At 37.3% G+C, this 1,153,433-nt stretch overlaps 4 protein-coding genes and 2 pseudogenes across 6 annotated transcripts; 5 read left to right on the top strand and 1 right to left on the bottom strand.

The window, feature by feature from the left end:
• Positions 1-120,950: 120,950 nt before the first annotated feature.
• LOC101105478 (late histone H2B.L4-like) lies at positions 120,951-121,532 on the top strand. The gene has a single exon (XM_004022756.5). The coding sequence runs from the start codon at positions 120,969-120,971 to the stop codon at positions 121,458-121,460; it is 492 nt and encodes a 163-aa protein (XP_004022805.3). The 5' UTR covers positions 120,951-120,968; the 3' UTR covers positions 121,461-121,532.
• A 17,750-nt stretch (positions 121,533-139,282) lies between these two features.
• Positions 139,283-140,181, top strand: LOC101113207 (hepatoma-derived growth factor-related protein 3-like; annotated as a pseudogene).
• Positions 140,182-222,045: 81,864 nt separating this feature from the next.
• Positions 222,046-1,147,547, top strand: PCDH11X (protocadherin 11 X-linked). 3 transcript variants are annotated; one of them, XM_060407578.1, is made up of 7 exons: positions 222,046-222,356; positions 288,223-288,809; positions 329,396-331,879; positions 653,706-653,786; positions 715,752-715,781; positions 877,755-877,953; positions 1,142,504-1,147,547. In XM_060407578.1, exons 2-7 carry the CDS (start codon positions 288,270-288,272, stop codon positions 1,143,178-1,143,180), a joined length of 4,011 nt encoding a protein of 1,336 aa, XP_060263561.1. In that variant the 5' UTR covers positions 222,046-222,356; positions 288,223-288,269; the 3' UTR covers positions 1,143,181-1,147,547. The 3 variants fall into 3 exon arrangements, with proteins under 3 accessions (XP_060263561.1, XP_027818868.1, XP_042098124.1); XM_027963067.2 differs by lacking the exons at positions 877,755-877,953; positions 1,142,504-1,147,547 and adding an exon at positions 719,122-719,646; XM_042242190.2 differs by lacking the exons at positions 653,706-653,786; positions 715,752-715,781; positions 877,755-877,953; positions 1,142,504-1,147,547 and adding an exon at positions 335,545-343,934.
• On the bottom strand, positions 551,470-553,987 carry LOC114111300 (UAP56-interacting factor-like; annotated as a pseudogene).
• Positions 830,288-834,930, top strand: LOC132658766 (endogenous retrovirus group K member 7 Env polyprotein-like). Its single transcript, XM_060407579.1, has 2 exons — positions 830,288-830,462; positions 830,532-834,930. Exon 2 carries the CDS (start codon positions 833,800-833,802, stop codon positions 834,814-834,816), a length of 1,017 nt encoding a protein of 338 aa, XP_060263562.1. The 5' UTR covers positions 830,288-830,462; positions 830,532-833,799; the 3' UTR covers positions 834,817-834,930.
• On the top strand, positions 1,039,204-1,042,822 carry LOC105611277 (nuclear pore complex protein Nup133-like). Its single transcript, XM_042242189.2, is given in 1 exon segment — positions 1,039,204-1,042,822. A coding segment is annotated over 1 exon segment (3,471 nt). The 5' UTR covers positions 1,039,204-1,039,274; the 3' UTR covers positions 1,042,746-1,042,822.
• Positions 1,147,548-1,153,433: the final 5,886 nt, after the last annotated feature.

The following is a 1,153,433-nucleotide window of genomic DNA, read 5'->3' as shown; positions in this document are numbered from 1 at the left end:
CAATCCTTGTCTCCAGGCTATTTATCTGTGATTCCATTTTGATTTCAAGATTTTGGATCATTTTCACTATCAATATTCAGAATTCTTTCTCAGGTAGATTCCCTATCTCTTCCTCTTTTGTTTGATTTGGTGGGCATTTCTCCTGTTCCTTTACCTGCTGGGTATTCCTCTGTCTCTTCATCTTGGTTATATTGCTGCTTTTGGGGTGGCCTTTCTATATTCTGGGAATTTGTGGCGTTCTCTTTATTATGGAGTTTCCTCACTGTGGTGGGGTTGTATCAGTGACTTGTCAAGGTTTCTTGGTTAGGGAACCTTGCATCAGAGTTCTGGTGGGTGGAGCTGGATTTCTTCTCTCTGGAGTGCAATGAAGTGTCCAGTAATGGGTTATGAGACGTCAGTGGTTTTGGAGGAACTTTGAGCTGCCTGTATATTGAAGCTCAGGGGTTTGTTCCTGTGTTGCTGGAGAATTTGTGTGTTATATCTTGCTCTCGAACTTGTTGGCCCTTGGGTGGTGCTTGGTTTCAGTGTAGGTATGGAGGCATTTGATGAGTTCCTATCGGATAATGTTCCCTGGATTCAGGAGTTCTCTGATGTTCTCAGGATTTGGAATTAAGCCTCTTGCTTCTGGTTTTCAGTTTTATTTTTACAGTAGCCTCAAGACTTCTCCATCTATGGAGCACCGATGATAAAACATCCAGGTTAAAGATGAAATCTTTCTCCACATTGAGGGACACCCAGAGAGGTTCACTGAGTTACAGTGGAGGAGGGGGCAGTTAGAGGTGACTGGAATGAGATGAGGTGGGATCAAAAGAGGAGAGAGCAAGCTAGCCAGTAATCATTTCCCTATGTGCACCCCAGTGCATTTTCCTGGCAAAACTCTATTAGTCTTTGCCCTGCTTCATTCCGCATCCCAAGGCCAAATTTGCCTGTTACTCCGGGTGTTTCCTGACTTCCTACTTTTGCATTCCAGTCCCCTATAATGAAAAGGACATCTTTTTTGGGTGTTAGTTCTAAAAGGTCTTGTAGGTCTTCATAAAACCGTTCAACTTCAGTTTCTTCAGTGTTACTGGTTAGGGCATAGACTTGGATCACTGTGATAGTGAATGGTTTGCCTTGGAGATGAACAGAGATCATTCTGTCATTTTTGAGATTGCATCCAAGTACTGCATTTCAGACTCTTGTTGACCATGATGGCTACTCCATTTCTTCTGAGGGATTCCTGCCCACAGTAGTAGATATAATGGTCATCTGAGTTAAATGCAACCATTCCAGTCCATTTTAGTTCGCTGATTCCTAGAATGTCGATGTTCACCCTTGCCATCACTTGTTTGACCACTACCAATTTGCCTTGATTCGTGGACCTGACATTCCAGGTTCCTATGCAATATTGCTCTTACAGCATTGGATCTTGCTTCTATCACCAGTCACATCCACAACTGGGTATTGTTTTTGCTTTGGCTCCATCCCTTCATTCTTTCTGGAGTTATTTCTCCACTGATCTCCAGTAGCATATTGGGCACCTACTGACCTGGGGAGTACCTCTTTCAGTATCCTACCATTTTGCCTTTTCCTACTGTTCATGGGGTTCTCAAGGCAAGAATACTGAAGTGGCTTACCATTCCCTTCTCCAGTGGACCACATTCTGTCAGACCTCTCCACCATGACCTGCCCGTCTTGGGTTGCCCCACAGGCATTGCTTGGTTTCATTGAGTTAGACAAGGCTGTGGTCCTAGTGTAATTAGATTGACTAGTTTTCTGTGAGTATGGTTTCAGTGTGCCTGCCCTCCTATGCCCTCTTGCAACACCTATCATCTTACTTGGGTTTCTCTTACCTTGGGCATGGAGTTTCTCTTCACAGCTGCTCCAGCAAAGCACAGCTGCTTCTCCTAACCTTGGATGAGGGATATCTCCTTACCGCCACTGTTCCTGACCTTCAACTTGGGATAGCTCCTCTAGGCCCTCCTGTGCCTGCACAGCCACCACTCCTCGGGTTGCTCCTCCTGGCCGCCGGCCCTGGCCTCCGGCGTGGGTGGCTCCTCCCAACTGCTGCCCCTGGCCTCGGACTCAGGGTGGCTCCTCAGGGTCACTGCCCCTGGCCTCGGGCACGAGGTGGCTTCTCCCAGCCACCCCTGACCTCGGACGCAGGGTGTCTCCTCCCAGCTGCCCCTGACCTTGGACACGGGGTGTCTCCTCCTGGCCACCACTGGCCTCGGATGCGGAGTAGCTCCTCTCGGCTGCCGCCCCTGACCTTGGACTCAGGGTAGCTCCTCTCGGCCGTTCCTGCGCCATCACAGCCTAGCACTCTAGGCCGCTGCCCCTGACCTCAGACATGGGGTAGCTCCTTTTGGCCGCACTTAGTGTGCCGGCTCACCACTGCCCCCTGTGCTTAGTGTGCCAGCTTGCCGCTGCCGCCTGCATTTAGTGTGCCGGCTCGCTGCCACTGCCTGTGCCGCCTGCACTTCACCAGATTGTCAACACTGAAATCAGATTGATTATATTCTTTGCAGCCAAAGATGGAGAAGCTGTATACAGTCAACAGAAATAAGACCAGGAGCTGACTGTGGCTCAGATCATGAACTCCTTATTACCAAATTCAGACTCAAATTGAAGAAAGTAGGGAAAACAGCTAGACCATTCAGGTATGATCTAAATCAAATCCCTTATGATTATACAGTGGAAGTAAGAAATAGATTCAAGGGCCTAGATCTGATAGATAGAGTGCCTGATGAACTATGGAATGAGGTTCATGACATTGTACAGGAGACAGGGATCAAGACCATCCCCATGGAAAAGAAATGCAAAAAAGAAAAATGGCTGTCTGGGGAGACCTTACAAATAGCTGTGAAAAGAAGAGAGGTGAAAAGCAAAGGAGAAAAGGAAAGATATAAGCATCTGAATGCAGAGTTCTGAAGAATAGCAAGAAGAGATAAGAAAGCCTTCTTCAGGGATCAATGCAAAGAAATAGAGGAAACAACAGAATGGGAAAAACTAGAGATCACTTGAAGAAAGTTAGAGATACCAAGGGAACATTTCATGCAAAGATGGGCTTGATAAAGGACAGAAATGATATGGAACTAATAGAAGCAGAAGATATTAAGAAGAGGTGGCAAGAATACATGGAAGAACAGTACAAATAAGATCTTCATGACTGAGATAATCATGATGATGTGATCACTAATCTAGAGCCAGACATCTTGGAATGTGAAGTCAAGTGAATCTTAGAAAGCACCACTATGAACAAAGCTAGTGGAGGTGACGGAATTCCAGTTGAGCTGTTTCAGATCCTGAAAGACGATGCTCTGAAAGTGCTGCACTCAATATACCAGCAAAGTTGGAAAACTCAGCAGTGGCCGCAGGACTGGAAAACGTCAGTTTTCATTCCAATCCCAAAGAAAGGCAATGCCAAAGTATGAGCAAACTACCCAACAATTGCACTCATCTCACATGCTAGTAAAGTAATATTCAAATTTCTCCAAGCCAGGCTTCAGCAATATGTGAACCGGGAACTCCCTGATGTTCAAGCTGGTTTTAGAAAAGGCAGAGGAACCAGAGATCAAATTGCCAACATCTGTTGGGTCATGGAAAAAGCAAGAGAGTTCCAGAAAAATATCTATTTCTGCTTTATTGACTATGCCAAAGCCTTTGACTGTGTGGATCACAATAAATTGTGGAAAATTCTGAAAGAGATGGGTATACCAGACCACCTAACCTGCCTCTTGAAAAATCTGTATGTAGGTCAGGAAGCAACAGTGAGAACTGGACATGGAACAACAGACTGGTTCCAAATAGGAAAAGGAGGACGTCAAGGCTGTATATTGTCACCCTGCTTATTTAACTTCTATGCAGAGTACATCATGAGAAATGCTGGACTGGAAGAAACACAAGCTGGAATCAAGGTTGCCAGGAGAAATATCAATAACCTCAGATATGCAGATGACATCACCCTTATGGCAGAAAATGAAGAGGAGCTAAAAAGCCTCTTGATGAAAGTGAAAGAGGAGAGCAAAAAAGTTGGCTTAAAGCTCAACATTCAGAAAACGAAGATCATGGCATCCAGTCCCATCACTTCATGGGAAATAGACGGGGATATAGTAGAAACAGTGTCAGACTTTTATTTTTGGGGCTCCAAAATCACTGCAGATGGTGATTGCAGCCATGAAATTAAAAGATGCTTACTCCTTGAAAGCAAAGTTACGACCAACCTAGAAAGCATATTCAAAAGCAGAGACATTACTTTGCCAACTAAGGTCCGTCTAGTCAAGGCTATGGTTTTTCCTGTGGTCATGTATGGATGTGAGAGTTGGACTGTGAAGAAGGCTGAGCGCCGAAGAATTGATGCTTTTGAACTGTGGTGTTGGAGAAGACTCTTGAGAGTCCCTTGGATGGCAAGGATATCCAACCAGTCCATTCTGAAGGAGATCAGCCCTGGAATTTCTTTGGAAGGAATGATGCTAAAGCTGAAGCTCCAGTACTTTGGCCACCTCATGCAAAGAGTTGACTCAGTGGAAAAGTCTCTGATGCTGGAAGGAATTGGGGGCAGGAAGAGAAGAGAACGACTGAGGATGAGATGGCTGGATGGCATCACAGACTTTATGGATGTGTGTCTGAGTGAACTCCGGGAGTTGGTGATGGACAGAGAGGCCTGGCGTGCTGTGATTCATGGGGTCACAAAGAGTTGGACAGGACTGAGCGACTGAACTAAGCTGAACTTTGTGTGCTCCACAGTCCAGACCACTCAGAGATGTTCATGGAGTTATACAGGGAAGAGTAGATGGAGGAAGGAGACAGTGGTGGCCAGGAGAATAAAAGAGGGAAATGAAAAGGAGAGAGACAGATCCAGTCAGTAACCAGTTCCCTAAGTGTTCTCCACCATCTGGAACACACAGAGATTCACAGAATTGGGTAGAGAAGAGAAGAGAGATGGAAGGGACAGAGGCCACCTGGTGGAGAAAAAGGAGAGTCCACAGGAGGAGAGAGTGGTCAGGCCAGTAATCTCGCTCTCAGGTAAAATTGGGTACTGAATATCGGGTTTTTAAATGTACAAATTTGACAACAAATACGAAAAGGCAAAGATTAAAAATCTAGAGTAGAGGTTGGATTTTGAAAAATACAATATTAAAGAAAAGAAGAAGAAGAAAAAAAACAAAGCCACAAGAATTATTAAAAAACCACAACAACAGCCACAAAAAAATATATATAAGGCGTTTGCTTTAAAAATAGGGTCTTTTTTTTTTTTTTGCAAAGTAATAGTAGGTTTTAAAAGTAAAAATTAAAGGAGAAATAGAGGACTTAAATTTTTAAAAAGTTAAAAAAAAGAAGTAGAAAAAGAAAAGAAGAAAAAACAATCACAGAACAACATCATCAACAACAACAAAAAAGAATGATCGTAAAAATAGTAAAGATATATTGGAACTTTCTCTGGTGTTGTGGGCAGTGTGGAGTCACTTCCAAGGTGGGTCCCTCTGTCTAGCTTCTTCTGTTTGCTGGTGTCTTCAGTGTCTGATTTCTGCCCTGTCACAAGAGGGGGGTGGTGGACACTTTTTTTTTTTTTTTAGGCTCACTTGTTCAGTCGCGCTGTGGGGAGGGAGGGATGCTGCAAACAAATAACACTGGCATGTGCTCTCAGTGTCTAAGTCCCACTGGGCCTGCCCCTGCTCACGGTGCACACTGCTCAGGCTCTATGTTGCTCCACCGGGAACCATCTGAGGCCGACCCTAGGCTGCATGCACCTCCCCGGTCTAAGCCGATCAGGTTCGGCGTTCAGGTACCCTCAGAGGTGCAGATTCGGTTGGGTCTGCGTTTTGTGCCCTTCCCAGGTCCGAGTAGCTCAGGTGTTTGGCGAGTGCCATTGCTGCGACTTATCACCTTTCCCATCCCTGCTGCTCAGTTTTCTGTGTGTACCTCTGGCGTTCCTTCTCAGGCAGATGATGACTGTCCAGAACCCCAAGAAATCTTAGTTAGCAAAGAAGCCTGCTTGCAGTTTGGTAGTTAATGTCTCTCTGGGGCTGCTATTGCCCTCTTCCAGCCCTTATCGCTCTGGCTGCCTGTCACCGGAGGGGGATGGTCTGCAGCCAGCTATTTCTGTTCTGTCCTTTGTTCTGTGTGCAGTCCTGGCGGTGTCTTATGTTCGAGCTTTTCACGTGGTAGCTATCCCACAGTCTGGTTTGCTAGCCCAAGTTAGTTTGCTCTGGTTACACTTGGGGCATTCCAGCCTGATTCTTAAATAACACTGCAGCCCGCGCCTCCCTGCCCAGCCCCCACTTGCTAGTGGCAGATGCAGGCATCTGCGCTGCTTCTGCACTGGGGGAGTTACCGTTGGGCTCCTAATCTGTTGGTTTTAATTATTTATTTATTTTTCCCTCCCTGTTATGTTGCCCTCTGTGCTTCCAAGGCTCACCACAGACTTGGCAGTGAGAGTGTTTCCTGGTGTTTGGAAACTTCTCTCTTCTTAAGACTCCCTTCCCGGGACAGGACTCCCTTCCTGGGACGGAGCTCCCTCCCTACTTCTTTTGTCTAATTTTTCATCTTTTATATTTTTTCCTACCTGTTTTGGAAGACAATGATCTGCTTTTCTGGGTGCCTGATGTCCTCTGCCAGCATTCAGAAGTAGTTTTGTGGAATTTACTCAGCATTGCAATGTTCTTTTGATGAATTTGTGAGGGAGAAAGTAGTCTCCCCGTCCTATTCATCCATCATCTTAGGACCACCTCTGGAGCACATACTTTTAAAAGGTCTGTTTCAGAATCTATTTTCAAAATATATGTTTTTTTGATTTTTTTCCCATTCCACAAATATGCAATATTTCATCTCTTATCCTCATACTAAATTTTATTCTCATTAAAGAACATTAAACCATAATAATGAATGGCTACTTTCTTTTCCTACCTTGAACTTACAGGATTTTCTGCCTTTTCCAATCTATTTAATCTGTCTAGAATGTACTTCCACCCATTCTCTGCTTGAAGAATACTACCTGTCTTTCAAGGCTGGTTCATTAAATGCCAGCTTCAGTGTGAAATGTTCCCTATGTTTTTCTACTCAGAATCTAACTTTTTTTTTAATGTTCTCACAATAGTTTGCCTATTTCTCTGCTGTACTACAAACATTAGGTTTCAAATTATAGTAATTTGAGTTTCTTTTACTAAAGTGCTAACAACTTTTCTTTATTTTTTTCAATACCCAATGGATAAAATAATGCAGTGTAATGAAGTAAGTGACTAATAAATGTTTGAAGAATGAATGCACAAACGTGATATGGATGAATGAAGGAATAAATTACATATAAACTAGTGAAAACAATAAATGACCATGTTTTTCTGTTTCAGTAATTCTTAGAATTCCCTCAATCATCAAGTTATTAGGGTTACAATCAATGAGACATTATTCTGAATTAACTAGTAATTTAAAAGCAACTTCTTAGTTTTTATATGTTAGGTACAGGTGGCTGTTTTAATTATCCTATTTCATATGATTTTATTTTGGGAAAAAAGGTAGAGTGTTGATTATTTTCAGGGTGATTTTCAAACGTAATTACTAGAAGCTTCCCTCCTGCTTAAAGACATTTTTTCCTAAAAATTTCTCAATTAATTGTTTATTCTCATGGTCTTAGTCATAAATATTAATAATGGGAAAAAAGACATTAAAATCTGTAAAGCAGGAATGAAAGGTTAAATCTTTCAGTGAATTTAGTGACTGAAAATTTCACAATTAGCTAATGACATTTTCTAATTGCTGTGTTTGCTATGTATAGTAAACCAGAAAAAAGGCCTATACATTTTTTAAAGCCTTGATACTATCTTCAGAACACTATATTATAGAATGGATTAATCTCTCTTATTTAGTCTGTTTTAACTTGGTAGTTTGAAGATTAATCAGTCAAGGAAGGTTTATTAGGTGATGTAAACAAAGTTCTACTGGGCATTAGAGTGAGACAGCCAGTTCATTTTACTTAGTTTCTGAATAATTAACAGCAAGTAATGATGTGGTCCGTCTAGCCAAGGCTATGGTTTTTCTGGTAGTCATGTATGGATGTGAGAGTTGGACTATAAAGGAAGCTGAGCACCGAAGAATTGATGCTTTTGAACTGTGGTGTTAGAGAAGACTCTTGTGAGTCCCTTGGACTGCAAGGAGATCCAACCAGTCCACCCTAAAGGAGATCAGGCTTGGGTGTTTATTGGAAGATCTGATGTTGAAGCTGAAACTCCAATACTTTGGCCACCTGATGAGAAGAGCTGACTCATTTGAAAAGACCCTGATGCTGGGAAAGATTGAGGGCAGGAGGAGAAGGGGACGACAGAGGATGAAATGGTTGGATGGCATCACCGACTCAAGGGACATGAGTTTGGGTAGGCTCCAGGAGTTGGTGATGGACAGGGAGGCCTCGTGTGCTGTGATTCATGGGGTCACAAAGAGTCAGACACGACTGAGCTACTGAACTGAACTGAATAATTTGCTAGGGATATGACTCTGGGCATCATTGAACACAAATATAGTTAACAGACAATGTGCCATATAGTTTTGCCTTCTTCTACCATAAATAATTTCCACATGATTCATCAAAAATCATAGAAGGAGTTCATATTTACTCAATGCTCAGTAAATGAGTAATAGGAAACCTTATAACTATAGCCAGCTTTCCAACAGTCATCTTCAAAAAAACAACAGAAATGTACAAGTCCATCATTTTTCATGTTTTATTAGCTCTACTATGTTCAATTGACATAACTACTTTTTAAGAAATATATTCAGTTCAGTTCAGTTCAGTTCAGTCACTCAGTCGTGTCTGACTCTTTGTGAACCCATGAATTGCAGCAGACCAGGCCTCCCTGTTGATCACCAGCTCCTGGAGTTTGCCCAAACTCATGTCCATCGAGTCAGTGATACCATCCAGCCATCTCATCCTCTGTCATCCCCTTCTCCTCCAGCCCCCAATCCCTCCCAGCATCAAGGTCTTTTCAAACGAGTCAACTCTTTGCATCAGGTAGACAATGTATTGGAGTTTCAGCTTAAACATCAGTCCCTCCAATGAACACCCAGGACTAATCTCCTTTAGGATGGACTGGTTGGCTCTCCTTGCAGTCCAAGGGACTCTCAAGAGTCTTCTCCAACACCACAGTTCAAAAGCATCAAATCTTCAGTGCTCAGCTTTCTTCAAAGTCCAACTCTCACATCCATACATGACCACTGGAAAAACCATAGCCTTGACCGGATGGACCTTTGTTGGCAAAGTAATGTCTCTGCTTTTGAATATACTATCTAGGCTGGTCATAACTTTCCTTCCAAGGAATAAGCATCTTTTAATTTCATGGCTTGCAGTCACCATCTGCAGTGATTTTGGAGCCCCAAAAAATAAAGTCTGACATGGTTTCTATTGTTTCCCCATCTATTTCCCATGAAATGATGGGACCAGATGCCATGATCTTCGTTTTCTGAATGTTGAGCTTCAAGCCAACCTTTTCACTCTCCTCTTTCACTTTCATCAAGAGGCTTTTAGTTCCTCTTCACTTTCTGCCATAAGGGTGATGTCATCTGCATATCTGAGGTTATTGATATTTCTCCTAATAAATTATCTGTAAATGGCAGTAGTTACAGTTTAATCAGGCAGGGCCCTATCATTGCTCTGCCTAATAAAGTCTTAAGTACATTTACTAATTCATTAAAATTTAAATGAAATTTCCGTTTTAATGAAAGGATGTCGAATCAGTTGGAGTAATAACAAAAACAAAGCAAAAACACCATTTGACATTCTCTATTGACTTAAAATGAAATAATAAAATGATTCACATATCAATTAAATACATTTGAAAATTATTTCAACATAATAACATCTAGATGATTTTCAAAACATACGCTACAAATCTGAAAGTAGCCCTCTTAAATGTAGAGTTTTACCTACAAAATGAAACAAACAAACAAACAAACCTTGCTCTGCTATCTAACATAAACTACCTTTAATGTTCTTAAGGAAGTTCTATGCAAAACACTGCTTTTTTAGCATAGGTCTTGTCTTTTTTTTTTTTTTTTTTTTTTTTACAGGGACTACATTAATTATCACTCCTAAAACAACTAAAAAAAATCAGAGAAAAAAAAAAAAGAAACCTGAAAAATGTCTCTCAAGACGCTGGACATCAGGAAACAAAGGACTTACTCCTTAGAGATATGAAACAAATGAATTAAGTCCAACTAATGCTGAGCAGAGTGCCTGAAGAGAGTTTCCAGGCAGACAGGGGAGTTTGCAATTTCCTCAGTTCTGTTTCATCACCATAAAAATTTGAAGCGATGGACAGACTAGTGTTACTGTCCTTGGATGGACCAGTGTTATAGCCCTGTGTAATTTCCTCAGATGGACCAGTGTTATAGCTCCATGCTACTGTTCAGTTTTATTTAGAAAGCAAAGGAAAATACATCCTTAAGGCATGAGGGTGGGCCAACCCAAAAGACTGGATGAGAAAAGAACCCCCTGGCCCAATTTTGGCTCCTCTTTTTATATGTTTTTTTCTCCTCCCCCTGAGCCTGCCCTATGTAAATTGGGCTAGCCAGGAGGGCTGTTTTTTTTTTTTTTTTTTTTTTTTTTAACCTGAGATTCTCACTCCAGTCCTCTGACCTTCCTTTGTTCCATTTTAGTAGGCTCTTCCCTTGTTTTTCTTTTAGCCACTGCCATTTTGGACTCTTTTTTCCTATTCTAACTATCTAACATTCCCCCTTAAGAGATGGAAGGCCCAATTCTTTGGGAATAGGGGCATCGAAGTCTGTCTGACTACTTCCTGCTAAACTGGGACGGCCAGGGGCATTGGACCTCCCCCTCTTGCTAGTCTCAAGCCTTAGAGGCCTTATAGAAGTGTCCATTTAAAGGTGAGTAATATTTTCTGTGGTTGGCTGTAGTTTTATATGTCCTTGTTGAACTGGTACTGCATGTTGTAACTTGTTGATCTGGGCAGAAACAAAATGGTTTAGAAAATTGATAATACATGGAGTAATCATAAGCAGCATCAATATGGTGATGACAGGGGCTAGTGGGGGCATCAGCCAACTCCAAATTTCCCATCACCAGGAGGATCCCCCAAAGAGAGATTGTAGCCACCAGGAGATCCTCTATGGTCTGAATGTTTTTCTTGAGGACTGAGATTTCCTTTAACTTAGCTGGAGGTATTTACCCAGAAACATGTCTCATTCAAAATGGCTCAAGTTCCTCCTTGTTCAGGGATCAGGAGATCTATCTCTTGTCTGTTTTGAAGTATAACCCCTGCCAAGCTGTGTTGGCTCTTTAGGGCTATCCTGAGAAAGCTTATCCCCAGAAACTTAATTTTGGCAGTGTTCATTAGAATGGCACTCATTTGTAGTTCTGAATAGGTATCTGAGATCTCCCAGGGGCTCACAGGTGTATTGAGTGTCTTCTGTTTTCTTCCATTTTTTGACTCATGAGTGGTGAATCCAAGGGTTGTGTCCTGGTACCTTGACTGCAATGGGGGTAGAAAGTATTACAGGGTAGGAACCCTTCCATGTGGGCTGGAGTTGAGCCTTTGAGGACTCATCTCTCCAGACTTTAATTAAGACTTGAGTCCCTGGAGCATATAGTGGTGACTCTTTAGAATCTTTTGGGTCCTGGTTGACACCCCACAAGCATATATCCTGTTGGAATTGCCCAATGGCCATGGTATAAGACTGGAGGTCTGAACCTCTGGATCTAGGAAGAGGTCATTGACATAAACAAAAGGTCTCCCATATAGCATCTCATAAGGACTAAGACCAAGCTGTTCCTTAGGGGCAATGCGAGTGAGGAAGAGAGCTACTGGTAAAGCCTCCTTCCATCCCAGGGAGGTCTCCTGGGTTATCTTTTTTTATTGCTGATTTTAAGAATTGGTTGGTTCTTTCTACTTTTCCTGAAGACTGAGGCCTCAAGGCACAATGGAGATAAGTAATGCCCAAAGCTTTAGAGACCCCTTGGGTGACCTTAGAAGTAAATAGTGTCCTATTGTCACTTTGTAATGACCTGGGCAGACCAAATCTCGGAATGCTTTCATGGAGCAGCTTTACCACCTCCTCAGCCTTCTTAGTCCAGGTGGGAAAGCCTTCAATCCATCCTGTGAATGTATCTATCATGACCAGTAGGTATTTATACCCTTGAGAAACTGGAATCTGGGTGAAGTCCATCTGCCAGTCCTCTCCTGGGTAGGTCCCATGTCATTGGATGGGCTGGGCCAGCTGGGGTCTTCGAGCTCCTTGGGGGTTGTTTAATTGGCAAGTGGGACAAGAGGAGACCACTTGCCTTACAGTCGTTTGGAGGACTATTCCTCTGAAGGATCTTTCTAGTAATCTTTGGAAGGCCTTTTCCCCTTTCCCCTTGCCACATGACTGGTGGCATGTAAGGAGATAACCAACTTCCATTGGAGGTTCCCAGGCAGAAAAAGGAGTCCCTCCTTGTGGAACCACCCTATATGATCTTCTTGAAAGGCCTCACTCTTAGCTTTAAGAGCCTCACTTTGAAGGAGTCTCTGGCAAATTAGCCTGTGGAATTAAGGTGGCAATCCCTATTATGTCATCGTTCTGTAATCCTGCTCTTTTAGCTGCCTGATCGGCTGCTTGGTTCCCTCCTGCCACTTCTGTGCTCCCTTTTTGGTATCCTTTACAGTGGGAGACTGAAACCTCGTTGGGCAGATGGACTGCCTCCAAGAGTCGAAGAATCTGATCACCATATTTGATTGGGGACCCTTGGGTGGTCAGGTGGCCCCTTTCTTTCCAACTAGCCACATGTGCATGTAGCACCAGAAAGGCATACTTGGAGTCAGTGTAAATGGCTACTCTTTTTCCTTTTCCCAGCTCTAAATCTCGGGTCAGGGCTATGAGCTCAGCTAATTGGGCTGAAGTACCTGGTGGCAAAGGTTTAGCCTCTATGGTCTCAAAATTGGAGACCATACTGCCTATCTGGCTTTTCTTTTTCCATCCAAGAGAAAGCTGCTTCCATCAATGTGCCAGATTTCCTCAGGATTGGTCAGAGGATCTTCCAACAATCCCTCTCTGAATTTTGTCAAGTGTTCCAAGGTTTCTAGGCAAGAGTGAAAGAGGAAAGAGCCCTCGAGGGTAGCAGGAGGGTGGTTTGGTTAAGAAACTCACAAGGGGATATAGTTAGGCTTGGATTTTCCATCAGCACTACTTGATATCTGAGGATTCTTTGATCTGACATCCATAAATGGCCTCTCTCATTTAGAAGTTTTTTCACTTGGTGGCTGGTAAATATAGTTAGTTTGCCCCCAAAAGAGAGTTTTAAAGCATCTTCTATAAGGATTTCAATAGCTGCAAGATTTCAAAGGCAAGGAGGCCAGCCTCAAGTGGTTGGGTCGTCTCTTAGATAAGTAAGCTACAGGCTGGGGCTTAGGTCCCAACCTTTGAGTTAACACTCCCAAGACTATTCCTTCTTTTTCGTGGACATAAAGTCCAATACAATATTTTAAAGTAATTAGCCTACAATTAAAATAAATAAATTTATATTAAAAAAGAATACTTAAAAAGTTGGAATGCTTTTTCTGTGTCTGGCAAACATCGAGGCAGGTGCTTGAGTTAAGGCTTTTTTTTACTGTAGCCTCTGCCTTCTTTTGAGTAGTTCCCCACATCAGTGGAATTGAATCATCTGTTCCTTCAAGCTTTCATATAAGGGCTGGGCAATTAGACTATATTTGGATGTCCAGATTCTACAATACCCAGTTAGCCCCAGGAAAGCTCGCAGTTGTTTTTAAGTCATAAGGGAGTGCAACTGAAGGATTCCTGGTACTCGACCAGAGGACAGCCTCCTGGACCCATGTATAATCTGAAATCCCAGGTAAGTGACCTTTGTCTTGACCATCTGTGCCTTAGCATGGGAGGCTTTATATCCCTTCTCTGCCAAAAACTTTAAAACCTGAATTGCATGTTCTTGGGCATTTTTCTCATCTGGAGAGCAGATTAGTAGGTCATCTATGTATTGTAATATTTTCCCAATAGGTCCCAGGTCCAGACCTAGGAGATCCCAGCTAAGAGCCTGCCCAAAGAGGTGGGGGTTATCTCTGAACCCCTGAGGTCCAAATCATCTGTTTTTTTTTTTTTTTTTTTTTTTTCCTGGAGCCTCCACTCGAAGGCACAAAGATATTGGGATTCTTTAGCCAGTGACATGCAAAGAAATGCATCTTTGAGATCCAAGATTCTAAACCACTTGGCACTGGGTGGGATTTCTCCCAAGATTACATAAGGATTGGGTATTGTGGGATGGAGGGGGACTACAGCTTCCTTTTCTCCCTTTCATGGGCCTTGGCCTCCCTCTCCTGTCCTCTGTTATAAGAGAACGGTTAATGGATGTCTGGACCATCTCATCTAAGAGGCAGCAGAGTTCTGCTGCTGTAGCTGTTGTAACTTTATCCTGGTGTCTGATGCACGTTGGGACAGGAATCTGTCCTTTAAAATCATCTGTCCCTCGTAAGAGTCTAAGTCCTGACTGGTAAACTTTTGGAGGGCTTCTCCTAGCCTTTCCAGAAAGGTGATGGGCTCCTGAGTTATTGCTGAGACCTGGGCATAGCTGATTACTTTTTGCTGGGCTGCTTACAGTCCTGCCTTCACACAGATCAGAAAATAGTCCCTTTCATAGATGTGCTCAGTGTCATTATAATTCCAGTTAGTATCTGAGGCAAGAACCACAGTTTCCCCTACTGGGTATTTATTGCTTGATATGTGAAACCCCATAGCATACCTTCAGGCTTCCTTTAGGACCCTAGCATGCTCAGGGTCAGATAAAGTTTGACTAAATATGACCATGATGTCCTTCCACGTCAAGTCAAAAGCCAAGGTAATGATAGCTTACAGTGAACGATGTCAGATTCATGATCTCCTAAGAAGAAGATTTAACTTTGGGACCAGGGACCAGCCTTGATTACTCAAGAGCTTTCGTATAGCAAAGTTTTATTAAAGTATAAAAAGGGACAGAGAAAGCTTCTGACATAGACACCAGAAGGGGGATGGAGAGTGCCCCTCTCGCTAGTGTTAGCAAGGGAGTTATATACTTTTTAAATTAATTATTACAACAAATCAAAAGTATGTCTCAAGGTTGTAAAAATTTTACCAGACCTACTCTGGCAATTTACATTTTAAGATAACAGGATTAGCCAGAAGGTTTTCAGGAAGGAGAAGCTGTCCTCAAGCAGGATACATTGTCATTATACAACCCTTAGCACAGAGTTTCTTTTTTTTAATATAAATTTATTTATTTTAATTGGAGGTTAATTACTTTACAATATTGCATTGGTTTTGCCATACATCAACATGAATCCACCACAAGTATACACGTGTTCCCCATCCTGAACCCCCCTCCCTCCTCCCTCTCCATACCATCCCTCTGGGTCATCCCAGTGCAGCAGCCCCAAGCATCCAGTATCATGCATCAAACCTGGACTGGCGATTCATTTCATATATGATATTATACATGTAAAGTCTACAAGCAATAAATGCTGGAGAGGGTGTGGAGAAAAGGGAACCCTCTTACACAGTTGTTGGGAATGCAAACTAGTATAGCCACCATGGAGAACAGTGTGGAGATTCCTTAAAACACTGGAAATATAACAGAGTTTCTTTGCCGTGTAATCATCAGTTTCCAAGTTAAAGAAAAAAACAAAAATTTCATGTGATTAAGACTAAGAAATAGAGGGAAAAAAAATGTTTGTCCTTTCCTCCTCCTTGAGAATTCCAGACCTCTATCTCCTCCTTGAGAGCCCTAGACCTCTGTCTCCTCCTTGGGGACCCCGGACTTCTTATCAACCTGCCTTGGAACTGACTCTCTCAGTAATGTGTTGGAATGTATCTATATATTTGCCTGAGTCATCTGTATAGCTTCCCAGGTCTTGTTTGATCTGTCTTAGTTCTAAGAGGAAAAAGGGCTTATGGACCCAGGTTGGTCTGAATTCTCCTCCAATTTCAACTAAGGGACATACTTGAGTTGGCTTTTGTGGAGGGGGTGCTTCTGGATATGGGGGCAAGTTTGGATATAAGGAAGGAGCACCAGGCCACTCGGGAGCCATGGGAGGTGAGCCTTCATGGGGGGATTCCTTCCCTTGGTTGCCTGTGCCTAACACTGTCTGACTAGTGGGCTCACTTTTAGGGCATACAACAATCCCATACTTAAGACAGAGTTCCTTCATATCTCTTAGTCAGAAGAAAATTTGGACATAGGGGATCTCTGTCCATTTCCCTTGCTTTTTGCAGAATAAGTCTAGTTGCAGGAGGGTATTGTAATTTAAACTCCCATCCTCAGGCCAGTGTTCCTTGCCCCGCAGTGGATACTGTGGCCACACAGTGACACAAAATAATTTTAAGCAACTTCTCCTTAGAATTAGAGGATCGAACAGCTTTCAGTTATCAAGGATGCATCTCAAGGGCGTCTGTCAGGAAGTGGATTGGTTATTTCCCATCTGAAAGACAGTGATGACAGGGAGGAAAAAAAAAAAAAACAACTAATAGGCCTCCTTCAATTTCCATGGGTGGACTTCCTTAGGGGAGAGTCTTTTTGAAGCTTATCCTATCCAATACTGTTGCAACCTGAGAGCTAGGCATCCCTGAGTCAGGGTGCAGATTCCCAGGCAAGCTGAGGCATCACAGCCTCCTGGAGATCGAATCCCCAGGCAGGTTGAAGCAGGTTGGTCTCCTGGGACCCTGGGACTGGAGTTGGGCATCCCCCAGGACTCCAGTGTGACTAGTGCTGGGTAGGATTAAGGGGTTGTAATCTTAACTCATTGCCAGTTTGTTCACCACAGATGGGAATAGATAGCATGATGTAAAGCAATCCAAGCCTGTGCCCTGAGACTGGGAACCTGGTGAGGCAGCCAAAAGCCTTATTTTCTTACTGCTCTGAGGGAATATAAGTCACTGATTTCCTCCCCTGCTGCTGCTGCTAAGTTGCTTCAGTCGTGTCCGACTCTGTGTGACCCTATGGACAGCAGCCCACCAGGCTCCTTTGCCCACGGGATTCTCTAGACAAGAGTACTGGAGTGGGTTGCCATTTCCTTCTCCAGATTTCCTTCCCTAGTCCTCCATAAGAGCAGGTTAGGGTACCTCCAATGGTAAACATTTCATTGTCATAGACCTACTTTAGGTAATAGCAGAAGTAATGGAATCAAGATTGCCAGGAGAAAAAAAAAAAAAAAAGATTGCCGGGAGAAATATCAATAACCTCAGATATGCAGATGACACCACCCAAATGGCAGAAAGTGAAGAGGAGCTAAAAAGCCTCTTGATGAAAGTGAAAGAGGAGAGTGAAAACGTTGGCTTAAAGCTCAACTTTCAGAAAACAAAGATCATGGCATCTGGTCCCATCACTTCATGGGAAATAGATGGGGAAACAGTGGAAACAGTGTCAGACTTTATTTTTTGGGGCTCCAAAATCACTGCAGATGGTGACTGCAGCCATTAAATTAAAAGACGCTTACTCCCTGGAAGAAAAGTTATGACCAACCTAGATAGCATATTCAAAAGCAGAGACATTACTTTGCCAACTAAGGTCCATCCGGTCAAGGCTATGGTTTTTCCTGTGGTCATGTATGGATGTGAGAGTTGGACTGTGAAGAAGGCTGAGCACCAAAGAACTGATGTTTTTGAACTGTGGTGTTGGAGAAGACTCTTGAGAGTCCCTTGGACTGCAAGGAGATCCAACCAGTCCATTCTGAAGGAGATCAGCCCTGGGATTTCTTTGGAAGGAATGATGCTAAAGCTGAAGCTCCAGTACTTTGGCCACCTCATGCGAAGAGTTGACTCATTGGAAAAGACTCTGATGCTGGGAGGAATTGGGGGCAGGAGGAGAAGGGGACAACCGAGGATGAGATGGCTGGATGGCATCACGGACTCGATAGACGTGAGTCTGAGTGAACTCTGGGAGTTGGTGATGGACAGGGAAGCCTGGCGTGCTGCGATTCATGGGGTCGCAGAGTCGGACACGACTGAGCGACTGAACTGAACTGAACTGAATGACAAAAGAGTGGGTTATCCGGTCCTGTTAGGAGCCTTAAGAGTATTTTAATAATAATTGAGGTGGAACAATGTTGCCTACAAGGGGGTAGGGTCCTGGTTGTAGGAGTTAGTAAGTGGCTTAAGAACAAATTTATAAGAGGCAACAGACCAGATGGTCCATAAAAGTGGAGTGGAGATTTGATCTGGGGGTATGTTTGTAACTTTAGGAGAAGGGTGGTAAGGGTTTGGGCCCAAAGAGCCTACAGGGCTAACTCCCAAAGTGGCAAACATTATCCCTGGAAGCCCAATTGCCCTTGAAAGGATACCATCAATAGATGGACTTCCAGCAGGCATTGTGTGCCTGTCACCTGCCCTAGCGGGTTCACTGAGAGATACTGTGGTTGCACATGTTGTAGGAAACATGGAAGATGCAGGCCTCAATATCTACCGAGACTGAATATTATACAGTATTTCCCTCTCAAGGGCCAGCTATTTTCTGGTTGTCCCACGAGAAGACTGTAGAGGTAACACTGTGGGCCAGGACGGGACTTAGGAAAAGAGCATGAAACAGGAGAGAAGGGGGCAGGGCGCAACTTTTGAAAGAATGATATAGCCCAAGGGCCAAACATAAACTGATTAAAATCAAATGGGTCAAAGATGACAAGTCAAATTCAACTAAACCTTGATCTTCGATCTGCAAGCTAAATGACACAGCCAGAGGTGCCAGGACAGTTCCAAGGACTATCAAAAGGAGTGGGTGGTTCCCTGATTGTTGGAATGATCCTCCCACTCATTAGCATATGAAATCATCCAGCTCATAAAAACGAACCACACCACATTCTATGGCCACTGTACTCTCCTCTGTGATAATCCACACTCTGGAGTGTGCTTCTTTCTGAATTTGAACAAATCCACTTCTTACCTATCACTGTGTCTCTAATTGAATTTTTGCAATGAGACATCAGAGCCTGAGCTTCACTAGGTCCTGAAGCCAGGCACCATGGGTTTTGGCTGAGCTTAAGTCCCAGGAGAGAGATGAAGGAATGGAGGAAAAAGCAGTTGGAAAAACGTGCTGAGGAATCCCCTTCATAACCTGCTGGAAAATTTGCTAATTACCTGACCTGTGCTCAGCTTTCATTGGCCTAATCCTTGGCATAGAGCCTTGGCACACTGAAGAGTAGCTCCTGTCAGAGTCACTCAATTGCACCCACTTCTGCTCGTCTGTTCATTGGGGGGTGGGCCGAGGAAACAAGAAACAAGAGATTACAAAGGAATTAAGATTTTGTTAGCCATATGCCCTTCCAGCAAGGACCTCCTACCTTAACTGGAGGTCTTCTGGAATCTGAGAACGAGCCCTGTGAGCTTTTCGCTCAGTTTGTTTTTGCTGTCCTGGTTTCCAGCATGCTGGGCTTCCTCTCACTTCCCCTGCGCTGGGTTTTCTGTGTTCTGCTTCCACCGCGGGAGCTTTCGGTGGATTGGGCTTCTACTGTGCTTGGTCTCCACCTCGCAGGGCTGAGCCGAGGTTGTTTCAGCCAGGTTAAATCTGAGAAATTCCATCATAGATGTTGGTGGAGTTTGCAATTTCCTCGATTCTGTCTTGTCACAACAAAAATTTGAAGTGACAGACGGACCAGTGTTACAGCTCCATGTAATTTCCTCAGACGGACCAGTGTTACAGCTGTGTGCTGCAGCTCAGTTTTATTTAGAAAGCAAAGGAAAATACATCCTCGAGGTGTGAGGGGTGCTGACCCAAAAGATGCGAGGAGAAGAGAAACCCCCCAGCCCAATTCTGGCTCCTCTTTTTATATGTTTTTCCTCCTCCCCCTGAGCCTGCCCTATATAAATTGGGCTAGCCAGGAGTGCTGTTTGTTTTACCTGAGGTTCTCACTCCAGTCCTTGGACCTTCCTTTGTTCTATTTTCATGGCTTTTCCCTTCTTAGTCTTTTATCCACCTCCATTCTGGACTCCTTTTTCCTATTCTAATTACCTAACAAGGCCATGTTACAAGGAGAAGGAACTCAGGCGAAGCCTGGTGTTCTCCCTGAGTTAAGGAAATAGAACTGAAAATTTGAAGATATCAATTATATTAGAATTTGCAGGATACAGTATCAAGAGGAGAGAGCTATTCAGAGAGCAAGCTCTTGAGATCTGTGAAGAGTTCCCCTCACATGTTCATTTAGGCATCATATTTTTTTTTCTTTCTCATTTATTTATATTATTTTTGAGTGTACACTTTTCATAGTGATTGCTTTGGATATTACAGTATAAATATATAACAACCTACTGATATCAACATTTCACTACTTTGATTAAAGTATGGAAATCTCACTTCCATTTAGGTTCCTTTATCTTCCCCATGTTTAAATATCATTGGTTTTATTTAGAAAACCTATAAGAAAAACAGTAAGTCATTTATGTATCCATATTTCCACTTTTTCCTTTGTTCTTCCTTCTTAATGTTTCAAGGTTTTTCTAAAAATATAATTTCCTTTCCTTTTGACAAACTTATTGTAGCCAGCACCCCACTCCAGTACTCTTGCCTGGAAAATCCCATGGATGGAGGAGCCTGGTGGGCTGCAGTCCATGGGGTCGCAAAGAGTCAGACACGACTGAGCGACTTCACTTTTACTTTTCACTTTCATGCATTGGAGAAGGACATGGCAACCCACTCCAGTGTTCTTGCCTGGAGAATCCCAGGGACGGGGGAGCCTGGTGGGATGCCGTCTATGGGGTTGCACAGAGTCGGACACGACTGAAGCAACTTAGCAGTAGCAGCAGCAAAGACACATTATTTTATTTTTCCTTAATCTGATAATGTGTTTGTTTCCCCTTTATTAGCAAAGTATAGTTTTACTGAATATAGGATTCAGGGTTAACAGTTCTTTTCTTTCAGTACCTCAAGGCTATTGTGACACTTTACTTCTTGCCTTGATGATTTATTGATGATAAATCCACTATCGTTAGCACTGGTATTCTATCAGTAATGTATCTTTTTTTTTTTTTCTGGCTACTGTCAAGATTATTAAATTTGTTTGTCTTTCATTTTCTTTCATTTTCAGAAGTCTAATTATTATACAGGTATGTGGATTTCTTTGAGTTTACCCTATTAGAGTTCACTTATCTTCTTGAATCTATAAGTTATTGCTTCTCAGCAAAAATGTTTCAATACAATACTTCTCTATATTTTCTTTCAGACCTTGTTTTTCCCCTCTTTTGCAGATTCCAATGATGTAAATATTGGATCTTTTGTTATTGTCCCATAGGACACTGCTGCTCTCTTCTGTTTTTTTTTTTTTTTCATTTTTTTTTCAGTCTGCTTTCTCTCTGTTATTTAGAGTAGTGAATTCTTTTAATCCATTCTCAAGTTCACTGATTCTTTCCTCTTAAAGCCCATCCAAGGGTTTTTTTTTCCTTTGTCATTATATTTTTTTATTTATTCATTTCAAGAGAATTTGTAATTGATTGTTGAAGCATTTTTATGATGACTGTTTCAAAATCATCGGATAATACAACAGTTATCAATACATGATTCATCCGAATGTTGGCATAACTTGTCTTTTCTCATTGTAATTTTCTTGGTTCTGAGTATGATCAGTTATATATTTCTTTTCTATGTTATTAGAGACACTGGCTTCTATTTAAATATTTTACTTCATCACATCTTCACTGTTTGTTAAACATACTATTATGGTCTACTTTTCTGGGCTGCACTTCTAGTGTTGGTTTAATTTTCAGAGATCTTGTGGTATTATTTTGTTTTGCTCAGTTAATCGGAGAAGGCAATGGCACCCCAGTCCAATACTCTTGCCTGGAAAATCCCATGGATGGAGGAGCCTGGAAGGCTGCAAGGGCCCCTATTGTCTATGTTAGTGATGTCTAAAAGGGCAGAAAGGTTTTCATCAGGTCAGGCCACTGGGTGTCTGTCAGTGAGAAAAGGAAATCATAGGTCTACTAGGATGAAGAAGCTTCCCTGGTAATACTATCACTGTGCAAGGTAATACTAACAGTGCCTTCCAGCTGACCTTGTCTTTGGATGGAGAAGAGAAGTCTCAGACCCACGTGAACAAAGAGATTTTCTGGGAATTATCATAACTATATCTGGGTTCTTCCTGTCCCTTGTGCTTGCCAGCTACCTTGACTCCCAGCAAATGAAGGGAGCTTTGGGCCTGTAGGATGGAAACTGGCTGGATGCTTATTTTGGCATGATCCTCTTTGCCCATGGAGGGTAGAGAAAGCTTCCTGGGCCAGGCCACTTGTTGGAGTAGGCTCTTCCTGTCTGTGCCCCAGAGTTTCCTAGTGTCTCTGAGAAAAATAAGAGAATCCCAGATACACAGGAACAGGGAGACTTTCCCAGTGGATTCATTGTTTTTGCAAGGTCTCTCTTGCCTGTACCTCTTCAGTATCTTTCAGTAGGAGAGGGGAATTCCTGGCCCTGCAAAAATGATAGCACTTCCTTTGACTGCTTAATGTTGATAGGTTTCCCAATCAATCACCCTTGCTGGTGATGACAGGTTCACCTTCTCTTGTGTTGTTTGATGTAGAAATGAGCCTATTTAAGCTGTTTTCTAGTGATAGGTCTGGGGCTGAGAAATCCTGGGTCTGTGGCACCTTCTTCTGTTGCTCAGGAGGACACAAGATTCCCTTCAGATGTGTTGCTCTTCCAGTCCTGAGGTCCCAAGTTGATACACCTTTTTCTTACTGCCTTTTCAGTTTTTTGATTGCCTTTTGTATATGTCCAAGGTTTATATGTGGACTTAGTGGAAGAGAAACAAGGGGTCTACCTGTATGATCAGGACACCCAAGATAACTGTTAGCTTCTCTCAATATCCACTGCTCAAACAGTCCTTCCAGTCCCTGTTTCACCTACATCCTACTTATGGGATGACCAATCTTTCCCATTAACTGTGGAGCCTAATCAGTAAATACCTACGTACTTGCTATTTGCCTCCCTCACCAGCTAGTGATTATTTGTCTTTAGATTAGAATGGCTCCTCATTGATAGTTTAAAAAAGGGAAGACCTCCACTCTATGATGGCACTTAGCCTGAGGGGATATGAAAGCCTTGCCCCTCTCCTGGTTTCCCTGGTAATGAAGTATCTGTCTGACATCAATTCTCCCTATAATTCATAGTCTCCTATCCACTCCCACCACCCCCGCCCCCAGCCCACCACGAATGAAGACTGCTGCCGCATCCTGCCCATGTTTGCCTTACATGGGGAGGTGTTGTTCCAGAACCCTTTTGCTTCAGAGTACATGTAAGATGTCCTAGCTATTAAAATATTGTTATCTCTATTGCTGACTCCAGGCTCTTCTTTCAGTCTTGAAGCTGGGCAAGCCTGGAGAATTCAGTCCAAAAATACTCCATCTTGTTCAGACTGGAAGTTGGTATCATATTATTTTGATTTGCATTTACTTTATTACAATTAAGATTATACACTTACTCATTCTTTTCCCCCTCATTTGTATCACTCTCTGTGAATTGTTTGCCCACTATATGTTAAGTGACATTCATGTGAGCTTGTTTGCCTATCATAGCTATTTATCACAATGTTTTGCAATTGGAAATTTTTTTTCTTTGAATTTAATACTAATGCTATTGCTGGCAGAAATCATGTCTATTTTCATTTTGAGTTTAAACCTAGATCCTACACTATTTTTTGGCTATAATATGCACTCACTACATATTTTGTCAATGAATAAATGAAAGAATGGTAATCCGTTCTTGATTTAACCACTAGAGTGCAAAAGCATTATTCAACACACTACTTTGCACATTGTAGGGTAGTAGTGAGGCAGAAATTGCTAGACAGTATAAGACTCTGAGACCTTGGTTCCTTTTTTAATTTCACTTTTTACTCCTCAAGTAAGCATCTCACTTTTTGTTCCACTTTCCAGGCATTTAGAGGAATGCCTCCCTGGTCTGGAGGGTCATAAAAAATTCAGACCCAGGACAAGGCAATCATTAACTGCTGTCCAGTTTATCAAGGCAAAACAAAACAAAACAAAACAAAACAAACAAAAAAAAAAAACAACAGTGAGACCACTAGCTCTTAAACATACATTTGGTCCCTAAATAATGGTCTGGGGTCTTGATAATGGGTTGAGGGATGGCATTGCAATATTTGGAGAAACTGAGAAACTGGGGGAGCCAGAAAAGCCATAAAAATGCCAAGCTGGACATTACAACATTCAAACTGACTGGTGAAAAATGACGTATTAAAATCATGAGCCCACAAAAAATATACAGATCAATACTACTAAAGATATGAACTGATGTAATCTTCGCCCCTTTGGGGCACTTTGCCCCCTCTCAGTGTCTATGCTGTGAGCATTGTATTTCTATCTTCTAAAATAAACTTTGTCTGTGTGAGTGTTTGAGAGTTTGCAGAATTAATTCTTTGGCTCCGTGAACAGAACTCGGTTTTAACGTGCCAGTAGGAATTATTTTACCATAAATTATGTCAACAAAATGGAAAGCAATTTCCTACCATAATTTTTTTTAAGCAAAGCTTGTATTTTGCTTCATTCTATGACCATTACAATAAAATGCATAATAAAACATTACCTTTTTATGTAAAATCCATTACGTTTAGGAGTAAGTTGAAGAGCAAAAGAATCCACTCTTCTAAAGCCTAAAGGTCTTTAGCACTAAGATTGGGTCCCAGCATAACAGCATAAGAAACTCAGCTGATGCACTGTCCTTTGAATCTGGTGGAAAATATTTCAAAAACACATATAACCATTTAAAGCTTCTGGAAATGGTCTTAAGGGCAAACAGAAAATGAAAATACATCTATTCAAGAGTGTCTAAGAAAAGTCATAGCTCAGTTGGTAAAGAATCTGCCTGTAGTGCAAGAGACCCTGGTTCAGTTCCTGGGTTGGGAAGATCCTGGGGAGAAGGAAATACCAATCCACTCCAGTATTCTTGCCTGGGAAATTCTATGGACAGAGGAGCCTGGAGGGCTACAGTCAATGGGGTCACAAGAGTCAGACTCAACTTAGTGACTAAACCACCAAGAAAAGTCGGGGGAAAGATAATAGTCTGTGATATTCGTACCACAACTGCTCCCTTTCTCCAAACTCCCAGCTAAGTGAGGCAAAGACTCCACTTCAGACTGTTGCAACCAAAAGCAAAAGGCTATCTCTCTTCCAGCTCTCAGCCCAGACTTTTCTCCCCAGAAGGAAAAGAGCATCAGCTTTTCTTATCCTGTCCCCAGCTGCTGGTTGCTGAGACCCAAGTGAGTTCAGTTAAAAGATAGAGGCTTCCTTCTGCTACTGGTGGAATGGAACCTTGCACAGGACATGCTGAAAATTCCAGAGCCCATACAGCTCTTCCCTAACTGGTGAGGCAGTAGTTTCACACAAGTAGAAGCAAACCCAGGCTTCCTTGATAGCTCAGATGGTAAAAAATCTGCTTGCAATGCAGGAAACCCGGGTTCGATTCCTGGGTAGGGAAGTTCCCCTGGAGAAGGGGATAGGCTGCCCACTCCAGTATTCTGGGGTTTCTCTGATGGCTCAGATGGTAAAGAAGTGAAGTGAAAGTTGCTCAGTCGTCCAATTTTTTGTGACCCCCTGGACTATACAGTCCATGGAATTCTCCAGGCCAGAATACTGGAGTGGGTGGCCTATCCCTTCTCCAGTGGATATTCCTGACCCAGGAATTGAACTGGAGTCTCTGGCATTGCAGGGAAATTCTTTAAAAATTAAGGTATCAGGGAAGCCCCAGTTGGTAAAGAATCCGCCTGCAATGGGGGAGGCCTGAGTTGCATCCCTGAGTCAGGAAGATCCTCTGGTGGAGGGCATGGTGACCCACCAGTATGCTTGCTTAGAGAATACCCATGGGATTACTTTGTAGTGGACTCTAAGCCTCAGAACCTTATTGTAAAGAATAGAGCAATCAGCCAGTAATTAATGCAATGTAGAGAAGAGTGAAAAAGTTGGCTTGAAGCTCAACATTCAGAAAACGAAGATCATGGCATCCAGTCCCATCACTTCATGGGAAATAGGTGGGAAACAGTGGAAACAGTGTCAGACTTTATTTTTGGGGGCTCCAAAATCACTGCAGATTGTGACTGCAAGCCATGAAATTAAAAGACGCTTACTCCTTGGAAGAAAAGTTATGATCAACCTAGATAGCATATTCAAAAGCAGAGACATTACTTTGCCGACTAAGGTCCGTTTAGTCAAGGCTATGGTTTTTCCTGTGGTCATGTATGGATGTGAGAGTTGGACTGTGAAGAAGGCTGAGCGCCGAAGAATTGATGCTTTTGAACTGTGGTGTTGGAGAAGACTCTTGAGAGTCCCTTGGACTGCAAGGAGATCCAACCAGTCCATTCTGAAGATCAGCCCTGGGTGTTCTTTGGAAGGACTGATGCTAAAGCTGAAACTCCAGTCCTTTGGCCACCTCATGCGAAGAGTTGACTCATTGGAAAAGACTCTGATGCTGGGAGGGATTGGGGGCAGGAGGAGAAGGGGACGACGGAGGATGAGATGGCTGGATGGCATCACTGACTCGATGGACGTGAGTCTGAGTGAACTCCGGGAGTTGGTGATGAACAGGGAGGCCTGGCGTGCTGCAATTCATGGGGTCACAAAGAGTCAGACACGACTGAGCAACTGAACTGAACTGAACTGAACAGCTGTGTGTGGTTATAGAATGCTTAGAAGAGAGACCTTTCAGTACCATTGCCATCAGAGCTGACTGTGGCTATGCTGTTTCTTCCTGAGAAGCAACTTCAGAGATAATACTGTGTGTATGTAGATGGCATGCAGGGGGCGAGGGAGAGATTTCACTAAAATAGTCCAAAAATAGTTCAGCTAGTCACTAAATGGCAAGCAAATGACAATAACAAACTCAAAGACAGAGAAAGATTTCAGAGTACCACTAAATAAATATGTTCACAGAACTAAAGGAAAGCATGGTTAAAGAAACAAGAGTATATGATGACAATATTGTGTCAAATAAAGAATATAAATAAAAAAGTAAAAATTACCAAGAAGAACCAAATAGCCTTTCTGGAGTAGAAAAAAATACAACAAATATTCACTTAGTGGAAAGAAAATCAACAAAGGAGAAATAGGGTCACAAAAAGAACCACGGAACACAAAGAAAACCAAAAGTAATATGGCAGATGTAAATCTAGTCTTATTAATAATATTAAATGTAAATAAACAATCCAATCAAAAAAAGATAAATTATAAGACATATAAAAATAATGAACTAAGTGTACATGAGACATACTTTATATTCAAATATACTAACAGACTGAAAGTAAAAGGATACTTTCAGATATCACAGAAATAGCAAATGCAAGAAAACTGGAATGTATGTACTATTCTATTAATAATATCACACACAAAAGCCTTTAAAACACCAGATTTCACTAGAGATACAGAGAGACATTTTATAATGATAAAAGAGTTAATATATTTGAAGATATAACAGTTATATATGCACTTGTGAAATAAAATTCATATTTTATAGCAAGAGAAAAATTTAAACATAATTTTTTTCTCTGCCTTTTGGCCTCCTCTCTTCCTCCTACTGTGCATAGTGTATCTGCATTACACATCAGCCAGACCTCCCTGATCAACAGAAATACCTGCTCAACCATAAAGAGCAACATTGTCTTAGCACCAACAGGACAACTCTTTAAAAGATAACATTCACAAAACTGTGTTAAATAGTAGTGGTGAAAGTGGGCACCCTTGTCTTGTTCCTGACTTTAGGGGTAAAGTAATTAACCTCCAATTAAAATAAATAAATTTATATTAAAAAAATAAGATAATGTTCCTACTTGATCTTGTGAGGGGTCACAGCAACACTTGATTCTGGACTGTGGAAACTGTCATTTCATGTCCAGCTCTCTGCCTTAAGAAAAACTTATGTAACTATGCCTTGACTTCTAATGGGTGGAACAGTTCTCTGAGCTTTTTGAAATGGTGCTCCCAAATTTTAATTGTTAATCTGACTCAAACAAAAATGAAGGAAAAAAAAGATAATTTAATAAGGGTTTGAAGCATCTATATCTTATTTCCAATACTAAATAAAACAACTAGACAGAAAATCATCAAGGAAACAGAGGACTTGAACAACACTATAAATCAACTAGACTTAAATCAAGAACAACAACACTATAAATCATCTAGACATCTATAGAATATTCAGCAAAAGAACAAAAATTTATTTTTATGTTTTCTTCTGAGAGCTTTGCATGTTTGCTCTTACATTTAGGGTTTGATTCATTTTGAGATTTTTTTTTAATGGTGGAAGGTGAGGATCCAACTTCATATAGCCATTATCTTGTAAAAACATTTAATGGAATATAATCTGTGATTATACTGAATCACTGTGCTGTACATCTTTTCATACTATTCTCTGGGTTCTCAAGGCAAGAATATTAAAGTGGTTTTCCTTTGCCTTCTCCAATGAGAAAACCTTCCTCAGTGATAGAATGGGAAAGACTAGAGATTTCTTCAAGAAAAGTAGAGATACCAAGGGAGCATTTCATCAAAAGATGGGCACAATGAAGGACAGAAATTTGATGGACCTAACAGAAGCAGACGATATTAAGAAGAGGTGGCAAAAATACACAGAAGAACTATACAAAAAAGATCTTCATGACTCAGATAATCATGGTGTGATCCCTCACCTGGAGCCAGACATATTGGAATGCGAAGTCAAGAGGGTTTTAGGAAGCATCACAGTAAACAAAGCTAGGGGAAGTGATGGAATTCCAGTTGAGCTATTTCAAATTCTAAAAGATGACTCTGAGAAAGTGCTGCACTCAATATGCCAGCAAATTTGGAAAACTCAGCAGTGGCCATAGGACTGGAAAAGGTCAGTTTTCATTCCAATCCCAAAGAAAGGCAAAGCTAAAGAACGTTCAGACTGCTGCACAATTGCACTCATCTCACACCCTAACAAAGTAATGCTCAAAATTCTCCAAGCCAGGCTTCAGCAGTACGTGAACTATGAACTTTCAGATGTTCAAGGTGGATTTGGAAAAGGCAGAGGAACCAGAGATCACATTGTCAACATCTGTTGGATCATCGAGAAAGCAAGAGAGTTCCAGAAAAATATCTACTTCTGCTTTCTTGGTTAGACTAAAGCCTTAGTGTGTGTGGATCACAACAAACTGTGGAACATACCTAAGGAGATGGGAATACCAGACCACCTGACCTGCCTCTTGAGAAACCTGTATGCAGGTCAGGAAGCAACATATAGAACTGGACATGCAACAACAGATAAGTTCCAGATCAGGAAAGGAGTACATCAAAGTTGTATATTGTCACCCTGCTTATTTAACTAATATGCAGAGTACATTATGAGAAATGCCAGGCTAGATGATTTACAAGCTGGACTCAAGATTGCTGGGAGAAATATCCATAACCTCAGATACACAGATGACACCACTCTTATGGCAGAAAGAGAATAAGAACTAAAGAGTTGCTTGAAAGTGAAAGAGGAGAGTGAAACATTTGGCTTAAAACTCAACATTCATAAAACTAAGATCATGGCATCCGGTCACATCACTTCATGGCAAATTGATGGGGAAACAGTAGAAACAGTGACAGATTTTATTTTGGGGGCTTCCAAAATCATTGCACATGGTGACTGCAGCCATGAAATGAAAAGACACTTACCCCTTGTAAGAAAAGCTATGGTTAACCTAGACAGCATATTAAAATCAGAGACAGTACTTTTCCAACAAATGTCCATCTAGTCAAAGCTATGGTTTTTCCAGTAGTCATGTATGGATGTGAGAGTTGGAGTATAAAGAATGCCAAATAAAATTGGCACCCAATTATTGGGTGCCAAATAATTGGTGCTTTTGAACTGTGGTGTTGAAGACTCTTGAGAGTCTTCAAAAACTGTAAAATTTGTATCAAAATAATACCTATTTTTCCTGAAAGTTGTGAGGATGGAATGAAATAATATATGCAAATGTGCCTTGACATATAATAGCCACTTATTAAATGTCAGTGGCTGCTGATAATACTGTTAGATTTAGTACTATTAATAATAAATATTATATATTAATTATATGTAATTAATACAATATCTTATATGTTGATAATAAAATAGATTTTAATAACCAGGACTTCAACTAAGAAAAGATGCTTGAATTTTTAGAACATAGATACTAGGACCAGAGCTCTTGACAACAGAGGAACCACAGAAAGACCGAGGGTATTAATAGGAAGGACCAAAACAAATCAGAATGGATGTGTACATATGTTTGGTGTGAGTTTTATACTTCTGAGGTATCTGCTTCAACTCAATCTGTTATGCTTGAGGTTATGCACATTATGCTTCTTCTTGTCCTTCTTCAGGAAATTCTTCCTTTTTAGATGATTGTGATGGAAACCAAAAGGTATGATTCATCATGTATTGATGGTCTTGTGAATTAAAGGTTTGCAGTGTTATTTGACTTGCCACACTTTACCAAGACAACTGAGTTGAAACTCCTTGAGCACACTAGCAATGTCTTCCTGGTACCTGCAAGACTTACTGTCTCATTTGATTGTGTCATTTACTCTAGAAACACCTTATCAAAAGTTATCCCTTGCCTTGCTTTCTTTTCTTGAAAGTATTCATAACTAATGTGGTGATTGTTTTTGCCCACTTTATAACAATTTATGTCCCTCTCCCTCCCCAATAGTGGATTTCACTTGTAGCTCAGCAGGTAAAGAACTCACCTGAAATGAGGAAGACCTGGGTTCAATCCCTGGGTTGTGAAGATCCCTTGGAGGAGGGAAAGGATACCCACTCCAGTATTCTAGCCTAGAAAATTCCATGGACTGTATATAGTTCATGGAGTCGCAAAGAGTTGGACACAATTGAACGACTTTCACGTATGCTTGATAGGACATTTGGGAATACTAAATGCGTTTCTTAAATTGGGGGTATAGTTGCTTTACAATGTTGTATTAGTTTCTGCTGTATATTGAAGTGAATTAGCTATATGTATACATATATCTACTCCCTCTTCCTTCCCACCTCACCCCCAGTCCAATCCATCTAGGTCACGACAGAGCACCAGCTGAGCTCCATGCAGTATACAGCAGGTTCTAATAAGCTACCTGTTACAAACATGTCAGTGCACATAGGTCAGTCCCAAGTTCCCAATTCTTCCCCCTTACCCTCGTGTTCACCTGTCCATTCCTTAAATCTATGTCTACATTTCTGCCTTGAAAATAGGTATATCTCTACCATTTTTCTAGATTCCACATACATATGTTAATATACAATAGCTAGGACTTGGAAGCAACCTCAGTGGCCATCAACAGGTTAATGGGTAAAGAAGATGTGGTACATATATACAATGAAATATTTATTACTCAGTCATTAAATGGAACAAAATTGGGTCATTTGTAGAGATGTGGATAGACCTAGGGTCCATAAAGTGAAGTAAGTCAGAGAGAGAAAAATAAATATTGTAAATGTATTTTAGTTTAGAATGCTTATTTTGTTGTGATATAAGCACATAATGAAATACATTATTTTATCTTATATTTATAATTTTTATAATCATATAAATATATTATAAAAACACTTTTTACATGAATCTTTCAATCCATCTAGTTTTATCTAACAGTAATTATTTAAGTTCTATAAAATATTATGCTTAATTTAAAAGAAAATTATTGATTTCATAATTAATTGATTTAAGAAATGGTTTAGAGATACACTTTCACAGCTTCATCTCAAATTCCCCCCATCTCAAATTCCCCCATCCACCAGTCTATATTAGAGAATATGAGGAAGCTGGTTCTTAATACTATGTTTGAATCACATTTCTTTTCAAAATTTATTTTTCAGTAATAAAGACATAAAGTTTTAAAATTAAATGTTTGCTATCTGAATGCATTTGGACGTTCTTTTATCCAGAAAAAAACTCTACTAAAGCTTATTATTTTTGGTCCTTCTATTTCATAAAGATATTTGCAAAATAACGTTTTTGAAAATGCATTTTGCCTTACACTAGCTTTCACTGAGATTCTCAGGATGGTGTCTTCAAGTAGCTTGCAGCAATCATTCCAGGCAGCAGTTTTAAAACCATGCATTAAAAAGTGTTTGTAATGTTAATTTTGCACCCTTTGGAAAAAAAAAAAAAATTCCTCCCTGTTTGTGTTGGCCATGGTTTCAGGGCACACAGACTATTATTTAAGTTCAGTAATGGAGAGAATTGACAATGGCTGACAAACATAAAGGAATATGATGCTCATGCTTCACACGACACTAATTTTCTATTATCACCAGTCAATTTTCAATGATCACTCTGTGTGATAAACTCAGTGGTGTCACCCTTCCCTCCTTTCAGTTAAATCTCATCATAGATTCAAGATAGAGGATGGCAACTGAGAGATCACATGGATGACAAACTGGATTATAATCGTCAACATTGACTTTTTAATAAAGAATTTTTAAGACCTACATTGTGTGTAAGTCCCAGTTAACTGTAAATTTCATGCATATGTCTATCTTATACACTATTGTATCTTTGGCCCCTGAAATATTTCTCAGCATATAGTAGTTTATGTACTCATCTGCTGAATGAAATAAGCCATATTAGCCAAACTTCAGGTTTTTTTGTTTTAATCCTTTGGCAAATCGAGAAAAGATAAGCAATGACTTGCTAAGATTCTTTAAGTAAATAGTTAGTAGATTTTGAAACAGTTCAATAAGAATTTCATATCCAAGGAAATATTCCAGAAAAATAAACGACCCAATCAAAAAATGGGCCAAAGAACTAAACAGACATTTCTCCAAAGAAGACATACAGATGGCTAACAAACACATGAAAAGATGCTCAACATCACTCATTATCAGAGAAATGCAAATCAAAACCACGAGGTACCATTTCACACCAGTCAGAATGGCTGTGATCCAAAAGTCTATAAGCAATAAATGCTGGAGAGGGTGTGGAGATAAGGGAACCCTCTTACACTGTTGGTGGGAATGCAAACTAGTACAGCCACTATGGAGAACAGTGTGGAGATACCTTAAAAAACTGGAAATAGAACTGCCTTATGACCCAGCAATCCCACTGCTGGGCATACACACAGAGGAAACCAGAATTGAAAGAGACACGTGTACCCCAATGTTCATCACAGCACTGTTTATAATAGCCAGGTCATGGAAGCAACCTAGATGTCCATCAGCAGATGAATGGATAAGAAAGCAGTGGTACATATACACAATGGAGTATTACTCAGCCATTAAAAAGAATTCATTTGAATCAGTTCTAATGAGATGGATGAAACTGGAGCCGATTATACAGAGTGAAGTAAGCCAGAAAGAAAAACACCAATACAGTATACTAATGCATATATATGGAATTTAGAAAGATGGCAATGATGACCCTGTATGCGAGACAGCAAAAGAGACACAGATGTATAGAACAGTCTTTTGGACTCTGTGGGAGAGGGCAAGGGTGGGATGATTTGGGAGAATGGCATTGAAACATGTATAATATCATATATGAAACAAGTCTCCAGTCCAGGTTTGATGCATGATACTGGATACTTGGTGCTGGTGCACTGAGCCGACCCAGAGGGATGGTACGGGGAGGGAGGAGGGAGCGGGGTTCAGGATGGAGAACATGTGCATACCTGCGGCAGATACATGTTGATGTATGGCAAAACCAATGCAATATTGTAAAGTAATTAACCTCCAGTTAAAATAAATAAATTAAAAAAACTGGGATATTCCAAAAAAAAAAAAAAAAACACAACACAAAACACAAAGAAATAACTAGAAAAATAGGGAAAACATGTTTAAAAATTTGCAATTATTCATCCTGGAGATTAAAAAAAAAGAAAAGTAGCATAATATTGATCATGATGACCAAATGATAAATGGTAATCAAAGGAAAAATGTAAACTGTTCTTATTTCCAATGAAGATAGAAAAAGAGTTTATGATTCCAATTATAGAGTGAAATCTAAACTGATTAGCATTCTTTCTGAGATGTATACATCTCTAGTGTTTTTGAACACAAATTGCTTTTTTCACTCACTTAAAATTTCAAGTGTGGTCCCAAGGTGGGGGGAGACGAGATGTTTTCATAAATAAAGTCATTCCTGTGTGCATGAGAATGTGTGTGTATTTGTTCTGATAAGTTAGAGATTGCAAAAAGTCTGTTGAAATAATTATATTCCATATCATATAGTCAGATCCAAAACTATATTATTTTGCAAGGGGGCTTCTCCTCTACCTTTTTTACTTTCTCACAAGAATAAGCTCCTGTGCCTGATTTAAGGAAATACATTAATAGCTTACACTTCTGAGTAACTGGATAATTTTGAGACTGTCCAGCATATACAATTGGAGAAGGTAATGGCACCCCATTCCAGTACTCTTGCCTGGCAAATCCTATGGATGGAGGAACCTTGTAGGCTTCAGTCCATGGGGTCGCTAAGAGTCAGACAAGACTGCGCAACTTCACTTTCACTTTTCATTTTCATGCATTGGAGAAGGAAATGGCAACCCACTCCAGTGTTCTTGCCTGGAGAATTGCAGGGACAGGGGAGCCTGGTGGGCTGCTGTCTCTGGGGTCGCACAGAGTCAGACACGACTGAAGTGACTTAGTAGCAGCATATACAACAGAAGTTGATTAAAGTAGTAAAAAATAGGTTCCCTGATTATACTTTAAATCTATTTAAGCCAGAGGAGTTAACTGTACTGTGAGGACTATTTTACTTAACAACTTGCTGAATTACTCGCTTAATAATTGCCTGAATAATTAATTTTATTTAAATCAATGAAATATTTTCTTTTTCTGAGCTCAGAAATATAACATTTTATGTAATGAAAGTTGTTTCACTTCATATTTTGTTGTTGCTGTACAGTCACTAAGTCACGTGTGACTCTTATGTCCATGGGATTCTCCAGGCAAGAATACTGGAGTGGGTTGACTTTTCTTTCTTCAGGACATCTTCCTGACCCAGGGATCAAACCTATATCTCCTTCATTGGCAAGTGGATTCTTTATCACTGAGCTACCAGGAAGCCTTGCTTCACTTAATAAGACAGTGTAAATAATCTTAGTAATGGTTCTAGTGGTTTACCAAACAGATTGAACAGTATGGTGAGTTACTTTAAACATGTAAATGAAGGTCTTTTGATACAAATCAAATTGCATCTCTTGTGAAGTTTTGTGTGAGAGATAGGTTACCTGAGCAGAAAAACTCTCCTGAGAAGGAAACACATACTTTCCACTGGTATTCATGTTTGTTTTAATTTATCTTCTCCTTCATGGGAATGCACAGAAAGACCAAAGACTGTACACCTATGGCTGATTCATGTTGATCTATGACAGAAATCGACATTGTCAATTTCAGAAAAATGAATTTGTTGGCTATATCATATGCATATATATTTGTGTTTACTTATTTCTTTAAGTATAGTAAAGTTAAAAAATAAAACCAAACAAAAAATGCCTTAAGAATTTCAGAAAATCAAAGCATATATCTCAGAATAAATGTCTAAATGAATTGACCACTCCTATCCCATTGACATTTTTACAATAATCAGTCAATCTGGCATTGACATACAAAAATGTTTCCAGCAAATTCTTACAACACTTTAACAATGGAAACTTTCTATAACTAACAGGGACATTTTTAGAACTAGTCAATATCTCAGCTAAAAAAACTATAGATGCTCAAGGGCTTTCTTTTATAATAAGAAAAAGTTGTATAATGTCATTAATTATATTTAATTTAACTTCACAATTATAGAACTTTTATTGATGACTTTTAAAAATGCATTTGTTAATTCATCTTTTCATCCTGAAGAGTATAGTGATAACTGTTCATAAATCTCAGCTTACAGAATTACAATTATAATCAAAGCTATAGTAAAAAGAATGTTATATGTGGTATTATAACATAACTTCCCAAGCAGTCAGGACAAGAAGATGAATTAGGAAATAGAGAAGTGAAGAAGTAGCACTTTTCAGAATAAAAGTGTAATAAAAGCTATTTGTTTGAGAATCTAATGATCTAGTGATAGGCTTAAAATTAAATATTCTGTCCTTGGGCATAGTTTTACGGACATTAACAATCTACAAATGTTCATTTACAAGTTGCCAAGTCCAACCCATTAGTAGCAATCATGATCAAAGGCCATATACTATTCCTTGAGAAAGTAGCTGATAGAACTATGTATATTCTTAGAATGTATTACATTGTTATTCACACAAGTAATTCATATCAATATGATAATTTGCCTGGAGAATTCCACATATATTATCTGCTCTTAATTTCTAAAAACTTTTAGTGGCAATAAGAAACCCTAAAATTCACAATTAGTAACAAAAAAGGAACAGAAATTCCAACTATTTCATACCTCTTTCCATTTCTATGCCTTTTAATGATATTGAAACAATGAAGTATCTTCATTTTTTAGCTCAGAATATACAAATTTAAGTAGTTCTATTGGTAGTGAAACTGGCCTCAGCACAAGTTCCTTGTGCCTAATAGAACTTTGGTCTAGCCTAAATGAAGCAAGATATTCATATGATTTCTTTTCACATAATTATTATTTGAGCCATGAGACATGTCAATTCTATGACATAATGGGTGTCACTTCAGGAAATTTGTTTGTAGGCTGAATGATTTTCATAATCTTGTTTCTTCTCCCAAGATCAACAAAATGAACACTTTTCAACTTATTTATATGCTTAGAAAAAGAAATGCCAAATCAATAAACAAATCCACCACCACATCTGAAATTCGTCTTTGTACCAATCCCAGAAAAAAAAAATGCATTTAAGTATAGAGTTTATTTCAGCATCTTTCACTCTGAAAAAATGTTATTAATCAGGAGGAAGAAATAGTGTTAGCTCTATAAAGAGAATTGTTGTGGTATATTTGCATAATCATAACAATGATAAGAAAGAAATGCTTATGATACGTATTTTTTGACAGTTTCACTGTTCAGACTTGACATTTGACATTTAAAATGCAAGTAATTGAAACTGTTATTACTCTGCCGAACAGAGCTCGTGAGCTACTGTTATGGATTTTCATAGATGTTAGAGAGATGGCATTTTCACAAACTTCAATATCAGTCTGTTTAAAATGGTAAGATGAATAAAGTACTTGCTATTCCTGATTGTAAGTGTGTTACAACCCTCTCTTAAAGTGCTTAGAATATACATATTAGTTTCCTACTTGTGCCATATATGTCTTAATCAACTGTACAAAGACCTCACTAATGTAAGTGTTTTATTTATGCTGTGATGTAACTTTACCAACAACCCACTCCAGTACTCTTGCCTGGAAAATCCCATGGACGGAGGAGCCTAGTAGGCTGCAGTCCATGGTGTCGCTAGGAGTCAGACACGACTGAGCAACTTCACTTTCACTTTTCACTTTCATGCATTGGAGAAGGAAATGGCAACCCACTCCAGTACTCTTGCCTGGAGAATCCCAGGGACAGGGGAGCCTGGTGGGCTGCCATCTCTGGAGTTGCACAGAGTCGGACACGACTGAAGTGACTTAGCAGCAGCAGCAGCAACTTTACCAAACTTCCTGTGTAATGTATAGAAAATATTTATGTATGATTAAAAAAAACATGAACTTACATGCATGAATTCAATATACATGGATATACTAAATGCATAAGCAATCTTTTATCTTTCATTTTGCTTAATCACTGTGTCAGAATGTTATAATTTCAAACTATTAAAAACATGATTTGATTATATTTTACCATGCTATTTTATTAACAGATAGCAGCATATTCTTGGGAAGGTGAATATTATGTTTTTCAAGCAGAAGCCCAAAAAATGTCAGGAGTAAACTTGGAGGACATGGCCTCAATACTACCCAAATATTTGATCTTTTGTTCAGTGACAAATATAAAATTCCTTCTTCAAAAATGATTCCTAAATATCTTGAATCAATCTCAATTTGTACTGTATTCTCAATAGTTTTTCTTCTAGACTTTACCTAGAACAACATAATGAATAAGTGTAAATGCTGTAAGAAAAAAATGGGGCATATTATTATTTAGCCAACTTTGCCATCTATTATGACCAAAGATACTTTGGACCCTCTAATTTCCTCCTTTCCCAAGTTCCCCAACAAAACTTCCAATGAAATTTAGAAGAATTTTTACTGTAATTTTCCTATTATAGTTATTGCTAAAAGTCTAACTTGCTTCCATTAATGCTAATGTTGTTTATAACTAATCAGTATAGTAAAATAACTTTACTTGGTAATGTTTGTGCCTGTTTGCATTGATTTACTATAAACTTAGTGTTTGAGATATTTTTAGGAAAAAAAAAGTTACTTTTGCAGATTATGTTGAAAACATATTCATTTTAACTACACATTTATTTATTTACTTTATTTTTTAGTGTGTCTATTTCTTTTTTAATATAAATTTATTTATTTTAATTGGAGGTTAATTACTTTACAATATTGTATTGATTTTCCCATACATCAACATGAATCTGCCATAGGTATGCACATGTTCCCCATCCTGAAACACCCTCCCTCCTCCCTCCCTGTATCATCTCTCTGGGTCGATATAAAATCAACATAAAGAAATCAACAGTCCAGGTTTGATGCATGATACACATTTATTTTTAAGGAAAATAGTTTTCACAGATATGATCATTGTTATGGCTGATTCATGTCAATGTATGGCAAAATTGTAAAGTAATTAGCCTCCAATTAAAATAAACAAATAAAAACAATATTCTATAGCTCATATTATCTGTGGCTAGTTAACTAGTGGCTATTCCATGAAAAAGAAACATCTGTCGGTTCTGTTTTTTGGAAAATAGTTTTATATGGGTAATAGAAAACATTTGGTATGGCAAAATACAAGATAGGAAAAGAACAAAGAAATAACAAAGGATAGAAAGGAGAAAGGCTGAGTAGGAAAGAAAGATAAAGAGGAGAGGAGAAATGAAAGATAAAGAAGAGAGAAAAGGAGAAAAATTAAATGTGCTGGCTTAGTTCAGTTCACTTCAGTTCAGTCGCTCAGTCATGTCTGACTCTTTGTGACCCCATGAATCGCAGCACGCCAGCCCTCCCTGTCCATCACCAACTCCCGGAGTTCACTCAAACTCACGTCCATCGAGTCAGTGATGCCATCCAGCCATCTCATCCTCTGTCGTCCCCTTCTCCTCCTGGCCCCCAATCCCTCCTAGCTCAGAGTTTTTTTCCAATGAGTCAACTCTTCTCATGAGGTGGCCAAAGTACTGGAGCTTCAGCTTTAGCATCATTCCTCCCAAAGAACACCCAGGGCTGATCTCCTTGAGAATGGACTGGTTGGATCTCCTTGCAGTCCAAGGGACTCTCAAGAGTCTTCTCCAACACCACAGTTCAAATGCATCAATTCTTGGCGCTCAGCCTTCTCCACAGTCCAACTCTCACATCCATACATGACCACAGGAAAAACCATAGCCTTGACTAGACGGACCTTAGTCAGCAAAGTAATGTCTCTGCTTTTGAATATGCTATCTAGGTTGCTCATAACTTTTCTTCCAAGGAGTAAGCGTCTTTTAATTTCATGGCTGCAGTCACCATCTGCAGTGATTTTGGAGCCCAAGAAAATAAAGTCTGACACTGTTTCCACTGTTTCCCCATCTATATACACTATTAAAACTCGCTTTTAAAATCAGATTTAAGGATGTCAATTTAAAGCAATTTAAAACATTCATAAATATTGTAATTACATATTGGCAATACATATGTGTGTGTTAGTCGCTCAGTTGTGTTCAACACTTTGCGACCCAGTGGACTGTAGCCCCTCCAGGCTCCTTTGCCCATTGGATTCACAAGGCAAGAATATTGGAATGGATTGCCATACCCTTTTCCAGAGGATCCTCCCAACCCAGAGGTTGAACTCTGGTCTCCTCCATTGCAGGCAGATTCTTTACTGTTTGAGCTACAGGGAAGTCATATACATATTATATTTAATACTATTCTCCAAACACAATCAAGATGTTACTTTCCTATTTTATAAACCATTATATGGCACAACCACACACACACACACAAATATGACTATAAAAATTTACTGCAAGCAATAAAAGCAAAAATCAACAAGTGGGAGTACATCAAAGTAAAAAAAAATTTGCAAGGGAAAAGAAATAAACAAAAAGGAGTGATGTGACGATCATAGTTGCATAAGACATTCTTCCTCGTTATCCATATTTCTAAACAATGATTTAGGCATCCATCCACAGACTAAAACACCTTTGTGGGTGTTTTGCAATCTAGCATCATAAGTCAAGGAAATCTGGAGGAGTCTCTCCCACTTGTGCATCCAGAAATAGGCAGACAGACATCACCAGAGGAGCCAGAAAACCTACTCATAACCCTCTTGATATATTCAGGGAAAAACCTGGAGAGTACTGACATGGGCACATACTTTCCTTAAGGAAGATGTCAAGATGCTTTTGAAGCAAAAATAATGAATAAATAAATGAGTTTGGGAGCAGCAGAGATCATGGTAAGAGAAATTTTCCCAGTGCCACCCCATTTCCTAAGGAAACACTGCATGTATTTGATCAATCTGGTAGCAGTGCCTTCCCTCATGGGTGAAAAGGACAGCAGTATGTGCCTGCCTGGCTATGGCAGTGTCGTGGAATATGGCTTTAGAAGACTATTTCTCTTCAGCAGTGCTCAGATTACATTGGCAGGACCTGCATGAGTTGAGGGAGGAAGGAGATTGGGAAAGCAGCAAATCAGAATTTTTTTCAAAGGGCATTAAAGGGATTATGTACAACTGGAAGTCCACCCACAAGTTTCTGAGAATATCATACCTGGGGAATTTCTCTAGCAGGTCCAGTTCAGTTGAGTTCAGTTGCTCAGTCAAGTCTGACTCTTAGTGACCCCATGGACTTGCTGTCCTTCACCAAACCTGGAGTTTGCTCAAAATCATGTCCATTGAGTCGGTGATGCCATCCAATCATCTCATCCTCTGTCATCCCCTTCTTCTTCTGCCTTCAATCTTTCCCAGCATCAGGGTCTTTTCCAATGAGTCAGATCTTCACATCAGGTGGCCAAAATATTGGAATTTCCCCCTCAGCATCAGTCCTTCCAAAGAATATTCAGGACTGATTTCCTTTAGGATTGACAGGTTAGATCTCCTTGCAGTCCAAGGGATTCTCAAGAGCCTTCTCCAACACCATACTTCGGAAACATCAATTATTCGGCACTCAGCTTTCTTTATACTCCAACTCTCACATCCATAGATGACTACTGAAAAATCATAGATTTGACTAGACAGACCTTTGTTAGCAAAGTAATGTCTCTGCTTTTTAATATGCTGTCTAAGTTGGTCATAGCTTTTCTTCCAAGGAGCAAGCATCTTTTAGTTTCATGGCTGCAGTCATCATCTGCAGTGATTTTGGATTCCCAAAAAATAAAGTCTCACTGTTTCCACTGTTTCCTTACCTATTTGCCATGAAGTGATGGGACCAGATGCCATGATCTTAGTTTTCTGAATGTTGATTGTTAAGCCAGCTTTTTCACTCTCCTCTTTCACTTTCATCAAGAGGCTCTTTAGTTCTTTGCTTTCTGCCATGAGGGTGGTGTTATCTGCATCTGAGGTTATTGATATTTCTCCAGCAATCTTGATTCCAGCTTGTGCTTCATCTAGCCCAGCGTTTCTCATGATGTACTCTGCATAGAAGTTAAATAAGCAGGATGACAATATACAGCCTTGACATACTGTTTTCCCAATTGGGAACGAGTCTTTTGCTCCATGTCCCTCCTCCTAATCTTCTTGCCAGTTCTTTGTGCGTGTTTCCAGGTGTGGTGGGGCTTCCCAGGTGGTTCGGTGGTAAAGAATCCACCTGCCAATGCAGGAGTCACAAGGGACGCATGTTTGACCTCCAAGTTGTGAAGATCTCTTGTAATAGGAAATGGCAACCCACTCTGGTATTCTTTCCTGGAAAATTCCATGGGCAGAGGAGCCTGGTGGGCTCCATTAGATCACAAACAATCAGGCACAACTGAAAACACACACACACACACACACACACACACACACACCCCGCGTGTGGTTGTGATAGAGTTCCAGTAGACAGGGGTCTTCAGAAAACAGACCAAGGTCTAGAAGGCAAAGGAAAATCCACAAACTTGAGCTATACTGCTACCTGCTGGGAAACAAAAAGAGGTTTCTGGTAGCCAGTCTGGTGAGTTGTAAGGAGAGAATGAGCTTAATAATTCTGCCACAGGAGGGAGCAAGAAGAGTGGAGCCATACAAAGAGAAAAACCCAAACTAATGCCTTTGTCTTTGGTGGCTCAAACAGTAAAGAATCTGCCTGCAATGCAGGAGGCCAAGGTTCAATCCCTCTGTCAGGAAAATTTTCTGGGGAAAGGAATGGCTACCCACTCCAGTATTTTTGCCTGGAGAATTCCATGAACAGAGGCTACAGTCCATGGGTTCATAAAGAGTCAGACACAACAGAGTGACTAACAGTCTTCACTTTTCACCTTTGAACAAAATACCTCATCTGTAGGCAAGTGGCAAAGAGTTGAGGTGTCTACTATTTCAAATGTGAAAACAACACAAAACTACAAGGAATATGAAAAATCAAGGAAACATACCATCACAAAAATGATATAATAATTTTCTAATAACTGAGCACAAAAGCACTGCATTTTGTGATCTAGCTGACAAAAAATTCAAAGTAGTTGTTTTGAAGAAACTCAACAAGCTGCAAAAAAAGTCAAAAAGAAAATTAGGATGATTTGGGAGAATGACATTCTAACATGTATACTATCAAGTGAATTGAATCGCCAGTCTATGTCTGACGCAGGATGCAGCATGCTTGGGGCTGGTGTATGGGGATGACCCAGAGAGATGTTGTGGGGAGGGAGGTGGGAGGGGGGTTCATGTTTGGGAATGCATGTAAGAATTGGGGATTTTAAAATTTAAAAAATAAAAAACTAAAATTAAAAAAAAAAAACAACAACAAAAAAAAATGAAAAAGAAAAAAAAAAGAAAATTTAACAAAATCTCAAAAAACATATGATTAAAATGAAATCTTTAGAAAGAGAAATTATGAAAATGAATCAAATAGTCGTTCTGGATTGAAATGAAAAATGGAAGAGAGTATATGAAGTAGAGGGGAGCATATGGAAGATAGAATAACGAATTAGAGGACAGGAATTTTGAAATGACATTGTTAGAGAACAAAATGAAAAGAGCAAACAGACTTGACATGATCTATGGTATTGTTTCAAATAATAAATAGTAAAATAACCTGGATTCCCAAAGTAGAATAGAGGGCACAGGGAGTAGAAAATCTAGTTAACAAAATAATAGCAAAGAACTTTCCAAATTTGAGAAAAGAACTGGGTATCCAATTTAACAAAGCTAACAGATAACCCTATTATCTCAATGCAAAAAACCTAATCCCAAACATGGAAACGAAACTGTCAAAAAATCAAGAATAAACAAAAGAGTCTAAAACAGTTGGGAAAAATTGTAGTCTACAAAGGAATTCCCATTAGGCTAACAGTGGATTTTTCAATAGAGACTTTCCAGGTGAGGAGAGAGTAGATTGACATTCAAAGTATTAAAACAAACAAACAAACAAAAATGTTAGCTAAAAATACCCTATCCAATAGAACTTATCCTTCAGATGTAAAGGAGAAATATCTTCTTAAATAAACAAAAGCTTGAAAAAATTCATCTTAAGTAGACTTGCTTTCCAGGACATGTTGAAAGAAGTTCTTCAAGCTGTTAATTAGAGACATAAATTAACTTCAAGAAGTTAATTAGCAACATAAAAATACATGCGTATATAACAAACTGGTTAAGATAAATATACACTAATACTTAGAAAAACTCTACACATGCAATAGGAAGATGTGTTAATCATTTACCGTAATACAAAGGACAGAGGAAAAGAGTATTAAAACTATTTACAGTTACTATTCTTGTTAAGTTCCTCAGTCATGTCTGACTCTTTGAGATGCCATGGACTGCAAAACGTCAGGCTTCCCTGTCCTTCCAAATCTTCTGGAGCATGCTCAAATTCATGTCAATTGAGTCAGTGATGCCATCCAATTGTCTCATCCTATGTCATCCTCTTCTCCTCCTGCCTTCTATCTATACTAGCATCAGGGTCTTTTCCAATGAGTTGGCTGTTCATATCATGTGACTGAAGTTTTGGAGCTTCAGATTTAGCGTCAGTCCTTCCAAGGGATATTCAGGATTGATTTCCTTTAGGATTGACTGGATTGATCTTATAGTCCAAGGGACTCTCAAAAGAATTCTCCAACACCACTGTTCAAAAGCATGGATTATTCTGCTCTCAGTCTTCTTTATGATCCAACTCTCATATCTTTACATGGCTACAAACCATAGTTTTGACTATATGGACCTTTGTTTGCAAAGTAATGTCTTCGCTTTTTAATACACTATCTAAGTTTGTTGTAGCTTTACTTCCAAGGAGTAAGCATCTTTTAATTTCATGGCTGCAGTCACTCTACACAGTGATTTTGGAGCCCAAGAAATCTTTCACTGTTTCCATTATTTTCCCATCTATTTGCCATCAAGTGGTGGGTCCAGAATGCGTTGATCTTAGTCCTTTGAATGTTGAGTTTTAAACCAGCCTTTTCACTCACCTCTTTCACCTCCATCATGACGCTGTTTAGTTCTCTTCACTTTCTTCCATAAGGGTGGTATTATCTGCATATCTGAAGTTGTTGGTATTTATCCTGGCAATCTTGATTACAGCTTGTAATTCATCCAGCTCAGCATTTTCTATGATGTATTCTGCATATGGGATTCCCTGGTAGCTCAGCTGGTAAAGAATCCGCCTGCAATGCAAGAGACCCTGGTTCGATTCCTGAGCTGGGAAGATCTCCTGTAGAAGGGATAGGCTACTCACTCCAGTATTCTTGGGCTTCCTTGGTGGCTCAGTTGAAAAAGAATTGACCTGCAATGCGGGAGACCTGGATTCGATCCCTGAGTTGGGAAGATCCCTGGAGGAGGGCATGGCAACCCACTCCAGTATTCTTGCCTGAAGAATCCCCAAGGACAGAAGAGCCTGGCAGGCTGCAGTCCAAGGGGTCACAAAGAGTTGGACTCGACTAAGTGACTAAACACAGGACAGCACATTCTACATGTAAGTTAAATAAACAAGGTAACAATATATAGCCTTGTCGTACTTCTTCCCCAATTTTGAACCAGTTGTTCCATGTAAGATTCTAACTGTGGCTTCTTGAATCACATACAGGATTCTCAGGAGGCAGGTAAGGAGGTCTGGTATTCCCATCTCTGAAGAATTTTCCAGGGTTTGTTGTGATCCACATAGTCAAAGGCTTTCTCATAGTCAATGAGGCAGAAATGATACATTTCTGGAATTACCTTGCTTTCTCTATGATCCAACAGATGTTGACAATTTGACCTCTGGTTAACTTTGTTCATAGTGATGATTCCTAAGGCCCATTTGACTTCATGTTCCAGGATGTATGGCTTTAGGTGAGTGATCACACCATCCTGATTATCTGGGTCATGAAGAACTTTTTTGTATAGTTCTTCTGTGTATTCTTGCCACCTCTTCCTAATATCTTTGCTTCTGTTAGGCGCATCCCATTTCTATCCTTTATTGTGCCCATCTTTGCATGACATTTTCCCTTCAGTTCAGTTCAGTCGCTCAGTCGTGTCCGACTTTTTGCAAGCCCATGAATCGCAGCACGCCAGGCCACCCTGTTCATCACCATCTCCCAGAGTTCACTCAGATTCACGTCCGAGTCCGTGATGCCATCCAGCCATCTCATCCTCTCTCGTCCCCTTCTCTGCTTGCCCCCAATCCCTCCCAGCATCAGAGTCTTTTCCAATGAGTCAACTCTGCACATTAGGTGGCCAAAGTACTGGAGCTTCAGCTTTAGCATCATTCCTTCCAAAGAAATCCCAAGGTTGATCTCCTTCAGAATGGACTGGTTGGATCTCCTGCAGTTCAAGGGACTCTCAAGAGTCTTCTCCAACACCACAGTTCAAATGCATCAATTCTTCGGTGCTCAGCCTTCTTCACAGTCCAACTCTCACATCCATACATGACCACAGGAAAAACCATAGCCTTGACTAGACGGACCTTAATCAGCAAAGTAATGTCTCTGCTTTTGAATATGCTATCTAGGTTGGTCATCACTTTTCTTCCAAGGAGTAAGTGTCTTTTAATTTCATGGCTGCAGTCACCATCTGCAGTGATTTTGGAGGCCAAAAATATAAAGTCTGATACTGTTTCCACTGTTTCCCCATCTATTTCCCGTGAAGTGATGGGACCAGATGCCATGATCTTCATTTTCTGAATGTTGAGCTTTAGGCCAACTTTTTCTCTCTCCTCTTTTACTCTCATCAAGAGGCTTTTAGCTCCTCTTCACTTTCTGCCATAAGGGTGGTGTCATCTGCATATCTGAGGTTATTGATATTTCTCCCGGCAACCTTGATTCCAGCTTGTGTTTCTTCCAGTCCAGCGTTTCTCATGATGTACTCAGAAATATAAGTTAAATAAGCAGGGTGACAATATACAGCCTTAACGTCCTCCTTTTCCTATTTGGAACCAGTCTGTTGTTCCATGTCCAGTTCTCACTGTTGCTTCCTGACCTGCATACAGATTTCTCAAGAGGCAGGTCAGGTGTACTGGTATTCCCATCTCTTTCAGAATTTTCCACAGTTTATTTTATTATTTAAAAGCAAGAGAGTTCCAGAAAAACATTCATTTCTGCTTTATTGGCTATGCTAAAGCCTTTGACTTCTTTCTCAAGATTGCTTTGGCTATTCGAGGTTTTTTGTATTTCCATACAAATCTTGAAATGATTTGTTCTAGTTCTGTGAAAAATGTGGCTGGTAGCTTGATAGGGATTGCATTGAATTTGTAAATTGCTTTGGGTAGTATACTCATTTTCACTATATTGATTCTTCCAATCCATGAACATGGTATATTTCTCCATCTATTAGTGTCCTCTTTGATTTCTTTCATCAGTGTTTTATAGTTTTCTATATATAGGTCTTTAGTTTCTTTAGGTAGATATATTCCTAAGTATTTTATTCTTTTCGTTGCAATGGTGAATGGAATTGTTTCCTTAATTTCTTTTTCTACTTTCTCATTATTCGTGTATAGGAATGCAAGGGATTTCTGTGTGTTGATTTTATATCCTGCAACTTTACTATATTCATTGATGATCTCTAGTAATTTTCTGGTGGAGTCTTTAGGGTTTTCCATGTAGAGGATCATGTCATCTGCAAACAGCGAGAGTTTTACTTCTTCTTTTCCAATTTGGATTCCTTTTATTTCTTTTTCTGCTCTGATTGCTGTGGCCAAAACTTCCAGAACTATGTTGAATAGTAGCGGTGAAAGTGGACACCCTTGTCTTGTTCCTGACTTTAGGGGAAATGCTTTCAATTTTTCACCATTGAGGATAATGTTTGCTGTGGGTTTGTCATCAACTTGCCTGACTTCAGGCTCTACTACAAAGCCACAGTCATCAAGACAGTATGGTACTGGCACAAAGACAGACATATAGATCAATGGAACAAAATAGAAAGCCCAGAGATAAATCCACACACATATGGACACCTTATCTTTGACAAAGGAGGCAAGAATATACAATGGAGTAAAGACAATCTCTTTAACAAGTGGTGCTGGGAAAACTGGTCAACCACTTGTAAAAGAATGAAACTAGATCACTTTCTAACACCGCACACAAAAATAAACTCAAAATGGATTAAAGATCTAAATGTAAGATCAGAAACTATAAAACTCCTAGAGGAGAACATAGGCAAAACACTCTCAGACATAAATCACAGCAGGATCCTCTATGATCCACCTCCCAGAATTCTGGAAATAAAAGCAAAAATAAACAAATGGGATCTAATTAAAATTAAAAGCTTCTGCACAACAAAGGAAAATATAAGCAAGGTGAAAAGACAGCCTTCTGAATGGGAGAAAATAATAGCAAATGAAGCAACTGACAAACAACTAATCTCAAAAATATACAAGCAACTTCTGCAGCTCAACTCCAGAAAAATAAACGACCCAATCAAAAAATGGGCCAAAGAACTAAATAGACATTTCTCCAAAGAAGACATACGGATGGCTAACAAACACATGAAAAGATGCTCAACATCACTCATTATTAGAGAAATGCAAATCAAAACCACAATGAGGTAACACTTCACACCAGTCAGAATGGCTGCGATCCAAAAATCCGCAAGCAATAAATGCTGGAGAGGGTGTGGAGAAAAGGGAACCCTCCTACACTGTTGGTGGGAATGCAAACTAGTACAGCCACTATGGAAAACAGTGTGGAGATTCCTTAAAAAATTGCAAATAGAACTACCTTATGACCCAGCAATCCCACTTCTGGGCATACACACCGAGGAAACCAGAATTGAAAGAGACACATGTACCCCAATGTTCATCGCAGCACTGTTTATAATAGCCAGGACATGGAAACAACCTAGATGTCCATCAGCAGATGAATGGATAAGAAAGCTGTGGTACATATACACAATGGAGTATTACTCAGCCGTTAAAAAGAATTCATTTGAATCAGTTCTGATGAGATGGATGAAACTGGAGCCGATTATACAGAGTGAAGTAAGCCAGAAAGAAAAACACCAATACAGTATACTAACACATATATATGGAATTTAGGAAGAGGGCAATGACGACCCTGTATGCAAGACAGGGAAAGAGACACAGATGTGTATAACGAACTTTTGGACTCTGAGGGAGAGGGAGAGGGTGGGATGATTTGGGAGAATGACATTCTAACACGTATACTATCATGTGAATTGAATCGCCAGTCTATGTCTGACGCAGGATGCAGCATGCTTGGGGCTGGTGCATGGGGATGACCCAGAAAGATGTTATGGGGAGGGAGGTGGGAGGGGGGTTCATGTTTGGGAATGCATGTAAGAATTAAAGATTTTAAAATTTAAAAAATAAAAAACTAAAAAAAAAAAAAAAAAAAAAAAAAAAACCAGACAGAGAGAAGCAGAAAGAGAAAGGCTCAATTACAAGGAAAGTTACTTCAGTAGCTTCTAGCTAATCAGAATTGTCTCAGTATCTTAAACAATTCTTCATTAGGCCTCAATGTTCAAGTGCTAAGAAAGTACTTTAATTCTCTGGATATACTCTTTCTTTTCCAGTGAGATACTCTAAGTATGTCTTTATCCTTTGTAATCTGATAACTTAATCACCACATATCTATGGTTCTATTAAATAAATCCAGCAAAAGCATCCAAAAAAAAAAAAAAAAAAAGCCTTTGACTGTGTGCATCACAATAAACTGTGGAAAATTCTGAAAGAGATGGGAATACAACACCACCTGACCTGCCTCTTGAGAAACCTATATGCAGGTCAGAAAGCAACAGTTAGAACTGGACATGGAACAACAGACTGGTGCCAAATAGGAAAAGGAGTACATCAAGGCTATATATTGTCACCCTGCTTATTTAACTTATATGCAGAGTACATCATGAGAAACGCTGGGCTGGAAGAAGCACAAGCTGGAATCAAGATTGCTGGGAGAAATATCAATAATCTCAGATATGCGGATGACACCACCCTTATGGCAGAAAGTGAAGAGGAATGAAAAAGCCTCTTGATGAAAGTGAAAGACAAGAGTGAAAAAGTTGCCTTAAAGCTCAACATTCAGAAAACAAAGATCATGGCATCTGGTCCCATCACTTCATGGGAAATAGATGGGGAAACAGTGGAAACAGTGTCAGACTTTATTGTTTTGGGCTCCAAACTGTAGATGGTGTTGCAGCCATGAAATTAAAAGATGCTTACTCCTTGGAAGAAAAGTTTTGACCAACCTAGATAGCATATTTAAAAGCAGGGACAGTACTTTGCCATCAAAGTCTGACTATACAAGGCTATGGTTTTTCCAGTAGTCATGTATGGATGTGAGAGTTGGACTGTGAAGAAAGCTGAGTGCCGAAGAATTGATGCATTAGAACTGTGGTGTTGGAGAAGACTCTTGAGAGTCCCTTGGACTGCAAGGAGATCCAACCAGTCCATTCCAAAAGAGATCAGTCCTGGGTATTCATTGGAAAGACTGATGCTGAAGCTGAAACTCCAGTACTTTGGCCACCTCATGTGAAGAGTTGACTCATTGGAAAAGTCTCTGATGCTGCGAGGGATTGGGGTAGGAGGAGAAGGGGACGACCGAGGATGAGATGGCTGGTTGGCATCACTGACTCAATGGACATGAGTCTGAGTGAACTCCGGGAGTTGGTGATGGACAGGAAAGCCTGGCATGCTGCGATTCATGGGGTTGGAAAGAGTCGGACACGGCTGAGTGACTGAACTGAACTGAATCAGAGATCTTCCAGCAAACAAAAGCCCAGAACCAGACAGCTTCACAGCTGAATTCTACCAGAAATTTAGAGACGAGCTTACACCTATCCTACTCAAACTGTTCCAGAAAATTGCAGAGGAAGATAAACTTCTAAACTTATTCTATGAGGCCAACATCACCCTAATACCAAAACCAGATAGAGATTGCAAACACACACACACACACACACACACACACACACACACACACACACACACACACACAAACACACTACAAGCCAATATCACTGGTGAACGTAGAAGCAAAGTTCCTTAACAAAATTCTAGCAAACGGAATCCAAGAACATATTAAAAAGATCATACATCATGACCAATTGGGCTTCATCCCAGGGATGCAAGGATTCTTCAGTGTTTGAAAATCAATCAATGTGATACACCACTTTAACAAATTGAATAATAAAAACCTACGATTATCTCAATGGATGCAGAGAAAGCTTTTGATAAAATTCCTCAATGGTGAAAAATTGAAAGCATTTCCCTTAAGGTCAGTAACAAGGCAAGGGTCCCCACTCTCACCACTACTATTCAACATAGTTTTGGAAGTTTTGGCCATAGCAATCAGAACAGAAAAAGAAATAAAAGGATTCCAAATTGGAAAAAGACATGATGCTCTACATAGAAAACCCTAAAGACTCCAGCAGAAAAAAATTAAAGTTGTAGGATATAAAATTAACACAGAGAAATCCCTTGCAGTCCTATACACTAATAATGAGAAAACAGAAACAGAAATTAAGGAAACCATTCCATTCACCATTGCAAAGAAAGAATAAAATAATTAGGAATATATTTACCTAAAGTAACAGAAGACCTATATATAGAAAAGTATAAAACACTGATGAAGGAAATCAAAGAGGACACAGATAGATGGAGAAATATACCATGTTCATGGATCAGAAAAATCAATATAATGAAAATGAATATAATCCCCAAAGCAATCTATAGATTCAGTACAATCCCTATCAAGCTACCAATGGTATTTTTCACAGAACTAGAGTAAAAAATTTCATAATTTGTATGAAAATATATAAAACCTGAAATAGCCAAAGCAAGCTTGAGAAAGAAGAATGGAACTGTAGGAATTAACCTGCCTGTCTTCAGGCTCTACTACAAAGCTACAGTCATGAAGACATTATGGTACTGGCACAAAAACAGAAACATAGATCAATGGAACAAAATATAAAGCTCAGAGATAAATCCACACACATATGGACACCTTATCTTTGACAAAGGAGGCAAGAATATGCAATGGAGAAAAGACAATCTCTTTAACAAGTGGTGCTGGGAAAACTGGTCAACCACTTGTAAAAGAATGAAACTAGAACACTTTCTAACACCATACACAAAAATAAAGTCAAAATGGATTAAAGATCTAAAAGTAAGACAAAAAACTATAAAATTCATAGGCAAAACACTCTCTGACATAAATAACAGCAGGATCCTCTATGACCCACCTCCCAGAATATTGGAAATAAAAGCAAAAATTAACAATTGGGACCTAATTAAACTTAAAAGCTTTTGCATAATGAAGGAAATTACAAGCAAGGTGAAAAGAAAGTCTTCAGAATGGGAGAAAATAATAGTAAATGAAGCAACTGACAAAGAACTAATCTCAAGCAACTCCTGCAGCTCAATTCCAAAAAAATAAATGACCCAATCAAAAGTGGGCCAAAGAACTAAACAGACATTTCTCCAAAGAAGACATACAGATGGCTAACAAACACATGAAAAGATGTTCAACATCACTCATTATTGAAAGTGAAAGTGAAGTCGTTCAGTCGTGTCTGACTCTTTGTGACCCCGTGGACTGTAGCCTACCAGGCTCCTCCGTCCATGAGATTCTCCAGGCAAGAATACTGGAGTGGGTTGCCATGGAGAAATGCAAATCAAAACCACGATGAGGTACCATTTCACGCCAATCAGAATGACTGTTATCCAAAAGTCTACAAACAATAAATGCTGGGGAGGGTGTGGAGAAAAGGGAACCCTCTTACACTGTTGGTGGGAATGCAAACTAGTAAAGCCAGTATGGAGAATAGTGTGGAGATTCCTTAAGAAACTGGAAATAGAGCTGCCATATGATCCAGCAATCCCACTCCTGGCATACATACCAAGGAAACCAAAATTGAAAGAGACACGTGTACCCCAATGTTCCTTACAACACTGTTTATAATAGCCAGGACATGGAAGCAACCTAGATGTCCATCAGCAGATGAATCAATAATACAGCTGTGGTATATATACTCAATGAAATATTACTCAGCCCTAAAAAGAATGTATTTGAATCAGTACTAAAGAGGTGGATGAAACTGGAGAGTGAAGTAAGCCAGAAAGAAAAACACCAATACAGTATATTAACACTATATATGGAATTTAGAAAGATGGTAACTATAACCCTATATGGGAGAGAACAAAAGAGACACAGATGTATAGAACAGTGTTTTGGACTCTGTGGAAGAAGGTGAGGGTGGGATGATTTGAGGGAATATCATTGAAACATACATGAAATATCATACGTGAAACAGATCACCAGTCCAGGTTCAATGCATGAGACAGGGTGCTCAGGGATGGTGCACTGGGATGACCCAGAGGGATGGGATGGAGAGGTAGGTGGGAGGGGGGCTCAGGATGAGGAACACATGTACACCCATGGCTGATTCACGTCAATGTATGGCAAAAAAAAAAAAAGTACAATATTGTACAATAATTAGCCTCCAATTAAAATAAATAAATTTTTAAAAATGGAAATTACTGAATCCTACCTCTAGAAGGGCCCAGTGATTGGCATTTGCAATCACCAAAAATGATTTTAAACAGGTGAGAAACTAGCACTGTTTAAATGGCAGTGCATTTTAGTGCACTACTTGAGTTATCATTTATTAACAAAAGAGAGTGAAACCCTATACTAAAGTAGACTGATCTTCCTTGGGCAGACAAGTCTAGTTGATCCAGAGCCTGTGGGATCCTAGTTCCCCAACCAGGAATCAAACCCATGTGCCCTGCATTGCAAAGTGGACACTTACTGGACTACCAAAGAAGTCCCCAGGTTGCCAAAGTTTAATGTACTTTGATTGACTTACCAATTACTCTTTCCAAGTTCATTTATTTTTTTCATAAGGATGTTTTTATTAACTTTACTGGCAATATTTAGATCCATTTAAGTCTATTGACATAGCTTAAATATTTCATAGCTGTGCTAATAGATTTTCAGATCTCATTACAGATTACATAAAAGTTAGGGATTAAGTGTACCCTTGGATTCATCAAATAATTAATGCAATAAATGTTTAAATCATTTTAAAATTTTGGGTGATCTCTTAAAAATATTGCTTTCCACTTAAAATACTGAGTTCTCTTCATCATCACTTACTATAGGAAGTAGCATTTCTTTGCTAAATCTGTGAACATGTAACTCAGTTATGTTTAGAAGTTCCTCTACAAGATTATTCTAAGACTTTAGACTATAGATTAAATTGCTGTTTTATAAGATTTAAAGATTCTTTTGATGGTGGGATAGGACAAACTAATCTTGGACAGATGAAAGGCAAAACATTTTGTTATTTACAGTTGCAAACTAGATAAAACTGACATACAGGGAGTTGCACCCAGGGACAGGGGACAAAGAACAGGCAGCATATGTATGGCAAGGGAGGGGAGCTAGTTTGGCTTCCTAAGTTCCCTGTGGATTGGGTAAACTGAACGATTTTTCACATTCCTTGGCTTAAAGACTATCCTTGCTGGTGTGGGAGCTTAGCAAACTGACTGAAATTTTAGGCATGACTTCAAAACTGTGTCAAAATTGCATTTTGAAATATTATACTACACTATCTGTTCCCTCCTCCCCTTAAATTTTACCTTTAGATAACTATGTGAATAATGCCCTTAGTGTTTATAGTAAGAGCCCAAAAAGAAGCTGAGATTTCCACATTGTGCATGTCTTATTTGCTGAGCATTTCCTGAAGTATTAATACATGGTTCTTCTAGTCCTATTCAGCTGGAGGGTCCCCAAATCACCCAATTCTTGCATGGAGATGGTAAGGGAATGAGTTGTTAGGTAATTATATCTCATTTGAAGCTTGACAGATGCCAAGGATTTCACAGGTGGAAAGGACAGACAGGGCATTACAAATTGAAGGAACATAACACACAGGTACAAAAGCATTATAAGGTATATTGTAAGTGAAAAATAATCTTTTGTTCAAAATGACTACAATACAAATTATTGGAGATACAGGAAGAGACCTGAATATAGATGTCTTATAGCCTACCTAAAGACAATTAGACTTGATCTCATAAGTGATAAAGACTAAATAATTTGAACTGGGGAGTGATAAGATCAGGTTTGCTTAGTAGAAAAATCATTTTGAAGACAGAATAGAAATCTAATTGCAAGAATCAGATTAAGTACAGAGACTAGATTGAGAAGTATTTTGAGACTCTAGATGAGAGATGGTTAGGGTCTAAATGAAAGTAGTGTGAATAAGGATGCAGAAGCCAGAAACAATAGGAAAGATTTTTGAAATATAGAAGATTAGGATATTGACTTCACAACATAGTGTAGGGTAACATGAAACAGAGTTATATAAGAGACTACTATGATCAAGTATATGCCAATAAAATGGAAAACTTTGAAGAAATAGGCAAATTCTTAGAAAAAAATAACCTTCCAAAACTGAACCAGGAAGAAATAGAAAATTTGAACAAACCAATCACAAGAATGGAAGTCAAAACTGTAATAAAAAATTTTCCAAAAAACAAAAGCCCAGCACCAGATGGATACACAGGTAAATTTTACTAAAAATTTATAGAAGAGTTAATACCTATCCTACTCAATATTCTTCCAGAAAATTGCAGAAGGTAAACTCCAAAACTCATTCTATGAGGCCACCATCACACTGTTACTAAAACCAGACAAAGATGCCACAAAAAAAAGAAAGAAAGAAAACTACAGCCAATATCACTGATGAACATAGATACAAGCATCCTCAACAAAATTCTATCAAGCTGAATCCAACAACATATTAAAAAGATCATACATCATGATTAAGTGGGATTTATTCCAAGGATGAAATGATTCTTCAGTATTCTCAATCAATGTGATACACCATATTAACAAATTGAAAGATAAGAACCATATGATCATCACAATAAATGCAGAGAAACCTTTTGACAAAATTTAGCACCCATTGATGATTAAAAAAAAAAAAAATCTCTCCAGAAAGTAGGCATATAAGGAACATGTCTCAACCTAATAAAAGCCATGTACAACACACCTAGAACAAACATTATCCTTCAAGGTGAAAAATTGAAAGCATTTCCTCTAAAATTAGGAGCAAGGCAAATGTGCCCACTCTCATCAATACTATTCAACATAGTTTTGGAAGTCCTAGTCCCAGCAATTAGAGAAGTAAAAGAAATAAAAAGGAATCCAGACTGGAAAAGAATTAAAACTCTCACTGTTTGCCAATGACATGATCCTCTACATAGAAAACCCTAAAGATGCCACCACAAAACTACTAGAGCTACTAGTAAAGCTGGAGGATATAAAATTAATACACAGAAATTACTTGCATTCCTATATACTAACAATGCAAAATCAGAAAGAGAAATTAAGGAAACAATCACATTCACCACTGCAACAAAAAGAATAAAATATTTAGGAATAAATTTACTTAAGCAAACTGAGGGCCTTATACTGAAAACTATAAAACACTAATGAAAGAAATCAAAGATGACAAAAAATAGATGGAGAAATATACCATGTTATTGGATTGGAGGAATCAATATAGTGAAAATGATTATATTACCCAAAGCAATCTATAGATTCAACACAATCCCTACCAAGCTATCAATGGTATTTTTCACAGAACTAGAGCAAATAATTTCACAACTTGTATGGAAACACAAAACAAAAAAGCAGAATAGCCAAACCAATCTTGAGAAAAAAGAATGGAAATGGAGGAATCAACCTTCCTGATTTCAGACTATACTACAAAGTTACAGTCATCAAGACAGTATGGTACTGGCACAAAGACAGAAATATAGATCAATGGAACAAAATAGGAAGTCCCAAGATAAATCCATGCACCAAAGGACAACTTATCTTTCACCAAAGAAGCAAAAATATGCAATGGAGAAAAGGTAGTCTCTTTAAAAAGTGGAAACAGGAAAATTGGTCAACTATGTGTAAAAGAATGAAATTAGAACACTTTCTAACACCAAACACAAAAATAAACTCAATATGGATTAAAGACCTAAATGGAGGACCAGACATTATAAAACTCTGAGAGAAAAACAGGCAGAACAATCTCTTGATGAAAGTGAAAGAGAGTGAAAAAGTTGGCTTAAATCTCAACATTCAGAAAACGAAGATCATGGCATCTGGTCTCATTACTTCATGGGAGATAGATGGGAAACAGTGGAAACAGTGACAGACTTTATTTTCTCGGGCTCCAAAATCATGGCAGATGGTGACTGCAGCCATAAATTAAAAGACGCTTACTCCTTGGAAGAAAAGTTATGACCAACCTAGATAGCACATTCAAAAGCAGAGACATTACTTTGCCAACAAAGGTCCATCTAGTCAAGGCTATGGTTTTTCCTGTGGTCATGTATGGATGCGAGAGTTGGACTGTGAAGAAAGTTGAGCACCAAAGAATTGATGCTTTTGTGCTGGGAGCCAGCACAGGAGATCCCACCCATGGCAAAGGTCATGAGGAAGAGGTCTGATGGGCAAAGGTGGGTCAGGACTCAAGAGACTCCCCGACCCCACCCATGACAAGGTCATGCGGAAGAGGCCTGATGGGCAAGGCAGATCAAGACTCAAGGGGTCCCCTAGATCTGCTCGAGCATCTACCCCCAAAACCAAAATCTGTCTGTTATACTACACTCTTCTGACATTAACAGGGGCTATCCCCAATCACCTTTCTCTGGAAAATTAACTTAGAGCTCCACTTAATAGTCTCTTGCATATAAAAGGAGTGTCTCAGCTCAAACCTCTCTGCTGTCAGTCTAGCTTGTGTAACAGGTTTATCCACACTCTTGCTACCACGCACATAATTGTTTACAACCTCTCAACCATAAACAGCACAGAGAGTTTGGAGTATTTTGAAAGTCTTAGTTAGCATAGGGTTTTTCTAAAGATAAAAATCATGTTGGTGAAGGGTTTCATTGCTGAGTTAATGATTGCTGCCAGGCCTCCATACCCTTAGGCCCCTGGGAGTATGTTAATCAATGTAATTGGAATGTAGAAAAATAAGTATAATAGTTTTGATGTTAACAATACTAGACTTTTGAGTTAATGAATTTTCTCTTTGTTATAAATCACTGTACTCCTCTTTCTTTATTATAAATCGTTGCATCCTTGCTATGTAAGAATGTAACTTTATCACTATCTTAAGACTAAGCAGATCTTAAGGGAAAACAAGTTTTCTGATTGACTAACCTTTATCAATAGAAAGAAAGATGGGGCCATAAAATGTTAATCGGTCTTCAGACCAGAAGATATTGTAAACAACGTAAGACCCTTGTAGGAACAAAGGTATGCAAAGAACACTCTGTCTTTAGATAAGGGTCAGAGCAGGTGACCCTGCATGACTCTGCTTCTTACATTTATTTCTATGTACAACTTAAAGTATAAAAGCTTCCCTGAAAAATAAAGAGATGGACCAGGACCAGTTCCACGAAAGCTTGGTTTCCCCATGTGGTCTTTTCTTTCTTACTCTCCTTTTCAGGCTAATTCCCATCTGGAGCACAGAGGTCTGCCATGTTTACTTATTCACCTGGGCTTCTAAGACCTGAACAGGAAGGCCCCCCCCCCCTCGTCTTCACTCCCTCGGGAGACTGGGAGGGCGCCTGCAGCCTACGTAAACGGTGCAAGTCTCTTGTCTCGAGACTTTATTGACTTTCTGTGTAAACCAAGGAATATAAGCCTCTTTCTCTCCTCTATTCTCTTAACTGAAAATTTTCTCCTTATCTCTCTCTAAATCTATATATCTCCCTCACCTCGCTGTCCACTCTTCAGATACCCTGGATCCAACCGGGGCGGGACCCCGGTACTTTTGAACTGTGTTGTTGGAGAAGAGTCTTGAGAGTCCCTTGGACTGCAAGGAGATCCAACCAGTCCATTCTAAAGGAGATCAGCCCTGGGTGTTCTTTGGAAGGAATGGTGTTAAAGCTGAAACTCCAGTACTTTGGCCACCTCATGCAAAGAGTTGACTCATTGAAAAAGACTCTGATGCTGAGAGGGATTGTGGGCAGGAGGAAAAGGGGATGACAGAGGATGAGATGGCTGGATGGCATAACCGACTCGATGGACATGAGTATGAGTGAACTGCAGGAGTTGGTGATGGACAGGGAGGCCCGGCATGCTGCAATTCATGGGGTCGCAAAGAGTCGGACACGACTGAGCGACTGAACTGAACTGAACAATCTCTAACATAAATTACAGCAAGGTCCTTTATGACCCACCTCCCAGAGTAATGCAAATAAAAACAAAATAAACAAATGAGATCTAATTAAACTTAGAAGCTTTTGCACAATGAAGGAAACTATAAGCATGGTGAAAATAACGCCCTCAGAATGGGAAAAAATAATAGCAAATGAAGCAACTGACAAAGAATCAGTCTTGAAAATATACAAGCAGCTCATGTAGCTCAATATCATACAAACAACCGAATCAAAAAGAGGGCAGAGAACATAAACAGACATTTCTCCAAAGAAGACATACAAAGGGATAATAAGCATATGAAAAGATGCTCAATATCACTCATTATTAGAGAAATGAAAATAAAAAACACAATGAGGTAACATCTCAAGCTGGTCAGAATGGCCATCATCAAAAAATTTACAAACAATAAATGCTGATGAGGGTGTGAAGAAAAGGGAACCCTCTTACACTCTTGGTGGGAATGAAAACCGGTACAGCCACTATGGAGAACAGTGTGGAGATTCCTTTAAAAAAACTGGGAATAGAACTGCCATATGACCCAGCAAACCCACTGCTGGGCATACACACTGAGGAAACCAGAATTGAAAGAAACACATGTACCCCAATGTTCACTGCAGCACTGTTTATAATAGCCAGGTCATGGAAGCAACCTAGATGTCCATAGGCAGATGAATGGCTAAGAAAGTTGTGGTATACATACACAGTGGAATATCTGCTCAGCTTTAAAAAGGAACGCATTTGTGTCAGTTCTAATGAAGTAGATGAACCTGGAGCCTATTATACAAAGTGAAGTAAGTCATAAAAAGAAAGACAAATACTGTATATTGACGCATATATATGGAATTTAGAAAGACAGTGCCAACAATGCTACATGCAGGGCAGCAAAGGAGACACATGTAAAGAACAGACTTTGGGACTCAGTGGAAGAAAGCAAAGGTGGGATGATTTGAGAGAATACCATTGAAACATGTCTATTACCATGTGTAAAACAGATGACCAGCGCAAGTTTGATGCAGGAAGCAGGACACCCAAAGCCAGTGCCCTGGGCCAACCCAGAGGGAATGGGTGGGGAGGGAGGTGGGAGGCGGTTTCAGGATGGGGATAAGTAAGCTGGACTTATCGTCTTGGTTAAAACAATTATCAAAAATAGAATACTGCAGAGAGAATGTGATGTCCCTCACTTATTTATATAAGATGTTACTGAGCAGTGCTGAAAGCACTTATTTAATGCAAATAATAAGAGAAATTGTTCAAGGTTTTTTAACATACAGGAATTATACCTGGAATACCTATATTTTGGTATTTGTAAATCAAGTAAGGTTCTTATACTTTGCCATATTTCAAGGAATGCTAGCTTTAAAATGACATTATTTTTTCTGTAGTGTAGTTTATAAATGGATTCCTTAATCCCAGTGATTAAGAGGAATTTTGCTCAGAATAGGTTTTACTTGACATTATTCAGTGGGCTAATAGATATGTACTTTTTGACTTCTGTTAGCATCACATCTAACTTTTTCTCCCTCTACTCTATGCTATTAATATAACATACTATGGTATTATTATTAAATTTGGGGTAAGACAAATCAGTCGTTTCAAGGGATGTCTGGATTATATTTGGGTATGTTTGGATTTCATATATTTTTGGTGATATTAAAAGAATATATGAATGTATGTGGCTACAAAAAAAAAGGAAAAATAGTATGGCTTGGACTAGACTAATCAGGTTAGTCTGCTAAATTAATTAATTGGAGTTTTATACTAAAGACAGTGGTGTGATATTCCAGGGGATGTTAATAGATGTTTTGATGAAACAAAGAGGATTCTATGGTCCAATATGCTTAGAAAATGCTAGATTAAATGCTGCAGCATTTACTGAAGGCTTGATTATGCCTACCTTGTCAATTGCCAAGGTGTTATAATATACAACTAGTGTTCTCAAGCACACCACTAGCATGCTCATTTGCACATGAGGGCAAAGATTAGCATTGTGCTCTATGTCTGGCCCATATTAAGTGCTCAATAGTATTTGCTGTATAAATGAAAAAATGACTGAATATAAGCATGATCAGTAAATATTCTATAAATATTGGTTGAATTTACTTTTGAGAAGGAAGAACAGGCTTTGGAAACTGATTAGATATAAACGGTGAGAGGGAGAGAGAAGTCAGTAACAAGAAAGAGACTAATTCCCAGAATTTGAGATGTAAGAAGAGGGTAGCCCATCTATCTATCAGTGTGTCTCACTGCATCTTGGTTTCCTGCTCCCCAAAATATCTGCTGTATGTGTTAGTCACTCAGTCGTGTCTGACTCTGTGACTCCATGAACTGTGGCCTGCCAGGCTCCTCTGTCCATGGAATTCTCCAGGCAAGAATATTGGAGTGGGTTGCCATGCCCTTCTCCAGGGGATCTTCCCAACCCAGGGATCGAACCCAGGTCTCCCACATTGCGGGCAGATTCTTTCCTGTTTGAGCTACCCAGGAAGCCCTAAAATTATCTGCCATAGCTCATGAACTTTACTTCCTCTATTCTCTCTTCAATCTTTTGTCTCCCGTATATTTTCTTCCAATTTTCCTTTTATATTTTCCCAGCCTTGGAAGAAAATTAACATGAGACTTTTCCTCTCAGTTGTTCCATAGTTGTCGGTAAGCTCTGTCACTCGTGGTTTGCTGGAGTTTCCTGATCTCTTCTGAACTACGAAACGTATTTCTGACCCAAAGTTCCTCATTGACAAAGAAAAGCTATGGAAATCCCCCAACATTCACTTTTCTAGACTGTTTTGAAATTTTGTAAGTATTTAGTTCCCTGTGTAAATCCCTATCTGCTTGAAATACCTGGAAATTTTTTTTTCCCTCACATTTTTTGGATGAAGAAACTGAGGTTCAGAGAATTTAATTAACTTGTCCAAAGTTATATAGACAGAGTAACAGCTACAATAATAATATTTTTAGTCTGAATTTTTGAAAGGCATGTACCTGAAATCCAAATAGAAAACCAATTTACCTTCCATCTTACATTCCACTGACCATTATTATAATTACTCTCGCTGCGATTCATGGGGTCACAAAGAGTCAGACACGACTGAGCGACTGAACTGAACTGAACTGAACTGAAACCTACATCTTGAACTACCTTGACCTACCATGATCTACAATGTACACATATAGCTAAATCCAACTGTTTTCCTTCTCTGTACCAAATATGTGGAGCTGAATATAAAAATAAAAATATCCAATCATGCTATTACTTTAATTAATTTATGAACACAAACATCAAGCAGCTTCTTAGTGCAGCCTGGAAATCATACTCAATTCACTTGTCAAGTAACTTGCTTACCTCTCTGAGGAAAGTGTATATCATCTTCAGTTCAGTTCAGTTCAGTCACTCAGTCATGTCCTACTCTTTGCTACACCATGAACTGCAGCACTTCAGGCCTCCATACCCATCACCAACTTCCAGAGTACACCCAAACTCATGTACATCGAGTTGGTGATGCCATTCAGCCATCTCATCCTCTGTTGTCCCATTCTCCTCCTGCCTTCAATCCCTCCCAGCATCAGAGTCTTTTCCATGAGTTAACTCTTCACATGAGGTGGCCAAAGTATTGGAGTTTCAGCTTTAGCATCAGTCCTTCCAAAGAACACCCAGGACTGATCTCCTTTAGAATGGACTGGACGGATCTCCTTGCAGTCCAAGGGACTCTCAAGAGTCTTCTCCAACACCACAGTTCTAATGCATCAATTCTTCGGCACTCAGCTTTCTTCACAGTCCAACTTTCACATCCATATATCGCCCCTGGAAAAACCATAGCCTTGACTAGTCGGACCTTTGTTGGCAAAGTAATGTCTCTGCTTTTGAATATGCTATCTAGTTTGGTCAAAACTTTCTTTCCAAGAAATAAGTGTCTTTTCATTTCATGGCTGAAATCACCATCTACAGTGATTTTGGAGCCCTAAAAAATAAAGTCTGACACAGTTTCCACTGTTTCCCCACCTATTTCCCATGAAGTGATGGCACCAGATGCCATGATCTTCGTTTTCTGAATGTTGAGCTTTAAGCCAACTTTTCCACTCTCCTCTTTCACATTCATCAAGAGGCTTTTTAATTCCTCTTCACTTTCTTCCATAAGGGTGCTGTCATCTGCATATCTGAGGTTATTGATATTTCTTCGAGCAATCTTGATTCCAGCTTGTGCTTCTTCCAACCCAGCGTTTCTCATGATGTACTCTGCATATAAGTTAACTAAGCACGGTGACAGTATACAGCCTTGACGCACTCCTTTTCCTATTTGGAACCAGTCTGTTGTTCCATCTGTTGCTTCCTGACCTGCACATATGTTTCTCAAGAGGCAGGTCAGGGGGTCTGGTAGTCCCATCTCTTTCAGAATTTTCCACAGTTTATTGTGATCCACACAGTCAAAGGCTTTGGCATAGTCAATAAAGCAGAAGTAGATGTTTTTCTGGAACTCTCTTGCTTTTTTGATGATCCAGTGGATGTTGGCAATTTGATCTCTGGTTCCTCTGCCTTTTCTAAAACCAGCTTGAACATTAGGAAGTTCACAGTTCATGTGTTGCTGAAGCCTGCCTTGGAGAATTTTGAGCATTACTTTAATAGCGTGTGAGGTGAGTGCAATTGTGCAGTAGTTTGAACATTCTTTGGCATTGCCTTTCTTTGGGATTGCAATGAAAACTGACTTTTCCAGTCCTGTGGCCACTGCTGAGTTTTCCAAATTTGCTGACATATTGAGTGCAGCACTTTCACAGCATCATGTTTCAGGATTTGAAATAGCTCAACTGGAATTCCATCACCTCCACTTGCTTTGTTCATAGTGATGCTTTCTAAGGCCCACTTGACTTCACATTCCAGGATGTCTGGCTCTAAGTGAGTGATCACACCATCATGATTATCTTGGTCATGAAACTCTTCTTTGTGCAGTTCTTCTGTGTATTCTTGCCACCTCTTCTTAATATCTTCTGCTTCTGTTAGGTCCATAGCATCTGTCCTTTGTCGAGCCCATCTTTGCATGAAATGTTCCCTTGGTACCTCTAATTTTCTTGAAGAGACCTCTAGTCTTTTCCATTCTGTTCTTTTCCTCTGTTTCTTTGCATTGATCACTGAAGAACGCTTTCTTATCTCTCCTTGCTCTTCTTTGGAACTCTGCATTCAGATGGGTGTATCTTTCCTTTTCTCCATTGCTTTTCACTTCTCTTCATTTCACAGCTATTTGTAAGGCCTCCCCAGAAAGTTATTTTGCTTTTTTGCATTTCTTTTCTATGGGGATGGTCTTGATCCCTGTCTCCTGTACAATGTCATGAACCTACATCCATGGTTCATCAGGCACTCTATCTATCAGATCTAGTCCCTTAAACCTATTTCTCACTTCCACTGTATAATCATAAGGAATTTGATTCAGGTCATACCTGAATGGTCTAGTGGTTTTCCCTACTTTCTTCAACTTAAGTCTGAATTTGGCAATAAGGAGTTCATGATCTGAGCCATAGTAAGCTCCCAGTCTTGTTTTTGCTGACTGTATAAGAGCTTCTCCATCTTTGGCTGTGAAGGATATATTCAGTCTGATTTTGGTGTTGACCATCTGGTGATGTCCATATGTAGAGTCTTCTCTTGTGTTATTGGACGAGGGTGTTTGCTATGACCAGTGTGTTCTCTTGGCAAAATTGTATTAGACTTTGCCCTGCTTCATTCTGCATTCCAAGGCCAAATTTTCCTGTTACCCCAGGTGTTTCTTGACTTCTTACTTTTGCATTCCAGTCCCCTATAAGGAAAAGAGCATCTTTTTTGGGTGTTAGTTCTAAAAGGTCTTGTAGGTCTTCATAGAACCGTTCAACTTCAGCTTCTTCAGCATTACTGGTTGGGGCATAGATTTGGATTATGGTGATATTGAATGGTTTGCCTTGGAAACGAACAGAGATCATTCTGTTGTTTGTGAGACTGCATCCAAGTACTGCATTTTGGACTCTTGTTGACCATGATGGCTACTCCATTTCTTCTGAGGGATTCCTGCCCGCAGTAGTAGATATAATGGTCATCTGAGTTAAATTCACCCATTCCAGTCCATTTTAGTTTGCTGATTCCTAGAATGTTAATGTTCACTCTTGCCATCTCTTGTTTGACCACTTCCAATTTGCCTTGATTCATGGACCTGACATTCCAGGTTCCTATGCAATATTGCTCTTTACAGCATCGGACCTTGCTTCTATCACCAGTCACATCCATAACTGGGTATTTTTTTGGTTTGGCTTCATCCCTTACTCTTCCTGGAGTTATTCCTCCACTGATCTCCAGTAGCAATATTGGGCACCTACTGACCTGGGGAGTTCCTCTTTCAATTTCCTATCATTTTGCCTTTTCATACAGTCATGGGTTTCTCAAGGCCAGAATACTGAAGTGGTTTGCCATTCCCTTCTCCAGTGGACCACATTCGGTCAGACCTCTCCGCTATGACCTGCCCATCTTGGGTGGCCCCACACGGCATGGCTTAGTTTCACTGAGTTAGAGATGGCTGTGGTCCATGTGATTAGATTGACTAGTTTTCTGTGATTATGGTTTGTGTGTCTGCCTTCTGATGCCTCTCACAACACCTACCATCTTGCTTGGGTGTTTCTTACCTGGGACATGGAGTGTCTCTTCACGGCTGCTCCAGCAAAGCACAGCCACTGCTCCTGACCTTGGTTGAGGGGTATCTCCTCACAGCTGCCACACCTGACTTTGAACGTGGAGTAGCTCCTCTCGGCCCTCCTGCACCCGCGCAGCCACCACTCTTTGCACGTGGGGTAACTCCTCCTTGCCGCTGTCCCTGACCTCTGATGAGGGGTAGCTCCTATTGACTGCCACCCCTGACCTCGGATGTTGGGTAGCTCCTCTCGGCCACGCTTCTGCCATATATCATCTTATTAATCCTCAAATACATAACACCTCTTCCCTCTTCTTATTCTTGGCTAATCTCATTGCTTATTGTTCACTACATACTACTAACTGAAGAGCTTTTCTTCATCTTCCTGTACTGTTTTGAACATTCTATCTTTCTGTAGACCCATATATTCTGCTTTTTCTCTGTCATAAATGAAGGTCTCTACTTGTTTACTGAATATTGCCTCTCTTGCCCCAAAACTTTACGTCTACAATCATCCCATTTTTTCCAGCATCAACAATCATTGCTTTTTCATCTAAATCAACAAACATAGTCCAATATTTCCTATTAAAAAAAAAAAGCTTTCTGTTGGGAAAGACAGCCATTTCATCTTGTCAGCCTTTTCATTTGCACATAAGAGCAGCCCTGGAGCTGAAACATTTCCTTACAAGACATAAAGAGTCAGTGCTGGTAGCACCTCATTGTTTGGGAATTCCTTTCACTGTTCAGGACTTGATGTATGTCTTAGTTCTGTTTAAGTACATGCATCACAGGGCACTTGGCCAACTCCACTGCTCTATCTGTTTCTAGTGAGGAAGGCAAAGGGTCTTTCTATTGTATCAAAATGTAGGGTGTGTGTAGGCACACCATTGATATTGGCTGGTGAGTGGTTCTGTTGTCTGTAAGAGGTCAATGCATTGCAAGGGGCTGGATATTGTACACTCTCTTCTCTTGTTCTAAGTAAACACTGTACCACTTGTGACTGGTGTGCATGGCACATGTTCTCAGGGACCTCACATAACCTTTTAACCTTGGCTGCACTCATGATGGGCTTTCCTGGTAGCTCAGCTGATAAAGAATCTGCCTGCAATGCAGGAGACCCCAGTTCAATTCCTGGGTCAGGGAGATCCCCTGGAAGAGGGATAGGCTATGCACTTCATTATTCATGGGCTTCCCTGGTGGCTCAGCTGGTAAAGAATCTGCCTTCAGTGAGGAAGACCTGGGTTCGATCTCTGGGTTGGGAAGATCCCCTGGAGAAAGGGATGGCTACCCACTCCAGTATGCATGGGCTTCCCTGGTGGCACTCATGTTATACTCTATCTTGTGGCACAACCTGACCACACAATGAACAATAAAATACCCTCCTATTGTTCCAGGATGCAAAGTCAAAATCTTTATTGAGAGTAATTTCTCCATAAATTAACTTCCCTATACACATGTCTCTATTTCACTGGAGAAGTTGCTGTTTCATAAAGACCTTAAAATCAGTTACTAGAGGAAATGACAAAACCAGCAAGAATGCAGTGATGTATCCAATATATTTACAAGGCTTGAACATATTCTATTCAATAGTGTAATAAATACTAAAAGCTCAAATATTGAAGGATTATTATATGTCATATACTATAACAAATATTTAACATAAAACCTTTTCATTAATCCTCATACTAATCTTATAAGTAGAGCATTGTGCATTGTGATTGATCCCATTTTATAGATGATAAAAACAAGGCACACAAATACTATACATATGTCCAAGATATCACATATATATTAAGTGGTGGAGCTGAGAATTTGAACGTAAACAATGTGATTTCAGAGTTTCTGCTCTTTAACCATTACCCTATATTGTGAAGACATAACAATTTTTTCTTACCACACTCACTGTTCTTGCTGAGTTTGGAATTCAGGCAGATGAACTGAGCCAAATATAGTTCACTTATGCTACCCAGTAAGTTCTTGATATCACAAGCTAAATTAGGAGCTTCTTCCACAATTAAGATTTAAGACAAACTTTATTAACTGACCGACTAAGATGCCAATTAAGGATCATGCAATTTAAAGCCTAGAGAATACTCAGAAGTGCTGACAGTAGATGTGACAGCAAGTAGGTATTTAAAAGCTAGTAGCATTCTCTCTTTTTTGCTCTGTGTTTGAATTAAAAATTCAGTGACACAGGTTCAAATTATAAGATTCCAAGACTTTCTCACAAAATAGTCTTCAAAGTAGTATTTAAATAATTCAGATGCAAAGATATTACACCCAAGTCTATAGATTCAAAATGGCTAATAATTTTTATCAATTCTCAGGACGACCTGTCATTACTGGGACCTCACTAAGTCTTCTATGAAACAGCTTCATATTTTCTTAAATAACTTTAGGGAAACAAACACCATCACAGATCATCAAAGAAATAATTTGAGGTAAATATTCTACCTAAAAACAAATGTAAATTACTTGGAGATTACTTGTGGTAGAGGTAGAGATTGTTGTTTTGGTAAATTAGTTATATTTTAGAATATTTGGGTATGTGGGAGCTTTAAATATCCATTTGGTATGTAAATTTTAAAATTGATTATTAAAAGAAACATTTTAATTCAGATGAATATTTATGAAGTAGCTTGTAGCTAAAAATGGCTGCCAAAGAAAGTCTGTTAGCAAAAACTAATAATTTTTTAAGTACATGAAGTTTGTTTATAAAAGCCCTCTTTGGGTGGTATGAAGCCCAAAACACATCTTTTCTTTCCTCTCTATGTAATTTGAAATATACAGAGCAGTTTTTATCACAAAGTATTTCGTTACTTCTCTGCAATCAAGTCTTACCAACAAAATGGTTTTTGTGATTGCCCTTTTATACAAAGGTTATTTTGCACTGCAGTACAAAACCTAGTTATGTATAGTACATTGCTCTCATCCTATTTGAACAATAATTTAGAGACTTCTAATGACTCAGGTGTTGTATGCAAGTGTTCCAGTATTTACTAGCAGCATTCCATAATGTCAGCATGACGCTGGCACTTCTAGTGTAATGAATAAGACTCTAGGTCTTCAATATACCTTACTTTATACAGAGTTTTCAGTAATATTTTTTGAGAGGATAAATTCTGTTTCAGCTGTTCCTTTCAAGAGATTGCATACATAATGATATCATGATTTTATGCCTAGAACTAGATTCTTCTTCATTATAATTGTCTAGATAATAGAGTATAATTACTAAATGAGTTCTGGAGAAAATTGGTGTTTTTTTTTTTTAAGAGCTAGGAGAAATGATTTCACATCTACTTATTTCTTTTATAGAGAAAAAATGGATTCATGGAAATGTGTGCATTTGCACACTGCTTTTGGTTTTATCCATAGAGAAATCTGATGTCCAATACAGGTCTTGAAATAATAATAAAAACACGTTTCAGAGGTTTTCCATGACCAAATATTCTGAAACAGAACGTAAAATTTGGTCTCTGTAAGAACATCACACAATGACGCTGGTGCACACTATTGTGCACAGTATATACAACAAAAGCATCCTTCTGAGATCCCTAGAGATATGTTGTTTTAAACTCCAATCTGTTAGAAACAGAGTAAATAATTCATGCCATATTCACACATTTTGGGATATATTAATTAAATTATATAAAACTATTTGGAAAAAAGAATACCTACAAAGAAAATTACTTTAAATTACAAAAGATATTCATATTTATAAGCTTTAAATTTTATTTTCCATTGGCATAAAAGATTATCAATCCATTGCTTCAGAAGCAGGTCTAGGCACCAAAGTTACCAGAAAATCTGACCAAAAATTATGTGAAACTTTGTATCCTTTGACCAACATCAGCGAAGTTTCAGTTATGCAAGGTGAATATGTTCTAATATAAAGCTTGGAGATTACAGGTTAAGAATGCTCTATCATATACTTGAAATTTCCTGAGAAAGTAGAGTTTAAGTCAGTTTATCCATCCCCCAAGCATATATAAACACAGAAGAAAGTTGTAAACCATGAAGGTGATGGATATATTAAATAGCTTGATCATGGTTGGTGATCATTTCATAATGTATACATACCAAAACATCGTTTCACATGTTAAATGTATACACAGTTCATGTGTCAATTAAACCTCAATAAAGCTGCTAAAAAAAATCTCACAAGAGAAAAGCAATATGTTGACTGGACCCTCTTTACTGCCTAAGAAATGAATGTGCCACAAGATAACGATACTTCTTTGGCCATTTATTACTTTTTCATTAGGGGTACATTGCACACGAACTAAGACAATCAATGTCAAAAACTGTTAGTAATATACTATTTGGTGATTCATTTTAAGGAAAAACATGAAGATAAAAAATGGTGAAATTTATTTTAGTAGATATTTTACAACACAAAATATTATGTACACAAAGTGAGTTAATATCCTAGTGCTTTGTCTGCACTGTCGGTGGGAATGTAAACTGGTTCAATCACCATGGAAAACAGTATGGGAGTTCCTTTAAAAACTAAAAACAGAGTTACCATACACCCCTGCAATACCAGTCCTGGGCATATCCAGAGACGACCAGGGCTCGAAAGGATAGATGCACCCCAATGTTCACTGCAGCACTATTTACAATAGCTAAGACATGGAAACAACTGAAGGGTCCATCAACAAATGATTAGTTTAAGAAGATACACACACACACACACAAACACACACACACACACACACACACATATAATGCAATATTACTCAGGCATGAAAAGAATAAATACTACCACTTTCAGCAACACAGAATGACCTAGAGAATATCATATTGAGTGGCATCAGACAGAGAAACACAAATATTATATAAGATCATTTAAAACTGAAATCTGAAAAAAATAATAATACAAATGAACAAATGAATCTATTTACAAAATAGAAACAGACTCAAAGACATAGAAAACAAACTTATGATTACCAAAAGGTGAAGGTGTGTATGTGGGGGAACAAATTTAGAGTTTAGTTTTAACAGATACAAACTATTATACATAAAATAGATAAGCAACAATGATTTACTATGTTAATACAAGGAACTATATTCAATATCCTATAGTAACCTATAATGGAAAATAACTTAAATATATATATATATATATATATATATAATGCAGTATATATGTGTGTGTGTGTGTGTGTGTGTGTGTGTATAACTGAATCACCTTGCTGTTACCCTGAAACTAACAGAATATTGTAAATCAGTTGATTTACACTTCAATAAAATTATTCTGGAGTTTTGTTTTATTCTTTATTTTCTTGGTTAAGAGCCTGTGCTTTTGCAAGTAAGCATTAAATATACCTTACTATTGAGAAATATACTGAATACAATTCTTGTCATTATGATTACGGCTGTTAAATTTAACTTATCTGTTAAATAAAAATTTGTTACTATATCAATAGGTAATAAAGCTTATATGGAACATGTTCAGTTTATATTCTTTTGATGTTTAATTGTATTTCTAGTTCTTCTTGATTTGAATATTATCAAACAGGGCCAGGAAGCTCTTCTCATTCTTCACCTTGGGACTGTTTGTCATCTGACTTAAATTTAACTTGTTTTTTATTTTATATTGGAATATAGTCGATTTACAATGTTGTGTTAGTTTCATGTGTACAGCAAAGTGAGTTCATTATGTACATCTATTCTTTTTCAGATTATTTTCCCATATAGATCATTACAGAGTACATGGTCCTTTGCGCTATGCAGTGGGTCCTTGTTCGTTATCTATTTTACATATAGTAGTGTGTGCATTTTTTTTTTAATTTACTGGAGCATAGTTGATTTACAATGTTGACGCCTTCCTGGCATTCTGTTTACTCTCCCAGCTGTTCTCTTCCTCCTCCTCTGACTATTCCCTCTCAGTTTCATGCATGATACAGTACGCTTTTCTGCTCTCATTTCCTCCTTCTATGAAGGCATGATGTATGTTTTCTGGGAGTTTTTTTTCTTAGCTCTCTTTTCTATAGATAACATATAAACTGGCAGTCTCTATACCAAATATGAATTACAGACTGTTTGTTAAGCATTCAAATTGAGCATGTATTCTCTAGTTTGCCACTGTGCTATAAGTGATCTATTTTGCATACTTATTTTTGCCAGTTTCAAATACTTTGTTTTCTCTTGAGTTCTAAATCTATGTTTTAAAACCTAGCATTATCCATTTCTTTATCTTTTAGCATCTAAAGCTATGCTTCTAAAGATCAGCTTAGCTCCTCCTCTCTAAAACTCTTCTTTCTAATACTTTAATTCATGCTGTGTCAATATCATCCTACTTAATATCTTCCCATTGGTTTAGGCTTGAAACTTCAGTTTTATCTTTGAATCCTTCTTTGTCACACAAAATTGTTTTTCAAGTCCTATTGCTTCAAGTTCCTTAACATATTTTTGCACTGATCCTTCCTCTTCATACCCAGAGCAAGTACCCTAGGTTAGGTTCTCACTGTCTCTCCTCTTGATCAGTGCAATAGCTTCCTTATGACCTAAACTGGGCACATAGAAAGCATCTGAAGAAATATCAAAAGTTTAACTTGGAATAAACAAAAGTAGATAGCCTTGAAAGCTGCTTTTAAATATCTGAAAAGCTGTCATGGAGAAAAGTGGTTAGAATTATCCTGTGTGGTCTTCAAGAAAGCCAGAACCCCAAGGGAAAAAAGATGTATAGTTTTGGGGCGAGTATAAAGAAGCTTTTTCTAATATTTACTTAAGGAAATAAACTCTCTTTTACTCTATGTACTTGAGCCCACAGTGGAAGATAAGAAGTCGAGAATGCTGCAGAGGGATATCATGATTTTGAAAGTCCCTTCTTGTTAGAGCCTATGATTTTAAGATCTATAAATCTGCAAGACTGCTAAGTTTATAAATCCAAATTCCTGTACAAATCTTAGAATGCTATTTCTTCATTGTTTAAATTGTCAGTGACTATGGTGGCTACGAGTTAACTTTGAATATTCAGCTGTTTCGATAACTTTTACGCATGTAAGAATTATTTTAAAATTTAAAAAATAAAAAACTAAAAAAAAAAAGAAGGAGCTGTAGTTTAAAATACAGTAAGGGTAAAATTCTGTCTTTATACCTATACTTTATTTACATTTTCCAAATGTTTTCTTTTACATGACTTCATTTGAAATATCAGAACAACCTTGAAGAGAACAAGACTGATATTATTGAACATAATTTTTAACTGATTAGAAAATTGAAATTCAGTAGCATTATTCCTTACTAAAGTGGTATGATTAGTCAGCAAGAGATATTGCTAAAATTATATTTTCTAATTTCTAATCCATTGTTCTTTCCATTCAAATATTGCTTTCCATTAGTGGGTGGTTTGGGGCATGAAAATTAAAATAAACACAATGACACAGATTGAGCTATAATAGTAGAGAAAGAACTTATAAAAATTTAGAAATGAATAATACCCGATGGAGTTTATTTGATTTACTAATGTTTAATACCACCAGACAAGGTTTCACCATAGCAAGCAAAATTGGTCATGCGAATAAGCCTCTCATTGGCAATAAGTATCTCACTTAAAGAAGAATTTCCTGAACTTATTTCTATCCTGAAAAAAATCTCTTTTTATAGGAATTTTTTCACTAAAGAAAGGCTTTTTTTTTCAAATATAGGTGTTCATTAAAGAAATTTATGCATTTTATTAATTAATGGGAAGTAGTTTTTATTTCTTGGTAAATAACTTATTTTCTCCATAAAATTCTTGTCTTAAGTGTGTTTTGAAGGGAAAAAAGGCAAACTTAGCAATATACTAAAACTATCATTATATAGCATTGGTTTCATTAAGGCAGGATTTAAAGATATGAGTTCATTATCAGAGATTTTTTTTAAAGTGATTTAAAAATAAATAGTTAACAGTGGTCATTTTAACTTTGTATTGACCTACTGATATGTATTGCTCCTTATGATTCTTACAGCTTAAAACTATAAACATAAATAGGATAGAATTCATATCCTCAGCATGTTGCACATTTCAAGACTAATTGTCTTTGCAGAACCATCTGCTACAACAATTGGACACAATAGTCCAGCAGTTGTCCAGCTGTTGCCATCATACAGTGCATTCAACAGTCCAATAAACTGACACTGAAATGGCAAGAACAAATGAAACAGTTGTAGGTGCAATCCAACAGGGAGTAGGGAAGGCACTTGTACTTGTTATTGACTCCCGAGGTATCAATAGAAAAAGTGGCCTTTAGTCTGTGTGGTAAATTAGACTATGCTGCAAGTTTATATTGGATGTTTGTTGCTTTCTTTTTAAAACTTTTTCACACTTGTATCATCATACCCAGTTGACTTTTTACACTTTCCTGTACTGGCTAACATGCCTCTATATTTCATCATAGCTGGAATTTTTATAATCTGAAGACATCTCTTTAAGATATCTAAAACAAACTCTGCCTATAAGAACTTATCCAACTAAAACTTCTTACAAAATCTTAGTAATCAACAAATATTTATTGATCATTGAGTATCATGCACAGCAAGGCACTGAGCATCACAGGTGATTTTTCATTTACTTTTTTATCTACAATTTGTTCACGTTCTTTTTTATTGGAAACCTATACAGGGCACATCAAAGGTAGGAAGCAGCATGATACTTGCCAGCAAGACCTAGGGAAACAGAAGCCATGGTCAGGGCTACCACTTCAGTCAGGCCTAACCTGAACACCATGCAGGTGTAAGCAGACAAATTTCACCACTCCATACCATGGACCTTGGCATTTCCCTGGCAGATCAGTGGACCCACAGTAATACAACTTATTGGAAGACAACAATGCACTACACCCTGTGACCATTTCATAATACACACAGAGATCAAATCATTATGTTATACACCTGAAAGTAAAACATTCTATGTCAATTATACCTCAATAATTTTTGAGTTAATAAAAAGAAAATTTAACAAAACATCAGTTGAAGGGGCTACCTGCACTGTCAAATATGGTAGCCACTAGGTATACGTGATTGTTTTGTTGTTGTTTACCAGATAAGTCACTAAGTCATGACTGACTCTTTTGAAACCCCATGAACTGTAGCCCACCAGGTTCCTCTGCCCATGGGGTTTTCCAGGCAAGAATACTAGAGTGGGTTGCCATTTCCTTTTTCAGGAGATCTTCCTGAACCAGAGATTGAAACAGCATCTCCTGCATTGGCAGGCCGATTTTTTACCACTGAGCCATCTGAGTTTAAATTATTAAAATTAATCTAAATCAAAATTTAAACTTTTGATTTTTTTAATCAAAAATTTATTCCCAACCAATTGGACTTCCCCAATAGCTCAGTTGGTAAAGAATCTGCTTGCAATGCAGGAAACCCTGGTTTGATTCCTGGGTGGGGAAGATCCACTGGAAAGGAAAGGCTACCCACTCCAGTATTCTTGGGCTTCCCTTGTGGCTCTGCTGGTAAAGAATCAGCCTGCAATGTGGGGGACCTAGGTTAGGAAGATCCCTGGAAAAGGGAAAGGCTACCCACTCCAGTATTCTGGCCTGGAAAATTTCATGGACTGTATAATCGATGGAGTCACAGAGTCGGACATGACTGAGCGACTTTCACTTTAAAATCAAAACTTTAGTTTCTCAGTCCCACCAACCATATTAAAAAATCAGCAAATCATACATAGCAATATTAAAATAATACACCACTAGAAAGAGGATTCATTCCAAATATGTAAAATTTCTTCATTATTTGAAAATCAATCACTGTAATCCACCATTTCAATAGGCTAAAAAAGATAAATCATATGATTGTATCAATTGAAGCAGACAAAGCTTTTGACAAAACTCATTCATTATAAAATTTCTCAACAAATTAGGAATGGAGGGAAAGCATTTACCAGGAAACCTACATTTAACATCATTCTAAATGGGACAAAACTTGTCTGCTTTCCCTCTAGGTTCAGAAACAAGTCAAAGATATCTGTTATCACCACTCTTATTCAACACAGCACTGGGTTTTCTAGCCAGTTCATAAAGAAGGAAAGATAAATAAAGGACATCCCAATTGGAAAGGAACAAATAATCTAATAAATCAGAGTATAAAATAATCTATTGTTTTCCACTAATTTCTTGTTGAAATGGGCTACCTTATTTGAAATACTATAAGATGCTGAGACAAGAGGAACAGACATATAAAATTTCAATTATAAAGATTTAAGCTTAGAACCTCCCATTCTTATTTTTTGTGGTAAACAGAAAAATATTGACTTTTTTTTTTTAGTTTTTTATTTTTTAAATTTTAAAATCTTTAATTCTTACATGCATTCCCAAACATGAACCCCCCTCCCACCTCCCTCCCCGTAACATCTTTCTGGGTCATCCCCATGCACCAGCAGCCCCAAGCATGCTGCATCCTGCGTCAGACATAGACTGGCGATTCAATTCACATGATAGTATACGTGTTAGAATGTCATTCTCCCAAATCATCCCACCCTCTCCCTCTCCCTCTGAGTCCAAAAGTCCGTTATACACATCTGTGTCTTTTTTCCTGTCTTGCATACAGGGTCGTCATTGCCATCTTCCTAAATTCCATATATATGTGTTAGTATACTGTATTGGTGTTTTTCTTTCTGGCTTACTTCACTCTGTATAATCGGCTCCAGTTTCATCCATCTCATCAGAACTGATTCAAATGAATTCTTTTTAATGGCTGAGTAATACTCCATTGTGTATATGTACCACAGCTTTCTTATCCATTCATCTGCTGATGGACATCTAGGTTGTTTCCATGTCCTGGCTATTATAAACAGTGCTGCGATGAACATTGGGGTACATGTGTCTCTTTCAATTCTGGTTTCCTCGGTGTGTATGCCCAGCAGTGGGATTGCTGGGTCATAAGGTAGTACTGTTTGCAATTTTTTAAGGAATCTCCACACTGTTCTCCATAGTGGCTGTACTAGTTTGCATTCCCACCAACAGTGTAGGAGGGTTCCCTTTTCTCCACACCCTCTCCAGCATTTATTGCTTGCAGATTTTTGGATCGCAGCCATTCTGACTGGTGTGAAGTGGTACCTCATTGTGGTTTTGATTTGCATTTCTCTAATAATGAGTGATGTTGAGCATCTTTTCATGTGTTTGTTAGCCATCCGTATGTAGACATTGACTTTTAATCTTTAAATGGAAAAAAGAACATAATTGATAAAATATTAAGAATGAATGTTTCTTTGACTGGGGCAGTATAAAAGATAAGAATATTTACACATGGGAATTAAAGGATATGTGACTTCTATTCTCCTTCTATAGGATGATAAGCCAATATGTAATAGGTTTAATTAGATATTTTGACGTTTGGCAAAACTGGGTATCTGTGTGTAAAAAAATGAAACAATGCTTATTTTATACACAAAAATGAAGTCAAAGTGGATCAAAACTAAAATGCAAGACTTGAAATCATAAAATTCCCAGAAGAAAGCAGAAAGGAAAACCTTCTTTATATTGGCCTTAGCAGTGATTTCTTGAATATGATGCTGAAAGTACAGGCAATGCAAGCTGACACAGGTAAGTAGGATTACATCAGACAAAAAAGTTTATGCACAGGAAAAGAAACAGTTAACAAAATGAAAGGCAATTTGTACAATGGAAGAAAATATTTGCAAACCATATTTCTGATGCAGGGTCAATATCCAAAATATATGAAACTCTTAGAACTCAATGATAAAAATCAAATAACAACATTAATAAATGGGAAAAGGGTGTGAATAGAAAATTCTCTAAAAAAAAACATTCAAATGGTCAACAGATATATAATCATCAGGGAAATGCAAATCAAAACCACAGTGAGATATCATCTCACACCTCTTATTTATATTGGCTATTATTCACAAAACAAAATATATCAGCTGTTGGAGAATGTTGAAAAAAGACAACCCTTGTACAATGTTGATGAAAATGTAAACTAGTGCAGCCACTATGGAAAGTGACATAGAAAGTCCTGAAAAGCTTGAAAATAGAACTGACATATGAACCAATAATCCCACTTCTGGGTATTTATTTAAATGAAATGCAACCAGGATCTTGAAGAGGCAACTACATTCTCATGTTCATGGCAACATTATCCACACTAGCATTATCCATACATCATCCACCATGCAACCTAAATATCCATCAATGAAATGAGTGAATATAGAAGATGATGATGATGTGTGTGTATACACACACATAAACAAGGGAATGTTCAGGCTTACAATAGAAGGGAATCCTGTCATTTGCAATAACATGGATGAACCTGGAGGATATTATCTTAGGTGAAATAAGCCAGATACAGAAAGACAAATACTACATGATATCACTTACATGAGGAATCTAAAATAGTCAGACTCATGGAAGCAGAGTGTTGCCAGGGGCGTGGGGCTAGTGGCTAAGGGGTTAGGGGTAGTGTTGCCAGGAGCTAGGGGTTACCAGGGGCTGGAGAAAAGGGAAAATGGGAAGTAGCTGTTCAATGTATATAAAGTTTCAGTCATGCAAGATGAAAAAGTTTTAAAGATATGTTGTATAACATTGTGCTTAGTTTAAAATGCAGTAATACATATGCAGGTCTTCCCTGGTGGCTCAGTGGTAAAGAACCCATCTGCTAATGCAAGAGACATGGGTTCGATCCCTGGGTTGTGAAGATTACCTGGAGAAGGAAATGGCTGCCCACTCCAGTATTCTTGCCTGGGAAATTCCATGGACAGAGGAGCCTGGCAGGCTACAGCCCATGGGGTCACAAAAGAGTTGGACATGACTTAGCAACTAAACAATAATAACAACAATGAGTATGCAGCATCAGTCTATAATATTTGTTACAGCTGTTTGTGAATCTTCAATTATCTCAAAATCAAAATCTTGTCACATTTTAGTGGGAAATAATTTGAAGGACAATTCACTGTTTTTTACATTAGACTCACCTTAGGGAAGGAGTAGGCATTTCCTTGCATCCTACTGCTTTGAGCCACAAAGAAAAATAAAATTAGGCAATTGTAAGAAGTACCTCAGAGAAGGCAATGGCACCCCACTGCAGTACCCTTGCCTGGAAAATTCCATGGACGGATAAGCCTGGTAGGCTGCAGTTCAGGCGGTCGCTGAGTCAGACACGACTGAGCGACTTCACTTTCATTTTTCACTTTCATACATTGGAGAAGGAAATGGCAACCCACTCCAGTGTTCATTTTTTTAAATTATTTTTTTATTTTTTAATATAAATTTATTTATTTTAATTGGAGGTTAATTACTTTACAATATTGTATTGGTTTTGCCATACATCAACATGTATCTACCACAGGTATACACGTGTTCTCCATCCTGAACCCCCCTCCCTCCTCCCTCCCTGTACCATCCCGCTGGGTCCTCTCAGTGCACCAGCCCCAAGCATCAAGTATCATGCATCAAACCTGGGCTGGCGATTCATTTCATATATATTATACATGTTTCAATGCCATTCTCCCAAATCATCCCACCCTCTCCCTCTCCCACAGCCATTAAAAAGAATACATTTGAATCAGTTCTAATGAGGTGGATGAAACTGGAGCCTATTATACAGAGTGATGTAAACCAGAAAGAAAAGCACCAATACAGTATAATAACGCATATACATGTAATTTTGAATGATGGTAACGATATCCTGTATGTGAGACAGCAAAAGAGACACTCCAGTGTTCTTGCCTGGAGAATCCCAAGGATGGGGAAGCCTGGTGGGCTGCCATCTATGAGGTTGCACAGAGTCGGACACGACTGAAGAGACTTAGCAGCAGCAGCAGCAGCAGCAGATACAACAGTCAGTCCAGTATCTCAGTTGTGTCCTACTCTTTGCAACCCCATGGAGACATACCAGGCTTCTCTGCCCATCACCAACCCCCTGACCTTCCTCAAACTCATGTCCATTGAGTGGTCGATGACATCCAACCATCTCATCCTCTATTGTCCCCTTCTCCTCCTGCCTTCAATCTTGCCCAGCATCAAGGTCTTTTCTAATGAGTCAGTTCTTTGCATCAGGTGGACAAAGTATTGGAGCTTCAGCATCAGTTCTTCCAATGGATATTCAGGATTGAATTCCTTTAGGATTGACTGGTTTAATCTCCTTGCTATCCAAGCAACTTTCAAGAGTCTTCTCCAACACCACATTTCAAAAGCATCAGTTCTTCAGCACTCAGCTTTTTTTTTTTTTTTTTTTTTTTTTTATGGCCCAATTCTCACATCCATACATGACTACTGGAAAAACCATAGCTTTGACTAGATGGACATTTGATGGCAAAGTAATGTCTCTGCTTTTTCATATGCTAAGTTGATCATAATTATTCTTCAAAGGAGCAAGTGTCTTTTAATTTCATGTCTACAGTCACCATCTGCAGTGATTTTGGAGTCCAAGAAAATAAAGTCTCTCACTGTTTCCATTTTTTCCCTATTTGCCATGAAGTGATGGGACCATCATGATGCCATGATGTTAGTTTTTTGAATGTTGAGTTTTCAGCCAGCTTTTTCACTCTCTTCTTTCACTTCCATCTTTAGTTTCTCTTCACTTTCTGCCATAAGGGTGGTGTCATCTGCACATCTGAGGTTATTGATATTTCTCCCAGCAATCTTGATTCCAGCTTGTGTTTCATCCAGCCTAGCATTTAGCATGATATACTCTACATATACATTAAATAAGCAGAGTGTCAATATATAGCCTTGAGATACTCCTTTCCAATTTGGAACCAGTCCATTGTTCCATGTCTGTTTCTGTTTCTACTTGACATGCACACAGATTTTTCAGGAGACAGGTAAGGTGGTCTGATAGTCCCATCTCTTTAAGAATTTTCCAAAGTTTGTTGTAATCCACACAGTCAAAGGCTTTGGCATAGTCAATGAAGCAGAAGTAGACATTTTGATGGAATTCTCTTTCTTTTTCTATGATCCAACGGATGTTGGCAATTTGATCTCTGGTTCCTCTGCCTTTAATAAATCCAGCTTAAAAATCTGAAAGTTCTTGGTTCACATACTGTTGAAGCCTAGCTTGGAGAATTTTGAGCATTACTTTACTGGCATGTGAGATTAGTGCAAATGTGTGGTAGTCTGAACATTCTTTGCCATTGCCTTTCTTTGGGATTAGAATGAAAACTGACCTTTCCAGTCCTGTGGCCACTGCTGAGTTTTCCACATTTGCTGGTATATGGAGTGCAGCACTTTCACAGCATCATCTTTTAAGATTTGAAAGAGCTCATCTGGAATTATATCACCTCCACTAGCTTTGATCATAGTGATGCTTCCTAAGGTCCACTTGACTTCAGACTCCAGGATGTCTGGCTCTAAGTGAGTGATCACATCATCGTGATTATCTGGGTCGTGAAGGTCTTTTTTGTACAGTTCTTCTGTGTATTCTTGCCACCTCTTATTAATTTTCTGCTTCTGTTAGGTCCATCCCATTTTTGTCCTTTACTGTGCCCATCTTTGCATGAAATGTTCCCTTGGTACAGCTAATTTCCTTGAAGAGATCTCTAGTCTTTCCCATTGTATTGTTTTCCTCTATTTCTTTGCACTGATCACTTAGGAAGACTCTCTTATTGCCATTCTTTGGAACTCTGCATTCAGATGGATAGTTCTTTCTATCTCCTTTGCCTTTCACTTTTCTTTACTCAGCTATTTGTAAGGCCTCCTCAGACAACCATTTTGTCTTTTTTCATTTCCTTTTCTTGGGGATGGTTTTGATCAGTGCATCCTATACAGTGTTAGGAACTTCCATCCATAGTACTTCATCCATATACAACAGTATACTAGACCAAAAAAAAAATTCTACTCATATAGCTTACATTCTAATATAGGAAATTTTACTCATAAAGATTGTAAATCATTACAGAATGACACCAAATTTATGTAGGTATTTTAGGCAGTACCAAACACCACAGTTTAAAAAAAAAATGGAGTGTGGACTTTGAAGGAAATAGAGAAAACTCTGTGAAAAAAATGAAATTTACCTGAGCCTTTAAAGGAATATTGAATCTTTTTTTCTGGGTATAGTTTTTAGTTAATGTACTGGAAATGAATTCATAAATGATTTCACTGTTCTTTCCAAGATTATTACCACACTGAGTTGTGTGGGAAAAAATGTGATATTTTGTCATTGTCATTCTGGCTGTACTGTGATCTTCTCAAAAATAAAGTTCCCCCCTAATTCATATTTGCATTCTCCCAAGCCTCTTTTTGGCACAGATTAGGCACTCAGGTATTTGTTAAATTAAATTTATTATCTTCTTCTTCACAAAAATTTTCCCAATCTAATGCTAAGACTTTATAATAGATAAAAACGGAATCATTTCTGATATTCTTTCTCCTGTGAAGAATTGTCTAACACAGAGTCCAGATCACTTATTTTCCTTATTTTGGCCAAATGTCAAATGTATAGATGGAATAGTCAAATCAGTTCATGACTCAATTTCTTGTTCAATAATCTTCACATTTCACTCTACGATACTAACCAAACACCAAGAAGATAAAAAAAGACACCCAGCACTACAGATATTCATGGAGCAAGAACAGAACTATTAACCCTAGGCACTCTTTTGAGGAAGACAGTATACTTTCACTTGAGATTTATTATTTTACTAACTGCTGCATGCCCTCTAGGCACTATTTCACAACTCTCAAATTAATCAAACTTTAACTTCCATCATCTGGGAAATTTCAGAATGTGTTCTGCAATGGTTTGGGGAGCTAAAAAGCATAGAAATTATCCTCATCACCATTACCAAAAATTTGTGGAATCAAAGCATCAAAATGCACTGCAAGAAGTTATCTAGGTCACTAGACAACTCCTTATTGGAGAAGGAAATTGAAACCCACTCCAGTGTTCCTGCCTGGAGAATCCCAGGGACAGGGAAGCCTGGTGGGCTGCCGTCTATGGGGTCACACAGAGTCAGACACGATTGAAGTGACTTAGCAGCAGCAGCAGCAGACAACTCCTTGCCTCCTAATTTTTCACCCCTTGCAGAATCAAGCAACACCTATCCATGATTTTCATAACAGATATCTAGGCGACCTAGGACAGTACAGCCAGAATAACAATGAGAAAATACCACTTTTTTTTTTTTTTCACACAACTCAGTATGGTAATAATCTTCGAAAGCACAGTGAAATCATTTATTAATTCATTTCCAGCATATTAACTAAAAACTATACCCAGAAGAAAACTATACCCCATGAGTTATACAGTCCATGAACTCGAAAATCACTAACCATTTGTAAGGAGTTACTTACTAAAGCAAAACTTGCTAAGAGGGAGAGTTATCAAAATCTACAGTCAAGATAGGTCAAAATTCCAAGCTCTCTCAGTGTGTTGCCTGCAGAATCTTCTCTGTAACATTGTAATAGAGATTGTTAATGTTGTGCTAAATAGATTATATCTCCTTCCTTGGCATCTAACTCTGAGAGTAACAAAATTTCCTCTATACACACATACATAGACTTCCACATTTTTTTTAACCACTCTACTAGGAATAAATATATATTCTCTGCTATGGTGGGAGAAAACACCTTCCATGTGAGAATCCTTTACCTGCTAATTAAGAATCAAGTCATCCCTTGAATGTTTCCACCAAGTATACAAATATGCAGCTTTATCTGACCGTCTTAGTAGATTGATAAAGCAGAATCCTCTGCTACAAAGTAACAGATTCACCTGATTTGTGCTAAAGAAGTAAGCTGAATTTCACTAGTATATGAAGAATTGGTTATACCCTACTCTGCCAGTGCCAGTGAAGTGCAGAAACAATTTGAGCAAGCCTTGATGTCTAACTGAATAAAATTTAACCTTAGCCAATTTTATTTGAGGGACTTGAGGTCTAATTATGTAGATGCTTGATCTATATGTAAAATATGAATAATAATACCTATCTACAATGGATACTGAGTGCACAGTTCATGGCACATAGGCACTGAATAAATAAATTTGCTATCCATTTTATCAAGGTGGGCAAAAAATATTATGACAAACTTTTTTGTGTGTGAAAATGCAAGTCGCTCAGTCGTGTCTGACTCTTTGCGACCCCATGAACTATACAGTTCATGGAATTCTCCAGGGCAGAATATTGATGTGGGTAACCATTCCCTGCTCCAGGAGATCTTCCGAATCCTGGAATCGAATCCAGGTCTCCTGCATTGCAGGCAGATTCTTTGCCAGCTGAGCTACCAGGGAAGCCCATTATGTGTAGTGTTTGTGTGTAATAATTTTAAAAAGTGGTTATTACTGCCTTTTCTAGCTCTTACCTGTTTCTCACTGCTCTTTAATTCTAACCCAAAGGTAACAGAATAATTTTAATTGATCATGAAAATGTTTCTATTAAAAACCCCTTGCTATTATTTGGAATAAATATATCAAAGCATACAATTTTCTGATCTAAGAACTTGAGTTATAAAATCGAGCGATTTAAATCGATACAGAAAAAATACAACTTCATAAACTGCTAAAAGTGTGGAGGAGTTGGACCTTGGCCTTAATTTTGGAAATCAAGCAATTGGAAAACTTTCAGTAGGTTTGACTTTTTATGATCAACTAGATGCTTTTAGAAGGAGAAACATATTTTTCTATTTGCTTTGTTTTATGATTCAAATACATGCTCATGAAGTAGGTGTGTTCTATATAGCAATATAGGTCACAGAGACATTGATCAGAGTGCGGGAAATAGGGAAAGATAGAGCATCTAACTGCATATTTATATACCCAAGGTAAATGAGAACTTGATTATGAGAATGTGGGGATAGTGATATCATTTTAGTCTTTACAATTCTCTTTGATTTCATATTGTATGAGTCACTGTATTTTATCTTTGACAGATAATAACCCAGTCACATCTCTTTTATCATTCTGGGAGGCCTTAGGATTTGGGATATTAAAAATAGAAAATGTACTTAAAAATAAATAAATAAAAAGCCCTGGTAAGTAGATACAAATGCTTTAATGGTTTAGCTTGTCATTTTTTTTTCTCTTTCCTGTCTGAGATACAGAGATGCAACTCTGTGCATTATCAAAAATTAAATCAAAAATTAAAACATTGGGGAGTCTGAATGTCTGCTTCCAGTGACAAAACACTTAGTCAATATCGTTTGGGTTTGCTTAGGGAGCCTATGTTTCCCTGCACTTTGTAACCATTTCTGCATTAAATTACATTTAAAATAGAAGGTGACCATAGGAAAAGGATGTTTGGTAAAGTGAGCCATGCATCTTGGAACCTCTTTCTCAAGTTCTATTTAATCTGATCATCAATAAAATATGTAAGAGCCCTTTGTATTCTATATTATCACTCACTCTCTACTTTCATCTCTACAATTAATTGACATTTTACTGTAATTTTTAAAGGAAGAACAGTTGTTATGATTGATAAAGGTAAAAAGATTTTCAGTTACATTGAAAACAACATATAAATGCAAAAGGTTTAAATGGTTCTTAAAACAAGATTTATAATTTCAATTGGGAAAGAAATAACAAAGTAACAGTGTCAAGGTGAGAACTGAATAAACAAATTTTAACCTAAAGGGTGCTTGAACAACATTAAAACATATTCAAACAAAAATTTTCAGTCTCCATCTGACTTAAGATTTTTAGGGGAGCCAACCACTAATCGCCACATAAAGAAGAAGCACTGCTGAGCATTTGAGAATGTATCGGTTCTCTCATTTATCTGTGTGTTTACAGTCAGCATCATTCCAGAATGCTTTCTTTAAAAGAGTAAGAGAAATATTGTCATGACCTTTGCATCCAATATATTAAATATATTTCTCAGAAATAGTGAAATAGTGAACATGATTTCCACTATGACTTTCACTATCTTTTATTAAAAAAAATATGTTGGGAATGCATGTAAGAATTAAAGATTTTAAAATTTAAAAAATAAAAAACTAAAATTAAAAAAAAAAACTAAAAAAAAATGTATATATATATATATATATACACACACACACACATATATGAACCACAGCTGAATTCCCATTCAGTCGCTAAAATTATTAAACTCTAAGGAGATGAAAAGGTAAAATTTTCCTTTTTTTCTCCTAAGTTCAGGAGTTCCTTCTGGATATAGCCAATGAAAAAGGAAAAGTGATGTCACAACTATTTGTCTCTATTATCAAGAAAAAAAAAGGTTTCTTCATTGTACTTCAGCTGAACAAGCTGTATTTTGGCCTTTCCCTCCCTCTCTCTACTCATATTTTCCTTCCTTCCTTCCTTCTTTTCTTCCTTCAGCACTTATTGAATATCCCCTTGATATCAAGCATTGTGACAGGAGAAGGAGGACTAAGCAATGGGGAGCAAAAACAGATACAGTGTCTTACATGCTGACCATCTTGTTAAGAGAAATGACATGAATAAGATTATCACACCAATAAATATGAAATTATAATTGTGAAAACTGATATGAAGGAGAGCAAAATAGTGCTATGGGAGCATATAGTATGAATTTAACCTAGTCAGGAAGCCCAGGGAAAGTTTCCTCGAGGAAATTTTACTCAATTTCAGAAATAAAGGAGAAGTACTAATTAAATGGGTAAGGAAGAAAAGGGACACTCAGAAGAGTGCAAACTTAGTAGAAAGAGAGAACCTGATTTAGAGGGGCCAGAATGAAGTAAGCCGCAAAGCACAATACTTCACTGTAGAGAACAGCTGGTGGAATATATAGAGAGTTAGGGGAAATGTGTTGAAGTGAAAATTGAGTCTAAAGCAGCTGTGAAACACAACACAATTACTTTAAAATCAGTTTTATTTAATCAATGTTAGTAATTATTTGTGCAAATATTTTGACATTTTCATTGTTATTGAACCACTTTTGTGATTATGCATGATTATTCAATAAATACTGTCTAGACAGTGTAAGCCATCTGTTTAATAATAAAGATTGGATAGATATTCCTAACTTATCAACTAAGTGTTTCATTTTCACACATACACATTCACATACACACACACATGCATACATATACATATGTTAATTTAGGAGATGATTAATAGGTTTATAATTATTTCCATTTCATAATTATAATTAATTACTTGCTAATGAATTGTCTAGCCAACATTCCTTGCTCTTGTGCTATTTCTATTTCAACTTTCCAGTTTAAACAATGGTAAAGAATGTTTAAGTAAACAAATACATGTATCAGTAGCTTCCCCTGGAGAAGAGATAGGTTAAGCACTCCAGTACTCTTGCCTGGAGGATCCCCATGGACAGAGGAGCCTGGTGGCTACAGTCCATGGGGCCGCACAGAGGCAGACATAACAGAGCAACTGAGCACACTGGTTTAGACTTGTCCTAATTGGCGTGAAGAATACAGTTGCTTTGGCTTTTGAATAAAATGGCAAATTGAGTCAAAAACATGATAGATCCTTGGAGTAGGAAGCATGGAAAACTCAAAACCTTAAATACAAATGTTAATTTGATTTAAATCTCACTTTCCAACTCTCCTATAGAGTGTTTGAAAGAACAGCTTCTAGAAGGCTCTGAGGACTCTGTCTTCTCTAAGGGTTGACATGAGAGAGGACTGCAGAGTGTAATAGTTTTTCTTATTGTTCTTTTCTTTGCATCCCTCTGGGCTTGAGTCGCAGCTTAAATCTTTCATGTTATTAGACAGTGACTTGAACATGAAATAATCATCTATTTAAGGGTTTACAATCATATTTAACAATGACTGAATTCAACCACAACTAACCACAAAAACATTTTATATTGCATGCATGCTTAATCGCTCAGTTGTTGTCTGACTCTTTGTAACCCCATGGACTGTAGCCCACCAGGCTCCTCTGTACATGGAATTTTCCAGGCAAGAATACTGGAGTGGGTTGTCATTTTTTTCTCCAGGGGATATTCTTGACCAAAGGATTGAAGTCACATCTCCCTCGTCTCCTGCACTGGCAGGTAGATTCTTTACCGCTTGGGAAGTCCTCTTTTTGTATATTGGGATATCTTAATGCTCAGCTTCCTTTTTAGATTTGATTTATAAATTCAGAAATTATTTGATTTATAAATATAGAAATTTCAAGCAAAAGCCCCAGTGGATGGGCATTAATTCTCATTAGAATTTGGATTTACCACATTTCCAAGGAGATATGTTGACCAAAGCAGAAACACTGTCACCTTTTAATCCCTAGTGTAATAACTAAAGGGTTTCCCTGGTGGATCAGATGGTAAAGAGTCCACATGCAATGTGGGAGACTGGAGATCCCCCTAGTTGGAAAATCCTCTGGAGAAGGGAATGACAACCCACTCCAGCATTCTTGCCTGGAGAATCCCCATGGACAAGGGAGCCTGTGGGTTACAGTCCATAGCATCTCAAAGAGTCTGACAAAACTGAGAAGCTAAGCACAGCACAGCACATAACTAAATAGCTAAACGTATCCTTTTCCCTGAAACACTATGTTCTGAATCACATCCAAAGGAAAATAAATTATAGGCTAAAACCCTCTAAAATTAGATTAAAAATATTTTTCCAGATAAATTATTAAGTTAATAGCTAGCTGGAATAGATGGCTGCCAGAGATGTAAGAAGGAGAAAAGGAAATATAACCATAGGAAGAGAATGTTTCACTAAGGTAATTTGCAAGGCCCTAATGCTTGGGTCCTAATGCTACAAAAACAACAAACCAAAATGTCCTCAGTCAAAATCTATTCCAATTCACAAAATATGTTTTAATCAAGGCATTTGACTTGAAGTTTAAATATTACTCTAAATCTTCCAGGTTTTCATAGCCACACATAGGCCATATTCTCCACTACACGAAACTGTTTTTATTTTAATATCAATCTTTTAGTTTATGGCTCCCCAGATAAGGAAAAATTCGGACTCTTGAAATGAGAGAAATAATGAGAAAATTATACTTTGGGGAATATTCTTTAAATTCAGCTGAGTATGAATTGGTGAGACTGGGTGATTAGCTCACCAGACACATTACTTTGCTAGAGTAAATACTACATAGATCATATGTCTAAAAACAATTTAGTTTTAAAATTGTTGTTATTCTTATTCTTGTAATGTAAGTTAAAAGTATTCTATTGTGCTACATTAAAAGTATAATGCATTGCCTGTTTTACTTTTTTTTGCTTAAAAGTACATCATGTACATATTTTGTTGCTATCAAATGTTTTGGTGAGCTAAGCTCCGATTCCAGAGGAGAGAGTATATGTGTAGAGCAATGCAATTATTAAATTTGGAATGATTAATTTCATTCTCTCTCTCTTTTTTCTTCAGTAGGGAGAAATTTAGGCAAGCTATTTGCTGTCTATACGTACATAGATGCTATTTTGAAGTGTTTTAAGTTATTTTGAAGTTAGGAAACTCATGCATGGCACATTCCAAAAGTTATTTAAACATGCATATGACTACGATGTGCTTTGTATTTTTGGAATTTTTAAGACTTCAAAGAAGTTGGAAATGTTGTGATGTAAACACTAAAATCGGGAAGAACTACAGAACTAAAGAGTAAATTCTCAGAGGAAGTAATACTTGTAATTATCTCTCATTGTATTGTACCAGAGTTAAAAATCTGTTTTCTAGGTTAAACCAAAAGTCCCTTGAGGATAAAAGTCATATCATATTCACTTTTGAGCCCAGAAACTCATGGTAGTAAGTTAGTTAACAGGAAAATTTAACTTCACAACTCATTCCAGTCTGGTCCTTAGGTCGACAGGAACGTTTACATAAATCCAGCCAGCCATTCTTGTTTTCTTTTTGCTTAGTCTCTTTCTATTAAAATGGGCTTCCCAGGTGGGAATCCTTTAGTCCTAAAGAATCCGCTTTCCAATGCAGGAGTCAGAGGCAGGAGAGGCCAGTTAGATCTCTGGGTCAGAGAAGATTCCCCTGGAGAAGGAAATGACAACCCAGTCCAGTATTCTTGCCTAGAAAATTGCATGGACAGAGGGGCCTGGTGGGTTACAGTCCATGGGGTCTCAAAGCGTCGAACATGACTGAGCACACACACATCTCCATTAAAACTTCCCATAAATAGAGATATAGCAAGAATTAATTATATATTTGGTTCAAATATCACTTTTTGCTAACTGAGATGCTATGAAGAAAATAATGCAAGTATTCCTTTTCACTCCTATTGAGGAGCAGTCAGGCAGAATAAGACATTTGACACAGCTGACTACTCTTTTTCTGTTGTTTTGTTTTAAACTGTCTCTTGCATTAGGCTTCCTTGATAACACATTACCATTTGGGGAATAGCTTCTCTCCTTGACTGTTTGTCATTTTCTTTTTTTTAGTGCAATCATTCTTTATAGTTTTGGCTTCAATCCTTTTATCTTCCTATACCTGAATAATTTCAATCACTATCAGTGCTTCAATTCCCATCAATATGCTAACAACTCAAAAAGTCTTAATCCTCCCTCCTCCCAGATCTTGGTTCTGAGATTAAGATGAATAAAACCAACTTAAATTGGACATTTTCACCTGGATGTCCTACATATTTCTCAAAGTTAAAATGACCAAAATTAATTATATTATCATAACATCCTTCCTTATACTTGTGTTTTCCTGTATCTCATGTCCTGACTAATGTCTTACTATGTCAAGTCATTTCTTAGGAATCGTTTCAAAAACCTGCCTCAACCTCCACATACCCAACTGATTTAACATCCTTAACATTGTTTATGTCTTCTCTTCTCCATCCTCAGCACTTTAAGTCAGGCTTTTGTATTTTTATTGTCTAGATAATTGCAACTGGTTTTTCTCAGACTCATTTTTGCATCTATCTAATGATCCTCATTTGTCCATCAAGTTAATCTATATATAATATCCATTTGATAATGTCATTTTCCAGCTTAAAATTTTTCAAAAACTCCCTTCATGATGCTTCTCCTGACCTAAACTTGGGGTAGAAATTAACTACTCCTAACTTTGGAATATCCACTGTCATTTTACTGCTAAAAATTTTTATTGTTGTTGGTATATCTCTCTCTTCCACTTGACTATAATAACTTTATGTTTAGAGAGCTTGCCTTTTTCTTTTTTCAATTTTATATCTCTCAGAAAATAGCAATTGGCAGAGTATTTACTCAATAAATGTTTGATAATATAAATGAAAGAAACGAAAAGATCATTAGATACCCAAAAGTGCATTAAAAATAATAGATTCAGGCTTAAGCACATCATTTGTTAATATCTTGAAAATCTGCTAGTATAAACAAAAAAAAAAGCTGCATGCTATTTTGATAAACAACTTAAAATGTACTATATGGTATAAAAGAGCATAAGCTACTGTACACATTGGTTGGCTTGAAGGTGAACATCAGTAATGGCTATAGCTAATATGAAAACTGGTACTTTATTAATTTCTAATAGGCAAAAGTTATTGCTGACTCCATTTTATACCTTATCCTTTGCTTCCACTTAATGACATGAGTTAAGACTTTTCAATCAGAGAATTATTTTATATGCTCTGCTTCTTCTGGATTGGAAACAGACATAAATAGAAAATTCAAACATTTCTATGAGAAAATTAATTCAGTATAAATTAATATAAAACCAACAAGTAAGCCAGTTATCTTATATTGAATAAGTCATGTTAAATTTACTATTTTTCTTTTTTATTTCCCTACCCCAAAAATTTGATGGCAAGTTATGAGGAAACTAAAGAAACATATTGTATTAATAAAACACAGGAATTAAGAAGCTGAAGACTGTTTTAGAAAATGAGATCAGAACACACAAAACTAGGTTCTCTGTACTAACTAACCTGATCAGATCTTCACAATCAAACAAACTGAGAGGATAATGCTCTTCTTCTAGGAGTAAATTCCACTTTCATTTCAATTATGACCTAAGCCAAAACATGCGTTTGGCTTAAAATGGTACTACTCTCAACAAACTCCCCTTGCTTTGAGAAAATACTTGGGAAGAAGTCTAAGAAAATAATTATTAACTATACTTACTTATTAGTTTATAATAATTAGTGGTATTCTTCGAAATCTATTTTAAATGTAAACTGTAACATGCTCTTAGATTATCCCAAATGAAATACTAAGTTGTCACTATAATTTCAAGGTGTTTTCTTTAGCTTTCTGAAGTGAACATGTGGTTAGCCAATATGCTGTCACTTACAGACTCTCATTAAACCAGGATATTTTGAAAGCCACAAGACATTATATTAATTATAATTATATGTTGTCCATCTTGAATTTTACAATTATTACAATTAGCCAATATGTTCTAGTATATTTTTAAAAGAAGTCACTTTTATTTCTGGTAATTCATATTCTATCTTGCACTGTTTCTTACTTTTAGGGGCATGGATGCATGTAATAAGAACACAGAAGTTTTGTTTTTTTTAAGCCTAGACTTTAGTGGGCACCAAATAGTGCTTAGACAGACAAGAAAGACAGGATGCAGGAAGAAAAAATTGGAGAAAGGAGGTTTGTTTATTGAGATGTCACTGGAATATTCTGATGGAAAAGTGCAGTTGGAAGTTGAATGAATTTGATTTGGAATTTTGTAGTGAGTTCAGGTAGAAACTTTGGGGTTATAGGCATAAAAGTGTAGACATGGGCATATCTGCGGTTATCCAGGAAGAAGCCAAGAATTGAAAAGTGAAGGAGGTGAGGCTGGGTCTCTGAACATCATCAGTATTTTAGGGATGTCCATGTAGAAATCCTTGAAAAGAGAGTAAGATAAAAATGCCAGAATAATAGAGAAAAACCAGTAGAAAAGTGTATCATAGAAGCAGAAGAAGGAACATCTCAAGAAAGAAATAGTGGCCAAACAGTCTCAAACATCAAAGAGATATGAAATAAGAAATGCAAAGTGACTGGTACCTTTGAAAATAGTGAACACTTTGGTAAACTAAGAAGACCTGTTTCAAAGCAATGGTAGGGTTTGGGGGGAATTCAGATGGCTGTATGTGGGGAAAATGGGCAGAAAGTAAATAGAAGCAGTAAATATACATTGCTTTTGTGATGACTATTTGCTATAATGAAACAGCTTGATAGAGTGATTTATGTTATCGACAAAGGATATAAAGAAGTTATCTGGTGGAATAAGTTCCATAGAGAAGCAAAAGGGGGAAATTAGCCATGTGGGGAAAAAAGAACCCCTCTTCCATTTGAATTATGAGTAAGGGAGAAAAGAATGCATAAATATGAAGAAACATAGGCGGCAGAAAGGAAGAATGTTGTAGGAATTTTTGTCTTGTGGCTTCAATTTCCTCACTGCAGTGAGAGGCTGTCTTCTGAAGGATATAGATGGAGTGTTAGGAAAAGGTAGAATGTTAGATTTGAGGGAAAAATATATAAGTCTGAAATAGACAATGGAGAGCAGTAGAAGGGACTCTGTATCTTTTTGGTGGCAGAATTACTGAAAAGTGTTGTGTACCAATCTAAACTTGGAGACTATAAATTCATTGTAACTTCCACATAAGTAGCTAGATGCTACTCCTTCATGATCCAAATCAAATGGTTCCACCACAATAAAAATTTATCTGACCTAAATAAGCAGAGGTTAGCAGTCCTCTTATGGTACCACAAAACCTAAAAATATATCTCTATAATTGCACTTAGACCAGTATATTATGACTATAAGTTATTTTTGTTGCATGCTGCTCCCCAACCAGATAGTCAGCTTCTTAAAAGCATATCTGTATTTTGGATGTCAGTGGGCTTCCCTGGTGGCTCAGATGGTAAAGAATCTACCTGCAATGCAGGAGACCTGGGTTCAATCCCTGGGTGGGAAGATACCCTGGAAGAGGGCATGGCAACCCACTCCAGTGTCCTTGCCTGGAGAATCCCCAAGGACAGAAGAACCTGGAGAGCTACTAGTCCAAGGGGTTGCAAAGAGTCAGACACGACTGAATGACTAAGCACAGCATACATATCAGTAAACGTTTGTTGGCCAAGTAAATGAGTAATCATTAATCTTTCTGAAGTAGTGCATATACAAATATATTTTTACAGTATAATCATTTACACTGCTTTCAAAATCCCCTCCCTGCAGTTACTCCAGCCCAGGTACTCTGATTACATATTTCGGCTCTGTCAAACTGTATCCAGTATAATCTGGAGAAGAATATGATTTTGTTAGATAGTATAGTAGATTTAGAAAGTCAGAAAAGAACTATGTATTATAAACAAGAGATTACACTACAAAGGTAATTCTCTATACAATTTTAAATTTGAAATCTTCCTTTTACATTTTGTCTTAAGGGAATTAATTTGTACATCCTACTGGTCGATCTATTAAAGTCTATGACCAAAAACAGTGAATGATTAATTTAGTGATGTCTTGTACTAGAAAGATTTTTTCAGAAAACATCCCACTATTACATGTTGTCAAGCAATCCAATGTACAAACAGACTTATTTCAGCCTCCACAATATGCAGCAAGTATGTGCAGCAATTGTGAAGCACAACACTGCAGCCCAGTTCATGTAATTTTACTTATTAACTAGAGTGTTAGCTGTCTGTTGGGAAAATAGGGCATATTTTAATGATGTGTTGCATAATAAAGTTTTATCACGAAAAACATTTTAACCTGAATTAGGTCATTTATTTCTTTTAATAGCACTTTAAATGCACTCATTCACATTGTATAGACAATAGTTACTCCTTTCTCACAATCATTTTGGAACCTTTTTTTTTTTTTTAAGCACATGTGATTGATGTAGGGTAAATAGATTTTCAAGGGTGGATTAGAAAGCTTTTTCTATAAAAATCTGGGTGATAGTAGAAGAGATTTTTTTAATATAAACTTATTTATTTTAATTGGAGGTTAATTACTTTACAATATTGTATTGGTTTTGCCATACATCAACATAAATCAGGTATGCACGTGTTCCCCATCCTGAACCCCCTTTCCTCCTCCCTCCCCGTACCATCCCTCTGGGTTGTCCCAGTGCACCAGCTCCAAGCATCCAGTATCATGCATTGAACCTGGACTGGCAATTCGTTTTTATATATGATATTATACATGTTTCAATGCCATTCTCCCAAATCATCCCACTCTCTCCCTCTCCCACAGTCCAAAAGACTGTTCTATACATCTGTGTCTCTTTTGCTGTCTCGCATACAGGGTTATCGTTACCATCTTTCTAATTAAAAAAAAAAATCACACTAACATTTCCCATGTTAGCAATGATATCTATTGTTTCATGCTAAGGGATTCTTTCACAGCCTAGTGATTAAAAAGCTACCTTTTTGTTCAAATGGGTTGTAAATTAATTATTTACTGTAGTCACCAGTACTTTTCAGCTGATGATATAATGCTAAATAAATATTTCATATAAATTTTACACTGAAAGTTATAAGAATAAAAGGCATTGATCCTGTATCAGATCTCATGGGCTTCTGTTAATTTTAAGGACATCCCCCATCTTGTCTACTTACCCCCCAATATACAGATACTTTCCCCCAATATACAGACACTTTCCTGGAAGTTCCGTTTAAAAGATGAATAATCCTCAATTTTCAAACTTATAAGAGAGCATATTCTTAGAGCTGTATTATATGCCAGGAAAGAAAGCGCTGCTATACTTTCATGTTTTGCTTCCTGTAATACTGTACCCTATCAAAGAGCATTGAAATGCTATTTATGTTCTGAGTTTCAAATATACTTTCACTTATGAGGTTATCTTTCCTTTTGAAAGCATTCCAGTTTGCTCTCCAACAGAAAATGCAAATCATCTGCTTGAAGATATGCATGAGGTTGGTTTTAGGGTAAAAAAGAAGTTTCAGTTAGAAACAAGAGAAGGAAGTGGCTTATGCAGCACTTTTTGTGAGGATATTGCATGTATTTAACTGTGAACAAGCTTCAAGGTCTAAATGCTGTATGTGTAATGACTATGATCTCAAACTTCTAGCCTCTAGAATTGTAAAAAAAAAAAAAAAATCTGTTGTTTATAAGCTACTCAGTCTGTGGAATTTTGTTTCAGCAGCCCAAGCAGACTAAGACAGAAGGGTAACATGATTTCACATGCCCCAAATGATAAAAGCAAAAGCTCACAAAACTTACAAGTTGAAGCATATTTCATTTGTTTCCCAGCCTCAGTTGTGTCTCTCTGTCTTTTCAATAAAATCGAAATCTCTTTTCACATCCCGGTTGGGATTGTCACTATTTTTTCCTCCCACTGTTTTTCTGTAATTGTATTTTCTGTTGTTGTAAACAAATTAAATACAAATGCATAATAGTACACTGTTAAAATTATGAATTTAAGTTTTATAATGATGAGCAAAAGTCTCATTTTACTATGATTCTCATTTTTGTATTGAAGAAGGAATTCATAGGGCCTGGACTCCATCTTAGGCCTGTTCATGCTGATCATGCTCAGCCACCTTTCCAATGGACTCTGAACTTTGAATTTAGTGCCTATGAAAACAACAACAGAAAGATAAGACCCCCTCCAGACCGGGGAACCTTGAAGATCATATCTAGGTTACTCATTGCCTAAGAGAAAACATACACTGATCACCACTTCCTCCAGACAGGCCATAAATTTTTCTATATCTATCGGAGTGTAACCTCAGGTTTATTGCTTATTGTCTAATTGTTTGACTGTTTGAGCACATGAGCACATAGCATGTGAATCATGGAGTTATTGGGATTGTATTTTCCTTAGTTTATGTAAGTCTCAAGGAATTTGGAGTGGTGGGTTCAGACACGTACACATGGGGTATAAAAGGTTTTCACAAATGCTGGTCAGGGTCCTTGGCTAAGAGGAGATTCTGCCTTGGGGCTGCCGGTGTAATAAACTGCACTCCACTATCTGCATTGTCCTTCTGAGTGAGTTTGATTCCCAGAACGCGTGGCTACAACAGTATGGCCACAGATTTTGATAGTATTCAGTATAGAACACTGAATAGAATGTATATAGAATACTGTATAGAATGGAATTCAATTTCCTTCAAACTTTATCAGCAGCAGTGTGGCTAAGTGATGTCATAAGGCATAAAGAACCTTATTCTTACTCCTAAAAAGGTTAAAATTTTCCCCATTTTAGAAGGTGAAGAAAAAAGAAAGATTTCTGCCAGTTCTTAGTTATTTTGAAATGTAAATGTATTCATGTAAACTCCATGATTAACACCAAATTAAGGTGAATTTTCTGGGAAGTTTACCTTTGCTGATGCCAAAAATATTTTCTTTAAGATTTAATTAATGAGATAGTACTAAAATTGGGCTGCACTATGACAGCTACTATTAAACAATTAAAAAAATAAACTTATTTTTCAGGAAACATCAGTAGAGTAAAAACAAATTCCTGAAATGAATGAAGACGTAACATGGTATTATTTTTCACTTTTGTTTTTCCTTATCAACATGCATAATATTCTCATTGTTTAGAGTTGTATAGGACTTTGGCTTTTAACCTTACTGAGAATGGGAAGACACTGAAGGATTTCAAGCACAGGAGTAATGTGTATACATATTAAGTGAACATCAGTATTGCACTGAAAAAGTTTTTAAAAAGGAAAGAAAGATCCAGGCACTACTCTACGCTTATGTGTGAGATAAATAACTAAAATATAACAGCAGATGAAAAGAAATTTCAGGAAGGCATGTTTTGACAAGAATGGGGGTTCTGATCTGAGTGGAAAGACCTAAAAGAAAGAAGAACAAGAAAGGGATCCACTTAAGGATGAAGTAAGTCATAAATACAAATATTTTAAGACATTTTCCTGAGGTGATACTTTTATTAATCTAGTCTCTGATTAAAAAAATAAAATCCAGTTTCTGATCTTACATTTAGATCTTTAATCCATTTTGAGTTTATTTTTGTGTGCGGTGTTAGAAAGTGATCTAGTTTCATTCTTTTACAAGTGGTTGACCAGTTTTCCCAGCACCACTTGTTAAAGAGATTGTCTTTACTCCATTGTATATTCTTGCCTCCTTTGTCAAAGATAAGGTGTCCATATGTGTGTGGATTTATCTCTGGGCTTTCTATTTTGTTCCATTGATCTATATGTCTGTCTTTGTGCCAGTACCATACTGTCTTGATGACTATGGCTTTGTAGTAGAGCCTGAAGTCAGGCAGGTTGATTCCTCCAGTTCCATTCTTCTTTCTCAAGATTGCTTTGGCTATTCGAGGTTTTTTGTATTTCCATACAAATCTTGAAATTATTTGTTCTAGTTCTGTGAAAAATGTGCCTGGTAGCTTGATAGGGATTGCATTGAATTTGTAAATTGCTTTGGGTAGTATACTCATTTTCACTATATTGATTCTTCCAATCCATGAACATGGTATATTTCTCCATCTATTAGTGTCCTCTTTGATTTCTTTCATCAGTGTTTTATAGTTTTCTATATATAGGTCTTTAGTTTCTTTAGGTAGATATATTCCTAAGTATTTTATTCTTTTCGTTGTAATGGTGAATGGAATTGTTTCCTTAATTTCTTTTCTACTTTCTCATTATTCGTGTATAGGAATGCAAGGGATTTCTGTGTGTTGATTTTATATCCTGCAACTTTACTATATTCATTGATTAGTTCTAGTAATTTTCTGGTGGAGTCTTTAGGGTTTTCCATGTAGAGGATCATGTCATCTGCAAACAGTGAGAGTTTTACTTCTTCTTTTCCAATTTGGATTCCTTTTATTTCTTTTTCTGCTCTGATTGCTGTGGCCAAAACTTCCAGAACTATGTTGAATAGTAGCGGTGAAAGTGGACACCCTTGTCTTGTTCCTGACTTTAGGGAAATGCTTTCAATTTTTCACCATTGAGGATAATGTTTGCTGTGGGTTTGTCATAGATAGCTTTTATTATGTTGAGATATGTTCCTTCTATTCCTGCTTTCTGGAGAGTTTTTATCATAAATGGATGTTGAATTTTGTCAAAGGCCTTCTCTGCATCTATTGAGATAATCATATGGTTTTATTTTTCAATTTGTTAATGTGGTGAATTACATTGATTGATTTGCGGATATTGAAGAATCCTTGCATCCCTGGGATAAAGCCCACTTGGTCATGGTGTATGATCTTTTAATGTGTTGTTGGATTCTGATTGCTAGAATTTTGTTGAGGATTTTTGCATCTATGTTCATCAGAGATATTGGCCTGTAGTTTTCTTTTTTGTGACATCTTTGTCAGGTTTTGGTATTAGGGTGATGGTGGCCTCATAGAATGAGTTTGGAAGTTTACCTTCCTCTGCAATTTTCTGGAAGAGTTTGAGTAGGATAGGTGTTAGCTCTTCTCGAAATTTTTGGTAGAATTCAGCTGTGAAGCCATCTGGACCTGGGCTTTTGTTTGCTGGAAGATTTCTGATTACAGTATCAATTTCCGTGCTTGTGATGGGTCTGTTAAGATTTTCGATTTCTTCCTGGTTCAGTTTTGGAAAATTGTACTTTTCTAAGAATTTGTCCATTTCTTCCACGTTGTCCATTTTATTGGCATACAACTGCTGATAGTAGTCTCTTATGATCCTTTGTATTTCTGTGTTGTCTGTTGTGATCTCTCCATTTTCATTTCTAATTTTATTGATTTGATTTTTCTCTCTTTGCTTCTTGATGAGTCTGGCTAATGGTTTGTCAATTTTATTTATCCTTTCAAAGAACCAACTTTTGGCTTTGTTGATTTTTGCTATGGTCTCTTTTGTTTCTTTTGTATTTATTTCTGCCCTAATTTTTAAGATTTCTTTCCTTCTACTAACTCTGGGGTTCTCCAACTCTTCCTTTTCTAGTTGCTTTAGTTGTAGAGTTAGGTTATTTATTTGACTTTTTCTTGTTTCTTGAGGTATGCCTGTATTGCTATGAACTTTCCTCTTAGCACTGCTTTTATAGTGTCCCACAGGTTTTGGGTTGTTGTGTTTTCATTTTCATTAGTTTCTATGCATATTTTGATTTCTTTTTGATTTCTTCTGTGATTTGTTGGTTATTCAGAAGTGTGTTGTTCAACCTCCATATGCTGGAATTTTTAATAGTTTTTCTCCTGTAATTGAGATCTAATCTTAATGCATTATGGTCAGAAAAGATGCTTGGAATGATTTCGATTTTTTTGAATTTATCAAGTTTAGATTTATGGCCCAGGATGTGATCTATCCTGGAGAAGGTTCCATGAGCACTTGAAAAAAAGGTGAAATTCGTTGTTTTGGGGTGAAATGTCCTATAGATATCAATTAGGTCTAACTGATCTAATGTATCATTTAAAGTTTGCGTTTCTTTGTTAATTTTCTGTTTAGTTGATCTGTCTAGAGGAGAACATAGGCAAAACACTCTCAGACATAAATCACAGCAGGATCCTCTATGATCCACCTCCCAGAATTCTGGAAATAAAAGCAAAAATAAACAAATGGGATCTAATTAAAATTAAAAGCTTCTGCACAACAAAGGAAAATATAAGCAAGGTGAAAAGACAGCCTTCTGAATGGGAGAAAATAATAGCAAATGAAGCAACTGACAAACAACTAATCTCAAAAATATACAAGCAACTTCTGCAGCTCAACTCCAGAAAAATAAACGACCCAATCAAAAAATGGGCCAAAGAACTAAATAGACATTTCTCCAAAGAAGACATACGGATGGCTAACAAACACATGAAAAGATGCTCAACATCACTCATTATTAGAGAAATGCAAATCAAAACCACAATGAGGTACCACTTCACACCAGTCAGAATGGCTGCGATCCAAAAATCTGCAAGCAATAAATGCTGGAGAGGGTGTGGAGAAAAGGGAACCCTCCTACACTGTTGGTGGGAATGCAAACTAGTACAGCCACTATGGAGAACAGTGTGGAGATTCCTTAAAAATTGCAAATAGAACTACCTTATGACCCAGCAATCCCACTTCTGGGCATACACACTGAGGAAACCAGAATTGAAAGAGACACATGTACCCCAATGTTCATCGCAGCACTGTTTATAATAGCCAGGACATGGAAACAACCTGGATGTCCATCAGCAGATGAATGGATAAGAAAGCTGTGGTACATATACACAATGGAGTATTACTCAGCAGTTAAAAAGAATTCATTTGAATCAGTTCTGATGAGATGGATGAAACTGGAGCCAATTATACAGAGTGAAGTAAGCCAGAAAGAAAAACACCAATACAGTATACTAACACATATATATGGAATTTAGGAAGATGGCAATGACGACCCTGTATGCAAGACAGGGAAAGAGACACAGATGTGTATAACGGACTTTTGGACTCAGAGGGAGAGGGAGAGGGTGGGATGATTTGGGAGAATGACATTCTAACATGTATACTATCATGTGAATTGAATCGCCAGTCTATGTCTGACGCAGGATGCAGCATGCTTGGGGCTGGTGCATGGGGATGACCCAGAAAGATGTTATGGGGAGGGGAGGTGGGAGGGGGGTTCATGTTTGGGAATGCATGTAAGAATTAAAGATTTTAAAATTTAAAAAATAAAATAAAAAAATAAAATAAAATCCAGTGTGCCAAAACTGATAATCTTGTACTAAAGCAGCTAACTACCACAACCCTATTCCTTTAATTTAAATTAAAAAAGGAATGTATTCTGCTAATTAAATGATGCTATAATCTTAAGTTTCAATAAACAAGCTTAGCCAATTAGTGCTGGCAGGACAGAGGTGGACAGGCAAACTGTTAAGTCAATTAAGTTACCAATTCCTATCAAGTTCCTGTTTCTATCTAGCCAGCTCATTTTCTTCAGTGACTTTGCCAACTACTTTTCCCAGGTCTCACTGTGTATGGTTGTGTGTGTGTGCTTAGTTACTCTCTTTGCAACCCCATGAACCCCACTAGGCTCCTCTATCCATGAGATTCTCTAGACAAGAATACTGGAGTGGGTTGCCATTCCTTTCTCCAGGGTATCTTCCTGACCCAGGTCTCCTGCATTACAGACAGATTCTATACAGTCTGAGCCACCAGGGAAGCCCACTCACTATCAAAACCCTTACAGTGTACTACTAAGATTCTGTTTTTTATTTTCTAAAAGACTTTTAAGATAGAGATTTTATACTACTCAGTATTGACAAAACAAACCATCTGATTTAAAAATGGGGGGAGATAGCCAAAATAGCAGACTATAAAGACCCTGAATTCCTCTGCTCATGGGCACACAAAATTTACAACCTTCGATGAAAAATAACAACCATCAATGAAAAGACTGGAACCTACCAAAGAAGATCTTCTACACCAAAAGATATAGAGAAGGAACCACAAAGAGACAGGAGCAGGCACAGATGTGATATAGTCAAGTTGCATACCCACAGGTGGGTGGTCCACAAATGAAAGAATGATTATAACTGCAGACATTTTCCCCAAGGAGTAAAGGTCTGAGCCCAACATCATGCCCCTCAGCCCAGTGGTCCTGAACCAGGCAGATGAACCCTTAAGAAGTTAGGCTTTGAAGATCGCCAGGGCTTATATTTGGGAGACTCAGAAGACTGTGGGAAATAAAGATTCTACTTTTAAAGGGAGCACACAAAAGTTCACAGGCTCTGGGATCCTGAGCAGAAGTTAATTTGAAAGGAGCCTGGATCAGACATATCTGCTGAACTTGGAGAGTTTCCCCGAGACACAGGAGACAACTGAACTTCACCTGGGATCATAGATATTGACAGCAGCCATTTTGGGGAGATTTATCTACCATGTAGATACTGGTGCTGGTGAGCACTATTTTGGAATATTTCCTCTACCTTATTAGCCCCAAAACCCAGCCCCACATCAGCACAACAACTTGTAAGCACAAGTGCCACGATACCTCAAGCCAAGAAAATAGCTGGGCTGGGACACAGCCCCAACAACCAATAGAAAGCCTGCTTTACGATCTTTCTGAGCCCACAGTTGCTCCTGGACATGGCCCTATCCATCAGAGGGCCCAGGATCAGACTCCGCATGTCAATGCACAGTCACTAGAGCCAAGAATCCCCATGTTCCTGCAACCAGAGATATGGGGTCCCAGATCTACTGGCATCAGGCAAAAACCAGTGCCTGGACAATAGTACCCTTGCAGTCTGAGGATCAACCCACTCAAACCAGAAGGTCCCTGAATCCACCCACCAGCAGACCAACACAAGCTTTGGGACAACTCAGACCCTAAAGCCAGCTGTGTCAGGAATGAACCCAAAGTACCAGTGGTCTGACAGTAACTCTGGGAATCCCTGGGCCCTGTAGCCAGACCCCAGGGCCTCAGTCTGCCTACGAAAGGGCCAGCATTAGTTCCAGGATTTGGCTTCATACACTAGGAGGTGAGCACCAGGCCCATAATCTCCTAAACATTTACAGTGCCTACCAGTGAGCCAGAACGACCTCAGTACAGAGGTAGTGACAGAATGTGGTCCACGGAGAAGGGAATGGCAAACCACTTCAGTATTCTTGCCTTGAGAACCCTGTGAACAGTATGAAAAGGCAAAAAGATAAGACACAGAAAGATGAACTCCACAGGTCGGTAGGTGCCCAATATGCTACTGGAGATCAGTGGAGAAATAACTTCAGAAAGAAGGAAAGGATGGAGCCAAAGCAAAAAAAAAAAAAAAAAAAAAAAAACCACCCAGTTGTGGATGGAACTGATGATAGAAGCAAGGTTCAATGCTGTCAAGAGCAATATTGCATAGGAATGTGGAATGTTTGGTCCATGAATCAAGGCAAATTGGAAGTGGTCAAGCAGGAAATGACAAGAATGAACATCGACATTCTAAGAATCAGCAAACTAAGATGGACTTGAATGGGTGAATTTAACTCAGATGACCATTACACATTTATATCTACTACTGTTGGCAGGAATCCCTTAGAAGAAATGTAGTAGCCATCATAGTTAACAGAATCCAAAATGCAGTACTTGGATGCAATCTTAAAAAAGAAAGAATGATTTCTGTACATTTCCAAGGCAAACCAATGAATATCACGATAATCCAAGTCTATGCCCTGACCAGTAACACTGAAGAAGCTGAAGTTGAACAGTTCTATGAAGATCTACAAGACCTTCCCAAACTAACAACCAAAAAAGATGCAATTTTCATTATAGGGGACTGGAATGCAAAAGTAGGAAGTCAAGAAACACCTGGAGTAACAGGCAAATTTGGCCTTGGAATTCAGAACGAAGCAGGGCAAAGGCTAATAGAGTTCTGCCAAGAGAAGACACTGGTAATAGCAAACACCATCTTCCAAAAGCACAAAAGTACACTCTACACATGGACATCACCAGATGGTCGACAATGAAATCAGATTGATTATATTCTTTGCAGCCAAAGATGGAAAAACTCTATACAGTCAGCAAAAACAAGACCAGGAGATGACTGTGACTCAGATCATGAACTCCTTATTGCCAAATTCAGACTGAAATTGAAGAAAGTAGGGAAAAACACTAGACCATTCAGGTATGACATAAATCAAATCCCTTATGACTATACAGTGGAAGTGAGAAATAGGTTTAAGGGAGGAGATCTGATAGACAGAGTGCCTGATGAAATATGGACTTGAGGTTCATGACGTTGTACAAGATACAGGAATCCAGACCATCCAGAAGAACATTAAATGCAAAAAAGCAAAATGGCTCTCTGAGGAAGCCTTACAAATAGCTGTGAAAAGAACAGAAGTGAAAAGCAAAGGAGAAAAGGAAAGATATACCCACTTGAATGCAGAGTTCCAAGAATAGCAAGGAGAAATAAGAAAGCCTTCCTCAGTGATCAATGCAAAGAAATAGAGGAGAACAGTAGAATGGGAAAGACTAGAGATCTCTTCAAGAAAATTAGAGATACCGAGGGAACATTTCATGCAAAGATGGGCTCAATAAAGGACAGAAATGGTATGGACCTAACAGAAGAAGAAGATATTAAGAAGAGGTGGCAAGAGTACACAGAAGAACTGTACAAAAAAGATATTCACGACCAAGATAATCACGATGGTGTGATCATTCACCTAGAGCCAGACATCCTAGAATGTGAAGTCAAGTGGGCATTAGGAAGCATCACTATGAACAAAGCTAGTGGAGGTGATGGAATTCCAGTTGAGCTATTTCAAATCCTGACAGATGATGCTATGAAAGTGCTGCATTCAATATGCCAGCAAATTTGGAAAACTCAGCAGTGACCACAGGACTGGAAAATGTCAGGTTTCATTGCAATCCCAAAGAAAGGCAATGCCAAAGAATGCTCAAACTACCACATCATTGAACTCATCTCACACGCCAGTAACATGATGCTTAAAATTCTCCAAGACAGGCCTCAGCAATATGCAAACTGTGAACTTCCAAGTGTTCAAGCTGGTATTAGAAAAGGCAGAGGAACCAGAGATCAAATTGCCAACATCTTCTGGATCATCAAAAAAGCGAGAGAGTTCCAGAAAAACATCTACTTCTGCTGTATATACTATGCCAAAGCTTTTGACTGTGTGGATCAAAATAAACTGCAGAAAATTCTGAAAGAGATGGGAATAACAGACCACCTGACCTGCCTCTTGAGAAATCTGTATTCAGGTCAGGAAGTAACAGTTAGAACTGGACGTGGAACAGACTGGTTCTAAATAGGAAAAGGAGTACGTCAAGGCTGCATATTGTCACCCTGCTTATTTAACTTCTATGCAGAGTACATGAGAAATGGTGGGCTGGAGGAAGCACAAGCTGGAATCAAGATTGCCGGGAGAAATATCAACAACCTCAGATATGCAGATGACACCACCCTTATGGCAGAAAGTGAAGAGGAACTAAAAAGCTTCTTGATGAAAATGAACAAGGAGAGTGAAAAAGTTGGCCTAAAGCTCAACATTCAGAAAAATAATCATGGCATCCAGTCCGATCACTTCATGGGAAATAGATGAGGAAACAGTGGAAACAATGGCTGACTTTATTTTTCTGGGCTCCAAAATCACTGCAGATGATGACTGTAGCCATGAAATTAAAAGATGCTTACTCCTTGGAAGGAAAGTTATGACCAACCTAGATAGCCTATTAAAAAGCAGAGACATTACGTTGCCAACAAAGGTCCATCTAGTCAAGGCTACGGTTTTTTCCAGTGGTCATGAATGGATGTGAGAGTTGGACTATAAAGAAGGCTGAGCGCAGAAGAATTGATGTTTTTGAATTGTGATGTTGGAGAAGTCCTTGATGTTCACTGGAAAGACTGGTGTTGAAGCTGAAACTCCAATACTTTGCCACCTTATTCTAGGAGCTGAATCATTGGAAAGGACCCTGATGCTTGGGAAGATTGAGGGCAGGAGGAGAAGGGGATGGCAGAGGATGAGATGGTTGGATGGCATCACCAACTCAATGTATATGGGTTTTGGTGGACTCCAGGAGTTGGTGATGGACAAGGATTCCTGGCCTGTTGCAGTTCACGGGATTGCAAAGAGTCAGACACGACTGAGCGACTGAACTGAACAGAACTGAACCCTCGTGGGTTCTGCAGCCAGATGCCTCATGATGTGACCCAACCAACCAGTAGCCTCTTAAGGCAGGACCTGACAATGAACTGGACTGAGAGCCAAACAACCCTACCAAACTACACACAGTAGTCAGTGTACCACAGCACATGGCCCACATAGCAAGTTAGGCAAAATGAGTTGACAGAGGAACATGTTCCAAACAAAGAAATAAGATAAAACCCCAGAAGAAGATAGGCGATCTACCTGAGAAGGAGTTCACAATAGTGATCATAAAGTTGATCAAAGAACTCAGGGGAATACATAGAGCAAGAAGTAAAACTATTTATTTTTAATTTATTGGAGTATAATTGATTCATAATGTTATATTACTTTCAGCTGTACAGCAAAGTGAATCAGTTTATATATATATATATATATATTTATTTATTTATTTATTTTAAATATATATTCATGCTTAAGTTTATATGTATATATATTATAAATATATATATATGCATATACAGTATTTTTTAGACTCTTTTCTCATATAGGTCATTACAGAGTATTGAGTAGAGTTCCCTATTATATACAGTAGGTCTTTATTAGTCATCTATTTTATATATAGCAATATGTATATGTCAGTCTCAATTTATCCCTCCCCCCTTTTCCCATTAGTAACCATAAGTGTGTCTTCTACAAACATGACTTTACTTCTGCTTTGTAGATATGTTCATTTGAACATTTTTTAGATTCCATATAAAAGTGATATCATATAAAATTTGTTTTTCAATTAGTATGACAACCTATAAGTCCATCCATATTGATGGAAATGGCATAATTTTGTTCCTTTTTATGCTGAGTAATGTCCCATTGCATATATGTACCACAACGTCTTTATCTATTCCTCTGTTGTTGGATATTTAGGTTTTTTCCCATGTGCTAACTATTGTAAATGTGCTGTAATGAACATTGAGGGGCAAGCATCTTTTTGAATTATGGTTTTCTCCATATATTTACCCAGGTAGAAGTTTTTAACAAAGAGTTGGAAAATATAAAGAACAACCAAAATTGAAGAATACAATAACTGAAATGAAAAATACACTAGAGGAAATCAACATTAGGCTAAATAATAAGGAGGAAAAAATCAGCAAGCTAGAAGACAGAGTAGTGAAAATCACTGAAGTTGAACAGAAAGAAAGGAAAAAGAATGAAAAGAAATAAGGACAATGTAAGAGATCTCAGAGAAAACATCAAACATGCTAACTCTCACATTATAGGGGCCCTAGAAGAAGAGGGAGAAAGGGGCAGAGAACATATGTGAAGATGTAATGTTAATGCCTGAAAATTTCCCTAACTTGGAAGTGGAAACAGATATTCAAGTCCAGGAAGCACAGAGAGTCCCAAACAGGATCAAACCAAGGATAATACACCAAAACACACTATAAGTAAAATGGCAAATATTAAATATATAAAGAGAATATTAAAAGCATCAAGGGAAATGGAACAAGTTACAAAGAAGGGAAGTCCCATAAAGCTATCAGCTAATTTTTCAGCAGAGACTCTGCAAACCAGATGAGAGTGGCATAATACAATTAAAGTGATGAAAAATAATAACTTAAAACTAATAGTAATCTACTTCTCATGGCTCTTATTCAGAATTAATGGAGAGATCAAAAGTATTATAGATAAGCAAAAGTAAAAACAGCTCAAAATCAACAAACCACCTTGACAAGAAATATGAAAGGACCTTACCTAAGCTAAAAAAAAAAAAAGGCCATAACTAGATACATAAAAATTAGGAAAGGAGAAACCTCATGCAGTAGAGGTAAAGATACAGTAAAGATAGAAAATCAAGCACACACAAAGCTGACAGAAGTTTAAAACAGAAAAGTGGAAAAAATCATCTATATCCAAAATAAGCAGTTAAGTTATTCACCAAACACTTAGATGTAAAATAGGATGCCAAAATGAGTAAATGTGAGGGGAGGAGTGTACATATGCAGTATTGTTAAAATGCACTTGAAATTAAGAGATCAGCAACTTAAAACAATCATATGTATGTATAGAGATATTACTATTAATGTATATAAACCTCATGGCAACCACAAACCAAAAACTTATAATAGATACACACAGAAAAATGAGAAGGGAATCAAACATAAGACAAAAAATAGTCATCAAATCACAAGAGACCAAAAAAAGAAAAGAGGAACCAAAAAAACTACAGAAGCAGCCTCCCCCAAATTAATAAAGTGGCAATGTAAATGTATATATCAACAATTACTCTAAATGAACTAGATGCTCCAATCAAAAGACATAAACTGGCTGATGGGATGTGAAAAACAAGGCCCATGTATATGCTGCATACAAGAGACTCAATTCAGACTGACAGATATACACAAAATATAAGTGAAGGGATGGGAAAGGGTACTTCATGAAAATAGAAATTAAAAGATAGCTGGGCTAGTAATAATTACATCTGACAAAACAGACTTTAATATAAAGACTGATATAAGAGACAAAGAAGGGTATTACATAATGATCAAAGAATCAATCCAAGGAGAAGCCATAACAATTGTAAATATATATATACACCCACCATAGAAGCACCTAAATACATAAAGACGATATTAATGGGAGGTCCTAAGTTGGCAGAGGAATAGGACAGGGAGAACACTTTCTCCCCCACAAATTCATCAAAAGATCATTTGAATGCTGAGCAACTTCCACAAAACAATTTCTGAACACTGACAGAGGATACTAGGCACCCAGAATGGCAGCCCATTCTCTTTGAAAGGAGGTAGGACTTCCCTTGGAGAAGGCAATGGCACCCCACTCCAGTACTCCTGCCTGGAAAATCCATGGACCGAGGAGCCTGGTAAGTTGCAGTCCATGGGGTCGCTAAGAGTCTGACACGACTGAGCGATTTCATTTTCACTTTTCACTTTCATGCATTGGAGAAGGAAATGGCAATCCACTCCAGTATTCCTGCCTGGAGAATCCCAGGGATGGGGGAGCCTGGTGGGCTGTCGTCTATGGGGTCATACAGAGTCGGACACAACTAAAGCGACTTAGCAGCAGGACTTCCCTGGTGGTTCAGACGGTAAAGGGTCTGCCTACAATGTGGGAGACCTGGGTTCGATACCTGGGTCGGGAAGATTCCCTGGAGAAGGAAATGGCAACCCACTCCAGTACTCTTGCCTGGAAAAACCCATGGACGGAGGAGCTTGGTGCAGGCTACTGTTCATGGGGTCGCAAAGTGTCAGGCACAACTGACCAACTTCATTTTCACTTCACTTTCAGGACAAAATATGTGCCAGCAAATATGAAAAACTCAGCCGTGGCCACAGGACTGGGAAAGGTCAGTCTTCATTCCAATCCCAAAGAATGGCAATGCCAAAGAATGCTCAAACTACTGCACAATTGCATTCATCTCACACACTAGGAAACTAATGCTCAAAATTCTCCAAGCCAGGCTTCAGCAATACATGAACCATGAATTTCCAGATGTTCAAGCTGGCTTTAGAAAAGGCAGAGGAACCAGAGATCAAATTGTCAACATCTGCTGGATCATCGAAAAAGCAAGAGAGTTCCAGAAAAACATCTACTTCTGCTTTACTGACTATGCCAAAGTCTTTGTCTGTGTGGATCACAATAAACTGTGGAAAATTCTGAAAGAGATGGGAATACCAGACCACCTGGCCTGCCTCTTGAGAAACCTATATGCAGGTCAGGAAGCAACAGTTAGAAATGGACATGGAATAACAGACTGGTTCCAAATAGGAAAAGGAGTACATCAAGGCTGTATATTGTCACCCTGCTTATTTAACTTATATGCAGAGTACATCATGAGAAATGCTGGACTGGAAACAGCACAAGCTAGAATAAAGATTGCCAGGAGAAATATCAATAACCTCAGATACGCAGATGACATCACCCTTATGGCAGAAAGTGAAGAGGAGCTAAAAAGCCTCTTGATAAGAGTAAAAGAGGAGAGTGAAAATGTTGGCTTAAAGCTCAACATTCAGAAAACGAAGATCATGGCATCCAGTCCCATCACTTCATGGGAAATAGATGGGGAAACAGTGGAAACAGTGTCAGACTTTATTTTTGGGGGCTCCAAAATCACTGCAGATGGTGACTGCAGCCATGAAATTAAAAGATGCTTACTCCTTTTAGGAAAAGTTATGACCAACCTAGATAGCATATTCAAAAGCAGAAACATTATTTTGCCAACAAAGATCCTTCTAGTCAAGGCTATGTTTTTTCCAGTAGTCATGTATGGATGTGAGAGTTGAGTGCCAAAGAATTTATGCTTTTGAAATGTGGTGTTGGGGAAGACTCTTGAGAGTCCCTTGGACTGCAAGGATATCCAACCAGTCCATTCTAAAGGAGATCAGCCTTGGGTGTTCTTTGAAAGGAAAGATGCTAAAGCTGAAACTCCAGTACTTTGGCCACCTCATGCAAAGAGTTGACTCATTGGAAAAGACTCTGATAATGGGAGTTATTGGGGGCAGGAGGAGAAGGGGATGACAGAGGGTGAGATGGCTGGATGGCATCACCGACTCAATGGACGTGAGTTTGAGTGAACTCCGGGAGTTGGTGATGGACAGGGAAGCCTGGCGTGCTGCGATTCATGGGGTCTCAAAGAGTCAGACACGACTGAGCAACTGAACTGAACTGAACTGAACTGAACTGAACTGAGGACAAAATATAAAAGACTAAAAGAGAGACAAAAGGGTTAGGGATGGAGACGCATATCAGGGAGGAAGTCGTGAAGGTGAAGAAGTTTCCAAACACCAGGAAACACTCTCACTGGTGGGTCTGTGGGGAGTTTTGGAATCTTGGAAGGCAACATAACTGGGAGGAAAACACACACACAAACACACAAACACACACATAGACACACACACAGCATATGTTCCTAACAGCAAATCCCAGTGGAGAATTATCCCAGACGCTCACGTCTGCCACCAGCGAGCAGGGGGCTGAATATGGAGGTGTGGGTTGCATGCTTCGGTAAGGACTAGGCCTGAATGCCCTGAGGACAATCTCAGAGTGTTAACGTGAGATAGCAACCCAAACTGTGGGAGAGATAGCCAGAGAGAAAAGAGAAAGAGAGAGAGAGAGGACTTTCCTGCTAAAGCTCTAACCTGAGGTATAGCCTGGCCTGCTCACAAAACAAAGGACTGAGCAAATACCAGAGGAGAGCTAGCAGGCTGTGGACCAGCCCCTCCTGCACTCTGCTGGAGGGAGAAGGGCAGGTGAGTGGCAGCCAGAGCCTGAAGGCAAGGGGCAATCTCGGCCCCAGAGATGGCATCCTCCACCAAAATGTGAGCAAGTTCCTAGTTGCTAACCAAGTTTTCTTGGGATCCTGGATAGTTGACATCTGCCAGAAGGGTCACAGCCAGAGATCAGTTCCCCAGAGGAGACACACGGTACGCCTGAGAAGGTGCTTTCACTGCGCACCCAGAAAATTTATTAGCTGGGGCCAGTGAGGTGATAAGACACACCGCCAACCTGGGACAGTGTGCTCACCAAGCACCTTGTTACCTGAGCTGCTCAGACCTGGAAAGGGCACAAAACGCAGGTCCAACCGAGTTTGTGCCTTTGTGGAGTACTGAAGAACGTGAACCTGAGCAGCATGGACCTGGGAAGTACACGAAACCCAGGGCCTGCTTTGGACAGTTCCCCTGCAGAGCAACCAGGAGCCTGAGCATCATAGACCAGGAAAGCACACACACCATGAGCAGGGGGAAAACCAGTGTGGTCCATACTGCGAACACTCCAGACACACACCAATGATATTTGTTTGCAGTGTTCCTCCCTCCGCACAGCACAAATGAACAAGTTAGCCTAAATAAGTGACCACCGTTGCCCCCTTGTGTCAGGGAAGAAATTAGACACTGAAGAGACTGAAAACAGAGGAAGCCCTCCCCACCCTTGGAAAAAAAATAAAAAGAAGAGGGAACCGCTTTAGAAGTGACAGGCAAAACAGATTAAAGCCCTATAGTTAGCATTGACTAATCATTGGAAGGGGCCTATAGATCTTGAGAAGAAGTATAAGCTGCAACAAGAAACTGTCTGACTGAACTGACCCCACACTGCCCTCAACAGCTCCAGAGAAATTCCTAGATATATTTTTACTATTATCATTTTTAAATCTTTTTTTTTGTTTGTTATTTTAAAATTCTTGATTACTCTTTACTTTTCATTTTAAAACCTACTGCTGTGGCTGTAAAGTCACTTCAGTCATGTCCGACTCTGTGGGACCACATAGACAGCAGCCAACCAGGCTCCTCCATCCCTGGGATTCTCCAGGCAAGAATATTGGAGTGGGTTGCCATTTCCTTCTCCATTATAACCTACTATAATCTTGCAAAAAAAGACCCTGTTTTTAAAGCAAGTTTCATACATATTTTTTACAATTTTGTGATTGATTTTGTTTTGCATTTTTAATATTGTATTTTTCAGAGTCTAACCTCTACCCTTGATTTTTAATCTCTCCTTTTTGGTATGTGTTATCAATTTCATACCTTTAAGAATCTAATCTTCAGTACCCATTTTTGCTTAGGGGTGTGATTACTGCCTTGATTGCTCTCTCTCCTATTAACTCTCCCTTTTCTCCCCCAAGTCACCTCTATCTCCTCTCTCCCCTTTCTCTTCTCTACTTAACTCTTTGAATCTCTCTGGGTGCTCCAGGCTATGGAGAACACTTAGGGATCTGATTACTGACTAGATTGGCCTCTCCCCTTTTGACTCCCCCTTATCCTCCTGGTCAACTCTTTCTTCCTCCTCCCTCTTATCTTCTCCATATCACTCTGTGAAACTCTCTGGGTGTCCCTCACTACGGAGAATCTTTTCACAATTAACCTAGGTATTTTATCATCAGTGCTGTATGGATGGATAAGACTTGAGGCTACTGTAAGAATAAGATCAAAAGCCAGAGACAGGAGGCTTAAATCCAAAACTTGAGAACACCAGAAAATTCCTGAATCCAGGGAACATGAATTGACAAGAGCACAACCAAAAGATTCCATACCTACACTGAAACCAAGCTCCACCCAAGAGCCAACAAGTTCTAGAGCAAAACACACATCCAGCAAAGCAGGAACACATCCCTGAGCATTAAAATCCAAGCTGCCCAAAGTCACACCAAACCCACAGACATCTTAAAATTCACTACTGGACATTTCACTGAGCTCCAGAGAGAGGAGATCCAGCTTCACCCACCAGAACACTGACACAAACATCCCTAACCAGGAAAATTTGACAAGCCAGTAGTCAAACCCCACCCATGGGAGCAACCTCCAAAATAAAGAGGAACCACAAACTTCCACCATACAGAAAGGCCACGCCAAACAGCAATCTAAACAAAATGAACAGGCAGAGAAATATTCAGCAGGTAAAGGATCACAATAAATCCCACCAAATCAAACAAAAGAGGAGGAGATAGGGAGTCTACCTGAAAAAGAATTCAGAATACTGATAGTAAAGTTGATCCAAAATCTTGAAAACAAAATGGAGTTACAGATAAATAGACTAGAGACAAGGATTGAGAAGATGGAAGAAATGTTTAACAAGGATCTAGAAGACATAAAAAAAGCATCAATCAATAATGAATAATGCAATAGCTGAGATCAAAAGCAATATGTAGGGAACCAACAGTAGAATAACTGAGGCAGAAGATAGGATAAGTGAGGTGAAAGAGAAAATGGTGGAAAGAAATGAGGCAGAGAGAAAAAAAGAAATAAAAGAAATGAGGACAACCTCAGAGGCTTCTGGGACAATGTTAAATGCCCCAACATTATAATCATAGAAGTCCTAGAAGAAGAAGACAAAAAGAAAGGCCATGAAAAAGTACTTGAGGAGATAACAGCTGAAAACTTCCCTAAAATGGGGAAAGAAATAGCCATTCAGGTCCAAGAAACCCAGACAATCACAAACAGGATAACCCCAAGGCGAAACACCCCAAGACACATATTAATTGAATTAACAAAGATCAAACACAAAAAAAACAAATATTAAAAGGAGCAAGGGAAAAGCAAAAAATAACACACAAGGGGATTCCCATAAGGATAACAGCTGATCTCTCAATAGAAATTCTTCAAGCCAGGTGGGAATGGTAGGACATACTTAAAGTGATGAAAGAGAAAAACCTACAACCCAGATTACTGTACCCAGCAAGGATCTCATTCAAATATGAAGGAGAAATCAAAAGCTTTGCAGACAAGCAAAAGCTGAGAGAATAAAGCACCACCAAACCAGCTCTTCAACAAATGCTAAAGGATTTTCTCTAGACAGGAAACAAAGAAAAGGTTTATTAACTCGAACCCAAAACAACAAAGTAAATGACAATGGGATCATACTGATAAATAATTACCCTAAATATAAATTATTAGGTATTCAGGGCTGAATGCCCCAACCAAAAGACAAAGACAGGCTGCATGGATACTTAAACAAGACCCTTATATATGTTTTCTACACGAGACCCATCTCAAAACAAGGGACACATAGAGGCTGGAAGTGAAGGGCTGGAAAAAGATATTTCACGCAAATGGAGACCAAAAGAAAGCAGGAGTAGCAATACTCATATCAGATAAAATAGACTTTGAAATAAAGGCTTTGAAAAGAGACAACAAAGGACACTACATAATGATCAAAGGATCACTCCAAGAAGAAGATATAACAATTATATATTCACCCAACATAGGAGGACTGTAATATGTAAGGCAAATGCTAAAAAGTATGAAAGGGGAAATTTACAGTCACACAATAGTAGTGGAACACTTTAATACCCCATTCACACCATGGATAGATCAACTAAACAAAATTAACAAGGAAACACAAACTTTAAATGATGCAATGGACCAGTTAGACCTAATTGATATCTATAGGACCTCTCACCCCAAAACAATGAATTTCACCTTTATCTCAAGTGCACACAGAACATCCTCCAGGATAGATCACATCCTGGGCCATATATCTAGCCTTGGTAAATTCAAAACAATTGAAATCATTCCAAGCATCTTTTCTGATCACAATGCAGTAAATTTAGATGTCAACTACAGGGAAAAAAAAAAACTATTAAAAATACAAACATATGAAGGCTAAACAATACGCTTCTGAATAACCAAGAAATCACAGAAGAAATTTAAAAAACCAATCAAAATATGCATACAAGCAAATGAAAACACAACAACCCCAAACCTATGGGATTCAGTAAAAGCAGTGCTAACAGGATGGTTCATAGCAATACAACCTTACCTCAAGAAACAAGAGATAAATCAAACAAAAACATAACTCTACACCTAAAGTACCCAGAAAAAGAAGAAATGAAGAACCCCAGGGTTAGTAGAAAGAAAGAAGTCATAAAAAATAGGGCAGAAATAAATGAAAGAGAAACAAAGGAGACCATAGAAAAAAATCAACAAAACTAAAAGCTGGTTCTTTGAGAAAATAAATAAAATAAACAAACCATTAGGCAGACTCATGAAGAAAAATAGGGAGAAGAATCAAATCAATAGAATTAGAAATGAAAATGGAGAAATCACAACAGACAAAACAGATATACAAAGGATCATAAGCGGCTACTATCTGGAACCATATGCCAATAAAATGGACCACTTGAAAGAAATGGACAAATTCTTAGGAGAGTATAACTTTCCAAAACTGAATGAGGAAGAAATAGAAAATCTTAAAGACCCATCATAAGCACGGAAATCGAAGCTGTAATCAGAAATTTTCCAACAAACAAAACCCAGGACCAAATGGCTTCACAGTGAAATCTACAAAAAAATAAGAGAACGGCTAACACCGTTCCTACTTCAACTCTTCCAGAAAATTGCAGAGGAAGGTAAACTTCCAAACTCATTCTATGAGGCCACCATCACCCTAATACCAAAACCTGACAAAGACGCCACACACACACACACACACAAAAGAAAACTACAGACCAATACCACTGATGAACACAGATGCAAAAATCCTTAACAAAATTCTAGCAAACAGAATCCAACAATGTATTAAAAAGATCATACATCATGACCAAGTGGGCTTTATCCCAGCCATGCAAGGATTCTTCAATATCCACAAATCAGTGTGATACACCATATTAACAAATTGAAAGATGAAAAACATATGATTATTTAAATAGACGCAGACAAAGCCTTTGACAAAATTCAACATCCATTTATGATAAAAACTCTCCAGAAGGCCAGCATGGAAGGAACATCAGTTCAGTTCAGTTCAGTCGCTCAGTCGTGTCCGACTCTTTGCGACCCCATGAATCGCAGCACGCCAGGCCTCCCTGTCCATCACCAACCCCTGGAGTTCACTCAGACTCACCTCCATCGAGTCACTGATGCCATCCAGCCATCTAATCCTCGGTTTTCCCCTTCTCTTCCTGCCTCCAATCCCTCCCAGCATCAGAGTCTTTTACAAAGAGTTAACTCTTCACATGAGCTGGCCAAAGAACTGGAATTTCAGCTTCAGGATCATTCCCTCCAAAGAAATCCCAGGGCTGATCTCCTTGAGAATGGACTGGTTGGATCTCCTTGTAGTCCAAGGAACTCTCAAGAGTCTTCTCCAACACCACAGTTCAAAAGCATCAATTCTTCGGTGGTCAGCTTTCTTCACAGATCAACTCTCACATCCATACATGACCACAGGAAAAACCATAGCCTTGACTAGACGGACCTTAGTTGGCAAAGTAATGTCTCTGCTTTTGAATATGCTAGCTAGGTTGGTCATAACTTTTCTTCCAAGGAGCAAGCATCTTTTAATTTCATGGCTACAGTCACCATCTGCAGTGATTTTGGAGCCCCCTAAAATAAAATCTGTCAATGTTTCCACTGTTTCCCCATCTATTTCCCATGAAGTGATGGGACCATATGCCATGATCTTAGTTTTCTGAATGTTGAGCTTTAAGCCAATCTTTTTGCTCTCCTCTTTCACTTTCATCAAGAGGCTTTTTAGCTCCTCTTCACCATCTGCCATAAGGGTGGTGTCATCTGCATATCTGAGCTTATTGATATTTCTTCCGGCAATCTTGATTCCAGCTTGTGTTTCTTCCAGTCCAACGTTTCTCATGATGTACTCTGCATATAAGTTAAATAAGCAGGGTGACACTATACAGCCTTGACGCACTCCTTTTATTATTTGGAACCAGTCTATTGTTCCATGTCTATTTCTAACTGTTGCTTCCTGACCTGCATATACGTTTCTCAAGAGGCAGGTCAGGTGGTCTGTATTCCCATCTCTTTCAGAATTTTCCACAGTTTACTGTGATCCACACAGTCAAAGACTTTGTCATAGTCAATAAAGCAGAAATAGATGTTTTTTCTGGAACTCTCTTGCTTTTTCCATGATCCAGCAGATGTTGGCAATTTGATCTCTGGTTCCTCTGCTTTTTCTAAAACCAGCTTGAATATCGGGGAGTTCACGGTTCACATATTGCTAAAGCCTGGCTTGGAGGAATTTGAGCATTACTTTACTAGCATGTGAGATGAGTGCAATTGTGTGGTAGTTTGAGCATTTTTGGCATTGCCTTTCTTTGGGATTGGAATGAAAACTGACCTTTCCCAGTCCTGTGGCCACTGCTGAGTTTTCCAAATTAGCTGGCATATTGAGTGCAGCACTTTCACAGGATCATCTTTCAGGATTTGAAATAGCTCAACTGGAATTCCATCACCTCCACTAGCTTTGTTCGTAGTGATGCTTTCTAAGGCCCACTTGACTTCATATTCCAGGATATCTGGCTCTAGATGAATGATCACACCATCATGATTATCTGGGTCATGAAGATCATTTTTGTACAGTTCTTCTGTGTATTCTTGCCACCTCTTCTTAATATCTTCTACTTCTGTTAGGTCCATACCATTTCTGTCCTTTATCAAGCCCATCTTTGCATGAAATGTTCCCTTTATCTCTGATTTTCTTGAAGAGATCTCTAATCTTTCCCATTCTGTTCTTTTCCTCTATTTCTTTGCATTGATCGCTGAAGAAGGCTTTCTTATCTCTTCTTGCTATTCTTTGGAACTCTGCATTCAGATGCTTATATCTTTCCTATCTCCTTTGTTTTTCACCTCTCTTCTTTTCACAGCTATTTGTAAGGCCTCCCCAGACAGCCATTTTGCTTTTTTGCATTTCTTTTCCATGGGGATGGTCTTGATCCCTGTCTCCTGTACAATGTCATGAACCTCATTCCATAGTTCATCGGGCACTCTCATATCTAGGCCCTTTAATCTATTTCTCACTTCCACTGTATAATCATAAGCAATTTGATTAAGTCATACCTGAATGGTCTAGTGGTTTTCCCTACTTTCTTCAATTTGAGTCTGAATTTGGCAATAAAGAGTTCATGATCTGAGCCACAGTTAGCTCCTGGTCTTGTTTTTGTTGACTGTATAGAGCTTCTCCATCTTTGACTGCAAAGAATATAATCAATCTGATTTCAGTGTTGACCATCTGTTGATGTCCATGTGTAGAGTCTTCTCTTGTGTTGTTGGAAGAGGGTGTTTGCTATGACCAGTGCATTTTCTTGACAAAACTCTATTAGTCTTTGCTCTGCTTCTTTCCACATTCTAAAGCCAAATTTGCCTTTTACTCCTATAGACAACTATAAAACACTGATGAAAGAAATCAAAGATTACACAAATTCATGTTTCAATGCCATTCTCCCAAATCATCCCTCCCTTACACTATGTCACAGAGTCCAGAAGACTGTTCTATACATCTGTGTCTCTTTTGCTGTCTCACATACAGGGTTATTGTTACCGTCTTTCTAAATCCCATGTATATGTGTTAGTATACTGTATTAGTGTTTTTCTTTCTGGTTTACTTCACTCTGTAGGATAGGCTCCAGTTTCATCCGCCTCATTAGAACTGATTCAAATGTATTGTTTTTAATGGCTGAGTGATATTTCATTGCATATATGTACCACAGCTTTTTTATCCATTCATCTGCTGATGGACATCTAGGTTGTCTCCATGTCCTGGCTATTATAAATAGTGCTGCGATGAATATTGGGGTGCAAATCCAGGTTCGATGCATGATACTGGATGCTTGGGCCTGGTGCACTGAGACGACCCAGAGGGATGATACGGGAAGGGAGGAGGGAGGGTGGTTCAGGATGGGGAACACGTGTATACCTGTGGCAGATTCATGTTGATGTATGGCAAAACCAGTACAAATTGTAAAGTAATTAACCTCCAATTAAAATAAATTTAAAAAAGATTCGACATTCAAAAAACGAAAGAAAAAAAAAAAGAAAACACAAATAGATGGAGAAATATACCATGTTCATGGATCAGAAGAATGGATATAGTGAAAATGAGTATACTATGCAAAGCAATCTATAGATTCAATGATATCCTTATCAAGCTACCAAAGGTATTTTTCAGAGAACTAAAACAAATAATTTCACAATTTGTATGGAATTACAAAAAAACTCGAATAGTGAAAGCAATCTTGAGAAAGAAGAATGGAACTGGATGAATCAACCTGCCTAAATTCAGACTATACTACAAAGCTACAGTCATCAAGACATTATGGTACTGGCACAAAGACCGAAACATAGATCAATGGAACAAAATAGAAAGCCCAGAGATAAATCCATGCACCTATGGACACCTTATCTTTGACAAAGAATGCAAGTATATACAGTGGAGAAAATACAATCTCTTTAACAAGTGGTGCTGGGAAAACTGGTCAACCACTTGCAAAAGAATGAAACTAGAACACTTTTTAACACCATACACAAAAATAAATTCAAAATGGATTAAAGATCTAAATGTAAGACCAGAAACTATAAAACTCCTAGAGGAAAACATAGGCAAAACACTCTCTGACATAAATCATTTATTGCATGTAGCTATCCAATTATCACAGCATCACTTATTGAAGAGACTGTCTTCTCTCCACTTTATATTCTTGTCTTTTTTATTATAGATTAATTGACCATAAGCACATAGGTTTATTTCTGGGCTCTCTCTTCTGTTCCATATGTCTGTTTTTGTGCCAATACTATACTGCTTGGATTAATGTAGTTTTCTGATATTGTTCGAAGTCAGGGAACCTGATTCCTCCAGTTCTGATCTTCTTCCTTAAGATGGTTTTGGCGATTCAGTGTCTTTCATCTTTCCATACAAAATTTAAAATTGTTTTAGTTCTGTAGAAAATGCCCTGGTATTTTCATAGCAATTGCACTGAGTATGTGGATTGCCTAGGATAGCACGTTTATTTTAACAATATCAATTCTTCCAATCCACAAACAAGGTAAACCTTTCCCTCTGTTTGTATCTTCACTTTCTTTGATTGGGATCTTATTTTTTCTAAGTACAGGTCTTTCACCACCTTAGGTATGTTTATTTCTAGGTGTTTTATTTCTCTCTTTTTGTATTCATTTTCTCTCACCCTGGTGGCTTTTCAGCAATAAGAGTGATCATTTTTTGAGAAATAACCACTATAAATAATTAATCAATTCCAGTATGTGTGGTATTTGGGGAACCTAAACAATGTTTTAGAAAACAATTTGTAATTTGAAAAATGTTAAATATTTTTAGTGTGTAAGTGTAAAGGATTCCTATTTCTGTTTGTGTTCTGTATTTGGAGAATGAGATTTTGTCATTCTCTTCACTGATCATCGGTTTTGATAAATTCTGGAGATAATAGCTGTTCATTTAAATCCTATTATTTTCAGGAACACTCTGCTGAGGAAGTCAGGACATTCTTCTCATGCCACTGTAGGTCAATCAGGAGAAGATTCTGTGTTGGAGTAAAATATCCACCTGAATCAGTCTGATGCCTGAAAGAACTGGAGTTATGGAGGTCTGTCATACTCTCTCAGGAAGCTCTAACTGATTATTTCATTTTTCATCTTAGGTGACTTTCACTGAGTTTGGCTGAAAGTGAAAGTGCAGTCGCTCCGTGGTGCCCGACTCTTTGTGACCCCATGGACACCAGGCTCCTCCGTCCATGGGATTTTCCAGGCAAGAATACTTGAGTGGGTTGCTATTTCCTTCTCCATGGAATCTTCCCGACCCAGGGATCGAACCGACGTCTCCCACATTGTAGACAGACACTTTACAGTCAGAGCCACCCGGGGAGTTTGGCTGACTAGGGGTTAAATGTGGGGGAGGGGCGCAGCAGGAAATGGGGGGGGGTGCGACGTCTGGTGTCACGTGACATGGGCTGCCATAGTAACAGGCCTCCCTGCCTTGCATCCAATCAGATATGGACAGTGTCTGTGACGTCAGGGAAAGCAGGGCCTATAAATTCGGCCAACGGCCTTCAACGTCCTCACTCTTCTTCCAGCTGAGCTGGGGGAGTGGTGGCGCTGCCATGTCTGAACCAACCCCTGACACCTCGGAGGAAGACGTGATCACCAAAGAAATGGGCACCTCTGAAATTGAGCCCTCTGATACGGAGATGGCGGAAGCAGGGCCCTCCAATCCAGACCCGTGTGATGCGGAACCAAAAAAGGCAAAGCGGAAGACAGCTAAGGGCCGCCGTTGCAGTTGCCATCGCCGCCGTCGCCGCTGCCATCAGGGCAACTTCTCAAGCTTTGCTACCTATTTCCCTAGGGTGCTGAAGCAAGTACATACAGGCCTGAGTCTTTCCCGTGAGTCCGTGAACGTCCTGGACTCGTTTGTGAAAGATATGTTTGAGCGGATTGCCGAAGAGGCCGGGCGCCTGGCCCACTGCAGCAGGCGCTGCACCATCATGACCGAAGACATCCAGACTGCCGTGCATCTTCTGTTGCCTGGGGAGCTCGGCAAGTACGCCGTGTCCGAGGCCAGCAAGGCGGTCACCAGATACCGCACCAGCAGATGAACTGCCCCAGGACTGTCTGACCATCGCAAACCAGACTTAAGGGGTCTCCCCTTAGGCCCTGCATTTAATCTTTAAAACATTTCTACCCCAAAGAAAACATTAAAAACCTCATTAACTGCTGCAATATGTGTTGGTTGTGTCGTTTGTTCAATGGAAAATCGTGTACTTTTTTCTTAACGTATTGAAACTCGTCACTTTCCTAAATGGTTATTTCTATTCGTGGTTTCTCGGTGACTTTAGGGATCTTTATGGTCAAAATTCTTTCTATTTTTATTCTCCCATCTATATTTAGGTATCACCCAGAGGTTTTTATATGGGGTATAGCAACCGATAAAGAACAGTGTGGTCTTCCCAGGCGGCTCAGCAGTAAAGGATCCGCCTGCAATGTAGGAGTCGCAGGAGAGGCAGGTTCCATCTCTGGGTCATAAAGATCCCCGGGTGGAGGGCATGACAGCCCTCTCCAGTGTTCTTTCCTGGAGAATCCCATGGAGAGAGGAGCCTGGTGGGCTACAGTCCATAGGGTCTGCAAAGAGTCGAGCACCACTGAAGCAAGGTAGCACGCAGGCTCACAAAGAGCAGTGTGTGTGTATGTGTGTGTGTGTGTGTGTGTGTGTGTGTGTGTGTGCATCATAAAGATCCCCGGAGGAGGGCATGGCAACCCTCTCCAGTATTCCTTCCTGGAGAATCCCATGGAGAGAGGAGCCTGGTGGGCTACAGTCCATAGGGTCTGCAAAGAGTTGAGCACAACTGAAGCAAGGTAGCACACAGGCTCACAAAGAGCTGTGTGTGTGTGTGTGTGTGTGTGTGTCCATAGGGTCTGCAAAGAGTCGAGCACCACTGAAGCAAGGTAGCACGCAGGCTCACAAAGAGCAGTGTGTGTGTGTGTGTGTGTGTGTACGCACACATGCGTGCGCGCTCAATCACTCAGTCATGTCCAACTCTTTCTGACCCCATGGACAGGAGCCCACCAGGCTCCTCTGCCCATGGGATTTTCTAGAGTGGGGTGCCATTGCCTTCTCCGAAAAAGGAAGCAATAGCTATCTATTTCAAGTAATATTTTTAATGGGCAAATCTGGTCTTGAAACTGCTCTGAATTTTCTTGAAAGAGTCCTCCCCCCAGACCTTTTTTATCCCCCAAATACTGCCTAAAAGTCAAGTGTGGCGGTGGATAAGAGAAATTACATCAAGACACAACTTCTTTAAAGTGAACCCTGGGAGTTGTGGAAACAGAAGAAATAATTTCCCTTGGCGGGCTGTATTATTATCAGCACTAGCATCCTTGGCTAATTGGAATTCCAAAGGACAAAAATAACCACTTAAATAAAACAGGATTATGAATTGGAATTGATATGAATGAGATGTTCAGTCGTTTTCATCTTGGTCATTATCTCAGGCTTGTATCTGAAGTTAGTTAGAATTCTTTCAAATGAATTTCTATACACATTATGAAGGGAGAGAATTCTAGATAGGAGTAAGGGACAAAGGAATCTTCCATCAATCTTTTTGCTTCTATTTGATCTCAAAAATTTGGGGGATGTATGGAGATACAGAGGGACAGAGAAAGGAAAAAAATTCAAAATTTCCACTAATTTGGTTGGAAAGTTTATATAGGCAATAAGAGCAAAAGTCTTACTACAACCTCTTTGCCTGTAGGCTGAAGTGAATTGCCATTGTTTGTGAAAAAGTCCTGTGAGACTCAGGTTTTATTCAACTAGCTGTCCATTTTCTGGGATCTCCAAAGGCCTGAAAGGGGACAGCACTGCCATAAATAACAAAGCAAACAAGCCCTGCCTGAACTGGCTCTATAAAGGGTTAAAAATGCTTTCCATTCTTTGCTGGTGATCACCAGTTTCTCTTTCTTGGACTGCACTGCACGTTTAGTTCAGGACTGCTGCAGGGGAACAGAAGGTCCACTAGGGAGGCCCTCAAGGAGTGAACATCAACATCTTTACCTAGTCCATTAAAAAGAGAAAGGTGTAATCATGGACAGGAGAGAAACAGATTTACTGTTTGTGGTAATGTGGTGATGATCCTCCTACTCCTAGTAAAAACAAGAGCATACAGAATATTAATAATGAACAAAAGGGCAAAAAGCTAGGGTTCCATGTGGCTAAAAGGCATCTTGTACCCCAATTATCAGTTAAACTCAGTTCCTTGTTTTGCCTCTCTGAAATATAGAATTAGGCTAATTAAAGTGCTAATAAGAATGGTCATGACTTTCAACTGAGTGGACCTCAAATTAGAAACTATATAGTTCAGAGGTATTTGTTGACAGAATGGATGGATCAAAGATTCATTAATCTGTTAGATAAACAATTTCATTATGAAAGTTAAAAACTGAGAGTCTACATGATAATCAGGAAATATAAGTTCTGTATAGAGAGGGAAAAGATTATCTGAGGCTCAGGTTTGTCACATTTGAGGATGTCATAGCAATCTGAATGCATATCTAATCTGTAATTCTATGCTGAATAGTCATCAGAGGGTGTGAGCTCTAGCCTCCACTTTTCTACTCATGAGAGATGTGAACCTACACAAGTCCTTAACCCTTATATAGAAGGAGTGAGTTGCTAAGTGTACTTTCAGATCACGTCCATCTTTAATTTTCTATGATTCTAGGACACAGATGCTAACTTCCATTGGCAGATATGTAAATGGTTATTAATCACAAACTCCTTCTACAAGACCTGTTCAGTTAAACAGTTCTAGAGTTAACATTTCCTGTAAACTTGAAATGGTTTATAATTTCAAAAGTGGGAGAGGCATAAAGTTGGTATATACTTGCTACATGCTGTTACTGTTACTGTTAAGTCACTTCAGTCATGTCTGACTCTGTGCAACCCCATAGACGTCAGCCTGCTAGGCTCTGCCATCCCTGGGATTCTCCAGGCAAGAACGCTGGAGTGGGTTGCCATTTCCTTCTCCAATGCATGAAAGTGAAAAGTGAAAGTGAACTTGCTCAGTCGTGTCCGACTCTTAGCGACCCGATGGACTGCAGCCCACCAGGCTCCTCTGTCCATGGGATTTTCCAGGCAAGAGTACTGGAGTGGGGTGTCATTGCTATATGCTACCAAGTAAAATTAAGATTTTGTAATTTAGAAATAAGTGGTAAAGAATCAGCCTGCCAATTTAGAAGATGCAAGAGATGCAGGTTTGACTGGGTTCGGAAGATCCCCTGGAGTAGGAAAATCCCATGAATAGAAGAGTTTGGTAGGCTATGGTCCATAGGGTCACAAGAGTCGGACAAAACTCAGTGAGTAAGCACAGACAACTTAAAAATAAATGAATTTTTTTCCACTCCCAGAACTATCAGCAGTCACATACTCTAGGGGATGAGGAAAAGCAAAGAATAGATATATATGGAGAAAGACTCGGAGTGAGGAGGTGGAAGAGGGCTTATTTCAGAATAAATGTTGTTTTCTATAAAATATTGCAAAGGTATTCCACAAATGCAATGATATTTAATTGTGCTTTATAAGTGAATACAGTTAGAGGGAATAAGGAAGTGGCTTGCTGATGAAGCAAATGACCATAAAGAACATGTTGGTACCATCTCTATTTTATTTATTTTTTAATTTAACTTTACAATACTGTATTGGTTTTGCCATACATCAACATGAATCCACCACGAGTGTACACGTGTTCCCAATCCTGAACCCCCCTCCCACCTCCCTCCCCATACCATCTCTCTGGGTCATCCCAGTGCACCAGTCCCAAGCATCCTGTATCCTGCATTGAACTTAGACTGGCGATTCATTTCTTATTTGATACTATACATGTTTCACTGCCATTCTCCCAAATCATCCCCCCCTCTCCCTCTCCCACAGAGTCCAAAAGACTGTTCTATACATCTGTGTCTCTTTTGCTGTCTTGCATACAGGGTTATCGTTACCATCTTTCTAAATTCCACATGTATGCGTTAGTACACTGTATTGGTGTTTTTCTTTCTGGCTTACTTCACTCTGTATAATCGGCTCCAGTTTCATCCACCTCTTTGAATCAGTTGATTCAAAGGTATTCTTTTTAATGGCTGAGTAATACTCCATTGTGTATATGTACCACAGCTTTCTTATCCATTCATCTGCTGATGGAGTCTAGGTTGTTTCCATGTCCTGGCTATTATAAACAGTGCTGCAATGAACATTGGGGTACACGTGTCTCTTTCAATTCTGGTTTCCTCGGTGTGTATGCTTTAGATACTCAATTTATGTTGGCTTTTGTTTCACACCTCCCATTTATGACTAGCTGAGACAAAAGTGACCCTGTAAATGAGATGAAATATCACAGGTGTGTGCATCCTTCTTCAGTTCACTTCAGTTCAGTCGCTCAGTCGTGTCTGACTTTTTGCAACCCCATGAATCGCAGCACGCCAGGCCTCCCTGTCCATCACCATCTCCTGGAGTTCACTCAGACTCACGTCCATCGAGTCCGTGATGCCATCCAGCCATCTCATCCTCGGTCGTCCCCTTCTCCTCTTGCCCCCAATCCCTCCCATCATCAGAGTCTTTTCCAATGAGTCAACTCTTCACATGAGGTGGCCAAAGTACTGGAGTTTCAGCTTTAGCATCATTCCTTCCAAAGAAATCCCAGGGCTGATCTCCTTCAGAATGGACTGGTTGGATCTCCTTGCAGTCCAAGGGACTCTCAAGAATCTTCTCCAACACCACAGTTCAAAAGCATCAATTCTTTGGCGCTCAGCCTTCTTCACAGTCCAACTCTCGCATCCAAACTGGTGAAGAATATCCCAGGCAGAATAAACAACATCAATAAAGACATGGAACTATTGAATTTTGTCATATATTTGAAAAGTCAAATACCAGTTTAAAAGTATGAGCTCCAATTTAAAAAGCCATAGGGCTAAGATCAGAGTCTACCACTGTCAATAAGACTTTGAAAATTAATTTAACTTGTTTGCTAAGCATTTACGTCTCTTGTCTATAAAATGAAAATCACATTAGTAGCTAGCCTTTTTTGAGTATTTGAACCCAGATAGACTGTTTCAAGGGCTTTCCAGATGGTTCTAGTTGTAAAGAATCCACTTGCTAATGCAGGAGACATAAGAGACATGGTTTCTATCCTTGGGTCAGGAAGATCCCCTGGTCATGACAATACACTCCAGTATTCTTGCTTAGAGAATCCCATGAATGGAAAAGCCTGGCAGGCTACAGTTATAGGATCACAAAGAGTCTGACAAGACTGAAGCGACTTAGCACACACACAGACTGTTTCAAAAGCCTAAGGTCTAACCTCCATACTATATGACCTCTCCCTAGGTTATAGAGTCTTAATTAAATTGCTTAATTATACCCATACCACTCTGAATATGCCCAATCTTGTGTTAAGTGTCTGATTTAATGCAATACCATGCTATGATTACTATGAGCTTCATATCATAATTTGAATATTGTCAATTACTATCATTGTTTGCTAAAAGTCAAAACTAAAGCTTCTGCTGTAACTGTTCTAAGTTTACTATTACAATAACCCATGTGATCATTTATCCTATTGTCACAACACATCTTAGCAAGGAAGTAGCAACCATCGACTACATTTCCACTTCCAGGAAGAAATACTTGAATTTCTCACATGTGCTTGTTTTCACAACTCTTGTTTATCATCTTACAGAGTCACAACAATCTCAGGGCTATAACATTCCATGGCTGTGCTGTGCTCAGTGGTGTCTGACTTTTTGCAACACTTTGAAGTGTCTTCTCTGTCCATGGGATTTTATGGGCAAGACAACTGGAATGGGCTGCCATTTCGTCCTCCAGGGGACTTCTGACCTGGAGAACAAACCTGCGTCTCTGTGTCTCCTGTGCTGCAGGAAGATTCTTTGCCTGCTGATTCATCAGAGGAGCCCAGTTAATTTCAAATCTCTGCACCAGCAGAACACTAATAGCCTTTGCTCAAACAAACCCCATTAGTGATTTTGTCAATATGCTTAGAAATAAGTATATGAACAAACAAAGCAGATGCAATATCTTGAAATAGTGAAGGTTAGCTAATCTTACAGACTGATAGAAATCCATTTTGTCAGCAGCTGCCTACAATGTAAAATATATGACTTGAAATAAAATTTTGAAAACTCTTTTATTATAAATGTATAAACAAATATTTGTTAAAGTAGGAAATATATTAATACTTTCATTCATCAGATAACAAAATATTCAACAAATATATTATTATATAATGTGACCAAAGAGAAAGGGGGGCAAAAGAAAAAATCGTAAGTCTTATAAAGACCAAAGAAATATTCATCCTTTAAGGAACTTTGTGAAAATAGTAAGGAATGCTGTCTTTTTGTTTGATTTCACCTAGAAGAACCCAGAGGTAAAGTAGAAATGACTGAAACCTTTCAAAACTCTGACCATTTTTGACCTAGTGTTTGGAACAGCTATGAAAGGAGATGATGATGGACTGAACGCAGCTGTTCGAGAAATAGAAGAGTGAAAAACAATTGTAATTATTGGAATGAACAGCTGGAAACATGGAGTTGCCACGCATGAGATAAAACTTGAAGAAGAGCAGGTTTGGGGAGGTATTTGAGTTGAAATTGATGTTAAAATAAAAAAGATTATCAAATAGTTTAAGAGAATATGTCAAAGAAACTGGTTATCACTAGGAGGCAAGAAAAGGTTCTGAGAGTCAAGAAAACCAAATTACCTCTATTTTTAATTGAGTTACAAAATTAGTTCAGTTCAGTCACTCAGTCCTGTCTGACTCTTTGCAACTGCATGGACTGCATCATGCCAGGCCTCATTGTCCATCACCAACTCCTGCAGCTTGCTCAAGCTCATGTCCACGGAATCAGTGATGCCATCCAACCAGCTCATCTTCTGTCTTCCCCTTCTCCTCCTGTCTTCAATCTTTCAAGTGTCAGAGTATTTTCCAAAAAGTCAGTTCTTTGTATCAGGTGAACCAAAGGATTGGAGCTTCAGCTTCAGCATCAGTCCTTCGAATGAATACTGATTTCTTTTAGGATTGACTGGTAGCATCTCCTTGCAATCCAAAGGACTCACAATAGTCTTCTCCAACACCACCATTCAAAAACATCAATTATTTGGCACTCAGCTTTCTTTATGGTCCGACTGTTACATGCATACATGACTACTGGAAAAAACATAGCTTTAACTAGATGAACCTTTGTTGGCAGAGTAATGTCTCTGCTTTTTAATATGCTGTCTAGATTGAACATAGCTTTTCTTCCAAGGAGCAAGTATCTTTTAATTTCATGGCTGCAGTCACCATCTGCAGTGATTTTGTAGCATCAAAAAATAAAGTCTCTCAGTGTTTCCATTGTTTCCCCATCTATTTGCCATGAAGTGATGGGACTGGATGCAATGATGTTAGTTTTTTTTAATGTTGAGTTTTAAGCCAACATTTTCATTCTCTTTCACTTTCATAAAGAGGCTCTTTAGTTCTTATTCACTTTCTGCCATAAGGGTGGTATCATCTGCATATCTGAGGTTGTTCGTATTTCTCCTGGCAATCTTTATTCCAGCTTGGGCTTCATCCAACCCAGTGTTTCTCATGATGTACTCTGTATATACATTAAATCAGAGGGTGACAATATACAGCTTTGACATACTCCTTTCCCAATTTGGAACCAGTCTGTTGTTCCATGTCCAGTTTTACCTGTTGCTTCATAACCTGCATACAGATTTCTCAGGAGGTACGTCAGATGGTCTGGTATTCCCATCTCTTTCAGAATTTCCCACAGTTTGTTGTGATTCACATAGTCAAAGGCTTTGATGCCTTCAATAAAGCAGAAGTAGATGTTTTTCTGGAACTCTTTTGCTTTTTTCATGATCCAGCGGATGTTGGCACTTTGATCTCTGGTTCGTCTGCCTTTTCTAAATCCAGCTTGAACATCTGGATGTTCATGGTTCATGTACTGTTGAAGTCTGGCTTGGAGAATTTTGATCATTACTTTGCTAGTGTGTGAGATAAGTGCAACTGTATGGTAGTTTGAGCATTCTTTTGCATTGCCTTTCTTTGAGATTGGAATGAAAACTGACATTTTCCAGTCCTGTGGTCACTGCTGAGTTTTCCAAATTTGCTGGCATATTGAGTACAGCACTTTCACAGCATCGTCTTTCAGGTTTTGAAATAGCTCAACTGGAATTCCATCACTTCCACTAGCTTTGCTCATAGTGATGCTTCCTAAGGCCCACTTCACTTTGCATTCCACAATGTCTGGCTTTAAGTGAGTGATCACATCATCATGGTTACCTGGGTCATGAAGATCTCTTTTGTGTAGTTCTTCTGTGTATTCTTGCCACCTCTTCTTAATATCTTCTGCTTCTCTTAGCTCCACCCCATTTCTGTGCTTTCTTGTGCCCATCTTTGCATGAAATGTTCCCTTGGTACCTCTAATTTTTTGGAAGAAATCTCTAGTCTTTCTCATTCTATTGTTTTCCTCTTTCTTTGCATTGATTATTGAGGGAGGTTTTCTTATCTTTCCCTGTATTCTTTGCAACTCTGCATTCAGATGGGTGTATCTTTCCTTTTTGCCTTTGACTTTAATTTTCTTCTTAGGTCAGAACAATCTTTAAAACTGAATCAAAAAATGAGACAAGTGAAAAATAATGTGACCAAGATAATAGGATTGGCGGGTTTCTGACTCGGTAGATAACTGGTCTTAAATGTATATTATTGAAGGGATCATTGACAAAATTGGAAAAAGCTTTCCAAACGTCTTCCATAAGCTTTTGTACTTGGTTTAGTCTTGTTTAATATAAATAATATCATTTATAGATGACAAATCAAAGATATATGGTAAATTTATTGATGGCAGAATAAACATTTCTTAAAATACTCAATAAAAAGTTATTCTAGCAAAATAGCAGGCTATGAAGCTCCAAGCTCTTGTTCACCCATTGATACATTAAAAAAACATTAAAAAAAAAACTTGTTAAAATAGCTCTGTAGGAACTTTGGGTAACAAAATTTATTAGCACCCAAGCAAATGCCCAATCAAGAAAAGCAACAATCAAAGCAATAAGCAAATTCATGGTCCTTCTATTTTTCTTTATTTTGTCCCTTCCCTGATGCAACCTGATGTTAGTTTGGCAAAGACTCCAACTCAGTTCTCAATTCCCTATCTTAAACTGGAAAGAGTAGATCAGACCTTATTTCCAATTATCTAGCTTGTCTGAGGGCTGCCTGAAGGACTTGTCTCTGTTTTGCTTAACTCAGGGGAAAGAAGAAACATAAACTCATATCTCAGGCTGAAAAGTAATAGAAAACAATGGGCTCTGCTCATAAAAGCAGTAGAGAAATTACTTCCCTGGTGGACCAGTGGTTAAGACTCTGCACTTCCACTGAAAAGAGCACAGCTTCCCATGGTCAGTGAACCAAGATCCCATATGCTGTGTGGAGTGTCCATTAAAAAACAACAACAACAACAACAGTAGGGAAACTGCAGACTTGCAGATGCTAAAGCCAAAAGATAATAAAACAGAACAATAGACTATCAAAGGCCTTGAGGAGAAGCTGAGGTGAACCTCTTCAGAAATTTAAGATATTTAAAAATAATCTATGTATTCAGGGGAAATGAAAAAGCTACACACAGCCTGAAGAAGAAGTATGGTCAGAAAATACTTGAATGCACTTTAATATTGGGCTAATATACCAAGGCTTGTAACCAATATCCAACTAATTGTTAAAGGACTTCCTCAGCAAATAGCCCATCTGTGAAGGCAAAGAGAAATGACTCTTTTTGAAGAGCCTGATTTTTAATCAAAACAACAAAATCGCAAGGCATAAAAAGAAACTGGAACACAATGCCCATTAGGGGGGAAAAAAAAGTAGCAGAAACAATCTCTGAAGAAACACAAGCATTAGAATTATTAAACAAAAGCTTTGAAACAACTGTTTTGAATATTCTCAGAGACCTAAAGGAAAGCATGGGAAAAGAAATAAAGAAAATCAGAAAAGCTACATATGAATAAAATAAGGTATCAACAAAAGATTGAAATTCTAAGAAGGAATCAAACAAGTTATGGAGATGAGAAATATGAAAACTCAGCTGAAAGATTCACTAGAGGGTTTCAACAAGAGACTTGAACAGACAGAGGAAATAATCAGCAAACTTGAATACAGGACATTTGAAATTTTAGTCTGAATAGAGCAAAGAAAATAAATGAAGTGAACAGAGCCCAATGGGTATATTGGGTATAATCAGGAGACAAATGTATGCTTTATGGAAAAAAAAAGAAAGTGACAGAGAGACCATCTGAAGAAATAATGGTCCAAAATCCTCCAAGTCTAAGGAAAGAATTGTTAGAAGTCACAAAGAAAATCAGAAAATAAGATAAATGAAGAAAAAAAAAAAAAACAGTCCATCAAAACTTATGAGATACAGTAAAAGCAGTGCTACAAGGGGAATTTATATTTGTTAACGCTTATATATTTTTTTTTTAAAAGGAAAATCCATCTATTAGTGTCCTCTTTGATTTCTTTCATCAGTGTTTTATAGTTTTCTATATATAGGTCTTTAGTTTCTTTAGGTAGATATATTCCTAAGTATTTTATTCTTTTCGTTGCAATGGTGAATGGAATTGTTTCCTTAATTTCTTTTTCTACTTTCTCATTATTCGTGTATAGGAATGCAAGGGATTTCTGTGTGTTGATTTTATATCCTGCAACTTTACTATATTCATTGATGAGCTCTAGTAATTTTCTGGTGGAGTCTTTAGGGTTTTCCATGTAGAGGATCATGTCATCTGCAAACAGCGAGAGTTTTACTTCTTCTTTTCCAATTTGGATTCCTTTTATTTCTTTTTCTGCTCTGATTGCTGTGGCCAAAACTTCCAGAACTATGTTGAATAGTAGCGGTGAAAGTGGACACCCTTGTCTTGTTCCTGACTTTAGGGGAAATGCTTTCAATTTTTCACCATTGAGGATAATGTTTGCTGTGGGTTTGTCATAGATAGCTTTTATTATGTTGAGGTATGTTCCTTCTATTCCTGCTTTCTGGAGAGTTTTTATCATAAATGGATGTTGAATTTTGTCAAAGGCCTTCTCTGCATCTATTGAGATAATCATATGGTTTTTATTTTTCGATTTGTTAATGTGGTGAATTACATTGATTGATTTGCGGATATTGAAGAATCCTTGCATCCCTGGGATAAAGCCCGATCCTCTATGATCCACCTCCCAGAATGCTGGAAATAAAAGCAAAAATAAACAAATGGGATCTAATTAAAATTAAAAGCTTCTGCACAACAAAGGAAAATATAAGCAAGGTGAAAAGACACCCTTCTGAATGGGAGAAAATCATAGCAAATGAAGCAACTGACAAACAACTAATCTCAAAAATATACAAGCAACTTCTGCAGCTCAACTCCAGAAAAATAAATGACCCAATCAAAAAATGGGCCAAAGAACTAAATAGACATTTCTCCAAAGAAGACATACGGATGGCTAACAAACACATGAAAAGATGCTCAACATCACTCATTATTAGAGAAATGCAAATCAAAACCACAATGAGGTACCACTTCACACCAGTCAGAATGGCTGCGATCCAAAAATCTGAAAGCAATAAATGCTGGAGAGGGTGTGGAGAAAAGGGAACCCTCCTACACTGTTGGTGGGAATGCAAACTAGTACAGCCACTATGGAGAACAGTGTGGAGATTCCTTAAAAAATTGCAAATAGAACTACCTTATGACCCAGCAATCCCACTTCTGGGCATACACACCGAGGAAACCAGAATTGAAAGAGACACATGTACCCCAATGTTCATCGCAGCACTGTTTATAATAGCCAGGACATGGAAACAACCTAGATGTCCATCAGCAGATGAATGGATAAGAAAGCTGTGGTACATATACACAATGGAGTATTACTCAGCCGTTAAAAAGAATTCATTTGAATCAGTTCTGATGAGATGGATGAAACTGGAGCCGATTATACAGAGTGAATTAAGCCAGAAAGAAAAACACCAATACAGTATACTAACACATATATATGGAATTTAGGAAGATGGCAATGACGACCCTGTATGCAAGACAGGGAAAGAGACACAGATGTGTATAACGGACTTTTGGACTCAGAGGGAGAGGGAGAGGGTGGGATGATTTGGGAGAATGACATTCTAACATGTATACTATCATGTGAATTGAATCGCCAGTCTATGTCTGACGCAGGATGCAGCATGCTTGGGGCTGGTGCATGGGGATGACCCAGAGGGATGTTGTGGGGAGGGAGGTGGGAGGGGGTTCATGTTTGGGAATGCATGTAAGAATTAAAGATTTTAAAATTTAAAAAATAAAAAACTAAAAAATAAAAAAAAAGGAAAATCATATGTCAACATCCTAAGTTTATATCTTAAAGAATAAGATTTTGTAAACAAACCAGCCAAAGCTTACATAAGAAAGGAAACAACAAACATAAAATATAAAAGAGATGACAAAACAATATAGAAAATCTATGAAACAAAAAGTTGGATTATTGAAAAGTTCAACAAAATTAGTAAATTTTTAGCTAAATTGCCTAAGAAAAAAAGAGATGATAAATTATTAAAATCAGAAGGTTGATTCACAATTTTATAGAAAGGAAAATATACTTAAAATATCACTTTGAACAATGTCCCACCAACCAATTAGATAACTTATATATGGACAAATTCTTAGAAACATACCACCTATCAAGACTGAATTGCAAAAAAAAAAAGAAAAAGAAATTTTGAATATACCTAAATTAATAAGGAGACTGACTCAGTAATTAAAAATCATGCAAAGAACAAAAGCCTTGGATCAGATTGTTTCAAAGGTAAAATATACCAAACATTTAAAGAATGAACAACAATCTTTATCGAACTCTTCCAACAAATTAAAGAAGAAAAAACACTTCCTAAGTCTTTCTACCGAAGCCAGTATTATCTTTACATGAAACCCAGATAATGACAATGTTGAAAAGCCTAAAGATTTCACACACATACATACACACACACAAGAAAAAAAAAAAACACTGTAAAAATAATAAAGAAAATTAGTAAACTGTATGATACAAAATCAAAACACAAAAAAATCAGTTGTATTCACATGGACTAATAATGAATAATCCAAAGAGGAAATTTAAAAAGCAATTCCGTTCACAATAGCATCAAAAGTTAAGATACTTAGGAATGAACTTAAACAGGAGAAAAAAGACTTGTACACTGGAAACTATAAAACATGGTTGAAAAAAATTAAAGAACACACAAATAAATGGAAAGAAATCTCATTTTTACAGATTTGAAGACAATGATAAAATGTTAATAGTACCCAAAGTGATATATAGATTCAATGCAATCTCTATTAAAATACCAATGATATTTTTTCAAATATATAAAAATCCATCCTAAAGTTTATATGGAATCTCAAAGGACCCAAAATAGTTGAAATGAGCTTGGAAAAGAATATAAAAATGAAGGTTTCACACTTCCTGATTTTGAAACTTACTACAAAACCATGGTGGAATAAGACAGATGGAATAGTATGGAAACTCAGAAATGAACCCTCACATAAATGGTCAAATGATTTTGACAAAGGGTGTTGAGGCCATGCAATGGGGAAAGAATAGTTTCTTCAACAAATGATGTTGGAATATATGATAAAATTAATATCCAGAATTTATAAAGAGCTCCTACAATTCGATGACAAAAAAAAAAAAAAAACTCCCAAAATCACCTGCTTAAAAAATAGGCAAAGGACTTGAATAGACACTTCTCCAAAGAAGATATCTAAATGGCCAATAAGCGCATAAAAGCAAGAGGCTCAACATTAATAGTCATCAGGGAAATGCAAATACAAACCACAGTGATATACCACTTCATACATATTAAAATGCTTATACAACCCCTGGTTAAAAATCAATGTGTGATTTTTCAGGCCTGACCATATTCAACTGTAAAAGCTTTACCTGACAGTGTTCCTGGGGAATGAGGGTAGGGAAGCTTTCCTCCCCACATCAGACTTAGTGTAAAATCAGTGCATCACAATCTCTGAAGAGAGTTACAGTCAAGGTCTCAGGCTCTACTAGCTAGTCCTGCCCTTCACATATTTACATTCCTAGTCTTGATGCCTTGATTCCTATGTGTCTTCACCTGAAGATTTCCTCCGAGGTCCTCTTCAAGCACCTCTGCTAAGACCTCCTTATGGAAGAAGAGGGAGGAAATTCCAAAGTCACTTTTATCTACTCTGACTCAGTACTAGTCCACTCTGAGCCCTCTTTCTGACCTACCTGCAACCCCTGAGTCCATAAAAATATTGAGGCCTTTTATTTGGAGCTCTCTCAACACTGAGAGGAGAAGGCAATGGCACCCCACTCCAGTACTCTTGCCTGGAAAATCCCATGGGCGGAGGAGCCTGTTAGGCTGCAGTCCATGGAGTTTCTAAGAGTCGGACATGACTGAGGGACTTCATTTTCAATTTTCACTTTCATGCATTGGAGAAGGAAATGGCAACCCACTCTAGTGTTCTTGCCTGGAGAATCCCAGGGACGGGGGAGCCTGGTGGGCTGCCGTCTATGGGGTTGCACAGAGTCAGACACGACTGAAGCAACGTAGCAGCAGCAACACTGAGAAGTAGCCTATATCTGCGCTGATACACCTGATCATCCACTTGTGAACTGTTCCATGGGGGAACAGAGGAAAGTGGCACTTTTCCTAGTTTTAAAGTCTTCTACTACCACAGTAAGTAATCACTTTGTTTTTCTATTCTTGGTTTGTTGTTTTAATGGGCTACTGGTTTGTTGTTTTAATGGGCTACTGTGACATGTAACAGTTCAGCCCTCTCTCTCTCTCCCTTTCTCTGTCTCCCAGCTCAGCATAGCTCCCGAGATCTATCAGAAAAAAAGAAAGGAAGGCAGGAAGATGATAAGTGTTGGCAAGGATATGGAGAAATTGGATTCCTTTTGCATTGCTGGGGGACATGTAAAACGGAACAGGTACTATGGAAAATGGTACAACAATTCTTAAAAAATACTAAACATAGAATTATATGATCCAACAATTCCATTTCTGGATATATAGGCCAAAGAAGTGAAAGAGGAATTCTCATGTTTATATAATATAGCATCATTATTCACAATAGCCAAAAGGTAGAAACAACTCTGATGTCCCTCAACAGTTGAACGGATATGCAAATATGTTGTTATATACCTACAGTGAATTATTGTTCAACTTTAAAAATTAATAGAAAATTTTGACAGGTTACAACATGAATCAATCTTGAAGACATTATACAAAGTGAAATAAACCATTAAAAAACACAAATATTGTATGATTTCTATACTATGAATTTCCCAGAGTAGTTAAATTCATATAGACAAAATGTAGAATAGTAGTAACAAGGGCGTGAGGGTGAGGGAAATAGATAATTATTATTTAATTGGCACAGAGTTAATTTCAGTTTGTGGTGAGAAAAATGTTCTGAAGATAAATAGTGGTGATGGTCGCACAATAATGTGAATATAATTAATGTCACTGAACTGTACACTTAAAAATGATTACAATGGAAAACATTATGCCACGTATATTTTACTACAATAACAAATAACATATGGCAAAAAGAATACAATACTGAGGGGTAAACTTACCCATGTAGATGAAAGAATTGTACATTGAAAACAACAAAATACTGCTGAAAGAAATGAAAGAACATATAAAGAAATGGAAAAGTATCCTGTGTTCATGTGTATTTTATCACAATTAAAAAATACTCAACATAATGAAAGACTTAATAAGATTAAACCAATCAGGATACAATAATATATGGTATGGTAAAAAGACAACACCAAAATCTTACTGGCTTAAAAACAGTAGTTTGTTTCTGCCTCATATTACATTCCCTATATGTCCACTGTTTTGCTCCACAGGTCTTCACTCAGAAACAGTCTGACCAAATCTCCACTGTCTGGAAGGTTGTCATTTACTTTAACTGACATGGAGAGTTATGAGGGAGGACAAGACAAACATTTTTAAGACTGCTGCTTGGAAATAATGCTCATCACTTCTGCTCACATTTTATTGCCTGCTCAAGGCAATTCTAATGGCCACACGTATTTTCAAAGGGGAAGGGAAGTCCAACTTTCAATTACACCTTGAAAGGGAGAATAATTAGAAATACTAGTGAGTAACTATAATGTCTTCAACAAAAATAAAATGAAATTATCCTCACATTTGCTGTAGTTGCCACATTGTTGTTGTTACTAAGCATTTCATACAAATAATCTCCCTTGAATCTAAGAATAACACATTACTTTTGCTGTACATTCAAAAACACTGCAGCTAATAAAAATTAAAATGTCTGTTCAAAATTACAATAGGAATGATAATATAAGACCTTGTAAAGAATACTGGCAGGAAGCATAGGAGAGATATTAAGAAATCAAGGGGCATGTCGAAAGTTTTCATATCATGCCACATACATAGCCATTCATTTATAACGATGGGCCATATGGTTCAAACCAAGAGAGAATAAAATGGGCTGTTCGTTCCTGGTGGGATGAGGCAGACTGATGCTAGAAGTACAGAAAATGTTCTCAAAGTGCAGTTAGGAGGCAAAGCACATACTCTCTACTAATTATACACTACCTTCCACATGCTAATTTTGAGAAAATGCCACTACTGAATGAAAATTGTACTGAAAAGGCTTCAGTTCAGTTCAGTTCAGTCCAGTCACTCAGTCGTGTCCGACTCTTGGCGACCCCATGAATCGCAGCACGCCAGGCCTCCCTGTCCATCACCAACTCCCGGAGTTCACTCAGACTCACGTCCATCGAGTCAGTAATGCCATCCAGCCATCTCATCCTGGGTCGTCCCCTTCTCCTCCTGCCCCTAATCCCTCCCAGCATCAAAGTCTTTTCCAATGAGTCAACTCTGCATGAGGTGGCCAAAGTACTGAAGTTTCAGCTTTAGCACCATTCCTTTTAAAGAAATCCCAGGGTTGATCTCCTTCAGAATGGACTAGTTGGATCTCCTTGCAGTCCAAGGGACTCTCAAGAATCTTCTCCAACACCACAGTTCAAAAGCATCAATTCTTCAGTGCTTAGCTTTCTTCACACTCCAACTCTCACATCCATACATGACTACTGGAAAGACCATAGCCTTGACTAGACAGACCTTAGTCAGCAAAGTAATGTCTCTGCTTTTGAATATGCTATCTAGGTTGATCACAACTTTTCTCCCAAGGAGTAAGCGTCTTTTAATTTCATGGCTGCAGTCACCACCTGCAGTGATTTTGGAGCCCAAAAAGATAAAGTCTGACACTGTTTCCACTGTTTCCCCATCTATTTCCCATGAAGTGATGGGACCAGATGCCATGATCTTCATGTTTTGAATGTTGAGCTTTAAGCCAACTTTTTCACTCTCCTCTTTCACTTTCATCAAGAGGCTTTTTAGTTCCTTTTCACTTTCTGCCATAAAGGTGGTGTCATCTGCATATCTGAGGTTATTGATATTTCACATGGCAATCTGAAAAGGTTTGCAGAACCAGAAATCCAGTTAAGATAAGGACAGTTAAGGCTACTACACCTCAGGACAACATCACCAAAATGTTCAAAACATCTATGAGGGAATTACTACCAGAAATTGGCATTTTTTCTGAAATGTTAAAATTTATGGGCAGGAGTGGTGAGGCCCTCGGCACGGGCGGTGATTTGCTGGGACTGCTGAGCCCCCCTACCCACCTTCTCTCCTCAGCCGCCCCCTTGACCCTTCCCCTCTGAGTGGCTGTTTGTCCACCCACCTGCTTGGTTGGTGGCCCGCTGTAGGGGCGGCCTCCTGCCATCTTCCTGGCACCCAAGAACGACCAGGAAGGGGAGCGGCAAGGATGGCAGGTCCACAGCCCTGCAAGTACAAGGCAGGCGACCCGGTCTTCACCAAGATGAAGGGCTACTCTCACTAACCCACTAAGATCGATGAACTCCCAGAGGGAGCTGTGAAGCCTCCAGCCAGTAAGTACCCTATCTTCTTTTTTGGCACCTACACCAAACACCTCTTCCCTTACAAGGAATACAAAGACAAGTTTGGAAAAATCAAACAAATGTAAAGGATTTAATGAAGGATTGTGCAAAATAGAAAATAACCCAGGAGTAAAGTTTACTGGATACCAGGCAATTCAGAAACAAAGCTCTCCAGAAGCCGAGGGAGAAGGCGGGAATACTACTGACACAAGCAGTGAGGAAGAAGGCAACAGAGTAGAGGAAGATGGAAAAGGCAAGAGAAAGAGTGAAAAAGCAGGCTCAAAGCAGAAAAAGTCATACACATCAAAGAAATCCTCTAAACAGTCCCGGAAATCTCCAGGAGACGAAGATGACAAGGACTGCAAAGAATAAGAAAATAAAAGCAGTTCTGAGGGTGGAGATGCCAGCAATGACACAAGAAACACAACTTCAGACTTGCAAAAAACCAGTGAAGGGACCTAACTACCATAAAGAATGCTGCATACTAAGAAAACCACAAGAACGTTATACGTTTGGTTGTCCAATATTCTCGGATTTGATATGAACCAACACATAGTCCTTGTTATCATTGACAGAACCCCAGTTTGTATGTACATTATTCATATTCCTCTCTGATATGTTTTGAGGAAAAAAAATTGGCCTTTTTTAAGGTTATTGACTTAATTTCATCTTATTTGGTTGCATGAAGTTGCCCTTAGCCACTAAGCATTATCAAGATTTTTGCACAAGCTCATACAATTCTAGGATCCTTTATCAAGGCAGTTATGTTCATCACTCTCCTGCCTTTTACTCCATCATCACCAAACACTCAGTTAAATATAAATTAGCATTTTTTTAAAGGACCACTCAGAAGGGTGGTCTTAAGATGGCAGAGGAATAGGACAGGGAGACCACTTTCTCCCCAACAAATTCATCAAAAGAACATTTGAACATTGAGCAAATTCTACAAAACAACTTCTAAATGCTGGCAGAGGACATCAGGCACCTAGAAAGGCAGCCCATTATATTTGAAAGGAGGTAGGAAAAAATATTAAAGATAAAAAGAGAGACAAAAGAGGTAGGGATGGATCTCTGTCCCAGAAAGGGAGTCTTAAAAAAGAGAGAAGTTTCCAAACACCAGGAAATACTCTCTCTGGTGGGTCTGTGGCCTTGGAATCTCAGAGGGCAAAATACTCGGGAGGAAAAATAAATAAATAATTAAACCCCACAGATTACATGCCTAACAGCAGCTTCCATTGGAGCAGCAGCCTAGACACTTGCATCCCCCACTAGGAAGCCTGGGCTGGACAGGGAGGCATGGGCTGCATTGTTTTGGGTAAGGACTGGGCCTGAATGCCCTGAGGGAAATCTAAGGGAACTAGCTTGAGATAGCAACCCAGACTGTGGGATAGCTATCTTGTGAAAAGCCCTAACATAAGACACCGCCAGGCCTGCTCACAGAACAAAGGACTGAGCAGAGGCAGCCGACTGTGGACCGGCCCATCCCCCACCAGAGACAGGCAGGGGAGGGAAGCCAGAGCCTGAAGGGTGCAATTGCGGCACCAGAGAGTCATTCTATACCAAACAGCAAGCAGACTTCATTGCTAACCAAGACTTCTTCAGATTCGGGATGGTCAACATCTGCCGGGAGGGTCACAGCCAGGGATCAGCTCCCCAGAAGAGGCACATGGCACACCTGAGAAGGCGCGCCCCCATTGTACACCCAGAAAACCAAGCGGCTGGGGCGGGGAAGGTGATAAGTCACGGCCTTCAACTGGGGGCGACTGTGCTTGCCAAGCACCTGATCACCTGAGCTGCTGGGACCTGGGAAGGGCACAAAACGCAGGCCCAACCAAGTCTGCACTTTTGCAGATTACCCAAGAACCTGAACCTGAGCGGCTTAGACCTGGGGAGTACATACAACCCAGGGCCAACATCAGACAGTTCCCAGCAGAGCAACCTAGAGCCTGAGCAGTATAGACTGGGAAAGCACACATGCTGTGAGCGGGGGCAAATCCAGTGTGGTTGAACCACAGTGAGCACATGCCAGTGACATTTGTTTGCAGTGTTCCTCCCTCCCGACAACACAACTGAACAAGTGAGCCTAAAAAGGTGACCATCACTGCCCCCCTTGTGTCAGGGCGGAAATTAGACACTGAAGAGACGAGCAAACATAAGAAGCTAAAATAAACAGAGGGAACCACTTTGGAGGTGACAGGTGCAATAGATTAACACCCTGTAGTTAGCACTGACTACACTGGAAGGGGCCTATAGACCTTGAGATCTACAAGCTGGACCAAGGAATTATCTGAATATGAAAGCTCCAGAGAAAGTCTTAGATATATTTTTACTATTACCATTTCTTGAAATTAAAAAATATATATTTTTAAGTCCCCTATTCCTCCTTTAATTTCCATTTTTATAAACTACGCACTAAGCGCAGGTGGCGGCAGCGGCGATCGGCGCACTAAGCTTGGCCGAGAGCTACCTCGCGTCTGAGGCCAGGGATGGCGGCTGGGAGGAGCCAAACTGCGTCCGAGGTCAGGGTCAAGGGCAGGGAGGAGCCACCCCGCATCAGAGGCCAGGGGTGGCGGCTGGGAGGAGCAACCCCATGCCCAAGGAGTGGTGGCTGTGTTGGCGCAGGAGGGTCTAGAGGAGCCATCCCATGTTGAAGATCAGGATGGGCGGTGGGAGGAAATACCCCTCATCCAAGTTAAGGAGCAGCAGCTGTGCTTTGCTGGAGCAGCCGTTAAGAGATACCCCATGCCAAGGTAAGAGAAACCCAAGTAAGATGGTAGGTGTTGCAAGAGGGCATCAGAGGGCAGACACATTGAAACCATACTCACAGAAAACTAGTCATTCTAATCACACTAGGACCACAGCCTTGTCTAACTCAATGAAACCAAACCATGCCTGCGGGGCAATCCAAGACGGGCAGGTCATGGTGGAGAGGTCTGACAGAATGTGGTCCACTGGAGAAGGGAATGGCAAACCACTTCAGTATTCTTGCCTTGAGAACCCCATGAACAGTATGAAAAGGCAAAATGGTAGGATACTGAAAGAGGTACTCCCCAGGTCAGTAGGTGCCCAATATGCTACTGGAGATCAGTGGAGAAATAACTCCAGAAAGAATGAAGGGATGCAAGGATTCTTCAATATCCGCAAATCAATCAATGTAATTCACCACATTAACAAATCGAAAAATAAAAACCATATGATTATCTCAATAGATGCAGAGAAGGCCTTTGACAAAATTCAACATCCATTTATGATAAAAACTCTCCAGAAAGCAGGAATAGAAGGAACATACCTCAACATAATAAAAGCTATCTATGACAAACCCACAGCAAACATTATCCTCAATGGTGAAAAATTGAAAGCATTTCCCCTAAAGTCAGGAACAAGACAAGGGTGTCCACTTTCACCGCTACTATTCAACATAGTTCTGGAAGTTTTGGCCACAGCAATCAGAGCAGAAAAAGAAATAAAAGGAATCCAAATTGGAAAAGAAGAAGTAAAACTCTCGCTGTTTGCAGATGACATGATCCTCTACATGGAAAACCCTAAAGACTCCACCAGAAAATTACTAGAGCTCATCAATGAATATAGTAAAGTTGCAGGATATAAAATCAACACACAGAAATCCCTTGCATTCCTATACACGAATAATGAGAAAGTAGAAAAGAAATTAAGGAAACAATTCCATTCACCATTGCAACGAAAAGAATAAAATACTTAGGAATATATCTACCTAAAGAAACTAAAGACCTATATATAGAAAACTATAAAACACTGATGAAAGAAATCAAAGAGGACACTAATAGATGGAGAAATATACCATGTTCATGGATCAGAAGAATCAATATAGTGAAAATGAGTATACTACCCAAAGCAATCTACAGATTCAATGCAATCCCTATCAAGCTACCAGCCACATTTTTCACAGAACTAGAACAAATAATTTCAAGATTTCTATGGAAATACAAAATACCTCGAATAGCCAAAGCAATCTTGAGAAAGAAGAATGGAACTGGAGGAATCAACTTGCCTGACTTCAGGCTCTACTACAAAGCCACAGTCATCAAGACAGTATGGTACTGGCACAAAGACAGACATATAGATCAATGGAACAAAATAGAAAGCCCAGAGATAAATCCACACACATATGGACACCTTATCTTTGACAAAGGAGGCAAGAATATACAATGGAGTAAAGACACTCTCTTTAACAAGTGGTGCTGGGAAACTGGTCAACCATTTGTAAAAGAATGAAACTAGATCACTTTCTAACACCGCACACAAAAATAAACTCAACATGGATTAAAGATCTAAATGTAAGACCAGAAACTATAAAACACCTAGAGGAGAACATAGGCAAAACACTCTCAGACATAAATCACAGCAGGATCCTCTATGATCCACCTCCCAGAATTCTGGAAATAAAAGCAAAAATAAACAAATGGGATCTAATTAAAATTAAAAGCTTCTGCACAACAAAGGAAAATATAAGCAAGATGAAAAGACAGCCTTCTGAATGGGAGAAAATAATAGCAAATGAAGCAACTGACAAACAACTAATCTCAAAAATATACAAGCAACTTATGCAGCTCAATTCCAGAAAAATAAATGACCCAATCAAAAAATGGGCCAAAGAACTAAATACACATTTCTCCAAAGAAGACATACAGATGGCTAACAAACACATAAAAAGATGCTAAACATCACTCATTATTAGAGAAATGCAAATCAAAACCACAATGAGGTACCACTTCACACCAGTCAGAATGGCTGCGATCCAAAAATCTGAAAGCAATAAATGCTGGAGAGGGTGTGGAGAAAAGGGAACCCTCCTACACTGTTGGTGGGAATGCAAACTAGTACAGCCACTATGGAGAACAGGGTGGAGATTCCTTAAAAAATTGCAAATAGTACTACCTTATGACCCAGCAATCCCACTGCTGGGCATACACACCGAGGAAACCAGAATTGAAAGAGACACATGTACCCCAATGTTCATCGCAGCACTGTTTATAATAGCCAGGACATGGAAACAACCTGGATGTCCATCAGCAGATGAATGGATAAGAAAGCTGTGGTACATATACACAATGGAGTATTACTCAGCCGTTAAAAAGAATTCATTTGAATCAGTTCTGATGAGATGGATGAAACTGGAGCCAATTATACAGAGTGAATTAAGCCAGAAAGAAAAACACCAATACAGTATACTAACACATATATATGGAATTTAGGAAGATGGCAATGACGACCCTGTATGCAAGACAGGGAAAGAGACACAGATGTGTATAACGGACTTTTGGACTCAGAGGGAGAGGGAGAGGGTGGGATGATTTGGGAGAATGGCATTCTAACATGTATACTATCATGTAAGAATTGAATCGCCAGTCTATGTCTGACGCAGGGTGTAGCATGCTTGGGGCTGGTGCATGGGGATGACCCAGAGAGATGTTGTGGGGAGGGAGGTGGGAGGGGGGTTCATGTTTGGGAACGCATGTAAGAATAAAGATTTTAAAATTTAAAAAATAAAAAACTAAAAAAAATAAAAAATTAAAAAAAAAAAAAAAAGAATGAAGGGATAGAGCCAAAGCAAAAACAATACCCAGTTGTGGATGTGACTGGTGATAGAAGCAAGGTCCAATGCTGTAAAGAGCAATATTGCATAGGAACCTGGAATGTCAGGTCCATGAATCAAGACAAATTGGAAGTGGTCAAACAGGAGATGGCAAGAGTGAACGTTGACATTCTAGGAATCAGCGAACTAAAATGGACTGGAATGGGTGAATTTAACTCAGATGACCATTATATCTACTACTGTGGGCAGGAATCCCTCAGAAGAAATGGAGTAGACATCATGGTCAACAAAAGAGTCCGAAATGCAGTACTTGGATGCAATCTCAAAAACGCAGAATGATCTTTCTTCATTTCCAAGGCAAACCATTCAATATCACAGTAATCCAAGTCTACGCCCCAACCAGTAATGTTGAAGAAGCTGAAGTTGAACGGTTCTATGAAGACCTATAAGACCTTTTAGAACTAACACTCCAAAAAGATGTCCTTTTCATTACAGGGGAATGGAATGCAAAAGTAGGAATTCAAGAAACACCTGGAGTAACAGGAAAATTTGGCCTTGGAATGCGTAATGAAGCAGGGCAAAGACTAATAGAATTTTGTCAAGAAAATGCACTGGTCATAGCAAACACCCTCTTCCAACAACACGAGAGAAAACTCTACACATGGACATCACCAGATGGTCAACACCGAAATCAGACTGTTTATATTCTCTGCAGCCAAAGATGGAGAAACTCTATACAGTCAACAAAAACAAGACCAGGAGCTAACTGTGGCTCAGATCATGAACTCCTTATTGCCAAATTCAGACTCAAATTGAAGAAAGTAGGGAAAACCACTAGACCATTCAGGTATGACCTTAATCAAATTGCTTATGATAGTGGAAGTGAGAAATAGATTTAAGGGCCTAGATATGAAAGAGTGCCTGATGAACTATGGAATGAGGTTTGTGACACTGTACAGGAGACAGGGATCAAGACCATCCCCATGGAAAAGAAATGCAAAAAAGCAAAATGGCTGTCTGGGTGTCTGGGGAGGCCTTACAAATAGCTGTGAAAAGAAAAGAGGCGAAAAGCAAAGGAGAAAAGGAAAGATACAGGCATCTGAATGCAGAGTTCCAAAGAATAGCAAGAAGAGATAAGAAAGCCTTCTTCAGCAATCAATGCAAAGAAATAGAGGAAAAGAACAGAATGGGGAAGACTAGAGATCTCTTCAAGAAAATCAGAGATAAAGGGAACATTTCATGCAAAGATGGGCTCGATAAAGGACAGAAATGGTATGGACCTAACAGAGGCAGAAGATATTAAGAAGAGATGGCAAGAATACACAGAAAAACTGTACAAAAAAGATCTTCATGATCCCGATAATCACGATGGTGTGATCACTCTAGAGTCAGACATCCTGGAATGTGAAGTCAAGTGGGCCTTAGAAAGCATCACTACGAACAAAGCTAGTGGAGGTGATGGAATTCCAGTTGAACTGCACTCAATATGTCAACAAATTTGGAAAATTCAGCAGTGGCCATAGTACTGTAAAGGTCAGTTTTCTTTCCAATTCCAAAGAAGGGCAAAGCCAAAGAATGTTCAAACTACCACACAATTGCACTCATTTCACATGCTAGTAAAGTAATGCTCAAAATTCTCCAAGCCAGGCTTCAGCAATACGTGAACCGTGAACTTCCTGATGTTCAAACTGGTTTTAGAAAAGGCAGAGGAACCAGAAATCAAATTGCCAACATCCTCTGGATCATGGAAAAGCAAGAGAGTTCCAGAAAAGCATCTATTTCTGCTTTATTGACTATGCCAAAGCCTTTGACTGTGTGGATCACAATAAACTGGAAAATTCTGAAAGAGATGGGAATACCAGACCACCTGACCTGCCTCTTGAGGAATCTGTATGCAGGCCAGGAAGCAACAGTTAGAACTGGACATGGAACAACTGACTTGTTTCAAATAGGGAAAGGAATATGTCAAGGCTGTATATTGTCACCCTGCTTATTTTACTTATATGCAGAGTCATCATGAGAAACGCTGGAATGGAAGAAGCAAAAGCTGGAATCAAGATTGCCGGGAGAAATGTAAATAACCTCAGATATGCAGATGACACCACCTTTATGGCAGAGAGTGAAGAGGAGCTAAAAAGCCTCTTGATGAAAGTGAAAGAGGAGAGTGAAAACGTTGGCTTAAAGTTCAACATTCAGAAAACGAAGATCATGGCATCTGGTCCCATCACTTCATGGGAAATAGATGGGGAAACAGTGGAAACAGTGTCAGACTTTACTTTTTTGGGCTCCAAAATCACTGCAGATGGTGAATGCAGCCATGAAATTAAAAGATGCTTACTCCTTGGAAGAAAAGTTATGACCAACCTAGATAGTATTCAAAAGTAGAGACATTACTTTGCCAACTAAGGTCCGTCTAGTCAAGGCTATGTTTTTTTCCAGTGGTCCTGTATGGATGTGAGAGTTGGACTGTGAAGAAGGCTGAGTGCTGAAGAATTGATGCTTTTGAACTGTGGTGTTGGAGAAGACTCTTGAGAGTCCCTTGGACTGCAAGGAGATCCAACCAGTCTGTTCAAAGGAGATCAGCCCTGGGATTTCTTTAGAAGGAAAGATGCTAAAGCTGAAACTCCAGTACTTTGGCCACCTAATGTGCAGAGTTGACTCATTGGAAAAGACTCTGATGCTGGGAGGGATTGGGGGCAGGAGAAGGGGATGACCGAGGATGAGATGGCTGGATGGCATCACTGACTCGATGGATGTGAGCCTGTGTGAACTCCGGGAGTTGGTGATGGACAGGGAGGCCTGGCGTGCTGCGATTCATGGGGTCGCAAAGAATCGGACACGACTGAGTGACTGAAGTGAACTGAACTGAACCTACTAATATCTTGCAAAAAAAAAGTAAGATCCTATTTTTAAAGCAAATTTCATATATATATATTTTCTAATTTTTTGACTTTTTTTAATGTTGTATTTTTGAGAATCTAACCTCTACTCTAGATATTTAACTTTTGCTTTTCTGTTTTTGTTATCAACTTTGTACCTTTAAGAACCCAATCTTCAGTACCCATTTTTACTTGGGAGTGAGATGACTGGCCTGATTGCTCTCTCCCACTTTTGACTATCCTTTCTCTCCACCAGGCCGCTTCTATCTCCCACCTCCCTTTTTTCTTCTCTATCCAACTCTGTATCTCTTTGTGTGTTCTGGGCTGTGGAGAATACTTAGGGAACTGATTACTGGCTGGATCTGTCTCCCTCTGTTTGATTCCCCCTTTTATTCTCCTGGCCACCTCTGTCTCCTTCCTCCCTCTTCTCTTCTCTATGTAACTCTGTGAACATCTCTGAGGGATCCAGACTGTGAGAGTATATAGGGAAGGGATTACTGGCTAGCTTGCCTTCTCCTCTTTTGATTCACCCTCTTCTCCTCCTGATCACCTCTATTTCCCTCCTCCCTTTACTCTTCTCCATGCAGCTCTGTGTACCTCTCCAGGTGTCCCTCACTGTGAAACTTCATCATTAACCTAGATGTTTTATCATCAGTGTTGTATAAATGGAGAAGTCTTGAAGCTACTGAAGAATAAGACTGAAAACCTGAGGCAGGAGTCTTAAGTCCATATCCTGAGAACACCTGAGAAATCCTGAATCCAGGGAACATTAATCAACAGGAGTTCATCAAGTGCCTCCATACCTACACTGAAACCAAGCACCACCCAAGGGCCAAAAAGTTCCAGAGCAAGACACACTATTCAAATTCTCGAGCAACATAGGAACATAGCCCTGAGCTTCAATATACAGGCTGCCCAAAGTCACACCAAACACACAGACATCTCAAAACTCATTACTGGACACTTCATTGCACCCCAGAGAGAAAAAATCCAGCTCCACCATCCAGAACACTGACACAAGCTTTCCTAATCAGGAAACCATGACAAGCCACCCATATAACCCCACCCACAGTGAGGAACTTCTACAATAAAGAGGAACCACACTGCTAGAGTACAGAAAAGCCACTCCAAACACGGTAATATTAACAAGATGAAAAGGCAGAGAAATACCCAGCAGGAAAAGGAATAGGATAAATGCCCACCAAAGCAAACAAAAGAGGAAGAGATACAGAATCTACCTGAAAAAAGAATTCCGAATATTGATAGTTAAAATGATCTAAAACCTTGAAAACAAATTGGAGTTACTGATAAGTAGCGTGGAGACAAGGATTGAAAAGATGCAAGAAAGGTTTAAAAAGGACCTATAGGAAATAAAAAAGAGTCAATATAAAATGAATAATGCAATAAATGAGATAAAAAACACTCTGGAGGGAACCAACAGTAGAATAACAGAGACAGAAGATAGGATAAGTGAGGTAGAAGATAGAATGGTAGAAACAAATGAAACAGAGAGGAAAAAAGAAATAGAAGCAATTAGGACAACCTGAGAGACCTCCAGGAAAATGTTAGTTCAGTTCAGTCGCTCAGTCGTGTCCGACTCTTTGCGACCCCATGAATCGCAGCACGCCAGGCCTCCTTGTCCATCACCAACTCCCGGAGTTCACTCAGACTCGCGTCCATTGAGTCAGTGATGCCATCCAGCCATCTCATCCTCTGTTGTTCCCTTCTTCTCCTGCCCTCAATCCCTCCCAACATCAGAGTCTTTTCCAATGAGTCAACTCTTTTTTGAGGTGGCCAAAGGACTGGAGTTTCAGCTTTAGCGTCATTCCTTCCAAGGAAATCCCAGGGCTGATCTCCTTCAGAATGGACTGGTTGGATCTCCTTGCAGTCCAAGGGACTCTCAAGAGTCTTCTCCAACACCACAGTTCAAAAGCATCAATTCTTCAGCACTCAGCCTTCTTCACAGTCCAACTCTCACATGCATACATGACCACAGGAAAAACCATTAGCCTTGACTAGGCGGACCTTAGTCAGCAAAGTAATGTCTCTACTTTTGAATATACTATCTAGGTTGGTCATAACTTTTCTTCCAAGGAGTAAGCATCTTTTAATTTCATGGCTGCAGTCACCATCTGCAGTGATCTTGGAGTCCCAAAAAATAAAGTCTGATACTCTTTCTACTGTTTCCCCATCTATTTTCCATGAAGTGATGGGACCAGATGCCATGATCTTCGTTTTCTGAATGTTGAGCTTTAAGCCAACATTTTCACTCTCCTCTTTCACTTTCATCAAGAGCCTTTTTAGCTCCTCTTCACTTTCTGCTATACAGGTGGTGTCATCTACATATCTGAGGTTTTTCTCAGATATAATATCAGAAATATCAGAAATATCTGATATTTCTCCCGGCAATCTTCATTCCAGCTTGTGTTTCTTCCAGTCCAGCGTTTCTCATGTACTCTGCATATAAGTTAAATAAGCAGGGTGACAATATACAGCCTTGACGTACTCCTTTTCCTATTTGGAACCAGTCTGTTGTTCCATGTCCAGTTCTAACTGTTGCTTCCTGAGCTGCATATAGATTTCTCAAGAGGCAGGTTAGGTGGTCTGGTATTAATACAGAAATCAATAGAATCATAAGGTTTAATAACATGTTCCAGAGGCTCTAACTTTGGTGGAATCATAAGAATTTAATTAATTTAGGATAAGAGAGGAAAAAAATAACTGAAACCTTAATTCCACAAATAAAATGATAATCATTTTTAAATCTATGTTTAGCTTAAAATCATGTAGTATATATGATAATACATGTTCAGATATTTAACTGAGTACATGTCAATTTTTTTGTTTGTTTTTGGTGATAAACATATAAATATACACTCATACACAGATATTATTACAAAAACTAGGTTCTTTCAAACACTGATTGAACCCATAATAGCACAATTTATACCAAAGAAATACAAATTGTTAAATTTATAAAACAGTAGTTAAAATGTTCAAATACACATATGTTTTAGGAGTTATAATTATTTTATCCTTTAGTCCCTGAAATAATTCAACATATAAATTCAAATCTTGGTTAATTAAGATAATGTTATATACTTGAAAGATACATTAATTGAAAAATTGGCCAGTGCTAGTTTTATTGTTCATACCTTGAGGAATGATCCAGAAAGCCAAATAGAAGGACAAAAGTAAAGCCAGACAAAGAACAATTTTACCCCTTGATCTTTCCTTATATTTGTTCAAAAAACATATAACAACATAAATAGAATGCTAGTTATAGGTAAAAATGAAGCCATCTCTTGAAAATGCCTGGGATGGCTGGGACTAGCTCCAATTTTATTCCCTTTCCTTTACACAAAATGGATATTCTGTTGACTTTTTTTTTTCTCTTTCAGTGATCAAATGGCATAGATACCATATTTCACCAGGAAATCCATGCAATTGGTAGAGAAATAAAAGATATTCTCTCACATTGGAATAAAGAACACTTACTGGAATTTAAAATAATAATAATGCTTATTGTAATTGACATTGGAATTAGGATTAATATCTACAAAACAGTTTACAATCACAAAGCACATTAATATATATTATTTTAATCAATTTCTCAGCAAAAATGTATGGGAATAAATGTTATTCCCAATTTGCAGATAAAGTTCAGAATTCCTGCCTCTTACGCTTGAACCTTTTTTTCTAACAGCAATTTGACTGATTTATGATGAATGGCCTTCCCAGGGGGCTCAGTGGGTAAAGAGTCCGCCTGAAATGCAGGAGACACAGGAGATGCGGGTTCAATTCCTGGGTCAGGAAGATTCCTTGCAGGAGGGCACAGGAACCCATTCCAGAATTCTTGCCTGGAGAATCCCATGGATAGAGGAGCCTGGCAGGCTGTAGTCCATGGGGTCGCAAAGAATACTACATGAATGAAGTGACTGAGCATGCATATGACCAGTACCAAAAGAAAACAGTTGCATTTGCAATGCAACATATTAGATATTAAAATGCATATTTCTACAGAATCTATTAAATATCCAAATGTTGTTGTTATTTTTGATAGCATCTTCCATCTAACATACTAATTGGTAATGTCTAATAGGAACTGAGTTAGTCTCTAGAGCAAGAACTATAAATATACAGCTCTTCATGTACACTATTTTCTCAAACTTTTCTTTAAAGTCAAATTATTTAAAAAATTAAAAAAAAATAAAGTCAAAGTATTTTGCAAAGAATTTTCCACAAATGCTCTAATATTTATTTTAACAATGAAATGCCTTTTATACATCTGGCATAGAAAAATATTGGATACACCTGCTTTGGAGAAATAAGAGCTCCTTTCTCCAGGATGAAGGTGGTAACTGATGAAAGGACCTTTGAGAACTCCAAAGCTTGTTCACCTCTTATTTTATGTTCCTCTCATAAAATTGTGGCAGCTTTCCTAATGCTACTATCTAGCTTAGTAGTCAAGGATTATGTTTGACAATGAATCATTTTCTAGCCCTTTTTGATATCTCTTCCTTTGCCAGGGCTACAGAATCCTGACAAAGCAAAAGTAGAATAAATCTTTCTGGGAAGGTTTCACATTGTACAGCTGCAGTATACCCGACATAGAGACATACAAGTTATAAGAATTTGCCTCAATGCAATGATTTTAAATGTACCCTAGCTTAAAGTGCTTATCATTTTCTTACCAAAAATTAGAGATGGAGTGGTGGAATATTATATTTTAAGCCTTTATATAAAATCAAAAGCAATTTCAATAGAAAATACTTCCTGTTTAATCATCTTTTAATTTTCACTACCAAAAAATCTGTCATGAGCACCTTGAACCTAGTCCCATCCTAGATGTGATGGAGTTTGCAAGAGCCTCTTGTACAGACAGTAACAACTCTCACAGAAATTCCAGTGACTGTACCAATGCATTCACATGCTTTTAATATCCAGTGACTGTACCAATGCATTCACATACTTTTAATAAGGGAAAGAGAATAAAGGTGACTGTTTTCAATAATATTTCTTACAAAGATTACAAACAAAATGATCACTAATTGTTAATCACTTTTATTCTTATTTTTTTAAGATAAAGTTATTTTTTTTCAAGTAATCAGTTAAAATTTTTGAGATCTTTGTGAAAATTACTTGAATTTAACTGTTTTTATAATATTGGCATCTGACTGGTATTATATCCTCACATTTAAATAAACCGTTTTTTAATGAAAGGCAACTTCTCTAAAAAGTGAAGTTGCGTGCATAATAATCAGACCAGAGATAAAGATGACACAAAGAATCTGCATTAATTTTAAATGATCATTTCTCACTGGAGTACTTCTCCATGTAAAAATGGGGGCAATCTCTATTGGACAGCCTAATAAAAGGTGAAAACATCAATTTATAAGCACTCTGGACTTGAGACAAAAGGGTGTTATATTACAGTGGAAGTATTAACTGCCTGACATTTTGCAACAGGTAGATCCTCGACGTATAGAGTAACATAGTAAAACAATGGAATGGGTGCCCAAAACATTTTTAAATTGTTATTAAACAAAGTCTGGACTACTCTCAGAGAAAGCACTGGCACCCCACTCCAGTACTCTTGCATGGAAAATCCCACGGATAGAGGAGCCTGGTAGGCCGTATAGTCCATGGGGTCGCTAAGAGTTGGGCACGACTGAGCGACTTCACTTTCACTTTTCACTTTAATGCATTGGAGAAGGAAATGGCAACCCACCCCAGTATTCTTGCCTAGAGAATCCCAGGGACAGAGGAGCCTAGTGGGCTGCCATCTATGGGGTCGCACAGAGTCGGACACAACGGAAGAAACTTAGCAGCAGCAGCAGGACTACTCTAGTGCTAATCAAAGTCCCCAGGGTCTCTTTGATTTATATAGTTACCTATGTGCACCTCAAACCTGAGATGGACTGGTTGCTAGAGCAAAGCCCATTTACAGCCTCATTCTGTTTATATCTACTTCGCCAGTACTGGAACAGCAATGGCTGCAAAACAAGCATTTCTGCTATAAGCAATGCGTGTACTACAAGTGAACTTCACACTCTGCGAAAGCACTCAATGAAAAGAAATGGTGCTGTGGGGAAAAATATATTTGAGCAGTCCACTCAAGCTCTATGTAAGTTGTGGAAAACAATTTTTTTAATCCTAATAATAGCAGTGATTACATAAATGTACATTACACTACTAAATGAAAAATTATACTAATAAATGTAAGATTTTTATCTTGAAAGCAAAATGTAAGGATAGCTTGATGGAAAAGTTGTGAGGGGAGTTGGAATTCTTGAAACAAGATTAAAATGCACAAAACTGTAGAAAATACATGCAATAAGCCCTTCCAAAACAAGGTATATGGCCATATTGAGCTTAGAGGTAGATGTTATCAAGAATGGACATTGTATGTAGTACAGTTTATTTTTGTAATTTGTCATGTTAGGCTGTGATAGTGTACTGTTAACCTGTTGTTAACATGATGGCACAGACCATTAACAATCTAGGAAAAATCGTGAAACAATGGAAGGAATGTCCATCCAAAAAGAGCCATAAATATGGCTATATGACATGCTTTGGCAAATAAAATATGTTGATGCTTACTTTCTACCCTGTTCCTTCCCTGTTACAGTAATTGTACTGTATATCTTGACATACGGTTGACATAAGCAACCTGGAATGCCAAGTCAATACACAAAGGACAAAATGCTTCATGGAGTTGCCTGAATCCATAAGAGAACAGGTCTGAGTAACGAATAAACTTTGTCTTTTAAGCTACTGAGATCAAGATTTGTTTGTTTGTTTTACCACAACATAACCCATCATTTCCTAATAAAGCAAGGAAGTTTCAGGGAAATTTTGAAATAGTTCCTAAAAGAGGCAGTGATTAACATTTCCAGGAAAAGCCTTTTTCCTCACAATGAAAGTGCTCCACCTTAGATTTTCCACCTGTTTGCAATTAACTGCACCTAGATATGTTGGTCAACCACAGAACTCAGGGTCCACACTAATGTAGGCTTTGTGGCATCACACAAAAAGAGACAATTTCTTCTCCTCTGGAATATTACCTCTGCTATGACTTCAAGGAAATGTCACATACACAAATATAGTAACTGTAGTGACATCCTAACTTTTGTGTCTTCCATTCTTTTCCCTTTCATAGGAGTAGCAATATTTTTCACAACTGGCTAATCTATACTTGCTCTCCAGGAGCTGGAGAGACATCTCAACTAGTCCCTATTGCTTTCATTGCTCTTCTCAAATATGGGTGAAACCCCCACATCAGTAGCTTTTTAAACTGTGCTCCACCTGAGGACCTGACTGTAATTTGTGGAGTGGCATCAGACCTCAAAATTATATGTTAATTAATAAGAGTTTCAAACTACTGATAATTTCAAAAATATTATTTACTTTGAATATTTGAGTAAATGCCTGTTATCTCTTTGCTATATAGTCACAGTTGGTAAACTAGTACAGTTTGTTTAATATTACTCAAAGGATGAAGGAACTGACAGTAATCAATGCTATGTATTCAACAAAGGAAGGAAATTGGATTAGACAAATTTAGCAACATATTACTTTGTTTTACAAAAAGACTTAATTTCCAAGTACAATAGTTAACATCTGCTATGACAACCCCCAGCAAACTCAGTATGAAAATGGTCTCCTGAAACATTTTCCTCAAAGCAAAAGATCTCTCCAACTAATTCAAAAAGTTTAATTTTTGTTCTGAATTCAGTGTAACAAAAATTTATTAAAAATTTACTGCCAATTACTATGTTAGATCTCGTGAATATAAAGTTGAATAAGACATTGTTTCTGGCTTTCAATAAATACAGTCTAATTGTCTTTTGTGACTACCTTAGAACCATTATCCTTCAGAATAATCCATCAATTTTCTATCTTACCTGAGTTTTCTCTTCTCCTCTTCTATCAATGAAAGTTTTTATATTGAAGATAAATGCTTTGTGGTCAATAGGAGTGTTGAACTGATGTACCTGAGGTTTGAAGGCACCTGCAGTTCATCCATTGAAAATTCGATGACTTGGAGCCCATTATTCCCTTCAGAAACACTCAGTGAGTGTTAAAAGGAAGAAGTACCCTGTACTTTTATATAAAATCTTTCCAAGAAAGATTAGGCTTATTATTATCCCAACTATAAAAAGAAGACAGGAAACGTGTGGTCATGGTCACAAAGGAAGCCAGTGGCAGAGATCAGGACTAATCTCCATCATTTCTGCTCCCCAATTAACTAAGATCAAAATTATGTTACTATTCTGCTGTGTGAATGCACAGTTTTAAGTATAATTTGAAACTCATAACAGCAAGAAATTGATTTCTGCTTAATGCTAACGGAAAATTTGTCCTTTTAAAACTCTTCTATTCCTATAATAAGTTTACCCTGTCAAATAGTATCTATTAAAATATTATACAAAGTTTATTAGTGATGCAAATTAATGAATTAGTGTCTAAGAATAGGGACAAATTAATAATTTACAAATATATGCATTGTAAGATAAGTAAATAACATGATGAATTGTTAACACTTTACTCTCAAAGGTGTATATTTAGAAAGAAATAAGTATTTGCATGTCAAAGTTGGTGCAGCAACATCTATTTCAGAATAATTCTCTTCTTTTTTTTTCCTGCTACCAGATGGATCATACTGTTCATGTTTGAATCTGGGACATTTTAGAAGCCTATCTCCCCTTTCCATCTGACTGAGATCTTTCCAGGAGGGAAGACAAATCTATATCAAAAATAGTAAAGATTGTTATTTTCCATCTTTCATAAAACTCTGGAGGTAGGTGAACAAAGCAGCAGTTAGGTAGGAACAAATTAGTTCAGGAGACTGAATATTTTTATTATGAATTTTTAAGTACAAAAAGGAGAGTGTACACTTCTTTTTATAATATATAGAACAGGAAAAAGGCTTTTCCTCATCTCTTGTATTTGCCCTGTGAATGCCACTAATATTTATCAATGAAATTTCTCACTATGTAAGCCTTTCCCTTCCTGAAGGAAAAAAAAAAAAAGTAAACATGTGCAGTAATGGGAAATGCAGACTGTTTTTTCTTTTTCAAAAATAAGGAGTAGGAATGAAAATACCAGGTTAAATATATGTTCTTGTTGATATTCAAGCAACTTCTAAACTTACAAGAATTTTAGAACAACTGTGTCCCTACTGACTATCAGTTGAACAAGGAAATACCCTTGTACAAAGACTCAAGAACGCAACCTTGAATCATTGCTGAGTGAAGTCCTAGTCATGTAGGTTTTGAAGGAACATCTTTTTCTAAATATAAAAAATAATGCCCACCATTTCTCAAGCGAGTGTATTATTACTGCTCAGAAGTACTTGCCTTTTCGCTGCAGGGTATTGTCCCCCCTTTAAGTTCAACACTCTAGATACTTTCCCATTACACATTAATAACTGAATTACAGGGAAAATAAAGTAATTTACTGTTACTCCTTTTCTTGAGTCTGGAAGCATGACAGTCTTGGCTAGAGGAAACACTGATCCATTGGTTCTTTTACTTCTCTGTTGTCTTAGTGAGACAGACATAGAGAGATAGAGAGACAGATGGACAGGTGGCAAGGAAGAGAGGCAGAGAGAGAGGATAAAGACAAGATCAGACGATTCAGTCACTGTCATGTCTGACTCTTTGGAACTCCATGGACTGCAGCACACCAGGCCTTCCCGTCCATCACCAACTCCCGGAGCTTACACAAACTCATGTCCATTGAGTCGGTGATGCCATCCAACCATCTCATCCTCTGTCATCTCCTTCTCCTCCCACATTCAATCTTTCCCAGCATCAGGGTATTTTCCAGTGAGTCAGTTCTTTGCATCAAGTGGCCAAAGTATTGGAGTTTCAGCTTTAGCATCAGTCCTTCCAATGAATATTCAGGACTGCTTTCCTTTAGGATGGACAGGTTGGATCTCCTTGCAGTCCAAGGGTCTCTCAAGAGTCTTCTCCATCACCACTGTTCAAAAGCATCAATTCTTGGGCGCTCGCTTTGTAGTCCAACTTTCACATCCATACATGATGATTGGAACAACCATAGCTTTGACTAGATGGACACTTGTTGGCAAAGTAATGACTCTGCTTTTCAACATGCTATCTAGGTTGGTCATAACTTTTCTTCCAAGGAGCAGGCATCTTTTGATTTCATGGCTGCAATCACCATCTGCAGTGATTTTGGAGACCAAGAAAATAAAGTCTGACACTGTTTCTAGTATTTCCCCATCTATTTCCCATGAAGTGATGGGACCAGATGCCATGATCTTAGTTTTCTGAATGTTGAGTTTTAAGTCAATGTTCTCACTCTCCTCTTTCACTTTCATCAAGAGGCTTTTTAGTTATTTGTGTTCTGCCATAAGGGTGGTGTCATTTGCATATCTGAGGTTATTGATATTTCTGCTGGCAATCCTGATTTGAACTTTTGCTTCATCCAGACCAGCATTTTTCATGATGTACTCTGCATATAAGATAAATAAGCAGGGTGACAATATACAGCCTTGACGTACTCCTCTCCCGACTTGGAACCAATCTATTGCTCCATGTCCAGTCCTAACTGTTGCTTCTTGATTTGCATGCAGATTTCTCAGGAGACAGGTCAGGTGGTCTGGTATTCCCATCTCTTCACGAATTTTCCACAGTTTGTTGTGATTCACACAGTCAAAGGCTTTGGCATTGTCAGTAAAGCAGATGTTTTTCTGGAACTCTGTTGCTTTTTTGATGATCCAAAGGATGTTGGCAATTTGATCTCTGGTTCCTCTGCCTTTTCTAACCCAGTTTGAATGTCTGGAAGTTCATGGTTCACATACTGTTGAAGCCTGGCTTGGAGAATTTTGAGCATTACTTTACTACCATGTGAGATGAGTGCAATTGTGAGGTAGTTTGAGCATTCTTTTGCATTGCTTTTCTTTGGAATTGGAATGAAAACTGACCTTTTCCAGTCCTGTGGCCACTGCTGAGTTTTCCAAATTTGCTGGCATAATGAGCACAGCACTTTCACAGCATCATCTTTCAGGATTTGAAATAGCTCACTTGGAATTTCATCACCTCCGCTAGCTTTGTTTGTAGTGATGATTCCTACAGCCCACTTCACTTTGCATTTCAGGATGTCTGGTTCTAAGTGAGTGATCACACCATCATGATTATCTGGGTCGTGAAGATCTTTTTTGTACAGTTCTTCTGTGTATTCTTGCCACCTCTTCTTAATATCTTCTGCTTCTTCTGCTGCTGTTGCTAAGTCGCTTCAGCTGTGTCCGACCCTGTGTGACCCCATAGCTGGCAGCCCACCAGGTTCCCCTGTCCCTGAGATTCTTCAGGCAAGAACACTGGAGTGGGTTGCCATTTCCTTCTCCAATGCATGAAAGTGAAAAGTGAAAGTGAAGTCACTCTCCACGACCCCATGGACTGCAGCCTTCCAGGCTCCTCCGCCCATGGGATTTTCCAGGCAAGAGTACTGGAGTGGGGTGCCATTGCCTTCTCTGCTGCTTCTGCTAGGTCCATCCCATTTCTGTCCTTTATTGAGCCCATCTTTGCATGAAATGTTCCCTTGGCATCTCTAATTTTCCTGAAGAGATCTCTAGTCTTTCCCATTCTATTGTTTTCCTCTATTTCTTTACATTGATCACTGAGGAAGACTTTCTTATCTCTCCTTGCTATTCTTTGGAACTCTGCATTCAGATGCTTTTATCTTTCCTTTTCTCCTTTGTCTTTTGTGACTTTCCTTTTCTCAGCTATTTGTAAGGCCTCCTCAGACAACCATTTTGCCTTTTCACATTTCTTTTTCTTGGGGATGGTCTTGATCACTGCCTCCTGTACAATATCTTGAAGTCCATAGTTCTTCAGGTACTCTGTCTATCAGATCTAATCCCTTGAATCTATTGTCACTTCCACAATAAGGGAAGTGATTTTCCACAATAATCATAAGGGATTTAATTTAAATTATACCTGAATGGTCTAGTGGTTTCAAAGACAAGATAATGCCTTATAAAATGTAGAATAATGAGAAAACAGCTGTCCCTGTGCGTCTGCTGTCCTATTACTATTTGGCAATATACTTCATTTTAAATCCTAATTATATGAATGAGATGTATTCAAAATTGTATGCATTTGTTGCCCAAGGACTAGAAATTTGCTCTTTAAAGTGGCAGGTAGAAGAAAACACTTTCTCAGGTGCAACACTGTACAGTCATTGGAAAGACACATTCAAATAATTATACACCCTACTGCTCCAAGTCATTATTAAAACACAATGTAAAGTAATGCGATACTAACACAATACTTCATAAATGGCAAATGGGCTCAATGAACAGCTAACCTTCCAAGTTAAAAAATATCTATAATATTATTGATATGTTCATGAGAGTTTAAATGCCACACCTGCTTTTATTCATATATAAATATATATGATTCAGAATTTCCATATACATAATATATATGTATATATAATCAGGATTTCCTATATGAATAATATGCTCTGTATAAACAAAGACGTGATAAATGTCTCATTTTTTATGAGGCATCTTTCACAAATATGGACAGAGGATCCTGGCATGCTACAGTTTATGGGGTCACAAAGAGTCACACCCAACTGAGCAACTGAACTGAACTTCACAAATTACTGAAAAAACTACAAAAGAGAGTTTGCAGCACTTGTAAAAACCTTTATGCTTGAATTTTTGGCATCCAAATATCTAATCTTCTTTTGCCTTGCAAAATATGGCTATGAACCACCATACAAAGTTTACAGCTATAGCCTTTATAATTTTACAGTTTTGGTTTCTAGTTTTTATTCTAAATCTATCAACTAAATCTTCCTTACATCTCAAAGTGTGTTCCACAAAACAGTAGCATGGGCATCACCTGGAAAGTTAACAGAAATGTCGAATTTCAGGTCCCATTCCAAATGTACATGATCATAATCTGTATTTTAACAAGGTCCCATGATGATTTATGTGCCCACAAAACTTGGAAGAGCACACTTGTTTCCCCTTTCTAAGACTCAGTTTCCTCATCTACAAAAAGATAATTCTGACATGGCTACCTCAGAGTTAATATATGGATCAAATTAGCATTTATGTGAAAATATTGTGAACTGCAAAACATTAAGATAGATTGAAACAATATGGTGGTTTATCTCCTTAGAACAGATTCAAGGGTGGAGGAATAACACAGAGGGAAAACAGACGGAATGGTGAGCAATTAAACCAATATACGCCAAAAAGCTAAGTGAGGAAGAAAAAAAGAAGAAAAACAATTATGTCAAGGAATAAAGTGTACACTAGCATGGTGTGCACCTTCTAAACAAATGGTAGCTCTTTGTTAACTAAAGTATGATGATGTTGATTATGATGAAACTGATGAGCGAGATCTAAACTTTTCCCTTTGTGTGTTGAAAAATTAACACTGGAGCTGCTTCCCTCTATCAGTCCCAAAATGCTGTAAACAGTCAAGTAAGAGGATTTAAAAAAAAAATCAAACAAAGTACTTAGTAACAGATTAAAAAGGAAATCTAGACAAAGAAATAGAAGTTAATGAAGCAACTAGTCCCAGTATGTTAATTTCCTAGGATGGTCATAACAAATTTACCACAAACTTGGTGGTTTAAAACAGCAGATACTTGGGGCTGGTGCACTGAGATGATCCAGAGGGATGGTACGGGGAGGGAGGAGGGAGGGGGGTTCAGAATAGGAACATGTATATACCTGTGGTAGATTCATGTTGATGTATGGCAAAACCAATACAATATTGTAAAGTAATTAGCCTCCAATTAAAATAAATAAATTTATATTTAAAAAAACCCCAGCAGATATGTATTTTTGCTCAGTTATGGAAGCCAGAAGTCTGACCCAAGATGTCATCAGGGTTGTAATTCCTCTGAAAGCTCTAATATATTCCTTGCCATTTTCAGCTTCTGGAAGCTCCAGGCTTTTTTTCTTATGACTGCATTACTCCTGGCTCTATCTCCATAGTCATATTGCCTCTTCCTCATCTGTCTAATGTCCCTTTGTCTCACTCTAAAAAGCACACTAGTCATTGGATTTAGGACCAACTGGAATAATCTGACAATCTCTTATCAAAATCCTTAATTTAATCGTAAACATCATTTGCCATATAAGGTAGTATTCACTCTGACCATATAAAATAATATTCACAGGTTATGGACATCGGGAAACATTTATTTTTTTGAGGCCCACCATTCAGGGCACAACATCCAGTTAGCACTTTTACATACAGCAGATTTATGTTCAATAAAATGATGAAGCATTTTTAGCCTTCGGATACGACTGAGCGACTTCACTTTGACTTTTCACTTTCATGCATTGGAGAAGGAAATGGCAACCCACTCCAGTGTTCTTGCCTGGAGAATATCCCAGGGACGGGGGAGCCTGGTGGGCTGCCGTCGATGGGGTCGCACAGAGTCGGACACGACTGAGGCGACTTAGCAGCAGCAGCAGCAGCAGCAGCAGCAAATCATTCATTGCCCTAGCTGTGCTGTGCTTTGTCATGTCCAACACTTTGCAACCCCTGGACTGTAAACCCCGAGGTTCCTCTGTTTTATGGAATTTCCCACACAAGAATATGGAAGTTGGTTGCCATTTCCTTCTCCATTATTGTCCTATAGCAAACATGGTATAAGGCATGGCGTTTAGCATGTGAACCATTGTGTTCACCATGTGCCAGACATCTTAAATTTCTATCTATCCTGACTCATTTTAACTTCATAGCAATTTTAGGAACTAAGGAATTTTAGGAAATTTAAGAACTCTAAGAACTCAGATATGCAGATGACATCACCCTTATGGCAGAAAGTGAAGAAGAAGTAAAGAGCCTCTTGATGAAAGTGAAAAAGGAGAGTGAAAAATTGGGCTTAAAGCTCAACACTCAGAAAACTAAGATCATGGCATCTGGCCCCATAACTTCATGTCATATAGATGGGGAAACAGTGGAAACAGTGGCTGACTTTATTTTTTTGGGCTCCAAAATCACTGCAGATGGTGATTGCAGCCATGAAATTAAAAGATGCTTGCTCCTTGGAAGGAAGGCTATGACCAACCTAGACAGCATATTAAAAATCAGAGACATTACTTTGCCAACAAAGGTCCATCTAGTCAAGGCTATGGTTTTTTCTAGTGGTCATGAATGGATGTGAGAGTTGGACCATAAAGAAAGCTGAGTGCCGAAGAATTGATGCTTTTGAACTGTGGTGTTGGAGAAGACTCTTGAGAATCCCTTGGACTGCAAGGAGATCCAACCAGTCCATACCAAAGGAAAGCAGTCCTGAATATTCATTGGAAGGACTGATGCTGAAGCTGAAACTCCAATACTTCGGCCACCTGATGTGAAGAACTGACTCAATGGCAAAGACCCTGATGCTGGGAAAGATTGAATGTGAGAGGAGAAGGAGATGATAGGGGATGAGATGGCTGGATGGCATCACCGACTCAGTGGACATGAATTTAAGTAAACTCCCAGAGTTGTCGATGGACAGGGAGGCCTGTCCTCCCTGCATGGCGTGCTGCATGGCGTGCTGCAGTCCATGGGGTTGCAAAGAGTCAGACACTACTGAGTGACTGAACTGAACTGAATTTTAGGAAACAGGTACCACTATTATCCCTATATATAGATGTGAAAACTGAGTCATGAAGAGGTTAAGTAACTTGTCCAAGGTCACACAGCAACTCAGTGGTGGAGGCAAGATTCAAAGGTAGACAGTCTGGTTTCAGAGCCCACATTCTTGATCAGGGACAATGTGACCCACCTCCATATAACTTAGATTTGCATCATGGGACTTATGTGCTAGTGTGCTAAGGCACTTCAGTGGTGTCTGACTGTTTGTGACCATATGCACTGTAGCCCACCAGGCTCCTCTGTCCATGGGATTCTACAGTCAAGAATACCTGAGTGGGTAGCCATTCCCTTCTCCAGGGGATCTTCCCAACCCAGGGATCGAATCCATCTCTTATATCTTCTGCATTGGCAGGTGGGTTCTTTATTACTAGTGCCACCTGGGAAGCCTATTTTCTCACAAATGCTTTGTTAAATGTATATTTCAAGGGCAAAAATTTAGAAGGTTATTTATAAAGTAACAGTAGAAAGGGTACAACATATCTCAATATTATTTAAAAATTAGAGTGTGTTTTCAACATACTGTTAAATGTACGTCAGAGAGGTGGGTTAGGCTACCTGTGGAAAAATATGATTTCTATAAAAAATGGCTAAATAATATAATCTTAGTAATATTGGTACTTGCAGAGCAATTAAGGAAGTTTTATACATTCCTTGTTTTTTTTTTTTTTTTTTTACTTGGCTGCACTGAGTCTTAGTTGTTCCATGTGGGATCTAGTGGGATCAGACCCCAGGCCCCTGCCTTGGGACCATGCAGTCTTAGCCACAGGACCACCAGAGAAGTCACACACCTTGCATATTTTAATGTGGACTTTCAGCTAACATGCGCACACAAAACTTCAATAATATGGGGAAAAAAACCCTGTCAATTGAAGAAAACTACATATCAAGAGGTTACGGAAAGGTGAATCCCCGGGTAGGGCATTTCATATTCAGACTGTCTTGGTGTAATCAAAGGCTAAAATCCCTGACCTAGGAAGGGCTATACTGTCAAAGACTTCTCATGCTTTAAAGAGATGTTATTTTTCATTGTTCTAGACAGCATTTTACTTGGGAAATTTCAAAGCATTTTTAGTAATTCTCCTAGTACACTTCCTCTTCTGCCCATTCTCAAAATTCAACTCAATGTATTTATGCTCTTTTTAACATAGACTCTTTTTAATAAGCATATATGATCAACTGTCTGCTATCTTAAAAATAAAAAACCAAAAATCTTACTTTTGGGCCCATGTTTACATCTATGTATGGTTCTTTATATCATCACCTTTCCAGAAAGACATTGTTGTTTAGCATCTGCCCTTCACCACCTACCAATCATTCCTTAACCTACTGAAATTTAGCTAATCTCTGTCACTACCACCAGCAGAACACCTACTACCATCACTGAAACCTCTTGTCAAATCTATCATTGATCTCTTTCCTGCAAAATGTGAAGAACACTTCTCAGTTCTTACTTTATTTGATGTCTCCATGGCATTCAACACCAGGAATCATTACTTCTGGAAATACCCTCTTGCCTTGCTTTCCATTTTATAAGATTTTCTCTGACTTCTCTCACACTTTGAGTTTGGCCTCCTTTTTGAGCTCCTTCTACACTGCACATCCCACTGGGTATCACTGTTTATCAGGGCTCTAATAGCCTGTAAATCTGGACTCCACAGATTTCAAAGATCTCAAGAATAATAGTCATGTGATTTGGTACAGATGTCTTACATCTTTATTTTCACTAACCTTTAAGAGTTTAAGTGAAAGTTATGTTAGTCACTTAGTTGTGTCTGACTTTTGTGACCCATGGACTGCAGTCCACCAGGCTCCTCTGTCCATGGGATTCTCCAGGCAAGAACATTGGAGGTGGTTGCCATTTCCTTCCCCCAAATGAAAGTTAGTATTACTTTAAAAAATTAGAACACTATAAATAATACCTATTACTTTGTCATTCACAAAAGTCAGATAATTTTATATCACATCACAATTGTTAAAAATATCCAAAAGTGAGGGGCAGTGCTAAGATGGCGGAGGAATAGGATGGGGAGACCACTTCCTCCACCACAAATTCATCAAAAGAACATTTAAACTCTGAGTAAATTCCACAAAACAATTTCTGAATGCCAGCAGAGGACATCAGGCACCCAGAAAAGCAGCCCATTGTCTTTGAAAGGAGGTAGCAAAAACTATAAAAGACAAAAAAAAAAAAAAAAAAAAAAAAAAGAGACAAAAGAGGTAGGGATGGAGCTCCATCCCAGGAAGGGAGTCTTAAAAAGAGAGAAGTTTCCAAACACCAGGAAACACTCTCACTGCCGAGTCTGTGGTGAGCCTTGGAACCACAGAGGGCAACATAACTGGGAGGAAAAATAAATAAATAATTAAAACCCACAGATTACGTGCCCAATGGTAACTCCCCCAGTGGAGACGCAGCACAGATGCCTGCACCTGCCACTAGCAAGCGGTGACTGGGCAGGGAGGCACAGGCTCCATTGCTTAGAGTAAGGACCAGGATTGAATGTCCTGAGGGAAATCTGAGGGAACTAACTTGGGCTAGCAAACCAGACTGTGGGATAGCTACCACACGAAAAGCCCTAACCTAAGACACCGCCAGGCCCACTCACAGAACAAAGGACTGAACAGAGCTAGCCAGCTACAGACCATCCCCCTCTGGTGACAGGCAGCCAGAGCCAGAAGGGGGCAATTGCAACACCAGAGAGACATTATCTACCAAACTGTTTCTTTGCTAAGTAAGATTTCTTGGGATTCTGGATGGTTAACATCTGCCTGAGAAGTTGTGCTGGTTGTACACCCAGAAAACCAAGCAGCAGGGATGGGGGAGGTGATAAGTCCCAGCAACTGCCCTCACCAAACACCTGGTCACCTGAGCTGCTTGGACCTGGGAAGAGCACAAAACACAGGTCCAACCAAGTCTGCGCCTCTGAGGACTTCAACTCCTCTGCGCCAGAGTACCTGAACCTGAGCAGCTTAGACCTGGGAGGTGCATGCAGCCCAGGGCCGGCCTCGGATGGTTCCTGGCAGAGCAACCTAGAGCCTGAGCTGTGTGGGCAGGGAGGGCACACACACTGTGAGTGGGGACAGGTCCAGTGTGGCTGAGACACTGCGAGCACATGCCAGTGTTATTTGTTTGCAGCATCCCTCCCTCCACACAGTGCGACTGAACAAGTGAGCCTAAAAAAGTGTCCACCACCGCCCCCTTGTGTCAGGGCAAAAATAAGACACTGAAGAACAGCAAATAGAAGAAGCTAAAACAGAGGGAACCACCTTGGAAGTGACAGATGCAATAGATTAAAACCCTGTAGTTAGTACTGACTACATAGGAAGGGGCCTTTAGATTTTGAGAAATATAAGGTGGACCAAGGAACTATCTGGAAATTAACTGACCTCACCCTGCCCACAACAACACCAGAGAAAGTCCTAGATATATTTTTTACTAATTTTACTATCATTTTTAATTTTTTTAATTTTTAACTCATTTTTACTCCTTTAATTTTCATTTTCATAACCTACTATTACTTTGCAAAAAAAGAGACCCTATTTTTTAAAGCAAACTTCACATATATAATATATATATATATATTTATAATTTGTGTGACTTTTTTTCTTTTCTTTAATATTGAATTTTTGAAAATCCAAATTCTACTGTAGATTTTTAATCTTTGCTTCTTGTTAACAATTTGTTATTAATTTTTATTATCAATTTTGTACATTTAAGAACCCAATCTTCAGCACCCATTTTTACTTGGGAGTGAGATTACTGGCTTGACTGCTCTCTCCCCCTTTGGACTCTCCTTTTTCTCCACCAGGTCACCTCCATCTCCTCCCTCCCCCTTCTCTTTTCTACCCAAATATGTGAATCTCTTTGTGTGTTCCAGACAGTGGAGAACACTTAGGGAACTGATTATCGGCTGGATCCATCTCTCTCCTTTTGATTCCCACCCCCTTTATCCTCCTGGCCATCTCTGTCTCCTTCCTCCCTCTTCTCTTCTCTGTATAACTCCATGGACATCTCTGAGCAGTCCAGACTGTGGAGCACACATAAGGAAGTGATTACTGGCTAGCTTGCTCTCTCCTCTTTTGATTCCACCTCATCTCATTCGGGTCACCTCTAACTCCCTCCTCCCTCTTCTCTTCTCCATGTAACTCTGTGAACCTCTCTGGGTGTCCCTCACTGTGGAGAAACTTTTCATCTTTAACCTAGATGTTTTATCAATGGTGCTATATAGATGGAGAAGTCTTGAGGCTACTGTAAAAATAAGACTGAAAACCAAAAGCAGGAGGCTTAAGTCCAAATTCTTAGAACACTGGAGAACTCCTGACTCCAGGGAACACTAATCGACAGGCACTCATCAAATGCCTCCATACCTACATTGAAAGCAAGCACCACTGAAGGGCCAACAAGTTCCAGAGCAAGAAAGACATACCACGCAAATTCTCCAGCAACACAGGAACACAGCCCTGAGCTTCAATATACAGGCTACCCAAAGTCACTCCAAACCAACTGACATCTCATAACTCATTACTGGACACTTCATTGCACTCCAGAGAGAAGAAATCCAGCTCCATCCACCAGAACACTGACACAAGCTTCCCTAACAAGAAACCTTGAGAAGCCACCTGTACAATCCCACCCACAGTGAGGAAACTCCATAATAAACAGAACTCCACAAACTGCCAGAATACAGAAAGGCCACCCCAAACGCAGCAATATAAACAAGATGAAGAGACAAAGGAATACCCAACAGGTAAAGGAACAGGATAAGCACCCACCAAAATAAAGAAAAGAAGAAGAGATAGGGAATCTACTGGATAAAGAATTACAAATAATGATAGTGAAAATGATCCAAAATCTTGAAATCAAAGTGGAATCACAGATAAATAGCCTGGAGACAAGAATTGAGAAGATGCAAGAAATGTTTAACAAGGATCTAAAAGAAAAAAAAAAGAATCAGTATATAATGAATAATGCAATAAATAAGATCAAAAACACTCTGGAGGGAACAAACAGTAGAATAATGCAGGCAGAAGATAGGATTAGTGAAGTAGAAGATAGAATGGTAGAAATAAATGAATCAGAGAGGAAAAAAGAAAAACGAATTAAAAGAAATGAGAACAATCTCAGAGACCACCAGGACAATGTTAAATGCCCCAACATTTGAATCATAGGAGTCCCAGAAGAAGAAGACAAGAAGAAAGACCATGAGAAAATACTTGAGGAGATAATAGTTGAAAACTTCCTTAAAATGGGGAAGGAAATAATCACCCAAGTCCAAGAAACCCAGAGAGTCTCAAAGAGGATAAACCCAAGGCAAAGCACTGCAAGACACATATTAATCAAATTAACAAATATCAAGCACAAAGAACAAATATTAAAAGCAGGAAGGGAAAAACAACAAATAACACACAAGGGGATTCCCATAAGGATAACAACTGATCTTTCAGTAGAAACTCTTCATTCCAGAAGGGAATGGCAGGACATACTTAAAGTGATGAAAGAAAATAACCTACAGACCAGATTACTGTACCCAGCAAGGATCTCATTCAAATATGAAAGAGAAGTCAAAAGCTTTACAGACAAGCAAAAGCTGACAGAATTCAGCACCACCAAACCAGCTCTCCAACAAATGCTAAAGGATCTTCTCTAGACAGGAAACACAAAAAGGTGTATAAACTCGAAACCAAAACAGTAAAGTAAATGGCAATGGGATCATACTTTTCAATAATTACCTTAAAAGTAAATGGGTTGAATGCCCCAACCAAAAGACAAAGACTGCCTGAATGAATACAAAAACAAGACCCCTATATATGTTGTCTGCAAGAAACCCACCAAAAACAGGGGACACATACAGACTGAAAGAGAAGGGCTGGAAAAAGATATTCCACGCAAATAGAGACCAAAAGAAAGCAGGAGTAGCAATACTCATATTAGATAAAGATTTTAAAACAAAGGCTGTGAAAAGAGAAAAATAAGCACACTATATAATGATCAAGGATCAATCCAAGAAGAAAATATAACAATCATAAACATAAATGCACCCAACATAGGGGCACCACAATATGTAAGACAAATGCTAACAAGTATGAAAGGGGAAATTAACAATAACACAATAATAGTGGGAGACTTTAATACCCCACTCACACCTATGGACAGATCAACTAAACAGAAAATTAACAAGGAAACACAAACTTTAAATGATACAATAGACCAGTTAGACCTAATTGATATCTATAGACATTTCACCACAAAACAATACATTTCACCTTTTTCTCAAGCACACACAGAACCTTCTTAAGGATAGATCACATCCTGGGCCATAAATCTAGCCTTGGTAAATTTTAAAAAACTGAAATCATTCCAAGCATCTTTTCTGACCACAATGCAGTAAGATTAGATCTCAATTATAGGAGAAAAACTATTAAAAATTCCAACATATGCAGGCTGAACAACACGCTGCTGAATAACCAACAAATCACAGAAGAAATCAAAAAGAAATTAAAATATGCATAGAAATGAACGAAAATGAAAACACAACCACCCCAAACCTGTGGGACACTATGAAAGCAGTGCTAAGGGGAAGGCTCATAGCAATACAGGCATACCTCAAAAAACGAGAAAAAACCAAATAAATAACCTAACTACCCACCTAAAGCAACTAGAAAAGGAATAAATGAAGAACCCCAGGGTTAGTAGAAGGGAATAAATCTTAAAAATTAGGGCAGAAATAAATGCAAAAGAAATAAAAGAGATCGTAGAAAAAATCAAGAAGACCAAAAGCTGGTTCATTGAAAAGGTAAATAAAATTGACAAACCATTAGCCAGACTCATCAAGAAACAAAGGGAGAAAAATCAAATCAATAAAATTAGAAATCAAAATGGAGAGATCACAACAGATATCACAGAAATACAAAGGATTGCAAGAGACTACTGTCAGCAATTATATGGCAATAAAATGGACAACTTGGAAGAAATGGATGAATTCTTAGAAAAGAACAACTTTCCAAAACTGAACCAGGAAGATATAGGAAATCTTAACAGACCCATCACAAGCACAGAAATTGAAATTGTAATCAGAAATCTTCCAGCAAACAAAAGCCCAGGTCCAGACGGCTTCACAGCTGAATTCTACCGAAAATTTAGAGAAGAGCTAACACCTATCCTACTCAACCTCTTCCAGAAAATTGCAGAGGAAGGTAAACTTCCAAACTCATTCTATGAGGCCACCATCATCCTAATACCAAAACCTGACAAAGATGCCACCAAAAAAGAAAACTGTAGGCCAATATCACTGATAAACATAGATGCAAAAATCCTTAACAAAATTCTAGCAATCAGAATCCAAAAACATATTAAAAAGATCAAACACCATGACCAAGTGGGCTTTATCCCAGGGATGCAAGGATTCTTCAATATCCACAAATCAATCAATGTAATACACCACATTAACAAATTGAAAAATAAAAGTCATATATTATTTCAATAGATGCAGAGAAAGCCTTTTACAAAATTCAACATCCATTTATGATAAAAAACTCTCCAGAAAGCAGGAATAAAAGGAATATACCTCAACATAATAAAAGCTATATATGACAAACCCACAGCAAACATTGTCCTCAATGGTGAAAAATTGAAAGCATTTCCCCTAAAGTCAGAAACAAGACAAGGGTACCCACTTTCACCACTACAATTTAACATAGTTTTGGAAGTTCTGGACACAGTAATCAGAGCAAAAAAAGAAATAAAAGGAATCCAAATTGGAAAAGAAGAAGTAAAACTCTCACTGTTTGCAGAAGACATGATCCTCTACATAGAAAACCCTAAAGACTCCACCAGAAAATTACTAGAGCTCATCAATTAATATAGTAAAGTTGCAGGATATAAAATCAACACACAGAAATCCCTTGTATTCCTGTACACTAACAATGAGAAAATAGAAAGAGAAACAAAGGAAACAATTCCATTCACCATTGCAACAAAAAGAATAAAATACTTAGGAATATATCTACCTAAAGAAACTAAAGATCTATATATAGAAAACTATAAAACACTGGTGAGAGAAATCAAAGAGGACACTAATAGATCGAGAAATATACCATGTTCATGGATAAGAAGAATCAATATAATGAAGATGAGTATACTACCCAAAGCAATCTATAGATTCAATGCAATCTCTATCAAGCTACCAACGGTAGTTTTCACAGAGCTAGAACAAATAATTTCACAATTTTTATGGAATCAAAAAACCTCGAATAGCCAAGGCAATCTTAAAGAAGAATGGAACTGGAGGAATCAACCTGCCTGAATTCAGGCTTTACTACAAAGCCAAACTCATCAAGACAGTATGGTACTGGCACAAAGACAGAAATATAGATCAATGAAACAAAATAGAAAGCCCAGAGATAAATCCACACACCTATGAACACCTTATCTTTGAGAAATGAGGCAAGAATATACAATGGAGAAAAGACAATCTCTTTAACCAGTGGTGCTGGGAAAACTGGTCAATCACTTCTAAAAGAATGAAACTAGATCACTTTCTAACTCCATACACAAAAATAAACTTAAAAGCGATTAAAGATCTAAATTTAAGACCAGAAACTATAAAACTCCTAGAGGAGAACCTACCCAGAACACTCTCAACATAAATCACAGCAGGATCCTCTATGACCCCCCACCAAGAATATTGGAAATAAAAGCAAAAATAAATTGGACCTAATTAATATTAAAAGCTTCTGCACAACAAAGGAAACTATAAGCAAGGTGTAAATACAGCCTTCAGAATGGGAGAAAATAATAGCAAATGAAGCAACTGACAAACAACTAATCTCAAAAATATACAAGCAACGCCTGCAGCTCAATTCCAGAAAAATAAATGACCCAGTCAAAAAATGGGCCAAAGAACTAAACAGACATTAACTCCAAAGAAGACATACAGATGGCTAACAAACCCATGAAAAGATGCTCAACGTCACTCATTATCAGAGAAATGCAAATCAAAACCACGATGAGGTACCATTTCACGCCAGTCAGAATGGCTATGATCCAAAAGTCTACAAGCAATAAATTCTGGAGAGGGTATGGAGAAAAGGGAACCTTCTTACACTGTTGGTAGGAATGCAAACTAGTACAGCCACTATGGAGAACAGTGTGGAGATTCCTTAAAAACCAGAAATAGAACTGCCTTATGACCCAGCAATCCCACTGCTGGGCATACACACCGAGGAAAACACAAGTGAAAGAGACACGTGTACCCCAGTGTTCTTGCAGCACTGTTTATAAAAGCCAGGACATGGAAGCAACCTAGATGTCCATCAACAGATGAATGGATAAGAAAGCTGTGGTACATATACACAATGGAGTATTACTCAGCCATTAAAAAGAATACATTTGAATCAGTTCCAATGAGGTGGATGAAACTGGAGCCTATTATACAGAGGGAAGTAAGCCAGAAAGAAAAACACCAATACAGTATACTAACGCATATATATGGAATTTAGAATGATGCTAATGATAACCCTGTATGTGAGACAGCAAAAGAGTCACAGATGTATAGAACAGACTTTTGGACTCTGGGAGAGGGAGAGGGTGGGATGATTTGGGAGAATGGCATTGAAACATGTATACTATCATATAAGAAATGAATCACAATAGTTCAGGTCTGATGCAGGATACAGGATTCTTGGGCTGGTGCACTGGGATGACCCAGAGGGATGGTACAGGGTGGGAGGGGGTTTCAGGATGGGGAACACGTGTACCCCCGTGTGGATTCATGTTGATGTATGGCAAAACCAATACAATATTTTAAAGTAATTAGCCTCTAATTAAAATACATTAATATAAATTACAAAAAAATATCCAAATGTATCATTTTATGTCATTACTTTGACATTAAGGTGATTATTAGGTCCAGTAGCTCTTGCACTTTGATGTGTTAATAAAAAACACATATAGTTCTTTATAATATGTCTTAAAATATTTTGATAACTTTATTTCAATACATTTTTTCTGTAACTATATTACTATATGCTAAATCATATATGCTAAATATATGCATATATATTATATACACTCACATATGCACTTCTATAGTGAGAAAACATAATGTTGAAAAGGGGTCCTTTAGGCTTCACCTGACTGCTGAAGGGGTTAATGGGACAAAAGAAGATTTAGCATATTTTGTTCTATTATAATATAAACCATTTTTCCTTGTAGGTTTACGCATTTTGTTAGGGTCATCTCATTTTTCTCCATGGTGTCACTATCTCTGCACAGATGACTCCCAAATCTCCAGCCCTAATCTCGCCTTTAAGCTCCAGACCCACATGTCCAACTGCTAACCTTACATCTCCACTTACATATTTCAAAGTAAGTCTATGCCTGAAATGATGTCCTCCATTCCCTCCAAATGTGATCCCTTTTGTGCCTTCCTTATGTCAGTGGATGGTATCACCACCTGGCTAGTTGCTCAAGCCAGTAACTTGGGAGTCACATATCTAACACTTCCTAATCCCTTCATCCAATCTATTGTCTTATTCCATTGATTCAACCTATTAAATATGTCTTAAACCTATTTCCATTCAATCTTATTTCTTCTTCCCTTATATAAGCTGTCATCATCTCTCACCTTCACTACTAGAGCTGATTCTAAGTGGTCCCCTGATCTCCAGCCTTATCCAAGTTAATTCTATTTTCCATGCTGCAGTCAACGTCAAATTTTCAAGACACAAATTTTATCATTTCATTCCTCTTCTTAAAACAGTTAACTGACTCTCCAGTCTCTCCTCTCAACATATTATCATGGCTTTTGGTTTATTGCTGTCATCTGATCCCATCCTTATCTAACTCTACAGCCTCAGTCCTCTTCAATTTCTACCTTATACTCTGTCTCAGCCATTCTGGAATTATTTCATTCTTTTCCATTTTACTGGGCTTTCTCTAAATTTCTTTTGAATTTTCTCTTTCTTCCATCCCTTTCATCTCATCCTCTTATTCATGCGTTTACTTTCAGCCAGGAAGTCTTCTTTGAGCCATTATCTCTCATTCACCATGCTTACCACTCCCATCTTTCAGTCCCCTTCCCACCATCAGTTCAGTTCAGTTCAGTTGCTCAGTTGTGTTCAACTCTTTGTGACCTCATGAATCGCAGCACGCCAGGCCTCCCTGTCCATCACGAACTCCTGGAGTTCACTCAGACTCACGTCCATCAAGTCCATGATGCCATCAAGGCATCTCATCCTCTGTCATCACTTTCTCCTCCTGCCCCCAATCCCTCCCAGCATCAGAGTCTTTTCCAATGACTCAACTCTTCACATGAGGTGGCCAAAGGACTGGAGTTTCACCTTTAGCATCATTCCTTCCAAAGAAATCCCAGGGTTGATCTCCTTCAGAATGGACTGGTTGAATCACCTTGCAGTCCAAGGGACTCTCAAGAGTCTTCTCCAACACCACAGTTCAAAAGCATCAATTCTTCGGTGCTCAGCCTTCTTCACAGTCTAACTCTCACATCCATACATGACCACAGGAAAAACCATAGCCTTGACTAGACGGACCTTATAGTCAGCAAAGTAATATCTCTGCATTTGAATATGCTATCTAGATTGGTCATAACTTTTCTTCCAAGGAGTAAGCGTCTTTTAATTTCATGGCTGCAGTCACCATCTACAGTGATTTTGGAGCCCCCCAAAATAAAGTCTGACACTGTTTCCACTGTTTCCTCATCTATTTCCCATGAAGTGATGGGACCGGATGCCATGATCTTTGTTTTCTGAGTTGAGCTTTAAGCCAACTTTTTCATTCTCCTCTTTCACATTCATCAAGAGACTTTTTAGTTCTTCTTCAGTTTCTGCCATAAGCGTGGTGTCATCTGCATATCTGAGGTTATTGATATTTCTCCCAGCAATCTTCATTCCAGCTTGTGTTTCTTCCAGTCCAGCATTTCTCGTAATGCACTCTGCATATAAGTTAAATAAGCAGGGTGACAATATACAGCCTTGACGCACTACTTTTCCTATTTGGAACCAGTCTGTTGTTCCATGTCCAGATTTAACTGCTGCTTCCTGACCTGCATACAGATTTCTCAAGAGGCAGGTCAGGTGGTCTGTATTCCCATCTCTCTCAGAATTTTCCAGTTTATTGTGATCCACACAGTCGAAGGCTTTGACATAGTCACTAAAGCAGAAATAGATGTTTTTCTGGAACTCTCTTGCTTTTTCCATGATCCAGAGGATGTTGGCAATTTGATCTCTGGTTCCTCTGCCATTTCTAAAACCAGCTTGAACATCAGGAAGTTTACGGTTCACATATTGCTGAAGTCTGGCTTGGAGAATTTTGAGCATTCCTTTACTAGCATGTGAAATGAGTGCAATTGTGTGGTAGTTTGAGCATTCTTTGGCATTGCCTTTCTTTGGGATTGGAATGAAACTGACCTTTTCCAGTCCTGTGGCCACTGCTGAGTTTCCCACCATATAGATACACAAACAGGGCAGGTCACTTTTAATGTGCTCCCTCAACACACTGCATTCCCCGCAGCATATCATTGATGACGCTGCAGAATGCTTATTTATTTGCATACTTCCCACAATAACCTGTATCCTCATAATGAGTCAAACATAGCAGAGCTGCAAATGATATTTTGGATGAATTAATACAGTATTACATAAATAATATTAAAATATTAACATAAAATGGTAATGTCTAATACTTACAAAGTGTTTTCTATGTGCCAGGTACTGTTCTAAGTGTTTTACATATATTAACTCATATCCTTACAAATAACCTATGGTATGTATTATTGATCTTCCTGTTTTATAGATCGGGGCTTCCCAAGTGGCACAGTGGTAAAGAATCTGCCTGCCGATTGAGGAGATGCAAAAGATGCCAGTTTGGTCCCTGGGTCAGGAAGATCCCCTGGAGAAGGAAATGGCAACCCACTACAGTATTCTTGGCCGGAAAATTCCATGGAGAGAGGAGCCTGGCAGGCAACAGTCCATAGGGTTGCAAAGAGCTGGCACAACTTAGGGAATGAACAACAACAAGAATTTATGACACACGATCACTGTTCTAACTCATATACATATAGAAAGTGAAAAAGTGAAAGTGAAGTTGCTCAGTGGTGTCTGACTCTTTGCGACCCCATGGACTGTTGCCTATCAGACTTCCCCATCCATGGGCTTTTCCAGGCAAGAGTACTGGAGTGGGTTGCCATTTCCTTCTCCAAGGGATCTTCCTGACCCAGGGATCTAACCCAGGTCTCCCGCATTGCAGGCAGATGCTTTTACCCTCTGAGCCACCAGGGAAGCCCATTTAAATATAGAGATCCATTTAATCTCAAAACAGTCATCCAACAGTTAAATGATATAGGCATAATTAGCACTAGTACCCCCTGCATTGCTAAAATTCTGGTGAAGGGCATGAAAGAAGATCTCTTTCCCCCAAGGAACTATTCTTTGAATAATAGAAAACAATGTTATCAATTCATATTTTGGAAGCAATTGTTTTCAAAGCACTTGAGTGAGTAAGGTGACCTCTTTTTGCTCTGGGGCCCAATAATATGTATGGCAAAACCACTACAATATTGTAAAGTAATTAGCCTCCAATTAAAATAAATTTATATTAAAATAAAATAATAGCATTAGCAATATTATTTACTAGTTTTATTTTACATTATAAATATGATGGTATATAAAACTGTGCCCAATTTAAGTCTACCACAAGATATGAGGTAACAACGTCCAAAGCAGCCTTTTAATCACCAGGATAAATGTTTCAATGTGTTTTTATATTGCAAGTACACCATGCATGATAACCCAGTATAGCTCTGTCAGATGTGATGATGAAAACTTAGCTTCATGTCAGAAAATTCTTAATTGAAGGTCAAAAGTGCTGGCTTTCATTCCTAACCTGACACTAACTAGCAACTATAACTTACCTGGACTTCAGCTTTTGCACCTGTGAAACTAGCACGGTAGACAAGGGTGCATATGAGCTCTTTATAATTCTGAACACCTGATTCTGTAAAGCTACTAACCACTCACAAAGGGGGCATACTTGCTTTATAATGACTCTCCAATCAGCTTGATAAAACTAATAAATGGTGACTCATTTTTCCCTGTTGGTTAGATATACAAGATTAAAACATGAGCATTCCTTACCCTTAATCACAGTTTAGAGTAGTAAGGTGATGCTGCTGCTGCTACTGCTAAGTCACTTCAGTCGTGTCCGTATCTGTGTGACCCCATAGATGGCAGCCCACCAGGCTTCCCTGTCCCTGGGATTCTCCAGGAAGAACACTGGAGTGAGTTGCCATTTCCTTCTCCAATGCATGAAAGTGAAAAGTGAAAGTGAAGTTGCTCAGTCATATCCGACTCTTAGCGACCCCATGGACTGCAGCCTAACAGGCTGCTCCATCTACAGGATTTTACCTGCTTCTAAATATCATAACATTAGATAGAAATTCATCATGAACTCCTTATTGCCAAATTCAGACTTAAATTGAATAAAGTAGGGGAAACCACTAGACCATTCATGTATGACCTAAATCAAATCCCTTATGATTATACAATGCAAGTGAGAAATAGACTTAAGGGACTAGATCTGATAGACAGAGTGCCTGATGAACTATGGAATGAGGTTCGTGACACTGTACAGGAGACAGGGACCAAGACCATCCCTATGGAAAAGAAGTGCAAAAAAGCAAAATGGCTGCCTGGAGAGGCCTTACAAATAGCTGTGAAAAGAAGAGAAGTGAAAAGCAAAGGAGAAAAGGAAAGATATAACCGTCTGAATGGAGAGTTCCAAAGAATAGCAACAAGAGTAAAGAAAGCCTTCTTCAGTGATCAGTGAAAAGAAATAGAGGAAAACAACAGAATGGGAAAGACTAGAGATCTCTTCAAGAAAATTAGAGATACCAAGGGAATATTTCATGCAAAGATGGGCTGGATAAAGGACAGAAATGGTATGGACTTAACAGAAGCAGAAGATATTAAGAAGAGGTGGCAAGAATACACAGAACTGTACAAAAAGATCTTCATGACCAAGATAATCACGATGGTGTGATCACTCACCTAGAGCCAGACATCCTGGAATGTGAAGTCAAGTGGGCCTTAGAAAGCATCACTACGAACAAAGCTAGTGGAGGTGACGGAATTCCAGTTGAGCTATTTCAAATCCTGAAACATGATGCTGTGAAATTGCTACACTCAATATGCCAGCTAATTTGGAAAACTCAGCAGTGGCCATAGTACTGGAAAAGGTCAGTTTTCATTCCAATCCCAAAGAAAGGCAATCCCAAAGAATGCTCAAACTACCACACAATTGCACTCATCTCACATGCTAGGAAAGTAATGCTCAAAATTCTCCAAGCCAGGCTTCAGCAATACGTGAACTGTGAACTTCCAGATGTTTTAGAAAAGGCAGAGGAAACAGAGATCAAATTGCCAACACCTGCTGGATAATGAAAAAAGCAACAGAGTTCCAGAAAAACACCTATTTCTGCTTTATTGACTACACCAAAGCCTTTGACTGTGTGGATCAAAAAAACTGTGGAAACTTCTAAAAGAGATAGGGACACCAGAACACCTGACGTGCCTCTTGAGAAACCTATATGCAGGTCAGGAAACAACAGTTAGAACTGGACATGGAACAACAGACTCGTTCCAAATAGGAAAAGGAGTACGTCAAGGCTGTATATTGTCACCCTGCTTATTTAACTTATATGCAGAGTACATCATGAGAAACACTGAGCTGGAAGAACCACAAGCTGGAATCAAGATTGCCGGGAGAAATATCAATAACTTCAGATATGCAGATGACACCACCCTTATGGCAGAAAGTGAAGAGGAACTAAAAAGCCTCTTGATGAATGTGAAAGAGGAGAGTGAAAAAGTTGGCTTTAAGCTCAACATTCAGAAAACTAAGATCATGGCATATGGTCCCATCATTTCATGGGAAATAGATGGGGAAACAGTGGAAACAGTGTCAGACTTTATTTTGGGGGGCTCCAATATCACTGCAGATGGTGATTGCAGCCATAAAACTAAAAGACACTTACTCCTTGAAAGGAAACTCATAACCAACCTAGATAGTATATTCAAAAGCAGAGACATTACTTTGCCAACAAAGGTCCATCTAGTCAAGGCTATGGTTTTTCCTGTGGTTATGTATGGATGTGAGAGTTGGACTGTGAAGGCTGAGTGCCGAAGAATTAATGCTTTTGAACTGTGGTGTTGGAGAAGACTCTTGCGAGTCCCTTGGACTGCAAGGAGATCCAACCAGTCCATTCTAAAAGAAATCAGTCCTAGGTTTTGTGTGGAAGGAATGATGCTAAAGCTGAAACTCTAGTACTTTGGCCACCTCAAAAAAGAGTTGACTCATTGGAAAAGACTCGGATGCTGTGAGGGATTGTGGGCAGGAGGAGAAAGTGAAGACAGAGGATGAGATGGCTGGATGGTATTACCAACTCGATGGACGTGAGTTTGAGTGAACCCTGGGAGATGGTGATGGACAGGGAGGCCTGGCGTGCTGCAGTTCATGGGGTCGCAAAGAGTCGGACACGACTGAGTGACTGAACTGAACTGAACTGTAATTATGTCATGCATGAGCAGGAAATTACCATATTGTTATCAGCAGATACAGTTTTCACAGAGTATTAATTATGAAGCAGTGCTAATTGAATAATGTATGGCAGTTACTAAGAGGAGACTTTCGAATGCTAATATGCTATGACTCAACTGCCAGTCAGTAATGAGGTATTACACTAAAAGCCCAGACAGAAGGAATCACTGGCACCAGTTATAGGGACACAAGAAGGCTATCTGGCACCAAAAATTGTGGTCTATATAGAGTGTGAGCTAGGACTCATAAGGCATCAGCTGCCAGAAAGAGCTATCCAAACAGTTACAAGCCACATATCTGGTAAGCCATTTTCTTAGACCTTGGATGTAGAGCTGATGAGGTCAGAATAAACCTCTCCAAGAGGTCATCCTAAAAAATTTGTTCTTTCCTTCTCTAAGCATTGTATAAATGTTAGTAAATATCATATTTCAACAAAATTACTAAACAAGACCAGCTTACCTACTTGCTGAGTGAAGACACAATAGAGAAAATTAAATAAAGGAACAAAAGTATCTGTTTTTGGAGCTTCTTACAAGGAAATATGATTTTAATGTATGTTGGTAAGCACAGAAAAGCCAGTCATGCCATAAAGTCAGGAAGCATCAAATTTACTAAGCTTTTATTTTTAGCTCTAGGAAGACCTAAGCAAATGCACTAAAATATTACCATGGAAAAATACAAAGCTAAAAAAAGATATCACAGTTACGTGTTTTATTTTTAACAAAAAAAAATTCCATTAACACTGACTTATAGTATTTCCCTGAAATATAAAACACCTCTCTCTTCTTAGCTAAAGGTCTTTTAACCAGCAAGGACATAGCTTTATAAAAATATTTCCTGATAATGCTATTAGGGAATTTACCTCCTTGCATGGGCTGAGGGCAGGAAACACAAAGAGGAGTTTTGGGTTAACAAACCTAAGCAGTTCCAAAAATACATTCTGAAAAAAATTTTAATTAATTAATATAACTTTTTACTACACTATTTTTACTTTCCATCATCTCAGTAGTCACCAAAGTCATTCACAGAAAAAATTTATCAATTTAATAAGCACTTCCAGAAAGCACTCTTCTTGATAAATGAAAATAAATTCAAATAAAAGAGAGTACAATTATAGATGTGGAAGTGTAGTCATTTTGTACTGGAAGGGGTCTTACAACCTTCCAGTCATTCCTGGAAAATTTTCAAAAGGAACAATTCTGATCCTCTGAGCAGTCTCCTCTCTAACATATTCCAGCGGTTCAGTTCGGTAAGCTGGTGCAATCAGGGAGAGCACAGATGAAAAAGTTCAACAGTAACAACAAAAAAAATCACTGGAATAAATGAGTTCCTGTCAGGTAATTCAGACTTCATAATATGAAAATGTGAGTGTGATAAAGCTGCTGATGAAACAGCCTGCAGTCATTTGGCCACAGCAGGAAGAAGGCACCGATATTTTAACATAAGCAGACAAACCATGCTTTTTACTCCAAGATTTCTACAGCCATATTTGAAAGGATGTTATCACAGTAGTTCTAAACTACTGAAGAGTAATACAATGCACACTTTTTACAATGGATAAGCCAGCTAACAGAAGCGAGATTTATTTCATGAAATCTCTTCCCTGTCAATGTATGATTTCCACAGGGAGAAAAACTGGGCAAGGAATCCCAGAAACTAGGCATGACTGACAATGCGCTCTTGGCCCTTTGGGAAAGGCCTTTAATTACTGTCCTTGCCCTTCACTCTTCTCTGCAATGCTCTCTTCCCTGTGCTATTGCCACCTTCTTTCTTTTCGCATTCTTTAATAAAGCTATGTAAAATATATAGTTTCTCTAATTCTTTACTGTCATACCTAAATATTTGTGATTGTATCTCCTTCCACATTTCTCTCTCTCTCTCACACACATACACACAGAAATTATTTGTGTGTAAATATATCTCTATGTGTGCTTTTTAGCTATATGTGATAGTTCCTACAGAGTTACAACTGTCAAAATTTTTTGAAAGAAAGCAAATGATAAATTAATAAGCAAAACTGTTCTAAAACCAAATAAAATTTAGCCTTTTGGGGGAGGTAACAGGAACAATTATGAATTATAATAATTATATATATATATTAAGATTACACCAAACAACTTTATTTTTATTTTTAATATAAATTGACTTATTTTAATTGGAGGCTAATTACTTTACAATATTGTATTGGTTTTGCCATACAGCAACATGAGTCTGCCACGGGTGTACACGTGTTCCCTGTCCTGAACCCCCTCCCTCCTCCCTCCCTGTACCATCCCTCTGGGAATGTCATATATGGAGTATACCTCTTGTGTTCCAGAACCTCGCTTCAGCGTTCAGATATGGAGAATGGAAAGAAAGATTAACCAGAAATTTCCTTTATCAACACACATGTGACACCTGGTGATACTGACAGGAGCTGTGAATACACATCTAAACAATGGCTTTGGTTTACAGTGACTATAAAGCTACAGTGAATGAGAAAGGCTTTCGTTTAGCATTGCTAGGCAATAGAGATCACAGCTATCCGTGGATTACCTGCTTCCTCACTAAACATCACAATGAATAGCAAAGCGCAGTTAGCAATGCCTGGCATCTTAAGCCAGAGAAGGCACTGGCACCCACTCCAGTGCTCTTGCCTGGAAAATCCCATGGATGGAGGAGCCTGGTGGGCTGCAGTCCATGGGGTCGCGAAGAGTCGGACACGACTGAGCGACTTCACTTTCACTTTTCACTTTAATGCATTGGAGAAGGAAATGGCAACCCACTCCAGTGTTCTTGCCTGGAGAATCCCAGGGACGGCGGAGCCTGGTGGGCTGCCGCCTATGGGGTTGGACAGAGTCGGACACGACTGAAGCAGCTTAGTAGCAGCAGCAGCATCTTAAGCAAGTTAAGGCAAAAAACCGCACGTCTTCAGTATTCTGTATACCTGTGGCGGATTCATGTTGATGTATGGCAAAACCAATACAATATTGTAAAGTAATTAACCTCCAATTAAAATAAATAAATTTATATTTTTTAAAAAGTCAAAAGGAATTTTTTTTTTCTTTAGGTGAATCAACTGAGGCGTGACAACGTCCTCCAAAATAGCAAATCAGAAGTGACAAGTAAAAGGCTTTGAGTAAAATAAACTGAGTGTACATTGAGTGTGTGCAGTTAATTTCCTGTTATCCATACCAGTGATGGAGGACAATCACATAGAGTTTCCAGTGGTGGGTACTGAAAAACCCATGAATATTTGGTTTGACATGTCTGGAGCTAGATTTGAATACGAGCATATAATTTGACAGACTTGTGAACCTACTGTGAAGAATTTGACCTACCCTCTTCTGATAATCAAGTTTGGAAAGCTACCAGCTTCCAAATTCTACTTTCATCTTGTCCAAATCATGTGGGAAATTATTATTCAGATTGATACCAAGTAGCCTTAGAAAGCCAACTCTCCAAACTTGTTCTTTTGCTAACTTTCTTAGAGCAAAAAGCTAGATGTTTTATCCAAAAAGCACTTTATTCTATGTTTTTACCTGTCTAGCTAGAGACAGAAAAAAAGTCTTTATGTCATCATAGTACTTAAACAGGAAAAGAAAGAAAAAAAATCAATAAGTTTTGAAAATGGTACTTTCTTACTCCAAACCAACTTACCCCCAAAGAAAACAAGACAAAACCATAAAGTTATTAACTCAAGACCAAGCAGAAGAACAAAAAGTTATGGCTGAAAGAGACTATAGATTTATACAATGCATACTCAAATGGATGAATATAGTGAAGACCAGTGAATTTAAGTCTTTATTAATCCAAATGTGATCTATGGATGAACAGCAGTGCATCTCTGGTAAACTGTTAGAACTGCAGAATTTCAGGCTTCACCCCAGAACCTCAGAACCAAAATCTGCATTTTTAGCAACATCTCCAACCCAAAGGATATGTGTGGACATTGCAGCTTGAGGAGTACATAACCTTTCTCCAAGATATAATCACTTACCATACACATGTTATCTAATGGAAGTGGTCTCAAACAAACATGCCAGGAAGTTACTTCGTGGTTTTTTTGTTTTTTGTTTCTTTTCTTCTTTTTCTGGAAGAAGAGTGATTCACACATACTTTTTCACAGTGAATAAACTATCTGCATAAAGCAAATTATCTCTGAACTCTGCATCACTCCTTCAGGGCCTTTATTTTCAAATTAGTGAATTACTATTTTAGTGCACACTGCCATCAGTTCAGTTCAGTTCAGTCGCTCAGTCGTGTCTGACTCTTTGCGACCCCATGAATCTCAGCACGCCAGGCCTCCCTGTCCATCACCAACTCCCAGAGTTCACTCAGACTCACGTCCATCCATTGAGTCACTGATGCCATCCAGCCATCTCATCTGTCCATCGAGTCAGTGATGCCATCCAGCCATCTCATCCTCTGTTGTCCCCTTCTCCTCCTGCCCACAATCCCTCCCAGCATCAGAGTCTTTTCCAATGAGTCAACTCTTCACATGAGGTGGCCAAAGCACTGAAGCTTCAGCTTTAGCATCATTCCTTCCAAAGAAATCCCAGGGCTGATCTCCTTCAGAATGGACTGGTTGGATCTCCTTGCAGTCCAAGGGACTCTCAAGAATCTTCTCCAACACCACAGTTCAAATGCATCAATTCTTCAGCACTCAGCTTTCTTCACAGTCCAACTCTCACATCCATACATGACTACTGCAAAAACCATAGCCTTGACTAGACGGACCTTAGCCGGCAAAGTAATGTCTCTGCTTTTCAATATGCTATCTAGGTTGGTCATAACTTTTCTTCCAAGGAGTAAGCGTCTTTTAATTTCATGGCTGCATTCACCATCTGCAGTGATTTTGCAGCCCCCCAAAATAAAGTCTGACACTGTTTCCACTGTTTCCCCGTCTATTTCCCATGAAGTGATGGGACCAGATGCCATGATCTTCATTCTCTGAATGTTGAGCTTTAAGCCAACTTTTTCACTCTCCTCCAGTGGAAATTTTTGGCAATGGAAGTATCTGGTTTATTCCATGACAACCTTTAGAAACCTTTATTCCCATCCACACTAAGAAGCCATTTTTAGTTTCCTGCTTCTTCTCTTCTTCTATTTATTTGTCAACTCTAAAACCAGGGGCAAATAAGCACTGCTGCTGCTGCTGCTAAGTCGCTTCAGTCGTGTTTGACTCTGTGCGACCCCATAGATGGCAGCCCGCCAGGCTCCCCCGTCCCTGGGATTCTCCAGGCAAGAACACTGGAGTGGGTTGCCATTTCCTTCTCCAATGCATGAAAGTGAAAAGTGAAAGGGAAGTCGCTCAGTCATGTCCGACTCTTCGCGACCCCATGGACTGCAGCCTATCAGGCTCCTCCATCCATGGGGTTTTCCAGGCAGAGTACTGGAGTGGGGTGCCATTGCCTTCTTCAGAAAATAAGCACAGTATATATTTATTCAATTACTGGAAAATAAGCAAAGAATCTATCTTTTCTAAATGCTGGTAATGTAGCTATTTTACCATAAAAGAAACTTTGTGGGTTCACAGTTTCAGTTCAGTTCAGTCACTTAGTCTTGTCCCACTCTTTGCAACACCATGAATTGCAGCACGCCAGGGCTCCCTGTCCATCACCAACTCCCACAGTTCACTCAAACTCACATCCATCAAGTCAGTGATGCCATCCAGCCATCTCATCCTCTGTCATAACCTTCTCCTCCTGCCCACAATCCCTCCCAGCATCAGAGTCTTTTCCAATGAGTCAACTCTTTACATGAGGTGGGAAAAGCATTGGAGTTTCAGCTTCAGCATTAGTCCTTCCAAAGAACACCCAGGACTGATCTCTTCTAGAATGGACCGGTTGGATCTCCTTGCAGTCCAAGGGACTCTCAAGAGTCTTCTCCAACACCGCAGTTCAAATGCATCAATTCTTCGGCACTCAGCCTTCTTCACAGTCCAACTCTCACATCCATACATGACCACTGGAAAAACCACAGCCTTGACTAGATGGACCTTTGTTGGCAATATAATGTCTCTGCTTTTGAATATGCTAATTAGGTTGTTCATAACTTTCCTTCCAAGGAGTAAGCATCTTTTAATTTCATGGCTGCAGTCACCATCTGCAGTGATTTTGGAGCCCCCCAAAAATAAAGTCTGACACTGTTTCCAGTTTGGCTTCTGTTTATTTCAGATAATAGATATGCAAGAGCTCTCAGGGATAAAAATTGCTAAGTAAAGGCAAGCATCTTTGTTGATTGCTTGAAAATATGTCGAATTTGGAACCTTAAAATGCTATACTTTTTGAACACTTTTCCCCAGTTCTGCTTTCCCTTATTTTCATGTTTCCCCTCACGGATCTCATTTTGCTACGTGAACCTGAACAAATAACTTAATATCTATGGGCCTCAGTTTCCTCACATGCAAAATAGAGTCAGACACAACTAGGCTGGGTGACTGAACAACAACAACAACTTACTAACCAATAGTTATTCAAAAACAAATGATCTACATGTTCAACATGTGTGTGTGCTTAGTCATGTCCAACTCTTCAACCCCATGGATTGTAGCCCAACAGGCTCCTCTGTCCAGGGAATTTTCCATGCAAGAATACTGGAGTGGGTTGCCATTTCCTACTCCAGAATAGGGTTATTAAGAGGCTTTAATTAATTAATGTTATTAAGAAGTTTTAATTTGTTAATACATATATAGCACTTTGGACAGTACCTGGCACATAGAAAGCATATGAATGATTTCCAAATCTATATCTCCAGCTCTTCTGGAGATTTTTCCAAGCTCCAAACTAACAGATACTTTTTTTTTTTTTTTTTACAGAACACAATCTTATAAATGCCTTGTTTTTCCTCAAAACTAATTGAATATAGATGTCAGGCTTTCCCTGAAATCCAACTCTCTATCCCGAGTTTTCCATTTCTACTAATGTCATCATCAGTAACTAGATATCTGAACTAATATTATCAGTCAACGTCTACACTTTATATCCTCCCTGATCCAAGTCCTATCAAATCTTTCAAGAGTTACCTCCTTTTAATGCCCATTGTTACTATACTAGCTCAGATTCTTTTTTTCTCATCACTGGATTACTATTCTACCATTCTAACAAGAGTTTTTTGCACCTTCTCCCACCCTACTCCTATTTCATTATACTAATCTTTATCAAACTAATCTCCTGAAGTGTAGTTTCATAAAATCTTTTTTATACTCAACATTCTTCAATAAAATCTTTGCCATTTGGTTCCAAAATCTGTCCTCTACTTTTACAACTGCAACTCCTGAGAATTTATAACTTCTATTGCCACTACTTTTGTAACTAATCAATTGTTTTACCTTGTAAACCTCATATTGGTATTTAAAATTTATGGCATATCTTAACTGTCCTGATACAATTATAAGCTTCTTGTGTACAACTGTAAAATATTACACTTTTTTCTCCAACAATAACTTGCCTTAAAAATGCACAATTAATATTAACTTATTTTCTTTTATATTATCAAGACTGAAGTTGATTCACCATCTAAATCTCAAATTAATTGGCAACTGTACCTCTATATTTGACCTTATAAAAGATAATATCTTACATATTGTGGCAAGACATAATTAATCATTGTGGTCAGTAATATTTTTGCTAATATTCAAGGGCAGATACTAGATAATTTTAAAATCCATTTGCAGTGGACTTTCTTTTATTGGTGGCCAGAAATAGCCTCATGTTCTCCACTTCAAATACTTTGATGATATAGTTAGACTTTTCTCTACAGCAGACTGAGGCCTTCCTATACTCTAGACAAATAATTCTCAACCTGGGGCAGTTTTGCCTCTCTGGGGACATTTTGCAACTTCTGGAGATATTTTTGATTGTCAGAATTCGGGGAGGGGAGTGCTACTGGTATCTAGTGGAGTAGATGTTAGGGATAATGCCAAACACCATACTCTGCCCAAGAGAGCCCCCACCATGAGGAATTATCCAGACCAAAATGTCTATAGTGTCAAGGTTAAGAAACCATTGTCTAGACACTTTGATCTTAAAAGTTAGTCTCTTCCTTACAGGTCCTTTTTCTTCCTCAGATTCAGCTATTTGCCCACTCTCTGCTGGCTTAGCCATGCCATATTTATTAAATCAATCTCATCATTAGATAGGAGGAATCCAATGTTGACTTTATGCCCTGAGAACTGAATTTTGCTTTATTCTGAAAACTGAGAATCTTCTAATATAGTTTTGATAAATGACTGTATATTTTGTCTAATGAATACTCCAGTAACTCAAGGATCAGAGCTTATGTTACTCTTGCTAGTTGTCATCGAAAGAAAAGAATCTCTCTCCCTAAGGTCCCATGGCTAGTCTCTATACTAGCTATCAAACTTCCCTTACAATTCCCTGCTCCTGTATTTTCCAGTTTTATTCTCAATTTGCTGTGGAGTTACCTGCTTATCACTGGGGTTGACATTGTCATTATACTGGGGAAAAAAAGCATTCAAAATAAAAATGCATCATAAATTCCTGTCAGCTCTACACTTGGGAATAATTCTCTAATATAAATACTGTGATAATATAGAAGGTCACAAATTCTCTTTAGCCCACATTTATAATAAATTTCATGAGAATGATTATAACATCTTTATTAACATCTCAGCTTATTTCTTAAATGATGCAAAAGAAAGTAAATGCAGCACTTGGAAATGCAGATTGGTTTACATTAAATATCTTACATTTTGTGAATCAGTATTTCAATTTAAAAAAATAATGACAAATAATAACTTTGGTACTTCAATTTGGATGTAACTTAAGATTAAATTTAGAAAGAAGAAATGGTAAGAATAAGCAAAAAATAAGGGGTAATAAACCGTCCCTTAAAATCCATTAGCAAAAAAAGCTACATAATTTTTAAGGTTTCAGAAAAATGACTATATGTAGATTTTCTTTGAATTCAAGCACATGAAAGTCACATGAAAGTCACTAGTAGCTGGAAAAGGTCAGTTTTCATTCCAATCCCAAAGAAAGGCAATGCCAAAGAATGCTCAAAGTACCACACAATTGCACTCATCTCACATGCTAGTAAAGTAATGCTCAAAATTCTCCAAGCCAGGCTTCAGCAATACATAACTGTGAACTTCCTGATGCTCAAGCTGGTTTTAGAAAAGGCAGAGGAATCAGAGATCAAATTGCCAACATCCGCTGGATCATGGAAAAAGCAAGAGAGTTCCAGAAAACATCTATTTCTGCTTTATTGACTATGTCAAAGCCTATAACTGTGTGGATCACAATAAACTGTGGAAAATTCTGAAAGAGATGGGAATATCAGACCACCTAACCTGCTTCTTGAGAAATCTGTATGCAGGCCAGGAAGCAACAGTGAGAACTGGACATGGAACAACAGACTGGTTCCAAAAAGGAAAAGGAGTACATCAAGGCTGTATATTGTCACCCTGCTTATTTAATTTCTATGCAGAGTGCATCATGAGAAACGCTGGACTGGAAGAAACACAAGCTGGAACCAAGATTGCCAGGAGAAATATCAATAACCTTAGATATGTAGACGACACCACTCTTATGGCAGAAATTGAAGAGGAACTAAAAAGCCACTTGATGAAAGTAAAAGGGGAGAGCGAAAAAGTTGGCTTAAAGTTCAACATTCAGAAAACGAAGATCATGGCATCTGGTCCCATCACTCCATGGGAAATAGATCGAGAAACAGTGGAAACAGTGTCAAACTTTATTTTTGGGGGCTCCAAAATCACTGCAGATGGTGACTGCAGCCATGAAATTAAAAGATGCTTACTCCTTGGAAGAAAAGTTATGACCAACCTAGATAGCATATTCAATAGCAGAGACATTACTTTGCCGACTAAGGTCTGTCTAGTCAAGGCTATGGTTTTTCCTGTGGTCATATATGGATGTGAGAGTTGGACTGTGAAGAAGGCTGAGCACCGAAGAATTGATGCTTTTGAACTGTGGTGTTGGAGAAGACTCTTGAGAGTCCCTTGGACTGCAAGGAGATCCAACCAGTCCATTCTGAAGGAGATCAGCCCTGGGATTTCTTTGGAAGGAATGATGCTAAAGCTGAAACTCCAGTACTTTGGCCACCTCATGCGAAGAGTTGACTCATTGGAAAAGACTCTGATGCTGGGAGGGATTGGGGGCAGGAGAAGAAAGGGATGAATGAGGATGAGATGGCTGGATGGCATCACTGACTCGATGGACGCGAGCCTGAGTGAACTCCGGGAGTTGGTGATGGACAGGGAGGCCTGCAGTGCTGCGATTCATGGGGTCGCAAAGAGTGGGACACGACTGAGAGACTGAACTGAACTGAACTGAACTGAAAGTAGCTTACTATTTTAGCTGTTATGACTGCCCCACAGTGGTATATCTAAACATTAAAGAATAAGACTTCAGAAATTTTCATTTTCTGTTCATAGAAACAAAGGAATTATTATCATTTTATTCACCATGCTACATTAAGAATCAATATTTATGGATCCATATATATGGAATTTAGGAGGATGGCAATGATGACCCTGTATGCAGGACAGGGAAAGAGACACAGATGTGTATAACGGACTTTTGGACTCAGAGGGAGAGGGAGAGGGTGGGATGATTTGGGAAAATGACATTCTAACATGTATACTATCATGTGAATTGAATCGCCAGTCTATGTCTGACGCAGGATGCAGCATGCTTGGGGCTGGTGCATGGGGATGACCCAGAGAGATGTTTTGGGGAGGGAGGTGGGAGGGGGTTCATGTTTGGGAATGCATGTAAGAATTAAAGATTTTAAAATTTAAAAAAAAAAAAGAATCAATATTTACAAGCCAAACCAAAGATAATCCATATTACATTTCTCTAGAGGGCACTTACTAAAGAGATAAATATCTTCTCCTAATGTTGCACATTTTCCAGTTCTAAACTGTAGTTTAGATGAAATGAAATGGAGACACACAGGAAGTAGGTAAATGAGACTGATTCAGAGAACAAGTCAGTCATTGAATCCCACAGATAAGAAATGATATTTAAATAGAAATTCATGAGTGGTAAAAGTTTCAGGGCAAACACTTTACATATCCAAATATGTAAATGTGTTATTTTAGACCCTGCCTGAGTCCATCCAGCTTGACTGCAATATATTATGTAACCTCACTCCTATTTTGGGATGTACTATAACTTAGATATAATCACTAGTGATCACTAGGTGACCAGACTACTACTGCTTTTGGTGTAATAACACTTTGTTTACAATAAAATTTATCTTCATCTAGTTGTAGCACATATGAAAATTTTGTTTCCATCCATTTCATTAGAGATTATAGCCTTAGGTGACAAAACTATAAATTTTTTGAAGTGCATTAAGTTATTAAAGTCTGTAGGCTACTGTTAGATCTATACTATATTCTACTCTAAAACAACAAGCAAATAAACTGTTTATAAGTGAAACATGTTTCTAGTTACAGGAGTTCATATTCAGGAGTTGATATTGTAGTGGCATTTTTTCAGGAAATTTGAAATCTCTAAATCTGACAAAATATAAATATAATAAAGAATACTAAAAAGGTAAATGAAATCTGTTTATAAGATTTCATGTAACACTACTATTTTTTTAATTTGGTTTGGTTTGATTTTTAGTTTTGCATCCAAAAATGATGCTGTTAACTAAATTTTTTTTAATTAATAGAGCTAAAATTATTAACCAATTTTATTATTACATGTTGAACTATTGTGTCATTTTGGGAAAACAGGAAAATCTTGCCTTTGAATTCAGAAAAAGAAGATAAAATACAAAGTATTCGTTATTTTATAGTTTAGCTCTGTAGAAGAGTGACAAAGTTGCATATTTTTATAATTGAAAATATTTCAAAGGTATCCTCTCAGCCACATTTCTACATATTTTCTTTATCTTTTTCTTGAAGCATCAGTATCATGAATCACAGGAGTTCTGCCCTCCTTATTTCAAAGAGATTATTTAGTTACAAGGCTTGGATTTCTAGTTTACAATTTAGATATCAAATCTTATAACCTCTGGTCACTATAGGCACACTGCACTGACCAACCAGAGCCCTAAAGAATTATCACCTCTTTCCAACAAATAGGATGCTGGTTCTAAGAAGCACTTAATGACATACACAATTAAAAGTCTTACCTAATAATTTGTTTATGGACAAATTAGCCTCATTAATGGTTTTGCCACAAAGTCGGTCTTAATGATGTCCTGTGGAAGAGATTAAAGGTGCAAAAGGAAGTGAAATTGAAAGGGAAAACAAGCATGAGAACAGACATTCTTCTACATTTGATTAAGTTTTTCAGGTCAGTAGTTGAACAAATAGTTGTCACAGTTGCCCCTGAAAGCAATGGTACTTGGAATGAGAATCAAAAAGAAAAATATGTGATAGGTTACCTATAAGACTTTCTTCTGCTTTTCTGAAGAATTTGGGCAAAAACAAAAACAAAAAACACACAACTCATTTTTTCAAATTCATTAATTTATTTTAATTGGAGGATAATTACTTTACAGCATTGCAATGTTTTTTTTTCCATGCATCAATATGAATCATTCATGGGTGCACATGTGTCCCCCCATCCTGAACATCCCTTCCACCTCCCTCCCCAACCCCATACGTCTGGACTGTCTCAGAGCACTGACTTTGAGTGCCCTGCTTCATGCATCAAATTTGCCCTGGTCATCTGTTTTACATATGGTAATATACATGTTTCAGTACTAGTCTTTCAAATCATCCCACCTTTTCCTTTCTCCCAGAGTCCAAAAGTCTGTTCTTTACATCTGTGTCTCTTTTGCTGCCTTGCATATAGGATCATCGTTACCATCTTTCTAAATTCACTGGCAACAAGACTGGAAAAGGTAAGTTTTCATTCCAATTCCAAAGAAAGGCAATGCTAAAGAATGCTCAAACTACTGCACAATTGTACTCATCTCACACGCTAGTAAAGTAATGCTCAAAATTCTCCAAGCCAGGCTTCAGCAATACGTGAACCGTGAACTCCCTCATGTTCAAGCTGGTTTTAGAAACGGCAGAGAAACCAGAGATCAAATTGCCAACATCCGCTGGATCATGGAAAAAGCAAGAGAGTTCCAGAAAAAAACATCTATTTCTGCTTTATTGACTATGCCAAAGCCTTTGACTGTGTGGATCACAATAAACTGTGGAAGATTCTGAAAGAGATGGGAATACAGACCACCTGACCTGCCTCTTGAGAAACCTATATGCAGGTCAGGATGCAACAGTTAGAACTGGACATGGAACAACAGACTGGTTCCAAATAGGAAAAGGAGTACGTCAAGACTGTATACTGTCACCCTGTTTATTTAACTTCTATGCAGAGTATATCATGAGAAACACTGGACTGGAAGAAACACAAGCTGGAATCAAGATTGCCGGGAGAAATATCAATAACCTCAGATATGCAGATGACACCACCCTTATGGCAGAAAGTGAAGAGGCGCTAAAAAGCCTCTTGATGAAAGTGAAAGAGGAGAGTGAACAAGTTGGCTTAAAGCTCAACATTCAGAAAATGAAGATCATGGCATCCGATCCCATCACTTCATGGGAAATAGATCGAGAAACAGTGGAAACAGTGTCAGACTTTATTTTTGGGGGCTCCAAAATCACTGCAGATGGTGACTGCAACCATGAAATTAAAAGACGCTTACTCCTTGGAAGAAAATTTATGACCAACCTAGATAGCATATTCAAAAGTAGAGACATTACTTTGCCGACTAAGGTCCGTCTAGTCAAGGCTATGGTTTTTCCTGTGGTCATGTATGGATGTGAGAGTTGGACTGTGAAGAGGGCTGAGCGCCGAAGAATTGATGCTTTTGAACTGTGGTGTTGGAGAATACTCTTGAGAGTCTCTTGGACTGCAAGGAGATCCAACCAGTCCATTCTGAAGGAGATCAGCCCTGGGATTTCTTTGAAAGGAATGATGCTAAAGCTGAAACTCCAGTACTTTGGCCACCTCATGCGAAGAGTTGACTCATTGGAAAAGACTCTGATACTCGGAAGGATTGGGGGCAGGAGGAGACGGGGATGACCAAGGATGAGATGGCTGGATGGCATCACAGACTCGATGGACGTGAGCCTGTGTGAACTCCAGGAGATGGTGATGGACAGGGAGGCCTGGCGTGCTGCAATTCATGGGGTTGCAAAGAGTCAGACACAACTGAGTGACTGAACTGAACTGAACTGAACTGATGCATTAATATGCTGTATTGGTATTTCTCTTTCTGACATACTTTACTCTGTATAATAGGCTCCCTTGTTTATAGTTTCCTTTCTTGTCCAGAAGCTTTTAAATTTAATTAGGTCCCATTTGTTTATATTTGTTTTTATTTCCATTACTCTGGGAGGTGGGTTTCAGAAGAGCTTGCTGTGATTTATGTCAAAGATTGTTCTGCCTCTGTTTTCCTCTAGGAGCTTTATAGTTTCTGGTCTTACATTTAGATCTTTAATCTATTTAGAGTTTATTTTTGTGTATGGTGTTAAAAAGTGTTCTAGTTTTATTCTTTGGCACCTGGTTAATCAGTTTGCCCAGCACCACTTGTTAAAACGATTGTCTTTTCTCCATTGTATATTTTTGCCTCCTTTGCCATAGATAAGGTGTCCATAGATGCGTGGATTTATCTCTGGGCTTTTTATTTTGTTCCATTGATCTATATTTCTGTCTTTGTGCCAGCACCTTACTATCTTGATCACTGTAGCTCTGTAGTAGAGAACAACACTCACTTTTATCTTGTAGTTTTATAGGTCAGAAATCTAGGCAGACTTGACTGGGTTCTCTGCTCAGGTGTCACAAGGCTGAGCCCAATGTGTTAGCAGATCTGTGCTCTTTTGGTGTAGATTTTGGGGGAGAATTTGCTTCCAAGGTCATTCAGGTGACTGGCAGAATCCAGTTCCTTAGGTAGTAGGACTGAGGTTCCTGCTCCCTTGTTGGTTGTTGCCTGGGGGCTGCTCTCAGCTTCTAATGGCTATTCACATTTCTTTCACATAATCTCCTCCATATTCAACATCAGAAAGACATGTTGAATCCCTCGTTTTCTTTGGATTTGTCACTTTCCTTTCTGTGTCCAGCAGGAGAAAACTGTTTTTAAAAGAGTTAGGGTCACCTAGATAATATCTGTATTTTACATTCTACTGACTTGGGACTTTAATTGCATCTGCTAAATCCCTTCTTGATAGAATTCAGATAAGTGTTTGATTGAAAAACCAGGGCATGAAAATCTTAACTGGAGTTCAGGAGTGGAGGGATCCTTAAAATTTGGCTGCCATAGTAGTGTTTCCTCCAAAAGAAAAGAAAAAATGTAGAATGCTTAAATCTGATTTAAGCTTTCAGTTGTGAATCTGGTGTGCTGCGAAAAACTGCAGGAACATACACAGCAGTCCTGAGCTATAGTTTCTAGGGGTCAAAGTTTACCACCCTTGCCCTATGGCGTCTTTGTTTTTTAGAACATTTCCTACACTACCCAACTATATTTATTGAAGAGATTGTATCTTCATAAACTGTCTTCTTTTCACTTTCTTCTAAACTCTTATCTTATTTATACTATACTTGAAAACTTTAGTCTATTTTGATAAAAATTTGTATGTAATTGTTGATCTGGAATACATTGCAATGCTTAATTTATTGCTACCATCAGAAGCATATTTTTCCTCAATGAACTACATCATCCAAATGGGTCTTCTTTAATAATTTCTTAATTTCAGCTAAACAAGAAGCCATAAATCCATGAGAGTAGCTTATATTTTTCCTGCTTATTTTTTACTGGCAAGAATGTAGTTGCATAATTCCAATATAGACATTGGTTAATTGAGGTGTATATAATTGCTGGTAAGGTTATTACCTGAGATACACTAAATCACACTTCTTTTTGCAAGTTTATCTGTGAAAGAAGCTCTACCATTAAGAAGACATCTGAGGTGACATAATAGAAACAAAGTGCACCCAGAAAAGTAACCATTTGAAAAAAAAATACTTTTACTATATCTAGTAGAGATTTAGAAAGAAAACAATTGTTTAAATAAGCACAGTTCTTGAGTCTGAATTGTCTAGGAACTTTACATTTCAAAAGAGTTAAACTTCTAGTGCATTGACACCTCATTTAAAAAACATGGAGAATGAATTTTTCTACTGGATAGAAAAATGGGTATTAACTTATTCACTAGTAATCTCACACAGTAATTGACAAAGAAAACTACTATTTCTATGCAAATAAAGAAGGCTGAGTGACTAAGGATTGATTCTTTCAAACTGTGGTGTTGGGGAAGATTCTTGAAGTTCCTTGGACTGCAAGGAGATCAAACCAGTCAATCCTAAAGAATCAACCCTGAATACTCACTGCAAGGACTGATGCTGAAGCTGAAACTCCAATAGTTTGGCCACTTGATGCAAAGAGCCGATTCATTGGAAAAAATCCTGATGCTGGGAAAGATTGAAAGAAGGAAGAGAAGGGGACAACAGAAGACAAGATAACTGGATGACAGCTCAATGGACAAGAGTTTGAACAAGCTCCAGGAGATAGTGAAGGATATCTGGGAAGCCTGGCGTGCTGCAGTCCATGGGGTCACAAAGAGTCAGAAACAACTGAGCGACTGAACAACAATAACCCCTCCTTGCACTTTAACATGCCTTTATTCCTTAGGGTGGGGCTTCCTGGGTGGCCCTAGCAGTAAAGAGTCTGACTCCCAGTGAAGGATATGCAAGAGATACAGATTTCATCCCTGGGTTGAGAAGATCCCCTCTAGGAGGGCATAGCAACCCACTCCAATTTTCTTGCCTGGCGAATCCCATGGACAGAGGAGTCTGGTGAGCTACAGCCCAGAGGGTCACAAATAGTCAGATACAGCTGAAGCGACTGAGCACACATGCAATCTTAAGGTCACTGCAAATCATAAAAGGGCTTATCACATCCATTTTATAGGGTTTGTAAATCTACTGCAATGAGGTCTTTTGGCTTTGTAAAACAGAAGGGATAGATAATTAAAACCAAGGTTGTTGGAACTCTGGCAAGAATGTGTATTTTCACTAGTTAGCTATACATGTATAAATTTAGGTGCAAAGCAGCTTATCTGGAAAAATAACGCTGACCTGAATTTAAGATATGTGAATTTTAATTCAAGCCCTTTTATGTAGCCTGAGTTTCAGTTTCTTCATCAATAAGATGAGAAAGTGGGCCGAGATATTTTTAAGATCTCAGTGTTCTAATTCCATTTTTTTAAATACATAGCTGTCCAGTTTTCCCAGGACCACTTATTGAAGGGACTATCTTTTGTCCATTGTATATTCTTGCCTCTTTTGTCAAAGATAAGGTGCCCATAGATGCATAGGCTTATCTCTGGGCTTTCTATCTTGTTCCATAGATCTATATTTCTGATTTTGTGCCAGTACTATACTGTCTTGATGACTGTAGCTTTGTAGTACAGTTTGAAGTCATGAAGGCTGATTCCTCCAGCTCCACTTTTCTTTCTCAAGATTGCTTTGGATATTTGGGGGTCTTCTGTGTTTCTATATGAATTGTGAATTTTTTGCTCTAGTTCTACAAAAAATGCCATTGGTAATTTGATAAGGATTGCATTGAATCTGTAGATTGCTTTGGGTAGAATAGTCATTTTTACAATACTAATTCTTCCAATCCAGGAAAATGATATATCTCTCCATCTGTTTATGTCATCTTTAATTTCTTCTACCAGTATCTTACAGTTTTCTGTATACAGTTATTTTGTCTACTTAGGTAAGTTTATTCATAGGTATTTTATTCTTCTTGTTGCAATGATAAATGGGAAATTAGAACACTTCATACACATGAATAAATTAAAAATGGATTAAAGACCTAAATGTGAGACCAGAAACTATAAAACTCTTAAGAGGAAAATATAGGCAGAACACTCTGACATAAATCATACCAAGATCTTCTATGATGTATCTCCCAGAGTGGTGAAATAAAAACAAAATAAACAAATGTGATCTAATTAAACTTAAAAGCTTTTGCATAATAAAGGAAACCATAAACAAGATGAAAAGACAACCCTCAGAACAGAAGAAAATAATTGCAAATGAAGTAGTTGAAAAAGGATTAATGTCTAAAATATATAAGCAACTCAAGCAGCTCAATATTAGAAAAACACACAACTCAGTCAAAAAATGGGCAGGAGACCTGAATAGACATTTCTCCAAAGACATACAGATAGCTAATAAACACATGAAAAGATGCTCAATATCACTTATTATTAGAGAAATGCAAATCAAAACTACAATGAAGTATTACTTCACATCAGTCAAAATGGTCATCAGCAAAAAGCAACAAACAATAAATGCTAGAGAGGATATGGAGAAAAGACAACCATCTTGGACGGTTGGTTAGAATGTAAATTGATACAGCCACTATGGAGAACGGTTGTAGATTTCCTAAAAAACCTAGGAATAAAACTACCATATGACCCAGCAATCCCACTACTGAGCATATACCCTGAAAAAAACCATAATTCTAAAAGACATATGTACCCTCAATGTTCATTGCAGCACTATTTATAATAGCCAGGGCATGGAAGAAACCCAGATGTCCATTGACAGATTAATGGATAAAGAAGTTGTGGTACATATATACAATGGAATATTACTCAGTCATTCAAAGGAATGCATTTGAGTCAGTTCTAGTGAGGTGGATGAACTTAGAGCCTGTTATACAGAGTGACGTAAGTCAAAGGAAAACCAATATCATATATTAACACATGTATATGGAATTTAGAAAAATGGTACTGATAAACCTATATGTAGGGCAGCAACAGAGACACAGACATACAGAACAGACTTGTGGACACTGTGGGAGAAGAAGAGAGAGGGACAAATGGAAAGAGTAAAACTGAAACATATATATTACCATATGTAAAATAGTAGCTAGTGGGAATTTGTTGTATGATGAGGGAGCTCAATCCGATTCTTCGTGACAACCTAGAGGGGTGGGATGGTATGGGAGGAGGGAGGAAGGTTCAAGGGGAAAGGGACATATGTATACCTATGGCTGATTCATGTTGATTTATGTCAGAAACCAACATAATATTGGAAATCAATTATCCGCCAATTGTAAACAAATAAGTAAATAACATAGACACATATACAAAAATAAAGGACCAAAAAAAAACCCTTTGTTTGCACTGAGAGTCTACAGTAACAGCATCATGAACTTCTGATAAGCATTTTGTAAGGACATATGCCACGTTTGTATAAATTGCCACTTTCTAGGCAAGCTATTATTAGAACAAACTGTGATATAGGGCAAACTTCTGTGTGTCCAAAGAACTTAGTTTTCATCCTCTCTCTACAAATAATGTGGCATAACTCTGGTGGTTTTATTTCTTTGAACCTCATTTCCTCATCTTTAAAATTGAACTAAGGCTTTCCATAACTACTTAATAGTGTTATTTTTCAAGGATCAAATCAAATACCAGATGTGAGGCTGCTTTGAAAAGTTCAAAATCATATGTAAATATAAGGAATAATAAATATATCCTGGCAAGTTACTTTGATGAACAATTTATTCTGCCACTCAGCAAACGGGTATGATCATAAATAACTTATTTAAATCCACTGGACCTCAGTTTTCTCAACTGTAAAATGAGGTTGATGGCCTAGATCAGTGATGTTTTTAAAGTTAATTTTCAGTTTTTAGCAGCAAAACTCTGGCTTCTTACAAAATATTAAGTGAAGCCACTCATACACAGCAGAAAAAAAGGTTAAGGATAATCCAGGACCTTTCCCAACAACGTTGCTGCTTCTCACTGCACCTCATTCTTTAGCTTCTAATCCATCTCCTTGAAGCCCTAGGACTCTGAGGAATAGTGTGAAAATATATGAAGCCGATCATTAGTATGCCTTCTAGTTTCAAATGTCTGTTTAAAATCATGACAATTAAAAAGACACATTAAAAAAATACCCATTCACTGTTTTGTTATATAGAATATTTTATTGTCTAAGAACAGAATAGGAAGAAAATCCAACACTGTCATAGCAACTTTTTTTCATTTGTGTTATTTGTCCTGATTTTCATACTTTAAAAGACCACAATGTCTTCCCAGTTATGAAATGAAGTTTGCTATTGTAAAATATATTTAATTTTTCTACTTTATTAGTTAGATTTTAAAACAGATAAATTTTTCATTTAAAACATCACTGAAAAACAACTTCTTGTGTTCTCATCATACAAAGTATTAGTTATTACCAGCTCCAAAAGTGATTGTGAAATTTGTATAGCAGTACCAATGGATTCTATAATAAAAGCCAAGAAAAGTCAATACTCCAAAGAGATTATTAGACCTATGAAAGACCCAGACCCCATTATACTGATACATTTCAAAACACAATATTTATTTCCTTCCAGATGACAAAAACTAAGTTTGTGACCATGGAATTATATGACTGGGATTATGGTGGTTTAGTCCCTAAGTCATGTCTGACTCTTGCGACCTCTGCTAGCCTCCTCTGTCCATGGGATTTCCCAGGCAATTATACTGGAGTGGGTTGCCATTTCCTTCTACAGAGAATCTTCTCAACCCAGGGGTCAAACCCAGGTCTCCTGCATTGCAGGCTGATTCAAAACTGACTGAGCCACCAGGGAAGTTAGATGCTCTTCTAAAAAGGATATAAAAAATAATTGGTTATGGACTTCCCTGGTGGCTCAGTGGTAAAGGATCACTGGACAATGCAGGAGACAGGGGTTGAGTCCCTGGTCCAAGATGATCCCACATGCCACAGAGCAACTAAGCCCGGGCCCTGCAACTATTGAGCCTAAGCCTGTGCTCTAGAGCTCAGGAACCGCAAGTACAGAGCCCATGTGCTGTCTGGGAGCCCTAGAGCCTGTTCTTCACAAGAGAAGCTACCACAATGAGAAGCCTGTGCACAGTAACTAGAGAGTAGTCTCCATTTGTCACAACTAGAGAAAAGCTTGCAGAGGAACAATGACCCAGCACAGCTAAACATATAATAAATAAATAAAATTTTAAAATGGTCTTAACTGTGCTAAAAATAGGCAGTGCCACTATTCCAATAAGATATGTAATTAATGGATATGCATCTCCTGTGCACAAGCACATAAACTACATTAATTCAGAATTCCACTTGAAAGAAAACTTGCATTTGTCTTAAACTTATGATAAAATTTACCGTATAAGCAACAACAATTTACAGATATGAGGGAATATTTTGTTATTCAATTAGAAACGTAATTTTAAAATTAATTGAAAGCCCATAGGTATATCTGAGTCAGGTTAATTTTAGAAGAGCATATATCTGATAGATTTAAACAGGAATACAAATAGAAATGAAGTTGATACTATAAATTCCTTCATTATTTTTCAAAAACTACTTTGGTAAACAGAATGCACCTGCAATGTCATATATCTTTTAAGTATATTATTTCTTGTGGAGCATTTAATAAAAATACTAAAAAATAAGTGTGTTACTTTCAATATATCCTATGTTGAACATTGTTTTTAATCCTAACAGAAACAAACAGTGATTTAAATATGTGGCTTTAATGTCTATTGGTTTGGCTGTCAACAGACAAAATTGATACTTGACACCATAATCTCTTAGAATGTCAATAATCTATAAAATTGGTATATGAGCAATCTGCTGAATTATATACACTGAAATACATGAGAGTTCCCCTTCATGTCTGCAAAAAAAAAAAAATCTCTTGACAAAACAAAGAGAAGTAAATTATGATAAAATAAAATGAGATTTGCTTACACTGTGACTATCATCTGAAATCATTTTTCAAATTAATTATTTTTCAATCAGTCTTCTCAGGGGTGCTCAGTTCAGTTCAGTTGCTCAGTCGTGTCTGACTCTTTGCAACCCCATGAACTGCAGCACGCCAGAGCCCTGTCCATCACCTACTTCTGGGGTCCACTCAAACCCATGTTCGTTGAGTCGGAGATGATATCAGACCATTTCATGCTCTGTCATCCCCTTCTCCCCTTGCCTTCAAACTTTCCCAGTACCAGGGTCTTACCAAATGAGTCACCTCTTCCCATCAGGTGGTCAAAGTATTGGAGTTTCAGCTTCAGCATCAGTCCTTCCAATGAATATTCAGGACTGATTTCCTTTAGGATGGACGGGTTGGATCTCCTTGAAATCCAAGGGGCTTTTTACAGTCTTCTTCAACACCACAGTTCAAAAGCATCAATTCTTCAGCATTCAGCTTTCTTTATAGTCCAAATTTCACATTCATACATGACCACTGGAAAAACAATAGTCTGGACTACACGGACCTTTGTTGACAAAGTAATGTCTCTGCTTTTCAATATGCTGTCTAGGTTGCTCATAACTTTCCTTCCAAGGAGTAAGCGTCTTTTATTTTCATGGCTGAAATCACCATCTGCACTGATTTTGGAGGCACCCAAAATAAAGTCTGACACTGTTTCCACTGTTTCCCCATCTATTTCCCATGAAGTGATGGGACCAGATGCCATGATCTTCATTTTCTGAATGTTGAGCTTTAAGCCAACTTTTTCACTCTCCTCTTTCACTTTCATCAGGAGGCTTTTTAGTTCTTCACTTTCTGCCATAAGGGTGGTGTCATCTGCATATCTGAGGTTATTGATATTTCTCCAAGCAATCTTGATTCCAGCTTGTGCTTCTTCCAGGACAGTATTTCTCATGATGTACTCTGCATATAAGTTAAATAAGCAGGGTGACAATATATAACCTTGAGGTACTCTTTTTCCTATTTGAAACCAGTCTGTTGTTCCATGTCCAGTTCTAACTGTTGCTTCCTGACCTGCATACAGATTTCTCAAGAGGCAGGTCAGGTGGTCTGGTATTCCCATCTTCTTCAGAATTTTCCACAGTTTATTGTGATCCACACAGTCAAAGCCTTTGGCATAGTCAATAAAGCAGAAATAGGTGTTTTTCTGGAACTCTCTTGCTTTTTCCATGATCCAGCGGATGTTGGCAATTTGATCTCCGTTTCCTCTGCTTTTTCTAAGATCAGCTTGAACATCTGGAAGTTCACTGTTCACTTATTGCTGAAGCCTGGCTTGGAGAATTTTGAGCATTACTTTACAATAGTGTGAAATGAGTGCAAATGTGAGGTAGTTTGAGCATTCTTTGGCACTGTCTCTCTTTGGGATTGGAATGAAAATTGACCTTTCCCAGTCCTGTGGCCACTGCTGGGTTTTCCAAATTTGCTGGCATATTGAGTGCAGCACTTTTAAAGCATCATCTTTCAGGATTTGAAATAGCTTAACTGGAATTCCATCACCTCCACTAGCTTTGTTCATAGTGATGATTCCTAAGGCCCATTTGACTTCACTTTCCAAGATGTCTGGCTCTAGATGAGTGATCACACCATCGTGATTGTCTGGGTCGTGAAGATCTTTTTTGTACAGTTCTTCTGTGTATTCTTGCCAATTCTTTTTAATATCTTCTCCTTCTGTTAGGTCCCTACCATTTCTCTCCTTTATTGAGCCCATCTTTGCATGAAATATTCCCTTGGTATCTCTAATTTTCTTGAAGAGATATCTAGTCTTTCTCCTTCTATTGTTTTCCTCTATTTCTTTTACATTGATCACTGAGAAAGCTTTCTTATCTCTCCTTGCTATTCTTTGGAACTCTGCATTCAGATGCTTATATCTTTCCTTTTCTCCTTTGCTTTTTGCTTCTCTTCTTTTCACAGCTATTTGTAAGGCCTCCTCAGACAGCCACTTTGCTTTTTTTTGCATTTTTTTCCCTTGGGGATGGTCTTGATACCTGTCTCCTGTACAGTGTCATGAACCTCCGTCCATAGTTCATCAGGGACTCTCTCTATCAGATCTAGTCCCTTAAATCTATTTCTCACTTCCACTGTATAGTCGAAGGGATTTTATTTAGGTCACACCTGAATGATCTAGTGGTTTTTCCCATTTTCTTCAATTTCAGTCTGAATTTGCCAATAAGGAGTTCATGATCTGAGCCACAGTTAGCTCTTGGTCTTGTTTTTGCTGACTGTATAAAGCTTCTCCATCTTTGGCTGCAAAGAATATAATCAATCTGATTTTAGTGTCAACCGTCTGTTGATGTCCATGTGTAGAGTCTTCTCTTGTGTTGTTGGAAGAGGGTGTTTGCTATGACCAGTGCATTTTCTTGGCAAAACTCTATTAGCCTTTGTCCTCCCTCATTCCGCATTCCAAGGCCAAATTTGCCTGTTACTTCAGGTGTTTCTTGACTTCCTACTTTTGCATTCTAGTCCCCTATAATGAAAAGGACATCTTTTGGGGGTGTTAGTTCTAGAAGGCCTGGTAGGTGCTACTTAGCAACAAAATAATACAAGACAACAACAGAGGTTTGAGGCAAGAAGTGAAAGAAAATTACCTGTAATGGATTTTATAAGGAATATTTTAATTAGGCAGAGGGCAGTTTAGCAGGAATTGCACTTTGACAATGTATGTGCTATTGCTTCTTTTGTACTCATGCATGATTTGACTCATAATGAAGACACTCTAGCTCAGATGCATATATTTTAAAGAATTGCTATTTAAATCTATTAATTTGATTTTAATCATTTAAAGTATTATATTGCATAATATTATACATTAAAATTTTATAAATTTTTGTTAAAATTTTACATTTTTATATTTAAAAACATAAAAAATATTTTATTTTTTAAAAAAGGAAGCAATTCCTAACATAATTGAGTCTGACTTCTTCCTTGTGCTATTTCTTCAATATACAAGTAGTTTTCATTTATTTATTTATATATTTTCTCAGTAAGAATATAATTAGCTTATAAGTCAACATTTCTCAAAATGAGTTTAACAGAACAATAATAAAAAGAAAAGAGAAAGACAGATTCCACAGGTGATTAATTTGAGAAAATTCTGGGCTACAAACTGTTGTACCTATTTCTTTGTTGCAGCACATCCCAGAGCTTTTAAAGCTAATAATAATTACAAATCTAAGGAGCCTACTTTAGAAGACATCATTCTAAGTAAAAGTATCATTGAATTAATTAGTTCAGTCACTCAGTCGTGTCCGACTCTTTGAGACCCCATGAACTGCAGCACGCCAGGCCTCCCTGTCCATCACCATCTCCCAGGGTTCACTCAAACTCACGTCCATCGAGTCAGTGATGCCATCCAGCCATCTCATCCTGTGTCATCCCCTTCTCCTCCTGCCCACAATCCCTCCCAGCATCAGAGTCTTTTCCAATGACTCAACTCTTCCCATGAGGTGGCCAAAGTACTGGAGTTTCAGCTTTAGCGTCATTCCTTCCAAAGAACACCCAAGGCTGATCTCCTTTAGAATGGACTGGTTGGATCTCCTTGCAATCCAAGGGACTCTCAAGAGTCTTCTCCAACACCACAGTTCAAAAGCATCAATTCTTCGGTGCTCAGCCTTATTCACAGTCCAACTCTCACATCCATACATGACTATTGCAAAAACCATAGGCTTGACTAGACGGACCTTAGTCAGCAAAGTAATGTCTCTGCTTTTCAATATGCTATCTAGTTTGGTCTTAACTTTTCTTCCAAGGAGTAAGTGTCTTTTAATTGCATGGCTGCAATCACCATCTGCAGTGATTTTGGAGCCCCCCAAAATAAAGTCTGAAACTGTTTCCACTGTTTCCCCATCTATTTCCCATGAAGTGATGGGACCAGATGCCATGATCTTCATTTTCTGAGTGTTGAGCTTTAAGCGAACTTTTCACTCTCCTCTTTCACTTACATCAAGAGGCTTTTTAGTTCTTCACTTTCTGCCATAAAGGTGGTGTCATCTGCATATCTGAGGTTATTGAGATTTCTCCCAGTGATCTTGATTCCAGCTTGTGCTTCTTCCAGTCCAGAGTTTCTCATGATGTACTCTGCACAGAAGTTAAATAAGCAGGGTGACAATATACAGCCTTGACGTACTCCTTTTCCTTTTTGAAACCAGTCTGTTGTTCCATGTCCAGTTCTAACTGTTGCTTCCTGACCTGCATACAGATTTCTCAAGAGGCAGGTCAGGTGGTCTGGTATTCTCATCTCTTTCAGAATTTTCCAGTTTATTGTGATCCACACAGTCAAAGCCTTTGGCATAGTCAATAAAGCAGAAATACGTGTTTTTCTTGGAACTCTCCTGCTTTTTTGATGATCCAGCAGATGTTGGCAATTTGATCTCTGGTTCTTCTGCCTTTTCTAGAGCCAGCTTGAACATCAAGGATTCACGGTTCATGTATTGCTGAAGCCTGGCTTGGAGAATTTTGAGCATTACTTTAATAGCATGTGAGATGAGTGCAATTGTGTGGTAGTTTGAGCATTTTTGGCATTGCCTTTCTTTGGGATTGGAATGAAAACTGACCTTTTCCAGTCCTGTGGCCACTGCTGAGTTTTCCAAATTAGCTGGCATATTGAGTGTAGCACTTTCACAGCATCATCTTTCAGGATTTGAAATAGCTCAACTGGAATGCCATCACCTCCACTAGCTTTGTTCATAGTGATGCTTTCCAAGGCCCATTTGACTTCACATTCCAGTATGTCTGGCTCCAGATGAGTGATCACACCACCGTGATTATCTGGGTCGTGAAGATCATTTTTGTACAGTTCTTCTGTGTATGCTTGCCACCTCTTCTTAATATCTTCTACTTCTGTTAGGTCCATACCATTTCTGTCCTTTATCGAGCCCATCTTTGCATGAAATGTTCCCTTGGTGTCTGTATTTTTCTTGAAGAGATCTCTAGTCTTTCCCATTGTGTTCTTTTCCTCTATTTCTTTTCACTGATCTCTGAAGAAGGCTTTCTTATCTCTTCTTGCTATTCTTTGGAACTCTGCATTCAGATGCTTATATCTTTCCTTTTCTCCTTTGTTTTTCGCCTCTCTTCTTTTCAAAGCTATATGTTACAATGTCACGAACGTCATTCCATAGTTCATCAGGCACTCTATCTATCAGATCTAGGCCCTTAAATCTATTTCTCACTTCCTCTGTATAATCATAAGGGATTTGATTTAGGTCATATCTGAATGGTCTAGTGGTTTTCCCTACTTTCTTCAATTTAAGTCTGAATTTGGCAATAAGGAGTTCATGATCTGAGCCACAGTCAGCTCTTGGTCTTGTTTTTGTTGACCGCATAGAGCTTTTCCATCTTTGACTGAAAAGAATATAATCAATCTGATTTCAGTGTTGACCATCTGGTGATGTCCATGTGTACAGTCTTCTCTTGTGTCGTTGGAAGAGGGTGTCTGAATGAATCTCTCATTTCAGTTCAGTTCAGTCACTCAGTCATGTCCGACTCTTTGCTATCCCATGAATCGCAGCACGGCAGGCCTCCCTGTCCATCACCAGCTCCCAGAGTTCACTCAGATTCACGTCCATGGAGTCAGTGATGCCATCCAGCCATCTCATCCTGTGTCATCCCCTTCTCCTCCTGCCCCCAATCCCTCCCAGCATCAAAGTCTTTCCAATGAGTCAACTCTTCGCACAAGGTGACTTAATAAGCAAACTGATGGATCAGTCCTCAGTTCTCTTGCACTTAAAATCACTGAAATGATCAATGAGCAAAAGATTCAATTGCCCAATTTAGACATGTTGATCCCACAATACTAGATTTGGTGGTACCTGACCTCCGACTCAGCACCAAATGTCTCGAATAGAAAACATATTAGATTTTATATGCTTCCAATTTTGTTTATTAACATACAAACATAATATTTAACAATGACCACCATTTCTGATCTCTATCTCTATTTTTGAGTTCCCTCTATCATCTTTCATATTTATTAGTATTTATCAACACTTGGCCAGTAGATTACTGAATGGTAACTTATGACATTCTCTGCCACTATGAACATGTACCAGGAGGAAAAAAGACAATTTTTTCTCCCTATTGTCACTGTGATTTCAGGAAGTGTTAGCACATTTTTGGCATCCTTGCTTAATAGTCTGTATCTGTTTTAACAAGCCAAGTTAAGGAAGAACCTTATTCTTTCAAACTGAGGATTTGTCATTATTTTGAGATTCATTAGTTTAATTAGTTAGAACATTGTGCTAATGAGTCCAACACCATGGATTTGAGTCACATATAGGCCAGTTAATTTTGTACAGAAAAAAATATTTTGTTTCCACCCACACTAGGCCCTTCGCCATTAACCAACCCTCTAACGAATGTCTATTTTTTTTTTTAATCTTAAAGGAAACCTGTCACTGATGCTATTCTTTATTTTAAAAAGAGCAAGCAGGATCATACACATATGTGGGAAACACACTGATCATTATTATTAATTAACAGATCTTAAGCCATTCCTCTAAACACATACTTTACTTAAAGGAACTTTCCCAAGAGGAAATACTCAAGATTTAATCATACTTTTAACAAATGCTTCCTTTTAACAAATTTCACACTGCTCTTTTTCTTATATTAGTATCAACCATTTTTTAACTGAAAAATACTATGTATAGTATTACAACAAACATAAAAACAAGACTTTCTTGCATTATTATTATCTACCAAAATCTAATTCCTCTATTTTCATATAAGAATTCATTTTAATTTAGTCTATGAATTATGATTACATTTTTCTTCTCAGAGCAGATTTTAAATAATGGCACATAATCTCAATTGGAGTGGATAAAATCATTGCACTGCTTCCAATCTCTTATCATTTAAAAATAACAAAAATGACAACTGTTCTGAAGAAAAGTTTTGAAGTTTGACTAATGCTCCTTTGTGTGGGATATAATATACTTAGCAGTTCAAAGTGGAAAAAATCTAATCCAAGAGAGAGAATTTTCATCATAAAACTCAAAAGAAAGACTGACTTGATAGTCTTCTATTTTATGTTCAATACAAAATTCCATTTAATTTGATTTCTCAGGAATTTCATATATTCTTTAAACATGACAGATGATTATCTGAGAAAAAAAAAATATCCTATGACCAAAAGTCCAAAACTTGAACAAATTTCATAATTTCTAAGAGGAGAAGTGTCCTTCCTAGTTTTCAGAGTTCCATATTGTACAGATTGCATGTTTTTTGTCCTTTAATTAAACCACTGAGATCTCCTCAATTATTTTGGAGATTTTGTTTTTATTTTCCCTTTAGTTGCTGATATGGCTAAGAATCAAATTGCAGAAGGTAAAAGAAATGATCAAAATCTTTTCAAAATAAAAAATTGAAGTCATTTTGTAGGCTTAAATCAATCCACTCAGTAAAAACACAAGCCTATACCTTAAATTCTACTTTCGAAGGCATTTTTATTTCCTCTGGGAAGAACAAAAGGGAAGTATTTTGACACTGAAAGTAGGGGATGAACCTTGGTATTCTGGAATATGGAGCTTAAACACAGGGGCTCTCTTTAACAAAAGGATATAAAGTTACCAACACAAAATTTGGTATTAACAAAATATTAATTTACAGACAAAAAAGAATCATAACAGGAATTTCTTGGCAGTCCAATGGTTAGGACCCCATGCTTTCACTGCCAAAGATGTGGGTTCAATCTCTGGTCAGGGAACTAAGATCTTGCAAGCTTCACAGTACAGCCAAATAAAAAGAAAGAATGACAACAAGTGAAAAATTTATCAAAGCTGCCATCACAAAAATTGCAATTGCATACATATATAAATAAACTGCTTGATATATTTCTACAATAGTTTTTTCCCCAACATTTTTGGCGACGTATCATTTGATTATCTCTCCCTCCTAAGACATTTGATTTTCTAATACCAGGCCTCTAAAGAGGTCCATGTGCATTGGGGGTTTTAAGCTAAAATTTCATTCGCTTCTTAATTAATCTGTCTCTGTTTACATCAATCGTTCTATCACTATGTGGCTGTTCAAATAGTCTAAACTAGTGACAACTATTTCAAAATATCTGTCTGTCTATCTATATCTATTTATCTATCTATATGTACACACACATTAATACAAAGTATTAATTTTAATTTTGTAGTATACTTGAGGGCAAATGGCTCCCCAGAGAAGATGTAAGTTATATGGTAGGAGGTGGTATTTATTTTCTGCAAATAAGCTGAGGTTACCAATCCTTTCTCCTTGCCTCCCTCAATTAACTCAGCTGTACTCAGCATTGTATTACTCAACATCCAAATCTATCAAATACACATAAGATGGAAAGACTATTTAAGGAATTAATTTACCTTAAAATGTGCCTTGAATATATATTTCTTCATTAAATATTTGTGTATGAATGAATAAATGAACTAGTAAATGACTTGATGAATAATACATCAATCCCTTCCCCCCATTTTCTTTTGCCTCAGTGACTGCTTTAGGTGTGTAATGAAGTCTAAATCTATGGGAGCATTCAACTATGTTAAGCTATCTATGTCAGGTACTCCATTAGCTGTGTTTATGTTCATCATCTCATTTATTCCTCACAACAATTCTCAAGGTAATTATATTTCTCAGTACACAGTTATTGAAATTGGATTTAGAGAGTTAAAGTAACTTATCAAATGTTCTGCAGCTAGAATCATAAATTGAATCCAAGTTTTCTAGACTCTGTTCCCATTATGCCATGCTGCAAAAAATATAGCCAACGAATTTTTAGGAGAGCAGTTTAAATTAAAATTGTGCTCTAGACAACTTCCAGACAAAAAAATGTAATATATTATGGCAAAAGTTACAATAGAACCTCTCATTATTGTACTACGATGAACAGATTTTTTCAATTTATTCTTTTTCATTTCCATATCCACAAATTGCTCCTCCTATCCCCAATTTTGAAATGGGGTCTGGTCTGCTTTGAGCAGCAGGATATCAAGGATGACATGAATGTTAATATTAATAGCATGACACAGCTATATGGAGAAAGATTAACCTTATCACCATGGGGTAGACTGGTTCGAAGAGTTCAGAGAGGTGTTTCTAAAACTAACTAGCAACACTTTTTGTACTATTTCAAAAGGGTTCCCATAGCTGAATAAACTCTTCACAAGCCCTTGCCACATATTTGCATATTAAAGACATAGAAGTCCTTCTCTAAATAAACCTGTTTCCTCTCTGGGCATGTCCCCAACTCTCCCAACTCCAGACTTGTTCCTTTGCTGTCCTTTAAAGGGCCTCAGGGGCTTCCCCGGTGGCTCAGCGGTAAAGAATCCACCTGCTAATGCGGAGATGTGAGTTCTATCCCTGGGTGGGGAAAATCCCCTGGAGAAGGAAATGGCAACCCACTGTAGTATTCTTGCCTAGGAAATCCCCTGGATATAGGAGCCTGGTGGGCTAAAGTTCAGCAGATTGCAGAAGAGTAGGACATGACTTAGCAACTAAACAACAACAACAAAGGGCCTCAGACAGCACACACACCATCACCGCCCTTTCCATGCTGATTTGTATTTCTACTGTAAACTACATTGCTGGAACTCAGGACTGGCAGCTCAAAGTAAAGAGGTTAAGAGGTTGGAGATGGGGTTTGAACATCTACCTGTATCTGTCCAGTATTTCTAACTGATAATTCCTTTTGTTTCTTTCCGGAGTCTGCCTTATGAAAAGTCACTGTGAAGAGAATGGTGACTTTAATTGTCTTTCTGTTGTCACTTCCACTTGGCCCCACACCGGTCTCCATGTGAGCATTTTGCCCTGCCAGAATACTTAAAAGATGTAAAAATTTGAAACGGAAGTTGCATAAAATAAGTTTTTAAAGTAATGATAATGAACTTGAAGGAGAAACTTTACAAAATAATTTTAAAAGGAAAAGGGACCTGTACTGCCTTGCTTCCCTCAAGGACCCTGAAGTTGCCTATTCTTCATACCCCTTCTTCTCTTCCTATTCTTCTTCCAAGAGACACACACACTTTGGAGACAAAAGACTATCTTCTAGTTGTAAAATGTCTTTTCATATTAGTCGAATAGAACTCTAAGCTAAGTAAGTTTCTTTAAGAATTTATTGGATTATAATTGATAGCTTCTTGGTAGAGCAAATCTAATGTAACAATAAAGATATTGTTTATCAGACATTTTGCCAGTTAAGACTGCAATCATGCTGTAGGTGTTCTGTAAAGCATAAGAATCAAGCACTATATCTCAGAGAAAACTTTAATTTATGTTATTTTTATTCATTGTTAACTCAAAAAGACCTTAGAAGAAGAAAAGTCTAGAATGACAGAGTTAAAAACAAAGTTAATTTAGTATAAGCTATAGTAGTATTTAATTCTTCATGAGACGTGGGTTTAGAACAATAGCTGACAAATTAGAGTTTGATACTTTCAGTATAAATATATAATTCTCGAGGTCCTTCACTACATTTGGAGATATACATTTCATTGTCTGTGTCACTAATTGATGTATGTTTCAAAGTTACCACACATCTTATCTTGTAAAATACTACTACATTTTCAGAAATCGATTCAGGCTCCCTACCCAAAGTGATCCTTGTAAAACGGGGGAAATTTTATTCATTCATAGGACAGTTAGAAACCTCTGTCATTTAACAAGTTTATGACAAAGTTACTTTTACACTTTCCAATATTTTACTTGTAATTTTTCTATGATTGTTACATCTTTATGCTTGTTTTTGGAGAATAATTTATAGTTGATGGGCGTGAAAGTGTGGGTGTTAAGTAATTCAGTTGAACTCTTCAAGAAAAATAACCATCACCATCGTTGAATATCATTACTTAATGTGATGAAGTGTGAAAAGCTTAACAAACATACCTTACCCACTTAAGCATCTTCTATAGAATAAATGGTCCAAGAATGTAAAACATAAAATGTGAGGCTAGAATCGCAAGTTATTTTGGTATTTATAGGGCATTTCTAATAAAGATGTCTTGTTGGGATCATGAGCCTTAGCCAAGCAGGTAATATTTCACTGATACTGAGACTAGGGCACCAGGGAAACAGACAGGTGGAAAGTGAACAATATGCCAATGCCTGAACTGACTATCAGAGCCGGCACTCTTGTCCTAGCAGTGGGTACTAAAGTGCCGCTCACATACCTGAAGCGGATGGCTAACTGCACAAACTAAATCACCAGTATTGGACTTGGAGCAAAATTCAGATGTGTTAGATTCACCATAAGAACACTGAACAGTGGGTCTGAAAAGACATCAAATCTGAAAACCATCTGACAAGGTGGGAATTTTTGAAGGATTTTTCGGTATGACAGGATTAGGTTCAGTCTGAAGGTGAAGCTCCTTTAGTACTTTGAGCTCCAACAACAGATGTAGGGAAAATGGAGCCTAATAATAACAATATTCACAGTGGAAGGAACCCAACAACAATATTTCATTTTAATTGCCAGTTTTATATACTCTTTTTTTTCCTTAGAAGGAGAGCCCTTCTATCTTCCAAACACTTTTCCTTCCCTATCTAGCCTGACAAAAAAGATAACCATCATTGATTCAATAGTGTGCCAGACTGAATATATGGTTAAGTTAGTCAAGAAAGAAAAATTAATTCAAAGATTCAACTCATTGCTTTTGATTGTTTTTTGTTTCCAAAAGTAAAATGATTCACCATTCTTCACCTTGTGTGGCAGGAAATCTAAAATGAATTAGTTGAGACCAGCTGTATTTTAACAACTAAGAATAATTCTTTTTTTTAAAAATTTTCTCCAAATAAATTCAGCCAAATAATTTCAGCTAAATTTCAGTAATGATGAGATAAAGCTGTTCAGTCTTAAAAGAAAACAGAGACCCTATGTTGATTATCTAAATGCAGTCTAATCACTTATGGGATTTCTAAAGCACCCCAGTCAATGAAAAATGGCTCAAAGTAGTCATCTATTAAATACTTCTTTGACTAAACCACAGCCATGGTTGGTTGTAAATTAAAAACAAAAAGAAAACTTAAAGCAGTTTTCCTACATGTTTCAATGAAATGCACAGTATATTTATTATCATACATTAGAAAATGTAACTGATTTTACAAACCATATGAAAGTTAAATCTACTTACCTCATAGTCATATCTTATAATAGAAATAAAGAGGCTTAAAAAATAAAAAAGGTTTAGTGGTATGGGATTAATTCAAGATTCTTCAAAAATGTATATTTTTATCAATCCCAATATGTTGCTTTGGAAACATTATGTGATTATTTTCATAGTGTGTGTATTTCCTAAATTTACAGCAGTCCCTGATGCCTACTTCCTGAAGATATGGCCGAATTGGAGTTTTGGCAGGGTGGAAAAAATTCAATCTCATTGTTAAAAGAAACAACAAAAAGGAATTTTGCTTTCCTCATCAACCAAAATCTCTTTGAATCTTTCACCTCACCAGGCAATATCTGGATAACACAAGCTAAAGCTTGTCCTAAGGAAATAAGAAGGATAGAAACCATTAATAGTATTCTGATCCTTCTACTGTTTGAAATACACAATACTTTTCCCTGCTCATGTGCTTACATCACAATACAGGCAAATAACACGTAGATGAAAAGCCTCATCTGGTACAGTTTGCAACTACTTAACTGTAAAAAAGAAAAAAAAATGAGAGTACAGTTAGGTGCATTATTTAGTAGGAAACTGCAACCTTGAGGACAACCCCACGTACCTGTATTCATTTAATTGCATTAATCAGTGTTCAGTGCTTCAGCAAAGTTCAGTTATACACATAAGGCTGCAATTTCCAGGCTCCAATGAAAGAAAGTCAGCCGCAGTTTTGTCCTCTGCAAGTGCGTAGTTGTTCAAGCCTAGAGAGAGAGAGAAAATATATGGCATGACTATCAAACAATTTTCTCACCCCAACTTAATTATAGATGTTGATGGAGTCTTTTCTTCATTGGAAGCCCTTTCTTGTGTATTTCTATTTCTCCTACTCCCTTCCTTGGGCTTTGGTAGTGTTTTTCCCAGAGCAGGGAACCATTTCAAATTTTCCTCTATTATTTGCCCAAGTACTATAGGAAACTTTTAATATTTTATTATTTGGGGAATGTTGTAAGGGAGTCTCAAGACTAAAACAAACAAACAAAAAAAAACTTGCAAGTCATGTCCAGGAGTGAATAGAGAAGTGTTAGTTTCTTTTCACAGGTTATGTCCTTTTCAAATTTTTATAGTCTATAGCAGTGGAGAGGGGGAAGGGTGTTGAAAGACTTTATTCATCCTTTTAAACCCTCACTAATAGCACCCTCTAGTGTCTCCAGTTGAGCTATGCACTTTTGTCATCAGCTAACAACAGACTGGTTCCAAATAGGAAAAGCAGTACGTCAAGGCTGTATATTGTCACCCTGCTTATTTAACTTATATGCAGAGTACATCATGAGAAACGCTGGGCCGGAAGAAGCACAAGCTGGAATCAAGATTGCTGGGAGGAATGTCAAGAACATCAGATATGCAGGTGACGCTACCCTTTTGGCAGAAAGTGAAGAGAAACTAAAAAGCCTCTTGATGAAAGTGAAAGTGGAGAGTGAAAAAGTTGGCTTAAAGCTCAACATTCAGAAAACTAAGGTCATGGCATCTGGTCCCATCACTTCATGGGAAATAGATGGGGAAACAGTGGAAACAGTGTCAGACTTTATTTTGGGGGGCTTCAAAATCACTGCAGATGGTGATTACAGCCATGAAATTAAAAGACGCTTACTCCTTGAAAGGAAAGTTATGAGCAACCTAGATAGCATATTCAAAAACACAGACATTACTTTGCCGACTAAGGTCCGTCTAGTCAAGGCTATGGTTTTTCCAGTAGTCATGTATGGATGTGAGAGTTGGACTGTGAAGAAAGCTGAGCGCTGAAGAATTGATGCTTTTCAACTGTGGTGTTGGAGAAGACTCTTGAGAATCCCTTGGATTGCAAGGAGATCCAATCAGTCCTTTCTAAAAGAGATCAGTCCTGGGTGTTCTTTAGAAGGAATGATGCTAAAGCTGAAACTCCAGTACTTTGGCCACCTCATATGAAGAGTTGACTCATTGGAAAAGAGTCTGATGCTGGGAGGGATTGGGGGCAGGAGGAAAAGAGGACTACAGAGGATGAGATGGCTGGATGGCATCACTGACTTGATGGACGTGAGTCTGAGTGAACTCCGGGAGTTGGTGATGGACAGGGAGGCCTGGCGTGCTGCGATTCATGGGGTGGCAAAGAGTCGGACACGACTGAGTGACGGAACTGAACTGAACTGAGGTACAGTGAACTACTATGCTTTCTCCCATTTCTGTATCTGCAGAAAAGTATTTGCCTTTCAGCCTTATTTATGTCACCTTGAAGGAGGAAACAGAGCTGGACTCCATCTTAGGCCTATTCATGCTGATCATGCTCGGCCACCTCTCCAATGGACTGTGAACTCTGTGCTTAGTGCCTATGGAAACTACAATAGTAGGATGAGACCCCCTCTGGACAGGGGAATCTTGAAGATCACATCCAGGTTACTCATCGGCTAAGAGAAAACATACTCTAATCACTCCTGCCTCCAGACAGGTCATAAATTCTTATTGATTGTTAACTGTTTGAACACATAACAGGTGAATGATGGGATTATTGTGATTGTACTTACCCTTCCTTTGTTTTATATAAGTCTCAAGGAAATTGGGGTGGTGGGTTCGGACACGTACACATGGGGTATAAAATATTTTCACAAATGCTGGTTGGGGTCCTTGGCTAAGAAGAGACTCTGCCTTAGGCCCACCAGTATAATAAATTGCACTCCACTATCTGCATTGTCCTTCTGAGTGAGTTTGTTTCCCAGAATGCGTGGCTATTAAAACCTGAATGCCCCAACACTAGAAATATCTACCAATTAAATGTAAATTGCCTCACAAATTATGGTAGTAAAAATGTTTGGAATTGAGAAGGTACCTTGAGCTGTTCAAAACACTTGCATGCACATTACTATTTTTGTATGTCACAAATATAGTAGTCCCCCCACAACCAGACATGTATGTTTGCCTTTGTTTCTAGAGATAATTAGAATGATTTCACTTGAGATAAAGAAAACCAATTAGTTTTTTAAAAATTTTTATTTATTTTTAAAAATTATTATTTTTTTACTTTACAATAGTGCATTGGTTTTGCCATACATCAACATGATTCGTAACTAAAGCCTTCTTTTTGAGCAGTCCCTAACTCACTCAGAATTACAGATTTTGTTTTGTAATTTTACTTATCTTTATTTCCTAATTTATTTCCTAATTTATTTCCTAACTCTTGCAGAGTGACAAATTTTAAACTAAAAGTCAAGCACTGTGCTAAGCATTTGAGGTACATTATTTTATTTAAATATCATTACAACAATTTGAGCTACATAAGATTATCATCCCCATTTTTAGATGAATGATAACCCTGTATGTGAGAGAACAAAAGAGACACAGATGTATAGAACAGTCTTTTGGACTCTGTGGGAGAGGGAGAGGGTGGGATGATTTGGGAGAATGGCACTGAAACTTGTATAATTTCCTATAAGAAACGAATCGCCAGTCCAGGTTCAATACAGGATACAGGATGCTTGGGGCTGGTGCACTGGGAGAACCAGAGGGATGGTACGGGGAGGAAGGTGGGAGGGGGGTTCAGGATGGGGAACACGTGTATACCCATGGCGGATTCATGTTGATGTATGGCAAAACCAATACAATATTGTAAAGTAATTAGCCTCCAATTAAAATAAATTTAAATTAAAAAAAAGAAACTAAAGCTTCTTAGGATAGCTCTCTACAACAAAAATATAATTTAAACCACATATATAATTTAAAATTTTCTAGCAGCCCATTAAAATATTGAAAATAAGCAGGTTAAATTAGTTTCATAATATTTTATTTAATCTGTTGGGGCTTCCCTGGTGGCTCAGAGGTTAAAGCATCTGCCTCCTATGTGGGAAACCCGGGTTCAATCCCTGGGTCGGGAAGATCCCCTGGAGAAGGAAATGGCAACCCACTCCAGTATTCTTGCCTGGAGAATGCCATGGACAGAGGAGCCTGGTAGGCTACAGTCCACGGGGTCACAAAGAGTTGGACACGACTGAGTGACTTCACTTTCTTTCTTATTTAATCTGTTAGTCAAAATATAACCATTTCATCATGCAATTTATGTAAAAAATATTACTTACATATTTCATATACATGTGTGTATGTACATGTGCTAACTCTTCAAAATAGGATATGTATTTTATACTTACACTGCATCTCAATTTGGGTTAGTCAAGTTTCAAATGCTCAGCAGCATATGTGGCTAGTTTCTGTCTTATACCTACAGATCTAGAGATTAATTTGCCCAAAGCTACACAACTAGAAAATGTCAGAGCCAGAATTTCAAATCTGGTTTAAAACTAAAGTTCTTTTCTAATCATTAAGCTTTACTGCCTCTTACCAATTTTAATTGCTGTTGATGGTTAACATTAACTATGAAAAATATCACAGAGAATGTAATTTATCCATTTTTACAGTTTTCTGTCCATACAAACACCTACTTTCTCAATAACAGTGATGATTTATTGATTATAGCATTCACGTGTAATATAGGTACAAGTTGTTGTGGATGACATAAAGATGAATGGAATTTGATGTAAAATAACTGGCACAGAGTTTCATCCATCTTCAAGACCTATGCATTCTCTCTCTAGACAGTGTACATGGGAAAGCAAATCACAATCAGATAGTAGACTGCTTGATAAGAGGTGTTTCAATGCAAAGGCAACAAATTGAAGAGTATGTGATTAGCTTTATCAATCTCATATCAAGGATGGTTTTTGCCAGTGAGATGAAAATGTACATGGATAAGAGTTACCAATACTCATCTCTTTGAGGCTTCTTTTTTTAGGTCTGCACAGCTGATCAACCTTCTTCAGATTACCACATTATTTCTCAGTTTTAATCAATTCTCACTGGCCTGAGAAACATCCTAACTCATTGAAGTATTTTAATTTTCTTGTATGAGCCATTCTATAATTATATGATGATTTTATAGTTTAATCTTCAGAGATTGCACATATTTCCATGTTTATGGGTAGACATTACCATAACTTCCTTTTTCTAATCTTAGTAGAACCCTGGTTAAAATTCAAAATTGGAACACTGAATAAACAAATGCAATAAATACAGCAGTTCACTCATGGCATCTCCTACAAAAAACAATTCCTAAAGTTTCCTTTTGTTAATTATAAAATTTTTGATGTAAGGCAAATTCTGAAAATGTGTAATCACACAATCTGAAGACCGTATGCTGAGGGTCAGCATAGTGAACTGGAAATGACATGGGTTTGAATTTCCCAACTCTATACTTTATAGCTCTATAACCTTGGGCATTTTACCTAGTCTCTGTGAGTCTCTGTTTCCTCATTTGTTTAAAAAAAAACAAACAGTTAATAATACCTATCTCATAGAGTGGTTTTGAGGATTCGTAGGACAATGTATAATAATTCAAATAGTGCATAAAAGGCATTCAGTCAAGGACTTCTCTCTGTGCGCAAGCAGAGTAGAGTCCTGATCAGTCCTTTTAGAGTTAGAGCACCAAGTAAAGAGCTTTTCCTGGGTGGCCTGGCTTTTGGTTATTCCATTGCTCATTGGTGCCACCATCAGACAGAAGAAGAGAAAATGGGAACATTTTCTCATTATTTTCAAATGTGGATTTCTGCCACTTTTATCATCAAAACTGAATTTCTCAGATGATTTTCTGGGTTACTTAGTTGAACTAGGTCTGGAAGTAATGTCTCTAATCTACAGAGATCATTTTCTACTGCATGAGACACTTAAGACTAAATGTTGTGCTATATATACAGAAGAATCCAGATTCATTGTAAAGCAAGCATGTAGCTAAAGTTTAGAGTTATACTCTAAATGAAAATCCAGAGTCTGCTACTCTTCAGCGCCATGATCTTGTGTAAATCACCTACCTGTGATCTTCAGTTCTAGAAACTGTAAAATGTAGATAATTAATATTAACCTCATGAGTCTGCCTTGATAACTTTAAATACTTCATAATAGTCACTGGACTGTTCTCTCCTCTTAACACATCCAGTAACTGATGTCTAATGTGGATGTTATGAATGACTATTAATGCTCTGAGAGTGCCTCCCCAGCTTGGCTTTGCCACACTTTCCGGGATCAATCACTGATTTTATCTTCATTGACTTCCTGCCATCACCTATGGCTGAGTCTCATGCAGCAGTGCAAACCCCAAGAGTCAGAGCTGTAAACTATAACCATTTGACAACTTCTGATTTCAACTCCAAGACATCTCCTAGCTCCAAGAAGAGGACAGTGCATGTGCTGGATGCCGTGACCAACGGAAGCAGAGCTACAGAGGAGCAAAATGTAACAGTGAACACTCCCTGTGTCCTCTTTCCATGCAGACTGCACTGAACTGCGTTGCTATTATTCCTTCTGGTAGTGGCTGTGAATGTTTTTAAAAGGAAAGAAAGAAAAGAAAAACAAGAATAAAAGGTGATGTGAGGATTGTCTGAACTAGGGTTTTATCCTTTTAAAATATCAGGAATTGGAAAGAAGGCAGTTATGAAATGAGGGATATACTGAGGAAATAAGTCAGAAAGATTTGCCCTTCAATAATAATAACTTTCCACGAATAAGCTATTAGATAAAATCAACTCATGATAATTGGCACAAATTTTCCCTTCTTGATGTTCTATCCCTATGCAGATGTATTCCCCCTACGATTCAGTAGACAAAAATAAAAATGAATACTGCGCTCTTGGCGCCGGAAAATATTATCTACTTTTCCTTCTTTTATTTCAGGAAAGAGAGCTTCCTCTTTCCCAAAACAAAGCAGAGCACTAGAAAGATAAGTTTTTCTATTGGTTAAGCATGGAAAATGGATGCTAAAACCTAAACCTAAAATACTACATTTTTTTCTGGGAAAAAATTTAAAGCATTCACCTGGTTCATTCTCCAGCCACTGGGTAAATTTAAGGACTTGCTCCTTGGAGTAAGAATCAGAGTAGACCAGCTGGGAAGGTTTTGATTGGTGTTGCTATTTGCTTGTAATTCCATAACAGGGACGAGGGAAGTAGTCCTGCTTCTAGATACCCACAACCCTCCCGAGTCACAAAGCAGCCAGACTGCCCCTGATCTCTCTAGTAGTCTTGGAAGACCTGGCACCGCGATGCCCGCCCGGGCGTCACCGACTAGGCAGCCGGAGCGCGCTGGCAAGCATCAGTCTTGCGGCTGGGTTCCTCCCTCTCCTGCATCCTTTCCTACACCACGGAAAAGCGCTGTCCAAGCCCGCGATGCTGCCTGGTCCCCAGCAGAGAAGCGACTGGACCCCACTAAAGCAATCCAAAGTCCATCCCTGCTTAGGCTCACTCGTCCTTGCTCTCTAGGGTAGCCAAAAGCTAGATTTTCCCCGTCACTCCTCTATCCGCCACCCCCAGACGACCCGTCTGAAGGCAATCGAGGGACTAGACCCGGTTCACAGCAGAGTGCAATATATGCAGAGACAGTCTCTCGGCTCCAACTGCAGCTTTGCCCCTACTTCCACTAGTCTGCCTTAAGTATCCTTTGTATGAGAAAATGGTGCTGCTAGATGGTCGTTCTCTAGTGGGACTGAGGGCGGTCAGCGGGATCGAGAGAAAAGCACACATAACAAGAAAAATAAAACTTCTGTAAGATACTGAGAATGAGTTCAACTTAAAGGGAAGCCAAAGAGAGCAGCGAGCGGAGGACCGAGCGGAGCGGAACGTGCCCTCGGTTTCGCTCAGCAAAGCGGGAAGCCGGAAAGCGGCGCGTTTTCTCCAGCAGCGGGTCCCGAACGCGAGGGCGCAGCCAGAAGGCTTTCCGCCGCCCGCTCGGGGCGGCGAACAGTAACTTCCTAAGCCTACCTCCATCTCGCCCCCGCCCTTCTTTCCAGGTTCCCCGTCAGCTGGGAGGGGCCTCCCCCGAAGCGGGGGGATGTGGGGTGTAAGGAGTGGGACCCGGAGGGGGGTACCCAGCAGTTGGTGCTGCGCCATCCCCTCCCAGCAGGCGGCCAGGGCACTGGTTCACTTCTCTGCCCCCGCCCGCCTTCCACTCGCTCGCCCCCCTTCCTTCCCCCTTCTCCCCCTCTATCGAGTCCCTCCCCCTCGCCATTGAAAAGGGCTGGCGCGGCCCCGGCTCCTGGCAGTCGGCGAACGGGAGGAGCCGCGAGCTTGGGCTGCACGCAGCGACCCGCGCGGCAAAGCAGAAAGCCAGCGGAAAGAGTGCATAGCGTGGCCGCGGCAGCGGCGCCACAGACAGCCCAGGCGACCCCAGGCAGCCCGGGCGGGCCAAGCAGCCTAAAAGGAAGCCTCTGAGACTCCGGCTGCTCCGCGGACTGCGAGCTGTGGCGGCAGAGCCCCGCTACAGCAATCGCAGTCTCCGTGGAGCGAGCAGGAGGGTTTTTTTGGTTTCCCTACCACCTCATTTCTTCTCTAGTGGCGTTGACAACAAGGTAAGGATCCGGTCCCGGGGCCGGAACAGAGCGTGGCGTGTGAGGGCTGAGTCCCGCACTTCGTGCGCGGAGGCTTCCAGCAGCCTGCTCCCAGGCTCTTGAATAGGCCACAGCGTGGTTTCGGAAACTCTTCCCGCGTCCTCCCTTCCCCCTTCCCCCATCTCTTCCCTGGAGATGAGAGCAAACCCGGAGGTGAGCGCAGCTAGAATCTCTTTTTGGCATAGCCGCCAGTCGGCTTGCCTTGGTTACTTTAAGAAAACACTTCTGTCAGAAAAGTGTCCGCGCGTGAATTTGCCCGACATTGGCCGAGCAAAAAGGTCTTTCGCTTTAACGGATACAGCTTCACCGAAGCTGAGACAAACTCTTAAGATCGGGGCAGGGACTGAGAAAAGATCACACTCCGGATTCTCGGGTTAGCCAGGAGGGGCGGTCTGAACCGAGCGGCAAAGCCCGGGGCCCGCTCCGGACCTCGCCCGCGGTCTGGCAGCGCTGCGCTCCCGCCTCTGGGGCTCCAGGTCCGGATCCTTGCCAGGTCGGCCCTAGTCCTTGGGGACCCGACCGTGGGCGCAGAGAGGAGGTCGCAGCGCGCCGCGGGGCGCTCAGGGTCTCCCGCGTAATTTCGCTGCCGCTCGCCTCCCCGCGCTTCCTTCCCGCCCTACTTCAGGGGCCGTGCTCAGTCAGCACCTGCTGGATATGGAGATGGTAGGTGTGGAAAATTCTGCCTAGCTTTTTTTTTTTTTTTTTAAAGGAACGTCTTACAGTCTCGTAACCGAAAGCCGGCATCATATTCTCATTTTTTTTTTTAAAAAGGCTTTTTCTAGGAGCTTAGCCAAACATAAACGGACTGCTCTTTCTCCAAAATAAATGACTTTTCAGCCCTTAGCCAAAACCCGCTTAGCTATCCCATAAATGAATGACGTTGACTAAGATAGGACCGATAAACAGTTTATGTGTCCACAAAGGAATTAATTTTTAAAGCGCGTAGCCATTAAACAGTCCCGTTTCGCGAAAATGAATGCCTCTTAAGAGAGTCATCAGGAAAGGTGACTTTTTAAAAAGGCATAGCCGCAAATGAGTCTTTTCTTCAGAGACTTAGAAGAGCGGAGCGGAGCGGCAGTCTGCCCTCGATTGGAAACACGACTTGAAAGTGCGCTCTTAGCCTCAAATTGACATCCGCCCCTTGCAAAAAATAAAGGGGGGAGGTGGCCCTTTTGAAGAGTGTATAGCGTCAGCCACTTCCTTTCCTTCCCGAAGGAAAGATTTATGGAGCTCAACTGCAAATGGCCTCTTCCGCGCTTCACTGCCCTGGCCGCCTCTGGGTTGCGGGGCGCAGGAGCGCGCGTGTGGAGCGCGTGTGCCGGCGCGCCCGAGGGCTTGCCGCGGACTCTCCCAGCGGGGTGCCTTTCCAGAAATGTTGGCTGGGGGCTGGGAATCGAAACTTGCGCCACTGCGGCACAAATGCACAAAGCGAAAGACTGGAGAGAAGAGAGGCGAGGACAAAAGAAGAAACAAAATTAAACTGGGAGAACCAAACAAAAGCGAGTCTTTGCGTGGAAACATCTTCAGGTTGGGTTGAAACCTCACATAGGAACCGTTTCTGTGCGAAGGAGAGTGTGTGGAAGAAAGTCTTTAAACGTCGGGATAGACCGTGAGGCGGACAGGAAATAATGGGAGGGGGCGATGGTGTTGGGGGAGCGGCTTTGGTGCTCTTAACATTGCAACAAGGAAACAACCTGAGGATACTGAACAGTGAGCAAAACACCGGACAAGGTGGCGTCGCTTTACACTAAAGCGACTCCCTCCCGTCCCATAAAAGGTTAAAACAGGTGTGACTTAAAAAAAAAAAAAAAAGATACTGGCGGCACCTTCTGAACTTGGTGAACTTAGAATTCCACTCTCAATCTTGTTTCAAACAATCATGGCAGGAAAGCTCAGCCTCAGAGCTGACCTTTCGCTGGGGGTGGGGGGCATTTGAAAGCAAGTCGAAGTAATCGTATTTGTACCTGTTTCCCCCTTTCTTGCCTTTGTCTGGTTCATCAGAGGAAAGCGCGGACGGCGTGCGGGCGGTTCTGACGAATGAACCCAGAGATGGACGCGCTAAGGTCTAAAGATACCTTCCGCCCTCCGCCAAATTAAGAGTTGCCGCGCTCAGCTCCCGCGGGCTGAATCCGGCCGCCGCCGCCTGCGCCGGCCCGGCGGCGAGGGAGCGCCTGCGCCAGCGAGGCCCGAGCACCTCGTGCTCCAGTCGCCCCGGCTCGGGCAGCCCCCCCTTCTGGCGGTGACGTCAGCCCCCGAGCGGCTCGGCGGGCCGCGGGGAGGCTGGGGAGCGCCCGGCCCCGCGCGCCCCGTGCGCAGCCGCCCTCGCTTCGCTCGCCTCCTGGCGGCGCTCTCGCTCTCCGCCCCTCCTTCCCGCTCCCTCGCTCCCCAGAGGCGCGCCGCGGCGCCGGGGGCAGGGGCAGGGGGTGCTGCAGCCCGGGCCAGGGCAGGTTTTGGACCCCGGAATCTGATACAGATGTAGGGTCTTTCTGCACTCCTCCCCTCCGTTTCCCTGTTCCCCACGACCCCCACCCAACGACCCCGCTCCTTTTCAGCTTGCACTTTCACTATTCACCGTGAATCCACTTATTTAGCTTCGTTCTGGAGGGCAAGTTTTAAAGATGAAATAATAACAGTTACCAGTATTAAATTTCCACTGTCATCTGTCCTCCCGGGGTGATATGAAGACTGGCATCCTTAAAATCTTGTGGCTCTTTGCCTTCAACAGAGCAAGCCCCCTAGAAGGCGAAGAGGGTCTTATTCCCAGTGAAACGGTGCGATGGGGAAGGAGGGCGATCGGAGGCGGGCTTGCACTGTGTGGAGGGTCCCCTTTCAGTGAAAGAAGGGACTGGAGATTGGAAGTTGCGGAAAGGCTCTGACGGCTGCTGCCGCAGGGGAGAGGCCACCGTCCTCTTTATTATAAGGCTGCGCAGTCACTTCCAGAGGCCGGAGCGCCAAATTGGGAACGTTCAGGAATGGGGTTTTACAAGACGGAAGCCCGCTGCGCCTTCCTTACTGAGTTTGTTCTTCTCCTTTTACGGAGCAAACCCCTGCTTCCCGGAATTGGAGGCTAATCCGTTTTCCCTGATTGCGGACAATTCTTTCTTTAGCTCTGGGAGAGGGACCGCAGCGCGCCCTTGGAGAAAGCTGTACAGGGCAAGAAGGAGGGGCGGAGACAGGGTGTGTGGAGACATCTGGGCCTCAGAACTGAGCTTCCTTTCCAAGGAAATTCCCCTCAGAGGGGATCGCAATAAAAAGCTCACCTACTGACTGCATTTTGGTTTGGAGGTAGGTAGGGGATTTTGGGGAAAAGGGAGCAGAAGCACAGAATTCTTCCGTTTTTTATGTCTAGGGTTTTATATATCAGCAAAGCAGGAAATAAGTTCCTATGCGTTTGAAATACAGGAATGGAAAGAAAACTCAGACCAAGCATAAAAGTGCATTCATTTTCTAGGGTTCAATAATTTGCTTAGGGTTGAAAGTAGCCCCCCTTAAAAAAAAATCACCTGAATGCAGTTCTGATGGATGTCCAAACAGGGCTGGGTTTTGGCGGCTGGGAGTCCTGGCAGAAGGGATTGCAGTGCACACGCTGTTTCTTCTCTTGGTATTCAGCGCTTCACGTTCTTTGCAAGATACAAATTCCTGATAGAGAGCTTCCAGACTGCTGGTGGCAGGGAGAAGTCTGGTAAGGGATTTAGAAAGCAGAAAATTCTCCTTTTCTTTGTGCAAGCAGTCCATAACAGCCTTTAGCCAGGATTTATAAGGTTCTTGGGGTAAGGGAGGGGAGGCTCCCAGACAAGGAGACTTTATAGAAGCCACTGGCTTTAAACTAAATTGACAAAATATGTATAGCTGCCGCATTTTCTTTTAGTGGGAAGGGGAATTATTCAGGGGATGAAATTTTGAAATCTAATTTTCTTCAATAATCTTGTTTCATGTATTTTAAAAGAGGTGTAATGAGTGACTTCCCTTTCACTTTTCACTTTCACGCATTGGAGAAGGAAATGGCAACCCACTCCAGTGTTCTTGCCTGGAGAATCCCAGGGACAGGGGAGCCTGGGGGGGGCTGCTGTCTCTGGGGTCGCACAGAGTCGGACACGACTGAAGTGACAGTAGCAGCAGTAATATGTTTACTTATTCACCAAAGAATCTGCAAACCTACTGTGCCTGACAATGTGGTATGCTCCAAGAATACAAATACATGCTCTTGCATGTGGAAAGGTACCTGGGGTCTCTGTGAGCCAGGAGACTGACAAATTTATAATACAATGTGATTAATGCTCTAATTGAACATAATCGAGGGAGGAATTAATTTTTGCTAAGAGGTTGAGAAAAGATTCATAAAGAAGATGTCTCTTTGGCTTTGAAAAATAGGCATTCCTAAGCAGTGATTAGTCAAAAAGTGGACTTGATAGAGCCTGATACAGACTAAGTAAGGTGGTGGTGGTGGTGGTGGGGTTGATGTCCCACTGTGGAGTTAGCAGTTGTGTGTGTATTTTGTAGGCAAAGGCCACTTTAAAGATTTTTAAAGTAGGTATATTAACAACAACAAAACAGGATGAAAAAAATGGGCAAAAGATGGCACACAATAGAAATATTTTTCTTGTTTTTCAATGTCTTTAAATGTGTATTTGAGTAAACTAAGATATTGGAATAGAGAGTGAAGGTAAATAAGTTAAGAAGATACTGTCATATCCAGGAAAGAGGACAAATTTTGAAGAGGGCCTAAACGCACGCACCACACAAGGTAAATCAGTAGAACTAAGAAATAAATGAATGCTATTTGCTGAAAGAGAATTTCTCTTTAGTCCTAATCATCTCTATAGTTTTATCTTTAGTGTCATCTCACCTTCCCCACCAAGCCTTCCAAATTTCCCATCTTCTACCATCAGAGTAAACTCCTTCAGCAACTTGCAAGCACATTTATAAAGCCCACTGCACTCCATTTTCCACACACCTCCTTGCATCATCTCTGTGTCCTGTATCATTTCTCCCACCCTTACCAGCTTCAGCTGTTTCTCTGTCAACCATTCAGTTCAATTCAGTTCAGTCGCTTAGTAGTGTCCGACTCTTTGAGACCCCATGAACCACAGTACCCCAGGCCTCCCTGTCCATCACCAACTCCCCGAGTCCACCCAAACCCATGTCCATTGTGTCGGTGATACCATCCAACCATGTCATCCTGTGTTGTCCCCTTCTCCTTCTGCCCTCCATCTTTCCCAGCATCAGGGTCTTTTCAAATGAATGAGCTCTCCGCATCTGGGAGCCAAAGTATTGGAGTTTCAGCTTCAACATCAGTCCTTCCAATGAACACCCAGGACTGATCTCCTTTAGGATGGGCTGGTTGGATCTTCTTGCAGTCTAAGGGACTCTCAAGAGTCTTCTCCAACACCACAGTTCAAAAGCATCAATTCTTCAGCGCTCAGCTTTCTTCACAGTCCAACTCTCACATCCATACGTGACTACTGGAAAAACCATAGCCTTGACTAGACAGACCTTTGTTGACAAAGTAATGTCTCTGCTTTTTAATATGCTATCTAGGTTGGTCATAACTTGTCTTCCAAGGAGTAAGCGTCTTTTAATTTCATGGCTTCAATCACCATCTACAGTGATTTTGGAGCCCAGAAAAATAAAATCAGCCACGGTTTCCACTGTTTCCCCATCTATTTCCCATGAAGTGTTGGGACTGGATGCCATGATCTTAGTTTTGTTGAATGTTGAGCTTTAGGCCAACTTTTTCACTCTCTTCCTTCACTTTAATCACTTTAGTTCTTCTTTAGTTTCTGCCATAAGGGTGGTGTCACCTGCATATCTGAGGTTATTGATATTTCTCCTGGTAATCTTGATTCTAGCTTGTGCTTCTTCCAGCCCAGTGTTTCTCATGATGTACTCTGCATAGAAGTTAAATAAGCAGGGTGACGATATACAGCCTTGACGTACTCCTTTTCCTTTTTGGAACCAGTCTGTTGTTTCATGTCCAGTTCTAACTGTTGCTTCCTGACCTGCATACAGATTTCTCAGGAGGCAGGTCAGGTGGTCTGGTATTCCCATCTCTTTCAGAATTTTCCACAGTTTATTATCACAATAAACTATCAACCATTATATATATAATGCCTGCAAATGTCTGTTTTCCTTTGGTTACAACAAGGGATTTAAACATTGTACTTTGGGGAGTAATTACAACTTTTCTGAATTTCTCATCACACACTCTGAAACTGTTTCTCTGCATCCCATTCTTTCTGGTGTGTCCTCTTCCCATGGGTCATTCTATTTATATTTTCAGTGAAAGTTTCTTTCTGTTTTATTCCTCCTCCTTTTTGCTTTGTGGAATTGTCATAGTGTCTCAGATTTAAGTATTTTGAGAGGCCATCCTCCTCAGACAGGTTTTTCTCAACAACAGGTTTGCCTCTTCAGAGGCAAAGGAACCCTTGCTTTTTAAGTGTTGGTAAAAAGATATTTTTGTGTATGAGGGAAATGGGCAATTCTCAAATTGTCCATACCTCTCCATGTACTGAGGTTGGCTCAGCATCATTGGGAATTGGGGAGTTAAGAAAAAGTATGCCATAGAAATAGATGACACATTCTTCCATCAATGGCATATGTAAATTTTACCTTTGGGAAAAATAAAATTTATAAGTACATTTAATTAGATTGACTTTATAACATTTCAAATTATATGTCATTGTCTGAACAGAGTTCTATTATTGGAAGATTTTATTGATCATTCAGTATCTAGAATGAAGATGCCTTGATATTCTAGACTGGCTTGCATTGTATATGTTAATCTAATGTTGTTTGAAAAGGTGTTATTTTTCAATAGAAGTTCATTTTGAAATATAGTCATCTTTTGTTAAGAAAAAATATCAAATGACTTGTCTGCCAAGGTCCCTCAAGATTTATGCTCTATACAACATTAATTGTAAAGCACAGATTTATCACATGAAGAAAGCTATTTTAGGGTGAAAAGTGTCTTGAGATTTGGTTATATCTGTAGAAAGACTGCATTCTCATTAGCAAACAGTGAAAACAAATTGAATAAAGAGTCTTTTTTCAATTATGGTTTTTGAATTAGAAGAGTGACTTGGCAAAAATCCTAAATGCTTCTATTATCTTTTGCAGTTTAAACACCCTCAACTGATCAAGGATTTAAGCTGTCCTTTTAATTGTCTTTAATGTGTTAAGTGTCAAATCAGTATAATAAATTTTGAAATTTAAAGTGAGGATAGCTATAGTTGTCATTTTCATCCCAGATCTGAAAGAATGTTTTTGTCCACCTAATCTGCTCATCTTGAATACATACATTTGGAAAAACTACTCCCAAATTTTCTTCCTCCAAAAAGAGGAAAGAAGAGAATAAAATCTGGGAGACGATTTTTCTCTCTTCTCTAAAAGTTACTTTATTAATCTAACCTATCTTCTAGCACGATAATAAAACTAATTTCCTGATGGATTTGAATTAAACTAGATGAAAATTCATTTCTTTTAAAATTTTCAATTGATTAGAATGCAAATGGAGATATTACTGATTTTTATAATTCATTTATTGTCATCATATGAAATGTAAACAAAACATTAAAATTTCAGGTACCTTTTCGTTTCAATTCATTCCCTTAATTTAATTTATATAGTATTTTATATAATTTTAAAAGTATATCACTTTAGTCTCATAAAAATCTTTTAAGTAGAAAAAACATGTTTGTACCTATGTTTTCAACGGGGAAACTGAAGGTCAAACGAATGAAATCCTATCTAAGGCTTTCCAGGTAGCAAGAGGGGAAGTTTAGATAGGGCTTCTGGTTTCCAAGCGAGGGCTTTTGCCAATACCCTGCCTTGCCACTCATTTATTTTGAATATATTTCCTCAAAGTTCTGAATGTTAAAATAAAAGAATGCTTCTTGGATTAAAAAATAAAAATTTCAAAGTATATTTGAATATATCTAAATAAGCCTGTCGATTAACTGTCTACTTGTGTCATATTCTCCTCCTCTTTTAAGTCTTTGTGCACTAACCCTGTAAAAACTATATAAGATGTTAAGACTATTGAAATTTAACAGTACATGTTCATATATTCTCATATACTTTCTCTATTTTATTTATAAGAATAATTCAAAATATGACCCATCAAAATGACACTGCGTAAAGTTTAAGCCTACCTAATTTTGAACTGTGGTGTTGGAGAAGACTCTTGAGAGTCCCTTGGACTGCAAGGAGATCCAACCAGTCCACTCTGAAGGAGATCAGCCCTGGGATTTCTTTGGAAGGAATGATGCTAAAGCTGAAACTCCAGTCCTTTGGCCACCTAATGTGCAGAGTTGACTCATTGGAAAAGACTCTGATTCTGGGAGGGATTGTGGGCAGGAGGAGAAGCGGACGACACAGGATGAGATGGCTGGATGGCACCACTGACTCGATGGACGTGACTCTGAGTGAACTCTGGGAGTTGGTGATGGACAGGGAGGCCTGGCGTGCTGCGATTCATGGGGTGGCAAAGAGTCGGACACGGCTGAGTGACTGAACTGAACTGAATGTGGAAAATATTTAGTCTTATTGCCTAATTCATTTTTCTTGAAACACATTTATACTTTATATGTGATTTGTTTTACAGACTGGCAGTGATTTGTATATACTGAGTCTGTTCTGATATGCCATCTTTGAAGCAAAATATCTTTAGGAATAAATTGTGTGTAGGTTTATATCATTTTAACTGAAGGACATTAAGCTCCTGATGTGCAAACCATTTTCTGTTGCCTTCAGGATTATGAACTCCTTCATCCTGCGATTTTTGGTATAGGAAATGAGAGCAAAAGTCTTATTTAAATTGTGTGAACACAATATATTTTAAGATTGATATTTTGTTGGTATCCAGAGAGTGATCTTAGGCAAATAACTTCATCTCCCTGGAATACAGTTTTCCCAAAAGTAACTTGGAGAAATTTTACATTATTTCAAGGCCCTTTCCAATGAAGGAAAAAATGTATATGCTGTTTTACAGAAAGCTCTACCATGTATTCCGTCCTTATCATGTGGCTCTACAGGTATTTCCAGTTTCAGTACCTGGATTCATTAGCCCTCAATATCTAAAAATCTATTGCTTGTTCAGCACTGCAAATTTTAAATGCAGTGGTTGGACTGGGTTAAGAAAGGGAATTCTTAAAGAAGTTTAAGGCAGTATCTTCTTTGAGAAGCTTATATTTTGATTGGGCACAGCAAGCACCACCAACAAAAATGTAACATATAGTCATATTAAATTTAACAAATACTGAGTGTCAAGTGTTACGTTACAGTATGCCAAGAATGGCCCAGGTTTCATAAACTCTGAAACTCGGAGGGGCCAGAAAGATCATTTAATCCAACTCCTTAATTTCACAGACAAGAAAACTAAGGCTCAGAAATGTAACATGAGTGTAACAGGAGCTCATATGAGGTATTAGGGGATAACATTCTTTAGTTTACTCTGCAACCTTGCCTGTTCCCTCCTTTGCTCAAATGCCATAATAGTTTTGTACCTTATCAGAAAGTTAAAAATATCCAGGATTTGTTTGTTTATTTCTTTGGCTTTATTAAGCTGGAAAATTTCCCAATCTGACTTAGACATAGAAAATGGTATATTTTCTACACTTTATTTTTGAACTTAGATTATTAAAAACACTTCTTTTGTGCATATTATGTTATAAAACATGCAAAATGTAGTCTTGACATGAAGGCAAAGTGAATAGACTAAAGTATCTATGCATTAAAGTGTATAAATATTTTAACTCTTTTAAAATTACTTGAAAAGCCCATTTACTTAAGATAGCAAGACATATACATACCCCAAAGAATGTTTTTGTTTTTATAAATGCATATTTACCGAAGGAGTTAAATGTACATTTTCCTGAATGTTTAAATATAATTTGGGAAAATTCGTAAGTGAATTTTCTGACCTTTGGTCTGTTGCGTGATCTTGCAGCTCATGTCAAGACTGCGTGTAAGGGAGTTTTGTGGAAACTTGGCCTCTGCTCACCAGTGCCAAATAGAAACAAGGAGACAGAGTTTTAAGTGAAGTACGAAAGAGTAGCTGGGGAAACAGTGGAGACAGCGTCAGACTTTACCTTTTTGGGCTCCAAAATCACTGCAGATGGTGACTGCAGCCATGAAATTAAAAGACGCTTACTCCTGGGAAGAAAAGTTATGACCAACCTAGATAGCATATTCAAAAGCAGAGACATTACTTTGCCAACAAAGGTCCGTCTAGTCAAGGCTATGGTTTTTCCTGTGGTCATGTATGGATGTGAGAGTTGGACTGTGAAGAAGGCTGAGCACCAAAGAACTGATACTTTTGAACGGTGGTGTTGGAGAAGACTCTTGAGAGTCCCTTGGACTGCAAGGAGATCCAACCAGTCCATTCTAAAGGAGATCAGCCCTGGGATTTCTTTGGAAGGAATGATGCTAAAGCTGAAGCTCCAGTACTTTGGCCACCTCATGTGAAGAGTTGACTCATTGGAAAAGACTCTGATGCTGGGAGGGACTGGGGGCAGGAGGAGAAGCGGACGACACAGGATGAGATGGCTGGATGGCATCACTGACTCGATGGATGTGACTCTGAGTGAACTCCGGGAGTTGGTGATGGACAGGGAGGCCTGGCATGCTGCGATTCATGGGGTCACAAAGAGTCGGACACGACTGAACAACTGAACTGAACTGAACAAAAGAGTAGCTTTTATTGCTTTGCCAGGCAAAGGAGGGCACAGTGGGCTAATGTCCTGAAGACCGTGTGACTCACCCTGGAGGGAGTAGGGAGGAGTTTGCCAGTGTCCAAGGAGCAGGGCATGATCAGCTAGTGGACAGTTCTTGGACTGATTGGCATTACGGTGAGGTTTCAAGCGTCATCAGCTTTCTGGTTTCAGCCAGTTTGGGGTCTATGTGCTTGTGATAGCAGTTTTCATCTGGGTGGTGGTGGTAGGGGGTCTGCTTCCTATAAAAACAACTTAGAAATGTGTGTCAAGCCTTTATCTGTATCTTTCAGGGAACTGGGAGTTTGGTGATTCTGTTATGTGGCAGAATTACAGTCTAAATTGTTATCAGTTTCTTAGCCCAACAGATATTCTTTGTTTCTATATCTTCCCATTTCACAGTTATCGACTCTTGAGACAGCATTTTACTTCAAAAGACAAGGACACAGGGGTTTGTACAAGGTTTCAGGAATATGAGTCAGGCAAAGGTCAGGCTGGAGTATGGGTCAGGCAGGAGTAAGCATGGGTCAGGCAGAATGTGCTAAACAAAGCGTACTTTTCTCCCCTGAGTAACCTTACCTTGCTTTATTTTACTTTGTGGCAGAGGGGAGGAAAGGGGGGAAAGGAAATCAAATAGAGAACACTCTCAGAGTGTTAGGTGATAGAACCTGGTTTTCAGTTTAGTGTGAAATATGCAACCTTATTGAAAATGCCTAGGCTGGCTTCTCTCTTACTCCTCATATTGTGTATTTAAAATACTTTAACTGTTATTTGATACTTGCTTGCTAGTTTTACTAGGATCAAAACTCTTCAAAAGAAATATGGGTACACGTGCATACCTGTGGCAGATTCATGTCGATGTATGGCAAAATCAATACAATATTGTAAAGTAATTAACCTCCTATTAAAATAAATAAATTTATATTAAAAAAAGAAATGTGGGAATGCATGAATTTTTTTAAAAAACAGAGACTTAAGAATGGGTAATAAACACATGCAAAAACACACAAATAGGATAAGACTTTTATAGAGAGCTTGCTTTATGGTCATCAGGCAGAATTTCCATTGTTCTTTCTGCTTACACCAGGAAAAAATCGCTCAGTTTAAGACCGACGTTATAGTCTTCAGTCAGGCTCCACATTTCTTATATCATCCCTTGTCCTGCAACTTTTCTAAGCCCATGAACTCAGTTTTAACATTCACGAGATAAAACAGCTACAATATATGCTTTCCATTTTATAAAGTTAATGAGTGCAAAGAAGGATTATTTGAGGAAAGGAGTTGGAATACATTAAATATTACATTGCTTCTAAATACCTTCAAATTGCATACAAGAGTAAACAGTTAAGGGAATATAAGGTGAAAGTCACTCAGTCGTGTCTGATTCTTTGTGACCCCATGGACTATACAGTCTATCGAATTATCCAGGCCAGAATACCAGAGTGGATAGCTGTTCCCTTCTCCAGGGGATCTTCCCAAGACAGGGATCGAACCCAGGTCTCCCACATTGAGGGCAGATTCTTTACCAGCTGAGCCACCTGGGAAGCCCATGGGAATATAAGGCCAATGCTAATATATATATATATATATATATATATATATATACACATATATATACACACATATATATATATATACACACACACACATATACATATACACACACACATATATATATATATATATATAAAACAGTGCAGCTATAATAGAAGCTAAACACTTGAGCAAGAAATAGAGCTTCTAATCAGTCACCATCACTGCTGATGATTTATTTTAAACTCTAGTTTCTAAGAAGTTAAGTTCTATTCCTGTGCTTTTTAAATTTTAATGCACATCCCTTTCATCTGGGAACCTTGTTAAAATGCACCTTCTGATTCTGTAGATTGTAGCTGGGGCCTGAGATTCTGCGTTTCTAACAAGTTCCCTAGGAATGTAGGATGCTGTCACCTCTCAATCCACAGTGAAAAAGAAGGGTTAATTTTAGTCTGGTAAACAAGCATGTACAAATTTAAGTAAGCAAAAGTTTACAGGTTTATTTAAAAGATTCTATTTAGCTATTTTGCAAAGGATGGAATATATAAAAATTAAAAATGATATATGCTTATTATACCTGGATATTAAAATTGATCTTAATCTTTGATGTAGCTAGATCAGTTGAAACTATAGTTCAGAATAAGAGTTGCTTGCTCATTATATTGTCAAATCTATTTATAAGGACTACATACATACAGTTATACTTTTCCTTTTTTTTTTTCAAAAAGAAAACCATTGACCACACAGTGTCAATAGCTTGCTAATATTATAAAAATTTTTTCAAAAAGATCCAAAAATTCTGAATTTAATATGATATAGATCATTGAAGATATTTGTTTATGACATATTTAAAATGAACATAACAGTTAATTATTCAGATATCAGAATAAAATGAGGCTTCTGAGGTAATGCTAGTGATAAAGAACCTGCATGCTAGAGAGGTGAGTTCAGTTTCTGGGTTGGGAAGATCCCCTGAAGGAGGGCATGACAACCTGCTCCAGTACTCTTGCCTGGAGAATTCCATGGACAGAGGAGCCTGGTGGGCTACAGTCTATGGGATTGTAAAGTTAGACATGACTGAAGCGACTTAGCACTTATGCTTGCATCCAGGGTACAATGATTAATTAAATTTTCATTTACCTAAGTCAAAACCATTATTTTTAGTTTCTTTTTGTGTCTGACATTTTTCAAGGTAACAACAACAACAGCAACAAAAGATACTTGGTAAAGGTTATTTTATATTTGCTATCCCCTAAAATTCTGCTCAAAGCCCATGGAGCTGCTTTCTTCATACCTAGATTTTTATCATAGATTGCAGCAGAATAGCCATTTAATCCAAGAGAACTTTTCATTCATAATCCATTTAAGAAATTTTCGTAGTTCCATTTCTTTGTGTGCGGTACATCTTGGTATGGAACCAGTGTCAAATTAAACAATGTTGAAAACAGCTATTGAGATAAATTGTGAGTGTTTAGACTGTTTTTGTTAGGCATAATTGTGGTTCTGGCAGGGTGAGGAAAACAAATGAAAAAATTGTCACTTCATGTCTTAATTGTGGCATTGGGATTCAGTAGCTACCGCCTTCCCAATGAAACTATATTAGTCTTTGCTAAGCTCTGATACTTTAATAGCAACAGCAAAGCTTTTTTGGCGCAACTTCATGATCTCAGTGAACTAAAGGGCCAACTGGACTAAAATGCTTTTTATAAGTGCTAAATGAACTTGGATGTCTGCCAAAATTGCCTTGGATTTCATTACTCTTATTTATTAATGTTAAGCACAGACTGTTTCCATGTGCCTGAGGAAGCATGTATAGCAAGCAAAATATATCTTTTTTTTTTAAAGGAAGAAACTCTGAAGTACATAAAGAGGAAAAGAAATGTGTACACCAGTGGCGGATTCATGTTGATGTGTGGCAAAACCAATGCAACACTGTAAAGTAATTACCCTCCAATTAAAACAAATAAATTTAAATTAAAAAAGAAAAAACAGGACCCCCAAAAGAGAAAAATAACAGACTTCTTCAAATTCAATTTTCAAAGGCTAGAGATGGAAACTATAGAAAGTAGTGATATTACTGTACTTGTATGAAAATATGCTGGTCAAGACTTAAGAAATTTACAGTGGCCCTAAAACTAAAAAATTATATAAAATTGACTCATGTAAAACACCAAACTACTTCAGGATCACAACAACCAGAATAAAAATATAAGATAATTTCTTGGACTAATCTGACAATTATGAGGAACGCTAAAAATATTAAACAAAATTTTGTGATTAGAGTAATCAAATCCAGCTGTATAACTTTAGACCAGTTTTCCTTTTTCCTGTTTCAGAGGGAATATGGATACATCTTAATTAAATGAGATTTTTTAAGTTAGAGGAAAATATTGTTTCACTGGACAAAATTTTAATCATAAGTCATATAATTTTAATAAAGATTTAAAATAGGTGTCAGTGAAGATTAAACACAATCAGCCAGTAGATAATGTCATATAATATACATTAAATGTTGAAGTGCTTGTAATTGCTAATAATACAGAATTGCAAAAGTTAGTAATAGCATTACTAAGGAAATGAGTTGACTATATTTCCTGGAAAAAAACTTAGAATTTCAAGTTAAGATTAGATTCCATGATAGACACTGACAACTCAAGGAAATATCATCTTTCAAATAAATGGAGGACTTTCTGATAATATAATGTTTAATATTTTCTTTGAGAAAGTTATTATATTTTCTATATTATTTATATCATACACTAATAATAGCAACTAAATCACCTAAGCACAAGCTTTTCCAGAAATTGAAACAAGTGCATTTATGGAAAAAACTAATAATTTACCAAAAAACATTTGCAAAACCAAAAGTAGATGCATCATGAGTCTTTGCAGTAAATCTAAAGAAATTGCCTGAAATGGCAACTCTTGGTAAATGTGACAGGCATTAACACCAGATTTCTAAATATGTGACTGATTAAATTATCATTTAAATTGTTTTGTGCACTTTAGGATTTTACAAATTTTATCTCATCTGAATCTCACAACAGTCCTGTGAAATAGGTACTAACCATTTTGACATATGAGGAAAGCCACTTAGACAAGATTTTTTCCCTCTTAAGTTCACATACTTATTGAATGTCAAAGACTGCACTAGATCCTTATTCTCATGATCCCTGGAAAAATATTCATTCCATCAGCCAGTGTATGTAATATAACTGAGGGTTCAAATATGATTAAGGTTATAAATCAAAGGAACAATTGTTTATTATGTTTAATCTTTTAGAAGTCTTGAATTTGTGTTAGAAAGTTGTAGTGTGCACTCATTGAATTTTATTTGGCACAATTAGCATATCACTGGTTTTAGTCATTTCAAACATATAACATAAGCATGCAATGACACAATTGTCATTGTAAGCTGGGAAATAAGAATGTGATCACATTGAACAAGAAAAGAGTACTTGGGATGGATAAATCCAATAAGGCTTTTTACAAAAAGAAATGAGGATTTGTTTCCAATTTAAAATACACAACAGCCAAGTTCCTAAGAGTTTTCTTTCTCTGTAAAGATAACACTATTTGTGAGAATAGATCTGGAGGGAGAGTATTTGGAAGGAAAAATGGAAAATCTATTACTGCAGTGGACTCTCTTAGAGATAGAATGTTATGTCATAAACTAAGGTGTATTGCTCTAAGTCCTGGCAATGCTTGCAACCTGGAACTTTGAGAGGTTTCAGGTTTCTCATTTTATTTGAATTACATTCAAGCATTTCTTTAAGATAAATTTTTGTAATAGTAGTTAATCACATGGGGTGAATAGTTTTACCCACTGGGAAATCACATTTTGTTTTCCCTTGGAAGAACTAGATTATTAGAAGGTATTACAAAAATATCTTTTGTTGTCAGAGAAGCAAACCCTGTTTAGTTTCTTTAATGAATCTCATGAGATAATTTGTAGACTTAAAAGTGTAAATGATGACACATATTCTGCCAAAGTGCTACTGGATATAAAAGACAAAACACTACCCTCATTGTAAAGTTTCCTTAAAAATACAGTTCCTCTACATAAAATTGATATTTGTTGATGAATTTCTCCTGACAAAAGACTTCACATTAACCATCTAACACTCCAAACAACCCTGTGAGTTAAGTGGCACAGACATTTTCATCATCCTTGTCTTTCTTTTTTCTTTTCAAATAAAGAATCAACATCCAGAATTAGCTAAATAGCTTGCCTATAGCCACACCAAATTAGGAGTTAACTTCAAATTCAGTGAGCTTCTTACTATGCTAAATAGATTGGGTCACTGGTTATAAGTAACTTATCCTGGAGATTATGCAATGATCAAAATTTTTTAATAAAGGAAGAAAGAGAAGGGAGATATTTCCTAGATATAGATTCTGGGTTAAGATTAACATTTCTCTGCAGACAATAATGCAAAGGTGATGAGACAGATACTCAAGCTTGAGGGAATTAATGGTATGCTGAGGGAACTCATAACCAGCAATGTTTTGATGAAAATATTCTTAACCTGTTTGCTGTTAGGAATTTCCTTCTGTTCTCATTATTAATGCCTCCAACTAGAGAAATAGGGACATTTTTGTGAAATGTAAGCTCATAGACATTATGGAATATCCTTGAATCTCTAGTTTTTTTCTTTCTTTCTTTTTTTTTTTTTTGCATAGGAAGGTCATCTTTTAGAATTTTTGGATTTTGTGCATAATCTTCACCTTTTCATAAGTAACTTAATAAAACACAGATACTGTTTAAGTGTGATGAATTGCACTTACTTAAGATTTGCTTTTTTCCAGAAGGTCCCATTTCATTTGAAGTGACTTGCAGAATGTCACAAAAGCTAGTCAGTGACAGCCTGGAATAGAATTTAGGTCTCTCTGGCAGATATGCTTTTCATTGTATCATACAATATTATATCTTTTATCATAGGAAAAGGGTTTATATTAATAATGAAAAGTTTGATGTATAATGATGAAAGGCCTAAAATGTTCCAAAGTGTTGCCACTAATTTTGGTTTTAGATTTGAATAGTGAATATTAGACAAGAGTGTATTAAATAGCAAAAATGGTGACTTTTTTTGAACAAATAAAATATGTTAATTTATTGACAAATTTTATGAAAAAATCTTATGTTTTATAAGACAATGTTACATATTTTGTATAATTTACCAACTTGAATATTAGATATATCTTCTACATGAAGTTTTTATACTGCAACTTAAGTTGACTGAAATTTTACTATAATACTCTTTTGTATCACAATATAGATCGGTCTTGAATCTAAAAATTCTTTTTGAAGAAATACTACAAAAACTGTTTTGTAGTCACCTTGACTTTAACAGCATGTCCCTGTTACCTTGGACCAAAAATATATTAAAATTTTAATGTTCCATAAACATTGTGAGTGATCCAATTTATTAAATTTATGTTTTGCTTATTTACAGGAAATTAAATATTCCACTGTTTATTTTAAAGGTGTATGCTCTCCTGCTAAGAATGTCTAACATATTAAGCTTTTAATAGATTAATGGAATAGAGTTGTAAACTTTTGCTTAGCAAACACACCTTCAAAGGTCACGATGTTTTTCAAAACATAAATTAATGACTTTTGGTTAAATGTTACGAAATAGTCTAAAAAACAAAAACCTTACTCATATTTTGCTCTAGATATACTTGTTTGAATCAAATTTTATTTTATGTAACTAAGTTTATATCTTTTTTCTTTCAAAGTTTGAAGAGTTTTCACTGGAACAAACAACAGCATTTTATTTTCCATAGTTATTGATCAAATTTTCTTAGCTCTTCATCTAGAAAAGGCTTACTTGAAAGCTGATTCTCAAAACTAAAAAGTTTACAATAACTGAAAAATCCATGGTCATTTAATAGAAAGTGATGATTACAAGTGCACATCTATTATTATATTTGTACACTTGCTAATCTCTATGTTTTTGTACTATATATATAGTTTTCACATTTGATAATGATTATTATATATGTGTATTCTATCCCGGTGGTAAATATGAAAATTGAGACTTTCCCCAAATGGCAATCCACTCCACTATTCTTGGAAAATCCCATAGACAGAAGAGCCTGGTGGGCTACAGTCTGTGGGGCCGCACAGTCAGAAATGATTGAGCAACTGAGCACAGAGTTAAACAGACAGTAAACAACTATGTCAGGAATCAACTTCAGGTGTTTTTTACTTTGCAGCCCAGACTTTTATTTATTTATTTATTTATTTGGTGATGATAACTCAGTCTTTATTATTAGCACTATTTCATGTTGGTGTCATTTTCTATTGCTGTTATATATTTTTTTATTTTTATTTTTACTTTATCAGACTTTTAACTACTATGATAAATAGAAGTACATTTTTGTCCATATTTTCTTAAACACTTTATTTTATACTGTACTAACAATGTGTTTGTTTCAGGTGTATAGCCAAGTAATTCTATCATACATGTACATATATCTATTCTTTTTCAAATTATTTTCCCATTTATGTTATTTCAGAATATTGATCAGTATTGAGTATTGTCTACATTTTTGAAATACCATTTAACTGTATTAATAATGACTGTGTACATGGATATTTTTATTTCTTTTAGACATGTTTCAAGTATCAATTTCTCACTTTATTAACTGTATTAAGGCTGTAGAATAGCATGCCTTGAGGAAATAATTAACTACATCAGTTAAACGAATTATATTTTTTTTCCTTGAAAGTGAAAGTGAAGTCGCTCAGTCATGTCCGACTCTTCGTGACCCCGTGGACTGTAGCCCACCAGGCTCCTCCATCCATGGGATTCTCCAGGCAAGAATACTGGAGTGGTTGCCATTTCCTTCCACAGGGGCTCTTCCCCACCCAGGGATCGAACCCAGATCTCCCACATTGCAGGCAGATGCTTTAACCTCTGAGCTACCAGGGAAGCCCCTTGTAGGAGAAATATTCCATCTATAAATCTCCTGTCATTAACAATTCAGTTGCAGCCTGACAAATGTGGACACACACTTTACTGATCTAATTTAAAACCAAGATTTATCCCTTGATAATTACATTTTTGTTGTAGATTATATAATCAGTTTAAGAAAATTACAATTATAGATGGCTTATGATCTTTGTCATCAAAGATTGTTGTATTTTGTTTTGTTTGTATTTGAAATTTGACAGGTTTGATCTAGAGACATGTAGTAATTTTTATTTTAAATGAATTTGTTTGAACTGTCCAAGTTAAAATAAGAGCCTTCAATTTTAGTCTCTGTTCTGAAAACTTTATACATAATGCTAGAATAAATACTAGAAGAATGAAATGTCTCAACATTAAACGACTAAATCACTAACATTCTCTTGAACCACAAAGGGAAAATTGAACTTACAATTAATCTTCATAGTATCACATTTAGTTGAATCAATCAATTATTGTAACTGATTTTTTTTCAAATTTACTGTTTTATTTTTATGTAGACATTAGACTATTGTCCAAATAACTCAGTTTGTGTTTCTACTTCAGACAAACACAGTACAGCAATTCCTTAAATTTTAATCATATCCTTAAGGCTTATCAGCCAGAATGGAAAACTGTGAGTCAAGGTTATTGAATGAAGATCAGTCAAAAGTTAAAATATCTTGTCTTAGATATTTTTAAAAATAATTACCATTATTGTCATGCAATAATGACGCAAATGCAGTGCAAATATAGAACACAGATGACCTCAGATTTCTCTACTTGATAAGTACAAACAAGAAGCTTCAGTTCAGTTCGGTCGCTCAGTCGTGTCCGACTCCTTGCAACCCCATGAACTGCAGCATGCCAGGCCTCCCTGTTCATCACCAACTCCTGGAGTTTACAGAAACTCATGTCCATTAAGGTGGTGATGCCATCTAATCATCTCATCCTCTGTCGTTCCCTTCTCCTCCTGCCCTCAAACTTTCCCAACATCAGGGTCTTTTCAAATGAGTCAGCTCTTCGTATCAGGTGGCCAAAGTATTGGAGTTTCAGCTTCACCATCAGTCCTTCCAATGAACACCCACTGATCTCCTTTAGGATGGACTGGTTGGATCTCCTTGCAGTCCAAGGGACTCTCAAGAATCTTCTGTGATGCCACAGTTCAAAAGCATCCGTTCTTCGGCACTCAGCTTTCTTTATAGTCCAACTCTCACGTCCATACATGACTACTGGAAAAACCATAACTGTGACTAGATGGACATTTGTTGGCAAAGTAGTGTTGCTGCATTTTCATATGCTATCTAGATTGGTCATAACTTTCCTTCCAAGGAGTAAGCATCTTTTAATTTCATGGCTTCAATCGCCATCTGCAGTGATTTTGGAGCCCCCCCCCCAAAAAAAAAAATAAAGTCAACCACTGTTTGCACTGTTTCCCCATCTATTTGCCATGAAGTGATGGGACCAGATGCCATGATCTTATTTTTCTGAATGTTGAGCTTTAAGCCAATTTCTTCACTCTCCTCTTTCACCTTTATCAAGAGGCTCTTTAGTTTTTCTTCACTTTCTGCCATAAGGGTTGTGTCATCTGCATATTTGAGGTTATTGATATTTCTCCTGGGAATTTTGATTCCAGCTTGTGCATCTTCCAGCCCAGCATTTCTCATGATGTCCTCTGCATATAAGTTAAATAAGCAAGGTGACAATATAGTCTTGACGTACTCCTTTTCCTATTTGGAACCAGTCTGTTGTTGCATGTCCAGTTCTAACTGTTGCTTCCTGACCTGCATACAGGTTTCTCAAGAGGCAGGTCAGGTGGTCTGGTATGCCCATCTCTTTCAGAATTTTCCACAGTTTATTGTGATCCACACAGTCAAAGCCTTTGGCATAGTCAGTAAAGCAGAAATAGATGTTTTTCTGGAACTCTCTTGCTTTTTCCACGATCCAGCAGATGTTGGCAATTTGATCTCTGGTTCCTCCACCTTTTCTAAAACCAGCTTGAACATCTGGACGTTCATGGTTCATTTATTGTTGAATCCTGGCTTGGAGAATTTTGAGCATTACTTTCCTAGCATGTGAGATGAGTGCAATTGTGCGGTAGTTTGAGCATTCTTTAGCATTGCCTTTCTTTGGGACTGGAATGAAAACTGACCTTTTCCAGTCCTGTGGCCACTGCTGAGTTTTCTAAATTTGCTGACATATTGAGTGCAGCACTTTCACAGCATCGATAAGCTTAGTCTGGTATAATTTTGCCCATGTAGACTCTCATTGTAGTAGGAAAATATTACACATTTTAAAATTATAGTTATCTGTGAACCTTTGAAAAATAAAATCACGTTTCTAAAATAAAAGTATACAAACATATAGGCACACACTTTTAAAATCTGTGATACATGGTGGCCTTCAAATGAGATATTGACAGGTATACATTTATGTTTAATAATTCTTAGCAATTGTATTTCCCTTATAATACTCAATACCTCTTTGTTACTTGAAAATTCTAGTGTTCACAGAAAAGAAACTATTTTGTAAAACTTTGGTTGTCTTCCTGATATTGGGCTATATTGTTAATACCACCAGATAGCAGTGGTGCTTTAAAAATTCAGTTCTTGTTTGGTAGATGTTTCATCCAGGCATGGATTATTTCTTCCTCTAATATATTGAATGTCTGAAATTATACAAAAATCACAGCTACATATGTATTAAAAATCTTTTAAAAAATAAACATTTGGGTCCAACTTATTATAGTTTCTTTATATCACCAATTTAGTACTCATTCAAACCCTGCTCTTCTCCAGACTTTGATTAGCTTATTTCTGATTTATTCCATATTTTGTAATATTTTCCTGTATTATTTTATTTGAAAAAAAAATATTTTGGATCCTTGGTAATTTAAAATAGAAATTTTAGAAAAATATTACACAAAGTTAGAGATTTGAACTAAAATCATCTTCTTCTAGACAAAAATGATTGTATTTCTGATGGATTTTCAAAAGAAATATATGCAACTGAAATTCCTGTCACCTTGCAGTTAAATAATCAATCATAAACATATGTAGTTCTTTTAAGTGACTCTGTTTCTATTGAGGGATTTTGCTAAACTCACAAGAGTGAATGTGGAATAGACTTTAATAGACTACTTGTTATGATGAGTCAAACACATTTTTTGACATAGTGTGATAAGTGATGTAAATGAACTTAATAATGTTCTTAAAGATTAATAAGAGAAGTTAGATTTCTGCCCATTCAGTTGATTTATTATGAAGTAAAGTGAAGTGAAGTTTCTCAGTCGTGTCTGACTCTTTGTGACCCCATGGACTGTACCCCACCAGGCTTCTCCATCCATGGGATTCTCCAGGCAGAATACTGGAGTGGGTTGCCATTTCCTTCTCCAGGGGATCTTCCCAACCCAGGGATCGAGCCCAGGTCTCCCACATTGCAGGCAGACGCTTTAACCTCTGAGCCACCAGGGAAGCCCAAGTATAACTGCCCAAATAGTTTCCTGATTGTGAACTAAAAATAATGCTCATTGAATATTTTTTGAGAGACTGCAAATAATCATGAGATGTGAAAACAATTGTATTACTCAGAATAATAAAGCTGAAAGATATGAGGGTTTAAATATTTTAAATGATATACATTTGTATTCATAAATGACCATAAACACTGAACACTGATACGTTCATAAATAAGTTTTTAAAATTAGGTGTTATGCATAACCTTATAAATTTGGATGAGATGGTATATAACTAAATTGTATATTTTCCCTAATATTATTGCAAATGCATTTGTAGAATTTTGATATGTGTATATTATTCATATATTAGACATTAGTATTATGGAAAGACTTTTATGGATAAATATGCCCACATATTCTTTTTTAATATAAATGTATTTATTTCAATTTGAGGTTAGTTACTATACAATATTGTATTGGTTTTCCCATACATCAACATGAATCCACCACAGGTATACACATGTTCCCCATCCTGAACTCTCTTCCCTCCTCCCTTCCCGTACCATTCCTCTGGGTTTACTTAGGCAAGTGGCAATATAATTATTAGACACAAGTTCATAAAATGTTTGAGATTATTATATATACTAATCATTGAAAAACAAACTAGATCTTTTAAGTTTTCATCTATATAACCAATTCTAATACACTAGCAGAACTTTGACCCCTTAATAACAAGCACAACCACATTCTGTCAGAGAAAGCTGCCAAGTTCACACAGTAGGGAGACTGACCTCATACCTCATTAGAGGTTTTGCCCAACACATTCATGCTCTTTCACTTTCCAACCCTTTATCTTTTCCTTCTACTATATGTTTCCTTTTCATATTGAATTTTCACCCGCTTTCTTTATTAAGTTATTGAAACATTAAATGTTTTACTACAAGTCACTCTGTTTCCTATTTCAGTTCCACAATATGCACATCTATGCCAAAAATTAATGTTTAATTTTTTCTATTATCCTATTTTATTCAGTCACTAATTTTCTTTAATTTTGAAAATATTTATTTCTTTTAACTGGAGGCTAATTAATTTACAATATTGTATTGGTTTTGCCATACATCAACATGAATCCGCCACGGGTGTCCACGGGTTCCCCATCCTGAACCCCCCCTCTCACCTCCCTCCACATACCATCCCTCTGGGTCATCCCAGTGCACCAGCCCCAAGCATCCTGTATCATGCATCAAACCTGGACTGGCGATTCATTTCATATAAGATATTATACATATTTCAATGCCACACTTCCAAATCATCCCAACCTCTCCCTCAGAATCCAAAAGACTGTTCTATACATCTGTGTCTCTTTCGCTGTCTTGCATACAGGGTTATCGTTACCGTCTTTTTAAATTCCATATATATGCATTAGGATACTGTATTGGTGTTTTTCTTTCTGGCTTACTTCACTCTGTATAATAGGCACCAGTTTCATCTACCTCATTAGAACTGATTCAAATGCATTCTTTTTAATGGCTGAGTAATACTCCATTATGCATATGTACCACAGCTTTCTTATTCATTCATCTGCTGATGGACATCTAGGTTGCTCCCATGTCCTGGTTATTATAAACAGTGCTGCAAGAACACTGGGGTACACATGTCTCTTTCAATTCTGGTTTCCTTGGTGTGTATGCCCAGCAGTGGGATTGTTGGGTCATAAGGAAGTTCTATTTCCAGTTTTTTAAGGAATCCCACACTGTTCTCCATAGTGGGTATACTAGTTTGCATTCCCACCAACAGTGTAAGAGGGTTCCCTTTTCTCCACACCTTCTCCACCATTTATTGCTTGTAGATTTTGGATAGCAGCCATTCTGACTGGCGTGAAATGGTACCTCACTGTGGTTTTGATTTGCATTTCTCTGAAAATGCCTAATGTTGAGCATCTTTTCATGTGTTTGTTAGCCATCTGTATGTCTTCTTTGGAGAAATGTCTATTTAGTTCTTTGGCCCATTTTTTGATTGGGTGGTTCATTTTACTGGAATTGAGCTGCAGGAGTTGCTTGTATATTTTTGAGATTAGTTCTTGGTCAGTTGCCTCATTTGCTATTATTTTCCCCCATTCTGAAGGCCGTCTTTTCACCTTGCTTATAGTTTCCTTTGTTGTGCAGAAGCTTTTAATTTTAATTAGGTCCAATTTGTTTATTTTTGCCTTTATTTCCAATATTCTGGGAGGTGGGTCACAGAGAATCCTACTGTGACTTATGTCAGAGAATGTTTTGCCTATGTTCTCCTCTAGGAGTTTTAGAGTTTCTGGTCTTACCTTGAGATCTTTAATCCCTTTTGACTTTATTTTTGTGTATGGTGTTAGAAAGTGTTCTACTTTCATTCTTTTGCAAGTGATTGACCAGTTTTCCCAGCATCACTTGTTAAAGAGATTGTCTTTTCTCCATTGTATATTCTTGCCTCCTTTGTCAAAGATAAGGTGTCCATAGGTGTGTGGATTTATCTCTGGGCTTTGTATTTTGTTCCATTGATCTATATTTCTGTCTTTGTGCCAGTACCATACTGTCTTGATGACTGTGGCTTTGTAGTAGAGCCTGAAGTCAGGCAGGTTGATTCCTCCTGTTCCATTCTTCTTTCTGAAGATTGCTTTGGCTATTCAAGGTTTTTTGTATTTCCATACAAACTGTGAAATTATTTGTTCTAGCTCTTTGAAAAATACCATTGGTAGCTTTATAGGGATTGCATTGAATCTATAGTTTGCTTTGGGTAGTATACTCGTTTTCACTATATTGATTCTTCCGATCCATAAACATGGTATATTTCTCGATCTATTAGTGTCCTCTTTGATTTCTTTCACCAGTGTTTTATAGTTTTCTATATATAGGTCTTTTGTTTCTTTAGGTAGATATAGTTCTAAGTATTTTATTCTTTTCGTTGCAATGGTGAATGGAATTGTTTCCTTTATTTCTCTATTATCTCATTATTAGTGTATAGGAATGCAAGGAATTTCTGTGTGTTGAATTTATATCCTGCAACTTTACCATATTCATTGATTAGTTCTAGTAATTTTCTGGTGGAGTCTTTAGGGTTTTCTATGTAGAGGATCATGTCATCTGCAAACACTGAGAGTTATATTTCTTCTTTTCCAATTTGGATTCCTTTTATTTCTTTTTCTCCTCTGATTGCTGTGGCCAAAACTTCCAAAACTATGTTGAATAGTAGTGGTGAAAGTGGGTACCCTTGTCTTGTTCCTGACTTTAGGGGAAATGTTTTCAATTTTTCACCACTGAGGATAATGTTTGCTGCGGGTTTGTCATAGATAGCTTTTATTATGTTGAGGTATGTTCCTTCTATTCCTGCTTTCTGGAGAGTTTTTATCATAAATGGATGTTGAATTTTTTTCAAAGGCTTTCTCTGCATCTATTGAGATAATCATATGGCTTTTATTTTTCAATTTGTTAATGTGGTGAACTACATTGATTGATTTGTAGATATTGAAGAATCCTTGCATCCCTAGGATAAAGCCCACTTGGTCATGGTGTATGATCTTTTTAGTGTGTTGTTGGATTCTGACTGCCAGAATTTTGTTAAGGATTTTTGCATCTATGTTCATCAGATATATTGGCCTGTAGTTTTCTTTTTTGGTGGCATCTTTGTCAAGTTTTGGTATTAGAGTGATGGTAGCCTCATAAAATGAGTTTGAAAGTTTACCTTCCTCTGCAATTTTCTGGAAGAGGTTGAGTAAGATAGGTGTTAGCTCTTCTCTAAATTTTTGGTAGAATTCAGCTGTGAAGCTGCCTGGACCTGGGCTTTTGTTTGCTGGAAGATTTCTGATTACAGTTTTAATTACTGTGTTTGTGATGAGTCTGTTAAAATTTTCTATTTCTCCCTGGTTCAGTTTTGGATAGTTATACTTTTCTAAGAATTTGTCCATTTCTTCCAAGTTGTCCATTTTATTGACATATAATTGCTGATAGTAGTCTCTTATGATCCTTTGCATTTCTCTGTTGTTTGTTGTGATCTCTACATTTTCATTTCTAATTTTATGGATTTGATTTTTCTCCCTTTATTTCTTGATGAGTCTGGCTAATTGTTTGTCAATTTTATTTATCCTTTCAAAGAACCAGCTTTTGGCTTTGTTTATTTTTGCTATGGTCTCTTTTGTTTCTTTTGCATTTATTTCTGCCCTAATATTTAAGATTTCTTTCCTTCTACTAACCCTGGGGTTCTTCATTTCTTTCTTTTCTAGCTGCTTTAAGTGTAGAGTTAGGTTATTTATTTGATTTTTTCTTGTTTCTTGAGGTATGCGTGAATTGCTATGAACCTTCCCCTTAGCACTGCTTTTACAGTGTCCCATAGGTTTGGGGTTGTTGTGTTTTCATTTTCATTCCTTTCTATGCATATTTTGATATCTTTTTTGATTTCTTCTGTGATTTGTTGATTATTCAGCAGTGTGTTGTTCAGCTTCCATGTTTTGGAATTTTTAATAGTTTTTCTCCTGTAGTTGAGATCTAATCTTACTGCATTGTGATCAGAAAAGATGTTTGGAATGATTTCCATGTTTTTAAATTTACCAAGGCTAGATTTATAGCCCAGGATGTGATCTATCTGGGAGAAGGTTCTGTGTGCACTTGAGAAAAAAGGTAGAATTCATGGTTTGGGTGTAAATTGTCCTATAGATATCAATTAGGTTTAACTGGTCTATTGTATCATTTAAAGTCGTGTTTCCTTTTTAATTTTCTGTTTAGTTGTTCTATCCATAGGTGTGAGTGGAGTATTAAAATCTCCCACTATTATTGTGAATTTCCCCTTTCATACTTGTTAGCATTTGTCTTACATATTGTGGTGCTCCTATGTTGGGTGCATATATATTTATAATTGTTATATCTTCTTCTTGGATTGATCCTTTGATCATTATGTAGTGTCCTTCTTTGTCTCTTTTCACAGCTTTTGTTTTAAAATCTATCTGATATGAGCATTGCTACTCTTTTTTTTTTTTTTGGTCTCTATTTGCATGGAATATCTTTTCCAGCCCTTCACTTTCAGTCTGTATGTGTCCCATGTTTTGAGGTGGGTCTCTTATAGACAACATATATAGGGGTCTTGTTTTTTTATCCATTCAGCCAGACTTTGTCTTTTGGTTGGGACATTCAACCCATTTACTTTTAAGGTAATTATTAATAAGTATAATCTTCTTGCCTTTTATTTTATTGTTTTGGGTTCAAGTTTATACACTCTTTTTATGTTTCCTGTCTAGAGAAGATCCTTTAGCATTTTTGGGAGAGCTGGTTTGGTGGTGCTGAATTCTCTCAGCGTGTGCTTGTCTGTAAAGCTATTGAATTCTCCTTCATATTTGAATGAGATCCTTTCTGGGTATAGTAATCTGGGCTGTAGGTTATTTTCTTTCATCATTTTAAGTATGTCCTGCCATTCCCTTCTGGCCTGAAGAGTTTCTTTTGAAAGATCAGTTGTTATCCTTATGGGAATCCCCTTGTGTGTTATTTGTTGTGTTTCCCTTGCTGCTTTTAATATTTGATTTTTGTGTTTGATCTTTGTTAATTTGACTAATATGTGTCTTGAAGTGTTTCACCTTGGGTTTATCCTGTTTGGGCTCTCTGGGTTTCTTGGACTTGGGTTATTATTTCCTTCCCCAATTTAAGGAAGTTTTCAACTATTATCTCCTCAAGTATTTTCTCATGGTCTTTCTTCTTGTCTTCTTCTTCTGGGACTCCTATGATTCGAATGTTGGGGCATTTAACATTGTCCTGGAGGTCTCTGAGATTTCCCTAATTTCTTTTAATTCATTTTTTTTTCCTCTCTGATTTATTTATTTCTACCATTCTATCTTCTACTTCACTAATCCTATCTTCTGCCTGCATTATTCTACTGTTTGTTCCCTCCAGAGTGTTTTTGATTTCATTTATTGCATTATTCATTATATACTGACTCTTTTTTTTTTTCTTTTAGATCCTTGTTAAACATTTCTTGCATCTTCTCAATTCTTGTCCCCAGGCTATTTATCTGTGATTCCATTTTGATTTCAAGATTTTGGATCATTTTCACTATCATTATTTGGAATTCTTTATCAAGTAGATTCCCTATCTCTTCCTCTTTGGTTTGGTGGACATTTATCCTGTTCCTTTACCTGCTGGGTATTTCTCTGTCTCTTCATCCTTTATATCGCTGCGTTTGGGGTGGCCTTTCTGTATTCTGGCAGTTTGTGGTGTTCTCTTTATTTTAGAGTTTCCTAGCTGTGGGTGGGGTTGTACTGGTGGCTTGTCAAGGTTCCTGGTTAGGGAAGCTTGTGTCTGTGTTCTGGTGGGTGGAACTGGATTTCTTCTCTCTGGAGTGCAATGAAGTGTCCAGTAATGACTTATGAGATGTCAATGAGTTTGGAGTTACATTGGGTAGCCTGTATATTGAAGCTCAGGGCTGTGTTCCTGTGTTGCTGGAGAATTTGTGTGGCCTGTCTTGCTCTGGAACTTGTTGGGCCTCAGGTGGTGCTTGGTTTTGGTGTAGGTACGGAGGCGTTAGATGAGCACCGGTTGATTGATGTTCCCTGGAGTCAGGAGTTCTCTGGTGTTCTCAGGATTTGGACTTAAGCCTCCTGCTTCTGGTTTTCTGTCTTCTTTTTACAATAGCCTCAAGACTTCTCCATCTATATAGCATCATTGATAAAACATCTAGGTTAAAGATGAAAAGTTTCTCCACAGTGAGGGACACCCAGAGAGGTTCGCAGAGTTACATGGAGAAGAAAAGAGGGATGAGGGGGTTAGAGGTGACCCGAATGAGATGAGGTGGAATCAAAAGAGGAGAGGGCAAGTTAGCCAGTAATCACTTCCTTATGTGTGCTCCACAGTCTGGACCGCTCAGAGATGTTCACGGAGTTATACAGAGAAGAGGGAAGAAAGAGACAGAGTTGGCCAGGAAGATAAAGGGGGGGGGGATCAAAACGAGACAGATCCAGCCTGTAATCAGTTCCCTAAGTGTTCTCCACTGTCTGAAACACACAAAGAGATTCACAGATTTGGGTAGAGAAGAGCAGGGGGAGGGAGGAGATAGAGGTGATCTGGTGGAGAAAAAGGAGAGTCCAAAGGGGGAGAGAGCAATCAAGCCAGTAATCTTGCTCCCTGCCAGGAGCCAGCACGGGAGATCCCACCCATGACAAGGTCATGTGGAGAGGCCTGATGGGCAAGGTGAATCAGGTCTCAAGGGGTCCTCTGAGCATCTACCCCAAAACCAAAATCTGTTTACTGTCTGCTATACTATACTCTTCTGACATAACAGGGAGCTATCCCTGAAAGAGTTAATTCAGAGCTCCAGTTAACAGTCTCCTGCATATAAAAAGAATGTCTCAGTTTAAACCCCTTTAATGGCTTTCTAACTTACCTGACCGATCTGCCCGGACTTTACAACTTGTGGATTGTTTACAGCCCCCAACTGTGAAAGGCACAAAGCTTAAAACACCTTAAAGATATAGAGCCTTTTAGAGCTAAGAATTAGTTTGGTGAAGGGTTCCATTGTTGAGTTAATGTTTGCCACCAGGCCTCCATATGCTTTATCTTTTAGGCACCTGGGAGGATATTAATCAATGTAAATGGGATACAGAAATAGGAATATAGTAGTTTTGATGTTAGCAATACTAGACTTTTGAGTTAATGAATTTTCTCCTTGTTATAAATCACTGTACTCCACTTTCTTGTTATAAGTTGTTGTGTCCTTGCTATGTAAGAATGTAACTTTATTTAGTGCTTTCTGAGAGTGGCACCAGACTTTGGGAAGAACAACACTCACTATTACCCTTATCAGAAAAGGGCTGTAAAATGTTAATTGGCCTTCTGGCCAGAAGATTATGTAAATCACATAAGACTTATGTATACGACTAGGTATGCAGAGAGAAAGCCTGGTCTCGATAAGAGTCAGGGCTGTTGACACTGCATAATTTTGTATTATTCATTGATCTCTATGTACAACCAAAGAGTATAAAAAGATTTTTTGAACAATAAAGGATGGACCAGTTTCTCAGACCAGCTTCTCGAACTGGTTTCTTAGAAATCTGGCTCACCCCATGTCTAATCTCTCTCTTTCTCTCTTTCTCCCTTTCCCTCCCTCTCCTTTTCAGGCTGAATTCCCATCTTCGGCATGGAGGCTCTCCGAGTCTACTTATTTGCCCTGGCTTCTAAGATCCATGCGATAGGGAGCCTAAGGTGGGGCACCCTCTGCTATTCAAGTGGGTGCCGGTGGCCTAACGTAGACGGTGCAGGTTCCTTATCTTGGAAATTTATTAGTTCTCCACGAAAACCAAGTTATTCAGCCTCTTTTCTCCACTAATTTTCCTACTACACCATTCTTTCCTAATCTCTCTTTATATTTCTAAATAATAAATTTTTCCCAGATGTTGACTCCATCCCCACTTCGAATTCCCTGGATCCACTGGGGCTGGACCAAGGCAGCTCCCAAGTAAAAATGGGTAATGAAGATTGGGTTCTTGCTGCTGCTGCTGCTGCTAAGTCGCTTCAGTCATGTCCAACTCTCTGCAACCCCATAGACAGCAGCCCACCAGGCTCTCCTGTCCCTGGCATTCTCCAGGCAAGAACACTGGAGTGGGGTGCCATTTCCTTCTCCAATGCATGAAAGTGAAAAGTGAAAGGGAATTCGCTCAGTCGTATCCTACTCTTAGCGACCTCATCAACTGCAGCCTACTAGGCTCCTCCGTCCATGGGATTTTCCAGGCAAGAGTACTGGAGTGGGGTGCTATTGCCTTCTCTGACAAAATTGATAACATATACCAAAAAGCAAAGATGAAAAATCTAGACTAGAGGTTGGATTTTCAAAAATACAGTATGAAACAAACAAAAAAAAAAACAAAGTCACACAAATTATAAAAAATATATATGTATGAAGTTTGCTTTAAAAACTAGGTCTCTTTTTTTTGGCAATGTCATAGTAGGTTATAAAAATGACAATTAAAGAAGTAATAGAGGACTTAAAATTTACAAAAAATAAAAAATGATAGTAAAAATAGTAAAAATATATCTAGGACTTTCTCTGGTGGTGTTGTGGGCAGTGTGGGGTCAGTTCATTTCCAGATAGTTCCTTGGTCTGGCTTATATTTCTCAAGATCTATAGGCCCCTTCCTATGCAGTTGTTATTATGTTAGTCCTATGTATGTTAGTCCTAGGTACTAACTACAGGGTTTTAATCTATTGCATCTGTCACTTCCAAGGCGATTCCCTCTGTTTTAGCTTCTTCTGTTTGCTGGTCTCTTCAATGTCTGATTTTCGCCCTGACACAAGGGGGCGATGGTGGACACTTTTTTAGGCTCACTTGTTCAGTCGCACTATGTGGAGGGAGGGATGCTGCAAACAAATAACACTGGCATGTGCTCGCAGTGTCTCAGCCACACTGGGCCTGTTCCCACTCACGGTGTGTGTGCCCTCCCTGCCCACACAGGTCAGGCTCTAGGTTGCTCCACCGGGAACCATCCGAGGCCGGCCCTGGGCTGCATGCACCTCCCAGGTCTAAGCCACTCAGGTTCAGGTACTCTGGCGCAGAGGAGTTGAAGTCCTCAGAGGCTCAGACTTGGTTGGGCCTGCGTTTTGTGCCCTTCCCAGGTCTGAGCAGCTCAGGAGACCAGGTGTTTGGCAAGCACAGTCGCTGTAACTTATCACCTCCCCCGTCCCTGCCACTTGATTTTCTGGGTGTACAACCAGCACACCTTCTCAGGCGGATGTTGACCGTCCAGAACCCCAAGAAGTCTTAGCAAAGAAGCCTGCTTGCAGTTTGGTAGATAATGCTTCTCTGCGGCTGCAACTACCCCCTTCTGGCTCTGGCTGCCTGTCACAGGAGTGAGATGCTGTGCATTCGGCTAGCTCTGTTCAGTCCTTTGTTCTGTGAGTTGGGCCTGTTGGTGTCTTAGGTTAGGGCTTTTCGCTTGACAGCTATCCCACAGTCTGGTTTGCTAGCCCAAGTTAGTTCCCTCAGATTGCCCTCGGGGCATTCAGGCCAGATCCTTACTTTAAGCAATGCAGCCTGCGCCTCCCTGCCCAGGCCCCACTTGCTAGTGGCGGGTGCAGGTGTCTGCGCTGCTTCTCCACTGGGGGAGTTACCATTGGGCTCCTAATCTGTGGGGTTTAATTTTTTTTTTCCTCTCAGTTATGTTGCCCTCTGTGATTCCAAGGCTTGCCACAGACTCGGCAGTGAGAGTGTTTCCTGGTGTTTGGAAACTTCTCTCTTTTTAAGACTCCCTTCCCAGTCCAGAGCTCCATCCCTATCTCTTTTGTCTTTCTTTTTGTCTTTTATATTTTTTCCTACCTCCTTTCAGACAATGGGCTACTTTTCTGGGTGCCTGATGTCCTCTGCTGGCATTCAGAAGTAGTTTTGTGGAATTTACTCAGTTTAAATGTTCTTTTGATGAATTTGTGGGGAGAAAGTGGTCTCCCCATCCTGTTCTTCTGCCATCTTAGGGCCCTCTATTATCCTGTTTTAAAATTATCCCTATTTCTAAAAATGAAACCAAAATTAACAATTAGGAATGTGTTCTTGAGCTCCTTAAGGCAAATATTTGCTCCCTGCTGTGAATTTGGCTCCTTGCTTGCTCTCAGTTGTCTGTAGTGGTGTTTTACAACCCTCTGGACTGTAGTCTGCCAGGCTTCTCTCTCCATTGGATTTCCCAGGCTTAAATACTGGAGTGGGTTGCCATTTCCTTCTCCATGGAATCTTCCCCATCTAGGGATCAAACTCACATCTCCTGCATTGCAGGTGGATTCTTTTACCACTGAGTCACATGGGAAGCACCTCAGTAATCTGAAGATGTGCAATAATAGAATATATGCCCAGGAGAATAAGGCTTTGCTTTATATAGCTATATGTTGTCTAATAAAAAGAAACATGTAGGCATATTTTTTTGGCTAGCATTTTGAACAAAGGTGACATGAGATAGATAATTTTGTTGTAATTAAAGTGACTATGTGTAACATGTTCATGTACCTGTTTGTTTCTCATCTAAGATGTGAGGCAACCATAGCTTTCCTGTAACAACTGAGACACTTTCTGCTACTATCCACTGCACTTGAGAAAATAGCAAAACCAAAGCCAAACTAATCCTATCATAATATTTTGTCTATCATCAACAATTTAAGGCATTGATAGCTTACATTTAACTTTTAAGAATACTTAGTTTAAATATTTCAAGTTTTTCATTCTTTTTTTCTTAATATAGACATGATTTTTTTTTAACTTCATTATCCCATCTGGGTTTTAAATAAGCTGATTTAATAAGTAGGGCTGTTATTTATTCAGCTCAGAAGAATTTAAAGCCAATAATGCAGAGTTTTAAAGAGAATCATTTGTATCTTCCTTTGTCAATATAAAAAACACTCTTGAGTTTCAATGAGGACTTGTTGTGGGTCAGCTGTGAAGTCATGTCCAACTCTTTGCAACTCTGTGGACTGCAACACACCCTTGTCCTTCACAGTCTCCCCGAGTTTGCTCAAATTCATGTCTTTTGAGTCGATGATGCTCTCTAACCATCTCATCCTCTGTTGCCTCTTGTCCTCCTGCCCTCAATCTTCCCAGCATCAGGGTCTTATCCATGAGTCATCAGGTGGCCAAAGTATGGGAGCTTTAGATTCAGCATGAGTCCTTCCAATGAATATTCAGGCATGGGTGGTTCAGTGGTAGAATTCTCGCCTGCCAATGAATATTCAGGATTAGTTTCCTTTAGCACTGAGTGGTTTGATCTCTTTGCAATCCAAGAGACTCTCAAGAGTTTTCTCCACACTACAGTTTGAAAGCATCAGTTCTTCTGCACTCAGCTTTTGTTATTGTCCAACATTCACATCCTCACATGACTATTGGAAAAATCATAGCTCAGACTATACGGACCTTTATTGGAAAAGTGATGTCTTTCATTTTAATAAGTTTTCTATGTTTGTTATAGCTTTCTTTCCAGGGAGCGAGCATCTTTTATTAATAATTTCATGGCTGCAATCACTGTCTGTAGTGATTTCAGAGCTCAAGAAAGTAAAATCTGTCAGTGTTTCAACTTTTTCCCCTTTTACTTGCCATGAAGTGATGGAACCAGATGCCATGATCTTTGCTTTTTGAATGTTGAGTTTTAAGTCAGCTTTTTCACTCTCCTTTTTCACCCTCATTAAGAGGCTCTTTAGTTCCTCTTCATTTTCTGCCATTAGAATGGTATTGTCTTTCTATCTGAGGTTGTTGATATTTTCCCAGCAATCGTGGTTATAGTTTGTGATTCATCTAGCCAGGCATTTCACATGATGTACTCTGCATATGAGGTAAATAAGCAGGATGACGATATACAGCCTTGATGTACTCTCCTTTTCCAATTTGGAACCAGTCTATTGTTACATGTAAGATTCTAACTGTTGCTTCTTGACCCACACACAGGTTTCTCAGGAGACAGAGGTACTATGTTACTTCATTTTAAAATTGTTAACAAAAGCTAAGATGGGCTACATTTTGAATGTGAATAACAGAAAAATTTTCAACATAAACTGATTGAAAAGCATTTGCATAGAAATGGTACATTTATCCTTAATTATTTTCAAAGGAAAGGAAATAGTCAAGCATGATTTTCCAGAATGAAGTAAACTTTCCTTTCAGTAGTGAAAGTCACATTTTGTTTTCATTTGGAGTGGCCTAAATATTATGATATTTGGAGTGACAAATAAATTCATGGGATTAGATTTGATAGACAAAGTTTCTGAACAACTATGGATGGAGGTTCAGGACATTGCACAAGAGGCAGTGATCAAGAACATTACCAAGAAAAAGAAATGCAAAAAGGCAAAATGGTTGTCTGAGGAGGCCTTACAAATAGCTGTGAAAAGAAGAGAAGTGAAAGGCAAAGGAGAAAAGGAAAGATATACTCATCTGAATGCAGAGTTCCAAAGAAGATCAAGGAGAGATAAGAAAGCCTTCCTCAGTGATCAGTGCAAAGGAGGAAAATGCAAATAGAGGAAACAGAGGAAATGCAAATAGAGGAAAACTATAGAATGGGAAAGACTAGAGATCTCTTCAAGAAAAGTAGAGATATCAAAGGAATATTTCATGCAAAGATGGGCTCAATAAAGGACAGAAACGGTTTGGAACTAACAGAAGCAGAAGATATTATGAGGTGGCAAAAATACACAGAACTATACAAAAAAAGATCTTCACGACCCAGATAATCACGATGGTGTGATCACTCACCTGGAGCCAGATATCCTGTAATGTGAAGTCAAGTGGGCCTTAGGGAGCATCACTATGAACAAAACTAGTGGAAGTGATGGAATTCCAGTTAAGCTGTTTCAAATCCTAAAAGATAACTCTGTTAAAGTGCTGCATTCAATATGCCAGAAAATTTGGAAAACTCAGCAGTGACCACAGGACTGAAAAAGGTCAGTTTTCATTCAACCCCAAAGAATGTTCAAACTTCTGCACAATTGCATTCATCTCACACGATAGCAAAGAAATGCTCAAAATTCTCCAATTGAACCTTCAACGGTATGTGAATTGGAAAATTCCAGATGTTCAAGCTGGATTTAAAAAAGGCAGAGGAACTAAAGATCAAATTGCCAGCATTCGTTGGATCATAGAAAAAGCAAGAGAGTTCCAGAAAAACTTCTACTTACTTCTGCTTTATTGACTACACCAAAGCCTTTGATTGTGGATCACAACAAACTGTAGAACATTCTCCAAGAGATGGGAATACTGGACCACCTTACCTGCCTCCAGAGAAGTCTGTATGCAGGTCAAGAAGCAACAGTTAGAACTGGACATGGAACAATGAACTGGTTCCAAGTTGAGAAAGGAGTATATCAATGCTGTATATTGTCACCTTGCTTATGAAACTTATATGCAGAATACATCATGTGAAATACAAGGCAGGATGAAGCACAAGCTTCAAGATTGCTGGGAGAAATATCAATAACCTCAGATAGGCAGATGACACCACCCTTATGCCAGAAAGTGAAGAAGAACTAAAGAGCCTCTTGATGAAGGTGAAAGAGGAGAGTGAAAAAGTTGGCTTAAAGCTCAACATTCAGAAAACTAAGATCATGACATCCCATCCCATCACTTCATGGCAAATAGATGGGAAACAATGGAAACAGTGAGATACTTCTTTTTTTTTTTTTTGGCTCCAAAAGCACTGCAGATGTTGATTGCAGCCATGAAATTAAATGACGCTTGCTCTGTGAAAGAATAGCTGTGACCAAACTAGACAGCATATTAAAAAGCAGAGACATTACGTCGCCAACAAAGATCCATCTTGTCAAAGCTATTGTTTTTCAGTAGTCATGTATGAATGTGAGAGTTGGACTATAAAGAAAGCTGATTGCTGGAGAAATGATGCTTTTGAACTGTGGCGTTGGAGAAGACTCTTGAGCGTCCCTTGGCCTGCAAGGAGATCAAAGTCCTTCCAGTCCATCCTAAAGGAAATCAGTCTTGAATATTCATTGGAAGGACTGATGCTGAAGCTGAAACTCCAATACTTTGGCCACCTGATGGGAAGAACTGACTCACTGGAAAAGACCCTGATGCAGGGAAAGATTGAAGGTGGGAGGAGAAGGGGATGACAGAGGATAAGATGGTTGGATGGCATCAGTGACCTGATGGACATGAGTTTGAGTAAACTCCAAGAGTTGGTGATGGACAGGGAAGCCTTGCCTGCTGCAGTACATGGGGTGGCAGAGTTGGACACCACTGAGCAACTGAACTGAATTACAGAATTTAAACTTGTAAGATGAATCTAACTCTGAATCTATTGAGATATTTGTCCCCATTATAATTTGTAGTAACTGGACGTTTATTTCCTTTATATTTCATTTTAATAAGATTTTGGCTTGCAAGAATTTACCAGCACTTAAATAATCTTGGAAGGAGTTCAATAGCCTGAGTGGAGGTCTATCCAATTTCCTAGAATTAAAACAATCACATATTGATAGTGTGATTACAATAAAGCCTGCTCTTTGCTTAATAGTGGAAATTTTAAACTTCTTGGATTGGTACCAGTGCTGGCAATGGAAGTCAGTAGGAATAAAGATTAGTTTTTGACAGTTTATGCAATGTTAATGTGATATGATCTCCCTTTTTAGAAAAGCAAGTCTTTTCATACTCTAAGATTAATCCCAATTTTAAAAAATCATTGAAATTGTTTTAATAGTTTTTATATCATTAAAATTGCCATTCTAATTTGGATTTTTGTGGTGATTCTAAATATATTTTATCGATAAGAATGCCACATAATGTGAAACAGCAGTATTATAGTTAAAGTGGTTCTGATCATTTTTAATGAAACAGGGGTAAAGAACAAATATGACTCTCTAAAATACCATTAATTAGAAAAATTTAATTTATTGTCTTCAAATTTTTAATAATATATTTATTGATTTATCTGGTAAAATTCTATTTTAAAATAAATGTATTACTTTATCCTTCTCAAATGACTACTCAGTCTACATATATGTGGTAGTGAATTTCCTTACTTTATTCCTGAAATGACATTTTATTTCTAAACTAATTATTTTGATCAAAAGGGTATAGTTTCAAGTGTAATTTTTTTCCATTAAATATGTGTAAATATTTTAGTTTTGAACTACCAGATATTCAAATAAGCTGAGTATGTAAACTTTTAAAAGATTCATATAAAATGATAATAATAGACATACTATAAAAATGTCATGATAAAAGACATTTGGTTAAAGGCATTTCTTGGTTCTACTCATAAACTCTTAATTTTCCTGAGAAACAACTCAATTCTAGAGAATGATCCAAGAATAATAATTTACTTTCATTTTTTAACATGATAAAGTCAAGAGAGTGTTGAAAACTAGTAAATATAACCTATATAAAATGGCAAAAAACACTCAATTTTCATTTATGAAAGTGAATATGACAAAAATACTGATAGAATCACTTACTGTCATTACTTCTAGAAGTTGCAGATTCCCTTTGTGATGTAAAGATGATGACTATACCAAACTTTATCCTCAGAAAGACTTTTTTTGTGAATATAAAAAGTAATAATCCGATTTAACTTTTTCTGTTGATTCTATTCCTACTCACTTGATCTATTTAAAAATGCTTACAACAACATATTTAATATTCAGTTATTTTAGTCCCCCTTTTCCTCAAATAGAAGGTGAATTTTTGAGCCCCCAAATTATCATTCTCTCCCAAATTTAGTTTCATACAGTCTTCTGGCATTCTTTATACTGGACACTTGCTTCTTTTGATTTAAATACCATGTATTTCATATATACATGTTAAATATATACACATACATATATACATACAAGTACATTATGTATTTTCAAATCTGTATTTGTAGTAACATCTCAAAAAGGAATTTCAAATATTCTAAGGCTCTAATATTGGAATAGAACCATTATATTTACCACAATAATTTCCATTGGTTACATGTATTATATTTAGAGCATTTTCACACTAAAATAAGTGATCAGGACAAAAAGATGTAGGCAAAATAGACAGAATGCTTACCCCTCTCAAAAAAAGTGAAAACAATGTTGAGTAATATGAAAGTGACATTGGATGAGTGAAGTGACTAGGACAATTTTCTTGAATAATTTAGTGCATTTTATATGAATAATTGAAAGGACTATAATACGGGGATGTCAGCAGGACTATATAAGTAAAGGAGAGAAGAAAGATTACTATTTAAACTCGATTTATATTAATTGCCTTTGTAATCACATAGCTGAATGTTTTGATTTCTTTATAAGGAGATATTCTAAATATCTTCTAAATATTCTAAAAGTTTACTAATTTTTCAAAATTGAGACAAAATATATATGTCTTTTTCCTGTCTTGATGTATGCAACAACATCAACAACAACAAACTTGCTAGAATAGAAAGAATGGAAGTGAAGGAATGTCTTGTATTTACTACAACACAACCACTTAAAGGGTTTGAGTTCCACTGGAAAAAAGTTGCTTTGATTTAAAAGGAAACCATGGGCATTGGATGTTTCTCATTTTTCATGGTTGTGACAATTCTCTTAGATATCTTAAATTCTCTGTGTGCAGATTTGTAATAATCTCCACAGTACACCTGTTTAAAAAATTGTAGCCTGCAGAAATCTGAAACCTCAAAAGAAACTGTTATCAAGCTGATGTCACAAGGGGTGTAAATTTCAGTCACCTCACCATGAGAATGTCTTTTCCTGTTACTTTCCAACTAATGAGGCACCGATGTAATGGGAATTTTAATCTCACCGAGGAACTAAATATTTCTATGTAAATTAAATTTGCATAAGCAAGTTAAAATTTGAGTTTAGGCTTGGACTTAAGGTGGTGGAAAGATAATAGGCAATGTGGAATTTAGTACTTGACCACACTTACTGAGTGCAGGAAAAATACAACAATAAAATATTCATAACATTTCTTGATATTGGCAGCGGCTAGTTCCTATATTCCTTGCTGGATTCATGCAGCCATATCTGAACATGTGCAGAAGAAGAGAGAGTAAACATTGTTTTATTCATAGTTTCTGTGAAATGTGAATAAAGATGAGTGTTTTCTACTATCAAAAACACTAAGGATGTGGTCTCTTATAGACCTATGCATCTAATAATCAGAAAGAGGCAATGAGTCAAGTACTCCTAACTCAGATTCATGTCAATGCATGGCAAAACCACTACAATATTGTAAAGTAATTAGCTTCCAATTAAAATAAATAAAAACATAAATTTTTAAAAAGTTCAAATAGTTTAAATTTTAACAAAAACTTCTTAGTAAACCTTATTGATGTAAAGGTGACCAGGGAGAATCAATACTTAAGGCAGATAGTGACTGGAATTGATAAATAAATTCATAAGGTCAAATCAAGCAGTGAAGGTGCTTGTCTAGTGGAGACTATTGTTTCCTTTAGCTGATAAGTTAGTTTACTCTCTCCCCAGTCATCTTTATCTGATTTTCTTGTATATTATTAATAGCAAAATCTTAGGTCAGATCTTTCAACCTTCTTTAGCTATGTGTTGTTTGCTTGATGATCTCTTAACCTTAAAAACATTAGAATAATTTTTTTACACCTAAAAATACTTATCAATGACAGTTCTTTTAAAGATTTATTATTTGTTTTATTCCAAGACTTCTTTATTACATTCTCAGAGCCTCATGGAAAAAAAATCATGGAGTTTCATTATCTGAACTGGTTAAAATATGTTGGCCAACCAGGAGAAAGTATAACTTAATAAAAGTAGCACACATGCTTGCTCAGTCACTTCAGTCGTGTTCGACTCTTTGTGACTCTATGGACTATAGCCCACCAGGCTCCTCTGTCCATGAGATTCTCCAGGCAAGAATATTAGAGTTGGATGCCGTATCCTCCTCCAGGGTATCTTCCTGACCCAGGGGTCGAACCCATGTCTCTTGCATTGGTAGGCAGGTTCTTTACCACCAGCATCACCTGGGAAGCCCCTGAAAGTAGCATACTGCTTTCTATCAACCTGCAAACACTCTCTAATATTGCTGTAGTCTCTATATGTTCTACATCTGAAAATTTGCATCATCCTTTGCTATTCTGTACAGTGCACATTACCGTGAGTATTACTAGGCTCAACATTTGGCATGTAGTTCGTCTTAATGATGTGCCTGAATTTGGTATCTCACCCAATACTAGATTTTCCTACAATAAGTATGCTGTAGATTTAAGTAATTTTTGCTTCAGTTTGCAATTATACAAATTTACTAGTAAGTCATCAGCTAGCAGGATTAAAGTGGAAGAACTCAAAGCATGAATTAATTATTGGTCATTTCAGTTTTATTATAACAAGTTATCAAGAAGGAAGCTATTCTCTGAGAGGTGGTCAAATGTAATTAGCTATATTTTGGCTTCAAATTCATCTTGAATTTCAGAGGAACTATATCTGTGCATAAAATATACATATCCTAAATGTACAACCAAGTCAATTACTACTTAAACTTATTCTCATAGGCAGTTCTTTCTTTAATATTTTGTTTGAAGTGAATTAGGCACATTGACATGTTGCTTTACCAAGAAAAAGCAATTTAAGAGATAAATATTTGCCATTTATGCTCTTAATTAAAAATAAAAATGGTATGTGTGTGTGAGAAAGTGTGTGACTGAGTGTGTCTGTGAGAGAGAGAGAGATTAGAAAAGTAGTATTTTAATTCACCCAGCAACATACCATTGGATGGACAAGCTAATAGAGATACATTTTATTAGAGGGCAGAAATTTCAGGAGTTAAGAATCCATGTGTCAGCAAACTGTATATTCACAACCACTTGATCCTCATGATCATTCTAGTAGGAAGAAAATTGCCTACATAGGCATGGGCCCTAAGTCATAAAATGTACCTGAACAGTTAATAAAATATTAAATTTAATATTATATAAATATCTAGATAGCATATTCAAAAGCAGAGACATTCCTTTGCCGACTAAGGTCCATCTAGTCAAGGCTATGGTTTTTCCTGTGGTCATGTATGGATGTGAGAGTTGGACTATGAAGAAGGCTGAGCGCCGAAGAATTGATGCTTTCGAACTATGGTGTTGGAGAAGACTCTTGAGAGTCCCTTGGACTGCAAGGAGATCCAACCAGTCCATTCTGAAGGAGATCAACCCTGGGATTTCTTTGGAAGGAATGATGCTAAAGCTGAAACTCCAGTACTTTGGCCACCTCATGGGAAGAGTTGAGTCATTGGAAAAGACTCTGATGCTGGGAGGGATTGTGGGCAGGAGGAGAAGGGAATGACGGAGGATGAGATGGCTGGATGGCATCACTGACTCGATGGACGTGAGTCTGAGTGAACTCCGGGAGTTGGTGATGGACAGGGAGGCTTGGTGTGCTGCGATTCATGGGGTCGCAAAGAGTCGGACATGACTGAGTGACTGAACTGAACTGAACTGATTATTACTTATAACAATAATAAGAATAAAAATAAATTAATAATTAATAAATATTAATAGTAAAATAATAATATTGTTTAATATTAAATAGAATATTAAGATCTACAAATTCTCAATTTTCAAATTTTTTATTAAGGGAAGAAATGAGCACTCATGTTAATCAAATTCCTTGAAATCATAATTTCCTCAGAAGAAAACACCCATATCTGTTAGTTCTATAAATCCAGAGATGAAAATTTAGCTATGAAGATAACATTATTTGTCTAGTCTTTATTAAAGGCAAAGATAAAACCCTGATTATCTCCCACACTTCAAAGTATACTCTAATTAATTATGTATTGAAATTCAGTATCTGAGTGTTTAAATAAAATCATATTTATTCAAACTGTGGAAATATTTAATTTTCTACTTGCAAAGGAAGAACAAATTATTTTTTGTTTGAAACAATGGGCATTACTTCATAGAAGCAAAGCAAATATATCAATGATCTCTGCAAATAGATGTGAACTTTTATTCAAATTTAATACATTTATATATGTATATTCAAAAGGAACATGTGATAGATCTGGGCGTCAATAAATCCATCAGTTTGTTTTTATATTTGTGGTATTTGATTAGCTACCTATATCACATTGTAAGGATGTCTACTTTCCCAAAGTGTTTTGATATTTGCTTTTAGATTATTATGTAATTGCTGAGGAATTCAAGACACTCTCCTAGGGAATGAAAAATCATTTAATACATCGTAGGTTATCCGGCACGGCCCCATAGGAATTCTATACAGAAATTGAAGGAAATTAAAGGAAAATTCACGTTTGTGTTTAGCTTTCCTTATTGTAGCTATCCTAATCTTTAGTCTTTAGAGGTCAAGATGGAAGTTAAGGTAGATGATTGATGACTTCACTTTACTAGTGGTCTCTATGTTGATCATATGTATCAATAGTACAATTAAAGTTAATATATAAATTTATTTTGGCTAAAATTTTAACTCATTTAAAATGAACTTTTGTAAGAAATAACTATTTATAATTAAATAAATAAATAAAATCTTAGATTAAAATGCGTTCTCTTATTTAGCCTCAACATTTTCCTACAAACATGTTCATTCTCCTGACTTTACCTTATCTGTTCTTGGCACTAACTTTTTCAGTCATTTAAAAAAGACTTTGACTATCCCCTCTTTCTAATCCCCACATTTCAGGCCAGCCTTCAGACTTTCCTATCTTGCAATCTTCTTTCCTTACAGTCCTTCATATGCCTTGCATACTTATCTAAAACATTTAATGAACTCCATGAACCTCTTCCTAATTCCATTATTCAAAAGTGTTCTTTGGTATTCCAGCATCATTTTACTCTTTCCTTTGTCAGTTAGCTTATTCAATGTACAGTATTACTTATCCTGTACAGGTCTTGGCTTATCTCCGCCACCATATGTGTGCATGCATGCTCAGTCATGTCTGACTCTTTGCAACCCCAATGGATTATAACCCGCCAGGCTCCTCTGTCTACAGAATTTTCCAGGCAGCAATACTGAAGTGGTTTCCCGTCTCCTACTCCAGGGGATATTCCTGACCCAGGCATCAAACTTATGTCTCTTGCATCTTCTGCATTGGCAAGTGGATTCTTTACCACTGCACCACCTAAACTTAACCTAACATAAATCTCCTTTATTATGTAAACTTAACATGTTGTTTTACATACTGAGGGTGCTTCAGAATTAAAGATCAACTAGATGGTTGATGAATGGATGCATGGATGGAAAAACATGAGTATCCCAATAACACATATTTTCCGTAAGTAAATTTTCTGTAAGTAAATCATGAATGCTGTGTTGTGCTTAGTTGCTCAGTCATGTCTGACTCTGTGATCTCATGGACAGTAGCCTGCCAGGCTTCTCTGTCCATGGGAATTCTCCAGGCAAGAATACTGGCGTTGGTTGCCATGCCCTCCTCCAGGGGATCTTCCCAATCAAGGGATCAAGCCCAGGTCTTCCGCATTGCAAGTGGATTATTTACCACCTGAGCCACCAGAAACGCCAAATCATGCATTCAGTTTCAGTTCAGTTCAGTCGCTCAGTCATGTCTGACTGTTTGCGACCCCATGGACTGCAGCACTCCAGGCTTCCCCGAGCTTGCTCAACCTCATGTCTATCGAGTCAGCGATGCCACCAACCATCTCATCCTCTGTCGTCCCCATTCTCTTCCTGCCTTCAATCTTTCCAAGCACTGGGGTCTTTTCCAACGAGTGAGTTCTTTGCATCATGCGGCCAAAGTATTGGAGATTCAGCTTCAGCACCATTCTTTCCAATGAATATTCAGGATTGATTTCTTTTAGGATGGACTGGTTTGATTTCTTTGTAGTCCAAGGGACTCTCAAGAGTCTTTTCTAATACCACAGTTAAAAGCATAAATTATTTGGCACTCAGCTTTCTTGATAGTCCAACTCTCACCTACATACATGACTACTGGAAGAACCATAGCTTTGACTAGATGGACCTCTGTTGGCAAAGTAATGTCTCTGCTTTTTAATATGCTGTCTAGGTTGGTCATAACTTCTTCCAAGGAGCAAGTGTCTTAATTTCATAGTTGCATGCACCATATGCAGTGATTTTGCAACCCTAGAATATAAAGTCTGTCACAGTTTCCATTATTTTCCGTTATTTGCCTGAAATGATGAGACTGGACGCCATGATCTTTGTTTTTGAATGTTGAGTTTTAAGCCAGCTGTTTCACTCTTCTCCTTCACTTTCATCAAGAGACTCTTTAGTTTCTCTTGGCTTTCTGCCATAAGAGTGGTTTCATTTGCATATCTAAAGTTATTGATATTTCTCCCTGCAATTTTGATTCCAGCTTGTGCTTCTTCCAGCCCAGCATTTCGCATGATGGACTTTGCATATAAGTTAAATAAGCAAGGTGACAATATATAGCCTTTACGTACTCCTTTCTCAATTTGGAACCAGTCCATTATTCCATGTCCAAATGATCAAATCATGTTCATTGTTCCAAATCATGCATACCTTAAATTAAATACAGAATACAAAGTATCTCTGTACTGTGATATTCAATAGGTAGTTACTAGCACGTGTAACTATTTAAATCAAAGTTAATTAAAATTATGTAAAATTAATAACAGATTTTCTTAGTTGCACTGGCCACATTTCATGGGTTTGATAGCAACTTTTAACTACCATATTGGAGCATTCAGATATAGACTTTGTATCATCACAGGAAGTTCTGCATAGCACTGCTCTAAAAAGTTTTGATAGAGAAATGGATGTGAGAAATACATGTGTCTGGAATTCTAGAAAAGTCATAATCATGCAATAATAAGGCATAGCATTCCCATTTCCCATATTAAAAAGTATAAATTCCAGCCATTTGCAATGTAAACTGTTATTCCCCAAAGAACATTTATACCAGTAAGATTCTAGTCACATTTTCAGTTAATCTATGTTTTTGCAACACCAATATAAAACTAAAAATATAATAGAAATAGGTAGCAAATTTCCATGATTTCTACACAAATTTGCATTAAATCCTTTAAAAGATCTGACTTACTTGGAATTAAGAATGTAACAGTGTGGGTTGGCTTTTCAAAATTTTTGAAATTTCTTCTAGTCTAAAGCCTAATTACCCTTCTAGCATACCCTACCTCCAAAATTGCTGTGAACTTTTTGTTTTTTAATCCAAGAAAGATCCATAAGATCATATTGAAATCACAAATTTATGTGCTTTGTCTCCCCTTTTCCAAAATCTAAAATTGTGCTAAGGTGATTTACTTTTTATTAATTTGTAGCCATTACAGCAAATTGGAAGATCGTGATGTATAATGATGGACCTCTGCCATTGTGTGGTCTAATTTTTGAATTTAGGTTTTTGGTATCTTGAAATCCAAATCCAAGTGTTTGACCTTTGGAAAATTGTTTTGTGAGTTAAGAAGATTCCATCCACATGCCAGAGAGGTCCGGCCTCAGCTGCTCTCAACTTTGTAGTCTTGTGAAGAAAGTGACAAGCTTGGGTGAGACAACATTTTGTTATCCTCCTTACAGAATTAGAAATCCCCCTATAAGACGGTGTGAATTGATACCAAGAAGCATTAGATCAGTTTAATAACTGAAGGAACTAAATTAACATTTAGGTGACTATTAATTCTTAATGACATAATACGTGACTAGTATTCAAAGAATGACCTTTTACCTCAGCTTTGGGGAAGAAATGCTGTTAATTGAAGGACTAGGATCACACCTAGTGCACATATATATAGTATTGTGAGTCTATATGGCTTTCCGATGGTTTCTATTGTTTCATAATCCTACTGCAGATTCCCAAATCTATGTATTAGGTTTAGAGAAGTGTTATATAATTCCAAGGGAGAAAGCCCATTTAGTGGATACAACATTTTTATTTGACCTTCCTCTAGCAGGCAAATAAGGGTAGCAGAGTCTTTCCCTCATTGTGAATTCCTAGAATATTTCGTGCCTGCATTTCAGAGTCCAGAATGATTTGCTGCTAACAACACTTTATCCTTCGGGGTATAACAGAGTCATTGCATCCCTAAAACTAAAGGGACCTTGCAGGTCCTGCTGTGGAACCTCCTACCTAGTGTAGTAGAGGGTTATCAAAGTCCGATCATTTTGGTACACCTGTTTTAACTTTCAATTAATTACATTGTACTTGAGGTAGAGATCTTTCTTCCTCTCCCTCTTTTTATCCTCCACTGCACATCTGATTGCAGAGCACTATGAGGACTGTGTGAAAGTGGATTTTCATTCAGATATTTCAAGATGAGTTTTATATGTGTTCAGTTCAGTTCAGTTCAGTTGTTCAGTCATGTCCGACACTTTGCAACCCCATGAATCACAGCACGCCAGGCCTCCCTGTCCATCACCCACTCCCGGAGTTCACTCAGGCTCACGTCCATCAAGTCGGTGATGCCATCCAGCCATCTCACCCTCTGTCCTCCCCTTTTCCTCCTGCCCCCAATCCCTCTCAGCATCAGAGTCTTTTCCAATGAGTCGACTCTTCACATGAGGTGGCCAAAGGACTGGAGTTTCAGCTTTAGCATCAGTCCTTCCAAAGAACACCCAGGGCTGATCTCCTTTAGAATGGGCTGGTTGGATCTCCTTGCAGTCCAAGGGACTCACAAGAGTCTTCTCCAACACCACAGTTCAAAAGCATCAATTCTTCGGTTCTCAGCTTTCTTCACAGTCCAACTCTCACATCCATACATGACCACAGGAAAAACCATAGCCTTGACTAGATGGACTTTTGCTGGCAAAGTAATGTCTCTGCTTTTGAATATCCTATCTAGGTTGGTCATAAATTTTCTTCCAAGGAGTAAGTGTCTTTTAATTTCATGGCTGCAGTCACCATCTGCAGTGATTTTGGAGCCCCCCAAGATAAAGTCTGACACTGTTTCCACCGTTTCCCCATCTATTTGCCATGAAATTAAGGGACCGGATGCCATGATCTTCGTTTTCTGAATGTTGAGCTTTAAGCCAACTTTTTCACTCTCGTCTTTCACTTTCATCAAGAGTCTTTTTAGTTCCTCTTCACTTTCTGCCATAAGGGTGGTGTCATCTGCATATCTGAGATTCTTGATATTTCTCCCTGCAATCTTGATTCCAGCTTGTTCTTCTTCCAGCCCAGTGTTTCTCATGATGTACTCTACATATAAGTTAAATAAGCAGGGTGACAATATCCAGCCTTGACATACTCCTTTTCCTATTTGGAACCAATCTATTGTTTCATGTCTAGTTCTAACTGTTGCTTCCTGACCTGCATACAGGTTTCTCAAGAGGCAGGTCAGGTGGTCTGGTATTTTCATCTCTTTCAAAATTTTCTACAGTTTATTGTGATCCACATAGTCAAAATGTATTACAGGGGTTCAAAATATATTATAATTATCCAATGAAAATAAACTCCCACTTTCTCTAACTTACATTTGTTGCTAAAAATGCAAATACCAGTTAAAATTATCCATGAGTTAGTATATTTTCTATTTCATCAAGGGGAAAATCTGTTCAATTTATACATTTGAAAACTGACCATAGTATCTAAAGATAAACATCATTGGAATATATCCTTTTTGAGGGGAAATTTTATTAATATAAAACTTTGAAAACAGAAAATAATCATTAAAATACTCTTTTACAACAAAGTTTTTATTTCTAAATTATATGAAGAAGTGTTTGTTGCCATGCTAGAATTCATAAAATCACTACCTCCTGCAAACAAAGCATGTAGTCTTTAACCCATGTAAACATAATTTTAAATCAATTAAAATTATATAAAATATGCAGTTGATAACAATAAGATATTTTGGATTTACATATAGAATTGTGATGTAAAATTTTTTAAGCTGTAGCACTACGCATAATTGAGATCCATTATGCAAATGAGTGTGGATTTATGATGAAAGCTTATTTCAAGCTAAAATGTTAGAACAAGAAATGATGTTAGAGGTCTCCAATTCTCCTCACCATAATGAAGAAAGAGAGGGACAGAAAAATTAAATGACTCATCCAAAGTCATAAATACTTAAAGGTAAATTAAAATATATATTTATTTATTTATTTTTGTCTTTACTGGGTCTTTGTTGCTGCAAGAGCTTTTGTCTAGTTGCAGTGAGCTGAGCAGGGGCTACACTAGTTGCAATGCACGGGCTTCTCAGTGCTGCAGAGCCAGGGCTCTAGGGCAAGTGGGCTTCAGTAGTTGCAGCAGGTGGGCTTCAGTAGTTGTGGCTCCCAGGTTCTACAACACAGGCCCAGTAGTTGTGGCACACAGGCTTAGTTGCTCCACAACATGTGGGATCTTCCCAGATAAGGGAACAAACCCGTATCAGTTGCATTGGCTGGTGGAATGTTTACCACTGAGCCACCAGGGAAGCCCTTAAAGTCAGTTAATACCAGAATTCAAGTCCAATTTTTTACTCCCATGGGATTAGATTTTTTTGCTTTCAGTGAGTATAGGAAAAACAATGCATTTGTTTGTTTTCTTTAGTTGAATAGTGACAACATTAATGATTGCAAACACATGTGGATCCCAGGAAGTAAATGCTTTACATATGGTAATTCATTTAGTCTTCACAATAAGACTATGGGTTAGATGCTGTTATTATATATATATATATATTTATATATATATATATATATATCTAATGAGACAGAATTTTTAAAAACTTGCACAAAGTTGCACAGCTAATAAGTGGTATGGATTCAAAAACATGCAATCCATCTCCATAGCTCATGGTGAAAACTCTTAAATAAGTGTTTGTTTCTATTTTTTCTTAATTTCATTGTATCAAGGCAATTTATATTTGGATATAATATTTTGATTTTGATTTTTAAGTCGGGAAACAAATGCTTGTCTCAATTTCCATATCAAACATACTTAACAATAGCTCTACACGAATGGTCTTGCCACAGTGTGAATCCCTGAATGATTTGTTTGAAATTGCTAATATTGGTCACTAAGACAGTAGCAAGAATGGAGCTTTATGGAGTCTTTTGGTTCATTCTGGTTATAGAAAACTTTTCATTTATTCTTAAAGCAAGAAGATCACACCAAAAGTATATTTTAACAATACTTCTATTCTTTTTGTAAACATGGTAGAATTAGCTATCAATGAATTATTTTTGCATACACTTAATAATGCCTAAGAAAAACTTATTTTACATTTCCTCATGAATATGGCCCATAACACAGAAATACAAATCCTGTTTTCTTCTAGGTTGTTTTAGTCTGTGAATTCAATTGCTACTTTGAAAGTAATGTTGGGTAAAATCTTGCCTTTTTAAAAATGGCATATTTTAATAATGACATGTTAGCTTATTGACAGCTGGGAAGGAAATAATTATAAGTAAATGAAAACAAAGCAGTATTATATAGTGGATATAGAAAATGTAAAATCCAATACTTTATGCACAAAAATGCCCATGTTAGTTTACCATTTTATATATAATAAATTCTAAAATTAGCATGATTGAACTTCCTCTACACATGAAATCTATTTGTCCATTTTTTCCTTTATTTTTTAAAATAAATTTATTTAATTGGAGGTTAATTACTTTACAATACTGTATTGGTTTTGCCACACATCAGCCTGAATCCACCCCAGGTATACACGTGTTCCCCATCCTGAGCCCCCCTCCCTTCTCCTCCCCGTACCATCATTTTTTTCCAAATAGAATTGAAAGACAATAAATTTGGGGACATCTGACTCCAAAGAAATAAGAATTTTAGAGAAAAAAGAGACTAGAAGCAAGACTAAATATTGTACAGAGAAACTGAATGATTCCATTTTCATTTCAGGAAAGGCTTTTCTCAGTTGAGTCTCTAAGCCCTGTCCAACTCTTTGTGACCCTATGGACTGCAGCACTCCAGGCCTCTCTGCCCATCAACAGCTCCCAGAGTTTACCCAAACTAGTGTCCATTGGGTTGGTGATACCATCCAACCATCGCATCCGCTGTCATCCCTTTCTCTTCCCGACTTCAGTCTTTCCCAGCATCAGGGTCTTTTCAAATGAGTCAGTTCTTTGCATCAGGTGGCCAAAGTATTGGAGCTTCAGCTTCAGCATCAGTTCTTCCAATGAATATTCAGGACTGATTTCCTTTAGGATGGACTGGTTGGATCTCTTTGCAGTCAAAGGGACACTCAAGAGTCTTCTCCAACCCCACAGTTCAAAGGCAGCAATGCTTTGGCACTCAGCTTTCTTTATAGTGCACTCTCACATCCATACATGATTACTGGAAAAAATCATAGCTTTGACTAGACAGACCTTTGTCAGAAAGTAATGTTTCTGCTTTTTAATATACTGTCTAGATTGGTCATAACTTTCCTTCCAAGGAGTAAGCATCTTTTAATTTCAAAGCTGCAGTCATCATCTGCAGTGATTTTGGAGCCCCCAAAAATAAAGTCTGCCATTCCTTCCACTGTTTCTCCATCTATTTGCCATGAAGTGATGGGATCAGATGTTATGACCTTAGTTTTCTGAATGTTGAACTTTAAGCCAACTTTTTCACTCTCCTCTTTCACTTTCATCATCAGGCTCTTCTTCACTTTCTGCCTTGAGGGTGGTGTCATCTGTATATCTGAGGTTATTGATATTTCTCCTGGCAATCTGGATTCCAGCTTGTGCTTCTTCCAGCCTAGCATTTCTCATGATGTACTCTGCATGTAAGTTAAATAAGCAGAGTGACAATATACAGCCTTGATGTACTCTTTTCCCTATTTGGAACCAGTTTGTTGTTACATGTCCAGTTCTAACTGTAGCTTCCTGGCCTGCATACAGATTTCTCAAGAGGAATGTTAGATGGTTTTGTATTCCCATCTCTTTCAGAATTTTCCAGTTTGTGATGATCCACACAGTTAAAGTCTTTGGCAGAGTCAATAAAGAAGAAATAGATGTTGTTGTGTTTTTTTTTTTTTTTCTGGAACTCCTTTGTTTTTTTCATGATCCAATAGATGTTGGCAATTTGATCTCTGGTTCTTCTGCCTTTTCTAAATCCAGCTTGAAAACTGGAGTCTTACCTTTCACATATCATTGAAGCCTGGCTTGGAGAATTTTGAGCATTACTTTACTAGCGTGTGAGATGAGTGCAATTTTTTTGTAGTTAAGCATTCCTTGGCATTGCTTTTCTTTGGGATTGTAGAAGGAAATTGCAACCCACTCCAGTACTCTTTCCTGGAAAATCCCATGGATGAAGGAGCCTGGTAGGCTGCAGTCTGTGGGGTCGCAAAGAGTTGGACATGATTGACTTTCCTTTCCTTTTCTTTGGGATTGCAATGGAAACTGATCTTTTCCAGTTCTGTGGCCCCTGCTGAGTTTTCCAAATTTACTGGCATAGTGAGTGCAGCACCTTCACAGCATCATCTTTTAGAATTTGAAGTAGCTCAGTTGGAATTCCATCACCTCCACTAGCTTTGTTCATAGTGATGCTACCTAAGGCCCACTTGACCTCACATTCCAGGATGTCTGGCTCTAGGTGGGTGATCACACCATCATGATTATCTTGGTGGTGAAGATATTTTTTGTATAGTTATACTGTGTATTCTTGCTACCTCTTCTTAATATTTTCTGCCCCTGTTAGGTCTATCCCATTTCTGTCCTTCATTGAGCCTGTCTTTGCATGAAATATTCTCATGATATCTCTAATTTTCCTGAAGAGATATCTAGTCTTTCCTATTCAGTTGTTTTCCTCTATTTCTTTGTGTTGATCACTGAGGAAGGCTTTCTTATCTTTCCTTGCTATTCTTTGGAACTCTGCATTCAAAGAAGTATATTTTTCCTTTTCTCCTTTGTTGTTCACTTCCCTTCTTTTCACAGATATTTGTAAGGCATCCTCAGACAGCCATTTTGCTTTTTGCATTTCTTTTCCTTGGGGATAATCTTGATACCTGTCTCCTGTACAATGTCACAAACCTCTGTCCATAGTTCATCAGGCACTCTGTCTATCAGATCTAGTCCCTTAAATCTATTTCTCACTTCCACTGTATGATCGTAAAGGATTTGATTTGGGTCATACCTGAATGGTCTAGTGGTTTTCCCTGCTTTCTTCAGTTTAAGTCTAAATTTGGAAATAAGGACTTCATGATCTGAGACAGTCAGCTCCCTGTCTTGATTTTGCTGACGCTATAGAGCTTCTCCATGTTTGGCCACAAAGAATATAATCAATCCTATTTTGGTGTTGACCTTCTGATGATGCCCATGTATAGAGTATTCTCTTGTTTTGTTGGAAGAGGGTATTTGCTATGACCAGTGCGTTCTCTTAGCAAAACTCTATTAGCCTTTGCCCTGCTTCATTCTGTATTCCAAGGCCAAATTTGCCTGTTCCTCCAGGTGTTTCTTGACTTCCTACTTTTGCATTCCAGTCCCCTATAATGAAAAGGACATCTTTCTTGGGTATTAGTTCTAGAAGGTCTTGTACATCTTCATAGAACCATTCAACTTCAGCTTCTTCAGCATTACTGGTCAGGGAATAGTTTGAGTTACCATGATATTGAATGGTTTTCCTTGGAGATGAATGGAGATCATTCTGTCGTTTTTGAGATTGCATCCAAGTACTGCATTTCAGACTCTTTTTTTTTTTTTTAATATGATGGCTACTCCATTTCGTCTAAGGGATTCTTGCTTACAATAGTAGGTAGATATAATGGTCATCTGATTTAAATTCACCCATTCCAGTCTATTTTATTTCTCACTAGTGGTTTAAATCAACTTCTCTCAGGTTTTAAACCAAATCACTTTCTTCATGTTTACAAATTTTGTCTTTTATTTATTAAATTATGTTTCTTTATTATAATGTATATATGTACATAAAAATTAAAAATCAGCAACATCTGTTAAGACTGTATCCAGCACTGTGGAGAACTTGGAGGTCAAGGATTAAATCGGCACAAAAATAGAAATATAAGAAAACATAATAGTCAATACAAGCTTGCATTGCATAATTCTCTACTGAAGTTAAGTGAAGTGAAAGTAACTCAGTCGTGTCAGACCTTTGCGACCCCATGGACTCTATAGTCCATGAAATTTTCCAGGCCAGAAAACTGGAGTGAGTAGCCTTTCCCTTCTCCAAGGGATCTTACCAACCCAGAGATCGAATCCAGGCCTCCCACATTGCAGGCAGATTCTTTACCAGCTGAGCCACCAGGGAAGCCTGGTTCTATATTATGCTATTTATAGTATGCATGAATTTCTGGTATTTTAAAGCAAGACAAACTTAAATAGAGGTCTATGTGGGATATTTGCACTATACCCTTCAGTTTCCTGTCTGGAGGTTTTGAAGAATTAATTATTTTTATCATGCATTATATTCTTCATATCTCTATAAGGACTATGATGGTGGTAAATCAGGAGAAAATAGTCAGTACCTCACACTACTATTGACTCTAAACAATATCCTAAAAACTATCAAAATGGGTAGTTGCATTGGTATATTACCTCTTCATAATTTTAGTGTATCAGATACAGTACATTTATTTATATAGTATTTCTCATAGGTGTTAGGGGGATCATATAATATTTTATGAAAATAATTGTCAGATAATTTTTATTTATAACTGTAAAACTGCACATTTTTTTTCCTCTCAGAGGATCTCAAGCATTTTGATTTTTAATTTAAACTGAGAGGAAATTTTACTGTTTCTGTTTGAATTAACAAGTTACCAATCTCTTAAAAATATTCACTATCTACTAGTTTCAAGATTTAATGTCATAAAACAGCATTCGTTACTAAATAATTCAATAATAAATTATACTGCATCATCTCAGTTTATCATTTTTTTGTCCTATGCCTATGAATTGGATACCCCAGCATGATTGCCACTTTCCTGGATGCATGCATAGCTCAAGACTATTTTCCTCTTGCTCTAAATTAGCACTGTCCAATAGAACTTTTTGTCATGGTAGAAATGTTCTATAACCAGCAGTGTCCAATAGTAGCCACATTTGCTTATTTGCCCTAGACACTTAAAATGTGCCTAGTAAAACTGAACAATTGAATTTTTAATTTGATTTTTATAGGTACATATGGCCAGGGTGACTATACTAAATTGCATATTTCCAGGTGCTTAGGAAGAAAAGTTATGACCAACCTAGATAGCATATTCAAAAACAGAGACATTACTTTGCTGACTAAGGTCCATCTAGTCAAGGCTATGGTTTTTCCAGTAGTCATGTATGGATGTGAGAGTTGGACTGTGAAGAAGGCTGAGCACTGAAGAATTGATGCTTTTGAACTGTGGTGTTGGAGAAGACTCTTGAGAATCCCTTGGACTGCAAGGAGATCCAACCAGTCCATTCTGAAGGAAATCAACCCTGGGATTTCTTTGGAAGGAATGATGCTAAAGCTGAAACTCCAGTACTTTGGCCACCTCATGGGAAGAGTTGAGTCATTGGAAAAGACTCTGATGCTGGGAGGGATTGGGGGCAAGAGGAGAAGGGGATGACAGAAAATGAGATTGCTGGATGGCATCACTGACTCGATGGACGCGAGCCTGAGTGAACTCCGGGAGTTGGTGATGGATAGGGAGGCCTGGCGTGCTGCGATTCATGGGGTCACAAAGAGTCGGACACGACTGAGCGACTGAACTGAACTGAACTGATGGTCTAAATATGACTATACAGTGGAAAATGTACTTCTTTGACTTTTGAGAGTCTAATCATCTTTTCTTCTCTAAAGTTTTATTCTTGTGCCATCTATGAGATCAAATCCTGATACAAAGCAATTTTGTCTTGAATATTACTGGCCTTCATTTTCCAGGGTTGTCAGTTTATAAGAAGAATTAATGCAGCATGTGATCACAATTTCCTAGAGTGAGTGTCTGTTTTACAAGTCGCAAATATTTCTCATCATGATAGCTCATTCCATCATCTCCATTAAGGTATTGAATACCTTTGCAAAGGATAAATAATTTTCAATATTTCAAATATTTCTTAGAATATTTCTTATTAAGTAAATGTGAGAACACTGTTATACATTATCATCTGTTCAGAAATTGTGAGCTATCTAAAATAATAGAATGACCATTTTTCACCTATTTCATACCCTATTTCAGTTGAAATCATCCTAATGTAAGTTGTAATTCTAAAAACCAAACTTTTTGTTGTTGTTGTTGTTTTTGGGGGGCGTAAAATATAGGTCTTCCCTTGTAGCTCAGTCGGTAAAGAATTTGCTTGCAGTGCAGGAGACCCGGGTTCGATTCCTGGGTTGGGAAGATCCCCTGGAGAAGGAAATGGCAACCCACTCCAGTATCCTTACCTGGGAAATCTCATGGACAGAGGAACCTGGTGGACTGCAGTCCATGGGGTCACAGAGTTGGGCATGATTGAGCGACTAACACACAAAGTAATACAAATAATTTGAACCTCAGGTGATACCTAACAGGAAGAATTATGTCTTTATGTACATTCTTTGGCACACTTTTCCAAAATCAATGTGAAATGTATTTTCCAGAAGATTAAGTTTTTCTTTTTTTGCAGACCTTCATAAATAAGCAAAGTTAATTATGTTCTTCATAAGCAGGGAAAGAGCTAAACTAAAAAAAAAAATGGTTATAGAAACAATTCTTTTATGAAAATGGGGTTGACCCTACAATATAAGTTTCTTGTACAAATTAAGAACTGGCAGGAAGTAGTGTTTAATTCATAAATGCTAATTCTATTTTTAAAGCCAGAATTCTGTATGATTATTGTTCTGCCCCAAATTAAATGCATTAAAGTGTGCCTTGTGTATGTCTCATTTAGGGGTTCAAATATTTTTCTACCCATTGATTCATTGATGTTGTCATTTTAAACTTGTCATCCAATTTGTTTGAGTTTTAAAGTGAAACAAAATGAAAATCTCAGTATGAATATTAAAATATGTATAAGGGAATAAGAATTAAAAAGAGAAGGGAATTTGGCTGAACTTTTAGACTGAGGTACTTGTTATTAAGTAGTTGATTAACCAAATAGCAAGACTGACTTTTTAAAAGTTGCTGTGTCATTTTTGCTTAGTGGTCTATGAAGTGTAGCCACTGATTGAGGGTTTATGTCACCCCAAAATCATCTTACCAGGAAAAGCTTCTTTTCCTATCTGGGTGAATGAATGCAGCTATTAAGGATGAAAGTCATCTTTTTGTTCCTTGGAACAATAGGTTGATAGTTACCATTCATTTTCCTATAACTGATATCTTACCTTGATTCATTTTTCAGACTATCAACTGGAATCTTGTTTCCAAAACCATTTCTAAGATTCTGGTGGTATATCTCATCTGGTTTTAACTGTTGAAGTTATTGCATCATGATTTTGATAAATTAGAAGCTAACACAAATAGAAAATATACCAAATCATCACTTTTTTTTCTGATTAGACCTATACTGATTTATTATTAGTTTCTGATGATAGGAATTAATAAAAGCATTCACTTAGCCTTATATATCTAAAAATCAAAATAGATTCTTCAATAAATTCTCAGTGAAGTCAGAAATTTATCCCATTTATTTACCTTCTTTAAACATGACCATTTAGAGGATCTCTAGAGTGTGAAATTGCCACCTATTCAATATAAATATTTAATACAGAAATAAATCATATTCATAAAAATAATATGGTTGGTATAAAGATTAAAAGAAATAACTGATTTGAAACTACTTAGAGAAATTAAAATACTATACCAAATGGAGATTATCCTTTTATCCTCAGTGAATCTAGGAATTATTTGTTATGATAACACATTACTTACAGACCAAACATATTAAAGTAATTGCTAGGTACTGAAGTAATCATGGTTAAATTCACTTCAAGGTGATAAATCAAATCCCTTATGATTATACAGTGGAAGTGACAAATAGATTCAAGAGATTAGATCTGTTAGACAGAGTGCCTGAAGAACTATGGACAGAGGTTAATGACATTGTACAGGAGACAGGGATCAAGACCATCCCAAAGGAAAAGAAATGCAAAAGGCAAAATGTTTGTCTAATGAGGCATTACAAATAGCTGAGAAAAGAAGAGAAGCAAAAGGCAAAGGAGAAAAAGAAAGATATACCCACTTGAATGCAGAGTTCTAAAGAATAGCACAGAGATAAGAAAGCCTTTCTCAGTGCTCAATGCAAAGAGAGAGCAGAAAACAATAGAATGGGAAAGACTAGAGATCTCTTCAAAAAAATTAGAGATACCAAGGGAACTTTTCATGCAAAGATGGGCTCAGTAAAGGACAGAAATGGAATGGACCTAACAGAAGCAGAAGATATTAAGAAGAGGTGGCAAGAATACACAGAAGAACTGTACAAAAAAGATCTTCATGACCCAGATAACCACGATGGTGTGATCCCTCACCTAGAGCCAGACATCTTGGAATGTGAAGTCAAATAGGCCTTAGGAAGCATCATTATGAACAAAGCTAGTGGAGGTGATGGAATTCCAGTTGAGCTATTTCAAGACCTAAAAGATGATGCTGTGAAAGTGCTGCACTCAATATGCCAGTAAATTTGGAAAACTCAGCAGTGGCTACAGGACTGGAAAAGATCTGTTTTCATTCCAATCCCAAAGAAAGGTAATGCCAAAGAATGCTCAAACTACCACACAATTGCACTCATCTCGCACACTGGCAAAGTAATGCTCAAAATTCTCCAAGCCAGACTTCAACAGTATGTGAACAAAGAACTACCAGATGTTCAAGCTGGTTTTAGAAAAGGCAGAGGAACCAGAGATTACATTTCCAACATCCTTTTGGATCACTGAAAAAGCAAGAGAATTCTGGAAAAACATCTACTTCTGCTTTATTGACTACACCAAAGCTTTTGACTGTTGTGTATCACCAGACCACTTGACCTGCCTCCTGAGAAGTTTGTATGCAGGTCAAGAAGCAACAGTTAGATCTAGACATGAAAAAAACAGGTACATTCCAAATAGGGAAAGGAGTATGCAAGGCTGTATATTGTTACTCTGCTCATTTAACTTATATGCAGAGCACATAATGTGAAATGCCAAGCTGGATGAAGCACTAGCTGGAATCAAGATTGCTGTGAGAAATGTCAATAACCTCAGATATGCAGATGACACCACCCTTATGGCAGAAAGTGAAGAAGAACTAAAAAGCCTCTTGATGAAAGTGAAAGAGGATAGTAAAAATGTTGACTTAAAACTCAACATTCAGAAAACTAAGATTATGGCATCTGGTCCCATCACACTGTGGCTAATAGATGGGGAAACAGTGGAAACAGTGAGAGAGTTTATGTTTTGGGGCTCCAAAATCACTGCAGATGGTGACTGCAGACATGAAATTAAAAGACGCTTGCTCCTTGGAAGAAAAGCTATGACCAACCTAGACAGCATATTAAAAAGCAGAGACATTACTTTACCAACAAAGGTCCGTCTAGTCAAAGCTATGGTTTTTCCAGTAGTCATGTATGGATGTGAGAGTTGGACTATAAAAAAAGCTGAGCACAGAAGAATTGATGCTTTTGAACTGTGGTGTTGGTGAAGACTCTTGTGAGTGCCTTGGACTGCAAGGCGATCCAACCAGTCAATCCTAAAGGAAATCAGTCCTGAATATTCATTGGAAGGATTGATACTGAAGCTGAAACTCCAGTATTTGGCCACCTGATGCAAAGGACTGTCTCATTGGAAAAGACCCTGATTCCAGGAAAGACTAAAGGCAGGAGGAGAAGGGGACAACAAAAAATGAGATGGTTGGGTGGCATCAGTGACGCGATGGACATGAGTTTGAGCAAGCTTCAGGCTTTACTGATGGGACAGGGATGCCTGGCGTGCTGCAGTCCATTGGGTCACAAAGAATCGGACACGACTGAGAGACTGAACTGAACTGAACTGAACAAGGTGACAAAAGGATATATGATGATGAGCAACAATTATATTTTTGCCAAATGAAATAGGTCTCTTGCTTGATTAATCTGCAATGTCATTTTTCAAATGCTCCCTAAATCATGTTTAAAAATCCAGAAAAATTAATATAAAAGAGCAACCTTCACAAATTGTCTTATAAGTGATTTTTGAGCACCGATTATTAACAGATTTGAAGCCCTATTAGAGAACACTGCACTAACTGTTGTGGAATATTAGTGTTAATCTTTCAGTTATTTCTGACTCTTTGTGACCCCATAGAATGAAAAGAACATAAACATGTTGTATATTTATTTATTTTAAAAAAGTTTTAGCAGCACCACATGTATGCGGGGATCTTAGTTTCCTCACCATGGGTCAAACCCATGTGCCCTGCAGTGGAAGCATGTAATCTTAACCACTGTACTGCCAAGCACATCCCTGATAAAACATAAACTTTTTTTTAGAAGAAAGAAACACTGATGGAATCCTTCTTGGACATTAGACCCATACAAATGTACCATAAATGAGTCCTTTGTGGAGTAAAATTTAATAAAAATATCAGTTTTATAGAATTAAATTACCTTACTAAATCTTTCATTTTGACATTTCAAGTTTCAGAGTACATAGGAAATAGTCATGTAAAATAGGACACCCAGTGCACTTACCCCACTCTACTTGTAGTCAATCCCTTTGAAAGTATTTGAGTTTATCAGTTGCTCCCATTTGTCTTTCTCCAGATGTGGTTACTCCTCTTGAAATGTCCTACATGGCTTCCTGTCAACCTGAAGAAATACATTATTGTTTTCCCAGTCTGTGAAAGAAGCTTTGTGTATGAGAACAAGAATGTGGAAGCAACTATATAATATATTATGGTTGCTCAATTTTCTATTTTTAATGTCATGAGACATTATAGTAATTACAGTGATGAGAGCCAAGTGGAGTTAGGATAATGTGCAACATACATATTTCTTATTTTCATATAATACTTAAATTTGTACTATTTTTTTAACAATTTGTTGTTGTAGCATGTAAGACACTCATTCATATAGAATTACTTCAAATGTGTGTGTGTATGTGTGTGTGTTAGTCGCTCAGTCGTTTCTGACTCTTTGTGACCCCATGGACAACAGCCCGCCAGGATCCTCTGTCCTTGGAATTCTCGAGTCAAGAATACTGGAGTGGTTAGCCATTTCCCTTTCCAGGGAATCTTCCAGACCCAGGGATCGAACCCTGGTCTCCTGCATTGCAGGCAGATTCTTTACTGTCTGAGCTACCAGGAAAGCTCCAGCACCACGTTGAAGGAAAATGTAATAAGCATGTCAGGGAAATCATGCAGTGGAATTCTTCTGACAAACTATTTGAATACTACTTTTATGGCTTGAAGTCTCTAGAACTGCATATAGTAAATACTTAGTTCCCCTATCTATTTACTTTTTTTTTTTTTTACTCCAAATGCTCAGAGACTATAAAATAAACTTTCATTTTTGCTTTCCATATTTTAAAATTTCAGAGTTGCTTATTTGTTTTATTTGCTTTCTCTGATTGTCATGATTCTGTCCAACTTCGACTGTTGCCTACCTAATCACTATATTGCCCGTAGAAACAGTACTTAAATAATGTTGGCACTACTGAAACTTGTAGAAAATTTTAATTCTCTGTAACTGCTTTCATTGTACCCCCCTTATCAGTTTCCAAACTAACAGTAGACTATAATAGCAGGATGTGGATGTGGGAGCATGGTAAAGAACTTTAATGTTATCTTATAGTTGTTCATGGAAGAGGGAAAATTAGAGCCAACTAAAGGTTATGTGTAGGCTCCCCTAGTGGCTCAGCAGTAAAGAATCCTCCTGCCAGTGCAGGAGGCTCAGGTTCAATCCTTGGGTCAGGAAGATCCCCGGGAGATGGAAATAGCAACCCACTCCAGTATCCTTAACTGGAAAATCCCATGGACAGAGGAGCCTGGTGGGCTACAGTCTATGGACCCCCAATGAATCCAACACTAGCAACTAAACAACAGCACCAACAAAGGTATGTGCATAGCAATCTTTACCCTGAATATCTGAGTTAAATTCATCATGCTTCCATAAAGTTAAACAATGCTCTATCCATATTTATTAGCTACATTTCTGTACTGGTCATTAAAAAAATTAAACTCAGCATTTTAAAAGAAACTTCAAAAAATTTACATATAAATTTATTTATTTTAATTGGAGGTTAATTACTTTACAATATTGTATTGGTTTTGCCATACATCAACATGAATCTGCCACAGGTATACACGTGTTCCCCATCCTGAACCCCCCTCCTGCCTCCCTCCCTGTACCATCCCTCTGGGTCGTCTCAAACATAACAATACATTTTCAAGTGGTAAATGCAAGGGTTTGAATCAAATTCTGGAGATTGAGGTAATTTTCATGCATATTTATATCATGCACGTTTACATCCTGATAGAGGCAGAGTAAACTTTGTTATACACTCAAAAATGGTCTAGAATATTTGTATTATCAAGTATCTTCTGTAAGGGCAGAGGATTCTGCTTGTTTTGCTCACTGATTTATTCTCAGTGCCTACAACAGTGCCTGATATATACAAACTCCTTAAAAATATCTGTTGAACATGTGACTACACCTTCATGAAAGTAATTACTAACTGGATAGTAACTATTCCTTCTAGGTTTTCAATATATATTTTCGGCTAAATTTTAGAAATTGAAGTATCTTTTTTTTCCAATGTATTTCTCTGTTTTTCAAAACCTCTGAGAGAATTTCAAGTGATGAAACACATTTTAAAATGTTTTATTTGATGCTATTATTAAAAATAGAATAGAACATATTTCGAATGGATTGCAATAACAGGACTGCTTAGAATTAGGTCACTTTTTTAATCCTCTTTCTTGTGTAGAGATTGTAACATGCATGCAATGCTTAAAAAAAAAAGATCTATAGTATTCTCCTGCCAGTTGTAATACCTAAGGGTAAGATAAGAATAGAGTGGTAGTTTTAATTCTTATTGTAACCGCTCTATTTGTATTTTTGCTTATGTTTGCATGGTATTTATAAAATCACACACAGACACTCAATTTTTTTAGATGTTCTAGCTTCACAGTAGGACACATGTATATGTATGCATATTGACTCATAGTAAGCAAAAATGGGGTGTTTCTATTCTCTCACATTCATAGAGGAGTGTAAAGCCAATAATTCACAAGAGAATGAGTTGAAAAGGTTTCCATATTATGTAATCCCAGTGCTCATCATTGAGCAAATTATTCTAAAAATACCACAGGCAATAGTCTTTTTGCGTTGTTTACTAGGATGGAAAATGTCTTCAGTGTTAGCATTACTCACTATGATACTTAATTTTTAAAAAATGACACTAGCTCTTTAACATAGGAAAGTGGTTGGACCCATGATATATAATTTTTAAATTCTGTGATAAAAATTTATAAAATGAGATGCTTCAGATCTATTTACCTCATTACTTGGTTCTGTTCATGACCCAAACTATCTCAATGATTGCAACAAATGCATTTATTCTGTTACTGATTGCAAATGGGAAGGTTTCTTTTCCCCACTTTTGTCCTCAGGCCTGTCAATATGCATATTTTCTAAAATCATTTAATGTAATACATTGTCTGGCATAATCAGATGATAATATCCATAGCAAGTTATTTATATCATTTCATGATGTTTTTAGAACAATAATTAAAAGGTTTTGTAAATTTTAAATTGGTTATCAACTACCAATGAAAACTGAGAATTCCTTAATTAGATACCTTTGTGCATTAATAGTTTTCTCTAACTATTTTTTATTTTTTTTAATTTTTAACAGATTTTTTAAATGACCATCTGTCATCTGATTCTTTAAAACTTTGGAATGAATTAATACCTATATTAATCCATACTTAATTATAAAAATATAATGTCCTACAGGGTTTAGAGCAGTGTAATACAAATTTCTTTTTGTGTTTATAGAACATATCATTGATACATACAAATAACATCCAGAAGCATATTATGATGTATCATGATACTAGATATTAAAACATATTTAATATACCCAATTGAGACTGTATCCAATAAAATTGAGAATAGGAATTGAGAATTAATACAGGAAATTGAAGAGAAATTTGCAAATTACAAAGAAATAAAAATTCCTGTTTGAACATTTTCAGAACTAAACTGAAATAAAATGGCAAGTTTTAGGAAATGAAATTAATAAACAAGGAGAGGCAAAACAGCCAGAGAGATATTGTTTTTGGACTCTCTTTTAACTTGACAAAATCTTTTAAAATGCCCTTCTTATTTCTAAACCCTAGTCAAGCTGTTTATTTTAGTTGGGTAATTTTTATGTTGCAGAGTCAGACACAACTTAGTGACTGAAAAACAACAACAATTATGTCAGTTTGTAGATGTGAAAACCCATTTTTACATGGACTACTTCATGCAAACTATAAACAAATTCTGTGAGTTGGTATGTCTTATATTCCACTTCTCTCACTGAATGTTCAGATGCTAACAAATCATAAATATACAAATTTAAACTGGTGATATAGCTTTTGTTTCAGTATCTCCAACTATATGGAATTCAATCTTTCCTGAAAATCATTCTTTTTCTGGAATTAATAGACAGCTCTTCATGTTGATCTGAAAGTTGCCTCCTTGTAATTTTATACCAGATCTTGTTCCTCTCATTCAAAGACAACTTTAATCCCTTTTTCACACAATTGTTCTTCCCATGTTTACACATTCGCCATATTAAACCCTCTCTCTCTGAAAAGACATTTCTTCTTTAATCCAAACTTCCTAATCTAGATCTATATTTACATTTTGATGCCCAGAGCTGAACACGTGGAATATTGCATAAAACATTGATTTCACATGTAAGAACTGCATTTGAAAGCCACATTGTAACAAAGAGTAAATGAGGATATTTTTGTTGTTAGTGACAAATATCCCTTTATTTTTCCTTAACTATTGAATGAAATGTTTTATTTTTATTACTTTTGACTATCTTTTTTTAAAAAATGTTTTTTTGTTTTGCTTTGAATTCAGCTTTATCTGATTTTATTTATTTTTTATATAAATTGATTTATTTTAATTGGATGTTAATTACTTTACAATTTTGTATGGGTTTTGCCATACATCAACATGAATCCACCACAGGTATACACATGTTCCCCATCCTGAACCCCGCTCCCTCTTCCCTCCCTATACCATCAATTATGCAGTCATTAAAAAGAATACATTTGAATCAGTTCTAATGAGGTGGATGAAACTGGAGCCTAAAATGGTTTATTTTTATTTGAAGGACAATTGTTTTACAACACTGCATTACTTTTATTCTATTTTTAATTTTTTAAAATTTATTTAAATTATTTTTAATATAAATTAATTTAATTGGAGGTTAATTACCTTACAATATGGTAGTGGTTTTTGCCATACTGCATTACTTTTAACTATCTTGTTATAACATTATCTTTTATATATTTTCTCAATGGTGAACACGTTTATAAATACTCTGGATCTCATATACTCAAGGTATCTTGCTTAGTTTATCTTTCATTTTAATGTAAAAATGCATAATATTAGAGTAAAAACAAATCTGTCAGTTTATTTAACGGAGTCTACTGTGCTATTATTTTCAGTTAGTGATTTGAATACTTGTAATTTTATTGAACTATAGTTGATTTACAAAGTTGTTTTATTAATTCCTGCTGTGCAGCAAAGTGATTCAATACATATACATATTCTCTTTCATATTCTTTTCCATTATGGTTTATTACAGGATATTGAATATAGTTCCCTGTGGTATACAGTAGGACCTTGTTATTTCATTTAATGATTTTAATTTAAAACTGAGCATTTAGTTAACTACATTTAGTACTTGGCTTTAATTTCTTCTTCCTCTTCCTGTTTCTTTTCTTTTCCCTTTGACAGTTCTCCGTGGGGGATACAAAAAACACCCTAGTGCAACCCTGCCTGGTATGGACTTGTTGTCCGGGACGTATATATTTGCGGTTCTGTTAGCATGTGTCGTGTTTCAGTCTGGCGCCCAGGAGAAGAACTACACCATTCGGGAAGAAATGCCAGAAAACGTCCTCATAGGCGACTTGCTGAAAGACCTCAACTTGTCACTAATTCCAGACAAGTCTTTAACAACTCCTATGCAGTTCAAATTGGTATACAAGACTGGAGATGTGCCACTGATTCGAATTGAAGAGGGCACAGGTGAGATCTTCACTACTGGAGCTCGCATTGATCGTGAGAAATTGTGTGCTGGCATCATAGTGGACACCCGCTGCTTTTATGAAGTGGAGGTTGCCGTTCTGCCGGATGAAATATTTAGATTGGTGAAAATACGTTTTCTGATAGAAGACATAAATGATAATGCACCATTATTCCCTGCAACGGTTATCAATATATCAATTCCAGAGAACTCGGCTATAAACTCTCGATATGCTCTCCCAGCGGCCATTGATCCAGACACAGGAATAAACGGAGTTCAAAACTACCAACTAATTAAGGTGCGTTTTAAAAATACTTTGTTAAAGATAGCTCAATTTTTTAAACCATTTATCATTTATTTATTATTATTATTATTTTTACTTTACAATATTGTATTGGTTTTGCCATACTTCAACATGAATCCACCACGGGTGTACAGTACACATGTTCCCCATCCTGAACCCCCCTCCCACCTCCTTCCCCGTACCATCCCTCTGGGCCATCCCAGTGCACCAGCCCCAAGCATCCTGTTTCCTGCTTTTAAAGGGAAAAAAAGGTAATCTTAGTGTACTTCATACTTTGAATAATTCATCTCCACAATTATTCAAAGTTTAAAGCATAGCAGAGAAAATTTATCAATGCAGTTTTGCAATGGCATGGGGTTTAAGAATCATTTTAAGTATATTCATTTTCAAGCAATTGTTTGTCTATTATAGGAGTCAGACAAGGAGCTCAGCATTGCTGCTTACAAATTAATAACTTACCCAACATCTTACTTTTGATCTGTTTAGTCATTACTGTGCCTCAAACTTGGCCTAAACAAGCAAATCTAAGCATTAAGAAAGAATCCACAAAACCTATCAGTTTTTCTAAGTGATTATTTTAGACAGAAAGCTTTATCTTGTCATTTGAAAATAAATCTACTTTAGGGGTGAATAGAACTTTTTTATTACCAGCATTTCTACACTTACATAGTAATAACAAATATATTTCATGCTGATTTCAAGTCAAGGAAAGATCTTTAAGCATCTCTTGAATCACAAAATGATATTGAATTTTAGACACATGTTGTTAATGTTAAATGTTTTCATTTTGTTCTGAATCTTTGAAAACACAGAACATTCCTTTGCTATAAAGTTTTTTTTTTTTTAGCTAAAAAATTCCTTACTCTAAAGAACCTTTTTTGGTTTCATTTGGGCCTTGTAATGGGAAATGCAGAGGGAAGAATAGATGAAATATTTGATATTCTTTAAAATCGTGAAGAGGGAATGCATCTATCAAGTGAATGGGTGATTCCTTTTAGTTACCTATATGGTATATAGAGTAGCAGAAAACTCAGATTTGGGTATGTGAAATAATACATACCCAAGTAATACATACATAATCACTTGAATGATTTTGGCAAATGTGTAAAAGAACAAATATGCAGATATTATATAGACATGGTCAAGTGATTTTCAAAGTTTTATAAGCATTTTCTGACTATTCACTACCAGATTATGATTATCATGATGACCAATGTTAAAATTATTAAAAGAACATATAAATAAGATACTTTTATGTATATCATCTGAAGATTTTTGCTGATGCTGATATGTTGTGGAATATATTTATTTATAAATACATTCAGAAATCTAACTCTAGAGATCTTTTGAGTAATTTCAAGTGAAATGCAAATTTGTGTGTGAATTATAAGAAGTAAAAACTGAAAAAGAATGGATGTTACAAATGAGCATTTTTAGGTAAGGTCCCTGCAATGGTATCCCCTTATCTGATGAAATGGAAAAATATGCAGGAGTCAGAAAGATATAGATCACAATTCTGCACTTGCCATCAACCAGAAAAGCCACCTCCAGCTAATCTTTCTGACCTTTAGTTTCTCCAATCATAATATGAGGATGGTGCTACAAATGTCTCAGGAGTAGAATTAGGAAGAGTAACCACTAAGCAGAGGGTAGATATACCTGCATAAAAGATTTTTGGAGATGCACTGAAACAGTTAACTGTTTATAGCAATGTGAGGCTTATCACTTTAAATAGAATCTCTAAAGTTACAATGTCCAGTAAAACTTTCTGCAGCAATGAGGGAAGTTCTGTAATCTGTGGTATCAAATATGGTAGCTACTGGCCACAAGTGGCTATTGAGTAATTGAAATGTGAACTGAACATTCACAGGAACTGTGATTTTTAATTTTACTTAATCTTAATTTTAATAGCCACCTTTGGTAACTGGCTACCTTATTGGAGAGCACAGCTAAAACAAAGAGAAAATAGTTTATTGAAATCAAAATGAGACTTTACCAAATTTAAATCAAGAATTAGCAATAGGATCTCTCCCAACCGTCCTGACAAAATTTTGAAATGTAGTGCTTTACTCAAAGAATAATTTTGTCATGTTTCCCTCAGGGTATCTTAATGAACTTCCAAGAAACTTCTGTTGTCATGAAAGCTGCTTAACAAATTCTAATAAAACAAATAAACCCACTGGGATGATTTAGGTTTGTTGAAGTCTTTTTTCACTTGAATTTCTTTGAAAGACTGTCAGCAAGTGACATAAAGACAGGCTCATTAGAGGCACTGAGATGAGTCTTAGAAATAGATATGCTCTAAAATTTCATTCTGTTTTAGAATGTGTGCTAAGCCAAAAGTGAACTATATGATGTACTTAAAGCACTGGGGCATTTGTATGGCCCCATGGGCAAATACTGTCCTGACAGCTTGTTAAAAATAATGAGAATGGAACACAAAACATACCCCTGGGCTTGCAGAAGGCCATGACATGTGTTAACTGAGTGCACTCTGACTTACAAAAAGGTCCTGTCATGAAAGTGGCATGTAGACTGGGGGGATAGGGAGGTTAAATACAAAGAAAGAAAATAAACGTGTTACAATTCACCCGTAAACTTTATTAAAGTGTTATAATTTGAAAGTAAGCCAACCATAATAATTTATTTTAAAAGATACCTTGTTTTGCAGAATAGGTTGAAAATTGAATTAATATTAACTTGTTTTATATTTGCTGAATAGATAGGACTAGCAAAATCACAGTTTATCTTAAGGAAGTATGCAAAACCACTACAATATTGTAAAGTAAAAAATAGATAATAAAATTAAATTTAAAAGATTTGTACTTAAATGTTCAGATAACAAAGGGAGAGAAGTGGAACATATAGGAGAAAATTAGGTCAATTTACACATGAAAGGTCTTGTTATTAACAAATGTATGTTAATTAACAAGATAATTAACTGAAAATGCAGTCATTTGATAAATGTCAAATTGTGTGTAATAAAAAGTAGTCTAGACAAAACTTATGATATTGATCTTCAAAACCATACATGTAGTTTAACTTCATTTATATATTTTTATGATATGATGTGTGCTTTCAAATAAAAAAATGTTATTATTTCACATTTTAAATATATGAAAATTTCATTTCAGAGTAGTAATTTATTTTGTTTATACTGATACAATTAGTAAGTTGGAAACCAGACTAAGGTCTTCAGAATCTTAGGTTTGACTGACAGAAACACAGACAGACAAATAACCTTGAGAGTGGGGATCACAGAAAGTTTAACAGGAGGGAAAAGAAACAAAAGAAGAAGGCAAAAAAAGAAGTGAGGAATGAATGAGTAACATAATTAACAAGTGATTCTGCTTAGTACAAAGAAAGTTATGATAAAATAAAGCTTATACTACCATATCAAGGTTAAATTTCAGCTTATTTGAGAGATTAGATTACTCTAAAGAAAAAAAGATTCATGTATAAAAGTTTTTGATGTGAAAATTGTCACTCAAAAAAGCATCCAGAAATGAAATCTTCTCTTTCCCCTGTTTCAAGTAAACTCATGCTATAATGAGAATTTCCCATGATATTCTGATTTAATTATCTTTAATTTGGACTAGCCATGCAATGGCAACCCACTCTAGTACTCTTGCCTGGAAAATCTCATGGATGGAGAAGCCTGGTAGGCTGCAGTCCATGGGGTCGCTAAGAGTCAGGCACCACTGAGCGACTTCACTTTCACTTTTCACTTTCATGCATTGGAGAAGGAAATGGCAACCCACTCCAATATTCTTGCCTGGAGAATCCCAGGGACAGAGGAGCCTAGTGGGCTGCCATCTATGGGGTTGCACAGAGTCAGACACAACTGAAGTGACTTAGCAGTAGCAGCAGCATGCTAAAGATCTATTACTATATATCTATTATATATACATATATGTTTATGGGCATGTATGCCATTTTAATATATGATAAATATACCATTTTAAAATGTTATTAAATAATATATTTTAAACTATATATATTATGCATGGTATATAGTATATACTACTGTAAATTATACATACATATACATATTGTATACTATCTATATAATTATCTGCATCTATGTGTCATCAATTACGTATATCCCACTGATTCCTCGTAGTATTTGATAGAGTTGTCCGGGAGTAGGAAATTACGCTATGTTTCTAACTTCCACTTTATTATTCTGATGGCCTGTTACTTATAAATATCTTTTCAAATTCTAAGTTTTGGCATCAGGGAGATAGTATATTCACAAACAGAAATATACTTCAAGCACCCAATCTGACTCAGGATATGGATATAAAGCACAGGGATCTACTTCCTATGGTTGGAACTCAGGGGAAATTAGTTTATGTAATGATCTTGCATATGTCTTCATTTTCTGCTTCAGATTTTCATCTTCCCCCACATATATCAATAGTAATATTTCTATACTAACCCAGTGACAGCATGCTGATTAGTTCCCTTGAGGCAAGCATGACAGTGTTTCAAAGGTTGACTGTGCTGATGGAGCGTGAAGATCAAGTTTTTCTCAGATTGGTGACCACACTCAAAGCCCTCACACAACTTTGCCCATCTCATAAAGCATCCTCATATTTTCCATCCACCTCCAGAAAAAGTTAATCTTGGACAGAGTCTTCAAATAATCAAGGTTTGGGTCCTTGTTTCTATTTTGTTTAAAATAAGATACATTTGACTTTTACTTTTAAAACTAGATGAGAACCAACATCTTCCCTCTTGATCAAGAACTTGGATTTATGAAACTAAGGTTAGACTTGGATTTGCTTTGAAGTCTGAGATTAGAAAATCCACATTGTGAAAATTGTGTCTACCATTAGATTTAGTAATCTTGAATACACTTGCCAAGAATGAGACATCGAATAATATGCTGTGGAGGCAAAGAGCAAGCAAACTTTATTATTCTGAAGGAATTAACATTTCTTTATCATATATATATATATATATATAGCTTAACATAGTATGTAGTATCAGGAAGAGTGAGTACAGATTCAATAATGCCATTGCACGCATAATATGGTATGACAATGTGTTTAACTGCTTTAGAACACAGTTGCCTCTAAAGATGTTCATTAAAATAAATAATAAATATGTTCATAAAGGTTTGAATATAGTGATTTCTTCATTATTTTACTATAAAGTTTTATTTGGAAATTCACCCTTTCCACTTTAAAATAACTTGATTTTATGTTCTCTGAATTCTGTGATGTGCGGATTAACAGTTTTGATCTGTGTTAAAAAGTAAAAGAGATGACAATCAAATGCTAATGACCATTAGGTCCCCGAAAGCTGGAGGTTATTATTAAAGTGCACCTCAAGTGGGGAAAAATGACAACATAAAACTCATTCCCTTCATAAATGGATCTTTATTAATGCTGTCAGATCTTATTAAAATAAGAGTGTGACACTAATAGGATTAAGTAACTTTTGACTTCATTGCTATTATCAGAGTCCTGGTTAGTACAGTTCATTACAGTCTTTCATTAAATGCATGTGCTATCAACAGTTCCAAATGAAGCCCATATATGCAGGACATTTTAGATAGCTCAATTGTAGAATTTATAAATTGAGATTCTGAAGAGCAAATATGTTCCCAACTTTGATTAAATTACTCACGTTCTACTATTTGACCTGATAATAGCAATAAGCTCTAAGAAATACTGCTAAGTTTTACATCAATTAATATATGGCACAGGTTTATTTATCTGTTATTCCATTGTTCACTATATCTAAATAAAAATCAATTTGATGTTTAATTTTGTGCCTGCCAAAATTAATGACTTGCAACTTAAATAAATATGTATTTAATTACAAGTCAAAATTATTTGGTATAGAACTCTAATGAAAACATGAGGTTTGGCTCCCATAATTCTGATTGATAATAGTAACCTAAATAATAAACATTCCAATGTGTGTAGTTCAGTCAGTTCAGTCATTCAGTCATGTCTGATTCTTTTTGACCCCATGAATCGCAGCACACCAGGCCTCCCTGTACATCACCAACTCCTGGAGTTCACTCAGACTCATGTCCTTTGAGATGGTGACGCCATCCAGCCATCTCATCCTCGGTCGTCCCCTTCTCCTCCTGCCCGCAATCCCTCCAGCATCAGAGACTTTTCCAATGAGTCAACTCTTTGCATGAGGTGGCCAAAGTACTGGAGTTTCAGCTTTAGCGTCATTCCCTCCAAAGAACACCCAGTACTGATCTCCTTTAGAATGGGCTGGTTGAATCTTCTTGCAGTCCAAGGGACTCTCAAGAGTCTTCTTCAACACCACAGTTCAAAAGCATCAATTCTTCGGCGCTCAGCTTTCTTCACAGTCCAACATTCACATCCATACATGACCACAGGAAAAACCATAGCCTTGACTAGATGGACCTTTGTTGGCAAAGTAATGTCTCTGCTTCTGAATATGCTATCTAGGTTGGTCATAAGTTTCCTTCCAAGGAGTAAGCATCTTTTAATTTCATGGCTGCAATAACCATCTGCAGTGACTTTGGAGCCCCACAAAATAAAGTCTGTCACTGTTTCCACTGTTTCCCCATCTATTTCCCATGAAGTGATGGGACCAGATGCCATGATCCTATTTTTCTAAATGTTGAGCTTTAAGCCAACTTTTTCACTCTCCTCTTTCACTTTCATCAACAGGCTTTTTAATTCTTCTTCACTTTCTGCCATAAGGGTGGTGTCACCTGCATATCTAAGGTTATTGATATTTCTCCCAGCAACCTTGATTCTGGCTTGTGCTTCTTCCAGCTCAGCGGTTCTCATGATGTACTCAGGATAGAAGTTAAATAAGCAGGGTGACAATATACATCCTTGACCTACTCCTTTTCCTATTTGGAACCAGTCTGTTGTTCCATGTCCAGTTCTAACTGTTGCTTCCTGAACTGCATATAGGTTTCTCAAGAGAAAGGTCAGGTAGTCTGGTATTCCCATCTCTTTCAGAATTTTCCACAGTGTGTGTAGTTAGTTGAGCATAAATTATTATTTTTTGTCTTTATACCACTTTATACTGACTGTGTAACAACACTCAGAGAACTGAAATATGATCTTACATTCAGTCTTACACCAAAAAAATGTGTATTGGTAAAGTGTTTGCACCTGAGGTAAAAACTTCTTGTTCAAAAGTGATGATAAAGGCAATGAGGTCATTTTGGGGGAAATTTCTGATTTTGACCTAATTTGATCAAGAAATTAATTTATATAGGTTTATGTTTTTACCACACTTTATGCCTTTACCAAGCTTTATGTGAATTTGGACCAGTTTTGAAGAAGTGATTCTTTAGCAAAACATATAAAATGCATATGAAAATAGTTCTCATTTCAAAATAAAATGCTGATAAAATTAATATTTTCCTTTTGTATTTGTCAGTTTTCAGTTATCTTCATAAAAAAGTGTGAATAATTCAATAGATTCAAATAAATCACTTTGACTACAAATTAAATTTTAGTATATCTTTGCTGAAGTATCTTTTAGTTTCTGAATGCAGGTAGAATGTACCAGAGAAAAGAAAGTATTAGTTTCCATTTAACTTTAAAACACAGAGCTTAAATAACTATTTTGGAAATATTATGTTTACATTGGTTTTTTGCTTGCATATATTTTTCAGTTGCTGTGAAATATAAGATGTAGTTTTAGATGACCAGTCATAAGAAATGTACTGTTTTTGTTTTTTTTTTAAGCACAGTTAAAGAATGTTTAGGGCTTCCCTGGTGGCTCAGATAGTACAGAAAGTGTGCATGCATGCTCAGTCTCTTCATTTGTGTCCAGCTCTGTGCGACCCTATGGACCACAGGCCGCCAGGTTCCTCTGCCCATGGGCTTCTCCAGGCAAGAATATTGTAGTGGGTTTCATGCTCTCCATGGGATCTTTCCTACCCAGAAGTGAACCAGATTCTCTTATGTCTCCTGCACTGGCAAATAGGTAATTTACCACTAGTGCCCCAAAGTGGTAATTTACCACTGGGAAGCCCCAAAGAATGTTCAGTGGCATAATATTTTAATCGCTGCATGTAGACATCTGTAAACTTTAAGGTACACTAAGAAAAGTAATACAAAGTTATATAATAGGAGATACAAATAAAAGACTTTTTGAAAAAAGTACTTTTAAACTTTATTTCATTCAAAAAACAAGGCATTTTAAAAGTGGAATATTGTACATGTTTCAATGCCATTCTCCCAAATCATCTCACCCTTGCCCTCTCCCACAGAGTCGGCAGATTCATGTTGATGTATGGCAAAACCAATACAATATTGAAAAGTAATTAACCTCTAACTAAATAAATAAATTTATATTTAAATAAATAAAAATAAAAGTGGAATATTGTAAAATGAAGCTTTAGGTTATCTAACCTAATTTATATTTATCCTTGAGATCTCAATCAGGGATTTTATTTTTATGGAATCAGGATATTCTCATGAACACTTTCATCCTTTTTCTTATTTTACACATAGTAAAGTTTAAGTTTCTTTAAGTTTCTCCAATAGAATGAAGTAGAGTTTAAGAATGAAGTAAAGAGTTTAGAATGAAGTAAAGTTTAAGTTTCTTCAATAGAATGAAGTAGAACTCTAAAGAATGTAAACTTTAAGGTACACTAAGAAAAGTAATACAAGAATTAAAGATTTTAAAATTTAAAAAATAAAAAAAAAATAAATACAAAAAAAAAACAAAGTTATATAATAGGAGATACAAATAAAAGACTTTTTGAAAAAAGTACTTTTAAAGATGTTCTACTAAATATTTTAGTTATAACAATAATTGACTACCACCTAATATCTTAGTCCAATTCTAGTCATCTAAATTTAACATATACTTAATGAGTGCCCAGTATACAAAGTTTTTAGGGATAAAAATATGTTTGAAAAGTAGTCACTGTTCCCAAGGAGCTTGTAACAGGCATTATGGGGAGTATATTTCACACTAGTGATAGTAAGGAAAAAAACATTCACTATATTAAAAGAACATTTTATCTTGAATTGGTCATTCTGACATTAAGAATGGAACTATCTTTAAGTCTTCACAGTTTCAGACAAGCTAAAATTTCCCAATCTACTTGTAGTAGATTTTCACCTAGCACTCTCATTAATTTCTGATATTTTATTTTTTACTAGGTTTGCAATTATTGCAGTCATACTTTCTCTCAACACTTATCTTCAAAACAATTTTGAGATTGGAAATAAAATCTTTTTGATGAAAATGTTAGTTCCTATTCTAGTGGTGGTAATTACATGAGTCTTTCTATTATCTTAATTCTCAAACTTGTTGACCCTTCCTGACCTTCAATTCCTCCAATTCCCCTTTATAATGGATAAAATTAAAATTATACTTATCTTTCAGGTAGGGATATTATAAAAATTAATGAAATAAGAAAAATACATAAAAGTTGCTGAGTGCCTTGAAGAAAATTGTATTATAAACAGTCATCAGTTTTGTTCTGTAGTTTAAGATTAATTATAGTCTTCCCAATTTTTCTAAAATTATGCTTTATACTATTTAAAAAGTTTATTTTACAGCCTAATCTTTTCATACATATATTATGTATGTATACAGAGGAAACTGTGACATTATTCTCTTTCTTAGTCAATGCCACTGGCACCACATATATTTCTGGACATAGTTCATTTTAAAACAACAATTTACCTTCTTTAGCTTACCTCTTTAATCAAATGTTTCCTTCCCTTCATTTGTCTATCCCTCCTCCTGGCCCTCCATATGACTATGATGCTGCTAATGTGAATACTTTCTCATATATAGCTTCTACCATCTGGAATTGCTTTATTTACCTCTCATTCATATGCCATTTTAAAATATAAGATTTTCTATCTTGTCTTTTTCCACACTGAAAACTTTTCCTATTTTCCTATTTCTTTTCTTGTAAGTCAGTCAAAATTGTCTTTTGCAGTGGATTCTGTAGGAGAGAGATGGAAAATTTAAATTTTTAATTTTTAGCCATTCTAAATTAAATGTTTTAAATGTCAGTTTTCAAATAAGATTTGCTAAAACTAGCCTTTCATGGGTATTGGTATGTTTTCCTGGTTTATGAGGGGAGCATTATATTCACTGAGGACAAGAGTTTGCTTAGAAGCATGCATTTAAAGTGGCTAAGTTAAGGACTTAGCCACTTTAAATGCATGTCCAAGGAGTGGTGGCTCGCGGGCGCAGGAGGGCCTAGAGGAGCTATCCCACATTGAAGGTCAGGAAGGGTGGTGGTGAGGAGATACCCTTCATCCAAGATAAGGAGCAGTGGCTACACTTTGCTGGAGCAGCCGTGAAGAGATACCCCACTCCCAAAGTAAGAAAACCCAAGTAAGATGGTAGGTGTTTCAAGAAGACATCAGAGGGCAGACACACTGAAACTATACTCACAGAACACTAGTCAATCTAATCACACTAGGACCGCAGTCTTGTCTAACTCAATGAAACTAAGCTATGCCCGCAGGACATAGGAGAAAAGGAAAGATATAAGCATCTGAATGTAGAGTTCCAAACAATAGCATGAAGAGATAAGAAAGCCTTCTTCAGCGATCAATGCAAAGGAATAGAGGAAAAGAACAGAATGGGAAAGACTAGAGATCTCTTCAAGAAAATTAGAGATACCAAAGGAACATTTCATGCAAAGGTAGGCTCGACAAAGGACTGAGATGGTATGGACCTAATAGATGCAGAAGATATTAAGAGGTGGCAAGAATACACAGAAGAACTGTTCAAAAAAGATCTTCACAACCCAGATAATCACGATGGTGTGATCACTCATCTAGAGCCAGACATCCTAGAATGTGAAGTCAAATGGGCCTTAGAAAACATCACTATGAACAAAGCTAGTGGAGGTGATGGAATTCCAGTTGAGCTCTTTCAAGACCTAAAAGATGATGCTGTGAAAGTGTTGCACTCAATATGCAAGCAAATTTGGAAAACTCAGCAGTGGCTACAGGACTGGAAAAGGTCAGTTTTCATTCCAATTCCAAAGAAAGGCAATGCCAAAGAATGCTCAAACTACCTCACAATTGCACTCATCTCACATGCTAGGAAAGTAATGCTGAAAATTCTCCAAGCCAGGCTTCAGCAATATGTGAAACGTGAACTACCTGATGTTCAAGCTGGTTTTAGAAAAGGCAGAGGAACCAGAGATCAAATTGCCAACATCCACTGCATTATGGAAAAAGCAAGAGAGTTCCATAAAAACATCTATTTCTGCTTTATTGACTATGCCAAAGCCTTTGACTGTGTGGATCACAATAAACTGTAGAAAATTCTAAAAGAGGTGGGAATACCAGACCACCTGACCTACTTCTTGAGAAATCTGTATGCAGGTCAGGAAGCAACAGTTAGAACTGGACATGGAACAACAGTGTGGTTCCAAGTAGAAAAAGGAGTACATCAAGGCTGTATATTGTCACCCTGCTTATTTAACATATATGCAGAGTACATCATGAGAAATGCTGGGCTGGAAGAAACACAAGCTAGAATCAAGATTGCCGGGAGAAATATCAATAACCTCAGATATGTAGATGACACCACCCTTATGGCAGAAAGTGAAGAGGAACTAAAGAGCCTCTTGATGAAAGTGAAAGTGGAGAGTGAAAAAGTTGGCTTAAAGCTCAACATTCAGAAAACGAAGATCATGGCATCCGGTCCCATCACTTCGTGGGAAATAGATGGGGAAACAGTGGAAACAGTGTCAGACTTTATTTTGTGGGGCTTCAAAATCACTGCAGATGGTGATTACAGCCATGAAATTAAAAGACGCTTACTCCTTGGAAGAAAAGTTATGACCAACTTAGATAGCATATTCAAAAGCAAAGACATTATTTTGCCGACTAAGGTCCGTCTAGGCAAGGCTATGGTTTTTCCTGTGGTCATGTATGGATGTGAGAGTTGGACTCTGAAGATGTTGAGCACCGAAGAATTGATGCTTTTGAACTGTGATGTTGGAGAAGACTCTTGAGAATCCCTTGGACTGCAAGGAGATCCAACCAGTCCATTCTGAAGGAGATCAGTCCTGGGATTTCTTTGGAAGGAACGATGCTAAAGCTGAAACTCCAGTACTTTAGCCACCTTATGTGAAATGTTGACTGGCTGGAAAAGACTCTGATGCTGGGAGGGATTTGGGGCAGGAGGAGAAGGGGACAACCGAGAATGGATTTGGGGCAGGAGGAGAAGGGGACAACCGAGAATGAGATGGCTGGATGGCATCACTGAGTCAATGGACGTGAGTCTGAGTGAACTCTGGGAGTTGGTGATGGACAGGGAGGCCTGGCATGCTGCGATTCATGGGGTTGCAAACAGTCAGACACGACTGAATGAATGAACTGAACTGAAGTTAAGGACAAGAAGACCTTTGCTGTCAGTAAATAAAATAATGAAGTAAATAGTTAACAGAAGAACTAAGTGATGTTCTAAACAATGTAAGAATGCATAACAAAAAAACAGTTTAATGGATTATAAATAAATTAAGAAGTGTGGAACTTTATAGATTACTTTTAGTTGAACATAGTGCTTTATTGAAGTCACTGAATGATTATCTGGGTGAATATGAGAGTACATATAGCTATCCAAAAGCTGGAAAGTATATTTATGCTTAGTTACAAACTAATGATTGTTAAATTAACTTAGATATTCAATAAATAAATATGAAACGAAGGCTACTTAGGTTGGTTGAATTCACAAAAATTATAAAATTCTCATTTTGATTATTATATTTCTGACTTCATTTAGTGGTGTCTCACTGCTTTTTCTCTGAGAACTTAAATATTGAATAGATTTTATGAATTGCAGGAGACATTAAAATCTTTTAATTTTTCTGTAAGGAAAATAATTCTAAATGATTACCTACAGATAGCCATACCATTTTCTTCAACACCATATCACCCCTTCAAATACCTTATTATCCTAGATTCCAAAACCAGTCTAGAACTCTCTAAGTCAATGAAGTTGTGACGGCCATCCCATCCTTTTTACCTTTGAAAGCCACTGTAATGGTGTGGGAATGCACCTTTAACTGAAAGTACTCATAAGACTGGAAAAATGAAAATTTACTCATTGGGGATGGTGTGTGTGTGTGTGTGTGTGTGTGTGTGTGTTTATATATATGTATGGCAATATATGGCACTTAGTTGAAACATTGTTGGCTGGCTTCTGAAGTAGTTTATCCATCTGTAGCTTTTAGGATTCTAGACATTCTCTGAAGTATGTTTTCTCCAGAAAACTTGTCTTGAGCTTTCAGGCATATTTAGCTGCCTAGAGTTTTACTTGTGTCTTTCAAATGATGCTTTAGATCAAATACATAAGTGGTAAAATGAACAGATTTTTATAAAGCTAGAAGTCTTACATAGAAAACCAGTTTACATGCAGAATAGCTAGATTAATAAAATGAGATTTTAATCTCTTTAACTCAGAAATCTGATTTGTTGGTTATTTATTGTAATAGACGTGACTTACTGAGCAATATTTGTCTACACAAATATAGTCATACTATGGCAAATCTCGGAGAAGGTAATGGCAACCCACTCCAGTACTCTTGCCTGGAAAATCCCATAGACCGAGGAGCCTGGTAAGCTGAAGTCCATGGGGTCGCAAAGAGTCGGACACGACTGAGTGACTTTACTTTCGCTTTTCACTTTCATGCATTGGAGAAGGAAATGGCAACCCACTCCAGTGTTCTTGCCTGGAGAATACCAGGGGCAGTGGAGCCTGGTGGGCTGCCATCTATGGGGTGTCACAAGGTCGGACATGACTGAAGCGACTTAGCAGCAACTGCAGCAGCAGCATGGCAAAACTAAGTAGTTTAACGTAATTTAAAATTTTTCTCCACTAGTTTTATTTGATATTTTGTACATAGTAATCTCATTTAACTATGTCTGGCCTTCTATAATCTAGACTGTTAAAGGTTTGAAGCAAAAAAAAAAAAAATTGACTCCTATCTGAGGTAATTGTCTGTTTAATGCATACCCTACAAATTAGTGGCTGACCTTATTTGGGTATTGATTAATGTAAAAAACAGCATTTTACCAAATAGCTCCCTGATATTATCAGACAACTGTGGGATTTGGAAAGGAATTATTTTTGCATTTTTCCTCATTTTAAAGCATGGTGTATTAGTCAGACTCAGCTGTAAGTAAATGCAAACTATTGTCTTACATAACCTCAGGAGTTATTTCAAATTATCTTCATGCTTTGCTACAGTTTACTGACAGTTGTTTCATCTGCTACAACTGTTAAGCTTTCTAAACTTGATTGCTCCAGTGAGTTAGTGATACTTGATTCACACATATTTGCAGTACATTTCCACAATGAGTTATTGACAATTATTTTCACTGACAACAGCTTTTGTATTTTGTGTAAGTGCGATATTGAAAGATTTTTCATTGTTCTTTCCCCCACAAATAATGGACTGCATAACTCTGTGCTTTCCCACATGTTTAGCAATCTCTATTTCACAAATAACTGAATCTGCTGTCCTATTTGCAGTTATCAGTAGTTACTTTAAAAGATAACTGCTTATTTTGATTATTGCTTAGGCAGTAGACATGCTGAAGTGAAGTGAAGAAAAGTCTCTCAGTCGTGTCCAACTCTTTGTGACCTCATGGACTATACACTTCATGGAATTCTCCAGGCCAGAATACTGGAGTTGGTTTAGTTCAGTTCAGTCTCTCAGTCCTGTCCAACTCTTGGTGACCCCATGAACCGCAGCACGCCAGGCCTCCCTGTCCATCACCAACTCCCGGAGTCCACCCAAACGAATGTCCTCTGAATCAGTGATGCCATCCAGCCATCTCATCCTCTGTCGTCCCCTTCTCCTGCCTTCAATCTTCCCCAGCATCAGGGTATTTTCAAATGAGTCAGCTCTTTGCATCAGGTGGCCAAAGTGTTGGAGTTTCAGCTTCAAAATCAGTCCTTTCAGTGAACACCCAGGACTGATCTTTAAGATGAACTGGTTGGATCTCCTTGCAGTCCAAGGGACTCTCAAGAGTCTTCTTTAACACCACAGTTCAAAACCATCAATTCTTCGACACTCAGCTTTCTTTATAGTCCAACTCTCACATCCATACATGACCACTGGAAAACCATAACCTTGACTAGATGGACCTTTGTTGGCAAAGTAATGTCTCTGCTTTTTCATATGCTGTCTAGTTTGGTCATAATGTTCCTTCCAAGGAGTAAGCACCTTTTAATTTCATGGCTACAATCACCATCTGAAGTGATTTTGGAGCCCAGAAAAATAAAGTCAGGCACTGTTTCTACTGTTTCCCCATCTATTTGCCATGAAATGATGGGACCAGATGCCATGATATTAGGTTTCTGAATGTTGAGCTTTAAGCCAACTTTTTCACTCTCCTTTTCACTTTCATCAAGAGGCTTCTTATTTTCTCCCATTCCAAAGACTGTTTTTTCACCTTGCTTATAGTTTCCTTTGTTGTGCAGAAGCTTTTAATTTTAATTAGATCCCATTTGTTTATTTTTACATTTATTTCCAGTATTCTGGGAGGTGAGTCATAGAGGATCCTGCTGTGATTTATGTCAGAGAGCGTTTTGCCTATGTTCTCCTCTAGGAGTTTTATAGTTTCTGGTCTTACGTTTAGATTGTTAATCCTTTTTGAGTTTATTTTTGTGTACGGTGTTAGAAAGTGATCTAGTTTCATTATTTTACAAGTGATTGACCAGTTTTCCCAGCACCACTGGTTACAGAGATTGTCTTTAATCCATTGTATATTCTTGCCTCCTTTGTCGAAGATAAGGTGTCCATTGGTGTGTGGATTTATCTCTGGGCTTTCTATTTTGTTCCATTAATCTATATTTCTGTCTTTGTGCCAGTACCATACTGTCTTGATGACTGTGGCTTTGTAGTAGAGCCTGAAGTCAGGCAGGTTGATTCCTCCAGTTCCATTCTTCTTTCTCAAGATTGCTTTGGCTATTTGAGTTTTTGTTTTGTTTTGTTTTGTTTTGTATTTCCATACAAATTGTGAAATTATTTGTTCTAGCTCTTTGAAAAATACCATTGGTAGCTTGATAGGGATTGCATTGAATCCATAGATTACTTTGGGTAGTATATTCATTTTCACTATATTGATTCTTCTGATCCATGAACATGGTATATTTCTCCATCTATTATTGTCCTTTTTGATTTCTTTCACCAGTGTTTTATAGTTTTCTATATATAAGTCTTTAGTTTCTTTAGGTAGATATATTCCTAAGTATTTAATTCTTTTCGTTGCAATGGTGAATGGAATTGTTTCCTTAATTTGTTTTTCTACTGTCTCATTATTAGTGTATAGGCATGCAAGGGATTTCTGTGTGTTGATTTTATATCCTGCAACTTTACTATATTGATTGATTAGCTCTAGTAATTTTCTGGTGGAGTCTTTTGGGTTTTCTATGTAGAAGATCATGGCATCTGCAAACAGTGAGAGTTTTACTTCTTCTTTTCCAATTTGGATTCCTTTTATTTCTTTTTCTGCTCTGATTGCTGTCAGAATGGGAGAGTTCAGTTCACTTCAGTTCAGTCGTTCAGTCGTGTCTGACTCTATGTGACCCCATGAATCGCAGCACGCCAGACCTCCCTGTTCATTACCATCTCCCGGAGTTCACTCAGACTCACATCCATCGAGTCCGTGATGCCATCCAGCCATCTCATCCTCGGTCGTCCCCTTCTCCTCCTGCCCCCAATCCCTCCCAGCATCAGAGTCTTTTCCAGTGAGTTAACTCTTCTCATAAGGTGGCCAAACAGTGGAAGTGAGAAATAGGTTTAAGGGCCTAGATCTGATAGATAGAGTGCCTGATGAACTATGGAATGAGGTTCGTGACATTGTACAGAAGACAGGGATCAAGACCATCCCCATGGAAAAGAAATGCAAAAAAGCAAAATGGCTGTCTGGGGAGGCCTTACAAATAGCTGTGAAAAGAGAGGTGGAAAGCAAAGGAGAAAAGAAAAGATATAAGCATCTGAATGCAGAGTTCCAAAGAATAGCAAGAAGAGGTAAGAAAGCCTTCTTCAGTGATCAATGCAAAGAAATAGAGGGAAACAACCGAATAGGAAAGACTAGAAATCTCTTCAAGAAAATTAGAGGCACCAAGGGAGCATTTCATGCAAGGATGGGCTCGATAAAGGACAGAAATGGTGTGGACCTAACAGAAGCAGAAGATATTAAGAAGAAGTGCCAAGAATACACAGAAGAACTGTACAAAAAGATCTTCACTACCCAGATAATCATGATGGTGTGATCACTAATCTAGAGTCAGACATCTTGGAAAGTGAAGTCAAGTGGGCCTTAGAAAGCATCACTACGAACAAAGCTAGTGGAGGTGATGGAATTCCAGTTGAGCTGTTTCAAATCCTGAAAGATGATGCTGTGAAAGTGCTGCACTCAATATGCCAGCAAATTTGGAAAACTTAGCAGTGGCCACAGGACTGGAAAAGGTCAGTTTTCATCCCAATTCCAAAGAAAGGCAATGCAAAAGAATGCTCAAACAGAGTGGGAGAAAATAATAGCAAATGAAGCAACTGACAAAGAATTAATCTCAAAAATATACAAGCAACTCTTGTAGCTAAATTCCAGAAAAATAAACGACCCAGTCAAAAAATGGGCCAAAGAACTAAATAGACATTTCTCCAAAGAAGACATATGGATGGCTAACAAACACATGGAAAGATGCTCAACATCATTCATTATCAGAGAATTGCAAATCAAAACCACAATGAGATTCCATTTCACACCAGTCAGAATGGCTGTGATCCAAAAGTCTACAAGCATAAATGCTGGAGAGGGTGTGGAGAAAAAGGAACCCTCTTACACTGTTGGTGGGAATGCAATCTAGTACAGCCACTATGTAGAACAGTTTGGATTCCTTAAAAAACTGGAAATAGAACTGCCTTATGACCCAGCAATCCCACTGCTGGGCATACACACAGAGGAAACCCGAATTGAAAGAGATACGTGTACCCCAATGTTCATCACCTCACTGTTTATAATAGCCAGGACATGGAAGCAACCTAGATATCCATCAGCAGATGAATGGATAAGAAAGCAGTGGTACATATACACAATGGAGTATTACTCAGCCATTAAAAAGAATACATTTGAATCAGTTCTAATGAGGTGGATGAAACTGAAGCCGATTATACAGAGTGAAGTCAGCGAGAAAGAAAAAACACCAATACAGAATACTAACACATATATATGGAATTTAGAAAGATGGTAACAATAACCCTGTATGCAAGATAGCAAAAGAGACACAGATGTATAGAACAGTCTTTTGGACTCTGTGGGAGAGGGAGAAAGTGGGATGATTTGGGAGAATGGCATTGAAACATGTATAATTTCATTTAAGAAATGAATCGCCAGTCTAGGTCGATGCAGGATACCGGATGCTTGGGGCTGGTGCACTGGGATGACCCAGAGAGATGGTATGGGGAGGGAGGAGGGAGGGGGGTTCAGGATTGGGAACACGTGTACACCTATGGTGAATTCATGTTGATGTATAGCAAAGCCAATACAGTATTGTAAAGTAAAATAAAGTAAAATAAAATTTAAAAAAAGAGGCATTTTAGTTCCTCTTCACTTTCTGCCATAAGGGTGGTGTCATCTGCATATCTGAGGTTATTGATATTTCTCCTGGCAATCTTGATTCCAGCTTGTGCTTCTTCCAGCCCAGCGGGTAGCCTTTCCCTTCTCCAGGGGATCTTCCCATACCAGGGTTTCCAACCTGTCAGGAAACATTTAACAGGAGGCTTCCTGTGTGCTGTTTTGGATCTGTCAGGAATTCTCTGCTCCTTATTAACCAGGAATTAAGAGAAGAGGCAAGCCTCTCCCGGGGCTGAAGAATCCAGGCATTTCCTTCATTAGTTTTTCTATACAGTGATAAGTACCCTCTTCCTTCTTGGAACCATATGGTAAAAGCGATTGTTTACAACTCTCTCTCTCTCTAATATGGATGGCCTATGTTTTGTAAGTCTGGAATTTTAATCTTTATCTTTCCTTGTAAGACAGTATATATGCCCACACCATGTTGATTAAAACACCTTTGCTCCATCAGAGCTCTGGTCCCCATGTCTTTTCCCTCTCTCTCTCTCTCTCTCTCTCTCTCTCTCTCTCTCTCTCTCTCTCTCTCTCTGTCTCTATCTCTCTCTCTCTCTCTCTTTCTCCCTCTCTTTTTCAGGCTGATCCCCTGGAGTGCAGAGGCTCTCTGAGTTCACTTTCCTGTCTGGGCTTCTAAGACCCTCTCGAGAAGGTGCCTTGCACCTTCACCCCATTGAGAGGGCACCTGAGGCCTTCGTGAAAAGAGCAAGCCCCATGCAGGTGCTTTATTGGCTTTCTGCATAAACCAAGGAATATCAGCCTCTTTCTCTCTCTTTTACTTTCATATTGGTCGACTCCGGACCACCAGGTTCCAGCCCATTAAAGGACCTCAACACCAACCCAGGTCTCCTGCATTGCAGGTGGATTCTTACCAGCTGAGCCACAAGCATCTCATTTATATAGGGCGAATCATTTTCTGAGCTAGCATTGTTCATCTCATGTAGTATTCACTAAAGCTAAATAGGCAAGAGAGTAAGATGGAAAACAGATGTAATCTCATTAAATATTCTTTTATGTTGGACGTATGATTTTCTTAATCTTTATTTAAATATATAGGGCTATCTATCTTTTGCTTCCAAACTTTGACTCACAAAAATTAAAAAGGATTAGCCTCTGGGCTTCCCTGGTGGCTCAGACAGTAAAGAATCTGCCTGTAATGTGGGAGACCTGGGTTCCATCCTAGGGTTGGGAAGATCCCTGGAGAAGAGAACGGCTAACCACTCCAGTATTCTGCCCTGGAGAATTCCATGGACAGAGGAGCCTGGCAGGCTACAGTCCATGGGGTCGCAAAGAGTGGGACACCACTGAGCTACTTTCACTTTCAGCCTCTGTCCAAGGTTCTAAACGTTTAAGGATTTAGGACGCTAAATCTTACCCCATTCCTCCTTTCTTACACAGTTTTCCCTGAGTATCTTTTTATCTAGAGGTCTTTTGAATATAGCCTAAACAGTTCTTAAGTTAGAGTCTCTTACAAATCTTTTTGAAACGTTAGATTGTAGATTACAGCATAGAGTGGTTTTCATAAGAGAATAATAGTGATTTTGTCTGCATGAACATATTCTTCATAAATATTTTAATTAGCCTCCAATTAAAATAAATAAATTTATATTAAAAAAGGAACAGTTTATATTTTCCTTCATTATACTGATTTGAGAATAAATGATACTATGGCTGCAGTATCAAACTGTACTCTGTTGTTTCTCCACTCACCAACATTAGAAACCATCATGTCACCAGTAATAAATTATTTTTATATCATATGCTTCATAATTTGCATGGATTTTTTTCATAATTTGCCTGGATTTCACCAAGGGTTTTGGAAAATTTTTAAATATGTATATTTTTAAAATAGATAAATATGGGCACTTAAGACACCCTCAGAAGATATATATGCATATATGTATATATATATAATACAAGTCAATTATAATCTTATTCTAGTTGAGCTAATCATTTTTCTCAAGATAAATTTAAATTTCACCCCCTAAATGTTCTATATGCACTGACTCATTGAACCAGATATGATTCAGTATTCTGTTTTAAAAGTCAATTGTGCATATCAGTATTACTGTTCTTTTATATAACTTTTTCATGAAAAGCAAAGTGATTCAATGAATTAGTAAACACATTTCAAGTATGTTTATTTTGAAACTTGCTTTTAATTCTTAGAGATATCTTGAATATTTTAGCATAGCCCTCAATAAAAATAATTGATTAGATTCAGGTACCTAGTTCATAGTGTTAATAGCAATTCTAAATAATTCTTTCAATAATAAAAATCATTTGAAATACAAGATGTGGTATAGAGTTCAGTTACTTTAATAATTCAATTGTGTAATAGTATACATTCAGTTTTAGAGCAATGGTGTTTTAAAATGCAAGTTGCTTATTATTTAATTTTTAACTTTACATTGATTAAGTGTTCCTCTTCTATCTCCAGGCAGTTTACCAGATCACAAAATGATTTTGATCAGAGAAGACTGTCTTTTTTCAGAAGTTAAAACTACTATTTAATAAATGTTTAACAGTCACTGATAGGACTTTACTATACTTCAAAAATATATATCCCAGTGTTGTCAAATTCCTGAGAAATTGTGATTACATTAAATTAGAGTTAGATAATAAAACATATTTTGAGCATTGTTTTTTCTGGCTTCTTGTGCTTGCTAGTATGTGCATGAATGTAATTGATCATAACTCTATATAAGCTATTCATTCTAAACTCTAGTCAATACTTTGTTATTCTGTAGTTAACAATCAATTTTAGGTGAATTTTGTCTTTTCCCATCACATTTTATGTTCAAAATATTTTAAAAATACTTCCTAGAAATTTTCCACTTCAACAAATGTGTATCAAGTCTCTCAGGCTATACAGCTGAAACTAACAATGTTGTAATAGCAATATTGTAAATCTGCTTTATCTCAATTAAAAAAAGATTTCCAGAAAACATTTTTAAATTCCAGAATTATTCAAGGGATTGGATTAACTCACATTTCCATTAGACATTTTTTTCCTGTTATTAATAAACTACTCTCTTCAGTTCAGTTCATTGTTGTAGCACCCTTGTCTTTGGTTTCTCATTACATAGAGAGTGTTTTATAGGGAGCAGCATCTTCCCTCTTCTCAGAGGGTAGATCAAAGTCAATTGTGCTTATTTAGAATTGGGAGGATTTTTAAAGGGAATTTTAGATTGGACTTTGTAGGTATCATAAACCTCAAAATACTGGACGTCTTTGATAAAAAGATTCCTCTTTTAACAATTTACTGTGGTGTATCTACATAACTTTGGAAGATTTTTTTGTATGTTTCCTTGAGCCATTTTTTTTTCTATCACCTTACTGAGGTTGTGAAAACATACAGAGGCTGTGGATACCTACACTTTTAAGTTCTGCTTTGATTTCCAGAGGGGAAATATAATATTATACTGGCTTTGACATATAAGATCTTTACATTAATTCTTAGTTAATAAAATAATTTTATTTTCACCACATTGCCCAATTATCATCCTTTAATTAAAGTAAATTATTAATGCTACAGAATGTGTTAATAGACATTATATTTTAGAACTTGATTTTGATAACATTTTATTCTAAAAATCTTAATGAGAAGTGACTTTCCAAATGCACAGCATTTTCCTGTTACAGTTAAAAATAATATCTTTTTTATCCCCCTTAATCTACTCTTTTAAATGAAAACTTGTAGCTTCAGAAGGACTGAGAATACCTTTGCTTATTTATGACCTTAATTGTCATATTTTATTTAATGTGAATATTAAAAAGGATGTTGTTGTTCATTGTTCAGTTGCTGAGTCATGACCCCATGGACTGCAACATGTCAGGCTTCCCTGTCCTTCAACATCTCCCAGAGTTTGCTCAAACTCATGTCCATTGAGTCAGTGATTCCATCCAACCATCTCATCCTCTGTTGTCCTCTTCTCCTCCTGACTTCAACCTTTCCCAGCATCAGGGTCTTTTCTAATGAGTCAGGTCTTCACAACAGGTGGTCAAAATATTGTAGCTTCAGCATCATTCTTTTAATGAATAAAAAAGTGTGTAAAGCCCCTCAAATGTCCCAGTTCCAAAGAGTGAAACTAAAAATTCCTTTCTACTAACTTTGTACTTTGAAACCTTTATTTGATAAACCTTAACTGTCAAGAATTGTCATATCTTTTGACACTTATGACAGCTCTTTCAGTGGGATAAGGCAAAAGCATTGTAATAAGTAAGGAATCTGACTAGAGCAGCTTTCTGGTAGATTGAAAGTAAGTGATAATTTTGCTGTTATACTCTTGTTTTTTTTTTTTTCTCAATGTAATGCAAATTAATTAAGATATGTAGTGAGCTGTGGAAAATTTCTTACGTTTTGTCATAAACATGTTTACTGACTGTACATCAATAAATCATTAAGCAATGCATAAAACTAAGAATTGTAGTATTATGAAAATATGTATAAAACCGTAGATATTTAAACCACTGCATTTTTATATGATATTGTCACAGATCAAATATATTCACAAATTTTATTTTTAAAATAATAAAATGAAACTAGGTTTAAAGTAACATAAACATAAAATGAAAAGTTGTACATGTATTCATATCAAATGAATAGAATATCTTTAATGTTTACATCATGTTTGCTATATGTTCAGTTTTTCTTTGTCATCTATAACATTAGCTCTTATTGAATAAGAATGTGTCTTGGATCTTGAATCAAAACTTGATTTTAAAATTTTAGTGTTAGTAATGCCTAAAATTCCAGTACTTTGGCCACCTCATGTCAAGTGTTGACTCATTGGAAAAGACTGATGCTGGCAGGGATTGGGGGCAGGAGGAGAAGGGGACGACAGAGGATGAGATGGCTGGATGGCATCACTGACTCCATAGGCGTGAGTCTGAGTGAACTCCAGGAGTTGGTGATGGACAGGGAGGCCTGGGGTGCTGCCATTCGTGGGATCGCAAAGAGTCGGACACGACTGAGTGACTGAACTGAACTGAACTGAACTGAAAATTAGATGGGCTTCCCAGGTGGCGCAGTTGGTAAAGAATCCACTTGCCAGTGTAGGAGACACCAGAGATCCAGCTTCAATCCCTGGGTTAGGAAGATCCCATGGAGGAGGAAATGGCAATCTGCTCCAGTATTCTTTCCTGGGAAATCCCATGGTCAGAGCAGCCTGATGGGCTACAGTCCATGGGGTCACAGAGTTGGACACATCTGAGTGATTGAACATACACACACACACACACACACACACACACACACACACACACACACGATTAGGTATTACTTATTGATAATTGCAGAGATTTTAAAAGTATAATTAACCACAAGATATGGAGAAGGCAATGGCACTGTATTCCAGTACTCTTGCCAGGAAAATCCCATGGATGGAGGAGCCTGATAGGCTGCAGTCCATGGGGTTGCTAAGAGTTAGACATGACCAAGGGACTTCACTTTCACATTTCACTTTCTTGCATTGGAGAAGGAAATGGCAACCCACTCCAGTGTTCTTGCCTGGAGAATCCCAGGGGCAGTGGAGCCTGGTGGGCTGCCATCTATGGGATCACACAGAGTCAGACATGACTGAAGCAACTTAGCAGCAGCAGCAGCAGCAACCACAAGATAGTCTATACGAAAATATGTTTATAGTCAGCTTACTGCCATAGAAAAGTGATATTTGTACAAATGATTCTAACACAAATGTGATTAATTCTTTTCCATGTATATTTCTGAGGTTCTTTTGTTTATTTGTTTGCTGTCTCCTATAAGAATTTAATATAATTGTTGTTATACTGATTTCATAGTAAAACTTTGGATACAATTTAGTCTTTTTCTTTTAGTACTGTAATTCTCAGTGTATTGGCCCAGGGTTTCTTGATCTTGGCAGTATTGACATTTGGAGCAGGATAATTTTTTTTAATTTATTTATTTTAATTGGAGGCTAATTACTTTACAATATTGTAGTGGTTGCCATATTTCCATACAAATTGTGAAATCATTTGCTCTAGTTCTCTGAAAAATACCATTGGTAGATTGATAGGGATTGCACTGAATCTGTAGATTGCTTTGGGTAGTATACTCATTTTCACTATATTGATCCTTCCAATCCATGAACATGGTATATTTCTCCACCTATTTGTGTCATCTGCGTTTACTTTCATCAGTGTTTTACAGTTTTCTATATATAGGTCTTTTGTTTCTTTTGGTTGATTTATTTGTAACTAGTTTATTCTGTTCTTTGTGATGGTGAATGGAACAGTTTCCTTAATTTCTCTTTCTATATTCTCATTGTTAGTGTATAAGCATACAAGGGATTTCTGCATGTTGATTTTATATCCTTCAACTTTACTATATTCATTGGTTAGCTCTAGTAATTTTTGGGTGGAATCTTTAGGGTTCTCTGTGTAGACGACCATGTCATCTGCAAACAGTGAGAGTTTTACTTCTTTTTCAATCTGGATTTCTTTTATTTCTTTTTCTTCTCTGATTGCTATGGCTAAAACTTCCAAAACTATGTTGAATAGTAGTGGTGAGAGTGGGCACCCTTGTCTTGTTCCTGACTTTAGGGGAAATGCTTTCAATTTTTCACCATTGAGGATAATGCTTGCTGTGGGTTTGTCATGTATAGCTTTTATTATGTTGATGTATGTTCCTTCTATTCCTGCTTTCTGGAGGTTTTTTTTTTTTTTTATCATAAATGGATGTTGAATTGTGCCAAAGGCTTTCTCTGCATCTGTTGAGATAATTATATGGTTTTTGTCTTTCAACTTTTTAAAGTGGTGTATTACATTGATTGATTTGCAGATATTGAAGAATCCTTGCATCCCTGGGATAAATCCCACTTGGTCATAATGTATGATCTTTTTAATATGTTTGCTAGGATTTTGTTAAGGATTTTTTCATCTATGTTCATCAGTGATATTGGCCTGTAGTTTCCTTTTTTGTGGCATCTTTGTCCAATTTTGGTATTAGGTTGATGGTGGCCTCATAGAATGAATTTGGATGTTTACTTCGTCTGCAATTTTCTGGAAGGTTTTGTGTAGGATAGGTGTCAGCTCTTCTCTCAATTTTTGGTGGAATTCAGCTGTGAAGCAATCTGGTCCCGGGCTTATGTTTGATGGAAGATTTCTGATTACAGTTTCGATTTCTGTGCTTTTAATGGGTCTGTTAAGATTTTCTGTTTCTTCCTGGTTAAGTTTTAGAAAGTTATACTTTCTAAGAATTTGTTTATTTCTTCCATGTTGCCTATTTTATTGGCATATAATTGCTGTTAGTAGTCTCTTATGATCCTTTGTATTTCTATGTTGTCTGTTATGATTTTTCCATTTTCGTTTCTAATTTTGTTGATTTGATTCTTCTCCCTTTGTTTGTTGATGAGTCTGGCTAATGGTTTGTCAGTTTTATTTATCTTCTCAAAGAACCAGCTTTTAGCTTTGTTGGTTTTTGCTATGGTCTTTTTTGTTTCTTTTCAATTTTTTTCTGTCCTAATTTTTATGATTGCTTTCCTTCTACTAACCCTGTAGTTCTTCATTTCTTCCTTTTCTAATTGCTTTAGGTGTAGAGTTAGGTTATTTATTTTCCTTTTTCTTCTTTCTTCAGGTAAGCTTGTATTGCTATGAACATTCCCCATAGCATGACTTTTACTGAATCCCATAAGTTTTGGGTTGTTGCGTTTTCATTTTCATTCGTTTCTATGCATATTTTGATTTGTTTTTTGATTTTTTCTGTGACTTGTTTGTTATTCAGAAGCGTTTTGTTCAGCATCTATATGTTGGAATTTTTTAAAGTTTTTTTTTTTCTGTTCAGTTCAGTTCAGTTGCACAGTCATGTCTGACTCTTTGCGACCCCATGAATTGCAGCACACAAGGCCTCCCTGTCCATCACCAACTCCTGGAGTTCACTCAGATTCACGTCCATCGAGTCAGTGATGCCATCCAGCCATCTCATCCTCTGTCATCCCCTTCTCCTCCTGCCCCCAATCCCTCCCAGCATCAGAGTCTTTTCCAATGAGTCAACTCTTCGCATGAGGTGGCCAAAGGACTGGAGCTTCAGCTTTAGCATCATTCCTTCCAAAGAAATCCCAGGGTTGATCTCCTTCAGAATGGACTGGTTGGATCTCCTTGCAGTCCAAGGGACTCTCAAGAGTCTTCTCCAACACCACAGTTCAAAAGCATCGATTCTTCAGTGCTCAGACTTCTTCACAGTCCAACTCTCACATCCATACATGAACACAGGCAAAACCATAGCCTTGACTAGATGGGCCTTAGTCGGCAAAGTAATGTCTCTGCTTTTGAATATGCTATCTAGGTTGGTCATAACTTTCCTTCCAAGGAGTAAGCGTCCTTTAATTTCATGGCTGCAATCACCATCTGCAGTGATTTTGGAGCCCCAAAAAATAAAGTCTGACACTGTTTCCACTGTTTCCCCATCTATTTCCCATGAAGTGATGGGACCAGATGCCATGATCTTTGTTTTCTGAATGTTGAGCTTTAAGCCAACTTTTTCACTCTCCTCTTTGACTTTCATCAAGAGGCTTTTTAGTTCCTCTTCACTTTGTCATTCCAATTATTCAGCATTGCCTCGATTAGAATGAGCCATCTATTATTAGTCACTGACCATTTGAAACTCCATTCCTGAAAGAGCAAAAGATTTGGCCTATTCTTGCAATGATTACTCATTTTCAAGAGAATGTAATCCATGGATAACTTTGTCATTTATTTAACTTCTCTCAAGAAAATTTGCCACCATATTTAACATGATATCCAGTTAATCAATATTCCAACACCCTGATACAGAGAAGAAATGACCTACCCATCTGATATAGAAACTGAAATCCTTTTTTGGAATAAAGGAGATTTCTGAGCTTTGAGGATTACATCCAATAGAAATTGGTTGAGAACTTTCCACAATTCAGAGTATATAGAATCAATCAGAGTTATAATCACTCTAGAAGCTCTGAGACTTAAAATATAAAATGTCTTCATAAGACCTTAGATTTTCTAACAATATTTTCCCCTCGACCCCCGGATTTACCTTATCTTACATACTAACTGTCTTTACCTAAAGTTTTCTCTGACTGTCGGCCAGAAGCATCTTGAATTTTATCATTCTGATATTAATAAGCAATCAGCTAGGTTTGCAAAGTATCTATTAGAGAAATATCATATAGAAATCTTTCTGTCAGTGGCTCAGTGGGGATCAAGTAACAGTTTTTTTTGGTTTTATTCTTTTTAGTAATGATTACCTGCTGATTATCTCATACTCGAGAACTCTCCATAGTACAAGAATTATTGCCAACATCAGTAAGGCATCCCTTTTAAGAGGCAACCATAGTTAAAACTGTTGAACTCAAAGTCAAGACACTTGGTGCTCAAATCTGCCTCTACAATAAACTAGCTGTGTGATCATGAGCAAATCACCCAACCTCACTGAATCTCATTGTCCTTTGTGTAAAAGAAGAAGGAAGGCTAGATGATATCTGAAGTTTCTTCTAGTACTGAGATTGAAGGATTCAATATACTGTATTCTTGTTTTCCTATGAAACCAGCTCATCTAACTTGAGTACAAGGGAAGCAGTTGCTAAAAACAGCTGATTATCAACAATTAGGAGTGACATTGCATTGGTTTGGCACGTGTTTTCAATTAAAAACAGTTAGTGATTAAAATCACATGCTTGAAAATATAGTCCTTAAAGACAATATTTTCAAATAAAACGTAAAACATTAAAATGTCTGGAATCAAGTCCAATTTGTATTCTAAATATTTGCTAGTATTAAAGAGCTTTTTTATGTTATGAGGCATGCTTAGATTTTGCAAGTGTTAGAAACTGCAGAGAAAGAAAGAGAGTGAGCTAGCAGGCAATGGAACAAGTAACAAAGATAATGTTGAATTATTATGCATACTCATAAAAAATGTTGGTTTCCTCCTAGGATGTTGTTAGAGTGAATCAGACTTTGTTCTCTGTTTCATTTATATATGTCTCATATTTAGTCATTTGTTTAAGATTTTCCCTTTTTTTCTAAAAGTCAAAATCTGGTGTTTCAAAACTTAGTTACTGAAAAAACTGGAAACCTGATGAATGGATTTCTTCCAATTCCCATCTGTTCTTATGGATATAATCACCCTGGTATCTTCAATTAAATCTCCTTTGTGCCAGTCTGTAACATTATGAATTTAAGTGAACACTTTAAAACAATTCAATCCAAATGCTTATTTCAAGTAATATAATCACATAGTTTGACTGTTCTTTTAGTTGGAGGACACAGAACATTGTGTGACACACGACCACAATAAAGCAAGGATATAGATGTGTCTTATGTCACACAAACACACACACACACACACACACACACACACACACAAATCCTGAAGTAAGGGAAAAATACACTTTAAGACAGACATTGAGAGAAGTAAGTCAGAAAGAGAAAAATAGGACTTACTTGGTGGTATAGTGAATAAGAATCTGCCTGCCAATTTAGGGGACACTGGTTTGATCCCTAGTCTGGGAAGATCCCACATGCTATGAAGCTACTAAGCCTATAGACCAGAATTACTGAGCCTGTGCCATGCTTCAAACAAGAGAGTAGTCCCTGTTCTCCACAACTAGAAAGCCCATGCAGAGCAATTAAAACCCACTGTAATAAAAAACAAATAACTTTTTTAAAAAAAGATAAAACAAATATCAAAAATTAATGTATATATGTGGAATCTAGAAGAAAAAAAAAAAGGTACAGACGAACATATTTCCAAGGCAAGAACAGAGAAGCAGACATAGAGAATGGACACGTGAACAAAGGGGGAAGGGGAGGGTGAGATGAATTGGAAGCTTAAGATTGACATATATACACCACCATGTGTGAAATAGTTACTGGGAACCTGCTATAGAGCATAGGAAGCCCAGCTCGGTGCTGTGATGACCTAGGTGAGTAAAATAGGGGGGTAGGAAGGAGGCCAATGAGGGATGGAATATGGCTGACTCACTACAGCAGAAACTTAACACCACAATGTAAAGCAATTATACTACAATTAAAATAAAAAGACAGAGGTACTATCAAGAAACTGTCATTTTCAGTGACCTTCAAGAGTACCTACTCTTTCATCAGAAATAAAAAAAAAATAAACTATTCTTAGTGTTAAAATCTGATGAAATGGAGGGAAAAATAAGTCAATGGAAGGTACTACTTTTCTTGGGACTTACATTAACCCCAAAGAACCATACGCTATGAATGTCATTGTTCTATTCAGTTCAGTTCAGTTCAGTCGCTCAACGTGTCCAACACTTTGTGACCCCGTGTATCACAGCACACCAGGCCTCCCTGTCCATCACCAATTCCCAGAGTCCACCCAAACCAATGTCCATAAAGTCAATGATGACATCCAGCTATGTCATCCTCTGTTGTCCCCTTCTCCTCCTGCCCCCAATCCCTCCCAGCATGAGAGTCTTTTCTGATGAGTAAACCCTTCCCATGAGGTGGCCAAAGTATTGGAGTTTCAGCTTCAGCATCAGTCCGTCCAAGGAACACCCAGGACTGACCTCCTTTAGGATGGACTGGTTGGATTTCCTTGCAGTCCAAGGGACCCTCAAGAGTCTTCTCCAACACCACAGTTCAAAAGCATCAATTCTTCGGCACTCAGCTTTCTTCAGAGTCCAACTCTCACATCCACACATGACCACGAAAAACCATAGCCTTGACTAGACGGACCTTTGTTGGCAAAAGTAATGTCTCTGCTTTTGAATATGCTATCTAGGTTGGTCATAACTTTCCTTCCAAGGAGTAAGCGTCTTTTAATTTCATGGCTGCAGTCACCATCTGCAGTGATTTTGGAGCCCCACAAAATAAAGTCTGACACTGTTTCCACTGTTTCCTCTGTTTCCTCATCTATTTCCCATGAAGTGATGGTACCAGATGCCATGATCTTCGTTTTCTGAATGTTGAGCTTTAAGCCACCTTTTCACTCTCCTCTTTCACTTTCATCAAGAGGTTTTTCAGTTCCTCTTCACTTTCTGCCATAAGGGTGGTGTCATCTGCATATCTGATGTTATTGATATTTCTCCCAGCAATCTTGTTTCCAGCTTGTGCTTCTTCTAGTCCAGCGTTTCTCATGATGTACTCTGCATATACATTAAATAAGCAGGGTGACAATATACAGCCTTGATGTACTCATTTTCATATTTGGAACCAGTCTGTTGTTCCATGTCCAGTTCTAATGGTTGCTTCCTGACCTGCATACAGGTTTCTCAAGAGGCAGGTCAGGTGGTCTGGTATTCCCATCTCTTTCAGAATTTTCCACAGTTTATTGTGATCTACACAGTCAAAGGCTTTGGCATAGTCAATAAAGCAGAAATAGGTGTTTTTCTAGAACTCTCTTGCTTTTTCCATGATCCAGCGAATGTTGGCAATTAGATCTCTGGTTCCTCTTCCTTTTCTAAAACCACCCTCAACATCTGGAAGTTCATGGTTCATGTATTGCTGAAGCCTGGATTGGAGAATTTTCAGCATTACTTTACTAGCATGTGAGATGAGTGCAATTGTGTGGTAGTTTGAGCATTCTTTGTCATTGCCTTTCTTTGGGATTGGAATGAAAACTGACCTTTTCCAGCCCTATGGCCACTGCTGAGTTTTCCAAATTTGCTGGCATATTGAGTGCAGCACTTTCACAGCATCATCTTTCAGGATTTGAAACAGCTCAAATGGAATTCTGTCACCTCCACTAGCTTTGTTCTTAGTGATGCTTTCTAAGGCTCACTTGACTTCACATTCCAGGATGTCTGGCTCTAGGTGAGTGATCACACCATCTTGACTATCTGGATCATGAGGATCTTTTTTGTACAGTTCTTCTGTGTATTCTTGCCACCTCTTCTTAACATCTTCTGCTTCTGTTAGGTCCCTGCGACTTCTGTCCTTTATTGATCCCATCTTTGCATGAAATATTCCCTTGGTATCTCTAATTTTCTTGAAGAGATCTCTAGTCTTTCCCATTCTGTTGTTTTCCGCTATTTCTTTGCATTGATCACTGAGGAAGGCTTTCTTATCTCTCCTGCTATTCTTTGGAATTCTGCATTCAGACGGGGATATCTTTCCTTTTCTCCTTTGCTTTTCACTTCTCTTCTTTTTACAGCTATTTGTAAGGCCTCCTCAGACAGCTATTTGGTTTTTTGCATTTCTTTTCCATGGGGATGGTCTTGATCCCTGTCTCCTGTACAATGTCACAAACCACTGTCCATAGTTCATCAGGCACTCTATCTATCAGATCTAGTCCCTTAAATCTATATCTCACTTCCACTGTATAATCGTAAGGGATTTGATTTAGGTCATACCTGAATGGTCTATTGGTTTTCTCCACTTTCTTCAATTTAAGTTTGAGTTTGGCAATAAGGAGTTCATGATCTGAGCCACAGTCAGTTCCCAGTCTTGTTTAGGTGACTTTATAGAGCTTCTCCATCTTTGGCTACAAAGAATATAATCAGTCTGATTTCGGTGTTGACCATCTGGTAATGTCCATGTGTAGATTCTTTCCTTGTCTTGTTGGAAGACAGTGTTTGCTATGACTAGTGCGTTCTCTTGGCAAAACTCTATTTGCCTTTGCCATGCTTCATTCCATACTCCAAGGCCAAATTTACCTGTTACTCCAGGTTTTTCTTGACTTCCTACTTTTGCATTCCAGTCCCCTATAATGAAAAGGACATCTTTTGGGGGTGTTAGTTCTAAAAGGGCTTGTAAGTCTTCATAGAACCATTCAACTTCAGCTTCTTTAGTGTTACTGGTTTGGGCATAGGCTTGGATTACCATATTATTGAATGGTTTGCCTTGGAAACGAACAGAGATCATTCTGTCATTTTTGAGATTGCATCCAAGTAGAAGATATTAAGAAGAGGTGGTAAGAATACACAGAACTGTATAAAAATGATCTTCACAACCCAGATAATCATGATGGTGTGATCACTCACCTAGAGCCAGACATCCTGGAATGTGAAGTCAAGTGGGCCTTAGCATCACTATGAACAAAGCTAGTGGAGGTGATGGAATTCCAGTTGAGCTCTTTCAAATCCTGAAAGATGATGCTGTGAAAGTGCTACACTCTATATGCCAGCAAATTTGGAAAACTCAGCAGTGGCCACAGGACAGGAAAAGGTCAGTTTTCATTCCAATTCCAAAGAAAGGCAATGCAAAACAATGCTCAAGCTACTGCACAATTGCACTCATCTCACATGCTAGGAAAGTAATGCTGAAAATTCTCCAATCCAGGCATCAGCAATACGTGAACCGTGAACTTCCTGATGTTCAAGCTGGTTTTAGAAAAGGCAGAGGAACCAGAGATCAAATTGCCAACATCTGCTTCATTATGGAAAAGGCAAGAGAGTTCCAGAAAAACACCTATTTCTGCTTTATTGACTATCCCAAAGCCTTTGACTGTGTGGATCACAATAAACTGTGGAAAATTCTGAAAGAGATGGGAATACCAGACCACCTCACCTGACTCTTAAGAAATCTGTATGGAGGTCAGGAAGCAACAGTTAGAACTGGACATGAAACAACAGACTGGTTCCAAATAGGAAAAGGAGTACGTCAAGGCTGTATATTGTCACCCTGATTATTTAACTTACATGCAGAGTACATCATGAGAAATGCTGGACTGGAAGAAGCACAAGCTAACCTCAAGACTGCCGGGAGAAATATCAAGAACCTCAGATATGCAGATGACACCACTCTTATGGCAGAGTGTGAAGAAGAACTAAAAAGCCTCTTGATGAAAGTGAAAGTGGAGAGTGAAAAAGTTGGCCTAAAGCTCAACATTCAGAAAACGAAGATCATGGCATCTGGTCCCATCACTTAATGGGAAATAGATGGAGAAACAGTGGAAACAGCGTCAGACTTTTGAGGGGGTGCGGGGCTCCAAAATCACTGCAGATGGTGATTTCAGCCATGAAATTAAAAGACATTTACTCCTTGGAAGAAAAGTTATGACCAACTTAGATAGCATATTCAAAAGCAGAGACATTACTTTGCCGACTAAGGTCCGTCTAGTCAAGGCTATGGTTTTTGCAGTAGTCATGTATGGATGTGAGAGTTGGACTGTGAAGAAGGCTGAGCGCCGAAGAATTGATGCTTTTGAACTGTGGTGTTGGAGAAGACTCTTGAGAGTCCCTTGGACTGCAAGGAGATCTAAGCAGTCCATTCTGAAGGAAATCAGCCCCAGGATTTCTTTGGAAGGAATGATGCTAAAGCTGAAACTCCAGTTCTTTGGCCACCTCATGTGAAGTGTTGACTCATTGGAAAAGACTCTGATGCTGGGAGGGATTGTGGGCAGGAGGAGAAGGGGATGACAGAGGATGAGATGGCTGGATGGCATCACTGACTCAATGGACGTGAGTCTGAGTGAACTCCAGGAGTTGGTGATGGACAGGGAGTCCTGGTGTGCTGCGATACATGGGGTCACAAAGAGTCGGACACGATTGAGCAACTGAGCTGAAGTTAACTGATCTGCATTTCATACACTTTTGTTGACCATGATGGCTACTCCATTTCTTCTAAGCGATTCCTGCCAACCATAGTAGATACAATATTCATCTTGTTTAAATTCACCCATTCCAGTCCTTTTTAGTTGATTCCTAGAATGTTGATGTTCACTCTTGCCATCTGCTGTTTGACCACTTCCAATTTGCCTTGATTCATGGACCTGACATTCCAGGTTCCTATGCAATATTTCTCTTTACAGCATTGGACCTTGCTTCTGTCACCAGTCACATCCACAACTGGGTATTGTTTTTGCTTTGGCTCCATCCCTTCATTCTTTCTGGAGTTTTTTCTCCACTGATCTCCAGTAGCATATTTGGGCACCTAGCGACTCGGGGAGTTCACCTTTCAGTATCCTATCATTTTGCCTTTTCATACTGTTCATGGGGTTCTCAAGGCGAGAAAACCAAAGCTGTTTGTCATTCCCTTCTCCAGTGGGCCACATTCGGTCAGATATCTCCACCATGACCCTCCCGTCTTGGGTGGCCTCACATGGCATGGCTTAGTTTCATTTATTTTAGTACCCATTATATTTGTATTGAGAACATTGCATTTATTTCCTTACTGTTTTCTTAAATAGCCATATCTCTGGTTTTATCCATTTGAAACTATGCAAATGGATAAACCATTGCATTTCTCTGGCCTAAAGATGAATCAGTAACGTAAAGGGGGAAAAAAAAATCACGTTGATGCTTGATAAATCAAACAGTGGTAAAGCTCAGAAATAAACTTTTAGTCTTTACCCCAGCATTCCTCAGAGTAAACAGCTTTTATGTAATCAGTTTTAGAATTCAATCTCTTTGAAACTATTTTTAGTACTTACTGGCACTGTATGCATTTTCTGGGCAACTGTACTAGATTTATAGCTCTGGAAGTGCTGTGTTATTTATTACCTTTCAATAGGCAATGAAGTGGTGTCTTGCACATGTGTATGTCAAAAATGTTAAACTTAGTACAATGGTTCAGTTAATTATTTCCAAGAACAATAAGCAAAAAAAAAATAGCTTTTAATTCTGTATTCATTTTTTTAAGCAAAAATACTTCTCTTGGGAACTTTATATCCAACACTAACTTTCTCTTCCTTGATTTTACAACTCCCTACAAAGAATTAACGTTTCAGATGAGCTTAATAACATCTTGCTTATTTCAACAATTTTTATCCTGGATTTGCAAATTCAAAGCTTATTTTTGAATTGAGGAAGAAATGTGACTCACAAAGTAAATTAAGTCTTTTGAAACACAAGGTTATTAGTAAGCCCATAATTTTTTCCTATCCTGATCTGGAATTAGCAATTTTGTGTTTATGAGATGAAACAAGTTGAAGACATTAGGATCCAAAATCAACTTATAATGTATTACATTCAGTTCAAATAATATGTTGTTTTCTTCTCTGAGTTTTTGTTTTCTCCTTTTTTCTTTGTATATGTGTGTATTTGACAGATGTAGGGTTTTGTATTTTATATGTACACAGACCACCCACATTATGTACTTGTTATTATTTCTTCCAAAAATAAAGGTTTACAGCTAGGTTATAAACTTTTACCAGAGATTAACCCTGCATATTATTACATCCATAACATAAATTGTAATTTTCTTTATGAAATAATTCTGAAATTGTTTTCTGGACAATTTAACTAAAGTAAAAGAAAACAACAACAACCACAAAAAAAGAAACCCTAAGTCAACAATTACAGTATATTCCAATTTTGGCATAGACTGAGAATTAGAAACAAGAACAACCAAACTCTGACTTCTCTCTTTTAAAGAAAAATAGGAATTATCATTTTAATGTATGCATTTCCTCATCTAACAAGTGTTTATTTATTGTTTGTATATATCAGGTGCTATGTCCTTAGATATAGTGAAGCTTGATGCCATTGTATCCTACACTCTCCTTCATTAATGTAATAGAGGCTTAAGTAAATTTCCAAGAAAGACACAGAAGTGAGTGTGCTCTCACCAAAGGACAACCATTTGAGAGAGAGAGCAAAGAATTCTCTGAAGTTGTTTGTCCTTATAAACAAGAGGGAAATGATTCTAAGTAAGTTTGGAATTCAGGATACTATCTATACAATTATCCCAAAATTTTCTTTTTGTATACAGGGTGTGTGTGTGCTAAAGTTATCAAGGTGATGAATTAAGGAGCCATATATCTTTATTTCTCCTTTCATCTTTCCCATTGTTCTAATGTCGTAGTCTAACATATGGCAAAGAGCTTCAGTTGTTATACATTGTTCATGTGGGTTTGAATGTCAGTTGCACTAACTGACGTGGGATAGAACTAGACAGCATATTAAAAAGCAGAAACATTACTTTAGCGACAAAGGTTTGTCTGCTCAAAGCTATGGTTCTTCCAGTAGTCATGTATAGATATGAGAGTTGGACCATAAGAAAAGCTGAGCACTGAAGAATTGATGCTTTTAAACTGTGGTGTTGGAGAAGACTCTTGAGAGTCCCTTGGACTGCAAGGAGATCAAACAAGTCCATCCTAAAGGAAATCAGTCCTGAATATTCATTGGAAGGACTGATGCTGAAGCTGAAGCTCCAATAATTTGGCCACCTGAGGTGAAGAACTGACTTATTGGAAAAGACCCTGATGCTAGGAAAGATTGAAGGCAGGAGGAGAAGGGGACGACAGAGGATAAGATGGTTGGATGGCATCACTGACTTGATGGACATGAGAACTCGATGGACAATAGAACTTTGTGCAATGATGGACAAGTTCTATATCTGAGCTGTAAAATGTAGTAGCCAGTACTCACGTATAGCTATGAGAACTTAAACGTGTCTAGTGAGACTGAGGTACTGAATTTGAAATCTAATTTTAATCAATTATAATTTAAATGTAAATCAGTCAGTTCAGTTGTTCAGTTACCGAGTCTTTGTGACCCCATGGACTGCAGCATGCCAGGCTTCCCTATCCTTCACCAACTCTTGGAACTTGCTCAAACTCATGTCCATTGAGTCAGTGATACCATCCAAGCATCTCATTCTCTGTTGTCCCCTTCTCCTCCTGTCATCCACTTCTTCATTTACAGGTATTTAAATGTAAATACTTGTGACTAATTGCTATTATATTGAACAGAGCAGTCATAGAAGACAGAAGAGTAATATAGACAGTATCCATTATCTACTTTGTACATTTCATTGTCATCTTGAAAATTTGAAAAAAATCTATCTTTTAACATTACTGTCACTTCACATAAAATAAAAGACAATGAACATGCTGTACTTGGATTTTTCAACCAACCTAAACCTGCCATCATTTGATTGGGAAAGCAAGGATCAATTCAAAATTCAAACACGTAAGATCAAACTTTAAATATACTAACATAAAATACATAAACATAAGTGAATAAAATAAAAAATTAATTTTAATTCTTCCCTGGTGATCCAGTGGTCAAGACTTTGCCTTCTAGTGAAGGGGGGCTGTGAGCTTTGTCGCTGGTCACGTAGCTGGAATCCCACATGCCATGTGGCCAAAAAACAAAAAATAAAACAAGTAATATTGTAACAAATTCTATAAAATTTTAAAAATTATCCCCATAACATTTTTTTTAGAAAAATTAAAACTATTCTTTTCCTCAGGTGTATAACAGTCATAGATTGGATAATTGAGTCTTGAAATTCAAGAATTTAAGATATTATTTTTTATGCTATGTTATATATCCTACTTCTCCCTTATATAACCTCTAATAATACTTTACAATCTACCTTTATAGCTCAATAAAAATGTAGTTATTTCAATTAGCCTAAATCTACTAGTATCAATATCAGTAGATACTTGGATTGTTATTGATTTTCTCTCATCTTAGCTAAAGTTTAATTTCCATTGCATTAGTAAAATATGTTTACTCACCACCTTATCCCCAGTGCCTAGATGAATGCTGTGTCTGTACTAGCCACTTGCCATTAGCATGCCAAAAATTAACAGAATTTTATTAACTGCCATGGATTTTTGTGAATTGCAACTCAGAGACTATTTTTTCTACCCATAAATGAGATATTCCAGATATGAATCTTCCTAAAAGTCTTTTGAAATATCATTATAAAAATAAAATTATCATTAATAACTAAGTTTACTTAGATCAAACTGTAATAGTAAATATTGTATCTATATTTATTATCATTGTTGCAAAATTGTTTGTTCTTAAAATAGATTTGTTAATTTTCTCACTTGTGTAGATATGACATGAAAGATATTTCCCTTGGCAAAGAAAAAGCAAATTGTTTATTGGTTTACATGAATAAAATATTAATAAACTGCTCATTTAGTTTATGAATTAAAAACAAGGTTATTACACATTGATTAGCTCATGAAAAATTTTTAATATTATATGGAAACAAACTGGTGATTTTAATTAACATTTCTGAAATGCCAACTTTAATTTCGTAATAAACATTTAATTCTTCCATCAAGATGTATTATGGTCTCAATTTGAACAAGAGTATAAGTGAATCTAAACACACACAAAAAAATCCAAAAAATGCAAAATTATCTTCAAGCAATTCATGAGGAAAAATGTGGTTGTACTTGAGTATTGTGCTAGATTTTATGTAAAACAATTATAATATTTTGTTAAGTTAAAAAAGATAGTATCACCGTATAATGTCAGCATAAAGTCTAGTGATCCCTAAAAGCTTGATATCATTCGTTGGTTTATAACATTTAGAATCTCATTTTAGACACTAGTATGGCAAAACTATGAGAAAAAGATCTCAGATGCTATCCTGTTCTTTCAGGACAGAGCACGTAAATGAGATTTCAATAACTGATCTTCACATGTCAGCAACTTTTATGTTAAAAAATATATTGGAGATTTAAAATTGTGATGTGTGGTTGTATGTGTGTATATGAAAGCGTTTATAAATCACTCATATACTAAGAATCTTAAGATCTTCTGATCTTTTCTTCACTGCTAACAGTAGCTTTTTATCTTACTCATTTCTGTCAAAATGCTGCAGGTAAACACTGGCTAGAACTACCTCTGAGAGCCAGTGAACACTATTCTTCGATCAGCTAGCAAGATTTATCTGTGTAGAGCTCATCTTATTGTAGTTCGAAGAAGGGATTAAAAAAAGTTACATAAATTGGACTTTTAAAAAATTAAGATATTTTACTATTTTAAAGGCTTAAAAGAAAAAAGAAAAGTGTTAGTCACTCAGTGGTGTCCGACTCTTTGTGACCCCATGGACTGTAGCCTGCCAGGCTCTTCTGTCCATGGAATTTTCTGGGCAAGAATACTGTAGTGGGTTGCCATTTTAAAGACTGAAGGAGAAGCAAAAGGAGAAGGGGACAGCAGAAGATGATATAGTTAGATAGCATCACCAACTCAATGGACATGAATCTGAACAAACTTAAAGAGATAGTGAAGGACAGGGAAGCCTGGCATGCTGCAGTCCATGGGGTTGCAAAGAGTTGGACAGGACTTAGCAACTGAACAGGAACAAAAAACTTTAAAAGTATGAGACCCTCTGTGTGCTAATAAACAATAGCAGTTAAGAGAGCCCAAACACTTTAAGTATTTTGCAATTTTATATTACTTGAATCACCTCCTTGAGGGTTTCGAGGGAAGTCAGAATCAGCGGAGACTGATTTTAAACATTTCTAAAATCTGACTTTTTTGTCATGAATAAAACATAAGTACTATTCCAAGCTATAGTTTCCAATTTGACATTTTGGCACGTTAGGTTCAGTCTATTGTGCCTGATAATTAAAAAAATAATAATAATATAATAAGAACTTAAATAACATTGTGCTGTTAATCTCTAAGATGCTTTTTTTTTTTTTTTGGCCACCCCATATTTGCAGAATCTTAGTTCCCTGACCATGGATTGAACCTGGGCCCTGGCAGTAAAAGTGCCATGTCATAACAACTGGATCACCAGGGAATTCCCAAAAATTCATTTTAGAACCTTTTTCTATAGGGGAAAAAAAGGGAAAGTTTGTGTTCTTTACACAAAGTTTTATTCTTATCAGAGTTTGCATATTTTCTCCCTTTGCCAAAGGTTTTAGCTGTATTTGTTAGATGTGATATATCCACTTTTATGTTGGTTATTTTATACTTAATTGTTTCTTTTGTTAGTGAAAAGTGCCCTAAACATCTGAAATCTACAAGACATTTTAATTCATTTGAGGTAACCCATGGTTAATTCACTTATAATTTCATTTTCCAAGTGAAATGGTGATAATTCTTTTTAAATTATACATTATTCTTCTTTTTGAAATCTTTAATAATTCACAAAAATTAGCTACACTTATCACTGTAAAATGCTATAACCTAAGAACATCTTCTAGAACAATTCAAATTTCAGAAATGTTTGGAGGTGTTAATCACCTTGTTTGTGCTGACACTATTATAGACAAAATTTATTTCTGAGTTGATCCCATGTCATGTGGCTTCAAGAAACTGAAAACCAGTCTCATTAAATAATAACATAAGCTAAAATGTTTCATTCTTTGTTTTTCAGGGTCAAAATATTTTTGGGCTTGATATCATTGAAACGCCAGAAGGAGAAAAGATGCCACAACTAATAGTTCAAAAGGAGTTAGATAGGGAAGAGAAAGATACATATGTAATGAAAGTAAAGGTTGAAGATGGTGGCTTCCCTCAAAGATCCAGTACTGCTATTTTGCAAGTCAGTGTTGCTGATACAAATGACAACCATCCAGTTTTTAAGGAGGATGAGATTGAAGTCAGTATACCAGAAAATGCTCCTGTAGGTTCTTCAGTAACACAGCTCCATGCCACAGATGCTGATATAGGTGAAAATGCCAGGATTCATTTCTATTTCAGCAATCTTGTCTCCAGCATGGCCAAGAGGCTATTTCACCTCAACTCTACCACTGGACTTATCACAGTAAAAGAACCACTGGATAGGGAGGAATCTCCAAACCACAAGTTACTGGTTTTGGCAAGTGATGGTGGACTGATGCCAGCAAGAGCAATGGTGCTAGTAAATGTTACTGATGTCAATGATAATGTTCCATTGATTGACATAAGATACATCATCAATCCAATCAATGGCACTGTGCTTCTTTCAGAAAATGCTCCTCTCAACACCAAAATTGCTCTCATAACTGTGACAGATAAGGATGCTGACCATAATGGTAGGGTGACATGCTTTACAGATCATGAAGTCCCTTTCAGATTAAGGCCAGTGTTCAGTAATCAGTTCCTCCTAGAGACTGCTGCATATCTTGACTATGAGTCCACAAGAGAATATGCCATTAAATTACTGGCCGCAGATGCTGGCAAACCTCCTTTGAATCAATCATCCATGCTCCTCATCAAATTAAAAGATGAAAATGACAATGCTCCAGTTTTCACTCAGCCTTTCATAAGTCTTTCTGTTCCTGAGAATAACTCTCCTGGTACCCAGTTGACAAAAATAAGTGCAACAGATGCAGACACTGGGCGTAATGCTGAGATACATTACCTGCTAGGCATTGATGCTCCATCTGAATTCAACCTGGATCATCGTACAGGCATTCTGACTGCAGTGAAGAAATTGGATAGAGAAAAACAGGAAAAATATTCATTCACAGTTCTGGCAAAAGATAATGGGATGCCATCTTTAATAACCAATGCCACAGTCTTAGTGACCGTTCTTGATCAGAATGACAACAGTCCAATTTTCACTCACAATGAGTACAACTTCTATGTCCCAGAAAACCTTCCAAGACATGGCACAGTAGGACTAATCACTGTAACTGATCCTGATTATGGAGAAAATTCTGCAGTAACTCTCTCCATTTTAGATGCGAATGATGACTTCACAATTGATCCACAGACTGGTGTCATCCAACCAAATATTTCATTTGATAGAGAAAAACAAGAATCTTATACTTTCAATGTAAAGGCTCAGGATGGTGGTAGGGTATCACATTCTTCAACTGCCAAAGTCACTATAAACGTGGTTGATGTCAATGACAATAAACCAGTTTTTGTTGTCCCTCCTTCCAACTACTCCTTTGAATTGGTTCCACCATCTGCTAGTCCAGGCACAGTGGTCTTCACAGTAGTTGCTATTGACAACGACACTGGAATGAATGCAGAGCTTCGTTACAACATTGTAGGAGGAAACACAAAAGGTCTGTTTATGATTGACCAAACAACAGGCAACATTACACTGAAGGAGAAATGTGTCCTTGCAGATCTTGGTTTACACAAACTGATAGTCAAAGCCAAGGATTTAGGGCAACCTGATTCTCTCTTCAGTGTCATAAATGTTAATCTATTTGTGAATGAGTCGATGACGAATGCTACATTAATTTATGAATTGGTGCGCAAAAACATTGAAACACCAGTGACCCAAAATGTTGAGACAACTGATACATCCTCACCATCAAGTGACTATGTCAAGATCGTGGTTGCCATTGTTGCTGGCACCATAACTGTCATTCTTGTTATTTTCATCACTGCTGTAGTAAGATGCCGCCAATCACCACACCTTAAGGCTGCTCAGAAAAACAAGCAGAATTCTGAATGGGTTACTCCAAACCCTGAAAACAGGCAGATGATGATAATGAAGAAAAAGAAGAAGCATACCCCTAAGAACTTACTGCTTAACTTTGTCACTATTGAAGAAGCTAAGGCAGACAATGCTGACAATGATAGAAACACCGTCACACTAGACCTTCCCATTGAATTGGAAGAGCAAGCCATGGGCAAGTGCAACTGGGGTACTACACCTACTACTTTCAAGCCTGACAGCCCTGATTTGGCCCAGCACTACAAATCTGCCTCTCCACAGCCTGCTTTCCAGATCCAGCCGGAAACTCCCCTAAATTCAAAGCACCACATCATCCAGGAACTGCCTCTCGATAACACCTTTGTGGGTTGTGATTCCATCTCCAAGTGTTCTTCCAGCAGTTCTGATCCCTACAGTGTTTCTGAGTGCAGCTATCCAGTGACAACTTTCAAGACCCCTGTGTCTGTACACACCAGACTGGTAGGTAATCCAAGTCTCTAACTAACCTTTCTAACTTTATTTTTCAAAATTATTTACAGAATCTACTGACTCAATGGGGGATCAAAACGATCATATTTTGCAGAATTATCTGAATAGGTATATGGATTCATTTAAGTTTGATGGAAAATCAGAACAAAATGACTCCTAATTCTAGGAACATTGGCTGAGGAATGATGATTATAATAGGGGCGGTGTTGTCTGTAGATGGCACTATGACACTTCCTGCTAGAGAAGAAGTGAAGTGAAGTGAAGTCACTCAGTCGTGTCCGGCTCTTTGCGACCCCATGGACTGTAGCCTACCAGGTTTCTCAGTTCATGGGATTTTCCTGGCAAGAGTACTGGAGTGGGTTGCCATTTCCTTCTCCAATATACTGGAAAAACTCCAAAATTTTTGGAGGTCGTGTCATGTCAGAGGTCATGACACTGTCCTCAGTACAGTTGTGAGCATGAGGACCAGAACTGCCCAGGCTGCATATATCACAGTAATACCTTTTGGAATCTGATAAGCAGGTCTTAATGGTACTGAGACTTCCAGCTTCAGTTGGTAAAATCTGTCTACCCAAGATAGTTGAATAGCATCAAGATATACTCCCCCACTCACCATGCTCCCAAGCCCCCACAATGAAAAGGAAGTATAATGTTCAGATTAGGAACTCACCATTATTTTGGTTTATACATCTGTATTTACACAATGTAGCAAGAATGAAATTAGGAAAATGAAGTCATGCTACTCTCATGTTCAGTCAAGAGAATGAAATATATGTGAGATCTCTACTCTACATATTCATTTGAGTATTTGCATATTCATACAAGGTATTGAGCCCTTCAAGAGACATTCTTAAGAGATAATGACTTTTGGAAAATGAAATATGATTGCTTTCTCTAATAGGCCTGAAGGAAAATATGAGCATATTGAGATACAAAGTGTCTGCATACAATAATTTAAAACCCAATGAATTATGAAAACAAGAGCTTATACAGTCTTATCTATATTTCATGGAGAAACAATAAAAATGTTTCTAGAAATCCACGACTAAATTAAATAAATTAAATATGATTTTTCCTTAATAAAGTTATATGATAGAATTTATCTACATTTTTTTTCTCTCAAAATCTTGCCATATGTTGACTTTGTTTGTGTTACTCTTAAGAAGGTCTTCATCCCAATTTCAATTGATAAAAGCTTCTAAAAACACAGTTAGGCTTAATAAAATGTAGTAATATGAAAGTCAGAATAAGTTTCTTTTCACCAAAGTTAGAGATATTAAAGAAGTCTATCAGGATTTCGAATAGCAATGAAAATAATTTATGATTAGGAAATGTCTTAAGAATCGAGGGCACTCAAGGATCAATGCATAGTTAAATAATACAATGTTAGCCTTTCTCAATCACTGAGCAAACTTAAGAAACTAATTTTGTTGTGTGTTCATTTCTGTTACAATAATTTCATAATTATGATATTGTAAATGGTAAAATAGAACCCTACTCTCTGTGGAGTATTTTATATGATTTGAATGAGTTTACAGGGTAGTGGTTATTTCTACAGTCCACATGAGCCCCCTGTTTTCTACCAAGGTGGATCTTAAATGGGTGGCAAACATAACAGATGCCTAACATCTCATCATGGTGAGTTTTTATTTATATTTAAATATTAAAAACTGTGATCTCATTTCCTAATTCTCATTGCTATCATTCTGTTTTTGGAAACATTTCTCAACAAAAAAAACTATTTTTTATGACTAGCACTTTATGTGTGTTGTGTAGCCTAATAGCACTTTTCCCAGAGGTAAATTTGTGATTCACTTAAAAACCTACAATGAGTAGGGTTTGTGAATTACTTTCATAGAGCATCATTTTTAATACATTGGATTGTGAAGTTTGTTAAGAGAGAAAATTCTGGTTTCAACTGTTTTCAAAAGCGTGGAGATGTTTAAGAGCTAGACTTATTTTACATGAAGACAAGAACACACAGTAAGCAAACCATAGATGAAGCAAAAAATTGAAAGTGTTTTCCAAATATCTTCTGCTTCTTTTAAACTATTTTCTAATCCTGAGAAAGTCAATACAATTGATAACTTTTATTCAGACATTTTATTTTATTTAGCAAATAAATATTTTCCTAAACATGGGATAATAATTTCACAGGACAGGCAAAATAAGGAAAGTAGATGTTAATGAGAATAAAATATTAATTATCATTTGTTTTTTATTAGCTAAAAGGACTATCTTAGAATCAATGTGTTCTCAGACGAAACTATACTTTTTCAGATCTTAAGAAATAGGTAAGTTATATACTTTATGTCATAGGTTGACAGATGTTTCAGATTAATTACTAAATATCTTCTGGTATGAATTGGTGAACTTAGGCAGACTAATGTGATACTAAAAATAATTTGAATTCTTGTATTTTTTGCAACATTTGCAATGTTCTTCACCCTTTCTATATACACTTCATTTTCTGATTAATGCCAAGAAGAGTTATCTTATATTCACTGATGTTGCAGAATGCTGAATTCACTGAGCACTGAAGAAGAACTCATGTATTTATAAAATTCAAATATAGTAGGTGTCTTCTTTTCAAAAAATCATCATACAAAATGGGGAAAACTGTCAGCCAATAAAATAAAAATTCATTGTTCCTTAAGGAAATTCTGACAGTGGAATAAAATATTAGTGTTATCAGAAGGCAGAATTAAATTCAATTGTCTTTAAACAAAGTGAGAAATACACTTTTTAAAGGAGGTTTTAGGGTGATATTTACATTTAGTTCACTGTTCATCTGAATAGAAATATGAGAGTGAAGAAATTAACTGGTTCTAGGAGGCAGTAAGATATAAGTGGATTTATAGAAAAAAATTCATGTTTTAAAAAGAGAATCAAATATTTTCCATAGTTTTTTTTTCCCTGACATTTGTGTTTTGAAAAATATAGAATATTCATTAGATAGAAGTGTATCTATTGCATGAAATGATTTATACCTGGGTTTAATGGTATAAACCCAGGTTTAATGGTATAAACCCAGCAAAGATACTCCTCTTTGATAAATTTTTACAAGTATTCTGGATGGCATTTCTGTATATATTGTAGTATAAATTAAAAACAAGAAGTCTGAAAGATGATCTTACAGTTTGCTTTTTATTTCCATCTTTCAGAGTAAGCAGATAGTGTTTGCTTGGTGTGACTCTGGGAAAACAATAAAAATAATCATTTTAGAATCAATTTTGATATTTGTATAAAAGAGATACAATGCCAAAATGAAGCCTTGCTTAACACAGTTCTCCCATTAAAATATTGTGAAGAAAATATATTTGGAAAATAGGGAAAAAATGAATTTATTATCTTGAAATGTGTACAAGCCTTCTGTGTACAAGTCACTGTCTTAGCCATGTATTTAAGATACTTCATTTCAAAAAGAAACAATTCATGGTTACATGAATGTAGGTATTATAAATGGATTTGAAATGTAAAAGGAGTCTGAATTAGCTTGGAATAGGATTGGTATTCACCACTGTTAAATTCCATAACCTTGATCTTGTGTATCTGTATTTTAGCAATATGAATTTTAGCCACATAGCATGCTTGGCAATTAAGACTCCTAGAACCCAGCCACCTGATTTTGATAACATGTTATTTTCTTGTCCTAGATTGATTCCAGGACATCAACTATTGAAATCTACAGTGAGATATAACTTTCTAGGAACAACATAATTCCATTCCCCTCCCAAAAAACTCAATGATTTGTGATTTCAAAATTTGGCTAAGATCATTAATCTTGTAGTCTGGATTTCCCACTATAAAGGCAAGCAAAACAAAAACCACATTAAAAATTATGTCCCACTGAACCTCATGTTACTTTGGCTATAATTTGCAATCACAATTTTAAATTTGTGGAAGAAATAGTGTAGTGTGATTTAAAAACAAGTTTTATCATGCTGTTTCTCCATTTGCTTGCTCTGAATGTCAACAATTGTGATGTACTATAATGTGTCTTGATTTACAAACTGATGATTAATATATCAATCATGAAACATGGAATTACTTGCCTTGTTCATTTGCTGAAGATTTTAAACATCATCTCCAGGAGTTTGGAAGTGAAGCTGAATTATCCAAGCTACCCTCTGAAAGGTATCCAGGGAAAGAGATTTTCTTTAATACTCCAAACAGCAACAACCACAAACACTCCAGTTGATTTTTTGAAAAATATTCACTAATACAGTGTTGTTGAGAAAATAAGTATAAATATCCATCACTCTGCTTAAAAGTTAGATTAATATAAACAAATTTTAATAGGTTTTTATGTTGACTATCATCATGTTGTTTCACTACTTTAATCATTAAAAATTTATTTTTGCTGTAATTATGTTTCTTTTTTCTATAAATACTGAAAAATAAGGTGTTTTTTTTTTCTATTTTTACCTCTCAAGAATGTCAGTTCTTTATACTCCCTGACATTTTGGAAAAAACATGTTGGTATTTCTTATGTAATGAAACATAATTCCAGTCATATGAGAGTAGAGACAAGGATTTATATTTTGAAAGATTTTATCTTAATTTTGAAACTACAAAGGAAAATATACAACACTATAGTCACAGCTAAATAGATCTACATTATTTCTCTGGCATTAATTTTCTGAATACATTCCATTGCTTTGAGTAATTTGTCCTTTAACTTATTCTCTACAATATGTTGATCAATCAATTTCCTATACAAATGACTGAATGCCTCAAACTGGGTGTACATATATATTGAGGAAGGAATGATGTGTCTCAATTTTATATTGTATTTTTAAGCTGCTTATGACTTACTAACAGTACTAATAAAAGTTAAAGAAATATACGATTTTGTGTGACAAAAAGGGAGTATAAAGAACCCTTAAAATTATTACATAAGAAATGTTTCCTGGCTTCTCATTCAGATGCTTCTTTGTGTATCATCTTACCTTGCAAAGTGAGAATAGAATTTGGTCTATTATGTATGTACATTAAATTAGTGTATTATTTGAAGTGTTCATTGGTGTACAGGCATTTACTAGTGGTTTATGCTTTATTTAGCATTTAAAATTAGTGTAATTCTTGTATATCTAACATATAGGCAGTATTTTTTGAAGATTTCTGTTAAAATTTAGCATTTCCATTTACTCAGTACAGAACCTCTGGTACCTCCATTAATATCAAATTCCTTGAACATACTTGCTATCTGGTGTTTTAAATATAACTTAGTTAATGATAAAGATTGTGATTGTAGCTTTTACTGGTAATGAGAAATGTCACAGAAATTACAATATTGTATTGCAATACTTATAAACAACTATTGTAGAAAAATACCTAAAATTAAATTTTACCTTTGTGAAAGTTATTCATGTAGAAAAACCTTATAATTCCTCTCCCACTTCTTAAATTAAATATTTCAGTTTAATTCAAATCATTTCAAGGAATGTCAAAATTGAGCCAACTCATTATACCCTTAGAGTCAATGCCTTGCAGTTACCAAGATGGTGTACTAAGAGCAGGAGTTTCCAAAATCCATAGCCTCAGTTTAATTGTGAGTAAAGTGATAAAGGCCAAGAAAATGAATTAATATTTCATATGTCCCATGATCAACTACTGGGGCTTCATGACCATTTGTACAAATAATTATTATATGAGAGTGCTGGGGTCCAGCCCCGGTGGATCCAGGGAATTCGAAGGGGAGATGGAGTTGGTGTCCTAGGAAAAATCTATTTAATTAGAAATATAAAGAGAGATTAGAAAAGAATAGTGTAGTAGGAAAATTAGTGGAGAAAAAGAGGCTTAATAACTTGGTTTACATGGAGTACCAATAAAACCTCGAGACAAGAGGTTTGCACCACCTACGTAGGCCACTTGAATAGCGGAGGGTGTCCCGCCTTGGGCTCCCTCTCGCGTGGGTCTTAGAAGCCAGGGCAAAATTAGCAGGCTTGGCGAGCATCCACGCTCCAGATGGGAATTCAGCCAAAAGGGGAAAGAAAGAAAGACACGGGGGAATCAGTCTTTCCAGAAACTGATCCGTTTCTTTATTTTCATGTTTGCTTATATACTTTTTGTTACACATAGAGATAGAATACAGAGTCATGTGGGGTCATCAGACCTGACCCTTGTCAAAATCAGGTGCTTCATATAAAAGTATACAAAGGTCTTAGGGGTTTTACATCATCTTCTGGCCATGAGGCCTGCTGATATTTTATGGCCCTTCTGATAACGGTCAGTCAACCAGAAAACTTATTTTTTCCAGGGGTGGTTTTTTCTTTAACTATGCGCCACCCTCTGAAGGTACCAGATAAAGTTTCATTCCTATAGGGTGAGGGTGCAGGGGGTTATAATCAAGAAAAGGAATTTACTTAGCCTAAGGTTTAACATGATTAATATCAAAGGTTAATACTTATTTATCCTATATGCTAGTTATATTCATTATAAGGACAGGGAATATGGAGATTTAGTGGCAAATATTGGCTTAACAAATGAAAAACCCTTCACTAATATAATTCCTAATCAACCCACTATACTATACTAATAATTTTCTAACTTCTCAAAAGAATCTGTATTTAGAAAGTTTAAAGCATCTCATGCCTCTCACAGTTGGGAGGCTGTAAATAATCACATGTGGCTGGATGAACCCCCTCAGGCAGGCTAGAGAACCTTCAGAGGAGTTTGTAAGTTGAAACACTCTTGTCACGCCCAGGAATTTTTATTGACTGGAGCTGCAAGTTAACTCCTTCACTGAGAGAGGTGGTGGGGGACAGCCCCCCATAAAGTCAGAGGTGTAAGGTGTAAGTGAGAGCATAAAACAGTAAAGTAGGCAGACTCTGGTTTTGGGGGTAGATGCTTGGGAACAGGGGGTCTCCTGAGGCTTGATCCTGCCTTTGCGTAATGCCAAGCCTCCTTCCTCATGACCTTTGCGACGGGTGGAGTTCCTCACGCTGGCTTCCGGCATGAGAGCTTTTTAAATATTTGCTTCATGACACATTCTGTGAACTAGAGAACACTTCATTTTTCTTCTACTTCTGTGTCCCTTTCCTTTATGACTGTAATAAGGAAAACTCCTAATTACTCCTTTGTATATATGAAGATGAAAAAGTCTTGAAACAGTTATTCAGAATCCCTTAAAAAATTCCTCAATATTTGTTTGGGTATCATCTTTATAAAAGATGAAAAGAGAAACTATTTTTAAAGCTGCTAGTGATCCCATCTCACAGAATACTATTTCTGTGAGAAAGGAACTTCTGAACTGATTTCTTTCCTGCTCTTTAAGGCTAAATATTTACCCATATAAACTAATGATGATCAAGATTTAACAGTATTTAAAATTCGGCCATTGATGAAAATGGATCCTGCTTTTGATTATTAACTACCCTTGATCTGTCCTTTGATTATGCTTGAAGAAATAATATTACCCTTTGAGCACAGTATGGACAGCATTGAATCTCATTTTTCACAAGAGCCAGAGAGAACAAAAATATGTATTTTTCTAGTTGATTCCTTCTTTGTCAGTTGCTTTGCTGATACTTTTAATTTAATCAGTGGTGTTATTACAAGATCTCAGATATTTTCCCATCTCTTGTGTTGCCATTAATGGACTCCTAGAATATTCTCAATGAAGTGTCCTTGATGGTCGCTTTGGTTCATACTCTAGCCAGTGAATAGAGAAAACAGAAGGAAAGCAAATCTTAAGACTAGTCATCAAATAAACTTTTAGGGACTATCTAATTGATCAACTAGAATATGCTGTATGATTTCACCCCTGGAAGCACTCAAAGGACTATTACTTTCTTTTGATTAAAATCCACAGTACATAAACCAAAAAATAAAATTGCTAAATGTATTTCCTTATTTTGCATTAAATATAAAAGTTTATTTTTACAAGTAGAATAGTTTTGCCATTACATTTCTTAAGTTACTTTTATTTTCGATGACTTAAATTGAAAATCTTATCAAACAATTTTCATTCTATCCATTAGTTAATCTTTTATGTATACTTTGTTTTCTCTGCTGAACATCCTGTTGACATTGTCAATGAGAAAATATACAGTTTAGGATAATTTTTTAAGTTGAATTTAGATTCAATCAATCATTATTTTGTAAAATATTTGCTAATCTAATTTTAACACAAAATAATACTGCCTCATTTTACCATTTTGCCACCTGCATTAGTCACAATTAATTAGATTTTGTAATTGTGCTTCTAGCTAGGTGTGATATGAAACCTCATCTCAACCGAAGTGCTATAAGACAAGCAGATCTTAAGTAATCTTATATGAACTTGGGCAATACTCTGTAAATGCTTCCTGTAGGTGCTTTTGTGTGACAGACATTTTTCTTAGATTTTCCTTAGTTTTGTCTACTTTAAATATTTAGATTTCTAGCATACTCAAAGAGCTTATGATATTATGAAGCTGTATGTGTTGTATATAATTATTTTTCAAAAGAACTACTGTGCAATGTGTTTTTTTCATGCATCATGGATGTTCATATTATAACACCTGTGGCCTTATGTGGTATTTGAATTAGGAGCAGACTTTTAAAATTGTAGCATAGTAATATGCCTTTATTTTTATTGGACATGTAATACACATTTGATGTAGAAAAATTTAGTAAATCTTAGATAGATTTTGCATGAAGAATTTTTAAACTATTTGTTTTTATTTCAAGCTATTCCAGTAAATTTTTCTTTATAATTCACTTGGTAATTCTGTTTAACCTTTAAAAGTGGTGCACTTTAAAATTAAAGAAATATTCTCTCCTTTTTTTATGATAAACTATACATGCAGGATTTTTTATACATAGTGGTAATTGACTCTATTATGCATATTTTTATTATGATTAGACATAGTTATTAAATAGCAGAGTCTGACTAGTTGAAGATATAATTAAGAGGCATGCTGTACATCTCCACTGTGAGACTAATCTCCCCTCAGTGAGAATATCAAGTCGATGAAAAAGCTTATTCGATAAATGGAATACCATCTAATTACCTGCCGTAAGTTCCCTTAGAATGAACAACCAAGTTATTTAATTATTTCCAAAAAGTCTCATAACAAACTCTTGCCTTTTTCATATTATAGATATTCTCAATTAAAATTAACTGTCCCTTTATAAGTGATTAATTATATTTAATTACCTACACATACACTATACTATCAAATTAGGAGTAAGTGTTTATGTGAAGTAAAAAAAAGTCACATTCTATTTGGTTTCAAATAGTCAAATTGACATAATAATGAAAATGAAGTATTTCACTGGATATTCTAGAAATATTTGCACTTTTCTCCCTTGTCCTGAAGCCTTATATTAATTATTCATTGATTTATTTCATAAAATGTTGTTCTGTTTGAAATACACTTTCAAAGCATTTTCATTTTTTTAAATACTTGATAAAACACATTAGATAGCAAAATAATGGTTTCATTAGATACTTAGAGAATATTTGAATAATACCACTTTTACTCTATTTGGTTGTTATTAGAAGTAAATGAATATACAATACTGGTGAAAAACTTTTTCAGAAATCCAATAAGCATTAAAATGTATTTACTTGTCTTATTACATGTCAGTTCTAACCTCAGTTTCAAAACCAATGCAAATCTCTATTACAATAATACTTTAAAACTAAACAGAATTGCTCATAAATGCTATCACCTTTAACAAAAATGTTTCTAGTAGTACAAATATACAGCTCAAATAGTTGTTCAGTATCACAGCCTGAAAGTAATTTAACACAACTTCACACACACACACAAGAACAAATTTGATCAGCTCATTTGATATGTAAACACAGACCTAGTCTCATATTCAAGCTGAGAAAAAAACACACAAAAATGAAATTGCATGGATTCTGGAAAACTGATTTATGAAGTTTTAAATGAGAGATTATATCTTATTGTTTTTTTTTATTTATCTTCTTATTAATTTTATTTGATCACTCATTCAGAACTATGTATTGGGTGCCTTCCTTGTAGATAATTATATACATTATTTATGATGTGCAGATTGAATAATTACCTTTTGTTTCACATAAATATAGTTATTCAAGAGAAGGTGCTGATTTCTCTTCCATATAGGTATCATAGCTTTATCTATGTGTTGCCAAAATATCTGGAACCAAAATGCAGTTTTTCATTGAACACGGGTATGTTTTGTCTATCTGATAAAACTGTTTGACTCTATAAAGATCCAGACTTTATCTAGTGCTACAAAATAATATTACTTTTTTTCATTTTAAACAGGACAAAAATTAACATGCTATATGAAGTTATCATTATCCAAATCTAGAGCAATTGACAACATTTAACAACAAAATTCTACATGGTGCTACAATTCTGTTTTACATACATAAATTTTAGTTGGTTGCAAGACTATACACACATTTATTTCAAAACGCATGGAAATTGTAGAAATGATGAGGTACATACAATGAAGTCTTTTTAGGTTTGGAACTTGAAAGAGTCATATCGAACTCTTAAAATTGAGAGACCTAATTGTAAGTTTAGAGGAAAGTTCATTTTAATTTGACGTTTATGTAATTCTAATACAGTGGGAATAAAATGGATTACAGTATGTATAATAAGTACACACATGTTTGCGTTTATGTGTTTGTCAAATTTTTAGCAGAAAAAAAGTAATATAAGCATAAAGACAACTTGTTCAAAGATCATGCATCTATATTGACAATGTTATTCTCTCTTCTTTTAAACTCATGTCTCACTTCCAAACTTTAATTATCCTTTATCCCTTATATCATCCTACACAGCACCTTTTATTTAACAAAACTCCTGTCATATCCAGTGCATTTTAAATACATGCTTGTGTGTGTGTGTGTGTGTGTGTGTGTGTGTGTGTGTGTTTTTAACTTCTAAATTGCTTTGCCTCTAATGTAACTGTGGTGTATCTGTTCATAAAGTTTCCTTGTTTTCTGAAGGGTCACAGATCCAGTAACATTAAATTATACATGAAAAATTAAATTTTTTCCTAAGTACCTGTGCAGATACTACATCTTTTGCACACAAAAAAAGCTAAGATAAATTTGCCTTCAGTAATGGTCAACTTTTATTCGGTTGGCATAACTAAAATATATACCAAACAATTAATTAAAATAATGACATTTATTTGAATTAATACCTTATTTACTTTTAATATCTCTGAGACAAAAAAATAAGACATAAATAACTCTTAGTGCTCTATACAATGTCAGATTTTCAGTTTCATAAATCTTCCACTTTATGGGTTTATATTTCCATCAAAGGCTAAGATATGGATTTGCCATAATCATATAAATGCATACATAATTATTTATGAATGTGTATACACACATATACTTTATAAACAGCTCAGTGCAGACTATTAATTGACATAAATTTTGGAAATATTTGTGAGAATAGGTTCAGTTTTTAAGCTGAGTAATGTATACAATTATCATTTTTGCTTTTGAATGGAGTTAGTATTAAGAACTGGAGAAGGCGATAGCACCCCGCTCCAGTACTCTTGCCTGGAAAATCCCATGAACAGAAGATCCTAGTGGGCTGCAGTCCATGGGGTGGCGACTTCACTTTCACTTTCGCTTTTCACTTTCATGCATTGGAGAAGGAAATGGCAACCCACTCCAGTGTTCTTGCCTGGAGAATCCCAGGGACAGGGGAGCCTGGTGGGCTGCCAGCTATGCGGTCACACAGAGTCAGACATGACTGAAGTGACTTAGCAGCAGCAGCAGTATTAAGAACTATCATTATAGACAAGCTGTTTAAAGTAACATTAAAATTGTGAAGATTAAAAATACAAGAGCCATCATAAACTGTCATTCTTACAATTGTGTTTTTGCTTTGTTATTTGTAGCTGTAGTTTTCAAAAAGGAATAAACAGGTTTTTGTGTAAATATGTTTGAATGACTATTATAAAGCATCTTTAAACTGGAATACATGTAATTACTAACACTGGTTGTATTTGATGTATTTTTCAGTGCATAAAGTATGTATAAATCTGTATAAGTGACATACCTATGAATAAAGTTGTTTCTGCATTGCAAAAACATATCTTTTGATATTTTTTGAAGTGCTTGTTGTCAGCAGGGTCTACCAATTTCATTAACATCATCAGGGATCCTAAAATAATTTTTAGCACATTAATATCTTGCAGTTTGATCATATAACTGTGTTGTGTTAACTAGAACTTTATATATTGGCATCCCTGGTCACTAATATTGTGAGATAACTGATCCAAAGCAATGAAGTAGATTGAAGTGACTCATATTCAAGTGAAGTTTTAGTTTTGTGCATTTTATTGTACTCAAATTCTGTGAACATTGTTAATATGGTACCACTTACTAACTACTGTTTTTCTTAGAACATGCTATACATAATGGAGTTTAAAATGAGTTCAAATAAGATTAATTAGATATTTCTCAAGCTTCTACTATGAGCAAAGAAATGTAGAGAATGATAGTGGTTAGGGTGAAGGATGGGGTTTTAAGGGGTAGATATGTGGAACAATCAAGGTTATCTCTTGTTTTTTATTAGTGTAAAAAGTCTCTTACCCAGCAAGTTTAATGGAAAGTATGTTTAAAAAGTAAAAAAATTAAAAAAAAAAAACTTTCAGTTTTTCTGGTGCTGAAAATCCCTGAATATACAGGACTTTTAAAAAGAAAAAAAAATTAAAAGGTTTTATTGTAATAATTAGAAGGGTGTGTGTGTGTCTGTGTGTATCACTAGTAGAGTATCTTACGTGTATTAGTTGTTCATTCTAAATTCCTTGAAATTGGAAGTGAGCAAGCATATTTACTTAACCCATTTCAGGAAGAATCTTAAAACCATCAACACTTTTCAGATTCACACACAATAGCAACCAAATACTGTTGATCTTGCCTCTAAAATACCTTGGACATTTTTAAAACCTTTCCACTTACTTATTCAGGTTTTCATCAGGAGTTGCTGGTTCCACTGCTAATAGTTTGGCCTGCTTCCTAGTTTCATTGTTCCAAGTTACTTTTTACCCTGTACCCAAAACACTTTCCTGAAACACGGATTTGATCAAGTGAAGTGAAAAAAGTCCCCTTTCAGTTTAGTTCAGTCGTTCAGTCGTGTCCAAACCTTTGTGACCCCAAAGACTATAACACACCAGGCCTCCCTGTCCATTGTCAACACCCGCAGTTTACTCAAACTAATGTCCATTGAGTCAGTGATGCCATCCAACAATCTCATCCTCTGTCCTCCCCTTCTTCTCCTGCCTTCAATCTTTCCCAGCATCAGGGTCTTTTCTAATGAGTCAGTTCTTCGCATCAGATGGCCAAAATATTGGAGCTTCACCTTCAGCATCAGTTCTTCCAGTGAATATTCAGGACTGATTTCCTTTAGGATGGACTGGTTGGATCTCCTTGCAGTCCAAGCGACTCCCAAGGGTCGCTTCCAACACCACATTTCAAAAGCATCCGTTCTTTGACACTCAGTTTTCTTTATAGTCCAACTCTACATCCATACATGACTACTGGAGAAACCCCACCCTTGACTAGATGGACCTTTGTTGGCAAAGTAATGTCTCTGTTTTTTAATATGCTGTCTAGGTTGGTCATAATTTGTCTTCCAAGAAGCAAGCGTCTTTTAATTTCATGGCTGAAGTCACCATCTGCAGTGATTTTGGAGCCCAAAAACATAAGGTCTGCCCCTTTTCCACTGTTTCCCAATCTATTTGGTATGAAGTGATGGCACCAAATGCCATGATCTTAGTTTTCTGAATGTTGAGTTTTAAGCCAACTTTTTCACTCTCCTCTTTCACTTTCATCAAAAGGCTCTTTAGTTCTTCTTCACTTTCTGCCATAAAGGTGGTGTCATCTGCATATCTGAGGTTATTGATATTTCTCCCAGCAATCTTAATTCCAGCTTGGGCTTCATTCAGCCCAGCATTTCTCATGATGTATTCTGCATATAAGTTAAATAAATAGGGTGACAATATACAGCCTTGACATACTCTTTTTCCTATTTAGAACCAGTCTGTTGTTTCATGTCCAGTTTTAACTGTTGCTTCCTGGCCTGCATACAGATATCTCGAGGCAGGTCAGGTGGTCAAGTATTCCTACCTCCTTAAGAATTTTCCAGAGTTTGTTGTAGTCCACACAGTCAAAGGCTTTGGCATAGTCAATAAAGCAGATGTTGTATATCAGATAAAACATTAATTACTCTATTTTTAAAACATTTTACATGTTTAATCAGATATACTTATCTCCTACTACTCCATGCAGCCCACATTTTTGTCATACCTACTACTTCTTGTTCCTTGACTGTATGTTGCACTTTGGTACTTCCATAAAACTGCACGACTTACCAGAGTTACATTGAGCACTTCCTTTGGCTAAGACACTTCTGTGAGAACAACAAAAGTAATTAATCCATTGTCAGTGAAGTAGAAGTGTAATTGTGGAGATAATGTTAGAAAACATACTTTTAGTAGCAGAGAGAATATGATAAAATGAAAGAATGTTACCTGTGATTTTATTAAAAATGAAAGAAGCCTGGATGGTACCCTTTTCTTCAATACCTTTCCTGTTTCTTAACATTAAACTAGCATAATCCTTGTAAAATGCAACATCTCAATAAATGACTAAATCATATAACCTTTCAAATAGTAGCTTCTGGAAACTATTTCCAAAAAAATGATTTTTTATTCATTAAACTTAGAAAGATTTAGAGTATTTAGCTCAGTTACTTTGATTCTTGTTACATTTTCCATCCATGAGTTGCACTTAAAATTATAAATGGGAAATTTTAAGCCATTGATCTTAGTGGTGTCCATATACCAGAGAACCACATTCTGCTTTTAGGTATTTTAGCAAAAGGAGAATCTCAGTGTGACATTTCTTATAAATACAATTTTTAAAAAAATGTATTCTTGTCCTCAATAGAAAAACGTTTTCCATAGTGAATTGTAGCAGATATTGAGAACTCTATTTAAAATGTGCTTGTATATTCATAAAAACCGTCACCAAAGTATTGAGATGAAATGGTCATCACAGATAGAACTCATTTTATCACTTTCTCCTCAATACTAAAAGTCAAAGTTATCAAATTGAGAAAAGAGGACAGATGGAGAAAGCTGTGGGATATCAAATGTAGCTAACATCGAAATTATAATGCGATAGAGCTACCCTGAAAACTCAGAAACTGTATATCCCTTCCCAAAATTGAGAATATATTACACAAGCATGCACACGCATAAACACATACACGTCTTTAAGGAATGCACTTCTTGACCCACACACTGAAAGCAAATATACCACCTACTTCCTAGAAATAGATGAAAATAAATCAGATAGTTCTTGAATAGGTATGTTTTTTCTTTGGTTCTTATTATGACAGAAAAAAAAATCTTTCTAAGTTGCATGCAGGAAGCATCCTTGGAGACTGCAGTTTTGTTTTGGATAGTTTTCTTTCATATCATTGCTAAACAGCCTTATATCAGGATGCTGGAATGCCAAAATTACTATAAAACATTTCCATACTAGTTGGTGATTGTTAACAAAAAATCATTAATTATTTTACCTTTTTGTGTAAAGGAAATGAACATCACCATGAGTAGAGAAATAATGGTTTGTTACAGTGTTCTTTCCTGGAGAATCCCGGGGATGGGCAAGCCTGGTGGGCTTCCATCTATGGGGTCGCACAGAGTTGGACACGACTGACATGACTTAGCAGCAGTTGCAGCAGTAGCAGCAGCAGCAGCTCATTTATAATTATTGAGCGTTTTCCAGCTATCCAAGATAAAATAAAAAACAATCACTAACAATCTTAATGTCAGTGGCTATTTTCTTCAGAACATGCACCTTGGGAATGTAGAGCCAATAATAGGATAGGGTAATAAAGTGGAAGATTGGATATAAAAATAAGGCTAAGGGTTCAATAACAGGAAAAGCTTGCAAGAGTAATACATTGCCACATTTCTAGTGAACAAACTTCTTCGTATTTGTATGGTTTTTAAGATCATATTTTTGAAGTTGATCTTAATGTGGTCCATATACCAGAGACCACATACTGTTTTTAGGTATTTTACCAAAAGGAGCTTCTCAATATGACATGGCCCTGGGAAGATAATCATTATCATTCATAAAATACACCCTCACTTACTCTTTTTTCATCTGCTAAAGTCAAAATGTATTTGATACTCTGATTTATTTTGGGGGAACAATGATATCTAAAATCAATCTAACTCAAAAATTACCATCAGTTCAGTTAAGTTCAGTCACTCAGTCATGTCTGACTCTTTGCAACTCCATGAATTGCAGCACGCCAGGCCTCCCAGTCCATCACCAACTCCCAGAGTTCACTCAAACTCACGTCCATCAAGATGGTGATGCCATCCAGCCATCTCATCCTCTGTTGTCCCCTTTTCCTCCTGCCCCCAATCCCTCTAAGCTATATGCCAAATCTGCCTTAACTATAATCCTACCACAACTGCCATTGGGCAGTGTCTTTGTGTGAAATTGTAAATTTCATGGTGCATTTTGCTTTTCATGGAGAAATTCCATATCCCCTCTCATATTAAAACCTAACCTTGTTAATAGAGTTGTCAAAATTCTCTTTCTTCTTCAGATTGGTCTGGCTTATAAAATATGTTAGAAACCCCAAGTTGAAAAGCCAAAAGCTCGTTCTTTGAGAGGATAAATAAAATTGGCAAACCATTAGCCAGACTCATCAAGAAACAAAGGGAAAAATTGAATCAATAAAATAACAAATGAAAATGGAGAGATCACAACAGACAACCCGAAATACAAAGGATCATAAGAGACTACTATCAGCAATTATATTCCAATAAAATGGACAATTTTGATGAAATGGACAAATTCTTAGAAAAGTACAACTTTTCAAAACTGAACTAGGAAGAAACAGAAAATCTTAACAGACCCATCACAAGCATGGAAATTGAAACTGTAATCAGAAATCATCCAGCAAACAAAAGCACAGGACCAGACGGCTTCACAGCTGAATTCTACCAAAAATTTAGAGAAGAGCTAACACCTATCCTCAATGGACATGAGTCTGAGTGAACTCCAGGTGTTGGTGATGGACAAAGAGGCCTGGTGTGCTGCTATTCATGGGGTTGCAAAGAGTCGGACACGACTGAGCGACTGAACTGAACTGAACTGAAGATCTATCCTACTCAAACTCTTCCAGAAAATTGCAGAGGAAGGTAAACTTCCAAACTCATTTTATGAGGCCACAATCACCCTAATAACAAAACCTGACAAAGATGCCACAAAAAAAATAAACTACAGGCCAATATCACTGATGAACATAGATGCAAATATCCTTAACAAAATTCAGGCAATCAAAATCCAACAACACATTAAAAAGATCATACATCATGACCAGGTGGGCTTTATCCCAGGGATGCAAGGATTCTTCAATATTTGCAAATCAATCAATGTAATACACCACATTAACAAATTGAAAAATAAAAGCCATATGATTATCTGAATAGATGCAGAGAAAGCCTTTGACAAAATTCAACATCCATTTATGATAAAAACTCTTCAGAAAGCAGGGATAGAAGGAACATACCTAAACATATTGAAAGCTATATATGACAAACCTACAGCAAACCTTATCCTCAATGGTGAAAAATTGAAAGCATTTCCCATAAAGTCAGGAACAACACAAAGGTGCCCACTTTCACCACTACTATTCAACATAGTTTTGGAAGTTTGGCCGCACCTATCAGAGCAGAAAAGAAATAAAAGTAATCCAAATTGGAGAAGAAGAAGTAAAACTCTCATTGTTTGCAGATAACATGATCCTCTACATAGAAAACCCTAAAGACTCCACCAGAAAATTACTAGAGCTAACCAATGAATACAGTGAATTTGCAGGATATAAAATGAATACACAGAAATCCCTTGCATTCTTCTACACTAATAATGAGAAAATAGAAAAAGAAATTAAGGAAACAATTCCATTCACCATTGCAATGAAAAGAATTAAATACTTAGGAATATATCTACCTAAAGAAACAGAAGACATATATATATATGACTATAAAACACTGGTGAAAGAAATCAAAGAGGACAATAATAGATGGAGAAATATACTGTGTTCATGGGTTGGAAGAATCAATATAGTGAAAATGAATATACTACCCAAAGCAATCTATGGATTCAATGCAATTCCTATCAAGCTACCAACGATATTTTTCACAGAGCTAGAACAAATAATTTCACAATTTGTATGGAAATATAAAAAACCTCAAATAGCCAAAGCAATCTTAAGAAAGAAGAATGGAAGAGGAGGAATCAACCTGCCTGACTTCAGGCTCTACTATAAAGCCACAGTCATCAAGACAGTATGGTACTGGCACAAAGACAGAAATATAGATCAATGGAACAAAATGGAAAGCCTAGAGATAAATCCACACACCTATGGACACCTTATCTTTGACAAAAGAGGCAAGAATATACAATGGAGAAAAGACAATCTTTTTAACAAGTGGTGCTGGGGAAACTGGTTAACCACTTGTAAGAGAATGAAACTAGAACACTTTCTAACACCACACACGAAAATAAACTCAAAATGTATTAAAGATCTAAATGTAAGACCAGAAACTCTAAAACTCCTAGAGGAGAACATAGGCAAAACACTCTCAGACATAAATCACAGCAGGATCCTCTATGACCCGCCTCCCAGAATATTGGAAATAAAAGCAAAAAATAAACAAATGGTACCTAATTAAAATTAAAAGCTTCTGCACAACAAAGGAAACTATAAGCAAGGTGAAAAGACAGCCTTCTGAATGGGAGAAAATAATAGCAAATGAAGCAATTGACAAAAAAAATTAATCTCAAACATATACAAGCAACTCCTGCAGCTGAATTCCAGAAAAATAAATGACCCAATCAAAAAATGGGCCAAAGAACTAAATAGACATTTCTCCAAAGAAGACATACAGATGGCTAATAAACACATGAAAAGTTGCTCAACATCAATCATTATCAGAGAAACGGAAATCAAAACCACAATGAGGTACCATTTCATGCCAGTCAGAATGGCTGCAATCCAAAAGTCTACAAGCAATAAATGATGGAGAACGTGTGGAGAAAAGGGAACCCTCTTACACTGTTGGTGGGGATGAAAACTAGTACAGCCACAATGGAGAACAGTGTGGAGATTCCTTAAAAAACTGGAAATAGATCTGCCGTATGACCCAGCAATCCCACTGCTGGGCATACACACTGAGGAAATGAGAATTGAAAGAGACATGTGTACCCCAGTGTTCATTGCAGCACTGTTTATAATAGCCAGGACATGGAAGCAACCCAGATGTCCATCAGCAGATGAATGGATAAGAAAGCAGTGGTACATATACACAATGGAGTATTACTCAGCTATTAACAAAAATACCTTTGAATCAGTTCTATTGAGGTGGATGAAACTGGAGCCTATTATACAGAATGAAGTAAGCTAGAAAGAAAAACACCAATACAGTATACTAACACATATATATGGAATTTAGAAAGATAGTAATGATGACCCTGTATGCGAGACAGCAAAAGAGAGACAGATTTATAGAACAGTCTTTTGGACTCAGAGGGAGAGGGTGAGGGTGGGATGATTTGAGAGAATGACATTGAAATGTGTATAATATCATATGTGAAATGAATCGCCAGTCCATGTTCAATGCATGATATAGGATGCTCTGTGCTGGCGCCCTGGGATGACCCAGAGGGATGGTATGGGGAGGAAGGTGGAAGGGGAGTTCAGAATGGGAAATACGTGTACACCCATGGTGGAATCATGTTGATGTATGGCAAAACCAATACAATATTGTAAAGTAATTAGCCTCCAATTTTAGAAAAAAAAAAAAAAAAGAAAGAAAGAAAAGAAAAGAAAAAAGAAAAGAAATCAAAAAAAAAAGAAACCCCAAGTTGACAATCATGTATGAGCATGGGGGATGTTTGACTTGCTGACAGAGACTTGTCTTTTTAACATACATTGGAAGTATGCCATAGGTCAATCCTCTCCATTTTCTGGCTCCATATTCAGATAAGAACATGTGTCTTGCCTCGTATCTATCTCTGTCAATCCAATAAGAGAAAAAGCCTCAGTTACTTAGACAAATTCTGGACTAGTTGGTCCTTTCTACACTGGAAAATAAGTCTTTGACCATCCTATCCTTATAATACTCTTCATAACACTTAGTAAAACCATTCTGTGATGTACTTCAATCAAATCACCTGAACTCTCTTATTCCCTGAGCAGTGATCACTGCATTTATTGTTGTAAGGTAAATATGCACTGTATACAGAGTAAAGTTCATTTACCCACACAAGTTACAATTTTAAAATTACATTTTTCACACTGAAAGAAGTATAGTTTTCATAGCTAAAGCAATGAGGTACCTGAGTCTTGTTAAACAGATATTGAGACACAAGGAGAGGGTGCTAGTGCTGAAAAACTAAAAGCCTAACAAGAAAAGAAAAAGAGGCACTAGTAGCCAGAGGGTTAAAACTTAAAACCATGGCTTTCAAGAATGAGGATGAATGATCATTCTCATTCATTCAGCCATTAGATAGTTATTGAGTACACATTTTTCATAACGCCTTACTACATGGATAGGTAATGCCTGTATTTAGCCTTAAGGAAAGTAGTCCAATAATAGAAGATATGTATGCAAATGACATGTTACCAAGTGGACCACAAAACCAGTACTCTTATGTGTGGTAATAAATTTTAAAAGTACTTCTGATTTTTTTTTTTCAGCAAAATAACTGTTATATCAGAAAGCTTTGTGTTAACTGATATTTTCAGTATTGATTGAGGTATAGATACAGCTGCTGCTAAGTCACTTCAGTCGTGTCCAACTCTGTGCGACCCCATAGACGGCAGCCCACCAGGCTCCCCAGTCCCTGGGATTCTCCAAGCAAAAACACTGGAGTGGGTTGCCATTTCCTTCTCCAATGCATTAAAGTGAAAAGTGAAAGTGAAGTTCTTCAGTCTTGTCCGACTGTTAGTGACCCCATGGACTGCAGCCTATCAGGCTCCTCCATCCATGGGATTTTCCAGGCAAGAGTACTGGAGTGGGGTGCCATTGCCTTCTCCACAGATACAGCTACTTCTCTAATTAAATCTAACTGGTTAATTTAATCATGAGAAATTTCTTCATCATACACATTCCCGAATAAAGTACTTTTATGGATTTTTAAACTTTCTTTTTATCCATTTGTTTTATTGGTAAGATCTGAAATTTTGATATTTGGTTCTTGTCAATATGAAGTAAGTATTGGGTTATATAGATAATTGAGCATTTTTAAATTATGGGTTAGTGCCATTTTACCGGGAACCAGCCCTGGTTGGATCCAGGGTATCTGAAGCATGGATGGCGAGGTGAGAGAGGTATATAGATATAGATTTATAGACTTAGAGATATATAGAGAGATAACAAAACAGTTAAGAAAATAGAAGAGAGAAAGAGGGTGATATTCCTTGGTTTATGGAGAAAGCCAATAAAGTCCCAAAACAAGGGACTTACACCGTTCACGTAGGCCACAGGCATCCGCTTGAATAGCGGAGGGTGGCCTGCCTTGAGCTCCCTCTCGCGTAGGTCTTGGAAGCTCGTGCAGAGAAGTGAACACAGTGAGCTCCTGCGCTCCATGGGATCAGCCTGAACAAGAGAGTAAGAAAGAGAAAGAAAGAAAAAGAGAATTGACATGGGGAGCCAAGCAATGATGAGACGAGGCCCAAAACTTTATTTTTTTCCAGGGAGCTTACATACCTTAAGCTGTACATAGAGAATAATGGAAAATACAAAGTCATGCAGGGTCAGCAGCCCTGACCCTTATCAAGACTATGCTTTCTCTCTGCATACCTATCTGTAGACACAGGTCTTAAGTGATTTACATCATCTTCTGGCCAGGAGGCCTATTAGCATTTTATGGCCCTTTTCTGATAAGGGTCCATCAACCAGAAAACTTATTTGCCCTAAAAAGGTTGTTCTTTCCAAAGTCTGGTGCCACTCTCAGAAAGCACTAAATAAACTTACATTCTTACATAGCAAGGATACAATGATTTATAACAAAGAAAGAGGAGTACAGTGATTTATAACAAAGAGAAAATTCATTAACTCAAAAGTCTAGTATTGCTAACATCAAAACTACTATATTCCTATTTCTGCATCCCAATTACATTGATTAATATCCCCCCAGGTGCCTGAGGATATGGAGGCCTGGTGGCAATCATTGACTCAACAATGCAACCCTTCACCAATATAATTCTTAGCTCTTCAAAAGGCTCTATATCTTTAAGATATTTTAAGCTTCTCGTGCCTCTCATGGTTGGAAGGCTGTAAACAATCACATGTGTAGTTGTAAAAGTCCGGGGAAACCTGACAGGCAAGTTAGGGAGCCATCAGAAGGGTTTGAGCTGAGACACTCCTTTTATATGCAGGAGACTGTTAACTGGAGCTCTAAGTTAACTTTTTCCAGAGAAAGGTGGTCGGGGATAGCCCCCTGTTAGTGTCAGAAGAGTGTAGTATAGCAGACAGTAAACAGACAGATTTTGGTTTCGGGGTAGATGCTCAGGCGAGGACCCCTTGAGACCTGACTCGCCTTGCCTGCCAGGTCTCTCCACATGACCTTGTCATGGGTGGGATCTCCCGTGTTGGCTCCCGGCACCATTTGGCCTCTTAGTTTTTATTTTCTTTTTACATTTCCAAATGCTTTCCCAATTTAAACAAAGTAGACCATAGATACCAAAAAAAAAAAGAAAAAAAATTATGGCTTTCATGCTAAGATTTCTTCAATGTCATCAACTTATATATTCATTAATTTGCCTCTCTCTGATATGCCTAAAATTGGCCCTTCTACAAATGATCATTTCTACAGTTTCATCTATTCACCCCCCAAGCTTTTACTCTTTCTCTCTTCTTTGGCAAAAACATCAAATAGTCATTTTCTCTTCCAAAGTTTCCTTTTGCTGAAAGGAATCTAATAGTCCAGAAAGATCTCCATATAGGTTCAATTTCCAGAGAGATATAGATCTATATAGCACTAATGCTATAGAGTTAACATAACTTAAATTTAAATCTTAATTTAAAAAGGAAAACTAAGAAGACAAAGATTTTCTTCTAATGATAAAATTTTTGTTTTGAACTTGGATAAATATTTTACTTGAATTATTGAAAATGCTTTCTTGCTCTTCTTTTTATATTATGCTAACAGCTAAGAGTTGGGCACGACTGAGCAACTTCATTTTCACTTTTCATTTTCATGCATTGGAGAAGGAAATGGCAGCCCACTCCAGTGTTCTTGCCTGGAGAATCCCAGGGATGGCGGAGCCTGGTGGGCTGCCGTCTATGGGGTCACACAGAGTCGGACACAACTGAAGTGACTTGGCAGCAACAGCAGCAACCAATGTAATTCCCAGATCTGTAGTATTTCCTATAACCTTAATGAGCTGTATTGTTACATCTGAAATATGCTTCTATTTCAGAAAGAATGAATCTTAGACATAATGTGATATGCTACAATACAATTCTATAATATCCTTTTACAAATGATCATTCCTAAAGTTTCCTAAAGTCTGCCTCTATTATTTGAAAGATGGTGGAACCAAGGGCCAGAGAGAGAACTTACTGAGCACCTATTTTATGTCAGGCAATGTGCTCTGTTCAGTTCAGTTCAGTTCAGTTCAGTTGCTCAGTCATTTCCAACTCTTTGCAACCCCATGAACTGCAGCATGCCAGGCCTCCCTGTCCATCACAAACTCCTGGAGTTCACCCAAACCCATGTCCATCAACTCGGTGATGCCATCCAACTGTCTCATCCTCTGTCTTCCCCTTCTCCTCCTGCCCTCAATCCTTCCCAGCATCAGGGTCTTTACAAGTGAATCAGCTCTTCATATCAGGTGGCCAAAGTGTTGGAGTTTCAGCTTCAACATCAGTCCCTCCAATGAACACTCACGACTGGTCTCCTTTAGGATGGGCTGGTTGGATCTCCTTGCAGTCCAAGGGATTCTCAAGAGTCTTCTCCAACACCACAGCTCAAAAGCATCAATTCTTCAGCGCTCAGCTTTCTTTATAGTCCAACTCTCACATCCATACATGACCACTGGAAAACCATAGCCTTGACTAGATGGACCTTCGTTGGCAAAGTAATGTCTCTGCTTTTTAATATGCTGTCTAGGTTGGTCATAACTTTCTTTCCAAGGAGCTAGACACGTTACATATGATAGTTCATTATCTCAGAGTAAGTGGCCAAGATAGGATCTGTGGTTAGATCTGATTAACTCTCAAGTTTTCCTTGCTCTCTACTTCATCACATCTGGCATATCCATGGCCCCCACAGCTCTTGATCTGAAGCTCAGAGTTCCTTCACTTTTATCACCTTATCAAATTTCTCCTCTGCTGTCCCAGTCAACACCCAGTAAACCAATGTAGATTTTCCCAATTCTCTTTGCCCTTTTCTGGACTCATGCTCATGTATTAAGCTTAAATAGATGATCTTTTAGATGATTCTTGTTGCTAGATTTCATTAGGTTTGCAGGTACCATGTTCATTCTGAAAACTATGGTGCATAATCCTTTGTGAACCAGTCAGTTGGGAAAATGCAAATAGCATAGACAAAGAAGCCTCTCTTTCATCTACTTCCACTCTCAGTATATGAACACCAAATAAACTTTGAAAACAGTGGCTACTCAAAAAGTATTTAATCAAATTAAACTTTCTGCAGATAGTTCCTTTTCTATTTTGCCTTTGCAGTTTTTAAAACAGTATGATTCTAATGTCCTGCAGTTTGGTAAGCTTCAAGATGAGTTTGAAAGAGAAGGGTATAAATGTATGTTACCAAATATAAGTTAATTTCTACATCAATTTATAATAAAAATGAACATAATGCATTCAGTGTAGTTATGAATTTCTAATTAACCTGATGAGATATATTAGAGATAAACAGAAATATATATCAAATATGGACCACCAAATAGCTATAAAAAGTATTAAAAATATGAATTCAAGTACAATATGAATTTTTACTTTAGTCATGTACAGTTAATAAACTTTGTATTACATGGAGAATTTGAAAAATATTTTGTTTCTTGATTATACTTCCTAGTTTAACCAATTTATATATAGCTACACTGCTGGTGCTGCTGATTAGTCACTTAATCGTGTCTGACTCTTTGCAACGCTATGAACTGTAGCCTGCCAGGCTCCTCTGTCCATTGAATTTTCCAGAAAAGAATACTGGAGTGGGTTGCCATGCCGTTTTCCAGGGTATCTTCCTAATCCAGGGATCAAACTCACGTCTCCTGCATTGCAGGTGCATTCTTTGTCATCTGAGCCATCAGGGAATATTAATTTTTGTTGTTGTACAGTTGCTAAATCATGTCTGACTCTTAGAGACCCCATGGACTGCAGCATTCCATGCTTCCCTGTCCTTCACCATCTCCCAGAGTTTGATGTTCAATATATAACAAACAATATTATATAATTTTTTCAACTGGGAAAGGTTCAACACTTACTTCATTAACTCCTTAAGACCACTTAGGGAATGGATATATCAGATTCCCATGATACATTAGGTTCTGAAAATAAGGATAGGAAAAGAAAGAAGGAAAATATAAAATGATAGTTCAAGAATAAAAAATTTGGGAGTGCCTACTAGGCACCAGGAGTAGTGCTAGGCACACTGAAAAGGAGAATGTAGTGTGGCATGATTAGACTTTAGAGTCAGACTTGATTTCCAACTCTGGATTTTTATTTTTATTTTTTCAAATCTGGATTTTTAGATACTAGCTGTATACTTGTAATCTTTTTGAACCTCAGGATCTTCATTTGTGATATCAAGATGTCCAACTAACACGATTTTAAGAGAGGATTCAAAGAGATTGTGTATAAAAATGTTCATTGTACAGTGTTTGGCATAAAGTAGATAATAAGTCCTGTTCCACACTGATCAATTACTCTAATCTGAACAATACAACAAGCTAGAAATTATTGATATTGTACTGATTTTATAGATTAAAAACAAACAAACTGACAAACTGGATTCTTGCAGGCTTCCAAAATGTTTGCCCAAACCCAATTTAACCAATTTAAATACTCTTTCCCCTAAACATCACTGTTTCTTTTTGTTGTTGTTGTTGTTTATTTTTTAAATTTTAAAATCTTTAATTCTTACATGCGTTCCCAAACATGAACCCCCCTCCCACCTCCCTCCCCATAACATCCCTCTGGGCCATCCCCATGCACCAGCCCCAAGCATGCTGCATCCCGCGTCAGACACAGACCGGCGATTCAATTCCTACATGATAGTATACATGTTAGAATGCCATTCTCCCAAATCATCCCACCCTCTCCCTCTCCCTCTGAGTCCAAAAGTCCGTTATACACATCTGTGTCTTTTTTCCTGTCTTGCATACAGGGTCGTCATTGCCATCTTCCTAAATTCCATATATATGTGTTAGTATACTGTATTGCTGTTTTTCTTTCTGGCTTACTTCACTCTGTATAATCGGCTCCAGTTTCATCCATCTCATCAGAACTGATTCAAATGAATTCTTTTTAACGGCCGAGTAATACTCCATTGTGTATATGTACCACTGCTTTCTTATCCATTCATCTGCTGATGGACATCTAGGTTGCTTCCATGTCCTGGCTATTATAAACAGTGCTGTGATGAACATTGGGGTACATGTGTCTCTTTCCATTCTGGTTTCCTCGGTGTGTATGCCCAGAAGTGGGATTGCTGGGTCATAAGGTAGTTCTATTTGCAATTTTTTAAGGAATCTCCACACTGTTCTCCATAGTGGCTGTACTAGTTTGCATTCCCATCAACAGTGTAGGAGGGTTCCCTTTTCTCCACACCCTCTCCAGCATTTATTGCTTGCAGATTTTTGGATCGCAGACATTCTGACTGGTGTGAAGTGGTACCTCATTGTGGTTTTGATTTGCATTTCTCTAATAATGAGTGATGTTGAGCATCTTTTCATGTGTTTGTTAGCCATTTGTATGTCTTCTTTGGAGAAATGTCTATTTAGTTCTTTGGCCCATTTTTTGATTGGGTCGTTTATTTTTCTGGAATTGAGCTGCATAAGTTGCTTGTATATTTTTGAGATTAGTTGTTTGTCAGTTGCTTCATTTGCTATTATTTTCTCCCATTCAGAAGGCTGTCTTTTCACCTTGCTTAACATCACTCTTTCTAATCAAGAATCTAGGCAATGATAGCTTCCCAGGTGGCGCAAGTGGTAAAGAACTCACCTGCCAATGCAGGAGATGTAAGAGACGTGGGTTTGATGCCTGGGTTGGGAAGATCTCCTGGAGGAAGAAATGGCAACCCACTCCAGTATTTTTTCCTGGAGAATACCATGGACAGAGGAGCCTGGTGGGCTACAGTCCATGCTGTCACACAGAGTTGGACACTACTGAAACGACTTAGCATGGCAGGCAAACATAATTTTTTACTAACTGCCTAACTAAAGCCAAGCTACAAAACAGCCCTACTTCTTGAACCTTATCCTGTGTATTCTTTACAGGAGCTTGAGGAGAAGTAATGAGTATTGCTTGAGGCAATAATGTTAACTTTAAAATCCTTTCAGTTGTAGGTGAATGAATTTTTAAACGTAGCTGGTGGAAATAAAGTTTGCATTCTAAGGATAGTGTAAACTATTGACAAGCCTAACGTAGTGTCAGAATCATAAAATGTTAGAAGATAAGATTCAGATTGTGAAAGTGGTTTACCCAAGGTCATACAGTTCAATTTTAAAAGAATCAAGTGATGAGTGTTAGTCTCCCGATGGAGTGTTAGTCTCCAGTTAAGGATTCTTACCACTAAATATACAATCTATTTATTTTGTGATAACTTTGTGCCCTGAATAACAACAGTATAAAGTAGTATTGAATAGTATTAATATAATGAAAAAATTGACACTAACAAAAATAAAACTGTTGTAAGAATTAGACCATGGTTGAAGTTTAAGCTTTCCTACAAATCTGTTGTGATCTTGAAAGGGAGCTTATCCTCTCTGAGACTCAATCTCTTCATGTGCAAAATGAAGAGGATGGGCAGAACCTCAAATGAGATGAGTTTACAAAAAGCATTTGAAAAATGATAGATCTACATAAATGATAATTATTACCAATATACTATAACTAAAATGCCTTTAAAATTGTTCTACAATCACATTGCTTCCCTCACAGGATACTGAAATTGATGTGTTCTTGATTACAAATATCTTATTAATATTTCATGCAAGTTACAAATATGACCAGCTTGTGATTATATGGGGAGATTCTTGTGTTTCTGAAATATACTCCTAATTCTTTAACTCAATTATGTCAAGTATTTCTTAGACTAGTTTGTAAGCACATGGAATCAAATTCCTTAAAACCATGGGGTTTTCATGCCATTAAATTAAGGAAGCTGAGACTGCTTTCAGTGGCAAGTAAGAGACATTTTAGAAATGATAGAGCTATAGTGAGTCATCTCAAAAAAAAAAAAAAAAAAAAAGACAAGCAGGAGAAAACTGTTTCTGTCTACCTTCTCTGTGATAAGCACACTGGAGCAGCAGGAAGGTGATTGGCTTCCAAATCAGGCAGTCCGGGTTCTAAACTTGACTTTGTGATCTTTAACTGTTGGGTCTTCCATAAAACTTGCCGATATTTCTGAGTCTTAGGAGAGTCACCCATAAAAATATCTAACAATAATTTCAAACTTATAGGGTTGTTTTGACAATGAAATGAGATAACCTATAAAAGGTGACTGGCAAATAACAGGCATTTAATAAGTGCTAACACCCTTCATCAATTGTTTCAACTAATCCACTCAGTTACCCAGTGAACAAGATATTATTAGTGCCATTCTCACATTACAAACTAAATTGAGGGACTCAATTTAATTCAAACTAATTGGGAGTCTCAAAGAATTCAGTTATTTACTCAAGCTAGCAACTGGTAATTAGCCTGTCTGAAATTTTATAAAGATTGGCCTAACTCAGTTTTAAGTTCACTGTCCATTTCCTGTCCAAAGCCCATTTCTTGTCCACTGTTGAGTCTTTAGCATAAAACCCAAAATGTCTTTGTTCAGAAGTAGTTTGCAAACTCAGAAAACTCAAGTTGTTATGCATGGCCTTAAACATGTATTTAATTATCTTTTTCACATTCATTTTCCTTAGGCATATGGAGATATGAATAAGACTATTTTCTCAACTGTGAATAAATGACTTAAGAGAGAACAGTTTATAATATAATGATAAGAATCTGACTTCATATGTGGTTTTAATGGCCGTTTTACTCTATTATCTATGTATACATGAATGGCTATCTTACAAATGATATTTCTAATTAAAATAGGTATCTAGAAATAGGTATCTAGAAATAAAACATTAGGACAAAAATTTTAATGGAGCCTAGATTCAACATAATTAGATTCCATACAGTATGGAAATCAAATTGCATAAAAATTGTTTGAAACTTTAACTTATATCATATATTGCCTAAGATCTGTTAAATAATTTTTAATTAAAGTTTTCTATTTCCATCATACCTGGAATGCTAAGTTGTTTATATTGGTTTAGCAAAGCAAATTACACATGCATAAAATTTTAAATAGAGGATTTATAGATTTTCATCTCAGTAGCATAATTATTTTCTTTCTACTATAGTTAATTTTTCTGATTTTAAAATTTTCTGATAGAAAATAAGGAAAGATACAGTGATGGAAATAGGAATCACTTTACATTCCTCCTATTCAAAATTAACCCTTTTTAGCATTTTGATAAATGAATTTCTCATTTTTTCTAAGCATAAGCTTATATATTTAAAACATGTATGTTATTTAAAATGATAGAATTCTAACCATACTGTGCCTTTATACATGACTGTGTTAACTTCTTCATTTAACAACTGAGTAATTCAAAGTTTGGTTTCAAAATTGAAAACGCATTATCTAGACCTATACATTGTATGGGCTTCCTTGATGGCACAGAGGGTAAAGAATCTGCCCGCAATGCAGGAGAAACAGGAGATGCAGGTTTGATTCCTGGATCAAGAAGATCCCCTGGAGGAGGAAATGGCAACCCACTCCAGTATTCTTGCCTGAAAAATCCCAAGAACAGAGGAGCATGTTGGGCTACAGTCCATGGGGTCACAAAGAGTTGGACACGACTGAGAGACTAAGTATAGCACATACATTGTACAACCTTGAAAATAAATTTCTAAAATACAGGGCAGTACAGGAATCATTTTCATTTTGAGTTTGAAAAGGGAAGTCACTGTGAGCTGGGGTAGAATGATAGAAGCTCATGGAGGAGAGAATGAACCATGATTTAGTTTTTAAGGTAGGATTTGGGAAAAATGGAGAAGATGAAGAAGTCAATGTTGGTAGCAATTAAATGAGCTAAAGCACATGTATTTTTAGAACAGTTTTCAGCTATCTTTGAGATACATTTAAGAAGCTGTTTTAGGGCTATATTTTGGATAACTTTGAGAAGGCAATGATACCTGACTAAAAGAATTTTGATGTTGATTTTTGAAACACTGTTTCTTGTATATCCTCAAATAGGAAAATTATGTTTACTGTCTATATTTCCTTAATTCCCACTTACTCCTCAAAACATTGTGATGTAGTCTTTTTCAACATCTGCTCACTATTCACATCTCTCATCTTCTTAGCACTGGCCTCCTGTTTGCTAAACTTAAAGGACATCTTTTCATTTGAGTACATTTCTCCTTCATTTGACACTTTGTCTCGTTCATTCCCTCCTTTTATAGTTCTGCTTTCTTGGCTTCCATGATGATATTGTTTTCTGATTTTTCTTCTGCCTTCTGACAATTTTGTTTTCTGTATGTGTGTCAGCACTTCATCATTTGTCCATGGCACCAGTGTTCATTTTTCTTAGAATTGTATCCTGCATCTATCGTTCTCATCACTTTATACTCCCCCTGTTTTTCATATTCATCCTATATCCTGACAAGTTCTAATTCCCCATGTATAGCTCTGCCCTCTCCCTGCAATTTTGGCAGATGTGTTAAACTTTGCTATGGACATCTTCCCATCAATGGTCCATGGATCCTCAAACTCAGCATTTCCCAAATGGGATCAATTCCCTCTGAATTCCTTTTCCCAAATCTGGCTCATTATCACTATCAACTAAGAGAGTCAACATTCACACAAATCACTGAAGTAGAAAACTTAGGTAATATCCTATGCTTCCTTCTCTCCTGATCCCTCCCCATTGCAATAATTCAACAACTTTTTCTAATCTTACCTTTGAAATATTATGAAAATAATGAAAATAATAGCTAACAATGTATTTTGAAAGTTGATTACAGGCCAGGCATGTGCCAAGAACTAAGAACATCTCATTTACATTTAAAAATGGTACAGTTATCATTTTTTATTTTTCACTTATGCGGAAAATGGGGCTTAGGGAAGTTGAGTGATTTACCACATGTTACACAGTAACAGTCAGTAAATCTGATCTTTAAACTCCAAATATTTTAATTTCATATTCCACACTCAGAATGGTAGCCTATGTTGCTTTCTGTCTCTACTACATTGTCCTTTTTTTAGGTTCTCTTCATCTTTCACATGAACAAATGCAATAGCTGCTTGAATGCCATTCATTTTCTATCTAGACTTTTTCCACTGAAATCAGTCTCTACACAAACAATTAATATTTTTTGTATATATTGTACTTTTTCTTTATTCACACAAAGTTAGCATGTAGGAAATTTAAATAAAACAATACACTAAAAATAGAAGAAAATTTAAAAATCTAAAAAGGAAGTACACCTAAAGCATGAGAATTCAACACTCATTAGTGTTTCATCTTCAGTTTTGATTGACACTTGATATTTGCAAATTTTGAAACAAGCCTTGAGATCATGATAACTATTCTGAAGAGATGTGAATTCCCTGGCAGTCCAGTGGTTAAGTCGATGCTTTCACTGCCAAGGGCCCAGGTTTGATCCCTGGTCAGGGAAGTAAGATTCTGAAAGCTACTTAGTGAGGCAAAAAAAAAAAAAAAAAAGAACTGGATGCTCTATTTCAATTGTATATTTTATCATTCCACTTCTGTGTTTGAAATCCTTAACTGGCTTCCCATAATATTCATGATAAGTACTCTAGCTTTCTAGCATAGCATACAAAGCTCTCTGCTTACTTTTCAGCCTTAGGTTTCACCCATCCTTCCCCGGGTCATAATATATGCTTCAAGAAAGTCAAATTGCTTTCCGTTTTCTATTATACAACATGCTGCTCTTAGTCTCTGCAAATTCATTTCTGTTTTTCCTAGTGGAGGCCTGCTCTTTTTCCAGTGATTAACTTCCATGAATTCCTTATGACTCAGATCAGGCATCTTTATGAAGCCTTCCCTAACCAACTTCTTTCTTACCTCTGTGTGTGTGTGTGTGTGTGCGTGTGCGTGTGTGTGTGTGTGTGTGTGCGTGTGCGTGTGTGTGTGTGTGTGTGTGTGTGTGTGTGCTGTGCTTAGTTGCTCAGTCGCACCCGACACTTTGTGACCCCATGGACTGCATTGTGCAAGGCTCCTCTGTCCATGGGAATTCTCCAGGCAAGAATACTGGAGTGGGTTGTCATGCCTTCCTCCAGGGGATCTTCCCAACCCAGGGATCGAACCCAGATCTCCCACATTGCAGGCAGATTACCGTCTGAGACACCAGGAAAGCCCAAGAATACTGGAGTGGGTAGTCTATCCCTTCTCCAAGGGAACTTTCTGGCGACTCAGGAATCAAACTGGGGTCTCCAGCATTGCAAGCAGATTCTTTACAAGCTGAGCTAGCCAGGAGGCCCTCTTTCTTACCACAGTCACATAAAATCTTTTGCAATCCACTAGACTTTTAGTTGTTTGAGATAATAATTCCTGCATTTCCAGCATATGCACATTTCTAAGATATAATACATATACAATGTATGCAACGTATACAACGAGTGGGAAAATATTATGGTGGAAACTATTTCTGAGATAGCTAATTAAAGATCATATCAGAAGACAGAAGCCAAGTTTAAAGTAGGGAAATTAGCTAGGAGAATGTTGTGTTGAGATAAAATAAGTGATAAAGTCTAGGACTAGTGTGATAGAGGTAAGAATTGAAAATCAGGCTTGACAAATTAAATGGGGAGATCGGTGAATAACATTTCTAACATAATTCCCAAATTTAAGGCACTCAGTTGGAGATTAGTATTTAGACTTTGAACTAAGGTAATTAGAAGTGCAAGTTCTGTAAAGAATTGGAAGTTGAGGAGATGGAGAAAAAAAATGTGTTATATTTTCTAGGTAAAGCTGGGGATGCTCTAATTTCTTTCATGGGGGGGAGGGTGAAAAGATGAGTTCAGGGATTAAATATTTTGAAATGAATATGGCCCATATGAATATATTTAGCATAGTTTTACATGATGGGAATATATTCAAGTTAGTACAACTATGTATTTATATTTCTTTATTATATAGTTTAGTGGAAATAATCCAACAATGATTAACTGATTAATAAGCAAAGAGTTCTTCAACTACCATCAAGTTTGGACATTAAGTTTTCCCAAAATAACTTGTACTTGTCAGTAATTGACAATTTTTGGACTATAAAATAGCATGTAATAATTGTAGAAAGTTTGAAAAATAAGATGGATAAATTAAGAAAAGTTACCTGCAAACCCACCAGCTCAAAAACAATATGCTATTTTAGTGTGAATTTTCCAGTTGTTTTCTGTGTATATACTCCAATGATTTTTTTTTTTACTAAATAGGGGTATTTTATTATTTTTTTAAATATTCTTCTAAGATAAAATTTTTGATGGGTGGCTCAGAGGTTAAAGCGTCTGCCTTCAATGCGGGAGACCTGGATTCAATCCCTGGGTCGGGAAGATTCCCTGGAGAAGGAAATGGCAACCCACTCCAGTATTCTTGCCTGGAGAATCCCATGGATGGAGGAGCCTGGTGGGCTACAGGCCACGGGGTCTCTAAGAGTTGGACACGACTGAGCAACTTCACCATCACCATATACTATTGTATTATATAGATATTCCATAATACATAAATTATCTAATATATTGTTAGATGCTTAAATTATATGCTATTGTAAACAAGCTTATAATGAACCTCATTGAACATAAATCGCCCTGTGCACTTATCCAACAGTCAACATTACAATTCACAGAGAAATACCAGAGAAGATTCCATTAAGATCAGTAATAAGTTTGTAATAAGCAATGAGTAATAATATGGCTTCCCTCATAGCTCAGTCGGTAAAGAATCTGCTTGCAATGCAGGAGACCTGGATTTGATTCCTGGGGTGGGAAGACCCCCTGGAGAAGGAAATGGCAATCCACTCCAGTATTCTTGCCTGGAAAATCCCATGTACAGAGGAGCCTGGTGGGCTACAGTCCATGGGGTCGCAAGAGTCGGACACGACTTAGTGACTAAACCATTACTTGTTTAAAATTGTTCCAGATATTTTATTCAAAATAATTATGTTGGGGAAATAATCGATACTTAAAATGAAATTCAATGCTTTTAGTATATAGTCATAATCTACTGAGACATGCCAAGAGACACTGTGGTAGTATGTAAGCAGCAGCTTTTAGAAGTAAATTTGGTAATGCTTGCCAAAAGTCTGAAATTACAGTTTTAAAAATTTATTGTAAGCATAAATATGAAAAAAAAATTTAAGGTGACTAAATTTTAAAACATCTTTATATTTCATCCTATCAATTATCAATTACTCTAATAGATACATTATTAGATACTTTTTTGTTTCACACATAATAGCTGATATTTGTACAGAAAGTAATTCTTAAAGAGAAATGTTGCAAAGTTTCATTTAACGGAATTTTTTTCTGTTAAATTATATTTTTACTTCCAATTGCAAAACACTACATAATTAATAAAAAGTCAATTTTTAGAGAGTGAGTGGTATTTCCATTTTCTTTTTTGTTATCTTTCCCCCTTCATACCCATTGTACATATTTTTGATTTAATGGCTGAAAACATGATATAATATTTAGTATATTATCTGTCTTATATAATAGTTGTCTTTCTCTGTCTGACTTTCTCTAGGTTCATCTTTCTCTAGGTTCATCTATGTTGTGGCAAATGTCATTATTTTTTTATGGCCGAGTAATATTCCATTGTATATATATCACACATCTTTACCCATTTATTTGTTGATGGACATTTAAGTCACTTCCAGTGTTGGCTATTATAAAGAGTGGTGCTATGAACATTGGGGTGCATGTACCTTTTTGAATTAGAGTTTTCTCTAGGTATATGTCCAAGGGTGAGATTGCAGAACCATATGATAACTCTATTTTTTAAGTTTTTTAATATAAATTTATTTTGGAACTTCCACACCGTTTTTTTTTCAAGTTTTATCATTTCTTTGTCCAATGCCATTTTATTTATTTATTTCTAATTTTATTTTTACTGTATTTTACTTTACAATACTGTATTGGTTTTGCCATACATTGACATGAATCTGCCATGGGTGTACATGAGCTCCCAAACATGAATCCCCCTCCCCCCTCCCACCCCACATCATCCCTCCAGATCATCCCCGTGCACCAGCCCCAAGCATCCTGCATCCTGCATCGAACATAGACTGGTGATTCATTTCTTACATGATAGTATACATGTTTCAATGCCATTCTCCCAAATCATCATCCCCCTCAACCTCTCCCTCAGAGTCCAAAAGTCCGTTCTATACATCTTTGTCTCTTTTGCTGTCTCTCATACAGGGTCATCATTACTATCTTTCTAAATTCCATATATATGTGTTAGTATACTGTATTGGTGGTGTTTTTTTTTTTTCTGGCTTACTTCACTCTATATAATTGGCTCCAGTTTCATCCATCTCATTAGAAGTGATTCAAATGTATTCTTTTTAATGGCTGAGTAATACTCCATTGTGTATATGTACCACAGCTTTCTTATCCATTCATCTGCTGATGGACATCTAGGTTGTTTCCATGTCCTGGCTATTATAAACAGTGCTGTGATGAACATTGGGGTACATGTGTCTCTTTCTATTCTGGTTTCCTCTGTGTGTATGCCCAGCAGTGGGATTGCTGGGTCATAAGGCAGTTCTATTTCCAGTTTTTAAGGAATCTCCACTGTTCTCCATAGTGGCTGTACTAGGTTGCATTCCCATCAACAGTGTAAGAGGGTTCCCTTTTCTCCACACCCTCTCCAGCATTTATTGCTTGCAGAATTTTGGATCACAGCCATTCTGACTGGTGTGAAATGGTACCTCATTGTGGTCTTGATTTGCATTTCTCTGAGAATGAGTGATGTTGAGCATCTTTCCATGTGTTTGTTAGCCATCGTAATGTCTTCTTTGGAGAAATGTCTATTTAGGTTTTTGGCCCATGTTTTGATTGGGTCATTTATTTTTCTGAAATTGAGCTGCAGGAGTTGCTTGTATATTTTTGAGATTAGTTGTTTGTCACTTGCTTCATTTGCTATTATTTTCTCCCATTCAGAAGGCTGTCTTTTCACCTTGCTTATAGCTTCCTTTGTTGTGCAGAAGCTTTTAATTTTAATTAGATCCCATTTGTTTATTATTGCTTTTATTTCCAGTATTCTTGGAGGTGGATCATAGAGGATCCTGCTGTGATGTATGTCGGAGAGTGTTTTGCCTATGTTCTCAAGATAGAAAAATCAAATCAATAAAATTAGAAATGAAAATGGAGAGATCACAACAGACAACACAGAAATACAAAGGGTCATAAGAGACTACTATCAGCAATTATATGCCAATAAAATGGACAACGTGGAAGAAATGGACAAATTCTTAGAAAATTACAACCTTCCAAAACTGAACCAGGAAGAAATAGAAAATCTTAACAGACCCATCACAAGCACGGAAGTTGAAACTGTAATCAGAAATCTTCCAGCAAACAAAAGCCCAGATCCAGACGGCTTCACAGTTGAATTTTACCAAAAATTTCGAGAAGAGCTAACACCTATCCAATTCAAACTCTTCCAGAAAATTGCAGAGGAAGGTAAATTTCCAAACTCATTCTATGAGGCCACCATCACCCTAATACCAAAACCTGACAAAGATGCCACACAAAAAGAAAACTACAGGCGAATATCACTGATGAACATAGATGCAAAAATCCTCAAGAAAGTTTTAGCAATCAGAATTCAACAACACATTAAAAAGATCATACACCATGATCAAGTGGGCTTTATCCCAGGGATGTAAGGATTCTTCAATATTCACAAATCAATCAATGTAATTCACCACATTAACAAATTGAAAAATAAATGCCATAAGATTATCTCAATAGATTCAGAGAAGGCCTTTGACAAAATTCAACATCCATTTATGATAAAAAAAAAAAACTCTCCAGAAAGCAGGAATAGAAGGAACATACCTCAATATAATAAAAGCTATATATGACAAACCCACAGCAAACATTATCCTCAATGGTGAAAAATTGAAAACATTTCCCCTAAAGTCAGGAACAAGACAAGGGTGCCCACTTTCACCACTACTATTCAACATAGTTCTGGAAGTTTTGGCCACAGCTATCAGAGCAGAAAAAGAAATAAAAGGAATCCAAATTGGAAAAGAAGAAGTTAAAACTCTCAGTGTTTGCAGATGACATGATCCTCTACATAGAAAACCCTAAAGACTCCACCAGAAAATTACTAGAGCTAATCAATCAATATAGTAAAGTTGCAGGATATAAAATCAACATACAGAAATCCCTTGCATGCCTATACACTAATAAGGAGAAAGTAGAAAAAGAAATTAAGGAAACAATTCCATTCACCATTGCAACGAAAAGAATTAAATACTTAGGAATATATCTACCTAAAGAAACTAAAGACCTATATATAGAAAACTATAAAACACTGGTGAAAGAAATCAAAGAGGACACTAATAGATCGAGAAATATACCATGTTCATGGATCAGAAGAATCAATATAGTGAATATGAGTATAATACCCAAAGCAATCTACAGATTCATTGCAATCCCTATCAAGACACCAGCGGTATTTTTCACAGAGCTAGAACAAATAATTTCAAGATTTGTATGGAAATACAAAACACCTTGAATAGCCAAAGCAATCTTGAGAAAGAAGAATGGAACTGGAGGAATCAACCTGCCTGACTTCAGGCTCTACTACAAAGCCACAGTCATCAAGACAGTATGGTACTGGCACAAAGACAGAAATATAGATCAATGGAACAGAATAGAAAGCCCAGAGAAAATCCACACACATATGGACACCTTATCTTTGACAAAGGAGGCAAGAATATACAATGGATTAAAGACAATCTCTCTAACAAGTGGTGCTGGGAAAACTGGTCAACCACTTGTAAAAGAATGAAACTAGATCACTTTCTAACACCACACACATAAATAAACTCAAAATGGATTAAAGATCTAAACATAAGACCAGAAACTATAAAACTCCACACAGTTTTCCATAAAGACTGCACAAATTTACATTTTTACCAAGAATGTACAAGGATTCTCTTTTCTCCACAACTTCTCCAGCTTTTATTATTGACAGTTTCAGTTCAGTCACTCAGTCACGTCTGACTCTTTGTGACCTTATGGACTACAGCACACCAGGCTTCCCTGTCCATAACCAACTCCCAGAACTTGCTCAAACTCATGTCCATTGAGTCAGTGATGCCATCCAACTATCTCATCCTCTGTCACCCCCTTCTCCTCCTGCCTTCAATCTTTCCCAGTATCAGGGTCTTTTCCAATGAGTCAGTTCTCCACATCAGCTGGCGAAAGTATTGGAGTTTCAGCTTCAGCATCAGCCCTTCCAGAGAACATCCAGGACTGATTTCCTTTAGAATGGACTGGTTGGATCTCCTTTCCATTCAGGAGACTCTCAAGAGTCTTCTCCAACACCACAGTTCTAAAGTATCAATTCTTTGGCACTCAGCTTTCTTTATGGTGCAACTCTCACATCCATACACGACTACTGGAAAAACCATAGCTTTGACTAGATGGACATTTGTTAGCAAAGTAAAGCCTTTGCTTTTTAATAGTCTCTGTTGTCTATGTTGGTCATAACTTTTCTTCAAAAGAGAAAGGGTCTTTTAATATAATGGCTGCAATTACCATGTGCAGTGCTTTTGGAGCCTAAGAAAATAAAGTCTGTCACTATTTCCATTGTTTCCCCATCTATTTGCCATGAAGTGATGGGACCAGATGCCATGATCTTAGTTTCCTGAATGTTGAGTTTCAAGCCAGCTTTTACTCTCTTCTTTCACTTTCATCAAGAGGCTTTTCAGTTCCTCTTTGCTTTCTTCCATAAGGGTGGTGTCATCTGCATATCTGTGGTTATTGATATTTCTCCTGGCAATCTTGATTCTAGCTTGTGCTTCATCCAGCCCAGCATTTCACCTAATGTGCTCTGCATGTAAGTTAAATAAATAAGGTGACAATATACAGCTTTGACGTACTTCTTTTCCAATTTGAAGCCAGTCCATTTTTCCATGTCTGGTTCTAGCTGTTGCTTCTTGACCTGCATACAGATTTCTCAGGAGGAAGGTAAGGTGGTCTGATATTCCCATCTCTTTAAGAATGTTCCACAGTTTGTTGTGATCCACACAGTCAAAGACTTTGGCATAGTCAATGAAGTTGAACTTAAGTCATTTTGCAATAAGGAGTTCATTATCTGAGACAGTCAACTCTCGGTCTTGTTTTTGCTGACAGTGCAGAGCTTCTCTATCTTCGGCTGCAAAGAATATAATCAATCTGATGTTGGTATTGACCATCTGGTGATGTCCATGTGTAGAGTCATCTCTTGTGTTATTGGAAGAGGATGTTCGCTTTTGATGATGACTGTCTCATTGGTGTGAAGTGATACCTCATCATGGTTTTGATGTGCACTTCTCTAATAATTAGCAATGTTGAGCATCATTTCATGTGTTTCTTTGTTATCTGGGCTTCTTTGGTGATTCACAAGGTAGAGAATCTGCTTGCCAATGCAAGAGACCCAGGTTCCATCCCTGCGTCAGGAAGATCACCTAGAGAAGGGAATGGGTAACCACTCCAGTATTCTTGCCTAGAGAGTTCCATGGACAGAGGAGTCTATCTTTATGTCTGCTTTCGAAAAATATATATTTAGATTTTCTATTTTTTTGATTGCTTTTTTTATATTGAGTTATATAAGTTGTTTGTGTATTTTGGAAATTAACCCCTTATCAATCAGATTATTTGCAAATACTTTCCCTCATTCAGTTTTGTGTTTTTGTTTTATTGATGGTTTCCTTTGCTGTGCAAAACCTCTGAAATTTTATTAGTCTCATTTGTTTATTTTTGCTTTTATTTCTTTGTTTTGGGAGACTGATCTAAGTAAACATTGCCACAATTTATGTCAGAAAATGTTTTGCCTATGTTCTTTTGGAAGTTTATTTAGATTTTTAAACCCTTTTAAGTTTATTTTTGTATATGGTGTGAGGAAATGTTCTAGCTTCATTGATTTACATGAGGCTGTCAGCTTTCCCATTACCACCTGCTGAGGAGACTGTATTTTCTCCATTGTACATTTTGCCTTTTATTATCAAATATTAATTGACCATAGTTTTACAGGTTTTAATTCTGGACTCTATTCTGTTTCATTTATCTATATATTTGTTTTTGTGACACAATACTGCTTAGATTACTGTGGCTTTGTAGTATTATCTGAAGTCTAGGATTGTTATGCCTCCAGATTTATTCTTTTCCCTTAGGATTGCTTTGGAAATTCTAGGTCTCTAGTGGTTCAGTACAAATTTTAGTATTACTTATTCTAATTTTGTGGAAAATGTAATGGATAGTTTGATTGGGGCCACATTAAACCTGTGGATTGCTTTGAGTACTGTGGCCATTTCAACAGTATTAGTTTTTCCTATCCAAGATAATGTGAACCCATCAATTCTTAATCTTTTATATATAAAACCAACCACTTGTTACTCTTATACTCAAAACTTGCACTTCAGAGCATTCACTTAGAAAAAGTACAATTCAGGATGTGGTTTTTCAGTGTACACATAATATCTTTTAATTGTTGGGTCATATTTAAAATAAAAATTAGCATATTCCACACTAGAAAAAAGTACAATGCTATATATTTAATATCGTAATAAAGAAGACATTTTTAGCTTCCAAATAGGTCTAGAAGCTGACATTTGCATCACTATAATGTACAGATAAGTAGAAATAAGTTTTAATTCTTATTTTAGTAAAATTCAGGATATTGAAGACTTTGTTTTCTGTGTTGGCTATAGAGGGTTAAAATACCTAATAAGCAACAATATATTGAATATTCTTTAGAATTTTCTCAATTTGTTTTTACTTAAGAGTAAAACAAACTTCATTCTCCCCTATTATCAGAATGAGACAAACAAGCTGAATCATCACTGACTGACACATTATATTAACCATTTTGATAAAGATGATCTTTCATTTGATCATTGTCTAGACCAGTGATTCACAACACTGGCTATGTGTTGAAATTGCATTTAGAGGTCAGAATCTCTCCTGTGAGATTCTGATAGAGTAGATCTGAATTGAAGCCCAGCAATCTTTGTTTTTGTATTAGCTTCCCAGGTGATTTGGATGTGCAAACAGAGATGATGAACATTGAATACAAACATACCTCCATTAAATGAATCCTCATCCATGTGTTTGACACTTTGCTCATTAATAAGCTTAGTCACTAGACTGATCTTTTCAGTGGCAGGTACAATGTCTTTATTAGATTTCTACCCATGGTAACCAGAGCAGTTTTAATCACATAGGCTTTTGAAATGCTTTTGATTGTGTGTTTGTCTATTTAAAGTAGTAATAGAGATCATTAAATCAATGAAGAATCATGACACAGGTTAGATGGATCTGTTCAGTTCAGTCGCTCAGTCGTGTCCAACTCTTTGTGACCCCATGAATTGCAGCATGCCAGGCCTCCCTGTCCATCACCAACTCCCAGAGTCCACACAAACTCATGTCCATCGAGTCAGTGATGCCATTCAGCCACCGCATCCTCTGTCGTCCCCTTCTCCTCCTGACCCCAATCCCTCCCAGCATCAAGGTCTTTTCCAATGAATCCACTTTTCTCATGAGGTGGCCAAAGTATTGGAGTTTCAGCTTCAGCATTAGCCCTTCCAAAGAATACCCAGGACTGATCTCCTTCAGAATGGACTGGTTGGATCTCCTTGCAGTCCAAGGGACTCTCAAGAGTCTTCTAGATCACAGTTCAAAAGCATCAATCGTTCAGCGCTCACCCTTCTTCACGGTCCAAATTTCACATCCACACATGACCACTGGAAAACCATAGCCTTGACTAGACGGACCTTTGTTGTCAAAGTAACGTCTCTGTTTTTTAATGTGCTATCGAGGCTCCTCATGTCTTTCCTTCCAAGGAGTAAGCATCTTTTAATGTCATGGCTGCAGTCACCATCTGCAGTGATTTTGGAGCCCCCTCAAAATAAAGTCTGACACTGTTTCCACATCTATTTCCTATGAAGTGATGGGACCAGATGCTATGATCTTCATTTTTTGAATGTGGAGCTTTAATCCAAGTTTTTCACTCTCCTCTTTCACTTTCATCAAGAGGCTTTTTAGTTCCTCTTCGCTTTCTGCCATAAGGGTGGTGTCATCTGCATATCTGAGGTTATTGTTATTTCTCCCAGCAATAGGAAGTGACAAATAAAATGTTTATGAAATCAGTATTTAAAAATAAAACACAAAATTATTAATACTTTTGGAACAAATATTGTCATTGCTCTTTTATTGTTCTTTTTTCTAAGAAAGATAAGCCTCCTTGAGGAAACTCAAGAATAATTTGTCTAAAAATACATTTCACCATTATGATGCTAATTGAACACACTGTATAATTACTAAAAAATAAATTTTAGGGAGCTATTCTAATCACATGCAGACAATGTACAGTGTGTAATTCTATCTTTAAAATTAATTAAAATCATATGGAAAGTAAATATAAAAATCATGTGTACTATGAAATTATTTTCACTAGTAAGATTTTTAAATATTAGCACATATTAAACTGACTTTGGTGGTTTTGTAAATAACTGATCTCTAGATACAGGTAAGGTGAATTTCATGCAAAGATAGGCTCAATAAAGAACAGAAATGGTAGGGAGCTAACAGAAGCAGAAGATATTAAGAAGAGGTGGCAAGAATACACAGAAAATCTGTACAAAAAAAGATCTTCACAACCCAGATAATCATGATGGTGTTATCACTCACCTAGAGCCAGACATCCTGGAATGTGAAGTCAAGTGGGCCTTACGAAGCATCACCACGAACAAAGTTAGTGGAAGTGATGGAATTCCAGTTGAGCTATGTCAAATCCTAGAAGATGATACTGTGAAAGTGCTGCACTCAATATGCCAGCAAATTTGGAAAGCTCAGTGGTGGCCACAGGACTGGAAAAGGTCAGTTTTCATTCCAATTCCAAAGAAAGGCAATGCAAAAGAATGCTCAAACTACTGCACAATTGCACTCATCTCACATGCTAGGAAAGTAATGCTCAAAATTCTCCAAGCCAGGCTTCAGCAATAGATGAACCATGAACTTACAGATGATCATGCTGGGTTTAGGAAAGGCAGAGGAATCAGACATCAAATTGCCAGCATCTGCTGGATCATCAAAAAAGCAAGAGAGTTCCAGAAAAACATCTATTTCTGCTTTATTGACTATGCCAGAGCCTTTGACTGTGTGGATCACAATAAACTGTGGAAAATTCTGAAAGAGATGGGAATACCAGACCACCTGACCTGACTCTTGAGAAATCTATATGCAGGTCAGGAAGCAACCGTTAGAACTGGACATGGAACAATAGACTGGTTCCAAATAGGAAAAGGAGTAAGTCAAGCCTGTATAATGTCACCTTGCTTATTTAACTTATATACAGAGTACATCATGAGAAATGCTGGACTGGAAGAAACACAAGCTGGAATTAAGATTGCCGGGAGAAATATCAATAACTTCAGATATGCAGATGACACCACCCTTTTGGTAGAAAGTGAAGAGGAACTAAAAAGCCTCTTGATGATAGAGAAAGAAGAGAGTGAAAAAGTTGGCTTACAGCTCAGCATTCAGAAAACGAAGATCATGGCATCTAGTCCCACCAGTTCATGGGAAATAGATGGGGAAACAATGGAAATAATGTCAGACTTTATTTTTCGGGGCACCAAAATCACCGCAGATGGTGACTATAGCCATGAAGTTAAAAGATGTTTACTCCTTGGAAGGAAAGTTATGACCACCCTAGATAGCATATTCAAAAGCAGAGACATTACTTTGCCAACAAAGGTCCATCGAGTCAAGGCTATGGTTTTTCCAGTGGTCATGTATGGATGTGAGAGTTGGACTGTGAAGAAAGCTGAGCGCCAAAGAATTGATGCTTTTGAACTGTGGTGTTGGAGAAGACTCTTCAGATTCCCTTGGACTGCAAGGAGATCCAACAACTCCATCCTAAAGGAGATCAGTCCCGGGTGTTCATTGGAAGGACTGATGCTGAAGCTGAAACTCCAATACTTTGGCCACCTCATGTGAAGAATTGACTCATTGGAAAAGATCCAGATGCTGAAAGTGACTTGGGACAGGAGAAGGGGACGACAAAGGATGAAATGGTTGGATGGCATCACCAACTCGATGGACATGAATTTGTGTGGACTCTGGGAGTTGGTGATGGACAGGGAGGCCTGGCGTGCTGCGATTCATGGGGTCACAAAGTGTTGGACCCGACTGAGTGACTGAACTGAAATGAAGATGAATTGTGTTCTTATTTTTTATTTGTTCAGTGACTTCTGAAGTTCTCTATTTCTATTACTTCTCCAAAGAGCAATCATTAGTACCCAGATACACATACAAGTGCACACCACTCTCAGCCCACACACACATTGATATACATTTATTCAATCAGATTTGCAATCTGGTATGGTCTCAACTAGTACAAATGTTTTTCAGTTTTATTTTTAAAAATCAAAGTTGATATATCACCAATGTAAATGACAACTTTATCACTTTAGTTATTTCTTTGCTAATGGTTCAAACAATCATATGTAACTCTGTAATTCTATAAGTGTATAAAACATTCAAAATGAAGTTGAAAATATTATGTTATAAAATCATTTATTTGAGAAGAGGCAGTTTTACACAGCTTATTCAAAACAAACTATTCCAAATGAGTTACTTCAAGATTTTTATCGAAGTTAAAGCTGGTGGAAATTTGCTGCTCTCAATTAGCTGAAATACATTTTTAGAAAGAGTATGTTTAAAATAATAAATTTAAAGAAAAAATTAAAACTTTTCTGAGCAACTATTTTGATGTTGTTATTCACAACTACTTTGTAAAAATATTGATCTTTCTGATCCTCTGCTTCTGTCACATAGGATAGCTCATATGTTGTTAGTACACCCCACCTTCTAAACATTCAGTCATAAGAAACACAATGCACCCAAAAGAAAATGCATTAAACATATATATTCCCTTGAAAGTCTTGCAGTGTTTTGCTGGTTTAAAAAAGCTCATTGATATAATTAAAGAAAGTGCAGGCACTTATTATGGCTTGCTAACTTCAAAGGAGTTAATTCAAGCTAGAAAAAAAATCAAATTTAGTAATCTTTTTGATGCCTCAGTAGATTCAGATCTAAATTGGCATTGCCTAATAAATAGTAGAAAACCAGTTCAGGAGAGATCCTGGAAACTGGTATGTCACATCCATTTTTTAATTTGTCTGAAAAGGCACATTATATGATTAGATTTCCAGTTTTAAGGTAATTTCACTCTTCAGTAATATCTGCTTTATAACACTTCCTGTTTTTGGCTTGGAGAGAGTCACTGCCCAATAGTGCGTAGCCATTGAAGCCAGTTTCATTAAGCTTTGATCTCTGAAATATATATATTTATAGCATCTGTCAGTGAAACAAAATGTTAAAACTAATCTGAAAAGACTGCTAATGAGCAAATTCGCCTTTCTATCTCTGGCTTGTCTATGGATATCACCGTGATAAGGTTTCACTTTATGTAAAGCAATGAAAATAACAATGCTAATGTTTCCCATGTTGAGTCTTATTAGTTTCCAGTAAGTACTACCTAAGGTAGGAAGAGATGAAATTAGAAGTTGGAAAAGGTTGATACTAATATTCAACTATGATATATATTCTTTTCATACGCCTAGCTGAAACACCTTGTTTTAGCAACTTGGTGATTTGCATAAACAATGAAATGTTACTATAAGAGAGCTCTAGGTGACTTTTGTAGAAACATTCAGCCACAGATTTAAGCAAGTTCTTAAGTGTTCATACAAACACTCATCAAAACAAACAAAAAAGACCATTCTCAATAACTTTTAGATAAACAACATTTGACTTTCTTAAATAAGATATATCATAATACTGACATTTGCAGTCCTCACAGAAGACATACATGATGATCTGTAAGAATGCAAAAACATCCAAGAAGAAAAGATTGGAAGTATTCTTATATCAGATCACATTTACCAGTATCATTGTCTAGTTCGCAAAGTTCAGCAATGTCAAATGCATATTTTGTTTTCTATGAAAGTGTCTGACCTTTATTCAAAATGTCACTCTCACCTTATTCCCTAAATCATAATTATTTGGTTCAGTTAAGATATACAATATATCATGAGATAAAATTCATAAACCCTATCAAAATAGTTCAATATGAATCTCATACAACTATCACTTATAATTTAATGTTTATTATCTGAATTTCGAACACAGCTTTTATAACCTCTAAAGATATTTATTTGGAAGTAAAATCAGAAAATGCAAAAGGTAGTGAAAGTGAAGAGGAAGTAAAGAGCCTCTTCATGAAAGTGAAAGAGAGTGAAAAAGCTGTCTTGAAATTCAACATTGAAACTTATTTACGATAGATGACCATGGAAGCAACCTAGATATACATCAGCAGATTAATAGATAAAGAAGTTGTGGTACATATATACAAGGCAATACTCCTCAGCCATAAAAAGGAACAAATTTGAGGCAGTTCTAGTGAGGTGGATGAACCTAGAGCCCGCTAAACAGACTGAAGTTAGTCAGAAAGAAAAACAAGTGTCATATATCAATGCATGTATATGGAATCTAGAAAAGTAGTACTAATGAACCTATTTGCAAGGCAGGAATAGAGATACAGACATAGGGAACAGACTTTGGACATATCAGGGAAAGGAGAGAGTGGGATGTACTGAGAAAGTAGCACTGAAACATATACATTACCATATGTAAATGAGATAGCTAATAAGAAGTTATATAACACAAGGAGCTAAATGTGGCAATCTGTGACAACCTAGAAGGGTGGAATGGGGTGGAGGGTTGAGGGGGAAGGTTCAAAAAGGAGGGGACATGTATGCTTATGGCTGATTCACATTGCTCTATGGCAGAACTGAAAACAATATTGTAAAACAGTTATCTTCCAATTAAAAATAAATTTTTAAAAATCAAAGAAAAAAGCAAAGATCATGACATCCAGTCCCATCACCTCATGGAAAATAGATGGGGGAAAAATGAAAGCAGTGGCAGGTTTTATTTTCCTGGGCTCGAAAATCATTGTGGATGTTGACTGCTGCCATAAAATTTAAAAACACTTGCTCCTTGGAAGAAAAGCTATTACAAACTTAGTGAATTAAAAAGCAGAGATATCATTTTACCAACAAAGGTCTGTATATTCAAAGCTATGATTTTTATAGTAGTCATGTAAGGATGTGGGAGTTGGACCATAAAGAAAGCTAAGCACCTAAGAATGATGCTTTCAAAGTGTGGTGTTGGAAAAGCTCTTGAGAGCCCCTTGAACTGCACAGAGATCAAACCAGTCAATCCTAAAGGAAATCAATCCTGAATACTCACTCATTGGAAAGACTGATGCTGAAACTGAAGCTCCAATGCTTTGGCCACCTGATGTGAAGAACTGACTCATTGGAAAAGACCCTGATGCTAGGAAAGATTGAAGGCAAAAGGAGAAGAGGGTGACTGAGGATGAGATGGTTCAATAGCATCACCAACTCAGTGGATATGAATTTAAGCAAATTCCAAGAGATAGTGGAGGACAAAGGAGCTTGGCGTGCTGCAGTCCATGGGGTCCCAAAGAGTCAGAAACAACTTATCAATTGGAAAACAACTATACAGCTAATCTAATTTGGTAAGTATTAGCTCTTTCTATATTGTTACTACATATGCAAAGAAGAGAGTGAAAATGCTGGCTTAAAACTCAATATTCAAAAAACTAAGATCATGGTATCTGTTCCCATCACTTCATGGCAAATAGATGGGGAAACAATAGAAACCGTAACAGATTTATCTTCTTGGGCTCCAAAATCACTGCAGATGGTGACTGCAGCCATGAAATTAAAAGATGCTTGCTCCTTGGAAGAAAAACTATGATCAAAATAGATAGCATATTAAAAATCAGAGATATTACTTTGCTGACAAAGATCCGTCTAGTCAAAGCTATGGTTTTTCCAGTAGTCATGTATGGATGTGAAAGTTGGACTGTAAAGAAAGCTGAGGACTGAAGAATTGATGCTTTTTAACTGTGGTGATGGAGAAGTCTTGAGAGTCCCTTGAACTACAAGGATATCAAACCAGTCCATTCTAAAGGAGATCAGTCCTGGGTGTTCTTTGGAAGGACTGATGCTGAAGCTGAAACTTCAATACTTTAGCTACCTGATGTGGAGAACTGACTCATTGGAAAACACCCTGATTCTGGGAAAGATTGAAGGTAGGAGGAGAAGGGGGTGACAGAGTGTGAGATGGTGGGATGGCATCACCGACTCAATGGACATGAGTTTGAGCAAGCTCTGGGAGTTGGTGATGGACAGGGGAGCCTGGTGTGCTGCAGTTAAGGGGGTTGCAAAGAGTTGGACCCTACTGAGCAACCAAACTGACTGACTGACATATGCATGACTATTTTAATAACTATACTAAGCAAAGTCTACTTCTCATGTCCAAGGATAAATCTGTTACCCTGTAATTTATATTAAAAATAGATGTCCCACCATTTGAAATAAAGTATTTGGTGAGCATCCTTTTTAGTACCTTTAAACACCACTTGTAAAACATATCACATTTTTGTTCTTAATTCTCAAGTATTGAAAATAGCATCTTTTCATGTGTTTATTAGCCATCCGTATGTCTTCTATGGAGAAATGTCTATTTAGTTCTTTGGCCCATTTTTTGATTGGGTGGTTTATTTTTCTGGAATTGAGCTGCATAAGTTGCTTGTATATTTTTGAGATTAGTTGTTTGTCAGTTGCTTCATTTGCTATTATTTTCTCCCATGCAGAAGGCTGTCTTTTCACCTTGCTTATATTTTCCTTTGTTGTGCAGAAGCTTTTAATTTTAATTAGGTCCCATTTGTTTATTTTTTCTTTTATTTCCAGTATTCTGGGAGGTGTATCATAGAGGATCCTGCTGTGATTTATGTCGGAGAGTGTTTTGCCTATGTTCTTCTCTAGGAGTTTTATAGTTTCTGGTCTTATGTTTAGATATTTAATCCATTTTGAGTTTATTTTTGTGTGTGGTGTTAGAAAGTGATCTAGTTTCATTCTTTTACAAGTGATTGACCAGTTTTCCAGCACCACTTGTTAGAGAGATTGTCTTTAATCCATTGTATATTCTTGCCTCCTTTGTCAAAGATAAGGTGTCCATTGGTGTGTGGATTTATCTCTGGGCTTTCTATTTTGTTCCATTGATCTATATTTCTGTCTTTGTGCCGATACCATACTGTCTTGATGACTGTGGCTTTGTAGTAGAGCCTGAAGTCAGGCAAGATGATTCCTCCAGTTCCTTTCTTCTTTCTCAAGATTGTTTTGGCTATTCAAGGTTTTTTGTATTTCTATACAAATCTTGAAATTATTTGTTCTAGCTCTGTGAAAAATAGTGCTGGTAGCTTGATAGGGATTGCATTGAATCTGTAGATTGCTTTGGGTATTATACTCATATTCACTATATTGATTCTTCTGATCCATGAATATGGTATATTTCTCGATCTATTAGTGTCCTCTTTGATTTCTTTCACCAGTGTTTTATAGTTTTCTATATATAGGTCTTTAGTTTCTTTAGGTAGATATATTCCTAAGTATTTTATTCTTTTCGCTGCAATGGTGAATGGAATTGTTTCCTTAATTTCTTTTTCTACTTTCTCCTTATTAGTGTATAGGCATGCAAGGGATTTCTGTGTGTTGATTTTATATCCTGCAACTTTACTATATTGATTGATTAGCTCTAGTAATTTTCTGGTGGAGTCTTTAGGGTTTTCTATGTAGAGGATCATGTCATCTGCAAACACTGAGAGTTTTACTTCTTCTTTTCCAATTTGGATTCCTTTTATTTCTTTTTCTGCTCTGATAGCTGTGGCCAAAACTTCCAGAACTATGTTGAATAGTAGTGGTGAAAGTGGGCACCCTTGTCTTGTTCCTGACTTTAGGGGAAATGCTTTCAATTTTTCACCATTGAGGATAATGTTTGCTGTGGGTTTGTCATATATAGCTTTTATTATATTGAGGTATGTTCCTTCTATTCCTGCTTTCTGGAGAGTTTTTTTTAATCATAAATGGATGTTGAATTTTGTCAAAGGCCTTCTCTGCATCTATTGAGATAATCTTATGAATTTTATTTTTCAATTTGTTAATGTGGTGAATTACATTGATTGATCTGCAGATATTGAAGACATACGGATGGCTAACAAACACATGAAAAGATGCTCAACGTCACTCATTATCAGAGAAATGCAAATCAAGACCACAATGAGGTACCACTTCACACTAGTCAGAATGGCTGCGATCCAAAAGTCTGCAAGCAATACATGCTGGAGAGGGTGTGGAGAAAAGGGAACCCTCTTACACTGTTCTTGGGAATGCAAACTAGTACAGCCACTATGGAGAATGGTGTGGAGATTTCTTTAAAATTTCAAATAGAACTGCCTTATGACCCAGCAATCCCACTGCTGGGCATACACACCGAGGAAACCAGAATAGAAAGAGACACATGTACCCCAATGTTCATCGCAGCACTATTTATAATAGCCAGGACATGGAAACAACCTAAATGTCCATCAGCAGATGAATGGATAAGAAAGCTGTGGTACATATACACAATGGAGTATTACTCAGCTATTAAAAAGAATACATTTGAATCAGTTCTAATGAGATGGATGAAACTGGAGCCGATTAAACAGAGTGAAGTAAGCCATAAAGAAAAACACCAATACAATTTAGAAAGATGGTAATGATAACCCTGTATGCAAGACAGCAAAAGAGACACAGATGTGTATAGCGGACTTTTGGACTCTGTGGAAGAGGGAGAGAGTGGGATGATTTGGGAGAATGGCATTGAAACATGTATACTATCATGTAAGAAACGAATTGCCAGTCTATGTTCAATGCAAGATGCAGGATGCTTGGGGCTGGTGCACAGGGATGATCCGGAGGGATGATGTGGGGTGGGAGGTGGGAGGGGGATTCATGTTTGGGAGCTCATGTACACCCATGGAAGATTCATGTCAATGTATGCCAAAGCCAATACAGTTTCATAAAGTAAAAGAAAGTAAAAATAAAAATTAAAAAAAAAGGAAAATAGCAATTTTATATACCTTCAATTTTGACTAAATATAACATCTGGACAGAAGAAGAGATGTAAAATTAAATAATGTAAACATCAGTTAATGTATATTACATGGCAGGGACCAAGTTGAAATGAAGGAGACACTTAGTCCACAAAATTAAAAGGCATTCACTTTCAAGGCCCTTCAAGTGCTCTAATAGGGAAACCTCATTGTCTCACTGTAATTCTGACCCTGGAATGTTGAAGCTAACGTAGAAAATTATCTTGTTGCTTAACTTAAAAATTAATTTTAATCTTATCAGAAACAAATATTCATTCTTGACTCAACAAAATAAATATTATATCACTGTCCTCAGTTAATATCATCAGCACACTTGGAACAAAGCATATCAATATGTTTCATGTTTTCCAGGTACCAAAATATAGAGGTACATAACAGTAAGAAAACATTTTCTCAAAAGTAATGATTTATCTCCAGAAAAATCAAGCCACTCTGAGTCATGGTCCATAAAAGTGAATCTTAATAATTAACTGACAGCCTGAATAATATGAGTGAAGTAAAACAATTTGTGTTGAAGGAGTATAGAATCAAAGGGAAGATAGGTCAGACTGAAGTTACACTGATTAAAAATTCTAGGTGCATTCTTGTAATCTTCAGCATTATAATGCTGTGATCATCATAAGAGTTATATTTCTGGAGGAGAAATAGGACATATAACTGAAAAAAAAACCTTAAATATGACCCAAGGTAGCTTAATTAAGCCTATGCATCTTCCCTGGTAGCTCAGACGGTAAAGCGTCTGCCCACAATGCGGGAGACCCGGGTTCGATTCCTGGGTCAGGAAGATCCCCTGGAGAAGGAAATGGCAATCCACTCCAGCACTCTTGCCTGGAAAATCCCATGAATGGAGGAACCTTATAGGCTACAGTCCATGGGGTCGCAAAGAGTCGGACACGACTGAGCGACTTCACTTCTTCATAAATTGTATCCATGAAGTGGAAGGGGCTTTACAGGGAACAGAGACTGGGAAACAGGATTTATGACAGACTAGTCAAATCTCCTGACTGCTACTTAGTTCACTGATTTTTTTTTTCCCAAGATGCTAACCTACCTTCTCGATTCATATTACTTCATTTAACTTTATTTAACCAGCAATAATGCCAAGAAGCATACATAAAGATACACGTACAAAAACACACACATACACATACACACAATGTCAAACTGCTATTTGTACACATTTTGAAGGCTTACTTTAATTTGTCCCTTTTATTTTTCTATAGAACTCTAATGTAACCATAATCTGACGTTTTTCTTATGGCTGACAAGCTATTTAGAACAAATACATGCTAACTCAAGCAAGTGACAGATTTCAAAGTCACATCAACAGTTTCTCTCCCTTAATAGGATTACTGAAACTCCATTAATTTGATATGATGTATTTTTAAAGCCCATTTATGTCTATACAAAAGTAGTTGATTTTATATTTATTTCTGAAATTTGCAAACACATAGGGACTTTTGCATGTTCATTCATTATGAAATTATGAAACTAGCAAAATCAGAGTAATTAAGCTTATCTCTAGAGGTTGCTTTTTGAAATAATTAATTGAATATATATGTAGAAAAGCTATTATGGACACCCAAAAATTCTGGACATAGTAAAATAAGGAGTTTAATCAGTTTACTACTGTCAAGGCAAAAAGGAAAATTGTTATAATTAGAGTATGGAGGTATATAATAATAATTCCCACATTAATACATTTGATAACTCAGTAATTCATTTATTATTTCCTTATCAGCTTTTTGAATTTTATGAATATTTGGATATTTAAAAATAATTATATATTGTGTTTTGTGGGATTCACAGACAGTTGCCAATGTAAGAACACAAAGCAAGTGTAAGTTGGATAAGAAGAATGAAAATCAAGGACATCATTTTACATTTGTAGACTGCTCTGGGACTCAGTTTTCTTATCTATAAAAAATGAATGTTGCGTTAGTCTTTGCTCACTGAGAAACTTAAAACTACTCATTTATTATCTTACAATTGTTTAGGTCAGAAGTTCAGGCAAGTTTGACTGGGTTCTTTGCCTAGGGTCTCACAAAGCCAAGGTTTTTATCTGGAGCCCAGGGGAAGAATTTATTTCTAAGCTCTTTCAGGTGGTGGATAATTTTAGTTCCTGGACTGAGGTCCCATTTTCTTGCTATCTGCCAGGGACCACTCTTAGTTTCTAGAGGCCACTCTTAGGTCCTTAATCCTTGGTCCACTTCATCTCCACAAAGGAAATAGCTCCCATGTATTGAATCCCTCTAGCATTTCGAATTTCTCTGACATCTTCTGCTACAAGCTAGAGAAAATGGCCTATTTTTAAAGGGGTTATATAATTAGATCAGGCCTACTAATCTTCTTTTTTATGAACTTTAAGCCAGTTGATTAGTAACCTTAATTGCATCTGCAAAATTCCTCTTGACATTATTTTAACACAATCATAGACATCTCATCATATTCCAAGTCCCAGAGAGTCTGATGTACACCTTGAGAGAGGAATTTTAGTATTCTGCCTATCACAAAGGTGTTGAATGAAAATGATCTACTTAGTTCTAAATACACTTATGTTAATTATACATTCTTTATTGTTCTTTTAATGGATTTCTTAGAAATTATAAAATATATGATTGACTTTTGAAATGTAATACATATTATTACTTTTAATATTTTTTAAATAATATAGAACATATACCCTCTATTAACTCTTCTCTGACCTTTTGCACTATTGTTATCATGAATTTTAATTTTCACTGTATTTTAAATTCCAAAGGACATTGCTATTAACATCTTTTACAATACATTTTTAAAAATATTTACCCACACACACACACAAAATACACTTATTCTAACCAAACCAGTCTCTGGAAGTAAAGTGGACTCTGGATAATTTATTATACATATTATCAATTTTGCAGGAGTTTTTCATTTTACTTCTACCTCAGGTGAAGAAAGAATAAGCAAAATATACCATTGCATATTCTCTGGCTAAATTAATGTGAGATTGACTTCAACAGATAAGTCTGGAAGAGGTAGGAACAGTATGTATTGTCCTCCATTATTAATAAACAGAAATTTCAATCTTACTGAAAAGGTAATAAGTCTAACTATTCACAAATGTAGTCTCTAAAATAAATATTCAAGAAAGAAAAGAGGAAGCATCGTATTTGCATTAAGCATGCTGTCAGCTACACTATGGGGTCTGCTGATTTTTTCTTGTATGTTTCTAAAGCCTCAATATATATTATCTAATAAGTTAAATAAAATAGTGCTTTATCAGTAGAATACTAAACTTCCTGATAATGCCAAGCATCTAGATTTCATTGATATTATGGGAACATAAATATGATTTGCATATGTTTTGTAGAATTACCTAGGCAGAACATTGTACCATGTATATTTCAATATTTTTGGAGATACTGGGGATACTTCAGTTCAGTTCAGTTCAATCGTTCATTCGTGTCTGACTCTTCGCCACCCCATGGACTGAAGCATGCCAGGCCTCCCTGTCCATTGTCAACTGACAGAGTTTACTCAAACTCATGTCCATCAAGTCGGTGATGCCATACAACTATTTCATCCTCTGTTGTCCCCTTCTCCTCCTACCTTATATCTTTCCCAGCGTCATGGTCTTTTCCAATGAGTCAGTTCTTTGCCTCAGGTGGCCAAAGTACTGGAATTTCAGCTTCAACGTCAGTCCTTCCAATGAACATTCAGGATTGATTTCCTTTAGGATGGACAGGTTGGATCTCCTTGCAGGCCAAGGGACTCTCAAGAGTCTTCTCCAACATCACAGTTCAAAAGCATCAATACTTTGGCACTCAGCTTTCCTTATAGTCCAACTCTCACATCCATACATGACTACTGGAAAAACCACAGTCAAGAGTCTTCTCCAACACCACAGTTCAAAAGCATCAATACTTTGGCACTCAGCTTTCTTTATAGTCCAACTCTCACATCCATACATGACTACTGGAAAAACCACAGCCTTAACTAGATGGACCTTTGTTGACAAAGTAATGTCTCTGCTTTTTTATATGCTGTCTAGGATGGTCATAACTTTTTTTTCAAGGAGTAAGCGTCTTTTAATTTCATGGCTGCAGTCACCATCTGCAGTGATTTTTGAGAGCCGAAAATAAAGTCTGTCCCTATTTCCACTGTTTCTCCATCTATTTGCCATGAAGTGATGGGACTGGATGCCATGATCTTCATTTTCTGAAAGTTTAGTTTTAAGCCAGCTTTTTCACTCTCCACTTTCACTTTCATCAAGAGGCTCTTTAACTCTCCATTTTCTGCCATAAGGTTGGTGTCATCTGCATATCTGAGGTTATTGACATTCTCTTGGCAATCTTGATTCCAGCTTGTGCTTCTTCCAGCCCAGCGTTTCTTATGATATATTCTGTATCCATGTTAAATAAACATAGTGACAATATAGAGCCTTGACATACTCCTTTCCCTATTTGGAACCAGTCTGTTGTTCCATGTCCATGTTTCATGTTGCTTCCTGATCTGCATACAGATTTCTCAAGAGGCAGGTCAGGTGGTCTGGTATTCCCATCTCTTTAAGAATTTTCCAGAGTTTGTTGTGGTCCACACAGTCAAAGGCTTTGGTATAGTCAATAAAGCAGAAATAGATGTTATTTTCGGAACTGTCTTGCTTTTTCAATGATCCAACGGATGTTGGTAATTTGATCTCTGGTAACTCTGCCTTTTCTAAATCCAGCTTGAACATCTGGAAGTTCAAGGTTCACGTACTGTTGAAGCCTGGCTTCGAGAATTTTGATCACCACTTTGCTAGCGTGTGAGATGAGTGCTAGCGTGTGAGATGAGTGCAAGTGTGCGGTAGTTTGAGCATTCTTTGGCATTGCCTTTTTTAGGGTTCAGAATGAAAACTGAACTTTTCCAGTCCTGTGGCACTGCTGAGCTTTCCAAATTTGCTGGTGTATTGAGTGCAGCACTTTCACAGCATCATCTTTTAGGATTTGAAATAGCTCAACTGGAATTCCATCACTTCCACTAGCTTTGTTCACAGTGATGCTTCCTAAGGCCCACTTGACTTCACATTCCAGCATGTCTGGCTCTAGGTTGGTGATCACACCATCATGATTATATGGGTTGTGAAGATTTTTCTTTTTTATATTTCTTCTGTGTGTTGTTGCCATCTCTTCTTAATATCTTCTGCTTCTGTTAGGTCCATCCCATTTCTGTCCTTTATTGTGTCCATCTTTGCATGAAAAGTTCCCTTGGTATCTCTAATTTTCTTGAAGAGATCTCTAGTCATTCCCATTCTGTTGTTTTCCTCTATTTCTTTGCAGTGATCACTGAAGAATGCTTTCTTATCTCTCCTTGCCATTCTTTAGAACTCTGCATTCGGTGGATATATCTTTCCTTTTCTCCTTTGCCTTTAGCTTCTCTTCTATTTGCAGCTATTTGTAAGGCCTCCTCAGACAACCATATTGCCTTTTTGCATTTCTTTTCCATGGGGATGGTCTTGATCCCTGCCTCCTGTACAATGTCATGAACCTCCATCCATAGTTCTTCATGCACTCTCGGTCAGATCTAATACCTTGAATCTATTTGTCACTTCCACTGTATAATCATAAGGGATTTGACTTAGGTTATACCTGAATGGTTGGTCTAGTGGTTTTCCCTACTTTCTTAAATACTTGGTAACATGGAATTATGACTTTTTCTGGTTACATTATTTAGTATAAATTACGTTAAGCTGTTTTAGATGAACAGATTTTATCACAAACTTTGTAATATTTATATCAATTTATGAAACTGGAATGCTATAAGACATTACTGTTAGAAAATCTATTTAATGCGTTTTTCCATTGAAACACTTAACTGTAATGTTTTTGATAAATCTTCACATCTTTTAATTTGTTACATTTAAATATGATGGAATAAGTAAAAGGAAATTACAGTACTATCAGAAATTGATTTTACATACTTTAGACTTTTATCATTTTAGCCTCTATATTTATAAAACTTGTTAACCTACCAAGAAAAAATAAATTAAGGTGATGAAATTAAATAATGCATTAAGTAATGAAATTAAATGTTCTAAAGCAGTAATTTTAAAGAAGGGGTTATACTTAACATAGAGTGACTTGTGAATCATGACGTTCTGGGTATGTGTTCCAGTTCTGTGAGCCATCTCACGCATGACTAATTACTTCATGTGAAGAATGATTTGGATGATGCAATATATTTTTTGAATTATTTCACTTAGCATGTAACCAGACTTTTAAGTCTTCCAAATAAATCATTTAGAAATTTTCAATGTTTAAAGTCAATCTTCTCAAAATAACCACAAGATATTTATGGCACTTTACAATTTCCATATCTCTATTGCTTGGTAAATTCCTAAAGATAAATCTACCTCCACAGAAACAGTAGAGTAAACTTTCTGTCTGATGATATATATTTTGTTGGATTGAAAATTACTTGGATTGTAATGAGTCAAAAACAATAAAGGTATGTGCTGAGGGTCTGTTTTGTACCAGGCACAATGTTGTAATGCATAGATATATATGCATTGTGGTCCCCACTAGAAGAGTTGACAGTCCAATAAGCAATCATAAGTTGTGAAATCAATTAGCTTTGTGGCTTTCTCCTTTTATATATAGCAACTTAAAGATTTTTGATAGCTTTTAATATTCATCTAAGGAGGCTAATTATTTTGAAAATCTGTCTAGCTGATTTTGAGTGCATAAAGAAAGAGCAAGAATGATTGGCGGTCACAACTGTTATGAATATAGCTCTAAAACCATGCCATAGGTTAGAATTTCAAAATTTTGAATCAAAAGACTGATAGAAGACATTCTATGAAAACTCTGTAAATTCAATTGATATATGCTAGAATTATAATCAAATAATGCAAATTAATACTTTAATGAAATATTAAGTAAAAATAAACTCATTTAAGGTTAAATAATTAGATATTAGAATTTTGGCATTCTAATATGTGTGTGTGATATACATGTATGTGTTTTAGTAACTCAAACATGTTCAGCTCTTTGCGACCCCATGAACTGCAGCATGTCATGTTCCTCTGTCCATGGAATTCTCCAGGCAAGAATACTGGAGTGGGTAACCATTCTCTTCTCCAAGGGATCTTTCCGATCCAGGGCTTGAACCTGGGTCTCCTGAACTGCATGTGGATTCTTTACCATCTGAGCCACTAGGGAGTCCATACATATGTATTCAGTTCAGTTCAGTTGCTCAGTGGATTCTGACTCTTTGCGACCCCATGGATGGCAGTGCGCCAGGCCTCCCTGTCTATCACCAACTCCTGGAGTTTGCCCAAACTAGTGTCCATTGAGTCAGTGATGCCATCCAACCATCTCATCCTCTGTCGTTCCTTTCTCCTCCTGCCTTCAATCTTTCCCAGCATCAGGGTATTTTCCAATTAGTCAGTTCTTCACCTCAGGTGGCCAAAGTATTGGAGCTTCAGCTTCAGCATCAGTCCTTCCAGTGAATATTCAGGATTGATTTATTTTAGAATTGACTGGTTTGATCTCCTTGAAGTCCAAGTAACTCTCAAGAGTCTTCTCCAACACCACAATTCAAAAGCATCAATTCTTCGGCATTCAACTTTCTTTATGGTCCAACTCTCACATCCATACATGACTACTGGAAAAACCATAGCTTTGACTATACGTACCTTTGTTGGCAAAGTAACATCTTTTTTTTTTTTTTAATACGCTGTCTAGGTTGGTCATGTTTTTTCTTCCAAGCAGTAAGATTCTCTTAATTTTATGGCTGTAATCACTATCTGCAGTGATTTTGGAGCCCAAGAATGTAAAGTAATCACTGTTTCCATTGTTTACCATCTGGTTTTTGGTTTTAGTTGCTTAGTCATGTCCAACTCTTGCGACCCCAGGGACAGCAACCTGCAAGGCTCCTCTGTCCATGAGATTCTCTGGGCAAGAATACTGGAGTGTGTTGCCATTTCCTTCTCCAGGGGATCTTCCTGACCCAGGGGTCTAACCCAGGTCTCCTGTGTTGCAGGAAGATTCTTTACCAACTGAGCTATGGGGAAGCCCATCTATTTGCCATGTGATGACGGGACTGGATGCTATGACTGTTGTTTTTTGAATGCTGAGTATTAAGCCAGCTTTTTCACTTGCTTCTTTCACTTTCATCAAGAGGCTCTTCAGTTCATATGTATATATTTTAAGATCATTGTCCTCTTTTTGGAATTGTGTAAACAAAGCAGATGTTATTAAAAAATAATTAATTTATTTTAAATGGAGGCTCATTGCTTTACGATATTATAGTGGTTTTTGCTATACATTGAATCGACCATGGGTGTATATGTGTCCACCATCCTGAACACCCCTCCCACCTCCCTCCCCATCCCATCCTTCAGGGTTGTCCCAGTGTACTGGCTTTGAGTGCCCTGTTTCATGCATTGAACTTTGACTGGTGATCCTTTTCACATATGGTAATAAATATGTTTCAATGTTATTTCCTCAAATCACCCCATCTTCACCTTCTCCCACTGAGTCCAAAAGTCTGTTCTTTATATCTGTGTCTCTTTTGCTGTGTCGCGTATAGGGACACCATTACCATCTTTCTAAATTTCATATATATATACATTAATATACTGTACTGGTGTTTTTCTTTCTGACTTACTTCACTCTGTATAATAGGCTCCAGTTTCATCCACCTCATTAGAAATAGTTAGACATATAGAGTGTTCACTCTTTCTTCCTTTTAGAGACTATCATTAAAAATACAGATACAAGTAAAATGGATTCAAAAACAACAAAAAAAATAAAATCCAAAGATCCTGAAGTGTGTAAGGAACACAAGACTTTTAGTTTGGCCTCTGTTTCTAACACAAACTTTACCAAACTCATAAAAGAAAGAGAATAATCACTGATTTCTTTTTTTTTTTTAAGTGAATCTGCCCTCTTTCCTTTCGTATGTTTTTCTTCCTGAGACTTTTCTAAAACTAATACAACATTTTGTGTGTGTGTGTGTGTGTGTGTGTGTGTGTGTGTGTATAGACCTTTAAGGAGATTTATTTTCTACTGGTTAAAGTATCAAATATATTCAAATATTTCTCTCCAAACATAGTATAAGCAAATAAACTTATGCAAATGATTATCTGAACTCAAACTGCAGTCATCCATCTTCTTTGTTCTCTAAAGAGAATTTCTTCACCACTGATTGTTGACATGATGGATTCCTATAAAATCATCAAATATACATAATCAGGTAATAAGATTCCTTTAACTTTGGTTTGCTTCAACTTGTTTTATCTTTCAATTATTATTGAAGTTGCTTTTGAGTAAAATAAATGGCAACATAAATTTCTGACATTAGCATTGAATTATAACATCATTGAATTAAATATAAGAAGCCATCTATAGTTTTTAATTCAAGCCTTTAAAATTATCTGAATTATTTACATGTAGGAGTCCAAAAGCATAGCAGTCATACAGCTAAGATATATTCAGTTGTATAAATATATAGTTTGTCTGGGATGTCTATTTATGCATAACTTTTGATGAGTTTTTCATGTGTTTAATTTTACATCATTTATAGGACATTAATCACAAATAATAGGTTTCTGAGACTTTGAAGTAATACAAAAATAACAAAGTTATGATGATAAACATCTTTCTTTATCACCTTCATATCTATCTGATTCCAAGTTCTCTTCATTTCAAGTCTGAAATAGTTCATATGTTTCTGTTAACAATGTGACCATCTAAATTTAAGATCTTATTTTCTTATTTTTTGGTAATTTTTTTTGTATTGATGTAAAGCATACAGTTTTACTATCTTTCATCTTAAATATTAAGATTATTTTGTAAATGATTTTCTGGTTTCAAGCTGTGTCCTCTGCAGCCCATTGAACTAATTGGTATGAGAATCATTTTCCTATAGTCAGAGCCTTCCGTCTTAGCTCAGTCAGTAAAGAATCTGCCTGCAGTACAGAACACCAGGGTTCGACCCTTGAGTCAGGAAGATCCCCTGGAGAAGGAAGTGGCAACCCACCCCAGTATCCTTGCCTGGAAAATCCCATAGACAGAGGAGCCTGGTGGGCTGCAGTCCATGGGGTCGTAAAGAGTCGGGCACTACTGAATGACTAACACTTCCTATAGACACTTTCTGCTAATGTCAACCTCTACTTCAAACTTCTCACTTAATAAAGAGTGTTAAAACTTCCCGGTCTTGAGTTTAAGATCTGTGATTTGGCTCTAACTTAAAATTCACAATTTATTTCTCAAATCACCTTTTATAAATACTATCAAACTGTAACAGATGCAATCTGTAGACTATGTTTATCTAAAGATAATTAAATCATTTATCAGAGTTTTATCCTAAAGAAGTTACAGGTTTTAGAATTTGATTATAGGATTGCAATAATAGATTGAACTGAAGAAATATTAAGAAATTCATAGGGTATCTTTAAACTTTATGATAAAATAATTGCAAGCAACACATTTGTAATAGCACTCTGTATTCATAAAATTTTGATACACTGCACAATGAAGGGACTAAATTATCTAACTTAAACTTATGAGAATCTTATGTAGTATGTATATTTTAATACATACATTACACTGTAATTTTATAAGACATTAAATTAGAATCATATTAATATTGAAAAGTAGTGTATAATTAGTAAGAGAATATTCTATGTATGATATCCAATATATTTTCTAAAAATCTTAAAGTTAATATATTTCTGTTAGCAAACATACAAACTTTTGCTAGTTTCTTAATGTAAATCACATGGAGAACTCAGGTTCTCATCCAGAAAATTCTAGTAAAATAAAGTCCTAACTATAAGTTCCTTTTTGTTAGTAGGGTGTTGAATTAAAATTGTTTGCCATGATATCCTACTTTTATTGTTAATTTTTTCATTCATTATGCTTTGATATATTAGCAAATGAAGGAACATAAAGATTAAAATACAGTGTTTATTCCTGAACTTATCTTGTAGGGAAAAGGAGTATCTAGGAACTACTATTGAGCATAGAACCTTGCCCTACAGAATTGGCCTTCCAATAAAATGAGTATTACCTTTAATATATGGAATTAAGTACTTTGAAGAGAGACAGAATGTGACTTGAGATATTTGATTAATTAATTCTTAAACACATTTGTATCTAAATTTGTTGATTCATTCATAGCTGTAGTTAATCAACATTTAATCTCTGCTCAGATTTCTTTCTTAATATTTACTTGTCACTTACCTTATAACCTGATTTCTTTTTAAAATAATTTCTCCTCTTTTTTATTATTATTACATTTAATCTTTTGGCCATGCCACTTAGCATGTGGAATCTTAGTTTCCTGACCAAGTATCAAACTCATGCCCCTCCCCAGTTGGAAGTACAGAGTTTTAACCACTAAATCACCAAGGAAGTCCCTACTTGATTTCTTTTATTGTGTTATATTATTACCTCATTTAAGTCAGCTTTTTAGTCTTTCCATCAAGGAAATTGGTGCTGGCGGTGGTTTAGTTGCTAAGTAATGTCCAATTCTTGCAACATCATGGACTATAGCCTACCAGGCTCTTCTGCCCATGGGATTTCCTAGGCAAGAATATTGGAGTGGGTTGCCATTTCCTTCTCCAGGGGATCTTCCTGAGCCAGGGATCCAACCCAGGCTCCTGCACTGCAGGCGAATTTTCTCTGCTGACTGTGCCACCAGGAAAGCCTTCCAAGAAAATTATTGCTTAGTAAATAGTCAATCTTAAGTCTCCTTGCAATGCTGTGTGTATGTTTGTGTGTGCATGTGCCTGAGGGATGGGGTAGGAGAATTAAGTGTTGTAATTACTATTCTTATAATGATAGGACACCATACTTACCGTTACATTGGTGGGTTGTACACAAATATGGCATTGAAGTTAGTTGTGACTCTACCACTAATATCACTGTGAATTTTGTTGCTTTCAGTCTCTTAAACCCTTTCTTGGCTATATATATATATATATATATATATATATATATATCTTTTTTTTTTTTTCTTGAGACCACATATAAAGGTATTTCACATTTTCTGGGTAAGAATTCCATGGAGAATCCCATGAAGAGTCAGACACGACTTGGCAACCAAACAAAAACAACAAAGCACAAATGGAATGAGTCATATTATTATTGAAATTTCATTTCAAATACTTATTTTAAGCATAATTTTTCCAGTACAGAAATATATGTTAATCAGAGGAATATAACTTTACTTGATATCTAAACATTGGCAAATAAGAGGAAAAAGATATCTAATAATGGTAGGTAATTGTGAGCTTGATGTGAATCAAGCTTTAGTTGATCAAGAGGCATTCTACCAGGTCTGAAATGTGTTCAGGGAATATTGCTATGGAGATATTTACTGCAAAAATGTTTTTCACATTTTGTACTAGTGGCGGATTTTCCACTTTTAATCAAGGAAAGTGCTCAATTACTTCATGGAATTTTTGCTTTATTAAACTGCATGGAAAATCAACCTGAGTTTTATGGATTTAGGTATGGGATTTTTTTTTTTTTAATTTACCATGGCCACCTGCCGGGGTCCAGCCCCGGTGGATCCAGGGTGATTCGAAGGTGGGGATGGAGTCAGCGTCTTTGGAAAAATACATATTTAATCACAGATATAGAGAGCTTAGAAATGGATAGTGTAGTAGGAAGATCAGTGGAGAAAAAGAGGCTGAATAACTTGGATTACGTGGAATAGCATCCATGCTCCAGATGGGAATTCAGCCAGAAAAACGGGAGCAAGAAAGAAGCGACATGGGGGAATCAGTCTTTCCGGAAACTGATCCGATTTCTTTATTTTTGGGTTTGCTTATATACCTTTAGTTACACATAGGGATGAATACAGAGTCACGTGGGGGTCAGCAGTCCTGACCTTTGTCAAAATCAGGTGCTTCACATAAATGTATAAAAAAAAAGGTCTTAGGGATATTACATCATCTTCTGGCCATGAGTGAGACCTGCTTACATTTTATGATCCTTTCTTTCTGATAACCAAAAAAAACTTATTTCTTCCAAGGGTGTTTTTTCTTAAACCAGGCACCACCCTCCAAATAAAGTTACATTCTTATAGGGTGAGGGTGTAGTGAGTTACAATCAAGAAAGGAATTTATTCAACCCAAGGTTAACATGATTAGTCTTAAAGGTTAATACTTATTTCTCCTATATGCTTAAAGGTTAATACTTATTTCTTCCTATATGCTAGTTATATTCATTATAAGGGTAGGGAACATGGAGATTTAGCAGCAAACATCAGCCCAACAAATGAAAATCCTTTCACCAATGCTCCCCTTAAGATCTATTTAGTCTTAAGATATGATAAAGTTACATTCTTACACAGCAAGGACACAGTGATATATAAGTACAGTGATCTATTACAAAAGAGAAAATCCATTAACTCAAAAAGTCTAGTATTGCTAACATCAAAAACTACCATATTTCCTTTGCTATATTCCAAATACATTGATTAATATATTCCCAGGTGCCTAAGGATATAGAGGCCTGGCGGCGATCATTGACTCAACAAGAAGAAAAAGTCCTATGCTAATTAAGACTCTCAAAATACTCCAAAACTCTCTGTGCTGTTTATGGTTGAGAGGTAGTAAACAATCATGTGCCTAGTGGTGGCAGTAAGGATAATCCTGTCACACAAGCTAGTCTGTCAGCAGAGAGGTTTGACCTGAGACATCCTTGTCCCACCCAGCGCAGGGAATTAGCAACAATTATTGACACAACAAATGAAGAACCCTTCACCAAATAATTCCTAACCAACACACTATACTAATAATTTTAACTCCCCAAAATAATTTGCCTTTAGTAAGTCTAAAACATCTCGTGCCTCTCAGGTTGGGAGGCTGTAAGCAATCACATGTGGCTGGACAAACCTATACAGGTTTGTATAACCTTCAGAGGAGTCCGTAAGCTGAAACACTCTTGTCACGCCCAAGAATTTTTATTGCCTTGGAGCTGCACGTTTACTCCTTCTCAGAGAGAAACGGTTATGGGGGAGAGCCCCGCGTAAAGTCAGAGGTGTAGGTGAGAGCGTAAAACAGACTCTGGTTTTGGGGTTAGATGCTCGGGAACAGAGGGTTTCCTGAGGCTTGATCACGCCTTTGCGTATGCCAAGCCTCGTTCCTCATGACCTTTGCCATGGGCGGAATTCCTCACGCTGGCCCCCGGCAGCCACCCCATCATTTTGTGGCAAATAGATGGGGAAACAGTGGAAACAGTGGCTGACTTTATTTTATTGGGCTCCAAAATCACTGCAGATGGTGACTGCAGCCATGAAATGTAAAGATGTTTACTACTTGGAAGGAAACTTATAACCAACCTAGACAGCACATTAAAAAGCAGAGACAGTACTTTGCCAACAAAGGTCTGTCTAGGCAAGGCTATGGTTTTTCCAGTGGTCATGTATGGATGTGAGAGTTGGACTATGAAGAAAGCTGAGTGCTGAAGAACTGATGCTTTTGAACTGTGGTGTTGGAGAAGACTCTTGAGGGTCCCTTGGACTGCAAGGAGATCCAACCAGTCCATCCTAAAGGAGATCAGCCTTGGGTATTCATTGGAAGGACTGATTTTGAAGCTGAAACTCCAATGCTTTGGCCAACTAACCGAAAGAGCTGCCTCACTTGAAAAGACCCTAATGCTGGGAAAGACTGAGGGCAGGAGGAGAAGGGGACAACAGAGGATGAGATGGTTGGGTGGCATCACCAACTCAATGGACATGAGTTTGGGTGGACTTCGGGAGTTGATGATGGACAGGGAGGCCTGGCGTGCTGCAGTTCATGGGGTTGCAAAGAGTCGGACACGACTGAGCAACTGAACTGAACTGAACATGATAAATGACTTCATCCAAAAAGGACTGGTATTCTGATTCTCTCTTCCTAAATATTAAGATAATGTCTAATTCACAGAATAAAACTCAGGACAATACAAACTTAAGAGACGTGCACAAACCAGTGATACTTCCCCTGGGACACTGTTGATAGAATATCACCCTTAGGAGAGGATATAAATCCTTCAGGGAGACTGAAAAAAAATGAAAGCCTGAAATTAGAGAATACAAAGGAACAGATTACTTTTCAATTCAATAAGGGTCTGTAATTCTACACTGCTCAGGTGCAGATGAAAACTACTTAGGTCAGAATCAACTCAGTTCAGTAAGAGATAGCACTATAAGTAATGAGCTGTTCTCTGGTGAGTCAGTCACTACCAACTGCCTGTTTAAAATGTCAGAGCTGTCAAGGTCAGTTGGCATTCAGCTGATGGCAGCACTGACCTAGTGTCACTTACATACAGTCTTTAAATTAAATTTGAAGTCTCAAAAAAGGATTATCTTTGTTTTTAGAGACAATATTTGAATCAATAATTTTTGGGGCACTGCACTCTAAGAGTGATATGGGTTGATTCAGATTTACAAGCTGTAGACAATTGTCCATTAAAGCAATTGCATTAACAGTTTGGGTTGGTTAGAAATCAAAATTGAGGCAGAGGCTGAGTATTTGCATATTTTTTTCTCTGTCAGTATGTCGTTACCAAATCTTTTAGAAATCAGTGTTTTCAATGCACTTTACACTCCACCACCAGAACTAAAGAGTGAGGTAATGAGAAAAAGAGAATCTACTCAGGAAGAGAAAGAAATTAACAATAGAAATAACTAGAATTAAATTTGGTTAAAAATAACTTTTATTATTATTAATATTAAAGGAACCAATTATGTTTCCTCTGAAATAATTTGATTAGACACTCTTTGTGACTTGTTTTGAATTAGGTACTTTTCAAGCAGATAACTAATGTGAACTCAGCTTGTTGAAAATTTGCTTAGTTACACATTCAACAAGCCTGATGGCTTGTTTTGATTCTTTTTGCCCTTTATGGAGTAAGTGTAAAGTAGCACTAATTAAAAGCTTTTCTACTGAATAATCCATGTGCATTACCTTCCAAAGTATAGCTTAAGGGGTCTACATTGACAAAAACACATTTTATTCCCTTCACTAAATTTCATTAGCAGGACTCCTCTTTGACTTTATGGGAACATTTAGATTTTCCTCCAGAGCATGTTAGAGCACAGAACGATTAGCAGAGCATTTGAAGAAACCACAGCTCAGGGATAATGGTAATGAGCCCTTATAGCACTGGGCAAGCACTGGGGCCATTTATAGATGTTCTGTGCAATGGTGGATAAAATAGGGTTGCACTATATTGTGCCAGAAGCATTTTCTCTAGAGCCCTCAGTAAGTCCCTTCTATGCTAAATAATTCAAATGTATATTTTGTATTCAGTAAACAATTGCAAAGAAAAGGCAATGAAATTTTAAAAAGAATTTTGCTCAGTCAGTATAAGTCTTTAAATTTAAAAGGAAAGTCAATATGTAAAATGATCCCAAATTGCCTACTGAATTGCTAAGAGTAAGATTAACAGAAATAACAGGCAACATGAAAAATATGTAGGCATTTATGCTTATTAAAATTTGCTTTCTGATTCTTTCTTGACAATTGAGATATTTTAGTCTATATTTATTATTTACATTTTTGAATGAACATAATAGAGTAATGAGAAAAATGTATTTATCTTTTAGGGTTTTTTTTTCTCCCATTAACTATAATTTTATTGTTACAATGCACATAATTTGAAAAATTATGTCAGGAATCATGGGATCATGTAAATTCTCTTTCACCTGCTCATTAGCAGACCTTCAATTTTAGGTAAATCTCAACTGAGACTTAAGTAGCCAGTTACCCTAATTTGTAATTTAATAATATGGGTGTTTGCCAATAGCACACACTTGAAAAATTTTGGATCTACAAATGCCTTTAACTATGTCGATTTCCAGACAGACTCAAAATACCACCCAGAAAGTTACTAATAAAATTTGCCACAGAGCCCCTTCAGTGATGATTGGTCTGTGGATAAATTTTTCATTTACAAACTTGCTGTCAGAAGGTCTCTCAAAAAAAAAAAAAAAAAAAAGAACATCTCTTTCCTTAGAAATATTTGATCCTCTTTCATTTGAATATGGTAGCAGATAATATCTCAACCATTTTATGAGTCAATGTTTTCTATCATATAGAAGTGGCCTTTATTGTAGTCCATGTTCTCCATTACACATGGACATATAAAATTTACATTTTTAAATGAGCCTGTGTTCTATAATATAATTTAGTTCAGTTCAGTCGCTCAGTTGTGTTCAACTCTTTGCAACCCCATGAACTGCAGCACACCAGGTCTCCCTGCCAATCACCAACTCCCGGAGTCCACCCACTCATGTCCATTGAGTTAGTGATGCCATTCAACCATCTCATCCTCTGTTGTCCCCTTCTCCTCCTGCCCTCAGTCTTTCCCAGTGTCAGGGTCTTTTCAAGCGAGTCAGCTCTTCATGTCAGGTGGCCAAAGTGTTGGACTTTCCGCTTCAGCATCAGTCCTTTCAATGAACACCCATGACTGATCACCTTTAGGATGGACTGGTTGGATCTCCTTGCAGTCCAAGGGACTCTCAAGAGTCTTCTCCAACACCACAATTCAAAAGCATCAGTTCTTCGGCACTCAGCTTTCTTCATAGTCCAACTCTCACATCCACACATGACCACTGGAAAAACCATAGCCTTGACTAGATGGACTTTTGTTGACAAAGTAATGTCTCTGCTTTTTAATATACTGTCTAGGTTGATCATAGCTTTTCTTCCAGGGAGCAAGTGTCTTTTAATTTCATGGCTGCAGTCACCATCTGTAGTGATTTTTGAGCCCAATAAAATAAAGTCAGCCACTGTTTCCACTGTTTCCCCATCTATTTGCATGAAGTGATGGAAGCGGATGCCATGATCTTAAATTAGTACTTGTAAAATCAGTCAAGATCTATTACTATTATTTTACTAATTTATTTTAAATAACTTCAACATTCACTATAACTTGGTAATAATAGTAAACATGTATATACCACTTAACTGAGTGTCAGACTCTGTTCTATTAACATATATTATTTATGAAATATTTTGAATTCTGTTTTACAGATTAGGAAACTGAGGCATAGCATAGTTAGGTGAAGATAAACCAATTAGTAAGTGATAAATCTCAGATGTAAACATAGTCAGTTATCTCTAGAATCCATGCTTTTAACTTTGAGACTATAGTAGAAAGTCTTAAGATATTCTGGATGATAGAACCTTAGATCTTTATTGCAAATATCTTTCAGAGCTTAAAAACACTTGTTACATATAACATTTAGGAAAAGCAAGCAATGGTTATGTCTTACTAATTCTTAAACCAGATTCAGAAGATCTGCAATTTCACATAGACTCTAAGAAGGAACACTTCCTGGAAATTCTAAGTCAAAAGAAACATGTTCTTGAATTAATAAAAATGAAAAAACTAACTCATATTTTGTGGGCTTCAATGTAAAAAATAAATGCTGTGCTATGATGAATAATGTCCTCCCAAAGACATTCATGTTGTAATCTTTGGAATCAGTGAATGTGAAACTTTAGGTAACAAAGGCTAATTAAATTTGCAGATGGAATAAAGGTTGCTAAACAGATGATATTAAGATAGGCATAGTAGCCTGAATCATCTAGGTGAATTTCATGTAATCAAAAGTGGAATTAAGTGTGGAAGAGAAGGACAGATCAGGAGATCATGGTGATGGGAAGTTGGGCATTCTGACCTCTACAGGCTTTGAAAATGGAGAAAAGGGGGATATGAGTGGCCCAGGAAACTAGAAAGGGATCCTTCCCAAGAGCCTCCAAAAAGGAACAGTGCCCAACTGACACCTTGCCTTTAGAGCCCAGCAAGACCCATTTTGGATTTCTGACCCCCAGAACTATAATATAGATTTTGTTAAACTAGTCTATAATACAGATTTTGTTAAACCACTGGTCTATGGTGATTTGTTACAGCAGTGACAGGAAATTGACAGAAAATTAATACACATAAGCATGCCACATATTTGTTCAGAATATCTGAATGTTCTTCAATGCAAGACAGTCTTTGGAAATCTCTCAGAAAAATAGTGATGTCAATTTGATTCCAGGTTGTTGTCATTAGCAGGTAGCTCACATAACTAATTCACCATCTATCTAAGTGTCAAGGACTTTTCTAAATGCTTTAATATGCTAATTCATTTAATTTTCACAATAATTGTATGGTATAGATTCCATTATCCTCCCCATTTCATAGATAAGCAAACTGAGGAACAGAGAGTTTAGATAATTGGTTGAACTAGTAAGTGGTAATCAAAGGATCCAGGCTTCTTGGATCTAGAGGTCGTGTTCTCAACCATCAAGCATCTTGCCTTTCAAAGCAGATTAAAAAAAAATCCTAAAAAAAAATACTGTGATATGATTGATATTGTAAACAAGGTAAATGGCAGTGAATTTAACCTCATGAAAGTAGAAGAGCTTCCTTGTCTTATTCTTCCACTTTATTGATGAGGAATCCCAGGAAACACATAAGTGAAAAGATTTGTCTAAGCTCATGCATACTGTTCATGGGGTTCTAGAGGCAAGAATACTGAAGTGGTTTGCCATTCCCTTCTCCAGTGGACCCCATTCTGTCAGACCTCTCCACCATGACCTTTCTGTCTTGGGTGGCTCCACATGGCATGGCTTAGTTTTATTGAGTTAGACAAGGCTGTGGTCCATGTGATCAGATTGGCTAGTTGTCTGTGATTGTGGTTTCAGTCTGTCGGCCCTCTGATGTCCTTTCTCAGCGCCTACCTCCTTACTTGGGTTTCTCTTACCTTGGACATGGGGTATCTCTTCACGGCTGCTCCAGCAAAGCACAGCCACTGCTCCTTACCTTGGACGTGGGTTATCTCCTCATGGCCACGGCTCCTGATCTTGGACACAGGGTATCTACTCTCGGCCGCCGCTCCTGACCTTGGACATGGGGTAGATTCTCTTTGTCGCTCTTGCGCCACACAGCCACTGTTCCTGCACTGGCTTATGTGAAGAGTACATCATGAGAAACGTTGGGCTGGAAGAAGCACAAGCTGGAATCAAGATTGCCGGGAGAATACAAATAACCTCAGATATGCAGATGACACCACCATTATGGCAGAAAGTGAAGAACTAAAGAGCCTCTTGATGAAAGTGAAAGAGGAGAGTGAAACAGTTGGCTTACAGCTCAACATTCAGAAAACTAAGATCATGGCATCCGCTCCCATCACTTCATGGCAAATAGATGAGGAAACAGTGGAAACAGTGGCTGACTTTATTTTATTGGGCTCAAAAATCACTGCAGATGGTGACTGCAGCCATGAAATTAAAAACACTTGCTCCTTGGAAGAGAAGCTATGATCAATCTAGACAGCATATTAAAAAGCAGAGACATTACTTTGTCAACAAAGGTCTATCTAGTCAAGGCTATGGTTTTTCCAGTAGTCATGTATGGATGTGAGAGTTGGACTGTGAAGAAGGCTGAGCGCCGAAGAATTGATGCTTTTGAACTGTGGTGTTGGAGAAGACTCTTGAGATTCCCTTGGACTGCAAGGAGATCCAACCAGTCCATTCTGAAGGTGATCAGCCCTGGAATTTCTTTGGAAGGACTGATGTTGAAGCTGAAACTCCAGTACTTTGGCCACCTGATGTGGAGAGCTCACTCATTTGAAAAGACCCTGATACTGGGAAAGACTGAGGGCAGGAGGAGAAGGGGACAACAGAGGATGAGATGGTTAGGTGGCATCACTGACTCAGTGGACATGAGTTTGGGTAAACTCCAGGAGTTGGTGATTGGCAGGGAGGCCTGGCGTGCTGTGGTTCATGGGGTCGCAAAGAGTAGAACACGACTGAGCTACTGAACTGAACTGAACTGAAGCTCATGTAGCATATCTTTGATATCTGTCATAAACTTTCTGAGAATTTCCCTCATTGCTGATGGGGAAGATGAAGGAAAATAAAAATACTGAGAATACAGAGAGAGGCAGTGTAACGCCTACAGAATCTGTTTTCAGGTTCTGATCTACTACTTAATTAGGCTTAGACTTGAGTAGGCTTCATAATTCACAAGATTTTGAAGGGGGAAGTATTGTATTAAGGGCCCATATTTACTAGGAGAGTATTAATAATCTGTCCACCATCAAAAGTTAAACTTAGTCTAATTTATAGTCAAAATAAATTGCCAGATAAAAGTACGTATATTTCTCTGCACTTATTTTTCAGTTAAAAATAAAAAAAAGTTGAGATAAATAGACACCTAGACTGGAAATTAAGTTTCAAGATTTATTTTAGTGATTCCCGTTATCTGTACTCACTACTGACAGTAGGCTGTGAATATGTTCTTGACTGTTGCACTGAGTAACACTTCTCTCATTATGCACATAAAAGACTGCACTATTTACCCTGGTGTTTTACACAATGAAAAACGTAATGAAACTTGACTCTTGCGGCTTGAATTCTTTGCAGGCACCTATAGTAAAAACATAGCCTTATATTATGCAAAGGAGCATCATTTATTCATATATATTATATAAGAAGTGATTGCTTTGAATAGAGAAGATGCTAAAAGGACTATGATTAATTTCATCAGACTTGATGGAGTATATAGTTACTGTAAATCAAGAAAAAAAAAACAAACTGTAGACTAAGTCGAATGCAACTATTAGGCCGAGAGGAAGAAAATAAGGATTTTGTTACACTTACTGAAGTTTATTTTTTTAATTTAAATTTATTTATTTTACTTGGAGGCTAATTACTGTACAATATTGTATTGGTTTTGCCATACATCAACATGAATCCGCCACAGGTGCACACATGTTCCCAATCCTGAACCCCCCCTCCCTCCCCCCTCTCCATGTCATCCCTCTGGGTCATCCCAGTGTATCAGCCCCCGGCATCCTGTATCCTGCATCGAACCTGGACTGGTGATTTGTTTCTTATATGATATTGTACATGTTTCAATGCCATTCTCCCAAATCATCCCACCTTCTCCCTCTCCCACAGAGTCCAAAAGACTGTTCTATACATCTGTGTCTCTTTTGCTGTCTCGCTGAAGTTTAAATTTAACAGGACTTTGCCTAGACAGTACACTTTAAGACACTCTCAAACTCTCAAATAGCAGTTTAACAATTAGTTGTTTGATGTGTGTGGAAATGTCTTTATAGCGGGAATTGAATGACTGGCATATCCTAGTTGAGAATGTAAATAACATGTCTAAGAGTTCATAATGAATGATACGTGCTCCAAAAATGATACAAAATGCTGTTGACTTTTCAAGTATTGTGATCTGATACAATATCCTTGAAATTGGCATTAAATATTATATTTCAACCTACAGAATTCACTGCTCTAGAATGTTATGGAATTGATCAAATGCCATGGTAGATTAAGGGAATGAATGAATTGTATAAGCTTGTGAACAAAAGTTAAATAGGAGCAAATGAATCAAATATTTAAGTATAGTATATATACATAAATATTTTAATCTGATTAAGTGGTGCCTAGTTTAAATGGTAATGAATGTTATATTTTCTACACTGTTTAGTAATTTTGAATTAGTAAAGATGAAATAATAAATTCAAATTCTGACAATTAATTCTGTTTAGTCATTTTTTTCTGAAAACTGAAATTACCTATTTTTCATGTATTTCATAAAATCATTATAATCATTTTGAGAATGATTGTTGGTGTGAATTATTCGGTTTATATTTTATTTTAGTTACTGTATTACACTTTAATCCATCTGATGGTAAAGCACTTAGAGGGTGTAAAAAGAGTAATAAGAAGGTTTATTAAGTTTTTACTATATACAAAGTACTAATCTAAGCACTTGAATGTGTGTAACATAAGAGCCCTATGAAATACATCTCTGTAAATCCTATCTTTCAGGATTAAAAAAAAAAAAATGAAGCCCAAAAACACCAGGTAAATTGCTCAAGATCACCAGCCTAGGAAGTAATGGAGCTGGCATTCAAGCCCAAGAAGTCTGACTAGAGAAATTCAGTTTTAACTCTCTTTATTGATTGTTGTTGCTGTTCAGTCGTTAAGTCCTGGCCAACTCTTTGCAACCCCATGGACTGCAGCACACCAGGCTTCCCTGTTACCATCTCCCAGAGTTTGCTCAGATTCATGTTTGAATCAGGGATGTCATCCAACTATCTCATCCTCTGTTGCCCCTTTTCCTCCTGCCTTCAATCTTTCTAAGCATCAGGATCTTTTCCAATGTTTCAGCTTCAGCATCAGTCCTTCCAATGAATATTCGGGGTTACTTTCCCTTAGAATTGACTCATTTGATCTCCTCACCGCCCAGGTGACTCTCAAGAGTCTTTTCCAGCTCCACAATTCAAAAGCATCATACTTCAGTGTTCAGCCTTATTTAAGGTCCAACTCTCACATCGGTAAATGACCACTGGAAAAACCATAGCTTTAACTATATGGATCTTGGTCTGCAAAGTGAAGTGTTTACTTTTTAATATACTGTCTAGGTTTGTCATAGCTTTCCTTCCAAGGAGCAAACATCTTTGGATTTCATGGCTGCAGTTACTATCTGCAGTGATTTTGGAGCCTAAGAAAATAAAAGCTGGCACTATTTCCTCTTTTTCCCAATCTATTCGCCATGAAGTGATGGGACAGGATGCCATGATCTTAGATCTTAGTGTTTTTTTTTTTTTTTAATGTTCAGCTTCAAGCGAGCTTTTTCACTCTCTTTCACCCTCATGAAGAGTCTCTTTAGTTCCCCTTCATTTTCTGCTATTAGAGTGGTATTATTTGCATATCTGAGGTTGTTTATATTTAACTTAACTGTCTTGATCCCAGCTTGTGATTCATCCAGCCTGGCATTTCACACGATGCTTGCATATAAGTTTTTTTTTTTTTTTTAATTTTAAAATCTTTAATTCTAACAGGGTGGCAATATACAATCTTTTCTTATTCTTTTCCCAGTTTTGAACCAGTCAGTTTTTCCACGTTCGTTTTTACCTGTTGCTTCTTGACCTGCACACAGGTTTCTCAGGAGACAGGTAAGGTGGTCTGGTAATCCTATCTCTTGAAGAATTTTCCACAATTTGTTGTGATTCACAAAGTCAAAGTCTTTAGCCTAGTCAATGAAGTAAAAGTAGATGTTTTTCTGTAACTCCCTTGCTTTCTCCATGATTCAATGAATGTTGTCAGTTTGATCTCTGGTTCCTCTGCCTTTTCTAAATCCAGGTTGTACACCTGGAGTTTTCAGCGGTTAATGTACTGCTGATGCCTAGCTTAAAGGATTTTGAACATTACCTTGATAGCATATGAAATGTGTACAATTGTGTGGTAGTTTGAACATTCTTTGGCATCACCCTTCTTTGAGGTTGGAATAAAAACCAAACTTTTCCAGTCCTGTGGCCACTGCTAGGTTTTCCAAATTTGCTGGCATATTGAGTGCAGCACTTTAACAGCATCATGTTTTAGGATTTTAAATCACTCAACTGCAGTTTTGTTACCACCACTAGCTTTGTTTGTAGTAATGCTTCTAAAGGCTCATTTGACCTCACACTTCAGGATGTTCAGCTCTAGATGAGTGATCACACCATCATGGTTAACTGGGTCATTTAGATCTTTTTTTTTTTTTTTTCTGCATAGTTCTGCTGTGTATTCTTGTCACCGCTTCTTAATCTCTTATACTTCTTTTAGGGCCTTAGCGTTTCTATCCTTTATCATGTTCATTCTTGCATAAAATGTTCACTTGATACCTCCTATGTTCTTGAAGAAATCTCTAGTCTTTCCCATTTTATTGTTTTCCTGTATTTCTTTGCATGATTCTTTTAAGAAGTTCTTCTTATCTCTCCTTGCTCTTCCCTGGAACTCTGCACTCAGTTGGGTATATGTTTCCTTTTCTATCTTGCCTTTTGCTTCTCTTCTTTCCTCAGCTATTTGTAAAGCCTCCTCAGACAACCATTTTGCCTTCTTGCATTTCTTTTTCTTTGTGATGGTTTTGGTCACTGTCTCCTGTACAGTGTTATGAGCCTCTGTCCATATCTCTTAAGGCACTCTGTCAATCATATCTAATCCCTTGGATCTATTTGTCACCTCCACTGTATAATCGAAAGAGATTTAATTTAGGTCGTACCTGAATGGCCTAGTTATTTTCTCTACTTTTTTCAATTTAAGCCTGAATTTTTCAATAAGGAGCTCATGATCTGAGCCACAATCAGCTCCAGGTCTTGTTTATGCTAACTCTATAGAGTTTCTCCATTTCAGCCACAAAGAACATAATCAATCTGAATTCGATATTGACCATCTGGCGATGTCCATGGTTAAAGTCATCTCTTGAATATTTGGAAAAGAGTGTTTGCTATGACCAGTGTGTTTTTTTGACAAAAATCTATTAGATTTTGCCCTGCTTTGTTTTGTACTCCAAGGACAAACTTGCCTGTTATTCCTGGTATCTCTTAATTTCCTATTTTTGCATCCCAATCCTTTATGATGAAAAGCATATATATATATATATGTGTGTGTGTGTGTGTGTGTGTGTGTGTTAGTTCTAGAAGGTCTTGTAAGATTTCATAGACCTGGTCAGCTTCACTTTCTTCAGCATCAGTGGTTGGGGCATAGACTTGGGTTACTTTTACGTTGAATGGTTTGCCTGGAAATGAAATAAGATCATTCTGTCATTTTTGAGGTTGCAACCAAGTACTGTATTTTATACTCATTTTTGACTATGAGGGCTACTCCATTTTTTTCTAAGGGATTCTTGTCCACAGTAGTAGATATAATGGTCATTTGATTTAAATTCATCCATTCCCATCCATTTTAGTTCACTGATTCCTAAAATGTTGCTGTTCACTCTTGCCATCTCCTGTTTGACCACTTTCAGTTTACCCTGGTTCATGGATTAACATCCCAAGTTCCTATGCAATATTATTCTTTACAGCATTGGGCTTTACTTTCATCACCAGATACATCCACAACTGACTGTCGTTCTGCTTTAACCCAGCCACTTCATTTTTTTTTTTGCATCAATTAGTATTTTCCCTCTACTTTTTTTTTTAATTTTTATTTTTACTTTATTTTACTTTACAATACTGTATTGGTTTTGCCATACATTGACATGAATCCACCACAGGTGTACATGTGATCCCAAACATGAACCCCCCTCCCACCTCCCTCCCCACAACATCCCTCTGGGTCATCCCGGTGCACCAGCCCCATGCATGCTGTATCCTGCATCGGACATAGACTGGTGATTCGATTCTTACATGATAGTATACATGTTTCAATGCCATTCTCCCAAATCATCCCACCACTTTTTCATAGTAGCATATTGAACACCTTCCAATCTGGGAGTCTTATTTCCTGTGTCATATTTTTGCCTTTTGATTGTGTCCATGAGTTTCTCCAGGCAAAAATCCAGGAGTGGACTGCCATTTCCTCCTCCAGTGAACCACATTTTGTCAGAACTCTTCAATATGACCCATCATCTTGGGCGGCCCTGCTCAGCATGGCTCATACCTTCATAACTGCAAGGCCCTTTGATACAACAAAACTGTGATCCACGAAGGGGATCTTTATTGATTATCTTGGTTTAATTGGTCCCCAAAGCACATAACATTTTTACCTGTACACTTGTAAAGCGTTCAGACTTGTTCTTAAAACTAGAAATCTAGAACAATTAATGAAATTAAACTTTATAGTAGAGAAAATGAAAAGGAAGTGAAATAGAAATTAGTACATTTACTAATTTCAGTCATTTAAACAGATTCCAGGAGTCTATATTGAAAGATACATGATAAAGATTTAGTTGACTCTGTAAATTTTGACTCCCAGAAAGTTTGTTAGTTTTACCACTGCTGTTCTTCCATTAGTGTTATGCAAATTCATGATATGTTGGTGATTAGATGTTCTTCAGACACTTGGCAAGTTACAAATAATTTCCATTGAGGAAAAGAGTGGATGATCTATTTAAACAGAAGATGTTAGAAATGACAGAAGGCAAGTTGCAATTCATGAAATAGTAGGAAAACTGATTATTATTAATGCATATAAATAATATCTCAGAATAAATCCAGGAATTAGAAATAAAATAGAAGAAAATAGACCCAATAAGAGGAGTTTTTAAGGCAAAACACTCTTAAAGATGTTATATAAGTCCAAAGTCTATAGATAGCTCTGAAATATAGGATATTTAGTGCATTAAAGTGATAGGAAAAACTTGTTAGAGATGGGTATAAACTCATTTAAATATAAAAAATGACCAAATTTCAAAGCTTATCTGATAGTAGTGGTGACTGTGTGTTTGTGTGTGTGTGTTTATGTGTGTGTGTGTGTGTGAGAGAGAGAGAGATTAGTAAGAGAATAAAGGAAAAGAATTTCTCCTAAGGAACTGTGGGAAAATACAGTCATGTAATTCTATAACAATAACAGATTAAACAATGCACAAAGGGAAGATATTTGGGAAAAAGAGGAGACTATTCAGACAGAGACTATTCAGAGAGACCGGAGAAGGCAATGGCACCCCACTCCAGTACTCTTGCCTGGAAAATCCCATGGATGGAGAAGCCTGGAAGGCTGCAGTCCATGGGGTCGCTGAGGTCGGACACGACTGAGCGACTTCACTTCCACTTTTCACTTTCATGCGTTGGAGAAGGAAATGGCAACCCCCTCCAGTGTTCTTGCCTGGAGAATCCCAGGGATGGGGGAGCCTGGTGGGCTGCCATCTGTGGGGTCGCACAGAGTCGGACACGACTGAAGTGACTTAGCAGTAGCATTCAGAGAGACATTTTTTATTTCTTGATCAGAAGAGAAGGAAACTTTGGGGTACAACTTGAAAGGGAAAAGTGGAGTCAGTAGCCTTTAAATACCAGATACAACAGAGCTGGTGTCCTTGTCACAACCTCCAGCCCATTTAGAGCTTAGTTTTTTACAAAATTCCCAACACAGTGAGAAGTATTCATTTTGACTTGGAACTTGGTTTGATGCCATGACTTGGCCCTTGATGCTGGCACTACAGGGCATGGTGGGTAAGCTCTGAAACTGGCCTAATGTCTTCCCAGTGTCAGTCATTATAGTGTAAATATCACTGTGGTTATGGTGTTCAGACACAAAATCTAAGCATAAAATTTATATGCACATGGACAACTTCTGTGTGGCCATTCTATGGTTAGTCTTAAGTAGACTTAGGTCTCTAAATATTTAATATTTGAAAGTTGAAGAAATTCTAGAAGAAATATTCAGAAACAGTGTTCTGGAAAGAGAACTTCGGTGAACTTAGTCTTTCGGGTTCATTATAGGAAATATTTTCACTTCTCTTTCCCTTTCCCACAAAGGTGTGTGTGTTTGTGTGTGTGTGCACGTGTGTGTGTGATCATTAAATTTAAATTAACTGTCAGCATAAATTTGCAGGAAAGAAAGCCTTTTGGAAACTTTTTCAGTTTGTTCCAATTAACTTTTATATAATAAGATGTAGTAAAATTATGTGCATGTTGAGCTGCCAGAAAAACTTATGAAAGGCAAAATTAATTATGTTGAAACAGCCTACTAATGTATAGGAGTAATTAGTATTAACCTATGAGTGGAGTTTACACAGGCAGACTTTATTTCATTAGAAGGCATGGTTTTCTAATAAAATGGAATGAGCTATCCAATGAGGTGGTGAGATTCTCAATACCAGAATTTAAACAGCAAAGGATAGATGGCCACTTACAAAGGATTCTGTTGAAGAAGTTCATAATAGTGTGTACTGCATTAATTCTAAGGCTACTCCTAACTGTGTTTTTAGAATTTTATGACTTATTTAATAATTCCTAACTGCAAAAGAAATAAAGCATTTTAGACATGCATTAACCAGGCTTTTGTCAAGGGTTGAGTTCAGTAAATGATATCTAAAATAATATTTTTCCATCTTTGATGAATGCAATTGAATCCTAGAAAGAAGTCAAATTTTAAAATAAATAAATTTAAATTAAAAAAAAGAAAAGTAAAAAAAAAAATTTATTCACTCAAAAATACTTTCTCTCCACAACTCTTACAGAAGTATAGGGCTCCTGGAATTACACACCTGTTTTGAACCTTGATTCCTTTATGTTTTGGTGGAAAATCCTCCTTTAGTGATCATTATTGAAACGATGCATTTTCTGTAGATGTTGTGAAAAAAATTATCATTAAAAATATTATTTAATTGTATAATAAGGCTTCCCGGGTGACTCAGATGGTAAAGAATCTGCCTGCAATACAGGAAAACTGGGATTTGATACCTAGGCTGGAGAGATTCCCTGGAGAAGGGAATCTTCTTGCCTGAAGATTCCTTCTTCTTGCCACTCCAGAATTCTTGCCTGGAGAATTCCATGGACAGAGGAGCCTGGTGACCTACAGTCCATGGGATCACAAAGAGTCGGATGACTAACATTTTCACACTTTCACTTTTTCATATGTATGATATTATTTCAGTTAGTGGATTTTTATTACAATAGAGTCAGTTCAAATACATACAATACATTATTTCAACCTTCAAACACAATTAAGCACAGTTCTCTATGCAAATATTTGAAGATAATTCCACCCTTGATTATTTTAAAGCAAGTATATCTAGGAAAAAAGAATCCAGCCTATATAGGAAAGACAACATTAATGTGAGCTGGTAATTTTGATATGTTTAGATGCATTTTTTATTAAAATATATTCTAGTTTCCTAGTTTGTTGATAAAATCTATGAATATTTATGAACTGCTTAGGTAGTAAGCACTTATTTCTAAATTTGTCAGTGAATAAGAATTGCTGAATGGGATAGTTGGTGTGAATAAGTGAATGTTTTAGGTGTCAGACAAGCTTAAGCAAATTGCTTGAAATCAGTGTTAAATTCTCCCCTTAAAAAATTTCTAGTGAGAAAGTAGTAGCAACCATAATATGTGAGCAATAAACACAAATCACATGAAAAAATCAGCTTTTTGAGTAGAAACATTTTTAATGGCCCTTTTGATAAGGGTGCTTTTGAGAAAGAGTGATAGCAAAGTTGGGGTTAAGGACATGTCTCCACCGAAAGAAAATATTCTCAGTCTGTTAATTAGGACAACAGGCCTAAAATCGCAGGCACACTATTCTTTTCTTGAGATAACTAAATATTTCACCTTAGCTATTTAATTTTTATTTCTTTTAAGATGGGCTTTTTCTTCATCTTACTCTTTGCTCTTCCCTTTGTTAGTTGTCCTTGACCATTGGAATGTTACTGTAGAGCTGCACAGTCCAAGTGATAAGAATCATTGATTAATGGCATTCAAATTTTACTGACACCAGGGGAATACTTAGTTCCTCCAGGCTTGAGTTAGACTAAGACCCATAATTAAAGATGTCTGTCAACTGCTATTATGCCTCTAGTTTTAACATTTCAAAAAGATAATCTACTCTTTCTGAGAGTGTGGCTTTATGTTCCCTGAGATTTAGAGGTCACCCTTTGTTTCTTGTTCAAATTGGAAATTCTTGGAACAATACTCCTCTATTAGCTAGATTATTTCTGACGGATATAAGGTTCATACACATTAATTCTAGGACATGGTCTATGTATCTCTCTGGGATATGCTAAAATAGGCTGGGGGAGATCCTATCCAGTTCTTCAGAACTTTTAAAAAACAGTTTATGTTAAACGTTAAGTCAATATATGATCTTAAAATCTCACTTTGGGGTACACTAATTCAATTAATCTTTTACACAAAGTCCTGGTAACTTTGTTCTGTCCATCAAATTGTGGGTGTTCATATGCCTGATATGTCACAAGCCCACTGAGGTCATCTTTATTTTTATTTTTTTTCAATAGAGGACTTTTGTTCTGGTTGTCCTTTAACGAATTAAAGGAAATTTGAGTTTTGCTTTTTCCCACCTGAGAGTCTTAGAGAAACAAATGAAGATATATTGGAATCTCACTGTCTATCTGTTAGTATAATTAAATTGAAATAACACTGTGTCTAAAACAAATTATCTTAAAGTTGGAAAATGAACAGAGAGTTATTGGGCTGTTGGGAGAACAGTTAATTTTATAAGATGCAACTCAGAAAGTAAAAAAAAAGCAAGGAAATCAACAAACACAGCTTAATGAAGATAAGAAATTTGAAACAGAAACAAATATATTTCAATATTCGCTAATTCAGGTAGAAAATATCTCAGCAAGTTGTGTTATTGCAATTATTTATCAAGTCAAGGAAATTTTAAAAGAGCCATTGTATAAAAACATAGACTATGCTTATGAGAAAGATATTGGAAAGTATTTTCAATTTATCATAGCTATAGATATCATGTTACTAGAGAAGATCTACAACTAAAAGTTTTAAGGGTTATTAGGTGAAGGATTTTATTTAGGTCATACCTGAATGGTCTAGTGGTTTTCCCTCCTTTCTTCATTTTAAGTCTGAATTTGGCAATAAGGAGTTCATGATCTGAGCCACAGTCAGCTCCCAGTCTTGTTTTTGCTGACTGTATAGAGCTTCTCCATCTTTGGCTGCAAAGAATATAATCAATCTGATTTCAGTACTGACCATCTGGTGATGTTCATGTGTAGAGTATTCTCTTGTGTTGTTGGAAGAGGGTGTTTGCTATAACCAGTATATTCTCTTGGCAAAAGTCTATTAGCCTTTGCCCTGCATCATTCTGTACTCCAAGGCCAACTTTGCCTGTTACTCCAGGTGTTTTCTCCAGGTGTTCCTACTTTTGCATTAAAGTCTCCTATAGTGAAAAGGACATCTTTTGGGGGGGTGTTAGTTCTAGAAGGTCTTGTACGTCTTCATAGAACCATTAAACTTCAGCTTCTTCAGTGTTACTGGTTGGGACATAGGCTTGGATTACTGTGATATTGAATGGTTTGCCTTGGAAATGAACAAAGATCATTCTGTCGTTTTTGAGATTGCATCCAAGTACTGCATTTCGGACTCTTTTGTTGACCATAATGGCTACTCCATTTCTTCTAAGGAATTCCTGCCCACAGTAGTAGATATAATGGTCATCTGAGTTAAGTTCACCCATTCCAGTCCATTTTAGTTTGCTGATTCCTAGAATGCTGACGTTCACAATTCCCATCTCCTGTTTGACCACTTCCAATTTGCCTTGATTCATGGACTTAACATTCCAGGTTCCTATGCAATATTGCTCTTTACAGCATTGGACTTTGCTTGGGTATTGATTTTGCTTTGGCTCCTTCCCTTCATTCTTTCTGGAGTTTTTTCTCTATTGATCTCCTGTAGCATATTGGGCACTTACCGACATGGGGAGTTCCTCTTTCAGTATCCTATCATTTTGCTCTTTCATACTGTTCATGGGGTTCTCAAGGCAAGAATACTGAAGTGGTTTGCCATTCCCTTCTCCAGTGGTCTTCTGTCAGACCTCTCCACCATGACCTGTCTGTCTTGGGTGGCCCCACATGGCATGGCTTAGTTTCATTGAGTTAGACAAGGCTGTGGTCCGTGTGATCAAATGGGCTAGTTTTATGTGATTATGGTTTCAGTGTGTCTGCCCTCTGATGCCCTCTGGCAACACCTACTGTCTCATTTGGATTTCTCTTACCTTGGACGTGGGGTATCTCTTCACGGCTGCTCAAGTAAAGTGCAGCCACTGCTCCTTACCTTGGACTAAGGGTATCTCCTCACTGCCGCCCTTCCTGACCTTCAACGTGGCATATCTCTGCTGCTTTTTACCTCGGATGAGGTCACCCTTCCTGACATTGAATGTGGAGTAGCTCCTCTCAGCCCTCCTGTGTCTGGCCAGCTGCCAATCCTTAGACGTGGGGTTGCTCTTCTCGCCCACTAGATCTGATAGACAGAGAACCTGATGAACTATGGATGGAGGCTTGTGACATTGTACAGGAGACAGGGATCAAGACCATCCCCATGGAAAAGAAATGTAAAAAAGAAAAATGGCCGTCTAAGGAGGCCTTCAAATAGATGCAAAAAGAAGAGAAGTGAAAAGCAAAGGAGAAAAGGAAAGATATTCCCATTTGGATGCAGAGTTCCAAAGAATAGCAACGAGAGATAAGAAAGCCTTCCTCGGAAATCAATACAAAAAAAAAAAAAAAAAAGAGAGAGAGAGGAAAACAATGGAATGGGAAAGACTAGAGATCTCTTCAAGAAAATTAGGGATACCAAGGGACATTTCATGCAAAGATGGGCTCAATAAAGGACAGAAATGGTCTGGACCTAACAGAAGCAGAAGATATTAAGAAGAGGTGGCAAGTGAACACAGAAGAACTGTACAAAAAGATCTTCACAACCCAGATAATCACGATGGTGTGATCACTCATCTAGCGCCAGACATCCTGGAATGTGAAGTCAAGTGGGCCTCAGAAAGCATCACAACGAACAAAGCTAGTGGGAGTGATGGAATTCCAGTTGAGCTGTTTCAAATCCTGAAAGATGATACTGTGAAAGTGCTGCACTCAATATGCCAGCTAGTTTGGAAAACTCAGCAGTGGCCACAGGACTAGAAAAGGTCAGTTTTCATTCCAATCCCAAAGAAAGGCATTGCCAAAGAATGCTCAAACTACCACACAATTGCACTCATCTCACATGTCGGGAAAGTAATGCTCAAAATTCTCCAAGTCAGGCTTCAGCCATATGTGAACTGTGAACTTCCAGATGTTCAAGCTGGTTTTAGGAAAGACAGAGGAACTGGAGATCAAACTGCCAACATCAGCTGGATCATGGAAAAAGCAAGAGAGTTCCAGAAAAATATCTATTTCTGCTTTATTGACTATGCCAAAGCCTTTGACTGTGTGGATCACAATAAACTGTGGAAATTTCTGAAAGAGATGAAATCAAAGACCACCTGACCTGCCTCTTGAGAAACCTATATGCAGGTCAGGAAGCAACAGGATTGTATGGGGGAGGACATGGGAGGGGGGTTCAGGATGGGGAACACATGTACACCTGTGGCCAATTCATGTTGGTGTATGGCAAAACCAATACAATACTATAAAGTAACTCACCTCCAATTAAAATAAATAAATTTATATTAAAAAAAGAAAGCAACAATTAGAACTTGACATGGAACAACAGACTGGTTCCAAATAGGAAAAGGAGTATGTCAAGGCTGTATATTGTCTTGTTGCTTATTTAACTTATATGCAGAGTACATCATGAGAAACACTGAGCTGGAAGAAGCACAAGCTGGGATTAAGATTGCCGGGAGAAATATCAAGAACCTCAGATATGCAGATGACACTACCCTTAAGGCAGAAAGCGAAGAGGAACTAGAAAGCCTCTTGGTGAAAGTGAAAGAGGAGAGTGAAAATGTTGGCTTAAAGCTCAACATTCAGAAAACTAAGATCATGGCATCTGGTCCCATCACTTCATGGCAGATAGATGGGGAAAGAGTGGAAACAGTTTCAGACTTTAATGTTTTGGGCCCCAAAATCACTGTAGATGGTGATTTCAGCCATGAAATTAAACAACACTTACTCCTTGGAAGAAAAGTTATGACCACCCTAGATAGCATATTCAAAAGCAGAGACATTATTTTGCTAACAAAGGTTTGTCTATTCAAGGCAATGGTTTTTCCAGTGATCATGTATGGATGTGAGAGTTGGACTATGAAGAAAGCTGAACACCGAAGAATTGATGCTTTTGAACTGTGGTGTTGGAGAAGACTCTTAGGAGTCCCTTAGACTACAAGGAGATCCAACCAGTTCATCCTAAAGGAGACCTGTCCTGAGTGTTAAAACTCCAATACTTTGGCCATCTCATGAGAAGACTTGTCTCATTTGAAAAGATCCTGATGCTGAGAGGGATTGGGGGCAGGAGGAGAAGGAGACGACAGAGGATGAGATGGCTGGATGGCATCACCGACTCGATGGACATGAGTTTGTGTGGACTCTGGGAGTTGGGGATGGACAGGGAGGCCTGGGGTGCTGCGATTCATGGGGTCTCAAAGAGTCGAACACAACAGAGCGACTGAACTGAACTGAACTGATATGAAGGAAAGTTCCTAAAAGGATGGTGAAAGGAGTACCATGAAATAAGTAACAGATAAAAGAAAATATTTCAGTTTTCACAAATAGCTATTTTCTATTCTTTACACTGAAATTTCCCCACTCTGTTGTCACTTATTCTAAAGATATTTTCTGTAAGCATCCTTCACTCCTAAATTTATATTCTATTTTATATTATCAGTGTTTCAGTATTTTAATGATAGAGACCTTCAGAGTGACCTAGTGTCTTTCCTTTTGGCTCAGCAGGTAAAGAATTTTCCTGCGTTGTGGGAGACCTGGGTTCGATCTTTGGGTTGGAAAGATCCCCTGGAGAAGTGAATGGCAGCTCGCTCCAGCATTCTTGCTTGGAGAATCCCACTGACAGAGGAGCCTGGTGGGCTACAGTCCATGGGATCACAAAGAGTTGGACACAACTGAGCGACTAACACACACACACACACACACACACACACAGAGTGACCTAGTACTGAAAATATCTACCAAACTCTGTCACTTTTTTGTATATTAGTGTTCCTTTTGGGGATAAGCATGAATTTCTTTGTTCTATCCAGGAGCTTTATGTTTTTCAATGAAGTTATATAAGATCCAGGAGTGGGTGAGTTGTTTCAGTTGATTGGGATCTACTGGAGTAATATTTCTCCTCAGTACTCTGAAATCAACAGGGTTTAAAAAAATTGGGGAAAATTGAAGATAAATAGTATTTGGTAGTCTTTCCAAGATGAAAATTAGATTTTCCTGAATAATGCGAACTTTCTTCACATTTACTTGGTTCACACTCATATAGGAACATATTTGATCTCTTATCTCAAACTCCTACAAATTACAACCGTATTTTAATTACTGACTTGTTTATCATTTTGAAATTAAAATTCCCTTTGAAATATATAGCCTGCCCTGTAGAGAGTATAATTTTAATAATATTGGAAATGATTCCTTGCTTATGATTTTTGCCATTTGCTGTTAACTTGGAGGCAAGATTTTATGTTATTTGCTTTGTTTTGGTCTTTGAGAATCTTGAAAAGGAAGATTTATGATTGATTTATGATTTAAGTTCAGATTTAAGTGAAGTTTTTGTATTATCATAGCATTAAGCCTTGAATGAGTAAAGTTCATTGCTTGTCTGTATCAAAGTATTGTTAAGAAAATGATAATTGAATGGGCTTAATATTTTATCTCTTTTTTAGATATTCAATGAGGATGCTTATTACTTTCTCACTGTTAGTATTAACTATTATTTCAATAGTTATGGGCTTTCCAGGTGGCCCTGGGTGGTAAAGAGCACTTGTGCCAATGCAGGAGATATAAGAAATGCGTGTTGGATGCATGAGACAGGAAGATCCCCTATAGGAGGGCATGACAGCCCACTCCAGTATTCTTTTTTTTTCTCTTTTTTTCTTTTATTATTTATTTATTTTTTTACTTTACAATATTGTATTGGTTGTGCCGTACATCAACATGAATCCGCCACAGGTGTACATGTGTTCCCAATCCTGAATTCTTGCCTGGAGAGTCCCACAGACAGAGGAGTCTGGCAGGTTACAGTCCATAGGGTTGCACAGAGTTAGATATAACTAAAGCGACTTAGCATGCATGTATGCAAATATGTTATATGTTATTTTAATTATTTAGATAATGACCTAAATACTTTAATTCAAAATCACAACTTGCCAAAGAATATTTTTTGTTAAATAATAGCTTTTAAGAGACTAGATTGAAATGCTATATAACTGATTATATAAATTCCACTTAATATGATCCATATTCCTAAAACTATATATTAATTTTATAAAAGAGGATGGGTTTAAACTCACTGACTTTTTTTACTCACTTATCCATATACAGAATAAGAAGGAAAACAAATGAATGGGCATCTTCTGTATGTCTATAACTCAGTTTACATGACTATTTTTCCTTTAAAACAATAATATGCACAAATAGTGTGCTGTTATATTTTCAGAAGCATAGTGCAATTAAAAGTTTTTTCTTATTTAATATATGAAATTCTTTGCCTTCCTCTTAACTACTGTCTGTCCAATTATTTTCTGCAATTTGTAAAACGAACATGCCTGGTGATTTAAGTCAGAATAATGTTTCAGTGCATCATACATAGGAAAAAATATTAAAAGTCCAAAATTTATGCCTCATGAAGGAAGTGAGATATCATTTAGTTCAAATGAATGCAGTAACATTTAGGAGATTTTTATATTGTCTGCTTGTGAAATTACTGCTATCAGTTTTTCCATTTTATTTTATCCACATTTTCATGAATCTAAAAAATAATATGAGGAAATATATTTGATAGTCCTGTGTTACTTTCAATAATTTTCTGATTTAAAATTTTGACTCTGATATACATAGCTTTTACTATGTGTAGAATAGTGATTACATTTATTAGTTATTCTCATTAGTTTAAAGCATTACAATGTTACTCTTTGCCTTCAGTGCCTGTACATAATTTTCTTTCATCCATAGTGCAATTTTAATGTATGATATAATTTATGCCATTTTTCTTTTCTTCATCAATTTAAAAAATTAAGCTCAATTTCCACATGCAAATAAGACCTTTATATCTCATGTAATTGAATTAAATTCATTATATATGTCTATTTGTCTAGTTAGGCCAATAAAGCCACCATTAATTTTAAATTGGCCGTTAAATGTTATGCAATTCTTCCCATATTTATAAAACTAACAATAGGACATGACATAATGAAACTGTGTCAATCCCTTCAAAAAATGCATTAGCTTTGATTATGTATATGTCTTCAGGTCAAATTTTCAAAAGAATAATACTATGCATAAATAAATATTGCCTTGAATCAAAATTATGACAAGTTCTGTTTAATAGTCAAAGGTTGGAGAAGTCAAACCAACCTGAAATTTCTGAATTGAAACCTGTTTCCATAAAGTACATCCTCAGAAGCACACTTGTGGCTTTTAAAACTACGTAAAAACTCTGCCTCAGCTCAAAATGGAGTAAATGAGATCAACTTTACCATACCATCTGAAACAATGCAAAGAAGGAGAGAAATAATGTATAAAACAAAACTGTGAATTTGAGACAATGAAGGATAGTGATCCCTTAGAGACAGGAATGGAATGAGGTAAACTCTAAGATTACCACAGTGTACAATCTTGAGGGAGTTTCCAGGGCAAAACACAGTGAGAGACAATATAGATGGAGCCTGAAAACTCCCTGAGTTGAGGAGACAAAGGTGGGAATCCAAAGAGACCAAGATAGCTAGAGTTTCCAGGACACAGTGTTGAAGAGTAGAGAGCTACACAGAAAGAAAGCCCGGGGAAGAGCAGAGGATCTCCTTCATGTATTCTTCAGCTTAGGCATCAGTGTATGTGTGAGGAAACCATCCGAGGCCAGTGAAAAGCCATCTGGTAGTATTAGAAAATGCTGTCAGTTGCTTACATAAAGCTGGGAATAGTACTTGTTCCCACTAGTAAGACTGAAATAATTCACACTTCTGGGGTATTGAGTAAAATAGTCAGGAAGATCTTGCTTAGCAGTGGGGACTATAGCCCTAGATGGAGTATTACTTTGAATTTGTCTAACAAATAACAAAAGGGAGACTTGAAAGGATCACACAATTTCTAAATAAGTTAAATGAATCTCAGATAAAATGGGAATATCCAACAGCCAAAAAAGTGAATGTAAAATGATGGCGTCCAAATAAAGATGACCAGGTATACACAAAAGCAGGAAAACAAATTATAATGAGGTGAATAATGGATTAATAGAAATTGACCCAGAACTGAAACAGATGTGAGAATTAGCATAAAATGACATTTTAAAATGTATTAGAATCATATTCTGAATGTTCAACATTGAAGTTTAGATATGAAAGATATTAGTGCCCAACTCTTTGCAGCCAGATGGACTGTAGCCCACCAGGCTCCTCTGTCCAAGAGATTCTCCAGGTAAGAATACTGGAATGCCATTCCCTTCTCTAGAGCATCTTCCCAACCCAGGGATTGAACCTGGGTTTCCCGCATTGCAGGCAGATTCTTTACTGTCTGAGCCACCAGGAAAGCCCCATAAAAGATATTAAAGAGCCTCAAATCAAACTTCTAGAGATAAAAGCTACAATCTTTGTGATGGAAAAATGCACAGAATGGGATAAATATCTGATTAGACATGGAAGAATAAAAGATCGGTTAATATGAAGAAATCACGATACAAACTATTGAAAATAAAATATGAAAAAAGGAGGATTGTTAAAGTGCTAAAAGAAAAAAATATACATATAGCCATTGAAGATATCTTTTAAAACTGAAGGCAAAAATAAAGATATCCTTGACACACAAAAGCTGAAAGAATTTATTACCAGCAGACAAACATTACAAGAAATGTAAAAGGAAGTTCTTCAAGCAAAGAAAGATAAAACCTAAGATAAAAATGTGGGTATATATGAAGGAATGTAGAGAACTAGAAATAACAACAGGTTAATTATATAAGATATTTCCATATTATTTAACTCTCTTTTGAGGTAACTTGACTACACAAAATAAAAGAATATAATGTGGAGTTTATAACACATATGAGTAAAAAGTAAAGTATATTTCAACAATGGCTAATGAGAGAGGAAAAATGGAAGTATACAATAGTAAATATTTTATATTGCATAAGAATTAGTATAATACCAATTGAAGAAATTTGTGAAAAGTTAAAAGACATACAGAATAATTCTAAAGCAATTCTAATTCTAAAGCAAACCCCCCTCCTCCAGGGATCTTCCAGACCCAGGGATCAAGCCTGCATCTCTTACATCTCCTGCATTGACAGGAGGGTTCTTTACCACTAGCACCATCTGGGAAGCCCAAAACTGAATCATAAAGGTTCAATTTAAAAGAAGGCAGTGAAAGGAAAACTTGAACAAAGAACAAACAGAAAACAAAGAGCTAAATTGTTAACAGATATAAATATATCAATAATCAAATTAAACTGAATAGGTCTAAACAATTAAAATGAAGAAACTGTCAGATTTGATTAAAAAAAAACGTGACTACTATAATGCTGTTAAGAAAAAATACATTTTAAATATAAATATACAAATAATTAAAATGATAGAAAATTATATACTATGCAAAAAATAGCCAAAAATATAGAATGGCTATATTTACACCACCAGATCTTCCCTGGTGGTTCAGTTGGTAAAGAATCTGCCTGAAATGCAGGAGATCTGGGTTCAATCCCTGAGTCAGGAAAATCCCTTGGAGAAGGAAATGGCTACCCACTCCAGAATTCTGGCCTGGAGAATCTCATGGACTGTATAGTCCAGGAGGTCACAAAGAGTCAGACATGACTGAGTGAGTTTCATTTTCATATTTATACTAGAAGAACAGATATAAGAATAAAGAATACTAACAGGTATTTGTTGTTGTTGTTCAATTGCTAAGTCATGTCTGATTCTTTGCAACTCCATGGACTACAGCACACCAGGCTTCTCTGTACTTCACTATCTCAAAGAAAGGTATCTCATAACAATAAAGACGTCAGTTCATTCAAAAGACATAGTAATTCTATATGTTTATGAATCCAATAATATAACTACAAATTACATGAAGCATAGAACTGCCAAAAAAGACAAATCAACATTCTAATAAGAGATTTCAATAGTCCTCTCTCATTATTTGATATAACAATTATAACGAGAATCAAAAAGGATGCAGTATATATGAACATCACTATCAAACAACTTGACCGTAAGACATTTATTCATACATCAACATGAATCTGTCACACGTACCTGTGGCGGATTCATGTTGACATATGGCAAAACCAATACAATATTGTAAGGTAATTAACCTCCAATTAAAATAAATAAATTTATATTAAAAAAGACATTTATTCAGCATTCCACTCAACAGAATACATTCTATTCAAGCACTGCCAGAGAATTTACTAAGACTCTGCACTATAATACTTTTCTTTTTTTCCAATAATTTTAAAGAATTCAGGGCATACAAAATAGGTTCAGTGACCACAAGAGTATACATTGATAATTGAAAGACATCTAGAAAATATATCCAAATAATTGAGAAAACTAAATAACATACACAAATAAATCATGTTTCCAATAAGAAAATGTTTTGAACTGAATAAAACTGAAAACATCAATTTATCAGATTTGTGGGATGCTGCTAAACCAGGAAATAGGAGAACATTTATAATGTCTTTATTAGTAAAGAAGCAAAGTGTAAAATCAGAGACTTCTATCTCCACTATGAGAAACTGGAACAACAATAACAACAACAACAACAACAAAGAATTAAACTCAAAGTAATCAGAGAAAAAATATAATAAATACCAAAGTCAGAACCAATGAAACTAGAAAATAACAAACAAAGAACCAATCAAACCAAAAGTTAATTTTTAATATTTACTGAAAGATAGGTAAATGGAAAAGTCTTCTCTCTATTAAAGATAAATAATTATGGTTTCAAGCCTTCACACACAGGAAACAACATGAAATTTCTTTACTTGTGATTTCTACCAAGTGTTTTAGAAAGACATAATGCTAATCGCACAAAAAAATATTCCAGAAAACTGAAGAGAGAGTATTTCCCACTTCATTGTATCAGGCCAAGACCATCCTATATCAAATTAAATATAAGCAACAAAAGAAAACTAAAGGCCATACACCTTAATGAATATAGGCACACAATTATAAACAAAATTATATAAATGATATCAAACTCAATGTAACATACATCATCATCAAGTGGGATTTATCCCAGAATAGAAGATAGATTTAACTCTTAAAAATTAATCAGTGCATTTTACCATTTTAAAAACTTAAGGAGGAAAATAAAATATGGTCATCATAACCATTGTTGAAAAGGTATTTAACAAAATTTATCATCTGATCCTCATAAAAGTTCTAAGCAAGATAGGAATAGAAACGAACTTTTACAACCTGATACAGAGCATCTATGAAAAACTTAAAGCTAACATCACAATAATGGTAAAAATCTTAATGCTTTAATCCTGCTGCTGCTGCTGCTGTTGCTAAGTCACTTCAGTCGTGTCCGACTCTGTGCGACCCCATAGACGGGAGCCCATCAGGTTCCCCTGTCCCTGGGATTCTCTAGGCAAGAACACTGGAGTGGCTTGCCATTTCCTTCTCCAATGCATGAAAATGAAAAGTGAAAGTGTGTCCAACTATTAGCAAACCTATGGACCACAGCCTACCAGGCTCCTCCATCCATGGGATTTTCCAGGCAATAGTACTGGAGTTGGGTGCCATTGCCTTCTCTGCCTTAATCCTGAAAATATATTTTTAAAAAAGGGAGAAAGGCATTGAAACATGTATAATATCATATATGAAACGTATCTCCAGTCCAGGCTCAATGCATGATACTGGATGCTTGGGGCTGGTGCACTGAGACCACCCAGAGGGATGTTACGGGGAGGGAGGAGGGAGGGGGGTTCAGGATGGGGAACATGTGTATACCTGTGGCAGATTCATGTTGATGTATGGCAAAACCAATATAATATTGTAAAGTAATTAACCTCCAATTAAAATAAATAAATTTATATTAAAAATTTTTTTAAAAAAGACAAAAATATCTCAGTAGTAATTCAAACATGATTCTAGTGGTTCTAGCCAGTGCATTTAGGCAACAGAAAGTAATAAAAGTTATTCAGATTGGAAATGAATCCTGTTGCCTGTGGACAACATGTTGCCTATGTAGAAAATCTAGTTAAATCTACCTAAGAACTATTTGGCAAATGAATTTAGTACTTTTGCAAAAAACAAGATTAATTTACAAAACTGATTGTTTTTCTTTATACTGATGGAGGGATAAATTAGGAATTTGGGATTAACAGATACAAAAACTACTATATATAAAATAGATAAACAGTAAGTTCTTACCGTAGAGTATAGGGAACTATATTCAATATCCTGTAATAACCTATAATGGAAAATGAAATATGCATATCTTATCACTCTGCTGCAGAGCAGAAACTAATATAGAATCATAAATCAATTATACTTCAATAAAAATTAATAAAAATAAAACAATACTATAGAATAAAAATACTAAGTAGGGATAAAATTGACAGAAACATGCAAGATATTACCAACAGAAGTCAAAGAAGATATAATAAATAGAAATATACTTTGTTCATGGGTAAAAACCATTGCTATTAAGATATTAATTATCTTACAAGTTTATCTATAGATTAACACAACCTCTTTCAAAATTGCAGATTTTTTTTGAAATTGAGCTGACTCTAAAACTGTTGTGAAAATGAACAAGAACTACAACATCCCAAACAACATTGAAAAAGAAGAACAAAATTTGACAACTAACAATCCAAATTTCAAGACTTGTAAAGTTATAGTTAAGAAATGCAGGTAGTATTTTTTAATATAAATTTATTTATTTTAATTGGAGGTTAATTACTTTGCAATATTGTATTGGTTTTGCCATACATCAACATGAATCCACCACAGGTATACACGTGTTCCCCATCCTGAACCCCTCTCCCTCCTCCCTCCCCGTACCATCCCTCTCGGTCATCCCAGTGCACCAGCCCCAAGCATCCTGTATCATGCATCGAACCTGGACTGGCGATTCATTTCATATATGATATTATACGTTTCAATGCCATTCTTCCAAATCATCCCACCCTCTCCCTCTCCCACAGAGTCCAAAAGCCTGTTCTATACATCTGTGTCTCTTTTGCGGTCTCGCATACAGGGTTATCGTTACCATCTTTCTAAATTCCATATGTATGCGTTAGTATACTGTATTTTTGTTTTTCTCTCTGGCTTACTTCACTCTGTATAATAGGCTCCAGTTTCATCCACCTCATCAGAACAGGTAGTATTGATAGAAGAGTAGGCACATAGATCAGTGCTATAGAAAAGAGATTACTGCCGAGGTCCAGCCCCGGTGGATCCAGGGAATTCGAAGGGTGGACGGCGTTGGCGTGGAAAGACTTGTATATTGATTGATATAAGATTAGATTAAGAAACTATAGCGTAGTAGGAAGATTAAGTGGAGGAAGAGGGCTGAATAGCTTCGTTTACACGGAAGACCAATAAAATTCCAGACAAGGAATTTGCACCATCTACGTTGGGCCACCGGCGCCCGCTTGAATATCTAAGGGTGCCTCGCCTTAGGCTCCCTTTCGCGCGGGTCTTAACAGCCAGGGCAAGTAAGTAGACCTGGCGAGCCTCCGCGCCCCAGGTGGAGATTCAGCCTGAAGTTAAAGTAAAGAGCAGAGAGAGGGAAAGGGAGAGAAGAAGAGAGAGAAAGACACGGGGGGAGCCAGAGTCCCAAGAAACCAGGCCGAGAGACTTTCGAAAAACTGATCTGAGAAGCTGGCCCCGTCCTTTATTGTTCAGAAGGCCTTTTATACTTTTGATAAAATATGGAGATCAATGGGTAACACAAAATTATGTAGCGTTCGCAACCCAGATTCTTTCCGTATATCATTTTGTATACAAAAGGTCTCAGGTGATTTACATTATCTTCTGGCCAAGAGGCTTGTTAACACTTTTGGCTCTCTTCCTTAATGAATGTTAATTTTGTTTCCCTTGAAGTGTTTTTCTTTAATCTACATCTCCTTAAAGCACTAAAGTTACATCTCTATAGAACAAAGGTGCAGTGGGTTATAACAAAGAAGGTACTTAACTCAAAGATCTAATGTTGCTAATACAAGGTCTACTACTTGTTTTTCTGTATACCAACTATATCTACAAATAAAGGATATGAAAATTTGGCAGCAAGTATTGACTCAACAAATGAAACTTTTAATCAGTCCTATTCTAACAACTTTGACTCCTCGGAAGCCCCTACATTTCTAGGATGTTTTAAGCTTTTTGTGCCTCCTGCGGTCAGGAGGCCTCAAACAATCACATGCGCAGCTGTACCGAGTCCTGCAGGCAGGCTAGAAAGCCATCAGAGGGGTTTTTGGATTGAAACACTCTTTCAAATGCAGAAGACTAAATCCCTGAATTGACTTTTTCCAGAAAATGTCAGAAGAGTAGAAAAGCAGAGCACAAAAACAGGCAGATTTTTGTTGGGGTGCATGCTTAGGAATTTCCAGAGGGGCCCCTGAAGTCTGAGCACACCTTGCATATGTCAGCTTCCTTCCTCATGACCTTGTCACGGGCGGGATTCCTCACACTGGCTCCTGGCAGATTACATAAACAAATCTACCTGTTTATGAACCACTGAATTTTGATAAAAGTATAAAGGTAATGTAAAGGAGTAAGCATAGTATTTTCACTAAATTATGCTGAAAAAATTAGATGTCAAGGTGCAAAATATGAATGTCAATTCATAAATTTAATATATACAGAAATTAACCCAAAATAGGTCATAGATTTAATACTATGAAAATTTTAGGGGAAAAAAGAATATATTTATGAATTTGCATCATGTAGTGTTATTAAATATGACATCAAAAATCATGATCTGTAAAAGAACAAATTGATCAATTTAACTTCAAAATTTTAAATTTCTTCAAGGGACACTTATGAGGATGAAAATGCAAGCCAATGATTAATAAATAAATTTACAAATCATATATACTGATAAAGGTTGTAGATTCAGAATGTATAGAACGTTCAAAACTCAAAAATAAGGATGCAATTAAAATATAGGCAAAAAATTTGAACAATGCACCAAAAATGGTATGCAGATGGCAAAGAAAGACATGAGAAGATGCTTAGTATCATTAGTTATTGCTGCTGCTGTAAAGTCCTTTCAGTCGTGTCCAACTCTGTGTGACCCCATAGACGGCAGCCCACCAGGCTTCCCTGTCCCTGGGATTCTCCAGCAAGAATACCGGAGTGGATTGCCATTTCCTTCTCCAATACATGAAAGTAAAAATGTGAAAGTTAAGTGGCTCAGTCGTGTCCTACTCTTAGTGATCCCATGGACTGCAGCTTGCCAGGCTCCTCAGTCCATGGATTTTCCAGGGAAGAGTACTGGAGTGGGGTGCCATTGCCTTCTCTATAATTAGTCATTAAAGTGAAAATGAAGTTGCTCAGTTGTGTCTGACTTTTTGTAACCCCATGATCTGTAGCCTACCAGGCTCTTCCGTCCATGAGATTTTCCAGGCAAGAGTACTGGAGTGGGTTGCCATTTTCTTCTCCAGGGTATCTTCCTGACCCAGGGATCGAACCTGGGTCCTCCTCCATTGTAGGCAGATGCTTTTACCGTCTGAGCCACCGGGATAGTCAGTTACACACCAGTTAAAACTGCTAAAATGTGAAAAATAGACCATAGTGACCAATTATTGACCAAGGTTTGATGAGGGTGTGGAGGAACTGGAAATCTAACTGCTAGTCTAATTGTAAATGGTGCAACCACTTAGGTAAACAGTTTGGAAGTTTATTAAAATAATAAGTGCACAGCTGTCATGTGTTCTAGGCATTCCACTCATGATTACCCCAAATAAACGAAACTTTAGGTTTCTATAAATATTTGTATAGCAATGTTTCTAGCTACTTTATTGTTTCGAATCAAAAATGGTAAACAACTCAAAAATATCTATCAATAAGTGAATGGATAAACACACATTGATATATCAATACAACAGAATACTACTTAGCATTAAAAAAATGAATTAATGGTACATGTACAATATGGATAAGTCTCAATTATGCTGAGTGAAAGAGTCTAGATTTAAAAATAGCACATACTGTTTGATTCAATTTACATAAAATTGTAGAAAATGCAAACTAATATATAATGATAAAAAAGCATAAAACAGTGATTACCTGCAGAGTGGGAAGTAGCAGGGATATTTGGGTTGATAAAATTTTTCATTATTTTGTGCTCTCAGTTTCAAGAATATCAGTTCACTTCAGTTCAGTTGCTCAGTCGTGTCCAACTCTTTGCGAGTGCAGCATGCCAGGCCACCCTGTCCATCACCAACACCCGGAGTTTACTCAGGCTCATGTCCATTGAGACAGTGATGCCATCAAACCATCTCATCCTCTGTTGTCCACTTCTCCTCCCGCCTTCAATCTTTCCCAGCATCAGGGCTTTTTCAAATGAGTCAGTTCTTCCCATCAGGTGACCAAAGGATTGGAGTTTCAGTTTCAGCATCAGTCCTTCCAATGAGTATTCATGAATGATTTCATTAAAGATGGACAGCTCGGATCTCTTTGCTGTCCAAGGGACTCTCAATAGTCCTCTCCAACCCCACAGTTCAAAAGCATCAATTCTTCGGCGCTCAGCTTTCTTTATAGTCCAACTCTCATATCCATATATGACTACTGGAAAAACCATAGCTTTGACTAGACAAACCTTTGTTGGCAAAGTAATGTGTCTGATTTTTAATATGCTGTCTAGGTTGGTCATAACTTTTCTTCCAAGGAGAAAGTGTCTTAATTTCATGGCTGCAGTCACCATCTGCAGTGATTTTGGAGCCCCCCAAAATAAAGTTTGTCACTGTTTCCACTGTTTCCCTATCTATTTGCCATGAAGTGATGGGACCAGATGCCATGACCTTAGTTTTTTGAATGCTGAGTTTTAAGCCAACTTTTTCACTCTCCTCTTTCACTTTCATCAAGAGGCTCTTTGGTTCTTCTTTGCTTTCTGCCATAAGGGTGGTGTCATCTGCATACATCTGAGGTTATTGATATTTCTCCCTGCAATCTTGATTCGAGCTTGTGCTTCATCCAATCCAGCATTTCTCATGGTATGCTCTGCATATACATATTTCAAATCTGACCAAATTGTTCACTTTGTATATGATTTATTATATAACAATTATATCTCAATAAATTTGTTGCAGTTACATATTTTATGAGATGGCTGGATGGCATCACCAACTCGATGGATGTGAGCTTGAGTGAACTCCAGGAGTTGGTAATGGATAGCGAGGCCTGGCCTGCTGCAATTCATGGGGTCACAAAGAGTCGGACATGACTGAGTGACTGAACTGAACATATTTTAGAAATTCGATTTAAATCAACTTACCAAAATCATACTATTAAATATTTAAGTTAGACAAGCAAAAACTTAACTTTTAAAAAGTCATGTTATTTATTTATTGGTAAGAGGAGAGTGAAAAACTTGGCTTAAAGCTCAACATTCAGAAAACTAAGATCATGGCATCTGGTCCCATCACTTCATGGCAGATAGATGGGGAAACAGTGGAAACAGTGTCAGACTTTATATTTTGGGCTCCAAAACTACTGCAGATGGTGAGTGCAGCCATGAAATTAAAAGACGCTTACTCCTTGGAAGGAAAGTTATGACCACCCTAGATAGCATATTGAAAAACAGAGATATTACTTTGCCAACAAAGGTCCGTCTAGTCAAGGCTATGGTTTTTTCAGTGGTCATGTATGGATGTGAGAGTTGGACTGTGAAGAAAGCTGAGTGCCGAAGGATTGACACTTTTGAACTGTGGTGTTGGAGAAGACTCTTGGGAGTCCCTTAGACTGCAAGGAGATCCAACCAGTCCATCTTAAATGAGATCAGTCTTGGGTGTTCATTGGAAGGACTGATGCTGAAGCTGAAACTCCAATATTTTGGCCACCTGATGAGAAGAGTTGACTCATTGGAAAAGACCCTGATGCTGGGAGGGACTGGGGGCAGGAAGAGAAGGGAATGACTGAGGATGAGATGGCTGGATGGCATCGCCAACTAATGGACATGAGTTTGAGTGAACTCCGGGAGATGGTGATGAACAGGGAGGCCTGGTGTGCTGTGATTCATGGGGTCACAAAGAGTTGGACACAACTGAGTGACTGAACTGACTGAAGAAGTACTTACAAAAACAGTTTAGATGGAAATTCCAATAGTTTCAAAAGCATAGCTACATTGAAACTAATGCAAAACGTAATGGTCTCTAGTACCTCAGGAATTGTTAAAAATGCTTATATTTGAGTTCAGAAAATGTGGATATTTCCAAAATCAATACATTAACAATTTTAATACCAAGAAACATAAAACATACTAAGGAAGCAATTTTTATTAGATGCTTTTAACGTATTTTTCTTTATCATATTTCCCTTCCTCCATTTGTTTCATGACTTGAAACTATTGTTAAAACAAGTTTAGATTTCTATCCTTTGGGGTCAAAATTGTATCTGATGCATACATAAATCAGAAACAGTTGCTTAAAATTATTTTTGCAGGTAGAGTACTAAGAAGGTAACAAAGTAATTTTCAATCGATCAGTACATCACATTTGACATTTGGAAATAGAAAAAAAATTTGACAAACTTAAAAGAGAGCACATAAACTATGTTAACCATGATGTTCTCTATTTCGGACTAGAATGTAAGCAACCGTAACAGCTTAAAGGTTTATTTCCAGCTTTTGATATAATCTTTAAAATAGTTGACATATATGGTGAGAACCATCTGTGATTTCACCTTAGCTTGATTAACTGTTTTTCTCCTTTTAGAACTGCTTGGTCCAAAATGAAATGTCTTCCTAGATTTTTGTTTTTGCTGTTATTTTTTAATGCTAGAAACAGACCTACAACAAGGTCTCTTTCCACTTTCGATACGCAATTGGGGAAGATTGAAAGCGGGGAGAGAAGGGAACGACAGAGGATGAGATGGTTGGATGGCATCACTGATTCAGTACACATGAGTTTGAGCAAACTCCCGGAGACAGTGAAGGACAGGGAAGCCTGGCATGCTGCAGTCAACTGGGTTTCAGAGTTGAACACAACTGAGTGACTGAACAACAGTGGGACTTCCTTGATCACATCATGATAAAATTAGGGTTAACTATTCCACACACAAAAGAGGAAATTGAAACTAATGTTGAAATGAGTAAAATTGGTATGAAGTACTCACAGAAATAGTTTAGTATGAAATACTAATAGGAGAACCATAGCTATATTGAAACTGTTGTGGTGAAAAGTAGTGGTCTACAGCATCTCAAAAATTGTTAACATTTTTATATTTCAGATCAGGCAATAGGAATACTCACCCTCAAAGTCTATACAATACTAATTTTTAAATATTAAAATATATGAAATGATTTTTTAAATGAATTGTGCAGTGCATTTTATAACACCAAATCCTTTAACAAATCCTCATTTTTCTTGAATATTTATACACTAACTCTATCTGTGGAAAATAGCTTGGAAGGAAAATGTTCTAACAGAATGCAAATTGAAATAGTTTATTGTAGTTGATCCCTCAAAATCCCTCAGTAATAGTGAAAGAATTATGTATGGGTTTGCTTTTGAAATGGACTTACACATTGAAGCCACCCATATAATATAAAACTAAGGTGTTTATTATTTAGTGTAATGTTTTTAATATCATTAGTTGACAGAAAATAATCCTTTTGTAGAACTATTAAAAGGACATTTAAAACTATTAAAATAAATAATCTTTAAAACACATATCAAATGCATCAATCTATTAAGTAATCACATGAATAATTTGGTCAAAACCACCACCTAGCACACAGTACTATAAAGTCATACTTAAAATCTCTATTCTCTGTAAGTCTTTATAATAAATGCAGCTGCTTCACTTATTTTTCTCTGTCTTCATAGAACTTATGTATATCTTTTATAATGTCAAGATGATGTCAGTGTTTTCATATATATTGGAAATTATCAGGTTTTTAAAAACACAGTGTTCCTGTGGAAAGCTAATGTCAAGTTTATATTAAAGTGAAATTACATTCAGGTGATAAAGTGAAAAACTCTGTATGAAGTCACTAATTTTATTTCTAGTTTATAATCATTCAGAAGTAAATCTTTAAACCCCACTCCTAAAATATGCAAGTAAATCTTCCAATACTAGAGTGACACATAAATTTGTTTTGTTGTCATATGCTAGCAGTCAAAACTGAAACACTAAGATTTTATGGTGGTTAGAAGGAAATATAAATAACTCTGGCCTTTACAAGTAAAGTGAAACATACCCTAAATGAAATTCCTAATTTTCAAAGGCCTCTTAAATCCCTAAAATAACAAAAGACCAGTTTTGTTGTTCATGATGAGCTAGATGCACAATGTCCTTGTACTAACCTTGAAAAATGTAATCTCTATTATTTTAAACATCTTTTAAAATCAGAACACAAGTGCTTTATAATAAATCTGAAAATTTTATGAGTAAGAAAGTATGTCTTTTGGTGTTCTGAAAATGCAGTGTGTTCAAAATAGCTTCCCTCATAACTTAGGTGGTTATACATTTTTTGTATGATCAATTATTCCAGTAGTAGCAAAACAATTTTTAGTATGTAGATGCTGTACCTATATAATAATTTTAAATGAGGCACACACAAAATACAGTGGATGAGGAATAATTTGCATGCACATGTATGCACACATATACACACATATGAAAAAAATAATCTCCTTCTTGCATACTCTGAGCTATTTTATTTAGTTCACTAGTGTGTTTGAGTATTTTATATTGATTGCAGTATTCACAATCCCTGCAATACACCTTCAGCTATAGGCGTTATTTTTATCTCCATTTGATAAAAAACAAAGAACACATAGATTATGTTACAGTCCCAGAATCAAATATAGAGGAAGCGTTTTTGAAGTGCCCATCCACATTATTTTGCTTCAACTAGACATTAAATTTTATTTTTTCTTCATACTCTTATTGTGGGGATATTATAATTTATACTTTAAACATTATACAATTAATGTATAAATGTTGAAGAAGCTTTCTACATTAAAAGTTAGAACACTGTATGGAACAAAAGATTGGTTCAAACTTGAGAAATGAGTACAAGAGGATTGTCTGCTGTCACCCTCTTAATTTAAATTATATGCTAAGCACATCATGAGAAACACTGGGTTGAATGAGGTACACGCTGGAAGAAAGATAGGCAGGAGAAACATCAACAACCTCAGATATGTAGATGATACCACTCTCACTGCAGAAAGTGAAAAGGAACTAAAGAACTTCTTTATTAGGGTGAAGGACAGTAGTGAAAAAAACAGCTGAAACTAAATATTAAAAAAGAACTAAGATCATGGCTGTTTGTGCTGTGCTAAGTCGCTTCAGTCATGTCCAGCTCTGTGCCACCATATGGCCTGTAACCTGCCAGGCCCCTTTGTCCATGGGATTTACCAGGCAAGAATACTGGAGTAGGTTGCCATGCCCTCCTCCAGGGGATCTTCCCTACCCAGAGGTCGAAACCAGGTCTACATTGCAGGTGGATTCCTTACCATCTGAGTCAGCAGGGAAGCCCAAGAATACTGGAGCGGGTAGCCTAACCCTTCTCCGGGGGATCTTCCTGACCCAGGAATCATCATAGCATCTGGCCCCATTGCTTCATGACAAATGGAAGGGGAAACAGTAGAAGCAGTGACAGATTTTCTTTTCTTGGGCTTTAAAATCACTGCAGATGATGACTGCAGCCAAGAAACCAGATGATTGCTTCTTGGCAGGAAAGCTATGACAAATTTAGACAGTGTGTAGAAAAGCAGAGACATAACTTTGCCAACAAAGGTCCTCCTAGTCAAGGCTATTGTCTTCCCAGTGGTCACATAGGGTTATGACAGCTGGACCATGAAGAAGGCAGAATACCAAAGAATTGATGCCTTTGAACTTTGGTGCTGGAGATGACTCCTGAGAGTCCCTTGGGCAGCAAGGAGACAAACCAGTCAATCTTAAGGGAAATCAACCCTGAATATTCATTGGAAGAACTGATGCTGCAGCTGAAGCTCTAGTATTTTGGTCATCTGATGCAAACAGCTGACTGATTGGAAAAGTCCCTGATGCTGGGAAGGATAGAAGGCAGAAGAGGGCATCAGAGGATGAGATGGCTGGATGGCCTCTTTGATATAATGGACATGAACTTGGGAGATGATGAGGGACAGGGAAGCTGCGCTCCATGTGGTTGCATACAGTTGGACATGACTGGGCAACTGAACAACAGCAACACTGTGAATGAACGTAAAAATTATAAGGGAACTGTGTTTCTGTCTTCCACGCTCGATGTCTGGAGTTTGTATTTGGATTCAAATCTATCTCCTTATTCTATTTTTTTTTGTATTTAAAATATTCAATTAGGAAAAGCTTTTCATTTCTATGCAAAGCACAGTTTGAAGCAATGTACATTTTAAACATATAGCAATAATTTGCATTTCATTAATTCTAGATTTCATTCTCTGAACCTCTAATTCCCACTTTTTCCTTTTTTTCTACCCATTATAGTTATTCAAAGTTCATGCATATTTATAGAGATAGTTCAATACTTCTAGGTGTTTTATAAAGCAGGCTGAGTTAAAATCATTGAAGTTGGACCTTAATACAATCTTCATTTTATTTACTCTGCATATGTTTTCTACCTGAATGCACACATCAGTTTTTGGGCTGGGGAGCATGTAATTTAATTCTGAAATGCCTAATGCAACTGTATCTATAGATGATGAAAATTAATTCCAAGTGCCTATATACACAGAGCTGATTTTGGGTAGTGGTCAACAAGGGGTGCATTTGCCATAAAAACCATGCTATCAAATTATTCCCCAGGAAGAATTTTACTTTCCTTCTGAGACCTGTGACAAAAATTTTAACATTAAAAGTGTACACTTGTGCTTGCAAACTAGGGGAATGTGTGTGTTTTGGGAGCAGGGTATAGCAGACTGAAACACCTTGATATTGGGGTTCCAGAAACAGTTGTTTTAACTTCACCCAGGTGAAAGCCTTGATATTAATAAGATAACAGAAATTGTGATAGCTCAGTCATGTCCAACTCTCAGGTCCCCATGGACTTGAGCCTGGCAGGCTCCTCTGTCCATGGGATTCTCCAGGCAAGAATACTGGAATGGGTTGCCATTCCCTTCTCCAGGAGATCTTTCTGACCCAGGGATTGAACCCAGGTCTCTTGCATTACAAGCAGATTCTTTACCATCTGAGCCACCAAGGAAACCCAAAGAGACTGTAGGTGTTACCAAATACAAGTTTGTGTACCCCATGAACAGTGAGGCCAAACAAACCAAAACATTAGAGTTTGGATCAGATAAATGTTTATTTCTGGGCTGTGCAAAGAGAATGTGTGACTTGTGTTCAAAACCCAGAACTCCCCAATGGTTTCTGCAAAGAGGATTTTACAGCCAAACTTGGAGTCAGGGTTGCAGGATGTGTGGCTTTTTCTGATTGGTGTTTGGTAAAGTGACAGGGCAGTGCTGCAGGAATGTTGTGTTTAGCCTAAAGGTACCATTCTCCATCTGGCTGTGGGCCTTAGTTCCAGCAGAAGAACTCAAAGGTGTTTTGTTATGTACCACTCCATCACTTCACGGCAAATAGATGGGGAAACAATGGAAACAGTGACAGACTTTATTTTCCTGGGCTCCAAAATCACTGCAGATGGTGATGAAATGAAAAGACACTTCTTGCTTTGAGGAAAAGCTATGACCAACAGCATATTAAAAAGCAGAGACATTACTTTGTCGACAAAGGTCTGCCTAGCCAAGGCTATGATTTTTCCAGTAGTCATGTATGGATGTGAGAGTTGGACCATAAAGAAGGCTGAGTGCAGAAGAATGGATGCTTTTGAACTGCGATGTTGGAGAAGACTCTTGAGAGTCCTTTGGACAGCAAAGAGATCCAACAAGTCCATCCTAAAGGAAATCAGTCCTGAATATTCATTGGAAGGACTGATGTTGAAGCTGAAATTCCAATACTTTGGCCACCTGATGCAAAGAACTGACTCATTTGAAAAGATTCTGATGCTGGGAAATACAGGAGGAGAAGGGGATGACAGAGATGAGATGGTTACCTGGCATCAGTGACTCAATGGACATGAGTTTGAGCAAGCACCAGGAGTCAGTGATGGACAGGGAAGCCTGCCATGCTGCAATACATGGGATCTCAAAAAGTCGGACATGACTGAATTCTTGAAGTGATCTGAACTGAGGAGGAACAAGGACCCTGTCCCAAGGCTGCAACTAGTGTCTCTTGACTGCTCCTCGTTAGTTTCTGTAGTTGTTTCCTTCCCTGATTAGCAGCTGTTTGAATTTGTCCTTTGGAATTCAAAGAACTTCAAGGAGGCTGAATAAACCTACAAACAGGAAACCGGGGATTTGTACCTGGAATGACGCCATACAGTCCTGCTCCATTTCACAGGTAAGAAGCAATTTAAGAATAGGGAGGACAGGAGTCATCCATTTCTGTCTCTTCACACTTAGGGAACATATGTGCACTTGCATGATATATTTTACATAAATACTTTCTACAAAAAAGTTTATTATTTTTTGACACAGTAGCTGGAGGGAAATTTATGTTTGAAACTCTTTCATGTGATACTAGATATTGATCTAATTTTTGAGATACAGATTTAAGCTATAAGTTTGTTAAAGATTTAAATATAATTTTGCAGTAGAAATCTTTGTTGTTGTTGTTCAGTCAGCCGGTCATGTCCTACTATTTGTGACCCTATGGACTGCAACACTACAGACCTTCCTGTCCCTCACCATCTCCCGGAGTTTGCCCAAGTTCATGTCATTGCATTGGTGATACCGTTCAGCCATCTCATCCTCTGACGCCCTCTTCTCCTGTTCTCAATTCTACCAGCATCAGGGACTTTTCCAATGAGTCGTTTGTTCACGTCAGATGACCAAAATACTGGAGCTTCAGCATCAGTCCTTTCAGTGAATATTCAGAACTGATCTCCCTTAAGATTGACTGGTTTGATTTCCTTGCTAGCCAAGGGGCTTTCAGGAGTCTTTTCCAGCGCCACAATTTGAAGGCATCAATCCTTCGATGCTCACCTTCTTTATGGTCCAGCTCTCATAACCATACATGACCACTGGGAGGACCATAGCTTTGACTATATGGACCTTTTGTTGGCAGAGTAATGTCTCTGCTTTTCAACACACTGTCTAGGTTTGTCATTGCTTTCCTGCCAAGAAGCAATCATCTGATTTCATGGCTGCAGTCACTGTCTGAAGTGATTTTGGAGCCCAACAAGAGGAAATCTGTCACTATTTTCACCTTTTCCCCTTCTATTTGCCATATAGTAGTGGGACCAGATGCCATGATATTAGGTTTGGTTTGTTTTTGGTTTTGTTTTTAATATTTAGTCTTATGCTGGCTCTTTCACTCTCTTCCGTCACCCTCTTCAAGAGGCTCTTTAGTGCCTCTTTCTTCCATTAGAGTGGTATCATCCGCATATTTGAGGTTGTTGATATTTTTCTCTCCTAACTTGGTGGATCACTGCCTTGTGGAGAAGGGGCATGTGTAACTCAATGAAGCTATGAGCCATGCTGTTAAGGGCCACCCAAGATGGACAGGTCACAGCAGAAAGTTCTGACAAAACATGACCCACTAGAGGAAGGAATGGTGAAACATCCCAGTATACTTGCCATGAGAACCTCATGAACTGTATAAAAGGTGAAAAAGAAATTTTAGGGAGGAAAAATGCCTACAAAGATTTTTCTCAAAAGTGCTATAGAGCAGGATTCTGTGTTAGCAATTTTTTTTTTTCTACCACTCTTCTGGTAACATATAGAGTGATTTTACCTTAGGCCTCAGCATGGAAACTGTACCAAAATTAGTGAATCTAGTCGTTTCCAGTTCTCTGATTGGTATGTGGGATATGGCCACCTTAAATTATAATCTCTCTAGATATACACATTCAGTAACTTGAACAACCTGCTGGTAGCAGGTAGCAATTACTCAAATTTCTGAAAATCAGAGGGCAAATTCTCTTTCTAGTTCTAAGATCAGACCCAACTACTAAGACAGAAGTGCCTTCAAGGCATTCTGTTGAGTTGTTCCACTCAATCCATTTCACCTTTCTAATCTAGGTGCCTGAAGCCCCTGAAATGTTTTGAATTTTGCAATATGGCAATCTTCTTTTTAGAATTTCCTAGAAACAAACCTAAGATGCTTCCACTATTCATATATTTTATTCACATGTAAACAGTCTTACTCTTCTTGGATTTCAAGCTTCCAGTGCTGTGCTTTAACTGAGAGCTTTTAATTGCTATTAGAATAAAGTTATTTTTAAATGAAATCTTTAATTTTCCTATGAAGGGAAGCTTAAACCCAATATTGTGTTGTGTTAGTCACTCCGTCATGTTTGACTCTTTTCGACTCCATGGACAGTAGCCTGCCAGGCTCCTCTGTTCATGGAACTCTCCAGGCAAGAATACTGGAGTGGGTTGATATTCCCTTCTTCAGGGGATCTTCCTGACCCAGGGATTGAACCCAGGTCTCTCCTGCACTGCAGGCAGATATTTTACCATCTAAGCCACTAGGGAACCCACCCAAACCCAATATTATCTCCTTTAAAAAGAAATACTAGTAAAATAAAGACACAATAAATCAGCAAGCAAAGCAAGCATAAGGAAAAAGCTGTATTTAAATGATAGTTGAAGTTTTGCCCACTACATGGGCAATATGGAGTTGGCAATAATGTGGTGGGTCTCTCACTTGAAGGTTAAGTTGCATGGAAGGGGCAGTAAAAAGGTATGTATGATCTTTGGGAATTGATTACCTCAAGGAACATTCTTACAAAAATGAGTTGAAACAATAGGAACCAAACAAGCACAGGAAATGACTTAAACGGTCCATTTTTAGTTAATCAGATAAAAATTTCCAAGGATTTTTCAGAGAGGCCTATGTAAGAAGAAATATATACAATAGAAAGTACTTCTGTTCTAAATAAATGAACTAACCTGAGAGATATTATCGTAGGCTAAAGAGTTTGGAATTTGATTGGATTTTATTGTTATAAAATACAGATTAGTGACCAAAAAAAAAAAAAAAAGGCAAAATAGTTGTGTATAAACAGGTTTGGTGGAGTGGAAAAATCTTCACTGGGAATCAAGTGCTAAGGCTTCAAACCTACTTCTGCATTTGCAACCTGGATGACTGAGTAAATTACTCAGCTCCTAAGACCCAGTTTTCTCTGCTATAAAATGAGATTAGATTTGAAGATCTTTAAAATCCATTCCAGATATATTGTAACAGTTTAGTCTTTGCAAAATTAATCAGAAAAGGACAATAATTAACTAATTGGAGCTATAAAAGTTCAGAGAAGGAGGAAATAAAGACTGAAATGATTGGAAGGATATTACAAATGAGGTAGAATTTAAACTTTATACATCATGGTTGCTTAAAAAGCTGGGCAGGAATTTTGTAGGCAATGAGAAAAAGAAGAACAAAAAGCCAGTACTAGTAAGTAAATGATGAGGAAAAGTAAGGGCATATTTGACAGGAAGGGCAGTTGATTGTAAGTTAGCCACAAAAGAGAACAGTCTCATAGGAGTTGAGAGTTGAAAATGACACATCAGACAGAATTGCATGACTTAGCAATTTATCCTAGCATATTAAGTTTTCATAGAACATATTACAAGGCCAAAATATATTTCTACCTTTCAAACTATACTTCAAAACCTAAAATATTTTAAAATACACAGTTATGGGTAGAGTATTTTGCTCTCTCCATTAGTGTGTAAGCTCCATGTGATTATTGTCAGCTTTGCTCCTTCTTTATTCATAACATTTAGAATCGTGCCTAGCATAAGACACATTCTACCTAGGTTAAAGTTTGCTCTCAAAAAATCAGAATTCGTTTTCACATCTTGAAAAATGGGATATTGTACATTAAAGGAGTCTTGTGAAATCACTCCCATGTTTAGAGAGATATAAGGAAGTTACAATTACTATGAGAAGCCTTATTATTATTATTTTTTTTTATTTTTATTTTTTTTGGTCATTGTTCACTTTTATTTTTTTATTTTTTTTTTAGTTTTTATTTTTTAAATTTTAAAATCTTTAATTCTTACATGCATTCCCAAACATGAACCCCCCTCCCACCTCCCTCCCCATAACATCTTTCTGGGTCATCCCCATGCACCAGCCCCAAGCATGCTGCATCCTGCGTCAGACATAGACTGGCGATTCAATTCACATGATAGTATACATGTTAGAATGTCATTCTCCCAAATCATCCCACCCTCTCCCTCTCCCTCTGAGTCCAAAAGTCCATTATACACATCTGTGTCTCTTTCCCTGTCTTGCATACAGGGTCGTCATTGCCATCTTCCTAAATTCCATATATATGTGTTAGTATACTGTATTGGTGTTTTTCTTTCTGGCTTACTTCACTCTGTATAATCGGCTCCAGTTTCATCCATCTCATCAGAACTGATTCAAATGAATTCTTTTTAACGACTGAGTAATACTCCATTGTGTATATGTACCACAGCTTTCTTATCCATTCATCTGCTGATGGACATCTAGTTGGGAAGTGGGGGCAGGGCAGGGACGCGTGGGAGGCGCGGGCTGCAGTGCTTTGTAAGAATCGGGCAGGAACGCCCCACGCGCAACCAGAACGATCTAACTTGGGCTAGCAAACCAGACTGTGGGAGAAGCCTTATTATTTTTTAAAAAAGAGATCTAGACATTTTTATAGTTTTTCAGCTGAAGGCATTTATGACTACATCCTAAGTATCAGTAAATAATGGATCTTCATTTTTCAAGTAAAAATGATAAATAGTCAACCATGGTTTGTTATTTTACTCTTGGGGCGCTGTATTAAATGTGAGTGTACCTGGACTATAAAACAGCCTCTGTCACTGGAGTGAAAGCCATTTGAAAGTCAGTACAACTGCAACTGCTGTTTGCTATGGAACACTATGTGAGTATATTATTTGAAACAATTTAAACAGCACGACAGTAGATGTACTCATAGTACAGCATTTGTGTGGACTTCATTTTTCTGCAGACTTGAAGAATAGCCTTTCTATTTTACTATGTGATTTCTAAAGTCATAACCCTAATATTTAAACATAAGAGATTTATAAATTATTTGCATTATTATCAATATTAAGAACAGGGCAGATATTTTTAGGACACAAATTAGAATCATTGAAGACTATTAAATTTTGACATTCTGTGTATTTTGTAAATTAATTTATTTTAATTTGAGGCTAATTACTTTACAATATTGTAGTGGTTTTTGCAATACACTGACATGAATTTTTAACAACACAAAATTTTCGGAAATATTACTGTGACTTCTGACGTCTTCATATTTGTTTTTCACAATTGTCCCAATCCAACAATCACATGATAAATAGCAAATCAACATGCATGACTTTTCCTCTCATCAAATTAATAAAGCCATGGAGAAAATTGCATTTTCTGTTGATTCTCAGCTAAGGGTTTGGAAATTTCTGACGTTTTCATTATTATAGATGAAGGATTATCCCTCAGCACCGGTGGGAAGGAACGCTTCCCATTGCTCTTTGAGGGGCCCTTGCCTGCTAAAGTTGCAGTAGAAGTGCTAGCAGCAAATCCTAGGCCTGCTCGTTGGTATGGCAGCTATTATGTCATTATCATGAGTGTTGTAACTCTTAATGCCTTGTTCTTTCTAAAATACCTCTAAAAAGTGTTGTTAGTTATCAGAGCTGGATGCCAAAAACAAAACTCCCTTAAGTATCCCAACAACATTCCTTACCTCTCTGCCATGCCTCTCTATTGGAAAATAGATTTCACGGAAATTCATTTTAGAGCAAACTTTCTAGAAGATCTATCCAATACGAAAGATTCTACTTACTGAAATTACTTTAGAATGACAATTACATTTAAGAATACACATAACAGATGAATTAGGTAAATTTGTTGCAAATGAGACTTGATTTGACAGTGGATGAGTTATTAATCAGTAACCTCTGTTTTAATGTAAACATATTAACACAAGTTCTGTTTTGGCACATAAAGTTTGAAATAGATTGAACAAAAACATTTTACGACATTTTCTTGACTACTTAAGTTCAGCACCTAGTAATAGTTTTCTATTTATCATTTTTCTTTGATCAGTTTAATGATTTCTCATTTTTGCTGAGAAGTTACCACTTTTCAACTTTGAAAAATGATAAAACTGCCAATAAATAGACAGATAGATAGACAAATAAAGCTAGGATGCAACAGCTCTTTTCATATTTTGTTTGTGTAACTATATTGCAAGGAAAAAAAAAAAACAACATTTGCTTTGGGACATATCAACCAGTGGAGAGTCTAATCACAATCTAGACAAAGTGATGCAGAAGGACCTTGAAGAGATATCAGATTGGCTAATGTAACAAAAGTGAAATGAATGGACACATCTGGTTCACTAAATAATGACCAGGGTGTCTGTGTTAGTTATAGCTCTGCCATTTTAATTTCAGAGAAAGTTGGCACAGGAGGGAAAAATCAGAAATTCAGCACCCACTATTCATTTTTCATTAGGGGTCTAGCCACAAATACAAAATGCTTTGTCTCCTTCAAATTTGTGTCTTGTTCGTACATGCATGTTAGTATCTTACCAATAGGTTTTACTTTTTCTATAAACCCTAGGACCAAAGTATCAACGTATCTTAGTATATTACTTAATAGTCTATAATTAGGCTGAGAACCAGAGAAAATATATTTGCTCTATCACTATTATTTGGGAGTCGGGTCTGGAAGGCAGATTCTTATAAAGTTTTACTATGTAGTTTGATAACATGATCATGTTGACATCTATAAGAATATAAGATTAATGTTTATTATACATATGAATAGCAGCGTTATAGAAAAGTTCGTGATATTAGGAACATCAGTATAAGTCTCAATTTTGAGATATGAATTGATGTTATTAATTAATAATGTTGGACAAAATGCTAATAAGATGACCCTCAAGACAAATTGGCACTGTTCCCACTAGACAGATAATATTTTTATTAGTATCTTATTGATAGCATCTATTGCAGTAGTAACAAATTTATGAGGCTTATTTTTTTCTCCCTGAAGTGATTCAGAGAATTTGAACTTAATTTTTGTTAAAAATGCAAAATTTTCACACTATATGCTTTTTATTAGTTGCTTGACTATAAAGTCATTGAATCTTGCTTAAAACTTTATATTGCAGGCTATATCCAGATTTTTAGCTAGAAAGAAATAAAAGCCAAGGTTAATATGATTAAACCATGTTATATTAATAAACAATAGCATTTTTGTTTGAAAACTTAGCTACTGTGGCTACATGAAGGCCACTTAAAAGAGAATTTTAATGGTTATACTATAAAGTTTTATACCCGTTGAACTTAAATAATGTTTCTACATCCTTTTTTCTATTTGAAAATGGTCTTGCTAAAGAGTGGTTTTCTCTTCTGGACTTTCCTCTATCAGCAGAACTTAACGTATATTTTGTTTAGAGAACCAACAGATTGTGCTAGGTCATGTGCCATCTCATATCTGTGCCTCTGTGGCCTAGCAACATGCAATGTGAGATGGCCTGTAATGAGGAGAGTACAAGCTTAGACCCTTAGGTCTTCAGCAACAGTAGATAGCTCTTGAAAAACAGGAGAAAGAGATAAGGCCTGAGCTGAAGGAAACTGCTTACATTTAATTTATTTTTTTTTTTTACATTTAATTTAAATGGTGCCAAATCTAGCTATAATTTGTGGGTCACTGAGTTTCTATCTTTCTTGCAGATGTTTTTTACATAACGATGAAAGATACTGAATTTGAACTTGTCAGCATTTTAAAGATGCATGAAAATGGAAAATAGACTGTTCACTTTTGTTTTCAGTGGTGGAAAGTGCATTCTGCTTTTTAAAGGAAAAACAGAGGATGCATTTAAAGTTATCACAAAGAGAAGGAATGAACAGGGATACGAAGTTATGATATTCCTCTAATTTAATGAATTATAATGAGTAGAAAATAACATAAAATGAAAGAGTGAGTGGGAGAGAAGAATATGGAATGATAAGTAAAATTATAGTGGCTAGGAAGGTTGTTCTTTATTTTATTCTATTCTTAAGTTACGTTTGAGGGCACAGAAGAGTAGAAATAGAGGTTATTCACACAAACACAATTTATCATTCTTATATGTGAAGCATGGTGATGGGCCCTTGCAGCCCCAGTGTTTGATACTCTTCTTTCCCCTGCATTCATGGCTAAAAGAAGAATTAGAGTCCATGTATGTCAAATGTGCAATTCTCAACTTTGACTTTATTGACAGCAGGCATTAAGTTCCGTGCCTTCTAGAGACACTTGTGAGTTAAACTTAATTTATAGTTGAGTAAGAAAGGGACCAAACAATTAAGGGACTTGACAAAGAACACAAAGTCAGTTCCACACATCATGGAACCTGATTTCTTTATTTCAGTTTAGAAAGAACTGGTTTTCCATTTTCTGTTTCCTTATAGCTATCTCTTAATATAAGTCCAGCTTCAATTAAGACAGTTCTTTAAGCGACTGTTAGTTACATGCTCTGAAGTCAAACACATTGACCTATAAAGACTGGAAGTTTACAGAATGGTACTTTTGGTTCTCTAAGCTTTTTCAGAAGGCAAAATTCTGTGAGCTGAACACATGAATATTTGATGCTTTCAAAGGTAAATTGACTTATTTGGAACACTATTTCCTAGAATATAGAGAAAATGTGTTTTTTACCTGAAGATTTTATCCTATATTTTTTCCTATTGCTTTTGACAGTTTGTTGGGTGAAAGGAAATTAAATTTATGAGAGAGATGTTGGAGGGAACTGATTTTATGTCACTTTCTTTCCTTGCTCTTCCTTTGTTTTTTCAGTTACCTGTATATACTTATTGGAAGGTTGTGAGCAATCTCTGTAGGTGAGACTGCTGTGTGAAAAGGAGATAAGCAGAAATGTTTCTTTATTTCATAGTCAGCTTTCAACATTCCCAGAGAGCTGACAAAGTAGAACAAGGGCAGAACACCCTAACAATATGATATGAGTAGGCATCTTGAATTTGGGAGTGCTTTATCCCATTGTTCCTACTAGACAGATCAATATTTGTGCTTTCTAAAAACTATACTCATAATGACAACTTAATATTTTGCTTTTTTAAAAAGCATGTTCATATTCTTATTTCATTAATAGCTCTGAGAGGGAATATTACTATTCTGATTTTACTGATAAGAAATGTATACTTAGAGTTTTCACCTTTTACCCAGCAACCCAGCTATAAGATACAATGCTGGGACTTGAATAAGGTCTTCTGACTACAGCCTATTTGCTTCCACCCTCATTACATACACACATACACACACACATCTGTACTACAAAATAAATCAGAGCTGTGTAGTGGGTTGGAAAAGGAAGTCTTCAAATATAAACTGATTTAAAAACAACTTTTCACTCAAATAGAAAGCTTTAGCATTTATTTTTTTTAATTTTTATTTTTACTTTATTTTGCTTTACAATACTGTATTGGTTTTGCCATACATTGACATGAATCAGCCACGGGTGTACATGAGTTCCCAATCCTGAACCCCCTCCCACCTCCCTCCCCATATCATTTCTCTGGGTCATCCCCATGCACCAGCCCCAAGCATCCTGTATCCTATATTGAACATAGACTGGCGATTCATTTCTTACATGATAGTATACATGTTTCAATGCCTTTCTCCCAAATCATCCCAACCTCTCCCTCTCCCACAGAGATTTTTTAAATCTGATAAAAGAATAAATTGCTAGCAGTGATGATTTCTGAAGAATGGATTTTGGATAGGGAGTTCACTTTTCTTTATAGTCCTTTCTGAGCCATGTTAATATTTTCCCAATAGGGCCATGCCATTAACTATTAATAGTCAATCTATCTTCAGTATGAACAGTAAAATAAAAATAGAAATACCTTAGATTTGTATGTACAATAGTATTCCCCTTCTCATACTACAAATGCATCTACTTTTCTCTTTCCTTTCCTTTCCCCATTCCCTTTCCTTTCCATTTAACAGTTAAAGCAACCGAGTCCTGAGCGAGTAAAGAATGGTACATAAGATTTCACAGCTAGTTTGTGTTCAGCACAAATCTCCCAAACTCATGTTCCTGATTCTAGACCAGAGCCCTTTTGACAGCAAAAGTATATTTTTACTTCTCTTGTACGTCTCCTCTTATTCAGTCTTAGCTTAATAGTTCTGAGGCTGATAGGACTTTAACATAATGTGCTTCAGCCATGCTTAACAATTTACCACTCCATGTTATTATGAAATAAACTGATGACCTGAAAAAATTGTTTTAAAAGTGTTATTTTCAACTCCAGAAGAACTTATCAATTTAGAAGAATCTAGTTCACCATGCCACATTGAAATATTACAATAAAACACTATGATTTCTGACCCTATATTGTTATAAATCTAAAAATGAATCACCTAGTTCAGTTGTACTTTGTGGGTTCATTTATAACATATACATATAAAATATTAATTTGCTAAATTTTAACTAATATTGGTAGAATTTGATGTAGCTTAGAACTAAAAAACAGCATTTCTGAACTTTTTGTATCTGTTAGAAAATGTGAAATTTTCAGTTTCAGCAATTAATTTTCACAATTTAATTGAAATATAAACAGAAAAGATGTGTATCTTCTTCCCCTGCTCTCTCACATTTGCATAATTATTGTAGGTTCTAGCAGACACAGAATGTTTAAGTATTCAGTGATACATCTTTTAATTAAAATACTATACAGTATAATTGCATAATTCCAACTATCCCATTATTACCCAAAGGAATGCAGCTGATATTAAAAAAATATAGTTGGTTAAAAAGTGGTCACCTCAGAAAGGGTAGCTTAATTATATTTGCATTTTGTTGACTCCAGAGAAGAATACTTTGCAAGCCCAAAGGCAACATTTACAAATATATCCACATGTTGAAGCAGCTTTCCCTGACCAATTTACACTATAAAATTAGTATCCAAATAAGACTTTGTTCATTTTGCATGCAATGTCTTAGAAAATAATGTTTTGTTAGACAGAAAATAAAGGTTTTTTTAAAAAAAAAATATATAGACAATAGTTGTGATTGTTTTAAAACATACTGTCCTCTTAGGAAGATAAAGACGCATTGCTTAGAATTCACTGAGCAACCAAGTAGTAAGGATGGTCAAAGGACTGTCATCCTTTTGGCCGTATGGTCAATGGAAAGTCAATGACCTGGAATCCTGATTCTTCCAGTTCTTGTTATGTGACCTGGGATATTTTAATTAAATTCATTGAGCCTCAGTTTTCTCATTCATAAAATAAGTACAATACCTATCTTGCATGGTTCTAGTCAAAATTAGCAATAAGGCAAATTTCGTAGTGAATACCTAGCAGACACTCAATAAAGGCAGTTCTGATTCTTACAGTTTTTTTTTTAACATGATGCTTAAAAAACAAAACAAAACAAATAAAAAAAAAAACACACCACAATCGTTTGGATTATAGGTCAACAAAATGGGAGAGAGTGTCTAATTTATAAATGCAATTTAGAATAATTTTTAATAGTGGCATAGACCTATGACAGCATGAATTCTACTTTGTTTTATGAGTTGTGTGTTCACATGTGATTTCCTTGATTTTATGTGACTCAATTTCTGCATCTCAAAATTGGGCTATAGTAAAATGCTATGATACAGCAAGTATACATTATACAGGGTTTAGCCTCATAAAATTTCAGTGACTGTTTTTATTCAGTCACTCCATTGTGTCTGACTCTTTGTGACCCCATGGACTGCACCACACCAGGCTTCTCTGTCCTTCACCATCTCCTGGGATTTTCTCAAACTCAGCTTCATTGAGCCGGTAATGCCATCTAACCAGCTAATCCTCTGTCATCCCCTTCGTCTGCATTCAATCTTTCCCAGCATCAGGGTCTTTTCCAAAGAGTCAACTATTTGCATGAGGTGGCCAAAATATTGGAGCTTCAGCTTCAGCATCAGTCCTTCCAATGAATATTCAGGTTTGATTTCCTTTAGGATTGACTGGTTTGATCTTCTTTCAGTCCAAGAGACTCTCAAGAGTCTTCTCCAGCACCACAGTTTGAAGGCATCAGTTCTTCGGCACTCAGCCTTTTCTATTGTCCAACTCTCTCATTAATATATGACTAATGGAAAAACCATAACTTTGACTGTATGGAACTTTGTTGGCAAAGTAATGTCTCTGTTTTTAAATATGCTGCCTAGGTTTGTCATTGCTTTTTTCTAAGGAGTAAACCTTATTCTGAAAGAGATGGGAATACCAGACCACCAGACCTGCCTCTTGAGAAATCTGTATGCAGGTCAAGAATCAACAGTGAGAAATGGACATGGAACAAAACACTGTTTCCAAATAGGAAAAGGAGTACGTCAAGGCTGTATATTGTCACCCTGCTTATTTAACTTATATGCAGAGTACATCATGAGAAACGCTGGACTGGAAGAAACACAAGATGTAATCAAGATTGATGGGAGAAATATCAATCACCTCAGATATGCAGATGACACCACCCTTATGGCAGAAAGTGAAGAGAAACTAAAAAGCCTCTTAATGAACGTGAAAGGAGAGTGAAAAAGTTGGCTTAAAGCTCAACATTCAGAAACTGAAGATCATGGCATCCGGTCCCATCACTTCATGGGAAGCAGATGGGGAAAGAGTGGAAACAGTGTCAGACTTTATTTTTCTGGGCTCAAAAATCACTGCAAATGGTGATTGCAGCCATGAAACTAAAAGATGCTTACTCCTTGGAAGAAAAGTTATGACCAACCTAGATAGCATATTCAAAAGCAGAGACATTACTCTGCCGACTAAGGTCCATCTAGTCAAGGCTATGGTTTTTCCCATAGTCAAGTATAGATGTGAGAGTTGGACTGTGAAGAAAGCTGAGCGGTGAAGAATTGATCCTTTTGAACTGTGGTGTTGGAGAAGACTCTTGAGAGTCCCTTGGATTGCAAGGAGATCCAACCAGTCCATTCTGAAGGAGATCAACCCTGGGATTTCATTGGAAGGAATGATGCTAAAGCTGAACCTCCAGTTCTTTGGCCGCCTCATGTGAAGAGTTGAGTCATTGGAAAGACTCTGATGCTGGGAGGGATTTGGGGCAAAAGGAAAAGGGGACGACAGAGGATGAGATGGCTGGATGGCATCACTGACTCGGTGGACATGAGTCTGAGTGAACTCTGGGAGTTCAGGGAGGCCTGGACAGGGAGGCCTGGCAAGCTGCGATTCATGGGGTCGCAAAGAGTCGGACACGACAGAGCAACTGAACTGAACTGAACTGAAGGAGCAAACCTCCTTTAATTTCATGGCTGCAGTGACCATCCACAGTGGTTTTGGAGCCCAAGACAGTTGTCTGTCACTGTTAGTTATTTGCAAATTTTGAATGGACTGTGAAGTCCAAATGATAGTGAAGGTGCAGCACATTGTAAACTGTAGTATTCAGTTCAGTTCAGTCGCTCAGTCATGTCCGACTCTTTGCGACCCCATGAATCTCAGCACGCCAGGCCTCCCTGTCCATCACCAACTCCTGTCCATCATCATCAGACTCACGTCCATCAAGTCGGTGATGCCATCCAGCCATCTCATCCTCTGTCGTCCCCTTCTCCTCCTGCCCGCAATCCCTCCCAGCATCAAAGTCTTTTCCAATGAGTCAACTCTTCACATGAGGCGGCCAAAGAACTGGAGTTTCAGCTTTAGCATCATTCCTTCCAAAGAAATCCCAGGGTTGATCTCCTTCAGAATGGATTGGTTGGATCTCCTTGCAGTCCAAGGGACTCTCAAGAGTCTTCTCCAACACCACAGTTCAAAAGGATCAATTCTTCACCGCTCAGCTTTCTTCACAGTCCAACTCTCACATCTATACTTGACTATGGGAAAAACCATAGCCTTGACTAGATGGACCTTAGTCGGCAGAGTAATGTCTCTGCTTTTGAATATACTATCTAGGTTGGTCATAACTTTTCTTCCATGGAGTAACCATCTTTTAATTTCATGGCTGCAGTCACCATCTGCAGTGCTTTTGGAGCCCCCAAAAATAAAGTCTGACACTGTTTCCACTCTTTCCCATCTATTTCCCATGAAGTGATGGGACCGGATGCCATGCTCTTCAGTTTCTGAATGTTGAGCTTTAAGCCAACTTTTTCATTCTCCACTTTCACTTTCATCAAGAGGCTTTTTAGTTCCTCTTCACCTTCTTCCATAAGGGTGGTGTCATCTGCATATCTGAAGTTATTGATATTTCTCCCGGCAATCTTGATTACATCTTGTGTTTCTTCCAGTCCAGCGTTTCTCATGATGTACTCTGCATATAAGTTAAATAAGCAGGGTGACAATATACACCCTTGACGTACTCCTTTTCCTATTTGGAACCAGTCTGTTGTTCCATGTCCAGTTCTAATTGTTGCTTCCTGACCTGCATAGAGATTTCTCAAGAGGCAGGTCAGGTGGTCTGGTGTTCCCATCTCTTTCAGAATTTTCCACATTTTATTGTGATCCACACATGTCATGCAAAAGGTACTTAGTTATCATAATTTAAAAATCACAGAAATTTTCATAAATATGTTTCTTTAGAAGAATGGGTAAGGAAGAAAAGCATAGCTATCTGTTCTGTACTAATTTTCACTACTTAAGAAAACATTAAAGTAACAGTAAGACAAGATGTATAGTTCAAGTAAGCAAAGAAAGCTTTCTCTTCTTTTTGATTTTGCACTTGGGAAATCTTTCTTGATCTTTTTATTAAAAGGGAGCAGCAAATTCATTTATGAGAGCCTGAGGTCACAATTATTATAAAAAGGAGTGGCAACCCACTCCAGTATTCCTGCCTGGAGAATCCGAGGGACGGAGGAACCTGGTAGGCTACAGTCCATGGGGTCTCAGAGAGTCAGACATGACTGAGTGACTTCACTTCACTTCACTTTTGCATACTTTGGTAAAAGAAAACAATTCAATTCAGCTTATTTAGCGTGTTTTGGTGTTTTAGCAAGGTTGGAAAGGACATTGACTTCTGCTTTTAAGGAAGGCTTTAGAGTAATTTATAGCTGTACAAACATACTACTTAATTTCCATTATGTGAATAGGCTCTAAACCAGGGAGTTTTGTCAGTTACATAGACAATGAATCCAGTCAGGAAGAAAAATTGTACATTGCAGTTAAGGTGGCTGAATTTCTGATATAAGTGACCGTATGATCATGAGAGCTTTACTTCTAATGATAACACAGCTCTTTCTTCTTGAAAACAGTTACTTCATCCTTAGTGAACAATTTGTCTTATAGACAATGCATTAGCCTTCTAAGTGACACATTTTTTGGCCTGTTCTGGAAACCAGTTGGCAGAATTCTGACAGTGAACAGAAGCTCTCAGACAAGCCCTTGATATTTCTTCAAGTAGCCGATCTGTTCAATTTTAAGCATTGAAAGCTTAAGTGAACCTGGAAGAAAATCCGTTTTACTGTCTCTAGTATAATTTTTTACATACTTTTAAAATATCACCCTAAACAACGTTAGCTACATGTAAGCTATACTTTAAACAATTTTTTTAAATTTTTTTAAAATAAAAATTTATTTATATTAATTGGAGGTTAGTTACTTTACAATATTGTATTAGTTTTGCCATACATCAACATGAATCCGCCACAGGTATACACGTGTTCCCCATCCTGAACCCCCCTCCCTCCTCCCTCCCCGTACCTCCCCTCTGGGTCGTCCCAGTGCAGCAGCCCCAAGCATCCAGTGTCATGCATCGAACCTGGACTGGTTATTTGTTTCATATATGATATTTTACGAGCTTCCCTGGTGGCGCAGAGGTTAAAGCGTCTGCCTGCAACGTGGGAGGCCTGGGTTCCATCCCTGGGTCGGGAAGATCCCCTGGAGAAGGAAATGGCAACCCACTCTAGTACTCTTGCCTGGAGAATCCCATGGAGGGAGAAGCCTGGTAGGCTACAGTCCATGGGGTTGCAAAGAGTCAGACACAATTGAGTGACTTCACTTCACTTCACTTCATGATATTCTACATGTTTCAATGCCATTCTCCCAAATCATCCCACCCTCTCCCTCTCCCACAGAGTCCAAAAGCCTGTTCTATACATCTGTGTTTAAAATAAATAAACAAATAAAATTACCAGATATTTTGTGAAGCTTCTATATTTGGGGGTATTTCCCACTTGTATCAACTCTCTATTCTCAATTTTACAGTGGTAGAAGGCTTTTTGCAAATCTGAATTTTTTCCTATAATATGAGCAAACCGTTAACAGAAATGTTAAGTTGTAAATGGATGACTTTGGTTAATTGTACATCAATCTCATGGACAGTTATCCTTACATTTCCAGGGTTTATTTCACAGTTGTGTATTAATTATCTTAAAGAATATATGTCATACAACTTATTTTTGAGTGTCATAGATTTTGTGTTAAGTAACCATAGGTGCAAAGCTTGACTATGTAACTTACAAGTTAGATGACTTTGTTATTGGAAAACAGGCCACATCATGCCATTTTGACGTGGTTGTCATAAGAATAAAATGGGATAATATATGTAAATATCTTAGCACAGTGACTAATTCATTGTAGGCACTTAACACATTATTTATTTTAGTTCCTTTTATTGATAATCATAAAAATAACACCCAGACTCTAAAAACTGAATTTAAATTCCCTGATGAATTGAAGATCCAGCCAGTCCATTCTGAAGGAGATCAACCCTGGGATTTCTTTGGAAGGAATGATGCTAAAGCTGAAACTCCAGTACTTTGGCCACCTCATGCGAAGACTTGACTCATTGAAAAAGACTCTGATGCTGGGAGGGATTGGGGACAGGAGAAGAAGGGGACGACAGAGGATGAGATGGCTGGATGGCATCACTGACTCGATGGATGTGAGTCTGAGTGAACTCTGGGAGTTGGTGATGGACAGGGAGGCCTGGCGTGCTGTAATTCATGGGTTCGCAAAGAGTCGGACACGACTGAGCAACTGAACTGAACTGAACTGAAGAAGCCACTGTGAGGGTAATTGCTGTGAGAGTAGAACAGAGAGCTCTGGCAGGCTGTTATCCAAAAGAGTGAAATAATTTTACTTTAATTTTGAAAGGATCACTTTGGCGGCTGTGCTGAGAATAGTGTCTATACCTTAATGGAGCAAGTAGAAACTTTGGTGATTCCCAGGAGAGACAGAACAGTGCTTTGAAACAGGATGTAAACAGCAAAGGTGCTGAAAAGTAGCCAGATTCTATATTTATTTGAAAGTAAAATTAGGATGACGCCCCAACAGACTAAGATGTAAGGTGTGAGAAAAACAGAGATGTCAAAATAACACCAATGTTTTTGGCTTGAGTAACTGAAATAATAGAGTTGCTATAAACTGAGACTGGAAAGAATGTAAATGAGGCACATTTTTGGAAGAGAACAGGATTTCAGTTTGAGACATCTTAAATTTGAAATGTCAGACATCCATATCGAAATGTTTTTTTTTTTTAATTTTTTTTTGCTTTATTTTACTTTACAATACTGTATTGGTTTTGCCATACATTGACATGAATCCACCACGGGTGTACATGCGATCCCAAACATGAAACCCCCTCCCACCTCCCTCCCCACAACATCCCTCTGGGTCATAGGAATCTGGAGTTTGGGAGAAAACTTTGGGCTGCAAATATACATTTAGTGATTGACAGCATATTGCTGTTATTTAAAGATGAGAGACTGGAATTCACAAAAGGAGTGAATGTGTAGAAACAGGGGAATAAACCTGAGAGCCATCCAACATTTATAGATCTAGGAGAATAACTAGGGGACTGAGGACTGGCTCAGAAGCAAGCCTGAGTGTATGGTGTCTGGGCAGCCAGATGAATGAAGTTCTCTAAGAGAAGGAGGTGATCCGGTAGGTTAAATGGTGTTGATGGCATCAGATAAAATGAAGAAAAAACTGGCCATTGATAAGATAGTTTACTGACTTGTAAGAAGCAGTATGACTTCCCAAGTGAAAAGAGACACTTTAGGGCCTAATAATAGATGGTAAGGTTTGGAGGTCATAATCTTATGGCACACTGTCTGAATCTGGCAAAAGATGGGCTTTTACAGTTAATGTTTAGGGAAAAAAGAAACAAACTGAATGTGAGAGTTATTGTAAGATATGCTTTCTCCCATTGCTCATAGAACCCATCATCTCATATTATTTTGTATTTTGTATTTTACGACTTTTGCTTGGCTCATGGAAGCTTTGAATTTGTAACCCCTAGATATTAAGTGTACTTTTGCTTTCATGCAGTGAAATTAATTGATGTAATTTTGAAGGCATGGTTATTCCATTCTTACAGATAAAATATCTTGATTTTTAGTTTGGGGTAATTAAATTTTTCATCCAAATTTATTTCAAAGCTAGACATTCTCTCATTTTACAATGGCACTGAATGTTAGACTGCTTGTTAAAAGGAACTCTTGCTTTGCAATTTGGCCTTCCATTATCCTTCTTCACAAAAGAATTTGAACACAGAGATTAAGTGTCTTATTTAAGGTTGCACAGCAACCAGCTGTGATATGATCAAGGCCCTAAATTCTTATTGAGCTCTTAAATTTTTTAAGCATATCATATCAATCTTCTGACATAAAGTTTGCCATTCTATTATGCTAACTAACCACTGTTCACTTAACCTATTCATTAACCACCTGACATATATGAGACTTACTACATTTATGCAAATGAAACATAAATTGCAGTCATTTTTGAAAGCAGGAAATGCATTTAAATTATATGCTTAAATGTATCAGAATTGCATATGCTGCTTTTTACAATCACATATAGTAGTTTTTAAAATAATATTTATCCATATTACCTCAGTAATAATTTATGATCAGGTTAGTTTAAGTGGGGGAAATCATTTTAACATTCTATATTGATTTTGAGATAACCACCTGTATTCAATCTATTCTTCTTATTATCCATTAGAATTGCCCTTTTGTCCAGAAATTATTCAACCCTTAGAATTAAGTTTCTGTACTTCCTCAATTATGTTTCTCTCACTTCAAGTCTAGATGGACTCTGTCTGCAATCTTTCCTGCCATATCATGGTTGTAGATAATATTTAGATATATATTTAGATATAGACTGAAGGAGTAAAAGGATTATTTGTATAAAGTTATAGCAGAATTGCAACTGAAAATAACTTTTAATGGTATAGTCATTTTGGGTTTTTTCACTACTTTAGCATAGTTTTTGTTCATTTGTTTTTGCCCAGTTGTTTAATCTAGTTACTGTCCATCTTAAAACAAATACATAATATAAAAAATAAAACAGCTTCTGACTAAGGCTAGGCAATTTTCTGTATTGCTAAGGCCAAGTTACAATTTCAATATTTTTTTTAATGGCATTGACTTATATATTTAGTATCTGAGCTTCCCAGGTGGCACTAATGGTAAAGAACCAGCCAATGCAGGAGACATAAGAGACTCCGGTTCAATCCATGGGTTGGGAAGATACCCTGGAGGAAGAAATGGCAACCCACTCCAGTATTGTTGCCTGGAGAATCCCCAAGAATAGAGGAACCTGGCAGGCTACAGTCCATAACGTCACAGAGTCGGACACGACTGAAATGATTTAGCAATTAAGTATCTGCAGAGTTCTTTCCCACTGGCAGTGCATGAGGAGCAGGGTTTTCTCTCTTACTTTCTCCTTAGCTGTTATTGGATGGAGTCGGTCAGCACACATGGAATTTTCAGTGTATATTGGCTACCCGATGCGAAGAGCTGACTCGTTAGAAAAGAACTTAATGTGGGGAAAGATTGAGGGCAAGAGGAGAACTGGGGTGACAGAAAATGAGATGGTTGGATGGCATCGCCAATTCAATGGGCATGAGTGAAGGATAAGGAAGCTTGGCATGCTGCAGTTCAGGGGGTGGTAAAGAGTTGGACATGACTTATTGACTGAACAATAACTAATTTCCTAGGGATTCAGAAATAGCTGGAACAGTTCTATGTACCACTCAAATAGATCTGGAATTCACCATCTCTTTTGTATCCCTAATTTCTTCATTACATAATTAAAAATGTTATCCTCCTTTTTCCTAGGTTAAAAAAAAAAAAACTGGCATCCCTAAAACAAATTTTACCCTAAGTGATATTTGGCCTAAATATTTATTTATCTAATTATTTTAATTTAATGTCTGAGGTTAGGGGCAGGGGCAGGAAACAGCTTTACATTTGCATTATTTGCCAGGCCTTTGAAAGCATTTGGGCTTCCCTGGTGGCTCAGACAGTAAAGAATCTGCCTATAATGCAGGAGACACAGGTTCGACACCTAGGTCAAGAAGATCCCCTGGAGAAGGGAACAACTTCTCACTCCAGTATTCTTGCCTGGAAAATCCCATGGACAGAGGAGCCTGGCAAACTGCAGTCCATGGGTTGCAAAGAGTCAGACACGACTGAGAGACTATCACTTGAAAGCATTTGGATTTATAATCTTTGTTTATACTATTGTAATCCAGTTTCTCAATTAATATTTTACCCTTCATTCCTGTAGTCCTCCCTATCAAATTACCCCTCTACACTTTCCTCAGATATACCATTCTAAAAAGCACTTATTTATAAATCCTGTTGACTTCCCTGTTGAATGTAGGGTAAGATCAAGACTCTCTAACATGGTGGATGAGATGTTTCATCATCTAGTTCCAGTTTGCTATTCTATCCTCTTCACTTCTAATGTTTCTTAACCTCCTGTCTCCACAACAGACAGCAAGACCTCCAGCTGAGCATGCTAAACCTAGTCCCTTTAGCCTGAGTACTTTTTCATGTCCCTTTCTTTCACCTGTGCTTTTTTCTGCCTATACTCCTTTTGACTCTCTCCTTCAACTGGAAAATTCCTATTTTCCTCCTAAACACCAAATCGTCGGATGATCCCCTAGTCCCATGCAGACAGTTTCCTGAGTCTTCTGGGCAGTTGATTCTTGTTTTGGACTACCAATTGCATTTTGCACATAGCTTTTTTTGTAGCACCTATCACCACTAAATGTGATTTAATATTTATGCGTCTATGCATCACTTCCTATACAAGGAACTCTCTGATAAGCAAGGTTGGGTCTAATTCATGTTTGTATCACTAGCACCCAGTAGTGTCTGGTACATAATAAGTACATAAGGCTTGATTCTTGAAGAGGTGAAATAGTGATCTCCCGTTTTACCCCTACTTATACTCTGCAGACAGCTGCTATCCCACTGCTTCTTTGCCTGATTCTCAATATTTCCCTCTCATCACTGTTCAGACTTCCTCATGACATCATGCTTATTCATCTTATACCCATGGCCTCTGGTTTGGGAGATGGTGATAAAGGCAAGGCCCAGGGCACTGTGATTGAGTACATGTGGAAATTGCAGTTTGGTTTAGCTCCAGCATCAGTGACAGCAGCTGCCATCATTTTTTCTCAATTTCTAGGACTTCTTCCAATATCTTGCTGCTGCTGCTAAATCGCTTCAGTCATGTCCGACTCTGTGCGACCCCATAGACGGCAGCCCAGCAGGCTCCCCCGTCCCTGGGATTCTCCAGGCAAGAACACTGGAGTGGGTTGCCATTTCCTTCTCCAATGCATAAAAGTGAAAAGTGGAAGTGAAGTCGCTCAGTAGTGTCCAACCCTCAGCAACCCGATGGACTGCAGCCTTCCAGGCTGCTCCATCCATGGGATTTTCCAGGCAAGAGTACTGAAGTGGGGTGCCATTGCCTTCTCCATCCAATATCTTAGGGCATAGTAAAATTCTAGTGATATCTCTGATGATTTGAAGCTTAAGATATGTGTAGTTTAGTATTTCATGTCTGCATTTATTACACAATATGTCTTAAAGGGGGAGTTTTGTCAGTTTAAAATTTAACAACAATTTGTTAATGTGGTGAATTACATTGATTGATTTGCGGATATTGAAGAATCCTTACATCCCTGGGATAAAGCCCACTTGGTCATGGTGTATGATCTTTTTAATGTGTTGTTGGATTCTGATTGCTAGAATTTTATTGAGGATTTTTGCATCTATGTTCATCAGTGATATTGGCCTGTAGTTTTCTTTTTTTGTCGTATCTTTGTCAGGTTTTGGTGTTAGGGTGATGGTGGCCTCATAGAATGAGTTTGGAAGTTTACCTTCCTCTTCAATTTTCTGGAAAAGTTTGAGTAGGATAGGTGTTAGCTCTTCTCCAAATTTTTGGTAGAATTCAGCTGTGAAGCTGTCTGGACCTGGGCTTTTGTTTGCTGGAAGATTTCTGATTACAGTTTCAATTTCCATGCTTGTGATGGGTCTGTTAAGATTTTCTATTTCTTCCTGGTTCAGTTTTGGAACAAATTGAAAAATAAAAGCCATATGATTATCTCAATAGATGCAGAGAAGGCCTTTGACAAAATTCAACATCCATTTATGATAAAAAAAAACTCTCCAGAAAGCAGGAATAGAAGGAACATTCCGCAACATAATAAAAGCTATATATGACAAACCCACAGCAAACATTATCCTCAATGGTGAAAAATTGAAAGCATTTCACCTAAAGTCAGGAACAAGACAAGGGTGCCCACTTTCACTGCTACTATTCAACATAGTTCTGGAAGTTTTGGCCACAGCAATCAGAGCAGAAAAAGAAATAAAAGGAATCCAAATTGGAAAGAAGAAGTAAAACTCTCAGTTTGCAAATGACATGATCCTCTACATAGAAAACCCTAAAGACTCCACCAGAAAATTACTAGAGCTAATCAATCAATATAGTAAAGTTGCAGGATATAAAATCAACACAGAGAAATCCCTTGCATTCCTATACACTAATAATGAGAAAGTAGAAAAAGAAAGTAAGGAAACAATTCCATTCACCATTGCAATGAAAAAAAATAAATACTTAGGAATATATCTACCTAAAGAAACTAAAGACCTATATATAGAAAACTATAAAACACTGATAAAAGAAATCAAAGAGGACACTAATAGATGGAGAAATATTCCATGTTCATGGATCAGAAGAATCAATATAGTGAAAATGAGTATACTACCCAAAGCAATTTACAAATTCAATACAATCCCTATCAAGCTACCAGCGATATTTTTCACAGAACTAGAACATATAATTTCAAGATTTGTATGGAAATACAAAAAACCTCGAATAGCCAAAGCAATCTTGAGAAAGAAGAATGGAACTGGAGGAATCAACCTGACTGACTTCAGGCTCTACTACAAAGCCACAGTCATCAAGGCAGTATGGTACTGGCACAAAGACAGAAATATAGATCAATGGAACAAAATAGAAAGCCCAGAGATAAATCCACACACCTATGGACACCTTATCTTTGACAAAGGAGGCAAGAATACACAATGGAGTAAAGACAATCTCTGTAACCAGTGGTGCTGGGAAAACTGGTCAACCACTTGTAAAAGAATGAAACTAGATCACTTTCTAACACCACACACAAAAGTAAACTCAAAATGGATTAAAGATCTAAATGTAAGACCAGAAACTATAAAACTCCTAGAGGAAAACATAGGCAAAACACTCTCAGACATAAATCATAGCAGGATCCTCTATGACCCACCTCCCGGAATTCTGGAAATAAAAGAAAAAATAAACAAATGGGATCTAATTAAAGTTAAAAGCTTCTGCACAACAAAGGAAAATATAAGCAAGGTGAAAAGACAGCCTTCTGCATGGGAGAAAATAATAGCAAATGAAGCAACTGACAAAGACCTAATCTCAAAAGTATACAAGCAACTCCTGCAGCTCAATTCCAGAAAAATAAATGACCCAATCAAAAAGTGGGCCAAAGAACTAATTAGACATTTCTCCAAAGAAGACATACAGATTGCTAACAAACACATGAAAAGATGCTCAACATCACTCATTATTAGAGAAATGCAAATCAAAACCACAATGAGGTACCACTTCACACCAGACAGAATGTCTGCGATCCAAAAATCTGTAAGCAATAAATGCTGGAGAGGGTGTGGAGAAAAGGGAACCCTCTTACACTGTTGGTGGGAATGCAAACTAGTACAGCCACTATGGAGAACAGTGTGGAGATTCCTTAAAAAATTGCAAATAGAACTGCCATATGACCCAGCAATCCCACTGCTGGGCATACTCACAGAGGAAACCAGAATTGAAAGAGACACATGTACCCCAATGTTCATCACAGCACTGTTTATAATAGCCAGGACATGGAAGCAACCTAGATGTCCATCAGCAGATGAATGGATAAGAAAGCTGTGGTACATATACACAATGGAGTATTACTCAGCCGTTAGAAAGAATACATTTGAATCAGTTCTAATGAGGTGGATGAAACTGGAGCCGATTATACAGAGTGAAGTAAGCCGGAAAGAAAAACACCAATACAGCTTACTAACACATATATATGGAATTTAGGAAGATGGCAATGATGACCCTGTATGCAAGACAGCAAAAAAGACACATATGTGTATAGCAGACTTTTGGACTCAGAGGGAGAGGGAGAGGGTGGGATGATTTGGGAGAATGGCATTGAAACATGTATACTATCATGTAAGAATCAAATCACCAGTCCATGTCCGATGCAGGATACAGCATGCTTGGGGCTGGTGCACGGGGATGACCCAGAGGGATGTTGTGGGGAGGGAGGTGGGAGGGGGGGTTCATGTTTGGGATTTCATGTACACCCATGGTGGATTCATGTCAATGTATGGCAAAACCAATACAGTATTGTAAAGTAAAATAAAGTAAAAAGAAAAGAAAAGAAAAAATTTAACAACAAATCAAAGATATTGAATTTTCTATATATCTGAATGCATTTTGAAACTGTTTGAACAGCATTCAGATAAAATTTAGGTTGAAAACATAGTGTATGAATGATATCTTATTTATATATCTGTAACAAACATGAATAGGGTATCAATTTTGAATAAATAACCACAGTAAAATCATTAGATTTATTCTTGACAGTGAGATTACACAAATTCTAAAACATCAAGTCTGCTATCCAGCGACATATAGAATATGAATAGAGAAAAATTAATCTTCTAGGATTGAGATTAATGTATAATTTGTATTGCTTAAAACTATTAAAGGGACCTTAATACTTTTGCTAAAGTTTCAGTGCAAGACAAGAAAGAATAATGACAGGCTATTACTTTTTATATTGTCTTCTTTAATGCATTTCTGTTTTTCTTCCTATCAACATTTGTATTAGATTATTTTTACCATGAAAATAGAGCATATAGTTTTATAGATAAGGAAACAGAAACTCAGGGAATCTAAATGACTTGCTCAAAGACATACAAGTAGCTAATAACAGGGCTTGGACTAAAATCCAAGTCTCTTTACTCCTGCATTGGGAATCTTTACACTATTCCATGCTGTTCCCCTTTATTTGACATTTTTTTCCCCAGAGTGTGTGAAATTTTAGGAAAGATGCTTTTATTTCTCTATAAAGCAATTATAAATTGCATGGAACTATAGTCATCATACTTGTTCCTACAAATTGAAATACAAATTTTTGGAAATGCCTTATCTTCATAACCAATGGAAGTATAACCAAATGGCAATTACTGAATAACAAAAGAGTCATATGGCAGCTATTGTCAAATGTCCTACCTGAAAGCAAACATTTTTTGAAAGCAATGATTTCAGGTGAATACAATTTTCCAAGTTCTGATTCATCAAATAAGAATTGCAGTTCTCAATAATCAATGGTTAGAGGGGTACATCAGAAACTGAGGAGGCACGGAGGAGTTTACAGAATGATATATTAATATCTTACCCTGGTTTAAAATTAGCAAGAATATGCTCGGTCTCTAATTTCTAATAATTAAAGACAGCTGTGGTTGTTTACTCTAGGACAAAATTGAAGTGAATGAAAGCAAGACGTGGAGTAGAAAATTAAATGTTTAAGAAGCTGACGACTCTAACCTGAACTAGAAGTATTAATCTTTTAATAATAGCTCTGGGATCCTGGATTAAGCCATTCCTTCTTTTCTGAACTGCACTCCACATACATCTCCACCAATGACATACCGCATTTCTTCCAAAGCAGAGTCAAGCTGACCCTTGACCAGCCACATCCCTTTTGAATGATTTCTCAATAGCATTCAAAGTTTCCTCTAGCTCTTTAATGATATCTTTTGATGGACAGCTTAGAAAAGCAATTTTTGTTGTTATTATTGTTCAGTGTCCAACTCTTCGTGACGTCATGGACTGCAGCTCTTCAGGCCTCCCTCACCATCCCCCAAAGTTTGTCCAAGTTTATGTCCATTGCATCAGTGATACCATCCAGTCATCTCATCCTCTGATGCCCTCTTTTCCTTCTGCCCTCAATCTTTCCCAGCATCAGGCACTTTTCCAATGAGTTGTCTGTTTGCAGCAGATGACCAAAATACTGGAGTTCAGTTTCAGCATCAGTCTTTCCAAAGTGTATAAAAGGACAAAAAGCAATTTTAACAAGTGATAATTACAAAGAATGAGAGATTTTATAGAGCATTTTGTGTTGTTTTAATTAAGGGTATGTGTAAAAATGATGAAGGTGCGTTACCAATTATTTTATATCAGAAAGGAAGGAGAGCTGAAATTATTTTATTAATTCAGTAATTATCATGGAGTGGCTACTATTTTTGAAATTTTCTGCTAGGCTCTGGATATAAATAGTAGGGAAGATTTGCTCCATGTCTCCAAGATGCTCATAGTACAGCAAACATCTTACAATTTAAAAAAATGTTTAATAGTGGACTGTACAGTACTATAACTGACAGTATTTTTGTTTGCTTGTTTTATTTTTTTTTTAGTAATACCTCCCTCACCATTCAATCATTGAATGATGAATAAGGAAAAAAAAAATGAACTGAGTTCCTTCAAACTGATCACTACCCCAGATAAAACTTTTTTTTTTTTTTAATCCAACAGAAACATGACTCATAGGGATTTGTAGTTGTGGTTTGCTAAGTGGTCTGACAGTCTACAATAATGCAAGATCCAATGAAAAGCATGAGTGGCTACCTGATGAGCCCTCCACTGCCTGTTGTTGTTGTATGAAAGAGGAATTAATTAGAAAAAAATACAAGTTAAAAATTATAGGTATTCATGATCTACCACTTAACCATTTATAGCATCAATGAACCCAGTTTAATAAGATGAAAAATGCATTTGCTTGTGGAAGATACATGCTATATGTTATAAACTGCAAACAAAAGAGTATCATAAAAATTGCTCATAATATATATTTATGGAAAATATTCAGCTCTTACCGTGCTCTATTTACATTTAGAGTTTCATTTGAAGTCCTTAATTTGAGTGAATACTGAAAATCATCCAAATTTATTACTCTATACTTTATATGGAAAATTGCTTTTCTTTCTCTTTTTTTCTGGAACTACAATTATACATCTAGACTTCCTATACATCAGTGATGCCCTTTAATCTTGGGATTGTTATATTATTTTAAAATCAGAATAAAATCTAAAAGAAGGTGAACTCCATGTAGCATGATTGTCCTAACTTTACTACATTACCTTATTAAAAATGTTCTAAATTGATTTTTACTCTTTAAAATCATATTACTCTGGAGATTTTCCCTTTTTGAATAAATATTCTGCTAGATTTTAATTTTAGTAACTATATATTTATTCTTTTTGCTAGTTTAATTTCTTTTGAAATATGTGTGTTTTGTGATAAAGCTTTATTCTTTGTTTTAAAAATTATTTTATTTATTTAATTAAAGATAATTATTTTCATCTATCTAATGATTCTCAAAATTCCTTGGGGCAACAATAAGGCTATTTGTGTAGCTATTGACTCTTCTCTATGGTAAATTTTGAACTTGGAAATAATCTTTAAAGATAGATGATTTGTCTGCATAAATTATATTTTGCCTGGATTGAATATGCATCCTTCCGGACAAGTTTAGAGTTTACTACTGCCAGGCAACCCAGGAGTATTATGTATTTGGGACCACTGTTTAACTTTTCACTTTGGGCATCCATACACTATTTGAGTAATATAAATTTAGATCACAACTTCTTAAAATACAGTTCTGTATTTATAAATTCTAAAAAGAGACCTTTTCCCACCCAGAGGTCAAACCAGGAAAATTTTGGATTCTTAGAATCTCACTCTTGTGATGAGTAACTAAAGAAAAAAAAAAACAAAAACCAACCTGTGGATAGTTCTTTAATTAACTTTTTTTTTTTTTTTTTGCCATATCATGCAGGCAGGCAGGATCCTAGTTTCCCAACCAAGGATCAAACCCATGCCCCCTGTATTGGAAGCACAGATTGCTAACCATTGGACCACTAGGAAATTCCCAATGTATAGGTCTTAAAGATCCTGGGTTTATTAAGGGATCTCTTGTAGCTCAGCTGGTAAAAAATCTGCCTGCAATGTGGGAGACCTGGGTTTGATCCCTGGGTTGGGAAGATCCTCTGGAGAAGGGAAAGGCTACCCACTCCAGTATTGTGGCCTGGAGAATTCCATGGACTGTATAGTCCATGGGGTCACAAAGAGTCGGACAAAACTGAGTGACTTTCACTCACTTCACTTTAAAGGTCTCACCTCATATGAAACTAAGGCAAGGTGTTGCAATGGAATTGCAAACCCTTTTGTTTCCCTTGCCCCTGGAACTGCTAGCCTGGGCCTGTGTGCCGGTTCTTGCATGTGCATTGGCTGACCCAGCCAGCGGAAATCCCTCCTCCTCCAACATGATCACCAGGAAAGTCCTAGTCTTCTTTTTATTTTATTATTATTATTTCCCTCCTGGAGGATTGCTTTCCTTTTTTCTTGTGTTCTCAGTGTTATAATTCTGTGAGTTCTGTTAACAGGAGAATTTTCAGATGATCTATTAGAGAACTGAGAAATTCCAGATGTTCAAACTGGATTTAGAAAATGTAGTGGAACCAGAGATCAAATTGCCAACATCTGTTGGACCATAGCAAAAGCAAGAGAATTCCAGAAAAATATCTACTTCTGCTTCATTGACTATGGATCACAAGAAAATGTGGGAAATTCTTCAAAAGATGGGAATAGCAGACCATCTTACCTGCCTCTGGAGAAATCTGTATGTAGGTCAAGAAGCAACATTTAGACCTGGACATGGAACAACAGACAGTTCCAAATTGGAAAAGGAGTACATCAAGGCTATATATTATCACCTTGCTTATTTAACTTATATATGTGGAGTACATCATGTGAAATGCCAGACTGAATGAAGCAAAGGCTGGAATCAAGTTTGCAGGGAGAAATATCAATAACCTCAGATATGCAGATGACACCACCCTTATGCAGAAAGCGAAGAGGAACTAAAGAGCCTCTTGAAAGTGAAAGAGGAGAGTGAAAAAGTTGGCTTAAAACACAACATTCAAGAAACTAACTAAGGTCATGGCCTCCCGTCCCATCACTTTACAGTAAATAGATGTGGAGACAATGGACAAAGTGACAGACTATTTTTTGGGCCCCCAAATCACTGTGAATGGTGACTGCAGCCATGAAACTAAAAGATGCTTATTCCTTGGAAGTAACAATAGCAGAGATGTTACTTTGTCCATCTAGTCAAATCTATGGTGTTTCCAGTAGTCGTGTATGAATGTGAGAGTTGGGCAATAGAGAAAGCTGAGCATCAAAGAACTGATGCTTTTGAACTGTGGTATTGGAGAAGACTCTTGAGAGTTCCTTGACCTGCAAGGAGATCCAACCAGTCCATCCTAAAGGAAATCAGTCTTGAATATTCATTGGAAGGACTGATGCTAAATCTGAAGCTCCAATAACTTTGGCCACCTGATGTGACAAACTGACTCATTGGAAAAGACCCTGATGCTGGGAAAGATTGAAGGCAGAAAGAGAAGGGGATGACAGAGGATGAGATGGTTGTATGGCATCACCGATTCAATGGACATGAGTTTGAGCAAGCTCTGGGAGTTGGTGATGGACAGAGAAGCCTGACATGCTGCAGTCCATGGGATCTTAAGGAGTCAGACATGACTGAGCAACTAACTGAACTCATTCTGCCATAACATCAGAAATGGAAGCATAGTAGGTTTACATACTCAAAAGTTTAATTTATGATATACAGGGAAAAATACTCAAAATCTCTATTTTCCTTGTAGTGTATGTATGCTTTCTTTTTTATTATTTTTAATATCAATTTATTTATTTTAATTGGAAGCTAATTGCCATGTTCAATCATGAACTTGGGGATTTCATGAAGATTTTTTATTTGTTTTCCTTACATTTGGGCTTAACTTTTAAATACACTAATCTTGTCTTTCTTGTTTTCTAAGTTCACAGAGCTACCATTTCAGAAGGAAAGGGTAGTCTTCATAAAACTAGAAAAAAGCCATGTCTAACTTGAAATCTATTTTATAGGAACATTTAAATTAATCCAGAATAAAAATAAGCCAAATGCTAAGTTAAATGCTGGTATGAAAAACAGTCTTTTTTAAATGTATCATTTTAAGAGCTTGAAATGTCTGGTGGAGAAGCATAATTCTTTCATGAAATGGTTTCATGAAGCACAGATGTTTTTCAGCCTCCCACAGGGATATATCCCACCATGGTGAGGGCAACAGATGCCTCTTCTCCCACTTACTTATCTGGCTCCATTCCTCAGGAATCTATTTCTTTCAGTGGTTAGCTCAAATAAGTTATTTCAGCACAGTAAACTTCAGCTTTTTCTTGAAAGTGGATTTTATGAAATAAGGTAAGGAAGAAATAGACAAGATCATTTAAAAATGCTGGCAGCTCCAACTGCTATCTTTTTGGAGGTACCATTTTAAGTTATACCCACAAAACCCTAAAGAACTCAAATTTCTCAGGAAAATTGTTATTATGGATTTAAATTATTGAATCATAAATTTTCTAAGTTAAATTATGTATGTATCAACCATTTTATAACACATTCTCTGTGTATGTCATTAATCCTATGTCAATGTCAGTATGCAGGAACTGAATAATATGTGTATGTGTTTTAAGTTTCTACTGCTGCCATAATAAATTATCACAAATTTAGTGGATTTAAACAACTGAAATATGTTATCTAGGTTTCCCTAATGGCTCAGACAGTAAAGCATCTGCCCACAATGCGGGTGGACCTGGGTTTGGTCCCTGGATTGGGAAGATCCCCTGGAGAAGGAAATGGCAACCCACTCCAGCACCTTTGCCTGGAAAATGCCATGGACGGGGTAGCCTGGTAGGCCTACAGTTCATGGGCCGCAAAAAGTTGGACACATGTCATTAATCCTATGTCAATGTCAGTATGCAGGAACTGAATAATATGTGTATATGTTTTAAGTTTCTACTGCTGCCATATAAACTATCACAAATTTAGTGGATTAAAACAACTGACATATATTATCTTACATTCTTGAAGATGGAAGCCCAACACAGATCTCAGTGGGCTAAAAGGATGGCAGTGAGGCCACTTTCCTTTCTGGAAGTTCTATGGGTAAATTTGTTTCCTTGTTTTACTGGCTTTTACAGTTGGCTCACATATCTTGGCTCATTTGGCTCATGGTCCCTTCTCCATTTGCAAAGCCACAACTTTGCATCTTTCTCAATCTTTTTTTCTTTTTTCTGATGTGAACCATTTTTAAAGTCTATTGAATTTGTTACAATATAGCTTCTGTTTTATGTTTTGGTGCTTATTTTTGGCTGCAAGGTATATGGGATCTTAACTCTCTGACCAGGGACTGAACCTGCATTGAAAGATGAAGTCTTAACAACTGGACTACCAGGGGAGTCCTTCTCTCCCACTCTTCTGATAGCTCCCTTTGACTGTATCCAAGAAAATACAGATGTTTCCATCTTCCAAGAACTTATGTAATTAGATAAGACCCATTTTCATTATCTAGAATAATCTTCCATTTCAAGGAATTTAATCACATCTACAAAGTTCTTTTGCCATGTGAGGTAACATAGTCCTAGGTTCTGTGAATGGGGCATGAGCACCTTTGGGTACCATCATTCTCCCTTATTACGTTGTTGTGGTTTAGTTGCTAAGTTGTGTCCAACTCTTTTGTGATTCCATGAACTGTAGCCTACCAGGCTCCTCTGTTCATGGGATTTCCCGGGCAAGAATACTGGAGTGGGTTGCCATTTCTTACTCCAGGGTATCTTCCCAACCTGGATCACTAGCATTGGCAGGCAGATTCTTTACCACTGAGCTACCAGGGAAGCCCAAATATTACCATAAAGTGGCTTTTATTTGTATTTCAAAAATGCATAGAATTTGTGATGAAAGTCAATTTTTGTCTTAATCTAGTAAATCATTCTTTATTCAGAACCAGACATTACATACTGAAATAAAATATAGTACTTAGTCAACAATTCATTTTGCTTTTCTTCTGTGTGAAGTTCATTATACAATAAACCATTTAAGAATTAAGTAGCTTGCATTTCACTGAGGGTTAAGACTTGAAACATTTTGAAACACACTGTGGTCTATAATAAAACTCTCACAATGGAAAAGTAAATTCCTTTGGAGTGAAACCAAGTATTATTCATCTTTGTGTCTCATGGTGTGATGATTTTGTTGTTATTTAATTTATGAGCTGTGAATATATCAAAGCTATTGTTTTTACAAGTTAAAAGTTTAAAACACAGAGAAAGAAATCTTGGAATAGAATTCCACTTATTAGCACATTTCTTTTTAATAGCAATGTTGCGATAGATAGTGTGATTATCACAACAGATAATATTTTGTATGGAAACTTGTATTTATTTTCTCTTCCCTTTTCTCTCACCTTCCTTTTCCTCCCTTTAATTTCCTTCCTTTTGACTTATTTTTCTTCTTTACTTTCCATTTATTTCCCTATTTATCTCTTGGCTTCCTTTATTTCCTCTTCCTCTCTTTTCCCTACATACAGTCTTCCCCTCTTATACTGAAGTCATTCAAAACCTTGCTGTCTAAAAACAGTTAGCTAATACATATTAAAACAAGCATAAGTAATAGTGACATATACCACTAACTTATTTTTCCCTTTATTTGGTTGCTGAGGGTTATATTGTCTTAATCTTTCTTTTCTCCAAAATCCTTATAAAAATTTTACTTCTCTCTCTCTCATACAGATAACCATATCCTAATTATAGTAATCAATTTGCATGCAGTAATAACATTAGCTGTGATAATTATAATACGTATCACCTGAATCTGCATTTGTTTTAATAGGAAAAATCAACAATTCTCAAGTGGGCAAAAGTGTGAAGCTGATTATGCGTTCAAGTGATCAGAGATTAGGCAGCATTTGATTAAATGAACTGCTTGGAGATTTTGCAATTACTTTTAATATGAAAAATAGAAGGTACTTATAACAAATCTAAAATTTAAAATCATGATCATTTTGTACTTGCAGCTCTGTTTTCATTTACTGAAAGAATTAATCTGATATTGATTGTTCACATACCTCCTAATATCTCTATGTCAAATATTAGAGAATAAAAATGTGAAATATATTAATTTCAGTAAAACGGTCTGTATAACTTTTTCACTTATTCTTTTTTAAAAATTAAGCACATTGCCATAGTCTTTTAAACCACTTTAATAAGTACTGAAGGCATAAGAGGAATTCATTAGGAAAAAAAATCTGTCAGCATCTTGGGGTATAGAAACATTGATACATTAGATTTGAAGTAGTAGAACGAAATATTAAAATGTCACACAATTAAAAGTAATAAATAATACTTTGAGTAGGTTTTAATTTTTAAAGTATAATACAACAACATATTCAAGAATGAGTAAGAAGAGGTAAACTTGATGGATTCAGTCAGTAAGTCAGTTAAGGGCTCAGTCGTGTCTGACTCTTTGCGACCCCATGGACTGCAATACGCCAGGCTTGCCTGTTCATCACCAACTCGCAGAGCTTACTCAAACTCATGTCCATCAAGTCAGTGATGCCATCCAACCATCTCATCCTCTGTCATCCCCTTCTTCTCCCGTCTTCAATCTTTCCAGCATCAGGGTCTTTTCCAATGAGTCAGTTCTTCCTATCAGGTTGCCAACATATTGGAGTTTCAGCTTCAGCATCAGTCCTTCCAATGAATCCTCAGGACTTATTTCCTTTAGGATGGACTGGTTGAATCTCCTTGCAGGTCAAGGGACTCTCAAGAGTTTTCTCCAACACCACAATTCAAAAGCATCAATCTTCAGCGCTCAGCTTTCTTTACGGTCCAACTCTTACATCCATACACAACTACCAGAAAAACCATAGCTTTGACTAGAAGGATCCCTGTCAGCAATGTAATGTTTCTGCTTTTTAGTATGCTATCTAGTTTGGTCATAGCTTTTCTTCCAAGAAGCAAGTATCTTTTAATTTCATGGCTGCAGTCACCATCTGCAGAGATTTTGGAGTCCAAGAAAATAAAATCTCTCAATTTTTCCATTTTTTCCCCTGTTTATCTGCCGTGAAATGACGGGGCCGTATGCCATGATCTTCATGTTTTGAATGTTGAGCTTTAAGCCAGCATTTTTACTCTCCTCTTTCACTTTCATCAAGAGGCTCTTTAGCTCTTCTTTGCTTTCTGCCATAAAGGTGGTATAATCTGCATATCTGAGATTATTGATATTTCTCCCTGCAATCTTGATTCCAGCTTGTGCTTCATCCAGCCTGCCATTTCAATGATGTATTCTGCATATAAGTTAAATAAGAAGGGTGACTATATACAGCCTTGTCGTACTCCTTTCCAGATTTGGAACCAGTCTATTGTTCCATGCCCAGTTCTAACCATTGCTTCTTGACCTGCATACATATTTCTCAGGAGACAGGTAAGGCGGTCTGCTCTTCCCATCTCTTTAAGAATTTTCCACATTTTGTTGTGATCCACAGAGTCAAAGGCTTTGGAGTAACCAATAAAGCAAAAAAATATATATTTCTGGAACTCTGTTGCTTTTACTATGATCCAAAGGATGTTGTCAATTTGATCTCTGAATCCTCTGCCTTTTCTAAATCCAGCTTGAACATCTGGAAGTTCACAGTTCACATACTGTTGAAGCCTGGCTTGGAGAATTTTGAGCATTACTTTCCTAGTGTGTGAGATGAGTGCAATTATGCTGTAGTTTGAGCCTTCTTTGGTATTGCCTTCCTTTGGGATAAGAATGAAAACTGGCCTTTTCCAGCCCTGTGGCCACTGCTGAGTTTTCCAAGTTTGCTGGCATATGAAGTGCAGCACTTTCACAGCATCATCTTTTAGGATTTGAAATAGCTCATCTGGAATTCCATCACCTCCACTAGCTTTGTTCATAATGATGCTTCCTAAGGCCCACTTGATTTTGCATTCCAGGATGTCTGGCTCTAGGCTGGTGATCACACCATTGTGATTATCTGGGTTGTGAAGATATTTCTTGTACAGTTCTTCTGTGTTCACTTGCCACCTATTCTTAATATCTTCTGCTTCTGCTAGATCCATGCCATTTCTGTCCTTTATTGTGCCCATCTTTGCATTACATGTTTTCTTGGTATCTCTAATTTTCTTGAAGAGATAGCTAGTCTTTCTCATTCCATTGTTTTACTCTATTTCTTTGCACTGATCACTGAGGAAGGCTTTCTTATCTCTCCTTGCTATCCTTTGAAACTCTGCATTCACATGGGTATACCTTTCTTTTTCTCCTTTGCTTTTCACTTCTCTTCTATTCACAGCTATTTGTAAAGCCTCCTCAGACAACCATTTTGCCTTTTCGCATTTCTTTTCCTTGGGAATAGTCTTGATCCCTGTCTCCTGTACAATGTTATGAACTTCCATTCATAGTTCTTCAGGCACTCTATCTATCAGATCTAATCCCTTGAATCTATTTGTCACTTCCACTGTATAATCATAAGGGATTTGATTTAGGTCATACCTGAATGGTCTAGTGACTTTCCCTTCTTTCTTCAATTTAAGTCTGAATTTGGCAATCAGGAGTTTGGGTTCTGTGTCACAGTCAGCCCCTGGCCTAATTTTTGCTGACTATATAGAACTTCTCCATCTTTGGCTGCAAAGAATATAGTCAATCTGATTTCAGTATTGACCATCTGGTGATGTCCAATGTGCAGAGTCTTCTCTTGCATTGTTGCAAGAGACTGTTTGCTATGACCAGTGTGTTCTTTTGGCAAAAGTCTATTAGCCTTTGCCCTGCTTCATTCTGTAGTCCAAAGCCAAATTTGCCTCTTGTTCCAGGTATTTCTTGACTTCCTACTTTTGCATTCCAGTCCCCTATAATGAAAAGGACATCTTTTTTTGGGTGTTAGTTCTAGAAGGTGTTGTATGGAAGTCTTAGCTCCCCACTAATTTCACTGATACACTGTGGGGGCTGGGGTTTGTTATAAGGTGGGGTTAGAAGTCCCTTTTCCCTAAGAGGCCTCTCCTAATACCACCCTGGTTGAGAGAGGCAGAGTTGCCTTACTAATACTCCCTAAGCGGCTTTCACTAACACTGAGGGAAGCCAGCCTCCTTAGTGTTGTGCAGTGCTAAGAGACCAGGCTTTTCACTAGGTCTTCTCTGACACCATCTACCCCATGGGGAGGGAGAGGGGCATTTTGTTACTGCCTGGTGTGGAGGGAATAAGTCTATGTTTTCCACTCTGCCTTGAGCAGTGAGCTGCTAAGGGTGATTCCTTATTACTGCTAGGATGCGTGGGAGTTTTGCCGTCTCCTCTAATCTGCTGATCCCTCCCTGGCTGGGATGGGTGGGAGTGACTCATTACTGCCCCCACATTGTCTTCCCTGAGATCACTCTGGAAGAATAATAGCAATAGTAAAGAAGAATGGTGAGAGGCATAAGAGTTTAAGAACAGTCTGCCAAAGGTGGAAAACTAGGGCTGCAGACACATACTTTTCTGTGGTGTAGGACTGAGTCAAGAGGCTGCTGTTTAACAATTTCTTTTTTGCTCAGCTGTCCCTTTCCAGAAACTTTTGTTACTGAGAGCAGGCATTTGATGAGATACTTCTGGTCTATGTCTGTTGGTGTTTCCAGGTTACTGACATATCCAGTATAAAGTCTGGATACACAAGGCAAAAAGAAAACCCAGGGCTTCACCACCATGTCTTTCTTTGGGTTCTGAGGTTCCTGGACTGACCTCTCTCCAACTTTCAGACACTCCTTATGTTAGTTTTATATATCATGTTCAGTAATTGGGGCTGTAGTTAGCAAAAAGAACAGAAAAACATGTCTACTGATATTTTCATCTTTTGATTATATATTTGCTGTGATGTAAGAAATTTTCAGTCCCCAAATCCATGAATACACTGTGGTTGCTAAATGATGATATTACTATTCTATATTTCTTTCAATTCATTTCCTGCAACACTTTTATAAAAGAAATGCTACTCATTTACTCGTGGAATGGGATTCCCCAGTGGCTCAGATGGTAAGGAATCTTCTTGCAATGCAAGAGACCCAGGGTTCAATCCATGGGTCTAAAGATCCCTTGGAGAAGGGCATGGCAAGCCACTCCGGTATTCTTGCCTGGAGAATTCCATAGACAGAGGAGCCTGATGGGCTGCAGTCCATGGGGTTGCAAAGAGTCAAACATGACTGAGCAACTTCCACTTTAATTTACTTTAGTGTTAGTGTTAGTGTTAGCTGCTCAGTCATGCCCAACTCTTTGCAACCCCATGGACTGCAGCCCGCCAGGCTCCTCTGTCCATGAGATTTTCCAGGCAAGGTTACTGGAGTGGCTTGCCATGCCCTTCTTCAGGGAATCTTCCCACCCCAGGGATCGAACCAGGGTCTCCTGCACTGCAGGCAGATTCTTTTACTGACTGAGCTACTTCTCCTTTATTTGGGCTTCCCTGATAGTTCAGTTGGTAAAGAATCTGCCTGTTATTCAGGAGACCACTCTGAGATCACTCTGGATTGATTCTTGGGTTGGAAAGATCTGCTGGAGAAGGGATAGGCTACCCACTCCAGTATTCCTGGACTTCCCTTGTGGGTCAGCTGGTAAAGAATTCTCCTGCAATGCGGGAGACCTGGGTTCGATCCCTGGGTTTGGAAGATGCCCTAGATAAGGGAAAGGTTACCCACTCCAGTAATATGGCCTGGACTATACAGTCCATGGGACCGCAAAGAGCTGGACACAGCTGAGAGAGTTGTATGTTTCCTGCTTTAGATCTTAAATATGCCAGTATTCCAAGAGGGCCTCTTTTCTTTTAGAGGGTAGTATTTTGAAACCATAGTTCTAGGCACTAGGGATCTTCATTGATACTATTTGGGTCATTCTTATAGGTCTTTGCTTGGACAGAGATATGAATATGTGTATGTGTATAATATATGTGAAAGTGAAAGAGGAGAGCAAAAAAGTTGGCTTAAAGCTCAACATTCAGAAAACGAAGATCATGGCATCCGGTCCCATCACTTCATGGGAAATAGATGGGGAAACAGTGGAAACAGTGTCAGACTTTATTTTGGGGGGGGCTCCAAAATCACTGCAGATGGTGACTGCAACCATGAAATTAAAAGATGCTTACTCTTTGGAAGAAAAGTTATGACCAACCTAGATAGTATATTCAAAAGGAGAGACATTGCTTTGCCGTCTAAGGTCCGTCTAGTCAAGACTATGGTTTTTCCTGTGGTCATGTATGGATGTGAGAGTTGGACTGTGAAGAAGGCTGAGTGCCAAAGAATTGATGCTTTTGAACCGTGGTGTTGGAGAAGACTCTTGAGAGTCCCTTGGACTGCAAGGAGATCCAACCAGTCCATTCTGAAGGAGATCAACCCTGGGATTTCTTTGGAAGGAATGATGCTAAAGCTGAAGCTCCAGTACTTTGGCAACCTCATGCGAAGAGTTGACTCATTGGAAAAGACTCTGATGCAGGGAGGGATGGGGGCAGGAGGAGAAGGGGACGACCGAGGATGAGATGGCTGGATGGCATCACAGACTCGATGGATGTGAGTCTGAGTGAACTCCGGGAGCTGGTGATGGTCAGGGAGGCCTGGCGTGCTGCGATTCATGGGGTCGCAAAGAGTCGGACACGACTGAGTGACTGAACTGAACTGATATATATAACAGAAAACACTTCACAGATTTACACTGATACTTCAAATTCAAGACTACAATATGGTTTTTTTTTTGTTGTTGTTTTAATATAATATCTTCCGTATTCTATCCATGCCTTCTTTCAGATCTATTATCCTATTTCTCAAGGACATAAGTTATGAAAAAAATCAATTGTCTCTAATTATCATTTGCTTCATCCCATATTGCGTGCACCTTCAATTATTTCAGAATAATAATACATATACTAACATGACTAATATAATCATTAAAATAGTTAAAATATTTTTGTCTATGGTCCCTCACTGTGCACTATTTTAAAAATAGTTTTAGTATATCTATGTTTATATAGCACAGAAATATACTTGCTACATTCTCTTTGTTTTAGTCTTAATTTAGTCTTCTTTCTACAATAGCTATATGTTTAATGCTTAGTATTGAATACTGGTGTCTATTTTTAAGCCTCTCCAGTCTAAAGCTTATTCTCTAATGGAATCTTGGATTACTCGTGGAAACAGCATTCCTGAGTTCTTTCATATTGATAAACATAGTTTATGATTTTTATAACTGTAAGTCAGTTTTACTAGATATGAAATTACCATATACTCCGTTTCCTTCTGGCATAATTCCTACTGAAAAGTCTTATGATGATATGTTTTAAAAAAGTATGTTTTAATTCACTCTCTTAGGTGTTCTGGGTTTTTTCTCTTTTTCTTTTGTTAATTCTGGTACTTTTTAAAGAAAATATAATGGTGTAGGTCATTCTAGGTTAATATTTTCAGGCCCATAGTGTCATGGTATTTTCTTTCAATATGTAGTTTCAATTTTTTTGTTCAGTTTGTATTTGTTCTGTTCCTTTGGTTGGACTTTCTTCCTCAATGAGTCCTATTGTTTGTGTACTGAATCTTCTTTACCTATTTTCAATAACAGACACTTTCTATTAAACCATTATCATTTCTTTAAATTTGTTTATTGTGTCTAAAGATTTCTTCAATTTAACCTTTATCTCTTTCTAAATAAAATTTTATTAGAGTATAGTCGATTTACAATGTTGTGTTAGCTTCAAGTGTGCAACAAAGTGAATCACTTATCTGTATATATATATATATATATATATATATATATATATACACTTTTTCAGATTCTTTTCTCATATAGCTCATTACAGACTACTGAGTAATGTTCCTTGTGCTATACAATAGGTCCTTATCAGTTATCTATTTTTATATATAGTAGTGTGTATATCAGAGAAGGCAATGGCACCCCACTCCAGTACTCTTGCCTGGAAAATCCCATGGATGGAGGAGCCTGGTAGGCTGCAGTCCATGGGGTCGCAAAGAGTCAGACACGACTGAGCGAGTTCACTTTCACTTTTCACCTTCATGCACTGGAGAAGGAAATGGCAACCCATTTCACTGTTCTTGCTTGGTGAATCCCAGGGACAAGGGAGCCTGGAGGGTTGCCATCTATGGGGTCGCACAGAATCGGACACGACTGAAGTGACTTAGCAGCAGCAGCAGCAGTGTGTATATTTCATTTCCAATCTCCCAGTTTATCTGTCTCCCCACCCTTACCGCTTATCCCTTAGTAACCATAAGTTTATTTTCTACATCTGTGACTCTATTTCTGTTTTGTAGATAGGTTCATTTAGATTGTTTTTTAGATTTCACATATAAACAATATCATATTTTCTTTCTCTAACTTACTTCAATTTATTTTTTAACATTTAAAAGGAACATTTTGAGATTAATTTGTTTCTATTTTTTCCTGAATTCTGTTTCCTTATGTTTTTTAACTACTTATAAGTCTGTTTTATATTGTTCTTTCATGCCTTGTGTAATTTTCTTAATGTCTTTTAGTTCATTTTAAAATGGTAAGTTATATAGTTTTAGTACATTTTTATGAACTGTAAGAATACTATTCTCCTTTATTTTCTTTTGTCTTATAATAACTTTGTATAAGTTTACCTCAATAATATTTTACTGTTCTTATGTAAACTTATTTTTTTTGAACTTTTAGATGAAGCAGTATACAGGGTAGTTCATGGGTGCTACCTACTTCAGAGAGCTCATTTTCTCATCATTGTGTTAAAAATGATGGCTTCCACTTTCTCATTATTAGTGTATAGGAATGCAAGGGATTTCTGTGTGTTGATTTTATATTCTGCAACTTTACTATATTCATTGATTAGCTCTAGTAATTTTCTGGTGGAGTCTTTAGGGTTTTCTATGTAGAGGATCATGTCATCTGCAAACAGTGAGAGTTTTACTTCTTCTTTTCCAATTTGGATTCCTTTTATTTCTTTTTCTGCTCTGATTGCTGTGGCCAAAACTTCCAAAACTATGTTGAATAGTAGTGGTGAAAGTAGGCACCCTTGTCTTGTTCCTGACTTTAGGGGAAATGCTTTCCCTTATCTTCAACAAAGGAGGCAAGAATATACAATGGATTAAAGACAGTCTCTTTAACAAATGGTGCTGGGAAAACTGGTTAACCACTTGTAAAAGAATGAAACTAGAACACTTTCTAACGCCATACACAAAAATAAACTCAAAATGGATTAAAGATCTAAATGTAAGACCAGAAACTATAAAACTCCTAGAGGAGAACATAGGCAAAACACTCTCCGACAGAAATCACAGCATGATCCTCTATGACCCACCTTCCAGAATATTGGAAATCAAAGCAAAAACAAATAAATAGGACCTAATTAAAATTAAAAGCTTCTGCACAACAAAGGAAACTATAAGCAAGGTGAAAAGACAGCCTTGAGAATGGGAGAGAATAATAGCAAATGAAGCAACTGACAAACAACTAATCTCAAAAATATACAAGCAACTCCTGCAGCTCAATTCCAGAAAATAAATGACCCAATCAAAAAATGGGCCAAAGAGCTAAATAGACATTTCTCCAAAGAAGACATACACATGGCTAACAAACACATGAAAAGATGCTCAACATCACTCATTATCAGGGAAATGCAAATCAAAACCACAATGAGGTACCATTTCACGCCAGTCAGAATGGTTGTGATCCAAAAGTCTACAAGCAATACATGCTGGAGAGGGTGTGGAGAAAAGGGAACCCTCTTACACTGTTGGTGGGAATGCAAACTAGTACAGCCATTATGGAGAACAGTGTGGAGATTCCTTAAAAAATTGCAAATAGAACTGCCTTATGACCCAGCAATCCCACTGCTGGGCATACACACCAAGGAAACTAGAACTGAAAGAGACACGTGTACCCCAATGTTCATCACAGCACTGTTTATAATAGCCAGGATATGGAAGCAACCTAGATGTCCATCAGCAGATGAATGGATAAGAAATCAGTGGTACATATAGACAATGGAGTATTACTCAGCCATCAAAAACAATACATTTGAATCCGTTCTAATGAGGTGGATGAAACTGGAGCCGATTATACAGAGTGAAGTAAGCCAGAAAGAAAAACACAAATACAGTGTACTAACACATATATATGGAATTTAGAAAGATAGTAACGATAACCCTGTATGCAAGATAGCAAAAGAGATGCAGATGTACAGAACAGAGTTTTTGACTCTGTGGGAGAGGGAGAGGGCAGGATAATTTGGGAGAATGGCATTGAAACATGTATAATATTATATAAGAAATGAATTGCCCATCTAGGTTTGATGCAGGATACAGGATGCTTGGGGCTGATGCACTGAGATAACCCAGAAGGATGGTATGGGGAGGGAGGTGGGAGGGGGGTTCAGGAGTGGGAACTTATGTACACCCGTCGTGGATTCTTATTGATGTATGGCAAAACCAATACAGTATTGTAAATTAAAAAAAAAAAAGGCTTCCTTTCTGAGATAATATGATATTCTTTCTCTCCCCTACTTTATCTGGATCTTCTCTTGCCTTCATCATTATTGTCCCTATCCTGCTCAATTTTGATTCCACACCCAGAGGTTTTGTCTCAGTGTAGGGTCTTGTCCTGAAAGGGATCCTTGATTGGTCATTTTTCAAAAGTGAGTCAGGGGTCACTGCTATAGTCCCTTATGCTACAAATGATGGCCTCTCACACTCGCTCATGTTTGGAGTGGGCTAAACCCTTATCAACTTCAGCTGCTCTCTCAACTTTGTTCACTGTCCTTACCAGTGAATGCTTCTTTACTATTTCAGGATTACTTTGTTCTCAGGTCCATCAGCCATCCTTCACTTCTGCTTTTTCCGTAATAACATGCTGACCTTATAATTTTTGGTGATTTTTCCTCATTCACTTTTATTTTGAGAATCATGTGAATATTTTGTCACCTAATGCACTTGTAAATATTTTCCCATTTTTTGGTTTTGCAAACTAGGTGCTCTGTCTGTTTTTCTATGCAGATTCTGGAAGTTTCAAAAACTACCACCATCTTCCCATACTCATCCTCTATTATACTTACTCTAGGCTCACTGGGGGAGAAATATTTTCTTGCTTTGGCTTCATAATAACTTTATGGGGCAAGTATTATTATCACGTCATATTTTAGATGAAGTAATTGAGGTTGAGTGATTTAAACCATACAGCTAATACATGGTGGAGCAATGACTTGTCTCAGGCCAGGTCAGCATGAAGTCCCATGCTTTTAATTTAATAGAGACCACTTATCTACTACTGTAAATCGCAACCTAGTGTGGGTAGAACTTGGGAGCAATAACTTATGTTTCTCATCAATTAATTTATGCATACATCAAACATGTAATGAATACATCATATGCTAGATATTGGGCTTGGCCCTGGAAATGTAAAAGTGAAAAATAGTGCCAGAGCCCTTGTTAACAAGAGGCAATCAGTTCAGTTTAGTCGCTCAGTCGTGTCCGACTCTTTGCGACCCCATGAATCGCAGCAAGAGAGGCAATAGATACCATTAAATCAAAGATGACATCGGCCACATAAAAGTTGTACGAATGTTCATTTGCAGGAATAACTAAACATTTTGCAAAGCAGCTTAGATCTACTTGCGAAGATGAACATACTGAGTACACCCAGGTGAACTTTGTTGAAGTTTAGAGTCTTTTCGAATTATCAAGTTTGCCAAGACTGTTCTTGTTCATTAGTTTCACAATGTGATATGTTAACAGTAGAATGGCTTATATTGCATGAAAAGTAATTTTGAACAAATACTACCTAAAGCTTTTAGCAGCCAAACAGAAATTGGAACAGTATATCTTCTGTTAACTTTTCCTCACCTATAAGGACTGTGATTTATTTCAAAGATTAAAGAAAAGTTGCTATGACTACTGCTGTTCTGAATTATCCTGTTACAGATGGAAAGCTGCAGGTTAAATGAATAATATACATATTTTAAAAAAACTTTATGCGATGGATCCTGTTAAAATTCAGATTAAAATCTTGGCTTTTCTCTCCCCTTCTTTAATAAAAAGGAGTGGAGTTGGGGTGTGCCAGTGTATTAAAGTTGTGTTCCTGTGAAGTAACAAATGTACAGCTGACAGAACTAGAAAAAAACTAATTTTCCTCAGGACCTGAAAATCTGCAGGATGGCTGACAAAACTGTTTTAACAAGGCTGCTTTCAGGGAAATATAAAGAAATAGGCCTGTTGGGGTCATCTTCTCTTCTCCTTGGTTGTAGGAGTAATGTTCCTTTCTGGTAATTAATCTGACTTCATTTATACTTATATTTATTATTAATGTCAAGAATACAATTTTCTGTTACTGTGCCTATTCAGTGTGTACTGGTTTTCTGCAACATTTGGCCAATTATTGTACAGTGCTTTAGTTTTTATTAGTGAGGCTGCTGCTGCTGCTAAGTCACTTCAGTCGTGTCCAACTCTGTGTGACCCCATAGACGGCAGCCCACCAGGCTCCCTCGTCCCTGGGATTCTCCAGGCAAGAACACTGGAATGGGTTGCCATTTCCCTTCTCCAATGCATAAAAGTGAAAATTGAAAGTGAAGTCACTCAGTCGTGCCCGACTCTTGGCGAGTCCCCATGGACTGTAGTCCACCAGGCTCCTCCATCCATGGGATTTTCCAAGCAAGAGTGCTGGAGTGGGGTGCCACTGCCTTCTACATTAGTGAGGCTAACAGAAGGTAAATATAGTATTCAATGTCTATAATTGATTTAGGATATAAGAAGTTTAAAATTATTCTTTTACTACTGGAAAAGCATATTAACCCTTATAAAACATAGAAAAATAAGAACTAAGGCTGTCGAAATCCCCAGAGTATGTTGCAAGTTTATATGAAGTAAATTAAAATTACAAACAGATAAGCTTTTGAAATGCTATAATTAAAAAAATAATGTCTACAAGGGGAAAATGTAGGAGAAAAAGCTTTTGCATAAAGATCTATATTTATACCGTAGGTATATCTTGATGTAGGAGATGATGTCTTATCTAAATTTAATGTTTATATTGTGAGCAGATAGACTGAATTAATATGCCTTCAGACTGTCCATTTAAACCCATGCCACTGTTGCTGTTCCCAGAACATTTCATAGCTTTCTCATTACCTTTTCATCAGGGTTGCCTAAATAAAAGATTAACAATATAAGCAGAAAAAATAGAATACTTATGTTTACGTAGTCTTCCCTCATAGCTCAGTCAGTAAAGAATATGCCTGCAATGCAGGACACTGGGTTTCAATTCCTGGTTTGGGAAGATCCCCTGGAGAAGAAAATGGCTAGCCACTCGAGTATTCTTGCCTGATACATACATATATATGTATGTATCTGTGTTGGTGTGTATGATCTTGTTTATCATATACATCCAATACATTGTTCACATTTTCTACTAACAGTAGCCAAAAGTTAAAAACACACATTCAACTGATGAATGGATAGGCAAAATGTGATTTATCTATACAATGGAATTTTATTCAGTCATAAAAAAGAAATGAAGTAATTTTACATGCTACAAAATGGATGAACCATGAAAACATTGTGCTAAGTGAATGAAACCAATGGCAAGGATCTATAAAACATTTAATGAAACATTCAGTATAGCCAAATCCATGGAGAAGAGAAGCAGATTAGTGGCTGCCAGTGGCTTGGGAGATGAAGGAATGGGGAGTGACTGTTTAATAGATATGGGATTTCTATTCAGGTTGAGGAAAAAGTTCTGAAGCTAGATAGTGGTGATGGCTGCACAACATTGCGAATGTATTGAATGCCACTGAATTGTGCACTGTATAATGGTAATTTTATGTCATGTGTATTCCCAGAAAATGAAAATACATAATGTGAATATTGTAGACTTACTGCGAATACTGTCCTGCTTTAGAATGGAAGCTCATCAGGAGCAAAGGTCATTGACATATTGCATTCCAATCTTTCTTTAATTGAAGAATAATGTATGATTTAAATGATTTTGTGAGTATTTTATCATCTCTATTATTGTTTCTGTATTGCTATTGTAGAATTTGCTTATATTAATCTCACATAATTATACTATATACTCTGTAGTTTTGGTCCATTCAGACTAATCCTTTATTTACAGTATGTATCAAAACATTTTGAGTGTGTGTGTGTGAGTGCTTGTGCATATCTGTGTATTTTTATTTGTGTATCCTTTGACTGGGGATTCCCTGGTGTCTCAGTGGTAAAGAATTTGAATGCAATGCAGGAGACCCAAATTTGATCCCTGAGTTGGGAAAATCCTCTGGAGATGGAAATGGCAACCCACTCCAGTATTCTTGCTCTAGAAATCCCATGGACAGACGAGCCTGATGGGCTACAGTCCACGGGGTCACAAAGAGTCAAACATGACTTAGCAACTAAATAACAAGAACAACCTCTTTTAACCAAACACACACACACATCCTTTGACATGATTATTTTCTCTCCAACCAAATTATAAGCTTCTTGAAGGTTAGGATTTATAAGTTCAGTTTTTTCTGTTCTATCGTCCTGTCTAATACAGTACTGAACATTTACTAGGTATCAGTAAATCTATTGCCTGATTAATAGCACATTTTCATAAAAGAATAATACAATAACACTTCACCTAACTGGCATGTTGGTGACTATGGTATTTTGATATATTAGTTTTTTATTTAATAATTTTCATCATTTGATGCAGTACACTTATTTAAGATAGGTTATCCCCCAAATAGAATACTGGGATCAACCACCAAAACACTAAGTCTGTATATTGATATTTGCTTGCACTCTTAATTATCTTTTTGGGGGCGGGGGGAAGACAACTATGTTTCTCATAAAACTTCAGTCAGAGAAATATGCTTAGAAATAGTCTATGTAAAAATACTCAACTTTGTTACTAAAAATGATACATAACAAGAAATTAGAGGAAAAAAGTAAAATATTTCCTTCAAAATTCACATAGCTTAGAAGAGCAGAGATAATGGATCTTCAGGGAAAAAATGACAGCTTCAAATTTTTTACTTGAAGAATAGAAAGTTAGCACTAGTCATGCTTGAGGATGGAGAGATTAGGAGGTATTCATGGAATCAGATGGGTAGAAGAGTGACCCATTTATGATAACTGATTTAATTACTGGTGTTGATTTAAAATAATATAGCAGGGAATATCTTTCTTTCTTATTCTTTCTTTCTTTCTTTTTTTTTTTCTTTTTTCAAACTTACCAAAGTTGTATAGTCTTGGATTAAGGCTATAGGAGTAGCTGGCTTGCTCCCACTACTCATAGTAAGCAGATTGAACATGACAGCATTGAAATACAAATCTAAAAGAAAAAAAAAAAAAAACAACAACAACTCTAGTATTGACCCTAGTTCTCTTTTCTAGAGAACAAAGCTTAAAATTATGACTGAAAAACATGAGACAATTGGCAGGCGAACAAATTCTACTCTTCCCAGGTAAAAAAGTAATCATTATGTATGATGAGGGCAACATTATATACAGGCTACTCTGAAGCTACACTCCTTAATTAATGTGAATATTTTAGTTATCTGGAACTCAGTCCACCGGCAGCTTGAAAAAAATCTGTGAGAAATGGGTTCCAGGTAACTAAGGTATTATCACAAACAATGAAGTAAAATTATATTTTACATATTCAATTTCTTTCATATTTAAAGTTATATTTAATTAGGTATCTTGTTTTTTAATTCACATTAGGTTTCCTTTCTGTACATTTCTCAGCAGATTAAGTATTCATTATAACATGAATGGCACAGATTGTTGTACAGATCAAAAGTAAAGTATATTTAAAGATAAATCAACACCAACTTATCATCTTTAGATAACAGGTGAATGTGAGCAAAATTCTGACTAATTGATTTTATGGGTATACCTCTGATGCTTAGGCACTGATAAAGAGAACAAACACTCTCAAATAGAGTATTTCCATCAATAATTGATTTCACACAAATATTAATTTTAGCCAAATATGAATACACTAAACACAACTGTGTTTGTAGATAAGGAGTAAATTCTCTATCTCCTTGTTACTAACTATATTAAAAATTCTAAGTTTATTCCCATGATTAAGATTGGACATGGTTGTGATTGGATTTCCCTGCAAAAGGAGTAGAAAAAAAAAGAGACGCATTTTAGTGCTATTCTCCCAGCTTCCAGGTAAGAATAGTGGAAATATTAAAATACAATTGCTGTTTGGAGAAATTATGCAGGATATTTTATGATCCAGTTCTAAAATAATTAAGATCATAATTTTATGACTTTGGACTTTAATTTTTTAGCAAGGTATTCTCTCCTAAAGCTCAAATATACTATCAATAAAAAGCAACAAAATGGCTTAGAATAAAACCACTGTTAAGGAAGTTGTGAAATAATTAAAAGTATATGTCTTTTTACATACACTGAGGCAATGTCATTATCACATTAAAAATAAAATGGAAGACTTTTTATCATTGATTTATCTTTGCCTCAATATGTTCTAATTATTCTGCTTCTGTTTTCATGTAAATTTTTTGATATAGTTACTACAAACTTAAACGTTTATCCCAAAAGTTAGATTATATTATTTTTATGATTAATTATATATATATATATATATATTTTAGCGTCTGGATTTTTTTTAATTTTTATTTTAACTTTATTTTACTGTACAATACTGTATTGGTTTTGCCATACATTGACATGAATCCACCATGGGTGTACATGCGTTCCCAAACATGAACCCCCCTCCCACCTCTCTCCCCACTAATCATATATTTTAGATTAAGAAATTTCTTATTTAACAAGTTATTTTCTCTTGAAAGTAATATTATGGAGCATTTTTACAGGTAAATAATTACTGAAAGCTATAATTTTACCAAAAATGTTAATACCATTCAATAGTATTCAGATTACTTTTTTTCAATATATACTTTAAATGGAACAAACTGTACTTTGTGATGGGATTATATTACACTAAATTATTAAAATTTTTTCCATTGATCTTTTATGAAATAAAATAGAATTGTAACATAATTACAAATATTTCAATATTTTAAATGTAACATTACCTTGGAATTTCTCACAAAAAAATACTCGAATAGGAATGTGTGTTTTTAAACTAATGAAAAAATAATGATTTCCTTCATCATAATAAGCAAATACATACAAGATACTGTGTGGAGTAAAAGTACTTTCCCAAATTATCAACTTTCACTTAAAATAGAAAAAATATAAGTTGCATATTCAAATATGAATTGGCCTTCAGATTTTTAACACTGGAACCAATTTACAGAGATTATCCCCCAAATATGCCATCTTTGGTGATTATTAAAATTTCTAAAGTGATTATATCTCCTATTTCTCATTTTGCTTATTCTGTGCTTACAGACATATCCAATAACATGACATTCTCTCATTCCTACAGTTCAGTTCAATTCAGTTCAGTCACTCAGTCATGTCTGGTTCTTTGTGACCCCATGGACTGCAGCATACCAGGCCTCCCTGTCCATCACCAACTCTCTGAGTTTACTCAAACTCATGCCCGTTGAGTTAGTGATGCCTTCCAAAGATCTCATCTTCTGTCATCCCCTTCTTCTCCTGCCTTCAATCTTTCCCAGTGTCAGGGTCTTTTCAAATGAGTCAGCTCTATGCGTCAGGTGGCCAAAGTATTGGAGTTTTAGCTTGAACATCAGTCTTTCCAATGAATATTCAAGACTGATTTCCTTTAGGATTGACTGATTGGATCCCCTTGCAGTCCAAGGGACACTCAAGAGTCTTCTCCATCACCACAGTTCAAAAGCATCAATTCTTCGGCACTCAGCTTTCTTCACAGTCCAACTCTCACATCCATACATGACCACAGGAAAAACCATAGCCTTGACTAGACAGACCTTTGTTGAGAAAGTAATGTCTCTGCTTTTTAACATGCTGTCTAGGTTGGTCATAACTTTTCTTCCAAGGAGCAAGCGTCTTTTAATTTCATAGCTACAGTCATCATCTGCAGTGATTTTGGAACTCCCAAAAATAAAGTCCGACACTGTTTCCACTGTTTCTCCATCTATTTCCCATGAAGTAATGGGACCGGATGCCATGATCTTAGTTTTCTGAATGTTGAGCTTTAAGCCAACTTTTTCACTCTCCTCTTTCACTTTCATCTAAAGGCTCTTTAGCTCTTCTTGCTTTCTGCCATAAGGGTAGTGTCATCTGCGTATCTGAGGTTATTGATATTTCTCCCAGCAATCTTGATTCCAGCTTGTGCTTCTTCCTGCCCAGAGTTTCTCATGATGTACTCTGCATAGAAGTTAAATAAGCAGGGTGACGATATACAGCCTTAACGTGCTCCTTTTCCTATTTGGAACCAGTCTGTTGTTCCATGTCAAGTTCTAACTGTTGCTTCCTGACCTGCATATAGATTTCTCAAGAGGCAGGTCAGGTGGTCTGTATTCCCATCTCTTTCAGAATTTTCCACAGTTTATTGTGATCCACACAGTCAAATGCTTTGGCCTAGTCAATACAGCAGAAATAGATGTTTTTCTGGAACTTTCTTGTTTTTTCCATGATCCAGCGGATGTTGGCAATTTGATCTCTGGTTCCTCTGCCTTTTCTAAATCCAGCTTGAACATCTGCAAGTTTTTGGTTCACGTATTGCTGATGGCTTGGAGAATTTTGAGCATTACTTTGCTAGTGTTGAGATGAATGCAATTGTCCAGTAGTTTGAGCATTCTTTGGCATTTCCTTTCTTTGGGATTGGAATAAAAAGTGACTTTTTCCAGTCCCTTGGCCACTGCTGAGTTTTCCAAATTACAAACTGAGGAAAGTGTAAATTTTACACTTCAAAAGAATTTTTCTGACAAAAGATTTAGATGATACTATTCCCTGTTTTCATATCCCCTAGAATGACTGTTTAATGTATAAGGCGGGCTTCCCTTCTGGTTCACCCCTACATATGTTATCAATTCGTTACAATGATTGGTATATCAGTACTGCTTTACTATCCCAAAGAATTATTTCATTACCTCATTAGTTAATAATCCTCCCATTTCCCCCCCCACACACACACACACGGGTATGAAAAAGTTTGGTTCCATGTGTTCAAATATTTTTTAAAAATCCTACAAGATTGGTATATACAGGTCTTACTTCTTTTTTAGATGAATACTGAAAAGTCAAAAGCTAGCGAAAAAGTAACAGTTACTTTTTCATCCAGGGCCTTGTATCATAGTATATCATTTAACTAACAGTATAAATTGGAGTTCTTCTGGAAAAGGCAAATATTTCTGAAAAAAAAATTCTAATTTACTTTGTGTGACCAACCTTCTGACTTAAGAGACCAATATAGAAAATATAAAGAAAATATGTAGAAAATAAAGTTTATGGCTTTGAAGGATTTGACAAACTGAGGAAACTGTAAATTTTACACTTCAAAATAATTTTTCTGAGAAAAGATTTAGATGATGCCGTTCCCTATTTTCATATCCCTTGGAGTGACTGTACAATGCATAAGCTGAGCTTCCCTTGTGTCTCAGATGGTAAAGAATTCGCCTGAAGTATGGGAGACCTGGGTTGGATCCCTGGATTAGGAAGATCCCCTGGAGGAGGGCATGACAACCCACTCCAGTATTCTTGCCCGGAGACTCCATGGACAGAGGAGCCTGGAGGGCATGGGGTCACAAAGAGTCAGACATAACTGAAGGACTAAGCACAGCACAGGAAATTAGAAAGATAGATAGATGATAGATACAAAGAAAGAGAAAATTTTGTTACATAAGTGATAGAGAAAATTTGATTGATAAAAACAGAGAAAACAATACCTCTTACAGATGAAGCCTCTAAAACCCAAAGAACAACAGTGACTTACCCAAAGTCCAAATCTTGTTAGCAGTAGAGTCAGTTTTAGAATCTAGACCTTTCAACTCTTGGTCAAGTCTTTTCCATAAGCACTATTTCTGATATATTTTAAAGTCACCTTAGTGAATCTTCTAATATCTAAAATTTAATTCTTGATTTTTATGATAGCTTAAAAAAGGTAACTTTGATGTTCATGGCTATTACAAGCTAATAGGTACATCTAGTATATATCTTTTTTAATCTAAAAAATTCAGACACAACTTGATTCTTTGCTTTGCATGAAAATAATGAATCGGTAGTGAATGCATTGAACAGCTGTGTGTTCATGAAGACCATATGTTATTTGTGTTTAAAGTTGTAATGTTTTGATGTGCTGCTGAGTGGCTTGTCTTGGGAGACAATAAAATGGCAGCTGGTTTTACCCTAGAAGACCTCTTACTAAATAAATTCCAGCTGTGAATATATGATACTTCCTTAAATGGGCAAAGAGAAGTCAACCCATATGTAAAATTGTTCTGCACATCTATACTACTTTAGGAACCATATTCTCTTGGCTTCAATAAGAAGTTGTTTTTTTCTTGAAAATGAAATACAGAAAATTGAATTTGTACCAAAAGTGTTTAAATAATTTGAAGGAAGGTTTTAAAAACAACTTTTGCAAGTGTGGTCTTCTTGAAAGTATAAATGTATACCAGTATTTGAATAGAGCTAGGTACAATCAATCTTATGATGAGTAATTAAATTAATGTATGCCTTACTTTATAAAATTCCTGCTTAAAATCGCTTGTGGGCTTAAAATGCTAAGCCTGGTATGGGTCCATAGTCTCATTGGGAAAAATCCCCTAGATTTAATGGAAATGTTACATTGCATCATCTTAATAGAAATAGATATTTGCATTTTATACAAAATAGGAGACATTTACTTTACCAGGCTATAAAATGTATGGATACAAACAATCATAAAATTAGCCAAATGGTTAAACTGAGGCAACTACCTAGAGGCTTTAGTAGGTGCTTGGCATTTGTTTGTCTCATTTTTACTATTAATGTTTGCTGCCAGAGCTGATGAGGAATATTTAAAGGGATTTACCACAGAAATGACTGGAGAAGGATTATCTGAAGTCTTTATGCATTATCAGTTGAGTTTCAACCTTAAATTATATTAAAGTTTGTTTTATGTATATATTGAATAAATGTCAATAAAATTGTGTGCATCTTTTTTAGTTTTAATGATAATTCAGAATTTAGCTAAAAGAATGAAAAAATAAATGTTTACATTTGATGGAATTATAAATGGAAATACAATGTTATGTATCTGGCACAGATGGTAGGTGAACCAGTGAAATTGCTTACTCATGCCTGACTCTTTGTGATCCCAAGGATTGTAGCCTACGAGGCTCATCCATCGATGAAATTTTCCAGGCAAGAGTACTGGCATGGGTTGCCATTTCCTTCTCCAGGGGATCTTCCTGATGCAGGGATCGAACCCAGGTCTCTCACATTGCAGGCAGATGCTTTACCATCTGAGCCACCAGGGAAGCTGCCTTCAGTGCAGAGACCTGAGTTCAGTTCCTGGGTCTGGAAGATACCCTGCAGAAGGGAATGACTACCCACTCCAGTATTCTTGCCTGGAGAATTACATGGAGTAGTCTAGCGGGCTACAGCCCATGGAGTAGTGAAGAGCTGGACACGACTGAGAGACTGACAATTTTTCACTTTCACTTTCATCATCAAGTAAGAAATTATATAAAGGTAATTCTAATAGTGTTTAAACAAATATACCAGAATGTACAGTCTGAAATGCTATTGGTTCATAGCAGTTACTTTGAAATACAATCTCAAATTAAACATTCCAAAAATGGTGTGAGCAATGGAAGCCTCCTGGTGAGTTATGACTACAACTTCTCAGGATAATCACTTGGAAATGGCATTTATTCAACTACAAATGTTCTGGTAAGTTTGTTAACCACCAGTTGTATTAACATAAAGCCATGTCTCATTTAGTATCTAACAGTATTGTTTGTTCAGAAGTATGCATACACCTCATTGCCTGTCTTCCAGTTCCACTCTGCTTTTAGTCACAATCTTACATGTGCGAGAGAGGACCTCAGATTGTAAATATAACATTGGCAAACTATGATTGCTGAGCTATATCCAGTTTCCCTGTGAGTTAAGAATTGTTTCTACATTTTAAAAATGTTGAAAAAAATTCAAAAGAAGGAAGATGCTTTGTCATTTGTTGAAGTTATATGAAATTCAAATTTCAGTGTCTATAAGTAAAGTATTATTGGAACATAGTCATATTTGTTTATATGTCGTCCATGCTGCTTTCACAATACTATGCCAGACTAGAGTAGTTGTAACAAAAATATGGTCTACAAAGCATAAATTTTTTATCGTCTATTCCTTTACAGAAAAAAAAATTGCTGAATATTTAGCAAGTTTTAAAGTCATCCACTGAAATAAAAAGATAAAGTGAGTGTAACAAGCAATATATTTTCCCCTAGACTTAAGGAACACTTATTATCCAGGCTTGAGATAAAATTGTATGGATTTAACAAGTGATATATAGTAAACACTCTTTTCGAACAACACAAGAGAATACTCTACACGTGGACATCACCAGATGGTCAACAGCAAAATCAGATTAATTATATTTGCAGCCAAAATTGGAGAAGCACTATAGAGTCAGCAAAAACAAGACCAGGAGCTGACTGTGGCTCAGATCATGAACTCCTTATTGCTAAATTCAGAATAAACTGAAGAAAGTAGGGGAAACCACTAGACCATTCAGGTATGACCTAAAACAAATCCCTTATGATTATGCAGTGGGAGTGAGAAATAGATATAAGGGACTAGATCTGATAGACAGAGTGCCTGATGAACTATGGACTGAGGTTCATGACACTGTACAGGAGACAGGGATCAAGACCATCGTCATGGAAAAGAAATGCAAAAAAGCAAAATGGCTGTCTGGGGAGGCCTTACAAAGAGCTGTGAAAAGAAGAGAAGCAAAAAGCAAAGGAGAAAAGGAAGATACAAGCATCTGAATGCAGAGTTCCAAAGAATAGCAAGGAGAGATAAGAAAGCCTTCCTCAGTGATCAATGCAAAGAAATACAGGAAAAGAACAGAACGGGAAAGACTAGAGATCTCTTCAAGAAAATTAGAGATACAAAAGGAACATTTCATGCAAAGATGGGCTCGATAAAGCACAGAAATGATATGGACCTAACAGAAGCAAAAGATATTAAAAAGAAGTGGCAAGAATACACAGAAGAACTATACAGAAAAGATCTTCATGACCCAGATAATCACGGTGGTGTGATCACTCACCTAGAGCCAGACATCCTGGAATGTGAAGTCAAGTGGGCCTTAGAAAGCATTGCTATGAACAAAGCCAGTGGCGGTGATGGAATTCCAGTTGAGCTATTTCAAATCCTGAAAGCTGATGCTGTGAAAGTGCTGCACTCAATATGCCAGTAAATTTGGAAAACTCAGCAGTGGCCACAGGACTGGAAAAGGTCAGTTTTCATTCCAATCCCAAAGAAAGGCAATGCCAAAGAATGCTCAAACTACTGCAAAATTGCACTCATCTGACCTAGCAGGAAAGTAACGCTCAAAATTCTCCAATCCAGGCTTCAGCAATACGTGAACCCTGAACTTCCAGATGTTCAAGCTGGTTTTAGAAAAGGCAGAGGAATCAGAGATAAAATTGCCAACGTCCAGTGGATCATTGAAAAAGCGAGAGTTCCAGAAAAACATCTATTTCTGCTTTATTGACTATGCCAAAGCCTTTGACTGTGTGGATCACAATACACTGTGGAAGATTCTGAAAGAGATGGATGGGAATTCCAGACCACCCGACCTGACTCTTGAGAAACCTGTATGCAGGTCAGGAAGCAACAGTTAGAACTTGACATGGAACAACAGACTGGTTCCAAATAGGAAAAGGAGTACATCAAGGCTGTATATTGTCACCCTGCTTATTTAACTTATATGCAGAGTACATCATGAGAAATGCTGGGCTGGAAGAATCACATGCTGGAATCAAGATTGCCGGGAGAAATATCAATAACCTCAGATATGCAGATGACACCACCCTTATGCAGAAAGTGAAGAGGAACTAAAAAATCTCTTGAAAGTGAAAGAGGGGAGGGAAAAAGTTGGCTTAAAGCTCAACATTCAGAAAACGAAGATCATGGCATCTGGTCCTATCACTTCATGGGAAATAGATGGGGAAACAGTAGAAACAGTGTCAGACTTTATTTTGGGGGGCTCTGAAATCACCGCAGATGGTGACTGCAGCCATGAATTTAAAAAACGCTTACTGCTTGGAAGGAAATTATGACCAACCTAGACAGCATATTGAAAAGCAGAGACATTACTTTGCCAACAAAGGACTGTCTAGTTAAGGCTATGGTTTTTCCAGTGGTCATGTATGAACGTGAGAGTTGGACTCTGAAGAAAGCTGAGCACCAAGGAATTGAAGCTTTTGAACTGTGGTGTTGGAGAAGACTCTTGAGAGTGCCTTGGACTGCAAGGAGATCCAACCAGTCCATTCTAAAGGAGATCAGTCTTGGGTGTTCATTGGAAGGACTGATGCTAAAGCTGAAACTCCAATACTTCGGCCATCTCATGGGAAGAGTTGACTCACTGGGAAAGACCCTGATGCTGGGAAGGTTTGGGGCAGGAGAAGGGGATGACAGAGAATGAGATGGCTAGGTGGTATCACTGATTCGATGGACATGAGTTTTAGTGAACTCCAGGAGTTGGTGATGGACAGGGAGGCCTGGCATACTGTGATTCATGGGGTCGCAGATTCGGACACGACTGAGCGACTGAACTGAACTGATGAATGAAACAATGTAGTAACTTCATGCGTTTCGCTTGGTACTTGAAGGAAAAATACTTTCCCAATTTTAGGCATTAAACCACTATGACTGTGTGTTTCTGAGTACTGTGGTTCTTATACCAAATAGGGTAAGGTGTGGGTAGAAGGACGAAAAGACAGCTTGTGATTCTACCTTATTTTCTGATTTCTTCTTCTTCCTTCATATGAGGGCAGAAGCTGTATGTGCTTCAAGATGAGTTTGGTTATTATTACCTGGGGGCCCTTATTGCTTGACTGGACTGCAGGTACTGGGCGGCAAGTAACTGCTCTGAAGCTGCAAAGAAATTCTTCTAGACTCAAAGGGGAGAATTGTGTCTGCTTGCACTTAAGCCTGTTTGGTTAACCTCTGCTGCCGAGGTCCAGCCCCAGTGGATCCAGGGTAAGTTAAAGTGGGGACGGTGTTGGTGTCTAGAGGAAAATTGTTTAATTAAAGATATGGAGAGAGATTAGAAAAGAATAGTGTAGTAGGAAAATTAGTGGAGAAAAGAGGCTGAATAACTTGGTTTGTGTAGAAAACCAATAAAACCCCGAGACAAGGGGTTTGCACCACCTATGTAGGCCACGGGTGTTTCCCGGTCTCCCGGAGGAGTGGAGACACAAAGCGCCTCCCCGTTCAGATCTTAGAAGCCCAGGCAAAATTAGTAGGCCCAGCGAGCCTCCATGCTCCAGATGGGAATTCAGCCAGAAAAGGACAGCGAGAAACAACCACACGGGGAAACCAGTCTTTCCGGTAACTGGTCCATTTCTTTATTTTCCAGGGCCACTTTTATACTTTAAGTCATACATAGAGGTAAATGGAAAATACAAAGTCACACGGGGTCAGCATTCCTGACCCTTATTGAAACCATGCTTTCTTTCTGCATTCCTTCTGTTATACAAAGTTCTCAGGTGATTTACATTGTCTTCTGGCCAAGAGGCCTGCTAACATTTTATGACCCTTTCTGATGATGATTAGTCAACCAGAAAACTTATTTTCTCCAAAGGTGATTTTTCTTAAGTTAGGCACCAACCTCCGAAGGCACCAGATAAAGTTGCATTCCTATAGGGCAAAGGTGCAGTGGGCTATAATCAAGAAAAGAATTTACTTAGCCTAAGGTCTAATGTGATTAATATCAGGGTTAATACTTATTTCTCCTATATGCTAGTTATATCAATTAGTGTGTATAAGGGGCAAGGGATATGGAGGCTTAGCAGCAAGTATTGGCTCAACAATGAAATCCTCCACCAGTATAATTTATAACTAACTCACTAATAATATACTAATAATTTTCTAACTTCTCAAAAGAATCTGTATTTAGAAAGTTAATGTTGGTAAAGAATTTGCCTGCAGTGCAGGAGACCTGGGTTCGATCCCTGGGTTGGGAAGATCCCCTGGAGAAGGAAATGGCAACCCACTCCAGTATCCTTGCCTGGGAAATCTCATGGACAGAGGAACCTGGTGGATTGCAGTCTGTGGGATCGCAAAGAGTCAGGCACAACTGAGCGACTGACACACACACACATGCCTCTCATGGTTGGGAGGCTGTGAACAATCACATGTGGCCAGATAAATCTGTCAAGCAGTCTAGACAACCATCAGAGGAGCTTGTGGACTGAAACACTCTTGTCACATCCAGGATATTTATTAACTGGAGCTCTTAGTTAGCTCCTTTTTAGAGAGAGGTGGTGGAGGATAGCCCCCCGTAATGTAAGCAGTGTAGGTGAAAGCATAATGCAGTAAGGTAGGCAGACTCTGGTTTTGGGGGTAGATGCTCAAGAATGTCCAGGGGGAGCCCTGAGCCCTGATCCCGCCTTTGCGTATGTCAGGCCTCCTTCCTCATGACCTTTGCCATGGGCGGGATTCCTCACGCTGGCTCCCGGCACTTCGCCTCTTATTTCATGGAAATGTGATTGTGATTAATATTTATTTCTTACAATCATCAGCATTATTTACTGCCATTTTTGTGACCATGTCTAATCTTTTTTGAGGAATATGTTCTAACTTCTATCTTGTGCTAAAATCTGTGTGTGTGAGTGTATTCATGTGTATTCATGCATAACCACAGCACACACATAAATGTGTGCTTATACATAATGTGGATTATTTGGATATTATATTTATGCATGTATGTGTCCCAATGATTCTATCATTGTCATAACAACATGGTGATTATTGGTATGATCTAATAAAATTTAGCTTTCTTATTTCACTGGAATACAAGAGCCAAGAGTCTTGTTGATCTGTATAACAAAACTCCTAATTGGTATCTAAATGCCCTCACAGTAGCTAAATTTCCATCTACTAGCTGTATAGAAGCCAAGTAATATAGAGCACGGGGAGCCAAATAAATTTTCATTGATTGCTTCTTAGTTGAAGGATAGGAAATATGCAGAACAAGTTAAATAGCTGAGGGTGAAGTCGCTCAGTCATGTCCAACTCTTTGAGACCCCCATGGACTGTAGCCTACCAGACTCCTCCGTCCATGGGAGTCTCCAGGCAAGAATACTGGAGTGGGTTGCCATTCCCTTCTCCAGGGGATCTTCCCGACCCAGGGATCGAACCCAGGTCTCCCACCTTGAAGGCAGATGCTTTAACCTCTGAGCCACCAGGGAAGCCCCAAATAGCCCTATGGACTGTGTGTATTATCACCAAGAAAGACAGAAGTGTGAGTCATAAATTAGGTTTATTATATCTTGTATATGTTATAGCAAAAGAAGCATGAAAGTGAAACCATATTACTTTTCTTTTCATTCATCCATGAATATTAGATTTATCAATTATGCTTAATGATTAGTCCATGCATGAAAGAGGCATTAGAAAATCCATGTAATCCTGTAGTATAGCTGCAAAAATATAGTTAAGTATCTCACACTCACTTATATAAACCAAACTATAATATTCCAGAGAGAAGTGAGTTAACATTCAATGTTTCAGCTAGGATATGAAACTTCAGTTATTGTTATATGTGTATGTGTCCATTTCAATGACACTGACTGAATTGCAAGAAAATGTGCTATATAATTTTCTTACCATCTGAGTTATGCATTTTAATGTTAATGTTTTTTGCTAAAAATTATAGGCCTTTACCATTTAATTTCATTTTCTTTCTTAGTTTGTCATAGATAAATCCTGACTGAGCTGTCTCTTTCTCATTAAACTCCTTAATAGTTGATGTATGGCAAAACCAATACAATATTGTAAAGTAATTAAGCTCCAATTAAAATAAATAAATTAAATAAATAAATAAATATGTGTAAAAAAAAATAGTTCTTCTGGCAGCTTTGCTATCAACTAGCCTTCCCTTTCCAGTCTGAGTACAGTTTTCTAAATATTATTATTTAATTATCTAAGTGTCTAGTGTAAAGCTTCCTCCACAGAAAGTGCCATCAAAATCTTATTAACTAATTAAGATAAACAAAGTAAATGTTAAAATTTAGTTAAAGATCACAGTTAAGTAAGTCTCTGAACATTGGCTGAAACTTCCTCAAAGCTTCTCTGTGAGTTCCATTACATATTTCATATTCTTTAAGACAGTGATAGCAAAAATTAGGGCCAGCTTAACAATCTGATTTATTTTAAAGCTTCCTACTTGTGACTTTAGGTCAGACCTAGAATTTATTAAGCAACCAATTTCTCATCACTTTCACTATTCGTAGGCTAACCTGAGCCACTACTATCTCTCACCTGAATTATTTCAACAGTTTCGTAATCATCTCTGTATTTTCCCACTTGCTTTCCACACTCTATTCTCAAAAGAACCTCCATAGCAAGACTGTCAGAAAGAAAGCAGCTAATCCTTCTGTTCATATCTCTAATAACTCTCCTCATTTAAACCAAAACCTAAGGTCTTTACAATAGTCTAGGCTAGCCCTATACAATCTTCCTTCAAATTACCAATATGAGTCATTTCAATTTAACTTCATCTCCTTCTCCCTTTTCCTCACTCAAATTAGGCTCTATTCTCTTCTCTATGAATTATTGTGTATGAGTTCTTTTGCATATTTCCTTGTTTTGAACCCCATGAAGCTGAAATAGTCACGAATTACTTTCTGCTTTGTGGTCTTCTGAATAGTTTCCTTAAGATTCATTAGGTATAAACAATTGTACAAAGGAGGCCCCAAACGCAGGCAGAGCAACAACATGTCTGTTCTCTCCTTTTGAGATTTTTTGCTTAAACTACAAATTATGCCAGATTGGAATGGAGACTCAATGAGCCATTTTGAGCAACCTACATACACTGTTGATTTTGACATTTTCTTGAAAATTACTGCTTCGGTGCCTGAAAGAATTAATGTAGTTTCCAGAAATGATTATTACACTCCCCAGGAGTAGCTCATGTATCTGGAAAATCTGGCTTAGTTTGTTGGTAAAATGCACATCTTCTACAAGAAAGGATAGGGATGACTACTGATTAAAGGAGACTTAAGTGACTTTGCTCCTTAGAAGAGCACTAGCAAAGCAAGTTTACTGATTATGAAGTGCTTAAAGATTATATTCAAAGTCCAATGTGCCTTTTATCATCCCTCCCACAGGTAATTAAGTGAACATAATCAGTAATACTTTAATGCACAAATCCTCCCCACATTCCTTTTTAACTGCCTTTTCATCTCAGTTCACTGTATTACTACTCATATCCACCTCATTTTGGTCAGTCAAGTGAGGATGAAATTTCTCCCTCTATGTAGTTAAAATCTAAAATATGCGACATCATCAGAAATTGGAGGAGATGAGGCATTTATAATGGATATGAGATTGTGGGACTGCCATATCATTTAGATTCTTTTGTCATAATGTTCCCAGATCCATCATATTTCTGGGATTACCATATCTAGTTTGTTTAGTTTACCAATTCAATCTGATATTAGGTGAGTTATTTTTTAGACTTATTGTAACATATGCTATTTCAGGAATCTTCTTTGCAAAGAAATCAGGAAGAAGGAGTACATTTTGAAACTGTTATTACCTTCAGGTAGCTTTAAGTGTTTCTGAAAATCAAGAGAAAACTTTTGAATTTCAAAAATGTTATCAAATATTTAATTCATAATTTTTCATGGTAAAACCTTATTTTATCACTTATTACACAAAAATAAATCTTTGTTTGCTCATTTTATAATGAGGTATTGATTAATATTGAAAAATTATGTCAAAAAAACATAAAAAGCTACAATAAGTAAATTTTAAGCTTTTGTATTTCTTAATAGTAACTGAGATGTTTTACATTTTTACATTTTCTGGTGGAGCAAAGATTGCACTAAAGATTAATGCATTTTGAAAATGATAAAAACAATTCTTTTTTGTTTGTTTGTTTTTATTTTACTTTACAATGCTGTATTGGTTTTGCCATACATCAACATGAATCCTCCACAGGAGTACATGTGTTCCCAATCCTGAACCCCCCTCCCACCTACACAATGGAGTAAAACAATTCTTTTTTCAGTAGTTTCAAAACTTTGGCATTATGGTTCATGATTTTGAGATTATAATATAATAATAATATAGTAAATTCAGCCTTCTGAATGGGAGAAAATAATAGCAAATGAAGCAACTAACAAGCAACTAATCTCAAAAATATACAAGCAACTCCTGCAGCTCAATTCCAGAAAAATAAACGACCCAATCAAAAAATGGGCCAAAGAACTAAATAGACATTTCTCCAAAGAAGACATGCGGATGGCTAACAAACACAGGAAAAGATGTTCAACATCACTCATTATTAGAAAAATGCAAATCAAGACCACAATGTGGTACCACTTCACACCAGTCAGAATGGCTGCGATCCAAAAGTCTGCAATCCAAAAGTCTGCAAGCAATACATGCTGGAGAGGGTGTGGAGAAAAGGGGACCCTCTTACACTGTTGGTGGGAATGCAAACTAGTACAGCCACTATGGAGAACAATGTGGAGATTCCTTAAAAAATTGCAAATAGAACTGCCTTATGACCCAGCAATCCCACTGAAGGGCATACACACCGAGGAAACCAGAATGGAAAGAGACATGTGTACCCCAATGTTCATCACAGCACTGTTTATAATAGCCAGGACATGGAAGCAACCTAGATGTCCATCAGCAGATGAATGGATAAGAAAGCAGTGGTACATATACACAATGGAGTATTACTCAGCCATTAAAAAGAATACATTTGAATCAGTTCAATGAGGTGGATGAAACTGGAGCCGATTATACAGAGTGAAGTAAGCCAGAAAGAAAAACACCAATACAGTATACTAACACATATATATGGAATTTAGAAAGATGATAATGATGACCCTATATGCGAGACAGCAAAAGAGACACAGATGTGTAGAGCAGACTTTTTGACTTTGAGGGAGAGGGAGAGTGGGATGATTTGGGAGAATGGCATTGAAACATGTATACTATCATGTAAGAAACAAATCGCCAGGCTATGTTTGATGCAGGTTACAGGATGCTTGCGTCTAGTGCATGGGGATGATCCAGAGAGATGATAGGGGGTGGGAAGTGGGAGGGGGGGTTCAGGATTGGGAACTCATGTACACCCGTGGTGGATTCATGTCAATGTATGGCAAAACCAATACAGTATTTTAAAGTAAAATAAAGTAAAAATAAAAATTCAAAAACAAATATGTGATACCATTCTCCCAATATGGTAAAGTAATTAACCTCCAATTAAAATAAATAAATTTATATTAAAATTGGCCAAATATATATATGTGATAAGAACATGAGTTTGAATATTTCCCATGTATTCCCATGCATTCATTAAAGTTTAATGTTCAATATTAGGAAATAGTGTCTATAAAAAGCCTATAATATCTTAAAATATTCACTTACTAAATTAGTATATACTGTGGAGTGGGGTGCTGTCATGTTCTTTACTGAATGATCAGAATTTTTGTCTTGAATAAATATGATCTATGCTTATTTTTAAAAAACATATATATATAGATGTTAGTGGAAAATTAATCTGTATTAATGTATCTTTCTCAAGAGTTCTTTATGTAAAATACATGACTCAGATGAAAATACATCTGTTTTTTTCTTCTAATGAACATCTAACATGAGTTTTTATAGTAACATATATACTATAGAATGATTTTCTATCAGTGAACTACATTTTGCTAGTGAGTAGCTATTTCTAAATGCAAATAATTCTGAGAGAAAAAAAAACAAAAACCCTGTAATTCAGGAAGCAGTACCGTTGTTAATTTTTTAAATAACACTTTTCAGTGATTTTCAGTTTATTGTACCATTGTAGGTGACTTACATATAACTATGCATTTTTCAGATGATAGATACTTTCATTCTGTTATTTAGTAAAAATGCCCTAGCTTTCTTCTTGAAAGGGATGATCCTCGTATATTAATGTTGATACATGTGTAGTTAAAAAGTAATAGAGTATATTATTTTTTTAGAAATTAATTATTGTCTCTGGTATGTTAGCACACTAAGAAAAAAGAGCTTAAATATACAATTTCTTTAACACATTTTACTTCTATTGACTTTTTTTTAGTAAAGTTTCATTGCAATTAGTGCAATTAGTGGTTATTGCTCTATTTGTTTCCTTGTCAGTGCAATTGTGCAATGGTTTATAAAATGTAGAGGACTGGAGTGTAAATCATTGAATGTATGCACAGCAGAGGGCCTAAAATATCTTTAGGAGACTGTTAGGCATGCTCTCCCATAAGGCCCATAATTTTGAAGCTATTTCAAACATTGTGTTTAGGAATTAACATTTTTCCAAAATAGATGTACTGATATTCTCTGAGTCCTTCATCAGAGCACTAAATTATCTTTCCTTCTCAAGCTTTCATGGGCAATTGGCCCACAGTGATAAATCTAAAACCTAGTGCTAGAAAAAGAAAATTAATACACACAGAATTAAAATCCCTTGGCTGCTATAATTTATAAGCAAATGTTCACTATGAAAAAAAAAACTTCACAGAAATAGCAAGTTGTCAATTTATCAGTCAAAATGACATATAATCCTCACAAAAGTTCAGTCATATACAAATCCAATATAAAAATTTAATTTGCCTTTAAGTGGTTGAGCTTTACTGACAACCATACCATAATAGATATAACTTTCTGGAGGTCTAAAATAGCAACATCAATGTATTAGGTATGTATAATCTTGTATTTATAGATGATTGATAGAGTTAATGAGAAAAATTTCACTTATTTAAAATCTTACAAGGCTGAAATAGTAGGTAAAGTATTTATTCAATTTGTCAATTTAATATAAGTATGTTGTTGAAATTCCTAAGGATAGAGCCTAGTCATCGGGCAATGGGTTGTAGTGAAATTCTTTTAAAGTTCATTGAATATGGGAAGGATGTAATTTATTCAAGTCCCCCACTTATAAATCAGGATTTAATTTTTCAAAATACTTATTTTTTCCAGCTAGTGAAATAGACTTGAAAAGAATCAACAAAATCTCTGCAGAACTGTGACAAAGTAATTCTGATGACTATGTTGTCTATTAACGTTTTCACTGACAGGAGCTGAAGGCGAAATTGAGATGAATATGTGTATATTGTTGTATAGAGGATTTGTTTTTGTTTTGATTTATTTTCCAAAAAGAAATTTAGTTGCAAATGCTTTATAATGTTGCCAACTCCTCCCTTTCTAGATAAAATGAGATCATATATCTGTATATTTAATGGATATATATAGTTTAAAAAAAGTTTAGAAAGGGATTCCTGAATTTCTAAATACATAACTAATAATGTGAGTAAGAGGAGGAAGACAGTTTCCATGGCTTTATTATAATGCTAAGTAAACATAGACTTTTAAAGTGTAAATATGTGGCAGTTAAAAATCTGTACAATTTTAGCATCTGACTTTGAGTTTGCTTTCTCCCACCTTATACATTTGATTACACAGATGTTTATTGTATTTGTTGTGGTGGTTGTTATTCTCTGCGTGTAGGTTATCTACCTGCTCATAGCCAGTAGCTGCGAGGAAAATACATAAGAATTTGGTGTGTTTCTTATCAACCTATGGTCAGGACCAAATGAGTGAATTCTTGTTATTTCAAGAAATGTCCTGTGATTTAGTGCAGTTACCACTACAATGTTTTCTGATTAATGTTAAGTACAATGGTGCTAAGAGTCAAAGCATTAGACAGGAAAATGAGTCATTTGGGGACTCCTTTATTTGCATCAAATAATGTGTATGGTATATAACCACATCTATATGGTCACATGTTCTCAGCCCTCTCATGGCCATTTCATCTTTCACTGAATTACAGAAGAGATCCCTAGGCATCATATTTAGCAATAACCAATAAAGAAAAACTTAAATTAAATTTTGAAAGAACCAATAACAATCTTACATTTCCAAATATAAATTGTAGTATTATCATTACTGAAATCACTTTAGCATATTTTATATAGCCTTATACTGCATATTATAACAGATGATATATCAAGCAAAGAAGATAACATTTCAAAAAAACATTAAAATATAATATATCATTATAAAGATATCTTGTTACTCTCACAAGCAGGTACTAGTCAGCTCGAGCCATACCACTGCATTCCTTAGGGTCATTAAAATCATATATTTGTGTTTCAGGTTTTCCTGGGAAACGCTGGGATTCCACTTCAGCCATTCTCTTTTTGTCTTTAGTCTTGTTCTATACACATAGATTGAGTCACTACTGGGCCTCTGGATCAATCTAGTTTCCAGCTTCTTTGATCATCAATACATTCAAGATGATTCTGTTTCTTATGTACTTTAGCATTGTCCCTTTGCCTAGTTGTATTTTCACTTGTTCTGGGATGTGGTGTGATCAATGCATGTGTGCTAAGTTACTTCAGTCATTTCTGACTCTTTGTGACCCTGTGGACTGTAGCTCATTGGTTTCCTCTGTCCATGGGATTCTCTAGGCAAGAATACTGGAGTGAGTAGCCATGCCTTCCTACAGGGAATCTTCTCTACCCAGGGATGAAATCCAAGTCTCTTATATCCCCTGCATTGGCAGGCAGGATCTTTACCACTAGCACCACCTGGGAAATCCCCATGTGTGATCATACTATATATTAAAAGCTGATATGTGGCATACTGTAACATAAACAGGGTGTATTTAGGGCTTGCATTCCCAGGTAACATATAGAAAGGTGAATAATATTTTCTCTTTTGTTGTTGTTGTTTCTAAGAAGTCGTAGTAAATAGTTTCCCGTATCCCTCTTCAAGAGAGAAATTTGAAACCCATGGTGGTAAGAATACAGAGACAGGTTTTTGGAAGTTAAATTTAGAAACATTCACACAATGCATTTTCAAGCAGCTAGAAAAGAAGGTTTTAACAGCCTTGAAAAAAGCAGACGTTATCCAGCTCAATGAATTGTCAAATCAAAGCAGATATATGCACAGGAGCCACTTTGGGCTACACAGTCCTCCTTTTGTGGATGCACCTTAAATGAAAGATGAATGGATTCACTGCAGTTGGGTGTACAGGAGGGAAAAGAATGTTTGCTGACTACTTTTTTCAGATTAAAGTAATATTAATCTCAATATCAGATGTTGAATCTTAGTTAATTATATACCAACTTGTGAATGTCTTCAAGTTCAGGACTTTCATATTTCAGGAGAAATGATGGATAGTCTAATTTACTGAGGTTTAGAGATGTCGTATGACCATCTGAAAATATATCCTTCCAAAATACTATTAATTATTGCTTACAAAGTGATGTGAAACTTTTGTTTTCAAGAAAATACATTTTATCTCCTCCTCTACAGCTACTTTCTCACTTTGGTCAGTTAAAAGTGTTCTTTCTCTCAAAAACTCATTTCTTTTAAAGTTTTGAGACTGCAGAACTTCCAGTTTATATGATACAACTCAAAACAAATGAAACAAACAAACAAAAACTCTCTCTTGGTGACCAAGCTATCCAGTTTTAATGAGTGAATTCAAAGTACTTAACATTTAATCTGGAAAGCTCAGCAGTGGCCACAGGACTGGAAAAGGTCAGTTTCCATTCCAATAACAAAGAAAGGCAATGCCAAAGAATGCTCAGACTATGGCACAATTGCATTCATCTCACACACTAGCAAAGTAATGCTCAAAATTCTCCAATCCAGGCTTCAACAGCAAATGAACTGTGAATTTCCAGATGTTCAGGCTGAATTTAAGAAAAACACCAATACAGTATTCTAATGCATATATATGGAATTTAGAAAGATGGTAATGATAACCCTGTATGTGAAACAGCAAAAGAGGCACAGATGTATAGAACAGTCTTTTGGACTCTGTGGGAGAGGGAGAGGGTGGGATGATTTGGGAGAATGGCATTGAAACATGTATAATATCATATAAGAAACGAATTGCCAATCTAGGTTCGATGCAGGGTGCAGGATGTTTGGGGCTGGTGCACTGGGATGACCTGGAGGGATGGTGTCGGGGGGAGGTGAGAGGGGGATTCGGGATTGGGAACATGTGTATACCCGTGGTGGATTCATGTTGATGTGTGGCAAAACCAATACCATATTATAAAGTAAAATAAAATAAAATGAAAGATACTCAAAATAAATAAATAATTTTTTTAAAAAAGGCAGAGGAACCAGAGATCAAATTGCCAACATTTGCTAGATCATTGAAAGAACAAGAGAATTCCAGAAAAACATCTACTTCTGCTTTATTGACTATGCCAAAGGCTTTGACTGTATGGATCACAACAAACTGAAAAATTCTTAAAGAGATGGGAAAACTAGACCGCCTGACCTGCTTGAGAAATCTTTATGCAGGTCAAGAAGCAACAGTTAGAACTGGACATGGAATAACAGACTGGTTTTAAACTGGAAAAGGAATACGTCAAGGCTGTATAATGTCACTCTGCCTATTTAACTTAAATGCATATTACATCATGCGAAATGTGAGGCTGGATGAAGCACAAACTGGAATCAAGATTGCCAGGAGAAATATCAATAACCTCAGATATGCAGATGACACCACCCTTATGGCAGAAGCAAAGAGAAACTAAACAACCTCTTGATGAAAATGAAAGAGGTTTAAAAAGTGAAAAATTGACTTAAAACTCAAAATTCAGAAAACTTAGATCATGGCATCCAGTCCCATTACTTCATGGCAAATAGACGGGAGACAGTGGAAACAGTGAGAGACTATTTTTCGGAGGCTTCAAAATCACTGCAGATGATGACTGCGGCCATGAAATTAAAAGATGCTTGCTCCTTGGAAGAAAAGCTATGACCAACCTAGACAGCTTCTTAAAATGCAGAGACATTACTTTGTCAACAAAGGTCCGTCTAGTCAAGGCTATGTGTTTTCCAATAGTCATGTATGGATGTGAAAGTTGGACTATAAAGAAAGCTGAGTGACAAAGAATTGATGCTTTTGAACTGTGGTGTTGGAGAAGACTTTTCAGAGTCCCTTGGACTGCAAGGAGATCCAACCAGTCCATCCTAAAGGAAATCAGTCTTGAATATCCATTGGAAGGACTAATGTTGAAGCTGAAACTCCAACCTTTGGGTCCCTGATGCAAAGAACTGACTCATTGGAAAAGACCCTGATGCTAGGCAAGATTGAAGGCAGGAGGAGAAGGGGATGACAGAGGATGAGATGATTGGGTGGCATCACCGACACGATGGACATGAGTTTGAGTAAACTCCTGGAGTTGGTGATGGACAGGGAGGCCTGGTGTGCTGCGATTCATGGGGTTGCAAAGAGTCGGACATGACTGAGTGACTGAAGTGAAGTGAACATTTATGTGTCACATATTTATTACCAGAAAATTGAATGCTTTGTTTTAGTAAGTACTAAAAAGGACTGTACTTACTTTTTGCATATTTTCTTAACCAGAGAAGCTAAATGTGGCAAATTTTGGCTGCCACTTTTTGTTTCTGACTTTTTGGTTAAAGATCACACTTTTTTGTTAAAATACCATCTGAAAATATCTATTAGAGAATAAATTCATTTTATAGCGTTAGCTGTTATATTTTCATGTTGAACACAGTTTTAAGGGATCTCCTAGGGAATTTAAGGGGATTCAGAAAATTCGAATTCTTCTTATAGCAATAGTGAACTGAGCCTTTGAAAGATATGAATTGCATTTATATATGGAAAAGACTGACATCTGTAGAGAAAAATGCATTTTTTATTAAAAATAAATATATCACCAACATTTTATATTTGTTAAAATGATTGCTCCCTTTCATATTTATTATAGTATTTTCCATAATTTATTATATAAAATTAATGATTTTAGCACACTGAAAAACATTTTGTTCATTATATTAAGTTTAACCTTAATGATTATTGGTATGACTTAAATTTCAAAATTAACATATATTTGGCATCAAATTAGAGCTCTTATTGATACTTATATGCCAAAGTTTCAATGACCTGAAAGACAAGTTCATTCATTTGTTCTTTTTCAGTTACTTGAGTAGGAAATGGCAATTTACTCTAGTATTCTTGCCTGGAAAATTCCATGGACAAAGGAGCCTGACAGGCTACAGTCCATGGAGTCACAAAGCGTCAGACACGACTGAACAACTAAACACACATGCACGGACACCATTAAGTGTTATTGCTATGAGAAATGCAATTATTTTTACTTTGTAGGAAAGCTGGAATTCATACTTCAAAAATATATATTTTCATAGCAGACAGTAAGATACTGATGTGAATGGAAGTTTTGTCTTTTTTTATACTGCTTATCATTTTATTGACATAAATATGAAATGTGGTTGAATGATTTCCAGGCACAAAATTCCATAGTCTACCGGAGTTATGTTCTAATGCTTGCTTTACTTATTAAGTATTCACTATAGAAAACACTTTATGTACAGAGCCCATTTTTGTAAAAGTATGGACTCTGGAGCTAGACTGTTTGAGTCTGAATTCTTGCTCCTTGAGGCTTTCTAGTTGTGTGACCTGGGACAAGTCAATGGACAGTTCTGAGCATCAGTTTCCTCATGTTTTTAAATGGAGTTTTTAATAATGGTACTTTGCTTTCCATAAAAGAGTATTTAACCTAAATACCAGGAACGTAGGTTATAAATCCTGCAAGTGTAAGGCTTTTACATAACTGTCTTTATATATACAGTACCTAGGAGCATACCTACTAAGTATGATAAACAAATAATAAATATTTTGAATGAAAATAAATGTTCCATTGCATATTGGAAATTACTTAAAATTTCTTTGTAATTTGTGGCTTAAATTGCACTGGAACCCAATGTAACACCATATTGTACCACATTTGCTGGTTTACATTCTAATCCAATGCAAGAAATATTTTTTAAAGAACTTCATAACATGATGACCCCCTTTCCTCTGTTTGTATCAACATCATTAGATGATATTCTTTTTCTTTTTTACACAACAAATGTTCAAAAATTTATTCATACTAATTTCTATAGCATGGAAATTAGTATTCCACAATTCAATAGAACCAAATCATATGCTGAAGGATAGATGGATTGAGGGATAAATGGTTGGATGCAAGGACATACAACCAAATGCGAAATATAGAATTACTTTTAAACACACTGTCTAGGTTTGCCATCACTGTCTTGCCAAGAAATTATCATCTTCTGATTTTGTGGCTGCAGTCACCTTCCATAGTGATTTTGGAGCCCAAGAAAAGGAAATCTGTCACTACTTACACCTTTCCCCCCTCTATTTGCCATGCAGTATTGGGGTTGGAAGCCTTGATCTAGTTTTTCTTTCTTTCTTTTTTAAAAATATTTAATCCTAAGTCAGCTCTTTCACTCTCCTCCTTCACCATAATCAAGAGGTTCGTTAGTTCCTCTTCATTTTCTGCCATTAGAGTGATATCATCTGCAAATCTGTGGCTGTTGTTTCTCCTGCCTATCTTGATTCCAGCCTGTAACTCACCCAGCCTGGCATTTCTCATGATGTGTTCAGTGTAGAGATTAAACAAATAGGGTGACAGCAGACAACCCTGAGGTACTCCTTTCTCGACTTTGAACCAATCGGTTGTTCCATACTGGGTTCTTTTTTTTTTTTTTCTTTTTTTTTTTTTAATTTTAAAATCTTTAATTCTTACATGCATTCTTTTTTTAAAATATAAATTTATTTTAATTGGAGATTAATTACTTTACAATATTGTATTGGTTTTGCCATACATCTAACTGTTGCTTCTTGACACGCATACAGGTTTCTCAGGAGACAGGTAAGATGGACCGGTGTTCTCATCTCTCTAAGAGCTTTCCACAGTTTGTCATGATCCACACAAAGACTTTAGTGTAGTTAATAAATCAGAGGCAGATATTTTTTCTGAAATTCCCTTGCTTTCTCTATAATCCAGTGAATGTTGTCAATTTGATCTCTAGTTCCTCTTCCTTTTCTAAATCCAGCTTGGAGATTTGGAAGCTCTTTTTTCGCATAATGTTGAAGCCTAGCATGCAAGATTTTAAGCATGACCTTACTAGCATCGGGTCACAGTAGGTCAGACGGAGGGCTTCCCTTGTGACTCAGCTGGTAAAGAAGCCACCTGCAGTGCAGGAGACCCTGATATGATTCCTGCGTGGGACGATCTCCTGGAGAAGGAATAGGCAACCCACTTCAGTATCCTTGAGCTTCCCTAGTGATCACTTGGTAAAGAATCTGCCTGCAATGTGAGAGATATGAGTTTGATCCCTGGGTTGGAAAGATCCCCTGAAGAAGGGAATGGCTACCCACTCCAATATTCTGGTCTGGAGAGTTCCATGGACTGTACAGTTCACGGGTCCAAAGAGTTGGACACAACTGAACAACTTCACTTTCACTTTTACTTAGCATGGAAGATGAGTGCAATTGTCCAATAGTTAGCACATTCTCTGGTTATGATTTTTTATGATTATAGTACGATAAATGACCCAGAAAGGATTTCCAACATAATATGTTCTAAATTCCAAGCTGATGAAAATGCACTATATGTTAATCAATTGTTTATGATATATGGTTAGGAACAAAATATCAATTGTTGAGACACATGAATACATGTAGTTGATATTCTTTTTTTCTATTGTCAGTAACAATACAATGAAAATATGTAAATATGCATTCTTTTTTCTAACAATATGGAAGCTGTCAGATGAGTGCAATTGTGTGGTAGTTTGAACATTCTTTGGCATTGCCTTTCTTTGGGATTGGAATGAAAACTGACCTCTTCCAGTCCTGTGGCCACTGCTGAGTTTTCCAAATTTGTTGGCATATTGAGTGCAGCACTTCCACAGCATCATCTTTCAGGATTTGAAATAGCTCAACTGGAATTCCATTAGCTCCACTAGCTTTGTTCATAGTGATGCTTTCTAAGGCCCACTTGACTTCACATTCCAGGATGTCTGGCTCTAGATGAGTGATCACACCATTGTGATTATCCGGGTTGTGAAGATCTTTTTTGTACAGTGCTTCTGTGTATTCTTGCCACGTCTTCTTAATATCTCCTGCTTCTGTTACATCCATACCATTTCTGTGCTTTATCAAGCCCATCTTTGCATGAAATGTTCCCTTGGTATCTCTAATTTTCTTGAAGAGATCTCTAGTCTTTCCCGTTCTGTCCTTTTCCTCTATTTCTTGGCATTGATGACTGAAGACGGCTTTCTTATCTCTTCTTGCTCTTCTTTGGAACTCTGCATTCAGATGCTTATATCTTACCTTTTCTCCTTTGTTTTTCGCCTCTCTTCTTTTCACAGCTCTTTGTAAGGCCTCCCCGGACAGCCATTTTGCTTTTTTGCATTTCTTTTCCATGGGGATGGCCTTGATCCCTGTCTTCTGTACAATGTCATGAACCACATTCCATAGTTCATCAGGCACTCTATCTATCAGATCTAGATGCTTAAATCTATTGAACTTCCTGATGTTCAAGCTGGTTTTAGAAAAGGCAGAGGAACCAAAGATCAAATTGCCAACATCCACTGGATCATGGAAAAAGCAAGAGAGTTCCAGAAAAAAAACAAACAAACATCTATTTCTGCTTTATTGACTATGCCAAAGCCTTTGACTGTGTGGATCACAATAGACTGTGGAAAATTCTGACAGAGATGGGAATACCAGACCACCTGACCTGCCTCTTGAGAAATCTGTATGCAGGTCAGGAAGCAACAGTTAGAACTGGACATGGAACAACAGACTGGTTCCAAATAGGAAAAGGAGTATGTCAAGGCTGTATAATGTCACCTTGCTTATTTAACTTATATGCAGAGTACATCATGAGAAACACTGGACTGGAAGAAACACAAGCTGGAATCAAGATTGCCGGGAGAAATATCAATAACCTCAGATATGTAGATGACACCACCCTTATGGCAGAAAGTGAAGAGGAACTAAAAAGCCTCTTGATGAAAGTGAAAGAGGAGAAGCAAAAAGTTGGCTTAAAGCTCAACATTCAGAAAACGAAGACCATGGCATCCAGTCCCATCACTTCATGGGAAATAAATGGGAAACAGTGGAAACAGTGTCAGTCTTTATTTTGGGGGGCTCCAAAATCACCACAGATGGTGACTGCAGCCATGAAATTAAAAGAGGCTTACTCCTTGGAAGAAAAGTTATGATCAACCTAGACAGCATATTCAAAAGCAGAGACATTACTTTGCTAAGTTCCATCTAGTCAAGGTGTGGTTTTTTCCAGTAGTCAGGTATGGATGTGAGAGTTGGACTGTGAAGAAGGCTGAGCGCCGAAGAATTGATGCTTTTGAACTGTGGTGTTGGATAAGACTCTTGAGAGTCCCTTAGACTGCAAGGAGATCCAACCAGTTCATTCTGAAGGAGATCAGCCCTGGGTGTACTTTGGACGGAATGATGCTAAAGCTGAAACTCCAGTCCTTTGGCCAGCTCATGCAAAGAGTTGACTCATTGGAAAAGACTCTGATGCTGGGAGGGATTGGGGGCAGGAGGAGAAGGGGACGACAGAGGATGAGATGGCTGGATGGCATCACTGACTTGATGAACGTGAGTCTGAGTGAACTCTGGGAGTTGGCAATAGACAGGGAGGCCTGGCGTGCTGCGATTCATGGGGTCGCAAAGTGTCGGACACGACTGAGTGACTGAGCTGAACTGAACTGATGGAAGCTGTGAGGATGTATGGGATTTCATTCTTAAGAGTGAACAATGTTTTTTGTTGTTGTTGTGTTGTTGGTCTCATCAATCCCCAAAGCATCATGTAGATGTTAGGCTGGTAGTTTTTAAAGCTAAAGGATATTAAAACATGATGAGAAATTAGAGTCTGGGTTAATAACTGAGCCTTCAAAAGAATAACCAAAAGACCATGTTTGATAGTGCTGAAATTAAAAAAAAACATAAATTGTACACATAAAAGTGTGAACTTTATGGCCTTTTTATTATATCTCAATAAATCTGTTAAGATACTCATACAAACACTTTAAAAAATATAAACTGTATTCTGAACACTTTCAATTAAACTATCATATAAAGCACTCTACATTAGTCTCTCCCTCTGGCTCCAGTGAAAACCAACATTGACACACTGAGGAGTAACAAAGTAGTAAAATCCTATTTTCATTCTTCCCAATTTGTCCCTCACATCATTTTTAAATCCCTAAGTAGCACAAAGCATTTAGAATGAATATCCCATCTCTCATTTCTCCTGCCTTGGTAAACCTGCTTGTTTAGATAGTATGAATTGACTCATGACTTCAAATTTAGATTCCATATAATAATAATAACTGGTAGTCACAATATTTTTGAAAATTGGGAAATATTCTTACAAGGGACTGTTTATTTAATTATATGTGAATTTTGTTAGAATGAGGAATACTAGTCGTGAAAATGATTTGTCTTATAAAAAATATATAAATTTGTGCTGATTTTCAACTCTTCATTGATTAATTTTCCTTCTTTAATACATTCTAACATGTATACTATCATGTGAATTGAATCGCCAGTCTATGTCTGACGCAGGATGCAGCATGCTTGGGGCTGGTGCATGGGGATGACCCAGAAAGATGTTATGGGGAGGGAGGTGGGAGGGGGGTTCATGTTTGGGAATGCATGTAAGAATTAAAGATTTTAAAATTTAAAAAATAAAAAACTAAAAATTAAAAAAAAATCACAGAAAAATAAAAATCATGGTGAAGATATTAAATTTTGAGGGGAAAAAGAAGTGTGCAGAAAAGAGTATTTTATGTATAGCCCAGTTATGAATCATTCATTCACTCTCTCTCATTCTCTCTCTCAATTCAGTTCTAGAATTATACTAAGGCTACTGAAATAGAGTAGAAATTAAACTCCCAAACACATTCCTCAAAATTTCAGTCAACCTAATAGGTGTACATTTTTCTATAATTTACTGAGTTTAGTTTTTTCTTTCTAAACCATAACGAACACTATGTTAAAAAATAAATTTGCAGATTGTATCTACCTGTGATGTATTTGAACTCCATTATATCTATAATTTTGATTCTTTAAAAGTATTATTTCCCAAGGAATTCTAGCTTTCTCCTCTCTGTTTAGGCTCTCTAGTGTACTCTCTGTCAAAGCTTTATGAAGTAAGACTTTTTTCTTATTTACTATGAAGTTTTTGAATTAAAGTCAAAAAATAAAAAAATATATTTTATTTTTCCTGCTGAAGTTAGAAGCAGAAATATTTTTCTACTGTGAAAAGAAAGATCTGTGAATATTCATTTTATTAATATATGTTAATCGAGTGGTAAATCTATTTTTATTCACATAATTTTTTATTTCATGTGTGCTAATGTTAATTACAATACCAATCATGTTTGAGTTGTAATTTGAATTTTGAAAGTTATTAGAAACAGCTTTAATACATTTCAGGTGTTTCTCAAAACTTCTGAGTGTAATTTATTAGGTTAACAGACGACAATTTATGTTTTATTGGCATATTGAATACATGCTTTAAGTGCATGAGGAGGCATAGGGCCACGAACTATGTTAACTCAACAGGCAATGGTATGACAATAAACCCCAGGAGTCAACCTATTATTTATAAAAATAGCTATAAAATTGGCTTCATATCAGATTCATAGCATTTTGTATTTTTCTTAATCGTGATTCATAATTAGTGACCTATTCTTCTATAATTATTAAAAATTTCATAATATGGCATTATCAGGGATGTTCTGAAAATGACAAAACCCTAAGAGGATTGAATAACTCGCGTTTTGTGACAATAATTTTTCAGATAGGTGGCAGAAGGCCCAGCTAACATTGAAATGAGAGTTTGATACCTTTGAAGTTTCATGCTAAGCATTTTCATCTGTGCTTACTAAGTAATTGTCATTTAGATGTTCAGAATAGTTGAGGTTGATGCTGCTATTCCCATGTTCGAAATGAGAAAATGAAGGCTCAGAAATAGTATGAAACTTGGCCAAGGTCATGGAACTCATACTTCGTAGAACCTAGACACTTGCTCCTTAATTAAAAATGTCTAACCTTTCAACACTTAACATTACTATGAGGATAATTTGAAGTGTGTCAAGAGCTTATATAAATGCCTCATTAGTTCCTAAACCATTTACAAGTTGTAAATTTGGCTTAACTTTATCTATTTATATTTATTTTGGACCCAGAAGTAAAACAGTGCACTTTATAAGGAATGGACAAGATCAGTGTTCTTGTCATATCCTGACTGTGCAAACTTTTTAAAGTCAATTCATCTGTTAAAATGGCCTATGGGGATGGCATATGCCCAACTCACGGGATTTTGTGGGACTCCAGTGAAATATTTCATATGGAAATTTTTACTTCATCATTCAAAGCCTCATCAGTAAGAAATTTCTACCTTAGTTTAATGTGGTCATTGTTACTCCTCCAGTTCAAGGGAAAAGAACTTGGGATTAAAAAGTAAGCTCAATGTGATTTATTTGCCTTTGAAATGAAAAGCAAAACAAAATGTTTAAAGGAAAGGAGTTGCTCAAGAGAAATTCAAAATGTAAAAGTATAAGAGAATTTGCATTGTAAAGATAGAAAATACCCATTATGTGGATATCAAGAGCTCTTAACTGGTATTCCAAAAGCCTTGCATTTCCTATTACAGAAAAGGTAAAATGGAAGTTTTAAAGTAGTCTCATAACTTTAACTTTTCCTAGAGGAGAATCTCTATAATGAGGAAATAGACCTACTGGGATGTATTGGCAATGAATAAATATGCCTGAATAACATTTGAGCTAGGTTCTTTATTTAACTTTGATTTACACTACCACTTAACACATATTAGTATACTCATTGCAGGACCATTTTATTACTATGTCTGTTAGAAAAAGACCAATTTAAGAAGCATCTATTGACAGTAAATTTAAAATTTTATTTTTGAACAAAAAGTCAGTCAGTTCAGTCACTCAGTTGTGTCCAGCTGTTTGACCCCATGGATTGCAGCAAGCCAGGCTTTCCTGTCCATCACCAACTCCCAGAGCCCACTCAAACTGATGACATCCAACCATCTCATCCTCTGTGGTCTCCTTCTCCTCGTGCCTTCAATCTTTCCCAGCATCAGGATCTTTTCCAATCAATAAGTTCTTCACATCAGGTGGCCAAAGTATTAGAGCTTCACGTTCAGCATCAGTCCTTCCAATGAATAATCAGGACTGATTTCCTTTAGAATTGACTGGTTTGATCTTGCTGTCAAAGGGACTCTCAAGAGTCTTCTCCAACACCACGGTTCAAAAACATCAATTCTTTGGCACTAAGCCTTCTTTATGGTCCAACTCTCACATCCATACATGACTACTGGAGAAACCATAGCTTTGACTAGATGGACCTTTGTTGGCAAGAATGTCTTTGTTTTTTAATATGCTGTCAAGGTTGGTCATAGCTTTTCTTCCAAGGAGCAAGCATCTTTTAATTTTGTGGCTGCAGTCACCATCTGCGGTGACTTGGAGCCCCCCAAAATCAAGTCTGTTTCACTGTTTCTGTTGTTCCCATCTATTTACCATGAAGTGATGGGACCAGGTGCCACGATCTTACTTTTTTGAATGTTGAGTTTTAAGCCAGCTTTTTTACTCTCCTCTTTCACTATCATCTATAGGCTTTTTAGTTCCTCTTCACTTTAAGTCACCTCAGTCATTTCCAACTCTTTGTACTCTATGGACTGTAGCCCATCAAGCTCCTCTGCCAATGAGATCCTCCAAGCAAGAATACTGGAGTTGGTTGCCATGCCCTCCTCCAGAGAATCTTCCCAGCCCATGGACCAAACCTGTATCTCCTGCACCTCCCTCATTGCAGGTGATTCCTTACCACTGAGACATCAGGGGAAGCTAGACTCCATATCATTTAACATTACCCCTGTGATCATCTATCTCAGTCATTACCCCATGGAAGAGGAGCTGTTTTTCTGATGATAATCGATACAGTTGCTACTACAAACCTGCCACTGCTGTGAATAAAACTTGTTTTCTTTTCTTAGCATTACAAAAGTTTTGGTTACTTTAACCACCATTTATCTGTTCAGTCATGAAGCCCCTAAAGGCACATTAAGATGATAGATATTTAAATCTCCATACTTCCTCTAAAGTCAATTTCTTATGCATATAGTTTAAAAAATAAGTTTATAGTGTCTACGAAAATTCAATCCAGAGATGTTAGAGTGTTGTGAAGAATTGTCTTATAATATGTCAGACATGCCTATGAATAATAGTTTATCAAACTTGCAAAGTCCAGTTATTATAAATTTTCAGGGCTCAAATATGCATTGACTCTTCAAAATATAGCCATTCATATAAAACAAATTATCAGAAATTTTTCAGAAATAAAATTTAAGCCATACAGGAGTGATAAAACAGGACCAGATACACTGCCCATTGTGACCAGGAAAAGTGGCAATGTACTTCTTAAAGAAAAATGTGTACCCTGATTCTTTTTTACTTTAAACCAATGCTGAAAATGAGGCAGACATTGATCATTTCCTATCTAATATTGAGTGGAACACAGAAAGCCAACTGACAAAAGAGTAATAATAAGATAGGCTTTTATTACCATGTTTCATCTACCTTAGCCACTTTTTATTTTCCAAGTGTCTGCAGAGCAGTCATAGAGGAACCCTGAGGTGATGGAGGGGAATAGACTTGTCTGTGTAAACAAATGCAAGACAGATTGTGAGATCAGTAACTATCTGTTGGTTATTTTCTGGAAGGTCATTTCTTTTAGATACAGTATGAGCCCAGATGAGGTACTTAGACTCACTGGTGATGGGAGTGTTAATCAAGATGTTTCAAGAATGGTGGGAGTTGTTTGCTTTGTGTACGAAAACAGCTGGATGACTAAAGTACTGGAAGAGTGTACTTTGGAACTGTAGAAGGTGAGAGTAACATAGATCAATCCAGCTGAAGCAAAAGTTATAAACGTGTATGTTATGGTGCTATTTCCAAGCATTATACATGTAATAGAATACAACTTGATGCTCACTAGGTTCGTTTATTTATTATGATGTCATTCTGATTTGCTCATTGAAAGCAGCTTTATTTCCATTAGATATGTTTCTCGAAGCATGATCTGTAAAAATCTGAAGAAGAATTCTCTGGGGAACATGATAAAAGCATAATTTTGATTCAGGTGGTTGCTGGATCCACAAGAAGAAACATCTATCTCTTTGATTTCTTTCTGCCATAGTGCTATTTTGTATCAAAATTTTTCTCTTGTTAGCAATTGATTGTGAAACTTCTGTAATGTAAGATATTTTAAAACCAAACTGAGACATTGGAAAAATACAGAAATGATGAGTTATTCTGTATTTCAATAAAATAAAGTTATAATGAGGCCAAATTAAGAGACATAGCTCAGTTTCAGATATAAAGTAAAGCTTGTGCTAGGAAAGTTTTGCTATTTTTAGGAAATTTAACTGAACTTATATATGTCTAAAACTGAAGAAGTAAAACAAACATCCATGTTTCCTACTGTACATAATGATTTGTTAAAAAAAAAAACTTTTCAATATATTAGTGTATCTTATAATAGAATGATCTTTCTTGGTGTGTTTTAATCCTCATTTTCCACTACCTGTAGGTCTTTGTGTAGAAATTGTTCTACTTATTTACCTATTGTCCACTCAATTTAGCTTATTGGAAAACATCTCTTTTTTTGCAACTGATGTTATAGAGACATAAACCAGGGATGGAAACAATGCAATAGAGCATCTATTCCATTGCTAAATAGTCAATAGTGCTTCCATATAATGCTCTTCTGAGATTTTTTTTCTACCCAATAATTCATTTCACAAGTAATAATTCATATATTTATTTGAAGGGTGTTAATTCCGACTAAAATCATTGTTTTATTTTCTGTGTTTAGAAAAATTACTTTTATTTCCCCCTTTTTAGTTTTCTTTCATAATAGTATTGCAATGTTCTTAATCCTATTTACTCTGTTTGTTGTTGTTGTGCAATCATGTCTGACTCTTTGCAACCCCATGGACTGTGGCATGTCAGGCTTCCTTGTCCTTTGCCATCTCCCAGAGCTTGCTCAAACTGATGTCCATTTAGTCAGGGATACTATCCAATCATCTCGTCCTCTATCACCCCCTTCTCCTCCTGCCTTCAATCTTTCCCAACATCAGGGTCTTTTCTAAAGAGTCAGCCATTTGCATCAGGTGGCCAAAGTATTGAAGCTTCAGCTTCAACATCAGTCCTTCTAATGAATATTCAAGATTGATTTCTTTTAGGATGGACTGGTTTGGTCTCCTTTCAGTCCAAGGGACTCTCAAGAGTCTTCTCCAACACCACAGTTCAAAAGCATCAGTTCTTTGGCACTCAGCCTTATTGGGGGCTGGAGGAGAAGGGAACAACAAAGGATGAGATGGCTGGATGGTATCACCGACTCAATGGACATGAGTTTGAGTGAACTCCGGGAGTTGGTGATGGACAGGGAGGCCTGGCGTGCTGAAATTCATGGGGTCGCAAAGAGTCGGACACGACTGAGTGACTGAACTGAACTGAACTGAACAGCCTTCTTTATGGTCCTACTCTCATATTCATACATGACTCCCGGAGTTTACTCTGAAGTTAAAGCTATTGTGTAATGTGACATCACAGCCACTCAATTAGTTCATGTGAACAGGCTTTCCCAATTCTGTCTCTGTATCATCTATGTACTCAAAGGACATAGATCTTATAAGTTAAAAAGCAATACCAAAAATGTGGTAAAGCCAAATTGTATGATACATGCATGGGAATACTTTCATTCTTTCTTTAAAATATAGATTTATTTATTTTAATTGGAGGTTAATTATTTTATAATATTGTATTAATTTTGCCTTACATTGACATGAATCCATCATGAGCGTACATGTGTTCCTCATCCTGAACCCCCTCCCTCCTCCTTCCCCTTGCCATCTCTCTGGGTCATCTCAGTGCACCAGCCCCAAGCATCCAGTATCATGCATCGAACCTGGACTGGCGATTTGTTTCATATATGATATTATACATGTTTCAATGCCATTCTCCCAAATCATCCCACTCTTTCCCTCTCCCACAGAGTCCAAAAGTCTGTTCTATACATCTGTGTCTCTTTTGCTGTCTCGTATACAGGGTTATTGTTAGCATCTTTCTAAATTCCATATATATGCAGTAGTATACTATATTGGTGTTTTTCTTTCTGGCTTGCTTCACTCTGAATAATCGGCTCCAGGTTCATCCACCTCATCAGAACTGATTCAAGTGTACTTTCATTCTTATAGTAACTATAAGGTGGGATTATTTTCTCCCTCATCCAATGCTGGACTCCAGAGTCAAAGATCCTTGAAATGCCTTTTTTTTTTTTTAACCTAAATCTCATCATAGAGGCCTAAACTGAAATGATATAATAACTAGCCATTTTATTTTCTTAGAATATGTAGTCTCAAAGTTTTAGAGTTCAGAAAAATCACCTGAGAATCTTGATAACACATAGATTTGGTGGTCAGAGGTCATACACAAAAAGCTGCATTGTAAAAAGGTACCTCAGCATCCCTGACAACAGATGGTTATTGGACTCATCTCTGAGAATCAAGATCCTGAGCAAATATTTTGTATGGAATTTCTATTTGAATAAACAAATAATACTCCCCTCTATGGCACCTCAATGCTATAGTGTGAAAAAAAAATGTCTTGAAGAAAAGCAACTTTCAGAAAGTGACTCAGACTATATATTGTTTTAGAGATTTCTTTTTTTTCCCTTTGAGTAAACCTTACTTTCTTCAAGCATATTTTAAGTTTCTCCAACTTAAATAAAGTATCTATTCCAAGGTCATTCTGGTTCTTCGAAACAAATTCAAACAGAACCATGAAACAAACTTGAAAGAATTGAACAAATTTCAATGAAATTTTAAAAATCTGATTTAATCCTCACAAAAATTCATGAGTAACTATCAACCTTCTCATTCTACAGATGGGTAAATGGAACTTCAGTATTATTAATTTTCCCAAGCCAAACATTTAGTAAGAAGAAGTCCATGTTTCAGGTATATCCACTGTAGACCATGACTCTTTCCACTGTATTAAGCACTGTGTACAAAGACATAGTGGACAGTACATTAGAAGCTGTTGGAAAGTATGAGTGCCCTCTTTTTGGTATTCCATTCTTTATCATGGAAATGAAGTAATAGTAAGACTTCAGTGAAATCAATACAGCTGGAAGACTTGTGGCACCATCCTTATAATTACAACTATCTCTCTGAATGAACAAGGGAGGTATTAGAGAAACTTACTAGTAAAAGATGAAGAGAAAGGAAGTCTGTGGAAGGAAATATGTTAACCTCTAGCTCAAATATTGTTCCAATGGCAGCAGGTTTATGGTATCTAAAACGGTCATGCATCATTTTACTTGAATCCTTTTTCTAACATTTAGCCTGTCTCCAAGAGAAAACCAGTGAAAGACTGCAGCAACTGTTCATGACTTCATCATCAAATGAAGAGGAGCCAAACTTAGAAATCATTCCTAGTGCAATGCAGTGAAAAGCCAATGTTTATCACCCAGAAAAGGAAGCAAAGGACCCAGTTATAATTTGTTCAGGAATTTTTCCAGTAAGGTCTGTGATCAATTAAGTGGCTCCTCTTTTGGATTTTACTGAGATCATACTTTGATGCTCACAATGTGGAACAGACATATTAAAAGTGTTGGAAAAGGATCAGCATCATAAAATCAGAATTATACCAAAAGGGAAATATAACAGGAGCCCCACAGCATTTGTGGGACTGAAGTTTCCCTTATCAAACATGTAAAATCTTCAAATGACATTATTTCAGTAAAACCCAATATGAATCATCTATTTTTATTGGCATTTGGTGATTTTGTTTCCTGCCAGCTAACACAATATTCTTATCTGAATACATAGTGAAAGTGAAGTCACTCACTCATGTCTGAGTGTTTGTGACGCCATGGACTGTAACCTACCAGGCCCCTTGGTCCATGGGATTTTCCAAGCACAAGTACTGGAGTGGGTTGCCATTTCATAAATATGATGAAACTGACATCTGCCCATCTGGGTTTACTCAAAATTTCTAGATCCTCAGTTTTTTATTTTCTGGCATTAAAAATACAGAAAAACCTTTCTCTGTGCATTCCAATGATCTCCTAGATGCAAAGCTAGATCTAGTGTTTTACAGGTATGGGCTGAATATCTTTTGGGAGGAATAGACTTACTTGGTAAAGAAAGCTCTTTTCACTTGGAATATTACAAATAATTTCATAAACTCCCTCTATCTTCTAAAGCAGTAATGTTCAATGAAACAGGCTCACTGTCTTTCATTTATCTTGCTAGTAAACCTTTTCTTACACATCATTCAAATGACAAAAATCTTTAGGAACTACCATGGGCTGAGAATTGAACAAGGAAATAAAGGTGAGCAAGACAAAATTGTTAACTAGCCCTCATAGAGTTCCTCATAGCTATCCCAGACAGCTTTTCAGGACTCTCCACAGCCATTAACTGCTCTCATCATTTTGTTGATGGTACATGTTATGACAAAAGCTACTCACATATAGCTGGTGCCTGATGTGCTGCCGTCCATGGGATCCCAAAGAGTCAGACATGATTTAGTGACTGAACACCAACAACATATAGCTGGTATTATGGTCAGAAAATAATTACCCTAGTATGCATCTTTCTTTGGTGAGTTTATACATGTCTTAAGTCATTAGCAGTTGTTTCATATGTGTAAAATTAAATAGTAATTACTATCATTTAAAACCTTAATCTCAAAACTTTGAGTACTGAGATGAGTCAGCCCCATGATCATAGTATATTTTGTAGAAAATCCATGCATTTTCCCCATAGCTTTCACGTGATTCTTGGACCTTAGTAAGCAGTCAGTGCATCCTTGTTGCGTGAATAGAAGACCGCATAATGCAGTTAGGCGATTGAAGGAACACCTGAGTAGAAATAAGGAGATACTCATTCTAGCTTTAATTCTACTACTGAATCGCCATGTGATATTTGCGAAATTGTTTCCACTTCATGGTCTTCGACTTCTTTAACTGTCAAATCAGGAGAGTGAACTTCATGGGATTTATTTCCTTCTAGCTTCACCAATCGGAGAAGGCAATGGCCGGAGGAGCCTGGTGGGCTGCAGTCCATGGGGTCGCTAAGAGTCGGACACGACTGAGCGACTTCCCTTTCACTTTTCACTTTCCTGCATTGGGGAAGGAAATGGCAACCCACTCCGGTGTTCTTGCCTGGAGAATCCCAGGGATGGGGGAGCCTGGTGGGCTGCCGTCTATGCGGCCGCATCTCTGGGGACATGACTGAAGCGACTTAGCAGCAGCAGCGCCTTCGCCAATATAGAATGATGTAATACTGAGAATGTCATTTGAAAGAAGGTATTTCTCGTTGTTTCCACAGCAGTTCTCTTCCTTATTGACCACATAATAAACGCTTCAAAAGCAAAAAGACGAGAGCAATGAGGAAGGAAGGGGAGAAGGAAAGAAGGGTAAAGAAACACGTGTAAATAAACTGGCCACATAATCCCGCCTTAGCGCATAGTTCGTGCTGCTGCTTCTGCCAACTTGCTTCAGTCATGTCAACCCCATGTGGACGATCCCATGGAGAATCCCCCTGGGCTTCTCCAGGCAAGAACACCGGAGTGGGCTGCCATTTCCTTCTCCAATGCAGGAAAGTGAAAAGTGAAAGGGAAGCCGCTCAGTCGTGTCCGACTCTTGGCGACCCCATGGACTGCAGCCCACCAGGCTCCTCCGTCCATAGGAGTTTCCAGGCAAGAGTACTGGAGTGGGGTGCCATTGCCTTCTCCAATATAGTTCATAAACTGCAAAAAAATAAAAAACACAGAAAGGTATAACTGTTCATTTTTTTAAGGAATTTAAACTAAAGCTTGGAGCTAGATATTTCCAATTAGGCAAAATCAGGAATAGCTTTATTTCCGTTAAGACTTTGGACCTCCAAAACCTTAATCAAACATTTTCACAATTTTTCATTATAGTAATAAAAAGGTTAAATTCTTATTTATAATCATATTTAAACTGTCATATTTTGAGTGCCTCAGTAAGGAAAATGACTGCCTTATAGCTATTATTATTAGTGTTCTTATTAGCACTGGGCTTGTTCCTGGAAATAAAGTAGAGTAGTATTTCCCTGTGGACTCAACAGATTATTAAAACTATTTTCACTATTTCCTACATGCTTTCAAAAAGTTAATATTCTCACCTACTCCTTGAGCAGAAATACATATATTGCTAATCCTTCATTTTTATTTTAATTTTTGTAATAATAATAGTTATGAATAAATTTGTCTCAGTGAAAATTGAACTTGTCTTTTAAAATGGAGATGCTGGAAAATTTGGCATCCCTACAGTATTTTAGTTTAAGCATTGCAAAGATTTGCTCACATTGCAAAGTATTTATAAAATGTTTTAGCTGAATCCCAATAGTATAGAAAGTTAAAGCCATTCTTTCTCTTTTCCTTCTTCACTTGTACAGATAGTATACTCATTTTAGGCACTATTTGCTTTACTTTTTAAAATTCAGCATTAGATATGTGTTTACAAGTGTTGTTGATTAAGTAAGTTTTCTTGAGATTTGCTTGTAATATTTGCAAGGAGTATCAGCTTCAAGTTGTGTAAAGGCTGCTAATGAGTGATTCTTAGAATTTTTGGCAGAATGAGGACAGTTATAAAAAGGAACGGCAACACTGTCTGTATATCATGGTACCACTCCCGATTAATGGTACTTTACATTAAATCTTTTGCTCAGCTGAGCAGCTGACTATGCTAATTCTTCAGAGTTGTGTTAAGCCTCACTCATTTTTTCCCCCCAAGCCTACTTTCTGGGAATGGCAAAAGAAAATTAAATTATTCAGGGTTAGAGAAAGTGAGATTACATGGCTGCTTCATTGGCATTGTCATTCAGTGTATTCTAGCATATTTACATTTCTGGAGATATCCGTCCAGCTCTTCCATGATCTTGCCTCAGCTGTGTCTGGTTCTTTGTGACTCTATGGAGTGTAGCCCGCTAGGCTCCTCTGTCCAATGAATTTCCCAGGCACGAATACTGGAGTGGATTGCCATGCCCTCCTCCAGGGGATCTTTCTGACCCAGGGATCGAACCCAAGTCTCAGGCATCTCCTTCATTGGTAGGTGGGTTCTTTACCACTAGTGCCACCCACATAGAAATTCCATGGATGTCTCTATCTACCTATTTTCCTATTCTTTAACTTATCCTCTGTGTTGTAAGATCAAACCTGTTTCTCTCTCTCTCTAGAACATAGAACAATGCTTGCTGCACGGTAAGTGCTTAGAAAATAGAGCTGATCTTCATTATTTGCAGTCCACATTTGCAAATATACTTCATTAAAATTAATTTGTACTCCTCACAGCAACAATTGTGGCATTTTCACAATCATTTGTGGACCTGCAGAGAGTGGAAATGTTTGAGTTGCTAGTGTGTGCACTCAGCTGAGATTCACCAGATGCCTTTCTGCCTTGTCTCAGCTCTAAGAAATGACCAGAAGATGGGGGTGGTGGAGGGGCACTGCAGTGTAACACAAGCACTGACTGGGGCCAGTTGAATGGAATTTAATCTCAACTGTGGTACCTGTTAATGGTTGTCCTGAAGCAAATCATTTAATGTGTATGAAAGTCCTTTTCTCTTTTGTCAAATAAATAGAATCTACAGGGAATTTCAGGCCTGTTGTTGTTCAGTCACAAGTCATGTCCAAATCTTTGCAATCCCATGAACTGCAGCACACCAGGCTTCTCTGTCCCTCACCATCTCCCAAGTTTGCCCAAGTTCATGTCCAGTGAACTGATGATGCCATCCGGCCATCCCATTCTCTGACACCCTCTTCTCCTTCTGCCTTCAATCTTTCCCAGCATCGGGGACTTTTCCAGTGAGTCATCTGTTCGAATCAGGTGGTCAAAGTACTGGAGCTTCAGCTTCAGCATCAGTCCTTCCAAGGAGTAGTTAGGGTTGATTTCCTTTAAGATTGACTGGTTTGATCTCCTTGTTTTCCAAAGGACTCTCAAGAGTCTTCTCCAGCACCACAGTTTAAAAGCATCAGTTCTTTAGCTCTCTGCCTTCTTTATTGTCCAGCTCTCAAATTTCAAGCCTAAGAATGTGTATACACACACACACACACACACACACACACACACACACACACACACACACATACACACTCACACAGAATCTTCCCTAGGCATGATTCAGTATTCCCTATTTTGGCTTCCCTGGTGGCTCAGAGGTTAAAGCATCTGCCTGCAATGCAAGAGACCTAGCTTCGGTCCCTGGGTTGAGAAGATCCCCTGGAGAAGGAAATGGCAACCCATTCCAGTATTCTTGCCTGGAAAATCCCGTGGACAGAACAGCCTGGTGAGCTATACTCCACGGGGTAACAAAGAGTTGGACATGACCGAGCAATTTCACTTCATATTGCCTATTTCAGTGTTCACAGCAACTTTATAGAACTATTGCAAATAGAAACAATTGTAATTGCTGAATGAAGGAATGAATCACTGACCCAGAAACTGTAATTCATATTATTTATTTAATGATCGGTTTACATGAGTGAGCTCTAATTATAGCTCAGTGATTTCCCAAAGAACCTTGTGGTAGGCAGAATAATGGCCTCCCAAGGATGTCCCCATTAATCTCTGGTAAATGTGAATATGTCAGGATACATGGCAAAAGAGGTTTATGGTTGCAGATGTAGTTAAACTTACTGTTGAGCTGACTTTAAATAGGAAGTTTAGAAACTTTCCTGGTGGTCCAGTGTTAAGACTCTGTGCTTGCATTGCAGTGGGTAAGGAAACAATCTTTAGTCAGAGAATTAAGATCCTGCATGCCGTGCACTGAGGCCAAAAAAGAAAAAAGAAAAAGGTGGGGGGAAGGTTATTTTGGATTATCTTGGTGCACTCAATGTAATCACAAGGATCATTAAAAGTAGAAGAGGAGGCAGAAGAAGGAGAGCAAAAGATGGCAGTGTGATAAAGACTCAGCCTAACCCTGCTGACTATGAAATTACTGCTGCTGCTGCTAAGCTGCTTCGGTTGTGTCCAACTCTGTGCGACCCCATAGATGGCAGCCCACAAGGCTCCCCTGTCCCTGGGATTCTCCAGGCAAGAACACTGGAGTGGATTGCCATTTCCTTCTCCAATACATGAAAGTGAAAAGTGAAAGTGAAGTCGCTCAGTCGTGCCCGACTCTTAGTGACCCCATGGACTGCAGCCTACCAGGCTCCTTCATCCATGGGATTTTCTAAGTAAGAGTACTGGAGTGGGTTGCCATTGCCTTCTCCAGTTAAGTCTGTAGTAAATTATTTACAATAGTAATAGGAAATTGTCAGGGAAGTTTATAATTTCCTCAGTTCTGTCTCACCACATCAAAACTTTGAAGGGATGGACGGGCCATTGTTACAGCTCCGTGTTATAGCTCAATTTTATTTGACAAGCAAGGGAAAATACATCCTCGAGGCATGAGGGCATGCCAACTCAAAAAATGTGAAGAGAAGAGAAGCCTCCAGCTCAATTTTGTCTCCTTTTTTTATATATATATATCTTTTTTTCTCCTCCCCCCTGAGCCTGCCCTATATAAATTGGGCTAGCCAGGAGGGCTCTTTGCCTCCCCTCAGGTTCTCACTCCAGTCTCTGGACCTTCCTTTGTTCTATTTTCACGGGCTTTTCCCTTCTTTGTCTTTTAGCCACCACCATTCTGGACTTCTTTTTCCTATTCTAACTATCTAACAAAACAAATACAAATGTCTTTAAATAATAAGTTTTTTTTTTTTTTTGGCTTTTGTTGATGTCATTTTTGTCAAAATGATAAAATTAACTGGCATTAAAAGAGTCAAATGAGAACAACCTTTTAGCTGAAAACAATTTCCCTTTCAATATTATTTGTTGTCATGGAGTAGAGAGGTTTGAAGATGATAGCACAAGTTGGGAACTTTACCAGGAGTAATTATTGGATACAGATAATGATTTACCCTGACACCAATAAAACACACCTCTCATTTCAAGTCACAGAGGAGGTTGCTCTACTATCAATGTGTGATATGGATCATACATTTTTGCAAAGTTACAAATATAATATAATTTAAGTAATATTACTAAAACACTAGAAAGTGTCTCTCACGTAATTTTCAGGGTCCCCCAAACCTGGACGCAACCCTGCTTGAATACCTGATTGGGAAATGTATAGAGAGAGAGGGGCGGGGGATCGACTCTGACCAAACATACGTCAGCAAAATGAAACGCCTGAGGCTCATGTACACTTGCACATGTTTTCCTCTCAAAATTAAGTTTCTATCGTGAAGGATTCATATGGCAATGATATATGAGCAGTGAGATAGAGATGGGGAACTGGAACCAAATACATAACTCATCTAGTATTGATCAATTAAGTACTTACTATGTAGCTAATCATTGTGGCCACAAAAGAGATCTATGACTCACTCCAATTTCACTAATAACTTACAGTCTAACTGGGGAGATAAAATGCACACAGACATATCATCATTAGTATGATCTAATACACAATTAAGCAGTAATATGTAAGAAACTGAAAAATTAGAGAATAACATAGTAAGATTCAGCTTTAGCTTAACCAAACACACACACCCACAGAGAATTGGATATTGGCGTCATAGAAGAGGTAAGATGCAGACTTTGACTTAAGAGATGACTATGATGTGATGTCTATTTAATTTGCAGCAGCCATTCAAATAATGGAACAATAGATGAAAAACAATACCATAAGGAATGGCTTGATTTAGAAAAAGCCAAACTATCTGAAAGGCTGAGCTCCTTACATTATTTATTTAATTGTATCTTTGTTACAATTCTCTGGGGTGGGTGCTATTTACTATCTGTTTCCTTGATGGAGAAACAAGACCAAGACTATTTTAACAGTTTTCTCAGGGTCATGGATCTATTATGTGACATAGCCAGGGCTGAAACTCAGGTCTGTCTGACACCCTGATATTATTCTCCTCTCACACACTTGAAGAGTTGGGATATAGACAGGAAATAAGATTGGGTAGGTTTCAAACACTTAATAAAGACTTCATTCAGTTTGTAGGTAAGCATACTTCCAAGTAAGGCATATTTTTGCATGTATGCACACCTAACCTTTGAGGAATGATTATTCTTCAATAGATTAATCTAGCAATACCCAGGAGGCTTCTATATTTCTTTGTCATAACTATGTAAATTGCAGAAGTACACATTAACATCTAAAATCATTTGTCTCTGTGGGAGAAGGCGAGGGTGGGATGATTTGAGAGAATAGCATTGAACCCTGTATATTATCATATGTGAAATAGATTGCCAGTCCAGGTGTGATGCATGAGACAGGGTGCTCAGGGCTCACCGTGCACTGGGATGACCCTGAGAGATGGGATGGGGAGGGAGAGGAGAGGGGGGTTCAGGATGGGGAACACATGTACACCCATGGCTGATTCATGTCCATATATGGCAAAAACTACTACAATATTGTAAAGTAATTAGCCTCCAATTGAAATAAATTAATTTAAAAAACAAACAAAAAAACCATCATTTGTCTGAACGTCATATAAATAAAGTTAATGGTGTGATAAGCTTTACTGTTGTCACAAGGATAATATGGAGTATGTGAAAAATTTGGAATATGTGAAATTATAGGACAGTGAGATTAAATTGAAAACTTTATAAGTCATACTAAAAAGATGAGGTCCTTAGGGATATTGCTTTTTCAAGAAGTAAAGAAATGTCAATTAATGTTCCTTAAAGCAAGTGGGTAGATGACTTGAATTACAGAAATTTCACTGCATATGAAAGCTAGCACATGACTAATAGCTTATAAAAATACCAATTATTAAAGATTAAATATGAAATGCTTCAGAAAGTGTACAAAATTTTATTGTTTGTCAATAATTATAGAGACATTAACAAATGATGGAATGTACTATTAATCTCAGGTTGAGAAGTGGAAGAAAAATGTATTTTGACAACTAGCAGCTTTTCTAGGCTTTCCAACTTTTTCTTCACTGTCTTAAACAAACAAACAGAAAAAAACTATTACCTTCACAAATATGCAGATATCAATAGCACAATTATTGCAGAATTTAAAGAAGATGCAATAGATATGGTAATGTATTTAAAACAAACTATGAATATGTAAAGTTTGATATGTGAAGGATTAGATCTCATCAAATACATAAAAGAATGAAGTATATTGGATATAAGAGTTTGCATTCATCTTTTAGAGCACTAATGCTGTATGTAAATGAAAAAAGAAACTTGCTGTTAATTTTCATTATGTATTTCCCTGCAACGGGAAGATATTTGGGAAAAACAAGTCCTTATAGTTGTCACTATATTTATTACTAAAATTAAACAAGTACAGCTACTATGTTTAGTAAGGTATTTGATATGAACCATGAAGGTAAAATTCAGATTTAAATTGAAGAAAGTAGGGAAAACCAGTAGACCATTCAGATATGACCTAAATCAAATCCAATACGATTATACAGTGGAAGTGACAAATAGATTTAAGGGATTAGATCTGATAGACAGAGTGCCTGAAGAACTATGGACAGAGGTTCCTAACATTGTACAGGAGGCAGTGATCAAAACCATCCCTAAAAAAAAGAAATGCAAAAAGGCAAAATTATTGTCTGAGGAGGCCTTACAAACAGCTGAGAAGAGAATCTAAAGGTAAAGAAGAAAAAAAAGATATACCCATTTGAATGCAGATTTCCAAAGAATAGCAAGGAGAGATAAAAAAAGCTTTCCTCAGTGATCTTTGCAAAGAAATAGAGGAAAACAATTGAATGGGAAAGACTAGAAATCTCCTTAAGAAAACTAGGGATACCAAGGGAACATTTCATGCAAAGATGGACACAATGAAGGACAGAAATGGCATGGACCTAAGAGAAGCAGAAGATATTAAGAAGAGGTGGCAAGAATACACAGAAGAACTGTACAAAAAAGATCTTCATGACCCAGATAACCACCGTGGTGTGATTACTCACCTAGAGCCAGACATCCTGAAATGCCAAATCATGTGGACCTTAGGAAGCATTACTACGAACAAAGCTAGTGAAGGTGATGGAATTCCACTTGAGCTATTTCAATCCTAATATACGATGCTGTGAAAGTGCTGCACTCAATATGCCAGCAAATTTGGAAAGCTCAGCAGTGGCCACTGGACTTGAAACGGTCAGTTTTCATTCCAATCTCAAAGAAAGGCAATGCCAAAGAATGTTCACAATACTGCACAATTGCATTCATCTAACACACTAGCAAAGTAATGCTCAAAATTCTCCAAGCCAGGCTTCAACAGTATGTGAACCATGAAATTCCAGATGTTCAAGTTGGATTTAGAAAAAGCAGAGGAACCAGAGATCAGATTGCCAACAGCCACTGGATCATCAAAAAAGCAAGAGAGTTCCAAACAAAAATATGGTTCTGCTTTATTGACTATACCAAAGCCTTTGACTGTGTGGATTACAATAAACTGTGGAAAATTAATACCAGGCAACCTTACCTGCCTCCTCAGAAATCTGAATGCACTTCAAGAAGCAACAGTTAGAACTGGACATGGAACAACAGACTGGTTCCAAATTGGGAAAGAAGTACGTCTAGGCTGTATATTGTCACCCTGATTATTTAACTTCTATGCAGAGTACATCATGAGAAATGCTGCACTGGAAGAAACACAAGCTGGAATCAAGATTGCTGGGAGAAATATCAAGAACCTCAGATATGCCGATGACACCACCCTTATGGCAGAAAGTTAAGAGGAGCTAAAAAGCCTCTTGAGGAAAGTGAAAGAGGAGTAAAAAAGTTGGCTTAAAGCTCAACATTCAGAAAACGAAGATCATGGCATCTGGTCCCATCACTTCATGGGAAATAGATGAGGAAACAGTGGAAACAGTGTCAGACTTTATTTTTTGGGGCTCCAAAATCACTGCAGATGGTGATTGCAACCATGAAATTAAAAGATGCTTACTCCTTGGAAGAAAAGTTATGACCAACCTAGATAGTATACTTAAAAGCAGAAACATTACTTTGCCAACTAAGATCCGTCTAGTCAAGGCCATGGTTTTTCCTGTGGTCATGTATGGATGTGAGAGTTGGACTATAAAGAAAGCTGAGTGCCGAAGAATTAATGCTTTTGAACTGTGGTGTTGGAGAAGACTCTTGAGAGTCCCTTGGACTGCAAGGAGATCCAACCAGTCCACTCTGAAGGAGATCAGCCCTGGGATTTCTTTGGAAGGAATGATGCTAAAGCTGAAACTCCAGTACTTTGGCCACCTCATATGAAGAGTTGACTCACTGGAAAAGAGTCTGATGCAGGGAGGGATGGGGGCAGGAGGAGAAGGGGACGACAGAGGATGAGATGGCTGGATGGCATCATGGACTCGACGGATGTGAGTCTGAGTGAACTCCGGGAGTTGGTGATGGACAGGGAGGCCTAGCGTGCTGCGATTCATGGGGTCGCAAAGAGTTGGACACGACTGAGCCACTGAACTTAACTGAACTGAACTGTATAATCATAAGGGATTTGATTTAGGTCATACCTAAATGGTCTAATGATTTTCCCTACTTTTCTTCAATTTAAGTCTCAGTTTGGCAATAAGGAGTTCATGATCTGAGCCACAGTCAGCTCCTGGTCTTGTTTTTGTTGACTATATAGAGCTTCTCCACCTTTGGCTGCAAAGAATATAATCAACCTGATTTTGATGTCGACCATCTGATTATGTCCATGTGTAGAGTCTCCTCTTGTGTTGTTGGAAGTGTTGTTTCTAATTGAAACAAATTAGACTAATGCTAATTTCAGAATAATCTAAACAACCAGTATTGTGTTTCAATTTCAGCATTAGAACACTTGTCACCTAGTATTAACACAGCTTCTACCTAGTGTGACCCTGGAAAATGAACTTCTTAAGTCTATTAGCTTCATTTCTTCATCTTTCAAGTGAGGTGATTGATTAGATTTTTATCCAGGGTATATCTTGCCCTAAAATTCTAAGATCCTTTGATTTTGTCGATATTGGCTCATGTCAAGCATTCCACATTCTCAAGAAAATGATAAAACTCAGTTGGCTATATTTGAAAAGTAAAATTGGACACATTTATTTCTTCTGTGTTGGTAAAGATCATACTTTCCTTTCTATTAATGTTAATAGAAATTACAAATTAATAATTTCAAGATTAATGAGGAAAAATACTTGACATTGTTTAGCAATTCAAAATATTGGATCTTTAGATGCTATTATATGACAACACTTCTTATTACAAAATAATTTTAGTGGAATATAGATTTAAAATATTTCAGGATCACAACAGTGCTTAAATGACAGGATCACTGTTATGGTTGCAGGCCTGGATAATATTAACAATATGAATGATCACAGTTAATACTAATACTGTAATATTTGAAATGGGTATCTTGTTATGTATGATGCATTTATCTAGGAAATATATAGTCAGATGGAACTGTGTCAGAACTGGTAGGAGCAACCAGAATTTTTTGTGAAGTATGCAATTCTTAATTTACTATTATTTACTTTTAAATTGTGCTAAGTGCTGACTCTGTGTCTCATGAAAACCTTACTGTAATGAGATCTTGGCTTAACCTACTGGTTAAGAAAAGTGTATTTCAGCCTTGAAACTGCACCTAATTTAAGCTTTGTGCCCATTTAAGAAAAGTATAGAATAAACCCAAGAAATAAACTGAAACAGACTTACAAAATTCCAACCACAAGGAATATTTAACTTTGAAAATTAAACTAAATCACACTTACTCTGCATAGTTTTAGACTCCAGGAAAAAAATATAAAACTGTCTATTTTAAATACAAGATGAATTTTTAAATACATAGTCGTGTAAACTGTAAACTAGGAAATGTACAAATTTTAAGCATACATTCCCCTTGCATAGCACTATTTCTTATATCCACATTAACAAATGTCAAAGAACTCTAAAAGTTTATCTAACCATTATTTTGGGTTGTGTGTGGGCTTCCCTGGTTGCTCAGTTGGTAAAGAATCCATCTGCAATGCAGGAGAACCTGGTACCATTCCTGGGTCAGGAAGATCCCCTGGAGAAGGGATTGGCTACCCACTCCAATATTACTGGGCTTCCCTTGTGGCTCAGCTGGTAAAGATCACACCTGCAATTCAAGAGACCTGGGTTTGATCCCTTGGTTGAGAAGATCCCCTAGAGAAGGGAAAGATTATCCACTCCAGTATTCTGGCCTAGAGAGTTCCATGGGCTCCATGGGGTCACAAAGAGTCAGACACTGCTAAGAGACTTTCACTTTTAAACAAATAAGGTCTACTTCTGAACCCCAAATTAAATTTATTTTACTTGATTTGAAGATGTGAATATGTAATAACTACTACTTTACAAAAGGCATTTTACAGAGGAAAGAAGCATTTGGTAAAACCATATCAGTAGCTTACTTTATATTATTTACTGGAATATTTTTTGTGGTCTCCCGTTGTAAATCAAAGTGGTCTAGTGTTTTCAAGAACTTAGAAGAGTTCAGTTAATATGACTGAATTAACTTCTGAACATCTTGCTTCTCTGCAATAGCCTAATATTAACAAGAGATAAAAAAAATTTTGACTAATAATTTATATGTATAAAATTTAAAAAAGATTTGATTATACTAATAAGAAAATTCAGAGGTGTATGTAGCTAGCATGCAGTAATTGCACCTCTTGAGAATTACAGGCACTTGATTGGACTACCAGAGTTGAAACTCATCATAACTTATTCAATTCAATTCAGTCACTCAGTTGTGTCTGACTCTTTGTGACCCCATGGACTGCAGCACGCCGGGTCTCCCTGTCTATCACCAACCCCCGGAGTTTACTCAAACTCATGTCCATTGAGTCGATGATGCCATTCAATCATGTCATTCTCTGTCATCGCCTCTCCTCCTGCCTTCAGTCTTTCCTAGCATCAGGGTCTTTTCCAATGAGTCAGTTCTTCGCATCAGGTGGACAAACTATCGGAGCTTCAGCTACAACATCAGTCTTTCCAATGAGTGTTCAGGACCGATTTCCTTTAGGAGTGACTGGCTGCATCTCACTGCAGTCCAAGGGACCCTCAGTTAGAAAGATGGTAACAATAACCCTATATGCGAGGCAGCAAAAGAGACACAGATGTATAGAACAGTCTTTTGGACTCTGGGAGAGGGCGAGGGTGGGATGATCTGGGAGAACGGCATTGAAACATGTATATTATCATATGTGAAATGAATCGCCAGTCCAGGTTTGATGCATGATACAGGATGCTCAGGGCTGGTGCACTCGGATGACCCCAAAGGATGGGATGGGGAGGGAGGTTGGAAGGGGGTTGAGGATGGGGAACACATGTACACCCATGGCAGATTCATGTCAGTGTATGGCAAAACTAATACAATATTGTGAAGTAATTAGCCTCCAATTAAAATAAGTAATTTTTTTTTAAAGAGTCTTTCCAACACTACAGTTCAAAAGCATCAATCCTTTGATGCTTAGCTTTCTTTATGGTCCAACTCTCAAATCCATGCGTGACTACTGGTAAAACCATAGCTTTGACTAGTCGGACCTTTGTCAGCAAAGTAATGTCTCTGCTTTTTAGTATGCTGTCTAGGTTGGTCATAGCTTTTCTTCCAAGGAGTAAGCGTCTTTTAATTTCATGGCTGCAGTCATCATCTGCAGTTATTTTGAGCCCCCAAAATAAAGTCTCTCAATATTTTCATTGTTTTACCATCTATCTGCTATGAAGTGATGAGACTGAATGAAATGATCTTAGTTTTCTGAATGTTGAGTTTTAAACCAATCTTTTCACGCTCCTCTTTCACTTTCGTCAAGAGGTTCTTTAGATAAGATTGTTTTTAAAAGAGCCAATACATAATGGCACATTGGTGGATATAGTTACATGATTACTTGAAGCTGTAGTTCTGATTACAAATGAAGTTAGCTTACTTTCGTTAACACCATCTGAATCAATTACTCATTTATTCATAAGTTTTAAATTGATATAAGTTAAATATTATTTACCAAACTAGACAGCATATTAAAAGCAGAGACAGTATTTTGCCAACAAAGGCCCATCTAGTGAAGGCTATGGTTTTTCTAGTAGTCATGTATGGATGTGAGAGGTAGACTAAAAAGAAAGCTGAGCATCGAAGAACTGATGCTTTTGAACTGTGGTGTTGGAGAAGACTCTCGAGAGTTCCTCGGACTACAAGATCCAACCAGTCAATCCTAAAGGAAATCAGTCCTGAATATTCATTGGAAGGACTGATGCTGAAGCTGAAACTCCAATTCTTTGGCCACCTGATGCGAAGAACTTACTCATTGGAAAAGACCCCGATGCTGGGAAAGATTGAAGGCAGGAGAAGGGGACAACAGAGGATGAGATGATTGGATGGCATCATCAACTCAATGGAAATGAGTTTGAGTAAACTCCAGGAGTGCGCAATGCCCAGGGAGGCCTGGCGTGCTACAATCCATGGGGTTGCCGAGAGTCAGACACGACTGAGCAACTGAACGGAACTAAATAACTTGTTTGGAATTACAATTAACCTTTCATTAGGTTGTGAAACTTCAAGTTAAAACTGTCTCCCCCATCACCTCCAATCTGACTCCCCTTGTGATAGAAATTTACTGTTTAAATTCTCTTCTTAACTTGGTTGCAAAAAAAAAAAAAAAGCCACCCACATGCCATGGCTCCCTGTGTTCTTTTACCCTGGAATTCTACCATTACTGAACAGTATCTGCTCAGCTTTGTTAAATCTTTTACAACCCCCACCCGCATATTGTAGAAGCAAAAGCAAAAAACCAAAAAAAAAAAAAAAAAAAGTCCAGAGAATTTCAACCGTCTGGCATATTGAGACATTGAAAACTAAAGAAGGAATCCTAAGTTATGGTCAGAACATCTTTCTTTTTTTTTCCAAATAGCACAAATGCAAGAAATCAAAACAAAAATATCACAGAAATAAAACTTCAGAGGCTTAATTCACTTATAGCTATCAAAGTAAAATACTGTTGCAGAGGATCTTTTCCATCTGTAGTGGTCAGTATGGTAGCTAGTAGTCATGTGTGACTGTTAAGCATTTGAAATATAGCAAGACTAAATTGAGATATGCTTATAAATATATGTATAATATATATTTTTTACATATATATCATTATAAAAACTGCTTTAAGAGTAAGAGATTAAATGGATTTAAGAAATTTTCATGGTTATAGAACCAGTAGACCATATAATTCTAAGGAACACATCTTTTCCTTTGAATATTTTCAATTGCCTTAATAGTTGCAACAGTTTTGTTTTTTCCTTTTTTGTTATTACTTTTTAAAAAACTATGATAACAATTATGTCATTATTTTAGATTAAGTATTAAATATTCCTCCTTCTAAGGAATTATTATTATCTTTTAATACTTTGATCGAATCCTGGGAAATCGTTAACTCATCTGCACGTCTGCTCATTTGGTTAGTCCAACAAGTATCTGACAATTCTCATTTTAAATAAGTAAGAAACGGGCTATAAGAAGAGAAATTACTTTTGCTTATTACAGTTCCCCAAAATTATGCTCTAAAGCTTAAAGACACTTTTGATTTATTAGCTAGTATGTGATTGCAGGAGCCAGTGTACATCTGGGAAATATCATATAGATTCAAATCAAAATGCCAGAGAACAGAGATAGTAACTAACTGGATTTCCCTAGTGCAAAGTGTGTTTCTTTCTGCAAGTTGAGCGGGAAAAGCTCCAATAACTTTTTATATTACTTTATTTCCCCAGTTCTATCAGAATTGGGATTTCTTCCCATTACATCTTTAGGTTTATTTATTTTTGGCATATTCACCAAAGGTAGTGTCCCACAAAATATCACCATCTTAAAGGTTTTCATATATTCAGTTAAGTTCAGTTCAGTCCAGTCACTCAGTCATGTCCGACTCTTTGCGACCCCATGAATTGCAGCATGCCAGGCCTTTCTGTCCATCACCAACTCCTGGAGTTCACTCAAACTCATGTCCGTCGAGTCAGTGATGTCATCCAGGCATCTCATCCTCTGTCATCCATTTCTCCTCCTGCCCCCAATCCTTCCCAGCTTCAGGGTCTTTTCCAATGAGTCAACTCTTCACATGAGGTGGCCAAAGTATTGGAGTTTCAGCTTCAACATCAGTCCTTCCAATGAACACCCAGGACTGATCTCTTTTAGGGTGGACTGGTTGGATCCCCTTGCAGTCCAAGGGACTCTCAAGAGTCTTCTACAACACCACAGTTCAAAAGCATCAATTCTTCAGTGCTCAGCTTTTTCACAGTCCAACTCTCACATCCATACATGACCAATGGAAAAACCATAGCCTTGACTAGATGGACCTTAGTCGGCAAAGTAATGTCTCTGCTTTTCAATATGCTATCTAGGTTGGTCACAACTTTTCTTCCAAGGAGTAAGCGTCTTTTAATTTCATGGATGCAGTCACCACCTGCAGTGATTTTGGAGCCCCAAAAATAAAGCCTGACACTGTTTCCACTGTTTTCCCATCTATTTCCCATGAAGTGATAGGACCAGATGCCATGATCTTGATTTTCTGCATGCTGAGCTTTAAGCCAACTTTTTGCTTCTCCTCTTTCACTTTCATCAAGAGGCTTTTAGTTCCTCTTCACTTTCTGCCATAAGGGTGGTGTCATCTGCATATCTGAGGTTATTGATATTTCTCCCAGCATTCCTAATTCCAGCTTGTACTTCTTCCAGCCCAGCATTTCTCATGATGTACTCTCATGATGTACTCTCATGCATATCATGAGAAACACTGGCCTGAAGAAGCACAAGCTGGAATCAAGTTTGCCAGGAGAAATATCAACATATTAGTGTCCCCCAGATATTTTCACATTGTTATGCTCAGATACCAGAAAAGAAGAAATTACTAAAACAAAATAAACTTATGACAGATTGTTCTACTGAAGAGAAAAGTGGATAATGAAATAACCTTTGGAATGAGGAGACATCTCATCTGAGCATCTGAAGACAATTTCTTGTTACTAGGCAGTGTGCAGCAACCCTTTCAGATATGTACAAATGTTATAAGCAATGTTCATAAGAAGCATAAACATACTGGTTTTCCAATTCTATACCTTGAATATAAAGTATTTGCAAGGCACATACAAGCTTTGATATAACTATGCATATAGTATAGGAGGTAATAACATGCTTTAATGCAGATAGAATTATGGTATACATTCATTAAACTGAAGAACATTTACTCTTCCTAAATAATTATCAACTTAAATTCTATATGCTCATTTGATTTCTGAATAGTCTAATATGGGTAGATGCTAAATTATTTTTGCATATCATGTGATTATGTATATCTATATGGTATTAGTCATTTCATTTTTCAATGTTTCATGGTCTCTTGAACCTAGCTTATTAGGAACATCTAAAATAAAATAAAAGCCTATATTCTACATTCCTGTGGGGTTAGTGGGGCCATACCTATCATAAATAATTTGTCTTTTTAAACCTTTTCCTGCTTGTTTAGAAGGGGATATAGCATAAACATGTGACAGCAGGTGATTTGCAGTTTGATTAAATGAACTGACAGACTGCTCAGAGACTGATTCAGCATCTTATTGTTATTGCAATAAATCTTCTGCAAATTACTCCCAGTTTTCTTCAAGATCAGCATCTCCATTATAATGTTGGTGAAGTCACATAGCTACTTCACTCGTTTTTTATACAGTCTCTATTTTGAACAACATTTGGAAAGAATAGACTCATTGAATGGCATTGCTATACTTCCTGGTGGCTCAGATGGTAAAAGCATCTGGCTACAATGCGGGAGACCTGGGTTTGATCCCTGTGTCGGGAAGATCCCCTGGAGAGGGAAATGGCAACCCACTCCAGTCCTCTTGCCTGGAAAATCCCATGGACAGAGGAGCCTGGTGGGCTGCAGTCCATGGGGTCACAAAGAGTCGGACACAACTGAGCAACTTCACTTCACTTCACATGGCATTGCTAAGAGTGGCAGACATTAGAAATGTCAAGATTTACCAGTGAGTGTATGAAGAGCTATACAGAGAAATGAACACTTTCAGACATGATTTAGACACATCGCCACCATTTTATTGAGAGCATGACATGACAATGCAATTTTTCAGAATCTTGAATAATGGTGAATTTTCCAATAATAAGAGCGGCATGAAAGGAACTTCTTGCAAGAATGGGTTCCAAATAATCTTAAGAGCTAAAATTAAATTAAATTACTTAAATTTCCAACCATATTAATTGGTAGCCTTTACAAACACCTAGAAAATGTCAGTTCTGATACTGATATTCTGACTTTAGCTTCAAAGGTAATTGTCCTGATTTGAAAATGGTAGAGTAAAGCTTTACTGATGTAAATACAAATAAAAGCAAAAAGTGGGGAAATAGTTACATGAGTGACTCAGACATAAGAAAGTGGAGTCTAGGCCTTCATGTTTTTCAAAAGCAAGCATTACTGAGAAATGGAGACAGACTTGAGATAGACTAGAGACCGCTGAAATAGGAAGTACATAACAAGTTGTTTTAATTGCTAATGCCTGTGTATTAACAGGGCAATCTGTGACAATTGTGCTATCAATAATTACTGAGACATGGTTAAGGAATAGACAAAGCAACAAGAGATGATACTCCCAGACAAATGGAGATCCGGTAATTGTCTACAGTATCAAACTCTCATGTATAATGATTTTTGAAGTTTGAGGTTTATGAGAGCAGTTCATTATGTATTTCAAACAAAGCTCTATTTTGCTATTGTTCTTCCATCGACTGGAGTAGTAAGCACTGCATGTGAAATTGTGCCCAAGGGAATCCATGTCTACCAGTTGGTTAACCTTGTGACATTCCACTAAAAAGCTCTAGGTTTTTTTGAAGTACATAATTCATGAATCTCTCTGATTGTTTAGCTTTAATCAGCACTAGAATAAATTGAGTTGCTATCATATTAATGCAAGTTGTAATGCTTTAGTGAGGCTTTTGCTTTTTATTTTCTACAGTCGATTAAGTGGTTCAGGGATTTCTAGTTCTTAAAACAGGAATTCAGTTTAGAAGGCAGCAGAGTTATGAATCCAACAATGATAGCAGAAGCATGTGAAGTACATCCCTACAACTGTTGGCATGTTTCATTTAAACTCCCAGATTAGGTTGCCGGTATAGATTTGTTCTCAGACTTCTTGTCTTCTCTGTTGTCAGATATGTCTATCTTTGCATTTTTCAGCTCTATACATGATTATTCCCGAATCTAGGTAGGTTGATGTGGTTATGTAATTGCCCAATATGACAGCAGGCAAGGAAATGTAGTTTATATCCTTCAGGACCTGACAAGGTAATGCACTGAAAACATCGGTCTTTCTCTGCTGCTGCTGCTACTGCTAAGTCACTTCAGTCGTGTCCAACTCTGTGTGACCCCATAGACGACAGCCCACCAGTTTCCCCATCCCTGGGATTCTCCAGGCAAGAACGCTGGAGTGGGTTGCCATTTCCTTCTCCAATGCATGAAAGTGAAAAGTGAAAGTGAAGTCGCTCAGTTGTGTCCAACTCTTAGCGACTCCATGGACTGTAGCCCATCAGGTTCCTCCATTAATGGGATTTTCCAGACAAGAGTACTGGAGTGGGGTGCCATTGCCTTCTCCGCAGTCTTTTTCTAAGGAGTACAAGTGGAGATAGTAGTGATCTCTATAGATATGGAGAAATGCGACTCTTGTGTGCCAAGTGCCTAGGTATTCATCTTCACATTTTGAAGAGTGAGAAGAAGAATCTATTTGAAATTGTGCTTTAATGACTAGGTATCATTTCACTGTTTTTCTTTTTCAGCATAATTTGCACATTTTAGACCAGGTAACTATTTTAGCAAAAAGAAAACATTTTAATTATGAGATGCTATATACTGTTTGAACTAAAGAAGAAAGTTATTACCAATACGAACTGGGCCATGTTTGAATAGATCATTTAAGACTGAGACAAATGGGTCCCACAGTGGTAGTAAGAATTTCCTCAGTGAAACTGCACGTATGCTTGGGACAAAGACATCTCCCCACCACTGTGCAAAGTAAATAGGCACAGGCATTTCATATGATTTTGTGCCTAACCACTGTCCCTTCTAGAAGCTCATTAATGTGTACCCAGCCCTTCAACTGTAAATTCTTTAGAGATACTTCTGTATGATAAGCAGTAGCCTTGGAAAATTAGTTGCAGATTGCTACCAAGCATGCTGTGTCTAGTGATGCCAAAAGGAGGCATAGGATATCCTCTGATTTATCAGAGAAAGCAACTCAATTTTCCAGTGTATCAGCATTTGTGTGTGTGTGTGTGTGTGTGTGTGTGTGTGTGTGTGTGTTAGTTGCTCAGTCGTATCTGACTCTTTGTGAACCCCATGGACTGTAGCCCACCAGGCTCCTCTGTCCATGGAATTCTACAGGCAAGAACACTGGAGTGGGTTGCCATGCCCTTCTCCAGGGAACCTTCCATACCCAGGGAGCGAACCCAGGTCTCCTGCATTGCAGGCAGATTCTTTACCATTTCAGCTACCTGGGAAGTCCATCAGCATTTGTAGGACAAATATATGGTGATATGAAAGTGATTAACTCTAAAAATTTTAAAACTCATTTTGGTCCAAAACATTAAAATGTTCACATTCCTCATTTAGTTAGGCTATTATTGGTAAGTCATTTAATACACATTTGCTTACACTCATGCCATATTTTTGTCCTAAATATCCTTGTTTTTATTAAACATAAATTACATTTGAAATTTTTATTCATGAAGCTTTATTCTTTTCCACTTATTTATATTTTGCTCTTCAAAATATTCATCGTAGTGTTTTGGTTAACATCCCACATATACTGGTTTAAATAACTGAAAAAATGGACAAAAACATTTTGTCAAACCTTTTGTTTGAAAAATATTTGTAATAAATACATAAACAGGGATAAATTTAGCAATCATTATTGAATCTATTGGAAGTAGGTATTTAAAATAAAAATTTCAATTTGAACCACCATCCCTTGTTTAAAAAATCCTGAGGCCCTATGATATGCATGTGTAACTCAATTTAATTGCTTATATGTAACTTTGAGGGTATCAAGGTACATTTGAATAGTAGCTCCCTTGTTTCTCTTTTCCTTCTAAAGCAATAGACTTTCAGACTCTGGAAGTGATTTCAGATGGTCTCGGCCTGCAGGAGGTTGAAACAAGATTTTGGTTCCCTGGTCAGAGACTGAAGTCAAGCCACGGCAGTGGATAGTGACAAGGCCCTGGCCCATCAGCTTTGTAGAAATGAATTTTTACAAAGAGACAGAAAATAGTGAAACAAGTAAAGTGTTTATTAAAAAGAAAAAGAGTACATGTGAATAGACACAAGCAGACCCAACCACACAGAGCCACACCCTCATGGTAGTCTGAAGCTTTTATATTGCACAATTTCCTCTGGTTTCCTCTGGCCAATCATTTTGTTTTCCCTTCTCTGAGTCTGTATTTGGCTTTATTCAGGGTCCTCCCCAGTGTGTAAGGGCAATTTTTAGCCAGATAGAGTCTAGTGAACAGGCTTATGGGTAGGTCGACATCACTTTCTATGCAATGGAGCCCCCTCCCTTTTTGACCTTTTTGCACATGTGTAGTTGGGAAGGTCTCCTTGACCTTGAGAATGAGAAATATGTGGCCTCTTTATCCTTTATTTGCCCAGGGCTCAGCTCCTCTCTTGGCCCTTGCCATTGCTGTTATCTTATCTTAAAGTGTCCACCAGAGGCAAAAGCTAACTATTTAGCTTGTTCTTGTTATTTCTTTACCCATGGAAAAGAAATGCAAAAAAGCAAAATGGCTGTCTGGGGAGGCCTTACAAATGGCTGTGAAAAGAAGAGAAGCAAAAAGCCAAGGAGAAAAGGAAATATATAAGCATCTGAAAGTAGAGTTCCAAAGAATAGCAAGAAGAGATAAGAAAGCCTTCTTCAGCACACAATGTAAAGAAATAGAGGAAAAGAACAGAACGGGAAAGACTAGAGATCTCTTCAAGAAAATTAGAGATACCAAGGGAATATTTCATGCAAAGATGGACTCAATAAAGGACAGAAATGGTCTGGACCTAACAGAAGCAGAAGATATTAAGAAGAGATGGTAAGAATACACAGAAGAACTGTACAAAAAGATCTTCACAACCCGGATAATCACAATGGTGTGATCACTCATCTAGAGCCAGACATCTTGGAATGTGAAGTCAAGTGGGCCTTAGAAAGCATCACTACAAACAAAGCTAGTGGAGGTGATGGAATTCCGGTTGAGCTATTTCAAATCCTGAGAGATAAAGCTGTGAGAGTGCTGCACTCAATATGCCAGTAAATTTGGAAAACTCAGCAGTGGTCACAGGACTGAAAAAGGTCAGTTTTCATTCCAATCCCAAAGAAAGGCAATGCCAAAGAATGCTCAAACTACCGCACAATTGCACTCATCTCACACACTAGTAAAGTAATGCTCAAAATTCTCCAATCCAGGCTTCAGTAATATGTGAACCGTGAACTTCCTTATGTTCAAGCTGGTTTTAGAAAAGGCAGAGGAACCAGAGATCAAGTTGCCAACATCTGCTGGATCATGGAAAAAGCAAGAGAGTTCCAGAAAAACATCTATTTCTGCTTTATTGACTATGCCAAAGCCTTTGACTGTGTGGATCACAATCAACTGTGGAAGATTCTGAAAGAGATGGGAATACCAGACCACCTAACCTGCCTCTTGAAAAATCTGTATGCAGGTCAGGAAGCAACAGTTAGAACTGGACATGGAACAACAGACTGGTTCCAAATAGGAAAAGGAGTACGTCAAGGCTGTATATTGTCACCCTGCTTATTTAACTTATACGCAGAGCATATCATGAGAAATGATGGACTGGAAGAAACACAAGCTGGAATCAAGATTGCAGGGAGAAATATCAATAACCTCAGATATGCAGACGACACCACCCTTATGGCAGAAAGTGAAGAGGAACTAAAAAGCCTCTTGATGAAAGTGAAAGAGGAGAGTGAAAAAGTTGGCTTAAAGGTCAACATTCAGAAAACAAAGATCATGGCATCTGGTCCCATCACTTCATGGGAAATAGATGGGAAACAGTAGAAACAGTGTCAGACTTTATTTTTTTTTTGGCTCCAAAATCACTGCAGATGGTGACTGCACCCATGAAATTAAAAGACGCTTATTCCTTGGAAGAAAAGTTATGACCAACCTAGATAGCATGTTCAAAAGCAGAGACATTACTTTGCTGACTAATGTCTGTCTAGTCAAGGCTATGCTTTTTCCTGTGGTCATGTATGGATGTGAGAGTTGGACTGTGAAAAGGCTGAGTGCCAAAGAATTGATGCTTTTGAACTGTGGTGTTGGAGAAGACTCTTGAGAGTCCCTTGGACTGCAAGGAGATCCAACCACTCCATTCTGAAGGAGATTAACCCTGGGATTTCTTTGGAAGGAATGATGCTAAAGCTGAAACTCCAGTACTTTGGCCACCTCATGTGAAGAGTTGACTCATTGGAAAAGACTGTGATGCTGGGAGGGATTGGGGGCAGGAGGAGAAGGGGACGACCCAGGATGAGATGGCTGGATAGCATCACTGACTCGATGGACGCGAGTCTGAGTGAACTCCGGGAGTTGGTGATGAACAGGGAGGCCTGGTGTGCTGCGATTCATGGGGTCACAAAGAGTCGGACCCGACTGAGTGACTGAACTGAACTGAACTGAACTGAGCTGTTATTTCTATCAGGAGGTGTAAAGAGGAGGTTGGCTGTAAGTGTCTAATCTGGCGCCCATCTATCTCCTGCTTCAGAGATAAGTCTTATTTCTTTCTCATTTTATACCCAGAGACAATTTGAGACTCCTAACTTCCAACTGCTCTATCATCTCCATTACTCAGCTGTCTGCAAACTGGATGATCATACTTTCCAATTTTCTTAGCCGCTAGTAATTCAGCATTGCACTAATTCAGACCAGTTTGATTTTGCCAACAGAATTCATCAAGACAATGTGCTGTGCCTTCATGAGTACTCCTCAGTTTAGAAAGAAAAAAAAAAAAAGCAATTACTGCTTTAAAAAATATGCCTGGAGAGAGTATCACAATAATTGCTAAAATCAAGAGATTAAAAATTAAAAATTCCTTTGTTTTGATTGCTTGCAATGGCATACACACAAAAACACATATACATTATTATCAACACAAATACATTAAAAGTACTTTTTTCAAGAAGAAAACATTTTCATTACAATGTATATGGTAACATTTTGTCTCACCTAGTGAACATAGATTAACAACAGAATTCTGTGGGAGATCTCATTCTAAAGAAATGCAAGGTCAAATCCTAAATTTCTGTACTTGAAAGTCATTCAACTGATATCTTTTCAATCCTCATACCCCCATGGCATTTTTGCCACAGAAATACCTAGGTTGCCATTAGTGTTTTGTTAAAAGCTAATGCATTTGCTCCCCCAATATCCACTACTTGTCAGGCTTTCTCTGTATTTTATATCTTTGCTTCTTTGATTGACGTTTTGTTCTCTGGTTACTTTTATGAAGTGTTGTACTATGTTTTCAGAATTCAATTCTTAATACATGATATGCTTTTATTCTCCGATAACAATTTATTTATTTCAGAATATTTTAGGTTGTTGTCTAGAAGTATATATCCCCCCTAAAGTTATGCTTTTACTTTGTATTTGATAAAAATAAAAGATTTCATTCTGGAAATAGTGTGGCAGTGTTTGCAGTATTTCTCATCTAGAAGTAACTTCTTTTTCATGTAGTGGTCTCTATGAAGTGACGTGAAGTGAAGCCGCTCAGTCGTGTCCGTCTCTTTGCGACCCCATGGACTCTAGCCTACCAGGCTCCTCTGTCCATGGGATTTCCAGGCAATAGTCCTGGAGTGGATTGCCATTTCCTTCTCCAGGGGATCTTCCCAACCCAGGGATTGAACCCGGGTCTCTCGCATTGTAGGCAGACGCTTTACTGTCTGAGCAACCAGGGAAGTCAAATTAAGTCCAATTCAGAGTTTAAAACCATGAGAAATTCTAATCGAGTTATTACTTGTCAGTTCCTCATATTGAAGTTTGAAAATTAAAAGATCCATAATATTAAAAGTTGTGCCATTTAAAACTTGTGCCCTGCACTTCAACAGTAGTCACTTTGTGATTCCTAGTAATTAAATTTGTACACATAGTGAAATTGCTTTTGGATATTGACAAGCCAGATATTTCTACATTGGGAAATCTCCCTGTTCCCTAGAAAATCTTGGAAATTTTCTTCAAATGGCCACAGTGTTGACTCAGATTTGCTTTTGACTATTCAATTTCCTGGACAAAGAGGATCATTGAATGATTTTACACAACCATTAAGCATATTTTTGTTGGGAAAAAAAAAAAGCTAACGTGTTTTACATTGTTGGCAAATTCTTGAAAGCAATGCAACAATTAAAACATAAATTTACAAATAACAGAAATAGTCACCAACAAATCACTGCTTAATCACAGTGGGCATCAAGAACAAGGAATTTTCCTTATATATACAAGGTGAATTTAAATTTTTCATATGTTCAACAATAGAAGTCACTTGCTAGATCAATCTTTATCCAAGTTTAATATAACCAGGGGAACGTTACCTGATTCACATATGGAAGAAGTAGAGATCCATTCTGAATTTTATATATATATATATATATATATATATATATATATATATATATGAAAGCTTTCACTATTTTGAGCTAAGATAACAAGGCACTTTGAAGATATTACATCTCCTTGATCTCACAGAGACTATCTGAGAAGATTGAATGAGCAACTACGCTTACATATAGTTGAGAGGGCCCAGGGCAGTGTCTGTGTGTGTGTGTAGTTTAGATGAAAATTTGAGTTAAGTTGGAATTAACATGGGAATTAAACTTAATAGATCTGCCAAACACAAGCCAATCACTATTAGACAGAGATGTTCATCTTGTGATAATATTTTAATTAATAAGAAGGTGTAAAATATTGATAATGTTATTTCAATCTGCCTTTAATTTTATTTATTTTCTCCTCTCAGATTAGAAAGCAAAATTTAAAAAGTCCTCAGGGAAAAAGTAAAGAAATACATTTCACTAAACAGTTCCCCCAACACTAACAAATTTTCTTTTTACTTCTTCCTAAGCCTTTTACTTCTATAATGATAGTGTATATTCGTGAGAAAAATTTATTATTTAGCAGAATTGACACTGTTAATATACAAGTTATAGATTAAGATTCTATTAGCTAAAAGAGTGTTAAGTAGAACTACACAGAATTTCTAGACATGAATCTTTATTTTGCTTGTGCTCTCTTTCTTTCTTTATATATATGTGTATGATATTTGCATATGAATCCATATTTAAACATATATTTTATATTATATATTCATAGTTAAATACGTTTTATTTATAGTCAATTATATCAGTCCTAAAACACAGATGTTTAAGAAAAAATTAATAAAACTTATGCTGTCTCATTGATCCTAAGGATTTATTTATTTTTCCTTGTTGAACTAGCATTTTCTGAGTGATACTAATGAAACTAGTGAAAAATTACGTTTTGTGCTATGAAGTTATGTGATCCGAAATTGAGCACAGGAACAAATTTAGGTGGATTTAAACTTAATTCTAAATATAATTAAGTTCTTAGTAAGTGTGTTTCTAAGGTATGACACATAGAACTAATAAGATAAATGATTGTGATATCATGCATCTTTATTTTGATTTTGCTTTTAGTAAATATTAAAACCTCTTATTTGAATAAACATGTTTGCCATTTAAACCAAAAAGCAAAGCTGAAACATCATGTTTGAATTTGCTCATCATATTTTTCTTCCTTTGGGGCACTAGCTAGAACCTTATCCATGTTAAAAGCACAAGCACAATTCTGAAAATGTTCTTAGGAATGCCAAATTCAACTGAGCAGGCTGTGTTTGTCCAATGAAGCTCCAATGCCCTCTTGTATTTAATCATTGCAAATACATAAGGATCTGCGTGCTCCTAAAAGCTTAACACCAAGCCATACTGGCCACATCAAGGAAACTACTACCTTGTAATTCATATCTATTTTAGAGAAACATATCTAAAAACTGCTCTCATACTTTAATCACTTTTTTGTTCTTGGATTTCTTTCTCATTTCTGTTTGAGTTGTTCATTCACAACTTGGTTCAATAAGTACTTTGTATTGTTATTAATTCCATGTGTACAGCTGTTTAGAAACTTTCACAGAAAGTCTGTATTTGTTTGGAAATGAATCCAATTAAGAAATATGAATGACGTATCTTTCCAGCTTGGCAGAAAATGTGAGAGAAATTATTGCCTAAAGGTTATTGCTGTGTCTTCTTTTCAGTCTGTTCCCTTCAAACTTTGTGGCAGTAAATGCCGAAGAACCTCATGTATCAAACTTATAGCAAGCTGTGAGCCAGGTGTCTTCAACTGCAGGCCATATACTGAGCTAGATTAATCATTTTAATCTTTTGAATACAATTCCCACAAATTGAGTAACCTTAATCTAAGTAAAGCTGTGGTTGCTAAATTCTTTATTCTCTCCCTTCTGAATTGTTACACTTTCAGCCTGCAATAACCATAGGAAAAAAAAAAAGGCAGTTGTTGCTTTTTTTTTTTTTTTTCCCATAGAAGAAAGGCAATATGTGTTTTGAGTAAATTGAGACTGTTAGCACCTTGCGAACAGGAGCCAGAGTGACATTTTTATACAAAACTCAATCATTTAGTCTATTGCTCTGTCTCTTACTGTCACTCAGTAAAGATCTGCTTATATTTACATGCTAAAAAAAATTTCCATCATTTTGTACTATCTTTGATAGTCATCAAAACCAACTGCAATATGCACTATGGTATGGTATGCTGTTCAGGTGAAAAAAAGAGGTCTTCTCTGTAATTTCTCTGAAAACCAGAATCAAGATATATGGAGCAAAAATGAATGATGACCGAACTCAACAGTTCAGTTCAGTGCAGTCGCTCAGTCGTGTCTGACTCTTTGCGACCCCATGAATCGCAGCACGCCAGGTCTCCCTGTCCATCACCGTCTCCCGGAGTTCACTCAGACTCACGTCCATCGAGTCCGTGATGCTATCCAGCCATCTCATCCTGGGTAGTCCCCTTCTCCTCCTGCCCTCAATCTCTCCCAGCATCAGAGTCTTTTCCAATGAGTCAACTCTTCGCATGAGGTGGCCAAAGGACTGGAGTTTCAGCTTTAGCATCATTCCTTCCAAAGAAATCCTAGGGTTGATCTCCTTCAGAATGGACTGGTTGGATCTCCTTGCAGTCCAAGAGACCCTCAGGTGTCTTCTTCAACACCACAGTTCAAACGCATCAATTCTTTGGTGTTCAGCCTTTTCACAGTCCAACGCTCACATCCATATGTGACCACTGGAAAAACCATTAGCCTTGACTAGACGGAACTTAGTTGGCAAAGTAATGTCTCTGCTTTTGAATATACTATCTAGGTTGGTCATAACTTTCTTCCAAGGAGTAAGCGTCTTTTAATTTCATGGGTGCAGTCACCATCTGCAGTGATTTTGGAGCCCCCAAAAATAAAGTCTAACACTGTCTCAACTGTTTCCCCATCTATTTCCCATGAAGTGATGGAACCGGATGCCATGATCTTCGTTTTCTTTCTTTCTTTCTTTTTTTTTTTTTCCATGAAGAGCAAAAGTTTAATATACCAAAGACATTTTGTTTGATGCACTTAATATCAATATTTGGAAGGATTTTTTAAGATTTAAAAAGAAGGCGTTAATAATAGCTCTGTACAATAATATTTAAAAGAACAAGAAAATGAAAACATCTTTATACCATATTTTCACAAACTGCTCTAAAGACAGCAAACTCGTGCTCAGTTGCTTTTCCTTTATTTTAAAATAAGTTATCAATAATTCTAAACCAGTCTAAAATGTATTGTTCATGAATCAAATCTAAGTAGTCATACTTGCAAAAATGTTTTGCAATGAGTCCTGGGCCTACAGAGAGACTGGAGTTTACTTTCAAATTGTATGACTGGCTTCCAATAATCCCTTATCCGTAGACTTACAAGCAAAATACCAGATATTAAGGATCAGATTTAATTCTTTGGTATAAGCATGAAACTGTTATTGATAGCTTTCCGTGGCTAGCATAACCAAGTAACCAAAGGACCATGAGAAACAACAATGAAGTCTAGTATACCCTGCAACGCAGGCAGGAGCCATAACAATGTTTTGTGTTTTAACAGGGAAAATCAACACAAATAACACACTGAAGGGAAACCTAACACCTACTTAGAGGTTTTAACATTACAGCAAATCAAAAAGTCAAGCTTCAAAATGACCAAACTCGTAACCTGTAGTTTTAATATTTTGCTGCATTTTGGTATTATATCATAACTTAAAATTTACAACCATCTGAGAACTTTCAGCACTAGCTTGGCACAACAAATTAACTCCTCCTAACCCTCCAGAGTATGAGGAGGGGCAATCCTTTTCTCACCACAAATGCCTGAACTTTACACAAGAAATCAGAAGCAAAGGTACAGAACAAGGTCATAATAATGTTAACTCTATCATAATTTTGTACTTTTTATCTTGTGACATATACATTTTTTTAAGAGCTGTATGTATACTGTTCAACTTAGTAAACTTAAAATTTAACTTTTCCAAATAAGAAGTCCAGGACTTTATGGCTAATTTTCCTGTCAAAATATCTATAGAACTCAATCCATTTTAATTATAATTATTCTAAATATCATCTGAAGAATACTTTGTGTACACTAGACTCAAAACTACACTAAATCCAAACAGTATACCTATGACCTAGGTTTTAAAGTCTTCATCTCAGTTACCATCTTCCACCTGCTACTTTCTCTCCACACAAATTACCAGATTTTTACTCTGCACTTTCCTCCAATTAGGCTCTATCAGATAACTCTGTAAACACCCATTTACAGCCTTTAAACACCAACATTTTAAACAGAAGCTAATGCCCGGAGTCACATTTCTTATTTTAAGAAAGTTCAGCATTAAAGATTTACAACTCTGGAGGATTAACCTAATGTTATTTGAAAAATGAACGAAGTTCCAGATATCCCCATAAATCTTAAACTCCCAAACTGAAATTCTAATAATTTTTATATCCCTAATGAAGAAAAGTCAACTGCACTTATTACACCAACACTATTAGAGTATAAGTGACAGCAACAAAGGGACCTATTTCAAATCTTGAAGATCAAGATTTACAATGGGAAGGTGTAAAAAATGGGCAAAGGTGATGGGATCCTAAATACCACTATCATAAAATAATCAATTTCTATCTTTCCACATTCTTTCTGCTGCATGAGGAATCAAAAAAGTCAAATAGAGACTTGTTCTGTCTGGGCTAACCATGAAATCTATAAGAACATATAGGTATATTCCCTGTTATTCTTTCAGGGCAGTATTTATACATGTTTAAAAAAAAAACTTCAAAAATAAAAATAAGAGTTATTTAGCCTTGTGAATATTTTGAAATAAAGTTTCTTGAATTTCTGTGATGAGCTCTTCAACCAATTAAATTTTTAAGAGTCATCACTGAAAAGTTCCTTTGACATGGGATCTATCCCATGGTTACAAAGCAGCTTCCTCCTTTGCGGAAAGTGAGAGTGGCTCTTTGTTCCTTCAGGATCCCAAATCGCTCATTCAAAGTCATCCCAGTCTGTTTTCCAACACTGTTTATGTTAAATTGTAGGGGGACACCTTTAGGAACTTTCTTTACATCAGATTGATCCCATTTTGTCAAGAATGAGGGCACAGCAGTACGAGTTAATCGTGGTTTCTGAGTTACTGGGCACTGCACCGCTCCTGGATACAGTCAAAATTCCTCCATTTGTGGTGGAAGTTCGCCATTGACAAGTTCTCTTTGCTACTACATTGTCTAGCAGTTGTTCTGAGTTCAACTGGGCCTGAACCTTCAGGCCTCTTCTGAAAAGAAAAGTTGCCTGACGAGTGTCTTTCTGATGACTTAATTTATTTCCACTCCTGGTAAAATTATTTGGAATGTTATTTTTTCTATTTAACTGGTTAGGTGTCTTGAGAGCTGCAACTGGTTTTCTCTACACTTCATTTTGTCTCAGAAGGTTTGCCTTCCTTTTTCATGCTGGAAAATATCGTTCTATATTCTCGTCACTTAGAGGCGGTCGATTCATAGGACTAATTCCTTTTCGAATTCCAGTTGCTTTCCTAGCTGCAAGGCCAGTGATAACTCCATAAGGACGTCTCTTCCCAGGCATCACTCTTCCTCTACGGCTCAGACTATTCTTACCAAAACCAGAATTTTGTTGAATACCCCATCTTACTCTCATCCTGAATTGCCTGGCACCACTTTGCTGAAGTCTTCTATTTAATCTCGGGAAATTCTGCTTCTTTCCTTCCTTTCGATTCAATTTGATGATATCATCCAAAGACATATCAATTTTGTCCAGGTTTTCATTGCTGCGGGCTTTCGGCAGCGCAGGCGGCGGGGTTGCGGTGGCTCCCATTAACTGGGTACTAAACCGGTTCATGGCTGGAGAGGTCGAGCTGGAACAGTCAGACGAGAAGGCCAGAGGCTGAGGCCTGCCACCTCCCACTCAGGCACGCAGACCGATCTTCGTTTTCTGAATGTTGAGCTTTAAGCCAACTTTTTCACTCTCCTCTTTCACTTTCATCAAGAGGCTTTTAGCTCCTCTTCACTTTCTGCCATAAGGGTGGTGTCATCTGCATATCTGAGGTTATTGATATTTCTCCCGGCAATCTTGATTCCAGCTTGTGTTTCTTCCAGACCAGCGTTTCTCATTATGTACTCTGCATATAAGTTAAATCAGCAGGGTGACAATATACAGCCTTGATGTACTCCTTTTCCTATTTGGAACCATGATCCAGCGGATGTTGGCAATTTGATCTCTGGTTCCTCTGCCTTTTCTAAAACCAGCTTGAACATCAGGGAGTTCATGATTCACATATTACTGAAGCCTGGATTGGAGAATTTTGAGCATTACTTTACTAGTGTGTGAGATGAGTGCAATTGTGAGGTAGTTTCAGCATTCTTTGGCATTGCCTTTGTTTGGGATTGGAATGAAAACTGACTGTTTCCAGTCCTGTGGCCACTGCTGAGTTTTCCAAATTTACTGGCATATTAAGTGCAGCACTTTCACAGCATCATCTTTCAGAATTTTAAATAGCTCAACTGGAATTCCATCACCTCCACTAGCTTTGTCCGTAGTGATGCTTTCTAAGGCCCACTTGACTTCACACTCCAAGATGTCTGGCTGTAGATTAGTGATCACATCATCAGGATTATCTGGGTCGTGAAGATCTTTTTTGTACAGTTCTTCCATGTATTCTTGGCACCTCTTCTTAATATCCTCTGCTTCTGTTAGGTCCAGACCATTTCTGTCCTTTATTGAGCCCATCTTTGCATGAAATGTTCCCTTGGTATCTCTAATTTTCTTGAAGAGATCTCTGGTCTTTCCCATTCTGTTGTTTTCCTCTATTTCTTTATCCAAGTTACCCAAGTCTTTGTCTCAACCAATAACGCTGAAGAAACTGAAGTTGAACGGTTTTATGAAGACCTACAAGATATTTTAGAACTAACAGCCAAAAAAGATGTCTTTTTCATTATAGGGGACTGGAATGCAAAAGTAGGAAGTCAAGAAACACCTGGAGTAACAGGCAGATTTGGCCTTGGAATGCAGAATGGAACAGGGCAAAGACTAATAGAGTTTTGCCAAGAAAATGCACTGGTCATAGCAAACACCCTCTTCCAACAACACAAGAGAAGACTCTACACATGGACATCACCAGATGGTCAACATTGAAATCAGATTGATTATATTCTTTGCAGCCAAAGATGGAGAAGCTCTATACAGTCAACAAAAACAAGACCAGGAGCTGACTGTGGCTCAGATCATGAACTCCTTATTACCAAATTCAGACTTAAATTGAAGAAAGTAGGGAAAACCGCTAGACCATTCAGGTATGACCTAAATCAAATCCCTTATGATTATACAGTGGAAGTGAGAAATAGATTTAAGGGTCTAGATCTGATAGATAGAGTGCCTGATGAACTATGGAATGAGATTTGTGATATTGTACAGGAGACAGGGATCAAGACCATCCCCATGGAAAAGAAATGCAAAAAAGCAAAATGGCTGTCTGGGGAGGCCTTACAAATAGCTGTGAAAAGAAGAGAGGTGAAAAGCAAAGGAGAAAAGGAAAGATATAAGCATCTGAATGCAGAGTTCCAAAGAATAGCAAGAAGAGATAAGAAAGCCTTCTTCAGCAACCAATGCAAAGAAATAGAGGAAAACAACAGAATGGAAGACTGAACTCGAGAGATTAATTCAAATTATGTTTAAATCAAATATGTTTTTGAAACATTTCTACCATATTGTCAGGACTACCATTTACATCATTTAGTAGATTATATATTCTGCAACTTTCCCTTTTTTCAGGCGTTTAATGTCTTATAATTTAGTTTCTTGGTGTTTAAATAAATAGTGTATTTGAATGGTTCAAAAAATCAAAACCATGAAACAAGGTACACACCTAGAAACCTTACTTCCATTAACAGTCCCCATTTATTCTGCTTATCCTTGTCTCTCTAAGCAATCACTATGTTTTCTTATGTGTGTTTCAAAGTTTTTTTATGTAGATATAAGCAGTTTCATAGTATCTATCCTATTTGTTATATACAGTTCCTAATAGATGGATACAAGGATTTAACTACAATCTTAAAATGGTAAAGAGTGATGTAATAAATAACATTGCACAGACATCATTCATACATATTTCCAGAAGTGAGGTCATTGGGTCAAGTGAAGTCTAAAAATCAACTTATCTAGTTCTAGAAAAGTGTTATTATTGTTTTGGGGAATAATATAAGGAGAATAATCAGCTTTATGGTTTTGAGCCTTCTTACAAGATTACAGCCATGTATTTTCCCTTGTTCCATTTTAAAGTTTTATACTGAAGTATTTTAAAGTTTTTTTTTCTTATTACCACTACACAATTCCAGTTGTATTTATATGTTCCTACTGTAAATGGGAGTCCCAGGTGGCTCTAGTGATAAAGAACCTGCCTGCCAATGCAGGAGACATAAGAGATGTAAGTTTATTTTTTTTTTAAGAGATGTAAGTTTAATCCCTGGGTGGGGAAGATCCCCTGGAGGAGGGCATAGCAACCCACTCCAGTATTCTAGCCTGGAGAGTCCCATGGATATAGAAGCTTGGCAGGTTACAGTCCATAGGGTTGCAAAGAGTTGAACATGACTGAAGTGACTTACCATGCATGCATGCACTGTAAATGTCCTTGCAGTCTTAGAAAAATAATTTCTGTGAATGTAAAAAATATAAGGATAATTGAGCAAAATTGGTAGTAGCACACAGTATAATTTTTATCAAATATGTGCTAATCCAAATACTTTATTTGCATTAATATTTAATGAACAATTATTTCTCATGCTAAGTTTATGCTACCGTGGTAAAGGCCTGGGAATTCTTCAAATACTTTCTGATTAATATATTATCATAAAACTTTTCAACTTGGAGAAAATAAAAAAAGCCTTATTATTGTTTAGTGATTTGTCTCTTTAAATAGATTCAAATAATGAATTAATTCTATAGTTAACATCATTTACACTTTCCAAGTTGTTCACTAGGATTTAGCTGTGTGACACCCAGTTAATGGGATCCAGTGCCTAAATCTCCATGAGCAGCTTGGAAATATAACATGTCTCTGAGGCAGTAATGTCATAGCTGCTGCATTTTTTATAGATGTCTGTATTCACTTCATTTCATATATGTGTATACATAATAGCAATATTAAGCACTTTTCATCACTGCTAACTTGTTAAGTCTAACACCTTTAGATAGAGAATAAATAATTTTATCTTTGTTTTAACAGAAGGACAGTAAATTACTGAGACCAAGTAATTCACAATACTGTAAGAAAAGGTGGCTATTTGAACTGAACTGCTGTTGGATGTAGGTAGAGACTAAGTCAGAAGTAAAAACGTGAAGCAGAAAACTAGCACAAGAATTTTTCAGGTAGTAGCATTACTTGATCTCAACTACCTAGCTCACGTGCTAGCCTGGCTATCCTTGTATCTGCTGAGCTTAACTGGTCACTTTCTTTTATTTCTTTCTCAGCTCCTGCTGTATAATGACTCAAGCTCACCCCAGTTTCTAGAATGGTATTGCAAAATTTAAAAATATTTTTTAAAAGTGTGTGGTTTCATATGGTAAACTAAAATTTTAACTATTTTTTGTTGTTGGTCATAACAAACTGCTTTCCGCAAAAAATTGGAAGCCAGGTAGTTTTAGTATAACATTTTAGGAGAAGGGTGAGGAATGGCAGCCCAAAGAAGAGCTATGAAGGCAAAGCTTAATTAAGATATGGAATAGCTGAAGTGTAATATTTAGATAGAATATTGTATCACCAGATTTTAAAAGTTTAACTTCTTTGAGATAGTAACCTTTACAATATACATAGAAAATCACCAATTGGATTAATTTATCAAGATTATTTGTTAGTTTGCAAAGTGTTTTTGTGTGTGAATAATATGAACTGATAAAGAGAAAATATAATTGTGATTACTCGGAAGCAGAGTTCTTTGACAAGTCAAATGAGTAAAAATTATTTAATAATAAAGTCTTGGCTGTTGCTTAACCGTGTCAGCATCATACAGTCCAATATGCGTCTCTGAAAAGACACCAGATACAAGGCATAGATTTTCTCAAAATGTCTGCAGAAGTATGAAAGGACATATATTACAACTTAGTTCTCTAGTTTTTCCTTTTTTTAAAATTAAAGTACTGCAACGACAGTAGACTGGAGAGTGTATTCAATCAAGGCAGACTTGGAATTCACTCAGAAGAATTTAACAATATGATAAGAAATGGAATTTAGCATTTTCAAGTCTGACTGCCTTGGGAAGACACTGTATTTTCAATCAGCATGCATCAATTTTGAATATTAAGAAAGGAACTGAAGCAAATATTCAGCAGAGGCTTAGAAAAATGCAAAACACTATTATCCTGTGGTTAGTTTTCTGCTGCATTGAGTCTTACTTTCCACATTTCAATATGATTAAAAAAACTTTCCCTCAATCTATCAGTTCTTGCCTGGAAAATCCCATGGATGGGGGAGCCTGGTATGCTGCAGTCCATGGGGTGACACAGCTGGGCGACTTCCCTTTCACTTTTCACTTTCATGCATTGGAGAAGGAAATGGAAACCCACTCCAGTGTTCTTGCTTGGAGAATCCCAGGGATGGGGGAGCTTGGTGGGCTGCCATCTATGGGGTCGCACAGAGTTGGACACAACTGAAGTGTCTGGCAATCTATCAATATAAAGTTTCACCACTGTGGTATGAATAAAATGTAGAGTGTTCTTTTTTCCATTCTGACATTTATAACAAAACTCTTTTTCATTTTTCTTTTGAAACTATGAGAGGAAATACTTTTAAAATAGAATTTCAGTAATGCATTTGTAAACATAACCTCTATCCTTTGAACTACTAAATGTTAACCTTGCTATAAAAAATGTCATTTCTTTAGGTTTTGAATAAGCTGTAAGGAGTAAGGACATAGAATTAAAATGCAAAGGTGACTATGGTTAGAATAATCAAATATTGTCTAAAATGTGTATTTCTAAGCATTGAATAATGTTATGTAAAATATTTTATTACCATTACAAATTATAAAATAGGATTAAATTTTTCTTCGTTCGGCTTCCCTGATAGCTCAGTTGGTAAAGAAACCACCTGCAATTCAGGAGACCTCAGTTCAATTCCTGGATCAGGAAGATCCTCTGGAGAATGGATAGGCTTCCCACTCCAGTATTCTTGGGCTTCCCTTGTGGCTCAGCTGGTGAAAAATCCACCTGCAATGTGGGAGACCTAGGTTCAATCCCTGGGTTGGGAAGATCCCCTTGAGAAGGGAACAGCTACCCACTCCAGTTTTCTGGCCTGGAGAACTTCATGGACTGTGTAGTCCATAGGTTTGCAAAGAGTCAGACACAGCTGAGCAACTTTCGGTTTTTCTTTGATGGCCCATTTTTTTGAAGAAGACATTATATAATTCAGCTATTGGCCAATTGAGCTGCAATTCTTCTTAGCAGTTTCTCTTTTCCAAAAGTTACTTCAGTAAAGGAGAGAGCAAGCTAGCCATTAATCACTCCTTTATTGATTCCACCTCATCTCATTTGGGTCACCTCTAACTCCCTCCCTTTTCTCTTCTCCATGTAACCCTATGAACCTCTCTGGGCGTCCCTCACTGTGGAGAAACTTTTCATCTTTAATCTAGATGTTTTATCAACAGTGCTATATAGAAGGAGAAGTCTGGAGACTACTGTGAAAATAAGACTGAAAACCAGAAGCAGGAGGCTTAAGTCCAAACCCTGAGAACACCAGAGAACTCCTGACTCTAGGGAACATTAATTGACAGGAGCTCATCAAACTCCTCTATATCTACACTGAAACCAAGCACCACCCAAGGGCCAACAAGTCCCAGAGCAAGACATACCACGCAAATTCTCCAGCAACACAGGAACACAGCCCTGAGCTCCAATATACAAGCTTCCCAAAGTTACTCCAAAACCATTGACATCTCATAACTCATTACTGGACACTTCAGTGCATTCAAGAGAGAAGAAATACAGCTCCACCTACCAGAACACCAACACAAGCTTCCCTAACCAAGAAACCTTAACAAGCCACCTGTACAACCCCAGCCACAGCGAGGAAACTCCACAATAAAGAGAAATCCACAAACTGCCAGAATACAGAAAGGCCACCCCAAACTCAGCAATATAAACAAGATGAAGAGACAGAAAAATACCCAGCAGGTAAAAGAACAAGATTAATGCCCACCAAACCAAACAAAAGAGGAAGAGATAGGGAATCTACCTGAGAAAGAATTCCGAATAATGATAGTGAAAATGATCCAAAATCTTGAAATCAAAATGGAATCACAGATAAATAACCTGGAGACAAGGATTGAGAAGATGCAAGAAAGGTTTAACAAGGACCTAGAAGAAATAAAAAAGAGTCAGTATGTAATGAATAATGCAATGAATAAGATCAAAAACACTCTGGAGGCAACAAAGGGTTGAATAACAGAGGCAGAAGATAGGATTAGTTAAGTAGAAGATAGAATGGTAGAAATAAATGAATCAGAGAGGAAAAAAAAAAACGAATTAAAGGAAATGAGGACAATCTCAGAGACCTCCAGGACAGGGTTAAATGCCCCAACATTCAAATCATAGGAGTCCCAGAAGAAGAAGACAAAAAGAAAGACCATGAGAAAATACTTGAGGAGATAATAGTTGAAAACTTCCCTAAAATGGGGAAGGAAATCATCACCCAAGTCCAGGAAACCCAGAGAGTCCCAAACAGGATAAACCCAAGGCAAAATACCCCAAGACACATATTAATCAAAGTAACAAAGATCAAACACAAAGAACAAATATTAAAAGCAGCAAGGGAAAAACAACAAATAACACACAAAGGGATTCCCATAAGGATAACAGCTGATATTTCAATAGAAACTCTTCAGGCAGGCCAGGAGGGAATGGCAACACATACTTAAAGTGATGAAAGAAAATAACCTACAGCCCAGATTACTGTACCCAGCAAGGATCTCATTCAAATATGAAGGTGAATACAAAAGCTTTACAGACAAGCAAAAGCTGAGAGAATTCAGCACCACCAAACCAGCTCTCCAACAAATGCTAAAGGATCTTCTCTAGACAGGAAACACAAAAAGGATATATAAACTTGAACCCAAAACAATAAAGTAAATGTCAATGGGATCATACTTATCAATAATTACCTTAAATGTAAATGGGTTGAATACCCCAACCAAAAGACAAAGACTGGCTGAATGGATACAGAAACAAGACCCCTATATATGTTGTCTGCAAGAGACCCACCTCAAAAAAGGGGACACATACGACTGAAAGTGAAGGGCTGGAAAAAGATATTCCACACAATTAGAGACCAAAAGAAAGCAGGAGTAGCAATACTCATATCAAATAAAATAGACTTTAAAACAAAGGCTGTGAAAAGAGACAAAGAGGGACACTACATAATGAACAAAGGATCAATTCAAGAAGAAGATATAACAATTTAAATATATATGCACCCAGCATAGGAGCACTGCAATATGTAAGACGAATGCTAACAAGTATGAAAGGGGAAATTAACAATAACACAACAGTAGTGGGAGATTTTAATACCCAACTCACACCTATGGATAGATCAACTTAACCGAAAATTAAGAAGGAAACATAAACTTTAAATGATAAAATAGACCAGTTAAACCTAATTGATATCTATAGGACATTTCACCCCAAAACAATGAATTTCACCTTTTTTCTCAATCGCACGTGGAACCTTCTCCAGGATAGATCACATCCTGGATTATAAATCTAGCCTTGGTAACTACAGAAAACTTGAAATCATTCCAAGCATCTTTTCTGACCACAATGCAGTAAGATTAGATCTCAATTACAGGAGAAAAACTATTAAAAATTCCAACACATGGAAGCTGAACAACACGCTGCTGAATAATCAACAAATCACAGAAGAAATCAAAAAAGAAATCAAAATATGCATAAAAAGGAATGAAAATGAAAACACAACAACCCAAAACCTGTAAGACACTGTAAAAGCAGTGCTAAGGGGAAAGTTCATAGCAATACAGGTATACCTCAAGAAACAAGAAAAATGTCAAATGAATAACCTAACTCTACACCTAAAGCAACTAGAAAAGGAAGAAATGAAGAACCCCAGAGTTAGTAGAAGGAAAGAAATCTTAAAAATTAAGGCAGAAATACATGCAAAAGAAACAAAAGAGACCATAGCAAAAATCAACAAAGCCAAAAGCTGGTTATTTGCAAGGATAAATAAAATTGACAAAGCATTAGCCACACTCATCAAGAAACAAAGGGAGAAGGATGAAATCAATAAAATTAGAAATGAAAATGGAGAGATCACAACAGACAACACAGAAATACAAAGGGTCATAAGAGACTACTATCAGAAATCATATGCCAATAAAACAGACAATATGGAAGAAATGACAAATTCTTAGAAAATTACAACTTTCCAAAACTGAACCAGGAAGAAATAGAAAATCTTAGCAGACCCATCACAAGCACAGAAATTGAAACTGTAATCAGAAATCTTCCAGCAAACAAAAGCCCAGATCCAGATGGCTTCACAGCTGAATTCTACCAAATCTTGGAGAAGAGCTAACACCTATCCTACTCAAACACTTCCAGAAAATTGCAGAGGAAGGTAAACTTCCAAACTCATTCTATGAGGCCACCATCACCCTAATACCAAAACCTAACAAAGATGCCACAAAAAATAAAACTACAGGCCAATATCACTGATGAACACAGATGCAAAAATCCTTAACAAAATTCTAGCAATCAGAATCCAACAACACATTAAAAAGATCATACAGTTTGACCAAGTGGGCTTTATCCCAGGGATGCAAGGATTCTTCAATATCCACAAATCAATCAATGTAATACACCATATTAACAAATTGAAAAATAAAAGCTATATGATTATCTCAATAGATGCAGAGAAAGCCTTTGACAAAATTCAACATCCATTTATGACAAAAAACTCTCCAGAAAGCAGGAATAGAAGGAATGTACTTCAACACAATAAAAGCTATATATGACAAAACCACAGCAAACATTATCCTCAATGGCAAAAAATTGAAAGCATTTCCCCTAAAGTCAGGAACAAGACAAGGGTGCCCACTTTCACCACTACTATTCAACATAGTTCTGGAAGTTTTGGCCACAGCAATCAGAGCAGAAAAAGAAATAAAAGGAATCCAAATTGGAAAAGAAGAAGTAAAACTCTCACTGTTTGCAGATGACATGATCCTCTACATAGAAAACCCTAAAGAGTCCACCAGAAAATTACTAGAGCTAATCAATGAATATAGTAAAGTTGCAGGATATAAAATCAACACACAGAAATCCCTTGCATTCCTATACACTAATAATGAGAAAATAAAAAGAGAAATTAAGGAAACAGTTCCATTCACCATTGCAATGAAAATAATAAAATGCTTAGAAATATTTCTACCTAAAGAAACAAAAGACCTATATATAGAAAACTATAAAATACTGGTGAAAGAAATCAAAGAGGACACACATAGTTGGAGAAATATACCATGTTCATGAATTGGAAGAATCAATATAGTGAAAATGAGTATACTACCCAAAACAATCTATAGATTCAATCCAATCCCTATCAAGCTACCAACGGTATTTTTCACAGAGCTAGAACAAATAGTTTCACAATTTGCATGGAAATACAAAAAAACTCAAATAGCCAAAGCAATCTTGAGAAAGAAGAATGGAACTGGAGGAATCAACTTGCCTGACTTCAGGCTCTACTACAAATACAGTCATCAAGACAGTATGGTACTGGCACAAAGACAGAAATATAGATCAATGGAACAAAATGGAAAGCCCAGAGACAAATCCACGCACCTATGTACACCTTATCTTTGTCAAAGGAGACAAAAATATACAATGGAGAAAAAACAATCTCTTTAACAAGTGGTTCTGGGAAAACTGGTCAACCACTTGTAAATGAATGAAACTAGAACACTTTCTAACACCATACACAAAAATAAACTCAAAATGATTAAAGATCTAAATATAAGACCAGAAACTATAAAGTTCCTAGAGGAGAACATAGGCAAAACACTCTCTGACATAAATCACAGCAGGATCCTCTATGACCCACCTCCCAGAATACTGGAAATAAAAGCAAAAATAAACAAATGGGACTTAATTAATATTAAAAGCTTCTGCACAAGAAAGGAAACTATAAGCAAGGTGAAAAGACAGACTTCAGAATGGGAGAAAACAATAGCAAATGAAGCAACTGACAAACAACTAATCTCAAAAATATACAAGCAGCTTCTGCAGCTCAACTCCAGAAAAATAAACGACCCAATCAAAAAATGGGCCAAAGAACTAAATAGACATTTCTCCAAAGAAGATATACAGATGGCTAACAAACCCATGAGAAGATGCTCAACATCACTCATTATCAGGGAAATGCAAATCAAAACCACAATGTGGTACCACTTCACACCAGTCAGAATGGCTGCGATCCAAAAGTCTGCAATCCAAAAGTCTACAAGCAATAAATGCTGGAGAGGATGTGGAGAAAAGGGAACCCTCCTACACTGTTGATGGGAATGCAAACTAGTACAGCCACTATGGAGAACAGTGTGGAGATTCCTTAAAAAATTGCAAATAGAACTGCCTTATGACCCAGCAATCCCACTGCTGGGTATACACACCAAGGAAACCAGAACTGAAAGAGACACATGTACCCCAATGTTCATCACAGCACTGTTTATAATAGCCAGGACATGGAAGCAACCTAGATGTCCAGCAGCAGATGAATGGATAAGAAAGCTGTGGTACATATACGCAATGGAGTATTACTCAGCCATGTCTGGGAATGCATGTAAGAATTAAAGATTTTAAAATTTAAAAAATAAAAAACTAAAAAAAAAAAAAAAAAAAAAAGAATACATTTGAATCAGTTCAATGAGGTGGATGAAACTGGAGCCGATTATACAGAGTGAAGTAAGCCAGAAAGAAAAACAGCAATATAGTATACTAACACATATATATGAAATTTAGAAAGATGGCAATGATAACCCTGTATGTGAGACAGCAAAAGAGACACAGAAGTATAGAACAGTCTTTTGGACTCTGTGGGTGAGGGAGATGGTGGGATGATTTGGGAGAATGGCATTGAAACACGTATAATATCATATATGAAATAAATCATCAGTCCAGGTTCGATGCATGATACTGGATGATTGGAGCTGATGCACTGGGACTTCCCAGAGTGATGGTACGGGGAAGGAGGTGAGAGGGGGTTTCAGGATGGGGAACTTGTGTATACCTCTGGTGGATTCATGTTGATGTATGGCAACACCAATACAATACTGGTTAATAAAGTAATAAAGGTTAATAAAGTAATTAACCTCCAATTAAAATTTAAATATATAAATTTTAAAAAATGAAACAAGAAAAAATTGTCCTGCCAAAGGGTAAGATTACAGTGACTTATCTTGGAAAGAGTACATAACCCAACTACATACAACTTCTCAATGGAAAAAGAAATGATAATGTCAGAAATATGAATTGACTGTTAAAAGTATGTAAAACCAACTCTATAAGTTGTGAAATTGAAGTCATACATCTGTTCTGTGACATGGTAAAAAATTACACTTCTAATAAAAATTCAAAACAAGAAAAAAAGTTACTTTGTAATTCAAATGGCCATTTTTAAACAAAATGCTTCAGTTCAGTTCAGTTCAGTCACTCAGTCGTATCCGAATCTTTGCGATTCCATGAATTGCAGCACTCCAGGCCTCCCTGTCCATCACCAACTCCCAGAGTTCACCCAAACTCATGTCCATTGAGTCAGTGATGCCATCCAGCCATCTCGTCCTTTGTCGTCTCCTTCTCTTCCTGCCCCCAATCCCTCCCAACATCAGAGTCCTTTCCAATGTGTCAACTCTTCGCATGAGGTGGCCAAAGTATTGGAGCTTCAGCTTTAGCATCATTCCTTCCAAAGGAATCCCAGGGTTGATCTCCTTCACAATGGACTGGTTGGATCTCCTTGCAGTCCAAGGGACTCTCAAGAGTCTTCTCCAACACCACAGTTCAAAAGCATCAATCCTTCAGCACTCAGCTTTCTTTATAGTCCAACTCTCACATCCATACATGACTACTGGAAAACCATAGCCTTGACTAGATGGACCTTTGTTGGCAAAGTAATGTCTCTGCTTTTCAATATGCTATCTAGGTTGATCGTAACTTTCCTACAAAGAGTAACCGTCTTTTAATTTCATGGCTGCAGTTACCATCTGCAGTGATTTTGGAGCCCAAATAAATAAAGTCTGACACTGTTTCCATTGTTTCCCCATCTATTTGTCATGAAGTGATGGGACCGGATGCCATGATCTTTGTTTTCTGAATGTTGAGCTTTAAGCCAACTTTTTCACTCTCCTTATTCACTTTGTTTAGTCCCTAAATATAAATCAATTATATGTTTAAAAGGGTTTTATTTTTAAACTTATGCCTATAGGTAAAACTAATTAGAAATTCCAGCTTATTAAAAATGAAGAGAGTTGTCCATGTGGTTTAAGTAATTCAAGTGGAAAAAGAAATCTTGGATTTTTCAAAGAAGGAGAAAGATAAAATTCAAGATTAAGAATTCACAATACAAATGCCATTATAAATTACACATCTAAAATAGCAAATAAAAAATTTTGAATTTCAGAAGACATCATATATTTGACAGCTGTTAGTATCTCTGTCAGTTTCTGCTTTGTTTTCTTAGTGAAACCAAGGCCCACAGATAACCTTTCTTAAGGCAGGTTATTCTATAAATCCAGTGGGCATTTGGGGTTTTCTGGAAGTTTGGTGACTCCACAAAAAAAAATATTCTCACCTGAAAAGAATGTCTCTATCCTTAGACTTCTTGGCAAAAGAAAGATTACTATGTGTCTGATTTAGTTTAATCTGCATCAGTGGTATTTTAATGTTAACAGTCCCTCTAAAGATTTGGAGGCTATGAAAAGTTAACTCTGTATTAGCCTCAAACATTCTGAGCTGGATTTGAATCACTTAAGATTAAATATTTTTTTTCTCCTTTTTTTAACTACTTAGGAAGTTAGTATGTCTTTTCCCAAAACAGTTGAACACTCAGAGTAAAAAAAAAAAAATTAAAAAGCATCTACCTAAAAATTTCATATCTTACCTTAATGCTTCTAGCTATCAGTAAGAAAGTTTTTCATGAAAATATGGTTGTCTCTCTATTACAAACCAGTTCAAAAAGACTTTATTTAATAGTCTCAGAAAGATGATAATGATAACCCTGTATGTGAGACAGCAAAAGAGACACAGATGTATAGAACAGTCTTTTGGACTCTGTGGGAAAAGGCAAGGGTGGGATGATTTGGGAGAATGGCTTTGAAACATGTATATTATCATATGTGAAACAAATCACCAGTCCAGGTTTGATGCATGATACAGGATGCTTGGAGTTGGTGCACTGGGATGACCCAGAGGGATGGTATGGGGAGGGAAGTGGGAGGGGGTTCAGGATGGGGAACGCATGTACACCCATGGTGGATTCATATCAATGTATGGGAAAACTAATACAATATTGTAAAGTAATTAGCTTCCAGTTAAAATAAATAAATTTATATTAAAAAAGACTTTATCTAATAGTCTCAAACCAAAATATAATGTCATTTGATGGAAGTAAATTTCCTCAAATAATAATCAATATTCTATATAGTTATTTAGCTATAAGATAGCATTTCAGGAGGAAATGCATAAGAAAGAAAACAATCATCAGATATTCATTGTTTTCTTTAATCACACAGTCACTAAGTTGAAAGAGCCCTGGAATATGTAGTTCAATGCCATCATTTTATAAAAGATAAAATTGAAATCCTGAAAGATAAAATAATTTTCCAAGTCACATACTTAGTGACAGATCTGGGGCCAACATTTATCTTGTAGCCCTCAACCAAATGCTCATTTCCCTAAACTGCACTGACTGTCAATCAACTAATCATTGTAAAAAATGCAAAACCAAAAAATGATATGTTATAATCTTTGATCTTATGAAACTTATAATTTAGTAGGAGAGATAGTAATATATATAAGACAAAAACTGCAAATGATCAGGACAGGAAATCTGTGTTTTATTTGTCCAGAAGCCAGATAATAGATATCATGGTGGGTTTGTAGTATTGCAGGAGGCTTGACAAATGGGTAGTATCTGGGAGTAAGATGAGACTGTGGTGAGAAATATTACTTTATAGTAATTATCATATCATATTGTTTTAAATTTTTTAAATAAGTAATTTACTCAAAGTTTAAGAAATATTTAGTATTTTGCTTTTTCTCCCAATGAAAAATACAACTGAATTAAAACATTAATGATTTTGATGATATAATTGCTACTTATTGTCATTTGTGTGGATAATTTGAATAAGCATGTTCATTTTCTACTTAAAGAGATTCATTATGATGTTTTCATATGTCATTGTTATATCATCATGTTGTTTTCTTATATTACTCTAAAAATTATTTGCTTCTCTTTTTTATCCTACCAGGATACTTCATTTAGGCAATTAATTCACTATTATTAAACTTTTAACCATGAGTTAAGAAAATTTTTGCTATTAATTTGTTCAGCCATTTTTCTCCTTTTTAGGGAGGAGTATTGGGTCAAGACATTTGAGTTTTATTAATTTTTGAAGCTGATCATTTGGAGATTTCTTGAAGAATTACTCAAGTTGTTTCACTGCAGTTTTTTAATTTCAAAAAAGACATTAATTTATATTTTGCATTTTTAGTGTGAGGGATTAACACTGGAGGTAGATTGCTTTCATCTGAGACATTTATTTTATTGGTCAATAAAAATATTTATTTTTTCTACACAAGAACCTATAATGGCACTTTTTAGCTTAAATGGACATTTAAAAAATATTTGCACATACTAAATGTTTCAGGGAGGTCAGTGAGTGTATGTGGGGTAGGTACAGGGGAGCAGGGACTACTTCTATATCAACCACAATAGTGGCACTTTCATCTATTTTCTATATTGTGACTTCGATTCTGCAAAGTTTCTTTTTAAAAACGTGGGAAGACCTTTTACAAAGTTTAAATTTTTCAATTTTTGAAAACCCTTTGCCTAATGGATGAAGATCAAAGTTACTCAAGGTTCTCCACATTCTCATTACTTTTTCTACTTCTTCCTCTATGCAAACACTTTGTCTCATCCAAGCTTATTTCCTAGACATTGTCTAAACATGCCTTGTGGGGTTATTTTGCCCTCTGCTTTTTTTTTTTGTTTGTTTTGTTTTTTTTTTTTAGTTTTTTATTTTTTAAATTTTAAAATCTTTAATTCTTACATGCATTCCCAAACATGAACCCCCCTCCCACCTCCCTCCCCATAACATCTTTCTGGGTCATCCCCATGCAGCAGCCCCAAGCATGCTGCATCCTGCGTCAGACATAGACTGGCGATTCAATTCACATGATAGTATACATGTTAGAATGTCATTCTCCCAAATCATCCCACCCTCTCCCTCTCCCTCTGAGTCCAAAAGTCCGTTATACACATCTGTGTCTCTTTCCCTGTCTTGCATACAGGGTCGTCATTGCCATCTTCCTAAATTCCATATATATGTGTTAGTATACTGTATTGGTGTTTTTCTTTCTGGCTTACTTCACTCTGTATAATCGGCTCCAGTTTCATCCATCTCATCAGAACTGATTCAAATGAATTCTTTTTAACGGCTGAGTAATACTCCATTGTGTATATGTACCACAGCTTTCTTATCGATTCATCTGCTGATGGACATCTAGGTTGTTTCCATGTCCTGGCTATTATAAACAGTGCTGCGATGAACATTGGGGTACATGTGTCTCTTTCAATTCTGGTTTCCTCGGTGTGTATGCCCAGAAGTGGGATTGCTGGGTCATAAGGTAGTTCTATTTGCAATTTTTAAGGAATCTCCACACTGTTCTCCATAGTGGCTGTACTAGTTTGCATTCCCACCAACAGTGTAGGAGGGTTCCCTTTTCTCCACACCCTCGCCAGCATTTATTGCTTGCAGATTTTTGGATCGCAGCCATTCTGACTGGTGTGAAGTGGTACCTCATTGTGGTTTTGATTTGCATTTCTCTAATAATGAGTGATGTTGAGCATCTTTTCATGTGTTTGTTAGCCATCCGTATGTCTTCTTTGGAGAAATGTCTATTTAGTTCTTTGGCCCATTTTTTGATTGGGTCGTTTATTTTCTGGAGTTGAGCTGCATAAGTTGCTTGTATATTTTTGAGATTAGTTGTTTGTCAGTTGCTTCATTTGCTATTATTTTCTCCCATTCAGAAGGCTGTCTTTTCACCTTGCTTATATTTTCCTTTGTTGTGCAGAAGCTTTTAATTTTAATTAGATCCCATTTGTTTATTTTTGCTTTTATTTCCAGAATTCTGGGAGGTGGATCATAGAGGATCCTGCTGTGATTTATGTCTGAGAGTGTTTTGCCTATGTTCTCCTCTAGGAGTTTTATAGTTTCTGATCTTACATTTAGATCTTTAATCCATTTTGAGTTTATTTTTGTGTGCGGTGTTAGGAAGTGATCTAGTTTCATTCTTTTACAAGTGGTTGACCAGTTTTCCCAGCACCACTTGTTAAAGAGATTGTCTTTACTCCATTGTATATTCTTGCCTCCTTTGTCAAAGATAAGGTGTCCATATGTGTGTGGATTTATCTCTGGGCTTTCTATTTTGTTCCATTGATCTATATGTCTGTCTTTGTGCCAGTACCATACTGTCTTGATGACTGTGGCTTTGTAGTAGAGCCTGAAGTCAGGCAAGTTGATTCCTCCAGTTCCATTCTTCTTTCTCAAGATTGCTTTGGCTATTCGAGGTTTTTGTATTTCCATACAAATCTTGAAATTATTTGTTCTAGTTCTGTGAAAATGTGGCTGGTAGCTTGATAGGGATTGCATTGAATTTGTAAATTGCTTTGGGTAGTATACTCATTTTCACTATATTGATTCTTCCAATCCATGAACATGGTATATTTCTCCATCTATTAGTGTCCTCTTTGATTTCTTTCATCAGTGTTTTATAGTTTTCTATATATAGGTCTTTAGTTTCTTTAGGTAGATATATTCCTAAGTATTTTATTCTTTTCGTTGCAATGGTGAATGGAATTGTTTCCTTAATTTCTTTTTCTACTTTCTCATTATTCGTGTATAGGAATGCAAGGGATTTCTGTGTGTTGATTTTATATCCTGCAACTTTACTATATTCATTGATGATCTCTAGTAATTTTCTGGTGGAGTCTTTAGGGTTTTCCATGTAGAGGATCATGTCATCTGCAAACAGTGAGAGTTTTACTTCTTCTTTTCCAATTTGGATTCCTTTTATTTCTTTTTCTGCTCTGATTGCTGTGGCCAAAACTTCCAGAACTATGTTGAATAGTAGTGGTGAAAGTGGACACCCTTGTCTTGTTCCTGACTTTAGGGAAATGCTTTCAATTTTTCACCATTGAGGATAATGTTTGCTGTGGGTTTGTCATAGATAGCTTTTATTATGTTGAGGTATGTTCCTTCTATTCCTGCTTTCTGGAGAGTTTTTATCATAAATGGATGTTGAATTTTGTCAAAGGCCTTCTCTGCATCTATTGAGATAATCATATGGTTTTTATTTTTCAATTTGTTAATGATAAATTCAAAAAAAATCGAAATCATTCCAAGCATCTTTTCTGACCATAATGCATTAAGATTAGATCTCAATTACAGGAGAAAAACTATTAAAAATTCCAACATATGGAGGTTGAACAACACACTTCTGAATAACCAACAAATCACAGAAGAAATCAAAAAGAAATCAAAATATGCATAGAAACTAATGAAAATGAAAACACAACAACCCAAAACCTGTGGGACACTATAAAAGCAGTGCTAAGAGGAAAGTTCATAGCAATACAGGCATACCTCAAGAAACAAGAAAAAGTCAAATAAATAACCTAACTCTACAACTAAAGCAACTAGAAAAGGAAGAGTTGGAGAACCCCAGAGTGAGTAGAAGGAAAGAAATCTTAAAAATTAGGGCAGAAATAAATGCAAAAGAAACAAAAGAGACCATAGCAAAAATCAACAAAGCCAAAAGCTGGTTCTTTGAAAGGATAAATAAAATTGACAAACCATTAGCCAGACTCATCAAGAAGCAAAGAGAGAAAAATCAAATCAATAAAATTAGAAATGAAAATGGAGAGATCACAACAGACAACACAGAAATACAAAGGATCATAAGAGACTACTATCAGCAGTTGTATGCCAATAAAATGGACAACGTGGAAGAAATGGACAAATTCTTAGAAAAGTACAATTTTCCAAAACTGAACCAGGAAGAAATCGAAAATCTTAACAGACCCATCACAAGCACGGAAATTGAAACTGTAATCAGAAATCTTCCAGCAAACAAAAGCCCAGGTCCAGATGGCTTCACAGCTGAATTCTACCAAAAATTTCGAGAAGAGCTAACACCTATCCTACTCAAACTCTTCCAGAAAATTGCAGAGGAAGGTAAACTTCCAAACTCATTCTATGAGGCCACCATCACCCTAATACCAAAACCTGACAAAGATGTCACAAAAAAAGAAAACTACAGGCCAATATCTCTGATGAACATAGATGCAAAAATCCTCAACAAAATTCTAGCAATCAGAATCCAACAACACATTAAAAAGATCATACACCATGACCAAGTGGGCTTTATCCCAGGGATGCAAGGATTCTTCAATATCCGCCCTCTGCTTTTGAATCTATTTGCAAAACTCCTTCTTGAAAGCTCTACTTTACTACTCTCCAATCTCTACACTTCTATCCAAATGTCATCTGCCCTTCCAATGTTTTATTGAAGTTAAACTTCTCCCATGAAGTCTTCTAAATTATAATAGCTGGAAGTGACCTCTCTATTCATTGAATTCCAGTACCATTTATCAGAGAAGGAAATGGCAACTCACTCCAGTATTCTTGCCTGGAGAATCCCATGGACAGAGGAGCCTGGTGGGCTACAGGCTATAGGGTTTCAGAGCTGGACAAGACTGAAGTGACTTAGCAGTAGCAATAACCCCTGGGTCCCTTCAATGTAGTGCTCTAATTTATACATCAAAGTGAGAACAAGCATGCTGAAACATAAGGCCTGAAGAAACAACTCAGTGTTTCTATCAAAATGTAGTTCAGCAGCTACACAGCCCATGAAATGCTCATTAACAAGTCAAGGCAATATGCAGTTTATGAGTATACAGGTTCACTTTGCATATTAATGAGCAATGTGTAATAACATTTATAGATCTTGCTGCTCCACATGCAGGGAACATTGAGATTAGAGTTGGGCTATATAAATGTCTAATGGATTTATGGTCATGCAATGCTGCTGTTTTAGAACAGTAGTCTCTTAACAGCCATAAATGTCCCATTTACATGCAGGTACTTGGCACCTAACTTATTTCTCGAGTCACAGATTATTTTTACTGTAGATTTCCAACCTACAACACAGATCTACCACCAACAGCTTTATGAAAAAAAAAAAAAACACATACCTTTTATAAACAAGGCAATTGGGGTTTTCCTGTCATAATAATGTACATTATCCTAACGTTTCATAAAAATCTTTCATTTAAAGGGGAGAAGCCAAGATGTCAGGAAAAAAAAAACAAACAAACATCTAGCTAACATGTAACTAAAGTGAAAGTGAAATCACTCAGTCATGTCCAACTCCCTGCAACCCCATAGACCACAGCCCAGCAAGCTCCCCCATCCATGGAATTCTCCAGGCAAGAGTACTGGAGTGGGTTGCCAATTCCCTCTCCATGAACAGTATGAAAAGGCAAAAAGATAGGACACTGAAAGATGAAAGCCCCAGGTTGGTAGGTGCCCAGTATGCTGCTGCTAAGTCGCTTCAGTTGTGTCCAACTCTGTGCTACGCCATTGACGGCAGCCCACCAGGCTGCCCCATCCCTGGGATTCTCCAGGCAAGAACACTGGAGTGGGTTGCCATTTCCTAAACAAGACTGTAAATGTTGAAATTTAAATACGGTTTTCTGCTTTACTAGAAGCCTGTGATTTAAAAACTCCAATCCCACCCACAAGAAAGGGAGAGGGTGGAATACACACATGTATTCATTCATTTCTAAGCATGCTTAAAAGACCTCAAAACCAGAAAACAATGATATCAACTTCTTAGCTGCTATCTCCATTTCTGGGAAATCTTGCCTGATGAGCCTTCAGTCTCACAGCCTTCCTCCACATGTGCTTTACAGTATGAATTAAAAATATATCTTTAAAAATCAATAGTTCTAGAAGCATATTCTTTCAGTTTCATCACATTTCAAAATTTATTAAATTTTGTATGCACAGTTTTTAGTTTGGTTGTAAGCAGTATTGAGAAAAGCTGATAAATAATTTAAAAAAAATCAAAGTGATGTGATAGAATCAGACCTTACCAGCAGCAAAATCTTATGTGGCATAACTTTTTGGAATATACTATTTGGTATAGATATTCCACATAAACCAAAAGCACTTCATTAGAATAAATAGAAAATTAGAAAAAATGGAGGAATTGTGGAAGGCCCAAAGAAATTCAATAATCTCCTAAACTGAAGTTAACTCATTAATAGTAGATCCCATTATTTTTCATTATTATTTCCATTATTTCTATTCTTTCCAAATAAAATTCTTTGCAGAATACATGCATTCAAGCTAGCCTGAATGGGTAGCACCTTGCTTAACAAATTCTGTGTGCTCTTAAATGTATGTCAATACCTAAAGTATATTTATGCATTTTAATATTTTATATATTTCTTCATTTATCTATGAGGGAAGACACATTTTTAATTTTTTTGCAAAAGTGAACTAGAGGTTTTTATACAATAAAGATCTTTTTGTCTTCTTGTACTTTTGGAGGGAAGAAATAATTATGTGGTCTTGATTGTCAAGGACATCAATATGATATATCATAAAACTGCTTCAAAACACACCATCAGAATGGAGTAAGATGAAAAGGGGCAGAAAAGGATGCTATGATATTTTTCTAATAATGCAAAGTTATCCCTATGGGATCCACAATATATTTTTTCAGGTAAAAATAATCACATGCAGAATGGCACCATTTTCTAAGTTTTCCTTAGATGTTCAGGTAAGTGAAAAAATAAGTATAGTTAAAATGGAGATTAACAATAAATAGGATTTCATTTCTGATGAAGTGATTTTAGATGCTAATTGCCAAATTCATATTTTATACTCTTTAACTTAAGCATTATATGTTTAGTGATATTGCATTGTAAGAGTAATGCCTTTAAGACCCATAAATGAAAATAGGCCATATGAATTTGGAAGCTAAAGTCTTGTTGCAGAAAATGACTTGTCTTTCATTAAGTGACAATTATAACATGACTATGATAGATGAAAATAAAATTTATTTGAACTTAACTTTCTTCTCTCAAACATGTGTTTTAGCTGAGCAAAATAAATAAAATAGGATTCTCCATAGACATTCAACATTTGTAGTATATACACTGGATTGTGACACCTTTTAATCATGTGGCCTTTATGTAAAAAAAAAAATGTATTTCAGAGATCTAGTACACATGCATGTATTTTTTCACTTCAGTCATTTATGAAATTCTCTGATCATATTCACTGTATTGATACTATGAACATTGCCCAATAAGCAACCTTAGATAATATTTTATAATAATTAGCTTCTATGTGTTACATGATACTTACTTTCAGACAATACTTCTAATTTTTTTAAAAAAATAACTCTGACACTCAACTAAATAATTTAGGTCTTTATAAACATTATGTCAAGTCACTAGGGTGTCTGTACTTTCAATACATGTCTCTCCTAATCTGTGTGTCATCTGTTACACAATGCTTTGCCGGGGTCCAGCCCCGATGGATCCAGGGTAATTCAAAGCAGGGATGGAGTCAGCGTCCTAAGAAAGAACTATTTAATTAGAAAAGAGAGATTAGGAAAAAATAGTGTAGTAGGAAAATTTAGTGGAGAAAAAGATGCCAAATAACTTGGTTTACATGGAAGACCAATAAAACTTCAAGACAAGGAATTTGCACCATCTACGTAGGCCACTGGTGCCCACTTGAATAGCAGAGGGTGCCCTGCCTTGGGCTCCCTCTCGCGTGGGTCTTGGAAGCCAGGGCAAGTAAGTAGACATGGTGAGCCTCCATGCTCCAGATGAGAATTCAGCCAGAAAAGAAGAGAATGAGAAAAGACCACATGGGGGAAACCAGTCTTTCCAGGAACTGGTCCAGTTTCTTTATTTTCAGGTTTGCTTATATATCTTTTGTTACACATAGAGACCAATGGAAATTTTAAAGTCACGTGAGGGTCAGCAGTCCTGACCTTTATCAAAATCAGATGCTTCATATAAATGTGTACAAAAGGTCTTCGGGGTTTTACATCATCTTCTGGCCAGGGGGCCTGCTAACATTTTATAATCCTTTCTTTCTGATAATGGTCAGTCAACCAGAAAACTTATTTTCCAGGAGTGATTTTTCTTAAACCAGGCGCCACCCTCCGAAGGTACCAGATAAAGTTGCATTCCTATAGGGTGAAGGTGTAGTGGGTTACAATTAAGAAAGGAATTTACTTAGCCTAAGGTTTAATATGATTAATCTTAAAGGTTAATACTTATTTCTACTATATGCTAGTTATATATTCATTAACGTGTATAAGGGCAGGGGATTTAGCAGCAAACATTGGCCCAATAAATGAAAAACCCTCCACCAATATAATTCCTAGTTAACCCACTATACTAATAATTTCTAACTTCCCAAAAGAATCTGTCTTTGGAAAGTTTGAAACATCTCATGCCTCTCACGGTTAGGAGGCTGTGAACAATCACATGTGTCTGGACGAACCTGTTCAGGTAGGCTAGATAACCTTCAGAGGAGTTTGTAAGTTGAAACACTCTTTTCACGCACAGGAATTTTTATTAACTGGAGCTGTAGGTTAACTCCTTCTCCGAGAGAGGTGGTGGGGGATAGCCCCCCATAAAGTCAGAGGTATAGGTGAGAGCATAAAGCAGTAAAGTAGGCAGACTCTGGTTTTGGGGGTAGATGCTCGATCCAGCCTTTGTGTATGCCACACCGCCTTCCTCATGATCATTGCCACGGGTGGAGTTCCTCACGCTGGCTCCCAGCAATGCTTCTCTTACCTCTTAGAGTGCTTTAGGAACAATTTATAGTTGGGACAAAATATAATTCCTTTATTCAAACAATGATAGATAGCATCTTTTTTTTTTCTTTTTTAAGTGGTTTTATTTTTTCACTCATATTTAAATAATTAGAAATTTAATATTTAATATTTAAATATATTTTAAAATTAAATATTTAAATATTCAATCTTTAAATATTTAGAAATTAAAGAAAGTTAAACAGTAAGTTTTGGGTTTGGGTGGAGGTTATATGATTAGTAGGAAACAATTTTTTTTATCCAAATAATTAGTATAGATACACTTTTAACTTTTAAATATAAAAGGTAATTCTATAGTGGAATATACTTTTGTAATCCATTAACTCTCCCCCATAAAATAAAGCAATTTAAAAAAATTAAAAAACGATGCCAAGTGAATAGACAAATGAATAATTTGAAATGGAGGTAGAAAAGCAATCTATGACATCAATCTGCAAAGGACAAATGAATATAAAGAAGCAGCTACCTCATGAAAAACCAAATTCAATTAGAATTTCAACCACATTATTATTTCTACATCTGAAATTAGCATAATGGGACTATTTCAGAAACAATTTTTGAAAGTACTGAATTTTGAACTACTTGTTTGCTTGGTCTACACATAACTAGTTTCAAAGTGATTTCTATGATAAGAAATCTCTAGTTCATAATCTTCGCTGTTTCTTTTATATTTACCATGGGTACTATATTTATAAACCTGGCTAGAAATTACTCTACAAATAAAAGAGATAAAAGGAATCAACAAATATCACACTAAGTGGTGGTATAGTGAGAATGAAGGCCAAGCAATACTCTTTGAGTACTTAAAGTTTATATTTAAGAAAACTGTAACCTCAAAGTATCACCCTTCATTCACCCTATGCTTTCACCAGTTAGGTGACCTATGGTTCCTGCAACGTGAGCTCATTTGTGCTGCATCCTTATTTTGTGGGAAAATTTATCCTGACCTCATATCCTTTCCTTTTGTCGCCGTCACCTCTACATGTTGACCTGCATGACTTTTTTCTCTAATACGACATCGACTTTCTCTACCAAGTATTTTTCTTTGATTTCCCCCACCTAGACGAATATTTTTTCCCTTCTCTCTTACCTACCACACTATACTGTTACTGTTCCCCAGTCTATCATAATCCAATGATTTTATATCTATCTGTGTGTGTGTGTGTGTGTGTGTGTGTGTGTGTGTGTAGACTGTAATCTCTTGGTGAGCAAGAACCATAGTCACAGCATCTACTCAACTGTAAATACTGTTGTTCCTCAGATCTTTCTTGGTGCTGGGGCACCATCTACTTTTCCTCTGTGATCTGTCTTAGTGTTATTTTCTAAGGCATTAAATACTATCTATATGCTGATGGTTCTCATCTCTCAAGATATGTATCTAACTGCCTACTTTATATCCACACTGGTATAAGTCACAGGTACTTTAAATCTTAACTGCCTCTCTGCTGTACAAACTTAGCTCCTCCTTCATTACACCTTTCTCAATAAAGAGTACAAATATCAGCTAAGTTTATCTCTATTTCCACTACTCAGCCTCCATTCAGTCCATCACTAAAACTAATTAATTCTGCCTCATAATTCTGTCTTTCATCAACTTCTAATTATCTGCACTGCTTCTGCCAGGCCTTTGTCCATCTGGTACACACTATTGTATTAGTTTCCTAAAATATCCCCAACTAAAATTCTCACATCTCTTCACAACTCCTTTCTTTTCAAAATAGCTAGGGTGATGGTGAAAAATATAATTCAGATTAGCATGATTTTCCAGTGCATTTAGAATAAGCAACAGATCTTTACTATGATCGACAACACTCTGCATGGATTTCCCTGGTAGCTCAGCTGGTAAGGAATCCACCTGCAATGCAGGAGATGTGGGTTTGATCCCTGGGTTGGGAAGACTCTGGAGAAGGGGATGGCTACCCACTTCAGTATTCTTACCTGGGAAACTCCATGGAGAGAAGAGTTTGGTGGGCTATAGTCCATGGGGTTGCAAAAAGTGAGACATGACTGAGCAACTGAAGACACACACACACACACACACACACACACACACACACACACACCAACCTACATGATTTGACTGACTCTTGTCATTTCATTCCCTTTTCCTCTTTGCTCAATATGTATTCCAGGCACACTGACTTCCTTTCTTTATTTTTATGAAATAAGGAAAACTTTGTCCTGCTTCAGTGTCTGCCCTTGCTATGTTTTCTTCCTAGGATACTGCTGCACCTTCCATTCTTCTCAAAATTCAGGTTACAACACCCTCAAAATAATTGTCCAGAGCCCTACTATTCAATTTAGTAGACCTCACCTTAATACATCCTTCTTTTTTTTTTCTTTTACTGTCTGTGTCACAATTGTAATTAAGATGTACTTCAAAGATTATAAACTCCAGTGCCACAGGAGCCAGTCAAGTAAAATAAATGGGTTAAATAGCTCTGCTTATAAAGCTCTATGAAGTTTGGCAACGATTCTGGCCAATTGGATATGACATTCTGGGTCTAAATTGGGCAAGAAATATTTGGTATCAGGCCACTTGTAAACAGGACTGTAATGTTTGAAATAGTCTAAGATCTTCAATAAACAATGGACTCTAAATGTTTGTATAAATGTTCCATATTTTTTAATGTGGTAAAACAATATTTTTGGAACAATGTATAGACCAAATGAAACATGTCTGTGGCCCATATCTGGCCCTGGGCCTTAGGTTTGTAACCTTCAATTCATTCATCCACTTGTTTTTCTGTTTGTTGTTTGTCTTACCTGCTAGATTATGTACTCAGTGTGCATTAGGAAATGTGTTTGTCTTACTCATAACTGCATCTCCAGTGCCTAACAGGTATCTGGCACATAATGTGAACTCAGTAAATATTTATTTCATGAATGGATGTACATATTCGAATTTTATGTACATACTGTTTAATCACGTACTCTTCAGAGTGCATGAATAAAAATATAATTTAGTATTAAATTTTTTGAAAAAAACAATAGAGTCAGATAACATTTAGCTTCATGATCCACTACAAATTGTCCCAATCATATATGAAGATATGTTAACAGGCTAATGCTCATAATTATATCTTCTACATAAGCAACATCATGTTCTTTCAGTCAAAACAGTAGAGTTAGTAAAATTACAATGGTATATGCATCTAAGAAAGTTATTTATGTTGGTTGTATGTGTTTTATATTCATATAAAAATCTCAAAAGTGACATTACCACAAGCATACTGTTCTGTATTCAAACACAAAGGAAAGTTCTGTTTAGCACTGCTACATAAGTGTAACTACAAGTAATGGCATTGATTTTCATGCCTCATTAAATTCCATCTCATTGCTTTATAGACATAGCACAAAGCAGTAGGCAACAGTGGTTATTGCAAATATCTTAAATTAAATCTTTTTAATGAACAAAACTATTACTGACCTAATGATAAGTGTTTGATCTTCCCAAAAGATGTTATAGTGAAATAATAGTTATAGGACATTTGCTCATTTTTTCCAAATGTAAGCTTATAAGTAAGTTATATGTAAGTTATAATCAGGAGCCAGTCAAGTAAAATAAATGGGTTAAATAGCTCTGCTTATAAAGCTCTATGAAGTTTGGTAACGATTCTGGCCAATTGGATATGACATTCTGGGTCTAAATTGGGCAAGAAATATTTGGTATCAGGCCACTTGTAAACAGGACTGTAATGTTTGAAATAGTCTAAGATCTTCAATAAACAATGGACTCTAAGTGTTTGTATAAATGTTCCATATTTTTTAATGTAAGTTGTAATCTGACCTTTATGAATCAGTTCAAGAAGGCACCAAACTAATTCTTAGTAATTAAAAATGAATAATATATATGTCAGTCATACCTCCATAAAATGATTTTAAAAATATGTTGATATCATAACTGAAAAACAAAAGAGGACAAGCTGTTTTCTAAGCACATCTGCATTTTTATTCTGCTATTGTTTAAGCAGAACACTTACATTTCATTGAATATATCATGGTAATCACAAATTTTTAATTAAATGCTGAAAATTTAAATATTCCTTTTTTTGATTTGGAACAGTTTCACCAGAATGAAGATCTGTGTGTGTGTATGTGTATATCTTTTATGTTAGATTTTAAAGGAAAGAAGTTTAAAATGTTAGAGAACGCACACATATTTTTAATATTCTACAAAATATGTTTTAGGAGGAATATGCTCCTTTTGTTTTTTTTGAACTATGTATACAAAAAGTTTCACTGCTAATGATGTCAATATTTCAATCAGGAAAGTTGAATTTTGTTGTCAAGTAGCAAGATTTTGATTACGTACAACATTTGATTCAGTTCTAATCCTAGATAAGTCTTTTCTTTTTCGTTTTAAACTTTCTTATGGGCGTATCTGATACAGAATGCTCATAACTGTCTGAAAGCTGATTCCACATGATGAATGAAAGCTTTTTCAGTATAATATGATAAATTATGTAAGCTTAATTAATTACTCTTTCTGGGAAGTGCATATATTTTATTTGATGTATTCATTGCCAAACCACTAAATCTATTTATTATTAAATTGTTATAAATATTAATAAATATCTATAATATTTTATGAAAATGTTTTGCAAAATTTATTAGTGTTCTCATTTTCCTTCAATATAAAAGTTGATACCTATTGCTGGATTCATTTCTTTCCTCCACTGTTGAATTAGACTAATTATCTTTATTGTATTTGATTATAATTATGCTAAAATTTTATTTTGATAATTGAAATATTAGTCTTAAGTCCTTTAAAAGGATTTAAATATTGCATCAGGAGCAGCCACATGCTTACTCTTCACTTTTTTTTTTTTTTTCACATTTAACTGTATACCTCAATCCTTCTAAATTCCATATATACTGGGATGACCCAGAAGGATGGTATGGGGAGTGAGGTGGGAGGGTGGTTCAGGATGGGGAACACGTGTACACCCATGGTGGATTCATGTTGATGTATGGCAAAACCAATACAATATTGTAAAGTAATTAGCCTCCAATTAATATAAATAAATTTATATTAAAAAATTGTATACCTCAATCCAAGTGTAAAATATTGTCCATGCAGAGCTATTAGTTTTATGTTACTGCTATTGTGATTATTGAATCAGATTAAAGTAGAAGAGGGGAGCTGGTTATTAGAAAAGAATAAATGGCCAAGAGAGTTACATGGTCTCAGTAGAGAATATTTTGATTCAAATTAGGCTCATTCTCTATGCTGTATGTGAAGATTTGTAAGTAGCTTCTCAAAATACTACTCTTCAGACTCCAGAACCAATGGGTTTCCAAGTAAGGTATTGCAGTTAATTGCAATGCATGTGGAAGCAACTTGAGAAAATAGTAAATGCTATATGAATGTAAAACATTCTGGTGGGAGTCTGAGCTCAGCAGTACTTACAGAAAGAGAAAAGAAATCATTGATCTGACATCTCTGGACTCATTCTCCTGGGATTTCAGTCAGTTGGCAACATACTTGGGTGAAGAAATAGTGTTCTGGGAATTATGTGTGCCTTGGACAGGGAAGGAAGACCTAGATAAATTAAAAAAAAAATTTTTATCTGAAATTTCTCAGTATTAGTTCTTTAAGATGATTCCTGAGTCATCAGAAAATATTTTTCACAAATTAACTGAATAATTGAAGAGAGGACAGATTATTCATCAAAATTCATTTTCTAAGACAATGATTGCTATTAAAAAAAAATCTTTACAGATGATATCATCAGTAACAAGAGAACATAATGTTCAAACAAACACACCTAAAAGTCCAAACATTACATTAATAGCTATTCTAGTTTTCATTGTTGGAATTAATATTGCCCTATATATCCAGAAAATAAGTTAATAAAAATAATGAATTTTTCTTATTTTTATCCAATTATTATATAGAGATTAATATAAAAAAAGGAAGACATATGGCAAAACAAATACAATATCTTGCCTGGAATATCCCATGGATGGAGGAGCTTGGTAGTCTCCAGTAGATGGGGTCGCTAATAGTCGGGCACAACTGAACGACTTCCCTTTCACTTTTCACTTTCATGCATTGGAGAAGGAAATGGCAACCTACTCCAGTATTCTTGCCTGGAGAATCCCAGGGACAGAAGAGCCTAGTGGGTCGCCGTCTATGGGGTTGCACAGAGTTGGACACAACTGAAGCAACTTAGCAGAACCACCAGCAACAGCAGCAAGATATATATCATATGTAATATACACATTCATAGAATACTAGGAAAATCAATAAAAATTTTTGAAGATTGGTAATCTATTAGTGTTGCACATATTGGCAAAGTTCTTCTCTGTATCATTGTTGCAAACAATTTCACATATTTATTCCTGTGTTCCTATATCTTAAAAGACTCCTTTGGATAATCATCTAGGCTGAACCACATTTTAGTGTCTTCCTACTATATCAGTAGACTAAATGACATTAGTCTATCTCCTTTAAGAAACTTTTATTATTAACTCAGTTTTATTATTATTATAGAAAAAATAGATATTGAAATTTTCTTTCACTTAGCTTTTATATATGTTTCACATTAATTATGATTCATATTTCTGATTGTGATCAGAATATGTATTTTTATTTTGATGAAACCTATATTACATCATTACTTTTTGATATATTCAATACTCTCTTTGTAGTTCAGTAGCTAGAATGACCTAGAAAAAATAATGTTAACTCATTTAGTGCACAGATGCCCTTCTACAGCTTGTAGAATATAATTATCTGAGGAAACATATAGAAGAAACACATGCATCTATTTATTTGGACTGAAAGTTACAATGCTTTCTTCTACCCTAATGTGAATAGACAGTCTTGCTTTTAAAAAAGTTCATGAAGACTGTAACAATATCTACTTAGTTTACTCGTAAATCTCTAGGAACAAACAGAATACCTGGTATGTGATAGGTATTGCTAAAGATTTGCTGAAAAAAAACGAGTGATCGTATTGTTTCCATGAAGGTTTGGGGAAATAAATAATTGCTACAAAAATATCTTATGTTGCATATATCAGTTCAGTTCAGTCGCTCAGTCGTGTCCAACTCTTTGTAACCCCATGGACTGGAGCTTGCCAGGCCTCCCTGTCTACCGGCAACACCCAGAGTTTACCCAAACTCATGTCCATTGAGTAGATGATGCCATCCAACCACCTCATCCTCTGTCATCCCCTTCTCCTCCCACCTTCAATCTTGCCCAGCATTAGGGTATTTTCAAATGAGTGAGTTATTCACATCAGGTGGCCAAGTTATTGGAGTTTCAGCTTCAACATCAGTCCTTCCAATGAATACTCAGGACTGATCTTCAGAATGGATTGGTTGGATCTCCTTGCAGTCCAAGGGAATGTCAAGAGTCTTCTCCAACACCACAGTTCAAAAGCATCAATTCTTTGATGCTCAGCTTTCTTTATAGTCCAATTATCACATCCATACATGACTACTGGAAAAACCAGAGCCGTGACTAGATGGATCTTTGTTGGCAAAGTAATGTCTCTGCTTTCTAATATGCTGTCTAGGTTGGCCATAACTTTCCTTCCAAAAAGTAACTGTCTTTTCATTTCATGGCTGAAGTCACCATCTGCAGTGATTTTGGAGCCCACAAAAATAAAGCCTCTCACTGTTTCCATTGTTTCCCCATCTACTTAACAAGAAGTGATAGGACAGGATGTCATGATCTTAGTTTTCTGAATGTTGAGCTTTAAGCTAAGTTTTTCACTCTCCTCCTTTACTTTCATCAAGAAGCTCTTTAGCTCTTCTTCATTTTCTGCCAGAAGGGTGCTGCATATCTGAGGTTATTGATATTTCTCCTGGCAATCTTGATTCCAGCTTGTGCTTCATTCAGCCCAGTGTTTCTCATGATATACTCTGCATAGAAGTTAAATAAGCAGGGTGACAATATACAGCCTTGGCGTACTCCTTTTCCTATCTGGAACCAGTCTGTTTTTCCATGTCCAGCTCTAACTGTTGCTTCTTGACCTGAATACAGATTTCTCAAGAGGCAGGTCAGGTGGTCTGGTATTCCCATCTCTTTCAGAATTTTCCAGAGTTTGTTGTGGTCCACATAGTCAAAGGCGTTGGCATAGTCAATAAAGCAGAAATAGATGTTTTTCTGGAACTCTCTTGCTTTTTCTATGATCCAGCAGATGTTGGCAATTTGATCTCTGGTTCGTCTGCCTTTTCTAAAACCAGCTTGAACATCTGGAAGTTCACAGTTCATGTATCTTTGAATCCTGGCTTGGAAACTTTTGAGCATTACTTTACTAGCGTGTGAAATAAGTGCAATTGTGAGGTAGTTTGAATATTCTTTGGCATTGCTCTTCTTTGGGATTGAAATGAAAACTGACCTTTTCCAGTCCTGTGGCCACTGCTGAGTTTTCCAAATTTGCTGTCATATTGAGTGCAGCACTTTAACAGCATCATCTTTTAAGATATGAAATAGCTCACCTGGGATTCTATCACCTCCATTATATTTGTGCATATATCAACCTAGGAGTAATTTCTGAGCTGAAGAAATTGAGGTCATTCTTAGATTTTTAAAGCTAAAAAAATAAAAATATAGTATTTGCATATCAAGTTCAAATATTTTCTATGCTTTTACGAATATCCTTGGAGAAAATTTCAGTTATGAGTGCAAAATATATTACCAATTTGCAGAATGTTATACTGAAAACAATACATGTATGAATCACTTGACTTGATCTTACTGAGTTATTGTCTGGACAAGATAATTTTCTGATGTCTTATATCACATCATTTGGAAAGTGGATAGTTTTATTCTATTGTGTTAAGTTGTGATTAATATTTATTGGGTTTAGAAATATGTACAGTGTTCGTTTTACCTTTCAAAGTCTTAAGGTCAGACTAAAATTTTTATGGATTTGAATGTTAAATCTAGACAAAAAAATAAATAAATAAAGATTAAGGGGATTTACTTACATGAGACACAGCAAAAGTTAGAAACTTCCTCTTCAGTCTGATGAGAAAATAACCTACTGCGACATGAAATAATTTTAATTTTTTTTATGTGCAACTTTACTCACAGTTTGATCTAATCTAAAGTATTAATAGGAAAAGTAAACTTCATTTGAATTAAGAATTCATGTTTTTCAATTAATAATTTAAAAATCTGACATTTCTTAACACTTAAAAATGTCATCAAGTTCATATTTAGAAACAAAACAATACAAATTCAATGTTCCTGATTTATGTTTTTTTTTTGAGGATTTCTTAAAAGGAAAGCACTTTGCTTTTTTTCATTTCCATGTAAAATTATCCCCCAATTAATGACACTGTACACTAATTTATATATAAAGAGAATATAATCATACTGAGTAGATGTTTTTACTTTTAAAATCATAGTAATTAGCTTACAAGGTTGTCTAATACTATTACATTGACTAGTTACAACTTTCTCTACAGTTTGTGAATGATTGTATTTTGCAACTATCACGTCCAAAAGTTTTGTTCACATTAATCTTAATAAAGTTCAAATACTTTTGAAAATGTATTTTGAAAGTTTCATGGATACCTTGTATTATAGGAAGATGTAATATTTTTGGCTGTTTATTTTGATAAATACAGTTTTATCAAAAATCATATACATTAGAATATAAGGACAGTGTATATGACCTATACAGATAGATGGACAGACTCTTTCAGAGGGGATCAGAATACACATTCTGGAACAGATTATACGTCCCTCATAATAAAGCTGATTGCTATGACAGTATGTTTCAGAAAAACAGCCCTCAAAAAAAAAAAAAATGTTTTCTCAGAAACATATCTTTGTTTTAGATGTTACAAAGAGATGTTACAAAGTAACAAATATTTGAAAATAAAACTAAGATATGTGAGAGTATTTCCATACTTTCAAAAGATGGTTGTCTATTTGGATTTTTGTTCTTCATTTTACTATGAACTAACAAGACAGCATATTTAATGTATTTTATAATGCAATTTTATTATTGGTCTTCTCTGAGTCCAGAGTTTATTATTATCCTGTGTCTGTCCCTCACGTCAATGTAGCTTAACTAAAAGGGAGATTAGAATCAATCATTGTCTCATCACATCCAATTTGTCACAATGATAGTTTAAATTAAGTGTGATATTTCCATTCAATGAATATCCTATCCAAGAATGAATAATTTCTTCAAGTATAATAACAGTGAAATTGAAAGTGAAGTTTCTCAGTCGTGTCCAACTCTTTGAGACCCCGTGGACTGTAGCCTAACAGGCTCCTCCATCCATGGGATTCTCCAGGCAAGAGTACTGGAGTGGGGTGCCATTGCCTTCTCTGGGGATCTTCCCGACCCAGGGATCGAACCCGGGTCTCCCCCATTGCAGGCAGATGCTTTACCCTCTGAGCCACCAGAGAAGCCCAGTGCTTTTTACTAAATGGGCCATGATGCTTTTGTTCAGTAAAAGGTCCTGTGTGAAAAGCCTTAATTTTCTTTGCAAGTAACTCAGATTGTAGTTCTGTGATTACGATGTGTATATGTGTATGAGCATGTGCGCACGTTTGTGTGTGTGTGTCGGTGTGGTGGAATACATGAAATCAATTGGAGAATTTGCCTTCTGAGTACAGTAATTGGAATGAAAATTATAATTTTGGTGAAGAAAATCTGAGCTTTCAGTTTTTGGTAATGAGAAAGAAATAATAGAGCCAAGAACACACATACTGTAATTTGAAGATGACATAAGCAAAAATGTCACTAGCTCTAAACAAAAATACTTGGGAGGGGGTGATAGGTTGCTCATTGTTATTATTCAGTCAGTAATTGGTTTTCATTTACAAATTACAAGCACATGGCAAAGAAGTCTTCTTATGTGTTCAAATTAAGACACTAGAGTGCTAATTAGTCCCACATTAGCTTTTAAGAACTACTGATTAGCAAAGCAAAGAAATAAGAGTCAAACTTCTTGTGGATATTGTATGTTGCAACTGAGCGAAGATTTGAAAGAGATGAGGGAGTAAACCATGTGACGGTCTGGGGTAAGCTGGTTCCTTGCAGAAGGAACAAAATCACAAAGGCATGAGGTAGATGAAAGAAGATCAGCTTCTCTGGAGCAGAACTAGCTAGGAGAAGAGGAAGTGGAGACAGGGCAGGAGAGACAGCAAGAGTCAGCAAACTATGCCTGGTTTTGCACAGCCTAAGAGTTTAGAATGATTTTTACGTTTTTCAATGGTAAAAAGTATCTGAGAAAAATAATATTACTTCCCAGGCAAAAATTGTATGAAATTCAAATTTCAATTTCATAAATAAAGTTTTATTGAGAAACAGTCATGTTCATTATTTTATGTGCAGCCTGTGGCTGCTTTCTTCCCACAATAGCAGAAATGAGCTGTTGCAAAATGCACCTTCAGTTCAGTTCAGTTCAGTTCAAAGGCTCAGTCATGTCCCACACCAACTCCCGGAGTTCACTCAAACTCATGTCCTTCGAGTCGGTGAGGCCATCCAGTCATCTCATCCTCTGTCATTCCCTTCTCCTCCTGCCCTCATTCCCTGTCAGCATCAGGGTCTTTTCCAATGAGTCAACTCTTTGCATGAGGTGGCCAAAGTATTGAGTTTCATTCAGTTTAAGCATCAGTCCTTCCAATGAACACCCAGGGATGATCTCCTTTAGGATGGACTGGTTGGATCTCCTTGCAGTCCAAGGGACTCTCAAGAGTCTTCTCCAACACCACAGTTCAAAAGCATCAATTCTTCAGTGCTCAGCTTTCTTCACAGTCCAACTCTCACATCCATACATGGTCACTGGAAAAATCATAGCCTTGACTAGAGGGATCTTTGTTGGCAAAGTAATGTCTCTGCTTTTGAATATGCTGTCTAGGTTGGTCATAACTTTCCTTCCAAGGAGTAAGCATCTTTTAATTTCATGGCTGCAAGCACCATCTGTAGTGATTTTGGAGCCTAAAAAAATAAAGTCTGACACTGTTTCCCCATCTATTTCCCATGAAGTGATGGGACCAGATGCCATGATCTTCGTTTTCTGAATGTGGAGCTTTAAGTCAACTTTTTCACTCTCCTCTTTCACTTTCATCAAGAGGCTTTTTAGTTCCTCTTCACTTTCTGCCATAAGGGTGGTGTCATCTGCATATCTGAGGATGTTGATATTTCTCCTGGCAATCTTGATTCCAGATTGCGCTTCTTCCAGCCTAGCGTTTCTCATGATGTACTCTGCATGTAAGTTAAATAAGCAGGGTAACAATATACAGCCTTGACGTACCCCTTTTCCTATCTGGAACCAGTCTGTTGTTCTATGTCCAGTTCTAACTGTTGCTTCCTGACCTGCATATAGGTTCCTCAAGTGGTAGGTCAGGTGGTCTGGTATCCCCAACTCTTTCAGAATTTCCCACAGTTTATTGTGATCCACACAGTCAAAGGCTCTGGCATAGTCAATAAAGCAGAAATAGATGTTTTTCTGGAACTCTCTTGCTTTTTCGATGATCCAGGGGATGTGGCAATTTGATCTCTGATTCCTTTACCTTTTCTAAAACCAGCTTAGCACCCTGTAGAGTCAGAGTCTGAAATATTTTCTACCTTTCCCTTCACAAAACTGTTTGCATACTGAAACCCCTATTGTAGAGCCTTGCAGGCTATTTTTAAAGACCTTGAGTTTTAGTAAGAATGAGATGAGAAAGCCTTCAGTGGTTTTTGAGTGAGGAATGATATCAGCTTATCTCCTTTTAAAATCAGGATCCCTAAAAAAATAAAAAATAAAATAAAATAAATAAAATCAGGATCCCTTTGTTATCTGCTGTATTACTAACTTGGTGGGAGGCCTAGGGTGAGTAGTTTTTATTTTCTTTCTTCCTAAACATGTTTATCTTCCTGTAATAAGCCAGAAAGAAAAACACCAATACAGTATACTAACACGTATATATGGAATTTAGAAAGATGGTAATGATAACCCTGTATGTGAGACAACAAAAGAGACACAGATATATAGAACAGTCTTTTAGACTCTGTGGGAGAGGGAGAGAGTGGGATGATTTGGGAGAATGGCATTGAAACATGTATAATATCAAAAAATAAATAAATAAAATAAAATAAAATAAAAAATAACTTTGTAATATTTTATTGATACAATGCATTCATTAAGTAGTATTCTGGGAAACCAAGTTAGAATAGAGATAGGTATTCAAACAAAATCAACAAAGTTGATATTGAAAAATAGCTATATATTTAAGAATATGTTTCTAGCCACCTATAATTTGAATATTCCACGTGTCCTAATACTATGGGTAAGTTTTAAGATGTGACTATTCACTACATAAAGTTCTGCATCATTGCCTAATGTTGTTCTATATGTGGACTTGTTTGGGTACATCTTATCAGACAAGGTAAATGTACATGGTTTATAAAATGTTATGATAATAACTAAATGTATAAATGTAGCTGAATACTTTGTAGAGATTGTCTCAAACTCATCAGATAACTCTAAAACATCACTGTCTTACTATGGCCATGTATAAAAGTGCTTCTGAAAATCAAGTGGCTCAGTTCTTTGTAGGTCAAGTGCAGACAGAGATAGGGAGTAAATGAGTCTATTATAATGACTGAAATAACTAGAGCACAATCTGACAACTAAAGTATTTCATAGTTTTAGCATTTAACTGAAGAACCTGGGCAAAAGTTCTGTGAATTTCACACCCACACACAGATACACAAGGCATGCCCACGTACAACACATTTAAAATACTTAATCCATTTGCCAAATAACTTGTATTTTTTTTGCAGTGAATTTACTAGATCATGTGACATCCTTACTTACTGTCCTTTAATTTTTAAATCTTGACAGCCTTGTATAGGATGCTTCCAATCTTTATTTCAAAAGTTTCCCTAAACTTTTTCATATACATACACATATATGAATTTAAAATTCTGTGCAACTTACTCTCTCCACTCTACTTTTCCTAATTTCCATTTTTTTCTTCCTTCATTTGACATATTTTAAAAGTTTGAGAAAATATGACATATTTTTATAAATTACTAAATATACATTTTATATTAATTTTATAGTTTAGATTAAGATCATTAGTATTTTGTAGGATGTTTCAGAATTATATTGATATATGTTGTCTCTGTTTTATTCACATGTGCGAAGTAACTTACCTTTTTATTTATTTTTATAAATATAAATTTGTTTATTTTAATTAGAGGCTAATTACTTTACAATATTCTAATGGATTTGCCATACATTGATATGAATTAACCATGGGTTTACATGTGCTCCCCATCCTGAAAGCCCCTCCCACATCCCTCCCCATCCCATCCCTCTGGGTCATCCCAGTGCACCAACCCTGAACACCTCTCATGCATCGAACCTGGACTGGCAATCTGTTTCACATATGATAATATACATGTTTCAATCCTATTCTTTAAGATCATTGCACCTTCACCTTCTCCCACAGACACCAAAAGACTGTTATGTACATCTGTGTCTCTTTTGCTGCCTTACATATAGGGTTATCGTTACCATCTTTCTAAATTCCACATATAGGCGTTAGTACACTGTATTGGTATTTTTCTTTCTGGCATACTTCATTCTGGTATTATTTTTGATATTAGGGTGGTGGGCTCATAGAATGAGTTTGGCAATTTACTTTCCTCTACAATTTTCTAGAAGAGTTTGAGTAGGATAGCTGTTAGCTCTTCTCTAAATTTTTGGTAGAATTCAGCTGTGAAGCCGTCTGGTACTAGGTTTTTGTTTGTTGGAAGATTTCTGATTACAGTTTCGATTTCTATGCTTTTGATGGGTCTGTTAAGATCTATTTCTTCCTGGTTCAGTTTTGGAAAGTTATACTTTTCTAAGAATCGGTCCATTTCTTCCAAGTTGTCCATTTGTTGACATATGGTTGCTTATAGCAGTTACTTATGACCCTTTGTATTTCTGCGCTGTCTGTTGTGATCTCTCCATTTTCATTTCTAATTTTGTTCATTTGATCCTTCTCCCTTTGTTTCTTGATGAGTCTGGCTAATGGTTTGTCAATTTTATTTATCCTTGCAAATAACCAGCTTTTGGCTTTGTTGATTTTTGCTATGGTCTCTTTTGTTTCTTTTGCATTTATTTCTGCCTTGATTTTTAAGATTTCTTTCCTTCTGCTAACCCTGGGGTTCCTCATTTCTTCCTTTTCTAGTTACTTTAGGGGTAGAGTTAGGTTATTTATCTAACTTTTTTCTTGTTTCTTGAGGTATGTCTGTATTGCTACAAATGTTCCCCTTAGCACTGCTTTTACAGTGTCCCATAAGTTTTGGGTTGTGTTTTCATTTTCATTCGTTTCTATGCATATTTTGATTTCTTTTTTGATTTCTTCAGTGATTTGTTGGTTATTCAGCAGCGTGTTGTGCAGCCTCCATATGTTGAAATTTTAAAGTTTTTCTCCTGTAATTGTGATCTATTCTTACTGCATTGTGGTCAGAAAAGATGCTTGGAATGATTTCAAGCTTTTTGAATTTACCAAGGCTAGATTTATGGCCCAGGATGTGATCTATCCTGGAGAAGGTTCCATGTGCACTTGAGAAAAAGTTGAAATTGATTGTTTTGGGATGAAATGTCCTATAGATATCAGTTAGGTCTAACTAGTCTATTGTATCATCTAAAGTTTGTGTTTCCTTGTTAATTTTCTATTTAGTTGATCTATCCATAGGTGTGAGTGGGGTATTAAAATCTCCCACTATATATTGTGTTAGTGTTAATTTCCCCTTTCATACTTTTCAGCATTTGTCTTATGTATTGTGGTGCTCTTATGTTGAAAGTGAAAGTGAAGTTGCTCAGTCGTGTCCGACTCTTTGTGACCCTGTGGACTGTAGCCCGACAAGCTCCTCTGTCCATGAGATTCTCCAGGCAAGAGTACTGGAGTGGGTTGCCATTTCCTTCTCCAGGGGATCTTCCTGACCCAGGGATTGAACCCATGTCTCCTGCATTGCAGTGAGGCGCTTTAACCTCTGAGCCACCAGGGAAGCTCTTATGATGGGTGCATATATATTTATAATTGTTATATCTTCTTCTTGGATTGATCCTTTGATCATTATATAGTGGCCTTCTTTGTCTCTTTCCACAGCCTTTGCTTTAAAGTCTACTTTATCTGATAAGAGTATTGCTACTCCTGCTTTCTTTTGGTCTCTAATTGCGTGGAATATCTTTTTCCAGCCCTTCACTTTCAGTCTGTATATGTCCCTTGTTTTGAGGTGGGTCTCTTGCAGACAACATATATAGGGATCCTGTTTTTGTATCCATTCAGCCAGACTTTGTCCTTTGGTTGGGACATTCAACCCAGTTACATTTAAGGTAATTATAGATAAGTTTGATCCTGTTGCCATTTACTTTGCTGTTTTGGGTTTGAGTTTATACATCCTTTCTGTGTTTCCTGTCTAAAGAAGATCCTTTAGCATTTGTTGGAGAGCTGGTTTGGTGATGTGAATTCTCTCAGCTTTTGCTTGTCTGTAAAGCTTTTGATTTCTCCTTCATATTTGAATGAGATTCTTGGTGGGTACAGTAATCTGGGCTGTAGTTTTTTCTTTTTCATCATTTTAAGTATGTCCTGCCATTCCCTTCTGGCCTGAAGAGTTTCTATTGAAAGATCAGCTGTTATCCTTATGGGAATCCCCTTGTGTGTTATTTGTTGCTTTTCTCTTCCTGCTTTTAATATTTGTTTTTGTGTGTGTGTGTGTTTGATCTTTGTTAATTTGATTAATATGAGTCTTGGGGTGTTTCACCTTGGGTTTATCCTGTTTGGGACTCTCTGCATTTCTTGAACTTGGGTGACTATTTCCTTCCCCATTTTAGGGAAGTTTTCAACTATTAGTTCCTCAAGTATTTTCTCATGGTCTTTCTTTGTCTTTTTCTTCTGGGACTCCTATGATTCGAATGTTGGGGTGTTTCACATTGTTCCAGAAGTCTCTCAGGTTGTCCCCATTTCTTTTAACTCTTTTTTTTTCTTTTTTCCTCTCTGCTTCATTTATTTCTACCATTCTATCTTCTATCCACTTACCCTACCTTCTGCCTCCATTATTCTACTGTTGGTTCCCTCCGGAGGGGTTGTTTTTTTAAAAATCTCATTTATTGCATTATTCATTATATACTCTTTTTTATTTCTTCTAGGTCCTTGTTAAATATTTCTTGCATCTCCTCAGTTCTTGTCTCCAGGCTATTTATCTATAACTGCATTTTTTTTCAAGATTTTGGATCAATTTCACTATCATTATTTGGAATTCTTTATCAGGTAGATTTTCTATCTCTTCCTCTTTTGTTTGGTTTGGTGGGAATTTATCCTTTTCCTTTACCTGCTGAGTATCTCTCTGCCTTTTCATCTTGTTTATATTGCTGTGTTTGGGGTGGCCTTTCCATATTCTGGCAGTTTATGGTTCCTCTTTATTATGGAGGTTCCTCGCTGTGGGTGGGTTTGGACGGGTGGCTTGTTAAGGTTTTCTCGTTAGGGAAGGTTGTTTTGGAGTTCTGGCGGCTGGAACTGGATTTATTCTCTTTGGAGTGCAATGAGGTCTCCAGTAGTGAGTTTTGAGATGTTAGTGGGTTTGGCGTGACTTTGGGCAGCCAGTATATTGACGTTCAGGTCTATGTTCCTGTGTTGCTGGAGAATTTGCGTGGTATGTCTTGGTCTGGAACTTGTTGGCCCTTGGGTGGTGCATGGTTTCAGTGTAGGTATGGAGGCTTTTAATGAACACATGTTGATTAATGTTTCCTGGAGTCAGGAGTTTTCTGGTGTTCTCAGAATTTGGACTTAAACCTCCTGCCTCTGGTTTTTAGTCTTACTCTTACAGTAGCCTCAAGCTTCTTCATCTTTACAACACCAATGATAAAAAATCAAGGTCAATGATGAAAGGTTTCTCCACAGTGAGGGATACCCAGAGAGGTACACAGAGTTACATGGAGAAGAGAAGAGGTAGGCGGGAGATAGAGGTGACCAGGAGAAGAAGAGTGGGAATCAAAAGGGGAGAGAGCAAGCCAGCCAGTAATCACTTCCCTATGTGTTCTTGACAGTCTGGATCCCTCAGAGATGTTTACAGAGTTACACAGAGAACAGGGAGGAAGGAGACATAGGTGGCCAGGAGGATAAAAGGGAGAATCAAAAGGAGAGAGACAGATCCAGCCAGTAATCAGTTCCCTAAGTGTTCTCCACAGCCTGGAACACACAAAGAGATTCACAGTGTTGGGTAGAGAAGAGAAGGGGGAGGGAGGAGACGAGACCTGGTGGAGAAAGAGAGTTAAAAGGGGGAGACAGCAGTCAAGCCAGTAATCTCACTCCCAAGTAAAAATGGGTACTGATGATTGGGTTCTTAAAGGTACAAAATTGATAACAAATACCAAAAAGCAAAGATTAAAAATCTAGAGTAGAGGTTGGATTCTCAAAAATACAATATTAAAAAAACAAAACAAAGTCACAAAAATTATAAAATCTATTTATATGAAGTTTGCTTTAAAAATAGGGTGTTCTTTTTTTGCAAGGTAATAGTAGGTTATAAAAATGAAAATTAAAGGAGTAGTAGAGGACTTAAAAAAAGATAATAGTAAAAATATATCTAGGACTTTCTCTGGTGTTGTGGACAGTGTGGGGTCAGTTCAATTTCAGATAGTTCCTTGATCTGGCTTATACTTCTCAAGATCTATGGGCCCCTTCCTATGTAGTCGGTGCTAACCACAGGGTTTTAATCTATTGCACATGTCACTTCCAAAGCGGTTCCCTCTGTTTATTTTAGCTTCTTCTAAAAGCTAAAAGCTTCTTCTGTTTGCTGGTCTCTTCAGTGTCAAATTCTCACCCTGACACAAGGGGGCGGTGGTGGTCACTTTTTTAAGGCTCATTTGTTCAGTCGTGCTTTGGGGAGGAATACTGCAAACAAATATCACTGGCGTGTGTGGGGAGTGCTCGCAGAGTTTCATCAATGCTGGGTTTGCCCCTGCTCACGGCACGTGTGCTTTCCCAGTCTATACTGCTCAGGCTCTAGGTTGTTCTGCAGGGGAACTGTCTGAGGCAGGCCTTGGGTTGTGTACACTTCCCAAGTCTAAGCCACTCAGGTTCAGGTTCTTGTGTACTCCACAAAGGCACAGACTTGGTTGGGCCTGCGTTTTGTGCCCTTCCCAGGTTCGAGCAGCTCAGGTTACCAAGTGCTTGGCGAGCACATTTGCCCCCAGTTTGAGGCTGCGTCTTATCGCCTCTCCCATCCCAGTAGCTAGGTTTTCTGGGTGTATAATGGTCATGCCTTCTTAAGTGTGCCGTGTGTCTCTTCTGGGGAGCTGATCTCTGGCTGCAACCCTCCTGGCAGATGTCAATCGTCCAGAATCCCTAGAAGTCTTGGTTAGCAACAAAGCCTGCTTACAGTTTTGTAGAGGATGCCTCCCTGGGGCTGTGATTGCCCCCTTCAGGCTCTGGCTGCCCTCGCCTGCCTGTCTCCTTTGGGAGATGGGCTGGTCCGCAGTCACCTAGCTCTGTTCAGTCCTTTGTTCTGTGAGCAGGCCTGGGGTTGTCTTAGGTTAGGGTTTTCGCAGGATAGCTACTGCACAGTCTGGGTTGCTATCTCAAGTTAGTTCCCTCAGATTGCCCTCAGGGCATTCAGACCTGGTCCTTACCCTAAACAATGCAGCCCACGCCTTCCTGTCCATCCCTGCTTGCTACTGGCGGGGCGAGCTTCTATGCTGCTTCTCCGCTGGGAGTTACCGTTGGGCACATAATCTGTGGGTTTTAATTATTTATTTTTCCTCCCAGTTATGTTGCCCTCTGAGTTTCCAAGGCTCACCTAAGACCTGTTGGTGAGAGTGTTTCCTGGTGTTTGGAAATTTCTCTCTTTTTTAAGACTCCTTTCCCAGGACGGATCTCCATCCTTACCTCTTTTGTCTCTCTTTTTATCTTTTCTATTTTGTCCTACCTCTTTTTGAAGACAATGGGCTGCCTTCTGGAAGCCTGATGTCCTCTCCTAGCATTCAGAAGTTGTTTCGTGGAATTTGCTCAGCGTTCAAACCTTCTCTCAATGAATTTGTGGGGGAGAAAGTGGTCTCCCTGTCCTATTCTTCTGACATCTTAGGACCGCCCAGGTCACTTATCTTTTTAAAAACCTCATCCAAAAAATGCCTTTCAATATTATAAGAATTTTTAAAAGATATTATTCTGGTCAAAGGAGAAATTGTTTTCATTGGTATTGTAGAAATTTTAAAATCAAGAAAGAGGATTGCTGTGTGTGTGGATTGCACACTGATCTCAAGATGCTAAATATATACTGAAAATGCAAATGAGTTAATGCCCTGAATATTCTTATTATGTTAGTAAATTTCTACTCTGGTGTAAGTGTTTTAACAGTGATACCTGTAGATTCATGAGCAAACTCCAGAGAGGTCATTTCCATTGTCAATTTTTTCTTTTCTATAGTAGGAGATGGAAACCAATTCCCTAGGATCTTCATTGTCTTTCAGAAGACAAAATATTTTAAATCTATTTCAAAAACATTTATTTTTTTATTTTCCAGAACATAACCTGAACATCATTTTGATGTGATAACACATAACTCATAGGTTTCTGTTCTGCTTTTTACCGTCCAAGAAACTAAGAATACTGGAGTAGGTAGCCATTCCCTTCTCCAGGGGATCTTCCCGACCCAGGAATTGAACCTGCGTCTCTTGCATTGTAGGCAGATTCTTTTATCGTCTGAACCCCCAGGGAAGCCCCTTTCTTTCTATAAGAGGAGATAGAAACAAATTTCCTAGAATTATCATTCTCTCTCACAAGACAATAAAATTTGAATCTACTTAGGAAACTTTTTTTTCTTTTTCCCCCAGAACATAACCTGAGCATCATTTTGCTGTGACAACACAGAACTCATGCATTAGTGTTCTGTTTCTCATGGTCAAGGACACTAAAGTTCTGAAAGTCATGATTATTTCAGCCAGTCGTAGGGTTTCCCTGATAGCTCAGTTGGTAAAGAATCTGCCTTCAATGCAGGAGACTGGTTCAATTCCTGGGTCAGGAAGATCCCCTGGAGAAGGGATAGGCTACCCACTCTAGTATTCTTGGGCTTCCCTTGTGGCTCAGCTGGTGAAGAATCCACCTGGAATGCAGGAGACTTGGGGTTGATCCCTGACTAGGAAGATCCCCTGGAGAAGGGAAAGGTTACCCACTCTGGTATTCTGGCCTGGAGAATGCCATGGACTGTATAGTCCGTGGGGTGGCCAAGAGTCAGACTCGACTGAGCGACTTTCACTTTCACTTTCAGCCAGTCACGGAGAGAGTAATAGAGAGTAAGTCATATTGAAATAAGTCCAGTTAATTGAAGGGGGCGGGGGGAGGATGGAATATGCACTTTACAAAGCTCAAGAAATGCTGTTTTTCTATTAGTTCTACATGTAAATAAATATTATATTTTAAAATACCATTACAAATTTAGTTATCTTTGGCTGTTTTCTCTTGGTTATTTGGCAGTTTTGTACTTTGACAATTTCAGACAGTATCACCCAAACACTTTCAGATTTGTTCTCCTCTTATTGTATAATCCTGGATAACCAGCCATCCTAATGTCAGTATTACTAGGCTTTCATGAAACTTCAGTCTTTACTTCTGAATTTTTCTTTATTTTTCGTGAAATTAGTGGAGAGGAATGACATGATACCACTGATGTGTTAAAAATATGTATTGATAATTTTCTACCTTGATTTTGGTCAGTTGATTTAAACTTCTAAACTTTGAACTGGAGCTACAGTATTGCTTGCTGCATATAGAAAATCTAAGTGACATCATGCCACTGATTATATATAACATCTCTGAGGAACTGCAAACAGTGCTACCATCCTACTGCACACTTATTTGGCTATTTTGATTGCTTTATCTATTTAAAATCATTGCATAATCACCATAGTGTCAATTTGGGCAATTAGCTTGGCTTTCACATAAACATAACCTGTTGACAGTGAGATGGTTGTGCAAAGTAAATGACTGCTTGCATTTAATTCAAATACATATGCAATGGCTCCAATTTTATATTCATTAAATATAAACAAAGGGAATCAGGAAAGTGTGAAGACAACCCTTGAACAGATGAAAAAGAATTGGAACTTTTGGAGAAGTGTTGCTATGTCATTTGATGACTATTTATCAATTCAAATATCTACAGCTGTTATTTGTTTTATTTTTAAAAATTTATCTTGATTTTTGTGATGAAACTGTAGAAACAGGAAACTATTTTGCAGGAAACTGTAGAACAGAATTTAGACTTCATGGAAATCATCTGACTTTGCAAGTAAACTCTACATTTCCCAGAGACTTAAAACTATATTAGCAAAAGACTTTTGTATCAAATAAGGTATTTTTGCTCTATAAATGGCACATGTAGAAAATGCCCGCCCGTTATTTATTTTAAAGATATATAATTGTGGCTAGATTTTTTTTAAGTCTGCATTTTAATTAGAGGTAGCAGATTGGAACTCCTATTCAATATTTTCAGTTAAAACAAAACCAAAACACAGAACCAAGCTTCTATCACTGCCTGACACAGGCAGGTACTTGAAATTTGTAAATAAATAGATGACTGAAACGGTCTTATACACTAAAGTATAATTATAAAACTTTACTAATTTCCTTGGAAATAGAGACTTGAAAGTGAGATTTAATTTTGTGAAGCTCCAGAATTCCCCTACCCCACTGGATTTTTGGATACATTCCATGATGACTTAATAATTTTTTTTTTTTAGCAATTTTACAATCTCTCATTTTTGGAATAATTTCTCTTTTATTTATTTATTTTTTAAATATAAATTTATTTATTTTAATTGGAGGTTAATTACTTTACAATATTGTATTGGTTTTGCCATACATCAACATGAATCCACTACATGAATACACGTGTTCCCCCTCCCTCCTCCCTCCCCGTACCATCCCTCTGGGTCATCTCAGTGCACCAGCCCCAAGCATCCAATATCATGCATTGAACGTGGACTGACGATTCGTTTCATATATGATATTTTACATGTTTCAATGCCATTCTTCCAAACCATCCCATTCTCTCCCTCTCCCACAGAGTCCAAAAGACTGTTCTATACGTCTGTGTCTCTTCTGCTGTCTCGCATACAGGGTTATCGTTACCATCTTTCTAAATTCCTTATATATGCGTTAGTATACTGTATTGGTGTTTTTCTTTCTGGCTTACTTCACTCTGTATAATCAGCTCCAGTTTCATCCACCTCATTAGAACTGATTCAAATGTATTATTTTTAACGGCTGAGTAATACTCCATTGTGTATATGTACCACTGCTTTCTTATCCATTCATCTGCTGATGGACATCTAGGTTGTTTCCATGTCCTGGCTATTATAAACAGTGCTGTGATGAACATTGGGGTACATGTGTCTCTTTCAATTCTGGTTTCCTCCGTGTGTATGCCCAGCAGTGGGATTGCTGGGTCACAAGGCAGTTCTATTTGCAGTTTTTTAAGGAATCTCCACACTGTTCTCCATAGTGGCTGTACTGGTTTGCATTCCCGCCAACAGTGTAAGAGGGTTCCCTTATCTCCACACCCTCTCCAGCATTTATTGTTTGTAGACTTTTGGATCACAGCCATTCTGACTGGCGTGAAATGCTACCTCATTGTGGTCTTGATTTGCATTTATCTGAAAATGAGTGATGCTGAGCATCTTTTCGTGTGTTTGTTAGCCATCTATATGTCTTCTTTGGAGAAATGTCTGTTTAGTTCTTTGGCCCATTTTTTGATTGGGTCATTTATTTTTCTGGAATTGAGTTTCAGGAGTTGCTTGTATATCTTTGAAATTAGTTGTTTGTCAGTTGCTTCATTTGCTATTATTTTCTCCCATTCCGAAGGTTGTCTTTTCACCTTGCTTATAGTTTCCTTTGTTGTGCAGAAGCTTTTAATTTTAATTAGGTCCAATTTGTTTATTTTTGCTTTCATTTCCAATATTCTAGGAGGTGGGTCATAGAGAATCCTGCTGTGATGTATGTCGGAGAGTGTTTTGCCTATGTTCTCCTCTAGGAGTTCTATAGTTACTAATCCATTTTGAGTTTATTTTTGTGTATGGTGTTAGAAAGTTTTCTAGTTTCATTCATTTACAAGTGGTTGACCAGTTTTCCCAGCACCACTTGTTAAAGAGATTATCTTTAATCCATTGTATATTCTTGCCTCCTTTGTCAAAAATAAGGTGTCCATAGGTGCATGGATTTATCTCTGGGCTTTCCATTTTGTTTCATTGATCTATATTTCTGTCTTTGTGCCAGTACTATACTGTCCTGATGACTGTGGCTTTGTAGTAGAGCTTGAAGTCAGGCAGGCTGATTCCTCCAGTTTCATTCTTCTTTCTCAAGATTGCTTTGGCTATTTGAGATTTTTTGTATTTCCATACAAATTGTGAAATTATTTGTTCTTGCTCTGTGAAAAATATCGTTGGTAGCTTGATAGGGATTGCTTTGAATCTATAGATTGCTTTGGGTAGTATACACATTTTCATTTTATTGATTCTTCCAATCCATGAACATGGTATATTTCTCCATCTATTTGTGTCCTCTTTGATTTCTTTCACCAGTGTTTTATAGTTTTCTATATATAGGACTTTAGTTTCTTTAGGTAGATATTTTCCAAAGTATTTTATTCTTTTCGTTGCAATGGTGAATGGAATTGTTTCTTTAATTTCTCTTTCTATTTTCTCATTATTAGTGTATAAGAATGCACTGTGTTGATTTTATATCCTGCAACTTTACTATATTCATTTATTAGCTCTAGTAATTTTCTGGTGGCGTCTTAAGAGTTTTCTATGTAGAGGATCATGTCATCTGCAAACAGTGAGAGTTTTACTTCTTTTCCAAGGTTCAGTTCCACATGCTTAGTAACTATTTTTCAAATAAAAATGTCAAACTGTTCCAATGTTTTTGCTTTTTAAAAAAATGTATAATGTATCTATTTGGAGAATGCAAAGGCATTAAAATATTTCATTGCCTCTGGTCTAGTGCCTTGCAAATGTGCTTTGCACATAACAGACAACTTCTGAATATAAATTTTTTCATCATCAAAATCCTAAGACCTAGGTTTTTTCATAAACATCACATTTAGTGGCTGTTTTAGTAGACTCTTCTTTTCTTCCTTCCTATGATGAAGAATAAGCCAATAAAAACTGAACTATTATTTTGAAATTTAATTTTGACAACTGAGAATCCCCAAAGACATTCCAGTAAGGTACAACAATATTTTCTTTCACTCTGGGAGTCTATTAAACTGGAAAATGTTGCTGTGTACAACTGCTTGCTTTTTGGAGATGGCAGGGACAATGTAGAGCCCTTATATATGAGCAGTTTGTGTTGTAGCTAAAAATCCAAATGCATCACAGAAAGGAACAATAGACAATGCTGGCTTTTTCACCATTAATTAAGGTCTTTATTATCTCAAAATGCTTATTTCTTTTGTTTTTTTCTTTCTCTTCATTAAGCATTTTGGGGTGGACTTTTGAGGTATCTATGAGCAAGCCCACATTGGAGAATTATTCTGGTAATTCTTCGTCTAAGTACACTCTTAAAATTGTAGAAGACCTGTTAATATAGCATAAATGCCACATAGAATTTGCAGTGTGGATAGTTCGGAGGTTAAACTATAGCTTTAGTAATATACACTCATAGAATGTAGCTAATAGTTGTAAGGGTATATGATATAGGGGTATATATTGATTTCTCTTAAATGGGAAAGAGATAACTATTATTTGAGGGTCTATTATTATTTTGAGGAGAAAGAAAATGGAGTTTGAGATGATACATTTTTTAAAAATCATCAGCAGAAATAAAAGTGTGAATGGGACTAATTAACTACTTTAGGTCTAAAAGAATTATCTTTTTAAATGACAATAAAACCTGATAAATTTAATCCTCTTATTTGATCATAGTCCCTAATTGCAACATTTTCTGGATTAAATTATATCTTCAGATATTTTGGAAACCTTTTCAAATTTAATTTCTGGGGGACTTCTTTTTAGATTCTACTTTAATGTGTATTAGAAAAGAAGACTGTGGGTATTGATTGGGCTTTGGGCCAACAAAGCTTGGTTGTACAATGACAAATAATGAAGGGGTAGGGGGAAAAAGGAAGAACATTCCTTGTAAATCTTGCTTCCTTGTTTAACCTATTGGCAAGATGTTCACAGGTTTTTCTAAAATCCAACAGAGAACTTGATGACACTTTGACTTCTTTTAATGATAAATCATTTACTTAAGGTTAATTGAATTTCTTAATTTACTACACACCTATGTATCAAGAGGGAAATTACCAAAATTGCCAGACAAGTCAACAACTTTGGAGCAAAACACTGAAGAAGTATCAGAGCTGTGATAAAAGACAGTAACTTATTTTCTATTCTTATTGTCAGGACAAATAACTGAATTTTAAGATTTTTATTGTATTCATTGCAGCATAGATTTGAGATAAATACAAGCAAGTACAAGTATTTATAAATTAGTGGTAGAATAATATAGTTCTGTAATATTTTCTATTAAACTATAGACTCTGTCTAGACTTATACATAGTTAGTGCTCTAATATATTTCAGGGTCTTGAAAGGTTGTTGTTGAATTACGACGCCAGGATTCTTGGCCCCCGGAAAAGAATTCAATCCGGGGCCAGAGACGAGGCTTGATCACTCAGAGCTTTTGTGTACCAAAGTTTTATTAAAGTATAAAGGAGATAGAGAAAGCTTCTGACATAGGCATCAGCAGGGGGCAGAAAGAGTACCCCCTGCTAGTCTTTAGCTGGATGTTATATAGACACCAGCAGTCTGTTAATGAAAGAAAGGAATGTCTCAAAACTTAGAATGGAACCAGGCCCCTCACCCATAAGATGTATTTTGGGATAATCTTGGCTCCAAATGGTTCATCTTGGGCCATAAAAGGATTAGCTTGAATCTTGAAGAAGGGCAGAGCACCATACAAATAGTGTCCTTTACATAGATTAGAGGAAGTATAGATTATCGGAGTATAACATACTGAGCCAAAAGGCGGAACCGACTTGAAGACAGAGTTTGGGGTAAATGCATAGTACATTACCATAGCTTAAGATAAACATTTCCATAAGAAAAAGGCATTGGTTAACTTCAGGTGAAACCAGATGTCGTGGCAACACAGCATTTTAAGAGAAAAACCTCCTTTTAAATTTGTATAGAGAAGGAAAAAATATCGCTACTTTGTTTCCTCCTGCTGCTTAAGAGAGAGAAAAAAGTCTGACACTTGCAGGCTATTTCCTCCATTTGGAGACCCCTGGCCTTCCTGCCTGTTACCCTCTCATTCCCCCCTTTTCTTTCAGGAGAATTATGTTGCCTAGGGAAAATGGGCACCGTTTTCGTTCCATAACTGCTTCGGAGCTGAGAAGGGGTGTTGTCCCTAAATTGGGGAGGCAACATATTCTCCTAATCCTTATATTGAGGATATCTGATCCAGGGGCCCCAAATAGTAGCTGGAGGCAGCTGCAACAGTAGCAGGAGTTTGAGCAACCATTTGTAACTTGAAAGCTTTCATGAGGCTAGAAACAAATCCAGTTATACACTTACAGATGCAGAGAGCAAACAATAAAAACAAAACAATCAGAATTATTGTAATTAAGATAGTTGTCCACCATGGGGAACTACTTAATGTCTCCCAAAGTGAGGCAATTGAGGCTTCAGGAGTAGCCATGGCCCCAGTCATCCTGTTCATGTGTTTAGTAAAATGAGTAACCTTCGTGCTCCTATCAGGTATATAGGGACAGCATCGGGTATGAATAATAGCACACGTTCCCCCTTGTGCAGCTGTCAGAATATCTAAAGCCAATCTGTTTTGTAAAACCACCTTTTTAATTTGTGTTTATTTAGCATTAAGAGCTGAAATAGCCTTTTGAGAATCTTGTAATGCCTGTTGAGTGAAATTAGTCAAAGCATCCACTTGTAGCATAACATCTGTAGTTCCCAAAGAGGGAACAAACACTGCAGCCAAATAATCATCCCAGTGAAATACGGACCTTGCCCACCGAGTTTTAAGGTGGGGTAAATTAGCAGGCTTTTCTGGGAGCTCTGAAAATATAAAGCTGAGAGTAAAGGCTAGACCCAGGGTGCATCTCCCTATCCAACCAGGGGGAAGCCATGCCCATAGGTAAGAGCCACATATCCAATAAGTCCCATTTGGAGCAAGGCAGCGTGACTGAGATATCCAGTCCCGATCAGTGCCTGGCCAGACAAAGAGAACCTGAACTGGGGTCGGAAAACATGGGAATGATTACATTGCATCTTTCTTGAGGCAAAAATCCCAATTGTTTCCAATCATTGTAATTAAGTCGTTGGCTAACTCTTGGGGATGGCTCTGTTTGTTCCCAGCATATAGGGGCAGTAGATATTAAACGTCCTCTTTCAGGAGTTAGCCACATAACCTCATCCCATATTTGATAAACGTCAGGTAAAAAACCATTAGATCTAGACCTAATTGCCTTATGTGTAGCAAAATAGTCATTGAACTGAGACAATGTATAATCAAAATTAAAAGTCACATTATGTCCATATAGTTAAAGTACAAAGTGCTGCACCAGTCTATTTTAGGGTTGGTAGGTGTCATCAGATGAAGAAGAGGCATCGCATGTAATTGTTGTCGAAGGTATTTACACACTTGGCGAAAGTCTTTTCCTTGAAGTGGAGATGCCCACCACGGGAAGCCTTCCACTGATGAAGAGGGGAGTGTTCCACAGACCCAGCAGTTAGACCGATTGTGGAATGCAGCGTAGGAGTGAGCCCAGGACAGGAAGGCATTGTCTGGAGGATCAAACGGCAGACTCAGGATATTTGGAGTCAGCAGAAGTAAGCTCACATAGGTTATCAGGCCCATCTGAAAAGTACAAAGTCAGAGCATAGAACATAAAGACATAAAAAGATGTCACTTAGTTCTGGTCAGGGTGCCACCTCTTTACTCGAGTGTGATGTACCCACGAATCAATTCCTGGCACTTTGACAGCTGTGGGAGAAGAAAGAATAACCTGGTAAGGGCCTTCCCAAAGGGGCTCGAGGGATGGGCCCCCAGATCCCAAAGTTTTTATGAGGACCTCAGTTCCTGGCTCAAATAGAGGCTTGCTTGACTCAGAGGCGGGGTCAGGAGTCATCTCCCGGAGTTCTGTTAATGCCTGTTGAAAAGCTGAGAGCTGAGTTACATAACTAGTTAATTCCAAGGCTTCAGGGTCTATAACAATGTCTGTGCATAAGAAAGTCCTTCCATAAATACATTCAAAGGGGGACAGTCCCTCCTTTCTGGGGGCAGTTCAAGCCCTCATTAAAGCTATGGGTAGGACTTTAATCCAATTGTCCTGCGTCTCTTGAGTTAATTTGCGCAGATGTCTTTTGATAGTATCATTAGCTTTTTCAACCTTTCCTGAGGATTGGGGTCTCCAGGAACAGTGTAAGTGATATTCTATTCCTAGAGCTTTAGATACCCCCTGAGTTACAGCAACTTTAAAGGCAGAGCCATTGTCACTCTGAAGGCTCCGTGGCAGCCCAAACCTGGGGATAATTTCATGGATTAAAATCTTTATAACCTCCTTAGCCTGTTCACTGCGACAGGCAAAAGCTTTAATCCATCCAGTAAAAGTATCTACCCAAACTTATAAGCAAGAATATCCATTAGCTTTTGGCATATGAGTAAAATCGATTCCCAGTCCTCTCCAAGATACTTCCCACTTCTTTGTAATCCAGATTTTGCTAGTTTTTCAGTCTTTGGGTTATTTTTCTGACAAACTTCACACCTTTTGATTATATTCTTTAAAGTTTTCATTACATTTTTACCTTCAAACAAACGAGAAGCCATTTGGTAAGTACTCTGGACCCAAATGAAAACTCTGATGTAAACCCTTAAGAATTTTCCATTGAGCATTTTCAGGAATTATTAATCGTCCATCCTCAGACTGTAACCATCCTTTATCAGTAATCTGTGCTCCTCTTTTTTCATACCTTTCTAATTCTTCCTCAGTGTATTGTGGTTTTTCCTGTTCCACAGAACCTGTCCAGATCAAAGGCGTCTGCAGTGAAGGGGTTTCCGTAAAGTGCCGCTTTTCTGGCTTGAGAGTCAGCCAACTGATTACCTTCAGCTACTTTACTCCCATCCCTGCTGTGCCCTTTGCAATGCATAACAGCTACTTCTTTAGGACAATATATAGCATCGATCTCTCTGAAATGCTTAATAGGTTCACCTGTTGCTGTTTTAAACTTTCTTTTCATATTGCAGCATGAGCATGTAAAGTCAAATAAGCATATTTAGAATCTGTGTAGATATTTACCTGCTGCCCTTTGCTTAACTCTAGAGCTCGGGTCAGAGCCACAAGCTCTGCTAACTGAGCACCGGTTCCCTGGGGGAGAGATTTTGCTTCCAAAACCTGTTCAGTAGTCGCCACGGCATAACCTGCTTTACGCTTTCCATCTTGAACAAAAGAACTGCCATCTGTAAATATTTTCAGGTCAGGATTGTCTAATGGGGTATCCATTAGATCTTCCCGAGCTGCATAGTTTAAAGTTAGGAATTGAGAACAATCGTGATCAGGTGTTTTATTTTCCTTCTCAGGAAGGAAAGCGGCTGGATTTAAATTTCCACGAACTTTAAGCTTAGTTACTGGTCCTTTTAACAACAATGACTGATATTTAAGAAGCCTACTGTCTGTCATCCAAATATTAACCTTAGAATTTAAGATTCCACTCACATCATGAGAAGTCAGTACAGTAAGGTTTCATCCAATAATTATTTTTAAAGCTTCAGGTGCTAATAAAGCCGCTGCCCCAATTACTCTTAGGCAGTGGGGCCACCCAGGTGAAATTACATCTAATTCTCTGCTTAGATAAGAAATAGGTTGCTGGTGAGGCCCTCGGGGTTGTGTCAAAACTCCCAAGGCCACACCTTTCCTTTCAGCTGCAGATTAAGTTCTGACCCTGTGGGCAAGCTCAGAGCAGGAGCTTGCAGGAGAGCAGTCTGAAGAACCTTAAAAGCCTTTTGAGTTTCTGGTGACCAAACCAGTTTGTCAGTTTGGGCCTGCTGAGTTAGTTTCAGCTATAAGTTTATATAAAGGCAGGGCAAGTTCCCCATAACCCGGAATCCAAATGTGACAGTAACCTGTGATTCCCAAAAATCCTCTCAATTGTCTTAAAGTCATAGGTAGGGGATGATTTAGTATAGGCTTAATTCTCTCAGGGCCTATGGCCCTAGTCCCTTCTGATATGATTAGGCCCAGATATCTAACTGATTGTTGACAAAGCTGAGCCTTTTCTCTTGATGCCTTGTAACCACAGCCTGCCAGAAAGTTTAAGAAATCTTCTGAGGCTCGCGAACAAGCTTCCTCTGTCTCAGCACAGAGCAAAATATCATCTACATATTGTAACACCACTGCTTCAGAGCTGTTAAAGTTTTGTAGATCCCGTGACAAACTTTGTCCAAATAAGTGAGGACTGTCATGAAATCCCTGGGGCAAAACTGTCCAGGTTAACTGAGAAGCTGGCTGCGTAGGGTCTTCAAAGGCAAATAGAAATTGACTTTTCTCTGCCAAAGGCACTAAATAGAAGACATCTTTTAAATCAATTACTGAGAAATATTTGGCTCATTCAGGAATTTCAGACAATAGAGTATAAGGATTAGGCACCACGGGGTGTAAAGGAACTACAACCTCATTTATTATACGTAAATCTTGGACAAGTCTCCATTTACCACTTGATTTCTTTATACCCAAAATAGGAGTGTTGCAAGGACTGTTACAGGGAATTAATAGTCCCTGTTCCTTTAAATTTTCATTGATGGGTTTTAACCCTTCCTTAACCTCAGGTTTCAGAGGATACTGCTTCTTATGTGGAAATAAGTGTGGGTCTTTGAGCTTGACAACTACAGGAATAGCATTTTGTGCTCGACCCACAGATTTTCCATCAGCCCAGACTCTAGGATTTACATTTTGTTCTATTAAAGGTAGAGAAAGAAAGGGCTCCATATTCATGAAAACAGAGGCATGGACCTTGCTCAGTATATCCCTCCCCAAAAGGGGTGAGGGAGATTCTGGCATGATCAGAAACTTGTGTGAAAACAGCACAGAATCCCAGGTGCAAGATAAAGAATAACTGAAATAATACCTTTTGGCTCATCCAGACAGTCCCATTACGGAAGCGGATCGGGAAGAAAGTGGGCCAGGGGCTTCAGTAAGCACAGAGTAAGTTGCCCCAGTATCTAGAAGGAAATCGACGGATTGGCCCCCCACAATTATTAATACCCAGGGTTCCTCAGGTGTAATTAGGACGGGAGCTTGTGTGGGGACCCCCGGGCACCTTCAGTCCTGATTGTCTTGAGAGTCCGACCCCGGAGACCTACGCCTCTGAGGGCAGTCTCTCTTCCAGTGTGGTCCTTTGCAGACCGGACTTGGAGCCGGGCCGGCTTAGATGCCTGAGGGCAATCCCGCTTGAGGTGCCCCTCCTTTCCGCAGTAATAGCAAGCCCTTCTCTTTTCACCTGGGTCCATAGCCATGGCGAAGGCTTCCGCCTTTTCCTTTGTCTTTCTTTGCCTTTCTTTCTTTTCCTCATATTCCCTACCGTAATAGACCATCTAAGCCAGTTGTAACAGAGTATCTAAAGACTGATTTGGTCCATTCGCCCATTTTTGTAGCTTATGGAGGATATCTGGAGCCAAGTGAGTGATAAATCTATCTTTTAAGATCACTTTTCCTTTGTTCCTTACAGAACCGGTCTAATTGTAAAACAGTATTATACTTAAGAGACCCTCCAACTGGCCACCGTTCGCCATCCTCCAATGGATACCGTGGCCATGCAGTATCGCATAGGAAGACCAGGTGTGTCTTCTTTAAGGCCTGGGGATCGAATCTATCCCAGTGTTTTTCAGGATACAGTTCAAAGGAGTGAGGCTGGCATTGTTAGCTCCCATCTGTAAGAGAGAAAAAAGCGACCAGTGCCATTTTTCTACCGGAGGCGTCCCTCCCTGCTCTAGATGGGGGTGTAGACAGACTTTACACCAAAAGCTTTTCCTTCCTGGTCGGACTTAGTCTCTCCCTTACCGATGCAGTGCCGTCTTGACCCTCTCGGTTCTACCACCGAGACGGGGTGGGGATGTACCAGGGGGAGACCTGCTAGCATCTCTACCTGATGTCCAGCTCTTCACCTTTAACCTTGTTTGCCTCTGATGCCACCCGGGGTGCAATCAGAGTCACCTTCCGGAATGCCTCCCAGGCTAAGGCCGCTGGGGGAAACATTCATCACCTGAGTGCCTGTGCACGACCCTGAGTCCTGACCACAATAAGACCGATACGAACATCAAGCTGGGATGTTCTTTGCAAGCATCACCACACCAGTATGAGAGCCTCCTCTGGTCCACTAAGAGCCAGCGTTACCAAAGGAAAAAAACCCATTGCAGTCCCAATCTGAGTAACCTTCAACCTCGGAGATGTTCTTGGGGCCAGAGCTCCATCTAGCTTCTGAGCTTGTGATTCCTAGCGAGGCTAGGCGCTTTCTTGACTACCAATCCAAGTTTGCCACAGTACACAGTAACAGTATAGATCACAAGTCCCTGGAAAGTCTATGATCCGATAGATTAGGTTAGTACTTCTAATTCCCAAGGAGTTATGAAAAGGTCAAAGAGACCGGAAAGTTTGACCGAGAAAGGAGAGTTCGGTCCACACGCTTTGCCCATTTCTGGTCGGTTCCCAAAGGAGACACTGGGTGCCTCTTGGCCTTGGCAGGTCGGTATAACCCCCGACAGGTTTCTGCCATAAGCCGTATGAGATCACCGTGGAACCGCAGAGCAGGGCTCCTCACTTGCCTCGCGCAGGGCATGTCATTCATTCACACAAGCACACCGTAGAGTTAGTAAAGCACAGCAGAAAATGTGTTTGCTAAGAGAACAAAGAACTAGAGCTCCAAGCATCCTTACCTTGTCCTGAAGGATCCCGGACGAGTCCCCAAGATGAAAGGTTGTTGTTGAATTACGACGCCAGGATTCTTGGTCCCCAGAGGAGAAGAATAAAATCCGGGGCCAGAGACGAGGCTTGATCGATCAGAGCTTTTGGGTTCCAAAGTTTTATTAAAGCATAAAAGAGATAGAGAAAGCTTCTGACATAGGCATCAGCAGGGGGCAGAAAGAGTACCCCCCTGCTAGTCTTCAGCTGGATGTTATATAGTCACCAGCAGTCTGTTAATGAAAGAAAGAAATGTCTCAAAATTTAGAATGGAACCAGGCCCCTCATCCATAGGATGTAGTTTGGGATAATCTTGGCTCCAAATGGTTCATCTTGGGCCATAAAAGGATTAGCTTGAATCTTGAAGAAGGGCAGAGCACCATACAAATAGTGTCCTTTACATAGATTAGAGGAACGATATCGGAGTATAACATACTGGTTTGTCAAGTAGGTTCTGAGCCAAAAGGCGGAACTGACTTGAAGACAGAGTTTGGGGTAAATGCATAGTACATTAGCATAGCTTAAGATAAACATTTCCATAAGAAAAAGGCATTGGTTAACTTCAGGTGAAACCAGGTGTCATGGCAACACAGCATTTTAAGAGAAACCTCCTTTTAAATTTGTATAGAGAAGGAAAAAATATCGCTACTTTGTTTCCTCCTGCTGCTTAAGAGAGAGAAAAAAGTCTGACACTCGCAGGCTATTTCCTCCATTTGGAGACCCCAGGCCTTCCTGCCTGTTACCCTCTCCGTCTTTAGGCCAGGAAAACTTTCTAAAATCTTTGAAATCTTGGCAGTACTGAAACTTCTAGCCACATATAATTATTGAGCATTTGAAATGATAATGGTCTGAATTGAGATGTGCTGAGTATTATATATACCAGATAGTAAGGATTTAGTGTGAAAAACAAACCATCTCATGCATAATTTTCATATTGATGGTACTTTAAAATCATTTTTGTGTATTGGTTCAATAAACTCTATTGTTAAAGTTAATTTCACCCCTTTTTACTTTTTATAGTGTGGCTAATGGAAATTTTAAAATTGAATACATGCCTTTCATTTGAGATTTGCATTAGATTTCTATTGAATAACGTTAGTCAAAAGGTAGAAGCAAAGTTACTTTTCTAAGGTGGAAAAACTTCTAATGAAGGGAAGGTTAGTAGGACAATCTTGAGTATGGGAAGCTTCTTTTGTACTTTGTTAATTAGAAATGTAATAGTCACAGGCAAGGTCCAAGGAGAAGGGAAGAGCTAATGAAAATAAGCAAGCAAAAATGGAAGCAGATAATAGCTTGGAGGTGGTGGCAATCCTTACGGACAGGACAAAATATTCATCTCAAAAAGGTTACTTATGTAGAAGCAATTTTAGAAATATAAATCTAAGAAATTCAATTAACCTTAAACTTATACAATCTTAATTCTAACAGCTGTTCAACAAAATCACCTAAGTACCCAAATTGTAATAAAATGTACAGTATTATGTAATTTGAATTTGACATTTTAAACTATACCTTTACCCTAGTTTTACTCCTTTATGTATTAAATAAACAAGATTTTATGTTCTTGTTTTCTCTTTAGCTTCAGAAGACAGCAACTTGTTTGGGAGCTTTACCTATTTAATTCTCTTTAGAATAGACCATAGTTTTTCATTAGTACAGAATAGACTATGGTATGTTATTGTTTGTGTTCAAAAATTACTTACAAAATTTGTTTCAAAAATGGTATATGTTGCCCTAACATAAATCTAAAAATTTTCTTCTTTTTTCCTTCTATTTAGCTATATGCCTCACTTACTGAAATTCTTCTTAGGGTACAGGAATAACATTTATGATAGACTACAATACAACCACTTACTTAGCACACATTGCAAGCACATCTAGATTTACATAAAATATACATTAGGAAATTATTTTATTTCAAAAACATGTTCTTCAGCCACTTAAAACACATTTTCCTTTATAAGGTCATCTACAAGAATAATTTCAGGAATTCAATTTGCATAATTTGACATATATGCAAATATTAATGTGATTGGATCTTGAATTTTTTAAATGCTTTTTCTGCATTTACTGAAATAATAGTCTTTATTTTGTTAACATGGTATATTATATTTATTTTTGTGTGTAATTTGGTTGTGAAACAAGTTATTGATTTGTAATCTTTTGCTTCTGTTTTAGAGATAAAATCTGAACAAAGCTTCATTTTAGTATCTGCTGGGAAAGATTGAGGGCAGGAGGAGAAGGGGACAACAGAGGATGAGATGGCTGGATGGCATCACCAACTCAATGGACATGGGTTTGGGTGGACTCTGGGAATTGGTGAGGGACAGGGAGGACTGGAGTGCTGCGGTTCATGGGGTTACAAGGAGTTGGACACGACTGAGTGATTGAAATGAACTGAAGAGTTATTATTTATTATTATAACATTTAGTTTATTTCACCATAATTGTAGACATGACTAGAGGAAAAGGTTTTTCACTTTTATGAGACAATCTTATAGAGTTCATTTATATATGAATATTAATAGATATTATATCAATCCAATTCATTTCTGTAGAACTCTATATCTGAAAACTTGAGACAGTTTACATATGGCTATGTGGTTTAAACATTCTAGATCTAAAATTTCAGGAGACAAATAGCATAAACATATAAGGTAAGATACCACAAATGCATTACAAATAGTAAGAAAAGCGTAAGGTGATGAAGACAGAGGTAGATGTGGTTTAACACCTCACCTATGTTGGTTTTGCACCTATACCTTTTCACTTTGACATTACAACTTTTGGATGGGCATCATGTCATGCTAACAGATGTGTTAATTGTTTAGACCTGTCAATGAAACAGAATGTGCTTAAAACTGGAAAGAATTTGTGCTGATGATTAAGAGTACTTCACTGCAGTGTTGAACTGCTTTTACAAACATCAGTGAACACATTTTTATATTTGAATAGTTCTATCCAATACAAAATCACATTACAGCAGAAACTGATTAAGATATCACTTGTTTTTTGGTTTGTTTTTAACATTAGTCAAATAATCTAGTAAAAATACTTTAATTTTATGTCCTTTTCAGTTGTAATTCAACATAGGACACTCCCAAAAGCTTATATACTGGAAGACTGAAATTCGCTTGTTTAGTTTCAGTTACACTTCACGAATACTTTATGAGTACTTGGAACACTAAAATGTTTAGAATGGTGGAAAGGAAGTCATAAAGAAAATGTGCTTTAGAATTGTACTTTAAACTTTTATTTCAAGAGTCTTTGCTTATTTAAAAGAGATGAATGTTTTTATATGTTTATCTATATACACAGCCACAAAACACTGATGGATAATTTTATGAAGTCCACCTCAGAACAGCAAAGCTTTCTTCAAACTTCATGAACAAAAGTCTAAAAACATGTAAAGATTCACCTCATCCCTTTTGATAATAGTCATATTACTATTACTAATGAGATACAGTGAAAATCTTTTGAGAATACAATTTTCTGCCAGAAGGTGTACTTGGGGGAGACATTAAAATCTAGATCACAAAGTCTGATATTTGACACACAATAAGATGCATCTGTACAGTTCCCTTATATGGAATTTTCTCTTTCATTTTTATGAAGCAAATCCAATTGGAATAAAATGTCATTCCTATCTTAGACTGATGCCATCTTATATGGTGCCTATACAAAGAACATAATCCTATGAAACAGAGCCTCATTAGACTTTGTATGCAGTTTGAAAACAATCTTTTTTTTTTTTTTTTCAGTGATTTGTTGTGGCTTATTTTGATCAGGTTGGCAATTTGGATAATGTAAGAGCAAATTTAAGAACAATTAGGGGTATATTGAAATTCCAGACACGTCTTTTGTAGGCAGTTTATATATTTAAAATTTGTATTGCTTTTTATTAGTTAAAGGATTTTTCCCATTCACTATAAGTGAGAGGCTTACAAAAGATGCATAGGTATCGGGGTGGTGAATATGGCAGGGACTATAAAGAATTCTATCACTAAATAAATCTAAGATTTTTATAAGGACCATATGCTTTTAATATCAATGCTAATTTTACAAGAATCAATAGACATAACAGAAGTAATAAGAACAAAATGCTCTTGTCTGTAAATAAACCTGATTTATTACAGATTTATTTATTGTTGTTGATGAAACCAATAACAAAAGAGGATAAAAGCTCCATGAAAACAAACAAGAAAGGTAGTTATACAATGAGGAAAATACCAAAAATTAATGGCTGTGGAATTTTTTTAAAAAGTAAGACATAAATGAGCAGCATCACTACAAATAAAGCGTCAGCATATTTAGGTTAAAAAGAAACACGTAAGATCTATACCATAAATTTGTTATTCAGATTTAATGAATGAAATCTGCTGTGACTGGCCATGTATTTGTAGATGGAAATTCATCTGCTTATCTATTGATTGGGAAGTAGGAAATCTGACCACCAGTTTTCTCAAGTTTCATTGCATTATTGATTAACTCTGTTATATAATGGTATTACAATAGTTTAAATGATTTAAGATACTACATGAGATACTTCAAGAAAAGATATTTAAGGAGTTCCTATACAAAATCTCTTCTATGTCATGAAGAAGGATTCGATTTAGTACATGACAAATTAAATTCCAAGTAGTTAGTCTTTGTCTTAATCTACTTTTGCTTCTTTTTCTGGGATGGTGGAGTTTATGTCTGGTGCTGCAGTATAATATATTTACATTGCCTTTCACTTTTAAGAGTTTACTGGTTTAATGATCAATCATCTGTTCTCTTTATATATTAATTTCTCATAACAAAATATTTCAGTGAAGCACCATGCATGATAGACAAAGGTCTACCATTTCAAGCTGTAACTCTAGGCTAAATCAAGGAAAAATATTTCTAAAGTGAATCCAAGTTAGCATTTTAAAATAAAACCTGGTCTTTCAGTTATCTTGTAATCAGCAAATGTCAATACTGTCTTTTCAGTTGCTTAAGTCAAAAACTTTGGCTTGAAACGTCACTCTATTTCTTTGTACATAGGTGAACTTTACTGCTTCAAAATCATACACAAAGAATAAGTTCATACTCATGAAATTAATGTCCTGACTTCCTATTGCATAAGAAATCAAAAGATAGCAATGGTACTTGAATTTAACTTCTTTTTGAATGGGTTTTACACGACATGCACAACAGATTTTGAAAATACTTTGGGTGGAGTAGGTGCTTCCCTGATAGCTCAGCTCGTAAAGAATCCACCTGCAATGCAGGAGACCCAGTTCGATTCCTGGGTTGACAAGATCTGCTGGAGAAGGGATAGGCTACCCACTCCAGTATTCTTGGGCTTCCCTTGTGGCTCAGCTGTAAAGAATCCACCTGCAATGTGGGAGACCTGGGTTTGATCCCTGGGTTGGGAAGATCCCCTGGAGAATCAATAGGCTACCCACTCCAGTACTCTGGCCTAGAGAATTCCATGGATTGTATAGTCCCTGAGTCTGTCAGACACGACTGAGCACATTTCACTTGTGTATGCTTTAAAAGCTCCTTTGTCTCAAAAAGGGTCTCCTGGTGGCTCAGAGGTTAAAGCGTCTGCCTCCAATGCGGGAGACCCGGGTTTGATCCCTGGGTCGGGAATATCCCCTGGAGAAGGAAATGGCAATCCACTCCAGTATTCTTGTCTGGAGAATCTCATGGACGGAGAAGCCTAGTAGGTTACAGTCCATGGGGTCTCAAAGAGTCGGACACAACTGAGCAACTTCACCTTCACCTAAGTTAAATAAGACAGGTGCTTTATTTAACTAACGCATCCATTCAGTTCAGTCGCTCAGTCGTGTCCGACTCTTTCCGACCCCATGAATCGCAGCACACCAGGCCTCCATGTCCAGCACTAACTCCAAGAGTTCACTCAAACTCATGTCCATCAAGTCGGTGATGCCATCCAGCCATCTCATCCTCCCTTCTCCTCCTGCCCCCAATCCCTCCCAGCATCAGAGTCTTTTCCAATGAGTCAACTCTTCGCATGAGGTGGCCAAAGTACTGGAATTTCAGCTTCAGCATCACTCCTTCCAATGAACACCCAGGACTGATCTCCTTTAGGATAGACTGGTTGGATCTCCTTGCAGTCCAAGGGACCCTCAAGAGCCTTCTCCAACACCACAGTTCAAAAGCATCAATTCTTCGGCACTCAGCTTTCTTCACAGTCCAACTCGCACTTCCATACATGACCACTGGAAAAACCATAGCCTTGACTAGATGGACCTTTGTTGGCAAAGCAATGTCTCTGCTTTTCAATATGCTATCTAGGTTGGTCATAACTTTTCTTCCAAGGGGTAAGTGTCTTTTAATTTCATGGCTGCAATCACCATCTGCAGTGATTTTGGAGCCCCCAAAAATAAAGTCTGACACTGTTTCCACTGTTTCCCTATCTATTTGCCTTGAAATGTTGGGACCAGATGCCATGATCTTAGTTTTCTGAATGTTGAGCTTTAAGCTAAGTTTTTCACTCTCCTCTTTCACTTTCTGCCATAAGGGTGGTGTCATCTGCATATCTGAGGTTATTGATATTTCTCCTGGCAATCTTGATTCCAGCTTGTGCTTCTTCCAGTCCAGCGTTTCTCATGATGTACTCTGCATATAAGTTAAATAAGCAGGGTGACAATATACAGCCTTAACGTACTCCTTTTCCTATTTGGAACCCGTCTGTTGTTCCATGTCCAGTTCTAGCTGTTGCTTCCTGACCTGCATACAGATTTCTCCAGAGGCAGGTCAGGTGGTCTGGTATTCCCATCTCTCTCAGAATTTTCCACAGTTTACTGTGATCCACAGTCAAAGGCTTTGGCATAGTCAATAAAGCAGAAACACATGTTTTTTTCTGGAACTTTCTTGCTTTTTCTATGATCCAGTGGATGTTGGCAATTTGATCTCTTTGTTCCTCTGCCTTTTCTAAAACCAGCTTAAACATCTGGAAGTTCACGGTTCACATACTGCTGAAGCCTGACTTGGAGAATTTTGAGCATTACTTTACTAGCGTGTGAGATGAGTGCAATTGTGCAGTAGTTTGAGAATTCTTTGGCATTGCCTTTCTTTGAGATTGGAATAAAAACTGACCTTTTCCAGTCCTGCGGCCACTGCTGAGTTTTCCAAATTTCCTTGCATATTGAGTGCAGCACTTTCACAGCATCATCTTTCAGGATTTGAAATAGCTCAACTGGAATTCCATCACCTCCACTATCTTTAATGAAAGTGAAGTTGCTCAGTCATGTCTGACTCTTTGGGACCCGTGGACTGTAGCCCACCAAGCTCCTCCATCCATGGGATTCTCCAGGCAAGAATACTGGAGTGGGTTGCCATTTCATTCACCAGGAGATCTTCCTGACCAGGGGATCGAACCCAGTTCTCTCACATTTCAGGCAGACGCTTTAACCTCTGCACCACCAGGGAAGCCCTTAAAAACAAGAATACAGTCTCTCAGAAAACCTCCTATAGAGACAGAGAACTACAAATCCAAGTACTAACATCACAGATTTCAAGGGAGGAAAGGAACCCATGTTGAAAGAAGAAGGGGGAGGAGGCGGGAGAGGGAGAGGGGCAAAAGGGGTGGCCTTACAGCCATCTCCTGCCACCTACAGATGCCCAGGCATTATGGGACTTTTCCCTGGGCCTCCAGAGAAGGGAGGACTGGAACTCAGCCCTACCAGAAATCCGACCAGACCAGAAACAGAATTCAAGTTCTCTGCCAAGAGGAGGTGATCAGTCTCCAATCCTCAGCTCAGGCTGAGGGCCCTTTGACCAGATTCCTGTGTCCAGGACCGGGGGACTAGAAAAACAGGGAAGGATACGATGGATTAAGGAGAGGAAAGAGAGAGGGAACGGGAGAGAGGCTACTATCTTTACAGTCCTCTTAAATTAGGTAATAAGTCCTATTTTCCAATTTTAAATCAATAATTTTATGAGGAAAATAGTTTTTAATTAGTATTATTATCATCTAGTTTTCAAGTATCCTGCACCTTGCAGAAACTTCGAAATAATATTTATAGCACCACCTTCCAGTTACTGAAATGAAAAGTATGATTGCTGGGCTTTTTAACTTTAAGTTTTATTTTATATTAGAGTATACCGCTAGTTCCACCTGGCTTTCCCGGTGTTGCTAATGGTAAAGAATCTGCCTGCCAGTGCTGGAGACCTAAGCGGCTGCGGTTTGATCCCTGGGGCAGCAAGATACCCAGGAGGAGGAAACTGCAACACAAGCAGTACTCTTGCCTGGAGAGTCCCATGGACAGACCAGCCTGGTGGGCGACAGTCTGTATGGTCACAAAGAGGTGGACATGACTGAAGTGACTTAACACATAATTGATTTGCACAAAGTAGTGCTGTTTCAGGAGTACAGTGAAGTGATTCAGTCATACATATACATATATCCATCACATTACATTGCTTTTTTTTTTTCTAGTTTTGTTTTATTTTGGTTTACTAACTAGAAGGACTTATTATTGAGTCAGAATGTTAGAAAAGTAACATTTAGCCCATATAAAGAGAACAAAGTAAAACATTTTTTAGAGAGGAGTGTACCATAATTATTTTTCTTTATTTTTCTTACTAATTATAAGTAGTTAAATTTTGCTGTGTATTGTCTCATTAGAAATAGTCAGAGATATGCCAGGAGTGAATGACGTATTTATGAATATATTTGAGTGGAAGCTTTGAAGCGAACTATGAACATACATAAAAAAGCAATGAAAATGTGAATAAGACTAACAACAAAGTCAGTTGCTTCAAATAAATATTAACACATCCATCTGACCACGAATTCTTGAGTTAAAAAGCACAGCATTCTTGATGCAAGAACTCGATTTATAGTATGATGTATGAGAAACTATCCTCATTATAGCATTTTAAGATTGAGTCATTGATTTGAAAAAATAATTTTAAAATGTCATGACTAGATGTAACAAAGAGTTCCAAATATATAAGAACACAAAAAGAGTTGCATTGCAGACCCAGTGTAAAATCTCTGTAATTTAAATATGCTCTGATAAGCACCAATCTGTGTGCATATTTTGAAAGATGAAAATGAGTTGAGATCGCAATCTTATTTTGTATTTGGTTGATATTGTTAACAATGAACATGGACTTCCTCAAATAAAGCAGCCTCTGTACTACCCTTAATGTATTCCCAAATCATCTTGCCTATGGGATTTTGATGTCTATACAGGGTATTTGTTATAACAACTATCTTTTTTTCTTGCTCTATTACATATGAAATGCCCCACTTAAACAGAATTAGGCAGCACAAGTGAAAGAGATTTAGTCCAAGGGGCTATTGGCTTTGTTGTAAAGTGCCATGGAGGTACCATAATTATAGACAACTCTACATTGCTGCTGATGTTCCATAACTATGACCAGTGATGTATATTATTGATTTTAAAGCAATTTAGAACTGGTCCATGCTCAGATTTGAGTAGTTAGGTGCCTTGTAATTTCTTTGGTAATGTGTCTGGTGTTATATTTAAATGCTTAAGGATGGCTTTCCAGCTAATGAAGAATCATTGTTTGCACTTTTGCATTTCTAGTACTTCCTGTTATAAATGCATCTTAAATAGCAGGAAATAATTTTCATGAAATTCCTAAAAGGATTATGTGACTATCACTAGACACACAGAATTTGCAAAGGGAATTTGGCCAAAAAAGACAAACTAATAAAGTTATATCATTTGCATTGCAAAAAGACTTGAACGCCCAACACTAGCTCAAGGACGTTTACCTGATTCTTTTAGTTACTGTGGGGATAGTATGTGTGAATGACATTACTTCTGTTCTGTAAACTTATGAAAATATGTGTAAAAACAATGTATAGCTAAATATAGTATACAGTAATATTAATATTTAAATATAAATTGAATTTCCAAGTATTTCTTTATATACTATCTGTTTCTCTTATTAAAGCTCTGAAGCTAACCACTGCATTGTTTTATTTCATTATATAATAATGAAATATATTTTCAATACTTTAAAGGGAAAAAAGCTATCATTGGTATATATTAGTACTTATGAGATCAAGTGTTCAGACAATGCACACACTGTACTGTATATAGTTAATGTAATTTTTATATCAATCTTATTTTTACAAAATGATGTTCTACTTTTAATTTGATGTTACTTCTGATCCATAATTATTTTCAGTAGATATGGCTGCTTTTTAATAAAAGAAAATAATTTCTAATTTTATAAACTCTTTATTTAAAGTATGGGTTTCCACAAACTTCACAATTCTATATTTTGTATAACAATTCACATGGAGCTCTTGCTGATAAATGCCACCTTAATCATCTGAACACTACTTATATATATAAAAAAAATTGCCTAAGCAGAAATTTTTATATATCAGAACTTCTTTTGCCCAAACGGAATTTCTTGCAACATTTCCATTGTAAGAAATTCATCTGACAAAGGAGGCAATTAGTTTGGTGAATGACAACAGGAAATGTCACCAATGGTTGTAAATTGATGACTCTATTCATTATCATGTTGGCAACTCTCCTTATTATGAACATTAAAATGATCACTTTCCTGTCATTTAAACCTGCACCTGCATTTATTTTTTCTGAAACATCTTAACCTCAATTGTATACTGTAGTTTTACCTGCTAAGTTTTGTTTCTTTTTACTCACTCAATATGAAGTGCCATATTAAACATTAAAACATTTATTAAAAGGATTCTCCAAAAACTATAAAAACTGGAAGTTATATGGCTCAAAATGAAGCTTCTCTGAAGTTTTAAAATAAACACTGAATAACACTGCAGATGAATAATTTTAAGTCTAGATCAGAAAATAAAGAATCTAGAGACTCTCAGCCATAGAATCATGAAGAGAAATATTTATTTATATTTCAGTAGAAAATGGAAATACAGTAATAATTTATTTCAGTAAAATATATGGTGTCTATTTTATAAGACAACATCTAATGATATTTAATTTCAGGGAATTGTGTTGTTCTTGAAAGAGTCAAAATCGAATCTCATTTTCCAAAATCTGCTTTTTATTCATGTTCTTTGTAACTACTAATTTCCGATGTTGCCTTAGGATGAAAACAAAATTCTTATCATAGAAAATGGTTATAGGTATTTCCTTGCTTTTTAATGATAGATGACTTTGACTAGTTAAATTCCTGGAAAGATCTTGCTACCTATTTTGTTATTTAGTGATTTCTTATCATAATCATTGGTCATGTTTTCTTCCTCTCCTAAAAATGAGGCAGTTGGAAAAAATTAGAGACGTAATTGAATAGGCAGTATTAAAAGTGAATTCCATGCTTGTATCATGTTATCTTTTTTTTTAACTTATTCGGAAAGCAGTTAGAAATAATACGGTTGTAAAAATCTGAAAGAATGTTTGGATAGCCTGAAAGACATCTTATACCACTTCCAATCAGGAGTTTCCCCTGCTACTCGGCTGAAGTAGCTATAGCAAGATCAATACTTATCTCTCTGTGGCTATATATAGTGAACAGTTCAAAATTCCCATCTTACTTGATCTGTTTATTGCATTTGGTTAGATTGGTCACTCACTCCTACTTGAATGACTTTCTTCCATTGGCTTCCTGGACCTTACTGTCCGTTATTGTTCTAACCCCAAAGCCATTCATTCTCAGGTGTCTGTTGCTGAATCGTCATCTTCTCAGCCTCTCTCCATTGCAGTGGAACAGGCTTGAACTTCTCTTATCAATTCTCCCTCTCTTAGTGGGCTTATACTGCCTCATGGCTTAGATAACATCTGCATACTGATGATTTCCAAATGTATATCCCCCAGTTGTCCGTCTCCCCTAAACTCCAAAGTTTGTACCTGAATGTGTTTCAGGCTTTTCTAACAATACACCCAAGATTCAATGCCTGATTTCCTCCCTCCAAATCTGCTCTTCCTGAGATTTTGCCGTCTCAGTTGGTCCTGTAGAAACTTTGGGATCCATCTTTACTCCTCTGTTTCTGTAGCATCATATATCCAATCATTTAACAACTCCTGAGGGCTCTGTCCGGAAAAGGCAATGGCACCCCACTCTAGTACTCTTGCCTGGAAAATCCCATGGATGGAGGAGCCTGGTGGGCTGTGGCCCATGGGATCACTAAGAGTCGGACAAGACTGAGCGACTTCACTTTCACTTTTCACTTTCAGACATTGGAGAAGGAAATGGCAACCACTCCAGTGTTCTTGCCTGGAGAATCCCAGGGATGGGGGAGCATGGTGGGCTGCCGTCTCTGGGGTCGCACAGAGTCAGACACGACTGAAGCGACTTAGCAGCAGCAGCAGTGGGCTCTGTCTTTAAGGTATATAGAAACCAACTGGTTTTGACTACCTCTTTGATAACCCCTTTGTTCAAACCATCATCATGTCCCTCTTGGATTATCAAAATGGTTTTCTAACAGGTGTCCCTACATTTCCTGTTGCCTTCCAATCTATTTACATGCATCTAGAGAAATCCTTTAAGAACTCAAGTCAGATTATGTCTCTCCTGTGTTCAAAATGTTCCATTTCCTTATCACTCACTCAGAATGAATGTCAGTGTACTCAATGGTCTGAAAGACTACATGATTTTATAGGCCTTGTGTCTCTTCTCTAATCTCATATATTTCTGTCCTCCTTAATCATTATACTCTATATACACTGGCTCCCTTACTGTTCATTAGACACATCTAGCATATTATTCTTTTGTGTTAGGAATATTATTCTTGCTGCTTCATTTGCTTAGGATTCCCTTTACCCAGATATCCCTATAGCTTGCTTAAACAACAACAACAACAACAACAACAAAAGCTCCTTTAGGTCTCTACTCAAAATCAGATCTTCAATGAGACTTTCCTTAATCTGTCTATGTAGAATAGCAACCATACTCTCTAGAAATTTCTGTCCCTCTGATTTGCATTAAATTTTGTCCCACAGCATTCAGTGCTGTTCAGTTCAGTTCAGTCATCTCAGTTGTGCCCAACTTTTTGTGAACCAATGGACTGCAGCAACTGCTGGAGTTTCCTCAAACTCATGTCCATTGAGTTGCTGATGTCATCCAGCCATCTCATCCTCTGTCGCCCCCTTCTCCTCCCGCCTTCAATCTTGCCCAGCATCAGGGTCTTGTCTAAAGAGTCAGGTTTTGCATCAGGTGGCCAAACTATTGGAGTTTCGGCTTCAGCATCAGTCTTTCCAATGAATATTCAGGACTGCTTTCTTTTAGGATGGACTGGTTGGATCTCCTTGCAGTCCCAGGGACTCTCAGAATCTTCTCCAACACCACAGTTAAGCAGCATCAATTTTGCGGCTCTCAACTTTCTTTGTGGTTCAACTCTCACATCCATATATGACTACTGGAAAAGCCATAGATTTGACTTTTGTCGGACCTTTGTCGGCAGTGTAATGTCTCTGTCTTTAATAGGCTGTCTAGGTTGGTGATAGCTTTTCTTCCGAGGAGCAAATGTCTTTTAATTTCATGGCTGTAGTCCCCATCTGCAGTGATTTTGCAGCCCAAGAAAATAAGGTCTATCACTGTTTCTATTGTTTCTCTGTTTGCTATGAAGTGATGGGACTGGATGCCATGATCTTAGTCTTTTGAATGATGAATTTTAAACGAGCTTTTCCACTCTCCTCTTTTACTTTCGTCAAGAGGCTCTTTAGTTCCTCTTCACTTTCTGACACAAGAGTGGTTTCATCTGCATATCTGAGGTTACTGATATTTCTCCTGGTAATCTTGATTTCAGCTTGTGCTTCATCCACCTGGGCATTTCACATGATGTATTCTGCATAAAGTTAAATAAGCAGAGTGACAACATGCAGCCTTGATGTACTACTTTCCTTATTTGGAACCAGTCCTCTGTTGCATGTCCAGTTCTAAATGTTGCTTCTTGACCTGCATATAGATTTCTCCAGCAGCAGGTCAGGTGGTTTGGTATTCCCATCTCTTGAAGAATTTTCCACAGTTTGCTGTGATCCGGGAGTTGGTGATGGACAGGGAGGCCTGGTGTGCTGCGATTCATGGGGTCGCAAACAGTCAGACACGACTGAGCGACTGAATTGAACTGAACACGGTCAAAGGCTTTGGCATAGTTAATAAGGCAGAAGTAGATGTTTTTATGGAACTCTCTTACTTTCTCAATAATCCAACAGATGTTGGCAGTTTGATCTCTGGTTCCTCTGGCTTTTCTAAATCCAACTTGAACATATGGACATTCTCAGTTCATTTACTCTTGAAGCCTAATTTGGAGAATTTTGAGCATTACTTTGCAAGTATGTGAGATGAGTGCAATTGGTGGTAGTTTGAACGTCCTTTGGCATTGCCCTTCCTTGGGATTGGAATGAAAACTGACCTTTTCCAGCCCTATGGCCACTGCTGAGTTTTCCAAATTTACTGGCATATTGAGTGCAGCACTTTAACAACATCATCTTTTAACATTTAATTCTATCACCTCCACTAGGTTTGTTTATAGTGATGATTCCTAAGGCCCACTTGACTTCGCACTCTAGAATGTCTGGCTCTAGGTGAGTGATCACACCATCATGGTTATCTGTGTAATTGGGGTATTTTTTTGTATAGTTCTTCTGTGTATTCTTGCCACCTCTTCTTAGTATCTTCTGCTTCTCTTAGATCCATACCTTTTCTGTCCTTTATTGTGCCCATCTTTGCATAAAATGTTCCCTTCGTATCTCTAATTTTCTTGAAGAGATCTGTAGTCTTTCCCATTCTATTGTTTACCTCTTTTTCTTTGCATTGTTCACTTAGGAATGCTTTTTTTTTTTTTTTAAATCTCCTTGCTAAAAGCATACAGACTATGCATTTTGTTGATTTTATTTCTTTCACACTCGCTACAGAATATAAGCTCCATGAGGCAGAGATTTTGATGGTCTTATTAACAACTGTCCATATGTGGAGCAGTGTATAGTACTTATTAGGTGCTTATTAAATATATACTGAATAAATGAGTTAATGAATGTTCATGTGAAGGATCCTTAAGTGTCCTGCACAGTTCATGGTGACCTGTATTCATGAGATTTTTTTTTATTATGAGCTTTAGTGGAAATGTAGATACTGTGCTGCCAAACCCACTGAATTTCCTTACATCCCAACAAATCAGCACTAGTCAGGATTTTCAAGGCTGTCGTTGCCATTTAAAATGTTTTGTATCTAACCTATATATTTACATATTTCAGAATATCTATAGTTTAAACTCACCATGTGGTAGGTGTATTGGCTTCCTATTGTTACTATAACATATACCACAAAACTAGTGCCTTAAGACAAAAAATATTATTTTACACTTCTGGACATCAAAAATACCAAATGTTTTTTTTTTTTTTTTTTACTTTATTTTACTTTACAATACTGTATTGGTTTTGCCACACATCAACATGAATCTGCCATGGGTGTACATGAGTTCCCAATCCTGAACCCCTCTCCCACCTCCCTCCCCACACCATCTCTCTGGGTCATCCCAGTGCACCAGGCCCAAGCATCCTGTATCCTGCATTGAACGTAGACTGGTGATTCGTTTCTTACATGATATTATACATGTTTCACCATTCTCCCAAATCATCCCATCCTCTCCCTCTCCCACAGAGTCCAAAAGACTGTTCTATACATCTGTGTCTCTTTTGCTGTCTCGAATACAGGGTTATCATTACCATCTGAAATCAAGGTGTCAACAGGCCTATATTCCTTCCAGAGGCTCTTGGAGTGAATCTGTTTTCTTGTCTTTTCCAGCTTCTAAAGACTGCTTGCATTCCTTGGCCTGAGGCTGCATCAATTTGCCTTCTACTTCTCTCTTCACATCTTCTTCTCTGACTCTCCTTCTTTTTTTCCTTCCTAAGAACACTTGTGATTATATTGCATCCACCTAGATAATCCAGGATAATCTCTCCAACTGCAGGTACCTAAATTTAATCCAATCTGCAAGTTAACATTTTACAAATTCAGTGTTTAGGATATGGACAGGTTAGGACAGAGTCATTATTCTACCTACTATAAAATGTTGAACTTTTAATGGAATTAATTTGAGGTGGTGATGGGAAACACTGTCAACATCTAAGCAAATAATGAAATCTTTCCTAAGATAAAATACATATCTTAATATTTTAAGAAATTAGTTATAAAAGTAGAATTTTTATGCTGTTTATAATTCTGCAAGTACTGTTGAAAGAATAGATCCTGTGAAGTAATCTGCAAGTTTAGGTTTTTATTTCAGTAAAGAAAAAAATTGCAGACACTTCTGAATATGTGATTTAAAATGTTATCATATCTTTATTAAATAACATGAATAATTTGTTTCCAGTGAGGGATGAAGGCTCAAGTGATTTTTGCTTGCTCTAAACTATGGTTAATCTTGTTTTTTTTTTTTTTTTTTTTTTACTGCACTGCATGCAGGATCTTTGTTTCCTAACCAGGGATCAAACCCACACCCCGTGGATCCCCATGGCTAATCTTGGATATAAACATGAGGGTATTTATTCTTCTCTGTGTTATCAAAGTTTTGAAAATCCCCTATATGGACTTTTACAGTCAGTGAAAATAAGAAGCAAAAGGTGATGACTTAGATGAAGTATACAAGGAGAGTGAAACTTATATATGAAAACTGATTACATAAAGTTCTTGAAAAGTCCAGGATACTGAACAACTGATTGAAATAATTGTCACCTCATTCCATGGGTGGGTTTTATATTCATATATATCCATGAGGAGAGTTAGGAATTCCTATAATCTATGTGGCAGAGGATGAGAAAGCTGTGACTAGATATCATGAATGGAGTGATTGGGAAAATGATGAGATAAAACTGGGGGGTCCTATCTCCCTAATTTCCTGCTTCTCTTTTTCTCTCTAGGTTCTTCCCTCATTGGCATTTCCAGCCTCTACATAGCTCATCGTTATAGTTATTCAGTTGGATTAAGACTTTAGGTCTCTACGAATTCAGCCTAATAAGAATTAGCATAATAAGAGATGAATACTTTAGGATATATTTATGAAACTAGCCTGTGATTGACTACAGATGGTTCTGAGAAAACAAAACTTTAAAATCGATCTGATGGAAAAATAGAGAAAGGAAATTTATGTTGGGGACTTGCTGAGTGAGGGAAAACAAGTCTAAATGGGGTTGATAAAAAAGGGAATCCTAGGGCAGCTACTCAAACCTTTTTTGTTATGATTAGAAAAAACTGGCATCATTGCAAATAGCTAGAGAATATTGCATGGGAGGAAGACATTGCCTATTAATTTTTATTATTATTTCATTAATATTTTCTTTTTTTATTCATATTTTCATATTTGGCCATGAGAGATGATGGATGAAATGAGACTGAAATCTATTCTGGAGAATCTCAAAGGTCTTAAGTAGGGAAATTAAATGAACATCTTTGTCTCTACTTTTTCAACACCCACATTTAACAAGTTTATATACAAAAGTGATCTCAAACATGATGCCAAAGGTATTGATTTTATGACATTTACAAGGGAAGAACTTGAATAATGGAAAATCTTTCATTGTGGTAAAATATGTTTTCAGTATAATCACATATCTGTGTGATTTTCACCATGACTATACATACCTGGAATATAATTTCACATGGTCAAGTTTGGTTAGCAGAAATCCAAATATAAGTGATTTTAATATAGCAATATGACTGAGATTCTAACTCAGTCTTAAAAGTAGTTTATATATATTGAATTATTTTAGCACTTTGAATAAATATATGATCTATCTTAAGTTTCTATAGGAATGGTAATGGGAAGCAAGGACATTTAAAATTTAAATTTAACAATAGATTTGCAGTCATTATTGCTCAAGCATTATACAGATACTAAACTATCAACGGTTAAATTTTTGTCAGCCTGTTACATAGTGTGCATTCACATTGCAGAAATTTTCTTTAAAAGTTTGCATATTGGCACTGTAGCAAATCTCTGTTGATCATCCTCTTGGTCTAGAAAATATTTCTTAGAGATGCAACGTTATTTTTTATATCAAGCATATTTTAAAGCATATATTGCTAAGCATATTATTTTGCTTTCTTCTTAGTATATCATTTGATAATTTCATTTAACATTTTATATGATATTTTTATATCTGGCATGCTTTTTAGTGTAATCATAGGCATTTTAGTGTAATCAAGCTAACACACTTATATTCAGCTCTTATTCTTGACTGTGTTGGGAGTATCTGTAAAATACTTAATATCTTAATGAAAATAGAGGAGAAAGGTTAGTTTTTCGGATGTCTCTAAATCTTTGAGGCAATGACACTGAACAGGAACACATCAAACATTGTATAGTAGTGATGACACAATCTCAGACAGCTATGTTCTTTGATTACACCCTACAACTCTGTTTGGCATATAGTGGCTTCTCAGTTAATGTTGATTGAATAATTAAAGGAAATGATCCTATTTCTCCTTAACCCATAGCCTTAACATCAGCTTGCTCATTTCTAACAAATAAATTATTCAAAGTACTTACTACTCCAGGAAATGAAGTGACTATGATTTTTTTCCCTTTCTTTTCTTTCACATGTCTATACTTTTGGCTTCAAAGGCTTTACTCTTTTCTGTATTTCTTCACACAGTCTGACCTTATTTTCAAATTCTCTTTTCCTGTTTTTTTTTTTTTTTTCCTATTTTTGGCTTCAATTACCTTGATAACCTCTGTGTCTCATACACATCTTCTTTTTCATTTATTGAACACATACTTATTAAGCTCCTGTGTGTGCCAGAAATTGGTCAAGGCACAAATGTAAACAACAAAAAAAAATTTAACCTTTGTCATGGACAACATTCTAGTAGGGGGACACTGAGAATGAAAAAATAGATGAATAAATAAATATAGATAAACACATTTATACTAAATTAATCTAGTGGATTAATATGTATCCTTCCAAAAGACATGTCCAAGTCCCAATCCCCAGTACCTATAAATATGACCTTATTTGGAAAAAGAGTTTGCAGATATAATTAAGAATCTCATGTATTGTGGGTGGGGAGTGAGTTAGATTCACTGACAGGTCCTTTAAAAGAAGAGGGGAAGACACAGAGACACAGAAAAAAGGCCATATGAAGGAGGCACAGATAGGAGTTATACAGCCCCAAGGTAAGGAATGCCAAAGGTTACCAGTAGCCACCAGAGGCCAGGAGAGAGAAGACATGGTACAAATTTCCCCTCAGAGCCTCCAGAGGGGGTCAAATATGCTAGTACCAAAATTTTGGACTTATGACCTCCCAAACTGTGAAATTATGTTCTGTTGTTTCAAGCAGTCAGGATTGTGGTAATTTGTTATAGCAGCTTTAGAAAATGAAGACAGTCAACATATTAAGTACTATTGAATAAAATAGAGAAGGAAGTTAGAGATTGTGAGAACATACTGACAAACTGCAAATTTAAATATGTGTTATTGTTCAGTCACTAGGTCATGTCCGACTCTTTGTGTCCCCATAAACTGCAGCACTTAAACTGTGACTGTGTGGATCACAATAAACTGTGGAAAATTCTGAAAGAGATGGGAATACCAGACCACCTAACCTGCCTCTTGAGAAATCTGTATGCAGATCAGGAAGCAACAGTTACAACTGGACATGGAACAACAGACTGGTTCCGAATAGGAAAAGGAGGACGTCAAGGCTGTATATTGTCACCCTGCTTATTTAACTTACATGCAGAGTACATCATGAGAAATGCTGGGCTAGAAGAAGCACAAGCTGGAATCAAGATTGCCAGGAGAAATATCAATAACCTCAGATATGCAGATGACACCACCCTTCTGGCAGAAAGTGAAGAGGAACTAAAAGCCTCTTGATGAAAGTGAAAGAGAAGAGTGAAAAAGTTGGCTTAAAGCTTAACATTCAGAAAGTGAAGATCATGGCATCTGGTCCCATCACTTCATGGAAAATAGATGGGGAAACAGTGGAAACAGTGTCAGACTTTATTGTTTTGGGCTCCAAAATCACTGCAGATGGTGATTGCAGCCATGAAATTAAAAGACACTTACCCCTTTGAAGGAAAGTTATGACCAACCTAGACAGCATATTCAAAAGCAGAGACATTACTTTGCCAACAAAGGTCCGTCTAGTCAAGTCTATGGTTTTTCCAGTGGTCATGTATGGATGCAAGAGTTGGACTGTGAAGAAGGCTGAGTCCCGAAGAATTGATGCTTTTGAACTGTGGTGTTGGAGAAGACTCTTGAGGGTCCCTTGGACTGCAAGGAGATCCAACCAGTTCATTCTAAAGGAGATCAACCTTGGGATTTCTTTGGAAGGAATGATGCTAAAGCTGAAACTCCAGTCCTTTGGCCACCTCATGCAAAAAGTTGACTCATTAGAAATGCCTCTGATGCTGGGAGGGATTGGGGGCAAGAGGAAAAGGGGATGACAGAGGATGAGATGGCTGGATGGCATCACCGACTCGATGGACGAGATTTTGAGTGAACTCCGGGAGTTGGTGATGGACAGGGAGACCTGGGGTGCTGCGATTCATGGGGTCGCGAAGAGTCGGACACAACTGAGCGACTGAACTGAACGGAACTGAAACTGCAGCAGGCCAGACTTCCCTGTCCTTCATTATCTCCCAGCGTTGGCTCAAACTCATGTCCATTGAGTCAGTGATGCCATCCAACCATCTCATCCTGTGTCACCCCCCTCTCCTCCTGTCCTCAATCTTTCCCAGCATCAGGGTCTTTTCCGGTCCATTGGCTCTTTCTGTCAGGTGGCCAAAATATTGCAGTTTCAGCTTCAGCATCAGTCCTTCCAATGAATATTCAGAGTTGATTTCCTTTAGGATTGACTCGTTTGATCTCCTTGTTTTCCAAAGGACTCCCAAGAGTCTTCTCCAGCACCGCTGTTCGAAAGCATCAGTTCTTCAGTGCTCAGCCTTCTTTATGCCCCAACTCTCACATCCATACATGACTACTAATAAAACCATGAAGTGAAGTGAAGTGTTAGTCTCCCAGTCGTGCCCGACTGTTTGTGACCCCATGGACTGTTGCACTCCAGGCTCTCCTGCCCATGGGATCCTCCAGGCAAGAATACTTGAGCAGGTTGCCATTTCCTTCTTCAGGAGATCTTCCTGACCCAGGGATGAAACTTGGGTTTTTTGCACTACAGGCAGACTCTTTACCATCTGAGCAACCAGGGAAGCTCAATAGCTTTAACTTTGCAGACCTTTGTCAGCAAAATGATGTCTCTACTTTTTAAAATGCTGTCTAGGTTTGACATAGCTTTCTTTCCTATGTCATCAAAGATCTGAAAGCAGTAAGTGAAGTGAAATGAAACCACTCAGTTGTGTCTGACTCTTTGCAGTCCGCTGGACTATAGCCTGCCAGGAGCCTCCATTCATGGGATTTTCCAGGCAAGAATACTGGCGTGGGTTGCCATTTCCTTCTCCAGGGTTTGAGCCATATGGAAATCTAGAGGAAGACATTTCCAAATGCACAAGAACAAGGAGCCAGAACATAGTTATATAGTAAAAGGGAAACAAGGAAGACAGTGTGGATGGGCCAGTATGAGGAAGGCAGAGGGAAATATAATTAGTAATGTAGTCTAAGGCTGTTTCATAGGATGTCTTGTAAGTGATATTATGTGGAATGAGATGTAAATTGTTCCAGAGTCATTCTCAAAGAGGTGATATGTTATGACTGAACTGCGGTATTGGACTATCATTTTCTTCCTTCTTAGAGTCTATAGGAAACTAAAGTAGACCCTCTTATGCCCAAACATTGATTATGGATCAAGGTGATTACATTTGCTTTGGACTAACATGAAATAGATGGCAGCATCTATTGAATACTAATGATATATGCCAGATACTATTCTAATTGCTGTGCACATATACCTGTTTAATCCTTATTCCAATCATTTTTAAAGATGAGGAAATAGAGATTCAAATAAATTAACTAACTTGTACAAGTCTTTAGAATATGTTAACATGCACAAAAGTCATTTGATTCAGGTCTGTGTGATTCTAAACCCTGTGTTCTGAAACTCTGTTATTTTTACCTATCGACTCAAACTATTTTTTTACAAAATATTTTGTTGCACATAGCCAAATTGATTAGATACTTGAAATTTAAAACATAATATGCTTCCCTTGGTGGCTCAGATGGTAAAGTCTCCCTTTACAATGCAGGAGACATGAGTTCAATCTCTGGGTGGGGAAGATCCCCTGGAGGAGGGCATGGCAACCCATTCCAGTATTCTTGCCTGGAGAATCCCCATAAACTGAGGAGCCTGGTGAGCTACAGTCCATGTCACAGTCAGACACAACTGAGCAGCTAAGCATGCACCACGTAGGTCTTGAGCTAGAAGAATCATTACGTTTATATCTTCTTTGAAAACCCCTATTTGGTATATTATTTAATCAGGTTAGGCTAGAGTTAAAGTAGGCATCTTAAAAAATAATAGTTCAAGATCTTTGCTATTAATTTAGTGTATTTCTGCAATCACTTTACCCACTAAACACTGCCAAACTATTGCATTTTCCCTTGACTTCAAAAGTATTTCAACAGTCCTGTCTTTCTTATCAGTCTAAATATTGTTCCCATGTATGTACATAATGAGTGCTCATTTCTCTTAAGATTCCAGTGAGTCTAGTAAATAGATGTTTCCTCAATACATTCGATGGGAAAATAATAATAATAATACATGATCATACATTTCTTGATATATGAAATGTTTGCTTTCTCAGAAATATAGATTATTTATTTTTACTTTTCCCCTCTTTTTAGCTAGTCCTTAAAGACCACTTTCTATAAAATCTACTGTGAAATAAACTTGAGATTTTAATCTAACATAGGTTTAGAAAATTTCTTATAAAGAGACATAATTGTGATGTTGTTACTTTGCTAATGCTTTTATTACTTTTATTATAATTTTATAATATGCAAATTTTCCCTAAAGTTCTAATATAAAAAAAACCAGTGCTAACTTTCTACTCTTTGTAAATTAATTCCAATTTTTACATTCCATTTTCACATTTGTTTGTTATTCCTTTTGTTGTGGTCAAGGTAAATTTGCTCTAATTAAGCTAATATGGACTCTATTTAGCTTTTGTTGTTGACATTGGGATATTTCCCCTTTGCCTTACTATCCATCTAAATTCAGTAATCGCTTAGGATAGGGGCCCAATTATATAGGTTATGTCTCTATTTCACCTACAGCATTTCCTGTCATATTCAAGACAGCTAACTTCTTTCTTTCTTCACTAATTATATTTATTATTTTTCCATTCTTATTTTTTTTGTATTATTCTCCATTCCTTTGTTTACTCTTTGTTTCCGGTTTTTAGCTGATTGATGTAGGTTGTAGACAAATTCAGGTCAAAACATTTGCTTAGCATATCACTTGAGATTTCCAGAAAGATCTCTTGAGGAATTAGAAATGTCATTATTTTATGAAGGACTTTAGTATAATCATATTAATATAATATTCTGCAGGTTCTTACAAAAGGAAATTAGATTTAACAATACCTTAGTCTAGCATATTTTTTTAACTGTAGAAATCACCTTATTTCATTACTGATTTATTAATATCAACCTAGGAATTGGAGATATGTATGTTTAGCAAGCAATACTGATGAATGCTTTTAAAGTAGCTAATTAGTAAGTTTTCTAATCTTGAAAACTAATTTTAATTAGTAGCTTAAATAGGGTCTACATGGATTGCTTTAATTCTTTAATATTGAGTTTATAGTTACAAAGCCAAGTTCTCATAGTGGCAATGAGGATCCTTATTTGATTGTGCCATGGGGTTGCAAAGAGCTGAACATGACTGAGAGACTAAGCATGCACACATGTTGCCAAAAAATTCAATATAAGTAGCACCTTTGAAAAACTCAGACTTTCATGACAGCAATCTCATGAGATAGTTTTCTTTTGGACAAGAAATCTAGTAAGATTTTGTTTCTTTATTTGGAAATGAAAGCAGATTTTCTAAATTCTTAATATACCTTCACTAAATTTTCATGGTTGGGAAGAAGTCTCTTTTTTTGCCTTATGATAGAAATCCTGAGGGAAATCATGATTTCCATAATGAAATAGGACAAGTTGCTCTCTCTGTCCCACACTTGAATCTAATGTCCTGATATTAGGAGACAAAAAAGCATATAATTTGTAATTTTTGACTTGCAATTTGATTTTTGGAGAAGAAAGCTAATTCATAATTGCTGTGACCACCAGCTGTCCGACAACCCTTTTCCCATAGATTTTGTGTTCATGTGGGAAACATTAGAAGAAAAAATTAGAAGTCCATAATTTCATTCTCTATTTAAATAACTGGTGTCATCATTTTTATGTCTGAATGATGGCCAGTTAGAATAGATACAGATGATACAATTATAATTCACTTATAGTTAAGGGCAAACATGTTTAACATTCAGGAATTACCAATTCAGATTTTAATATGTAACTGAAAGAGAGATTTTGCATTTGACATAATCATTGGGAAAACTTACTGCAAGCAAGATTACAGACTGGTGGTACTGATAAAAACATTGTTTTATGTGTGTGTTCTTAAGAAAGGTTAATTTATCTTTACCAGATATTGCCAGGGGATGTGGATATTAGTATTACTAACATACATCATATCCTCGTCATGATAGCATCTAGTTTATATACTGATCTAGTTCCTTTATTGGAAACAAAAAAGATGCCAATAACTTAAACAATTTTTCTTGTGTCATGTTTTTCATTGTAGGAAAGAGTTAAATCTTTAGGAGTTTAGCTTCATCTATACTGTGTTTCGGAGAAGGCAGTGGCACCCCACTCCAGGACTCTTGCCTGGAAAATCCCATGGACTAAGGAGCCTCGTGGGCTGCAGTCCATGGGGTTGCTTGGAGTTGGACACGACTGAGCATCTTCACTTTCACTTTTCACTTTCATGCATTGGAGAAGGAAATGGCAACCCACTCCAGTGTTCTTGCCTGGAGAATCCCAGGGGCAGGGGATCCTGGTGGGCTGCCATCTATGGGGTTGCACAGAGTCGGACACGACTGAAGTGATTTAGCAGCATACTGTGTTTCAGAGAAGGCACTGGCAACCCACTCCAGTACTCTTGCCTGGAAACTCCCATGGAAGGAGGAGCTTGGTAGGTTGCAGTCCATGGGATTGCTAAGAGTTGGACATGACTGAGAGACTTCACTTTCACTCTTCACTTTCATGCATTGGAGAAGGAAATGACAACCCACTCCAGTGTTCTTGCCTGGAGAATCCCAAGGACGGAGGAGCCTGGTGGGCTGCCGTCTATGGGGTCGCACAGAGTCAGACACGACTCATATAACTTAGCAGCAGCAGCATACTGTGTTTATTTCTGTGAATAATAGGAATACTACAGTTTTTGATAAATTGCAATCAAATTTAGTATTTTTAGCATACATTTGGCCAAACTTGCTGTATTTTTCTTTCCAATTGCAGAATAATATTTATATTTCAACTGAAACATTGTTATAACATGTATTAAATTATCATATATTTCTCCATTAAAGAGATTTATGCAAGGAAATGTTTCCAAGTGAAAGACACATGTTTTAAAATGTGCGATAAATACATGAATTATTTCTGCTCCTACATGTCTTAGAAAAATTATAAAAATTAATGTTTATATAAAAATTACCCTAAATTAAGCTGCAAAATAATCAGTTAATCTCACTCATTAGAGCTCTTTCAATTCCTATTAGAAGAAGTATTTTAGAGCAAAGGTTTACTACCAATCCCATCTTTTCCCTAACAATTTATAAAATCTTTGAAAATGTATAATTGTTATTTCTGAATTGTAAGCTTAGAATATTTTTAATGCTTTCATAGCCACTTTTAAAGAAATTGAAATCATTTAAGAGATTAACCCAGATTCTTCTTACATGGTGTATTCCTGGAATTTAAGGTAACTGCAATGACAATAATTACTTTGAAAATGATTACTAAATGAATTTTATAATTGTGTGTGTGCATGTGTATGCTTGTGCATGTACATTTGCTCAATCATGTACAACTCTTTGACACACTATGGAGTGTAGCCAAGCTCCTTTGTCCACGGAATTCCTCAGCCAGAATACTGGAGTGGGTTTCCATTTCCTTCTCAAGGGGTCTTACCCACCCAAGGATCGAATCTGAATCTCCTGTGTCCTCTGCATTGGCAGGCTGATTCTTGTACCACTGAGCCACCTGGGAAACCCATGCATGTACATACTTGTGTCTTATTTGGGTCTAGTTCTTGCAAAAAAGTTAGCAATGATTTGTTTGAAATATCCATGTCTACTTTGAGGAGTAATATCCAGTCATTATCAGAGAGTTGAAAGCAAGAATTAACCTCAGTTCAGTTCAGTTGCTCACTCGTGTCTGCCTCTTTGCGACCCCAAGAATCGCAGCAGGCCAGGCCTCCCTGTTCATCACCATCTCACAGAGTTCACTCAGACTCATGTCCATCGAGTCCGCGATGCCATCCAGCCATCTCATCCTCGGTCCTCCCATTCTCCTCCTGCCCTCAATCCCTCCCAGCATCAGAGTCTTTTCCAATGAGTCAACTCTTCTCATGAGGTGGCCAAAGTACTGGAGCTTCAGCTTTAGCATCATTCCTTCCAAAGAAATCCCAGGGTTGATCTCCTTCAGAATGGACTGGTTGGATCTCCTTGCAGTCCAAGGGACTCTCAAGAGTCTTCTCCAACACCACAGTTTAAAAGCATCAATTCTTCGGTGCTCAGCCTTCTTCACAGTCCAACTCTCACATCCATACATGACCACAGGAAAAACCATAGCCTTGACTAGCTGGACCTTAGTCGGCAAAGTAATGTCTCTGCTTTTGAATATACTATCTAAGTTGGTCATAACTTTCCGTCAAAGGAGTAAGCGTCTTTTAATTTCATGGCTGCACTCAATATCTGCAGTGATTATGGAGCCCCCCAAAATACAGTCTGACACTGTTTCCACTGTTTCCCCATCTATTTCCCATGAAGTGATGGGACCGGATGCCATGATCTTCGTTTTCTGAATGTTGAGCTTTAAGCCAACTTTTTCACGCACCTTTCAGTTTCATTAAGAGGCTTTTTAGCTCCTCTTCATTTTCTGCCATAAGGGTGGTGTCATCTGCATATCTGAGGTTACTGATATTTCTCCCAACAATCTTGATTCCAGCTTGTGTTTCTTCTAGTCCAGCGTTTCTCATGATGTACTCTGCATAGAAGTTAAATGAGCAGGGGGACAATATACAGCCTTGACATACTCCTTTTCCTATTTGGAACCAGTCTGTTTTTCCATGTCCAGTTCTAACTGTTGCTTCCTGACCTGCATACAGATTCCTCAAGAGGCAGGTCAGGTGGTGTGGTATTCCCATCTCTTTCAGAATTGTCCAGTTTGTTGTGATCCACACAGTCAAAGGCTTTGGCATAGTCAATAAAGCAGAAATAGATGTTTTTCTGGAACTCTCTTGCTTTTTCCACGATCCAGCGGATGTTGGCAATTTGATCTTTTTGTTCCTCTGCCTTTTCTAAAACCAGCTTGAACATCAGGGAGTTCACAGTTCACGTATTGCTAAAGCCTGGCTTGGAGAATTTTGAGCATTGCTTTAATAGCATGTGAGATGAGTGCAATTGTGCGGTAGTTTGAGCATTCTTTCGCATTGCCTGTCTTTGGAATTGGAATGAAAACTGACCTTTTCCAGTCCTGTGGCCACTGCTGAGTTTTCCAAATTTGCTGGCATATTGAGTGCAGCACTTTCACAGCATCATCTTTCAGGATTTGAAACAGGTCAACTGGAATTCCATCACCTCCACTAGCTTTGTTCGTAGTGATGCTTTCTAAGGCCCACTTGACTTCACATTCCAAGATGTCTGGCTCTAGATCAGTGATCACATCATCATAATTATCTGGGCCGTGAAGATCTTTTTTGTACAGTTCTTCTATGTATTCTTGCCACCTCTTCTTAATATATTCTGCTTCTGTTAGGTCCATACCATTTCTATCTTTTATCGAGCCCATCTTTGCATGAAATGTTCCCTTGGTATCTCTAATTTTCTTGAAGAGATCTCTAGTCTTTCCTATTCTGTTGTTTTCTGCTATTTCTTTGCATTGATCGCTGAAGAAGGCTTTCTTATCTCTTCTTGCTATTCTTTGGAACTCTGCATTCAGATGCTTATATCTTTCCTTTTCTCCTTTGCTTTTCACCTCTTTTCTTTTCACAGCTATTTTTAAGGCCTCCCCAGACACCCATTTTGCTTTTTTGCATTTCTTTTCCATGGGGATGGCCTTGATCCCTGTCTCCTGTACAATGTCACGAACCTCATTCCATAGTTCATCAGGCATTCTATCTATCAGATCTAGGCCCTTAAATCTATTTCTCACTTTCACTGTATAATCATAAGGGATTTGATTTAGGTCATACCAGAATGGTCTAGCAGTTTTCCCTACTTTCTTCAATTTAAGTCTGAATTTGTCAATAAGGAGTTCATGATCTGAGCCACAGTCAGCTCCTGGTCTTCTTTTTGTTGACTCTATAGAGCTTCTCCATCTTTAGCTGCAAAGAATATAATCAATCTGATTTCAGTGTTGACCATCTGGTGATGTCCATGTGTAGAGTCTCCTCTTTTGTTGGAAGAGAATGCTTGCTATGACCAATGCATTTTCTTGGCAAAAGTCTATTAATCTTTTCCCTGCTTCATTCCATATTCCAAGGCCAAATTTGCCTGTTACTCCAGGTGTTTCTTGACTTCCTACTTTTGCATTCCTGTCCCCTATAATGAAAAGAACATTTTTTTGAGTGTTAGTTCTAAAAGGTCTTGTAGGTCTTCATAAAACCGTTCAACTTCAGCTTCTTCAGCGTTACTGGTTGGGGCACAAACTTGGATAACTATGATATTGAATGGTTTGCCTTGGAGAAGAACAGAGATCATTCTGTCGTTTTTGAGATTGCATCCATGTACTGCATTTCGGACTCTTTTGTTGACCATGATGGCTACTCCATTTCTTCTGAGGGATTCCTGCCCGCAGTAGTAGATATAATGGTCATCTGAGTTAAATGCATCCATTCCAGTCCATTTTAGTTCGCTGATTCCTAGAATGTCGACGTTCACTCTTGCCATCTCTTATTTGATCACTTCCAATTTGCCTTGATTCATGGACCTGACATTCCAGGTTCCTATGCAATATTGCTCTTTCCAGCATCGGGTCTTGCTTCTATCACCAGTCACATCCACAGCTGGGTATTGTTTTTGCTTTGGCTCCATCCCTTCATTCTTTCTGGAGTTATTTCTCCACTGATCTTCAATAGCATATTGGGCACCTAATGACCTGGGGAGTTCCTCTTTCAGTATTGTATCATTTTGCCTTTTCATACTGTTCATGGGGTTCTCAAGGCAAGAATACTGAAGTCGTTTGCCATTCCCTTCTCCAGTGGACCACATTCTGTCAGACCTCTCTACCATGACCCGCCCATCTTGGGTTGTCCCATAGGCATGGCTTGGTTTCATTGAGTTAGACAAGGCTGTGGTCCTAGTGTGATTAGATTGACTAGTTTTCTGTGAGTATGCTTTCAATGTGTCTGCGCTCTGATGCCCTCTTGAAACACCTACCATCTTACTTGGTTTTCTCTTACCTTGGTGTGGGGTATCTCTTCACTGCTGCTCCAGCAAAGCACAGCTGCTGCTCCTTACCTTGGAGGAGGGGTAGCTCCTTACTGCCGTCGTTCCTGACTTTCAACGTGGGATAGCTCCTCTAGGCCCTTCTGCGCCTGCGCAGCCACTGCTCCTCAGGATGCTCCTCCTGGCCACTGGCCCTGGCCTCCGGCTCGGGGTGGCTCCTCAGGGTCACTGCCCTTGGCCTCGGGTGCAAGGTGGCTTCTCCCAGCCACCCCTGACCTCGGACGCGGGGTGTATCCTCCCAGCCACCCCTGACCTCGGATGCAGGATAGCTCCTTCCGGCCGCCGCCCCTGACCTCGGACTTGGGGTGTCTCCTCCTGGCCGTCCCTGACCTCAGACACAGGTTAGCTCCTGCTGGCCGCCGCCCTGACCTCGGACTTACGATGGCTTCTCCCGGCTGCCCCGACCTCAGACGCGGGGTAGCTCCTCTTGGCCACAGCCCCTGACGTCAGACACGGGGTGTCTCCTCCCGGCTGCCCCTGACCTCAGACACAGGGTAGCTCCTCCCAGCCACCACTGACCTCGGACGCGGGCTAGCTCCTCTCAGTCGCGCCTAGTGTGCCGGCTCTCCACCAATTATATTTTAAAGGTGTTAAACATAATGTACTGGTATACATTATGGAATACATTATATATTTCATTTAGTACTCATTTTCATTTTCTGTAACTGTTGATATTTAAAAGAAGAAAGTTTAAACAATCTGGTGTTAAATAACCTGATGATGGCATAACTCTTCTACTGCATATTTGAAGTTCATTATTATGGCACATACCTTAATCAGCTTTTAGTAGGAATACTGAAATATGAAAATACATGCAGGATTATAGTTCTGTGTATTACCTTTTTGGTCTTTTGTGTCCTAATAAGAATATGTATTCTTAATGTGCAGTAAACTTAAATTATGTAAAACTGAGAAAAAATGTCTTCTCCTTCAAATAAATTTAGTAAGCTGGGACTAAATATAACTTACCTGGTAAATAAATATTATACTTTATTTTTTTTCCAGTAAATGTCTGTGACAGACACAATCTCTTCCAAGTGCCCTGGGGCAGCCACCTCCTAGTAATAAGGTCACTGGGTCTTGTTATCTAGATCTGATTGCTTCTCTGGATCAGAGTTCTTCAAAGAAACATTAAGAAAAAGATTTTGCAATGTGAATGTTTCAACATGTGCATATAATCTGTGTGAAAATCATTGTTCTTCAATGGATGACCTCTTTGCATAGAGTGATAGCTTTACCCATTTTCACATCATTATGTTTGCTGGGGGAAAAATCCTGCTGTGCTACCTCATAATAACATGTAATCTTCTTGCTCAGTTTAGCTGAGATTTAAGGAAACTCTGTTCATAGAACCTGTTCTTTAAAGCCTGATCTATAATTTTGCAGAATCACCATAGCAGAAGGGCAAGAGGCTTTATAAAAGATATACAACCATTAAAACTATTAAATGAAGATTAGTTTCAAGTTTTACAATCCAGTACCAAAACCATCTGGCAAATCTCATGTCAGGTTTTGTTAAACCTTTGAGCTTTCTAAGTGTTAATTCATCCCCCTTCTATAACACTTCCCCCCCTTCCCTAAACACACAGGATGCACTTGACTTATTGATGATTAAGAAAAAAGATCTAATTAAGTGCTCCAAGCTTGTTGATTTTTCCACCTGGTGATTTGTTACCCTTGAAGGAAAATTTCAAAATAGTTGTTGCTTTTGGCAGAACCATTGGAATCTTCATGGATCAGTGAATATATTCCTCAAAGCCTACTCCTTTCCTTTTGTAACATTTTTCTTAGGCCTAACTAAAACCAGAAGGAGGATCAGAATATTCTTGAAATGCCAAAATACATCTGAGGGACTCAGACCAGTCTGGAAAACACTGGATATGCCTAATGAATAATTCTACAGTGTTTTCCCTAAGTCTTCATCCTTTAAGCTTTGATGATAGCAGTTATCATAGAAAAACTATATATTCTTTAAAAGAAATTAGTTTATATTAACCTGGTGTTCTCTGGCATCACCTTTCTTTGGGACTGGAATGAAAACTGACTTTTTCCAGTCCTGTGGCCACTGTTGAGCTCTCCAAACTTGCTGAAATATTAAGTGCAGCACTTTCATAGCATCAGCTTTTAAGATTTGCAATAGCTCAACTATTATCTCTAGAAACATCACCTGCATACTTACATTTCTTTAGGTATATATCTTTGTGGTAGATATTACATAAGACTCTCTTAAAATTGTCTCATATGCTAGTTTGAGGAGACTTTTTTCCCCTAATCTGTCAATATGTCAAATATACGGCAATAAAATAGCAATAATCTATGAGTTAAATTCACTTGTAGTCTTTGGTAGTTAAATAAACGGATGGTTTTGACAATTTAGAATGTCACATTTCTGCAAAATTTGAGATTCCTGGAGTGCATATGATTACCAAGAAAATGGAAACATACTTGCATTTCTAATGGGAAACCAGCTATATTTGAGAAAGAAATGTAATTGCTGAATCATTGAAGCTTCTCTGGATTCTCTTTTTGTTAGATTTTGAAACAATGATATAATGTTGAGACTCTAGTCAGAGATATCATGATCTTATTTTAACTATGATTTTCTTATCTTATGTTGCAAGAAGGGGGACCCCTTCCAGGGCCCGGAACTGGGCTCTTATCTAACCCTCAGAAATGAATTGTCTGAGGAGACACATGTGCTGACAAAGCGAGAGATTTTATTGGGAAAGGGCACCCGGGTGGAGAGCAGCAGGGTAAGGGAACCCAGGAGAACTGCTCTGTCACATGGCTCACAGTCTCGGGTTTTATGGTGATGGGATTAGTTTCTGGGTGGTCTTTGGGCAATCATTCTAATTCAGAGTCTTTCCTGGTGGTGCACGCATCACTCAGCCAAGATGGATGCTAGCAAGAGGGATTCTGGGAAGTGGACGGACACACAATGTCTCCTTTTGACCTTTCCTGAACTCTTCCTGTTGGTGGTGGCTTATTAGTTCCGTATTCCTTATCAGGATCTCCTGTCATAAAACAACTCATGCAAATAGTTACTATGGTGCCTGGCCAGGGTGGGTGGTTTCAATCAGTGTGCTTCCCCTAACAATTAGATTTAAGTGGCAATAAAATTTTTCAACAGGGAGAATAAGGGATGTATTCCACATTTCACCTTAAAATGATGACAAAATCAGTCTGAGTTTGCCTGGCCCAGTAATTTGGGGATTAGTCAGGGGAAGGTATGCAGTCAATGTGTTAAGCCCCTGAAGCTCAGCTTCTGTGTGACACTGTCAGGAAAATATTTGAGAAGAGTTAGAAGGTCTTGCTGTATTTAGAGGGTTCAATCAAATCGTGTTGCTTCATAAGCCTTTTATTGGCAAGGCACTTAGGTTAAGTTGAGTTCAGTTCAGTCTCTTAGTTGTGTCTGACTCTTTGTGACCCCATGGACTGCAGCACACCAGGCCTCCCTGGCCATCACCAACTCCCAGGGCTTGCTTAAACTGATGTCCATCGAGTCAGTGGTGCCATCCAACCATCTCAACCTCTGTTGTCCCCTTCAGTTGGGGAAGTGAATTTTACTCTTGTAGGTCACCTGTAACAGTCTCCCATTACTTTTTGAAAGACTAAATCCTGTGGCAGCTGAAAATACGTTCCTGACAATCACAGAAACTATATCATTGTATGTATTTTGAGCTATAATTCACATTTCTGTGAATAGAAATTTGGCTGAAATTTCCTTACTTCTTGCCTCAGACCTGCCCACCCCCACCCCCCCAAATTGGGGGAGATTTAATAGAGTTTTGGTCATTTACACTGAATCAATACTTTTTATTAGCTGGACTCTTCCCACATTTGTAGGTAAAATCATTCAACCAGACTATAGACATATTTTTAAGCTATAAAATTTCTGGATTCTGAAAGGTGAAATAAGATAAATGAACTTTTTTTTTTTTAATTTCACATATGACTATTTTATTAGATCAACAGAACATCACGGGTGAAATATTAGTGTTTAAGGATTTAATATATTTTAAAATAACATTGGATTCCTTTCCAATGTCTAAACTATGAACTAGTAATATCTGACTCAAGAATGATAAGGAGATCCAATATCTACCCATCGTTCTCTTGAAAGTATTATTTTTTTACTTTTAGGAATAATGCCACTGACACTTCTCAAAACTCTTTAAGCTCAATGGTAAGGCATACTTCTCACTTTTTACTATTGAGCACTGTCTTAATATGAACTGGATTAAAATGAGGCTTAAATCTTTAAAGATAGTGATTATTATAAAGCACTTACTCTTTACTTGACATCTGATTCCATAAAAGGGAAAATGCAGTTTGGTTCAGTATGTGGTACATGTAAGGGGACAGAAATGTAGATCAGCATATTAATTTTCAGATGTCAATGATGAACCATATTTCATTTTTTTAAAAAGTAAAATACATATTTTTCATCACTAATATTCCTAGAGCTGCCATTTCTCTTACTTTCATTGTAGTTAATGCTCAGCAGTTCTATGTGTTAGAGCTACTTTATTGGACTATTTCCTAGTTACTAGCATTAAAACTGTGGGGCTTGGTAGAAGGGGAAGGGGTAATGGAAGAACATTTTTAGGGGGGGAGTATTATTTTAATTTTAATTTGTTGTTTTTGTACAAAACAAATTTCAATAGATTTTTCTTAATGTTTGAATATTGAAGCATAGTTTACAATAGAGATGTTTAATTGCCAGATTTAAGTGGAAAGGATACATTCACATAGCTTTAAGTATTTGACCACCTAAAATATCATTCTTATATAGTTCAGTGAACATTTGAATGTTGTCAGAGAGGAAATGGACTTCCCTGTTGGGTCAAATGGTAAAGAATCTGCCTACAACACTGGAGACCTGGGTTCAATCCCTGGGTTGGGAAGATGCCCTGGAGGAGGGCATGACAACTCACTCTAGTATTCTTGCCAGAAGAATCCCCATGGACAGAGGAGCCTGGTGGGCTACAGTCCATGGAGTTGCAAAGAGTCGGAAATGACTGAGCGACTAAGCACAGAACAGAGAGGAAAAAATTTTACTCTATCTTTCTAAGTTCTTCTGGCTGGTCTAAGAATTAAATTGACATGAGACAAATTAACAGGCAAAAATTAAACAAAAATTGAATAACATGCATACATAGGAGAGACCTAGAAGAATCCTGAGAGTCCCTTGGACTGCAAGGAGATCCAACCAGTCCATTCTGAAGGAGATCAGCCCTGGGTGTTCTTTGGAAGGAATGATGCTAAAGCTGAAACTCCAATACTTTGGCCACCTCATGCGAAGAGTTGACTCACTGGAAAAAACTCTGATGCTGGGAGGGATTGGGGGCAGGAGGAGAAGGGGACAACAGAGGATGAGATGGCTGGATGGCATCACCGACTCGATGGACGTGAGTCTGAGTGAACTCCGGGAGTTGGTGATGGACAGGGAGGCCTGGCGTGCTGCGATTCATGGGGTCGCAAAGAGTCGGGCATGACTGAGCGACTGAACTGAACTGAACTGAGGGAAACAATAACTCACCAAAATGGCTGACAGTCTCACCTTAAATACCATCTTCAGCTCTACACAGAGAAGGACCTTGGGGTAGTGATTTGAGACTCCGAAGCTGCGGAAGGCAATTCACATGGAGATGGAAAAGCAAATCTTTGGTAAATAAATGTTTCCTGGACCCTTCAGAGAGGGTGGGACACAGAGGCCCTACTTAGTTTCCCCCATCTCATCATGCTTATATTCTTTGCAAATATCTGTAGTGATAGCTCTGTTCTGGGAATAGGCCCTTTATCTAAGTTCTTTTAGGAATTTAAGGGGGAAGGAAAAGGAAAAACTTTCTGAGCCCTCTGTTTCTTAAAAATAATCAGCCTAAATTAATCCTCATGTCAAAAATATATATGTTAGGGTGGCATTTTGCTCATCTACAATGTGGCATGATACATTTAACAGATAGCTCCACAGACAGACATAAAACTGCTTACAATTGACAGAAAATGTTAAAAACAAATGGTTAAAATGTGCATGGGAAATGTAACACTAGTAGACTTGGTTTAATAATAAAGCTTAATCTGAGACCTGAACACAAATCTGCCTAGAAACTCCTATGGCACAGAACACTTTGCTCAAATACATTTGAGTATTTCTGCCTTTTTTAGTGTATAATGAAAACATGGAAGTGAAAGTCACTTGATTGTGTCTGATTCTTTGCAACCCCATGGACTGTAACCCACCAGGCTCCTCTGTCCATGGAATTCTCCAGGCAAGAACACTAGACTGAGTAGCCATTCCCTTCACCAGGGGATCTGACCAACCCAGGGATTAAACCTTAGGTCTCCTGCATTGCAGGCAGATTCTTTACCATCTGGGCCACCAGGGAAGCCCCTATAAAATCACCAGTTGACTTTACAAGCCCATCAGGAGTATGTGCTTAATTCACTTTCTCATATATTTGTCCCATCATTCAGTTACATCTTCCATCATATAAAACACATCTTGGATTTCCCTAACTTAGACTAAATTGCCAGAAAAACTCTCCTCTTCACCCTCTGCTTCTAGGTGCTAAATTTATTTCATAGACTTGTCCATCAATTATAGTTACTAGTGTTTCTTTTCTTTTCCTCTAGATCAGAGGTCAGCAAAGTTTTTCTGTAAAGGGTGAAATAGAGAAGAATAGCTTTACTTCTTTGCCAGGCAAAGGAAGCCATTGAAGGCAAAGGAGGCCACAGTGGGCTAATGACCTCCAAACTGTGTGTCCCATTCCAAGGGAGCTTGTGATGAGTTTTTTAGTAGTGGTTCAAGGAGCAAGGATGCTGAAAAGGATCAGGGTGCACGCAGGGTCTGCATTCCTTCAATAAACAGCTCACCTGGCATCGTGTGTTCTTATGAGGGGATTCTGTGGTTCTCAAGGTTATCAAACTCTGACTTTTTCTCTGGAATGAAGAGTGTTTCATCAAATAGTTAACATCTTCCATTTGGCTGGGATCTTAGTTCCAGTAGAAGAACTCAAAAATATTGTTATATATATCCCTTGAGGAGGAACCAGGACCCTGCCCCAAGGTTGCATTATTGTTTCTCCTCCTTTTTCTCCTATCCATTCCTTTCCCTGATTAGCAACTGTTTGAACATGCCCTTTGGAACTAGGGATGGTCATGGAGCCTGGGTGAAGCCTATGTCCTACAAATAAGAAACAGGGGAAATAGAAAGTCTTTTGTGTCCAGGAGCCCCACAAGGCCCCACAAGTTTCAGAAAGTTTTATATATAACAAAAGAGAAACCAAATTTCCATAAAATTTCAACTGATGATATTTACATCGTCAAGTGTAATAATAATGAGTACAAAGTTTCATGTAGCAGAGAACTACTAATTAATGGACTTCTGTATCTGATCTTGGAAAATGTCTTTTCACACAGATAGGTGCTGCCAAATACTGATATCAGTCCAGAAGCATATAGTTTTAACTCAACATATCTATCCTTAGAAGACATGTGAAAAATTCTATTAGATTTTTCCTTCATATCTGCCATTTAGTCCGACTCAATTGAAGCGACTTATCAGCAGCAGCAGCAGCAGCCATTTAGTGTGATTATATTGAAGATTAATCATTTCTTTAAAAAAAAATATTTTTTTGTTTGTCTGTGTTAGGTCTTAGTTACACCACAAAGGATCTTATGTTGTGGCACATGAGGTCTCTAGTTGTGGTGCACAAGTGCAGTAGTTGCAGTGCACAGGCTTAGTTGCTCCATGGCATATGTGATCCTAGTTTACCGACCAGGGATTGAACCTGAGTCCCCTGCACTGGAAGGTGGATTCCCAACCATTAGACCACAAGGGAAGTCCCAAAGATTAAACATTTATAATTGACAGTTAGGTAAAGGCTCCTTAATTCCATATTTACTGCAACACATTGCAAATTTGTGTATGTGCACAGATGGAGATTTTGCTTATTTGAACTTCTAGAGGACTGGAGTGAAAATGACTGTACTGTAATGTAAGTTTTGCATATAAACACTCATTAACCTTATAATTTTAGACTGATTTATTGAGACATTATCAAGTTTGCAGTAAAAACTAACAGCCAGAGTGAATTAGTATTCAATAATAACAGTCAAGGGAACTTCGAATTCAGCAAAATTCCAGTCTTGGCTTTGAGCTCAAAAATAAACCTTTGCCACTTACAAGACAATTTATATTCTAACTACTCATACAGTAGGGCAAGTCAGAATATTCAGCTTGCTGTTTAGATGAAAGTTCACAGAATGAATATGGTTCCATTATCAGTAGTGAATAAAGTTCACTATTGACACTCCTAGTTCAATAACACATGATACACTCAAATATTTTGCAGAAAATACCTGCTGATGTACAACAAACATAGGCTTTGAACACCTTACATTTTCCCAATTCTTGTATATTTGTCCAGTTAAACTTATTTTCTGTGTCACATTTATGTTATCCACCATTAATTGTAAGACACCTTAGCAGATTCCAGATCAGGTTTTGTCAAATTCTTTGAAAATATTCTTCTCTAGTCTGTTCAGCACAATTCATTCTTCAGTCACTTCAGACTTGTTATTGCTTCCTCAAGTAAGTATCAATAATTAAAAGTTGTTGATAGCATCTGTTAAGTCATGAAGAAGACAAAGAAAATTACCCAATATCATTTGCCTTAAAAAAAAAAAAATCACCATTGATGTTACTCTCAATGTGGTGGAATGCTAATAGTCTTAAGTTTATGTTATCTAGACCTGTTTCTTTGGTTATCTAAGCAAGCCTGATTTAATAATTCACATCAGTAAGTGGTTCTCTCTGATTGGCTAATAAATGAAACTTTCTGAAACTGACTTTTGTCACTCATTTTTATTTATTTTTGTGATGAAATTCTAAGATGATATGTTTCATTTTAATTTCCTAGTTCTTCTGTTGCTTTTCTGTGAATTGGAATGTTGTGATGAGTGCTTAGCCTGGTAATCTCAGTGCGTATTGAATTCTTTTTGTCACAGCTATAGTGTCATTGCAGAATAAACACAATTTGCATTTAAATGAAAGCATAATAATTTTTGTTCAACCGAACCTTAAAAACGGGACTTTCCAAACCCTTTATCCCACATACTAAGTTCACACATACAGAAAATATAGTCAGTTGCTGGGGTCCAGCCCCGGTGGATCCAGGGTGATTTGAAGGGGAGACGGATAGGCAAGGAAAACTTATTATTTAATTAATTAGAAATATAAGATTAAATTAGGAAGAAATAGTGTAGTAGGAAAATTAAGTGGAGAAAAAGATGCTGAATAACTTGGTTTATGTGGAAAGCCAATAAAGTTCCAGACAAGGAGTTTGCACCATCTACGTTAGGCCACCGGCATCCTCTTGAATAGCGGGGGGGGGGGGGGGGGGCCCCACCTTGGGCTCCCCATCTCGTGGATCTTAGAAGCTGGGGCAAGTAAGTAGACATGGCGAGCCTCCATGCCCCAGATGGGAATTCAGCCAGAAAATAGAGTAAAGAGAAGACATGGGGGAAACCAGTCCTTCCAGTGACTAGCCCGGCCTCTATTGTCTAGAAAGGCTTTTTATACCTTCTAGATTGCACATAGAGATCAATGGGTAATACAAAATTATGCAGCGTTAGCAGCCCAGACTCTTATCAAAACCAGGCTTTTCCCTCTGCATACCTAATTGTATATACAAGTCTTAGGTAATTTACATCATCTTCCGGCCAAAAGGGCCAATTAACATTTTACAGCCTTTTTTCTGATAAGGGTTTGTCGACCAGAAGACTTATTTGTGTTGTTCTTCTCAAAGTCTGGTGCCACTCCCAGAAAGCACTAAATAAAGTTACATTCTTACATAGCAAAGATACAGCAATTTATAACAAGTAAAAGGAGTACAGTGATTTATAACAAAGGAAAGTAATTAACTCAAAAGTCTAGTGTTGCTAACATCAGAACTATTATATATCTTTTACCATATCCCGTTTACATTGATTAACATCCTCCCAGGTGCCTAAAAGATAAAGAATATGGAGATCTGGCAGAAATCATTGAGTCAACAGTGAAATCCATCACCAATATGATTTTTGGCTCTTTAGAAAAGGCTCTGTATCTTTAAGATGTTTTTAAGCTTTGTGCCTCTCGCGGTTGGGGGGCTGCAAGCAATTCACAAGCTGTAAGAGGTCCAGGGGTCAGAGAGTTATCAGAGGGGGTTTTAAGCCGAGACATTCTTTTGCAGGAGACTGAAGCCCTGAATTAACTTTTTCCAGAGAGTGTCAGAAAAGTAGAAAAATAAAATAAGGCAGGCAGATTCTTATTTTTTGGGGGTACATGCTCAGGAAATACCAGGGGGAAAACCTGAGGCCTGATTCGCCTTGCCCATCAAGGCCTCTGCCACATGACCTTGTCACCGGTGGGATTCCTCATGCTGGCTCCTGGCAGTAAGTCAGTTCAGTCACTCAGTCGTCACTCAATCCTGTCTGAATCTTTGTGACCCCGTGGACTGCAGCAGGCCAGGCTTCCCTATCCATCACCAACTTCCAGAGCCTACTCAAACTCATTTCCACCACATCGGTAATGCACATTCAACCATCTTATCCTCTGTCTTCCCCTTCTCCTCCAGCTTCAATATTTCCCAGCATCAGGTTATTTTCAAATGAGTCAGCTCTTCACATCAGGTGGCCAAAGTATTGGAGTTTCAGCTTCAGCAACAGTCCTTCCAATGAATTTTCAGGACTGATTTCCTTTAGGATAGACTGGTTGGATCTCCTTGCAGTCCAAGAGACTGTCAAGAGTCTTCTCCAACACCATAGTTCAAAAGCATCATGTTCAGTTTTCTTTTTTTAAAATATAAATTTATTTATTTTATTTGGAGGTGAATTACAATATTGTATTGGTTTTGCCATATATCAACAAAAATCTGCCACAGGTATACACGTGTTCCCCATCCTGAACCACCCTTGCTCCTCTCTCCCCGTACCATCCCTCTGGATCATCCCAGTGCACCAGACCCAAACATACAGTATCATGCATCAACCTGGACTGACAATTCATTTCATATATGATATTATACATGTTTCAATGCCATTCTCCCAAATCATCCCACCCCTGCCCTCTCCCACAGAGTCCAAAAGACTGTTCTATACATCTGTTTCTCTTTTGCTGTCTCACACACAGGGTTATTGTTATCATCTTTCTAAATTCCATATATATGTGTTAGGATACTGTATTGGTGTTTTTCTTTCTGGCTTACTTCACTCTGTATAATAGGCTCCAGTTTCATCCACCTCATTAGAACTGATTCAAATGAATTCTTTTTAACGGCTGAGTAATACTCCATTGTGTATATGTACCACTGCTTTCTTATCCATTCACCTGCTGATGGACATCTAGGTTGCTTCCATGTCCTGGCTATTATAAACAGTGATGTGATGAACATTGAGGTACACGTGTCTCCTTCAATTCTGGTTTCCTTGGTGTATATGCCCAGCAGTGGGATTGCTTACAGTCCAACTCTTACATCCATACATGTTAAAACCATAACTTTGACTAGATGGACTTTTGCTGGCAAAGTAATACCTCTGCTTTTTAATATGCTGTCTAGGTTGGTCGCAGCTTTTCTTCCTAGGAGCAAGTGTCTTTTCATTTCATGGCTGTAGTCACCATCTGCAGTGATTTTGGAGCCTACAAAAATAAACTCTCACTGTTTCCATTGTTTCCCCATCTATTTGCCATGAAGTGATGGGGACAGATGCAATGATCTTAGCTTTCTGAATGTTGAGTTATAAGCCAGATTTTTCACTCTCCTCTTTCACTTTCATCAAGAGGCTCTTTAGTTCTTTGCTTTCTGCTATAAGTGTGGTGTCATCTGCATATCTGAGGTTTTTTGATATTTCTCCCGGCAATCTTGATTTTGACTTGTCCTGCCAGGCATTTCTCATGATATACTCTGCATATAAGTCAAATAAACAGGGTGACAGTATTAAACCTTGACATACTCCTTTCCCTATTTGGGACCAGTGTGTTGATCCATGTCCAGTTCTAACTATTGCTTCTTGACCGGCATACAGATTTATCAGGCAGCAGGGCAGGTGGTTTGGTATTCCCACCTCTCTAAGAATTTTCCACAGTTTGTTGTCATCCATACGGTCAAAGGCTTTGTCGTAGTCAATTAAGCAAAAGTAGATGTTTTTCTGCAACCATCTCACTTTTTCAATGATCCAGCAGATGTTGGCAATTTGATCTCTGGTTCCTCTGCCTTTTCTAAATATATTCATCATTATCAAAACAGAGAATATGCTCTGTCTTGAGAAATATAAAATGCATATAAAATGTCTTTTCAAGATTGTGATAATTATTCTGGGTTGGTATGCTAGTATCTGTGTACCAATTCATAAATTTCTTGGCATTTACGACAACTATTAAATATCTTCCTATGATAAATAGCAAATTTGTGATATGGTGGCACTCCCAGGATAGATTTTAATTTCAGACACTGTAAATTTGCAAACACAAGTTATTGAAGCCATTGAGTTGTAAAAGCATTGGATTGAAAGTATCTGCAGCTTAAACTTCATCCCTTTAAATATTTAAAAATCACCCTTCACAATCCTATTCATATGTTCAGTGGAACTCTTAAATGTAACACTGATATATAAGCTTTATGAGAAAAATAATTCTTTTTTCTCTTGCTTATTCCTTTACCTAGAACTGTGTCTGTTACATTGTAAATCCTCAATAACTGCAATATCTGGAAAGAGATATTTACTCAGGCACTCTTTTACTTACCTGTGTTTGATGCTCGTGTGCAATGTACTATGTTTTTCACTTTTAACGAATCATTTAACAAATACTTCTGTTTTTTTCCGTCTTTAAAGCCAATGAAGGAAGTTGTACGACCTCACACACCCATGAAAGAAACAACTACTGTGGAGATCTGGACTCATCCCCAACCACAGGTTTGAAAGGAAACACAATGTTTCCCTTTAACTGATTTTTATGAATGTATAAGAAAAAATCTTGTTATATTTCTCAATATATGTTCTTTGAAATTTCTTTAGGTGACTTTGCCCTCGACTTGTGTGAAAATATGACTGTAAATACCTATTTCTTCCTAGTGTGGTTGGATAATAATAGTGGAGGTAGTTAATTTGTTAGATAAGATGCAAGCATCACCCAAAAAGTATCTTCTAAATGATTGTTTCACTGATGTTTAAGTCTAGTCACAAAGTAGTGGAAGAACAACAATAACAGAAATTGAGAACTACTGTTTTGTAGTATGACTTAACTTCAAGGTATATATGCGTGCATGTTCAGTTGTGTTAGACTCTGTGACCCTATGAGCTGTAACTTGCCAGTCTTCTCTGTTCATGGGATTCTCCAGGCAAGAATACTGGAGTGGGTTGCCATTTTCTCCTGTAGGGGAATCTTCCAGACCCAGGGATTGAATCTGGGTCTCCTTCATCTTCTGTGTTGGCAGGTGAATTCTTTACCACTGAGAAACCTGGGAAATTTAAGGTATAGGACAATTTGATTTTATGTTAATTTGGCAAATTTTAATATGACCTCCTTGAAACAAACCAGTGTGAATTTAAAAAGAAATTAAGCTATAAGTTATTTTTAAAGAATCCACTTTTACTCATCTCCATCAGGACAGCTCAGAATGAGACTGACAAAGCCAAGCACGTTTGTTTTCTTCGTAGAGGCCTTAAGGGATTTTAAAAATGAAATGAGATCAATCTAAACGTTTATTTGCAATTTGTTATTATGTAGCTGGTTTACCTAATGTTGCTAATAACAGAGAGGTCCTGCATCTGACCCCTTGGGTGTCAAACTAATAACCATAAATTATCCTCTACCCAGATATTTTCAAATGTCTTTTACATGTTACTAAGGAAATAAATTTTTAAAAGGTAGATACATAAAAGTATATCTAGAGTATTAGAAAAACAACCCAAAAGGAGTGAGGAGAGGATCACATTGTTTATTATTTGATGAGTGCTTCTGAAACTCATGGAAGTTATGTGTTCTATAATAATAATATCCTAAAATATTTTACAGAGTTAATTTATCCTCTTTAGGAAGAGTTGCAAAATTAATGCATGCACTGTGGGTAGAAATGATTAATTAAATAAAGTTCATTGCAACCCAGGAACTGTCCAAAATTACTTGAATCCAAATTCATGAAGTTCTGCCAAATTTCAAACTGACTTTCTACTCTTGTACTTCTGATTCAGTCTCAAGAAAATTGATGAGAATGTAGAATACATGGTGATATAATCCACATCTATATACTTAATTAAGAACCTATGTAGTCTTCCGAATAGCAGTTTTGAGGAAAAGTACACAATTTTAAAATCTGTACTTTAAGGTCCAAAGATTTGAAATACTAGTCTAACATGAAGTAGGATACGGTAAATAGATGTCAAGTGAAATTAGACATTGTTAAGTAAGACTCTTCCTCTATGAATAAGACATTGCTCTATCAGCAATACATTTTTCAGCCAGTTACTCCTGATTGTATTCTACTAAGTTGAGTGCAACATAATTAACTGTACTAATTTCTTGCTGATTACTGATTCTCCTGTTTAAATCTTGTTAGACACACAATTGTTTCTTATACATTACGTTTTACTAGAGACTCTTTTATTAGGTAAATCTTGTAGGTATCTGACAGCTTTGAGTGTCCTTACTGCCTGAGATTTCAATTGAAATTTAAGATGTGTCAAAGAGTGGTGGATTGCATTGCATACTATTATTATGAATATGATACAGATAGGGACTTTCCAACCTTGTTTTTGGTAAACACTGTGCTTGCCTCTGAAAAGTTTAAAGAAAACATGTGTTTTATAAATAAGTTTTATAATTCCTTATATTTAGTAAGATATTCACTACTCATTTGTGGGATTTTAAAAGCAACAATCTGAAAACAGAAACTACTGAAATAGAACATAACCTTAAAATTGAATTATGTTTATTCCTCCACTGAAATCTGTAAACTCTTTGATAATGCTTCCTTCTGCCATTCAGATGACAATTAATTAAGACTCATGATACAGATAGTGACTTGGAGGGTTTATTTCTTTTAAATGGGCAAATGCTGCAATGGTGTCCCATTAAGCAGAATTGTTCTTATCTGTAAAGTTCGACTAATTAAAGTAACTTGTGAAACATGAAGTAGTTCAGCTTATTCTTTGATAATGAAAATCAAAATGTAAGTGTCCATTTCCTTATAAGAAAAAGCCTTATAAGTAAATTTTTAGATTTTTATTACAATCTTTAGAAAATTATTAATACAACTGGGGTGCAAGTCTTGGGAAGTTCCAACTTGGAGTTTTAAAAATTAACATTATTTTTTAAAAATATTGAAAAATAAAGCAAATCATTTACAGTAGCTTTTTAGTGTGTAGGGGACAACTATGGGGTCATAAATATTCACTGCAGCTAACATCTTAGCATCTGTGTAGTACTGGGGGAAATAGAGAGCTACTCAGAAATGGTCATTTTCCAGTTTTGCACAAGCTGTTTGCATATGTCAGTTCATGTGGAATTCTTATTTTTTGGTAATGCAGCATTTTATAATAACTTGATCTTTTCCCCTTGGATAATAAATTCTCCCAGCTTAACCACCTTTTCTGCCCCCTGATTCTTAGTAATTACAATGCTCAGCATGCAAGCAAGTCTAAAACTGACTAATATTCTGTCAAAAACTTAAAACAAAATAAAACTAGTATATGTGGGAGGAATCTTTTTATGGTTTTCTATGACTTTCAATAACAATGGCCTTGCTTGTGAAAAAATTCTAAGGATAGTCTGATTATGGATATAGACATTAACTTGGTTGCTACTGTACTTCATTAAATCCAGATGTATTGTGATCATGACTTATATTCATTAATAAATCAGTAGTATTAAGTAACTGCTATAGAATATGTGAATGAGGAGTGGACCCATTCAGTTCAGTTCAGTTCAGTCACTCAGTCATGTCTGACTCTTTGTGACCCCATGGACTGCAGCATGCCAGGCTTCCCTGTCCATCACCAACTCCCAGACTTTGCTCAAACTCATATTCATCCAGTCAGTGATACCATCCAACCATCTCATCCTCTGTTGTTCCCTTTTCTTCCTGCTTTCAAACTTTCCCAGCATCAGGGTCTTTTCCAATGAGTCAGTTCTTCACATCATGTGGCCAAGGTACTGGAGTTTCAGCTTCAGCATCAGTCCTTCCAATGAATATTCAGGACTGATTTCCTGACTAGTTGGATCTCCTTGCAGTTACTTGCCATTAACTCCCCAAACCTTCACACCCACAGCTAGTGACTCAAGTCTCCCACAAAGAACACAACTGACCTCTGACACAGAAAGTAAATAAAATAGTGCAAACTCTGTAAAGTGGTACAGGGGAATAGGAAAAAGTGTTGGGATGGCCAAAAGGTTCATTCGAGTTTTTCCATAACATCTTATGTACCCATTTTTCCTTTGGAAAAATGAAGAAAGTCATATGTAGCAATGGAATATATTTATTTTATTTCACAAAATCTATATAAAAGTTACTACATAGCAGGTAGCATTTTAAGCAGTTACAACATTGACTCATTTAATTTTCATTACAGACTTATAGCTATTACTAAGCCTATTATCTATCAGATCTTGACCCTTAAATCTATTTCTCACTTCCACTGTATAATCATAAGGGATTTGATTTAGGTCATACCTGAATGGTCTAGTGGTTTTCCCTACTTTCTTCAATTTAAGTCTGAATTTGGCAATAAGGAGTTCATGATCTGAGCCACAGTCAGCTCCCGGTCTTGTTTTTGTTGACTGTATAGAGCTTCTTCATCTTTGGCTGCAAAGAATATAATCAATCTGATTTCAGTGTTGACCATCTGGTGATGTCCATGAGTAAAGTCTTCTCTTGTGTTGTTGGAAGAGGGTGTTTGCTATGACCAGCACATTTTCTTGGAAAAACTCTATTAATCTTTGCCCTGCTTCATTTCTCATTCCAAGCCCAAATTTGGCTGTTACTCCAGGTGTTTCTTGACTTCCTAATTTTGCATTCCAGTCCCTATAATGAAAAGGATATCTTTTTTTGGTGTTAGGGATCAAGATCATCCCCATGGAAAATAAATGCAAAAGATCAAAATGGCTGGCTGGGGAGGCCTTACAAATAGCTGTGAAAAGAAGAGAGGCAAAAAGCAAAGGAGAAAAGGAAAGATATAAGCATCTGAATGCAGAGTTCCAAAGAATAGCAAGAAGAGATAAGAAAGCTTTCTTCAGCGATCAATGCAAAGAAATAGAGAAAAACAACAGAATGGGAAAGACTAGAGATCTCTTCAAGAAAATTAGAGATAACAAGGAAACATTTCATGCAAAGAATGGCTCGATAAAGGACAGAAATGGTATGGACCTAACAGAAGCAGAAGATATTAAGAAGAGGTGGCAAGAATACACGGAAGAACTGTACAAAAAAGATCTTCATGACCCATATAATAATGATGATGTGATCACTCATCTAGAACCAGACATCTTGGAATGTGAAGTCAAGTGGGCCTTAGAAAGCATCACTATGAAGAAAGCTAGTGGAGGTGATGGAATTCCAGTTGAGCTGTTTCAAATCCTGAAAGATGATCCTGTGAAAGTGCTGCACTCAATATGCCAACAAATATGGAAAACTCAGCAGTGGCCACAGGACTGGAAAAGGTCAGTTTTCATTCCAATCCCAAAGAAAGGCAATGCCAAAGAATGCTCAAACTACTGCACAATTGCACTTATCTCACATGCTAGTAAAGTAATGCTCAAAATTCTCCAAGCCAGGCTTCAGCAATACGTGAACTGTGAACTCCCTGATGTTCAAGCTGGTTGTAGAAAAGGCAAAGGAACCAGAGATCAAATTGCCAACATCTGCTGGATCATGGAAAAAGCAACAGAGTTCCAGAAAAACATCTATTTCTGCTTTCTTGACTATGTCAAAGTCTTTGACTGTGGGATCACAATAAACTGTGGAAAATTCTGAAAGAGATGGGAATACCAGACCACCTAACCTGCCTCTTGAGAATTCTGTATGCAGGACAGGAAGCAACAGTTAGAACTGGACATGGAACAACAGACTGGTTCCAAATAGGAAAAGGAGTACGTCAAGGCTGTATATTGTCACCCTGCTTAATTAACTTCTATGCAGAGTACATCATGAGAAACGCTGGACTGGAAGAAACACAAGCTGGAATCAAGATTGTTGGGAGAAATATCAATAACCTCAGATATGCAAATGACACCACCCTTATGGCAGAAATTGAAGAGGAGCTAAAAGCCTCTTGATGAAAGTGAAAGAGGAGAGGCAAAAAGTTGCCTTAAAGCTCAACATTCAGAAAACGAAGATCATGGCATCTGGTCCCATCACTTCATGGGAAATAGATGGGGAAACAGTAGAAACAGTGTCCGACTTTATTTTTTTGGGCTTCAAAATCACTGCAGATGGTGACTGCAGCCATGAAATTAAAAGATGCTTACTCCTTGGAAGACAAGTTATGACCAACCTAGATAGTATATTCAAAAGCAGAGACATTACTTTGCTGACTAAGGTCCGTCTAGTCAAGGCTATGGTTTTTCCTGTGGTCATGTATGGATGTGAGAGTTGGACTGTGAAGAAGGCTGAGCACCGAAGAATTGATGCTTTTGAACTGTGGTGTTGGAGAAGACTCTTGAGAGTCCCTTGGACTGCAAGGAGATCCAACTAGTCCATTCTGAAGGAGATCAACCCTGGGATTTCTTTGGAAGGAATGATGCTAAAGCTGAAGCTCCAGTAAGACTCTGATGCTGGGAGGGATTGGGGGCAGGAGGAGAAGGGGATGACTGCCAGGGTCCAGCCCCAGTGGATCCAGGGAATTTGAAGGGTGGATGGCGTTGGCGTGAGAAAAACTTATTTACTGATTGATGCATTATCCATTAAGAAAAAATAGTGTAGTAGGAAAATTAAGTGGAGGAAGAGTGCTGAATAACTTGGATTACGTGGAAGACCAATAAAATTCCAGACAAGGAATTTGCACCATCTACGTTGGGCCTCTGGCGCTCGCTTGAATATCTAAGGGTGCCTCACCTTAGGCCCCCTTTCGCGTGGATCTTAACAGCCACAGCAAGTAAGTAGACTTGGCGAGCCTCCGTGACCCAGATGGGAATTCAGCCTGAAATTAGAGTGAAGAGGAGAGGAAAGAGAGAGAGACACGGGGGAAACCAGTCCAGCAGCTAGCTCCATCCTCTATTGTTCAGAAGGCCTTTTATACTTTTGATAAAACATGGAGATCAATGGGTAACACAAAGTTATGCAGCATTAGCAGTCCAGACTCTTATCAAAACCAGGCTTTTCTCTCACATACCTAATTGTATACACAAGTCTTAGGTAATTTACAGCATCTTCCAGCCAAAAGGGCCAATTAACATTTTACAGCCTTTTTTCTGATAAGGGTTTGTCAACCAGAAGGCTTTTTTGTGTTGATCTTCCCAAGGTCTAGTGCCACTCTCAGAAAGCACTAAATAAAGTTGCATTCTTACACAGCAAAGATACAGCAACTTATAACAAGTAGAGGGAGTACAGTGATTTACAGCAAAAGAGAAGCAATTAACTCAAAAGTCTAGTGTTGCTAACATCAAAAGTACTATGTATCTTTTTCTACATCCTGCTTATATTGAGTAACATCCTTCCAGGTGCCTAAAAGATAAAGAATATGGAGGTCTGGCAGCAATCCTTGAGTCAACAGTGAAAACCCGTCACCAATATGATTTTTAACTCTTTAGAAAAGGCTCTGTATCTTTAAGATGCTTTCAAGCTTTGTGCTTCTCAAGGTTGGGGGGCTGTAAGCAATTCACAGGCTGTAAGAAGTCTGGGGAACCTGTTAGGCAAGCTAGAGAGCTATCAGAGGGGGTTTAACTGAAACATCCCTTTCAAATGCAGAAGGCTAAAGCCCTGAATTGACTTTTTTTCCAGAGAATATCAGAAAAGTGGAAAAGCAGAGCACAAAAGCCAGCAGATTTTTGTTGGGGTACATGCTTAGGAATTTCCAGAGGGGCCCCTGAAGTCTGAGCATGCTTTGTGTATGTCAGCTTCCTTCCTCATGACCTTGTCACGGGCAGGATTCCTCACACTGGCTTCCAGCAGACGACCAAGGATGAGATGGCTGGATGGCATCACAGACTCGATGGACGTGAGTCTGATTGAACTCCGGGAGATGGTGATGGACAGGGAGGCCTGGTGTGCTGCGATTCATGGGGTCGCAAAGAGTCGGACACGACTGAGCGGCTGAACTGAACTGAAGCCTATTATCATTAGCTCTATTTTGTAGATGAGGAAGTTGCAGCACTAAGAGATGCTGGAAAGTACCAAAGACAGATTGCAGATATCCTGGGTCTGGCTCTAAAGCTCATCTTTGTAACATCTGCTTAATAATTTCTCACCAGGAATGAACAGTGATAATGGAAGGCGGTCCCTAGGGCCAGAGATATTTTAAAAGGAGTTTCTTTCTAGTGTAAAACTAGCATAGTTTTCTATTCAGCTAGAACACCTGCATGTATTTGCATATGATAAAGTAGGATGACCCCTTTATGATGCTAGAATGAAAATAAAAGAACAATAAGACTTGGGTTATAAAGAATATGAGGTTTTAAAATAATCAGAAAAAGACAGTTTTTAGAAATATTAAATCTACAATGATAATCTTTAATGAAATTCTTTCTGCACGATGCGAAAGGCTAATTAACAATGATAGAATGTGAGAATTACCATGGTTTTAAAGAATTACCTTGTAATCTTGAAATAGTGGCTAACAGGATCACTAAGTCGATATGTTAAAAGTAAATCCATTTGATGAAGGAATTGCTACACTGATCTCATATTTTACCACAGCATGGTTAGGAAGTCCACAGGGCTTTGATGAATCAGTTTTCATAAAGCAAAATAAACTCTTACAATTCCTTCATATTTTGAATGGCTTATGATACTGATTTTTTTTTGTTTTGTTTTGTTTTGAAATAAAATTACACCAAAGGAAAGTTTAGGTGCTCAGGTCAATACTGATGTCTTTGCTTCCCTTGCAAGGAAAATAAATAAATAAATAATTCAAGAAAACTTCTTTCTTAGACTGTGTATAATTGAATTCTGAAATGTTAGAATACACTCAGGCAGCATTTTGTATTGATTTCAATATGTGTCTACTCAGTGGGGCCACTTATGTTTCTTCATTAGCAGCAAAAGCATCTTGAAAAAAATTCACTGGGATCGTGAAACCACAGAACGATTTCCAAAGTGTACATACCACTAATTTCCTTTAATTGCCAACCTTGGTTTCATATCAGATGATGTTTTTGATGCTTTTAAGATGTACACTAATTAAAACAATTTTTTTGAACCACACACTTCATAATTCATGTTTTCCTCAAAGCCCAAAGCACTTATCTTTTGGCTCGAAATTCAGGATGTTCTTTGTTGTTTTGGTTATGATTCCTTTATGTTGTAAAGTATATGTCCTATTGGAATGTAAGCTAATTATGATCATACAAGTATCTGAGATCAAAATTTTCCCAAAGCTTGATCTGGAAACTTTTGAGGTTTATTTTCATCCTCAAGGGTTATTTTGTGGAAAGCCTTAAAATGCCAAGCCAACTTCTGATTTAAGTCTTGACATGATAAAAAGCTTGGTAAAAAATAAAGAAAAAAGAAATCAACATGCCTTGATGTGACATTATATATAAGGCTTTATTTTCAGACATATGGAAAATATTCAGCTTTGTTCTATGACCAGAGTCCTAGGAGTTTAGCCTTTGTCTTTGATCTTTAGTGGTGTGAGTACTTTACTTTTAATCATTAATGATTTTATTTTTAAGTGACTACTAGAGTCATCATGCTAGGTGCTCCACAGCAATTTTTTCCTTTTTCTCCAGTCCCTACAGCAGCTTTGTTGAGGTATAGCTATAATATCTGCTTTTCTTAATGAGGAAACTGGGGCTCAGAGAGATTGAATAATGTGTGTAAGGCTACACAGGTTGAGTGTTAGAGGGATTCAGACTCTAATGTTCTGATTCTAAAGTTCATGATTTTCCCCCAACCATACACTGCCTCCCATTATTACATTCATAGAGAATGTCTCTTCAGTGAAAGATGCATCCCACATGTGACCTAACATCCCGCTGATTCCCATGGCATATTAGTGAATCTCAGCAGCATAGCAGATTTGTGCCATGTCCACAGATAAAAGGCTTGTAAACACCCATTGCAGATAAATACACACTGCAACAGATGGGAACCATTCTTCTGGAACTCTTAGACTACAAAATATTGACAACCAGTTTTGAAAAATTGATAACTATGATGTTAATATCCACTGGCTATTAAGTGTTAAAGTAGAATATGAATATGGACCAAAAATGCCATTTGGTGTAATAGTAATTTTTATGAATTAAAAAGTCTAAATTTTCAAAATATAAGAAAGAAATCAAGGATGAATATACTTTTATCATATTAATAATTTCTTTACACAGAATCTGGATTATGACTTAGCTTGCACATGAGTCCCCTAGCAATGTCTACCTCTCAAGCAAAATAAATTGTATTTATAATCACAGATGAAACTTTTTGATGACACTGAGATCACAGTGTTAAAAGCTCATCACTTGGTGCACTCTATCATGTGAGGTCATGAATAAAGTATGTTGGGAATTAAATGTTGACTGTACGAGAAAGGAATAAACATCAAATTAGGTGGGGTAGAGTTGGGGACACCATTCAGGGTGAAGGTATGATCCTTAAAAGTGAACTGTCAGCGAGCAAGTTAGAATGCCCAAGGGAGAATATGATAAACTTGGACTAACTTTCAGAAGCCAGATGTCCTGAACTAGTGGGAAGGATTCTGTAGAAAAAATATTTAAGCAATGCTGGTAATTCATGGTTAGGCAACCATATTATTGGGTTCTCTTTATTGTAAGACTCCAGCCAATGGCTCTTCCATTACTACATGTGAAGTTTGGGGTCGGTGATAAAGCATCTAAATTTGTTTTCACACCGGTAATATGAGGATGTTTATATCATTCTTATAGAATTGCTATAAGTGTTAACACAGTAGATTCTAAAGCAGGCACACAATAGATGTTCAATAGCCAGCTATTCAGTTCCTTTTCATTTTTCTACAATGCCATCTACAAATTGGAAAGTAAAGCAAGAAGTTAGTGATAATTCCAGATATATGAGTTGACTGAGTGAAACTGGCAATAGCAAACATGGACACTCAGGTTCCCATGGCCTGCCCTAGTATGTAACACTCTGCCCTTAGGTAGTAAGATGACTGAGCATCTTAAAATACTCCCACATACGACACAGATAATTTCAGGGCCAATGTAGAGTTGGTTTTCACCTCCTACAGTTCAGTGGGCTAACAACCTACAGAAGTATTTATAACGGAAAACTAGATTATTGCCAGAGACATCATACTTTCATTCTTCTTTATTTTCATAGCTGATATACTGAACGAAAAATTCCAGTTAATTCAAGTTTATATATTATTTTCTCAGATTAGCATGAGATTATAAGCTTAAGAGATTTCCTTTTAGCTAACCTAAAACTATCATAAGCAAATTAAAGAAATCCTATTAGAAGAAGCACTGCTGAGTTTGCACAGGTTCATAGTAACAAGTGCATATGGTCCCTAAGTTATTTTGATCCACCTGCTGATATAATCTAGAGCTAAGTTGAAAATTAGTAAAAATAAAGGATACGTTGTTTGTCTGAAATGATCACAACATTGTCAATTGGCTATACACCAATACAAAATAAAAAATTAAAAAAAAAACTTTTCAAAATCTCATCTCTAGGTCTATTTTATTACCTAGTCATTAGACCAATTGTTGATTTCTACCATAAATGTGGAAAAAAAAACAACTGGAAACAGTTTATGCCACACTTATGCTATACACACACACACACACACACACACACACACTTCCTTGGTGGCTCAGATGGTAAAGAATCTGCCTGCAGTGCGGGAGACCCAGGTTCGATCCCTGGGTATATATGTGAGCTTTCCAGATGGTGCTAGTGGTAAAAAGCTCACCTGCTAATGCAGGAGATTTGAGAGCTGCAGGTTCGATCCCTGGATGGGGAAGATCCTCTGGAGAAGGGCATGGGAACCCATCCCAGTATTCTTGCCTGGTGAATCCAATAGACAGAGGAGCCTGGCAGGCTACAGTCCATAGGGTCGCAAAGAGTTGAACATGAATGAAGTGACTAATGCACATGCTTACACATACACATACACACATACATACATAGAACATATAATGTTTATAATCTATGAAACATATAGAACATCACATTCCTTAATGTGATGTGAAAGTACTTCACCTCATGAATTTGACAGATAATCTAAATAGTAAATCTGTCATTCCAAGCCTTATTTGTTTAGAATATATTCTGTTTCACATGCAACAATGTCAAATCGCTCCATTTTATGTTAGTGCCCAAATGTCAGAGAAGCAATACAAGAGCAATTTAGCAGTTTACATGCCCCTGACAGTAAAGATTTTCCTTTTTTCTTTTGTTTTCTGTTTTCTTTGACTTTACAGTAGCTAGTCCTTCTCCCCTTCTCCTATTTCCAGCTGCTAATTCCTATTAGCAAACATTGTAAAGCATCTTGATCCCTCTGCAGTTGTCAGCCCTTCTCTGTGATATAGAGCTCTTTTTTTGTTAACTAAAGTTATTGAAAAATGAGCATGGCAACAGAAGGCTTTATACTCATATTGAAAATCTCACCAGGTTTCAACCAAAGATCTTTGGTCAGATTTGATTTACCTTAGAATTTATTAGAGTGAGTTTCCAAATATATTTCATCTATATGTTCTTTCTGATAAAGCTGCAAAAGCACACCTGGAATACTGTTGTAAAACTCGCACTCCTCTCCCCTTTAGAGTGAAGTAAGTCAGAAAGAAAAACACCAATACAGTATATTAATGCATATATATGGAATTTAGAAAGATGGTTATGAGGACCCTATATACAAGACAGCAAAAGAGACACAGATATAAAGAACAAACTTTTGGACTCTGTGGGGGAAGATGAGGGTGGGATGATTTGAGAGAATAGCATTGAAACCATATTTCCATGTTTTGACCCACACTTTCTTTCTGGTCTTTCTACACTTTTCTTTCTGGCTCATTGGTCAATGCCTACCATATGTGCCAATCAAACTAGACTCTTTATTCTTCCTTCAGTTTTCTTATCCCCCCCCCCTACTTATTTGTTTGTATCTATTTCTCCACTTCCAAACAATGTTTCTCCCTTATCCCCTCCTGTGCTGAACCACTGGCATAGTATTCATCTTTTAATGTACCATGTGAAATGCTTTTCAGTCCACCCAGTTGACTATTACCTCTCCATTTTCTGAGCTCCCAGAGCACTGTGTATGTACCTATCAAGGTTTTTATGACACACAGGCTTACATTTCAAATATTTGTGCCCACATTTATTCTCCCTCTTTAATGTTAGCTCTTTGAGAGCAAGGATGGATTTCAACTCATGACTCCATATCTAGTACTGTATCTTGAATTCCATAAGGGTTCTCCAATGAGAGGCAAAATATTCTCCCCCACTTAAGGACTGGTATTCACCTACACTTTTCTTGAAGAGGCTTCCTAAGTGGCACTAGTGGTAAACAACCACCTGCCAATGCAGGAGATGAGGTCATATATCATATTGGATTAGAGTTTGCATGTTGCAGTCAGAAAAGTCTGGGTTTGAATATCAGCATTGCCACAGACTAGTTATGTAATATTTGCCAAACTGTTTAATAGCTCTGAGTTTTATTTTCACTGTTTATCATGACAATACTAATACATTTCTTTTATCAGAAATTGGTGTAGATTGTATGCATAACCTATGTAAATTACTTAGTACAATGTCTGACATATTATAAATATTCAATAAAAGTTAATTTTATATATGAGCATGTGTGTGACTTTGTGTGTGTGTACACAGTTTGACTGTTTGAACTCCAGGCCACAGATCAGTGTTTTCTGGTTTAATGCAACATTGTTTATTTCTTAATCCATTTATTCTCAGGAAGTCCATGTTACTCTGTCTTTCAACTTATTTCGTCTCACAACATGGTTTCCATTTTTCTTTTAAAGTCTCCAAAGAGGAAGATTCAATTCAGTTCAGTTCAGTTCAGTCACTCATTCATGTCTGACTCTTCATGACACCATGAATCGCAGCACACCAGGCCACCTTGTCCATCACCAACTCCCAGAGTTCACTCAGACTCATGTCCATTGAGTCGGTGATGCCATTCAGCCATCTCATCTCCTCTGGCATCCCCTTTTCCTCCTGCCCCCAATCCCTCCCAGCATCAGAGTCTTTTCCAATGAGTCAACTCTTTGCATGAGGTGGTCAAAGTACTGGAGTTTCAGCTTTAGCATCGTTCCTTCCAAAGAACACCCAGGGCTGACCTCCTTTAGAATGGACTGGTTGGATCTCCTTGCAGTCCAAGGGACTGTCAAGACTCTTCTTCAACACCACAGTTCAAAAGCATCAATTCTTCAGTGCTCAGCTTTCTTCACAGTTCAACTCTCACATGTTTACCTAGCCTCTAAAATAACTAATTCATTAAACTCTGCCCTTCTTTGGCAAGAGTTCAAATGGCAAGACATAATAGAACAACAGACCCAAGAAGCAAATCTGTCTTTCACTTTCTATTCATCATCACTGCTGCTCTTGAGAATTCCATCAGTGTTCCTGGTAGTGAGGCTAAATCTGAAACATGATCAAATGAACTCTGATGCTTGGAGGCTTCAATAATTGACATCCTAATTAAATCTACATTTGAAAAATCAACTATAAGTAATTTGCTCAGTGCTATCGAGTGATCTCTTAATATAGTCCATAAAATCATTTTGAGGGCGAATTCTTTCTAAAGTATCTGTTTATATGTGAGCTACTCTTGTACTCTGTGGATTTACAGAAGTGGGAACCTGCTTCCTGGGCATAAATACTGAAGGTACACAAATAGTGGATTTAGTGATCTGCCTTGCCTCTTTAATGCACATGTATTTGGACCATGAAAGATAACTGTGGGACTCTTGGACCATTGTTTTTCAGATTTATTGAGATATATGTAACTGACATGTGGTCTTCCCAGGTGACACTAGCCGTAAAGAATCTGCCTGCAGGAGATGCAAGAGACGTGGGTTCTATCTGTGGGTCAGGAAGATCCCCTGAAGGAGGACATGGCAACCCACTCCAGTATTCTTGCCTGGAGAATCCCATGGAAAGAGGAGCCTGGTGGGCTACAGTCCATGGGGTCGCAAAGAGTTGGGCAGGACTGAGCGACTGAACTCAAATGACATATAACTGCGTGTAAATTTAAGGTGTGCTTCGTGCTTAGAGAAAATGAGCTGTTGTAAGGGAGTGTCTCAAGTGTTCTGATGCAAGGAATGAGAATGGCAACACCTCTGCATCCCAGCCTCCAGCCTTCCTTCCCCATTGACCAAAGGAAACCTGAAAAAGTATCTAATCTAAGTATGTTGAGAGTTCAAGCAAGATGAATAATCAGTCACACATCTGTGCTGACTCTTTTGAAGCAGTGGTGCTTACTAAGACTTCTGATACTTGAAGGCAACACTGAGGTCACTTAACCAGCATAGCATGTCTCCTCCCTGATGCCCTAAAGAGATGGTAGTAAAGAATGTTTATACGGAAAGGATGATACAAAATTATTGCACACTTTTTGGATAATTGAAGGCATTTAATGCATGCACTTCAACAAGAAAATAATTAAACGAAAAACTCCAGTAACTCCTTAAGAGTGGCACTTAATCATGGAACACATGCCTTAGGTGTCATTTACCTTAGCTCTGCCTAAAATGTTTGTCTTGGCTAATCAGGTGTGCTTTGGGAATTCTGTGGGTGTTCTCCACCAATATAATTGCCTTTCCTCTTCTCCCTTGCCTCACCTCTCAGTGTCAGGCATTGTTGTTAATATGTAGCATGGAAACTTATTGAGCTTCTGTTGATATTTTTTCCATTACAACAACAATTAAAAGCTTTGTTGTTAGTTTGAAAAGGAGTTTTACAACATATCAAATGCAATTTTTTTAAATATTCTAATAAAAAACACCTTTGATAATTACCTCTTCTGAGGCAATATAATTTACACTTGTAAAAAATGCATTTTGCTCTAAATTAAGGTAAATAAATAATATGTGCAATATGTCCCACTCTCTCTGTTTGGTATAAATTTTCCAAAGTAAGCTGTTTGGACTATTTCTTTCTTATTTAATTGTCACTTAACACAATAATAAATCAAAAACAGCATTTATTGAGTGTTTAGTTTGTGAGAACTCCTGAGGCAAATACTTGTAATATAATAATGATAACAACAACAAAAAATGCAACCCTTGTCTTCCAGTAGTCTATTTAGCAACAAAATGGTATGCTAACCACTAATTATAAAATAACAATAAAAAAGTGCTAAATATTTGAATAAGGAGGGTGACAATATACAGCCTTGAGGTACTCCTTTTCCTATTTGGAACAAGTCTGTTGTTCCATGTCCAGTTCGAACTGTTGCTTCCTGACCTGCAGATAGGTTTTTCAAGAGGCAGGTCAGATGCTCTGGTATTCCCATCTCTTTCAGAATTTTCCACAGTTTATTGTGGGCCACACAGTCAAAGGCTTTGGCATAGTCAATAAAGCAGAAATAGATGTGTTTCTGGAACTCTCTTGCTTTTTCCATGATCCAGAGGATGTTGGCAATTTGATCTCTGGTTCCTCTACCTTTTCTAAAACCAGCTTGAACTTCTGGAAGTTCACGATTCATGTAATTGCTGAAGCCTGGATTGCAGAATTTTAAGCATTATTTACTAGCGTGTGAGATGAGTACAATTGTGCAGTAGTTTGAATATTTTTTGGCATTGCCTTTCTTTGAAACTGGAATGAAAACTGACCTTTTCCAGTCCTGTGGCCACTGCTGAGTTTTCCAAATTTTCTGGCATTATTGAGTGCAGCACTTTCACAGCATCAGCTTTCAGGATTTGAAATAGCTCAACTGGAATTTCATCACCTCCACTAGCTTTGTTCGTAGTGATGCTTTCTAAGGCCCACTTGACTTCACATTTCCAGATGTCTGGCTCTAGATGAGTGATCACACCATCGTGATTATCTGGATCATGAGGGTCTTTTTTGTACAATTCTGTGTATTCTTGCCACGTCTTCTTAATATCTTCTGCTTCTGTTAAGTCCATACCATTTCTGTCCTTTAACGAGCCCAGCTTTGCATGAAATGTTCCCTTGGTATCTCTAATTTTCTTGAAGAGACCTCTAATCTTTCCCATTTTGTTGTTTTCCGCTATTTCTTTGCACTGATCACTGAAGAAGGCTTTCTTATCTCTCCTTCCTATTCTTTGGAACTCTGCATTCAGATGGGGATATCTGAAGGCTGTCTTTTCACCTTGCTCATAGTTTCCTTTGTTTTGCAGAAGCTTTTGAGTTTAATTAGGCCCCATTTGTTTATTTTTGCTTTTATTTCCAATATTCTCGGAGGTGGGTCATAGAGGATCCTGCTGTGATGTATGTCAGAGAGTGTTTTGCCTATTTTCTCCTCTTGGAGTTTTATAGTTTCTGGTCTTACATTTAGATTTTAATCCATTTTGAGTTTATTTTTGTATATGGTACTAGGAAGTGTTCTAGACTCATTGTTTTACAAGTGGTTGACCAGTTTTCCCAGCACAACTTGTTAAAGAGATTGTCTTTAACCCATTGTATATTCTTGCCTCCTTTGTCAAAGATAAGGTGTCCATAGGTGCATGAATTTATCTCTGGGCTTTCTATTTTGTTCCATTGATCTATATTTCTGTCTTTGTGCCAGTACCATACTGTCTTGATGACTGTGGCTTTGTAGTAGAGCCTAAAGTCAGGCAGGTTGATTCCTCCAGTTCCATTCTTCTTTCTCAAAATTATTTTGGCTATTCGAGGTTTTTTGTATTTCCAGGCGGCTACGGCCAGTGCACTAAGCGCAGGCAGCTGTGGCCGGTGCACTAAGCGTGGCCGAGAGGAGCTACCCCACGTCCGAGATCAGGAGCAGCGGCCTAGAGTGCCAGGCTGCGATGGTGCAGGAACGTCCGAGAGGAGTTACCCCAAGTCTGAGGCCAGGGACGGAGGCTGGGAGGAGCTACCTTATGTCCGAGGTCAGGGGCGATGGCCGAGAGGAGCTACCTGGCATCTGAGGTCAGGAGCGGTGGCCGAGAGGAGCCACCCCGAGTCCAAGGCCAGGGGCAGCGCCTGAGGCCAGGGGCAGTGACCGGGAGGAGCAACCCCCTGCCTGAGGCCAGGGACAGCGACCGGGAGGAGCAACCTCATGTCCAAGGAGCGGTGGCTGTGTGGGCTCAGGAGGGCCTAGAGGAGCCATCCCACGTTGAAGGTCAGGAAGGGCAGCAGTGAGGAGATACCCCTCATCCAAGGTAAGGAGCAGTGGCTGCGCTTTGCTGGAGCAGCTGTGAAGAGATACCCCACACCCAAGGTAAGAGAAACCCAAGTAAGATGGTATCATAATCGCAGAAAACTAGCTAGTCTTATCATATGGACCACAGCCTTGTCTAACTCAATGAAACTAAGCCATGCCTGGTGGGGCCACCCAAGACGGGTGGGTCATGGTGGAGAGGTCTGACAGAATGTGGTCCACTGGAGTAGGGAATGGCAGACCACTTCAGTATTCTTGCCTTGAGAACCCCATGAACAGTATGAAAAGGCAAAATGGTAGGATACTGAAAGGGGAACTCTCCGGGTCAGTAGGTGCCCAATATGCTACTGAAGATCAGTGGAGAAATAACTCCAGAAAGAATGAAAGGAAGGAGCCAAAGCAAAAACAATACCCAGTTGTGGATGGGACTGGTCCGATGTGGAAGCTTCCAAAGTGTCCAATGCCTCTGATGTGGAAGCAAGGCCTGATGCTGTAAAGAGCAATATTGTATAGGAAACTGGAATGTCAGGTCCATGAATCAAGGCAAATTGGAAGTGGTCAAAGAGGAGATGGCAAGAGTGAACATCGACATTCTAGGAATCAGTGAACTAAAATGGACTGGAATCAGTTCAGTTCAGTTCAGTTCATTCGTTCAGTCATGTCAGACTCTTTGCGACCCCATGAATCGCAGCACGCCAGGCCTCCCTGTCCATCACCAACTCCCGGAGTTCACTCAGATTCACGTCCATCGAGTCAGTGATGCCATCCAGCCATCTCATCCTCGGTCATCCACTTCTCCTCCTGCTTCCAATCACTCCCAGCATCAGAGTCTTTTCCAATGAGTCAACTCTTCTCATGAGGTGGCCAAAGGACTGGAGTTTCAGCTTGAGCATCATTCCTTCCAAAGAAATCCCAGGGCTGATCTCCTTTAGGATGGACTGGTTAGATCTCCTTGCAGTCCAAGGGACTCTCAAGAATCTCCTCCAACATCACAGTTCAAAAGCATCAATTCTTTGGTCCTCAGCTTTCTTCACAGTCTAACTCTCACATCCATACATGACCACTGGAAAAACCATAGCCTTGATTAGATGGACCTTTGTTCAGTGTGTCTGCTGTTTGATGCCCTCTCGCAACACCTACCATCTTACTTGGCTTTCTCTAACCTTGGATGAAGGGTATCTCCTCACAGCTGCCCCTCCTGACCTTGAACATGGAGTAGCTCCTCTCGGCCCTCCTTTGCCCACACAGCCGCCACTCCTTGGACATGGGGTTGCTCCTCTCAGCCGCCTCCCCTGACATCAGGTGTGGGGTAGCTCCTCACGGTCGCCGCCCTGACCTTGGCATGTGGTAGTTACCTGATTTATTACCTTACCCAGTTGTTCCTTCTGCTGTGAACTCTCATCTTCCCTTACGTGAGGCAAATTTGTTGACATCTGTTTTATTATGGGAGGGGGGCCTCCCATGCACAATTTCATACAGAGAATAGCCATGGGGCCATGGGGTCATCCTGAGTCTGAGAAGAGTCGTTGGAAACAAGTCCACCCAGGAGCACAGTCTCTATGATCCACTTGGAGTGTGTCTCTTTAAGTATCCGGTTGGTTCCTTCCACCATCCCAGAACTCTGGGGCCTATATGCTGTATGTAATTTCCATTTCACTTTTAAAGTTTTGCTTACTTTTTGTACTAAATTAGCTTTGAAAGCTGGGCCATTGTCCGATCCAATGCTGGCAGGAAATCCAAATCTAGGAACTATCTCCCTAAGCAGGCACCAGACTACTTCTGATGCTCTTTCAGTCCGGGTAGGAAAAGCTCCTACCCATCCCGAGAACATACATACAATGACCAGCAGATAACGGTAGTGTCAGTGAGGCTTCATTTCAGTGAAGTCCACTTCCAGGTGGTCAAAGGCCAACGTATCTTTTAGCGGAATCCCCGGAGGTTTCTCTCTGTGCTGAGAGGCAGCCTTGACTGGTGAGCAGGCAGTGCAGTTCTGAGATTCTGTCCTGCATAGGGAAGGTGGGAGGGGGAGGGACCAAGAAATATTTTTGAATTATCTCTTCCAGTTTATCATGGCCTAGGTGGGTCGCTTGGTGTGTTTGTCTTACCAGAGTGGGTGCCAGACCCTCCGGTATGAATAATTTGCGACTTGGCAATTCCCACTATCCCTTTTCAGTCTGGATGGCCCCTTACACTTTGGCTAGTTAGTTTTGGGCTTCATTGCATTTTGGAGAGTCCAGTTTTAGCTCAGGCAGCTCCACCAATATGAGAGCTTTAATAGAGTCTTCACTTGTCACCCCCAATCCCTTGGCTGTTTGTGTAGCAGTCTTATATGCCAGTTTGTTTTCCCGAGCCTGGTGGGTATCCAGTTTTTGATGTCCTCAGCAGTTTATGACTGCAACCTTTTCTGGTTCCCAGGCACCATCTATTAGGGTCTTAATTTCTTCCTTATTTTTAATATCTTTTTCACTAGCTGTCAAAAGGCCTCTCTCCTTATACAGAGCCCTGTGTACATGCAGTGTGGCAAAAGCATACCTGAAGTCTGTGTAAATGTTTGTCTTCTTACCTTTTGACAGCTGGAGGGCCTGGATTAGAGCATATAGTTTGGCCCATTGAGTGGACCAGTGTGATGGCAGAGAGCTAGCCTCAACGATGGTTTCTTCTGTGACTACTGCATATCCCAGGTCGTTGTCCTTATTTCACCAGGCTGGTGCCATTGGTGTACAGGACCAAATCTGGGTCCAGGATTGGCTGGTCTCTCAAGTCAAGTCTGCTGGCATATTTCCTTGCAATCATGTGAGGGCCCACCTTTTCCCACAGGAAGGAGAGTGGCTGGACTCAGGGCCTGACAAGGCTCAATAGTAACATGGGGGTTCTCACATAACAGTCCCTGGTATTGAGTAATCTGGGATGATGACAGCCATTTATGGGGATCCCCTCGCAGAAGAGAATTGACCTCATGAAGGACTTTTATGATCAAATCTTTGCCCAAAGTCAGCTTGGTTGCCTCCTAGACCATTAAGGCAACTGCAGCAACTGCCCATAAGCATCCCTAGCCACCCAGTGGCAACATTGTCCAGTCGTTTCGGGAGATAAGCCACAGGTCTGTCCCATGTCCCCATAGTCTGGGACAACATTCCCATAGCCACCTTGTCCTTTTCACTCATGTAAAGAGTAAACAGCTTAACAAGGACTGGCAGGATCAAGGCGGGTGCTGACATAATTGTATTGAGTTTGAGTTCTATTACCAGTGGGACTTGTTTTGCAAGCCTGGGGGAGGGGGTTGTCTTCCATCCAGACCTCAGGGAATTGTTGAGTAAACTTTCTCTCTCTCGAATGTTTAGCCATTCTAGGAAATCATGCAACCTCCATTCAACTTGAGGGGTTACTGAGAGGAAGAGTAAATGGGTGGTTGAGCCCACTCAAAGAGTGCACCTTTCATGGGGGGGAAAGGTCACTTGTGCCCCCAATTTAGACAGTGAGTCTTTTCTCAACAAAGGTATTGGGCATTCAGGGATGTATAAAAATTCATGAATCACGTGGTGTCCCCCATCTGACATTTTCAGGGTAGGATTGAGACATAAGGTTGCACTTACTACCATCTGAGACCCAGCAGCCTCTGGATCTATTGGTGTACAAAGTCTACAGGCCTCACACAGTCTTTTTTTTTAATATAAATTTATTTATTTTAATTGGAGGTTAATTACTTTACAATATTGTATTGGTTTTGCCATACATCAACATGAGTCTGCCACAGGTATCATAGAACTCAGAGGGCAATTCACTTTCCATTTGAGTCACTTCAGAGGCTTTTGCCATACTCATAGGTTTTCGGGCCCCCCTCTTGGGGCCTTGTAAAGTAGCTACCTGATATCTCTCCAGGTGGCCCCTCCCTTCCTCTGTGTTATAGTCCCAGTTGGGCCTTTCATCCAGGGTGGCTAGTTCTGCCCACTGCTGAGGGTTTGCAGTACCCTCAGGTGCCATTTCTCTTAACCATTTTCTGGCCTCAGTTAGGATCCTATGTCTTTCCTCAGTGCTGAAAAGGGAGACCAGTAGTTGGATTATGTCACTCTATGAGGGCGGTGGGTTTGAAAAATAGCCTCCGTTAGCCTAATCATGGCTTGTGGCTCCCCCGAGTATGGTGGAGTGTGTCTCTGCTAGTTTAATATATCCATAGAGGAAAATGGCTGGTAATAATAAGCTACAGGGGGCTTATGGTAGTGCCCACATGCATCCTGAATCAGAGGATGTTGTAGTTCTCTGAGGGGCATCTGTAGTGGGGTTCATTCCCCCTGTTGCTTGGCGGAGGGTAGCATCTGTCTAATTCCTGTGTTTTCTTCCCTAATCCCATCAGTACTCACTGGGAGAGGTGGATACAATCTAGGAGATCCGGCTGAGGTGGAATTCTGGGGGCATTGATCAGAGGTCTCCATTGCTGGGATGGAGCCTGCCGAAACGGCTCTATGATCTCTGGGAGAGTTGGTAGAAGATTAGCGGCTGCTGCGTGAACTTCGCCTGGCCCTGGGTCAGGCATTAAGGCAGGCTCTTGTCCTGATGGAACACTGGGAGGCAGGCGTGTCATTCTCCAGTGTGGTGGACGGGTCAGGCCATCCCCATCCAAATCCTGTAGAATTTCCATTTTTATCATCAGTCAATTTTTGTGCCATTAATATTTTTCTCTTTTCATTCTGGATACAGAACCTTGTCCAAGTAGGAGGGTCTTGAGGTAACCCTAGCCATGAGTCAATAAATGGATATTGATCTGGGTGTCCTGGCTTTCCTGTGACTACTGTATAGACTGCTTGCATATTTCTAAGTGCATGGTGTTCTTTGGTGGCTATCCTACTCCCATAGGGGACCATTCGACCTCACAGAGTATGTGGAAGTGGTTAGGCGTCATCTTCACCCCATAGTCTCCTCCAAATCCCTTCTTTAAAATTTTAATCATGCACTCCAATACAGTTGCCTTAGATTCACTTCCCCCCATCTTGCTTACCTTCTCGAACCTTCTTCTACTTTTGCTTTTCGTTCTGTCTACGAAGTTCTCCATACGTACTTCTGATATTTCCACTCAATGAAACTTAAATTGCCATTCCGCCTCTTTCCTAATTGGGGTGAGAAGAGCCTTACTCGCCAGATCCCAGAGGGAGAGGGGGATCAGCGTGTCTTCACCGGCCGGTCAGCACGGCCTAACCAGAACACCACGTGGTCCAAGACTGTTTCTCCCTTAACTTTTAAAGTCCACTCTGGCTTGGTGGGCTTGATCGGGTGTGGATGAAAACAGATGGATTAAATATCCCACATCCCAAGCCATCTCTGGAAAAGCCATTTCGTACTCACTTATGTATCCTCCTCCTTCTAGCCTGACGATTCTGAGAGCCTCAAGAATTTCACAGCAGATTGGATACCTCCTTGGGAAGGGCAGAATATAAGCACACAAAGACCAAGTTTCTTCTCCTAACAATTCCCTGACGATTGCTTGGTAATAATTTCCCCCAAGATGGCATGGACACTACCTCCTAAATGACCTTCACAAATTTCCTTCCTAAGTCCTAACACACTTGTCAACCTGTGTACTATGCAATCACTGCCACCTGCCTATTCCAGGCTCCTCTGGGTCTACGCCCCTTCTAGTCCCTCCCAGGGGGGTGATCAGGCCCCCTCTTCCAGCCTGCAGAGTGGGTTCCTCCTCACCTGAGTGCTCCGTTCCCCTCCTGCTGTCCAGTACCTGCTAATGTGAAAAGTCTGCGCATTGAGGAGCAGAATCCTTCCAGAAGGGTGAGGTGCCTTCCCCCACTAGAAGATTCAAGCTGCAAGGCCTCGGAGTAGTCCCAAATGGGACTTATCTCCTCAAAGTGAGGAGTTTCTGGGCCAGTGCACCAAATGTTGTAGCCACGCATTCCGAGAAACAGACTCACTCAGAAGGACAATGCAGATAATGGAGTGCAGTTATTACACCAGTGGGCCCAAGGCAGAGTTTCCTCTTAGCCAAGGACCCCGAACAGTTTTTGTAAAAACCTTATGTACCCCAGGTGTATGTGTCCAAACCCACCTTCCCAAATTCTCTGAAACTACTCTGGACAAAGGAAAAGAAAGATACATTCAAAGTTAACCCATGATTCGTATGCCTTCAGCCTAGGTAGTTAACAGTGGTCAATTATCAATAGGCCTGTGATCACACCCCAATAAGCATAATAGAATTTATGATGCTATCCAGTTATACAGATAATTAAGGTATTCTTTTAGGCGATGGAGAGTCTAGGTATGAGCCCTGAGGCTCTTCCATCCATCCGAGGCCTTTGGTTTTCCAGTTGGTATGTCGTTTCCATAGATACTGGTCATATAGCTCAAAGTCCACAGTCCGGCCCAAGATGGAGCCCTGCTTTCAAGATGGAGCCCTGCTTTCAAGATGGACCTTGTTCTGTTTGTTTCCTCACTCAATGTTTTTCATGTTCTCTAACAGATACTTAGAAAATGCTTAAAATGCTGGCAAGAGAGAGAAAATGGGTGCTTAAATTTGGGGGTTCACATAGTAAACAAGAAGATGAAATGCTCATTAGTTATTTGAAGTACTGTTTCATCAAATAATTGAAATATTAACAGCATATAATTAAATAGTATAAGAACTATTGGTACTAGTCTTATAATAATATAGGGGCATGTTATAGGCAACAAACATGTTTTGTCACCTTTGATACTTCTTTCACATATTGATAAATTCCTGTGATTCATGCTACAGAAGAGGTCAAAGTGGTTTGTTGAGTGAATAGATACTGAATTTAAGGAAATTTACTGTAGAGATACTACAATTTGTACAAACTTGTGTAAAGAGAATTTATATAACTTGTACTTGATCTAAAAATCTTTAGGTTGAACTGCTTTTTAAAGGAGAGGCTACCATATAGTACCAAATGGGCTCAGTAATAAACTAAATAAATGATGTATTCAGAACAGAACACTAATTGAAAGAATAATTTATTTTGCCCCAAAAGGAGGGACTAAGAATAGACTTTTATTTTAGTGGATCTCTCTTACCTTTATTATTTTTTTTAATTACGATTAAGCTATTTAATGGATAAAAAGAATAAACTTACACTTTTCTGCTTGAGGCATAGAACTTAAGGCAATGATATAAAAGTGATAGAAGCAGACACAGAATCTTAAAAATTCTACATGAGTTCAAATTCCTTTTATGTCTAGACCATGTTTGGAAACACCCATAACTGGCACTGCTATTCAAACATCTGACATCTTACACAATGTCTAAGAAATCTGAGAACCTGTTTTTTTCTTTGGGGCTTCAGTTCAGCAGCTTTGGTACATACAATCAATTAATTTATAAGTCAGATCAAGTAACTTTGAAGATTAAATAAGAAACAAGGATTTAGCAGAGAGGACTTCCCTCAGTTTCTCTTTCCTCCTTTAATAAATGTGTCAAAATGAGAAGGTAATTGTTTAAGTCACACTCAAATGGGAAATTCAGAAACTGCTTTTGAACTGCCAAAAGAAAATGGATCCAGGCAGGGAGACTTCAGGGTTTCTCTAAGGTCTGCCCCTATGATTCTATTTACATTCAAATTTGAAAGCAGGAATTCTGCATTTACTCCCTCTCCATTGAATTCACAGAGAAGGAAATGGCAACTCACTCCAGTATTCTTGCCTGGAGAATCCCAGGCACAGAGGAGCCTGGTGGGCTGCTGTCTATGGGGTTGCGCAGAGTCAGCCACTACTGAAGCGCCTTAGCAGCAGCAGCAGCAGCCATTGAATTCAATTTCATTTGGGGGAGGCAACAGAACATTCTTCATGCTTAAGAACTTTGAGCTTTGTAAATCGGGAAACTGAAGTTTGAATCTTAATTCTGTCTTTATTAACTATACAACAATGGACAAACTAGTTAATTTCTCTAAGTCTCAGTTTTCTCATCAGCAAAATGGAGATAGTAATACCATACTTGCTGCAGAGGGCTGTTGGAAGGATTAAATTCAACAATACATGTCAAACAATTGGGCCAGTGATAGGACACAGCCAAAGCTCTTAAAACTGCAGCTGTTATTGTTCCTTAAATCTTTTTATTCAACATTAAAAAGGGATATTATCTGGCTGCTTGCTCTATTTACCTCCAAGGACAAGTAATGGACCTTTTTCCCCTCACTGAAAAATGATGATTAACTCTTTCACTATGTGAGACCTTATCAATTCTTATAAACATCTCACTCAAAGCAATTCATCAGATTTTCAGATGTGCATTGTATAGGCTAAGGGATATACAGATGTTCAAAAATTAATTCTTTCTTACAAGAAACCTATGCCTTGAATGGGGATCTCTCTCTCTTTGTCAGTTGTGTTCAACTCTTTATGACCTCATGCACTGTAGCCCAGCAGGCTTCCCTGTCCATGGAATTTTCCAGGCAAGAATGCTGGAGCAGGTTGTCATTTCCTCCCCCAGGGGATCTTCCCTATCCAGGGGTTGAACCTGCATGTTTTGTGTCTCCTGCATTGGCAGGCAGATTCTTTACCACCACGCCACCTGGGAAGCCCTAGTGTTACCAAGCAAAACTTTGTGTGCCTGAATGCACAATGAGGTCAAAGAAACCAAAAAGCTAGAGTTTCAGAGCAAAGAAAGTTTACTGTAGGGCCATGCAAGAATGAGTGGCTTGTTCTCCAACAATCAGAACTCCCTGAAGAATTTCAGCAAAGCAGTTTTAAAGGCCATGTGAGGGAGAGGTATCCCAGCGTATGTGATCACCTCATGAACAATTCTGATTCACTCATGGCAATTGATCCTTAGGCACCAAAAAGTCTGGGAACTAAATGTTCATGACCATCAAGTAGTTAATTTCTTCCCTTTGGTGGTGGTTTTTAGCATCTGGGAAACTCCAGAAATATACATGAGATACTATTATCTGAATACTTCAGAGACAAGCTATAGATGAGGATATGGGGGAAGATGTCTGTCCTGGGAAGTTCCCATAGGGTCCTGCTAGGTTACAGGGAGAAAAATCACATTAAAAGCCACAAATCTGCTTTAATTAAGTGCTAAAATTTTGCATTGCAGAGACAAAGTAGTGTAGGAGTTACAGACTGATGTCACTGATAGTTGCTATAGTATCCAGTAAAGCTTCTTAGAAAAGGTGAGATTAGAGCTGGGACTTCGGAGATGAATAGATTTGGATAGGAAAAAAGAAAAGGAGAATATTCTAGTGAGATCTAAAGTGAGAAAATTGTCAACAGCATGAGTAAAGTTGTAGTAGGAGAAACAAAAATGGCATCTGCGGTGGTAAGAGTAGCAATCAGATCATAAGGACAACATGCAGTAGCCATTAGGGCCCTCCTCATTTTGCGAAGATCTCATTTTTCTTCCCAGACAATTCCCGAAGATAACTGAGTGGTAGGATTGCTTGGCACAGAAGAATTTAAACTTGTTTTCTTCCCTGCTAAGTGATTCTGAAATATAAATGCTAACACTTAAAGAGCTGTACTTTCAGCTTAGTGTGTAATTCCATTAAGGAGACATTAATACTGTCAAGATGCACTAACAGCCCAGAGTGGAGAAAAAGTCTAGACTTTAAACTTTCATGACAGCACCTGGAATAAATAGTTAGCTAATATCAGAAAAGTGACAGCATCGACATAAATTTTTTCTGGGTATAATTATATCTTAGCATTTCCAATTTTATAATAACTCATTAACCATTCAGGTCACTGACAAGTCAAAAATCAGATTTTAATGTTTATTTTGGGTAAATTGAAATAAAATAAAGAAGTTGTAATTTAACATATTTATTTATTAGAGAATGACCTCAGTTGCTATGCAGCCTAGGCTCTGGAATAGTCAGTGAGCGAAGTTATATGATTTTTGTTTTACAGTCTTACTTTATTGAAAAATAGTTTCTGGCCATCCTAAAAAATGATTTCTAAAAAAAAATGCCTAGTTAGGCATGGTTCACAATACCTATAAAAGAGTATTAACATTGTTTTCAAGTAGAAGAACTCAGAACTGTTGATGACTTTTCTTAAACTAATGTCCTATTGATCACATTAGGTAATTAAAGCCATTGGAGGGCAATCACAGAAAATTTGGATAATCTGAAAGTGAAAATATCCCATCTTTGTAAAGCAAAAATCTTATCCATATTCTGAAAGTATACTTATGATAAAAATATTTGAGAACTATTTTAAGTATAAGGAAAATTGTATGAGAACAATATCCATGTACAAAAAGAATTAGCTTTTTTATTTTTTTGCAATTGGGACACCAGATAAGGTAAAACATAATCTGAAGATAATTTGAACAGGCATACTCAGAGCATGCCTTGGTCCTTACATTGCTCTCCCATTGTCTTATTTTTTTTTTTATATCCCAATTTTATTCTAAAGCATTTCTGTCTATGCATATAAATGTATATATCTCTCATGTTGGAAGGCAGGGGCATTTCTCTACCCAAAGTTATCTTGGCTTGGTGAATATGAATGTTGCTAGAGTGACCAATAGAGTCGATGTCCAGGGAACTTGTTCCTTCACTTTTCAGTGACAAAGAGACAACAGGAGGAAGTTGCTATACAACTTGCAGAACTGTTGACAAATATTCTGCCACTTTCAGCAAATATTCCCGAGAAATCCTACACTGCAAGACATTCCAATCTGATCCTCTGTTGCTAGTCTTAACACAAGAGAAAATGGCTGTGCAGAAAGGCGATGAAGTACATTTGTCACTGTTTCAGGGATTTCTTACTTTCAATCTGCCACAAGTATAGAATAGAGTCTGAAAGTACAGAATGTAGCAACAGGGAATAAGCACTGAAATCACTGCAGCTCTTCACTGAAATCTGAGAATATGGAGAACAGATGGCAGCTTTAGACATTTTTCAATAAACGCTTCATTTCTGATAGAGAATCTGTCTATGTATAGCAGGTAACTTCGACCAAAGTAAAAATAGAAAGAGCATTCTAATTTTCTTCATTAACTCTGTCTTAGTAGAGAAGAGCATTTTATTTTTTTCTTTTTGTTTTCCCAAATATACCCATTTTGAGGTAAGTAAATAAGTATTAGTCGCTCAGTCGTGCCCGACTCTTTGCAACCCCATGGACTGCAGCCCACCAGGCTCCTTTGTCCATGAGATTTTTCCAAGCAAAGATACTGGAGTGGGTTGCCATTTCTTTAGAAGAGAATTAGATATAAGCTATTTAATTGTTTACTAACTGAAAAAGTATGCTATAGAGGAAACTTTTTATTTATTTAAAATAATTTGTAGTTCTTCTGTGTAATGTTTCATATTCTATAGCTGAAGGTCTAAGAAAAAAATCCAAATTATCTTGAAGAATGAATATCCCTGAAAATCTCTTTCTCTTTTTCCACCATTATTTCAAACAGTTCTAATAATAGCAATAAAAACATCAGTCAGAGTTTAAGTTGGTGAACTGGGGAAATTCTATTCTGGATTAAGGTAACCAAGTGCTAGGAGCCTTATTGTTTGTATGAGGCCTGCAAGGCCTTTAATATGTTTATATTTGCTCTTTGTAGCTGTGTAGAGATATAGTTATATACTTCTACAGCTAAATATGCAGTTTTCTGTTCTTTAGTCATTAACAGGAGTTGAATGAGAATCTTAAAATTTGTGAAAAGCATCATCTGGCATGTGAAAATGCAAGCAAAATAAGAAATAAGTAGACATATGTCAATTTTAAGTTCTATGAACATGGGCTAGTAAGATACACTTCTCTCCCAGGATGTAATTGGTCATGGGAAGTCCCAATTCATAACCCTGTATTATTCTGCAAAGCCTCATGGGGCCATCATGAAACTCTTGAGTACATCCTTGGGCTGAGTAAACAAAGAAGTATTTCAAGTCAAATGTGACTATGAAGACAAAATTTCAATGTAGGCTTGACAGTTGATTTGAGAAACTATGAGGAAGGCAAAGGTCCATATACTGCTCCAAACGTAACATTAGTTTTGTGAGGGAAGATGGATGATTGTATTTGGGATTCACCCATTCTTTGACCATGATATATATCACAGCTATTATTATTGCATGAATCAGGTGTCCCTGATGAAGTTTCTATAGTTTAAGATGAACAATGACAGAACAGATTTACGGAAGGGGATAGTATAAACGCTATGCTAATTGTGTTCATTTCTCTTCAAAAGAATGGAGCACTATGGCGAATGGCAATAAAGGCAAACAGAAGGGAAAACACAACTGTGCAACAAAACTGCACAACAAGAACTCTGTGCAGTCTAACACCAGAAGATACTGTCATGCACTGCACTGAACCACTAGATGGTGCGCTCTGCAACTTTGCTGCTGCTGCTGCTGCTAAGTCGCTTCAGTCGTGTCCGACTCTGTGCGACCCCATAGACAGCAGCCCACCAGGCTCCCCCGTCCACCGGATTCTCCAGGCAAGAACACTGGAGTGGGGTGCCATTTCCTTCTCCAATGCATGAAAGTGAAAAGGGAAAGGGAAGTCTCTCAGTCGTGTCTGACTCGTAGCGACCCCATGGACTGCAGCCTATCAGGCTCCTCTGTCCATGGGATTTTCCAGGCAAAAATACTGGAGTGGGGTTCCATTTGCTACATCTCCAAAATTTTAAAAGATACCCCAAATGCCCTGTGCATATAAAATATTCGAATTCCTTCTGAAATTTAGGAATTGGAATATCTGTTTTACTTGTAACTCTCGAAAGGCTAGTGCACACAACTCTACTTGCCAATTAATATGATTTTGTTGCCCACAGGGGAATTACACGTGTCCATGTGTAAGTGCATTTATTCACATTTTATTTTTTTTCCAGGACATGGAGTTATATACAATGAGTCCAAGGTTGACAAGGAGTTTCTCAGGTGGTACTAGCAGTAGAGAACCCACCTGTCAATGCACGAAATGTAAGAGACATGGATTTGAGCCCTGGGTCAGGAAGATCCCCTTGAGGAGGGCATGGCAACCCACTCTAGTATTCTTGCCTGGAGAATACCATGGACAGAGGAGCCTGGCAAGCTACAGTTTATGGGGTCACAAAGAGTTGCAAGCAAGGTTGACAAGCAAGGTTGCACACAAGCAAGGTTGACAATGTAATTTAGAGACTCGCAACAAAGAGAAAGCTTGTTCATGCTGACATTCAGGCATGGCCTAAATATAGGTCAGCAGTAAAATTTGACTTCATCCGAACTCCTTGCCTATTTTTATCCATTGCTTCTTCCAATTCTTTGTACCCTAAGCCCCACTTAATGCCTTCTAGAGCCTCACACTAATGTACTTTCTTAAGAAACAGCTCACACTGTGGATTGCTTCCTTATATTTGGTAGTATACTATCGTAATAACCTATGACCTCTTTGATTATGTTTATTTCCTTTTTTTATTGTCATACTTAGTACCTATTAGCACATAGTATTTTCTCATTTGTTTAATAAGATAGAAATTATTATACAACATTTTACATAATTTGATATGCAACTCATATGTTCCTAGAACTGCATGCCATAGGCCTTGATAGTAACTTATGATTTTTTTGTGCTTTCTTTGTCATGCAAGGTCAGAGCAAATTTCATTGACTGAACTATAAAATTAAAACACCTATGAGCTATGGTAGTATGTATTTCTCAGGTCCTGACATTATAATTTTTCCATTTTTGCTAATGGTTTCTCTATTTTGTCCTATGCTTTAAAGGTATAAGGCTAATTCAAATCATTGTTGGAACTAGTCATCTATGTATGTGCTTTAGCTCAAAGAGAAATTATTTTCACTTCTGAATTTTTGGATATATACATATATATATATTTTTAATTGAAACCAATGTAATGAAGAATATACATTAAAACTATGGGTACTTTTGACTCTATAGAGTAGTTCTACTATCCACAGATATTTCAAGTGTGTTTGAATCTTAACTAGTAAAGACTACTCTGAGTCATTGATGCAAGAGCAGTGCTGTTTCAATTATACCTTTTTACATTCTTTACAACATACCTCATGCTTTTTGCAGTACTCATTGAAAGGCATGCTCCCAAATGAAAGGAAATTCCAAGTTTATGACTATATGAAAACATAGTGGTTTCAATTTCCTATGTCAGTACTCACTTGGTTTAACAGCTTGACTTTCATAGAATAATACAATATTTTTAGACCTCATGTTCTAGGAGGTCAAGGAGCCAAGACAATCAGATAATTCAATAATATTGTTATAATTAGTGTCTAACATGGGAGATATACTTACTTCTTTTCTAGGAAAAATATGTTCTTTTTAAATGCATCATTTGCTTTTGATTGGCATAAACTTTACAGCATTAAATAGCACAGTCTATATTTCTTGGGCTCCAAAACCACTGTGGACTGAAACTGAAGACATGAAATTAAAACCACTTGCTCCATGGAAGAAAAGCCATGAAAATCCCAGAGAGCATATTAAAAAGCAGAGACATTACTTTGCCAACAAAGGTCCGTCTAGTCAAAGCTATGGTTTTTCCAGTAGTCATGTACGGATGTGAGAATTGGACCATAAACAAGGCTGAAGCCAGAAGAATTGGTGCTTTTGAACTGTAGTGCTGGAGAAGACTCTTGAGAGCCCCTTGGACTGCAAGGAGATCAAACCACTCAATACTAAAGGAAATCAACCCTCAATATTCATTGTAAGGACTGATGCTGAAGCTGAAGCTGCAATACTTTGGCCACCTGACAAAAGAGAACCGACCCAGAAAAGACCCTGATGCTGGGAAAGGTTGAAGGCAGGAGGAGAAGGGGACGACAGAGGATGAGATGGTTGGATGGCATGACCAACTCCATGGACATGAGTTTGAGAAAACTCCTGGAGATAGTGAAGGACAGGGAAGCCTGACATGCTGCAGTTCATGGGGTTGCAAAGAGTTGGACACAACTGAGCAACTGAACAAACAGACAAATGAATGGTGTGTCAATAGTTGTACTGAGTTAAAAGTTACCTACAAAGAGAAGACTGGCTAGTCAGAGCATGCAGAGAAAGTGATAACTACATAGATTTGACAAGCTGATCTGCCACAGCAGCTGTCAAAATGGAGAAAGAAAGGCCTTGCTTAACCATACCAGAGGAGATTCAGGGGACAATATTCTCTGCAGAGTTATCATTATTAAGGCAAGACAGCATGTACTCAATGCAGATAGTTCAAACAAAGTACTCAAAACCAGACAATATCAAATCTAATGTATAAGGTAGTTTTAGCATGCATCTTCATATTGGCATTCAGCAAACTCATCATAGTTGTTCATTTTTAAGCCTTCTTTCCCAAGGGACTTGTGCCATATACATGATGAGTATGAATTGTACCATTTTATGACAAAGTTCACAGAACACGTAGAATATCACATTGTTTGTTCTAAATGAAACAATGAATAATGTCAGGATTATCATTCTTATTATAGCTTCAAAAGCACTTTTTCTTTTTCCTATTGTGAGCATTTACATCTGGGGAAAGCTGTCACTTTAGTAAGTGGACCCTGGAGGAGCCAACATATTTTACTCAAGTTCTCAGAAAGACGAATTTGTATCATTGGTTAAACATGTCTTTCTTAAGAATTGGTGCATTAAAAGGTAATAAAAAGAATTCCTTCAGCTAGGTATTGCAAAGGATAATATATATATTCTTTATAAATTATATACCTTCAAACTATATTTTAACATAGTAGGAAACAAAACCTCAGAAGCATGATTTTTTTTAATTGAAAATACTCATTGATACAATAAGAAATAAAAATAAATACAAGCACAAAATGTATTCTTTTTTTTTTCATAGTTATCTTACAGTCTAGGAATGCAGTAGTTTGCTTACATAGATGATTCTTGTTTGTATTCTTGGATTTTCAAAAATAACCCTGAGACTCCCGGAGGCTTTGTATGTTTGGGTTCAGGTTCGGGTTATGATTTCAGTAACATTGTAATATTGTCACAGTGACATTGTTAGTTCTTGACCAATTATGTAAAAATTTTGACAAATAAGGCTTCTTACCCTAATAGACATGTTTTCTGATAAGGGTGGTACAGTGTAAATGATAACATGAAACAGAATATAAATAAAATCAACTTGAAAGTATTTTCTCCCTTATAATACAAGAGTTCTAATTTTGCTTTTGTAGCTAGTGTAATCTCTCAAAGTTTTCTGCAAATGGACTTTGTTATTTCATTATCATGACTAGAAACTGACAGTGTTGGTTTATATCTCTAGAGCTTTGATAAAGCCAGCAGAGCAGCCCTCCACCATTCAAAGCTGTCTTTATATTCCTTCTCCCATAAGGGAAAGAAAAAGGAAAAAGTGGTCAACTTATTAAAGAGCCAGTTTGGAAACCCATATAGTGGGATCATGTTGAGAGGAATTCATCTTTGCACTTGCTTGAACTGCAAGTGCAGTTCTAATTTTGCTTTTGTAGCTAGTGTAATCTCTCAAAGTTTTTGAGAGATTGTTGATCAAACAATAGCTTGCCATGCACCCCAGAACTTGCTGTTGTCCCTTATGTATATCTATGTGCAGGATTTTGGTTTTTCTTCTTGAAAAACTTGTCAACTCAAGTTTCAATTGATGTATTCCTAAGAAAATTAGATACTATCAGCTTAGATGGCATAACCAACCTCTATTGTTTTACCTTATCCTGATATTTCCATAATGAAAAGTTCTTTACCTTTTAGATGCTAAGAAGCTAAAACTTTCTATTAAGTATATTCTATTTCTCACAATGTTAACAAATCTAAGACTTTTGCTCTGTTAAGTACATGTTAAGTAGATTTAAGTATATTAACTATTTTAAACGTGTGAAGATCAAAGAACTCATATATTGTGGTGATTAATCAAGTTAAGGCCCAGTCAACTGAGATCTGAGAAATAATTCCAGATCCCCTACTGTAGTCTTGACTAAGTAGTATTGTTGATGAATGGGATTTAAAACTTAGAGATGGGAAAGTGGGGTCTTTTTTTAATGAAACATAATTTTGGAAGTGATCTATATTAATTTGCATTTTAGACGTTGAATGGGCAACAAAAAATGAAATCAATTATTTTATATATATTTTTAACAATTTTTTTTTAAATTTTAAAATTTGTAATAGTAGCCCTAGTTCTTGTGTTACTTTCCTAACCAGTTCCTCTCATGACCCACTGACATTTCTGAGTTTCTAAAATTTCACCTGACTGCTGTAATACCCCACTAGAATAATCAAACAAAGGGTTATTGATTGGAAAAATGTATACAAGATAAAGAAGATATAATTTTTTTAAAGCTAAAATAATTTCCCAAAATTGTTCATAAGAATCAAGCCAGTAAAAAGAGAAACCTGATAGGGTGATGCTAGCTACACTGGCCTTTTTTACTATGCACAACAAAGTCTAGAAAAGAGTGTTTACTTTATTACAGAAATATCATAGCTAAGGTAAAATCTTTTATCTGGTTAATATGTTGGTACTTTTTAATAGGCTCACAAAGAGAAAATAAATTTCTATTAAGTGGCCTTATTAGGTACTGTCCACAATATCCAAGTGAAATACTGTTTTAGGGAGCTTGATACTCACTGACATTATCAATAAAGAGATCTATTGATTTGTTTTTTTCTTCTCTAATAAAGATAATTTGGGATGGCAAAATCATTTGCTAAATAAATGACAATTTTAGATCCAACTTAGAAACTGAGCATTCAAATCCTTAAAAGTTGTCAAAGAAGAAAAATAAAAAGACATCCCCCAGGATATACCTGTTAGGTTGTAATCTGTGTGAAAAGAGACTAATTTCATTTTTAAGTCATTCCTAAAATCTGAATTTTATATATAGAGATAAACTAGTATTCCATTGTTCCTTTTCACTTCTATCAGTTGTGACATGGTGACTTTCACAAAGAGCATACTGTTCTAATTTGACACTGGGAATAAATTCACTCAAAATGAGCATTGCAAATTTCAAGGTTAGAACTCTTTTATAGGCAATCATATGTTTTAGTAGATATTTAATGAAATTTTAATTTAAACACGAGTGCTATTTATGTTTAAATCACCCATTTTATCTTACATCTATGTAATAATGAGGTATTCCGTAAGGAATTCATTGTTTTAAAAAATTGTAATAGTTCATTCCTCATTTTTCTTTTTTTCCAGATTAAATACATCTTTTGTTTTTTAATGTTTCCTCCTATATTTTGTATTATCTTGATTTATTTATGCTTTATACTTATTTCAAAAGTGGAATTCATTTTCATTTTCATTTTTCATTTACAGAGGAAAACACGGTCTTCTGTAGGAAGAGGTACTTGGTTTTTAAAAAAATGCACCTATAAAATTGAATAGTGAAATACTCTTTACCATTTACCTGAAATTTGTAATTAGATTTAGATTTGGGAAAATGAAATCCATAAAAATCAATAACTTTATCAATTACTTTAATGCTGTCAGTAGAGCAAATTTTGGAATCAGATAGTTTTGTGTTGGGATCCTCTCTCTGCTCAATTTAGCTTTGTCATTATGAGCAAGTTTTTTTTTTTTTTTTTTTTTTTTACTTCATTTAATCAGTTAAATATGTTTTTTCCTTGTGGCTCAGATGGTAAAGAATCTGCCTGCAATGCTGTTGACCTGGGTTTGAAGCCTGGGTCTGGAAGATCCCCTGAAGAAGGGCATGACAACGCACTCCAGTGTTCTTGCCTGGAGAGTCCCATGGACAGAGGAGCCTAACAGGCTACAGTCCATCGGGTAGCAAAGAGCTGGACATGACTGAGTGACTAACACACACACACATACAATCGGTTAAATTCTGTATGATTCAGTTAATTCATCTGTAAAGTGGGATAGTGACAATTCTTAATGCAAAAGTGTATTTGGAGAGTTTAATAAGATAATGCATGTACAATTAAAGAATAATGCCTGACACAATGTAAGTCCTCAATAAAAGAGTTATTACTATTTAAAATGAAATTTATTTCTATGATTGTTGTCATCCATCTGTCAGTACCAGGATACAAATTCAAAAGAATATATAAATTCCTTTTTCTCTACCCAGTAAGTAGTTATAATGAGTACCTCCTTAATCTTGCCCTATGTTCTAAAGCAAAGACTTTTTTCAGTTTTCAGTTCCATATTTATTGTTGTTTCCTTTGGTTTCTGGGCCCATACTTAATTACAGGTGGTGAAACAAGTCCATCATCTATGAAATCATTTATACTGAGGCATGGTTAAAACAAATCAGCAACTTAGTACAGAATTACAGAAGGCTAATTGTTTGCAGCTTCAGAACAGTAATGAGTTTACCTATTGAGGGCATTAAATTAGTCTGTGGTTGAGTAGTCTATCTACATGTTTTCATGTTCCTGTCTGTCATGATGAAAGTAAGTGTATTCCAGTATTTTATCCATAGAAAGCTCATAGACTTAAACAAGTGCCTTATTTACAAGATAAACTTGCACATCTTTGGAATAAAACAAACCTCAGCCCAAATTGTATGTTTTGAGCATATTAGGATGTTCTCACAATTTTTAGAAATTTTTGAAAACAAACATTTTAAAACAATACCTCATTATTTTGAAAAATGTTGACTTTTTATCTTGCTCTGAAATACTTTTAATGTGTGTACTGTATTTTATATAGATATCTGTCAATGATCATATTATATAATATAGTTACTTGTGGACAATATATTCACTAGGCAGACTAGCATATGCATGATGATAAAATTCAAGCAGATATACATTGACTAATTTGGGGTGAGTTATATAACAACTTGGAGCTATACTTTCTTCATCTATATAGTGGAAGTTTAAAAACAAAATAACCGTCTCTTTGAGTTATTGCACAGATTAAATGAGATAATACAGATAATAATAACACAAGGGCTCAAAATAATATCTGACTCTCAATAAGTACTCATAAATTCTAGCTTTTGTTATTGTTTATAATTGTTCTCAGTGTTTTCCATCTATATGATTAAGTAGGCTAGACTGTGAAAACAGTTATATCTAACTCTTACCATTACATTAATAGTGCAAATAAAATACATGTAAAGTGCAGTGCTTCGTAAATAGTAAGTGGTCAATAAACTGTACTTTACAAATTATAAATATTGCATATACTTACATACCCACAATTTTCAGAAGCTCTTAATAGAAACTTATATGTTCAGTCTGTGACTGGTGGTTCATAGATGCTTACGACAAAACATTCATTTATTTATTTTAGAAAAATTAATTAGTTGGTTTGCGTTTTATAATTCCTTTCTATCCATTGTTATATACTTGTTAACTCTCTGCAAGTCTTTGAAATGCGTGCTTTATTTAATTTGCTTATAGTCATTTCACTTCATTTCCCCAGATATCATCTGTCTTTATTTCCAGCCACCATTCATTCCTCATTCATTTGTGTTCCACGTCCCATATATTGGGTTTTGGAATCAGAGTTTATGAAATGAATGGGTTACTCCTTAAATATTGATTCAAGAAGCAAGGATATGAAATCAGTATTTTGCATTTACTCTGAAATCTGCTATCGAAAAGCATTCTGTGAAGCACTGGACTGATATTTGGCCATTTCTTTTTCTTGTTTAGTTACTTCACATATAGCTTGTGGTTTTGGAGTCCACCAGGCATAGATTTAGCAGTAGCATAGATAGTTAGTGCTATGCAGATGCCAAGTTTAAAATCCATCTGCAGAGAAATAAACTGATTTCAAATGGGAAGCATTATGTTTTGCAATATAATATGCATGGCAAAGTTTACTTTCAATAACCTTCAATATTCCTAATCATGAAAATTAACTTAAAAGTACTAATACAGAGGAACTGCAATTGAAATGATATATATATATATATATATATATATATATATATATATATATTTGTCTATGAGACATTTTAAATGATCTTCACTGAATCATGCAGCTCCATATCATGGACAATAGACATATTCTCTTTCCAAACAGCTAAGGAGATTGATATGCCAACCTTTAGCTCATACATTAACTGACCCAACTGTCTGATTGAACATTGTAATGCAACTTAGAACACTTTTTGTTCTCCTTCATCATGCACTGTAGTATTTCTTATCTGCACCCTCTGGCACAGGCTCAGGTGAATTATGCTTGAAATTAGTAAGCAGCACCCTTTTTTTTTCTAATGAGACCAAAGTTTATTGTGAAGCTAGTTCCCTGATATTGTTCAGCCTTTTTCTTCTTATCTCAACATTTAATTAAAAGAATGTTTAAATATATAACAAAGTTGAAATAATGTTCCAGTGAATACTTATATAAGCATCAACTTGCTTTCTCTTGCTAGCTAACACACCATTTTTTTTTTTTTTTAACCTGATAGTTTCTGTGGGTTGGAAGTCCAGTCACAGTGAGTGGATTCTCTGCTCAGGGACTCACTGGCCTGAAATTAAAACAAGGACCAGGCTTGTGATTTTCATCTGGGGCTCAAAGTCCTCTTACCAGCATACTAGTTGTTAAAATTCATCTGCGGTTGTAGGACTGTAGCCCTCATTTATCTGCTAGCTGTTGGCTGAGTTTAACTCAAGAATTCACTCCCAGTTCCTTGATATGTGACATTCAACATAGGCAGTTCACAACAGGAATTATATTTTTTCTTCCAGAAAAACTGTTCTGCATCTCTTTGACTTCTGTTTCTTTGACGAGTTGGAGAAATCTCAGCTTTTAAAGGGCTCATGTGATTAAGAGACGCACCCAGGACAATTCCCCTTTTGTCATATAATATAATCATAAGTGTGACATCTCATAGGTTCTACCTACGATTAAAGTACGGGGACTTAGAGAAAGGTGAAGATCAGCTTCAAATTCTGTCAAGCAGAACTGATCACCTAGAATGTCCTTAGCATTTTTACACTTTCATTGAAGTATAATTAAATATACAATAAAATTCACCTTTACCTTTTAAATTTTAAAGACTACATTTTAAAATTTTATTTTATTTTATTTTGCACTTTACATAATCATTTGGTCAATTTTCCCGATTATACTGTTGGTCAAATATGTGACTCTGCTAATGAAAAATTGTACATGTCTTTGCAAAAGTTGCTATATAATTAGTATTTTTTTAAACAGTTAACTTTTCTCAATCACTTGAAGCTTGCCATTTGACTAGACTAGAAACAGGCTAAAAAAGTGTCTCCATGTCAGACAATCACAGTTTAATACTGCTCTAGGAGTTTTCAGTTTTTATTAATCTCAGCAAAAATTTTGAAATTATGAACAAGAGGATAGTTTGTGTATACATTTTTAATGCAGGTTACTCTGCCCAAGAAAAATGTTGCTTAGTATATACTCATGTGATGATACAAGCAGCTGATATTGAAATAGTAATGATAAAGTTGCACTGATTTTAATAGTATGCATTTAAATATAAGTGAGAATAGTGGTCCAAATAAATTCCATCATATTTTATAAATAGTTATTATAAAATAGGTTCACCTTGCAAAAAGTAATAAAAAAAAAAAACCCATTGACTGTGATGTTACTGAGGAAGACACAAATGAGAATAACTCTAAACAAAAAGAATGGAGATATGTATCATCTTATTTTTTTCTTTAACAAATGCTAAAATAAAATTAGAAAGAATTGAATGAAAGCATCAACAAAGAAATGGTGTGCAGTGACATGAAACACAATGTATTCTTCCTACTGTATCTTGTCACTTACAGCGCACATGAAAGATGTGCTACAGTTGTGTCCAAATCCAATACTTCCCATGATGAACTCTTTCCAGCCTTATCACATGTGTATATTTATGTCCCCACCACCATAGTCAATCAATCAAACAGTTCCATCACCAAAATGTTCCTCTTGTTGCCTTTTTATTAGCATACTCATCTCCTTCACACCATTCCTTCCCATGTGTACTCTCTGGCAACTACTAATCTATTCTCAAATTTTACAATTTTGAGATTTTTAAGAATGTAATAAATCAAATCATACAGTTTATAACCTTAGGGATAATTCACTCAGCATAATTCCTAGGAAGTTCACCCAAGTTATTGTATGTTTCAATTGTTCCTTTATATAGCTGAGTAGCAATGCGTGGTGGAGAAGGCACCCCACTGCAGTGCTCTTGCCTGGAAAATCCCATGGAGGGAGGAGCCTGGTGGGCTGCAGTCCATGGGGTTGCTAAGAGTCGGACATGACTGAGTGGCTTCCCTTTCACTTTTCACTTTCATGCATTGGAGAAGGAAATGGCACCCCACTCCAGCGTTTGTGCCTGGAGAATCCCAGGGACAGGGGAGCCTGGAAGGCTGCTGTCTATGGGGCCGCGCAGTGTCAGACACGACTGAAGCAACAGCAGCAGCAGCATTTCATGGTATTAATACCATGACACCATAATTTGCCTAACCATTCACTTGTGGATGGGCATCTGACTTGTTTCTAATTTTTGACTATTACAAAACAAGGTGCAATGAACATTAGTGTTCAAGTTTTGGTGTGGATGTAAGTTTTAATTTTTCTGACATAAATGTCCAAAAGTGTAATTGTTGGGTCACATGTTTAATTTCATAAGAAATCATCAAATTGATTTCCACAGTGTATGTACAATTTTTATTCCCATGAACAGTGAATTAGTGATCCATTTTCTTTGAAATATCTCTGATATTTGGCGTTGTTACTTTTCTTTTTTAACTTTAGCCATTTTGATAGATGTGTAACACTATTTCATTATGGTTTAAATTTGCATTCCCCTGATGGCTAATTGCCATGGTTTGAATATTTGTGTCCCACCCCCCATACATATGCTGAAATTCTACCCCTCAAGGTGATAGTATTAGGAGGTGAGGCTTTTGGAAGATGATTAGGTCATGAGACCAGGGCATGAGGGGAATTAATGTCCTTATAAAAGAAGTCTGAGAAAGCTCCCTTGCCCTTTCACCATGTGAGAACACAGCAAAAAGACCTTCTACGGATCAGAAATTAGTCCCTCACCAAACATCGAATCAACCAAATCTTAGACTTATCAGCCTCCAGAGCTGTGGGAAAGAGATATTTTTTTGTGTCTAAGTTTCCTAGTTTATGTTACCTATTTATTGCACCCCAAAAAGACTAAGATATTAATGATGCTGACAATCTTTTCATTTGCTATCTGTATATCCTTTTTAAGGAAACAGTTGTTCATATCTTTAGTTCATGTTCTAAATAGATTACCCGAGGTTTTTTTTGTTTTGTTTTGTTTTTATAAGTTGCATTTAAGAGTTCTTTATTATACTGTAGATACGATCCCTTTGTCAGATATATGAATTGCAAATATATTTCCCCAAACCACAGCTTGTATTTTCTTCCTCTTCACAGGGTCTCACATAAACATTTTAAATTTTGATGAAACATGATTAATTTTACTTTTAGGAATTGTGCTTTTGGTAGTTTAATGTTTAATATTTTTGAGGAATCTCTATATATTTTTTCCATAGTGGCTGCACCAATTTACACTCCCACCAACAGTGCATGAAGATTCCTTTTTCTCCACATCCTTGCAATACTCGTTATTTGTTGTCTTTTTGAAAATAGCCAGTTTAATGCTGAAACTTGGCCTCTGTGTGCTGGTGCTGAGTTGAATCTCAGAGACAGAGTTTTGGGTGTTCTAGGAAAAAAAAATAGCTTTATTGCTTTGTCAGGAGGCAAAGGGGGACACAGTGGGCTTGTGCCCTGAAAACTGTGTGTCCCAATTCAGGGGTATTTAGTGAGGAGTTTTATAGCAATAGTCCAATTGTGGGGTTGCTGATAAGGATTAGGGCTATGTGCAGGGTCTGCATTCTTTGAATCTAGCCTCAGGTGGTCTGATGAGCTTCTGTGCTTCTCAAGGTCATCAAACTGTGGCCTTCTCTCTGCAATGAAGAACACTTCATCAAGTAGTTAGCATCTTCCATCTGTTGTGGGTTTTAGTTCCACTGAAGCTCAACGCTCTTGAGGCAGAACCAGAACCCTGCCCCAAGGCTGCAGTATTGTTTCTTGACTGCTCCTCCCTTGCCTCTGCAAGTTTTCCCTTCCCTGATTAGCAACTGTTTGAACTGCCCCTTGAAATTCAGGGAAGGTCATAGAAAGTGAAAGTGTTAGTCACTCAGTTGTGTCTGACTCTTTGTGACCCCATGGACTGTAGCCTGCCAGGCTCCTCTGTACATGGAATTCTCTAGGCAAGAATACTAGAGTGGGCTGCCATTCCCTCCTCCAGGGGATCTTCCCAACCCAGGGATTGAACCCAAGTCTCCTGCATTGCAGACAGATTTTTTTTTTTTTTACCATTTGAGCCACTAGGGAAGCCCTGAAGGTCATAGAGGCTGAAGCTTATTCCCCATAAACAAGAAACAGAATACACAGAAAGTTTCTGTGCCCAGTAACCCACATGGTCTAACTTGATTTCAACATGTGTTTTCTGTGTCTGTTGATAGGTCCATATAATTTTCTTCCTTGGCTTGTTTTGATAGTGGATGACATTATTTTTCCAAAGTTGAACAAGTCCTGCATACCTGGGATACTCTTTATCATGATGTGTGATTATTTTTATAGATTGTTGAATTTGATTTGCCAACACACATGAAAAATATTGGTTAGTATTATGGTTTTGTTTTATTAACACTGCTTTTGGTTAGTGTTCAGTCAGGGTTATAATGTTCACTCTTACCAACTCCTATTTGACCACTTCCAATTTAACTTGATTCATTCACTCATTTTCTATACAGGATTGTTCCTTACAGCATTGGACTTTACATTCACCACCAGAAACATCCACAACTGGGCATCGTTTTTGCTTTGGCTCAGTCTCTTTTCTCCTTCTGGAGCTATTTCTCTGATCTTATCCAGTAGCACATTGGATACCTACCAACTTAGGAGGTTTATGGTTCAGTGTCATATCTTTCTGTCTTTTCATACTGTTCATAGGGTCCTCAAGGCAAGAATGCTGATTTGTTTTGCCATTCCCTTCTCCAATCACCATATTTTGTCACAACTCTCCACCATGACTTTTGTGTCTTCGGGGGCCCTACATGGCATGGCTCAGAATTTCATTGAATTAGACAAGGCTGTGATCCATGTGATCATTTTGGTTAGTTTTCTGTGATTGTGGTTTTTATTCTGTCTGCCCTCTGATGGATAAGGCTAAGAGGCATGTGTAAGCTTCCTAATGGGAGGGAACAGTATCAGTTCAGTTGCTCAGTTGTGTCCGAATCATTGGAACCCCATGAACTGCAGAATGCCAGACCTCCCTGTCCATCACTAACTCAAAGAGTCCACCCAAACCCATGTCCATTGAGTTGGTGATGTCATCCAACCATCTCATCCTCTGTAGTCCCCATCTCTACCTGCCCTCAATCTTTCCCAGCATCAGGGTCTTTTCAAATGAGTCAGCTCTTTGCATCAGGTGGCCAAAGTATTGGAGTTTCAGCTTCAGCAAGTCCTTCCAATGAACACCCAGGACTGATCTCATTTAGGATGGACTGGTTAGATCTCCTTGAAGTCCAAGGGACTCTCAACAGTCATCTGCAATACTACAGTTCAAAAGCATCAATTCTTTGGCACTCAGCTTTCTTTATAGTCCAACCCTCACATCCTTACATGACTACTGGAAAATTATAGCCTTGACTAGACGGGCCTTTGTTGACACAGTAATGTCTTTGCTTTTTAATATGCTGTCTAGGTTGATCATAACTTTCCTTCCAAGGAGTAAGTGTCTTTTAATTTCATGGCTGCAATCACTATCTACAGTGACTTTGGAGCCCAGAAAAATAAAGTCAGCCACTGTTTCTTTTGTTTCCCCATCTATTTCCTATGAAGTGATGGGACTGGATGCCATGATCTTCATTTTCTGAATGTTGAGCTTTAAGCCAACTTGTTCACTCTCCTCTTTCATCAAGAGGCTCTTTAGTTCTTCTTCACTTTTTAGCTCCTCTTCACTTTCTGCCATAAGGGTGGTGTCATCTGCATATCTGAGGTCATTGATATTTTTCCCAGAAATCTTGATTCCAGCTTGTGCTTCCTCCAGCCCAGCATTTTTCATGATGTACCATTCATATAAGTTAAATAAGCAGGGTGACAATATACAGCCTTGACGTACTCCTTTTCCTATTTGGAACCAGTGTGTAGTTCCATGTCCAGTTCTAACTGTTGTTTCCTGACCTGCATATAGGTTTCTAAGGAGGCAGGTCGGGTGGTCTAGTATTCTCATCTCTTTCAGAATTTTCCACAGTTTATTGTGATGTACACAGTCAAAGGCTTTGGCATAGTCAATAAAGCATTAATAGATGTTTTTCTGGTATTTACTTGCTTTTTCGATGATTCAGCGGATGTGGCAATTTGATGTCTTGTTCCTCTGCCTTTTCTAAAACCAGCTTGAATATCTGGTAGATCATGGTTCACATATTGCTGAAGCCTCGCTTGGAGATGTTTGAGCATCTTTGTTAGCGTGTGAGATGAATCCAATTGTGTGGTAGTTGGAGCATTCTTTGGCATTGCCTTTCTTTGCAATTGGAATGAAAACTGACCTTTTCCAGTCCCGTGGCCACTGCTGAGTTTTCCAAATTTGCTGACATATTGAGTGCAGCACTTTGAAAGCATCACCTTTTAGGATTTGAAATAGCTCAACTGGAATTCCATCAACTCCACTAGCTTTGTTCATAGTGATTCTTCCTAAGGCTCACCTGACTTCTCATTCCAAGATGTCTGGCTCTAGGTGAGCACACCATTATGGTTGTCTCAGTCATGAAGATCTTTTTCATACAGTTCTTCTGTGTATTCTTGCCACCTATTCTTAATATCTTCTACTTCTGTTAGGTCCATCCAATTTCTGTCCTTTATTGAGCCCATCTTTGCATGAAATGTTCCCTTGGTGTCTCTAATTTTCTTGAAGAGATCTCTAGTCTTTCCCATTCTGTTGTTTTCCTCTATTTTATTGCATTGATCTCTGAGGAAGGCTTTCTTATATCTCCTTGCTATTCTTTGGAACTCTGCATTCAAATGGGTATACCTTTTCTTTTCACCTTTGCTTTTTGCTCTCTTCACTTCACAGCTATTTGTAAGGTCTCCTTAGACAGCCATTTTGCTTTTTTTGTATTTCTTTTTCTTGAGGATAGTCTTGATCCCTGTCTCCTGTACAATGTCACAAACCTCCGTCCATAATTCGTCAGGCACTCTATCTATCATATCAATCTCTTAAATCTATTTCTCACTTCCACTGTAAAATCATAAGGGATTTTATCTAGGTCATACCTGAATGGTCTAGAGACAGAATGCAGTCCACTGGAGAAGGGAATGGCAAACCACTTCAGTCTTTTTACCTTGAGAACCCCATGAAAGTATGAAAAAGCAGAAAGTTAGGACACTGAAAGATAAACTCCCCAGGTCAGTAGGTGCCCAATATGCTACTAGAGATCACTGGAGAAATAACTGCAGAAAGAATGAAGAGAAGGAGCCAAAGCAGAAATAACACTCGTTTGTGGACGGGACTGGTGATAAAAGCAAGGTGCAGTTCTGTAAAGAGCAATATTGCATAAGAGCCTGGAATGTTATGTCCATGAATCAAGGCAAGTTGGAAGTGGTCAAACAGGAGATGGCAAGAGTGAACGTCGACATTCTAGGAACCTGTGAATTAAGATGGACTGGAATGGGTGAATTTAGCTCACATGACCATTATATCCACTACTGCGGGCAGGAATCCTTTAGAAGAATTGGAGTAGCCATCATAGTCAACAAAAGAGTGCAAAATGCAGTACTTGGATGCAATCTCACAATCGACAGAATGATCTCTGTTCGTCTCCAAGGCAAACCATTCAGTATCACAGTAATCCAAGTCTATGCCCCAACCAGTAATGCTGAAGAAGCTGAAGTTGAATGGTTGTAGGAAGACCTACAAGACCTTCTAGAACTAACACCCCCAAAAGATGTCTTTTTCATTACAGAGGACTGGAATGCAAAAGTAGGAAGTCAACAAACACCTTGAGTAACAGGCAAATTTAGCCTTGGAATACAGAATGAAGCAGGGCAAAGGCTAATAGAGTTATGCCAAGAGAACGCACTGGTGATAGCAAATACCCTGTTCCAACAACACAAGAGAAGACTCTACACATGGACATAACCAGATGGTCGACACCGAAATGAGATTGGTTATATTCTTTGCAGCCAAAGATGGAGAAGCTCTATACAGTCAGCAAAACAAAACAGGGAGCTGACTGTGGCTCAGATCATGAACTCGTTATTGCCAAATTCGGACTTAAATTGAAGAAAGTGGGGAAAACCACTAGACCATTCAGGTATGACCTAAATCAATGGGAGGTACTGGCTGTGGGGAAAACTGGGTCTTGCCCTATTGGGCAAGGCATGGCCAGTAAATCTTTAATCCAATTTTCTGCTGATGCTATGCTCCCTCCTTGTAGGTGGGCCTGAGGCCACCCAGTGCCATAGTATTTCTATCATAGGTTATAAGCTCTATGGTCAGTGTAATAAACTCTCCTCCAAGAGGGTTTGTGCCAGTACTGCTGCTGCCAGTGCCCCTGAACCACTGTCGACCCATGCCTCATGTCTCCTCTTACTTTTCTTGGAAAATACTTGGAATCAACTCTTCCTCAAACATTTGACAGAATTCTCTACAATTCTAATCATACCACTGTACTTTTTCAGCTAACAGAACTTTCTTCTTTCACTTGACACTTGTTTTGATATATCTTCATTCTGAGGAAATGTACCTATATTAAATTCTGCTTATTTTATCCAGGACCTTATTTAGGGAAACACTGAGACAGTCCTGATCTTTTAATATTGATATGCTACAACTTGGAAACATGTCTTTGTGCTGAACAAACATGTCAGACTTTTAACTCACCTTCAAACAGCATGCTATTAAGATAAACCTTCTGGAGATTATCAGACAGGGCTGACTGAAAGTCACTGTCTACCTTTTTTTGGAGTAAAGACAAACAAAACAAAGCTAAGTTTGCCATAATAGTGAAAGAAAAAAGAAAATGGTGGCCCCAAGGGTAAAATTGACCTTCACTGAAATTAAACCAGATTTTGTTAGAGCATTTCTGATGATTTGTTTTTTCTGGCTTATGATATCAAGCATTGTTTCTGTAGCCCATTTTAATATTTTGCTATCTATCTTTAAAATATTAGTTATAATATATTTTACTTTCTGCTATTCTTTTCTTGCAATGATTAATTCCTACTTAGTTGTTGAATATGAATAAAGGGTGGCAATTACAATTTCTTTAATCACTTAATAATGTGGTCCAGGTCTCAATTGAGATCTTAGACATATATCCAAAGGAATTATACTGAATTTTCTATTAATCACTGCATCCTTAGTGCTGACAAGGTCTCTTCCTAACAATAGATCTAATCATTTCAAGATGAGCCACAGTTAGAATGAATATGATAAAGAGCTCATCATCTGGGCCAAGATTCTGATCCCATGAGCCCAAGATAGAAACCTCTGTTTCACTACTTGATTTAACATTAAGGGCCATGTATTAAATCTTGTGACTCTGGAGATTTATAAATGTTTAAAGCCCTTAATAAACTTAGCTTTTTACTTTTGGACCATAGTCACTAGCTGAATAAAATGTTTGATTTTTTTTTTTAACTGGGACTTTATATTATATGCTCCAGGCAAACTAGATCAGTATTATACAGTTTTCTATAATTCATTTTTATGAGATAGTGATTCACTTGGGAGCTCAAAGCAAAATTTTTCCTTCTCACAGTCTTTTACTACCACTCAAGGCACTTTCTTATATATCAGCATTTAATTCACTGATAATCTCTAAGTATATTTTAGTAGCTGATTTGGTCAGTGGATTGTAAGATTCTTCCTTGTCTGTTATAGTGTACTCAAGGTTTCCCAGTGCATAGTTAAAATAATGATTATGATATTGATATTAACAGTAACAGACAGTGTTTGTTGAGAGCTCACTGTATGATAGTGTTAAATGCTCAACTGTATTAACTCAATTAGCCCTCACAAACACCCTATTATAGAGCTGCTATTTTTATTCTTGGTGTTTTACAGATAGACAAGCTCAAGCGGGAAATAGAGGAGTTAAGCAGCTGGCCCAAGGTCACACAGTTAATAAGTGGTAGAGTTGAGTTTTAAGCTAGGCAATTTACTTCCAGAGCCCACGATCCTAAGTACCATGCCTGTCACATAGTAGATGCTCAATAAATATTTGTTGACTGATAAAATTCTATTGTTAAAGCTCCCAAGAATTACAACTCTCTCATTCTTCTAAAAATAAGGATAAATAACCAATCATAAAAATAAAAATGTCCTCTATACAGAGCTCTGCTGAGAATAAATGCACCCAGAGAGATAAATGAAACCATCCACTGTTTCATGTTGAGCTGGACGCTGAAAATAACAATGCCAATGTGGTAAATGTGTCAATGTGATAAATTGTGAAAAAAAAAATATGAGAATCTATATGGTAGATTCACAAAGCAGTAAAAAATGTACAAGCTTAAAATATTTTAGATACTTCAGTAGAACTAAAACCCACAACAGATGGAAGATGCTAACAACGTGATGAAGAGCTAAATACTGGGAAGACACCTGAGGCAGATAAACCTCTAGGGTAATGAAATACCTTTTTAAATAAAGCTCAGACCCCATGTTATGCAGTTTCGATGCAAGTCTTTGATAATTCAATCAGGAGGAGTTCTTTTATTTCCATATTATAGAAATCTGGCAGCATCATAGATATTGGAGTTTAGCTACAGTAAATATTTAGTTGTACTATTAATTAACGTTCACTTTATAACTCTGTTGTTACAAAGATTTGGACAAGACTGAGCTACTAACACTAACAAAGCTGTAACTAAATGATTAGAAATTATTCTCTGGGAAATAAAATTATAAAGGATACTTCTGTTATTGAGTAAAAAGCTGCCAAACTATTTTGAGATCATAAGTATTGTAATTATCTATATACTATAATCTCTGTAAGCAAAAACATAATTGCTTCTATCTTGCCGATCACTGTATCTTAATAACTAGCCTGGTGAATGAATGGATAAAGAAGCTATAGGAGATTGAAGAAGCAAGAATTCATTCTATGTTGTATTTTCCCAGCATTGCCACACTGAATAGTCCTTACCCTGAAGGGGAACTAGATTGTGAATCCTTGGTCTTTTCTCCACAAATAAGATGCTCTCTTCACATATATGATGCATCTGAATTAACCAGATGGAAACTGAACAAAGAATTAAAATGCTTAAATTGGAAAATCCCCAATTAGACTATTTATTTAATAGTAGTCTTGTCTTCCCAAGTGGTGCTAGTGGTAAATAATCTGCCTGTTAATGCAGGAGATGCAAGAGATGTGGGTTTGATTCCTGGGTCTGGAAGATACCCTGGAGTAGAGTATGGCAACGCACTCCAGTATTCTTTCCTGGAGAATCACATGGACAGGGGAACCTGGCAGGCTACAGTCCATGGAGCCATAAAGAATCAGACACAACTAAGCGACTGAGACCCTGATGCTGGGAAAAATTGAAGGTAAAAAGACAAGAGGACATCAGAGGATGAGATGGTTAAATAGTATCACTGACTCAGTGGACATGAATTTGAGCAAAGTCTGGGAGATAGTGAAGAACACGGAAGCCTGGCATGCTACAATCCATGAGATGGCAAAGAGTTGTCATAACTTAGTGACTGAACAACAACAAAATAGTAGTTTGCCTACATTATATAAAATAAACTAGTACTGGAGGCTCCACATTGTACAGCTGGCCGTGTTGCTTGTATATGTAAAAGCACTGAATATTCTTACAGTTAATATAAATGTAATTGTAAATTTTAAGGGAAAATTAGCTTAGAGAAATCCAGTAGGCAAATACTAATATAATTGCCTACCATTAAAATCAATGCATATGACTACTTTATAGAAACACATAAGAATGTTCTTTCTGAGCTAATAAAGTACTATAGGGAATATACAATATTTATCTAGTTGGAATTGTTCATCATCTAATTTATTATTAGGTATCGAGGCACATAGAACATTAACTTCTGGTAGCATAATATTTATTTTTTATGTATTTGTCCCTAAGACTTACAACAGGCTTAGATGAAAAGAATATTTCCTTCCTGATTTATGCAATTTTTGCACAGAGTATAAATCCCCACACCTTGATTTCCGAATATGTAATATTAACACAATTTCATTTACCATGATGAACTATTTTAAAGGTAATTCAAATAATGCATATTAAATACCTAAGAGAGAGTCTGATTCATAGGTCTCTTACAATGTTAGGTTTTCAAAACAGTTGGGAAAGAAAAATATAGAAGGAAGGAGGGATCAGAGGAGGAGGATTTTATTTTATTTCATCTTCAAAATAATCTCCAGAGGTAGGAAGGCTATGAATTGTTACTGTTATCTCCATTTTACAGATCAATAAACATATTCAGAGATCTCAAAGGACTTGCTCAGCATTAAACAGCTATTTGCTCTCTTATGGTATGATAGTATTTTATTCATCTGCCCATTGTAACACTTAATATGTAATATTGCATTTATTGATTACTACCTCTGGCTTCCCTATTAAACTCTGAGATCCTTTTGGGCAAGGGCCTTATTCCATTCATTTTGCTATAATTTAGAATATGTGTACATAGTACCAAAGAGGCTTCTGCTAAATGTTTCACAGATGACTAAATGATCTGAACTGGAACCTGGTATCTATTTATTCAAAACTGGATATTCTGTTTCTATTGTATGATATGCTTGCTTATGATTATGCCAGTCCTCCATAAATTTACATATTATATAAAATACAGTGATTGGTGTTCAATAATTTTTCAATGCATTTTTGTTTGATAATCAGAAAATAAAACAATCTATTTTATATCCTTGTGTATTCTTTTTGTTGGAATAGGAGCATAGTCCCTTCATTATTTGCTTGTACCAGAACAAATTACCAAAAAAAAAAAAAAAAAAAAAAAGGGTAAAACAGCAGAAATTTATAGTCTCACAATTCTTCAGATTCAAATTCTGAAATCAAGGTATCCTCAGTGCCTCTGAGAGCCCCCCCAAAAATGCTTCCTTGTTCTTTCCAGCTTCTGGGGGCACTTGACAATTTTTTCATTCCTTAGCTTGTAGCTGCATCCCTCCAATCTTGTCCTGCCATTATTTGGTTACCTTCTTTCTTTTGATGTGTGTCCTCTCAGTTGGTAAAGAATCTCTCTGCGATGCAGGAGACCCGGATTCCATCCTTGCACTGGGAAGATCCTCTGGAGAAGGGAATGGCAACCCTCTCCAGTATTCTTGCCTGGAGAAGTCCATGGACAAAGAAGCCTGATGTGCTACAGTCCACGGGTCCCAAAGAGTCAGACATGACTGAGCAACTAATGCTTTCAAGTTTCTTCTTAAAAGGACACCAGTTATTGGATTTAGGGCATCTCTAAATCCAGGATGGCTTCAACTGAAGATCCTTATCTAACTAACATCTCAAATTTTTTTTTTTTTACAAATAAGATCAAATTTTGAGTTTGGAGTGGAGATGAGTTGTTGGAGTACATTATTTTATCCACTAAAGCTATTATGCTTTATTTGAATTGACATTATTAAGACAAGCTTAATGAATGTTGCAAACCTAAAAGAAATTCATTCAGCTGGGGGAAAAATGAAGGGATTCGAGTTTCTGTTTTTTTTTTTTTTTTAATGATTTGAAGTAAAGCTGAAATTCCACAGAAAATGCACAAAAGTAGAGATTCAGCATAGAACTGCTAGAGGAGTTTGAAATAGGGGAGAATATATCAGTTATCAACTAAAAGCTCAAGAAAACTGAATGATAATCTTAAAAAGGAATATTTTTCCCATCTAGAAAATAAGCCAGAAATGACAGTTGATATCAGACAGTTGTAATAACTTACTCTTCTCTAAGCTAGATAATATGAGTTTAAAAATAAAGCCAAAGGATAAATTAAGTATCTTAGTTTCAAGTCACAATCAGAAAGTCACATGTTTAACTAGTATTTATATAAGACTAACATTTAACTTTCACTTGAAACAATGCTAATGAACTAATAACACTACTTTCATGTAGTCTTTGTTTATCTTAGAGTTTGATATAAAGGCAGACACATAGGTTGCTTTTAAATTTTTATTTTATCGTAGATCTAGGTACACTTTCATCTATTATATATATACATATAAAAGGCCTTCACAGAGGTAAGCAGTCTGGTAGCTACTGCACTTTAAAAAATGTTTTCCTTCTAGAGAAAAAGAAAGGTCATTTGTATTCTGATGTTTATTCTCATAATCACTTCATTACTTTGATGCTTATATTGTAACATCTACAAGTTTAATAGACACGATGCAGCATTGTCAGAGTTTTACATTTCATGAGAAGGACATGTTAAGATGATCTGCAATTTAAAATGATGATCAAGACAATTGCATACATTTTTTAGCAGCAAACAGAGGTATTTTTATGCAAAATTCAAACAAAACTGAGACATTGTTTCAACTGACATGCAATATTTTCAGAAAGCAGATGTGTTTGTCACATTGCTTTTGTTACTGTCACAGTATAAGTATGTTTCAGGGCAAGAGTAAGGTTTTAAATAAGTCAGAATGATTATGTGAGATCAAGTGCAATAGTATTCTAGCCCAACTCTATCTTCAATAAGAAACTGTGGATTTGGTATCATCCATAATATTCTGCTTCTAGGTCATTTTGAGAATATTTTACTCTTGTTTAGCTTTGTTAGATCAATTCTAGTATCAATTCTGAATAAAGCACTGTTTTTTCCCCCCCTTTTGTTTGGCTCTCATTCTGGTACTGCATATAATCTCTGCATGTTCCAAGATTCAGGACCCATAAAAAATCATTTCAACTGGATTTAATCAAGTACTCTCAATCCCTTTCCCCCCATATTCAGCAAATGCAATGTCTTTATTCCATGGGTTTCCCTGATGGCTCAAGGGGCAAAGAATCCTTGGAATGCAGGAGAAATAGGAGATGCGTGTTTGATCCGTGGGTCAGGAATATCCCCTGGAGGAGGAAATGGCAACCCACTCCAGTATTCTTACCTGGAAAATCCCATGGACAGAGGAACCTGGCAGGCTACAGTCCATGGGGTTGCAAAGAGTCAGACATGACTGAGCATGTGAGCACACTATATAGTAGGTAGATTTGAATAAAAAATAATTTGGCAACCATTTAAAAAAGTTTCATTAAGAGAGAATTTCCTTAAAGTATTTCAAATTATGTGTAAATTCATATCCGGACTAATGGAGGGGGTAGTCATTCCCCTCTCCAGGGATTCTTCTTGATCCAAGGATCAAACCCAGATCTCCTGAATTGCAGGTAGATTCTTTACTGTCTGAGCCACAAAGGAAGACCTATATCAAGACATAGGTAATTTTTCAACCCTTTGAATGGATGAGTTTGGCAATCTGTTCACTGATATCTTAGTAACAAGGAAGAGTACCTTAAGTTCATATATTAATAGTAGAATAGTTCATGTACCATAGCTTTACAGACCTAATTAAAATAATTTTGAACTATAGCATATAGTTTAAAAATATTTAGACAGATATTTAATCATAAATTTTCTAATACTTAATCCTAATATTTAGATGGTCTTTAATTCTAAAGTTAATAAGTTAAAAATAAAATTATATTGTTGGGAAAGGTGTGGAGAAATTGGAACACTTGTAGACTACTGACAGGAGTGTAAAACAGTGTAACTGTTTTGGAAAACTTTCTAGCATTTCCTCAAATGATTTAGCATAGAGTTTTCAGCCATTTCACTCCCAGGTGTACAAGTATAACCAAGGGAAATGAAAACACATGTCCAAGCAAAAACCTCTGTATGTGTTTACAAGTAATATTATTCATAATACCCAAAGGGTGTAGATAACCCAAATCCCCATAAATTGATGAGCGTTTAAACAAAATGTGGCATATCTATGCAGTGAAAGAAAACTTGGACATAAAAAGGAATGACTTATTCAAACATGATGCAACATAGCTGCATCTTGAAATCATTACGATAAGTGAGAGGAACCAGCCACAAAAGGCTGCATATGTAATGATTGCACTCATTAGTCCAGAACAGAGAAATATAAAAAGAAAGGAGATTAGTGGTTGCTTAAAACTTAGGAGGAATGAAAGGTTGGGGGTGACAATTACAGGGTGTGGGGTTTCTTTTTGAGGTGACAAAACACTCCAAAATTGACTATAATAATGGTTGCAGGTACCTGTGAATATACAAAAGAACACTGAATTTATCCTTTAAATGGATGAATTCTACATTATATAAGTTATATAGCAATAAATGTGTTAATATGAGTCACCAGCAATAATTAACATATATATATATATATACTATTAAAACTGCCAACTGTTGGCAGTTGAACTACTGTTCAATGCTCCTAGTTTACTTTAACCCTTGTAACAAATGCTGTAAAAAGTAGGAACTCATATTTCTGCATTCTATAGATGATTAAACTAAGCCAAAATGACAAGAAGAAGCATGCCTGGGGTCACATAGGTAGTAAGTGATCGAGGCAACAGTTGAATCCAATCACTGAAGCTCTAAAATTTGTACTTTCCAATTAGAGTCATAGTCAATTATGCCACAAGTCTAATTATCTATGCAATTAAAAAATGGAGGACTATCTTATTATTTAATTCAATCTATAGATATTTATTGCAGGTCGTCTTAGTACCAGGCACTCATTTAGGCGTTAAGAACATAGCAGAATTTCAAAACTCAAAATGACTAAATGTGTGCTGCCATGGAGCTTACATTCCAGAACTTTAGAGTCCAGAAGAGCTGAGTTGAAAACTTCTCTACCTTACAAGTAGAGTGACTAAATAAGTTTCTTCACCTCTTTGATTCACATATTCCTCTTTGTAAAATAGGATTGATAATTTTCTCACATCAAAGGGTCACTATATCAATTCAGTGAGATGATATTGTAAAGTATTTGCTGAAATGCTTCACACTCAATAAATGAAAGGTGATGATACCAGTGGCGGTGAAAGTTATAGTAATATTATTCCTGTCATTGTCACAATCATTATCACCATCATCATTGAGTGTAGCCTCTGAGTTGTGTCCAACTCTTTGAGGCTCCTTGAACTATAGCCCTCCAAGCTCCTCTGTCCATGGAATTTTCCAAGCAAAAATACTGGAGTGGGTTGCTATTTCCTTTTCCAGGGGATCATCCTGACACAGGGATTTAACCTGGATCTCCCACACTGCAAGCAGATTTATCATCTGAGCCACCAGAGAAGCCCATCGTGATCATCATTAAATGTAGCTAATGCCCTGGTCTTAGTGTAGGAGGAAGATACCGCCTTCTAAAGTTTTGCTTGGATAAGTTCATATAGCTACTTGTGAATTTAGGACTGAAACCCAATCATCCTCTGATTTCAAATTTCATAATCTCTTTACTGATGAGGTGACACTATGTATACAACTTTTATATCAATTCTCAAATTTAAAAAAAAAGAGAATAAGGCAGTAAAAATACCTAGATATATTCTCATAAATGTGTTCTTTTGAAATGGTGATTTATATTTTGGAAAGAAAATAGTAAACATGTTGAGTACATTTAAGTTTATTATTTTTATTAGATTCACCATTATCTTTCCCCTGAACTCAACAACACTCTAAGTTGATAATTGAATAAATTTCTGAAATACAATGTCACATGTACCAGCCTACTAAAAAAAATTAAACTAGGCCTGGTAGTTACATGGATATTTAAACCAAGTAAAAATTATACTCCACATTCTGATATTTTTAAAGTGTATATTAGGGGGAGGGGTAAGCTTACCTGGTATAGTATTAATATTACACCTAATTCCTTAGGCTTCTAATTTGTTATATTATAAATGCACATGCACCATAAAGATTTTTTTTTTAACTTCTCATCCAGTTTTGGCCATTTGTTAGACAAATATTTATTCTATATCTACTCTGTGTATACAGTCATAAATGCTTTCATTTTGACTATGCAATTCAGAAAAGTTACAATCACAGCCCTGCTCGTGTCATCAGAAGTGTTTTTTGTTATTTTTGACCACAGTGAACATCTCAATTTGCTATTGCACCTGATCCATCTGACAAAAACTGAGTCACAGTTGGATGGACATAGATATTATCATACCAAGTGATGTAAGCCAGGGAGAGAAAGACAAATATCATACAATATTTCTTATATATAGAATCTAAAAAAGAAATAAATGATACAAATGAACTTATATGGTGGTGGTGGTTTAGTCCCTAAGTCATGTCTGACTCTTGCGACCCCATGGACTATAGCCCACCAGGCTCCTCTGTCCATGAGAGTTCCCAGGGAATAATATTGGAATGAGTTGCTATTTCCTTCTCCAGGGGCTCTTCCTGACCTATGGATCGAACCTAGGTCTTCTGCATTGCAGGAAGATTCCTTACCAACTGAACCACCAGGGAAGCCCATGAATTTATATACAAAATAGAAATAGATACATAGACATATAAAGCAAATGTACAGGTACCAAAGGGGAAAAAGGGGAGAGACAAATTAAGAATTTGGGATTATCATATACAGAATGCTATATGTAAAATAGATAACCTACTGTATAACACAGGGAACTATACTCAATATTTTGTAATCACCTATAAGGGTAGAGTAAGAGAAGAATAGATATATGTGAATGCATGACTGAATCACTCTGCTGTGCACCAGAAACTAACACAACATTGTAAACCGACTATAATTCAGTTTAAAAAAAAATAATGATGGTTGATGATTTATTGAGTGATCATTGTAATAAACTTTAAAAATCTATCTTCTTATTAAATGCATTGTCTCTGTACACATATTGTTCTATTTCTTTCTTAATCAGCAGGCAGGGTAGTAATTAAGGATAAGCTCTGGTGTCTTTGTTCTCTAACATATTTCTTCCTCTTTCTGTTACCTGTGTTCAGAGATGTGGTGTCCTGGGCTTCTGACTTTAGTTCCTCTGCCTTTTACTCTATCACTGGGGCTTCTCTGGTGGTTCAGATGGTAAAGTATCTGCCTGCAATGCGGGACACCCAAGTTTGATCCCTGGGTCAGGAAGATCCCTTGGAGAAGGGAGTGGCTGTCCACTCCAGTATTTTTGCCTGGAGAATCCCATGGACAGAAGAGCCTGGTAGGCTACAGTCCATGGGGTTGCAAAGAGTCAGACAAGACTGAGTGACTAACACTTCATCTACCATTAGCCTTAGTGATCAGAAATTCTTAACAGTTATACTCAAGAGGACATATGCTCTGCAAGCAGCAGCAATACATGAAGGCAGAATGAAGGTAAAAACTGTACTGTACACATATAAGCAAAGGAAGAGGAGTGATAAACCTGGAGATGGGTAAAAGAAGGAATTAGAATTTCTCAGAGAACCTGCAGGGAGGCCATATTCTTTTGGGTTAGAGATCATTTCTTGTATTGACCTCATACTTTGTTCTTGCTGTGTTTCTTTTGAGTGCACAGGCTGAAAACAGATAAAGCTAAAATACAAAAGCACAGAGATATTGAGGAATACCAAAATCATTTGATCTTATTTCTTTCGATTGTACCAATACAGTTACAGCCTCAGTGTATACTTGAATAACTCTTCACTGTGATGGCTTATTTGCCACCATATTCTACTACACTAATTCTATGTGATACAGAAGAGAGCTAACTAAAATTTGAGGTTGATCTCCTAGTTGGATCATTCCATTGATATTAACAAACTTGCTTCTCTTCTGCTCTATATCTTGCTCCTCTTTTTAATGGGTCAATCAGCTCTATCAATCTTGAAAATTAGATAAAATAGGAGAAATGCTTATTTATTGGTAGTAAGAGAATTTATTCACACCTAGAGGTTGATAAGAGTCTGTGAAAACTACTTGATTAGTGCATATTATAAAATTTCTGAGCTTATAAAGTTCAGACTGGTGAACTTTTCTCCCTCCTTCACTATATTTAATTTAGCTTGGACAGTGATTTTGTTGATTCAATACTCATCTCTTGGGGTTATTTTAAAAAACATAAAATGATTAAAAATCCATGTTCTCATCAAAATAGAAGTTGCTATTCAGCATGTGTTTTCCCTTCCAGAATTGATTTTTTAAAAATGTTTCTATCATCAAATCTGGTATCAATTTGTGAATCTACTCACATGTATGCCAAAATATTTCTGTGTTTTCTTTTATTTCTAATGCTTGTCTAGTTGTCATGAGAATGGCCCACTTATAGTGACAGATTGTGTTATGTCTATGTGGTAAGAAAAATGCAAAAACTACCGTTTTAATATTTCCCACTTGATCTATTTTGAGCTTTTCTCAATAGAAATTCTCAAACAAGGGCAAAAGTAGCACAGCATAGGCTATTTCTTTTCATTAAAATGTATAATTTAATTAAATAAACACATACTCTGGAGTTGTCTTTTTTTCACTGCAGTGATAAAGAAGTGTTCTCCTCAATATTTGACTAGCCTTAAATATTATTATTAATTTTTCAATAATTCACTAATTTACCAAGATAGATATAACTAATGTTTTCATATTTTCACTTGTCTTGCTAAGGATTTTGAGTTGCTCAGTAATAAGCGGTAAAACAACTAACTAAAATCTACTGTGTTCTTGAAAGTAAATTCTAATGGAGCAAATATAGAAAGATCTATTGTTGTTCTATAAAAGAAAGAATGGTATTTTTATTTTTTAAAATCTATTTATCTTAATTGGAGGCTAATTAGTTTACAATATTGTAGTGGTTTTGCCATACATTGACATGAATGTCATATTTTTAGATATGGATAAAGTTTTGAGTGTTTTTTGTACCTCGTATTATTTCTGTAGGAAAGTTGACATTTTTAACCTGTTATTTAAGAATTATCACTCATATAAAGTGAGATGTAAATACCAATTGTTTAAATACATTAAAATCCAAGGACTTTTTCTTCAAAGAGATTATTCAAAGCATTATGCTCAGGCTATGCCTTCAAAGACAAATGAAATTCTAACACAGAGCCACTGATGGCTGAATTTGATCAACACATAAGAACAATATGAATATTTAAGGCTAAAAATAACTATCCAAAGAGGAAAAAAAAAAAAGCACACTTTGCTTTCCTTATATAATTGAATTGTGGCCATATCAGGATATCTGCCTCAAATATCAATTTTGTAAACTTAAGTTATATTAAAATGACAGAAAAAATATATAGATAGATAGATATAGATATACCCTTTTTGGTCTGAGAATAAGTCATTGAATAACAAAATATAGAGCCTTCGTTTTGTTTCAAGGCAAATTATGCTCAGAGAATGAGATTATATTTGCTAATATTTTATTTAACACATGTCTACTCTGGGAATTATAATTTCACAAGCCAATAGCATACAGATAATGTCCCTTAATAAGTCAATAAAGAAATAACATACTTCAAACCAATGATAGGCTAATTATACTATTTTTCCAGACAAAGGGCATGATGAAAGGAATAAGGTCCAAATTTATCTGAGGTGTACCTTTCTGTTGCAGGAAGGGGGGCCCTTTCCAGGGCCTGAGAGTGGACTCCTGTCTAACATTTGGAAATAAAATGTCCAAGGAGATACATGTACTGACAAAGCGAAAGACTTTATTGTAAATGGGCTCTTGGGTGGAGGGCAGGAGAGTAAGAGAAACCAGAAGGACTGCTCTGCCACATGGTGTGCGGTCTCAGATTTTATGATAATGTGCTTAGCTTCTGGGTTGTTGCTGACTAATCATCTTTTTTGGCTCATATTTGATCTGACTCAGGGTCCTCCTTGGTGATGTTTGCATCTTTCAGCCAAGATGGATTCCAGTGTGATGGTTTCTGGGAGATTGGCAGGACATATCATCTTCTGTCCCTTTCTTTGACCCCTCCCAAATTCTCCCAGTTAGTTTTCAGTGGCAGCATCACATTCTTTATCAGGACCTCCTGTTTCAAGACAACTCAGGCAAGAGGTTATCATTGCATCTGGCCAAAGCAGTGGGTTTCCTTCAACAGTTCCTTAACATTTCTGTGAGATGGTTTTGGGAGAGAGAGCTTAGCCAACTGAGAACTGATGTTCAGTTGTTAGTGCAAAGATGAAAGTCCCTTGTTACTAGAGCATATCACTAGAAAATGAAGGCATTAATGCCGGCCAGCATGATAATCTCCTTCTTCCAGGCCACTGCATGATTTTCACCACTGCTAAGCAGAGATCCACTTTCCTAGGCAGGAGTTAATACTCCAAAGTCAGAGAGCTATTTAGATCAGCAAGAGTCACCTTGTGTGGACTGAACACTCTCAGATGGTTCTCATAGACTCTGGATATTTGTACTCTTAATATCTCTTTGCCATAGTTGCATCTTCATTTGTTCTTAATTGATAAAACCCCAGCAGTGCCCCTTAGTATCTGAACTACTACTGAGTACTTATCAACAGTTGCAAATGTTGATGATGACACTTTGACATAACAAGTTCAACTCTCTTATCAAAACAATATTACTTTTAAAAACTTTGTTCTTAGATCAAAAAAGCTACATATTTGTCATGAACAAGTAAATATGAAATCATATCAAAGCACTGTACAACACCATTCATTCTCTTACTATACTTATTGTATCACTTTTTGTACATACCCTTATTTCAAATTCAACCCTATCTCATCCCCAATTTTCTGTGATGCTCAAAGAAACGTTTACACAACTGTAACTATTATAGGAAAATGTAATAAAATATTAGGAGAAAGGACTTTGGGGAACATAATTAGCTAGAAATGTTAGATACATGATACTTTATCATGTGATGTATTCATCCCATACAAAGGAGAATGAATTCAAGGGATAAATGGCCTAAATGCTTACAGAGTCTTCAAAATCAGTTTACTGCCCATTTCCTGAGGTTGAAGTCTTAAATAAAAGCGAAAAGAATGATTTTACCAGGATGGCTGCAAAAAGGATTTAGTTGAATAGAATTGAATTAAGGTGTTCCTAAGACCCACAAAAATCAACATTTAGGTATTTAGGGATAGTATCCAAAACTGTATAGATATTTATGTTTACTTCTAAATCATGAATCTCCAACCAACTTAGATTTTTTTTTTTTAAGAAATGTGTTCATGCTCAAGATTAAAACTCATCCATTTTAAAATGAATGGAAAATAAATGATATAATAAGAGAATATCTTACAGGAAAGATGTCTTTTCTTGGCTAATGCTTATGTGAGCTAAGCGTATAACAATTTGTGATGCCAATCGAAGGTTTTATATTGTTCAACATATTGTTGCATGATATTTACAATGTTGTTATATACTTTTCCTGAAACCACTGAAGAATGCAACAAATAAAAATAGTTTCACTAGAAAACCAAAATTGTGTATTATTGCACTGAAAATATTGACATTTTTAAAATGTACTTACAATAACAAATTGAAACTGATTTTTTGTTTTTGTTTTGTTTTACTTTGCTTCCTTTGCCTACATTTTATCCTAAATCAGCGGAAATCCGAGGGGAAAAGGACAATAAAGGTAAGATGCCAATTTCGAAGAAAATTGACTTTAAAATTCGTTGCACTATCTTTTCTTAAATTTCTGAAGCTACAGTAGCTATTAAGTGCAGTTAAAACTGTAAGTATTTAAGATGACATATGTTGTAGTTCTGCCTTTAAGGAGCTTCAAGCTGAGCTGTCTCTACATGTTGTATTACTTACACAGTCCTGGAAGCAATTTTCAAGGCTTATTTTATTTTATTTTTCACCAACATTTTCTTCTCCCAATGTGCCAAAACAACATACTGATGACAGCATCACTTTGTGAATGTTCTGGTTATAGTTATTTTATGATAAATTTTAGCAATAGAAGGGACCATGTTGGTGCAAGTTCACAATTAACAGTGACAGCAAAAGTTAGTAAATATGAAGCATGATGATGTTGGATAAGGTCACTGAGAAAAATACTATAAACATGGTTAATCAGTAGGTTGATGTTCTCTGAGAAATTGGGCTTTAAAATGTCATATTTCAAAAAAAAACAATAAAAATAAAATGTCATATTTCAATGTGAATTTTTTTCTAATTGAAATGTAGTTGATGTACAATATTATGTTAGTTTCAGATATATTACATCGTGATTTGACATTTTGATACATTATGAAATGATCACAACCATGATAACTCCAGGAACCATATACAACCATATAAGTTATCACAATGTTATTAACTATATCCTTTATGCTGTATATTACATCCACATGACTTACCTGTTTTAAAAGTGGAGGTTTCTATCTCTTGATCCTCTTTACCTTTTTCATTCACTTCCCTCTCCTCTGCCAACCACTTTTTTGTTCTCCATAGCTATGAGTCTGTTTTTGTTTTGCTTTGGTTTTTAGATTCTGCATATAAGATCCTGCAGTTGTTGTCTTGTCTGATTTATTTAACTTAGCAAAATGCTTTCTAGATTCATCCATGTTGTCAAAAATGACATGATTTTTAATGATTGAATAATGTTCTATTACATATATACATACATACCACATTTTCTTTACCCATTCATCTACTGATGGACACTAAAGTGTCTTCCATATCTTGGTTATTGTGAATAATGCTGCAATGAGAGTTGGAGTGTATATATATATATATATCCTTCTGATTTAGTGTTTTTGTGCTGTGTGGTCACACAGAGTTGGACATGACTGAAACGACTCAGCAGCAGCAGTGCTGTATCATATGACAGTTCTATTTTTAATTTTTTGAGCAGACTTCATAATGTTTTCCACAGTTATCTATACCAATTACATTCCCACCAACAGTACACAGAAGGGTCCCCTTTTCCATAAATCCTCAGCAACATTTGTTATTTGTTTTCTGTTAATGATAGCCATTCTGACAGGTGTGATTTGAAGTTCCCTGATGGTTAGTGATGTTAAGCATCTTCTCAGGCGTCTGTTGACCATTTGTACGTCTTTGAAAAAATGTCTCTTCTGTTCTTCTGCCCATTTTAATCAAGTTGTCTTCTTGTGTTGAGTTATAAGTGTTCTTTGTGCATTTTAGATATTAATCATTTACCAGTTATATCATTTGCAGATATGTTCTCCCCTTCAACAGGTTGCCTTCTCATTTTATTGATGATTTCCTTTGCTATGCAAAAACTTTTGAGTTTAATGTAGTCCCATTCACTTAATTTTTGCTTTTGTTTCCCTTCCTTGAGAAACAGACCGCCCCCCCCCACCCCCAAATATTGTTAACAGCATGCTGCCAATGTTCTCTTCTAGGAGTTTTATGGTTTCAGGTCTTACATTAAAGTCTTTAATCCATTTTGAGTTTATTTTTCTATATGGTGTGAGAAAGTAGTCCAGTTTGATTCCTTTACATGTAGCTGTCTAGTTTTCCCAACATTTTTTTTGAAGAGACTTTACATGTATATTTTTGCCTCCTTCAATGTGAAAATTTTAAGTTCTGCTCACGTATATATGAACAGTCTAGCTTTCTAGAAAAATTTGAAGTTTTTTACTATTAAAAAAATAAACTAGGCCACACATATTGTTAAATTTTAATTACCTCATTGATTAGACTACACCACCACTAAAAATAAAAATAATTCACTGACATTTTTTTCCTAAAATTTATGCCTTGGTTTCTTCACCATGTTTTGAGATTGAAAGAAATAGGTTTCCCTTAAGCTTCTGATGGAAGACATTTTGGAAATTAAAATCAGTAAGCCTTAAATGCTGTTTATATTATGAACCAAAACATTGCTGTAACCATATGCTAGGTTAAATGTGATTTTTTTTTGTAAGTATTTTTTTTTTTTTTTTGTAATATCCTCCTATAGTTTGGAAGACTAGATTTTGTCTTTGAAAAATAACTTACCAATGGATGGTCTAGACTATGCTCGAGGTACTCTGTTAGCCCTGGATGGGTTTATCAAGTGTGAGAATTACCAGAAAATGGTGCCTGAGTAGAATGTCAAAATGTATTTTCATTAGTGTTTGAGAGATAAACTAAAATATCAGCATTATAAAATTTTCACTTTCTGAATTTCCAAATGCCTTTCTGAACTATCTTATCACTGTGACCTTGGAATGATGACTTTTTTAGAATTAACTCCTCCCAGATGTCAAAAGGTCATAGAAGAGTTCTACAATTAAAAGGAAGGAAGCAAGGGTAATGAAATGTTACTAGCTTTATAAAGTGAAAGAAAGAAGCTCTACAGATTTTAGGTGTTCCAACATTCTCAAAATTTGTTCCATCTCATAATGTGAGAGGGCCCTGGGGGATACAGTTTGCTAGTTTTTGTGGGCTAGGTAATTTCATAGGCTAACAAGTGGATTATTCCAACTATTTCTGGGAAGGGGCAGAGACTTCCAAGAATTGGGATACCACCAACTTTTGGGTCTTTCACTGTTGGTCTCCAAGCTATCATGGTGCCAGTGGGTATGTCATTTAGCATATGCTAATGCATTACAATGAACATACAATGAGGCTCGAGGTCCCCTGGAAGTGAAATCTTCCACCATCTTGGACCTAGAAGGTTCTATCCAGTTTTTGTGGCATCCTGTCTTTCTCAACAACTGTGTCATTCTTTTCATGGTTGTGCCCTGCCTACTTCTCTCCTGCCTCAAAAGCAGAGGATAAAAAAGGGACAGCTGTGAGCAGTTGGTCATTTTTCCCAGCACCATTCTATACCAAAATAAACACAATAAAATTAACTCACTAATATTGTGCTTACTCTGTTCAAAGCATTGTGTGTGTGTATGTGTTCATACATATAAATGCATATATGCATATATCTATACTTCTATTCCCACATCTGTGTCTCTATACCTACTACAAATTTAGTCCTAACATGAATCCTATAAACTCTTTTACAGATGAAGAAATCATGGTACAGAGAGCCTAAGTGACTTGCCAGAGTATAGAGCTCACAAGTAGAAGAGATATGGTTTGAATCCAGACAATTTGTCCAGAATACCTTCTAAAAAAGAAAAAAAAAAACAAACTGAAATCGTAAAACAAATACTTCTTTCATATCAAAATTGTTTTTTATGTATGTGTGTGTTTTAGTAATTACCCTGAATATGCTTCATGTTTTAAGATGCTTCTGGAAGAATAATATTTTTTGAAAATTTTACCTCTGACAACTCTGATGATGCTACAGACTCCTTATCAAACCCTTTCACTCCATGCCTAGATTGATGTAATATGGTTAACATATACTATGGAGATTAGGTCTGTTCTGTGATGCCCTTTGTTTTTGGTTCATTGCATTTATATATACATTTGATGTTGGATATTAAATTCAGGAAGCTATAAACCTTAAATATATGGTGTCAGAATGTCATTAACTTTGGATTTATTGCAAATGTTTCCATTAAAAAAAAATGTTTTCTCTTGAACTCTTGAACTTCACCTATGTAGGCTTTTAAATTTAGATGATAAAACATGACTTTTATTATCAGTTTAATTCAAAGTGAAAAATATAAGGTTCCTACAGTTGTTTAAAATAAAAAAAGGGGGCCCCATATTAGCCAAGAAAGAAGTATCTAAATGAATGCTTTGTCTTAGAGTCTCACACATCAAAGGATCTAGAAACTCAAACATCAAAGGACCTAGAGTTGCTCAATGACTGCCCCAGCTATTTACATTTAAATGACTTCAGAGGCCTCACCAAACAGGCTAGTTTTAGATTCCAAATCAGAGGTTTAAAGTACAGAGATAGACAAGTTTTTCTACCTCCCTTTTAAAAGATTACATTTCATAGAGAAGCTAGTGACATTCAAAGAGAAAAACAAAACAAATGCCATAGTCCATAGTGCCATCATTCTTTAGTGTGGGAGGGCTAAGAATTAATTAAGGGGAAACCACATTTCAACACATAACCACGTGTGATTGAATAAATTACTGTTCAGTTCAGTTCAGTTCAATTGCTCAGTCGTGTCCGACTCTTTGTGACCCCATGAATCGCAGCACGCCATGTCTCCCTGTCTATCACCAATTCCCAGAGTTCACTCAGACTCACGTCGATTGAGTTGGTGATGCCATCCAGCCATCTCATCCTCTGTCATCCCCTTCTCCTCCTGCCCCCAATCCCTCCCAGCATTAGAGTCTTTTCCAATGAGTCAACTCTTCGCATGAGGTGGCCAAAATATTGGAGTTTCAGCTTTAGCATCAGTCCTTCCAATGAACACTCAGGACTGATCTCCTTTAGAATGGACTGGCTGGATCTCAAGAAGAGATGGAAAGAATACACAGAAGAACTGCACAAAAAAAGATCTACACGAACAAGATAATCATGTTGGTGTGATCACTCACCTAGAGTCAGACATCCTGGAATGCGATGTCAAGTGGGCCTTAAAAAACATCACTATGAACAAAGCTACTGGAGGTGATGGAATTCCAGTTGAGCTATTTCAAATCCTGAAAGATGATGCCGTGAAAGTGCTTCACTCAATATGCCAACAAATTTGGAAAACTCAGCAGTGGCCACAGGAATGGAAAAGGTCAGTTTTCATTCCAATCCCAAAGAAAGGCAATGCCAAAGAATGCTCACACTACCGCACCATTGCACTCTTCTCACACACTAGTAAAGTAATGCTCAAAATTCTCCAAGGCAGGCTTCAGCAATACATTAACCATGAACTTCCAGATGTTCAAGCTGGTTTTAGAAAAGGCAGAGGAACCAGAGATCAAATTACCAAGATCCGCTGGATCATCGTAAAAGCAAGAGAATTCCAGAAAAACATCTATTTCTGCTTTATTGACTATGCCAAAGCCTTTGACTGTGTGGGTCACAACAAACTGTGGAAAATTCTGAAAGAGATAGGAATACAGACCACCTGACCTGCCTCTTGAGAAACTTATAAGCAGGTCAGGAAGCAATGGTTAGTACTGAACATGGAACAACAGACTGGCTCCAAATAGGAAAAGGAGTACGTCAAGGCTGTATATTGTTACCCTGCTCATTTAACTTATATGCAGAGTACATCATGAGAAATGCTGGGCTGGAGGAAGCACAAGCTTAAATCAAGACTGCTGGGAGAAAAATCAATAACCTCAGATATGCAGATGACACCATCCTTATGACAGAAAGTAAAGAGGAACTAAAAAGCCTCTTAAAGTGAAAAAGGAGAGTGCAAAAGTTGGCTTAAAGCTCAACATTCAGAAAACGAAGATCATGGCATTTGGTCCCATCACTTCATGGGAAATAGGGAAACAGTAGAAACAGTGTCAGAATTTATTTTGGGGGGCTCCAAAATCACTGCAAATGGTGATTGCAGCCATGAAATTAAAAGACACTTTCTCCTTGGAAGGAAAATTATGACCAACCTAGACAGCATATTGAAAAGCAGAGACATTACTTTGCCATCAAATGTCGATCTAGCCAAGGCTATGGTTTTTCCAGTGGTCATGTATGGATGTGAGAGTTGGACTGTGAAGACAGCTGAGCACCGAAGAATTGATGCTTTTGAACTGTGGTTTTAGAGAAGACTCTTGTGAGTCCCTTCAGTTCAGTTCAGTTCAGTTCAGCCGCTCAGTCGTGTCCGACTCTTTGTGACCCCATGAATTGCAGCACGCCAGGCCTCCCTGTCCATCACCAACTCCCGGAGTTCACTCAAACTCACGTCCATCGAGTCAGTGATGCCATCCAGCCATCTCATCCTCTGTCGTCCCCTTCTCCTCCTGCCCCCAATCCCTCCCAGCATTAGAGTCTTTTCCAATAAGTCAACTGTTCGTGTGAGGTGGCCAAATTATTGGAGTTTCAGCTTCAGCATCATTGCTTCCAAAGAACACCCAGGGCTGATCTCCTTCAGAATGGACTGGTTGGATCTCCTTGCAATCCAAGGTACTCTCAAGAGTCTTCTCCAATAGAGTCCCTTAGCAATGTTTATTTTCAACTTGAGAGAAGTACAATTGCTTGAACCTGGTTATTATTAAAACAAAGTAATGTTTCTTGCTCAAACACAAACTGGTTTCCTTAGAACTAACCTAAAATTTTCCACTTAGACTTTTTTTTCCAAGATCCCTCCCCCTTTAGCTAAAACTAAATCCAAATTGCCCTTAGGGTTTGCCCAAATGGCCATGCTTGTTTAAGAGTATGTTCATAAAAGTGGGAAACTGAAAATGACAGAAATAGAACTGAATGAGATCCTCAAATAAGTACATTTCTTATTTATTTATATTTGCCTGAGGTGAATTTACAAAATGGCTTCTTTCAGACTAGGCTGGCATGTATCAGAAAGAGTAACTATAGTCAAAAAGCAAATAAAAGCCATTGTCTGTCATTGACCTCTCCTCTTCCAGACCTCTGGCACTTGTGTAGCCATTTGCTCCAAGGCTACATGAAGAAGAGGGAGGTAATGAGAATGTAAAGGAATATATATATATTAACCATTTTACTGGTGTCTCCAAGGCACTTCTTCCCTTATCCTACTCAATAATCCAGGAATATTGGGAAGTTTCTTCATCATAAATTATTCTAACTGTATAATTTAAGAATTTGAATACAACACAGCATATTGAGATATTTTTTAAAGGTTATCTCTAAATGAAACTAATTCTAAGGGTATGTTTATGAAGAGATATATCCACAGGCCTTGGCTTTAATGAAAGATTATTTTTATAATACTTTTTGCAGCATGATAAACTAGCAAATACATGAAGCTAAATCTGCAGCAATTGTGAATGCTATTTCTTCTATACTAAACGGTTTTTTTTTTAAATAAAGCATTCAATTGAATGTTAATAATGCTATGAGAAAGTTAAATCACACTAAGTGCTCTAATTTAGCATCACCACCTACAAGCAAACCTATTTACCTTTTTCTACATATGTTCCATAGATAGGCTCTTCCAGGGGCATTGTACTGCAGGTATACTCTGAGTCCTTTGGTAGTGTCTTAAGAGCTTCTTATTTTGCTTTGGAACTGATTATTTAACTCAATGGGTAGTGAATGAAAATTTTGTCTTTCTATGCTCCTTTTCATTAACTTTATGTCCTGGGGCTTGAATGACTGTCCCAAACCTTTTCAACTATCTTCAAATTTCTTTTACAACCTCCAACCCTGAATTACTTTAGGTCCTACGTCCTAAGATGGAAACCATCTTTGTAACACCAATATATCTCTGATTTTCTTTCTAGTATCTCATTTATTCCCTTTTAATTGCTGAAGTATCTAGCTCTTTAGTCTCTTTCTACACTCCACTTCCATTTTTCCTTTAAATATACATAAATGTCATTTGCCAAGGAAAATAAATATGAAATAGCTACCCTTCCAAGTAGACTGAATACTCTTTAGCCATTGCTACAATTCACTACTAAATTGAAGGAATCATCTCTTTTAACTGCATTTTCCCACCACACATTTCTTGCTATAATCTTTCCTTTCAGTTGAAATATAACCCTTTCATCATTTGCCCAAGATTTTCTGCTTAATATCTCCAGAATTTCTGTTACATTTGACATTTTAAAAACTGTCCCTCTCTCATTATTTCTGGAAACCTTTCTTCCATAAAGCCATCTGTGATCTGTCCATCCATTTCTACACATAAACATAGTGTTTACAGCTGGATTGTGAGTTCATGTTAATAAAGTACATATTTCTTCTGCATCCTTTCAATTCCTAGTGTAGAAAATGAAAACTTTTCCATGTTAGATTCTTTGGCTAGTCTAATAATTAAATTGATATAAGACAGATTAACAGGAGAAAACCAAATTTAATTTCATATGTATGGGGGCTCATAATGCTCAAAGAAGTAACCAAAGCAGGCAACTTTTAAACCTTTCAGATAAAGAAACAATACATTTGTGAAGGATTAACAATACGCAGGGATTTGGGTTAGGGGTAGTAAGCTTAGTAAAGAAGTAAGGTAACAAGGTTTTTCTGTGCAACCTCTCATCCCCGACTTCTCTGAATCTGGTCATGAGAATCTCTATCTTTCTCCTGGAACAAGAAAAATATCTTTCACATTGGAGATTCATTTCCTATTGTTAGAGGGACAAAGGAAGGTCAGAGTTTCCTTGTACTTGCTGTTTCTTGTTACTTTCATTCAAAATAATTAGTATGCTGAAGCAGTATATCTTGGGATGGCCTGCCCTGAACCTGTCACTAGCACACTATCCTATCTTGTTTACTTTTTATAAATATTTACTGTATTTGTCTTATTTTAAATTTCTAAATTTTGATGAGCTTAACTGAACTGACTTAATCCAAAGGAAACTGACTTCTACTTTTCCAAAATAAAATGTGGAATATTCAACTAATGTAGTAGCAAATGCTTGATTATATAGGGATTTATAAATCTTTTTAAGGTCCTATGACTACATGTAAAATACAAGGAAATTGATATCACAAACAGTGAGCTACTCCTTAGCCCTAATTCAGGCAGTTGTAACCTGTTCTTTGCTGTGTATGGAAGTATCCTAGGAAAATCAATGTTGAGAAGAGTCTTCTTTTTAAAACTCTGATGCTTTGAATTTTTTTTTTTCAAGTATTTTTCTGTAAGGTCCCAGTTGACTGAACTGTCCATTTTGGGCTATTTCTTTAAAAATGTTATTTTTCTTTCCTCTTATGCCAAAAAAAGTGAATGGGATAGGGGGTGCCTGTACTGTGTCCTCTTCCTTGTCCCTTATTGAAAAACGCTAAGCCTCTTTTGAAAATGTTCTAAGTATTTTGCCTATCCATTGTCTCACCTTGCAGAATCAAAATTCACCCATTATATCTCTGAGAAACAGATGTTTTCACTCTGTGTGTGGCATAGTACTGAGGACAGTCTGAAATAAAATCATACATATGCATTTCAACTGTAAGCCCTATTCTGAATGTATGGGAAACAATAGACTTAATAGACTTTACTTAATAGACTTAAGTAAAATAAGTCAGAGTTTTAAAAGGTTTTGAAAAATATTTTATTCAAAGAAGTTGAAAAGGAGAAAGCAATTTCAAGGTGTATTTGAATAGTACTCTTATGTGTATTAAATGCACTATTCCCATGCCTTTATCTTTACAATACTGTTAGATGTAGTTGCAAATTCAGCCTATCCTGTATTGGGTTAGGGTTAGGGTTAGATTGGGCAGTTTTCCATTCCTTTTTCTCTAGTGACTGTTGAAAGTCCTTGCTTCTGTTCAGTCAGTTCCATCTGAGTCAGTACATAATTTAGATGCCTTGTTTGGTACTGTCTATGAATAACTCAACCACTAGTACTTTGAAACTGATACTCTAAACTATACTGTTCAGATTGGGATTTATGCCTCTGATCTCAACCAAACAATTGAACTATTACAATTCTATTCTAAATTTAGATTTTCATATCAGAAACAGTGACATGGATGTTCTCACTGCTAAATTAATGACACTTTTGAAATGGAAAATTCCCCTTGTTTTAGTTTATAAAAAGATTTATTTTGCTTTCATCTTCTTTTGGTTTATAGGTTTATTGGAGATACAATTCATCCATTTAAAGTGTTGGTGGTTTTTTTTATTTTTAAGTTTACTTTCCTATTGTTTTTATTGTTTTAATTGAAGTATAGTTGATTTACAATATTGCTTGTACTTTAGGCATATCTCTTTCTTATTTCATATATTTTGATTTCTGAGAGTAGTTAGGAGAGGAAGCTTTCTTAGGCAATTTATTGGATAATGTTTGCTAATAAACTGTGCCAATATCATTGCTATAGAGATATCTGCTGACCACTTTCTTTTGAAATACTAGATAAATCATGTTTATTTCATTCAATCGTATATTTTTCTCCATGACTGAGCTGAGGCTTAGTTACTCCATGATCTATTGCTTTTTTGCCACCAGTAGAGGACAGACTTTTATTCAGTTTATACTGCACATATGAGTCACGTTCACATGTGTTATACCATGCTCTTTTGCAGTGATGCTAACTTTTCATAGTTTTCTAATATCCATAATTCTGTGAACTTTATAGTAACAAGATATGTAGAATTTTCATTGAGTCTTTGAATCATCAAAAACTCCTTTATTATCATATTTTAAATATTTCTTGTATGTGTTATGTCCCTTAAGCAGCATGATTTGAGGACTAGAACAAGCAGACACTAATGACAAATGTTATAAGTAGACTGGACCCATGAAGATAGATGAAGTCTGGCAATGCATGACAGTACTGATTCAAATATTTTATCTTCTTCTATGACAAAATATCTGGATTTAAGAGTGCAGTGTGAGTGTGTTAGTCTCTTAGTTATGTCCAACTCTTTGGAACCCCATAGACTCTAGCCCACCAGGCTCCTCTGTCCATGGGATTCTTCAGGCAAGAATACTGGAGTAGGTTGTCATTTCCTTCTTCATGGGATCTTTCTGACCCAGGGATCAAATCTGGGCCTCCTGAATTGCAGGCAGGTTCTTTACCATCTGAGCTATAGGGAGATCCCATTAGAGTGCAGTATAAGTGGAGTAATAGTGCCAGTCATCTCTTTTTTGCCAAGCAACATTTATATTGGAAGATTCAGGAGTTTTCTTCTGAACATACATTTCTTCAACAGAAATAGTTAGCAAGTGTTGCTAAATCAGATATTGAGACATTTATAAATAAAAACAAAAATTTTAGAGTCTTGTATCTTGTAATCATTAGGTTAGATACATTATCTTTGACATACTTTCTTGTATTCTTTTATTTTTCACATATTTGCCCCTCATCATGCATTTAATTTTTAAGGTGGGCAAATATCCCACTTAGCTCATAGGGAACTCAAAGGGAAGCCTCTGAGAATTAATCATCAGATGTTATCTTACCAAAAAACTATGAACATGTTAGTTAATTTCCTAGCCCATCTATTGAGGATTCCTGTGAAACTAGTCTACCTCATTTACTTGAGTTATTTCTTTATACCCTAAAAGATGTTTCTAGGATTATGCTTTAGAGACACTAAAGTGATAAATTTTACAATATAATGTTGAGGTATAAAGAATTAATAATTCAAGATGTCTTATAACTTTCTTAGTCTATGGCTATCATGCTACTTGAAACCTTATAAATATTTAAGGAAAATTTGTCATTTATTTAACAAGCATATACAGAATGGCTTCTGTGTGTCAGACTGTGCTTTGTGATGAAAATATCTAAGGGTTCAGATAGTTTCTTTGACCTCAAGGACCACCTTGTGTAGTAAAGAAAATAGATATGTAAACTAAAAATTCAATCTTATTTAACTAGCTTATTTAACAATCTTATTTAACTATTATAATAATCTATTATTATAAATATATATATTATTATTCTTGAATAAAGATAAATTCCACTCATGTGTACTTAAGTTTTCTATCAGGTTTACTCATTGAGAAGTAAGAGCTTCCATATATTCCATAACCTTTGTTTAACATACAATATCTTCTTGTTTATGTTTTTGAGTACCTACATTTTGGTCTCTTTTTAGCTTATATCAGTCACATAAACCATTGCGTTTTTATTCTGTTCAACTAGCATACCCTTTCCTATTATATTTAACTCCTCCTGGCCTACAGTATTTATCAGATACCCTTTAACAGCTTGTTTTAATATTTATGAGTGAGAGCTACTGTTATCCAAATATACTTTAAACATTGATTGTCAAATGAATTGAGTTTTCTCCTTGAAGTGCGTAATGCTTCAAACAGTGCATCTCATTTCTAACATGACAGATTTTGCTCCTTATTTTCATTAAAACAAGATGTGTAGCGGAGCAAATCTCAAATACTGACCTTTAGTTGTTGTTGTTGTTGTTGTTGTTGCTTTTCATAGTAAGCAGTTGTGAATGCAATGCTTGTAAACCTCTAGCATTAAATGAACTGTCTCTGGGATCCGTTTCATATTCTGTTATAAAGGTGATTGTTGAGAATTATTTTCTGTGTAACTCAGAACAGGTTATGTATCATTTTTATTGATGAGAAGATACTATCTCTGTAATGCTTATGTAAAGTTGTCTGGGTGTTAAATTGATTGAAAACATTATGCTTTGGATTAGCCATAAAAACTTCAGTGACTATTGCAAAACAGGAAATCCTGTTAAGTAACTGAGGAAAGAAGCCACCTGTCGCAGGAAAAAAAAAAAATCACACTTCATAGCAGAAACCAAAGTAATAAACTTAGTAAACAAAAGTTCTTAGTGGGTAAAGCTTTTAGCTTTTGTTGGGTTTTGTGAAGCAAGTAGGCAGCAAATGCTCAATTCGTCCAGTTGCTTCTCCCAATCTTATTATGATTGTCAGCTAACATGGCTCACTGCACAGTGATTCTCAAGTGGGGAGGTAGTTTTTGTAGTGCTTCTCAACTCTGACTGTATGTTAGACTCACCTAGGAACAATTTGAAACCTGGCAATGCCCGGTTTGCATCCCAAGCAAGCACATCAGTATCTCTAGAGTGGGACCCAAGCATGGGTAGTCTCTTAAGCTCCCTAGATTTTTCAAATATAAGACAACTTTGAGAACTACTTTATTCAATTCTTACTGTCTTTAATTTAGATTTATCAAATTTTATTTGTTTGTGTGGCAAAGCCTCCATATAAAATCTTAAGTTTGAGGAAAAAATTGGGCTGATCGGTCCTTTCATGAATGTTATGAAAATAGTGCCCTAATTTTATTGACATAAAATATAGGTTGCAAGCCAAAGTAGGACCAGTAATCACAGAAAGGGCAAGCAACAACCAATAACATGTTTGTCAATGAGGTTAATCAAGCCTAGTAAATATATGCACGTGTGATTGCTAACGATATGCTGCTGCTGCTGCTAAGTCACTTCAGTTATGTCCGACCCTGTGCGATCCCAGAGATCACAGCCCACCAGGCTCCCCTGTCCCTGGGATTCAGGCAAGAACACTGGAGTGGGTTGACATTTCCTTCTCCAATGCATGAAAATGAAAAGTGAAAGTGAAGTCATTCAGTTGTGTCTGACTCTTCCATTCCAGTACCCTTGCCGGGAAAATCAATGGACAGAGGAGCTCTGTAGGCTACAGTTCATGGGGTCACAGAGAGTCAGACATGACTGAGTGACTTAAATGTACTCATTAGAAATCTATAAACATAAAATAGTTGAATAACGTTTCCATTTTTCCTGTGATTATATCGTAACACCACTGGATAAGTAAAAGTTTTGTCAAACAGGAAAGATTGCTGGAAAATGATCAGAGTAAGGAGTTAGCCAGCTAAAGGTGGAGTTCAAATGAATCCTGAGGATGAATTAAAGACAATGGTAGTGAGAGAAATGCATAAGAACTGAATGGCAAGAAAACTCTGGATGCTCATGAAATAAACTCTGGAAACTGACGATATATAGAGTACTCTTTGACCTATTTACAAAATATGCAAAAAATCCCAAGATTATATTGCTTCTACTCAAGAGTGTGAACTGTGAATCCTTGATCTCTCTCTCTGTACTCATTATTCAAGTGGCTGTTATCAAGACATCTGTTTAAATATGAATGGCGCCCCATAAATCCTTGATGTATTCTTGGCAGTGTTTTGTAGGATTAAAGAAATTTCTTAGATATAGAACCTTTTAAAATAAGTGTCATTATCTGCCTGGCACATACTATTGAATATATAAAACTTGTTTGCATGGCACATAATAATATTTCTGAGAGATATATTCACTGTGCTTTGAGGTGTTACAACACTCTATTATTAATACTTTTTATAGCAGAGAATATTATTGCTATTTAAGCATCCCCATTGATATTTTAATATAAAACAGAAATTCATCCTCACTGGAACACTTTATACCAAGCATTAACCATATTTAATATTTAGTGCAAATCTTTATCATCAGCACTATCAAGAGAAAACAAGCAATGTCATTTTCTTTTATATTCTATGTGCTTCTGGTTAAGTTTATTTTGCCATATGCTTTCAGTAGAGATAAGAATATTCTCAATAGACGGAATCTATAATGTCGTAGGAATAGCATCTCATCATTCCTCTCTCATTCCATTCTGTTACCGTCACTGCTTGGAATCACTTCACCATGTTGTGTCTAAGATATATGGTCACATTCGTTAACAAAATAAATGCTCGCGACTTTCCTGGTGGTCTAGTTGTTAAGAATCTGCCTTGCAAGGCAGGGGGTGTAGCTTTGATCCCTTATCAAGGAATTAAGATCCCATATGCCCTGGGCCCACACATCACTATTTGAGAAGCCAGCGGGTCACAACTACCGAGCCCATGTGCTCTAGAGCTCATGCTCTACAACTAGAGAAGCCCTAGTGCTGCAATCAGAGAGAAGTCCCTGTGTACTGCAATGAGAGAAAGCCTGAGCACCACAAGGGAGACCCAGCACAGTCAAAATCATAAAAGAAAGAAAATATATGCTTTTAAACTAAGCTTTCACTGAAATTTGAGGAGTTGTGGCTTAGGAGATTAGAAATTTGGAAAGAAAGAATATTATTATTGAGATCTGAATGTTATTCAGCTTCAACTTTAACTCTTTCCTTTGGTGGTGTGTAACTTGACACAGACGTTGCAACTTTTCAAGTGGAGATCTTAACTATATTGACAAAGGGCTCAAGAGTACTTTCAATGTTTTCTTACATCAAAATCACAATTCAGACACTGGCCATGGAAAAACTATTACAACTTTGCTCATTGAATACCTTTCAGGACAAAAATTAATCTAGATTTCCTCTACTCAAAGGGAAGGAAACTCATATGAGATATAATAATTTATTAGTCAGGAATTATTCATCCACTGGGAATGCACCATCTTAATGTTTTATAGATTTGCCTTGTTATGTTTTAATCTATTAAAGCAAATGTAGTTCTCTTCCTAAAAAGTCTTTTTTTCTTAAGTAGAAAATTCAGCTTACAATAACACACAAAATTTCCTGTTTAAGTATATTAACAGACACACACACACACATATATATGTAATTTTGGAAAAGGCAATGGCAACCCTCTCCAGTATTCTTGCCTGAAAAATCCCATAGATGGAGGAGTCTGGTGGGCTGCAGTCCATGGGGTCACTAAGAGTCGGACACAACTGAACAACTTCACTTTCACTTTTCGCTTTCATGCATTGGAGAAGGAAATGGCAACCCACTCCAGTGTTCTTGCCTGGAGAATCCCAGGGATGGAAGAGCGTGGTGGGCTGCCACCTAAGGGGTCTCACAGAGTCAGACACGACTGAAGCAACTTAGCAGCAGCATATGGAATTTAAAAAGATGGTAATGATGGCCTCTTATACAAGGTAGCAAAAGAGACAGATGTAAAGAATAGACCATGTGGGAGAAGGTGAAGGTGGGACGATATGAGAGAATAGCATTGAAATATGTATATTCAGTTCAGTTCAGTCTCTCAGTCGTGTCTGACTCTTTGTGACGCCGTAAATTGCAGCTTACCAGGCCTCCCTGTCCATCACCAACTCCTGGAGTTCACTCAAACTCACGTCCATTGAGTTACTGATGCCAGCCAGCCATCTCATCCTCTGTCTTCCCCTTCTGCTACTGCCCCCAATCCCTCCCAGCATCAGAGTCTTTTCCAATGAGTCAACTTTACGCATGAGGTGGCCAAAGTACTGGAGCTTCAGCTTTAGCATCATTCCTTCCAAAGAAATCCCAGGGTTGATCTCCTTCAGAATGGACTGGTTGGATCTCCTTGCAGTCCAAGGGACTCTCAAGAGTCTTCTCCAACACCACAGTTCAAATGCATCAATTCTTCAGCCCTCAGCTTTCTTCACAGTCCAATTCTCACATCCATACATGACTACTGGAAAAAACATAGCCTTGACTAGATGGACCTTTGTTAGCAAAGTAATGTCTCTGCTTTTGAATATGCTATGAAGGTTGGTCATAACTTTCCTTCCAAAGAGTGAGTGTCTTTTAATTTCATGGCTGCAATCATCATCTGCAGAGATTTTAGAGCCCCCCAAAATAAAGTCTGACACTGTTTCCACTGTTTCCCATCTATTTCCCATGAAGTGATGGGACCGGATGCCATGACCTTCGTTTTCTGAATGTTGAGCTTTAAGCCAAATTTTGCACTCTCCTTTTTCACTTTAAGAGGCTCTTTAGTTCCTCTTCACTTTCTGTCATAATGGTGGTGTCATCTGCATATCTGAGGTTATTGATATTTCTCCCGGCAATCTTGATTCCAGCTTGTGCTTCTTCCAGTCCAGCGTTTCTCATGACGTACTCTGCATAGAAGTTAAATAAGCGGGGTGACAATATACAGCCTTGACATACTCCTTTTCCTATTTGGAACCAGTCTGTTGTTCCATGTCCAGTTCTAACTGTTGCTTCCTGACCTGCATACAGATTTCTCAAGAGGCAGGTCAGGTGTTCTGCTATTCCCATTTCTTTCAGAATTTTCCACAGCTTGTTGTGATCCATACAGTCAAAGACTTTGACATAGTCAATAAAGCTGAAATAGATGTTTTTCTGGAACTCTCTTGCTTTTACAATGATCCAGCAGATGTTGGCAATTTGATCTCTGGTTCCTCTGCCTTTTCTAAAACCAGCTTGAACATCTGGAAGTTCATGGTTCATGTATTTCTGAAGCCTGCCTTGGAGAATTTTGAGCATTACTTTATTAGCGTGTGAGTTGAGTGCAATTGTGCAGTAGTTTGAGCATTCTTTGGCATTGCCTTTCTTTGGGATTGGAATGAAAACTGACCTTTTCCATTCCTATGGCCACTGCTGAGTTTTCCAAATTTGTTGGCATATTGAGTGCAGCACTTTCACAGCATCATCTTTCAGGATTTGAATTAGCTCAACTGGAATTCCATCACCTCCACTAGCTTCATTCGTAGTGATGCTTTCTAAGGCCCACTTGACTTCACATTCCAGGATGTCAGGCTCTAGGTGAGTGATCACATCATCATAATTATCTTGGTCGTGAAGATCTTTTTTGTACAGTTCTTCTGTGTATTCTTGCCACCTCTTCTTAATATTTCCTGCTTCTGTTAGGTCCATAACATTTCTGTCCTTTATCGAGCCCATCTTTGCATGAAATGTTCCCTTGGGATTTCTAATTTTCTTGAAGAGATTTCTAGTCTTTCCCATTCTGTTCTTTTCCTCTATTTCTTTGCACTGATGGCTGAAGAAGTCTTTCTTATCTCATCTTGCTATTCTTTGGAACTCTGCATTCAGATGCTTATGTTTTTCATTTTCTCCTTTGCTTTTCGCTTTTCTTCTTATGATCAGTGCAAGTTCGATACATGAAGCAGGGCACTCAAAGCTGGCACTCTAAAACAACCCAGAGGGATGGGGTGGGATGGAGGTGGGAAGGGGGTCCTGTATGGGGGAACATATGTACACTGGTAGCTGTTTCATGTTGATATACATGCAAAAACCACCACAATATTGTAAAGTAATTAGTCTTCAATCAAAATAAATTAATTTAAAAAATTTCCTTTTTAAGTTCAATATATTGGATTTTTAGCTTTTTATCTTTTGGAGTATATTGTCTTTTGTAAGTTATTTCATTTCAAATAATGTGGAGATAAAAAACACCAAAGTGATTTAGAGTAATTAAATTAAAAAGAATTTCTAAAAGCAGATACCAAATTCCCACATTTAGATGACTTACTATGGTCAAATGTAACTTTAGATGTTAGCTACAGATATATATTCATACTAGTTTTAAGACTAATAATGGCCTCGGTTTGCAAGTTTGTTGGCTAGAAATACCTAAACTAAGACATGAGTTGAATGCAATTTTAACATTTTTGAAAGACAATTTAACAATGACTGAAAAAGATACATTTGCAATCATTGAAAGTAATATCAGTTTTCATATTATAGTAAATACATTTCAATACAATTTTAAATACACAATACATCTCAGTTTTTGGTCTATGGCCATATCTATATTCATAGGTAGTTTGACCATTTTTACTGTTTATGTGAGCAACACATATTGTGAATAGCCCAGTTTGGAAATCAGAAAATTCAGCAACTGTTAGTTATTTGATAATTTCCTATTTAACCTTATCTTAAACTGAATTAACTGAAATAATTTTTCAGTTATTCAGTCATTTTAATTTTCTCTTTTTGCCTCTGATGATTTTCATTAGGCTTCAACATTTCTTAATGTATTCTCTTATCTTTTCATTCTTTTTCCTTAAGGCTATGCTTATATCATATCAAAATATTTTTTTTTCTGGAAAAATTATCCAGTAATTGTAATGTTAACTTTACAAACATTTCAATATCCAGGCTATGTGGAAAAACTTTGTTCAATAATTGATCAGTTCACTTTTCTTCCACACATTTAATATCATGTAAATACAAGTCATTTTTACTTTTTCCTTCTTAATTAGAAGTATCTTCTGTTGATGGACATTTGTGTTGTCTCCATATCTTGGCTACTATAAACATTGCTGCAGTGAACATTGGAGTGCCGGTATCTTTTCGGGCATGTTCTCTGGATGTATTCCCAGGAGTGGGATTGCAGAGTCATATGATAGCTCTATGTTTTAGTTTTTTTTTTTTTATTTTTTTTATTTTTTATTTATTTTTTAATTTTAAAATCTTTAATTCTTACATGCGTTCCCAAACTATGAACAAAAACAATCCTTTGAGAGATAAAGCTATTTAACCTAATAGATTTTTTAAAATATTGACATTATAGTGGAAAGTAGCTCTTTATTTATTGGGTATAGTATCAAATGTGGGAAAACTTGAGATCTTTTTTAATATTATTGCAAAAAATAAATATATAAGAAAGTGAAGTCACTCAGTCGTGTCCAACTCTTTGTGATCCCGTGGACAGTAGCATACCAGGTTCCTTCATGCATGGGATTTTCCAGATAAGAATACTGGAGTGAGTTGTCATTTCCTTCTCCAGGAGATCTTCCTGACCCAGGGATTGAACACGGATCTTCCACATTGTAGGCAGATACTTTACCATCTGAGCTACCAGATGGGAAGTATAAAAATTGTTTTCAGCAAATGAATCAAAGAATTGACAAAATGTATGTTTAGGTTCAGAATGGGTTCCCTCTATAGCATTGTAAATATGAGCATCTGTTTTTTAACTAGATGAATTTTAAGTGTCAGTGGTGGTGATGGATAAAGGCCATTTGTGTACTGAGCTCATTGGTCTAAACTAACTAGAAGATGATGCACCATCAAATCTTGCTTCTCAGTGTCTCACTGGATTTTTCTATTGACCATACCACTGCTCATCTGAACCTGCTTTCCGTTTCTGAATCAAGGATTATTTACATAAAGTCAAGCATTTGGATCTTTTACATATATTTCTGAAGCAAGGATTGCTTACATATGGTCAAGTATCTATTTCAATCTATCCAACTTTACATGTGTTTGTATATCCACATTGTGGGGAAAAAATAAGTCATACTTAAGCAGTTGACAGTAAAAGTTGTAAAACCATCTGGAAAGATGATTAATAAAAATAAAGAGGCAATTTTTAAAGAGTCAACAAAATATGTATCAATGTAATTGAGTGATCTTCATGACTCAGATAATCATGATGGTGTGATCACTCATCTAGAGCCAGACATCCTGGAATGTGAAGTCAAGTGGGCCTTAGAAAGCATCACTACAAACAAAGCTAGTGGAGGTGATGGAATTCCAGTTGAGTTGTTTCAAAACCTGGAAGATGATGCTGTGAAAGTTCTGCACTCAATATGCCAGGATTTTTGGAAAACTCAGCAGTGGCCACAGGACTAGACTGTGAAGAAAGCTGAGCACCAAAGAATTGATGCTTTTGAGCTGTGGTGTTGGAGAAGGCTCTTGAGAGTCCCTTGGACTGAAAGGAGATCCAACCAGTCCATTCTGAAGGAGATCAGCCCTGGGATTTCTTTGGAAGGAATGATGCTAAAGCTGAAGCTCCAGTACTTTGGCCACCTCATGAGAAGAGTTGACTCATTGGAAAAGACTCTGATGCTGGGAGGGATTGGAGGCAGGAGGAGAAGGGGACGACCGAGGATGAGATGGCTGGATGGCATCATCGACTCGATGGACGTGAGTCTGAGTGAACTCCGGGAGTTGGTGATGGACAGGGAGGCATGGTGTGCTGTGATTCATGGGGTCGCAAAGAGTCGGACACGACTGAGCGACTGAACCGAACTGAACTGAATTGAGTGATACACAATTTATAGGAAAAATGAACATCAGTTACTCTGAAAGCCCACAGTTATGAGGCATAGAATTATAATCTCTGTTGATTGGGTTTTCTGAGTCTCTTGTAACGTGACTTTTCCTTCAAACAGCAAGAGTCAAAATTAAGAACATTTGAATTATAGTTATCGACCTAATAATTATCCCATATTTTCAACTCATCTAGACCCTGTATCATAGCCTCATATTCTTCTTAGACCAAGCCAGTAGCAGATACGAATGAGACTGCTATATCTAAAATACACATTATCATGTGTGCTATGGGGACTCAAATTCATTCATTCAGTTAACAAAAATTTATGGAAGTCCAACTATATGGCAGGAACTGAGCTAGTTGTTAGATTGGGACATTTACATTCAGATATATTTGCAGCTGAAATACAAAGTTTTGTGCAGTGTATGGAGAAGGTAATCAAACAATTGTCAAAAGTGATTGCCAAGTTTCTTGCTAAAGACTTCTTCCTGGACAACACTCCACAGTCAGGTAGACCAGTTGAAGTTGATAGTGGTTAAAATGAGATACTGAGTACAATTAATGTTATACTATGCAGGGGATAGCCAGCATACTCAAAATATCCAAATCAAGTGCTGAAAATCATTTGCACCAGGTTGGTTATTTCCATTATTTTGATGTTGGGTTCTACATAAGTGAAAAAAAAACCTTGACCATATTTTCACATACGATTCTTTACTTAAACTTCATGAAAACATTCCACTTTTAAGACAAATTGTGAAGGGTGATAAAAAGTGGATACTGTATAATAAAATGGCAAGGAAGAAACCATGGAACAAGCTAAAGGAACCACAGCTAACCACACCAAAAGCTGACCTTCATCCAAAGAAGGTGATGGGTATGTGGTGGAATTGAAAGAGAGTCCTCTTTTACAAGCTCCTTCAAGAAAACCAATTGATTGCAACAAGCACTTCTCTCAGTTAGACCAACTGAAAGTAACACTCAACAAAAGCATCTGAAATTAGCAGAAAATGCATAATCTTCCATTAGGATAACACAAGACCACATGTTTTTTTGATGGCCAGGCAAAAACTGTTACAGTTTGGCTGGGAAGTTTTGATTCATCTGCGATATTCACCAGACATTGCACTTTTGGATGTCCATTTATTTCAGTCTTTACAAAATTCTCTTAATGGAAAAAAAAAGCCAATTCCCTAGAAGGTTATAAAAGGCCCCTGGAACAGTTCTTTGCCTCTCCCCAAAAAAGTTTTGGGAAGATGAAATTTTGAAGTTGCCTGAAAAAAATGGCAGAATGCAGTGGAACAAAATTGTGGGTACATTGTTCAATAAAGTTCTTGGTAAAAATGAAAAAATGTGTCCTTTATATGTACTTAAAAGCCAAAGGAAATTTTTGGCTAACCATATATCCTCAAAGACTCCAACATGACTTAGGGACTGAACAACAACACTCCCAGCTGGACTACATGACAATTTCAATTGAGATTAATTGTTTTAGCAACACTTATGGCAATACTTCAGTTCAGTTCAGTCGCTCAGTCATGTCCGACTTTTTGCTACCCCATGAATTGCAGCACGCCAGGCCTCCCTGTCCATCATCATCTCCCGAAGTTCACTCAGTTTCACGTCCATCGAGTCAGTGATGTCATCCAGCCATCTCATCCTCGGTCGTCCCTTTCTCCTCCTGTCCCCAATCCCTCCCAGCATCACAGTCTTTTCCAATGAGTCAACTCTTCTCATAAGGTGGCCAAAGTACTGGAGCTTCAGCTTTAGCATCATTCCTTCCAAAGAAATCCCAGGGCTGATCTCCTTCAGAATGGACTGGTTGGATCTCCTTGCAGTCCTAGGGACTCTCGAGAGTCTTCTCCAACACCACAGTTCAAAAGCATCAATTCTTCGGCTCTCAGCCTTCTTCACAGTCCAACTCTCACATCCATACATGATCAGTGGAAAAACCATAGCCTTGACCAGATGTACCTTAGTCGGCACAGTAATGTCTCTGCTTTTGAATATGTTATCTAGGTTGGTCATAACTTTTCTTCCAAGCAGTAAGTGTCTTTTAATTTCATGGCTGCAATCACCATCTGCAGTGATTTTGGAGCCCCCCAAAATAAAGTCTGACACTGTTTCCACTGTTTCCCCATCTATTTCCCATGAAGTGATGGGACCAAATGCCATGATCTTTGTTTTCTGAATGTTGAGCTTTAAGACTCTCCTGTTTCGCTTTCATCAAGAGGCTTTTTAGTTCCTTTTCACTTTCTGCCATAAGGGTAGGGTCACCTGAATATCTGAGATTATTGATATTTCTCCTGGCAATCTTGATTCCAGCTTGTGTTTCTACCAGTCCAGCGTTTCTCATGATGTACTCTGCATATAAGTTAAATAAGCAGGGGGACAATATACAGCCTTGACGTACTCCTTTTCCTATTTGGAACCAGTCTGTTGTTCCATGTCCAGTTCTAACTGTTGCTTCCTGACCTGCATACAGATTTCTCAAGAGGCAGGTCAGGTGGTGTGGTATTGCCATCTCTCTCAGAATTGTCCACAGTTTATTGTGATTCACACAGTCAAAGGCTTTGGCATAGTCAATAAAGCAGAAATAGATGTTTTTCTGGAACTCTCTTGCTTTTTCCATCAATAGTTATCACTATATAAAAGCAGATATTTAAAACTGAATAGATTAACCAAGTGATGCTGCATTTGGAGGTATGTGTGCTGTGCTTAGTCACTCAGTAGTATCTGACTCTTTGTGACTCCATGGACTGGGGCCCGCCAGACTCCTCTGTCCATGGAGATTCTCAAGGCAAGAATACTGAAGTGGGTCACCATGCCCTCCTCCAGGGGATATTCCCAACCCAGGAATCAAACCTAGCTTGCCTGCATTGCTGGCGGATTCTTATCATCTGATCAGGAGATTGTTAGTTTTCTTGTCCCTGTTCTCTGTGCATGAGATTCTCCAGGCAAGAATACTGGAGTGGGTTGCCATGCCCTTCTCTAGGTGATCTTCCCAACCCAGGGATCAAACCTACGTCACTCCCTAGCATTGGCAGGTGGGTCCTTTACCACTAAAACCACTTGGGAATCCCTAGACTTGCTAATGACAAGAAAAACTGTGTAGCCAAGAATTTCATTATAATTTTTATTGAAATTATCTACCTTTATTATTGGGCTTTCTAGATGGCTCAGTGGTAAAGAATCCACCTGCCAATGCAGGAGATCCAGGAGACGTGGGTTAGATCCCTGGTTTGGGATGATCCCCTGGAGGAGAAAATGACTATCCATTACTGTATTCTTGCTTGGAAAATCCCATGTACAGAGGAGCCTGATGGACTACAATCGATTGGTTTGCAGAGTTGGACACGGTTGAGTATGCTTCACAAAACATGTATTATTATTGTTTTCATCCCCTAATCATGAGTGTACACTGCTGAAGCATGTATGAAATAAACTTCAGATTAATTATTTTAATTAGATTAAGTAAAGCAAAATGCACTGAACTTCATATTAATACCTTTTCCCGGTCAGAATTGAATATTTTCTTTTAGTCTAGTTTTCATGTCATAATTAACATTGATGAAACAACAATTTAATATGATTTTATTCATTTTGCTTTTGCTTTTTACAGCTATGTTTAGGTTTCTAAAGCCTAATATTCTACCCACATGATTCCACTTCTATTTCCACAAGTCAACTTCATTTCTAAAGCAAAGAATTTGGCACTTTCCATGATCTGATGAATTATTTGGCATACACCTATACAAAATGCTATATCTACCAAGTAATATAGCCAGTGTTTCTAAGCATATTTATTCTATTGATTCGCCTCTCAATAGTTGTACATCTTCATCTTATATAAGTAATTTTATTTAAGTCAATCAATTTTATTAAGTCAATATGTAATTTTAGTGGCCAATATAAAATATTATTTTATCTTTTACTATATTTGGGTGAAAGTCAGATTAGTGATAAACATTAGAATGGTTCATATTTATTCCTGCTAACTCTAAGGTTGTGCTTCTTAATTGTATTTTTAGAAAGAAAAATACCAAAACTACATGTATGTAACAGAACATGTGTAAGACTGAATCAAGCTGTTACATATTGCAAATTACTATGTGCTCTTGAAACAATTATAGTTTAACACAAAAATTAAAACTTTATGCTGATACTTACTGTAGTTTATTCTCTTACACCTCCCCAGAATAAAAGACATCAAATAAAAATATCTTCACCCACCACAAATGTCCATGATTTAGGATTGATTCTAAGCATGGGAGAAAGTGATATTACCGACTCTTTTCTTGATAGGTACACTTAACGAGCTGCCAGCAAACACAGGATAAGAACAATTTTTTGAGAGATAGGGCCACTTGTTTTAGACGGTTTTAAGGAAGATGAAATTGTGCACAAGGATACTTCTATTGTGTAAAAAATAAATATAGTTTATTTTTATGTTTGAGCAGGATATATTCTAATGCAATATAGAGATTTTGGGGGGGGATAATCTGGTGTCAAGTTTCAATGGCTTTTTGCAGAAATTTGTGTAAAAACAAGCTGAAACTCTGGGGTCTAGTGTGCAAAATATTATCTTTTCACATCTGGGATTGCAGTTCAGATTTAATCTGAAGGACTTGAGAGAGATGTCAAAACCCCTGAAAACAATTTGTGTAGCTAGTGAACTGTGGTATCTGGATGCCCATACACACAAAAATCACTTTTATTTGCTCTTTTCCCTCTGCTGTCTCACTCCAAATAACTGCAGTTTACATACAAGCAACCTATACTGACATTGCAAGGAAACACAAGCACAGATATTTTGTACTTTGATAAAAGATGACATTATTCAGTGCCTAGTTGTTTTATTATCATTATTAGGGTATCAGAACTCAACATAATGCAGATATGTTAGCTAAATCTATGGTAATGGTCACATGTTAGTATAGAGCATGGATTTTCTGACAGACTGCAGCATATTTTAAGAAAAGTAATAGGTCAATCTATATATGTAATAATGTATCTTTAAGCTTTAAGTTTGAGATTTGTCAGAGAACTAAAATTGAAAACAAGGAAATATATTGACCATAATTGTCTATTTTCTTATTCACATATATGGAATATTTATTAGGAAAAAAAATGTTTTCAACACTGCTTTGTTACACGTAGGTGATTTCTGGTTTGCTTTCATTAATGAGCCTAGAAAAAATTCTTTATTGTTGATCCACAAAATATTCCAGCATTCACAGCAGATTCAGAATTAGCCCTGAATTGAGGGATACTGATGGTTAGCCAAAACACCACTTGACATTTTGAAAAATAGAGCGGAATAGTAGGCATTGTTCCTCTTAATGCTTTAACCCAAAAGCATTTGCTTTAATGCCAAAAGTATAAATAATAAAGGAAAAACAAGTGGATATCATGAGGATAAACTCCTTAAAAGAAGCCATTTATCTTATTCTAAATTAAATGCGCTTCTTAACTTTCAAATTGACGCTTACACAAAGGTCTGTTCTCCTAAATGATCTTCAGTTCGGTTCAGTTCAGTCGCACAGTAGCACCTAAGTCTTTGCGACTCCGTAGACTGCAGCACTCCAGGCCTCCCTGTCCATTGTCAACTCCCAGAGTTTACCCTAACTCATACCCATCGAGTCGGTGATGCCTTTTAACTATCTCATCCTCTGTCGTCCCCTTCTCCTCTCGCCTTTTTCCAATTCTTGAGATTCTCTATTAGAGAATTTAGTTCACTTTTTAGTGGTAGTTAAAGAATTTTAAAAGAAAGAACAGCAAAGACTGAAAATTGGAAAATATAGCAAAAAGTGAGTTATAATCGACAGATATAATATCTCTTCAAAAGATCTTATAAAATCCCTTTAAAAGATCTACAAACATGAACTCATTTTAAGTGACTGAATAAGGTCTTTTTTTAAGGTAGTAAAATGAAGATAATAATTATCCTTACTTCTGTGAGTTGTTGTAAGGATTAAATAAGTGTATATTAGATAACTTCATGTATGTAAAATTAATCTTAACAAATGCCTGGCATATGGAAGCACTGTGTAATATTTAGCCAGTATCATTATTATTATTGGCAATGTTAGCATGATTAAATGCACTATATTTACATGACTTTAAAACAATGGATACCAAACTAGTAGCTTGTTTTTGTAATTGACTATCAGTAAAAAGAAATAGAATGTTAAAATACTGATTCTGTTCTACCTGTCCCAACATATATCCCTTTCAGTTTTTACCATCTGGATTCTCTGTCTCTCTAGTGTCTCCATTCAATCAACCAGAAGCAAGGATACTTGTGTTGTATGTCCCAAATGACCTAACACTATTTAGAAAATATCCTAGATTGTAGAATTGTTCTCCCCACCCACCGTCTTCCTTTAATTTTCCTATATCAACATGTTCTTACCAATATCTTTTTTTCTTCAGGTCTTATTATCTACACAACAAACAGATAGCTAGCTATTTCTACTAAATTGAATCAGTGCTGTTGGATTTAAGGCATTATTACTCTTAGAATTGGGTTTCTCAGTTGGCTCAGTGGTAAAGACTCTGCCTCCAAAGCAAGAGACACAAAATACACAGGTTCAATCCCTGGGTCAGGAAGATCTCCAGGAGCAGGAAATGGCAACTCACTCTAGTACTCTTGTCTGGAAAATCCCATGGACAGAGGAGCCTGACAGGCTACAGTCCACATGGTGGCAAAGATTAGGGCATGACTGAATGATTGAGCACACACTCCTAGAATTGCACTTTCCCTTTGCAAAGAGATTCTAAAGTCAAAACCAAATGGCTATTTATCACACACACACACACAGGAATTTTAGCTCTGTCATGAGAGGTCTAGGATAGTAGTCAGTGGGCTTTTATACTACATTCTGAAAGGATGTGTTTAAGCACTGCTAGTGAGATACTAGAAATTTGGGGTTATTTCTCGAAAGTTGTATAGATAAAATCTAGCCTTAAGTATTTACTTGTTTTACCATTAATCAAGGAAGGCTATCATTTCTTTACACAAACTATGACATTAACACTGGTTAAATTTTATCATCAGTTCAGTTCAGTTCATTTCAGTCGCTCAGTCATGTCCGACTCTTTGTGACCCCATGAACCACAGCACGCCAGGCCTCCCTGTCCATCACCAACTTCGGAGTTTACCAAAACTCATGTCCATTGAGTCGGTGATGCCATCCAGTCATCTCATGCTCTGTTGTCCCCTTCTCCTCCTGCCCCCATTCCCTCACAGCATCAGGGTTTTTTCCAGTCAGTCAACTCTTTGCATGAGGTGGCCAAAGTATTGGAGTTTCAGTTTCAGTAGCAGTCCCTCCAATGAACACCCAGGACTAATCTCCTTTCGGATGGACTGGTTGGATCTCCTTGCAGTCCAAGGGACTCTCAAGAGTCTTCTCCAACACCACAGTTCAAAAGCATCAATTCTTTGGCCCTCAGCCTTCTTCATAGTCCAACTCTCACATACATACATGACCACTGGAAAAATCATAGACTTGACTAGACAGACCTCTTTTGACAAAGTAATATCTCTGCTTTTTAATTTTTTAAATATAAATTCATTTTAATTGGAGGTTAATTACTTTACAATATTGTATTGGTTGTCTAGATTGGTCATAACTTTCCTTCCAAGGAGTAATCGTCTTTTAATTTCGTGGCTGCAATCACCATCTGCAGTGATTTTGGGACCCCCCCCAAAATAAAGTCTGCCACTGATTCCATTGTTTCTCCATCTATTTGCTGTGAAGTGATGGGACAGGATGCCATGACCTTAGTTTTCTGAATGTTGAGTTTTAAGCCAACTTTTTCACTCTTGTCTTTCACTTTCATCAAGAGCCGCTGTAGTTCTTATTCACTTTCTGCCGTAAGGGTGGTGTCATCTGCATATCTGACTTACTGATATTTCTCCCAGCAATCTTGATTCCAGCCTGTGCCTCATCCAGCCCAGCGTTTCTCATGATGTACTCTGCATATATCAGCGTTTCTCATGACGTACTCTGCGTATAAGTTAAATAAGCAGGGTGGCAATATACAGCCTTGATGTACACCTTTTCCTCTTTGGAACCAGTTTGTTGTTCCATGTCCAGTTCTAACTGTTGCTTCCTGATCTGCATACAGGTTTCTCAAGAAGCAGGTCAGGTGGTCTAGTATTCCTATCTCTCTCAGAATTTTCCACAGTTTATTGTGAACCACACAGTCAAAGGCTTTGGCATAGTCAATAAAGCAGAAATAGATTTTTTTTCTGGAATTTACTTGCTTTTTCTATGATCCAGCGGATGTTGGCAATTTGATCTCTGGTTCCTCTACCTTTTATCATCAGGGTGGAAAATTGAATCATAAATAATATGTTAAATAAATCTTTGGCTTGTTTTTTGAGTTGATTCTTTTTAATCTTAATGTTATTTTTTCAAAAGCGTGTACCAGGTTTCATGTTATCTGAGAAAAGAATTCCAGACTTCATGTATTTCAAAATGTTTCATAGAGAATTATCATGAATGCAAGCATATTTTCTTAGTTTTATAAGCTATTAGTTGAACAATGCTTCTATAATGTAAAAGAGAAATTAATGGATACATATTGAAAGGTAATCCCTCTGCATTTGATTCCTCTATAATTTCTATTTATTTAAGAACTGTAAATCATCAACTAAAATAGTGATAATATTTCTTTTAATTTAGACTGCATGTATTTTTTTGTTTTAGGAAATTTAGTGCTGAAAAAAACAGAGTTACCACTTAATCTTAGCTTGGTTCAATTTTTATAGTTGTAACTCAGATCTATTTATTGAAGTTCCTTCAAAATGTATTATCTGTTTTTTTTTTTTTTCTTTTTTTGGTTGTTTTTCCTTCAACATGGCAACGGACCCAGCTCCTCCCGTGCCATCAGCCACTGGCTTTTAATTACTGTAATTAAAACTTGTATTCAAATGTAAATTGTTACTATTACATCTATATTTTTCCCTTGTGGCTCAGCTGGTAAAGAATCCACCTGCAATGAGGGAGACCTGGTTTTGATCCCTGGGTTGGGAAGATGCCCTGAAGAAGGAAAAGGCTACTCACTCCAGTATTCTGTCCTGGAAAATAAGGAGTCAGATATGGCAACTGAGCGAATTTCACTTTCACTATATTTTTAATGATTAGAGTGACGTTTTTAATCTGAATTTCAGTCTATGTACATAAAATCACAAATTGAATCATATATTTGTTGTCTTCTCAATGAATGCAGTATGTGACACAATTAAATTTGTTTAAAAATGCTTATTAATGTTGTTGGAAATCAGACTCTGTTTTTCCAGCTTAGTATAACAAGAGCTGAAACATAACTACTGAATCATTTGGAAGTTAAACGATTGTATTTTAATGTTTTAAAGTACTGTTTAATTTGTTTCAGCTTTCACTTGTAAATAAGTACTTATGTCCTGATGAATATAAACAAATGAACTTAAAATGGAAATGGTAAATACTATTTTAATAGATTTTAGCAAATTAAGAGATGAGTACTTGAGTGAGAAGAAAAGTAAATTTGTGAAGATGTTCACATAAACATAAATAACAAATTGTTATGAAGAGGTCAGATAGATTCAGCTGAAAAATGCAGTTATGTTTTACAATGTGTAGACTCAGAAATTGGAGCAGCAATCTAGTGAAAGATCATAATTTAATACACAGAAGCCAATATATTTTTTCTTTTAACTAATCAATATATATTATAATAATTTATATGAAAATTTCTTTGAACTATCATCTTATCTAATAAAGATTCCCTAGGGAAGTTTATCAATTTTTAATCTTTCTTAAGTCATAGTTTGTTCTAACATATTTTTAAATGAATTGAGTCATAGTCATGAATCTGAAAGACATTAGTCTAAAACACTTCTTTGATACAAGAGTAGTAAGAGCAATGAGAGATAACATTTAAAATTGTCATTAAGTATAGCTGAAGTTTGATTATTTTTCTTTAACAATTATTTGATTATGATCACTCTAAATGTACTCATTTGTTTGATATCTACTAAAATCATTAATAAATCCAATTTGTGAGTGTTAATTGCACTTTCATATTTTATTTACCTTCAATTTGCAATATGTATATTGGAGATGATTAGATATAAAATATACTAATTTTTACAAGCATTACAAAGCAGTGGTTATTTCTTCCACAATGATTGGAAAGATGTTATAGTTAGTATACCACTTCTACAAATTCACGGGGTGGTTAAAATGCATTGTCAAACCTATGCAATGAAATAACCAGTGAAGAATAGTTGGCTTCTAACATCTGGCTCTGCAAACATGTGTTTCAACCTTAATTCAGATCCCACATCTGATTACTTTAGTAATATTAAAGATACTTTCAATGCTTATATAGAAAACATATAGAAAGATTTGACTTGTGGAGAGATTCAAACTGTTCTTTGTAAATGCAGAAAAGTGTTTTAAGGAAATTGTCCTCCTATATTGACATGTTTGTCTGAAATAAGTTTAATATTTTGTGATGTCTAACCAGTGGCATAAGTGTGAAAATATTTTCCAAAGAAATAAATCTGATCGAAGTCATTGAACTCATTTTTTTTATAGTCTTTATTGCACCTGTTAGAATACTGCTTCTGTTTTATGTTTGGGGTTTTTGGCCACAAGACATGTGGGAATGCTTCCCAACCAGGAACTGAACATGCATCCCCTGCATTGGAAGGCAAAGTCTTAACCACCAGGGAAGAGCCCCATTGAACTCATTTTATCAGTCACATTATTTCAGTATGCAAAGTTATTATATAGCAGTTACATTAACATAGTAGTAATAACCACGTACCGCCATGTATTTATTATTTATATGATTTATGTTTTTAGAATCCCAAAGTAATTTACATGAAGGATGTAATTAGTGGATGAAAGATGAACTGAGAAAGAAATTTTCACTTGTTTAAAGATACTGATATAACATTGTCTTTCCAAACACTTTTGCTTATAAAGTCATTAATAATTCTGTGTATGTGTGTTTAGGGTGAAGATATATATCCTTTGTCCAAGATGCATGTCTGGTAGTTTTACATAATTAAAAATAATTTCAGAAAAGAAATGGAATTCTCCTTTTTATGAAATCACAGAAGATTCACCATCTTTTAATATAGAGAGAACTCGCAGATGGATACACCACATTTGTAACTTTTATTTTTCAGTAAAATAGAACACATATTTGCTCTAACCCAATTTCAACCTTTTAAAGCCTATGTATCCAACCAATATAAGATAAAAATGGTTATGGGATCTTAAATTATCAAATGAACTATCTAATTACTCTCTGTTCCTTAAAATATAAGAAAGATAATTAGTTTTTAATTTTGTTGTGAGTTTCTACCTTTAGAAAAAATTCCATAGACTATTATTAAAAACATATGCTTCATTTTTTTCATTTTTGGAAATAAATCAAATAGTACTTTTTGTACCTAAATGCTCAGAGGTGGAAATATCCTATCTTGGATCAAAGCATCAGAGACATGATTTATGATTTTGCAAATGCTTCTAAATCATAACTTAGTATACCATGTGGCATTATGAAAATGTAAATTGCTGAAGATAGTATATATGAGACTTTGCAGGATATTAACAACACTTTATTTGAAGCAACAAAAGATAGCTTTCTAAGTAAAAAGCAGTGTGGAACTCAGATGAATTTAGTCTCCTTTCCTGTATCCATATTCAACTCTTTGAAAGTACAGTTACACTGCACCATTTATTTCTGTGAATAGGGCAGAGTTTGAAAAATAGAAAGACCTGAAGTCATGCATTCAATTGAGCTATCCCTCAGCTCTTGAAAGATATGGTTGTGGTTGTCTGCTTTTTGCCCCTGCTGTTTTAGACTGACTCCTTACATTAGGGAGTGAGGATATTGTACAGTAAAGTTACAGTTTTGAAATCAGAGTCAGGAAGAAAGGAGTTCTGCTTGGTTGAATTTAATAGTTGTATATCTCATCATCATATGATCATTTTTAAAAGCATTACAATACGATATAGAGTAGTTGACACTATTTCCTAATAATTCAGAAGGTCCATGTGAATTTCACCAATTGAGAGGAATCATGAATGCCCATCATCCCTCTACTAGTAAAATGGATAAATTCTGGTTAATAGAGACTTGTCATAGAATTATAGGCAAGCAGTGTTTATTATAAATTTCCTCTAGAAGTGTTGGCAAATGTCTCTACCCAAGACCTATTTTTTTTTAGTTCTGAGGGAAAAGAACATAGCAACACTTTATCATGGGAAATGATCGTAGCATTTTAGAGTCATATAAAGCCCTAAGGTGGAAAGTTTTTGTTTTTTTTTTTTTTTCTCACTTTCCCTACTTGAAATCTAGGGGAGGAATTAGAAAAGAGGGGTAGCAGGAATGGGGTTGAATGGATAGATGAAAATGGAAAGAGAAAGAAGAGATTTTTTTTTTTTTTTCACAAAGAAGTTATCTTTTCAGTTAAGTAAATGTAATGTCTTCTTTGGACTTCTATGGTGGCTCAGACAGTAAATTATCTGTCTAAAATGCAGGAGACCCAGATTCGAGCCCTGGGTTGGGAAGATCCCTTGGAGAAGGAAATGACAATCCACTCCAGTACTATTGCCTGGAAAATCTCACGGACAGAGTAGCCTGGTAGGCTACAGTCTATGGGGTCTCAAAGAGTCAGACACGACTGAACGTCTTCTTTGGATTCAAAGAATTGTAAGGAAAGATGGATAGTTTCTACCTCTGCCCTTTATCTGACTCCTAAGTTACCATAATGAAGTTTTGCTGCTGGTTCCTCCTTTAGAACTGAAAAAGGGAACAAAGGAAGAGACATTCGCCAGCACTTCTGTATAAAAATTCATAGTAAATACTATTTGCCTATAATTCTGCCTGCTGCAAATCTCTTTTAAACACAGTTTCTTTGCTAGAGCTACTGTAAGTTTGGATTTGGATTGTAAATGAGACAAAAGGTAGTGAGCTGATCAGCCAGAATAAACTGGAAATTTTTTTTTAATATTGTGAGATAAACTGCAGGGTGGGAATGGGCCTACAACAGTTTGACACCCTATCCTCTCTTTCATTTTCTTCTTTCCGTGAATTGTGTTCCTTTTCTTTCTTTTTCTGGTTTCCCTTCAAAGGTATCAATAATTTCTTTATTTGCCCTTCTTTTCTCTCTTCTTGCCTCAAGAAAAGAAAATAAATATTCACATTACTAATTTATTTTTTCCTAAATTTCTTTTGTATTAATAGATACTGGATTGGTTGTGAAGAAAAGTAATGATTATCTATTGGGACTTAGACAGTGGTAAAGAATCTGCTTGCAATGCAGGAGACCCAGGTTTGATCCCTGTGTCTGGAAAATTCCCTGGAGAAGAGAGTGGCTTCTCACTCCAGTATTTTTGCCTGGAGAATTCCATTGACAGAGGAGCCTAGTGGGCTACAGTCCATGGGATTACAAAGAGTCTGACATGACTGAGTGACTAAGACTTAACAGACACAAAAAATAAGGAAGAGAACAGAAAAGGAATTGTATTCTGGAAATAGTAGAAAAACTATGGGAACCACTTCCTATCCAAGAATCAGCAGTAACTTTTCAAAGAGTTAAAGGAAAATCTTAGAAGAAGTTTAAAACTTTAGAATGAGTTGCTGAAAGTCTACCTGAAATTTTATACTTGCTGCTTAAGTACCATAAACTGTCATTTGTTGTTGTTCAGTCACTAAGTCCTGTCCAACTGTTTTGCAACCCCATGGACTGTAGCCTGCAAGGCTCCTCTGTTCATGGGATTTCCCAGGCAAGAATACTGAAGTGGGTTGCCACTTCCTTCTCCTGGAGATCTTCCTGACTCAGAGATCCTACCTGTGTCTTCTGCACTGGCAGGCAGATTCTTTTTCACTGAGCCACCAGGAAAGCCAATAAACTGTTATACTGCACACAATAATGAGTTAGAAATGTGCATAAAATAAACTTAGAGTAACGCTTTGTTGGTACCCTTAGTGGGTTATGGCCCAATGTGGGAAAAATTCAACACAGTAGGCTTTTTGTCTCTACTGTATCCTCCCTTCGATCTGCCTCATGCTTTCATGCATTCCATGCCACGTGGATTTGAATCATCCCTTCTTATGCCAGGCAGGACCCACGGCATGTCTCTTTGTGATCTCATCTTCTTATCAGCATTGTCCTGTCTGTACTCCATCCTCAGTCCTAGGTCTCTACTCTGAACAACTGATAATTAAAATAAAATGTTAAGAAAAATGGAGTCTTCTTATCTTAATATTTGGCAACACACAGCATATTGACCTCTTGGCAATCTTTATGATACTATTTAGGGATATCAATATTAAATGTGCGACTGATACTTTAGGAATTGAAGCCAAGCCAGAGAGATGACAGCAAGTAAGTTTTGCAATACCTCTCTATTTAGTCTGTTGTTGTTGTTGTTGAGATGCTAAGTCATGTCTGACTCTGGACTCCATGGACTGTAGACTGCCAGGCTCCTCTGTCCATGGAGTTTTCCAAGCAAGAACACTGGAGTGAGTTGCCATTTCCTTCTTCAGGGGAGCTTCCTGACCCAAGGATTGAACTCTCATCTCCTGCATTGGTAAGGAGATTCTTTACACATTCACAATCAGGGAAGAATATCCTTAAATTGTACTTATAGTCACAGCAAATTGTTTCCTCACAAATGGATCCTTAAAAATCTCAGAAAATGTGTGTCTTTGTTACACAAATTTCTGCTAATTGATTATTTCTCAATTTGTCAATAATTTGATAGACACACTCCCCTATCTTTCTACAAATTGAATTTGATCCCATTTTTATCTCTGTTGTCACTCTTAGTTCTAAACTAAAACTTTGATTATATGTTGGTAGACATACAGTACATTTCCCTGACTGCTTCTGGAGACAGATGACCAATTTTCAGCAATTTAGACATAAGAATATGATTGCTGTAATTCTAACTGGCATGCAGAAGTAATCAAGAGTCGCCTGCTTGTTGCAGCCAAAGCTACAGGAGATCAAATCACATTTCAATAAACTTTCAAGCCCTGTCATAAATATTTTGAAATGGATTATTTCTCATTGACTGTCTATATGTATTTCTTAAAGGGAAAGTACAAAATTCCCACATACTTTGATTAACATTATTTACCCAAGAGAAAAAGGCACTTTAAAAAATGGCACCTAATATTAAAATTTATGTTTTCTAAGAAAATTTTTATTGAAATATAATTGATTTTTTATACTGTGTTAGCTTCAGATGTACAACAAAGTGATTCAGTGATATATATATATAACACTGAATCATATATATATGTATACATGTGTATATATATATATACATACATACACATACATACATGTATACGTGCATATATATGTATATATATAACTGAATCATATATATGTATACATGTGTATATATATGTATACATACATATACATGCACACATATATATATGTATACATGCATATATATGTATATATACATATATATAACTGAATCACTTTGTTGTACATCTCAAGCTAACACAGTTTAAAAAATCAATTATGTTTCAATAATTATATATATACACACACGCACACAGCCACACATATATACACACTCAGTTTTATACAACACCTCTGATGGCTAGTGGGTATAGAACCTACTTGCATTGCAGGAGACACAGGAGATGCGGATTTGATCCTGGATCAGGAAGATCCTCTGGAGGGGGAAATGGCACTCCACTCCAGTATTCTTCCCTGAAAAATATCGTGGATAGAGAAGCCTGGCGGGCTACAGTCCCTGGGGTTGCAAAGAGTTGGATGTGACAGACCATACAGTTTTTTACATATATATATGTGTGTGTTTGTGTGTGCGTGTGTGTGTGTGTGTGTGTATTTTATGTTCTATTCCATTATAAGATATTGAGTACATTCCATATACTATACTTGTTGGTTAAATTTAGGAAAAAATATGTAATCTTCTCAGTCTTCAGTGGAGGACTAACTACATAGTCAAAAATTTAGCACTTTTCTTCAAAGTCAATCCTTCGTTCTACATCCCTTTACTCTACCGTGTTTACCAGTGTAATTAAGTTTTAAAGCTCAAAGGGGAAAGTGTAAGTAATATCAGAATGACAAATTAAAAATAGCTTTCTATTTTTCTTTCTTCACAAAGGAAAAGGAGAAAAAAAAACACTTTTGTTTGAGTATTTCATGGAGCACTTGTTGTAGAAAAGGATGATATGTCATTGTAGACAATTGCTCATCTGATGTAATTCATCTCCCTGCTGTGTTGAACATTAGCAGAAACAGAGCTATAGTTACAAAAGCAGATTATAAACTGTGACAAATCCTATTCACTTTTAGGAGTGTTCATCTCCTGTGAAACATATTTAGCCCAATTATGTGGTAGAGAGGTTTTTTGAGGTGTCTTGTCTGAAACCTTAAAGCTAGTGGATAATTTCGAGATCACCTGCTGCATCAATCTCATTTCACACATGAGGAACTTGAAATTTAGAAAGAGGAGGTAACAACCGGTTTATATCATAGGTAAGATTAGAACCAAAATTTATTGCTTGGCAGCTCAATGGCATTTCCTCTCAGGAAGATACAAAGTTGGAAATAGACCCAGTTTGTCTTAGTTCTGCTCTAGCTCCTCTTTTTATTATGGACTTTATCTCACTCATATGCCCTGCATTTCATGGAATTCTACCATTTATGCTTTCTTTCTTAGAATCTCATGCCTTGTATTTTGGCTTAATTTTTCCCCCTTCAGGTGAAAATGCATTTCCTTCAAGAAGACACTAAACACACTGGCTGAAGAGAAGGAATAACTATCACTAGTCATAATAACTATAGTTAGTTATTGCCATGGGACACTGTGGGTATGAAATGGAAATGGTGTTATTTAACAAGTTGGCTTTTTCCCCTGCCTTTCTTCAGTATATGACGTTCGTAGCCACTGCCTTCTATAAACTAGCTCTGAATATTGAACAGACAGTTGATTGAAGTTTGCAATTTTGATTAAAAATTTTATTCTCATTATGCTCAGAGAAGTGACTAAGACTGCCTGACAGCAGGCATCAAGTAACATAGAGTATGTCTTCAACCTCATCTTTGAATTCTTAGGATGATTTTTCTTTTTCTTTCTTTTTTTTTTTTAACTTAACAATATTGTATTGGTTTTGCTGTACATCTACATAAATCTGCCACGGGTATACACGTGTTCCCCATTCTGAACCCCCCTCCCACCTCCGTCCCTGTACCATCCTCTGGGTCATTCCAGTGCACCAGCCCCAAGCATCCTGTATCCTGCATCAAACCTGGACTGGCGATTCATTTTTTATATATTATACATGTTTCAAAGCCATTCTCCCAAATCATCCCACCCTCTCCCTCTCCCACAGTGTCCAAAAGACTGTTCTATACATCTGTATCTCTTTTGCTGTCTTGCATACAGGGTTATCTTTACCATCTTTCTAAATTCCATATATATGCATCAGTATACTGTATTGGTGTTTTTCTTTCTGGCTTGTATAATAGGCTCCAGTTTCATCCACCTCATTAGAACTGATTCAAATGTATTCTTTTCAATTAATAGCTGAGTAATACTCCATTGTGTATATGTACCACAGCTTTCTTATCCATTCATCTGCTGATGGACGTCTAGGTTGCTTCCATTACCTGGCTATTACAAACAGTGCTGCGATGAACATTGGAATACACATGTCTCTTTCAATTCTAGTTTCCTCAGTGAGTATGCTCAGCAGTGCGATTGCTGGGTCATAAGGCAGTTCTATTTCCAGGTTTTTAAGGAATCTCCACATTTTCCACTGTTTGAACTTGCTCTTTCATTTTATATCATTTTCCTACTAACACAAATTATATGTATATATAAATATAATATGTATCCTAAATGAGAGGAATTAACAAGGATACCTCTAAGGTCGGAAATTTCTAGTACTTGTTCAGTAATAGAGGTTTCCTCCAGTGAGTTTCTGTGACTTGGACTTCTTTAATCAAATATCTAAAGCTGTCAGTCTGATGATTACTTGATTTTCCTCCTGTTACTCTTCCCTACGTGGTGGTTTCTTCTTAATGGCTGGGTTGTTGTACTATTGATCATTGTGCATGTTTTCCCAATGACAGTTATTCATTAGTACTCAGGGGAAGGCAATTCAGTGACCAGTAGCAAAGGAGAGACAAAGACAGCCCTTTTGTGGTCTATAATTGCACAGAATGAGGGTTTTTTTTTGTTTGTTTGTTTGTTTCTTTTGTTTTTGGTTCCTTTGATAAGAAGGATGGGAACTAACATTTATTTACTACATACTATTAACTAAAAGGGACCAGAATGGGTGGATATACCTCAGATGACCATTATATCTACTACTGTGGCCAAGAATCCCTTAGAAGAAATGGAGTAGCTGTAGTCAACAAAAGAGTCTGAATTGCAGTATTTGGATGCAATCTCAAAAATGACAGAATGAACTCTCTTCGTCCCCAAGGCAAACCATTCAATATCATGGTAATCCAAGTCTATGCCCCAACCAGTAATGCTGAAGAAGCTGAAGTTAAATGGTTCTATGAAGACCTACAAGACCTTCTAGAGCTAACACCCAAAGAAGATGTTCGAATTATAGGGGACTGGAATGCAAAAGTAAGAAGTCAAGAAACACCTGAAGTAACAGGCAAATGTGGCTTTGGAGTACAGATGAAGCTGGTCAAAGGCTAATAGAGTTTTGCCAAGTGAACGCACTGGTGATAGCAAACACCCTCTTCCAACAAAACAAGAGAAGACTCTGCACATGGACATTACCAGATGGTCAACACCAAAATCATATTGATTATACTTGCAGCAAAAGATAGAGAAACTATATAGAGTCAGCAAAAACAAGAGCAGGAGATGACTTTGTCTCAGACCATGAACTCCTTATTGCCAAATTCAGACTTAAACTGAAGAAAGTAGGGAAAACCACTAGATCATGAGGGTATGATGTAAATCAAATCCCTTACGATTATCCGGTGGAAGTGACAAATAGATTCAAGGGACTAGATCTGATAGACAGAGTGCCTGACGAACTATGGATGGAGGTTCATGACATTGTACAGGAGACAGGAATCAAGACCATCCCCAAGAAAATAAATGTAAAAGAGCAAAATGGCTGCCTGAGGAGGCCTTACAAATAGTTGTGGAATGAAAACAGCAAAAAGTAAAGGAGAAAATGAAAGATATACCCATTTGAATGCAGAGTTCCAAAGAGTAGCAAGGAGAGATAAGAAAGCCTTCCTCAGTGACTAATGCAAAGAAATAGAGGAAAACAATAGAATGGGAAAGACTAGAGATTTCTTCAAGAAAACTAGGGATGCCAAGGGAACATTTCATGCAAAGATGGGCTCGATAAAGGACAGAAATGGTATGGACCTAACAGAAGCAGAAGATATTAAGAAGAAGTGGCAAGAATACACAGAAGAACTGTACAAAAAAGATCTTCACGACTCAGATAATCACAATGGTGTGATCACTCACCTAGAGACAGACATCCTTGAATGTGAAGTCAAGTAGGCATTAGGAAGCATCACTACGAACAAAGCTAGTGGAGGTGATGGAATTCCAGTTGAGCTATTTCAAATCTTGAAAGATGATGCTGTGAAAGTGCTGCACTCAATATGCCAGCGAATTTGGAAAACTCAGCAGTGGCCACAAGACTGGAAAAGGTCAGTTTTCATTCCAATCCCAAAGAAAGGCAATGCCAAAGAATGGTCAAACTACCCCAGAAATGCACTCATCTCACACACTAGTAAAGTAAAGCTCAAAATTCTCCAAGCCAGGCTTCAGCAATATGTGAACCATGAACTTCCAGATGTTCAAGCTGGTTTTAGAAAAGGCAGAGGAACCAGAGATCAAATTGCTGACATCCACTGGATCATCAAAAAAACAAGAGAGCTCCAGAAAAAAACCCCATCTATTTCTGCTCTATTGACTATGCCCAAACCTTTGACTTTGTGGACCACAATAAACTGTGGAAAATTCTGAAAGAGATGGGAATACCAGACCACCTGACCTGCCCTTTGAGAAATCTGTATGCAGGTCAGGAAGCAACAGTTAGAACTGAATATGGAACAACAGACTGGTTCCAAATAGGAATAGGAGTACGTCAAGGTTGTATATCATCACCTTGCTTATTTAAGTTTATGCAGAATAAAACATGAGAAGCGCCAGAATAGATGAAGCGCAATTTGCAATCTAGATTGCCTGGAGAAATATCAATAGCTTCAGATATGGAGATGACACCACCCTTATGGCAGAAGGTGAAGAAGACATAAAGAGTCTCTTGATGAAAGTGAAAGAGGAGAGTGAAAACGTTGTCTTAAAACTCCTCATTCAGAAAACTAAAATCATGGCATTTGGTCCCATCACTTCATGGCAAATAGATGGGGAAACAGTGGAAACAGTGGCTGACTTTATTTTAGGCGCTCCAAAATCAGTGCAGATGGTGACTGCAGCCATTGAAATTAAAAGACACTTACTCCTTGCAAGAAAAGTTATGACCAAACTAGCCAGCATATTAAAAATCAGAGACATTACTTTGCCAACAAAGGTCCATCTAGTCAAGCTCTGTTTTTTGTTTTTTGTTTGTTTGTTTTTTTTTTCCCATAGTCATGTATGGATGTGAGAGTTGGACTATAAAGAAGGCTGAGTACCAAAGAATTGATGCTTTTGTACTGTGGTGTTGGAAAAGACTTGAGGTACCTTGTACTGCAAGGAGGTCCAACCAGTTTATCCTAAAACAGATCAATCTTGAATATTCATGGAAGCACTGATGTTGAAGCTGAAACTCCAATACTGTGGCACCTGATGCAAAGGGGTGACTCATTTGAAAAGACCCCAATGATGGGAAAGATTGAAGGTGGGAGGAGAGGGGGATGACAGAGGATGAGATGGTTGGATGGCATCACCAACTCAATGGACATGAGTTTGATTTAACTCCATGAGTTGGTGATGAACAGGGAGGCCTGGCATGCTGCAGTCCATTTTGTCACAAACAACTGGACATGACTGAGTGACTTAACTGAACTGATGTGACAGGAACATTATAAAACACTTTACACAAAGGTAGGTGCTTTTAGCTCTCTTTGCAGATGGAAAACAGAATCTTAGAGAGGCTGAGGGACTCAGGCAAGATCATATATTTGGTGACTGATGTTCTGAGACGACAAACCTACATCTATCTGGGCAAAAGCTATAATCTTTCCATCATTACACACTGCCATTGTACTAAGGAAAGATATGATTCATTTATAATTGTCCTTACATTAGAATATCAGCTATGTAATGTTTTCTTGAACATATTATGCTTGTATAAGTTTATTTAAATGATACTAATACTAGCCTCAAACAGTTCTTTGCATAATATTATTAAATAAGCCAACAAAGAACACTGGAGTGCTTTTTATGATACCTAAAACATTTAGATTCTCAATCATATAAATAGGGCATCAGATTAAAAACTAAGGGATAGTAGACCATTTTTTTCAGTCTATGAAGAATGAAAATGGCAATGTTTGGAGACCAGGATAAATCAGTATTTCTATGAAAATCTCCATAGGTGCAGATTTCAATACATTTAAATTTGGATGCTTTATAATATACCATGACTTGTGTTCCCATTTAGTTTCTTTTTCTTTCAAGTATCAATGTGAATTTTGCGAATCTCTGTCCACACTTCTGGGAAGTACATGCCACAGGATGAGTGCAAGCAATATGTATACCTCCCAGAGAGCTCGAAGCAAGTTGAATTGCTACACATCTTTTATAGATGCACATGGATGCACAGAGATATTAACTGTACACTCTATGCCATACTAAAATATTCTGTAACAAGTACAACTTACTCATGTCAGACCTATGTAGCATAAAGTGTACAGAAATATTGGCATCTGTTTGATAAATATTAATCAACAAGGAGCAATTTAGATATTTCAAACTCCTTTTACTTAACAACTGCATTTTATGTTTTGTTTGCTAGCTAGATTGCTTATTTAATTATCGACTGGAATCATCTGAATAATTTCAGTTATGCAGAACTGGCTGCAGAGAAGTGACCTTGAACCATAATATTCCTGTTAGAATTAATAGAATCCTTTAACTTAGGGACACTACTTTTCACTTATTGTTGCTATACTTTCTTAACCAAAATCAAGTGGAAAGTTAAGAAAACAAGTTAGGTAATCAATGAAAGTGTAACAACTAAAACAAAACTGTACTTTATTTTTATTTATTTTTTAACCTGGATGGACTTGGCAAATGAATGCAATGTAAATGTTGCCTTCATTAACAGAACAAATTATTGGTGCCCTATTAATATCAGAGGAAGTACCGAACCCCATATGATTTAATCATCAAATTTTCTAGGGAAATTTTGTGCCTAGAACTGTGCTAAAATCTGAAGATTATAGACATAGTGCTTGCTTTACACAAACCCATGATCGTATCAGAGGAAGATAAACCAATACAGTATTGTAAAAGTAAAATAAAGTAAAATAAAATAAAAAAAAGGAAACCATAAATTGTAAAACAATATATTTAACATTTTCTCCAAAAGCATTACCAAATGCTAGGCAAAGAATACTGTGAGAATGACTATATAAGAAAATTATAGAAGGATATGTATTTGAATTGAATTTGGAGAATGATTAAGCTTTTTCTAGGAAGAGAAGCAGAAAAGACAGCATTATAGGCAGAAGTAATAGGAAGACACACAAAAAATGATACACAGCTCACTCTGGAATTAAATAGAATTTTGTTTTAGCATCAGTTGAGGTCATATACTCATGTACATGAGGGATTATGAGGGAAATGTGAAACAGAGTAATATTCTTTCTTTGAGACACCACTGGGATGAAATCAGGGTACATAAAAATACAGATATTATAGACAGAAGAAAGTATAATAAGGGTAAAAGTATATAATACCCTTTGATTTTACTCTAGTGGATTATCCTATCAATTGATAGATGAATAGTTGTGCTAAAAGCTCCTTAAGAGCTTCTTTTTTTTTTTTTTTTGCCAAATAAGCATTAATGTGTTTGGTTTGATTTGCTCATTTGGTAGATATGTATTTAGAGAGTAGGAACAGTTGAGAGGGAAAATTTCTATCTCTCTGACACACATTCTCTCTCTCTCTCTACACACACACATATATCATATACATACATCAGTTCAGTTCAGTTCAGTCACAGTCGCGTCCGACTCTTTGCAACCCCATGAATCACAGCATGCCAGGCCTCCCTGTCCATCACCAACTCCCGGAGTTCACCCAAACTCATGTCCATCGAGTCAGTGATGCCATCCAGCAATCTCATCCTCTGTCGTCCCCTTCTCCTCCTGCCCTCAATCCCTCCCAGCATCACAGTCTTTTCCAATGAGTCAACTCTTCGCATGAGGTGGCCAAAGGACTGGAATTTCAGCTTCAGTATCATTCCCTCCAAAGAAATCCCAGGGCTGATCTCATTCAGAATGGACTGGTTGGATCACCTTGCAGTCCAAGGGACTCTCAAGAGACTTCTCCAACACCACAGTTCAAAAGCATCAATTCTTTGGCGCTCTGCTTTCTTCACAGTCTAACTCTCACATCCATACCTGACCATTGGAAAAACCATAGCCTTGACTAGACGGACCTTTGTTGGCAAAGTAATGTCTCTGCTTTTGAATATGCTTTCTAGGTTGGTCATAACTTTTCTTCCAAGGAGTAAGCATCTTTTAATTTCATGGCTGCAGTCACCATCTGCAGTGATTTTGGAGCCCCCCAAAAATAAAGTCTGACAGTGTTTCCACTGTTTCCCCATCTATTTCCCATGAAGTGGTGGAACCAGATGCCATGATCTTCGTTTTCTGTATGTTGAGCTTTAAGCCAACTTTTCACTCTCCACTTTCACTTTCAAGAGGCAACTGACCTCAACTGATGCTCAAGAGGCTTTTTAGTTCCTCTTCACATTCTGCCATAAGGGTGGTGTCATCTACATATCTGAGGTTATTGATATTTCACCCAGCAATCTTGATTCCAGCTTGTGCTTCTTCCAACCCAGCGTTTCTCATGATGCACTCTGCATATAAGTTAAATAAGCAGGGTGACAATATACAGCCTTGACATACTCCTTTTCCTATTTGGAACCAGTCTGTTGTTCCATGTCCAGTTCTAACTGTTGCTTCCTGACCTGCATATAGGTTTCTCAAGAGGCAGGTCAGGTGGTCTGGTATTCCCATCTCTTTCAGAATTTTCCACAGTTTATTGTGATACACACATACATACATGAATGTAAAAACTCTTAGTTAAGGAATGATCATTTGAATTACTCTTGAATAATTACACTACCTAGCTTCCTTTGTAGAAATTGAATTTGAACTTGTGGACTTAGGCTTTATTTTTAAAGACTTACCTCACTTCCATCAATGTCTTCTGATTTTTTTTTAAAGGGACATCATAGAAACCAAACACATGGTTATTATCTATCATCCTTTATCTCTGCTGACACATTGAAAAGAAACTGGCTTCCATAATCCCAATTTTCTAAATTGCTTAAGATGCAGAGAAATGTACAGATTTCTCTTAATGGAACAGTAAATGCTGGATTTGATTGGTTAATCAGTTAGTAAAAATTTATTTTTCAAAAGGAGTTCCCAAATTAGCTTCTTCTTTATATTCAAGGCAATTTAAAATATGATGTAATGTTTTTCTTTTCTTAAAATGTGAAACTTCTTTTCATAAAACAACATTGTCTGTGATTATGCACCTAATAATTCATTCAGTTTAAAGATTTAATTAGACATTATTGGGGATTTTTAGTGCCATTGTGAAAGATACCATTGTGAAATTATGAAAACAGTGATGTCAGATTTGTTTGATTTTTTTGTTATTGACATAATATTACTAGTTTCTTTCATTTGAGACTCTTTACAAGTAGTTTACTATATAGTCAAAACTGTTCAGAGACCAATATCAGAAAGAACTGTGAGAAAAATTAAATTACTTTGTATTTTAAGTTTTAAAGAATTTAAAGTTGGTAGATTTTTGAAACTCTCTTTCCAGGTCTGCTAAACCAAGTAACTGCTTTTCTGAAATTTTAATCCCATGAAGTCCCTGTATTTACTTAAAGAACCAGTTTCTGATAGGCATTGTGTCCTTCTACATTGAAAAGTTCAATTTTGTTTCTTCAGTACCACAGACACAATAAAATGTTTATGTCTGAAAGACAGGCAAATACATACTATAAGAAACAATTGCAGTCAAGGATGGAAAAGGAGAAAGTCATCAGTAAAACTTAGATTCCAAATATTAGAATTAGAGAGTGGAAATATAATAGGAACAAGAGTGAAGAAGTGTTAATTGGAAAGAACATACTGTTATCACTTGTTTTGGAATTATCCCTGAACAGGTTGCTCCAGGAGTAACACTTAATCGAAGACATACTGATAGACAAAAATATTTTGATATGTAGATGTCCCTTGTTTATCCTTTTTTAGCCTATAAAGTATATCTCTACATTTTTGGCTCAGATTTCTTCACCATTCTACCAGTTTGTCTGAAGAGTCCCAAACTTTAGGTTGTACAAATATGAAAAATTCTGTTTGTTAAAAGGATAGTTCTTTTTTAAAAATTCCATCTCTCTCTTTGTCTCTCTAATACTGCTCTTCAGTTCACAATATACCAAGTATGGTTATAAACTGACAGTAACTGCCGGGAGCCAGCATGAGGAATCCCACCCATGGCAATGGTCATGAGGAAGGAAGCCAGACAAAACGCAAAGATGTGATCTAGTTTCAGGGGTTCCCCTTGAGTTTTCCTGAACATCTACCACCAAAAAACCAGAGTCTGCCTGCACACCACCACTTTTCTCTGGAAAAAGTTAATTCAGGGCTTCAGTCTCCTGCATCAGTTCAAACCCCTCTGATGGCTCTCTAACTTGCCTGACAATTACAGACTTTTACAATTTGTGGATTGTTTACAGCTCCCCAACCACAAGAGGCATAAAGCTTAAAGCATCTTAAGATACAGAGCCTTTTCTAAGAGCTAAAAATCATATTGGTGATGGGTTTTCACTGTTGACTCAATGACTGTTGTCAGGCCTCCATATTCTTTATCTTTTTTTTTTTTTAAATCTTTTAACACCTGAAGGATATTAATCAATGTAATTGGGATATAGAAAAATGAATATAGTATTTTTGATGTTAGCAACACTAGACTTTTGAGTTAATTACTTTTTTTTTGTTATAAATCACTGTACTCCTTTTACTTGTTATAAATTATTGCATCTTTGCTATGTAAGAATGTAACTTTATTTAGTGCTTTCTGGGAGTGGCACCAGACTTTGGGAAGAACAACACAAATAAGTCTTCTGGTTGACAAACCCTTATCAGAAAAAAGGCTGTAAAATGTTAATTGGCCCTCTGGCTAGAAGATGATGTAAATCATCTAAGACTTGTGTATACAATTAGGTATGCAGAGAGAAAGCCTGGTTTTGATAAGAGTCAGGGTTGCTGACACTGCATAACTTTATATTACCCATTGATCTCTAGGTACAATCTAAAAGGTATAAAAGGCCTTTCTAGACAGTAGAGGCTGGGCCAGTAGCTGGACTGGTTTCCCCCGTGTCTTCTTTTCTTACTCTTATTTCTGGCTGAATTCCCATCTGGGGTGTGGAAGCTCGCCATGTCTACTTATTTGCCCCAGCTTTTAAGATCCATGCGAGAGGGAGCCCAAGGTGGGGCACCCCCCGTTATTCAAGAGGACGTTGGTGGCCTAACGTAGATGGTGCAAGCTCCTTGTCTGGAACTTTATTGGCTTTCCACATAAACCAAGTTATTCAGCCTCTTTTCTCCACTAAATTTTCCTACTACAGTATTTCTTCCTAAACTAATCTTACATTAATAACTAAATAAATTTTTCCTCACCCATATCGTCCCCGCTTTGAATTCCGTGGATCCACCAGAGCTGGATCCCAGCAAGTAACTATTGAGAATATTTTTCAGTGTTTTGTAAAATATCTTAATTATTTCCCCCAGTTGTAATATTGTCTGGGTAAAAAAAACAGTAAGTAAACATCTGTAGACTATTTTGAAACAAGATTTATAATCCATAGCAAACCTAAGCAGTTCAACCAGATCTTTTTTTCTTCTCATACTTAAGTGTATGAGAGTATTGGAGAAAGGCTTACACATTTAGAATTAGAAATACATGAGGTTAGATCCTGGATGCCCTATTTACTAGCTATTTGAAATTAACAAGTTGCATAGCTTCTTTGAAACTCAATTTACCCCACTGGTAATGGTAAGTACCTCCTCTGACTACTGCTAGCATTAAATATATCAGTAGATATAAAAAAGTCTCAACACACAATACTTCTAATTAAATGCTATTCTTAGTAGTAGTAGTTTCAGTAGAAATAGTGACAGTGGTAATAGTAGCGATGGAAGTACAATTTCTCTGAAAATGTGATTACCATTAACTTATTTTTGACATTTTCTAGCTTATTTCATGCTAAAACCCATAATGTGAAATCACCTTTTAATGCCGTATTTATTTGGCCTTAAGAAAAATTTAGGCCAATCAATTTTGCAGCACAATGCCCATTTTGAATAAAATTGTTCTATCTGAATATACCATCTAGATGAAAATGTCTTCCTCATGTTTTTATCACCTATCTGCATTTCAAAACTGATGTTTCTGTCCCTTGACTTGGAATTTGCCACATTACTGGGAATTCTATATATTGTAGCTAAACTAGATTCTGCCATGCTTTGTGACAGTTGTCAACCAGAAATTTCCTGCCTGTGATAATCCAGCAATCAAAAACCACATGCAAATGCAAAGATGAAAATAAGAATAGTCAGTAGAAGCAAAAGTTGTCTTTTGAAATGCAAAGATTAAGTAGATGAGGTTTATTTGCATAAATCTTTTTGCTTTTCCTGGGGGATAGATTTTACTCTTGCACTAGTGTGAGATTGATGTTTAACATCCTCTTTATGGGTATAGGTCAGTATCTTTATTATTTTAAAGTGCCTAGGCATTAAGACGTTTGATTTAATATATGATAACCTAAAATTTCAGTAAGTCTTTCATTATTTTTCTAATTAGAGGAAAATAGACTCCTTTAGAAAATATTGGAAAGAATACCATCTAAGGTAAAGGCAAAAACTCCGTAATAGTCAAATGTTTTCATCAGCTTTAATGATCAGCAAGAGGTTAAACAAATTATTAACATCCTTGAAGACCAAGAAATTCATTGCCATTTAAAGACTTCACAAACCTAAAAAAAATAAAATAAAATAAAGATGTCACAGACTCTATACCATGAAAAGTCCTAATCAATGAAACTATCATTATTTTTTCAAACAATTTTTCCTTGCAGAATAAAGTAGGCACTGTCTAAGAAAGAACACTTTGTTAGAAGAATGCAAATTCTCTCTAAAAATGCCTCATTTTACACACATTTTGAAAGCAGTCTCATTGCTCTTTGCACTGAGCTGTATGTAAGCTAAACTAAAAGATTTTATTAACCATAAAAGTGCTTTGTGGAAATGTTTAGATAACTTTGATAACCACTTGAATTTTCCCTTATTATCTCCATGCTTGATATTATAGAGCTTTTACATGGGGCTCCTGGTTATCTTGAGAGTGTCCACTTATCTTGAGTAAGTCCATGTTTCTCTGTCAGTTGGTTATTTATCATATATGCCTGTCTACAATATATATCCTAAAATCTCCTGCAAAACTGTCAGCTTAAATTTTGATTGTTCAAGATTATATATAGTGCATGAGGACTTTGTGAGGCTTTAAAAATTTGATAGGTTATGAAATATAGAATTAAATAAGTTGGATTATGTTTTAAGATCCAGGTTTTCTATGTATTAAGAATGAGATCATGGTCACAGAGCTAAGATTTATTTAGCTCAGTTATTTTCTATGTTAAGGGCAGATAACCATGTTTATGTACCTCAGATAGGGTTATCAAGAAAACGAAATGAGGTTTTACATGTAAAGTCCGTAACACAGGCCTGTCATATCATGCATGCTGTATAGATTAGTTATTATCAATGATAAATTAAAATTTATAAATGTAAAATAATACTGATTAGTAGAACAAGACTTTCTGATTTGTGTCTAGTGAATACAGAATACATTTTGAAATGCTGCCATTTATTGCTAACCTTCCCTGTGCTTCCTTAAAATATTGCACCTTTTTTTTTTTTCTTACTTTGCTAAGTGAGCATCATGGTATAATTCAAATCAATATTCATGTATGTTCAGCAATTTAGTTAAAGCCAACATGCGGTACCCAGAATTGTTACCACAGTTAATGGGTTTTGGTTGGTACCAAAAACTATGTGATATGACATTCTGTATGTATCTAAGCAAGCAAACATGTTTCATTTTACTTTCTCATGTTGCTCAATTTTATGAATGGTAACACAAATGCTACATGTGTGTATGGCAATTAGCTAGTGAGGAAAATAAAATATGAAGAACAATCACCATGATAGACAAAAGTTATCTTTCATACTCCTTTGAGTATATATACTATATATATATATATATATACTATATACTCCTTCGGAAAGTTGCTCTGCTTGTCCACTCTCCTATTATAGAACTTACAATGGAAAGAGAAAGTGGGCAAATCTGACAAAGACAAAGATCTCTCTCTCTCTCACACACACACACATTTTGTTCAACCAAATCAACAATACAAAGAATGTATGATGAATAAATCACTAGGCTTGCTCATATCACTAGCAAGTAAAGGGTGTTATAGGTTTTAAACTCATTATTATAATTAATTGTACATAGTTAATTCCAGCAATATATGAAGATATTAGGATGAAAAGAGAAATTAATTTCAATCTTGTTATCTCCATTACTCAAATATCAACGATTATTTATGTTCCAGCTTTTTACTATATTCACATGTAGCTTCCACATAATTGCACACATGGCATACACAATGTTTTCTATTTTTAAACTTTTGTAGCAGTAACATATACTTTGTTGATATATAGTTTTTTAAATTATAATTGTTTATAACTTTTTATTGATATTCTCATATGGATGATTTACTCAATTATATATTATAGAAATTTGATCTTAAATAATTATGTGCATATACAAGTATTTATCAGAAGGTGAAAAGAAGTGAATTGGGATTCATTCCAATCCCAAAGAATGTTTAAACTACCACACAATTGCACTCATCTCACACAGTAGTAAAGTAATGCTCAAAATTCTCGAAGCCAGGCTTCAACAGTATGCGAACAGTGAACTTCCAGATGTTCAAGCTGGATTTAGAAAAGGCAGAGGAACCAAACATCAAATTGTCAACATCAGCAGGATCATAGAAAAAGCAAGAGAGTTCCAGGAAAACATCTATTTCTGCTTTATTGACTATGCCAAAGCCTTTGACTGTGTGGATCACAACAAACTGTGGGAAACTTCTGAAAGAGACGGGAATACCAGACCACCTGACCTACCTCTTGAGAAATCTGTATGCAGGTCAAGAAGCTACAGTTAGAACTGGACATGGAACAACAGAATGGTTCCTAATAAGGAAAGGAGTACGTCAAGGCTGTATATTGTCACCCTGCTTATGTAACTTATATGCAGAGTACATCATGTGAAATGCCCAGGTGGATGAAGCACAAGCTGGATTCAAGATTGCCAGGACATATATCAATAACTTCAGATATGCAGATGACACCACTCTTATGGCAGAAAGAGAAGAAGAGCTAGAGTCTCGAAGAAAGTGAAAGAGGAGAGTGAAAAAGCTGGCTTAAAACTCAACATTGAAAAAACTAAGATCATAGCATCCAGTCCCATCACTTCTTGGAAAATTGATGGGGAAACACTGGAAACAGTGACAGACTTTATTTTGGGGGGCCCCAAAATCACTGTAGATGGTTACTGCAGCCATGAAATTAAAAGATGTTTGCTCCTTGGAAGAAAAGCTATGACCAACCTAGATAGCATATTTAAAATCAGAGACATTACTTTTCTGACAAAGGTCCATCTAGTCAAAGCTATGGTTTTTCCAGTAGTCATGTATGAATGTGAGAGTTGGACTATAAAGAAAGCTGAACAAGGACGAGTTGATGCTTTTGAACTGTGGTGTTGGAGAAGTCTCTTGAAGTCCTTTGGATTGCAAAGAGATCAAACAAGTCAATCCTAAAGGAAATCAGTACTGAATATTCATTGGAGGGACTGATGTTAAAGCTGAAACTCTAATGTGGTCACCTAATGTGAAGAACTGACTCATTGGGAAAGACTCTGATGCCTAGAAAGATTGAAAGCAGGAAGAGAAGGGTCCGACAGAGGATAAGATGGTGGGATGGCAGCTCTGATTTTATGGAAATGAGCCTGAGGAATTGGTGATGGACAGGGAAGCCTGGCATACTGCAGTCCATGGAGTCGCAAGAGTTGGACACGATTGAGTGACCGAACTGAACCAAACTGAAAACAAGTACTAAATATTCAGTATTACCTTAGATATAATCCACTTGGCCCTAGGTAATTACTACTGACATTTTCCAAAATTATATGCAATATTCTTCAAATGCATGGGTGGCTGAATCAAATATGCATGAGAAAGAACACTAACAAGAATGACAACAAAAATAAACATTTAGTCCATATTTACTATGTACTTTCTGCTCAATATATCACTCAAAGTAACTGAAGAAGAAAGATATTTTTAATCAATATTTTACAGATGGAAAAACTGAGGCTGAGTGGGGTTAAGTACAATACAAAAAATAAATGAAAAAAGTGAGCTTAATCTTGAAGACAGGAGTATAAACTTAGAGCTGTATGAAGTCTTTGTCTTGTTTTAATCTTATCATGTTTCTACTCATCTAAGTACAAATATGAATATATATAGTAGTCTTTCTGTATCCATGGGGGTTTGGTTCCTGGACCCTTACATATATCAAGTTCCAAAAATGCTCAAGTGCCCTGTATAAAATGGCTTAGTATCTGCATATAACCTACACACATCCTCTGTATACTTTAAATCATCTCTAGATTACTTATAATACCTAATACAATGCAAATAGTTATAAATACAATGCAAATGCCATGTAAATAGTTGTAAATACAATGTAAATGCTATGTAAATACTTGCTACCTAAGACAAATTTAAGTTTGCTTTTTGGAACTTTCTGGAATTTCTTTTTCAAATATTATCTATTCATGGTTGGTTGAATTAATGAATGAAGAACTCACAGGTCAGAGGTCCAACTGTATGACAGTCATATAAATAGGTAATTCTAAAAATAGTTCTTGACCAAAAAATTTTTATTTACAGGAGTCATTTCTTAACAATACTGTTTCAATAGCTACCACATTGCTATTAATAACAATATAGTAACAACAGTAACAAAACCTATTGCAAGGGAAATATTGTCATTTTAAGGACAAAAAAATGACAGAGATGGGGAAAACAGCTTGAAATCAAAGAACTATAGTAAAACTGAAATGGAGAGCATGCCTATTAACATCATTTTATTTCAGCTATCTTTTAGTGATGTTGTGTCCTTCAGATATGTTGCATAGTTTGTTTCCTCTCTCGGTTCCATACTGTTCTTTCACTGGAACCACTGGGAAAGATTGTTAACTTGAAATTGACCTTTACATCTACTTCGTTTAGTGGCTGAGTAATGACACTATCCTTTCTAGGTTATTTGCTAGCTTAAACAAAAACTAAACAATTAACAAGCAAGTGCATTACAATAAACAAATACTTCATAAAGGCTTCATAGGGGAAATAGCCTATTTCTATATTTAATGCTATCACTATGCTTCCCTGGTGGCTCAGAGGTTAAAACGTCTGCCTGGAATGCAGGAGACCCGGGTTCGATCCCTGGGTTGGGAAGATCCCCTGGAGAAGGAAATGGCAACCCACTCCAGTACTCTTGCTTGGAGAATCCCATGGAGGGAGGAGCCTGGTAGGCTACAGTCCATGGGGTTGCAAAGAGTCTGACACGACTGAGCGACTTCACATGCTTATGTGAACAGACTATATTAAAGCTTTTGTTTTAAAAGGGAAATAAGGCATTTCTCATAGAGTTTCAATTAAAACTATGATACATCATAGAAACTAATTTAAAAAGCTATTGGGCTATGATTTTTTTCCACTTGCTGTTACACTATTTAGATAGGCTGGTATTCGAATTGTTGCAGGAACAGAAAAAGAAGTAACTGTAGGGTTTCTCATTTACCTCTCACCATTAGATGAATAAAGAAGCAATACATTCACAGATTCATTCTTGAAACCTGGCTTTCATACATGTATCTTTACTCGTGGCTTGGTAAGCCCTGCATGGGAGAATGTTCTGTGCTTATCTTAGAATAGCCCATTCTTCTCAACTTTCACATGGTGATATTCTCAGAAACACAGATGTGTGCCTCTGGGGAAGGGAGGTTCATTATCACACCCTAACATTCTCTGATTAGATTCATCTCGCTTCTGAAAGTGCCAAATCCATTTCTTTAAAATATGTGAATTTCTTAAATGAGATTATTTTATACCTTTTTCAATTTTTACAGAGTTTAATAACATGCATGCGGGCTAAGTTGCTTCAGTTGTGTCTGACTCTGTATGACCCTATGGATGGTAGCCCGCCAGGCTCCTCTGTCCATGGGATTCTTCAGGCAAGAATCCTGGAGTGGGCTGCCATTCCCTCCTCCAGGGAATCTTCCTGACCCAGGACCGAACCTGCATCTCTTACATCTTCTGCATTGGTGGGCAGGTTTTTACCACTAGCATCACTTAGGAAACCCCTTAATAACATACTTAAGGCCATTTCAGGAAAATTAGCTACATTAAAATAAGATTCAATCAATATTCCAGAGAGTAGTTTTAGATCATGATCTACTCTAGTTCATACATTTTTTATTACTTTATGAAAAATATCCTTTTTAAATTGAAATATAGTAAATTTACAGTGTTGTGTTAGTTTTAAGTGTATAGTAAAATGATTAAGTTGTATATCTATATACTGTTTTAGTTTTTTTTCTTTATAGACTCTTACAAGATAATGAGTATAGTTCCCTGTGCTATACAGTAGTGTATATATATTAATCCCAAACTCCTAACATAGTTCCATCACCCATCCCCCTTGATAGTCATAAGTTTGGCTTCTATGACTGTGAATCTGTTTTGTAAATAAATTCATTTGTATCATTGTTTTAGATTTCACATATAATGTCATATGACATGTGCTTTTCTCTGTCTGACTTAAAATTATCTTGATAACAGTGATTACTGTGTTTCTGCTTAAGCTGGTGGTTTAGGGTGGGACTGCAAGGAGATCCAACCAGTCCATTCTAAAGGAGATCAGCCTTGGGTGTTCTTTGGAAGGAATGATGCTAAAGCTGAAACTCCAGTACTTTGGCCACCTCATGCGAAGAGTTGACTCATTGGAAAAGACTCTGATGATGGGAGGGATTGGGGGCAGGAGGAAAAAGGGATGACAGAGGAGGAGATGGCTGGATGGCATCACCGACTCGATGGATGTGAGTCTGACTGAATTCCGGGAGATGGTGATAGACAGGGAGGCCTGGCATGCTGTGATTCGTGGGGTTGCAAAGAGTTGGACACGACTGAGTGACTGAACTGAATTGAACTGAGTATAGAGAGGGAAAAGGTACAAACTTATTATACCTTTATAAAAGTTACAATAAATGGCTTATAAAAGGTACAAAAGTAAAAGAAATGCTCATATACTTTTTTTTTTTTTATGTACAGGACTGTGACATTTCTAGTAGTTAGGTTTTTAACAAGATGTGTTAAAGTCACTCACACCTGCTCTGTCCTGTCAGCCAAACCCCTCAGGTCACTCATGAGGCCACCCTAGTGAACAGGGTGTTTGGGTAAACCTGACAACCTGGAGAAGCTCTCTACAGTCAACAAAAACAAGACCAGGAGCTGACTGTGGCTCAGATCATGAACTCCTTATTACCGAATTCAGACTCAAATTGAAGAAAGTAGGGAAAACCGCTAGACCATTCAGGTATGACCTCAATCAAATCCCTTATGATTATACAGTGGAAGTGAGAAAGAGATTTAAGGGCCTAGATCTGATAGATAGAGTGCCTGATGAACTATGGAATGAGGTTGATGACATTGTACAGGAGACAGGGATCAAGACCATCCCCAAAGAAAAGAAATGCAAAAAAGCAAAATGGCTGTCTGGGGAGGCCTTATAAATAGCTGTGAAAAGAAGAGAGGCAAAAAGCAAAAGAGAAAAGGAAAGATATAAGCATCTGAATGCAGAGTTCCAAAGAATAGCAAGAAGAGATAAGAAAGCCTTCTTCAGCAATCAATGCAAAGAAATAGAGGAAAAGAACAGAATGGGAAAGACTAGAGATCTCTTCAAGAAAATTAGAGATACCAAGGGAACATTGCGTGCAAAGATGGGCTCGATAAAGGACAGAAATGGTATGGACCTAACAGAAGCAGAAGATATTAAGAAGAGGTGGAAAAATACACAGAAGAACTGTACAAAAAAGATCTTCACGACCCAGATAATCATGATGATGTGATCAGTAATCTAGAGCCAGACTTCTGGGAATGTGAAGTCAAGTGGGCCTTAGAAAGCACCACTATGAACAAAGTTAGTGGAGGTGATGGGATTCCAGTTGAGCTGTTTCAAATCCTGAAAGATGATGCTGTGAAAGTGCTGCACTCAATATGCCAACAAATGTGGAAAACTCAGCAGTGGCCACAAGACTGGAAAAGGTCAGTTTTCATTCCAATACCAAAGAAAGGCAATGCCAAAGAATGCTCAAACTACCACACAATTGCACTCATCTCACATGCTTGTAAAGTAATGCTCAAAATTCTCCAAGCCAGGCTTCAGCAATACATGAACCATGAACTCACTGATGTTGAAGCTGGTTGTAGAAAAGGCAGAGGAAGCAGAGATCAAATTGCCAACATCTGCTGGATCATGGAAAAAGCAAGAGAGTTCCAAAAAAAATCTATTTCTGCTTTATTGACTATGCCAAAACCTTTGACTGTGTGGATTACAATAAAATGTGGAAAACTCTGAGAGAGATGGGAATACCAGACCACCTAACTTGCCTCTTGAGAAACCTATATGCAGGTCAGGAAGCAACAGTTAGAACTGGACATGGAACAACAGACTGGTTCCAAATAGGAAAAGGAGTGCATCAAGGCTGTATATTGTCACCCTGCTTATTTAATTTATATGCAGAGTACATCATGAGAAACACTGGACTGGAAGCAACAAAAGGTGGAACCAAGATTGCAAGGAGAAATATCAATAACCTCAGATATGCAGATGACACAACTCTTATGGCAGAAAGTGAAGAGGAGCTAAAAGCCTCTTTATGAAAGTGAAAGAGGAGAGTGAAAAAGTTGGCTTAAAGCTCAACATTCAGAAAACGAAGATCATGACATCCGGTTCCATCAATTCATGGGAAATAGATGGGGAAACAGTAGAAACAGTGTCAGACTTTATTTTGGGGGGCTCCAAAATCACCGCAGATGGTGACTGTAGCCATGAAATTAAAAGATGCTTACTCCTTGGAAGAAAAGTGATGACCAACCTAAGTAGCATATTAAAAAGCAGAGACATTACTTTGCCGACTAAGGTCCATCTAGTCAAGGCTATGGTTTTTCCTGTGGTCATGTATGGATGTGAGAGTTGGACTGTGAAGAAGGCTGAACACCAAAGAATTGATGGTTTTGAACTGTGGTGTTGGAGAAGACTCTTGAGAGTCCCTTGGACTGCAAAGAGATCCAACCAGTCCATTCTGATGGAGATCAACCCTGGGATTTCTTTGGAAGTAATGATGCTAAAGCTGAAGTTGCAGTACTTTGGCCACCTCATGGGAAGAGTTGACTTGTTGGAAAAGACTCTGATGCTGGGAGAGATTGGGGGCAAGAGGAGAAGGGGATGACCCCGGATGAGATGGCTGGATGGCATCACTGACTCGATGGACGTGAGTCTGAGTGAACTCCGGGAGTTGGACAGGGAGGCCTGGCGTGCTGCGATTCATGGGGTCACAAAAAGTGGACATGACTGAGCGACTGAACTGAACTGACAACCTGTTGCTTGAAGATATAGAGTTAATATTGTGGTATCCCTGATGCTGCTAAGTCACTTCAGTCATGTCCGACTTTGTGCGACCCCATGGACAGCAGCCCACCAGTCTCCCCTGTCCTTGAGATTCTCCAGGCAAGGACACTTGAGTGGGTTGCCGTTTCCTTCTCCAATGCATGAAAGTGAAAAGTGAAAGTGAAGTTGCTCAGTCATATCCAACTCTTAGCGACCCCATGGACTGCAGACTACCAGGCTCCTCTGCCCATGGGATTTTCCAGGCAAGAGTACTGGAGTGGGGTTCCATTGCCTTCTCCAAGTGGTATCTCTAGTACTTATAAATCAACTTTTCAATCCCTTTCTTCTGTGTCAATGGAGTAAACAATCTGACTTCATAGGTCAGATAACCTTCATTTATAATTTGAAAATTTCACAGCACTCTGTAGAAGTATTGAAATAACTCAGGGGCATTCTCCTATTTTTCTTTCACTGGAAAGAGGAAACAGGAAGATAGACTACCCTGAGTAATGTTTATATACAATTTATAGCTGAGTTAAGCTCCTAGTATAAAAATGATAACAGTGTAGTATATGATATTATTATTTATCACTATCACCTTGAGTGCTGTTATTAACACACTACAATTCCTTGGGACAATATTATATCTGGTTGGGAAGGATAGAAATTGAGCAACAGAAATCTTTAGGGATGTTATTGTTTACTTTCAAACTTGGCAACATTGTATGGCTAAGAATTTGAGAAATAAATGACTCACCAGGTCAGACCACATATTCTGTGATCTTAAATCAAATAAATGAAACAAGAAAAGAGGTGATACTAGCCAGCAACTCTTACTTTTCTCACCAAATTATGTAAAATTTCCCAATTTCAAAAAAGCAGTAAGTATGAATGCAACTAAAATTACATTAAGATAGTCTCTGCATACATAATTCTAACATCAAGAAAATAATTAACTGATAAAATTAGTAATTCCCATTTAAAGAACAAAATTGATTTTAAATTGTATTTTTCACTTAAATGAGAGGAAAATCATAAATATCTTACATTATTCCAGTTTCTTCCCATGCTATAGAGAAAGCAGATCATAACTGTGCCCTGGTAGCCTTACAGTTGTGGCAAATGCCATTCAGTAGAACCCTGACATATACTTTAATAACACCTTAATTCAGGAGACAAAGCTTATCTCTGCCTCCAATACATCCCTTAATCTATTAGTTGTCCTCATGTTGTACCCTGGATGTCCAAAGTCATCGTATATTACTTTCATAAATTTCTCCGGAATTTTCCTGAGCTCCACATTCATATCAAAGCTAGCCTTCCCCCATTACTTCCCTTTATAGTCAACTGATGTTCAGAAAAGAATGACATCACAGTGTTAATAGTTGATGACAGCAAAAAAATCAATGTTTTAAAATAAATCAAAGGAATGAGATTTTTTATTATCTATTTCTACATAGCTAATCATTGCTAAATTCAGTGGCTCAAAACAACATCAAATATGTTTTTATGTCTCACAGTATCTATAGGTTAGGAATTCAGGAGGGGATGGAATGGGTGGTTCTGGTTTGGGGTCTCTCATACAGCTGCAGTCGGAAGTTGGATAGATCTGGAACAGATGACTGAGAGAGTTGGAGACTGGCGGGCAGCTCTTTCTTCAGATAGATCCCAGGTTTCTCCTCATGTAGTAGTTCAGACTCCCTTGCAGTATGGCAGCCTCAGGGAAATCAGATTGCTTACAGGGGGATTGATGGATCCAACAGCGATACAGGTGAAAGTACACTACATTTTATGTCCTACCATTGGAGTTAAACAGCATCATTTATGCTCCACGCTGTAAATGGAGGTAGTCACGAAGGCCCACTCTGATTCAAGAAGAGGAAATACAGACTCCACTATTTGATGGTGGAGTGGCAAGGTTCTAGAGGAAATTATAGGGTAGGAGATAGTTTTGTAGACATCTTTGGAAGATAATAATCTGCCAAAATGAGTAATATGGACATTTTGTGGACTTCATTATATTTATTCTACAATATGACATATTTATTTTTGAACAATGTTTATCAATATATAATGGAAAAGAAAATGATAGGAGAATTGATTGAATGCTACTTAGGAATTTTTATTTTCTTTTTATATGTTTCCCTAAGGAAGACTACCCCAAAACTTTTAAACTCTTACTTACCTTTTGCATATTTAACGAAGGTATGTTAACCTATATTGGTATTTGAAAAGTCACATTCTCCTTGAAAAGAAAAAAGGAAATTATAATTACCAAACCTTCACCTTACAATTTGAAAATGCAATACAGTAAAAAATTATAAAATATTTTAATCTGAAGTTTTTCATCAGTCTTCTTAGATATTTGTTTTAATGGTCTGAAAGACTAGAGCATACATATCCCATATATCTTCAGCCCATAACTACATACATTCAAAGGCCATATCTGAAGGAAATCATTATAGTATAGAAATAGAGATTAGCATTGGACCTGAAAATCCTACATTAGAGGGTCAAATAATGAACTTGGAAACCCTTGAACATTTTGAATGTTTGAATTATATCATTTCAAAAGCAACTGTAATAAATAACCTTATGTCAATCCATTGTGAGGTTTTGCAGTGCGAAATTGCCCTCAAAATTTCTCATTTGTCACCCACACTTGGGCAGTCTCAGTTCAGTTCAGTTCAGTCGCTTAGTCGTGTCTGACTCTTTGCGACCCCATGAATCACAGCACGCCAGGCCTCCCAGTCCATCACCAACTCCCAGAGTTCACTCAGACTCACGTCCATCAAGTCCGTGATGCCATCCAGCCATCTCATCCTCGGTCGTCCCCTTCTTCTCCTGCCCCCAATCCTCCCAGCATCAAAGTCTTTCCCAGTGAGTCAACTCTTCGCATGAGGTGGCCAAAGTACTGGAGTTTCAGCTTTAGCATCATTCCTTCCAAAGAAATCCCAGGGCTGATCTCCTTCAGTATGGACTGGTTGCATCTCCTTGCAGTCTAAGGGACTCTCAAGAGTCTTCTCCAACACCACAGTTCAAAAGCATCAATTCTTTGGTGCTCAGCCTTCTTCACAGTCCAACTCTCACATCCATACATGACCACAGGGAAAACCATAGCCTTGACTAGACGGACCTTAGTCGGCAAAGTAATCTCTCTGCTTTTTAATATGCTACCTAGGTTGGTCATCACTTTTCTTCCAAGGAGTAAGCGTCTTTTAATTTCATGGCTACAGTCACCATCTGCAGTGATTTTGGAGCCCCAAAAAATAAAGTCTGACATTGTTTCCACTGTTTCTCTATCTATTTCCCATGAAGTGATGGGACCAGATGCCATGATCTTCGTTTTCTGAATGTTGAAGCTTTAAGCCAATTTTTTCACTCTCCTCTTTTATTTTCATCAATAGGCTTTTTAGTTCTTCTTCACTTTCTGCCATAAGGGTGGTGTCATCTGCATATCTGAGGTTATTGATATTTCTCCCGGCAATCTTGATTCCAGCTTGTGTTTCTTCCAGTCCAGGTAACTGTATATCAAGCTGTATTCTGAAGCTTTATTGGGGTTTATTAGAAAGAACACATAAAAAGTTTCCTTTAGACTACCTGCAAGGCTCCCATGTACTTTTTGTTACTTGAGAAAATAACATCCAGTGTTTGAGAGTTAATCATTGCCATTCTGAAAAGAAATAATTAATTTCAACATTTTACTTTGAGTCCTAACAGTTTTTGATCATGCTTTGACAGAAATTAATTATTGAAAACATCTCAAATTGCCAATATAGTATGCACCTGACATTAGTAAACATGTTGAAGTTTCTATTCAATTAGGATACATCATCAAAGTATATTTTAATCCTCCTTGAGGAACATTTCTGCCACAGAAAGAGTTCTTTTGAGCAACTAAGATATTGGTCATTAAAAGAGACATGTGTACCCCAATGTTCATCGCAGCACTGTTTACAGTAGGAAGCAACCTAGATGTCCATCAGCAGATGAATGGATAAGAAAGCTGTGGTACATATACACAATAGAATATTGCTCAGCTATTAAAAAGAATGCATTTGAATCAGTTCTAACGAGGTGGATGAAACTGGAGCTTATTATACAGAATGAAGTAAGTCAGAAAGAAAAACACCAATACAGTATATTAATGTATATATATGAAATATAGAAAGATGTTAACGATGACCCTACATGTGAGACAGCAGAAGAGACACAGATGTAAAGAACAGACTTTTGGACTCTGTGGGAGGAGGTGAGGGTGGGATGATTTGAAAGAATAGCATTGAAACATGTATATTACCATATGTGAAATAGATTGCCAGTCCAGGTTTGATGCATGAGACAGGGCACTCAGGGGCAGTGCACTGGGACAACCTTGACGGATGGGATGGGGAGGGAGGTGGGAGGGGGCTTCAGGATGGGTGACACAGGTACACCCATGGCTGATTCATGTGAATTTATGGCAAAACCCACTAAAATGTTGTAAAGTAATTAGCCTCTAATTAAAATAAAACTTTTTTTAAGGTGTGAATGAGATCAAGCCTGTAAACATTTCTTCCTCAGAAATATAAAATCTCTGAGACATAACTCAAATGATTCTGAATCATGTAATATATTACTAAAAGTACCCTAATTTAACTTTATTTTTATTTTTTATTTTTATTTTTTAGAAACACAGATGCTTTAGGGGCTTCCCAGGTGGTGCTAGTGGTAAAGAACCCTCCTGCCAATGCAGGAGACATGAAACATGGGTTTAATTCCTAGATCAGGCAGCTCACCTGGAGAAGGGCATGGCAGCCCACTTCAGTATTCTTGTCTGGAGAATCCTATGGACAGAGGAATTTGGCAGGCTACAGTCCATAGAGTCACAAAGAGTCAGACACAACTTAATCGATTTAGCACTTATACACAGATACTTAAGGCAATAATTTTATTTAAATAAAAACAAGCAATAAAATATTTTCCAGCTTCTGCCTCTGGCCAATATTGAGTAACAGAAAGAGGGTTTATCCTCCACCAGGCACCATGTAACAATGATTCTCAAGATATTATACATAAATTACTAGGATAGTGATACTAAGAGATTGAAAACAAATAAGGCGATTTCTGCTATTGCTTTAGCTTGCTGCCCGGATAACATTTTATGCTGAAACACAGGGAGAGGAAACACAGGAGAGCACAGTGGACTCTTGAAGCTGACTTTTCTGGAATTTTAAGTGAAAGGAAGCCAAGGTGGCTAGATTCCTAGAGTAGTGTTAAATGGAAAATATATAGTGTATAATTATATATCAGAAAAGAAAGGTGGTCTTAACTATCTAAGCCTCCACACTAAGAAATTAGCAAATGAAAAGCAAGAATAAAAACGAATTGAGAAGAAGAAACGAGATGCTGAAAATTAGCAAATCAATGAAATAAAAACAGAAAAATAGGCCTTCTCCTCACCTTGGTAGTAGCAGCGGAAGGAAGCCACAGCAAAAACACCAAGTCAGTCACACTTAGAAAAAGTATTTATGGTTACCAAAGGGGAAAAATGTAATGGAGGGATAAACTAGGAGTTTGGGATTAACATATACATACTACTATATATAAAATATATGATCAACAAGGAAGTACTTCATAGCAAAGGGAATACTACTCAATATTCTATAATAACCTAAAAGGGAAAATAATCTGAAACAAGAATAGATATATATGTATGTATAGGTAAAACACTTTGCTATATACTTGAATCTTTAATTCAATATTATAAATCAACTATACTTCAATATAAAATAAAAATTTCTAAAAAGAAACATAATGGAAACATCAATAAGAGCAAAAAATTTTTCTTTAAGGAAGTTAAATGAAATAAATAAAACTTTAGCCAGACAAATCATAAAAACAAACAAACAAACAAACAAAAAACAACACAGAAGGCAAAGCTTCCTAATATCCAGATTCTGAAAGATGACATCACTACAGATTCTCTAGATACTTCAAGTATAAAGGGGAAATATGAACATTTATGCCTCTACATTTTGCAACTTTGATGAAATATAGCAAATATTTGGAAAAATACAAAACCCCACTCAGGAAGAAACAGAAAACCTGAATAGCTCTGTGTCAATTAAATAAGTTGAATTTGTAGTTGAAAATATTCTTTGGAGAAAGGATTTTCCAAGGTTGGATGGCTTCACTAGGGAATTTTACCAATATTTTAAAACTATAAAATATCAATTCTGTACAAATACTAACATAATTGAAGAGGAGAAAGCATATACCAAATCATTCTTTGAGGCTGAAATTACTCTTATCTCAATACCAGAAACAAATATTAGACAAGAAGAAAACCTGCACACCAATATCTTTCATCCGTATTAGTTTCTCAGTCATGTCTGACTCTTTGTGACCCCATGAGCTGTAGCCTGCCAGGCTTCTCTAGTCATATAATTCTCCAGGTAAGAACGCTAGAGTGGATTGCACTTCCCTTCTCCACGAGATCTTCCAGACCCAGGGATTGAAAAAGGGTTTCCTGCAGGCAGATTCTTCACTATCTGAGCCCCCAGGGAAGCCTTGATGAACATATGTTGCTTCATGAACACAGATGCAGAAATTCTTAACAAAAGTTTAATGAATTAAATACAACAATATAGCAAAATATACTATGTCATGAACAAGGGGGACTTATCCCTGGTATGCAAGATTGGCTTAAACACTCAGAATCAAGTAGTATAATTCACATTACTAACAGATTGAGAAAGGAAAACGAAATGAGCATCTCAATCAATATAAAAAATAATACAACAAAATCCAGCATTGATCTAGTATAAAAACGTTTTCAATAGACTAGGACTAGAAGAGAAGTGTTTCAGCTTGATAATGGATATTTATGAAAACATATGGTTAACATCATACAGAATGCTGCTGCTAAATCGCTTCAGTCATGTCCAACTCTGTGAGACACCATAGATGGCAGCCCACCAGGCTCCCCCATCCCAGGATTCTCCAGGCAAGAACACAGGAGTGGGTTGTCATTTCCTTCTCCAATGCATGAAAGTGAAGAGTGAAAGTGAAGTCGTTCAGTCGTGTCCAACTCATAGCGACCCCATGGACTGCAGCCTGCCAGGCTCCTCCATCCATGGGATTTGCCAGGCAAGAGTACTGGAGTGGGCTGCCATTGCCTTCTCCACATACGGAATGATGAAATGCTAAATAATATCTATATAGGATCAAGAACAGGGCAAGAACATCCGCTGTCACCACTTCTATTTAACTTGCAATGCTTAAGATAAGAAAAAGAAATAATATTGGAAATGAAGTAAGACTTTCTTCAAAGATGTCAAAAAATGTTACACAAAAACTACTAGAATTAACAACTAACTTCATCAAGGCTGTAGGATACAAGATCAATATACAAATGTTAATTGCATTTCTACATACTAACAGAGAATAAGCAAAATATCAATTATGAATGGAAAATCTCAATATTGTTCAGATGTTCAGTTCTGTCTCTCAGTCGTGTCCAACTCTTTATGACCCTGCGGACTTTCCTTAAGATGTTAATTTTCCCCAAACGATTTATTGATGTTCAGTCGCTCATTTGTGTCCAGCTTTTTGCAGCCTCATGGACTGTAGCATGCCAGGCTTTCCTGTCCTTCACAATCTCCCGGAGTATGCTCAAACTCATATCCATTGAATCAGTGGTGGCATGCAACCACCACATCCTCTGTCATCCCCTTCTCCTCCTGCCTTCAATCTTTCCCAGCATCAGGGTCTTTTCTAATGAGTCAACTCTTTGCATCAGGTGGCCAAAGTACTGGAGCTTCAGTTTCAGCATCAGTTCTTCCAGTAATTATTCAGGATTGATTTTCTTTAGGATGATCTGGTTTGATCTCCTTGCAGGCCAAGGGACTCTCAAGAATTTTCTCCAACATCACTGTTCAAAAGCATCAATTCTTTGGTGTTCAGCCTTCATGCCCCAACTCTCACATCCATACACTACTACCAGAAAAACCATAGCTTTAACCATATGGACATTTGTCAGCAAAGTAACGTTTCTGTTTCTTAATACACTGTACAGTTTTGTCAGAGCTTTTCTTCCAAATGATTTATAGTTTCTCCCATGTCTCAATCAAAATTCTATAGGCTAAGATTCGTGTGGGAATGTTAAAAAACTAGAACCGTGTAAGAAACTTAGAAGAACAATGTTGAAAGACTTACATTGTCTGACTTGTTAATGCTACAGTAAGTAATCAATGCAGTGTGGTTTGGGGGTCAAAGACAAATAGATCAAAGTAATGGAATGGAGAGTCCGCTAATAGATTTACACATATATGAACAACTGATTTATTCCAAAAGGCATTAAAAAATTGAGTAGAGGAATTATGTTCTTGCCAATACAAGGTGCTACAATATTTGGTTATCCACGTGTGAAAAGATGGATTTCAGTTCATATATCACACCATATATTAGTAAACAAAAATTAACTCAAAATGAATCAACTTAAATGTAAAAAAGCCTTCAAGAAGAAAATATGTGAGATCTTCCTGACCTTGAGTTACACAATAATTTAGCATAATTTCTAATATAGAATACAAAAAAAGATTAACTGTACCACATCAAAATTAAAAATATCAACTTTTTAACAGATATTCTTCTGTGTATGTATGCACCAAGAACGTTAAATTTTTATTTGCATTATGTTATTTGTGGAGACATTCTTAAGAGAATGATAAGAAAAGGAATGAAAAGAATCCACAAAAGAAGATATATTTGTAAATCTCATATTTGATAAAGGACTTGTATCCAGACATATGCTTTTAGAAATCCTCACAACTCAGTAGTGAGAGAACAATCAAATTAAAAATGGTCAAAACAATGTGAACAGACACTTCAGTAAATATTATATAGTGGTGACAAATATTTCCTTAAAATATTCACATCCCTTTTCATAAGTGAAATGCAAAATAAAACAACATTTGAATATTTGAAACTAAAAATTCTTATGAAGCGAAGCATCTGGAACTATCATATATTGTTGATGGGAATGTAAATTGAAGAAATGTGTTGGAAAACAGTTTGAGTTTATTAAAGAGTTAAACATATTTCCATTATATGAGCCAGTCTTTCTACCCTTAGTCATTTGCCTGAGATATGAAACTCTCTCTCTCTTTCTATGTACTACTTATGTAGTTCATAGCTAGTACAGTCAATTAGCACGAGTCTGCACACATCCTGGGAAATTTACATATATATATATATATATACACACACACACACCTGGGGAAATTTTATATATGAAGTTGGGTTACCACATATTTTATTTAAATGATCCTTTTCCTTCTTGACCAGGTTATGCCTTTCTTTAAAACCTGATTTCAAAACTACTTCTTTAATCTCTCGTCACTCATTCACACACTTTAATACACATCCTCTCAAGCTTGTTAAACTCAGCTTTTCTAAGTTAATCTGCTTGTTTACAATTTACATCTTTAAAGTGAAAGTGAAAGTCACTCAATCGTATCCACTCTTTGTGACCATGGACTATACAGTCCATGGAATTCTCCAGGCCAGAATATTGGAGCGGGTAGCCATTCCCTTCTCCAGGGGATCTTCCCAACCCAGGGATGGAATACAGGTTTCCAGCTTTACAGGTGGATTCTTTACCAGCTGAGACACCAGAGAAGCCCAACTTAAATCAATTGCGATTGAGGAACCTTTATTTTTCATTTCTTTTGTATGCCTCCTTGTTAATTTCAGCATTCCATGAATAATTGGCATCCAGACTAGTAGCATTATCAGGTAACTATTAATTATGACATGTATCATAGCTAGGGTTTTGTTATTTCCAATTTGAAGTTTACAGTTTTTGTTGTTATTGTTCATTTGCTAAGCTGTGTCTGACTCTTTGTGACCCCATGGGCTGCAGCACATCAGGCTCCTCTGTCCTTCACTATCTCCCAGTTTGCCAAAATTCATACCTATTGAGTTGTTGATGCTATCTAACCATCTCATCCTCTGCATCTCCCTTCTCTTTTTTCTTCAACCTTTCCCAGCACTAGTGTCTTTCCCAATGAGTCAGCTCTTTGCATCAGGTGGCCAAATTATTGGAGTGTTAGCTTACAATTATAGGCCGTTTTTTAAAAATAAAATCACTACCATTTGCTAACTATCTGCTAAACATTTAAGAGTTGGGGTCACCTAAATTTCTTGGAACATGTGTGCGTGTGTACTAAGTTGCTTCAGTTGTATCTGACTCTTCGTGACTGACTCTTTGGATGTTAGCCCATCAGGCTCCTCTGTCCATGGGATTCTCCAGGCAAGAATACTGGAGTGGGTTGCCATGCCCTCTTCGAGGGGATATTCCTGATCCAGGGATCAAACCCATATCTCCTGCATCCCCTGCTCTGGCAGGTGGGCTCTTTACCACTAGTGCCACCTGGGAAGCATCTAATTTTCAACACAGTGAGAAATTATTATTTCTCAAAATAATTAAATTTTTATTAATTAATAAAAACAAGAGAAATTAAGAGAGAGAGCAAATAGTTTTTTAATGAGTATTTCTTTTCTTTTGACACAGGCATTTATTTACTAGTATCACAGGGCAACTTCACTCTTAATAAGAACATTCAGGTTGGGCTTTGTCTTATTTTCCTATATCTTTGGTGTGTGTGTTTGTGTGTGTGTGCATGTGTATGTGTTTGTAGGTTTCTAGTATGTAAAGATTACAAATGTTATAATAAGAGCATAAGATATAAGATCTGTGGTACTTTGAGTTCCTATGTGTTTCTTGAAGTATTACCAATTTTTCCCAGTAGAACTTGTCCCTCAGTGAAGAAATGGAAATCAGTAATGAAAATTATTGGCTTTGATTTACAAATATGTCCTGAGAAGCTCTGGATCTAAATGTCATGATTTACCTTTATCATGTGCTTTCACAAAATATTGTGCTTATTAATAACCAATGGATTGAGTTAGTAGACCAATGATTCTCAAACTGTAGTTCCTGGACCAACAGCAGCATTTGGGAGCTGATTCTAAATGCACATTCTCAAGCCCCACATCAGACTGACTGAATCAAAAACTCCAGAGGCGGACCCCAAAATTGGGTGTTTTAATAAGCTATAGTTTATTCTGCTGCATGTTAAAGGTAAATACTGGGTTAGACCAAGTGAAACTTAACAACTTAAGTTTATGACTATGTGTTCAAGGGAGTCTTAGCCAATAAAAAATGCTATGATATTGAATACTAAGTCCTAGAGTAAGAAAGAAACAGTGAAATGTAGAAATTCTATGCAACATGTACACAGGAGGCAGCATAGATTATTAGTTTAGTGCCCTTGATTTTGTTTGAAGTTGCTAAAGTTTTCAAGCCTGGCTTCACCATGAATTAGTGATAAAAACTTGTTATTTTAAACCTCTGTGTTATAAATCCGTAAGTGCAAAATGAGGACGATGATTATAGTACCTGATCAATAGCATTTTGTGAGGATAAAATAATATATATGAATGGTCTGAATTCTAAGATATTTAAATCCTAAAATTTTGATTGAAACTACTTTTTGCCCCCCTTTTTTGTGGCTTATGTTATACAGTAGATGATCAATGTCTGTATATGAGTTATGAAGTGATTAAATCATTCTTACTTGTTTGAGAAAACCATTTGCACTGAAGAGCTAATATTTTATCAAGCATTCAATTTCTGGAAGATTGATTTGGAAATATTTTTCACTATTCAGAAAGTCACTTGAAGTGCATATGTAGCCATGTGAATAAAGATATTGAAAGAACTCACTTTGAGACCTTTCCTGAGGTAAGGTGGGCATTGAACAAGTCTCGTGTACTGAATAGAGGTTTAATAGGATAGATCACTTGTCTAGTTTAGCTTGGCAATTTTCCCTATTTGGTCTAAACACTTTCTGTTCCATTTAATCTTTTGATATTAAATTGACATTAAAATTACCTTTGATAGTTCTAGAAAGTTCAATTAAGCAAGATATATTTATTAGCATCTTTAGTGACCAAAAAATCTTACAATCTTTTACTTTTAAAATAACCTGTAAATTATCATCAGTGTTGAAAAATGGACCTGGAATCTATTTTAATGCTTTTGCAATTCAACTATATCAGAAAATGTCTGTTTATACTCTAGGCTCTGAATATAGCATTTGTTTTCAGACTATTTTGTTCTGTCTCTCAGAGTTAGGGGGCTTAGGGTCAATCAGTTCCATTAAGGATAAAACAATATTCACTGTCTGTTCCTGATATGCTATATCTCCCTCCTTTTTTCAATTTAAAGATAAATTATTTTCCCAATATTGGATGGATGTAGCTACTTTGATTTTATGAAAAATCATTTTTTTTCAAAATCCCAAGGCATAAAAATAACTACTTTCAATTCCAGATGATCACAAAAGTCCATAGCTTTAGATCTCAAGTAAATCTTGATCCAACAAGAGAGATTGCTTTTCTATTTGGTTTACTTGTAAGTAGCTTCTTATGTTTAAATAATACTTGCATCTATAATCAGAAATCTAAAAGTAATGTGCTCCAGGCTCTGATTCCTGAAAATAAGCGAAAATCAAGGCATTTGTAGGAAATCAAAATGCATTCATCTCAAACGGGCTTTGCATGCATGGGCATGTTTTTCAAACATTGCTGGACTAGAATGATATGTCCAAATGGTAACAAATTTTAAGAGAGAAGATGAGCTCCGCTCTAATCTGCAAGTATCAGATCAATAACACTCCATCTGTTAATGGAGCAGGCTAACACTCTTGAGTTTTCCAAACTGTGTGAAAATCACACTTAAAATGAGTAACAGAAAGCATCTACAAGGAATGTTGTACAGAAAAGTTTCTTTAAATGTATTTTGCTGGTTAGCCTGAAACATCACTATAATGAGATCACTTATTTCCATCCAGTATTATATAAATGTGTGTGTGTATATATATATATATATAGACAGATAGATAAATAGACACTGAGTGTAGGAGTGTGTTTGTAAAACACGATAGTTATTATTATTTGAGAGTTATTATCTGATCTCTCTTACTATTTAATAGCATTACATTTTGTTTTTATTGACCTAACTTTGTGCAGTGGGTGACATAAAAATAAGACTAGAATCTTCATTTTCATTAGGCCAGTATTAGTCATTTAGCAAAGCTGTGTTATGATTTGGAAATTAACCAGTGGGCTGTGTTTTAATGCTTATAAATGACACAAACTACAAGGTAACAATTACAGATATAACTTTAGTGATTTGTTTATGGTCATTACATTATACTTACAAGGAAACTGTCATCTAAATATGTTACAATTATATAATGATGATTATCATTAAAAGTCATCTAATTTATTCTTTGATTATTTCTATCATGCAGGAAAGTCTTTTTTTCCAGGTAAATCTGTGAAGAACTTGTACACACAAAATTATTTCAAAACAAAGATGACTTCAAGGTCAAAATCAGATTACATTTTGAGACGAAAGACTCAGTTGCAATCCTGAAATCATTAGCATTTTCTACAAACAACCATAGGTACTCCATAATTCTGAAAATAAATATGTAGAAATGCTTATTTTAGACATATGGCAAGTGTATTCATAATGTTTAATTAATTGTTGATTGTCTACATTATCTTGAACTTGAAAATGTCAAAAGCTAGTTTCTGACAACATACAAAAAATTTTTCTTTTAGGTCAACAGTATATTTCCAATATATTTTCATAAGGATTCTTTTCTTTTTTTCCTTTTTGGTTAAGCAATTCTTTGACCTTCACCATGTGTGCTGTAGGGAAAACTGTATGCTACAAAATTACTTTACTTCAAATTCACTCAAACTTCTCAAAATTTACAAACATCATGATTATGAGACATACAATGCATGGACAACTTCATTAGCATATTTATTTCATGGCAGCTGAGTCCCTTCTAGTAAGATTTTGGGTCAATCTGTTCAACAAAGTTGTTTTAAGAAAAGAGTTATGAGAGGCTGAGATCTCATTAACTCAACTTTACCAAGCAATTCGTAAAACAGCCTTTTGGATTCAGCTCTTCACAATGTTCTCTTGGCTTTATATTTATGTAAGAAGGGGATGATAGACTAAAAATACTTGACATCTCACTCTATGTGACAGAGGGTTTCTCCAAAATTAAATGGCAGTATGAAGGTATTCTTCAGACAATGCACAAATAATTAGTTTGATTCTATTTAAACTATGAATGTTTGGCAGTTCATAGTAGAATCATTTATGATCTTTTTCATAAGGCTGACAAATGGAAACAGTTGGAACACTGAAGTTTCATCTGTGAGTAAAGTGATGTATTTTCTGTGCTTTATCTTTTAAGGCAGGAAATTTACATTTGTTAACTGGGAAGCTCTCACCTTGCTCTCCAAGATGTCTTACACTACTTCTGGCATATTGTTGAATTCCATAAGTTCCCTATGAAGACTCTGTCCTGGTGCCTTGCTTATGGTAGATAATACTATGAATTCTCACTCTCTTTGGAAAGTTAACAGACTCCTTATGGTTTCAATCATTAGTTTTTCAGAAAAAGAAAACACATTATCCTCGGTAACATCTCTGGGAAAAAAGGCTAACATCCATAGGTCTTTCATTCAACCAATGAATGTCCTCAATCCATTAATTGTTCTTGGCCCTGGAGATATAGAGTTGAATAAGGCAAATTTCCAGCTAGAGTCAAGTTCATAATCATTCAAGAGACCTGGAAATTTAAAGATGTAATACAATGTGAAATCTTTTACACCTTAAAAAAATCATTTACACATATTACAAAGATGTAATACTTGGATGCAATCTCAAAAACGACAGAATGATCTCTGTTCGTTTCCAAGGCAAACCATTCAACATTATGGTAATCCAAGTCTATGCTCCAACCAGTAACACCGAAGAAGCTGAAGCTGAAGGCCTATGAAGACCTAAAAGACCTTTTAGAATTAACACCCCCCAAAAAAATGTCCTTTTCTTTACAGGGGACTGGAATGCAAAAGTAGGAAGTCAAGAAACACCTGGAGTAACAGGCAAATTTGGCCTTGGAGTACAGAATGTAGTAGGGCAAAGACTAACAGAGTTCTGCCAAGAGAAAGCACTGGTCATAGCAAACACCCTCTTTCAACAACACAAGAGAAGACTCTACACATGGACATCACCAGATGGTCAACACCAAAATCAGATTGATTATATTCTTTGCAGCAAAAGGTGGAGAAACTCTATACAGTCAGCAAAAACAAGACTGGGAGCTGACTGTGGCTCGGATCATGAACTCCTAATTTCCAAATTCAGAATGAAATTAAAGAAGTGGAGAAAACCACTAGACAATTCATGTGTGACCTAAATCAAATCCTTTGTGACTATACAGTGGATGTGAGAAATAGATTTAATGGACTAAATCTGATAGACAGAGTGCCTGATGAACTATGGACGGAGGTTCCTGACATTGTACAGGAGACAGGAATAAAGACCATACCCAAGAAAAAGAAATGCAAAAAAGCAAAATGGCTGTCTGAGGAAGCCTGACAAATAGCTGTGTAAAGAAGGGAAACGAAAAGCAAAGGAGAAAAGGAAAGACATACCCACTTGAATGCAGAGTTCCAGAGAATAACAAGGAGAGATGAGAGAGCCTTCCTCAGTGACCAATACAAAGAGATAGAGGAAAACAATAGAATGGGAAAGACTAGAGATGTCTTCGAGAAAATTAGAGATACCAAGGGAACATTTCATGAAAAGATGGGCTCCATAAAGAACAGAAATGTTAGGGACCTAACAGAAGTAGAAGATATTAAGAAGAGGTGGCAAGAATACACAGAATAACCATACAAAAAAGATCTTCATGACTCAGATAATCACGATGGTGTGATCACTCACCTCTCGTGGAATGTGAAGTCAAATGGGCATTAGGAAGCATCACTACAGACATAGCTAGTGGAGGTGATTGAATTCCAGGTGAGCTATTTCAAGTCCTGAAAGATGATGCTGTGAAAGTGCTGCACTCAATATGCCAGCAAATTTGGAAAACTCAGCAGTGGCTACAGGACTGGAAAATGTTATTTTTCATTGCAACCCCAAAGAAAGGCAATGTCAAAGAATGTTCAAACTACCCCACAATTGCACTCATCTCACATGCTAGTAAATTAATGCTTAAAATTCTCCAGGCAAGGCGCCAGCAATACGTGTACCGTTAAGTTCCAGATGTCCAAGCTGATTTTCGAAAAGGCAGAGGAACCAGAGATCAAATTGCCAACATCTGCTGGATCATCAATAAGGCAAGAGAGCTCCAGAAAAAAAACATATATTTCTGGTTTATTGACTATGCCAAAGCCTTTAATTGTGTGGATCACAATAAACTGTGGAAAATTCTGAAAGAGATGGGCATACCATACCACCTGACCTACCTCTTGAGAAACCTGTATGCAGGTCAGGAAGCAACAGTTAGAACTGGACATGGAGCAACAGACTGGTTCCAAATAAGAAAAGGAGTACGTCAAGGCTGTATATTGTCACCCAGCTTATGTAGCATTTATGCAGAGTACATCATGAGAAACCTTGGGCTGGAGGAAGCACAAGCTGGAATCAAGATTGCTGGGTGAAATATCAATAACCTCAGATATGCAGATGACACCACCCTTATGGCAGAAAGTGAAGAACTAAAGAGCCTCTTGATGAAAGTGAAAGAGGAGAGTAAAAAAGTTGGCTTAAAGCTCAACATTCAATAAACTAAGATCATGGCATCCAGTCCCATCATTTCATGGCAAATAGATGGAGAAACAGTGAACACAGTGGCTGACTTTATTTCTCTGGGCTCCAAAATCATTGCAGATGGTGATTGCATCCATGAAATTGAAAGACACTTATTCCTTGGAAGGAAAGTTATGACCAACCTAGACAGCATATTAAAAATCAGAGACTTTACTTTGCCAACAAAGCTCCATCTAGTCAACGCTATGATTTTACCAATAGTCATATATGGATGTGAGAGGTGGACCTTAAATAAAGCTCAGGGCCGAAGAATTGATGCTTTTGAACTGTGGTGTTGGAGAAGACTCTTGAGAGTCCCTTGGACTGCAAGGAGATCCAACCAGTCCATCCTAAAGGAGATCAGTCCTGGGTGTTCATTGGAAGTACTGATGTTGCAGCTGAAACTCCAGTACTTTGGCCACCTGATGCGAAGAGCTGACTCATTTGAAAAGACCCTGATGCTGGGCAAGATTGGGGGCAGGAGGAGAAGGGGACGGCAGAGGATGAGATGGTTTGATGGCATCACTGACTCGATGGACATGGGTTTGGGTGGACGCCGTGAGTCGGTGCTGGACAGGGAGGCCTGGCATGCTGCGGTTCATGGGATTGCAGAGTTGGACGTGACTGAGTGACTGAAGTGAACTAACTGAATTTGAAAATGGAAACATAAAAAAGTGTATATATTGTAAAACAACTATAAGTACATTTAAATAGAAAACCTGTAGTTAATTTTCTCTCCTATAATCAAATTCATAAGATTACACATATATAAAATTAATTCTTTACCAAATATTGGAAGCATTCCAACATATTATACTGTTTTCCTGCCGTATTTGTTAGGTTTAGACTCCATTATAGTGGTCTTCAGGTGGTTTAGAAATATAGAAAAACAACAAGCATGTTAACTGCCTATAAATAACCCATAGTCAATTAGATCAAATTGTTAATCAGTATTGCTACTGATTCCTATACAATAACTGGCTGGGCCATGTTGGCTGATATCTTGAAGTTCAGGTATTAAGACTGATTTTGAAGTATTTGGTTTGTTTTTTCTCCATTCATAATTACTAGTGGTTGATCAAAGCTCAGATTTAAATTTATTTACTTTGTTTAGAAGCTCAAAATGACATTAAGAATATTTGAAGATAATTATATTCTTCTGTTTAACTTTTCTGATTATTGGATTATGTCTATTTCATACTCTTTAGTAGCTAATCTGAAACATTTTCCAAGCAAACAACCAGCTAATTAAGAATATTTCTAATGAAATTGAGTATTTTGTATAATCAGAATCGTTATTTGCTTAAGTTGGCTTGGTGCTAAATATCTTTTTTTGCAACTCAAGTAACTCAAATGACATTGTAAATGTGTAGTAGACAGAGTTCAGACAAAATCAATTTTCAAGATGCTATGCATCAAAGCCATTTGAAGACCAACATTTAAGACTGGATTCATTTTGGAAATTCTATCTGTCTTCTTGCATAAAAGATAGCATAGAATTTAGCAGAAATCAGTTGAGTATTAATGATATAAACCTATATGTTTCTATGATTTTAGAAATCAACCAAAAGCACTTAGATATTGAGACGCATTTTCAGAATGTGTTTTCACCTCACACTTTTATAAGATAGGTCAGATTACACTGAAGGGTGGGGAAAGGAAACAGTAAATCTTAAAACTGTAATGACCTTAAACTGTAAACCTTAAATTTTATTTCAGAGTCACTCATATTGAATAAGGAAACATACACAAAATATTTTATCTAAGGCTCTATCTCCAGGTTTATAATTTCTCATGCCAAAAGACTTCATCTTTAGAGAAAAAATATCACATTAGACAATATTTTTAGTGTAATCAAACTAGTTTTGAATTATCTGAAGGATCTTCTCTATAGCTTTAAAAATACAGTTTGTGATATTTTTTTAAACATGATTTTTTTAAATGGTTTTAATCAAGAAAATTGGGAAAATAATGGTACCAAATTTTGTACCTAACTCAATGACATTCAATATTATTTTTTGACATTCAATTATACATTATGTGTCAGAGAAGGCAATGGCACCCCACTCCAGTACTCTTGCCTGGAAAGTCCCATGGACGGAGGAGCCTGGTGTGCTGCAGTCCATGGGGTCGCAAAGAGTCAGACACGACTGAGCAACTTCCCTTTCACTTCTGACTTTCATCCATTGGAGAAGGAAATGGTAACCCATTCCAGTGTTCTTGCCTGGAGAATCCCAAGGACGGTGGAGCCTGGTGGGCTGCCGTCTATGGGGTCGCACAGAGTCAGACACGACTGAAGAGACTTAGCAGCAGCAGCAGCATACATTATATGTAAACTAAATTGATTCATGTTGAGTCTGGAAAATTAGAATACAATTGAATGTTTAAGAATTTAGCTACATGAGGAAATTTTGTTGTTCACTCTCTAAGCAGTGTCCAACTCTTTGTGACTCCATGAACTGCAGCCTGCCTGGCTTCACTATCTCCTGGAGTTTGCTCAATCTCATATTCATTGAGTTGGTAATGCCATTCAAGCATCTCATCCTCTGTCACCCCCTTTTCCTCCTGCCTTCAATCATTCCTATCATTAGGGCCTTTTCCAGTGAGTTAGCTCTTCATATCAGGTGGCCAAAACATTGGAGTTTCAGCTTCAGTATCAGTCCTTACAATGAATATTCAGGACTGATTTCCTTTAGAACTGACTGGTTTTATCTTGCTGGCCAAGGGACTCTCAAGCGTATTCTCCAGCAACACAGTTCTAAAGCACCAAGTCTTCCAGCCTCAGTCTTCTTTATGGTCCTACTCTGACACTGTACATGATTACTGGAAAGACCGTAGCTTTGACTAAAAAGACCTTTGAGCAAAATGATGTCTCTGATTTTTAATATGCTGTCTAGGCTTGTCATAACTTTTCTTCCAAGGAGCAAGCATTTTTCAATTTCATGGCTGCAGTCACCATCCACAGTGATTTTAGAGATCAAAAAGAGAAAATCTGTCACTGTTTCCACCTTTTTCACATATGTTTGGCATGAAGTGATTGGACCAGATGCCATGATGTAGGTTTTTGAATGTTGAGTTTTAAGCCAACTTTTTCACTCTCCTCTTTCACCCTCATTAAGAGGCTCTTTAGTTTCTCTTCACTTTCTGCCATTAGAGTGGTATCATCTGCACATCTGAGGTTGTTGATATTTCTCCTGGCAATCTTGATTCCAGCTTGTAGCTCATTCAGTGTGGCATTTCTCATGATGTATTCTGTATATAAGTTAAATAAGCAAGGTGACAATATACAGCCTTGTCATACTTCTTTCCCAATTAGGAACCAGTCCGTTGTTCCATATCCGGTTCTAAGTGTTGCTTCTTGGTCTGCATACAGGTTCCTCAGGAGATAGGTAAGATGGTCTGGTACTTCCATTTCTTTAAGAATTTTTCAGTTTGTTGTGACCCACACTGTCAAAGGCTTTAGCTCAGTTAATGAAACAGCAGTAGATGCTTTTCTAGAATTACCTTGCTTTCTCTATGATCCAGTGAATGTTGGCAATTTGACTTCTAGATCCTCTGCTTTTTCTAAACCCAGCTTGTACATCTGAAGTTCTTGGTTCACATGCTGTTGAAGACAAGCTTGAAGGATCTTGAGCATTACCTTGCTAGCATGGGAAATGAGCACAATTGCATGGTAGTTTGAACATTTTTTGGCATTACCTTTCTTTGGGATTGGGATGAAAACTGACTTTTTTCAGTCCTGTGGCCACAGCTGAGTTTTCCAAATTTGCTGGCATATTGAGTACAGCACTTTAACAGCATCATCTTTTAGGATTTGAAATAGCTCAGCTGGAATTCCATCACCTCCACTAGCTTAGTTGGTAGTTATGCTTCCTAAGGCCCAGTGGACTTCAGAATCCAGGATGTCTGGCTCTAGGTTCATATACACACCATCATGGTTGTCCAGGAGCTTTGTGTAGTCTATGTCTACATCTAGCATCCCAGGTGGCTCAGTGGTTAAAGAATATGCTGGATCAGGGAGATCCCCCTGAATGAGAGCACGGCAACCCACTCCAGTATTTTTGCCTGGAGTATCCCATGGCCAGTGGAGCCTGGTGGAATATAGTCCATAGGGTCATGAAGAGCTGGACACAGTTAAAGTGAATGAGCACACATGCATGCACCTCTACATCAGACTGCAAAGTCCTTGATGATGGATGACATGACTATCTGGGGCTTTTTGTCTGTTTTGCTCCTGATCAACAAGTTCATTAGCTCCTGAAGTTTTATCACAATCTTCTGTACATAGTAGAGAATCAAGAAATTAATAATTTCTGATATACAGAACATGAAGCTAATGAATGATGATATCTGGGGATTGTGTCCATCTGGTCTCTTCTTCATGTCTTAGAGGGAAATTAAATGTATTATTAATGATGAGGCAGCAAGAATAAAGAGAAAACTGATTAACATTATGGCTATTAACTTATTTTATCAAAGTCATGTAGCAAGTCAAAGTAGAGAGAGAAACATAATTTGTATGTTCATTCTTAGTCTCAAGTCTCCCTTACAATAAGCTGCTGTCATCTTAAATATTAAAAGAAATTTATATGACATGTTAAATACTTATAAAAAGAAAATCTTATTCTTATATTTTTCCATAATTGTACTCTATAATTTTATTTTAGAAATACTATTGATCATAATAACATCCATGGATTTTATAAATATATCACCAAGGCAAATAAAATCAATGACATTTGATAAGGAAATAAAACAGATTTGTCAAGAACATTTTTATTGCAAGCTACACTTATATTCTCTGTCAACATTTAATTTACACAATAAGCTGAATTTTGAACAAGGAATGAGAAAAGGGGCAAATGGTAGAAGTAATAACAAAAAATAAATTGGAATTAATAATGTTAAATAGAAATTAAAAATAAAACAATGTGTGTAAGTCTGGGAAGATAATCCAGGAACATAACAGAAAGCTGTCTACTATCTCTTCAAGAACCAGGGGTAAGACAAATACCTCCCACAAATTGTTCTTAATTTTATACAATTGAAAGGTAGAAATGCTTGCCCCTTATCTTTCCCTTTTTGTTGTTGTTATATTTCCTTCTCCAATTTCTTTCCTTTGACTTTTCCATATTTCGCTCTAAGTTTAGTCATTCCACTTTTCCACTTGGTTCAATTTTTGAGCTCTTTGAAAGACAATAGTCAATTTTTAAATCTTATTAACCAAATAATAGAGGATACAAAAAAGCAAATAGCATAGATGTATTGGGAAGAGAGAAAAAGAAATAAACAGATCTGTTCAGTTTGGTGCTTGATTTTTCTGTTGCATTTAGTTACTGCTTTTTCCTAACATGACTGAATTCAACAACGACTACTATTCCTTCAGTTCAGTGCAGTTCAGTCACTCAGTCGTGTCTGACTCTTTGTGACCCCATGAATCGCAGCACACCAGGCCTCCCTGTCCATCACCAACCCTCGTAGTTCACTCAGATTCGGGTCCATCAAGTCAGTGATGACATCCAGCCATCTCATCCTCAGTCGTCCACTTCTCCTTCTGCCCCCAATCCCTCCCAGCATCAGAGTCTTTTCCAAAGAGTCAACTCTTCGCATGAGGTGGCCAAAGTACTGGAGCTTCAGCTTTAACATCATTCCTTCCAAAGAAATCCCAGGGCTGATCTCCTTCAGAATGGACTGGTTGGATCTCCTTGCAGTCCAAGGGACTCTCAAGAGTCTTCTCCAACACCACACTTCAAAAGCATCAATTCTTCGGTGCTCAGCTTTCTTCACAGTCCAACTCTCACATCCATACATGACCACAGGAAAAACCATAGCCTTGACTAGACGGATCTTTGTTGGCCAAGTAATGTCTCTACTTTTGAATATGCTATCTAGGTTGCTCATAAGTTTTCTTCCAAAGAGTAAGTGCCTTTTAATTTCATGGCTGCAATCACCATCTGGAGTGATTTTGGAGCCCCCCCCCCCCTTAACAAAAAAAATCTTACACTGTTTCCACTGTTTCCTTATCTATTTTCCATGAAGTGATGGGACAAGATGACATGATCTTCGTTTTCTGAATGTTGAGCTTTAAGCCAACTTTTCCACTCTTCACTTTCACTTTCATCAAGAGGCTTTTTAGTTCTTCTTCACTTTCTGCCATAAGGGTGGTGTCATCTGCATATCTGAGGTTATTGATATTTCCCCTGGCAACCTTGATTCCAGCTTCTGCTTCTTCCAGGCCAGCGTTTCTCATGATGTACTCTGCATATAAGTTAAATAAGCAGGATGACAATATACAGCCTTGACGTACTCCTTTTCCTATTTGGAACCAGTCTGTCGTTCCATGTCCAGCTCTAACTGTTGCTTCCTGACTTGCATACAGATTTCTCAAGAGGCAGGTCAGGTGGTCTGGTATTCCCATCTCTTTCAGAATTTTCCACAGTTTATTGTGATCTACACAGTCAAAGGCTTTGGCATAGTCAATAAACCAGAAATACATGTTTTCCTGGAATTCTCTTGTATTTTCAAAGATCCAGCGGATGTTGGCAATTTGATCTCTGGTTCCTCTGCCTTTTCGAAAACCAGCTTGAACATCAGGAAGTTCATGGTTCATGTATTGTTGAAGCCTGGCTTGGAGAATTTTGAACATTACCTTACTAGCATGTGAGATGAGTGCAATTGTGCGGTAGTTTGAGCATTCTTTGGCATTGTCTTTCTTTGGGATTGGAATGAAAACTGACCTTTTCCAGTCCTGTGGCCACTGCTGAGTTTTCCACATTTGCTGGCATATTGAGTGCAGCACTACAGCATCATCTTTCAGGATTTGAAACAGCTCGACTGGAATTCCATCATCTCAACTAGCTTTGTTTGTAGTGATGCTTTCTAAGGCCCACTTGACTTCACATTCCATGAGATCTGGCCCTAGGTGAGTGATCATATTATCGTGATTATCTTGGTCAGGAAGCTCTTTTTTATACAGTTCTTCTGTGTATTTTTGCCACCTCTTAATATCTTCTGCTTCTGTTAGGTCTATACCATTTCTGTCCTTTAACGAGCCCATCTTTGCATGAAATGTTCCCTTGGTATCTCTAATTTTCTTGAAGAGATCTCTAGTTTTTCCCATTCTGTTCTTTTCCTCTATTTCTTTGCATTGATCACTGAAGAAGGTTTTCTTATCTCTTCTTGCTATTCTTTGGAACTCTGCATTCAGATGCTTATATCTGTCCTTTTCTCCTTTGCTTTTCACCTTTCTTCTTTTCACAGCTATTTGTAAGGCCTCCCTAGACAGCCATTTTGCTTTTTTGCATTTCTTTTCCATGGGGATGATCTTGATCCCTGTCTCCTGTACAATGTCATGAACCTCATTTCATAGTTCATCAGGCACTCTATCTATCAGATTTGGGCCCTTAAATCTATTTGTCACTTCCACTGTATAATCATAAGGGATTTGATTGAGGTCATACCTGAATGGTGTAGTGGTTTTCCTTTCTTCAATTTGAGTCTGAATTTGATAATAAGGAATTCATGATCTGAGCCCCAGTCAGCTCCTGGTCTTGTTTTTGTTGACTGTATAGAGCTTCTCCATCTTTGGCTGCAAAGAATATCATCAATCTGATTTCGGTGTTGACCATCTGGTGATGTCCATGTGTAGAGTCTTCTCTTGTGTTGTTGGAAGAGGGTATTTGCTGTGACCAGTGCATTTTCTTGGCAAAACTCTATTAGTCTTTGCCCTGCTTCATTCCATATTCCAAGGCCAAATTTGCCTGTTAGTCCAGATATTTCTTGACTTCCTGCTTTTGCATACCAGTCCCCTATAATGAAGAGGACATCTTTTTGGGGTGTTAGTTCTAAAAGGTCTTGTAGGTCTTCATAGAACCATTCAACTTCAGCTTCTTCAGCATTACTGGCTTGGGCATGGACTTGGATAACTGTGAAAATGAATGGTTTGTCTTGGAGATGAACAGAGATCATTCTGTCGTTTTTGAGATAGCATCCAAGTACTGCATTTCGGAGTCTTTTGTTGACCATGATGGCTACTCCATTTCTTCTGAGGGATTCCTGCCCACAGTAGTAGATATAATGGTCATCTGAGTTAAATTCACCCATTCCAGTCCATTTTAGTTCACTGATTCCTAGAATGTCGACGTTCACTCTTGCCATCTCTTGTTTGACCACTTCCAATGTGCCTTCATTCATGGACCTGACATTCCAGGTTCTTATGCAAAATTGCTCTTTACAGCATTGTACCTTGCTTCTATCACCAGTCCCATCCACAACTGGGTATTGTTTTTGCTTTGGCTTCATCCCTTCATTCTTTCTGGAGTTATTTCTCCACTGATCTCCAGCAGCGTATTGGGCACCTAATGACCTGGGGAGTTCCTCTTTCGGTATCCTATCATTTTGCCTTTTCATACTGTTCATGGGGTTCTCAAGGCAAGAATACTGAAGTGGTTTGCCATTCCCTTCTGCAGTGGACCACATTCTGTCAGACCTCTCCACCATGACCTGCCCGTGTTGGGTTGCCCCGTGGGCACAGCTTAGACAAGGCTGTGGTCTTAGTATGATTAGATTGACTAGTTTTCTGTGAGTTTGGTTTCAGTGTGTCTGCCCTCTGATGCCCTCTTGCAACACCTACCATCTTACTTGGGTTTCTTTTACCTTGGGTGTGGGGTATCTCTTCACGGCTGCTCCAGCAAAGCACAGCCCCTGCTCCTTACCTTGGATAAAGGCTATGTCCTCACTGCCACCCTTCCTGACCTTCAACGTAGGATAGCTCCTCTAGGCCCTCCTGCGCCCGCACAGCAGTAAGTGCAGGTGTCTGCGACTGGCTCACTAAGCATGGGCGGCTGTGACTTATAAACAGACAAATCATCAAAAGTCACTTTGAGTTGGATGCAGGTAAACTGGTTGTGCAGTACTTTCACATAATATATTCTATTAGCTTGAAACGAAGAAAAAAAAAAAAAGGAAGAATTACAAGGAGAAAACCAGAGAGAAAACTCATTTAGGATATGAAACTTTATACCCTTTTTCCCACTACCCTCAAGTATACAATGCAAACATTCACAAATACTTAATATCAGAATATTAGAAGTGTAAAAAATCTTTTAACAAATGCTTAAAATAATTATTTTTAATTCAGAAAGCTTTTCATTTATGACCTTTAAAATATTAATTTCAAGAAGTATAATAATTGTAAAAGAAATCTCAAAATACTTCATAAATTAAGGTCATAGTGTTAAAAATTTATTTATTATCTTTCTTACATTGTACAAATTCAACAAGTTGTTCCTGACATCTGCATTTTTGCCCTGGAATTACTGTACAACTCATCAAAATAAACTCACTCATTATCTTCCAAAATAAATGAACACAGTGGATGTGGTATTGAGAACTGATTAGTCACTCCTGAACATATATTAGAATAGTATCACGGGTTAGTATCCGTAACTTTTCTGATAAAATGAATAGTTTCTAACGTGTGAATACTATTTCAAAAGAATCCTAAAATATTAAGGAGCAAATGCATAAAACTCCATCTTTAAAAAAATGTTGTTTTGTATTTCTAACTATGTTAGAGTTTTTTTCCTTATTTAACTGAAGCAACAAATATTAACACAATTCTTAGATGTACAGTAAAAACTGTCACTATTATATTGGCAATGAGTCTATCAACTCATGTGACAGATTCAAGATCAAGTTCTTATACCTTCCATGACATTTTTATATAGAACATTTTTGTTGTGTGCCGGGGTCCAGCCCCGGTGGATCCAGGGAATTCGAAGGTAGGGATGGCGTCGGCGTCTTTGGAAAAATACATATTTAATTACAGATATAGAGAGAGATTAGAAACGGATAGTGTAGTAGGAGATAGTGTAGTAGGAGGTAGTGTGGTGGAGAAAAGGAGGCTGAATCCAGATGGGAATTCAGCCAGAGAAACGGGAGCAAGAAAGAAGCGACATGGGGGAATCAGTCTTTCCAGAAACTGATCCGATTTCTTTATTTTTGGGTTTGCTTATACACCTTTTGTTACATATAGGGATGAATACAGAGTCACATGGGGGTCAGCAGTCCTGACCTTTATGAAAATCAGGTGCTTTACATAAAAAGGTCTTAGGGATTTTATGATCCTTTCTTCCTGATAACCAAAAAACTTATTTTTTCCAGGGGTGTTTTTGCTTAAACCAGGCACAACCTCCAAATAAAGTTGCATTCCTATAGGGTGAGGGTGTAGTGAGTTACAATCAAGAAAGGAATTTATTTAACCCAAGGTTAACATGATTAATCTTAAAGGTTAATACTTATTTCTCCTATATGCTTAAAGATTAATGCTTATTTCTTCTATATGTTAGTTATATTTGTTATAAGGGCAGGGAACATGGAGATTTAGCAGCAAGCATCAGCCCAACAAATGAAAATCCTTTCACCAATGCTCCCCTTAAGATCTATTTAGTCTTAAGATATGATAAAGTTACATTTTCACATAGCAAGGACACAGTGATCTATAACAAAGTACAGTGATCTGTTACAAAAGAGAAAATCCAGTAACTCAAAAAGTCTAGTATTGCTAACATCAAAAACTACTATATTTCCTTTTGTATATTCCAAATACATTGATTAATATATTCCCAGGTGCCTAAGGATATGGAGGCCTGGTGGCAATCATTGACTCAACAAGAAGAAAAAACCCTATGCTAATTAAGACTTTCAAAATACTCCAAAACTCTCTGTGCTGTTTATGGTTAAGAGGTAGTAAACAATCATGTGGCAGGAGTGTGGATAATCCTGTCAAACAAGCTAGTCTGTCAGCAGAGAGGTTCGACCTGAGACATCCTTGTCCCACCCAGAGCAGGGAATTAGCAGCAATTATTGACACAACAAATGAAAAACCCTTCACCAATATAATTCCTAACCAATCCACTATACTAATAATTTCTAACTCCCCAAAAGAATTTGCCTTTAGTAAGTCTAAAACATCTCATGCCTCTCAGGTTGGGAGGCTGTAAACAATCACATGTGGCCGGACGAACCTATACAGGTGGGCTAGATAACCTTCAGAGGAGTCCGTAAGCTGAAACACTCTTGTCATGCCCAGGAATTTTTATTGCCTTGGAGCTGCAAGTTAACTCCTTCTCCGAGAGAAACGGTTATGAGGGAGAGCCCCCCGTAAAGTCAGAGGTGTAGGTGAGAGCATAAAACAGACTCTGGTTTTGGGGTTAGATGCTCGGGAACAGGGGGTTTCCTGAGGCTTGATCACGCCTTTGCGTATGCCAAGACTTCTTCCTCATGACCTTTGCCATGGGCAGAGTTCCTCATGCTGGCCCCCCGGCAGTTGTGCAGGAAAGAAAGATGAAAAGGAAATGTCATAGAATTCTTATCAGTCAGTCATATTGTCCAGTAAAATAGAAATGTCTGTTTAATGTCAGTGAACAACTCAAATAGGGTTCATGGATTATTTGTTGGAGCAAGGTATCTTTATCTCATTTTACACCCCAAGGCTTATAATTATTTAAACTTTGCAATAATGGAATACTCAGTCACTAGATGGATCCTCTGTGTGAGAGAAGTTATTTCCACCTTCCAAATCTCCTTCTCTCATAACACCAATAAAATCTGTACAGGTTAAAAAAAAAATAGGTTTATCAGACTATCTTCTGAGAAAGTAAGAATTGGTATTTAAAAATTTACTTGTGATGCATAGAATTGTATGTTCAAGTGAAAATATAGGCATCTATAATTGACTATTATATTTAAAATATAAATGCTTGTATATGCTGATTTTCTGCAGAACATTTACATATTCCATCCAAATTCTGTTAGGTTTGTTTTCTTGATGTTCAATAATTCATTCTAGTCAAGGGGCTTATCTTAGTCCATACTTATGATGGCAGCCATAGACATGTAGTTATAACCATCACTAGATAATGATTTAATTCACTTTTATACCACAGATTTAACAGGTATCTTTATATATGGATTCAAAACTTAAAGAATGTGACCTAGAGTATATTTTTCCCACAGAAAATGTTTTGTGTAGCACCCACTAAGATAAATTTTTTTTCTAATTGACTTTGTGCTTTATGTTGTTGTTATTCAGTCACTCAAGCCTATCTGACTCTGTGATCCCAAGGGCATCCCTGTCTTTCACTATCTCCCAGAGTTTGCTCAAACTCACGTCCATTGAGTCAGTAATGCCATCCAAACATCTCGTCCTTTGCTGTCCCCTTTTCCTCTCACCTTCGATCTTTCCAAGCATAAGGGTCTTTTCTAATGAGTCAGCCCTTCGCATCAGGCAGCCAAAGTATTGGACCTTCAGTTTCAGTATCAGACTTTCCAATGGATATTCAGGATTGATTTCCATTAGGATAGACTGGTATGATCTCCTCACAGTTGAAGGGACTCTCAAGAGTCTTCACCAACACCACAGTTCAAAAACATCAATTCTTTGGCTCTCAGCTTTCTTTACGATCCAGCTCTCACATCCATACATGACTACTGGAAAATCCATAGCTTTCACTAGACTGACTTTCGTCAGGAAAGTAATGTCTCTGCTTTTTAATATGCTGTCTAGGATTGTTATGGCTTTTCTTCCAAGGACCAAGTGTCTTTTAATTCCATGGCTGCAGTCACCATATACAGTGATTCTGGAACACAAGAAGATAAAGTCTGTCACTGTGTCCATTGTTTCCCGATCTATTTGCCATGAAGTGATGGGACCAGATGCTATGATCTTAGTTATTTGAACGTTGAGATTTAAGCCAGGTTCACTCTTCTCTTTCACATTCATCGAGAGGCTCTTTAGTTCCTCTTCACCTTCTGTCATGAGGGTGGTGTCATCTGCATACCTGAGATTATTGGTATTTCTCCCGGCAATCTTGATTCCACCTTGTACTTCATCCAGCCTGGCATTTCTCATAATGTACTCTGCATAGAATTTAAATAAGCAGGGTAACAATGTACAGCCTTCACATACTTCTCATCCAATTTGAAAAAAAAGTCAATTGTTTCATGTCTAGTTCTAACTGTTGAAATGTTGTTGAATCATGACGCCGGGATTCTTGGCCCCCAGAGGAGAAGAATTCAATCAGGGGCCAGAGATGAGGCTTGATCGCTCAGAGCTTTTGTGTAACAAAGTTTTATTAAAGTATAAAGGAGATAGAGAAAGCTTCTGACATGGGCATCAGAAGGGGGCAGAAAGAGTACCTCCTTGCTAGTGTTAGCAATGGAGTTATATACTCTCCAATGAATCCAAAGACTGTCTGGAGGTTGTAAAGACCTCACCAAACCTACTCCCATAATTTACATTTTAAGATAACAGAATTAGCCAGAAGGTTTAATCCAGAGACTGTTCTCAGGCAGAATACATTGTTGTTATATAATCCTAAGGAATGTAGAGAAGGAAAAAAAAAAGTTTGTCCTTTCTTCCTCCTTGAGAATTCCAGACCCTTCTCTCCTTGGGGACCCCTAGACTTCTTATCAACCTGCCTAGGAATGACTCTCTCACTGTTGCTTCTTGACCTGCATAGAGGTTTATAAGGAAACAGGTAGGGTCGTCAGGTATTCCCATTCTTGAAGAATTTTCCAGTTTGTTGTGATCCACAGTCAAAGGCTTTGGCATAGTCAATAAAGCAGAAGTAGATATTTTCCTGGAACTCTCTTCCCTTTTTGATGATCTTGCTGATGTTGACAATTTGGTTCCTTTACTTTTTCTAAATCCAGCTTGAACATCTGGAAGTTCACTGTTCAAATACTGTTGAAGCCTCACTTGGAGAATTTTGAGCATTACTTTGCTAGCATGTGAAATCAGTGCAGTTGTGTGATAGTTTGAGCATTCTTTGGCATTGCCCTTCTTTTTGGGATTGGAATGAAAACTGATCTTTTCCAATCCCATGGCCACTGCTGAGTTTTCCAAAATAGCTGGCACATTGAGTTCAACACTTTCACAGCATTATCTTTCAAGATTTGAAATAGCTCAACTGGAATTCCATCACCTCATTAGTTTTGTTCGTGGTGATGCTTCCTAAGGCCCACTAGAAATTACTTTCCAGGATATCTGGCTCTAAATGAGTGATCACACCATCATGATTATCAAGGTCATTAGGGCCTTTTCTGTGCAGTTCTTCTGTGTATTCTTGCTACATCTTCTTCATATCTTCTGCTTCTGTTAGGTCCATACTGTTTCTGTCCTTTAATGTGTCCATCTTTGCATGAAATGTTCCCTTGGTATCTCTATCTTCTTTAAGAGATCCCCAGTCTTTCCCATTATATTGTTTTCTTCTATTTCTTTGCACTGTTCACTAGAAAGGCTTTGTTATCTCTCCTTGCTGCTCTTTGGAACTCTGCATTCAGTTGGGTTATCTTTTCATTTTTCCCTTGCCTTTGGCTTCTCTTCTTTTCTTCCTATTTGTAAAGTCTCCTCAGACAACCATTTTGCCTTTGTGCATTTCTTTTTCTTGGGGATGGTCTTGATCACTCTCTCCTGTACAATGTCATGAACCATAGTTCATCTGGAACTCTGTCTATCAGATCTAGTCCCTCAAATCTATTTGTCACTCCCACTGTATAATTGTAAGGGATTTGACTTAGGTCATACACGAATGGCCTAGTGGTTTTTCCTACTTTCTTCAATTTCAATCTGAATTTGGCAATAAGGAGTTCATGATCTGAGCCACAGTCAGTTCTCAGTTTTGTTTTAGCTGACTGTATAGAGCTTCTCTATCTTCAGCGGAAAAGAATATAATCAGTCTGATTTCAGTATTGAACATCGGAATAGTCATGTGCATGTGTATGCCCATAGGTAGAGTCATGTCCATGTATGTTCATGGTGATGTCCATGTGTAGTCATTCATTATTTGTGTCATTGGAAGAGGGTGTCTGCTATGACAAGTGCATTCTCTTGGCAAAACTCTATTAGCCTTTGCCCTGCTTCATTTTGCACTCCAAGGTCAAACTTGCTTGTTACTCCAGGTATCTCTTGATTTCCTACTTTTTCACTCCAGTCCTCTATGATGTGAAGATCATCTTGATTGAAGTTAGCTTGAGGAGGTCTTATAGGTCTTCATAGAACCTGTCAACTTCAGCTTCTTTGGCATTAGTGGTGGGGACATAGACTTGGATTACTGTGATAAAGAATGGTTTGCCTTGAAGTTGAACAGAGATGATTAATTTTATGTCAGTGTAGGTTAAAAGAACTAGGTTTGATTAAATCAGCTTCACATTATTCATTTGAAGTATACACTTATGTCTTTTGTACTAAAATAATCATTTCTATTTTTAGATAGACTTAAAATTCACTTTTACATTTTAAAGTATATATTGAATTACAGCTGTACCTTGCTTTATAAAACAGACTTTTTTAGTTATTTGCAATGTGTTCATATTTAAATATGCATGGCCAAGCTCACCCTTAAACCATGTTATTGCTAATGATAAATGTCAGATTAATCAACAACATATAAACAACTTATTAATAGACAAGTAATCCATAAGTTATTTAATAAATTGTAGAAAATTAGATGTTATTGTGCAATCACATAGTGTCATGCAATGAAATGTTTGATGTTAAACATGACATTAATAGTTAACAAAGAGATTTTTGTTTTTTTACCTTCAGATGCTTTTACAGGCTTCTAATGAAACTCAGCACTTTGGCCACCTCATGCAAAGAGTTGACTTATTGGAAAAGACTGATGCTGGGAGGGATTGGGGGCAGGAGGAGAAGGGGATGACCGAGGATGAGATGGCTGAATGGCATCACTGACTCGATGGACGTGAGTCTGAGTGAACTCTAGGAGTTGGTGATGGACAGGGAGGCCTGGCATGCTGCGATTCATGGGGTCGCAAAGAGTCAGACATCACTGAGCGACTGACCTGAACTGAACTGATTGGTGACTGCAGCAGTGAAATTAAAAGACGCCTACTCCTTGGAAGAAAACTTATGACCAACCTAGATAGCATATTCAAAAACAGAGACATTACTTTGCCGACTAAGGTCCGTCTAATCAAGGCTATGGTTTTTCCAGTAGTCATGTATGAATGTGAGAATTGGACTGTGAAGAAAGCTGAGCACTGAAGAATTGATGCTTTTGAACTGTGGTGTTGGAGAAGACTCTTGAGAGTCCCTTGGACTGCAAGGAGATCCAACCAGTCCATTCTGAAGGAGATCAACCCTGGGATTTCTTTGGAAGGAATGATGCTAAAGCTGAAACTCCAGTACCCTGGACACCTCATGCGAAGAGTTGACTCATTGTAAATGACTCTGATGCTGGGAGGGATTGGGGGCAGGAGGAGAAGGGGACAACAGAGGATGAGATGGCTGGATGGCATCACTGACTCAATGGACGTGAGTCTGAGTGAACTCCAGGTGTTGGTGATGGACAGGGAGTCCTGGCGTGCTGTGATTCATGGGGTCGCAAACAGTCAGACACGACTGAATGATTGAACTGAACTGAATTAATGCAACAAAAATCTGGCAGTTAAAAAGCAAAGAATAAAATAGTCTGGAAAAAATAAAGGGCACTTGAAATCATAGTCTAAAATCTGAGAGGCTTTTGGGTACAATTGGATTTCGTAATTATTTTTCTCTCTTTGTGTGTGTGCTCAGTCATACCCAACTCTGTGTGACCCTACAGACCATAGTCTGTCAGGCCCCTATGTCCATGGAATTCTCCAGGCAAGAATATTGGAGTGGGTTGCCGTTTAATTCTCCAGGGGATCTTCCCGACCCTGGGATGGAACCCATGTCTCCTGTATCTCCTGCATTGGTAGTCAGATTCTTTAACAATGAGCCAACTGGCAAGCCTCTTCCCAGTGTATCTGTATGCAAAGTAAAGCTCCTAACTCTCAGTTCAGTTCAGTCGCTAGTCGTTCCTGACTCTTTGTGACCCCATGAACCACAGGATAGCAGGCCACCCTATCAATCACCAACTCCCACAGTTCACTCAAACTCATGTCCATTGAGTTGGTGATGCCATCCAACCATCTCATCCTCTGCTGTCCCTTTCTCCTCCTGCACTCAATCTTGCCCAGAATCAGGGTCTTTTCAAATGGCTCAGCCCTTAGTATCAGGAGGCCAAAGTATTGGAGTTTCAACTTCAACATCAGTCCTTCCAATGAATATCCAGGACTGATCTGATTTAGGATGGGCTGGTTGTATCTCCTTGCAGTCCAAGGGACTCTCAAGAGTCTTCTCCAACACCACAGTTTAAAAGCATCAATTCTTTCGTGATCAGCTTTCTTTATAGTCCACTCTCACATCCATATATGACCACTAGAAAAACAATAGCCTTGACTAGGTGGATCTTTGCTAACAAAGTAATGTCTCTGATTTTTAATATGCTGTCTAGGTTGGTCATAACTTTCCTTCCAAGGAGTAAGCATCTTTTAATTTCATGACTGCAATCGCCATCTACACTGATTTTGGCGCCCCCCAAAATAAAGTTTGCCACTGATTCCATTGTTTCCCCATCTATTTGCTATGAAGTTATGAGACAGGAAACCATGATCTTAGTTTTCTGAATGTTGAGCTTTAAGCCAACTTTTTCACTCTCCTCTTTCACTTTCATCAAGAGGCTCTTTAGTTCTTCTTCATTTTCTGCCACAAGAGTGGTATCATCTGCATATCTGAGGTTATTAATATTTCCCCAGGCAACCTTGAAGCGTTTGTGCTTCATCCAGTCCAGCGTTTCTCATGATGTACTCTGCATATAAGTTAAATAAGCAGGGTGACAATATACAGCCTTGACATACTCCTTTCCTGATTTGAACCAGTCTGTTGTTCTATGTCCACTTCTAACTGATGCATCCTGACCTGTATACAGATTTCTCAAGAGGCAGGTCAGGTGGTCTGGTACACCCATCTCTTTCAGAATTTTCCACAGTTTATTGTGATCCACACAGTCAAAAGTTTGGCTAGTCAATAAAGCAGATATATATGTTTTCCTGGAATTCTCTTGTATTTTCAAAGATCCAGTGGATGTTGGCAATTTGATCTCTGGTTCCTCTGCCTTTTCTAAATCCAGCTGGAACATTTGGAATTTCACAGTTCATGTATTGTTGAAGCCTGGCTTGGAGAATCTTGAACATTACTTTACTAGCGTGTGAGATGAGTGCAATTGTGCAATAGTTTGAGCATACTTTGGCATTGCCTTCTTTAGGATTGGAATGAAAACTGATCATTTCGAGTCCTGTGGCCACTGCTGAGTTTTCCAAATTTGTTGGCATATTGAGTGCAGCACATTCACAGCATCATATTTTAGGATTTGAAATAGCTCAACTGGAATTCCATCACCTCCATTAGCTTTGTTTATAGTGATTCTTCCTAAGGGCCACTGGACTTCTCATTCCAGGATGTCTGGCTCTAGATGAGCACACCATCATGATTATCTCTGTCATGAAGATCTTTTTGTACAGTTCTTCTGTGTATTCTTGCCACCTCTTCTTAATATCTTCTGCTTCTGTTAGGTCTATACCATTTTTGTCTTTTATTGAGCCCACCTTTGCATTAAATGTTCCCTTGATATCTCTAATTTTCTTGAGATCTCTAGTCATTTCCATTCTATTGTTTTCCTCTATTTCTTAGCAGGGATCACTGAGGAAGGTTTTCTTATCTCTCCTTGCTATACTTTGGAACTCTTCATGCAAATATCTTTCCTTTTCTCCTTTTTTTTTTTTTTCACTTCTCTTCTTTTCACAGCTATTTGTAAGGTCTCCTCAGACAGTCATTCTGTTTTTGTTTTTTTTTTTTTTGCATTTCTTTTTCTTGGGGATGGTCTCGATCTCTGTCTCCTGTACAGTGTCACAAACCTCTGTCCATAGTTCATCAGGCACTTTGACTATCAGGTCTAGTCCCTTGAATCTATTTGTCACTTCCACTGTATAATCATAGGGGATTTGATTTAGGTCATACCTGAATGATCTAGTGGTTTTCCCTACTTTCTTCATTTAAGTTTGAATTCGGCAATAACGAGTTCATGATCTGGGCCACAGTCAGCTCCCAGTCTTGTTTTTTGCTGACGATGTATATATATATATATATATATATATATATATATATATATATAGAGAGAGAGAGAGAGAGAGAGAGAGAGAGAGAGCTTCTCCATCTTTGGCTGCAAAGAATATAATCAATCTGATTTCAGTGTTGACCATCTGGTGATGTCCATGTGCAGTCTTCTCTTGTGTTTGGAAGAGGGTGTTTGCTATGACCAGTGTGTTCTCTTGACAAAACTCTATTAGTCTTTGCCCTTCTTCATTCTGCATTCCAAGCCCAAATTTGCCTGTTACTCCAGGTGTTTCTTGACTTCCTACTTTTGCATTCCAGTCCCCTATAACGAAAAAGACATCTTTTTTGGGTGTTAGTTCTAGAAGGTCTTGTAGGTCTTCCTAGAACCATTCAATTTCAGCTTCTTCAGCATTACTGGTTGAGACATAGACTTGGATTACTGTGATATTGAATGGTTTGACTTGGAAATGAGCAGAGATCATTCTGTCATTTTTGAGATTGCATCCAAGTACTGCATTTTGAACTCTTTTGTTGCGTATGATGGCTATTCCATGTCTTCTAAGGGATTCTTGCCAACAGTAGTAGATATAATTGTCATCTGAGTTAAATTCACCCATTCCAGTCCATTTTAGTTCACTGATACCTAAAATGCTGACATTCACTCTTGCCATCTTCTGTTTGACCACTTTCAATTTGCCTTGATCCATAGACCTAACATTCCAGTTTCCTATGCAATATTTCTCTTTACAGCATTGGACCTTGCTTCTATTACCAGCCAAATCCACAACTCGGTGTTGTTTTTGCTTTGGCTCTGTCTGTTCATTCTTTCTGGAGTTTGTTCTCCACTCATATCCAGTAGCATATTGGGCATCTACTGACCTGGAGAGTTCATCTTTCAGTGTCTTATCTTTTGCCTTTTCATACTGTTCATGGGGTTCTAAAGGCAAGAATACTGAAGTGGTTTGCCATTCCCTTCTCCAGTGGACCACATTTTGTCAGAACTCTCCACCATGCCCCATCTGTCTTGGATGGCCCTACACAGCATGGCTCATAGTTTCATTGAGTTAGACAATGCTGTGCTCCATCTGATTAGATTTGTTAATTTCTATCATTGTGGTTTTCATTCTGCCCTTTGATGGTTAATGATAAGAAGCTTATGGAAGCTTCCTGATGGGATAGACTGAGTGAGGGGGAAACTGCATTTTGTTCTAATGGGTGAGCAGTGAGCAGTGGCTGCATGGGGCTGCAGCACTGCACTGCAGCGTTGAGTGGCTGAGAGGAAATACCCCACGTCCAAGGTCAGAGAAACCCCAGTAAGACGGTAGGTGCTGGAGTGGCTGTGAGGAGAGATCTCACATCCAACAGCAAAGGGAAGGGCCAGCAAGATGGTAGAAGTGGCAAATTCACATTTAGAATCAAACCTCATTCCTGCCAGAGATGCTCAAAGGGCTCAAACAAACCTTGTGCACACCAGAACCCAGGGACCCCACAGAGACTGAGAGAGACCTGTGTTTGAGTGTCTCCTGTGGAGGTATGGGTTGGCCGTGGTCTGGTGCAGGGACAAGCGCTCTGGGCGCAGCAGACTTGGGTATGGCATAAGCCCTCTTGGAGAAGGTCACCATTAACTCCACCATAGAGCTGCCAGAAATTACACAGGACCTGGGAAATAGTCTCTTTGAGGGCACAACAGAACCTTGTGCACCAGGACCCAGGAGAAAGGAACAGTGACACCACAGGAGACTGTCCCAGACTTGCCTGTGGGTGTCCAGGAATCTCTGGTGGAGGCGTGGGTCAGTGGTGGCCTGCTTCAGGATTGTGGGCAGAGTGTAGCAGTACATGCATGGGATCTTCTGAGGGAGGTCACCATTATCTTCAATTCTCTTTGAAAGAAAGTAAAAGTGAAATCCCTCAGTCGTGTCTGACTCTTTGTGACCCTATGGACTGTGGCATACCAGGCTCCTCCTTCCATAAGATTCTCCAGGCAAGAGTACTGGAGTGGGTTGCCGTTTCCTTCTCCAGGAGATCTTCCTGACCCAGGGATTGAACCTGGGTCTCCCACATTCCAGGCAAAGGCTTTCACCTCTGAGCCACCAGGGAAGCCCCAGTAGGCTTCAAAAATCAGAGTTCAGGGATTAAGACCATTCACCTATGAGATATTTTAATTCATGGAGATCAAATCCAACTGTCGATATGGGACAAATAAAGTATGGGAAACTGATCATAGTCAGTACCACTGGCTTCTTGATAATAGTCAAAATTTAATGCATAGATGCTCTCCTAAAGAGAAGCATTCATTCTAATAAGAACTCTAAGCATCTTAAGTATATGGTGATTAGTGTATAATTGCAACTTAGTACATGCGCCTGTAGCTGGTAGAGCTCCTAAGATCTTATGCTGGCGACGGAATGAAACACCAACACTGCAGAGTGGTTTAAATCTTTATATTTTTAACACTTGCTTCTTACAGCTGCTTTATTTTATATCCCTTGCACAACAACCTACAGGGCAAGCTGCCAAACACCATAATTCAGCGACTATACAGTGCGCAAGCGCAGGGCGAGATAACCTTTACCTTGACTTATTTACTGCAGCTAAGACTTTGTTTTGGGGAACTTCCTATTAATTTAGAATCCGTTTTGTCCCAGGGTCTGTTCCTTTTGAGGAATCAGAGAAACATCCTTGTGTGCAAGAAATGTTCTTTTCCCATGGGAACAAACAGGATTCTTAGCTGAACATCTCCTTTGCAAGAATGTTCAGGTCAGGTTGAGAGTCTCGTTTGCAAGCACTTCTCAACCTTCTTTAAACCTAGTTCCCTACACTGGGCAGAACATCTCGTTTGCAAGAATGTTCAGCCCTGGTTGAGAGTCTCGTTTGCAAGCACTTCTCAACCTTCTTTATACCTTGTTCCCTACAGTCTTAAACATGGTAACTTTCTGCTTAGATCTTTGTGAAATGTACATTAACACATATATTTAAATGATTAAAGGCATTGCATACACATAAATATGAGCTTCCCTTGCGGCTCAGCTGGTAAAGAATTCGCCTGCAATGCAGGAGACTTGGGTTTGATCCCTGGGTTGGGAAGATTCCCTTCTATATATCTATTAGATTTTTTCAGCTTTTAAAATGTAAATATACAAACAAAAATTGTGATTGTTTAGGCTATATAATGATCTAAAGTGAAAAAAAAAATGAAATTTTCTCAGTTGTGTCTGACTTTTTTGCAACCCCATGGACTGCAGTCTGCCAGGATCCTCTGTCTATGAAATTCTCCAAGGAAGAATACTGAAATGGGTAACCATTCCTTTCTCCAGGGCATCTTCCCGACCCAGGGATCGAACCCAGATCTTCTCCAAGGAAGCCCATATAATTGCTAAATATTCTTTATTTGGGTGCCCACATTAGAATATTGGTTCTGTGAGACCAAGGATTCTTGTTTTGCTTTAATTGATGTATCTTCACTTCATACAACAGTTTCTAGCAGATAGTAGATGAATAAATAGTTGTTGACTGAAGATGAGATAATCTTTATGGATTTTAGCTGACAATTAAGTTAATTATATAAAGAAATTTGAAAATTGATTCAAAAATAGATTGTATAATAATTGAAACCATGTTCTTGGTTCAGTCGCTCAGAGGTGTCTGACTCTTTGCAACCCCATGAATCTCAGCATTCCAGGCCTCCCTGTCCATCACCAACTCCCAGAGTTCACTCAGACTCACATCCATCGAGTCAGTGACGCCATCCAGCCATCTCATCCTCTGTCGTCCCCTTCTCCTCCTGCCCCCAATTCCTCTCAGCATCAGAGTCTTTTCCAATAAGTCAACTCTTCGCATGAGGGGATCAAAGTACTGGAGTTTCAGCTTTAAAATCATTCCTTCCGAAGAAATTCCAGGGCTGATCTCCTTCAGAATGGACTGGTTGGATCTCCTTGCAGTCCAAGGGACTCTCAAGAGTCTTCTCCAACACCACAGCTGAAAAGCATCAATTCTTCGGTGCTCAGCATTCTTCATAGTCCAGCTCTCACATCCATACATGACCACAGGAAAAACCATAGCCTTGACTACACGGAACTTAGTCAGCAAAGTGATGTCTCTGCTTTTCAATATACTATCTAGGTTGGTCATAACTTTTCTTCCAAGGAGTAAGCATCTTTGAATTTCATGGCTGCAGTCACCATCTGCAGTGATTCTGGAGCCCAGAAAAATAAAGTCTGACACTGTTTCCACTGTTTCCCATCTATTTCCCATGAAGTGATGGGACCAGATGCCATGATCTTCGTTTTCTGAATGTTGAGCTTTAAGCCAACTTTTTCACTCTCCTCTTTCACTTTCATCAAGAGTCTCTTTAGTTCCTCTCCACTTTCTGCCATAAGGGTGGTGTCATCTGCATATCTGAGGTTATTGATATTTCTCCAGGCAATCTTGACTCCAGCTTGTGCTTCTTCCAGCCCAGTGTTTCTCATGATGTACTCTGCATAGAAGTTAAATAAGTAGGGTGACAATATACACCCTTTACGTACTTCCTTTCCTATTTGAAACCAGTCTGTTGTTCCATGTCCAGTTCTAACCTTTGCTTCCTGATCTGCATACAAATTTCTCAAGAGGCAGGTCAGGTGGTCTGGTACTCCCATCTTTTTCAGAATTTTCCACAGTTTATTATGATCTGCACTGTCAAAGGCTTTGGCATAATCAATAAAGCAGAAATAGATGTTTTTATGGAACTCTCTTGCTTTTTCCATGATACAGCAGATGTTGGCAATTTGACCTCCATTTCCTCTGCCTTTTCTAAAACCAGCTTGAAAATCTAGAAGTTCATGGTTCATGTGTTGCTGAAGCCTGGCTTGGAGAATTTTGAGCATTACTTTACTAGCATGTGAGATAAGTGCAATTGTGTGGTAGTTTGAGCGTTCTTTGGCATTGCTTTTCTTTGGGATTGGAATGAAAACTGACCTTTTCCAGTTCTGTGGCCACTGCTGACTTTTCCAAATTTGTTGGCATATTGAGTGCAGCACTTTCACAGCATCATCTTTCAGGATTTGAAACAGCTCAACTGGAATCCCATCACCTCCACTAGCTTTGTTCATAGTGATGCTTTCTAAGGCCCACTTGACTTCACATTCCAGGATGTCTGGCTCTAGAACCATGTTCTACCCTTCCTAATAAGTATCATTTGTGTCTATGTAATGATGTTCTTAATGGCTAAAAACATTACCTCTTTTCTAACCTCAGAAACTTTGGCCACCTCATGCGAAGAGTTTACTCATTGGAAAAGACTCTGATGCTGGGAGGGATTGGAGGCAAGAGGAGAAGGGGACGACAGAGGATGAGATGGCTGGATGGCATCACTGACTCGATGGACACGAGTCTGAGTGAACTCCCGGAGTTGGTGATGGACAGGGAGGCCTGGCGTGCTGCAGTTCATAGGGTCACACAGAGTCGGACACAACTGAGTGACTGAACTGAACTGAACCACAGATAAAATTCCAATCGATCTAAATTTATAACTTGAATACAAATAAAGTGGGATAGTTTATCAGTATGTGTGTAAAAATTGTAAATCTGTGACCAGTTATTCTGTATGACATTTATTTTCATACTGCTATACTTCAGAATATATCTGTCTTACCCATATCATGCATTATTCTCTTCTTTTTCCTGGAAATAGTTGTCCACTGATAGACAATGAAAATTGCCATGTTTCTCTAGGTTTTTCATTTCACTGCTGGCAGCTTTTGAACTTATATAGACTACTTTGCAATTCAAAGGGGAAGAAAGAACTTGTGAGTTGATTTTAAACTCCTGAGTAACTTTGTGTGGCAAGATCTTTACTTACCATGATCACAGTTCCATTTTTCTTCAGATTGTCTCGTAAGACAATCCCTAATCAGGTACATCTGTTTCAAGAACTAAAATTACCCCTATTTTACAAGACTCACTTTCTTTGAACCATCCTTTCAATTGAGTTCTACCCCCATGAAGCTCTTCTGTATTGGTTTACAAGTAAATAATTTCAAGTTTCCTTGTCTTCAGGATAAACTGTCCAAGAATGACTCAGACTGGTCATTCTTAGGTCAACTGGTCATTTTTAGGTCAACTTAATGGTGATCTAATTTAAATTCATGCAAAATAATGATATTTAATTTTATTGAAACTTATTTTGTTTTACCTAACTGTGTAATGAGCATTTAATAGTATGTGTTTCTTCCATTTCTTCAGGCATGATTAGAATTCGAGTAATTTTCCAAGACCTGCAACTATGCTATACACAATTTCATCTTAAGAATTGTCAATGTTATTTGTACTGTAATACTAATGATATTACTTCTGCATTTGTATAGTGCACACTGGGCTTATGTCAAAATTTCTAACACTGTGATCATACATTGCATGCTCAGTCCCTGCAAGTATCATTTGATTCAGTTATCTGAGATGAAATGCATTTTCCTTCAACTGCCTTCAAAATTATCCACTGTGATTTTGTGGTTTCTCCCTTAAAATGGGCCCATCTGACTAAAGTGGAACTTTCATGGTGTTGGGGTCAAGAGAGGTTCATTCACCCTGAATTACTGACACATCAACTGTTGTTTTGCTAATATTTTGTTTCCTTAAGATCATCATTCCACACCTGAACGTTGCCTATAAAGCATTACATAGATTATGTAGAAGAGCTGTGAAGTGTTTGTATAGAAATCTCTATTTTCAGACAGTAGGAAACTGAGGAGAGGAAAGATGACCACTCCATCAATTATTTCCAATTGCCTTAAATTGGACAGAGTAATTTTCATTATTATCATAAGGATTTTATACTTTATACAATAAAAATACTAATTTTGAAGATGTGATATGCTATTCTCATACTCATCTGTTGACGTTACATTTTAAATTAATTAGAACTCATGCCTAGAATTAACCAATTTCTACAAAAGCCATAAAATTTAAGAGGGGAAAGAGATTTTAAAAATTAGAGACTGATCTAACCCTCATTTGGCAGAAGAGAAAACTGATGGCGGGTGTATTTTGATTTGCCCAGATTTACATGAACTAGAATTGGGACTGAAATGTTGTCCTCTCAATTTACTACCTAGGGCTCTTTCTACTCCATTAAACTCTCCTTTTTATTGACTATGTCTTGCATATTTTATTAGAAATAAAAGATGTTGGATCCTTTATTTTGTAAGAGTTTATTTTCCTCACTAAGGTAAGAGTTAGTATTGACATATATCAGTTCAGTTCAGTTCAGTCACGCAGTCGTGTCTGACCCTTTGCGATCCCATGGACTAGAGCACCCCAGGCTTCCCTGTCCATCACCAACTCCCGGAGCTTACTCAAACTCATGTCCATCGAGTCAGTGATGCCATCCAACCATATCATACTCTGTCATCCCCTTCTTCTCCCTCTTCCAATCTTTCCCAGCAACAGGGTCTTTTCTAGTGAGTCAGTTCTTCATATCAAGTGGCCAAAGTATTAGAGTTTCAGCTTCAGCATCAGACCTTCCAATGAATATTCAGGACTAATTTCCCTTAGGATAGACTGGTTCGATCTCCTTGTAGGCCAAGGGACTCTCAAGAGTCTCCTCTAACACCACAATTCAAAAGCATCAATTCTTTGGCGTTCAGCTTTCTTTATATTCCAACTCTCACATCCATACATGACTACTGCAAAAACCATAGCTTTGACTAAATGGACCGTTGTTGGCAAAGCAATGTCTCTGCTTTTTAATATGCTGTCTAGGTTGGTCATAGCTTTCCTTCCAAAGAGCAAGCATCTTTTAATTTCATGGGGTGGCTCAGACGGTTAAGTATCTGCCTACAATGTGGGAGACCCGGGTTCAATCCTTGGGTTGGGAAGATTGCCAGGAGAAGGAAATGACAACCCACTCCAGTATTCTTGCCTGGAAAATACAATGGACAGAAGAGCCTGGTAGGCTACAGTCCATGGGGTCGCAAAGAGTCAGACAGGACTGAGCGACTTCACTTTCCTTACTTAGTCACCATCTGCAATGATGTTAAAGCCAAAAAAAAAAAAAAAAAAGTCTCTCACTGTTTCCCTTGTTCCCCCATCTATTTGCCATGAAGTGCTTGGACAAGATACCACGATCTTTGTTTACTGAATGTTGATTTTAAACCAACTTTTTCACTCTCGTCTTTCACTTTCATCAAGAGGCTCTTTGATTCTTTTTTACTTTCTGCCGTAAGGATGGTGTTGTCTGCATATCTGTGGTTATTGATATTTATCCCGGCAATCTTGATTCCAGCTTGTGCTTCATACAGCTTGGCATTTCTCATGATGTACTCGGCATATAACTTAAAATAGCAGGGTGACAATATACAGATTTTATGTAATCCTTTACCTAGTTGGAACCAGTCTATTGTTCCAGTTCTAACTGTTGCTTCCTGACCTGCATACAGATTTCTCAAGAGGCAGGTTAGGTTGTCTGATATTCCCATCTCTTTCAGAATTTTCCACAGTTTATTGTGGTCCACACAGTCAAAGGCTTTGGTATAGTCAATAAAGCAGAAGTAGATGTTTTTTTTTTTTTTTCTGGAACTCTCTTGCTTTTTCGATGATCCAGCAGATGTTGGCAATTTGATCTCTGGTTCCTCTGACTTTTCTAAATCCATCTGGAAGTTCATGGTTCATGTACCGTTGAAGCCTGAAGATGAAGGATATCTTTTTTAGGTGTTAGTTCTAGAAGGTCTTGTAGGTCTTCATAGAACCATTCAACTTCAGCTTCTTCAGCATTACTGTTTGGGGCATAGACTTGTATTGCTGTGATATTGAATGGTTTGCCTCGGAAATGAACAGAGATCTTTCTGTCATTTTAGAAATTGCATCCAAGTACTGCAATTTGGACTCTTTTATTGATTATGTTGGCTACTCCATTTCTTCTAAGGTATTCTTGCCCACAGTTGTAAATATAATGGTCCTCTGAGTTAAAGTCACCCATTCCAGTCCATTTTAGTTCACTGATTCCTAAAATCTTTATGTTCACTCAGTGGTTTAATAGGACATGGCAATAGTGACATCGACATTGACATACATAGTCAAAGAGAAAATAAAATGCTTGAAATTGGTTGAATTAATAATAAAGGCACCAAGGAAAAGCATCAGAAAAAAAATAGGCACTCTAGAAAAAAAAAAAAGTTCAGTGTGGTAGAGTTTTAAAACCTTGATAAATGTGGAGTCAGTCAGTAAAATAATAAAAGTGATGTTTTGTGGCTTATAATCTAGCACTGAAGATCAATCTGGAAGGGAAAGAGCATGATGTTCTGAACCATAACAGCATCACTGAAATAAATTTTCCTTATTTATGCTTGTCTGTAATTAAAGTCTAATTAATTAGTAATTTTTATTGATTTCACTTTCTAAAAGGAACTGCTATTCTTGTAATCTTTATCTCCCTTGGAATCCAATAAAATCTAGGTTGATTATTTTGCAGGAAAAATAAAATAGTTGTTGAAGAAGAATATCCTATGTTAATGCAAAATCAAAAGAAATAATATAATGAAAAAATACTTTACTATCTGAAGGTAACAAATAAAAGATGCAGTTTTGAGTTTTATAACCATGATATATTATTGAAACATGACATCGTGAATGGTTTCTTCATGTATTTACTGTAGTTTAAACTGTCTTCGCAAAATTCTGAGAGTCCTTGGAATTTTTGCAAATACCATATGATCTAATAGAGATATTTTGTGTTCTATATCTGGCTCATATATATCTAGTTTGGTCCTGACCAAGCATTAACAGTCTAAGGATCCATTTAGAAGGATACAGGAAGATAATATAGATTCGTATTGCAATATTTTTTGACCATTGGTAACTGATCACTGCCATCAAAGAAATGTGCTACGTGATCTTGGGACTGTGCAAATATATAATATCACAGATATCCATATAATCCCTGTAGATACCCAAATGTTGCTATTTCTGTACCTCGTATTTCAGCTGGGCAGCTGAGCAATTCATATATAGAATGAAAGAATAGTTCCTATTTTCTGATTAGTCAACCAGGAGCTCCTTCTATGTCAGTGCTCCTGATAAATGCTTCAACTTTTATTCCTTGGGGGGAACCCTAGGAGATAATTTGGAGAGCAAACTAAAAGTTGTAACATTTTCTCTTCTTCTTTGATGCACTAGGAATATATTTGCTGTATTCATAGATGGGCTTTGCCATGCCAGCAGAGAAACTACAATTTATATTGCTTTATAAAAAGGATCCATTAACAACACTAAAATGTTTCATGTCTCTAAAAAACCTAATACTGAATTATTTAAGGAAGCAAAAATACCAAATTTAGCACTAATATGCTTGGCTATATGTCATATAAATTCCATTAAGTTAACTATTTATCCTAAGCTTACAATTATTAAGTGATTCACTTTTCAAAATATATCCCCTATAGTTACAACATAGTTTAAAGTAGAATTACATTGTCATAATAAAATTTAAAATCAATGTACTCTCCTCTTGGTACAAGAAACAACAAATACAGAAAGAATATAACAGCTTAAGTGAAAGTAGAGAGCAAGTTTGATCTGGGTAGTGCCTGATATACAGGAGATAATGACATTTTTTTGTTGTATTACCATTTCGGTATTATTTCTATAATCACTGAGCAAGAAAATAAAATGACTTAAATGATGTATCTTTCAAGCCTAATAGAGTAAATAAAGCAAAACTGTTAACAAATATGCCGCAAGATATCTTACTGGGGAATTTCTGTAATCTTTAGTGTATGGTCTTGGCTATTCAGTTTCCCTAGTTATCCAGTTAAAGTGAATGTCACTTACATAGTGATTACTATTATCCAAAGTTGGTCTACATAAAGATGCCCACTATGGATGATTCAGAGACCATAATGGCAATAATTATTGTTAAAGATAGCAGGAAATGCTTCTTTTTGCAGGGAATGTGGCTTCTATGGAATAGTGCAAATGCAGTAAGTTCAGTTCATTTCAGCCGCTCAGTCGTGTCCGACTCTTTGTGAGTGTGTGTCCCCATGAATCGCAGCACACCAGGCCTCCCTGTCCATTACCAACTCCCAGAGTTCACTCAGACTCACGTCCATCGAGTCAGTGATGCCATCTAGCCATCTCATCCTCTGTTGTCCCCTTCTCCTCCTGCCTCCAATCCCTCCCAGCATCAGAGTCTTCTCCAATGAGTCAACTCTTGGCATTAGGTGGCCAAAGTACTGAAGTTTCAGCTTTAGCATCATTCTTTCCAGAGAAATCCCAGGCTGATATCCTTCAGAATGGCCTGGTTGGATTTCCTTGCAGTCCAAGGGACTCTCAACAGTCTTCTCCAACACCACAGTTCAAAAGCATCAATTCTTCGGTGCTCAGCTTTCTTCACAGTCCAACTCTCATATCCATACATGACCACAGGAAAAACCATGGCCTTGACTAGATGGACCTTTGCTGGTAATGTAATGTCTCTGCTTTTGAATATGCTATCTAGTTTGGTCATAACTTTTCTTCCAAGGAGTAAGCGTCTTTTAATTTCATGGCTGCAGTCACCATCTGCAGTGATTTTGGAGCCCCCAAAAATAAAGTCTGACACTGTTTCCACTGTTTCCTCATATATTTCCCGTGAAGTGATGGGACCAGATTCCATGATCTTCGTTTTCTGAATGTTGAGCTTTAAGCCAACTTTTTCACTCTCCTCTTTCACTTTCATCAAGAGGCTTTTAGTTCCTCTTCACTTTCTGCCATAAGGGTGGTGTTATCTGCATATCTGAGGTTACTGATATTTCTCCCAGCAATCTTGATTCCAGCTTGTGCTTCTTCCAGCCCAGTGTTTCTCATGATGTACTCCACATAGAAGTTAAATAAGCAGGGTGACAATATACAGCCTTGATGTACTCCTTTTCCTATTTGTTACCAGTCTGTTGTTCCATATCTAGCTGTAACTGTTGCTTCCTGACCTGCATATAGGTTTCTCAAGAGGCAAGTCAGGTGGTACTGAATATCTAATACAGGTGACTCAGCATGTGGCCAAGTTGGAAAAACTCATTTAGATTCTCACTGGAGAGTTGTCAGGAAGCATTTAACAGGAGGCTTCCTGTGTGCTGTTTTGGATCTGTCAGGAATTCTCTGTTCCTTTTTAATTCCTGAATATTCAGGAATTAATAATAAGAGTAGAGGCAAGCCTCTCCCCGGGGCTGAGCAATCCAGGCATTTCCTTCGTTAGTTAGTTTTTCTATATGGTGATAAGTACCCTCTTCCTTTTTACGAACCATATGATAAAAGTGATTATTTACATCTCTCTCTCTCTTTAATATGGATCACCTATGTTTTGTAAGTCTGGAATTTTAATCTTTATCTTTGCTGAGAATAACTACAGTATATATGCCCACACCATGTTGATTAAAATACCTTTGCTCCATCAGAGCTTTGGTCCCCATGTCTTGCTTTCTTTCTCTCTCTCTCTCTCAGGCTATTTCTTTGGAGCACTGAGGTCTTCTGTGTTCATTTTCCTGCTCGGGCTTCTAGGACCCTCTCAAGAAGGCGCTCTGTGCCTTCACCCCATTGAGAGGGTGCCTGAGGCCTCCATGAACAAAGCAAGCCCCGTGCAGGGGCTTTATTGGCTTTCTGCCTAAACCAAGGAATATCAGCCTCTTTCTCTCTCCTTTGCTTTCTTATCGGTCAGCTCCAGACCACCAGGTTCCAGTCCATTAAAGGACCTCAACAAGTAGCGACCAGAACAGGAGCTTGGTACACGTAGGCAAATTCAGACAGAGTGACCTCAGGGCCTATTGAGGCTTGTAAGTACTAAGGCATGGGTCAAATGGCTGGAAAGCCCCATCACTTTTCTACTTTACTTCATCACTTATTTAAAGTTCAGGGACCTAAAGAAACGTATGCTGATTTTTTAGCTAGATTAGAAACTGCTATTTCCCGTACTGTAATTGGAGAAAAAGCCAAAAGGCAACTAGAGAAATCATTTGCTTATGAAAATTCAAATCAGGAATGTCAAAAAGCCATAGCTCCAATTCATGAGACAGGGACTATTGTTGATTATTTGAACGGTTGCAATTTAAGATTAAAAACTCAAAAGATGCAAATGCTAGCCGAAACAATGGTTGCTGCCTTAAGAAAGGGAAATGAAGGATTATTTACATGTGGAAATAAAAACCATTTAAAAAGGGACTACCCTACGAAAGCTAAAAAAATAAAATTAAAAATAAATTAAAAAAATAAAATAGAAAACCTCCAAAAGTCTGCCCTCGCTACTGTAGAGGAATGCATTGGGCCAAAGATTGTAAGTCAGAATTTGACATTGAAAGAAAACCTATTCCAGGAAACTCCAAGCAGGGGACCCCCAGGTCCCCTTCAACAAAAACCAGAGGCAAATTCCATCTTTTCCCTCAAACCCTCAACATCTGGCAGTGCTGCCTTCAATATACCAGCTTTGTTTTTAGATAATATGAAGTTAATGAGCTCTATTTAAATTCAAACTCACGTGAACTAAAAAAAAATTCTATATTAAATATAATGTTTATTTAAATATAAATATAACTGTTTGCTAATCTGATTAAGACATGCCTTAAGTCATCAACATTATATAATACTTTTATTATGCCTAGGTTTAAGGTAAACTAAATTTGTCAACAAAAAGGTTACTCTTTATACATATATGAGATAAATATATGTATTATATATATATTATATATATTTTATATATAAAATATATATGTGAGGTATAAATATATCTCATTTATATATATGCATTTATATATATACACTTATATATAAAGAGATAAAAAACTTTTAGATGAACTCTATTAAAATAGTTATATTTTTAATAGAATAATCTATTATTATAATCTATTTTTATAATCTAAAATAATCTCTTAGGGTTCGGATAACTTAAATTTCTAGAGTTGCACTAAACAAAATAATAAAAGTTTATTAAATAACTAGGTCATTTCCAAATAAAATAAGATTTTAAAACATTAATTACTAAACATTAACTTCCTCTTGCAAAAAGTTTTTCTTACAGAAACTATTAATTATATATTAAACTATTAATATATATTATATAATATATATTTTATATAAAATATAAATATATGTATTTATATATAATGAATATATTATAATATGATATAATAAATATATTAACCAATCTATAAAATGCTAATGTACAAGACACTTCATAGTTGCTAAGGAAAAATAAGATACATGCGTTTAATAAAAAGATATAAGATATTGCAAACTCAGATATACATTTCACATTTTTCCTAGAGGCCACTGCTCATTTAACAAACAATACAATTATTAAAATAACCTGGAAGAGTGACGAGCCTATTTGGACAGAGCAGTGACCCCTCACAAAAGAGAAATTACAGGCGGCTAAGAAACTTATAGATACACAACTAAAATTAAAGCATATTGAAAAATCTTGTTGTCCTTGGAACTCTGCTATTTTTGTTATAACAAAGAAATCTAACAAATGGCATCCCCTAACAGACCTTAGAAAAGTTAATACATCTATGAAACCTATGGGTACATTACAACCAGGAATCCCATCACCTACCACTATTCCTCAATATTGGTATATCTGGATATTTTAGAGAAGTTTCATTTCATTATCCTTCCGGTAAGCTGTGGAATTTCTTCAAAAATACTGAATTTGGTATTTCTCACATTATCAGCTCACAGCCTATACCACAGGCTGAGGTTTTTTACATGCTAAGTCGCTTCAGTCGTGTCCGACTCTGTGTGACCCCATAGACGGCAGCCCACCAGGCTCTGCCATCCCTGGGATTCTCCAAGCAAGAACACTGGAGTGGGTTCTCATTTCCTTCTCCAATGCATGAAAGTGAAAAGTGAAAGTGAAGTCGCTCAGTTGTGTCCGACTCTTAGAGACGCCATGGACTGCAGCCTACCAGGCTCTTCCATCCATGGGATTTTCCAGGCAAGAGTACTGGAGTGGGGTACCATTGCCTTCTCCGGTTTTTTATATAGATGGGACTAAAAACGCCAAAGCTTCATTCTGGTTTCTTAAGGAATATAAAGTATTTTATACTAAATTTCATTCTGCTCAACAAAATGAATTATATGTTCTTATTTAAGTTGTTTGCCTACATCCTTACCCCATTAATATACCTCTGACTCTATATATTCTGTTTTTGTGTTAAAAAATATAAAATCCTCCATCATAAACTCCAATCAACCTATTATTCAACAACTATTTTTCGAACTACAATCTGTTGTTAAAAACTGCAATTCTTCCATTAATATTACACATATTCAAACACATTCTTGTCTTCCGGGCCTCATGTCTTATGATAATGAAGAAGCTGATAAACTGGTTTCCCTTTCTACTCCAGAGGAACAGCGTGCTCTGTTGCATAACAATGCTGGCTCCCTACACCAGCTATGGAAAATCCCATACCGCCAGGCTAAAGAAATTATTAGTAATTGCTCTACTTGTAGACCCCTACGTCTCTGACCCATCACACAAGGTATTAATCCTCTGGTTTGCAACCTAATGAACTATGGCAAATGGATGTAACTCATTGCCCTGAACTTTCTCCATTTTCTTTCCTACACATCTGTATAGACACAAATTCCTCTTTTATCTGGGCCACACCTCTTTGCGGTGAAGCTACACAACATGTTATACCCTACCTATATTTCTAGACACTTTAAACAATTTTTACAATCTTTTTCTATTAAACATATTACAGGTATTCCTCATAATCCACAGGCACAAGACATAGTCAAACAAGCACATCACACACTAAAGTTACAAATAATAGAATTGTAAAAAAAAAAAAAAATTAAAAAGTGAGTATACACGGGTACACTACTATCTTCCTTATCTAAAGCAGACTTTACTAGATTCCAACATAAGATATTTTCTAAACCTATAACTATTGTTAATACAGTTTTATTTGTTTTAATTTTTTTTAACCTCTTCAGAAGATTCAACCCAAGGGGGTCCCCAGCATTCAAAATGGAGATAAAACAACAAGACCCCCAGGAAGAAGAAATTCCAATATGGGCTATGTCCGCTCTAAAGATCTCCAGAAAGCACCGCCCTCGGCGGCCTCATCCCTGTGATCTCCCCACTTGGGGACAAATAAAAACTCAGTCTAACTGAGCTGAAAATTTGGTCTCTCAACAAGGATTGCCTCGGAGTCCTGAATACATTCTCCTGGCAATGCTCAGTCTTTTGGCCTGTACCTTCCTCCGCTCAAGCTCGACTAATACCCAACCCCCCTCTATTACAGGTGGTCGAATGGACATAGAGAGGACCAATCGTTTCATCTAATGACTCTATACATATGCCTGCTCGCTAGAAGGTGAAGGAGCCATCACACCCTGGGGAGGAAGAAAACCTAACATTTCTTTAGGCTGTGAAGTCCTTCCCTTGTGCATAGAATAAACTTCAGCCAACAAATTTGGGCTTTCACCCTGCCTCCAAAAAAGGATTTTCGGACTGTTTACTGTCCTTTCTTTGTCTGTGAACCACGTTTATACTTCTGAGACTCTAGGGAAAGAGTTAGGGAAAGAATTAGGGAAAGTACAAAGAACATTATGCAAAGGGTTTACTTATAAAAACATTACATATACTCCTGTTTGGTGGGACAAATGTCAAACCAAATCAAGAAAATTAATGTTTGTGGCTAATCGTGTAATTATTGATTGGGGACCCCATGGTATGTAGTTATCTGACTGCTCAGATGATATTAACAACATCTTCCAGTGATATGGAAGGTCACTGACACTCTGATGGAACATTACCATGACAAAGGACTTCTTGGCTGGCTTGACAGTGGAATGGCACCCCTCCCTCCTCCTCAAATTGTCCTCCATAAACAAATTGGGCCTGAACAATGGGACATTTGGAAACTTGCTGCGAACAAAAAATTTGGAACTTGGACCGGACATTTCACAGAGACTTGTTGTGGTCATAGTAACTATTTCTTTTGCCATAATCAGTCATATTTTATACAGGCCTGTGTCCCACTTCCTTTTGTTATAACCATAGGAAATTTAGAATTTAATAAGACTTTACGTTCTGTTACTTGTATTAATTGCAAACTATATACTTGTCTTAACTCCTCCGTTTCTTTAAGCTACTCAATTTTGTGTTACTCCTGTACAATTCAATCATAGTGCCTACAACTGTGAACAAAACACATTTCATTTACAAAATATACATGATAATGCCTCTCTGGATGTAAATTTACTGCAAAAGGAAATGTTTAAAACTTGTTCTAAAAATCTGCCCTCTTCCCCTAATTTGGAAACTTTAGCTGAACAAATTATTCGGGCTAGACCCATGAGGATGGTTTCAAAGTATTACCCACAGTATCAGGTCTGAAACTGCAACTTTGGTGATTGTCTTGATAATTATATTTGTTTTTTACCATTGCCTTTCTATAAGGTTGGTTAATACTAACCAAACTCATTTGATCAGGACATTTTTTTTTTTTTTACAAATATAATAAAATAGGTGGAATTGTCAGGAAGCAGTTAACAGGAGGCTTCCTGTGTGCTGTTTTGGATCTGTCAGGAATTCTCTGTTCACTATTAATTCCTGAGAGGCAAGCCTCTCCGGGGGGTTGAGCAATCCAGGCATTTCCTTCGTTAGTTTTTCTATATGGTGATAAGTACCCTCTTCCTTTTTATGAACCATATGGTAAAAGTGATTATTTATAACTCTTTCTCTTTAATATGGATCACCTATGTTTTGTAAGTCTGGAATTTTAATCTTTGTCTTTGCTGAGAATAACTACAGTATATATGCCCACACCATGTTGATTAAAACACCTTTGCTCCATCAGAGCTTTGGTACACGTGTCTTGCTTTCTCTCTCTCTCTCTCTCTCTCTCTCTCTCTCTCTCAGGCTATTTCTTTTGAGCACAGAGGTCCTCTGTGTTAGCTTTCCTGCCCGGGCTTCTAAGACCCTCTTGAGAAGGCACTCTGTGCCTTCACCCCATTGAGAGGGTGCCTGAGGCCTCCGTGAACAGAGCAAGCCCTGTGCAGGGGCTTTATTGGTTTTCTGCATAAACCAAGCCTCTTTCTCTCTCGTTAATTTCTTATTGGTCGACTCCGGTCGACCTCCGGTCCATTAAAGGACCTCATCAGAGAGTAGTCAACGTTTTCTTGAATCAATCACCAAAAGCGTTATTGGTTAGATTTCTCTGAAAACAGAAAATGTAGGCCATTAATTAGAAGTCCTGGTGTTTCCTCTGCTTCATTCTAAAAATACATTCCAACATGATTACCAAAACTTATGATCTAGAGGAATCTAAAAAGAAAGAATGTTCATGTCCTAACATGTCCTCTTATAAATGAGAATGTAATTTACCTCAGGTACCCAACCTGAAAAAAAAATTAATCCAGTGTTTATGTTACTATGTACTATCTATGTTAATCTCCTTAATGATATATATGCTTTTCTTTGATCTGTAGTTTTTCAGTCTTCTGTTGGTTTTTAAACTTGAGTCTTGAGGATGCTGAAAGTTCAATTCAGTTCAGTTCAGTCGCTCAGTCGTGTCTGACTCTATGCAACCCCAGGAACCACAGCACGCCAGGCCTCCCTGTCCATCACCAACTCCCGGAGTCCACCCAAACCCATGTCCATTGAGTCGGTGATGCCATCAAACCATCTCATCCTCTGTCATCCCCTTCACACGTGCCCTCAATCTTGCCAAGCATCAGGGTCTTTTCCAATGAATCAGCACTTCGTACCAGGTGGCCAAAGTATTGGAATTTCAGCTTCAACATCAATCCTTCCAATGAATACCCAGGACTGAACTCCTTTAGAATAGACTGGTTGGATCTCCTTGCAGTCCAAGGGACTCTCAAGAGTCTTCTCCAACACCACAGTTCAAAAGCATCAGTTCTTCAATGCTCAGCTTTCTTTATAGTCCAACTCTCACATCCATACATGACCACAGGAAAAACCATAGCCTTGACTAGAAGGACTTTATTGAAAAAGTAATGTCTCTGCTTTTGAATATGCTATCGAGGTTGGTCATAACTTCCCTTCCAAGGGGTAAGCATCTTTTAATTTCTTGGCTGCAGTCACCATCTGCAGTGATTTTGGAGCCCAGAAAAATAAAGTCAGCCACTGTGTTCACTGCTTCCCCATCTATTTGACATGAAGTGATGGGATGGGATGCCATGATCTTCGTTTTCTGAATGTTGAGCTTTAAGCCAACTTTTTCACTCTACTCTTTCACTTTCATCAAGAGGCTCTTTAGTTCTTCACTTTCTGCCATAAAGGTGGTGTCATCTGCATATCTGAGGTTATTGATATTTCTCCCAGCAATCTTGATTCCAGCTTGTGTTTCTTCCAGTCCAGCGTTTCTCATGATGTACTCTGCATATACTTTAAATAAGCAGGGTGACAATATACAGCCTTGACGTACTCCTTTTCCTATCTGGAACCAGACTGTTGTTACATGTCCAGTTCTAACTGTTGCTTCCTGACCTGCATATAGGTTTCTCAAAAGGCAGGTCAGGTGGTCTGTATTCCCATCTCTTTCAGAGTTTTCCACAGTTGATTGTGATCCACACAGTCAAAGGCTTTGGCATAGTCTATAGAGCAGAAATACATGTTTTTCTGGAACTCTCCTGCTTTTTACATGATCCAGCGGATGTTGGCAATTTGATCTCTGGTTCCTCTGGCTTTTCTAAAACTAGCTTAAACATCTGGGAGTTCATGATTCATGTGTTGCTGAAGCCTGACTTGGAGAATTTTGAGCATTATTTTACTAGCGTGTGAGATGAGTGCAATTGTGCAGTAGTTTGAGCATTCTTTGGCATTGCCTTTCTTTGGGATTGGAATGAAAACTGACCTTTTCCAGTCCTGTGGCCACTGCTGAGTTTTCCAAATTTTCTGGCATATTGAGTGCAGCACTTTCACAGTGTCATCTTTCAGGATTTGAAATAGCTCCACTGGAATTCCATCACCTCCACTAGCTTTGTTAGTAGTGATGCTTCCTAAGGGCCACCTGACTTCACATTCCAAGATGTCTGGCTCTAGGTGAGTGATCACACCATCGTCATTATCTGGGTTATGAAGATCTTTTTTGTACAGTTCTTCCGTGTATTCTTGCCACCTCTTCTTAATATCTTCTGCTTCTGTTAAGTCCCTACCATTTTTGTCCTTTATTGAGCCCACCTTTGCATGAAATATTCCCTTGATATCTCTAATTTTGTTGAAGAGAACTCTAGTCTTCCCTATTCTATTGTTTTCCTCTATTTCTTTGCATTGATAACTGAGGAAGTCTTTCTTATCTCTCCTTGCTATTCTTTGGAACTCTGCATTTAAATGGGTATATCTTTCCTTTTCCCCTTTGCTTTTCTGTAGGGAACTAGGTTTAAGGAAGGTTGAGAAGTGCTTGCAAACGAGACTCTCAACCAGGGCTGGACATTCTTGCAAACGAGATGTTCTGCCCAGTGTAGGGAACTAGATTTAAGGAAGGTTGAGAAGTGCTTGCAAACGAGACTCTCAACCAGGGCTGGACATTCTTGCAAACGAGATGTTCTGCCCAGTGTAGGGAACTAGATTTAAGGAAGGTTGAGAAGTGCTTGCAAACGAGACTCTCAACCAGGGCTGGACATTCTTGCAAACGAGATGTTCTGCCCAGTGTAGGGAACTAGATTTAAGGAAGGTTGAGAAGTGCTTGCAAACGAGACTCTCAACCAGGGCTGGACATTCTTGCAAACGAGATGTTCTGCCCAGTGTAGGGAACTAGGTTTAAGGAAGATTGAGAAGTGCTTGCTAACGAGATGCTCAGCTAAAAATCCTGTTTGTTCCCGTGGGAAAAGAACATTGCATTGCACACAAGGATGTTTCTCTGATTCCTCATTAGGAACAGACCTTGGGACAAAACGGATTCTAAGTTGATAAAGAAGTTCCCCAAAACAAAGTCTTAGCTGCAGTAAATAAGCCAAGGTAAAGGTTATCTCGCCCTGCGCCTGCGCACTGTATAGTCTCTGAATCATAGTGCTTGGCAGCTTGCCCTGTAGAGGGTTGTACAAAGGATATAAAAATTAAGCAGCTGTAAGAAGCAGGTGTTAAAATATAAAGATTTAAACCACTCTGCAGTGTTGGTGTGTCATTCCGTCGCCGACATCTGGCGCCCAACGTGGGGCACGACGGAACCGAAAGGGTAAGCACCCCGGGGCAAAAGGCTAAAGGGGGGACTTTCGGGAAATAGAGAAAAAGAGAAAAAGAATAAAAATCCGAAAGGGTAAACACCCCGGAGCAAAAGGCTGATAGGGGGACTTTCGAGAAAAAGAGAAAAATAAAAATCCGAAAGGGTAAACACCCCGGAGCAAAAGGCTGATAGGGGGACTTTCGAGAAAAAGAGAAAAATAAAAATCCGAAAGGGAGAGCACCCCGGAGCAAAACGCTGAAAGGGGGACTTTCGAGAAAATAAGAAAAATAAGAGAAAAAGAACAGAAAAAAGAAAAAAGAAAAAGAAAAAACTATGGGGAATTCCCCGTCTTTAAAGTCACAATATATGGAGCTGGTTAAGGGGCTCCTGCATTCTATAGGAATTAAAACGTCTACTCGCCGCTTGAGTGAGTTGTTCTGTCTTATAGAGCAGCATTGTTATTGGTTTCAATATCAAACAGAAGTACAGCTAAATTTAAAGGAATGGAAAGTGGTGCAAAAAGAGTTAAGAAGGCAGCATCAAAAAGGAAATGTGATTCCTTTAAGGCTGTGGACTCTATGTAACATTATAACACAGGCTTTAAAATTAATGGCTGCTGATAGTGAGGCCGCCTCATGTTATTTTGAGGAGGGGGCTTCACCTCGGCCTCTGCCCAAACCTCCAGATGATAGTACAGATTCATCCACTGAGCCAGATAGAGATGTGAGTTCTGGGGAGGATTCGGATTCTGTAGAGGCAATGACTGCTGCCTTTTGAAAGGTTTTATTAAATAAAAAATGAACTTCCAAGGCTGTTAACCCTTCTGCACCACCTTACGCCTCCCTATTTCTAGTAGCTGCTGACAAGGCTGAGGTAGGGAGAGAGAGTTGGTGGTTTTGGAAGTATGGGAAAAAGTATATTTTGGGAAATGCTTATTAATGACTCTCGTCCTTTAATGTCACTGATTATTGAAGGTATACAGTTTGAAGGATTAGTGGATACAGGAGCAGATGTTTCGGTTATTTCTCTCCAGCAGTGGCCTAACGACTGGAAAAAAGAAAAAATTCCTTTTGTTTTAACAGGTTTAGGATCAATAGCAGATGTGTGGAGAAGCACTCAACCATTGTCATGCCAATTGTCTAATGGAAAGAAAGTATCTATTTCTTTTTACATTGTTAATATACCTATTAATATCTGGGGAAGAGATCTTTTATTTTCTTTAGGAACAACACTCACCATCTCGTCGGAAAACTTGTAGCCACTGCTCAGATTCCTCGAGCTCTCCCATTGAAATGGTTAACTAATGTCCCTAAATGGGTTGAGCAGTGGCCGCTTCCAAAAGTGAAGCTCGAGGCTTTAGAACAATTAGTAAAAGAACAGCTTCAGTCTGGCCATATTGAACCTTCTACGTCTCCTTGGAATTCTCCTGTTTTTGTCATTAAGAAAAAATCTGGTAAATGGAAAATGTTAACTGATTTAAGGGCAGTTAACAAATGTATAGAACCTATGGGAGCTTTGCAATTAGGTCTCCCTTCTCCTGCTTTGATTCCACAGGATTGGTCTTTGATGGTTTTAGATTTGAAGGATTGTTTTTTTAATATTCCTTTGCAAATAAAAGATAGAAATAAATTTGCTTTTACTATTCCAGTGTATAATCATGGGCAGCCCGTAAAACGTTATCAATGGACAGTGTTGCCTCAAGGAATGATTAATAGCCCTACACTTTGTCAGGAGTTTGTTAATCGTGCTCTTATTACTGTGAGACAACAATTTTCTAATTGTCTTCTCTATCATTATATGGATGATCTTCTATTGGCAGCTCCTAGTAAAGAGGAACGAGATACATTTTTTATTCATGTAAAGAAAGCTTTAAGTGATTTTAATCTTCAAATTGCTCCTGAAAAAATTCAAACTGAATTTCCTATTTCATATTTAGGTGCTATTTTGGAACGACAAAGAATAAAACCTCAAAAGGTCCAAATTAGACGAGATAATTTGAAAACTCTTAATGATTTTCAGAAGCTTTTGGGTGATATTAACTGGTTACGTCCCATGTTAGGGATTCCTACACATCAATTGCGTCATTTATTTTCTACTTTAGAGGGTGATACTGCTCTTACCAGTCCTCGATCTCTTACTTCTCAAACAAAAGAGGAATTACACTTTGTAGAGCAACGGTTAAATGAAGGGTTTCTTACTTATCTACAACAGGATCAACCTATATATTTCATAGTGTTCCATACTCCCTATTCTCCTACTGGAGTTATTGCTCAATCTGCAGGGTTGATTGAGTGGGTATTTTTACCCAATAATTATACAAAAAAGCTTACTACTTATACGGATAGAATTGCTTTCCTTATTTTGAAAGGTCGAGGCCGTATTACTCAGTTAATTGGAAGTGACCCTCAAACAATTATTACTCAACTTACTTTCACCCAAATTTCTAATTGCTTACAGTTTAACGAAAATTGGCAGATAGCTCTTGCATCTTACTCAGGGACTTTTTCTAATCAATATCCTCAATCTAAAATGATAGATTTCCTTCGACATACATCAATGGTTTGTAAATCTCCTATATCTAATATTCCAGTTGAAGGAAAAACTATTTTTACAGATGCCAATAAAAATACTGCTGGCTATTGGACTGATACTACTTCTAAAGTTGTTCCACATTCCTTTTCTTCTGTGCAGCCTGCTGAACTTTGGGCCATTTGTTTGGCATTACAGGATTTTTTTGATATTCCTATTAATATTGTTTCTGATTCTAAATATGCAGTCTTTTCATGTATTTATCTTCCTGAAGCCACTTTACCGGTAACTTTAAAAACTAATATTGATAAATTATTTTTTCAGGTTCAACAATTATTAATTAGGCGAACTAACCCTGTCTTTTTTACTCATATACGAGCTCATTCTTCTCTCCCCGGACCATTATCTCAAGGAAATGCAAATATTGATGCCTTACTTTATCCTTTACAGTCTGCAACACAAGAACATTGTTTACATCATACTAATTCTAAAGGGTTACAAAAAACTTATTCGTTAACACGAAAACAAGCTCAACGCATTGTTCATTCTTGTTCCATATGTGCACCGTTTATTTTGCCCTTTGCCCCTCCTGGAGTAAATCCCAGAGGACTACAATCTAACCAAATTTGGCAAATGGATGTTGTTTTTATTTCTTCATTCGGTAAACATAAATATGTTCATCATACTATAGATACTTATTCTCATTTTCAATGGGCTACAGCTTTAAGTTCAGAAAAGGCAGATTCTGTTATTACTCATTTATTATTTTGTTTTGCTATTATGGGCATACCTATAGAATTAAAAACTGATAATGCTCCCGCATATCAATCCTCTAAATTATCTCAATTTTTAGAACAATATCATATTAAGCACACTTTTGGTATTCCTTATAATAGTCAAGGACAAGCTATAATTAAAAGAGCTAATCGGACTCTTCGAGAATACATTGAAAAAATAAGAAAGGGGGAAAAATGTATGATATCACTAAGGGGCCATTTCAAGTTCATTTGCATATTAATAAATCTTACTCTGCTATAGTATGTGTAAAATTTCCTTATTCTTTACTGTATGGGCAATGGATTTGGAATGAAATTTTGGGAGTTATATCATGTTCTGATTGTAACTTGACTCAATGCATAAATCGTTCTTGGTGGGAAAATGTTGAAAACAAGATGGTCCATTCCAATAATTATTCTTTGGTCATTGTGAAAGCACGGACTGAACTTTGTTTGCCTGTTAATCTTACTCGACCTTGGTCGGACTCTTTTGCTGTCACTCATCTTGTGAATGCTGTACAAACTCTTCTCCATCGATCTCGAAGAATGCTTGGCATTGTCATCGCATCAATTCTCGCCGTGGCTTCAGTAACAGCAACAGCAACTGTAGCAGGTCTTGCTTTGCATCAAGGCATACAGACTGCTGACTTTGTCAGGGAATGGCATAAAGATGCTCATTTATTGTGGCAACAACAGCATGATTTGGACGCTCAATTGGCTACTGATGTATTGAATTTACAACACACAGTTTCCTGGTTAGGAGATCAAGTGACTGTGTTAGCTACAAAGAGTGTGTTAAAATGTGATTGGAACTCATCTCACCTATGTGTAACCCCTGTTCCCTTTAATATGAGTGAGGGTTGGGAAAAGGTGAAAAGGTCTTTAGTGGGACACCAGAATTTAACTGCTGAAATTATGGAATTGGAACAAACTATATTGTCAACTTTTAGTAAGACGCTGCCTGATATTCTTGGTTCTGATATATTGAAAAGTCTTCAAGAAGGATTAGACAACCTTAATCCTTTAGGGCATGTATCTACACTGTTAACAACATCCTTTGTGAATACTTTGTTAATTGTTGCTTTATGTTTTATTGCTTTTATAGTCTACCGGCGCTGGCGAAAAGGGAAACAATTGAAAGAAGAAGCTTTGCGTATTCAAGCGCTTATTCAGCATCTACAAGAAAAGAAAGGGGGAGATGTAGGGAACTAGGTTTAAGGAAGGTTGAGAAGTGCTTGCAAACGAGACTCTCAACCAGGGCTGGACATTCTTGCAAACGAGATGTTCTGCCCAGTGTAGGGAACTAGATTTAAGGAAGGTTGAGAAGTGCTTGCAAACGAGACTCTCAACCAGGGCTGGACATTCTTGCAAACGAGATGTTCTGCCCAGTGTAGGGAACTAGATTTAAGGAAGGTTGAGAAGTGCTTGCAAACGAGACTCTCAACCAGGGCTGGACATTCTTGCAAACGAGATGTTCTGCCCAGTGTAGGGAACTAGATTTAAGGAAGGTTGAGAAGTGCTTGCAAACGAGACTCTCAACCAGGGCTGGACATTCTTGCAAACGAGATGTTCTGCCCAGTGTAGGGAACTAGGTTTAAGGAAGATTGAGAAGTGCTTGCTAACGAGATGCTCAGCTAAAAATCCTGTTTGTTCCCGTGGGAAAAGAACATTGCATTGCACACAAGGATGTTTCTCTGATTCCTCATTAGGAACAGACCTTGGGACAAAACGGATTCTAAGTTGATAAAGAAGTTCCCCAAAACAAAGTCTTAGCTGCAGTAAATAAGCCAAGGTAAAGGTTATCTCGCCCTGCGCCTGCGCACTGTATAGTCTCTGAATCATAGTGCTTGGCAGCTTGCCCTGTAGAGGGTTGTACAAAGGATATAAAAATTAAGCAGCTGTAAGAAGCAGGTGTTAAAATATAAAGATTTAAACCACTCTGCAGTGTTGGTGTGTCATTCCGTCGCCGACACTTTTCACTTCCCTTCTTTTCACAGCTATTTGTCAGGCCTCCTCAGACAGCCGTTTTGCTTTTTTGCATTTCTTTTTCTTGATTCCTGTCTCCTGTACAATGTCAGGAACCTCCGTTCATAGTTCATCAGGCACTCTGTGTATCAGATCTAGTCCCTTAAATCTATTTCTCATTTCCACTGTATATTTATAATACATTTGATTTAGGTCATACCTGAATGGTCTAGTGGTTTTCTTCACTTTCTTCAACTTTCACTTCCTGAAAGTTACTTTTCAAGAATGTATGTTATTTTTATTTTATTTATACTTGCAGATTAGAATTTTAGTCACAGGCAGTAACTGTAGGAACAAGGCAAGAGGTTTAGGGGTTAAGTGAAGAGAGATATGTGGGGCATAAAGAGAGTGTAGTAGGATTTCGCTGGTGGTTCAGATGGTAAATAATCCACCTACAGTGCAGGAGACCTGAGTTTGAGCCCTGCGTTGGGAAGATCCCCTGGAGGAGGGCATGGCAACCCACTCCAGAATTCCTGCCTGAAGAATCTCACGGACAGAGGAGTCTGGTGGGCCACAGTTCATGGGATCTCAGAGAGCCAGACACAACTGAGCAACTAACCACAGCAGCACAGAGAATGCAGTAAGGACAAGAATTTGTGATGTGTTATTAAGGGGCCACGGAGAAGGCAATGGAACCCCACTCCAGTACTCTTGCCTGGAAAATCCCATGGATAGAAGAGCCTGGTAGGCTGCAGTCCGTGGCGTCTCTAAGAGTCAGACACGACTGATCGACTTCACTTTCACTTTTCACTTTCATGCACTGGAGAAGGAAATGAGAACCCACTCCAGTGTTCTTGCTTGGAGAATCCCAGGGATGGCAGAGCCTGGTGGGCTGCCGTCTATCAGGTCGCACAGAGTCGGACACGACTGAAGTGACTTAGCAGCAGCAGCATTAAGCGGCCAAGGTTAAGAAACCACAAGTAATAGAAAACATGAAGTACAAAGAGAAGACTGGGACAAAGGAAATATAGATTATATTTTTGGATATGTTTATTTTGAAATGACTAGAAGCAATCAGTTGGACACCTCCTGTATGTAGTTGGAAAACAATGTTGTTTTAAATCTCAAAAGTAGCATCTATCTATGCTGAAGGCAAATATTTGAAAGTCATTGGAGAGAGGCAATAATTGAAATTGTGAAATCTAGAAAGATTCTAGAGCGTTAACATACAGATTCATTCATGTATTCAACAAAAAATTTTGACTGTTGATTATGTACCACCCCAAAAATGATGAGAGATATAACACTCAGTTATGGAAAACACAATGATGCTGAGAGTATGAGTTAATTTAAAGTAGGATCTATATTTTGGACCATTGCCAGATTCTTTATGGCACTAGATCTGTATTTTTCAGGCTTTTATGGAAGTGTTTTTATAAGTATTGTAGTAATACTTATAATTGTGTATAATATGTACACACACATATATACATATATTCTGTAATACACTTTTGGTTGTTTGCTTCCCTGAACTTTGTTCTAACATAGGAATTTGATTATTTGGATATTCATCTCTCCCTAATCACCCATAGTTTATACTGTGACTTAAAGAATCTCAGTATTTCTCCTAGCTCTAAAGTTACAAGCAACACAGTCTGAGGACCCACAGACATGAGAAAATACTCTATCTATCATGCTCATAGATAGAGATGAAAGTGTGATCTTGGGCTAACAGAATATCATTTTACCTGACTCTTTACTGACTGAGCCACCAGGGAAGCCACTACCCTCCATTAGTTCCTCTTATTTTTCTTTTAACATCTAGAATCTGAGATCTATAATTTCTTCTGTTCATTTATTACAAATTCTGCTCGTAAGGGACTCACTGTTAGTCTTACAGGTAGAGTCTTAGTAAAGCAAGTGCATTCATGGTTTCATCTATTCTCACTAGCCTGTAGTTCTTCAGCCTTATAATCTGATTTCTGTGAAAAGCTGTCATCTGAAGGCAGTAGCTGAAGTGTACATTTTCCCTGGAAATTGATTGTCACATACTGTTCAGTGGTGGTGCCTCATGCCTGAAGTAGGAACGGCTATTTTTCATCTCATCTCTTTTGTGTACTTTGATACTAACTGCCCTTTGTTAGAAAAAGTATATATTCATATGATTACCTTGGGAATGGAGGAGGATGAACATACATTTTGTGTGAATGGATTATCTCTACCTTTTGGTTTGTTCAGAAGGGATTGATTATTTATAATCACCACTAATATAAAGCCAAATTTGAGAGCTCATTATTTTAAGTTGCTGATCACCAGGAAAGAAAAAGGACCATGTGAATAAACTGCAATTAAAAGTCTAAAGGCTACTACATTAGCTTAAAACATCTAAATAGATTTCTGGAAACACTGTCAGACTTTATTTTGGGGGGCTCAAATTCACTGCTGATGGTGTTTGCAGCCATGAATTTATAAGACGCTTACTCCTTGGAAGGAAAGTTATGGGCAACCTAGATAGCATATTCAAAAGCAGAGACATTACTTTGCCAACAAAGGTCCGTCTAGTCAAGGCTATGGTTTTTCCAGTAGTCAGGTATGGATGTGAGAGTTGGACTATAAAGAAAGCTGAGCACCAAAGAATTGATGCTTTTGAACTGTGGTGTTGGAGAAGACTCTTGAGAGTCCCTTGGACTGCAAGGAGATCCAACCAGTCCATCCTGGACGAGATCAGTCCTGGGATTTATTTGGAAGGAATGATGCTAAAGCTGAAACTAGCAGTACTTTGGCCACCTCATGCGAAGAGTTGACTCATTGGAAAAGACTCTGATGCTAGGAGGGATTGGGGGCAGGAGGAGAAGGGGACAGCAGAGACTGAGATCTCTGGATGGCATCACTGACTCGATGGACGTGAGTTTGAGTCAACTCTTGGAGTTGGTGATGGACAGGGAGGTCTAGCGTGCTGCTGTTCATGGGGTTGCAAAGAGTTGGACATGACTGAGCGACTGAACTGAACTGAACTGAACTGAATTGTTTCTTATCACATTATCCTCAGAAGCTAATTCAATTTTTTTTAGTCTTTTCAAACCCTTAGCCCCATCCAATGCAACTTAACAGTTTGCCACATATTATCTCAGTTGCTATCTTGTTTAGGAGATTAAGATAATTTAACTTAGGTTTTCTCCTCTACATTTCAGAATATCATTGAATTTTTCCTTTAACTGTCTTTTCTTGTTTTTATCTTTGAAGAAAAGATATATTATATTAGCTTTCAATTTCTGCAGTTTGAATCTTTATTATTATTCTATTTGATCTTCCTATATGTTTATGCACGATCAGGACCTTGTTAGTTTAAAAAACAAATAAATTTAAACATCTTAAGCCCTACTTTTACTTCAGACTCTACTTTTGTTGTCTATATTATTGAAAATATCATTCATTCCATCTGTTCAGTTCAGTTTAGTTACTCAGTAGTGTCCAACTCTTTGTGACTCCATGGATTGTAGTATGCCAGGCTTCCCTGTCCATTAGCAACTCCCAGAGCTTGCTCAAACTCATGTTCATTGAGTTGAACATGCCATCCAACCGTCTCAACCTCTGTCGTCTTCTTCTCCTGCCTTCAATCTTTCCAAGCATAAAGTTCTTTTCTAATGAGTCAGTTCTTCACATCAGGTGGCCAAAAGTGTTGGAGCTTCAGCTTCAGCATCAATTCTTCCAATGAATATTCAGGACCGATTTTGTTTAGGATTTACTGGTTTGATATCTTTACAGTCCAAGGGACTCTCAAGAGTCTTCTCCACACCACATTTCAAAAACATCAATTCATTGTCATTCAGCCTTCTTTATCAACTAACTCTCACATCCATATATGACTGCTGGAAAAAACATAGCTTTGACTAGATGGGAAAGTAATATCTCTGCTTTGGAACATGCTGTCTAGATTGGACATAGCTTTTCTTCCAAGGAGTAAGCATCTTAATTTCACGGCTGCAGTCACCATCTGCAGTGATTTTGGAGCTCACGAAAATAAATCTGTCACTGTTTCCCTTGTTTCCCCATCTATTTGCCATAAAGTGGTGGGAGTGGATGCCATGATCTTTGCTTTTTGAATGCAGAGCATTAAGCCAGCATTTTCACTTTCCACTTTCACTTTCATCAAGAGACTCTTTAGTTCCTCTTTAGTTTCTGCCATAAGAGCGGTGTCATCTGTCTATCTGAGGTTATTGATATTTCTCCCTGCAATCTTAATTTCAGCTTTTGCTTCATGCAGCCTGTTATTTCAGTTGATATAATCTGCATAGAATTTAAATAAGCAATCACAATATACAGTCTTGATATATTCCTTTCCCAATTTGGGAATCAGTCCGCTGTTCCACTTTTGGTTCTAACCATTGCTTCTTGACCTGCATACAAGTTTTGCAGGAGGCAGGTAGGGTGGTCGGCTATTCCCATGTTTTTAAGAATTTTCCACAGTTTGTTGTGATCCACACAGTCAAAGGCTTTGGCATAGTCAGTGAAGCAGAAGTAGATGTTTTTTCTGGAACTCTCTTGCTTATTCAATGATGCAACGGATGTTGGCAATTTGATCTCTGGTTCCTGTACCTTTCCTAATATCTGCTTGAACATCTGGAAGTCGACAGTTCAGGTATTGTTGAAGCCTGGCTTGGAAAATTTTGAGCATTACTTTGCTAGCATGTGAGATGAGTGCATTTGTGCAGCAGTTTGAACATTTTTTGGCATTGCCTTTCTTTGGGATTGGAAATAAAACTGAATTTTTCCAGTCCTGTGGCCACTGTTGAGATTTCCAAATTTTTGGTATATTGATTATAGCACTTTCAGAGCATCAACTTTTACAATTCGAAATAACTTAGCTGGATTTCTCTCATCTCCACTCAGTTCAGTTTAGTTCAGTTCAGTCAATCAGTCATGTCCGACTTCTTGTGACCCCATGAATTGCAGCACGTCAGGCCCCCCTGTCCATCACCAACTCCAAGAGTTCACTCAAACTCATGACCATTGAGTCAGGGATGCCATCCAGCCATCTCATCCTCTGTCGTCCCCTTCTCCTCCTGCCCCCAATTCCTCCTAGCATCAGAATCTTTTCCAATGAGTCAGCTTTTCACATGAGGTGGCCGAAAGACAGGAGTTTCAGCTTTAGCATCATTCCTTCCAAAGAAATCCCAGGGCTGATCTCCCTCGGAATGGACTGGTTGGATCTCCTTGCAGTCCAAGGGACTCTCAAGAGTCTTCTCCAACACCACAATTCAAAAGCATCAATTCTTCAGCGCTCAGCTTTCTTCGCAGTCCAGCTCTCACATCCATACATGACCACAGGAAAAACCATAGCCTTGACTAGGAGGACCTTTGTTGGCAAAGTAATGTCTCTGCTTTTCAATATGCTATGTAAGTTGGTCATAACTTTTCTTCCAAGGAGTAAGCGTCTTTTAATTTCATGGCTGCAGTCACCATCTGCAGTGATTTTGGAGCCCCCCAAAATAAAGTCTGACACTGTTTCCACTGTATCTCCATCTATTTGCCATGAAGTGATGGGACCAGATGCCATGATATTAGTTTTCTGAATGTTGAGCTTTAAGCCAACTTTTTTGCTGTCCACTTTCACTTTCATCAAGAGGCTTTTTAAGTTCTTCACTTTCTGCCATAAGGGTGGTGTCATCGGCATATCTGAGGTTATTGACATTTCTCCCAGCAATCTTGATTTCAGCTTGTGCTTCTTTTCATCCCAGCGTTTCTCATGATGTACTCTGCATATAAGTTAAATAACCAGGGTGAAAATATACAGCCTTGACATACGCCTTTTTCTATTTGGAAGCAGACTGTTATTCCATGTCCAGTTCTAACTGTTGCTTCCTGACCTGCATATAGGTTTCTCAAAAGGCAGGTCAGGTGGTCTGGTATTCCCATCTCTTTCAGAGTTTTCCACAGTTGATTGTGATCCACACAGTCAAAGGCTTTGGCATAGTCAATAAAGCAGAAATAGATGTGTCTCTGGAACTCTCTTGCTTTTTCCATGATCCAGCAGATGTTGGCAATTTGATCTCTGGTTCCTCTGCCTTTTCTAAAACCAGCTTGAACATCTGGGAGTTCACAGTTCACGTATTGGTCAAGTCTGGCTTGGAGAATTTTGAGTATTATTTTACTAGCATGTGAGATGAGTGCAATTGTGTCATAGTTGAGCATTCTTTTGCATTGCCTTTCTTTGGGATTGGAATGAAAACTGACCTTTTCCAGTCCTGTGGCCACTGCTGAGTTTTCCAAAGTTGCTGGCATATTGAGTGCAGCACTTTCACAGCATCATCTTTCAGGATTTGAAATTGCTCAACTGGAATTCCATCACTTCTACTAGCTTTGTTCGTAGTGAGGCTTTCTAAGGCCCACTTAACTTCACATTCCAGGATGTCTGGCTCTAGGTGAGTGATCACACCATCGTGGTTATCTTGGTTGTGAAGCTCTATTTTGTATAGTTCTTCTGTGTATTTTTGCCGCCTCTTCTTAATATCTTCTGCTTCTGTTAGGTCCATCCCATTTCTGTCCTTTATCAAGCCCATCTTTGCATGAAATATTCCCTTGGTATCTCTAATTTTCTTGAAGAGATCTCTAGTCTTTCCCATTTTGTTCTTTTTCTCTATTTCTTTGCATTGATTGCTGAAGAAGGCTTTCTTATCTCTTCTTGCTATTCTTTGGAACTCTGCATTCAGATGCTTATATCTTTCCTTTTCTCCTTTGCTTTTCGCCTCTCCTCTTTTCACAGCTATTTGTAAGGCCTCCCCAGACAGCCATTTTGCTTTTTTGCATTTCTTTTTCTTGTGGTTGGTCTTGATCCCTGTCTGCAGTACAATGTCACAAACCTCATTCCACAGTTCATCAGTCACTCTATCTATCAGATCTAGGCCCTTAAATCTATTTCTGATATCCACTGTTTAATCATAAGGGATTTGATTGAGGTCATACCTTAATGTTCTAGTGGTTTTCCGTATTTTCTTCAATTTAAGTCTGAATTTGGCAATAAGGAGTTAATCAGCTCCTGGTCTTGTTTTGGTTGACTGTATAGAGCCTCTCCATCTTTGGCTGCAAAGAATATAATCAATATGTTTTCGGTGTTGACCATCTGATGATGTCCATGTGTAGAGTCTTCTCTTGTGCTGTTGGAAGAAGGTGTTTGCTATGACCAGTGCATTTTCTTGGCAAAACTCTATTATTCTTTGCCCTGCTTCATTCCGCATTCCAAGGCCAAATTTGCCTGTTACTCCAGGTGTTTCTTGATTTCCTACTTTTGCATTCCAGTCCCCTATAATGAAAAGGACATCTTTTTTGGGTGTTAGTTCTAAAAGGTCTTGTAGGTCTTCATAGAACCATTCAACTTCAGCTTCTTCAACATTACTGGTTGGGTCATAGACTTGGATAACTGTGATATTGAATGGTTTGCCTTGGAAATGAACAGAGATCATTCTGTCCTTTTGAGATTCCATCCAAGTACTGCATTTCGGACTCTTTTGTTTACCATGATGGCTACTCCATTTCTTCTAAGGGATTCTTGCCCACAGTAGTAGGTGTAATGGTCATCTGAGTTAAATTCACCCATTCCAGTCCGTTTTAATTCGCTGATTCCTAGAATGTCGACGTTCACTCTTGCCATCTCCTGTTTGATGACTGCCAATTTACCTTAATTCACGGACCTGACATTCCAGGTTCCTATGCAATATTTCTCTTTACAGCATTGGACCTTGCTTCTATCACCAGTCACATTCACAACTGGGTATTGTTTTTGCTTTGGCTCCATCCCTTCATTCTTTCTGAAGTTATTTCTCCACTGATCTCCAGTAGCATGTTGGGCACCTACTGACCTGGGAAGTTCCTCTTTCAGTATCCTATCATTTTGCCTTTTCATACTGTTCTAGGGGTTCTCAATGCAGGAATACTGAAGTGGTTTGCCATTCCCTTCTCCAGTGACCACATTCTGTCAGACCTCTCCACCATGACCCGCCTGTCTTGGGTGGCCCCGTGGGCATGGCTTGGTTTCACTGAGTTAGACCAGGCTGTGGTCCTAGTGTGATTAGATCGGCTAGTTTTCTGTGAGTATGGTTTCAGTGTGTCTGCGCTCTGATGCCCTGATCTCCACTAGCTTTGTTCATAGTGATGCTTCCTAAGGCCCACTTGACTTCACAATCTAGGATCTGGATCTTGGTAACTGATCACACTTTCGTGGTTATCTGGGTCATTAAGTTCTTTTTTGTATTCATTAAGATCTTATGTATTCATTCCATAACTGCTACCAGAAGACATCAACTTTTTGACTTCTTGAATGTAATTATTTTCACAATTTCATCATTTTATTTTCTTTAAGGGAACCAGTGATTACCAATATCACTGATTTTTCTCAGTTCATAACTTCTTGAAAAACTCTGGTTTGTTTTTTGTTGTTGTTGTTACCTTTTTATATTATCCCATTTTATATGACTCTCTGCTCTGTTGTAACATTTTTAAAATAGTGGTAAAACACAAATAACATGAAATTCACCTCCTTAAACAGTTCATGAGTTGTTTTCTCATTGATTTTATCTTTTGATGCACAGAAGTTTTACATTTTGATGTAACCTAGTTTATTTATCCTTTTGTAGACTGTACTTTTGCTGCCATATCCAATAAATTGTTTGCCAAATCCAAAGCCATGAAGTTTTTCCTTCATGTTTCCCTCTAAGTATTTAATAGTTTTGCTCCTTATGTTTACATAGTTGATCCTTTCTGAGTTAATTTTTGTATAGGATACCATTATTTTGCATATGGATAACAATATTTTACAGTCAACATTTGTTGAAAAGACCATTCATTCCTCATTTAATGGTCTTGGCACCCTTCTTAAAAATCATTTGGACATACAAGTGAAGGTTTATTTATGGATTTATTTATTTTATAATTTTATTCCTTTGGTCTTCATGTCTATCTTTCTGCCAGTAACACAGTTTTTATTACTGAAGCTTTGGAATATGTTTTGAAATCAAGAAGCATGAGACTTCCTTGTTCTTTTTCAAAACTGTTTTGACAATTAGGAGTTTCTTGAGATTCTATATGAATTTTAGGATGAATTTCTTTTGGGAAAAACAGGATTTTGTTGGGCATTTCATCAAATCTATAGAATAAGTATTTTTGACACCTAAATAATAATGTCTGCCAATCCATGAATACATGATGTCTTTTAATTTCTTTGTGCAATTTCATTCAGTAAAATTATGTAGTTTTCAGTGCATAAGTCTTTCACTTCCTTGATTAAGTTTACACAGAATAATTTATATTTTTTGATGCTCTTGGGAATAGAATTATTTTCTTAATTTCCCTTTTAGATTGTTCATCATTACTGTATAGAATTAACTCATTTTTGAGTGTTGAATTTATTAGTTTTAACATTTTGTGTATATGTAGAATCCTTATGGTTTTTCTTAACATAAATTCATGTAGACTTACCGAGATAATCTTTCCCAATTTGGATGCCTTTTACTTCTGTTTTACTTAATTGGTCTATTCAGTAATATATGAATAGAAGTGGTAGAAACGGGTTTCCTTGTCTTGTTCCTGATCTTAAAGGTAAAGGTTATAGATATACACCATTGAGTATGATGTCAGCTGTTGGATTTTCATATACAGGTCTATATAATGTTGAAATTATTGCATTCAATTTTTAGTTTGTTGAGCAATTTTATCATGCATGGGTGCTGAATTTTGTCGAAAAGCTTTCTCTGAAGCAACTTATATTTGTTTTCCCTTCATTTTTCTAATGTGGTATATTGCATTGATTGATTTTTTGTATGCTAAACCATCCTTGCATTTCAGGGATAATTTCTGCTCATTCTTGGTGTGTAATCCACTTAAAGTGCTACTGAATTCTGTTTGCTACTATTATTTTAGGATTTCTTTATTAATGTTTACCAGGGATATTGTTTTGTGATTTTCTTTTCTTGTGATGTCTTCTGTCAGGCTTTGACATCAGGATGATAGTTACCTCAGAGAAAGAGTTGGCAAGAATTACCTCCTTTTCAAATTTTTAGAAGAGATTTAGAAAAATTAGTATTTTTCTTTTTTTGGTATAATTCTTTTAATTTTTTTTTTCTTTTAAACTCACTAGTGGAGCCATTTGGTCCTGGGCTTTTCTTTGTTAGGAGATTTTTGACTACTGATTCAATCTGTGCTTGTTTTCTATTTCTTCAAGATTGGCCTCAATAGGTTGACTGTTTCTGAAAATTTGTACATTTCATCTAGGTTATCTAAATTGTGGGCTTCACAGGTGGTGCAGTGGTAAAGATGCCTGCTAATGCAGGAGATGCAAGAGACATGGGTTTGATTTCTGGGTCAGGAAGATCCCCTGGAGTAGGAAATAACAACTATCTCCAGTATTCTTGCCTGGAAAATCCTATGGATAGAGGAACCTGGTAAGCTATAGTCTACTGGGTAGCAAAGAGTTGGGGATGACCGAGCACGTTCATATATATATATAGTTAGCATACATTTGTTCATAGTATAATCCTTATTTCTGTAAAATTGGTTTTAATATCCTTTTTTTTTCATTTATTTTAGTTACTTGAGTATTCTTTTTTCCTTAGTAAATCTAGCTAAAATTTTTTGCCAATTCTTTGGTCTTTTTGAAGAACATGGCTAGCACTACTGCTTTTAGTGGCCTCTAATTTGACATCCAAACTATTATATCATTCTCATCAGCACTCTGAGTCAAGAGAGATTAAATCTAATTATCTGGGTAGTAATCCCTTTCCCAAAGCCAGAATGTTAGGAACAGTTTTGACACTTTCTCTTCATTCTGAGGGAACAACTGGGAGTTGGGCTGCTCCCTCTATACTGCATACCACTGGGGGAGTGAATAGGGCAAAAATAAGGGAGAATGTCATGAAATTTCTCACTGTTTTGAGTGTGGACTTTTCTTGGTTGGGCTTTTAGTTGTTAGATGCCTGTTCTTTTTTTAAAATATAAATTTATTTATTTTAATTGGAGGCTAATTACTTTACAATATTGTATTGGTTTTGCCATACATCAGCATGAGTCTGCCACAGGTATACACGTGTTCCCCATCCTGAACCCCCCTCCCACCTCCCTCCCTGTACCATCCCTCTGGGTCATCCCAGTGCACCAGCCCCAAGCATAGTGTATCCTGCATCTTGCCCGAGCTCCAACAAAGCTACTTTCCTAAGTGTGTTGTGTGTGTGTGTCTTGATATCTCATTGGGGAAATGTGAACCTGAAACATCCTAGTCACATCTTATTATCTAATTGACATCTGAAATCATTAGCCTACATCTCATTCTTCGATTTTTTTTTGTTTGTTTATTTCTCTGGCTATTCCTTTTTTTGTCCTTGATTCTCTTGTCTCCCATTCTATCCCATTTTCAAAACTCTTAGTAAAAAATACTCTGTCAAATATAGTACCCAATATATATTAGATGTTTTTAAAATGCTCTTTCCTCTTATATACTTTCTGAATTGGACTGACCTCTTAAAGTGTAAATGACTTCTCTTGAGGTACAAAACATAATTTCCAGTTGCTTTGTTTGACACCTCAACTTGTATGTTCATTACAGAACTGACTTAAATAAGAAAAGAGGATGCTACTTTTGACATTCAATATTTAAGGTACAAACTGGGAGATATAGTACATAAAACATTACATTTCTCAACATGCCACTTAAGGCTAAGTATTATGGTCTTTTACAAATATTGGCCCTTAATTTTGTTAACTTATTTTTAATTCAACAAGTATTTCTTGACTTCTACCTATTAAGTTTTGGATGTTGTTCGAGGCACCAAGCATATTACAGTGAATAAGATAGATAAAAGCTTCTGTCCCTATGGAGATAGACAAGAAAGATAATTTTAAAATGTGTAGCATGTCAGAAGCTTTTTATGTGCTTTGAAATACCTAGAGAAGAGGAAATGGTAACAGTAACACCACTTGCATGCATGCTAAGTTGCTTCAGTCATGTCCAATTCTTTGTGATCCATGGACTGTACCCATGTTTATGGATAAGGTAAATATATTTGCAATATTACCAATATATTTTATTATAAACTAATGAAGGAAAAATTCCTTAGTGGATTTTAAAAAGCATCAAGCTTTTGTTTTTCCTTTTTAACTTGCATGCTTTGCAAGCATGGTCAAATATTTTCCTTCTGTTTCTGGCTCTTAAGTGTAAAGCTTGAGGTACTTTTGGGTACATAAGGAAGGCAATCAATTGGATTTGGGTCATAATACAAACAAAGGCCCTATACATGAACTTATTACAATTACAGTATGAGACATTGATGAGATTTGATTATCTTTATAATGCAAGAAATAATACTATGTATCTTATTTACAAAGCACATGACTTAGTATGCTTCCTATAAACTGATAACTAGCTGTGTATATAAATCCTCTCTCTTAAGCTCAAATGCAATCAATGTAGGCTTAATGATTAAGAAAGTAAGGCCAGAACCCATGTAGGACAATGAGGAATTAATGATTATCAATATCAGAATTTCCGTTCAGAAGGCTATGACAAAAATATACTGATAGTATGTAGAAAATTAAAAGATTCTTGGAAGAGGCATGGCCTATTTTTCAGGATAAGCAATTATTGCTTATTTAATTCATAAAAGACAATAATCCAAGTTTTGATTTTGCATTGTTTTGAAAAATGTATTTTAAAATGAAATAAACTATAATACAGTAAGTGAATTCAGTAAGAGAATGTCACAAAGATGGTGACATAAGTTGTTTTTTACTTTAATTCCTCTTACAAGAATATTAATTAATAACTTTTCAAGAAGAGGGCATTGCTGAGAGGATCCTAGAACACAAGGGTGGGGCTTAAACACCTTCCTGTACAACAGACTGCATTGGAAGAGTAAGAGAAGCAGCTATATGTTGATCACATTGTCCCTCACACAGGCCAGTAGAGCACCATGCAGAGAAGTCTCCCTTGAACCTTTTTTTCCTCCAGTGAGGGTGGGGGGGGGGGAACAGTGACCAACCAAGCCCTTTCAGCACTTTTCACAAACCCCTACTCTTATCTTACATCATGGGTTTGCAGGGGAATCTGAAGGCCCCAATCACTGGGAATCTATGGTGGTGGGCTAGAATCAGGGGTGAGGGTGGGGTGGTAGCAATAACCAGTACAAGGATCTTGGCAGATGGAGTTCATACCTGCATTACTAGGTAGTAATTCCAACCAGAGGCTTTGCTCAAATACAGAAATAAGAAAGAGTGCATCCTGACCAGGGAACTCAGAAGGCTGTGAAGATCTGCCTGATTCACATCATCAAATGAGGAGTTTTGCTGGCCCTAGAGCCCAGTTTGTCCACACTCAGGCAAGGAACTGAATCGGAGATACACTCACTGTGGAGAGTGTTTTTCAGCCCGATCTGAGAAGAAAGACTGGCAATAACTCCTGGAAGCAGTGTGGTTCAGTGGCATGCAGTTGCAGTTCAGGCAAGCAGAACTGATTGCCCCCAGAGCAAGGTCAGTATCAGGTGTGGAGAATTTCAATGATATTCACAGGCAAGGCTGGGAGTAGTTGTGAGTTTTCTTAACTGGAGAGACTACTGAGAAATCAAAAGTAGCCTAGAGTGGCCCCATACCCTCCAACTCAAGCAAGGGAGCTGAGGCATAGGTCCACCCACTCTACAGGTTGTCTTATAGCCTCATTTGATCAGAAGGACTGAGGATAATTCCTAGAAGTTGTAACAGTTGACATGTACAGGTAAAGCTGATAGTTTGCAGAACACCTGCCCTAGATATAACCAGTCCAGACATGCCCAGAAGCCCAAACTGAGCTGACTGGTGAAGAATTGTCTCTACCAAAGCAAAACTGTAAGCCTGAAAGAACACAATTACTCAAATGCACAGATACTCATATAAGGAATCAAGAATAACAAAAAATAGAATACCACCAAAGGAAACTAATAAACCTCCAATAACTGACCCAATGGAAATGAAAATGAACTATCAGGCAAAGAATTCAGAATAAACCTCTAAAGGATGTTTAGTGAGCTACAAGAAAATACAGGCAGACAACCAAATAAACTTACGAAAACAATGCATGAAGAAAATGAGAGAGTTCAACAAGGAAATAGAATACATACAAAAATGAAATTCTAATACTAAAAAATACAATAACTAAAATGAAGAATTCAATAGAGTTTCAAAGGTAGGCTTGACCATGCAGAAGAAAGAATCAACAACCTGGAGACAGGACATTAGAAATTACCTGACAGAGGGGCCAAAAGCAAAAAGAATGAAAACGAGTGAAGCCTATGGGAATTATGGGACACAGTGAACAGAAAAGAATTATAAATGAAAAAGGAGACATTATAACTGAAACTACAGAATAAAAAATGATTATAAGAGATTACAATAATCAACTCTATGCCAACAAACTGTACAACCTCAAAGGAAAGTAAAATTTCTTAGAAACAGTTTACAAAGGCTGAATTAGGAAGAAATAGAAAATCTAAAATGGTAAAGATAATGAATAAATAATCAAATATACCAGTGAAGAAAAACTCAGGGGCAGATTACTTCATTGGTGAATTTTATCAAACACTTAAAAAAGTTAACACCGATCCCCCTCAAACTCTTCTAAAAATTGAAGAGGAGGGAACACTCTCAAAGTCATTTTAGAGGCAAGCATTATCCTAATATCAAAGCCAGAAAAGGACACTATTAGAAAAGAAAACTATAGACTAATATCCCTGAGCAATATAGATGCAGAAGTCTCAATAAAATACTAACAAAACAATTCTTCAGCGTATTAAATTGAGAATTCACTATGATCATGTGTGATGTATCTCTGGGATTCAAAGATGATTCAACATATATAAATCAATCAAGATTATATATCACATTGCTAGAATAAAAGAATCATATGATATCTCAACATATGTATAAAAAGCATATGGCATAATTCAAATCTATTCATGAATAAGAAAACTCACCAAATAAATCATAGAAGAAGCATATCTCAACATAATAATGGCTAAATGTGACAAACTGACCACTAACATCATACTTAATAGTGGAAGGTTGAAAGCTATTCATCTAGGATCAGGAGCAAGACAAGCGTACACATTCTCTACCCCCATTCAACAAAGTACTAGGAGTCCTAGCTAGACCAATCAGGCAAGAACAAGAAATAAAAGATATCTGAATTGCAAAGGAACAGGTAAAGTCATCTCTTTTGCAGATGACATGATTTTGTATTTGCAAACTGCAGATGGTGATTGCAGCCATGAAATTAAAAGATGCTTACTCCTTGGAAGAAAAGTTATGACCAACCTAGATAGTATATTCAAAAGCAGAGACATTACTTTGCCGACTAAAGTCCATCTAGTCAAGGCTATGGTTTTTCCTGTGGTCATGTATGGATGTGAGAGTTGGACTGTGAAGAAAGCTGAGTGCCGAATAATTGATGCTTTTGCACTGTGGTGTTGGAGAAGACTCTTGAGAGTCCCTTGGACTGCAAGAAGATCCAACCAGTCCCTTCTGAAGGAGATCAGCCCTGGGATTTCTTTGGAAGGAATGATGCTGAGGCTGAAACTCCAGTACTTTGGCCACCTCATGGAAAGAGTTGATTCATTGGAAAAGACTCTGATGCTGGGAGGGATTGGGAGCAGGAGGAGGAGGGGATGACAAAGGATGAGATGGCTGGATGGCATCACGGACTCGATGGATGTGAGTCTGAGTAATCTCTTGGAGTTGGTGATGGACAGGGAGGCCTGGCATGCTGCAATTCATGGGGTCACAAAGAGTAGGACAGGACTGGGTAACTGAACTGAACTGAAAGATTTAGTTAAAAAAAATAGATCTAATCAATTAATTCAGTAAAATTGCAAGATAGAAATTTAATGTACAGAAGTCAGTAGCTTTTTGATACATGAATGACGAATTTTCTGAAAGAGAAATAAATCCATTGCATTTACAAAAACACCAAAATAACAAAATACTCAGGCATAAATTTAACTTAGGTGGTGAAAGTTCTCTACTCTGAAAACTAGAAGACATTGATGAAATAACTGGGAAAATACACAAATAACAGAAAGGTATCCTTTGTTCATAGATGGGAAGAATTAATGTTGTTAAAATGTCAGTACTACCAAAAGCCATCTGTAGATTCAATGCAATTCCTAGATTCTAATGGCATTCTGTTGTTGTTCACTCACAAAGTCTTGTCAAATTCTGCAACCCCATGAACTGCAGCATACCCAGCTCCTCTGTCTTCCACTATCTCCTGGAGTTTGCTCAAATTCACATCCATTGATTCAGTGATGCTATCTAACCATTTCATCCTCTGCCCCCACCCATCTAACCATTTCATCCTCTGCCCCCACCCCCCATTTTTAGAGAAGTAGAAATGACATCTCTAAAATCTATATTGAACCACAAAAGACTCAAAATAGCCAAAGAAATCTTAAGAACAAAGCAGTAATTTCTGATTTTAAGGTATACTGTAAAGTTGTATTTATGAAAACACTATGATACTGGCATGAAAACAGAGAAATAGACCATTTACAATTCAGAAATAAACTCAAACATATACCAGTAGTATTTGTTAAGGGAGCTAAAAATACTCAGAGGATAAAAGATAGTCCTTTTGATGAATGGTGCTGGGATAATTGACAATTGACATGCAAAAGACTGAAATTGGATCCATATCATATCATAGGCCACTCACAAAAATTAACTAGAAATGGATTAGAGGCTTAAATGTAAGACCTGAAACTATTAAACTGTTAGAAGAATAAAGCTCTTTATCATGAATCTTGGTAATGATTTTTTTTATATGACACCTAAAACATAAGCAACAAATGCAAAAATAAATGAGGTTATGTCAAACTAAAAAGTTTCTGCATGGCAAAAGAAACCATAAACAAATTGATAAAGACGATCTATGGAAAGGAAAAAAAAACATTTGCAAACAATATCTCTAATAAAAAGCTAACATTCACAATATATAAAGAGCTCATACAACTCATTAGCAAAGAAACAAATAATGTAATTAAAAAATGAGCAAAGGATCTGAATAGGCATTTCCCCAAAGAAAATATACAAAAGATCACATGAAAAATGTTCAATGAAAAAAAAAAGGTCATAAAAAATGCTCAATACCACTAGACACTACTGCTGCTGCTGCTAAGTCTCTTCAGTCGTGTCCGACTCTGTGTATGGACGGCAGCCCACCAGGCTCCCCCGACCCTGGGATTCTCCAGGCAATAACACTGGAGTGGGTTGCCATTTCCTTCTCCAATGCATGAAAGTGAAAAGTAAAAGTGAAGTCGCTCAGTCGTGTCTGACTGTTAGCGACCCCATGGACTGAAGTCTACTAGGCTCCTCCATCCATGGGATTTTCCAGGCAAGAGTACTGGAGTGGGGTTCAGAGATCATAGCTATGTGCAAAATTAAGAAAGCACTTCAACTACTGGAGTGGGTTGCCATTGCCTTCTCCAACCACTAGCCACTAGGGAAATGAAAATCAAAACCACAATGAGATATCACCTCATACTCGTTACAATGGTTATCATCAAAAACACATGAGATGAAAAATGTTGAGGAGGAAGAAAAGGGAACCTTTGTGCACTGTTGGTGAGGTTTTTAAATTAGTACAGAGAATATGGAGAACTGTATAGAGCATCCTCAAAAAAATAAAAGTAGAACTACCATGAAAGTGAAAGTCTCTCAGTCATGTCTGACTCTTTGCAACCCCATGCACTATACAGTCCATGGTATTCTCCAGGCCAGAATAGTAGAGTGGGTAGCCTTTCCATTCTCCAGGGGATCTTCCCAATCCAGGGATCAAACCTAGGCCTCCTGCATTGCAGGCAGATTCTTTACCAGCTGAACCACAAGGAAAGCCCAAAAACACTGGAGTGGGTAGCCTATCCCTTCTCCAGTGGATCTTCCTGACCCAGGAATCGAACTGGGGTCTCCTGCATTGCAAGTGGATTCTTTACCAACTGAGCTATGAGGGAAACCCAAGAACTATCATATGATCCCGCAATTCCAATTCTGGGAATATATCCAAAGGAAGAGAAAATAATATCTGGAAAAGATATTTACGCCTCCATGTTCACAGCAGCATTATATAGCCAAGACCTGAAAAGAGCCTACTTGCCCATCCATGGATGAATGGATAAAGAAGTTGTAGTACACAATAGAATATTGTTCAGCCATTAAAAAAATGAGGAAGTCTTACCATTTGTGACAACATGGATGACCCTTGAAGACATTATGCACAGTGAAATAATTCAAAGACAAATATTGTACGATCTCACTTATATGTAGAATCTAATAGAAATCATTTTAAAATCCCACAAAAAGGAGATAAGATTTGTGGTTACAAGTGTCAGGATTTAAGGCGAGGGGGGATTGGAAGAAAGGGGTCAAAGGGTACTAACTTCTAATTATAAGATAAATAAGTATTAGGGATGTATTTGTACAATATGACCATAGTTAATACTGCTATATTATATATAGGAAAGTTAAGAGAGTAGATCCTGAAAGTTTCCATCACAAGGAGAATTTTGTTTTCATTTCTTCTATAATTTCTTTTTATTGTATCTATAAGAGAAGATGGATGTTAGCTGAAGTTCTTGTGGTAATCATTTCACAATATATAAATACCAAACCATCACACTGCAAGCTTAAATTTACATAGTGATATGTGTCAATTTCTTCTCAATAAAATGGGGAAAAAAATTTAATTCACCAATAGACTCTCCCCTTCATAGTTGATTTAGTAACTATTAGTAAACTAAGCAAGTGATAAAAGTGGACTTAGCTGTAATTACTTCTTATTTGTAGAAGAAACAAAATAACTCAAAACTGCTATAATTTATTAGCTCAGATATTACATGATTTCCTTTGGTTTTTAGTTTTAGTTGGATGTTTTCTTCTTCATGAATTGCTCCAATGTTCTTAATGGATTGTGTTTCAGTTGTTAGATAAAAGAGTGAAAGATACTTCCAGTTAAGACAGTGTATCAATTGATTATTGCATTAACAACATTTATCCAGACCAATTATTATTTACTTTTCAATTGCTAGATTAGGTGACATTGTTTCTGGTAGAATTCAAATAAAGTAAAACAGTTGGGGAACAACAGGTCAACTATGTGTGTTTGTTCTTTAAAATATATATATATATATATATATAGGGCTATAGTTGTCATCATCTTCCCTGATGGCTCAGACAGTAAAGAATCTGCCTGCAATGTGGGAGATCTAGGTTCAATCCCTGGATCAGGAAGATCTCCTGAAGAAGAGAATGACAACCCACTCCAGTACTCTTGCCTGGAAAATCCCATGGACAGAGAAGATTAGTGGTCTACAGTCCATGGGGTCACAAAGAGTCAGACACGACTGAGTAACTAACACTAACTCAATAGTTGCTTTACAATGTTGTGTTAGTTTCTGCTATGTAGCAAAGTTAATCAGCTATACAGATTAGTATAATCAGTACACATATATCCGTTGTTTTTTTTTTTTAACATTTTTACATTTTCAAAATGTCCTTCTTGTTTAGGTCACCACAGAGCTACTCAGAAGCCATCATGGGTAGCTCGGTGCTTCTATTAGTTATGGCACACTTTCAGACAGGTACTTCTCAATCTGGGTACCTTACTATTAGTTTTCAGTTACACTTAAACTCTGTGCAGAGTACTATTCAGTTTGGGCTATCATTTATTCTGAAATATCTTTTTGTAAAGTGAAATTATATGGCATTAAAACTGCCACTGAGTCGACACATTCACTAAGAGGGCCAGAGTGGTACTGTGAAATTGGTGAAATTCAACACCTGGTGATGGATAGCACACATGTCCATCACAAAAATTACCAGCATCATGCGGAGTAAACATACTCTCCCTGAATGATAGAATGTTATCAACATAATCAGTGTTAGTTGATATAAATGCAGGCAAAGCATTGTAGTCATAAAAAGCAGGTAATAAAAATGTAGTGTTTCTTAGACTGTTTTCCTTTCCAATGTGAAGGCAGTCGTATCCGTTTATTTCTAAAAGTCACTAATCATCCTGCACTGATATCTATACATTATAAACTATTCTTACCATCAAGAAGTTTAAAGTCTAGTTGGAGGAGAGGAACATGTAAATATACTAGCAATTATTATGGATGTGATGATGAAATATTATTATTAGATATTAATAAGTGTGTATTCCTTTAATTTTAGAACATAATTCTGATAATGTAATGCATGCAAATCTTTCCTAATACATTGTTTTCCATTTAAACTTAAATCCCAGTGTGTTTCCAGATTATTCTTTATTGTAATCATTGAAGCTGTATTTCCTTAAAATGCTATATATGTGCATTAATGACAATATACTGGAATTAACTAATTTTAATACTTAATATTGATAAGGTGGTTTTACAAAACTTTTATTAAAAATCTTTAACAATTTTTTGAAAATTTAAATGTAATTTTAATTTCAAATTTTTTATAATTAAAAATATTATTAAATTATAATTGAATTATGATGTATTAATTAATGCTGTGCATAAAAGTGACGCAGTTTGAATAAAGCTGGAGAATGACAAACCATGTGAGGAAAATTTTGGTTTTAATCATGGATAGTACTGAGAACAGCCTGATTTTTCTTATGATACTGCATAAGAAATGGCTTGTAAATGCAGTGAAACTCAGGAGATTTCTATTCCATTTAGTTAAATCATGGAAGCAATTTTAAGTTAAAATATGATAGTTGTAAACTTACCTCAATTTATATTTAAAATATTCTGTACATATTTTCTCACTCAGCTCTTTCATATTACTGTAGTACATATCTCGTTATGGTCCCGATTCCCTCTCTTTTTCTCTCGCATCACAAATTTAAAAAGAAAAAATTCTCTAATATCAGATGATTTCCTATTTTCAGTCAGTATCTTATGAGAATGAGAGAGCAGTGGTAATTGAGAACAAGCAGATGGTATTAAAAATAGAATGTTAAATTATTTTAGCTGATACACTGTGGTTAAAGAGAAAATATGAATTAGGTTGATTATATGACCATTTTATAATTTGTTTTACTATCACATTTGCAGGAAACTTTTTTCAAGTATGTATTTGCTAGGTAAAATTCAATTATTTCTTAACCATAATTCAATTATTTTTAACCATTTATCATTTATTATTATTATTATTATTATACTTTACAATATTGTATTGGTTTTGCCATTCAGTTCAGTTCAGGTGGTCAGTCGTGTCCGACGTTTTGTGACCCCATTAATCACAGCACGCCAGGCCTACCTGTCTGTCACCATCTCCCGGAGTTCACTCAGACTCATGTCCATCGAGTCAGTGATGCCATCCAGCCATCTCATCCTCGGTCGTCCCCTTCTCCTCCTGCCCCCAATCCCTCCCAGCATCAGAGTCTTTTCCAATGAGTCAACTCTTCGCATGAGGGGGTCAAAGTACTGGAGCTTCAGCTTTAGCATCATTCCTTCCAAAGAAATGCCAGGGTTGATTTCCTGCAGAATGGACTGGTTGGATCTCCTTGTAGTCCAAGGGACTCTCAAGAGTCTTCTCCAACACCACAGCTGAAAAGCATCAATTCTTCGGTGCTCAGCCTTCTTCACAGTCCAACTCTCACATCCATACATGACCACAGGAAAAACCATAGCCTTGACTAGACGGACCTTAGTCGGCAAAGTAATGTCTCTGCTTTGGAATATACTATCTAGGTTGATCATAATTTTTCTTCCAAGGAGTAAGCATCTTTGAATTTCATGGCTGCAGTCACCATCCGCAGTGATTTTGGAGCCCCAAGAAATAAAGTCTGACATTTTTCTACTGTTTCCCCATCTATTTCCCATGAAGTGATGGGACCGGATGCCATGATCTTCATTTTCTGAATGTTGAGCTTTAGGCCAACTTTTTCACTGTCGTCTTTCACTTTCATCAAGAGGCTTTTAGTTCCTCTTCATTTTCTGCCATAAGGATGGTGTCATCTGCATATCTGAGGTTATTGATAATTCTCCCAGCAATCTTGATTCCAGCTTGTGTTTCTTCCAGTCCAGTGTTTCTTCCAGTCCAGTGTTTCTCATGATGTACTCTGCATATAAGTTAAATAAGCAGGGTGGCAATATACAGCCTTGACGTACTCCTTTTCCTATTTGTTACCAGTCTATTGTTCCATGTCCAGTTCTAACTGTTGCTTCCTGACCTGCATACAGATTACTCAACAGGCAGGACAGGTGGTCTGGTATTCCCATTTCTTTCAGAATTTTCCACAGTTTATTGTGATCCACACAGTCAAAGGCTTTGGCATAGTCTATAAAGCAGAAGTAGATTTTTTCTGGAACTCTCTTGCTTTTTCCATGATCCAGCGGATATTGGCAATTTGATCTCTGGTTCCTCTGCCTTTTCTAAAACCAGCTTGACCATCTGGGAGTTCACAGTTCACGTATTGCTGAAGCCTGGCTTGGAGAATTTTGAGCATTACTTTACTAGCATGTGAGATGAGTGCAATTGTGTGGTAGTATGAGCATTTTTTGGCATTGCCTTTCTTTGGGATTGGAAGGAAAACTGACCTTTTCCAGTCCTGTGGCCAGTGCAGAGTTTTCCACATTTGCTGGCATATTGAGCGCAGCACTTTCACAGCATCATCTTTCAGGATTTGAAACAGCTCAACTGGAATTCCATCACCTCCACTAGGTTTGTTCGTAGTGATGCTTTCTAAGGCCCACTTGACTTCACATTCCAAGATGTCTGGCTCTAGATTAGTGATCACATCATCATGATTATCTGGGTCGTGAAGATCTTTTTTGTACACTTCTGTGTATTCTTGCCACCTCTTCTTAATATCTTCTGCTTCTGTTAGGTCAGACCATTTCTGTCCTTTATCGAGCCCATTTTTGCATGAAATTTTCCCTTGGTATCTCTAATTTTCTTGAAGAGATCGCTAGTCTTTCCATTCTGTTGTTTTCCTCTATTTCTTTGCATTGATAGCTGAAGTAGGCTTTCTTATCTCTCCTTGCTATTCTTTGGAACTTTGCTTTCAGATGCTTATATCTTTCATTTTCTCCTTTGCTTTTCACCTCTCTTCTTTTCACAGCTATTTGTAACGCCTCCCCAGACAGCCATTTTGCTTTTTTGCATTTCTTTTCCATGGAGATGTTCTTGATCCCTGTCTCTTGTACAATGTCACGAACCTTATTCATAGTTCATCAGGCACTCTATCTATCAGATCTGGGCCCTTAAATCTATTTCTCACTTCCACTGTATAATCATAAGGGATTTGATTGAGGTCATACCTGAATGGTGTAGTGGTTTTCCCCACTTTCTTCAATTTGAGTCTGAATTTCATAATAAGGAGTTCATGATCTGAGCCAAAGTCAGCTCCTAGTCTTGTTTTTGTTGACTGTATAGAGCTTCTCCATCTTTGGCTGCAAATAATATAATCAATATGATTTCAGTGTTGACCATCTGGTAATGTCCATGTGTAGAGTCTTGTCTTGTGTTGTTGGAAGAGGGTGTTTGCTATGACCAGTGCATTTTTTTGGAAAAACTCTATTAGTCTTTGCCCTACTTCATTCCACATTACAAGGCCAAATTTGTCTGTTACTCCAGGTGTTTCTTGACTTCCTACTTTTGCATTCCAGTCCCATACAATGAAAAGGACATCTTTTTTGGGTGTTAGTTCTAAAAGGTCTTGTAGGTCTTCATAAAAGCGTTCAACTTCAGTTTCTTCAGCGTTACTGGTTGGGGCATAGAGTTGGATAACTGTGATATTGAATGGTTTGCCTTGCAGATGAACAGAGATCATTCTTTTGTTTTTGAGATTGCATCCAAGTACTGCAGTTCGGACTCTTTTCTTGACCATGATGGCTACTCCATTTCTTCTGAGGGATTCCTCCCTGCAGTAGTAGATATAATGGTTATCTGAGTTAAATTCACCCATTCCAGTCCATGTTAGTTCCCTGATTCCTAGAATATCGACGTTCACCCTTGCCATCTCTTGTTTGACCACTTCCAATTTGCCTTGATTCATGGACTTGACATTCCAGGTTCCTATGAAATATTGCTTTTTACAGCATCTGATCTTGCTTCTATCACCAGTCACATCCACAAGTGGGTATTGTTTTTGTTTTGGCTCCATCCCTTCATTCTTTCTGGGGTTATTTCTCCACTTATCTCCAGTAGCATATTGGGCACCTACTGACCTGGGGAGTTCCTCTTTCAGTATCCTATCATTTTGCCTTTTCATACTGTTCATGGGGTTCTCAAGGCAAGAATAGTGAAGTGGTCTGCCATTCCCTTCTCCAGTGGACCACATTCTGTCAGACCTCTCCACCATGACCCACTCGTCTTTGGTTGCCCTGCAGGCATGGCTTGGTTTCATTGAGTTAGACAAGGCTGTGGTCCTAGTGTGATTAGATTGACTAGTTTTCTGTGAGTATGCTTTCAGTGTATCTGCCCTCTGATGCCCTCTTGCAACACCTATCATCTTACTTGGGTTTCTCTTACCTTGGGCATGGGGTATCTCTTCACAGCTGGTCCAGCAAGGCACATCCGCTGCTCCTTACCTTGGACGAGGGGTCAACATGAATCCACCACGGGTGTACACGTGTTCCCCATCCTGAAACCCACTCACACCTCCCTCCCTGTACCATCCCTCTGGGTCATCCCAATGCACCAGCCCCAAGCATCCGGTATCCTGCATCGAACCTGAACTGGCGATTCGTTTCTTGTATGATATTCTACATGTTTCAATGTCATTCTCCCAAATCATCCCACCCGCTCCCTCTCCTACAGAGTTCAAAAGACTGTTCTATACATCTGTGTCTCTTTTGCTCTCTCACATACAGGGTTATCATTATCATCTTTCTAAATTCCATATATATGTGTTAGTATACTGTATTGGTGTTTTTCTTTCTGGCTTACTTCACTCTGTATAATAGGCTCCAGTTTCATCCACCTCATTAGAACTGATTCAAATGTATTTTTTTTAATGGCTGAGTAAAATTCAATTATTACTAATAATTAAGGCCATGGATAATTAAGAATCTTTAAGAAAAAGTATGGACCCCAAATGTTTATTGGATTTTGTTTTGGTGTTCTGAAATCTTAGGAATGTTATGAACATCTGTTTAGGATAGTTAAGGGAATTAAAAAAAAAAATTATATCAAGATACTTGCTTCACAACATTGTGCTGATTTCTGCCATTCATTAACATGAATCTCAATTTAATTCTCAACATGATAATCTTTTAAAAGAAACCATGTTTCATAGTATTAATCAAACAGTTACTTGATAATGGATGTTCATTAGTTTCTATTATGATGCAAGATAATCTAAAAAAATCTATATAAAACATACAAATCCTAATGATGTGTGCATATGTGTGTGTGTATGTGCGTTGAAATAAAACTTTTTTTCCTTTTGGTGAAGCAGTTGCTGCTTGCATTTATTTATAAAAATAAATTCTACCTGCTATCAGCTTTACCAAGGTAATATTTATCTATCCTGTTAAACTTTCAATATAAATAATCAATATACAGTCTATAAGTATAGAAAGGGTTTTAAAGAAGGATGCTAGGGCCTGGTGCACTGGGATGACCCAGAGGGATGGTATGGGGAGGGAGGTGGGAGGGGGGTTCAGGATGGGGAAGACGTGCACACCGGTGGAGGATTCATGTTGATGTATGGCAAAACCAATACAATGTTGTAAAGCAATTAGCCTCCAATTAAAATAAATATATATTTTAAAAAAAGAAACTACTCTTGAAATGGTGTAGAACCTTACTGGTATCATGATTTACACTTATTGTTAATATAATAGAAGCACATTACATCTAGATTTGTTCTTCATTTTACCCTAATGCACATCTTGTGTTTATGTCAAGAAGTCATAAGTTTCAGAGGGCACAACTACTTTAGAAGTGAGATACACTAGGAGATATTTGAATTAATCTTAAGAGACTAGATTATTGGGGGAATTAGATACAACTGTATGGACTTCTGATTCTTCTAGCTTGTATGGACTTATGTTTCTTGATATATTTATATTATACGTTTTCAATGTGACCAAAATAAAGTTTAAGTATTCAATAACTGTTTTGATTCATCTAGTTAATGAATATTTAGTTATGATATAAATTTAAAAACTGTAATCACATATAAATGTGGGACATTTTCTCCTTTATATTCTTTTCAACTGGCTGAAAATAATATCTTTTAATAATTTATCCATAGCCAGTGACACTCAAAATTTAGTGAACAAAAGAGTCATGAAGGGTTCAAGTAAAAAGGCACATTTCTAGACCATGACACTTTAGATTGATTCGGGATATTTATATGATCTTGTCACTCACCACCAGCACTACTACCGCCACTATTCCTAGACCAAGTATAGGGAAATATTGATATAAATCACACAAACTTCATTCTACTATAGCGAGGGGGACTCAGTTTGAATTTATTCATATAATGATTTTTAAATGCATTCTTTTCTTTAAAGATTAAAGCAGATGTGTCATGTACTCACAATAGGCCACAAGAAGGCAGTTTTAGTTAGCATAAAATTCAAGTTATGAATAAGCCAGAATATGTTCCCCATACCTCAATATGTGAAAATTTATTGCATCGATTGGATTTTCAAAGCCTCAATTTTATATTTGCATATTTTTATTTGGAAATGTATCACAGGAAATGAGAATATGAGTTCTTGTTTGGAGATCCGAAGAATGGATTTCACGAACATGCAAATACTTACGGTAGTAAGCAAATGGGATTTATTTTAGAGGAAAGAAAAATACAAAGCTCTCAGCATAGACGCTGAGAGAGGGTAGCTGCTGCTGCTGCTGCTGCTAAGTTGCTTCAGTCATGTCTGACTCTGTGTGACCCCAGAGATGGCAGCCCACCAGGTTCCCCCACCCCTGGGATTCTCCAAGGAATAACACTGGAGTGGGTTGCCATTTGCTTCTCCAATGCATGAAAGTGAAAAGTGAAAGTGAAGTTGCTCAGTCGTGTCCAACTCTTAGAGACGCCATGGACTGCAGCCTACCAGGCTCCTCAGTCCATGGGATTTTCCAAGCAAGAGTAGTGCAGTGGGGTGCCATTGCCTTCTCCGAGAGGGGGTAGAGAGTTCCCCAAACGGCGGGACTTACAGCAGTTTATATCCTTACCAGTATTGATCTGTAAATTTTTGGTTGGATCCTGTCCTTAATTATTTTTAACCAGTCTAAAGGTTACAGTGTTTAACTTAATATTTTATGGCTTCTCTTGATCCTCGGATTAAGTCCCCACAATTTTTCACATACTCTGGTCATTTTTAAATAGACCAAATGTGTGGGCTAAAGATTAATGTTCACCAATTGTATTTCCCTCAGGCGTATGAAAAAGAAGCTAATTGCTGCCCTTTCCTGGATTTGAACACTGATAGTTTATCAGACAAAGGACACATTCCAGGAATTCGGGATAAAGGGTATAGTTTTAGGTTGATGGGGCTAGATCTTTATTGAAAACAATACTGAGGTCTCAGAGTCCTACACTGACTGCCTAACAATTTCTTCCTCAACAGACTGTACATTTTCTTCACTCTTTTTATTGTATAAATTTTAAAAATAAAATAAATTCAATTGTTAACCAATACAATATTGTAAAGTAATTAACCTCCAATTAAAATAAATAAATTTATATTAAAAAATACATGTACCAAATTCTAGATTTCTGAATATTATTACCAATCAATTTATTTCTAAGTCATATTATCCATTTTCCCTACTCCAAACAAACCCTGAGATTTACTGCATCAGATTTCCATAGCACAGGATATTTATCTTAATCTTTCTCTTTTGTCCAAAGATTGTTTATCCCTTTTCTCCCAGAGAGCATTCACTATGTCTAGATATTTAATTCTAACATTTTAACAATTAGAAAGACATTAACTAATACTAATACCACATTTCATGCAAAGATTGGCTCAATAAAGGAAAGAAATGGTATGGACCTAACAGAAGCAGAAGATATTAAGAAGAGGTGGCAAGAATACATGGAAGAACTGTACAAAAAAGATCTTCATGACCAAGATAATCACGATGGTGTGATCACTCACCTAGAGCCAGACATCCTGGAATGTGAAGTCAAGTGGGCCTTAGAAAGCATCACTATGAACAAAGTTAATGGAGGTGATGGAATTCCAGTTGAGCTATTTCAAATCCTGAAAGAGGATGCTGTGAAAGTGCTGCACTCAATATGCCAGCAAATGTGGAAAACTCAGCAGTGGCCATAGGACTGGAAAAGGTCAGTTTTCATTCCAATCCCAAAGAAAGGCAATGCAAAAGAATGCTCAAACTACCGGACAATTGCACTTATCTCACATGTTGGGAAAGTAATGCTCAAAATTCTCCAAGCCAGGCTTCAGCAATACATGACCCGTGAACTCCCTGATGTTCAAGCTGGTTTTAGGAAAGACAGAGGAACCGGAGATCAAACTGCCAACATCAGCTGGATCATGGAAAAAGCAAGAAAGCTCCATAAAAACATCTATTTCTGCTTTATTGACTATGCCAAAGCCTTTGACTGTGTGGATCATAATAAACTGTGGAAACTTCTGAAAGAGATGAAATCAAAGACCACCTGACCTGCTTCTTGAGAAACCTATATGCAGGTCAGGAAGCAACAGTTAGAACTGGACATGGAACAACAGACTGGTTCTATATAGGAAAAGAAGTACATAAAGGGTGTATATTGTCACTCTGCTTATTTAACTTCTATGCAGAGTACATCATGAGAAACACTGGGCTGGAAGAAGCACAAGCTGGAATCAAGATTGCCGGGAGAAATATCAATAACCTCAGATATGCAGATGACATCACCCTTATGGCAGAAAGTGAAGAGGAACTAAAAGGCCTCTTGATGAAAGTGAAAGAGGAGAGTGAAAAAGTTGGCCTAAAGCTCAACATTCAGAAAATGAAGATCACGGCATCCGGTCCCATCACTTCATGGGAAATAGATGGGAAACAGTGGAAACAGTTTCAGACTTTATTTTTAGGGGCTCCAAAATCACTGCACATGGTGACTGCAGCCATGAAATTAAAAGACGCTTATTCCTTGGAAGAAAAGTTATGACCAACCTAGATATTCAACCTAGCATATTCCAAAGCAGAGACATTACTTTGCTGACTAAGGTCCGTCTAGTCAAGGCTATGGTTTTTCCTGTGGTCATGTATGGATCTGAGTGTTGGACTGTGAAGAAGGCTGAGCACTGAAGAATTGATGCTTTTGAACTGTGGTGTTGTAGAAGACTCTTGAGAGTCCCTTGGACTGCAAGGAGATCCAACCAGTCCATTCTGAAGGAGATCAGCCCTGGAATTTCTTTGGAAGAAATGATGTTAAAGCTGAAACTCCAGTACTTTGGCCACCTTGAGTTCACTCATTGGAAATGCCTCTGATGCTGGGAGGGATTGGGGGCAGGAGGAGAAGGGGGTGACAGAGGCTGAGATGGCTGGATGGCATCACTGACTCGATGGACGTGAGTCTGAGTGAACTATGGGATTTGGTGATGGACAGGGAGGTCTGGCGTGTTGCGATTCATGAGGTCGCAAAGAGTGGGACATGGCTGAGAGACTAAACTGAACTGAACTGAACTAACTAATATTTTAGAGTATAAGTGAGAAATTCTTTTTTCTTCCACTTTAAGAAAAGTCTATTAGGTGTGCAAAATTCATGTTACATTATCTTTCCTATTTGATAATTCATTTAACTTTTTGAAGAATAATTTTCTGGGAAAATTAGCATTTTGCAGGTTTATTTGAGAATAAGAGAAAGTTCAATGATTTATCATCTGGACATGAGTTTTTTTCATGTATAATAACTGTATCTGAGCAACTTCACCGTGAAGTGTGGACTTCTACAAAGCTTTGATGATTAGAAACTATGTTTTATTCATGTTTCTGTCCCTTGTACTTAGCACAGCATCTAGTACATTGTTGACATTTAACAAATGCTTTTGGAATTTAATTAAATGGGATGTTTACAATGATACTTCATATCACTATGTATACACAGTGATTCAGATCTTATTTATCCATATTTAATGGCAAACCACTCCAGTACTTTTGCCTGGAAAATCCCATGGATGGAGGAAACTGGTAGGCTGCAGTTCACGGGGTCTCTAAGAGTTGTACACGACTGAGAGACTTCACTTTCACTTTTCACTTTCATGTTGGAGAAGTAAATGGCAACCCACTCTAGCATTCTTGCCTGGAGAATCCCAGGGACAGGGGAGCCTTGTGAGCTGCCATCTATGGGGTCGCACAGAGTCGGACACGACTGAAGTGACTTAGCAGCAGCAGCAGCAGCAGCAGCACTATTTTCCAAAGGGCTATCAAAATAAATTATCAATAACCATCTTGTAATTATAATAGTTTTTGTTGCTGTTAGTATTAAATCATTGGGAAAAAAGTTAGATGTGATTTCTTCATAAAATCATGGCATCACAAAATTTGCAAAAAGAGATTTAAAAAAGAAAGTTTCTAAATATAGCTTTGTCTATATGGACCTTTGTCAGTAAAGTGATGTCTCTGATTTTTAATATGCTGTCTAGATTTGTCAGAGTTTTTCTTCCAATGAGTGAGTGTCTTTTAATTTCACAGCTAAGTCACCATCCACATTGATTTTGGAGCCCAAGAAAATTAAATCTGTCACTGTTTCTACTTTTTCCTCATCTATTTTTCATGAAGTGATGAAACCAGATGCCATGACCTTTGATTTTTAATGCTGAGGTGTAAGCCAGCTTTTTCACTCTTCTCTTTTACTCTCATCAAGAGGCTCTTTTAGTTCCTCTTTGCTTTCTGCCATTAAAGTTGTATCATCTGCTTATCTGAGGTTATTGATATTTCTCCTGGCAATCTTGATTCCAGCTTGTGCTTCATCCAGCCTGGCATTTCAAATGATACTCTCTGCATGTAAGTTAAATAAGCAAGGTGACAATATACAACCTGATATACTCCCTTCCCAATTTTTTTCCCTTTTCCAATTTTGAACCAGTCCGTTGTTCTGTGTCTGATTCTCCAGCTCTTGCTTCTTGACCTGCATACAGGTTTCTTGGAGGGAAGTAAGGTGGTCTTGTGTTCCCATTTCATTCAGTCTTTGAACCCTGCATTAGTAAGAGTTTCTAAAGATTTAGTTATCTTTCTTTTCCATGTGCAGGAGGGAGATACCCTTACAAATGGATGTTTTCCCTACAAATGTAAATATTTCATATAAAAGGGTAACTGCTACTTGGTTTTCAGAGTTTTTCCCATGTCTGCTGTTTCTTAGAAAATGATCAGCTGAAAATAATTAGTTTGCCAAGAAGATAAATTCTGCTTCTCTATAGATATCAATGGAGAAGGAAATGGCACCCCACTCCAGTACTCTTGCCTGGAAAATCCCATGGACGGAGGAGCCTGGTAGGCTGCAGTCCATGGGGTTGCTAAGAGTCGGACACGACTGAGCGACTTCACTTTGCCTTTTCACTTTCATGCATTGGAGAAGGAAAAGGCAACCCACCCCAGTGTTCTTGCCTGGAGAATCCCAGGGGTGGGGGAGCCTGGTGGGCTGCCATCTATGGGGTCGCACAGAGTTGGACACGACTGAAGTGACTTAGCAGCAGCATAGATATCAAACTAAGTTGGAGAATTTAGCTTGGGATAGGAATGTTAGTACATGATGCTTAGCTATATTTAGAACACTGGAAGGTTTGTCATGTACATGAATCACACTTATTCTGTATATGTACAGAAGACAGATATAGTAATTGTTGGGAATTTCTCCTTTTGTCAAAATTTTTATTTCTGGCAACTACCAAGAATTCTATTACATTCTGAGCTGAGGAATCAAATAATCAAAGATGTTAAAGTTAAATATGAAAACAGAGTAAAGTAAATATGATTCTGAGCAGTAACTTAGTGATAAATGTTTTAGCACATGCTTTTTGTTTCCTTTCTTACTTCCTGGCATGACTGGTTTTTGAATAGTTTGAGGTTACCAGAGACCAGGTTTTGGATAATGAATGTCCTATAATGATTTATATATTTAAGTGTAAGTTGCTAAATCTACATGAGGTTAGCACCAAAAATAAATTAGAGATATTGCACACCATTGCAGTGATCAGATTTCAACTTTAATATCTGGTCTTAATTTTTATACACATGACAGTTTCAAAGCATGTTAGGTTTCAGTTGTGTTCCACTGATATTTTCATTGTTAGTCACACAATTGTAGTTTATGAAACATTTGTAAATTTAAACTCACAAAACTCTGCCAATTGCCAATTTAACAGTTTTTCATGGTGCCTATCTACAAATGGATTATTTCCATTTTGATTGAGCTGAAATGAATCATGACTCAAGGACAGATGCCCTCATGATTTCTTCTAACTATCAAATAAATGTCTGACCAATTCGCCAAAAAATTAAATAAGTAAAATAAATTAAAAAAAGAAAATGTCATAAAAAATTCATGACAAAATGGAGCTAAGAGAAGATCTGATTCTGGAGAAGATCATGAACTTTCTTTATATGCTAGTAATAAGTTATGGTATTAAAAAAAAGTCTTGTAATAATTTCAGGAAAACAATATGAAAAAGAAAATGAGAAGTGAGACAGATATTTCAAATTTTTTGAAATGGAACAGTGTAAATACAATCAGATGAACTGATCTATCCTGCAAGACAACTTGAGTTGGAAAAGTAGGAGGTTTATGACTACAATTATAGGGTCAAATAGTAAGGGTCTACTATAAATTACGTCTTCTGGGGGTTTTCACACTGAGAATTATGAGCTACAAGTGGGATATGTGTGCTGACCATGTAATGTTAATGAAAATTCCAAGTTGAATTTCTAACTAAAACATTTTCACATTTAAATCTATAATGTATTGAATAATTATAAATTCTTTTGCAAAGAGACAGGACCCATGGGAAAATGCAGACAACCTCTGATATCCAGAATTAAGCTGTTGAATATTATAGAATATGGGAACTCACAAGCTTAAAATATGTTAAATAGTTTGATATCAGGAATGTTTTATAAGTGAATCAAAAGCACCCCTACATATGGTAATCATTAAAAAATAATAACCTTATCTATGATTACCCTTTCTAATCAGAGTTCTGGTGATGGCAGTAAATCTAAGGTAGAGTGGGTCATGGTATATTACAATTGGAGTCAGGGGGAATGCAAGGTTGCATGATTAGTTTGAAAACTTTGACAGGTAATTCTAATGAGCCCTCTAGAACACGATAGAGTTACAAGGTGGCCTATCTGTATGCAGTCTCTCTGTTGCCAGATTAACTTTCCTAAAATGCCATTTACATCATGTTATGGAGTTGTAACAATGTTCACCTGATGTTTGATATGGAATTATGCCTTCGTGAAGTATAATGGGCACAAGAATGTTGGGAATTTGATAGTTTGCCTGTAAATGATTCACCTAGGTGACACCAGTATTATTTCATACATTCTGGAATTTTGATTGATTAGAGCTAAAATCAAGGCATGTAGATTATAAATTAGATGGAGAGTCACTCTGGATTTTTCTCTTACTGGCAGAAAAATAATTAGCCTTTCATTACAGACATTTATTCATGAATAATGCAAGATTTATTTCCATCCCATAAATTCATGATTGCAGTCAATAGATTGTTTTAATTTGAATGCCACAGCTTCCTAGAAGGGTGGCAGAGAGACAAATTATGACATGGTCATTAATGTAATAGCTCTTTTATATTGCATAGCAATCATTGTCAACACTTGAAAAAGGGGAATTATTTATTCTTTTCTTTGACAGACCTAAGGGATGATTTTCATGAAATAGTTAATATTTCTAAATACGTTGAATAAGAAAAAATGCTTCTGTATTTTAAACACATCTATATTACAAATCTAAGTAGAAAAGTGCCGTCAGAGATTAAGGATACATCCATTAAAAAGTAAAGGGCAAATGAGCTAAATCCAGTTCCCACAATTTACTATAAAGGGTTCATAAATTGCTGTTCGTGTGTGTTAGTCGCTCAGTCGTGTCCGACTCTTTGCGACCCCATGAACTGTAGCCCACCAGGCTTCTCTGTCCATGGAATTCTCCAAGCAAGAATATTGGAGTGGATTGCCATTCCCTTCCCAGAGGATCTTCCTGACCCAGGGATCGAACCTTGGCCTGCTGCATCAGAGGTAGATTCTTTACCATTTGAGCTACAAGGAAGTCCTAAATTTATATAATTATTTTATGTTCAGTTCTATCTAGAAGTGTCACAAATTGCAAAATGCAAGCTTAAGTAGAAATCATTAAAGTAACCCTAGAAAAAAAGTAGGTAACTGTTCTTTTCCCATTAAAAGCTAAATTTTCAGAAGCTTTTTGAAAACAATTCCTTAAAAGTTAAATTCTAACAATTTCATTTAAGGAAATATTTCATGAAAATTTAATACAAAGATGGACAACTTAATCACACATGTGCCAATAAAAAGCCTCTTGTGAATTCACTAAATAAAGAAATAGACTAACACATTTAATCAAAGCTATTTGAATGCTTTCTACAGATTATAGAAATAAGTAAAAAAAAATGTTTTAGACTGTAAACTTTGTGAACTGAGAGAAAAAAATCAAATCCTTAATATGCTTTTGAACTGCATACTATTTTTAAAATAACATGGCACCATTAATGACCAAAACAACATACCTTGGTCTCCACTTGAGGCATTCCAATATTTGTTAAAATTAATATAGACAAGGGAGTTTATTTACATAATTCTTTGAAATATCAAAGGTGTATGTGTAATAATGTCACATATAAAACTGCATTTCAGGATGCTACTGTTTGCATTTCATAAGCATTCAAGAAGGGGCAAAAAACCGTTGCATCCACTAAAGGGAGTCCATACCAACCCATTTAGTCCCCTATATTTACCTTTCCAGTCCTCAGATGTTCAGTTGTGTCTGACTTGTTGCTACCCTATGGACTGTAGCCTTAGAGGGATTCAATTTATGAGCATAAAGAGCATTAGAGATCAATATGTGACACGGGTAATTACAGATTCACTCTAGAGCATTCCTTTGTGAGGGATTTTAGTTTTTACTAGTTATAGGTGTCATAGGATGAGGTATCTTTTTGACTTAAAGTGTTTGTGTGTGTGTGTGTGTGTGTGTGTAGATAAGAGAAAACAAAATTATATTTCTCTTACATCAGGAGGTAATATATAGACTCTACTTTTATCATTTGATAGCAATTTATCTTCCATTCACTGGCAATTTTGACTAAAAGATGACGCATAATCTGAGAACTATGAATTAAGTTTTATTTGGGTCAAATGAGTACTGAAGCCCAGGAGACAGCACCTTGCAGCTCTGAGAGACTGCTCCAAAGAGGGGGTGGGAGAAGGTCAATATATAATATTTTGGTGAAGGGGAGGTTCAGTGAAATCAAGCACTTACTTTACAAAAGCTTTTCTGCAGTCACCAGGAGCTGATGTCATCATGAAGGGATTTACTGATATTTTTAGATCTGAAGAGATACAAGGATTGGGGAAAAAAAAAAAAAACACACAAAAACTACTTCTGCTTCATTGACTACTCTAAATCTTTTTACTATGTTGGAGTTGGAGTTCTGTCACTCAGTCATGTCTGACTCTTTGAGACCCCATGGACTGCAGCACCCCAGGCTTCCCTGTCCATCACCAACTCCTGGAGCATACTCAACCTCATGTCCATTGAGTCAGTGATGCCATCCAATAATCTTATCCTCTGTCGTCCCCTTCTCCTCCTGCCTTCAATCTTTCCCAGCATCAGGGTTTTTTTCTAGTGAGTCAGTTATTCACATCAAGTTGCCAAAATATTGGAGTTTCAGCTTCAGCATCAGACCTTCCAATTAATATCAGGACTGATTTCCTTTAGGATTGACTGATTGGATCTCCTTGCAGGCCAAGGAACTCTCAAGAGTCTTCTCCAATACCAAGGTGCAAAAAGCATCAATTCTTCAGTGCTCAGTTTTTTTTTTATAGTCTAACCCTCACATCCATACATGACTAGTGGAAAAACCATAGCTTTGACTAGATGGACCTTTGTTGGCAAAGTAATGTCTCTGCTTTTTAATATGCTGTCTAGGTTTGTCATAGCTTTTCTTCCAAGGAGCGAGCATCTTTTAATTTCATGGCTGCAGTCACCATCTGCAGTGATTTTGGAGCCCCCCAAAATAGTCTGTCACTGTTTCCATTGTTTCCGTATCTATTTGCCATGAAATGATGGGACCAGATGCCATGAATTTTATTTGTTGAATGTTGAGATTAAAGCCAGCTTTTTCATTCTCCTCCTTCACATTCATCAAGAGGCTCTTTAGTTCCTCTTCACTTTCTGCCATAAGAGTGGTATCATCTGCATATCTGAGGTTGTTGATATTTCTCCCAGCAATCTTGATTCCAGATAGTGCTTCATCCAGCCTGGCATTTCACATAATGTCCTCTGCATATAAGTTAAACAAGCAGGGTGACAATATGCAGCATTGATGCAGTCCTTTCCCGATTTGGAATCAATCTGTTATTCCATGTCCAGTTCTAACTGTTGCTTCTTGATCTGCATATGTTGCTTCTTGACCTCGCAATGTGGATCACAACAAACTGTGGAAAATTCTTACAGTGATGGGGAAACCAGACCACCTTACCTGCCTACTGTGAAACCTGTATGCAGGTCAAGAAGCAACACTTAGAACCAGACATGGAACAACCTACTGGTTCAAAGCTACGTCAAAGTTGTATATTGTGACTCTGCTTATTTAACTTGTATGCCGAGTATATCATAAGAACTGGTGGGCTTGACAAAGCACAAGCTGGAATCAAGATTGCTGGGAGAAATATCAATAACCTCAGATATGCAGATGGCACCATCTTTATGGTAGAAAGTGAAGAGGAACTAAAGATCCTCTTGATGAAGGTGAAAGAGGAGAATGAAAAAGCTGGCTTAAATCTCAACATTTAACAAATGAAGACCGTGGCATTTGGTCCCATTACTTCATGGCAAATAGATGTGGAAACAATAGAAACAGTGACAGGCTTTATTTTCTTGGGCTCCAAAATAACTGCAGATGGTGACTGCAGCCATGAAGTTAGAAGATACTTGCTCCTTGAAAGGAAAGCTATGACAAACCTAGACAGCATAATAAAAAGCAGACATATTATATTATGGACAAAGGTCCATCTAATCAAAACTATGGTTTCTCCAGTAGTCATGTATGGATGTGAGAGTTGGACCGTTAAGAAGGCTGAGCAGTGAAGAATTGATGTTTTTGCACTGTGGTGTTGGAGGAGACTCTTGAGAGTCCCTTGGACTGCAAAGAGATCAAATCAGCCAATTCTAAAGGAAATCAGTCGTGAATATTCATTGAAAGGATTGATGCTGAGATGAAGCTCCAATACTTTGGCCATCTGATGAGAAGAGCTAACTCATTAGAAAAGACCCTGATACTGGCAAAGATTGAAGGCAGAGGAGACAGGGATGACAGAGGAAGAGATGGTTGGATGGCATCACCAACTCAATGGATATGAGTTTGAGAAAGCTTCAGGACATGTTGAAGGACAGGGAACCCTGGCATGCTACAGTCCATGGGGTTGTAAAGAGTCAGCCATGACTGAACGACTCAACAACAACAAGAATTCCAATCATAAAATCAATTCCTGAAAATATCTAACTACCTAAAGACCTGTTCCACCAGATTCCCTGGAGCACAGAGTGCCTCACTCTACACCCATGGGACATTGAAGGTCCACAGCTGAAGCAGCACAGGTTCAATCTCCACAGAGGCAGATGGCAAATGCCCTTGTGGTGGTTGTTCATTTTCTGACAAATGCTCTTGGTAAGGGCCAATTTGTATTTGACAGGGAAGTGCCAATTTGTAGCTGACACATTTTTAATTATGTTAGGGTATATGACTCCATGGGCTTCCCTGGTGGTTCAGTGGCAAATAATCCACCTACCAATGAAGGAGACTTGAGTTCATTCCCTGGGTCAGGAAGATCTCCTGGAGAAGGAAATGGCAACCCATTCTTGCTTGGTAAATTCCATGGACAGAGAAATCTGGTGGGCTACAGTACTGGTTTCACAAGAGTTGAACAAGACTTAGTGACTAAACAATATGACTCCATGCTTAACTAGCACGTGTTAAAACTCTAGATTCATTTACTTTTTTTGTTTTGTTTTAAAATTTATTATTATTATTATTTTACTTTACAATATTGTACTGGTTTTGCCACACATCAACATGAATCTGCCACGGGTGTATGCATGTTCCCAATCCCGAAACCCCCTCCCACCTCCCCTCACCCCACACCATCCCTCCGGGTCATCCCAGTGCACCAGCCCCAAGCATCCTGCACCCTGCATCGAACCTAGACTGGTGATTCGTTTCTTATATGATATTATACATGTTTCACAGTCATTCTCTCAAATTATCCAACCCTCTCCCTCTCCCACAGAGTCCAAAAAACTGTTTTATACATCTGTGTCTCTTTTGCTGTCTCTCATACAGAGTTATCGTTACCATATTTCTAAATTCCATATATATGCATTAGTATACTGTATTGGTGTTTTTCTTTCTGGCTTACTTCACTCTGTATAATCGGCTCCAGTTTCATCTACCTCATTAGAACTGATTCAAATGTATTCTTTTTAATGGCTGAGTAATACTCCATTGATTCATTTACTTTTGTCAGCAGTAATTATTTTCCTTATAGATCCTATTATATAGGTCTAATGCTTTGAAAAACTTGAAATATAAGACATACTTGAAATATATGGCTCAGTCTTAATAGAAAATTGAAATATCTCTTAACAGTTATGAATTATGGTGATGTATTCATGTTAACTGATTCAGTTGTGTCTGATTCTTTGAGACCCTATGGACTATAATCACCACCAAGCTCCTCAGTCCATTGGATTCTCCAGGCAAGAACACTGGAATGGGTTGCCATACCTTTTTCCAGGGGATGTCCCTGACCCAGAGATCGAACCCACGTCTCTTTCATCTCCTGCATTGGGAGGTGGGCTCTTTGTCACTAGCACTGCTAGCTGTAAATTCGTCTCATGCTAAACTGGTTTATTTTATATACAGTGACTTTTTAATTTATGTCTTAATTATTATTGACTATGCCAAAGCCTTTGACTGTGTGGGTCACAACAAACTGTGGAAAATTCTGAGAGAGATGGGAATACCAGACCACCTGACCTGTCTCTTGAGAAATCTGTATGCAGGGCAGGAAGCAACAGTTAGAACTGGACATGGAACAACAGATTGGTTCCAAATAGGAAAAGAAGTATTTCAAGGCTCTATATCGTCACCCGGCTTATTTAACTTATATGCAGAGTGCATCACGAGAAATGATGGGCTAGAGGAAGCACAAGCTGGAATCAAGATTGCCGGGAGAAATATCAATAACCTCAGATATGCAGATGACACCACCCTTTTGGCAGAAAGTGAAGAGGAGCTAAAAAGCCTCTTGATGAAAGTGAAAGAGGAGAGTGAAAAAGTTGGCTTAAAGCTCAACATTCAGAAAATGAAGATCATGGCATCCGGGCCCATCACTTCATGGGAAATAGATGGAGAAACAGTGGAAACAGTGTCAGACTTTATTTTTTTGGGCTCCAGAATCACTGCAGATGGTGACTGCGGCCATGAAATTAAAAGACGCTTACTCCTTGAAAGAAAAGTTATGACCAACCTAGATAGCATATTCCAAAGCAGAGACATTACTTTGCCGACTAAGGTCCGTCTAGTCAAGGCTATGGTTTTTCCTGTGGTCATGTATGGATGTGAGAGTTAGACTGCGAAGAAGGCTGAAGGCCGAAGAATTGATGCTTTTGAACCATGGTGTTGGAAAAGACTCTTGAGAGTCCCTTGGACTGTAACGAGATCCAACCAGTCCATTCTGAAGGAGATCTGCTCTGGGATTTCTTTGGAAGGAATGATGCTAAAGCTGAAACTCCAGTACTTTGGCCACCTCATGCAAAGAGTTGACTCATTGGAAAAGACTTTGATGCTGGGAGAGATTGGGGGCAAGAGGAGAAGGGGACAACAGAAGATGAGATGGCTGGATGGCATCACTGACTCGATGGATGTGAATCTGAGTGAACTCCGGGAGTTGATGATGGACAGGGAGGCCTGGCGTGCTGCGATTCATGGGCTTGCAAAGAGTCAGACATGACTGATCAACTGAACTGAACTGAAGTATTATTTTTTGACATTCAATTATATACAATAACTAATTGTAGATAAATGTCTACGATATAAATTTGGAAGCTTTTTAAAATCCTGTTTTTCTAGGTCTTGCCTTTAAAAAAATGTTTATGAGCATAAATATATATATTTTACTTGAAGTAACTGAAATATGTTAACAACTATAAATAATTTTTGGAATTAAATGAAGTTTAATCTATAACTAAATGAGCTTATGGCTTCTTAGAGAATAGTCAAATGCAGCTTTGCTGGACTGACAAAATTACCTCACTGTATTATCACATGGAAGAAGGGGAGAGGGAGGTATCTAGGGCTGGTGTTATAAGTACACTAATCCCATTAATGAGGGCTTCATCCTCGTAACCTAATCACTTTGCAAAGATCCCACCTCCAGATGCCATTATGCTGGGAATTAGTTTTTAACATATGACTTTTGAGAGGGCATAAGCCTATAGTCTATAGCAATATCAGCATCTGAAGAAATGGTTGACCATCAAGCCTGAACTTGTGAAAGTATATGCATTATTTTATGGGAATTCCTAGTACCTGATTGCATGTACCCTTTGAGATGCATAAATTTCTTAAATAATTATCTCTAAATTGCATCTTTCATGCTACTAGTAATTAAATGTTTTGGTTAATCTATTTTTACATAACAAATTGTCCATGATCTTTGGAGTATAAAACAAAAACCAGTTGCAGTTGACATTTTTTAGGTCAGGAATTTAGGTGGTACACAGCAGAGATTGCTATCTCTGCTTCACAATGACTGGTATCTCAAACATGTGGCTCAAATATCTGGAGATGGCTGGGTTGGATGGATCAAATGAAGCCATAAACTAAAAGTCCAGAATGGATTCTTCATATATATATTTGGCACCTGAACTTGAGTGGCTGGAGCAGCTTTGTCTCTCTGGGTATTGTATTTGCTACCTTTCTTTCCACATGGGCAGCTTGAACTTCCTCATGGTATGGCAGTCTCCCATTAGTCAGACTTCTTTCAATTCAGCTGATTTTCCTGAATGAGTATTCTGAGAGAGCAAGGCAGAAGCTACAAAGTTTGGTTACACAGGACTTATCCATATGCATTGTGGTAGAGGACTCCATAAGGATTTGAATGCTAAAAGGTGAGGTTTATTGTCAGGGGTATCTTTGGAGTGTAACTACTACATATAGCAATGCTGCAAACAAAATCAGTGCTACCTCTGGTGAAGTTATCACACTACCGGATGTCATGAACCAAATGCTTCATCTTTATATGTGGCATGTGTATGTTTTTAATGTTCTGCTATATTTACCATCAGAGATGACACCTGGAGTTTGCTTCTATAATTATCACCTGTTATCCATACCATGGAATTATTTTTATTTTTAGAGTGTAGAATCAATTTAAATAAATTCCAAATCAAAATATTTCCCCTAAGACTCTTCGAAAAGATGGTTTGTAATTTTAATTTATAAGTCTACATGATTGAATAAATTTGTATTATTATTTACTGTTTCAGCCAGACAGAATCTTACAGAAATAGCAATAAAATTTTGTTATATTTATTCAGGCTTATTGTTCAAAAATAAAATCTTGTCAAATTATAATTAGATAAATCCATGTTCAAATGATGATCAAAATTTCCAATGTGCTTGAGTGTCTACATGGGTGACAGCCTCTAACTTTAGAACAAGTTGACTTTCATCCTGTAATTGGATGTGCCTGTTTAAAAATAGAATAAAAGCAATTCTGCTGCCAGGTAAAAAAGGTTTGAACACAGAGCGAACTGTTTACAAAAGCCTGAAATTGTTCACAACTCAAGATAATGTTAATGTGACTTCACTAGACAGCTAAAATAATACATTTTCTAAATTGGATGCATTAAGGAATTATTCAGATCATAGCTGAAACCCTATAATTTTCTGTCTTCTTTTCAGTCCCAGCGGCGTGTCACATTTCACCTACCAGAAGGCTCTCAAGAAAGCAGCAGTGACGGTGGACTGGGAGACCATGATGCAGGCAGCCTTCCCAGCACATCCCATGCCCTGCCCCTTGGCTATCCTCAGGAGGAGTACTTTGACCATGCTGCAAACAACAACCGCACTGAAGGGGATGGCAACTCTGATCCTGAATCCAGTAAGTTGATACCTCCCGAGTCCTGAAGTTAAAAGGCTTATTGTGTTTGCAAGTAAAACAACTGTAACCATAATAACATTGGCCAATTTAAATGTGTTAGTAACACATTTTTAAAAGCTAGCAATACAAACTTTGGTGGAAAGAATATATGCAGCTGTTTATAATTTTTGAAATATGTGATCATACCTACTTTGAAATTTGCTATGAAATCTAATAGTCATATTGTCTAGGCATAGATAAAATTTTCTATTTACTTATGCATATATCTGTATATATATATTTATATATATATATAACCAAACAGTTTATTTTTATTTATTTGTGTACAGAAATAATTTTATAATTCACATAAAGTATTTTCTAAATTTAATTTTTAATAATGATAATAATCATAGACAATTAATTCTTTTAAGAAATGAGTGATCCTGACTCCAAGGTAGAAAAACTGGTGTGAGGTTTTCAATAATGTATTGAAACCACATGCCTTACGCCATGTTACTGTTTAGAAAGATGTTCAGATTTGGTCTTCAGATTGAAGGCATTGAAAGCTACATTTCGCACAGTTCAGAAATGTTGAACTCTTAAAAAAGATCATGAAGTTCATTAAATTATCTTGAACATGTATCTTGAAAATCCCTATGTTTTCATAATTTTGGGAAATACAAAATTTTATAAGATTATACATATCTCAGGAGATTCTTGTATTTGAAGAATTATAATTTGCCTCAGTATGTTTTATATACATACAGCTGTATAGGTCCAAAAAGTTATACCATATATGTGATGGAGAAAGAAGAAAAACGAGACCAAGTAACATATAAGATAAATAAATATTAAATAGAAATTTTGAAAGATATTTTTTTTCGAGACCTGCTCAACAAGCAGGGTTTCCAAAAACATGATATGGCGAAAGAATGAGAAAGAAGACACAAGAATTCAGTGAAAAGAGAAGATCAGTGGACCAACACCGCGCCAAGGTGAAGGTGCCAAAACTGAATCCAAGCCAGCTTTATTATACGTTCAGCCGTGAAGAAAAGAATATGCGGGGACTTAAGCTATAACTCATGTGGTCTTCAGGACCAAAGAACAAAGTGATCATTAACCACTGAGCAACTAAGAAACAGTAATCAATCACAAATCAGTAACTCAGACTAATATTCTTTATCTATAGAATTTCCACCAGATACGTAAAACATGTGACTCTGAGACTCCAGTTGAGAAACAGTCTGGTGTCGGTTTTCTGACCCCAGGATCATAATTTGTTTTCAAGACTATGAACTGTTCCCTCTGGACTTGTTCCAAGCGTCTCATGCCTTACAGCATCGTTTATCCATAATTATAAATCTCTTTTGCTGCCTTTGCTGGGGCCTGCTTTTCTTTTATTCTTCCTGTCTCCTATAATTTTGAACATTATGGATTGTATGGATATATAATTTAAGTAAACCTCTAGTTTTGAGAACAAAATGGTCTCCCCATCATTGTGTTTCAATCTGTATTTTCTAAACTAAAAAAAAAAAATGAAATTATTGGTTAAACATAAGGATATAATCTAAGACTAAACATACATACTAAGAACCAGTGAGAGCATAACAAACTTTTTTGCACTACAAAAGTAGACTGTAGCCCACCAGGCTCCTCCATCCATGGAATTTTCCAGGAAAGAATACTTGAGTGGGTTGCCATTTCCTTCTCAAGGGGACCTTCCAGACCCACGGATTAAATCCTGGTCTCCTGCATTGCAGGCATGCTCTTTACTGTATGGGCCACCAAGGAAGCTCCAACAAAATAGGACACTGGCTATAAAAGGTGTTTTTAATATGAATATTTTAGAGACTTTTTAGACACCAAATTCAGAAAGTACTAAACATCTATCTCTATATTCAACTTTATGCTTAAAACAATTTATCACCATTCAGTCAAAGGATGAAAAATTCTTCTGTAATATACAATGCCAATCTACCTTTCATTTACTTATGTGTAACATGACATAATGACTTCTGGAAGAAATACATGGCTGTGACTGTATCTTCTGCTATAATGAACTCGGAGTCAATTTCTAGTAAGAATATAGTCATAAGTAACAAATCTGCATTAAGCAAATGCTGTTCTTTACTACTTCACAGACTATTGTTTTAACTGTAGACCTACCACTACCTTGTAACAAAAGTATATAGATGAAATAAGCATCATTTTTATAAAATAGAACTGATTCTTTTGCATATTACACACATCACTAAACACTTTTCTTAGAAAACTGTATAGCAATCATTAAAGAGTAAACTCAGAGGAAGCATCCACAGTTTGGACTTAACTCTGAAAAATATTTTCAAGCTGAATAAGACTAAGATGTTATATTATTGAAGTTAAGGGAGCATACCACATTGGTACGGGTTAGAATTTTTTATAAGACATTTAAAATTAAGCACAGCTTTATTTATCTCAATTATACATATTAATAGGCAGTTGTTTAAAAAGATTTCAATGAAGACTTCTTTGCAGGGATTGATTTTATTAGTAGAGTACAAGTATATACCTGAAACTGATATATGATACTGTAAATCAACCATACTTTAAAAAAAAAAAAGAGTGTAAGTGTTAGTAAAAATTTATGAACTGACATACTTGAGAGCTTTATTTTTAAATCTTGTTTCTACCAGGGATTAAACATTTCTCTTCTTTGATCATATTGACACTATAATAATTTTGACTATGAAATATTTTGTTCACAATTACTCTACAGGATGAAGCAATGAAAAATTTCAAGTCAGTGAAGTACTTTATTATGATTTATTTTAAAATTGCAATGGCTATAGGCAATAATAATGATACTACAAATATATTTTTGCTACTTATTATTTTAATTAACTATGTAATGGGTATAGATAATTAAAAATGAATACTAATTTTTGTATAAGTGTGAAAATATTTATGGTTTAATGTTTAAAATCTATTTTTGCTATGAGTCATATTAGCTACCTAGTCTACCAATGAAACAGAAACTTCCCTCTAAATCATGTTCTAAGAGAATGTTGTCCATTTTGGAAAATAAAAGACCGTAATATAAGTGCAGAAGCATATTTCACTTTAAATGAACTCTATTATCTTAATATGGCCTGGTGGTGGTGGTGAAGTGGCTCAGTCGTGTCCGACTCTTTGCGACCCCGTGGACTGTAACCTACTAGGCTTCTCCGTCCACAGGATTCTCCAGGCAAGAATACTGGAGTGGACTGCCATTTCCTTCTCCAGGGGATCTTCCCGACCCAGGGATCGAACCCAGGTCTCCCGCACTGGAGGCAGACGCTTTAACCTCTGAGCCACCAACATACTAGTGAGATTTTTAGCATATACATGTATGTTTTGCTTTGATTTAAGGAAAAAAAATACCTGATGATAAAATTTGTCATAGCGAAATTGTCTCTTTAGGCTAATACAGATGATAAGGTACTTTCAAAAAGAAGCTCTATAGCTCTGAAATAGTGAATAATAGTGTCTGGGCTACTTCTCTGTTGGGAGTTGCCCTTAGGTACGAATTCTGTGTGTGTGTGTGTGTGTGTGTGTGTGTGTGTGTGTGTGTGTGTGTGTGTGTGTTATTTTTCCCTCCTGGTTATGTTGCCCTCTGAGATTCCGAAACTCCCCCACAGACCCGCCGGTGAGAGGGTTTCCTGGTGTTTGGAAGCTTCTCCTCCTTCATGACTCCCTGCCCGGGATGGGTCTTCATCCCTAACTCCTTTGTTTCTCTTTTCGTCTTTTATATTTTGTCCTACCTCCTTTCAAAGACCATGGGCTGCCTTTCTGGGTGCCTAGTATCCTCCGCCAGCTTTCAGAAGTTGTTTTGTGGAAGTTGCTCAGCATTCAAATGATCTTTTGGTGAATTTGTGGTGGAGAAAGTGGTCTCCCCATCCTATTTGCCAGCCATCTTAAGACTGTCCCCTTAACTTCCCTTTTTAAGATAAAGAAAAAACAAGAAGACTCAGTCCAATCCTTTCTTTTTCAGGAGACAAGTTTAATAAAAATAGTCTGTCTCATTCCACTTGAAGGTTTTTTAGTTTTTAAATTTCACAATTGCTATTTCCTGACTTTAGCTTTTGGTATGAGGATTGCTTAATGCCACTCTATGAAGTTTTTCTTCTTTGGCTGACAGCCAATGTCACAGAGCTTTTCTCCCATCATAACCCCATCAAATTATGTGTATCATTTCAAATAGAACCTACTCTTTGAAGTTAACGAATTAGTAAAAATATAAGCAAAGAAAAATCCAGCCTATATAAAGTATTATTCGTTGCTTCTGGGTTACTGTGAATGCTGTAACAGATTATATCTTTTCATTTTCAAAGAATCTTATGGAGGCTTACAAGACCATGGCCATAATAGACAACAGAATATGACTATAGTGCTGAGAATTGTATATGTGAAGATATAGCATTAAGAGACTTGAGGACAGTGTGATCTTCTTGGGACTATTCTAAACACACTAGATTACATATGGCCCTATGTTCATAGGGCTTCCCTTGTGGCTCAGCTGGTAAAAAATCTTCCTGCAATGTGGGAGACCTGGCTTCAATCCCTGGGTTGGGAAGATCCTCTGAAGAAGGGAAAGGCTACCCAATCCAGTATTCTGGCCTGGAGAATTCCATAGACTCTATAGTCGATGGAGTTGCAAAATGTCGGACATGACTGAGTGACTTTCACTTCACTATTCCATATGGTTTCCTTGGTGGCTCAGATGGTAGAGAATCTGCCTGCAATGCAGGAGACCTGGGTTTGATCCCTTGGTCAGGAAGATCTCCTGGAGAAGTAAATGACTAACCACTCTAGTATTCTTGCCTGGAAAATTCTATGGACAGAGGAGCCTGTTGTGCTACAGTCCATGTGGTCACGAAGAGTCAGACACGACTGAGCAAGTAACACTTTCATTGTCACTTTATGTTCATATATTGAATATATATTTATTTGCAAGTAGCATCAAGTAGGAGAAGGCAATGGCACCCCACTCCAGTACTCTTGCCTTGAAAATACCATGGACAGGATCCTGGTAGGCTGCAGTCCATGGGGTCGCTAAGAGTCGGACATGACTGAGCGACTTCACTTTGCCTTTTCACTTTCATGCATTGGAGAAGGAAATGGCAACCCACTCCAGTATTCTTGCCTAGGGAATCCCAGGGATGGGGGAGCCTGGTGGGCTGCTGTCTATGGGGTCGCAGAGTTGGACAGGACTGAGGCGATTTAGCAGCAGCAGCAGCAGCAGCAGCAGCATCAGGTAAAATATAATTTATGAAGAGAAGACTTAAAAATACTTTATGACATTCTTTTGTAAAACATTGTTTTGATATTATAATTCAGACTGAGTTCTGAGACACATGGAAATATTAGTGAAGGTCTACCACGTTAAACTTTAGAGATTTCTGATTAGTTCATACACATGTAGCCAACATGTGTGTGTGTGTGTGTGTGTGTGTGTGTGTGTGTGTGTTTTCCCCTTAAATAGAGGATGCTTTGCTACTCTCTCACTATGGGTGAGCTAGAATGAAAAGATTAACAATTAATACTTCCAAATTTCTAATGGTCTGCTAGTATGTTATAGTTTAACTGATCATAGAAAACATCCATGTTTCTTTGGAAGAAATAGTGAAAAAAATCTTACTAAAGATATTCGTCAGTCTTCAGTTTACCAGTTGTAACAGTTCATTTTCAGAAAAAAAAAATCCTCCTAAATAAAGGGGAAAAAAGATTTCCACATTTTTATGATTTTCAATTGCAAAAGTTATGTCATCTGCATTTTTTGAAGCCTCTTATTTTAGGTGGTCATTTCCCACATGAAATCTCTCTACCTGAAAATTTTGGTCTATTGTCAAAAATCTGGATTTAAAGTACCAAAATATGTGCAAAATTTCATCAGTTAAAAGAAAGTGCTTTGTAATGCTCTCCTTTCTCCTTTCTGTTATGCAAAAGAAAAAAGATATATATAATTCCAATAACATTTAGGGCTAAAGAAATTCTATATTAAAATAAAGAGGAATATTTTTTTCATTAATTAAAAAAATGATAAATCTCCCTACTAGAGTATATTTATCTCAGGTTGACACATCTCTCTGACTTTCATTTTTCTTTCACTAGATCAGGTTTACTTAGCACTCTTAACATGGTAATAGTTCATTCACAAAAAACTGAAGTAATTAATCATTCCCTGGAACACATTTTGATTGATCCTCTACAAGTTATATAATTAATTGATACAGCAGAATTTGATTGAATAGAATACTACTCAGAGGAATGCAAAATTTTGCCTTGTTCTGCACCGACTGTTGACATGAATAACACCACAGTAATTATTAATTGAATGTTTGATTAGTTGAATAGCTAATTCTAAATGTAGAAATTGGTAAAAAAAAATGGTAACTTTAAAAAGCTCACTTAATAATGAATCATTAAAACTCAGCCCTTCATAATTAAGAATATTAGGAGCCAGACAGCTAAAGGCAAAATAAAAGTATCCATATATTCTTTCAGGCAAATTTGATATACTAGCACTGTGTTAATTACTCATCTGAAAAATTCAATTTGTTATAGATAGAAAGAAGAACAATAACTGGTTTATATATTTAAGGGGACAGTAGCCATTACTTTTCCAGAAGATGTCAGAAAAAATCATCTAAATCTACAATTTAGCAAATATTACTCATATAAATTTTAATTAGGTACTTTTTCTTGTTTCCAAATACCCAGGAAATTTGACTTCATAAGTCCTCCAATATTTTCAAATGCATTTTTGAACAAAGTCACGCATTAATTTCCATGTCATAACAAGAATAAAAGTGAATGAAATAATTTTGTTAATATTGTAATGTGAACAAATAGGAAATGCATTCAAACTAAGAAAGCAAAGTTACGCTCTTTTTAAAGGTTAATTATCTACCTAGGCAATTTCTATCTCAGCTGGCTATGTATATGAAGAGTTTCCTAAAACTCTGTTCATTCTTAGCCTGTATAGTAGTGTCTTTCCAGGGAGGGAAAAGTATAATAAATAAATAATTCAAATTAGCTCAACAAATCTGAAGTTACAGATTTTGAAAGGTAAATCAATCAGTGTTTCTAAGGAGTACATTATCAAGTATCAATTCTGTTAGTTTTGTCCCACTTGAAGAAAGGGACTAAAATCAATGCTCCTGGATTCCGAAAGTATAAGAAAGACAAATGCCTGATAATTTTCATTGTGTTGCCAATCGACAACAGCTTTAGCTTTATCTATCTATTGAAAAAAATTCTTCATATAGAATAAAATTTTTTAGGCTAACGATAATATCAAAGTCACTTTTATGCATTCTTACAGGAAAGTCATTGCAGTCATAAATACTGTTTGTAACTTCCAGCTTATTTTAGTCCGTGTGTGTTATATAAATAACAGTGTATAGAAATAGATTAGAAAGAATGGTTCCACCCAAGAGTTCAGCTATCTGCCATTGCTCGGGAAAGAATAAGGTTTACTTGCTAGCAGTTTATACACTAAATGAGTTGAGGCAGATATAAACAATGATCTAGTGGCAGATGTTCTGTAATTTGTATTAATTTTTATCACTTAAACTGACATGCTTTTGAAAAGCCAATTATTTTTTTTTATTTCAAACTTAGGAAAGTTGAAATATATATCATAATAAGAAAGTGGGTGAAACAAATCTTACTATACCATCCTATCATACCCAACTTTCCTATGCAGGAAATGCAACCACCTTACAAACCAATCGAAGTATCTAGGCTTTATAATGGCAATTAAGGATTTCTACTAGAGATAATCCAAAAAAAAAAAAATCACAAGTCATGGATCAAAATGAAAAGCAAATCCTAAAGTTGGAAACTTGAAGACATTTACAGGATTCCATTTGCCTAACAGCCTCTAAGATGAGTATATCATTAGTATCTTAAACCTAATATGGATTAGATGGAGGTTTATCAATCAATAGCAGGCCATTCTAAGTAAAGCAATCGCTTATCATGTCTTTTCTGTTTGAAAATGGCAAGCACTGGGAGCTTGGCACAAGTTGCCATTTGAAAGGCAATGCTGTAAGGTCTGGAATGTCAGTAAGCTTGAAAAACCGCCTTTAGTGACAGAGAATAGGTGGTCTTCTCTTCACAATAAGCCTTCCTCTGCTAAATTTTTATTAGCCTACCTATACTATATAATAAAGTTAATTTGACATTTATATTTCTACTATTTATGAGCCATGAGGCAGTACGTTTCATGACCTTCTTCTGTCTTTCTTCTACTTACTTTATCTCTCGCTTCTCACTTTTCTTAGCCTGTAAGAGAAGAATGTATGCTATTTTGGCATTTTTTGTAGTTTTTTGAAAAATAGTACAATCAGTCATGCAGGATGAAACTCTTAGGGGACCCGAACTATTTAAATTTAGGCACGATCCAATATCTTGTCTTAAAATAATTTATACATTTTAATAAATGAGAAGCATTATAGCAGTATATTTTGCCCCATGACACTTTTAAATTGTACAGTAAATTGCAACTATCATAACTGATTGCATCAATAGAACACTCAACAACTAGCGAGTATATCAAGGAAATCAGTAAATAATGAATAATTATAGACAATCTGTCTTATCATGATTTCTGCAATTTGTTAATTTGCATCTTTATTGAATACTGAAGATTCCAAATAGAGGATAGAATAGAAGTGACAGTGTTTGCTGAATCAGTTTTTTCCCTATTTTAATCAATAATCATAGTAATTTTTGTCTCAGTTCCACTAAAATAAAAATAAAGCACATGATCATCTGACAGCTTATTTTTATCTTTCTTACATTGGAAAAATTTATAGGTCACATTCAAAAGTTCTTCTAAGTAATATATATGAAATTAGCCTTTGTAAGTTTTTTTTTTTTCTTAGAAACTTCTTCTCCTATTATGGGTATAGCTCTCAGACGCAATGAGAAAAGAGATGATTTGAAATATTACTTTGAGGTATTCTATATAAATCATACTTTTTAAAAATTTGGGTGCTGACTAATAGTTCTATTATAATACTTAATTTTGTAATTACTACTAATAAAATATTTTTACAACAGACCACAGCAGATAATCTCATTTATGCCCTCATTTTGCATACTATAGGGTTCTAACTCAGGCACTGCAATTAACTAGCAATGTGGCCTTGGACAGGCTTTTTAAACTTATTGTGTCTTTTTTTCTTTAGCTATAAAATCAGAGGATTATACTGATCTTTAATGCCTCTTCTAGGGTCATAATTTTGTATCTATTAAAACTTCAAAATGTACATGTTCAGATGTTGCCATTTATATAGTCTTTGAATTTCAGAGCTCTAAGGGACCTTAAGACCGTTTAGTCCAACTCCCTCATTATGCAAATGAGAGAACTGAGATTTAAACCTTTTGATCAATAGCTTAATGTTCTAAACCAAGATTTAAGGTTTATCAAATTCTAAACTAGAAGAATCACTTATGTTGGTAAGCAGCTACATTGTAATTTAAATGAAGCAATTTTTTGAGAATAGACAAGTATAAAATCTAAATATTTACCATTCATCAAGGGGAATGTTTTAATATATCCATATGGAATTTTTTATATATGTGATAAGGCCCTGTATTAAAAATTTTATAAGGTTCCCATTTAGCATTTTATACAACTTAAAGGCAACTGAGCAATATAGACAGATAATTTCCAAAAGTACTATTATGCTAACCAGTGAAAGTTTCAAAGGGGAAATTGTAAATATGCTGAATGTTAATGACTATTGTATAATAAAAGCTATCTAATCTTTACTATGAATATCTAATATACATACATTTTTGATTGTGTGCATGTGTGTATGTGTGTGTACTACTTATAGGGAAAATTTGTATTAAAATGAATTTTTTGAAGGTTAATTTCCTCTGAACACAGTGAAAAGTACATAAAAGGAACCTCAAGGGATTGAAATACAGGATGAATATATGAACATATTCTTCCTTTCTGCTGGAAACAAATCTTTCTCTATTCTGAAATTCCTGATATTCTATCGAACTTCAATTTTCTAGCAGAATGCTGAAGTTATAATTCACAGGGAAACGATTTTGATAGAATCAAGTCCGTTGAGTTAGTAGTGTGCCATGTAGTAAAAATGTTTGGAGAAATCACAAGTCTTTTATGGGTGATGACTTGAACTAGAGATAAAGCAGAATAACTTTTAGGAACTAAAAAGAACTGCACTTTGCTCAAACATTTTAATCGTGTGAAGGAGTTTGTCTTACCTAGGAAGTGTTTTTGTTTTTGTTTATGCTAGGTTGATGAAATAGAAGTTAAATCTCAGGATTGAGAAAATCATGTTGAAATTTAAAAAAAAATTTTTTTGAGAAAAATACACTTTAGCCTCACAAGTAGCAGTGTTTTCATGGCTCAGTGTTTGCTGCTGCTGCTGTTGCTGCTGCTAAGTCGCTTCAGTCATGTCCGACTCTGTGCGACCTCAGAGAGGTCAGACAACTAGGCTCCCCTGTCCCTGGGATTCTACAGGAAGGAACAATGGAGTGGGTTGCCATTTCCTTCTCCAACGCATGAAAGTGAAAAGTGAAAATGAAGTCCTCAGTCGTGCCAGACTCTTAGCGAACCTACGGACTGCAGCCCATCAGGCTCCTCCGTCCATGTGACTTTCCAGGCAAGAATACTGGAGTGGGATGCCATTGCCTTCTCTGTAGTTATTTAAGTATGTACAAACAAACAACTAATATTTAACTTGTTTTTTTGGAAGATTCTACTTATATTCTTTGGCTCGTTCAGTTCAGGTCAGTTCAGTCGCTCAGTCCTGTCTGACTCCTTGCAACCCCATGAATCCCAGCACGCCAGGCCTCCCTGTCCATCACCAACTCCTGGAGTTAACTCAGACTCACGTCCATCGAGTCCGTGATGCCATCCAGCCATCTCATCCTCTGTCGTCCCCTTCTCCTCCTGCCCCCAATCTCTCCGAGCATCAGAGTCTTTTCCAGTGAGTCAACTCTTCGCATGAGGTGGCCAAAGTATTGGAGTTTCAGCTTTAGCATCATTCCTTTCAAAGTACACCCAGGGCTGATCTCCTTCAGAATGGACTGGTTGGATCTCCTTGCAGTCCAAGGGACTCTCAAGAGTCTTCTCCAACACCACAGTTCAAAAGCATCAATTCTTCGGCGCTCAGCCTTCTTCACAGTCAAACTCTAACATCCATACGTGACCACAGGAAAAACCATAGTCTCGACTAGATGAACCTTAGCAAAGTAGTGTCTCTACTTTTCAATATGCTATCTAGGTTGGTCATCACTTTTCTTCCAAGGAGTAAGTGTATTTTAATCTCATGGCTGCAGTCGCCATCTGCACTGATTTTGGGGACCGAAAAAATAAAGTCTGACACTGTTTCCACTGTTTCCCCATCTATTTCCCATGAAGTGATGGGAATGGATGCCATGATCTTCGTTTTCTGAATGTTGAGCTTTAAGCCAGCTTTTTCACTCTCCACTTTCACTTTCATCAAGAGGCTTTTTAGTTCCTCTTCACTTTCTGCCATAAGGGTGGTGTCATCTCCATATCTGAGGTTATTGATATTTCTCCCGGCAATCTTGAATCCAGCTTGTGCTTCTTCCAGTCCAGCGTTTCTCATGATGTACTCTGCATAGAAGTTAAATAAGCAGGGTGACAATATACAGCCTTGACATACTCTTTTTCCTATTTGGAACCAGTCTGTTGTTCCATGTCTAGCTCTAACTGTTGCTTCCTGACCTACATACAGATTTCTCAAGAGGCAGGTCAGGTGGTCTGGTATTCCTATCTCTTTCAGAATTTTCCACAGTTTATTGTGATCCACACAGTCAAAGGCTTTGGCATAGTCAATAAAGCAGAAACAGATGTGTTTCTGGAACTCTCTTGCTTTTTCCATGATCCAGTGGATGTTGGCAATTTGATTTCTGTTTCCTCTGCTTTTTCTAAAACCAGCTTGAACATCAGGGAGTTCACGGTTCATGTATTGCTCAAGCCTGGCTTGGAGAATGTTGAGCATTTCTTTACTAGCATGTGAGATGAGTGCAATTGTGCGGTAGTTGAGAATTCTTTGGCATTGCCTTTCTTTGGGAGTGGAATGAAAACTGACCTTCTCCAGTCCTGTGGCCACCACTGAGTTTACCGAATTTCCTGACATATTGAGTGCAGCACTACAGCATCATCTTTCAGGATTTGAAACAGCTCAACTGGAATTCCATCACTTCCACAAGCTTTGCTCGTAGTGATGCTTTCTAAGGCCCACTTGACTTCACATTCCAGGATGTCTGGCTCTAGATGAGTGATCACATCATCATGAAGATCTTTTTTGTATAATTCTACTGTGTATTCTTGCCACCTCTTCTTAATATCTTCTTATTCTGTTAGGTCCATACCATTTCTGTCCTTTATGGAGCCCATCTTTGCATGAAATGTTCCCTTGGTATCTCTAACTTTCTTGAAGAGATCCTCTAGTCTTTCCCATTGTGTTCTTTTCCTCTATTTCTTTACATTGTGTGCCAAAGAAGGCTTTCTTATCTCTTCTTGCAATTCTCTGGAACTCTGCATTCAGATGCTTATATATTTCCTATTCTCCTTTGCTTTTCACCTCTTTTCTTTTCACAGCTATTTGTAAGGCCTCCTCAGACAGCCAGTTTGCTTTTTTGCATTTCTTTTCCATGGAGATGGTCGTGATCCCTGTCTCCTGTACAATGTCACGAACCTCATTCCATAGTTCATCAGGCACTCTGTCTATCAGATCTAGGCCCTTAAATCTATTTCTCACTTCCACTGTATAATCATAAGGGATTTGATTTAGGTCATACCTGAATGGTCTAGTGGTTTCCCCACTTTCTTCAATTTAAGTCTGAATTTGGTAATAAGGAGTTCATGATCTGAGCCACAGTCAGCTCCTGTTCTTATTTTTGTTGACTGTAGAGAGCTTCTCCATCTTTGACTGCAAAGAATATAATCAATCTGATTTTGGTGTTGACCATCTGGTGATGTCCACGTGTAGAGTCTTTTCCTGTGTTGTTGGAAGAGGGTGTTTGCTATGACCAGTGCATTTTCTTGGCAAAACTCTATTAGTCTTTGCCCTGCTTCATTCTGCATTCGAAGGCCAAATTTGCTTGTTACTCCAGGTGTTACTTAACTTCCTACTTTTGCATTCCAGTTCCCTTTAATGAAAATGACATCTGTTTTTGGGTGTTAGTTCTAAAAGGTCTTATAGGTCTTCATAGAACCATTCATCTTCAGTTTATTCAGTGTTACTGGTTGGGACATAGACTTGGATTACCATGATATTGAATAGTTTGCCTTGGAGACGAACAGAGATCATTCTGTCGTTTTTGAGATTGCATCCAAGTACTGCATTTCAGACTCTTTTTTGACCATCATGGCTAGTCCATATCTTCTGAGGGATTCCTGCCCACAGTAGTAGATATAATGGTCATCTGAGTTAAATTCACCCATTCCAGTCCATTTTAGTTCGCTGATTCTGAGAATGTCGATATTCACTCTTGCCATCTCTTGTTTGACCATTTCCAATTTGCCATGATTCATGGACCTGACATTCCAGGTTCCTATGCAATATTGCCCTTTACAGCATCGGATCTTGCTTCTATCACCAGTCACATCCACAGCTGGGTATTGTTTTTGCTTTGGCTCCATCCCTTCATTCTTTCTGGGGTTATTTCTCCACTGATCTCCAGTAGCATATTGGCTCGTTAGTGATGTAGTATAAGGCTCATAGGCACACTATCATTTTTGTTTTAATGGTCTAATTTCCTAAGATTGGGGTCAGATCCGATTAGATTGACTTTCTTGTAGATCTATGTATATAAATTAATCCAGAACTGAATTAAACAATTCTTTCCTAATTGATAGCTCTATTTAACTACACCCTACTTATCTTGGCAAAATGTGTATCATCATAATACATAAATACTTCTTTTTATTTAATTTTAATTTTTACTTTATTTTACTTTACAATACTGTACTGGTTTTGCCATACATTGACATGAATCCACCACAGGTGTACATGAGTTCCCAATCCTGAACCCCCCTCCCACCTCCCACCCCATATCATCTCTCTGGATCATCCCCATGCACCAGCCCCAAGCATTCTGTATCCTGTATCGAACTTAGACTGGCGATTCGTTTCTTACATGATAGTATACATGTTTCAATGCCATTTTCCAAATCATCCCACCCTCTCCGTCTCACTCAGAGTCCAAAAGTCCGTTCTATACATCTGTATCTCTTTTGCTGTCTCGCATACAGGGTTATCATTACCGTCTTTCTAAATTCCATATATATGTGTTAGTATACTGTATTGGTGTTTTTCTTTCTGGCTTACTTCACTCTGACTTCAGGCTCTACTACAAAGCCACAGTCATCGAGACAGTATGGTACTGGCACAAAGACAGAAATATAAATCAATGGAAAAAAATAGAAAGCCCAGAGATAAATCCACACACCTATGGACCCCTTATCTTCGACAAAGGAAGCAAGAATATACAATGGAGTAAAGACAATCTCTTTTTGCTGTTGGCTCCATTTTCATCCACCTCATTAGAACTGATTCAAATGTATTCTTTTTAATGGCTGAGTAATACTCCATTGTGTATATGTACCACAGCTTTCTTATCCATTCATCTGCTGATGGACATCTACGTTGTCTCCATGTTCTGGCTATTATAAACAGTACTGCAATGAACATTGGGGTACATGTGTCTCTTTCAATTCTGGTTTCCTTGATGTGTATGCCCAGCAGTGCGATTGCTGGGTCATAAGGCAGTTCTATTTGCAATTTTTAAGGAATCTCCACACTGTTCTCCATAGTGGCTGTACTAGTTTGCATTCCCACCAACAGTGTAAGAGGGTTCCCATTTCTCCACACCCTCTCCAGCATATATTGCTTGCAGACTTTTGGATCACAGCCATTCTGACTGGTGTGAAATGGTACCTCATTGTGGTCTTGATTTGCATTTCCCTGATAATGAGTGATGTTGAGCATCTTTTCATGTGTTTGTTAGCCATCTGTATGTCTTCTTTGGAGAAATGTCTATTTAGTTCTTTGGCCCATTTTTTGATTGGGTCGTTTATTTTTCTGGAATTGAGCTGCAGGAGTTGCTTGTATATTTTTGAGATTAGTTGTTTGTCAGTTGCTTCATTTGCTATTATTTTCTTCCATTCAGAAGGCTGTCTTTTCATCTGAGGAAATATCTTAAACACAGTGAACCCAATTCAATACTTATGTAAATCTTTAAAATATCCCCTCAGGGTTTCAAAGGATATAAACTGTGGCTAAGTAAAGCACACACAGACACACACACACAAAATAATTAAATAAATAAAACTTTCATCTAGAAAGATTCTGTAATATCTAATAGTATGAGGTAAATTTGTAACTCAATATAGGAAAAAGAGCAGATTGCTTTTAGAACAGAGTGTGAAAGACCAATGCTTAGGTGAGATTAATTATACATTTTAAATTGAGTTTTCTGAGCCATTTCAGCAATACTATTTTTGCAAAAAGAAAGAAATATTGGAGCATATTCAAGCTAAGACCTTAAGAGACCTTGATTTTAAAAGACATTGATTTTCTTTGTTTGCCCACTCCCAAGTAGGTTTAGTTTTTTTTTTCCCAAAGTTGAAGAATTTTACCTATCAGAAGATTAAAAAATACATTAAGATAAAGTGCAGATATGTTTTATCTTCTCCCATTTCTGTTTTAGTCTCATGTCTATAAATGAGCATAGTTGCTGTTCTAATATGTAAGATTAAATAATAAATTAGGAAGAGAACCATTCTAATGGGAGGGGGCCAGACTGCTTAGTTAGACTCTCAGTCCTGCACTCAATAGTGATATAACATCCGCAAGGCATTTAAGATCCCCATGCCTCATTTTCCCTCATCATTAAAATGGCAGTGATAACAGCTGTCTCACAGTATTGTTGCATTAAAAGAGTGTGTGTACATGTATCTGAGTATATATACATATACAGTTAAAACATTTTACAGGATTATTTCCTGTGATAATGCATTTTCTTGTACAGTACTCTCCAAGGTTCATGAGTACACAAACCACATGGAAATCTTGCTAAAATGTAGACACAGTAGTCTGGTGTGGGAAACTGCGCTTTTGCATTTCTAACAAGCCCTCAGGTGATGGTGATCATGCTAATCTGGGAACCACATTGTGACTAGTAAAGTTCTCTTTAAGAAAATTAGAGGTACCAAAGGAACAGTTCATCCAAAGATAGGCACAATATTGGGCAAAAATGGCAAGGACCTAAAATAAGCAGAAGAGATTGAGAAAAGGTGGCAAGAATACACAGAAGACTGAATAAAAAAGCTCTGAAAGACCCAGAAAACCATGATGGTGTGGTCACTCACCTAGAGCAAGATATCCTGGACTGTGAAGTCAAGTGAGCCATAGAAAGCATTACTATGAACTAAGCTAGTGGAGGTGATGGAATTCCAGCTAAGCTATTTCAATTCCTAAAAGATGATGCTGTTAAAGTGCTGCACTCACTATGTCAGCAAATTTGGAAAGCTCAGCAGTCTCCATAGGGCTGGAAAAGTCAGTTTTCATTCCAATCCCAAAGAAAAGCAATGCCCCAATTGCACTCACTTCACATACCAGCAAAATTAAGCTCAAAATCCTTCAAACTAGACTTTAGCAGTAAGTGAACCAAGAACTTCCAGATGTACAAGCTGATTTTAATAAGGCAGAGGAACCAGAGATCAAATTGCCAACAATTCCCCCCCAAAAATCTACTTCTGCTTCATTGAATATGCTAAAGCCATCAACTGAAAATTCTTAAAGAAATGGGAATACCCGGCCACAGTATCTGCCTCCTGAGAAACCTGTATGCAGGCAAAGAAGCAACAGTTAGAACAACGGACTGGTTCAAAATTGAGAAAGGAGTATATAAAGGCTGTATACTGTCACTCTATTTATTTTACTTATATGCAGAGTTCAACAAGAGAAATGCCAGACTGGATGCAGCACAAACTGGGAATCAAGATTGACAGTAGACATATCAATAACCTCAGATATGCAGATGATACCACTTTAATGGCAGAAAGTGAAGAGGAACTAAAGAGCCTCTTGATGAAGGTGAAAGAGGAGAGTGAAAAAGCTGGCTTAAAACTCAGCATTTAAAAACCTAAAATCATGGTATCCAGCTCCATCACTTCAGGGCAAATAGACGGGGAAAATGTAGAAACAGTGTCAGATGTCACTTTCTTAATCTCCAAAATCACCACATAGGATGAGATGGTTGGATAACATCACTGACTCAATGGATACAAGTTTCAGCAAACTCTGCGAGATAGTGAAGAAGAGGGAAGCTTGGCATGCTGCAGTTCATGGGATTGCAACCCCACATTTTTGCTCCATTACAAAAACATTTCATTGTAAATTATATTTTTAATATAAATTTATTTATTTTAATTGGACGTTAATTACTTTACAATATTGTATTGGTTTTGCCATCAGTCAGTTCAGTTTAGTCGCTCAGTCGTGTCCGACTCTTTGTGACCCCATGAATCGCAGCACGCCAGGCTTCCCTATCCATCACCAACTCCCGGAGTTCACTCAGACTCATGGCCATCAAGTCAGTGATGCCATCCAGCCATCTCATCCTCTGTCGTCCCCTTCTCCTCCTGCCCCCAATCCCTCCCGGCATCAGTCTTTTCCAATGAGTCAACTCTTTACACGAGGTGGCCAAAGTACTGGAGTACTAGCATCATTCCTTCCAAAGAAATGCCAGGGCTGATCTCCTTCAGAATGGACTGGTTGGATCTCCTTGCAGTCCAAGGGACTCTCAACAGTCTTCTCGAACACCACAGTTCAAAAGCATCAATTCTTTGGCGCTCAGCCTTCTTCACAGTCCAACTCTCATAAATCTGCCACAGGTATACACGTGTTCTCCATCCTGAAGCCCTCTCCCTCCTCCCTCCCCATACCATCCCTCTGAGTCGTCCCAGTGCACCAGCCCCAAACATCCAGCATCATGAATCAGACCTGGACTGGTGATTCGTTTCATATATGATATTATACATGTTTCAATGCCATTCTCCCAAGTCATCCCACCCTCTCCTTGTCCCACAGAGTCCAAAAGCCTGTTCTATACATCTGTGCCTCTTTTGCTATCTCACATAAATTATATTTCTTAAACGCTCTGTACATTGCCTATATTATTATATATAAGACCAAACCATTTTATTGGAATAATTTAAGGTGATTTATTGCAAATAAACACATGGTAAAAAGCTATTTCTTAAAAAAAGTCATAGGTGAATACAAAATATGCTTTTAATTAAATAATGAAATTTCTTTTAAAGTATTTTATCTTGATATAAGTAAAGAAACAGCTATGTATCTGGAATGCTGAATGCCCTATCAGACTTCAGTCTGTGCTGATTTATAATAAGTAATTATCTATTAAAGACAGTGTTACACATGTATGAGAGTTCTTGAAGCAATGATTTGCAGTTTTAACAAATTACTGTAGATCAAATGATGATGCCTCATTTATATTCTTTCTCCTCTTTTTTGAATCTACATCCTTAAGCAAATAGAGAAATGACTTTTAAGAGAAATACTCATTTGTATGGAAAAGTAGGTAAACCTTCTGAGGGCTTATGATTTTTATAGATTAATGATAAGCCTTACCTCCCTCTGTGGGTTGGTAAATATAGATTATTATTTCATTTGAGTGGGAAGGGAGGATGTATGTAGTTAAAGACAAAGTTAATTACATACTGCTTTCTTTTTTAATATACTATGAAAAGACTTGCTTCATTAGGCACAGGCCTAGTAATAATGTTTAATGATTACATTTTTGTTGGAGGATATAGTACAAGTAAGAGAAAGTAAAGAATACCCTTATGTGAACATGGTCTCTCACTGGGAGCAATTAGGTAATTTTACAAATACACACACACACACACACACACACACACACACATACATACATATATGAAAGTGAAGGTGAAAGTTGCTCAGTTTTGTCTGACTCTTTACAACCCCATGGGCTATACATACCATGGAGTTCTCCAGGCCAGAATACTGGAGTGGGTAGCCTTTTTCTTCTCCAGGAGATCTTCCCAACCCAGCGATCAAACCCAGGTCTCCCTCATTGCAGGCAGATTCTTTACCAACTGAGCTATCAGGGAAGCCATATACACACAAAAACACATATATATTCAATTATGTTGTATATTTTGTGTTATTTTTAGATCAAGTCATAAAGTTCTTAAGAGCCCATGGAAATATTATATTAAAGACTTGTTTTATATATCTGATATAACCCTGAAGCCAAATCACTTTAAAATATCTTAAAAAATCATCAAAATGCAATTTCTAAGAAAAGTAACACATGTAATATGTTCCAAAGTACTTGTGTTTTGTTCTCAGACCATTAATATGATGAAGATATGGTGAATTCTTGATAAAGTTTTAAACACAATTTCCGAAAATAATTATCATCTTAAGACTAATACATTGTTGTCACTATGGTTTTATGGATTATGTGTAAATTATGTACTTAGAAATCTTGGAACTTTAATCCAAGTTAAGCTATTTGTCATGTTTAAAACACAAGGCACTCTGAAATTTTCTATAGAAACAATGGTAGGTTCTTTAAATCTGTGAAGGAATTTTAGTTTGATATTATATTGTCCATTTTAAAATTTGCATTGAAGAATGATAGCTGGACTATCATTGTGAGTGCTCAGTCACTTCAGTTGGGTTCAACTCTTAGCAACCCCATGGACTGTAGCCTGAGAGGCACCTCTGTCCATAGGATTCTCAAGGCAAGAATCCTGGAGTGGGTTGCCATACTCTCCTCCAGAGGATCTTTCTGACCCAGGGATAGAACCCAAGTCTCTTGTGTCGCCTGTGTTCCAGGCGGTTCTTTACCACTAGTGCCACTTGATAACTCAATATTCAACAAGAAAGTCACTTTTTCTCTGAGATTATGGCTTACTTCCAATGTCATCATTACTCGTAGGGATGATCACTAAGTGATGCTTCGTATGACTTTCAAAAAATATTAATAATGCCTTAAATGTCATTGTCTGTAAATTTCATTTCTCTTCTGTTTATTTAATAACTCAATAAAAAACTACCAGCAGATTTTGCATTAAAACCTACCTGACAAAAATCACTCATTAATAATGTAAGCAATAGATACCTTGGGTAGGAAGATTACTTTTAAAAGGAAGGATAAATAAAGGAAAGACAAATCATGGCTAAAATACTCCTTAAGAAGATCAAGGAACTTCCCTGGTGAGCCAGTGGTTAAGACTCCGTACCTCCACTGTAGGGCACATGGGTTTGATACTCGGTCTAGTAACTAAGAGCCTGCATGCCCCATGGTATAACCAAAAAAAAAAAAAAACAAAACAAACAAAAAAAAAAAACTATGGTATTGATTTCTATTTTTTGAACATTGTATAAAATCTATTTTCCTTCTGAGTTTCTAGATTCTTTTTTCCAATTTAAGCATTTATTGAAGGCAGTGACATAATGATAGTGAATGATTTTATTTTATACATATAATAGCAAAACAAAATAGCAGGTTGAAAACTAAATGTACTAGATTTTTACAGATTATAATTAAAGGTGCATAGTGCATTTAAATCCAGGACATCTTACTGCAGTGCCTTTGAGTTACTGATAATAGATTCAAAAGCAAAGTAATACATTGAAGAAATGATAAACCATAAATCACTAATAAATTATTACAAGTCCATTTTTATCCAATTTAAGATAAAGATGATTTAGATATTTAGGCAGAGGATTACTCTCTTGAGATAATGATGATTCCTCATACCTTAGAAATTTCCCTGGGTTTCATACAAACTCAAATTAGTCTGAATTATTAATCTACATCTAGATCTTCAAATTTAAAATCTACAGACCTCCTATTTATTTTAGTTTAAAGCATCATGAGTTGTGTGTATTTGAGTACCTACCTGAGTACCTGTTATATGTGCATTTAGAGATATGGGTGGGATATAATGCTTGCTATTTATTTTGTAGAATGTAAATTTGGAAGTCACTTCATGCATTCTTCACATGAGTTTAAAAATAAATGTCTTCTGCTTGCTAAATCAAGTTGTAAATACCTCATTTAGTCTTCTACTATAGTAACCCATAAGGAGAGAAGGGTTTCTGTTCCATATTTTAACTCTGGCCTCATCGTATGCCAGTGACTGCTGATTATAAGTACTATTAGGGAAAGTAAAATCACTATGGAGCACTCAAGTTGTTTTTCAAATAAAGTTCTTGTTTCAGCATTTATTTTACCAAAAGACTTTTTTAAAATTTAAATTTATTTATTTTAACTGGAGGTTAATTACTTTACAATATTATATTGGTTCTGCCACACATCAACATGAATCCGAGGCTTTTAATCAAGGTTATGGGAAAGCCCATAAACTTTCTGCTGAATATTTAACAAGCTGGAGGTCACTGAACACATGTTTTATCAAGGGCAAGTGAAATGAGATTGCAATCAGGAAAATAGAAGACTTGATGATAAGCAAAGCTTTATCTCTTAGATAAAAATCTTCAAAACAAAAAACAAAGGGACACACATTTTCACGTTTCTTTTGTAGGATTTAATTTTCCTGGTAGGAGCCATAATTCTAAAAAATGGTAAATAGTACTGAATAATTCATTTGATTTCAATCACAAGCTTAGCTTTAACATGATGATAGTAATTAATTCTTCACAGTAGAAAGACTGGCAGAATTTAACTAAGAAAGCTTCACTAAAGTTTCACAGTTTAATATTAAAAGCATATTCTTTTTGATAAAAAAATTACAAATGCCATATGATATTGTACACTTTCTAACTGATCTAATTTACTATTACTTATATCAAAATCCTATCAAACCTATGTTTTTAACCTCAGAGGAATCAAAGCTATGAAAGAAAATTGAACCAGATTTTAAAACACATATTTTACTATCTATCCTCAGAAGTAAATGAGTGAATGAATTGATTTTCAAACTACCCTCATTTATGTTCAAATTACCTACATAGAAAATTTCTCTTTAGCTAGATCACGTGGAAATGTAGAATGAAAATGTCAATTGTATACATTCTCCTAGCTAATTAATATATACATATATAATATATATATAGCTAATATAAACATATATATGTATGAAATTTAGGCTTACTAAACCTAATCTATAGTAAAAATACAATACCATTTTAATCTTATAACTATCAGTTCAGTTCAGTCGCTCAGTCGTGTCCGACGCTTTGCAACCCCATGAATCGCAGCACGCCAGGCCTCCCTGTCCATCACCATCTCCGGAGTTCACTCAGACTCACGTCCATCGAGTCCAGAATACCATCCAACCATCTCATCCTCTGTTGTCCCCTTCTCCTCCTGCCCCCAATCCCTCCCAACATCAGAGTCTTTAACAATGAGTCAACTCTTCTCATGAGGTGGCCAAAGTACTGGAGTTTCAGCTTTAGCATCATTCCTTCCGAAGAAGTCCCAGGGTTGATCTCCTTCAGAATGGCGTGGTTGGATCTCCTTGCAGTCCAAGGGACTCTCAAGAGTCTTCTCCAACACCACAGTTCGAAAGCATCAATTCTTCAGTGCTCAACCTTCTTCACAGTCCAACTCTCACATCCATACATGACCACAGGAAAAACCGTAGCCTTGACTAGACGGACCTTAGTCAGCAAAGTAATGTCTCTGCTTTTGAATATACTACCTAGATTGGTCATAAATTTTCGTTCAAGGAGAAAGCATCTTTTAATCTCATGGCTGCAGTCACCATTTGCAGTGATTTTGGAGCCCCCCAAAATAAAGTCTGACACTGTTTCCACCCCTGTCTATTTCCCATGGAGTGATGGGACCAGATGCCATGATCTTCGTTTTCTGAATGTTGAGCTTTAAGCCAACTTTTTCGCTCTTCTCTTTCACTTTCATCAAGAGGCTTTTTAGTTCCTCTTCACTTTCTGCCATAAGGGTGGTGTCATCTGCATATCTGAGGTTATTGATATTTCTCCTAGCAATCTTGATTCCAGCTTGTGTTTCTTCCAGTCCAGCATTTCTCATGATGTACTCTGCATATGAATTAAATAAGCAGGGTGACAATATACAGCTTTGACATACTCCTTTTCCTATTTGGAACCAGTCTTTTGTTCCATGTCCAGTTCTAACTGTTGCTTCCTGACCTGCATACAGATTTCTCAGGAGGCAGGTCAGGTGGTCTGGTATTCCCATCTCTTTCAGAATTTTCCACAGTTTATTGTGATACACACAGTCAAAGGCTTTGGCATAGTCAATCAAGCAGAAAGACATGTTTTTCTGGAACTCTCTTGCTTTTTCCATGATCCAGCAGATGTTGGCAATTTTCACGTATTGCTGAAGCCTAGCTTGGAGAGTTTTGAGCTTTACTTTACTAGCATGTGAGATGAGTGCAATTGTGCGATAGTTTGAGTATTCCTTGGCATTGCCTTTCTTTGGAATTGGAATGAAAACTGACCTTTTCCAGTCCTGTGGCCACTGCTGAGTTTTCCAAACTTGCTGGCATATTGAGTGCAGCACTTTCACAGCATCATCTTTCAGGATTTGAAACAGCTCAACTGGAATTCCATCACCTCCACTAGCTTTGTTCATAGTGATGCTTTCTAAGGCCCACTTCACTTCACTTTCCAAAATGTCTGGCTCTAGATTAGTGATCACATCATAATAATTATCTGGGTCATGAAGATCTTTTTTGTACAGTTCTTCCATGTATTCTTGCCACCTCTTCTTAATATCTTCTGCCTCTGTTAGGCCCATACCATTTCTGTCCTTTATCGCACCCATCTTTGCATGAAATATTCCCTTGGTATCTCTAATTTTCTTGAAGAGATCTCTAGTCTTTCCCATTCTGTTGTTTTCCTCTATTTCCTTCCCTTCTCCAGTGGACCACATTCTGTCAGACCTCTCCACCATGACCTGCCCGTCTTGGGTGGCCCCACATGGCATGGCTTAGTTTCATTGAGTTAGACAAGGCTGTGGTCCTAGTATGATTAGATTGACTAGTTTTCTGTGGGTACGGTTCCAATGCGTCTGCCCTCTGATGCCCTCTTGCAACACCTACCATCTTCCTTGGGTTTCTCTTACCTTGGGTGTGGGGTATCTCTTCATGGCTGCTCCAGCAAAGCACAGCTGCTGCTCCTTATCTTGGATGAGGGGTATCTCCTTACCCCTGCCCCTCCTGACCTTCAATGTGGGATGGCTTCTCTATGCCCTCTTGTGCCTGCGCACCCACAGCTCCTCGGGGTGCTCCTTCCAGCTGCCACCCCTGGCCTTGGGCGCAGGGTTGCTCCTCAGGGCCTCTGTCCCTGGCCTCAGGCGCAAGGTGGCTTCTTCCGGCTGCCTCCCCTGGCCTCGCACCCGGGGTAGCTCCTCTCGGCCGCTGCCCCGACCTCAGACGTGGGGTAGCTCCTTCCGGCTGCTGCCCCTGACCTCAGATCTGGGTAGCTCCTCTCGGCCATTTCTGTGCCGTTACAGCCTGGCACTCTCGGCTGCTGCCGCTGACCTTGAACGTGGGGTAACTCCTCCAGGACGCGCTTAGTGTGCCGGGTCACAGCTGCCCATGCTTAATGTGCAGTTTTGCAGCTGCCCGCGCTTGGTATAGGCATAACGTTAATCTTTTCTAAACAGAAAAGGGAAAACATAAATGGCAGAGCTACAAATGGATTACAGCTTCTGATCTTCCTGCTTACATTTCTTTGGAACAATTTCTTTACCAGAGTTTAAGTAGAATGGTTAGTGGCTAGGCCATAGGTGGATCTTTAAGATTAATCACTATATTCCACCACTCCATCCAGTGTATGGGAGAGGTAGGTAGATATTGGAGAATGGACTTAATTACATATAATGTAGCCAGATCTTGCCCCTGCCATTTTGTCTAAGCAAGCACAAAATGGAAGAATTAGGAAATGCGAAGTCATGTGGGCCTTAGGAAGCATCACTACCAACAAAGCTAATGGAAGTGATGGAATTCCAGTTGAGCTATTTCTGTCCTAAAAGATGATGTTGTGAAAGTGCTGCACTCAATATACCAGCAAATTTGGAAAACTCAGTAGTGGTCACAGGACTGGAAAAGGTCAGTTTTCATCCTAATCCAAAGAAAGATAATGGCAAAGAATGTTCAAACTACTGCACAATTGCTCTCATCTCACATGCTAGCAAAGTAATGCTCAAAATTCTCCAAGCCAGACTTCAACAGTAAGTGAACTGTGAACTTCCAGATGTTCAAGCTGGATTTAGAAAAGGCAGAGGAGCCAGAGATCAAAATGCCAACATGTGTTGGATGATTGAAAAATCAAGAGAATACCAGAAAAACAACTACTTCTGCTTTATGGATTACACCAAAGCCTTTGGCTGTGCAAATCGCAACAAATTGTGGAAAATTCTGAAAGAGATGGGAATACCAGACCACCTGACCTGCCTCTTGAGAAATCTGTATGCAGGTCAGGAAGCAACAGTTAGAACTGGAACAACAGACTGGTTACAACTAGGAAAAGGATTACATCAAGTCTGTATATTGTTACCCTGCTTTTTTTAAGTTATATGCCGAGTACATCATGGGAAATGACAGGTTGGATGAAGCATAAGCTGTAATCAAGATTGCTAGGAGAAATATCAATAACCTCAGATACACAGATGACACCACCCTTATGACAGAACACAAAGAAAAACTAAAAAACCTCTTGATGAAAGTGAAAGAGGAGAGTGCAAAAGCTGGCTTGAAACTCAACATTAAAAAAATGAAGATCATGGCATCTGGTCCCATCACTTCATGGCAAATAGATGTGGAAACATTGAAAACAGTTACAAATTTTATTTCTTTGGCCTCAAAATAACTGCAGATGGTGGCTGTAGCCATCTGGTTAAAAGACATTTGCTCCTTGGAAGGAAAACTATGACCAACCTAGATGGCATATTAAAAAGCAGAGACATTACTTTGCCAACAAAGGTTCATCTAGTCAAAACTATGGCTTTTCCAGTAGTCATGTATGGATGTGAGGGTTGGGCTATAAAGAAAGCTGAGTGCTGAAGAGATGATGTTTTTGAACTGTGATCTTGCAGAAAACTCTTGAGAATCCTTTGGACTGCAAGGAGATCAAACCACCCAATCTTAATGGAAATCAGTCCTGAATATTCATTGGAAGGAATGATGCTGTAGTTGAAATCCAATACTTTGGCCACCTGATTTGAAGACCTGACTCATTAGAAAAGACCCTGATTCTGGGCAATATTGAAGGCAGGAGGAGATGGGGATGACATAGGATTAGATGGTTGGATGGCATCACTGACTCGATGGACATGAGTCTGAGGAAGCTCTAAGAGTTGGTGATGGACAAGGAAGCCTGGTGTGCTGCAGTCCATGGGGTTGCAAAAAGTTGGACATGACTGAGTGACTGAACTGAACTGAAAAGGACACAAATTACTTGCTTGTTAGAGGAACTCTCCATGCATGCTATGTTCTGTTATTTCCCGAACACTTATTATGAAGAATAAAGGTGCACGTTATTGGATGGTGTTTGCTTGTGACTTTGAGGAAGTTACTTGGTTATTCTCCATCAAGTTATCTCTTGTGTATGGAAAGAGGGGATAATGGCTAATGTTAATGTGGATAATATTAACACCTATCCTACTGGATTGTTTTCAGGATCAAATGACATAAGCTGTGGGAAACATTTACAAACTAAATGTGCTTGAGTTCGCTTTTCGCCTGTTAACTATATAACTCAGATTGGGACTTGAATCCACGTGCCAAGACTTGAACCCTACCTAAACTCTGATTGGGACTTGAACCTACAGTCTTTTAATTAGAATCATTCACCTGGTGTCTGGACTTACTGAGGATCAGGTTCTTTGCATCTTAGCACAGGAGGAATTCAGTGAGAGGCAAAGAGGTAAAGAAGTAGTAGCTCTATTAACATAGGACACTTGTAAGAGTCGCAAGCAAGTGAGGGGGCTCTGCCCCAAGGATTAAGTGTGCTACAATTTTATAATCAAAGGAAAGTGGGGGAGGGGGAAAAGACCACCTTCTTTCTCATTCTTCTACTAAACATCAGGCTTACATCACTAGCTCTTTCTTTGTATCAGGCTGGAGAGTGTCTGACTCTATGAGGCCAAACCAGGACTGTCATAGCACTTATTCAAATCAGCAAAAGGGTGGTAACATTTTTTTCTTCTACTCAGTGGCCTGGGACATATCTCATGCTTTTACTTGTAGCTTTGTAATTAAGCAAACCTGCTTTGTTCCATGACATTCAGGTAGTTTTCTTGAGGTATCATTCCTTATCTTTCCCTCTCTATCTATACTCCCTTATTGGGACTTCTACAACTACCTGTATAACTTATTCTTTCCTTATCACCTACACTCTTACAGACACTGAATATTGTTATAATTTTGCCAAAATGATATATGAAAAATGTGTCTGGTTGATGTGTGTATATAATTTTCTATACTTATGGGTGAGACAGAACATCTTAGCATGTTTGAGCACGTGTTCACCAGAATATTAATTCCAGCTATAAAAATTTCCATTTATCATTATTGCTTTGCAACATATTGGACTTTCATCAATTACTGCAGTTTTTTGAAAGTAAATTCTCGAATTTCTCAGTTACAAAAGCTGTATGCATAGAAATTAATATGCATTGTTCAACTCATACAGAAGGCAGATGCTACTACTACTGCTAAGTCGCTTCAGTCGTGTCCGACTCTGTGTGACCCCATAGATGGCAGCCCACCAGGCTCCCCCATCCCTGGGATTCTCCAGGCAAGAACACTGGAGTGGGTTGCCATTGCCTTAGAAACACCCAAAATGTTAGTGTTTGCTGTAGTTTACTAGAATACATGTAATTATGAGAAATGCCTTTTTGTCACTATTTTTAACAGGATTGTGCATTACATAAGTTTATGTAGATTCTATCTATATAAAAGCATGTTTAGCATTAAAATATTATTATTAAGTTACCTGGCTAATTATAGTTAATTTGATACAATTTAAGTTAAATTTTTTTTTAAAGTTACCTGGCTAATTATACTTAAAGTGATACAATTTAAGTTGGGAAATGTCAACATTACACTGACACATTGTATGTTATATACTTCCCGAGGGCTAGGGAGGAAAATATCATTTGCTAATTTGAAATGTTTTAAAGTACGTTGGTAGAATTTATTTTGCTAGCATGACTTTCTTTGATTATAAGTGATTATACTTATTTTAACCATGCAGGACCAATTTGAGATGCTATTTACAATGCCAAATTCTATTTTAGAATTAAATAGTGTGTCATCCAGTAATACTCCCAATGCTGTCATAGTTCAGTAGAGGACAATTTGAAATAGTAGCTATCATATAGACACAAGCATACCACATAATACTTAAAAGCTAGAGCTTGATTTGATATTCTTTTAAAGAACATATCAAAATGGTAAACTTGCCCTGCTCTTTATTGTTTTGAGTTCAAGAGGTATACAAATTATATAGTACTCTCATGTTGCTATGACTAATTCATTCTATGAATAAATTCTACATTGATGAATGTCATCCAAATTACGTATATTAGTGAAAGTATGATGTAGATATAGCAAGTAGCAAGTAGATGGTAATGAGAGAGAATTCTATTTGGCTGAAATGATAGAGCTAGGCAGTATTTTTCTCCCCTAGCTCTGAAATAGAAAAAAAAAAAATTCAAACTCTGTGATCACAAAAGAGTGTTATATTGAAATTATGCTTTGTTAAAAATTGGGTTAAAAAGTAACAATGGCTAAACTCAAGCGAAGATTTGGTCCTTAAGTATTTTTGATTCACATTACTCTTAGTTAGTTTACTCTACCTCAGCTGGTTGTGCTTATTCTATTTCAGTTAGTGGACTCAACATTTGTATTTACTGAAAATAAATGCCATGAAATTGCTTATTCAAGACTTATGCCTTGAAGTTTGAAATGTTTATCTTTCCCCAGCACTTTAAAGGCCTATCTTTTTAACATTTTAAAATAAACAAACATTTACACATTGGACTGGTGGAAGAAGAATTTAAACTAGAAATGTGATTGTAATAGTAGGTTTAATTACTTTGCGAGGAATTCAGAAGGATGTATCCATGTGGGAATAAAGACTTCCCTCCTTCCAGTGACCTCAGTATAATTTATTTTTAAAGAAACCATCCTTTATGCATTTCATGGTTGCCCTCACCCTACATCTTTGTGATTGGGAAAATTGGTAAGAAAGAATGTAATTAAGGAAGGAAAATCACACGTAGGAATTGCCAAGCATGATTTTCTCTTCTCTTCCCATTGCTTGCTGGTAGGCCTCCCTCCAGGTGTTTAGCTAGAGATAGAGTGAGTCATTTTCTTGGTACATATGGTGAGTGACTTGCTTGGCAATGTACTGTCAATATTGATAATTGGTTGCACAGCAACATATGTTCTTTTATTTTCAAGGTGAAATTCGTACTTGAGTAGTATCCTTCATGCAGAATTGCCCCTGCAGTACCAAGAGAATTTTAATGCTACACCTGAATGGAAAGGAGAATAAGAAAGAGGGTGACAAAAAGATAGTTTTAAAGAGAGATAGTTGCTTCCTTCAAGATATAAAGGAAAATATATCTTGTGATTATCATTAACTTTTACCAGTTTGGCTTAAAATACTTAATATAGCCTGTATATCCAGAAGCCCTAGCATAAAATACATTATTGTAAAAATAGTAGGGCATATTAAGATTTTAGAAGTCATATTTGGCTCAGCAATGCTAAAAAGTTACAAGGGACAATGGAAATAAGATAAGGAATCTGAATAAGTGGTAAGGGCTACTTTCTTGAGGGACTTCAGAAGGGTCAGCTAGTATTTGATAACATTAAAGGATAAGTGAAGTCGCTCAGTCGTGCCCGACTCTTTGTAACCCCATGGACTGTAGCCTACCAGGCTCCTCCATCCACGGGATTCTCCAGCCAGGAGTAAGGATGCTAGTCTTCTATTAAGAAATCTGTGCCTTGAGAGTAACAAAGAGGTATCTGCAAACACTCTAAAAAGCAATGCAGTTCTATGTGGTATCAGGAAGAAAAAGACAATTCAAGAAAATCATTTACATTTCATTATTATCTGTGAAAGTGATAAAATCAGCAGACTACAGTTCAAATAGCCTCAGTGTTTTCTTTATTCCTGGCTGTTTTGTATTACTAAGTTTTAAAAACTAACAAAAATATAAGGCAGAAAGATTTTAAAATCCAATACATTGCAAGAATTTTTTTGCCAGAAAATGTTTGAGTAATTCTAAGCTATGAAGACACATTAGACACATATTTACCTTCAGGTTGAACAAATTGGCAAAATTATGTGGTTGCACTTATTTTTCAAGACAGTTAAGAGTTAACAGGAAAGGAAAATCAAGCATGATATTTCAGAGAGGGTTAATCAGATAAACACAGGTGAAGTACCATTGTCATCACATCATTATCAAGATTATACATTATACATGACACATCACTGAGGACGCTAATGTTGATCACTTGACTGAGGTAGTGTTCCTTAGGTTTATCCACCATAGTTTCTCCTTTTTTTCCTCCCTTTCCATGCTCTGCACAGCCCACACTTCAGGCTTCGGGAGTTAACACTTTACTTCCTTGAGGGCAAGAGTGTTTATATAAATTATTTGCAATTCTATATGAGAGATTTCTTTCATTCACCTCTATTTATATTGAATCCTTTACTAACAGCAGTATGAACCCATGGATATTTATTTTATACTTTGGGTTATAAATAAATACAACTTTTATTTTGTTGCTCAAATTATTCCAATTTTGGGTATTGGGAGCTCATTCAGGGTGGCTTTTGCATCCTTTTTACAACACATTTATCATTGTTATTTTGAGCCACAAATTTCTTTGTGACACTAAAGAGGCTCCAAGAATCTGTATTTTTCCTTTGTGTTTTGAAGTTATGGATGTTTCCACTGATAAATCTTTGCCAGTAGTTTCCTCAGCCACATGAGGTTACTCATCAATCCATCAAAGACATACTTCTTTTCTGTTACAGTGCTTTTGATTTCTGTCAGTCCCTTTTGATTTTTCTTTGAATTTGCATCTCCGTGTTTTATATACCCATCTGTTTTTGCATATTGTCTACTTTTCCCCTATAAGATTCTTTAAAATATTATCCATAGTTACTTTAAATTCCCTGATACTTTTAATATCTGTATCATATCTGAGTCTAGTTCTGGTGATTTTCTTTTCTCTACAGTTTGTTTTTGCTTGCCTTTTTACTTTTTGCTTAAAGTTGGACATATTATATTGGGTAATAGGAAGTGATGTCGACAGGCCTCTTTCATAAGGATTTATATTAATCTGCCTAGTTTTGTACTGTGTTTAATATCATTGCATCTGTAGGCTTCAGAGGTTTTTAATTTCATTTTTGTCCTTGTTTTTATCTACCCTCTTGATACTGGGCTTGCAGAAGTACTCCTCAGAAAGTCTATCTTGCAATTCCTTTGGCTATAATCCAATACTATTTTACTGGAACACTTCCAATACTATTGGTTGCGGTGGTAAGATAAGGGGGAGCAGAAGCATTTCATAATCTTATGTTTATATTTTAGTCTCTTAGAGAGTGTGCATCTCAGGGCTGTGACTTCACAAATGTTTCTCAAGTGGTATAGCTTCTCCATCAACCTCCTGAGTAAAACAGAAAGGTTGTATAGGGGATTAGAGTGAAAGAAATGTTTTTCCTCCATCAAAAATAAGACTTTGGTAGTCTTTTCCTTTTGAGAATAAGCCTTTGTTCTGGAGAAGAATCTGATGTATTTCACAATGTTAAGTAACTCCTTTTATCCCCAGCCAGAGCCAGATCTTCCTAGATCTTTACCATGAGAACCTGGTAGTCTTCATGGTGGTAAAGCTCATAAAATTGTAGGATCCTTTCCAGAAATGAGGGTCTTTAAGAGGTGTTTTTTTTTTTTTTTTCCCTCAGCATAGTCCATAGCCTCCTGTATTTCATCAGAGTTACAATTTAAGCATTGATACCTGTTTATGACTCTAGAGGCTTCTGTTCTAGATATGCAGGGGTCACCTGTGACTAATTTTTGTCTATCTCTCCAGATTTTGGTCCGTCGGTTTGCCCTGCAAGTTTAGTTCTCTGATAGGTCCAAGGAAAGCATGTGATTTTCAGCTTGTTCAGATTTTTTCTTGTAACAAAGTGTGCATGTATGCTAAGTTGCTTCAGTCATGTCCAACTCTTTGCAATCCTGTGGCCTGTAGCTCACCAGGCTTCTCTGCCCATGGGATTCTCCAGGCAAGAATGCTAGAGTGGGTTGCCATGCCCTCCACCAGGGCATCTTCCCAACCCAGGGATTGAACCTATATCTTTTACACCTCCTGCATTGGTAGGCAAGTTTTTACCACAAGCACTACCCTGGGAGCCCAAGCTCTTTACCTATCAAAGTTGAAACTGGAAATTGTCTTATAGCATTATAATTAGTTCAATGAAAATACATTTTTCAAATTTTACATTCAATCACATTAAATGTTATCATATTCATTGTCCTACTTATTTCCATTTTCTTCTGGATAACTTTTGTATTTCTGAAAAGTAATGCAATACTGGAACTCTAGTTACAATTTAAGCATTGATACCTGTTTATGACTCTAGAGGCTTCTGTTCTAGATATCCAGGGGTCACCCGTGACTGATTTTTGTGTATCTCTCCAGATTTTGGTCGGTCAGTTTGCCCTGCAAACAACAACAATTTAAAGCATATTTTGGACAATAGTTTCTCTCCTATAAAAATTCCAAAGACCAATATTTTAAAATGAATTTTTAGTTAAGCTATCACTATGTATTCAATATAGTTACTTTTTCTCATTTAATAAATCATTGTTTTTTTGTTTGGAATAGATATTATGTGAAAAGCTTAAAACAGATTTAGGGTTATTGACCAAAGATCTATACCTAAATTTCAATGTTTTAAAAAATAGTCTCCATGCCTATAAGAGTTTAACCAAACAATGTCATTTTCATTTGTCCTTCTTATTTATACATGACCTAGTTAAGAGGTGTTCAATATAAACTGCCAGTTGTAAGTAATCATATATTCGATTTGATCATTCTTTTTACCCCTGGATTGGTTCTTTGTTAGTGTTGGAATAAAATTTTATTTTTCCTTATTCAGGTCCCCATGTTAGTTTATTATTGTTTCAGAAAGAAATTCATAAAAGTTAGAATAAATAATCTTTGATTATTTTCTACAGCATAAACAACCCAGAATCTACTAAGAAGAACTTGGCAACCTTTGGATCTATATATATCTATCATTTCTCAAGAACAAAAGAAATTCTATTGCTATCTCTTTGAAAAAACCAAACACTGATGCACATACTTTTCCAAGAAAGTTTTACTACAAAATAAGCCTGGTGGGCTTTGTTATTTATAGTCTCTCAATTCATATTCTCCTACTATACCATTATAGAATGGATCAAGAGGTAATAACAGTGGAAAATTTAGAAATATGACAAACTGTTTAAATATTGCTACTAATTACTAATGTCAATGCTTTTTATCATGTGTTTACTGAGTTCAAGGCACCAAGACTTTATTCTCAGAATCAAACATATGGGATAAAATTTAATATCTCAAATTTAAAAACTAAGTTAAACAGGTTGCCAGTTTATACCATTATAATATGAAGGGACCAGTAATACATTTGATTTCATATCTTTGTCATTAACTATTAAGTGGACCTGACACAAACGCTTGTTTATAAATTCATGATATCTTCACATAAACATTGATTATGAATTGAGCAAGAAGATATCACCAACTATTGTGCAGAATCATTATTATTATTTTATTATTTGAAAAGTTTACACTTTCTAAGACAATCAACCACTATTAACCAACAAGGGTCACATGGCTTCACCAGTGTCTCCTCATGTCCCAAGTCCTAGCATGAAATACTATTCCAAAGAATGACATAAGAGATCATACTGGAATTTTTATTTTCAGCCAAATCCATTGGCATCTAAATTGAAAAACTGATTTCCAGAAAGCAATTATATTATATTTCTCAGCATTTATCTTTGAGTACAGTGTATAATTTATTGTCATTTATTTTAGCATCAATTCTTAATTCTGATCAATAATGCTAGATTAAAGAAGAAAGGTTTTATTCAAAGCATGGGGCTTTGAAATGAAATCTAGTACTCTTCAGGACTTTGCTATACTATTTTTACTTTTGTATTGTTCTCTGAAGCAGATGGCATTGAGTGAAAGTTCTGAAACTCACTAATAACTACCCATTCACATTGCATCTTCATTAGAGAAGAGTGCTCTACACTGCTTTCAGGAGGACCACTTAACTTTCTAGAAGATATGATTTACCACATATGAGGGAACATATATATGTCTATCATTTTGCCTTTTTAAATAATTTCCAAGAGAACATGGACTTCACTTCATTACATTAATATACTTGTATGTCAATAGAGTTTTGCCAAGAGAACACACTGGTCATAGCAAACACCCTCTTCCAACAAGACAAATGACTCTACATATGGACATAACCAGATGCTCAATACTGAAATAAAATTGATTATATTATTTGCAGCCAAAGATGGAAAAGCTCTATACAGTCAATAAAATTTAAAAAAATCCACAACTGACTGTGGCTCAGATCAAGAACCCCTTATTGCCAAATTCAGACTTAAATTGAAGAAAGTAGGGAAAACCACTAGACCATTCAGGTATGACCTAAATCAAATCCCTTATGATTATACAGTGGAAGTGAGAAATATATTCAAGGGATTAGATCAGATAGATAGAGTGCCTGGTGAACTATGGATGGAGCTTCATAATTTACAGGAGACAGTGATCAAAACCATCCCCAAGAAAAAGAAATGCAACAAGGCAAAATGATTGTCTGAGGAGAACTTACAAAGAGATAAGTAAAGAAGAGAAACAAAAGGCAAAGAAAAAAAAGGAAAGATATAACCATCTGAATGCAGAGTTACAAAGAATAGCAAAGAGAGATAAGAAAAACTTCCTAAGAGAGCAATGTAAGGAAATAGAGGAAAACAGTAAAATAGGAAAGACTAGAGATCTCACAAGAGATGGCAAGGGTGAACGTCGAAACTTTAGGAATCAGCAAACTAAAATGGACTGGAATGGGTGAATTTAACTCAGATGATATTTACATCTATGACTGCAGGCAGAAATCCCTCAGAAGAAATGGACTAGCCATCATGGTCAACAAAAAAGTCCGAACTGCAGTACTTGGATGCAATCTCAAAACGACAGAATGATCTCTGTTCATCTCCAAGGCAAACCATTCAATATCATAGTTATCCAAGTCTATGCCCCAACCAGTAACACTGAAGAAACTGAAGTTGAATGGTTTTATGAAGACCTACAAGATGTTTTAGAACTAACACCCAAAAAACTTGTCCTTTTCATTAAAGGGGACTGGAATGCAAAAGTAGGAAGTCAAGAAACACCTGGAGTAACAGACAAATTTGGCCTTGGAATGCAGAATGAAGCAGGCAAAGACTAATAGAGTTTTGCCAAGAAAATGCACTGGTCAAAAAAAAAAAAAAAAAGAAAAAAAATGCACTGGTCATAGCAAACACCCTCTTCCAACAACACAAGAGAAGACTCTACACATGGACATCACCAGATGGCCAACACCAAAATCAGATTGATTACATTCTTTGCAGCCAAAGACGGAGAAGCTCTATACAGACAACAAAAACAAGACCAGGAGCTGACTGTGGCTTAGATCATGAACTCCTTATTGCCAAATTCAGAATTAAATTGAAGAAATTAGGGAAAACCACTAGACCATTCAGGTATGACCTCAATCAAATCCCTTATGATTATACAGTGGAAGTGAGAAATAGATTTAAGGGTCTAGATCTGATAGATAGAGTGCCTGATGAACAATGGAATGAGGTTCGTGACATTGCACAGGAGACAGGGATGAAGACCATCCCCATGGAAAATAAATGCAAAAAAGCAAAATGGCTGTCTGGAGAGGCCTTACAAATACCTGTAAAAAGAAAAGAGGTGAAAAGCAAAGGAGAAAAGGAAAGATATAAGCATCTGAATGCAGAGTTCCAAAGAATAGCAAGAAGAGATAAGAAAGCCTTCTTCAGCGATCAATGCAAAGAAATAGAGGAAAAGAACAGAATGGGAAAGACTAGAGATCTCTTCAAGAAAATTAGAGATACCAAGGGAAAATTTCATGCAAAATGGGCTCGATAAAGAACAGAAATTGTCTGGACCTACCAGAAGCAGAAGATATTAAGAAGAGGTGCCAAGAATACACAGAAGAACTGTACAAAAATGATCTTCACGACCCAGATAATCATGATGATGTGATCACTAATCTAGAGCCAGACACCTTGGAATGTGAAGTCAAGTGGGCCTTAGAAAGCATCACTACGAACAAAGCTAGTGGAGGTGATGGAATTCCAGTTGAGCTGTTTCAAATCCTGAAAGATGATGCTGTGAAAGTGCTGCACTCAATATGCCAGCAAATTTGGAAAACTCAGCAGTGGCCACAGAACTGGAAAAGGTCAGTTTTCATTCCAATTCCAAAGAAAGGCAATGCCAGAAAATGCTCAAACTACCACACAATTGCACTCATCTCACATGCTAGTAAAATAATGCTCAAAATTCTCCAAGCCAGGCTTCAGCCATACATGAACCGTGAACTTTCTGATGTTCAAGCTGGTTTTACAAAAGGCAGAGGAACCAGAGATCAAATTGCCAACATCAGCTGGATCATGGAAAAAGCAAGAGAGTTCCAGAAACACATCTCTTTCTGTTTTATTGACTATGCCAAAGCCTTTGACTGTGTGGATCACAATAAACTGTGGAAAATTCTGAAAGAGATGGGAATACCAGACGACCTGACCTGCTTCTTGAGAAACCTATATTCAGGTCAGGAAGCAACAGTTAGAACTGGACATGGAACAACAGACTGGTTCCAAATAGGAAGAGGAGTATGTCAAGACTGTATATTGTCACCCTGCTTATTTAACTTACATGCAGAGTACATCATGAGAAACGCTAGACTGGAAGAAACACAAGCTGGAATCAAGATTTCCAGGAGAAATATCAATAACCTCAGATATGCAGATGACACCACCCTTGTGGCAGAAAATAAAGAGGAGCTAAAAAGCCTCTTGATGAAAGTGAAAGAGGAGAGTGAAAAAGTTGGCTTAAAGCTCAACATTCACAAAACAAAGATCATGGCATCCGGTCCTGTCACTCCATGGGAAATAGATGGTGAAACAGTAGAAAGAGTGTCAGACTTTATTTTGGGGGGCTCCAAAATCACTACAGATGGTGACTGCAGCCATGAAATTAAAAGATGCTTACTCCTTGGAAGAAAAGTTATGACCAACCTAGATAGTTTATTCAAAAGCAGAAACATTACTGTGCTAAGGTCTGTCTAGTGAAGGCTATGTTTTTTTTTCTGTGGTCATGTATGGATGTGAGAGTTGGACTGTGAAGAAGACTGATGCGTTTGAACTGTGGTGTTCGAGAAGACTCTTGAGGGTCCCTTGGACTGAAAGGAGATCCAACCAGTCCATTCTGAAGGAGATCAACCCTGGGATTTCTTTGGAAGGAATGATGCTAAAGCTGAAACTCCAGTCCTTTGGCCACCTCATGCGAAGAGTTGACTCTTTTGAAAATACTTTGATGCTGGGAGGGATTGGGGGCAGGAGGAGAAGGGGACGACTGAGGATGAGATGGCTGGATGGCATCAAGGACTCGATGGACTTGAGTCTGAGTGAACTCCGGGAGTTGGTGATAGACAGGGAGGCCTGGCGTGCTGCGATTCATGGGGTTGCAAAGAGGGACACAACTGACTGAGAGATCTCTTCAAAAAAATCAGAGATACCAAGGAGACATTTCATGAATTGATGGGCACAATAAAGGACAAAAGTGGTAAAGAATGAACAGATGCAGAAAATATTCAGAAGACGTGGTAAGAGTGCACAGATCAGTGTTTTACAGTGTTGAAAAAATATTTTAGACCTTCATAACCATGATGGTGTGATCACTCACCTAAAGACAGATAACCTGGAGTGTGAAATCAAGTGGGCCTTAGGAAGCATCACTACAAACAAAGCTAGTGGAGGTGATAAAATTCCAGTTAAGCTATTTCAAATGCTAAAAGATGATTCTGTGAATGTGCTGCACTCAATATGTTAACGAATTTTGAAAGCTCATCAGTGGCACAGGACTGGAAATAGTCAGTTTTCATTCCAATCACAAGGAAAGGCGATGCCAAAGAATGTTCCAACTACTGCACAATTGCACTTATCTCACATGCTTGTCAAGTAATGCTCGAACTCCTCCAAGCTAATCTTCAACAATACGTGAACAAGGAACTTTCAGAGATGCAGGCTGGATTTAGAAATATCAGAGGAACCAGAGATCAAATTGCCATCACCCATTGAATCATAGCAAAAACATGAAAATTCTAGAAAAAGCATCTACTTCTGCTTCACTGACTACTCAGTTGGGAATACTAGACTATCTTACCTGTTTCTCTTCAGAGAAATCTGTATGCAGGTCCAGAAGCAACAGTTAGAACCGGCCATGGAAAAACCTACTGGTTCAAAATTGGGAAAGGAGAACATCAAGGCTGTATATTGTCACACTGTTTATTTAATTTACATGCGGAGTACATCAGGCAAAATGCTGGGTGGATGAAGCACAAGCTGGAGTCAAGATTGCTGGGAGAAATATCAACAATCTCAGATATGCAGATGACAGCACCCTTATGGCAGAAAGCAAAGAGTAACTAAAGAGCCTCTTGATGAAAGTGAAAGAGGAGAGTGAAAAAGCTGGCTTAAAACTTAACATTCAAAAACTAAGATTATGGCATCCAGTCCCATCACTTCATGGCAAATTGATGGGGAAAAAGTGCAAACACTTACAGACTTTGTTTTCTTGGGTTCCAAAATCACTGTGAATGGTGACTGCAGTCATGCTATGACAAACCTAGACAGCAAGTTAAAAAGCATAGACATTACTTTGCCAACAAAGGTCCGTATAGTCAACGTTATGGTTTTTTTCCTGAAGTCATGTATGAATGTGAGAATCAGACCACAAAGAAGGCTGAATGCCAAAGAATTAATGCTTTTGAACTGTGGTGTTGTCGAAGACTCTTGTGAGTCCCTTGGACTGCAAGGAAGTCAAATCACTCAATCATAAAGGAAATCAATCCTGAATCTTCATTGGAAGGACTGATGCTGAAGTTGAAGCTCCTTTACTCTGGCCACTTGTTGGAAAGATCTGACTCACTGGAAAAGACCTGGATGCTTGGAAAGATTGAACGCAGGAGAAGGGGATGATAGAGGACAAGACGGTTTGATGGCATCACCAACTCAATGGACATGAGTTTGAGCAAAATCTGGGAGACGGTGAAGGACAGGGAAGCCTGGCATGCTGCAATCAAAGGGGTTTAATGAGTTAGACATGAGTGAGATACCAAACAACAACAAAGACATGTCATTGACTAACAGAACTGAATTTCTACTTCTTTATATATATATATATGACTATATATATATATGACTACTAGTCCATGAATGAAAAATACGAGTGCATCAGTTTTCTTATCTGAATATTAAATATATTTTATGAAAAGAAAGAATTGTATTTTATTGACTAAAAAAACGTGACTTTTTTGAGATATTCTAAAATATAAATCAACATTTATTTGCACTAAAATAATCAAGAAAATATAGTGGAAACAATTTGAAAACATTTCCAATAGAAACTATTTTAGTGACTTTAAAACTGAATTTTCTGGAATTTTAGAAAAGAGAAAGAATGTGTTATGAATACAATGAGAGGTATGTTTGGCTTATTTAAACACTTCACTGAATAGAAATCTTGCAAATGTGAAATATAGGACAAAATTTATGCTGAATATGTGTTTTAACTAGTAGGTGAAATGGCATAAATTCTAAATTCCACAATTAATTATTGATATTCTACAATTTACTTACTAGTAGATTTCCAAAGTTCTATATTATTAGGGAAGGCTAAGTATCGATAGTTATTTTTCAATCTGTGTGATTGGAATAATTGCTTCAATATGTGCTCATAGGGAAGTAAACATTGTCTTAGTTTTTATTTCTTACTATGCTGTATTGGGTGCATGTATAATGAAGCTTCTAAGTGACTTGAATTGAAAATATATCTTATGTTTTCTAACCAATTAAAAACCACAGGTAGGCTGTTGTTGTGTTTGTGTTTTCTCAAGTAAACTTATCAATATTTAATGTATAAAACTCCTGTATATTCAATTAAAAAGAAAAAGAAGGCATATGTGTAAAAAGATTTGGGCTTAATTGAGAATAGAAAGTAGAAAGTTGATTCCGCTTTTTTTTTTAAGTGCATATTTGTCTTTGAGAACATTAAGCCTGGTGCCTCTATTTATTCTGGTAACTGAATATTTGTTAAATATAAATAAATGTTGTACATAATTTATTGTGTTTTCAGGCTCCAAACCCATTTAGTGCCTTTGTGTGTGTGTGTGTGTGTGTGTGTGTGTGTGTGTGTGTAGATTTAACATCATCTCACAATTATAGCTTTAGTATACTGGACTATTGCTTCACTTCACATAAATGCATCTCATTGATTTTAGCAATGACAGAGATGCGTGGCTGTTAGTCAGAGGTATTTTGTTTTTACCTGTTATAGCCTTTTTCTGAGTAATGGTGTATTGCCCATTATGCATGAGATAAATGCCATCTGTAGACAAATTAATAATTTGTTGAAAAAAGGTATCAATAAACAAACTCCTAGTACAATTTAAAAAGTATGGTTAGTTGAATTGTAAAAAGTAAATAAATATTAGTTTTTGCATTTCGTATAAGTTAGTATTTCTGAAGTATTAATAATTTCACGCAAAGATGGGCTCGATAAAGGATGGAAATGGTATGGACCTAACAGAAGCAGAAGATATTAAGAAGAGGTGGCAAGACTACATGGAAGAACTATACAAAAAAGATCTTCATGACTCAGATAATCATTATGGTGTGATCACTAATCTAGAGCCAGATATCTTGGAATGTGAAGTCAATTGGGCCTTAGAAAGCATCACTACGAACAAAGCTAGTGGAGGTGATGGAATTCCAGTTGAGCTGTTTCAAATCCTGAAAGATGATGCTGTGAAAGTGCTGCACTCAATGTGCCAGCAAATTTGGAAAACTCTGCACTGGCCACAGGACTGGAAAAGGTCAGTTTTCATTCCAATCCCAAAGAAAGGCAATGCCAAAGAATACTCAAACTACAACACAATTGCACTCATCTCACATGCTAGTAAAGTAATGCTCAAAATTCTCCAAGCCAGGCTTCAGCAATACATGAACCGTGAACTCCTTGATGTTCAAGCTGGTTTTAGAAATGGCAGAAAAACCAGAGATCAAATTGCCAATATCCGCTGGATCATGGAAAAAGCAAGAGAGTTTCAGAAAAACATCTCTTTCTGCTTTATTGACTATGCCAAAGTATTTGACTGTGTGGATCACAATAAACTGTGGAAAATTCTGAAAGCTATGGGAATACCAGACCACCTGACCTGCCTCTTGAGAAATCTGTATGCAGGTCAGGAAGCAACAGTTAGAACTGGACATGGAACAACAGACTGTTTCCACATAGGAAAAGGAGTATGTCAAGGCTGTATATTGTCACCCTGATTATTTAACTTATATGCAGAGTACATCATGAGAAACACTGGACTGGAAGAAACACAAGCTGGAATCAAGATTGCTGGGAGAAATATCAATAACCTCAGATATGCAGATGACACCACCCTTATGGCAGAAAATGTAGAGGATATAAAAAGCCTCTTGATGAAAGTGAAAGTGGAGAGTGAAAAAGTTGGTTTAAAGCTCAACATTCAGAAAACAAAGATCATGGCATCTGGTCCCATCACTTCATGGGAAATTAATGGGGAAACAGTAGAAACAGTGTCAGACTTTATTTTTTTAGGCTCCAAAATCACTGCAGATGGTGACTGCAGCCGTGAAATTAAAAGACGCTTACTCCTTGGAAGAAAAGTTTTCACCAACCTAGATAGTATATTCAAAAGCAGAGACATTACTTTGCCGGCTAAGGTCCATCTAGTCGAGGCTATGGTTTTCCCTGTGGTCATGTATGGATGTGAGAGTTGGACTGTAAAGAAGTCTGAGCGCGAAAGAATTGATGCTTTTGAACTGTGGTTTTGGAGAAGACTCTTGAGAGTCCCTTGGACTGCAAGGAGATCCAACCAGTCCATTGTGAAGGAGATCAACCCTGGGATTTCTTTGGAAGGAATGATGCTAAAGCTGAAGCTCCAGTACTTTGGCCACCTCATGCAAAGAGTTGACTCTTTGGAAAAGACTCTGATGTTGGGAGGGATTGGGGGCAGGAGGAGAAGGGGATGACCGAGGATGAGATGGCTGGATGGCATCACTGACTGGATGAATGTGAGTCTGAGTGAACTCCGGGAGATGGTGATGGATAGGGAGGCCTGGCACGCTGCCATTCATGGGGTCGCAAAGAGTCTGACATGACTGAGCGGTTGAACTGAACTGAACTGAACTGAATAATTTTATGTGTGGTTTTTTTTTAATTATCTTGCTAATGTCATACCAGGCACATAGGTGCCAAATTGACATTATTCTTTTATATTTTTAGAAATGTAGTCAGCATTAGAGCAAAAAATTGGTCACAGTTGACTTGGCTCCCAAATGTGTCAGTATTGAATTATGGATTTTCTATACTAGCTTTCAAACAGACCTTTTATTAATTGCCTTACCATATTGAAATAGAATGTTCATCTAACTTTCATTCAGGAAAGATACATAGGGAATAGTCAATATGAATTTGAAAAATATATTTCATTGTTTAGGGAATTCTAATCTATACATGTAATTTTTGTTAAACTTTTTTTCTGCTCCTTGCTCATACTAAATTTAAAGACAATAATGACTGGTTAAGGAGACTATGCAACTATTATAGGCTATGAATATTGTAGTGGTTTAACTCATTGCCTAATGTGTTTAATTATTATTGCTGCTGCTGCTGCTGCTCAGTCACTTCAGTTGTGTCCGACTGTGTGACCCCATAGACGTCAGCCCACCAGGCTCTGCCATCTCTGGGATTCTCCAGGCAAGAACACTTGAGTGGGTTGCCATTTCCTTCTCCAGTGCATGAAAGTGAAAAGTGAAAGTGAAGTTGCTCTGTCGTGCCTGACTCTTAGCGACCCCATGGACTGCAGCCTACCAGGCTCCTCTGTCCATGGGATTTTCCAGGCAAGAGTCCTGGAGTGGGGTGCCATTGCCTTCTTCGTAATTAGTATTGAAAAACCACCAAATCACTTTGACTTACATCCTTGGTCACATGCTTTTCCTTTCTTCTTTTCTTCTGTTATTTGTTTCGGTTTCTTTTCCCTCTTATGAAAGGCTTGTTCTTTTTTCTCATACCAGAAAACTAAGGTTTGAACAACCCACTTTTGACAGACTGGTTTACTACTTGAAATGTGTTCTGTTTACTCATTTTTAATATAATAAACTTTTGACCTAGTTAAATATTAATTTTCATGTTTTGAATATAATGTTGAATAAAATTCAACTATCCTTCTGCTGAGGTATATTTGCATATACCTGAACAACTTCCCACCACTTCCAACATTATTCTATCATCCAAAGCCAGATCTCCTCCCTACCTACCAGTTTTTCATTTTTTTTTCTCTTTTTAGTTATTCTGATTTAACACATTTGATAGTGCTAGCACTTTCAACTAGTTTAGAAGTGTGGAATAATTATTAATAAATTGTGTTGCCTGCTAAGACAAATGTATCAAAATAGAACAAACTCTTGATTATCCATAAAGAAAGATACTCATAAAGTTAAAATGGCCAGAAAATCACAAAAGTGTATATGCATTACAAATGTATTATATGATTTTTTCCCCTAGAGGTGAAGGTACATATAATATACTGATTTTTTACATCAATGTTTTATTTTAGAGGTTTGCTGTGATACATAAATGTTAGGTAATCCATATCTTGGGGCTTTAATAACAAACTTTAGTTGTCTCCTATCCTTTGATAATGATGAATTATTCATTTAGAAATAAAAAATTAGTAAAGTAAGGCAACGTTTAAGAATTTGTCAAGCATTCTTGCACATTTAAGGCATTCTAAAATACTTTATCCTTACTTCTTGTTTGCATTTTCAGAACATAATACAAACCAGTGTTGTCAGAAAAGGAAATAATTCTTCTAGTATACGACTTGTATTCACATTTTCAGAACATAATACAAACCTGTGTTGTCAGAAAAGGAAATAATTCTTCTAGTATACAGCTTGTATTCAAGTGATAGAATGTTTACAAGATCTGGCTTTTGTTGATATTTTTAATAGCAATTTCTGAAATAACGATAGATGTTGCTATTTTTGTAGTAGTCAGTAAGATCCAAAGGTTCTTTAGATAATCAAGCCAATAAACCTGGAAGAAAGGGAGAAAGGAATTCTTAACCTTGAATAAGACAAGATTAGTCCCCATGAGATTGATCATAAATTATTCATATTATCCACCTAGAATGGCATCAAATTACCTTGTGCTGTCAGCATAGCATAAGGGACTTCAATAGAAATGATAGCTATGTAAATTTAATTTATTTAGTACAATGTGACATATTTCGAATAGTGAGAAAATTGCACCAGAAGACAATATTTTATGATCTGTTTAGTGAGGGTTTCATAGATTTCCACTTGCATTCCCACTATTGTTTCTCTACATTCACTTACTGTCATAATTCATTTAATAATTCGTTACCCAGGGGGAAAATTGGCAGACAAATATCTTTTCATAGATGTGGTTCCTAGAGCAACAAGCCAGATTCTAATCATTACAAACATCCAACTTTCTACAAAGCCTGATAAATTTAATAGGGGTTCTATTATTGCAGTGTAAATATTTACAGACTTATCCAGAGTTAATTCAATTTTTAGATGAAAATTTATATTGAAAAGAGAGTGCAATGGTGAGAAGAACAAAACAAACAAAATATTCTAAATAAATAAAATTTTTTCCCTGATGAAATATATATAACATTATTCTTTTATCCCATTAACTTTTGAGACTTTTGGTGAAATAATTCTATTATGGTTGCAGCAAGACAGTTTAATCATCATTTAAGTCACCAAACCATGTATGATGAAGGCTTTCACAGCTATCATCTCTTTATTCAGTCTTAAATTATAATTATTTACAATGACTTTCCAGATATTTTTGACAGTTTCAGATCTATAATTCATTTGTGAATATTATATACATATTACCCTATTATTTAGAAAAAAGTGAAGATCAAAAATATCATCTGACTGTAGCATATATAGACTTGTAGACTGTGTAGTTCTATCCGTAACACAATCTGAATTTTTCAACGAGCTCATATTAGGCCTCTGAGAACTCCATCTTCATATTAGGAAATCAATACTAATACTTATTTTCCTAACCAAATATGGTTTAACATATTTTTTAAAAAATTTTATGAAATGAGATCTTATAGTTTTCAAATTTTGTTTCTAATTATCTTCTATATAGTGCTAGAACATAAAGTTTTGAAAACCAATAGTTTCCATGATGATGCCTCATCTATCACTTGACTTACATAAGCATATAATGATTTTCATAATTTCTACAGAAACAGAATGGACTGAAATCAAACTGTCCAGGTGAAAAGAGAATATAGCTCAGACTTTGATCATCTTCTCCATAGCTTTACTTCACCAGAAGCAGAAATATCCCTGCAAGATAATGTAATATTTACTATATCCTGTGTATTGCTTTCCCCCTCCCCACTAGCTTTGGACATTGCAAATAATCAGCTTTTGGTTTATTTGTTCTTTTCTGTTATTTTTGTTCTCAACTTTTTGATCTCTTTTCTTTGTTATTTCTTTCTTTTTGTTTGTTTCAGGTGTGACTTGATCTCATTTCTTAAGGTGGAAAATTAGAACATGGAACTGAGAACTGTTCTTTTAAATGTGATTTTAATTGGAGCATTATTGCTTTACACTCAATGAAACCAAGCCAACCCAAGATGGGCGGGTCATGGTGGAGAGGTCTGACAGAATGTGGTCCACTGGAGAAGGGAATGGCAAGCCACTTCACTATTCTTGCCTTGAGAACCCCATGAACAGTATGAAAAGGCAAAATGATAGAATATCAAAAGAGGAACTACCCAGGTCATTAGGTGCCCAATATGCTACTGGAGGTCAGTGGAGAAATAACTCCAGAAAGAATGAAGGAATGGAGCCAAAGCAAAAACAATACCCAGTAGTGGATGTGACTGGTGATAGAAGCATGACCCGATGCTGTAATGAGCAATATTGCATAGGAACCTGGAGTGTCAGGTCTATGAATCAAGGCAAATTGGAAGTGGTCAAACAAGAGATGGCAAGGGTGAACGTCGACATTCTAGGAATCAACGAACTAAAATGGACTGGAATGGGTGAATTTAACTCAGATGACCATTACATCTACTACTGTGGGCAGGAATCCCTCAGAAGAAATGGACTAGGCATCATGGTCAACAAAAGAGTCCGAAATGCAGTACTTGGATGCAATCTCAAAAATGACAGAATGATGTCTGTTCGTCTCCAAGGCAAACCATTCAATATCAGAGTCATCCAAGTCTATGCCCCAACCAGAAATGCAAAAGAAGCTGAAGTTGAACGGTTCTATGAAGACCTACAAGACCTTTTAGAATTAACACCGAAAAAAAATGTCTTTTTCATTATAGGGGACTGGAATGCAAAAGTAGGAAGTCGAGAAATACCTTGACTAACAGGCAAATTTGGCCTTCAAATGCAGAATGAAGCAGGGCAAAGACAGAGTTTTTCCAAGAAAATGCACTGGTCATAGCAAACACCCTCTTCCAACAACACAAGACAAGACTCTACACATGGACATCACCAGATGGTCAACACCAAAATCAGATTTGTTATATTCTTTGCAGCCAAAGACGGAGAAGCTCTATACAGTCAACAAAAACAAGACCAGGAGCTGACTGTGGCTCAGATCATGAACTACTTATTACCAAATTCAGACTCAAATTGCAGAAAGTAGGGAAAACTGCTAGACCATTCAGGTATGATCTGAATCAAGTCCCTTATGATTATACAGTGGAAGTGAGGAATAGATTTAAGGGCATAGATCTGATAGACAGAGTGCCTGATGAACTATGCAATGAGGATCATGACATTGCACAGCAGACAGGGATCAAGATCATCCCCATGGAAAAGAAATGCAAAAAGCAAACTGGCTGTCTGAGGAGGCCTTACAAATAGCTGTGAAAAGAAGAGAGGTGAAAAGCAAAGGAGCAAAAGAAAGATAAAAGATTCTGAATGCAGAGTTCCGAAGAATAGCAAGAAAAGATAAGAAAGCCTTCTTCAGTGATCAATGCAAAAAAATAGAGGAAAAGAACAGAATGGGAAAGACTAGAGATCTCTTCAAGAAAATTAGAGATACCAGGGGAACACTTCATGCAAAGATGGGCTTGATAAAGGACAGAAATTGTATGGATCTAACAGAAGCAGAAGATATTAAGAAGAGGTGGAAAAATACACAGAAGAACTGTACAAAAAAGATCTTCACGACCCAGATAATCATGATGATGTGATCACTAATCTAGAGCCAGACATCCTGGAAAGTGAAGTCAAGTGGGCCTTAGAAAGCATCACTATGAACAAAGCTAGTGAAGGTGATGGAATTCCAGTTGAGCTGTTTCAAATCCTGAAAGATGATGCTGTGAAAGTGCTGCATTCAATATGCCAGCAAATTTGGAAAACTCAGCAGTGGCCACAGAACTGGAAAAGGTCAGTTTTCATGCCAATTCCAAAAAATGCAATGCCAAAGAATGCTCAAACTACCACACAATTGCACTCATCTCACATGCTAGTAAAGGAATGCTCAAAATTCTCCAAGCCAGGCTTCAGCAATACATGAACCGTGAATTCCCTGATGTTCAAGCTGGTTTTAGAAAAGGCAGAGGAGCCTGAGACCAAATTGCCAACATCTGCTGGATCATGGAAAAAGCAAAAGAGTTTCAGAAAAACATCTATTTCTGCTTTACTGACTATGCCAAAGCCTTTGACTGTGTGGATCACAATAAATTGTTGAAAATTCTGAAAGAGATGGGAATACCAGACCACTTGACCTGCCTCTTGATAAATCTGTATGCAGGTCAGGAAGCAACGTTAGAACTGGAACAACAGACTGGTTCCAAATAGGAAAAGGAGTATGTCAAGGCTGTATATTGTCACCCTGCCTATTTAACTTACATATATCATGAGAATCGCTGGACTGGAAGAAACTCAAGCTGAAATCAAGATTGCCGGGAGAAATATCAATAACCTCAGATATGCAGATGACACTACCTTTATGGCAGAAAGTGAAGAGGAACTAAAAAGCCTCTTGATGAAGGGGAAAGTGGAGAGTGAAAAAGCTGGCTTAAAGCTCAACATTCAGAAAATGAAGATCATGGCATTCGGTCCCATACCTTCATGGGAAATAGATGGAGAAACAGTGGAAAGAGTGTCAGACTTTATTTTTTGGGGCTCCAAAATCACTGCAGATGGTGACTGCAGCCATGAAATTAAAAGACGCTTACTCCTTGGAAGAAAAGTTATGACCAACCTAGATAGTATATTCAAAAGCAGAGACATTACTTTGCCGACTAAGGTCCGATTAGTCAAGGCTATGGTTTTTCCTGTGTTAATGTATGGATGTGAGAGTTGGACTGTGAAGAAGGCTGAGTGCTGAAGAATTGATGCTTTTGAACTGCAGTGTTGGAGAAGACTCTTGAGAGTCCCTTGGACTGCAAGGAGTTCCAACCAGCCCATTCTGAAGGAGATCAGCCCTGGGATTTTTTTGGAAGGAATGATGCTAAAGCTGAAGCTCCAGTTCTTTGGCCACCTCATGCGAAGAGCTGACTCATTGGAAAAGACTGCTGCTGGGAGAGATTGGGGGCAGGAGAAGAAGGGGACGACAGAGGATGAGATGGCTGGATAGCATCATTGCATCGATGGACGTGAGTCTGAGTGAACTCCGGGAGTTGGTGATGGACTGGGAGGCCTGGCGTGCTGCCATTCATGGGGTCGCAGAGTCGGACACGACTGAGCGACTGAACTGATCTGAACTGCTTTACACTATTGTCTTGTTTTTTGCCATATATCTACATGAATCAGCCATAAGTATACATATGCACCACCCCCCCCACTTCCCATCCCATCCCATGCCTAAGGTTATCACAGATAACTGGATTTGAGCTCCTTGCAACATATAGTAAATTTCCACTGGCTATCTAATTTTACATATGGACCACCCTTGTGGCAGAAAGTGAAGAGCAACTAAACAGCCTCTTGATAAAAGTGAAATTTCAGTTCAGTTCAGCCGCTCAGTCGTGTCCGACTCTTTGCGACCCCATGAATTGAAGCACGCCAGGCCTCTCTGTTCATCACCAACCCCTGGAGTTCATCCATACTTGCGTCCATCGAGTCAGCGATGCCATCCAGCCATCTCATCTTCGGTCGTCCCCTTCTCCTTCTGCCCCCAATCCCTCCCAGCATCAGAGTCTTTTCCAGTGAGTCAACTCTTCGCATGAGATGGCCAAAGTACTGGAGCTTCAGCTTTAGCATCATTCCTTCCAAAGAAATCCTAGGGTTGACCTCCTTCAGAATCGACTGGTTGGATCTCCTTGCATTCCAAGGGACTCTCAAGAGTCTTCTCCAACACCACAGTTCAAAAGCACCAATTCTTCAGCACTCAGCCTTCTTCACAGTCCAACTTTCACATCCATACATGACTAGAGAAAAAACCATAGCCTTGACTAATCGGACCTTAGTCTGCAAAGTAATGTCTCTGCTTTTGAATATGCTATCTAGGTTGATCATAACTTTTCTCCCAAGGAGTAGGTGTCTTTTAGTTTCATGGCTGCAATCATCATCTGCAGTGATTTTGGAGCCCACAAAAATAAAGTCTGACACTGTTTCTATTGTTTCCCCATCTATTTCCCATGGAGTGATTTGAGCAGAAGCCACGATCTTCGTTTTCTGAATGTTGAGCTTTAAGCCAACTTTTTCACTCTCTTCTTTCACTTTCATCAAGAGGCTTTGTAGTTCCTCATCACGTTCTTCCCTAAGGGTGGTGTCATCTGCATATCTGAGGTTATTGATATTTCTCTCAGCAATCTTGTTTCCAGCTTGTGTTTCTTCCAGCCTAGCGTTTCTCATGATATACTATGCATGTAAGTTAAATAATCAGGGTGACAATATACAGCCTTGATGTACTCCTTTTCCTATTTGGAACCAGTCTGTTGTTCCATGTCCAGTTCTAACTGTTGCTTCCTGGCCTGCATACAGGTTTCTCAAGAGGCAGGTCAAGTGGTCTGGTATTCCCATGTCTTTCAGAATTTTCCACAGTTTATTGTTATCCACACAGTCAAAGGCTTTGACATAGTCATTCAAGCAGCAATAGATGTCTTTTCTGGAACTCTCTTGTTTTTTCCATGATCCAGCAGATGTTGGCATTTTGATCTCTGGTTCCTCTGCCTTTTTGAAAACCAGCTTGAACATCAGGAAGTTCATGGTTCACGTATCGCTGAAGTCTGACTTGGAGAATTTTGAGCATTAGTTTACTAGCATGTGAGATGAGAGTGAAAAAGTTGGCTGGAAGCTCTACATTCAGAAAACTAGGATCATGGTATCTGGTCCCATCACTTCATGGCAAATAGATGGGGAAAGAGTGGAAACGGTGTCAAACTTTATTTTTTTGGGCTCCAAAATCACTGCAGATGGTGACTGCAGCCATGAAATTAAAAGATGCTTACTCCTTGGAAGAAAATTTATAACCAACCTAGATAGAATGTTGAAAAGCAGAGACAGTACTTTGCCAACAATGTTCCGTCTAGTCAAGGCTATGGTTTTTCCCATGGTCATATATGTATGGAAAGTTGGACTGTGAAGAAAGCTGAGCACCGAAGAATTGATGCTTTTGAACTGTGGTGTTGGAGAAGACTCTTGAGAGTCCCTTGGACTACAAGGAGATCCAACCAGTCCATTCTGAAGGAGATCAACCCTGGGATTTCTTTGGAAGGAATGTGCTGAAGCTGAAACTCCAGTACTTTGGCCACTTCATGCGAAGCATTGACTCATTGGAAAGGACTCTTCTGCTGGCAGTGATTGGGGGCAGGAGGAGAAGGGGACGACAGAGGATGAAATGGCTGGATTGCATTACCAATTCGGTGGACATGAGTTTGAGTGAACTGTGGGATTTGGTGTGGGACAGGGAGGCCTGATGTGTTGCAATTCCTGGGGTCACAAAATATCGGACACATCTGAGTGACTGAACTAACTGAATATATATATTTCAGTGCTACTGTCCCACTTTGTCCCTCCCTCTCCTTCCCTTCCTAGGCATACAAGTCTGTTCTCTATGTCTGCATGTCCATTTCTGCCCTGCAGATTTGTTCATCAGTATCATCTTTCTAGATTCCACATATATGCATTGCTATACACTATTTGGCTTTCTCTTTCTGTCTCACTTCACTTTCTATGATAGGCTCTAGATTCATCCACCTTATTAGAACTGAGTCAAATGTGTTCCTTTTAATGGCTGAGTAATATTCCACTGTGTACATGTACTACAACTTCTTCATCCATTCATCTATTGATGAACATCTAGTTTGCTTCTATATTCTATCCATTATAAATAGTGCTGTGATGAATATTAGGGTGTATGTGTCTTTTTAAATTATAATATTTTTAGTGTATATACCCAGTAGTGGAATTGTTGGGGCATATGATAATTTTATTTCTTGTTTTTAAAGAAACCTCCATACTGTTCTCCATAGTGACTCTATCAATTTGCATTCCCACCAACAGTGCAAGATGATTCCCTTTTCTCCACACACTCATTTATTTTTTGTAGATTTTCTGATGATGCCCATACTGAGGACATGAGAGCAATATGGAAAAAAAAGAAAAAAAAAAACAGAAAAAAAGGGGAAAATGATAAAGGAAAAAAAAAAAAAAGAAACAACAGGAGAAAAAAAGGTATATAGAGTAGTAGTTCCACTTCTGCCTCCCTAGGAGGCCCTCCAATATTGGACTATTCTCTGAACCTGCTGCAGGGACAGCTCAGACTGTAATCTGGCTCTATTCTGGCATGTACTTGCCTGCAACATCCACTGTTGCCAGAGCTAGGGCTTTTTCTTTTGTGTAAACACTCATTGTCCTTTTATGTATCCCCTAGACACAGAGTCAACCTAGTGCATCTTGAGGATTTAATCTGCATCTTGTACAGCTCATGGAAAGATTCTGATTCTCTTCCTTAGCCACTTTGCCCCTGGAGCTCTATTGTGGTTTTATTTCCTCTCTGCATCTGGGTTATCCACAAAAGTTTGCTCCTGAGGCTGCCTTGGAGGACTTGGGTCTGCCCCAGTGACGGCCAGATATGGAGGTGGCACAGCTGCTTGGATTATGGGGACCCTTGCAGCATCACATACGCAGGGGACCCAGCAGCCACAGGCACAGAAAATATAGTTGTACTAAAATATAGTTAAAATATAGTTACTAATAGCCTCTGGCAGGTCTGCCTCAGTGAGGACCAGGGATTGAGGGGGCATGGCTGCTTGGATTGCGGGGAACCTGCTGGCACCAGGTGTACAGGGAAACCTTTGGCCATGGGCACAAGAGATAAGATGCTATTAGAGTCTTTTTCTATCCTCTTGTAGCTGACATTCAAAAAGCTTCCCTGTCTGTTCCTTCTTTGCAGCTTGGCACAACAGGCACTCAAAGGGCCCCCTGACTGGGGTCCTTCTCTATTGCTCAGCCTGGCAGGCATGCAGAGGGCCACCATCTCTGAAGTTTTTCCCTATTGGTCAGCTGCCCATCCTCAGTGTGTAGGGGAAGAGAGAGGCTACAGTAATGGTCCCACCCCTTGTGCATGACTCAGCAGTATCACTGCCTCCATGGCTGCCTGGCTTTCTCCAAGGACATTCCCTGCTGCGAGCTTCTCCCTCAGTCAACAGCAGTCCTTGCCCTGAGATTTCTCTCCAATCCCTATTCTCCAGTCTCTGGCTACCATGCATACCAGAGGACTCACGTTTCTGTATTAAGCACATAGGGCCAAAGTATGAAATGTCTCTGTGGTTCTCATTTCATTCAGACCATCATAGATCAGCTGCTTTATTCTCCAACAGCCTCAAATGCCTCTCCTCTGTCCCATACTATTGCTCTGATGTGGAAAGTTGCTTCAGTTCCTCCATACCCTAGGTACAGGTCCAGTCCCACTCACTCTCCTCCTTTTTTTCTTTTCCATCCTTCATCCTACCAAGTTTTGCATGTATCCATAAATTCCTTTCCACTGGTCAAGGACTCTTGCCAGCTCTCAGCTAGTGCTCTGTGAGATCCTCTTCATCTGAAGATGTATTCCTGATGCATCTGTGGAGAGAGAAGTACTCCATATCCACCTATTACTCCACCATCTTGTCATCTCTGAGACCTGTCTTAGTTTCTAAATTGAGGTATTTAATGTAATCAACTTCCCTGGTGGCTCAGAGGTTAAAGCGTCTGCCTGCAATGCGGGAGAACTGGGTTTGATCCCTGGGTCCGATCCCTGGGTCGGGAAGTTCCCCTGGAGAAGGAAATGGCAACCCACTCCAGTATTCTTGCCTGGAGAATCCCAAGGACAGAGGAGCCCAGTGGGCTTCACTTCATGGGGTCGCAAAGAGTCGGACACGACTGAGCAACTTCACTTCACTTCACTTCACTTCAATGTAATCTTCTGTAACCATTGCTTTAGCTACATCTTACAAATTGAAGCATGTTGTAGTTTTATTTTCATTCAACAGATATTTTTCTAATTTCCCTTGAAACTTCCTTTTTGACCCACGTATTGTTTAGAAGTGTTTTTTTCTTTTTCTTTTTAATTTATCTCTGCAGTTCTATTTCTTTCTGTACTTCCAAATTCTGTAACATGAAGCATATACTTGTGAGCTTGTTCAGTCTGCTTGGTGAACTGATCCTTTTACATTATATAATTTCTCTCTTCTTCCATGGTTGTATTCCTAGTTCTAAAGTCTGCCTTTTCTGATATTAATGTGGTTGTTCCAATTTCCTCTTGATTGTTGTTTGCATGGCATATCATTTTCTTGTCCTTCAACTTTTAACTTATCTATATCCTTATGGTAAAAGTAGGTTTCTTGTTGACAGAATATAGGTGAGTCTTTTTTTTTTTTTTATCCAACCTGACAATTTCTTAATAAATCTGTCACAGCTATTTATTTTGATGTATTTATTGATACATCATTTGATGTATTGATAGAGTTGTATTTTATTCTACCATTATATTAATGGTATATTATTTTCAGTTTTTCTTTCTCTTTTGTGTTCCTCTTTCCCCCTTTTTGCCTTCTTTGGATTCTTTGAGTATTTTTCTCATATTCTGGTTTAATTGCCTATTAACTTTTGCCCATATCTTTTGTATTATTTCTTAGTGTTTGCTCTAGGCTTTATATTATACATACCTAAACTTTCACAGTATACTCAGTTATATTTTACCACTTCATTAAAAATGTAGCTTTACAACCATACAGGTTCCTTTTATTCTCTGCCATTAAACTTTTCATTACAGTTGTCATATGGGTTAAATCCACATAAGTTGATTTCAGTAAACATGCATAAGAGAAAATAGAATTTTTTATTTACCTGTATATTCACTATTTTTCTTGCTCTTCCTTCATTCCTGAAAATACTCTCTACTGGCCTTCAGAAAAGCCTTTAATTATAATGAAACATAATATTTAAAAATCTGGTGCACTGGGATGACCCTGAGAGATGGGATAGGGAGGGGGGTGGGAGGTAGGGTCAGGATGAGAAACACATGTACACCCACGGCTGATTCATGTGCATGTATGGCAAAACCACCACAATATTGTAAAGTTATTAGCCTTCAATTACAAATAAAAATAAACAAATATTTAAAAAACTAAAAAACCACAACTATCCTTCTAATAGATTTAATAAATTCTAGTTTATATCATTTTCTTTTAGCTGAAAGTCTTATTTTAGCATTTTTAAAGAGCAGGTCTACCAGCAACGGCTTCTCTGGATTTTCTTTTTTCTGATAATATCTTTGCTTATCCTTTATCCTGAAAGAGATTTTCCGTGTTACTTAAAATTTTGAATTAGTGGGTTATTTCTTTTCATCCCTTTAAGATGCTGCCCTATTATCTTCTGGTTTCCATGACTTTCAGTCAAAAATCAATGGTAATTTGAATAATTTTTCCCCTGATTGTAATGCATTGTTTTACTCTCGTTGTTTTCAAAAGTGTTTATTCTAGTCTGTTGTTTTAGTATTTTGATTATGATGTGCCTGGGCATTGTTGTCTTTCAATTTATTTTGATTAAAGTTCTGCAGAGCTCCTTGAATTTATAGTTTTATGTCCTTCATCAAATGTGGAAGTTTTTGGCCCCCGTTTTTTAAAATATTTTTTCTGCATTTATCTTTTTATCATCTTCTTTTTAGACTCCAATAGCATATATTTTAGAACCTTTGAGACTGTCCCATTGTTGCCTGAGATTTTATTTATCCTTTTTATAATTATTTTTCTCTCTGTTCTTCAGAATGGATGATTTCCATTGATTTATCTTCAAGTCTATTGACTCTTCTGTCATCTCAATTCTATCATTGATCACATTAAATGAATTGTTTGTTGTTTATTTTAGATATTTCATTTCTGTCCTATAATTTTCACTTCTATGAAAGAAATAGAAACTCTACCTTTTCATTTATGTCATGAAACTAGTATATAGTTGCATTAACTGCTTTAAATCTTTGATAATTCTAGTGCCTACCTCATCTCAGTATTGGGATCTCCCCTCTTATCCCCTAAATCTTTAGAATTGGCCATATTTTCTGAAGTCTTTTTAATGTCAGTTTTATGTGGTAGAGACTTTGGGTCTTATTTCAATTGTCTGAATAATGTTGATTTTTCATTTGTTTATTTAGCAGAAAGATATTAGTTTGTTAAAAAAGAAAGAAAGAAAGAAAGAAAGAAAGAAAGAAAGAAAGAAATCACAATTTTGAACGGCTTTGTTAAGATACTTTGGTTAATCCAGTACAGTATGCCTCAAGAGTTAGTTGAGGCTTAGGTTGTAGTTTGCAGAGGTACTTCTTTTTATTGTGCTTTACTTTATTTTGTTTCAGATACTGATTTTTTTTTAAACATAAATTGATTGTTTGTGGCAACCCTGCCTCAAGCAAGTCCACTGGCATTATTTTTTTCAATATCATTTGCTCACTTTGTATCTCTATGTCACATTTTTTGTTTTGTAATATTTTAAACATTTTCATTATTATGATATTTTTAATGATGATCTGTGATCAGTGATCTCTTATGTTATTGGTGAATTTCAGTTGGTGCTTATTTCTATGAGCACAGAAGGAGGTTTTTGACTTGAGACTTTGACCTTTGAGACGGTGATGCTGACCAACAGGTACAGGCATCAGAGAGAAGGTGGTGTGAGTTGATTGCTTCTTTAAGTGTTGACAGAATTGCAAGCTGGTTTCAGCAGTGGCTCCTAGGACAAACTGTCTTTATCAGCATGAATATAGGCTAGGATAGTTCCTAAAGGAGGATATTGAGCAAATAAGCGGCATGATCTCATGTTTGATTTAGGATGATCACTGATTACTCTTTGGAGATCAGACTGAATGGTATTAGAGCAAAAAAAAAAAAACAGATTAGTTATAAAACATTATAATAATTCAGGTGAATTAATATTTATACAAGGATAGTAGCAGTATATGTGGAGGATAGTGATCAGATTGTAGGTGTAATTTAAAGATAAAGCCAACAAAATTTCCTAAAATGTGAGATATGAAATTTTAAAAATAATGGAAGAATCAATGGCAGTCCAATTTTTTGATTTAAGGAAATACAAACCTAAGTTTATGTTTTTTCAATTGAAATGGTAAAGAATGTGGAAGAAGTAAGTTTGGTGTTAAAAGAAATTTCCAAGGGAGGGAGGGGCATATTGGCTTCTTTCACATTTAGATTAAGATATTAAGTAGGTTCTTAGATACACCAGGCTGGATTTTAGGTAATTTGCCTTGGCTTGGAGTTTTTAGAGTATATAGATAGAATTTAAAGCCATGAAGATAGATGACATCACCTAGGGAGTAAGTGTAGATGGAGGAGAGAAAAGTTCTGATAACTTGTTCCACGGACATTCCAACCTTTAGAGGTGGAAAAGCTGAGAAGAAGTCAACAAAGTAGACTGAGAAAGAGCAGCATGATATAAGAGAAAAATTGAGTCAGTGGGAGACTGGAAGCCATGGGAACAATATCAAACATAAATCAAGAAAATGAGATCTGTCAAGTAAAATTAGATCTGAGAATTAACTATTTGATTTTAGTACCATGAAAGTTACTCATACTTTGGTAAGAAAATTTTCAGAGTAGTATTGAAAGTGAAAGTCTGGATCAAGTGGGTTCAAGACAGATGAGAGGAGAGAAATTAAACATAACTGATGTAGACAATTATTTTGAAGAGTTTGTTAAAAGAAAAGCAGATACATTGCATGGGTTAAAGGAAAACATTTTCAAAGAAGAGAAATCTAGAGTGTATTTTGACAAAAGATTATGGTTTTATTAATATGCTGCTTTTTTCAGCTGTCATATATATTTTTATGTTGTTATCATTAAGTTATTAAATAATCAATAGATATCTATTGACCACAAAGTATAATGGAACTAACCAAAAAATTCTACTCCTAGTAAATAGAGCATAAATAATATTTATAGAGCTAGAAGGGCATTTCAACAGTTCTAGACTTCAGGCATTGCTGTAAGCAATTTGGAACATTAGTGTCCTGTCTTCAAAGGGTGATGCAAGTTAAAGAAAGAGAGCAAAGAAGTAAAATGAGTAAGAAGTGTATTCTCATCAGCTTTGTGAATATTGTATTAACAGTTTGGCCCACATTATTTTGAGATTACATATTTAGGACTGACATATACTTCAAAATAATGAAAAATTTACAGCAAACTATATTGTGAAAGTACACAGAAAACTATTAGAAGGAATAATATAAAGGCTCAATTTTATGCATAATATCAATGCTTCCATATTGTTACATAAGTTATGTTATTTTAGGAAATTATTAACCATCATATGTCTATATTTATGAAGTTGAAAATGCTGAAATAATGAAAACAGTTTATTGCTTATCTTTAGTATAGTCTTTTAAAATAGTATTTTATCTTATAAGTTAAGGTGAAAATATTCGACAGAATAATGTAATTTTATTTGGAAGGGACCCTTTAAATGATATGGTCCAAGTTTATGTATTTATAAATGTAGAAATTTAAATACAGTGTATATAATGACTCACCCAAAGTAATAGAACTAATTTTAAAGAAGTTTGCTATCTGATGATTTTCAGTACTCTTGCCACTTTATTTTTCAGAATCATATTAGAGAAGAAAATTAAACATATTAAGAAAATGTCTTTTCTTCATTTCTTTCTCTTCACTACCTGACTTTTTCTTTTTCTTTTCTCCCTACTCCCTTTTAACTTTTTGCTTCTTCTTCTCCTTTAAGAAAGGAAGACTTACATGTTAATGAAATGGGAAAAGGTTAAAAGAGAAGAGTTATCCTAGTATTTTCCCCTATAATTCTTTCCTTACACATACAGACACACACCTAAAGCTATTTGGAAGACATAAAGAACTCGAATGTTCTTAATTCTTTGTAGTTAAAAAAATAATAATAATCTCTACTCTTTCTGAGAAAAAAACTAGCCCATCTATCCTGGGATAGAAAGAGCTAACAGTAACCCTAGAGATTTGTTTCATGAACTTCAAATCAATCATGTTTCAAGGTTTCTCTTTTCTCGGGACTATTGACAAATATACCTAAAATTTACTGGTTTAAGTGTGCAGATACTCATAGTATTGAATTTCACTTTTCATAGTTATTTCTTTTGAAATTTGCAAATGATTTACTATCTCAGATCCTCAATTTGTTAATCTAGAAAATAAGGATAATTATGTTTAGTTTATAATGTCATTGCTAGTTTTAAAAGTAATGCATGATGCAGTATAAGTACTCATGTGTTATTTTTTATTATTATCAATATAATTATCATAAACAGCTCTCCTCAAATAGGAAGTGCCTTTCTCAAAACTCATGAACTCATTCATAGTCACTGTTTCAAAGAAGAGACATAGTAGAACCTGTGAACTATTATGGAGTTGGTCTACTTAAAATTCAATTAGTGACATCATAAATAAGTGGAGGCATAAAAAAATACATAATCTAAAGAAGTATTATCTTTGCTTTAAGAGTTTGGCATGTTTCTATATACCATCCTACGAAATCCAATTCTTTTAATAATTATAATCAAATCGAACTTGTTATTAGAGTGTTTGTTCTATTGAATGGGTTTGAGAGTGATCTGGAGAATTTTATTTATGAGTTTCAGATGAGCAATTACTGATGTCTTTGTAATTTCTTATACAAGTATACAAATGGTACAGCAACATATCTTGCAGTGCTTCCTTCCATGTTGTAATAAAACTCTTGCAGAACATGTGTGTGCACCATAAAGGAAAAGGCAATGATTTTTCTCTGGGAAATGATGGCCCTTATTAGCATGAACTGAATTGTGCATCTGTGTTCATAATGGGCTGAATAAAGTGGTGGTGGATTGCTTTATACATATTCCTGTGCTTTCACTTCTGTTTGCCTCGCTGTTTGTTTTTTTCATCCAGCCCACCCAGGTGAGACTGACGTTTTCCCTTCTTGGCTTTATTATCTAGAGATAATGGAGGAAGGCAGGAGCATGTGTAAGCAAATGTATTGGTTGTCATAGGCTCCCTTTTCTGGTGTCCCTCTTGATTTTCTTTTCTACTTTTGATATTTTAAGTAAAGCCCTCTATAACATATCATGATACAGCCTCTCCCACCTACCCAAATAGAACAGGCGATTGAATGCTTCACACATCATGGCCTTTATTCATCTATATTTATAAAAATGCCTTGTCTTTTTTTTTTTTTTTTAGTGTTGCCAGCTCTCATATATTTACTTATTTATCTGTTCAGTGATCATGCTGGTACTGTTGTGCCATCTGAAAATTTAGCCTTTTAGCTTCTTTGATGGCATAATTAACATGAACTAAATAAATCCAGCTTGTGCCACAGCTGTCAAGGCACCTGGGTATTTATAGTTTCACCCTCTCTTTTGAGGCGGGAGAGCTTTCATAACACATACGGCAGGGTGAATCTGGAGCAGATGGGCTCATATAATCTGGTTTTTAATAAGGCAAGAGGGGATAACACTGCATAAAGCCCAGTCACAAATCTATCAAAGGTACTGAATTGATTATATCCTGCACCAGACAGTGCCTGTGTCCAGATGAATGCATTCTAGATGTCAAAACGCTGAGCTTTTTGGTGCTGAATTTTAAAATAAAAAAGCTTAGCTTCTACAGAAAATAGCAGATAATTTTCTTCTTAGTAGCCAATGACTTGAATTAGGCTTTTGCATTTATTCAGAAGATAGCACAGAATGCTAAGTGGCTTTCCCTTTTCACCTATGTGACAACAATTACCTTGACCAATGGAAAATATAATAGTATCTGAAAATAAACTCCCAGGGACATAAGAAGCAAAATAAATCCTGAAAGTGATAACTGGAATATAAAAAAGAAACAGCTCAAGAAGTTTCTCAATCCCAGGAAGGCATAGAGATGCTCTTACAGAATCATCCTGCCCAGAAAGCACAGGTGGCAGCTAGCAGCCTGATGATGAAAGTCATAGATAACTCTGTTGTCTGTTAATATTATCTGCCATGCACACCTTCAGAAGTTAAATAGGCCATGGAAAGCCAATGTCAGGGAGTTAGTGAAAATTTAAAAGAATAATCCACACTTAGTTAAGGAAAAACTGAGATAGATTGAGTTTTAGATGCTTTTATATACAAGCCCTTGTTTGTAGTATTCTGTACCTCGTGGGGGAAGAGAGATCAATGATTTTCAAAGAGCATGTAATGCTAGTCACAAAGTTGTGTCTGACTCTTTGCAATCCCATGAACTGTAGGAATGCCAGGCTCCTCTGTCCATGGATTCTCCAGGAAAGAATACTGGAGTGGGTTGCCATTTCCTTTTCCAGAGGATCTTCCCCACACAGGGATCGAACCCAGGTCTCTTGCATTCTGGGCAGATTCTTCACTGTTTGAGCTCTAGGGAAGACCTCAGAAAGCATGAGTGAGTGATAATGCACCTCTAGGGGACATAGATCATGATAACCGATGGGCTTTTTCAAATTACACTTCCTCACTACCCAGATTCTCTGAACATCCTAGAGGTGTGTGTGCCAGTCACGTTAGTAGTGTTCCACTTTTTGCAACCCTATGGACTATAGCCAGCCAGGCTCCTCTGTCCATGGGATTCTCCAAGCATGAATACTGAAATGGGTTGCTATTCCCTCCTTCAGGGGATCTTCCTAACCCAGGGATCAAACCCACCTCTCCTGTGGCTCCTGCATTGCAGGTGGATTCTTTACAACTGAGCCACTAGATAAGGCTCCTAGAAGGACATAGCCTTGTGAGAGTGACTGCCTGGTGAGCTTCACTGACACATAATGTGACTCTCAAGTGTGTCAATGTAGAAGAAAAGTAAGTGATGGCTTTTCTTCTTCCATAATAAAGTTTTCTTAAAAACGTGTATACCTGTGGCAGATTCATGTTGATATATGGCAAATCGAATACAATTAAAATAAATAAATTTATATTAAAAATAAAATAAATAAAAACTTCCAATACATTGTTAAGCAAGAGAAAGGATCTTTCAGTTTTAACAATTTTTATCTGTACAGAGGCATGAATTATGGTTCACCAGATGGTCAACACCAAAATCAGATTGATTATATTCTTTGCAGCCAAAGATGGAGAATCTCTTTACAGTCAGCAAAAATAAGACTGGGAGCTGACTGTGGCTCAGATCATGAGCTCCTTATTGCCAAATTCAGACTTAATGGAAGAAAGTGGAGAAAACCACTAGACCAGTCAGGTATGACCTAATCAAATCCCTTATGATTATACAGTGAAAGTGAGAAATAGATTTAAGGGTATAGATCTGTTAGAAAGAGTGCCTGATGAACTATGGACTGAGTTTCGTGACATTGTACAGGAGAAAGGGAACAAGACCATCCCCATGGAATATAAACACAAAAAAAGCAAAATGGCTGTCTGGGGAGTCCTTACAAATAGCTGTAAAAAGAAGAAAAGTGAAAAGCAAAGGAGAAAAGGAAAGATATGAGCATCTGAATACAGAGTTCCAAAGAATACCAAGAAGAGATAAGACATTCTTCCTCAGCAATCGATGCAAAGAAATAGAGGAAAACAGCAGAATGGAAAAGACTAGCGATCTCTTCAAGAAAATTAGAGATACCGAGGGAACATTTCATGCAAAGATGGGCTCAATAAAGGTAAGAAATGTTATGGAACTAAGAGAAGCAGAAGATATTAAGAAGAGGTGGCAAGAATACACAAAAGAACTGTATTAAAAAAAAGCTTCATGACCAAGACAATCACGATGGTGTGATTACTCACCTAGAGTAAGACATCCTGGAATGTGAAGTCAACTGGGTCTAAGAAAGCATGACTATGAACAAAGCGAGTGGAGGTGATGGAATTCCAGTTGAGCTATTTCAAATCCTGAAAGATGATGCTGTGAAAGTGCACTCAATATGCCAGCAAACTTGGAAAATTCAGCAGTGGCCACAGGACTAGAAAAGGTCAGTTTTCATTCCAATCCCAAAGAAAGGCAATGCCAAATAATGCTCAAACTACCACACAATTGCACTCATCTCACATGCTTGTAAAGTAATGCTCAAAATTCTCCAAGCCAGGCTTCAGCGATATGTGAACCGTGAAATTCCACAAGTTCAAGCTGGTTTTAGAAAAGGCAGAGGAACCAGAGGTCAAATTGGCAACATCCACTGGATCATCAAGAGAGTTCCATAAAAACATCTATTTCTGCTTTACTGACTATGCCAAAGCCTTTGACTGTGTGGATCACAATAAACTGTGGAAAATTCTGAAAGAGATGGGAATACCAGACCACCTGACCTGCCTCTTGAGAAATCTGTATGCAGGTCAGGAAGCAACAGTTAGAAATGGACATGGAACAACAGACTGGTTCCAAATAGGAAAAGGAGTACATCAGGGCTGTATATTGTCACCCTGCTTATTTAACTTATATGAGAAGTTACATCATTTGAAACGCTGGGCTGGATGAAGCACAAGCTGGAATCAAGATTGGTGGGAGAAATAGCAATAACCTCAGATATGCAGATGACACTACCCTTATGGCAGAAAGTGAAGAGGAGCTAAAAGCCTCTTGATGAAAGTGAAAGAGGAGAGTGAAAAAGTTGGCTTAAAGCTCAACATTCAGAAAACGAAGATCATGGCACCTCGTCCCATCTCTTCATGGGAAATAGACGGGAAACCAATGGAAACAGTGTCAGACTTTCTCTTTTGGGGCTCCAAAATCACTGCAAATGGTGACTGCAGCCATGAAATTAAAAGACGTTTACTCCTTGGAAGAAAAGTTTTGACCAACCTAGACAGCATATTCAAAAGCAGAGACATTACTTTGCCAACAACGGTCCGTCTAGTCAAGGCTATGGTTTTTCCTGTGGTCATGTATGGATTCGAGAGTTGGACTGTGAAGAAAGCTGAGCATCGAATAATTGATGCTTTTGAACTGTGGTGTTGGAGAAGACTCTTGAGAGGCCCTTGAACTGCATGGAGATCCAACCAATCCATTCTGAAGGAGATCAACCCTGGGTGTTCTTTGGAAGGAATGATGATAAAGCTGAAACTCCAAGTCCTTTGGCCACCTCATGCGAAGAGTTGATTCATTAGAAAAGACTCTGATGTTGGGAGGGCTTGAGGACAGGAGTAAAAGGGGATGACAGAGGATGAGATGGCTGGATGGCATTACCCACTCGATGGATGTGATTTTGAGTGAACTCCTGGAGATGGTGATGGACAGGAAGGTCTGGTGTGCTGCGATTCATGGGGTCACAAAGAGTCAGACATGACTGAGCGACTGAAATGAACTGAACTGAACTGAGAATATGAGACTTATCATCTGCCTTAATGTCTTCAGAGAATAGTTATCATTGATTTCTTTCCAGGGTTAAAATTAATAGACTTGAGCTCAGTGTACTGTGACCATATTTAGAATTTTATCCATTGTGAAAATATTCTCTGCGTGACACCTTACCACATATTAGGGCTTCTTGTGGAAGTTCACAATTTGTGACATTTCATCTTAAAATGCATACTTTTCCATTTTGAATTTCTGTGTTACATTTTTTATTTTAGGTTGGAAATAAGGCTAAATAGGATTCAGAACAAAAATATTAAATGTGAAAAATAGCTGCTAAGAATTAATTTCCCATGGCAATCGATTGCATGTTTAGTTAGTAGTTTGGTACAGTTGTTTGACTAGACTTTTTATTTCCAGTATCAATTAAGGAGTTTGTCCATTTTACTTTAGAGTGTTCATTTTTTGTGATAATAATTTCAACCTTTTTTAACTAATTATGTCTAAGGAGGGGCTTTCCTGGTGGGTCAGAGTAAAGAATCTGCGTGAAATGCAGGAGACCTGAGTTTGATCTCTAGGTTGGCAAGATGCCCTGGAGAAGGGAACGGCTACCCATGACAGTATTCTTGCCTAGATAATCTCCATGGAAAGAGGAGCCTGGAAGGCTACAGTCTATGCGATTACAAAGAGTCAGGCAAGACCAAGTAACTTTTATTTTATTTATTTTTATTATTTGTCCAAGGAAGAGGTAACCTGCTCTTAGACTAGCTTAATTTCTTGGAGTGTGGTCATCTCAGTGGCTGTTTTGTCTTGGCTATGTGGTTGAATTTCCAAGACATCTGCTCTAAAAACAATTTGCAACCTCCATTGCCATCAATCTTAAATCCATATTCATTAATTAAGTTAGAAAATATATCTAAAAATCAGAGGAAAGAAATTGTGTTATTTTTGTTGTGGAAGACTGGTTTAAAAATATTTGTTAGAAACAGTCTGAAAGTACAATCTATTGTAATTGTAGTTTGTCATATGTTGTTAATTGTCATTAGTAAAAGGCAGCACTATACATAGTACATAAAATAAAATGTCAGGTTTACAACTCTGCTTGCATCCATCTGTAATGCATGATAGGATGTGTTTTATAGTACTGACTATTAAGATAATATATCTTTGTATTCTCAAAACCTCAACTTTGAAATTTCTTCAATGATAAATTAATGCTTAGGAATTAAAAGCTATAGTGAATTCCCCCTGCTGGGCATACACACCAAGGAAAGCAGAATTGAAAGAGACACGTGTACCCTAATGTTCATCACAGCAGTGTTTATAATAGCCAGGACATGGAAGCAACCTAGTTGTCCATCAGCAGACGAATGGATAAGAAAGCTGTGGTACATATAAACAATGGAGTATTATTCAGCCATTAAAAAGAATACATTAAAAAAATACATTTGAATCAGTTCTAATGAGGTGGATGAAACTGGAGCCGATTATTCAGAGTGAAGTAAGCCAGAAAGAAAAACATCAATACAGTATACTAATGCATATATATGGAATTTAGAAAGATGGTAATGATAACCCTGTATGCAAGACGGCAAAAGAGACACAGATGTATAGAACAGTCTTTTGGACTCTGTGGGAGAGGGAGAGGGTGGGACGACTTGGGCGAATGGCATTGAAACATGTAGAATATCATATAAGAAACGAATCGCCAGTCTAGGTTTGATGCAGGATACAGGATGCTTGGTGCTGGTGCACTGGGATGACCCAGAGGGATGGTATGGGGAGGGAGATGGGGGGGGGAGTTCAGGATTGGGAGCACGTGTACACCCGTGGTGGATTCATGTTGATGTGTGGCAAAACCAATACAATATTGTAAAGTAATTAGCCTCCAATTAAAAAAAAATAAAAAAATAAAATAAAGTGAATTCCATTGTCCTTAGACTTCTACTAATTTTACAGAATATAGATTAACCTGCAGAAGATGCTCTTTTATTTTTCAAAGATAAAGATGCAAAATATCTGGTATCATCTTATATTATACAAGAATACAGGGGTTTTTTTTTTTTTTTGAAATAAAGTGAAAAGTATAGGATTTTTAATACTCCACCTGAGTAACTGAAAACAGACTTTTCCCCATTTTTTCATTCATACTTATACTTCTAAGTCTCCACACTTGTGAAGAAAATGCTTTGTTGATGTTTTGTGTGATAGAAATAGTGCATTTCTAAAATTTGTTTGTACACAGGTACTTTCCACCAAAGACATCTAACCTTTAGATAATTGTATTTTAAAGGGACATTTTTGCCCCTAGATGGCAATACCATCATTGAATTAGCACTATGATAAAAGGGAAACATTTAGGATTTGGCAGAATTTCATCAAATGAAAGACTTACAAGAGAACTCATTCTCCATTTTTGGCAAGCTTACTGACACCTTTAAAAGGTAAGGGGAAAAACCAAGTTGCAAATAACCAAAGTATTTGTAAACCCACAGAACTTAAAAACATATATTTTAGGAGGTGAGGGATAATAAGCAGGAAACATTATTATCAAACTATTATTATCTATCATGTGTGCTATATTTATTAATTCAAGCCTCAGCAGTCTTAATCACATTATCTTGAAGTTGTGTGAGAATAAATTCTTTCTGCCTGTATCTGTTCCAGCCTGAAAATCACCAACTTACAACATAGATTCAGGCTGGTCACTTGGGAAGTTGCACGTTGCTTATGAGTTAATTATCTCACTCTGTATCACCTTTATAGAAATTAATTAGGTTATGTTTAGGAATCCATCTGTTTTCACTCTTCTGAAAATTATATAAGGTTAGAATCCTAAATAATTAAAAAAATGTTTTTCCTTTAAAGAAACACTATAAAGGAAATACTACTTCTAACTCTTCAATTAAATTGCATTACCCTAGTAATTAATTAGATTTATTTTACATATTGTAATATAAATTAAAAATGTTCTGAAAAATTTTATTAACATTTGATTGGCCCAGAAATGCACCACTTAACAAATATGAATAAAAGCATGAATAATCACATAATCATTTTGGTAAAATTCCATATTTTTTATACAAGTGTTGGTAAAATTTTGTAGTGAATCTCTTGGGTGAATATCTATCCAGAAAATCAATAAATTCGAAAGGTAAATATAAGTTTGGAAAGTCAAATACTGATAAAGAAGGATAAATCACCTTACTTAAATACATAACTGACTTTAAAAAGCAGAGATATAAATATGGATATAAATATTTTGCTGATTGACCATGTGTGCCATCCATTTCCTCTTTAAACTTAACATCTGGTCATTAATTAACTTCACTGGCTTTGCTAATTATATCATTTGCTCTGACAATGTGCTATTATTGCCTTTGAGGCTTTTAAAGAAGCAGAAGAGATTTCTCACATGGAATGGTCCACAGTTTTAAATGGAAACAGAAATCCGGCAACAGGTGCACAATTTTTTTTAGGTAGTATATAATACAGATAATTTGGTACACATGCAATATTCCTATAAGAAACCTAGAATTAGTCTGAAAGAACTCAAAGGTTGAAAATGATGCTGGCATGAGCCTTTTAAAATACAGCTTGCAGAAAGATGGATGGAAAGGTAAATAAAATTATAGGTAATAGGTTGATACCAAGGGAATATTTAATACAAAGATGGGCACAATAACGGACAGAAATGGAGCAAACTTAACAGAAACAGAAGATATTAAGAAGAGGTGGCAAGAATACACACAATAACTATACAAAAAATATCTTCATGACCCAAATAACCACGATGGTGTGATCACCTACCTAGAGCCAGACATCCTGGAATGCAAAGTGAAGTGGGCCTTAGTAAGCATCACTAAGAACAAAGCTAGTGAAGATGATAGAACTCCAGTTGAGCTATTTCAAATCCTAAAAGATGATGCTATTGAAGTGATGCACTCAATATGCTAGCAAATTTGGAAAACTCAGCAATGGCCACAGGACTGGAAAAGGCCAGTTTTCATTCTAATCTCAAAGAAAGGCAATGACAAAGAATGTTCAAACTACTGCACAACTGCATTCATCTCACGCACTAGCAAAGTAACGATCAATATTCTCCAAGCCAGGCTTCAATAGTACCTGAAGTTTGAACTTCCAGATGTTCAAATTGGATTTAGAAAAGGCAGAGGAACTAAAGATCAAATTGTCAACATACATTGGATCATTGAAAAAGCAAGAGATTTCCAGAAAAATATCTACTTCTGCTTGACTGACTTCATCAAAGCCTTTGACTGTGTGGATCACAACAAACTGTGGAAAATTCGTGAAGAGATGGGAATACCTGTCTACCTGAACCATCTCCTGAGAAATTTGTATGAAGGTCAAGAAGGAACAGTTAGAACTGGACATGGAGCAACAGACTGGTTCCTAATCAGGAAAGGAGTATATCAAGACTGTATATTGTCACTCTGCTTATTTAACTTATATGCAGAGTACATCATGTGAAATGCCAGGCTGGATGAAGCACAAGCTGGAATCAAGATTGCTAGGAGAAATATCAATAACCTCAGATATGCAGATGACACCACCCTTATGGCAGAACATGAAGAAGAAATAAAGAGCCTCTTATTGAAAGTGAAAAAGGAGGGCCAAAAAATCTTAAAACTCAACATTCAGAAAACTAAGATCATGGCATCTGGTCCCATCACTTAATGCCAAATAGATGGGGAAACAATGGAAACAGTGACACTTTACTTTGGGGGGCTCCAAAATCGCTGCAGATGGTGACTGCAGGCATGATATTAAAAGATGCTTGCTCCTTGGAAGAAAACTTATGAGCAATCTTGACATCATATTAAAAAGCAGAGACATTACTTTGTCAACAAAGTCCATCTAATCAAATGTATTCAAGCTATACTACAAGGCTACAGTCATCAAAACGGTATGGTACTGGCACAAAGACAGAAACATAGATCAATAGAACAAAATAGAAAGCCCATACACCTATGGACACCTTATCTTTGACAAAGGAGGCACAAATATACAATGGAGAAAAGACAAGCTCTATAACACGTGGTGCTGGTAATACTGGTCAACTACTTGTAAAAGAATGAAACTATAACACTTTCTAATACCATACTCCAAATGGATTAAAGATCTAAATGTAAGACCAGAAAATTAAAAAAAAAACTCCTAAGGAAAATATAGGCAAAACACTCTGACATAAATCAAAGCAGTATCCTCTATGAACCACCTCCCAGAGTAGTGGAAATAAAAGCAAAAGTAAACAAATGGGACCTAATGAAACTTAAAAGCTTTTGCACAATGAAGGAAAGTATAAGCAAGGTGAAAAGACAGCCTTCAGAATGGCAGAAAATAGTAACAAAGGAAGCAACTGACAAATAATTAATCTTAAAAACATACAAGCAGCTCATGCAGCTCAATTTCAGAAAAATAAATGACACAATCAGAAAATGGGCCAAAGACCTAAACAGACATTTCTCCACAGAAGACATACAGATGGGTAACAAACACATGAAAAGATGCTCAATATCTGTCATTATCAGAGAAATGCAAATCAAAACCACGATGAGGTACCATTTCATACCAATCAGAATGGCTGCAATCAAAAAGTCTACAAACAATAAATGCTGGAGAGGGTGTGGAGAAAAGGGAACCCTCTTACTCTGTTGGTAGGAATGCAAACTAATAAAGCCACTATGGAGAAGAGTGTGGAGATTCCTTAAAAACTGGAAATAAAACTGCCTTATGACCCAGCAATCCCACTGCTGGGCATACACACTGAGGAAACTAGAATTGAAACAGACATGAGTACCCCAATGTTCATTGCAGCACTGTTCATAATAGCCAGGACATTGAAGCAACGTAGATGTCCATCAGCAGATGAATGGATAAGAAAGCAGTGGTACATATACACAATGGAGTATTACTCAGCCATTAAAAAGAATACATTTGAATCAGTTCTAATGAGGTGGATGAAACTGGAGCCTATTATACAGAATGAAGTAAGTCAGAAAGAAAACACCAATACAGTATATTAATGCATATATATGCAATTTAGAAAGATGATAATGATGACCTTATATGCAAGACAGCAAGAGAGACACAGATGTAAAGAACAGATTGTTGGACTCTGTGGGAGAAGGTGAGGGTGGGATGATTTGAGAGAATAGCATTGAAAGATGTATATTATCATATGTGAAATAGATTGCCAGTCTAGGATTGATGCATGAGGCAGGGTGCTCAGGGCTGGTGCACTGGGATGACCCTGAGAGATGGGATGGAGAGGGAGGTGGGAGGAGGGTTCAGGATGGGGAACACATGTACACTCATGGCTGATTCATGTGAATGTATGGCAAATACCACCACAACAATATAAAGTAATTAGCCTCCAATTAAAATAAATACATAAAAAAAGGAAAAAAAAGTCATGGTGTTTCCAGTAGTCATGTATAGATGCGAGAGTTGGACTATAAAGAAAGCCGAGCACTGAAGAATTGATACTTTTGAACTGTGGTGTTAGAGAAGACTCTTGAGGGTCTTTTGGACTGTGAGGAGATCCAACCAGTCCATCCTAAAGGAACTCAGTCCTGAATATTCATTGGAAGGACTGAAGCTGAAGCTGAAATTCCAATATTTGGCCACCTGATGTGAAGAACTGACTCATTTGAAAAGACTCTGCTGCTGGAAAGATTGAAGGCCAGAGGATAAGGGGATGATAGAGGATGAAATGGTTGGATGGCATCACTGATTGATGGACATGAGTTTGAGTAAGCTCCGAGAGTCGATGATGGACAGGGAAGCCTGGCCTGCAGCAGTCCATGGGGTCACAAAGAGTCAGACATGACTGAGTGACTGAACTGAACTGAACGGGTTGAATGGGAATATGATTAGGAGTACTGGAAACAATAAGGGAAACATTGATGATTAATGGGAGATAAGATTGAACAGAAAGTTGAGTTCCACCTAAAATGCATGGTTTGAACATAATCTGATAGGTAGTAAGATAGACATAAGCAAACAGTGATATTTTAAAATCTATAATAATTTAGTCTTATAAGGAAATTTAGACATCATATATTATTTCTCATTATTCAAACAACTTATTCCACATAGCATCCTTTCCACTAGTCAATTCATAACCTGAAGGATTCTTTACATTGTGTTAAAAATTGTATGTGTACATCCTTTAGGAAACATGACACATATAATAATAATAAGCTACCTGTGTGCTGTTGAGTTTACTCAATGCAATATTTTATCATATTTAATTTAAAAAAGTAATTTATGGATCAAACGTTCATTGAGGGAAATCTGATGTACTTCAGCATATATGCCATTATGTGGAAAGTAGAAATATGTGGAACTTCTTAATTTTGTATTTTTTGTTAACAAAACACACAGGAGAAACCTGGTCTTTCAATGAATATCAGAATGTGCATAAATATATAACTCAGATTCGATTTGGACTAATTAGGTGTCATTGTGGATTAATGGCATTTACACAATTAATCTGAGGTTATAGACTGTCATAAAAATGAAAAAGGAAAGAAGAGTGTCTCTAGGATCACATCTCTGAAGTTAGTAATAGCACTGAGTGGGCTGCAATAATAAAAATAATTTAGCTCTTGTGTTCTCCTAGCAATCACGTTGGATTGTGACACTCTATAGCATATTGAAATGAGAACAGAGCTTAAAAGGACAATATGTGACTTAATCTGGAAGAATATAGACAGACTACAACTGAATCAGAGCCACAGGATCTTCCTCCACATGATATTTTAAAAATGCAGCTTTTTAAAAAATAAATTTATTTATTTTAATTGGAGGTTAATTACTTTACAATATTGTACTGGTTTTGCCATACATCAACATGTATCTGCCACAGGTATACACGTGTTCCCCATCCTGTACACCCCTCCCTCCTCCCTCCTTGTACCATCCCTCTGGGTTGTCCCAGTGCACCAGCCCCAAGCATCCAGTATCATCCATAGAACCTGGGCTGGCAACTCGTTTCATATATGATATTATACATGTTTCAATGCCATTCTCCCAAATCATCCCACCCTCTCCCTCACCCTCAGAGTCCTTTATGATTGACTGTTGATCAAATCACCTAGTGCTAAAAACATTATCATTTAGAAGGATATATTAATATTCACAAGAGGATGTGTTTAAGGATGAAAAGCTTGCTAAAAGAGTCTTCTATCTACATTTAAAGACACATGCCACTTAATCATTGCTGGAAACATTTTAAACAGACATTTTGTAAACTTCTTGAAAGTGTAAGTTTAGGTGTGTAAAAATATATCAGCATAAAAATTTCATATTTCTCTTCCCTTTCCTTCTACCCTTTCTTACTCCTTCTTTGCATATACTTATGCATTCAGTTCAGTTCAGTTCTGTCGCTCAGTCGTGTCTGTCTCTTTGTGATCCCATGGACTGTGGCATGCCAGGTTTCTGTGTCCATCACCAACTCCCAGAGCTTTCTCAAACTCATGTGCATTGAGTCAGTGATGCTATAAAACCTTCTCACCCTTTGAGCCCCTTCTCCTGCCTTCAGCTTTTCCCAGCATCACAGTCTTTTTCAGTAAGTCAGTTCTTCACATCAGGTGGCCAAAATATTGGAGTTTCAGCTTCAGTATCAGTCCTTCCAATGAATATTCAGGACTGATTTCTTTAGAATTGACTAGTTGGATCTCCTTGCAGTCCAAGGGACTCTCAAGAGACTTCTCCAACACCACAGTTCAAGAACATCAATTCTTCAGGACTCAGCTTTCTTTATAGTCCAACTCTTATTTCTATACACGACTACTGGAAAAACCATAGCTTTGACTAGACAGACATTTGTTGGCAAAGTAACGTCTCTGCTTTTTAATATGATAAGCTGGTAATAGCTTTTCTTAAAAGGAGCAAGCATCTTTTAATTTCATGGTTGCATTCACCATCTGCAGTGATTCTGGAACCCCCAAAATTAGAATCTCTGATTATTTCCACATCTATTTGCCATGAAGTGATAGGTCCAGATGTCATGCTCTTAGTTTTCTGAATGTGGAGTTGTAAGCCAACATTTTCACTCTTCTCTTTCACTTTCAATAAGAGGCTCTTCATTTCTTCTTTACTTTCTGCCATAAGGGTGGTGTCATCTGCATATCTGAGGTTATTGATATTTCTCCCATAAATTTTGATTCCAGCTTGTGCCTCGTCCAGTCCAGCATTTCACATGATGTACTCTGCATATAAGTTAAATTAGCAGGATAACAATATACAGCCTTGAGGTACCCCTTTCCCGATTTGGAACCTTTCTGTTGTTCCAAGTTCAGTTCTAACTGTTGTTTCTTGACCTGCATACAGATTTCTCAGGAGGAAGGTAAGGTGGTCTGGTATTTCCATCTCGTGAAGAATTTTCCAGTTTGTTGTAATCCATAAAGTCAAAGGTTTAAACGTAGTCAATAAAGCAGAAGTAGATGTTTTTCTGGAACTCTTGCTTTTTTGATGATCCAAAAGATGTTGGCAATTTGATTTCTGGTTCCTCTGTCTTTTCTATATCCAGCTTGAACACGTGGAAGTTCTTGGTGCATGTACTGTTGAAGTCTGGCTTGGAGAATATTTAGCATTACTTTGCTAGCACGAGAGATGAGTGCAGTTATGTGGTAGTTTGAACATTCTTTGACATTGCCTTTCTTTGGTATTGGAATGAAAACTGAACTTTTGCAGTCATGTGGCCACTGCTGAGTTTTCCAAATTTACTGGCATATTGAGTGCAGCACTTTCACAGCATCATAATTTAAGAGTTGAAATAGTTCAGCTGGATTCCATGATCTCCACTAGCTTTGTTCATAGTGATGCTTCCTAAGGCCCACCTGACTTTGGACTCCAAGATGCCTGGCTCTAGTTCAGTGATCACATCATCATGGTTATCTGGGTCATTGATATCTTTTTTTTTTTTTTTTGATATTGTTCTTCTGTGTATTCTTGCCATTTTATTTTAATATCTTCTATTTCTGTTAGGTCCATACAATTTCTGTCCTGCCTGGTAGGCTACAGTCCACGGGGTCGCAAAGAGTAGGACATGACTGAGCGACTTCACCTTTCACCTTTCACTGTGCCCATCTTTGCATGAAATATTCCCTTGGTATCTCTGATTTTCTTGAAGAGATCTCCAGTTTTTCCCATTTTATTGTTTTCCTCTATTTCTTTGCATTGACACTGAGGAAGGTTTCTTTTTATCTCTCCTTGCTATTCATTTGAACTCTGCATTCAAATGGGTATAACTTTCCTTTTCTCCTTTGTCTTTAGCTTCTCTTCTTTGCTCAGCTATTTATAGAGCTCCTCAGACAACTATTTTGCCTTTTTGCATTTCTTTTACTGGGGGGTGACCTTGATCACTTCCTCATTTATGATGTCATGAACCTCCATCCATAGTTCTTCAGGCACTCTATCAGATCTAATCCATTGAATCTCTTTGTAACTTCCACTATAGAATCATAAGTGATTTGATTTAAGATATACCTGGATGGTCTAGTGATTTCTCTCCTTTCTTCAATTTAAGTCTTAATTTGGCAATAAGCAGTTCATGATCTAGAGCCACCGTCCCCTCCCAGTCTTGTTTTTGCTGACTGTATAGAGCTTCTCCGTATTTGGCTGCAAAGAATATAATCAATCTGATTTCAGTATTGGCCACTTGGTGATGCCCATGTGTAGAGTCTTCTCTTGTGTTGTAAGAAAAGGGTGTTTCTATGACCAGTGTGTCCTCTTGCCAAAATCTGTTAGCCTTTGCCCTGCTTCATTTTGTACTCCAAGGCCAAATTTGCCTTTTACTCCAGGTATCTCTTGATTTCCTATTTTTGCATTTCAGTCCTCTATGACTAGCGGGGGTGATGGAATCCAGTTAATAGAGGTGATGGAAGTCCAGTTGAGCTATTTCAAATCCTGAAAGATGATACTGTGAAAGTGCTGCATTCAATATGCCAGCAAATTTGGAAAACTCAGCAGTGGCCACAGGACTGGAAAATGTCAGTTTTCATTCCAATCCCAAAGAAAGGCCATGCCAAAGAATGCTCAAACTACTGCACAATTGCACTCATCTCACATGCTAGTAAAGAAATGCTCAAAATTCTCCAAGCCAGAGTTCAGCAATACATGAACTGTGAACTCCCAGATGTTCAAGCTGGTTTTAGAGAAGGTGGAGGAAACAAAGATCAAATTGCCAACATCCGCTGGATCATAGAAAAATCACGAGAATTCCAGAAAACAAATATCTATTCCTGCCTTATTGACTATGCCAAAGCCTTTCACTTTGTGGATCACAAAAAAAAAAAAAAAGCCTGGAAAAATCTGAAAGAATTGGGGATACCTGACCACCTGACCTGCCTCTTGAGAAGTCTGTATGCAGGTCAGGAAGCAACAGTTAGAACTGGACATGGAACAACAGACTGATTCCAATCCAGGAAAAGAGTACATCAAAGCTGTATATTGTCACCCTGCTTATTTAACTTATATGCAGAGTACATCATGAGAAATGCTGGGCTGGATGAGGCACAGGCTGGAATCAAGATTTCTGGGAGAAATATCAGTAAATCAGATATGCAGATGACACCACCCTTATGGCAGAAAGTGAATAAGAACTACAGAGGCTCTTGATGAAAGTGAAAGAGGAGAGTGAAAAAGTTAGCTTAAAGCTCAATATTCAGAAAACTAAGATCATGAAATCTGGTCCCATCACTTCATGGCAAATAGATGGGGAAACACGGGCAGACTTTATTTTGGGGGCTCCAAAATCACTGCAGATTGACTGCAGCCATGAAATTAAAAGATGCTTACTCCTTGGAAGGAAAGTTATGAGCAACCTTGAACTGCAAGGATATCCAACCAGTCTATCCTAAAGAAGATCGGTCCTGGGTGTTCATTGGAAGGACTGATGTTGAAGCTGAAACTCCAATTCTTTGGCCACTTGATGCGAAGTGCTGACTCATTTAAAAAGACTCTGATTCTGGGAAAGATTGAGGGCTGGAGGAGAAGGGGATGACAGAGAATGAGATGGTTGGATGGCATCACCAACTCAATGGACATGGAAGTGTAATCTCCAGGAGTTGGTGGTGGACACAGAGGTGTGATGTGCAGGCCTGTTCATGGGGTTGCAAAGAGTCGAACATGCTTGAGCGACTGAACTAAATTGAACCCCTATGATGAAAAGGACATCTTTTGGGATGTTCCTTCTAGAAGGTCTTCTAGGTCTTCATAGAACCATTTAACTTCAGCTTCTTCAGCATTACTGGTTGGGGCATAGACTTGGATTACTGTGATATTGAATGGTTTGCCTTGGAAATGAACAGAGATCATTCTGTCATTTTTGAGACTGTACACAACAGCATTTCAGACTCTCATTGACTATGAGGACAACTCCATTTCTTCTCAGGGCTTCTTGCCCACAATAGTATATATAATAGTCATCTGAGTTAAAATCACCCATTCCAGTCCATTTTAGTTCACTGATTCCTAAAATTCAGTGCTTACTCTTGCTTTCTCTTGTTTGACCACTTTCAATTTACCTTGATTCATGGACCTAATATTCCAGATTCCTTTACAATATTGCTCTTTAAAGTATTGGACCTTGCTTCCATCAACAGTTACATCCACAACTGGGCATTGCTTTTGCTTTGCCTCTGTCTTTTCATTCTTTCTGGAGTTATTTCCCCACTCTTCTCCAGTAGCATATTGGGCACCTACCGATCTCTCTGAGTTCATCTCTCAGAGTCATATATTTTTGCCTTTTCATACTGTTCATGAGATTCTCAAGACAAGAATACTGAAGTGGTTTGCCATTCCCTTCTCTAGTGGACCACATTTTCTCAGAACTCTCCAGCATGACCTTTCCATCCTGGATGACCCTACACGACTTGGCTCATAGTTTCATTGAGTTAGACAGGGCACTGTTCCACATGATCAGTTTGATTAGTTTTCTGTGATTGTGGTTTTCATTCTGTCTGGCCTCTGACCAATAAGGATAAGAGGCTTATGGAAGCTTCTTGATGGGAGTGTCTCTCCCATCACTTTCATCAAGAGGCTCTTTAGTTCTTCTTCTCTTTCTGCCATAGAGGTGGTGTCATCTGCATATCTATGGTACTTTTTCCTGGCAGTCTTGATTCCAGCTTTTGCTTCATCTAGCCTCTCATTTCACATGCGGTACACTACATATAGGTTAAATAAGTAGGGTGACAATATACAGCCTTGATATACTCCGTTCCTGATTTGAAACTAGTCTGTTGTTCCATATTCCGTTCTAAGTGTTGCTTCTTGACATGCATACCGATTTCTCAGGAGACAGGTAAGGTGGTCTGGTATTCCCATTTCTTGAAGACTTTTCCACTGTTTTTGTTTGTTTGTTTGTTTGTTTGTTTGTTTGTTTGTTTTTTGTTTTGTGATCCACACAGCCAAAGACTTTTGCATAGTCAATAAATCAGAAGTAGATTTTCTTTTTTTTCTGAAACTCTCTTGCTTTTTTGATGATCCAATGGATTTTGGAAATTTGTTATCTGGTTCCTCTGGTTTTTCTAAATCCACCTTAAACATATGGATGTTCACAGTTCGTGTACTGTTGAAACCTGGCTTGGAGAATTTTGCCCATTAGTTTGCTAATGGTTAATATGAGTGCAATAGTGCAGTAGTTTGAAGATCTTTTTCATTGTCTTTCTTTAGGATTACAATGAAACTGATGTTTTCCAGTCCTGTGGCCACTGCTGAGTTTTCCAAATTTTCTGGCATATTGAGTGCAGCACTTTCACAGCATCGTCTTTTAGGATTTAAAATAGCTCAGCTGGAATTCCATTGTTTCTGCTAGCTTTGTTCTTGATGATGCTTCCTAAGGCCCATTTGACTTTGCACTCCAGGTTGTCTGGCTATATGTGACTGATCACACCATAGTGGTTATTTGGTTCATTAAGATCTTTTATATATAGTTCTGTGTACTCTTGCCACCTCTTCTTAATATCTTCTGCTTCTGTTAGGTCCATATCATTTCTAACCTTTGCTGTGCCCATTTTTGCATGAAATGTTCCCTTGGTGTCTCTAATTTTCTTGAAGAGATTTCTAGTCTTTCCCATTCTATTGTTTCCCTCTATTTCTTTGCATTGATCATGGAGGAAGGCTTTCTTATCTCTCCTTGCTATTCTTTGGAACTCTGTATTCAAATGGGTATACCTTCCCTTTTCTCCTTTGCCTTTAGTTAATGCATTAGAAATACTTAAAACAAAATGATTTCAAAGAGATCACTATACTCACAACCTTTGGAAGACTAAAGACTTCTTATATCAACAAGCAGAAAAGTATTGTAAATTTTAGTATTTAAAAGTATGGGGTAAAAATATAAAATGGTACTTTTAAAATTATTTCTAACTGATAATTATACTTATTTTAAAGCTGTGAAGGCTACTTTTTAAATTTAATTTTGTCCACTTTTATTACAATGTGGTAATTTTTCCTTTAGATTCTCAAGTACAATCTCAATTTTAAAACTATTAAGTAATGTTAAATGCTAACTATTTTTTATAAGCGATGCTTCCAATGGTTTTATAATTTGTGAGATTACATATTTTTAAATACCACAGATTACTTAAAAATTCTACAGATACAAATTAATGGCAACATAGATATCAACAGTTCATACCAAATAAGATTGAGATTTAGTTTTAAGATGTATCAACGAAAGAATTGTTTGAAAGTCACTTTGTACAGTGGATAACATACATCCTAAAGAAATCAATGTTATAGTGGTAAATTCATTAACTAGCATCTTGGAGAATTTGAAGATGGAAGGTGCTATATTCAGATATCTTGGATATAGTTACTCAAAGCATTTATCATTTAGGTTAACCTTAATCTAAAGACTATTCAGGAAAACTTAGATAACTGCAGAAAAAAATTAAGTTAATAGGATTAAGGGTAATTTTTATTTGTTTAGATTTTTGTGCACAGCATGAGGTATAGAAGCTAAGGTAATTTTCTGATTCACTAGTCATGAGTTATTTATCTATTTTTATTTATTATGTGATAAAATGAACAATATTTTTAGGTAAAATAATTTAAATATCATCAAATTACAGCACAGATTTTAATGATGCTTAAAGTTAAATTTTCAGCAAAGTAGGATCACATATTTGGGTCAAGTTAGAAAAATATAAATCTTATAAGTAACAGTCTACCTGAAACAAAATAACTTTTATATCATTCCTTTACCACTGAGAGACTGTTAGGTTTTGGGCATCAAGAACTATGAGGCTTGTTTGAAAACAACAAAAGTATTCAGAGTAGAGCAAAAAAAAAAAAAAAAAAATTTGGGAGCAGGAAAGGTTGAAAAGTAATTTTAAAGTTGTTTTCATGTATTTTAAGTAATGAAAGAAGAGTATTTGAAGATTGAGAGTTCTTTTTTTCTTTTTTTTTTCATTAAGTATGGAAAAGGATTTTGGATTAAATTTAGAGATTGTGGTAGCCCTGAGGAGTTGTTTCTTCAGAGTAAGATAGCCATTGTATATAGTCTCTGAGAAATTGTGGAGTCATCTCTCTTGAGAAGAATTAACAGTAGCACAGATAACTAAAATTAGTTGGAATGAGGTAGCAGACTGGATTAGGAAAATTATCATTTTGTCCCTACTTTTTGATTCCTTGATAATCCCAAAGGATTAAAACATGCTATGAAATGTCTTCAACTTCAATGAGGTTTCTGAATTTAACCTCATACTATTTGTTTTTGTCATGGCTCAACATTTAGCTAAGCCTGATCAGATTTTAAATTCTGTATACTTATTTCAGTTCAGATCATGGCATCCTGTCCCATCAGTTCAGTTCAGTTCAGTTCAGTTGCTCAGTAGTGTCCGACTCTTTGTGACCCCATGAATCACAGCACACAAGGCCTCCTTGTCCATCACCAACTCCCAGAGTTCACTCAGACTCACGTCCATAGAGTCAGTGAAGCCATCCAGCCATCTCATCCTCTGTCGTCCCTTTCTCCTCCTGCCCCCAATCCCTCCCATCATCAGAGACATTTCCAATGAGTCAACTCTTCGCATGAGGTGGCCAAAGTACTGGAGTTTCAGCTTCAGCATCTAACAGCACCTAAATTTTTAATCTTAGAAAGTCATTTTCTATGGGTCATGAAACAGAATTAACAAAAGAAAAAAACAAGAATATTTTTTACTTCTTGAATGTGACCTCGTATTTGATTCTAGATCACTTTTAGCCTCTGTTTTCCTATGTAGTGTATAAATAATGTATTTTTTCCAAATTAAAGAAACCCAAAAGAGAGCACTGCAAAATAGAATATTACATAAAATTGTCCTGAATTGATCATATGTAATTTCCACTATCTTTTAAAATGAGAACTGAAGAGAATGAACCCTAGGGGAAAAAGTGTGTGGGGTAGGGAGCAGGGTTTGACCATTCCAAATTTAAGAATTTTGAAAGGAAAATTCTGTGCACAGTTTATATAAGTAATCACATAGTTAACTCATTTTCAGTAATTTCTTATAGCCTGAATTTTATTGTTCATTAGCTGGCAAAAGCATTACATTATAAAACATATAGCAATTGGGGGGGGGGCAGTCCTAAGATGGCAGAGGAATAGGACGGGGAGACCACTTTCTCTCCCAAAAATTCATCGAAAGATCATTTGAACACTGAAAAAATTCCACAAAACAAATTCTGAATGCTGGTAGAGGACACCAGGCACCCAGAAAGGCAGCCCACTGTCTTCAAACGGAGGTAGAACAAAATATAAAAGATTAAAAGAGAGACAACAGAGTTAGGGATAGAGACCCATCCCGGGGAGAGAGTCGTGAAAGAAGAGAAGTTTCCAAACAGCAGGAAACCCTCGCACCAGCGGATCTGTGGCAAGTTTTAGAATCTCAGAGGGTAACATAACTATAAGGAAAAATAAATAAATAAATGAAATCCACTAACTGCAACTCCCAGCAGGGAAGTAGCCCAAATGCCTGCGTCTACCACCAGCAACTGGGGGCTGAACAAGGAGGCGTGGGCTGCATTGCTTAGGGTAAGTACCGGGCCTGAATGCCCTGAGGACAATAATAACATGAGAGAGCAACACAAACTGTGGGATAGCCAGTGAGAATTAAAAAAAAAAAAACAAAAAGAGAAAGGAAGAGAGAGAGAGAGAGAGAGAGAGAGAGAGAGAGAGAGCTTTCCCGTGAAAAACTCTAACCTAATGCACTGCTGGTCCCGTTCACAAAACAAACTACTGAGCCAATACCAGAGGAGAACTAGCTGGCTGTGGACTGGCCCACAACCCACTGGAGGCAAAGGCAGGGGGGCAATAGCCAGAGCTCGAGGGAGAGGGGCAATCTTGTCCCCAAAGACAGCACCCTCCACCAAACTGTGAGCAGACCCCCAGTTGCTAACCAAGTCTTCCAGGCATCCTAACATCCACCAGGAGGGTCACAGCCAGAGATCAGCTCCCCAGAGGAGACACACCACACACCTGAGACAGCATTCCTGCTGCGCACCAAGGAAACCTAGCAGCTGGGATGGGGGAGGTGATAAGATGCACCACTCAATCTGGGGACAGTGTGTTCGCCAAGCACCTGGTAACCTGAGCTGCTAGGACCTGGGAAGGGCAATAAAAGCAATCCCAACTGAGTCTGTGTCTTTGTGGAGTACCCGAGAACCTGAACCTGAGAGGCTTAGATCTGGGAAATGCATTCAACCCTGGGCCCAATTTAGAGAGTTCTCCTGCAGAGCAACCTGGAGCCTGAGTAGTGTAGACTGAGAAAACACACACGCCATGAGCAGGGGAAAACCCATGTGGCCCAGACACTGTGAGCACTCCCCACACACACCAGTGCTATTTTTTGTAGTGCCCCACCCTCTCCACAGCACAAATGAACCTAAATAAGTGACCACCTCCGACCCTTGTGTCAGGCAGGGTGGACATTAGACACTGAAGAGACTTGCACACAGAAGAAGGAAAAATAAACAGAAGGAACTGACTTGGAAGTGACAGGTCAGTTCAGTTCAGTCACTCAGTCGTGTCCGACTCTCTGCAACCCCATGAATGGCAGCACACCAGGCCTCCCTGTCCATCACCATCCCCCGGAGTTTACTCAGACCCACGTCCATCGAGTCCATGATGCCATCCAGCCATCTCATCCTCGGTCGTCCGCTTCTCCTCCTGCCCCCAATACATCCCAGTATCAGAGTCTTTTCCAATGAGTCAACTCTTCGCATGAGATGGCCAAAGTACTGGAGCTTCAGCTTTAACATCATTCCTTCCAAAGAAATCCCAGGGTTGATCTCCTTCATAATGGACTGCTTGGATCCCCTTGCAATCCAAGGTGCTCTCAAGAGTCTTCTCCAACACCACAGTTCAAAAGCATCAATTCTTCAGTGCTCAGCCTGCCTCACAGTCCAACTCTCACATTCATACATGACCACAGGAAAAACCATAACCTTGACTAGACGGACCTTAGTCAGCAAAGTAATGTCTCTCCTTTTGAATATACTATCTAGTTTGGTCATAACTTTTCCTCCAAGGAGTAAGCGTCTTTTAATTTCATGGCTGCAATCACCATCTGCAGTGATTTTGGAACCCCCAAAAATAAAGTCTGACACTCTTTCTACTGTTTCCTCATTTACTTCCCATGAAGTGATGGGACCAGATGCCATGATCTTTGTTTTCTGAATGTTGACCTTTAAGCCAACTTTTTCACTTTCCTCTTTCACTTTCATCAAGAGGCTTTTTAGCTCCTCTTCACTCTCTGCCATAAGGGTGGTGTCATCTGCATATTTGAGGTTATTGATATTTCTCACGACAATCTTAATTCCAGCTTGTGTTTCTTCCAGTCCAGTGTTTCTCATGATGTACTCTGGATAGAAGTTAAATAAGCAGGGTGACAATATACAGCCTTGACGTACTCCTTTTCCTATTTGAAACCAGTCCTTTGTTCCATGTCCAGTTCTAACTGTTGCTTCCTGACCTGCATACAGATTTCTCAAGAGGCAGGTTAAGTGGTCTGGTATTCCCATCTCTTTCAGAGTTTTCCACAGTTTATTGTGATCCACACAGTCAAAGGCTTTGGCATAGTCCATAAAGCAGAAATAGGTGTTTTTCGGGAACTCTCTTGCTTTTCCATGATCCAGTGGATTTTGGCAATTTGATCTCTTGTTCCTCTGCCATTTCTAAAACCAGCTTGAACATCAGGAAGTTCATGGTTCACGTATTGCTGAAGCCCAGCTTGGAGAATTTTGAACATTACTAGCATGTGAGATGGCCTTGAAATGCGGAGTGAAGCAGGGCAAAGACTAATAGAGTTTTGCAAAGAAAATGCACTGGTCATAGCAAACACTCTCTTCCAACAACACAAGAGAAAACTCTACATATGGACATCACCAGATGGTCAAGACCGAAATCAGATTGATTATATTCTTTGCAGACAAAAATGGAGAAGCTCTATACAGTCAGCAAAAACAAGACCAGGAGCTGATTGTGGCTCAAATCATTAACTCCTTATTACCAAATTCAGACTCAAATTGAAGAAAGTAGGGAAAACTGCTAGAACATTCAGGTATGACCTAAATGAAATCCCTTATGATTATACAGTGGAAGTGAGAAATAGATTTAATGGCCTAGATCTGATAGATAGAGTGCCTGTTGAACTATCCAATGAGGTTCATGACATTGTAGAGGAGACAGGGATGAAGACCATCCCCATGGAAAAGAAATGTAAAAAAGTAAAATGGCTGTCTGGGGAGTCCTTACAAATAGCTGTGAAAAGAAGAGAGGTGAAAAGCAAAGGAGAAAAGGAAAGATATAAGCATCTGAATGCAGAGTTCCAAAGAATAGCAAGAGATAAGAAAGCCTTCTTCAGTGATCAATGCAAAGAAGTAGAGGAAAAGAACAGAATGGGAAAGACTAGAGATCTCTTCAAGAAAATTAGAGATACCAAGGGAACATTTCATGCAATGATGGGCTCGATAAAGGACAGAAATGGTATGGACCTAACAGAAGCAGAAGATATTAAGAAGAGGTGGCAAGAATACACAGAAGAACTGTACAAACAAGATCATTATGACACAGATAATCATGATGGTGTGATCACTCATCTAGAGCCAGACATCTTGGAATGTGAAGTCAAGTGGGCCTTAGAAAGCATCACTACGAACAAAGCTAGTGGAGGTGACGGAATTCCAGTTGAGCTGTTTCAAATCCTGAAAGATGATGCTGTGAAAGTGCTGCACTCAATATGCCAGCAAATTTGGAAAACTCAGCAGTGGCCGCAAGTCTTGAAATGGTCTCTTTTCACTACAATTCCAAAGAAAGGAAATGCAAAAGAATTCTCAAACTGCCGCACATTTGCAGTCATCTCACATACTAGTAAAGTAATGCTCAAAATTCTCCAAGCCAGGAAGTGACAGGTACAAAACCCTGTAGTTAGCACCAAATACATTGGAAGGGGCCTATAGGACTGACGAAGAAGTACAAGCTGGAACAAGGAACTATCTGAAACTGAACTGACTCCACACTGCCCTCAACAGATCCAGAGAAATTCCTAGATATATTTTACTATTATGAATCTTTAAATTAAAAAAAAAATTTTTTTAAGTCCTTTAGTACTTCTTTAATTATCAATTTTAGAACCTACTATTACCTTGGGGGAAAAAAAGACCCTATTATTAAAGCAAATTTTATATATTTTAAAAATAATTTTTGTGATTTTTTTTTCATATTGTATTTTTGAGAGTCTAACCTCTAGTCTAGATTTCTAATCTTTGCTTTTTGGTATTTGTTATCAATTTTGTACCTTTAAGAATCCAATCTTCAGTACCCATTTTTACATAGGAGTGTGATTACTGGTTTGATTGACCTCTCCCCATTTTGACACTCTTTTTTCTCCCCCAGGTCACCTCTGTCTCCTCCTGCCCTCTTCTCTTCTCTACCCAAATCTGTGAATCTCTGTGTATACCGGGCTGTGGTGAACACTTAGGGAACTGATTACTGCCTAGATCTCTCTCTCTCTTTTTGACTCTCCCTCTTCTCCTCCTGGTCACCTCTATCTCCTTCCTTCCTCTTCTCCTCTTTATGTAACTTTGTGAACCTCTCTGTGTGTTCCAGGCTGTAGAGAGCACATAGGGAATTGATTACTGGCTAGATTGCTCTCTCCCCTTTTTATTCCCCCTCTTATCCTCCTGGTAACCTCTATCTCTCTCCTCCCACTTCCCTTCTCCATGTAACTCTGCAAACCTCTCTGGGTGTCTCTCACTGTGGAGAGTCTTTTCACCATTAAGCTAGATGTTTTACCATTGGTGCAGTATGGATGGAGAAGTCTTGAGGCTACTATAAGTATAAGACTGAAAACCAGAGGCAGGAGGCTTAAATCCAAAACTTGAGAACAGCAGAAAACTCGTGACTCCAGGGACGATTAATCAGCAACAGCTTATCCAAAAGTCTCCATACTTACACTGAAACCAAGCTCCACTCAATAGCCAACAAGTTCTATACCACACTAATTCTCCAGCAACATAGGAACATAACCTTGAGCATTAATACACACACTGGCCAAGGTCACACCAAACCCATAGACACCTAAAACTCATTACTGGACACTTCATTGAACTCCAGAGAGAAGAGATCCAGCTCCACCCACCAGAAGACCAATGCAAACTTCCCTAAACAGGAAACCTCGACAAGTCACTTGTCCAACGCCACCCACAGAGAGGAACCTCCACAATAAAGAGGAACCACAAACTTCCAACTACAGAAATGCCACCCCAAACACAGCAACCTAAACAAGAGGAAAAGATTGACAAATACTCAGGAGATAAAGGAACATGATAAATGCCCAGCAAACCAAACAAAAGAGGAGGAGATACGGAGTCTACCTGAAATAGAATTGAGAATAATGATACTAAAAATGATCCAAAATCTTGGAAACAAAGTGAAGTTACAGATAAATAGTCTGGAGCCAAGGATTGAGAAGATGCAAGAAATGTTTAACAAGGACCTAGAAGACATGAAAAGGAATCAATCAACATTGAATAATGCAATAACTGACATCAGAAGCATTCTGGAGGGAAGCAATAGTAGAATAAATGAGGCAGAAGATACAGTAAGTGAGGTGGAAGATAGAATGATGGAAATAAATGAAGCAGAGAGGAAAAAAGAAAAAAAAACAAAACAAAAAACAGTTAAAAGAAATGAGGACAACCTCAGAGACCTCTGGGACAATGTCAAATGCCACAATATTCAAATCATAGGAGTCACAGAAGAAGAAGACAAAAAGAAAGGCCATGAGAAAATGCTTGAGGAGATAATAGTTGAAAACTTCCCTAAAATGAGGCAGAAATATCCAAGAAACCCAGAGAGTGCCAAACAGGATAAACCCAAGGTGAAACACCTCAAGTCACATATTAATCAAATTAACAAAGATCAAACTCAAAGAATAAATATTAAACCAGCAAGGGAAAAGCAACAAATAACACACAAGGGGAATCCCTTAAGGATAACAGCTGATCTTTCAATAGAAACTCTTCAGGCCAGAAGGGAATGGCAGGACATACTTAAAGAATGAAAGAGAAAAACCTACAACCTGATTAATGTACCCAGCAAGGATCTCATTCAAATATGAAGGAGAAATCAAAAACTAAACAGACAAGCAAAAGCTGAGAGAATTCAGCACCACCAAACCAGCTCTCCAACAAACGCTAAAGGATTTTTTTTTTTTTTCTAGACAGGAATCACAGAAAAGGTGTATAAACATGAACCAAAAAGAACAAAGTAAATGGCAACAGGATCATACTTACCAAGAATTACCTTAAATATAAATGGGTTGAATGCCCCAACCAAAAGACAAAGACTGGCTGACTAGATACAAAAAAAAGACCCCTAAATATGCTGTCTCAGAGAAGGCAAAGGCACCCCACTCCAGTACTCTTTCCTGGAAAATCCCATGGATGGAGGAGCCTGGTAGGCTGCAGTCCATGGGGTCGCTAGGAGTCGGAAACGACTGAGCAACTTCCCTTTCACTTTCTGCTTTCATGCACTGGAGAAGGAAATGGCAACCCACTCCAGTATTCTTGCCTGGAGAATCCCAGGGATGGAGGAGCCTGGTGGGCTGCTGTCTATGGGGTCACACAGAGTAGGACACAACTGATGTGACTTAGCAGCAGTAGCAAATATGCTGTCTACAAGAGACCCACCTCAAAACAAGGGGCACATACAGACTGAAAGTGAGGGCAGAAAAAAGATATTCCATGTAAATGGAGACCAAAAGAAACCTAGAATGACAATACTCATATTAGGTAATAGACATTGAAATAAAGGCTGTGAAAAGAGACAATCAGAACATTACATAATGATCAAAGGGTCAATCCAAGAAGATGTAACAATTATAAATACATATGCACCCAACATAGGAGCACCACAATATATAAGGAAAATGCTAAGAAGTATGAAAGGGGAAATTAACAATAACATAATAATATTGGGAGACTTTAATATCCCAACTCACATCTATGGCTAGATAAACTAGGCAGAAAAATAGCAAGGAAGCACAAACTTTAAATGATACAATGGACCAGTTAGACCTAATAGATCTCTATAGGACATTTCACACCAAAACAATGAATTTCACCTTTTTATCAAGTGTACAAAGAACTTTCTCCAGGATAGTTCACAACCTGAGCCATAAATCTCACCTTCAGTTCAGTTCAGTTCAGTTCAGTTCAGTTCAGTTGCCTAGAAATGTGGACTCTTTCCGACCCCATGAACCACAGCATGCCAGGCCTCCCTATTCATCATCAACTGCTGGGTCTACCCAAACCCATGTGCATTGAGTTAGTGATGCCATCCAACCATTTCATCCACTGTCGTCCCCTTCTCCTCCAGCCCTCAATGTTTCCCAGCATCAGGGTCTTCTCAAATGAGTCAGCTCTTCAAATCAGGTGGCCAAAGTTTTGGTGTTTCAGCTTCAACATCAGTCTTTCCAATGAACACCCAGGACTGATCTCTTTTAGGATGAACTGGTTGGATCTCCTTGCAGTCCAAGGGACTCTCAAGAGTCTTCTCCAACACCACAGTTCAAAAGCATTAATTCTTCAGCACTGAGCTTTCTTTATAGTTCAACTATCACATTCATACGTGACCACTGGGAAAACCATAGGCTTCACTAGATGGACCTTTGTTGACAAAGTAATGTCTCTGCTTTTGAATATGCTGTCTAGGTTGGTCAAAACTTTCCTTCCAAGGAGTAAGTGTCTTTTAATTTCATGGCTTCAATCACCATCTGCAACGATTTTGGAGCCCAGAAAATTAAAGTCAGCCACGGTTTCCACTCTTTCTCCATCTATTTGCTATGAAGTAATGAGACAGTATCCATGATCTTAGTTTTCTGAATGTTGAGCTATAAGCCAACTTTTTTACTCTCCTATTTCACTGTCATCAAGAGGCTGTTTAGTTCTTCTTCACTTTCTGCCATAAGGGTGGTGTCATCTGCATATCTGAGGTTATTGATATTTCTCCCAAGAATCTTGGTTCCAGCTTGTACTTCCTCCAGCCCAGCATTTCTCATAATGTACTCTGAATATAAGTTAAACAAGCAGGGTGACAATATACAGCCTTGAAGTACTCCTAGTCCTATTTGGAACCAGTCTGGTTGTTTCATGTCAAATTCTAACTGTTTCTTCCTGACCTGCATACAGGTTTCTCAAGAGGCAGGTCAGGTGGCCTGGTATCCCCATCTACTTCAGAATTTTCCACAGTTTATTGTGATCCCACAGTCAAAGGCTTTGGCAGAGTCAATAAAGCAGAAATAGATGTTTTTCTGGAACTCTCTTGCTTTTTTGGTCATCCAGTGGATGTTGGCAATTTGATCTCTGTCTTTTCTAAAACAAGCTTCAGCATCTGGAAGATCATGGTTCATACTGTTGAAGCCTGGTTTGGAGAATTTGAGCATTACTTTACTAGCATGTGAGATGAGTGCAATTGTGCAGTAGTTTGAGCATGCTTTGGCATTGCCTTTCTTTGGGATTGGAATGAAAACTGACCTTTCCCAGTCCTGTGGCCACTGCTGAGTTTTCCAAATTTGCTGACGTACTGAGTGCAGCAGTTTGACAGCCTAGCCTTGGTAAATTAAAAAAAAAATTGAAATCATTCCAAGTATCTTTTCTGATCACAATGCAATAAGATTAGATGCCAACTACAGGACAAAACTATTAAAAATACAAACATATGGAGGGTAAACAACACTCTCTGAATAACCAACAAATCACACATGAAATAAAAAAAGAAATCAAAATATACATAGAAACTAGTGAAAATGAAAACACAACAATCCAAACCTATGGGACTCAGTAAATGCAGTGCTAAGGAGAAAGTTCATAACAATACAATCTTACTTAAAGAAACAAGAGAAAAATCAGATAACATAACTCTACACCTAAAGCAACTAGTAAAGGAACAAATGAGGAACACCAGGGTAGAAAGAAAGAAATCATAAAAATTAAGGCAGAAATAAATGCAAAAAAAAAACCAAAAGAGGCCATAGGAAAAGTCAACAAAGCTAAAAGCTGTTTTTTTTTTTTCTTACTTATGTTTATCCTCTCTTTTTTAAAAAAATTTTTATTTTTACTTTATTTTACTTTACAATACTGTATTGGTTTTGCCACACATTGACATGAATCCACCACGGGTGTACATGTGTTCCCAAACATGAACCCCCCTCCCACCTCCCACCCCATATCATCTCTCTGGATCATCCCCATGCACCAGCCCCAAGCATTCTGTATCCTGCATCAAAGATAGACTGGCGATTCATTTCTTACATGATAGTATACATGTTTCAATGCCATTCTCCCTAATCATCCCACCCTCTTCCTCTCCCTCAGAGTCCAAAAGTCCACTCTACACATCTGTGTCTCTTTTGCTGTCTCACATACAGGGTTATCATTACCATCTTTCTAAATTCTATATATATGTGTTAGTATACTGTATTGGTGTTTTTCTTTCTGGCTTACTTCACTCTGTATAATCGGCTCCAGTTTCATCCATCTCATTAGAACTGATTCAAATGTATTCTTTTTAATGGCTGAGTAATACTCCATTGTGTATATGTACCAAAGCTTTCTTATCCATTCATCTGCTGATGGACATCTAGGTTGTTTCCATGTCCTGGCTATTGTAAAAGCTGGTTTTTTAAGAAGATAAATAAAATAGACAATCCATTAGCCAGACTCATCAAGAAAAAAGGGAGAAGAATCAAATCAACAAAATTACAAATAATAATGGGGATATCAGGACAGAAAACACAGAAATACAAAGGATCATAAGAGACTACTATCAGCAACTCTACTCCAATAAAATGGACAACTTGGAAGAAATGGACAAATTCTTACAAAAGTATAACTTTCCAAAACTGAACCAGGAAGAAATAGAACATCTTAAGACCCATCACAAGCACGCAAACTGAAATTGTAATCAGATATTCCAGCAAACAAAAGTCCAGGACCAGATTGCTTCACAGCTGAATTGTACCAAAAATTCAGAGAAGAACTTATAGCTATCCTACTCAAATTCTTCCAGAAAATTGAAGAGGAAGGTGAACTTCCAAACTAATTTATGAGGCCACCATCACCCTAGTACCCAAACCAGACAATGATGCCACAAAAAAGAAAACTACAGGCAAATATCACTGGTGAACATAGATGCAAAAATCCTTAACAAAATTCTAGCAAACAGAATCCAAGAATATATTAAAAGATCATACATCATGACCAAGTGGGCTTAATTCCAGGGATACAAGGATTCTTCAATATCCGCAAATCAATCAATGTAATTCACCACATTAACAAATTGAAAGATAAAAACCTATGATAATCTCAACAGATGCAGAGAATGCTTTTGAAAAAAATCAACATCCATTTATGATAAAAACTCTCCAGAAAGCAGGAATAGAAGGAACATATGTCAACATAATAAAAGCCATATATGATAAACCCATACCAAACATTATTCTCAATGGTGAAAAATTGAAAGCATTTCCCCTAAAGTCAGGAGCAAGACAAGGGTGCCCACTTTCACCGCTACTATTCAACATAGTTTTGAAAGTTTTAGCCACAGCAATGAGAGAAGAAAAAGAAATAAAAGAATCCAGATTGGGAAAAAGAAGTAAAACTCTCACTGTTTGCAGATGACATGATTCTCTACATAGAAAACCCTAAAGACTCCACCAGAAATTTACTAGAGCTAATCAATGAATATAGTAAAGTTGCAGGATATAAAATTAACACAAGAAATCCCTTGCATTCCTATACACTAACAATAAGAATAGAGAAGGAGAAATTAAGGAAACAATTCCACTCATCATTGCAATGAAAAGAATAAAATACTTAGAAATAGATCTACCTAATGAAACAAAAGACCTATATATAGAAAACTATAAAAAACTGATGAAAGATATCAAAGATGACATGAATAGAATATATGAAAATGATTATACTACCCAAAGAAATCTATAACTTAAATGCAATCTCTATCAAGCTACCAATGGTATTTTTCAGAGAACTAGAACAAATAATTTCACAATTTTTATGAAAATACAAAAAACCTCTAATAGCCAAAAGCATTCTTAAGAAAGAAGAATGGAACTGGAGGAATCAATCTGTCTGATTCCAAAATATACTACAAAGCCACATTCATCAAGACAGTATGGTACTGGTACAAAGACATAAATATAGATCAATGGAACAAAATAGAAAGCCCAGAGATTAATCCACACATCTGTGGACACCTTATCTTTGACAAAGGAGGCAAGAATATACAATGGCGAAGGGACAAGCTCTTTAACAAGTGGTGCTGGGAAAACTGGTCAACCACTTGTAAAAGAATGAAACTAGAACACTTTCTAAAACCATACACAAACATAAACTCAAAATGGATTAAAGATCTAAACATAAGAGCAGAAACTATAAAACTCAGAGAGGAAAACATAGGCAAAACAGTCTCCAACATAAATCACAGCAGGATCCTCTATGACCCACCTCCCAGATTAGTGGAAATAAAAGCAAAAATAAACAAATGGGACCTAATTAAACTTGAAAGCTTTTGCACAACAAAGGAAACTATAAGCAAGTTGAAAAGATAGCCTTCAGAATGGGAGAAAATAGTAGCAAATGAAGCAACTGACAAAGGATTAATCTCAAAAATATACAAGCAACTACTGCAGCTCAATTCCAGAAAAATAAGCGACCAAATAAAAAAATGGGCCAAAGACCTAAACAGACATTTCCCCAAGAAGACATACAGATGGCTAAGAAACATATGAAAAAATGCTCAACATCACTCATTATCAGAGAAATGCCAATCAAAACCACAATGAGGTATCATCTCATGCCAGTCAGAATGGTTGCTATCTGAAAGTCTACAAACAATAAATGCTGGAAAGGGTACGGAGAAAAAGGAACCCTCCTACAGTGTTGATGGCAACTCAAACTAATACAGCTACTATGGAGTGTAGAGATTCCTTTAAAAAACAGAAATAGAACTGCCATATGACCCAGCAATCACACTTCTGGGCATACACACCGAGGAAACCAGAAGTGAAAGAGACACGTGTTCACAATAGCTAGGATATAGAAGCAACCTAGATATCCATTGGCAGACAAATGGATAAGAAAGCTGTGGTACATATGCACAATGGAATATTAATCATCTATTAAAAAGAATGCATTTGAATCAGTTCTAATGAGGTGGATGAAAGCAGAGCCTATTATACAGAGTTAAGTAAGTTAGAAATAAAAGCAGCAGTATAATATACTAACGCATATATATGGAATTTAGAAAGGTGGTAACGGTGACCCTATATGCTAGACAGAGAAAGAGACACAGATATAAAAATAGTCTTTTGGACTCTGTGGGAGAAGGCGAGGGTGGGATGATTTGAGAGGGTAGCATTGATATATATCTATTATCATATGTGAAGCAGATCGCCGGTCCAGGTTTGATGCATGAGACAGGGTGCTCACACCCGGTGCACTGATATGACCCTGGGGGATGGGATGTGGAGGGAGGTGGGAGGGGTGTTCTGGATTGGGAAGACATGTGTGTCCATGGCTGATTCATGCTGATGTTGGCAAAAACCACTACAATATTGTAAAGTAATTAACCTCCAATTAAAATAAAGAAATTAATTTAAAAAATTCAAGGCCTATATGAGCACATAAAAAAATATAGCAACTGATTCTCATATCATTTTGAAGTGAGTCACATAAGTAAATCTGCCTTTGACATTCTCCAAATAGGCACCTTGATATAGAATATGTGTGCCAGTCACTCAGTCATATCCTACTCTTTGTGAACCCATGGACTCTAGCCTTCCAGGCTTCTCTGCCCATGGAGTTTTCCAGGCAAGAATACTGGAGTGGGCTGCCAGTTCCTTCTCCTGATATAGCATATAGGACGTTTCTAAATTGCTCTTCAAATGAAACATGCATTACTTGTATTTGCCAAGTTTAACAAATAAATGTTTGACATTTCATCTGGTAACTAAATTGGTTTAGAACAGAAAGATCAGCATAGCCATACTCTGAATGTTTTGCTCATTCATGATGAACTGCAATCATTACTCTATAAGTAAGCTGTAGAATTTTACTTTTAAAGAAAAATCTTAGCAAGTAGCCCAGGTATCATACTTACACATTTCAGGTACAGAGAGTATAAACAGTCAAGAAGCATAGTCAACTAAACAGAACCAGGACAGAGCAGATTTGAAAATCATAAACACTTATTATTAACTTCTAATATAATAACTTCAATCATTTCTACCACAAATTTCAATTAACTGTTCAACTGAAGTTTTTGTTTGATTTCATACCATTATTAGAGGGTTATTCTCATGTAAGTTAGAAGAATAAGATGAGATAACAGCCAAGAAAATAAGGAGAAAATGGGTCTCTGATCAACCAACTAATTCAACAATTTGTCCCTGATATGAGAATATAAAAAATCTTTCAATTATAAATGTAATATTTAAAATAGTATACAAATCACTGCACTCCACAGATCTGGAGTTCAGGCTGAAAGAAAGGTTATTTGCCCAAAGTTACACAAATGTGCACTTAGGCTAAAAACCAGTCTCAAAACTGAATCTTGCATGAGAGCTTGCCTTTTGTTCTGCCCATTCTTTCAGGGAACATTCTGGAAGAATATTGACATGCAGTGATTAAGCCCTAAAAGATCCTAAGAATCAGAAACTTTCTTTGTTTGAATCTCAGATCAGTTCCTTACCATCTTATCTGAATGTCAGTTTTCTTATCTATTAAATAGGAATGAAATAATACTTACAAACTTAGATATTTGTTGAAGAAATACAATGACTGCAAGAAAAACCTTCTTCTCACATATGTGCAACAAACAAAAGTGCATTGTAGTTGTTTCTTTAATTGGAAATGTATAGTTGTGTAATTTAATAAAAATACTATTTCATTTTACATTGGATAAATAATTTATGTGGTCTTACATTTAAATCTTTAACCCATTTTGAGTTTTTTTTTTTTTTTTTTGCGTATGGTGTTAGAGACTGGTCTATATTACTCAGCTATAAAAAAAAAGAACACATTTGAGTCAGTTGTAATGAGGTGGACGAAACTGGAAACTATCATGCAGTGTGACGTAAGTCATGAAAGAGAAACGTCAATACAGTATATTAACACATATATATGGAATTTAGAATGATGGTAATGACGATCCTATATGCAAGGCAGCAAAAGAAACACAAATGGAAAGAACCAACTTTTGGACTCTGTGGGAGAAGGGGAGGGTGGGGTGATTTGAGAGAATAGCATTGAAACATGTATATTACCATATGTAAAATAAATGACCAGTGCAAATTTGATGCATGAAGCAGGGGACTCAAAGCCTGTGCTCTGGGACAACCTAGAGGGAGAGGTTGGGGAGGGAGATGGAAGGCAGTTTAGGATGGGTAGACATATGTGCTCCCGTGTGTAATTCATGTCAATATATGGCAAAAACCATCACAATATTATAAAGAAATTACCTTCCAATTAAAATAATTAAATTGATTAAAAGGTAAATACAGAAATAAATAACTTCTTATTGAGTTTCAGAAATGGTGAAGATAAATTTATTGGTGTCCATCTCAGATCATTGGGAAAATTTTCTCCACATACATGTACATTCATGTACACACTGAGAACTAAACCACAAAGACCTGAAATTAGAGCTAAATTTTATTGATAAGATTAACAAATTTTGTTTAAAAGGTTTTTTTAATAAGAATGTGTGTGTGTGTGTGTGTGTGTGTGTGTGTGTGTACATGCTTAAGTGGCTTCAGTTGTGTATGACTCTTTGCAATTCTATGAACTGTAGCCCTCAAGCTCGTCTGTCCATGGGATTCTCCAGGCAATAAGGGAGTGAGTTGCCATTTTCTCCTCCAGGGGATTTTTCTGACCCAAGAATCGAACCCATGTCTCTTGCCTCTCCTGCATTGGTCGACAGATTCTTTACCAATGGTGCCACCTGGGAAGCCCTACCTTAAATATACATGATGCATAAATAGTTGAAACAAAGAAGTGCACATTTATCTTCCATTATTTGATGTAGGGCTTTTGACTTTTATTTAGATATATGTTTTCTGGTTAGTCATACACTGGTTAGAGTCATGCATCATCTTTATTACACAAACTACACCCATAATACATAGTCTGAAACTTCCAGTTTTGAATCCTATGAAATACAATGTGTATTTAGCAGTTTTGAAAAGCTTTATGAATATGAAATTTTATAGTACATTTTCTGAATCTTCTGCTCTTATGTTACTTAGACATAATTCTCTGATGAATTTTAGTGACAGTTGATCTTTATAATTCTGAAAAGTTCAATTTGATCTTCTTTGAAGCAATTACTTTATATTCACATTGTATTAGTTAGCATAAGATTTTAATTAAATGAAATAAATTTAAAAGCAAGTGTAGTGATATTAGCATGTCTGTGAACACATATCTAACTTTTCCTAAGCATAAAACTCATTTTGGCAGCAAAAAAGTAAATGGAAGTAGCAACATCCTAATTAGGTAGATACAGCTTACAGAGGTCAAAAGTCAATATGTTTTATTCAACAGAAACAAAAAAATGAACTTTGTTTGACCAGTGAACTGGTTAAGCAGAGATCTGTCAAAAAAGTTTTTAATTTATTAATGTTAGCATACATGCTATATCAAAGTAGGACATCTTATTGTGGCAAATATCAATCAAATTTAACCCCATATTTACATATCTAAACTGAAATTTTGATGAAAAGTCATTACAATACATTTCATCATTTTAATGTCTAAAGAAGTTTGTTTGCAGTTTGTGTATATCCACCATAACTACTTGACTGCTATCTAACAGCTGCACCAAACTTTAATCATAGATACAAGGCTTTAAATGAAAAAAAGTACATATGAATGATTTTTAGAGTAGTTAAAATTTGCATGTGCAGATGGATCACCTGTGGGATGTTACTAATGGAGATTCTTTTTCAGTAAATTTTCCTATTTTACACACACACACACAGACACACACACACACACAGAGACACACACACACACACACACACACACACACACACATATGTTACCAAAGTTAAAAAAAGGCAAAAAATTATATTGACACCAGGTACCACTCCAGGCCAATGTTATCATTTACTCTTGGAATAGAGCCTGAAAATGGTATTTTTGCTATATTATCCAGTGGATTAAATGTGTAGGTTAATTGGAGAAGTAGGATTTAAACAGAAAACCTTAAAAAATGCCTTCCAATCATTTACCATTTGGGTTCCAAGAGAGTTCCAGAAAAACATGTATTTCTGCTTTATTGACTATGACAAAGCCTCTGACTGTGTGGATCACAATAAACTGTGGAAAATTCTGAAAGAGATGGAAATACCAGACCACATGACCTGCCTCTTGTGAAACCTATATGCAGGTCAGGAAGCAACAGTTGGAACTGGACATGGAACAACAGATTGGTTTTCCAAATAGGGAAAGGAGTATGTCAAGGCTGTATATTGTCACCCTGCTTATTTAACTTCTATCCAGAGTACATCATGAGAAACACTAGACTGGAAGAAATACAAGATGGAATCAAATTTGGTGGGAGAAATATCAATAATGTCAGATATGCAGATGACAGCACCCTTATGGCAGAAAGTGAAGAGGAGCTAAAGAGCCTGTTGATGAAAGTGAAAGAGGAGAGTGAAAAAGTTGTCTTAAAACTCAGCATTCAGAAAACAAAGATCATGGCATCTGGTCCCATCACTTCATGGCAGATAGAGGGGGAAATAGTGGAAACAGTGTCAGACTTTATTTTATTTATTTATTTTTTTGGCTCCAAAATCACTGCAGGTGATGATTGCAGCCATGAAATTAAAAGACACTTACTTCTTGGAAACAAAGTTATGACCAACCTAGATAGTATATTGGAAAACAGAGATATTACTTTGCCAAAAAAGCTCCATCTAGTCAAGGCTATGGTTTTTCCAGTGGTCATGTATGGATGTGAGAGTTGGACTGTGAAGAAAGCTGAGTGCCAAAGAATTGATGGTTTTGAACTGTGGTGTTGGAGAAGACTCTTGAGAGTCCCTTGGACTGCAAGGAGATCCAACCAGTCCATCCTAAAGTAGACCAGTCCTGGGTGTTCATTGGAAGGACTGATGTTGAAGCTGAAACTCCAATACTTTGGCCACCTCATGTGAAGAGTTGACTCATTGGAAAAGACCCTGATGCTGGGAGGGATTGGAGGCAGGAGGAGAAAGGGATGACAGAGGATGAGATGGCTGGATGGCATCACTACCTCGATGGACATGCATTTGAGTGAATTCTGGGAGTTGGTGATGGACAGGGAGGCCTGGTGTGCTGCAATTCATGGGGTCTCAACGAGTTGGACATGACTGAGCAACTGAACTGAACTGAAGAATTCCTTAGAAGGAATGGATTAGCCCTCATAGTCAACATAAGAGTCTGAAATATAGTACTTGGGTGCAGTCTCAAAAACTACAGAATGATTTCTGTTCATTTCCAAGGCGAAACATTCAATATCATAGTAATCCAGGTCTATGCCCCAACCACTAATGCTGAAGAAGTTTGGGTTGAATGGTTCTATCAAGACCTACAAGACCTTCTAACACCAGATAAAGAGGTTCTTTACATCATAAGGGGCTGGAATAGAAAAGTAGGAAGTCAAGAGATACCTGGAATAACAGGTAAGTTTGACCTTGGAGAACAAAATGAAACAGGGTAAAGGCTAACAGAGTTTTGCCAAGAGAACACATTGGTTATAGAAAACACCCTCTTCCAACAATACAAGTGATAATTCTACACATGGACATCACCAGATGGTCAATACTGAAATCAGACTGATTATATTCTTTGCAACCAAAGATGGAGAAGCTCTAAACGGTCTGAAAAATTAAGACTGGGACTTGACTGTAATTCAGATCATGAACTCCTTATTGCCAAATTCAGACTTAGACTGAAGAAAGGAGGGAAACCTACTAGACCATTCAGGTATGACCTAAATCAAATCTCCTTAAGACTGATTATGCAATGGAAGTGGCAAATAGATTCAAGGGATTAGATCTCACAGACAGAGTGCCTGAAGAACTATGGACAGAGCTTCCTGACATTGTACAGGAGATGATGATTAAAACCATCCCCAATAAAAAGAAATGCAAAAAGGCAAAAGTGTTGTCTGAGAAGGCCTTAAAAATAGCTGAGAAAAGAAGAGAAATGAAAGGCAAAGGAGAAAAGGAAAGATACACCCATATGAATACAGTGTTACAAATAGCGAGAAGAGATAAGAAAGCATTCCTCAATAATCAATGCTAAGAAATAGAGGAACACAGCAGAACAGGAAAGACTAGTGATCACTTCAAGAAAATTAGAGATACTAAGGGAACATTTCATACATCAGTTCAGTTCAGTTCAGTCGCTCAGTTGTATCTGACTGTTTGCAAGCCCATGAGCTGCAGCACGCCAGGCCTCCCTGTCCAGCGCCAACTCCCAGAGTCCACCCAAACCCATGTCCATTGTGTCAGTGATGCCATCCAACCATCTCATCCTCTGCCATCCCCTTATCCTCCTGCCCTCAATCTTTCCCAACATCAGGGTCTTTTCAAGTGAGTCAGCTCTCTGCATCAGGTGGCCAAAGTATTGGAATTTCAGCTTCAACATCAGTCCCTCCAATGAACACCCAGGACTGATCTCCTCCAGGATGAACTGGTTGGATCTCCTTGCAGTCCAAGGGACTCTCAAGAGTCTTCTCCAACACCACAGTTCAAAAGCATCAATTCTTCGGTGCTGAGCTTTCTTTATAATCCAACTCTCACATCCATATATGACCACTGGAAAAACTATAGCCTTGACTAGACAGACCTTTGTTGACAAAGTAATGTTTCTGCTTTTTAATATGCTGTCTAGGTTGGTCATAACTTTCTTTCATAGAAGAACACAATAAAAAACAGAAACGATATAGACCTAACAGAAGCAGAAGATGTTAAGAAGAGGTGGCAAGAATACACAGAGGAACTATGCAAAAAAGATCATAATGACTCAAATAACCATGATGGTGTGATTACTCACCTAGAGACAGGCATCCTGGAGTGTGAAGTCAAGTGGGCCTCAGGTAGCATCACTATGAAGAAAGCTAGTGGAGATCATGGAATTCCAGTTGAGCTATTCCAAGTCTTAAAAAATGATGCTATTATAGTGCTGCTTTCAACATGCCAACAAATTTGGAAAACTCAACAGTGGCCACGGGACTGAAAAAGGTCACTTTTCATTCCAATCCCAAAGAAAGGCAACACCAAAGAATGTTCAAACAACTGCACAATTGCACTCATCTCACATGCTAACAATGTGATGCTCAAAATTCTCCAAGATAGGCTTCAATAGTACATGAACCAAGAACTTCCAGATATTCAAGCTGGTTTTAGAGAATGTAGAGGAAGCAGAGATTAAATTTCCAACATCTGTTGCATCATAGAAAAGGCAAAAAAATTCCAGAAAAACATTAACTACTTCTTTATTGACTATGCCAAAGCCTTTGACTGTTTGGATCACAACAAACTGTGGAAAATTCTTCAAGTTACCCAGGCACTTTACCTGCCTCCTGAGGAATCTGTATGCAGGTCAAGAAGCAATAGTTAGAACATGGAATAAGGGACTAGTTTCAAATTGGATAAGGAGTACTTCAAAGCTGTATATTGTCACCCTGCTTATTTAACTTATATGCAGTATGCATCATGTGAAATTCCAGGCTGGATGAAGCACAAGCTGGAATCAAGATTGCTGGGAGAAATATCAGTAACCTCAGATATACAGATGACACCACCCTTATGGCAGAAAGCAAAGAACTAAAAAGCCTCTTGATGAAAGTGAAAGAGGAGAGTGTAAAAGCTGGCTTAAAACTCAACATTTAGAAAACTAAGATCATGGCATCTGTTCCCATCACTTCATGGCAAATAGATGGGGAAACAATGGAAACATTGACACACTTTATTTTCTTGGGCTGCAAAATTATTGCAGATGGTGACTCTGGTCATGAAACTAAAAGACCCTTACTCCTTGGAAGAAAAGTTAAGGCCAACCTAGACAGCATATTAAAAAGCAGAGACATTAAATTTCCCAACGAATGTCCATATAGTCAAAGCTATAGTTTTTCGAGTAGCCAAGTATGCATGTGAGAGTTTGACCATAAAAAAGCTGAGTGCCAAAGAATTGATGCCTTTGAACTGTGGTGTTGAAAAAGACTCTCGACACTCCTTTGGACTGCAAGTAGGTCAAACCAGCCAATCCTAAAGGAAATCAGTCCTGAATAGTCATTTGAAAGACTGATGGGGAAGCTGAACCTCCAATAATTTGGCCACATAATGTGAAGAACTGACTTATTAGAAGAGACCCTGATGCTGGGAAAGATGGAAAGCAGGAGGAGAAGTGTACTACAGAGAATGAGATTTGGGGTGGCATCACAAACTCAATGGACATGAGTTTGAGCAAGACCCGGGAGTTAGTAAAGGACAGGGAATTGGTAAAGACAGGGAATGGATGGTGCAGTCCATGGGGTTGCAAATAGTTGGACATGACTGGGCAACTAAACAGACTGAAGAGTGAAGGAGATGCTTCCCTCGTGGCACCGGCTGTAAAAAATATTCTGCCTGCAATACAATAGATCCAGGTTAGAAGCCTGGGTCGGGAAAATCCCCTGGAGAAGAGCATGGTTACCTCCTCCATTATTCTTGCTTGGAGAATTCCATGGACAGAGGATCCTGGTGAACTACAGCCCATGAGATCACAAATAGACACAACTAAGCAACTAACACACACACATACATACACACACACAAGAATGAAGCTAAAGTTTTTATCTTGTTTCCATCAGTTTTGTCATGAGGCAAGAAAATATATTTACTAAGGAGGCACATTCTCAAAACGTTGTTAAGCTAAATATAACAGAAAAGCCTTCATGATAAGAAAAGCAAAGAAGATTGATTAATAGTAATTAATTTGATTAAGAGCCAAAAATTTCTGGCATTGTAATTTGTTTGAAAGTGAAGTGAAAGTGAGAGTCGCTCAGTTGTGTAAGACTCTTTGCGATCCCACAGATTATACAGTCAATAGAATTCTTCAGGCCAGAATACTGGAGTGGGTAGCCTTTCCGATTTGTTTATGGTCATTTATTTAACATTATTTCTTTGAGGATCACAAAATACTTTACAAGACAGATGAAAAGCAAAATTTTCCTTTTAATCATGTCAAATTCTTGGGCTAAATTCAATTATTTTAAAATTCTCAAAATAAAGGAAACAGGGAGGCAATCAGCATTTATTTAAATGGGTATTAAAGTTTCATCTGCTAATTATATTGCAACATTTTTATGAATCTGAGAGCGTTCACAGAAATGATATGAAAGCTGAACAGGTACAATTATTTTTATCACACATGGATATGTGAATTATATTATATGTTAATATTATCTGTGTATTATATGTATGGGCTTCCCTGGTGGCTCAGTGGTAAAGAATATCTCTGCCAGTGCAAGAGATGTGAGTTAGATCCCTGAATCAGGAAGATCCCCTGGAAAAGGAAATGGCAACTCACTCCAATATTCTTGCCTGAGAAATTTCATGGACAGAGAAGCCTAGGGGACTACAGTCTGATTCATGTATAGACACATTTAGCTAAACAAAACATTTTACAAAACAAAGAACATAAATATCAGGATCAGATTGTCTGAGTCCAGAAATTAGCAGTTTTGTAAGCTTGGGTAGATTTAACCACTCATTTTGTGAGTTCTTTAACATGCACAGTAGAAACTTCCTGTGGGAACAAAGATTAATTCATCCTGACAGAATGTATAGAAATGCTATTTGAACACTATGGTTCAAAACTGAGATGACCTAAAAGCAAAGCAAAATACAGATAATATTATGATATATTACTTGGGGCATTTATATGTCTTCCTTCTTTTACTTCTGTATCCTTGTTTTTGTTATTATCTCTGTCCTGCTTTTAGAAGTTCCTTGACATACTTAGGGAATGACCCATATAGAATTATAATTGTTGAATATTTATAGAGATGTCAATATTTATAACTGTATTTGAGGTACAAAGTTCCTCTTTTAGATCTATCTTAAAAATGTGACCGGTAATGATACATCTTATGCAGTATTAAATATTAAAATGGACATTATACATTAATGATAAAGACCAAGTGACTTCCTTGATTGCTAAGTTAATGGAAACTAGAGAAATGACTTAATTTTCTTGCTTTGTAATAAACATTTGATTTGTACTCCTGCATGCCACAAAGATGCAGTAAACAGAAGTGATAGAAAATATACTTATGAAGTCTATTCTGAATTTGGTCCTAATTAACATTACTTTAAGAAAATATAAGATGGTGAACTCTTGTCTCAGTTTTTTAAAGTATAAATATGTATTGACCTTACAAAATACTTTGTCAATAGAGGTTATATAGAGTGTTGTTATAGATATTTGAAAACTAAGTCCATGATCTTTCTACTCAGTTGTCAAATTTAGATACTTTAAAAATGCCATCAAATTCAAAAATCATAAAATGGAATCATCCCAACTTTTTAGTTAACAGAATGAAATTCTTTTTCTATTTTGTGGTACTACATATAGCGTCTTTTAGACATTTCCCTATTGTCTCATAAGTTATTTCTGATACAATCTAGAGTTTAGATGTCCTTTGAAAACCAAAGAAAGCATTTCTTATTTGAAATAGTATTTAAAATATTAACAGTCTAAAATTTAAGATTTGTAAAATGATTTCAGGTATAGTAATTCAGGTGAAATTTACATGGACTCTAATTTTTTGACCTTTGTAATATCAATATTTTAAATGATTACAACCTATTTGCTATATAGATATAGATATATGTATGGAGACAACGAGTTAGGTGTTTTATCATATTCTAAAATTTAAAGTACCAATAGTAGTTCCACTGAGCTGATTTTCTATAATCTGTAGAGATAATTTGCATCAATCACCTTTAGTAAAGTGACACCTAGCTTGGTCATTTTAAAGCAACTCACTGTGGTTAGGCCATTTAGACAGCAAATCAATGCTAGAAGGATAAAATGCTCAACAGTGCCAAATAGAGGCCTGTACATTAGCATGCCTTCCATTACATACATATTTTTCAATAGAATATAAGTGCCAGGTGATCTGGGAACATTTCTTTCTTTTCTTTCTTTTTTTTTTTAACAAAAGTTTTCTCAACACATAGCAAGACCTGAAACATAATAAATGATAAATTTTTTTGGTCTAATGAATATCAGAAATGTTTTATTTGGTATTTTAGATTTGAGAATTCAGCCTAAACAGAGTCAGAAAAAAAGTGTTCTTTCTTCTTTAATCTTAAAGATTAAAAATCATAGGGGATGTAAGGTTCCAGAAGCTTTAATTGGAGAAGTGCCCATGATTTTTTAAACCAAAGCAGTGATGCAGAAGGATGTTCATTGCAACAGGAATACGTTATACAGAAGTCTGATAAAAAAGCCATTTAGAAAATTTGTCATAAAAATGTGAGAAATGGGTTAGATACAAGCATATATTACAGACTTTTATCTTTCATCCTTAGATTTTGTTTTGTTAATTTTCACTTAGCTAGATTTAGCATCACAGGGTGATTGTGGCATACTGACATTCAAATGTTTCAACAAGTTTTCATTCACTCGACAAATATTTGTAAATATTTAACCGTGCCAGACACTATTTTAGGTTACTCTTTGTGTAAGCCTCTCCTAAATAAACCATTGCATGTTAGCCTTAAACAAACAAACAAAAAATTTTGACCAAAAGTATTGTGAGACAATTTACTAATAAATTACTACATGTTCATAAATGTATATTTTTCACCCCAGCATATGTTTGGATTTTGATTAGGCATGGCGTGAAAATCGTTTCACTTATGTAAAATATTTGTTCTTTGAGACTTTTTTGGTCAAGAATTTACATATATTTATTATTAATATTCTAAGTTTAATGTCACCATGTTTATTTATTTGGGATTCCCTGGTGGCTCAGATGGTAAAGCGTTTGTCTGCAATGCAGGAGACGCGGGTTCAATCCCTGGGTTGGGAAGATCCCCTGGAGAAGGAAATGGCAACCCACTCCAGTACTCTTGGCTAGAAAATTCCATGTAAGAGCCAGGTGGGCTACAGTCCGTGGGGTCACAAAGAGTCAGATGTGACTGAGCGACTTCACTTCACTTGTTTATTTATTAGTGTTAGGGCTGCATTCTATTATATGTTTATTACTCCTAAAGTTATTGATTTAGATTATATAGTTAATTTTGAATTATATCTTCTTTCTAATGTATCTCAAATTATTTGAACTAAAGAGTGAAATGATAGCTGGGGATGTCCTGTGTTCATTTTTGAAAGCGCCAATTTTCAAAATAAAAGAGTTTTATAATGGGTTTTTGGAGTTTATTGATAACCATATATGGTGTAATTTTGAAACTATGTGTGGGTGTGTCTGTGAGAGTTGCTCAGTGTGTCCAACTCTGTGTGACCCCATGGACCGTAGCCCTGCCAGGTTCCTCTGTCCATGGAATTCTCCAAGCAAGAATATTGGAGTGGGTTGCCATTCCCTTCTCTGGGGATATTCCCCACCAAAAGATCAAACCTGGGTCTCTGAATGATGCATTAGCTTTATTTATAGGAAATAAAGTTAAAAAAAAAAAATAGAAATGCATGCATATTTGGTTCAAAACCACATATCAAATTCTTATTTCATTTAGTTAACCTGAAGGAAAAATATGTATTGTAAAAAAACAAAACAAAACAACTTTTAGTAGGAAAAGCACTCTACTCTTAGACCTTATTTAGATCAAGTAGCATTTATTATTTAAAATATGAGTATGTTTATCTTTCTCTTCACATTTGAAATTCAGGCATAATGCTTCAAATTACAGGGAAAAGATCAGATTGTTCTGTTATTAGACACATACATTGTGCTTTGGATATTTAATTTAATTACAAAATTTCCCTTTAATTTTTACCAACAAAAGTATTTGTAAAACCTGAATGTAATTTAATGAAATATAAATACAAATTTTATTTTATTTAAGAAAATACTGTAGAATCACTTTTAGACTTTTTTCAGTGAGTTTTAACTGTGCAAAATGAGTGAACTCTGGTTACTTCTCTGCATGATCCAGTACAAGCATAGAAACAGAACAGGAAAATACTGCTACTTAGGGATCAGGGGCTAGAAAGAATATTGTAGAATGTCCCTTCTTACACATTCTGTGTCATAATGGTTCATCTGAGTGTAATGAGCATTAAAGGATTATAGGATTGGCATACATTTTAAGTAAATGGCTTGGTTAGTCATGCTTTAGTTTCTTTTAGACCAAATTACAGTCAGCTTCTTAGTAATGCTAATTTACGTATTTGACACAATTTGTATATTGGTTCCCTACTCTAACTAGCAGAAACATTATCATTTTATGTCTGAAGAAACTTAACTAAGTAAAGGGAGAGATTAATTCTTAGTATCTCATGCAAATACAGAATCAAATGTATATCTATATGAAAGATTTATGTTTTCTTTCTTATTATGTAAAAAGTAGATCTTAGGCAATATTTTAATCTTAGGTGACATGCTTTTATTTTGAAAATACCAAAACATAATATTCATATTTGAGTATTCAAAAAGTCATTACTTTGAATCTGTGCCTTCTAATCATGAAGTGCAGATGATTTCTAAAGCAGATAACATTTGGTTTATTCAAAAAATATTTTAGCATGTCTTATGCAGTCAATTAATCTGTCAGACTGGTAACATAAATCCTTCATACTCCTCTTGCTGTGCATGTAAACTTTTATTAAATTCAGTTTGAAATTACTTACTTCTACTTATTATTTCCTTTTCATGTTTGTGGCACTTTTACTTTTTGTTCTTTGTTGCCATAAAATATTTGTATCATCTAAAAAGATCGGTTCTCCACAATAGTTACCCAGGGTTTCATCACATGGAAAATATCTTGCTTACTCCTAAAATCTATAGCCAGATTTCCATGTCAGTTTTATCCTTTGACATTTGAAATATAAAACTAAATAAACTTATGGATATTAATTATGTGTGGATATTGCCATTAAACACTTAATTTTAAAAGGATTTAGATTTTTTAAATTGCCGGGGTCCAGCCCCGGTGGATCCAGGGAATTCGAAGGGTGGACGGCGTTGGCGTGGAAAGACTTGTTTATTGATTGATATAAGATTAGATTAAGAAACTGTAGTGTAGTAAGAAGATTAAGTGGAGGAAGAGGGCTGAATAGCTTGGTTTACACGGAAGGCCAATAAAATTCCAGACAAGGAATTTGCACCGTCTACGTTGGGCCACCGGCGCCCGCTTGAATATCTAAGGGTGTCCCGCCTTAAGCTCCCTTTTGCGCGGGTCTTAACAGCCAGGGCAAGTAAGTAGACCTGGCGAGCCTCTGCGCCCCAGGTGGAGATTCAGCCTGAAATTAAAATAAAGAGCAGAGGGAGGGAAAGAGAGAGACAAAGAGAGAGAGAGAGACACGGGGGGAGCCAGATTCCCCAGAAACCAGGCCGAGAGACTAGTTCGAGAAACTGGTCCGAGAAACTGGCCCCGTCCTTTATTGTTCAGAAGGTCTTTTATACTTTTGATAAAACACGGAGATCAATGGGTAACACAAAATTATGTAGGGTTCGCAGCTCAGACTCTTTCTATACATCATTTTGTATACAAAAGGTCTCAGGTGATTTACATTATCTTCTGGCCAAGAGGCTTGTTAACACTTTTTGGCTCTCTTCCTTAATGAATGTTAATTTTGTTTCCCCTGAAGTGTTTTTCTTTAATCTACATCTCCTTAAAGCATTAAAGTTACATCTCTATAGAACAAAGGTGCAGTGGGATATAACAAAGAAGGTACTTAAAGATCTAATGTTGCTAATACAAGGTCTACTACTTGCATTTCTATATACCAACTATATCTAAAAATAAAGGATATGAAAATTTGGCAGCAAGCATTGACTCAACAAATGAAACCTTTAATCAGTCCTATTCTAAAGATTTTGACTCCTCGGAAGCCCCTACATTCCTAGGATGTTTTAAGCTTCCTGTGCCTCCTGCGGTCAGGAGGCCTCAAACAATCACATGCGCAGCTGTAGGAGTCCTGCAGGCAGGCTAGAAAGCCATCAGAGGGTTTTTTGGATTGAAACACTCTTTCAAATGCAGAAGACTAAAGCCTTGACTTTTTCCAGAAAATGTCAGAAGAGTAGTAAAGCAGAGCACAAAAACCGGCAGATTTTTGTTGGGGTACATGTTTAGGAATTTCCAGAGGGGTCCCTGAAGTCTGAACACGCCTTGCGTATGTCAGCTTCCTTCCTCATGACCTTGTCACGGGCGGGATTCCTCACACTGGCTCCCGGCATTAAATGTTTCTTTTAATATTAAACAAACATGAATTTGGATTTTATTTCCTTTTTTAAACTGTCCTAATGGAAATATAAGACTTCCAATACATTTACAGCTTCCCAGGTGTCTCAGTGATAAAGATTTCTCCTGCCAATGCAGGAGATACAAGTTTAATCCCTGAGTCAGGAAGATCCTCTGATGAAGGAAATGGCAACTCACTCCAGTATTCCTGCTAGAATAATCCCTTGGACAGAGGAACCTGGAGGGCTACAGTCCATGGGGTCACAAACAGTTGGACACAACTGAATGACTGAGCACAACATAATACATTTACTTTCCATTTTTTTTCAATATAATGTCACAAATAGTTAAAAAATAAAACTACCCTGAGATTATTTATTCATTTTTTTCTGTCCTTTAATAACATGACCAACACAGTTAATCAAAGACATAGATTCTACCCCCAAGCAATATAGTTAATATATACAGCATTTGTTAAGGCTTTTTTCTTCAAATAGACCACAGTAGATTCTGACATCCAGACCTCTTCTTCTTTTTTTTTTTTTTAAATTTACTTTATAACACTGTATTGGATTTGCCATACATCAACATGAATACGCCATGGGTGTGCATGAGTTCCCAATCCTGAACCCCCTTCCCACCACCCTCCCCATACCATCTCTCTGGGTCATCCCAGTGCACCAGCCCCAAGCATTGTTTTTTAGAAATGACGATTGTTTCAAGGTTAACTCCTTTCTGCAAACATTAATATTCAACATGTGAATAGCCAGTTAGTTCCAAGAATGAAAGTTTCTGCCAAAGCTTGTGTTCTGTACTATCATCACAGAAGTCTCAGTAAAATATATATTAGAGAGAAAGAAATAGAAAATAAACAAAAAGTTTACAATTATTTAAAAAATATCAACTTGATACTATGATTAAACTGATATTAATTCACAGTGATTACAAGAAATCACAACTTCCTAAGTGCTGACATAGCATATGAGAAGATGAAAACATATTCATAAAGAGAATCATCAAGTCGGATGGCACTTTGAATACCTTATTTTTCTTTCATTTTTGCCTTAAATATGTGATCTGGAGAAGGTAATGACAAACCACTCCAGTATTCCTGTCTAAAGAATCCCATGGACAGAAGAGTCTGGTGGGCTACAGTCCGTGGGAGTCGCAAAATATGTGATATGTAAATACTGAGATACATTATAAAGTAACCAGTTTATTTCACATTTTCTAAGTAGTACATCTAGATACATCTCTTTAAGTTGATGCACTGGGAAAAATAATACCATCAATTAATAATATTCACCGTCTTTCTCATTTTGCAGAGAATTTTAAAGTGAAATTAATAGAACATTGCTTTAGACAACTATACAATATTTATTAACAGTGAAAGGTAGAATTTTATAGAAATTAGTTCATATTTCTTATGGATTTTTAAAAAACATGCTTCTGTGTATGAAAATTGTACCAACTTCTGCCCAAAATAGAATTAAAGCAGATATTTTTGAAATAGTTACTTTATTAACTATGCCCTTTTCTGGTTTTTTATTTCATATATTAAATATATATATATATATATACATATGTAATAAGAAATATATTTATAATATAAATATAGATGTTCATATAGTTTAAAAATTTCTCCATGAAATATTCTTGTCTTTAACCTGTACCTTAAATGATATGCAGAGCCTAATATTTTTAGCAATGCATATATGTAGATATGCCATGACAAAGTACTCTGTAGAATTCACAAAATTGATTTCCACTAATGAAATATTAACTTCAAGTGTTTTAGTAATCCTGATATCTTGTCCACTTATGCTATATAGAGATTTTGATTACCTACTATTTTCTTCCTACTACAGCAAATTTTTAATTACTTTCAATTACTTTCACCAACAAATAGGTTGGTGAAAATATGAAAGAAAAGTTTCAAAAGCTTTTTAATTGAAAAAGTAACTTCTTTATAAAGAAACATTTTATTATATTATAGTACATGTCTCTAGATGTAATTAAGGTTTATCTCTTATTTTTCTGTGTGCAACTCATATAGGTTGTTGACAGGCCACATAAAGCTTCTAAAATTGGATAAACTGATTAAAAGCAAATCATATTAAATTTTACAAAAAAAAAGATTAAAAAATTAAATCCTCTAGTAGTGTACAAATTTTATACTATTATAACTTGGATGCATATATTTTGTATGCATTAAATCAAGCAAAGGGGCATGCTTTAAAAATTAATTTCTCTATGGACCCCAAACCCATATACACCATCAAGTCTTATTTTAAAACGGTCTTAATTTAGAATTCTTTCACTCAAGAACAGATTGAGTGTTGCTGCTGCTGCTGCTGCTAAGTCACTTCAGTCGTGCCCGACTCTGTGCAAACCCAGAGACAGCAGCCCACCAGGCTCCTTTGTCCCTGGGATTCTCCAGGCAAGAACACTGGAGTGGGTTGCCATTTCCTTCTCCAATGCATGAAAGTGAAAAGTGAAAGTGAAGTCACTCAGTCATGTCTGACTCTTAGCGACCCCATTGACCACAGCCTATCAGGCTCCTTCGTCCATGGGATTTTCCAGACAAGCGTACTGGAATGGGGTGCCATGGCCTTCTCTGGATTGAGTGTTAAAAGGCGTGAAATGTTTGAGAGCTGCAATTGTCTCAAACATTTTGGAGAGCTTAGAGACATATTTCAAAGATATTTATTTTTTTGTATTTTCTTTGCCAGATGAAAAAATAATGTATCCAGCCCCCAGGCTTTTGTTTTTGGAATTTCTCAAGATCATTTACATTTGCACTATTTTCAAAACTGCTTCATACATTTCTCAAAGTAATGTAACTAGGGGCTTGATAGGACCTTTCAATAAACTATGAAATCATTTATATCTCCACTTTTTATCTCTTGAAAAGTTCAGAGTTCTTCATGTTTCAGTTTTCTTGAGAGTTTTGTCTGTTTATGTTTTTGAGGTTGGGAGTAGTTTGTACAATTTTTTTTTTTAATTTACAATGAATTTTTTTCTTTGCCCAAAAGATACAGGGGTAGAAATTTTAATATACAGAGATGAGAAATGCATATTGGAAACAGTGCTTTTGTTGTAAGTAAGATACATATTATACTAATTACCCTGAAGCTTTTGTATCTATAGCCTTAATGTTTCACATGATATGAACAGAAAATGTGACTTGAGCTTCTATTTTGTGGTTCAGACTTTATGCAATCTACAAAAGTACAATAATGCTGTAGCTTAGTATTAGTTTTGCAATCAAGAGGAGATGCACTGAGGTGATTTGAATTATACATCAAGAAGAATTGGAACTTTTTGGCACATCTTGTAGAATGCTTTAAAATTAACATTATTCAAATAAAACTAGATATTGGCCCATTAATGTGGTATTAAAATCTTTAAGTACATTTAAGTACATTATATATACTGATTCTACTATATTCCATGAACGTGTGGCTTGGCATAAGAAAATATATGAGGAACCTGTTCTCAAAAGTTAGTCCATAATAACTTCAGTTCAGTTCAGATCAGTCACTCAGTCGTGTCCGACTCTTTACGACAGCATGAATCGCAGCACTCCAGGCCTCCCTGTCCATCACCAACTCCCGGAGTTCACTCAGACTCACGTCCATCGAGTCTGTGATGCCATTCAGCCATCTCATCCTCTGTCGTCCCCTTCTCCTCCTGCCCCCAATCCCTCCCAGCATCAGAGTCTTTTCAAATGAGTAAACTCTTCGCATGAGGTGGCCAAAGGACTGGAGTTTCAGCTTTGGCATCGTTCCTTCCAAAGAAATCCCAGGGTTGATTTCCTTCAGAATTGACTGGTTGGATCTCCTTGCAGTCCAAGGGACGCTCAAGAGTCTTCTCCAACACCACAGTTCAAAAGCATCAATTCTCTGGTGCTCAGCCTTCTTCACAGTCCAACACTCACATCCATACATGACCACAGGAAAAACCATAGCCTTGACTAGACGGACCTTAGTCGGCAAAGTAATGTCTCTGCTTTTGAATATACTATCTAGGTTGGTCATAACTTTTCGTCCAAGGAGTAAGCATCTTTTAATTTCATGGCTGCAGTCACCATCTTCAGTGATTTTGGAGCACACAAAAATAAAATCTGACACTGTTTCCAATGTTTCCCCATCTATTTCCCATGAAGTGATGGGACCAGATGACATGATCTTCGTTTTCTGAATGTTGAGCTTTAAGCCAACTTTTTTGCTCTCCTCTTTCACTTTCATCAAGAGGCTTTTTAGCTCCTTTTCACTTTCTGCCATAAGGGTGGTGTCATCTACATAACTGAGGTTATTGATATTTCTCCCAGCAATCTTGATTCCAGCTTGTGCTTCTTGCAGCCCAGCATTTCTCATGATGTACTCTGCATAGAAGTTAAATAAGCAGGGTGACAATATACAGCCTTGATGCACTCCTTTTCCTATTTGGAACCAGTCTGTTGTTCCATGTCCAGTTCTAATTGTTGCTTCCTGACCTGCATACAGATTTCTCAAGAGGCAGGTCAGGTGGTCTGGTATTCCCTTCTCTTTCAGAGTTTTCCACAGTTTATTGTGATCCACACAGTCAAAGGCTTTGGCATAGTCAATAAAGCAGAAATAGATGTTTTTCTGAACTCTCTTGCTTTTTCCATGATCCAGCGGATGTTGGCAATTTGATCTCTGGTTCCTTTGCCTTTTCTAAAACCAGCTTGAACATCAGGGAGTTCATGGTTCATATATTGCTGAAGCCTGGCTTGGAGAATTTTGAGCATTACTTTACTAGCATGTGAGATGAGTGCAATTGTGCAGTAGTTTGAGCATTCTTTGGCATTAGAATATATATTATATATTAGGTTTTAGGTGAGTTGAGTTTGATATATCAGATTTTTCTCTATGTTCAGTTAAATTCAGACACTCAGTTTTGTCCGACTGTTTGTGACCCCATGAATTGCAGCACACTAGGCCTTCCTATCCATCATCAACTCCTAGAGTTCGCCCAAACTCCTGTTCATCAAGTCGGTGATGCCATCCAGCAATCTCATCCTCTGTCGTCCCTTTCTCCTCCTGCCCCCAATTGCTCCCAGCATCAGGGTCTTTTTCAATGAGTCAACTATTCGCGTGAGGTGGCCAAAGTGTTGGCGTTTCAGCCTCACCATCAGTCTTTCCAATGAACACCCAGTACTGGTCTCTTTTAGGATGGACTGGTTGGATCTCCTTGCAGTCCATGTGACTCTCAAGAGTCTTCTCCAACACCACAGTTCAAAAGCATCAATTCTTTGGTGCTCAGCTTTCTTCACAGTCCAACTCTCACATCCATACATGACTATTGTAAAAAACATAGATTTGACTAGACAGAACTTTGTTGGCAAAGTAATATCTCTGCTTTATTTTTTAATATAAATTTATTTATTTTAATTGGAGGTTAATTACTTTACAATATTGTATTGGTTTTGCCATACCAATAATTGGCCACAGGTATACACGTTTCAATATGTTATCTAGGTTGGTCATAATTTTCCTTCCAAGGAGTAAGCATCTTTTAATTTCATGGCTGCAGTCACCATCTGCAGTGATTTTGGAGCCCCCAAAATAAAGTCTGACACTATTTCCACTGTTTCCCCATCTATTTCCCATGAACTGATGGGACCAGATGTCATGATCTTTGTTTTCTGAATGTTGAGCTTTAAGCCAACTTTTTCACTCTCCTCTTTCACTTTCATCAAGAGGCTCTTTAGTTCTTCTTCACGTTCTGCCATAAGGGTGGTGTCATCTGCATATTTGAGGTTATTGATATTTCTCCCGGCAATCTTGATTCCAGCTTGTGCTTCTTCCAGTCCAGCATTTCTCATGATGTACTCTGCATAGAAGTTAAATAAACAGGGTGACAATATACAGCCTTGACATACTCCTTTTCCTATTTTGAACCAGTGTATTGTTCCATGTCCAGTTCTAACTATTGCTTCCTGACCTGCATATGGGTTTCTCAAGGGGCAGGTCAGGTGGTGTGGTATTCCCATCTCTTTCAGAAACACTGTGATGTACTGAGAAATAGTGATGTATCAATATTTGATACTTATTGAAAACAGTATACTTCAGTTGACTATAGTGGCAAAGATATCTGATTACCTCCAAATGAATGTCTTTAAACAAGTTTTCAAACCTTATTTATATCCAAAATGATGAACTTTTAAGATTTCAATAAAGTAGCTTTATTTTGTCACTTAAAAAAATTATACATGATAAAACAACTGTAAGTACTACTCCTTTGTTGAAGTAAATAAAAGTTATAGATTGGTGCTTAATACTTGATCAACAAATATTAAACCAACACCATCAATTTTGTGGTGAGCTCTGTTGACATTTAAGCTATTCAAGCAGTATTTATTTATCAATAATTTTTTCAAATTTAGCTAGACGTGTCTAGTGCATATTGGGTATTTAAGCATTTATGTTTATATTTTGGAGGAACTAATAAAATATGATTGTGTAAAGAACATGTTTTAGTATTGTTTTCATGATACATTTTTGTAATTTTTATGTGACAGGTAAGAGCTACAACTTTTACTATAAATTGCATGTTTCCTTAATTTAAACCTTGTAGTACAAGAATCCTAGTAATTGATATTTTTATTAATTATTTATGTTACTTTACTAATTATGATATTTCTTCTAGTAATAATTTAAAAAAATATATTTAAAACTTAATTATATTTCAATGTAAGCACATATAGAACCTTAAATTTTTATGTGATTATTGCATTTGTGTAAGTAAAAATAATGATACCTAAAATGTATTCAGACTAATTAATACATTTATTAATACATTGATTCACTTATTATTAAATACATTGCAGAATATTTTATAATCTGAAAATAATTTTCTTGATGAAAGCAAATTTACCTTGTTAGATACATTCACTTTATTTATTAGTAAAATTTAAGTGACACACAAATGATAGAATCATTCATAATACAACTTTGGTTGGATTAACAAAAATATTTGTTTCAGTCATAGTGATCCACATTGAGTGTAGTGTCTCAAATTAGATGGCTGGATGACATCACGGACTTGATGGACATGAGTCTGAATGAACTCCAGGAGACGGTGATGGACAGGGAGGCTTGGTGTGCTGCGATTCATGGGGTCGCAAAGAGTTGGACACGACTGAGCGACTGAACTGAACTGATGTTTATATTTAGATTTTTCAAAAATCTCAATCAATGTGAATACTTCAGAAATATCAATGATAAACCTTTAAACATTTAGAAGCAATTGCATTTTAAAGATACATTTGGAGATGGACTTTATTCTGTGTAAGAATCTTCAGAATTATAATGTATGTATCTATTAATTTCTGTGTTAGCATCTGAGTACTTATATTGCTTTAGAGGGAGAAAATGTTTCCTTTTATGACTATGCTTTGTGTGATGAATTAAAGTCTCTCTTCAGAGTTGGTCCTGAAAATTTTATTCAGAATCTGCTTATTGTCCTGAATTTAAAGGAAAGTTGATCTATATTTGATTTTCCTGGTTTATAAATCAATTTTCACTCTTCAGTTCAGTTCAGCTCAGTTAAGTTGCTCAGTCGTGTCCGACTCTTTGGACTCCATGAATCGCAGCACGCCAGGGCTCCCTGTCCATCACCAACTCCCGGAGTTGACTCAGACTCACGTCCGTCGAGTAGGTGATGCCATCCAGCCATCTCATCCTCTGTCGTCCCCTTCTCCTCCTGCCCCCAATCCCTCCCAGCATCAGAGTCTTTTCAAATGAGTAAACTCTTCGCATGAGGTGGCCAAAGTACTGGAGTTTCAGCTTTAGCATAATTCCTTCCAAAGAAATCCCAGGGTTGATCTCCTTCAGAATGGACTGGTTGGATCTTGCAGTCCAAGGGACTCTCAAGAGTCTTCTCCAACACCACAGTTCAAAAGCATCAATTCCTCGGCACTCAGCCTTCTTCACAGTCCAAATCTCACATCCATACATGACCACAGGAAAAACCATAGCCTTGACTAGACGGACCTTAGTCGGCAAAGTAATGTCTCTGCTTTTGAATATACTATCTAGGTTGGTCATAACTTTTCTTCCAAGGAGTAAGCATCTTTTAATTTCATGGCTGCAGTCACCATCTGCAGTGATTCTGGAGCCCCAAAAAATAAAGTCTGACGCTGTTTCCACTGTTTCCCATCTATTTCCCATGAAGTGATGGGACCAGATGACATGATCTTTGTTTTCTGAATGTTGAGCTTTAAGCCAACTTTTTCACTCTCCTCTTTCACTTTCATCAAGAGGCTTTTTAGCTCCTCTTCATCTTCTGCCATAAGGGTGGTGTCATCTGCATATCTGAGGTTATTGATATTTCTCCCGGCAGTCTTGATTCCAGCTTGTGTTTCTTCCAGGGCAGCGTTTCTCATGATGTACTCTGCATAGAAGTTAAAAAAGCAGGATGACAATATACCACCTTGACATACTCCTTTTCCTATTTGGAACCAGTCTGTCATTCCATGTCTAGTTCTAACTGTTGCTTCCTGACCTGCATACAGATTTCTCAAGAGGCAGCTTAGGTGGTTTGGTATTCCCATCTCTTTCAGAATTTTCCACAGTTTATTGTGACCCACACAGCTTGGGAGCTAAATGTCTCCTGGCATAGGTTTTAAAAATGTGTTTGTTTTCTTTATCTTTGTTGTCATGTCACTTGTTTTGCTTCTTTTATTTGTACTTCCTTATCCTTAGAAATTCTAAGTCTAGACCCATCACATTAACTTTTTTCTGATCTTTTCAGTTACCAAATTGGAACGGATTTTAATAGCTAAGTTCTGGACCACATTTAAATTGCAGTCTTAAAAATGAAAACAAGCACTTTATTACTTCTCTACTTAAGGCAGCCTTTCTTTATCTCTCCAGTACATTTAAAACCTTACATTTAAATATTAAAGGGATTAAAAAATATATTACAGGAATTGATTATTAATTCAGATAATAAATGAAAATATTTTGTGTGTGAGAGAGAGAGAGGGAGAGAGACAGACTTATGATTGAACTAGAACTATTATTTGAATGGTGCAGTGTTGAGGGATATTATTTTGAAGATCAATCCTACCTTGTGAAAGCACTGCTATATTTTTTTCCTTCCTGTTTCACTTTGTATTACCATTAAATTACATTGCTTACAAATAAAATAACGTTTGATGAAAAATAAATGTGCCATATATACATCAATGACACTTAAAATGTTGTACAATTCTCTCTAATCCCTATTATTACATAGAAACATTATTTTCACTTCTACTTTTCTGTCTCTGACATATTCCTTCTCTCTATTTCATATGTCTTTTATTTTATAATATTCAAATTTTATTCAAAATTTAATTTTAAACAAGTTCAAAATGTTTAAATTTTTTGTTTTAGATTCATGTTATTGAATGCATTAGAAAATCATTTTTGCTATTAGCTATAAAATTTTACAAAGAATAAATCAGATTTATTTGTTCAGATCAACACATATCAAAGAATTTATAAATATATAATTAGTCTGTTTAAAAATAGACTATGCTATTCTTGATCAAGCATGATCTCACAGTGTTTTGAAGGAAGTCACTTAAAAATGCAATTAGAATTTATCTGGATAACAAGTGTTGATAATATGATCTTGAATTCCGCATTTCTAGTTGTGAGAAATAAATGAAATTTTAGTAGAGAAAATAGCTATATTATAGAAAATGTGTCTTAACCAAGAAAAATACTTCTGTCGGGTCATCTAATGATAGTGCCTGTTGATTTTTTTTTTTTTTTCCGTCATATTTTCCACATCAGATTTGGAGGAAAAGCAACCTGTGAAGTCAATGTTTTCCTTAAAAAGTCAATACTTTTCCTGTAGGAGTTTCCATGAGAAAAAAATGAAATTTAAATAAAGGGCTATACTTTGTTATCATAGGCAAAGAAGCTAGAAAATCTACTGAGTTCTTGCAAAATGTTAAGTTCAACAATACATTGCCTCTAGGGGAAGAATCAGTCATTAATTCCTAAGAGGCCAGCATATAGCATAGGCTTGGTCAGATTTTAGAAACATACTTGGTCAGATTTTAGAACATACTACAGGAGACAGATACTTTATGATTTATCAGTATTCCCCCTTATATATTTCAGTCATCACATTCTCTGCAAAATGAAGCTGAAAATATATTGCAATATATTACAAGTTTATGTTTAGTTAATATAATGTATTGGGAATAAAATAATATATTTATTTGTATATAACTTTGCTAAACTCTCTTTTTAGCTTTCATTCCTGGACTAAAGAAAGGTACAGTAAAAATCAAGACAAATCATAACCATGGTGCATGTTTCATTTTAAAACAAATTTGTTTTAAGAACTTTTGCCTTTTCATTTTTCATAAAACATTGCAATTTCAACTGTTTGCTTCAAACATAGTTTTAGTATTTTTAAGTGAAACAATATCTAGGAAAGGTATTCAATCAGTTGTATGTCTTATATCACTGAATACTTTTTCCAAGTTGTGTATAATTAACCTTTAGATATTAATGTGACCCTATAGACATTTATTTGACTTAAAGTAGTTACTTTCAAATTAACTATGAATTTAATTATTAATTTTTCTCCTCTAACAATGTAAGCATATTCAGGATGTTGTCTGAGGATATATTAACAATATAATTCCACTTTTCTGTATTTTCATTTAAAAAGATCTGTAAACCATATATGCCATATACATGCCTAACAAAATAATCCAAGATAAGAGTCTTTGTGAGCTTGTAAATAATATGCATTTTCTTTGCCAAATTAAACACAAATTTATGCAACTTTAAGCTATGGTCAACAGAAAACAAATATCTTTAAATATGGAGTTTAAGCAATCAGTTAAAATATATATAATTTTATTATGCTGATAATTTTTTAAAAAATATAAATTTACTTATTTTAATTGGGGGTTAATTACTTTACAATACAATATTGATAAAATTTTTAAATGCTGAAAGATATTTTGTATGTTCCAAATATATTTGCTTTGTCTGTGTATATGCACTCATTTCTTTCTGTACTTCACAATTCAGGATGGGTATATTACATTGTTTCATTTTACTGTTTAAGATGATAATTCATTTCACTTCATGCACTTTTATTTTAAATTATAGTTTATAGTCCATTGATATTTTGACCAAGTGGAAATAGTACTCAGAGAATAAATTTTTCTAAAATTCATTATAAAAATTCAAATTATAATGTAAAGAGCTTCCCCCTTATTCTTTAATTTTAACAAATATCATCAATATTAACAGCATGTGTTATTATTTTGTTGGTATTTTAAATGTTGTTTTTTTCAATGTTACTTTGGCGTAGTTCTCATGAACTTATATTGGATTGCCAAAAAGTTCATTTAGGCTTTTCCATATGATATTACAGAAAAACTCAAATGAACATTTTGTCCAACCATATGTAATTAGTTTTAATATCCATGATACATTTTTGACTATCATCTAGCTTGAATAATTTCATTCTAGATATTTTATTCCCCATGGAAGTCTTGAGTATTCAGCGTTTACATGTGTTATTCAAGTGAAAGTGGATGCATTGCATGTACTTTTCATTTTTTTCTCATCCTGTCTCGTTAGTTTCTAGATATCCCATGATATATACATTTAGCATCTACATCTATATAATAGTCTATATAATAATCTACATCTATATAATAGTGGAAATGCATTTGTGGTTCTGATGTAAAGTCAAGGTGTTTTGACCATAACTATACAGAGGCATAGCAGAAAGAGCATTTGAATGTGAGACAGTACATCTTGAGTTCTAATGATAGTTCTGTACCTGACTCGATGCATACACTTGGCCAAGTAATTTAAACTCAGAGTCTTCATTTTCCTCTTTCCCTCATTAAAAAAAAAATGTAGTAATCATAATTATCCTTAAGCCTTATGAAAAGTCATGCTGCTGAAACATGACAGCAAAAAACATAATAATAATAAATTTATAAAACAGTATTTGAGTGTGTACACTTCTGTACATTGTCCCTAATATAATCTACAAAAATTTCTGTCTTAATACACCACTTCAATGTGTAAGTTCTATCATTTTATCAATTTTTTTCAGAGGTAGAAACTGGAACAAAGAAAGGTTAAATAATATGGAAATTCATTTGATATTTTTAAAAAGCACCCTACCTGTATAAAACACTACTATTACTTAGATGATTGAATCTTCATCAATACGCTAATGAGTAATTATCATTACAATTAAACTCATATTTTAAATTGTGCTCTAATTGACTGATATTTATTTGGTATGTTCTTAATGCAAATTGGCTCTGCCAACAATCTGCACTGAAAAACTATAGTGCCTTTTGCACTTATGTTTTATGATAATTTTCATACCATATTTTTTATGTCCACTTTCCATCATCAGCTCATTTGAGTAAACTTGCTATTATTTCACTCACATAATGAAATTTATTGGCATATGTAATTAAATGTTATAACAGCATATGAGAATATAGCCCTTTGTGACTCTAATTATAAATTTCTAAAACTAAGATTATTTCATTCAGTTAACTTTTCTATTGAAGGCTGACTGATTACCAGGGATAACACTGAGATTTTTTTTCTTAAATACAAGAATATATAAGCTTTTTACCTCATAGTAAATTATATATATATATATATATATATATATATATATATATGCAGATTCTTAGTAGTAAGAGAATTACATTGATATCTGGTGTTCTTTGCTGCTGTTGCTGTTGCTAAGTCGCTTCAGTCATGTCCGACTCTGTGCGACCCCAAAGACGGCAGCCCACTAGGCTCCCCCGTCCCTGGGATTCTCCAGGCAAGAACACTGGAGTGGGTTGCCATTTCCTTCTCCGATTCATGAAAGTGAAAAGTGAAAGTGAAAGTGAAGTCGTGTCCGACTCCTAGTGACCCTATTGACTGCAGCCTACCAGGCTCCTCTGTCCATGGGATTTTCCAGGCAAGAGTACTGGAGTGGGTTGCCATTGCCTTCTTCCTGGTGTTTGGACTGTAGCCTACTAGGTTTCTCCATCTTTGGGATTCTCCAGGCAAGAATACTGGAGTGGGTTATCATTTCCTTCTCCAAGGGATCTTCCCGACCCAGGGATTAAACCCGGGTCTCCTGCATTGGAGGCAGACGCTTTAACCTCTGAGCCACCAGGGAAGCCCCTGGTGTTCTTTACTTGTCCCCAAAGAAGAAACTGCAAATATATACTAGTTAATCCATTGAGAGCAAATTCTTTTGTACCTACTTCTGAGAAAAGGCAACATTAATAAATATATAAATTAATACCTTTAATTGAATTAGCAGACACGTGTACTTTCTGTCTTTAGGGACATGTCTTAAAGTAAGAGTGAGAGTTTCAGCTATATCAATTATATTTTCTGTTTTCACTGAGGACTAGGGTTTGATCAATAGTGTGTCAACTGATTTGTCTCCCTGTAGTCATTTGTTCAGTTATCCGAGCTGATTGTTGGCATATTTTTTGGTGTTTTATTACATTACTTTTAACCTTCTGACCCTTAGATAACTCTCAGGGATCTGTTCCTGATCTGGGTTTCCATATTTATTGTTAGTACCCAAGGGTCAGCTGTAATTTAGGAGTTCATTACTTTAGACTTAGAATGTTGGATTTGATTCAGGAGAAACTATTTAGGGATGGGAGTACATGTGGGAAACCCAGTTTGAGGTGGACACTTATAAGAGAGACTAAGAAAATGAATTGTCTCTTGGCCAAATGAATCACCTCACTTATATTTATCCAACTACTTAGTTAATAAGAGTCTGTGAACATAAAATATAATTCATCCTTATGCATGATAGTTATGGAGTTTTTCATCTGTCAGTTATTAAGAACATTGATGTCTTTTCATAAGGTATTTTTTTTTTCATGGCCAGGAGTTAATGAAAATGCACATGTAAGTTTCCAAATGAAAAATTTATGCCACAGGTCATAATATTAAGCACCTCATGTTAATTTGGTATCTCCCTAAATTCTCAGATGAAAGGATAAATCAACATGCAGTTTCATTAGTTTTGTTTTAGATTACTAATAGTAGACTCTAGAATGTCATAGAGCAATATTCTTGAAAAAAATTTAAGATTAAAGAAACACTTGCATATTATACCATCTAAAATTGCCTTCTCTAGATCATGTATAACAAGCCAATTCCACCATTGTTGTTATTGCAGTTGTTTAGTTAAGTCATGTCTGACTCACTGCAATCCAATGGACTGCAGCACATCAGGCTCCTCTGTACTCCACTATCCCCTGGAATTTATCAAATTCATGTCCATTGAGTTGGTGATCCCATCTAACCATCTCATTTTCTGCCAACCCCTTCTCCTTTTGACTTCCATCTTTCCCAGCATCAGGGTCTTTTCCAATGAGTTGGCTCTTCACATCAGGTAGCCAAAATATTAGAGTTCCAGCTTCAGCATCAGATCTTCCACTGAATATTCAGGGTTAATTTTCTTTAGAATTGATAGATCTAGTATTCCAAGGGATTCTCAAGAGTCTTCTCAAAGACCACAGTTCTAAAGCGTCCGTTCTTCGACGCTCAGTCTTCTTTATGTTCCAACTCTTTACTCTGTACACGACTAATGGCAAAACCATAGTTTTGACTATATGGACCTTTGTCGGCAAAGTAATGTTTCTGTTTTGTAATGGGATTTCTAGATTTGTCAGGCAAATTTGGCCTTGGAGTATAGAATGAAGCAGGGCAAATGCTAACAGAGTTCTGCCAAGAGATTGCACTGGTGATAGTAAACACCCTCTTCCAAAAACACAAGAAAATACTCTACACATGGACATCACCAGATGGTCAACACCAAAATCAGATTGATTCTTTGCAGCCAAAGAAGGAGAGGCTCTAAACAATCAACAAAAACAAGCTGGGACCCGACTGTGGCTGAGATCATGAGCTCCTTATTGCTAAATTCAGACTGAAAATGAAAAAAAGTGGAGAAAACCACTAGGCCATTCAGGTAGGACCAAAATCAAATCCCTTATGACTATATAGTGGAAGTGAGAAATAGATTTAAAGGACTAGATCTGATAGAGTGCCTGATGAATTATGGACGGAGGTTCGTGACATTTTACAGGAGACAGGAGACAAGACCATCCCAAAGAAAAAGAATGGAAAAAAGCAAAATGGCTGTTTGGGGAGGCCTTACAAATAGCTGTGAGAAAAGGGAAGCAAAAAGCAAAGGAGAAAAGGAAAGATATACCCATTTGAAAGCAGAGTTCTAAAGAATGGCAAGGAGAGATAAGAAAGCATTCCTCAGCAATCAGTGCAAAGAAATAGAGGAAAACAATAGAATGGGAAAGACTAGAGATCTCTTCAAGAAAATTACAGATACTGAGGGAATATTTCATGCAAAGATGGGCTTGATAAAGGACAGACATGGTATGGGCCTAACAGAAGCAGAAGATATTAAGAAGAGGTGGCAAGATACACAGAAAAACTGGACAAAAAAGAGCTTCATGACCAAGATAATCACGATGCTGTGATCACTCATCTAGAGCCAGACATCCTAGAATGTGAAGTCAAGTGGGCCGTAGGAAGCATCACTATGAACAAAGCTAGTGGAGGTGATGGAATTAGAGTTGAGCTATTTCAAATCCTGAAAGATGATGCTGTAAAAGTGCCACTCACAATATGCCAGCAAATTTGGAAAACTCAGCAGTGGCCACAGGACTGGAAGAGGTCAGTTTTCATTCCAATCCCAAAGAAAGGCAATGCCAAAGAATGCTCAAACTACCATACAATTGCACTCATCTCACACACTAGTAAAGTAATGCTCAAAATTCTCCAAGCCAGGCTTCAGCAATATGTGAACCATGAACTTCCTGATGTTCAAGCTGGTTTTAGAAAAGGTAGAGGAACCAGAGGTCAAATTGCCAACATCTGCTGGATCATGGAAAAAGCAAGAGAGTTCCAGAAAAAACATCTATTTCTACTTTATTGACTATGCCAAAGCATTTGACTGTGTGGATCACAATAAACTGTGGAAAATTCTGAAAGAGACGGGAATACCAGACCACCTGACCTGCCTCTTGAGAAATCTGTATGCAGGTCAGGAAGCAACAGTTAGAACTGGACATGGAACAACAGACTGGTCCCACATAGGAAAAGGAGTATGTCAAGGCTGTATATTGTCACCCTGCTTATTTAACTTATATGCAAAGTACATCATGAGAAATGCTGGACTGGAAGAAACACAAGCTGAAATCAAGATTGCCAGGAGAAATATCAATAACCTCAGATATGCAGATGACACCACCCTTATGGCAGAAAGTGAAGAAGAACTAAAGAGCCTCTTGATGAAAGTGAAAGAGGAGAGTGAAAAAGTTGGCTTAAAGCTCAACATTCAGAAAATGAAGATCATGGCATCTGGTCCTATTACTCCATGGGAAATAGATGGGGAAACAGTGGAAACAGTGTCAGACTTTCTCTTTTTGGGTTCCAGAATCACTGCAGATGGTGACTGCAACCATGAAATTAAAAGATGCTTACTCCTTGGAAGAAAAGTTATGACCAACCTAGATAGCATGTTGAAGAGCAGAGACAATACATTGCCAAAAAAGGTCCGCCTAGACAAGGCTATGGTTTTTCCAGTGGTCATGTATGGATGTGAGAGTCGGACTGTGAAGAAGGTTGAGCACCGAAGAATTGATGCTTTTGGACTGTGGTGTTGGAGAAGACTCTTGAGAGTCCCTTGGACTGCAAGGAGATCCAACCAGTCCATTCTGAAGGAGATCAACCCTGGGATTACTTTGGTAGGAATGATACTAAAGCTGAAACTCCAGTACTTTGGCCACCTCGTGCAAAGAGTTGACTCATTGGAATTACCTCTGATGCTGGGAGGGATTGGGGGCAGGAGGAGAAGGGGACAACAGAGGATGAGATGGCTGGATTGCATCACTGAATCGATGGACGTGAGTCTGAGTGAACTCCGGGAGTTGGTGATGGACAGGGAGGCCTGGCGTGCTGCAATTCATGGAGTCGCAAAAGGTCGACACAACTGATAGACTGAACTGAACCGAAGTGAACTGAAACAGTAAAATGATGAAATATTATATTACTTTCATTTTCAGATGCTATATCAAAACTGGGTATATTATAAGGTAGAATATTTTTATTGAATACACAACAATAGATTGTTGAAAAGCCAAATTTCTCATTAGGCAAATCCTTTTAAAAAATATTTATTTTAGTTGGAGACTAATTACTTTACAATATTGTAGTGGTTTTTGCCATACATTGACTTGAATCATCTATGATTTTACATGTATTCCCCATTCTGAACCCCCATCCTACCTTCCGAAGCATCCAATCCCTGTGTCATTCCAGTGCACCAACACTGAGCACCCTGTCTCATGCATCGAACCTGGACTGCCGATCTGTTTCACATATCAAAATGTACATGTTTCAATGCTATTGTCTCAGATAATCCCACCCTGGCCTTCTTGCACAGAGTCGAAAAGACTGTTCTATACATCTGTGTTTCTTTTGCTGTCTCTCATATAGGGTTATCATTAACATCTTTCCAAATTCCATATATATGCGTTAGCCTTGTCTAACTCAATGAAACTAAGCCATGCCTGCAGGGCAACCCAAAGATGGGCGGGTCAGAGTGGAGAGGTCTGACAGAATGTGGTCCACTAGAGAAGGGAATGGCAAACCACTTCAGTATTCTTGCCTTGAGAACCCATGAACAGTATGAAAAGGCAAAATGATAGGATACTGAGACAGGAACTCTCCAAGTCAGTAGGTGCCCAATATGCTACTGGAGATCAGTGGAGAAATAACTCCAGAAAGAATGAAGGGATGAAGTCAAAGCTAAAACAAGACCCAGCAAAGTCCGATGCTATAAAGAGCAATATTGCATAGTAACCTGGAATGTCAGGTCCATGAATCAAGGCAAATTTGAAGTGGTCAAACAGGAGATGGCAAGAGGGAAGGTCGACATTCTAGGAATCAGCAAACTAAAATGGACTGAAATGGGTGAATTTAACTCAGAGGACCATTATATCTACTGCTGCGGGCAGGAATCCCTCAGAAGAAATGGAGTAGCCATCATGGTCAACAAAAGAGTCCAAAATGCAGTACTTGGATGTAATCTCAAAAATGACAGAATGATCTCTGTTCGTCTCCAAGGCAAACCATTCAATATCACAGTTATACAAGTCTATGCCCCAACCAGTAATGCTGAAGAAGCTGAAGTTGAACGGTTCTATGAAGACCTACAAGACCTTTTAGAACTAACACCCCCAAAAAGATGTCCTTTTCATTATAGGGGACTGGAATGCAAAATAGGAAGTCAAGAAACACCTGGAGTAACAGACAAATTTGGCCTTGGAATGCTGAATGAAGCAGGGCAAAGACTAACAGTTTTGTCAAGAAAATGCACTGGCCATAGCAAACACCTTCTTCCAACAACACGAGAAGACTCTACACATGGACAAAACCAGATGGTAAATACTGAAATCAGATTGATTATATTCTTTGCAGCCAAAGATGGAGAAGCTCTATACAGTCAACAAAAACAAGACTAGGAGCTGCCTGTGGCTCAGATCATGAACTCCTTATTACCAAATTCAGACTCAAATTGAAGAAAGTAGGGAAAACCATTAGACCATTAAGGTATGACCTAAATCAAATCCCTTATGACTGTACAGTGGAAGTGAGAAATAGACTTAAGGGCCTAGATCTGATAGATAGATGAACTATGGAATGAGGTTCAAGACATTGCACAGGAGACAGGGATCAAGACCATCCCCATGGAAAAGAAATGCAAAAAAGTGAAATGGCTGTCTGGGGAGGCCTTACAAATAGCTGTGAAAAGAAGAGAGGCAAAAAGCAAAGGAGAAAAGGAAATATATAAGCACCTGAATGCAGAGTTCCAGAGAATAGCAAGAAGAAATAAGAAAGCCTCCTTCAGCTATCAGTGCAAAGATATAGAGGAAAAGAACAGAATGGGAAAGACTAGAGATCTCTTCAAGAAAATTACAGATACTGAGGGAACATTTCATGCAAAGATGGGCTCGATAAGGACAGAAATGGTATGGACCTAACAGAAGCAGAAGATATTAAGAAAAGGTGGAAAGAAAAGACAGAAGAACTGTACAAAAAAGATCTTCACGACCCAGATAATCATGATGATGTGATCACTAATCTAGAGCCAGACATCCTGGAATGTGAAGTCAAGTGGGCCTTGAAAAGCATCACTATGAACAAAGCTAGTGGAGGTGATGGAATTCCAGTTGAGCTGTTTCAAATCCTGAAAGATGATGCTGTGAAAGTGCTGCACTCAAGATGCCAGGAAATTTGGAAAACTCAGCAGTGGCCACAGGACTGAAAGAGGTCCGTTTTCATTTCAATTCCAAAGAAAGGCAATGCCAAAGAATGCTCAAGCTGCCGCACAATTGCACTCATCTCACATGCTAGTAAAGTAATGCTCAAAATTCTCCATGCCAGGCTTCAGCAATATATGAACCATGAACTTCCTGATGTTTAAGTTGGTTTTCGAAAAGGCAGAGGAACCAGAGATCAAATTGCCAACATCTGCTGGATCATGGAAAAAGCAACAGAGTTCCAGAAAAACAACTATTTCTGCTTTATTGACTATGCCAAAGCCTTTGCCTGTGTGGATCACACTAAACTGTGGAAAACTTCTCTCAAATCATCCCATCCTTGTCTTCTCCCACAGAGTCCAACAGTCTGTTCTTTACATCTGTGTCTCTTTTGCTGTTACTCATATAGGGTCATCATTACCGTCTTTCTAAATTCCATTTATATGAGTTAATATACTGTAATGGTATTTTTCTTTCTGACTTATTTCACTCTGCATAATAGGTTCCAGTTTGATCCACCTCATTAAACCTGATTCAAATGCATTCTTTTTAGTAGCTGAGTAATATTCCATTGTGGATATGTACCACAGCTTTCTTATCTATTTGTCTGCCAAAGGACATAGAGGTTTATACCATGTCCTGGCTATTATAAACAGTGCTGTGATGAACATTGGGTACATGTGTCTCTTTCAATTCTGGTTTCCTTGGTGTGTATGCCCAGCAGTGGGATTGCTGGGTCATAAGGCAGTGCTATTTCCAGTGTTTTAAGGAATCTTCACACTGTTCTCCATAGTGGCTGTACTAGTTTACATTCCCACCAACAGTGTAAGAGGATTCCTTTTTCTCCATAACCCTCTCCCGCAGTTATTTTTTTTGTAGACATTTTGATAGCAGCCATTCTGACTGGCGTGAGATGGTACCTCATTCTGGTTTTGATTTTCATTTCTCTGATATTGAGTGATGTTGAGCTTCTTTTCATGCATTTGTTAGCCATCTGTATGTCTTCTTTGGAGAAATGCCTGTTTAGTTCTCTGGCCCATTTTTTGATTGGGTCGCTCATTTTTCTGGAATTGAGCTGCATGAGCTGGTTGTATGTTTTTGAGATTAATTCTTTGTCACTTGCTTCCTCTGCTATTATTTTCTCCCATTCTAAAGGCTGTCTTTTCACCTTGTTTATAGTTTCCTTCGTTGTGCAAAAGCTTTCAAGTTTAATTAGGTCCCATTTGTTTATTTTTGCTTTTATTTCCATTACTCTGGGAGGTGGGTCATAGAGGATCCTGCTGTGATTTACGTCAGAGACTGTTTTGCCTATGTTTTCCTCTAGAAGTTTTATAGTTTCTGGCCTTACATTTGGATCTGTAATCCATTTTGAGTTTATGTTTGTGTATGGTATTAGAAAGTGTTCTAGTTTCATTCTTTTACAAGTGGTTGACCATATTTCCCAGCACCACTTGTTAAAGAGATTGTCTTTTCTCCATTGTATATTCTTGCCTCCTTTGTCGAAGATAAGGTGTCCCTAGGTGTGTAGATTTATCTCTGTGCTTTCTATTTTGTTCTATTGATCTATGTTTCTGTCTTTGTGCCAGTACCATACTGTCTTGATGACTATAGCTTTGTAGTATAGCCTGAAGTAAGGCAGGTTTATTCCTCCAGTTCCATTCTTCTTTCTCAAGATTGCTTTGGCTATTCGAGATTTTTTTGTATTTCCATAAAAACTGTGACATTATTTGCTCTGGTTCTGTGAAAAATAAAGTTGGTAGCTAGATAGGGATTGCATTGAATCTATAGATTGCTTTGGGTAGTATACTCATTTTCACTATACTGATTCTTCTGATCCATGAACATGGTATATTTTTCCATCTATTTGTGTCATCTTTGATTTCTTTCATCAGTGTTTTAGAGTTTTCAATATATAGGTCTTTTGTTTCTTTAGGTAGATTTACTCCTAAATATTTTGTTTTATTTTTGTTGCAATGGTGAGTGGAATTTTTTCTTTAATTTCTCGTTCTATTTTCTCATTGTTAATATATAGGAATGCAAGGGATTTCTGTGTGCTAATTCCATATCCTGCAACTTTAATATATTCATTGATTAGCTCTAGTAAATTTCTGGTGGAGTCTTTAGGGTTTTCTATGAAGAGAATCATGTCATCTGCAAACAGTGAAAGTTTTACTTCTTTTCCAGTCTGGATTCCTTTTATTTCTTTTTCTGCTTTGATTGTTGTGGCTAAAACTTCCAAAACTATGTTGAATAGTAGTAGTAAGATTGGGCATCCTTGTCTTGTTCCTGACTTTAGGGGAAATGCTTTCAATTTTTCACCATTGAAGATGATGTTTGCTATGGTTTTCTCATTTATAGCTTTTATTATGTTGACATATGTTCCTTCTATGCCTGCTTTCTGGAGGGTTTTAATCATAAATGGATGTTGAATTTTGTCAAAGGCTTTCTCTGTGTCTATTGAGGTAATCGTATGGTTTTATCTTTTGATTTTTTAATGTGGTGTATTACATTGTTTGATTTGTGGATATTAAAGAATCCTTGCATTCCTGGGATAAAGTCCACTTGGTCATGATGCATGATCTTTTAAATATTTTGTTGGATTCTGTTTGCTAGAACTTTGTTAAAGATATTTTCATCTATGTTCATCAGTGATATTGGCCTGCATTTTTTCTTTATTTGTGGTATCTTTATCTGGTTTTGGTATTATGGTGATGGTGGCTTCATAGAATTAGTTTGGAAGTTTACCTTTCTCTGCAATTTTCTGGAAAAGTTAGTGTAGGATAGGTGTTAGCTCTTCTCTAAATTTTTGGTAGGATTCAACTGTGAAGCCGCCTGGTCCTGGGCTTTTGTTTGCAGGAAGATTTCTGATTACAGTTTCAGTTTCTGTGCTTGTGATGGGTCTGTTACTATTTTCTGTTTCTTCCCAGTTCAGTTTTGGAAAGTTATACTTTTTTAAGAATTTGTCCGTTTCTTCCAAGTTGTCCATTTTTTGGCTTATAGTTGCTGATAGTAGTCTCATATGATCCTTTGAATTTCTGTGTTGTCTGTTGTGATTTCTCCATTTTCATTTCTAACTTTGTTGATTTGATTATTCTCCCCTTGTTTCTTGATGGGTCTGGCTAATGGTTTGTCGATTTTATTTATCTTCTCAAAGAACCAGCTTTTAGCTTTGTTGATTTTTGCTAAGGTCTCTTTTGTTTCATTTGCATTTAATTCTGCCCTAATTTTTAAGATTTATTTCCTTCTGCTAACCCTGTGGTTCTTCATTTCTTCCTTTTCTAATTTTTTTATAGGTGTAGAGTTAGGTTTTTTATTTGACTTTTTCCTTGTTTCTTGAGGTAAGCCTGTATTGCTATGAACCTTCCCCTTAGCGCTGCTTTTACACTTTCCCATAGGTTTTGGGTTGTTGCATTTTCATTTTCATTCATTTTTTATTTCTTTTTTAATTTCTTCTGTGATTTGCTGGTTATTCATCAGTGTGTTGTTTAGCCTCCATACGTTGGAATTTTTAATAGTTTTTTTTTTCTTGTAATTGACATCTAATCTTACTGCATTGTTTTCAGAAAAAAGATGATTGAAATTATTTCAATTTTTTTAATTTACCAAGGATAGATTTATGCCCCAGGATGTGATGTATCCTGGAGAAGGTTCCATGTGCACTTGAGAAAAAGGTGATATTCATTGTTTTGGGGTGAAGTGTCCTATAGATATCAATTAGGTCTAACTGGTCCATTGTGTCATTTAAAGTTTGCGTTTCCTTGTTAATTTTCTGTTTAGTTGATCTATTTATAGGTGTGAGTGGGATATTAAGGTCTCCCACTGTTATCATGTTATTGTTAATTTCCACTTTCATACTTGTTAGCATTTGCCTTACATATTGTGTTGCTCCTGTGTTGGGTGAATATATATTTATAATTGTTATATCTTCTTCTTGGATTCATCATTTGATCATTATGTGGTGATCTTTATGTGTTGACCTTCTTTGTCTCTTTTCACAGCCTTTAATTTAAAGTCTATTTTGTCTGATATGAGTATTGTTACTCCTGCCTTTTTTTTTTTTTTTGGTCTTCATTTGCATGAAATATCTTTTTCCAGCCTTTCACTTTCAGTCTGTTTGTGTCCTTGTTTCAAGGTGTGTCTCTTGTAGACAACATATACAGATGTCTTATTTTTGTATCCATTCAGCCACTCTTTGTCCTTTGGTTGGGGTAGTCAATCTATTTACATTTAAGGTAATTATTGATAAGTATGGTCCTGTTGCCATTTACTTTGCTGTTTGGGGTTTGAGTTTATACACCCTTTCTGTGTTTCCTGTCTAGAGAAGATCCTTTAGCATTTGTTGAAGAGCTGGTTTGGTGGTGCTGAATTTTCCCAGCTTTTGTTTCTCTGTAAAGCTTTTGATTTCTCCTTCATATTTGAATGAGATCCTTGCTGGGTACATTAATCTGGGTTGTAGGTTTTTCTCTTTCTTCACTTTAAGGATGTCCTGCCATTCCCTTCTGGCCTGAAGAATTTCTATTGAAAGATCAGCTGTTATCCTTATGGGTATCCAATTGTCTGCTATATTTTGTTTTTCCTTTTTTGGTTTTAATATTTGTTCTTTGTGTTTGATCTTTGTTAATTAGATTTATATGTGTCTCGGGGTGTTTCACCTTGGATTTATGCTGTTTGGGGTTCTCTGGGTTTCTTGGACTTGGGTGACTATATTTCCTTCCTCATTTTAGGGAAATTTAAAAGTATTATCTCAAGTATTTTCTCATGGCCTTTCTGTCTTCTTCTTCTGTGACCCCTATGATTCGAATGTTGTGGCATTTTACATTGTCCCAGAGTTCCCTGAAGTTGTCCTCATTTCTTTTAATTCTTTTTTCTTTTGTCCTCTCTGCTTCATTTATTTCTACCATTCTATCTTCTACCTTACTTATCCTATCTTCACCCTCTGTTATTCTACTATTGGTTCTCTCCACAGTGTTTTTGATCTCATTTATTGCATTATTCATTATTGATTGACTCTTTTGTATTTCTTCTAGGTCCTTGTTAAACATTTCTTGCACTTCTCAATCCTTGGCTCCAGACTATCTGTAACTCCATTTTGTTTTCAAGGTTTTGGATCATTTTTACTATCATTCTGAATTTTTTTTCAGGTAGACTCCTTGTCTCCTTATCTTGGTTTGGTTTGGTGGGCTTTTATCATGTTCCTTTACCTACTGAGTATTTCTCTGTCTTTTCATCTTGTTTAGGTTGCTGTGTTTTGGGTGGCCTTTCTGTATTCTGGCAGTTTGTGGTTACTCTTAATTGTGGTAGTTCCTCCCTGTGAGTGGGGTTGGACGAATGGCTTTTCAAGGTTTCCTGGTTAGGGAAGCTTGTGTTGATGTTCTGGTGGGTGGAGCTGGATATCTTCCCTCTGGAGTGCAATGAAGTGTCCAGTAGTGAGTTTTGAGATGTCTATGGGTTTGATGTGACTTTGGGCAGCCTATATATTGAAGCTCAGGGCTATGTTCCTGTGTTGCTGGATACTTTGCTTGGTATGTCTTACTCTGGATCTTGTTGGCTCTTGGGTGGTGCTTGGTTTCAATGTAGGTAGGGAAGCTTTTGGATGAGCTCTCAATTAATGTTCCCTGGTGTCAGGAGTTCTTTGGTGTTCTCAGGTTTTGGGCTTAAGCCTCCTGCCTCTGGATTTCAGTAACCTCAAGACTTATCCATCCATACAGCACCAATAATAAAACTTCTAGGTTAATGGTGAAAAGATTCTCCACAGTGAGGGACACCTAGAGAGGTTCACAGAGTTACATGGAGAAGAGAACAGGGAGGAGGATGATAGAGGTGACCAGGAGCAGAAGAGGGGGATTCAAAAGAAGAGAGAACAATCTAGCCAATACACAATTCCCTTTGTGCTCTCCAGAGTCTGGAACCCTCAGAGAAGTTCAGGGAGTTACATAGAGAAAAGAAGAGAATAGGGAGGAAGGAGATAGAGGTGAGCAGGAGGAGAAAAGTGGGAGCTAAAAAGATAAAGATAGATCTAGGCAGTACTCTGTTCCCTAAGTTTTCTCCACAGCCCAGAACACACAGAGGTATTCACAGAGTTGGGTAAAGAAGAGAAAGGAGAGGGAGGAGATTGAGGAGACCTGGGGGAGAAAAAGGAGAGTCAAAAGGGGGAGACAATAACCAAGCCAGTAATCCCACTGTTTTTTAAAAATGGGTACTGAAGATTGGATTCTTAAATGTACAAAATTAATAACAAATATCATAAAGAAAAGATTAAAAACCTAGAATAGAGGTTACACTCTCAAAAAAATATTTAAAAAATCACAGAAAGTATAAGAAATATATATGAAGTTTTCTTTAAAAATAGTTTTTTTTTTCCCCAAGACAGTAGTTGGTTATAAAAAATGAATACTAAAGGAATAATAGAGGATTAAAAAAAAAGAAAAAAAACATTAAAAAATGATAATAGTTAAAATATATCTAGGAATTTCTCTGGAGTTGTTGCAGGCAGTGAGGGGTCAGTTCAGTTTCAGATAGTTCCTTGTTCCAGCTGATACTTCTCAAGGCCTATAGGCCCCTTCCAATGTTGTCAGTGTTAACTATAGGGATTTTAATCATTTGCACTTATCACTTCCAAAGTGGTTCCCTCTGTTTATTTGGATTCTTCTGTTTGCAGGTCTCTTCAGTGTCTAATTTCTACCCTGACACAATGGGACGAAGGTATTCTCTTGTTTACACTCACTTGTTCAGTCATGCTGTGGGGAGGGAGGAACACTGCAAACAAATATCACTTGCAGTGTCTTGGCCATACTGGTTTTGCCCCAACTCACAATGTGTGTGCTTTCCCAGTCTACACTGCTCAGGCTCCAGGTTGTTTTTCAGGGAGTGGGCCCTGAGTTGTGTGCACTTCCCAGGTCTAAGCCACTCAGGTTCAGGTTCTCAGGTACCCCACAAAGGTACAGCCGCGGTTGGGCCTGCGTTTAGTGCTCTTCCCCAGTCTGAGCAGCTTAGGGGACCAGGTGCTTGGTGAGCACACTCTCCACAGGCGGCGAGTGTGTCTTATCACCTCCCTGGTCCCAGCCACCTGGATTTCTGGGTTGTAGCAGGTGTGCCCGCTGTGCACCCACTATGTCTCCAGTGTGCCGTGTGTCTCTTCTGGGGGGCTGATCTCTGGCTGTGACTCTCTTGGCGGATGTCAACCGTCTAGAATCCCAGGAAGTCTTGGTTAGAAACTGGAAGCCTGTTTGCAGTTTGGTAGCAGATGCCATCTCTGGGGCTGAGTTTGCCCCTTTCCGGCTCTTGCTGGTGCCCACCTGCTCCCTGCCTCCAGCTGGGGATGGGCCGGTCCACAGCCTGCTAGCTCTCCTCTGGTATTCGCTTAGTCCTTTGTTTTGTGAGCATGCTGGCAGTGCCTTAGGTTAGGGCTTTTTGAACGATAGTTCTCTCTCTCTCATTTATTCCCACCCTCCTCTCTTTGGCTATCCCACAGTTTAGGTTGCTATCTCAGTTACCTCCTTCAGATTGCCCTCAGGGCATTCAGGTCTGGTCCTTATCCTAAGCAATGCAGCCCACTCCTCCCTGTTGAGCCCCCACTTGCTTGTGGTGGATGCAATCATCTGGGGTACTTCTCTGCTGGGAGTTGCTATTAGACACATAATCTATGGGTTTTATATATTTATGTATTTATCCTACTGGTTATGTTGCCCTCCAAGATTCTAAAACTCCCCACAGACCCGCCTGTGAGAGAGTTTCCTGGTGTCTGGAAACTTCTCCTCGTTTAATACTGCCTTCCTGGGATGGATCTCTGTCCCTAACTCTTTTGTCTCTCTTTTTATCTTTTATATTTTCTCCTACCTCCTTTCGAAGACAATGGGATGCTTTTCTGGGTGTCTGATGTCCTCTGCCAGTGTTCAGAAGTTGCTTTGTGGAATTCATTCTGCGTTCAAATGTTCTTTTGAGGAATTTGTGGGGGAGAAAGTGGTCTCTGCATCCTATTCCTCCACCATCTTAGGACCACCCTTCCTGTGATCGATTTTAGTAGGTAGTGAAACAGGTGTTTGAAAAACAAGAGACAGTTGAGCAATGTATGACTGAGTATATATTTTTTACTCAAATTTATTTTAAATTATAACATAAAGTTACTGCCAAAATCCTAACTCAGATTTCATTAAAACATTTTAATAGGGAAACAGGAAGGGAGGGGGGGAAGAATGCAAAATATATAATAAATTACACTCCAAAAATTCCAAAATTCCTCTAGTTTAATATAAACAACAAATGAAATTTTTAAAAAAAGGGCATTCTTCCAAGTGTTGCATTTCCAGGACTGAGTTGTACACTCCAAGTGGTTGAACACAAGAGACTTAGTTATCAAAGTCTTATATTCAATCTCTATTAATAGTATGATTCGTGTGGCATGTGTTGGCAATATCTATATCCAAATGGCAGGAAACTCCTCAGCTTTGAATTTAGTATAGCAAAATATGCACTAATTGGAAAAATTTTAGTCTTTAATGGTGACAAGCCATGTTCTTTTTAAGCTTAGGTTTTATCCTCAAACCTACTTTATTTTTGCTGTTGTAAAAATTAAAATTAGCTGTGACATGTTAACTTTTAAATTTGTTTGCATTTATTAACTTTTCTGGTAATTGTTTCTGAGCTTCTGGTTACAACTTAATGGATTAGATACTACCTATACTTACTTCTACAATAAAATAATAGCCCACTTAGACTTTAAGGTAATCTATATTATTAGAAAATAGTGTTTCTAAATTGTGGTTTACACAAATAAGCTGCTTCAATTCATTTAGTTTGAATTTGCTTTTGCAATCATAACAACATTTTATTGTGATATTATCTGCACTACAGAATAGACAGGTACCAAATATACAAATAAGTCTACAGATATTTCTTCACTTCAGTTAATTATTTTAGTACTTTTCTCTCTCTCTCTCATGATTTTTCATAGTGAAATATATTTGCTTTAGATAAGCTGCTTTTTCTGTGTATTGGTGAGCTGAATCCAAACTCTTAGATTAGAGTTGTGTCTTTGATTAGAGATTCAGGTAGCAAAAATTTCCCCCAAATCTGTACACAATTGGAGAAAAGGGTATTTCAGATCTAAATCTGCCCATAAAAAACATTTTGTTCAAATCATGCATGTAAAGTATACAAGCTAACAGTATTATGGATATGTCACACTTTCTTTTACATCCTTCCCACAGAAAACACATAAGACCAGATTAATTAATCAGTCCTTCAGTGCTACTGTGAGCTTCGTTTTTGTTTAACACCCATTTTGAAGTTTGGCCAAACGTAAACAGATACATTTTGATGATTGGAAATATGTTATATAATTTAAGCTGATTTATTCTTTTAACCTTAATAAAAACATCGGCTTTTAGAAACTTCAATGTGCCTAGAGCTGGAAGCCTAGAGATCTGCATTCTAGTCCTAACTCATTTTCTGCCATTTATTTTGAGAAAAACCATGCCCATTGTATATAGTTCAGCTGTTCTAGTGTCAGATGGGAAGAATCCGTAACCCTTGCCTTTACTGCTTGGCTTGTCGTGAGACTCAGATGGGAGATAGAAGACTCATTATCAAAGTTGAAAGTGCTATGAACATAGTAGGCTGTATTTTTTAATGACTTAGTTGTGAGATTAGTCAGACTTCTTCTAACTCTTCAGGTTTTGGGATTTTTAGGCTATTTTTACACAGTGACAAACCACAGGGCTATGCTTTAACTTTCTTATAATATAGCTATGCCCTCTGAAAATCATCTGCATACATCAGCCTTGAGGCCCTTTACAACTACTAATACATTTCCAGGAGTTGTTTTCCACAAAGCCAGCATGGCTTAGTAAGTTAGGAAAATCATTTAAATATTAAATCACAGGCACTAGAATATGCCTGTGTGTTCTTCTGTTAGGTCCCTAACCTTACTGAGATTAATCTGGAATATGAGGCTATTGAATGTCATCAGTTAAGGCACTGATAGTAATATGCTTTTGGGTATGAGTCATAGAAGATGTGTTTATCAATGTGTATGTCATTTGTTAAACTGTACATGTAAAAATTCTGAAAGTACAGATACTTGATGATAAGTTGAATTTTTGAGGCAAGTATTATGGAAATTAATCTTCCAGAGAGGATCAGAAAATAATTATTAATCTTTCTGTTTCTGTTTCTTATAATATTCTCTTCTTTTACTTCCTCAAAAGGTTACTAGTATTTTTTTAACTTATATACCACATTACCAAGTGATAATTGAGAGCTGAGTAAAAGTTCTAGAATTTTCAAACATCTTTAGAAAACACATGATAGACCAACATTTGATATTAAATAGGGTGATTCCTCTAAATATTAGATAATAATTGATTTATAATATTCTCTACTTTTAAAATCAGAATCATGTGACACAAACATACATTTCTAAGCATTTATATAAAATGTATTGTGATGTGAGTAAAATACAGTACAATACAATTAAGTGAGATATTCTATTTTTGATTGCAAGGTTACTTTAAAAACGAAAACCTCTAAAATCTTATTTCAGCAAGAACTTCAAAACTGTCATACATAAATAAATGTTAACATTAAAATTCCAAGGTAATAAATAGGGCAGTTCACACTTCTGTCTATTTTGGTCTCATTAGAAGTCAGTAAGGCAGTAGTATGTTCATGTCCCTTACAAAATCCATTTTTACAACAAAAAAAGATGAGAAACTTCTATTCAGTACTTTGATTCTGCATAGCACCTAGTGAACTAAAGCAATAAAACCTACATAAAGTTTGTCCCTAGATTTTTATAGCACTGTTTGATAACATTTTACAAAAAGATTATTTTCTTTCCTTTCACAAAGGTAAGAAATATAATGGAAAAAAATGAGAAACATGCTTAAAAGAAACACAATCCTATAAAAATATTCCTTTTGCTATTTTACCCATTAATATAGTCTAAAGGGAGTTGGAAAACCGCACCGTAAACTCACACAACCCAAAAATTTCCTTAAAGAAAACGAGGGTCAAAGTATTGGACAAGAAATAGTAAAAAGTTACAAATTGTCCAGAACCTGTTATCATAAAATAACCTGAAGATCATGTAAATATAGTCCTTCTAAATCCTTTTCATGTCATTTGTGATTCAAGAGATGTTATTTTGTACTGGCCTTTCAATAGGATATCAGTGCCAACATGAACTGCCAAGCAGTTTCACAGATCAGAACATCTATCCTCTGTTAGGAGTATTAAGTGTCACTGTCATTTTATCCCATGAAAAGTGAAGTATATGTTAGTGTGACTGTCATGCCGTATGTATAAACAGTTCACCTTTCACTTCATTTCTGTAAAGAGAGGTTGACATTGTTTTTTTAACTCGCCTTGTTTTCTCTAGTGAATTTTATAGGCCAGCACCACATAATCTGTCCATTGTCATTGATAAGACTGAATTTACATAATATATTGAAGAAAACACAATAGTCTACAGGTATACCTTCTTTCTGGAATAATACTCAGGCCCTGAATAATGGTGGGACCTTTTTTTTCTAACCTGAAGCACCAGTCAATGCATCAGACTTGGGCATGGTTCACCTGTATTGTCATTAAAATGAACATAATCATTTGTCTTGCTGGGCTCTCATTTTACAATTGTATATATAAACTACAAGGTGTTATTCTACAGTTGATGACTCTGCCAAATACAAAAATACCATTGCACTGGTGTTATGTTCACAAGATTTAAGCAATTTAAGTTGTTCGTGTGTAAACTGAGATTCAAAGATGTTAAATAACTCACCTGTGGTCACATAGTTATTAAATAGAAGGGTTGATATTTAAACTCTGATCTGTCATACTCTATCCTAGTATTTTTCTTATTATATCACACTGTATTTTAATAGTGAGGTTCCTGTAATATTTGGCCTTCCCTGGTGGCTCAGATGGCAAAGAATCTGCCTACAATGCAGGAGATCTGGGTTTGATCCCTGGGAATATCCCTTGGAGAAAGGAATGACTACCCACTCCAGTATTCTTGCCTGGAAAATTGCACAGAGAGAGGAGCGTGATGGGCTACAGTCCATGGGATCAAAAAGAGTAAAAATTTTAAATATTAATGCAGCTCTTTTTTTCTGGTTACTATTCTGTTTAATCAACTAGCACAAATTGCTTAGTCTAACACTTCTTCTAGGATATGAATTTTATCTATTTTTCCATGCTCATTTCTCCATTTAACCCTAAATCCCAATGCTTTACACAATCCAAATAATTTAAAAGTTAACTAAACAATTCATCTGGCTTTCTTATTGGTTTATAAACCTTGTTGGAATGTCCGCTTCAAAACACTTCTTATTTTTCCACCCACAACTCAAGAGTCAATTATTTTTACAATGTTTTCCATGACCCTCCCACAATAAAATTAAACACTCTCTCCTCTGTGACCTCATTATACCTTCTATGGACTCCTTTCACAGCAGATAAAATAAACTCATATATTATTTCCTAAGCTATGTCTAGTCAACTATCAAGCCCATTCAAAGCATTCTTTATTGCTGTTTCAGTGTTTTTGATTTGTAGCGTTTCTTTTTCATTCCTTCTATCTTTTTCCTTACATTGTTCTTGAAAGCTGTTTCTAATTTCTTCATTAGAGTCTTTCAGTCAGTCAGTCAGTCAGTTCAGTCACTCAGTCATGTCTGACTCTGCAAACCCATGTACGGCAGCATGCCAGGCTTCCCTGTCCATCACCAACTCCTGGAGCTTACTCAAACTCGTGTCCATGAAGTCAGTGATACTATCCAACCATCTCATTCTCTGTCGTCCCCTTCTCCTCCCATCTTCAAACTTACCCAGCATCAAGGTCTTTTCCAATGAGTCAAATCTTTGCATGAGGTGGCCAAAGTATTGGAGTTTCAGCTTCAGCATCAGTCCTTCCAATGAATATTCAGAATGGATTTCCTTTAGGATTAACTGGTTGGATATCATTGAAGTTCAAGGGAGACTGTCAAGAGTCTTCTCCAACACCACAGTTCAAAGCATCAATTCTCCAGCGCTCAGCTTTCTTTATGGTCCAACTCTCACATCCATACATGACTACTGGAAAAACCTTTGACTAGATGGACCTTTGTTGGCAAAGTGTTTCTGCTTGTGAGTTTCTGCTTTGATAAGTTGCTTTTCACTGTATTTGCCTGTTTTTCTAATTTTGAAGGAATTGTTTGTCTTCCTTGCTGAAGAAGGACTAGGGTGATCAGGTTAGAGGTTGGAAAATTCTTGCTAAAGTTTACTTATGCAAACCTGAGGACAAAGCACAAAGGATTAGGACAGATTAAGAAAAGGGTTTATAGGAAACTGGCTAAAGTTGGGTTAAGGAGAGTCTTTGTTACTATTACAATATTTATCACACTCAACTGAAATATCATTTTTTAAAACTGTTGCATATCCTTAACTAGACTGGAAGCTTCAAAAGAAAGGGATCATTCTGCATTTAACGTTGTATTCTTCACAAATAGACCAATGCCTTACATGAGTAGTAGGCAATCAAAACGTGCTTCCTGAATTGATATTAATTTTCAAGTACAGAGCATAGTTCAGTTCCGTTCAGATCAGTTGCTCAGTCGTGTCCAACTCTTTGCGACCCCATGAATCCCAGCATGCCAGTCTTCCCTGTCCATCACCACCTCCTGGAGTTCACTCAGACTAAATCCATCGAGTCAGTGATGCAAGCAAGCCATCTCATCCTCTGTTGTCCCCTTCTCCTCCTGCCCCCAATCCCTCCCAGCATCAGAGTCTTTTCCAATGAGTCAACTCTTCCCATGAGGTAGCCAAAGTACTGGAGTTTCAGCTTTAGCATCATTCCTTCCAAAGAAATCGCAGGGTTGATCTCCTTCAGAATGCACTGGTTGGATCTTCTTGCAGTCCAAGGGACTCTCAAGAGTCTTCTCCAACACCACAGTTCAAATGCATCAATTTGTTGGTGTTCAGCTTTCCTCACTTCCAACTCTCACATCCATATATGACCACAGGAAAAACCATGGCCTTGACTAGATGGACGTTAGTAGGCAAAGTTAAGTCTGCTTTTGAATAGACTATCTAGGTTGCTTATAAATTTTCTACCAAGGAGTAAGCATCTTTTAATTTCATGGCTGCAGTCACCATCCGCAGTGATTTTGGAGCCCAAAAAAATAAAGTCTGACACTGTTTCCATTGTTTCCCCATCTATTTGCCATGAAGTGATGGGACCAGATGCCATGATCTTCGTTTTCTGAATGTTGAGCTTTAGGCCAAATTTTCACTCTCCACTTTCACTTTCATCAAGAGGCTTTTAGCTCCTCTTCACTTTCTGCCATAAGAGCGGTATCATCTGCATATCTGAGGTCATTGATATTTCTCCCAGCAATCTTGATTCCAGCTTGTGATTCTTCCAGTCCAGCGTTTCTCATGATGTACTCTGCATAGAAGTTAAATAAGCAGAGTGACAATATACAGCCTTGACACACTCCTTTTCCTATGTGGAACAAGTCTGTTGTTCCATGTCCAGTTCTAACTGCTGCTTCCTGACTTGCATACAGATTTCTCAAGAGGCAGGTCAGGTGGTCTGGTATTCCCATCTCTTTCAGAATTTTCCACAGTGCATTGTGATCCACACAGGCAAAGGCTTTGGCATAGTCAATACAGCAGAAACAGATGTTTTCTGGAAATCTCTTGCTTTTCCATGATCCAGCGGATGTTGGCAATTTGATCTCTGGTTCCTCTGCCTTTTCTAAAACCAGCTTGAACATCAGGAAGTTCACAGTTCACATATTGCTGAAGCGTGGCTTGGAGAATTTTGAGCATTACTTTACTAGCATGTGAGATGAGTGCAATTGTGCAGTAGTTTGAGCATTCTTTGGCATTGCCTTTCTTTGGGATTGGAATGAAAACTGATCTTTTCCAGTCCTGTGGCCACTGCTGAGTTTCCCAAATTTGCTGGCATATTGAGTATAGCACTTTCACAGCATCATCTTTCAGGTACTGAAATAGCTCAACTGGAATTCCATTACCTCCACTAGCTTTGTTCATAGAATTGCTTTCTAAGGCCCACTTGACTTCACATTCCAGGATGTCTGGCTCTAGATTAATGATCACACCATCCTGGTTATCTATGTCATGAAGATCTTTTTTGTACAGTTCTTCCGTGTGTTCTTGGCACCTCTTCTTAATATCTTCTGCTTCTTTCAGATCCATACCATTTCTGTCCTTTATCGAGCCCATCCTTGCATGAAATGTTCCCTTGGTATCTCTAATTTTCTTGAAGAGATCTCTATCTTTCCCATTCTGTTTTTTTCCTCTATCTCTTTGCATTGATTGTTGAGGAAGGCTTTCTTATCTCTTCTTGCTATTCTTTGGAACTCTGCATTCAGATGCTTATATCTTTCCTTTTCTCCTTTGCTTTTTGCCTCTCTTCTTTTCACATCTATTTGTAAGGCCTCCCCAGACAGCCATTTTGCTTTTTTGCATTTCGTTTCCATGGGGATGGTCTTGATCACTGTCTCCTGTACAATGTCATGAACCTCATTCCATAGTTCATCAGGCACTCTATCTATCAGATCTAGGCCCTTAAATCTATTTCTCACCTCCACTGTATAATCATAAGGGATTTGATTTAGGTCATACCTCGATTGTCTAGCAGTTTTCCCTACTTTCTTCAATTTATGTCTGAATTTGGTCATAAGGAGTCCATGATCTGAGCCCCAGTCAGCTCCTGGTTTTGTTTTGTTTCGTTTTTTTCTTGTTTTGTTTTGTTTTGTTTTGTTTTGACTGTATAAAGCTTTTCCACCTTTGGCTGCAAAGAATATCATCAATCTGATTTCGGTGTTGACCATCTGGTGATGTCCATGTGTAGAGTCTTCTCTTGTGTTGTTGGAAGAGGGTGTTTGCTATGACCAGTGCATTTTCTTGGCAAAACTCTATTCTTTGTCCTGCTTCATTCCATATTCCAAGGCCACATTTGCCTGTTACTCCAGGTGTTTCTTCATTTCCCACTTTTGCATTCCAGTCCCTATAATGAAAAGGGTATCTTTTTTGGGTGTTAGTTCTAAAAGTTCTTGTAGGTCTTTATAGAACCGTTCCACATCAGCTTCTTCAGTGTTACTGGTTGGGGCATATAATTAGATTACTGTGATATTGAACGGTTTGCCTACGAAACACACAGAGATCATTTGGTTGTTTTTGAAATTGCAGTCAAGTATTGCATTTTGGACTCTTTTGTTGACCATCATGGCTACTCCATTTCTTCTAAGGGATGCTTGCCACAGTGATAGATATAATGGTCATCTTAGTTAAATTCACCCATTCCAGTCCATTTTAGTTCGCTGATTCCTAAATGTCGATGTTCACCCTTGCCATCTCCTGTTTGACCACTTCCAATTTACCTTGATTCATGGACCTGACATTCCAGGTTCCTATGCAATATTGCTCTTTACAGCAGTGGACCTTGCTTCTATCACCAGTCACATCTACAACTGGGTATTGTTTTTGCTTTGGCTCCATCCCTTCATTCTTTCTGGAGTTATTTCTCCACTGATCTCCAGTAGCATATTGGGCACCTACTGACCTGGGGAGTTCCTCCTTCAGTATCCTATCATTTGGGTTTTCATACAGTTCATGGGGTTCTCAAGGCAGGAATACTGAAGTGGTTTGCCATTCCCTTCTTCAGTGGACCACATTCTGTGAGACCTCTCCACCATGACCCGCCTGTCAGGTAAATCTAAGCTACCATTTTTTTTAAATATACATTAGTGTCAGATATTCATTAGGATTTAGACACTCAGATTGAACACTCAAAAGATGAATCTGTCAAAGTACAAACTTTGAATTGAAATGTTCAGGTATATTTAATAATTATAAAAATGGTAAATATTTAATTAATATTTGATCAATCATTAAAACTTTTGATATTGCCTAGTTTCAGATCATTATTTATCATAATAGAGAAAGATCTTGTTTATATTGGAATTAGACCGCTATATATAGATAGGAATAAATATATATCCTTAGAGCTAGACAAATGTCTTTTTTTGCAAAATATATTAATATTTCAAGTTGTCAAAATTTTATTTGACATGTTTTGTAAATATTGTTATGCACATAGATGTTCCATGCAGATATTGATCACTTAAGAGCAATATATACTTGATGACAAAAGTCTGACTAATTTGTTTTGTTATTAAAATGTCTTTTTTTTTCAATTTTTAATTCATTATGTTGTCAGTGTATAAAGACACATTTCTTGTTGGTTTAAAATACAGAGTATACCAAGCATTTTTATGGATTATGGTACATCCATAAATTAGACCATTATCTCAGATGTCCACAATTAGACATGCCGTGAGAGTTTTCTTCTCCTCTCTTTTAAAGTTATTTTTATGAATGTATGCTCTTTAAGATAGATAGCTTAGTTTGTTCTATGCTGAGTAAAATTAGCCCACCTACAAAAGTAACAAAAGCATAATGCTAAGATGCAAAGTTTCTATAGCAAATATTTTATCCTATTGGGACAGCATGGCATCACATACGGTATGACAAATTACCCACTCTTTAGAGACACCTGTGGTTCACTAACAGAATGTGGTGGATTATCACTAAAGACACAGACATGATAGTTTAAAACAAATCTGCTACATTATTGCAATAGAGTTTTCTTCCTCAAATATTCTGCTGCCCGGTTTGTTAAAAATAAATACCATGACACAAGAATGAAACTTCAACCCTGTTAGTTACACAGTTAGCCTTATAATGTACTAAAACAATCAACAATATAGTGATATGAGACTGTTGCAAAATTTAAGTGTATTATATACTTATGCAATATATAGCATTTTAGTCATAAAATGGATAAAAGTAAATATTACATATATACATAAAATACAAGTTTCAAATATGAAATTAAAAATATAAACATGAAGTGGTGATTGTGAATCCCAGCAAAAGACAAAGATTTTAACTTGAACAGAAGCAGCGTCTTTGTAAAACTCAGTAATCCTTTCATGTATATTGTACATCAGCAATAAATGAGATATTAGAGCAAAATTGAAAATATCTTGGCTATATTCTAGAGGTAACTTGAGGAGTGGAAAAGACAGCATTTTTTTCTGGGTAATTCTTCTTTAATATTCCTGAAAAGAAGTCCACAAACACTTAGATTGTTTTACTGTCCCCTACATTCTCCCTATATATACTGTGTCCTTCTAGCTTTTTCTATATCTTATCTCCATTCAATAAGTTTAAATCACTCCAATACAATGAAAAATTATTTTTAAATTCAGAATTTAGAGGTTCTGTGAATCTCTCACAGAGGTCTGTCTCAGTATTCATGGTTCTTTACATAGAGGAAAAATTTATTCAGTGTCATTACCAAGTAATTTAGATTTATTGCTCTTTGTTGCTCTTTCAGTTCAGTCCAGTCGTTCAGTCGTGTCCGACTCTTTGTGACCTCATGAATCACAGCACGCCAGGCCTCCCTGTCCATCACCAACTCCCAGAGTTCACTCAGACTCGCATCCATCGAGTCAGTGATGCCATCCAGCCATCTCATCCTCTATCGTCCCCTACTCCTCCTGCCCCCAATCCCTCCCAGCATCAGAGTCTTTTCCAATGAGTCAACTCTTGGCATGAGGTGGCCAAAGTACTGGAGTTTCAGCTTTAACATCATTCCTTCCAAAGAACATCCAGGACCGATCTCCTTTAGAATAGACTGATTGGATCTCTTTGCAGTCCAAGGGACTCTCAGGAGTCTTCTCCAACACCACAGTTCAAAAGCATCAATTCTTCATCACTCAACCTTCACAGTCCAAATTTCAGATCCATACATGACCACAGGAAAAACCATAGCCTTGACTAGATGGACCTTAGTCGGCAAGGTAATGGCTCTATTTTTTATGCTATCTAGGTTGGTCATAACTTTTCTTCCAAAGAGTAAGTGTCTTTTAATTTCATGTATGCAATCACCATCTGCAGTGATTTTGGAGCCCATACAAGGTCTGACAGTGTTTCCACTGTTTCCCCATCTATTTCCCATGAAGTGATGGGACCAGATGCCATGATCTTTGTTTTCTGAATGTTGAGCTTTAAGCCAACATTTTCACTCTCCTCTTTCACTTTCATCAAGAGGCTTTTTAGTTCCTCTTCACTTTCTGCCATAAAGGTGGTGTCATCTGCATATCTAAGGTTATTGATATTTCTCCCAGCAAACTTGATTCCAGCTTGTGCTTCTTCCAGCCCAGCGTTTCTCATGATGTACTCTGCATATAAGTTAAATAAGCAAGGTGACAATATACAGCCTTGATGCACTCCTTTTCGTATTTGAAACCAGTCTGTTGTTCCATGTCCAGTTCTAACTGTTGCTTCCTGACCTGCAAATTACTCTTTAGAGTATACAAATAAATATAATAAAGTAATGAAATACCTGATTATATATTTATACAATTTTGGTTGTAATTTTTGCCCAGATCTAAGCTCTGGATTAGAAAAAGAATAAAATAAATGAAGGTAGAGAAGAGGAGGGGGAGGAAGGAGAAATAAAGAAATATTTCTCCAAAGAAGACATACAGATGCCTAACAAACACATGAAAAGATGCTCAACATCACTCATTATCAGAGAAATGCAAATAAAAACCACAATGCCATACCATCTTATGGGGGTCAGAATGGCTATCAAAAAAAAAAAAAAAACAACCTACAAACAATAAATGCTGGAGAGGGTGTGGAGAAAAGGGAACCCTCTTACACTGTTGGTGGGAATGCAAACCAGCACAGCCACTATGGAGAACAGTGTGGAGATTCCTTAAAAACCTGAAAATAGAGCTATCATATGAACCAGCAATCCCACTGTTGGGCATACATACTGAGGAAACCAGAATTGAAAGAGACATGGGTACCCCAATATTCATCACAGCACTGTGTATAATAGCTAGGACATGGAAGACAATCAGATGTCCGTTGGCATACGAGTGGGTAAGAAAGTTGAGGTACATATACACAATGGACTATTACTCAGCTATTAAAAGAACAGATTTATGTCAGTTCTAAAGAGGTAGACAAAAGTGGAGCCTATTATACAGAGTGAAGTAAGGCAGAAAGAAAATCACCAATACAGTATATTAACACATACATATGGAATTTAGAAAGTTGGTAACGATGACCCTATGTGCAAAATAGGAAAAGAGACACAGATATAAAAAACAAACTTTTGGACTCTGTGGGAGAAAATGGGATGGGATGATTTTAGAGAATAGTATTGAAACATGTATACTGCCATACGTGAAATAGATGACCTGTCCAAGCTAAATGGATGAAACAGGGCACTCAAAGCAACTGCACTGGGATAACTCAGAGGAATGGAAGAGGAGGGAGGTGGGAGGGGAGTTCAGTATCAGGGGACACATATGCACCCGTGGCTGATTCATGTCAGTGTATGGCAAAAACCACCACAATATTGTAAAATAATTAGTCTTCAATTAAAATAAATTAATTAATTAAAATAAGTAAATTCACGTATCTCTCCCTCTTTTTTTTTTCGGTGTTAATTCTAAAAGGTCTTGTAGGTCTTCATAAAACCGTTCAACTTCAGCTTCTTCAGCATTACTGGTTGGGGCATAGACTTGGATAACTGTGATATTGAGTGGTTTGCCTTGGAGAAAAACAGAGATCATTCTCTCGTTTTTGAGATTGCATCCAAGTACTGCATTTCGGACTCATTTTTTTTTGACCATGATGGCTAGTCCATTTCTTCTCAGGGATTCCTGCCCACAGTAGTAGATATGATGGTCATCTGGGTTAAATGCACCCATTCCAGTCCATTTTATATCGCTGATTCCTAGAATGTCGACGTTCACCCTTGCCACCTCTTGTTTGACCAATCCAATTTGCCTTGATTCATTAACCTAACATTTCAGGTTCCTATGCAATGTTGCTCTTTACAGCATCTGATCTTGCTTCTATCACCAGTCACATCCACAGCTGGGTATTGTTTCTGCTTTGGCTCCATCCCTTCATTCTTTCTGGAGTTATTTCTCCACTGATCTCCAGTAGCATATTGGGCACCTAATGACCTGGGGAGTTCCTCTTTGGTATCCTATCATTTTGTCTTTTCATACTGTTCATGGGGTTCTCAAGGCAAGAATAGTGAAGTGGCTTGCCATTCCCTTCTCCAGTGGACCACACTCTGTCAGACCTCTCCACCATGACCCGCCCATCTTTCATTTCCCCGCAGGCATGGCTTGGTTTCATTGAGTTAGACAAGGCTGTGGTCCTAGTGTGATTAGATTGACTAGATTTCTGTGAGTATGGTTTCCATGTGTCTGCCCTCTGATGCCCTCTTGCCACACCTACCATCTTACTTGGGTTTTTCTTACCTTGGGCGTGGGGTATCTCTTCATGGCTGCTCCAGCAAAGCACAGCTGCTGCTTCTTACCTTGGACAAGGGGTATCTCATTACCGCCGCCATTCCTGACCTTCAACGTGGGATAGATATACAAAAAAGATATCATTTTCATTATAGGGGACTGGAATGAAAAAGTAGGAAGTCAAGAAACACCTGGAGTAACAGGCAAATTTGGCCTTGGAATGTGGAATGAAGCAGTCCAAAGACTAATAGAGTTTTGCCAAGAAAATACACTGGTTATAGCAAACACCCTCTTCCAACAACACAAGAGAAGACTCTACATATGGACATCACCAGATGGTAAACACTAAAATCAGACTGATTATATTCTATGCAGCCAAAGATAGAGAAGCTCTATACAGTCAACAAAAACAAGACCAGGAGCTGACTGTGGCTCAGACCATGAACTCCTTATTAGCAAATTCAGACTTAAATTGAAGAAAGTAGGGAAAACCGCTAGACCATTCAGGTATGACCTAAATCAAATCCCTTATGATTATACAGTGGAAGTGAGAAATAGATTTAAGGGCTTAGATCTGATAGATAGAGTGCCTGATGAACTATGGATGGAGGTTCGTGACATTGTACAGGAGACAGGGATCAAGACCATCCCCATGGAAAAGAAATGCAAAAAAGCAATATGGCTGTCTGGGGAGGCCTTACAAACAGCTGTGAAAAGAAGAGAGGCAAAAAGCAAAGGAGAAAAGGAAAGATATAAGCACCTGAATGCAGAGTTCCAAAGAATAGCAAGAAGAGATAAGAAAGCCTTCTTCAGCGATCAATGCAAAGAGATAGAGGAAAACAACAGAATGGGAAAGATAGAGATCTTTTCAAGAAATTTAGAGATACCAAGGGAATATTTCATGCAAGGATGGGCTCGATAAAGGACAGAAATGGTATGGACTTGAAAGAAGCAGAAGATATTAAGAAGAGGTGGCAAGAATACATGGAAGAACTGTACAAAAAAGATCTTCACGACACAGATAATCATGATTTTGTGATCACTAATCTAGAGCCAGACATCTTGGAATGTGAAGTCAAATGGGCCTTAGAAAGCATCACTACGAACAAAGCTAGTGGAGGTGATGGAATTCCACTTGAGCTGTTTCAAATCTTGAAAGATGATGCAGTGAAAGTGCTTCACTCAATATGCCAGGAAATTTGGAAAACTCAGCAGTGGCCACAGGACTGGAAGAGGTCAGTTTTCATTCCAATCCCAAAGAAAGGCAATGCCAAACAATGCTCAAGCTGCTGCACAATTGCACTCATCTCACATGCTAGTAAAGTAATGCTCAAAACTCTCCAAGCCAGGCTTCAGCAATATGTGAACCGTGAACTCCCTGATGTTCAAGCTGGTTTTAGAAAAGGCAGAGGAACCAGAGATCAAATTGCCAACATCCGCTGGATCATGGAAAAAGCAAGAGAGTTCCAGAAAAACATCTCTTTCTGCCTTATTGACTATGACAAAGCCTTTGACTGTGTGGATCACAATAAACTGTGGAAAATTCTGAAAGAGATAGAAATACCAGACCACCTGACCTTCCTCTTGAGAAATCTGTATGCAGGTCAGGAAGCAACAATTAGAACTGGACATGGAACAACAGACTGGTTCCAAATAGGAAAAGGAGGACGTCAAGGCTGTATATTGTCACCCTGCTTATTTAACTTATATGCAGAGTACATCATGAGAAACGCTGGACTGGAAGAATCACAAGCTGGAATTAAGATTGCCGGGAGAAATATCAATAACCTCAGATATGCAGATGACACCACCCTTATGGCAGAAAGTGAAGAGGAACTAAAATGCCTCTTGATGAAAGTGAATGAGGAGAGCGAAAATGTTGGCTTAAAGCTCAACATTCAGAAAATGAAGATCATAGCATCTGGTCCCATCACTCCATGGGAAATAGATGGGGAAACAGTGTCAGATTTTATTTTGGGGGGGGGCTCCAAAACCACTGCAGATGGTGATTGCAGCCATGAAATTAAAAGACGCTTACTCCTTGGAAGAAAGGTTATGACCAACCTAGATAGTATATTCAAAAGCAGAGGCATTACTTTGCCGACTAAGGTCCGTCTAGTCAAGTTATGGTTTTTCCTATGGTCATGTATGGATGTGAGAATTGGACTGTGAAGAAGGCTGAGCACTGAAGAATTGATGTTTTTGAACTGTGGTGTTGGAGAAGACTCTTGAGAGTCCCTTGGACTGCAAGGAGATCCAACCAGTCCATCCTGAAGGAGATCAGCCCTGGGATTTCTTTGGAAGAAATGATGCTAAAGCTGAAACTCCAGTACTTTGGCCACCTCATATGAAGAGTTGACTCATTGGAAAAGACTCTGATGCTGGGAGGGTTTGGGAGCAGGAAGAGAAGGGGGCGACAGAGGATGAGATGGCTGATGGCATCACGGCCTCAATGGACCGAGTCTGAGTGAACTCTCAGAGATGGTGATGAACAGGGAGGTCTGGCGTGCTGTGATTTGTGGGGTCACAAAGAGTCAGACACGACTGAGTGACTGAACTGAACTGAACTGAACTGATCTCTCCCTCTATAGTGTTTGAAAACCAGTGGATAGTTACTGCTATCATTTTGAATAGTGCATATTAGAAATACCTTCAGAGAAGAAGTAATTCCAATCTTCCTCTAGCTTTTATAATGGTAGTTCTGGTCACTTTAACGTGTATAATTTTCTTCAGTTGTGAATCCAGCTACTCACTGTATTTGCTTTGTCACACATTTCTAATGCAGCTATTTAATTTTTATGGAGGTGATTTATTTATGAAAATTTCTGTGACTTAAGACACTTTTCTTGTAACTGGTATTTAGAAGGAAAATTAGACTTAAAATCTAACTAAGTTGTAAAATTCTTAAAGTGGCTGCATTCCGCTTTTTTATATACTTATCCCCCAAATTTATCATTCAAGTGATTTCGATTCTAGGAATCAGAATCCTTTTGCAGATCTCTCTAATTAATAGTCTTTAATTAAAAAAATACCTTAATCTATAAAAAGCATGTGATTTGTTCTTCCTTTTGGTTTCCTTTTTACAATGTCAATTTCCATCCTCCTCTGTAAAGGTAAAAAATAGAATAGAGAGGGTAAATATATTTCTCTTCATTTTCCCTTCAGGAAAAATAGCTAAAAGCCTTTGTTTTCCATCAGGGCTGAGCTAAAGAGATCCTACAAACTGTCAGAAGTAGTGACAGAAACTTGTAACAGTGTTGAAACCCGAGAGATATAAGGAGGATTTCAGCAGAAAATCGAGACTATGAATATGATGTGGGATGGAGGACAGTTCTGAATGTGCAAATCAGAGCAGCTTTTCAGTTGTTTCAGAGTTGGAGTTTTATAACGTCTTTGAATCACTTTGAATAGACTGCTCCTAATCAGAAAACACTCAGTTGCAAAACATGCCTTGTCAAAAATGCATTCCAAAATGAAATATAAATGCCTTATGGATTATCCTTGCTACTGTCCTCTGTTGGGCCAGATTGGTGACAGCTGACTCTAGTTCAGTTTCTTGCAATAAGAAATACAGATTTTTTAACTGGGACAAATTTCTTTAGAAATTGACATTTTATTCATTTGAAATCAAAATGTGTGATGCTAACTTCTGAATCATCTAGGTTTCCATATGGATATTAAATATTTGATTTTCACCTAAAAGAAAAACTTTCATGTGCAAACTGATGTTTTACTGGTGTTGGAGTAATAGAGAAGAGGCAGGGCTGCAACAACAGCCTTTACTGGAGGAAAGCACTGCTATGAGTTATCATGATCTCCAAAGCCTGGCAATTCAAAAGATACAAAAGGGGGAAGAGACATTTCAAAAGAAACAAGAATATTAACATTGCATCACAGGACCTCCAATGCATACAGTCTTCTCAGAATGCATAACATTTTATGTATATTTTGCAAACAGATGTAAAGCTAAGACTAGAATAAAGCTCATTATCATAAATCAACATAAGAATAAAATACTAAAATGATAGCAAAATTAAAAATGGCATTTGGGACAGAAATTTAGCGATTTAGCTGGAACTTTAACAGGTTCCTTAAAAAAATTGTTTTTGTATATACAAATAAATTGAAACATAACATATTTTTAAATTGACTGAACAACACCTGATTTTATTCAACATTAAGATCAAACTCCAACTGAAATAAATGAATTTAAATAAAAAAATCAAAACAATGAACTTTTAAAGTGTTTTTCTTCTGACTCAATAGATCATAAAACCAAAAAAAGTATTGTCAAAAAGAGACAGTGCCCATTTATTCTAAATGATTAGAAAAAAATGCGTCTGGTGTTAGACACTGCTCTGCTTTCCATGATTATGTTGGGCAAAAGTTGATGTACATATTGGAAAAAAAGCTTCACAGCCACGTATTTTTACTACTTTCAGAGCAATTTCCCAGGAAAATAAGACAGATCAAAATTAAAAGAGCAGCAAGGAAATCTTTTACTAAAGTGAAGCTGAGGAAAGCGAAAGTAAAAGCAGTTATAGAAAGTGGCAGTAGCTCTTGAAGCTAAGCTCCTCTGTCACATGCCATCAATTGGACCATTATCTGGTGCAGGAGGGCTGTAATACACTGTCAGATTTGCTTCTTAGCTGAAATGATGGGAAAGAAATTGTGCTGTGCATATTGAGGGTTGGGTAGGGGTGGGGAGAATGAGTATATCACATTTGCCCACATGTAAGACCTACTGTGATTGGCAGTCTAACACTAGATATAGAGCTTCTTCAAGTAAATTATAACTTGGGAATCCAAATATTGTGATTCTTAAGAACCAAAATGTCAAATAAAAAGAAAATGCTATTAATAGTGGCAAGAAACATTTACTTTTCCTTTTTGTTTTTTTTTTTAATTTTAAAATCTTTAATTCTTACATGCGTTCCCAAACATGACCCCTCCTCCCACCTCCCTCCCCATAACATCTCTCTGGGTCATCCCCATGCACCAGCCCCAAGCATGCTGCACCCTACGTCAGACATGGACTGGCGATTCAATTCTTACATGATAGTATACATGTTAGAATTCCCATTCTCCCAAATCATCCCACCCTCTCCCTCTCCCTCTGAGTCCAAAAGTCCATTATACACATCTGTGTCTTTTTTCCTGTCTTGCATACAGGGTTGTCATTGCCATCTTCCTAAATTCCATATATATGTGTTAGTATACTGTATTGGTGTTTTTCTTTCTGGCTTACTTCACTCTGTATAATTGGCTCCAGTTTCATCCATCTCATCAGAACTGATTCAAATGAATTCTTTTTAACGGCTGAGTAATACTCCATTGTGTATATGTACCACAGCTTTCTTATCCATTCATCTGCTGATGGACATCTAGGTTGTTTCCATGTCCTGGCTATTATAAACAGTGCTGCGATGAACATTGGGGTACATGTGTCTCTTTCAATTCTGGTTTCCTCGGTGTGTATGCCCAGCAGTGGGATTGCTGGGTCATAAGGTAGTTCTATTTGCAATTTTTTAAGGAATCTCCACACTCTTCTCCATAGTGGCTGTACTAGTTTGCATTCCCACCAACAGTGTAGGAGGGTTCCCTTTTCTCCACACCCTCTCCAACATTTACTGCTTGCAGATTTTTGGATCGCAGCCATTCTGACTGGTGTGAAGTGGTACCTCATTGTGGTTTTGATTTGCATTTCTCTAATAATGAGTGATGTTGAGCATCTTTTCATGTGTTTGTTAGCCATCCGTATGTCTTCTTTTTTACAAATTCAATGCTACCAGCCACATTTTTCACAGAACTAGAACAAATAATTTCAAGATTTGTATGGAAATACAAAAAACCTCGAATAGCCAAAGCAATCTTGAGAAAGAAGAATGGAACGGGAGGAATCAACTTGCCTGACTTCAGGCTCTACTACAAAGCCACAGTCATCAAGACAGTATGGTACTGGCACAAAGACAGACATATAGATCAATGGAACAAAATAGAAAGCCCAGAGATAAATCCACACACATATGGACACCTTATCTTTGACAAAGGAGGCAAGAATATACAATGGAGTAAAGACAATCTCTTTAACAAGTGGTGCTGGGAAAACTGGTCAACCACTTGTAAAAGAATGAAACTAGATCACTTTCTAACACCGTACACAAAAATAAACTCAAAATGGATTAAAGATCTAAATGTAAGATCAGAAACTATAAAACTCCTAGAGGAGAATATAGGCAAAACACTCTCAGACATAAATCACAGCAGGATCCTCTATGATCCACCTCCCAGAATTCTGGAAATAAAAGCAAAACTAAACAAATGGGATCTAATTAAAATTAAAAGCTTCTGCACAACAAAGGAAAATATAAGCAAGGTGAAAAGACAGCCTTCTGAATGGGAGAAAATAATAGCAAATGAAGCAACTGACAAACAACTAATCTCAAAAATATACAAGCAACTTATGCAGCTCAACTCCAGAAAAATAAACGACCCAATCAAAAAATGGGCCAAAGAACTAAATAGACATTTCTCCAAAGAAGACATACGGATGGCTACTTTTCCTTTTTTGAGACATATTCTTATTATAATTCTGCAAAATAGTTTCTGCTTCAGATTCTCCTTTTCTTTAAAGTGAAGTAGCTCAGGCCTGTCCGACTCTTTGCGACCCCGTGGACTGTAGCCCCCCATGCTCCTCTGTCCATGGGATTTTCCAGCAAGAGTACTGGCGTGGGTTGCCATTTCCTTCTCCTTTTCTTTTAGATAAGAATTATTTGAGAGCAGTTTACCTACTATCTATGACAGTTTCCTAGTCATTCATTATAAAAACAATATTACTTCAGTAATATTTTTTCCTGTTTATATCTTCTGCATTTAAAAGGAAACAATGGCATATGGGGGGAAAAAAAAAAAACAAAACATGGGGCTGGGTTGGAAGTTAGATAATCCGGTTTCTATTCTAGATCCTAGAATACAGGTGATGCTTAATAGCTGTTAGTTTCCATCCTCACTCCTGGGTAAATAATTGTTTGGCTAGAAAAATATCAAATTTATAAAAGCTTTTCTGTGAAATATATGGGAACACTGGTAGGAAAAAAAAAATTATTGACCTTTGAGTTAAACCTGTAAATTTTCTTAAGTCACTTTCTCATTCGAGACTTACAATGCTCCCCCTTTATTTGAGACTCACTATGAAATATCCCACGATGTAAGAGTGAACAGAGATTTAGCCAGAATCTCACTTTAAAAATTAGAAGATACTTAATAATGAAACAGTATGTTTTCTTTTCAGACTTTTCAATTTGCAATGTTGTCATTGTTGTGCTTGTGTGAAAGTAAACACAGTATAGAACTTGAGGGTTGGTTAAATAATTTCTTGCTTCAAAACAAGCTAAATGTTGATGCAATTGGAATTTACAGTGTATTGAGGACAACATTAAAATATTTAATTAATAACAACCACCACCAGGCTATAACATCTTGTCTACAGAGATGTTCTCAGTTGACTATTTCTTTATTTGAGTGATAGCGAATCAAGCATGCTTTCCCCTGTTCCTGAATAAAAACTTGGCTATAAGATAAATACTTGAGGTGTATCAACATGGTTAAAAGAATTAAATAAAAAGATATCAATCTTGCAAATGACAATTTCTGAACCTTTTAAATAGTATATTAAATTCTCAGTATAAATTTGGGGAAAGGAATTTTTTTCTGAATTATCCTGATAGAATAATCGCCTCAAATCTCTACTTTGCTTAACCATGAAGATGCAAGCTGAGGGAATTTAGTGCATTACTGCCAATTTGCAATGGCACCCCACTCCATTACTCTTGCCTGGAAAATCCCATGGATGGAGGAGCCTAGTAGGCTGCAGTCCATGGGGTCGCTAAGAGTCGACATGACTGAGCGACTTCACTTTCACTTTTCACTTTTATGCATTGGAGAAGGAAATGGCAACCCACTCCAGTGTTCTTACCTGGAGAATCCCAGGGACAGGGGAGCCTGGTGGGCTGCCATCTCTGGGGTCGCACAGAGTCGGACATGGCTGAAGTGATTTAGCAGCAGCAGCAGCAGCCAATTTTCAAGGTACTAAATTGTCCTGAAGAGGTTTGAAAAGATAACTATGCTGTGACAGCAATCTAACTTATCACCTTGTAGTGATTTAGGGATTGCAGTAAATCGGACTAAGTATTTTTAACAATGCCTCCCTGGATTAAGAGACTATCTCTTGGGCAGCTCTGAGAGGTGCAAGATTTCTTAATAGAATTCTGCTTCTTATGGCTTTTATAATATTGTTAAGAAATTCAGTGCATATTGTCCTAATTCATCTCTCGATTTTAAAGTACAGCTTCCCAAAACAGATCAGATTCACTCTGCTTTCCAATTCCTGTGCATGAAAGATATTCTTAAATTATGGAAATCCATTCTTAGGCTTTCAGTTATCTTAAGTATTTATCTCTAAGAAGTGCACGTTTAGCAATACCTTTTAAAGTTGCTGAATGTTCAGACTGCAGACAGCAACACGGAATGTGCTGGGAGGTGCTGCAGGCCAGTTTTCCCAGATGCAGTTTAGCACTAGAAAAGGCAGGCCTGTAGCGATTCTAATTTCTAACTGGATGCTGTGTCTTTACATGTGTCCAGTACACATTCCTGTACCCTCTTCAAGAGAGATGAACATATCTGAAAGTTGATACCATCTGTGATCCAGGCCTGAAAGGCATTCCTATGGCAACTGTGTGATTCGAGGAATCCCAGTAACTATACTGACCCCAGGCAGAGACATTTGTAGAGCATCATTAGAACGTGTTGCTGGCAGTTACTATTATCAAAAGGGACAACGGAGACTCTTAAAGTTCAAAATCCCATTCTTTGTAAGTTAAGGGGTCAAATGAGTGTGTGTGCTCAGTCACTCAGTTGTGTTTGATTTTGAGACCCTATGGACTGTAGCCCACCAGGCTCGTCTGTCCATGGGGTTTCCCAGGCAAGAATACTGGAATAGGTTGCCATTTCTTTCTCCAGGGCATCTTCCTGACCCAAGCATCAAGCCTGTGTCCTTGTGTCTCATGTATTGGCAGGTGGATTCTTTACCACTCTACCACTGGAGCTGGGATGGGGTGGGGGGCAAATAGGCAGCATTAAAATAGGAAATGCAAAGTTGGAAAGGGAAGTGCAGCTTTGGAAGAGTGAGTTCTGGTTTGAATATTGTATTCATTGTTATTAATCTAATAGATTTCAACTGTGAAATGGATGTGATTATACTTACCTTGATGCAAAGATGTGTTTTTAAACAAACAACTAAGCACAGTGCCTGGAATAGTGTTTTCCAAATTTATGTTATCTGTCGTTGATATTGCTGGCTGGTAGCATTATTAGTCCATGGATGGACAAAACGAAGCACAGACAAGTTAACTGAAGGAAATGAGTCTGAAAGTTGATCTTAATTCAGTGCATTTCTGCCTTGAAGCATCTTAGTAACAGACAACAGAGGCAGGATAAGATTTCCCTGTATTTTCTAAGAAATAATTTGAAGCAGCATAAAACAAATTCCCTGAAACTCCACATTTCATTCTTTATTTTTGAGTGTGTACATAGTAGAGTCAAAAACTTTCAAGGAACCTCCACACTCCTGAAAGATGAGGGGGTGCCTAAGACCATGACCGGTCCAGCTTCTTAATGGAAAATTTAGCAGAAATCCAATAAGGCCTTTATTTATGGCATTGCATTAGTAATATCTATTGCTTGTCTGTGCTTCTCTTTAAGGGTATCCCTTGAAATATGGATTATTATAATTTTTTTTTGTGTGTGGGGAACCTCTTCCCTGAGTATAAATTACTTGGTGTTAAAGCAATGGATTACAAATCAGAACCTTTAGAATTTTCATCGTCTATGAAGCTGATTTCACATACCATCTGCTAGATGAAGCCATCCTAACATAATTCTCTATTTTGCCGAATCATCAACACCTTCACGCAGATACTTGTCCATTTACCAGTGCTTTGGAAAGCAAAGAATATTGCCTTTCATTGTGCTTCACTGAGTTGAATCAGTGACTTCTCATGAAAGAAAGAGAGACACATCACTGGAAAGTGCAAAAGCCTTTGATGACTACAATACTTCCAAGATAAGTAGATGGTAGTTATCATGACAATACTAGGAACTATTTTGGGGTTATATGTAACTATATTTAATTCATCAAAATGCTGTGCTTCATGTTAAAACATTTTTAGAGAACCAACTAAAATGTCTTGGGGAGACTAGTTTTTTGAAATATGGAATTAAGATGAGTTTCTCCTGAGAACTAAGTTATTTAACTAAGATGAAATTAGGAGAGGAATGTTTAAAAGATGATACATGAAAGAAAGGCGAATGTTTAATTAAAGCCACAGTGAGTTTCTTTGTAACTACAGGCCATAAAACTGAGCCATCATCTCACAGTGGGTGCACAGAGTGCTAAAGCACAATGGAAAGAGGGACTTTTTAAGTGCATTTATTAAATCAAATGATTTTGGAATATTTTGAAATGTGAGCTTGAAAATTTAACAAAGTGGAAGGCAGCATTATAAAGTGGTTAAGACCATGGTTCTGCAATCAGACTGCTGAATTTTATGATCTACTTTCTGTTTCTAGTGTCCTTTTTTTTTTAAAATATAAATGGAATCATACAATATGTGGTCTGGCTTGTTTCACTTAGCATAGAGTTTTTAAAGATTATCCATGTTATAGCATGTATCAATACTCCACTTATTTTATGGCTGAATAATATTCCATTGTATGGAAATACCATCTTGTGTTTATCCACTGATCAGTTGCAGGTACCTGTGTTGTTTCCACTTTTTGGCTATTATGAGCAAGCTGTTATAAACATTCATGTATGCATTTTTCTAGATATATGTTTTCATTTATATTGGGTATATGCCTATGAGTGGAATTGCTGGGTCTATGGTAACTCTTTGGTTAGCATTTCAAGGAACAGCCCAACTGTTTTCTAAGCAGCTGCACCATTTTACATAACTCCTTATTGTTGTTCAGTCACTAAGTCATGTATGACTCTTCATGACCTCATGGACTGCAGCACGCCAGGCTTCCTTGTCCTTCACTATCTCCCAGAGTTTGATCAAACTCATGTCCATTGAGCCAATGTACCACCCAACCATTGTATCCTTTGTCATCCCCTTCTCCTTCTGCCCTCAATCTTTCCCAACATCAGGGTCTTTTCTAATGAGTCGGCTCTTCCTATCAGGTGTCAAAATATTGGAGCTTCAGCTTCAGCATCAGTCCTTCCAATGAATATTCAGGGTTGATTTCCTTTAGGGTTGAGTGATTTGACCTCCTTACTGTCCAAGGGACTCTCAAGAGTCTTCTCCAGCACCACAGTTTGAAAGCATCAAATTTTCAACACAGCCTTCTCCACGGTCCATCTCTCACACCCATACATGACTATTGGAAGAACCATGGCTTTGACTATAGGGAGCTTTGTCTGCAAAATGATGTGTCTGCTTTTTAACACACTGTCTAGGTTTGTTAAAACTTTTCTTCCAAGGAGCAAGAGTCTTTTCATTTTGTGGCTGAAGTCACCATCCTCAGTGATTTTGGAGTGCTAGAACATTTCCCCCAGCACTTTGCAATTAATGAGCCTGAATAAGGTCAGATAAGATTTACTGCTATCAAATCAGTTTTTGTAATAATGATTAAAGAACATTTAGTTTAACACTTTCAATGTGACAAACAAAATTGATACTTATGACTCTTATCCTTCAAAAATGATTTCAATTTTTGATACAGTCATAATTTTATCTCATATGAAAAAAGTAAATCTTCAAATGACATTATCAAATCAATCTTATCAATTAATGGAGAATTTAGGCATTATGGCAACTGTTTTCAGGAAAACATGTGATGAACATATCTTTCATTTATTTACTAGCTTAATCTGTATTTCTCACTAATTCACAATGAAGATGTTTAGTACCACCATAAATTAATAACTTGGGAGTTCAATATCCAGTGCCCTAATGTGAATTTAAAGAAAGGGTAGGTAGTCAAATTGAAGTCTCGTTATCTGAGGAAGTTGCTCACCATATTGAAAGGCATCACAAATTTCTGTAAAATAACAATAATAAGCCATTGGCCAAGGGAAATATTGCACATTTACTTAAAAAGAAAAATAATATGCATCTCCTTAAAAGAGCAAAGAGTGATATGCCTGATTTTTTTCTACTGGAGAATTCTTTTCATTTGAAAATATGTCTGGAGGTGTTCGAGCTCCGCGCGCTGGGCTGCGCTTTAGCCCCACGTGCGCTGTTTGTTGCCTGTCCTTTCGGTCATGTTCCCGGCAGTCTCCTCTCCGCGGACCCCGGGGACGGGAACTCGAAGAGGCCCCCTGGGCGGAGTCGGGCCGGGCTCCACGCCCCGGGCGACCAGCAGGAAGGGTCTGACCCTGGCGTCTTCTGTCAGCTCCCCCGTGCTCTTCTCTCCGGCCGGCCGTCGGAGCTCCCTGAGCTCGCGAGGAACACCTACGCGAATATTCCCACACCACTCCATAACTGAGTCTGTGAACTATGATGTGAAAACATTTGGATCTTCTCTCCCTGTTAAAGTCATTGAAGCCTTAACGTTGACTGAAGTTGATGATCAGCTGACTGTTCACATAGATGAAGGTGGATGGGCTTGTCTGGTCTGCAAAGAGAAACTCATTATTTGGAAGATTGCTCTGTCACCTATCACTAAGTTATCTGTTTGCAAAGAACTTCAGCTGCCACCTAGTGATTTCCACTGGAGTGCCAACTTGGTGGCTCTCTCTTATTCTGCTACCTCAGGCGAAGCACATTCTACTCAGGCTGTTACTGTCATGGTTGCCACCAGAGAAGGATCCATCCGCTATTGGCCAAGCCTTGCGAGTGAAGATACCTACACAGAGACGTTCGTAGATCTGGGAGGTGATAAGACCTACAGTTTCCTAACAGCAGTACAGGGAGGAAGTTTTATTTTATCCTCATCGGGGGGCCAACTAATCCGCCTGATACCTGAAAGTATAGGAAAAATCCATCAGCATGTCCTGCCTCAAGGACAAGGCGTGCTCTCAGGAATTGGTCGGAAGGTTTCTTCTCTTTGGGGAATTTTATCTCCTAGTAGTGATTTCATTCTTTCAAGCGTCCTCTGGGATAGAGAGCGAGCGAGCTTTTATAGCCTGACAAGTTCAAACATCAGTAAATGGGAATTAGATGATTCTTCAGAAAAACAAGCACATAGTTGGGATATAAATAGAGTCCTGAAGGAAAACATTATTGATGCTATCTGGGGATCTGAAAGTAACTATGAAGCTATTAAAGAAGGGGTCAACATTCGGTATTTGGATTTGAAGCAAAACTGCGATGGGCTCCTAATTTTGGCAGCAGCATGGCACCTGGCAGACAGCCCCTGCCTTGTCTATTACTCTCTGATAACAGTAGAAGATAATGGCTACCAAATGTCAGATTCAGTGACTGTGGAAGTCACTCAGTATAACCCACCTTTTCAGTCTGAAGACTTGACTGTATGTCGGCTGATGGTCCCAAACTTTTCAAGCCAGACCGCCTGTCTGTACACTGAAAGTGCTGTCTACATGTGCTCCACAGGGACTGGGAAGCTTTCTCTTCCTCAGGAGAAAATTGTTTTTAATACACAAGGAGACAGTATTTTAGGAGCTGGTTCCTGCGGGGGTATACCTATCCTTTTCTCTAGAAACAGTGGATTGGTGTCTATTACTTCAAGGGAAAATGTGTCCATATTAGCAGAAGATCTTGAAGATTCCCTAGCATCTTCAGTTGCTGGACCAGGCAATGAGAGTGTGGTTTTTGATACTTCTACCAAGAATGACACTATTGCCCAGGAAGACAAAACCAAATTGCTCAAAGCTGCTTTTCTGCAATTCTGCAGAAAAGATTTAGGTCATGCTCAAATGATAGTTGATGAGCTGTTTTCCTCTCACTCTGATTTGGACTCCGATTGTGAGCTAGACAAAGCTGTCACCCAAATCAGCGTGGACCTGCTGGACGACTACCCAGCTTCTGACCCCCACTGGGCTGAGTCTGTGCCTGAGGAAGCACCTGGGTTCAGCAACACATCCTTGATTATTCTCCACCAGCTAGAAGACAAGATGAAAGCCCACTCTTTCCTTATGGACTTCATCCACCAAGTCGGCCTCTTTAGACGTCTCAGCACTTTTCCAGTGAGAGGGATGCCAATGGCCACATGGCTCCTGCTCTGTGAGCATGCCGAGAAGCTGGCTGCTGCCATCATCCTTAAGAACCACCACTCGAGGCTTCCTGACCTCATGAACACAGTGATCCTGATGGCTTTGAACAAGAGGGACTGTGACGTCCCATCCAACCTGACGCCTGCAGATGTCTTCTTCAGAGAGGCATCCCAGGTAGATACCATCTGTGAGTGTTTACTGGAGCACGAGGAACAAGTCTTGAAGGACACATCCGTGGAATCAGTTGAATGGGCGGAGGTGGTGATCAATGTGAACAGTATTCTCAAGGACATGCTGCAAGCTGCTAGTCACTATCGACAAAATAGGAACTCCTTGTATAGAAGAGAAGAGCCAGGAGAAAAAGAACCTGAGTATATTCCATGGACAGCAACCAGCGGTCCTGCTGGTATCCGAACAGCAATAGTGTGCCAGCATAGGACTGTCCTGAAGGTGGTTTATCCTCAGGCAGACAGCAACCTCCGAAACGTTCTAACGGAGCAGCTAGTAGCACTGATTGATGGCTTCTTGGATGGTTATGTTTCTCAGCTCAAGTCTGTGGACAAATCCAATGATCAAGAAAGATATAGCAATCTGGAAATGGAATACCTACAGAAAAGATCAGATCTCTTATCTCCGCTTCTCACACTAGGCCAGTACCCATGGGCTGCTTCATTGGCAGAAAAATACTGTGACTTTGATATCTTGGTACAAATGTGTGAGCAGACTGACAACCAGACCAGACTACAGTGCTACATGACCCAGTTTGCTGATCAGAATTTTTCAGACTTTCTCTTTCGTTGGTATCTGGAGAAAGGAAAGTGAGGCAAATTATTATCTCAGCCCATTTCTCAGCATGGACAGTTGGCGAACTTTTTACAAGCTCATGAACATCTCAGCTGGTTACACGAAATTAACAGCCAAGAATTAGAAAAGGCTCATGCAACACTTCTGGGTTTGGCAAATAGGGAAACTCGTTACTTTGCAAAGAAAAAAACCCTTCTTGGCTTGAGTAAATTGGCTGCTTTAGCATCAGACTTTTCAGAAGATACACTGCAAGAAAAAATTGAAGAAATGGCTGAGCAAGAGCCCTTTCTGCTGCACCAGGAGACCCTGCCTGAACAGCTGCTCGCTGAGAAACAGCTGAGTCTCAGTGCCATGCCTGTACTGACCGCATCACAACTCATTGGCCTGTATATCTGTGAAGAAAACAGAAGAGCTAATGAGTATGATTTCAAGAAGGCTTTGGACTTGTTGGAATATATTGATGAGGAGGAAGATGTAAATATAAATGATCTAAAACTGGAAATCCTTTGCAAAGCTCTTCAGAGAGATAACTGGTCCAGTTCGGATGGTAAAGATGATCCAATTGAAGTATCTAAAGACAGTATATTTGTGAAAATCTTACAGAAACTTTTAAAAGATGGCATTCAGCTCAGTGAGTACCTACCCGAGGTGAAGGAGCTGCTGCAGGCCGACCAGCTGGGAAGTTTGAAGTCCAACCCTTACTTTGAGTTTGTTTTGAAAGCCAATTACGAATACTATGTCCGGGGACAAATGTGACTTTTTCTAAAAATGATTATTTTTCCTGAAAATTTGTATAAGTGTGTCCTTATAAAAACTTTAGACCTTAAACATCTAGGAGTTTGTACAGTTTTATAACATATATTTCTGAGTTTTTTATACTTTATTTGTAAGCTACTACAAAATAGTTGTATGACTGTAGCTTTGGTTTTCAGTTACATGATATTGTTTTTTCTTCCTCTTTTCCACTGAAGTTTATCAGTTGTTTTCATATCTGCTACTGTTCCTTTTTCTCTCACTCCATCCAGGGTCCTGGTTCCAGCTTCTTGTATGCAAAGACCACTTCTAGGCTTTAGCTTCTATAACTCTAAAAACAGCAAGATTTCACTAAGTCGTTTCTGAAATTGCTGTGACTCTTAGATGTTATGTACTGCAAAGTGTCTGGAATATTTGTTTTGATTTTGATTAGGGCTGGGAGCAGAATATCTAGTGGGATAACTGTCACAATTTGCTAACTTATAAAATAGACAAGACACAAAGTGGGGCAATTCAGTGTGAGCATGATAACTGTTTACTTCATTGGGAAAGATGTCAAATTTTTCTACATAAATAATAGTATTAATAAAAATATCTTGGTGAATAAAGCATTAAAAAAAAAAAAAAAGAAAATATGTCTGGGAAAGCACCAGACCAGAAGAAAAATATTTTTTTTTCTTGTTATGCTATAGGGATCTTCATTCAATAAATGTGTATATAACTTGTTTACTAAAGAGGAGAGACCCATAGGCCTTTCAGTTCAGATCTGTCTTTCCAATGAGTCAACACTTCACATGAGGTGGCCAAAGTACTGGAATTTCAGCTTTAGCATCATTCCATCCAAAGAACATCCAGGACTAATTTCCTTTAGAATGGACTGGTTGGATCTGCTTGCAGTTCAAGGGACTCTGAAGAGTCATCTCCAACACCACAGTTCAAAATCAATTCGTCGGCGCTCAGCCTTCTTCACAGTCCAACTCTCTTTTCCATACACGACTACTGGAAAACCATAGCCTTGACTAGATGGACCTTTGTTGGCAAAGTCATGTCTCTGTTTTTCAATATGCTGTCGAGGTTGGTCATAACTTTCCTTCCAAGGAGTAAGCGTCTTTTTATTTCGTGGCTTCAAACACCATCTGCAGTGATTTAGGAGGCCCCCAAAATAAAGTCTGACACTATTTCCACTGTTTCCCTATCTATTTCCCATGAAGTGATGGGACCAGATGCCATGATCTTCGTTTTCTGAATGTTGAGCTTTAAGCCAACTTTTTCACTCTCACTTTCACTTTCACTTAGAGGCTTTTTAGTTCCTCTTCACTTTCTGTCATAAGTGTGGTGTCATCTGCATATCTGAGGTTATTGATATTTCTCCCGGCAATCTTGATTCCAGCTTGTGCTTCTTCCAGCCCAGTGTTTCTCATGATGCATAAAAGTTAAATAAGCAGGGGGACAATATACAGCCTTGACGTACTCCTTTTCCTATTCGGAAACAGTCTGTTGTTCCATGTCCAGTTCTAACTGTTGCTTCCTGACCAACATACAGATTTCTCAAGAGGCAGGTCAGGTAGTCTAGTACTCCCATCTCTTTCAGAATTTTCCACAGTTTATTGTGATCCACACTGTCAAAGGATTTGGCATAGTCAATAAAGCAGAAATAGATGTTTTTCAGGGACTCTCTTACTTTTTCCATGATCCAGCGGATGTTGGCAATTTGATCTCTGGTTCCTCTGCCTTTTCTAGAACCAGCTTGAACATCAGGAAGTTCACAGTTCACATATTGCTGAAGCCTGGCTTGGAGAATTTTGAGCATTGCTTTACTAGCGTGTGAGATGAGTGCAATTGTGTGGTAGTTTGAGCATTCTTTGGCATTGCCTTTCTTTGGGATTGGAATGAAAACTGACCTTTTCTAGTCCTGTGGCCACTGCTGAGTTTTCCAAATTTGCTGGCATGTTGAGTGCAGCACTTTCACAGCATCATCTTTCAGGATTTGAAACAGCTCAACCGGAATTCCATCACCTCCACTAGCTTTGTTCGTAGTGATGCTTTCTAAGGCCCACTTGACTTCACATTCCAGGATGTCTGGCTCTAGATGAGTGATCACACCATCATGATTATCCGGTTCATGAAGATCTTTTTTTACAGTTTTTCTGTGTTTTCTTGCGACCTCTTCTTAATATTTTCTGCTTCTGTTAGGTCCATATCATTTCTGTCCTTTATTGAGCCCATCTTTGCATGGAATGTTCCCTTGATGTCTCTAATTTTCTTGAAGAAATCTCTAGTCTTTCCCATTCTGTTCTTTTCCTCTATCTCTTTGCATTGATTGTTGAGGAAGGCTTTCTTATCTCTTCTTGCTATTCTTTGGAACTCTGCATTCAGATGCTTATATCTTTCCTTTTCTCCTTTGTTTTTCACCTCTTTTCTTTTCACATCTATATGTAATGCCTCCCCAGACAGCCATTTTGCTTTTTTGCGTTTCGTTTCCATGGGGATGGTCTTGATCCCTGTCTCCTGTACAATGTCACGAACCTCATTCCCTAGTTCATCAGGCACTCTATCTATCAGATCTAGGACCTTAAATCTATTTCTCACTTTCACTGTATAATCATAAGGGATTTGATTGAGGTCATACCTGAATGGTCTAGCGGTTTTCCCTACTTTCTTCAATTTAAGTTTGAATTTGGTAATAAGGAGTTCATGATCTGAGTCACAGTTAGCTCCTGGTCTTGTTTTTGTTGACTGTATAGAGCTTTTCCATCTTTGGCTGCAAAGAATATAATCAATCTGATTTCGGTGTTGACCATCTGGTGATGTCCATGTGCAGAGTCTTCTCTTGTGTTGTTGGAAGAGGGTGTTTGCTATGACCAGTGCATTTTCTTGGCAAAACTCTATTAGTCTTTGGACTGCTTCATTCTGCATTCCAAGGCCAAATCTGGCTGTTACTCCAGGTGTTTCTTGAATTCCCACTTTTTCATTGCAGTCCCCTATAATGAAAAGGACAGCTTTTATGGGTGTTAGTTCTAAAAGTTCTTGTAGGTGTTCATTCAGTTCAGTTCAGTCGCTCAGTAGTGTCCGACTCTCTGCGACCCCATGAATCGCAGCACGCCAGGCCTCCCTGTCCATCACCAACTCCCGGAGTTCACTCAGACTCACATCCATCAAGTCAGCAATGCCACCCAGCCATCTCATCCTCAGTCGTCCCCTTCTCCTCCTGCCCCCAATCCCTCCCAGCATTAGAGTCTTTTCCAATGAGTCAACTCTTCGCATGAAGTGGCCAAAGTACTGGAGTCTCAGCTTTGGCATCATTCCTTCCAAAGAAATCCCAGGGCTGATCTCCTTCAGAATAAATTGGTTGGATCTCCTTGCAGTCCAAGGGACTCTCAAGAGTCTTCTCCAACACCACAGTTCAAAAACATCAATTCTTCAGTGCTCACCCTTCTTCACAGTCCAACTCTCACATCCATACATGACCACATGAAAAACCGTAGCCTTGACTAGACGGACTTTAGTCTGCAAAGTAATGTCTCTGCTTTTGAATATGCTATCTAGGTTGGTCATAACTTTTCTTGCAAGGAGTAAGCATCTTTTAATTTCATGTCTGTCTTCATAGAACCATTCAACTTTAGCTTCTTCAGCATTACTGGTTGGAACATAGACTTGTATTACTGTGATGTTGAATGGTTTGCCTTGGAAATGAACAGAGATCATTCTGTCGTTTTTGAGATTGCATCCAAGTACTGCATTTTGGACTCTTTGTTGCCCATGATTGATACTCCATTTATTTTGAGGGATTCGTGCCCACAGTAGTAGATATAATGGTCATCTGAGTTAAACTCACCCATTCCAGTCCATTTTAGTTTGCTGATTACTGGAATATCAACGTTCACCCTTGCCATCTCTTGTTTGACCACTACCAATTTGCCTTGATTCATGGACCTGACATTCCAGGTTCCTATGAAATATTGCTCATTACAGCATTGGACCTTGCTTCTATCACCAGTCACCTCCACAGCTGGGTACTGTTTTTGCTTTGGCTCCATCCCTTTATTCTTTCTGGAGTTATTTCTCCACTGATCTCTAGTAGTGTTTTGGGCACCTACTGACCTGGGGAGTTCCTCTTTCAGCATCCTATCATTTTGCCTTTTCATACTGTTCATGGGGTTCTCAAGGCAGGAATACTGAAGTGGTTTGCCATTCCCTTCTCCAGTGGACCACATTCTATCAGACCTCTCCACCATGACCCACCCATCTTGGGTTGTGCTTTGGGCATGGTTTAATTTCATTGAGTTAGACAAGGCTTTGGTCCTAGTGTGATTAGATTGACTAGTTTTCTGTGAATATGGTTTCTGTGTGTCTGCCCTCTGATGCCCTCTTGCAACACCTACCATCTTACTTGGGTTTCTCTTATCTTGACCATGGGGTATCTCTTCACGACTGCTCCAGCAAAGTGCAGCCACTGCTCTCTACTTTGGACTAAGGGTATCTCCTTACCACCACCCTTCCTGACCTTCAACATGGCATATCTCCTCTATGCCCTCTTGTGCCCACGCAGCCACTGCTTCTTGGATGTGGGGTTTCTCCTCCTGGCTACCGCCCCTGGCCTCAGGTGCCGGGTGACTCCCCCTGGCCTCTGCTCCTCGGACTTGGGTAGCTCCTCTTGGCTGTTCCTGCGCCATGGCAGCCTGGCACACTCGGGGGCTGCCCCTGACTTTGGACGTGGGGTAACTCCTCTTGGCTGCCGCCCTTAGAGCATAGGGTCCTCCCGGCTTCTGCCCCTGACCTCGGATGTGGGGTAGCGCTTCTTGGCCGTGCTTAGTGCGCCGGTTGCAGCTGCCGGCACTGCTGCGGGTATAGTACTAAATATCAGGAATAATACTAAATAAAAATGTTTATATCACAAGTTTAGAAAATGAATGATTCTGTGAGATGTCTTGGAATCCCCTGGGGACATAAAGAAATAAAATTGGGATTTTTTTTCAGCTTGATTAGAGCTTGATTTACGAGGTTTATTATGTATTTATTTCAGTGACAGGGGTGGAATGGCAGGAGAAAATTTTACCTTCTAAGGGAGAAAAGCAAGTTTACATATTTCTTATAGTTCACATAACTTAACAACAACAACAAAAACAAAAAGTTTTGGTACACAATGCTGAGGTTGGTTAAAAAAATTCCTGATACAGGAAAGATATTACTGAATTGTGTAATTAATCTATGGTTTATATATAGATTTATCACAAATAGTTTAGAATTTCAAGTTTTACCAATGTTTCCTTATACAAAGTATGTATTTGCACTGAACTTTTTCAACTTTCTTATTTACTAACCTTTATTGAGATATTTCATTATGCACTTAAAATTAAGTAAAACAAATCCCTATTGAAGAGATAATAAAGAGGGAGAAAACAGATATTCTTCTACCTTTCTTATTAAAGTGAAAATGTGAAAGTATTAGTCCGTCAGTCATGTCCAACTCTTTGCGAGTCCATGGACTGTAGCCCACTGGGCTCTTCTGTCTATCGAATTTTCAGGGCAAAAAATAATGGAGTGGGTCGGCAGTCCCTTCTCCAGGGTATCTTTCTGACACAGGGATTGAACACTGGTGTCCTATATTGCAGGCAGATTCTTTACTGTCTGAGCCACCAGGGAAACTCACTGGGTTTTGTTTGTTTTTCTCCCTGTCTGTATCCTTTTGATCTTATTCTAAAATTTGCTTGATTGGTCCTTTAAGAGACATTAACTGAGGATTTACCTCCAGTCTTTGCCCAATTTTATTCTTTTTTATTTGTCATCACAAGAATATTATCCTACACAACACAGCAGTTTCTGTCTCCTTGACACCCTCTTTCTCCTTGCATGGGACAGTTAGAACTACTTAGTTATCACTTCTCATCTATGTGTGAAAGGATTACCCTCTGCACTCTGTCAAAATTTACTTCCTCTAAGGAAACTATTATTTTAATAGGGATCAGTATGGTGGCATTAGTGATAAAGAACCTTCTTGCTAACGCAGGAGACTTAAGAGATGAGGGTTCAGTCCCTGGGTTGGGAAGATTCCATGGAGGAGGGCATAGCAGCCCACTCCAGTATTCTTGCCTGGAGAATCCCTTGGACAGAGGAGCCTGGCGGTCCATAGGGTCACAGTAAGTCTGACACAACTGAAATGTCTTAGCACCCAGCACATTTATCCTAAGGGCTTCCCAGGTGGTGCTAGTGGCATAGAATCTGTCTGCCAGTGCAGGAGATGAAAAAGATGTGGATTCAATCCCTGGGTTGGGAAGATCAGATTCCTTGGAGAATGAAATGGCAACCCATCCGGTATTCTTGCCTGGAAAATTCCATGGACAGAGGAGCCTGGCAGGCTACAGTCTATAGGACCACAAAATTCAGGCACGACTGAGTGACTGGGTACAACACATCTATCCTAAAAGCACTTATATTTTCCACTCTTATTTTCCTTCTGTATTACGAAAGAAAATACACAACTATATATATGTATAAAACCCCAACAGCAACTTGGACCATAAACACGACAGTCTAAATATGAAGGTTCATTTCAGAAAATAGTAATTTTCTAACCTTTGTCATCTGCCATCTTCAGGAGAAATTGAGAAAAAAATGGATGGGTTCTTCAATCTAAATACAAATAGTGAAGTGAAGTCACTCAGTCGTGTCCGACTCTTTGCGACCCTGTGGACTGCAGCCCACCAGGCTCCTCTGTCCATGGGATTGTCCAGGCAAGAATACTGGAGTGGGTTGCCATTTCCTTCTCCAGGGGATCTTCCCAACCCAGGGATCGAACCCAGGTCTCTTGCATTGGAGGCAGACACTTTAACCTCTGAGCCAGCAGGGAAGCAAGTACAGATAAGGATCAGATTAAGCTTGAATGCTTGTTTTCTGACAATGACTCTTGCTGAATAAGAGAACGGCCTTTTGTAGAAAGATTGTGAGAGACTAAGCCTGGATTCATCCAAGATGTGAATTAACTAAACAATGTGTTAAAAAGATCTATTAACTATATTTCCTACTGAGGTCAAACTGGAGAAACGATACAGCTAGTTGAATGATTCAAACCCTCCTACTGTCTATCACATAACTTTTCTCCTCCCTACTTTTATTCCATTGCCCTTATATATATATTTTAAAGTTAGAATATTTTTGAGTGTGTGTGTATATGTGTAAACAAATGTGTGTGCCAGATCTCAAAAGTGAATTGGAGCATCATCAGAGATCTCTTTGGGGCTCAGGCTCCTGAGAAAACTGCTGAGTTATTCATAGCATCAGAATACCATCCTTTTTGTAAAGCTAATAATGGTATAAACTTTCTTTAGCCTTTATGATAATTCAAACATGAATTACTTTATGTTCCATGTGGGGTGGGAAGCAACTTTAAGATAAGAAAATTAATAATGTAAACTAACTTTCAAGGGAAATTCAGTATAGTATTCCAGAATACCAGTCTCAAATATATAACATTAAGAATGTTGTTGTTGTTCAGCCTCTGAGTCATGTCTAACTCTTTGCAGCCCCATGGATTGCAGAATCCCAGGCTTCCCTGTCCACTATCTCCTGGAGTTGGCTCAACCTCATGTCCATTGTGTCTGTGATGCCATCTAACCATCTCACCCTCTATCTTCTCCTCCTGTCCTCAATCTTTCCCAGCATCAAGGATTTTTTCCAATAAGATGGCTCTTCACATCAGGTAGCCAAAGTATTGGCACTTCAGCTTCAATACAGTAGGATTACCCAGGCTTCCCAGGTGGTGCTAGTGGTAAAGAACTCGCCTGCCAATGCAGCAGACATAAGAGACAAGGGTTCGATCTCTGGGTCAGGAAGATTCCCTGGAGGCGGATGCAGTAACCCACGCCAGTATTCTTGCCTGGAGAATCCAGTGGATGGAGGATCCCGGTGGGCTACAGTCAACAGGATCTCAGAGTCTGACACGACTGAAGTGACTTAGTATGCACACACTGTATAAAGAGAGTGCTTAATTTGACACGTCAAATGTGTTTTTGGACTGGACTGAAACACACTGAAGTACTAAACACACAAATGAAGTATTAAAAACACTTTGTGTTTTTAATAAATTAGATCTTGTATATATATAAACCCCATATTTGTTTCATGTCCAGTTCTAACTGTTGCTTCCTGACCTGTATATAGATTTTTCAAGAGGCAGGTCAGGTGGTCAGATACTTAACTAAATATTTTTCAGTATACTCCAACAGTGAGGCTAAAACACATGTAGTAAACAGTTGTTGGAGGTGGCTTAGTTGCTAAGTCATGTCTGACTCTTGTGGATGCATGGACTGTAGCCCACCAGATCCTCTGTCCATGAGATTCTCCAGGCGAGAATATTAGAGTGGTAGCCATTCTCTTTTTCAGTGTATCTTCCAGACACAGGGATCAAACCTGGGTGTCCTGCATTGCAGGTAGATTCTTTACCATCTGAGCCACCAGGGAAGCCCAAATGCAAGCATATGTTGGATCAAAATTCTATTTTCATTTATTATGTATTATACAGAGTGAAAATATTAATACCAAGGCATCTTGCTACCCAGATACTACCTTTATCTCTATTGAGTTTAAGCACTGATCCTCTTGGAAGATATCTCTCCCTTCTTCTCTCTTTAAATTGCTCTGTAGTAGCAAAAAAATAAAAGTTTATAATATGAAGCAAACAAATCATGCCATAAATCAGGTAGAGTCAATAGAGGAAGACTCAGATTGATTAACTACCTAAATGACGTAAACCTCTCAGATGTCCAACTTTTGCTCTATGTCTCTTATCCAAAATCTGAATTCTCTGTCTATTCATGTCCCAGAAGGAGCTCTTGTGAATGCATACTATAGCAAAACTAAGGCAATGATATGCATCTGCTGTATCCTCTGATTTCTGACAATATGGATAGCCATTCCTACCTATCAGTTATTTCATACTTACTTCTATACCTCTACAAAATGATCTGTGTTTAATTTTCATTGGAGCAGTAATTTTCAGGGTCAATTTGACCCTTTCCTTTCTACAACTAAATATATAGATTACATTTATCCTGGCATTTAGCTCCTGTAACAGACACTTGTTTCAATCTACCATCATTTTGTGCCTTGCCATTACCTTGAGATCTCATAATTGAACAAAAGTTAACTTAATAGCAGGATAGATACTTAACAGAATGTCATCTTTAGAATGTGTACTGGCAATACCTAAGTCTAGTACACTGTTTGTGCTCATATCTTTGACCAAGACCTTGTTTTTTCTGCTATAAGGAACTCCATGACTTTTGATAACTGACTTGCAACCTACCCAAAAAAGTAAATCTGACAATGAGAAACAGCTTTGAAAAGTTTTTGCTTACTCAACTAGTAAGTAATACTACCAGAAAAGAGTCCTTAAATGGAAACTGTGTAGAATCTTCATAAACTACTACATTTTCAACCCATAAACTCAAGCTTAAACTTAGTTTCCATGTGGTGTTATGATTAATATTTTCATATCCTTTTTATCCACTTCGAATTCTCTTTGTGACATCTACTAACGTTTCCTCCTGAGTTGTATTTTCTTCAACTTGGTAAGACACTACTTGCTTTGTCCTTTAGCACAGTCATAGAGTCAAGAAAAATATAAAAATAATTAAGCTATTGACAAAAGTGGTTCTGCATAAAATTATAAAAAATTTTTTTTAACATGGAATCATTTTACCAGGCATAGGCTTATCAGATACACAATTGCTTATTGAAAAGTAACATAGTATCTACCAACCTAACCTTAAAAAAATCCTAAAAAATCCTAACCATAGCCTTTCTTGAAGTCAATATGTTAAATTACAATTGATAACCATTTAAAATAAAAATAATTCAATGATAATGCAGTTTTAGCTAGTGAATAGAATTCATTCATTAGACCTAAGTTCTTTTCCAAGTTTTTGTTTTATTTTTTTAAACAAGAAGATAAAAAACAGAGTGGTAGGAAATGACCTAAGAATTAATTAAGATACAAAAATAAGAAATGGACCTTGGAACTTCTGCTGCAGATTCCGTTTCCTGTAGCTAAATATTTCTCAGGTGTCTGAATATAATGTCAGCATCTGAACTTTAAAGAGAGTACCTTTCCTTGCAATAAAAGTCATTCTTTATTCATCACAGACTGTTTATGTCCTTGTAGACTGACTTTAACCTTTCTTTCCTTTCTTTTTTTTTACCACCTGCAACATTTGATATATGGCTCCATGTCTATGATCATTAGCAGCTTTTGGAGTCCTGAAGGTGGTGGGAGGCAAGTGAGGAAAAGAAGAAATTCATGATTTTTCCATGAAGCTGAAACTCTAAATGAATTGAGTTTTTATGAACTCTACTTGCTTAGCTATTAAATAGCTCATGTTTACATAGGCAAGCTGTTTAGGTCTACTTCACTTAATTTCATAGAAACATAGTATCGCATTTTAAACTAAACACTGCATTTCTTAAAATTTAAAGCTTTTATGCTATAGAATTGGTTGGAAAGAGAAAGATATTTTTACTGGAAAATACAAATGTCACATGGTAAAAATAAATATTGAGTAGATTTTAATCATAGAGATAGCTAATGCACATGTATGTTTATATTCAAAGTAAGAGGAATGTATTCTATTCTGCTGTAAGAAATGTACTTTTTTGATTTTCAGTTATGGCTAACTTGACATGAAAATTTTTAAATATTTACAGTATTATTACTGAAATCTTCATATATTTAACTAAATAAGCACTGTAATATTTGATATAATGTCTTTGATGAGTATGAAGCTTGAACAGAAGTGTATATACTGCCTTATTAGACAGAGGGTTTCCCTGGTGGCTGAGACAGTAAAGAATCTGCCTGTAATGCAGGAGACCAGAGTTGACTTTCTGGGTCAGGAAGATATCCTAGAGGAGAGAATGGCAACCCACTCCAGTATTTTTGCCTGGGGAATTCCATGGACAGAGGAGCCTGGTGGGTTACAGTCCGGGGGGGGGGGGGGGGGGGGGGGGCGGGTCACAAAGAGTCAGGCATGACTGAATACCATGTATTAGCCAGAATACAAGATTAAAGTATTTGTATCATAAATTATAGAAATGTCCAACAGATTACATGAATAAATAAAGATATTTTTTAATTAATGTAATATATAAAAATGAAATCAGTGTCTTCATTTAACAGTGTTATAATAGGATTATTTCCCATTAAGGGTATTTGAATCACTGAACACATTTTTTCCCTCTTTTTTAATTACATATGTTATGATTCCCTGGTGGCTTAGTGGTTAAGAATCCGCCTGACAATGCAAGAGAGGCGAGTTCCATCCCTAGGTCAGTAAGATCCCCTGGAGAAGGACATGGCAAACCACCTCAGTATTTTTGCCTGGAGAATCTCATGGACAGAGGAGCCTAGGCAGTTATAGTCCATGGGAATGAAAAAGAGTCAGACACGACTTAGCGACTAAACAACACATGATTCCAATATTTTTAGAAAGCTTGTAACCTATTTCAAAATGCTAGCTATTTTGACAAATAGAATAAGGTTATTTAATACAGGTTAAGAAATGATCCCTAAAGCTAATTTGTTAAATAAATAAATAAGTAAATAAATCAGACCCTACCTGCCGGGGGCCAGCGTGAAGAACTCTGCCCATGGCAAAGGTCATTAGGAAGGAGGCTTGGCATATGCAAAGGCATGATCAAGCCTCAGAAAACCTCCTGTTCCCAAGCATCCAACCCCCAAACCAGAGTCTGTTTTATGTTCTCATGTCCACCTCTGACTTTACAGGGGTCTCTCCCCCATAACCATTTCTCTCAGAGAAGGAGTTAACTTGCAGCTCCAGTTAATAAAAATTCCTGGGTGTGACAAGAGTGTTTCAACTTAGAAATTCCTCTGGAGGTCCTCTAGCTTCCCTGATCAGTTTCGTCCAGCCACATGTGATTGTTTACAGCCTCCCAATCTTGAGAGGCATGAGATCCTTTAAAACTTTCTAAATACAGACTCTTTTGAGAAGTTAGAAAATTATTAGTATAGTATAGTGGGTTGATTAGAAATTATATTGGTTTCTTATTGTTGAGTCAGTGATTGCCACCAGGCCTCCATATCCTTAGGCACCTGGAAATACATTAATCAATGTATTTGAAATATAGAAAAGGAAATATAATAGTTTTTGATGTTAGAAATACTAGACTTTTTGAGTTAATGAATTTTCTCTCTTTGTTATAGATCACTGTACTTTGTTATAAATCACTGTGTCCTTGCTATATAAAAATGTAACTTTATCACTATCTTAAGACTAAATAGATCTTAAGGGGAATACTGGTGAAGGGTTTTCATTTGTTGAGCCAATATTTGTTGCTAAATCTTCATATTCCCTGCCCTTATAATGAATATAACTAGCATATAGGAAAAATAAGTAGTACCTTTAAGATTAATCATGTTAAACCTTAGGCTAAGTAAATTCCTTTCCTAGTCATAACTCACTACACCCTCACCCCATAGGAATGCAACTTTATTTGGAAGGTGGCACCTGATTTAAGAAAAAATCACCCCTGGAAAAATAAATTTTCTGGCTAACTGACCGGTATCAGAAAGGGCCATAAAATGTCAGCAGGCCTCATGGCCATAAGATGATGCAAAACCCATAAGACCTTTGTATAATTTTATGTGAAGCACCTGATTGTGACAAGGGTCAGGTCTGCTGACCCCTGGGTGACTCTATATTCATCCCTATGTATAACAAAAGGTATATAAACAAACCTGAAAAATAAAGAAATAGGATCAGTTTCTGGAAAGACTGATTCCCCCAAGTCGTTTCTTTCTTGCTCCCCGTTTTTCTGGCTGAATTCCCATCTGGAGCATGGATGCTATTCCACGTAAACCAAATTATTCAGCCTCTTTTTCTCCACTAATTTTCCTACTACACTATCCATTTCTAATCTCTCTATATATCTGTAATTAAGATTTTTCCTAGGACGCTGATTTCGTCCCCACCTGCGAATCACCCTGGATCCACCGGGGCTGGATCCTGGCATCTACCTTTAAAAAGAAAACACTTTTTAAAAGATAAATACCCTAAATGTATTCATCTATTCAAAAATCCTGTCCAAGGTAAGTTATCTAATACAATTGATATTTCTTTGATAGGGCATTCTTTCATTCCTTCAAGATGTTGGTAAATTTTTAACTCAAATGTCTAAATTATACCTCGGTTATAAAACTAGCTTCCCTTCTTTCCGTCAATTAATGCTAAGCATATTTTAAAACTAATAATGATTTATTATGAATGAATATAAGAATGTATGAGTGAGTGAAATGGACCATAATCTGACAGATTTACTGATAGTTCATTGAGTGTGAAAACCATTCCACATTCCCACATGAATAGATGAAAATGAAAGGAGAGCATGAGAACAACCTCTAAATGTTCTCATAGTTCTAAATGCTAATCAAAAGAGGAATGAGATTAGTAACTGTGAAACTAGTGATAAAACCATTTTTCCAAGAACAGGAAGTCATGTAATGTAGCTAAGAAAATTAAAGAGAAATTTCCTCATAAGACAAGCAAAATTACACACAGAGAGAGACAGATATACACGTACATGCACAATGCACATGTATTTAATGTGTTCTAGGTTGTGACAGCTAGAACTGGACATGGAACAAGGAACTGTTTCCAAATTGGGAAAGGAATACATCAAAGCTGTATATTGTCACCCTGCTTATGTAACTTATATGCTGAATACATCATGCAAAATGAAGAACAAGCTGGAATCAAGATTGGTGGGAGAAATAACAACCTCAGATATGCAGAAAATGACGAGGAACTAAAGAACATCTTGATGAAAGTGAAAGAGAAGAGTGAAAAAGTTGGCTTAAAACTCAACATTCAAAAAATGAAGATCATGGCATCTGGCCCCGTCACGTCATGGCAAACAGATGGGGAAACAATGGAAACAGTGCCAAACTTTTTTTTTGGGGGGGAGGGGCTTCAAAATCACTGCAGATAGTGACTGCAGCCATGAAATTAAAAGACACTTACTCCTTGGAAGCAAAGCTATGAAAAACCTAGAGAGCATATTAAAAAGCAGAGACGTTGCTTTCCCAACAGGTCTGTCTAGTCAAAGCTATGGTTTTTCTAGTAGTCATGTATGGATATGAGAGTTAGACTATAAAGAACGCTAACACCAAAGAATGATGCTTTTGAACTGTGGTGTTGGCGAAGACTCGTGAGAGTCCCTTGGACTGCAAGGAGATCAAACCAGTCAGTTCTAAAGAAAATCAGTCCTGAATATTCATAAGGACAGATGCTGAAGCTGAAACTCCAATACTTTGGCCACCTGATGCAAAGAGTTGACTCATTGGAAAAGACCCTTATGTTAGGAAAGACTGATGGCAGGAAGCAAAGGGGCCGACAAGGATGAGATGGTTGGATGGCATCATCTACTCTATGGACATGAGTTTCAGTAAGCTCCTAGAAATGGTGAAGCACAGGGAAGCCTGGCATGCTGCAGTCCATGGGAGCACAAAGAACTGGACATGACTGAGTGACTGAAAAGCAACAATGCTTGTGACAGGAATTCTTAGTGAAATTCCAGGTCTATCTCTTTTCATGTATCTCTGAAAAGTCTATATCACTTATGTTTTAATAAGAATTTGAATTATTGTTAATATCTCTGAGAAAAGAAGAAGTAATATTTGTACAAAAGTTTTGAAAGTCAAAGGAAGAAAAGTCAGTGGTCTTTATCCTTTTACCCACTACCTACAAAGTTATATGTAATTGAAGTGAGGAAATAAGAGCATTAGCAGTGAGACAGGAAATTATGTACAGGATTGATAAAGGTCATAGAGGGGATCACTGAATAATATAAAAATCAGATCCATACACCTTAAAAATAAACAACCTTATGTTAGATTTATATTGCTGACTTGATTAAAGGGTGGAGCTCCTTAAAACACCACCTTTTTTCCTGAAGCATTATACTTAACACTTTGGAAATTTCCCCTTTTTATGTGCTTATAAGACGAATGATTTTTAAAGCAAATCAAGAGTAAAGAATACATTTGGATTGATGTTTACAGAATAGGCGGTAATTAGTATTGCAATTTGTGTTGATGTAACTAGTAAAACACCATTGCTTGTTTTTGGATGGGTTATTCATACTAAATGCTTTAGTCAGGGTTTCTAGTGTTAATTTAGATTTATTCCTTGCTGCAAATGTTGTTGTAACAGCAGAAAAAGGCTCTGATGCCTTTCAGATAAATGTTAATCACAGTCCACTGAATCTATATGTAATATTATTTAGTGTCATTACCACTCTTAGAACTTTCCAGATTTTTACTTATCTGTTGTTTATTTGTTTTCATGGATCTCATTAATGTAGTAGAGCCCTTGTACTCTAATGAGAAAGAGCAACTACAAGAGCAATTCTCAGTTTAAGCTCTTGTCCAGAGTAGCATTGAGATGGCAATGAATATGAAGAGAATTAATGAATGTAAAATCATGAATGATTATATATGAGAAGCCAAAGCAGATCACACATTCATTCTCTGGGTTTCTTTAAGTGGCTGAAGAAAAATAGAATTAGCTGACTCAAAGTCCTACCAGTAGAGACTGGCATTTTATAAAGTATGTTCTATGAAATTCTAATAAAGAGAGATGTTTTCAAAAAGTAAAACTAAATAAATACAGGTTCTGTGATTTGTTTGTGAATAAAAAATGAAAACTGGAACTTAAAACTTATAACTCAAACCAATAAAGTTTCCCATTATTTTTGATAACTCTCTTTTAGATTTGGTAGAAATAATAATTGAAAATTATATAAGATTTATTGGGAAGAAACAGTCAAAAGAATTCTCTATAATATACTTTATTTTAGCAAGGACTGATTTGTGTGTGTGTGTGTGAAACAGGGTTTTGTAAATAAAATATTTGTAATAGACATATTGTACTTCAAGTGATTTGAAATACTCTGACAGTATGTTTGCCTCTAAAATAAATTTTTTTAAAAATGGAAAAGAAACCTTTGAACCTGAAAATTAGCTTTCAATGCAGGCAGTCCTCAAAGAGGAAAAAACATTTTTAGAAAAGTTCAAAATTTTTGTTTTCCTTATTATTCTTTGAACCCCAAATTCAAGGTACATATTAGATTTCCTAAGTAGTCTTCATCTAAGAAGAGCTAGCAAGAATACACTGAAGAATTATACAAAAAACATCTTCATGACCCAGATAACTGTGATGATGTGATCACTCAACTACAGCCAGACATCCTGGAGCCCAAAGTTAGGTGGGCCTCAGGAAACATCACTATGAAGAAAGCTAGTGGAGGTGATGAAATTCTAGCTGAACTATTTCAAGTCCTAGAAAGATGATGCTGTTAAAATGCTGCTTTCAATATGCTAGCAAATTTGGAAAACTCAGAAGTGGCCACAGCAAAGGAAAAGGTCAGTTTTCATTCCAATCCCAAAGAAAGACAATGCCGAAGAATGTTCAAAGAACCGTATATCTCACATGCTAGGTACTTCTCCAAATTATCCAAGTGAGGCTTCAACAGAACGTGAACCAAGAATGTACAGACCTCCAAGTTGGATTTAGAAAAAGTGGAGAAGGCAACGGCACCCCACTCCAGTACTCTTGCCTGGAAAATCCCATGGACAGAGGAAGCTGGTAGGCTGCAGTCCATGGGGTCGCGAAGAGTCAGACACGACTGAGCGACTTCCCTTTCACTTTTCACTTTCATGCACTGGAGAAGGAAATGGCAATCCACTTCAGTGTTCTTGCCTGGAGAATCCCAGGGACGAGGGAGCCTGGTGGGCTGCCGTCTATGGGGTCACACAGAGTCGGACACGACTGAAGTAACTTAGCAGCAGAAGTAGAGGAACCAGAGAACAAATTGCCAACATCTGTTGGATCATTGAAAAAGCAAGAGAATTCCAGAAAAAACATCTACTTCTGCTTTATTAACTACGTCAAAGCCTTTGACTGTGTAGATCCCAACAAACTGGAAAATTCTTAAAGAGATGGGAATAGCAGACCACATGACCTGCCTCCTGAGAAATCTGTATGTGGGTGAAGAAGGAACAGTTAGAACTGGACATAGACCAACAGACTGTTTCCAAATTGGGAAAGGAGTACGTCAAGGCTGTATATCATCACCCTACTTATTTAACTTATATGCAGAGTACATCATGCGAAATGTTGGGCTGGAGGAAGCATAAGATGAAATCAAGATTACCAGGAGAAATATTAATAATCTCACATGTGCAAATGACACCTCCCTTATGGCAGAAAGGGAAGAGGAACTGAAGAGCCTCTTGATGAAAGTGAAAGAGAAGAGTGAAAAAGCTGGCTTGAAAGTCAACATTAAAAAACAAAGATCATGGCATCAGGTATCAGCATTTCATGACAAATAGATGGGGAAACAGTGACAGATTTTATTTTCTTGGACTCCAAAATCACTGCAAATATTGACTGCAGACATGAAATTAAAAGACGGTTGTTCCTTGGAAGAGAAGTTATGACCAACCTAGATAACATATTAAAGAGCAGAGACATTACTTTGCCAACAAAGGTCAATCTACCCAGGCTATGGTTTTTCCAGTAGTCATGTATGGATGTGAGAGTTGGACCATAAAGAAAGCTGAGTTCCAAATAATTACTGCTTTTGAACTGTGGTGTTGGCAAAGACTCTTGAGAGTCCCTTGGACTGCAAGGAGATCAAACTATTCCATTCTAAAAGAAATCAGTCCTAAATATTCACTGAAAGGACTAATGCTAAAGCTGAAGTTCCAATATTTTGGCCACCTGATATGAAGAACTGACTCCTGGCTAAAGACTCTGATGCTTGGAAAGATTGAAGGCAGGTGGGGAAGGGGATGATAGGGCATGAGATGGTTGGATGGCATCGCTGACTCAATGTACAAGAGATTGAGCAAGCACCAGGAGTTGATGGTGGACAGAGAGGCTTGGATTGCTGTAGTTCATGGGGTCACAAAGAGTCAGACATGATTGAGAGATTGAACTGAGCTGAACTGTGGGGGATGGAAGTGGAGTAGAAGTTGTCCCAATAAGATTCAAAATCATTTGAATATTGACTATTTTGAAAAATTAGCTTGACTTTACCTTTTATGTAAAATGTGTAGAAATACAAACTTTCTTGAGTAGGCTAGGGGAACGAATTCAATTTCATTATTGCTGTTGAGGTATACAAAGAACATCAAAGAACCTCAAGATACAAACTAAAAAGAACATAAAGCCTTTCCCCAGTAACAAGTGCAATCCATAGCTGTCAAGCAGGAGAAATCCCAGACATGGGTGCTGATAATGCTGCTTTCCCAATACTTTGTCATGCATGTCCTTTCCAGAGTCCTTGTGGTCTCTTTCTAGGTGGCTCATTGTTAAAGAATCCACCTGCCAATGCAGAAGATACAGGAAACCCAGGGTTCGATCCCTGGGTCAGGAAGATCACCTGGATAAGGAAATGGCAATCCACTCCAGTATCCTTGCCTGGAAAATCCCATGGACAGCAGAGCCTGGCAGGCTTCAGTCTATGGGGTCCCAAAGAGTCTGACACAACTTAGTGACTAAGCACACATGCATGTGGTCTTTAGTACACAAGTTACAATAATGTTTCACAGTGGTTCCCAGCTTAAAGAATAAGATTACGAAACTTTAAAAGGTGTACAAGGAATGCCTCAGCCTCAAATAATCCAAAGATAGAATATGTTATGTGATTCATCATTTAGGTGATGACTATCTGAATCAACAATTTTTAGCTCATTTTTTCTTCTTTCTTTTCTTTCTTTCTTGGTCTTGCTTGACAATTGATTACCATAGAAACAATTGTATTAGTCACATAGTCACCATGATGGTCACAAAATTCCAAGTAATGCTTTTAAAATTATCCGTTCATGGATGGAAAGTAGTATGAGTGCTCAGTCATGTCCGATTCTTTGCAACCCCAAGGACAGTAGCCGACCAGGCTCCTCTGTCTATGTAATTCTCCATGCAAAAATGCTGGAGTGGGTTGCCATTTCCTTCTCCAGGAAAGTAGTATGCTGCTGCTGCTGCTAAGTCACTTCAGTCGTGTCTGACTCTGTGCGACCCCATAGACGGCAGCCCACCAGGCTCCCCCATCCCTGGGATTCTCTAGGCAAGAATACTTGAGTGGGTTGCCATTTCCTTCTCCAGTGCATGAAAGTGAAAAGTCAAAGTGAAGTCGCTTGACTGAGCTACCCCATGGACTGCAGCCTACCAGCTTCCTCTGTCCATGGGATTTTCCAGGCAAGAGTACTGGAGTGGGGTGCCATTGACTTCTCCAGGAAAGTAGTATAGATGGTGCCAATTTCAATTGATATTAAAATATATTGGTAACAAATGTAGATGCAGAATGTATTTTTTTTTAATTCTCAAATTAATGTATTATCTCCCAAACTCTCTTATATTGGAAGAAACACATCTGAGGCATTCCCACATGTGAGAAAAACAGTAAAAATGGAAAGATTTCCTTAAGCCCAAAAAAAATCTATACCTGTAGATAGAGAGATAGATCAGTTTAGTAGGAATAAAGTGCCAATTTTAAAATGTGGAGACACATACGGAATCTTAATTCAAATCCTCTGAGGTTTCTTTAAAGTATTTATAACTAAATATAGTATCTTAAAATTAACTCTGTAAATAAAACTCTATCTTTGGTATACCAAAAGCAAAGGGTAAGACATCCATAGGTGTTATCAAAAATGCCAAAGCTACGCCTTTAGCAGGATGTCAGTGTTCTCATTTTTAAACTGAAGATGTCAAAGTTATTTCCCCTATAAATGAATATAATTTTCTGTAATATAAATCATTGACAAAAATATGTTGTTTTCTGAATATCTGAACTCTGTGTGCATAAGTAAGTAAGTAAGTAAATGTTAGTCAGTCAGTCGTGCCTGACTCTTTGCGACCCCATGGACTGCAGCCCACCAGGCTCCTCTCTCCATGAGATTTTCCAGGCAAGGATACTGGAGTGGGTTGCCATTTCCTTCTCCAGGGGATCTTCCCAACCCATGGATCGAACTCAGGTCTCCTGCAGTGCAGGCAGATTCTTTACCATCTGTGTGCATACCCTTAGTAAATTTACTTGTTTGATTCATAAATGTGTTCCTACACATTATTTGTTTGAGCCAGCTTATTTGCTATTAACATATTATATACCATGCTCTGAAAATTTGTTCAGTTTTATGAAAAATTGAATTTTTTATGAATATCTTAAATAAGCAGGTAAATATTTATACTAAAACTGAAAAAAATCTTATTTTGACAATATTTTGTGTATCTTAGAACTTGACTTGAAAAGTATTAATATTAAGCCATTGACTCATTTATGTAATCTTTCTTAGCTGTGAGCTTTCCTGAGTTTAGTAAGAGTCTTATATTGTCAAAATATAAAGTCAGTTATCTTTCTCAGAGAGAAAATCATGAACGATCATGGCCTACTATTGCTCCTGAAGGACTGGAAATGAAAAGATCTTTGAGTTTATTAATTTCATTAATGTGAATAATATAATACCTATTTTTCATCAGTATCTTAAGGATAAATGAGATTTTTCTGTCATGCTGCAATAATGTATTAGTAATGATGCCAGAGAGGCACCTCAATAATCATGCTAACCTAGTACAAGGACAAAGCAGGCACTGGGGAAAATAAGGTCTAGTATATGGAATTTCTCAAAAGAAAGACGTATTAATAGAAATGTATTCTTTTTCTTTTTTTAATTTTTTTATTTTTTTAATTTTTTATTTTTTATAATTTTAAAATCTTTAATTCTTACATGCGTTCCCAAACATGAACCCCCCTCCCACCTCCCTCCCCATAACATCTCTCTGGGTCATCCCCATGCACCAGCCACAAGCATGCTGTATCCTGCGTCAGACATAGACTGGCGATTCAATTCTTACATGATAGTATACATGTTAGAATGCCATTCTCCCAAATCATCCCACCCTCTCCCTCTCCCTCTGAGTCCAAAAGTCCGTTATACACATCTGCGTCTTTTTGCTGTCTTGCATACAGGGTCGTCATTGCCATCTTCCTAAATTCCATATATATGTGTTAGTATACTGTATTGGTGTTTTTCTTTTTGGTTTACTTCACTCTGCATAATCGGCTCCAGTTTCATCCATCTCATCAGAACTGATTCAAATGAATTCTTTTTAATGGCTGAGTAATACTCCATTGTGTATATGTACCACAGCTTTCTTATCCATTCATCTGCTGATGGACATCTAGGTTGTTTCCATGTCCTGGCTATTATAAACAGTGCTGCGATGAACATTGGGGTACATGTGTCTCTTTCAATTCTGGTTTCCTCGGTCTATGATCCACCTCCCAGAATTCTGGAAATAAAAGCAAAAATAAACAAATGGGATATAATTAAAATTAAAAGCTTCTGCACAACAAAGGAAAATATAAGCAAGGTGAAAAGACAGCCTTCTGAATGGGAGAAAATAATAGCAAATGAAGCAACTGACAAACAACTAATCTCAAAAAATACACAAGCAACTTATGCAGCTCAATTCCAGAAAAATAAATGACCCAATTAAAAAATGGGCCAAAGAACTAAATAGACATTTCTCCAAAGAAGACATACAGATGGCTAACAAACACACGAAAAGATGCTCAACATCACTCATTATTAGAGAAATGCAAATCAAAACCACAATGAGGTACCACTTCACACCAGTCAGAATGGCTGCAATCCAAAAATCTGCAAGCAATAAATGCTGGAAAGGGTGTAGAAATGTATTTTAATTGTGGTAGATGCTACAGTATTCTGAGAGTATTTGGTCTGTCCTTTTATCTTTCAAGTTTCCATTATTACTGTCCAGGAAGAATAGCTATTGGTAAATATAATGTTCATTCTTCCAAAGTGGTCGATAAAAGAGAAGTGAGGACATCAATAAGAAACTCTTTTCAGACAGAGTTTAAATTAACCTAAATTCAGTTGCACTTGTTTTCTCCTTAAGAAGTAGACTTAATGTTACCTTTAATATTCAAAGTTAAGAAATAGCTCTAGCCCCAAGCATCCTGTATCCTGCATGGAACCTAGACTGGCGATTTGTTTCTTATATGATATTATACATGTTTCAATGCCATTCTCCCAAATCATCCCACCCTCTCCCTCTTCCACGGAGTCCAGAAGACTGTTCTATATATCTGTGTCTCTTTTGCTGTCTTGCATACAGGGTTATCATTACCATCTTTCTAAAAAAAAAAATAAAGGAAGTAGCTCTAACTTGCCTTCATTTTTTTAAAGAAAAAAACTCTTTGCTAAATACAGTATGCTAACAAATACTGTACTATCATTATCATCAAGTAAATCTATGCTGCATTTAAGCATATAAAGAGTAAATAGTAGAGACAATATGTGTTTATTCAAATTGAGGTGAATAAATTAGGAAATAGTATGGATGAAAGAAAGATATAGATTAAAGTAAGATGCAGCACAGAAACTGAAAAGATGTTCACATTATGATGCAGTGAGATTTAAGGATATATTAAAAAGAACTCAGGATTAGTTGAGGAGTAATGCTTTTGAACTGTGGTATTGGAGAAGACTCTTGAGAGTCCCTTGGACTGCAAGGAGATCCAACCAGTCCATCCTAAAGGAGATCAGTCCTGGGTGTTCACTTGAAGGACTGATGCTGAGGCTGAACTTCCAATACTTTGGCCACCTCATGCAAACAGCTGTCATTGGAAAAGACCCTGATTCTGGGAGGGATTGGGGGGCAGGAGGAGAAGGGGACGACAGAGGATGAGATGGCTGGATGGCATCACCGACTTGATGCACATGAGTTTAGGTGAACTCTGTAAGTTGGTGATGAACAGGGAGGACTGGCTGCTGCGATTCATGTGGTTGCAAAGAGTCAGACATGACTGAGCGAATGAACTGAACTGAACTGAGTGCATTTAGTAAGGAAATGTTTCCTTTTTTAAAAATTAAAACATTAAAAGCAGACTAGAACAGAATAAGAAGTTTGTTTGGAACCCTTGAAGATACAAGAGTCAAGAGATAATACTGATATATCTTTGAGAGAGAAAAATTTTAAAAGATGAATATAATATATTCTAAACTAAATATATAACTAAATATACATATATTTATATATAATTATATATAAACTTATATATATAATATATTATATTATATATAAAATATATAACTAAAATGTAGCCCTAATGGTTGTGATGTTATGACAATTTTCTATGTATAAAATAATTTTGTTTAATAAATATTTATTGGATCCTCTATAACAGGTCCTGTTCTAGGTAGCTCTCTTATATCAGATGATAAAACAGAGAAAAAAAAAGTCCTGCCTTCTCTGAATTTATATTTTAGTGGCGAAAGAGAAAAAATAACAATCAATCTGAGGATAATTTTGTAATATGTTAGAAGGTGACAAGCACTATGGAAAAATTTAGTGCAGAGGTAGGTGGTTTGCAAGTTGATTTTTAGGAGCTGGCCAGATCATATTTTAAATAGTCCTGTCTAGGTAGACAGAGAAGGCAATGGCAACCCACTCCAGTACTCTTGCCTGGAAAATTCCATGGACGGAGGAGCCTGGTGGGCTGAAGTCCATGGGGTCGCTAAGAGTCGGACACGACTTCACTTTCACTTTCACTTTTCACTTTCATACGTTGGAGAAGGAAACGGCAACCCACTCCAGTGTTCTTGCCTGGAGAATCCCAGGGACTGGGGAGCCTGGTGGGCTGCCATCTCTGGGGTCACACAGAGTCGGACATGACTGAAGCAACTTAGCAGGAGCAGTCTAGGTAGAAATCTTGAAAAGGTGATTTTTTAAGACATGAAGCAGGTGACCATATTTGCTAAATACATTACATAAATTTGATATGTCTGTAGTCTATGTAACCTAAGGCTTATTATCTACTGTGAATACTTTTATAGCCTATAATAGGGAAAAGGAAAAATTACACTTACATGTATAAGACTTTTGAAATTATATTAAATTGTCAGACTCTGGCTTTAGAACTTTTGGTAGCACAATGGTAAGAATCCAGGAGAAGCAAGAGACACAAGTTCCCTGGGTTGGGAAGATCCCCTGGAGTAGAAATAACATCCCACTCCACTATTCTTGGCTGGACTACTCCGTGGACAGAAAATCCTGGCAGGCTACTGTCCATACAGTTACACAATCGGATGCGATTGAGCATTCACACACACACACAACCATTTTTAACCAAAATACTCATTCTGTATACTTAAGCTTTCCTGAACTTTTTAGAAACTCCTTAAGACATGTAGTGCAATAGTTTCCATAATATAAGAATAAAAATTGTACAAGCTTCTTAGAGGGTATTTTCTAAGGCAGTAATATTTCAAGAATTAAATTTTAGCTAGTACAACTAAATATTTCTTTATAAGAAATTTATTAATTACTACTGTGCACCTTTAGTCAACAGACTATAGCACAGATAAAAACATTAATCTTTTGCTTACTATACAGTATAGCAAAGTCAAATAATTACAAATTTGGAAATTTTAGTGAATAATCCCATGACTTTGCTATTTTGCGAAGATAACGATTTATATTATAATAGTTGCCATGGTTTCAACATACATACCAGATAGATTGTGGGAGAAGTGTGATTTGTTAATATTAACACCAATTCATATTAGGAATCTTTATTAAATAATGTTATGTGAATATTTTTATTTGTTCATGTATTTAAAAAATAAGCATTCTTATTGAGATGAAATAGATGGGGGTACACAAGTCCTTTGTTGAAACTACTAAGCCACCATATTCTATTTTTCTATATTTTAAAAAATGTGGGACATCTACCTTAATTTCAATACCAGTGAGGTTCATAGAGATGAAGATTTTTCAGGAAGATTGAAATGTTAACATGAAAAAGATTATGGGGAACACAAACTCACTAGAGAAACAGCATATCAAACTCTATAAAACAAAACACTTTATAATAATTGAATATCAAGTTTAAAGCATGAACCTCAAAAATGTTTCTTATCCACCCAGCCAATATGATACCTCTGAGAAGTCAAAGTGTGTGAAAGTGTTAGTCATTTAGTCATGTCTGACTCTTTGTGAACCTGTGGACTGTAGCCCGCCAGGCTCCTCTGCCCACGGAATTCTCCAGGTGAGAATATTGGAGTGGGTAGCCATTCACTTCTTAAGAGAATCTTTCTGACCCAGGGATCAAACTCAGGTCTTCCACATTGCAGGAAGGTTCTTTACAATCTAAGCCACCAAGAAAGCCTTGAGGAAGCACAAGCTTTTGTCAGTTCTGTGCAAAACAGTTATATAATAGGAAAGATGAAATGATATTTTTGTTAACCTAAGATTACTTTATATAAAGTCATGTTTTCAAATATATATCCTTATGGATGCTATGTTGGATATTACCACTTATACTATACAGGATCTTACTCCCATCTTTGCTTCAGTTTCTAATTGAATGGCAAATGTGATTACATGATCTATCTAATTTAGATCTTTAATTTTTACTTCTAAATTATTTTATGAACCATATAAATCTATTGAAAATAAAATATGCAATGTTGTTTGATAACATTTTACCTACCGTAGAACTTGGAGAAGGAAACGGCAACCCACTCGAATATTCTTGCCTGGAAAATCTTGTGGACAGAAGAGACTGGCAGGCTACAATTCATGCAGTTGCAAAGAATCAGACATGACTGAGTGAACACAATATAACTTATTTCAAAATTGGAATCAGTCCTCTCAGAATCTGTCTCCTCTTTATCAGCTACATTTATTTAGTACTCAAAATCCTTCTTCCAAACTCCTGTGAATGTTGATTATTTTGACCTCTTCCCATGAGGTATGAATGTTCTTTTATGTCATCTAAAATGGCAAATCCATCCCAGAAAAGTTTCAACCTACTTTGCCCAGATCCATCAGAGGGATCACTATTTATGGAAGCTATAGCCTTATGAAATGTATTTATTAAATAATTACTTGGAAGTTGAAATTATTACTTTACCCATGGGCTGCAAAATGAATATTGTGTTAGCAGGCATCAAAAAGAATATTAATCTCATTGTTCATCTCTATCAGAAGTCTTTGGTGACTATGTGCATTGTCAATTAGCAGTATTATTTTGAAAGGAATCTTTTTTTTTTTTTTTTTCTTCTTCTTCTTCTGAGCAGTAGATTTCAACAATGGGCTTAAAAAAGAAACTTCCCTGGCGGTCAGTGGTTAAGACCATGCTTCCACTGCAGGGGGCACGGGTTTATCACTGGTAGGGGAACTAAGATCCCACATGACATGTGGCTTGGCCAAAAAAAAAAAAAAAAAAAACCACACACACACACAAATATCAGCTAACTATGTTGTAAACAAATGTGCTGTCATCCAGGCTTTGTTGTTCAATTTATAGAACACAGGCAGAATAGACTTAGCATAATATTAAAGTTCCTAAGTTTTTCAGAATGGTAAATGAATATGGTCTTCAACTTAGTCACCAGCTGGATTAACCTCTAAGAAGAGAGCCTGTCCTTTGAAACTTTAAAGCCAAACACTGGCTGCTCCTTTCCAGCTATGAAAGTCTTAAATAGTGTCTTCTTTCAGTAGAAGGCTGTTTTGTCTACATTGAAAATCTATTGTTTAGTGTATCTACCTTAATTAACTAGCTAGATCTTCTGGATAACTTGCTAAAGCTTCCATATCAGGATTTGCTATTTCACCTTACACTCTCATGTTCTGTAGATGGTTTCTTGCCTTAAACCCCATGAACCAACCTTTGATAGCTTCAAATTTTTCCTTCAGTTTTCTCACCTCACTCAGCCTCCATAGAATGTGCAAGAGTTAGATTTGTCTCTGGCTTAAGTGGATGTTGTAACTAATTTGATCTATCCAGACAACTAAAACTTTCTCAATATCAGCAATTCGGCTGTTTAGCTTTCTTTTCATTAGTGTCTTCATAAGAGTAGTAAGTTAACTTTTGTTAAAAAACTTTTTTCTTTTGCATTTCCTTTGCACTGGCAAACTTTCTGTACAAGAGGACTAGCTTTTGGCTTATCTAAACTTTCACATGCATAAGCTTAATCATTTCTAGCTTTTGATTTATACAGAGAAACCTGTAACTGTTCTTTTCACTTGAACACTAGGAGACTTTTGTAGGTTTATTATTGCCTAATTTTAATATAGTTTTGTCTCAGGAAACAGGGAAGCTCAGAAAGTAGGAGGTGAGTGAACAGCTGACCACTGGAGCAGTGCAAACAAAAGTAACATTTATCCAAAATTTATTACAACTGTTATATTATATGAGCATGATTAATGGTACCCAAAAACAATTACAACAGTAACATCAAAGATTACTAATTACAAATCACCATAACAAATATAAGAATAATGAGAAAGTTTGAATTATTGGGATAATTACCAAACTGTGACACAAAGGCATGAAGTGATCAAATACTGTTGAAAAAACGGTGCCCATAAACTTGTTCTTCCTCTCTGCAGGATTGACACAAACCAGCAATTTGTGAAAAATGAAATAAAATACAACAAAATGAGATATGTGTCTATTCTTCCTTTTATTGCTTAATTAAATGGCTATTCAGTACAGTTCAGTCTCTCAGTCCTGTCCAACTCTTTGCGACCTCATGAATCGCAGCACGCCTGGCCTCCCTGTCCATCACCAAATCCCGGAGTTCACTCAGACTCACGTCCATCGAGTCAGTGATGCCATCCAGCCATCTCATCCTCAGTCGTCCCCTTCTCCTCCTGCCCCCAATCCCTCCCAGCATCAGAGTCTTTTCCAATGAGTCAACCCTTCGAATGAGGTGGACAAAGTACTGGAGTTTCAGCTTTAGCATCATCCCTTCCAAAGAAATACAAGGGCTGATCTCCTTCAGAATGGACTGTTTGGATCTCCTTGCAGTCCAAGGGACTCTCAAGAGTCTTGTCCAACACCACAGTTCAAAAGCATCAATTCTTTGGCACTCAGCCTTCTTCACAGTCCAACTCTCACATCCATACATGACCACAGGCAAAACCATAGCCTTGACTAGATGGACTTTAGTTGGCAAAGTAATGTCTCTGCTTTTGAACATGCTATCTAGGTTGGTCATAACTTTTCTTCCAAGCAGAGAGCATCTTTTAATTTCATGGCTGCAGTCACCATCTTCAGTGATTTTGGAGCCCAAAATAATAAAGTCTGACACAGTTTCCACCGTTTCCCCATCTATTTCACATGAAGTGATGGGACCAGATGACATGATCTTAGTTTTCTGAATGTTGAGCTTTAAGCCAACTTTTTCAATCTCCTCTTTCACTTTCATCAAGAGGCTTTTTAGCTCCTCTTCACTTTCTGCCATAAGGGTGGTGTCACCTGCATATCTGAGGTTATTGATATTTCTCCCAGAAATCTTGATTCCAGCTTGTGTTTCTTCCAGTCCAGCGTTTCTCATGATGTACTCTGCATATAAGTTAAATAAGCAGGGTGACAATATACAGCCTTGACGTACTCCTTTTCCTATTTAGAACCAGTCTGTTGTTCCATGTCCAGTTCTAACTGTTGCTTCCTGACCTGCATACAGATTTCTCAAGAGGCGGGTCAGGTGGTCTGGTATTCCCATCTCTTTCAGAATTTTCCACAGTTTATTGTGATCCACACAGTCAAAGGCTTTGGCATAGTCAATAAAGCAGAAATAGATGTTTTTCAGGGACTCTCTTGCTTTTTCCATGATCCAGCAGATGTTGGCAATTTGATCTCTGGTTCCTCTGCCTTTTCTAAAGCCAGCTTGAACATCAGGAAGTTCACAGTTCACGTATTGCTGAACCCTGGCCTGGAGAATTTTGAGCTTTACTTTACCTGTGAGATGAGTGCAATTGTGTGGTAGTTTGAGCATTCTTTGGCATTGCCTTTTTGGGGATTGGAATGAAAACTGACCTTTTCCAGTCCTGTGACCACTGCTGAGTTTTCCAAATTTGCTGGCATATTGAGTGCAGCACTTTCAGAGCATCATCTTTCAGGATTTGAAATAGTTCAACTGGAATTCCATCACTTCCACTAGCTTTGTTCATAGTGATGCTTTCTAAGGCCCACTTGACTTCACATTCCATTATGTCTGGCTTTAGATGAGTGATCACACCATCATGATTATCTGGGTCATGAAGATCTTTTTTGTACAATTCTTCTGTGTATTCTTGCCACCTCTTCTTAATATCTTCTGCTTCTGTTAAGTCCATACCATTTCTGTCCTTTATTGAGCCCCTCTTTGCATGAAATATTCCCTTGGTATCTCTAATTTTCTTGAAGAGATCTCTAGTCTTTCCCATTCTGTTGTTTTCCTCCATTTCTTTGCATTGATGGCTGAAGAAGGCTTTCTTATTTCTTCTTACTATTCTTTGGAACTCTGCATTCAGATGCTTATATCTTTCCTTTTCTCCTTTGCTTTTCGCCTCTCTTCTTTTCACAGCTATTTGTAAGGCCTCCCCAGATAGCCACCCAAGTAAGATGGTAGGTGTTGCAAGAAGGTATCAGAGGGCAGGCACACTGAAACCATACTCACAGAAAACTAGTCAATCTAATCACACAAGGCCACAGCCTTTTCTAACTCAATGAAACGAAGTCATGCCCGTGGGGCAACCCAAGACGGGTAGGTCATGGTGGAGAAGTCTGACAGAATGTGGTCCATGGGAGAAGGGAATGGCAAACCACTTCAGTATTCTTGCCTTGAGAACCCCATGAACAGTATGAAAAGGCAAAATGATTGGATACTGAAAGAGGAACTCCCCAGGTCAGTAGCTACCCAACATGCTACTGGAGATCAGTGGAGAAATAACTCCAGAAAGAATGAAGGGATGGAGCCAAAGCAAAAACAAGACCCAGCTGTGCATGTGATTGGTGATAGAAGCAAGGTCCGATGCTGTAAAGAGCAATATTTCATAGGAACCTGGAATGTCAGGTCTACGAATCAAGCCAAATTGGAAGTGGTCAAACAGGAGATGGCAAGAGGGAACGTCGACATTCTAGGAATCAGTGAACTAAAATGGACTGAATGGGTGAATTTAACTCAGATGACCATTATATCTACTACTGTAGCTGGAATCCCTCAGAAGAAATGGAATAGCCATCATGGTCAACAAAAGAGTTCGAAATGCAGTACTTCAATGCAATCTCAAAAATGACAAAATGATCTCTTTTCATTTTCAAGGCAAATCATTCAATATCACAGTAATCCAAATCTTTGCCCCAAGCAGTAATGTTGAAGAAGCTGAAGTTGAACGGTTCTATGAAGACCTACAAGACCTTTTAGATGTAACACTCAAAAAAGATGTCCTTTTTATTATAGGGGACTGGAATGCAAAAGAAGGAAGTCAAGAAACACCTGGACTAACAGGCAAATTTGGCATTGGAATGCAGAATGAAGCAGGGCAAAGACTAATAGAGTTTTGCAAAGAAAATGCACTGGTCATAGCAAACACCCTCTTCCAACAACACGAGAGAAGACTCTACACATGGACATCACCAGATGGTCAACACCAAAATCAGATTGATTATATTCTTTGCAGCCAAAGATGGAGAAGCTCTATACAGTCAACAAAAAGAAGGAGGTGACTGTGGCTCAGATCATGAAGTCCTTATTACCAAATTCAGACTTATATTGAAGAAAGTAGGGAAAACCGCTAGACCATTTAGATATGTCCTAAATCAAGTCCCTTATAACTATACAGTGGAAGTGAGAAAAAGATTTAAGGGCCTAGATCTGATAGATAGAGTGCCTGATGAACTATGGAATGAGGTTCGTGACATTGTATAGGAGACAGGGATCACGACCATCCCCATGGAAAAGGAAAAGAAATGCAAAAAAAAAAAAAAGGACTATTAGCACCTTTTAAAGTTTCCATTAATTTAATAAATTTATAATAAAATAACATTTTAATTTTTTTTCTTAAAGTACATAATAGGAGCCCAAATTTTGTGACTCAACATATATTTCTTAAAAATAATTTGAAGCCATTTTTTATGTGAGATACATAACATACTCCTTTTAGATGAAGAATAAAATATTTTCTGTGAAAGTATGCAAAATAACATCAACAAATGTAATCCTTTCATCATTAAAAAATATTATCATTTATTTTCTGATGACTAGCACTCTCTATGAAAAACTTAAAGCCTCTCAAGTTGCAGAAATCTACAAAATTCAATTCAGTTCTAATAAATATAATACATTATCTTCTTTAAAAATGTAGTAATAAAAATATCATTTTACTCTCTAGAGAGCCATCTTTCTAGATACTCCATGGTACAGAAGAAAATGAAGTGTTTCAAGCAATTCTGTTATTAATGATCCTGAACAGGATTATTCATCATGAGATTAAAAATTCCTCAGCATATTATTTCATCTTTCAAGAAAGTATTCTTCAAGTCTGGATCATAAAACTACTCAATTCCATTTTTTCACTTAGAATATGAGAAACTAGTGACAGTATCTGATTCTTCAAACATTTGAAAGGATCTCTGCATCACTGATCCTGTTCACACTCTCCACACTGTTTGCTGAACCCAGGGTAGGCAACACTTGAGCTAAGAGGCTGAAAGAAGACACAAGGAGCCATAGGAACTGCAGACACCTTTCTTCTCTCCTGCCTGGCACAACTGCCATAATACAGCCTCTCTCCTGGCTCATGCAGAGGCTGTAGAATCAGCCATAAGATAACCATAATGTAGTAACAACATAGCCACAGCATAATCTCGTATAACATAACCACGGTGTTGCTCCAACGTGGCCCCAATGCAGCAGCTGCTAAGTCACTTCAGTCGTGTCCGATTATGTGTGACCCCATAGATGGTAGCCCACCAGGCTCTGTAGTCCCTGAGATTCTCCAGGCAAGAACACTGGAGTTGGTTGACATTTCCGTCTCCAATGCATGAAAGTGAAAAGTGAAAGTGAAGTCGCTCAGTCGTGTCTGACCCTCAGCGACCCCATGTGCCAGGGTCCAGCCCCGGTGGATCCAGGGAATTCGATGCGGGGACAGAGTCGGCGTCTTATGAAAGAACTATTCAATTAGAGATATAAAGAGAGATTAGGAAAGAATAGTGTAGTAGGAAAATTAGTGGAGAAAAGAGGCTGAATAACTTGGTTTATGTGAAGAACCAATAAAACTCCGAGACAAGGAGTTTGCACTATCTACGTAGGCCACAGGCGTCTTCCCAGTCTCCCGAAGGAGTGGGGACACAAAGTATCCCCCTGTTCAGATCTTAGAAGCCCAGGCAAAATTAGTAGGCTTGGCAAGCCTCTGCGTTCCAGATGGAAATTCAGCCAGAAAAGAAGAGACTGAGAAAAGACCACATGGGGGAAACCAGTCTTTCCAGGTCTGTTTCTTTATTTTCCAGGTTCACTTTTATACTTTTAGTTGCACATAGAGATACATGTGTTCTCAGCATATCTTTGTTCTTACGAGGGTCTTACATTTGTTTTACAATATCTTCTGGTCTGGAGACCCATTAACATTTTATGGCCCCACATTTCTTTCTATAGATAAAGGTTAATCGATCAGAAAACTTGTTCCCCCTTAAGATCTGTTTAGTCTTAAGATAGTGATAAAGTTACATTTTTACATAGCAAGGACACAATGATTTATAACAAAGAAAGAGGAGTACAGGGATCTATAATAAAAGATAAAATTCATTAACTCAAAAGTCTGGTATTGCTAATATCAAAACTACTATATTTCTTTTTCTATATTCCAATTACATCGATTAACATACTCCCAGGTGCCTAAGGATATGGAGGCCTGGCAGCAATCATTAACTCAGCAATGAAACTCTTCACCAACATGATTTTTATCTTTAGAAAAACCCTATGCTAACTAAGACTTTCAAAATACTCCAAACTCTCTGTGCTGTTTATGGTTGAGAGTTTGTAAACAATCATGTACATAGTAGCAAGAGTGTGGATAATCCGGTCACACAAGCTAGTCTGCCAGCAGAGAGGTTTGACCTGAGACATTTGTTTTATATGCAGGAGACTATTATCTGGAGCTCTAAGTTAATTTTCCAGAGAAAGGTGGTCAGGGATAGCCCTGTTAATGTCAGAAGAGTAGGTGAAAGCATAATGCAGTAAGGTAGGCAGACTCTGGTTTTGGGGCAGATGCACGAGCAGATCCACCAAGGCTCCCTTAAGGCCCAACTTGCCTTTGCCTGTCAGGCCCCTTAACCTCATGACCTTTGCCATGGGCAGGACTCCTCGTGCTGGTCCCGGCACCCATGGACTGCAGCCTTCCAGGATCCTCCATCCATGGGAGTTTCCAGGCAAGAGTACTGGAGCGGGGTGCCATTGCCTTCTCTGAATGCAGCAGCAGCCAGGGCTTTCATAGTGGTAGCTCCTGTACACACACACAACCTTCAGGGCTTTTCCAGGTGGAGCCTATGTAAGAAAATTAGCCCATGTTCAAGCAAGTACTTTGAGAAGTGTATGTGCAGTGCTATAAATGATTTCAGCTGTTACATAACTGTGGAAAGTCATTGTTTACAGAACATGGGGTGAGAGGTCATGAGAGCATGGGGCAAGAGAGCCTGACTGGCGCCATCTTGTTTATTTCCCCAGTGTCACGTTTCTTTTTAAAGTACTCTAAATGTCTGAGCATCAGGACACTGAAATTCTTTTTTTTTTTTTTGTTAGTTTTTTATTTTTTAAATTTTAAAATCTTTAATTCTTACATGCGTTCCCAAACATGAACCCCCCTCCCACCTCCCTCCCCATAACATCTCTCTGGGTCATCCCCATGCACCAGCCCCAAGCATGCTGCATCCTGCATCAGACATAGACTGGCGATTCAATTCTTACATGATAGCATACATGTTAGACTGTCATTCTCCCAAATCATCCCACCCTCTCCCTCTCCCTCTGAGTCCAAAAGTCCATTTTACACATCTGTGTCTCTTTCCCTGTCTTGCATACAGGGTCGTCATTGCCATCTTCCTAAATTCCATATATATGTGTTAGTATACTGTATTGGTGTTTTTCTTTCTGGCTTACTTCACTCTGTATAATCGGCTCCAGTTTCATCCATCTCATCAGAACTGATTCAAATGAATTCTTTTTAACGGCTGAGTAATACTCCATTGTGTATATCTACCACAGGACACTGAAATTCTTGATCATATAATATTAATTATAGAATTTTTAAAAAATTGTCCCTTAATAACTTTATTTTTAAACATACCATGATTTTCTATAGACATGCAAATTCTCAAAATTCTAGTTAAAGTAAATATTACTAATAAATGACTTTTATACTGTAAAGATGATTTATAGTTATCAGCACAGCATTAAATTGTTACTTAAATCATTTTTGGCCTAACTATTCCAAGGGTATAAACATACGAAGAATATAGATGGTAATAGACTGCTTTTTTAATCCTTAATTTCTCAATAATCCCTACTAATGATAAAGTAATGAATTCTTTTTAAAAACTTTCCAAATAGGCTATGAGCTGTCATATGAATTCATGAGATCAGTATCAGGGTCATTATTTGGAAATTAAAAAAAAAAAAGTTTTGCCCATATGCATACTCTTAAACAGATGATTTTGCTGTATTTAAGTCATCTAAGAAAGTCATCAAAAGCCAATCTTATTTTCCAAATATGTGAAAGGTAAAAGCAACATGGATATCTAAGATTAAAAAAAAATGTAAGTAACATAGATTCAATTGTGAATAGACAATAGAATGAAATAAAGAAAGAAGAAAAGAAGATAAGGGAAAAAATTAAAAATATCAGTGTCTATCAATTTCATTTCCCTCTTGGATAAAACTGGTGGGTTTGAGGGGTCAGCATAGGGTGGTTGTTACAGTCCTTCCTCACTGTGGACTTCATGAATAATGGGAGTAAACAGTTCAGTGTTAGGTGGGTACAATTTCATTATTGAATGTTTCTTATTGGGCATGATTGGGCCCAATGGTAAAGAATCCACCTGCCAATGCAGGAGATGCAGATTTGATCCCTGGCTTGGGAAGAATCCCTGGAGAAGAAAGTGGCAACTCATTTCAGTATTTTTCCTGGGAAATCCCCTGGACAGAGGAGCCTAGTAGGCTGCAGTCCATAGGTTGCAAAGTGTCAGACATTACTGAGCAACTGAAAGCATATGCATGCACTGTGTATTTCACATTTTCACATACACTATTTAAGTAGGAGAGCAAAATGCCTTAAAAGAATGCATCACTTTAGAATTTTAGCTTTTTTCTTGGTTGCATAAGCTACCACTGGAGAAAATATAACTATCTTCTCCTCCAAAATAAACTTTATGAAGAACACAGCCCTTGAAAAATAGAAGATTATTGCCTATGCTTAACAAAGAGTACAAGGAAAGTTATGACCAATCTAGATAGCATATTCAAAAGCAGAGACATTACTTTGCCAACAAAGGTCCATCTAGTCAAGGCTATGGTTTTTCCAGTACTCATGTATGGATGTGAGAGTTGGACTGTGAAGAAAGCTGAACGCTGAAGAATTGATGCTTTTGAACTGTGGTGTTGAAGAAGAATTTTTAGAGACCCTTGGACTGCAAGGAAATCCAACCAGTCCATTCTAAAGGAGATCCGTTCTGGGTGTTCTTTGGAAGGAATGATGCTAAAGCTGAAACTCCAGTACTTTGGCTACCTCATGCGAAGAGTTGACTCATTGGAAAAGACCCTGATGCTCGGAGGGATTGGGGGCAGGAGGAGAAGGGGATGACAGGGGATGAGATGGCTGGATGACATCACTGACTCTATGGACGTGAGTCTGAGTGAACTCCGGGAGTTGGTGATGGACAGGGAGGCCTGGCGTGCTGCAATTCATGGGGTCCCAAAGAGTCGGACATGACTGAGCGATGTTACTGAACTGAACTGAACAAAGAGTACAGCAAAATACTTTGTCCTTGGTTTGTTTTCTTGAAATAGTGGAACTAGAAGAGCTGTTGAAGCTATTGTTAGCCATGGAAGTACACTGAGAGTTCAGCACAAGATTATTTTCTTTTCTTTCTTTTTTTTTTTTTTTTTGCTTTTATTTTATTTTGTCTTACTTTCTTTGTTCCTTATCTTATATGAACAGTTACCATTGGCAACATCTTAACATTTAATGCCATCATGTCATTTTATTTTAGTTCAGAAAGTTGGACACATTATCTAAAATAATTAGATTTTCTTAGACTAATCATATTTAAAGGCCTGATTTAATCAAAACTCTCATGAACATCAAGTTCTAGAAATTCCTTTAATGAAGAAAATGTATTGGTGTAAACTAACAATGGAAGGGCTTTTTTAAAGTAAGGAAAATTTGTAAAATGAAAATTTTTAAATCAATTTAGATGGTGTGTATTACCAATAACCCAGACTCCTGCAATTTATTTTCCATACTTATATTTCTCAAGATCCAGGCAAAGTATACTAGCACCTATCTCTTCCTAATACTTGCACCCATATTGCATGACTCCTAGAAGTAGACAGAAACAATAGTGAATAATATAATATTTTTAATAACATTATTGGAGAGATCTTATTGTCCAAAAGCATGCTGGACTAAAAAGGCCATAATAACTTTTAATATACTTCCCGGAATAGAGTGCAGAGAAAAGTCATAATGATAAGCATGTGAGGATTGTAGCCACCACGGGAGCATGTGATGATCTGTTTTAGCATATATTCAATTTCTTTTGCCAGAGCAATGTATAATTTAGGGACTTTTTAAAATTAGTTCCAAAGATGAATAATACCATACCAAGTAGGAGATAATTACTCTACCAGATAAAGAGATTTGTAAAATTGCAATTTTTAGAATCATTGACTTTAATCAGTAGTATGAGTTTAGAGGTATGATGACATCTCATCTCAGACATTTTAAGTCAAGAATATTTTCTCTATAATCTCTTTCTCCAAAATTATGCGATGGGAAGTAGAAGAGGTATTATCAGTAACCCTCAGGCACTGTTTACAATGATATGCTCTTTTATTTTAAAATTATGTGCCCAGACTTCTCTGATGGTCCAGTGGTTAAGAATCAGCCTGTAAATGTAGGGGACATGGGTTCTATCCCTAGTCTTGGAAGATTCAATATGCAACAAAGCAATTAAACCCATGCCACAAAAAGTGACCCCTTGAGCCGCAACTACTGAAGGCCAGGAGCCACAACTAGTGAAGCTCAGGGACTTAGAGCCCATGCTCTGCAACAAGAGAAGCCACTGCACACTGCAATTAAAGAATAGCCCCCAATTGTTGCAACTAGAGAAAGCCTGTGCACAGCAACGAAGAGCTAGCACAGCCATAAATAAATGTGTGTGTGTGTGTGTGTGTGTGTGTGTGTGTGTGTGTGTGTGTGTGTGCTAAGTCTCTTCAGTCATGTCTGACTCTTTGCGTTCCTATGAACTGTAGCCCTCCAGGTTCCTCCGTTCATGGAATTCTCCAGGCAAGAATACTGGAGTGAGTCGCCATACCCTCTTCCAGGGAATCTTCCTGACCCAGGAGTTGAACTTGTTTCTCTTACATCTCCTGCATTGGCAAGTGGATTCTTTACCACTATTGCCACCTGGGAACCCCATAAATAAACTACTTAATTAAAAAAAATTTAAAAGCATGTACCCAGTAGCAAACTGCTGAATATCTAGTCAAGGTATTATGTGTATGTTGTGTGTGTGCATACATGCTCAGTCCTGTTGATCTGACCCCATGGACTATAGTCCACCAGGTTCCTCTGTCCATGGGATTCTCCAGGCAAGAATACTGGAATGGGTTGCCATGCCCTCCTCCAGGCGATCTTCCTGACCCAGGGATTGAACCAGGGTCTCCTGCATCTTCTGCCTAACAGGCAGATTCTTTACACTGAGCCACCTGGGAAGCTGTGGTGGGCTGAGCCTTAAACAATTGGAAAGCTTTCTTACCTTTTTTTTAAAAATGACAGAAGGAAAATAATTTTTTGTCTGAAAGATCTTTGAGGACCAAAGAGTTCACATAGTTTATTCTATAGATGAGAAAACTGAGTCCTAGTGAGGATGTGAAATACCTAACATCACACATTTATTTGGTTGTGGAACAAAGAAAAACCTGAAATAAAAATTATTGAACAAATTAATATCTGGCTACCAGAATCTGACTGGAACAACTCTAAAATGAGAAACAATATAGTAGTAGAGAAGACTGCATTGCTTTAAAGCCCAAGTATTTTCTTCCCTCAATATATGTGAAAGAGAAATCTTAGAAAATTCTGATCTCCACATATGCATGAAAGCTTTTTTTTAAATAAAAATTCTACATGAATCACTACTAGTTTTATTTTCCTTCTTATCAACTCTTATTTTTACAGTAGATAGCAGACAATTAGGAAACAATTGTTAGAGTATATCATTCAAGGAAAAAAGTAAGGTAATGTCAATTCCTCATTTTCCTCTTTGCCAAATTACAGATATTATGTTAGTCTAAATTAAGTTATTATACAGTAAAAACCTATAGTTAAGTGCACAAAAAAAGCCAAGTTAATGAACTGTATAAAATGTGCAGATATCTGAATGAATTTTATATTTCTTTGCAGTATTTCAAGTCCCACAATTATCTTATCACTACCCTCCATTTACACGTTATATTGCTTTTCTATTAAAAAATAAAGAATATCTACAAGTGACCTTTAGCTTAATTTTCCTTAATATCCAATCTACAGCTTCAGGAGCACATAAACCCCATTTATCTAATAAACATTTAATTGCTATATTACAGGGACATGTTGTCTGAATTGCAAAAGTAGATCTGCTGCTCTCTTTCCTGTCTCCTCACAATGCGCCTCAGCACAGTGTCTTTTTTCTTTTCTCTTTTTTTTTAAAGCACAGTCTCTTATTGTCCTCCTTGGAGCACTAATGTTGCTCACTACTGAAGGGGGAAAACAATTTTCCTCCTCAGGATGGACATATTTATTGTACCTTTAGGAGAACCTGGGGGGGGGGAAACTAGTTTCTGTATAGTTCTGTTAGCAAGCACTATTGCTACCAGAAATTCAACATAAATTCCCATCAAGACGTGTTAACTCTTTCTGTCTGTGAATTAGAATAGCATCATGGTGATTTGGCTAGCACATTAAAATTTAATGGTAGATGTCTCTATACTTAACAGTCAATTCTTTGATTAACTACTTAGAATGTGACATAAAGTGTGAAAAAAGTCATAAAATGTATTGGTTATAAAATAAAATATGGTGAAATAGTAACAGATATATTTTTTTAAATGTTAAGGCAATATTCATTGTTTGTAAAAAAGAAAAAAACACTATTTAAATACAGATTCTACTGCTCATTCAGGGTCTCTAAACAAAGATTAATTTGTAATTTCAAGAAATGTGAATACAAACCTCTCTGTTTCTCTCTCTCTCCCTCCCTACTTTCCTTCATTTCTTCTCCCCTTCCCACCTTATCATTTAGATGTTTCTGGTTATTTATCTATATATTATTATGAGAATTTACATATCAGTGTTACTTTTTTCCCTATCAAGGCTTTTAGAAGATACACAGTTACCTTTAGAAAAAACAATAGCTGATCATTTTAATTCTAAATGAGTTTTTTTCTTGGTATTAAAGTGATTCTCTCATTGCTACATAGTTTTATCAGTTCCATCTGTAAATGAGAAAAGAAATTACACTACATTCTGCAAAAATATTATATTTCATCACTACTATATACGGTGAATTGTTTGCAAGATTTTTAGCATTCTTTAAAATGTCATGTTGGTAGTACAGAAATTACATTAAAACTCTTAATTTGTATCTAGTGCCAGTAGGTTCGATATATGTAAATGGTGATTAAAACCAAATGCCCTTTTTCAGAAAAGAACAATCTGGTTTCCTTCTGCCAACACAATTAACCTAGAGAGTATTATGCTAAATGAAATAATGTGCATCACTATCTATAAAATAACTTTAAAGAAAAGAGCTCAGTTCCTTCATGTACTTTCATTTATTTTTTATTCTTTTATCTAGCTTCTGACATCTTATCATCAGCATTAACAATCACACTTGCTGATCTTGTCAAATCTGTGACAATATGATGAACATCCCTAAATCAATTTATCTTAAAGCTAGTGTCTTCTGGAATGTGAACTAAAATTAACACTGCAATGTCAAATTTTGTTTTCAGTCATCTTTCCCTTATTTTTCAGAATGCTATCAGAAGTATTCCTTTTAAAGGATGACAGAGCTAACTCCAAAAACCATAGTCTATTTGAAATGCTTGTTCATAACATCACAGAAAAAAGCAAATTTTTTCAGGGATCTGTTTCAGCTGTTACTAGAGAATATTGCAAGCATTACTATGGTCATTAAATTAATATTAAATGAAATCAAAATATAAACCAAAAGATCAGAAAATCTCAAATGTCTAATGTGTGGAGTGGGTAATTGTCATTTATTAAAATCAGGTTTAAGGTGTACCACTCAATATGTGATTGACTGAAATGTAGTTGATCTTCAACTTTATATTAGTTTCAAGTGTACTACAGAGTGATTTGAATTTGCATAAAATATGAAATGATCAACACCATAAATATAGTAGCCATCTGTCCCCAAACAAAGTTACTACAGTTTTACTGACCATATTCCACATTCTGTATATTCCCGAGACTTATGACTTTTGTAATTTAGGTTTGCAGCTCTTAATCCCCTTCACTTATTTCAACAGCCTAGACTCCTAACTTCTTTTAACCACACATTTATTGTCTGTATCTATTAGTCTGTTTTGCTTCTCTTTGTTTTGATTTTTAGATTCCTATCAGTAAGATCATATAGTATTTGTCTTTCATTGTCTGACTTATTTCACTTAGCATGATACCCTCTAGATATATATCTATGTTGTCTCTGTCAGCAAGACTTCATTTATTATGACTGAGCAATATTCCATTATATATATATATATATATATATATATATATATATATATATATATGAGTGAAGTCGCTCAGTCATGTCCGACTCTTTGCGACCCCGTGGACTGTAGCCTACCAGGCTCCTCTGTCCATGGGATTTTTCAGGCAATAGTACTGGAGTGGATTGCCATTTCCTTCTCCAGGGGATCTTCCCAACCCAGGGATTGAACCTGGGTCTCTCGCATTGTAGACAGACGCTTTACCATCTGAGCCACCAGGGAAGTCCATATATATATATATATATATTTATATTTATATTTATTTATATACACATACATAATAAAATCACATCTTCTTTATCCATTCATCTAAGGATGGATACTTAGTTTGATCTCATATCTTGGTTATCATGATAAATGCTACAGTCAACATTGGTGTGCTATATCTTTCTGAATTAATGTTTTCATTTTCTTTGCCCAAACACTCAGAGACAAAATTGTTCTTCATATGGTAGTTCTATTATTAATTTTTTGAAGAACCTCCATACTCTTTTCCTGAGTGGTTGCATCAATTTACACTCCACCAACAACACAGGAGGCTTCCCTTTTCTCCACATCCTGACCAACATGTGTTGTTTGTTGTCTTTTCTATGATAACTGTTTTGATAGGTGTGGCTTGGTACCTCATTGTGGTTTTAATTTGCATTTCCCTGATTAGTGATATTGAGATCCTTTCATTTGTCTGCTGGCCATTTGTATGTTTTCTTTGGAAAAAAACAAGAAAGGATTAAAAGTGAAAGTGAAGGAAAGTCTCTCGGTCATGTCTGACTCTTTGCAACCCTGTGGCCTATATACAGTCCATGGAATTCCCTAGGCCAGAATACTGGAGTGGTTAGCCTTTCCCTTCTCCAGGGAATCTTCCCAACCCACAGGTCGAACCCAGGTCTCCCACATTGCAAGCAAATTCTTTACCAGCTGAGCCACAAGGGAAGATCAAGAATGCTGGAGTGGGGGTAGCCTATCTCTTCTCCAGTGGATTGAACCGGGGCCTCCTGCATTGCAGGCAGATTCTTTACCAATTGAGCTATCAGGGAAGCCCAACTGTACTTAAAGCGAAGTCACTCAGTCATGTCTGACTCTTTGCAACCCCGTGGACTGTAGCCTAACAAGATCCTCCATCCATGGGATTTTCCAGGCAAGAATACTGGAGTGGGTTGCCATTTCCTTCTACAGGGGATCTTCCCGACCCAGGGATCGAACCTGGGTCTCCTACACTGTAGGCAGCTGCTTTACCGTTTGTGCCACCAGGGAAGTTTTCAACTGTATTTAAACTATCGACTAATTTTTAATTGATTTTTTTTCATGTTGAATCGTATCAGTTATTTGTTTATTTTTAATATTAACCCCTTATCAGATACATCATTTGTAAATGTCCTCTCCCATTAAGTAGGATGCCTTTTTTTTTGTCACTTAACATTTTAAACAGGCATTAGATACAATAAAACCACAACAGAACTATATACTGGAGTAGGCAATGGCAACCCACTCAGGTACTCTTGCCTGGAAAATCCCATGGACAGAAGAGCCTGGTAAGCTGCAGTCCACGGGGTTGTGAAGAGTTGGACAGGACTCAGCAACTTCACTTTCACTTTTCGCTTTCATGCTTTGGAGGAGGAAATTGCAACCCACTCTAGTGTTCTAGCCTGGAGAATCCCAGGGACGGCAGAGCCTTGATGGGCTGCCATCTATGGGGTCACACAGAGTCGGACACTACTGAAGTGACTTAGCAGCATCATCATCAGCAGAAGAATATACAATAAAACATTTAAAAACTCATACAGTCTCACAAAATACAGTGATATAGAGATCTAAATCTTGCCTGCAGTACATTATGAGGAATACTAAGTTGTAACTGCCAAATCTCACACTAATGTTCAATTCAGAAATTACACATTTATAATTTGACTTTGCTTTTCTAATTTAAAATTTAAGTTAGCATGTCACATTACCTTATTTTAGAGCAGTCTTTTGTAGTTTATAAAGACTTTCTTATACATTACTTACATCATTTTGAACATGAAGTAGATTTTCATGTTAGTTTATTTGCTGCTTAGTAAGGCAGTATTGGGAGAAGGCAATGGCACCCCAATCCAGTACTCTTGCCTGGAAAATCCCATGGACAGAGGAGGCTGGTAGGCTGCAGTCCGTGGGGTCATGAAGAGTCAGAGACGACTGAGCGACTTCACTTTCACTTTTTACTTTCACGCATTGGAGAAGGAAATGGCAACCCACTCCAATGTTCTTGCCTGGAGAATCCCAGGGACGGGGGAGCCTGGTGGGCTGCCGTCTATGGGGTGGCACAGAGTCGGACACGACTGAAGCGACTTAGCAGCAGCAGCAGCAGCAGCAGCAGCAGCAGCAAGGCAGTATTGTGATTTGGTGTCAAAGTAATAAAATATTTTTTAATCTGAAATTGTCTTTCTCTCCAGTGCTTATTTTGACCCTTCAACTCAATTTCTAAATGTATGCAACTGTTTTAGAATGATAGATAAAATGAGAAGATATGTAAATTGATGAACATTTTCAAACTTGTGATATCTGAATTCAGATTCCTTAAGTTCCTATATAAAATACTGCTTTTCTACAGTGTGAGAAAAAGTTTATTTCTCACACTGAGTAGCACCCATTTTTTGTGGTTTATCTATTGTGAACCCAACTTTAATGATTTATTTGATCTTTCCTTGACATTCTTCTTATAATGAAAACATTTATGCCATTTATGACATAAAGAACTTTTATGCTTTTGAATAAATACAGCAAAATCGTCATACTGAAATATCAATGAAAAGAGACCCAAGGACACTACTAATAGGGCATCATATAATTTTTAAACAAATTAAATGTACTATTAAATAAAAGATCAACGTTTTTCCTGTAATAAACATTTTTTGAATATCTAGAATTTTTTTTTCTGTTTTACATAGTTACAAAAAAAGAGACATAAGTTGACAAATGTATACGTTTTTGGAATTCTGGATAAACTCCCAAAGCAACTTTCTCAGAACTGAGACTATGGATGAGTTGTAATAGTAGCGATAGAGATTAAAGTGTATGAGCTTGATAAATCCAATATTTCAATCTATCATTACTAAAAATGTTTCCTTCTTCCTCCAGAATCAATTTTATTCCTGTGTGATGAGTATTGGGTCTCCACTGTTAGACAACCAAGGAAAGTCCTGCAATCATAGAATAATCTATTTTAGAAGTAGAATGTATCTTGCATGCATGCTCAGTCCCCACTGACTTTGCGACCCCATGGACTGTAGCCCTCCAGATATTCTGTACATATAATTTTCCAGGTAAGAATACTGAAGTGGGTTGTTTTTTCCTACTCCTGTGGATCTTCCCAACCCATTGATTGAACCCTCGTTTCCTTCATCTCCTGCATTGGCAGGTGAATTCTTTACCACTGCACCACCTGGGAAGACCCTGATCAGCTATCCTGATTCTTCTCACTTTATTCCATCAAAGTGCCCCCATCAGCAAAGTAAAGTGAACGGACCATTCTGATGATATGAGACTTCCTCAAAGCATAATATTTCTTTTAAATATTATATTTTAATTGTTAAAATTCAAGAACACTTTGCATTCTAGTCCTCAATGTTTTTATTAAGAAAAATAAAAACAATATTTTTCATGCTGTAAGATTTTATTTATGCTATTGCCCCTAAATTAGAATCAGCTAAAGTCATTGTATTGTCTACATTAAAAAAAAAAAATCAACTTTAAGCCGAAAAGACAGACATCATATGATTTCACTTATATGTGAAATCTAAAAGACACAGAAAACAAATAAACATTAAAAAAAAAAAAAAGACGACTTACAGATACAGAGAACAAACTGGTGGTTACCAGAGAGGAGGGTCATGGGGAGGATGAGTGAAATTGGTAAGGGAAAGTAAGACTTACAAACTTCCATTTATAAAATAGATACAATTTTACAAGGATATACTGGACAGCAGAGAAAATAGAGTCAAAATATTGTAATAACTTTGCATGGAGACAGGGTAAGTAGATGTACCATGGTGATCATTTTTTAATGTATAAAAATATTGAATCAATATATTGTACACCTGAAGCTAATATCATATTGTAAATATTATATTGATTATATAAAATACATACTGATTATATTGTAAATCAGTACTTCAACGAATCAGTCCAGACTCAAATTTAAGGCTCTCTAGTATCTGAATTTAGCCTAGTTAAAAAACTATAAAGATTTAGAATCAGAAGGGACTGTATCAGTTACAGACTTCAAACACGTATGTCCATCTATCACCTCTTTAATAATCTTCAGTTTCAGATAAATCAGCTTTCTTTATCCTAAAGCACTTCTCTGCTTTTAATTTTTCAATTTAATATCACTTCTCTGCTTTTAATTTTTCAGTAATTCCTTAATGCTTATAAAAAATGACTGAAATACCTTCATGTATAATTCTTTTTTTTTTTTTGATGGTGACAGATTATAAGAATCATGTATAATTCTTATAATCTGTCACCATCATTGTATTGGTCATCTCTTCATGTCTTTTCTTATGTGCTCTTTTCTCCTTCAACTGTGAACTATGAATGTTCTGACAAAAGGAGCTTTACTTTCATGCCTGTGCAGCAGGCCAGCTCTTCCCACTCACTGCCAATATCCATCCCACTTTGTACCAAACCATCCAATCTGTGTTAGACCTTCCTTTGTTTCCTTAGCCCTCAAAATCACTTCAATGCTTGAACTAGCACCTTTGAATGTAATTATTTGTTTATATACTTGTGTTCTCCATTAAAATATCAGAGCCTTAATGGCAGAATTCCTGTGACATTCATCTTCATTTCTGCAGTGCTTAGCACAGTATCTGACACAAGATTTGTAGCTGTTTAGTTGTCCAGTCATATCCGACTCTTTGCAACCCCATGGACTGTAGCCTGCCAGTGTCCTCTGTCCATGGGATTTCCCAGGCAAGAATACTGGAGTGGGCTGTCACTTCTTACTCCAGGGCATCTTCCCAACCCAGTGATGGAACTCACTTCTGCATTAAAGGCAGATTCTTTACCTCTAAGCAACCAGGGAAATCAGACACAAGATTGGAGCCTCAAAACTTTTTGAGAACCATGTTAAATAGCATTGGTATCACAAAGGAATTTAAAGATTAGTTCTACATTTACATTTAAAAAATTTTTGTTGTTTTTTGGCCATGCTGCACGGCATGTGGGATCTTAATTTCCCAATCAAGGATCAAACCCATGCCCCATGTAGTGGAAGTGCAGAATCTCAACCACTGGACCGCCAGGAAGTCCCCTACAAAAAAAAAAAGAAAAAAGAAAATTGTGGCTCAAACAGTAGAAAGGATTGGCCAAGTTTATAAGTCTGAGGTTTTGTTTGGGATGGAAGAGATTCTTTAATTCAAGTAGAAAGTCTAAGATGTGACTTTTAGCATCTCTTTTAGATATTTACATAGGATCTATCTTGATGGCATCTAGGCATGCAGATGAAAACATTAGGTTTATAATGATAAAATTATTTTTAACACAACCAATTGCCCAATTGACTTAAAATTTTAGCAGAAAAAAAATGCCAAATGTTTTCTTGTATGTTATAGTATTGTGAGTTTGATAGAACCAGAAACATATGAATTATACAGATTAAAAAGCTCAATAAAATATTTTAAAATTTACTTTGGAAATATTTGAGGTTTGGAGAAGTATGAAGTCTTAGGAGAAAACTTAATACTTTGGTAAGTAGCACTACTGTATTTCCATAGTCATAATTTCCCTTATAAAACTTCTACTCATTTTGTGGCATAATATTTGCATTGCTGCATTGCCATAGCTTTTAGTTAATTTTATCAAAGTTTTATCTCTGTCATGTTTAAAATAATTATTGATAAGAAGTCTTAATTCATAATCTATCATCTTAGAGGCTCCTAAAAGTCCCTTTGCTTAAATACGTATGTATTTCCCAGGTGACTCAGTGCATGTTTCTATCACATCCTCATTCTACCTTTTCTTACCTGCCTATTTTCCTATGAGGTCTGTGTTCTGTTCCTCAGACATTTTGTAGAAAATAAATCAACTTGCTGAATGAAGAGATGAATGAGTGAATCTTTTAAAAGTGCACATGCTCTTAGAAGAGTCAATACACTATTGAGTGCGTGTGTGCTAAGTTGCTTCAGTCTTATCCAGCTTCTTGTGACTCTATGAACGGTAGCCCACCAGACTTCACTGTCCATGAGATTCTCCAGGCAAGAATACTGGAGTGGGTTACCATTTCCTTCACCAGGGGATCTTCCCGACCCAGGGATCAAACCTACATCTCTTGTGTCTCCTGCATCAGGAGGTGTTTTTTTTTGTTTTTTTTTTAACCACTAGAGCCACATGGGAAGCCCAGATAACACTATGAATAACACAATAATTTGAAATAATGTGTTGCATTTGTCAAACAAGCTGGAAATACAGAGTTCATGGAGAAGGGGCTAGTTAAGGGTAAATTAGATTAAGGCTTAAGTACTTGAAGTAATGCATTGAAAGAAAATGAAAGTGAAAGTTGCTCAGTCGTGGGTTGCCATTTCCTTCTCCAGGAGATCTTCCCAACTCAGGGATTGAACCTAGGTCTCCCACATTTCAGGTGGATTCTTTACCACCTGAGACACAAGAGAAACCCTGAAATACTGCATGGAAATGAGAAAATGGATTCATGCCATCTACCATTGTATTCAACTTGTAAGTGACTTGACATGCTTTATTGGACTCAGAAGATAAGATAAATCACTTTTTATATATCAGAAACCATACTGACATTCATGAGAAAAGTGCTATTTTAAAGAGTATGTAAAAAAGATAAGAACTGAATTGAGGGATGACTGAACTGAATTGATAAGTATTACCTTCCTATGAAAACATGTTTGCCATCCTACAGACCTGTGTTTTATTTTTAATATTTTTTTTAGTGATTAAAGAATTACAGATAGCTTCAGAAGTTAATGGTATTTCAACTTGACTAATAGTTCTTGATTAGTTAGCCACATATACTTTTTAGTTAATTGCCATGTAAAATAGCAGCCAAAAATAATTATCCTTACTAGGTTTTTAAGCTTATTTACAGTATTAGATTTTCCAGAAATTATGAGTCATATAATTAATTTTTTAGAAATATAGGCTATGTGAACACATTATAACAATTTTTTAATTTAAATTTATTTTAATTGAAGGCTAATTACTTAACAATATTGTATTGGATTCATGTTAATGTATAACTTAATTTTTAAGGTAACAACTGAAATGAAAATTGTATCCTCTTTGACAAATTTTCCACTCAGAGTGTAATTGATTTTATCTGTCATTAATTCAAAGTGATCAGCAGATACTTGGAAATATGTGCGACATTTGGATATTTGCAAATAATTCAGAAGTTTTGAATGAAAAAAAGAAATGTCAACTAAATATCTGGAAATTATACTCATATTTATTGTGATGTGATAAAATCTATGAAAAATTATTTGCAGTATTAAAATAATTAAAATACTATATAATAATGTGATTTAGCAATACAAGAACTATGAGCATCCAGATGTTCAAGCTGGTTTTAGAAAAGGCACAGGAACCAGAGATCAAATTGCCAACATCCACTGGAAAAAGCAAGAGAGTTCCAGAAACACATCTATTTCTGCTTTATTGACTATACCAAAGCCTTTGACTGTGTGGATCACAATAAACTGTGGAAAATTCTGAAAGAGATAAGAATACCAGACCACCTGACCTGCCTTTTGAAAAACTTATATGCAGGTCAGGAAGCAACAGTTAGAACTGGACATGGAACAACAGACTGGTTGCAAATAGGAAAAGGAGTATGTCAAGGCTGTATATTGTCACTGTGCTTATTTAACTTATATGCAGAGTACATCATGAGAAACGCTGGGCTGGAAGAAGCACAAGCTGGAATCAAGACTGCTGGGAGAAATATCTATAACCTCAGATATGTAGATAACACCACCCTTATGGCAGAAAGTGGAGAGGAACTAAAGAGACTCTTGATGAAAGTGAAAGAGGAGAGTGAAAAAGTTGGCTTAAAGCTCAACATTCAGAAAACTAAGATCATGTCATCTGGTCCCATCACTTCATGGCAAATAGATGGGGAAACAGTGGAAACAGTGACAGACTTCATTTTTTTTTTGGCTCCAAAATCACTGCAGATGGTGATTGCAGTCATGAAATGAAAAGACACTTACTGCTTGGAAGGAAAGTTATGACCAACCTAGATAGCATATTGAAAAGCAGAGACATTACTTTGCCAACAAAGGTCCCTCTGGTCAAGGCTATGGTTTTTCCAGTGGTCATGTATGGATGTGAGCATTGGATTGTGAAGAAAGCTGAGCACTGAAGAATTGATGCTTTTGAACTGTGTTGTTGGAGAAGACTCTTGAGAGTCCCTTGGACTGCAAGGAGATTGAACCAGTCCATTCTAAAGGAGATCAGTCCTGGGTGTTCATTGGAAGCACTAATGCTGAAACTGAAACTCCAATACTTGCATTAATTAAATTCAAATTTAGAAGTACAAACTCTAAAGAATAACCTGAATTAATATTTTTCTACACTTTAAAATATTCATTGTTACCCAGAGAAATGTGGTGAAACTAATGCTTGCTGATACATTAGTTACTCCTTCCATAATGTGCCACATTTCAACTATATAAAAATGCTTCATTGTCATACATTTTTAAAGTAAACATTTTAATGTAATTGAGCATTTAATATCTATTTAACATTAATACTTAGGTTTTTTTTTAAACCAGTTAAAAATGTCTTCAACTTTCTTTTTGAGTTCTTATTCCCCATTAATATTGATTTTTGATGTTACTCAAAATGCTGTGTAGTTTTAGATTCCAATGATGTTTTTAAATTACTGGAATTACAATAAGATATCGTGAAGTGAGACTTGGAAATCAATTTTCACCAGGGCTACAAAATATATATTAGGAATAAGAAATTGTAGGTCAGTCTCAAGAAGAACTGGGTCTTTTATGAGTGATATATTAAAACATATCTGAAACTAGTTAAAAGCTAGTTTAAAAACAAAAATTCTTGAAATAAGATTTCATTATGACCTGCACCATTTTATTATGAATTCTGAATGGAACATACAAGCTAAAACATTATAATTGTTTAAAATATGTTACTGATATAATAAAAGTGAGAAACATTAACAAATGAAACACAGGATAGATTACCTATGTCTTTTAAATATATTGCTGGCTAGTTTGTGGTTGTTCAGTCTCTAAGTCCTTCCCAAATTTGCAATCCTCTGGACTGCAACATGCCAGGTTCCTCTGTCCTCCACTATCTCTCAGAGTTTGCTCAAATTCATGTCCATTGAGTCTATAAAGCTATCTAACCATCTCATCCTCTGCCACCCACTTTTGCCTTTCCATTCCTTCTTTGCATGTCCCCAGGCCATGGGGTGAACATGAGTCCACCCCCCGTGTGCCCAGACCTGTCCCTTGTCAGAGCATCCTAAGCAGCTGCCACAGAAGCTTCCACCTCCTCCTCCTCATCATCCACCTCCTCCTCTCCCCCCTCCTTCTATGGCTGCCACCGTAGCTGCAGTGACTCCCATCCCCTCTTGTCCTCATTCCTCTCCCAGTTCCTGCTCCTCATCCCATCCCCAGCACCTGATGACCATCACTGCAGGGCAGAACCCTTGGCATGGGCTCCCTTCTGCTTGGGCCATGAAGACACTGGAAGAGCCCAATATTCCAATCCTTTGCAGCACATTTTGAATCTCAGGTTTGTTCTTCAATAAATTTGATATCCCTGCCAGGTTTGGGTCATTTTCAGATATGAGATCAAGCCCTGAGACTTTGGAGTGGGAGCACTGACTCCAAGACCCTAGAATACCAGAGAACTTGCCCTAGGGAGAATAAAATAGTGAGAACTCACACAAACGAAACCACTTGAATACAAGACCCAGCATCACCCAATCACCAGTAGCACTCTGTGCAGGATGCCAAACAACAAACAAAACACGAATACAAAACCAATCATCAGCAGACAGGATTACCACCTCACTCAGCCTTGCCCATCAGAGGAAAGCAATGCAAAGCAAGACAAACAAACAAAACTCAGCACAAATCTCACCTTATAGGAAGTTTAGACAAACCACTGGACCAACCTTAGGAGGGCAGAAACCAAGAGGAATAAGGAATTCAACCTTGACAACTGGGAAAAAGAGACGTCAAACACAATAAGTTTAAAAATAATAATGAAAGGCAGAGGAATACTGCATAAATGGAGGAACAAACCAGAAACAGAGAAACCCAAGTAAATGAAGAGGAAATAGGCAAACTACCTGAAAAAAGAATTCAGAATAATGACAGTAAAGATGATCAAAAACCTTGAAAAGAGAATGGAGAAAATGCAAGAATCAATTAACAAAAACCTAGAAGAATTAAAGAATAAACAGAGACAACACAATTACTGAAATTTAAAATACTCTAGAAGGGATCAATTGCAGAATATCTGAAGCAGAAGAACGAATTAGTGAGCTGGAAGACAAAATGGTGGAAATAAACTTTGAAGAGCAGAATAAAGTAAAAAGAATGAAAAGAACTGAAGATAGTCACAGGGACTTCTGGGGAAATATCAAATGCACCAACATTCGAATTACAGGGATCCCTGAAGAAGAAGAGAAAAAGAAAGTGTATGAGAAAATTTTGGAAGAGGTTATAGTTGAAAATTCCCCCAACATGGAAAAGGAAATAGTCGATCAAGTCCAAGAGGCACAAAGAGTCCCATACAGGATAAACCCAAGGAGAAACATGCCAACACACACACTAATCAAACTAAAAAAGAATGAACACAAAGAAACAATATTAAAAAGCAGCAAGGGAAAAGGAACCAGTAACACACAAGGGAAACCCCATACATTTAACAGCTGAGCTTTCAGCAGAAACTCTACAGGCCAGAAGGGAATGGCAGGATACATTTAAAGTACTGAAAGGGAAAAATCTACAAACAAGATTACTCTACCCGGCAAGGATCTCATTCAAAATTGATGGAGAAATAAAAAGCTTTTCAGATGAGCAAAAGTTTAGAGAATTCAGTACCACCATATCAGCTTTAAAGCAAATGTTAAAGGGACTTTTATAGCCAAGAAATACAAAAGAAAAACAAAAAGAAACACAAAATCAAACCCAAAACAATGAAGAAAATGGTAATAGGAATGTATATATCAATAATTACTTTAAATGTAAATGGATTAAATGCTCCAACCAAAAGACACATGCTGGTTGAATGGATATAAATGTAAGATCCATATATATGCTCTCTACAAGAAACCCACTCAGACCTAAAGACACATATATTTTGAAAGTGAGAGGATGGAAAAATATATTCCATGCAAATAGAAAGCAAAATAATGCTGGAGTAGTAATCTTCACAACAGAGAAAATAGACCCTAAAATAAAGAATATTACAAGAGATAAGGAATGACACTAAATAATGATCAGGGATTAATCCAAGAGGAAGACATAACAATTGCAAATACCTATGCACCCAACATAGGAGCACCTCAATACATAAGACAAACAGTAACACACATATAGTAGGAGATTTTAACACTCCGTTCACCCCAATGGAAAGAACATCAAAACAGAAAGTTAATAAAGAAACAAGGCTTAAATGATGCATTAGACGAGATGAATCTCATTGATGACTTCAGGACATTCTTTCCAAATGCAGAAGAATACACCTTCTTCTCAAGTGCACATTAGGCATCCTCTAGGATGGACCACAAGTTGGGCCACAAATCAAACCTTAGTAAATTTAAGAAAATTGGAATCATATCAACTATCTTTCCGACAACAACACTATGAATCCAAATATCAATTACAAGGAAAAAAAATGCAAGAAACACAAACACATGGAGACTAAGCAATACTTTTCTAAATAAACAACAGGTTACTGGAGAAATCAAAAGGGAAATGAAAAAAAAAATTCTAGAAACAAATGACAATGAAAACACAACAGCTCAAAATCTATCAGTTTAGTTCAGTCTCTCAATCGTGTCCAGCTGTTTGCAACCCCATGAATCCCAGCACGCCAGGCCTGCCTGTCCATCACCAACTCCTGGAGTTCACTCAGACTCACGTCCATGGAGTCAGTGATGCCAACCAGCCATCTCATCCTCTGTCGTCCCCTTCTCCTCTTTCTCTCAATCCCTCCCAGCATCAGAGTCTTTTCCAATGAGTCAACACTTCACATGAGGTGCCCAAAGTACTGGAGATTCAGCTTTAGCATCATTCCTTCCAAAGAAATCCCAGGGTTGATCTCCTTCAGAATGGACTGGTTGGATCTCCTTGCATCCCAAGGGACTCTCAAGAGTCTTCTCCAACACCACAGTTCAAAAGCATCAATTCCTCTGAACTAAGCCTTCTTCACAGCCCAACTCTCACAACCATACATGACTACTGAAACACCAGAGCCTTGACTAGACGGACCTTAGTCAGCAAAGGATTGTCTCTGCTATTGAATATACCTTCTAGGTTGCTCATAACTTTTCTTCCAAGGAGTAAGCGTCTTTTAATTTCATGGCTGAAATCACCATCTGCAGTGATTTTGGAGCCCAAAAAAATAAAGTCTGACACTGTTTCCACTGTTTCCCCATCTATTTCCCATGAAGTGATGGGACCGGATGCCATGATCTTCATTTTCTGAATGTTGAGCTTTAAGCCAACTTTTTCACTCTACTCTTTCACTTTCATCAAGAGGCTTTTTAGTTCCTCTTCACTTTCTGCCATATGGGAGCTGTCATCTGCATATCTAAGGTTATTGATATTTCTCATGGCAATCTTGATTCCAGCTTGTGTTTCTTCCAGTCCAGCGTTTTTCAAGATCTACTCTGCATACAAGTTAAATAAGCAGGGGGACAATATACAGCCTTGACATACTCCTTTTCCTATTTGCAATCAGTCTGTTGTTCCATGTCCAGTTCTAACTGTTGCTTCCTGACTTGCATACAGATATCTCAAGAGGCAGGTCAGGTGGTCTGGTATTCCCATCTCTTTCAGAATTTTCAACAGTTTATTGTGATCCACGCAGTCAAAGGCTTTGACATAGTCAATAAAGCAGAAAGAGATGTTTTTCTGGAACTCTTTTTTTTTTTTTTTTTTTTTTTATGATTCAGCGGTTGTTGGCAATTTGATCTCTGGTTTCTCTGCCTTTTCTTAAACCAGCTTGAACATCGGGAAGTTCATGGTTCACGTATTGCTGAAGCCTGACTTTGAGAATTTTGAGCATTACTTTACTGGCATGTGAGACGAGTGCAATTGTGCAGTAGTTTGAGCATTCTTTGGCATTGCCTTTTTTTGGGATTGGGATGAAAACTGACCTTTTCCAGTCCTGTGGCCACTGCTGAGTTTTCCAAATTTGCTGGCATATTGAGTGCAGCACTTTCACAGCATCATCTCTCAGGATTTGAAATAGCTCAACTGGAATTTCATCAGCTCCACTACCTTTGTTCGTAGTGATGCTTTCTAAGGCCCAGTTGACTTCACATTACAGGATGTCTGGCTGTAGGTGAATCATCACACCATCGTGATTATCTGGGTCATGAAAACCTTTTTTGTACAGTTCTGTGTATTCTTGCCACCTCTTTTAATATCTGCTGCTTCTGTTAGGTCCATACCATTTCTGTCCTTTATCGAGCCCATTTTTGCATGAAATGTTCCCTTGGTATCTCTAATTTTCTTGAAGAGATCTCTAGTCTTTCCCATTCTGTTGTTTTCCTCTATTTCTTTGCATTGATCTCTGAAGTAGGCTTTCTTATCTCTTCTTGCTATTCTTTGGAACTCTGCATTCAGATGCTTATATCTTTCCTTTTCTCCTTTGCTTTTTGCCTCTCTTCTTTTCACAGCTATTTGTAAGGCCTCCCCCGACAGCCATTTTGCTTTTTTGCATTTCTTTTCCATGGGGATGATCATGATCCCTGTTTTCTGTACAATGTTATGAACCTCATTCCATAGTTCATCAGGCACTCTATCAGATCTAGGCCCTTAACACTGTTTCTCACTTTCACTGTATAATCATAAGCGATTTGATTTAGGTCATACCTGAATGGTCTAGCAGTTTACCCTACTTTCTTCAATTTAAGTCTGAATTTGGTAATAAGGAGTTCATGGTCTGAACCACAGTCAGTCCCTGGTCTTTTTTTGTTGTTGTTGACTGTATAGAGCTTCTCCATCTTTGGCTGCAAAGAATATAATCAGTCTGATTTTGGTGTTGACCAACTGGTGATGTCCATGTGTAGTCTTCTCTTTTGTTGCTGGAAGAGGGTATTTATTATGACCAGTGCATTATCTTGGCAAAACTCTATTAGTCTTTGCCCTGCTTCATTCCACATTCCAAGGCCAAATTTGCCTGTTACTCCAGGTTTTTCTTTACTTCCTACTTTTGCATTCCAGTCCCCTATAATGAAAAGGTCACCTTTTTTTGGGTGTTAGTTCTTAAAGGTCTTGTACGTCTTCATAGATCCGTTCAACTTCTTCTTCTTCAGTGTTACTGGTTGAGGCATAGACTTAGATTACTGTGATAGTGAATGGTTTGCCTTGGAAACGAACAGAGATCATTCTGTTGTTTTTGAGATTGCATCCAAGTACTGCATTTCAGACTCTTTTTTTTTTTTTTTTTTTGACCATGTTGGCTACTCCATTACTTCTGAGGGATTCCTACCCACAGTAGTAGGTATAATGGTCACCTGAGTTAAATTCACCCATTCCAGGGACACAACAAAAACAGTTCTAAGAGGGAAGTGTACACCAATACAATCCTACTTCAAGAATCAAGGAAACCATTGAATAGGCAACCCAATTTTTACACCTAAAACAACTGGAAAAGAAGAACAAAAAACCCCAAAATTAGTAGAAGCAAAGAAATTATAAAGCTCAGAGAAAAAAATAAATGAAAAAGAAATGAAAGAAATAATAGTAAAGATTAATAAAACTAAAAGCTGGTTATTTGAGAAGATAAACAAAATTGACAAAACTGTAGCCAGACTCATTCAAGAAAAAAAGAGAGAAGAATGAAATCAACAAAATTAGAAATTAAAAAAGAGAAGTTACAACAGACAATGCAGATATACAAAGGATTATAAGAGACTATTATGAGCAACTATATGTCAACAAAATGGTTAACCTGGAAGAAATGGCCAGATTCTTAGAAAAGTGCAATCTTCTAAGACTGAACCAGGAAGAAATAGAAATTATAAACAACCCAATTGCAAGCACTGAAATTGAAGCTGTGATCAACAATCTCCCAAAAAACAAAAGCTCAGGACCAGATGGCTTCACAGGAGAATTCTGTCAAACATTTAGAGAAGAGCTACTGCTATCCTTCTAAAAGTCTTTGAAAAATTGCAGAGGAAGGAACACTTCCAAACTTATTGTACAAGGCTGCCATCAACCTGATACCAAAATCAGACAAAGACAAGACCACAAAAAGAAATCTACAGGCCAATATCACTGATGAGCATGGATGCAAAAATCCTAAACAAAATTTTAGCAAACAGAATTCAGCAACACAGTAAAAGCTCAAACACCATGATGACTTTGGGTTTATCCAAGGGATGCAAGGATTCTTCAATATATGTAATTCAACCAATGTGATGCACCATATTAACAAATTGAAAGATAAAAACCTTAAAAGCCTTTGGGGATATTCAGCACCCATTTATGACAAAAAGTCTTAAAAATAGGCATAGAAGGAGCCTACTACACATAGTAAGGGTTATATATGATAAGCCTACAGCAAACATTATTCTCAATGATAAAAAACTAAAAGCACTCCACCTAAGATCAGGAACAAGACAAGGGAGTCCACTTTCACCACTACTATTCAACATAGTTCTGGAAGTCCTAGCTACAGAAATCAGAGAAGAAAAATAAGGAAAGGAATCCAGATTGGAAAATAAGAAGCAAAGCTTTCACTGTTTGCAGATGATATGATACTCTATATAGAAAACCCTAAAAATAGTATCAGAAAATTACTAGAGCTAATCAGTGAATTTAGCAAAGTTGCAGGATACAAAATCAATATGGAAAAATCACTTGCATTCATATATACTAACAATGAAAAATCAGAAAGAGAAATTAAGAAATCAATCCCATTCACCATTTCAATAAAAATAATAATATATCTAAGAATAAACTTACCTAAGGAGACAAAATACTGTGCACAGAAAATTATGACATTGAAGAAAGAAATCAAAGATGACATAAACTGATGGATAGATATTCCATGTTCCTATGTAGGAAGAATTAGTATTTTAAAAATGACTATACTACCAAATGCAATCTTCAGATTCAGTGTGATCCCTATCAAATTACCAATGGTATTTTTCATAGAACTAGAACAAAAATTTCACAACTCATATGGAGACACAAAAGATCCCAAATAATGAAAGCAGTCTTGAGAAGGAAGAATGGAGCTGGAGGAATGTCCTGACTTCAGAACTCCAGGAGTTTGTGATGGACAGGGAGGCCTGGTGTGCTGTGATTCGTGGTGTCGCAAATAGTCGGACACGACTGAGCGACTGAACTGAACTGAACTGAACTGAACTGACAGTCATCAAGACAGTATGGCACTGGCACAAAACATAAATACAGACCAATGGAATAAGCTAGAAAGCCCAGAAATAAACCCAACACCTATGGGCACCTTATTTTTGACAAAGGGGGGAAGAATATATAATGGGGTAAAGACAGCCTCTTCAATAAATGGTGCTGGGAAAACTTGACAGTTACATGTAAGAGAATGAAATTAGAGCACTTCCTAACAACATACACAAAGATAAACTAAAAACGGATTAAGGGCCTAAATGTAAGACCAGATGCTATAAAACTCTTAGAGGTAAACATGGACAGAACACTCGATGACATAAATCAAAGCAAGATCTTCTATTACCCACCTCCTACAGTAACGGAAATAAAAACAAAAGCAAACAAGTGGGACCTGACTAAACTTAAAAGTTTTTGCACAGCAAAGGAAACTATAAGCAAGGTGAAAAGACAACCTTCAGAATGGGAGAAAATAATAGTAAATGAAATAACTGACAAAGGATTAATTTCCAAGATATATAAGCAGCTCATACAACTCAATACCAGAAAAACAAACAACCCAATCAAAAAGTGGGGAAAAGACCTAAACAGCCATTTCTCCAAAGAAGACATACAGGTAGCTAACAAACACATGAAAAGATGCTCAACATCACTCATTAACAGAGAAATGCAAATCAAAATTACAATGAGATATCACCCCACACCAGTCAGAATGGCCATCATCAAAATGTCTACAAACAATAAATGCTGGAGAGGGTGTGGAGAAAAGTGAATGCTCTTGCACTGTTGGTCTGAATGTAGATTGATACAGCCACTATGGAAGATGGCATGGAGATTCCTTAAATACTAGGAATAAAACCACCACATGATGCAGCAATCTCACTCCTAGATATATGCCCTGAGGAAACCAAAATGGAAAAATGCACGTGCATCCCATTGTTCACTGAAGCACTATTTACAATAGCTAGAACACGGAGGCAACCTAGATGTCCACTGACAAATTAATGGATAGAGAAGTAGTGGTACATATGTACAATGAAATATTACTCACAATGAAATATTACTCATAAAAAGGAACAGAATTGAGTCAGTTCTAATGAGGTAGATGAACCTAGAGCCTGTTATACTGAGTGAAGTAAGTCAGAAAGAGAAAGATAAATAGCGTATTCTAATCCATATATACAGAATCTAGGAAAAAATGGTACTGAAAAATTTATTTACAGGGCAGCAAAGGAGAAACAGACATAGAGAACAGACTTATGGACATAGGGAGAGGGTGAGATGTATGGAGAGAATAACATAGAAACTTATATTACCATATGTAAAATAGATAGCCAAGGGGAATTTGCTCTATGTCTCAGGAAACCCAAACAGGAGCTCTGTATCAACTTGGAGCAGTGGGATGGAGAGGGAGATGGAACGGAGGTTCAAAAGGAAGGGGATATATGTATACCTATGGCTGATTCATGTTGAGGTTTGAGAGAAAACAGCCAAAATCTGTAAAGCAATTAACCTTAAATTTAAAAATAAATAAATTTTAAATAAAGATAACAAATAGAAAAAATACATAGCCTGTAATACTAATTAGACTGGCATAGATAGCTTAACTAAAGTAGTTACGACATCTTCATGTTATGCATTCATTTATTGACATGCAAGCATATCTCATTGAATTCTTATAAAATTATTTTTCACATGCATATATCCAAATTTAAGCAACTTGAAATATAGATAGATATAATGTTTGATTATTTGTAAATAGAATAATGCAGCAAGCTAAATAAAATGAACTGATCAAAAACTGTTGTCTACCTTTCTTATATTTTAAGCATTCTGTAATATTTAACTTATCTAAAATATCAAAAAAAATAGACTTTTGCTCTTATATGAAAATCATCACCATATGCTTGAACACATTTTCTACAGTATTTTTCCACTTTTGAAGCAGATATTCATGTTAGCTGGCTCCACCAAACTTCCAAGGGGTAAGAATATAACTATCAAACTAAATACTGGATAATTTTATAGTAACCTTAAAATATAGAAATCTGCCTATACAGGCATCTAATAGTAAAAGACTCCCTGTCAGAAGTATAAACTTTTGTAAATGTATAAACATTCACTGAAATAATTTAAACAACTATTAGTTCAGTGATTAGTAAATCTGATTGCTTCATGCCTATGCACTTGATAGGGAAGAAAGAACAGTTAATTAATTTACCAGATGATGATATTTAAAGACTTGTAGGGAATTTCAATAATTGAAAATTAACTGGAAGGTTTACTATATTAAATTGATTAATTATTAAATGAATTAACAATATCTTGTCTTCTATATATTTTATTCATGAGTTGAGGAGAATATAAGTATATCTGAAAATAGTAATTTGAAGTTTGGTTAAGGATTTCCATATCCCTACCCCATAAAAACCTATGTACCTATCTTAATTATCTCAGCACTTAGGTATCATCAGACTGAGTTAATACATCATGATGAAGGCATTTCACATTTATTGGTCTTGATAAATTGCATATAAATATTCATAGTGAAAAGCTTCTACATTATTGAAAGAAAATGTAACTATTCCTCTTCAAAATAACTTGGAAGTGAAGTACTCAGATCACCACCACTCACTAATTTCACTTAAACTTTCAGTACTGAATTTAAGAAAAAAAATTTTTCATTTTCAGCATAACAAGACAGTTAATAGCATTGAAAATTTACTTCTTAGGGCATGACATGAATGCTTTTAGCACTTACAAGTGCTGTTTTCTTTCCCAATAAAATAGAAACCTATTTACCTGGACTCTTCATATTATGATGCAAATAATTTAGAAGTTACTACATGGCAACCCACTCCAATACTCTTGCCTGGAAAATCCCATGGACGGAGGAACCTGAGTGGCTGCAGTCCATGGGGTTGTACAGAATCAGACATGACTGAAGCGACTTAGCAGCAGCAACTATCCTAAGCTGATATGGATTGCACTGTATTTACTGTATGGGAAAGGATTCTAAATACTATAATTATACCAGGAAGAGACATTCAAAGTCTTAAATGAGATGCACAAATCATACTTAACAACATTAAAAACTGCCTTACTTTGCATGAACCTTTATTAAATTGTAGTTTTTCCTTTGACATGGAAAACTCAATTTTGCCAAAGATAATCTGCATAAAAGAGGATTAATTTGTATTCTTGTGACTTTTTCTATTATTATCTTCTTAAGCACTTATTTATAATAATGGAAAGCCTGCCTAATTTTCTTTATATTAGAATCATACATATCTTTACCTTATTCTCTTAGTACACTTGTTGTTATTATTTCCTAGGAATTGACAAAATTTATAAATCAAATGGGTATGTCTGATATGGTGGGATCTATGTAATGGAATTTACTTAAAGGATCTTGATGAAAATATCTTGGCTTCTTAACAAACATGAATAAAATCTTCAGTTCATTTTCAATTGGATAGTGGTTCATTGCATGTTGATTGAATACCCTTCCAGAGCTCAGGGATAATCATATCAATTTTTAGCAGACCCTATAGAAGGGGTGAAACTGTATAGTAACTCTCCTTCTGTATTACTTTATTTTATTAAAACTATGGGTCATTCAACAAATTCCAGGTCAATTCCCTGTCCTTCCAATCTCAATCCCCTTATAAAAAAAATGATTGCTTTTTCTTTTTCTTTTTGGTAAAAAATTAAACATATCTTAGAGATTGTATAGTCAAATTGTGGAATAGGAAACCACAGCAAAGAAAAGTTAAGTGAACTGCCAATAATCACAGAGCTAGTTAGTGACAGAGACATACCTAGAACTTTATTCTGATTAGTCCCAACCCATTGTTTTTATAATTACTGTTAGCCCTTGTGGTATAGTGAGCTCAACATGCAATGAGCAATATTCTATTCAAAATTAACATTGAAAAGGTAGAATTATTGTTATTATTATTATTTTTAGGATTCGTGTTATAATGCAGTGTTTCAGAAGTACATCACAGGTTGTATTCTTACTCTGGAAAATAATGTGTATTCATTATCTAAATTCTTGAACTTCCTTTTTAAAAAAATGCATTTTACCTTGTTGATTTAATTCTCACTTTTTGATAAGAGATTGTATAACTAAGATACAAACCAAATAGTAATGCAATATAAATCATTGAAAAAAAAAAAAAGAAATTAATCCTATTTCTTGGAGATAAAATCATACAAAATTCAACCAGTCTTGAGGTTAAGTCTTGAGTATATCAGTCTTAAATATATAATTCTTGAGTATATCAGAATATAGAGAGTCATTCAGTTTATCACTTCCCTTTGCTCTCATACTTTGGCCACCTGATGCAAACAGCCAAGTAATTGGAAAAGATCCTGATGCTGGGGAATATTGAAGGCAGGAGAAGAAGGGGACAACAAAGGACGAGATGATTGGATGGAATCACTGACTCAATGCACATGAGTTTGAGCATTCTCCTGGAGATGGTGAAGGATAGGGATGTCTGGCTTGCTGCAGCCCATGGTGCTGCAAAGAGTTGGACACAAATGAGCAACTGAACAACAAGAAGACAGATTGAGCAATATCAGTAATGATCAAAATATTAAATCCCACAGGGACATTACAAGAAAGACACTGTAGGCTTATTGTAGTTAATACAAATATAATAGTTAACAGAGAATATTCCAAGACCATATTTTTGTTTTGAATCCAGAGTATTTTAAGAGTGCTTCTTGACTAGTGTTGCCAAATTTGACAAATAAAAGTACTAATTGCTGAGTAAATTTGAATGTCATATAAACTATAGGTAATTTGTTAATATAAGTATGCCTCATGAAATATTTAGATGTACTTACACTAAAAAAAAAGTCGGAGAAGGCAGTGGCACCCCACTCCAGTACTCTTGCCTGGAAAATCCCGTGGACGGAGGAGCCTGGTAGGCTGCAGTCCATGGGGTCGTTGAGGGTCGGGCACGACTGAGTGACTTCACTTTCACTTTTCACTTTCATGCATTGGAGAAGGAAATGGCAACCCGCTCTGGTGTTCTTGCCTGGAGAATTCCAGGGACGGGGGAGCCTGGTGGGCTGCCTTCTATGGGATCGCACAGAGTCGGACATGACTGAAGCGACTTAGCAGCATACTAAAAAAACAAAATGTTGCTTATCTGAAATTCAAATTTATCTGGATATCTTGTATTTTATCTGGCAGGCTTATTCTTGATATGATGCTTTAATACATCCATGAGTTTCATGTAAATACACTGTAACCACAAAAAAACATCAATTATAATTTATTTGCTTTCAATCACATGTTAAAAAGATAGCCTAAATAACCTTTGCATATGGATAGTACATGGGGCTTCCCTCGTGGCTCAGTTGGCAAAAATTCTGCCTGCAATGTGGAAGACACAGGTTCAATCCCTGGGCCAGGGAAGATTCCCTGGAGAATGAAATGGCAACACATTCCAGTATTCTTGCCTGGAGAATCCCATTGATGGAGCACCCTGGTGGGTTACAGTCCATGGAGATCTCAAAAGAGTTGGACACTTCTGAGCAACTAACACAAATGCACACATGCATAGAAGGTAAACATTTTAAAGAGTAAACATGACATATTTCTTATACATATTCTAACATTTTGAACTATATACTTTATGAGGCAAGAGAAGAACTACCTTCTTAATATTAAATTTAAATCCCAGGTCTTTACACTTCTTTGGTTTTAACTTGTTGAATTGGACCACTTCTTCTCCCTAGTCTCAGAAAAATTCCTTTCATTAAAAAAATAATTTATTCATTTTTTAATTGCAGGATAATTGCTTTACAGAATTTTGTTGTTTTCTGTCAAACCTCAACATGAATCAGCCATAGGTATACATATATCCCCTCCCTTTTGAACCTCCCTCCCATCTCCGTTCCCAGCCCACTCCTCTAGGTTGATATAGAGCCCTGTTTGAGTTTCCTGAGCCATACAGCAAATTCCCATTGGCTATGTATTTTACATATGGTAATGCATATTTCCATGTTACTCTTAACATATATCTCACCCTCTCCTCTCTTCTTCCCATGTCCATAATTTTATTCTTTATGTCTGTTTTTCCATTGCCACCCTGTAAATAAAATCTTCAGTACCATTTTGCTATATTCTATATATATGCATTAGAATATGATATTTATCTTTCTCTTTCCAACTTACTTCACTCGTATAATAGGTTCTAGGTTCATCCACCTCATTAGAACTGACTCAAATGTGTTCCTTTTTTTGGCTGAGTAATACTCCATTGTGTATATGTACAACCACTTCTTTATCCATTCATCTGTCAATGGACATTTGGTTGCTTCCATGTTCTAGCTATTGTAAATAGTGCTGCAATGAGCAATGGGATACATGTATGTTTTTCAATTTTGGTTTCCTCAGAGTATATGTGGAGGAGTAGGATTGCTCCATCATATGATGGTTTTATTCTTAGTTTTTTAAGGAATCTCCATACTGTCTTCCATGGTGGCTATATTAATTTATATTCCCACCAATGATGCAAGAAAATTCCTTTTTGTCTACACCCTCTCCAGCATTTATTGTTTGCAGACTTTTGATGATGGCCATTCTGATTGGAGTGAGGTGATATAGCTTTGATTTGCATTTCTCTAATAATGAATGATGTTGATCATCTTTTCATGTGTTTGTTAGACATCTGTATGCCTTCTTTGGAGAAATGTCTGTTTAGATCTTTTCCCCACTTTTTGATTGGGTTGTTTGTTTTTCTGGTACTGAGTTGTATGAGCTGTTATATATTTTGGAAATTAATATTTTTTCAGTTGTTTCATTTGCTATTATACAAAAATTTCTTTCTTTTTTAAGGAATATATTCTATTATCTTAGCAAATATATATAGGCAATTAATATTTATTTGTTACTAATATTTTTGCCATTGATGGAGGCTAGACCATATAGAAAAAACTTGGTAAACCTGTTGCTTTTCATTTCCTGGTGCAACAAAGTACATTCAGTTGTTCTGGTCATCTAATATTAACTAATAAATTAGTATTCATTTATGAGGCTTCAGCAGTCCTTGAACTGAGAACTTCCAGATGTACAAGCTGTATTTAGAAAGAGAGAGCAGAGATCAAATGACCAACATTCGTTGGATCATAGAGATAGCAAGATAATTCCAGGAAAACATCTATTTCTGCTTCATTGACTAAGCATTTTTGACTGTGTGGATCACAAAAAACTGTGGAAAATTCTTAGAGAGATGGAAATACCAGACTATCTTACTTCTCTCCTGAGAAACCTGTATGCAGGTAAAGAAGCAACAGTTAAAGCAGACATGGAACAATGGACTGGTTCAAAATTGGGAAAGGAGTATAGGAAGGCTGTATACCTTCACCATGTTTATTAATTGTGCTCAGAGTACCTCATGTGAAATGACAGGCTGGATGAATTGCAAGTTGAAATAAAGATTACCAGGAGAAATATCAACAACCTCAGATATGGTGATGATACACTTCAATGCAGAAGTAATAGTAGTATTAGTTGCTCAGTCATGTCCAACTCTTTGCAAACCCGTAAACTTAGCAGTCCAAGCTCCTCTGTCCATGGGATTCTCCAGGCAAGAATACTGGAGTAGGTTGCTATTCACTTCTCCAAGGGATCTTCCCAATCCAGGGAGTGAATCCGAGTCTCCTGCACTGAAGGCAGATTCTTTACCCTCTGAGTAAGTAAGGAAGACCTTAATGGCAGAAAGTGAAGAAGAAACAAAAAGCCTATTGATGAAGATGAAAGCAAAGAATGAAAAAGTTGGCTTAAAACTCAACATTCAAAAAGCTAAGATCATGGTATCTGATCCCATCACTTCATAGCAAATAGAAGGGGGAAAAGTGGAACCAGTGATAGATTTTATTTTCTTGGGCTCCAAAGTTACTGTGGACAGTGACTGCAGCCTTTAAATTAAAAGACACTTGCTCCTTGGAAGAAAAGCTATGACAAACCTAGGCATCATATTAAAACACAGAGAAATCAATTTGTGAACAAAGTTATGTATAGCCAAAGCTACGATTTTTCCAGTGGTCATATATGGATGTGAGATTTGGACTCTAAAGACGGCTATGAAAGTGAAAAGTGAGAGTGAAGTTGCTCAGTCATGTCTGAGTCTTTGCGACCCCATGGTCTGTAGCCTGCCAGGCTCCTCAATTAATGGGATTTTCCAGGCAAGGATACTGGAGTGGGTAGCCATTTCCTTCTCCAGGGGATCTTCCTGACCCAGGGATTGAACCCCAGTCTCCCACACTGCATGCACACTCTCTACTGTCTGAGACGATGGCTGAGCACCAAAGAATAGATGCTTTCAAATTGTGGTGCTGTAGAACACTCTTGAAAATTCCCTGGACTGCAAGGAGATAAAACCTGTTCATTCTAAAGGAAATCAACCCTAAATATTCATTAGAAGGACTGATGTTGAATCTGAAGCTACAATACTTTGGCCACCTGATGCGAAGAGCATTGGAAATGACCCTGATACTGGGAAAGATTCAGAGCAGGAAGAGACGGGGGCTACAGAGGATGATATAGTTGGATAGCATCACTGACTCAATGAACATGAGTTTGAGCAAACTCCAGGAGACAGTGAAGGACAGGGAAGCCTGGAATGCTGCAGTCCATGGGGTTGCAAAGATTTGGATAGGATTTAGTTATTAAACAACAACAGCAAATGAGTATTACTGTACTAAATCAAAGTTAGCAGGGGAGAAGACTTGAGAGTCTTGCTGAAGACAGTCATGGATTTATACTGAGATAGTCACACTCACTTGTTTGGCCCTGCTGATGACCAAGGATCCATATTTGTAAGAAAGACAAACCACATGTTAAATTTTTGTCATATGAAGTGCAGGAAGATTTTTGATCTACTGTGCCATGTGTTTAAACACAAGTTTAAATATAGGATATAACTATATTTATTTGTATCAAAACTATTGAAAGTAAATTTGCATCTAAACAAGTCAATAAGTATGAACTATGTTGATTTTTTTAAAATTTTTCTTGAAGTGCTGCAATTTCAGCTCAAATATACATTTTTCCCAAGGCTTTAATCATCTGTTGATTTCACAAAGCAACCATTATATAATTGAAATATTGAGATTTTTTAATTATACATTTCATGATATTATGTGATTTCATAAGTTGTAAAATGAAACTTACTTTGAAAACTAGACTATTTTATCGTATCAATTGACATAGTCAATATAATATTATAGTGCTGTTTTTTGAAAATATGCTTTATACCTTAATGATTACATATTATAAACTTTAGTATAGGTCTGTGATGATTAATGTTATTTACTTAGGCAAAAAATATATATTTTTTCAAAATCTAAATTGTTCTAACAATAATATTACACCTCTAGGAACAATACAATGCATGTGGTTTTCATTACTCAACTACTATGTTCATTTCCAGCAGTCTTGCCAACTATTTATAATATAATAGAGTTAGTAAAATATAATTGAAATCTATTTTATGTCCCTTAGCTGAGTACATTTTGTATATCATATAATTTAGAAAATTTTATTAGATTCCATTAGTCATGTTCCAAATGCTACAAACACAACTGAAAAGTGAAAGTGAAGCTGTTCAGTCATGTCCAACTCTTTGAGACCCCATGGACTGTAGCCCACCACACTCCTTTATGAGATTATCCCAGCAAGAATACTGGAGTGGGTTGTCATTTCCTTCTCCAGGGGATTTTCCCAGTTCAGGGATCGAACCCAGGTCTCCTGCATTGCAAATGAATTCTATACTATCAGATGTGTTTGTTAGCCTTTGGAATAAACAAAACTAATATCAAGCAAACATATTAGCATTTAAAACACCAGTGCCTAACATTCATACCATTGAAAATAATGATGGAAAATATGTTATATGTGTACATTTGCATAATGCATATATGTGCCCACAATTAATTTATATTTTGTAGTTAATATCTTACTGTCATGGGCTTTTAAAAGTTTGTCTTATATACATTTTAGATGGTAGCTTCATATTTTATCAAATATAATAATTGTTTCATTTCATTTAAAAACAAGTTCACTTTGTTTCTCACAGAAAATTTAGATCATTCTCATATAAATTAAGTGAAAATCATCAAAGTGATAGGAGATTGCATATATTTACACAAGAATGTAGGTATAAATAGGTGTCAGTCAGTTCAGTTCAGTTCAGTCGCTCAGTCGTGTCTGATTCTTTGCGACCCCATGAATTGCAGCATGCCAGGCCTCCCTGTCCATCACCAACTCTCGGGGTTCACCCAAACTCATTTGCATTGAGTTGTTGATTCCATCCAGCCATCTCATCTTCTGTCATCCTCTTCTCCTCCTGCCCCCAATCCCTCCCAGCATGAGGGTCTTTTCCAATGAGTCAACTTTTCGCATGAGGTGGCCAAACTGTAAGTAGATACAAATGTTTTAAAATATATGGTAATAACATACAATAAAAAGGGTAAAAAGCAATGACATGTTTTGATTATTAGATAATTGTACCAGAAAGTATAAACATAAAGTGAAACATTCTTTGAAGTAACAATCTAGTGCTTCAAACACAGGGAAGTGCCTAGTCAAACTGACGAATAGAAATAATATGAGCACTACAATTTTTACGTCAATTTGAGGAAAAAGTGTCTTGAATTAGTCATTTTAATCCTGTGTGATAAAGATAATTCTTTCAAGTGTAAAATAAATAGTATAATCCAGATTTCACTGTACTCCCATCAAATCTAATGGTGTAAAGGTGTGTTTCTGAGGGATGGATATCATCTAGCATTTCTGAAAAATAGCTGAAATGCTTTGTATTAGCAAAGTAGATTGGGGTATATTTTTAGTTGGTTGCATCCTTATGTTCAGACTTTGAAGAATAAAAATAACTTTTCAGAAGGCAGTCACTACATAACACTCAAATAATTTGCCAGTTATAAAGGGCATAAAAACTTCAGTCTTATAAGTATAAAATACTACATGCACTTGTGAATAATATACATTGAAATATAACAAAATATACAGTAATAATAAATTCATAAGGTAAAAATATTTTAGACATTCTGCAATACATAAAAAGAGACTTTTCTTACATATATAATGGCTGAAGTTGGCCAAAATTTACTGTATGACTCCTCAGGCAGTCTACAAAATTTTCATCCAGGAAGATTAGTTTATGTCATTGCATACATGCACGCTTAGCCACTCAGTCATGTCTGACTCTTTGTGATCCCATGGAATATAGTCCTTCAGGTCCTTCAGTCCATGGGATTCTTCAGGCAAGAATACTGGAGTATGTCAGTGCATGATACTTAGTAGTCACAGAGGTACAGTATGTTAAAATGATGAGTCAAGATTAAAAACTGGGGGCTATTTGATTCTTTATCAGAGATATATTCATTAATCACCCAGAGGATGCTTATTTCTTAATTCTGTACTGAAAATATATTTCTAGGAATTTGTTGAGGAAGTTGGGTTATTGAGTGAATATGGTAAAAATTTAAACTGTATTTAAGCTCGAAGTACAATATTATTATTAATTTCATTCAACTCTACATAAACATAATAATAGACATCATTTTTTTGAATAGTAACACATCCTTTAGTAATAAACTTATGATAGTATACTCTTCTATAGTCAACAGTAACCTAAAGTAAAAGAAGAAAATGAAGACTGCAAACGATGTCCACTATTGCACACCACCTTATTTTCAATAAATTATATTTCTTTCATTTTAAAAATAGTTATCAATGAAAAGAAAACCCTAAAGACTGTTACTATATTGTGGTGGTGGCAAGGGTGGAAGTATAAGTTTTAAAAGATAGCAAATAGAAATTCCAACTAGGTCAGAATTAGAATAATCACAGTCAAAATACTCCTAGGTGCTCTTACACACTCAGGACCATGGTCTTTCCAATGAATATTCAGGATTGATTTCCTTAGGGTTGACTGTCTAGAAAAGTGATAAAGAGAAAACACAGACATTTTAAATAATTGATCTAAAGTAAAATATAATTAATATCTTTTAGAGTTTCCTTATCCATTTTTACCAGAACAGTTTTTATCAAATACTTTTCTTCTTCCCCAATATTAATTTTGCTTCTTTTAATAAAGAAATAATATGCTTTAAGTGTCTTCCAGAAGTCTTTAAAAGATTGACCGAGTGGGTAGGTGACAAACATTGTTGTGTGAAAAAGTTCTTGCTTAATACTCTTTATCTTGGTATTTATTCTCCAAATAATATGTCATAATAAACACAGTAAATTATTACATTTTATGTGCAGTTGTATTGACAAAGACTCTCTCCTTCACCAAATTTTAGATAGGCTTCTCTGAGCCCTTTTTTTTGAATATATCTTATTCTTAAACACTGTCTCTGGACTGTCAAATCCTACAAATTAGTTTAGAAAGAATCCCATACCCTCAATATTTGATTATTTTGGCCTGCCTTTAGCAAGAGTTCTGGTGAGTTCATTTATCAAGAATCCCCTTATGCTTGATGTCTCCTTAGTAATTTTCCATCTGCCTAACCATCTTCCCCTCACTGTGCTCCTTGAGATCCCCTGGAGAAGAGAAAGGCTACCCACTCCAGTATTCTCGCCTGGAAAATTCTACAGAATATATAGTCCATGAGGTTGCAAAGAGTTGGACACAGCTGAGTGACTTTCACCTCTCTCCTCTATTGAAATCGTCTTCACACCTGTCAGGAGTATTAAATAAAATCTTCCTTTGAGTTTTAACAAGTGTCAGAATATGTTTTTTTTTTTTAACAATACAACATTAATTTTAAGTAGATTATGAAAATTTAAGAAAATATATTCTAATTCCTAGAGAAATCACTAAAATGCAAAGAAATATAGCTAGAAATCCAATAAATAAATTAAAACAAATCTAAAAAATTCAGATAATCCAAAAAGAGGCAGATAAACAACATGTTTTTAAAAAAATAGAGGACAAACAGAAAACTAACAATAAAATGGGAAATCAAATTAAACTAATCAATAGCTACATTCAATATTAACAAAGTAAACACTCTAAGTAAAAGTAGAAAGCAAAATCAAACTTTATGCTGTCTAGTATAGATGCATTTTAAATAAAAAAATATATAGATAATTTCAGTATAAGTGGATGGGGCAAGATGTATCAATTGAATAGTAAACATAAGGAGCCCAAGTGACTATGTTAATGTTAGAAAAACAGATTTCAAAACAAAAAGTGTTAGCAAAAATAAAGACTATTCCATAATTGCAAATGTGCTTATTCATTAAGAAGAATATATATATAATTTATATATATTAATTATATATATTAATTATATATTATATATACTAATTATATATATTATATATATTATATATATTATATATATTATATATTATATATATATATTAATTTTAAGTGTCTATGCATTTAGTCTCTTCAAAACATGAGAAGCAAAAATGATGGCATTAAAATGACAAATAGGCAATCCCATAAATAGTAGGGTATTTTTAATATCATCTTTGCAACTACAGAACAAGTGTGTTAGCCACTCAGTCATGTCTGACTCTTTGACACCTCATGGACTGTAGACTGCCAGGCTTCTTTATTCATGAAATTCTTCAGGCAAGAATACTGGAGTGGGTAGCCATTCTCTTCTCCAAGGGATTTTCACAATCCAGGGATCATATTGGGGCCTCTTGCATTGCAGATAGACTCTTACTGTAAACATCAGTAAGAAATAGAGGATCAAAACAACACAATCAGCCACATTGATACTTACATACAGATAACTACATTCTAAAACTGCAGGAAATTATTTATTTTCCAAGTAAATTCACCAAGGTAGATCGTTTGCTGTACTATAAAACAAACAAATCTTATTAAATTTAAAAGGACTGAAAGTACACAGGATTTATTGAACTTAAATGGAATTGAACTATAAATAACGAGATACTTAGGAAAATTCACAGTATTTGGAATTTAAACAACATACTTCTATGATAAATACATAAATAAATTAAAAAGCTGAATAAACTATTCAAAACTGAATTGCAATGAAAATACAGTATATCAAAATTAATGAGATGCAAATAACTAAAGGAGTTCTTAGAGAAAAACTTATAGGTTTAAATGCTTATATTAGAAAAGAAGGAAAGTCTAAAATTAATGTCCCAAGATAACAACTTAAGAAGCTAGAAAATAAATACAAAATAAATCTGATAAAATAGAAAAAAAAATTAGTAAAATTAACAAGTCAAAACTTGTCCTTTGAAAACTTAAAAAAAATGATATACAGATACTATACAATAAGAGAATAATAAAATACATTTTTTTCCCAACAAACTGGACAACTTAAAAGACATATACAAATTCCTTGAAAGACACAGATTATCAAAACTCTCTCAAGAAGAAAATACATAATCTGAACAGTTCTCTACCTATTAAAGAAATTTAATTTTATTGGTTGCTGTTGAAAATTTTCCCATGAAGAAAACATGCCCAGGGGGAGTCAAAGGCAAATTTTTAAAAACATTTAAGGAAGAATTAAAAACAATTCTATATAAACCTATTAAAAAATATTAAAATAAGGAATATGTTTCAACTCATATAGGGACCAGCATTATTCTTATGCCTAAAACAAAACAAAACAAAAAAAGATATTGTGAAAGAAAAAAGAAAAGAATACAAGAGCTACAGACAATGTTCTTCATAAATTAAGCACAAAAGTCCTTTTTTAAAAATTAATTTATTTTAATTAGGGCTAATTACCTTAAAATATTGTGGGTTTTTTTTTCCATATATTGACATGAATCAGCCACAGCTGTACATGTGTTCCCCTCATCCTGAAAACTCCTCCCACCTCCCTCCAAACCACATCCCTCTGGGTTGTCCCAGAGCAATGGCTTTGAGTCCCCTGTTTCATGTATTGAACTTGAACTGGTCATTTACTTTACATATGGTAATATAGATGTTTTAATGCTAGTCTCTCAATCGTTGCACTTTCACCTTTCCCCACTGAGTCCAAAACTCTGTTTTTTACATCTGTGTCTCTTTTGCTCTCTTGCTTATAGGGTCAGATCATAGGAAATCAAATAATTATGCAAATCAAAACTGCAATGAGATATCACCTCACACCAGTCAGAATGGCCATCATCAAAAAGTCTACAAACAATAAATGTTGAGAAGGCGTGGATGAAGGAAATGGTCTTGCACTGTTGATGGGAATGCAAATTGATATAGCCACCAGGGAAGATGGTATGGAGATTCCTTAAAAAACTAGCAATAAAGCCATTATATGATGCAGCAATTCCACTCCTAGGCATATAAATTGAGGAAACTAAACTTGAAAAAGACACATGTATCCCATTGCTCACACAGCACTATTTACAATAGCTAGAACATGGAAGAAACCTAGATGTCCATCGTGTCCAGCCCTTTGCGACCACATGAAACGCAGCACGCCAGGCCTCCCTGTCCATCACCAACTCCTGGAGTTCACTCAGACTCGCGTCCGTCGAGTCAGTGATGCCATCCAGCCATCTCATCCTCGGTCGTCCCCTTCTCCTCCTGCCCCCAATCCCTCCCAGCATCAAAGTCTTTTCCAATGAGTTAAATCTTCGCATGAGGTGGCCAAAGTATTGGAGTTCAGAAAGGACTTGTTGGATCTTGCAGTCCCAGGAACTCTCAAGAGTCTTCTCCAACACCACAGTTCAAAAGCATAAATTCTTCAGCGCTCAGCCTTCTTCACAGTCCAATTCTCACATCCATACATGACCACAGGAAAAACCATAGCCTTGACTAGACGGATCTTAGTCAACAATAGAGTGTCTCTGCTTTTGAATATGCTATCTAAGTTGGTCATAACTTTTCTTCCAAGGAATAAGCCTCTTTTAATTTTATGGCTGCAGTCACCATCTGCAGTGATTTTGGAGCCTCAAAAATAAAGTCTGACACTGTTTCCACTGTTTCCCCATCTATTTCCCATGAACTGATGGGACCGGATGCCATGATCTTCATTTTCTGAATGTTGAGCTTTAAGCCAACTTTTTCACTCTCCTCTTTCACTTTCATCAAGAGGCTTTTTAGTTCCTCCTCACTTTCTGCCATAAGGGTGATGCCATCTGCATATCTGAGGTTATTGATATTTCTCCTGGCAATCTTGATTCCAGCTAGTGTTTCTTCCAGTCCAGCGTTTCTCATGATGTACTCTGCATATAAGTTAAATAAACAGGGTGACAATATACAGCCTTGACGTACTCTTTTTCCTATTTGGAACCAGTCTGTTGTTCCATGTCCAGTTCTCACTGTTGCTTCCTGACCTGCATACAGATTTCTTAAGAGGCAGGTCAGGCGGTCTGGTATTTCTATCTCTTTCAGAATTTTCCACAGTTTATTGTGATCCACACAGGCAAAGGCTTTGGCATAGTCAATAAAGCAGAAATAGATGTTTTCGGGAACTCTCTTGCTTTTCCATGATCCAGCGAATGTTGACAATTTGATCTCTGGTTCCACTGCATTTTCTAAAACCAGCTTGAATATCAGGAAGTTCATGGTTCACGTATTGCTGAAGCCTAGCTTGGAGAATTTTGAGCATTACTTTACTAGCGTGTGAGATGAGTGCAATTGTGTGGTAGTTTGAGCATTATTTGGCATTGCCTTTCTTTGGGATTGCAATGAAAACTGACGTTTTCCAGTCCTGTGGCCACTGCTGAGTTTTCCAAATTTGCTGGCAGATTGAGTGCAGCACTTTCACAGCATCATCTCTCAGAATTTGAAATAGCTCAACTGGAATTTCATCAGCTCCACTACCTTTGTTCGTAGTGATGCTTTCTAAGGCCCAGTTGACTTCACATTCCAGGATGTCTGGCTGTAGGTGAGTCATCACACCATCGTGATTATCTGGGTCATGAAAACCTTTTTTGTACAGTTCTGTGTATTCTTGCCACCTCTTCTAATATCTTCTGCTTCTGTCAGGTCCATATGATTTCTGTCCTTTATCGAGCCCATCTTTGCATGAAATATACCCTTGATATCTCTAATTTTCTTGGAGAGATCTCTAGTCTTTCCCATTCTCTTCTTTTCCTCTATTTCTTTGCATTGATCACCAAGGAAGGCTTTCTTATCTCTTCTTGCTATTCTTTGGATCTTTGCATTCAGATGCTTATATCTTTCCTTTTCTCCTTGGCTTCTTGCTTATCTTCTTTTCACAGCTATTTGTAAGGCTTTCCCAGATAGCCATTTTGCTTTTTAGCATTTCTTTTCCATAGGGATGGTCTTGATCCCTGTCTCCTGTACAATGTCACGACCTCATTCCATAGTTCATCAGGCACTCTATTTATCAGATCTAGGCGCTTCAATTTATTTCTCAATTCCACTGTATAATCATAAGCGATTTGGTTTAGGTCATACCTGAATGGGCTAGCGGTTTTCCCTGCTTTCTTCAATTTAAGTCTGAATTTGGTAATAAGGAGTTCATGGTCTGAGCCACAGTCAGCTCCTGGTCTTGTTTTTGCTGACTCTATAGAGCTTCTCCATCTTTGGCTGCAGAGAATATAATCAATCTGATTTCGTTGTTGACCATTTTGTGATGTCCATGTGTAGAGTCTTCTCTTGTGTTGTTAGAAGAGAGTGTTTGCTGTTACCAGTGCGTTCTCTTGGCAAAACATTATTAGCCTTTGCCATGCTTCATTCTGTACTCCAAGGACAAATTTGCCTGTTACTCCAGGTGTTTCTTGACTTCCTACTTTTGCATTCCAGTCCCCTATAATGGAAAGGACATCTTTTTGGGGAGTTACTTCTAAAAGGTCTTGTAGGTCTTCATAGAACCATTCAACTTCAGCTTCTTCAGCATTACTGGTTGGAGCATAGACTTGGATTACTGTGATAGAAATGGTTTACCTTGGAAAAGAACAGAGATCATTCTGTCATTTTTGAGACTGCATCCAAGTACTGCATTTCAGATTCTTCTGTTAACCATTATGGCTACTAAATTTCTTCTGAGGGATTCCTGCCCGCAGTAGTAGATATAATGGTCATCTGGGTTAAATTCACCCATTCCAGTCCATTTTAGTTCGCTGATTCCTAGAATGTCGATGTTCACTCTTGCCATATCCTGTTTGACCACTTCCAATTTGCCTTGATTCGTAGAGCTGACATTCCAGGTTCCTATGCAATATTCCTCTTACAGCATTGGACCTTGCTTCTATCACCAATCACATCCACAACTGGGTATTGTTTTTGCTTTGGCTCCATCCCTTCATTCTTTCTGGAGTTATTTCTCCACTGACCTCCAGTAGCATATCGGGCACCTACTGACCTGGGCAGTTCCTCTTTCAGTATCCTATTATTTTGCCTTTTCATACTGTTCATGGGGTTCTCAAGGCAAGAATACTGAAGTGGTTTGCCATTCCCTTCTTCAATGGACCACATTCTGTCAGACCTCTCCTCCATGACCCTCCCATCTCGGGTTGCCCTGCGGGCATGGCTTAGTTTCATTGAGTTAGACAAGGCTGTGGTCCTAGAGTGATTAGATTGACTAGATTTCTGTGAGTATGGTTTCAGTGTGTCTGCCGTCTGATGCCCTCTTGCAACACCTACCATTTTACTTGTTTTTCTCTTACCTTGGGAATGGGGTATCTCTTCATGGCTGCCCCAACAAAGCACAGACGCTGCTCCTTACCTTGGATGAGTGGTATGTCCTCCCGCTGCCCTTCCTGACCTTCAGCGTGGGATGGCTCCTCTAGGCAGCCATATAACAGGAACACATTTGAGTCAGTTCTTGAGTCAGTTACATTAGAGTCAACCTACAACCTATTATACAGAGTGAAGTAAGTCAGAAAGAGAAAGATAAATATCTTTTATCACATATATATGGAATCTAGAAAAATGGTACTGAAGAATTTATTTACAAGGCAACAATGAAGAAACAGACATAGAAAATAGACTTATGACATGTGGATAAGAGAGGAGAGGGTGAGATATATGGAAAGAGTAACATGAAAACTTATATTACCATTTGTAAAATAGATAGCCAATGGGAATTTGCTGTATGGGTCAGGAAATTCAGACAGAGGCACTGTATCAACCTAGGGGGTGGGATTGGGAGAGATATGGGAGAGTGATTCAGAAGGAAAGGGATATATGTATACTTATGGCTGATTCATGTTGAGGTTTGACAGAAAACAACATAATTCTATAAAGCAATTATCCTTCATTAAAAAAATAATTTAAAAATATTCAGTCCACGTTTGATGCATGAGACAGGGTGCTCAAGGCTGGTGCACTGGGACAATCCTGAGGGATAGAATGGGGAGAGAGGTAGGAGGGGGTTCAGGATCAGGGACACATGTACATCCATGGCTAATTCATGTGAATGTATAGCAAAAATCATTACAATATTGCAAAGTAGTTAGCCTCCAATTAAAATACAATTTACAAAAAAAGCAAGAAAAAGATATTCTTTTAAATATAGTGTTTTTAACCTTTAATATATGATATATATATTTATATATTTATAATAGATAATTTATGATTATACAGGGAAAGTGAGAAATAGATTTAAGGGACTAGATCTGATAGACAGAGTACGTGAAGAACTATGGACGGAGGTTGGTGACATTGTACAGGAGACAGGACTGAAGATCAACTCCATGGAAAAGAAATGCAAAAAAGCAAAGTGGCTGCCTGAGGAGGCCTTACAAATAGCTGTGAAAAGAAGAGAAGTGAAAAGCAGAGGAGAAAAGGAAAAATATAATCATTTGAAGCAGAGTTCCAAAGAATAGCAAGGAGAGATAAGAAAGCCTTCCTCAGCAATCAATGCAAAGAAAAAGAGGAAAACAAGAGAATGGGAAATACTAGAGATCGATTCAAGAAAATTAGAGACACCAAGGGAACATTTTAGCAAAGATGGGCTCGATAAAGGACAGAAATGGTATGGACCTAACAGAAGCAGAAGATATTAAGAATAGGTGGCAAGAATACACAGAAGAACTGTACAAAAAAGATCTTCATGACCCAGATAATCACGAAAGTGTGATCACTCACCTAGAGCCAGACATCTTGGAATGTGAAGTGAAGTGGACCTTAGGAAACATCACTACGAACAAAACTAGTGGACGTGATGGAATTCCAGTTGAGCTATTTCAAATCCTGAAAGATGATGCTGCAGAAGTGCTGCACTCAATATGCCAGCAAATTTGGAAAACTCAGCAGTGGCCACAGGGCAGGAAAAGGTCAGTTTTCACAGCAATCCCAAAGAAAGGCAATGCCAAATAATGCTCAAACTACCACACAATTGCACTCATCTCACACACTAGTAAAGTAATGCTCAAAATTCTGCAAACCAGGCTTCAGCAATACGTGAACCGTGAACTTCATGGTTGTTCAAGCTGGCTTTAGAAAATGCAGTGGAACCAGAGATCAAATTGCCAGCATCCGCTGGATCATGGAAAAAGCAAGAGAGTTCCCGAAAAACATCTATTTCTGCTTTATTGACTATGCCAAAGCCTTTGACTGTGTAGATCACAATAAACTGTGGAAAATTCTTCAAGAGATGGGAATACCAGACCACCTGTCCTGCCTCTTGACAAATGTATATGCAGGTTAGAAGTGGACATGGAACAACAGACTGGTTCCAAATAGGAAAAGGAGTACATCAAGGCTGTATATTGTCACCCTGCTTATTTAACTTATATGCAGAGTACATCATGAGAAACACTGGGCTGGAAGAAGCACAAGCTGGAATTAAGATTACCAGGAAGTATATCAGTAACCTCAGATATGCAGACGACACCACCCTTATGGAAGAAAGTGAAGAGGAATTAAAAAGCCTCTTGATGAAAGTGAAAGAGGAGAGTGGAAAAGTTGGCTTAAAGCTCAACATTCAGAAAACGAAGAACATGGCATCTGGTCAGAGACATTACTTTGCCAACAAAGGTCCATCTAGTCAAGGCTATTGTTTTTTCAGTGGTCTTGTATGGATGTGAGAGTTGGACTGTGAAGAAAGCTGAGTGCTGAAGAATTGATGCTTTGGACTGTGTTGTTGGATAAGCCTCTTTAGAGTCCCCTGGGCTGCAAGGAGATCCAACCAGTCCATCCTAAAAGAGATCAGTCCTGAGTGTTCATTGGAAGGACTGATGTTGACGCTGAAACTCCAATACTTTGGCCACCTCATGCAAAGAGTTGACTCATTGGAAAAGACCCTGATGCTGAGAGGGCTTTGGGGCAGGAGGAGAAGGGGACGACAGAGGATGAGATGTCTGGATGTCATCACTGACTCGATGGACATGAGTTTGGGTAAACTCAGGGATTTGGTGATGGACAGGGAGGCCTGGCATGCTGGGATTCATGGGGTCGCAAAGAGTCGGACATAACTGAGCAACTGAACTTAACTGTACTGAACTGATACATTCTCCCTTAATAATACTGACACCATAGAATTAGCTTAGCAAACTTTTCCCTAAAGTGATAGTGTGAGTTAGGCACAGATTAACTCAGTGCAATTTCAAAATAACATGCATTATAATTAGTGGAGTTCAAATTCATTAGTTAAATTAACATTCCCTGAGTTCTTCTGTAACTCACTAATAGCATTTAACTTTGAACAAATAAATATCCTTCCTAGGAAATATATTATCTTCACATACTAACAAAATACTCTATGGATATTACAGTAGTCTTCTCTTGGGAACATGTGATGTAGTCATATTGTTGATCATTTTATCATGTTGAAAAGGCAACTTGACCTAAATTTATGAGTTAAATGATGGCCCAAATTCTTCCTATATGCAGATGAATGAAGTATACTGGGGAAATTGAATTTATAACAGGGTAATAAGAATACATATCTGCAAGGGATATATTGCAGACAAGATTAACCAAATATCTCTCTTTCAAAATCAGTTATAAGAGAATTGCTATCATCTGCATTGGTTGAGGAGTGAGGAAAAATAACAGGATATTGAAATATATTTTTAGCACAATGAAATTAAAATCACTGTCAGAGTACAGTTCATCTGTGTTGTCTGAGAGAAAAAAAGTGCTCTTATCAGGTTAAATACATTCATTTGGATAATATTTTCCTTCATTCTAAATGCTTACACTTATTTGACATTTAAATTGCTTTTGAGAACTATCTACTAACTCATATTATTTAATTGACTGATAGATGTGTTTCAAGAAATAGAGGGAAAAATTCCAGCCTTTCAAAATTCAGATAACAAGTTCATAGATGTGATTAAATGTGCTCCAGTGATGGTTCTTCTTATTGTCTAAGCTTTATCAATGTGAAGACAAATGCATATTTTACAGACATTTTCCTTAGTGCTATTCAAAAACTGAATTGAATGTTCATTATACAGATATCTCCTGTCAAATCATTTCATTTAATGTATCTCTTAATCTCTGATAGAAATTTGCACGCAATAAAGTTCTTATACCAATCATTTGATTAGTTTCAAAGCTGAACTCTCATAAAAAAGGATGAAATATTGTTATAAATTTGCTTTCCTTGCTCTTTCAGTAACTTCCCAATTGTACCAAGAAGATTTTCAGTGTCATGCTTTAGGAGAATATCAAGTTGTAATCAATACATTTATTTTAACAACAACAACAAAAAAATACTGTCCTTAATAGTTCATCATTTAGTCTTCCCAGTGAATAAATGTGAGATTTATGACATGCCTAATGGATTGATGGTGCTTCCCAAGTGGCACTAGTACTGAAGAACCCAGCTGCCAATACAGGAGACACAAGAGGTGTGGGTTCAATCCCTGGGTCAGGAAGATCCCCTAGAAGAGGACACAGCAACCCACTCCAGTATTATTGCTTGGATAATCCCATGGACAGAGAAGTCTGGTGGGCGGCAATCCATAGGATCGCAAAGAGTCGGACACAACTGAAACTGAAGTGGCTTAGCACGGCAGAACACACAATGGGTTGACTGTTCAGAGTTTGGTTTAATGTGGTCCAAATGCATAGTAAAAGTATTTGAAACATTCCATTCATATTTTCACTTTTTATTTAGGGTTTTGTGTGCTTTTAAGTTCCACTAATATTGTTGAAAATAATCTGTTACAAATTGGTACCTTCAATCTATTCATGGAAGTGAATTAGTCAGAGTACCAAAAGGACACAGTAGAAGCAAATATCATAAGACAAGTGATCCTATTTTCACCTGACACTTCTCTAATATCCACTGAGACTTGTTGGGAACAAATTGAGTGAATTTACCGTCACCAAGATAATAGTTTGTGATGAGATGAGTAAGCAAGCATCTGGAGATGGGTAGGGTTGGAAGGCTTACTGCAAAAATACTAGAGTTGGCTACTTTACAGCTACAAATATAGCTATGCTTTATATATACATATGTGTGTGTGTGTGTGTGTGTGTGTGTGTATGTATATGGTTTTTCCACTAGTCACGTATGGTCATGAAAGTTGGACCCTAAAGAAGGCTAAATGCTGAAGAATTAACATTTTCGAACTGTGGTGTTGAAGACTCATGAGAGTCCCTTGTCCAGCAAGGAGATCAAGCCAGTTAATCCTAAAGGAAATCAGCCCTGGACTATTTATTGGAAAGACTGATGCTGAAGTTGAAGCTCCAATATTTGGCCATCTGATGCAAAAAGCTGACTCACTGGAAAAGACCCTGATGCTGGGAAAGATTGAAGGCAGAAGGAGAAAGGAGTGACAGAGAATGAGATGGTTGGATGGCATCACAGACTCAACGCACATGAGTTTGAGCAAACTCCAGGAGATAGCGAAGAACAGGGAAGCCTGGCTTACTGCTGTCCATGGGATCACAAAGAGTCGGACATGACTGAGCAATTGAACAACTTGAACGTGAACGTGAAGTCACTCAGTCGTGTCCAACTCTTTGCGACATCATGGACTGTAGCCTTCCAGGATCCTCTGTCCATGGGAGTTTCCTGGCAATAGTACTGGAGTGGATTGCCATTTCCTTCTCCAAGGGATCTTCCTAACCCAGAGATCGAAACTGGGTCTCCTGCATCATAGACAGACTCTTTACCATCTGAGCCAACAGGGAAGTCCAAAGACAACTGAACAACAACAATACATTTTTATACTAATAAATTGTTTCTCTACACAAGTCCTTTGATAAATTCATAGTTCCATAATCATACATTAGATCTAAATTTAGACTTGTAAGAGTTTTATTCTTTTTTATAGTTTTATTATTTTTATTTATTTTAATATAAATTTATTTATTTTAATTGGAGGCTAATTACTTTACAATATTGTATTGGTTTTGCCATACATCAACATGAATCCACGAGGGGTATACAGAGTTTTATTCTTATATATCAAAGTGTAAATTGAAACAGTTATCAAATTTAACAAAGAGTAATTTTAAATTAAGCAAATTCTTAATATCAACAACCTAGGACTGCATTTAGATTAAAATGACTAAAGCAAAATTTTCACACAGTGAAACTGTCTATAATTGCACAGATATTTCTCAGATTTCAAAACACTGCACATACATGCTGACAGTTTGCAATACCAACAACCAACAAACAATGAGAAATGACCTCCAATTGCTACAGCATTTCTGATTAATCAACAAGTGTAACAGTTTTTTTTATGTTATCAGGTTAGTGGGATCTCAGGAAAATAATGGTGACATTACATTGGTTCAGTTAACAATGCTCATTAAGAAGAGTCTTTCTTTCTTCTTTAAAAGTAGTATCTGATGAAAATAAAAGTAATATTTGATGAAAAGAACAATTCAAACCTAATAAAAGAAAAAATCCTTGGAATTATCACAGTATCCCAAAATAATCCTATGGATCATATCACTGAATATATTTTGTTTCATGTATATCAGCAATACTTTGAAAGAATTAAAACTTATTTGTTAATATTAACTGATACACTTTAATGAAATTAATTTTAATGTCTTTCCTTTAAAAACTCTGACATATTCTGCATCATGTGATTGTAAAATATTTTAAACACTCAAACCTCTGTGAAACTAAGACAGAATGCACATAAATGCCAATTTTTAACTACTTTAACTTTTATGTTTTATCATATTTTTGAAATAGTGCATACATACTTGATGAAGAAGCAATAGAATTTTGGTGAAAAGCATTATCACGCTAGCAGTATTATGATGCAAAGTATACTTCAAAAAGCATTATTTGTATTTGCCTTTTGAAATTAGTAAGGGAAAAAAAACTTCTGGGGGGTTAGGAGAGACTATTTTTATTATTCCTTAAAAGTTTGATTTATAGCCTGAACTTAGTATCTACTGAAGTCCAAAGCAGAGCAAGGTCATTGTCTTCATGCGACTTTTAACTTCTTTAGTTTAATGAAGAATCTATCAGACTTTTAGATTCTCCTTTTGGAAGATGGAAAAAGTGTCTTTTGGTCTATGCCAAAGACATTATTAAGATCATACAGAATAATTAATGACCAATGAATGTAGCCAATGCCTTTCATCCCAAAACCTTGACCTGTTTGTACTAATGAAGTGGATTTGGTGATAAATATGCTGTTCTATAAAGCAGGAAGCCTGTGTTCATTTAGAGTGGGAAACTGGGACACAGCTGCCTTGTGTAAGAACTCATTTGGCAAAATCTTCACACTTCAGTTTTAACCCATTTTTTGAATATGTCTTATGAGAAATAGAAATTGCTCAATCCATTTGAAAATTAATAATTAAACACTATAAACTTCCACTGTTATAAATTCTAGGATACCCTTGCAAGTGTGTTAGGTTCTTCAAATAATGAGTTTTTTAAATATATTGAATCATTAATAATAAATGTTGTCCAGTGTATTAGTTAAGCAAAGGCTATTGGAGTTAAACATGTTAACGCACATTTCAAAAACTGACTAGTCACTATTAATACAAAATCATTCGTGATATTTTTGGATTATTTGGGGAAATATTTTTGCATAAATTCACTATTAGATACTTATTCAAGAACTGTATTTTGCAAAAAGCAAGAGTTAATATTCTTGCTTTTCAGCCTTTGGCTAAGACCAAGTGAAGAGTTAATGACAGTGAGTAAAGAACAATTTATATTTTTAATGTAACTGATGACTTTTAAAATATGCTATTTAAAGATGCTTTTCAACACAATTACAGTACTGGTGTCTTTGACATAAAGAATAGGAAGTACAAACAAAATATTCAAAGATGCGAAAAAGTATCCTTTCATGCTTATTAAAAAGCAAAAAAATACTAACTCAGCCATATATAATATTATGTAACATTCTTAAAACTTATATCTAGAAAGAAAACTCAGAGATGTGAATTACTTTAGACATTCCATTTAAATAATTGTTTCTATAAAATTGAGTTTTTTACTGAGAGTATATATAACATACAAAATGGGGAGAGTGTGAGCTATGACTCTATCATTGCTAACTGTTTGTGACCTGAAGAAGAGAAAGGATTTCTTCCTGTAATGATGCTCTATGATATGGCACTAATAAGAGCAAGGACACTTTGGCACCAGATATTCCCACTCCTAGGATCACTTATAGGTTATTCTAGGCAAGGATTTGGAAATGTCAAAGTATATAAGGAAACAAATGTGAAAACATTTATGCTAAAGTAACTTTGAATAAATTGATTCAAATGTGGCAGAAACCATGAAAACTTCTTCTAGTGGCAATATTCTTACTCCTGTTACAACATTTGTGAACTATTATCCAAATTATAGGTAGTTATGGATTAACCATTTGGGATTAAGTATTGCATGTTATTTGAATACAATTTTCAATGAATTCTGATTTACCTCAGACAAACATTATGCATGTGAACATTTATCCAGTATTTTGTATTTTATTTTATTTTTTTAATTAATTTAATTTTAATAAATTTATTCGTTTTAACTGGAGGATAAATACTTTAAAATATTGTAGTGGTTTGCCATACGTTGACATGAATTGGCCACGGGTTTACATGTGTTCCCCATCCTGAAACCCTCTCCCACCTACCTTGCCATCCCATCCCTCTGGGTCATCCCAGTGCATGAGACCTGAGCACCCTGTCTCATGCATGAAACCTGGACTGGTGATCCATTTCACATGTGATAATATACATGTTTCCATGCCATTCTCCCAAATCATCCCACCCTCGACCTCTTCCACAGAGTTCAAAACACTGTTCTATATATCGGTATCTCATTTGCTGTCTCACATATAAAGCTATGGTTATTATCTTTCTAAATTACATATGTATGTGTTAGTATACTGTATTGATATTTTTCTTTCTGGCTTAATTCACTCTATATATTAGGCTCCAGTTTCATCCACGTCATTAGAACTGATTCAAATGTATTCTTTTTAATGGATGAGTAATATTCCATTGTGTATATGTACCACAGTTTTCTTATACATTCGTCTGCCGATGGACATCTAGGTTGCTTCTATGACCGCTGTTATAAACAGTGCTGCAATGAACATTGGGGTACACGTGTCTCTTTCAATTCTGGTTTCTTTGGTGAGTATGCCCAGCACTGGGATTGCTGGGTCATATGGCAGTTCTATCTCCAGTTTTTTTAAGGAATCTCCACAATTTTCTCCATAGTGGCTATACTAGTTTGCATTCCCTCCAACAGTGTAAGAAGGTTCCCTTTTCTCCACACCCTCTCCAGCATTTATCACTTGTAGACATTTGGATAGCAGCAATTCTGACTAGCGTGAAATGGTACCTCATTGTGGTTTTGAGTTGCTTTTCTCTAATAATGAGTGATATTGAGCATCTTTTCATGTCTTTGTTAGCCATCTGTATGTCTTCTTTGGAGAAATGTCTATTTAGTTCTTTGGCCCATTTTTTGATTGGGTCTTTTATTTTTCTGGAATTGAGCTGCAGGAGTTGCTTGTATATTTTTGAGATTAATTATTTGTCGGTTGCTTCATTTTCTATTATTTCCTCTCATTCTGAAGGCTGTCTTTTCACCTTGCTTATAGTTTCCTTCCTTTTGCAAAAGCTTTTAAGTTTAATTAGGTCCCATTTGTTTATTTTTGCTTTTTAATATAAATTTATTTACTTTAATTGGAGGTGAATTACTTTACAATATTGTATTGGTTTTGCCATACATCAACATGAATCCACCACAAGTATTTCCATTACTCTGGGAGGTAGGTCATAGAGGATCCTGCTGTGATTTTTGTCAGAGAGTGTTTTCTCTATGTTTTCCTGTAGGAGTTTTATAGTTTATTGGCTTAGGTTTAGATCTTTAATCCATTTTGTATTCATTTTTTTCCACCAAACTTTTTTTTATATATACATTTATTTATTTTAATTGGAGGTTAATTACTTTACAATATTGTATTGGTTTTGCCATACATCAACATGAATCCACCACAGGTATACAACCTATATGTCCATCAGCAGAGGAATGGATAAGAAAGCTGTGGTACATATACACAATGGAGTATTACTCAGGCATTAAAAAGAATACATGTGAATCAGTTCTAATGAGGTGGATGAAACTGGAGCCTATTATACAGAGTGAAGCAAGCCAGAAAGAAAAACACTAATACAGTATACTAACATATATATACGGAATTTAGAAAGATGGTAATGATAATCCTGTATGTGTGACAGCAAAAGAGACACAGATGTATAGAACGGTCTTTCGGACTCTGTGGGAGAGGGAGAGGGTGGGATGATTTTGGAGAATGACATTGAAACATGTATAATATCATATATGAAACGAATCACCAGTCTATTTTGAATTTATTTTTGTGTATGTTGTTAGAAAGTCTTCTACTTTCATTCTTTTACAAGTGGTTGACCAGTTTCCCCAACACCATTTGTTAAAGAGATTGTCTTTTATCCATCGTATATTCTTGCCTCCTTTGTCAAAGATAAGATGTCCATATGTGTGTGGATTTATCTCTGGGCTTTCTATTTTGTTCCACTGATCTATGTTTCTGTCTTCATGCCAGTACCATACTGTCTTGATGACCATAGTATAGCCCAAAGTCAGGTAGGTTGATTCCTCCAGTTCCATTCCTCTTTTTCAAGCTTCTTTTGGCTATTTGAGTGGTTTGTTTTTTTTTTTTTTTTTTTTTTTTTTTGTATTTCCGTACAAACTGAAATTATTTGTTCGAGTTCTGTGGAAAATACCATTGCTAGCTTGATGGGGATTGAATTGAATCTATAGATTGCTTTGGGTAGTATACTCATTTTTACTATATTGATTCTTCCAATCCACGAACATGGTATATTTCCCCACCTATTTGTATCAACTTTGATTTCTTTCATCAGTGTTTTATAGTATTCTATATATAGATCTTTTGTTTCTTTAGGTAGATTTATTCCTAAGTATTTTATTCTTTTTGTTGCAATGGTGAATGAAATTGTTTCCTTAATTTCTCTTTTTGTTTTCTCAAGTTAGTGTATAGGAATGCAAGGGATTTCTGCATGTTGATTTTATATCCTGCAACTTTACTATATTCATTGATTAGCTCTAGTAATTTTCTGGTGGAGTCTTTAAGGTTTTCTATGTAGAGGATCATGTCATCTGCAAACAGTGAGAATTTTACTTATTCTTTTCTGATCTGGATTCCTTTTTATTTCTTTTTATGCTCTGATTGCTATGACCAAAACTATGTTGAATAGTAGTGGTAAGAGTGGGCACCCTTGCTTTGCTCCTGACTTTAGGGGAAATGATTTCAGTTTTTCACTATTGAGGATGATGTTTGCTGTGGGTTTGTCATATATAACTTTTATTATGTTGAGGTATGTTCCCTCTATTCTTACTTTCTGGAGGGTTTTTGTCATAAATGGATGTTGAATTTTTTCAAAGGCTTTCTCTGCATCTATTGAGATAATCATATGTTTTTTTTTTTTCTTTCAATTTGTTAATGTTGTGTATTACATTGAATGATTTGCAGATATTGAAGAATCCTTGCAATCCCTGGGATAAAGCCCACTTGGTCATGATGTATGATCTTTTTAATATGTTGTTGGATTCTTTTTCCTAGAATTTTGTTAAGGATCTTTGCATCTATGTTCATCAGTGATATTGGCCTGTAGTTTTCTTTTTGTGTTGTCTTTGTCTGGTTGTGGTATTAGAGAAATGGTGGCCTTATAGAATTAGTTTGGAAGTTTACCTTCCTCTGCAATGTTCTGGAAGAGTTTGAGTAGGATACGTGTTACCTCTTCTCTAAATTTTTGGTAGAATTCAGCTGTGAAGCCGAGCGGTCCTGGGCTATTGTTTCTTGGAAGATTTCTGATTACAGTTTCAGTTTCCGTGCTTGTGATGGGTCTGTTAAGGTTTTGTATTTCTTCCTTGTTCAGTTTTGGAAAGTTGTACTTTTCTAAGAATTTGTCCATTTCTTCCAAGTTGTCTGTTTTATTGGCATATATTTGCTGATAGTAGTTTCTTATGATCCTTTATATTTCTCTGTTGTCTGTTGTGATTTCTCCATTTTCATTTCTAATTTGTTGATTTGATTTTTTCTCTTTGTTTATTGATGAGTCTAGCTAATGGTTTGTCAATTTTATTTATCTTCTCAAAGAACAAGCTTTTAGCTTTGCTATTTTTGCTATGGTCTCTTTTGTTTCTTTTGCATTTAATTATGCCCCAATTTTTAACATTTCCTTCCTTCTTCTCACCCTGGGGTTCTTAATTTCTTCCTTTTCTGGTTGCTTTAGGTGTAGAATTGGGTCATTTTTTCAAATATAAATGTATTTATTTTAATTGGAGGCTAATTACTTTGCAATATTTGTATTGGTTTTGCCATACACCAACATGAATCCACCACAGGTGTACACGTGTTCCCCATCCTTAAGCCCCCTTCCACCTCCCTCCCCATACCATCCCTCTGGGTCAGAGTTAGGTTATTTATTTGACTTTTTTCTTGTTTCTTGAGGTAAGCCTGTATTGCTATGAACCTTCCCATTAGGTTTTAAAGTGCCCCATATGTTTGGGTTGTTGTGTTTTCCTTTTCACTCATTTCTATGCATAATATTGATTTCTTTTTTGATTTCTTCTGTGATTTGTTGGTTGTTCACCAGTGTGTTGTTCAGCCTCTATAAGTTGGAATTTTTAATAGTTTTTCTCCTGTAATTGACATCTAATCTTATTGCATTGTGGTTAGAAAAGATGCTTGAGATGACTTCAGTTTTTTTGAATTTACCAAGGCTAGATTTATGGCCCAGGATGAGATCTATTCTGGAGAAGGTTCCGTGTGCACTTGAGAAAAAAGTGAAATTCATTGTTTCAGGGTGAAATGTCCTATAGATATCAATTAGGTCTAACTGGTCTTTTGTATCATTTAAAGTTTGTGTTTCCTTGTTAATTTTCTGTTTAGTTGATCTGTCCATAGGTTTGAGTGGTGTATTAAAATCTCCCAATGTTATTGTGTTATTGTTAATTTCCCCTTTCATAGTTAGCATTTGTTTTACATATTGTGGTGCTCCTATGTTGGGTGCATATATATTTATAATTATTATATCTTCTTCTTGGATTAATCCTTTGATCATGATGTAGTGTCCTTCTTTGTCTCTTTTCACAGCCTTTGTTTTAAAGTCTATTTTATCTGACATGAGTATTGCTACTCCTGCTTTCTTTTGGTCTCTATTTGAGTGGAATATCTTTTCCAGCCCTTCACTTTCAGTCCGTATGTGTCCGTTGTTTCAAGGTGCGTCTCTTGTAGAGAACATATATAGGGGTCCTATTTTTGTATCCATTCAGCCAATATTTGTCTTTTGGTTGGGGCATTCAACCCATTTACATTTAAGGTAATTATTGATAAGTATGATCCCTTTGCCATTTACTTTATTGTTTTCGGTTCAACTTTATACATCCTTTCTGTGTTTCCTATCTAGAAAAGATACTTTAGTATTTGTTGGAGAGCTGGTTTTGTGGTGCTGAATTCTCTCAACTTTTGCTTGTCTGTAAAGCTTTTGATTTCTCCTTCATAATTGAATGAGATCCTTGCTGGGTACAATAATCTGGGCTGCAGGTTATTTTCTTTCATCACTTTAAGTATGTGTTGCCATTCCCTTCTGGCCTGAAGAGTTTCTATTGAAAGATCAGCTGTTATCATTATGGGAATCTCCTTGAGTGTTATTTTTTGTTGTTACCTTGCTGCTTTTAATATCTGTTCTTTGTGTTTGATCTTTGTTAATATGATTAATATGTGTCTTGTGGTGTTTCCCCTTGGGTTTATCCTGTTTGGAACTCTCTGTTTTTCTTGGACTTGGGTGACTGTTTCCTTCCCCATTTTAGGGAAGTTTTCAACTATTATCTCCTCAAGTATTTTCTCATGGTCTTTCTTTTTGTCTTCTTCTTCTGGGACTCCTATGATTCGAATGTTGAGTCGCTTAACATTGTCCCAGAGGTCTCTGCTTGTCCTCATTTCTTTTGATTCTTTTTTCTTTCTTACTCTCTGCTTCATTTATTTCTACTATTCTATCTTCTACCTCACTTATCCTATCTTCTGCCTCCGTTATTCTATGGTTGGTTCCCTCTAGAGTGATTTTTATCTCATTTATTGCATTATTCATTATATATTGATTGTTTTTTTTATTTCTTCTAGGTCCTTGTTAAACATTTCTTGCATCTTCTATATCCTTGTCTCCAGGCTATTTATCTGTAACTTCATTTTGTTTTCAAGATTTTGGATCATTTTCACTATCATTTTTCAGAATTATTGTTCAGATAGATTCCCTATCTCTTCATCTTTTTTTTTTTTTTTTGGTTTGGTGGGCATTTATCTTGTTCCTTTACCTGTTGCATATTTCTCTGCCTTTTCATCTTGTTTAGATTGCTGTGTTTGGTGTGATCTTTCTGTATCCTGGAAGTTTGTGGTTCCTCTTTATTGTGGAGGCTCCCCACTGTGGATTGGGTTGGACGTGTGCCTTGTCAAGGTTTCCTGGTTAGGGAAGCTTGTGTCAGTGTTCTGGTGTGTGGAGCTGGATTTCCTCTCTCTCGAATGCAATGAGGTGTCCAGTAGTGAGTTTTGACGTGTCAATGGGTTTGGTCTGACTTTGGGAAACCTCTATATTGAAGTTCAGGGCTATGTTCCTATACTGCTGGAGAATTAGCATGGTATTTCTTGCTCTGGAACTTTTGGCCTTTGGAGGGTGCTTGGTTTCATTGTGGTATGGAGGTTTTTGGATGAGCTCTTATAGATTAATGTAACCTGGAGTCAGGAGTTCTCTGGTGTTTTCAGGTTTTGAACTTAAGCCTCCTGCCTCTGGATTTCAATGTTATTCTTACAGTAGCCTCAAGCCTTCTCCATCTATACAGCACCAAAGATAAAATATCTAGGTTAATGAGGAAAAATTTATCCACAGTGAAGGACACCTGGAGAGGTTCACAGGGTTACATGGAGAAGAGAAGAGGGAGGAGGGAGATAGAGGCGACCCAGTGGAGAAAATGGAGTGTCAAAAGAGGGAGAGAGCAATCAAGCCAGTATTCACACCCCCAAGTAAAAATGGGTACTAAAGATTGGTTTCTTAAAGGTACAAAATTGATAACAAATACCAAAAAGCAAAGATTAAAAATCTAGAGTAGAGGCTAGACTCTCAAAAATACAATGTTAAAAAAAAGTCACAAAAATTATAAAATATACATATATGGTTTGCTTTAAGAGTAGGGTCTTTTTTTTGGCAAGGTGATAGTAGATTATAAATGGAGAAGGCAATGGCACCCCACTCCAGTACTCTTGCCTGGAAAATCCCATGGATGGAGGAGCCTGGTGGGCTGCAGTCCATGGGGTCGCTAAGAGTCAGACACGACTGAGTGACTTCACTTTGACTTTTCACTTTCATGCATTGGAGAAGGAAATGGCAACCCACTCTGGTGTTCTTGCTTCAAGAATCCCAGGGACAGGGGAGCCTGTTGGGCTGCCATCTATGGGGTCACACAGTGTTGGACATGACTGAAGTGACTTAGCTTAGCAGTAGATTATAAAAATTAAAATTAAAGGAGTGATAGAGGATTTAAAAATAAAAAATTAAAAATGATAATAATAAAAATATATCTAGGAATTTCTCTGGAGCTGTTGAGGGCAGTGTGGGGTCAGTCAAGTTTCAGATAGTTCCTTAATCTGACTTATACTTCTCAAGATTTATAGGCCCCTTCTAATGTAGTTGATGCTAACTACAGGGTTTTAATCTGTTGCACCTGTCACTTCCAAAGTGGTTCCCTCTGTTTATTTTAGCTTCTTCTGTTTGCTGGTCTCTTCAGTGTTTAATTTCTGCCCTGACACAAGGAGGCAAAGGTGTTTACTTATTTAGGCTCACGTGTTTGGTCATGATGTGGAGAAGGAGGAACAGTGCAAACAAATATCACTGGTACGTGTGAGGCATACTTGCAGTGTTTCAGCCGCACTGGGTTTGCCCCCGCTAACAGCGTGTGTGCTTTCATGGTCTCTACTTCTCAGGCTCAAGGTTGCTCTGCCAGGAACTCTCTGAGGCGGGCCCTGGGTTGCATGCACTTTCCAGGTCTAAGCCGCTCAGGTTCAGGTTCTCAAGTACTCCACTAAGGTGAAGACTCCATTTGGCCTGAGTACTGTGCCCTTCCCAGGTCTGAGCAGCTCACGTGACCAGATGCTTTACGAGCGTAGTCACCTCCAGGTGGGCAGTGTACCTTACTGCCTTCCCCATCCCAGTCATTGATTTTCTGGGTGTACAATGGGCGCGCCTTCTCAGGTGTGCCATGTGTCTCTTCTGGGAGCTGATCTCTGGCTGCGACCCTCCTGGCGGATGTCAACCACCCAGAATCCCAAGAGCTCTTGGTTAGCAATGGAGCCTGCTTGTAGTTTGGTAGAGGACACCTCTCTGGGGCGGCAATTGCCCGTTTCTGGCTCTGGCTGCCCCCCACCCCCACCCTGCCCTGTCTGCTTGTCTCCAGAGGGGGATGGGCCAGTCCACAGCCTGCTAGTTCTCCTCTGGTATTCGCTCAGTCCTTTGTTCTGTGAGCGGGCCTGGCAGTGCCTCAGGTTAGGGCTGTTAATGGGATAGTTCTCTCTCTCTCTCTCTTTTTTTTTTGTCTCTCTCTCTTTCTTTGGCTATTCCACAGTTTGGGTTGCTATCTCAAGTTAGTTCCCTCAGATTGCCCTCACAGTATTTGGGCATGGTCCTTACCCTAAAGCAATGCAGCCCTGGCCTCCCTGTTCAGCCCCTGCTTTCTGGTCACAGCTGCAAGTGCTGGGAGTTGCCATTAGGCATGTAATCTGTGGATTGTATTTATTTATTTATTTATTTTTCCTCCCAGTTATGTTGCCCTCTAAGATTCCAAGATTCCCCACAGACCCGCCAGTGAGAGAGTTTTCTGGTGTTTAGAAATTTCTCCTCTTTTAAGACTCCCTTCCCAGGAAGGATCTCCGTCCCTACCTATTTTGTCTCTCTTTTTATCTTTTATATTTTGTCCTACCTCCTTTCGAAGACAAGGGACTGCCTTGCTGGGTGCCTGATGTCCTCTGCCAGCATTCAGAAATTGTTTTGTGGAATTTTCTCAGCTTTCAAATGTTCTTTCAATGAATTTGTGGGGGAGAAAGTGGTATCCCTGTCCTATTTCTCCACCATCTTAGGACCTCTCCCAGTATTTTGTATTTTAATTAGTCAAACTTATTATGTTCCTAGTATCAAAATAATGATTGCCTTTGAGCAAGAGGAAAAAATTGCTTTTCTTTTTTGAAGCACAAAATACGTGGTACTTGCTTTTCTACTGGTGCTTATATTGATTTGCATATACACTAGAGATAAGTTATTGAACAAGTAATCCTTTATATAACCTTACACTAATAATGCAAGTACATTTTAATTGGTCAAGAGATAAACCTAATTGCTTGCTTTTATTAATGTAGACATTATAACTGTACAGTAAATGTCACATGAAGAACACATGTGACATGTGACATTCAGGGCACTGAATACCACAGTCCTGGGAGTTGTGGCATGCTGGCATTAAAAAAACAATTGTTTCAATTTTTTTTTCTTTTTTTTTTTTTTTTTTTTTAGGAACAGTGATTGGTGCTCCCATTGTATTAGGCATATTATAGATTCAATACACTATCTGAAGTTTTTTAATGAGGAGCATTAGAATGTTTGTACAGATATTTGATGTACAAGCAATTAGTCAAAGTTAACCTAATGAACTATAATTTTAATGTTTGTATCAAAGGCAACCTGTACTTGAATTACTCATTACAAGATTTCAAAGACAACTGTATGTGCTATAAAAACATAATCACAAAGACATTCTTCATTGAAACTACACTTTTTTTCACAGCAAATTAAAGTTTAATTAATGATGTGGATAAATAAACTGATGCAACAGATTAATCATATATTTCTTACAAAATGGTTGAAAATACAAGGAAAACATGACATTTCTTAAAATGTATGTGATAAAAATATATGTATGCAATTTATGAATGATAATCCATTTACTCCATTAGATGATTACAGAACTTCCACAGGACTGGGGAAACAGACACTTGGAGAGCACAAACAAAACCTTGTGTGCACCAGGACCCAGGAGAAAGGAGCAGTGGCCTCACAAGAGACTGAGCCAGACTTGCCTGTGAGTGTCCAGGAGTCTCTGGCAGAGCCATGGGTCGACAGAGCCCTGCCATGGGGTCAGGGGCACTGAAAATTACAGTCCTGAGAGTTCCGACATGCTGGCCTAAACCCATTTGAAGGAGGTCACCTTTACTGCCATTACCCCTACCATAGTTTGGCCTGAGGTCAAAGTACAGGGAGGGAACACAACACCACTCATCAACAGAAAATTGGATTAAAGATTTAGTGAGCATGGCCCTGGCCAGAGCAAAACCCAGAATACCCTACAGTCAGTTGCTCCCATTAGGAATCTTCCACAGTCTTCATCCTTATTCATCAGAGGGCAGACAGAATGAAAGCCACAATTACAGAAAATGAATCAAACTGATCACATGAATCACAGCCTTGTCTAACTCAGTGAAACTATGGTTCATGCTGTGTAGAGCTACGCAAAACAGACAGAACTTGGTGGAGAGTTCTGACAAAATGTGATCCACTGGAGAAGGGAATGACAAATCATTTTAATATTTTTGCCCTCAGAACCCCATGAATAGTAGGACAAAGCAAAAATATATGACACTGAACAATGAACTCCCCAGGTCAGTAGGTGCCCAATATGGTATTCTAAGGAGAAAAATGGAGAAAGAGCTCCAGAAGAAATGAAGAGGCTGAGCCAAAGGGAAAACAACACCTAGTTGTGAATGTGACTGGTGATGGAAGTAAAGTCTGATACTGTAAAGAACAATATTGCATAGGACTTAGAATATTAGGTCCGTGAATCAAGGTAAATTGGAAGTGGTCAAACAAGAGATAACAAGAGTGAATATCGACATTTTAGAAATCAGTGAACTAAAATGGAAATCAAATAGGAAAGCAAAACCCGTAGGTTTTGAGTTGTTGTGTTTTAATTGTCATTTGTTTCTAGAAATTTTTTGATATCCCTTTTGATTTCTTCAGTAACCTGTTGGTTATTTAGAAATGTGTTGTTTAATCTACATGTGTTTGTGTTTCTTACATTTTGTTTTCTTGTAATTGATATCTAGTCCCATAGGGTTGGGGTCAGAGAAGATGATTGATATAATTATAATTTTCTTACATTCACTGAAGTTTGATTTGTGACCCAAGATGTGGTTTATCCTGGAGAATGCTCTATGTGTACTGAGAAGGTGTATTCCTCTGCATTTGGACGGAGTGTCCTGAAGATATCAATGAGATCTATCTCATCTAATGTATCATTTAAGACTGGTGTTCCTTATTAATTTTCTGTTTTGATGATCTGTGAATTGGTCTGAGTTGGGTGTTAAAATCTCCTACTATTATTGTGTTACTGTCAATTTCTCTTTTTATGTCTGTTAGTGTTTGTCTTATGTATTGAAGAGCTCCTATGTCCGGTGCATAAGTGAAAGAAAGTAAAGTCGCTCAGTCATGTCTGACTCTTTGCGACCCCAAGGACAGTAGCCTGCACCTGGATCCTCTCTCCATGGGATTTTCTAGGCAAGAGTACTGCAGTGGTTTGCCATTATGTCCAGTGCATCAGTTCAGTCACTCAGTCATGTCCGACTCTTTGTGACCCCATGAATTGCAGCAAGTAAGGCCTCCCTGTCGATCACCAACTCCCAGAGTTCACCCAAACCCATGTCCATTGAGTTGGTGATGCCATCCAACCATCTTATCCTCTGTCGTCCCCTATTCCTCCTGCCCTCAATCCCTCCCAGCATCAGAGTCTTTTCCAATGAGTCAAATCTTCACATGAGGTGGCCAAAGTACTGGAGTTTCAGCTTTAGCATCATTCCTTCCAAAGAACACCCAGGACCGATCTCCTTCAGAATGGACTGGTTGGAACTCCTTGCAGTCCAAGGGACTCTCAAGAGTCTTCTCCAACACCACAGTTCAAAAGCATCAATTCCTCAGTGCTCAGCTTTCTTCAACAGTCCAACTCTCACATCCATACATGACTACTGGAAAAACCATAGCCTTGACTAGACGGACCTTTGTTGGCCAAGTAATGTCTCTGCTTTTGAATACGCTATTTAGGTTAGTCATAACTTTCCTTCCAAGGAGTAAGACTTTTTTTAATTTCATGGCTGCAGTCACCATCTGCAGTGATTTTGGAGCCCAAAAACTAAAGTCTGACACTGTTTCCACGGTTTCCCCATCTATTTGCCATGAAGTGATTGGACTAGATGCCATGATCTTAGTTTTTTGAATGCTGAGCTTTAAGCCAACTGTTTCACTCTCCTCTTTCACTTTCATCAAGAGGCTTTTTAGTTCCTCTTCGCTTTCTGCCATAAGGGTGGTGTCATCTGCATATCTGAGGTTATTGATATTTCTCCCGGCAATCTTGATTCCAGCTTGTGCTTCTTCCAGCCCAGGGCTTCTCATGATGTACTCTGCATATAAGTTAAATAAGCAGGGTGACAATATACAGCCTTGACATACTGCTTTTCTTATTTGGAACCAGTCTGTTTTTCCATGTCCAGTTCTAACTGTTGTTTCCTGACCTGCATATAGGTTTCCAGGTATTTACAATTGTTATGTCTTCTTCTTGGATTGATCCCTTGATCATTATTTAGTGTCCTTCTTTCTCTCTTGTAATATTATTTATTTTAGGGTCTATTTTGTCTGATATGAGGATTGCTACTCAAGCTGTCTTTGCTTTCCATTTTCATGGAATATATTTTTCCGTCCTTGCCCTTTCAGTCTATATCTTAGGGCTAAATTGGGTATCTTTAGATAACATGTATATGGGTCTTCTTTTTGTATCCATTAAGCCAGTCTGTGCCTTTTGGTTGAGCATTTAATCCATTTGCATTTAAAGTAATTACAAATAGATACAGTTGCTTTTGCCATTTTCTTAACTGTTTGGGGCTGATTTTGTGGATCTTTTTTCTTCTTTTTTATTCTTTGACAATATAAGTTCCTTCAACATTCGTTGTAAAACTGGTTTGGTGGTACTGAATTCTCTTAACTTTTGCTTGTCGGAAAAGCTTTTGATTTCTCCATCAATTCTGAATGAGATCTTTGCCGGGTACAGTAATCTTGGTTGTAGATTTTTCCTTTTCAATACTTAATATATATATATATATATATATATATGTATATATATGTGTATATTTATATATATATATCCTGCCATTCCCTTCTGGCCTGCAGAGTTTCTGCTGAAAGATCACCTGTTAAGCATATCAGGTTTCCCTTGTATGTAAAATAAAGATAGGAGGGGAAATGAAACATTAGCAATTTTTGAAACTAGCAGGAATTGAGAGACTTTGCAATTAAACTGAACCAGAGGTGAATCTTGACTCAAATTTCTTGGCTTTGTGATGTTGGACAATGCACTCAACCTCTGTGGTCTTTGGTTTCCCCCTTTATGAGCTATTACTATTCCTTCTACCTTGATCTTGATGGAGTATTTATTTATTCATTTCCACCCATGTTCCCTGATTTGCACTGCTCAGATTGATGCCAGAACAAATGGGCAGAGGCATCCATTTGTATTCTTGCTTCATTTTTGAAAGAAGATTTATACTTTGCTCCTTGCTCTTTTATTATTTTTTTTAAATAAGCTTTTAATTTTATATTGGAATGTAGCTTATTAACAATGTTGTGATAGTTTCAGGTGCACAGCAGATTGACTCAGCCATACATATATATGTATTGATTCTCCCTGAATTCTCCACCCATCCAGGCTGCCACATAATATTGAGCAGATCTTGTATACAGAAAATCTTAAGAAATCCATTAAAAACCTATTAAAACTAATAATCAAGCTGGGGAGTTTACAGGCTTTAAGAGCACTATATAAAAATCAAGTGTACTTCTATATTCAAGCAATAAACATTCCAAAAAATAAATTAAGGAAACACTTCCATTTACAGTGGAATAAAATACTTAGGAGCAAATTCAACAAAGGAAATGTGAAGTTTTTACTCTGAAAAACTTGAATTAACTACTGAAAGAAATTAAAGAATCTGCCTGCAGTGTGGGAGACTCAGGTTCAATCCCTGGGTCAGGAAGATTCCCCTGGAGGAAGAAATCTTCCAGTATACTGGAAATCACTCCAGTATTCTTGCCTGGGAAATCCCATGGACAGAGAGCCTGGTGGGATACAGTCCATAGGGTCACAAAGAGTCAGATACAACTGAAGTGACTTAGCATAGCCCAGGGCACAATGGATTGACAGTTAGGAGTTTGGTTTAACATGGTCAAATGGATAGTAAAAGTATTTGAAACATTCAATTTAGATTTCCACTTTTTATTTAGAGTTTTGGGCGACTAATGCATACATACATACTGAAATAAATTAAAGATATAAATAAGTGGAAAGACATTCAATATTCAAAGATAGGAAAATTTAACACTGTTAAAGTCTTAATATTGTTAAAATCACAAACTGATTTTCAGATTCAATACAATCCTATCAAAATATGCAAAATCCAAACAATTTTTGCAGAAATTGAGTGGAGGAATTGGAACCTTAATATATTTCTGGTGGGAATTTAAAATTGTGCAGTCAATTTGGGAAAAGAATTTGGCAGTCATATGTTTGTATATTTCCTTTCATGCTTTTAGGATTTAATATCACTCCAAATACATAAAATTTTACCTTCCCGAATATTTCTAAAATATAACTGTGCAAAAATATAGATGTTTAAAATGTTAATATCAAAGGGACATTTTTTAAGTGTCTTGTAAGTGAAGAAAAGTAAATGGTTATCTAGTGGAGAAAATTAGTCTTATCTGTGACAATCATTTCTGATGTATTTTATTCCTTGGCTTTAAGTATGATAGGATAATGACAGTACCTGGACTCTATATCCTGTTGAGGATTTGCAGGAATATGAATTTCTATTTTTGACTTTTAGGATTATATCTCTTAGATAAATGACCTTTTAAAAAATTATAATATAATATTCTTCATTATTTCTAATAGCACTCTGCTCTAAAGTCAGTTTTTATATTGATATAGCTACTCTGTCTTTCCTTTGCTAGTCTTTGTGTAGTGTACTTATTGACATTTGATACCTATTGACATTTTAAAATTTTACAGAAAGCTTATAAAGGAGTTTTAAAAAGTTTTTTTAGTTTAGAGCTAAGTATTTTAGATCTGTAATCCTTTATGTTACTAAACTCTGATTTGCCACAATTTCCGAAAATAAAGAATACAGAAATCAATTGACTTTGAGATAAGTATAGCTATATTTCATTCCTGAAACTGAAAGCCATATCTTAGAATTCAATAAACTATTTCCAAATTAACCTAATTTATTCTTAGCTCTATTCTCAGAGTAATTAATTATATTCTTAGCCAAACTGTTAGCTATAATTGGTTAGTTCATTACATGTTTCTGTACTGGTTTTTCCATTCATTTCACTCATGTCAACATTTTGTGTTAGTCAGGACCATATTTCAATGGATTTGTGTGTATAGATCAATGACCACAGCTTCCATTCACAGTCATAAACACAATTTAAACTATCTACATTTGGGAAACTAAGCCAAAATATCCTACTTATAAGAATGAAATGCCATCCACCCACTCCAGATTATTTATATTACCTTAGGAATTACTTTGTGACAAATCGAGTACCAATTATGAAAATATTAGAAGTCTCTGATGCATTTATATATACATTATTAAGCATTCATATAGCAATATGATTTAAGTAGCTAATAAACACATGCTTTGAAACATAAATTTTATCATTTGTTTCCCACCTTAACAGCTGCAGAAATAACTATTCAACCTACTGTGGAAGAGGCCTCTGACAACTGCACTCAAGAATGTCTCATCTTGGGCCACTCTGATGCCTGCTGGATGCCAGCTTCTCTGATGCATTCCAACCCTTCACAGGCACAGGCCTCTGCTCTATGCCACAGCCCTCCCCCTACGCAGACAACGCTTCGCCGACGCAACCCTCTGGTGACACAGACAGTTGCTCTCTGCCACAGCCCTCCAATGTCTCAGGCTGTAGCACTATGCCACAGCCCTCCACCAGCACAGACCTCTGCTCTCCACCACAGCCCACCTCTAGCACAGGCTCTTTGCCACAGCCCTCTACCAGCACAGGCCTCAGCCCTTTACTACAGCCCTCCCCTGGCACAGGCTGCTGCAATCCACTGCAGTCCTCCTCTGCCACAGCCTGCTGCCCTTCATCGCAGCCTTGCACAACCACCAATGGGTCTGCAGCAGGGTTGGGGGCAAGGTGCTGGCCCTGAAGGACTACTTTCTCTTGACCAAGGAGCACAAGGTAGTACAAGATCAAATTTTTATGCCATGTCTAAAAGACTTCATCCTAGTGATGATTCGATTAAAATCATTCCCTTGACAACCTTCACTCCAGGCCAACAGGCTATACCCTCTAGGTGTGATTCTCCCATTATGGAAGAACATCCCTTATAAAGCTAAAACAGCTATTTCACATTTTCCAACAAGATGTTTATAATCAAAGTTTGAAATCCAATTTCAGTGAGTACTTTGAATTGTTAGATTTGTAAATAGCTATGTAAATAGAAGTTTATAATAGAATCAAGTCTAGAGCTAGACCCTTAGTCAAAAGTTAAAATAAATTTACAATTTGATTAATTATATTTCTATATATCACCAATTGGAAATTGGAACAATTATAAACCAAAATTAAAAAATAATAGTATGTACAATATCTCCAAAAATGAAATTATTAACTATGAATATATAAAAAAATCTGAATGCTGAAAAGTGAAAACTGATGAAAAATTAAAGATAGCACAAATAAATAAGAAATGTATTTTTAAAAAATTGAAAAAAGTTGCATTCCTTTGTACAGAAAGTCTTATCATGACAGATATTAAGATAGTATATATTACTTCTGATGCACTATATATTTTTCTTTTCACAAACATCTCCAATATTACTGATTGTTTTCCATTCTGTTTTTTCTGGACTCAGTACATAGCCAATGGAAAACTAGCAAATATCTGATTTTCCAAGAGTACCTTTATTCCATCTAAACTTTTGTTTAGACAACATTAGAAGATGTAACATTTTGCCTTTTTCCTTGATATTTGTTGTTGTCTCCACTTTTTTGTTACTAGTATTTTTTTGCAAAAATGAACAGTAAGAAATGTAAATATCTCATATTTTTGTCTCTATTTTCGTGTTTTCTAGTTTTAAGAATATATTGTTGATATACTTTTTATACACATTTTCAGTAAAAAACTTATAAAAACTCTATAGATTTCTGTCAGTAACCTATTTCTCTACTCTTTAGTAGAGTTCGAGACACTAAAGTGCAATAACTGTGCCCAAATTAGGCAATTAACTGCTAAAAAGGGCCTCTATGTTTTTTGTTTTGTTTTGTTTTGTTAAATTTATCTTTGTAGTTTAGTGTAAAGTGCATCAGAAATCATGTTGCATCTGTCATCTTAAGCCTATATTTCAGTATCAATTGGGCCTTATCTTCTGAAATCTGTATATAACAGACGAGAAAATCACAAAGAAGGTGGATGTACTGAACACTTAATCCAAATAAATATAACTGTAGATAAAACCACATACTAAACCTTTAAGACTAAGGGATTTTTATCATTCTAGCTCATCCTACTGAAGCAAAACACTGATAACAAGATGAAAGTCAGGAAGGAACTTTTCAAGAGACATAATTACAAATGTACATCAAATGTGTTACAGTATAGAAGTTTAGGGAGATGTGCAGAGGGAGAAAAGAGGTTCATGACTGCTTCTTGGGGTGGAGAAGAAATGCCCCAAACACACACACACACACACACACACAAAAGAAAACCACAACAAAATCTCATATATGAAACAAAATATGTCATTCTAAGCAAATAATACATGAGTAATCCTAGGGAACATTAGTTTCCTTTTGTTGTATATTCTTTATGTTATTTTTTGTCCTCTTAACTGGTCGTGATCGTCTATGTGCACATTTCATCAATTTACAGAAACACCATCAACTTAATTTTCCTCCATAGCAAAACTGAGAAAATGTCTTGTTTCAGTTTTACACTAAATCAAGAGACAATTGATGTTTTAGTTAGGATGGGGAGAGTGAATATTTCTTCTTGATTAAATTAGATATAGACTTCGTAATGTGTAATTTAAAGATATATAATTTATGATTAAACTGTGTGTAAATGTTGTATTATAAACTGTGATAAGTGTATAGTTTTATTGTTGAAGGTTTCCAGTGAATGTTGAGAAAGCTTCTCTTAATGTGCCCAGCAGGCTATATAGCGTTTTGAGACTATATTATTCCCATTATGAAACTCTTTAAATCTTGTCTGATTTGATGTGTAGAACTTCTTAACTTTTAACTACTAGAGTTTAATTACTGAATTTTCAAATTAATTAATATTACTCATTTTTCTTCCCTCTTTGTGTTTGTTAATATTCAAAGGGATTTGGAGCATTCTGGTGTTCTAGAAGCATGTGAGTCCTGAAGGACTGATGATGTTTGAAAATTTATTGAAATATGACCACATATATGTGTTGGTATTATTGTTGCTATGGTTGATGAAGATTTTAGACCTGGGGAATATGAAAAAAACCACAATGACAAGATCAGTGCTTCCAGTAGATTTTAGAATGTTTTTGTCTCAAAAACTTGTAAAGTTAACGTGAGTGTTTCCTCTTCTATTTTCGTTGTTCCTATAGTTTCCTCTCTACATTCTTAGTTAAGATCTACACACACAAATAAATAAATAAAGTGATTAAAAAGGAGAAACTAAGAGACTATTAAATAATGTCAGTAGTATGAATAGTTACTAGCTATGTTGAAAATCAGAATAAAACCAAAGTCAGATGTTTTTTCCTTATAGTGTGATCTATTTTGTTATGTGGGTGGCTCTTAAATCTTCATGTAAAAATTGTGAAGTGTTGATACCTTTCCTAGATATATAGGAATGAACAAATATGCTTTTATTGCCCTTTCTATCTCTGATTATACCATCAGACTTAGATTGTGTTCAGAATATTGAATGACTGGGCACCCTCTTCTGGGTTTGTACCAGAAAGACTTTAAATGGAAGCAGGCTCAAAGCAGCCAAAGAAGCAAGGGGTGTGAGCTCAGTTTTTCTCCCCTGTGCATTCTCTTCCTAAGCTTCCACTAGGTCTGGCCTTGGCAACCTGTTACTGCCAAGGTTTCAGATTCAATGAGATATTTCTCATCACGTTGCAAACTCTGTCTTTGGGTGGATGGACAGAGCTATAGATTGACAAAGCTCACAGATATTTTTAATGCACCAAATTTAGTCCCAGAACTCCAAATAGGCTTATTTTACTATAAATAAAAAAAAAATTTTCCCTTGAAAAAATAAGAGTTGATTTACTTATAAGAACTTACAGTTGAATGACAAGGATGGTAATAATATGTTTAATCAAACGTTCTTTTTTTTTTTTTTTTGCCATGTACAATCAATGTGATCGTTAATTTACTAGCTATAATCTTAATATACCACATTTGTAAGTATGTACTCAAACACCGTGTGTCTTATATGCTAAGTGCATACACATTTTTTCTTTGAACTTATCTTCAAGTTTTAGCTAATAATGTGTCAATGTATTAGAAACAAACTTACATATGGTACAAATGATGTGATAAATTTAGAGTACATTTTGTGTAGTCTTATTTAATTATTTAACATTTTGTTTTTGGTAATGTAAATTTGGTTAGAAAAAGGTCATTGTAAAATGATTAGTGTTATTGTGCATTGGTGACAGTTTATGAAGAGCCTCTGCCTTCTTAAATATTTGCCACACACTTTCATTGAAGTGGAGAAAAATAAACTCAAAACATCACACATTCTGCAATCCTAAAAATGCAGTCTTGTCACAAGCAAGAAAAAAATCCTTTTCAGTCATGGGAAAATTAAGCTTTACCCACATGCATATTTCAACATTATTTTTTTGTTGTTTATATTAAGTCTGAATGAACATATATCTCCTAATCCACATCTATAAATATGAATATCTTTTTGTTTAAATTTTTTATTATCTTCTGATATATATTTTCCACTATGGTTATCATCTGTTGTTCTTTCCTATTTGGTTTCATATTTTCACATTTGTTTCCAAATCAAAATTATAGTTGTATTTAGATAACCTTGTCTCACAATCATCAGACACTATTTCGACTATTTCTAACTGGCACAATTGCCCTGGAAAGCATGGGAGTAAGAGAAGCTGAACTATATATGAACAGGAACTTTTTTACATTAACACGCCAATTACCACTCCAGAGGAATTTTATGCAGAGGCCTTAAAATATTAACTCATAATCACTTTCTTACATTAACCATCCATATTCTTTCAGTAAATATGATTTTTAAAAGCAGTGCAAGTTGACATCAATAGAAGTAGTAATGAGAAGGCCACTCAGGAAAATGTGTGTGCACAAATGAAAAGAAAAAAAAAAAAACACAAAACATGAAGGCAATTGTTTAGTGATTGTATGTGATACTTTTTCAAATAAAACATGTGAAATTTATGTTATCCCTGCTTAAAATACTTGGAATTTTATGAAATATGTATTTATGTTTGTATTTTGAGAAGATTCCTCTTCTGTGACATCATACAGCACCTGAAAGTGAAGAGTATCTCAAAGCAGCTCTATCCATGCTTTGGAAGTGAGAAGGTTGGATATTGTACGGTGTAGGAAGGCAGTATGTAGTCCAGTGGCAAATGTGTATTAATTGTTCGATATCAGATTCTGTATTGCATGCTTTCTTATGCATTATTATAGATATTAATAAAGCTATGAGAAATAAAAATGCATATTCATTATGTGTGTTTTTTCATTTAAAAGTCAAAGGTTTTATTTTATTTTAAACTGTTCTTAAAATATATCTAGGGTAAAATATACCTTTAGGTGGAACGTTTCGATGAGTTAGCTTAATTTTTCTTTACTCAGAGAGTCCCTTCAATTTAGTTTTTTTGAAATGAACATCATTGCACTCACTTTTCAAAGCTGGTAAGTGATATTGTAGTGTTTTAGAAAATTTATTTTGTATCTTTCAAGACAAACTTAAGATATATTTATTTATTTCATTAGGCCTATTGTCTTATTTAATGTAAATTCTACCTCTGGATTTATGTACACGACCCTTGTGGACCCAAGTGAAACTTCTGGAGAATGCTAATAATATTTGTGGAACAAAATAACTTCACTCCTGGCTTCACTTTCAACCTGGCTAAATGGAAAGAATCCCAGTACTTTGAAACCTCTTAAGCTACACAAGATCAGTAAATACTTGATTTCACTTGGCATTTTTATTAGTCCTTAAGTTTGAACAGATCACATAATCTAGTGCTTTTTGTCTTCTTTCTTTCCTCACCCATCTTTCTGTAATTGCTATATTAATTTGCTTATTCCTACAAAAGTTTAGGTGGCTTAGAGGTAAAGACTCCACCTGCAATGCAGGAAATGTGGGTTTGCTCTCTGGGTCAAAAAGATTCCCTGGAGAAGGAAATGGCAACCCACTCCAGTATTCTTTTTCTTTTATTTCTTTTTTTTAAAAAATAATTAATTTATTTTAATTGGAGGCTAATTACTTTACAATATTGTAGTGGCTTTCACCATATATCAACCTGAATCAGCCACAGGTGTACACGTGACCCCATCCTGAATCCCCCTTCCACCTCCCTCCCCATCCCATCCTTCATGGTCATCCCAGTACCCTGGCCCTGAGCGCCCTGTCTCTTGCATGGAATGTCGACTGGTGGTCTAGTTCACATATGGTAATGTACATGTTTCCATGCTATTCCCTCAAATCATCCCATGCTTGCCTTCTTTCACAGAGTCCAAGAGTTTCTTTTATTTATTTATTTTCTAATATTTTTTTTACTTTACAATACTGTATTGGTTTTGCCATACATTGACATGAATCCACCACGGGTGTACATGGGTTCCCAATCCAGAACCCCCCTCCCACCACCCTCCCCATATCATCTCTCTGGGTCATCCCCGTGCACCAGCCCCAAGCATCCTGTATCCTAGACTGGTGATTCCTTTCTTACATGATAGTATACATGTTTCAATGCCATTCTCCCAAATCATCCCACCCTCTCCCTCTTCCACAGAATCCAAAAGTCTGTTCTATACATCTGTGTCTCTTTTTCTGTCTCGCACAGAGGGTGATCATTACCATCTTTCTAAATTCCATATATATGTGTTAGTATACTGTATTAGTGTTTTTCTTTCTGGCTTACTTCACTCTGTATAATAGGCTCCAGTTTCATCCACCTCATTAGAACTGATTTGAATGTACTTTTTTTAATGGCTGAGTAATACTCCATTGTGTATATGTACCACAGCTTTCGTATCCATTCATCTGCTGATGGACATCTAGGTTGCTTCCATGTCCTGGCTATTAGAAACAGTTCTGCATTGAACATTGGGATACACGTGTCTCTTTCAATTCTGGTTTCCTCAGTGTGTATGCCCAGCAGTGGGATTGCTGGGTCATAAGGAAGTTCTATTTGCAATTTTTTAAGGAATCTCCATACTGTTCTCCATAGTGGCTGTACTAGTTTGCATTCCTACCAACAGTGTAAGAGTGTTCCCTTTTATCCACACCCTCTCCAACACTTACTGCTTGCAGACTTTTGGATTGCAGCCATTCTGACTGGTGTGAAATGGAACCTCATTGTGGTCTTGATTTGCATTTCTCTGATAATGAGTGATGTTGAGCAACTGACAAACAACTAATCTCAAAAATATACAAGCAACTTATGCAGCTCAATTCCAGAAAAATAAATGACCCAATCAAAAAATGGGCCAAATAAATAGACATTTCTCCAAAGAAGACATACGGATGGCTAACAAGAGTTTCTTTTGCTATCTCGCATATAGCGTCATCGTTACCATCTGTCTAAATTCCATGCTGCTGCTGCTGCTAAGTCGCTTCAGTCATGTCCAACTCTGTGCGACCCCATAGACGGCAGCCCATGAGGCTCCCCCGTCCCTGGGATTCTCCAGGCAAGAACACTGGAGTGGGTTGCCATTTCCTTCTCCAATGCATGAAAGCGAAAAGTGAAAGTGAAGTTGCTCAGTTGTGTCCGACTCTTAGCGACCCCACGGACTGCAGCCCACCAAGCTCCTCCGTCTATGGGATTTTCCAGGCAAGAGTGCTGGAGAGGGATACCATTGCCTTCCCCTTAATTTCCATATATATGTGTTAATACACTCTATTGTTGTTTTTCTTTCTGACTTACTTCACTCTGTATAATAGGCTCCAGCTTCATCCACCTCATTAGAACTGATTCAAATGCATTTTAAAAAAATGAGTAATATTCCATTATGGATATGTACCACAGCTTTCTTATCCAAATGTCTATCGATGGACAACTAGGTTGCTTCCATGTCCTTGCTATTGTAAACAGTGTTGTGATGAATTTTAGTGTACACGTATCTCTTTCAATTCTGATTTCCTAGGTGTGTATGCCCAGCAGTGGGATTTCTGGGTGGTATGGCATTTCTATTTCCAGTTTTTTAAGTAATCTCCACACTGTTCTCCATAGTGGCTATACTAGTTTGCATTCCCACGAACAGTGTAAGAGAGTTCCCTTTTCTCTACAATCTCTCTAGCATTTCTTGTTTGTAAACTTTTTGATTGCAGCCGTTCTGACTACTGTGAGATGGTACCTCATTGTAGTTTTTATTTGCACTTAACTTCAGTATTCTTGACTAGGAAATCCCATGGAGAGAAGAGCCTGGCAGGCTACAGTTTATGGGTTGCAAAGAGTTAAATAGGACTGCAGCAGCTTAGCAGGCACACCTGCACTAAAGGTTAGCTGATGAAGGAATTAAAAACAAACATTTATTTCAAGCAAAACTTTAATTTCTGGCAAAAGAAGATTGGAATTTTAGAAGTATACTATATGTGTAGGTTAATTTGTGATATTTCTCAGCTTGACTCCAGCCATTTGGGGAAAAAACAAAAGCTGTAGTGAGTAATATGTAGATTAGAAATTACCATGTTAGAGATATACATTATCATAATATCCTTGGCAAGAACTCTAAAAACCTGAAAGGGTGAATATGGGAATTCATAATCTGTGAATGGGGGGAAAAATGCTCTAAAGGAAAAAGAATACTAAAAATGTATATTTCAATAAATGAAAATATTGTGTTAATATTTAGTTTGATTAAAACCACTATTGAACTTGTTGCTTTTATTGGCGGAATTAGTCACATTGATTTACAAAATAAATTGTTAATGGCGTAATGGAAATGGCTTCAACCAAAACAAAACACAACTATGAAACGGCCAAGTAGGTACAGATTTTAATTTCTGTAAGTTGTGTTACAAACTCTATAGCCATTTCAAGTATCTGAGATTCTACAGCTGCATAAACACAACAAAAACTTAACCTGTACACATGCTTGATTCCATTCTTGTCTATCAAAATATTCTAAAGTTTATTGGGGAAAACATAAGTAAAAAAAATAAATACAGACAGCCATAAATGGAAGCTTAACCCTGTCAACAGCATACGTAACTCAGCCATCTGCTAGTAGTACATTTTCTTCATAAACAGTTTTGAAGAGTTTCAGATTTACAGAACAATTGCAGAGATAAAACAGTATCCAAATACTCATGCCCCAGTTTCTCCTATTATTAACATGATATACTTGTTGCAATTAATGTACCAATATTGGTGCCAATATTATTATCAACTAAAGGCGACTCAATAGATATGAGTTTGAGCAAACTCCAGGAGTTAGTGGACAGAGAAGCCTGTCTTGCTGCAATCCATGGGCTCGCAAGGAGTTGGACATGACTGAGAAAGTGAACAACAACAACAAAACCCATAGTTTATTCAGTTTTCTTAAGTTTTTTGTTAATGTTCTTTTTCTGTTTCAGAATCCCATCAAAAAGTCTACATTACATTTAGTAGTGATGTCTCTTTAGGCTCCTCTAGACTTTGACAATTTCCCAGACTCTCCTAGTTCTGAGGAATACTGGTGTGATATTTTGTATAGAGTGTACCTCAATTGAGATTTACCTGGTGTTTTTCTTATGATTAGACTGAGGTTATAGTTTTTTGGGAGGAATGTCATAGAGGCAAAGTGCCTGTATAATCATTTTATGAGTTATACATGATTCTTCAAGTGTTTGGTGCACTCTAGCTCAAGATACACCCACAATATTCCTTCCATGCTCTAGAAGTCCATGGCACAATTCAGGATATGTTTTTTTCTAAATTCCCACTTTTTACCAAGATTACCCCCATGACATTTCATTTTAATATTTTAGCGTCTAATAAGGGAATTTTGAGTAAAATATTAACAGAAAATAATAAGTAACCACGTTCCCCTTCTCACGGTTTCTAAATAGTGAGTGTTATAGTGGTGTTCCACTAATGATGAAAATTTCAGGAATCATGGTTGTGATGTTGTGATTTTTAATAAGAGATATATATGTATATATATACATATAATATATATTGAATATTGAATATATATATATATATATATATATATATATTCAAATCTACCCCTGGATCCTGGCACAGAGATCCTAAAACCTTTGAAAATTCCTAAACATAAGAACACTAGAAACATTGTTTTGTTTGTGCCAATATTTGGTCTCTGACCTTGGTTTCTGACACAGAGCTCCTGAAAGCCTTCTAATTTCTTGAGTAGTAAGACTGTCTTTTGTCCTAACGAGGTAACTCTGAGTGGGCTCCTGGATGGCTCTTGGGTGAGATCTTGTCACCTGAAAGACCAAGCTATGATTGGAAACTTGTAATTTTCAGCCTCACTCCCACCTCTATTTTCGTGAGAAAAGATAAGCATTGAAAATGGAGTTAATAATCAGTCATGTTTGTGCGATGAGGCCTCAACAGAAACTCAAACATGATCAGGACGGTGAACACGCAGAAGTGCTGGGGGAGTGGTGTGCCTGGGAAGGGCATGGAAGCTTTGTTCTCTTCCTCACATATCTTGTTCTTTGTGTCTCTTTCAATGGAATGTTCAGAGGATCCTTTATCATATCCTTTAATAAACTAGTAAAGGTAAGCAAGTGTGTCACAGAGTTCTGTGAGCTGCTCTAGCAAATTATTGGAGCCTGAGGAGGAAGACCCTCCAATCTGTAGCTGGTCATTCAGAAGAACAGGTAACAACTTGTGCTTACTATTGCTGTCTAAACTTGGGGATAGGAGATTGTCTTGTAAGACTAAAGACTTAAGAAATCTAATGCTATCCCTGGATAGTTAGTGTCAGAACTGAGCTGAATTGTAGCATATCCAACTGGTGTCTCACATAGAGAATTGCTTAGTCTAGAAAAATACCTTCTTTTGTGACTAGAAGTACCAGAAGTGAAGTATTCCATGTGAACAGTAAAGAAGACATACAGAAAACAAAAACACAGAAGAAGGTAGAAAACTAAGGTTTTACCTTTTATAATGGCAAGTAGAGACATTGAGTGCTTAGACACACAGAGAGCAAGTACAATACAATAGGTAAATATCTCTCATTTCTGAGGTTGGGAACAAAAAATTGTCGGATTCTAACTTGTTTTGGCTTTGTGAAGAAGTGTAGATAAATTTATTATTACTTGATAAATTGGTGCTTTGGAGCTCAATTTTATCTACTATGGGATATTCACTAGATATTCTCAAGGGAGAAATGTTACTGAAGATTTATCTAGTGA

The sequence above is a fragment of the Ovis aries genome, chromosome X, assembly GCF_016772045.2.
Source record: "Ovis aries strain OAR_USU_Benz2616 breed Rambouillet chromosome X, ARS-UI_Ramb_v3.0, whole genome shotgun sequence".
Taxonomy (NCBI): Eukaryota; Metazoa; Chordata; class Mammalia; order Artiodactyla; family Bovidae; genus Ovis; species Ovis aries.
Note: the sequence above shows the minus strand (reverse complement) of the source record. Positions and strands in the feature narration are given on the sequence as shown.

Coding starts and splice junctions, on each gene's coding strand:
- PCDH11X (XM_060407578.1), top strand. CDS start 288,270: ATGGACTTGTTGTCCGGGACGTATATATTTGCGGTTCTGTTAGCATGT. Junction 331,880..653,705: donor TGTCTGTACACACCAGACTG/GTAGGTAATCCA, acceptor CCGTCTTTAAAG/CCAATGAAGGAAGTTGTACG. Junction 653,787..715,751: donor GGACTCATCCCCAACCACAG/GTTTGAAAGGAA, acceptor ATCCTAAATCAG/CGGAAATCCGAGGGGAAAAG.
- LOC132658766 (XM_060407579.1), top strand. CDS start 833,800: ATGTATGATATCACTAAGGGGCCATTTCAAGTTCATTTGCATATTAAT.
- LOC101105478 (XM_004022756.5), top strand. CDS start 120,969: ATGTCTGAACCAACCCCTGACACCTCGGAGGAAGACGTGATCACCAAA.